The sequence below is a fragment of the Ambystoma mexicanum genome, chromosome 12 (assembly GCF_040938575.1).
Source record: "Ambystoma mexicanum isolate Mex_15411 chromosome 12, UKY_AmexF1_1, whole genome shotgun sequence".
Classification (NCBI taxonomy): Eukaryota; Metazoa; Chordata; class Amphibia; order Caudata; family Ambystomatidae; genus Ambystoma; species Ambystoma mexicanum.
The window spans coordinates 129924553-131077985 of record NC_090936.1 but is presented as its reverse complement, the minus strand read 5'-3'; the positions used below and the strand labels follow the sequence as shown (position 1 = coordinate 131077985).

At 46.2% G+C, this 1153433-nt stretch overlaps 1 protein-coding gene across 6 annotated transcripts; it reads right to left on the bottom strand.

The window, feature by feature from the left end:
- Positions 1-348935: 348935 nt before the first annotated feature.
- ARHGAP8 (Rho GTPase activating protein 8) lies at positions 348936-1012977 on the bottom strand. Of its 6 annotated transcripts, XM_069628160.1 has the most exons (14): positions 1012726-1012946; positions 1007954-1008043; positions 847726-847838; positions 765739-765873; positions 652527-652614; positions 617105-617236; positions 610705-610791; positions 586125-586223; positions 555845-555955; positions 537258-537331; positions 480223-480300; positions 478475-478603; positions 402965-403068; positions 348936-350000 (listed from the first exon to the last, which is right to left on the bottom strand). In XM_069628160.1, exons 3-14 carry the CDS (start codon positions 847760-847762, stop codon positions 349803-349805), a joined length of 1272 nt encoding a protein of 423 aa, XP_069484261.1. In that variant the 5' UTR covers positions 847763-847838; positions 1007954-1008043; positions 1012726-1012946; the 3' UTR covers positions 348936-349802. The 6 variants fall into 6 exon arrangements, with proteins under 6 accessions (XP_069484261.1, XP_069484260.1, XP_069484262.1 ...); XM_069628159.1 differs by lacking the exon at positions 1007954-1008043 and having other exon boundaries at positions 1012726-1012977; XM_069628161.1 differs by lacking the exon at positions 1007954-1008043 and having other exon boundaries at positions 1012865-1012951.
- Positions 1012978-1153433: the final 140456 nt, after the last annotated feature.

Sequence of the window (1153433 nt, the reverse complement as noted above, 5' to 3'; positions counted from 1 at the left end):
TAGGAATGGGAAGGGAAGTGTTGGAAAATGGGTCCCTTCAGGCCCTAACTGCAGTTTCGTGCTTACGCTACCATTGTCTACGGGGAGCTTCACGGTCTACTCAGCCGAATGACAAAGGACTCGCGATATTGCCGAAGACCTAGAGTTACTTTATGTCGACGGTGAATAGGTGTCTTATTTTAATCAATAATCGATAGTCGATAAACCATCAAATCGCTGCTACCAAGTGTACTGGAGAGTCCCCCGGCCGGCCCATAGAGTCGGGATTTGCTCTGCAGTACTTTAAGACGAGATAGTTGTACCTTGAGATGGTTGGGGGGCAGGTTTTCTTACTCCAACACCAATCAATAAGGACAACTCAATGGTTTGGCAAAGGGGAGTCCGTTTAATGACAAGTACAAAAAAATGGGGAAACATGGAAATCAACAGTGATGCAATAGACCGTCTCGCTTCAACTCCCAAAAACTTCATACAAACAGTAACATTTATACCCAAAACTCGTCGTCATTGATGTGTAATACTCAAAAGTTAACATGCAATTCTATTGGTTGGGAAAAGGTAACTTTAATATAGGTGCTATATCTGTATATGGTAACGGAGTGTAGGGATTGGATAAACACTATCAGGTGGGCGTCTAAGCCCTTCCTTCAAAAATGACTATGGTAGACGTCACTAAAAGTACGACGTCCCATTAGTTCTACTATCTACAGGACCCTAGATTATTTGGTCCATTGTGATTGGGTTGGCATAAATCTCCACTTTACTTAGCAGCACGCAGAATGGTCAACCAGTTGCAGGATGCCCCAAGATTCACCCGGCCTCCCTTTCATCAATTATTACTTTAGTGGCTATGTGTCAATTAGTTGGCTGTGGTCGGCCTTGAAGCTGTATCTTCTTGTCAAGAAAGGTTAAGATATCTCTGTCTGAGCGACAGTCAGGCGTAGGTGTGAAACTGTGCCTCTTCTCACTCGGCTGGTCATGTGCTAGCACACCGTGAATCAGCCTTGTTTCCCTTCTATTTGCACATTTAATTCTTATTCAGCTTGCCACCTGCCTGGGCCTCCTTATCTCGGCCTTCCTGAGATAGGCTGTTCTGTTCTTAAGTTTCGATTCCGTGAAGCCACTGTTCGCTCCTTCTCTTGGTCTGCCCTTGGCTTCCCAGGCACGAGTTGCTCTTGCTGAGTTTCGATTCAGCCATCTCTTCTCGTTTTAGCTGGAATACAAATTCTGTCCTGTTTGACCTATAGTAAACTGAGTTAATTCTGCTTTTGTGTAAAGTGGACTCGCACTTATATAATGTGCTTCATTGAGTTAGATATATATAAGTGGCGCTTGCCGCGGTCTATCTTCTACTAAGCATAGCAAGCCGCACTGTTTTCATAGCTTCTTGCGGTTTCAAGCATATGTACAGGCATTAGCTGGTTGAATATCTTCATCCTGCATACGGCATAAGTTTTGTTATATGTCAACATCGTTTCTCCTTCTAAGTTCACGATATCCTTATTCGTGGCGTTTCGTCTCTGTATGTCATCTTTGGGTCGTCTTATCTTCTATCTACAAGTCTGTCCGGGTCTTTGTGACGTCACCATTCGTCTTCAATTAAGGCCCTTTGAGTTTCTTCTGGGGCAGTGTTTAAGCAATCTTCATTTCGTTTCATTTGCTGGTAGGGTTTTCTCAATGGATACCTTACTGTCCAGGATTGTCTGGTTATCAGTGCTTCAATAGGTATTATTCTTTTGATAGGCACTGGGCGGAGCCCTACTGTAGCTCTCTGCTGGTTTATTTGTTCATCATACGTCACATATCTCGGTGTGAACGTTCCTGGTACTTCAAAATGGGCGACTGGAATGCAGGCCTCACTCAGGACCTCCTCTACACTACCAAAAAAGCAACTCCATAGAAAACAACTCAGAAATAGAGCAGATAAAACTCAAACCATGCAAAATGGCCATCCACCTCTAGCAGACTTTGTACGAAAAGTTCAAACAAAACAGCTAATACAGTCACTGAGCAAAACAGAACCAGGTAGCAAGAAAAAAAGTGTGACTTCTATTCCAAAAAGTAAAACTAAAACTAAATGTATTATGAAGAATGCAACTATCAGTAGTGCTAACACTACATCTACCAACGTTAACATAGCCTCAAGTTAGCATTCCAAAAAAATTATTTTACAAAAAATGTTCCACCTTAGAATCCTTCAGAACCTTATAAAAACAGGGGAGAAATCACGCTCAACCCTTAAAACTTACTGAAGAAAACTGATACTGGTAGCTCTCATAGACAGTGCAATGCTTCTCAAATGGACATTATTTATATTAATTTTAAACAGAATGAAACCACTAACAAAATTAATTAGTAAACTACAAATGGTACTTTGCAAACCTTCGCAATATCAACATAGATACCTTTGCAAACGTCTGTGCAGGTGAGTGGGTTCGCACAACCAGCAAAGAGCCACATTTCAATGAAGAGGCATACAAACACGAGCAAACAAACCCAATTGCCATACATAGCAGTGGCTGAGGGTATGAAAAGGTAGACAGTACCATTATGAAAGAAGAAACGCTTATTGCAAGAACATCACCAACAAATTAGGGTTTATATCCTTGTCCATAGCATTGACATTATGTGCGTTACTGAGACCTGGTATTTGGAAGCTCATGGACCTACTATTGAACAGGTCACCCCACCATCTTATACATTCTTTGGGAAAGACCGTAAAGATGGTCCCGGCAGTGGTGTCGCCGTTATCTGCAATGAAGAGCTAAAAATGTATGAAATTAAAACTGATTGTGAGGGAAGTGATATTTTACAGACTAAATTGATGCCAAATCCCAATGGTAGTATACATTTGGTAACTGTATATAGGCCACCAGGAGTTTCACATAATTTTAATGAGGACCTTATAAATGTGTTAAATGCTATGCAGATGACAAATTCCGCCATAATACTAGCAGGGGACTTGAATGCTATGGATAAAAAAGCCAAGAAATTGGAAAAATTGCTTAGTAAAAATAATGGGGCTATTCATGGAATTATTTGTTGTGCTGGAAAACTGGGATTTGTGCGCCATTCTGCCCGCAAATCCCTGTTTAACAAATCCCTGTTTAACAAATGGGGATTTGCAGGCAGAATGGCGCACATATCCCTGTATTTCGGCGCAAATAATTCCATGAATCAGCCCCAAAATCTTTGTGCACAATAATGACCGTCACATATTAAAGGGAATACCCTGGATTGGATGGCTCGCTATAATATAGCATTAACAGGGACTACAACTACACCTTGCATATGGTCAGACTATTCAATTGTCTCAAGTAAATACAGCTTCTCTCTCCCTACAAGCCCAAATATGAACCATTGCGCAAAATCGTACAGAGAAATTACAAGGCGCTTAACGCAGATAAACTATCCGAATGTATGGTTTCCCTAATGGAAAAAACTAGTGAGCTAGATCATCCAGACACACTTGTTGAGGAATATAATAGAGAAATGACAAGTCTGCTGGATAATGTTGCCCCTATGAAGCCTAAAATAACCATGAAAACTATTCATCAGCAAAAATGGTTTACACCTAAATTGACTAAATTAAAAGCCAGTAAGCGACGTGCAGAGCGTATCTGGCTCAAGGATCAAAATATAAATAATAAAGTGGCTTGGAAATCTCCTGAAAAAGCATATAAAGAAAAAATCATGGAATCCAAGCGCACCTACTATAATGACCAGATTGAAATAGCAGGAAATGGAACGAAGGAACCTTTCTGTCTCTTCAGGTCAGGGGAAAAACCAGAAGTATTTTTTTGACAACTTTATTTAAAGATTTATCAAAAGAAATACATATCATTCCAAAACAACAATTATGATAACAAGAAAACGACAAATAAAATGAAAAAAGCATGATACAAGTTGATACAAATAGTACAGAATAAATAAGAAAAACCTATCAATTATCTCTACTAATCGCAACAAACCTAATTTGAAATAACTAGCAAAAAATCAGAGGAAAACAAGAGAGAAAAAAAAACACAAACACACAACCACACAACACAAGACAAACACAATAAAAAGAACACAATAGTAAATTAACCACTCTGAAACAAAAACCATCGCCCATCAGCACTTAATTCACACATAGAGTTCATTAAAAGCCTCCCACTGTTCCTTATAAAATTCTTCTTTATGTAAAGCATAATACTTAATCCTCTCAAATCTTGACAGCAACTGCACCTGCGATAACCATTCATCAATACTTGGCTTCTTTCTCGTCTTCCAGAGGCGTAAAATTTGACGAGTCGCCACCAAAAACACCTTATTAGCCCAACACAGAGTCGCATAGCTAAAGTGACGAGTGCCCACTGGTGATTTCAAAAGAACTGATGATGGTGTCCTTGGAAAAGAGATGTTCCCGACCAAATCAACTCTATCCAAAACCTCACTCCAAAAACCTTTAACCCTCGAACAATTCCATAACATGTGAAGCAAAGTGCCTTCCTCCGTAGAACAACTCCAACACATACTATCCTCCCTTAAGCCAAATCTGTGCATTTTAACTGGAGTCCAAAACAGACGCCCCAAAATCCAAAGTATTAAATCATACTATTACACCCACTCAAGAGGACTGTACTAGAACACAGAAGGCCTTTTCAAATAAATTGTTATGTGCCCAAAATAAAACCAGGAAAGAACTACACAGTCAAAATCTAGACATAGATCCTCCCATTTCCGGGAGTGCTGAAATTAGTCATATGACTAATCATACGCCATCCAGGAACAAAGATCAGGAATCAACCTCTAAAGGATTCAAATTTCCAGAGATATCAGTCTCCAAAATTGCGGGTATTGTGAGAGCTATGGACCTGACTAGCTGTCCTGGGGATCTTATTCCTTCTAAGATAATATTGGACCATTTGGACATCTTTGCACCGTTTTTATGCAGATTTGTCAATGCCTAATATTAAGTATAGTACTGTTCCACAAGCTATTAAAGCAGTGGCAGTCACACCCTTACTAAAAAAGGCAGGATTAGATACCAAGGATGCCGCAAACCTTCGGCCTATAACAAACACCCTGTTCTTCCTCAAGTTGGTTGACAAGGTGGCTACAACCCATCTTCAACTCTACATTGAAAACACCGGTCGGTTACATGAAACACAATCAGGATTCCGCCGCTTTCATGGAACGGAAAGTGCCTTAGTGGAACCTCAGACTTGCATGCTGACATTAGTGTAGAAAAGCAGATCCTTGTTGCTGATATTATTGATCTACTAGACCATGAGATATTATTGAAGTGGCTGCATGATACGGGATGACTTGCCGGTGAGACTATAAATTGGGTCAGATCCTTTTTAGAGGGCAGAAGATCTAGGGTATATTGGGGAGACTCATCCTCCGAGGTGGAGACCATTGTGTGTGGTGTCCCCCAGGGGGCATGCTTATCCACTTTGTTCTTCAACATTTATAGTACTCTTATGTAGAGAACCGGAAACACTGGGCTTCTTCTTCACGAATTATGTCGGCGACTTCCAGTTGTCAATGGAGTTATCAGGAGACTATCAGGAAGATCAGTACAAACTAAATGAGGTTTACTGAGTCATAAAAAAAGGATGAACACAAACTGGTTGTGCCTAAATGCCGGTAAAATGGAACTCATGATATATGGGTCCAAAAGACTAGAGAGACCTTAGCTCCCACCTTGTCTAGTTTCCTGGTGGAGGACAGCCATATAGTAGTGGCTAATAAGGTAAAGACCCTGGGTGCATACTTGGAAGCAACCTTGGATGCAAGGGCTCAAGTAGATGCCATCGAAAAGAACACCCAATACTATCTGAGAGTTTTGAGACAGGTGGCTCCATTAATCTCCAAGAACCGTGCCAAATTAGTGAGGGCCGTTATCCTTCCACATTTGGATTACTGCAATGCCCTGTTTGGGGGTGCCAGCAGGGAAGATATTTTCAGATTGCAAAAAAACCAGAATGTGTCTGTTCGTATTGTTTACGGTATGAAACAGTATGAACCAACTACTCCTGCCAGAAAGGAGTTGCACTGGCTGCCTATATCAGCCAGGATCTCTTTCAAAATGCTGACTCTCTGTCATAAGTGCATCTATGGGGCAGCTCTCAGCTATTTAAAGGAAAGAGTTAACATATACCAGCCCACTAAAAACCTTCAATCAATCTCTGCCCAGCTCCTAAAAGTGGCAAGGACTAAGAGAGCATGTGGAAATGGATGCTCCTTTTCAGTGCTTGTGTCAAAGGCATGGAACAATCTACCTCTGGTGTTCAGAGAAGAAACCAATCATTTGGCTTTTAGAAAGTCCTTGAAAACAATATTGTTTACTTAATCATCAGCCAACCTCACTCTCCTCTTGTGAGTGAGCGCCTAAATGCCTTAGGGCTTTGGCGCTATATAAATATTATAACATAACATAACAATCAACTCTCCATTCCACCGAACCAATCCGTCCTGTCTACAAATGGCTGTGCACCTAAATGTGTAATGTACAAAAACATTCAAATCTTTGCGGCAGTTCCTCAATCAGTATGTGAAAGCCAAAGACAAATTAAAAATTAAAATATTACAAACCATGGACTCCTGTCCAGAGCGCGAATACACAGGACTACGAGGACATTCATTAGCCTGCATTTCCGGGACTGCTTGCAAAAGCACCTTCCACCACATCAAAATGTTAGCAACACACCATTCTACTATACGAAATCTCGTTCAGAGACTGTACTTTGCAAAAAGTCCTTCTTTAGCACTGGAGCATTTAAATCACATTCTCCTACATGGTACAGCCAAAGAACTGCTGGAAGAAATAGACTACATCCAAAGCAAATATTTTGGAAGTGAAGAGCACTTACAAAATCCAGTAACTTTAGAAGAGAGTAGCGACAACCTTGCAGATGGCAAGCTTCTATTACACACGTACAAAAAAGAAATAGCAAAGTTTAAAAGCACATCTGCTGAAGTACCAAACCAAGTATGTGGGTGTTGTCTCAGAACTTCTCATACAAAGAGCATCAAAACTGTAGATATAACGTACAAAATAGAAGACAATGAGGCAGCCCAATGGTTCCAATTAGCTCTATATCTTATTGCAGAAAACAAAAACGAAATTACTAACCCCTCAATACTTTGCACATACTGCACTGGAAAACTTGACAATAACCAAATGCCTGCACGTGCTATCACTAATAACTTGGCAATATTCCCACTTCCAAAACCACTCCAACAGCTAAAATTGTATGAGAGCATTGTAATCCAAACAGTGCCCCCATTTGAAGTGATAATATGCTTTCAACTGAAAACAGCCAAGTTGCCTCCTGAAAGGCATTTGTGGCAAAGTAGTTTATTTGCTATTAGATCTTAAAGAAAATATAGACACTCTGGGAGAGCAACGGCCAATAGATCAATCTTTGATTATCCTAGTGAATGATGTACCTACAAAAGACAAAAACAAAAAAAAATGGCAGCAACTAGTAGACTTAAACAAAGTTAGAGAAGCCCTGCAATATCTTAAAGAGAACAATGAATTCTACAAAGAAATAAACATTGAAGAAAACCTGATAGAAACCACCAAAATAATTCAGGATTCCTCATCAACTGGTCAATTTGAACTTCTAGATCCTACTACAGCCTCCAATATTTTAGACCAGTATACAATTCACCCACTGCACTCCAAAGACACCATAGACAATGTACTAGAAACATATCAAATGCAGTAAGCCAAAGGATCTCCAATCAGCATATGGGAAAAAAGTATAGAAGCACGAGCCTTTCCTCTACTCTTTCCTACTGGAAAATGTGGAAGGTACGATGAAAGATGCACACAAATAACAGCATCAGAATACCACTCTTTACAAATGCATTCTGAAGATCCCAGATTCAGCCAAATTGTTGAATACATATTCCACCTCCTCTTTGAAAGTGAACTAGCCACTTTATGTTACAGAGTTGAATACACTTTGAAAACCGGTTCCAATTTTTTAAACATGCCTGCTACGCAGCTACTTCAAAAGGTGCAAGAGAAAGATGACGTTTTACAGTCAAGTATTACAAATCACCTGCCAAACATGTGTGGTACGAAAGAATACTGGTTCTGACATCACGCAGATGTACGGTGTATGCTACGCACCCTTGGCCCACCTGCATGGTTTGCCACTTTAAGTTGTGCAGAGTGTGCATGGGAAGACTTGCATGATTTCCTATGCATAGCAAACAAAGTCAAAGCAGGGATAGACATGAAAACACCAGGAGAACTCTGCTCTCTTCACCCTGTAAATGTGTCAAGGTACTTCCATCACCGCTTTATTGCCATTGTGTGGGAGTGGCAAGGCCATTTGGGCCCCCCTCACCCGTTCAGTTTAAAGATGAATCACTTGCTCGACCAATAGTGGGGGATGCTTCCCTTTTGCCCCTGCGTGCATAACCAGCCCCGTGCTGACGACAACGCAGGTGGGGCTCTTGTAGAGACACTTGGCATCCATCTTGGGCACCCTCGACTCCATCTTTGGACTAGGCCTCACTGCGATACTACAAGAAGGCTTCTCTCCCCTCTGCAGCGCCGCGTACAGCGTTCTCAAAGGCCCCCACCTTTTCTCCCCACGTCTGAAAGCCCTGCAGCTCCATTCTCATGCCTAAGCCGGAGGAAGTTGCAACAATATAAATTAACGCCTCACCCGTCCTCTGAGATCACTGTCCTGTGCGTGAACCAGCTCGAACCATGCCTCGCAAACTCATCCGTCTCCACAAACCTGCCGTGCCCCCCTGTTACTGGAAAATGAATGCCAATATAACCCCATGGCCCCGCTAGGTATTCTCTAGATTTGCCAGACACGTAACCTCGGTGCGATGCCCACCCCAGTGTGCCCCAACTAACAACAGCCAACCTCTGTCACCATATATTGCACCTCAAAACTAACAAATGTCAGCATGCCCCCTAGTCTCTTTGATGCGCCCAGACCCACCCCATGATCAATGATCCCACCTGGACCGAGCCCCCCGAGTCTTGATAAACCCCCAAGACCCCAATGAATAATGGTTGTTATAGACTTAGAATTTATAGAGGATAATGATTTGCTCAAATGAGCCTCAGTAACTGTTATTTAGTCCATGTTTGAAACAATATGTTATGTTAGATTAGTTAGTGCCTGCCCTGCTTCATCGTGACCTGACCCTCACCCCACCCGGACACAGACAACTGGACCTCATGGCACGCGTCCTCCCGCCAACTGAACAACCAATCCAGCGTGAGAAACGTCACTCAAGATATATGTATCTAACTGTTTTATTCAATCCTGTGTCTTTGTAGTCCCCTATACAATGATGTGACGAGTTATACCTACTTAAGATGCTCCTTTTGTAATGTTTGCCAGAGCGCTCTTGGGCAGAAGAGTTCTCTGGATGCCAAATTTTACATAAACATCTGACTCCTGCAGCATGTCCTCCTGGTCTCAGTCCCCACTGGGGTGTCTCTTATTTCTTTATATTTTGGACGTATAAATCGGGGAGTGGGCCTACATTTTGATGACCCCCGCAATCTGATTGGGACAGGTGCCCTGAGGCCCCGTGCCGTGCGGCGAGATCCGGGACGCCCCCATCAAAACCATCACCTCCACGGTTGACCAGTTTGTGCGCACAAAAAGAGTGGGTCCAAGGGTTCCCACTTGCCAAATACCCAACTAAAAACTGCTCAACAGGGCGGGCCACTGCTTGGTTGGGGTGCGGACCAGATTGTGGATAGGCCGTGAACGTGGCTCTCGGACCACCCAACTGAACACGTGAGTACTGGCTGCAAGACTTTTTAAGGGAAAAAGAAGGGTCGGGGTAAAAGGGAACAAAATAACGGCTTGGGTAAAAATACAAAAAGAGCGGGGACGAAAAAGATATAGGGTCTGTGTGAATGTTACAGAGGCTTTTCTCTTATCTATCCTTTATACGGCCATTAGGTTTTTTGGTAAAGAGAAGTAAAACAAAGTAAGGGAGCCTAGCCCGAACAAGGTAGAAGGCGGCGCTGCATAGCATTGTCTCGTCCAGTGCAGGGAACAAGTGGAGATAAAGAGAAAAAGTAGGAGTCTCGTATATTGAGTAGGCTCGGAGTAGTAATTTAGATTATTCTTTTTCTGTGTGAGCAGAATTCGTGGAAAGGTAGCCTAAGGGGGCTTAGAGGTGGGGAGTGTGTGAGACAGCAAGAGTGAGGGGCGATAACATTAAATAAGCCAAAATAGGGGATAGGAGGCAGTTTATGTTACACGTACTTGTGTTTTTTGTTACATGTTTGTCTGTCAGTAAAGTACCGTTGTGGGCTGACAAAATTGTGATTGATGACCAAAATGTTCCGAATATTGGAGAATCGTTGAAGTGTTTTGGTGAACGGAGTTAACAGGTAAATTGAGAACGTATATTTATCCCAGGGAAAGGAAAAAGAGAAAACAAACCTGAGCCGCAATAATACACAAACCAATATGGTGATTAGTGCGCCATTAGCACATATTTGCCAACATCTCCCGCTATATAGTGAAAAGATACAGAAGTAGCATGACCAGTGGGTGACGGAAATAAAAGGAGATAGCATACAGCCGATATGGCCGGAGGGAGGGTCGTTTGATAAGAGGGTATTGGATCTGGTATTGACGCACCTACTAGCAAAATATAGAGGTAAGCAGTTACAGAACAGAAGGAAGGTACTAGATTTGTGGCGCATGTTCGAGGAGGTAATGCCTAGCGGTGAGGTAAGTAAAGAATCGATAGTAAAAAAGGAAGAAATCCCAGACGGGGGAGATGGGTGCACAGGGGGAGAGTGTTCGACAGCACCCAAGGAGAGCGAGTCCACAAAAATGTACCTGCGGCTGACAAGGCCTGCAGTGGGTTACAGTGAGAGCCTGTATGTTCCAGCGTGCACCACCGCAACCCCAAGAGCAGCAGCATCACCCACAGCCCGCCTCCCTATGAGACAGGAGGATTATATGGACCAACTAGCGTGCCTCCAGTGAATTTGGCACGGCTAACAGGGGATTTAGATTGACAGCTTGCTCATGCACAGATGGAGATCACGAGGTTAAGAGCGTTGTGCGACAGGGGCCAAATGTTGCCAGGGGGAGGGGAAACGCCACCACTGACCACGGGTGACCTCACTCCACCGCTGAGTGTTGCGGGATTGAGCATCGCAGGGGAAAGTGCTACAGGAGGGTCCCCACAATCTCCACCACTACCAGTGCAAATACAGAGGGGACAAGAACAAGAGTGGCAGTCGGGAGAGTTCCTGTTTCATCTAAACAGTAAACTGGTTAGGATCATATGACCCGCCACCCCAGACAGTCAACGAGAAGAGGGACAAGGAGAAAGGGAGTCAGAAGAGGAGGTAGAGGAGGTATGGAGGTATGGAGTGACTTAGACGAATATGAAGAAGGAGCGGCAGCAGCGGGAATACCGTTGCCACTCCACTTTGATCAAGAGGATGCTAGATCACCACCAAGGTGGCAAGGAAAGTTGAGACAAAGGCCCTCATTCCGAGTTTGGAGGTAAGTACCGTCCCTTACCGGCACGGCGCAAATAGCGTGTCCGTGCTGGCACCAGCCCACTAATAAAGGACTATTACGACTTTGCGGGCACGAGCTTTGCGCCATGCCAGTAAGGCACGTAGCACCATGCCGCAAAAGGCCCCCAAAAAGCCTTTAACGACATGAAGCTAGGCGCAGATTACACCTCCAACATAGTCCAATGCAACATTATCGGTGACTGTAAATAGCGGTGACTGTAATTAGTGAAAACCGCCATTTGCGGTCATCGCTAAATAGCGGAACCAGAAATAGCGTCATCGCACAGGAACGGGAAGGAGCACGGCGGCCATCTTTGAAAACACAATCCATTGCCATCCTCAGCACACAGGACCCCTGGGACACTGCTGACCGACCGAAAAGTACATCCTACTACCCAAGAAAGCCTAAAGCACTCAAGAAGGGATCTGCCCACCTCCGAAAGGAGAGATTTAGCCAGGATGAACTGCAGATGCTCGTCGACACCTTGCATGAGCATGCAGGGACAGTGTTCAGCAGCAACCTGAGGAGGGAGGCAGTGTTGCGCAAAAATGAGATCTGGGCACTAGTTGGCCAGAAGGTCAGTGAAGTGGGCAACACACCCCTCACGTTGACGGATTGCTGTAAGCGGCGGGATGATCTGCGCCTGAGGGTGCGCAACATTCTCTCGGTAAACCATACCCAGGCCTTGGAAACCGGAGGAGGACCAAGTTCTCCCGTTAAGCTCACCCATTGGAGGAAACATGTGCAAGCATTATTGGCCCGGAATCAATAGAAGGCGTAGGAGGGATGGAGTGTGGCGCAACGACATCGGCTGATGGAGGTGAGTGCCCAAAGTAAAAACATTGGTTGTGTTGCAATTTGTGAACGTTCGCTGTTCCCACGGGTATTTCCACCCGATATCTATTGTGGTTGTGTGTTTCGTGAGTTGGCACTCTGAGCAGTTCCCACAGGGGGCATGTCCCACCATTCTTGATGTGTTCCAGAGGGTGTTCATCTCTGGAGGTTTAGTTTCTTAATAAGTGTGTGTGAGACTGTCCCTAAGGTTTTTCCTTCTTTTAATTGCAAAAAGAGGGGCTGGTAGGTTATTATCATCATCTACATTTAGTAGGTGCCAGGATTTTTGAATTTCTTTTTTGAGGCGATTGACCACAGGCGAGTGGCCACAGACTGCTGTAATTACATCGGGTCTCCTTTCTTTTTTTCTGTGTTGTGTGAGCGATGGTCCCAGGCTTCGGGGCTCACGAGGGAACCAATCAAAGTATGAGGGGCTCCTCACTGACGCCATTTCAGTTAGCCAATCACCAAGGGTCCCCATGTAACCAATTTATTGTAGCAAGTGTTAGGGACATCCCAAGTGTGCCACCTGACCCGTCCTTATCCACTAATACTCCTCCATATAGGCATCTATACTAACCCTACCACTCGGGGAGCCAACCCGAAGTGGCGATAGGTTTTGTGATGATTTTTCCCAGGTGATGCGAGTAGCGCGTTATACTACGGTAAAAAGGGCCTGCGAGCCCACTAAGAAAGAGAGCGTCTCCCCAGATGCATACGGGCTGAGAACAATCCCTGCCGTTACTATAATAAACAGCAGTAATTACTTTGCTCTTGTGTGTGCCTCAGACTCCTTTTGGGACGCGGGAGGAGTTGGGGCCTCCCCAGCCCCGGAGGTCCGCGGACAGCTCTGCTGGCCCCCGGGAGATCAACCCGACAAGTTGGAGGCACTGCTGAGATATGTTTGAGGTCCACCTAACCTGCCCTAAGAGCATCACTACCAGGCCTCCTGCAGCGAGGCAACCCGGCAGTGCGGCCCCCTCTGCCGTTGCCCCCTTTTGAGGACTACAGGAATATCGCGGAACTACGAGAAGACCGGACAGCGCAATCCGGACATTGGCCCTCGGGAGCCGACTTGAGAAGTATCCCGCCCGCGGTTGGCGAGTGTCCAGACATGGTCCAGACGAGGGGCAGTGGCAAGCCGCTTTGAAGGGGTGCCCGCGGTCGAGCGGCCCCGACTCACGAGGACTTGGTGAGTATGGCACACCCAACCAGCAACGTAACATTGTGCGGGAGGGGGGAGGAGTTGTAAAGAGGGAGGAGGGCAGTTGTCACAGTGTGTGTAAATTGATTTTGACTATTTCGCGTCAATAGAGGTGTGAGGTGTAACGGGACAGGCACGAGGACCGTCCCCTACAGCGTCACAAAGTGGGTTGTGTGTGGGCCTCGGGCACCCACGTGTGATTGTTGGACGCGGATTGGTTTGAGATCCCGGACACCTGTGTAAGAGGGGGGTGTGGCTTTCCTATGAGTTGACGTTATAGATCAATGAGTAGTTGTGGTTCCCTACTAAGTGAGTGTTGAAGCTCGTTAAGTAGATGACGTTTTCCCGCAGGGGGTAGTTAGGTTGTTTACAGAGTGCGGAAGATAATTGGCTGGTTAAGCTCCTCTGGAGAGGGGGCGTATCACATGTGAGGCGACGCAGTGTGCGCAGACCGATTATATTAAGTAAATTGATTGTTGATTACCTTGCTCCAGACGAGGCGAGAAGACAGCTGTGGGGTTAATGGGGGATAAGAGTGTGAGAAATAACGCACATTTATAAGGTTTTGAAATTTGTACGTACTTACAGTGTATTGTAGAAGCTGGTGACGTCACCCATAGGGTTTTGTATAGGAAACAGCGACATGCCCCGCGTCCCATCCCACGTCCATCCAGGGTTGGCCGGGGACAGAGGGTGCGAAAGGGTAGGGGCAAAGGGGGAGAGGAGGCCGCGCACAGAGAACGCCGGCCGCGCTCAGGCCGGTAGGTATCAAGGGAGGAGCGGCGGCCGTGCATGGAAAACGCCGGCCGTGCCCAAAAGGGGAGGTGTAAAGGGGGGTGAGGCGGCCGTGCACGGAGAACGCCGGCAGCGCTTGACAAGGGATTGTGAAACTAGAGGGTGTGGTATGAGGAGAGAGTGGAGAAGGGGAGGAGGAGGAGTTAAGTGGAAGGTGTGACAAGTACGAGAGGCAGAGGAAGATGGGGCAGCCCAGAGGCACAACGCACAGAACACATCGCCGCAGGGAGCTTTGTGTACCACGGCCGAAGGGGGCCGTAGTTACAAGTAATAATTGTGCAATATAAAAGATTACTTTCCTTTTCAGCGGATAGTCGAAGTACCCATGTTACGGGGCCAGGTAAAAGGTTGACGCTGGGAAAAGTAAAATTGTAACATGGCACTGTACTATGGATCGGGGGCAGGAACAGGGTGGAGGCACATGGAAAGCACGTTAACCACTCCACTCCAGCACATCTGTATGACATTGACACCAAACAGGGAGAAAATAATAAAATACAGTATCGAGTGGACACAAGGAATGGACAACAAAGTAAGGTTACCGTGGCCGCCCAATGGCAGCTTTGATACGTACACACAACACAGTCTGTTAACATACATTCACAATACATACAAGGGGAAGAAATTAGCAAGCCACTTAGACATTTTTGACCTCTGGAAGATGTTTCATGGAACTAGACCTGGAGACACAGGTATGTATAGAGTACAGGGGGTAAAAGAGGAGAAGGGAATAAGGGAGTAAAAACAGGTAAAGGAAGACACGAAGAAAGGAGGGGCCGAAGATAAGAAACCAAAAAGCCCGCCCAGCCCTGAAGAAAGTGAGGAGGAGGCCGAGGGATCATTTGCGGTAGCAGAAGCGAAGATTAAGAAAGAAGGGACAGAAGACATGCCGATGGCAAAGGTAATAAAGAAGGAGGAAGGGGGGTTGTATCCAGTAACAGAACTTAGGGAAGCCGCCCAACAGCAACTAATGGCTGCTGCGGGATACTCCAACCCCGCGTACAGCCCACCGCCATACACACCCCCAGACGATTGTAAAAAAAGGACTGGGGAGGTAGGTATGGTAGATTCAACAACTACACCGGTAGGGAAGGGGGATGACAGGAGGCCATTGGAGAGGTTTGCAGACGTAGGGCCAGAGGAGTGGGTAGCAGCGCAAGTGCTTTTGAAGCTCTGAGGAACATTAACTAAGGAAGAGAAGGACGCAGTGAACCAGGTAAATAAGGAAGAGAAGGAAAATAAGTAGATAGAGCTCGAGGTAAGTAGAGAAAGAGAAGGGCGGCTGTCACAAGAGGAGGAAGAGATACTGGAGGAAAGGTTGGCGGAATTGAGGAACGTGCTAAGCGCCTTGATTAGGCAGTTCGAGGAAGAAACACGGAAGAGGCAGAATGAAAAGAAAATACATAAGGAAGAGATGGCGAGAATGAAGGTGCAGGCGGAAGAACGGAAAAAGGAAGGAGAGCGCATTAGGGCAATAGCAGAAAGAATGGCAGGCGCAGAACAAAGGGAGATGAGAAGGAAGGAGGAGGAGAGGGAAGAGAACGATAGGGAAATGGGAATGTGGAAAAAGAAGATTATAGCTGAAAGCGCACGGAATTATGAAGAAGGGAAGGTAATAGAAAGCATACTAAGGAGGGAAGGGGGAATAAAGGGGAAAAAGGAAGATGAGGAAAGGATATTAGCAAAAGTAAGTGCAGAAGTATTGGAAGAACTACACAGAAAACAAGCAGAAATAGGTGGCGAAGTAGTGGAGAAGAAGGAAGAGGAGAGAGGAGATAGAAGGGTGGAACATGGAACAAGGAAATACACACGCCAAGACAAGGAAAAGGCATCAACATCAACACAGGTAGCTGAGGAGAAAGGAGGTGAGTACACAGATGTAGATTTGGTAGATTTAAAGACAGTGACAGTGGGGGGGAAACGCACAGAGTGGGGATTGACATTTGCTGATGGGTTTTGCAGCGAAGAAGAGGAGGGTTCCAGCACCAGTGGAAGAGATGGAAATAGGGAGAGTTTAGACAAAATATACATAATGCACACTAATTGCGAGTCACCATGGGCATGCGAGAGACGGGGAGAATGAAGCGCAGGGGAAACAAAGATCAGGGAGACAATAGGAAAAATGCTGCACCCACTAACACCCACACCAGTACAAACACCACGCCCACTGACACCAACCCCCGTGCACACCCCATATGTTGGCAGACTTAGGGACCTCCCAGGACACAGGCAGGAAGAGAGAGCAAACACGCCAATGATAGGAGCAGAAGGACACAAAAAGGGGAGGAGGGATATAGGAAGTGAAAGGGTAAACACCTGTAACATTGACAGCATTGAAGAGTTACCAGACATGGAGGAAAATGATGAATATAATGACATAACCACACACAAGAGGATGAAGGAAGAGGAGAGGAGGTACAATTTAATGCCACTACTGGAGAGGGGAAGAACGAGACCACAATACATCCCCTGGAAGCATGTGGACAAGGAAAATATAAAATGCAGACTCCCATCCCTGAGTGCAGGAGCTGGGAAGTGGATATATGAGATGGAAAAACAAACTGCGGGGCAAACATTAGCGGTGGGAGATGTGAAGGGCCTCCTAATTTCCATACTGGGGGATGCTGCTGATGACATATGGAAGAGGGCAGGATTCCCCGGGGTGACAATACATGACACAGCACATGATGGAGCACCATTTGCCAATTGCAGACATTCGCTTTGGCAAGCAATGAAAGTACAATTTCCAGACAGTTCAAACATAGGAGCAATAACATCACGCAAGATGCGTGAGAATGAAGATCCTGTTGAATATATCCAGGAGATTCTGGCGCTTGGAAACACGGGAACCGTGGGACAAAACACTAGCAATTTTCTACCATATACTAATACAAGGGCTCCCGGAGCAAGTACAGAGACAGTTAAAGAAGTTAGTGGGGATGGAAGCTAAAGGGTGGCCAGAAATACAACTGACAATAGTACACTATTGCAGGATGTGGCAGGAGAAGATGAAACAAAATGAGGAGGATAGGAAGGCAGAGGAAGCAAAATTGGTGCAGAAGAAGTTATCAAAATATCCCATGGAGGGAGCACTGATAACAGCACCCGCACAACCACAGGCAACAGTGACACAAGACACAACAACAGGTAGCACCATCACAACAAGCACAAGTAGTGACACAGCAAATGCCCCCACCCCCGCCATAGACACAACAAATAGGAGGAGGTTTTATGCAAATGGGAAACGGATACTCAAACAACTACAGAGGGAGAGGCGGACAAATGAGAGGGAGAGGATATGGCCCGCCCACCTAGCAGCAAGGGAGAGGGTTCCGGGGTCATAATCAACAGGTAACGCAGGGGTATCAGAACTACGTGGGGGGACTCCAATGGCAAGCACAGGAACTACCGACATGTTGGATATGCGGGATGGTGGGGCACATGTCACGCACATGTAGGATGAGACCAGCACAGGCAGCCTGGGGGGAGCAGGGACAGCAAGGGCCTATGGGGGAACAACAGGTTTACCAACAACAGGGGATACAGCAACAACTACCACCACAACAAACACAAATATAACAACAACAGACACAGATGCCACAACAGCAACAACAACCACAAATACAAACACATGCACAAACGCAGCAACAGCCAAGTATACAACAGCAACCACAGGTCCAAACTGGTCAAAGGTTCACACAAATACAGGACAATGCAATAACATCTACTGACACACCTGTAGCCCAAACACAGCTTGGAAAGGTGACAATTCTGGGCCACAACCAGTACACAGGAAACCGACAGTCACTGTACCCACAATAGGACAGCTCACAGATGTCTTTGATGTGTCCCATCCTATCAGTAACACCTAACCCTGCGGAGGAACCACGCATACAGGTGATGATGGGTGACAAAAAATGTTCCTTCTTAGTTGACACAGGGGCCACTAGGTCATGCATAAGAGAGGGAAAGTTTCAACTGTCAGGCGAAGCTATGGACACTCAAGGATTCTCTGGGACTCAATGGTTGGTTCCTTTCACAGATAACATCTCCTTATCTGTAGGTGATCATGATATGTCACTACCACTGCTATACTCACAAAAAAGTCATCAGTAAACATACTAGGTAGAGACATAATGAGCAGATTGAATATGACCATCTCCTTTACTGACAAGGGAATAATTTGCTCCACACCAGGCGTTAACATGCTCATAGCATGACAAATATTACAGGCCTATTGCGGCAAAACAGTAGCAAGAGCAGAACCGGTAGATGTAGAAATGTTCCAATATGGGACAGACATGGCAATAGCATGGCTACCAGGAATTGAAGGGAAGGTTTGGAGGAGGCCAGAAGTTTACCTTTTCAGACCAGAAACACCAACCAGTGAGAGGGAAGGGACAAGGGTATCCCTGAGTATTGAGAGCATTGTGGCAACACAAAACTACATTGCAGTACATGCCCTAGACAGGAAAGGGAGAGCATGGAGGGCAGTAATAGCTCTAGCAGAGGGGTGCCAACTAACACAGGTATCTGATGAGGAGCTCTTCTCGTACGATAATGGTGAGGGGGAGATGGTGTTTGAAATGAGCGTCCACATCTGGGTGACAGTGACATACAGAGACGTATCGCAAAGGGTGGCACTGGTGCTAGAGGCACCAGCCGCTACAGTTGTGCCGTTTTAAGAGGAGGGTCTGGCAAAAGTACCTGCATCTCTATGGACCACCAGTCCACATGACGTGGGATGCATCAAAAGCATTGGAGGGGTGAAAATAAAGTTGAAAAAGGGGCCATACTGCAGAGAGTAAAGCAATACCCACTATCAAAAGAGGCAGATGAAGGAATATATGAAACAATAACAGCACTAATGGACAGAGGTATACTAGTGCCATCAGAGTCTCCATGCAACACTGCTGTGTACCCTGTGCGCAAAGCTAAGGGAGGGTCTTGGCGTTTCATGAAGGATCTAAGACCCCTCAACCACATTGTAGAGGCAGAATACCCTATAGCAGCTAACCCAGCCACTATACTATGTGGGATACCAACAGAGGCATCACGATTTACTGTGATTGACCTCAAAAACACATTTTTCTCAATACCTCTACACCCTGACTCACAAGATTTGACAAGTTTCACATACCGCAACACAAAATGGAAACACACAAGAAGGTTACTGCGAGTCACCATCCATCTTTAACAGGGTGATACAAATAGACTTGGGAAACATTGAGATGGAAAGCACAGTGCTACAATATGTAGATGACATAATCATCTGCAGCACCACAGAAGAGAAGTGGAGGAGAGACTCTGTCAAAATGCTCACAGTGTTAGCAGAAAAGGGGTACAAGGTAGACAAGGAAAAGCTACAGTACTGCCAAGAACAAGTGCTCTACATAGGCCAGCTCATTTCACAAAATGGTAAGAACATTGCACCACAAAGGGCGCAGGCCACAGCAAACACACCACAACCACAGTGAGAGAACTACAGCAGTTCTTGGGCCTATGCAATTACTGCAGGGCTTGGGTTTTTGATTACAGCTCATACACAGGACCACTACTTGAGGCACTAAAAGAAGCACAGAGAGGGGAAAAGAAGCTGAAATGGACCACAAAAATGACAGAGGCATTCCAGGAACTGAAACATGCCAAATCCACTGCACCAGTACTAGCCACCCCAAATTATGAAGCACAATGTTTCATCTCTTCACATTGCAGCACAACAGTGATGAGAGCAGTACTGACACAAAAAACTAGCATGGGTCACAAACCAGTAGCTTTCTACAGTGGGCACCTGGACCCTGTAATGTTAGGACACTTCCCGTGCGAACAGAGCTTGGCTGCCGCAGCCTTTGCGGTAGAAAAGTCATCATCAATAACAATGGGCTGCCCGACAACAGTGTACGTGGAGCATGCCCTTTTTGCAATACTGAACAAACCAAAATCAACCATGACCACTCAAAGGGCATCGGGGTACGAAGTTATCATGTCGAGGCCTGAGTTAACAATTGTAAGGTACAGCAACGTAAACCCAGCGAGACTTATAGTAGAGGTAGTAGAAGATGGCAACCATGCTCATGACTGCACACAAGCTATTGCCAAATACTCTAGCAGAAGAAAGGTCCTAGAGGGGGGAGAAATACTGTTCATTGATGGGTCCTCAACAATTGACCAGAGTGATGGGATACGCAGAACAGGAGCAGCAGTGGTAAGATTAACAGAGGATTGGACATATGTCCCAGTGAGGTGTGTTCAGTTACCACAACACTACTCTGCCCAGATATCAGAGTTAGTGGCCCTAATTTTAGCACTAAAAGAAAGCAATGACAAAAGAGTAACTATATATTCTGACAGTGCATACGTCACATCAACTGTACATTCTGGATTAATTAAGTGGCAGCAAAGAGGGTTCAGAAGGGCAGACGGCACCCCAGTGCAACATGCCCTACTACTTGCTGAACTAATTGAAGTGATAGAAGATCCCAAAGAAGTAGCATTGGAGAAGTGTCAGGCCCATACAAACGGGCATGATCTAATTTCCAAAGGTAATGAAACAGCAGACGGACATGCTAAACATGCTGCGTATTACGGGAAGATTTGGATCCCCCCACAAAAAGAAAAAGACAAGGGGAGGGTGGGGGCAAGACAGATGCTGATGAATGATGGGTACACTCATATCCCTGAGAATGAAATAATGGAGTTACATTGCAGCAGCACCCATGGCAGAGAAAGAGCTCTGGGTCAAAAGGGGATGCACAATGTCCCCGACAGATGCATTATGGCGACAAAACAATACAGGCAAAATAGTGATGCACCTGGCCCTATTGAAAACAGCCCTGGCCCAACTACATCATCCCGCACACACAGGAAAAGAGGTGACTGCAGCACGAATAAAAGAGGGATGGTTCTGTCCTGAGCTAAATTCACACGATGCAAACTTCATTAGCAATTGTCTCACTTGCCAACAATTTACAGCCGGTCACACACTGCAAGTGATCAAAGGTATTATACCCCGGCCGGAAGGACCCTTCCTGAACCTCCACATTGACTATGTTGACATGATCAACGTATGTCAAGGATACAGATACATGATTGTGGTAGTATGCCCATTTTCAAGGTGGACCGAAGCCGGACCATGCTCCCATGCAGATGCCTTTAGAGCAGCAAAGTTCCTGGTGAGGGAGGTGTTCCCAAGGTGGGGGGTGTGCGAAGTATTGCGGTCAGACAATGGCCCACACTTTTCCAATGAAATGTTCCAACACATAACTGCTCTCCTTGGTATCAAGCACAAGTTTGCATGTGCGTACCACCCACAGGCGAATGGCGTGTGTGAACGCCTCAATAGCCTCCTAAAAGAAGAGATAGCAAAAATTAAGCAATCTACCAAGAAAAGCTGGCTCTACTTTCGCCCCTTAGCTCTATTTGAGTTAAGAAACAGGCCATGGTCGGATCACCACCTCACACACCACGAGGTGGTGACTGGGTGCCAAATGCACCTCCCACTGACACCACCATCAAGGGCCATGACAGATTGCCACTCAGTTCAAACTGTTTTTGGTGATGAAATGTACGAATATGTATCTTCCTTGATTACTAGTGTCGCCTTTATCTCTCAAAAGCTCGAGAAGATGCGGGCGGGTCGAAGAACACCCAACAAGAAGAAAGAGCAATTGAAGACCAGGAACAAGCAGCGCAGTGGACAGTAAGAGAGTGGGATCACGTTCTCCTCTGGAAGTGGAATAGCCCAAGGTTTACCGGGCCCACCAGATCGAGAAAGTAGCTCCTAGAGCAGTAAAGCTCTGGGATAAACAAGTATGGATTCACCTGCATGGCATCAAGCCCTACAAAGATCAGACTCGCCATTGCGTCGACGACAGGGCCAACGCAGCAACAATAGCAATGGAAGAAAAAGGCAACACAGCCCCTGACCCCTCCCAAGCCCTAAACAACTCCAAGGACACAAATGGACAATCGCCCATAGCCCACCCCATGGTCATGAGATCCCAAAGCAAACAAAACACTACCCCGGCAAGCCCCGCCCCTAACACTACCCTACCTAAATAAAGGACATTGTCTAACAAACTGTCATATTGCACCACACTTGTAGACACGTGCATGCTCTCCTTCTCTTTTTGTCTCGCACATGCAGGTACCGCGTACAACTGTTTATGTATAAAGAAAAGTGAAATGACTAACATTGCGTCTTGCCCAGGGGTAAATGCTGCCCACGGACGACGACACCCCTGTAGCACTGTCACACCAATTTGTATATGTTATAAAAAGACCAAAATATTTAAAGAAGAGAAAAATATGTGTGTACTACAACACGTTCATTTTGGCCATAGAGCAATCATTCCCACATCTCCACGACCACTTACCAGCCCTGAGAGATAGGTCGCTAAGATATGCGTGGGAACAGCTTTTCGCTTGGGCATTAAACGATTACTTGATAGGGAGAGCTTGAATAAACAAAACTAACAAAATTAATGCTTATTTTTAGAAATTTTCAGGCGGGCATCTATATCACCAAAAATAATAAGCTGCAGGACCACAGCAAAGGTAAGAGGAAAATGCCGCTGATATTTGCTATTGTAATAAAAATCGTCTCTCTCTTCGACCCCCACAGGCTCTGACCATGACAGCAACGGGCAGGATGCAACCCCTGCACAGACCACACCCCGGAAGAGGTCCTGGGATGACACCAACCACCCTTCGACCTCGAGGCGACAACCCAGGGGCCACCGTGCACCAACAGGCAAGACTCCCCATGTAGCCATTACACCAGTGCCACCAAGGCCCATAGAGGGCGAAGCACCACCACCACCCATTGGCCACCCTGAGGAATCAGGCGAGGCACCACATTCAGAGGAGTCCAGTTTGGCTGGGCAGGTGGCAGCCACAGCACCCCTGGCTGTGTAGGACCCACTGGATGACATATGGGTGCCCGTTGAGGACGATGTATCGGAAGTGGTCCGTATGCCAAGTCCACTGGCGTCCCACCAAATATCATCCCTCGATACAGAGCAAGCCACCACCCCGGAGGAGTCGGGTCAGGAGCAGATGGAAGGGCATTTCAGTCCCATCTTGAAGAATAGGGAGGCTGAGCAGGCTGAGCAGGACAGCCAGGGACCAACAACCTCCACAGGTGCACCCGCAGGGTCGCAACGGTTTGAACAGCTTACTGCCCTTGTGCGGCAGTTTGTCGAGGACAACAGACTGGCCAGACAGGAGTGGCGTGAGAACTTCGCCTCTCTAGGCAGGCCCATCATGGACAACACTGCATCCATGGCCAAATCCTTTGCAGACAACACCAGCCGCCTCTGTGAGGATGTCTCGGCCCTCCGCCACGTCATAGGCTGCATAGCGGATGCCATGGAGGCAGGGCATCCCGCTACACAATCCCAGCAGGCGGCCACACCGTCTTCATCCAGTTCGACCCAGACGAGCCCGCTCCGCAGGTCGGCACGTACCCTGTGCCGGCAAGACATGCCGCCACCTGGACCAGGGAGTGCCAATAGATCATCAGGGCAGCCTCATGTAGGCATTGGAGACTCGATGGGACATGTGTGGGGGAGTTGTGGGGAGAGGGAGGGGGAGGGAGGTGAGGGTGTGTGGGGGAGTTGTGGGGGGAGGCGGAGGGGGTGAGTTTGTGTGGGGGAATTGTAGGGGGAGGGGGAGGGGGGTGAGGGTGTGTGGGGGAGTTGTTTGGGGAGGGGGAGGGGATTGAGGGTGGTGGAGGGGTTTTGCACTTTTGTTTACATTGTTATATTTAATACACCCGTTGTGTGAAAAGCAAGACCTGAGTGGACATTCATCATTGCGCATGTGTCAATTATTCATTTACAGTGCATAGTGTACATGTACCCCCACACCCAGTGCCCTCTGTCCAACCATCATGTCACCCTCTGCTGCCATGTGTGTCAGAAATATTGTGCAATCACTGACTGGCGCACAGCACGTCCCTCCTGTGCATCGGAGCCGCAATGATGTCCAGCCACATCTTCTTCTTCCACTTCATCATCACCAGGTGGTGGCAGTTCAATGTCAGGGGGCAGGGGCACATTCCGGCGGATACACATATTGTGCAGCATGACACATGCCATGATGATCTTGGTCACCTTCTCATGCCTGTAGAGGAGTGCCCCACCCGACCGGCTGAGGCAGCGAAATCATGCCTTCAACAGCCCAAAGGTCTGCTCGATGACCACACCGGTACGGGTATAGGAACGATTGTAGTCCTCCTCGTGCTTGTTCTGTGGGTTTCGGACAGGGGTGAGGAGCCAAGGCTTCAAGGGATAGTCACTATCACCTGCATGAGAGGCAATAAAAGGTAAATGTAGTCGATTCATGATGGACAGCTATACTAGTCACACATGCCTGCAGTTTATCGTTGCCCACATGCACATGTTCCTAGATGTATTTACGCCATCTTCAGTCCCTCAATGTGTCCTGTGCCATGGACTAATGGTGTGGGTTGCATCTTCAAGATGATACATGGTGTGCACTGACGTCTTGTTGCACATGCATCGTATCGTGTACGCATACAGCTGTGTTCGTGTCAAATTTATGATGTGTTGTGTTCTGTCAGATTTACTTAGAGGGAGCATTGGCAGTAGTCTGTGCAATATTGTGCAATCAGCGCTGTTCATTCCCATGGTGACATATAGCACTCCTGTGGGTGTGGCGGCCCTGTGACAGACTGTGGATTCCCTAGTTGGTTCCGTTTAATGCACTCCCAGGGATGCTTGTCCTGTGTGGTGATATGCTGGAGACAGCAACATAGTGCATATGCACTGCATGGTGCAGGATGGTGTTACGGAGGGTGAGGGCCGTTGATGAGTGGTGCACGTATTGTGGGATGTGGGGTGTTAGTCATGTAGTGATAGGTGTTGACCTTACTTCATTCCTATGGGATTTGGGTGTCATGTACCGTTTGTGATGCTTTGGGGCACAGTGTTCGGTGATGTGCACATCATGCAGTCACATCAACATTGGCAGCATGGTTGTGTGTGCATCTCTCCCCCCATTTCAATGCCATGTGCCAGTCATGCAATTTACCAAGCAGCCTAGCACGTCGTCCAGCATGTCGCTCCATGAAGCGTGGTAGTGTAGAGTTCCGCAGGACCATAGAGTCATGAGTTGATCCGGGATATCGGGCACAACAATGTGTGATGATCTTGCTGGCGTCGCATACCATCTGCACATTGATGGAGTATTATTGCTTGCTGTTGCGGTACACCACCTCCATGGCATGTGGGACCACCAACTCCACGTGGGTGCAGTCGAGGGCACCTACACAATTTGGCATGCCTGCCAGTGCATGGAAGCCAACTTTTGTATCAAATATCTCCTGGGGAGTCCATGGTAGGGATATGTAATCCTTTGTGTGCTTGAGGAGGGCATCCAGCACTTGGTTCAGAATCTGAGAAAATAAGGGTTGTGATATGCCATGCATGTGCCCCACTGTGTGCTGGTAGGTGCCTGTGGCAAGGAAGTGGAGCACAGACACTACCTTCAGTAGAGGGGGGATGGCAGTGCGTATTTCAATGAGGCTGACAATGTCATTGTGTATCAGGTCCACAATGGTGGTGATGGTGTCCCGGTCCAGATGGTACAGGGTGTGGGTCTGCTCAAGGGTTAGGTTGAAAGGACTGGCTCTGATGCGAGGGATTGGGGGCTGCCTGCGTGGTAACGGTGGCTGCACAGGTGGGGCATGCTGGGCCTGTCTCACCCTCCTTCTCCCCCTGCGTCTCCTCTGTGGTGCCGGCTGTTGTTGTTGTTGCTGTTGTGGCAATGCAAGCATGTCCTCCAGCTCCAGTAATGCTACTACTATTGAAATCATCTTGGTGTGGGAGGGGGTGAGGTGTGTGGGTGTGCTCCTTTTGTAGTGGGCCAGACTCCATTGCCTCCACCTGTGCTGATTGTGTGCACCTGTGGCAGTTGGGATCACTGCACATGGCATTTTACGGTTGGTCTACGATGCCGGTATTTACGGCATGCCGGTAACCACTTTTAATGCCTTCATGAAGCTGTTATTTGCATGTCCGCTTAACTTGTGATCTCCTTCAGTTTACGGCATGCCACTAATGCCGGCATTGTTGCCCGCGTGCCCGTGCACATGCCGCTATTAGAGATGCCGTAAATTACGATGCCGCTAATATCGGTCAGGCTGGTCAGAATAGCCCGTAGCAGTAATCGATGCTGGTAATCCTTTACCGGCATCGTTTGTCCCTTAGCACCAACCTCAGAATGACCCCCACAGTCTGGCTAAGCCTTGGTCCTGCTTCATCCAGAAAGAGAGTTCTCAAATTGTACCAAGACATAGGGCCTCATTACGAGTTTGGAGGTAAGTAACAGCCCTTACCGGCATGGAGCAAATGCTGTGTCCGTGTTGCTTCAAGGCTGCTATTAGAGGGCCATTACGAGTACGCGGGCATGAGCTTTGTGCCATGCCGTTAACCACCTTACCGCCCTGCCGTTAAAAGGCGAAAAATCGCCTTTACCGGCATTGCGTGAAGTGCAGATTGCTCCATCGCCATACATGCCACCGGCATTAGCGGTGACCACTATTAGCGGTCACCGCTAATAAGCGGAACCGGAAGTAGCGTCATCGCACAGGAACGGGAAAGAGCACGGCGGCCATCTTTAAAAACACAATGCATTGCCATCCTCTGTAACCAGGACCCACATCACAACCATACCTGTCCCAACATATACCTGCAGCATTTCACAATGCCCAAGGCATTACAAAAAAGTGCTGAGCGCTTGCGCAAAGAGCGCTTCTCACAAGAGGAGCTCAACATGCTGGCAGAGACGCTGGCTGAAAATGCGGATATTGTGTTCTCCAATAACATGCAGCGACCTGCAGTGCAGCGGAAAAAAGAGATATGGGCGGAGGTGGCGCAGAAAGTGAGTGCCGTTGGCACCACCCCGCGCACAGCTAAAGATGTCCAGAAGCGCTGGGACGACCTGCGCTTACCCGTCCGCAACATCATCTTGCGAACCGTAACCTGGGGATGGCAACAGGTGGTGGTGCGGCCTCCCCCATAAAGATGCAACCCTTGGAGGAGATCTGTGCAAGCACCATTGGGATGGAGGCAATCGAGGGAGTGGGGGATATGGAGCAGGAGCCCCGTCATCGGCTGATGCAGGTAGGTGTCTCAAATGAAACACTGTAAAGAACAACACGATGATGTCCCCCTGAACTGACAGTGCAATGATGGAAAGCATGGTCCACCAGACACATTTTTGCAAGGCTGCCTACAGGCAGTGCACAGCACCATCTTGTCCACAAGCATGATGCACCCCATATATGTTTCATCCCAGACGCATCCATGCATAACCCACCCAAAAGACAAGCAACCCGTATGTCACTACCCCAACGCCAATCACCTGCCATTCCATAGAAATGCAGCTACCCCAATGCATGCCTGATGCATGTAGACCCATCACTAATGGACTCCCTCTCTTGGTCCCCCACAGGCACACAATCTGAGAGTGAAGATCAGGACCCCAGGGAGGATGCTGCGACACTAGACAAGAGGTCTAGGGGCATGGCGCCAGCAAACCGTCCCTCAACATCCAGGGGAAGAGGGCAACCTGGACTACTGCGCGGACCCAACACAACGCCGGATCCGACAGCACAAATTTGCATCACTGACACCACCACAGCACCCCCACCAGCCACATCCACAAAGGAGCCAGTGGCTGAAGGCAGGGTATCCGCTGCAAGCAGTACCGTTGGGGAGACAGCTGCCACAGCAGCTATGTCTGATGATGAACTATACACTCCGACACCCGGAACACCTACTGGTACAGGCCCCCAGCAGTCACCCCAACACTCCCTACCCAGCAATCAGTATGCCAGCAGCCATGAGCTGTCCGCGGTTGAGTCCTGGCCAGGGAGCTTCAGCCCCATGGGGAGCATGCATGAGGCCCCAACCATTCCGCATGCACCAATAACGTCCGCCAGTGTCCGGGACAGGCAGGAGGGCATCAGGGCAATACAACAGCGCCAGGAGGTGCTGACAGGGCTGCTGACCCAGCACATAACCGAATGTGGCCAGGCAAGGGAGGAAATCAGGGAATGCACAGCATCCCTCAAATCTGACATTGAGTCCACGGGCAAAGACATATGTAGTGAAATGGCGGCTGTGAGGCAGGTCCTCACCCAAACGGTGTCAGCATTGGAGGCCCTGCGTCCCACACATGTGGTTCAACAACCAGAGTCCTCCTCAAAAAGCAGCTCCAGACAGACCAGCCCCCTGTGTAGGTCTGTCCGGAATGTGCGCAAATCAGACAGGGGTACACCCGATGCTGCCAGTGGAAAAGGGGTGTAGGTGCAGCCTGGCAATCCTGAAGAACAATGATGCATGCAAGTGCACACCATGTGTGGGGAAGTTGAGGTGGGAGGGGGAGGGGGAAGAGGGTGTGTGGGGAAGTTGAGGGGGGAGGGGGAGGGGGGAGAGGGTGTGTGGGGAAGTTGAGCGGGGAGTTGGAGGGGGGAGAGGGTGTGTGGGGAAGTTGAGGTGGGAGGGGGAGGGGGAGGGGGAGAGGGTGTGTGGGGTGGAGGGCTTCTGCACTAAATATGTTACATTTCTTCAATACACCTGTTGTGAAATCAGAATTCAAATGAGCGGACATTGTTTATTGTGTACGTGTGCTTTATTGGTGAACAGTCTACAGTGTCCATGTCCCTGACACAACCAGTGCCCTGAGTCCCACCTCCATGTCATGCTCCCCATCCATGTGTGCTAGAAACATTGGTTTATCAAAGTCTGACGCATGGCACGTCCCTCCTGTGAATCGCTGCCTCCCTGAAGTGCAGCCGCATCTCCACCCTCCTCATCCTCATTGTCAGGTGGTTGCAGTTCAGCGTCAGGGGGCAGAGGCACATTCCATCTGAAGCACATATTGTGTAGCATGACACATGCCATGACGATCTTGCCCACCTTCTCATGCCCGTACAGGAGTGCCCCACCAGACCTGCTGAGGCAGCGAAACTGTGCCTTCAAAAGGCCAAATGTCTGCTCAATCACCACACGGATACGTGTATGCGCACAATTGTAGTCCTCTTCATGCCTGTTCTGCGGGTTCCGGTAAGGAGCCACCTCTTCAAGGGATAGCCTGCATCACCTGCATGTGTGCAAGAATGGTTATGTATAAGTGATCACATCATATGAAACTTGTATCAATGACAGCATAGCATGCATTTATTTCCTGTTGGCACCCACATAATGATTGAGGTGTGAAAGGTACCCTCATTTGCCTCCTTGTCATTCTCTTGTAAAACAAAATGGTGTTCTAAATGTGGCTGATTTCTTGATGTACACAATGCCAGTGATAGGCAATGCACCCATTTTTTACTCAGGGTCACTTTCAATTCAACTACTCTCTCTTTATGCAAGCTGTCGGGTCCTTTCACAGACCTTGTCCGCCGGCTGGTGATATGTCAATGACGATTTGTGCTTTCAGCAACAAGTTTATGTATCCACAGATTTTTTTTTAACACAAAATAAGGGTCATTACCTAGTTTGCAATAATTCTCATATTTCCCATCTTGAAAATACCTTTACTACTAAAATGTTTGCTGCACTGGTAGCGTCTGAGTGTGTACACAGTCCAGTTTTAATCCACCTTAAAAAGGGTCTGTTAAGTCGTGCGTTGTGCTGGAGGCCTAGCACGAGGGGCTGGCTCCGGTCCAAGAAGGCCGCATGGCCTGGGCGCGGCCTTGGCAGGGGAGCGCAAAGAAACACACACACACGCTGGCTCAGCTTCGCCCGGAACTGCCTCCCACTCAGGGGGCGGGGCTTTTATTAACATGCCCTACGTCACCGCGCTGTGGGACGTAGGGCGGATATAACATTCCTCCTTTATTTCAACATGACCTAAACAACATAAACATAAGCCGCATGCTCAACTATAACACTTCTGCCACTGCTGGGGAAATTAGCATACATAGTCATTCAGCCTCGCAGGCGGCCTCGTGGTCTTTCTCAGGCTGTACCGCTTCGCTTGGGGGCTGTCCCCCCTCGGCTCGTCAGTCTGCTCACCTTCATTACATGTGTCCTCACTGCTGGGTAGTCTCGGTTATTGCCAGCTGCAATCCCCCGCAGATCCTTCCTGGGGGTCTTGCGCCGGCACGTCGCTGCTTTGTTGCTCGTTGTCGTCGTGGTGCCCTTCGCCATCCGTCCAGAGGTGCTGGGGCACGGGCTTGAACCAGGAGGCGTTCCTTGTTACTTCCCGACCTCCCCGTGTGACCGTTATCATGGTCCCACGCCGGTTGCTGATAGTCCATGGCAGTTCGTCATACCTGGTGTCCATCTTGGATTTTGTGGGGTTTCGCAACATGATGACTTGGTCGCCCACTCTGTGGTCCGAGGGCCTTGCTCTTCTCTTGGCGCTCATGTGAGCATTGGCACGTGTTCTCCTCGTTTCCACACGTGCATGGTCGATGTCGTCAGGGGTTCTGCTTGGATGATGGGGAATCGACGAGTTGATGACAGTTCCGAACATAAGGTCAGCGGGTGGTATGCCCGTGGTGCTGTGGGGGGTGACACGATAGTTCCTTAGGAAACGGAACAGGTCCATCCTCCATGGGCTGCCGTTTGCCTTAGATACTCGGAGTACCTTGTTGATAGTTCTCATGAAACGCTCGACGTCCCCGTTAGCTTGCGGCCACCTTGGCATGATATGGTGGTATTTGATGCCCAGTTCCTGTAGGTATGACCTGAATTCCTCCCCTGTGAATGGGGGTCCATTGTCACTCTTAATGGTCGTGGGCAGACCATGGGTGGCAAACATCTTTTCTATCACCGGGATGACCACCTCCGCGGCGGTGGACTCCAGTATCTCGACCTCTGGATATCGTGAGTGGTCATCGATTGCCACCAGTAGATGTAGACCCTCTCTGATTTTGCAAAAGTCAATGCTGATCGCTTCCCATCGTGCCCGGCCACGCTCGGCCGATAGGATCGGTTCTGGGTCAGGGGGTCCACTCGTTATTTGGCAGGGTAGACATGTGTTCACTAAGTCCTCCACTCGATCGTCAATGTGAGGGAACCAAACCCTGTGTCGGATCCGTGCCTTTGTCCTTGCAAGCCCTTGGTGTCCTTCATGCGCTAGGGCAACTATCCTGTCTTGCAGCCTTGGGGGTATGATGATGCGGTCACCCCTTAGCAGGAGCCCTCCCTCAGTGATCGAGAGGTCTTGTCGAACCGTGAACATGCCTGCTAGGAACGCCTTGGCCCCCTCGGTTCTATTGCGTGTATGCGACATGAAGTCTTTCCAGTTGCCTGACAAGATGGCATCCTTTACCAGATCGCAACATGGGTCATTCTGGGTTTCTGTCGTAATGTCCTCGATGTTTATCGCTCTGGGCCTCATGGTGTGGACCACTTGACAGATGTGCTCCTCCGTTTCTTCGGCGACTAACACTTCCTGCTGGGTGGCTGGTCGTGGGTGTCTCGACAGGAAGTCCGCGGGGTTGCCGCTGCCCGGTTGGTAGACAAGTTCGAAATCATATTGCTGGAGGTGTAGCAGCCACTTGGTGATTCTGGCTGGTGGGTGTGCCGATGACCCAATGAAGATTGGTAGCAGGGGCTTGTGGTCGGTGATCGCCGTGAACTTTCGCCCATATAGGTACATGTGGAAATGTCGACATCCCCATAGAACGGCAATTGCCTCCTTCTCTATGTGGGAGTACCTTTGTTCCGTTGCAGTGAGCGCCCTGGATGCATAAGCAATCGACCTTTTTGTACCCTCTTTCGTGACCTGCATCAAGATTGCTCCGAGTCCGACTGGGCTGGCATCCACAAATAGTTCTGTCGGGAGGTCCGTGTCGTAGTAGGCCATCCTGGTGTCCGTTGACAGGGAGTCTTTTATGTTCTCAAATGCCTCCTGGCATTCGGGTCCCCAGTCCCACTTGGTGCTGGCCTTTGTTAGCTCCCTCAGTGGTTCGGATAGTGTTGCTAAGTTCCGAATGAATCTGCCACAGTAGGTGGCCATACCCAGGAAACTGCGCACCTCGGTGGGAGTCATGGGGGGGCTGGCAGCTTGTATGTCCGCCACTTTCTGGGGATCAGGCGATATGCCGGTGCGGTCGAACCGGTATCCAAAAAACGTAATTTCTGGTTTTAGGAATTCACACTTTTCTCGATGGATTGTGAGTCCGGCGCTTTCCAACCTGCCCAGTAGTGCTTTCAGTCTCACGATGTGTTCCTTGATGTCCGGTGCATGTATCAGGATGTCATCGCTCACGTTCAGTACCCCTGGTATGCCTCTGATGACCTCCTGGATGGTTTGTTGAAAAACCTCCGCGGCCGACGATATGCCGAAACTCAGGCGCTTGTACCTCCTCAGGCCCAAATGGGTTGAGAACGTGGTGATGTAGCGCGATTCTCTGTGTAGCTTCAGCTGGTGGTACCCCGCCTTTAGGTCTACCTTCGAGAACACACACGATCCCGTGAGGTCAGTGATGATTTCATCGATTGTCGGCGTTATGTGTCGCTCTCTCTTTATGGCTGCATTGGGCAGGCACATGTCAATGCAGATCCGAACTTTCCCTGGCTGTTTGGGCTTCCGGGTGACCACCATCGGGGAAACCCACGGTGTTGGTCCCGTGACTTCTTCGATAATACCAGCGGCTTCGAGTGACCTTAACTCCTTCTCGACTTGTTCCCTCATGTGGAAAGGTGTCCGTCGGTGTCTTACTGCGCGTGGTTGCACTGACTGATCAATATGTAGTTTGATGGTCTTTCCTTTGAGACAGCCTATCTCCCTCTGTAGCATGGGGTGCTGCCTGAGAAAGTTCTCGACCTCGGATGTGTCGTCAACGTGGCATATGAATTTTACCACGCCCAGGTCTTCAGCCGCATCTCCGCTCAACAGGCTTTCAATTCCCGCCTTGACGACGTAGATCTTCGACCACAACTTCTGTTCACCATGCTCAAGCGTGGTGCGGAACCTCCCGATGACTGGTAGAGGTTTTCGACTGCCGTAGGCAAATAGTCGAGTGTCTGTGGATTTTAGCTCGGGTCGTGGAGCGAGGGTTCGGAAAACGGTGGTTGGCATGACGTTTACCGACGCCCCCGTGTCGATGGTCATTTGTATGTCCTGGCCTTGTATGTTGACCATGCATTTTCGTCGCCTGGCGGTTCTTTTCGACTGGGCTGGCCCTTGGTTTAGTGTCGATACTAAGTATACCTTTCGGCCCTTTCCTTCGTTCTTCGTGCCTGCTGTTTGTCGTAGGGCTGAGAGATCATCTCCTTCTTCTTCCGTCGAGGAGTTGACTACCGCTACCCTCCTCGCGCTGGCTTGTTTCTTTTTCTTCGATGACCCTTTCTCCTGGGATCCTTGTGGGGGCTGCAACGGCGTACTCACGGATCTGCACACTTTCGCGTAGTGATCCTTCCGGCCACATGCTCCACACGTGGTGCCTTGCGCCGGGCAATTTCGCCTTCCGTGCCTTTGGCCACCACACCATCCACATTCAGTTGGTCCTGGTGCTCGAGGCTGCCACCTGTTCTGGGTGTACCCGCTGCCATATTCGCTCCTCGTTGATTGTCTGTCCGAGATTTGAGCCACCAATGCTGTGGACAGTGACGGCTGGAGTTTTTGTAGGGTCACTTCCATGTTTGCGGCCCTGGAGTGGGCAAGCTCCCTTTGTCGGCCCAGTTCCAGGATGCGCTGTAGAGGGATACCCTTCTCACTGAGCACGAGACGCCTCAGCTTCTCCGAGTGAATTCCATTTATGATTTGCCTCCTAATCTCCCTTTCATTGTTCGTAAACTCACACGACATGGCCAGCTTCCTCAGCCTCGTGTGGTAGGCGTCGAGAGTCTCGTCGGTGGCCTGGATGGTCGTGCAGAAGATGAAGGTTTCATAGTCTGGATTCAATTGCGGGAGAAAATGTGCTGTCAGAGCGTCCTTCGCACTCTGGTATGCATCTTGGCCGTCGTCCACCTCCAGGGAGTTAAAGATGCGCAGCACCTCGTCGCCCACACTAAGGAGTAGATGAGCCTTCATTTTTCTGGATGACGTGACGTCCTTACATTCCATGGCCATCTCGAACTTCTGTAGCCATAGCTGCCATCTGGGCCCACTGGACGATGGGTCCGTGAATGGGTCGAATGGTTGGATCAACGTCGACGAACTTCCCTGCGTGCGAGGCGGTGGTGACGCCATGGACAGGTTTGCCGCCATTCTGGACGGTGTGGAAGGTCCAGGGGTAGATAGCCCAGTCGCCATGGTGATGCGTGCGCTCAGTCGCCGAGTGTCTACCTTTCAGGTTCGTGCGTGCCCTGTGGTGATGCAGCGTCCTACCGGCACATGTGCTCCGATGGATTGGTGCAGGAGACGACGTGCTGGTGGTGCCTGGGACGACACGTGAAAAAAAACTCTTTTTTTTTTTCTTCACCCCACGAGGATGAGGTGTGGAAAAGGGGGATGAAAAGAGAGAAAATTTTTTTTTTTTGGGGTGGGGGTCACGTGGTCGTGAGGCCCCCACCGGGTGTCCAAAAATTTATACGGAGCGACCGTGTGGTCTCCGGAGCACGTGGATGCTCGCTCACTTCCTCGTCGCCATTGTTAAGTCGTGCGTTGTGCTGGAGGCCTAGCACGAGGGGCTGGCTCCGGTCCAAGAAGGCCGCATGGCCTGGGCGCGGCCTTGGCAGGGGAGCGCAAAGAAACACACACACACGCTGGCTCAGCTTCGCCCGGAACTGCCTCCCACTCAGGGGGCGGGGCTTTTATTAACATGCCCTACGTCACCGCGCTGCGGGACGTAGGGCGGATATAACAGGGACATACTACTATAATCAAATATCTGTATTCATTACAGACTTGCAGCATGTTGATTTTTATCAATATGCAATTGCTAAAAGAGACCCTTACGTCTTGGAAAAGCTCCTCTAATCGTGTGTAAGGTGTGCCCAACAATAAACTTTTAACAGATGTACACTTTACTGTACAAAATGCAACATATTCTACTATTCTATCAAGCGAACCAATCCTCTGCACTCGCTTCGGCGAGGTTCTCTCTAATAACGTGCGTAGGGTAGTGTAGCTGTTCCAACGCCACCCTTAATAAGGCTACAGGCATCACGGGTTTACCAGTGCTGGCTTGTCGCCACAATGCCTCGCCGAGGGTGTTCTTTAAACCCCTCTATGTCCACAAGTCTTTCTTATGTTGGGGCACTTCCCTTTAATCTCTCCTCATTAAGTTCTAAACAAAATGAATGACAACAGTTTAAACACATTCATCATTATTATCATACTTTTATTTATATCAAACATATCAAATAATATACTCTCTTCTATACATACAACACGTTTTTACTTCCTTATCTACTTTTTTAATTTCTACATAAAATAAAATCTGCTCTTTTGGTGTGAGCTGCACATTCTAGTTACCATAATGGCTAATGGGAGTTATAGTACTTCAACGAGCCTGTCCAATAAGACTGCGTATTGCACCAGAGTGTCGTCCACTCAGAGGTAGTCCCTCTTTTCCAACGTGCTAGCCCTGCGTTCACAGTTGATGTTACATAGGCAGAGTCACTGTACATTGTCACTTCCTGGTCTGCATGATTCTCGAGCGTGACAATCACTGCCACTAATTCTGCAACCTGTGCCGAAAAATGAGACGGTAGTCGTGCACTTATCAGTACTTCAAACCCTCCATTGGCTGTGTGATTTACCACAGCGGCACCTGTATATCTTTGTCCATCATTTTGATCGATTCTTGAAGAACCGTCACTAACAAAAATCTCTCCAACTGCCAATGCATCTTCCTTCACCTTTGGGAGCTCATCATAGAACTCCTCATAGTTTGAACAATCATGTGCGTGCTCACCCTCTGCCAGTGGTTCCAATACAAACATGGCAGGATTCACTATTCTGCATCTGACTATTTTAATTGCTGGATTCGATATGACCACCTCATAGGCAAAAAGTCCTTTGAGACGTCAACATTTTAACAGTGACCATGGCAGCTGCCAGAACTGTTCACATGAGCATGACCCCTTACTATTGGGTCCAGAATACATCTATTATATGCAAGAGGTTTGTACCTCATATTAAAAAACCTTTTAATTCTACTGACACTCTTTATGGGACCATCCCTCCTGTAAATGGTATAATAGGTTCACTCTTGTTTAAATACTGCATTCCTGGTGTTTTGAGCATACTAAGCCTTGACCAGTAAACAAAATTGTCACATTCAGTTTAGTCCTTAAATATTGACCCAATATGTATACATATGTCTGCCTTAACCATAACAATAACAGCTCAAACATGTCCCTTCCCTATACATGGGCTTTTAACCGCAAAAGGATGTGCCTCTTATATTATTGTCAACCCTCAGTTTCCACATGAGGATTGTTAGGTGTCACCAATAATATTGATCATATCCAAATCTCTCATTAAGCCATTTTATTGTGGATACATTCTTATCTATAAACAGGATTCTCTCCACCAATAGTGACTCTTCTCATTCTATAAGTCATTATGCTTCTCATATTTGTGCTTTGCTTATGTCTACATAAGCGACTGCTATGTTAAGACGCCTGCTACATTCTCTGCGCTTGTCTCCTACACTGTTTGATTATTGAGCGACCCCATCTCCATTCTGCTGCAACTACGCATTCAGGTTTGAAGTCATCCTTCTCAAAATTGATTATTCTGCACAAATCCTTAACTTCTACACATGCAAACAAAATAACCGGTCACACCACATATCCAACATATAAGCAGAGGTCTCCCCATCTATCCTCCCTGCGTACCTTGATTATTCTATAAGCGCTCCTAATTATTCTGGAAGACCCTATCCTGAAAGTTTCCCTTTCCCCATGGTGCAAATCCACTGCTTTGTTTTAATCGACGTTCCTTTGGCTCTTCACCTGCGGCATATTTGTTATTTGCTATGTACCTGACTCAACTCCACTAGTCAACATTGCCCCCTATATGGCGTACTTGGAGAGTTTTTCTGCACTAACCTTGTCTCTTCTCCTTTCCTAATATCGTCTTTCTTTCGATTCTTTTCTTGCAAAAACCTTCAATAGTACGCAATGGTCAGCTAAATCTCCGACCATGGTTTGGCTTCCATTCCCACCAGCTTCTTAAGATGCTTTTGCACGGGCTCTGGCAGCCCTTGACATCATTATAGCTCCCATATCTGACGTATCTGTATACAGTACTCTAAGTGCTTTCCAGACTGCCGTCCTATAATTGTTAAAGAGCGCTACATCATGAGCAGTGCTCAATGCAGTAATACACAAATATCCTGCCCTTGACCAAATGTCATTAGCTCTTTCCCCAATGATAGCAATCAGGAGACCCTTAATGTCCCTTATAGATAGCATATTATCTCCTGTCATTTTTCTACTTCATGTATTAATTTTCCAGCGCCAGAATTTAAACTCAAAAGTCTGTGCCTTAAATTATCCTTATCCATTTACGGCCAAAGTACATATTATGATATGGCCTCTCCGGTGAATTCCCAAACTCGCATTTGTCACCCCTCATTTGTCTATCAGTGTCAGAGACACTGGCTCCGCACCGCCTTCCACCTGGCAATGACCTAAGCCTGCTCATATATTGTGGCACATCCCCCCTCTGACCATGGGACTGCTTTTTTGGCCGATTTAGCCACGTCACTAATTCTGACGCCTGAAATATAAGGAGGTCTAAATCCAACCGTCTTACTTTCTAAACCCATTAAAATACACCCTTCAGGGCTACATTTGTTACCTTCCTGCTCATGAATAGGTTCTCTATTCTCGTATAACATATCCTTTCCCTAGTTTATGTTATTTCTCTCTTCATCATTTCCATTTAGAGTCTACTTAAAGATAGCTCCTTGAGTTTTAACACTGCATAAAGCTCCCTTTAAGCTGTACAGCTGTGTACTCTTGAGTCGATCCTTTTTACTCTTTGCCTCATGTCCTCGATACTTTTTACCATTGAGTTTGAGCAAAATCTAACCACCCATCCATTCGTGTATGAGTGCTAACTCATCAGCCTTATCCTTTTTTCTCCTTCCCATCCCTTTATGTCCCATCCTATATTTTTGGATATACTTGGTTGTTTGCTTCTCTCCTTGTCCCTTGGGACCTTTAGAGATTACATCTCTCTCTGTATTTTTCTCTGAGTCCTCATTGCTGCTTTGCACAGGCGACTCGTATGCCGGGTTACTATACCCCATTGCTGCCTTGAGTTCTCTTAATGGTTACATCCCGGCATTCTTCTTACTATCGCCGTCTGCTTCAGGCTCGGCGGGTGGAGCCGAAGGCTCCTCACTCCCATCTGCGTATACATCAAGTATTCAATCTACAGGAGGCGGGTCCTCTCTCTCCTCTTGGTACATCTTCCAGAGCTCTAAGTGTGCTAGTCGTTTGCCTAACTTTTTTACCGTATATGCAGCATGCAAATATGTCATCATATGCTGCTTTCAATAATGATCCCCCTTGTGACCATGGCATGAACATTTTGTCTGCGGTTCCTTTAACCCATTCTGCACTGTACTGTCTAACCTCAAGTGCGTATTTACAAAAATGTATAAGCGATGTAATGTCCTCAATTTTGACACGTCACTCTTTGACCATCAATACTCACCATTTACTCTTTGCAAATTTCAAAAATACTTTTGCAAGAAAATAAAACAATATGAGCGTGCACCAATCGTCGCAGCTCCAAACCCTCTATATCACTTTTTTACTTTAATCTGCTAAAAATATCATCAATTCAAATTCATTAAATATGTGCTGCGTTCTTTAACTCTCGCTTTTCTCCTTTTCACATTTATTAATCTCGTCTATTATTTTATCATCATTACACAATCACATAAAACAAATAGACAAACAAACACACTTGGCTAGCAACATATATCTTAGCCTTGCTCCTCAAGACTTCTCTTGCCTCTAAAAATAATCCTACGGAGTTTGAACTGCCCTCTTTAAATCCGTCTTTAACCGGGTTAGTCTCCTACATCTTCCTCTATGGGATTTTAGGTGATGTTCCTTCTTTTAAATTCTTTAAAATGCAGGTATCTAGGCATACTCTTTATCGTGGACTCTCTCACGATACTTCTTAATTGCTTGGCCTCTCCTCAAGTTAATTTTACTCAATATTTAACACTTATCGTTTCTCAAGTTACGGTATTCCCACCTCCCTCCGTTACTTATTTTCCCCTTATCGTTTTCTTCACCCACAGCCCATTCTCACTTTTGCCACCTTACTCAGTTTTACTCACCATTTGTGTTTTTCAACTTCCGACTCTCAGGATCGTACGCCACCTCAGTAGCCTCTCCAACCTTCCGTTCATTCAGCTTCTACAGGGAGTTTCACATCCTTTCAGCGGAATGGCACAAGTTGTGCGATATTTCCGGGACCCCAAAGCTTACTTACCTCGATAGCTATCTAACCATTCTCTCAGCTACCACGTGAACTGGAGTTGCCAGCCATTTAAGATGAGGTAGCAATACCCTTGAGATAGATGTTGGATGCAGAAATTATTGAAACATGAATAATAGGAACGACTCAGGTAGTTGGCAAAAGGATAACTGTTTTAATATCAGTTATCTAAAATGGAGTACAACGGATATCAGCAGACGTCCCTCATCACAATCTCAACGCTTTTCATATAAAAGCTTGTTTATATAACAAAAAATCATCATAGGTGACGTTAACCTGCGTATTACTAACATCATCCTATGTGGCAAACTACAAAAACCTAGTGTTAAGTCTGATAGGGACTAATAGGATCATCTAAGTACACAATCCATACTTATCTAGGGCAGTGGAATAATGTGATAAACTTCCTAATATCAGCTGGGGCAACTAAGCCCTCCCCTCAAACAGGTCACTATGAACATCACTAAATACACTACGTTCTATTGGCTAAATAACTATAGGACCCTTGATCGTGCGGTCCCCTATCATTGGTTGACTTCTAACCTCCGTCAGTACCTTCCCACCTATGTATAGCAGCACGTGGGCTGGGCATCCAGGTGCTGGTGAGCTTGTTTTAACCATAGCTTCCCACCAATTAGCATATCCATCATCGCCTCAGAGATCTGCTGTCAATTAGGACTTTGAACTTGTCATTGGGAGTGTTCTTTGCTCTGGGTAATTCAGGGGAGTGAAGGCATGCTCTGCCCTCGTGCGTAGGTGTGACCATCATGCTCATCCAACTTCTTCTCCCTACGTGACTGAAGACCACGAAATTAAGCTTCTAGTGTATTAAAAATACTATTTTCTAATACACCTCTGACGTCTTCTTGTTTTCATCCATTCCTTCTGAACAGGAGCTTCATTCTTTCACACGATTTGTATCCAATGTCAGTTCACCCCAGCCTGATACGTCCTTGGCTTCTTGCCTCATCCAGCCTCGCCTTTCAGAGATTCGCCTGTAATTCACTTGTTTTTCTAATTGCGACATACTGGAAAAACAGCCTTACTTCTTTTACTTAGCTCTGCTATTTGTACGTAGTGGAAACATCCATTCTTTACTGACTCATATACATGTATATATTGGCGCATGCCGCAGTCGATTCTCTATAAAGCTGGCCTCAGGAATACTTTATCTGCTTGCGTTCCTTTGCATCTGTACACGTCTAAAACAGCTTGACATTTTCATCTATCTCGTTAGCATAAGCTTCTTCATCTTGATCCCGAAATGACACTTATCTCCGATACTCTCTTGATGCCTTATAGAATATCTACATTCTCTTGTCCCTGCATCTCTTCTATGTACGTCAGCTCTGTTCTGTATGACGTCACCATTCATCTTCGCCATTCATTTGTCCTGTTTCTTCTGGAATTACATTCAAATGGCCATCGTACTGTCTCGTATGTAGATATGGCTTTCTCAATGGGAACCTTGCTTCCCAGATTCTCCTAGGTATCAGTATTTTCACTGGTAGTGCACGTGCCTCACACTCTGGCTCCCAACATATAGGCACTATGGGCGAGGTGGTTGAGGTGGGGATACTTGTCTCCTTCTCTACACCTTCATCAACTCATTTGATTGAACTTCTCTTTGAGCCCATCAGTCTGTTGATGATATATAGATGTTTGTAACATATTGGTCTTCTTTAAGTCCTTCATCTCTCTCTTCAGCTTTGACATACAGCTGCTGTCCTGTTCTGGCAGAATATCCATGCAAAATCTCACTCGGGTGAAGAAGGGGAGTAATACTTTCAAGATGGCCTTCGTAGTATTGCTTCTCAAGGGGAATGCTTCAGGGTATATGGTGGTGTCGTCTAGAATAACCAGAATATATTTGTTCCCTGCTCGGTAAGGCTGCAAGGGTCCCATGATATTGATGAATATTTGGTGAAATGGTACCTCAATGACAGGGAGCTGCAGTGGAGCTCGGGGAATATCATCTGGGAAATCTTCTGATATATGGAACAAGTTGCACAGAATTGATAGACTCATACGTAAATAACAGGCCAGTAGAATCGACTCTGTATGTTCTTTTAAGTATTCTCCAACTGCATATGTCCTGCGGTGAGATTTGCATGTCAGGGCTCCAGTACAACTTACTGAAATGGCTTAGGGACTAATAGTTAATAGGATTGTAATTCACCCTATGTTCTTTTTGCGTTTATAATAACTCGGTAAAAGAGTCCTCTTCTTTCAATGAATTGTTGTGACATCAAAGTTTTGCTTTCTCCTTTGCTTACCAAAGTTTTCCAGGCCTGTTCTAGCAGCAGATCAACCCTCTGGGCTTCAGTGAATTCCAAGGATGCTGGGCCCGGCAATCCTTCTATCATTTGGCTCCTTGTTAGGTTTCTGTCATCTCCCCAAATCAAGCCTCGGCCAGCATGGTGTCCTTCAGGTCTTTGAACTCTTCTGTCTCTGAGTCCAAAATGTGTTCACATACCATCTGGTAATTGGTTGACCTTGTTTAATTACATAGTCGCTGTTCCCTAGGTTGAAGAGGACCACCTTACTCTCTTTTTAGCCAGTACTTGTGTGCCACAACAGATTTCAGGGCGATTCTTCCATATGTGCCTTCAAAGACTTCAACCCGAAGACCGATCTTGGCAATTGCCTTTCCTCTTCCTGGGACTACCAACTCCACAGCTCATTATAGATCGCAGCCTGAAGCTCTTGGGGTGGTCCTCATAGGTACTCTAGAAGTTTTCATGACTCAGACTATTGCCAGGTTTTCTCTTGGCAGTGGGTGGCATCTATATTGCATCCTAGACAATCCCACAATGATACCACCAATCACACATGGCCTTTAGAAGCTCACAAATCCGAGATTTATGTTAACAATGTTCCTCTGTTATCTTGAGGTGATTTCGGAGGTCTGTAATGATACTAGTAGGGTGTTCTAGCTGTTCCCTCAACCTCCCCAAGCTCTCTCCACCCTAGTCCAACTTGAATGCTACAGATCAGTAACACCTATTATCTAGTATGGCTTCACAACCATGGGAGGGCGTAAAGGTTGGCACCTTTTTTAACTGACTCCCTCAGGAGTATGGGTACCCTACTCCAGTTCTTCCCAAGAGATAATTCTTTAAATTTGATTGGTTTTCGGTTATCCTCAGACACTCTCCTGGCCACTATTTCCCTCTCACTCTCATTCATTCCTTTCCCTTCTCTCATGTTTCATTATTCTCTACTCGTTTTTCCTCTTCCTACTCATCTTTTGATCTTCTTCCTCCTATTCGCCTGTCATCTCGCCTCACCTCCTACTCCTTCCGGTCTTTCTCCTCCTTTTCTCTGCCTTCTCATATTTACTCTTCCTCTCCCTAGCTTCTCTCCTTCTCTTTCTCTCTCTCTCTCTCTCTCTCTCTCTCTCTCTCTCGCTCTCTCTTCCTTCCCTCCCCTTCTCTCTCCTCCCTCCTCTTTCCTACTCTGTCCTTCAAATTCTTTCACTCGCCTCATACCTGTACCTCTACCCCTTGCATTTTCTCTTACTACCCCCTCTTACTCTCATTTCTTCACTTCTCACTGTAACCTTAAACTCTCCCTTCGATGCCACTCACACTCTTGCATTCCTTTCACTTTCTACACTCTCTCACTACCCCTCTACCACCTTCTTACACCCTCCCTCACTACACAGCCATTCACTTCCACACCCACCCTCACAAACACAGCATCACTCTTTCCACCAGGTACCACCCTCTCACTTTCACCACCTCACCTGCACTCCTATTCAGCTGCGGCACCAACTCCTCAGCACCTTACGTCCTCCTTCTGGTCCCTCGATCCACCTCCACACATCCCAACATCACTGGAATACCACACGCTCTGCTGCTTTGCCAGGCTTTTTCTACCCTTGGTTTCCAGTTTTTTTTGTTCCTCCCCTGATTGGCTATGTGCTACACATGACTCTGCGGACCAATCAGTGGCTGACTTTTCTATTCACTGTCTTGCAAAGTCACAAACAGTACTCTTAGCTCCACCCCTTTTATTCTGCGGTAAATTTAGCAATCCCAGTGATGGCCCCTGCTACATATGGGGTCTAAACACTCCTGGCTTGTGTGAGTGCTGTCTTTTTCACTTGACCGGCAGCATATGTTTGTTGCTGTCAGCCAGTAAGGTGTTGGTGTTCCTTTGCAGCCTGCTGAACTCATCTGATCTGGCAGTGTATTCTGATGCACGTAGTCCTGAAATGAAACAAAAAGAGCTCAGGCTAGAATGGAGAATGCATGGCATTGGGTGATAAAAAACGGCACCGTTCAACTCATTCAAGGGACGTTCAGGGGGAGTTTCATGGACTGTGCCATCCCTCCCCACTCATTCCACCAGGGAGTAGGGCAGGTTTTGGCATTCTCCCTTTTTGCTTTCCTACCTCAGTCTGGGAGGTGTCCCTGTTCTCCCATCATAAGGCCAGCCCCCTGACCCTATTGTTGTATTTTGACATTGATTATAATATGGACCAGTAATGAAACGGGAGGCAAACAAGACGCAGAACCCAATTAATCAGTTCTAACCTTTTACTAATCAAAGCGTGAACTGGCACCAGGGCGGATGCCCCACCCACATCAAACACGTGGGTTGCGGCCCACGAACATAATAATAGAAATGGGACATTGCATCTCATCACAATAGAAATGGGGCATTATATCTCCCCCTTCCTTAACTGAAAACCTGGGGGGCCCATTAGCACATTTCTTCTATCCACCTTGAGGGTCTACGTACCACTCTTCGTGAGGGGCTGCGAGCGGGTGTGGTGCCACTTACATTGCAGTCACTGGCGCTGTCATCAGCGCCTCTGTCTTCTTCTCTGTACTCAGAGTCCAACTCAGAAGAGTCATCTTCTTGACTGAGGTTGGTGCTCTCCTGGTTTCGGTCACCTTTGAAACTTCGCAATAATGATGATTTCCATGTGGCTTGCAGCAGTTATCATGGACCCTTGTATGTGTGTCACCGTCATTGGTTGAGGCGCGAATGCAGGGACATATTTGGCATCATGCGATTGTCTTACCAGCACCTGGTCCCCTATCTGGATGTTGCAGGGTTTTTGACTTTCTTCTTAGATCAGCATATTCCTTCATCTTTGCTTTGTTCTCCTTGTCCTTTGTTCTTGCCATGTCGACATAAGTGTAGGGAAGGGTGACATTTGGATTATGTGGCAGTGTGGCTCTTACCACTCGTCCAAACATTAAGGCAGAGGGACATGTCCCTGTCGAGCTGTGTGGTGCGTTTCTGTAGTCCCTTAATAGAGTGCATATGGCTTGCATGAAGGATCCATTGGTAATTGAGCATACTTGGAGGGTGCGTTTGAGGTTCCCCATGAATCTCTCCACCGTTCCAATGGCCTGTGGCCACAGAGGCGTGATCTTATGATGTTGAAAACCGAGATGTTCTGCAAACAATGGCGAAGTCATGTCCGCTGAAAGGTGGACTGTTGTCTGATTTCACTATGGATGGAATTCCATAGTCCGCAAATCTCTTCTTTAAGGCCGGTATTACAGTTTAGGCACTAGTGAAGTGAATGAGATGCACCTCCGGGATTCTGGACATCTCGTCAATGATTTCCAACACGTACTTGCTGTTGGCCAGCGGGCCGAACATGTCAAAAGCCACTTCGTCCCATACTTGCGCTGGCATTGATGACATCTTGAGAGGCTGTGGGAAAGTGCCCGAGTGACTGCCTAGCACGCAATGCACTTGACTAGTAGCTGTTCTACTTTCTCATCCATCTGAGGGAACCACACCTTGGTTCTAAGTTGTCGTTTTGTCAATACAATTCCCCTGTATCCCGAGTGTGCTAGTGCATGCACTTGCTCTTGCAGGGCTGCACGCATGATGATTCAATTTTCTTTCTGCAAGAGCCCTTCCGCGGACATGGATAGTGTGTGTCTGATTAATTTGAAGGTGTGGAAGTGTCTCCCTTCCGTTGGGGACATGAATTGTCCATGATTGACTTTGATGTGTCACTGACCTGATCTCAAACATTCTTGCATTCTCAGGAGTAGATGGTCCTTCTTAAGGGCTTCTGCCAGTTGGGCACTCGTGATGCATGGTTTATTAGGTAATGTATGCATTGGTTCACTTTAGTGGGCTGGCGCTCATCGTGAGCTGGAAGCGGGTACCTAGGCAAGACGTCTGCTGGGTTGTTGTCCTTCCCCGGTTGGTGTATGATTTTGAAGGAGTATTCTTACAGCCTGAGTCCCCACCTTGTGATGCGCTGTGGCATCTTAGCTGTTGGTTTACCATAGATTGTGGTGAGGGCCTGGTAGTTTGTGATGATGGTAAATGGGTGTCCATATAGAAACAGGTGGTAGTGTTCACACGCCCACACAACCGCTAGGCTTTCCTTCTCTGGTTGTGAGTATGCACATTCGGTTGCTGAGAGACTGCGGCTTGCTTATGCTACAATTCGCCTCGGGGAGTTAAGCGAGGGTCCTGGTTGTGAGTGTGCTAATATTGCTCCTAATCCGATGGGGCTGGCGTCACCTGTCAGTTCTGTGTTGAGATCTGGGTCATAGTATGCCATGCAGGATGCTGACGCAATGCGTTTCTTGATTTCCTGGAGGGCTTCCTCGCATTCGTGGGACCAGTAGAATTCTTGATTTTTCCCAGTGAGTAGTCGATGGGGTGTGCTCACTGACGCGAAGTCTTGACTGTATCGCGTACAGTAACTCGCCATCCCCAGAAATGATCGTACTGCGGACATTGAGGTCGGTGTGGGAGCCTCTACCAGTGCTTGCACTTTTTCGGGGTCAGGTTGTAGGCCATTGCTTGAAAATATGTGTCCAAAGAATTTTAAAGTCGACTTACTGAGTTCGCATTTGTCGGGGTTGAGCATGAGGTGAGCATAATCAAGGGCCATACATACTCTCCTTAAAGTGTTGTCGTGTATTTCTTGCGTTGTGCCAAAGATTGAGATGTCATCACTATAATTCAAACCATTTGGGATAGGCGGAGTCGGTGCAGAGTCTCGTGAGTCTCTGTTACTCTACCTTCCTGTGTCTTTGGAGCTGCTGTTGGAAAGACTGACTTTGGTCCTTCTTCTATCTCTACTGCTTTGGAGGGTGTGGAATCACTTAAAATCCCCTATATTCCGCGGAGTCGGTGCAGAGTCTCGTGAGTCTCTGGAGGCTCACGAGGCTAAACAGGCACTAGGCGTATTGGTGATTCTTTACACGCCTGTGCGGCGGATTTCGGCATGAGTCACGATAAGCAACCGTCCAGAAATCCACATCACCCACTGACGCGGCTGCAACTACGCCGAACCGAGCGAGGGAGCTCTGAACAGTCTGATGACACCATGAGCCGTCCGGAGGCTCCTCAAGTAAGAGACCTCAAGTGCACCTCCTCCCCCACCCCCGTACCATTTTTCTTCCACAAACTTTTGTGCACAAAGAAATAACATATAATACTACAAATGAAGTGGATTGTTCTCAAAATGACGATGAATGCGCAATCACACATCACACAATAAATCATACGCAGTGCCTCCCAAACCCTACCGTTAATTATGAACGTGTAAATCTTGCAGAGCAATTAACCAAGGAGGCGGGGTGTATGGGCAATTTGAGGGAAGTCACTGCTGTCGATTCGTTTGTACTGAGGAACTCAAACCCGAAAAGGGGGGTGGTTTCTGACACTTGTGATTCGAGTGTGTGGGGGAGTTTCAATGATTCAGTTGTGATGCGCGAAGAAACAGCGGGGGCGTTCACATTGCCACCGATGCGAACGCAGGATGTTTGTGCTGCAAAGACGCATAGCCTTGATTTTTGTGCGGAGGTTGGCGTGCCTGCGACTAGGGAAAGTCGTTTAACATCTGAAAGTACTAGCTCTTGGCTAGAGACCGCAGTGGACTCTACAATGAGTCTTGTGATCCATGCTGAAAATCAAGGCATAAACAATCATATCGACACACTCTCCCCAGAATTGCCCAAAGAAGGAGTTGAGTCCACAAAGAAATTGGTAGTAAGGCAAGACTCAGTAGTAAAAATGAACCTACAGACTTCTGAATATATGGAAAAGCACATAGTTGACCTAATCGCTGAAGAGGTGACAGAAGAGGTTAATGAAGTGAATACAGATGAAAAAGCAGACACTCTTCCTCACATGAAGAGTATTACGTCATGCGAAAGCACCTTTTCACCATCTAAAAGGAGAAATTCTCTGGCAATTGTGAATAAATTATTGCTAGATTTGACGGAAATTAATGGGTCACTCATCTCAAAAATTTCTTCAAAAATGGTATCTGCTGGTGAAACACACACTGTAAAGGAACACAATAAGGACTCTGTGTTATTACAGCAACCAGTTAGGTATCCATTTATAGAATCTACACCAATGAACAACAGGCCAGAAGGATCTAGAAAACGAAGACGTGTTGCTTTAAGCACGTCTCCTCCATTCGAATGCTCGCAAAATAGACCTAAGCCACTTGCTAAAACTCCGTCACCAAAATCACCATGTAACAAACAGGACACAAGCTTCACAACAACACCACCTATCCGGCTGTCCTTAAATGAGGATTCAGAATCGTCCTCAAATGATGAAACTACTTCATTTGCAACAGAAAAAAGACGAAATGAGCCAAAATCAAAACGGAGGTACCATAGAGCCAGTCATGAGTGAGCTCCATGTTCAGAAACTAATTAAGGAAGTCCTAAATGAACTAAGACCTTTTGTCATGTCCTCATTGACAATAGCCATGGCACCAATGCTTAAGATGTACGAACAAATCAGTGATAATATAAAAGACCTATCAGCTTTGTCTGCCTTATTAAATTCCAAAATTCATGCTCCAGAGTCGCAACGAGATTCAGCATCTAAAAATATATGGACTAACATTCAGAGGATAGACCAGTCACTAAAGGATCTAACTGATCAAAAGCGTACAAATTGCGAGGACAAAAAGCTACTAGTCGAAGTGACTAAAGAAGCCTTGGGCCTGCTGAAAATAAATCAAAAACTAAGAAGAGATGAGTGTGGTTTAGTGGCTTGCCGCACCTCACAATTGCCACTAAAAATGACTATAAACAAAACCGCACTTGACAATACTTTGTCTCCACATCTTACAAGACCCTTGGTTAATCTTAATACAGTATGTGTAATTCATGATGAGAAAGAAGTATCGAATCTATGTTTAGCGGGAGAGCAAACTCCTGATTCGGCAACGTTGGGAAATCTGGTTGCTATCTTACCTCATAAAGCAGTTGCCAAGGAAATGCGAACAATCCAGCCAGATAACGACATTGGTCAAAGAGCAACAACTAAGCCACAAGGTGTTAATATGTATCAGGAAAAGAAAAATTTGACAGAGAGCTCTACTGTTCCGTGTCCTGTGGAGGTTGTTCCCACAACTTCCGCCAATGCGGCTGGTGTCGTTGGATCAGGTGAGATTCCTATTCAAGCCTCCCATCCTGTGTTGGACAACTATGATCAAGTGGAAAACGACAATAATGAACAGGAAAATGAAAATACAGGTCTCGTGGATGGAAAAAGTGGAGCTGATACTCCCTCTCTAAAAAAACATAATGGGAGTAATGACTCGACACCTACAACTTTGTTAGAACAAAATGTAGTCAGGGAAAAAATCTATGGAATCTTTGAAAAGCAAAACTCATGTAATACAAATCAAACTCAAGGAAAGAAAACTAAAAATCAAAAATGCAAAAGAAAATGAAATAACTTGGGCTCTAGAAAATTTCTAAGAAATCTAAAAGCCGTAAATGTATATGTAAACACAGAACACATGAGTGAAAATCAAATGAAAGACCCCACAAACCAAATGACAAGAGTTCTACTAAAGAACCGATTATAGGTGTAGAAAATGAGGAAATCTTGCAGAGTGAAATACTTAATTTCTCTACACATGAAGAGGAGAACTGTTATGAAGAAATGGAAGACTAAATAGAGGAAACCCGCATCGATCCAACTACAGTACCTAATGCTGTTCCACAGATGGAAAAATCAAGTGAAGCTATGGCAAATTGTGGAAGAATATGTCAATTAATCTTGCCCTTGGAAGTAAGTAAAGCTCAACCTATGACAGTTTCAGAAGCAAAATTTGAGACTATGGATGAAAAAAGAAAACGAAAAGAAATTTCGAAGGTGTTAGACAAATTAGCATTTGACAAAACTCATACAAAATATCCAAGTGACATCTTAAGTGAAACGGAAGATGAAAACATCAATGGACCTAAGAGTTCTTCTAGCCCTCCTGTTGGACAATTCTGCACAAAAGAATGTATGCTTAAATCCACATTCTCAGGAAATGAAGAAAAAAGTAGAGGCCAAAACCAAAAATTTCATCCACGAGCTGTAAAACATAAGAGTCCTGGGAAATATGTTTTGATCCTTGAAAGAATTTTAGACACAAAAGATGGCTTAACGTTAAACCGAAACAATGTTTTACGTTTATTGCATCATGTGCCGGGCCTCCGCTCTATTGAGTCAAACGATATTCAAACGGTTGAATTTGTCAACGAAGAACAGAACGACAAAGTTAGGCTACACATAGACTCAAGACTTATAAGTGATCTTCTATTGAATGCAATTCAATTCTTACTCTCTATGGGGTTTGACATACATGAAGTGACTCCAATCACAACTCCTATTGTCGCACAAGAAGACCGACCAAGAGACCGAGGAGAAGCTGATAGAACTCAGACAAAAAAGAATCAGCGACCTGAGAATTCTCAAGCTTACAGTGAGAAGTCACAGAGAGTGACCAACGCTCCTGAGCCAAGGTTGGAAATGGAAGATGGAACTAAGAACCAATCACCTTTTATTCTTGGCGAACAAATAAAAATTACGATAAATGGAAATACAAACATTTCCAATAATGAAAACAGTGCTGAGATGGACCTACAAAACCCAAATAAAAACTCAAATTGGAATTGGTTAGCTGGTGTCTTGGGCAGCAATAAAAGCTAATGCCAACAAGGACCTATTGCTTCTACCATAAAAATCTTATCCTGGAACACCAGAGGATTTGTGCACTTATTCAACGGATCTAACAGCTGGAGTGACCATCTTACCATAATCTGTTTGCAAGAAACTTGGATGGCTGCTTGTCCAATTTCAGATGAATATCAATTGGCAATAAATCCAGCTATCACAAGAACCAAAGGACGTCCATCACCTGGTCTCCTGACTATGATTAAAAAGAGTTCTGGCTGGTCTTTAGTAAAAACATCAAATCTTTCGCCCTTCATACAGTACACAGTGATATCTGCTAAAAACAATACAAACAAAAATGTCAATCAAATCCATATCCTAAATCTATACTGGCATCACAAAAATGCGGGTAGATTTAAATTCTTAAAACTTATAAACAACTTGATTGATGAAATAAATAGTATCCAACAAAATCCAAACATTATTTGTTGTGGGGATTTAAATCTGGATTGCCTGACAGAGAGCAAAAATGGTTGCGGCTCTAAAAATCCACTTCGAAAATTAGCAAAAAGATGGTGTAACGATTTGGAAGAAAGAAACATAATCATGGTCAATGGGAGCATCAAAGGCGATATTCCTCCTGAGGCAACTTGGAGATGTATGAAACCATCGTCAACCATAGACTACTTCTTCATATCACAAAATCTACATCGTCGAGCTGTATCGTTTCAAATTATACCGGACGTAAATAGTGACCACAGCCAACTTAAGCTTTCGATACAAATGACAAATATTGTAAAGCCTCAACAATGGAACAATCAAGTGATGGTAGAACCAAACAGATCGCGGCTCCGAATAAAACCTCAGGAAGTGAAAAATCTTATAATTGCATATGATAAGTATAAATGCGAAGTACCACACAAGAAAGTCGAATACACCATTCTTTTAGAACAGTTCATGATCCAAGACAAAGGTCTCCAAAAATCAACTTTTCATCCAAAACACCAATTTGATCAGCAAGTTCGTGAAAGAAAACAGCAACTTCGAAAAGAACTAAGACAGCACAAAAATCTTAAAGGCGAACAACAAAAACAAGCAAATAAAATCAGCAAACAAAGATATAAAAACTGGCAAATTTCGCACAAAGCGATCATGTACCAGCAAGACAGGAAATTAATGCTGGCCAGTTTTAAAAATAAAAATTCTTGTGATTTTTGGAACCTGATAAATAACATCGAATGTCGCCAAGAAGCAATCCAAACCAACATGGTGAGAGAGAGTGAGTGGGTCAAACATTATCAAGCTGTATATAAGAAAAAAAATATCTCGGTTGACCCCCCTCTGCCACAACTAGCAAAATGGGACTTGCAATTCGAAAGAGAAGATATCTTAACAAGCATCCAACGAAGTTCCTCATCAAGAGCCCCAGGTCCAGATGGCCTAACCAATTTTGTCATCAAACAAAATCCGGGTGAGTGGTCAAAGTTTTTGGTATCATTGTTCGCCTCAATTGCCAATGAAGGAAAAATCCCTACAAGTTGGAAAACAGCAATTATAATTCCAATATTTAAAAAAGGCGACAGAACTGATCCCAAAAACTATAGGCCATTTGCCCTATTGGATGTCTTGGGAAAAATGTTTGCTATGCAATTGCAGCAACAACTCCTAAAGTGGATCCAAGAGTCCAACCATATAGATTGCCGACAAGCTGGATTTGTCAAAGGAGTGGAATGTGGTCTAAATTTATTCATACTTAATATACTCAAAATGGATGCAATAAAAAGAAACAGAAAAATCTATCTCGCATTTGTGGACCTGTCACAAGCCTTTGACAGTATAGATAGTTACATTGGAAAAAAATGTTCGATTGGAAGTGTCCAATCAGCTTACTATTGGCAATTAAAGCATTGCACACGGACACCGAGATAAAAATAAGGATGGACAAAAGTGGAACTTTATCGGTCCCTATAAAAACTTTTCGCGGTGTAAAGCAAGGCTGTCCCCTCGCTTCGATTGTTTTCAATCTGTTTATATCAGACTTGGGTGACGCATATGAAAATGCAAACATCTACCCTCCAAAAGTAAATGGACAACCAATTATTGGATACTGTATGCAGATGATCTAGTTTTGCTAGACCTCACACCAATAGGTCTTCAACAGAAACTATGCATTCTAGATAAATACATACAACAAAATGGGCTGAATGCGAATACTCAAAAGTCAGAAATTCTGATCTTACAAGATATGCAGAAAAATAAAGATCCTATTGGGAAAAAAAGTTTTCGTGGAAACTTGGTGAAGGGAAGATTGACTTAACAAAACAAACAATGTACTTGGGCATGCTGCTGAGCTCGAGCCTAAATGATGCCCCATGGGTTGATAAAGTCAAAAGCAAATGTAAACAACTGACAGCACAAGCCTGCATCGTAAACATGAAATACGGTAAACATTCTATGTTACCTGTTTTGACCTTTTATAAAACAAAGGTCATACCGGGTTTAATTCATGGCGCCGAGAGTGCCTTCGGTTGCCCTGCTGCGGTGTGGGCTTCGTTGGAGCATTCTTTTTGGTCCAAAGTGCTGCGCCTGCCACTGGGTGTGCCCACAGACTGTATAAGATATGAACTCAGTCTGCTATCTATCAACAGAGGAATAGCTTAGAACACACTCAATGAATTCCGCAAAATAACTGCCAAGAATCTGCAACCACAATATAACATCTTAAAAGACGTGATCAACGGACCATGTGACTCTGTTCTATCGCAGTGGGCAAGACGCTGTGAAAATATTCTAGCAGATATAGGAGCAGACATGTCTCTACTTCAAGAAAATCCTAACAAAGTTAAGTCAATGCTTTGGAATCAAGATTGGATAGACACCGGTGATTCATGCAAAAAGCATAGAATCATGCAACTGATTCCAGTTGAAGAAAAAAAACTTAACGTGGTTCAGCCATACCTGCAAAAGTTTCCAGAAAAAAAAAGAAGAGCAACGTTTATGAAATACTGTTTAAATCAATTCCCTACTCGGGAAAACCAGAGCATTCGAGAAGCAGGAGGTCTAAGTTCTCTGACATGCAGACTCTGTGGAAACGACACAGAAACATTAAAACATCTCACATTATTGTGTCCCAATTTGCATCAAGACCGTGCAAATCATCTGGGAAGATATATAATGGAAAAAGCATCACTGACTAGGGAAGAATGGTGGAGATATTCTTTTCAGGACGCTGATCGTCGATTAACAATTGACCTAACGTTTTTCTTGGAATCAGTAGAAAAAAAACTTAGAAATGCAGAAGTTACTTAATAACCTAGTATTTATGACTCTATACTACTCTGGTCTTTTAAGCAATTTAAGGATCTTTGTCTTCTCATGTTCTAATTTGAATTTTTCCATGGCATTTCGGAAACGTTCTCACAATTAATTCGGAAAAGTGACAGATAGAATGCTGCACCGAAGAAGTTCTTCCATTTTTCAGATGCTTGATGATCTGATGTAAATATGTTTTGATGGAATTGTTCTCATTCATTTTTTAAAGGTTTGTAACAAACCAATAAAAAAAAATAAATAAAAAAAAAAAAAAAGTCGACTTACTGAGTTCGCATTTGTCGGGGTTGAGCGTGAGGTGAGCATAATCAAGGGCCATACATACTCTCCTTAAAGTGTTGTCGTGTATTTCTTGCGTGGTGCCAAAGATTGAGATGTCATCACTATAATTCAAACCATTTGGGATATGCTTGATGACCTGATGGATTTCATTTTGGAATATTTCAGCTGCTGATGATATGCCGAAGCTGAGCCTTTTGTACCTGAAAAGTCCCAGGTGCATAGAGAATGTGGTAATGTATCTGGAGGACGGATGTAGTTTGAGCTGGTGATAGCCTTTGTTTAAGTCTAATTTTGAAAATACTTTCAAAGTAGATGCATCATGTCAGTCATCCTGGGTGCGAGATGACGTTCCCTTTCTATTGCTACATTAGGGGCCCTCATGTCCACGCAGATATGTATGCTAGCATTGTTCTCCTTTTTGGGTACAGGCATGATGGGAGACACCCACGGGTGGGCCCTGATGCAGGTTCAATTACGTCTTGTTCTAACAGGGATTTCATTTTCTACATGTCTTTGATTATTGAGGGGGATGCCCCTGTAATGTTGAGCGATCGGTGGTATCTGCGTATTTATGTGTAGTTTGATCTGTTTGTCCTTTAATTTCCCCAGTCCTTTGAACAGCGATGGAAACATTTTCTCTATCATGTCCTTCAGGTTGGTAGTGTATGCAGACATGATCTGGTATATTATGTGGATGAGACCCATCTGAATGGCTGACCTGAAACTAAGTATGCTTCCTCCTGGTACTTCTCCTTTTATGACGTACATTTTAACTTTTAAACATTTGTTCTTGTATTGACATGTGGCTGTGAACATTCCTCGGCATTTGAGGGGTTTGTTTGTGCAGTATGGGTAGATTTGAGTGTCAGTGTCGCTTAATTCTTTCTTGCTCGATAGGGGCTAGTTTGTGTCCTCTCTGATCATGTTTACCGTGGCTCCGGTGTCTATCAGAAATTTTTGGCTCTGTCCGTTTACCTGTAGTAATAATGTCAGGCTATATTCTGTGGCAATGCTGTTCCCTATGGCATGTACGTATCCTCTCTCTTTCTATCTCCGCTGGATGAGGAGGAGTGCGAGTCTCATCAACATCATGGAGATACTTCCATGTATCTAACTTTTTGTCTCGGGACCGTCGCTTGTAGTCCTGCCTGCTCCTGTACTGACTGGCGTGCTCCCTTTTCGCTTCGCGCCATCTGTCCCTGAGTGATGATTCACGTGGGTCGCAATGGGAGCTGCGCCTCCAATTGGTGGAGGATGGCCGCAGGTTTTGATGTGGGCTTTCCCGCCTTGAGCGATGGTCATTTTGTCTCCTGGAATCTCTGCTGGTTTCCGCGGGTTGGAAGAATTTGATATTGGCAGATGATTATCTGTGCAGCCTGGCAGGTTCCTCTGGGGTGAGCCGGTGTGTTTTTTGCCCCTTCTGACCTGGTGCAGGCATCAGGAAGCTGTGGATGTGAAATTCCTTCAATTTCACTCTGTGTGAGCTCACAAGGGCGTTTGCACGTGAAATCTGAAAATTCAGCTCGGTTTCCTCCGTGGCGGTGTGTTTGGCCTGTACTGACATGGCTGCTTCACCTTCCACTGACTGAGTTGGTGTGTCTGCTCTGATAAGGGAATCTGAGCGCAAACGTGACTGAGCCACGTACCGCATGCAGCGGTATTAAAACGCGAAATGTAACAGTCGGGCGACATCGCTCATTAATGATAGTCTGTCGTATTTGCAAATGTGACACCCACCGAAAACATGTGGAGCTACGTGTCGACCTGGAATGCAGGGTTGCATGGTCTGGCACTCTGCTTCTCCGTGCGGCGGTTGGGAGCACCTGGTGTCTGTGCTTCGGTGCGATCTTCAGCAGGACACGCCGGATTCCAAAAATTCCTCATCGCCATTGTTGTATTTTGACATCAATTATAATATGGGCCAGTAATGAAACGGGAGGCAAATAAGACGCGGAGCCCAATGAATCAGCTTCCAACCTTTTACTAATCACGAAAGGGCACCAGGGCAGAGGCCCCACCCACATCAAACACGTGGGTTGCGGCCCACAAACATAATAATAGAAATGGGACATTGCATCTCATTACAGTAGAAATGGGACATTACACCTATCATAAGCAATAAAACATTCTAAACAATGAAAAGTGAACAAAATGAAAATGATGTTCCGGAAATACATCCCTCAGAGGGAGCTGAATGAAGAGACTCCACGAAACTGCCACATAACTCCTCCCCCGCGCGGTGCAAGGGGCACATGCCAACAGTGGGAGCCTACCAAATCCCACAGTTGTTGACTTACATATTAGACCGTAAAACTATGCAGTAACCAAAATAAAACAGTGTGACGTGCTTCCAAGCAAGTGACAGTAATATGCACAAGGACGTTGCGTGTGCCCTTCCATCCTCTCTTCCTTCTTCTCTCTAACTCGTTCTCCTTCATTGATGTGACAGCCAAGCCACATATAATGAAAAGGAAACAATAACACTCTAGTTTCCTGACTCGTCAATTGCATGGAGTCTAGTTTGCATTGGAAGACCCACATGCCAAGTCCACGGATTTCAAGCAGCGACCCTGCCGCCGAGAGCACTACAGATTGAAATGCGGCTCAGCAGATCTGTGATTGCAAGCTAAGTTTAAATTAATTAATGAATGTCGTTACCGCGTGCACACACAGTGAACTCAGCTCTTGTCATACCATTTGTATCTGCTGGTGCTGAAGGCAATTTTGCTGAGTAGATGCAAATAGGCTTGTGATGCGAAACAGACCCCTGGAGGCGAAATGACATCTGCCAATCTTTGATAAGAATGTCTGAGTCAGGATGAAGCACTTCAAATCTAAATGAAAAGCTTGGATCTGATTTTTGCTTCGCAATGATTTAATCTTGCAGGTGCTTTTCCGACTTTAATTCTATCATGGCACATGGCTTTATACTTTTCGGATATAGTGAGTTTTGCCTTAGTTAGTGGATGGGCCAGCGTGTAACCCTTTGTTGTGTGGAACTTGCATAGGGAGCTTATCTCACTAAATCGTATTTACAATTGTGTATCTTCTCGCTCTGATTTTAAAGCAGTTGACTAGGGTATATGGAAGCCATACCCCATTGCTGTGACGTCAGGACAAGGGCATACCACATGTTTTCTGCCTTCTTCCATGTCCTTGGAGCCACAGTATAGTGAGCGGGGTGTTGCGGAGGACACCCCGCAGTTTTATTTTTTCTTCTTACCTGCAATGCTACCACCAAAGGTTCGAACTTTTGGTGTTCAAATATTTGGTGGTAGCATTTTCAAAACTTTTTGTTCATGTGACTGTTTAGATACGAGCTTTTTGTACAATACCCAAACGCCTGCCTTCAAAAGCAATGAAAATGCCAAGAGCACGAATGCAGGCGTAGTACCTTTACGCTTGACTTTTGCTCATTCATTCGCGCTCCGGGGTCTTCCAAAATGACCCACCTAGTGATCTTTACAGTGCAACTCCCTGACGGTGTGGGAGCAGCAGCCCAGTTCATTTTATAGAGTCACAGTTTGCATACTGTCGAGCCCCAGTACCATGCTCTGAACTAGGCCGTTGACAGTGCATGAGTATCGGGTCTGTAAAACTTGCAAATTCTGTGCTGCCAAAGGCCTTTTGCTGAGCATGGCAGTAGTGCTTGACGGGTTGGCAGCTGAGGGCTTGTAAAACTAATAGGCTCAGGGCTCCCACACAATCAGGACGCTATGATGGAAGGGAAGGGGCAGAGAATCCATGGGGGAAAACTGCAAAAAGTTAGGTATTGTTTTGGTTACTCATGAAGGGAGGATAAACACGAGGAGGGAGGTTGCCAGGCCGCCTGGTATTTTCATTTGTAATGGCGGGAGGAATGTACAGGAGGTGGCAAGGGTTATTTTTAGTTTGGGCTAATAGGTGGCGCTTTAACATAACAGCTTCAAATATGGGCTTTGAATGAGGGTCTGTAATGCTTTTGCAATGGAGATGACATTTGAGGAGGGATACACAGTTGTTAGGTTAATGAATTCTTCCCATTGCCTGCCCCTACCATGCTAATCCCTATGGCTAATCTCACACATTCCTGTACATCTCTGAACCCATTGAGCTATTTGATCTCTTCCATGGAGGCAGCCATCTTGGATGACTATTTCTAAGGAAGCTCTCTGGAAACAAGCCGAAACTAGCAGCCATCTTTGAATAGAAAAGATACCATGCATCTTCCAAATAAAATGATACATTGAATCATTTGAGTATAATCTTTTTTAAAATAGCTAAAGTAATTTACAATACTTTCGACAGCAGTAATTATTTCTGTCCATTCTGCGTTTCATGCCCTTATTTTAAAAAAAAAATAGCTAGGGCTTTTGCTCGTCCTTTAAAAAAGAAGTTTTATTATGTGTCAAAGGGCCTCATTACGGGTCTGGCAGTAACTCTGCCAGTGCTACCAGTGGGTTGCCGCCAGACCCATAAAAATGTACCTGCGCCTGACTTCCCAGTGCCACGGGCTATTACAAGTCTGGCGGCCGGGAAGTCAGGCGCCAGTAAATTTGTTAATCCCCATTCCCATAGATTATACATGAACTGTTTTTAAAGAAAAATATGTGTTATTCTGATACAAAATAAAAAAAAACGAATGTTTTTTATAAGAAATAGAAAACTCTTTGATACTGGTTTGAATAACTAGAAGTTCAGGGGATGACAAAAGCTTTGACGATTGTTGCTTTTGTTTTTCTATGGGAGTGAGGACACGGAAGCACCGACACCATTGCCAACGGTGCCAGTGCTTCCGTGATGTGTTTGCTTACCGTGACCGCAGTGCCCGGCAGGGTCAGACCTGTCAGTCACATCGGCTCCAGCAGGCAAACACGTAGTTTGCCAGTCCGGAAACAAGGATGCAGATGATCTTACCAGAACCCTTATTTCCGGACCGGCAAACTTGTCATAATGCCCAATGTCTTACAGCACAAAATCAGCAATGTTGTGATAGATGTCATTTAGTGCTTGAACCCTTACTGGCTCAATGATTGTCTCTGTTAGCTGAGAAGGATCATGCGGATTCCTGCCCCGCATGGTCCCGCCATCCGACTGTTTGTGCTTGGCTTCACACATCAATTGTCTGGCTCACCCCACATCTATTTTTGTCCTTCGATGCACCTTTTCGTTGTTTTCCTTCCAAGCCGCTTTTAAACCAATTGTAAAGTGTTCAAATAAGAGACTTGCAATAATACATGAAACTCCACAGTGCTCACATCGAAGAGGATCTCAAGGCTTTTAGCCCGGACATCCTCTCAGACGTGAGCACTGTCCTCTGTGTGTTCACAGGATTTTGCTCGCCTTGAGCATTTCTAGTTCCCTGCTGCCGGCATGAGCCGCGTTGCCGACAGTGGGGAGCTAGAAGTCCAAAGTGCAAGGAAAATCCTGCGAACACACAGAGGACAGTGCTCATGTGAGCAATGTCCTCTATGTGTTCACAGGATTTTGCTCACACTTCAGATTTCTAGCTCCACGCTGCCGGCAACGGGGCGCATGCCAGCAGCGGGGAGCTAGAAATCCGAAGTGCAAGCAAAATCCCTCGTACACAGAGGACCTTGCTCACAGATTGTGTTTTTGGGATTTTGTACACAAATCACATTGTACACTGAAATGACAAATATATAAATACTTATGTGAAACAAAAATAGTATAACAGTAACTTTGTTTTCCCCGTTTGGAATGGAAGAATACAAGTATATGAATGCAACATGATGTCAGCCTAAATAAATCTTCTATGCGTTATGCAGCTTTTCAGTCAAGAAAAAGACGCAAAAACAAAACTGTGTGGCAATGCTATCTGTTAGTAAAGATTATGGGCCTGATTTAAAAAATATTTAAAGATGTGAAGGCAGGCGCTCTGTTACCAGTCTTTAGCTTCTCCTCCTAACGCACATTTTCATGACTTCATCAATCTTCAGGGAGGCTGAGTTTCTGTGTTTTTTCAGGCGGGTCTGCATTTCTGTTTCAGGTGTAACAAATTAATTAGCTCTGAGGATTCTGGTACTTGTATTTTTCAAACCAATAACACGGAAGGAGGTAAAAGGGAAGAAAAGCCTGTAATAGACCACCCTCAAAAAGGTCAACAACCTTTAGTACTATACATTAGGGTCCAACAGGCATCTTGTTTATGTTCCACATCGGTAACCTTGGGTCAACAAAGTGATTGAAGAAAAGAAATCTGCCCTTTTATCATTAAATCAACAGGCAATTTCTGGAAAAATATATACATTTTATTGATAAGCACAAAGGTCAATCATAAAAATATATACAGGGACAATACATACATTGAAGAACACAGCAGTACATCTGTACAGATTGTACTGGCATTAAGTAATTCCAAGAAGAGGAACAATATACAGGGTAATTCATAGAATTTCGCAGAAAAGTGTCGCAAGCGGCTGGCGCAGAGTGTCCGTGTGCGATTGTCTGCGCCAGGCACGTGCGCTAAAACCGATTTCCGCGCACAGCGTATTCATGGATTTAAGGCTCCCAAACCAGCCGTGGCGCAGAGAATCGCAGCGACTCTGCAGCAGCGCCAGTAACGCCCCCAAGAACGCCCTCGCGCAAGGAAAAGCCATCAAAATCGCTAAATCATCGCAAAGGGCTGCGCTAACCCTGGACCAGTTCACCGGGCTGACAAACAGCAAACGCCAAGCGGGCAACGTGTATTTCAGGGGTGAGCGGGAAGTTCCAAACGCGATTTCAGCAGGGTACGTGTATTTCAGGGGTGCGCGTGAAGTTCCACAAGCGATTTCAGCAGGGTACGTGAATTCCAGGGGTGCGCGGGAAGTTCCACACGCGATTTCAGCAGGGTACGTGAATTCCAGGGGTGCGCGGGAAGTTCCACACGCGATTTCAGCAGGGTACGTGGATTTCAGGGGTGCGCGGGAAGTTCCACACGCGATTGGCCCAGTGCGAGCAGGGTACGTGTATTTCAGGGGTGCGCGGGAAGTTCCACACGCGATTGGCCCTGTGCGAGCAGGGTACGTGTATTTCAGGGGTGCGCGGGAAGTTCCAAACGTGATTTCAGCAGGGTACGTGTATTTCAGGGGTGCGCGTGAAGTTCCACACGCAATTTCAGCAGGGTACGTGAATTCCAGGGGTGCGGGGGAAGTTCCACACGCGATTTCAGCAGGGTATGTGTATTTCAGGGGTTCTGGGGAGTACTACATGTAAATTGGCCGTGTGGGTCCTCCAAGGTGTACGCTCCACAACCTCCACGGCCCCTGCAGGCAGCCCACACCACGGGGGACTACCCTGCACCCCTGCTCATGTCCCGCAGGCAGCCCATCCACCATGGGCATGCCCCCCAGCCAACCCACATGTCACCTTGCACTACTGATCAACAATGCATGTCTCCCACCACCCCCACCCCCCAGCCACCAGGGGCAGACTCCACCAGGCCCCCACTCATTTCTCCCACCACCCCTACCCCCCACCATCCAGGGGCACCCTCCACCAGGCCCCCACTCATGTCTCCCACCACCCCCACCACCCATCCACCAGGGGCACCCTCCACCAGGCCCCCACTCATGTCTCCCACCACCCCCACCCCCCAGCCACCAGGGGCAGCCTCCACCAGGCCCCCACTCATGTCTTCCACCACCCCCACCCCCCAGCATCCAGGGGCAGCCCCCACCAGGCCCCCACTCATGTCTCCAACCACCCCCACCCCCCAGCATCCAGGGGCAGCCCCCACCAGGCCCCCACTCATGTCTCCCACCACCCCCACCCCCCAGCAACCAGGGGCACCCTCCACCAGGCCCCCACTCATGTCTCCCACCACCCCCACCCCCCAGCCACCAGGGGCACCCTCCACCAGGCCCCCACTCATGTCTCCCACCACCCCCACCCCCCAGCAGTGCAGGGGCAGCCTCCACCAGGCCCCCACTCATGTCTCCCACCACCCCCACCCCCCAGCCACCAGGGGCAGCCTCCACCAGGCCCCCACTCATGTCTCCCACCACCCCCACCCCCCACCATCCAGGGGCACCCTCCACCAGGCCCCCACTCATGTCTCCCACCACCCCCACCACCCATCCACCAGGGGCACCCTCCACCAGGCCCCCACTCATGTCTCCCACCACCCCCACCCCGCAGCCACCAGGGGCAGCCTCCACCAGGCCCCCACTCATGTCTCCCACCACCCCCACCCCCCAGCATCCAGGGGCAGCCCCCACCAGGCCCCCACTCATGTCTCCCACCACCCCCACCCCCCAGCATCCAGGTGCAGCCCCCACCAGGCCCCCACTCATGTCTCCCACCACCCCCACCCCCCAGCCACCAGGGGCAGCCCCCACCAGGCCTCCACTCATGTCTCCCACCACCCCCACCCCCCAGCCACCAGGGGCACCCTCCACCAGGCCCCCACTCATGTCTCCCACCACCCCCACCCCCCAGCAGTGCAGGGGCAGCCTCCACCAGGCCCCCACTCATGTCTCCCACCACCCCCACCCCCCAGCCACCAGGGGCAGCCTCCACCAGGCCCCCACTCATGTCTCCCACCACCCCCACCCCCCACCATCCAGGGGCACCCTCCACCAGGCCCCCACTCATGTCTCCCACCACCCCCACCACCCATCCACCAGGGGCACCCTCCACCAGGCCCCCACTCATGTCTCCCACCACCCCCACCCCCCAGCCACCAGGGGCAGCCTCCACCAGGCCCCCACTCATGTCTTCCACCACCCCCACCCCCCAGCATCCAGGGGCAGCCCCCACCAGGCCCCCACTCATGTCTCCCACCACCCCCAGCATCCAGGGGCAGCCCCCACCAGGCCCCCACTCATGTCTCCTACCACCCCCACCCCCCAGCCACCAGGGGCAGCCCCCACCAAGCCCCCACTCATGTCTCCCACCACCCCCACCCCCCAGCCACCAGGGGCACCCTCCACCAGGCCCCCACTCATGTCTCCCACCACCCCCACCCCCCAGCAGTGCAGGGGCAGCCTCCACCAGGCCCCCACTCATGTCTCCCACCACCCCCACCCCCCAGCATCCAGGGGCAGCCCCCACCAGGCCCCCACTCATGTCTCCCACCGCCCCCACCCCCCAGCCACCAGGGGCAGCCCCCACCAGGCCCCCACTCATGTCTCCCACCACCCCCACCCCCCAGCAGTGCAGGGGCAGCCTCCACCACGACACCAACTTCCCTGGCACTGAAGCTGGTGCCCCTCTGCCTCCTTGGCCGGGGGTTGGCACTGGTGCCACCTGTTGTAGTGGCCGACATGGCAACCCCAGAGGCAGGAGTGGGTGGGCAACTGGGTCCTGGGGCAGGGCTGTGGGGCGACGGAAAAGCAGTCGGGAGCCTTTGGTTCCAGCAGGGGTGGTCACAGCAACAGCACCCCTGGCTGATGTGCAGGCAGCAAATGGCAGGGCACGTGGCCAGCAGGCAGTCAGGCAGCAGCAGATGGCAGGTGGGAGCGTGCTCAGGGCTCTGGGGGGCAGTAATTTGGCCCCCTGGGCAGGAGCGTGGTCTTTCGTGTGTGAACGCGTGGCCAGCTTGATACGAGTGATTTGGCACGCGAAAATCAAACACGTCTGCGTGTAAATCGACGTGCACGCGTATGAAAATGTTGCGTGACACGTCCGAGTGTCAAAGCGTGTAATAGTTGAAAATGGACCTACACGCAGAAGTGACAAAGCGTGTGATTGGTGAAAATGGACCTACACGCAGAAGTGACAAAGCGTGTGATTGGTGAAAAAGGACCTACACGCAGAAGTGACAAAGCGTGTGATTGGTGAAAAAGGACCTACACGCAGAAGTGACAAAGCGTGTGATTGGTGGCAATGGGCCTAGCACATACACGCCGCGTAAGTGACGCTGTACGTGTGGGCCTGTATATAAGGTACGTGTAGAACACCATTTCCTTGTACGTGCTTTTCGTGGAGAGCGAGTGGGTGAATTCTGTACTTCTTGTCGTTTCACACGCGATTTACTTCACGGTGTTTCCAGTTCGTACTCCCTATTACCTCTGACAGCGTTTTCTCTTTTTTCTCTTGTACTGGTTTACCTGGGCGTGTTCCCGCAAACAGTGTCCCCTTCTACTGTTGTCCTGTCTCCTCAGACAGCGTACAAATCTTCTTTTGGCGGGGGTGTTGCCAACCAAACGCGCTCATTTTTCACGCTCTTTTACCGGGCAGACGGTGAGTCACGCATGTATCTAACTTCTGTGCTTGCCCCGTGTGTAGCCTACCCCTTCAGAGGTCATTCTAGGCTGCGTGTGACACGCATACGTTCATTATTGTGTTACTGGGTGCCACAGCGTAGTGCAGGTTTTTCTTTCTTCACAAGTGGTCTAGGAGGGGTTGCGTGCACGTCATCTCCCTTTTTTGGGCCTCCTGTGCGTTGCGTGACCCGTCATCTTTCCCCAGGGGTTACATTCAGCCTTGCTAGAGCACTAGGGTACAATTACCATCTGGTACCCAACCCCTTTGACCCCCAATTGCCCAGGACAATAGTCTACATCCACTCCCATACGCACATTAATATCAGTGCCATGGCTGGGAGGCGAGGATTCCGTAAGGGTGGCAAAGGTGGAAGAGCCCCAAGTGGTGGCCGTGGTGGATCCAGTAGGGGACGTGGTCGTAACTTGCAGGGTGAGCCTGTCCCCCCATGTGTGGAGGACCAGTCAAGGGCACCCATAATCCCCCCCTCCCGTTGAGGCTGATGTGGCTGACACCATCCATGCTCAGCCCTTGTTGGACCAGCCCATTGTGGCACCAGACCTGGCTGACTCCATGGCTGACTTCCAGGTCAGCAGGGCTACGACACGTGCGCTGGTGCACGTTGATGCCATCATGCCACGTGGATCTGGGGCAGCAAGGTCATCTGCTGCCCCAAGTAGGCAGGGCGGAGAGGCTGCAGGGGCAGCTGCGGCTCCATCCACCCCAGCTCTCACACACCCAGCCAGGACAGTGTCGGTCCTAGTCCATCCTGCTGACATTCCCCCTGACACCATTACACTAGAGCCAATGCCTGCACCAACTCCCATGCTGAGTGTGCAATCCCACACACCTGATACAGAGCCCACCAGGGCTCCTGCCCCTAGTGTCCAGAGCGGCACAGGACACTCAGGATCACCACCACCTTCCAAGCGGAAGAGGAAGAGTGCTCGTCCAGCACAGGCTGATGCCCCAGACACGGCTACACAGTCCGGCCCGTCCAGGAAGCCCAGCTTCACGGATGACGAACTGAATGCACTTGTCGAGTATGTGTCCGCACATGATAACGAGATGGTCATTGTTGCAGGATCCAAGACCACACCTGCACAACGCCAGGCACACTGGCAGACCGTTGCGGACATCGTAAGTGCCCTTGGAATCGTGAGGCGGACAGCCAATGATTGCTATAAGCGCTGGAATGACCTAAAGCGCAGGGCAAAGAAGAAGCTGGCCTCAAGTCATGCCGCAACTCTAGTGACTGGAGGTGGGTCTCCAGTATTAGACATGGAACTCACTCCACATGAGTCAGTCGCTGGGACCTACGTCACGGAGGAACAGATCCAAGGCGTGGGAGATCTGCCTGATTACGAGGCATTGTCCGGTGAGTGCACATGCATGTGTGTGTCATCCATGTGCATGGTGTGTGTGTGAGGGCATCTGTTTGTGTGCCAGGTGAGAGTGTGTGCGCCTGAGTCGTATGGGTCAGCCATGTGCTTCATGCAATACATCCTGCGCAGCTGCATTTGGCCATTGCAGTATCCCTTCTGCCAACAGTAGACATCTAGCCCAACAGCACCCCAGTTGCCCTTGTAGTGTCACCTTGCCACAACATTGTTGCTTATTTTTCTATGTTCAATCAGACAGATTGTTTGCATTCCACCACTTATACTAGGCATTCCTCAGTCCTATGGTCACATGTCTGGCATGGCTATGGTAAAGTGGAGTGACTTTGTTACCTGGATATCATATGTTCACACATGTCCCTGTGCAATTGGACCATATTGGACTGGCAGCTCCAGGTGAAAAATCAGACCTGTTTGAATTAGAAAAGCTATTGCATGCGGGAACTGGACTGAATGAATAAGTGCTGCCCTCCTCTCCATCTCCACTCAATAGCAATGGTACATGCCAGCTGTGTGATGGCATGTGTGTGTCATGTGGCAATCACAGGCCAATGTGTGATGCCACTGCCAGGCAGCATGCAGAAAATGTGTTCATCTTCCATCTTTGTGTCATGAGTGTGTGCCATTTGCCTGCCCTTCATACGCAGTGAGGGTGCATGCATGGGAGGGTCTTAGTCATGTGGGACATGTGTCAATCAAGTACTGGTTCTCTTGCTTCTCAGCCCTCATTGTGTGCCATGGTGCTAATGCGTGTTTCCATTTCTTTGTCATTATGTCATTGCAGGGGAAGACGCACCTGATACTGCTGGGGTTGTGGAGATGGTGCAGAGCCAGGAGGGGTCCGAGGGCCGACCAACCACCAGTGAGGGACGTGGTGTGCTGGTGGGTGAGAACCCACAACTGCTGCAGGTCGTGCTCTCAAGGGGTGTCTCTGGCTGCACCTCCCCCGAGCTGTACTCAGCTGTTGACTCGGATGATGAGACCTACGTGCCGTCGCAGGTGAGTGTTCCAGGGAGGGATTCTGTTCTGTCCCACCCACCTGCACCAGGGTCAGAACCCTCAATGGGGATGTCAGTGTTGGCAGCTACGCCTTTGGTGGTTACTGATGCAGGGTCACACTCCGCGACATCTGATCCTGTTCCTGGGCCAGCAGATCAGAGGGGGAATGCAGTCCTGCAGCCTCAGGCAGTGCCGGCACAGCAAGGCGCAGTCCGCCTTGCCCCAGACAGTGTGGTGCCCGCCGACGTGGTGGCCGTACGCCACCTGGCAATACCGCATGGGAGCAATCCATTTACGGTATGGCTACCCAACAGGCAGCATCATCTGAGATGATGGCTCAGGCCATGGATAGGGTGGCCACTTCCATTGTCCCCCCTGAAAGGCTGATGGAGCGACTAGAGCAGGCAACCGACTCCATCTGCCAGTCACACAGGGAGGACATGTTGGCGTCCAACAGGGACAGGCGGGCGGCACTGGCGACTCTGCAGGAGGCCATCTCCATAGAGTCCCAGGGCCACAGGGAAGCCCTGAGGCAGGAGCTACATCAACTCAGGACGACTCTTGTTGAGCTTGAGGCTTCAACACACCAAAGGACAGAACAGCAGCTGGAGCGTCTCACCCGTACGCTCTCAGCTGAGATGCAAGCAACGAGGGCGGAGGTCCGGGCATCCCGTGAGTTGTTGCATGGGGACCTCCGCACCCTCATCCTCCAGAACGAGACCTACCACACCCGCATGCTTGCAGCCATGGAGGAACAGAGTAGGGCCTTGCATGGGCTGCCTCCCATAGTGCAACCACCTCCGGATGCAGCTGCACAGGGTGATAATAGCGACAGCAGTGATACTCCCACAATAGGGTAGCCGTGTGGGCCATGAGCCCATGGAGGTGTTTTTTTTTCCCAGGATCCACACAGGTGGGTTTTGGTGTGCACCCTGACCTCGGACCTCCTGGGTGGCCTCCCCAACCCCCCCGGGCCCTTTAATGGCCATTTTTGATTTTTTTTTATTTTTATTTTTATTTTTATTTTTAATTTTATATTTTTCCCAATTTTTTTGGGACAATTTGTTGGCTTCCGTGGTTCCTGTGGGCATACGCTGCATTGTGGCTGGGCACATGCAGGCTTGTCATGTATTAGGTTCAGATGCCTGGGTTTGAGTCACACACACCCCTCCTGCTTCCCGTTTCCATGGGCTTGCAAAGGGTGTGCCCAAGTGACATTGAAGTACATGGTGACATTGGACTCCCACCACATGTGTGGGTAGTCTAGTCAATACTGTGTATACATTCCTAGTGCATATTGCTGTTGTGTTGTACACTGCATGTTGCATTGATGTGTAACTCATCATCTGTGTCTGCCTCCCAATTTGCAGGTCCCTACCTCATGTCTACACAAGGCCCTCTAGTCTGGAGATGGGGTCCTTGTTGGCAGCAGTGCACCTACAACTCTACATGGCGCCAACACTGTTCAGTTGGAAGTGGTGGGAGTGCAGGCATTTCCAGGTGGTGAGACTACTGATTTATCACATTAGTGAAGTCATGTCAATGGTAGTACCTGCTCAAGTTTGTTGTTGGTCCTGCATTACAGTGAGTATTTCAGGTGTAGCAAGTTTCAATTGGGGACACTGTACATCGCAACACTTGTCATGTTGTGGGGATTACTTTGTTTACCTGCACATAGCATGACATGGCACGGTGTGTTGTGTGGCGGTGCTGGGGATGGGTTGGGTGACATGGCACTGTCCTCTTGTTGCATTTAGCAAGTGGGTATTCATTTTAGCTGCTTAAATGTGTTTCTTCACAACACTGCATTGGTGGTGTGTGTGGGTAGGGATGCACACATTGTAACACTTCCAGGTGAACAATCTCAGGCTGATATGCTTTTCATGGTTGAATCTCCAGACATTCAGGATCAGTGTCAGGTTGAGTCATCATTGACTGTCAGATGGAATGTGACAGGCCAGTGTGCAGTCCACAGGGGTGTGATTACTATGTGAAGTAATTAGCCACTAGCTGTGTATGGGCTGCCTCCCCCCGTGCCCTTTCCCCTCCCATGCGCAGCGGCTGTGCATGTGGTTGGGGATGTGGGGCCACCACCATGTCCACGGCCAGGCCCCGGCGTGTTGCAACGTTGTGCAGGACACATGCTGCCACTATGATCCTGCACACTACTGGGGGAGCGTATAACAGCTCCCCGCCAGAACGGTCAAGGGAGCGAAAGCGTGACTTTAGCACTCCGAATGTGCGCTCCACTATGCCCCGGGTTGTAATGTGGGCTGTGTTATATCTTACCTCGGGTGGCGTGGTGGGGTTCCGAATTGGCGTCATCATGTGGGGGATGAGAGGGTAAGCACTGTCCCCTGTGGAGGTGGTGATTGGTATCATTGGTGGGGTTGTGACCTTGCTCAGTATCCAACATGCATGCATGTGCAGTGGCATACATACTCACCAAGCAGCCATGTATCGCCATGCCGCCCAGCATCTAGGTCCCGGCATAGGGTGGACATTCTGTAAATGAAGCTGTCGTGGGTGGAGCCGGGATAGTTGGCATATACTGAGGTGATGATTCCCTTGGCATTACATACTACCTGCACGTTGATGGAATGCCAGTGCTTGCGGTTCCTATAGATGGGCTCAGATGCCCTGGGGGGACGTAGAGCCACATGGGTGCAGTCGATGGCACCTAGCACTTTGGGGAATCGTGCCACACCGTAAAAATCCAGGGCGGCAGCATGCCTTTCTGCAGGTGTTCTGGGCAGGTATATGTGCCTGCGGACTGATGGGCGTGCAGTGATGATGTTCAAGACCTGGTGTAGGCAGCGTGACTGGGTGGCCTGTGACACCCCACCCACTATAGCACTTGTCCGCTGAAATGATCCAGTGGCTAAGAAGTGCAGTACATTGAGGACCTTCTCCAGGGGGCTGAGTGCTTGGGAGCACAGGGTGGGTGATGTGAGGTCATCCTCCCACTCACTCACCAGGTCCAGTATTATGTGTGGTGGAAACCTGTACCTTCCATACACCTGGTCATCAGGCATCCCGAAAAGGCTGGTTCTGGGTGTGAATATTCTGGCCCTGAGTATCCTCCTCCTCCTCCTTTGGTAGCCCACTGCCACTGCTGCTAGGAACGGTATGTTCATCCTGGCTTCTGGCTTGTTATTGTTAAAGTGCGCAAATACATGCTTTGCGCGTGTTCTAGGCGAGCGTGTGACCCGCGCACCCCTGGAATCCAGTTCCCAGTCCAATAGCGTGTGGAAATTCACACGCACAACGGGATACAGGTGCGCTGACGTACTTGCGTGTGTAAGTGCCCGCGCACCCCTGAAATACACGTACATAGGCCAATCGCGTGTACGGCCAATCGCGTGTACGCGCACTTTTGTCCAATTACACGCGATGACACTCTGACGTGCAGTATTTACACGTGTGCTCCGTCATCACGTGCTGGGTGGGGAACACCCGTGCAGGTCACGTCACATACGCGCTTACGCGCTGAGGGACTCTGGACCAATAGAATCGCATATGCGTGCTTACGCGCTTACGCGCTAAGGGCCTTTCCTCGGATTTCACGCTGACGTGCCGAATTTTCACGTGCCAAATCACTCCCTATCAAGCTGGCCACGCGAAAACACACGGAAGACCACGCTCCTGCCCAGAAGGCCGAGTTACTGCCCCCCAGAGCCCCGCGCACGCTCCCACCTACCATCTGCTGCTGCCTGACTGCCTGCTGCCCACGTGCACTGCCATTTGCTGCCTGCACAACAGCCAGGGGTGCTGTTGCTGTGACCACCCCTGCTGGAACCGAAGACTCCCGACTGGAATTCCATCGCTCCACAGCCCAGCCCCAGGACCCAGTTGCCCACCCACTCCTGCCTGTGGGGTTGTCATGTCGGGGCAAACACCATCTGTGACCACTGACAACCCCCGGCCAGAGAGGCAGAGGGGCACCAGCTTCAGTGCCACCGAAGTTGGTGTCCTGGTGGAGCAAGTCCTGGGGCAGTATGATGCCCTCTTCGGAAGTTCCTGCACCGACAAGGAAGGACGGACTCGGATCTGGACTGACATCGTGACTGCCATCAACGCAGAGGGGGTGGCAGTCCGGGGCTTACAACATGTCAGGAAGCGCTGGGAGGACTTCAGGTCCAGGACCCTGAACAAGGCCCGGCACCTCTTGAAGGCAGCGGATGCCAAGGGGCGCCGGGGCCACTTGTCGGAAGAACAGATGGGGGTCCTGGAACGCATATCCCCAGCGCTCCACGTCCAGGTCCTGGAGAAGCAGACCCGTCTGGAGTCGAGCGGTGAGTGTACATGCATCCTGATTGTGAGCAGTGCGTGTGGTGATTATTCGGCATTGTGCAGGTTGCACATCTGTTTGTATGGGGTCGAGTATGGGTGGGGGTGTACAGGGCCGTGGGGCTGACACATGCGAGGGCTGTAATGTGTGAGACATGGATGGTGCTTGTGTGTGTAGGCTTGCATGGCAAATGCAGTTGTGCGTGCACACATGTTTGTATGTATGTGTATGTAAGTAGACATGTCCGTGATGTCACGCATGTATGTTGTTTTGGGCTGCATGTATGAGCACTGTGTACATGTGCATGTGTGTGTATTTGACAAGGGTGCAACAGTGATGCAACATGGATGCATGTGACTGCGGTATGTGTAAGCCTGATTGGCAGATGTGACATGGATGCCCATCTGAACAGTGCGACACTTGGCAGAGGTGTACACATGCATGCAAGTGTGGTGGTGTGTGTATATGTGTGGTGCACTTCCTGTGTTGCATGTGATGTCTGGGTCACCTTTGGCTGCTCATGCTGTTGTATGTGTATGGATGGTGGTGGCAGTTGCGATATGGCTATGGTATGGCTCATGTGTGCGAGTTGCAATGACATGTGTGTTGGGGATTGTGATGACATGTCTGAGGTTTGCCAATGCCACTCATGTGCAACTGTCATGTTTGTATGTGTCCATTGTACAGTGCCCTGATGCCTGTGTTTTGTTTCTCCCTGTCTGCAGCGTCAACTGATGAAGAGGGCGGAGAAGGTGCTGTGGAGCACAGCAGCTGGGATCCCACAGCCAGCCGGAGACGCAAGGCCCGGCTCCCCTCCCGTGTTGTCATCTCGTCGGGGAGTGAGGAGTCCGGTGCCGCGTCCCAGGCCGCAGCTGCCGGGGGGAGGTCCAAGAGGCGGAGGTTGGAGTTGGACTCCTCGGCAGCAGAAGGGGCAGCTGGGACCCCACAGGGCCCAACAGGGGAAGATGGCACGGAGTCATCCAGGTTGGTGGGGGGTCTGGTGGAGGAGGAGGCCATGCAAGCACCAGAGACGGGGTCTGGAGGTGGGGATCCCACTGGTGCTAGTGGTGCAGTCCAGGACCAGGGACAGGAGGCAGCACAGACCGCCGCGGAGGTGCCTGTGTGCAATCCTGTCCCCGATCCTGTCCCTGCATCATCTTGCACCAGCAGGGATGCCTACGTCCAGACCCGTTTTCAGGCAGGGGATGAGCTGACGTCAACTGGCCTTCCTCTGCCTGCGGACGTGGCTATCCAGGTCCGGGTAGAGCCTGTCCTGGCTGGTGTGGCGTTGCGTCAACGGGCCATGCGAGGTGACCTGCAGTCTTTTCATGGAGAGACTGCACGTCATCTCGAATGGCTCGTTGACCACGTCAGCCTGCTGGGACAGGTCACCCAGACCGGATTCCTCCGTCTGATGGGGCTTGTTCCGACCCCCTCCTCAACTGGACCCCCTACGCGCCAGTCGTCCTCTGTGCCATCTTCCCACCCATCAGTCACCTGGGTGCCCTGTGGAGCTGCCTCTGACAGTGCGGCCAGGCTGGTGGAGGAGGCATTCCTGCCACAGTCGGGAGTCGGACGTCCAGCAGGGGTGGCCACATCAACAACTGCACCCCAGCCGGCGGAGGATGTGCAGGCAGCAGGAGGCAGTGCACGGGCAGAGGCAGAGCAGCAGCAGCAACATGGTGGGAGCCATGAAGGCCCGGGGCCTTCGACATCGGAGGGGCAGGCATCGGCCAGAGGGCAGGAGGACCCAGGTCAGAGAGTGTCTTCCGTGTGGCAGCGGTTGGGCCACGCCATAGGTGCGGAGCGGCGGCGGGCGGAAGAGGCGCGGCTCACAATGGTCAGGGCGGAGAACTCCATGCGGAGGGCCCTGAGGCGGGCCGAGTGCCTCGAGGCAATCCGCAGGGGGTTGGAGGAGGACACGGCGTCGTCCCTGCGGACCCTCGGGGCCATGGAACTGGACCGCCTCCGGGACATCGAACAGGAGTTCGATGATGCCCTGGCCCGGAACACCACGGAGTGAGCCGCTGGACTTGCCCGCCGCCTTTGTATATAGTTCTTTAGTTTTAGGTTTCCTTTGTTTTTTCTTATGATTTGGAGTCGACGGACACTGCTCCACTTTTTGTATATAGTTGCTTTTTAGTTAGGTGTTTTTTTAGGTTTCCTTTGTTCAGTTGGGCTCATGGACCCTTTCGAGTTTTTTACATAGTTCTTGATTTGATGGATAATTTTTTTACATTTGACTTTGGAGGAAATTTTTTTGGATTATGATTTGCAGTTCTTTATTTTTATGCGGACATGCAGCTTGATTTTTTTTACTTCCCATTGTAGTTTGTTTCATTTCTTTAGCATTCTTTCTTTTTTTCAATACAATTTTGTTTTCATGCTTCACTGTGTGGTATCATCTCATTGGTTTCATGCATGTCATGTTGGGTGTTTTCCCATTCAATTGCAAACATTGTGTGTGACGGACATGGGTTCATTAGCTTCATGAACATTGGGGGTGTGACATGTAATTTCCATTTCCATGTGGGTGAATGGGTTACTTGGTAGGGCTTTTTGGCTGTGGAGGCTGACCATAACGCACATGATTGGGGATTGTGAGGACCTGGTCGAGGGTGCCCCTGGTGGCTGGGGGGTGGTGGGAGACATGAGTGGGGGCCTGGTGGAGGCTGCCCCTGCACTGCTGGGGGGTGGGGGTGGTGGGAGACATGAGTGGGGGCCTGGTGGAGGGTGCCCCTGGTGGCTGGGGGGTGGGGGTGGTGGGAGACATGAGTGGGGGCCTGGTGGAGGCTGCCCCTGGTGGCTGGGGGGTGGGGGTGGTGGGAGACATGAGTGGGGGCCTGGTGGGGGCTGCCCCTGGTGGCTGGGGGGTGGGGGTGGTGGGAGACATGAGTGGGGGCCTGGTGGGGGCTGCCCCTGGATGCTGGGGGGTGGGGGTGGTGGGAGACATGAGTGGGGGCCTGGTGGAGGCTGCCCTTGCACTGCTGGGGGGTGGGGGTGGTGGGAGACATGAGTGGGGGCCTGGCGGAGGCTGCCCCTGCACTGCTGGGGGGTGGGGGTGGTGGGAGACATGAGTGGGGGCCTGGTGGAGGGTGCCCCTGGTGGCTGGGGGGTGGGGGTGGTGGGAGACATGAGTGGGGGCCTGGTGGGGGCTGCCCCTGGTGGCTGGGGGTGGGGGTGGTGGGAGACATGAGTGGGGGCCTGGTGGGGGCTGCCCCTGGTGGCTGGGGGTGGGGGTGGTGGGAGACATGAGTGGGGGCCTGGTTGAGGCTGCCCCTGGTGGCTGGGGGTGGGGGTGGTGGGAGACATGAGTGGGGGCCTGGTGGGGGCTGCCCCTGGTGGCTGGGGGTGGGGGTGGTGGGAGACATGTTGGGGGCCTGGTGGGGGCTGCCCCTGGATGCTGGGGGGTGGGGGTGGTGGGAGACATGAGTGGGGGCCTGGTGGAGGCTGCCCCTGCACTGCTGGGGGGTGGGGGTGGTGGGAGACATGAGTGGGGGCCTGGTGGGGCTGCCCCTGGTGGCTGGGGGGTGGGGGTGGTGGGAGACATGAGTGGGGGCCTGGTGGAGGCTGCCCCTGCACTGCTGGGGGGTGGGGGTGGTCGGAGACATGAGTGGGGGCCTGGTGGAGGGTGCCCCTGGTGGCTGGGGGGTGGGGGTGGTGGGAGACATGAGTGGAGGCCTGGTGGAGGCTGCCCCTGCACTGCTGGGGGGTGGGGGTGGTGGGAGACATGAGTGGGGGCCTGGTGGGGGCTGCCCCTGGTGGCTGGGGGGTGGGGGTGGTGGGAGACATGAGTGGGGGCCTGGTGGGGGCTGCCCCTGGATGCTGGGGGGTGGGGGTGGTGGGAGACATTAGTGGGGGCCTGGTGGGGGCTGCCCCTGGTGGCTGGGGGGTGGGGGTGGTGGGAGACATGAGTGGGGACCTGGTGGGGGCTGCCCCTGGTGGCTGGGGGGTGGGGGTTGTGGGAGACATGAGTGGGGGCCTGGTGGGGGCTGCCCCTGGATGCTGGGGGGTGGGGGTGGTGGGAGACATGAGTGGGGGCCTGGTGGAGGCTGCCCCTGCACTGCTGGGGGGTGGGGGTGGTGGGAGACATGAGTGGGGGCCTGGTGGAGGCTGCCCCTGCACTGCTGGGGGGTGGGGGTGGTGGGAGACATGAGTGGGGGCCTGGTGGAGGGTGCCCCTGGTGGCTGGGGGTTGGGGGTGGTGGGAGACATGAGTGGGGGCCTGGTGGGGGCTGCCCCTGGTGGCTGGGGGGTGGGGGTGGTGGGAGACATGAGTGGGGGCCTGGTGGAGGCTGCCCCTGGTGGCTGGGGGGTGGGGGTGGTGGGAGACATGAGTGGGGGCCTGGTGGGGGCTGCCCCTGGTGGCTGGGGGGTGGGGGTGGTGGGAGACATGAGTGGGGGCCTGGTGGGTGCTGCCCCTGGATGCTGGGGGTTGGGGGTGGTGGGAGACATGAGTGGGGGCCTGGTGGAGGCTGCCCCTGCACTGCTGGGGGGTGGGGGTGGTGGGAGACATGAGTGGGGGCCTGGTGGGGGCTGCCCCTGGTGGCTGGGGGGTGGGGGTGGTGGGAGACATGAGTGGGGGCCTGGTGGAGGCTGCCCCTGGTGGCTGGGGGGTGGGGGTGGTGGGAGACATGAGTGGGGGCCTGGTGGAGGGTGCCCCTGGTGGATGGGAGGTGGGGGTGGTGGGAGACATGAGTGGGGGCCTGGTGGAGGCTGCCCCTGCACTGCTGGGGGGTGGGGGTGGTGGGAGACATGAGTGGGGACCTGGTGGGGGCTGCCCCTGGTGGCTGGGGGGTGGGGGTTGTGGGAGACATGAGTGGGGGCCTGGTGGGGGCTGCCCCTGGATGCTGGGGGGTGGGGGTGGTGGGAGACATGAGTGGGGGCCTGGTGGAGGCTGCCCCTGCACTGCTGGGGGGTGGGGGTGGTGGGAGACATGAGTGGGGGCCTGGTGGGGCTGCCCCTGGTGGCTGGGGGGTGGGGGTGGTGGGAGACATGAGTGGGGGCCTGGTGGAGGCTGCCCCTGCACTGCTGGGGGGTGGGGGTGGTCGGAGACATGAGTGGGGGCCTGGTGGAGGGTGCCCCTGGTGGCTGGGGGGTGGGGGTGGTGGGAGACATGAGTGGAGGCCTGGTGGAGGCTGCCCCTGCACTGCTGGGGGGTGGGGGTGGTGGGAGACATGAGTGGGGGCCTGGTGGGGGCTGCCCCTGGTGGCTGGGGGGTGGGGGTGGTGGGAGACATGAGTGGGGGCCTGGTGGGGGCTGCCCCTGGATGCTGGGGGGTGGGGGTGGTGGGAGACATTAGTGGGGGCCTGGTGGGGGCTGCCCCTGGTGGCTGGGGGGTGGGGGTGGTGGGAGACATGAGTGGGGACCTGGTGGGGGCTGCCCCTGGTGGCTGGGGGGTGGGGGTTGTGGGAGACATGAGTGGGGGCCTGGTGGGGGCTGCCCCTGGATGCTGGGGGGTGGGGGTGGTGGGAGACATGAGTGGGGGCCTGGTGGAGGCTGCCCCTGCACTGCTGGGGGGTGGGGGTGGTGGGAGACATGAGTGGGGGCCTGGTGGAGGCTGCCCCTGCACTGCTGGGGGGTGGGGGTGGTGGGAGACATGAGTGGGGGCCTGGTGGAGGGTGCCCCTGGTGGCTGGGGGTTGGGGGTGGTGGGAGACATGAGTGGGGGCCTGGTGGGGGCTGCCCCTGGTGGCTGGGGGGTGGGGGTGGTGGGAGACATGAGTGGGGGCCTGGTGGAGGCTGCCCCTGGTGGCTGGGGGGTGGGGGTGGTGGGAGACATGAGTGGGGGCCTGGTGGGGGCTGCCCCTGGTGGCTGGGGGGTGGGGGTGGTGGGAGACATGAGTGGGGGCCTGGTGGGTGCTGCCCCTGGATGCTGGGGGTTGGGGGTGGTGGGAGACATGAGTGGGGGACTGGTGTAGGCTGCCCCTGCACTGCTGGGGGGTGGGGGTGGTGGGAGACATGAGTGGGGGCCTGGTGGGGGCTGCCCGTGGTGGCTGGGGGGTGGGGGTGGTGGGAGACATGAGTGGGGGCCTGGTGGAGGCTGCCCCTGGTGGCTGGGGGGTGGGGGTGGTGGGAGACATGAGTGGGGGCCTGGTGGAGGGTGCCCCTGGTGGATGGGTGGTGGGGGTGGTGGGAGACATGAGTGGGGGCCTGGTGGAGGCTGCCCCTGCACTGCTGGGGGGTGGGGGTGGTGGGAGACATGAGTGGGGGCCTGGTGGGGGCTGCCCCTGGTGGCTGGGGGTGGGGGTGGTGGGAGACATGAGTGGGGGCCTGGTGGAGGCTGCCCCTGGTGGCTGGGGGGTGGGGGTGGTGGGAGACATGAGTGGGGGCCTGGTGGAGGGTGCCCCTGGTGGATGGGTGGTGGGGGTGGTGGGAGACATGAGTGGGGGCCTGGTGGAGGGTGCCCCTGGATGGTGGGGGGTGGGGGTGGTGGGAGACATGAGTGGGGGCCTGGTGGAGGCTGCCCCTGGATGCTGGGGGGTGGGGGTGGTGGGAGACATGAGTGGGGGCCTGGTGGAGGGTGCCCCTGGTGGCTGGGGGTTGGGGGTGGTGGGAGACATGAGTGGGGGCCTGGTGGGGGCTGCCCCTGGTGGCTGGGGGGTGGGGGTGGTGGGAGACATGAGTGGGGGCCTGGTGGGGGCTGCCCCTGGATGCTGGGGGGTGGGGGTGGTGGGAGACATGAGTGGGGGCCTGGTGGGGGCTGCCCCTGGATGCTGGGGGGTGGGGGTGGTGGGAGACATGAGTGGGGGCCTGGTGGAGGCTGCCCCTGGTGGCTGGGGGGTGGGGGTGGTGGGAGACATGCATTGTTGATCAGTAGTGCAAGGTGACATGTGGGTTGGCTGGGGGGCATGCCCATGGTGGATGGGCTGCCTGCGGGACATGAGCAGGGGTGCAGGGTAGTCCCCCGTGGTGTGGGCTGCCTGCAGGGGCCGTGGAGGTTGTGGAGCGTACACCTTGGAGGACCCACATGGCCAATTTACGTGTAGTACTCCCCAGAACCCCTGAAATACACATACCCTGCTGTAATCGCGTGTGGAACTTCCCGCGCACCCCTGAAATACACGTACCCTGCTGAAATCGCGTGTGGAACTTCCCGCGCACCCCTGAAATACACGTACCCTGCTCGCACTGGGCCAATCGCGTGTGGAACTTCCCGCGCACCCCTGAAATACACGTACCCTGCTCGCACTGGGCCAATCGCGTGTGGAACTTCCCGCGCACCCCTGAAATACACGTACCCTGCTCGCACTGGGCCAATCGCGTGTGGAACTTCCCGCACACCCCTGAAATCCACGTACCCTGCTGAAATCGCGTGTGCAACTTCCCGCGCACCCCTGGAATTCACGTACCCTGCTGAAATCGCGTGTGGAACTTCACGCGCACCCCTGAAATACACGTACCCTGCTGAAATCGCGTTTGGAACTTCCCGCGCACCCATGGAATACACGTACCCTGCTCGCACTGGCCCATACGCGTGTGGAACTTCCCGCGCACCCCTGAAATACACGTACCCTGCTGTAATCGCGTGTGGGACTTTCTGCGCACCCATGGAATACACGTACCCTGCTCGCACTGGGACAATCGCGTGTGGAACTTCCAGCGCACCCCTGAAATACACGTACCCTGATGAACTCGCGTGTGGAACTTCCCGCGCACCCCTCAAATACACGTACCCTGCTCGCACTGGGCCAATCGCGTGTGGAACTTCCCGCGCACCCCTGGAATTCACATACCCTGCTGAAATCGCGTGTGGAACTTCCCGCGCACCCCTGAAATACACGCACCCTGCTCGCACTGGGCCAATCGCGTGTGGAACTTCCCGCGCACCCCTGGAATTCACATACCCTGCTGAAATCGCGTGTGGAACTTCCCGCGCACCCCTGAAATACACGTACCCTGCTCGCACTGGGCCAATCGCGTGTGGAACTTCCCGCGCACCCCTGAAATCCACGTACCCTGCTGAAATCGCGTGTGGAACTTCCTGCGCACCCCTGAAATACACGTACCCTGCTTGCACTGGGCCAATCGCGTGTGGAACTTCCCGCGCACCCCTGAAATCCACGTACCCTGCTGAAATCGCGCGTGGAACTTCCCGCGCACCCCTGGAATTCACGTACCCTGCTGAAATCGCGTGTGGAACTTCACGCGCACCCCTGAAATACACGTACCCTGCCTAATCGCGTGTGGAACTTCCCGCGCACCCCTGAAATCCACGTACCCTGCCTAATCGCGTGTGGAACTTCCCGCGCACCCCTGAAATCCACGTACCCTGCCTAATCGCGTGTGGAACTTCCCGCGCACCCCTGAAATCCACGTACCCTGCCTAATCGCGTGTGAGACTTCCCGCGCACCCCGGTATATACGCACACATTTTTTTTCTGTCAGCGCCTGTCTGTGTTTGTGGGTACCCCTTTGCACGTCATTTGTCCTGGAGGGCCACAGTATTGGCCATTCATCATGGCTGTATATGGGTGCTATTTGTTGGCGCACCTTTTGGCGCACATTTCTTCCAGGCGCAGAGACGCTACCGCCTGCTTTCTTGTGGCGGTCGTGTTTGTGCCTGTGCGCTGGTTTGAGCGTGCGCTTTTTTGCCCTATTCTATTCCATGAATATGTGTTGGAGGCGAGCGTGTGGGCGTTCCGCGCACTTGTACCCTGTGCTTCCCCCATGACGCCCACTTTTTGGCAAGTTGTTCCCCATTCCGAGTGTTACGCCCCGTGTTACGCCTACTTTTGTTGCGTGCGCCGCGCTATGTGCGATTTTCGCTGTGGCCTGTGCGAATTTCGCTGTAACCTGGCGCACGCCGTTAGATGGCCTGTGCGCCAACGTGCGCCGCGCACTTTCTTATCGCACATCCGATGGTCTTCTCGCGCACGGCCTTCCATGAATCGATGTGCGCTGCTTTTCGTGCGATTTTCGCACTTGCACTGCGATTTTCGCTATTCCACTGCGATTCGCACTTTTTTGGCCACTTGCGCCGCGCTAATTATTCCATGAATCGGCCTGATAATTTACTTATGTTCAAATTGACCTCCCATGTTCTTCAATTTCAACAGCAATAAAACAAGAAAGAGACATCAGTGCAACACTATAGAAAAAACAGTCAGTCTCAGGGTGTGTAGGGCAGGGCAAAGTAACTGTCCTCCAGGTTTGAGGTATTCAGCACATAAAGTGTCTTTGTGCAAGTGCAATTACACAATGTTTTTAGCAAAGTTTAACAGGATTTTCTCAAACAATATAACATTCTCTCATTCAACATATCTCATACACACCCTTCTCAACATACATTCATCCAACATGTTTCTTTCCATCAACCACACAATCAAAAAAAAAGGGGGGTATAAAAAAATGAAGGGAAATTCGTCAGGGAACTGTCGCGTCTATGTCTATAATTTTGTGCACTGTATAATGCTCAAGGCGCTGTAATAGATAAAACACACGAACCCACACGTCAATTGGGTCTCTCACAACTCAGTCCTATAATGGCGTATATATATATATAGTATACATCCACAGCAAACAACTTTGTTGAATCCACTTGTTACCTACGGGAAAAAAAAGGAAAAACAAGAAAGGACAATTAGAACTTGGTCTAAATGTCCTGCCAAATTTAGCCAGTATATAATTTACCAGTTACGAGTTTCTTAAATTAACTCGTTATGGCTGAAGATAGTGTCAGTTAAATCAACACTTCAAGCCGGCATAGGGACAGCACGGGGGTCCGAACATAAGCTAATCCCCATCACATACAGCAACATCAAATGGTGACTGTTAAGGTCAAGGCTCTGTTTCTGCTCACTAAATGGCATAGCACAGATATGTAGTGATACATTGTACTTATAAAACTCATTTTATAATGCAGATGCTTACCATCATTTGGATGGTCCGGGAAGCCCAGCAAACTAATCCCCAACAGGGGTGACTCCAAGGCCGGTAAATGCACTGGGCATAGACATCCTCACTATGGGATATTAACCCACCAGAGAGCACATTTCCTGGTACACCTCGTTCATTCTGTAAAAGGAACAGAAAAAAAACACAAAAAGACCACGTTAGGTCTCTTCAGAAGGGAAAAGAGCAACATGCTGCCCTTCTACACTAGAGGCTGCATGACATTTACCTTCCGAGGGAGGATTCTCATTCGTAGTGGGTGGGAGTTCCCAACATACGAGATCCAACGGAGAACGGGAAGCCCTGGTGCATGTGGCTGTTCCTACACTGTGCTCACTGCTGCAGGGTCTGTCGTGTGCAGACAACTAGCAGAGGGAGAGAGAGACACGAAAGAGAGGAAGCGGGAGAAAAGCGGGTTAAAGTAGACCACACTAGTACCCCTTGGCCATATGTCATGAGGCTAGCGGCTGTCATTTACCTTCGTGCAGTTAATCTCCTTCCCGTGTGGCGCCGTCTTTCCGGCAGGGACATGGACGTTGCTGGATATGCATGTTGGTAGGCTCTACAATATCCTTTATATAGGAAGTAGTTACTGCCACAGAGTAGTGATTGGAGCACCTAAAGCATGTGATCAATCACGTGATACTTTAATTTGGAGCAGTGTCAGCACGAGTTGCCCACTAGAAATCACGTGTTGCATCACGTGCTCTGTTTGTTTATAACTGCGGATGCCTCGAGCACTGGGAACTTTGGAGCGATTGGAGCATTAGAGATCATGTGTAAATCACGTGATGTTTATGTTTTTACCTACGCTCGCCCCAACCACTGATAACTTCGAAAAGACAGTCCTTCTGTCACGCGCTAAATGCGCGATATGAACACATGGAATCATAAATTGTGTCCTCTGCTGTGGTAATTTAATCCCGTGTGGATTCGATTGCCTCTACCACTCAATGGTCACACTACTGTCCCGTGGATTAAAATAAGGAAACCAACGCTCGCGATCACATTGGCATGTTGGAGTTCCCAATAATGTGTACCACGTCTTACAAGAGGTAATTCATGCCAGACAGAATAAGTGTATACAATAAGGACAGCTGGCTAGGCTAGGGCATTGCCGTGTGCGGAGCTCGGGAATGAGAATGGATGTTTACCGCAACGGGTAAGTGAATCAAAACACGGAAAAATTCCAATAATCTTATCCCTCTATCCAGATCAAGATTAAATGTTGAGCCAATCGATTTTATCATTCAACCCGGAGATAGCTTTTTTAGTCAAAAAAATTAATTGTTGTTCTTTCCAAAAAAGCAAGCGTTTATCTCTATTGGTATCAGGACTGGGTGTTAATTTGTATACGACTGTCCATTTTAAGTCTTCAGTTTTATGTCCAAACTCGATCCAATGGTTAACCAATGGGGCATTGGCAGTTCTGTTCCTAAGGCAGCTCTTGTGCTCCCCTATCCTTAGTTTCACCTTTCTGTCCATTTTACCGATGTAGAATTTTCTGCAAGGACACCAGATGGTATAGATAACCATACTGGTGTTACAATTAGTGTGTTTGGTTTGTTTCCACAGTGAAGCAAGGCCCAAATCTACTTCTGTACTTCTTTTAGTAGAGTTGCAATAGGTACAATGACCACAAGGAAAATGACCAGTTATTGGATGCATGTTCCATGTCTCTGTAATACTTCTTTGCTGTTCAGTTCTGGTGGTAATGTCATTCCTGGTAATATGATCTTTGATATTTTTGCTGCGTTTGAAAGCAACCACCGGTTTAGGGACTGGTGTTTCACTTTTACTCAAGACATGCCAGTTTTGTAGGACAATGTTCTTGATTTGATTGGACATATCACTGTAGGTGTTTACAAATACTAATTTTGTGTCTTGGTTTTTCCGTGAATTGTGTTCTCTATATTCTAATAGGGATTCACGATGGTTGTTTCTGGTCCTTTTCAAGGCTTGTGTGGTTATTCGTTTAGGATAACCCCTTCGTTCCAAATTGTTTTTCATGTTGGTTGCACTCGCTTGGAAGTCTTCTTTGGTAGAGCTATTCCTTTTTAGTCTCAAGAATTGGCTCAATGGCAGATTGTCCCGCACATGTTTTGGGTGAAAGCTCTCATAATGGAGCATTGAATTACGATCGGTTGGTTTATTGTATGGTCTGACATACAGAGTTTTGCACTGTGTGTCCGATGTTATTGTTATGTCTAGAAAGTTAAGGTCTTTCTTACTTGAGTTTGAGGTAAATTTGAGAAACCGGTTTTGGATATTGATCCAAGTGAGAAAATTTTGAAGTTCTGTAGTGGAACCTTTCCAGATGACAAATATGTCATCTATATACCTTCTCCATTCAATAATGTTCTTCAAAAACGGATTAGTAGTGTGAAAGATTTTAGAGAGCTCAAACGATTCCATATATAGATTAGCGATGCTGGGTGCTAATGTCGCCCCCATTGCTGTACCCTGAATTTGTTGGTAGAAATCCCCATCGAAATGGAAGTAGTTCTCTTGAAGACTCATCTCGGCGCACCACAGGATGAAAGAGATAGGGGTATTACCCACTGTATGATCATTCAATAATTTCTCTTCCAACATGTCGATGGATTCTCTCTGTGGGATGCTCGTGTAGAGTGCCACCACATATAGCCCCAGGAGAATTTTTGTTTAAGGGTCAAAAGGTAGGTCTTCCACAAGTTTAATCATTTGGGTGGTATCTTGTATATACGACGCCATCTTTCGAACCAAACGTTGGAGAAAGGTATCAGTGAACCTAGATAGTGGTTCAAGTACTGATTCCACACCTGACACAATGGGTCTACCTGGCGGATCCGATAAAGATTTATGAATTTTGGGCAACGTATAAAACTGGGGGATTCGAGGTTTCGTTTTGATGAGGAAGTCCGCTTCCTTTGGTGTAATCCACTCCCTTTGTTTAGCTTTTTCAACTTTTTACACAATTAATTCCTTGAGTTTATCAGTGGGGTCGCAATCGAGATGCCGATAGTTGTCCAGATCAAGTAGTTGTCTGTTGCATTCCCTTTTATATTTGTCTTTATCCTGTATTACAATTGCACCCCCCTTATCCGCCTTTCGGATAACTATTTGGTCATTTCAAACTATGGCTTCGGGAAACTCTCCACAAGGGGCGCAGAAAAAAGTCCAGTTCAGGAACACTTCTTTCAGCTCGAGCAATGGTAGCTATAATGAAGATCCAACTCCTAGGCAAGGTCAATCAAATCGTCGCCCTAGGAATCCAAAAAACAACTACTGAGGGAAGAATAACTCAAATCGTGGTGCTCCCCACAATAGAGGTAGAGCCCCCCCAACTGCACAGCCTTTTTTTAGAGAGCAATCCAGAGGATTGTGATATGGGACCAAGGATCACCCGGAGCATGCAAGCATTATGGTGAATCTCTCCAAGTATACACCAACCGAGGATGAGATCAAGGTAATTGAGAAAGGTTTGGGATTTGTACCCACCAACAAACATGACCCCTTCAACTTCAGACAATAATTTTTCACCTTTATGAGAAAAATCCATCTCTTCCAGTTCTTTGAAGGTATTGACTCTGAACTGGACAATTCGGACTCTAAGCTTCATAACAAATCTACATTTAGTGTCCCTACTCAAGCGCATACCGCAGAAGCTAAGGTATTCCAGAAATGTGTACTCCATGATCTAGAACAATTGGAGAAAAAGACCAAGAACAAAAAAACATTTATGAACATGACCACACGGGAAAAGGATGCAATGAGAGCTCTACTCATGAATGACCAAATAGTTATCCGAAAGGTGGATAACGGGGTTGCAATTGTAATACAGGATAAAGACAAATATAAAAGGGAATGCAACAGACAACTACTTGATCTGGACAACTACCGGCATCTCGATTGCGACCCCACCGATAAACTCAAGGAATTAATTGTGCAAAAAGTTGAAAAAGCTAAACAAAGGGAGTGGATTACACCAAAGGAAGCAGACTTCCTCATCAAAACGAAACCTCGAATCCCCCAGTTTTATACGTTGCCCAAAATTCATAAATCTTTATCGGACCCGCCAGGTAGACCCATTGTGTCAGGTGTGGAATCAGTACTTGAACCACTATCTAGGTTCACTGATAACTTTCTCCAACCTTTGGTTTGAAAGATGGCGTTGTATATACAAGATACCACCCAAATGATTAAACTTGTGGAAGACCTACCTTTTGACCCTGAAACAGAAATCCTCCTGGGGCTAGATGTGGTGGCACTCTACACGATCATCCCATAGAGAGAATCCATCGACATGTTGGAAGAGAAATTATTGAATGATCATACAGTGGGTAATACCCCTATCTCTTTCATCCTGTGGTGCGCCGAGATGAGTCTTCAAGCGAACTACTTCCATTTCGATGGGGATTTCTACCAACAAATTCAGGGTACAGCAATGGGGGCGACATTAGCACCCAGCATCGCTAATCTATATATGGAATCGTTTGAGCTCTCTAAAATCTTTCACACTACTAATCCGTTTTTGAAGAACATTATTGAATGGAAAAGGTATATAGATGACATATTTGTCATCTGGAAAGGTTTCACTACAGAACTTCAAAATTTTCTCACTTGGATCAATATCCAAAACCGGTTTCTCAAATTTACCTCAAACTCAAGTAAGAAAGACCTTAACTTTCTAGACATAACAATAACATCGGACACACAGTCCAAAACTCTGTATGTCACACCATACAATAAACCAACCGATCGTAATTCAATGCTCCATTATGAGAGCTTTCACCCAAAACATGTGCGGGACAATCTGCCATTGAGCCAATTCTTGAGACTAAAAAGGAGTAGCTCTACCAAAGAAGACTTCCAAGCGAGTGCAACCAACATGAAAAACAATTTGGAACGAAGGGGTTATCCTAAACCAATAACCACACCAGCCTTGAAAAGGACCAGAAACAACCATTGTGAATCCCTATTAGAATATAGAGAACACAATTCACGGAAAAACCAAGACACCAAATTAGTATTTGTAAACACCTACAGTGATATGTCCAATCAAATCAAGAAAATTGTCCTAAAAAACTGGCATGTCTTGAGTAAAAGTGAAACACCAGTCCCTAAACCGGTGGTTGCTTTCAAACGCAGCAGAAATATCAAAGATCATATTACCAGGAATGACATTACCACCAGAACTGAACAGCAAAGAAGTATTACAGAGACATGGAACATGCCTCCAATAACTGGTCGTTTTCCTTGTGGTCATTGTACCTATTGCAACTCTACTAAAAGAAGTACAGAAGTAGATTTGGGCCTTGCCTCACTGTGGAAACAAACCAAACACACTAATTGTAACACCAGTATGGTTATCTATACCATCTAGTGTCCTTGCAGAAAATTCTACATCGGTAAAACGGACAGAAAGGTGAAACTAAGGATAGGGGAGCACAAGAGCTGCCTTAGGAACAGAACTGCCAATGCCCCATTGGTTGACCAGTGGATCGAGTTTGGACATAAAACTGAAGACTTAAAATAGACAGTCGTATACAAATGAACACCCTGTCCTGATACCAATAGAGATAAACGCTTGCTTTTTCAGACTGAACAACAATTAATTTTTTTGACTAAAAGTGCTATCTCCGGGTTGAATGATAAAATCGATTTGCTCAACATTTAATCTTGATCTGGATAGAGTGATAAGATTATTGGAGTTTTTCCGTGTTTTGATTCACTTACCCGTTGCGGTAAACATCCATTCTCATTCCCGAGCTCCGCACACGGCAATGCCCTAGCCTAGCCAGCTGTCCTTATTGAATACACTTATTCTGTCTGGCATGAATTACCTCTTGTAAGACGTGATGCACATTATTGGGAACTCCAACATGCCAATGTGATCGCGAGCGTTGGTTTCCTTATTTTAATCCACGGGACAGTAGTGTGGCCATTGAGTGGTAGAGGCGATCAAATCCACACGGGATTAAATTACCACAGCAGAGGACACAACTTATGATTCCATGTGTTCATATCGCGCATTTAGCGCGTGACAGAAGGACTGTCTTTTCGAAGTTATCAGTGGTTGGGGCGAGCATAGGTAAAAACATAAACATCACGTGATTTACACATGATCTCTAATGCTCCAATCGCTCCAAAGTTCCCAGTGCTCGAGGCATCCGCAGTTATAAACAAACAGAGCACGTGATGCAACACGTGATTTCTAGTGGGCAACCTGTGCTGACACTGCTCCAAATTAAAGTATCACGTGATTGATCACATGCTCTAGGTGCTCCAATCACTACTCTGTGGCAGTAACTACTTCCTATATAAAGGATATTGTAGAGCCTACCAACATGCATATCCAGCCACGTCCATGTCCCTGCCCGGAAGATGGCGCCACACGGGAAGGAGATTAACTGCACAAAGGTAAATGACAGCCGCTAGCCTCATGACATATGGCCAAGGGGTACTAGTGAGGTCTACTTTAACCCGCTTTTCTCCCGCTTCCTCTCTTTCGTGTCTCTCTCTCCCTCTGCTAGTTGTCTGCACACGACAGACCCTGCAGCAGCGAGCACGGTGTAGGAACAGCCACATGCGCCAGGGCTTCCCGTTCTCCGTTGGATCTCGTATGTTGGGAACTCCCACCCACTACCAACGCGAATCCTCCCTCGGAAGGTAAATATCATGCAGCCTCTAGTGTAGAATGGCAGCATGTTGCTCTTTTCCCTTCTAAAGAGACCTAACATGGTCTTTTTGTGTTTTATTCTGTTCCTTTTACAGAATGAATGAGGTGTACCAGGAAATGTGCTCTCTGGTGGGTTAATATCCCATAGTGAGGATATCTATGCCCAGTGCATTTACCGCCCTTGGAGTCACCCCTGTTGGGGATTAGTTTGCTGGGCTTCCCGGACCATCCAATTGATGGTAAGCATCTGCATTATAAAATGAATTTTATAAGTACAATGTATCACTACATATCTGTGCTATGCCATTTAGTGAGCAGAAACAGAGCCTTGACCTTAACAGTCACCATTTGATGTTGCTGTATGTGATGGGGATTAGCTTATGTTCGGACCCCCGTGCTGTCCCTATGCCGGCTTGAAGTGTTGATTTAACTGACACTATCTTCAGCCATAACGAGTTAATTTAAGAAACTCGTAACTGGTAAATTATATACTGGCTAAATTTGGCAGGACATTTAGACCAAGTTCTAATTGTCCTTTCTTGTTTTTCCTTTTTTTTCCCGTAGGTAACAAGTGGATTCAACAAAGTTGTTTGCTGTGGATGTATACTATATATACATACGCCATTATAGGACTGAGTTGTGAGAGACCCAATTGACGTGTGGGTTCTTGTGTTTTATCTATTACAGCGCCTTGAGCATTATACAGTGCACAAAATTATAGACATAGGCGCGACAGTTCCCTGACGAATTCCCCTTCATTTTTTTATACCCCCCTTTTTTTTGATTGTGTGGTTGATGGAAAGAAACATGTTGGATGAATGTATGTTGAGAAGGGTGTGTATGAGATATGTTGAATGAGAGAATGTTATATTGTTTGAGAAAATCCTTTTAAACTTTGCTAAAACCATTGTGTAATTGCACTTGCACAAAGACACTTTATGTGCTGAATACCTCAAACCTGGAGGACAGTTACCTTGCCCTGCCCTACACACCCTGAGACTGACTGTTTTTTCTATGGCGTTGCACTGATGTCTCTTTCTTGTTTTATTGCTGTTGAAATTGAAGAACATGGGAGGTCAATTTGAACATAAGTAAATGATATTGTTCCTCTTCTTCGAATTACTTAATGCCAGTACAATCTGTACAGATGTTCTGCTTTGTTCTTCAATGTATGTATTGTCCCTGTATATACTTTTATGATTGACCTTTGTGCTTATCAATAAAATGTATATATTTTTCCAGAAACTACCTGTTGATTTAATGATAAAAGGGCAGATTTCTTTTCTTCAATCACTTTGTTGACCCAAGGTTACCGATGTGGAACATAAACAAGGTACTTGTATTTTTCACACTTGATTTTGCTGGCAGGTGACTGGACACAACTCCCTCCATAGCACAAATCTTCCCCTTGATGGGGGAGGGGGAAAGCCATGGTTGTGGCTCTCCAATGTAAGGCATGATGGCCCTGCTGCACTGCCTTGTGAGCCCGGGACTCCTGGAACATTGTTTAAAGATGTGAAGGCAGGCGCTCTGTTACCAGTCTTTAGCTTCTCCTCCTAACGCACGTTTTCACGACTTCATCAATCTTCAGGGAGGCTGAGTTTCTGTGTTTTCTCAGGCGGGTCTGCATTTCTGTTTCAGGTGTAACAAATTAATTAGCTCTGAGGATTCTGGTACTTGTATTTTTCACACGTAAAGCTCAGCTTGAGAAGAAGTCGGCTGCTGCACTTTCTTCATGTAATCCGACAGAAGGGGCGCATGAAATAATTATTTGTTATGTTTCCAGGGCAATGACCAAAACCAAAGCTAAATATTCTGTGTTAGAAAGAGAACTCCTGGCATGCTTCTGGGTGACAGAGTACTTCTGAAAATATAGCGGAGCCAAAGCATACAATATTCATCAAAAGCTCTTAGTAGAAGTACTCACAGTCAAAGGATTATTAAGGGCCACCCTGATGCTCGTGGTTCTATGCCATAAACCCGGCCGCACTTTTTTAGGGCAATTTTGAGCGACCTCCAGCGGGTGGGGTTAGATTATAACACTTTTGAGGTGGTTCACCCCGCTGAAAACCCCTCACAGCCTCTTCCCCACCCACCCCTGTTATTATTAACCCCCGAATCCTCATGCGCTTCTGCACTCCCTTCCCCACCATGAACTCATGGTGCACCATTGCACCCAGGCCCCTGAACTCAACCCCTCCAGACACACACACACATACTTACCTGGTCCCAAGGCCTACAACATCCTTCTTCCGGCCCTTTACGTAGTTATAGGAACCCATAGGTATACACTGGCTAATATATATGCTCCAAATAAGGGCCAAGGTGGCTTTTTGAGGGGTGTGCTAACACAACTCGAAGACTTTGCAAAGGGAGAAATCATATTGCGAGGCGATTTTAATATGACATGGATCTGTCAAATAGATAGGAACTCATGTTTATGCAACACCAGTGTGGGGTGTTGGAATGTTTATGTTTTTTTAAATGTGAAAACCAAACAAAATATATTTTTTTAAAATAATTATTCATCAGGCAACTATGAACCATTACTCTCGGAATTGGCATGACCCATGTCAATATCTTGGTTTTCCTAAATTCCACAGCCTTTCTCATTTTTGGATTGTTCTGGTTTCCCACTGACATTTGAGACGCTAGGGGAAAAGGGCATGGGTATGCTGTGGGCTGATCAATTTGGAGGCGATTTGTAATACTAATAGGGTTTGTTCATTTGCTGAGTTTTGTAATTTGTTTCCTGTATCTTTTAATACTTGTCTTTATTAAAAAAAACTATCTTCAGTTTTGTGGTTTTTTTCTTCTGAAAGTAACATATACTGATTAACCTATATCGGTGGTTTTGGTTTCTAAAGATAAAATTAGCCGAAGTTCCCTTTCTGTCTAATGTAGCTTTTCATTGAAAGAGTTAATTGTATTCCTGATAAAGCATACAAGAACCGGAGAAAGAAATGTATGCATTTAGATGTTATTGAAATCTCTATTCAGGCTCATGTTTTTGTTTTATTAGAAATGCATTACTGTAATGTGCTGCATTGTATAGATCACACCCCCAGTCCAATGAATAAGCAGTGCCTTACTGTTTCAGACTGTTTCCCAAGACATCAACTAATCTCGGCAGAACCCCTTCATCTGCTCTTTGCTGAGACATTTCTGAAACCGAGTTGCTGATACAAAGTTGGATATTTTAGGTAGTCACTTTTCTTAAACTACCTTTGAGAATATATTTGCAATGTCTTGTCATGAGTTACATGTTCAGTGGGGGATACTATGGTTTCATAAAGCCATTGTTTTGGAGACAAACTCCGTTCCATTGGTCTGGCAGTATGCACAGACTCTGAGCACAGTCCTTGGTTATAGCAGATGGTTGAGTAAAATGCGATATTCTTTTCTCACAGGAGGCGTATACCAGTTTTGATCAGATTTGTGGTGTTTTCCATGAGCATCTTGTACAGCAAACATGCTTTGACTATATGCTGGACAAATGCTGAAGAATTTATTTTGTGTGTGTATTATTCTGTTTGAATATCATGGTAATTTTAGTGAATCTATTTGTGGACTCTTGTCAATCTTTGCTAATAAAATATGAATAAACAAGACAGTTCAAATCTGGAGAAAAAGTTTAAGTAAGCCACAGAAAAATATAAAAAATCGGCATAAATATATGCAATGATAACACAAAGTGAGGTGTAATGTAGGCTTAGGATGAGCTCTAGTATTGAAATGGTGTCTCCTTGGGTTGCCCAAATTGAAACGAAGCTTACTAGCAGCACAAAAAACAGGATGACCGTGTACCCACAAGCCATTCTCATTAACAGCATATCAGTTTTCACTGTGTTTTAACTGTGCCTGGCCATAACAATCCATTAAAAACAAATTGAGTGTTTTTGTTTATGTTATGTTGCTCATCCAACCAACTCTTTCTTTTTCTGTCTCTTGATTTATTAGATATTCAATTCAACCATGTGGCCTATTTAATTTAAATAGCAATCTCAAAACATGTAAACAGACGTTTGGCGAACAACCACTAATATGGCTTGTTGTATCAAATACCCACTCACAGAATTGGCCTTCTGGGTTCAATATGCAATCGCAATACTTATAGACACATGTTGGACCAACAAACACTGATATGGCCTGTTGGATTTAATTTCCAATCACAACATTGGCAAACGACCTGTTGGGTTCAATACGCAATCTCAATACTTATAGACACACGTTCAACCAACAAACACTGATAAGGCCTGTTGGATTACATTTCCAATTACAATATTGGCCAACATTTGTGTTGTTCAATCTTTTAGCTTCTTCAGGGCCAAACAATTTACCTCATCATTTGGCAGGCTGAAGAACGATGGTCTGGAGGGTTGCTCAGAGCAATTGCCAGAGGTTTAAGATTAATTCTAAACCTTCCAGCCATAACCTTTTTTGTTTTGCTTTGTCACCCCAAGAGGGGTTGGTGTGCCCAGGCTTGTGTCTGGAGCCTGCTGGGCCTATTGACCCAGGCCAAACTTAACTGTTGACTCCTCATGAGGCTGAAACCTTTCTGGGGATGCTTGTGGTCTCGCAGAGAAGGGATGCGATCATGCAGTTTGGACGGGGTCATGCCTTATTTGCATATGGTCTTTCCTCTTTCTGTAACGCCTTAGCAGGCTGAAGAACAATGGTCTGAAGGGTTGCCCTGAGCAAATGCCAGAGATTTCTAACCCTTGCACTCATCAGCTTGCAATAATATTCACGCCATCAAAATGTTAGAAATGATAACTGGATTCTCCAACAACACATGCCCAATACCTAGACTTTCTTCCTTCACTAAATAAAAATCATTTGAACGTGTTTGAATCTTGCGTGCATCTGGGAGACTCCATTGTGTGTGAAGCTGCGTGTTTCTCTTTAAGTCAAGGTTTTAAGTAGGCAGGCACTCAAAGGAGTTCATTCATACATTATCCGTCTTAACTTAGCTTGCAAGTTGCCCTCTGCTGTTCCTTGCTACAACAAATCGGTATGCAGTGATTATATCGAATCAAAACAACTAATGAAAAACTAACGAATGAAAAAATAACTAATTCCAAAATAACTAAATTTGAAAAAAACAAAAAATGTGGTACTGAGTGGGAATAGTGGTTTTGGCGGTGGTGGAAAGTTGTTATTATTTTTTAAAAGGGAGTGTTTGGGGGAGGAACCCCTCCCAAAAAAATTAAAAATGAATTTGTTATTTTGGAATTCGTTATTTTGTATTCATTATTTTTCATTAGTTATTATTTTATTAGTTATAATTACATGTAACCCAACAAATCACATAGCACGCCATCTATGTAAGATCATTGATTCTAGTAATGAACGACCATGTGATTTGGTGTGGGAGTGCGGCATGGTGTCCCAACTGGATCCAGAAGCTCTGTTGACCACTAAGAAATGTAAATCCAAAGAAGCAAATCCCTTGACTAGTTTCTTGCTGGATTGCTGGTGTGAAATATCCAAGCGTATGAATACAGATCCTTATCTGTACTTAAATGCCTCCATTTGGCTCAACTCCGCCTTGAAATATCAGGGGAAAAGTTTTTTTTGGCCAGAATGGCTCAAGTACATCAATGATCTTATATAAGGGGGAAATTGGATCTCATACACACAACTTTGCCAATCTTAAAACATGGCGAATTGTACATTCGCTGAATACCGAAAATTGAAAACTATTGTGGCAAATTGTTTTGAAATGCCTCATTTGGAAACTCAAAATGTCGCCTGGTCGGCACTACAAACATGTTCAAGTGCTTTCCATCCAGCTGCCACGTTATATGGATTCTTGAAGGCTTGCCGAAAGGGGGACCTAAGATTACCATTTATCTGGGCAGAAGAGCTGGGAGAGGACATTGATCCAAACTGTTGGCAACGGTGCTGCGAGAATACTCGTTTGGTGAGTTTGGACTGGGGCCTTAGAGCATCACAAATTAAAATTCTTTTTAGATCTTACTGGACACCAGCTAAGTTATTTCTGAGGCAACTCTTGGAGGACGATCTCTGCTGGAAGTGCAAAGGTGCATGTGGCTCCCTCAGTCACTTGTTGTGGTTCTGCCCGAAACCAAGAACATTTTGGGAACATGTATGTGAAAGATTAGGATTGGTTTTGAACTGTACAATCCCTCTATCTGGCTCTCTTCTGATTTTAGGTGACATATCTCAGTTTGATGATTTAACCTTTGGAAGGAAAACTTGGTTACTCTGGGCATGTGTGATCGCCAAGAGGATGATACTGAGAATGTGGAAGTCAAGCAGCTCCTTTAACATTGACAAATGGTTGGAAGAACTTCTCACTGTCTCCACTTATGAGAAGGCCATTTGCAGAGACTCAGAAGACGCTGAGAAATTTTGGGACATTTGGGGAAGTTTCCTTGAAGTTTATGGTTGATCTATACCTATTATTTGGACTGCAAGGTCTAAGGTCTGTTAACTATAATGCCAACATGGTTCTCTCTTTGATTCATTGTATGATGCTTTATTTACTGTTAGCAATGTTTGATAGTATAATTATGTTTTGGTTCTTTAATCTTTGATCTATTTTCTTTTTCTTTTTCCTCTTTTTCTTCTTCCTTTATTTCTTGCCTTTTTTAAAATGGCCTTGGTATTGATGTGATCTGATATGTTATTGCGCTGGTTAACATTTACTAGATGCTTTTAGGTTACTTGTTGATGACATTGGTTCATTTGTTTTGTGTACTTAGTTTATTTGAAAATAAAAACTTTAAACCTCACATAGCAGATCACATTGTCTGCCACTCCTGAAATCTAGAAAGCAACAAAAGCCTATTGAGAAAATTATCAATAAAGCTCATAAATAGCACACATCCTCTGTAGGAGCAGCGAGAGACAGAAACGCCAGGGTTGTCCTGGAAGATTATTGCACAGTTTCACAGATCAAGACTGCAGATGTCTTGTTTAATGTTAGTGCCCAAGGTGAAACTGAGGGCAATACGTTGGGGAAGGGTCCTAATCCCGAGTGATAATGGCCTCTTTGGAGGGCTTGTTTTTGCAGATTTAAATTGTCCACCTTTTCTTGTATAATTTCACAAAAATGTTGAGGAATGAGATGCATGTCTACCTAATCGATAATGCAGTTTCCTTGGAAAATGTATTTACACTGCTTGTCTCATTGAAACCTAAGGCAAGCGCTGAAATTCTCAGATATTCAACAAAGAAAACATTTAAAATGTAGTTTGACAAGTTTGAAAGAATATTTAAAGAAAAAGAAAAATGATTATCCATAGATGAAAGACAACTGAGATGTAATGGCCCTGTAATCAGCATGCAATGGCTTACATATTCAGATGAAAGAACAAGCCATTATTCTACCCACAACAGGTGCTGTGGGAAATTGGTAAGAGTGTAGGAAAGTTACTTGAAGTAGGTCAAACAAAATGGAGGCTTTATGAGAGGATTTGTCTGTAATTAAAAGTAAAAATGTCTAAACATGAAAGACTAATATGAATAACGTTTCTGAAGAATACAATGCTTAGAAAGTGTTAATGTGTAAAATGGATAACTTCTTTGCAAAAGTATATCCCCCTCTCTGAGAATAAGACAAATGTAAGGTTAATAATGTTCCAATTAAGATACCAGAAATTCCCAATTCATTTAGTCAAATGAGAACATGGAAGTCAACTAAATTGGAGGTATATTCAGTAGAATTCTAAAGAAATAGGAAATCCTCTGAAAGCTTTAATGTGGTATATTAAAAAAATAAGATTATGGGGCCAACTGGTCTCTCAGGGAATATGAAAAGTAAATAAATACCACTAATTAGGAAGGCAGACAGGGACGCAATGCTATGAGATCAATATAAGCCAATTATTTCACAACTGTGAAAGAGAAAGGAGGAAAGTTCGGACTTCTGAAAGGTTTTATCTTATCTATTTGTACTTTATTTTTTTCATTTTTTTCATTTTCTCTCCCTCTCCTCATCTTCCCCTTTGGTTTTTTAAACTATTTAAATTATTCCTTTTTTTCCTTCTTGTTTTTTGTCTTTTCTTTCTTAACTTATTATCAGACACAAGCAAGATTAACTGAAAATGATGAATACATTTTATTTTGGAAAGTTGAATATTAAATTGTAAAGGTTTTTTATCTACTGTATATAGACTGTAAACCAAATACAATTAAAAAAAATATAAGCCAATTATTTATTGAGCAAGCACATTGAATGTCATGTAAATATAATCGTAGCGCATATCAGAAAATATTCTATCATTCCATCATTTATAGAAAGGTCATCTTTAAATTAAATGCCCTCGAAGATTCATGAAGGGGTGCTATGGCAGTAGCAATGTTAGGAAATGAATGTGTAAATCTCAATGTCTGGTATCAGCTTGGAATGGAAAAGGAATTCAACTGTATTTTTGGGATTATAGTCGAAAAATGTAGGCTTTGATGTTACAATTATCAATTTATGCGAAATGTTTTAGGATACTGCAAACGGAACACACTTCATCAATGAAGTGAAGTCAAATGAATTTATAGTGGAGCACAGGATATCACAAGTGAGTTCCTCATGACCCAGTGTATTCAACTTCGCGGGTGAACATGTGGCAATGAAAATCAAACAAAATGTGCCACTGAAAATCAAACAAAAGTACATTGGCAAAGGCCCGTAGGTTAGGGTTGTGATTGGTCTCGGGTGACTTTGGGGTCTGGGTGGTACCCCCTGCTGCATAATGTAGAGCTCAATGGAGGTAGTTGATGGAGATCACTAGGCTCCCCAACCCATCACTAGCCTTAATGAAATCCACCCATCACTAACTCTGAGGGTTGCCCTGGGACAGGGCAAGACAGGACCGCACCAGGATTGGGGGATCCAGAATAATACAGTAGTGGATCAGCTTGGAAGACTAGGGGCTTCAGCAGAAAGGGATTATCTAACAGGATAAAATAACCTTAAAATTAAGCTCTGTAGTAAATAACCAAATCAGAGGGATACTACATCCTGATTGAGAACCTCCCCCCAATAATATCACAAGGGCTTGACAAATACTTGTAGGGGCTTTAACAATGGAATACCTTGAACTGACTATTATTGAGTTTGCTGTAATCATTTTCAGACACATCGATGTTTTTTTAACTGTTTAATTTAGATGGCTGATGTTATTTATGACATTAGCTCGCCACTTAGTTCGTAATTTGTTTGGGCGCAGCATCTCACCCTTTTACACATCTCTTCTATCCCCCTGAATTTGTATACATTGGTATATTTTGTGATACATTAGTGAGTAACCTTTTAATTGATGGTGAGTGATACATTATCAAAATAAGTACAAAATATGTCCTATTGGACTGCATAGTTGTGGTTATAGGATCAAAGAAAGCCTAGTAAAGCTGAGGAGGCAGAATCCAGGTGAGCAGGAGTCATGGAGAAATGTTCTGGGAAACCATACCAATGACTTCATACGCAAATGGACAAACCCTCAGAAGACAAAGAGGAGGAGCAGGATGAACGAGAGAGGAAACATTGGGGGATGGGTAAGGCAGTCCAGAGAATAGAAGAGAAGAGAGGAGTAGTGAGAAGGGACTGAAACCACAGGTGAAGATGGCCCAGTCATTGCAAGAAGGAAACAACATAGGAAGGAATGTTGGAGTTGAAGGGAAAGAGTGAGGGAGGCCAGGACCAGGAGAGAGTGCAAAGGCAGAGAGTCACCCAAAGAGTAGGGTGCCTACTATGGCAGTGCTGGTGTAGACTGTGGCAGAGTCCACCATTTGCTCCCTTGGGCCTGCACCTTTGCCATCCTCAGGACTACCGAGATCTGCAACAATTTACTACAAGCATGGAGCTTTGACCCATTACCCAGGAGCACATTGAGCTCCTCAAGGAGAAACGTTTTTAATAAACAGAATGAAGGTGCAACCATTTAACCAAGCCAATGAGGCACTTAAGCTCCACAGATAGTGAGCGACTGTTACTTGATCATCGGATGGCAAAGCAAAAGGGGAGGGAGGGACGAACGGATGGCCCACAATCCTTAAGCAAGAAGGAATTGCTCACTCTTGATTTCTCTGAATATCTCACATGCTTAATTTGAGTTTACCTTTAACATGTGGTACATTAAAACCACTTTGAACTTTACTTTCTGTGTGTTGAGCTGTGTGTCAATCCTCCAGTCATGACATTGCCCTAGTTTCAGCAATCAAATGTGATATTGTCATAAAAGCAGCCATCTCAGAGTGCACCAATGCCAAAATGACTTCAGAAATTCAGTGCATGCATGAAACATTATGAGAAAAGGGGTAAACAGGTGTAGGTATGAATGGAAAGCCAGTATTTGTAACTAAAGACTAGTTTTTCTACCCATGGCAGAAAATTATTTATACTTCTTTTAGTTTGATAGACACCTGGTCTCCTTGTAGTTTGAGAAGTTCTTTGGATCTTGATCAAAATAAATTGAGTATTGATGAAGGTCTGATTTCCTTATTGTGTCGCAGGCAAAAGTTCTGAGTAGGTTGTTGATTTTTGGTTGAGAGCGATGAGCTCAGGCTTCTGAAAGGGTCTTTGAAAGCGTAAGCTCAGAGTTATGAAAAAGTCCTCAGATCTGAGTTGTGGGCTCCCATACGAAGCAGCTCAATACATTTGTGTACACGAATGAATAAAGATGTTAATAGTACCATCAAGAAGATTTTTGTGGTGAACACCAGTATAAGATGGCTCTTGAAAAATGTAACACTGCGATTTTCACCGTTCCAAGATGGCGGGCAAAATTTGGGTGGATAACGTCATGACATCATCATGCATTAGCATGAGGACACATGACGTTATCACACCGACGCCATTTTGCCGCACTATTCTCGTTATATAAAGACGGTCTCCAACATACATTCAGTATGGCAGACGGCTCATCTAGATGGACGAGAGGGATCTATGATTAGCTTTGACAACGTACTGGTAGCCTTATCTTAATTTCACAACAGCGCTCTCTTTAGCTCATACTTAATTAACCAACACCAGGTATTTGACATTTGACTTAAACTTACCTTATATCGAAAAATATCCATCTTGTTTGGACCAACTTCAACATGAATTTTTACAACCGTATTCAAATAGATCTAGCATTGCTTTCATACATATAAAATTATACTATTTAATACATTTTCTTTTTAGGAAAAATTTCGGAATAACACTGGACCAATAATTGGACCAAAAAATCTATTTTCTTGCACCATTTGAACACTCAGAGACAAAAGACGTAATAGGTCTGTAAGTATATCCTGTCCTGTTTCCAATAACACACCTTTCTCCTCACAAAAGAGTGTGCAAGACATAACACTTTGCAATCTCTTTTATTCCTCTAAGAGCTAAATACTAATGTACCAAATGGAGACTACAATCTAAAGTTAGTGATTGCCTCTAGCAACTAGAAGTTTCCTTTCAAATACACACTTTTTCCTCCTGATGAACCACTGCAACCACGTGGTGGGGAAACACGTGTCGACGACCTTTCTATAACTCTGAACTTACCGCTTTCAAAGTCCCTTTCAGGATTCAGAGCCCACTACTCTCAACCAAATATCAACAACCAACTCAGACCTGAGGACTTCTTCATAACTCTGAGCTTACCACTTTCAAAGACCCTTTCAGAACCCTGAGCTCACTGCTCTCAACCAAAAATCAACAACCTACTCAGAACTTTTGCCTGCGACACAATAAGTAAATCAGACCTTCATCAATACTCCATTTATTTTGATCAAGATCCAAAGAACTTCTCAAACTACAAGGAGACCAGGTGTCTATCAAACTGTCGGCTGTCTCTCACCCAAGGATTATTGCCTAAACAGGAACTACTAAAAAAGGACGACCGACTCAACAACTAACTAAGTGTTTGGAACAAAGTCGCCTAAAATGGCGATTCTAAAGACTTTCATTAACATAAGAATCACGACCATTTCAACATTTTGATATAAACTGACCAGGTTGTATAACCTTTGTTCTTTTTTCTTGTCTAGCGAAATAGTGAATCAACTACATTTTTTGTTAAAATTGTTCTCATTTTCTCTTATACCAACCCCAAGAATAACATTTCAACAGAACTTTAATAGAATAAGCTTGACTCTATCATTTTTGTACCAGAGAAGTGCAACCGTAGGGCCTTAATTTTCAGTTTTGTTCAAGCCCAGGTCAGCCTCTGTGGCAACCCTCAGTTGCAGCATCTCTGCTCACTTTAACTTGAATCCTTCACTCCTCAATCTCAGGGCGCCAGCACTGTTCTAAAAGGCTGACAGTTCTTTTTCAACAATACTTCTTTTAGTGCAGGTTCTTTCCTTAAATTCTTACATTCATTTAAGCTCTATACCTCCCTTTACCTTAGCAGTAGTGCTATACTGAACCTCTGAGAAGCTCTGTTTTATACAGTACTTGAGCATGGCACAAATAATACTGAATTCATGTCGATGATATGTTTAATACAACAGAAGTAACTCCAATAGAGTCACCAGAATACCAACCCTCAACCCTCCACGGTTCAGCCAAGAAAAGAGAATAACAAAGTTGCACATGCCTCAAAATCAAACCAATAATAAAATAGTGGGTATTAGAAACCAGATCAAAATGTTTACATTATCTCTCCTCAACACCTAGGCTATCGCATCTCCCCTCGTGCAACCTGACTCAATAGAGACTGCCCACCTCTCTCCTCCCCATTACCTGGTACAGCTGTGCCCCTCGCCTGTGCCCCTCTGTATCCTACCCCTGCTTTATATCTGTTCTGTTGTTACATCTGAAAAGGGTATCCCTACATATTATCTTCACCAAAAATATCACCGTACATATGGTTGTCTGTCTCGCCATAGGTGATATTTTTGGGGGACATAATTTGTGGGCGTGGAGGTTGCGGGGTGTGTCTCGTGCACATTTAAAAATAATGCAGGGATTGCGGGGTGTCCCCCGCAGGGTCCATGGCTCAATATTGCCGCAAAAATATGGCAATATTTTTGTATCGGGATATTTTTGCGGGGATATTAACAAATGGAACCCTGAAAAAGGCTCATTTATACATCCGTACTGTTGCATACCTCTGTAAAGTGCTCCGTTGCTTCTCAAAGCTTGGTCCGCACTCAATAAATACCATAATAATAATAATAATAATAATAATAATAATAACAATAATAACAATATCAAGTCAATATTTCAACTGTAGTGACAGCGGGCACATACTAAAAGCGTAGAGCTATACTTTATTTGGCTATCTAGGACAGCTTGAGCTGTTTTCATGGTCATCTCCTACCCCAAACCCTGCCTCCATATTGATAAAAGTTTGCACTAATGGAGAAGTCACATTGTACACAAATATGGGGCTGAGTAGGCAGTAGGAGTGCATGTAAAAACATCCTGAAATGACAAAAAGATGGCCTAACTTGGATAGCAACAAACATTCTAGAGCCTTACATTAATTAACATGTATCACCAATGGAAACACCCCTCCACCAGCAGCATACAAAGTGCCAGTGTACATATCCTGCGATAACAGATCAATGAAAATGGGCCTCATTACAAGGTTGCTGGTCCGTTAAAATCGATGCCGGTATTACCATACCGGCATCATTTACCGGACCAGAGTATTGAGAGCCGTGATGCCGGTGTGACCGGCCTCACCCTTGCCAGTATGAGCGTCGACACGTGGAAGCCGTGCCAGTTACACCGGCATGCCGCAGTTAAGTGCACATTAAGAGGTGAATGGACATGCAATTACCAGCATGGACATGCCAGTAATAATGGATACAATCATGCCGTTAACACCGGCATTGCAGTGCAGGCGTTAATAGAAATCTGGTGTGTAGAAACCTGCCACAGGTGCACACACTCTGCACAGGTGGAGGCAATGAAGTCTGACACAGCACAAAAGGAGCACTCCCACACACCACACCCCTCCCAAATCCACAATGCTACCATTAGCACTAGCAGTACTGGAGCTGGAGGACATACATGCACTGCTACTCTTTGAGGAGGTAGTCAGGCAGAGAATGCACAGAGGCGCAGGAGGCGAGATTGGGTCAGCACATGCCCATTGCACAGGCAGTCGTTCCCTGCAGGCAGCCACCAATCCCCGCCTAAGGACCAGCCCATTCAACCTAACCCCTGCTCAGATCCACACCCTGCACAGCTGGACAGGGACACCATCACCACAATGGTGGACCTCATTCATGATGACCTGGTGAGCCTGATCAACATCCGGACAGCCACTCCCCCCCCCCTTGCTGAAGGTAGCGTCGGGGCTGCACTTCCTTTCCACAGGCACTTATCAGCACACAGTGGGGCAGCTACATGGAATCTCACAACCCTGTTTCTCTCGTGTGCTCAACCAGGTGCTAGTTGCACTCCTGAAACACGCAAGCGACCACATCAAGTTACCATGGACTGCAGAGGCGGTGAATGCAACCAAAATAGCATTCTATGCACTGACAGGCATGCCAAATGCCATTGGTGCCCTCGACTGTACACATGTGGAGCTGGTTGTCCGGCATGCTGTGGAGGTAGTCTACCGCAACAGAAAGCTCTATCATTCCCTTAATGTTCAGATGGTGTGCAATGGATGCAAAATCATCACGCATTGCTGTGCAAGATTCCCTGGCACCACACATGACACCATGGTGCTGCGCAACTCCACGCTTCCCCACTATAAGGCACGACACGCTGCACAACGTACTTGGCTGCTGGGTGAGTCTAACCACAGGACCATGAGGGGTGTTGAGTGGGGGCGGGAATCACAAGCATAGGCAACGGATCTGCTGGCTGGGCCATGAGGGGTGTTGATTGGGGGGGATCACAAGCATAGGCAACGTGTCTGCTGCCTTGGCCATGAGGGGTGTTGATTGGGAGGGGGGAATCACAAGCATAGGCAACGTGTCTGCTGATCCACTGTACATGCAGAGTCCATTTCCATTGGTAACACATCAATGAAATCTGAGGCCATCATGGACATTTGGACTTGATTTATGAGAGAAGGCAATATCCAGTCATGTGTTTTCCCTTTAAATACTAGCTGTATTGAATAATGTATAACTATTCACAGATTTGTATTACTAACTACCACTACTGTTCCCTAAAACTGACCCCACCCCCCTCTCCACTACCCCCACACCCAATACCCCAACACCCCCTCCCCACTACCCCCACACCCAATACCCCAACACCCCCCCCCCCACTACCGCCACACCTACTACCCCAACATCCCCTCCCCCACTACCCCCACAACAACCTCACAACTACTCCCTCCCCACATGTACTTGTGAGTTCTCGTATTCACAACCCCTTTTTGGAAGGGGGAGTGAAACTCTGGGTGGCGAACAAATCACTGTGAGTGATGCACAGGGCTCGTTTGCGCCGAACTGGCCAGGGTTGTGTTGGATGATGGACCGGGTTGGGGGGTTGTGGTGATATTACGTTGTTCTGCTATAGCGGTTTCCAACTGGTTGATGGAGTGGGCCATGGCAGCCATGACTGCATTCCCTTCACGCACACCCCTGTCCACGCGGTACACGGCTCGGCTCACCATCCTTGCAGTGTTCTGCAGGGTATCCTGCATGGCCTGCCGTGTTTGTTCTGCTTCCGTCACGTACAGTGCGACCAGGGCCTGCATTGCCTGCTGCCACCCTTCCATGCAGGAGAGTCTCCCCTCGATGTCCCTGATGTGCTGTAGGCCAAGTACTGGCAGGGGAGGTGGGCTCTGAGGGCTTGCAGGACTGAACACAGCATTATCACTGTGGGTGTAAGGTCCTCTGGCTTCCACTGCACAGTGTGCACCTGAGCAAACTACAGGTGTGCCATGTGTGCTTGCCTGCCTGGCTGCCTGGGTGGCATTGATTTGACCTCCTCATGCTGGCTGTGGCTGGGGGAGTCTGCCTCCTCCTCCTCACTGTGCAGTGCAGATTGAGCCACCACACCTGTCAGGAGCTCACAGGCGGCAGGGGTAACATTGCAGGTGAATGGGAGGAAGTCACAACAGTTTGGACATAATAAAGGGCCAAGGCACCCTTATTTCAGGACATTACTATGTATTATGTGGAGGCAGATGGCTGGCAGTGGTCTACTGGGACTCCAGGCTCTCTGGAACAAGAAAAGGAAAAAAGAACTACATTACCCAGAAGGCTTGTGTACCCACGAGCCTCCCGGACCTTCTAGGACAACGCCCAGCCAAACGCGCATGCGCGCGATGCGCACGCAGCTCCTCGCTTGTGCTACTGACTGCCGGAGAGAGAAGGCGTTTGTCCCAGGGCTCCTGCAGGCTACCAACCGTGGGGCTGTACCCCGCCTGTGAATACTGCAGACCCCGCCTGTGACAATAGATAAGTGCACTTGCTAGCAATTCTAACGACAAAGGAGGAATGTCAGCAGGGTGCTCTGGGGAGGGAGCATTACGTGCAGGGTGGAAATGAAGTGAAACAAACACGAGCCGCGTTCAGGCCAAGAAACTGGGACTGGAGCACAGTGGTTCTCATAGCCAAGAGTAACCTCCGACGCACCAGCAGAATTAGAGTCGGGGCACTGGCACCATTAATTGCGTACCTATGCATGCTGTAGGCCGCCTGTGAGAGGTTTGCTGATCTGTAAATGCACTGTTACGTGCTTTTCACAATGTTAGCTCATGTGTACCTTTGATTTCCTTGTAGCGGCGCTCCTCTGTAACGTATGGCTAGAACACTGAGACTGCAGTCCTTGGCAAAACCACTCGCTGCACGACATGAAAACAACATGAAGTTAAGTGCCATATTTTGCTTCTTAAAGCTAGTGTGTTGTTGTGCAGTTCAACAGCCACTGCATAATATGTGAACACAAGCAGAAGGATATATGCTAGAAATGCTAGATATGTAAACTGAAGGGTATGTGTTTGTAACACTCTCAGGACTGAATCAGTGGGTAAGCTGGTTGTTTGTTTGTTTTTTTGTTTATTTGTTTGTTTGTTTGTTTTATTATTTATAATGCACATCATACCCTAGGGTAACAGGGCGCAACATTTACAAGTATATGAGAAGCTTAGTTACACAAAAATGTATACAGTTTACGTAGGGTAATAATTACAAGGGTGTATATACAGAGGGTGCTTATTTACAGACATAGTATGCAGGAAAAGAATATACAGGCAATTTCCAGAGAGCATTATATACAGAATACGATCAGGTGAACGGAGATAATTACAAGGATACTAGCATAGAAATGAAGATATCATATCATATAGTGGGTGCCTTGACGGTGGCCGATCAGTTCTAGCTGTATCCTAAGCAGGGGTTATTATTACTGGTTATTAGATTCCAGCCATATGATGGTGTTGGATCTAAACTTGTGGTAACATTGGTCTGTTCTCAGACTGGGAGGCAGAGAATTCCATAGTTTGGCCGCTTTCACCGGGAAGCTGTTGCCTCGAATTGTGGTCATTTGAAGCATGGTATGGAGAGCTGATGTCTGTTGGCTAATCTCGCTGGTCTCATGGAGGTCTGTTTGTGGAATCTCTCCGCCAAGGAACTAGGTGCGGCATTGTTGAGAGATTTGTGGGTAAGCAACAGATTTTTAGGAGGACTTTGTCGTAGGTTGGGAGCCAGCCGTTCTGTCGACAGATCTCTGAGATGTGGCCACTTCTGGAGATGCCTAAAGCCGCTCTAAGGGCATTATTTTGTAAAGTTTGGATTCTTTTGATGGTGGCTTTAGTCGATCCTAGGTAAAGGGCATTACAGTAGTCCAGGCGCGACAGAATGAGGGCTCTGGCCAGGGTGATGCAACTGCTATCAGAGAGGAATGGCTTGCCGGTGTGTATAAGTTTGCACGTATAAGTCGTGGAGGATCCTAGGGAGTTGACCTGTTTAGTGAATGAGAGGTTTGAGTCAAGGTAAAAGCCAATTGTTTTTACCTCGCATTCTACTTTATTGATGTTGCCATCGATTATAAATGAGGAGTAGTTGGATCCTAGTTTTTTTTAGGTTGGACGGGGTGCCCAAGATGATGAGTTCAGCTTTATCATCATTCAGGCATAGACCATGTGTGGACATCAATGCCTGGATGATGATATACACTCTATTCACCAAGGCCAAATCCTTTTCATAATCCCCTGAAAGCAAGAGGAGGATCTGGGTTCAAGCACCTACACGCTAGGTAAGAGCGTGTAAGGGAACACATTAGAAACTCTTAAAGGCACCACGTGCCAGGTGTCAAAGCAGAACTATAAGGGCCAGAGTGGCCAGGCAGAACGGCTTTGGAGGCATAGTGTGCATGTGTAAGTATGCAGGTGTGTGGGCAGAGCATCAGAAACCTCAGGAATCCCCAGGAGCGGCAACAAGGCAATCCTTTCCCTATAAACCCCTTACCCATCCATTACCTCTCCCTGACCCTCAATCCGGTTTCCCTAATTACCCCTTACCTATGCATTCCAGGGGACTCTAACCCTCTTTCCCTGGTCGGTTGTGGAGGCCTGTGAATGTGTACACTCCGGGCACCAAAACCTAATGGGGGAGGCAGGTGTATGTGCTATCTCCGCGCAAGACCAGGAAACCTGACATCACCCTGCTCACTCTGCACAGCAGATTGTGCCTCCTCCTGCTCGCTGGCCATGGGGGATTTTGTCTATTCCACTTGAGGTGCATCCTGTGCCCCAGATGTCGATGTTTGCCGGGGGGCTTTGCTGGCAGGAGTAGATCTTTGCCGGGGGCTCTGCTGGCAGGAGTAGTTGTTGCCGAGGGCTCTGCTGACAGGAGTAGCTGTTTGCCGGGGGGGCCTGCTGGTGGTTGATGGTGGCTGTTCGGGCTGCTGGCCAGCCTGTGTTTCCTGTTGGCGGGGGGGTGGCTGTGCCGTGGATGGTGTGGCATGCTTCTGTCTTGCCGTGGAGGTAGATGGCTCCTGGCCGGAGGCAGTGTCTTCGCTGGGGTGTTGTGGCATGTTCGCCCTCGCTGTCTGTTCCTTTGCCTTTGGGGGACAGTGAGGCAGGGCATTCATTTTGGGTGTGCACCCATCTGATATACATTGATGCTAGTACATTCCGAGTCATGCCCATTCTCATGGACATGTTGGAGGACCTGGCATGGTGCACACAAGAATTGGGGGAATGCAGTGTCGGCGCATCCTTCTGGTGCGGCCATGTTGTGCACGGTGTCTGTTGGGTGGGGTACAGGTGTCTAGTGATTTGCGTGTTGTGGCCATGCCACAGGGGCTGTGTGCCATGTGGTGTTTCATTGTGGAACTGATGTGCTCCCATTCTGTACGTTGTAGCATTGATGTTTACTCTGTGTGTATGGGCATGGTGAGTGTGACAGGTGTGCAAATGGTGGTGGTGATGTGTGCATCTTGCCATGAGGTGACACGGTGGTGACGGCTGCAGTTGTAGTGATGTGTGTGTGTGCGCATGCCGATGGTACTTGTGTTGGTAATACAGGCATCATGTGGGGTGTGTCCGTGGGGTTTGTTGTATGTGTCCGTGCCAGGTACATTGTAGTCGTGTGGGAGGTGGCTTTCGATGGGTGCAAATGCAGCAGGAATCTGGAGCCACCTGCTTGGAATTTGGACTTCGCTTTCACTACCCTCCATGTGGATGATGGTGCTGCAGGTCTCCTTCCAGGACGTCAGTTTGAGGGGGGATGGCAGCCCACCTCCTATGGCTGCGCTCTGCCGCAAGGAGGTTGCAGACCCGCAGACGCCGATTGTCCCAGCGCTTACAGCAGTCACGGACAGTCCGGGGTGTTGTCCCCACTGCTGATACCTTGCAGGCCACCTCCTCCCATATGGCTTTTTTGCGTAATTGAGCAGGCCGCCGCAGCTCTGCACAGAAGACGACGTCGGCATGTTCGACAAGTGTGTCCGCCAACATGTTCAGCTCAATCTAACTGAATCTTGGTTTCCGACGATGGACAGTGCTTTGCCTCGATGATATGATGCTCAGGTTTGTTGCTGCCCACTCAGTTATCCTGTCGGACTGCTGTAGACTGAGGATTGCAATGGATTTCATTTTTAAAGAGGGCCGCCGGTGCATTTTCGGTTCTGGTGCAATGACGTTGTTTCCGGTGCCGGTATTACCGGCATCGGGGTACCAGTAATAACGGCATCGTCGGTGCCGGTGCCTGCAGCATCGATGGTTTCCAGTATCGGAGGATTGGGGGCCGTTACCGGCATGCCGGTGTTACCGTTTCCAGCATGCGAAATGCACGTGCACGCTGACTCGGAATCTACCGTTTTTTACTGGCAATCTCGTAATGAGGCCGAACGTTCAGTTCTTTAGGGTCCTTTTTCCTCCATTCACAGTCTGCTTAAACAGGCATGAGTAGAACAACCTGTATTTCACATTTAGTTGTTTTAGTAATTGCCTGAAAGCAAGGGAGGTCTCGATTCTGGTCGCTTTTTTGTGCTACATCCTAGGAAAAAAAGAATCTATGACCATTCAATAGGACCTTTTCAGTCTCTTTTGCAGATTTTGGAATGGTGCATAACTGACGAGGCCAAGAACAATTATTATGATCCCTCTTGGCTTCTGTGGTGTTGAGTCAGCATCAGGTGGCGAAATCTAATGCGTGGGTGGTCTGGATATTTAGATGTTTGTCTAGACTCATGCTATGGAATGATGGAGGAGAGAAAGCCAGAAGCATCTGCACCTTTGGCGGATTACAGCAGGCTACAAGATTGGTCCTGCAATGTTTGTTTTCAATATGCTGAAAGAGTTTCAGTAGGGGGTTAAGGGGCCTTCACTTCTCCCAAAAATCCTCTTCAAACAGGGATCAGGTGGCAACTTCAATGGATGAGAAGGATCATTCAACACTCCTATCATCTGTGACATTGTATTACCAGGCTATTGAACTGCAGACCTCATTCCAAGTACACCCGAGTAGAAATCAGCTCTTTGAAGCACACATTATTAGCAAAACATATCACTGAGCACATATGGATTAGATACCATCGCAGAGCTATCGATTTGGCTCAGTGGTGCTGATCAGAGCCGCTTATCACATTGCCCAAAATTCTCCTCCAAATATATTTATCCAATAACAATGAGTACTCCAACCCCAAAATACCACCCGGATCATGGAGGAGCATGGCCACAGTTGAGCCCTAAAATGACAAAGGCCACTAAAAGGCCACTGCACCACAAAATGCTCTCTCACCAGCAATATGTCTCATTCCAGGTGGTCTCACCAGTTGCCGAAAAGGCCCATCCATGTACCCAATGTGCTGCCAGCTGTGTCATTCGTATGTCCTAGGTGGCAAGCGTCAGTGCCACCGTGAGTTTCACCGGCATTCAGAATTTGTGAAATAGAACCTCTTTGCACCTGTTAGTAGTGGAGCTACCAGAGTCAGAAGCACCTCTTACCAGGGGCTGCCAGCACTGCAAAAGAGTTCATGAAGGCTTGGTACCTGCATGGGTACAAAAGCAATTAGCCACATAATGTGAGGATAATTGAAACCACTGCAGTAGGACCAACGTTAGATGTAGATGTTGGGAGCATCAGCAGAAAGCTGCCATCTTGGCACAGCAACACAATGCCTCCTCTGACCTAATGTAATGGTTACATTATTACAGTTTTGTGTGAGTTTTATTTAGGAAAGTCAATACATCTTTAAGCCACGAAGCATCCCTTTCTGGTAAAATTGGTCACGGTGAGGGGTGATTATTTAGAGTAGATCAAAGAATAACCAAATAGATAGGTCAAACAAGATAGATAATATACATTAAATATATATTTGTGTTGTCTTAAACTAAGCCATTTTGTTGTCTATCTGGTTTTATGTAATCTGTTTATATTTTTCTATTGATATGTATTGCTATTTATATTCATGCATCAAGATATAAATTTGACATACGCCATTTTCAACGCATTGGTGCATTAATCAATGTAAGTGTTTTTCATAGCAGACTATGGGCCTCATTACGAGTACGGCGGTGACCGTGCCTGAAATTCCGACAGGTTACCGCCGGACTCGTATTACAACTCCGCCTCCGTGATTCCCGGAATTACTGGGGCATTACGACCCCAGTGATCCGGAATTCCAGAGGCGGAATTCGGTAAATCCCCATTCCCATTGAGTCCCAAAGGACTCAATGGGAATGGGGACCATGGAAACACCAGCACCATCTTGTGATTGTGCTGGTGTTTCCACGTCCGCCTGCAGGCGGGTGGTGTATAACCCGCCAGGTCAGACCTGGCGGGAATGACACCTCCCGCCTGCAGGACTCGAGATCACCCGGTATGGAAACAACGGTGGCGGCGGATTTACCGCCACTGTTATTTCCATACCGGGTGACTCATAATGAGGCCCATGATTTAAAGATACAATACGATATGATAGCCATACTCAGTTGTGTTTCCTATATTTGTATATATATGTAATTAATGCTTGGTTTGCATTGTGAGGTGGTACTGATTACCCAATATGAAGAAAAAAAAACTGCTCTTGTAGTATAGTATCCCTGGTTCCTGTTGGGGATTATAGTGAACTTTCCTAATGGTTTTGGTAATGTTATGGAAATAATTTGACAATGTTTGAGAAGCATCGGAGGGGGGAGGGTATGCCTGCCCGTGATCTATCATAAGCTACTGCAGCGTCCATTCTCCTGCACAGGGATTTTCTTGTCTTCAACTATTCTTCTCTGCATGCTCACTCTGAGGGACATTCAGAACTTTGGAAGGACTGGTTGCAACCTCATCCACTAAACTGATTTTTTCTCAGTATGAATGTCTTAATCTGAAGGTAAACTTCTTGTCAGTTCCCAACTCCCTGGCTCAGATCAGGCACATTATCTAGTGGTACAACTAAACATACAGCCTACGTTCCACTGAAGTTCTATGTTGGGACTTGGTCATTTTCTCAATATTTTAATTGTTTCCATGGTAATGTTGATCTCCATTGGCTTTAATTTCTGGCACTCTCAGCCGGGTCTGTCACAAAGTGGACTAGAGCATCCACTGCAGTGCTCTGTATTTGACCTCATGGTCACAGGTTAGAATCCTGTCTGGGGTTGCTTGTTGTCTCATACAGAAGATATGTAACCTAGCAGTTCAGACTGGACAGCTTCTTTTGGGCTGGGACCAAACCTGATTTCCATATGGTCTTTCCCCTTCTGTAGTAGCTTGGCAGGGTGGACAATTGTCAGGAAGGTTGCCCAGAGCAATGCAAGTGGTTGTGATTAAAAGTCCTCCAGCTATCACAGTTCACGTTTGCTCACGACTAGAATCCCGTGACGTTAACATTCTTCCTAGATCAATAATGTGAGAACCATTGAGTTGGGTCACAGTAAACACCTGTTCTCAGTGCCAAGGTGCCCCACTGGGGAATATGTGCTATAAAAAGACACCTGTTATGCTATGTTAAAACAATTTGTCTCCATTGTACACTTCTTGTGTTTCCTCAGAATTGCCATGAATTTATGAAATCCACTTTTCCTTCATTTTGTGAAAATGGTATGGTGCTAGATTGATTTTTTGGGTGATGATTCCTTGCAGATCCCAGCAACTCTGATGAGATAATATGTTTTGATATTGGTTCATAAAGATGTGACATGCCAATCTCATCCTCCCATCTATATAATCCCACCTCCACAATTCAGGGCAAATAACAGACAGTAAGGTAGTCAAAAATCCAAATGTATTTAAAAGAAGTTTCAACCAAATGGGTCTCCATCTTTACTCTGGAGATCACTATTATATATTGTATGTATCCAAAATAAATACTTAAAACAAAATTGTACCTGCCTGTATGCATCTTGCAATTATAAGTCCACAAAGGCATCCACTTTCAATCATGCAGTCATCCTCTAAATATTATGGTAATCTAAAAGACACTAGGCATTCTAACATTTCTGCTTAGTATTGACTTTTTTTTTAATAAACATCACTCATTTCTCAATAGAATCATTTCAAATAATGCAAGTACGGTTAAAACATTAGCTTTTCTCCAGAACCAAGGCAAGTATGGTACCAGAACATTTGCGAGAACGTGTCCAGGCCCACATCGATAGTATCTTTCCATGCAAACAGCACTCTAAGTTACATTTTGGAACATGCTGAGTGGTTGATTCGGCTGGGGTAGGAATGTATTGATTTGGATGTTGAATATGGTAAGAGATTTTATCCAGTAAACAAGCATCCGAGCTATCATTCTAAAAGGACACGCTGTGGTGAATTTACTTCTGACCCCAGTTGCGACTGGAATTTCGACCCTAGATTTCCAAGAGGCATAGGGTCTGTCATGACACAACTTGGGGGGAGAGAGGTACATTGCACCTGGTTAGCGAATCTTGTTGCCCTACATGGGAAAAAGGATTCTTAGCCCAAGGGCAAGAGGCACAAATGATTTGTTGGAACACCAGGGGTAATTCCCATCTCTATGAGGGTGATGGTTTGATGGACCATATAGACCAATACTTACTGGTGGCTTTACAGGAGACATGGCTCATAAGCCCGGTCCGTGTAGACGGTTGGACATTTCTTTGCAAAGGAGCAATATAGGGCGAACAGGGTTGTACCAAGAAGAAAGGTTCTTGTCAGTCATCTGCTAATGGAGAAATTAGAGACCTTATAAATATTAACATCTACGACCCTCCCTATAGGCTTGCCCATGGCATGGCCTTAGCGGAGGTAGAAACATTGCTTGATAGCCAACTGGGAGGACTCCCATGTATCATCTGTGGAGACTTTAATTCTAAGATCCCAAAGGAACTAGAATCCCTGGCATTGGAATACAAGTCGTCCCCCCATTCTGCGGTGGACAATCGTTTATAAAAATACTGTAGACGGGGACTAGAGTGGGCAAGCGTGTTATACTCTGCCGGCTTCAGGATGATTAATGGTTCAACACCATCAGACTCACCACCCCAGTACTCGCGTGTCGGGTACAAGTCCTGTAGTATCTTGGATTATGCCTTTGTGGCCAATGCAACTTGTTTGATTGAAGATTTCACCATAATGCATAGGCTGGAGAGCGACCATCTGCTTCTGGTTATCAGTTTGAATGTGCTGCACCCCCCAATACTTACCACATGGGGGGTACTGGGCATTAAAGTAGCATTAAATTGTATTTCTTGGAACGACCGCCGATTAAAGAAAACCATATCCAATATGCAGACTGCCCTAGTATCATTTATTGAGCATAGTAAAGAAATTATGACTAACAAATTGCCAAATTCAGGAATGGGTGCAATTACAGAATATGACGAGATGGTGGCATTGGTGATCGCAGAGACCTTCTCTAAGAGAAACTCTAAATCGCGGCAAACAACACAAGTCATTCATAGTCATTTGTTTGACCAACTTGTTGTTAAAAGGAGAAGGATACTGGGGGCTTCGTTGCGCGGCCTGTAAATGCCCTCCTTGGATGGAGTAGCTCTCTCTCTTCACATCAACTTAGCGAAGAGTAATTATCGCAAATGGGTGAAAAACCATCGATACCATCTAGACTGTGGCTACTGCTGATCTTTGGTTGGTCTGGCACTAAAAAAAGACACTCTGCAATTCTGGAAGGCTGTTGAGGGATACCAGTCGGTGCCGTGCCGCCCCATGATATTGGTGGTATCTCGGAACCAGTCTGGAATGATTACCTCATCAAAACCCTGGGAAATGAAGGGAAAGCCCTATCCTTGCCACATACTCAACGATCCCATTGGCTCTACAACAAGGAGCCCAGTGACATCTTGAAGCTGATTCCGGGAAGCAATTCATCAAGAGCCCCTGGTCCGGACGGCATTTATAGCTCCCTAATCAAAAAGGATGCCGCACATTGGGGGGCTGCACTTGATTGGCTCTTTTGCTGGAATGCTGAATGCCAGGTACTTCCTATATGGAAGAAGGGCAGCTGAGAGGAGCCGAGTAATTGCCGCCTGCTTGTGATATTGGACGCCCTGTCTAAGATATTTTCTCATCCGTTCACTGTCATTTCCATCCTCATAACATCCTTCTACCAGAAGCTAGCTACGCTACCCTAAAGTAGTTTCCCAACATACAGCCCAAACAACCATCCACTGTGCAAGTCCAGCAACCCAATTGGAACATCTTTGAGGAAAGTACCTAATTCTAGCGACCACTAGCTAGCCAAGAAAGAAGAAACTCCTCCCTCCAGGTTTGGAAATCTAATAAAACAGTTGATCAATGATTTGATTTTTAGTCTCAGTATCCTGTAAGACCATTACATTTCCAAGGAGAAATGCTCTCGATCTTTACAAACTAGATATATGGTAACCACATACCGCATATAATTCAAAGTGGTGTCATTTTCCAAAGACTCTGTAATCATATTTTAAAATGATCAACATTATGGGTCTTCTTTTTTTCCCTGTGGTCTTGTCCAGCTCTCATTTAGAGACGTAAAAGTATGTTACTACTTCTGCTTAGGTATTTCAAATAAGGAATTATAGAAATAAAGCAGAAACAGCACATGTTTATCATTGGAATTGTACATGTAATGTATTAAAAATGTTGTTTACACTGCTGATTGGGAAATAAGGGCGGGCATGAACAGTACAAGATTCCTGGAAAGGGGGCAGATAGAGAAAAGTGGCAATTGAGGGCAGGAAGTGACTATACCTCGGATTAAGAACTGGATTCTAAATGCATTCTTCGTGGGGGACCCACAATGCAAGAGCCACAGTGTTTGCCTTCCCCGTGTACTAGAATCATAAGTTGACTTGCAGTGAACCTAGTCTGGTAATGTTTCATTGGCCTTTGAAGTGATGATGTGTGAGGGAGGGGGTGAGCAGGAGGATAGGAAAAGTGTATTTCTTTGTTAGGGAAGACTTGATTTTGATCTGATTTAGAATTTATAATGCGCAAATTCGTAAGAAACCAAGGAGCAGCTGCATCTGGGCGCAGATGCTAAAATACTATCTGAGGGAATATGGAGGATGATGCATTCAGTTGAGACTTCCTGGTCAACTACACAATGGGTAAGCAGTCCGACTTCTTTATCGTCTTGCGAGGGTGTAAGGGAATACGGTCTTCACAATTCTTTGGTAATCATAGAAATAATCCATATGCAAATAAATACATATTTACTCATCCCTTCATGCTGGATTCTTCCAGCTTCTAAGCACTGTAATAATAGGTGTCATTGTTCAATGTATAGGTGGTCAATTTATTGATTTTGGAATTGTGATAGGCTAAATCACCTCTGATGGGTGTCAACCTGCGTCCTTCAGGATAAACGTATACTTCTGGCAAGGGGACTAATACCATGTCATTTTCCTAGCCCAATTATGGGACAAGTATAATGCTTCGTTTCTAGTTTTTCTGGCTGGACCAGATGGACTTAAGGGTTTCAGCAGGTTACTCTTCCAGCAAATGATAACCATGCAGTCCTTTCTAGGATTTCATTCTGTATTTGTAACTCTTTTTATGAACCTCAGGTGTTAGGCCCAGCCTATTCTCTGTCGAGCAGTATCCACCCTTTACTTCGCCAACAGGCCTTCTTCAACACATACCTCATCTACATTCACTTGTTAGGCATTTACTTCTTCATTCATTTACTTCTTCTTACCTTTACTTTGTCTGCATCTTCACATTGTCAGGGTGGCAATGGACATGGTATGGTTAGCTGTAAGGTTAGGGCTAGGGTCAAGGAGGGGATAGGGAGAAGGTGTACAGGGGGTATCCTCCGGTAATGACGAAATGAATGTTAAAAGAGAAAGACAGAAGAAGTAAAGGTATAAAGAGGTAAATGTGATGAGATGAATGTATGGCAACGTGAATGCTGAACAAGTAAAGACATACATCTCATCCAACTTGGGTCTTTCAGCCATACTAGCCGGTCATACTAGTGTTTTGTTGTGTTCAACCTCCCTCGATCAAAACTTTGCAACTTTTGGGATATTTGTTATGATTGTATCACGTTTATCTGTAGATCAATCAGTCTTTTTTTCCTCTTTCATAATTGGCATTTGTCTATCACCTTGCATTGTCTTTTGAATCAACTCAGGGGCCCTTGCATTCGGCTGTAATATTTTTAGTCCACAGACAGGGCCGAATTATACTGTGCTATACTTTTCCTCTTTCCAGATCCAGGGGTGTAGTTTGCTGCCTACCTTTTGGCTTGATATCAGAGCAGAGAAAGAGGAACAACATTTCATTCGGCAGGCAGATACTTGTAAATGGTCTTCTGTGGAGATTTGGATGGGGAAAGAACAGTTTCAGTGGTCTGCCTTGTTACAGTCATATGTTTTGTGTTACAAAATAAGATCCTTTAGGCAGCAGCTAAGATGTATTTAAGTTCTTTATTACATTTCTTTAAGTTACTTTAATTCAGGATAGGAACAGGACAGGAGCTGGTGCGGAGCTCACTGGATCCCACCACCCAGGCTACATGACTCTAGCTGCCTGGGCTGGATCACGCACTCATATATCAACAATCCAGACACTCACTAAACATTCTCTCCATGACATCACTCAGTCCATGCAAGCAGGAAGGCACAATACAAAACAACTCCCTTCCTCCATCTACACAACAGGGGCGCATGCACACTGAAGGGAGAAACGATACAACACAACTCCCTTCCTGAAGAATACACACCAGAGACCCATACACGCAACGCAAGCATCCAGGAAGACACCTAAAACACACCAACCTTTTTTCACCTACCAACAATCACACCTGACACACACGCACATCTGCTTGTGGAAACAAGAGATCCGGTAGCCCAAAATTGCATAACTAACAAGCCAGCATCAGACCGCACCACACTGTTCATGAAAAACTGAAATGTACGTAGCACGGTGTAACCAAAACTGCCACTCTTGGCTCTTAGGCCTGCCATGCCTGAGCACTGCCTGCCCCTCCTTGGGTCTACAGCCTACATGTGTAACAGACTACACATGAACAAGACGCTTTCCACCCAACCCTGCCAACAGCCGATCTCAGGCCTGCCACGTCTGAGCTCTACCTGCCCTTCCTTGGGCTGACGCAGACCTACTGCACAATATGTAAACTAAACTAACAAGCAAGAAAACCAGTCTAAAGCTCAGAATGGCATAGCATGCAGGATGCCAATGCAGGACCCACATGCTGTATACTAGCCCACCACGACAGCAACACGCAATACCAACGCGCACTCTCATCACACACACACTAGGTGACAACATGCCACGCACAATTGATTTCCAGCTTGGTGATCCAAACGAAACAAAACAACACTACCAACTGTTCCTAGTGTGTTGGCCAGACAAACTAGTCACCATGAAAAGGACAATACCACACTCCACACCAGTAAATAATAGTTATCACATTGACCTAAACACAAGATGTTATCCCAGCAGACGCACAAAGATTTTTATATTCCCTGATTTTGCTGAGAAGCGTTGGTCAACACCAATAAAACTAATTTCTAATTTCTGACAGGGCTCAGGCTAAATGCTCCAGCAATTAATCTCAACAAAGGAACTAACTGAACCCTGTTTACACCAAGACACCTCAACATATACAGTACCCATAACTACACACAAACAACTTACTGGATGAGGTACTTGAACACAGGATCAAACCACACAGAACTCCTGACACAAAGAAACCTCCAAGTAGTACATTAGTCCATGCAAAACGTCCACTATATAACTCAACATTAAATCTTGAAACTCCATAACTGCGTTTAACAACGACAGAATAAAACTCTCAAACTCACTGCACAGTGATTCTACCCTACTGACGTGTGAGTGGAGTCCCAACCCACCAGCCATCACAACCACATAGAAAATAGCATCACACTGTGTTGATGCCACTGTATCACTACAACAAGCACCCACAATGTGCTGCATGTTGTACACTCACAGACAGGTAGCCAAAAAAGCTGCTACACTCCTAAAGCAGTTTTCCTCCCTGTTGACTACCTCAGTTATGTGCAATATTACCAAAACCTTCACGTAGAACATAACCCCAAATATGATATTCCTGGTTATTTGAGTACTAAACATAACAATATGCACATAGTAACCAGATGTATACTGCAGCAACACATGCATACAGCTGTTGAACTAGAATTCAATAGATACATATATAATTTGTCCTAAAAGTCCTCGTCGTATTTAACGACATTAAAACCTGCAAATCTGCAAACAGTTAAAGTTAATATGCTAGATTCTATTCATCCATGCAAGCATCAGCACCAAAAGGTCAAAACATTCACTTTTAAAACGCAATCTAGTGCTACAGGTCGTGCTAGGAGTCCATGCTGCGTCGCAGCTACACATCTGCAGATCCGCAGACAGCTGAAGCTAACATGCTAAACCCTATTCATTCTCACATTACATATTAACCCATGTATTACTTAACAGTCCATGCTGCTTGGACATGACTTTTAAATGCTAAATCACCTACACGTACACGTTTAAACATTACCTGTGATGCAAGCTCACTTAGCAACTACACCAAATAGACTCCCACTGAACAGCAAAATTACCCTTTGTTCTCGCGGTGAACATTGAATGTGACGTTGCTCGCTCGCGCAGATAACGGCAGCCCAGCCTGCCACCCAGCAGGGAGCAGAGTGATACATTCTCTCAAAGATACAATAAACAGAAATCTTGCTTCGGTTTAACTTCCTGCTACAGACATATCTTGACCACTCTTAATCGTTGCGCAATAACTAAGAAAACAGTACCTTTGACTTCTTACCTCTGACCACTCGAGATCATTTGAATACTCTTAATGCATAGCCACTCACCCTATTCATAGCTGCATCTGTGTTCTTCAACTGATCTCCAGTTAAACCAACAAAATAAAAGTACAATTTCTTGTATCTGACAACATCGTGTTGAGTGACGTTGATGGGCCCTTTTTTCAAACGCCTTCACCAGCACTCCTTCAGCGTGAACACCAGACCCAGAATTCCTAGGTGCCAGGATTCCCAAACTTGTCACCATCCTCACAGCGGTTCCTGCGACATTACCATACGCCACACGACAACCAGGGACTGCGGTGCTCCTGCTCTCCATCGGTCGCAACAGACCTTCTTGGATCCATTGTCAAGTAATGAGTGCTTTGTTGCTGTTCTTGCGGCCTCTCACCCTCAGTTGGATAGACTCCTACCAGGGTACCCGGACCCTCTGTGCCGCAGTTGCTACCCTTCAGGGCCATTATTCTTCCTTCACAGCCCACTTGGATTGCCTTCCAGAAGGGACACTGCAAACCCCTGCAGCCTATCATACATGAGATGCTTGGGTGAGGTAAGTCTCCTCTATACTTAGGTATGCCTTAGCAGAAATTTCCCAGCAGTCTCACTAGCCCAAAAAACGGAGACCCTGGCTTTCCTGTAGCTTATCTTCTGTTCACACGCTCTGGTCACTCTCCTGCCAGCATCCTCCTTGGCTAGCAGTCACTCTTGCTGGACAGGCTCTTTGGGTGCACCAAGGCACTCTTCTCCATCACTTGATCTCGCCCTGGGTGCTGGGGTGCCACTCCTGGGGTCAGTAGGTCCTCCACTCTTACTACACCCCACGCCGCAGTTTAACTTCTTCTCCAGTGCCTTCACAGATTCCTGGTCCCTTGTACTGCATCACCGTTCCGATCAAAGACCAACTCATCACCACCAGTGTTGCAAAGTAAGATCCTTGAGGCAGCAGGTAAGATGTATTTAAGCTCTTCATGCAGTTTCTTCAAGTTACTTTAACTCAGGATAGAAACAGGACAGGAGCTGGAGCGGAGCCGAATGGCTCCCACCACTGAGGCTACATGACTCCAACTGTCTGGCCTGACACAGACACTCATACATCAACATTCCAGTCACTCATTGAACATTCTCTCCATGACATTGCTCAGTCCATGCAAGAAGGAAGGCTCTATACAACACACCTCCCTTCCTTCAATATACAGAACAGCAGCACATTCACAGGAGACAGAATACACCATTTTGCATTATTCTCATGGCAGTTTTTGATGAGATATCAGCTCTTCCTGTAAAGGTACAATATTGCTTCTTTGGAGACCATTATTATTGACGTCATCTCCTCCTGTATAAGAGTTCTCAGATCAACCGAGACTGTACATTCTTCGGATGGGGGTCGTCTTGTTATTGGTAGTTCAGCATTCTTTGGAGTTGGCAAATGACAATCAGAGCTGACACTTCATTCTGGTTGCTCAGAGCCAAAGTCAAGGAATTGCTCATAACCCAACAATAACCAGTCCACTGCAGTTAGCTACGCCCAACTGGCCCTCCATTTTATTTAAGCCTTTGTCAGTCATTATGTTAACTGTATCATATGTATGTGACAATGGCTGTGAACCAAACTGTAACCCGGTCCCGCAACAACCAACTATGCCACATTTTGCACCACTCTGTAACTATGTCCTGTGAACCATTCACTTTACTGTATTATATACATATGCCTAATGCCTAATCCTCTAATGTATGTGCAACATTCTGGAACCATTGTTGATCCTTAGTACTAACGCCCAGTTACCCTAGGGTTCGGCTGCGCTCTACAAATAAACAAACTAAACTAAAACTAAACTAAACTAAAGGAGTTGCGAAGAGCGTTCCTCTGACTATCGTTGGTTTTCTCTAATTTGCTACATTTATTTTCTGCCTTGAACAATTATTAGTTGGGTACATCAACCAAATCAGAGTTCCCGGTTACTCCGCCCTTGTGACGAGTGGTCCTCCAGGGTAAAATTGTCATTGAGGGTTTGTGTGGAAAGCAGATTGAAAAATGCTGAATAAGTGAAAGACGTACACCTGGGAAAAGGGGCATGAGGAAAAGGAAGGGGGAGAACCGGGGACAAAAAAGGCAGTGCTTAAAGAAGTAAAGGAAACGGAAGCAGAAGAGCACATGCAGGTCCGGAAAGCAGGATAGTGGGGAAGAGAAGTGTTGACGTCTCAGAGGAATAAGATTATGACACAGGAAAGCCAAGGCACCCAGCACTGTGGTGCAAGTCATGGCCTAGGAGTGTGACATTCCACTGGATATTTCACCAGTGACGTGTCGCGAGGCTCAAGCCTACAATGCAGGGTAAATAGCATTTGGCAAAAGAAATTTATGATAGGGAATGACGTAAATGCAATGTTTTATATGGTAAATGTTTATTTTAAAATATTGATGATTTTTAAAGTTTTAATGTAAGATGCTTAACTTTGACTGTAAATATGACCGGTTTTAGATTGTTTAGTATGTTTTAGAGTGTAATAACATGTATTGTGATTGGAAGATAATGTTTTATGGAAGTATGTCATTTTATGTTGTATATACAAAGCCAATTGGCTAAAAGTATATAATAAACTGAAACTGAAACAATGCAGGTTAACCTGAGACCTCAGTGGGGATGAAACAATGCAGGTTAACCTGAGACCTCAGTGGGGACCTCAGTTAGACACATGACGTCCTTTTCACTGAACACCTCAGTGCAGGCTCTAGAAGAATGCTGCAAATCTGACACACAGGTCAGAATTAGATTGTGATCCCTGGAGCCAGAGCAAAGCGAGAGAGTGGCGTCCCAAAGAGACAACTTTGGGACGCAAAGCAACAGAATACGAGGATGGCAAGAATTTCAGAAAGTTGACATCAAAGTGCCTATTTCAAGGGATAAGCCACCAAGCAAACGAAGTACACACATGTTGGAGTCCAGTAGATGGAGTCCAAATGCGTTCTGTGATCGGGGAAACTGCACATAAGAGAAAATGCTGCAAGCTTGTTACTGAATGCAGAGTGCCCCTCTCTTCTGAATATGCAATGTGGTGTAAGGTGGTCTTGTATGGCACAACTTCTGACATTTTGATTGTGCATAAAGGGAACTTCCTGCATACAGAGAATTGCAGGCAAAGACCCAATGCATTCTGTGAATGGGAAAGAGAGTGAATAAAAGGATACAGCAGCATATTCTTGAAAATGGAGTGAAACACCTGAAGTGTGCTGTAAGTAGGAAAGAGTCTGTGTTTATAGCAAACAAATGGTCCATGCTGGACAACGGAGTAAAGTTCCCAAAGGATTCTGTAGGTGAGAAAAATATTGTAGATAAGTTATTAGTTTGCCGGTCCAGTAACTTCGGTACTGGTAAGCTTGCTGGTACCGTAGTTACCATACCGGAAAACTATGAGTTCTCTTTTGCCCGCCAGGTCTGACTTGGCTGGCGGGCCGGCACCCACGAGCAGACCATGTCGGATGCACCGGCACCATTCAGAATGGTGCCGGTGCATGCGGCCTCCCCATTCCCATTGAGCCCTATGGGGCTCAATGGGAATGGGGAGCATTTATTTCTGGCACCCGGGAATGGGCAATTACCGGGTTCGGAGGGGCCGTAATGTCCCAGTAATTGCCTATTCCCGAGCACCAGAAAAAAAATGATACCGGCGGCAGCTGTGCTGGCTTTATCGCCATAGCTACCGCCGGTCTCATAATGAGGCCCTTTTACTCCCTAAAAATAGGCAAATACTCCCAAAAAAGAAAAACAGGGAGTAAATATACTCCCAACAAAAAATAGGAATCCGACACTTAGGAGCTTGTCATCCTTCACCCACAGCAGTAGTGCACGTAGTACCAAGGAACAAATTAGTATTATTGCTGCCTGATCCGGAGAGGTAAACATGTGTTTTTTAATGTGCAGGAATATCTAAACGCAAAGCTATATTTATTGCAAAAACATTTCTGTTTTCCAGTTAAAACATTTTTATTTGCTTATAAAATCCCACTATTGGGAATAGGACTTACTATTTTGCTCCCAAAAGCAAACATCTTTTTACTCCCAACTTTAAAAAGTATGGAGCAAAATGCAAAATTCTCCCACTTCAAAATCTTATCTGGAGCACTGCTAGTCGCAGATAGGTACATGGAAGGTCAGGACTCACGGAGGCAGTTGCGGACTGCTACAAACATCAGAGAAAACCTGGGATTTTCATCTAGGTATGAGGACTCCTGATAGCAACCTCAACCAGGGATAGAAATCCCTCAAAAAGTAAGTACGAGGAAACAAGACATCGCCAACCGCTGGAACAAGAGAAGATAGCTCAGATGATACTGGAAGCAAAAGTGACCCTGGGAACCCCAAGCAGAGAGGAGTGGATGGAGGATGAGACCTGGGGCTGTGAGAGCAAAGACAAAAAGGACAGGCAGGCAAGTAGTAGGTAAGAAAGACATCAACCTGGGAAAGAGAGTTGATTTAAAAAGACATATATTCATGAGACTCCAGAAGAGGACAAAAGCTGTAGGAGAACATTGTAAAATAAAAGTGTTGAACTCTGCTTCAGTAGTGCGAGTTCCATTATCCATTACACATAGAGGGGACACCAATTACAGTGTGCAACACCTCAGCTCCTTACACATAATTCTCACACAAAAGGCTGCACATTTATTTCGGGATAAATTCAGCACACCTAAAATAACTCAATTAATACATTTTTTCTTAAAAGTGCTTTACAAAAACATTTTTGTCTTAGCAATTCTCTACACATTGCAATGTAATTGTTAAATTCATCTATTTACAACATGCATAAGCACATTCATTAAAATATATCAAAAGTAAATGAATAACATATATTTTTTCTCCAGTCATCATAAACCTGACAGAACTGCTGACATATGTTGCATGTTCTTTAATGTCTTTTAACAAATTGCCAGGGCTACAACGTGCTGATGGAGCAAATTACCTTTCATCGTATGCCTGTCTATAGCAATGCACTGCAAGGCCAAAGAAATTACATTACCTATGAACATTAATGTATAAATGTAAAGGTGTACAGGCCAAAATGTAGTGGCAAATTATTCATTAGTGGTATATGGCTCTACAATCCCAGTGTATTTAATTATCACTACTACGCCACAATTCTATACCAACTCATTGATCTTCTACTGTAGTGCGTGCGTGCGTGCGTGCGTGCGTGCGTGCGTGCGTGCGCGCGCCATCCTTACCATTGGGAAAATGCTCAGTGAAACATACATGGTGATAATCCAATGTTTTTTTGCCTTCATCATTTTCTGGATTTGATGTATTCAATGTTACGGAACTGAGTGCAACTGGTAACTGTGAAGCCACATTTAGCTAGAAAGTGGCATGATGGTGGGAAGTCTAATCCGTCCCTAAATCACTGCTTACAAAGTTGTGGCAGTCTTTTTACACAACTCCAAACCTTGACCTTGTTGAGCTTTTCTACTATGGCCTGAGGGCTAGGGGTCTGACACTGGGAAGACTGCTCCGGAATCTTACTTTATATAAATACTGGAGTTATATTCCTTCTGTGACATTGTTGTGGGTGTTATGTACGAAGGACCCACTGGTACTTCTGTTCTTGCTATGTAAGAAGGTTTATATGTGCTATGTGAGTTATACATGCCTCTATTGGTACCCTGAATGGCCTTTGGTAAAACCTTTTTGATTGGCTGTTAGCTCGGTGTGGGACTTCACACCAGATATGCTTGATTTTCTTCTTTGGCACATTGGGGATTAGCGCATGTTCTGACTAGCACAATCTACTCACAATTGTATCTGTGTGAATAACAGGGGCTTGGTGGTTGTTTCATCTCCAGCCAATTGGATATACCTGATTACTTGAAATTGATCATGAGTTGCTCACTGAGAAGTGGAAATCGTGTGGGCGATTCTACAAAAGTACCTATGAAAAGTTCTGTGGTTAAACTGTCAAATAGTACATTACCTTTGTTACTGCCTTGCAAAAAATGGCTCCTTTCAATGTCGGTAAACATGCCATTGGGCTTGTTGCCAGTAGACTTAGAGGGGGTACACCTTCTTTCTGCACCGTCACGCTTGGCATCTGAGGAGGGTCTCATTCCTTTTGTGGCCACCGTAGGTCTGAAATTACCTTCATTTTCAGTTAAAGATGCAAATGATGATGAAGGGAAGGTAGACTGTGATCTCCCGAACTTAGCTGACTGTGGTTGTCCAATGAAAGATGAGCAGGAAGCTTTCACTCATATTGCTGGCAGTTCTATGCTTGCGCCTGCAATTATGAGTGAGTTAGGAAAACGTGTACGTTTATCCCTTGGCCCTTCATTGCCAGCATCTGGGACCCATGCATTCCGAAAACAAGTACACCTTCACCTTCCAGACAAATTTACTTACAAGGAACCCAGTGTACCTAGAAGGGAAACTTTAGATTAATTTCATCAGGGGCCTGGAACGGGTATAGTTGCGGGTCAGGGAGATACCTCTGATATGTACTCAGGAGTGACAGGTTCCTTTTTACCAATTCCTCTTTGTGATCATGATTTAAGGAAAGACGGTGTTGACTATGTCCCGCCAAAAGTAGTTGATATACCATCATCATCTCCGGAGGTTTCCCCGACTGATAATTTCACTCATGAATTGCAAAAACTTTCCGGTGATTACAAGAATCCTTAATTTACTTGAGAAAGGCCATGAACTAACTCATTGTTCATTGAGAGAAATGCAGGGCTCTCTAGCGTATATAAAGGAAAAAATCAGTAAATTAGAAGGGTATATTCTGTCTGAGGAACAATCAAAATCTTTCTACCTCCAACAAATAGATAAAATGTTGGCAGCGTATCAACCAGTTGTTGTTTCATGTTCATCCAGTCCCCTGGTAACTTCACAGGGAACGCAAACAGTTAACATGGTCTATGATACTTATCCACCTCATAGATCATACTCCCAAGCTCTACAATGCTCAAATGTTTTTGTAACAGAGCATGGTAGTAACGAGCCCATCAATATTTTGGAGGCGGCTAAACTTCATCATGACCGCTTGCTACAAGTTGAACAGCTGTTGTTTACTGAGTTTTCAAAAACCCAAGTCTCAGTGGCATCTGACTCGCTAAATGGAGTGATGGGGCCTGTTAAGGAGCCAACTCCTTCCCCGACAGTCCTTCAGCCTTAACAGAGCTAATCGATCTACAGCCTCCTGTGAAGTCCCAGGAGTCTTCACTGGAGAATGACCCAGGTGCGACCACTGTGGGTCAAGGAGGGATGCAGTTCATCTCTCTTAAGGCGAAGAAATCTTTTTTTAGAGCGCAAACATTGTTACATTCTGCCAAGGTTAAGCAGACAGAAACTTCTCAAATAAAAATGAAGGTGGAGTCAATCCCAACATCTAACAATGATATGGTGCCTGACCCGGTTATAAAGTCCCGCTCTATCACAGATGATCTGGTACTAAATCTTCTGGAACTGAACGAGTAAAGTCAGAAACATCTCTAGTTAAGGCTGTAGGAAGTGGTGATGCACAGACGCATGACTCAAAACCTGTGGGAAAATCTCTTGAAAAGACTCAATCTCAATTACATACTTTTTTCCCTAGTGTTGAAAACAAAAAGGTTGCAATCTCTACAATAGAGGATGGCTGCAGATAGCAAGTTAAAAAAAAAAACGGGCATGTTGACACCTTTGATAAACAGCGACAAGTGTCCTGTTCCACAGGACGACGTTAACTCTGTTGACCTTAAAGATGCGGGGAGCATTGATACTGGGCTGGATCCGCTCGTACCATTCAAGTTGGTGAGTAAGGATAAATCGTCCGTTGAGGGGATAGCCTCTGCGGAGCCATAACCTGACACTCCTTCCATTGGAAACTTGTTGTTTTCGGAGACTCCCAAACAGATGAATCAAATACTCGGCTGGGTAAGCGATTCAAACATAAATGGAACAGCGCAAATCAACAGGTCCTTTTTGATGAATGCTTTCTATCAGATCCCTTCACTACGAAATCTAGCTACCAAGGATATCGAATGGGTCATACTAGCAAGCCATAACAACCTTAGAGTGTTGTGTAAATTCCAGACCCACATTATCATCAAACTTATTTTGGATTTTAAGGACGGTTTCGAGTCCTTTGGGCTGCAACCATTTTTGTTTGGGGACATGGAGGACGCATGGTCCTTTTTGGATTTTGCTCTGCCTGTGCCTCAGGACAAAGCTATGGGGGAGTCCAGATACCTCATCTAACGGGCTCCAAAGTAGGGAATTAGCTCAGCAACTGGCTTTGCTGACTCAGGCATTAAGTGGTCTAACGTGGCTGGAGCCCTTTATAAAAGTGGCAGCATCATTGAAGGAGGGTACCTCTAACTCATAACCATTGAGTATTGGTCTTCTATCATGAAATTGTTGTGGCGTAAGGAATCTTGCGCCATGGCATAACATGGTGGGGATTCAAAATGCCCCGGAAATTTTATTTGTGCAAGAAACGATGTCTTTGTACGACATCGTCTTAGATGATTATGTGTCGTTTAGTGTACCTGCCCGCCGCAATCAGATAGGACGTCCTAGTGGTGGCATTGCTATTTTTATCAAAAATAGACTGAAATTTACGGCCAAGATTTTGGACAAGTCAGATACTTTTTTATTGGTGGAATTGTGTATCACAGGTCACACCATATACTCATTTTTGCTGCTATCAATCTATTGGAATCCTAATGCCAAACCTTTGGAAACTACAATAAAGGCATTAAATCGGATATTGTCCAATGCTTCACTGATCTATCCATGGCACGAAATCCTGATTGGTGGGGATCTCAATGCACGTCTGGAATTAGATGAAAAAAAATTGGTCGCTTGCTATTCCACCCCTTATGCAAGGATGTCTTGAAGCAGAGGGAAGCTTTGGTCTAAGTTCTTTGAAGCTTGGAACATTTATCCAATTTCCCTCGCTTCCCATAGCCCATTAGCTTCCTGGCAGCGGGGTAACCTTCACTCACTAATTGATTATGTTCTGGCATCGTACGTGATGTCTGGTCTTCTTGACAAGATCATAATCTCGAACGAGGGTTTGGGCGATCACCGCTTGTTGGCCACTAGGCTACATCTCACGGTTAAAACCTTTGAGACTTTGAATGTCATGAGATTGGTGGAGAGTGACAGGCAAGTGCTTACTGTATGATGGCACCCTGGCACCTGTCGCAGACTTGTGTCTCTAGTCAATAGGGATTTATTGGTTTGTACCGACAAACTAGCATCCTCTGTTTTTCTAGAGAAGGTCAGCGACATTAATCTGATCATGATTCACGGCCACTTGGTGACCTTATCTAAGGTCTCCGTGCGTCAAAACGATTCTAAATTTTTGCATATATTTTCATCAGCTATATCTGCCCTGAAAAGTATAAAATATCGCGACCTTCGAGCTGCGAAATGATCACATGCAGGCTCTGTATTATATATGCCAGCAAAAAAAGCAATATTGGACAAGTACAAGGAGAAAGTGAAGGAAATACGCCAATATCACTATAATCTTGAGAACCAACGCATGATTGAACATCTATGCAAGCAATCTAAGGGAATTGTGGGCCATATTAAGAAATCCCACATGCATCTCAGACAATCGCATGGTGGCTGCAATAGCTGGATCTACCTAGCAGGCCTTCTTTGGAAACAAATATGAACTGCCTTTTCGCCACTGCGAACAAGAGCTTGATAAACCTTTGATGCAGATTGCAGTTAAATGCCAATGGGAGATAAATGACGTAATTTGGGTAATTTCACAATTAAAGTTTTCTAAAGCTGCAGGACTCGATGGGTTGCCTCCTTGTTTTTTCAAGGATGACCCGCATTTTTGGGCAAAGCACTTGCTCCCTCGCTATCAATTGATATTTAAAACATTTAAAACAGGGCTAATACCCCCTTCTTGGTTGATGGCGATAATTTTACCCATCCATAAAAAGAGCCCTTTGGATAATCCTGAAAATGTCAGGCCTTTTTTTTAATTTTATTTTTTGAATTTCTATATTGGTTTTTAACAAGGTGTAACAAACAATCAACGGTTCATTATTGCAATGTGCTTAATTCCAAAAAAGAACAACATTCCCCTTCCCTCCCGCCCCTCCCCCCTCCCTCCGGGACCACAGTTGAATCCTCTGTCCTCTCTGGGCCGTGTGACGGGCCGAGAATATCTATATTGTCCAAGGCATTGTCTGACGCCGCGGGGTGGAGCAGTGGTACAGTTAACGCTACCCAACGGAGTAGTTCCGCGCTGGAGTCCAGCCTCTGTACCTGAATTGCTGTTTCCCATGCAGCAGTCTCAGCGGCTATCCATCTTTTGAGATCTCCCCACCAAAGGGCCTCACTCAGGCCTCACTCAGGCCTCTGGCGCTTTTCCATCCCATGACTATGCGTCTTTTTGCCGTTATGTATATCAAGTCTCAAAGTTTGTTTAAGGGCTTGTTCTTGCTGCATCGCCTGTATCTTCCCAATATGCAGGCTGCCGGTTCGTGAACTTCCACTTCGATCTCTGCGTTTACCACCCTTTCCCTCACTTGGGCCCAAAAACCCTGAATCACCGGACAGCCCCAGAACATATGGGTCATTCCCACCTTCGGCTCGTTGCATTTGGGGCATGTCTGGATTGCAGCCCCCTTGAACCTTGATATGGCTTCGGGTGTAAGGTAGGCCCTATTGGTGATGTATAGTTGGATGAGTTGTAGACAGGCATTTCTAGAGATTTTCTTGTGATAATGGGTTATCTCCTCCCATGCTTTGTCTTTGAATTCCAGGCCTAGTTCAGTCTCCCACCACCCCCTGCTTTTGAGTTAGTTCCCGGTCGTACCCAGCATCAAGGCTTCGTATATTCTGGAGGTTTCATGGCCTCCTTCAGCGGTGTCTAACATTGTCTCAATGATCTTGTTCTGTATGACCTGGTCGGCAGCCTCCGGCCATCTGTTCCTTGTAGCCTGTATCACTGCTCTGTGGAGCAAAAACTCGCCTGTGGGTAGCCCGTGGCTTCGGTAAGTTCAGTGAATGACATAAACTCCTGTTCCTGAGTAAGGTCTCCCAGTACTGCCACACCGCAGGGTTCCCACTGGGCACGCGTTTCTATTTGGCCCCATAAAAGTTTTGCCATGATTGCGGCAATGGGAACCTGCGGGAGAGCGGGTCTGTTGCCCCCACTGTTCTGCAGGCCCTTTTCCAGAGCTGGGTCCCGAGCTTAACCCGGTATGGGTAATGTCACAGGGCCCCCTTCTCGACCCATAGTAAGTCTCGGAGTAACAGTCGGAGCAGGGCTGGTTGGAGGAGTCGAGTGCCTGTGGTGGTCTCATCGGCCATCCATTGCATCACGTGCCTCAGTTGGCTTGCCAGGTAGTATAGCTCAAAGTTAGGGACTTTCAATCCATCCCTCTCGTATGGTCTTTGGAGAATTTCCAGCGCTACCCTATGCCTACCTCCCTGCCATAGGAATCCCCTACAGAGTTTGTTAATGTCTCTGAAGAATGGGGGGGGGGGGGTGTTAAAGGGGATGTTGGTGAAATAGTGCAGTAATCTGGGGAGCGCCACCATCTTAAGGAGACCCGCCCGCCCAGCCACCGAGAGAGGCAGCTTACCCCAAAATTCCATAGATTTCACAAGGGAGTCTTTGGCCCTGACTGTGTTGAGAATGTGTTCAGTGCTAGGATTTCGGTGTATGGTGATACCCAAGTATCTAAAGGAAGTCTCCTGCCATTTAAGTTCTAGCGGGGGCAGCGATCTGTGTTCGTCACTGTACAATGCAGCGAGGGGGTAGAGGCAAGACTTGTCTTTGTTAATCTGGTTCCCCGTATGTCTATGGAAGCCATCTAGGGTCTCTAAAATGTACGGTAAGAGGTGCTTGGGGTTGTGCAGGTACAGCAGCGTATCGTCTGCGTACACAGAGATGAGGTGGGTCACCCCGTCTATTTCAATGCCCCCGTCTCCGTATTCCTGTAGGAGATATGCGGCTACGAGCTCTGCAGCGATAATATATAACATTGGGGACAGTGGGCATCCCTGCCGAGTGCCTCTGTGGGGAGACCACTTATCTGAATATGTCTTGTTAGTGCGCACCCTAGCGGTGGGATTGGTATAGATCAATAGGGTCCATTTTAAAAAGGCAGGTCCAATCTCCATCTTGACCATGGTGGGATATAACCATTCCCACCTCACCGAATCGAAGGCCTTGGTGGCGTCCAATGATGCGACTGTATATTTCTGAGTCCCTCTCTCCGTGCTATATATGACGTGATGTAACCTGCGCAGGTTTTCGGTGATAGAGCGCCCCGGCACAGTTTGGTCTTGGTGGATCAGCAGGGGGATTACTCTGCACAATCTATTTGCAAGGAGGGCAGTCAGTATCTTGCTATCTACATTTAGCATGGATAGAAGCCTACATGACCCGCAGTCCGCCCCATCCTTCCCAGGCTTAAGTAAGGGAATTATTATGGCTTCTCTCATGGAGTCTGGAAGGGTACCGCGATCGTAGGCCTCGTTAAATACTTGTGCTAGCACTGGGGCAAGGGTTTCTTTGTATGACTTATAAAATTCCCCGAGTAGGCCATCTGTGCCCGGGGCTTTCCCAGATGGTAAAGATCTAACTATTCCTATTACTTCGTCAGGGGTGATTGGGTCGTCTAGGGCTTCGGCCAACTGTGCATCTAATTTGGGCAGCTCTATGATGTCCAGGATGTCATCCATCTCGGTGTCAGTGGGGGGCGGGGTCTTGGAATAGAGGCCACGATAGAACTCAGAGAAGACCGATTTAATCTCAGCTTGGGTATGCGCAGTGGTGCCATCAGGTTTGAGTATGTGGCAAATGGGCGTCCTGGGGGTTTCCCTCTTATAGAGCCAAGCTAAGAGTCTACCAGGTTTATCACCCAGAGCGTGAGTCCTTTCAGTGTACTTTGCATAACTCAATTTCCCCAGGGATTTCCAGTATGCTAGACAGGATTGTCGCAGTTTGGTTATTTTTTGTAGATGTTCTGGGGCCGAGTTAGCTCTGCTATCAAGCTCCCCTAGCTCTTTTTCTGCGCCCTCTAGTGAAGTTATGATGGCTCTTTAGGCACCCCCCACCGCAGCAATCATTTCTCCCCTCATAACTACCTTGTACGCCTCCCAAGCTGTGCTGATATGTTCTATGCTGTCGAGGTTGTTTCACCAATATCCTTCAGTACTGTCCCTTATGTGTTCGCGGAAGGCTGCGTCAAGTAGGGCCTCAGCCCTAAGCCTCCACGTAGGTACCGGGGGCCTGGGCGGGTATACCACCCAGGTGGCCAACATGGGGGAGTGGTCGGATAGCACTCTAGGCAAAAAGAGTGCGTCTCTAAACATGGCTTGTTGCCCTTGACTAACAAAGATATAGTCCAGCCTGGTGTGGACATTGTGTGGCGGGGAAAAGAAGGAGTATTCGCGTTGATCAGGGTGCTGTTCCCTCCATAGGTCACAGAGTAACAGTTGACATGCTAGTTTGGACAATAATTTGGCAGGGGGGTGGGCGGCAGTGCTTGGTGTGTCCTGACTTTGAGGGGGTCTAGGGTGCAATTGTGGTCTCCTCCCCATATCATAATGCTGTCTCCGTAAGGGCTGAGTCGAGGATATAGGGAGTGGAAGAAAACAGTGGCGTCATGGTTAGGCGCGGAGGTGCTAATCAGGCATATCTCCCTCCCTTCAATAGTACCATACACAAGTGCCATCCTGCCCTCATCGTCTGTCTTGGTGCTCCCTACCTTGAAGGGGATGGTTGGGTCGATCCAGATCAGGACCCCTCTAGCGTAAGAGGAGTAGGAGGATCCAATCAGGGTCCCCCACCATGACTTAGCCAACTTTTTCGCTCTAAGGTCTGTCTCCTGGAGCATGGCAATTCCGACCTTGCATCTACGCAGGTATGTGTGTATTCAGCGTTGTTTAACGAAGCTATTCATGCCTCTGACGTTCCACTTCACAACCTTTATTCTGTCAGCCATGGGTGTCGTGCTGTCCATCGCTCATTCCCGGGTATTAGCACCTTGGTCCATGCCGGTAAAATACCGGCACCGCCTTGGTGGAAAGGGGAATTACCGCCCTATTCCAAGGTTGGCGGGGCGGTAATTCCACTTTCCCCCATTGCCCTTCCCCATTCCCATTTTTGCCCCATGGGGCTCTATGGGAATGGGGAAGGCGCTAATTACAGTGCCGCAAATTGCGGTATCGTAATTAGCTCCCTGGTCCCTTTGCGGGTTGGTTTTTAACGCCTGCAAAAAGCAGGCGTTAAATTCACCAACCCGCAAAGGGACCTCGTAGTAAGGCGGTAAGTGTTTACCGGTACCAGTAAAATACGGGTACCGGTAAACCCTTACCGCCTACCGTGTAATGAGGCCCATAGTCTTTAAGGCTAAGAGAAAACCTCAAGAATTCAAGTATAATGTTGACTCAAATCAGATTAACATCATGAGCGAGATAACATACTTGGGTTACCATCTATCTAATAGCAACTCTGTCAATAAATGGCAGGCAATTCTAGACGTCAAATTAATGCAATTGACTGCACAGATGAGATTTATCTTCCATCGACATTTCAAGTTTTCCATCCTTCCCCTGATACACTTCTATCTAATGAAGGTCGAGCCCATTTTATGGTACAGTTTGGATGTTTGTCTGTTGAACATGGGGTCTACCTTGAATAAACTCCAAGGCAAAATTTGGAAAATGGTGTTGCATCTTCCGGGGAATCTGCCAAACTCCATTCTGATACATGAACTAGGAATATACCCATTAGCTGACATGTATGAATGGCGTATGTTTAACAACTACATGAAAATGTTGTCTCTACCATCGAACTCCCTATATGAGAACCTTAAGCTGATGTTAATTGATGACCATCCAGCCTCAATCTCTGCCTATCAAGAGAGAAAGAAACAGGTGTTAATTTATGTGAATTTGACAATACAGGAATCAATTGAGTCCCCTGCGTTGTTAAAGAAACGGTTCTTCATGAATGCGTTGGTTCACAAATCTGAGTTAATTGCAGGATACATGTCATTCAACACCTATGCCAAATTTAGACATGCTTACACTCCACGTATGCGATACCTTTTGTGTTTCCCTGATAAGAATGCTAGAAGGATCTATATGAGATTTCGCCTTGACTTAATCCACACAGGCATTCATATCAGTAAATGGTTTGGGCAACGAGAGTCTGGGATTGGAGAGGCCTGCAGGTTCTGTGTGAACTTGAATGAACCAGAATCTTTGGAGCACCTATTCATGTATTGTGTGCAATTTGAAACTCAGAGACGCAACAGTTTAGGCACCTTTATGGGAGTGAACTCAGGTTGTGAACGCCAGCTGGTTTGGTTGCGATGTATGTGGGGACATAGCAACTCAATCATTTTGCCAACAGTAAGACTTGTGAGTATAATTGAAGCAGCGTTAAATGTAATGAATGGTGGGTTGCCAATCACAAGTGAAGGAGTATCATTTTTTCTTTCTTTTTTGTGCTAATAACCCTATACTCGAAACCATGAGGGCCAGCGTGGCGATGATTAGGTATAATAAACTACACCCAATTTTGGAGTATTTTCTATTAAGAATGTTGGCAATATTCTGATACCTTACATAAAAAAAATGAAAGTTGTTCTATAATTGGTGATCGGGTTTTATGCATAAGAGATTAAATAATGAACTGTTTTTATTTTTGCAGCTATTTGGTTTTAAGATATGGAAAATTGTTTCATTTGTATATCTGTATATGTGTTGTGTTTTATTTCCTGTGAATTTTTTGTAAAGGTGTAATTAATTTTACTACTAAAAAAAAAATAGCTCAGCGTGTGCATGGGCTTTTAGGGGCTGCACACCTTCTTCTCAAAGTTTACACTGATCACCTTTCCCTTAGATCAAAATTTGTGTTTCCTGCCTTCACTGAACTGCTGCCTCTTAATTCCACATCTACCTGTGGCATCCCTGGCCTCTCCTTCTATGCTGAATGTTGGGCAAGATCATGATGGCATGCGCACTCTAATCCAGGCCATGATCGCACGCACACTCTAATCCAAGGACCGTGCTCGCAAAGATTCTCTCGTCTGTATATGCTTGCGTTCTGCACTTGTGTACCACAATTGACCCCTGTGTAGTCCAGCACTTGAGTCTATCATACTAATGGTGGCTTGGGCGAGTGGATGGCTTGAGCTAGGAGACTGGTAATGGGTTCCATGTAATAATGTCCCCGCAAAAATGTCCCCTGACAAAAAAGTCGCAGTTTTTTGCGGAGACATTATTGCATTGAACATGCGAGGGACACCCCCGCAACGCCTGTTTTTTTTTTTTAAATGGGAGGAGGGGACATCCCCGCAACCTGTCCCCATACATAATGTCACTGTATATAATGTCGTCAATGGCTGTTCCCGGCGACATTATGTATGGGGACATTATGTATGGGGACATTATTACCTGATACCAGGTAATGATGTGTGGCCCTGGGAGGATCTCCCATATAGCGCTGCTAGAATACGCATTGCACAGCATGAGGTCAGAGGGAGAGGAACCACACACCATCAATGTGATGTTGTCACTTTAAGGCTAATCCCCACGTCATGTGGTGAGGGACGGGAAGCAACGGGAAGGGGAGGGGCGGGTGGCGGCAGGGAAGTTTAGTTTCACTTGCTATGAGTTGAGAATAAAGACGTACTCCTGTCTCCTCCTCATGATGTGCAGTGTGCATGCCTAAGGCCGTGTGGGTAAGCGTCCAGAGAAGTCCTCTGGACACGACAATCAAGACCCCCATTGTTTTACCTCATGCAACTTCAGGTCTTAGATCGGAGATTCCTTCACCCATGTTCCCGTCCGTCTTTCGGGATTCCTCTCAAACACAACCTCATAAAGAGCCACCACGTGGACGAGAGACTTTTTGCAGCCAAGAAGGATGCTGCGGGGTCCTGTGACCTAGAAGGGACCTTCAAAGGAAAATGGAGCATGGGCCTAAGAGCCAGGAGTCAAGTGTGTGAGAGATGTTGCATGCAGAGCCACGGTATCCCGTGTGGTCTTAGGGTTGCACTGCAACACAATCAACTACAGGGTCAGGTGAACAAGGTGCCTTCAACTGTTGACTTTTCTTAATAGGAACTTGCACTTCACAACTGTCACAAGTTGAATACAAATGGATATGCACGTCACAGGAGTGTCGTAAAACCTTTATTGGTACCTCCTGGGAAAGAGTTGGAGAAATAGCTATTGGGCCAGGAATGGCATCAGGTAATAATGTCCCCATACATAATATCTCCATACATAATGTCCCCGGCAAAAGCCATTGGGGACATTATATATGGTGACATTATGTATGGGGGCTGGTTGCAGGGATGTCCCCTGCTCCCCTTGTAAAATGAAAAATAAATTGGGGGTTGTGAGGGTGTTCCCTGCATGTTCAATGTAATAATGTGTTCCCAAAAAACAGTGACTTTTTTGTCAGGAGACATTTTTGCGGGAACATTATTATATGGAACCCCAGGAACTAAGTCAAACCTGGAGAATCTAAGGAAATTGTGACAGGGAGGCCGGATAAAGGACAGCCAGTGAACAGACTATGCCATGAAGACCTAGTTTCCTGAGTCTAAAGACCAGTCCTATTCTAAATCACAAAAGCATGGGCTGCCCACACTCAGGAAAGCGTTCTTCAGTCGCAGGGAAGTTTTAAGTGCCCAAGTGTTGTTCTTGACTTGGCTTTGACAGGTGATTGATGATTGCTTGATTGATTTGTTTATTTATAGAGCGCCTTACACCAAGGCACTGTACAATAATACAACTAATACAGAGAACAACAACAAACGATGGGAGCAAAAATTACATCATGAATCATTCTACAACAAAACAGTGCAAAGAGCAATTAATTGAGGGGTTAGGGGAAGTTGAGTGGGAATAGGATTGGAGAGAGGGGACATGAGAAGGATAGAACGAGTGAAGATGGAAGGGAGAGAGAGTGAAATAGGAGTGGGGAGAGAGGAATTAGAAGGGGGAAAGAAGGAGGGAAGAAGAGAGGACGGGGGGCCTTCAAGGTGGAGAATGGAGTAGGAGGGATTTAAGGGAAGTGCGAAATGAGGGGAGGGTCGTGGAAGAGCGGATTGAGAGGGGGAGTGAGTTCCAGTGCAGAGGAGCAAGGAGTTGGAAGGAGCGGAACCGGGAGGAAGCACAGGGGGAAGGAGGTACAGTGAGGAGGAAATGGTCAGTGGAATGAAGGGAGCGAGAGGGGGAGTAAAAGGTGAGAAGGGAAGAGAGATAAGGAGGAGCAAGACAATGTAGGGATTTGAAAACAAGGCAGAGAAAGCAACATTTTAGCTGTAAGTGGAAAGGTAGCCAGCGAAGGTGAGAGAGCGAGGAGGAGATGGAGTCACGGGAGGTAAGGAGACAAAGGGTACGAACAGCGGAGTGGTAAATGGATTTAAGGGGGGCAAGCTGAGATGCAGGAAGTCCAAAGATTAAGGAGGAGCAGTAGAAAAGGGGGGGAAAGATGAGAGAGATGAGAGAGTGATTCAGCCATTGGGTAGTTTTCTAAGACTCAGTAGCCTTCTGGGGTAAGTCCTGCAACTGTGTCTCCCTCATGCATTAGGAGTGCTTTACCAAGAAAAGACATGTAGCTTTATCGTTTTTGCCTGACAGGTCTTCCCGGCAGGATTCCCCCCCCCACACCTATGATATGATATGACATTCATAGCGTGCCTATACACAAGTGTTTCAAGGCGTGACAAGTCAGGGGAGGTGAACAAAGGGGGGATAAGACAACGATCTTACTAGGCCAAGTAACATTGAGATCGCGCAAGTGCAGGGGAGAGGGGGAGGGGAAAAGTGTGGGCGAAGGGGAGGATGAGCAAGTGCAAGACATAGGATCAAAACATTGAAAAACAAGAAGTGCGGCCAACAGGTGGCAGTGCAGGGGTTAAGTGCAGACAACAAGTGTTAGATAAGTGCAGGTAGGGGGACGGTAGGGTTGCAGATACAGCCCCAAGTGCAGGGTTGCCAGGAGGCATGCAAGTGTGCAACTGGGAGGCCAGGGACCTGGGCCCGTTGCCTGGAGGGTAGCCAGGTATCCAGTGTGGTACCTATTTGTCAGTGACTTTGACAATCCCACCAAGTTTTTTTTTCCAAAGTTGCAAACTTCTTTAGTTGGGGCTGCTGGCTTTCTCCTTCTCAATGCCTGACTTTGTGTTAGGGCTCCACAGGTGCTGTTGCCTCTAGCTTCTCTTCTTGTCCTTATCTGGTTTAGAATGCTGCTCACGAGGCTTGGCCCTTCTGCTGATAGGCTTGTTCAGTGCGCTGCCTATCGTGATTTGCCACCTCAGGTATCTTCCCTCCTCCTTCTCTCTCTGCTAGACCACTGACACTCTAGCATGCTGTCCTAACACCCCAACAGACATGATGCTTTGTGCCTCTTTTTATAGTTAGGCCTTGACAGTACCCCTTTCAACAAGTGTTCCGGTTGGTGGGTCTGTTTTCACATTGCTTGTTGTTCATGATTTGTGCATGCCTAAGGGTTCCACCTCCTAACCAGCTGTATGCTTTCTAGATTATGCGCAGGTGAGATAATTCCTCTCTGACCCTTGCCCTTTTGATATAATGGGCCTCATTCCGAGGTGGGCGGTAAGGGGTTAACGGCGCCGGTAAGGGTGGCGGTGCCGTTAACCCCTTATCGCTGCATTACGAGGTCCTTTAGCGGGACCCGCTAAGGGCGGCTGGTTTTACCAAGCGCCCTTAGTGGGTGCCGCTAAAGGACCGCCATGCTAACAGCGAGCCCGTTATTAACGGGCCCGTTGTTAGCCTGGTCCCCATTCCCATTGAGCCCTATGGGGGCTCGAATGGGGATGGGTTCCCTGAATGGGGAAATACCGGGTCCTCCAAGGTTGGAATGGCCCGGTAATTCCCCATTCAGGGAACCCGGACCCGGTATGCGGTAAGGGGGTAGCCATGGCGCTAATAGCGCCATGACTACCTCCAACCTCAGAATGAGGCCCAAGGTCTTAAATCGTCTCCCTGCCATCTTGGGACCAGGCACTAGTGTCATTGAGGTGGAGTGATCCATAAGCCACTCTGACAGCACTTCAAGTGAGTTTTTTCTTTCACGGGCATTGTATTTTGTTCTATTCAGGTATGTATTTTTTTTTATCAGACACTGCTCAGTGTTCCACTCTGGGCTTTGCACACGGTCGGTGCACACGTCACAGCGCCCTGCTCTCCTCCTTTATCCTGAATGTTTTTGCTCGAAGTAAAGGTTTCTGGGGAAGATTGTCTCGAGGAGAGTTAGTGGGGGGTGGAGGGGTTCATCCTACGGCTCTCATTCCCCTCACACGAATACAGTGCCCACTCGTTCACTTACCATGAACGCCATCCATGTCCAGTTGGTTGACAACAGGGATCTTTCTTCTCATAGGCAACTGCAAGGCAAGTAACAGGGGCCCAGAGTTAAGACCCTGGAGCTCTGGGGTATCCCTCTTCTACCAAAGCCAGAGGTTACACCATGTGTCTGGCAGGTGCCCCTGCCCAAAGCCCCCTCAATGGGCCCATCAAATGTGAGACCATTTTTCACTCACTCGTGTATTAGTTGTAGATCAATCTTACAACATGCCATCACAGACCCACCGAGTGAAAGAGGCCTTTCATTATGTTTGATGTGCACGTCTCCAAATTCTACAATGATATGCATTACAAGTGCCCCATCAGTATACGTTACATCCAGCGGAACATGCATGTCAGTAGGTATGTCATGACTTCATCTGAATATCAGCCTTTTGTTTGCTTATCGTGCCATTCATTATCTCTACAGACTCTCCCAGCATTAATTTAATCATTGGCACGGCAGGAAATAGAGGAAGCGGCAGCAAACCGTGAAGGCTTGACAGCTTTTTAGTTCCACTCAATTTACCTTTGCTTCTGTCAGGACTCACTCCATTTTAACAAAGAGAATGTCAAACTCCTGAATTATGCATCCCCCTCGGTCTGCTAATTGCACATTGCAAAATGTTCACCTGGATTTTCTTGATGAAAGTCCGTATTGGAAGTATTATAAAATAGGCATGTTGTTTGTGGTTCTGCAGAGCAGTCTGGGTTGGCACATTGTGTTAGGGTGAGGTATTTCCACGCTCTTGTGTGGTAGTTATATAGCCAGACATTGTGTGGATCAACCTTTTCATGTCTTGTGGGTTAACCATATTAAACTAGGATTCAGATTTTCACAACAACAATGCTTCTTATTTGAGACACAAATGGCGGCTTTTTCAGGATGCAGACACTTGGGGCTGCAACCCTTTCTGCAGCATGTACATGTTTAATCAGTGGGTGATAATAACTGCTGTATTGCATGACAACTAAGTGGAAGGCAAGGGTCCAGACAACCAGCCAGAGAAAAAACAATCCTCTGAGGAACAAAGCTTGGTGGGCCTCTTTGCAAGGAAAACGCATTTATTTTGAAGGAGAACCCAACTACCACGGAGCACTCAGTGAGTTCAAAGCAAAAGTGAGGTTATAAAGCAAAACCTTGTCACTCGTGATGCACACAATGTACAGTGTTTATCCCACACCCTCATTGGCTACCACCTAAATGCATACTACCCTGTAGACTCTTGGCCTATTGGCCACACTCTACCCCTGCCTTCTAACACATGGGGCCTCATTACACGGAAGGCGGTAAGGGTTAACAGTCACCGGTAAGGGTACCGGTGACCGTTAACCCTTACCGCCTTACTACGAGGTCCCTTTGCGGCACCCGACCTTAACAGCTGGTGTAGACCAGCCGTTAAAGTTGGGACCCGCAAAGGGACCTTGGTACTAATTACGGTACCACAATTTGCGGTACCGTAATTAGTCCTTCCCCATTCCCATTATGCCCTATGGGGCAAAAATGGGAATGGGGAAGGGCCATGGAGAAAGGGGGAATTACCGCCCCGCCAACCTTGGAATGGGGTGGTAATTCCCCTTTCCTCCATGGTGGTACCGGTATGGTACCGGCGGCAACCATGGTGCTAATAGTACCATGGTTTACCACCTACCGTGTAATGAGGCCCCTGGTCTCCTGCACCGTTACCTTGGTTCCCCGCTTCATGATTGGTGGGTTGCTCGAAATGTTACCCTCCCCTCGGGCCTAGTCACATGGGGTGCACCTGGTCGTTAGCATGAGCTCAGCTGATACTATGGAGGTCAAATTGGGCCTTCAGAATAAAGGAATCCTTCTCTTGATCTCAGACATGCAGGTGTCCCCACCGTGCCTCCCTATCGTGAGACTACATTTGTTGGATCAGCTCTTCCTCCTTGTATCACAAATCATTAGGTGTTTCACTCCTTACTCCCCCCCCCTTATCAGCTGCCCCTCCCCAGAGCTTCTCCTGGGCCTCTCGAAAACCACACTAATCAGCAAAATTCTGATGGATTTAGGTGTTCTGATTGTGGGTATCTGGCAGTTCAAATGGGATGGCCACTATTCTGGGGGTCACTAGTGCCCTAAATCTAGACCATGCCTTTGGCAGCTCAAGACCTCTGCCCCGCCTCCCATGTGTTTGTCCTTCGGGACGGGTGCAACCCTAACCAAGCTTGGCCATTCACATTCCTTTCTGGTTTAGCAGGCCTGAAACACGATACAATTGTATTTTTATCTCTAAGGCCTGAAGGACTCTATGTTCGGTTTCCCTGATGGTGCTTGGTATGGGAAGATGATTCAGAACTCATTGCTATGCTGCTACTGTCACCATGGCCCACGGCAGACTAGGCCTCACTTCAAATATGTCGATGCTTCAGTATTTCTCGCAGCCGGGATCAGGGCCTTTGTTTACATTGTTATACACTATTGTACGTTAATATCATTCATGCCCTATACCGGTGCCTACCCACGTTTCCATAACTGCTGCAACCCACAATGTTTGTTATTCCCACTTTGCATGCTTGACCCCCTGCAGCCACGGATGTTCATTTCCTCAAGCAATGATATATTTTCCACAGCCTAAATCTTTTGGGTGGGCATGGGAGCTGAACGTGCATCCCAACATAAGTTTGATCACTTCTTTTGGCACAGACAAGGTTTTATAGAGGTATGTTTTATGGAACCTTTTGTCTATTTATTAAATATATTTTAACCAGTTGCAGACTCTAGAGCTCGGGAATCCTGCCATTCCTAATCCGTGAAATACCTGCAAAATTCAGATGAAAAAATGAATGGCCTTAAGGGAGTATGTTAGTCGGACTTTATTCTGTTTAAATTCAGCTGATGTTCCAGAGTGTACATCTAAAATAGTTGTTTAGCCACATCATCCAGAAATGAGAACAAGATCACAACTGTATTGGATTCCAAAGTATGTTCTACCTGAATTTAGAATTCGGTAAGTACAACAGTCTGAATGGGGATATAAACAATTGGTTGCAATGGCAACAGTTTAGGCTTTTGTGTAGACTTGGGAAAGGCAACTGCCAGGCATAGCCTCAGTGGTATTAACTGCGCATTGATGGTAGCAGGTGCAAAACCATACAAGTACCCAGGCATGTAATAGCAGTGCCTGGCAAATGCCTAATACTCATACACAAGCCAAAATGATCGTCTTTGCCAATGCTTGTTTTTAAAGGGACTTCTTCAGTGAAGGACAGGCGTGGGACGTATAGATCGAGTGACTGAAGGCAGACCTTGTTGACATTTTTATTACACCAGTAGCGGGTTTACAACTCCAATTACGTCATTAACTCTCAGCAGACTGCTTTGAAAAAACACTGGCAGGCACTTCCAGTGCAATGTTTGATGGTAAGGCTTGAGTAAAGGGAGCTCAAAGAATTCCCATGAGGAAGTGTTCTGGGCGGGGAGGGGCAGGAACTGGGTCGGAATGGCCATGGGGGTTAGCATGGCCATGGGCAGTCAATGGGTGGGCAAATAATCAAACAACACCCACAAGCTGTGTCTCCCTCGTCATATGCCATTCCTCCCTATCTGTACTCTAATGCAATCGTTTCGGCTCATCAGTGTTGCAAGTGACACCTAATAGCCCAAACTAAAAAAGTAAGGGATCCATTAAGATTTGTTTGGAAGATTGCCGGTAACAACCGCAAAGTGGAACAGAAGTATAAACATTTTGACATTTACTTTGACTGTATATTGCAGTGGTTAACGTAAATTAGTTACTTGAGAAATAGAGCGAAAGTAATTGCACATCTATAAAACTTAAATACTACATTCTGGAATAAAACATGGCTGCCCCAAATTAAACTCTAAGATGCTCAGATAATCACCAGATGATTGGCAATGCAGTAATAATGAACCAGAAAACATTGTGATTTGAATGGAAGCAAGGTTATGGCAGGAAAGAGTCTTGTAGGCTTCCGTAGCCCCCTTAACATACAATGGCCCTCATGCCGAGTATGGTGTTAGCTATGGAGCAATTGGCTCCATGGCTGCCTCCCATAGAGGTTCCGCCTCTCGTGCTGTTCAATGGGGACTTACCGGTCCATTCCGACCCTGGAGGGACCGGTAAGTCCCCATTGAACAAACCATTCCCATTTGAGTCCCCATAAGGCTCAATGGGAATGGGGAGGGTGCAAATAACGGGTTCGCGAATGGCAAGCCTGTTATTTGCACCCTGGTCCCCTAACGGGAACCTTAAGGGACGTGTGGTCAGACCACACGTCCCTTACGGTTCCCGTTAGGGGACCTCGGAATCGGGCGGTAGGGGATTACCGGCACCGGTCTCCTTAAGGGTGCCCGGTATCCCCTACCGCCTGACTCGGAATGAGGGCCAATGTATTTGGCTAGCAATTGGCTTAATTCTAACAATGGTAAGCAATCTTCCCACAAATTATTTTTCTCTAAGAACAGAAGTGGTTTGCTTTTGTTCGCACATTATTGTATATGTGCACTAGTGATGGATGTGTAAGCCACTTTGGGAGCATGAGTAGTTAGTGAGCGTAGTGACATGAAGGGGTAGCCTCTCACTGCTTAACTAATGTAATTATTTATGAATCAGTATAGAATGTGCATCTTACAGCCCTTTTCCAATTATATTGGCTAAAAACACAAACATTCCATGGGGGTCATTCCGAGCTTGGAGGTAAGGGAAAAAGGATGCCGGTAAGTGATTAACGGCATCCTTTACCGCTACGGCCTATTCCGACCAACCAGACCGCTATTTACAGCACCGTAAAGTACGATGCAGTAAATAGCGATCGTGGGTCACGCGCGCAACACACCATGATGATATTAGCGGCATGGCGTAAACCGGAGCTGATCACAAGGAATGCGCACACGTAAATAACAGCCTCCTCAAGCCCGTTAAGTACCTTACCGGCATGGAGTACATACAGGCATCTCAGAGAAGGTGTAAAGAACCCTGAACAGCAGTTCCCAGAACCACAGGTCCACACAATCAGCACAGGTGTAGCCAATGGAGTCTGCCTCAGCGGAAAAGGATGACACCCACACACCACACCCCCTCCCACATCAAGATGATAACAATAGTGGTAGCAGTACATGAAGCAGGAGGCCCTGCTTGCAAGGGCACAACTACAATAACAACACCAACAACACCAGGCCCCACCACAGAGGAGACACAGGAGGAGAAGGAGGGTGAGACAGGCCCAGCATGCAGCAGCAGTGCAGCTGCCGTCACCATCCCAGAAGCCCCCATTCCCATGCATCAGGTCAGTTCCCTCAAGCTAACCCCTGAGCAGATCCACACCGTGTACCAGCTTGACTGTGACACCATCACCACCGTAGTTGACCTGAGAAATGACGAGATATTGAGCGTCATAGAAATGCACACCGCTATCCCCCCTCAACTGAAGGTGGTGCCTGTGCCCCACCTCCATTCCACAGGCACCTACCAGCACACAGTGGGGCCCAAGCATGGCATATCACAACTGTTCATTTCATGGACACAGAACCAAGTGCTGGATCACCACCTCAAGCACACAAGGGACTACAAATCCCTACCATGGACTACCCAGGAGATATACGACACAAAACTTGCCTCCCATGGATTGACAGGCAGGCCAAATTGTATAGGTGCCCTTGACTGCACTCACGTGGAGTAGGTGGACCTGCATGGCATGTAGGTGGCGTATCGCAACCGCAAGCAATACCACTCCACCAACGTGCAGGCGGTATGCAACGCAAGCAAGATCATCACACATGGGTGGGCCCGACATCCAGGACCAACTCATGACTCAATGGCCCAGCTGGACCCCACGCTACCCTGCCACATGGGGCGACATGCAGGACAACGTGCCTGGCTGCTTGGTGAGTTGTCTGACTGTGTCATGCCAGTGCATCGGTGTCATGAGGTGGGTGCCTGCATAAGCACACTGGGATGAAATGTTGATGCCAGTGCACGATGTGCACCCCACCAAACACTGTGCCACAGAGCCAGTGTAACGGAACATGAGTACAGATACCCACATTGATGTAGTAAGGCACACACCTAACACTACATGACCAACATGTGACAAGGCCACAACCCACAACACATGCACCACTTATTGGCAGCCATCACACACCGTAAGGGCATATAGGAAGACACACTGCATATGCACTATGTGGCTGCCTCCAGCATATCACCACACCGGAGAGTCATCCCTGGGAGTGGATTGAATTGAGGCCAGCAGGGATACCACACCGCATCACCGGTTCGGCACACCCATAGGAGTGGTGGAAGTCACTGTAGTACGGATCAGTGCAGTATGATGAATGTGCCACTGACTGCAGCCAACACACCCAACTACGGAATCACACAGTACACAGCACTTCATGGATCTAACCTCCAGACTGCTGCATGCATAAACGATGCTTGTACCACGAGATGTGCGTGCCATAGTTCATAGACCATGTCGAAGACGCTCCCCCCTACATCATTCCATTGCACAGTACACATATTGGGGCCATGATTGGGGTAAATGCATCCATGGACATGTGCGTATGGCCATTAACGACCTGCTGCCATGTAAAACAAGTTCAGTTCTACACCATGGCAGTCCAAACAATGACCTTCATTGCCTACACATGCAGGTGATGGTGGCTGTCCCTTGACACCATGGTACAGGACCCCTGTCAGGAACCCACAGAACAGGCCCGAGGAGGCCTACAATACTGCCCATACCCGTGCATGTGTGGAGATGAAGCAGGCACTTGGCTTGTAGAAGGCACATATGAGTTGCCTAAGCAGGTCGGGTGGGGCACCCATCTACTGCAATGCGTCGGTGTCCAAGACCCCCATGTCATGTGTAATGCTGAACAAAATGTGCATCCCTTGGAACGTGGCCCTGTCCCCTGACATGAGACTGCTAACACCAGATGAAGATGGAGTGTAGGAGGAGGAGGAAGGGGCAGGACAGCATCATGGTGCCGGTGCACAGGAGGGACATGTCGTGTGGCAAACATTAATTGGACATCAAAACCGAAACACAAGACAGCAGAGGGTGGCATGACATGGGCACATAGGGCACTGGGTGTGGGGATACTTGTACACCATGCACTGTCAGATATCATAATACACATGCTCAATGATGAATGTCCACACAGGTGTAACTTTGCGACACAAACAATGTATTGAAAATGTAACTGCATAAGTGTAAACATACCCTCCACCACCCCACCCCCCAACTCCCCAACACACCCTCACCTCCCACCCCTCTCCTCCCAACTCTCCAACACACCCTCACCCACCGCCCCCCAACTCCCCAACAGTACTCCCATGGTGTCCGTCAAGGCCCCATGTGGCAGCTATGCTAACTACTCCATGCTCCCGGGGCACGGGGGAGGCATGTCCCGGCGGCGCTGTTACCGTAGAGAACATCACAGTGGGAGGGGGTGTCCTCTTGCTGAGCCGGCTGGGTGGGACGCGCAGCCTCAAGGGCATCTGCAATGCGTCCGAGGACTTCGCAAAGGCGGTTTGTACTGTCCGTCACCACCTGACGCCTTGCCCTTAGTTCGTCAATCCACTCCAACCTGCTCTGGCGGTTGTCTTCCATCAGCTCAGTGATGAGGGCAGTGAGCTGTGCCGCACGCCATGCATCATTTGACGGGGTGTCGTCCCTGCAGGGGATTGGGCTTACATGCCCTGACAGGGCTTCGACTGGGGGACTGGGCAAAGGTTTGGCGTCTTCCTGTGCTTCACCACGTGCACATCGGCCAGGTGTGTCAGGCTCCCCTGAGTCGCTGCACGACACCTGAGGGTAATTGCTGAGCTCTGGAGTGTGGACGGTGGGGTATGATTCCTCCTCTGACGCTCCACAGATGGACAAGGGGCTGTCCACAGTTTCAAGGGGGGCTGTGGCTGCCACCTCCCCAGCGATGCTGGACTCCTCTAACATTGGGGCGGTCAATGTACCTTGCGCCGATGCAGGGAGGGATGGGGGTGGTTCACCCTCCATGGGCCTTTGAGGAGCCGGGTTGGGTGTGTCCTTCCGGGCTGATATGTGGCGGACCCTGCCTTTGCCCCTGGAGGTGCTGGGACGGCTGGTCTCGGGCTCCCCGCTCTCATGGTCACTGCCTGTGGGGGTAGAAGAGAGGGACGACATGAGTGATTGTTTGAGACGCTAATGACATTAATGGCTACATTCACATTTCAGTCATTTGGGGTTTGTGGCCTTTTGGGTATGCAACAGCACTACTTTACAATCATGTGTATGATATGTACGTATGTGTCGGAGTCACTCATCCTGGCCTCGTACTGTGCAGTCTGACTCGCACACTGGCCACCCAGTGCACTGTGTGAGATATGCGTTATGAACTTGCACTTGTGCCTAGCTTGGGTGGCAGTTGGTTCGGCATGATTTGGATGGGGGGGTGGGCACCATGACAAGGTGCCTTGGACGGCCCTTGGGAGTGTATATATCATGTAATTGGCATTGGCAGTGTTGACTTTGGACACTCACCTCCATCAGCGGACGATGGTGCCCCACACTCCATTTCGCCGACGCCCTCTATGGATTCCGTTCCAATCAGTGCAGCACATGTCTCCTCCCATGCCATCAGTTTCATTGGGGAACTTGGGCCCCCTCCGGTCTGCCGTGCCTGACTGCGGTTGGTGGAGAGGATGCTCTGCACCCTCAACCGCAGGTCATCCCACTGCTTGCGGCAGTCCTTGGGGGTGCGGGGGTGGTGCCAACTGTGCTCACCCTCTGGGCGACTAGTGCCCAGATGTTCTTTTTCCGGAGCACCGGCTCTCGACGCATGTCCCCGCTGAACACGATGTCAGCGTGCTCCTGAAGTGTGTCTACCAAGGCCTGCAACTCATCTGGACTAAATCGCTGCTTGCGTAGCTGGTCTGCCGTCTTCTTTGGGGGTTTTGGCATTCCTGCAGGGTGTGATGGCCTTTTCCAGTGTTCTGAATGCTCCCACGGGTGCTGCCTGATGAGGATGGCAATGGATTGTGTTTTTAAATATGGCCGCCGCGCTCCTTCCCGTTCCTGTGCAATGACGATATTTCCGGTTCTGTTATTTAACGGTGGCCGTAATTTACAGTAGCTGTAATTTACAGCCAACGTTATTTACGGACATCGCTGATTCTATGGCGGTATTGTTAAGTATGGCACGCATCATGCCAGTAGGGGGTTTTACGGGCCCTTTTGCGGCATGGCGCTAGGTTCTTTACCAGCATGGCGCAAAGCTTGTGCCCACGATGTGATAATGCGCCGCAATTAGCGGCCTGTGACCAGATAAGACTCGTTCTTTGCTCCATGCCGGTAAAGCCCGGTACTTACCTCCAAGCTCAGAATGACCCCCCATATCTTTGGTTCTAAGAGAGCTCCTAAACCAACCCAAGGCTTCAGGATCTGCAGGAGCTGTAGACAAAAGAGACATAACTAGGCTGGTGTGTTACGCTCAGCATGTATGGATGCTGGCAAAGTAATCTCAGCTTCTTCATTTGCTTGACCAAGTATTGTGATCCTAGGCAAACACTATCTCGCAGGGTCTTATTTTCACCTGCTATGAAAATTGGTGCCACCTCCTCAGAAGCATACAGTCTTGGTCTATGTTTACGTTTCCTGACTAACGCTAAGGCCGTGCTTTATGGGCTTCCTCTCGCCCCTCACAGGCACACCTTTATCCCACTTAAAGCATTTCTCAAATACTTAACAAAACAATTCATGCTTACTGCCTACTTGCAAAATGATAAACCAGAAAGCCTGGGTCCAAATCTCTGGTTCCTCATTTGACCACAATCATGTGACCCTGGGCAAATCACTCCATCTATTGTCCCTTATTTTCACCAGATGCTGGCAGGTAGATCCTATCCTGGAAGCATGCCTTTTTGAGCTTGGTTGAAGTCTTCGGACACACTTGAACGCTGTGCTGAGGGGAGCACATGCACACCTTACTCGCCCTGCTTATTTGACTGCTCGAACACTTACACAACAATGTAGCATTGTGCCGTGGTGAACTATAAGAAGCCACTGTAATCAAAAGTCAGAACATGCAGAGAAGTATTTATCATAAGGCTTTAGCAGCATTTATTATTAAATTATGCATGCTAGAAATGCACAAATTTATGTTCTAGGAATGTTCCTCTGCACCAGACCTGTGCATTTTCTGATTTAATGTTTGACTGAGTTTTGCAAATACCCTCTCCCGCTTTAGTTGGGGTGGAAAGGGTGTGGGCTGGAGGGTTGAAAGGCCTGTGTGCAGTTTAATGTAAATGAGTCCCAATGGAAGTGCAAGAGTTAAATATAGGGTGCCTTTAAAAAGGCTAAGAGATGACTAGGACCTGCACTCCCCCAAACTTGCAAGACTTCGTACTTCCCTCATTGGGCCTCATTACTCGGACGGCGGTAAGGGTTAACGGTCACCGTTAATGGTACCGGTGACCGTTAACCCTTACCGCCTTACTACGAGGTCCCTTTGCGGGTTGGAGAATTTAACGCCTGCTTTTTGCAGGCGTTAAAAACCAACCCGCAAAGGGACCAGGGAGCTAATTACGGCACCGCAATTTGCGGTGCCGTAATTAGCAACTTCCCCATTCCCATAGAGCCCTATGGGGCAAAAATCGGAATGGGGAAGGGCAATGGCGGAAGGGGGAATTACCGCCCCACCAACCTTGGAATAGGGTGGTAATTCCCCTTTCCACCAAGGCGGTGCCGGTATTTTACCGGCATGGACCAAGGTGCTAATAGCACCTTGGCCCACCGCCGTCCGTGTAATGAGGCCCATTGCGTCTTCCTTTCCATTCACCCGTTCCCTTCTCCCTGCCCCGCAGACCTTTTGCTCTCCCTCATTCTCTTGCCAACTCCTTTGCCTCCACCATTTCTGTTTGTACAGTTGGACCAACAGAATTTACTGTGAAGGTGTACAAGCAGAAAAAAAAAAGAAATTAAGCTTACAAATATGCTTTCATTTACCATACCTTGTGTGCAAGACCACACATCTTGAAGTTTCATTTTCTTTTTAGATCAGCTCTTACATGGAAATGGGGGCGTGATGCATTAGCCCCCTCACACTCTCTGTCAGCCACAAGCATGACCCCCATGTCCATATATACTAGCTAGTACCATTACAGTCCTCATCGTTCAGCCCTGTTAGAAAGTATGCAGATTGCCTGAAAAGCATTGTAGATTTCAGACCATCTGCTGCCCTAATGCTACATACGAGTAGCGGCAGGAATATTTCCATACCCATAATCCTTTGCAGGCCAAATAAATGATATTGTAATAAAGGTCTCCTCTGACAGGGTAATGTTACCACTCCTACAGTAGGCAAGCCTGGGCATAATTGGTGTCCACCCAAAAATCCCTACAGGTCAAATTAATATGTTTCGCCCTCGCTTAGTGGGGGTAATGGAAACATGGCCGGACCAGAACGGCGACACTGACTATGAGTAGTATGAAGAACAAAGCAGACACGGATAGAACTTGGTATACATGTCACAAATGAGATATGTTTAAGATAGCAGAAAAAAAAAGCAACAAAATAAAATACAGAAATATATCTGGGATACAAAGAAACTGCCTGTAAATAATTTATCTGAAAGGGGATGCAGATCATCAAGAAGTCAACTAGTCTGCAAATGGCATGAACCTGCTGTGGCTTGTGCCCTATGAACAGTCTCTCATTCTATATGCGCTGTAAATAGCCCTCAGCCTATTTGCTGAAATTTTGTTCTGACTGTATAGTATCTCTCCGAAGTATGTATTTCCTGAATTCTTGTCCTCATTGTATAACACCTCATTGTATAACACCTCTCTTCATTATTTCTGTTCCTACCAAGTAATCTGTATATTTTTGTGATGTTATATCCAAATGTGTATTTCTGTATATTCCTGTGTAACCTAAGCTGAAAGTATTCTTGTATTTCATGTGTACCTCTGTATATTCCTGTGTAACCTAAGCTGAAAGTATTCTTGTATTTCATGCGCACCTCTGTATATTCCTGTGTAACCTAAGCTGAAAGTATTCTTGTATTTCATGTGCACCTCTGTATATTCCTGTGTAACCTAAGCAGAAAGTATTCTAGTATTTCATGTGCACCTCTGTATATTCCTGTGTAACCTAAGCTGAAAGTATTCTTGTATTTCATGTGCACCTCTGTATATTCCTGTTTAACCTAAGCTGAAAGTATTCTTGTATTTCATGTGTACCTCTGTATATTCCTGTGTAACCTAAGCTGAAAGTATTCTTGTATTTCATGCGCACCTCTGTATATTCCTGTGTAACCTAAGCTGAAAGTATTCTTGTATTTCATGCGCACCTCTGTATATTCCTGTGTAACCTAAGCTGAAAGTATTCTTGTATTTCATGTGCACCTCTGTATATTCCTGTGTAACCTATGCTGAAAGTATTCTTGTATTTCATGTGAACCTCTGTATATTCCTGTGTAACCTAAGCTGAACGTATTCTTGCATTTCATGTGCACCTCTGTATATTCCTGTGTAACCTAAGCTGAAAGTATTCTTGCATTTCATGTGCACCTCTGTATATTCCTGTGTAACCTAAGCTGAAAGTATTCTTGCATTTCATGTGCACCTCTGTATATTCCTGTGTAACCTAAGCTGAAAGTATTCTAGTATTTCATGTGAACCTCTGTATATTCCTGTGTAACCTAAGCTGAACGTATTCTTGCATTTCATGTGCACCTCTGTATATTCCTGTGTAACCTAAGCTGAAAGTATTCTTGCATTTCATGTGCACCTCTGTATATTCCTGTGTAACCTAAGCTGAAAGTATTCTTGTATTTCATGCGCCCTGATACCCTTGGGTCTGGTGCGCAATACAAATTAATAAACAAACAAACGCAGTAAAACATGGTAATAGTCTGTGTGTGCTGCTAGTGCTCTTCTGTGCAGCACCCAGATGGAAGCCGGTCAAGCACATATGCACTCACTTTGGAGGGAACCAATGATGATAAGAATTGGGTGTGCAATCTTGACTGCTTACTGTAATGTATCTCAAGCAAAAATGAGGAGCTTGAAATACATGGTTCTGGTGGGGATTGTCCGCCTAATGAAGCCTGAAATTTTGTGGGCCACAATTGACGTTTCGCATTGATTGGTCAGGTGCCTTGGAAAAAGTAAAAATGCTGACTGAAGCTGAGACGACAAATGTCGGCCAATAAAAGGGAATTGTTTACAATTCAATCTTCAATCAGCAAGTGCTGAACAAAATGTGCTACCGCATTATCCGGCTGAGGTCCCTCAGAAGTCTTATAATTTAATTCCCCCAAAAAACAGTGAATTCGTCATGCAACTCAGAGTAGGCTTTCTATCTCTACTCGTCTGTACCGGTGCGTGGGTTAATATACAAGACTGGGTAAATAGCTCTGGGGCAACTACTCTCTTGGGAAAAAGAGGATTCTGTGCACCATAGGTTAGATCCCTGTGAAATGAAAAGAAATATAAAATGCAAAGTGACATAGAAACTACAGAACATCGTTTTGGGAATTGGCAAATCCATATATGCAATGGACTTGCAATATTGGAGGAAATGTATAATATTGATAATTCTAGCTGAATATTGTAATGTTTTACTAATTTTGTACAGTTTGTACAACGGCTTTTTACAATATAAATATACAATATTAAATATATATTATATCAAAGGGAACATATGTCCCAGCATGCTACCTGAAACGCCATGACTCGCTCATGGTACCCAGCAGCACGTATGACCACATTGCCTTAATGTGAAGTAAGTTCATTCACAAACTCAAATCTAGCAATAGAAACAAAACAACTAAACACAATGGCCACACTCGAAACCAACTCCAATCGCTTCTGTTTCTATAAAAGGCAAGAAACCGCAACACAAGATGGCATGCACAAAACAAGAATGCTCAAACCTAGCTGCACTCTGATACAGTACGAAGACTGAAATCCTTCTGCACGACTGTCGACCGAATATTTTGCACTGGCCAAAAATGATTATGTAACTCAGACACATGGCTGAATCGATATCTCTATAGGTGGAAATAAAAGAATCTAATTAGGACACAAGAAACCTATCTATACTTTACCTTTTGTATCTCCATTATTATAATGGCAGCATCAGGCAGGCGGAAACTGCTGAGATGTATTTTACGTCATCAGCAGAATTCGGTCGGGAACAAGCCGGTGGCCAAAGAACAGACAAACTAGCAAAACTCGGGCCATCTGATAACACGTAAGCGCTAATACCACCTTATGAGGGCATTACCAGGTGGTAATGGTCCTCGGACCAAGTAAATATGCTCGAGCGAAGCCCTTTAACAAAGGCTGAGGGATGTTTCCACCTGGTAAGGGCCCGGGGAAGGGGGCGTTATTGCTATTGTAACATTCTACGCAATGAGGTTAGAATGTTCTCTCTAGGCAAGGAGATATTAAAGAGAAACATTGGAATCTTGAGAAAGAAGACATAAAGCACCCGTTATTTCCCTATGACACTGCAGTTGCTGCATTCCAATGTTCTAACTGCTAGTCCGGGTGCTGGCCAAACCGTGTTTTACAGTGCCCGGTCAAATGTGCCCGGTCAAATCCGCCGTTATAAACCTTTGTTCCAGGATAGTTGTTAGCTGATCCCCTGTGCACTGGACTCTCTACAGCTGTCTCTTCCTTGCACATTCCCCCTTCTCTCCTACGTAGCACATGACTGGTTGGCCACTTCCCATTGCACCAGATGGCCGCCATAGAGAGCAACAAACAGTCCCTTTGGTCGCCATCATGGATTGGGCGGGCCTTCCCTTTGATTATGGGCAGACTGTCACATGTGCCCATTCATCAAAGGAAGCATCATTTTCTTCACAAAACACTTTTAGTCCCCGGCACAACGAGCCAGGTGTTAATTGCGTTAATCCTGACATGTTGTGGTGGGCTTGTCTGGTACCGAACTGCTTGCCTGAGAGAAAATGTACTTTTGGTCGAATGTCATCTTTTTAAGAAAAGGCCAAAGGACATACATTCTTATCAAGGAAAACGATGGACATAAAGGCTATTGCTGAACATGTGGCTGCATTACAGTGACTAGTGCTCACATTTAGTTTCTGGAAAGCATAATGAACCAAATTATTAAGCATAGAAACAATTCTGAAGTACATGAACACATGTGGTTGTGTGAGAATCTTACACTAGAGAAGGAAGCAGCATTCACTAAAAAGGGAAACAGCTAATCTAGGCACAAAACCTATAAAAGAGAAGAGAAAAGAGGAAAATAAGAGTGGAAAAATGTTAATGTTGTGTAGAGGTACATTGGTCCAGAGGCAAAAACAAAATAGGCATGGAAAGTTAAAATCCAGTAAGGGGCTGTAAATGTATGTGGGATAGCAACATTTAGAACGTGGCGTGTGTGTAGTGAAAGGTGTAGTAACTATGGAATGAGGCAGTATTTTGCTCAAGTTTGTAGAATGAGCAAAAGGTCAAGTGTATCAAAGAGAACTATGAGGAATTTGTTGAGATGAAAGTGATAAATATTGGGGAAAAGACAGTCCATGCCCCACAGTGCAGACTATTGATTGATGCAATAGACACCCAGCTTGTGGACGATTCAGTGGGCCTCATTACATGGACGGCGGTAAGGGTTAACGGTCACCGTTAATGGTACCGGTGACCGTTAACCCTTACCGCCTTACTACGAGGTCCCTTTGCGGTTTGGAGAATTGAACGCCTGCTTTTTGCAGGCGTTAAAAACCAACCCGCAAAGGGACCAGGGAGCTAATTACGGTACCGCAATTTGCGGTGCCGTAATTAGCACCTTCTCCATTCCCATTATGCCCTATTGGGCAAAAATGGGAATGGGGAAGGGCAATGGGGGAAGGGGGAATTACCGCCCCACCAACCTTGGAATAGGGCGGTAATTCCCCTTTCCACCAAGGCAGTGCCGGTATTTTACCGGCATGGACCAAGGTGCTAATAGCACCTTGGTCCACCGCCGTCCGTGTAATGAGGCCCAATGTTTCCTATACGGTCATGACAATTCCCATAAGAGGTATACCACACGGATTTGCTTGCCCAGTTGGAACCATCAGATATCGGACTAGTGACTATTGGCAGGCAATCATGAAAGGGGTTATTGAAGTAGATGTAGAAGTCAAGGGGGATCCGCTGCTAGAGGGAAGCTCTACACGGGTGATACAGAGGTTTCATTAAGAGGATCGAGGTAGCAAGGGACACCCAAAATTAAGTTACATCTGAATGCAGAGGAACAGGTGCAGGTGGAAACTGAGCAGAGGTTGGCCGACATAGATCAATATCCAGATGCATAAGTAAAAATAAATGTAAAGTAAAATGGGATATGTACGCACAATCAAACTAAAGCTATGGGCTGTTCCTGTGGTGCGCAAGGAAAGCAATAACCCCTTACTAGCACAGTAGGAGGTGCAGACTAAGCACACTCACCTCATCATGAAGACATCATAGAGCCAGCTGAGACAGCATTAGGGGTATTTACCATGGAAGTCACCCGGATGCAAATAATAAAAATAGGATTTCTCGGGGACGTGGCTTGGCAGCCATGAGCTAAGGAGCTGAGTTCGGAAGCTCCTGCATGATCCGACAAATGATCCGGAAAAACGGGTGGAAAAACCTACCGAAAATAGCAGGGAAGAAACAGAAAGGCATATGAATAGTGGGAGCACAGCTGACAACGAAGTCCGACAAAAATCCGGCCTAGAAACGGCCAGAATGCGGACTAAGGTGCCCGCAGCACTGATAGACAAAATGGCAGACGTGACCAGCCAGCTTGGCAGAGGAACCCTGTGAGACCAGGAAGATCAGGAGAGGCACAGGGAAGGCGTTGGATGTGAGATACGCATCACCGGAGGAGAAGAGAGGAACGGAAGATCCCTCCGGTCGGGGCGCGAGTTGCCCAGTGATATTTGGGGCCGGCTGCGGGCGGAGAAAAGCAGACGGGAGAAAGGTGCCCTGCGCCGGGCGAGGGCTTCGTGTGCTTCCATGGTGGCAGCGGACACCAGGTGCTAAAGGAGGAGAGAGCCAGGAGGAGCCCGCGCCCGGTTTGGTACCGACCCGAGACGGGTACTCTGCCCGGAGGAGAGGACCCACCTGCAGAGGGCAACGGATCCATAGGAGCGCCCCTGAGGAAGCAGAATCAGAGCCAGGAAGTGCAGACCTGAAGATACACAGCCCCAGCGCCTGTCGCGAGGAGCAGAGGATGGCGACACACAGTCCCGCGGGGACACAGAGCAACATCCCGAAGTGAGTGCCAAGGATAACCATCGGCCGCACCAAGACGGGGGGCCACGCAATGCATTGAGCACAGGGAGAACTGGTACGGCATACAAGGGAGGTATGCCTTTGTTGTGGGCACCAGCATAGACATTCACGAGCGAGTCCCACAAGCATTGCAGCGGGCCCCAAGGGCAAGGCTGACAGTGACACTCTGCGTGACACCGCAAAACCATTGCAACACAGTAGACCCTACCACAGCTCAGAGGGAGCACACGGCGAAGCAGCGGACAAACGAAAGATGCCGGACAAGCATAAACCCAAGAGCACGAAGATTAATCGCCGGGAGTTCTGCCTGCGGGTGGAACTTCATAGCTGGCTGGACGGTGCTGGGCAGCCTAAAGCATGGAATAACGGACACGGCGGGGAGAGAAGCTGAAGCGGACCCAGAGAAACAGCGCAGTCCAATGGACTCCCCCCCAGCAGGGCAGATACACGTGGACCCAGAAGAAGATAAACGCACCACCAGAGGCCATCTCGGGTGAAAGGACTGGACCAGAGCAGAGCGGTACAGACCTGCAGCCCAGGTGGGGTACGAAAAGTGAAGGCCACAGCCCAGGGCCTGCGTATCAAAGGCCTTAGGAGGTGACAACACCACAAACCCATCGAGAAGACCAGCAGAGCAGGGGGAAGACGGTGAGTGCGAACTGGGGTGCAGCCTGTTGAGGGGGACAATAGACAGACCCCGATCATCACAAAAAGGGGGGCCTTAACGGTAGCAGACAAGCCTAAGGCAACAAGGGGGCCAAGGCCTAGAAGTTGAGGGGCGTGCACCAAGCTGGCAAGGCCCAACATCAACACATACCGCCCTGCTGGCGCATGGCTGCCCCCACTTCACTACGGGAGGGCAGGGAAAATCCAAATGCACTGCTAATAAACTGAACGTGGAAGGCCACAGCCCATTGATCGGAAGCAAGAGGTCGCCCGCTACCAAAAGAGACCTAGACCAACAGGTGTGGGCACACAATGGACAATTGGAAGCAGAGAAAATAGTGCTCAGCACACGGATATATAAGCCCCTTCATATACACACAGACAAGGGAGCACGAGCATCCCAAATATAGATTACATAGGAGAAAGCCCGGCTAACATCACGGTACACGCTACAAGAGCAGGGTGGATTGGTGAGATGCACAGTTGACCAGAGAAGAGTGGATGGCCTCGCAATCAAGACACCTGGGTGGGCCTAGCCCCTGGGGGTGCTGGTGCTGGCACTGGGGCGGGTGGCACTGTCGGACCCAGAACTATGAACCACAGCACGTAGCAGACATCTGACCCGCGCAACCGTGGGTACAGGAGGAACAGAAAGGGAAAACTATGTTTCACGCTGCAAGGGGATAATGCCAAATAAGATAAAAAGAGGAAGAGGTAAACAAACCAGCATATACTCTTTCACCTGCAAATCCGAAAAGAAACAACCTGCCCAGTCAAATGCAGAGATGGCTACAATGAGTGCAGCACAACAAGTGTGAACTGCAAGTGAAGGACCTATATTGGAAGCAATTTCCACCCTGAAGGCTTCCTTGGAAAATAAAATGGACACAACGAGGGGTGCCCTGAGGGCGTCCTTAGAAAATAAGTTAGACAGAGTCATGGTGGATGTAGGCCTCCTCCGGCAAGATGAACAAAACCTGACGGACCAAGTGACGACAGCAGAACAGCAGGTGTGCCAAAACACCACCGCTGTCACCGTCACACAGACACAAATGTCAGAAGTGATGCAGAGAGTAAAGGTCCAGGAATGTAGAGCGGAGGATGCGGAAGGGAGGGCACGAAGGAACAACATCCGTATAGTTGGACTGCCGGAAGATGAAGAAGGCAGAGATTCCACAGGGTATGTTGAAAATCTGCTTCTCCAGGAGATCGGGGTGGAAGTACTGTCCCAGGGTTTTGTGGTAGAGAGAGCACACAGAGCCCTGACTAGAAGGCCTCAACCAGGTGCACCCCCCAAGATCAATGATCGCCAAATCATGAATTTCAAAGAGAGAGAAAAGATATTGGGCCTCATTACAACTCAGGCGTTAACCCTTAACGCCACCGTTAACCCTTAACGCCTGATTCTGATTTTAACGCCTGCTTTTAGCAGGCGTTAAAATCCATGGCGCTAACCTGCCATGGTGCTAATTACACCGCCGTAATTTACGGCGGCGTAATTAGCGCCTTCCCCACTCCCATTATGCCCTATGGGGCAAAAATGGGAATGGGGAAGGGAAAATGGGAAATGGGGATTTACCGCCCCACTCACCTTGGAATGGGGCGGTAAATCCGCCATCCACCATGGTGTAAACGGAGTTTACACCATGGTGGTAAAGTTGGTGCACTTAGCACCAAGGTTGTAATGAGGCCCATTGACATTTTCAAGAGAGGAGGTAGTCATCACCAGGAACTCCTCCAAAATCACCATATACCTGGACTACACTGTCATGGTCCAGAAGCAAAGAGCGTGTTTCGGCCCAACTACAGAATGCCTTAGGGCAGCAGGGGTACACTACATGCTGCTATATCCGGCTAAACTCAAGGTGGTACACCAGGGCAGGTCGAGCTTCGAGACGACAGAGGAGGCCCATACATGGATGGACCAGCAAGGTATCCCACAGCAATGACCTAGAAACGGCAATGATGATGGGAATCTACCTCGGTGATAAAGAGCGGGGACCAAAACTTGAGCTGAGACATTTAGCATAAATAAATAATGTAAGCCAGAAGGAATTCATATCGGAACAACGGACTCTGCAGAGATCTGCTGTAAAGGCCGACAAGTCACACAACCCCAGAGTGTAATAACGGTTTAGATGTCAGTTTTGAGTCATCACGCTGCGGCGGGCCGGTCCCACTACAGTCGGCAGAGCAAGAGAAGCAGGGAAGCCCGAGAAGGGGGAGTGTGGCTGAGCGTTGGTTTGGTAGTTTTAGTTAGTAAATTGTTTGGTTGGTTGGTAGACGGCACTAACAGCGGAGGAACCAGCATATGCAGTAACAGATGGAGTGGATCGAAAGGTGGCGGAAATAATGAAGAGCAAGGGGGCCAGTCTCATAGAAACAACCCTAGGTGGAGGCCCATGAAGATGGAGACACAGGGATACACTGGAGGGAGGAGGGGGAAGATTATTAGTCTACAAGAAGACAGATTATTTCAAGTTGGGGCCGGAGGATGGAGACACGGGCAGTAAGCATAAAGAAGCCTATGGGACGGCAGAGCCGAAAGAGACACAGCAAACATGGGTCCAGACGAGATAACTATTGCAACTTGGAATGTTAGAGGACTCAATGTCTATGGTAAAAGGCTTAAGGTTTATGCTTGGCTGAACAGGATGAAGGTTAAGATGGCAATGTTGCAAGAGACTCACTTAACACGGGAGAAACAATCCAAAGGGGACAAAAAGTGGGGAGGGTAAGTGTACAGTTCTGCATATTCGAACTATGCTAGGGGGGTGTTGATATGGGTTGCCCCAGGGGTACCATTCCAGCTAATAAAACAAGAAAGCGACTCAGAGGGAAGACTAGTGCTGGTGCACGGAATGTTGGACAGTAAGGAGATGTGCTTGATAAATGCATATGACACGAACCACGATGCAACAGAATCTTTTAGGAAACTTGCGCCCACACTGGCTCAGTATAGAGAAGCAATGTTCATCTGGGCAGGAGACTTCAATTGCACTCTGGACCCGCTCCTCGACAGGTGGGATGACAAACACAGGAAGCCAGCACCCCCAGCCAAGGAGTTACAAAGGGTCCTAACATGACTGCAGCTGGCAGACATCTGGTGACAGGTACACGGCAATGAGAGAAGGCATACACACCATAGTGCACCCCATGGAATATTTACATGCATAGACTATTTATTCACGGGCACTGAATCTTTGAAAGATTTCACAGGGATAAATATGAAAGCATGCACACTTTCGACCACGCACCTGTACCCCAATTACACCATTGCACTGTTGTGCATCATTTTGACGTACTGCAATGGCCTGTTCAAGCCTCCTGTGTACATGATAACTTCCACCAGCCAACCTGCCAGACACATGCAGTGGGGTACATCCTCTGCCCTTCATGCAGGGTGTATCACTTGGACTGTGCAGATGGCAGATGCTCCGCGGGGACATGAGTGCCCATTCATGCCCCATGTGCATTCCATGCATGCCCCTATGTGTCCTTGCCTCGATGATCATTGTAGTACGTTTCTTGTATGAGTAACATTTCATGGGATTTCTTCAGCCATCCCATGCCCACTCTGGCCCTGTCCTGCATCACACACATGTTTAGGGTGTCATAGTCTGTGTGGGGCACAGTCCTCCCCCAGTTTCAGGCCCACTGACTCTGTCCAACTGGTGTAGTTGCTTTTGCACATGTGGGTGCACTACTGAGGGTTCATCATGTGTCCTGTTTACTGTCCCATCATCATCTGCTGTGTTGTCAGTTGACTCAGATGATGTCATTGATGCTAGTCAACACTGTCTACCAATACACAGGTCTCTGGCCAGCCTTTTGCTACCATGCAAGGCATCCCTGCATTTTCACTGAGGGGGGGGGGTTTGCACCCATTGCATGCACATTGCACGTGATGCCTGAACTAGCCCTTCCACTGGCTTCACGATTTTTGACACACATCATGAAGTACTTGTTCATGTAGATAGTGAGTAAGGTACACATGTTCTGCACTGCATCAACCCGCTTCTGAGCATGCATGGCAGGTACTCTTTTGTGTGTGACATGTCTGCTTCATGTGTTGGCTGTCTGTGTGATGTTTATGTGTATGTGTGTCATGTGCTTCTAACATGTGTACTAATGTTTTTTTTCTCTCCACTTTTCAGATGGTGACGCAATGGAGCCAGAGGATGGTGTTGTCATGCCAGGCACAGGGTTGTTATCACAACCACAACCCGGCACAAGTGGGGGTTGTGGGGTGGTAGAACACGAGAACCCACGTGTGATTCAGACCATCTTGTCTTTGGCTGGCAATGAGTCCAGCCCAGATGACCACTCTGACAGCCATGTCGAGTTGGATGTGCATCAGGTCCATATGTCAGGGGTGAGTGATTCTGATGTGGACACTCCTCTGTCCACGACACCTGCACTGAGGGGCCAGACAGTGGTGGGACCTCCTCCTGTGGTGGATCGGGATGCAGGGTCACCCTCCACACCAGTCGCTGATGTGTCTGGGGCATCACGTAGACAGAGGCATGTAGTTGGGCAGCCACGGGTGGTGCCAACCTAACGAGGATGGCCGGTCCTTGGGTCCCGCAGGTGTCAAGCCCAGCAACGCGGTGGCCGTGCGCCACCGAGGTATACTGAGTGGGAGCAAGACATGACTGCCAATTCAGAACGTCAGGGGGCAGCACTTGATAACATAGCTGTGAGCACGGAACGTGTGGCCCAATCCGTATTCCCCCCTGCTAGGCAGGTGCTTCTCCAGTGGCAGGCGGCGCAGTCCACGGCCTGCTCGCTCAGGCTGGGCATGGCGGCCTCAGACAGGGCACGCCAGGCTTAAATGTTGTCTCTGCGTCAAGCAATTGCTGCTCATGCAGAGGCACACATGAAGGCCACGGAGGGTGAGTATGCTTCCCTCCGATCCACTCTGGGTGTCCTCTTGATGTCCCAGAGGGAGCGGTCAGAGGAGAGGTTTGAGCAGCTTGAGCGTACCATCTCGGCTGAGCTACGTGCTTGCCAGGAGACGCATCAGTTGTCCAGCCAGGCCACGCAGGAAGAACTCTGTGTTACACGTGTTACCTTGCAAGAGGAAGCACTTGTATCACGGGAGGTTCTGCATGCAGACCTGCGTGTCATTGCCGCACAGAACCAGGATCACCCGTCCGGCAGACTTGCTGCTGACGAGGGGCAAGCTGCGCCTAGGCGTGGTCAGGCTCCTGTGCCACGTCGTCCTTTACAGGATGAGGCAGACTCGGACGACGGATTATCTTCCACACAGGTCGTGGTGTGCAGTTGTTGAGCCCATGGAGCTTTTTTTTTTCTCAACATCTTCGCATGTGGGTGTTGAGGTGCACCCTGTACCTCCCCCCCTCCTGGCTGCCCCCCCTCCCTGGTCGTATGTGGCCATTTTTGATTTTTGCTTTTAGTTAAGTTAGTTAATATTGACTATTTGATAGTTATTTTAATTAGGTTATGTAGGTTGTTCATTGTTAGTTTAATTAGTTAATATAGTTAAATATTGTTTGTCTATTGTGCATTCATGTGACAGTGTGGTGCTTTGTGGCTTTTGGAGGCATCCACTGTTTGTTCCAGCTGGGCCCTTCAAGCTTGCCTCGTGTATGTGTTTGCAGCTTGGGGTCCTGACTCACATAGGCCACTCCTGCTTTCCTTATCCATGGGCTCGCTAGGATGGTTCGGTGTTACAAAATATTACACAAGGGCTTTGGACTTTCCTCGTAACTGTGGCCTGTCTGCTGCTGTACTACTTGTATTAACAACCCTAGTGGGGATTTTTTGCGTTTTATCCACCCCATGTCTGTGATCAATTTGGGTGAGTACGTGATTGATGTCTCCATGAATTGATGTGGATTGTGATGTATGTTCTTTTCTTGCCTGTATATGTGCTTGATGCACTTCATGCTGTAGACAGTAGCCTGCACCCTTGGCCTGTCAAAGTGACACTGATGGTGGGAGGAGTTTGGATGTAGGTCTGTGACCTGGACCAGTGACAACTAGCATGAAGACACACACACACAGGGAACTTTCATGTCTTATTAATTTATCTCATGCCCTTTCTGCAGGAAGATGAGCCTCCAGACTACCTTTACCAGCAGACACAGGGACGACTAATTCAGAGAACTGGCCACATTCAGTGGTGCATACGTGTGGATGTGTGCGCAAGCAGAGGCACAGGGCTTGTGCGAAGACGTCCAACAGAAGCAGACGTGTTTCCAGGATCTCCAGCCAAGGTGAGCAGCACAAGGGCCAACACCGCAGCCAACCTTCCACCAGGCCCCTTTCACATGCATGCTAAGTAGCACAAGTGGTGGGGAGCTTTGCCAGGCATTGTTGGAGAAGCACACATTACAGCTGGCGTGCGTCGAGGGCCAAATGCCAAGTGGCTTTGCAAGTTGTCAGGTGCCCATGCAGGGGCCATCAAACATATCCTGGAGTACCCCCTGCTCCATTGAAGCATAGTTATTAGGGTAGTAGCATTCCTAGCCAGATACTGATACAACGCACAGGGACACCCAGCGAGGCACAGACTCGTGGGCAGTGCATGTCATTTGCATGTGCTAATTGCCAGGTACCCTACCTGTTGAAATATGTGGCTGCCAGAACACAACTTGTACTGAAGTTGCACCTTGCTATACACGTATAGCAGCTCACCCAGGGACCATTGTATCATGTGTGATTCTTGACCCATTGGTCTTCCATTTCCCGGGCGGCCACATGCGCCTGCCTTACTGCATTGACAGTGTATGAACCATCGGTGGGCCAAGCTAATGTATGGGTACAAAGCAGCAGACAGGGGTGTTTGTTTGTGGAGAAGTCACTTACTTTGGAGCATGGATGGGGTTGTGTGTGTGTGTTGTAAACACACATTCAGATTAGTAACTCACGCTCTCTTTGCAGCATTGAAGTGCTCCTGTTACCGGACCTGAGAGTGCGCAGGCAGGAGGCCAGAACTCACCCCAGAGATAAGTCTCTCTTTGGCTAGCATTTGACTAATTTGGTACAATGTGCATGATGAACATGTTTTCGATAATTGAGTATGTGTTTTTGTGAATAGTTGTATTTTGCCTACTTTCCCTTGGAAATCCACATACACTCTCCTGCCCTTCTTTCCGGTTATCCTGAATACCACTGCCTGTCCATGCAACATATCCCTGACCCTCCTTCCCCGCCGGGGTCTCAGAGGCCTGTGTAAGTTTGACCTTGTAGGCGCCCAGACCACAGAGGGGGTGGTTGGTTCGTGCCACTGCTGCGCCTGGACACTAGAGCTGTGACACTACCCATCACTTATTGCATCATCATTGTATGTTATGTACTGTAAATGGTACCCATCCTGTAGGACCATTGTTCTACTGTGCTACCTTGGTTGTTCTATCATTCTGCTTGTACATGTGCTTTGACATTTCCTGCTACTTCAAGTCATCTACTGGAGACTCATCCAGGGTTTTTTGGTGCCTACAGCATTTTCCCTGGTTTGTGGGTTTGCCTACTTTGAGTTCTCTGCGATTTGGTATTTTTACCAGTCAAGGTGGCCTCTGAGGGGGCTGGACCCTATTTACACGCAAGCTGGAACATGGAGACCAAGGGGTAGGCTGATCCTGTAGCCAGGTAGACTTGAAGGAAGAAGGCTACATACCCCAGAGACAGTTGTTCAGAAGGTAATGGTGATGTGTAAATGAGGGAGAGCCTTTTGTTGTTGGACAGTTGGCTTGGGCTGCAGTGTTTTGGGCACTCTGACATTGTAATTGTGGGGTATTATGTACATGTTGTGTTGTGCTGGTCAATGCCTGTCCTGTGTTGTCTTTACTTTTCAGGTGTAATGGGATTGGTGTGGTTTGACATGCTGGGGTGTTCACATGGGCAATGTTCACATGTGATGTGTACAGGACACTGAGGGTCACTTGATTTCACATGCATATATTGAGTGCATGTCCCTAATGATACACACAGTTGCACAATGATCCACCACATGTACAACCACCCTTCCATGGCCACAGGTGCACACAGATTGCATTCTCAGGCGGCTGTGTCCCTGCAGCACATGATCTGTTACCATTTGGGTACCCTGTACATGCGACATTTGGTTATAGATTTGATTAGTCATTTTCATGTGATGCTCAAGGTGTATCTGCACCACTATGGCTGCTGAAAGTGCTGTGTGCTGAGCAGTGTGTTGCAGGAGACACACACAGCACACGTGTTCGGGAGTAGGGATTTTGCCTTGCCCAATGTGCATGTGAACAGGCATTCAGTGTTGTGTTCATGGTAGGACTGGTGGATAGCATTTGTGCATGGCTTGGTATGTGTGGGAGGCTGTTGGTCAGTCATTTCATCTGATTCCATGTCAGGCGTCATTGTCTCAGGACACTTTCCATGTATCACATGTCACTTTGTATCTTATTGGTCATGTGTTGGGCTTTTGCTGTTGCATGCCATGTCATGGTGTGGCAGACAAGGGTGGTGTGGGTTGGGAGGGTTTGGGTGACATACCAGGGATTGTCATGGCCTGTTTCGGGGTGGGGTGGGGGTGTGTGATACACACCTTGCATGTGTTCCTTTTTTGGTCACACAGGATTGGTTATGTTTAAGTAGCTAGGGATGCACACAATGTAGCACTTCCGTGGCAACATTCTCAGGGTGGTAAGGTTGTGACAGTTCAGTGTCTCTTTGTCATCATCAATTTTCACCTAGTATGTGCCAGGCCTGTATGCACTCCGCAGGGGTGGGAGTTTAGGTGAAGAATGTGGTCACAAGCTGGGTCCGGGCTGCCTCGCCACGTGCCTTGTCCCCTCCCATTCGCAGCGCCTTTGCCTGTGGTTGGGGACGTGGGGGCACCACCATGTCCACCGGTACCTCCCGCCGTGTTGCAACATTGTGCAGGACACATGCTGCCACAATGATCCTGCACACTACTGGGGGTGCATATAGTAGCTGCCCACCAGAGCGGTCAAGGGAGCGGAAGCGTGACTCGAGCATTCCAAATGTGCGCTCTACTATGCCCCTGGTTGCAATATGGGCATCATTGTATCTTACCTGGGGTGGGGTGGTGGGGTTCCGGATTGGCGTCATCATGTGGTTGCTCAGAGGGTAGGCACTGTCCCCTGGGGAGGTGATAAAAGTTGTGATTATTAGGGTTTTGGTATTTGTCTGTGTGTGACATGCATGCATGTGCACAGGCATTTGTATTCACCTAGGAGCCATGTGTCACCATGCTGCCCAGCTTCCAGGGCGTGGCTCAGGGTGGACATTCTGTATATGAAACTGTCATGGCTGGAGCGAGGGTGGTTTGCATAGACGGAGGTGATGATTCCTTTAGCATCGCATACAACCTGCACGTTGATGGAATGCCAGTGCTTGCAGGTTTTGATAGATGTGCTCAGTGGCCCTAGGTGGACGTAGGGCCACATGGGTGCAATCTACGGCACCGAGCACTTTGGGGAAGTGTGCCACCCTGTAAAAGTCCTGGACCCCGGCCTGCCTTTCTGCGGGTGTTCTGGGCATGTAAATGTGCCTACGGACTGAGGGGCGCGCAGTGATGATTGCCAACACCTGGTGTAGGCAGCGTGACTACATGGCCTGTGAGACCCCCCCTCTATGGCAGTTGTCTGCTGAAATGACCCAGTGGCCAAAAAATGCAGGACATTGAGCACCTTCTCCAAGGGCCTCAATGCTTGGGACACAGGGTGGGTGATGTAAGGTCATCTTCCCACTCCCTGACGAGGTCTAGGATGATACGAGGTGGAAACCTATACCTGCCATAGACGTGGTCGTCAGGCATCCCAAAAAGGCTGCTCTGGGGAAAAAAATACAGGCCCTGGCTATTCTCCTCCTGCGGTGTCCCACGATCAGTGCTGCGACAAATGGGGCATTCATCGTAGCTGTATATACGTGTTTGTTGTTTGCGCGCACTTTTATACTGTGCGCGGGGACGCTTCCGCCTGCCTTCGTGTGGTGGACGTGTTGATGCCTATGCGTGCCTTTTGCCGTGCGTAGGTTTCCCGTATTCGAATCCATGTATATGGGTTGTTCGCGTGCGTGTGGGCGTTCCGTGTATTTCCCTGCAGTACTTCCCCTGTTCCGCCTTCTTTTTCATGCGCTGTTCCCCATTCTGCGTGTTACGCCCGTGTCCCGCCCCCTTTTTGGTGTGTGCGAGGACGTTGTGCGCTTTCCCTGTGCCCGTCGCGCACAGCGTTCGGGATGTTGCAATGACGTGTGCGCCCATGTGCGCCACGCACGGGTTTGGCGCACATCCCGAGGAAAACACGCGCAGGGACTTCCATGAATCGCACGTTTTTTCACGCTTGCGCCAGCTTGCGCCATTTTTTCGGCGCACATTTATTCCATAAATCAGCCCCAGAATGTATGCAAATTTTTGCTCATGAATTTCAATGCAGAATATCCTGAAAACCTGTCATTGTTCCAGCCCTCTAAGTCTCCGATGACATTAGCAAAGTGACTTGGTGGTGTTAAACGTTTTTTCATCTTGCTTTGGAGGTCATGTGATTGCCCCCTCATTTAAAATACATAGGACCAAGGCAACCCCTGCTGCAATATATGAAGCACAAATAAAGGGTGCTAATTCTGCCAAATCACTTGGCATTCAAGAACATTTAGCGATGATAAAATGTTGGGGGGTTTTACCATTGTGTATGTCGACAACATCACTATTGTTGGAGCTTGGAATGATGGGGGTAGACCTCGCTATTGATTGGAGGGTCCAGTCATCCTGGTTCAACATCTGCTCTTTTCCTCGTATATTCAAGTATAGAAACGTGATAGAAGATGTGCTGGTAGTTCAGGATTCTGGATCTCTTTCTTGATGCTCCTCCATGAGATCCATTTTAATTGATCTTATTATGGTGCATCTTTGGAAAACCCCCACCCTAATTTATGAATGCTCCAAAGGGTTGAGATTGGCTTTTGATGAATGTTATCTACAGCACTTAATACTTTGGAGTTAGCCACAGCTAGTGCAGTGCTTTGGAAATGGTTAGCCACTGATATGGGAAAGTGTGATAGAGCTAAAGATGAGAACTTAGTCATGGCTCTATTAGTGTTGATGTGCTAACAGGTAGGCCTATCTGTGGGGGCTTGTTTGTGTAGCTTAAGATGGTAGTAGTTTTTAGAGGGGAGTCAGTTAGTTAGGGACAAGGGAAGTAGGCCTTACAGAACAAACCAACCTGCATCCATGCACTGCTATCACTGGCTTCTTGCAGACAGCTCCCATTTCACTATCTCACATTGCCACTGTCTACCCCTCTCTCTGTCCCACTCTTTCTCTCTCGGATACATACTTTGTAGTCCACGTGCAACAAAACAATCTGCAAAATGGCAGAAGAGAGACGCAGCCCGCCTGGAAACTCCACTAATTACCATATGCTACATGTTAAGGGTTATGGCAGGAATTAACATTTGGTTCAGAGAAAGTGCTGCTTCAAAGTTTGAGGGCCGCATACACCCATTTCACCCTCTTAGAATGCTTGTTGTAAGGCTGAGCGATCCTCAAACCATACTCTAATATGCTCAGTCACCTAATGGGACATTTGGCTTTCAGTGGACGCGTATTGTATTTGGGAGGCATTCTTTAGAATACTCCTAATAATATAAATGTATGTTTTATGTCTCTTCTTTAATATCTGTCCCGGGGATGAGAGGCGTAACAGCTAGACCTTTCAAAATCGAGGTAGTGAATACAAAAAATACCAAAGAGGTGATCATGGTAGGGGTTATCAGGATGGCTACCAGGAATCGAAAGACAGCACACACAAATAAAGTGCAAAACAATGTTTAAGAGTTGGTGTGCAGGTTGAGGCCAAAACAACTAAAAAGTCTCTCAAGGTTCATAAGCTTCCCTACACCTGGGATCACTTCTCAATTCAGTCTCTCTGTTTCTGTTGTTGGGGTTTCAGCAATGGTGGTTTCTTCCTTGGCCTTCCCAGTGCGGTTTTAAAAGGGTTCCTGAACCCTATTTGGGCCAATCCAAGCAGTTGTTTCTGGACTCTTGAAGGGAGTTTTGCAGTTTCTTGTGTAGAGGGGCTGACTCAGGTGGAGTTGACGGCTTCCTGGGGATCTTGGCCCCTCTTCCGGTGTTTCAAAGTTTTCCCTTGCTCTGACCACCACTGGGCCTCACCATTGCTCTATCATAAGCTCCCACCTTACAACTTCACCACTGGCTCATTCCTTCTCCCACCTCCTTTTTTCCCCCCCATCTGCGTCTCTCCCACTGAGTTCTGTGCTTGATGCACAAGATATAATCCACAAGCACTCAACGCTTTGATACCTACTTATCCGGTAAGGGTCCCTCATATTCAAAGGTAATCCCTTTACCCGCTACATGATGTAGCTGAAGCACACCCACGACGCTGTTATCCTACTGATCAGAGCTACACAACGTTTAATTTTGAAATTGATGCCACTCCTAAGATGGCCGCTCGATTCCCCTGACCGCACTGTGATGCGAATCGAGCCCTGCAGCAGCTGCCCTTTGATTGGCTGTCCAACGGTGCACATAATCCAATTACGGCGACCGGAAGGCGGAAGCCGGCCGACCCTCCGAAGCGCTGCATCCTAAGGGCCTGTCTGCGTCTGTCCGCGGCCATACGAGCCATCGGCCAGCCATGCTACCCTACCACCATTGCATCGGCCACGTGAGTACTCTACTGCTACACTCGCACAGTATCTTCTCTTTGCACATGCCACTATTGCTTCCGACTAACAAAGGCAGCCAGCATCCAGAAACTCAGGAGGCCTATCCGATCGTTCGCATAGACCATTGGTCAACAGGGTCTACCGCTCCGCCTGCACTCTAAATGAGCGGACGCTGACTAAACAATATCTCTGCCTGGCTATATACAAACTGCGCCTGCGGTACCATTATCAGCGTCTGTGGCCCAAGCCCTGCCACTGTGCCCACTCTGAACTAGCCTGTTCTCCCCAATTGAACCAGCCTGCTGTATCTACACTGTACATTGTGCCTAAACTGTACTAGCCTATGTTCCCCAACCGAGCTAGCCCATTCTGCCCAAAAAAAATACCAGCCAACTGTACCTGATTGTACTAGCCTACTCTGCCAGAACAAACTCCAGTGAACCACAGACCCAAACAGTTTGTTCATGGCAAACCTCTACATAACCATTCTTACCCTGACGGCAACTCTTTGCCAACTCCATCCCAACAACACAACCCTCCTCCGTATGATTCCACCACCTCAATCACCCCTACCTCAACGTCTCACATACACCAGAACTATGGGGTATGTTGATACTAAACAAAACGACCGGCCAAATTGCCCCATCAGCCCAATAGAAGGGATTCGCCGATTTGCTGCTCCTCCCCCTCCATGCCCACTGAAGGACAGAAACCTGAGACTCGGCTCCTGGTTCGCACCCCCCAGGTCTCCCTTCAAAAAATACCCCCTTCACTATCATCCTAACCAAGTTCAAGCCAGCCCATCGCAAATCTTGGACAACACCCAAAAAAAAAAACACCGGCATAATTGAGCACCCTTTGATCAAAGGTGCTCTCATCAATAGGTGCCATATGGGCCCTAGTCATCAATGCTTGATCACTGGTCGCCCATGCGCTTGACATTGCAGACCTCATCTCTGCTAACAGCCTGCATTTCCTGGCTATTACTGAGACCTGGCTGCATCAGGCAGCAGGCCCAGCTCTATCCCTCGCCATCCCAGAGGGCTACTCAATACTAAGGAACGACAGGGACTCAGGTAAAGGAGGAGGAGTAGCTTTTATAGGCAAAAGATCCCTTGGCCTTAAAATGACCCCTCTGTCCAGCTTCCGGTCTGCCGAACTTCTGTCAGTTAAGTTCCAACTTTCCGCTGCACAAAGCATCCTTATGCACCTCGTTTACAGACCACCAGGCCTCGTCACCTCATTTGAGGAAGAGATATCAGACCTCCTGATCACTAGTACCAAAACAGGATCTCAAGTCATCCCACTAGGGGACCTCAACTTGGGCCTTGGTGATCCTAATGACGCCAATGCGCTATACCTGGAAAACACTATCTCCCAACTAGGGTTCAAGCACAGGCTTACAGCCCCTACACATAACAAAGGCAGAACATTGGACTAGTTGGCGGATCACAACTGCTCCACCTCCATCCTTAAAAATGAACCAATCGCATGGTCAGACCACAACGCCATCTCCTTCACCATCCAAGGGAAGACGCAACTGAACACGCCTCCAGCTACCATCCCGCAAACCCTCACCAGGAATAACCACAACATCACCCTGCAGAGCCTTCGCCCTTTAATCCACAACATCCTTGCTCCAGCAAACTACTCCAACCTTGATGTGGATGAACTCACTGACCTCTATAATAAAACACTTGAACCAGCAGTAGATATCATCGCTCCTATCAAACTCACTAAAGCTAAACCAGTAGCCCACTTGAACAAATGGTTCACCCCGAGCTTAAAATCCTTCGGTACACCAAACGAGCGGCAGAAGCCACCTGGAGAAAAACACCCAACCAGGCCAACAAAATACTTTTCACGGTAGCGGTCACCACCTACAAAACCTCTATCCTCAGGGCCAAAAAAGAGACCAATGACAACATAATTGAGAATGCCAAATCTGGAACAAAAGAGCTCTTCATCATCCTCAGGGAACTTGAGTCCCCCTCCTCACCCTCAGAAACCTGCGTGAAAGATGCCGACTGGTGTGAGAGAATCCAAAAAGCCTTGGCAGACAAAATTGCCATGTTACAATCCAGAATTGAACAGAAAAAGATCAGCCTAGCCAAAAAAGCAAACTCTCTGCCACCACCCACCTCTAAAACTCCAACATGCCCCCCCTTCTCTTTCACCCCGGTGTCAACGAAAGAAGTGGAAAGCATCATCAAAGGCCTCAAGCCCTCCGGATGCCAAGAGGACTCCTGCCCAGCTCCTATCATCCAGGAAGACGCCAATGATCTGGCCCCCTTCAAAACAGCCCTAATAAACGCCTCCTTCAAAACAAGCTCAGTCCCTAGCAGCCTCAAGGAGGCTTGGGTCATGCCCCTTAACCTAACCTAGACCCCAACACCCCAACCAATTACAGGCCAATTACCACCGTCCCTTACATTCTAAAGATTCTAGACTGAGTAGCCTACCTGCAAACCCTGAAGCACCTGGAAGAGAACAACCTTATGGGCCTCAGACAGCCTGGCTTCAGACCAAGGCACGGAACAGAGACAGCCCTTCTGGACTTAAAAATCCAGATGGACGAGGCAAAGGATAAGGGCAATCTAGCCATTCTCCTGCTGCTTGACCTCTCGGCAGCCTTTGACGTCCTTGACCATCAGATCCTCACCGAACATTTGACGACCTCAGCTGCTTTCTCCAGCCAGGCGACAGCCTGGGTCCAATCCTTCCTATCCGACCGAAGCACCGGGTTTTCTCACCAGGGCTTCAGCCCACCCCATCCTCATCCTCTGTGGCATCCCACAAGGTTTGTGCGTCTCGCCGATTTTATACCTATAATGGCCCTCATTACGACCCCGGCGGCAAGTAATGTACATTACCGGCATGGCGCAACTAACATGTCCGTGCTGGCCTGAAGCCGTAAAAAGCGGCACATTATGACCCATCGGGCACGAGCATTGCGCCATGCCGGTAATGTAAACTGCGCCATGCCGGTAACGCCCCCAAAATGGCACCTACCGGCATCGTATGCCGCGCACGGTGCACCACCACCACCCCTCCCACCGATATTAGCGGTGACCGCAATCAGCGGTGACCGCAATTAGCGGTGACCGTAAATAAGCGAACCGGAAGTTGCGTCATCGTGGCGGAACGGGAAAGAGCATGGCGGCCATCTTCAAAAACACAATCCATTGGCATCCTCCGCAACCAGTGGACATCTGACCCTGAGAACCGACAGAAAACATCAGCTACATCTACCCTTCGAGAAAATGGCTAAAGTTGTCAAGAAAAGTTGTGATCGCCAGCGGCAGGACCGTTTCAGCAGGGAGGAGCTGAACATGTTGGCAGAGACACACCAGGAAAACGCTGCTGTAGTCTTTTCCACCCAAATGACCAGACCAGCAATTGCACAGAAGAAGGCCATATGGGCCCTAGTTGCACAGCGGGTCAGTGCAGTGGGAACAGCACCCCGCAACATGAGACAGTGCCGTAAGCGGTGGGATGATCTCCGGCTCCGCGTTAGGAGCATCCTGTCCGCCAACAGGAACATGGGCATGGCAACCGGCGGAGGATCAGAGTCCCCAATAAAATTGCAGCCCTGGGAGGAAATCTGTGCAGTATAATCGGCATCGAGTGCATCAAGGGGGTAGGAGAAATGGAGAGAGGAGCCCCGACATCAGGCGATGCAGGTAGGTGCCTCAAATCAAGCCATGCAAAAGTCACTGAAGTCCATATTCATGTGAAGCAAAATGTTGCCTAATAGTGTTAATGCTACACATCAGCAGAAGACTGCCTACAGCCATTTCTGACCTCCACCCTGTACACATGCAGTATGCACACCCTAACTGTAGGCACCCACATACCTCCATGCTACTTCCACACAAAAGGGAGACAACCTGTATGTCCCAGCCTCCAATGTGCAGCATCTAGTAATCAAAATGATGGCAGTCATCACAATGCCCGCTCAATGTCCGCAGACCCATCAATAACACTTTCCCTCCTTTGCTCCACCACAGGCTCCCATTCCGACCTTGACGAGGAAGAGACTACTGCCACCACACCTGCCAAGAAGGCCAGGACCGCAGTGCATGCACACCAACCCTCCACCTCTGATGTACAGACCAAACCCACATAGCAGACAAAATCTGTGGGAAAAACACAGGACAGGGCACTGACAGGCACCACAGCAAGCAGCACGGTACCAGCAGCAGACATACACCAACTGGTGGCCACAGAAGGGACTGTGTCTGCAGGAAGCAGCACAATCGGGGAAATTGCTGCCATTGCAGCTTCCTCTGACAGTGATGCGGGGATTGATGAGGAGATCGTTGTAGGCCCCCCCCACTGCCCACCCTCATTCTCCCTACCTGTCCCAAAGCAGCCAGCATGAAGATGCCACACAGGGGCAATCAGATGTTGAGTCTTGGCCAGGCTCTTGTCACGCTCACCTGATTCCCACGGAGGCGCAGGTCTGGCTTCGAGTGCTGATGCTTCTTCAATGGTGAAGCGCAGGACTCTGAAGATGGACAGGAAGGGCCCCTCTACTCTGGCTTTTCTGGCTCGCAGGAATATTCCCCTGTGCGTGAAAAGGGAGTATTACCTACTGACGGAATAATGCTCAAGCCTCCCACTCCCTTCCAACCCTCCACGATACCCTTCCACGATTCCCCGTGAAGTCTCACCTTAGGGTCTGGAAGGATGAGTTCTCCATCCTGCTTCTGATGCAGGGGCGCGTTGAAACCCAGTTACTTCACTGGATTGAGGTTTGATGGGAGTTCAAAATAAGCTTGACTATTCAGGTGAGGCGCTGTAAGAGTTCTGTTGCAAGTTCAAAAGTTCAAGCTTAATAATAATGTTCATTGTCTTATTGCAGCAAGCGCTAATGCATATGTCTTTTTCCCCTTATGGGCCGGGGTTCGGAATGCCGGAGATATGGCGCCGACCCGAAGTGAAACGTGCAGTTCCAGTAAATGACAGGTAAGTTCTGGATGAGCGTTCAGGTAATGTCTTTGCATTCGCTCATTCAATGTCTTTGTCTTTTTTCCCCATAGGGGCCGGGGTCCGGAATGCCAGGAAGCGGCAGGACCCGAAATGAAATGGGAATGACCCAACAGGTAAGTCTGAGAAGGAAACTGAGCTTTTCCTATTCCCTTCCTTCTCTCACCTTGTTTTCTTGTCTTTTTCTCTCTAGGCTCTGGGAAGTGGGTGCGGATCCGGATGATCGCTGCAGAAGATGGAGGCGCCCAGGAAAGGTGAGTGAAATGCAGCGCTGCAGCGATCGAAGCGAAATGCTTTTAAAATGATGTCTTTCCTTTCAGGATCGTCGGTGTGATGTCTCCGTGATGCAGCTTTAGCAGGTAAGGTCTTCTTTCTCACCAATTCTCTCTTATCTCCCTTTGCAGGTGACCCAGGATGCTGACAGGCGTGGCTGAAGTCCAGATGCAGGAGCTGACACGGTGAGCGTCCAGCTGCGAGGAGCAGAACAACGCGAAGCGTGAGTTGCTGATCGGGCGTGGTTTAAATAGCTTTGGAAGAAGTTCCAGGAATGTATCCTTCCACCGATCAGGTATGTATCCTTCCCCGACCACACCCAGGTGGAAAGTAGTCCCACAGGTAAAGTAGTTCCATTCAGGCCTCAAGAGGGCCTGGATGTAGCAGCATGGTCTGCCTCAGGTAAATGCACATCAAAACACTTGAACACATGTCTAGCTTTATGAGCCTTGCGCCTAAGGCGCCAGGACAGGGGTCCAACATGAGCCTGGCGCCTAAGGCGCCAGGACTGTGTCCAAAGGGCCCCAGCTTGGGCCCGCTGGCACTTCCCTGGGGGGAATGATGCCTGCCTCTGGGGTTGCTGGGTTGGACCTGGCTCCTTGGAGGTAGGCATCATGACAGCTCTCCATGCTCAGTGCAAGATGTGCGGGAGGCGAGCAGCCCAATGGAAACACCACTGCCAATATCCATGGCCCAGAAAAATCAACAGTCGTTGGAGGAGATTATCACACGGCAGCACCAACTCTCCTCACTTCTGACTGAGCATGTGGCAGAATGTGGGGGTGCAAGGGCAGGAATGCAGCAATGTGCAGAGACCGTGAAGGCTGCAATACAGTCCTCCACAAAGGACATCTGTACTGAACTTGCCGCGGTGCGGCACGTGCTCTCTGGACTAGTTCAGTCAATTAGGGACATGCGTCCCAATGAGCAGCCAGGTACCTCCTCCGCTGCAAGTTCAACCCCAAGCAGCCCCGTCCGCCAATCGGGCAGGAACCTGCGGAGCACAGGCAGGGGTGCCCCGGGGGCTGGGAGAGGGGGCTGCCAATAGTGGCCGCCCAGTGGAAAAATGCAACATTGGCCACTTCATCACAGACATCCTCACACCTTTGCAGGGAGTTCAGGGGGGGAGGGGGGAGGGGAGAGGGTGTGTTGCGGAGTTCAGGGGGGAGGGGGGAGGGGGACTGGGTGTGTTGGGGAGTTCAGGGGGAGGGAGGAGGGGGGAGGGGGGAGTGGTTGTGTTGGGGAGTTCAGGTGGGAGGGGGGAGTGGGTCTGTTGAACCAATTCACATTTCCAATACACTTTTTCCTTCTGCACAAATCAAATGTGTGGACATTGCTCATTGCGTATGTATGCTTTATTGGTGTACAGTCCACAGTGTGCATGTCCCAGACACACACAGTGCCCCAAGTGCCGTCTCCATGTAACACACACCATCCGTTTGTGCTAGAAGCATTGGTTAATGATATTTTGACACATTTCACGCCCTTCCTGTGCATCGCTGCCTCCCTGAGGTGCTGCCCCATCCCCACCCTCCTCATCCTCATCGTCAGGTGGTTGCAGTTCAGCGTCAGGTGGCAGGGCCACATTTCGTCTGATGCACATATTGTGTAGCATGACACATGCCATGACGATCTTTGCAACCTTCTCATGGTGGTACAGGAGTGCCCCACCAGACCTGCTGAGGCAGCGAAAACGTGCCTTCAGTAGGCCGAATGCCTGCTCAATCACCACACGGGTACGTGTTTGTGCACGGTTAAAGTCCTCCTCGTGCTGGTTCTGTGGGTTCCGGACTGGTGTAAGGAGCCACCTCTTCAGGGGATAGCCTGCATCACCTGTATGTGGGCAACAATGTATGTGTCAGTCATGACATGAAATACCAAACATGATGTGCCACCATGGCATGCATTTGACTTTTACTTCGTACCAATTTTACATGCACAAATGGATTCACACTATTTGACCGGTATATGTGTATTGCTCTCATGGACTGTTTCGCATGCCAACAACCAATGTATGCAGGGGGGTCAAGTGCCTTGTGAGTGCCCAACCACTGTGTTCGTTCATGGCGTTTGTTTTGGTGACCTGGCACGTGTCCTGTGATATCAACGCTCACATTATGGCAACATTGCTGTCAGCCTCATGATGACCGCAATGAGCACTACTGATGTTGATAGGGACATTTTTGGTGCCTTGGTGTCTGTGTAATGGTGTATTGATGTTTCTGTCCGTCATGTGCCTCCTTTGTGCGCAGTTATGGGGGACAGGCCTTTCAGTTGAAGGTGTTTGGTGCCGTGCATGTAGGTGCATTACGTTGAAGTCAATGTGGTCAGAATCGGTACAATGCACTTGCAGACGGTTGTGTCATGGTTGGGACACACCTTCATTCACATGGTAGGGCTGCTTACATCGGGCATTATGTGTACAGGTGTTAGCTGACGTTTGTGCTGCTTTAGGGTATGAGCTGGCTCCATTGCCTCTGCTACTCGCAGTCAGGTAATGTATGCATCACCCCCCCCTTTCAGCCAGGTAAAGTATGCATCGTCCCCCCCCCCTTTCAGCCAGGTAAAGTATGCATCACCCCCTCCCCCTTTCAGCCAGGTAAAGTATGCATCATTCATCCCCCTTTCAGCCAGGTGAAGTATGCATTGGTACGTCGATCACCTACCCACTTCACATTTCCATGTCCATGACATGAGACTCACCGAGTAGCCAGGATCTTGACCCTGCATGTCGCTCCATGTAGCGTGGTATTGTGGAGTTACGCAGGACCATTGAATCATGGGTTGATCCTGGGAATCGGGCACAACAATGTGTGATGATCCTGTTGGAGTCACAGACCATTTGCACGTTGATTGAGTGAAATAGTTTACGGTTGCGGTACGGTACCTCCATGGCATGTGGGACCACCAATTCCACATGGGTGCAGTTGATGGCACCAATGCAACCAGGTATGCCGGCTAGTGCATGGAATCCCACTTTGGTGTTTGCAATCTCCTGGGCAGACCGTGGTAATGAGATGTGGTCGCCTGTGTGCATGAGGAGGGCATCAAGCACTTGGATCAGTGTACGTGAGAATAATGGTTGTGAATTGCCATGCAAGTGCCCCACTGTGTGCTGGAAGGTGCCTGTGGCCAGGAAGTGGAGCACGGACACTACCTTCAGTAGAGGTGGGATGGCGGTGGGTGTTTCTATCATGCTGACGATGTCGTTGTGTATCATGTCCACGATGGTGGTGATGGTGTCCCGGTCCAAACGGTACAGGGTGTGGATCTGCTCAGCGGTGAGGTTGAATGGACTGGATCTGATGCGTGGGATTGGGGGCTGCCTGCGTGGTGGCACTGGCTGTGCTGGTGGGGCTTGCTGGCCCTGCCTTGCCCTCCTTCTCCTCCTGCGTCTCCTCTGTGCTGCCTGTTGTTGTTGTTGTAGTTGTAGTTGTAGCACTTGCATTGCAATCAGGTCCTCCAGCCCCAACATTGCTAGTCCTATTGGAATCATTGTGGAGTGTGACTGGGTGTGGGAAGGGGTGGGGTGTGCTCTTTTTGTACTTGGTGAGTCTGTATTGCCTCCACCCGTGCTGATTCTGTGCACCTGTGGCAGCTGGATACACTGCACATGGCCATTTACGGTTGGTTCGCGATGGCGGAATTAGCACCATGGCGGTAAGGTACTTAACGGCCTTTGTGATGGCATTAAGTGCATGTCCGCTTGGTTCGTGATTCGCGTACCTTTGCGCGATGCAGGTATTTACGGCGTGGTAGGTCGGCTGCGCGCGACCTTGGTGCAGTTAGCGGCACCGTTTACTACGATGCCGCTAATAGCACTTTCATGGGTCATAATCGGACCTAGCGGAAAACGATGCCGGTAATCATTTACCGGCATCGTTTTTCGCTTACCACCGGGGTCGTAATGAGGGCCAATATCTTCACAAAGCTATTGTTCGACCACCTTGATAACCTGGGTGTCATATACACAAATTATGCTGACGATACCCAGGTTCTCATCACCCTATCAGGCTGCTGTGAAGAGGACTCCATACGGATCAACAACCTATACCTGGAGATCCAAGCCTGGATGGCAGAACACGGCTTATGCCTCAACGACGAGAAAACTGATCTCCTTCTCGTCAGCTTCCAATCACGGCTAAACAAACTAGACCCCGTTACGATTCTATCAACACAGAAGGTAACCTAATCACTGTGGCCAAAGAAATTAAAACTCTAGGGGTTTATCTTCATTCCACACTCTCGCTCAAAAAACAGGTGAACGCCACAGCCTCCTCCACAGCTTATATCAAAATCAACACAATGGACCAGTAGGATTAGGGAATGGAATAGATTATTACATTTAGCTTTTTAACAAATACTAATAAATGTCACTCATTAGATTCAAATACATTTTATTATCCTCAACATATAAAAATGAACAATTTACTAAAAAACACATATCACAGAATATTCATCACACTAATCAACTCACTCTCAATCATACCTACCATTCATTCGATCTACAATTATAAAATCGTGTAAATCACAACTACATTCATTAACCCCTTGGTCAACAGTTCGTATATTTTTGTATGTAAAAGTCCTCCACTACAATGGCAGATGGTTCTTTCTGTGCTTTAGACAGATACACAGAATATATAGTCTACATATGATTCAGTTGACTCATCGGACATTCTAAATTCGTCCTCTTGTTGACGCAACCTTCTTTAGGACTGTAAATGCGGATTTCTAACACTCCCCTTCAACCAAGTAGGGTCAGTATCAACACCTATAAAAAAAAATAACGAATTAGTGATCCATGAAATGTATCCATTCCCTAACTTATTTCACAAACTTTAGAATTAATGTAAAAATCTAACTCAAAATCAGGTAGTTAGTTGTCTCTAATCCCTGCCAAACATGGTAGTTTATGAAGCAAGGACAAGGAGTAATTGGAATTAATCCTAATCACTCTCTCTGATAGGAGATTCACAAAAAATCACTCCCTCCTAGGGATGCAAAAAAAAAACAAACAGCATTATTATATTATTTCCATCAAATACTATCACTAGAGTGCTTACTCACCAAAGGCAGCTTCTCTGCTATCCTTGTCGTGTTAATATAAGGATGTCATATCTTTCATCGAGAGTAGAGGGTTTCTTCTCAGCCTGACAATTGTTATTTCACGTCTGGGTGTCTAGTTAGGGCCCATCGCTTGCAAAGTCCTACAACAAGGCATAAACAAATAATATCTATGAATGACCCTATAGCCTCAAGTGTGCTATTCACTACCATTCGATTATATTAGTACTGATACTTACATTTTCATATAAATTGCCACAGGGTAAGTCTCTTAATTTTTGTTCAGGCAATACCATCAGCCTCTAGTGCACCTCTTTTGCCTCGAGCACCCTGATTCTGCGGGATATCCTGTTATAAAGCACCAGAAAAATGTCCTAATTCCTTAGTGCATGAATATTTAGCATTTTTAAGTTATGTTATTTCACTCTTGTTCACTACCCCCTCCTTTTAGTTCCTTTTCTTTAGAAACCCATTAATTTAATCTCGGATTAATCCAACGACCGCATTTTCTTTAGTTTCAATTATATTTTGACTTTTTATATTTTTTCGGCACCATAACGCCAAACGGGCCATGGTATCAATTCAATCATACTATTACAAACAAGTGTAAATGCCAATACTTGCAGCGTCCCTCAGCCTGAGGAACAACTCCTCAAAGAGTTTGTTTTTGTCAGAGCGTGCAGCTCGCAATGCTCGCACCTTTATTGGCTAAGCGATGCTTACTTACCTCTCGTATTCTTTAGTCCGTATCCACTGGCATACGGTCTTCAATGATGCTGACGCTGTCACGTCCGAGTGACAGATGGCGCGCCCCTCATTGTTTTCTTTATACTGAATGGGCAGCGATATCGAAGATGGACAAACGGCCGCCATTTTAGGTGTGTTTTTCTCATTCATTTCGTCCACTGGACGACACTCGAGAGCTCCCTATATGTAAATATATCCCCCTCGATATATTGCAAATTATACAAAACTAAAATATTCATGTTTAATCCAAATATTTTGTCACATATGAACATTTTATCAATCATTGAACATAATACATAAGCTCAGTTTTGAATGCTGAAAACCAAAAAAAAACATCAACAGACAAATAAACATTACAAGTGCCATAGATTCATAACATAAATTGTATAATTTGAGAACTCTTTGTGAATGAGTTCAGACTGTACAAAGAGTGGAACATTGGACCACTGTTTGCCAGCACAAAATAAACAAAAATCTTGCTGCGGGTCTACGTCAATAGGACCTGAACTAAAGGCAATATGGAATGCATTGCAAGTCCTTATGCGGTATCACAGTAATATATACATGTGCTATGCACCCAATAATAATGTAGGGCAACTTGATGAATTGACGTTTCGGCTGGTGTCTATAATTCTATGTCCGAAGCCTTCTTCAGGACCCAAAAACAAATGCTTTGCGGGGACCCTGCATATAAACATAAAACCTCTAATGAGTGTGTATATGTATATATACATACTTAAATGAAGCCAACACTAAATGCTGTAAAAAACTGGTTACAATTCAAGGAAACGGGAAGGAAGAAAGACCATCATCATAACCCTACAGGGGTTCCCAATTTACTTAGCATTTTTGGAGGGCACTCAGTGCTGTGCTTCTAATTGATGATAGGTATTCCAGTTCCCATCATCCTCAAATGGATGGTCAAACCAAACATACCAATGCTACCCTGGGACAGTATCTCTATTGCCTGTGTCTTCAGTATCAGTCTTCATGGTTGTCTGTGTTATCCTCTGCAGAATTTGCCTACAAAAATTAATTGCATACTCCATTGGTGCCTCTCCGTTTTTTGCATTATACAGGCAGCATCCTAGGTCTGTTCCTTTGGATCTGTCACTGTCTCTGAACAATCTGGCGGCTTCAGTTTGTGCTTGGGATCTGGTTAAAGTACACGTGAATGTGCTTACACACCTGAAAAAGCACAGATGGGTACTAAGCAATTTGCAGATCTCCATAGATCTCCTGCCCCTGTTTATCGGGTTGATATGCGTGTTTGGCTATCTGCAAAGAATCTGAAGATCCCTTGCAAGAAGACTCTGCTTCTGCATTATGTTGCCCCGTATATTATATCTGATCTTGTCAACCCGGTGGCTGTAAGGCTGAAGCTTCTGGCCAGTTGGCGGGTGCACCCGGTATTCCATGTGTCACTCATTAAACCCTGCCATTCTTCCACGCGGTTGCCTATCCGTCCTCTTTTGGTCACTGTCTGTGGTTTGTATGAATACAAGGTCAATGCAATTCTGGCAGTGCGTTGGCATGCTGGCGTGCCACACTACCTGGTCGACTGGAAGGGTTACGGTCCCGAGGATAGGACTTGGGAGCCGGTTACTAACATTCATGCTCCCTTGCTTCTTTGCCGTTTTCATGCTTCACAGGGTGTGCTGGGGCCTTTGGTGATGTTACTTTCATGCCCACTCGTTCTTGTTCTGCAAACAATAGTATTAGAGGCTCTGCTAGTTCACGAGCAGTACGATTGCCGTCTGCCTTTAAAACGGCTGCCAACCCGTTTTATTCTCAGTGGAGATTGTTCAGCAAGTTGCCAGGGCAATGGCGTGGTGTTCTGGGATGCTGTTCAGTTATTCTGAACACCCTGCCTCTCTGTGGTCATGTGACACAGAACACGGCGCTTCGACCCACGATGGCGTAACATTCAACTATTTAAACATTCCAGTTACTGCAATCGGGTGCTTCTGATTAGTGTTTATTCCGAAGCTCTGTTCTTTTCAAGACCCGGTTTCTACGGTCTTTTGGATTACTCCCTACGACACGGCTTTGTTTCCTGGACAAAATTTGGCTCTGCCCAGGGTCTCTATTTGCTGCTGCCTCCAACGACTCTAGCTCATGTAACGGAGTTCTATTACTTTTTGGATTGTACGCGTTCTACCGCACATCAAATTTCAAGCCGCGTTGTAGCATTTATATTATCTATCTGCACTGGGTGCACACTGTGCAGATAGTGGAGTACAGTGATGTCATTCAGAATTATATGGGACATTAGTGTTCCAATAGCTACAGTTGGGATTGCAGGATGGGAGAACCAAACTGACAGGATGTTACCTATTTAGCTCCTGCCTTTCCTATTTAACTTGCCCTGTAACTAGAAATAAACGTTCTCATTTTTATATATTTAAGTCTCCGATGTTATACCTGCTTCCTGATGATTTCCTCCATCTTCCAATACTACACGCGTCTTCCTACTCGAGGCTTCCAGGTACTTTTTACCTTGTTCTGGGTCATGTTTATCCACACATTCCACCGAGGGGCTCTCTTGAACCTTTTCCAATGCTATGTTAGCCTCACTCGCTATTCTGGGGCTACTGTGACTTTTACTACACAAATATCCGCCTCTTCACCCAATTAAGAGGCATCTTGTGCTGTGCATTATTTGCTGCATCGTTTCATTGATTTATCATCAATCAGTTCAACTCGAGGATCCACTAACAACCACTTACATATACATATCTTCCCTCCTGTTCCACGCATTCTATCACTTCACTGCATATCCTCACCTTGGATCCAAGGATATTAATCAGTGCACCGGAACATTGGGACGCTCTGCTGTGAATACATGCACCAACCCGGATCTAGCGCAACCCTTGTGCCATTCGGGTTACAGTCCCTTACTAACCTACCCTTCCCAATTACCATATTTTGTTCAGTTCCCAACCACATCTTGACAATAGACTTAGACTTCCAGCAGACCTTTTCTACAGTAAGAAATCTCCACAAAGGGGCTATTTAAGTGCAAGAAAAGGGGGAGGGGACATGGTCTGACAGAGTACTCCCATTTACTCCTACTTTACTCAGCTTCCTAGGTAGTGAAGAAGGAGGTCTTGGAAGGATATCTCATGGGCAACGTGCTCGCCTTGGAAGAAAGACAACACGGAGCACCACAGGTTCGATCCCCGAGTCGGCGCTTAGAAACCTCTTGGTATTAAGCGCGTTAGCACCAAGGAAGGCCTGGATCCATTTCATACATGTATCATGGTGGTCATGTATCCCAATGATCTGCTGGAGCAGATCATGGCCAGTGCTATTTGGAGCGCTATATAGATTGAGGAAGAGCGCACCAGTGTTAAAGAGCCAGTGGGAAACAGCCCATTTACATTGTGGAAACTATTCTGTTGGGAAGATCATCTGATTGACTTTGGACATCAGTCCATAAGTACATTGTACAAGCAATTTATAGGAGAAAGGTGCTATATTGGCCCTGAAGAAGACTTGTGTTCCTAAAGTTCGAAACACGTGTTGGCAGGATTTAACCAATCACTTTTAGAAATTAAAAAAGGATCTGACAAACAGAACAGTTTATGGAGATTTCTTATTTGCAAGAATCAGAAAGGATTACAAGTGTTAATCGACAGTGATTGTATACTTGGAGGGAATTGAATACTTGTCCATGTGCAGTGGATAAACCAAGACATTTTCATCTTCAATTTATATATGCATATCTATGCACAAATGAACATTGGAAAATCTGCAGTAAGGTTGAAGACTGTGGGGAAACAGAAAAAGGACTTGGACAATTGTGAGTCATGTTCAAAGAGTTTTATTAAAAATAAAAGGAATCAAACACCTATCCTGCCCTATTTCTATGAGGGAAATTCCCAACTTAATAAAGCATTAAGTAAGGGTGGATGCTAAAGTCCAAATTAAAACTCTTTAGTGCAAATCCTATCCAGCTAACTAGCCCTACCATTATAGAAAACTATATAAAACGCTATAGAAAACAGAATGTGCATCTCCGAAAGTTTGGCCTCAATAATTGTCCTCTTTGCCTCCGGGTTCCTGTATGGCTTTAGGTTTAACGTTTTTCTGGCTGCGGTCCGGATATAATGATAGGAATGTTGCCAGGTTGTTACCAAAAGACAGCTGGAAATTGATCTAACAGGTCATGGAGGTCTTCCTGTTGGGAGAGTGGTAGATGGGTAGATATTAGCTGTTGGTCGAGCTCATTGCCGGTAAGCAGGGTAGCCAACATCACTGTAGTCTCCTCCACAGGATTGACCTTCCACTCTTTCAGCAGATTGATATAGTAAACCTGGGTTTTCTGTTGTCTACCTGGTTGGGCTACTAGATAGTTCAATGGACCCTTTTTTCAAGGACCTTGTAAGGCCTGTACCATTTAGTTATCGTCTTGTTCTCCAAGGTGGAAAGGAGAACTAGGACAGGCTCCCCAAAAGAAAAAGAACTGGCTACCGCTTACCTATCATGTAGGGTTGTTTGATCTTCCTGTGCCCTACTGACAAGGTGTTTGACAATTTTCTCTACTGTCTCCACATGGGATTGACATTTTTTTGCAGTTTGGGAAATGGGTTGATGGCTTCTACCCAGGTCTCTTTGAACATATCTAATACAAATGGGGAGTAGTCTAGAGATGCCTGTGGAGTTTTTCTGATGACAAATAGGGTCCATGGAATTAGAACATTCCCGTTTCTTCCATCTTTGTCTACCAACATGTGGAGAATCCTTTTCAGGGTTTCATTATACCTCTCTACCAGGCCATCCGTTTGAGGTGATAAACGGAGGTCTGAAGGGTTTTGATTTTTGACATCACTTTTACATCCCCCCAGATCTTTGACATAAAATTAGTACCCTGGTCTGTGAGGATTTCCTATGGGAACACTACTCTAAATGAAAAGGGAAGGAGGTGTTTTAGGATCTGTTGACTGAAATTGTTCCGTAGCGGCGAAGGCCTCAGAGTCTCAGGTGGCATAGTCACTGATCATGTCTTCCCTACTTTTGATGGTTCTAGGGGGCCCACTATGCCAATGGCTATTCTCGAGATGGGGATATCAATAATGGGAAGTGGTTGTAATGGAGCTGGGGGAACTGGAGTCACTGCAGTTTTCTGGCAGATGTTGCATGTCATTACATAGTTCTTTACAACAGTGAACACTCCAGGCCAGTAGAATCGGGATACCACTTGGCTTTGGGTCTTGCCTATCCCCTGATGGGCGGCCATGTGATGGGAGTGGGTAAGTTCCAGAACCACCCTTTGGTGACTGCGAGGAATCACTGGTTGTGTCCAGTGAAGTTCATCCTTTTCCACTTCGTCTTGGTATAGTTACCGCTAGGTACCACAGTGGTGTGGAATTGTCGAGATATTGGAAATCACCACTCTACCTGAGAGGTTGACATTGGCAGGTGCACTGGCCACATGAGTATGAAGGGAGGAGAAGGAGAGCTATGAGAGAGCATGTTAGAGGTGGGGGCCAGAGGAGTAAAGAACCTTGTATGCCAGTCGGACCCAGATCAGGACAGAGCCGCACCAGGGGAGACTGCGCAAGCCGAGCACCTGAATTCAGCATAGAGACGCAAACTAACCAACTCTACTAACAATTTCCCTTTCTGCATACACCTCTCAAACTCCAAACCAAACACAACCAAAATCTACAGCACAACAAACCGCACAAACTTCACTACATTGCAACAACAAAACAAAAACACGCATAGTCTCACACAACATTACACGAGGACTACCGGCCGCAAACACCCCAGGCCCAGCCAACGGACCCACCGGGCTGAGGCCGCCAACAGCACATCAGACTTTTCCTGCCTCCTCCCACTAACTCAACCTCCCCTCCTCTTTCAGAGCCGCCAGAGCGCCAGTGGACCACTACGGTGGTGATAGTGCGTGGTACAAATGTCCTTAAACATTAACATTAACATATTGTAGTCCCTTTTTCAAGAATAAGGGACCGGCTTGGCTGCAACCCAATTCTTCTGCGGTTACACTGAAAAAAGCGATTGTTAAGTAACGGTCATGGTTTGGCGTGAAGGCAAGATCCAGTAACAGGGTTGTTTCCTCTGCTTCACTCACCTCTGGTTCCTCTCTAGCGAGGTCTGCTTCCGCAAAACCCATTGACCCCCCTCTCAGTTTTGATTAAAGGTTCCCTTTCTTGGGCAACTGGGTAAGGGCTTTCTCCCAGAGCTATAGCCTCACCTTCTTAAACCAAACAATTGGAGGTGCCATGGTTATGCAGGATCACCTTCATCTCCCACCTCCAGTCGGAATGTACTACCCCAGCAGCAACATCTAACTAGTATTGCTAAGCTAGTCCAGATTTACATGCCAGTCTTAGTGGAGGGCAAAGTCATACGCCTGTTGGTATTAAACTTATCTTCTTCAGGGGGTATGGATATGGTTTCCAGGCTTTATAGATGAAAGCCAACGGATTGGGGAGTCACCAGAGTAGAGGCCGTGGTTCTCTCACTGATCTTAGTCAAGAGGAGGGGTCCCCAGTTTACATCCATTGGCCTACGTCCCACTTCTAACACCATATATGGTAAACCAGAAGCAGGATTGTGAGTCATGTTTCAAGGGTTTTATTAAAAAGAAAAGTAATCAAATGTCTAACTTACCCTATTTCTATGAGGGAATTTCCCAAACTAACAAAATAAAAACTAAGGGGGATGCTAAAGTCCAAATTAAAACTCTTTCGTCAAAGTCCTACCAGCTAACTGGCCGTACCACTTTAGAAAACACCTAACTATGGGAAGGAGAAGGAGAGGCTTTGTACACTAGCCTTAGAAAGTCTTCTGCCTGGCCCCGTTTATATTTGACTTGTTTTCAATCTTGCACTATTCCTTTTGGCTAGCAGGATAATCTTTCCAGCCTCGATGCCAAATTAAGTTTTGTAGTCTCTCCTTTTAATAAAGAAAACTGTAGCTTGAGGCAAACAATTCCATTTTTCCAGGATTGCTTGAGAACATACACAAAATAAATGTGTCTGTGCTTTCCTCCTTTGAGGCGCTTGAACTCCCCAAAGTCCTGCAATCCTCTGACAGCTTCTTTTCTTTCACACACATTATTTTGGATACGGTGGTTGTTCAAAGTTTTACAATTTTTCTGGCTTTCTTAGCCTTAATTCAATTATTCACATCGCCTTCTTTCCCCCATTCATGTGTTAGTTGCATACTCTAGTTTTCAGGCTCCCGTAACCTGAATAGCTTTTTCCAGATGTTATTCACAATGTTAGTACTTTTCTCAGCCCCCCTTTCATATGTTTTTTTACTCTCGGATTCTCAGGCTTCCGTAACGTGAATAGCTTTTCCAGCGATTTCTCACAAAGTTTGTATCACTCTCCCCCTTTTACAGGGTATTTGCACACTTGGCTTTCTCAGGCTCTTATAACTGGAACGTGTTCCCGAGCTATTATTCGCAATCTTTGTACCTTGTAGTGGTATGTTTTTCATTGGGTTTCTCAGGGTCTGAAACCCTCATCGGCTTTCCCTGTGGCTACATATCTCTGTAGCTATGGTCCGATGTGCGCAGAAGTTGTGGACTGCACAGATGTAAGACATCCAAGCGCCCTCATATGGTCTGGTTTTGGTCTTCTGCCCACGATAGGTCCTACTTGGTGGTGCCACCAGACTAGATGGGTATCTTTCTGTCTCTGCTCTCGTTCTGACCTACGCTTCTAGGTCGGATAGAACCCCAACCAGTAGGCGTTTGCTTAGTGTTCGGTTAGTGTCTTGCTCATCCTACTAGTTTCTGCTGGCTCCGCAGCCCAGCTTTGATCCGTCCCTTCAATAAATATGTCAATACTGCAGAGACTCTCCTCTGTGTAGCAGTCCCAATGCCTCCGTCAGAGTCTCCCTTTGCTTTACAATCCGCTCTCTTCTTATAAACGTCACAGAAACAATTTGAATGGTGCCCTTCTTTGTTTACCATGGTATTCAGGTTGTGTTCAGAATTGCCTGCAGCCAAGAGAGGTAAAGAAGGATCTTTGTAAAATACTGTGTTTGCAAGAGATATATAAAAGTATTTTCCATATTGATATATGCAGACAAGGTGATTTGGACAGGGAGTTCCATTCTGGAATTAGAGTCCTTGTCCCCAACAGGGGAATTACTCCCAGTGAGGTCCTTCTTGCGCAGACCACAAGGGAGGATCTTACATAGTGGGATCACCTCCTTAGCCTCAAGCAGGGTGACTCCCCTCTGGGGAGATGGGACGAATAGTCCAGTTTTGTCACAAGTCTTATTATGATCTGCATATATCCAAGAAGGAATACAAGGTAGTTGATCGAGTTTACCACTATAATTTTCAAAGGAACCAATCTAAAGGGTGTACATTTCTCCCATCTTGGCGAGGGACTTTTGAGATCCTAGATAAGATCTCTCCTTTTGCCTACCAATCAAGATCCCTGGAGTCAGAGGAATTCATAGAAGAACATTGGGTCCATGTGAACCAGCTAAAGAGGCTGGCAAAAGTGTTCTTAATCAAAGAGAGGAATTAGTTATTCACCCTGAGAAGATGACCTCTGAAAAAAAGGAAACTGCATTAAAAAGGTTAATAAGAATGTTCAGATGAAAGAATGAATCTTTGTGTAATATTCAATAAATACACTGTTTTCTTTTAGTCATATTTATTAGCATTTGATTTAGAACAGAACAGCATGTAAAAAGGAATATGTAAAATTAGATCCAGCCTTTCTACTCCTCTCTTAGTTAAATAACTTTTAAAAGAATTCAGCCACAAGGACCAAGAAGGAGGAAAAGAGGAGGTGAGGATTGCAACATCCTCACCCCAGAAACGACTTAATGTCCTAAAGGAAAACCTAGCACTGAGTGCAGCCAAGGCCCACTGGATAAAACAGGTGGAGATTAATATTATTTCTGTTCCAAGCAAAAGTTTCCCTCAGTGTTGAAATCAAAATGTTTCTATAAAAACAACCCATGCACCTATGTCCTTCCCCTCGAGATGTTGGTCCTGGTGGTATGAGAGGTGGTGTTGGTATGTAGGGGAGTATAAAAGAGAAAATTACAGCTCGCTGAATCTAACATGAATAGGGTCTGGAATAATGGCTCGTTTCATTCTCATGTTGTACTTTTCTTCAACAACTTGACACTCACAACAAAAAAGGATTAAAGCCTTTTATGAAAAAATCTAACTGTCATAAGCCATCTAAAATGTTGCTTTGTTGCACTCGAACAATGTACTGAAAGTGAAAGGACTGGCACAAATGTATATGTTATTTGGAAACTATCAAAAAAGAGCTTAATGTATTAATCTCTAATGTTATAAACCAAAATGTTGGTATGTGCTTCAAATTAAGCACCTTTGTATTTGAGCCAAAAAATGGAAAATGTATAAATTGCAATGTGCTGCTTATTCAGAATATGTTGAACACAAAGGAAAGAAATCACTGTAAATTATTTATGGAAATGGCTTATACACCAGCAATACAACAGAAGTAAACACTTGTTTAATGTTTAGTAAATCATATGTTCTGTGTTGGCTTGGCCAATGCTGTTTTCTTGATGATTGTCCGGTGGACCTGTCAACAAGTTAATCTCTGTGAACCCTGTACATCTTGTTGATGAGAGGATGGCTTAAATGCCCTCAGAGTTAGTTTGGTCATCTGGAGAGGAACAGGCTTGTTTATCTTACATCATAACACTCATTAGGTTTCACAAAACAAAGATCCATCTGTGCAAAGCCTCTGCGTAATGGTATGCCTTCACCCACAATAAAGAGAATATTTGTAATAAATACATTCAAGGGTATTTCAGCAAAGATTCAGATGTGGTGTTCTGAGCTGATAGGAATCAGGATTGGTCACAGGATTGATCACATGGTAGGAATCCCAAAATCCATACTTTCAAGCTTGCAAGGAACATTATTGCACTTAATGTTTGAAATGTAAAGTAGGTCTCCCAATAACATTCTCCAGATGGAGAAATGAAAGCCTTTACAAACAAAGGAGGCATGTCAGTTAACCCTATTAATCATTAACTGAAATGCATGCCTGGACACAAAGTTTCACAATAAAAGGAAATGAAGCTAATTTAATGTTGACACCAGAAATATTTTTAAACAACGATTTTCAACATAACTCCACAATGATATGACTTAGATTCAAAAGAAAGAATGTGCTGCGACTGGGATTCTCGTCTATCAAATGAATCTAAACACATTTGTATGATTATTAAAATGTAATATGATTGTAAAAAAATAATTTAAAAAAATAACACATTATTGCACTAATTCCTATCATGCATCATTGCATTCGTGATGACTGCAGGAACCCAGGACTCTGAATTTCATTGATGTGTCATGTTGCTATGATAAGACATAGAATAAAATATGACATTGAATACAGACGTGTTCAGAGTTTACAGCCCTCACCTCTTTCAAATGTTCAGAAATATGATCAAGCTTTGAAAACTAAGGGGTGTATTATTTGGGAGTGTCTTCCTAGAAGCAAGCAAATGGAAAGAATGTACCAATCAAAAAGTGTGAGATAACGATGACAGTGTTGGATTACTATCAATCATAAAAGTAGAAATGCACAGAGAATAAGGAGAGATCTAGAACTGTAGGATGCAGAGAAGGCAATCACTTATTCCAAATGGACGAGAGCAGAGCCTTATCTATGAGGAAACTTGTACTGTGGCAGACCTGCTTTCCTAGTGGAAGAAAGAGACCAGAAGAGGGTATCTGACTGTGATGCATTTGAAAACTCATGAGGGTTCCACCTGGCTCTACGCCTTGAAGAATTATTCAAATGTGAGTATGAACATTCCCCAATGCAATTAGACATATGCCCCGTAAAATCATTTTCCTGTTAAGTCCCAGGAGTGGGTGGACTGGTAGGTAACTTTCACTAGGGGGAGCTTATTCCAAATAGAATGCTTAAGCCATTCAGGTACTGTCAGCCACAGAAACTGAATCCTCAGGTACAAATGGTTGCTTACAGAAGCACAATGATCTGTGCATAGGGCTTCAGTCTATGTGTCCTGCAGACAATGAACAAAGACAGCCGTAGCCCACAGCAGATAAGTGGTGGGGGCTGAGAAGAGGGGGTGAAAGGGCAGTGCAGAGGTGGGTGAAGGGGGTGCCCAAAAGGGACTGGTAGAGGGCTCGGAACAAAAGACCGAACGTGCGGGTGCAGTCTTCTCAGCCTGGAATCTGCAAGGATGGTCTTTTGTTCCTATCATTCAGAAATAGATCTGCTTGAGTATGTAAAGTGGGAACTACACTTTGCTTTCTCACTGTATTCAAAACAAAGAAAGATTTGGAAATCCAAAGCCACCTAAATCAAACCCTGCAGATGTTCGCAGGTATAGTCTGACACCGGATTTGTGGATGGTTGCACATTTCCACATCTCCAGGATTGATTATTTATGACCTGTGAAAACCATAGAAATGTAAAACGACAGATTAGGGCTAAAATGCTAGCTCTGTCACTCCCAGTTCCATAGGAAATGGTGCATGCACTTCCATTTCCATCGAAAATGATACCAAAGCAAATTACATTAACTCCTCACTAATAACATCACACAGTAAGGGGAGGACCCTGAACCAGTGGGACCCAACGGTGAAGGAAAGTGGAAGAGGTATATATTCCTTTACCAAAAAATCATAAAACAACATTCCTAGGTTGAATGTATGAACCACTACACTATGCATTCTAAATTCATAAAACAGTGTTCCTAAACACATGTCTGTAGACCCTAATGCAACCTACAATAGATTGTATTTTATTTCCAGACATATGCTAGAAACCCACAGTACCATATACAAATGGGATTGTATTGCTATAGGGGAATACTTACTAAGGGCCTCATCACGAGTTCGGTGGTAATGCGGCGATTTTCCCGTCGAGCGTAAAGTCTGCCCTGGAAAGGGTGAGGAAGCCCAAATTTAGCGACTAGGAGCTGGCCGTACTGGTGGAGGAGGCAGAGATCCACCATGAAGAGCTGCAGCAGTGCAAGACCAGTGGCCAGCGCCGAGCACAGATTTGGCGCAACAGTAGCCAAAGGGTAACTGCAGTGGGATGCGTGCCCCGGGATGGTGAGGATTGTCGCAAGCACCTCAACGACTTGCATGTGAGAGTCTGCGGCATCCTGTCACAGCACAGGAGTGCAAGCAGGGGCACTGGAGGAGGGCCACCACCACCCCCACCTGAACTCACACCCTGGGAGGAGAAGATGAGTGCCCTGATTGACATTGGCACCATCAAGGGAATTGGTGGAGCGGAGGAAGGCGCTGGCATTGATCCGACTGCAGGTGAGTCCCACCCCAAATGCATGCAACTGAAAGTACCACACATGCAGACCCTGAGTGAAGGAATGTGAAGAAATACGTGTGAGGCACTGCAGACACCCATAAGTGACCCCTTGATCCATTGAACCGTAGTGCTGCCTAGACTGCACGTGCAGTGCATCAATAGAAGGGGCAGGGGACAGACATCCATAGCCATGGGACAGCTACGTAGAGTGTGAGTGTGCAAGAATACACCCCCAGGACCCTGAGCGCAGTGCACCCCAACCCTGCATGTGATCTTGTCACACAAACATTCCCATGCAGTGTACCTCCACACTCACACATCACACCAATCACCACATGGTGACTGAACAAAATGCAAGTTGAATGCATAATTGATACTGTCCACATTCCCACTTGATGGCATGAACTGCTTGATACTTAAGTAGGTTGCCTTGAACTCAATCCACACCCTATGTGCCCCACAGGCACACGGCAAACCTCACGGGATGAAGATGATGGGGAGGAGGCCACACCATCACGGCGGCCGAGGCAGCGTGCCTCGACCAGCACCACCACCCCACAAATGGGCCGCACGGAAGGGAACCGACGCAGGCCACATCCCACATCACCACAACGCAGCCCAACCAGACCACTGCAGCACCCACATGTCCGCAGGGAGTCCGCGGCCAGCTCGCCCCAAGCCACCAGGCATACCCCCGATGCAGAGGGAGACACCTGTGGATCGGAGCCCGACGTGGGAGTGACACCTCCACGTGCGCATCAGGCAGGACGTCTGCATTCACCCGGAAGCAGTGACGCTGAAGGGATGGGCACACCACAGGGGACCCCAGGGCCAGGCACACAGGTAGCACAAACCCCACCTGTGGATGTGCGTCGTGTCCGCACACCACAGCCAGACGAAGACACGCCATCATATGGCAGCCCTGAAGACCGGCACTCAGAGCCCGGCAGCCCAATCCCAGCCGGCAACATGTCCCCATGCAGCCCCCCCCCAATAGCGCACAAGTGGCAGGCCAGTAACTGCCACATTTGTCACGGGGGCAGCAGTGATGGGACGACTGGACGTGATCGAGGCCAAACAGGCCAAAGTTGAATCCATGGCCAAACTGCACAGCCGGCACATCAAGGCCATCAGTGCATCCATACGCCATGGATGCAAGTACATTGCGCGTGACAATGCGCGCACACGCAGAGTGGTGGAGCAATGCACCTCAGCCCTGACAGGGTTTGGTCAAAGGGTGAGGGAGTTGTGCGAGGCAGTATCAGCACTTGCTGAGCAGACAAGGGAGGGGAACAACCTTCTCTGTCAGCCTATGAAAACAACCGGGTCAGTCCCATCGACCTCCACTACACCCATCCCTTGAGCCTTCTCCTAGGCGCCGTTCAATGCGCCACCTGAGGTCACACACACCAGAGGGGCCTGGACATGGAAAGCGCCCACGACCATCGTAGTTGGACATGACATCGCTGTGGGTGCCCTGAAAACAAACATGCACCTACCTGCACTGTTGTGGGGAGTTCACTGGGGGGAGAGGGATTGTGTGCTGGGTGTTCACTGGGGGGAAGGGGGATTGTGTGCTGGGTGTTCACTGGGGGAGGGGGGATTGTGTGCTGGGTGTTCACTGAGGGGAGGGGGGATTGTGTGCTGGGTGTTCACTAGGGGGAGGGGGGATTGTGTGCTGGTTGTTCACTGGGGGTGAGGGGGGAATTGTGTGCTGGGTGTTCACTGGGGGAAGGGGGATTGTTAAAATGAGAATAAATCAGGTTTCAAATTCCACAAAGCATGGACAGTAGTGATTGTGATTAAGTGCTCTTTAATGTTGAAGTGACATGTGCAAAATGTAGCCGTCACCCGTATTAAAAAAAACATCAATCGGGCCCTGTCTGGCCAACCTCCCCTCCCTCAGCCCAACCCTTTGTGCACGTGCAACACCCTCAGGCACGTCATCACCTTCACTCCCATCCTCAGGTGGCTGCACATGAGCATCAGGGGGCAGTGGCACATTCCTGCGACAGCAGATGTTGTGCAGCATGGCACATATCAGTACAAATTTTCCATCTTTTTCAGGTGCACACATCAATGCCCCTCCCGTAGGGTCTAGGCACCGGAAGCGTGCCTTCAGCAGTCCAAATGCCCTCTCCACGCAGATCTGTGTACACCCATGGGCAATGTTGTATGCCCGCTCTGCTGCAGTGTGTGGAGGATGTACAGGGGTCATGAGCCATGTGTACTGGGGATATCCAGAATCACCTGCAGGGGAGAGAAAGCAGGTTTGGGGAGAAGGTACGTTCAGTGGGTGTACAGGGCTCAGTCATCAGTGTCATTTTGGCATACTTGTCATTTGGTCACTAACATTGTGGAGTGTGCTGTGCTACGAGCAGCATTGATTCAATGAAGTACTCACAACTTGGTACGCATCTGTTTCAGAATGTAATAGTACTCATTCCCTTGTCACTGGGGAAGGGGACCCTTCCATCTGCTTGTGCATGCGAAAAGTGGCTACCTCATGTGTCATTGCCATTCCCTTTGGCTGCTGTTGCATTTACTGGTTGTCACTATTGTGTACTGTTCTCCAGGCATTTCATTGGCCAATCAGGGGACAGTGTTTATGGGATGTACATTGGCATTGATCAGACTACTTATGTGTGGTGCTTTTGTGGATGTGCCGACTTTTGTGTTACATTTGCATGACTGTCGGGTGCGCAGGGTTGGACGTCTGTACTCTGTCAGTGTGGGAAGCCATAGTGCTACTCACACAGGAGGCTTTGTGGTGGTAGGCCTTCCATATGTCACTGTGCTGCCACATGTCTTTTACATCCTGAATGGGTGTCTTCTGCTGTGTTGGACATGTCCAAGGTTTCTCGTGCAAGGTGCTTGAATGGAAATGCTGCACTGATGGTGCTGCCTATTAACATTCAGGGATTTCATTGTGTGTGACCAGCCCCATCAGCTGTGGATTAACATGCATTACGGTATATATTTGTACTCACCCAGCAGCCATGTGTTTCGCCCTCGGTGCCTTTCCATGTACGCTGGCAGGGTACTGTTGCACAGGACCATGGAGCCGTGGGTGGATCCTGGGTAGCGGCACAGCAGTGGCTGAAGGTGAGGTCAGGGCCACATGTCATCTGCACATTCGGGGAATGGTAATTTTTCCTGTTTCTGTAGGCTGCCTCATGTGCCGGGGTGGTACGATTGCTACATGTGTGCAGTCCAGGGATGCTATTACTTCCGGGACTTGGGCAATGGCATGGAATTGACCCTTCAGCTGGTTCACCTGTGCCTGTGTAGCTGGCAATGCGATGTGCTCATTCACATGATTCAACAGTGCATCCAGCACCTGTCCCAGCATGGAACTGAATGTGGACTGGGCCATGTCATGCATCATGGCAATGGTGTGTTGGTAGCTGCCAGTCCTGAGGAATTGTAGCACGGACACAAGCTTCACAAGCGGGGGTACTGCTGTGCTGATGGCTATACGGCTGCCGATGTCAGCCTGGATTGTGTCCAGCAACTGGGTGATGGTAGCCCTGTCCAGCCGATATTCGGTCACCAACTGGACATCAGTCAGGGCCCAGGGTGTTGGCCTGACCCTGGGGATGGCTGGCCGCCTTGCTGGTGCTGCTCTCCTCCTCCTTCTCCTCATCCCCACCACCCCCTGCGCTCCCAGGGCCCTGGCCTGGTTGGCTGGCCTCTGTAGCTCCAGGCGCAGCAGGTAAAAGTCCACATCAAGGCTCCCGCCTCCAAATGGCAGCATGGTGTTTGGAAGTGTGTGTTGTGCATGGGTGGGTCCTTTGTAGGCCTCTGAGTTGCATTGGTTTCACATGGGCCCTTATTGCTGTCTCCTCTCTGCTCATGCTGGCAGCATGGTGTTGGGAGGGTGTGTTGTGCATGGGTGGGTCCTTTGTAGGACTCTGATTTGCATTGGTTTCACCTGGGCCCTTATTGCTGTATCTTTCCTGCTCCTGCTGGTGGAATGGTGTTGGGGAGGGCATGTTGTGCATGGATGGGTCCTTTGTAGGACTCTGATTTGCATTGGTTTCACCTGGGCCCTTATTGCTGTCTCCTCCCTGCTCCTGCTGGTGGAATGGTGTTGGGGAGGGTGTGATGTGCATGGGTGGGTCCTTTGTAGTCCTCTGATTTGCAGGTGTAATGGTGTTGGGAGGGTGTGTTGTGCATGGGTGGGTCCTTTGTAGGCCTCTGATTTGCATTGGTTTCACCTGGGCCCTTATTGCTGTCTCCTTCCTGCTCCTGCTGGTGGAATGGTGTTGGGGAGGGTGTGTTGTGCATGGGTGGGTCCTTTGTAGGCCTCTGATTTGCATTGGTTTCACCTGGGCCCTTATTGCTGTAGCTTGTGTTCTTTTATCTCCAGCATTTTGCTGGGGGTATTTTCGGCGGATTGTCCACTGCTTTTGTGGCGCTAATTGCACCTACGCCAGACTTGTGATTGCTATGTTTTAGCGCAAATGGATACTGGCACTTTTACAGCCGACGCTTGTACAGCCGGCTATACTTGCGCCGGCTGTAATGAGGCCGGCGGTATTTGGACTTGTGATCCGACGGACCCTTAAAATCGGCGCTGATAGTGTTACTGCCGATTTTAAGGGTTACCGCCCAACTCGTGATGAGGCCCTAAATGTGATTCATATATCATGATGTTGATTTTTCCATGTAACCTTTCTCTGATACCAATACTTATACTGAGAATATAAAATATTTTAAAATTTGAATTTATTGAAAAATTATTTGAATTGTGGTTAACTGAAGAGTTTTAATATAATGGCCGATAAGCTGCAATGTTTTCATGGAATTAAGTGAGCTGCTTAGAGGTGGCATTGTATTAATTACGATTAGGAGTGAATGCCTGTGTGCATGTTTTTTAGAGAGAATATACAAGAGAGACCAATTCTTGTTTCTGTAAACCAGTTACAAATGTATCAACATTTTAATGTGGTGACTTCCCATGCATAAAGTTAGGGCCCAGCGTTAAAATTATTTTATTTGATTAATACACATGTCTAATTCATAATACAGCCTTTTTCTGCTCCCATAATTTTGGGGTGGGATTGTATATCGGAGGTGGGGGGGGCTGGGGGTTGTTGAATTAGGGGATACACCTTAGCAATATTTATATTTAAATCCACAAAAGATGCAACAGATGGTCCACAGTTGTTTGGACTGAACATGGGTTGCTGTTTTCCCCTGACTTCTTCCCATTACATGCTCCATGTCACCTTCCTTGCCGATATGCGTTTGTCTTGGAGGGTGCTGTGTGTGTCCTGTGATTTGATGGTTGGCAGTGGTTCTGGTTTCCACAGTGGATGTGTCACCTTCCAACTGTTGTGCGCTTCATTTGTCACGGTTGTGGGTGGTACATGTTCAAGTGTGCCTGGCTGCATTGTTTCAGACCTGTGTGGTTTTGGGTGTGCCACAGTTCTGTTGTGGGTTGCTGCAGCCATGCAGTAGTGGTGGTGTTTTCACTGGCCTTGTAAGGTGGTTTTGTTTCTGTGTGCCTTAGTTCCTTCCATAAGTGTACCCAGTAAGAGGTGTAGTAATCTGCCACTCTGGCTATGTAGCCTGGTGTCTGGAGTGCTTGTGTAGCATGCATTGAACCTTAGTGTAGAATGCTGCATGAGTGGTGGGTGAGTGTTCCATTGGATGGCAGTTGGAGAGTGAGGTGGCAAGGGTGTAGATCGACCTGTGGCTGTGCCTATTTGACTTACCTATTTTAATTCATGTGACCTCTGGGAACTGTACAGCAAACAAACCTTACGATATACCCATGGATCATATTTCTGTTTGGTGTGCTAGGTCACTTTGTACCCTGTAAAAGGTTTCCAATACCAAGAGCACCAGAATTAGGTTGCTCTGGACCAGTGGGGTTCTCCATGGACAGTCCGTCAGCCTGCCATGAATTGGTGGTAAAGGGGGCAGATTTCCAAGACATGAGGCCTATCGAAAGCCAAATAATGAAAAAGGCCAAATCCATTTCAGAGGACTTGACTACATTGTTGCTTGGTGTGGACATTTCAGTGTGCCACTCTCAAGCATTGTCAGAATGCTTCATCCTTCTGTCCCTGGGCCAAATTCTGTTGTGGGTTGCCCGATCACAGTTGGAAGTCCTACTTCCCTTTCTTTGACCCAGAAACTCAGGAACATCAACATGCATAAGGGGAACACGTGTCTCAGGGACACCTAATGATGTGCATGCCAAAAACAGTCCCCTTGGCCCTCATGTATCCAGAGAAGCACATGCAGAGAGGGCAGAGCAGCTGCACGAGCTAGACACAGGCCCCTTGGCCACATGTTCCAGGGTGGCCAGCCCAGCAGTAGCAAAGGGTGGACACTCCAGTTGGCCCTCATGTGTCCCGGGAGGCTGTTAGAGGAAGGCCGGACCATCACATGCACAGGGTTGACACTCCCTTGGTCCCCATGATAACTAGATCTGAATCATACCCAGCACCTGGAACCTTCTCGCTCTTGTACATGCTGCAGGGAACAGCTGCTTAGTGAGAGTTGACTCATTTTGCTTACTTGTGGTGATGACAATGAGGGGCGTTGGGCGTCCCTGGATCCTCCTTTAGACGGAAATCATGGCATTTGCATGTCCTTTTCATATCATGCACCAAAAAGTAAACGTTAGGTTGTAAGGATTCAGGCAGGATTCTCAGGAGTACATTACAAGCTGCTTTATTTTTCCATGGAGACGGGTTACAAGTTGCATGTTGCAGGAAACAAAGAGGAGATCACCCTCTTCTTAAGAAACCCTCTGCTGTCCCATCCTGCCCAGCTACCGCCCAATCTCCATCACTCTTTTCTTGGGCAAACTCCTAGAATAGCTGGCCATCTCCCAGCTTAATCTCCACACTGAATCTGTTGGTTGTCTCCATGAGGTAACTTTCAATAGGGGGAGCTTATTCCAAGTAGAAGGCTTAAGCCGTTGAGGCACTGTCGGCAACAGAAACTGAATCCCCGGGCACAAATGGTTGCTTACAGAAGCAAATTGTTCTGTGTGTAGGGCTTCAGTCTATGCGTCCTGCAGACCATGAAAAAAGGCAGCCGTAGCCCACAGCATGTAAGTGGTGGGGGCTGAGAGGAGGTGGGTTGAGGGGCAGTGCAGAGATGGGTGCAGGGGGGTGCCCAACAGGGACTGGTCGGGGGCTCAGAACATAAGACCGACCTTGCAGGTGCAGCCTTCTCAGCAAGGATGGTCTTTTGTTCCTATCATTCGGACTTAGATCTGCTTGAGTATGTAAAGTGGGAACTACACTTTGCTTTCTCACTGTATTCGAAACAAAGACAGATTTATTTTACGTGTGAAAAGATAGTATTTATGCACCAGTAAAGCCCAGCTCTATAGAAATCCAAAGCCACCTAAAGCAAACCCTGCAGATTTTCACAGGTATAATCGGATACCGGATTTGTGGATTGTTGCACATTTCTACATCTCCAGGATTGATTATTTGTGACTTGTGAAAACCATAGAAATTTTAAAAGACAGATTAGGGCTTAAATGCTAGCTCTGTCACTATCAGTTCCATGGAAAATGGTGCATGCACTTCCATTTCCATAGAAAATGATACCAAAGCAAATTACATGAACTCCTCACTAATAAAATCACACAGTAAGGGGAGGACCCTGAACCAGTGGGACCCAACTTTGAAGTAAAGTAAAGTGGGAGAGGTATTTTATTCTCTTACCAAAAAAATCATAAAACTACATTTCTAGGTTGAATGCATGTACCACTACACTATGCATTCTAAATTCATAGCACAGTGCTCCTAAACACATGTCTGTAGACCCTAATGCAACCTACAATAGATTATATTTTATTTCCAGATGAGCTGGACACAGGCCCCTTGGCCACATGTCCCAGGGTGGCCAGCCCAGCAGTAGCAAAGGGTGGACACTCCAGTTGGCCCTCATGTGTCCCGGGAGGCTGTTAGAGGAAGGCCGGACCATCAAATGCACAGGGTTGACACTCCCTTAGTCCCCATGATAACTAGATCTGAATCATACCCAGCACCTGGAACCTTCTCGCTCTTGTACATGCTGTGGGGAACAGCTGCTTAGTGATAGTTGACTCATTTTGCTTACTTGCAGTGATGACAATGAGGGGCGTTGGGCGTCCCTGGATCCTCCTTTACACGGAAATCTTGGCATTTGCATGTCCTTTTCATATCATGCACCAAAAAGTAAACGTTAGGTTGTAAGGATTCAGGCAGGATTCTCAGGAGTAAATTACAAGCTGCTTTATTTTTCCATGGAGACGGGTTACAAGTTACATGTTGCAGGAAACAAAGAGGAGATCATCCTCTTCTTAAGAAACCCTCTGCTGACCCATCCTGCCCAACTAACTATCGCCCAATCTCCATCACTCCTTTCCTGAGCAAACTCCTGGAAAAGCTGGCCATAACCCAGCTTAATCTTCACACTGAATCTGTTGGTTGTCTCCATGACCATCAGTCTGGCTTCAAAGCTGCCAGAAGCACGGAAACTGCTCTGCTGAACATCCGTGAAGACCTGCTTTCCAACCTTGATTCCAACACCTCCTGTGTCCTCATCTTACTTGATCTCTCTTCTGCCTTTGACACGGTCAACCGTGCCATCCTGCTCAAACGTCTCCGTGATAACCTGGGTATCACCGATCAGGCCCTGACTTGGCTGACCTCTTTCCTCTCCGATCGACCCTCCCAGGTCCTACTTGGGTCCTTCCTTTCCTCTATCTCACTCTCTACCTGTGGTGTTCCCCAAGGGTTTAACCTCTCTCCCAGGCTGTTGAACCAATAGCTGGCACTTCTTGCCCACCACATTGCCGCCCTCTGCCCCAACTTTCAGTGCTATGTGGATGACACTCAACTCCTTTTCAGGCTCCCCTCTGCCACTTCTTCTTCATCTCTCACCTCTGACTGTCTGCCATCTAGGAGTGGTGTGCCGCCAATGATCTCTGCCTTAATGCCAGTAAGACTGAGATTCTCCTTGTCGACACATCTGTGCCCTCCTTTCCTGTCCCTCTCTGGCTGGCCTCGCTTGGCCCTCCTCCTGCTCCCATCTGTGAGGCTAAAAACCTCTGAGTCATCTTCGACTCCACACTCTCCTTCTCTCTGGTTCTCTCTAGGTTGGACTACTGTATCAGCCTCTTCTTAAATCTGCCTGCTTCTACTCTCCGCCCTCTGCAACTCATCCAGAACAGGACTGCAAGACTTGTCCTTGGCCTCAAGCCCAGGGATCGTATCTCTCCAGGACTGAAATCTCTGCATTGGCTCTCAGTGGCTGCAAGGATTAAGTTCAAGACCCTGTGCATTGTCCACAAGGCCTACTGGGGCCTCAATACCTTCAACTCTCTCTTTCTAAATATCTTCCTTCTCGAGCTCTTCGTTCTTCCGCCTCCAACTCCCTCAGGGTCAGTCGCTTCTCCAAGCAACGATTTGGTGGTAAATCTCTGTCTTCGGCCGGGGCCTCCCTCTGGAACAGCCTCTCTGCCCCCCTGAAACTTGAGGAGAGCCATCTCAAAACCTTCCTCTTTGCTTCTGCTTTCTCTCCTCCTCTCCCCTGCTGACCTCCTAGCTGTAACCGTCACTGCACTGCTTACCTGGACACCCTCAGATCTCGTGCCCAGGTCCCCTATCCCCAGCAATTGCACACTTGCACTGCCTCCCTGGCAACCTCCGCATTTGTGGACTGTTTCTGTATCCCTACAGTCCACTACCTGCACTTGACACCTGATATCTGCACTTACCCTTGCACTTGCCACCAGCTGAGCACACCCTTCACCTATAGCTTTATTGTCTATCTCCTACTGTTGATCTCATGTATTGCACTGACCCCCTACCCAAGCACTTTTCAACTTTCCCTGCACTTGCGCGATCTCAATGTCACCTGGCCTAGTAAGATCCTTGTCTCTGTCTTCCCTCTGTTCCCCCTCCCTTGCCTCGTCGCGCCTTGAAACACTTGTGTATAGGCGCGTTAGAAATGCCATATCATATCACCCGCCGGACACACCATCACATCCAGCTGTCAGGCACCAACTGACTCCCACTGAACATCCACTCAAGCAACGCTCTCTACATTGCACTCTGCGTCATACACCCGTGTTGTTTACTGGCATCTTTAGCCATTGACAGCATACAGAATACAGCAGACTGCCTCCGAAAATAGCCTGCATCTGCAAAAATACCACCATAGACAACTTAAAACGAAAGCATGGCCATTGTTGCTACCTATTCTAGATGGTTTCTGCACTGTCATTTAAGACATGGGTATTCGTTCTCTTTGGAAATTCTCTGCGCAAATACCTCACAGAGCATGCGCCATTATTGGGAAAGAGTATGAGTAGCGTCTACAATGTATTACTTGTCTGCCGCGCTGCATCAAATCACGGAACGAGCAGTGCAGTAAGGCAGTGGGGGAATGCTTTCTAACCCATTCTACTACAATGCTGCCACGGACTGCATCTTCCCAGCTCTTGTTTTAAGATGAAAAATAGTGTGCCTTGCTGCCAGGCGGTCCCTCTATAATTAAGGTCCTCTTTGTTGTGGAGGTGATGTGAAAATCGACGGCTGCTACAAGGGACCCGTTTGTAGAGCAGCAGTGCGCAAGCTAGAATTGCGCAATTATCATTTGTAAAGAGAAACTGTTATCAAAGCGACCGCAGGAGCCAACCCCAGGACTCCTCTCGCAGTCGTGAAATGCGAAGCGTGTATTTCTCAGAAACGCATCCCGCTCTCAAGCTGCCTGCATTATTCATGCGTCATTGTTAAACCTGGTCTCCAGCACCTGAAGACAGATTTCTTGGGTCCGACTATTTCTTTTCCTTCCGGGTGAGTGAGCTGCAGCGTGAATGATGGCGCTCTGCTTCTTCGCATCGTTTTCCTATCAGGTGCAGTCCTCGCTGGGGGGCGGGAGATGGGCGACAAATTTGCTAAATGCGGTCAGGAGCAGGCAGCCCGCGCGCCTCGGCTACCCTCAGAGTGACGTGGAATTATTGTGACCGGCTGACATGTACGTGGGCGCGCGGGAGTAATGCCCCGAGATTGATCCCACTTTCGCTTCCAGCGGCCTGTGAGCTACCCGACAGTGCTCGTACTTTGGATGGGCCGAGACATTATTTCATTGGCTCGGTCACTCTGGGCTTCTTAACAGCGCCAGTAACAATGGCGGTGCATAGTTGCTAGGCAGCAGCACTCCATTTGCAAACGCCTCGGCTACTGCATGTGCTGTGTGTCCTAGTCACCCCCCTGTTATGAAGGGCACTTTGATCGATCTTCACTCCAGGGTAATTATGACAATGTCCATACATAGACCAGCTGTGGCGCCATATCCGCAAATCCAGGTTGCTTTATTGTACATAGGTACATTTATACACCCCAGTTACTTGCAGGTATTTATAGCATACATGGCCATGTAGATATAAGCATATATCAAGTGGCGCAAGAGATACCCACCGGCCTTCCTCTCAATCCAGCTCAGGCCCCTAACTTTCATTCACGGAACACTCACTCAACATTCCCCTGAGCTCCCCATCATACATACACTGGCGTAACGGGAGGCCCCACCGGCACATGTCCTGGGAGGAGCCCCACTTGGAGAAATGTAACAGAAATAATGTCTTCATGAAGGCAGAGTGACTACAAAAAGAAACTTTCTTTTTGAAGTCTGAGGGCTCCCCCACCCCATGGCATGGAAGACCCTAGGCTGGAGGCCTCCATGTCATGGGGTGGCGAGCCCTATGACTTCAAAAAGCGATAGTTTATTTTTGAAGTCACTCTGCCTTCACAAAGAAATTATTTTGGTTATGGTTCGGTCCTTAACCGAAATAATTTCTTTATGAAGTCAGAGTGACTTCAAAAAGAAACAATAATGGCCCTCATTAGGACCCTGGCGGATTTTTTCCGCCGTCGGCGGACTTTTCCGCCATGGCGCAAAGTCCCTTTACGCCATGGCGGATGGCGGACTTACCGCCCCATTCCGAGGTCGGCGGGGCGGTAAGTCCCCATTGACCCATTTACCCTTCCCCATTCCCATTTCGGCCCCATAGGGCTCAATGGGAGTGGGGAAGGCGTTAATTACGCCACCGTAAATTACGGTGGCGTAATTAACACCAAGGTCCCATAGCGCCATGGATTTTTACGCCCGCAAAAAGCGGGCGGAAAAATGACCATGGCGCTATGGGAACTCGTAGTTGGCGGTAAGGGGTCGGCGCAGCTAACGCTGGCGCAAACCCCTTAGCGCCAGGGTCCTAATGAGGGCCAATGTCTTTTTGAAGTAATTGGGCTCCCCTCAACCCCATGACTTGTGCGAGTGTATGGTGAAAGGGTGCACACTTAAATGTACGGGTGGCTGCCTGGGTGTGCCTGTATGGTGAAAGGGTGCACACTTAAATGCATGGTTGGCTGCCTGGGTGTGCCTCTATGGTGAAAGAGATCACACTTATATGTATGGATGGCTGGGTGTGCGTGTGTGTATATGGTGACTGGTGTGTGTGCTTGCGTTCAGGGGCGCACAAAACCTACATTTCGGGGGGGCTAACCCTTCAAATGTTGGGAGAGGCGCTAACATCACGGGCGGTGGGCGAGGGGCAAACTCATTTGTTTGGGGGCAACTAATTTCTGTACTCATTTTAATGAGACTATTCTAGTGCAGCTTCAATGTTACAAGCAGTTAACCCTCTCCTTTATGGTTGAAAGCACCCACTTATGGACTGCTGTGAGAATGAGTGGTCTCCTGTTCCCTCTCTACCCTTCCAATCTCTTCCCTGACATGCAAGTACTAAACCCACATCACGATTTCAATTGACAAAAAAAATTTGGCATTTGAATGCAGGTACTCACAGTGAAACACTTTATGTTAGTAATTGATGGGCTCTTGTTAACAGCGAAACCCAGGTGCCCTTTAACATCTCTGTCTGGCTAAAGCCAGGTCAAGTCAACATAGCTCAAAATGTCAGGAACGGAGGGGGAGTGCTGAATCCCAGTCAAATCAATGGTGTTGCACCACTACTTGAGTTTAATGGCCTGATTACTTATTGGTAATCCTCATTACTCCTTTCCCTATTCTTCCTCGTCCCAGTACTTGTGTATGAGGCAGTACTTTTGTATGGGGCACTCTGCCTCATAGATAAGCACTGGGATGGGGTAGAGGTACATGGAGGTAATGCCTGATTTAGCTACCTGTATTCTTCATTACTCCTTTTTGCACTCTTCCTCATCCCAGTATTTACCTATGAGGCAAGGTACCTCATACATAAGGTCTGTGGCAAGGAAGAGGGATGTGGACATTCTGGGCCAAGCAGCTGATTTTGGAAGTTGGGGTAGGGGTGGAAGGGAGATGGGATGGGGGGGTGGCACTGTCCAACAAAGCATAATGGTTGTCCATGTCCAGGCTAAGCAGGCATAATATGTGGTATTAGTGGCTCGAGAGGAATTTTGGTGCAGCCAGTCTATTCATTACTCTGTTTGGTATGACCTTTTTTAACTGTGAATTTCTGATAAAGCAGTCTTGCTAAGTGTAATTACCTGGCTAGACTGGCATTTGGGTGCTGCCATTCCAGCGGTTTCTTACTGCGGCATTGTATATTTTTTTTGGGCATCTGTTATTAAATGATATATGTCATTTATAATGCGCCTGTACACATTTTTTTCTAGGTGCGACAAAACAAGGGAGGGAAGATAGAGAGAGGACAAGACAAACAAGCTTACTAGGCCTTGTGTCATTCAGATTGTGCAAGTGCGAGAACGAGAAGTGCAAGGGGAAAGGGAGTGGGAAGTGAAAGGGAGAGAGAGGGAAAAACAGGGTAGAAATTCTCTGAGTAAGTGCAGCCAGGGCAGCACAGCTCTGGGTATTGCAAGGAGAACAAGGGACTGTAGGGTTACAGTTACAGCCCCTAAGTGCGTGTTTGGCCCAGTGGTTGCAAGGGTGACTGATCAAGAAAGAGTCTGGACTCAGTGAGACTCTGAGGGTAGCCAAGCAACCAGTCGGTACAGCAGAGAGGTAGGTCAGCAGGAGAGGGAGAGAGAGAGAAAGCAGAGGAGAAGAGGAACGTTTTGAGCTGCTGCCGAAACTTCAGGTGGTCCGGCTTAAGTTTGAGCGGGGCAGGGAGTTCATTCCAGAGGGAGGCACCTGCAGACGAGAGAGATCTAACCCCCACACTCACCTGGAGAAGCGTCTAACCCTTTGAGAGTTGGAGGTAGCTGAGCGAAGGGCTTAAGAAGGAAGGTATTTTGGAAGAGAGCGTTGGATATAGTGCGGGCCCCGGGCCCAGAAAGCCTTGTGGACAATGCAAAGGTTCTTGAACTTGATCCTTGCAGCAATCGGGAGATTTTAGGGCTTCAGAGGTAAGATCCCTGGGCTGGAGGCCAAGGATAAGTCTTGCAGTCCTGTTCTGGATTAAGGTTACAGTTGGTTGGAGTTATCTGGGTCGGGACTACCAGTCCACCGCGCACCTTGTTTATGGAATAATTGTATGTTAACCCGCAGCCTGGCTCCGCCAGGTGACACGGTTTCCTCGGCTCCCCTACGCTGACCCGGCACTAGAATTGGCTATCCAGCCACACTGGCACCCTGACTCGGGAGGACCACCCATCAGCTCTATCCAGAGCCACATTTCTACCCTATTGGCCCTGAAAAAGACTTGGGTCGAAACGCGCGTCGGCTGTGTGCACTCATGTTGAACAACTGGCATCATCTGCCACGTTAATGTTTTCGGATTGCTCTGGTGTTTTGTTGAAAACAATAATAAAGCAACAATTTACTAGAACCAACATGACTCCTCTGACCTGATGATGAACCTAAACCATTAGCGAATCAGCTAAATCCTTGGATTATTGAATCCCCCCAGCACCCAATATCATCCACGGGTTTGCCATCCCACCTACTGTTCTGGCTTAGTTGCAGAGGGCGGAGAGTAGAGGAAGGAAGATTAAGAAAGAGGCTGTTGCAGTAGTCCAACCTAGAGATAATCAGGGCTCTGGAGAGAGTGAGCTTCGGGGGGAAGTGAGAAAGGGAAGAGTCCCTTTGAGGAGGAGCCGCTGGTAGTGGGACTCTTGGCGACGTCCTAGATGTGAGGAGAGAAAGAGAGTGGAGTCAAAGATGACACCAAGTTTTTTTGCCTCGCAGGAAGGCGAAGGAAGAGGGCACAAGGCAGGCAGCCAGAGTGAGAGGGAAAGCAGGGGTCCCAATGAGAATGATCTCCATCTTACTGGCATTAAGGCAGAGAACGTTGGAGGCGCACCAATCCTGAATCGCAGATAGACAGTCAGGAATGCGCGAGAGAGGAGTTTGAGGGGAGCCTGGAGGAAAGCAGAGTGTCATCTGCATAACACTGAAAGTTAGAGGAGGAGGTATAGATCAGGTGGGCCAAGGGGGCAAAGTAGAGGTTTAAAAACCAGGGTGAGAGGATTGAGCCCTGGGAAACGCCACAGGTATAGAGAGATGTGGCGGAGAGAAACTGACCAAGTTGGACCTGGGAGGGGTGGTCCAAGAGGAAGGAGGTCAGCCGCTCAAGGGCCTGATCCTGCCCAGGTTCTCATGGAATCAATTGATCAGCATGGCTTGTTGAGCGTGTCGAAAGCAGAGGAAAGATCAAGGTGGATGAAGACAGAAGGAATGCTGGAATCAAGGTTAGAGAGCAGATCTTCCCGGGTGTTCAGGAGAGCAGTTTCCGTGCCTCTGGCAGCTCTGAAGCCAGACTGATGGTCATGGAGACAACCAATAGATTCAGTGTGGAGAATAAGGTGGGAGATCGACAGCTTTTCCAACAGTTTGCCCAGGAAAGGGGTGATGGAGATGGGGCAATAGTATGCAGGGCAGGCAGGATCGGCAGACGTCTTCTTGAGGAGTGGGTGCACAAGAGAGTGCTTAAGGGGACAGGGGACCTTTCCAGTGGTGAAAGTGTGATTGCAGAAATCGGCCAAGACTGGAGTGAGGGTGTCAATATGGTCCTTGATTGGTCTGGAGGAGCAAGGGAACACCTGTTTGGACGACACTTTCATAGATCAGACTTGTCTAGAAACCTCGTCAGTTGTTGTCAGAGAGAAAGAAGACAAAGGAGTAACAGAGGTAGGGATGGCCAAAGGTGGGCCGAGAGAGGAAGAGGGAGAGGAAGAGGAGATGGAGGACAGGATGACCTGAGTTTTAGCGGAGAAGTGAGAGGACAGAGTCATACAGAGGGCTTGGGAGGGAACAGGAGAGGTAAACACTACAACAGGATTGACCAGTTCCTTGCATATTTTAAAGCGTTTGGTCGTGTTGAGGCCACAGCGACGCAGGCCTGAATGTGTGTTCTCTTTGATGAGTGTTATTGCTTCGACTGGCATTTTGGTGCAACCAGTCTATGTATGTCTAAATGTGGCTTGGCATGCTTTACTGTAATGGTATTATGTGTCTACACTGGTCTACATTGTCCAGCCAAGGTTTGTGCGCATTGCGCAAGCATGATAATCTAGGCCGGCCCGGAGTGTGGTGCGACCAGTGATTTGTTGCCGAGTTGGGGAGGGGGGTCCGCTCAGCATGACACACAGGGGGGCCCCCACATTTTGTGTTACGCCACTGCATACATACACCAACATTCTATCAGCATGCATTCATGGCCAGTGAGAGTGAACTGGACTAACTCACATCATAACACACTTCTACACAGGACAGGAAACCAGGGGATATTTACGGGAATCAGCTACAGGTAGCCAACAAAGCATTGATATTTTTTCAAAGCATACCGATGGTGGGATTTTAGGGAAAAGCAAAACCGTTGGTTTCCTGTAAATTGCGATGTACATAGCGCTGACAGCCCAAACTTGCGCCCCATCAACTCATACCCCATCTGCTCCCCCCCAGTCATACCAGTCACACCAAACTTGTAACCCCACTCCCTTAATGCCACCCAGCAGTTCCCTGAATAAAGAGGCAGGACCAGTAGTTTAGGTGGAAGTTAAAGTTGCAGCAGCAAGCTTTATTGAACATCGAGCCAGAAATTAGCCTACAGGTGATCCGTTTCTCCACCACACCTCAGGATTCTGCTCTGGGCTTGGTTTCCAGGGTCGGACTAAGGCATAAAATTGTCTCGGGCACCAACGAAAAAGGGTCCCACAGTTGCAAATGGGAATTCATTTGTTTTGTGACGCTGTTTGAATAGTAACCAAGGGGGAGGTTTTTGATCAAATGTAATGCAAATTGTACATTTTAAAGAATATTTATTCAGCAACACTGCTCAAAACTATTAGCTGCATCGTGAAGTAACTGGCCCACATTGGCCAAAAGTGCCCCACTTTGACTAAAAAATCTGGCCACTCACGCATTTCCCGTTTTTTGGTTCTACCATGGGCCTATTGCCCTATAAGCCAGTCCGAGCCTGTTGGTTTCCTTTGCCCTCCCCTACCCACCGGGGTCCGTGAGGACCCCATCAGGTGAACCCCTTCCATACTTAGCCATCCCGTCTCTGCCCATGGCCATTTTTATTTTTTCTTCCCACTTATATTTCATTTCCCCAATTCTGTTCATTTCCCCAGTTCCTTGCCATTACCCCAATCTTTTCATTCCCAGATTCTGTTAATTCCCCTATTCTTTCAGTTCCCCAATCCTCCCCATCCCCCCACTTCTATTCCTTCCCCCAATTCTGTCCATTCCCCATTCATTTCCCTTCCTCATTTCTTTTCACTCCCCAATTCTTACCATGCCCCACTTCTTTAGTTTTTCAATACTTTTCATCTCCAACTCTTTCCATTGCCAATTCTTTAATTCCCAAATTCTTTCTACACCCCATATCTTCAATCTATTAATTCCCCCAATTCTTTCAATACCCCCTCATTTCATTTGCCCAATTGTTTCCATTACCACCATTTTTTTCATTCCCCCCAATTCTTTCCATACCCAGCAATTATTTCCATACCCCAAGTCTTTTCAATACCCAATTCTTTGCCTTCTCCAATTTTTTCCATTCCGCCGGTTTTTCTTCCTTCGTCATTAGTTAGTCATTCAACCACTAGAATGCATTGCCCATTTTCTTTAATTTGCCTTCTCATAATCTTCCCACCTACCACCCCCACTGTTGGAGTAAGAAGGACTTCCAAGCCGCCTATACTTCCCCTTTACAAGGGCTTCCCCCTGAGTCTAGTACCCCTGGGTTCCATTCTTTCTAAGCTAGCGGCTGCACAGTCCCCTTATGGTATCTGGCAGTGCTTTCTGTAAGGATACACCATGTAACATCCGCTGGAGAAATCTGGAAGAGAAAACAGATCATTACAAAGTTACGGACAAAACTAAAAGGAGGGAGGATGGGTGTCTTCTCACTGAGGGAAGCAGGACCAAAGAGGGTGCCCATCCAGCCCCAGCACCTTATATAGGCTGCTCTTTGGCTGTGCTTCTCCTTCCATCGCCGCCCTGTGACCTGGCTTCCCCTTCCCTATTGGCTTGGCAAATCCCCCCCTCCTAATCCCCCTTATCCAGGTGCAGGGCTTGGTGGGCGTCCCCGCTAAGGGCGACGCCTGCCTATGGCCGTCATGGGACGGTGCAGTCTATGGTACATAAAGTCGAAAGCACTAGTTTGAACAGACTGGTAATCGGGGCCAGGGTGGAGCTAGCTTACCACAAATGTGTAAAAGGTGATTATGTAGAAACAACAAGCTTTCACTGATTTTCGAACAATGACAGTGTACAGTTTAGTGGTATTTGCTAAATCTGTCGCTGGGCGGGACTTATTGCACCATAACTCAGATGAGGTTTATGACTCTGAGACTTCTACAGTGGTGAGTTGATGCAGTATAAAAAGAATCCTAATAGTTAAATACCAAGGTAGGCTTCTGACCTGGTTTGACATGTCATGCACCCCATTGTCACATTTCAAACAAGGGGAAAATAACACTTCTGATGATAAAACAGCAAAAATCAGACATGTCATTTCACCAAAATGCCTGGGGTAGCGGAAGTAACATCACACGACCCTTGACCTCTGATGACATCACAGCAAGGGACATCACCGATGGCACACAACCTTTCACCCCTTGACAAAACAGGAAGTGGTATCACATAGCATTGTTGCTCAGTACACAAAGATACATATGGTTATATCACTGTAATATGATATATATTTCATACAAGAATGGATCACCATGGATCTACGTTAAAATAACAAATTCCTTTATTTAAAATCGCAAAGCCGACTTGCTTGCAGTTTGTACCTCAAGCTTTTCGAATTCAGTTGTTTTGTCCCCTGCTTCGCATTTACTGTATGCGGGTGCTACCCCTGCAATCCCCAAAGCCCATAATGTCGAACTAGGTGACCAGGGGACACACCTGCAATCCCTGCACCCCTAGTTCAGTATTTTGGGCTTCGTCATTTTCTTTCATGCCGAATGCGCAGAAAAAGCATATTCACCAGTTTATTTACATTATTTTGGTGCAATACCGATCACCATATATAGCATTAATATCAGTGTGTATAGGCCCATATTACCAAATTACTGTGAATGTAAGCAGATGTCCAACACAACAACCTGCACTATTCTACATCACTCTGGCTAAACTAGACAGAGCATCTCGAAGAGGCCTAAACCCCAAAGCGCAGACATCCAGTGCCTGCCAAAGTGTCTGGCCACAGACTGGAAAGAGCAACTGACAAAACACAAGTTCAACCAGAAGACAAATCAGAGACTGCACCATTTGATGCTTTTAGACTTGGACAATACGCGCAGGGATGTTCTTGTCAATAGTGTGCTTTGAACCATTGCACAGCAACCCACTCCCACAAGTCACCCAGAGCCAGAATACCCCCTAACCATTTTCACCACAGGCACCCCACCATCCACTGCAAATCACTAAGGGCCCTCCGTCAACAGCTTTAAAATGTCTGGCACCCACTCCCACCCTCCAACATCTTACACCTCCAATGCCTTGCTCCAACACCTTCATGTTTACACAGTGCCAACCTCCAGCAACTTAAGTCTCCAGCGTTTTCCAACACCATCAACCTTAAGAAAACTAGCAACTTAAGTCCCCAGGACCCTCCTTCCGCACCCCAACAGTGTGAGTCTCAATTACCCCCCACAAACATGTTATATCTGCATTCAATGTATTTCAACTCTCTTACAACACATTACGTCTCAAACATTCTCTCCCAACATCTGTAAGTCACTAGTACAACATCTGTCTCCAGGCTTAAGGCTGAAACATGTTTGAGGAAGCTTGTGTTCTCGTGCAGACGTGATGTGACCTAGCAGTTTGGGCCGGACTGTCCCTTTTGGGGTGGGACCAAGCCTGATTTGCATATAGTCTTTCCCCTCCTGTAGTGGCTTGGCAGGCTGAAACACGATGGTCTGGGGGGAGAGGGGAGGAAGAGGGGCGGGGGTCTCAGATCACTGCCAGTGGTTATGAATGATTTGAAACCTTCCAGCCATCACCTTTTTGTTTTGCATATTTGCTAAGAACCCACATTTCTATTTGTTAGATAGCAGGCATAGGGGGCGTGTTGGAGGCTATGTTGCAGGTAACAGTAATTTGCAGGGTTTCATTTATTTTAAAATGTAAACAGCAGTAGCCCCATGACATCACCTCTAGAAAAGGCCCTCTTTATTATTTTCTCTGGTCCTTAATATCTTGCACAATGCCAGCCTCCTCCAGCTTCTAAGCACTCGAACAGGAACTGAACCCGTGTTGCACTGCATGCTCTTGTTCCCAAAGCAACTGTGTTGTCCCTGAGCTGGTCTTCCCAATATATATATTTGTTGCTTGAGGAAGCAACAGATGGTTTACTTCAAAGGCAGAAGGCAACTTCTTGTAAATTAATGATCTCACCTTGCGTCTATCTACAGTGTGCCTGTGATGCAGGTCTGGCAGGTCTGGGCCAGGTCACAGAGTGCCCATGCAGGATTGGTGGTAGAAGCCACTGGGGCGCACCCCTCTCATCACAGGCCCAGTGGTCACTGGATGTGCAAAGCAGAAAACGAAAAACACTGATGAGATTTGCATTCATGCTGTGCTGTCACTGAGTACTGTAGGCTGCTTTTACCCATTCCCTGCTAGCTAGACCTAGCCCATACTCTTCCTGTTGCTGCAGTAAACAGTTTGAGCTGCGCAGACAGCCCTGCCTCCTGAATCCAACCATTCAGGCATTCTTCACTAATGGACTGCCAACTTGTTAGTGATGGCGGCTTCATGGTTTTCCTGCATCCCTGTTATTTCTCCAGCTAATGAGATCTAGATTCCAGGTGAAAAAAGCTGTGGCACATTTGTATTTGTATTTATTTTATTTATAAAGCGCAGCCAAGCCCTGGGCATCTGGGCGCATACCTTACATATGCATATGTTGCAGCATTGCAAGAAATACAGACAGGGAATATACAAAATTATACAATTATACATAGTTGTTATATACATCTGTTGCAGCATTACAAGACATGCCGAGAAGGAATATTACAAAATTATACATAGTTATTAAATACATAAGGCAGAGTCAAATACAGTAGTTATATGCAATGAGATCTTGCGGTGTAGTGAGGTGTAAGCATGGGTACCGGTAGGAGGTTAAGACTCCTGCTCGAGGAGCCAGGTCTTTGATTTTTTTCTGAATAGTGAGTAGGATGGTTTAGCTGGTATCTAGTGTTTCCATCGAAATTTTTTCCAAGGAAACCTTTTCCATCGAAACATATCCATCGAAAATATATGCATTGAATGCATATATGTGTAGAGTAAAGGGTTAATTTTCGTTAGGGTGGGCTTTTAAGGGTAAAAAACAGGGGGTTGGGGCGTGACCCCCAAAAAATAAAAAATACAAAAAAATGCATTAGATGCAAATATTTACAATGGATAGGTTTCGATGCAAAAAACTTTTCGTTGGAAAGACCATAATCCGGTTCAGCTCTCAGTGTTAAAGGTAGGGTGGGATGTGGTGGGATCTAGGGATGTTTAGTGCTGATCTGATGGCGTTATTTTGTATTGTTTGCATTTTTTTTTATTCCTTTGGTTGGTACCCAGATAGAGAGCGTTGCAATAATCTAGTTTAGATAAGACCAGAGCTCTGGCTACCGTTATGCAATTTGAGGGGGTTAAGAAAGGTCTGCAGGCTGTGATTAATTTTCATGTATAGGCCGTAGACGATGCATTTGGGTTGGTTTGTTTGGTGAGCGCTAGTGCTGAGTCTAGATAGATACCCAGGGTTTTCACAACCTTAGAAACTTTGATGGTATTGTCATCGATGTTAAAGGTGTTGAATTTGTCGTCAAATTAATTGAGTTTTAGTTGCGATCCTAGGAGTAGTAACTCTGTCTTATCGCCATTAAGACAGAGTCCATGTTTGGCCATCCATGCCTTTATGACAATGTAGATGTAATTTATTGCTTTGGTGTCAGTATCATAGTCACCTGTGATGGGGATGAGTATTTGGGTGTCATCTGCGTAATTAGTGTAGGTGACACCCAAACAGTTAAGGTAATCAAATAGGGGTTTAGTAAACATATTATATAGAGTCGGAGACATGCAGGAGCCTTGGGGGACTTCACAGGTGACTGCGGATGGCTCAGTTGAGGCTGTAGGTGCGAAGACCCTCATGGATCTGTTGTCTAGGAAGGATTGGATCCATTTATTGGCATTAACCGAGAAGTGAGCAGCTGAGGTAAGGTTGGTGCAAATAACTTTATGGTCTACCAGGTCAAAGGCAGCCGATAGGTCTAATGGTAGGAGTATGACAAGTTTGCCTTTGTCCTTAAGGTCTTCTATTTGTGTTTAAAGGTCGATCAGGGCAGTTTCTGTACCGTGCCTGGGTCTTAAACCAGATTGCCTGATACCAAGCAGGTTGTTTGCTTCAAGATGTGCTTGTATCTGAAGGTAAGCTGCTCTGTCGAAGATTTTTCGTAAGAATGGAACCATAGTGATAGGTCTATAGTTGGTTGGGATGCTTGGATCTAATGTAGGCTTTTTCAGTAAGGGGAGGACCCACGCATCATTAAGGTTATTCAGGACGATGCTGGTTTTGAAGGAAGCATTGATTAGGAAGGTGATGAAGGGAGCAAGTTCCTTGGCTGCTTCTTTAATGATAGTGGCAGGGCAGATGTCCCCCTGGCATTTTGAAGGTTTGAGTATGGCTATTATGTCCTCGATTTCATTACAGGTGAGAGGCGAGAAGTTAAATGGTTTGATGGTAGTTGCGGTTGGGGGTGAATGGACGGGATCTCAGGTGAGAGACTACATTTTTTAGATTCTATTTTATCTTGTAGAATAATTATTTTGCCTAGTAGTGCTTTTTTAATATTGGAGCACCAAGTAGTGTCTTTGGTGCAGGTGTCTGGGGGACACACTGGGGTTTTTCAGCTCTTTAAGAATATTGAAGAGTTCTTTCGTACTGGATTTAGCTTGAGTGATTCGGTTGTTGTAGGTGTTTTTCTTAGCCTGGAATATTGCCTCTTTGTAATTGATGGCAGTTATTAAGTATTTTTCTTTGTTGGAGGCTGTAGACAAACTCTTCCAAAGATTTTCTGAATTCCTTTTGATTTTGTGTAGCGACCTAATATGTGGGGTAAACCATGAGTTGAGAGGCGCGATGGGTTTGGCTTTGCGCAGTTTAATTGGCGTTATGGTGTTCATGGCCTTGAGTAGAGTGTGGTTATAAAGCTCGACCAAGGCGGTTGGGTCCGTGTCTAGAGTGGAGGAATTGATAATCATCTGTAATAATGGTAGGACTTTCTCTGCCTTGATGTCGTGATTATTTCTAGTGTGTGTGGGGGGTGAGAGGTTTTTGGGGTTCATATGGAGAAGGAGATGAGGTGTTGGTCTGACCAGACGCTGGGTGTGTTCTGAAGGATAGTTATATTACAATTGCGGTCAGCCAGCCAGTCTAGAGTCCTACCTTTGTTGTGAGTAGGTTCATTGATCCAGTGTTGACAGCCTAGTTCTGAGATTGTATTGGCCAGTGATAGAGCATTAAGGTCTTTAGACCTAGCATTAATGAGGGTGCTTTTTAGCTGGGTGGCGGCATTCTTCTGCTTACTCTCCTGTTGTGCAGTGGGGAGGTATTGTTTGGAATATGCTTGGATAGGTTCTGTGCTTTAGTGGTAAGTTTGGAGTCGGGTGTCTGGAACCCAGTCTGAAGTTTCTGCTTTTTAGTGAGCAAGACTGATTGGGGGTGTATTTGGAGGCACATTGTTTGATCCATTGAGCCGGTGTGATGGCGTGGGTCTTGCTGAAAGTAGGTTGCGTGGAGCGTATTGTGATATGTGTTTGCGTATTTATGTGTGCTGTTTGAAGAAGAGGATGTTGATGGTGGAATGTTATCTGCTGCTGGCAGTCTCTGGGACATAGATAGGGAAATGACGTGACTTTGGGGCGGTGTTTAGAGGTTGTGGAGAGGAGGCACCATGTTCAACTTGGCGTTGGTGGCGGTCATTGTGGGTGTGCTAATGAAGCCAAGTAGCAGCGGTAAGTATGGCCAGGATGAGGTCGGCATAGGCATGACTGTGTTCACTGGGAGTTAGCACAACAGTGATGCAGCAGAGATGAGGGGTAGTGGCTTGTTGTGACCGCCAGTAAGTGGGTAGGTTGATTGTATGACTGGGCAGTACCTGGTCAGTAGTTGTACTCTGGAGGAGGTCAAGATTTAGTTACTCAGGGATGCAATCTATAGTTGGGGAGATGCAATCGTATGCAGTTGGTCATAAGCTCGTAGTCCAAGGAATGCAAACTAATATTTGAGCAGGTCAGGCACATAAAGCGATCAGAATAGCATTGGACAGGGCAGGCACATAGTGTAATCAAAGTAACATTGGGTCGTGGCAGGCACATATGCAATCAAAATAGCATTGGGCATGGCAGGCACATAATGTAATCAGAGTAACATTGGGTCGTGGCAGGCACATATGCAATCAAAATAGCATTGGGCAGGGCAGGCACATAATGTAATCAGAGTAACATTGGGGCATGGGAGGCGCATATGCAATCAAAATAGCATTGGGCAGGGAAGGCACATAATGTAATCAGAGTAACATTGGGGCATGGGAGGCGCATATGCAATCAAAATAGCATTGGACAGGGCAGGCACATAATGTAATCAGAGTAACATTGGGGCATGGGAGGCGCATATGCAATCAAAATAGCATTGGACAGGGCAGGCACATAATGTAATCAGAGTAACATTGGGGCATGGGAGGCACATATGCAATCAAAATAGCATTGGGCAGGGAAGGCACATAATGTAATCAGAGTAACATTGGGGCATGGGAGGCGCATATGCAATCAAAATAGCATTGGACAGGGCAGGCACATAATGTAATCAGAGTAACATTGGGGCATGGGAGGCACATATGCAATCAAAATAGCATTGGGCAGGGAAGGCACATAATGTAATCAGAGTAACATTGGGGCATGGGAGGCGCATATGCAATCAAAATAGCATTGGACAGGGCAGGCACATAATGTAATCAGAGTAACATTGGGGCATGGGAGGCACATATGCAATCAAAATAGCATTGGGCAGGGAAGGCACATAATGTAATCAGAGTAACATTGGGGCATGGGAGGCGCATATGCAATCAAAATAGCATTGGGCATGGCAGGCACATAGCGTAACCAGATGCAGGTGGCGTAATCACAAGTGCCGTTGTGTCCAGAGCGATTGTAGATAGTTGCGAGAGTCATACATGGTCATTCATGAAGGTGCCGCTTGTCGCGCAAAGTTGGGGTGGCTGCGGGGAGGCACCCTGTGATCTCAGGTAGGGGTCAGTAGAGGAAAGACGTATCAGGACAAATAGGAAGATATCCTTGCTTAACTCTATGGGCCTGTGGATGATAGAGTGAATGTATAGACGGTGCGTCTATGTGGCAGTCGCGATTTTGGTTGCAATGGTATTTGGTAAGGCGGTTGCACAGAGGGTCAAGCTGTTAGCTAGACACGTGAATACGGACGCCGTAATGTTGGCGAATCGAAGTGATTAAACAAAGGGGATATGAGAGGACTTGCTTACCCTATGGATCTGCTGGAACATGCGTAAGACATAGCAGGTGGCTGAGCCAGCGTGGCGTGCCTTATGTTATGTTATGTTATTTTGCATTTGTATAGCACCTTATGTATCATTGGTATGATCTCAAAGCGCTGGTAGGTTAAACGCCCTCGGGAACCGCAGTTCAAGCCAGTTGAGAGAGAAAGAGAGTCGTAAAGTGTGTGGGCGCACCAGGTATGTGTGCAGCTGGTGTGGTTGTTGCATGATAGCTGCTTCTTAGCGGTAGGTGTGGTGCTGAGGAGATCAGTTGAATTTGTTCAGTCTGGAGGGTGGACATCCAGACTGAGTTCTGGCTGCGTTAGGCCTGAGGAGACGCCTAAGCTAGCCGGTATGTGCTAGCTAGCTGTGTTTTATTAGGATGATGGGTAGTTTGATGAGTCATGTTAGTATGAGAACAGCTTTACTGAATGTGTCATAGTACTGCTGTGTTCTAGTTGAATGGTGGTGTATAGGAGAGAGTAAGCGTAGTAGTGTGAGATTGTGGGAATCAGTAAAGTGTATGCGACCAGGCACACTCAATGATGTTGGGAATACTTTCTAGATTCAACTTTTAACACAGTGATGCTATTAGGGCACATTCAATGATGTTGGGAAGACCATCTTAATTCAACTCTAATACAGTGACGCTATTAGGGCATACTTCTAAGTTCAACTTTAACACAGTGATGCTATTGGGGCACACTCAATGATGTTGGGAATACCGTCTAGATTCAACATTAGCACAGTGATGCTATTAGGGCACGCTTTCTAAGTTCTACTTTAACACAGTGACGCTATTGGTGCATACTCAATGATGTTGGGAATATGGCGCAGTGATGCAATTAGAGTACGCTTTCCAAGTTCAGCTTTAACACAGTGACGCTATTAGGGCACATTTTCTAGAATTAACTTTAACATAGAGACGCTATTAGGCACACTTTCCAAGTTCAACTTTAACACAGCGACGCTATTCGGGCACACTTTCTAAGTTCAACGCTATCACATAGAAGCTATTACGACACACTAGGTGATGCTGGGAATACCCTCTAAATTCAACATTAACACATTGACCCTACTAGGGCACACTTTCTAGATTCAACTTTAACACAGTGACGCTATTAGGCCACACTTTCTAAGTTGAACTTTAACACAGTGACGCTATTAGGGCACATGCTATTTATCACAATTCTGTCTAAATGTGGTGCATGCTGATTTTCACAATTCGGTCTGAGTGTGGCACAAGCTAACATTCACAACTCTGTTTAAGTGTGGTCATTGCTATCATTCACAATTCAAACTAAGAGTGGGACATGCTATCATTCACAACTCCAACCAAGAGTGGGACATGCTATCATTCACAATTCCAACCAAGAGTGGGACATGCTACTTGTTTACTTCATTCCGGTTCCATTCATTTCATTCTTCCGTTCCATCCACTTCTTCCGTTCCATCCACTTCTTACGTTCCATTCCTTTTATTCTGTTCCATCCACTTCTTCCGTTCCATCCATTTCTCCCGTTCCATCCACTTCTCCCGTTCCATCCACTTCATCCGTTCCATGCACTTCATCCGTCTCATCCACTTCATCCGTCCCATCTACTTCATCCGTCCCACCCACTTCATCCGTTCCATCCACGTCATCCGCTCCATGCACTTCACCCGCTCCATCCACTCCATCCACTACATCCACTCCATCCCCTTCATCCGCTCCATCCACTTCATCCGCTCCATCTACTTCATCCGCTCCATCCACTTCACCCGTTCCATGCACTTCATCCGCTCCATCCACTTCCGTTCTATATACTTCAACTGCTCCATCCGCTTCATCCGCTCCGTTCATTCCATCCACTCCATATGGAGGAAGGCCGGCTCTCACCATCCGGTGTCGAAAGTTGGGTAAAATAGGTCGAGGAGGCCTATCACGGCGCTGGGCACAGATGCAAACGCTGCCTAGCAACGTATACACAAAGGTGCCGGCGGCCATTTTCAAATGGCAAATCACAGCCAAATCAGGTATTGGATCAATAATGCGTCGGCGAACGACGAGCGATGCAGGTGTTTTCTTCTTGTTGGAAACAAGGGTGCATCATCATGCACAGGCCTGGAGGTTTAGTATTCTTCCCTAGGTGTGCGTCGGATACGGGTGGCGGGTCATGCTTCTCCAGAAGCTGATGCGAGGACAGAGGGATGGGCTCCTGCCCTTCCCAATGGATGTTCAAGAAACCACCTCAGGTATAACACAGATATCGGCTCTTGGCACTGCCTCTTTGTCCAGTGGCTCAGGGGTTGCAAGGACAGGTCTGCGGGTAGCAGAGAGGGAGTCAGGGGTAGCAGCTGCTACCCGTGGCGACCCCCAAATGACGTCCCTACAAAAATGGAATTGACTTTCCTTTGCTTTGCCTACAATTCTTGTTTTTTATTCAGCATTTGAGGTTTTCCATTTAACAATGTTAAAATGATGGCTACGAGACAGCAACCTGTTTGTGGCTTAATGACTTTTGGCACTTTTTGCTAAGCCTCGACACCCCCTTCACTACACAGCCCTACTCGCATAGCGGATTTAGATGCTGGACGGCGCCTGCATGCCGGTTATTGGAAAATTCGTATGTGTTACGAATGTGGACTGTACAGTAGTGGCGTCCCCTTTAAGAGCCACCGTCATGACGGTGCCCTAATAAAGGGAGTAATGCTAGCATGTTCGGCATGTAGGGCAGCGGACTCGGATGAGTACAGGCGGAGGACCATGGTGCTATTAGCACCATGGTCCATGTCGGTGTCCGCCATGGCGGAATGGGGAATTACCACCCCATTCCGAGGTTGGTGGGGCGGTAATTCCCCATGCTGCCATGGCCCTTCCCCATTCCCATTTTTGCCCCATAGGGCTCAATGGGAATGGGGGAGGCGCTAATAATGGTACCGCTGGAAAAACCAGCCGTTAAGGTCGGGTCCCGCAAAGGGACCTCGTAATCAGGCGTTAAGGGTTTAACGGCGCCGACACCTTTTACGGCGCCGTTAAACCCTTAACGCCAGGGTCGTAATGAGGCCCACTGTGTGACCGTGTCTGTTATTGTGTGTCCCTGGGCCCGTGGAGAACCCCCCCCATCGCAAACAACAATGGCGACAAAGGGGTCTTCCTGCACGTGCCACTGCCTGCCTTGCTGATCTCCACGTGGTGGAGCGTTCACATTGTGCTCCCTGGCTCAGCTGACAGGCGCGGTGCATCGCGTGCGTGTTAGAACAACTGCTGCCCATCTCCCTCTCGCTCGCTGTGTCAGAGCTGCGCTGCAGTCAACGGCCTACATCCTCCTCTTCAGCGCACTCCCATGTGAATGCCACACTGCTAGCAGGCGGTTCTTCTCTTGTGCTGGAAAGGAGCTGCGTGTATGTCCACGACAACACTGCCTTCCGATAGGTGCGTGCCATCCCACTAAGGGATGCAGCTCCAATAGGAGTGGTTGTGCGCCTTGGGAAGGGTTTTGCCCCCTCATTTTCAAAGAAGAAAAAAAAGGAATAAAAGACACAAATATTGTCATCCCTGCATCTGTCACATCACAGGCCCTTCTTCAGAGGAAAAGGGATTGCCCTGTCTCTGGGTGTGTGTCCCCGAGCTGTGCTTCCCAGTGTGGACATAATAGGTTTCCAGGGGCAGCTTACTGAAGCTGTGACACTCTTGTATCTCCCAAAACCATCATCATGGCCAATGAAGATGATGGCACGCCGCCCATAGCCAGAATTCTACTCCAGCAAGGGGCTTTAGCGCCGCTCATAGAATTCATGAATTTCAGGAGCTCTGTCGAGTCTTGGGCCTCATTGGACTTTATGGATAGAATGTTTAGATATGTATTTTGACTCTGTGGGTGACATGGACGATCATGCAAATAATCCACATTACTGTATTCTGCAGGTCCTACGGCCAGTGGGCAATTCCTGTGGGGCAGTTGTTGCGGCACTCAGCGCGTTCTTCATACCTATGATAAATATGGACTATAAACGCTTTGTCATGCGCTCTGAGAAGCAGGTTGAGTCACTTGACGCCTTCTACAGATGCCTGAGGCATCTGGCCATGATGTGTGACTTGGCCAATGAGGACGAGGAGGTCAGACAGCAACTCATTTAAGGCTGCCACTCCACAAAGATGAGAAAGCAGATCCTGAGGGAACCAAAAATGACGCTAGCCAGGATTTTAGACCTTGTTGGTCCCATGAATTGTCAGATGTCACAGTGTCTGCTATGGAACCCATCATGCGGACCATTAAACTGGAAGATGTCTGCGCAGTTGGAAAACAAAACGCCAACAAGTCTCCATGAAAATGTCACTGGCAGAAGAAGGATGGCCAGGCGGAGGGCCAATTGTACTGTCGGCAGTGCGGTTATGACCTGCCTCACGTGGGTGACTGCCCTGCCACTGGTTACATGTGCGGCAGGTATGGGATCCTCAACCACTTTGTGAGGATCTGCCATGCCCCGTCACTGGCTTCCCATCAAGGAACCAAGAGAGGCAGAGGGCTGACGCCCGACCGGCGGAGGCGGTCTGTCGCTCAGGTGTCGCTGACAAAGGGAGAAGACTGTGTCTAGGAGGAGGTTGATGAAGAGGATGTGTTTTTTGTGTCAAGCATGCTAGGGATGGGACAGAAGAACAAACATCACGCCAAATGTATTGTGCAAGTTGACGGAAAAGACATGCGTGTTCTCACTGACACTGGTGCACGCCCCTGCCTCTGGATGGCAAATTCGTCACAAACGTGCACCATGAGCAGAGGTCTATAAAAGCAAAATACGATTCTTTGTAACTAAAGTAAGCGAGGTTCCATTTCTGGGGTGTGCCCACAGTAGAGGCCCTGAAAATAGTACACTTCACGTTTGGGGTGCACATGGAGGATGTGCAGTCCCTCATTGCACGTTTCCAGGATGTGTTTGATGGCATTGGGAAGATGAAGGATGACCCAGGTCACCTCCATATCGACAAGACCATCCAGCCTGTGGCACTAAAGCATTGGCGAGTCCCATTCTACGTCTCAGGACAGGTCGAGCAGGAACTTGTGAAGCAGGATATTATTGAGCCCGTGGATGAGCCCACCTCGTGGGTCTCACCCATCATAATAGCCATCGTAATAGCCTGCAAAATGAAGGAACCAGTAGCCGTGCGCATCTGCGTGGACATGCTCCTTCCCAACAAGGCCAAAATAAGGAAACGTCATCTAATGGCCACAATCATAGACATTGTTACTGACTTGCAAAGGGCAGTAATTTTTTTTAATTGGACCTACGAGCTCGGTACCGCCAACTAGTGTTGCACCCCGAGTCAAGGTACATCACAACGTTCCCAACACACAAAGGCCTGTAGCGCTACAACCTGCTCAACTTCAGCATTTCCTCAGCTGCCGAAGTGTTTTAGAACACCATACACGGTGAGCTGGCTGGAGTTCAAGGTGCACTGAACATCAGTGATGATATCCTCTTTTTTGCACAAACTGAAGCTGAGCGCCTGACCAGGCTTCGACAGTTAGGACTTACTCCTAATAGAGACAAATGCAGTTTTTTGCCACGAAGAATCAAGTTCTTCGGCTTCATCTTCCAAGAGGGTGGGGTGTCAGCCGACCGTGCAAAGGTTTAAGACAGCTAGAATGTGCATCCACCTGAGAACGTATCAGAGGTCTGCAGCTTCCTAGGGATGATCACATACTGCGGCAGATTCATTAAGGGCCTGGCGACACTATCAGAACTGCTCTGCAACCTTATGAAAATGGACACACTGTGGCAGGGGATGCGGCCAGAGCATGCCGCGTTTGACGCTATGAAGGAAGCATTGACTACGAACACCCAATGACTTTTTTCGACCCTGGGCTGCCGTCGGAACTTGTCATGGATGTAAGCCCATTTGGTTGAGGAGCTGTGTTCACACAACGCAACAGTGCAGGTGAAGTGAGACCGATCGACTACGCCAGCAGGGCCCTTTCAGAGACTGAGCAGCACTACTCCCGAATTGAGCGCAAGGTGCTAGCAGTGCTTTGGAGTTGCCATCATTTTCATTTGTATATTCTTATGGGCCACAAGCCCTTGGTCCCACTACTGGCAGGGACTTCAGCTAAACCGTCAGCCTGCATTGAGAGGTGGATGCTGGCACTACAAGAATACAGCATCAGCGTGGGATACCGACCAGGAGCAGAAAATGTGGCTGACTATCTTTCCCAACACCCTGCCGCTGGGGACAACTTGGTCAGCTCGGAAGAGCGCCTGGTGGAGGTCATTATCATAATGGTGTCTGCTAACAATGCCCATCATTGACATACGACTGGTATCCTAAGAAGACGAGTATTTTTAATTGATGGGAGAATTGATTACCAGAGGTTACTGGAAATGGACCCTGTCGAAACTGATCAGGCGCACAGAGAGTGCAAGGAGAGCACTTGATCAGTTGTGGCGTGATACATGTTACCCCCAGGCCTGGGCGTGTAATAAATGTAATAAATAAATAAAATAAAATAAATAATGGAGAACTCATGTTTATGGATGACGGGCTGGTGCTTAGAGGTTCCAGGACAGTAAGCGCATCTCCAAAGTCATTGAATTGGCGCACCAAGGGCACCAGGGATCTGCAAAGATGAAAGCATGCCTTCGGATGAAGGTCTGGTTTCCCCTGGTTAGAGGACAAAGTGGGCGAATACATCCAAGGATGCATTTGGTGCCAGGCCGCAGGCCCAGCACTCAAGGAACTTGCTATTCAATCGATGCCATGAGGGTACACGCCCTGGCAAGTGTACCCGTAGACTTTGGATCTACCAGCCACGATGATAATTTCCTCGTCATGGTGGACCAGTGGTCCAGGTACCCCGAAGTGGAATTTTGTGGCCTCCACATCACTTGCAGACGTCCTTCCTGTCAATAAGAAGATCTTTGCCACCCGGAGGTGATCTATTCGTACAATGGGGCTCTATTACATAGTGAGGGATTCACAGAAGTAAGCAGAAATTTGCAATACGCCAAAGGAAGATAACACCGGCATGGCCCCAAGCAAATGGGGACAGTGAAAGGGTCATGAGAACCCCGAACAAAGTCTTCCGTATTGCTCAAGGACAGGGATTGTGCCCCAGAAGGGTTTTATCTCAATTCCTTATGGAATATCGCACCCCTTCGCACTGCTTAATGGGAGTACCACCAGCCAAAGCCCTTTTTCAGAGGTGTCCCAGTGGCCTGATTCCAGAGAGTGGCAATCGAAGCCCGGGTGTGATTGACGATGGAAGACTTGAGCAAGAAAGGATTAAAGCAAATAAAAGGGAGAATGCATGGAGAAAACTACATGAATATGACCTAACAATCAGGGATGCCATATTGGTGAAGGCGAGCAACACCACGGGAAAGCTGGCTTTTACCTATGAGCCTCGTCTTCTGCAGAGGGTGGACATGAATGTGTCGATGGTGACTGCATCTTATGGGCGCACCACTGTGACACAAAAATCGTCCTTTTTCAAGAAGTTTTCAGCAGGGGAGGAGAGTCACATTGAAGAGTCACAGACAGACGCCCCACTAAGTGATGAGAGGAGCGACAGAGAAGACAACCTTAGCGAGGGCCCAGCAGCTGCCAAGGAGGAGCTGGTATCGAGACGTGCAGATGTCACAGGCAGTATCGGTGGGACACCATCACCACGCAGGTTCCCAGTAAGGGTGTCGAGAGGATGTCCTGCATACCCAGTGCTTTAAGTGGGGTAAGAAATTGAGGGGGGCCCTCATTTGGGGGCGTGGCTTCCATTGTGGGCGTGGCCTAAAACGTGCACAAATCATTGTAAGGTACCTTTCAAGACTTATAAACATACCAATGTTACGTATTTCTATGTTTATAAAAAGGTGGCTTGAAAAGTGCACAAACCATAGTAATTTACGCACACTTGTGTGCTTACCTTACTATGGTTTGTGCACTTTTCAAGCCACCTTTTATAAGCATAGAGATTTATAACATATTTCTATGTTTATAAAAGACGGCTTGAAACGTAAACAATTCAAGGCATCTTTTATAAAGTGTTGAGGACGGACAAAACCCGAGGTGGCTTTGTCCATCGACAAAGCTTTATAAAAGATGCCTTGAATTGTGCACGTTTCAAGCGGTCTTTTATAAACATAGAAATATTTCTATAAACGATGGCATGAAACGTATACAATTCAAGGCATCTTTTATAAAGCTTTGCCGATGGAGAAAGGCGCCTCGGGCTCTGTGATCTCTGCTCAGAGCAGATAGATCACTGAGCCCGAGGTGCCTTTCACCCTCTGCAAACCCGCGGGCTTCGTGACCTAATCTGCATTTTAGATCATGGAGCCCGCAGGTTCGCTGAGGGTCAGTGACCTGGCGAGGGCAAACAAAGGAACTGTAACTTCCCTGATGACCCCTCAAATGAGGGGTCATCAGGGAAGTTACAGTGACTGACAGAAGTGCCAGCCAGCCTCAGCGACGCTGTGCCTGGCTGGCACTTCTGTCAGCTCGCCTGAAATTAAACTGGCGGGCGCATCTCCCGTCGCGGCTGCGGCCGCTGCGGGATAATGCATCCCGCCAATGTTGTGTGGGATGGGGGGCCCCGGCAGGCCCCGGCCCACTTTAAGCACTGTGCATACCTTAAGGACTATATAATGGATGAGTAATGTTGTGAAGGTGAGGCCTGGATGACACCTGCCATTGTAGTTCTGTTTATGCATGTTAACTTCATGTTATTTTATCTGTTATGTTGATAACAAAAAGGAGAAGTGTAGTGGAGTCCCCTTTAAGAGCCAACGTCATGACAGTTCCCTAATAATGGGAGTCATGCCGGCACGTGCGGCCAGAACCGTGGTGGACTCGCTGTACACGCTGCATGTCCATGTATGTTATTGTATGTGCCTGGGCCTATGGAACCCCCCATCGAATCACACACAACATGTACCAACTACCATACACAACACATGGCCTTTTCAAGCATTGATTGATCCCAGAATGCCTTCATCCATGCTGAGGTACATTAGCTTCAAATAGCTGAACAGCATGTTCATTTCAAAATTAAAACATATTGACTTCAGGCCTAGATCCAAGTTCTTGTTCACGAATAGATTTTTTAGAGAGAAATCTACTGCAGAAAGATGTACCCTGCCAGGGACTGTAATTGGTTTCTCTCCCTCTTTGCTGCGTATTTTCATACAAATGTAAAACCTGTAAAGTTACACAATCATTCTTTACATAGTGTATATTGCACTTCAGTAATCCTGACACATTTGACTGCTGCATAAATGCAATTAAACCATAGTTCATTAGTCACTCGGACGCAAAGCCCAGAGCTGTATGCCCCGAAAGAGGAATTGAGATAATTTTACTGAACCATTAGAATCAAATTCAGTACTCGCGCACAAAATCACGCAGAGCTTCGTGTATTACGCACATAATGCGTATCTGCTTTATGCACCCTCTGCTGGGCAGACAATGTATTTGTACGCTGCTGGGTTAGGTCGGTCTCAGAGCTGGCAATACACACAACAGCCTATGTAGATGGTTTAGATGTTCTGTGCATCACTCAATGTTACCCATCACATTTATGTTAAGATGAACAAGGGGATGGAGGAGTTGGAGTAGGGGACACATGGAGGTAAAGAGCTGAGTGTGAAAGAGCAATCCGGATTTGGACACCAAATAAGAAAGACGGCTTAACTGTGATTTAAGGAGTGAGACGTGGACTCACTGTTGGCTGGCAAATGAATAAACTGCTTGGTTTTGTGTCTCATTTGGCAACAGTGGAGCAAGCCCAAACCCAATCTGGGTGGTATCGGCATTCAGCTAATTTCTGGGGTGAAATTAGATAAGACATAGGTCTGTAGAGGAAATATTCAATTATGTTAGATGCAGGACCCCATTGCCCCCTGGTTTGCTCCCATGTCTCTCCCACACACTCATTTCTGATCCATGTGGCTCTCACTGCCCCAGTTCAGCAGCAATTGTCTGTCACTCCAAAAAGCACCCAAGTGAAAAAATAATACAACTAAGCAGGACTCGGCTTATTAAAAAAGGGCAATCCTTCCTAGAGTAGACTCACAAATGCAACTGGTAAGCATGCTATACACCCCTGCTGCCCGCTTAACAGGACATGGTAACATCCTAGACATGGCTGGATTATGCAGATTAACTCACAGAAGAGCCTAGCTCAAAAGGAATCTAGCCGCACACAATATAACTACCCTCTAAGCTTATTGCAGGCCTCAAGATCTTCCAGGCAGCCGAGTCGAGAGGATTTCACCCACAGGAGCCACAGTTCAAAGCTCACCCTTACTTAAGGGTGCCAGGTGTACCCCAGCGTTCTGTGTTACAGAAACTAGCTGTTTGTGGGCGTTAAGGGTTTATGGAGTAATTAGAAGGGCACTTGCTCTCCTGTTCCCTTCTGCATTGTTTAAATATTCGTCATCTATGATATCCTATCCACAGCACAACTGTTCTCCAGAAACGTTTCCACCATCAGAGGGTAAATCTCGGCTCCCACTCCAACCCTACGCCCCCCCGCAAAGCCTCTATGCAGCCCGCGCCAGACATGAAGTCGGGGCCAGTATACATAGAGGCGGCATGCCCTGTGACCTCTGTTCCTTTCTGTTCACTTCAGGAACATGCCATCTGATTTTTCAAATTACATCATCACCATGCCTTGAGGTTGAAACTGTGCATGGACTGCGGCCAGCAGATGTCGGTTTTGGATCTGCACTGGATTTGTTTATATTACTTAGGCGAAAAGCACAATACCCAGGATTCTGGGCCATGTCAGTCCATGCACCCGAAGGCCCTCTGGGAATGGTCGGTGAAACCTTTTTCCTTCGTCGACAAGACAAAGGGTGATGCCATGCAGTCTCGTTCGTTGTCATGTAGCACAGAATATCAGTCTGAAGAAAGGTCCCCTCCATAAAAGGAAAAGAAGATGAAGCACCACAAGAGGCCACCGACCCAGAGGTTCTCCAGAGCCAGATAAGGTAGCTTTTCCAATCCAATCCTCCACCCCGGAGGAATGGGAATAATTTCACTGAAAAGATGCTTCACATCTTTGCCAAAGGGGAGATGGCCTCAGTGCCTTCAACTTTAGCAGCAGTGGGAACCACTGCTTCTTCCACGACCAGCATGGTATCCGCTGTGGACCACTCCCGCATGCCTACGGGCTGGCACCTGGCCAAGAAGAGGCAAGAGCTTCCACTCCGCTTTCAGGCATCGAGATCTTGGTGCTGTAACGCTTACCTCTGGGGCCCTGCAGAAGTGCCTGGTCCGGTCTGTCGGCGGGTTCTGGTCCGGTCTGTGTATACCTCCGGATGCTGTCCAAAACACTCCCTCTGCTCTGCCCACTGCAGGTTAAATCACCCAGTGGCCAGGGAGGCAGGAGGCGCCCGGATAATGGTGGAGTCCTGGACGCTCTTGTGTTGCACCTTAAGGTGTGTAAAGCCAAATGTCACTCCCAGTCTATTTATAGGTGCATTTACCCAGTTCCTTCACTGGATTTATGGCGGTAAGTATGTTCAGTTTCTTCACTGAAGTTGTGGCGGTTTTTGCCCAGTTTCCTCACTGTGGTGGTGGGTGCCCACTGCTGCGGCATGCCTATCCGCCTTGGAATAGTTCTTACTTGGTGCTGTAGGCACCCCCCACCCATGAGGCTGTGAGTAGGATGTCCGTGTGTCTACTGGTTTGCAGTCTTTTACCTCTCTCCTCTTGTTTCTTCCCCAGGTTCAGGTATTTTATGTAGGGGATTTTCAGCCGCGTGTGAGTGCCGCGGGAACCGCTGCTGAGGGATACTTCCCAGGTAAGTAGCGCGAAGATGGTGGGCGGGTGTTGATATTGTAACTCGCCTTTGTTCTGTCCTTTTGTAGCAGGAGCGGTGGAATGCTGGGCGCGGACGTGCCGGAAGAACTGTGGCGATGCTGATTTGGAATCGGATGAGGCCCGTGAGCTCCATGCGTCCTCAGACAGATAACAGGACTGGATCTTGACTCACGTCGTTCCGGGACTAGAATGACTGGATCCGTAGTGAAGAGCAGAACAGAAGATGCCTTGATCACGTCGTTCAGATCATGCCGTGCAGAGCTGGATTCACGATGCAGGATAAACAGATCCTCGGGTGGCAAGCGTCACGCTGGCAGACAGAGAAAACGCTAAGCGCTGGGTGTGGCCCAGGGTGGGGTTTATATAGCCCTGGGCCCACCCAACACCACTAGACCACCTTTGAAGCTTATATCATGGCCCTCTGGAGGCCATGTTGGATATTGCTGAATGGGCCAAACTCGGGGCCATTTTGGATGGGGCATTTTGCAACTAAGGCACTGGCAGCAATTTGTGCCTGCGCCAGGCAGCCAGCCTCTTAACCCAAATGCTTCCTGCATTACCAGTCTGAGCCCTGGGCTTGTCGGGGATCATGACAGCACTCCTCCCTAAAGCCCCCCACAAAGAGAGCTATTCCCGGGCCTGGGCGTTCCGGGTGTTCTCGATGGTATCGGGCCACCAGGCGAGGTGCATGCATGTGCTCCACTGGTTCCCAGGTCCAATCATGAACTCTGTAACCTTTCCAGTCCACTAAGTAATAGAGTTTCTTTCGGACAATTTTGGAATCCAAAATACTCCTGACTTCGTACTCAGCTTCTCCCTGTGTAACTATAGGTGGAGGTCGTCTAAGGGTATCTCGACGACCTACAGGTTTTAGCAGGGAGACATGGAATACAGGATGTATAAGAAGTACCGATGGTAATTCCAGTTCCATGGCCACAGGGTTGATAACATTCTTTATTGGGTATGGGCCAATGTATTTTGGGTGGAATTTTCTGGGTCCTTTCAACTGGATGTATCTTGTTGACAACCATACTTTGTCCCCTATCAGGTACTGAGGCTCGGGAATCCTTTTCCTGTCTGTGAAACGCTTCTGGTTGGTCTTGGCTTCCTGGAGGGCCTGCATGGCCTTCTTTAGGGTTTCTTTAATCTTGGTGTGCAGGCTGTGCACTGCTGGCATATCCAGAGATGTTGGAGGATCTAAGGTTGAAGTCCATGGATCCCGTCCATACAAAAAGAAAAAGGGTGAAATTCTGGTGGAGCTGTGAACTGTATTATTGTACGCATACTCAGCCGCCCATAGCAGTTCCTTCCAGTTTTGGTCTGTTTGGGCGAGCATGCACCATAGATATTGCTCGAGTGATTGATTTGTCCTCTCGGTCTGTCCATCCGCCTGGGGATGGTGGCTAGTAGACAGACGAACCTCGATCTGGGCTTTGACACAGCAAGCCCTCCAGAATTTAGATGCAAACTGGCTTCGTCGGTCCGACACCACTGCTGAAGGAAAACCGTGTAGCCGGACAATGTTATTCAAGAAGATTTGAGCTAACGTTCCTGCATTAGGTATGCCTTTCAAAGCGATGAAGTGCACCATCTTGGTGAGGCGGTCCACTTCTACCAGTATGGTATTGTAGCCTCCGCAGGAGGGTAGATCCGTAATAAAGTCTAAGGAAATGGTGTGCAATGGCGCCGGTGGAATTAACAAAGGACGAAGAAATCCTTGTGGTTTGGTTCTTGATGCCTTGTTCCTAGCACAGATGTCACAAGACTTTACGTGTTGTACAATGTCTTTCCGCCAAGCAGGCCACCAGAAATGTTGTTGAATCTTTGCCATAGTTTTTGCTATACCAGGATGACCCGCTGTAAGAGCGTCGTGGTAAGTGTTCATGACCAGCTCTCGCATTACCTGATGTGGTAGGTAAAGGCGTTTTTGGTAATATGGTAGATTGTTGATTGCCGAACGTTGTGGTCCTTGTGAAGCCCACGTCTGCACTTGCGCTGGGGTTGTAGCTTCTGTGATCTCTTTGTGAAGGTTCTCCAATGTAGTCTGGTGATTACTAGTTATCCCTTTTAGCTTTTCTTCGGGTCTGATGGGTAGTGGCAGAGGAGATGCATATGCGTCTTCCTTTTCGGTATTCCAACCGATTCGCGACAGTGCGTCCGCCTTTCCATTCTTTACCTCGGGGCGGTAACTAACTGTGAAGTCGTACTCTGAGAAAAACTGAGCCCAATTCAGATGTCGCAGAGTTTGTGCTCTAGTTGTTCGTAGGAATTGCAAATTACGATGGTCGGTTAGAACTGCGACTGGATGTCGTGCTCCTAAGAGATGGTGCCGCCATTCCTTGAAAGCTGCTTTTATGGCAAGAAGTTCTTTGTCGGTCACTGCGTAATTTTGTTCTGCTGGGTTGAATTTTCTAGACCAAAAGGCTACTGGGTGCAGCTGGTTAGTGTTAGGGTCTCTTTGGGACAAGACTGCTCCCATAGCAATGTTAGAAGCGTCTGTTTCAACTAGAAATGGAAGGTCTGGATTGGGGTGCTTGAGTATTGGTGCAGTGGTAAACCGTATCTTCAGTTGTTGGAAGGCCTTCTCGGCTTCGGCGGTCCACTGAAAAACGCTGTTCTTTCGGAGCAACGATGTTATTGGATGGACCACCTCTGAAAAGTCAGCAATGAACCGCCTATAGAAGTTTGCAAAACCTAGGAAACTCTGGACTGTAGAAGGTGATGGTCATTGTAGTATTGCGTCTACCTTGTGCCTATCCATCTGGATGCCCTGTGGACTGAGTATGTATCCGAGGAACTCGACCGTAGTCCCATGAAAAGCACATTTTTCAAGTTTTGCAAACAAATGATACTGACGCAGCTTTGCTAGGACTGCTCTCACATGGTGCATATGTTCCTGAATGTTTTCCGAGTAGATCAAGATATCGTCAATGTAAACCATTGCACAGACATCCAACAGTTCTCTCAATACATTTGTCATAAAGTATTGGAATGCGGCTGGCGCATTGCATAGTCCAAAGGGCATGACAGTGTACTCAAATAAACCAAATTTGGTGCGGAAGGCCGTCTTCCACACGTCCCCGGCCTTCATGCGGACCAGATGATAGGCCCCTCTGAGGTACAATTTTGTGTAGATTTTTGCCCCTTTTAATTGGTCCAGGAGTACGGGAATCGGGGGCAAAGGGTACCGTTTTTTTACAGTGAGTTTGTTGAGTGCTCTATAGTCTATGCATGTTCTGAGGTCCCCCTCCTTCTTGGGAACGAAGAAGAGAGCAGAGGAGACTGGAGATTTGGAGGGCCGAATAAACCCATTAGCGAGATATTGGTCTAAGTATTCACGCAGGTGTTTTTCTTTCTCCGTAAGAGCGTAGATTCGACTACACGGTAGTTGTGCTCCTGGGATCATATCGATTTGGCAATCATAGGGCCTGTGAGGCGGTAAAACGTTGGCCTGTTCTTTGCAAAACACATCCTGAAAGTCACCATACTCTGGAGGCAGCCGCTTCATGATCCCAAGAACAGTCCCTAATACCTGTATTGCTGACCCAGGTTTCCCTTGGCATTCTACTGAGGCTGGATAACAGGTCTGAGTACATTCTGCAGGAAACGTCACCATATGAGCACGCCAATCTATGACGGGGTTATGGCGTTCCAACCAGGGCATACCCAGGATAAGTTGGAACTGAGGAGCGTTAATAAGATCGAAGACTATTCGCTCCCGATGACCGTCATGGCATAGCAACACAACAGTTCCAGTACTTTGGGTCACAGGCCCAGAAGTCAACTGAGTTCCATCTACGGACAATATGTATCAATCCTGTCCATTGTCTGGGTGGAAACACCTATCCGTTGGGCCATTGTGATGTCCATGTAATTACCTACTGCTCCGCAGTCGATGTATGCTTCCAGGGCATGCATCCGTTGTGGCTGTTCGGGGCTTAGTAGGATAACTGGCGTTGTAAGAAGCGAGACTGCAGACGTATCTCCCTGTCCCGACAAGCCAGTCTCTACTCTTGTCGAGCCATGTGGTTTCCCGGCGGTTCTTGTGGCTCAGTCGTGGTTTCTAGGACCCCCAAAGGCTTCTGAGGTATTTTTTATTAGGGCAGTCTTTTAAAAAATGTCCGAGCCTGCCGCAATACAAACATAATTGTTGTTTCCTGCGTCTTTCTCTCTCCTCCTTGGTCAACAGACCTCGTTTTCTTCCCAATTGCATTGGTTCAGATGCATTATCAGTGGTTCGTGGTGTATCCCGGGGGCGGACGTACAAAGGTAGAGTTTCAAAATGGGTCCGGTCAGACTTTCTTTCCTGCAGACAGTGGTCAAGCTGGACTATTAAGTCTATGTAGTCTGCACAACGATCGGGTGGGTTCACGACTTGAGCAAGGACATCTTTTAGCTCACTCCGTAATCCCTGATAGAACAAGGTAGTTCTTTTATCCTCCGGCCAGTTAGTTTCAGCCACCAAATCGGTTAAACGTGGTAATGTATGCAAGCAGGTCCTGAGACCCCCGTCGAAGGGCTAGTAATTCTGCATCCAAAACCTGTCCCCGGGTACAACGTAAAAAGAGCTTATACATTTCTTGCTGGAACTGGACAAAGTTATGTAACACAGGATCGTCCTGGTCGACCAAAGGGACTGACCAGCTAGCAGCATGCCCCCCTAGATAGGACAGGATAAAGGCCACTTTGGTTTGGTCTGTCGGGAATGCCCCTGGTCGGCATAAAAAGTGAAGCCGACACTGGGTCATGAACACCCCATACTCCAGAGGGTACCCCATGAATCGTTCTGGCGGTGCTAGGGGGACGGTGACAGGAGTGGTTACCTGTATCTGGGGTCATGCTGCTGCTCCATCTGCTGTGCTGGGTAGCAGAGTTTGTCCAACTCGAGTGCTGGTGAGGCGCCTTGCTAATTCCTCGGTTCTCTCCCGGTTCGCTATCAATTCCTTCCATACAGCACTGGTCTCTGAGCGTCCTGCATGCCCCTCAGCTCGTAATTCGCCCAGTAGAAGGGCTAGCTGGCCGACTTCAGATGCCATGGCACTCGGGCAAAGCAGTAACGTGGGCTTAGCGTTCTGTAACACTTACCTCTGGGGCCTTGCAGGAGTGCCTGGTCCGGTCTGTCGGCGGGTTCTGGTCCGGTCTGTGTATACCTCCGGATGCTGTGCAAAACACTCCCTCCGCTTTGCCCACTGCAGGTTAAATCACCCAGTGGCCAGGGAGGCAGGAGTGGCCCGGATAATGGAGTCCTGGACGCTCTTGTGTTGCACCTCCAAGATGTGTAAAGCCAAATGTCACTCCCAGTCTATTTATAGGTGCATTTACCCAGTTCCTTCACTGGATTTATGGCGGTAAGTATGTTCAGTTTCTTCTCTGAAGTTGTGGCGGTTTTTGCCCAGTTTCCTCACTGTGCTGGTGGGTGCCCAGACCTGCTGCGACACGCCTATCCGCCTTGGAATAGTTCTTAGATGGTGCTGTAGGCACCCCCCCACGAGGCTGTGAGTAGGATGTCCGTGTGTCCACTGGTTTGCAGTCTTTTACCTCTCTCCTCTTGTTTCTTCCCCAGGTTCAGGTATATTATGAAGGGGATTTGCAGCCGCGTGTGAGTGCCGTGGGAACCGCTGCTGAGGTATATTTCCCAGTAAGTAGCGCGAAGATGGTGGGCGGGTGTTGATATTGTAACTCGCCTTTGTTCTTTCCTTTTGTAGCAGGAGCGATGGAATGCTGGGCGCAGACGCGCCGGAAGAACTGTGGCGATGCTGATTTGGAATCGGATGAGGCCCGCGAGCTCCACGTGTCCTCAGACAGATAACAGGACTGGATCTTGACTCACGTTGTTCCGGGACTCTAATGACTGGATCCGTAGTGAAGAGCAGAACAGAAGATGCCTTGATCACGTCGTGTAGATCACGCTGTGCAGAGCTGGATTTACGATGCAGGATAAACAGATCCTCGGCTGGCAAGCATCACTCTGGCAGCCGGAGAAAACGCTAAGCGCTGGGTGTGGCCCAGGGTGGGGTTTATATAGCCCTTGGCCCACCCATCACCACTAGACCACCATGGAAGCTTATATCATGGCCCTCTGGAGGCCATGTTGGATATTGCTGAATGGGCCAAACTCGGGGGCCATTTTGGATGGGGCATTTTGCAACTAAGGCACTGGCAGCAACTTGTGCCTGCGCCAGGCAGCCAGCCTCTTAACCCAAATGCTTCCTGCACTACCAGTCTGAGCCCTGGGCTTGCCGGGGATCATGACAGGTGCTGGTCCCGACTTTGTCCTCAATGCCGGCCGCTGGCACCGAAGAACCTTTGGAATATGCCCCTCATTTCAAACCCTACAAGTCTAAGATGTGGCCATCTACGACGAGGGTGAGACAAGGTACACTTTAGGTTTGAAACTTTGGTGTCCCAGGAAGAGAGAGATTTCACAGAAGGTTCTAGGGCTGGCCTCGTAACTCTAAGAAGTCAGTGGTTTAAATGCCTCCCTTCAGCTGGATATTCTTCCAGCCTCTACCCCCAGGTAGCATCAGGCATCCTTTCAGAGGCTGATGGCAAAAGTGTCCGATACCCCGGGACTCTCCGCTCCCTCCAGGACAAAAATACAATTTGAATTAATGGATATCCTGGATGAAGGTCCCAGGAAGGAAATGCTACTACCCATCAATGTGGCAGTAGGGGCTCCTGTAATGGAGTTATGGGAGAAGTCTGCTTCTGCATCTGCGGTTGACAGGGAGCTGGCAAGAAAGCATCAGCCTGCCCCTTCTGACCTGGCTTTCGTATCCACTTATGCCTCGCGGAGAGCTTGGTGGTGCAGATCTCGACTGCAAATGTGAAGTTTTCTACCTTTCCGTCTCTTCCCACTGACAGGACAAGCAAGAGACTGGGCACTTGGGGAAAGGTGTTTACATCGGGCAACCTCGCCCGTTGTGCAGGCCTGTGGTCCACTGTGGAAAATGCAGCTGAACACATCTCGCTGGGAGAGACACGAGAGAAGCGTTGCTGTATGGTGGCAGTCGGCAGGGAAGCTTCTTGCCAGATTCTTCAGTCAGGACTGGACAGAGCTGACTGTGTGGGCAGGTCAATGGTGCTCCTGCGCCACCCTTAGATGAGGACGTCCGGCTTCGCGCATGATGTCCACGTTAAACCTCTGGACATGCCCTTTGATTGCCAAAATCTGTTTAGGGTGAAAGCTGATGACCCCCTTCAGAAATTTCAGGCATCAAAGGTGAAGTAATTGGGCCTATCCATGCAACAGCCTTCTGCATCTTCTGCTAGAGGCTGGGGTTTTTGCCCCTCAGGCTCCTATGCCTTGCAGGGTAGAGGTCAGGCCGCCTCAAGAAAGCTACAGGGCAGAAAGATAGATGTGCCCCCGGAGGGGGAGCGGTTGTAGACAACATCCCCTAAGCACTGCAAGGAGCGAAACCTCAGAGGTTTTCCGACACGGTTCCCCTTTTGATCAGAAAGGAATGGTTCAAGACCACGTCTGATGCTTGGGCCTTACAGGTCCTTCGACAGAGTTACTGCCTCCCTTTTGTGAATTGTCCTCCAGACTACTCTTGGAGGAGTTCTGTCAGCTTCTTTCAAAGAGCACAATAGAACTGGTATCACCATCCTTTCCCCTCACTCTCTGGCAGGCCTCCCTTCGCCTTCCTCCTACCCCTACCTGCGAGGCTAAGAACCTCGGGGTCATCTTTGACTCCACACTTTCCTTCTCTGCCCACATCTCTGATGTCTCTAAAAAGTCAAACTTCCTACTGCACCTCCTCAGAGGTACTCTGCCTTTCCTCTCCTTCCCCCAGAAGCTCACTGTCTCCCAAGCTCTGGTTCTCTCTAGGTTGGACTATTGTAACAGCCTCTTTCTAAATCTACCTGCCGCTACTCTCCGCCCTCTGCAACTAATCCAGAACAGGACTGCAAGACTTGTCCTTGGCCTCAAGCCCTGGGATCGTATCTCTTCAGCTCTGAAATCTCTCCATTGGCTCCCATTGAATGCAAGGATTAAATTCAAAACCCTCTGCGTTATTCACAAGGCTTTCTGGGGCCTGGGTCCAAAATACCTTCAGCTATCCCTCCATAAACACCTCCTCTCTCGAGCTCTTCACTCCTCTACCTCTAACTCCCTCAGGGTCAGTAATTCTTCAAAGAAACGAGCTGTGGTAGATCTCCGTCTTCAGCTGGGGCCTCCCTCTGAAACAGCCTCTAAAACTTGAGGAGAACCATCTCCAGTTCCCGGAAGCACCTCAAGACCTTCCTCTTTGCTTCTGCCTTCACTCCCCCTCTCCCCTGTTGATCTGCTTTCTATTGGAACTGTGCACCTGGCCACCCTCTGTCCCCTGTGCCCAGGTACCTGCTCACCCAGCCACCCATCTGCACTGCCTCCTGGCCACCCTTTGCACTGTGGACTGTATCTGTACCCATACAGTCCCCCCAACCACATTTTCTTCTTCTGCACTTATCAGACTTAACCAGTCTGCTGCCTTAAGCACAGCACTTGCCACTTGCTGGCTGCACTAACACTGTTTATTGCCTCCATTATCTATTTATTTCAATATATTATTATTTATTCTGTTCTCCTCTGCTCCTCACTTTCCACTCTCCCCCTTTCCGTGCACTTTTCCCCTTTCCCTTTCCCATGCACTTGCGTGTTCTCAATGTCACTGGGCCTAGTAAGATCGTTGTTGTTGTTCTATCCTGTTTCCCCTCCCTTGCCTTGTCGCGCTCTGAAACACTTGTGTACCAGCGCCATACAAATAAAATATCATATCATATCATGTATCACACTCGGAACGAGGCAAGGGCCACTTATTTTCTGGTTTCAAAGAAAGACTGGGGTTTGTGCCCTATTCTGGATCTGAGGCTGTTGAATTTCTTCCTCCGCAAGAACAAATTCAAGATGGTTACACTAGCCCAGATCCTGCAAGCCCTCGATCTGCAGGACTGGATGTTATTACTGGACCTTCAGGATGCGTTATACTTTGTCTATGAGAGACAAGCAATGTGTTACACTTAGATGGCTTATTAGAGGAAATGTTGAAGCATTGTGAAGTTTAGCACATGCTTGCATTAAAAGAAACAGTGTAGTTTAGTAGTCTTATTTCTCCTGAAGAACTTAGGCTGGAACCTGTATTGCTCTTAGAAGAACAGAAATTGACGTTCTGAATGGTGGCCAGTATGTGCATTAAAATGATCTGGGAATGGTCATTTGTGCTGCACCTCTGATGTTTGCCCGCCTTTCACCCCAGATATACTTGGTATCCTGATATCGCAGTTAGTATACGGCTGTTAGCAGTGTACATAGAACCATGAAGATATCTAGTAAGACTATAAAAGCAGCTGGTCCATGGCACTTCGAGAATCCTTACTATCCTAAATCCTATGGTAACTGCCTGGTAGATATACTAGGTCAGACAGTCTATTGCACTTCGGAGACCTGAGGGTAGCCCCCCACCCCCATAGTGCCTAGAAGAATCTACGAAGGTAGCTGGCTTTTTTCCACAGACTTAGTGCCTAGAAGAATCTACAAGGGTAGCTGGTCTTTTTCCACAGACTTTTTGATGACACAGCAACAAAGATAATCTCCATCGGGACTCTCGGTATGCATAAATGCAGCACTTTGGTGGACATCTGCCGCAGACACAGCTATCCATCCACTCACAGTAGAATGCAGCTATACCAGACTACACCTCAACATACCTGACATCAGTATGCAGCGAAGACCTATGACAAATTCGGGCATAGTGGAAACATAGCGAGTCTCTAGCATTCACGCCATCTCCTGACTCCTCTCAGCACCTATCCACATGCCTGACCTCATGGGTTGCTTCCTACTGGAGCCTGGTCAGACCTGCTAAGCCTTATTTGGTTAAATGCACATATGCATTCTAATCCGTGGCCTCCAACACTCTGGACTTCGGTCCCCGAGGGTGTTCCCACCACCAGGGCATTCAGACTATTATAATGGTAAAAGGCGCTATATAAATGTCAACTACAATACAATGCCTACTTCCATGTGCCGATTCATCAGAAACACAGGCAGTACCCGAGGTTCGTGGTGGGCCAACACAATATCAATTCCGAGTCCTGGCGTTCGGCCTTTCTTTGGCTCCCAGGGTTTCACCAAGCTGCTAGCAGTGCTGGCGGCTCACCTGTGGAGGGCATTCATGTCTTTCCTTACCTGGACAACTGGCTTGTCCGAGCTCGCTCCCCAGATCTAGTGCCGTAGCATCTACTCCGCACACACCCTCTATTGCACAGTTAAGGCTTTTCCCTGAAGCCTCAGGTTTCGCCCTCCCAGTCTTTGCGATTTATCTGAGCAGTCATGTACACTCGCCAGGACAGGGCATTCCGAATGGTGAACATCTTTTGGATTGTCAATGTCCTTCAATCTCAGGAACAAGACCCAGCCTATGCTTTTCTGCGCATTCTGGGCCTCCTGGCCTCCTGCATCCTAGCGGTACTGGAGAAGCTACAGGAGGAAGACAACACGTTATACAAAGAGTACTCCAGCCTGCAGATACCCAAGCATACAATTGGATAGAACAGTTTATACCCAGTCATCAAAGGGGCAGCCCTACCAAAGGAAGCCCCATAGGATCATCTTGACACTTATCCTGCCGCGGCCCCGGTCTGGTAGCTGGCCCAGACTCAGACCAACTCAGCTGCCCTCAGTCTCAAACATACTACAAGCCCATATCTCTAATCTCATTAAATCTCTGTCTTCAGCCACATCTCACGCCTTCAAAGGGATCCCAGTCCCTACCACACAGGGCAACACCAGTGCGTTCCCTCTCAGGCAGCTCCCAAGAGGAGGAAATATTATAGCAACATTGCATGCTCCATGGAGTGCCACCGATCTTTTCAATATTGTCCAAAGGCTCCCCAAGATTTAAGAGGATCCTGTTAGGTTCCAAGAAGAACTGCAGGTCATCAGTGATTTTTACAGACCAACATGTGCTGATCTGAACCAACTGCTGAGAGATTCTCTCCCTAGCCACACCTTTGGATTACTTAGGCACTTAGGCAGTGTTGTAATTGGCTAGAGGAAGAACCCCCCCCACCCCCACTGATGGTTTAAAGGCATTTAATGACAGATAGGCACAGTTGATCATGGAGATCTGCCCCAGAAAAACTGATTGGGTGAAGATTAATGCCTGCAAACAGGCGAAGGGTGAAAATCCAGCAGACTATCTAAAACAATTGAAGCGATGGTTTGAGCAATATTCTGGAATTACTAACACGACTGTTGTGGCTCCCGAGGTAGTAGTGTCACAGTCTGTTACGAGTTTACAGCCGGAGGTGGTTGAAGGTATAACATTGATTCTGATTGGCTGGGAAGGAAAGAATTTGATAGAGGTTTTGTTAGCTACACAGCACTTTCATTCGAACAGCGAGACACTGAAAGAAAGTACTGAAGCTAAACTTATGGCATTACAAATTCAGCTGTTGCAACCGTCCCAGGTCAGAGATGGTTCCGATCAATATCAGGGGGTCTGGGACATAGATAGGACAAGGAAGAGGTACTCATCTGCAAAATGAACAGGGAAATGGTAATGGAAGACATAACACGCATAGAACGACCGGTGCAATCACTGCAAAGCATTTGGGCACTGCAAAACCAATTGACCTCAGTATGACGGATGAGGCATACAGCCAATTGCACAGATCAATCCAACTGTGCCCCCAACCCAAATGCCATCACCAGAGAATGCTCATTTGGATTCCCAGGGGGTCCCCAATCTTTTTGCACAGCTTTTTACACTTAGTCCTGCTGCTTCTTATGTTGATTGTACTATTACTAGTCAAACGGTTTCATGTTTGGCTGACACTGGAGCATTACGCTATGCATTGAAAACCTCTGAATTTCCACATTGTGATGCATTCTGATGAAATTGTCAATGCTGTAGCAATTGGAGGTACACCCGCACCACATCATGTGTCCCCACTATTGATGGTTACTTTGGGCCCTATCTCTGACCAACGTGCCTTCTTGTTGAGCTCATGTTCCCCATGTTCTCTGTTTTAGTTAGACCTATTGTGTAAACTGAGCTGCTCTACTTATTGTTCGCCAGAATGTATATTCTCGATATCACAGCCTATAGAGAATGCAAGGATTTGTCTGTATTACAGGAAGACCCTCATTTGATCCCAACAGACCGGACCACCGCTCCATTGTAGCCAAATGATGGTCCACCCATGCAAATGATTGCTCAACGCTGATCCAATCAAAATTACTCTGAACCCAGACAAACCTATGTCTTGCGTGTCACAATACCCCATTTCTGACCAGGTTGAGGAAGGTATCCACCCAGTTATAGAATCTCTGTTCGAGCAAGGTATTATCGTGCCAATGAGCATTATTTGCTGGTACCCAGATTCTGCCCATCAAGAAGCCGGGTAAAGATGTCTATAATTTCATCCAAGACCTGTGTGCAAATAATGCTGCTGTCCTACCAGCCTGCCCCATGGTTCCCAACCCAGCTACCATCTTGTCTTGCATCTTTAGTGTCAATTATTTCTTTTACAGTCGTGGAATTGTGTTTGGTATGTGGTATGTAGAGAGCCCCCACCCTTTTTTCCCAAATTCTTAAACGAGACATTGACTCACTGGAATTCACAGGAGGATCCGTCCTGTTACAGTATGTGGACGATCTGCTGCTGGCCTCACCTTCACTGGAAGTCAGTAAGCAAGATACCATTGCACTGTTGACAGCTCTTGCTGAAAAGGGTCACAAAGCGTCCAAACACAAGTTACAACTGTGTCTGCCTTGCGTGAGACACTTAGGCCATGGGATTTCCGTGGGTAAAAGACAATTATCCCAGGATTGCATTAGGCCAATTCAGAAAGTTCCCAAGACCCAGACCAGGAAACAGAGGGTTTCTCGGAATCGTCAGTTACCGTAGACAGTGAATACCAGGGTATACCACCATAGTTAAGCCCCTCCAGACCCTAATTCATGATTTGACCCTGGAACCACTGCAATGTTCCCAGGAAACACAGGATCCCTTTGTCACCATAAAGCAGAAGCATTCTACAGCAACACCCCTGGGATTGCCGAACGATGATAAATCATTTCTGTTTTATGATGAATGAGATGGGTTTGCCCGACAGCTGGACAGCGATAAGCATCATCCGGTGTCATATCATAGTGTAATATTAGATCCTATGGCTACTGGACTAACGGTGTGTTTATGTGCCGTTGCTGCAGTGGCACTGCTGATAGAACAAACAGACTCATTGGTACATGGTCACCATGTCACTATCTCTGTGCCCCGCTCAGTGTTAGTACTGCTGCTAAGTCCTGCCTCTAAATCCTGTTGCTAAATCCTGCTGCTCAAGGCCAGACTCAACATGTGCCTAATTCCAGATTGACAAAGTATGAGAAATTGCTCATTTCTGCTGCTAATGTTGCTCTAAGTCGTCGTTCTGTTCTGAATCCAGCCTCCTTGTTACCAAACCCGCAGGACAGCACAATTGTCTTTTATTTGTTGAAACTCTTATTTTATCCTGTGTAGACTTACTGAACATCTAGTTGCATACCCCAGAGATGAAATTCTTCGTCGATGGCTCCCATCTCTGTAGCCTAAGGTTTGGGAAACTTGTTTCTCATTATTCTGAATGCACCCCCATGCCATTCTCAAAGGTTGCTTGTCATGTGCCAATTCAGCACAGGTGAACTCATGGCTCTCACTCAAGCCTGCACCCTAGTGAAAGATTAGTTGGCTACCATTTACGACGACTTCGGCCACATGCATGGAGTGTTGCATGATGTCGGTGTCACCTGGAAACAAGGCTATCTAACCTTCACAAGTGACCCATCTCAAATGGAAAGTTTATGTCTATTCTTCATCAAGGCATGAATTAGTTTTCCAAAATTGATTAGCAGAGTTTGCTAATTAAAATGTTCTTGATTAGCAAATAAACCCATTTGATTAGCAATGTTGTACTAATGTTTGTAACGCCACCAGAAGTTACTTTTACCATACAAATACAAATGAACAACACTGCAGCAGTTATGTGTACCACTGAAGTAAGACATAAGTGAGATAAGTCAGACCTTGCAAGTTCTTTAAAATTCCACTAGAGCTGCAGGTCCGATAGCTTACTTTACCCATTCAACCAAAGAGAAATGCATTAGACCCATGGCAACAGATGACAACAAATTCAAATGCATTTTCTGTAAAATGGTGCATGTCACTACAATCCAACTTTAGTTTGGCACACTGCTGCCACCCAGAGGCCAACCCTGCACAGTGAAACTTATTTGACATTTACTGCAAACAAAGTAAAGTTTAAATAAAAGTTTCAAATATCCCCTGAAAATGGTACTGGCCCTTCTTAAAATGTACTCGACTATGTGAGTGGGAGAACAATTCTTTGTGAGCCCTGGATGAGTGTATGTAAAAGGTCAACTGCATGAATGGACACAAATAGATATGATACAAAAGCTCTGAAGACAGTTTGGCCAGCTCTCTCTACTGAAGGTGCTAATATATACTGTAATCTGAATTTGAGAGAAAAGCGAACTCTGAGGGCTAACTACAGTGATGATAGTGCAGTAGATCTATAGATGTACAGACTGGATGGACCTATTGATCACTGCTATGCGTAAACATCTAGTTAGCTGTGTCTATTCATTATGGAAGGGGAACGAAAGTAAGAGACTAAGCAGATTGGAGGGTGTAGCAGGCAGAGAACTGAGCAGAATAGGTGGAATACTGTAGTTAGCAGCCACCTCACTTTCAGGGTAGCTGGTATAAAGCAACAGGATGAGAAGATAAAATGTGCAGCAGTACATGATAGGATTGTGAGTTGAACACCAGTTGCAAGCTGCATGTATCCAACAGGTTATAGAGCTAGGTTTTCCATCAAAAGCATTTGGCCATTTGATCATGTACATTTTCAAAAGTGTCCACTCGTCAATATGAGGCATCGTCCCCAACAAAATGAAATATAGTTGACACTATGATATTTAGATACACTAACTTACACTTTACTCTGAAGCATAGAGACAATGCAGACAATGCAGTGTTTTACAGTGGCAATACTGCAATTATGCATTATGTAACCAATTACATTTTTAGAAATGGAATTGAATGACTGCTTTTAAAAATTAAATAAAGTTAACACACACTTGTCTTTTGCGGACAGGATACAGTTAGCTTAACACAAGGTATTATCCCGATTACTTCTGGTTTGCAATTATTTGAAAAATAAAAAATAAATGTTTGCTTGCATACTCACACGGGCCTTTGGCACATAAGGGTGGAGGAAACTGCTGCATTCTCTCTCCATTAGCCCTTTTGAACTTGCAGTGAACAGAGAAGAGGGTGGAGGGAGCCCTGAAGGCAAGCAAGGAATGCAGGGAGATTTGTGCTTTCATTGAACAGGGTAACTGAACAGTGTAACTTAAATAGCTAGGTTTGCTACACAAGTGCCAATTAGCAATTAGCAATTAATTAGCAAACCTACAAAATTGCATAGTAATTGTTACATGATACTGCTTATTTTATGCCTTGCTTCAAGATGCTTTATTACTCCCAGCTGCTCTGGCCATAGACACTTGCCGAGGCCGTGATCCTTTGCAGTCCTTCACCGCCCTATGCAATACCTTAGCTGATAACGGAGCACATTCGGTGGCCTTAAACTGGCCCTTGGCTCCTAACGAAACTCTCATTTGTATTTCCAACAGTCACCAATTGCCTCCCTTTCCAACCTGGCCCTCGTACAAGACCAAGTCTCAGAGGTGGCCTGGGACAGCGACCATATAAATTGGAGCCCGATTCACTTTAGCATTGTCCAGACGACTGACTGGTGGCACCCAAAGCACTCCTAGCTTACCTGGCCAAAGTGGCCCACAGCGTTGCCCATTCAGGTAAAAATGCTATGAGACTCAATGCAAACCGGGATTGGGTTGCTCCGGGTTTTGCAATAAGGGCGCAGGCCTATTGTGCGAACTGTGCAATATGCATAGTCCACAATGTAGGGCAAGCAGTGAAAACAAAGTTGTCTGCACATCTGGTACCAGAAGGGCCATTCTTGGACGTGCAGATGGATTTCCTCCAAGTTCCCTATAGCACCCATCCCATTTAACTCTGGAGATGTCTGTCTGCATCTCATGTTGGTAACCCGATCCGGAGGCCCCGGACCCTGTAGTGATTTACAGTCCCAGATAGGGTTTACTGGTCCTCCAAATTTCCCCACCTCAGACCCACGTATCAAGGAGGCCAGCAGCACTTCAACTTTCCTCTCGGGCTACTGGCCTTATATTTTACATCAACTGGGGTGCACTATTTATGGGAAACAGTAAGTTTCAATATTACCTTTCCACCTATACCAGTAAAGTCATCTATAATGTATCATTTGCATTTCACCCCGATTTCACTTTCACCCATCCAGGTACATCACATATCGTGGAGCATATTTAATTTGCAGGGACAAAGCCTATCCATGGCTGCCCATTAACTGTGTAGGAAGTTGCTACATGGGTTATGTCCTACCTGCCATTCTGCATACCCGCACCTTCCTGATGCACACACGACCAAAGAGAAGCTCTCAATGGGAAGGGCTTATTACTGGGATGGGTTACTTCATACCAGCCCTTAGGGCTAAGCTAAACCGAGACTGACTATCCGATAGTCTTGATTGATTGAGGATTTCACAAATGCCCAGGGGAAAGCCCTGATCTTGCTATCACGTGAGCAGATAGCCATCCAGACTATTGTCCTCCAGGACCATATGGCACTGGACACTCTCCTAGCCTCGCAAGGCGGCGTATGTGCAATTGTAAAGAGCAAATGATGTACGTTCATACCCAATCACGCCAGTAACATTACCACCATTGTTGCCCAAATAGGACACACTGTAAGCACTCTCCATGTCAGCCTTGAGTCAACGTAGACGGTCTGGTGCTGGGTAACACATTCTGGGACACTTGGGACACTTTCAGCTTCACCTCTTAAGAGGCATCCTCCTTTTCCTCATCGTCCCCCAGACACTCAATGTCTCCAGAGCGCTGGTTCTCTCCAAGCTGGACTACTGCAATAGCCTCTTCTTCAATCTGCCTCATTCCTCCCTCGGCCCTCTTCAACTAATACAGAATAGGACTGCAAGACTTATCCTTTGCTGCAAGCCCAAGGACCGCATCTTTCCAGCCCTAAACTCTCTCCACTGGCTTCAGGTGGCTGGTAGGATCAAATTCAAGACCCTCTGCATCATCCACAAGGGTTTCTGGGGCCTGGGACCTAGCTACATCCAGCTTTCTCTTTAAATACATCCCTGCTAGAGTCCTTCAGTCCTCTAGCTCTAACTCTCTGTAGATCAGACGTTTCTCCAAGCAGAGAGTGGGAGTAGATCTCTTTTGTTTTATTGTGTTTTAGTCAAAATATGACTTTTCACGAAAAAAGGGTCACAATTTAAATCTCATACAGCAATTATAAAGCATTTGTTTGATTCATAAAAACAATACACTATCACTGAGAATATTCAAACAGAGAAGTAAAAAAAAAATGAGATCAAAGGGAGAGGGAAAAGGAAAACAAGATAACATCCACTATTAACACTTCTAATCCCTTCAAATCACTAATAGCCTCATTACAAATATAAAAAGTTTAAAAAGGACAACAATGATCATATGTTTCCTGCCACACATGGTCCCTACAAACATTTGTTGACACTTTCCAGCATTCAATTCCACCAAATTCAACTTTTTTTTAGCAATTTTGCAATTTTTATTGTCAGTAAAGTCTCGTTACCGAGGCTAACCTCTCCCAGGAGCCTCCTTCTGGAACAGCCTCCTTGCTACTTTCAAACTTGAGCCAGATCTCCTTAAGTTCCAGAAGCTTCTCAAGACGTTCCTTTTCTCCTCCTCCTTTCCTCTCCTCCTCCCTTGCGAATGCCCCCTGCTGCTGCAACTGGTGGTCTGGTCCCTTTTGAGTCTTACATGAGCCGGGCCCTCCTCAACCAGTCTCCACCAGCAGCCCCATAACCAGCACTTGCCCTTGGGCACCCTTCCCTGACTAGCCTAAGTCTGGTCCACCCTGTCCTTGAACCAGTTGACCCGTACCTATGGTTTCCCCGGGCACTTGCCTTCTTGGACTCCCTTTACCACTTGCTCAGCCCCTGGGGCACCCTCCCTCCTGCACTTCACTCTCTCCCTTCCTTCCTCCCTGACCAGCCTCCTCCCCCCTGCACTTCCTGTTAAAGAACTTGCATGATCTGAATGTCACAAGGCCTAGTGGGACCGTTATTGTTTTCTCCTCTGTCCCCCACCCCCTTGTCTTGTGGCGCCGGTAAACACCTTTTTCTGTATAGGCACCTTAAAATGCTCAATAAATAAAATAAATAAAATATATTGTTCGGGTCATATCCATAATACTGGTCCTGATCCTGAGTGTATATTGTCTTGTGGTGATTTGCAGATGTCTCGGTTACGGCTCATATCTACAGTGTCAGTGTATTTGGCCACCACCAAAGAAGTCTGTTGTTATGATTTTCCAATTGTGACATTTGTTCTACAAATGAAGTGATTGATGAGATTGGAATGATAGTCTCATAGAAGGGGATTGTGGGGGGGGGGGAGACTGAGAATGTACATTCATCAAATTCCCCAGGTACCCCGGTCACAATACTGCTTATGATAAGTACTTGCCAACTACCATCTATAACAGTGTTCTATGTTATAGTGCTCATGTCTAAACCACAGAGGCACTTTGTGACCACCGCATAATGTTTCCCGCTTCTATAACCCTCGTTTTTGACATGTTTCCCTTTTGGCATATTAAAGCATACTTTAGAAGATCGTCTCACTGGGCAAGGCGTCTTTAGAAGGTGGAAGTAGTAATAGTAAGTGAGACATCTCACCCCGAGCCATCCGAGAACCGTGCAAGTAGCATGCACAGCAGGAATTGTAAAGTATCTTAAATGTATTACGTTAATATCAAGAATTAGGACTTCCCAGGCATGAGTGTGATATCCGTCTCTGACTCGTGTGCTGAGAAACCGTGAAAAGCCTCCAGAAACATTGTTGCTTGTCGATCTCATGCCATGCCTGAACCAACTTTCCATTGAAAATGCATGTGTACTCTCCTGTTTAAAAGCCCTGTGCACCGAGGTGGGTTGCTGCAAAGGGTCTTGTTCGACCATTGGGTTGCTGTCCGTCCGGTGTATGCTGGTTTTGCTGACTGCTATTAAAAGACATTCACCAATCCACCTGAAGAGTCTGTGGTTGTTTTTTCCACAACAATACACTGGGCTACTAATACAGAAAAATAATGGCTGCACCCCTTGTGGAGCTAAAACAAAATTAAAGCTGTCAACAGCCTCCTCCACAAAACGAAGTAGGGTGATCTAATCATCCTAGTGCCCAAATGAGGTGCGTAAAGAGCATTCTGTTCAAGGGGTCATTTGGGCTACCATATAACCATACTGTAGAAAAGGGTTACAGTAGTAGGCAGACGTCAGTAGAAGTCCCTCTGATCACAAGAAGTGGCCACAGATCATAAAAACCAAAGGGGTAAAAACAAATGTTTTATGGGCCCAAAAAATGGGACAGCAGAACTCACAAAAATTGATTTGTGCCCTAACAAAATCCTACAGGAAGCGGGGACAACACAAAGAGGTGGTTTTGAAGGTAACAGCATCTGGATGGTGCAGTAAGTCTGGCACAGGGGTCTAGTTTAAAGGACCAAGTGTCCTGGTTCAGTGTGCAAGTCCCTAATATAATCAAAGAGCACTCAGGGTTGCCATTCTCTTAAAGCGTCCTCCAGTTCTCTCAAGTCTCAGGGATTTCAAAACGCCCCACACACTGCTTTCTTGCCTTTGGTAACTTGTATTTGCAGACATGCCACACCCCTCTAGTCCGTAGTGGTGTGCCCAACAAGAACCCATTCTTCTAGCACCCTTGCGCAGGAGACACTTTGACTACCCACTGAGGCAAGACCTGAGGCATGAACCTTCTCGCCCTGGGGATACTGACAATGAGTCTGGGCAGGATTTTCTCCCCATAACCTGGGTGTTTCTCAGGCTGCAGCGGTTCTAACCCCCACACCCCTCTCCTACCCCCAAGCCAATAGCCACCTTCCATTTATGAGCACCCTACAGACTCCTCAACTTCTAAAAATCTCTGATGGCTCCCAATCTTGCCAACCTCCAGCCGTAGCAGGATTTCAAGGCTGCAGCCTCTCTTCTCCAACTCTAATGGACTGTTCAAACCCCACCAGGATGTAGGCTATACCGCTCAGCGGGCTAACCAAGCTGATACTCCTCAGCAATCTCCGGTTCTTGCCTGCATCTGGGTGACAATCTCCAGCAGGCTCTGTGCACGACCCCCCTCTCTAAACTCCCTCAAGGAACTATTTGGATTAGCCACCAAGTGTTCTCTGCCCCTTTTGCACCGGCCATTGACCCCGAACGCTCAGAAATCCCATCCTAACTCCTGCACCCCTGGTTTCCTTCTGCCTTCTTTTATACTGCGGCTTGGGCATCAACTGTGCAACAATGCCCATGGTTGGCTGGATTCTCTCACCCTTAACTTGTGCGTCATGGTATTGGTTAGCCGTCAGTGGTCTCACCGACCATTACATCCGTTTCTCTTCTCATTCTCATTGATATATGTTATAATGCACTTTGACAATTAGGTCTCATGGGGCCCATGGCACAAACGTTCAGTCCTCCTTTTTGGAATCAGTAAGAATTCCAAAATGGAATTCATTTTGGAATCAATATGGCAGGCTTGTAGACCCCTTCTTCGACTTCCTGCACCCTGGGTGCCTGCATTTCTGGTTTGTAATAACATGGTGCTTGTGCTTACGAAAGGTTTTTTCTACTGTGCTTGTGGACACCCACTTTTGACTGAACTCTACTCTAGGACCTCTGGAGGCCTAGGTCGTATGGTACAGGGTTTGCTACTGAAATACAATGCAAGCATCCTGTTCCCTTCCCTTCTAGTCTGTTACTAGTTTTGGCTATTAGGTGGAGCTTCTGTCACCTATAAGCCGAAACTATTACATTAGAGTACTGCTGGGGAGAAATGGCATATGAGGAGAGACACAAAGATTGTAGGTGTTGTTTGGTTATTTACCCACCCATGGCCATGCCAATCCCTATGGCTTTTCCCACTCACGTCCTGCCCCTCCCTGCCTAAAACGCACCCACCTGGGATCTCTGTGAGCTACCTTTATCAATACTTACGATCAACCTTTGTGTTCAAAGTGCCTGCCAGTGTTTTTCAAAGCAGTCTTCTGAGAGTTAATTACTTAATTATAGAGGGAAACACAGTACTAGTGTAATTAAAATGTCTTAACCAGGTCTGTCTTCCCCCAGTCAATTTATTTTAAAGCACAATGTGTGTCTTTCTCTTAAGTCCTGTTAAAAACCAACATTGGCAAAGTCAGATGGTGTGCCTTGTGTAATAATATTATGCATTTGCCAGGCACTTCTATTATATGCCCAGGTAATGGCACCATTTTGCATCTGCTACTATTGATAGCCCATTTATACCGATATGGCAGTGCTTGGCAAATGCCTTTCCCGCGCCTACACAAAAGCCAAAAAGGTTGGCATTTCCAATGCTTGTATAACCTCCCTCTGCATCTGCAAGCCTTATCGTCCTGTCCCCCTCGCTGGGTTTCACTGAAGGGGGTCCCTTTCTGTGCCCAGAAGTCACTGTACGTGTTCTATCCTGGCGGGTGGTTGCAGGGTCTGCTGTGATGCTAGATCGAAGACTGGGTGCGCTCTACGGAATCCCCCACATACATCCCCTCCAGGGTCTGACCACATATCAAGTCCTCAACTCTCCCTCCAAGATCCCGTCAGAGGCGACTACCACACAGTGCTGAGGCTGGTAAGCATCTATAATGGCATGTGCGGTGTGGAGAGACTGCATATAATGGCTGGAGGACGCTGCATGCTGATCTTTAATTTACCACTCCAGTAGCCATACTTAAAGGTTACTACACAACACAGAAGTCATAAATCCCAGTGCAGAAGAAGAATGAAAGTTTATGACAACAATTAGAATTGCCAGTCCAGGATATAAAACCTCAGCATTCTGAGATGTCTCCACTTCCGCTGCTGCTGGGATATAGCGTTCAGTTTACTGCCGCCATTTTGTGCGCCTGCCTCTTTATGGGCCCCATCTTTGGTGCAATTTGCCTTCTTTTCATCCCTTCTTTTAAGTCGACTGGGTGGACCCATCTTGGGATAAGTTGTGTGTGCTTGGGAGTACCTTTTGTGGTCTTTGCATTACGCACTGCCATTTCCGGTTCACAATAGGAGCCATTCATCAGGCCAATTTCACTAGTTGCTTGTCTGTACCCCACTTCTCATTCCAGCGTGGGCCCCACCCTATTTTCCTCTTTGCGAGGAGTCACGGCTGCTGCTCGAACTTGAGAGCAATGCTTTTACACAAAGGAAACATGACATTTGCATTGCATGTATATATGAATGAGATCATTAGATTACACACCTAATTAGAAATAAACAAAGCTCTGGCTGGGTTAGGCTCCATTGTCATATAATAGTTTGTTTTAAAACATTGAAGCCATTGCCAGTGGCTCTTTAAGGAACAGACTTGTAAAACACGTTAAATCCCAAAAGTGAGCACTCTGGTCATGTTTCCTGCTGCCCCAAATTGTGCTTTGGCTCAAGTTAACAACTATCAATAATACAGTCAACTGATTGCAGGGCACTTTCTACAACAATGGGGTGCAATGCCTGCTGTTACAATAGTCACCAATGGACTGGGCGGCAGAGAACATTTTCCAATTTTTCAGGGCAATGATACAATTCTTACACTGACTCGTCTTTTCTTCTGTTTTAATTTTTCTTCGTGTTGCTTCCATCTTTCTTTCTCATTCCATCTTTCCATGAAATGATTTACTTCCTCCTTTCCTGTTCCTTCCTTTTTTCTCTTATGCTCTCCTTTCTTATCTTTCCTTTCTTTCATGAAACCTGTTGTATAATTAATGCAATGATGCACAGGAGACTCTGTAGTTGCAGTTGATGTTCCTTTATTAAACATGGAACTGACTCTTCAAATAAGCCTCATGACTCATGCAATACAAAAAGGGCAACGGGCCCTGAACTGTGAAGCTATAATGAAAGTCTTGTGTTTTAATTAAGGCTCTAGGGCCAGTCCAATGGAGGAGTGCACAGGACCTGATGTTGCTCCGTGCCTCCACTCCCAGCGTCTGCCACGCAGGAAGCGCGGGGCTCGCCTTTTCCTTTCCGGGATCGAGATCTCGCGAGACCAGGAGGTCTTGCGATGTCTCTACACACCTCCCCCTGATAATGCAAAACTGGTTACTGTAGGACATAGTCATTGTGACTCACCGGTCTTCTGTGTTCCCTTCTCGGCCGTTCACCTCTCTGGCTATGGTCATCTTGCTCTTGGTTCTCTTCTCGCTCTATTACGGGTGCATCCACTTCAATCTCATTTTCTTCGAATTCCCTTCTGTCTTTCTCCGGCTTTCATTCTCTCTCTCTCTCTCATTGTCCATTATCTCCTCGGTTTCGGGTCTTTCATGGGTTTTTTCTCTCTCTTGTCTCTTTTCAAACATGGCTACTCTCTCCATGTTCCATGTGCACCCGTCTTCAGTGCGGACATGGTTGGTTCCTCTGTGAATCACCTTTATTGGTCTGCTGAACCTTGAGCCCGTCATTTGATCCTTAGTCGGCAAACGTATTTTGATCTAGTCTCCTTCTTTTACCTCAGACACTTGTTTTGTCCTTCTTCTTCTGTCGTTCCACCTTTTCATGTGTGCTTTGCTGTTCTCTATTCTCCACACCACTTCCGACATGTCTACTTCTTCATCTTCTCTTACTCTGGCCAACCATGGTGGCACTAGTGTGGAGGCTGCCCTTCTCCCTTTGAACATGCAAAAAGGGGAGATTTGGGTGATCCCATTGGGGGTCAGTCTGTGAGCTGCGACAGCCCCTTTGGTTGTTTTGAGAGGAGCCATACCCAAGGCGGTCGCTAATTGGATGGCTCCCTTAATAAACCTGTTTGCCCTCTCTACGAGCCCATTGGCTTGGGGATGGTAGAGCGCTGCTTTCTTCTGGTGTATGTTATGCTTCTTCGGGAACAGTTCCATGTCTCTGGATATAAGTTGTACCCCATTGTCTGTCACTAACTCAATGGGGAGCTCTTCCCTCTGGAAGATGGCAGTGAGGACTTCTATTACGGTGGCGGTCGTGATGTTGGGGACAAACTCGGACTCGACCTACTTTGATAAGTAATCCGCTAGCACTATGCCATAGCGATGTTCAGGCGCCATTGCTTCCAATGGTCCTATGAAGTCCAGACCCACTTTTGACCACACCGCTTCAGGGGTTTCCGTGGGAATCATGGGCGCTTGTCTGATTTTTAGGCGCTTGTCACTGTTGAGACACTAATGGCATCTCTCAATCATAGTACGGATCTCCTGAGCCATGGATGGCCACCAGTAGGCTTCTCTCACTCTGCGACCTGTCATGGTATCCCCAAATGGCCTGAATGAGCTCTGCACAGGATGGTTTTCCTCATGCCTGTGGACGGAATCACCTGGTCAGTCTTCATAATTATGCCGTCAGCCACTGAGATTTCATCTGCCACTTTCCAATATGGTCTCATTCCTTCTGGTACTGCCCTTTCATCTGGCCATCCGTTCTTGACCCATTCTTTAATTTTTGCCATGGTAGGGTCTTTTCCGTCTTCTTCCATCCAATGTCTCTCACTTAGTTCTAGGTAGTCTGGGGCCTTGAGATCTGTGATGGATGCCACAATGCATTCTTCTTGCAAGAAGGTGGTGGCATTGTACTTTCCTTCTGACAATCTTGACATGCAGCCCGCCTGCAAATTCTTCCACCCCGAGATGTGTTGTACCTCGAAAGTATATTCTTGCAGTTTGGCTGCTATACGTGCTAATCTGGGTGTTGACACTTTGGTGCCGCCTGGGCTGAGAATATGGATGAGGGGCTTATGATCGGTGACCAACTTGAACTTTGTGCCCCACACATATGTCCTGAAATGTTCCACGGCCCATGCACATGCCAGCATCTCCTTCTTGATGGTGGAGTAGTTGTGTTCGGCTGACAATAGGGCTTTAGAGGCAAATGCTACAACATGTTCTGTGTCGCCCTTTTTCTGGGTGAGGACAGCTCCTAATCCGTATGCGCTGGCATCCGTAGTGATGACTGTACTCCAGTCTGGGTTGAATGGTTGCAGGCACGGCGCTTCCACAATGTGTCGTTTGATGCTTTCAACCGCTTTCTTCTGGGCTTCTTGCCACGTGTACTCTGACCCTTTTTTGAGAAGCTCGCGGAGCTGCGCTGAGGTTTCTGAGAATTTGGGGATGAATTTGGCATAGTATTCTGCCAGTCCTAGGAATGACCTCACTTCGTCTTTGTTGGTGGGTTCGGGAGCTTTAATTATAGCCTGTAGTAGGTTTTGCTTGGGATTTATGCCTTGCTCTGATATCTTGTATCCCAAATACTCAACTTCTTTTGCCTTGAATACTAATTTTTCATACCTTAGTCTTACTCCCGCTTCTTGAAGCTTGGTGAGGATTGTTTTCAAAGTGACATCATGCGTCTGCTCGTCTACTGCGTATACCAGGATGTCATCCTGGAAGTAGGACACGTTCTTGACGTTCCGTAGTAAGGCGTCCATCATGCGTTGAAACACAAAGGCTGCGGATGATATGCCAAACGGCATCTTTGTGAATTGATAAGTGCCAAACAGAGTGATGACAGCCGTCAGTGGCTTGGATTCCTTGTGTAGTTGTATTTGATGGGACGCATTCCTCATGTTCAACTTCGAGAACACACTGGCCTCCTTCATCATGAGGATTAACTTGTTGATGCTCGGCAGGGGGTAGCTGTCCGCAATTACTTCGAGGTTTAGACTGCGGTGATCGATGCATACCCTTACTTCTTGTGAATTCTGTTTTTTATGAGTACTACTGGGCTCAGCCACTCTGATTCTTCAATTTCTTCGATGGTGCCATCTTTCCTCATTCTGTCCAGTTGGTTTCTAAGCGTGTCTCTTGCAGTTGCCGGTACTGGTCTTACTCTGTGTTTGACAGGGACTGCGTTGGTCTTGAGTAATATTTTGTGGACGAAACCTTTGATGCGCCCTGGCTCTTCCGAAAATAGTTTTGGAAAGTCTCTTTTCGCTACTGGCGCTCCTCTCAAACTGACCGACAGTACCTGGTCTTCTGTGCTGGGGTCCAGCTTAATTTTCAGTTTAGCCTGGTCGTCCCACCCTAGCACTGCCAGGCCTTCTTGACTAAAGTAAACCTTTGTGGTGTTTTCTCTTCCTTTGAACTCCACTTTGCCTTTGATGTAGCCCAGCAGGTCTACTGACGCACCAGCAAAAACTGTAGGCCTCTGCTGCGTGCTGAGCACTTGGACCGTCTCTGTTCCCATCATCTCCTTGTACGTGCGCAGCGGTATTACGGTGAGTTCAGATCCCGAGTCGGCCATGACTTTTGTTTCTAATCCATTGATTTTGATGGCACAATGGGGCTTTTCTCTTCTGGCCCGTGTGCTATTCACCATTATGACGGTAGGTCTCCCTTCATCCTCAGAGGACGATTCCCTCTCCGTATTGTGTTCAGCATTGACGCTGGTGACTTTTTTGTTTCTCCATCGACACACAATTGAAATGTCTGATCTTTTGGCACACTGAGCATTCCTTGTCTCTTGCAGAGCACTCTTTATCAAAAGCCAAGTGTTTCGTGCTGGTGCACCCGTGGCATTTTAATGGTTCTTTCCTCACCCATTTCTCTTCTCTAGCATCGATGACCGGCCTCTCCTTCCTTGGGCGGAAAGCTACTGCTTGCACTTTGGCCAAGCTGTGCCCGCTTGCGTATTTTTTCCTTCTACCTGCTGTTTCTTCCACTGCTCTCGCTATTTCAATTGCTTTTTCCAGCTGTTGTTCTTACTCTAGAATTAACATGTCTTGCACCTTCCTGCTGTTGGTGTGAACCACCAGCATGTCACAGACAAGACTTTCTGCGTTATTTTCCAAAATTGCATAGCGCCGCTAATTCACGCAGTTTGGTAACATAGTCGTCCACCGGTTCTGACGCCTCCGGTTTTCGACTATAAAACCGTATCCTGTGTAAGACGGTATTCTCCTTGCTGATGAACCTTTCGATGATTCTTCTCACGGCTTCCTTAAATACATCATTGTTGTCGCCGGCTACTGGCTCTGGTGAGAGACTCTCGATCACCCTTTGTCCTTCAATGCCCAGGGCGTTTAGTAGCATCGCTCTGCGTCTTGATGCCGAGTAGCCTGCACCGCCCAAGGCCTCCACGTAGGTGGTGAATAAGGGTTGCCATTGTGGCCACGGAATGGCAGGCCTACCTGGAGTTTGCAGGAAAGGCAGTGGTGGTGTTGCTCCTTGCATGGCACTGTGTGGGTTTCAGTGGTGATCCTCGTCGCCAATTATGTTGTATAATTAATGCAATGATGCACAGGAGACTCTGTAGTTGCAGTTGATGTTCCTTTATTAAACATGGAACTTCCTCTTCAAATAAGCGTCATGACTCATGCAATACAAAAAGGGCAACGGGCCCTGAACTCTGAAGCTATAATGAAAGTCTTGTGTCTTAGTTAAGCACTAGGGCCAGTCCAATGGAGGAGTGCACAGGAGCTGATGTTGCTCCATGCCTCTACTCCCAGCGTCTGCTGCGTGGGAAGCGCGGGGCTCGCCCTTTCCTTTCCGGGGCCGAGATCTCGCAGGACCAGGAGGTCTTGCAATGTCTCTACAAAACCCTCCCATCATTCAACCTTTTCTTCTTTGCATTATTCCTTCCTTTCCTTCTTTATCGCCATTTCTTATTTACATCATGGCCTGTGTCATGTAAATAGTCATTCCTGGTCTGTGAGCCTGATGGAGATTTCATTGGTCTTTTTTTTTTTTTTTTGGAGCTCTCAATGCTCCCGAGGAGGGACTTTGGATGAAGTGCTCTGGTATTAAACAACATTACGATATGTAGTTCAAGTAGCACACTGAGGTTTCCCTAAACAGCGGTTGGTGGTATGTGCTGGTTTAATGGGGGACCTACCGTACCATTCTCCACTGAGGCTAAATTAAATTAACAGGAAAAGGGCTTTTGTTACAGTGTCAATGAACCATTGTCGCAAGTAGGCCTCCCTTAGATGTGATATGTCCGGCTTTCATCTTCTTCCGGGTTAAAGTGTGAAAGCTTTTATACCACTCATAGGAAGGGCTGATGACAGATTACTCTGGTTAGAAGGTTGAGGCACAGAGAGTAAGGCTGGTCTTTTCCAAACAACCTTGGCAAGGATTTCAGTTTGATTTAACTGCTTTTCTAATGCATCACCCACTAGACAATCACACTGATGGCAAAGGGAAGGAAGTCAAATATGGAGGAGTTTGTGACATGTATCAGTTAAAAGGAGAGGGAAAAAAGCAGCTAAGGGAGAAAATTGAAAGAAAGAAGATTCAGAAGAAAATAAAGATAAACAAACGAATGAATTAGAGAGAAACAATAAGGATATGGATAGTTAGAAGAATTGAAACAATATAATTGCTAGCTGGCATGAAACAAAAACAAAGATAGAGAATGAATGACAACAAAAGATTGATTCTGATTTGTTTTACTGCACATTCTACAAATTAACATGCCGAAATCCAGATAAACTAAGCAAATGGGGAAGAAAATAACGTTTTTAATGCCTTACAGGAGATCAGGAGGTTTGACAAAGACCTAATTTCTAGTTGGAAGGCAGCCCATCGAGGGAATAAAGAGGTAAGGAGAGAAAGGGAGACAAAACCGTAGAAAGAAGGAAAGACATGATAAACATGGAAAGGAGGAAAGGAAAAATATGCAATGAAGTAAAGAAGAGTTAAAAGAAAGGCACAAAGAGAAAAAGAACAGAAAAGGAGAATGGTCATTAGAATGAAAGAGGATAACAAAAACAAATTAAAGCAAAAGGAATGGTTCGATGAAAAAGGATGGAAGGAAAAGAAGACCATTAGAAATGAAGTGAAGGAACATTAAACATGAAAAGGAAGCCTTTAGGAAAACTGCTCAAAAGCAGACCATTTTGGTTCCCCGAATCAAGAAAGCTCCAATGACCCCCTCAGTCTTTGCTGTATGGATGGCATTTTGAAGTTTGTTATACATCTCTGTACTTTTCATGCAACGTAGGCTGCAGTTTCGCATATTTGCGTTCATGGCAGACACAGCACCGTTCCGCCTATCCTAGGTTAATCACTGGCTACCTGCGCAGTCACTCCCCTCACAGATTGGATATTGATGTAACTGTGGGAAGGAGCCTTGAGCGGATTTTTGTTTGTTTTAACGTTCATTTGTCATTTCGATTCAGGTGGAGGAATGGATTTGCAAGAACATGAGGGAAGCATTCTCAGAAACACTGAATATCAAACACAGCTGGCCACAGGGCCCATATATAATACACTCAGCCAAGTATTACATCCTCAGACATCAAGGGCTTAACACGTCTGCCATTGGAATACAACACCGTCAAACCATCATACTGCAGCAGAGTTATTTCCCACCACGGTCAACCCAAATGGACTAAAAGTCCCTGTCGCTCCTGCAAACAATTTGCAAACAAGGGCATCGACATAAAAAGTCACCTCTAAACATTTAGCTAATGTTAACACTCTACTATACATTCTCCAATGATTCAATCACTCCCTGACAAACTGCCAACACGCATGCTTCCCTGGATACAGGAACCAACAGAGCAAAACCCTGCACGCCATAGTACATGCAAGACCTCACAGACAATAAACGCTCCATCCACAGACCAAGAAAACCTCTGGCGAAAAGTCCCAAGTTCAGAAGACCTTGGAACCCTGAAAGCTCTTCACCATGCACATAGAACTCTCATCACAACAGCTAAGACGATGTCAGAAGCTTCTGACAAGAGCAGGAACCACTTTAAATGCATGGAACATTGCATTAACCCCTGACTGGAACTTGCAACATCCAAGACCACAGGCAAATGTATTAAGGTCCAAGGGCCTCATTACGAAGTGGGTGGTAAGGGATTACCGGCACCGGTAAGGGCACCGTTGCTGGTAATCCCTTACCGCCCTACTACGAGTTCCCTTTGTGGGTCCTCCCTTAATGCCTGGTTTTACCAGGCATTAAGGACGGGACCTGCAAAGGGACTTTGTGGCTAATAATGGTACCGCAATTTGCGGTACCGTTGTTAGCGCCTTCCCCATTCCCATTGAGCCCTATGGGGGCTCAAATGGGAATGGGGAAGGGCCCTGGTGAATGGGGAATTACCGCCCCCGCCAACCTTGGAATGGGGCGGTATTAGCTCCATTCACCAGGGCGGAGTCGGTAAGGATTTGGAGGCAGCCATGGCGCTAATAGCACCATGGTTACCTCCAAACTCGTAATGATGCCCCAAGATTTCTTCCCTGACAAAACAGAGAAAATTAGACAACACATTAACAGCACAATACTCTGCATAGCCCTTCACCCATCTCACCACGGGACACACCAAAATGAACTAACTTCATGACCATTACACTTTAAGAACTAACCAGCATATGCAGCCGTTAAGGATACCACATATGAAGACAATGGGCCTCATTACGACCCTGGCGGTAAGGGGTTAACGCCAGCGTTAGCTGCGCCGACCCCTTACCGCCAACTACGAGGTCCCTTAGCGCCATGGCGCTTTTAACACCTGCTTTTAGCAGGTGTTAAAATCCATGGCGCTAAGGGACCATGGAGTTAATTACGCCACCGTAATTTACGGTGGCGTAATTAACGCCTTCCCCACTCCCATTATGCCCTATGGGGCAAAAATGGGAATGGGGAAGGGTAAATGGGGATTGGGGACTTACCGCCCCGCCGACCTCGGAATGGGGCGGTAAGTCCGCCAACCACCATGGCGTAAACGTAGTTTACGCCATGGTGGTAAAGTCACGGCCCAGGCGGTAACTTACCGCCTGGGTCGTAATGAGGCCCAATATCCTCTTGGCCTCCAACATCAAAATTATCCATTGTGACGATTCAGCAGGTCTCGTCACTACTCCCCAGAGGGGAGCCCTTCTCTATGAGGCTAGGCAAGTGAGGCTGCTACCCAGTCGTCCCACTAGAGGTGAAAAGATGCAGGAGGGACTCCCCTCCTGGGTACAAGGACTTCCACCTGGGAAAAAACCTCCCTAACACCCTACCCCAAAATACCCTACCTTCGTTGTCTTCTCCCTCCTCCCCAATCGACAGGAATACTATGTGTTATGCAGAAGTCACTACTATCACAAGCGTTGGGAATACTGGGATGAGGAAGAGTGGGTGAAAAATATGGCTTAACAATATGCAGACTCCACTAAATACTGTGATGAGGAGGCCTCCGGTTGACATGACGATTGCTACAGAAACATTGCAACATGGAGTTGACATTACGCAAGGGCGAAGTCAACTATATAAAATGGAAATCAAAGTAGAACAAAGAGAGAGACCGGAGAGAGAACATGTGCGGAGCCTGGGAATCACGAGCGATTCAAACCAGTGAAGAAGACTGCTGTGTTGTTGCAAAGCAGTTTGGCATTATGAGGAACGCCAGCAGAGGACTACGGAAGTCCTTGACAGGCCTTACCAGAACGGGCCTGGAGACCAGTTGGAGATGAAGTAATGGTGGTGTGATCTCAGGGAGGTGGACCATTTGGTCTAACAACTACGCCGACACCGTGGAGGCAGCGGGCCCGCATAATCCTATAGGGACACCAGAAGAGGGGAAGAGAAGCCAAAGAAGTGGTTGCAGTGCAGCGTGCCACTACCCCAGGAAGAAACAGTGACGTGCCATCCCTGACAAGCAGGACACGGGAGACCCAGAACAGGAGTGGGGGCGGCACAGAGTAATCTAAACTAAGAGTGGATTAGGAGTAATATACTTCATCACACTGGTGACAACACAAGTCATACTAAGCAAGATTACATCAGGAGTAATCTCCCTGGTCACAGTGGTGATAAAGAAAGTCGTATTAAGCACTGGACATTCAGAAGTTTGTGGAAAGGACTGAAAAGACTTTGTGAGATTTATGGAATAAATCATCGAAAGTCTGGTTGAAGAACTTTTCCAAGTTGACCAGGCGAGGGGAGTCATTCTCCTTCTCTTAAGACATTGTTAAATCAAACCCTAAAGCAAGGTAACACGGTGGAGACTACTCAAAAGTAGCATACTCCACCAGGAGAAGGGAGTCATTCTACTGGTGCTATTTGAAGCATTTGGTTGAAAAAGTTTTATGTTGACATCTTCCCCTGCACATTGAATATCACCCAGATACTTTCTGTACTGAAAAAGCCTACACTCAACCCAGAGAATTTGAGTAACTAGAAACCCATTACACGCATGCATGATGACAACTTTCCTTCTCATTGGAAAGATTGACAATAAAGCAGTCAGCCTTCAGTTGGAGGAAAAGATTACCAAAACACAACCGCCGATAGAGCAATTAGGCTGGATTCTTGCCACAATGCAGCACTTAGACTACTACCACCCGTGTCATTGATGATGCCCTCCTCATCATGGGGAAAGTGACTCCTCTCCCTTTGTTCTGTGATCTGTCCAAAATAGCGCTGACCACAAAGCCCTTACCAAAATACTAGCCACATGGAGTAAGAGGATACTACATCCCGTAGAGAACAGTTTGTTCAGATGGCCACCAACAGTTCAATGCTGTCCTATAACCTACGGCATGCAATAAAGAACCATTCACTCCCTAGTCATCTTTAACCACTAAATAGAAGCACTGGGAGCACTCCTAACCAACCTTGACATCAAGACTCACCAATAGCCCAGTGACACCAAGCTCTACCTAAAGGTCTGTTCTGTTATTAATTCGAGCATGGATGTCAATAATTGACCTGAATCTGTACTCCACAAAGACAGAATGCATCCTCCTTGTGGCTCGCCCAAACATGCTCAAATACAGAATTGGCTGACACACAAAGCTTGATAGCTTCTCCGCTTGTCCTAAATCTAGGACTAACTCTGGGCTTCATCATCAACAGCAACCTTTTCTACAAGGCAAGCACTGCAAAGAAAAGCAAGACAGCCTGTTGTCAGCACAGATTTCATAACTAACCCCCAGGCCTGGGTCCTTTTCTACTTAGATGGGGGTTGTAGGGCGGGGGAAATCCAGACCTCCTTACCAGCATTACTAAAAGCTGTCCAGCACACTGCCACACGTCTCAACACAGCACTGAAGAAAAACGACCATGACATCTCAAACTCGCAGAGAGCTACACTGGGTGCCCCTCCTTGAGTAGCCTGAGGCAGAGCAATTAGGAAAATAGAGGAAAGCTGAAAGCTGGCACCCACCTGTGTATATACAGAAGAATGGTTTAAATCACCCTTTTGAGTCCTCACCTGAATTCATCCCGTGTGCTCCCTAAAAAGTACAAAGTGGGTTCAACAACCATACAGATACCTTCAATTCATAAATTTTGTCACTTGTGTCAACGCCTGAGAATCCTAGTTTAGTGTAGAATCCCATATACTATATATACAAACAGTAGTGAATGTAATGAAAAGACTACTGCTCTGCAGGAGAACGTGCATTAGAAGTCGCTAAAACGCCTACTGAGTCCAACACTACCACTAAACTAGCAGTCACCCCAATCATAAAGGTGAAACATGCACTGCCTGAAAGGTATTTTCCTTCACCTTGAATGGCAGAGGGCAGACTGCATCTTCAGGAGAGGTGTGAGCGGATAGCAGTAGCAACCCAAGCAACTCTAAAATAAGGTCCAAGCAAGGATCTATGAACATATTGAATTTTCATCAAATAGTAAAATGCAAACAACTAAGTAGAAAACACTAGCAAAATCCATCCCTATGAAAGAAACACAGAGAATGCAGACTTGTGAAAGGGCACACTGGGTAGATGAGCTTCAGGCAAAAAGATTGGCAACAATGTCATTGCTCAAGGGTATACCTTTAAAGAAAATAAGGAAGAAAATATGTACTTGAAGTCAATATGGTCCGAAAAAAAGTGCACTCGGGGACAGTGCCTCTCCATAACACCTTAATTCTAGTCTTTGGAGATTTACTGTCTCGAGCTGGGCTTCTAGGCACTTTTTACTGTGGTCAAGCTGGCATCAAGATATTTAAACTGATGTTATCCCACTGGTGGTCGGCGTTGAGTTGAGTTGAAGGTGCGGGCCACCAATTAGTCGACAGTCGAGTAAGCGGTGAGGAGATGGCTATGCTGGGTTAAGTTGACATTAGATACAGAGGAGGTCGATGGCCTCCAGCAGTCAAGTTGGAGCTCAAGTCATTGCTCCCATGAGGTCGAGCTGCGATCAGGTTTGGACTAGTCAGTCCGCTTTTTTATTTATTTTACTTTATTGGGTATTTATAATGTGCCTATACAGCAAATGGTATTTAAAGGCGCAACAAGACAAAAGAGGGGAGGGGAGGACAGGGATGCAGAAAAAAACGGCCTTGTGTCATTCAGACTGTGCAAGTGCAGTAACAAGAAAGTGCTGGGGGGAGTTGCCGGTTAGAGCAGAACACGCCAACGCTAAGCAGGGAAGGAAGTGCAGGTGGAGTCGGGAGCATGCAAGTGCAGGGGGGAGGACCAGAAGGTGGTAAGAGGCCCCCGGGCTAGATGAGTGCTACGGGGAGGCCAGGTGGACAAGTGATCTGGGGTGTGATTGCCTGCAACCACCCCGTCTGGTCCTGCTGAGTCCACTCACCTCTCACAAATAGCTTATGTAAGAGGTGCTCTCTCGCTATTTTGATGTCTACCAGTGTCGTCATTCTGGAAATTGATTTCCTTCCTGACTTACAGAAGTTAGTATTTTATTTTGCAAAACAGACCGTTTCCTTAGAGCGTTCCTTTGAGGAGTGCTTTTACAGCGTAACACAGCATGGTGAACCAACAGGGTTTATGTATCCTGTCAGTTAGCACACTGTATTAAGCTGCACAAGTGGTAGATCTAATCCAGACGTCCCGTTAAGAGCCCCCACTCTGTAAGTGACTTCAATCTAGCAATCCCACTAAGTCAATGCATAGTCTGGAATGCCCAATGGAAGCCCTTATAAAAATATATAAATGTCAAGTTCTTAAATCTGGATGATAAACCCTTATACAACGCCCCTCTCTTTGAATCCCCCTGACCTTACTGAGCCAAGAAGAAGGTTTGTTTTGCAAATTAAAAAGTTTATTGGAAAAATTAAACAAAATATATATATCACACTTTTATGAATAAATTAATATTTGATAGCACATTTCTGAATATGAACAGTGATCAGTATTGGGTAATATTACAATAGCGACAACTCTTTAATCAGAAAGGAGCAGGAATAGGAAGGATAAAGTAGCAAAGAATACTTTTACGGTTCAAGGAAATGCAAGATGGAAAGAATGCAGGCACAGAAATAAAACACGATATGGATTCAACAAGAGATAATATGATCACTTTTTCCCCTGTGATAATTCACTCCCCCCCCTTATGCAATAGAAAGAGATGGGAAGGAGAGCACACAGTTTTCAGGAATTCAATCAAATGCAGTTCAAATTCCAGTTCCCCCAGCACGCTTAGAGAAAACAGGGATGATTTAAACAGGCAAAAATACTTTTAATTGTGATTTGCAATGAAGTAAAAAATATGCTAAAAATGATTTTAATTCCCTATAGGAGATTCAGGGTAGGTGACAGCTACTTTGAATTAGTTCCGGTCAACACTAGCAATGATTCATGAATGATTATTAGAGTGAAAACGAATTTCAGCAGTGGAAAGCAAGAAGCAGCTATTTTTACAAGTGGTGAAATTGAGCTAGTTTGCAATTCGCGGCACTTTTTCCAAGTGCGTCAATCGCGATTATGGAAAACTAGAAGGAGTTAGAATGTGTTTTTTGGAAAGCTTAGGTTCTTAGCTTTACAATGACAGTTAAATCTCGCTTCTAGGACATACGGTTCAAAAGATACTGACGTTTTTGTGGAGGTAGATTTTCAGAAATTAAGTCAAGATTTCAGAATGACAGATGACACTTTTGCAGCTTTGAAATCACAGAATGGACACACGATTTCTATGCAGTTCTGGACAGGTTGAAATGGTTTGAATAAGATTACTTTAAACTAAGAGAAGGGTTCTGGACAGTTCTAGATACTCACTTCTAGTTTTGGAAGGGAATGGACCTCGTCACAGATCTGGTCAGGTTTGGGCTGCGGTTCTCTCGCCACGGGATGGTCTTTGGCGCTGGTTCTGCTCACAGCGGGGCCTCTGGTCTTCTATCGGCACTGCACAGCGGTCTGGTCTGTGTCTGGATACAGCTCTGCTTTCTGGGTCTGGATACATCTCTGCTTTCTGGGTCTGGATATGGTTCTGGCCCAGGTTCTAGCCAGAATCAAACAGCTCGTCCGGCTGTTGAATAGTTTGGTTAGGTTGCTGGATTCTGAGGCCTCTGAAAAGAGTTCAGCTTTTGGGTTTGGCCCTTGCTTAAGGTTCTAGAGCCTGGTTCTGGAGCCTATCTGGGGTCTAGGTTCTGGCAAAGTGCTGTGCAGAAATCGATTGAGGAGTGGAAAATGAATGTCTCTATCTGGGTCTCAGTGGTTCTTTTTATGTCTTTTGAAAGTGGGTGGGAAGGCTGACTTTCTATGCCCAACCCACTAAGGATTTGATAGGTTAAATGATTTATTTTGACCTGACTGGAGAACGGAGTAGTGAGTCAGAATGAGTCAGAGTGATGCTATGTTTATGGCTTGGCTGAAAGGACACTCCCCCTTGCATTTACTTAGAAAACCATTTTTCATAACCAAACATGCTTCCCAGATACACAAGTTGTTGAAATTGCATGTACGCTTCACAAATGAATTAAGACAGGTCTCTGTTCAACCCTGCTCTTTCTAAGAGCTTGGGTTCAGAAATGACAACTTATTTGCGATTTTCGTGGGTTTCGCAATATTGGGTTCGCCCCAAACCTTACACAGAGGTACACACCCTCTCTGCGCATATGACAGTAAGTTCTTAGGTTTCTAGCATAAACACAGCAGTGACAATATTAATAATTATGGGTTTTGGTCTCAGAACATGCCACAGCGTCCAGCTTAGTCTCAAATTGTGGGTACATTTTTCATGTTAAGAATCTCCAAATTGTACATTTTTGTCCGCTTGGTGTAATTAGTTATCAGTATTCTTATAAAACATACATTTGCTTTCAATTCAGTATACCCATTGGTTTGTCCCCGCCCCTAGAAACTTGGCTTGACTCAGAGGTCAAATGTCTTGCCTTCCCCCAGAGCAGTGTTGACAGTTCCCACCCAAAATCAGCTGAAGGAATCCTTTGTCCTGTTTTTCCTGCTAGCAGGGCATCAGTCCAGGGTGCCACTCTCCATCTGATTAACAGAACCATGTGATTTCCTGCCTTCTTGCTGAGAAGACTAGGTGTGAAGACTTCCCGGGGACAGCCAACCTTTGAAGTCTCAGCCAACTCCGGTTACAATTTAGCTTCAGAAATACAGGGCTCCTGTCAGAATTTAGATCGCTAGCGCCGGTCAGTGTCAAGCACCGGTATTGCACCCATTTTGACAGCTGCCTTACCAGTAAGCAATCCTCAAAAGATACTGTGTTCAAATATAGATGCAATTCTGTGGACCTCAGATTCAAGTAGATTCTTGCGGGAGAATGATGTTGACCCCCCCAACAAGGAGGTGGGCTCTTTTTAGTGGTTTTGGTGAGCCCTAATTTTAGCAATTTTTGACATAAAAAAACAAATTCCCCACAGCTCTGGGTTGCTTTTAGCAATCAGTATTGCTATTCCCAAATGGTTTCAGGCTACTGTGTGTGTAGCCCAATGGTGGTTTTAGGCAGTGACCTCCTGCGCTCACTAATATAGGCGAAAGTGGGTGGCAGCCTATTCTTTAGATTTTTACTGTGCATTTTTGGCTGGTTTTGAGCGAGCAGCATGCTTTCCAGTGGCCATTCTGATGGTTCCGCTGCCAGTAATGCACAATGATGTTGCAGGGCTTAGATGTGTGGGTTGAAACATCCTACACTGTATAGCGTTACACTAACAGAAAAGCATCTCATTGGGTTTCCTAATTTGCATCATTTTGAAAAAAGCATTTTCCTGTATTTACAACTTGTCCAATTGCGATATGAATTAGTACTGTACATCGTTACACCAATAGCAAAGCAATCACCGGTATTAATACTGTATAGCGTTGCACCAACAGAAAAGCATATCATTGTGCTCCTATTTTGCATCATTTTGTGAAATGGTACTCAATGTAAATAGCGTGTTACACACCAAATTGCAAAGGTTCTATTAATGACAATTTCTATTGATTGTCCTTCGTTTACTAATTGTAACATGACAACTAGTTCTAATTCACCCATCTATGGTGTAACCCAATACCCAAGCGGGCACTCCTCCACCATCGACACAATATAGCACAATGCAGTTTCTTAATTGAAATGGCCCCTTCTTAATACAGGTGCGCTAAAGCAAACTCGCGATGCGCGTAGCGATTCCACTACCCGCGAGCCGACACAGCACAGCTCCAAAGCCCCTCGAACCAGGTAAGTCGCACCTAGCGTTTCTCACACTCATCAGACCATTTTCTCTGACCCCTACTCTGGCAGGACCACAACCTGGGGCCTGTTCTATTTTTTTTTTTATTTGTTGGAATCCACACATAGATCGCCAACTTTACACGTGTCCGCCATTAGGCACAATTGCTTCCCTGAGCTCCTCTTTTCACCACTGCTCGGCCATTTCCACCCACCGCTTTCTTCCTCTTTCTGATCTGCAACCCAGCAGGTCTACCACTCGGGTTGCTGGTTCTAATACCACTTATAGAACCGCCCTCACTCGAGCACAGCCACCTACTGTCTCCTTCACTTTGGCCCAACGGGTCTCAGTTGATCCCTCGAGCTATCATCAATATTAGTAATTCACCACGGAAATCACACGCACACAAGCAATTATGGTGAAATCCCTGGCACAATAGTCACTGCCGACCATAGTGATATATTAAATCACATCACTCCGTCTCTTCTTCTTTGGCTGACTTCCAACTTTCCTTTTAGGTGTTAAGCAGCCCCGACTTTGCTATCCTATCTACATGCATAGCGCAGTGATCTAATCCACCACGTTATTAACAGCCAGTACTCACCTATGCTGGTCCAATCATGATTCCCAGGTATGCCCCATACTCACCATCCTACTATGATTCATTCATTTATATCAACCAATCAGGTAATTATGTACCCCTCTTTTAGATCCTAGCCACAGCAGGATCAACCATCAATTTCACCAGTACCAAAAACGTTTTTTCTCCATTCAGTTTGATTCACGAGACGCCAACACTAAGGTAGGTCCCGGATTTGCAGCATTTAAATATAAGTAACTTCCTTGGTCACTCCTCCCTGACACACATCATGTCATCCCTCTCCATAGGTACCTCACATTACCTGTTTTCCAACAACTCTGTCCTGATGACAGTTCGGTCCCTTCAGACAACTGGCCCTACTACAGCATCATCTGTTGGCTATTTGCATTCCGAACAAGAAACACCCATTGTTTATTGTGTCAACAACAATTGCGTACAACTATTAATGAGTAGTACATGAAATTGCACAAATAATCCTGCTACTAATCCTCACAACAATGTGTAGCTAATTGTGTCATTGCACCTTTTCCTTTTGGTTTATGTTTTTAAGGCCTCATGTTGAGTTATTGGCCTACATGTTTTTGATGTCTGTCGAATATTAATTAAAGCCTGTTTTTTGGATTCATCACCCTCATTTTGTGACCCTTTTTTCTGGTTAGTATTTGTTAAACCTAGCTTTTGCTGCACTCCTCACCCAGCTGTAATGCGTCCCTGAACTGGGGTAGCTTTTGACTCTCTCTTGTTCCTCTCTGTAAACCCACCCTCAAGAGTCAGGCCCCCCTTCAACAAAAAAGAGGGTAACCCCCCCCCCCCCTTATCTCCTGTTTTAGCAGGCAGCCCGAATGCCCTGACGATCCATGTCGGTCGTTGCCGCAGCTGAGCTCACACAGTGATCTTTATTTCGCTGAGCGCATCGCAGTTCTTGAGTCCTCCGGCATGGCATTGGTACACTTTAATAAGTCTAGCCAACGTTTGGATGGCTCAAAGTGCAGCAAGCGGTTTGAAGTTTGATAGAGTGGCAAAAGCACTACTGCTGATCCTGCGGCAGCTGATAGGTGTCTAGCGTGGTCGATTTGCCTTGAATACATCTTGAGGCAGTGAAACAGGATTCTATTAGCTTCTGTTTTGCTGGGAGACACAATCTGGAGGCTGCAGAACAAGGTGAGTACTTTTGTTTTGCACTCCCACTCCAATGAGCTTACCGGGCACCTACTGGAGATCCTTAATCTCCAGTGAATAGGAGCATGGTTTCAGTGCAGCAAGCAAAGAGGCCCTGGTCCACAGCAGTTCACCATCACTGTTCATTGAGGATGGTTAGAGCACAGAGCACACCTTTGACGTGGGTGCCTTCAATGACTTGACCAAGTTGGTGGAGGTCTTTAGATGCACTGTACTCCTAAAGTAGGTGCAATTAATTTTATTTATCTTCAAAGATTCCAGATATGAAAGAAATGAGGCAAGGATTTCCTTTCCTTCTGAAGACAAAATGTCACAGGAGGTTGGTCCAAAGCAAGACTGTTTTAAGGGGTCCAAACCAAGCTCTTGTAACAATGCTATTTATCTTCTGACCCAATGCCCAAAGGGCCTTGTCTGAAGGAAATGGGGGCAAGCAGGAAGAGTAAGAGAACCCTAACAAAAATAAAGCTAGTGTGATGATTGACGGGATCTCAACACTTTTCCCCATAGGGAACCCTTTCCTGTACAGCTCAGGAGATAACCCTGCTTTGCAACATTTCCTCTAGGGGTGGTGGTAAGGGGGACTTCCTAGGGAGTGAATCCCCTCTAAAGGAAAAAGACACCCGTACCATGAAGGAACTCCCGACCCACTATCCCATTGAGCCCCTCTGACTGTCAGTCCTCAGAAAATCCAGCCTCAAAAGACCACTGTTTGCTACTGTAACACTACTTCCTATAGTCAACCAAAACTTAAATCTACTGAGAAGCGGAAGAGTGAAGACAACATGAAGAGTATTAAAAGGTTGAAACCCAACAATACTGGGAAGAAGAACGGAGGAGTAATGCTGATCACGCCTCCATAGAAAGTAGATAACACTGTGAAGAGTATGAACAACAGAGCAATGAAGAATACCTCATGGAGCGGGAGGAAGGACTATGATCCTGCCCTGGGGAGAACTCAGTTAAACTGCATAAAAAGTGAAGGACTTGTTTTAGTGAGTTATCACCAAGCAGGTGAAACCTGGGAAGTTCGAACCTGGGAGAAAGAAGCCAAGAGCATCCAGGAGGTCCTCGACCGAGACGATATGGCAAACCAAGAAGAAAAGCAGACCAGGAGCCGACTTGTGTGCATGCAAGGCATTCCAAGGTGGTGATGTGACCTTGAGGAGGTGGATCGACTGGTCCGTAAATGAAGCTTAGACCGCCGAGCAGATGGCTCAGTGACTGACGAGAGCAGTTTTACCCAAGGAGCAAGCCCAACGACACAGCAAGAACCGGTCATGCAGACCCAACAAAGTAGAGGTAAAGAATTGTAGAATTGGCAGGAGACCCGGGAGGGGATCAGGACAGGAAAATTACAGTAAAGCAAATAAAGAATACTACGCTACTCATCGCACTCGTCCCAGTATTGGTGAACTCAGCAAAAATAGTAAAGAATATCAAGAGACTTATTGTACTTGTCCAAGTAGTTGGGAGTACCACAAATTAAGTATAGAGGGACAGGAGACTCTTTGTACCAGTCCCAATAACTGGGAGTGCTTAGAAGAAAGAGCAGTGGAAAAAGAGACCAGGGATACTGGTCCCAGTGGAACGAAAGATTATGAACACAGTGAGGAACACTTTGATGCTAAGGACTGGCTATAAGTGGAGCCATGCTGGAAAAGTGAGAGCAAGACATTTCAAGAATACCAGAGGAGTAGGGTCCAAGACCCTAACTTAGTGAAACACAGCAACTTTGAATTAAGAAAGACAAGGGATATCCAAGAGAAGGTGGAAAAGCCCCCTTGAGGAATTAAACAAGCTGATTAATAACGTCACAAGGAACTATCTGAAGATAAACTATTAATGCCGAGTAAGCCTACCCAAAGGGAGTCATTCTCCTGGATCCCTTTTTTCTTTGGTGAATCCTTTTTTGATTAGTGGCTGGGTCAGCATAGGTTAGTGTTCGGACAGACTATTGATTTGGACTGCATCACTGACGACGAGCACCATAGTTAGATTTATGTTGAGTAGGGAAAACTCCCTTTTGTTAGGGATAGATGGGCCTTTTTCTATTGTTTAAATAAAGTATTTGATAAAAATGCCACTACTTTGTCCCCCTCCTTCCTCTCACCTACCGCAATGGTTAAACCCTTCTCTCAGCCCACCTCTCCCTTCTGGCTACTCTACCACTGCCACCTTCCTATGCCTGCAGACTTCAAAGGGACTCGAGTGGTCTGCACCCTGGTAGGAGAGTGGCTTTGTTGTGTTAGTGCTGCATTACAACACCGGTTCACAGGAGACCTCCAGGGGTACATTCCTGTGCCATTGATGGAAGTTGTTGAATATTGCATCATAAAGCCAGCATCCTGGTCATTTTTCTACATGGCAGTTGTATAGTCAGACCAGACACCAATATATATAATTCCTGTCATAGCTTGGCCCTGCTTACAGAGATTAAACTAGTGTGATATTAAATTGCTATTGCTATATAAATGTGTGCTCTTAATAGTCACTCTGACGCAACTCGGCATGGCTTTTATTTAAAGATTTACGTACCACTAGACTAAGGTGTACAATTCCATTTTTTATCAGGGGTGCCGAAGATTAAAAAGGCACCTCTGTCTTCATGAACTTTGTGTTCCAGCAGCTATCAGTAATGCATGTGACCTCTGAACCTGCGCTTTGCTATTGCAGGGCTGAGGGTGTCTGTAGGCAATGATAAATGTTGCACTATAATTCAAGCATGCAACATCTTTGAAAGGGGTGTCAATTAACTGGAAGTCCATTCAGAAACAATTATCTACATCATTTTAAGTTAAGATTGGTTTTTCTTTAAGCCCAGGATATCCTACCATCACCAGATGGCCATTCTGTCACAGTGAATGATCCCAAAGGAGCGACAAAATTAAACAAAGAAGCTGTGCATTTAAAACAATTCACTAGCATTAAAAGAGTATCATGGAAAAGTGTGGCCACTTTTTATCTAGGGATATCCCACTAATTAAGGGATACCCTACATCTATATGTGCATAGATCCAGCACACATATTTAATGTTATGTTCTTGTGGATGAGTTCATATGAGCAGGACAATTAAAGTAACTATGTTTCCTGCTAGAACTCTGCACTCTGGGCATAACGCAAAGTGTTCCTTAGTGTTTTTTTACTTGTATTTTTGAGCAATAGGGAAAGCCTACTTCTGTCCCCTCAACCTAGAGAGGCGGCTCACCACCGGCATCTAGGGAGAGACATAACCTTGAGGGCACAGATAGTATGTCTGGAGGGTCATTAAGTTTGTATATGATTTGATGTTCAAGTAATAATCAAGATTCTCTACCTGTACTGTACTTGGGTAAAAAAAAAGGTTTAAAGTGCTCCAAGAATAAACCTACTACTGCTACATAAAACTACATAAACCTACTAGTACTACATAAAACTACTGTAATGTTACATGTGAAAGGCAGGTTCAGCATTACAGTAGTCATTTTGTAGAGAATACAGCAAGCCATTTAATAAAAAGTTATATTCTGCTTTCTTCATGTGTCTTTCGGTGCACTTATCATATGCAAAGGTGATGTGATTACAGCAAAAGGTGCATTCCAGTCAAAGTGAGAATATATAATGTGTTCCTTCATTCTGGCGTGTTAGTGATTCATTCAAACTATATTGTTGGGAGCTCAAGGATATGAAAGGAAATGCAATTAACTTATTTTTGCTGTGTGATGTACATTGAAAGGTCAGGTCTGCATTTATAAATGAACACATGAAACCCAAACAGCTGTAGTGAAAGACCAGAATAAGCATTTTTAAGTTTCTATTCTGTTGTGTGGCCATCCATGAAAAGTTCAGGGCCCAACTCCAACTGGAACTGGATAGAAAATAATTACAGGTTATGGTCAGGTGAGATAGCTTTTAAAGACCACCCCGAGATGCTTCTAATGCATTCAAGACAGGATTTAAAAGCATTAAACCACTATAAATAGTCTTCAGAAATGCACTAATGGCACCATAATTTTCTTTAAAGAGATGTCACATGCTTTATTTTGTAGCAACACAAACCAAATCCGTTAGTCTATGAAGAGGTCAGCAGAACGGGTAAGTGACTTTTAGATGAATGGCTTCCGCCAGCTGCCATGGATTAGTCAAGGTTAATGGTCCTTTACAATATGTAAAAGCAAGATTAGTTAATGGGAATAGGGAGAACAAAGAGAAAGAATATTTAGTCCACATTTCATCTGTGCCCTCTTGTGGAGAACAGCTGCAAGTACTCACCAAAGAAACTAATGTAGTTTACATGAACAGAAATCTCACATGTAAAAACTAAATTTAGTGGTGCATTGCAACAAAAAATAGGATTGACCCCATATTTGGACAGTTTGTAGATGGAAGTAAGTCCTATCAGAATATTGAAACATACTTACATGCTGCAATTTGTCATGATTCTTGCCCCTCGTGTCCCCAGCCCTCCAAGACATCCGGCTGGAGCCAGGCCACGATCACCTACATGGCCCTTAAGGGCCCTTCCATCTCTCCAAAGACCCACTTGGAGTCAGACTTGGCGTTGTGGCACCAGACTCACTCACTCCCGTAGGATGACATTGAGCAATGGACTTGTAGTGCATAGATGGGGACAAGATGGATGCCCCCACATATTGTGGTTCCTAGAACTGCATATGCAGTCTAGCCTTTTGGGTGTGGTTCAGCCCAGCGACACCTTGGATACCCAGAGACAGTTTAAGCCACGCCCAGGCTGAGAAACACGCTTTGCGTTTTCTGCACCTGCAGCGTGACACTCACTGTGTTTGGATCGGTCTCCAGAGGGCCTGCATCTCTCTTCTGCGCTCAGCTCCTGCAAGAACAAGAACACCGTTAGGAACAGCCTTACTTTGCTGAGCTTGAGCCCATCTTCCATCGCTCCTTCTGTTCTGCGGTCATCTTCGGGGGTGTCATTCTCATTCCGGCACGCCGCTTCCTAAATAAAGGGAAAAGAACAGAAAAAAGGCATTAGTAAGCATTCTGCAAATCTTCGTTTACTTTAAAGACTGTACGAGATACAAACGCTTACCTGAATCCCAGCCGCTCTGGGGGAACTTTATCTCTGGAACTTCTCATCCATCTACAAGAGGGAAAATACGCACCAGGTTAGCGTGGAAACATTTAGAGGCGCTGCATCCGCGCTTACTCACTGCATTTCTTCTTAAGCGGCATCCGCGCTGAAAACGTTGCAGCACCTAAAAGACACAGAAAATATGAACTCAGTTCAATACAGATACGAAAGGGTCGTATAGCGCATCGCGCTCTCACTCACCTCCAGTTTACTCACCTCAGCAGCACGCCGCCATCCCCGGACGTTGACCATCATCTAAAGAAAAGGAACGAAGGTTACAGAACTGTTTATAAGACTCATTGGGCCTCATTCCGAGTACGGCGCTAACCAATGGCGCTATTAACGCCTTGGTTGACGCCGTACCCGGACCGGCAGCGCCTTGGTGGATGGCGGAATTACCGCCCCATTCCAGGGTTGGCGGGGCGGTAATTCCCCAATCCCCATTTACCCTTCCCCATTCCCATTCTTGCCCCATAGGGCATAATGGGAGTGGGGAAGGCGTTAATTACGCCACCGTAAATTACGGTGGCGTAATTAACATCGAGGTCCCTTAGCGCCATGGTTTTTAACACCTGCTAAAAGCAGGTGTTAAAACCTCCATGGCGCAAAGGGAACTCGGAGTATGGCGGTAAGGGATTACCGCCACCGCTCTCGTTAGCGGTGGCCGCTATCCCTTACCGCCATACTCGGAATGAGGCCCATTATACTTACCGGTCAGACTCTCGCCAGTGAAGCAACTAGGCAGCAACAAGCCTGGATCAATCAACGCGCACCTGCGCAGAAAGCAGGACGGAGTGCACACCACTTAAGAAAACAAGGTGAGCTGTGGACCAAGGGGAAGGGTTGGACCCCGGGGAAGAAAGGGGTTCAAGCACGCAGAGACAATTGAGAGCTAAATTCTACCAAACCTGTGTTTCAGGGCCAGTCTCCAGTCGAGTAGACTCCAGGGAAGGGTTCGAGGTCGTAAGAGGTCAGAACAGGCTGAGTGACATCCCTGTGGATACCAGGTGGGCGTTACAAATTTTGGAATGGCTTAAAAATGGCAAAAATGTATATTTTCTAAAATAATTAAATACTTCATCTTATCAAACTACTGGCCTCCCCCGGGCAGAAACTAAACATATACGTTTTTATCAAGGTAGCATAAATGAATGAGAAATTAGAGCATACAAATTAAATGAGTTCTCTTAAAAAAAGACTGCTCCCCTTCCCCCCTACCTCCAGGCTCACCCTTTGGGCATGTGTTAAGCAAACCACAGCTCTTACCAGCCAGAGGCGGAGTTAGATAGAATATAATGGCATACACATAGAACAGAGAAATGGAGGGAGAGGTCTAGATTATGGATTGTTGGGTGAGGAAGAGACTAGAGGGAACAAACTGGAAGACTGCATGGCAAGAGATCTGACTCTTAACAGATGGCAGACCAGTCCCTGAGTCCTGTCCATTGAGAAGAAAGAAGCCAGATCAGCCCATAGAGCGATGGCACCTACCTGACTCTGGTTCTCCCAAAATCGGAAGTGACATCTTAAAAGGTAAATCAAAAGAAAACCCAGCCCATTTCCTAAGAATTTCGAACTTTTATCAGGGTAAAATCTAGCAAGGGAAAAGGACTGGGAATGTAGAGGGAATGCAATTCAAAATTAGGGGCACCAGTGCTAATATCCTAATGCACTGTTCCCCCATTTACATATCAAATATAAAGTGAAATGTGGTTTCTTTCAGGCCTATTCCACTTTGCATTGAAAAACAAAATTGAAAACTGAAAACATGTTTCTGCCACTTTAAAGTGGGATTGCCTTTGTAAAGTGAAATATCAATTGTGAATATAGGAAGTGCGTTGAAACTGGTGCTGAACTATTGTGGGTCATAGTGCCCTGCAATTTCTATCACCTGGGATGATATCAGGCACTTAATGCCACTAGCAGAGACCATAGTATAGACTGGATATTTGTGCATGACATGAATGCAAAAAGAATACATTCTGTTCTTTAAGGATTGTGTGAAGTGCACATCATCTGCATTCTTATGTCTGTCAAAGGTTAGGCAGAGTCAGGTGTAGTGTTGGAGGGAACAGAACATTTTTAACTAAATATCTGTCACTCAAGCTCAGTACATCTCCAGCCCCGAAATGTAAAACGACTGAAAGACACACATGCCGCCCCTTTAAAACTGTTTGTTTGTTTGTTTTATTTGTATGGTGCTCCCAACCCAAACGTATCTAGGCACAGTTGTACAAGTTACATACAGTGGTTACATAAGGCAAAGAGTATACAGTAGTTACATCAGGCAAGGAGTATACAGTAGTTACATCAGGCAAGGAGTATAGGTGAACAAACATTACAGTTGGCATGGCCTAGACCTAGCAGGTTGCTGGAAGAGCAGGAAGGATGTGGCAATGGAAACCAACACAGCTCAGTGCTGCAAGTTAGGGGTTCAGCAGAAGGGTTGTCAGAGCTAGTGGGTTACATGGCAGTTGGTAATGCCAGTGGGATCTGTGGCCGGAAGCAAGCTAGAAACTTAGCATGTTGTGGATGGAAGTGTTCAGGTTAAAGACAGGGCAGGTCTCAATGTCAGTGGGGCTTGTTGCTGGGAGGTAGGTAATTCTTGTGCAGCTAGCCAAGTTCTCTGTTTCTTTCGAAAGGAGAGGTAAGCTGTCTCGGATCTGATGTCAGGAAGCAGTGTGTTCCATATTTTGGCAGCTAATACGGGGAAGCTCTTTCCTCCCGATTTTTCTAGTTTGTATCTGGGGATGGTGCGTTGGTTCAGCTGGGTGGATCTGGTGGGTCTGTCGGAGTGGTTTTTGGAGAATTTACAGTTGAGGTATTTGGGGGTAGTGTTGGCTAAACATTTGTGTGTCAAAGATAACGTTTTGTAGATGATTCTGTTTTTAACCGGAAGCCAGTGGACACTTTGACGTGTGGCAGTGATGTGGTTGACATTGGATATATTCAGGGCTGCTCTTAATGCATTACTTTGTAGTGCTTGAAGTTTGTTCACGTTGCACAGACTGGTTCCGTTGTAGAGGGCGTTGCAGTAGTCAAGCTTGGATAAGATAAGTGCTCTGGCAAGGCTGATGCAACTGTTGGGTGAGAGGAATGGTCTGCAGGCAGTGATAAGTTTGGCAGTGTAGGCAACTGAGGATGCAGTGTTGTTAATTTGTTTGGTAAGGTTGGAGTCTAGATAGATTCCCAGTGTTTTAACTGATTTGGCGACTTGAATGATGTTCTTATCGATGGTGAAGGATTGGAACTGGGGGGATAATTTGTTTAGACGGTTTTGTGCGCCAATCAGAAGGAGTTCTGTTTTGTCGTCATTCAAGCATAGGCCATGAATTGTCATCCAAGCTTGAATGACTTGGTAGATTTTGTTCAGGAGTGTAGAGTCTGCGTTGAAATCGCCTGAGAGAGGGAGTATTTGGGTATCATCTGCATATTTAGTGTAGGTGATTCCCAAATAGTCTAAGTGGTCAAAAAGGGCTTTTTAAAGATATTTTACAAAGTTGGTGAGAGGCATGATCCTTGTGGTACACCACATGTAACTGGGGCTGGGTCAGCAGTGGCTATGGTGGAGAAGACTCATGGTCCTGTTGGAGAGAAAGGATTTGATTCAGGCGGTGGCCTTGGTGGAGAAATGGGCAGCAGAGGACAGAAGCTCGCAGAGGACTTTATGGCTGACCAAATTGAAGGCCGCCGAGTGATCTAAGAAGAGGAGGAGGGCTATGTTCCCATTATCTCTGAGCTCGTCTATTTGGTTTTTGAGGTCGATGAGTGCCGTTTCGGTACCATGACCTGGTCTGAAGCCTGATTGGCGGAGGCCCAGAAGATTGTTGTGATTGGCGGAGGCCCAGAAGATTGTTGTTTTTGAGGTGACTTTGAGGTGATTTTGTATATGGATATGTAGGTAGGCCACCCTGTCTAGGATTTTGATGAGGAATGGTACCATGGTAATGGGTCTATAATTGGTGGGAATATTAGGGTCAAGATTCAGTTTCTTTAAGAGGGGGAGGACCAGGTTGGTTGGTACTGTGCTGTTTTCAAAAGAGGAATTGATGCAAGTGTTGCAGATTAGCTGCAATTTCTTTAATGAAGGTGGGGGCAGGAATCTCCCTGACATCTGGAGGGTTTAAGACGTTCAATGATCTTGGTGACTTCTAGTATGGAGATAGGTGAGAACTGGAAGGGGGTGACCCGGTATGGTGCTGTGTTGGAATGATTGAAGTTCTAAGAGGTATTGATGCAAGTGTTGCAGATTAGCTGCAATTTCTTTAATGAAGGTGGGGGCAGGAATCTCCCTGACATCTGGAGGGTTTAAGACGTTCAATGATCTTGGTGACTTCTAGTATGGAGATAGGTGAGAACTGGAAGGGGGTGACCCGGTATGGTGCTGTGTTGGAATGATTGAAGTTTAGAACTTCAAGGATCAGACTATGCTTTTTTAGTTCAATTTTACTTTGAAGGAGGGTGATTTTGTCCAGAAGTGCTTTTTGGCTGTTCGTACACCACAAAGTGGCTTTGGTGCAGTGATTATTATCATCTGGAGTTACATGCGTTTCTAGTTCCCGGAGGATGGAGAAGAGTTCTTTGGTCCCTGATTTGGAATTTACCGATTCTCTCTCTGTAGGTATCACGTTTTGTTAGGTAGATGGCATTTCTGTAATTGTTAGAAGCTAAAGCAAATTTCTCTTTGTTGGCGGTGGACTTTGTTTTCTTCCAATCGCCCTCAGCTGCCATCTTGTGCATGTTTCTAGATAGAAAGGAATCCATTCATGTGCAAGGGAAGCCAAACACACACTCAAACACATACTGATAAATGAAAAAAAACAAATCCTGGTTTAATGAAAGTCACATTTACATGTCTATAGAAAGCTGCAGCCACTCATGCAGGAAACATAGGATATATGTGGGTTCAAAATAGAACATATACATTTCAGAGGAAAGTATTTGTGAATGCAAACTTACACGAGCCAATGCAAACAAGTTGCCTTTTGCATGTAAATGAATGAACGCATAGCTCTATGCTAGCCGGTCCTTGCCTATGTCAAGTGGTCTCTATATAACTAAAACATTTACAACCTTCCATATACACAGGGGAGTTGGTGCATTGATATATTTCAATGCAAGTAATGTCAATTTCTAGAACACCATACTTCTCTTTATGCCAGAGACAATGAAATGCTTTATCACCATTTTTTTTAATGTGAAACGTTCCATTGAAAAGAACAGATGTTCCTAGAGAAAGCCATTTTAAATAGAATGTTAGTATGTGTAGCGTTTATTAGAATATAGTAAATTTATATAAATATTTTGTGATTGAAAGTGGAGACCTTCGTGGATTTAGAATAGGGAGATACCTATAGGCAGGTACAAATTTAGTTGTCTAAAGTTCAATATATCCTATTGCAGTGCACTCGGGGTAAATCTGGAAACCCAGTTGCTTAAAATTGATCTAATTCTTTTAAATGCATTTCAATTTTCTAATACTCCACTGTCTGTTCTTTGCCCTGAATTGTGGGGTGGGATTATATAAACGGGGGATGGGGGGAGAGGGCAGGGAGGCGCATTAATTTGGCATGTCACTTCTATGTGAACCTAGCCAAAATTACATAAAATCGAAAAATGCATAAAACCTGCCTGAAACCTACCATCTCAGGAGGCAACGCTGCCCAAGCCATAACATCGACAGACTAAGAGATGCAACGCTGCTCATACACAGACACTGGAATAACAAGTGTATGTACAAAAGATGGGCCCCCTCTTTCCTGCACCTCAGGAACTGAAGACCTTGCTCTTCCAAGGAATGCATTTTGGCCCTCAGACTCCAAGGTACCACCTCGTTCACCCCCATCTCCTGTCTCTCCATGTCATTGTCTCTATATATTCCCCTACTTTTGTAAAGTGCTCTATTGCTTGCTATTTAGGCTCACACTATATAAATCCAGTGTTCAAACATTCTTCAGAGAAGAGAAATAATGCATAAAATATCCACCCCCGAATACTTACTAAAATCCAGATTAGTACTAAGCATGAGGAAGCGATTGAAAGTGCATAGCACAGAAACTATTCTTCTGGTGATGGTAATGGCACTTATTGGGTGTAAACGTCCCATAGTGAAGAACTGCCTTGGTACTGAGATTAATTCCTATGCTTAATTCTGCGGAACCCAAAGCTCCATATAGAAAGAAAATATCTACCTGTAAAGGAAATAATTTCCCTTCATTCAACTTTGATAGTGCGAGTTTAGGCACAGTTTCAGTTTGCAATAAGAAATCAAAGAAGTTATTTCACTGAGTTTACTAGACCTGCAGTATCTCTGAAGCTCCAGGGATACAATGTGAAAAAAGTCTGAAAAAACGAATTGAAAAATATGGGGGACTGGGTAGGGAGGTGTGGGGAATATGTAGTATAAAAACTGGGATGGGGGATTGAGGAGAAACGGCTTCCAAATTAAAAATAACAGTAATAATGGGATGAGTTTTTTCAGACAGAAATTGGCAGCAAAATACCCTGCAAAAAACCCTGGCGATGGAATGACATAGAACCACGATTCGCACACGGTGGATGCAAGGTTTACCAAGTGCACAATATGAAAACAAACAAGGAGTTGAAAACAGTATAAAAACACCCAGCCCCAGTTGGTTAGTGTGGGTTGCAGGAGTACAAGGATTATATTTGGAGAAGGAGAGAATGGTGAGCGGTGATGGAAGAAAAGGCAAACCCAGAGAGACCAGCAGCAGCCCAGTTAACCATCGTAGGAAGGTTCCAGTGGGCCCTGTCTGCCCTAGGCAAGACCACATTGTGGGGAGGAGGTATGTGAGGGGTTCATGGAAGTTATATACAGCTCAAGAAAGGAAACAGGACGAGACACCATGGAAACTCAACTTAGTGTGGGCCTAGTGTCACACCTCCCACCCTCTCTGCTGGCCCCCACATCATCTGTTCCCACTAACTAGATTGCTGAGGATTTGTTAAGAAATCAGGGTAAAACATGCAGATGGAAAAATCAACTAGGACTAACAGCACCGTGGCTTTCATAGGTAATCTTCATTACATCTAGTCCAACTGTTGTTTCCGGTCCTACAGCATGAAGGCTCTCCATATTCCACAGAGATTCCCCCTTATAAAGTCACCCCCACCCCACTTCTCTGTGAGGGAGACAGTATTGGGATGAGGAGTAGGACTAGAAGTAATGAAGATTATTGGTAAGTACTTGTGGGATTACCTCCACGTCCCTCGTCCCATTCCTTTATCATGAAGCATACCAAAGAGGAGTTAATTCGACCATCAAATCAAGCGCCCCACAAACTGCACACCAGATGACCTTTAATTATTGGACAGAACATAACAGAGATGCATCCCCTAATTCCACTTTGACAAGCTCATCTTCCCCCTGAGCAAAAGTGGACGAGGAACCCAAGTAGCTGCCCAACAAATTGCCATGATTAACGCATCCCTTGCCCTTGCCCATGATGCAGCTATCCCTCAAGTGGTGTAACCCTACACAGGGGGTGGGAGCAGTAGATTCTCCATGTTGTATGCCAGGGCAATTGTTTCCTTCAGCCAGCGGCTAATGGTTATAGAGGAAGCCTCCCTCCACCTGCTCCAAGGCCCAAAAAGGTCATGAACAGGCTGTTGGACCTATGAAAGGTCACAGTTCCCACAAGATAGAATCACCCTAATGCCAAAGTGAGGCAATGCAAGGGCATCCACTGTCAAGAGGGTCAGAGGGAGGTAGGGGATGAAGATTTCTTATGACAAGTGGAAGGGTAACACTGAAGAATGAAAGTTTCTGGAGGCACAACTTAATAAAAGGGGTGTATAAAGGAGGGCCACAGCTCATTCAGCCATCTCGATGAGGTAATGGCGATTAGAAAGGATTTCAGCTCAATAATGTCATGTCAATGGTCTCCTGTGGGTCAAATGGGGGGATGCAGTTCTGCAGTGCCATCAAGAATGAGTAAATCCCAAACTGCAGAGTGCGACCTAACAAAGTGGATGGATACCAAGAAACGTCTAAGTGGCTGTGCCACGAAGGCTTCCCAATTCGCCCACCATTATCCAGACTCCCCTGCAGGGCTCCTTAAAAGACTTGATAACTCCCCATTGGGTCCGGTGAGATGAGGGGCCAGACCCAAATTGAATCCATTCAGCAAGCACTTGGAACATTCCGGGCTTCCACATTCCAAGGGCAGAACCCAGTGACCCCCATATCAAGACACAAATGGCCTCCAGTGGCACTCATGGGAGGCTGACAATGACAAAGACTTCCCCATTTAGACCATGTCTCCTAAGCCCATCTCATCTATTTTTATTTATTAAAGGGGTGTTTATTAGGATTTCTTTTTAAACATATTTTATTAAACGGTTGGAGCATAGCAAAGCAATGTAGTATGATCATGTACAGGCAACATTCTGAGCTGGACAAACCTCTGTGGCTCCCCTGCACTTCTCTTTCCTTCTTGGCCCAGATATAGTGGGGCCATGCGGGGCTTAAGAGTTAGGGCCAGACATTTGCCATCGTATTCAAGAAGCGGTGACCAGATAGTATGAAATTGGTGTAGCTTCCCCTCCCTAGCGGCAATTACTTTCTCCGATACCAGTATTGTCCCAAATCTTTCCCCACCAGAATATCATGTCCGGGCCCTCCAGGGCTTTCCAGCATTGAGTAATGGTGATGCATGCCGCTAAGAGTAGCTGCGTTAAAAGTTTAGCACACACCCCTGTTTTGGGATAGACCCCCCTCCACTGGGCACCCCAGCAGCATCGTTTAGGGCGGATCAGGAGTTTGCTCCCAGTTATGTCCTCAATCGTCACCGCAAGACACTCCCAGAATACCTGGACCTGGGGGCAGCTCCACCACATATGGAAATATGTCCCTTGTGCACTACAGTTCAGCCAACAGGTGGAGGGAATGGATGCCTGAAAGTGGTGAATCTGGGTCGGGGGATAATACCACCGGAATATCAATTTTAGGGTGCATTCATTGTTTGTGATGCATGTGGAGGATGAATGGGCTCTGGACCAAATGTCCAACCACTCGGTGTCATCCAGCTGAAGGCCGAGATCCTCTTCCCATCGGGGCATAAAGTCTGGTCTGCATGGGGTTAAAAGGTCCGCTCTCAACCGCTTGTATAGTCTCGAAATGCCCCCCTTGCTCGAGCTCTCCCATATTGTTAGTTCCAGTGGGCTTATGGCACGCGTGGCCATGTGTTTGGTCTCAGGGTGAGTGATCCAGTGTCGCAGCTGGAGGTATGGGAACCTGTCCGACTTCAATATTTGGAATTCATTCTTGCATTCCTCAAAGGTGCGGGGTGGACCCCCAACATATAATTGGGCGAGAGTTTGGAGTCCCCCCATTTCCAGTTTACAAATGCTCCTGGGGGTCTGCCCAGTGTGAAGGAAGGGTTGTCAAAGATTGGGGAGAGCGGACCCGTGCCGCTGGGTATCTTTTTCTCTTTCAGCAGTGTGCCCCAGACCCTCATGGTAACTCTAGTTGCAGTCAGTAGCAGTGGCCATTGTTTCCGCTGCAGGTGCGGGAGAAATGGAAGAAAATGGAGACGATGCGAGCATTGTGACTGCTCGATCTCCACCCATTTCAGGGGTGGCGCTTCGGATGTCCATGCCAATAAGTGTATGAGTTAAGGTGCCTTGCTATATAGCCGTAAATTTGGGACCCCAAGGCTCCCCAAACAGACACCCCCCATCATGACTTTCTTTGGAATTCTAGCCTTTTCCCCCACCAAATAAAGCTCAGAACCTTTCAGTTGAAGGTGGTCTATTGACGTGTTGGTGATAACCACTGGGAGGGAGGCATAGCAGTGGAGCAGGTGAGGGCGCAAGTTCATCTTTACGGCTGTGATTCGGCCCATTAAGGAGAACTGTTGTTTTGCCCATCTGTCTAAGTCTTTCTCAAGCTGCTGGAAATGGGGGGGAATTGGCCACATAGAGATCCTCAGGCGAGGCCGTGAGTCGGATCTCTAAGTATTCGATGGAGCTAGAGGCCCAATGAATCACATGTATGGGTTCGAGGGTCAAGATGTCTTGCGGCGTACATCCCACCCCTAGGGCTGCTGATTTACCATAATTTATCTCAAAGCCTGCCACGTCACCAAAGCCTCTTAGTTCCCAGAGGGCCTCCTTGAGGGATGGCTAGACATCAGAAATGGTGAGAGGCACATCATCAGCATTCAAGGAAACTTTATGTAAAGAGTCCTGGGTCTGTACCCCTCTAATCTGATTGTTACTGCAAATGTGTTGGTCTAGTGGTTCCATAACCAGGGTGAACAAGAGAGGGGAGAGGGGGCAGCCCTGTGGCCTGGCACATGTTAAGGGGACTGGGGTTGAGCGCATCCGGTTAATTTGTAAGTGTGTGTTTGGGGAGGAGTAGTTAGCCGCAATATGATTTCTAAAATGGGCACCAAAGCGGAACGCTTCTAGTGTTAAGTGTAGAAAGGACCAATCTATCTTATCAAAAGCTTTAGTAGCGTCTAGCGCCAGTAGGGCCATTTTCCCCTTTTCCCGTGTGGTAAAGTCAACAAGGTTTAGAGCCCTTCTAATACTGTCCCTGGTCTTTCCCCCCATGATAAACCCGGTTTGGTCGGCATTGTTTATTGAAGGGAACAGAGGGGCTAGGCAACTTGGCAGAACCTCAGAGTAAATGTTGGCATCAATGTTTAGGAGCGATAGTGGCCTGTAAGAGGCACACTCCCTAGGATTTTTACCTGGCTTGAGAATCCAGATCGTGGCTGAGGTCTGCATTGATGGAGTCACCGCACCCGTTGTACCAAATGTGTGAAAGAGAGCTGTCAAAGGGGGAGCTAACTGGGCGCTGAAAACCTTGTCGAATCGCGGGGAGAATCCATTTGGGCCCGGGGCCCTGTGTGTCAAGGCCTTAATAACATTCTTCACTTCCTCCTGTCGGATCGGGGCCTCCAGCACCTCTATGTCCTCCTCAGTTAGGTGCCGTAGGGCTGTCGCAGCGATGTATGCCCTCTGTGTTGAGGCCGGTCTAGCCGGGTCCTTCATGGCTTCTAGAAAGTGTTCTTGTGCCAAGCGCGGTTTATCCTGTTCCCCATACTGAGTGGCTCCATGTTGGTCTTTAAGGCCTACAATAAAGTTCTGTTTTTTTTCTCGCTTGAGTCAGCTTATTGGCCAGGATGCGGTCAGCCTTATTGCCTTTTGGGTAGTAGCCCTGCTTCACTGCCTTTAGAGAACGCGCTGTCTCTTTGACGTAAAGGGCTTCAATTTATTCTGGCCAATACATAGGGCCGCCTGGACTTTAGGTGTCCAGCCTTCTTGTGTTTGTTTTCGATCTCTGAGACCTCCTGTTCCAATCTGCCTCTCACCTGTTTCTTGCGTCTATGGTAGGCCCCCGTGTGTGAGATCAGTACCCCCCTAATAACCGCTTTCATGGCACCCCACATCATTGCTGTAGAGGGCGGGCTGTAGGGTTCTCTTGAAAGTACTGTTTGATAGCTTTAGCTACCTCAATATCTTGTCTCTTTCCCTTCTCTGCTGGGAGCAGCATGGTGGTAATGGCCCGCTTTTCTGTCCTTTTAGGTGTTTAGACATGTTGGTGCCCCGGGGTAGGAGTGGTTCAGGAAGCCCAGAATACAACTCCCTTACCCGGCACCTCAGAGTATATTGTCACAGAGGTCAAGATGGGGGGGTGGGTGACACTTCCTCGGGACTCATCCCTTCTTTCGCCGTTTTGCAGCCGCCCTGGCGCACCCCTGCACATGTTACTCAGCCGTACATTAGATCCGGAGGGGTCACCTCATGGGCCCCGGGATGGACCAGCATATGTGGGGTTCTCGCTGAGGGCTGATCCATATCTACTTAGTAGCCTGAGCATCAAGGGCAGGGGTCCTCCAGTTATTTTAATTTAGCTCTACCAATAGGATAATCCTTGAATGTGGGGCGATCTGCTCTCTCCTCCTCCCCTCCACTCCTCGATGCCGTAGTGCTGGTCATGCCGTACCCCCTGATTTCAGCACCCTAGTTGTGTCCAGGGCATATATCCATTTATTTTACCCCCTACCCTGGTAAGGGGGGGGGGCACCATAGATACGCTTCACACTGGGCCCCAGCACCGTGGATATATGGGGGCACTCTGCGTGTCCCCGTAGGGTTGTGGTGGAACGCTGCAGAAGTCTGGGGCTGGAGGACTGCAGCAACACTACCCCGGAGCCAGCTCCTCCTCCACCAAGGCTCTGCAGTAGCGGGGCACCGTTGTCTCAGCCCCCCACGCTCTGTGAAAAGGGACGAAACTCTAACCAAACTCAGCCCCAATTACTCGCACTTGATCATCGACAGTATTAGCATACCTGTCTCCTCTGCCGTCAAGACCTTAGGAGTCTACATTGACGCGACACTCTCAATGACAAGACAAACCAGCGCCATTGCCTCAGCTTCTGCTCTGACTACCAAACTCATCTACGCCATAAAACCCTACCTCACCACGCCCAACTGCCTCTCCATAGCCAGAGCTACTATAGGAGCCAGACTGGACTACTGTAACGCCCTCCTGGCAGGCACCTCATCAAAAAACCTAAACAAGCTCCAAATAGTGCAAAACAATGCCCTCCGTGCTGCACTACACATGCCCAAAACTGACCATATCTCACAGGCCAGAAGACGCGTCCATTGGCTCCCAGTCAAGGAAAGGATCAACTTTAAAATCCTCACCCTCACACACAAATGCATTAACCACACAGCACCCCCTACCTATCTGAGACTATAACCAAGAACTCCTCCATCCGCCCCAGAAGAAGTCACCACGCCAACCAACTCCAAGTACCCACTGTAAAAAGAGCCAAAGCCGGCGGCATTGGCTTCCCTCACATAGCACCTAAGCTATGGAATGCCCTCCCCAACGCGCTTAGAGCAGAACCATCTCTGTATCTCTTTCGCAAATCCCTCAAAACCACGCTATTCAACTAACTCCACCTTCCCTTCACCCACCTCAGCTCGCACACATCTGATACGAAAAGTGTTCGATACGAAATGCTTCCTGTAATGAAAATTGCTTTGTAACCATCTTCCTTCCATTGTAACCAGACTATGTATGTATTCATGTAACAGCGCCACGATGCCCCCGGGCTGATGTGCGCTTTAAATAAATCTGAATAAATAAATAAATAGGAGTCAGTGACTCACCCGAAAGCCGGAATTTGAATCCGGCGAGCAGCTGCTGAGGCAAGGCGTGATATCAGAGTGCCTCACTTGTGGTGGCGCTGTGGTTCTGGACACCAAGGTGAGGCCATACGCAGACTGGGAATCGTGCCCCGGGGGACGGACGCCCCTTTGTCTTCTATACTTGTTGCTGAATGCCGGTGGGGGGGGGGTTGATGCCCTCCACGCTCCACGTTCACCATAAGGGGGCCCGATGTCAGCAACCCATTATCTCTCACACAGGCTGCCCCTCCAAGCGTCTCTGCTGGTGCAGGACGGATGGATCAGTTGGGTCTGTAGCCGGGGCTCCCATGCTAGAATTCAGGAGGGAGGAAGCAACCTGGGTGAAAATAGGGCTTTGCGAGTTCCGGACCTACGAAGCGGGAACCCCATCTTCACCCTCTGACATCTTGCGGGGACACCGCGTTCGGCTCAGCTCTTGCTCCTCTGCCGATAATGGGCCAGTCCCGGGGCCTAATCTGATGAACTTCAGCACAGACACTGCCCTGCCGCTTCCTTTCCCTCAGTCAGCATGTAGGCGGCCGTTAGCTGCTGTCGAACCGTCAATTTCGCTGATTCAGCTGGGCTTCATGTGGAGGCAATTAACAGAGCTGCCACATCGGTGGCGCTGCTGGCCATGCCCCGTTTATTCGCATTTTTCTAAATAGCTAAAACCCCCAGAACCTCCCACCATCAACCCCTTCAAGCCCCTCCCCACCTCAGAGTTGCCCCCCCCATAGACTCTGCTAATAAATATTGATCCCTGAAACCAAATCCTCTGTGGGGAGATCAGACAATGGGGGTCATTACGACCCAGGGGGTAAGTACGCCAACTTTACCACCATGGTGTAAACTACGTTTACACCATGGTGGATGGCGGATTTACCGCCCCATTCCAAGGTGAGTGGGGCGGTAAATCCCCATTTCCCATTTTACCCTTCCCCATTCCCATTTTTGCCCCATAGGGCATAATGGGAGTGGGGAAGGCGCTAATTACGCCGCCGTAAATTACGGTGGCGTAATTAGCACCATGGTCTCTTAGCGGCATGGATTTTAACGCCTGCAAAAAGCAGCCGTTAAAATCGGAATCAGGCGTTAAGGGTTAACAACGGCGTTAACCCTTAACGCCTGAGTTGTAATGAGGCCCAATGTCCAAAATCTAAGCTCTTCAGGCACATCTGATAGCAGTAGTGCTCCCTGAGATATGTCAGCACCAAACCCCAGTCCTCCCGGAATTTTGGGTAACCCCCCCTAGATGCTGTACGTTACCCACTCCATTGCTATGATGTGCCAAATCTTGAATAGCCATTTGTGAAGTGTGGGGGCCTCCCTGAATCCCGAAAAATGAGATTTCTGACCTGTATTCGGTGAATCCTGAGAAAAGGGATACATCCCTGGAGCAGTAATGGCACGTGCAGTCTCTGTGGTGTAAAGCCTCTGTTGCAGAGCATCCTTACTTATAGGGACTATCACGCACAGTGATGGCTGAACTTGATGAGATCATGTGTATAAAATGCATGACATCACATGTAAAGAACAGTGACCTGACATCCGGTGTGGAAAAATGAAAATTAGCCATTTATGGATTATAGAGTAAACCTATTGGTGGACTAAGTAAGGTGGGGATGATCCCTGCAACAAAATTTAGCAAGAATTTCCACTCAAATTGATGGCCTTATAGAAGATGCAACCTTGCCTGTATTAAATCAGCTTGTGCATTGACTTACAAGCAGAGTGAGGTGAAGCGTAATGAATGCATGCGTCACAAAAAGATGGTATTGCAACCATGCATCCACTGTAAAAGTTGAGTCCTCAGTTAACATGCCATTGAATGACAAATGCAAATGTAGCGAATAGTAGAATGATCCCATGACATTGTTACTAGTATTCTGAGGATTAGTGGTCTTCTAGATTGTTACACTAAATTATGGTGATTATTGTATTTGTGCTGTACTAGTAAATAATCCTACATAATTCTCAAAATAATCCAAATTGAATAAAGTATTAACGCTAAAGATGGGGAGTGTCTTGATAATATTTTAACCTGATGAGGTTTGATGTATAGATTGACTAGTGTTGGACAAAAACAGTAGCCCCATGTGAGTGGTGTCTGAGTTGACTGTTGCTTGTAGTACTCACAAATCATTTGAAATTGTACATTACGATAATGACACATGAATTAGAATTACAAGAAAACATTCATTTCATGATCGGTGTTCACACCGATAATGATACACCGTCAAAAGCAAATAAGTTTGGATTCGATTTGCCTCAGTTTATGCTGTATATTCCCACCTCTTTTGCCTCTCTTTGCGTTCATGAGTCCAATAAATCGTAAATCTTCTTTATTCTCCATCTAATTGCCAATGTGTAGCCAATGGCAATCTAGGATCAGAATTTCTCAGGCTCGCTAGGTGTTCCATAATACGAACTCTCCGCTGTCTGATGGTGCTGCCCAAATATATTTTACTGCAAACACATATTATGGCATATACAACAAAGCAGATATTACAATTTATGAAATTGTTGATCCTGATTGATGTACCAGAGATATCAGTCAAGGTTTGGCAATTGTCATGGGCATATTTACATAGATTACAACTGCCACATTTGAAAAAACTTCTTGTTGTTTTTAACCAGTTCTTATTGGAGCCTTCGTCAATAGTATTAAGGAAAGACGGGCTCAATTTCTGTTTGTGGGGCTTATTTGTGAAAAAGTTGCTCTAGCAGGCGACTCCTTACAATCTCTATTAAATGTCAGGAAATTAGGCAATATTGATTGCATTACTTGTCATCAATTGTCACGGGTCACTGGATTTGGACGGATATTAAGCCCATACCGTCCACAAAGTAACAAGAAAAACAGGAAACTCCAGGACTCAGCGCCAGTTTAAGACTTGATTGTTTAATTGCACAATCTGTTACAAAGCCCTCTACTTGGTTACGCGTTTCGGCTCCCACAAGCCTTTATCAAATCAGGGCTATATTGTTTAAACCGAAGCCATAAGAATATTACAAAATTGACATTAACATCATAGTTCAAAATCACATATGACATATGAAGATTAAACATTTAAAAAGTCCACATATTTAGATTGGACAGAGAAACAAGGGTTGGTGAAGGGGAGGATTAAGCGGGGTCAAAAAACACAAAATAATGTCATAATATAGACGTATGTAACCATATAAAGCCATAGCACAGTAATATGAGACATTCCATGTCAAAATAGCAATAAATAAAATAACAAAATAACAAATGAGGGTACACATAAAAAGGAAATTGAAAAAACAAAAGACAAAAGAAAAAAATGCCAATTAGTTCAGTTGTTGATAAGAATATTGCTAAGTGTGTTTGTATAATTACATAATGTAATATAACTTGAGCTTATCCAATAATAGAACTATTTAATCCGTACGACTGTTGTCCGAAATATAATAATAGGGACAAATCCCAATGGTAGAAAATCTGTAAACACAAAAATTACAATAACCCCAAATTAGTCTAACTAACTAGTGTTCACCTCGTGGGTCACCTCTCGTACGAAGTGAAACAAACTAAATTGCATAAAGGTATGAGAACACGTCACTGGCAGGATGCCATACCACATTGCGGGGTGGAAGTTAGCGTTTCGTGGCACCGTCACATTAAACAAGAAACCTGATTAAAGGTAAGGCACCTTGTCGAATTCTACAATAGGCCGTATCAATGCGATCTCACTAGCAAATACAATGCGAGTGATCAAGATAAAGCGACTTACTCTGCTGCTCAGAAATCCCTCGCGTCGGCTGCTCGAATGGTGAAAGCAGTCGGCGCCATTTTGGAAGGGCTTAAAAAGTATTTGGGTTCCCACGGCAACGCAACAATGCGTTACCATGGCGATCTCTTTCCTACGAGGTGAAGCAGCCTCGATTCGCCACAAATAACTCTCTCCAATATCACATCCCTGCCTGTTGCCACCCCCTTAAAGGGAAAGCTATGCATACGGGCGTTCCAAAGGACAAATACTCTGAAAAGCATATTAACATAAATTACAATTGTATATTAGTGGACTAGTTCATTATAGCCCGCATAACATCTAAAACAATAAGTTAGAGTATACTGTTTCATACCGTAATATAGTAAACTACAAAATAGAAATACAAATAGTAAAGTCCTCATTTCCGCTATCAACTAGTAGTTTGGAAGTGCATATTAGAGTGAATGTTTCATTATTTGTACTATTACAAGCCCATTAATTTTGAAAGAGCAGTATGCCTGACTACATGTAGATAGTCTAGTGAGAAGAGTCCTGTGAAATCACTAAGTGTGGCTAGTGTCGCTACGCCTCAAACAACCCCACAAACACAGAATAATGATAAATGCAGTGAACAAGTTACTTAGTACTATCATGCTGTTTCACATGATTCAAATCATCAACTCTTTAGTAGAGACAAAAACCCTTTAGGAATGAAGCCATCTCATTATCATTATTGAGACCTGTATTAGTAGAATTAAAAAAGCAAATGATGCGTGCTTCAGACTGTCGCAGAGCTTTTAATCTGTCTCCTTCTCGTTTGCTCAGTATCACTTGTTTCAGACTTATAAATCTAATGTCAGATTTGTTGTGCAACTGATGACAGTTTTGCCAATGATTTGCTAAGGGCAACGAAGTGTCTTGACTGCCAATCTTGGCCAGATGCTCGCAAATACGTACTCTGTTCTCTTTTGGTGCTCCCAATGTAAATCTTTTTGCATACACAAATGATAGCGTACACTACAAATTTGGTTTTGCAATTAATCCCTTGCTGTATTAGCCATTATTTGCCATGAGAATCCATAAATGTATTGGTCTGATGGTGCGCATACCTACATTGTGTACACATACCACATTTCCTGATACCACTCAAATTGCTAGACAACTAAGTTGTGTGGTTCATTTGTTCAATATCCGGCAACAAAGATGGACTGAGTATTGTTTTAAGAGTCCCAGCTCTCTTGAAAGTCATACGTGGTCTCACATCTATCAGTTTAGTAATATGTTCATCACGTTTCAAAAGATACCAGTGTTTCTCTAAAATTCGTTGGATCTGCCGATGGTCCCTGCAATATTGTGTTATGAAACTTGGTCCAATTATACCATCTGTACTTTTAACCGATTTGGGTTGAAGAGTATCTTGCTGTTGCATACATTTAGTTTTCTTGTAAGCCGATTTGATGCATTTATCTGAGTAACCCCTGTTTTTGAAACGATGTCGTAATAAAGAACATTCCTCTTCAAACTTGCTATCCAGTTGGCAATTCCGTCTGGCTCTAATATACTCGCCTAATGGTATATTCCGGATTGTAGGATGATGATGACAGCTGCTTGCATGAAGCGTGGAGTTAACCTCTGTCTGTTTCCTAAATGTCCTAGTGTGTAGCTGATTACCATCTGGTAGTATCGTCAAATCCAGGAAATTAATACTTCTGTTATTACACTCTCCCACAAACTGGATGTCATAGCAATTTTGGTTCAAAAGATCGACAAAGTCTTGAAATTCACCAGTACATCCATCGATGATGCAGAACACATCATCAATATACCGCGTCCACAATTTAACCTTGTTGAGAAAAAACGGGGCTGTGTATACTATTCTGTCTTCTAACATGCCCATAACGAGGTTGGCTAGGGCTATAGCGTATTTAGTGCCCATAGCCACTGCTTTAGTTTGTTGATATATCTCATTGTTGAACGTAAAAAGTTTTAGATCCAAGGTAAATTGTAACATTTCCTTCAGCATTTGGATTTGGTTGTAGTATGAGGCAGAATCGTTCCTAAAGGTATAGTCGATAGAGGCGGTTGCCCATTTGTGGTGAATAGAGGTATAGAGGGCCTTGACGTCCAAGGTGGCAAGGTAATAGGTATTACGCCATTCAAAATCATGTAGCTTGCATATAAGGCTAGTGGAATCTTGCAAATATGATTTAAGTACTGCCGCTCTTGGCTTGAGAATGGCGTCTAAATATTCAGAGACATTCTCGGTAATCCACCCAATCCCACTCATGATTGGGCGGCCTTCCGGTATAGTGTTGAATTCTTTATGTACTTTCAGAAGGAAATACATAGTCGGAACAACTGGTTCTTTCACTGCTAAGAAGGCTCTTTCTTCATCTGTGATGAGGCCTTTCCTGTGCCAATTCAAGATATTGGAGGTCATTACAACCTTGGTGCTAAGTACACCAGCTTTACCACCATGGTGTAAACTATGTTTACACCATGGTGGATGGCGGATTTACCGCCCCATTCCAAGGTGAGTGGGGCGGTAAATCTCCATTTCCCATTTTCCCTTCCCCATTCCCATTTTTGCCCCATAGGGCATAATGGGAGTGGGGAAGGCGCTAATTACGCCACCGTAGGGCTATATTGTTTAAACCGAAGCCATAAGAAAATTACAAAATTGCCATTAACCTCATAGTTCAAAATCACATATGACATATGAAGATTAAACATTTAAAAAGTCCACATATTTAGATTAGACAGAGAAACAAGGGTTGGTGAAGGGGAGGATTAAACGGGTTCAAAAAACACAAAATAATGTCATAATATAGACATATGTATCCATATAAAGCCATAGCACAGTAATATGAGACATTCCATGTCAACATAGCAATAAATAAAATAACAAAATAACAAATGAGGGTACACATAAAAAGAAAATTGAAAAAACAAGACAAAAGTAAAAAATGCCCATTAGTTCAGTTGTTGATAAGAATATTGCTAAGTGTGTTTGTATAATTACATAATGTAATATAACTTGAGCTTACCCAATAATAGAACTATTTAATCCGTACGACTGTTGTCCGAAATATAATAATAGGGACAAATCCCAATGGTAGAAAATCTGTAAACACAAAAATTACAATAACCCCAAATTAGTCTAACTAACTAGTGTTCACCTCGTGGGTCACCTCTCGTACGAAGTGAAACAAACTAAATTGCATAAAGGTATAAGAACACGTCACCGGCAGGATGCCATACCACATTGCGGGGTGGAAGTTAGCGTTTCGTGGCACCGTCACATTAAACAAGAAACCTGATTAAAGGTAAGGCACCTTGTCGAATTCTACAATAGGCCGTATCAATGCGATCTCACTAGCAAATACAAAACTCGCATACGCGAGTGATCAAGATAAAGCGACTTGAACCCACTTAATCCTCCCCTTCACCAACCCTTGTTTCTCTGTCTAATCTAAATATGTGGACTTTTTAAATGTTTAATCTTCATATGTCATATGTGATTTTGAACTATGATGTAAATGTCAATTTTGTAATTTTCTTATGGCTTCGGTTTAAACAATATAGCCCTGATTTGATAAAGGCTCGTGGGAGCCGAAACGCGTAACCAAGTAGAGGGCTTTGTAGCAGATTGTGCAATTAAACAATCAAGTCTTAAACTGGCGCTGAGTCCTGGAGTTTCCTGTTTTTCTTGTCAATTTCAGTTTGATTGTATGAGCCTTGGTGAAAGTAAATTTAGGTTTGTCAGACAGAAAAGGTAACAGATCTTTATCCAGTCTGAGAATATGCCAATGCTTTGCAGCCAATTTATATAGCGTGGAAGAGTCCTTGGAAAATTGGGTAATGATTGAAATCTGTTGTGGCTGGCTGGTCCTTACAGTTATCTTTGTCCAATAGAAGTTCTGGTTGTTTGATGTTGGCGAATTTATTAGATGCTTTCTTGATCATATCATATTGATAGCCTCTATTCAAAAATCGCTGAGTAAGAGTGTCACATTATTTAGCATAATCAGTATCCAAACTACAGTTCCTTCTAGCCCTGTAAAATCCCCCCCCCCCGGTATGTTGTTAAGGGTAGACGGTGGGTGACTACTCTAAACATAAAGTACAGAATTAACTTCTGTGGGTTTTTGATAAGGTTTAGTCTGTATTTGACCTTCTTAAATGAAAATGTGCAGATCCAAGAAATCAATCTGGGATGAACTAACATGACCAGTTAGATTAATGCCAAAGATAATGTTGTTAGTATGCGTCACAAAATTATCAAGACTCTTGTGATCCCTTCCAATTAATCAAAATATCAATACATCGCCTCCAAGCAATCAGATTGTGACAATATACTTCCTGATTATAGATGTGTGTCTCTTCATATTGAGACATTAATAAATTTGCCAGGCCTGGTGCAAACCTTGCGCCCATGGCCACCCTCTTGGCTTGCACATAGTACTTGTCATTGAATAAACAAACATTACTACACAAGGTAAATCTAAAAAAATTCTTAAGCATATCAACATGTTTCAGATATGACGCCGATGAGTTACGAAAAGTATAATCGATGGTTTTCACCACCAAATCATGATCAATGTTAGTATACAACGAAGTGACATCTAAGGTTGCGAACATAAAGTCCGATTTCCATTCCAAGGTTTTTAGGAACTGCAAGACACGTGTACTGTCTCTTGTTAAGGATTTCAATCAGGCGAAACACACCTTGGTCTTGGCCTAGTATGCAGCACACGACTGAAAAGCTTATCTTTTTATATTTATTCAATATTGAGATGGTACACCACTCGTATCACACCCCCTTTTCAACTACCCCGGGTCACAATGGATCATGAACCAGGCTGGTTGGTAAAATACAATATTTATTTTAAAATTTAAAAAAAATCAGACACTTTTTAATATGGGAGCAGCAATCACCAATGGGGTGATAATTATAATGAGAACGTGAGCAATGCACTGGGTTTAACCTGCTGGTGGAACATAGACACAGCACAGCAGAATAGGAGCACTTTTTGGTTTAGGAAAGATAGCACCCAAGTTAGGATTTCCCCCTGCAGTGTTCCCTCAACCCACAAATAATCAATTCTGAGTGGATAAACAGAAGCAGCCGTTAATCAGAAATAAGAGATAGGAAACAGAATACAAATCTCACCTTCCCACCCAAATAAGAGAGAAAACAGATTTTAAACTTCTTGCAATGTTATAAATTGACACTCGGAAATGGACAAATAAATAATGAATGTGTGTTAAAAACCTTGAAGCAAATGCAATCCCTCACTAGAGCAACAATGCAACGACCCAAACAATCACAAAGAATGGATTACAAAGAGCATACAATTCGAAAATGAGAGGAAAGATTAAAACATGTTGCAGCCAAATGACATGTGTGAAAGTTGCATTTTTTCTATTCCCGCCTAAAATTAACCAGAATAAAAACGATGAGTCACAGGTACAATATGGAAGTAAAAGTAAGTCTCTAGTTGGTAAATTGAAGGAGTGATGCAAGATATAAAAAGGGGCGCTTTGAGAAAAATGACACTGCAAAATAGGAAAGGAAATCAGTTGTGACAAGAACAGTTTTACTTTACGCTAGAGTATTCAGGCTAGGCCACCAAAGAGGGACACAGTAAGCTCCAGGGCTGATTCGTGAGTTCAACCCTCTCACGCTAGCGCCCAACCTTGGCAGAACTAGTCCAATCCCTCAAAATAGGACTATTGGTTTAGGATTACACAAGGCAAAATTACCAAAGAGATGGCACTAGCACTAGAAATCAAGGGTTGCAAGAATGATTCTGACAGTTTGAACAAGTTATCAGGATAAGGATAGGATGACTTGGAGTGTGTTATAAGGACAAAGACAAGATAGGCTATGGGTTCAGATGGGGTGGCAATACTTACAGTCCACTTTTAGTTTGGGATTTTGGACCGTCAAGGGTTCTGATCACTACACTGCAGCGCGCCTGACAAACAGCTGGGCAGTTCTGGTCACCGGATGGCACTGGACTGGAATGGCAATTCTGTTCACTGGATACTAAAGATCAACTCGATGGCACAGGTACCTCTGGATGCAGTTAGTGGTATCAGGAGGCTTTTCAAAAAACAGCACAGCTTTCCTCTTTGGTTATTTGGGAATTTTAGTGGGATTTCAGATTCGAGGCCTTGCTGGAGCAGGATCAGCAATGCTTGGGTTTTGCAGTGGGCTCTGGAGTAGGGTCAGCAATGTTTTGGTATTGTAGTTGGGATCAGGAATCTGGATGGATGGAACAGGATGCTGGCACAGGAAAATCAGGAAGTGTGTGTGTCTGGGTGTCTTTGTCATGATCATCAGGTCAAGGACGCAGACCTTACAGGGTCATGAAGAACAAATAAACAAGACATTAATTTGAGTAAGAAATGCTTTTATTTTGGACATGACACTTTTATTTCGGGTGCATAGTGTATTTCACATGGAACTTTCATCTTTAAAGCAGCCTTACGTGTATTCTTGGGTGGGGCTACTGCTATTGGATTGCCTGGCATGTGCTGACTCACTAGGAGTGGCAGGGTGTGGCAGGCAAGCCAAGTATAGTGGGCGTGCCCACGATCACAGCTATAAAAGCTGCTCTGATCCCTGAGGCAGACGCTTCACGTTATTCTGCATCTCCATGCAGCGTAACACTCAGCGCTGCCTGGGATTCAACTTACCTTGAAAATCTTGTCTCCTGCCTCCATACTTACCACCTGGGGGATCTTGCTCTCACCTGTGCACGTCTTCGTTTTGGCACCGCGGCTCACCTTCAAATCATCAGGAGTGCAGACATCTTCATCTGGGTACCGCGGCTCACTTCCACATCATCCGGGATGCTGAAATCTTCATCTGGACACTGCAGCACAACACGCTTCATTCGCGACCGCAGCACCTGCGAATAAAAACGAAAGGCAAGGTTAGACACTAAACAGACATTATGTTTAAGGTCACACTACCACCGAAACTCACTCTTTCCCTTAAACCATCACTCACCTGTTGCCGGACATTGCGGTTTCAGTCATCTTTCTCCCGGCTGCTTTCCACGCCTCCACAGTTGCTTTGGGCCGCATTTCCAGCTATTGGGAAGAAAACAGAAGAGAAAACGTTATTCAGGAATTAACAACAACATCGAGAGCAATAATATCAAGACAGAAAAACAGAAAGGGGAAAAGGCAAGAGACATTGAGTGAAAACAGAAAGGGGAAAATGCAAGAGACATTAATAGACACTTACCACCAACCCGGAGAGCATAGTCACAGCTGGACTGGACTATTACTTACCAGGGAACAGTGAAGGAACTAGATCCCACCAACAAGTGCCCCTGCCAGAAGTAGCAGGACGGAGAGCTCATCATCCATACTTACCAGGTGAGCCTTGTGGGCTGGTACGTGCCCACTGAAATCGCACCTTGGGTAGAAGGGTTGGAGAGGTACAACAGTCACCAATCAGCGCACTCGTGTTTTCTCATTTCCGCGCAGGAGCAGTGCCACCAATTGTCACAGTCCACAGCTTATCTGCAGGAGGAGAGACCTGAAGGGGGAGAGCTAAATCCTGGGAGGGCTGCAACCGTGCCCCAACGCCTCCGCAGAGACCAGGTGAGCGTAACAGTCTTGTCAGGGACTCTTATTTATAATGCCTAGTGACATCATCCAAGTATATGACTGGGGCAGGCTTAACTAAACACATCTCTAACAACGGGATTGGACAAGGGTGATAGGTCTCCGCATCACTCTCAGCTGGTTGGATTTCAGGAAAATTATGTCAGATTTATGAGGTGAGTTTTACAATGTCCAAAAACCTCCCACAGTTACTTTAACTAAAATCCGATTTTGCCACAAACATACATTTATACAATTGCAATCTCTTAGCAAATTATATACACGTTACATTTTTTGTGTGGCACATTGCAGTCCAATCCTCCAGTCCGTGAGATCTTGTTTCACCCTTCTACCAGTTTTTCGCGCTTTTCAATGGGATTTATATTACTCAAAATTCAAGGACTTTATACATGGGTGTGGATTATCATAAGGGATGTATGTACAAAAATTCACATTTGCAACATAGATGCTTTTCTTGGAATCTGCCATCCTTTGTAACTTCTGTTCCCCATGCGGCAATGAAGTCTACCAAGTCTTAAAAGAAAGCCAAAAAATCACTTTTACACTGTGAAAATCTTACATTTTTACAAAGTCTTGCTGCAGAGATAAAAGTTTTTAAAGTTTATTTATGAAATAGTCTTTGGAAACAAATGGCAGTCCTTGTCACGTGATCATTTTTTTCCTTCAACTGCTACCAACTGTCATTTCCTTCAAAGCATGGTGGGGTTTCTCAGCTTGATTGAAGGTTTTATTGCCCCTTCACATTTCAAATGTCCTGGCCCTGGGAGCTCCATTGTCAGTGGGTTCAACCCAGCCTAGATTCTTTCCCACCCTGTAATTATCAGTGGAGTGTTAGTCTGTGCTAAGAGTTTATGATGTGGCTCCCTTCCTAGGGGGAAGTTTCAGGGATGCCAACTGGAAAAACTGTTTTTTGGGAGCTTGCAAATTCAGCCCATGTGTTTTAAAATCTTTATTTTCTTATTTTGGGTCCTGAATTAAAACAAACATGTGGAATAAAATAACCCCTGTGTGTATTTTCACCAGCCACGCAACCCCTTTACATTGCTAAATAATGGCAGGCTTTCCTTCAACAGTTTCCTTTTTAAATGGACATTTTTTTCCTTCAGTTTTGCAAAAGCCCATTTTTACACATGTTGAAAACTGCTAGCATTTCTTTCTTTAAATTCGGTTTGGCAGCGCCATCAGATTCCCACACTATCTTTGCAGCCAAAATCAAAGCAGGAGTTTTGTCTGAAGCATAGATACATTGAAACTGACCTGGCTCAGAGAGTTAGAGTATCTTTGAACTGCTGAGCCTGGACACTTTTGGAAAGAAATAAACGCGTGTTCCCGTGCGAGTGAAAGTGGAGTTCCTTGTTGATTTATCTCAGAGTTGGTTTGACAGGGCCTGTCGTTCAAGAATTATGCCTGGTTTTGCTGAGGCACAATGAAATATCGTGGGCCTGGCAGGGCCTTTTTAATCACAGTAGTTTAAGACAGAACAGATGGAATTAGCGTCAAAGCAAAGCAGCATTTTTAAAGGTTGAAAGAGCTTCATTTTGAAGGGGAATTTCGGTTTTCAGCAAAGCAGTGCTGCCTTTTCATTCACTTTATTCCATTTATATGTTTCAGAACTCACTGGCACGCTCCGTCAGTGTGTCACCTTATTCCATCCTGCCTGAAATGTGCTTGGCAGGACGGTGTAGCCATCTTTTTGTTGCTGCAAAAATGCAGGTTTGAGGTCCTGGTGCGCACAGGAGCCAGCGCAGCCCTTTGCTGTTTTCTGCAGACAGGCAGTTTGGTGTCGTGGTGAAATACTGTTGAGTGGGTCAATATATCCCACATATCCCCCTGACTCTTCTGAGATTTCCAGTCAAAGGAGAATCGGGCAAGTGGGATTTCTTTATGGGACAAAGCAGGATCAGTCAGGTATGAGTCCTTCTTCCATCAGAGAGCGGTGTGTCACACTCTTCTTGCTGCCTCTCGGAACTTGGAACGATACCTCCAGCTTTCTCTTCAATCTTCCTTTCTGGTGTTGAGCGACCATCCCAGAATTCCTTGGGTTTTTTCTTTCCAGGTACCCCGAGGAGGTCCTCCTTGGTAGTGACGGTGCAACCAGTACAAATCTATGAAAGAGAACACAACCCGGTTACTACCATTTCCCACTAACTGCCCTCCAATCGGGTTGACAGCAGTGGGATACGCAGGCATTGATAACAATTGATAATGAGAAAAAATACTCCCTGTTACATAATTATACCAAAAACTCCATCTGTTCCCTTCTGGTTCTTCTTTTTCTTATTCTCATGTTTCAGATGCACCTCTATTTGATTCTCTCTGGGCTCCTCAATTTGTTGCAAAGCGTGCCTAGGGTGACAACGCTTTAGCTGATTAATATGGACCCATTTCTCTTCTGTCAATTTGCCTTTGGGGATGCGGATTCTGTAGGTGACAGGTGAGATTTTATCTACAATTTCAAAAGGTCCTCACCAGCTAGGCAAAAATGTACGCTCTTTGGTCTGGTTCCTTTGGAAATTGTACAAGTAGAACCTGTCTCCTACTTGGTATTCCTTTTTGGTTGCTTTTAGATCATATTGAGTCTTCATCTCCTCTGCAGATCTTTCTAGATTCCGCTGAGCGCATGCAAAAGCATGTTGAATATGTTTTCTTAGATTCTCAACATACTCATGAGTTGTGGAGGCGTTTATCAGTGTCTGCTCCTGTGTTCTATACAGCAAAGGCTGAGGTAACACCATCCTTCGCCCAGTCATCAGCTCAAATGGAGACATCTTTGTTGCAGAAGAAGGTGTAGATCTGATGGCCATCAGGACAAGCGGTAATTGGATGTCCCACAAACCTTTTTAGAATGCTCACAATGGTTTTATTGTGCCTCTCAACTCCACCACTAGAGGACCGGAGGTATGCAATGTGAAGTTTCCTTTTTACCCCAAGTATCTCCCACATCTTTGTTATCACTTCGCTGGTGAAGTGACTACTGCGGTCTGACTCAATCCTTTGGGGTAGGCCACAACGCAAGAAGATGTGGTTGATCATCAGGGCAGCTGCTGTTTCTGCCTTGCAATTTGGGGCCGGGAGAAATTCCACCCATTTTGTAAACAAGCATGTTACGGTTAACATGTACTTGTTCCCCCTAGAGGAGCGAATCACGGGCCAGATTAAATCTACTTGTAAATCTGACCAAGGCAGGGGAGCTCGGTGTGTGAGTGATGTTGGCTGAAATTGTGCACACACAAGACCCCCCTTCTAGCATTGGTCGAGGTCCTGTCCCATGTGTGGCCAGTATGCAACCTCACAAGATTTCTAAGGTAGTGTGAAACCCCGATGACTGGCATCATGGGTGTGACTTAGCATCAGGCTTCGGAATGAGGTAGGGACCACCCACTGGTCACAGCCAGATATGGATCTCCTTACCAACAAACCGTCTTGGATTCAGAACATTTTTTGACATTTCATCAACACCCTGAGGTCCTCTTTGCCAATGTTATCGGTATCTGTCAGGGGAAAGTTCTCAAGGTCCTCAATGTGTTGATAAAATATACCAATAATGGGATCCCCTTTTTGTGCCGTGATTAAATCAGCATCTGGGGTCTCCTTACTCCATTGGGCAATTGAGAGTTCATTGTGAGCATTTATCTGGGACCTAGTGATAGCAGTGACCTGGATTTCCCCCAACAGGGACTCTCAAGGAGATCCCCCTGGATGGCTCTGGTTTTGGCCAACTGATCAGCTAGGTCGTTTCCAGTTTTGTCTGGTCCCTCGATTCTGGAATGACCCTTGATCTTCTTCCAATAGATGGTCATCCCACTAGAGGTGACCAGACCATCAGTATTTTGGATAAGATTGCCATGTTTAAGCGGGTTATTGTTAGAACATAGTATGCCTCTGGTTTTCCAATTAACCAGGTGCTCCACAAACCCATTCCGGACATAATCTGAATCAGTGATTATGACCAGTTTGTCGAGTTGGTGTTGGATGGCAGTGAGGATGGCTTGATGAACCGCCATCAACTCTGCCACCTGACTACTGCGGGAACCGATTTTGTACCCAGCGGAGGGTTGCGAGGCATCATTCCCCCAGGCATTCCCAACGCCGGCCACCAGTTCCTTTTCCCCATTGTTGTCAACATGGTAGGAGCACCCATCCACATAAACTGTGGGCATTCCCTCACACTTGTCTTCTTCATAGACTTTGTGTGGGAAATTCAGGTATGCCTCCATGTTGTCCTGGGTTTTAAGACTTTCGTCCTCGAGACAAGTTTTCTCTGGCACAATCATGCAAGTCAGCCAGATCTTGCGCGAGGGGACTCTTCTTGTTTTGGCCATATCTGACCTCCACAGGAAAGCCTTGCATTGACAGAATCCAGGAAGTAATTTGGGAATTACTCACATTTCCGGCCCGGATTCTGTCACTTTGGAGGTATTGCAAAGGCTGGTGTGGCGTCTCCACTATGGTGTGTCCCCCCTGGATAAACTGGCGGTAATTTTTCAAAGCCCACACCGTTGCCAGGAGGGCCTTCTCACAATCATTGAATTTTTCCTCCACAGAGGATAAAGTCTTGCTTGCATAGGAGATGACTTTATTGACCTTGTCATGCTTTTGATATAATACTGCTGTCAAGCATGTATTCGAGAACCCTGTCTCCAAGAAGAACTCCTTGTTTTTGACAGGGTAAGCTAGACAAGGTGCTTGTGAGAGGCTTCTTTTGAGTTGCTTTACTGCCTCAGCTTGTGCTGGACCCCACTCCCAATTGACCCCCTCCCTCAACAGATGGAGTCCGGGTCCAGGTTTACTGCGGCCCCAAAGGTAAAGGCCAGCTTGTATTGGTCCTCCCCACTGACAGGCACGGTCCAGTACCCATTGGTCAGGTCAATGGAAGTGTATACCTTTGACCCCTGGATCTGGGACAGCCCATGGTCAATGTAGGGGAGAAGCCATCGGGACACGTGGACCCGTTTATTCACCTCCCTTAGGTCAGCACAGAGTCTCCACTGGCCGTTCGGGTTTAAAATCCCTAGCACCAGATTATTAAAGGTGCTGTGGACTGGACAAATTATCCCACAGGACTCAAGGTTTTGATTATTTCCATAAGGGACTCCATGGATGCGAGAGGCAAGCGGTATTGCTTCACAAACACTGGTGCCATTCCAGGGTCCATGGGAATAATTGTTGTATGGATTCCGGTGCGACCACAGTCATACGAGTCCACCGTTAAGAGATCTTGAAAATCTAAGAAAACCCGTTTCAACTTTTGCTTTTGCTCCGGAGTCTCACAGGCATCAGCTAGGTTGACTCGCTCTTCAACAATTTGCCTGAAGCCTGGAAAGACTTCCAGTTTTGCTATCTCAGTGGCCTCCTCCAGATGGGTGGAGAGGTCCCTGATAAGTGTATTGACCTGGACAGAGGGTTTCAGGTAGGCGAGGCTGTCATTGTGGACCTAGAAGATCACCTCATCCTGCCTGATGTCACAGGTCACCTCTTCCTCACCATAAGGGCAGGAAGAGTACACCAGGAAATTCCCCCCTGCCGGGTGAAGATCCTGTCTGGTGGTAAGTCATTGTTACTGTCACTGTCAAAACAGTCATTGGGGATTGGTCCCATCAATTCATTACCTAGATCCATGGAAAAATGTCAGTCATCAACTGCCATTCCAATAATGGTGCTGCGCCCAGCGTGACACTCCTAAGGTCACTGTTATCCATCAATATTGGAATGGTGTTGTGTTCTACATTGACTAATGGTGTTGGGTTTAACCCCAATCCCTGCTGTTGGAGATGGGCATTGAGGTGTACATATGCATCAGGATTTTTCAGTTTCTGTCCTCTTAATTTTTAATTCAAGTGGGAATAGTCGTGTCCATCCTGGGATGCTGACCTCCTCTCCAATTTGAATCTCAACTGCATACGGCAGCAATTGGGCTGACCGAAATGCTTTTTCTGAATCATCAAAGTCCATGGGATTACCCCCTAGTCGGGACCAGGCCTTGTAATTTATCAGGTCCAAGTTAATGGCAAAACGATTGAGAATGTCACTGCCTAAATAGAATGCAGCAGGGACATCTCGCACGACCCAACAATGATGTCCTATACTTTTGTTTCATATAGATATTTTGAGCATACACCTGCTAGGCAGGAGATGTTTGGAATTGGGAGTTTCCAGGCCCATTTCCCACTTATCGAACAATTTAAATGTGGGAATGGCTGGAGCTTTCGGAACATGGCTTCGCTAATGAAGCTCTTACCGTTGTTCACGCACACTCGGGCGAGAACCGATTCCTTCCCCTCATTTAACTGAATAGGGATGAACAACTGTTCTCTAATTTTCTGAATGTTAGCTAAACTCTGAGCTGGTTTCTTATCGCGTTCGACTATGGAATTGGGATTTTCAGATTGTGAATTGGTATAGAATTTCAAAGTATTTCCTTCCAGTGTGGAATGCCACTTGAGACTGAAGGAAGGTTGATTTTCAGGAATGGAGAGGAGTTCCCATCACCAGTGTGTTGTCCTACAGCAATTACTGTCACGTCAGTATTTGATTGTTCTGAACATGAAACATAATATGATCAGGTTTTTGTTCAACCATGTGGCATGTGCCATTGAAACTATCATGGTTGACACCCCGTTTCAATTTTATTGGCCTGTTAGTCTGAGTCCAGTTGACCTTGTTCACACAGTCTATTGGGGAGGGGGGCAACCTGTGCAGGATTTCATTCCCCAGTAGACAGGGTGTGCCCTCTTGAGTCACGATTATGACCGGGTGTTTCACTTTGTGTCGCCCAATTTTTATTTCCAAATCTGTAGCCCCCTCGACAGGAATTTCATTTCCATCGAAGTGCTAGAGTTGTCCAGGAAGAGGGGTGAGAGGGATCTGGTATCTCTCCCCCCTTCCTGAATTTAGCTGATCAAAGGTCCTTTTTGATAGAAGAGTGGTTTTGGGATCCAGTGTCCACCAGCGCCAGAAATGTACAGTGGACCGGGGCATAAAATCTACCCTCCTTCTCCTCAAGGGGCCAAAGATAATGTGCATTTTGGGCAAGCTGGGTGGTCAATTTCCTTATTTGTTACTCTGAACAGCAGTAGTTTGGGCATAATTCTGTGTGGGAGTTTGTGTCATACTGCCGAGTTCCTGGCGTCCATGGAGCCGCTGGCGACGCGGAATTTAGCTCCGTTCGCTTCGGCCACGTCCCCTGTTTCCTGGTTTCCCTTCCTCTGATTCTTATTGGTTGGGTGCTCCGCGGCCCGGGTTTTTAACCGGCCACTTTTGGGTCACGGATGCGTCGCAACGCTTCCGGTTTCATCCGTTAACAGAGTTGCTTGCTGCCTGTGGCTTGTTCCGAGTCTCTCGCTTGTCTGCTGGTCAGGTCCTCGTACCCTGTCCGGCCCCCTTCTGTTTGTCCTTCCTCCTTCCACTAGTCCTATCTGCCTTTCTCTCACTCCCTTGGTTTTGCTTTCATTCACCCGTCTCCCTTGCCCTCCTTCCAACTTGCTTACCCTCCCCCCTTCCCATCTTCACTTACCGCTTTTTTCTCCTCTTGTCTGTTCAGCTCATTCCGCTCTTCCCTCGCCTACCTTCAGTATTTATTGCTGTGACCTCCCGTGTACCAGACTCCGGCCTGTTCCCCTGGACTGACTTTGCTTGCTGGATTAGCTACTTCCACTCCTAGCCTGCGTACCAGTTCCTCGGACCGCTTACTGGACTGCCTGAGTTCTGGAGTATTCACTCCACGTGTTGCCTCCAGACACTTTCCACCAGCTCTTACCTTTCAAGTATTCCTGGTTCCACGCCTACAAGACACCCAACTATAATACAGGGTTTTTTTGTGCCTAAGGGCTTTTTCCCCTCTTGGTCGATCCCGGGGGTGGGGCCCCCTGGTCTCCCCTCTTGGGGGGGGGGGGGCACGGTGGCTTCCTTCCGGGGTCGTCCCTATCTTCATAAAAAAAAGGTGTCAGCTCGAAGAAAAGAAGGGTTCTTGGAAGGAAGAAGAAGGTGAGGAGTCGGGGGAGGGGGAGATTTCAGAAACTACACTTTCGGACGAAGATATCACCAACCCCGGTGACAGTTTGCGACGCCAAAAAGAGATGGCCACCCCACACCCCACAGCAGGTACAAGAACTCGTAGCCGCTGTACAAAGTCTAAGTCTGGAGATGCAGAACCTTAAGACAGCTAACGCCACCCTTCAACAGCGTCTGACAGACAGAGAAAGACCTTTAACCGATTTACCTCCACTTCCCCTAGTATCGGGGAAGTTCGATGGATCCCCAAAGAAGGTTAAGGAGTTTCTGGACGCATGCAATCTTCATTTTTCCTTTCGCCCTCAGACCTTTGCCTCAGACCACGCCAAGGTGGGGTTTATGATCACCCACATGACCGGGAATGCCCTGGCTTGGGCTACCCCTCTAGTAAACCAGCCAGACCCGGTTTTACAGGACTACAATGCCTTTAAGGCCTTGACTCAACAAAACATTTTGCGAACAGAGAGTACATACTTGGCCTCGGAGGACCTCCTTGACATCCGTCAGGGGAATTCTGATCTACTGACATACATCACCACTTTCAAACAGGTGGCAGCTGAGGCAGGTTGGCAGGAACAGGCTCAGTATGACATATTCCGGTGAGGTTTAAGGGAGGAATTGAAGGACGAACTAGCCCGAATAGAAAGACCGATGTCTTTCACCAAACTCCTGACAGCTACCCTCCGAATTGACTTCAGAATGGCGGAAAGACGTCAAGAAAAGAGGAAAACCAGGCTAAGTGTACCCCCTCTCGTGGAGACTCACTCACCTGCATCTGTACCCTACCAACGGACAACTAAAGAAGAACCCATGCAGATTGGAACCACCAGAGCCCCGCTCACACCAGAAGAAAGGAAACGGCGCAGGGAGGGTTCCTTGTGTATGTACTGCGGATCTTCATTACATTTATTAAGAGATTGTCCGGAAGTACCACCCAGAAGGTCGGGAAACGCTCGCCCTCAGTAAACATTGGGACGCATTACCGAGGGGCTGCTCTTAGTCCCTACGCGCCTCTTTCTGTATCCTCTACAGAAACATCTGAGGACTCCCGGTTGATGGTGCTCACAGTTTCTCTCAGAGTAGGCCTCAAGGAAGTTACCACTTTAGCCCTACTCGACTGTGGAGCAGCAGGGAACTTCATGGATACCCACTGGGCAGAACGACATGGAGTCAAGAGGATAGCCAAACGAGAATATAAAAAAGTGGAAGGAGTTGAATGCGAACCTTTGAGCTCGGGTTTGATCAATCACACCACTGAAGCACTTACTTTGTCCATCCAACAACACACCGAAAGTATCACATTCGATATCATCAGGGCTGCTCACTTCCCTCTTATCCTGGGTATCTGTTGGCTACGCAGACACAACCCCAGTATTGACTGGTCTAGAAACTTACTTAGTTTTCAGTCCTCACTATGCAAATCGGAATGCTTGCCAGAACCAAGATTGGAGACCGTCAAGACCACAAATAGCTGCGAAGTCAGAACGGTGCACTGTCTCCCACACTACCTGAAGGAGTTCAATGAAGTGGCAACTGAAAAGATACCCGTCGAGCTCCCTCCACACCGGCCTGAAGACTGTTGCATTGATCTCACCCCAGGTGCATTGGTACCCTTCGGTAGGATGTTTCCACTGTCATTAGAAGAAAAACAATACCTCCGAACGTACCTGGACAGCAACATGGAGAACAGGCTCATACGGCCTTCAAAGTCCCCTGCAGGGGCATCCCTGTTCTTCATCTCAAAAAAGGATTCAAAGGAGTTGAGGCCGTGTATAGATTATCGCGGTCTAAACAAGGTTACCATAAAAGACCGGTATCCTATGCCATTGATAACCGATATCCTACAAGCTGTACAGGGTGCTACCATCTTTACCAAACTCGACCTGAGGAATGCTTATCACTTACTCCGGGTACAGAAAGGAGACGAATGGAAGACAGCATTCCGGACTCCTTTCGGACTTTTTGAATACCAGGTAATGCCGTTCGGGTTGGTAAACGCCCCGTCGGTATTCCAACGATTTATGGACAGACTATTCTCCGATCTCCTGTGCCAAACCACATTGGTTTATTTAGATGACAGTCTGATATACTCTCGTACACCTGAAGACCATGTGGAACATGTCCTGGAAGTATTCAGAAGGCTACAGAGAAATCAGTTGTCTGTTAAGCTCGCCAAATGTGTGTTTTCAGCCTCCTCCATTCCTTATTTAGGATACATTCTGTCAGACCACGGTATCTCCATGGATCCTAAAAAGGTGTCTTCCATCATTGAATGGCCCTCACCCACCTCAGTCAAAGAGATACAGAAATTCCTGGGGTTAGCAAACTTCTACCGGAGATTCATCCCTAATTTCTCTCAAAAGATACTACCCATCACCTCGCTCTTAAAGAAGTCTGCAACTCCGTTCAAATGGACAGCAGAGGCGGAAGACAGCTTTGGAAATCTTAAGGAAGCCTTCTGTTCAGCACCCATTTTGCAACAACCAAACCAACATCTACCCTTCGTTCTAGAGACGGATGCTTCTTCAGCCGCAATAGGGGCGGTGCTTCTTCAAGAGATCCAGGGTACAGAACATCCGGTGGCTTATTTCTCGAAGACCATAAACTCCAGTCAAAGGAACTACTCGGTCATTGAGCGAGAGCTTCTAGCCATGAAAGCGGCCTGTGTAGAATGGCGCCATTTGCTTCAAGGAGGAAGGTTCCCGTTCACCATAAGGACCGATCATAAGAACTTACAGGTTCTCAAACAGTTCGAGTGCTACAATACTCGACAGGCCCGATGGGCTCACTTCTTCGCCCAATTCGAATTCCACATAACCTACATCCCTGGCAAAACGAATGTTGTAGCCGACTCTCTTTCCCGCCGGAGTGATTACCTGCCAGAGTCAGAGACGCATCTTGAACGGATGTTTCCCCACTCCAGGACTATTGGAATTATTTCTAAATTCCTTCAGCAGGTACTGGAGGATTCTGGAGGTCGTTTTGAAGTTGAAAGACACTCTAAAGATCTGGCTATGAAATCAGGAATGGCCTTTACCTTGTAGGAGGAAAACTTTATCTACCCACTCCGGCTTTTCATAAGACCGCACTTGTCTGGTGTCATGATTACAAACTAGGAGGCCACAGGGGAGTGGCTGGCACTCACGACTATCTTCAAAGACATTTCTACTGGCCTACAATGAGAAGGGATGTAGAGCAGTAGGTTCATTCATGCATCGTCTGTCTGAGGAGTAAGTCATCCCGTAAACGACCAATCTACTGGAACCAAATGCTGTACCCAAGGGTCCCTGGAGCACGATTTCTACTGATTTCATAGTAGATTTACCCCCGTCTGAAGGATGCACCTGTGTCATGGTAGTAGTGGATTCATTTACCAAATTGGCTCACTTCTTCCCATTGCCTGGCGTCCCTACTGCAGCCAAGATGGCGGAAGTGTTTCTCCAAGACATATTCCGGTTACACGGTCTACCTAACAAGATAATTTCAGACCGGGGTAGTCAGTACACCTCCCGGTTCTGGAAGGCCCTGTGTATCAGACTAGGTATCGAAAGAGCTCTCACCTCTGGATTCCATCCACAATCCAATGGGCTGTCACGCTCACCTGATTCCCACGGAGGCGCTGGTCTGGCTTCGAGTGCTGATGAAGCGCAGGACTCTGAAGATGGCCACACTGGTTCGCAGGAATATTCCCCTGTGTGTGAAAAGGGAGTATTACCTACTGACGGAACAATGCTCAAGTCTCCCACTCCCTTCCAACCCTCCACAATACCCTTCCTTGATTCCCCGTGAAGTCTCACCTTAGGGTCTGGAAGGATGAGTTCTCCATCCTGCTTCTGATGCAGGGGCGCGTTGAAACCCAGTTACTTCACTGGATTGAGGTTTGATGGGAGTTCAAATAAGCTTGACTATTCAGGTAAGGCGCTGTAAGAGTTCTCTAGCAAGTTCAAAATTTCAAGACTTATAATAATGTTCTTTGTCTTATTGCAGCAAGCGCTAACGCTTGTCTTTTTCCCCTTAGGGGCCGGGGTTCGAAATGCCGGAGATATGGCGCCGACCCGAAGTGAAACGTGCAGTTCCAGTAAATGACAGGTAAGTTCTGGATGAGCGTTCGGGTAATGTCTTTGCATTCGCTCATTTAATGTCTTTGTCTTTTTTCCCCATAGGGGCCGGGGTCCGGAATGCCAGGATGCGGCAGGACCTGAAATGAAATGGGAATGACTCAACAGGTAAGTCTTAGAAGGAAACTGAGCTTTTCCTATTCCCTTCCTTCTCTCACCTTGTGTTCTTGTCTTTTTCTCTCTAGGCTCTGGGAAGTGGCGGCGGATCTGGACGATCGCTGCTGAAGATGGAAATGCCCTGGAAAGGTGAGTGAAATGCAGCGCTGCAGCGATCGAAGCGAAATGCTTTTAAAATGATGTCTTCCCTTTCAGGATCGTCGGTGTGAAGTCTCCGTGATGCAGCTTTAGCAGGTAAGGTCTTCTTTCTCTCCAATTCTCTCTTAGCAGGTGACCCAGGATGCTGACAGGCGTGGCTGAAGTCCAGATGCAGGAGCTGACACGGTGAGCGTCCAGCTGCGAGGAGCAGAACAACGCAAAGCGTGAGTTGCTGATCGGGCGTGGTTTAAATAGCTTTGGAAGAAGTTCCAGGTATCCTTCCACCGATCAGGTATGTATCCTTCCCCGACCACACCCAGGGGAAAGTAGTTCCACAGGTAAAGTAGTTCCGTTCAGGCCTCAAGAGGGCCTGGATGTAGCAGCATGGTCTGCATCAGGTAAGTGCACCTTAAAACACTTGAACACATGTCTAGCTTTATGAGTCTGGCGCCTAAGGCGCCAGGACAGGGGTCCAACATGAGCCTGGCGCCTAAGGCGCCAGGACTGTGTCCAAAGGGCCCCAGCTTGGGCCCTCTGGCACTTCCCTGGGGGAAATGATGCCTGCCTCTGGGGTTGCTGGGTCGAACCTGGCTCCTTGGAGGTAGGCATCATGACAGTACCCCCCCCTCAAGGCCCCTCCCAAGGTTGTTCCCTCCGGGGGTCTTGGCTTGTTCGGAAATCTCCGGTGGAACCTTTGTATTTATCGAGGTGCGTGAACATGGTTACTAGGCTCCCACGATCTCTCCGAGGTCCATATCCCTTCCAGTCAACAAGATAGAAGAGTTTGGACTTTAACACCTTGGAGTCTAAAATGTCTTCAACTTCGAATTCTAATTCCCCTTCAATTTGAACTGGGTCTGGAGGCTTGGACAGTCGGGTCCCTGGTTGTACTGGCTTCAAAAGTGATGCATGAAAAACTGGATGAATACGCATGTTACACGGTAAATCCAGTTTAAAGGCCACAGGATTGATTATAGCCTTGATGGGATAAGGTCCTATGAATCTGGGATTGAAGGTTCGCAGGCCCTTGAGGGGTAAATGTTTCATTGCTAGCCATACCTGATCTCCAACTTGGTAAGGAGGAGTTTTACTTCGGTGCAAATCAGCGTTTTCTTTATACTTTTTCTTGGCTTGCTGTAAATGAGTTGCAGCTTCTTTGAAGGCTTGGGTTATTGTGGAATGCATATGATTTATTGCGGGCATTTCCAGGGTCAGAGGTGGATCTAGATCAGAGGTCCGAGGATGGTGACCATACAAAGAATAAAAAGGAGTTTGTCCGGTTCCAGAATGCACTGAATTGTTGTATGCATATTCTGCGATCCAAAGGATGTCTTTCCAATTTAACTCGGATTGGTGTAACATGCACCGAAGATATTGCTCGAGAGTCTGATTGGTTCTCTCGGTTTGTCCGTCGGTCTGGGGGTGGTGGCTGGTGGATAGCCGCACATCTATTTGTGCTAGTTGGCAACACTTCTTCCAAAAATTGGAGATAAATTGACTTCCACGATCCGAGACTAATATGGAAGGGAAACCATGTATGCAAACTATATTCTCCAGAAATTCCTTGGCCAAGGTGGAAGCTGAAGGCAAACCTTTTAAAGGGATAAAGTGGGCCATTTTGGAGAATAGATCCACAATTACAAGAATAGTGTTGTAACCAGCACAAGGAGGCAGGTCAGTTATAAAGTCCATTGACAAGGTGTGCCATGGTGCCGGTGGAATATCCAAGGGTTGAAGTAGGCCGGCTGGCCTTTTCTTTTGACCCTTGTTTTGGGCGCAAATTCCGCAAGACAATACAAAAGACTTTATGTCTTTTCTCCAAGAAGGCCACCAGAAGTGGCGTTTGATTTTTTCCTCCGTTTTAGCGATACCAGGGTGTCCTTCCATTAATGATTCATGATGATGGGCAATAACAAGTTCTTGCAATTCTTTACTAGGCAGAAACAACCGCTCCTGGAAGTAGGGTAAGTCATCCTTAACGGTGTAATGAGGACCCTTTTGACTCCATTCCAGTAAAGCTGAAGAGTCTAGAAGTTGTTTTACTTGCGTTCGGATGTCCTCAATAGTTTGCAATGAAGTTAGGCCTAAGATTCTTTGTTCAGGTATGATTGGCACAGATTCTAAACTCGAATTGGGTTCTTCCATGCCAATCCGGGATAAGGCGTCCGCTTTACCATTCTTGCAGCCAGGGCGATAGGTAATTACAAAATCAAATTCCGCAAAGAATAGAGCCCATCGGAGTTGTCGTGAAGATTGAGCCTTGGCCGTCTTTAAATACTGTACATTTCTGTGGTCCGTAATTACGGTGATGGTGTGTCTTGCCCCGAGAAGGTAGTGACGCCAAGCCTTGAAAGCAGATTTAATAGCCAGTGACTCTTTGTCGGTAATTGCGTAGTTGATTTCAGGAGGAGAACATTTCCTGGACCAAAAGGCCACAGGGTGTAGTTGGTTAGTTTCTGGGTCTCTTTGCGACAGGACAGCTCCCATGGCCGAACTGGATGCGTCGGTTTCCACAATATAAGGGAGATCTGGGTGCGGGTGCTTCAATATAGGTGCAGAGGTGAATTTGGTTTTCAGGTCCTGAAAGGCTTGTTCGGCCTCAAGAGTCCATTCAAAGCGTTTGTTTTTCTTTAGGAGAGCTGTGATGGGTTGGACTGTTCGGGAAAATTCCGGGATGAATCTTCGATAGAAATTGGCGAAGCCGAGCATGCTCTGAACTCCCTTCACCGAGCTAGGAGATGGCCATTTGAGGATGGCGTCCACCTTTCGCGAGTCCATTCGGACTCCTTGAGGTGTCAGGATGAATCCGAGAAACTCCACTTCTGTGGTATGAAAAACGCATTTTTCGAGCTTTGCAAATAGTCTGTGCTGGCGCAATTTCTCAAGAACTGCCCTGATATGTTTTCTGTGATCGGATTCTGAAGAGGAGTACACCAGGATGTCGTCGATATAAACAATGACACAGACGTCGATAAGTTCCCGAAGAACATCATTCATAAAGTACTGAAAGGCGGCAGGTGCATTGCACAAACCGAAGGGAATCACCTGATATTCGAAGAGCCCAAATTTGGTGCGGAATGCAGTCTTCCATTCGTCGCCTTCTTTTATACGCACCAGGTGATAAGCTCCTCGGAGATCTAACTTGGTGTACACACAAGCGTCTTTCACCTGGTCGATAAGCTCAGGGATCAGGGGCAGAGGATAACGATTCTTAATCGTTATTTGATTTAGGGCGCGATAGTCTATACATGTTCTAAGGTCGCCCTCTTTTTTCGGCACGAAGAACAGAGCTGAGGAGACAGGAGACTTGGACGGGCGAATAAAACCATTGGCTAGGTACTGATCTAAATACTGACGCAAATGTAGGTTCTCAGGTTCCGTAAGGGCATAAATCCTACTACAAGGTAGTTGAGCATTGGGTACCAGATCGATTTGGCAATCATAAGACCGATGGGGAGGTAACGTGTTAGCCTGTTCCTTCTGAAAAACGTCCTGGAATTCTTGGTATTCTGACGGTAGCTGTAGAGGGGTGGAAGTTGCTGAGGCTAGACCCATAACTGGACTTCTTGGGTAACAAGTTGGTTCACAATCAGGAAAACTTATCTTCTTTGCTCGCCAGTCAATTCTGGGATTATGTGTTTCTAACCAAGGAATTCCAAGAATGACTTGAAATTGTGGGGCCTTGATCACATCAAACACGATTGCTTCCAGATGTCCATCCTGACCCACCAGAGTCATTTCAACAGTGGAATGCGTTACCGGCCCTGAGGCTATTTCGGTTCCATCTACTGTAGTAATGACATCTTGGTTTACTTTCGGACGGAGAGGGAGCTTAATCCTGGAAGCCAATTCACGGTCTATGTAATTTCCAATAGCTCCACTGTCGATGTATGCTTTTATAGCATTCAACAGCTGAGGCTGTTTTGGGTCCACGAGCACCATTGGCATGACAAAATGCGAGGTCAAAGAGTTTGTTTTCAAGCTGGGCAAGCGGACCCCTACGCTTGTCGGGCTAGGTCGTTTCCCGAATCAGTTGTCAATAAATCGTTATCAGTGGCTCCAACCACCTTCTTAGGTGGTTTAACCGGACAATTTCGAAGAAAGTGACTGGAAGTCCCGCAATACAGGCAAAGTTGCATTTCCCGCCTTCTCTCTCGTTCCTTCTGTGTTAATGGTCCTTTAACACCACCGATTTGCATAGGTTCGGATACGTCGGTACTCTTGGAGTTAGTGTGGGTTTTGATCGGTACTCGGGTTTCGTACTTGAACCAATCTGCTTTTCTATTTTGAAGTCTGTGATCAAGTTGAACCACCAAATCTATGTAGTCTGCGCAGACCTGGGGTGGATCTACTATCTGAGCTAGAACATCCTTAAGCTCTCTTCGCAGGCCTCGATGAAACAATGTGATCCTTTTGTTTTCTGGCCATCCAGTTTCCACAACCAGTCTATTAAAGGTGGCAACGTAGGACAGCAGATCCTGATTACCTTGTCGTAAGGATAGCAGTTCGTTATCAAGGGCCTGTCCTTGAGAGTGTCGAGCAAACAATCTTTCCATGCTGGCCTGGAAACCCTGAAAATTCTGGAGAATGGGATCATCCTGATTTACCAATGGAATAGACCAATCAGCAGCACTGCCACTGAGGTAAGATAGTATAAAGGCTACCTTGGTCTGGTCGTTAGGGAAGGCCCCGGGTCTGCATAGAAAGTGTAAACGACATTGGTTCATAAAGACGGCATATTTCTTGGGATCCCCCGCAAAACGTTCAGGTGGGGCCAAAGGCATGTGTGGCGGGTAGATTGATTTGTACCGGGTTATCCAAACCCATTGATGTGGAAGTATCTCCGGAATTAGGTAAAGGAGTGTGCCCTGCCTGGGCCTGCAATAACCTTTTGGCCAGGTCATCTGTTCTTTCCTTGGATAGGATCAGTTCTCTTTTGAGAGCGTTAGTCTCCTGGCGGGCTGAGTGCACTTCTGCCCGTAATTCCCCCAAAAGCTGGGCTAGCTGATCTGTCTCAGAAGTCTCCATTGCGCCCGGGTGGGAAATTGTGGGTAGGCTTCGCGTTCTGTCACGCTCACCTGATTCCCACGGAGGCGCTGGTCTGGCTTCGAGTGCTGATGAAGCGCAGGACTCTGAAGATGGCCACACTGGTTCGCAGGAATATTCCCCTGTGCGTGAAAAGGGAGTATTACCTACTGACGGAACAATGCTCAAGTCTCCCACTCCCTTCCAACCCTCCACGATACCCTTCCTTGATTCCCCGTGAAGTCTCACCTTAGGGTCTGGAAGGATGAGTTCTCCATCCTGCTTCTGATGCAGGGGCGCGTTGAAACCCAGTTACTTCACTGGATTGAGGTTTGATGGGAGTTCAAATAAGCTTGACTATTCAGGTAAGGCGCTGTAAGAGTTCTGTAGCAAGTTCAAAAGTTCAAGCCTTATAATAATGTTCTTTGTTTTATTGCAGCAAGCGCTAACGCTTATGTCTTTTTCCCCTTAGGGGCCGGGGTTCGGAATGCCGGAGATATGGCGCCGACCCGAAGTGAAACGTGCAGTTCCAGTAAATGACAGGTAAGTTCTGGATGAGCGTTCGGGTAATGTCTTTGCATTCGCTCATTCAATGTCTTTGTCTTTTTTCCCCATTGGGGCCGGGGTCCGGAATGCCAGGATGCGGCAGGACCCGAAATGAAATGGGAATGACCCAACAGGTAAGTCTTCGAAGGAAACTGAGCTTTTCCTATTCCCTTCCTTCTCTCACCTTGTGTTCTTGTCTTTTTCTCTCTAGGCTCTGGGAAGTGGCGGCGGATCCGGACGATCGCTGCTGAAGATGGAAATGCCCTGGAAAGGTGAGTGAAATGCAGCACTGCAGCGATCGAAGCGAAATGCTTTTAAAATGATGTCTTCCTTTTCAGGATCGTCGGTGTGAAGTCTCCGTGATGCAGCTTTAGCAGGTAAGGTCTTCTTTCTCTCCAATTCTCTCTTAGCAGGTGACCCAGGATGCTGGCAGGCGTGGCTGAAGTCCAGATGCAGGAGCTGACACGGTGAGCGTCCAGCTGCGAGGAGCAGAACAACACGAAGCGTGAGTTGCTGATCGGGCGTGGTTTAAATCGCTTTGGAAGAAGTTCCAGGTATCCTTCCTCCGATCAGGTATGTATCCTTCACCGACCACACCCAGGGGAAAGTAGTTCCACAGGTAAAGTAGTTCCATTCAGGCCTCAAGAGGGCCTGGATGTAGCAGCATGGTCTGCATCAGGTAAGTGCACCTTAAAACACTTGAACACATGTCTAGCTTTATGAGCCTGGCGCCTAAGGCGCCAGGACAGGGGTCCAACATGAGCCTGGCGCCTAAGGCGCCAGGACTGTGTCCAAAGGGCCCCAGCTTGGGCCCGCTGGCACTTCCCTGGGGGAAATGATGCCTGCCTCTGGGGTTGCTGGGTCGAACCTGGCTCCTTGGAGGTAGGCATCATGACATGGGCAAACTGAACGCTTGAACGGAACCCTGGAACAGTACTTAAGGTGCTTTATCAACTCCCAACAAGACAACTGGTGCACACTACTCCCTCTAGCTGAATTCTCTTACAATAACTCCACACATGCCGCTCTGGGGTTCAGTCCTTTTTTGGTACTTATGGTTTTCACCCTCGCTCCATTCTTCCTGTCTCGGGCCTCTCTACTAACGTACCATCAGTAGATTCTTCCCTCTGCCGCCTTAGAGAGACACACAAGAAGGTAGAGGAAGTCCTTAAGTCAGCCCAAGCCCGGTATTGCATTCAAGCCAACAAACATTGTAGACCTGTACCAGGATGCAATGTGGGTACCCAAGTCATGCTCTCCACTAGATATTTACCTCGTTGGGTACATCCCTCCAAGTTATCTCCCAAGTATCTAGGGCCATATGAGATCGTACAGAAAATCAATCCTGTGGCTTTTCGCTTAAAGCTACCCAACAACCTAAAAAGGGTCCACCCTGTTTTCCATGCTTCCCAACTCAAGTCATTTCATGCTGACACATGGACACGAGAGGTTAGACAGGCCCCGATTCCTCAGGGTTCCACTCGAGCTGAATATGAGGTCGCCCAACTCTGTGACTCCAGGTATCATAAGGGCAGGCTGGAATATTTGGTTAAGTGGAAGGGCTACCCTTCCTCGGAAAACTCTTGGGAACCCATCACACACATTAATGCTCCTGTTCTACTTCGCAAGTACCACTTCTTTCATCCAGGGAAACCAGGGGGAGGAGCTTATACAAGGGGGCATACTGTCATACCGCCGAGTTCCTGGCGTCTATGGAGCCGCTGGCGACGCGGAACTTAGCTCCGTTCGCTTCGGCCACGCCCCCTGTTTCCTGGTTTCCCTTCCTCTGATTCTTATTGGTTGGGCGCTCCGCGGCCCGGGTTTTTAACCGGCCACTTTCGGGTCACGGATGCGTCGCAACGCTTCCGGTTTCGTCCGTTAGCAGAGTTGCTTGCTGCCTGTGGCTTGTTCCGAGTCTCTCGCTTGTGTGCTGGTCGGGTCCTCGTACCCTGTCCGGCCCCTTCTGTTTGTCCTTCCTTCTTCCGCTAGTCCTATCTGCCTTTCTCTCACTCCCTTGGTTTTGCTTTCATTCACCAGTCTCCCTTGCCCTCCTTCCAACTTGCTTACCCTCCCTCCTTCCCATCTTCCCTTACCGCTTTTTTCTCCTCTTGTCTGTTCAGCTCATTCCGCTCTTCCCTCGCCTACCTTCAGTATTACTTGCTGTGACCTCCTGTGCACCAGACTCCGGCCTGTTCCCCTGGACTGCCTTTGCTTGCTGCATTAGCTACTTCCACTCCTAGCCTGCGTACCAGTTCCTCGGACCGCTTACTGGACTGCCTGAGTTCTGGAGTATTCACTCCACGTGTTGCCTCCAGACACTTTCCACCAGCTCTTACCTTTCAAGTATTCCTGGTTCCACGCCTACAAGACACCCAACTATAATACAGGGTTTTTTTGTGCCTAAGGGCTTTTTCCCCTCTTGGTCGAACCCGGGGGTGGGGCCCCCTGGTCTCCCCTCTTGGGGGGGGGGGCACGGTGGCTTCCTTCCGGGGTCGTCCCTATCTTCATAAAAAAAAGGTGTCAGCTCGAAGAAAAGAAGGGTTCTTGGAAGGAAGAAGAAGGTGAGGAGTCGGGGAGGGGGAGATTTCAGAAACTACACTTTCGGACAAAGATATCACCAACCCCGGTGACAGTTTGGGGACCTGAAAGCAAAATCTGACATTTGGATATTTGGGGAGTTTTGGGCTTCCCTTTTTCTGATTTTGGGCTACCCTCCCCCCCTTTTTGGAGACAGTCGACAGAATTGGTTTGTGAGGGTTGGGATCTCTCTGTTACTATTGGGTTTCCTGGATGCTCATTCTGAGGTTCGAGGATGGGCGATTCTGACTTAGTCCCCACATCCAACCAGTCTTCATTTAGATCTCTTTGGACCCATTTTTCTTTGGGAGGAGTTCCCCCGTCCCTGAAGGAGAAGATCTTTTTCCCAGAATCCTCTAAGGATTCTTCCCCTTCAAATCGGAGGACACTAGCTTCCTCCACAAAAAGGGTCTTGTTGAGTTCTTTATTTCTCCTACCCACCCTCTGTTCCTTGGGTTGCAGATTTTCGGGGGCAGCAGATTTTTGTTCCGGTTCCTGGGTGTCCAGGGGCTTTTCACAAGTGAGGAAGGAAGCTTCCTCTAGGGCTTTACACCCCCTTACCCCTGTGCCTCTTCCTCTGGAACCAGTGAGTTGTCAGGGTTCTCGCCCGGTCATTGTTCTGGGGTACCAGACCCTTGTTTGTGGGGTTCTGAGCCGCCACGTTCATCTGCGTGTTCTGTTGAGCCCTCAACATGCGGCCCAGATCCTGGGTAAGGTTTTGGACCTGGCGCTCCAGTTGGGACACCCATTCCGGCTTGTACGGGGGTCTCTGGTCAACTCTAGGTGGATCACGGGAAGGGTAACTATCCCTTCTCCCATAGTACCCTGCATATGGTGAATTTTGGTAACCCTCCACCCTTGACCTCCCCTCTCCCAAATTGGGTTGTCTGGGTTTCTGAAATCGGGGAATGAAAGGAGGGTTGTCCTGCAGGTTGGGGTTTTGTGAGTATCGGGGGAAGAAACTTAACCCAGCACTTGGGGAATTACTGCCCTCCTGGGGGAAGTTAGGAGGGAAGTTTTACCGGGGCAGTACTTACCTGATTTGATCCCCCCTTGGGCTGGGGGAGTCCATACATACCCCAGGATTGGTCGGTTGCCCTTATATCGGGGGCTGATATAATCAGGGGAGTTAGGGGTCCCATTTGTGGGATTACCTCCCTGACTGCCACCTGTTTGTGATTGGCCTGAAGGCCTTCTGGGTCTTTGATTTTGTTGATTTTGTGCAGGTATATTTTTAGGCTGCCCCATCTCTAGGTCTAGAATGGAGGCAACCTTCACCTCCGCCACCTTAGCAGCAGCAGGGGTGTTGGCTGGTTTGGGGTTTTTGTTCAGATTTTTATTTTCTGCAGGTTTTTGGAACTCATAAATGCGGGTCTCCTGCTCTATGACCCAGTCCAGAGATCTTTTCTCATGGAAGTCCCTCATCAGCTGGGTCCTAATATACTTGGGGAGTGCATGAAAGAAGGTGGTTACAAACTCTCTGCTATCCGTTCGCACCCTCCTAGTGGTTTGTGCAAAAGTGCGTTTGAGCTCTTGCACAAACTCTTGTGGGGCCTGATCTTCCCCTCACTGCAGATTGTAGGCTGCTTTGCGAGCCTCCTGGGGGTTTCTGTGGGCGGAAAAGTGTTTCAAGATGGCCACCCTGTAGGTGGACCATCTTGAATGGTTCTGGTCCTCCAGTCCAGCAAAGAAACTGGAGTACTCCGGGGAGAATGTGCATTTTACATACTCTATAGAGTTCTGGTTGTCTTTCACATGAAAAGTGTCCATCATCTGCTTATAGAGTTCCAAGTGTTCCCAAACAGAATATTTTGCATTTTTATGGTAGGGGATTATGACACTCCTAAGGGCCTTAATCTGCCTAATGGGGTTTTTGGTCATAACTCGCTTGAGTTTGTTTGCCTTCTTTGGCTTAGTCACCCGAGTCCACTCACCCTCAGACTCAGGGGTACTACTACTTGAGGTCTCCTCATGCTCATCTAGGCACTCCCCGATTCTGTGAGCTTGAGAGGGGCTCGCAGAATGGAGGGGCCTAGGTTCTCTGTTCTTGTGGTGCTCGGGAGAGTAGTCTTCTGACTCCTCCCTGCTCCCACGGTTGGCAGAGTATTCCCCCCACTGCCCTAATTGGGTAGAGGTCTTCAGGATGCTAATTTTGGGCCTCTTTTCATTGGGTTTTTCATCACATTGGACCAACTGGTCCCTTGGAAAGTAATATTTCTGTGGATCTAATTCCCTGACCCTCCCTTCATTGGAGACTTCCTTGTCAGAGACATCAGCCTTAATGTTTGGGTATCTAAACAGGGACGCACGTCCATCACTTTCTGTGGGGCGCTGTCCTGTCAGTTCCATCATGCTTGGTATATTAAATTCTGATGGCCTCATGGTCTCTGGCTCATATGAACCGACAGCCATGAAGTCAGCAGTGCACAAAGTGTTAAATGCGTTTGAGTCCCTTAGTACAGAGGTATTTATGTTATGATCAGGGGTTGCCCTGTCCCCCTCTACCTGTTCAGGGTCCCTCCAGTTAAGATTAAATCTAGCACCCTATTCTTCAACCTTGCTAGTTTCTCCTTCTCAGCCCCCACTTCTTGATAATAAGCAAAGATCTTTGCCGTTTGCGCCGCTATCAAGTCTTTACTGACCTTTATGACCCGCTCTTACGCTGCCACTTGTTTGTGGAGCTCATCATTCTTTTCACAGAGAGCCTCATTGTCTCTCTGGGCTTCCTGCATGGTTTGAGAATAATGAGACAATTTATGTTGCAGGAGACTCACCTCCTCTGTTTGTGCATCTTTGGTTTGGGTGTTCTCTTCCAGAGACCTTCTACCCATCTGGCATGCTCCAGTAGATTCCCATACTCTGTCTTCAGTTCATTTAGTTTTTGGAGGGCTAACTCACTTCCCTGTAACTCCGTTTTTAACTTGCGTATTTCCTGGTCTAGGGCGTCTTTCTCCTGATTTAGGGTGTCTCTTGTTCAGCCAGTTCATCTATTTGTTTCCTAATGGTATTGGATTTCTGGCGTTTATCAAATTCTGCTTGAGAGTGGAGGTCTCATAATTAATTTATCATTTTCCTCTTTCAACCTTTCGACCTGATCTTGCAACATGGTTATTTGTCCTGAGCAGACCCTGTTATAGGTTACTTGTTGAGTCAGCTTCTGTTTACTCTCTTCCAGGGAGTCAACCTTTTCCTGACACTCTATTTTTGCTGCTTCTAGTTGGGTCTCTTGATCTTCATTATTTTGCTGTTGGCGAGCCAAATCTTCTTTTAATTTTATGATAGAATTTCCAGATTCTACCTCCAACTCTTGTGTCTTCTGTAATTTTTGTTCTGCTAAATCTAGATGAGTCTGGATTTTATTGAATAGTTCAGATTGATTCTGCGCTAGAGTGGTGTTTTCCTCGTGCCTTTCCCGCATCACTCCCATGTGGAGATACATGTAGGCCGTGATTCTGGCAATTTTGTATTGCTCCTCTATAATTTTTGTGGTCATATATAATTCACTCAGAGCTTGGTTTAATAGGCCACCGTCCTGCCACGTGTCCAGGTTCATGGCGTGCCTGTTGTGTTATTTCTTGTAGCCAGACTTTTTCATCCTTTTCTGGCCACTCACCTAGGACAAATAGCTTGTGCAGAAGGTGCTCCCTCTCCATATTGATTTCCACTACGGTCATTTTGGACATGTTCTTTCTTTATTAATTTATTTATGTAAGGGTAACTTGTAGTCTGTTGCTTTTCGGTCTATTTTGGGGTTGATTTTAGTTTTACTTTTAGACACAAGCCTGGTACTTAGAGTATTTGTTTTGGGGAGGCGCTTGTGCAGTAACCTAGTATTCCCACTACACAAAGTATCACTACCTTGCAGGTTAGTCTGCTGTGTTAGACTGTCACGGGTGGTAACCAAACTCAATCCCGGACTCGAGACCCCAAATTTGTTAAGGATTTCAATCAGGTAAACCACCTTGGTCTCGGCCTAGTATGCAGCGCACTACTGAAATGCTTATCTTTTTATATTGATTCAATATTGAGATGGTACACCACTCGGATCAAACCCCCTTTTCCACTACCCCGGGTCACAATGGACCATGATATTTTAAATTCAAAAGAAATCAGACACTTTTGAATATGGAGCAGCAATCACCAATGGGGTGATAATTGCAATAAAAATGTGAGCAATGCACTAGGTTTAACCTGCCAGTGGAACATAGACACAGCGGAATAGTAGCACTTTTTAGTTTAGGAAAGATAGCACCCAAGTTAGGATTTCCCAAGTTAGGATTTACCCCTGCAATGTTCCCTCAACCCACAAATAATCGATTCTGAGTGGATAAACAGAAGCAGCAGGTAATCAGGAATAAGAGATAGGAAACGGAGATAAAAATCTGACCTTCCCTCCCCAAATAAGAGAGAAAACAGATTTTAAATCCCTTGCAATGTTATAAATTGACACTCGGAAATTGACAAATAAATAATGAATTTGTGTTAAAAACCTTTAAGCAAATACAATTCCTCACTAGAGCAACAATGCAATGACCCTAACAATCACAAAGAAGAGATTACCAAGAGCATACAATTCGGAAATGAGAGGAAAGTTTAAAACATGTTGCAGCCAAATGACATGTGTGAAAGTTGCATTTTTTCCATTCCCGCCTACAATTAAATTGGTAAATTGAAGGAGTTATGCAAGATCTAAAAATGTGCGCTTTGAGAAAAATGATGCCGCGAAATAGGAAAGGAAATCAGTTGTGAGAAGAACAGTTTTACTTTACACTAGGGTATTCAGGCTAGGCCACCAAAGAAGGATACAATAAGCTCCAGGGTTGATTCTTAAGTTCAACCCTCTTACCCCAGCGCCCATCCTGGGCAGAACCAGTCCGATCCCTCAAAATCGGACTAATGGTTTAGGATTACACAAGGAACAATTACCAAAGAGATGGCGCTAGCACTAGAAATCAAGGGCAGGGTTGCATCAGGATAAGGATAGGATGACTTAGAGTGTGGGATAAGGACAAAGACAAGATAGGCTATGGGTTCAGATGGGGTGGCGATACTTAAGGTCCACTTTTAGTTTGGGATTTTGGACCGTCAAGGGTTCTGGTCACTACACGGCAGCACGCCTGGCAAACAGCTGGGCAGTCCTGGTCACCGGATTGCACTGGACTGGAATGGCAATTCTCGCACTGGATACTAAAGATCAGCTGGATGGCACATGTACCTCTGGATGCAGTTAGTGGTATCAGGACGCTTCCCAAAAAACACCACAGCTTTCCCCTTTGGTTATTTGGGAATTTTAGTGGGGTTTCAGATTTGAGGCCTTGGTGGAGCAGAATCAGCAATGCTTGGGTTTTGCAGAGGGCCCTGGAGTAGGGTCAGCAATGTTTTGGCCATGTAGTTGGGATCAGGAATCTGGATGGATGGAACAGGACGCCAGCGCAGGAAAATCAGGAAGAGTGTGTGTCTTGTCAGGGACTGTGGCAGGCTTAACTAAACACGCCTCTAACAACGGGATTGGACAAGGGTGATAGTCTCTGCCTCGCTCTCAGCTTTTTGGATTTCAGGAAAAGGAGGTCAGATTTATGAGGTGAGTTTTACAATGTCCAAAAACCTCCCACAATTACTTTAACTAAAATCCGATTTTGCCACAAACATACATTTATACAATTGCAATCTCTTAGCAAATTATATACACAGGTTACCTATTTTGTGCGGCACATTGCAGTCTAATCCTCCACTCTGTGCGACCTTGTTTTGCCCTTCTACCAGTTTTGAGCGCTTTCAATGGGATTTATATTACTCAAAATTCGAGAACTTTATACATGGGTGTGGGTTATCATAAGGGATGTATGTACACAAATTCACATTTGCAACATGGATACTTTTCTTGGAATCCGCCATCCTTTGTAACTTCTGTTCCCCATACGGCAATGAAGTCTACCAAGTCTTAAAAGAACGCCCAATAATTCGCTTTTACACTGCAAAAATCTTACATTTTTACAAAGTCTTGCTGCAGAGATAAAAGTCTTTAAAGTTTATTTATGAAATAGTCTTTGGAAACAAATGGCAGTCCTTGTCACGTGATCATTTTTTTTCTTCGTTCAACTGCTACCAACTGTCATTTCCTTCAAAGCAAGGTGGGGTTTCTCAGCTTGATTGAAGGTGTTATTGTCCCTTCACACTTCAAATCTCCTGGCCCTGGGAGCTCCATTGTCAGTGGGTTCAACCCAGTCTAGATTCTTTCCCACCCTGTAATTATCAGTGGGGTGTTAGTCTCTGCTGAGAGTTTATGGTGTGACTCCCTTCCTAGGGGGAAGTTTCAGGGCTGCCAACTGGAATAACTGGTTTTTGGGAGCTTGCAAATTCAGCCCATGTGTTTTAAAAACTTTATTTTCTTATTTTGGGTCCTGAATTAAAAAAAACCTGTGGAATAAAATAGCCCTCGTGTGTATTTTAACCAGCCACACAACCCCTTTACATTGCTAAATAATGGCAGGCTTTCCTTCAACAGTTTCCGTTTTAAATGGGCATTTTTCTCCTTCAGTTTTGCAAAAGTCCATTTTTACACCTGTTGAAAACTGCTAGTATTTCTTTCTTTAAATTCGGTTTGGCAACACATCAGATTCCCACACTGTCTTTGCAACCAAAGTCATTTTCTTGAAAGCAGGAGTTTTGTCTGAAGCATAGATACATTGAAACTGACCTGGTTCAGAGAGTTAGAGTCTCTTTAAACTGCTGAGCATGGATACTTTGGAAAGAAATAAACTGTGTTCCCATGCGGGTGAAAGTGGAGTTCCTTGTTGATTTCTCTCAGAGTTGGTTTGATAGGGCCTGTCATTCAGGAATTATGCCTGGTTTTGCTGAGGCACAATGAAATATCCTGGGCCTGGCAGGGCCTTTTTAATCATAGTAGTTTAAGACAGAACAGACAGAATTAGCGTCAAAGCAGCATTTTTAAAGGCTGAAAGAGTTTCATTTTGAAGGGGAATTTTGGGTTTTCAGCAAAACAGTGCTACCTTTTCACTTTATTCTATTTATACGTTTCAGAACACACTGGCACGCTCCTTCAGTGTGTCCCCTTATTACATCCTGCCTGAAGTGTGCTTGGCAGGATGGTGCAGCCATCTTTTTGTTGCTGCAAAACGCAGTTTTAAGGTCCTGGTGCACACAGGAGCCAGCGCAGCCCTTTGCTGTTTTCTGCAGACAGGCAGCATGATGATGTGGTGAAATGAATGCAAGTGATTTGACCGTGGCTTAAACTACCGCGGCCGAAACGTTCGCATGAGAAAGTTGCAAACTACCAAAAGTTTGCACCTTTCTCATGCGAACACACATACATACTCACACCCACAACACACCCACACCTTCTGCACACCCCCACCCACACCCCCAACTGGGAACCGGCGCCACAGGGTCCTTTTCTTTTCTTTTTTAACCGAAGGCTGCAGGGGTGTCCCCCGCAGCTCCCACTCACTATACCATAAAGTATAGTGAGAGGGGGCGAAGCGGGGGACACCCCTGCAGCCCCCGTTTTTTTTTAACAATGCTACCACCAAAGGTTCGAACCTTCGGTGGTAGCATTTTTAGAACTTTTGGTCATTGAGACCATTTTTTGTCAGTAAAATCGTCCTATACCTGGTGAAATACTGTTGAGTGGGACAATATATCCCACACTCTTATGTAAGATTTCATATTCAAAACAAAAGGTTTAAGGGCCTCGTCTAAATACTGCAACAGGCCTTCCGTAGCCCAACCAATGCCACTCATGATTGGCCTAACTTCCGGCAATTCATGATAGGATTTATGAATTTTTGGCAGAAAATACAACGTGGGCATGGTTGGTTCAGTTACGGTTAGAAATATTTTCTCATCATCTGTCAAATATCCTTTGTTATACCACTCTTGTATTAAGTCTTGTAGATCTGCCACTACCCTCTTAGTTGGGTTCGATTTGAGTAATATATAGCAGTCGGGAATGGCTAAATGTTTCATACTCATTTGAATATAATCTAATCTAATGTGTTAAGAACAACCACATTTCCGCCCTTGTCTGCCTCCTTAATGGTGATATTGTTATTGTTTGCAAGGTCTTCCAGAGCCTTGAATTCCACTCTACTGAGATTCGATCTGTATCTTTTCTTATTCTTATTGTATCTGTCTAAAAGGGCATGAATGTCGTTAGTGATAGCCTTATGAAAGGTTTCAATTACATTCTCTGATGATAATTGGGCTGTGAATTTCGATTTGGGTTTAAATTCTTCAATTTTCAAAAGTCTGGGATTAACCCCTAGCTCATTTCAAATGGCATTAGAGTCTGCATTGGTGTCTTGATTTAAAGATATCAAGATTTCTGTATTGGTAATGTCTGGTATTGTGTGTATGTGCTGAGGGGATCTAAGGTGGGTTTAGGCACAAATGTTGCAAAAAAACTTTTTCAACTTTAATTTCCTCAAGAATTTGAACAAATCAATTTGAAAATTAGCAAAGTCTGTGCCAGCATTTGGGGCAAAAGATAGCCCTTTATTCAGAACTGTAATCTCGGTCTCAGTTAACTCTCGATTGGAAAGATTAACTAGATCAGAATGAGTTACTTCCCCAAGTAATGCACCAGACAGGATAGTTCAAACATATAATACATTGTATACACTTTATTTAATTTTAGGTACAATAGAACAATGTTTTGTTAACTTCGCACTGAAATGGACACGAGCTACTGAGCAACATAACCTCATTCTTGATGCACCCGATCGCTATTAGGAATGGGTTTAAATAATCAATTAGTAAATAAAATATTCATCTCATAGAACAATTTACTCACGTTTTTAGGTGATTGAATCACATGTGTCAGAAATAGGGTAAGCGCAAAAGACTATTCATCTTTAACTCACATGGGACACCAATGTATTATTACATGGCTCACACTTTGGGTGATTAACACACAAACACAGGCACTCCATAGCATTGCCACCCACACTTCTACTGGCTGTATTCACATCAATACTTTGTGGCAAGTCAGTTGGTTTTGCATTTCTCTCCTTTTGAAATGGCTTCTAACTTTATCACGATAGGAAACAGTACTGTTAAACTCAAATTGTAGGCACATGTGCAGAACATATAATTGTTATACCATCTTCTCATTTTTGCAATTTTGTTTTTTTTTCTCCAAATCTTTACCATTCCGTTCCACTCCATGCCTTTGACCTTAAATGTGGTATGTCTTGTTTCATCTTAATATCTTGTTTGTTTAACCATTTGTACATTCGCCTTTGTATGTTCCAATGCACACATTGGATGCCCATTTATTGTTTTGGTTTTTAAGGAATGTTTTGGGTAATGACATTTGACAGCCTTGAGAACGACCAGATGGTCGAAACACGCGTCGGCTGTGTACCACATCAGATACATTCCGCCATCACATATGTACATCTGATACCAAACAATCTTGTTCTAAAACTAATCTTATCCTGAGCGCGAGTCACCTTCCCGAAACTTCCATTATTCATGCATACTATTTTCAAACCCTAGTGGGTGGGTTTGTTAGTTTGAGGTGCTTGCTGCCGTTCTAGAACTTTGAGTGTTCTTTAATTTAGAGTGTTAACTAGTGCACAATAATCATATCGAACCCACTTTTTCCATTCATTGTATCCCCTATGTCTCCACAACATAATCCCCCAAGCCGTCCAGAATGTTCATGATTGTCTGGGCCGTTGCCCTCTGTCCAAGTTGCCTTGATAGGAGTTTGCCCGCTCCGTTACCCATCACGTAGAACCGCTGCTTCACATTAAGTAGGCTCCTCTCCTCCCTCTTAGCCCTGAACAGGTACAGCTGACGCCTAAGCACCCTGTAGCTTTTCAGCATGGCTTTCATTGGGCAAATACCCCATTCTAGGCACAATGTCCTCGAGTTGTAATTCCAATTCCCCTTCCATTTTTCTGATTAGTTTATCCCTAGATGCCTTGAGAGCAATCAAATCCCCACTGATTACCGCCCTGAAAGCTTCCCACCAGTTCCCCAGGGAGTTGTCAGACAGAGTTGTCCCGGAAGCAAGTCTTGATTTTTTCCCGCACTGCCTCTGATAGACTGCATCTGCGAGGATCCATTCCAGGAGGTACCACTGCCCGAGCCTCCTCTGTCCTTGGGGCATGTCGACTGTTGAGCCCAGTGGAGCATGATCAGACAATACGACGACGCCCAGGGAAACTTCCCGGATTCTCCCCACCAGTTGGGCGGACACTGAGATATAGTCTACCACCTCAAGAATAGATCCACCTTGTGCCATTTTACCGGGGAGCTCAAACCCTGAACATTATATGTGAGGACATTGAATGCAACGCTCTAACCACCCCACCCCCCCAGGGCTTTGCTCCTTTTCATCGCTAGGAGCCCACCAGTGATTGCCTAACCCCCAAACATGCTCAACTTGGTGCGTGGGCACTACCTCCCTTCTTCCCGCCGCCACCTTTCACCCTCCCAGTCCGCATTGCTCGCATCCTTCCCAAGCTCCCACTCCTCTGCCTTCTCTTCTACTCTCCCCCTGTTTCCAAACTCCACCCTCTCGACAACAACCACCCAGGCTGGTACACGGGTCTTACAACCCCAGGGCAAAACCCCAACCATGTACCAGTAAACAATCTGGGCCCAAGAACTGCAGGTAGATAACACTACTCCTCCCCATAGAATCAAAGAAAGACTCCCCAAACGCTGGCTTACTGCTGGTGCCTCTTCCACCCAGCATTTCCTAAACTGTTCCATGCTGCTTTTACCTAAGTAAGGGCTTTGGGATCCCCATTGTACAACCACCCCACACCTTTCCAACTTTCCCCTGAGGAAGCAGCCAGCCAGGCCCAGACCCGACATCCCCTCCATCACCCCTCTGGCGCTGTGTCCTTGAACTTGGCCCAGCCTCTAGGCGCACAGAGCCACTTATTCTCTATCACTGTCAAACATTACTATTTTCACCTCCTCTGGGAGCTGAGATTCAAGTCCCCTGGGGCTGGTGGCCCATCGCAGTCCTCAGGCGAGACTATGATTAAACCTTATTCGCATGTCGTCACCCTGCATTGCTTCCCTTTCCCGCAACCAGGAGACCAGAAAGCAAGGACCATTTATATTGGCTCTTCTCCAGATGTAGGATTTCGACTACCGGCCCCATAAATCACCCCTTAAGCAATGTGGATTGTGCCAAGTCTTGGAAGAGTTGAGCCTCGGATCCGTTGATTTTCAGGGAGTTGGCCATGCCGGCTGCTTCTCAGACTTCCTTTTGGCCATAGGATGCAAATGCATCCCAAACATCCCTCGTGCGGCCGCCCGGGTCTTTTCTTATGTGGCCCACCCTCTGACCCCATCTGGAGTACCACATCCAGGAGTAACTCTGCAAAGAAAGTTTGAAAAGTCGCTTTGAGGTCTCTATCCATGACCTCCTCCGGTACATTCTTGAGGCGTATGTTTGAACATCATGACCTATTTGCAAGGTTCTCGCACTGAATTTCCAGATTGTGCGATATCTGTGCTAGTTGCTCTAGTGCTTCTTTGGTTCACCTGGAGTCCTCTGATAGATCCTGAAGAGCCCTCTCATTCATGTCCACTCGCTCCCCTAACTCTGTGAGCTCCCCTTTGATCTCCTATACCGCTTCCTTTAGATCTGACTTCAATGAGGAGAATTGTTCTTGAAAGGACTTTGTGAATGGTGTCTGGAGGTCCGCTAGATATTGCACCAAATCTTTATGGACCACCATTGGGCTCGACAAAGGCGAGGACCTGTCTCCTCTCAGCGTGGGTGGGCCGGTGGGGGCTTTAGGCTCTTTGGTTTGTCCAGGTGCCAGCGCTTGCTTAAAGTGCCCTCTGCCCCTTGGGGGGCCGATGTTGATGAGCTGGCACATCTTTACTTTTCCCTTTGCTTTTAGGCATGTGCTCCGCTGGGGGTGCACGCCCCCCCTCGCCGTCTCCCAAGATTTGTGTACTTAAGTGAGTGGGACCACCCATCCACAGAGAGCCTGCCGTTCATAATTTGCAGCTTGCAGTTGGCCCTTGTACGCGTCACTGCTACGCTAGTAGCACTTGCTGGTCCCAATGTCCTTCCACAGGGGTGGGGGAATTCTCTTGTTCGTGAAGTCAGGGCTCTGGTAAGGGGAGCCCATGTCTGCCCCAGTTCTGCCCTTGCCGCGTGCTCAAATCCACCAGCAAGGTTGTCCAGCACTCCGCCACACAGTGTCACGTGTTCCCTGGTTGGCACATCTTTAAAGGGGGGGACCAGACCCACCCCCCTTCCCAAGGGAGTGACTCTCTCAGCGCTCCAACGGTCTCACTCATGGTGTTGTTCCCTGGGCGCCTTGGAGGCTCTGGCAAGGGACCACCCTGTCTCCTCCCCCATCCTGTGTTGTAATACTGTGTGAGCCAGGGGATCCCTCACTGCTCCTCACATCCAACAGTTCCATGTGATGTTAACAACATTTTTTATAACAAACATCTTTACCGAAAAAAAAATAATTCAAATGTTTTTTGGTAGTGCCCCCCCAAGGTCCCTGTTTTGCAATGATTATAACCCCACCCCATCCCACTCCCCACCGTTTTTAATCCTTTACCCCACCCCTATATTATATATATATACATATATGGGATACATTACTCACCGTAATCGTATTTCTGATGCTTGTATCTGCTTAGATTCACATGCTGTGCATAGGCCGACATCTAGTGGAAGCTGCGGAGTATTACAGTTTGTTTTTCGAAAGTCGAAAATGGGCGTCGACACAGGCGTGCCAGTAATACTATCCCTAGTGTGACGTCCACTGTACCCAAGATCCCTCACGCGTGTAGGATCCTCAGATTGTATTTTTTCTGACATGAGGAAGCATGAGGAGTAGCGTGAGTACAGATAATCCAAGCAGATAGACAGAAAAGGTAAGACTACAAGCAATCATGCGCCTTCTCTCGGAGGGGAGGAAGGGTGGGTCGCATGTGAATCTAAGCAGATACAAGCATCAGAAATACGATTACGGTGAGTAATGTATCCCTTCTGAGGCTTGTGGAATCTGCTTAGATCACATGCTGTGCATAGATTAGCGAGCAGTACCAGAAGAAGGAGGTGGGATGTGAGAAGGGTCATGAGCAAACAGGTGTCTTAGAACCGCTTGTCCCACTTGTGTATCTGTCTTGGAATGAGTGTCAATGCAGTAATGCTGAGTAAAAGTGTGAATAGAGCTCCAAGTAGCCGCTTTGCAAATGGTGTCGAGGGGAACATTTGCAATGAAAGCCAGAGTGGCACCAATGCCTCTAGTAGAGTGGGCCCTTGGCGTAAAAGGCAGAGTCTTGTCAGAAAGAGAGTAACACAGCTGTATACAGTTGATAATCCACTTCGAGATAGCGCCCTTAGAGACGCGATCCCCCTCTCTGCCTGTAGCTACGGAGACAAACAGTTGATCTGTTTTCCTTAGCGGTCTGGTTTTATTTACATAGTATAGGACCGCCCTACGCACATCTAGGGTGTGTAGTTTCACCTCAGCCGAGCTTTGCGGGTTCTGGAAGAAAGCCGGAAGCTCGATGGACTGGTTTACATGGAACTTGGATATGAATTTAGGTGAGAACCTAGGGTGTGTGCGTAAAACCAGTTTGTCCTTGTGGATAGTAAAGAAAGGATCCTGCACTGACAGAGCCTGAATTTCACTGACCCTTCTTATGGAGGTAATGGCTACTAAGAAGGCCGTTTTATAAGTCAGGTGTTTGAGACTACTTTTATGCATGGGTTCGAATGGGGGTCCCATGAGCTTAGCTAGCACCACGTTGAGGTCCCATCCTGGCGGTGGGTTCGAAATAGGAGGGTGAAGTCTCTTTACTCCTTCCATGAAGGCTTTAACCACTGGTACTTTCCACCACGAGACCTTGTTATGGGATGTGGTGTAAGCCGAGAGGGCTGCCAGGTGTACTTTCAGCGAGTTAAAAACCAACCCTGCATCCAGCAGGTGGAGCATGTATGTCACAACGTTGGAAGGAGTGCAATCAACCGGGTTGATTTGTTTATTCTGGCACCAGATAACGAATCTTTTCCACTTATCAAAGTAACAGTGCCTTGTATTTGGTTTCCTGGACTCCTTTAGAATGTCCATACACCTCTGTGGTAATTTGAGATGTCCAAACTCTATGACTTCAGGAGCCATGCTGCTAGGTTCATAGAGTTGGGTTCCTGATGCACTGTTTGACCCTGTTGCTGGGACAGTAGGTTGTACCAGGCTGGGAGTCTGATGGGTTCGCACACCGCCATCCTGCGTAGGTGTGGAAACCATGGTTGTCTCGCCCACATGGGAGCAACTAGGATGAGCGTCATAGATTCCTTGTTCATCTTGTACACCACCTTCCTGATGAGAGGAGTTGGTGGAAAAGCGTACGCAAACATCCCTGACCAGTTCATCCACAGGGCATTCCCTTGGGAGTCCGGCTGGGGGAACCTGGATGCAAATCCTGGGCATTGTTTGTTTTCGCTTGTGGCGAATAGGTCTATAGTGGGGAAACCCCACTGAGAGAAGAGATCTTCTATTACGTCTCTGTGAAGGACCCATTCGTGTTCTTCCGGGAGGGAGTTTCTGCTTAGAGCATCCGCTAGGGAATTGAGCTCCCCTGGAACATGTTGCGATGACAGGAAGATGTTCCGTCTGAGTGCCCATATCCATATTTTCTGGGCAAGCTTGGACAGATTTGGCGAACGAGTCCCCCCTTGCTTGTTCAGATAGAACATGGCTGTCGTGCTGTCCGTCCTGATCTGCACCGACAAGTTCAGTAGATGGGGCTCGAACGCCCTTAGCGCTCGGAATACTGCCAGAAGCTCTAGCAGATTGATGTGGTTCTTGGCTACTGAGTGAGACCAGAGACCCTGAGCTGTGTGGTGGAGATGGTGAGCTCCCCACCCAGTCAGGCATGCATCTGTAGTCACCACGGCTTGTACTTCGGGATCGTAAAAGGGTTTCCCCTTTGCGAGATTCTCTCTTGTCCACCAGTGTAGGCTCTGTACGAGTGTTGGCGAAACGACCACTAGATCGTCCCAATGACCACTTGCCTGAGACCACTGTTTCGCCAACCATTCCTGCATGGGACGCATGCGCAGACGCGCGTGGGGGACCAGGTAAATGCATGACGCCATCATGCCCAGTAACCGCATAGCTTTGCGTACTGTTATCTGTTGACCTGACTGATAATGCGGAATTTGCAGAAGTATATTCCGAATTCTTTCTTCCGAAGGGAAGGTCAATCCTTTCTGAGTATCTAGGATAGCTCCTAGAAACTGTTTTGAGGTGCTTGGCACCAGACTTGACTTTTTCTCGTTGATGGAGAAGCCTAATTCGTGGAGGAGGTCGATAGTCCTCTGAATGTTTGACCTGCAAATTCCTGGGGTTTCCCCCGTTATGAGCCAGTCGTCCAGATAAGGGTACACCGGGATTGCTTCCCTGCGTAGGTGTGCAGCCGCCACCGCCAGTACCTTGGTGAATACCCTTGGTGCTGAAGCTATCCCGAAGGGCAGTACCTTGAATTGGTAGTGGCGACTGTCCACCTTGAAGCGCAAGTACTTTTTGTGCGCTGGGAGCATGGAAATATGAAAATAAGCATCTTTCATATCCAAGGTTGCCATGTAATCCCCCTTTTTTAGGAGGGGGATTACCTCTTGTAGCGTGGTCATACGGAATTTTTGGGGCTTGACATATTTGTTGGCAGGCCGTAAGTCCAATACTGGGCGCATTGTCAAATCTTTCTTTGGCACAAGGAAGTAAGTTGAATAGATACCCTTGTTTACCTGGTGTCCTGGGACGAGTTCTATCGCGTCCTTTTCTAGCAGAATGGCGATCTCCTCGAGAAGGATCCTTTGATGTTCTAGGGAGTGCACTCTTTGTCGTGGAGGATGATTCCGGGGACGCTGCAGTAGTTCTATACAATATCCTGCGGATACTGTTGACAGCACCCATCTGTCTGAGGTGATCCCTTCCCAAGCCTGGGTGAAGGTGGAAATGCGTCCCCCTACTGGGGTTGCGTGGCAAGGGACCCTGAACTGAGCGTCACTGTTTTGGTGGAGGCGTGCCCCCGCCCTTGTTGGGGCTGCCTCTGCCTCTTCCACGACCTCTCTTGTTACCCCTGCCGTAACTCTGGGTAGACTGCTGGTTGTTATTCCATTGTGTACCTTGTCCCTGGGCATAGTTGCCTCTTTGTGAATTTTGGCCGCGTGGGCGACGAAAATTATTGTTCCCCCTCTGGTTAGGGGGTTTGTTGGTAAGCTGGCCAAGGGATTTGAGAGTCTCATATTCATCTTTGGCATTTTTAAGTGCGTCTTCGACCGCTTTCCCAAACAATAGGTCGGGTTCCACTGGCTTGTCTATTAAAGAAGCCTGGGTTTCTGTCTTGAATCCCGACTGCCGTAACCACGCATGTCTCTTGATAACAGTACCTTCTGCTATCAATCTCCCTGCGTTGTCAGCGGCGTCGAAAGTTGCTTTTAAAATGCAACCAGACACGGCTCTCCCCTCTGCCGAGATCCGAGCCAGCTGGCCCTTTAGCGGTTCTGGAGCAGAGGCAATGAGCGCCGCGACTTCTTCCCATTGATGGCAATTGTAACTAGCCAACAGGGTGGTGGAATTCGCAATCCTTGCTTGGTAGGCGGACGTTGAGGCTACCTTTCTGCCAAACCCGTAAAGTTTTTTGCTCTCCTTGTCGGGAGGAGCTTCTGATGAAGATAAGGGCGTGCCAGCCCTCTTTCTAGTGTTGGTCACCACTAGGGAATCTGGTTTAAGATGTCCCTTTATATACAGAGGGTCAGACTGGGCTGCCCGGAAAATCTTTTCAATTCTGGGGTTGACAGCTCTGGTGAGGTTAGGATTCACCAGGGAAGGATCTATTCTTCGTTGGATGGATTTGAGGATAGGGATGGTCTGAGCGACCGGTCTTCTCTCTCCTACAAACTCCTCCGCGAAGTCCCTTTCCTCCTGTACACCGTGGGTGTCGATGTGGAAGTGTTCCGCTGCTCGAGCGAGAACCTCGTTAAGGAGGGGCTGGTTATCAACTGGAGAGTCAGTAACTGGGGCTTCGCTTTGTACTGGGGAATCTACTCTGTAAATTTCCTGCTCATCTTCTCCCTCCTCCAGGTCCTCATCCTCTGCATAGTAATCTGTCCCGGTTTGTTCTTCCATAAATGCAAACTCCTGGTCCTCTTCAGGGAAAACTTGTCCCTGATAACTGGGGAGTGGAGTAGAATATGGAGTGGAGTAAGGCTGAACCTTGAAGGGTTCAGGTCTTTCGACCCGGGGCTCTTTACTTAGCGGGATAGGATCGGAGGAGCCTGAGGGTGTGGCCCCTTGAGGGTTATATGAAAGAAAGTGTTCTGGGTTCTTATCATAAAAATCAGCCAAGGAAGACATCCTAGACATAACCCTGTCTATGTCCTCACTGGACCATTCCCTGGAACAGGGTATTACTTTAGCAGGTGATTTATTTTCAAGGGTAGACTTGTGTTTGCTTGTCTGCTTAGGCTTTACAGGGGTGGAAGGCTGTGCTTTCCGCTGTTTCCCCCCTTCTCCGTGCGTGGAAAAATGTTTTCCCTGTCCCTTGGGGGCCCCAGAGACTTTCGACGCCTGGCGTCGAGGGTCTGGAGAGGTATCTGTGTGCTTCGGGCGTGGGGCCTCACTGATGTTAACCGCGGTCTCGGTATCTTGGAGCGCGGCCTGGGGGTGGAAGTCGTCTTCGTCTCCCGACGATCGAACTTCCGTTAGTGTGTGTAGCGAGGCACTCTTGGCAAGAGTGGATGATTGCCTTGCGTCGTGAGGCGATCTCGATCGAGAGCGCCCAGAGGACACCGAGTCGGACCGTTCTTTTTGTGCCTCTTTCCGGGAAGTCGACGTCGTCGAGGTCCGGTTGGTCTTAGTGTGTTTAGTGTGTGTTAGGTGTGTAGCGCTTGCGTCGCCGGGGGTCTTCCCCATAGCCGCCCTGCCGGACGACCTTCCGAGGTCGGGGACCTGCGCTCGTCGGCTGTCTTTCGACGCCGTAATGCCCTCGCCGTCCGAAAGTACGGCGTCGCTGCCATCGCTGAAGGCGCCCTCCGCTGCCATGGCCTCCTGCCTGGCGTGGTGGGCCCAACGCTTTGTCGAACGGTCCTTAAGTGTCTTAGGTTTAAACCTACTACACGCTCTGCAGTTCGCTTCGGGGTGATCCCTCGGCAAGCAGAGATTGCACGTGGCGTGCCTGTCGACCCAAGGGTATTTGCGATTGCACTTGGGGCAGAATTGAAAAGGGGTACCCTCCATACGCACCTTAAGGCAGCGGGCTGCTAAGTGTAGGAATATATATAAATGTAACTATATATCAAGAGTGAAGAGTATGTACCACCCCCCACTCTCCCTACTTGTAAGGGCCGAGGCCAGCGGCCTACTAGGCCCGGGCCGAGGCCAGCGGCCTACCGAGGCCCAGATCCGTCGTGCAGCAGTCGACGGTCGATGACTTCTCCAGCCGTCGTCGAGGTTGAGGGTCGACGTTGGGGTGGGGAAGGGAATGAATAAGAATTAAAATTATAATAACAGCAAAAGTATGGCTAAGGCCAGGGAACTCCGCAAGATGCTTCCGACCAGTATGGCGGAAAAAAACAATCTGAGGATCCTACACGCGTGAGGGATCTTGGGTACAGTGGACGTCACACTAGGGATAGTATTACTGGCACGCCTGTGTCGACGCCCATTTTCGACTTTCGAAAAACAAACTGTAATACTCCGCAGCTTCCACTAGATGTCGGCCTATGCACAGCATGTGATCTAAGCAGATTCCACAAGCCTCAGAAATATATATATATATATATGTATATATATATAAAAATAATAAAGAATTGGGTGATTTTTGGTATTTAAGTTTCATTAAAAATGTTATTCCTTCTTTATTCGTTAACATCACTGTTAACACCACCTCCAGCTTGTGCTCGTCTCGGAGCAGGCACCCTCCAGAGCCTCTCCGGAGCTCCTCACTTGTCTCTTCCTGGCTTCTCCTGCGTTGCCTCAGGCAGTATGAATCTTGATGGCAAAGAGCTGCCGTTGCGTTCCACCCTCCCTTGTGTTGCCCCGCCAGGGGATCAAGTGCTTTGGGGACGCTACGGCCCCCACTGATCTTTCAAGGCAGCAGGTGTCATCTCCATCCAAAAACATATTGTACTTGTGTCCTTCTGCATCAGTACTCTGATCCACAGGGCCTGCTCTACTCGTGCCATACAGCAGGTTCAAAGGTCACAAGATGCCCCCTCTGCAGACGCAGTGACAACCAAGTATCTGCAGCGCATGGGACATCATTTAAGATATGCCCTCCTGTACCAAAACTATGATGATCATAGATAACCCATGCAGGTGGCATCATACACTCTTAAAAAAAAGCTATGCCTGAGTGTAGGAATGGTGCATCGTACTACTTATGATCATGGCCACAACATCCCAATTGATATCGCTTGTGTCCCTCTTGTGTCAGGTCTGCTGTTGAATGTGACGTGTATTCTGGTCAGCGGGGTGGAGACTGGCAAACGGAAGCACAGGAACCTGGAAGACAGGGCCTCCTCTTTGAGAGAGCAGGTAACACCCTCTGGCAGAGACAGCTGTACAGCAGGCAGCTGTTCTGGGTCCTGGCATCAAAGGAGCACACGCTATTAAAAGGGAGTAACCTCACACCATGGTGCTGCTTCTCTAAAGACGTTTGCTCTCAGTAAGAAGGAAAGGGGTGGGATTAGAGTAAGCAGGAGTGCTCTGGTCAATGGAAGGAGTCTTCTATCATCTTGTTGCTCTCTGTCTCTCTTTCTTGTCCCCACCACATCCTCTGGAGCAAAGCACTTTGGGTGTTAGATGAGCAGGGTAAAATCCACTCCGTTCGAGAACAGGGAATTGGACCACTAAGGCAGGCTAGCTTTAGTCCAATCACCTGGCGACTTTTGCCCTTAAAAGAAGGGGTCTCCCCCCCCCTTCATCAGATTCTCTCAGATCCTCTGAACGCAGATTTGTTCTGGAAGAACTCTCTGAACTTCCTTTGGAAAACCTGTACTTTCCAAAGCCCTCAGCCTGAAGAGAAGGAGCTATCCCAGGAACAAGGAATATCTGTCCCCTACCCATTCCCAGCGCACATCAGGAGTGACCTTTGCTGTGCACCAGGACCTACCATTCGGGACCAGAATCTCCTAAAGCTGGAAGAGCAGACACTGAATGGGACCATCCTGTCTTCGAGTCACCCTGAGTTGGTATCACAGCAGCCAGAGGGCCAGACTAGCCTTAAGCTCCCTATTCTATCTCACTGAGTCGGTCATTCTCTGTGTCCATCGCACCTTGAATGACAGCATCCGGTACTAGCTTTTGCGCTCCTCCACCAATCTGAACTATTGCTTGCACTTCAAACCTGCTTGATGCTGCATCGTGCCCTATCTAAGCCTGTCACCTGCTAGGCCTGAATCGACTTCTCAACTCCAGGACCTGATCCAAATCACTGGTGAGTCACACACCGACACTGATCATGGGTTACAAGCATGGCTCGACCCAGTTAGCCCTTGAACGTCCACCTCAGCGACCTGAACATCGGCGCACCCAAGATCACTGCTTCAACGACCGTCAACTTGAATCGCTGGAGCATCACACACCGACTCCTCTCAGTGGGCAGTCTGGCCCAACTGCGAAGCGATCCAGGGAATGCCCAGATATGCATCATTGAGAGCTTTCCTTCTACCGCTCAGAGCGACCACGTTTGCCCCTACTCAACGCCCACTTGCTGCTTGGGCCTACACAATCCAACATGCCCAAATTGAGATTGATCCGCTCGCATCAACGCTTGACACCGGGTCTGACTCCATCAACCCACCAAGGACCGTATTGAAGTACTGTTGACCCTGATGTGCCCCCTAGGTCCACTTGGGTTCTAGAGACTGGTTAGGTCACGATCACACCTGTTTTCAGCAACAATTCATTTGTGGTTAGTAACTTACCTACCACTCATGGAACAATGTTCAGAGTGCTACTTTCCTCATTCTGTCACAACTTCTCTATTCTTCCTTCAGGGTAGGTTTTTGTACAGTATATTCTATTGTAGACAGAGTGTTTGATTAAAGTATGGGTTACATTACTGATCGTAATCATATTTCTGATGCTAGTATCTGCTTATTTTCACAAACTATGCATAGGCCAACATCAAGTGGTAGCTGCAGAGTATTACAGTTGTTTTCGAAACTCCAAAAGAGACGTCGACAGGGCGTGCCAGTAATACTAGCCCTAGTGTGATGTGTACTGTACCCATGGTCATTCACGTGTCGAGGTCCCTCAGATTGTTTTGTTTCTGACACGAGGTAGCATGAAGTGTAGCACGAGCACAGGTGCGTAAAGCAGATGATTGCAGATCAAGCCATAGAAAGCATTTATGCACCTTCTACTCCACAGTGTAGGAAGAGTGGGCGCATGTGAATCTAAGCAGATACAAGCATCAGAAATATGATTACGGTGAGCAATTCATCCCTTCTGAGGCTTGTGGAATCTGCTTAGATCATTTGCTTTGCATAGATTAGCGAGCATTGTCTGGAGAAGGTGGTGGGATGTGAGAAGGTACAGCTGCAAATAAATGTTTTAGCACGCTTGTCCCACCTGTGAATCTGCTTTAGAATGTGTGCCAATGCAGTAGTGCTGAGTAAAGGTATGAATGGAGCTCCATGTAGCTGCTTTGCAAATGGCATCTAGAAGGATGTTTGCAATTAAGGCCAAGGTAGCGCCTGTACCCCTGGTAGAGTGAACCCTTGGTGTGAAATGCAGACTTTTATTTGATAGAGAGTAAAATAGAGATATGATAAAGATAGAGAGTATGCATTTCAATATTCATTTGCAAATGGCATTCTTTGAGATGTGATCACCTTCCCTGCCAGGCACTATCAGAGACAAAGAGTTGGTCTGTTTTCCGTAGTGGTCCCGTTTTGTTTCCATAGTAAAGGATTGCCCTCCTTGCATCTAGTGTATGGAGTTCCCTCTCAGATGTGTTTGAAGGATTTTGAAAGAAAGATGGTAGTTTGATGGACTGGTTGACATGGAACTTAGATATGAACTTGGGTGAAAACCTAGGGTGTGCTCATAGTACCAATGTGTATTTGTGGATAACAAAGAAAGGGTCTTGCACTGACAAAGCTTGTAGTTCACTGACTCTTCTTATGGAGTTGATGGCTACCAGAAAAGCCATATTATATCTAAGGTGTTTTAGGCTGGATTTATGCATAGGCTCAAAGGTGGGTCCCTCGCGTTTTGCAAGTACCACATTTAGGTCCCACCCATAAGGCAGGTTTGAAATGGGAGGGAAGAGTCTCTTTACTCCTTCCATAAATGCCTTAATGACGGGACTTTCCACAAGGACATCTTGCTTTGAGAAGCGATGTACGCGGATAGAGCCGCCAGGTGTACCTTAATGGAGGGAAATATTGGGCCGGAGTCTAGTAAGTGGAGCATGTAGTGGAGAATGTGTGTTGGCATACATTCTATCGGGTTTATACACTTTGACTGTCATCATATTACAAATCATTTCCATTTGTTGAAATAACACTGTCTGGAGTTTGGTTTCCATGCCTTCTTGAGGCTGCCCATACACCTTTGAGGTAGTTTTAAATGGCCAAACTGTAGGACTTCAGGAGCCAAGCTGCCAAGTTCATAGACCAAGGCTGTTCCCCCGTGCTGTGTGAGCGTGTTGTTGGGGCACAGGGGTTTGATTGGATCGCACAATGCCAGTTTGCGCAGATGTGGAAACCAAGATTGTGTCGCCAACATAGGAGCAACAAGGATTAGTGTCACTTGTTCCTGGTGAATTTTGTTCACCAACCTGCTCAGTAGCAGGGTTGGGGGGAAAGCGTAGGCAAATTTCCCTGACCAGTTCATCCATATGGCGTTCCCCTTGGACCTGTGTTGGCGAACCCTGGATGCTAAGCCTGGGCATTGGGTGTTTTGGCTTGTGGTGAACAAGTCTAAAGAGGGGTAACCCAACAGGGAGAAGATATTGTCTAGGATATCTCTGTCGAGTAGCCATTCATGCTCATCGGGTAGAGGATCTCTGCTTAATGAGTCTGCCAGAGAATCGAGTTCCCCTGGAACATGTTGTGATGTTAGGAACCCGCCCCGCTTGAGTGCCCAATTCCACATTTTTGAGCTAGCGGGGACAGACTTGGAAAGCGTGTGCCCTCCTGCTTGTTTATGTAAAACATGGCAGTGGTGCTGTCCATGAGGACTTGTACTGACTGACCCAACAGATACACTTGGAAAGCTTGCAGAGCTTTGAACACTGCTAGTAGTTCCAAAAGGTTTATGTGATTTATGGTTGTGATTTAGGTCCACAGGCCATGCGCTGTGTGGTGAAGGTAATGGGCTCCCCACCCAGTGAGTGACGCATCTGTTGTGATAATTGCTTGCACTGTCGGGTTGTGAATAGGTTTTCCCTTTAACAGGATTTCCTTTGTCCACCAGCGCAGTGCTTGAACTGGGGTTGGCGACACCACCACTAGATCATCCCACTGACCGCTTGCCTGAGACCACTGTTTCACCAACCACTATTGCATTGGACGCATGCGCAGCCATACATACGGAACCAGGTAAATGCATGATGCCATCATCCCTAGCAAGCGCATTGCTTTGCGTAGTTATTTGGCAACCGGCCAGATACTGTGGTATTTGCAGCAGTATGTTTTGTAGTCTTTCGTTTGATGGAAAGACTAGATTTTTATGACAGCCATTAAGAACTGTTGGGTCTTGCTTGGAACGAGACGATTATCTTCTCGTTGATTGAGAATCCCAATTGGAACAGGACATTGAATGTTCTCTGGGTGTTCTGCTTGCAAATTTGAGGGGATTCCCCTGTTATCAGCCAGTCGTCCAGATAAGGGTACCTTGGGATTGATTACATGCATAGATCTGCTGCCACTACCGCTAGTACCTTGGGGAATACCCTTGGGGCGGAGGCTATGCTTAAGGGTAACGCCTTGAATTGGTAGTGCTGGTTCGCTATTTTGAAATGCAAGAAATGTCTGTGCACTGGGAACATTGAAATATGAAAGTATGCATCTTTCGTATCAAGGTTGCCATGTAGTCCCCCTGCTTTAGCAGTGGGATTACCTACTGTAGTGTTGTCATGAAGATTTTTTGTGGCTTCACATAGGTGTTTGCAGGGCGCTGGTCTAGGACAGGGCGCATTGTTGTCTTTCTTTGGCACAAAGAAGTACATTGAATAAATACGCTTGTTTACCTCGTTTGCCGGGACGATTTCTATGGCATCCTTTATAAGCAGCGCCTTCACCTCTTCCAACAGGATACGTTGTTCTTCCTCCTAAGACTGCCTTTGTCTTGGTGGGTGGTTGGTTGGCGTGTTGATCAGTTCTATACAGTATCCTCCCGCCACGTTGGAAAGTACCCACTTGTCTGAAGTGATCCCCTCCCATGCGTGTATAAAGTGTGAAATACGACCTCCTACTGAAGAGGCATGGAGGGAACTTGTAACGGGTGGTCATTGCTTAGGGGGAGTTGAGCCTCCTCTTGAGGAGTAGGATGATAATAATAATAATAATAATAATTATTATTAATATTATTATTTATTATTATTGCTTAGGGGGGTTGAGCCCCCTCTTGAGGAGGATTTGCCCCTACTTTCGATACCTTCTTTAGCCTGTTTGAAAACCCTGTTGTGAGTACTGCCCCTGTGACGAAACCCAGGATGAACCTTGGCCACCTTGATTTTAAGTTGATGCCTGTTGGGAGTTTTGTCCTCTGAAACGGCGAGAGTTAGAGCTTCCTCTTTGCCCAAAGGGTTTATTGGTAAGCTGCCTTAGGGATTTGAGGGCCTCCTATTCCTCTTTCGCGCCCTTGAGAACATCCTACACCACTTTGCCAAACAAAGCGTTGGGTTCAATGGGCACGTTAAGGAAGGTAGTCTGGGTTTCTAGTTTGAAGCCTGATTGGCGTAGCAATGCGTGGCATTTAATTAGTGTGCCTTCAACCACGATGATTCTTGAGGATGCAGTTGGCTACCCGTTTCCCCTCTGCAATGGTGAGAGCTGTGTTTTGAGTGGCTCTGGGACTGTTGAGCTATTTCAACCCACTTGTGACAATAATAACTGGCTAATAATGTATTGATATAAGCAATTCTTGTTTGGTAGGCTGCCGCGGAAGCTACCTTCCTACCCAGGGTGTAGATTGTCTTGCTCTCCTTGTCAGGGGGAGCTTCAGCCGAGGTTAGAGGGGCACCCGCCCTCTTTCTTGTAGTAGTAACTACTAAAGAGTCAGGCATTAACTGCCCCTGATGTATAAGGTGCCCGAGGGGCCTGCTCTGAATATCTTCTCAATGCGCAGGTTGACTGCCCGGGTTAAATTGGGTGTAACTAGAGAGGGTTGGATGCGTCTCTGTGCCGATTGTTTCAGGGGGATAAATTGGGTTGCTGATTTTTTATCCACAAGGATGTCCTCCACAAAATCTGTCCCGACTTGGGCTTCTTGTGTATGTATTTTGAAGTGCTCTGCGGCTTTTAGGAACAGGTCATAATATTGTAACTGATTGTCTACCGGGGAGTCAGCCACCGGTGGATCGGAGTGATCTGGGGACTGGATGACGTACACGTCATAACATTGGTCCAAGTGCACCGTGTCCCCTTCGTCCTCTGGGTCTGTGTATGTACCCGGGTAGTAAGTATCTTGCCCTAGGTCCTGATGGGAGGTGGTAACCTGCATGGTGTCTAGACAGGCTATTTTGGCGTCAGGCTACTGCCCCGCTCTGTGGGGTTCCCTGAAGATTTTGGAGGACCTCAGGGTGGTCAAAGAAACTAATAAAAGAGGATATCCTCCTCATAACCTTATCAAATTGCTCTGTGGTCCACTGAGGAGCTTGGTACTACAGAGGAAGAAGCAGATGTAGGTGGAGGCTCTGGGACAGGGGTTCTCTTATGGTGCATAGTCTCTTAAGAGTGCCCTCTGTGGTAGTGTAATTCCTGCTTCTAGTAGTTTGGACCTTTTCCACCTGGGGCGTGGAAGATTCGTGGTTTTTTGACATTCGGGCCTTTAACAGGGTGCGGGGACGGTGTTTTTTGATTAACTTGCTCATCTTTGAGCTTTTTGTGCCATTTTTGGAGGCCGTTGACCGGTCTTTCGATGCCCAGACGTCGGCGCCCAAGGACTTTGTTGGTTTAGACGCGGTGTCGGAAACAGACTTTACCGTCTGTTTCGGGCGCCTGTCGTGTGGTGACAGTGACCGTGATGGCCCAGAGGACAGGGAAAGTTCGGACCTCCTCCTCAACGCCGTGTGTGGCCTTATCGGTCGGCTGTGTGATCAACCTTCGGCCGTGGGAGGTGTGCTTAATGTGATGAGATTTGGTAGTGCTTGAGCCGCCAGGTGTCGTCCCCATAGCAGAACCGCCAGCCTGCCTGGTGGGGTCGGGGACTCGCAAGTGGGAATCCGACGGATCCCGATAGCCCTCATCATCACTTATGACGCTGTTGCTGCCGTCGCTGGAGGGTCCCTTGATGTCCATGTCAGCCTCAGCATGTATGGCGTGGTGGGCTCAGCGTTAGGTCTTGCAGTACTTTAGGGTTTTAGGCCTGAACAGTTTGCAAGACTTGCACTGTTCCTCGGCGTGATCCCTGGGGAGACAAAGATTGCACACCTAGTGCACGTCTTTCCAAGGGAACTTCCTATTGTAGGAAGGGCAAAATTTAAAAGTTTTGTTTTCCATGATGTATGGTGGTGGCAGCCTGGCTTAACAGTTGGGAGGAAAGGGGAATATACATTCTCTTAACAAGACTTGAATATGAACCGCCCCCCCGCTCTTCCTACTGTGCAGGGCTTGGGCCCAGTGGGCCTTCAGAGTCCGTAGACAAAGGATCGTCAAGACGGGGTTGCTGTCGTCGACGATTGAAAACTCGTCCTTGAAGCCGTCGCCAAAGATCTTGCGGTGAACAGATATAGGAAGGACAAAGAAATACTAGAATTAAACTTTCTAAATAATGGCATCAGCCAAGAAGGAACTCTGTGATATGCGTCCGACTATGATGGCGGAATAAAACAATCTGAGGGACCTCGACATGTGAAGGACCATGGGTACAGTAGACGTCACACTAGCGATAGTATTACTGGCACACCCTGCCGACGTCCCTTTTTGATTTTCGTAAACAAAACCTGCAATACTCTACAGCTACCACTAGATGTCGGCCTATACATAGCATGTAATCTAACCAGATTCCACAAGCCTCAGAAATATGTGTAGAACCTCAATTGAACATTCTCTTTATTTTGGAGTGTGTCACTGTGTTTTGGTCACTACCGGTTCCCTTTACACTCCTCTTAAGAACATAGCCTTCTCTCGGACCACGTTACCACAAAAGGCAAAGGAGGTATATCTCTTAACTGTCCCCGTTTGACCGTTATGATTGCAGAACAGGCCATTTTACCCCTACTCATCTTCCCTGGACTCCTGCGGAGGAGAATGCAATCCATCACATCTACTACCACACTACTAACACCATTTGCTACCTTTGCCCACAAACTGCATGTAATACCCGGGGCACCTCATTTTCTTTCTAACTTGCCATCTGTTCAAGAGCATTAAAAAGGTGAAACCCACATCCGCCTTTACATCAACCAAGCACGCGACTTCAAATACAACACTTGACTGGGAAACAACAGCTAAATTGGTATGAACTTTCCATTAAAGAAACACTGACAGAACATTTGACATTATGAAGTGCAATCCAGGATATACGATGTAGTGGGATGTGAAAGTCATGTCATAGTCAGACTGATGGTGCTACATCATATTTTTTTGTACCAAATGCAAACACTTATTTGTATCTTTAACTGGGTTGTACCATCTGGTATTTTTGTGCTATTACACATTGGCTCAAACTATAACTTCTTGAGATAGCATCGCAGGTTGTGTTCCAAGATGCGTACTGCGAAAGAAGGGCTATTCCGAACAGAAGGCAACAGCAAATATACAAGAAAACAACAACACAATCTGTGTAAGTAAACATAAAACCAACTCCAACCACACAGAGAACATTTTATCTGGAAATTTAGCAAAGATTATGAAGCAGGGGTGTAAAGTTTTTTTTAAAAAAAATACTCCAATTTATTCCAAATAAAAAAAAATGTTTTCGGTGAACATTTCACTTGTACACAACTAACACCTGAGCAACGTGCGTTGTGCGATGCAGCTATATATTTAAAAAAGCATCACTTTATCCTGCATCTCACGGTCTTTGCCTTCACACAAGGGGTACAATGCTCCAAAGTGAAGCATCAAAGGTTCCAGTCCCAAATAACTCCCACACGGGCTATGCATATGCACCCCGAAACAGACTAAGCAGAGATGACAGATTTCACGCCTACTGAGATGACACACTCCACCACAGAATGCATGACTACCACTTCTTGGCAGTCTGAACTTACAATTGATTTTGTATTTTTTTGTTTAACACTTTAATTCTGTACACGTATGAAGAAATGTGTTTAAGCCAAGGAACGCTGTGTCTGTATTAGGGACATTTGCACAACACCTACACTGAAAAAGATATAGCTATGCCCATTCCGCAGATTTCTCAATCCATGTCCAGCTTTTCCAAAAGACATCTTTCAGGACTACCGAAGAGCAACTTAAAGGCGTGTTTACATTAAGAGCCACACACATTACTGCGAACATGTGATAATGTTGTTGGGTTACTGCTTTGCAAGAGAAGTTCCTCTCAAATCACTGAGCCTGTGCGCTATTTTCCTGAAAAGGGAGTGTCCCGGCACTCGAGCAGGGTTGCACTTCCAGTGGAAAGAGTAGTGAAATGCCTCAGGAGGAAGCCACTGCCCAGGGGATGTCTGTTCCTGCACACCCGGCTTGCATTTTCAAGCACTTCCGGTTCACACAAGTCATTTTGAATTCAGTGCATGAGCATTCATGTTTCCATTCCTTGCCTTAGTTTCTCAAGGCAGAGCCTCTCCTGTAAAGGACCGGGAACTGAAGATATTTTCGTAAAATTCGATAAGCAGCTCTGCAAACATGTTCACTGGTACCAGCGCACCCAAGGAGAGAGTGCCTTCTGATGGCCAGACCAAGTTCAGTCCAAACACACAGGCCAGGTTGAAGGAGGTCATTTTGTTGGTTATGCTCTCTCGGTGGACCTAGAAAAGAACATGCACAACATTTAAATTATTGAAGCTGAAAACACCAAGAAGTCATCATCTTAAACACACAACAGTTTTGTGTTTTTAGCAGTGTGTGCACATGATTTGTTAATGCAATTAAAGCAATTCTTTAGCCAATTTGTACACCCCAATGCGGTGACGAGGAGTTGTCTGCAAAACGTTAACAAATCTGTCACCCACTGCATCCAACTGTTCCACGTCCAAGGCCTAAAAAACACATTTCTGTAAATGTAAGTTGGTCTAAAATATGCAAATATCTGCCTAACACTGCACTTTTTAACTTGACCGACAGGTAGCCATTTCAGTCCCACTAGCCACACCGCAAGTTATCAGCCCAAGGCTCTTCTTTTAGTAAATGAATGGCCTATTTATACACTTGGGAGTAATCTTACAGCCTTATAGTTTCCCGGCTAACTACGACATCATATGTTCTCTTCAATGCATTACTACATCATAATAAGCAGCCTACAATGCATTATTATAGGTGATTTTAACACCACAAGTTGTATACCGTGATGACACGTTATGCGACATTAGAAGTAGTCTGCAGTGCATTGTTACAGTTGCAATATCAGAAGCAGCTTGCAATGCTTTCTTATGGGGGATTCGGACTTCAGAGATAGACTGATGCATTAATACTCTGCAATGCAATATTACAGGTGGTGGCATCAGCAGCAGCTTGCAAAGCATTATTACACATGCTTCAGGCATCAGAAGAACTTAAAACACACTACCCATCTCTCAGGCGGAGCCTGCCTGAGAGATGGGTAGTCTGTGCATTGGCCCAGGACTCTGCTGTCAAAGGGACCCCACAGTCACCTGTGCCTGCCGAGACTATAGCAAGAATATTGTTTTAAAGAGGTACTGTGTGGCTTGCATGTACGAGACTTGCTTCACCTTTCAACCTCCTGTGGCTCTCTAGAGTCCAACACCCTCTCCCAGTGGCCCATCAGATGCTGCAAGCCCCTTAATCACTGCTTATGACTTTATTGCTTCAAGTAGAGCCTATAAAGTGGAGGCGATTTAGAACTGATGGCCCGTTTAAGAGACCATTGTTTTGGACAAGAAATTCGTAACGTTTCTTTGTTAAAAATGCAAGTCAGCATTTTCATTGTGAATGCACACAGAAAGCACAAGTTAGCTGGGTAAATCTTAAGCTCTCCTCCAGGCCAATTGAACTACATCACGAAGAACAGTTTTAAACCAACTACATTATTTTCAGATGTTCACACCAAAAGGCGTTTATTTTTGATAGAATGGAATATTTTGATCACATCATATATGAACCCTGCATTTGTCAAACACAAACAGGAGGTAACCTTTTCACACATTACATGTTGTTATGTCTTGAAAGTACATTTTCAAAACTCAAAGGCCATATATTTTCCCTTTGCTGAATTGCATTCTGGTGTTTGTAGTCTCCCAGTCAAGATGGGGGGAATAATGCCACAATTCTACACATTTTGCTGGACCTATTTCTATACGAATGTATATATTTGAGTGAATACCTTATTATGGTATGTGTATTTTTGAAGTCATCTTCATAAAGCAGAGTATATTGTTGGAAGCCAGACATGGGGTTGAGGCAGGGAAATGATGAGAGGGCAAGTGCGTCATGAATATTTGCCCAGGATGTGTCAAGAGAGGTTGAAATCCTGGAGGCGGGTGCAGTTATTTCCCTCTGATTGTAGCCATGTTCAGCTTTTCAGGGCACAAGTAAAGGATACATGTGGGTGGACAGTGTAATGTTTTTCAGAGGGCGGACTCACCCACCTTGGGTGTTTTTGAGGTCAGCAAGCTTGCTAAAGCACTTGGCTACCAGTATTTCACCCAGGTTGTCGTGTTTCCAGCACAGGCGCGTACACACAAGACCACATAAAAATGTCATCAAAGCACATGTCTCATATTGGGATTTTGTTTTCCAGGCAATATTTCACTGCAGATTGATGGGTTTAAAAGGTGAGCACCTTTTATGCTTTGTCAGCGTATTTATTGGAAAATGTCCTTGCTCTGGTTATTTTTCTGGTGTTGATTACTTTTTTTTAAATGTCGGTGCTCTTTTGTCTTGTGCACTTTCTACTAAGGAGAAAGGTCAATGGAACTAAATTTGTATATTTCACTTCAAGATATGTTCACTTACCGTGTGTATATTCATGGGCGCTAGCTTTGGATTTTTGCTATGGGGGAAAAGGTTCCCACATCGAGTGAAGTGAGGGAGCTGTACTCATCCCAAGGTCACAACAACACATTTTACAGCACTTGTTGCAGCAGGAACAGGAAAAAAGCCATACAATTAACAGAAAGGTACAAGCATATAACATCTCAGCAACAGTCTCCTAACCTGAGTTGCCTTTTCAACATTCTGCTATAGGATTCCCTGCTATTCTCGCACCCGGCATACAGCTTTGGCCTGCACACCCCCTCCAATCAAGGTACGCCAATGAGGTGCCCTTCTCATTTTGTAGTGAGAAGCACTATGTAGTTTATCTGCTTGGAGTTCATTTCTTTTGACAGTCAAAATAATTCTAATCTGTAGCTTCTGAAATAAAAGCATCTTGCTAATTTGGACATTATGACCAAATATACACACAATAAAAAATAAAAAAACAATGGTGAAACTTCTGCAAAAACAGCAGTTAGTTTCAGTTGGCAAAACACAATCGGCATATTTTTGGCAATGCCTTCCAATTTCAAATAGTGTTTTAAAACCGAAGTTTCAAGAAGACCTTTTGCAAACAGTATTTCTACCAATTATATCTGGGAAGAGATGTGTTCAAGTTCCTGAATTGCATACTGCTCCCAAATCCTGGCTTCCCCACTTAACCGAAGTGAGTGCTCCTGGCCAAATCCTTCTTATATCATACTATGCCTCGGGTCCCCAACCTTTTGATGCGCAATGAGAAAAATGTGCCCATCATATGAAATGGTGAGCAACATCCAATCTTCGACAGAATATATGGGCACCCAGTTGGCAAAGAAATGACTGCAACACAAATTAGAACTGTAATAAACTTTAAGACTGCTAATAGAATATTTTAATTTGCAGTACTCAACAGTAATCTAGACCACAAGCAATTTCAGTAAAGGAAATTTACAAGGCCTTTATCTTTCATTAACATGAAGTGGTTCTTCACAGGGCATGTTGAGGAAATGGAGTTGTCAGTAGCCCATTTTTGGACAGATGGGACCAGTCAAGTTGTTCAAAAACATAGCCAAATCAAATAAACATTAGCAGGGGCTCGAGGTTCTTGAGAAAAATAGGTTCAGGAAATTCAGTGCAAATGTTTGGACAGTAAAATTGGTCAGAAATGGAGCACTGATTTTCAGGTGTACTTGGTATTCTGCCAAGGGATTTTCCGCGATCTTTAATGGCAAATGGTGCATTCCTTAAACCAGAAATATTGTTCCCCAGTCATGAATTGCTGTATTGTAGCATGTTTTTGCTTCCAGATAGTTATGAAAGTTTGCATTCCTAATTGAACAGAGTGATCACTATCCTCTAATGGCCACGGGTAGGCACCGCAAATATATCGTCAAACAGCCAGAGGGGCCGGTTGGTGATGCCTAAGCTCGAGAACAGGGAATTGGAAAGAATGACCAATTCACAAGAAATGAAGATATTCTCTGAAAACGGTTAACAGTTCAGAGACCACAAAGGAAAGTGTCAGTTTGTTTGAGTTTTTGGTTGAAACTACCCAGAATATAGCTAGTGGAAAATGGCATCTCCCAGTTTAGGAGGTCCAGGTTACAAAAATGTATGCTCCATGGTTCGATGCAGAATTTCACCATGATTTAATGAGTGATGTGTACACAGCTGGCCAGATTCGTTTTTAAAGGACATAAAAATTGCTAAAAGACAAAAAAAATAATGTATTGAGAAACAATGGGAGCTCAATGCAATTTTGGTGGCAAGAATTATGCGATCTCCTTGGACCACTAGCACCCACGATTATAGGCCAGTTTCCTTACTGGACATTGGCAGTAAAATTTTCTCCAAATGTTTGTTGCTCAGACTAGAGGAGTGGGCTCAAGGTAACAATATCTCAAAGCCCTCCCTTGCGGGTTTCATGGGAGGACTTCATACAGTGGACCACTGCTTCACACGGGGCACCATCATGGAGAAATACGGTAAGGTTACAGAGGTAAGGGGGGATTAGCTGTGGCTTTTTTCAAATTTGGAGAAAACATTTGATTTGATTGATGGAAACATCCTATGGCATAATTTACATTTTATTGGGATTTGTAATGGTTTATCAAACCTTATCCAACTGGGATATGCCGACATCTCAGCGCCTGTCCGATGTAAAAGATCAGCCAATTATATTTTTCCCCACCAACAAAGGTTAAAAGCAGGGATGTCAGTTGGCCCCAATATATTGCTTTCTGACTTTGACGAGTACTTCTCTTTGGAACGTTAACTCACCCTCTGTGATTGGTACATTTTATAGCATGCTTCTTAATGCCAATGACACAGCCATTTTGGACATAACCCCAGCAGGTCCCCAACAGGACCTACCATACTCAAATGACTATTTTGGGAACTACTGTTTGAAATTAAATATGATCAAAACAAAAATGATGTTGTTCGGAGGAAAGGGTGAACCCTTGTAGCTGGTTTTAAAAAGAATATAGAGATAAAGAGGTAATCTCATTTTTATTTGAGCCTACTTTTCTCAAAGAGCGGTGTTTTGTAGATTGTTTTAAGAGGACAACTGAAGGGACATCTTTAAGGATTAAAGGACCTTTTCAAATGGTATTTCAACTCTGGAGCATTCAGATTGGACAAGTGCCTGGAGGTATACAAGTCAAAGGTCTGTTTCATGATTTTTTTTTTTTATGGCTGCGAAATCTGGGGTGGTTCCAACTGTCAAGTCCTGGAGGAGTTAAAAAAAATAAATTCCTATGCCAAGTAGCAGGTCTCCCTCCAAGTACACCTGGTAGAGCCTGATGTGCTCGATTGAGAGTGTTCAGTTTGAAGGCTTCGGCCCAGTTAAGATTCATAACTTATTTTTCAAAACCACATTTAGGATTTTCTGTTAATTATAAAGTGAATTTTAGTGTAAGCACGATTGCAGCCTCCCATGGTATAGAAAAATACTTGTTGCCTGTGGGAGGGTTCAAGGCACTGTCTGTTTGGATACGGGGGTGGGGGGATAACCACATTTGGCACATTAAGTGAACTCAAAATAGCTCCTAAAGCAAGAGCTTGTTCGATGGGGGGAGAGGTAGATTTCCAAAACATACATACGTTGCCCTCCTTACCTTTATATGCACACTTAGGCACACAGATAAGATGACAAGGTGAAATCTGGGAAATAACAGCCCCAAAATACAGGAGGCTGATGCTAATGGTACATTTAAATGTACCCACCCCTTAATAAAGGAAGAAGGTGTGCATGAGGAAGCACAAAGTGTGCCTGTAAAATTGGAGTCGATTAAGATTTGGTTCATTTGTCGCTGTTTCAGTGTTTTGTGTCAATTTTTGGACATGTATTGATGCTATGTTTTATATAATTAATTGTAATTATCAGGTTTTCATATATAGCTTGTTTGAATACGTTAAAGTTGCTTTTTTATTTTGGGCTTGTTTTATGTGAATTTTATGAAATATGATGCATGTTTTTAAATGTGCCAACTTAATGGAGAAATATGATTAAATAAATATTGAGTAATATTGGTCATTACATGGTAGGCTTTACATTTCACTTCACTGGGGCTTTGGAGGTTACCTTGTGAGAATTCCTTCGACAAGTAATGGCAAATAGTGAATTTTAAAGCACCTCGGGCCAGTGACATTGATGAAAAAGTGGTTAGGAATAAAACATAATATTTTCCTGAAGAATTTGGAGCCTCTTTTCTCTGCCCAAAATGGATTTTACACAAAATGTAGTGGCAAACATTGGTCAACTTTTTTAGCATTTGACTACGACTTCATAGAGGGGTGTGGTGATGTTAACTAGGCATTTGGATTAATTAGTTGGGTTCATTTAAACTTTTTAACATTAACTTAAATGGATTTGAATATAGGGCAAATTAATTATGAAGAATGTGGCATGCATGGATTTCAATCGGGCGACACATCTTGGTCTTAGCCTAGGATGTAGCGCACAATTGGAATGCTTTCTCTTTATTTTCTACTAATTCAATTTGAGATGGCACACAACGCATCTCACAGCCCCTTTTACAAATTCCCCAGGTCACAATGGACCATGACCAGGCCGGTTGGTGGGAATGCAATATTTATTTATAAAATTCAAAGATATCACACACATTTTAATATTGGGCAGCAATCACCAATGGGGTGATAATTACAACGAAAACCACTGGAATACACTTGGTTAACCTTCTACAAGAACATATCCAAACCACAAATAAATAGGAGCAGTTTTTCACTTAGGATAGATAGCACCCGAGTTAATGTTTCCCCCTGCAAGGTTCTCTCAATTCTGAGTGGATAGAAAGAAGCAGCTGGTAGTCAGAGATATGACGCAGCAAACATAATCCGACCTTCCCTCACAAAATAAGAGGCATAAACCCTTTGCAATGGCCTAAAATGACACACAGATTTTAACAAATAAATAATTAATGTGCGGTTAAATCTACAAGGCAAATATGATTAGTAGGCAAGGTAAGGTATCAACAAAGGCATACAGTTCAAAAACAAGTTGAAGGTAAGAACACGATGCAGCCAAATGCACACGTGGAAAAGTTGCATTTACACTTTTATATTATTTTTAAATGTCAAACTTTCTTTTTTTAAACTGGTGAAATATACAAAATCAGAAATGCGGTTTTTGGGCAGGGTGATAGATGCACATCACAGGGACAATTTGAATGTGAAAGAGTGACTGTAGCTGAAGAACTGGATGAGATTTTCAAGGTGAAAGGTGGTTCAGTTTCGGTAAAATGAAGCAATTAAGAAGAACAAATCGGTTTGGAAAGAAAGGAAAAGTTTTCCTTAAACTAGATTATTAAGACTAGATTTCTAAAGAAAGACATGGCACGATGCCAGGTTAATTTGCAACTTAATCCTTTCACTACGCGTTCAGATCTATGTGGGAATTAATTGAAATTATTCCAAATATTGCTAAGGAGTTAAAAGATGAGGTGAATGAAAGAATTGCGCTAACACTAGAAAAACAAGGACAGGGTGCACAGGGAATCTAACAGTTTTGGACAAGTTACCAGGGTATGGATAGGATTACTTAGAGAGTAGAACAAAGACAAAGTATCAAGATGGGGTAAGCTATGGATTGTTATGGGAGGGGAAATATCACAATCTGCTCTTGGATTTGGCATTAGATACAGCCTACCGGGTTCTGGACTCCAAGACTCGGGTCACCAGATAGCGGGCTCTCCTGGCAAAAGACAGCTGAGCAAAGGTCTGGTTACAGCACAGCGATGCCTCAGTGGGATGGAGCAGGTAAGCAGGGCAAGCATGCGGCACTGGAGAATCCCAAAGTGGGCTCAGCCACCTTTCCCCTTTCTCACTGAAGTTAGTGGGATTTTGCTATGAGACTTTTAGTGGGATTTCTGGATCAAGGCCTTGCTGGGGTAGGACCAGCTATGCTTTGGCCTTGCAGTAGAGTCTAGAATCTTGCAAAGGTGGATCTGGAATGTCAGGATACGCAGGCGATGGAAATTCAGGAGAGAGTGTCTAGAGTTCTGTCAGCCACCCTTATTTATAAGACATGGAGACATCATAGAATTATTGGTGGGCAGGACTGAGCTAGGCCTACCCCCAAGACCCAGATAGGGCAACCAATGTTGGCTGCCTCCTCTAGGAGGTGACTCAGTTTATGGAGGTGGACTTTATGATGTGCAAAGCCTTCCCACAGACCTTTTTGCCAAAAGTCAGTCTTAACATAATGTACACATTTGTACAGTTGTGGCACTTTAAAAAATCACATGGGCAGATTACATATTTTACGCAGAGCGTGCCAGTCCAACTCTCCAGTTTGTAAGACTTTGTTTCGTCTGCTTAACAATATTTTCATCATTTTCAGTAAGAAATATTCAGCCTAAAATTCTATAACTTTATACATGTGTATAGATTATTATTAGGCATATCTGTATTGAATTTCAAAGTGGCATCATGTACACTTTCATTAGAATATGCAATTCTCTGCCATTACTGTTCCCAATATGGCAGTGAAGGCTACAGCGTCTTATTTAAAAACCACAACATTACATTTACAGTGTGAACTTTTTATGTTCCTGCAAAGTCCTTTTGCAAAGATAAAAGTCTTAAACGTTTCTTAATCAAAATAGTCTTTTGAAACAAATGGGGCTGGCCTTTGTCCTTCACTTGGCCCATTTTTTTTCTCAGCTACCACCAACTGTCATTTCAGCCCAGGGTGGCCATGGGGGTTTCCCAGTTTGATTGAATGTTTATTGCCACTTCCTCACTTCACAGGTTGGTGTCCTAGAATCTCTATTGTAAGAGGCCTCTGCCCAGACAAATGCCTTATGAGCCTGTGATATGCAGCCTTCTTGTCCTATTCAAAGTTTTCCAAACTAGCAATTATCACTTATGTGTCCCAGAAGTTTATGGTGGCTCGTTTTGGGGGAAGGCCTCAGTTTAGCCAGCAGAAAGACCGGTTCTGGAGCTTGAAAAATCCAGCCAATGCATTTTAATTCCTTTATTTTATTTTGTTCTGAATCAAAAACAAGCCGGTTGAATAAAAAACATCCCATATATGTTCCCCAGCAAAACCCCCTTTACATTGCTAGGCAAGGACACGTTTTTATTCAACACTGTACTTTTAAAACAGCCATTTTCTTTTGGTTTGCGAAAGCCCATTTTGACACATGGTGAAGGATTTCTCTTTTAAATTCTCTTTTTCTCTCTTCCACCTGGCTTCCCAATATTGTTTTGCAGCCCTATTCAGTTTCTTTTATCGAGCAGTTTGTTCAAGCCACATGTTCACTGAAATTGACCTATGTCTATAGAGCTAGGATTTCTTTAAAGCCTTGATTTTTGACATTTTGTAACCCAAAAGTTAAGCATTTTCTCGCACGGCTGAAAGTGAAGTTTCTTAGATTTCCCAGATTTGGCTCGTCATTCAGGGATAATGCTCTCTTCTGCTGAAGCACAATGTGAATATGGATGGGCATGGCAGGGCCTTATTGATAAAACCAATTTGATGTGGAATAGATGAAAATAGCGACAGGGCAGCATCATTTTTATTGTAAAATATTCCCTTTTCAAATGGGAACTTTTCGTAAGCAGCTGAGCAGTGCTGTCTTTTTCAATTTGCTTCTTTTGGTGCACACAAGAACACACACTAATTTTTCTCGGTGTGATCCCTGTTCGAACTCGCCCAATAGGTGTTTGGCAAGATGGTGGAGCCATCCTTTTGTCGCTGCCAAAACGCAGTTTTGATGCAATGGTGCACCAAGGAGCCAGCGCAGCCATTTTGCTTTTGACTGCAGAAGCGCAGCTTGGTTATGGATGGGAATTCTGCTGAGTGGGTCAATATAGCCCACAACACATGCCAGATGAACAGAGTATCAAACGATGACAATTTTTCAACTAGGACACTATGCATTAATAAACATAGGGAACACTAAAAGTAATATTTCTGTTCAATATAATGCATGGTGGCATCAAACACAAAACAGAAAGTTGGATATGCATGCCACTTATTTGTCCATAGTGCTCCTACTCGCTGTATAAAGGAACCAAATATGTCAATTTTCTCGAGGACACAAACATGGTTCAATTATTGTTCACATTGTCAGCTGTGCCATATTTCTGACGATGACAGGGTTTTAACAAAGACACTGCTAAAATTAGGACATTTACTGAAAAATAATTTACCTGGTGTCAACAAGCTCAAATCTTCCATCTACAAAAATAGGCCAACAGGAGCTGCAGCAGGGTAATTTGCCAACATTCCTGCACAGTCCAGGACTCTCTCTGGGCTATACGGCAGTCTCATCCCTTCAACATGTTCTTCTATGCCTCCACACCATGGTCCAGAGCAAATGGCGCGCAACAATTTAGGATGCTGCAAGCAACATTTTGCTCCCGAGCTACACGTTGGGGATCACTACCTTATCTACTAAAATTATAGGTCTCTACAAGGTATTCAGCTCACACTGTCTGCTACTTCAAAAAAAGCCTCACTCCTGATATTGCCACATATGTAAATATTAATAGTGACACTTAATATACGGACATCAGTGTATTTTACTATTAACTTACACATGGCAAAATGTTATTAATTTAACTTCCCACTATACCTTTGCGTACTAGGTCCGGCCCTGATTACAGTTGAGACGGTTATCAGAAGCAGCAGGCAAGGCATTTATAATACTTGGCAGCCTGCAATATCCAAAAGAAACCCTAGAAATTATTTTTTTTACAGGCTAGTTGTGAGATAACAACTGACCTGTAATAAGAAATCAAAACTGCTCTGTAATCAGTAATTACGCTTCAGTTGTGACGTAACAATGCCTGTTGCCTAAGCCAGCAGAGAGCAGTCCAACTGTCTCTGCAGCACTTAATTAAACCTGTGAAATGTTTTTCAAATGTCTTGCTTGCAGATTGACAAGGAACCATTCATGGTAGAATGTTTCATGTATGCACTGCTGGAGTTTAACACATGTGCTCAAGAATCTGCATGTTATTACATATTTTAAAGCACAAAATTAAAACATGTTTGATACATTTCATTCAACTGCTTGAACTATTTTTCGGCAACATGTTAGTAGCTATTTTTTATATCTTATTTTAGATCGATTACATGGACGGACAAATGCAAGATCTCTTACGTCATATTATGTAAGGGACAAGGTATTAAAGAGAATGACACTGTGTGGCCAGTATTCAAAGGACATTTCCCTTACTATACATATGAAGGATATTGCAAGTCACTTTGGTGTTCCGTGCCCTTTTAAAGGAACTCGTTAGTAACTTGCAATATCCTTATAACGTACGTTAGGTGGGTACATTATCCCATATATAATATATGACAGCCTGCAATAGCTATAAAAAAGCTGGGAAATAATTTTATTACAGGCTAGTTATGACATCACAACTAATCTGTAATAAGAAAATTACATCACAACAAATTGGTAATCAGTTATTTCGCTTCAGTTGTGACGTCACAATGCCTGCTGCTTGAGTCAGTCGAGCAGAATTTTAGCTGTCAATTAAGCACTTAAGCAAGGACATGCTTTTCAAATTCCTTGCTTGTAACATTGTTTTCTGTGACACTTTACAGCCTTTAATTGACATGGAACTGCTTATGGTAGAATGTTTAATTTGTGCACTGTTCCGAGTTTTACACATGTGCGCATGAGTCTGCTTGTTTTTACTTCTTTTAAAGCCCAAAACGAAGCTTTTTTAAGGCATTTTTTTAGAATGGGTTTTCAAAGTCACTACCCGGGGTAGGACCTTGAAATCCTAACCTAAGGTTGGCAAGGTTTTGTACAATCCCAGTTGAGCAAAGCCACTCACTTAATTGGCAATGACCAAGTAGCAAGATTGAACTAAGGAAGGGGGCACTGTTGTGTAATACAATTAACTCGTAGAGGATCAGGCAAGTTAAAGACCCACACTGGTAAGTTATAACAATAACAATCTTTCATTACATTATTACACTAAGGCACACTTTAGTTATTATAAGGCAAGTAAAATTACATTAGCAAATACAACACACAGATCACACGTCCGGTGTTACCCACTACTTTAAATCACTTTAGCATAGACATACACATGAGATGCAATCTCTAAAGTAGAGTGAAAGAGGTGTTAACATACATAGAAGTCAGGGCTTATAATAAGGCATCCAGCACCATATACTAAGCTTTGGAAATCCAGCCCTAGTTTATCCCAAGTCTCCAAGTCTTTCTCCCAAAAAGTTCACACTCAACTAATGCACTTACAGTGGCAATGTTCAGTTAGCGCAGGGCAATTGCAGCAACGCAAAAATAGGGACTTAATGGTTGTCCGTTCAGTTCTAGTGAGAAGAGGAGCAGCTATCACCCCTGAGATTCTTCAGGCGGTCCCCTAGACGTTCTGACCTGGACACCACTGCGCTAGGTTAGCACTGGATAGTGCAAAGGTAAGTAGGACTTTACTCCCAATACCAACACTATGGGGAGGGGGCAGTAAAAGAGATGTAAAGGATCTCCGGCCTCAAAGATGCTAACAAGTTAGGAATGGTCCCAGGTGACAGTAAATTGCTGGGGGAAGAAGGGCACGCCTTTTGTAGTTGCTGTGCAGGGTCGTCCAGTCATGGGTTCAAAGTTGGCTATCCCTGGTCATCTTTAGATTCCTCTGGATACCCCAGTTGTAGGGAAATACTCAGGCTCAGTTCCACAATGAGGGGACCCTCACGGAAATCTTCTTAGATGCCCTTCTTGCATTGACCAAGGACCGAGTCAGGAGGCACTAGGCAATCTGGAGGTTGAACCTCGGCCGTCCTGCTTTCACATCTGCTGGTGGAGGGCAGAACAGCAGATTTCCAGAGTCCCATCAGAGCCTTTAGGATGCCCACGATGAGTTCCAGCCGTTTGGTTAGCTGAAAGTCCTTGCAAAGATGGACATCTGGCTTCGGGCCTTGCAGAGCAAAAGCAACAGTGCATGCTCCAGCAACAGAAAACAGGTTACAAACCTCGAGCAGGACTGGTGTCTGGTTGGCCCCACCAGTCTGACAGATGAATGCACCTTGTGGAGGTCTTGCCTGTAGATTTGAAGTTCAAGGTGGCTCTTAATGGGCCATTACTGGTCAATGCAACAGCCCTCCTGCGCCCTCAGTCCTCTTATTCTTCAGGTCTCTTTAGGTCCAGTGGTCGACTTTGTTCCTGGATCCAGCTCATTTCCTTATATCCAGAAAAGAGGCTGTAGGCGATCACAGCCCTCCAATAAGGACACTATAAAAGTCATACCTGGAGGTGGCTGCTCAATTAGGGCCAGCCAAACTTCCAGAATCTGCACAGCATCAGCACAGACTCGTGGAGGAATATGGATTGGGGCAGAAAGCTGCCTCCCCAATTCCTGTCAGCACACACACACAGAAAGGAAAGCCTACGCTCGCCAAGGCACATGAAGAGAAAGAGAAACCACCCGCACCTGGAAAGGGAGAATGACAGCTAACAAAGGACAGGGCATCTTGAACAGGGCTACAAAGTGTAAGGGGAGCCATTTTGAGTATATGGTCCTCTTTAGTGCATTATGCTTGCAGAAGCAGTCTCGGGGGTTGCACTCACAAAATAGGTTCAAAAGTAACAACTGCCACCAGTCTGTTCACGGGATGCCTGAAAAGAGCAAAACTGCTACTTCTAACAAAGTTAAGGGGATACAAATTGTCCCCACAGCACTCCATGGAAGATGGCTTTTACTGCAATTAGCAACATGCACTGGTCACAAAAGAGAGGTGACCACTCCTGTACTGGGGAGCCCAGGGACTAGCCAGTGAATCGAAAAACAGCATTGCAAAAGGTACCCTGATGGATATCTGGCAACACACCACATATGGTGGTGCTTGCAGGCGTAGTAAAGCATGGAGCCACAGGCTGAGGGGACAGGTTTCCCCTCCACAGGATCCTTGTGAGAAGGGGTGCAGTGGTCCCAAAACTAAAGAGCATGCAGAAGGTGTCAGACAAAAAGGTCTCACTCAACTCTGGAGTAAGAAGAAATCCCAGAGAGTCCAGCAGTAGTGTTAGGAGGCCCAGGGCATGCAGGGTAAGATTTGCAAAAAGGAAATCTCCCCAGCAGCATTTCATTAAATTGCTAGAACTGTTTTTCTGCAGCACATTAGGAGCTGCATATTAGCTTTTCTAAATCCAAATAGAATCTACACTGACTTTGTGGATTAGCAAATGGAATATTAATTCTAGTAGATTCAACAAGAGTCTAGGTATTAAAGAGGGACTGTGTGTGGCTATGTATTGCTATAAAATACCCCTTACCCTACATCTAAGGGATATTGCAAGTCTCCTCTGAGTTCTGTGACATTCTAAAAGAACTCCTTGATGACTTGCAATATCCTTAGAATGTTCGGTAGGGTACTTTATCCCATACATAACTTGGGATTTTTATATGTGAAGCGGTTGAAGCTAATTCTGACATCAGCAGCAGTTTACAGAAACCGGAACAAAACACCTACCCTTAAACATGCAATAGAAGAGGTTGTGCCAAAGCCAAACATGTTGTCTTTTGAATTGTGAAACACACAGTTGTCGGTTTGGTAAGATGCTGCCCTCATATGGCCAAGTTCTCGAACCATGTCGAGTGTTTGCATTAAATGCCATCCATCCATGAAGACTCCATTCTTTGATCTCTGTGGCAAGCATGGCATTCTACGCTCTATGTGGCAAGCATGCTAGTCCGTGCCATCCCGTACAATTTAAGGAGACATCTGTCTGACCCATTTGAAACAGCACCAGAAATGGATGGACACATATATATTTTTAGTAGCATACATATGACACTTATACGCATATAGGTCTAATACACATTGTCCATCACATCAATACAGTAAACGAGAACAAAAAACCCATAATATACATAAAGATCATTTAATTACCATATATATAAATCTTCGACTATCTTAACAATCACATCACTCAATTTTACAATACAGTACATCAAATTAAAATAGTTACCGTGAAGTAAGTTATACCACAATGTTTGCATGCAATAACTTCCTATGACATCATTGTATCTGCAGAGGTATTGTTGCCTCCGCTTCTCTGAGCTCATACACTGTGTTAAAAGATACCTTATAGTTTCTAGCTTCGATTTGCCACACATCCGCAAAACCTTTCTTGCCTTGGAATGCGACCTCGCATAATTTCCATCGTCGGCATTATAGTAAATTTAACGGTCATTTATGTATTGCATAACTGTGTGCATAAGTTCTAAAGGTACTAAGGCATCACACTTCCTCCGAAATTAACTTGAGCAGAACCATCTCCGGTTCCGGAAGCAGCTCAAGACTCCCCTTTGCTTCTGCCTTCTCTCTTCCTCTTCCCGCACGATCTCCTGTCTGATATTGCAATGGTTACCCTCTGAACCATGGGCCGAGGCCCCTGCCCACCAGCTGCACACCTGCACTGCCTCCTGGCAACCCTGCACTTGGGGCTGTATCTGTAACCCTACAGTCCCGCTACCTGCACTATCTTTCACTTACTGCTCTGCACTTAACATTGCACTGCCACCTGTTGGCCACACTTCTTGTTTCTTGATGTTTATATCCCATGTCGTGCACTTGCTCGTCCTCCCCTCAGCACTTGCGCGATCTTAATGTCACTGGGCCTAGTAAGATCGTTGTCTTGTCTCCCCCTTGTTACCCTCCCCTGCCTAGTCATCACGCTTTGAAACACTTGTGCATGGGCGCGCTATAAATAAAATATACTTTCATATCAAATAGCTTTCTAAAAACTGTCCACTATTGGACTTGCTGGCTAAAGCTACTATATTTTGCTCTCTCCCCCAAAGCCGCAGAACAATTTTCACAACTGTTTTATACTTACAATTTGAATTGTCTCTGGATCCATAATTGTGTTACACATTTCAATGCTTCTTATGCAACCAACTCTAGATCGCAAATCTAAGAGACCAATTGCTCACTCTCCCGAAGCTGCAGAAAACTTTTTCACAACTGTTTTATAATAATAATTTAATAATAATTCAACAATTATATAGTGCTACAAACCCTCAGGCATCCGAGCACTGCTTATTCCCACGGTTTGTGGTGCTCATTTATTGACCTCGGAAGGATGCAAGGCTGAGTTTGGCCCTGCCGGGATTCAAACCTGCTTTGGCAGGCTTTGCACAGATGTCAAAGTGAGCGCTCTATTCGCTGTGCGATCTCACCGGTTTATACCTACAATTTGAATTCATTGTCTCATTAACGACATGTGTAACTTGCCCATTTATCAATTCCCAGTTCTTATGCCATTCATTTCAAACCCTCATCTATCACAACACCTAAATATTTGTATTCCTTTAAGGTTTCTCCATTATTCTGCCATACAGTTCCTAATTTTCTTCCTCTTCCCAGGCAAATTAAATACCATCGTTTTCATTTTGCTGGTATGAATGGTGAGCTCATTCTCCATGCAATAGGCTCCCAACCTGTCCAATGTGGATCGCAGACCCTTGTGGTCTAGTCAATGACTATTCAATTGCCTGCATATCCTAGATAGGACATAGACAGACCTCTACATTTAACCAAATATGACCCACTGACATCCAGAGCCCCCTGCAAGTCGGACAAATACAAGTTCAACAAGCAGGGTGCCAAGACGCATCCTTGCTTAACACCCGTGCTTGTTGAGATACAATACGTAGCTTTACCTTTGTTGTCAAGGCGCACCCAAACATGTGTTTCTGTATGTAGTGCCATTAGCATCGTAAGTAGATATCTGGTATTTCTAGGGCCACCACCAACTTCCTCCACAGCCTAACTCTACTCACAGTGTAAAATGCTGCACTTAGATGAATGCATGTATGTGTGCAGCATTTGCTGGCAATTCCCTCATATTCCGGGAATACTCAATTAGCTTACCAGCATGAGCAAATTACTGGTGTGCTCTCCCCCTTTCTAAACTCTGATTATAGGGGACTAGCATAGTAGTCTTGCACCATTCTGTTAGCTCACCCAAGGGAACCCTAGCAAATATTTTAGAGGCGGTGCTTAGCATGCCTAAAAGCCTGTAATTGGTCGGTTCTGGTCTTGGCCCCTTTTTAAATAGCGGTAATATTAGATTTTCTCCCCAGCATGTCGGCAGTTGGCCTGTACTGCTTTTAGCTTCAAATACCTTTAACAAAGCCTCCGCCCACAATAGCGGTTCCATCTTTAACAAGTATTACCAGACCCAACCGATCCCATTGCTCTAGAGATCTTTACATGCGTAATCATTTCAACCAAGTGAACAGCTGTCGCTTTACATTGCCTTATACCTTTCACCTTTACATAACTCCCGGTATATTCCCCTGGATTTCCCAAAGTTTCACCAATGTGCAGTTCTCATGCAGCACACAAAACATTATTAATAAGAACCACCCCCCTTATTATTCAAATTCACACGTTTCCAAAACTCATTTCTTTCAATGGCTGCTTTTACCGCACACATCCTTTCTCTTTCTCCTTTTGATATAATCTCAAACACCGCTTAAATGTGTCCTTACGTTCTTTAATCCCCCTCTCCCCCAGTGTGCCTATACCTTAATTTTGATTAATTTAACCACTGTATTATGTGGGTCCCTTCTAAGAATACTTTTTTCTTTTTGCACTATTTTATCGGAGTATGCCCTCCTATGCATAGCAGTAATTTTGGTCTGTGGTCCTGATTTGCCACCCTGTATATTAGGACATGCCTTGTATCTTTGCAAATCCAATGATTTTAGCAAGGTCTCAAATGCCCATATGCCCTCTTCTCCCTTCTCTGCATAGTCTACTCTCCCGCAAGAGGTTATACATTTTGTCAACTCGTTTCACATGAGACCATTTACTGGGACCAAATTACCAGATTTGTATATTATCGTATTGGTACCCTGATTCACTTCAATGTTCTTAGATTCTTACATTTCAAGGGTGGGTTTAATGAACTGCAAAATGGCACACGAAGCTAAGTGATCACTTTCCTCCTCCCTTGGACTAATCGCCATGTGGATTACGTTATCCGAATGTGGCAAATCAACGGACAATCTACAGTAGATGCACTTCTTATGTGTGTGCCCTCTGTGTAAATCACCCGTACAATAACAACGGAGCATTGTGAAGCCATATAACTGAAGCAGAGTTGCCCACTCCAAGCTCTTGCTGTCATATCTACTTTTTTCAAAAGGGCCGCATCTGCCCACGTGGCCATTATCTATCAGTTAGGAATGTGCGTGTTCATATTTCCCCCCCAAAATTACCATAATGTTTTCATCTACTTCATTAAGCATGGATTCTAACAGGGTTCAAATTCAGATTCAAGAGGAAGTAGCTGAAAGTAACTCCTGGATGTCGAGGATTTTCCTCTGGCCAGGAGTTATTCATCTGACCCAGGAGCTGTTAAAGTCCCATTAAAGTTTTCTTAGGATAGTTTAAGCGTTAAAAACTAGTTGGAAAAAAAAAATCGGCAGAAGATCAAAAGATTTGCAGGGAAAAAAGCTTTATAGATCTAAGATGCCACTTTTATTCGCACTGAATACTGAAACATTGTGGAACTTGCTCTTATTTACAATCTGTAATAAGCACACGAAAATGTATGACCAAATTCGCCCTCTTTTTGCCGCTGTGTTGCTCTGTCTTGCCCTCCATTACGGACTGTCTTTGTATTATGATCTCGTGCAATGTAGCATCATATTGCTTTCCCTTTGATTTACTCTTATGCCAGCCTCCCTCTTTCTCTCTATAGCTGCGTCTCACCTGGTCATTATTTATGCTTGCCACCACACCCATTGCTGTCACTACATCTATTGCTTTCACCAACTACTGACTGACGCGGTTTCCTTCTGCTGCTGCCTCTTTTTCTGCTAACACCTTGATCTCTCGCCAGCTGCTGCACCCTATATCTACCCTACCCTAGATCTTCACCTTTTGGGTGAAGATATAGGCTAATGTTTTAAAAGTAACTCTGGTTGTGCTTTTGGTTAAGACTGAAAAATGGTTTATGGTGCAGGAGTTGAATATACTAGATGCCAAGATGTTTGCTCCAGGATTTAAGCCAAAGTCAATTGCAGGGGTCATTCAATAATTTTTTAAAGGAGCTTAGGAGGATGAATGGTTGAGTTATTCCGGCTACAATTCCAACTTGAGACCACAGATTATACAGACATCATCCCTCTGCCTCAGGAGCAGTAACCCACTATGTAATTTCACTATCTAACACAATATGTGCAAATTAGTCAATATCTTAGTGTGTAGCTGTGAAATAATGGCAACATTGTTATTTATCATGCGACACCAAAATATGAGCGAATGTTATGCCAATTTATTATGTGGTTTCTCTGAGGGGCCCTATACAGGATACTTGTATGGCAGATGTTTTCTCGTAGCTGAGAACCTGTAGGCCAGGTGTTGCCCTAACATGATGATCCTGGTCCGACTTGACATTTCTATTGACATGCATTAGACAATGCATATTATTGAGAGTCACAGAAGGAAAAAAAGGACATATTTGGCTAAGTGTGTTTTAAAGCAGTTGGAATTATTTATCAGAATAGAACACTCCTCATAACAAAATGACAAAGGTTAGTTGACTTCACCAATAACCTCTGTTTAATGTTACAGTAAAAGGTCTCATTGAGGCAACTGTCCAGCTGTAATTACAGGCATAGTTTGTAACTAGTTTGTAATGGGCATTACTTGTACCTCAGCACATTCAAATAATTTAAAAGTCAACGTGTAAGTGTGGAGAATTGCAAGCAAAACCGACATTGGCACTTTTCTGTATTCTCCATTTAGTGCTATAGTCCACTCAAACTTTAACAAAGAAACACAATAGGGCATCCCCGGTACGTACTTGGGTGGCTTTGCGTAACATTTGTTCAGAATATAATTTGACAGTCTTTAGGTATTGCAAGAAAATATGCTATTAGGCCTTCTAATAAACTGCCTTTACTAGGAATATCAGTTCGTCATAGCTTTTCTGTAAGAAAAGGAGTTTAACTGACTCGGCTTCCTTTCAAAGGCAGGACTGAAGGAAAAGCATTTTAAATTGTAAACACATTTTAAATGTTCTAAATGAAAGGGTCACTCGTGCAGGAGTTGTTCTACAATGTATATATTTTCTTGGTGTGTGATGCTTTGAAGGAATGGTTCTGGAGGCACATTTGCTTTGTTTTATTTATAAGTAACTTTGGCCTTCGTTCATGGGGTGAGGCTGACAGGGGCGATTCATGCATGTTGCCAGGAGGCTAATTCAGCAGGAGCTAAAAACAAGCTCCTGCCTTAGACTTTCAAAGCGATTTCCAAGAACACTCTTATCTCTGCCAGGAGCTAAATAGCACTCAGAGAGCCTCAATTTCAGCCCCTGTTCCACAGTTGCCACGTTTACCTTACGCTGTTCCATATCTTGCGAGTCATATATTATCATTAGTTTCTCTGTAATTTCTCCAATACTTTCCAATATGTCTCCCAAGACACCATCTATATTGATATCTTTATAGTCCAGGCATTATCAACAGAAAAGTGATGGACACCCTTAGGCCTACCTCTACGACCTTTAAGTGCAGCTACATTAATAGACTGCCTTCCATCAAAGACCAGCTGATCCACAGCCCGGGTCCCTAGCAGCAGCAAAATTGAGAAAATAGAACAATTATCATTTGATCGGTCTTTGTACAAACATTGGCCAATCCCCTAGTATTATATGAGCCAAGCACTATGCAATGAGTAGGGCTTTTTCTATTTTTATAAAATGTTTTTGCAAGGCTTTGGGCAGCCACTGCCAATATCCACCTATTTCTAGATCTTCCTTATTTTCCCCCCTCGGGCTCATTACTTCCTTCACAATCGGACAACTCAATCCTACTCTTTCCTAATCTTTCATTCAGTAAACCAGCTATACCACTCATGTATCCTCACCTTTACCTTGGAGATGGTTACATGTACAAACTCGTATCCCCTCTGAAATAGTGCTTTACCGTGCAGCAAAATAAATTCCAGCATATCAGAGGTTTAAAAAACTGCATTAGAGCAGGGTATTCTACCATTCTCAAGATGATCCACAATGTGGATATCCTCACTTGTTATGACCCTCAAAGGGATTATGCGGTTTTACGTAATTTTTTTCGATTTGTGTAGGGCGCCTAACAAAATGACCATTTCTTCTCAGCTGATTTTAGGCGGACTACAAAAAAAAAAAAAAGAAATATCGAAAAAAATGACATTGCATCACCCCCGACCAACTCTTGCAGAACTTCTTCCAAATTGGGTGCCCCCTCCCCCCCCGGACTCCACACCCTCAGCCCCCACTGCCTCCCTCCCTACCCAAGACTCCCCTGCACCAAAACACGCAACAAACACACGAATACGAACACACAACACACAAACACTTACCCGTTCTCCCCGACGGCGCTTCCAGGTCCTGGCGTGCCCGTCAGCCCCTGTGTGCACTTGTGTGCGTCGAAGTGGCTGACAGTTCAATTTAGAAAGACTGCTTTGTGCAGGCACATAGTGGTCTTTCTAAATCGTCTTTTATTTGTTCATTTAAAAAAAAAAAAAAAAAAAAAAATAACGGTCTTTTGTCCTAATACCGATCTTGCTTGTAAAGATACTCAATACCTTTCTATTCAAGTGGAGATGATTATCTAAACCTGATGCACAATTTATTTGTAGGGCCTTATATCTTTCCTTTTCTACCTGCCCACCTTTTAGGGCCGATGTACCAACCAAGACCTTATTTGATATATTCTCTGCATTCTCTTCAGGCTAATTCTCTTCACAGTCAACCCCTTCTAGTTTTACAATTCTCATCCTTTTTTAACTCAACATTACTCTGATCTTTACCCATTTGTTGTTCATTTTCAATTATTAACACACACTCCTTCACAACCTTCTATTCCAAGTAAACCCTAATATCTTCCCTCCCATCTTTATTCAGCTCTATAATCGCCTGTGTCACTGATCTTCTCAGTCCCAGGAAAAACATTATGTCTTTCAATATTATCTCGACATCTCCTTTCATTGCTTGATTTTTCCTGTTCTATCCCGATACCGCTACAACCTCATAGGTCCTCTCATCATTCTCTACCAACGCCAATTTAGCACAATGCCATTTTGTTCTTAGTTCTCACATCCTTTTTAGAACCATACATTATGGCATGTTGTATCAGCTTCCTTTTTCGTTTTCTTCCCTATACTACTTCCTTTCAAATCATTTCTCCTGGGCGTATTTGTACTTACTTCACCCAAATCACCTTTGTCAATAGAGGAACAATTCCCACTTTAGATCTTTCACGCAAGTTTCAATAGAAGCAACCACCGTTTTATTTACCATACAAACCTGCATATTACCTTTCATCGAATTTGACTGAGATTCAAACTTACTCTAGAATTACACATGTTTCCCTTAGCTCACTACATATACTAATGTGCTTATTCAATCAATAACTTTATTTCGGCCAGAAGGCCATAAAAGTACATCATGACACAAATAAGACAACAGCAATAATAACAAATCTCACAATCCATCCATATTTTCCATTAGTGACTCCACCTAATCAGGGCAGGCCAACTATCTTCACTTGCTACAGTGATTTGGGCCAATAAGACTTACCCTGTGTCCTTTTACCCCAAGGGACTGATGCACCAGTGAGCAAAGGCCAGTGGGAGCGGTTTACCAGTTGAGCGCCCATATTTCCCACGGGATGGGCTCTAACCTCAATCACAGTGTTAGGTGGGAGGGGGTGACATTTAACAAAGCCAAGTATATTTATTCCCACACTTGGCTCCCTGAAGTCATTTTGCACATAGTCCTGAGCACTTTCTCTCTGGTAAGACAGCCAAGTACACATTAGAATCGTCTCCCGTGTGACAAAAAGGCAACCCCGAGCAATCAGGAGTCAGTAGGTACACTTATTCACCAGGGCTTCCTTGGGTTCATAGTTATTTGGGGACAGTCTAGGTATATGATATGATAAGGCATTTATGACGCGCCTGTACAGAAGTGTTTCTAGGTGCCAGAAGATAAGGGAGGAAAGACAGACGGAAGACAAGACAAACAAGCCCACTAGGCGTTAGGCGTTGTGTCATTCAGATTGTGCGAGTGCGGAGAACCAGAAGTGCAAGGGGAGGGTAGAGGGGGAAGTGCAAGGGAGACTAGAAGGGAAAGTGCGAACAGTGCAACCTGACTGAGTGAGTGTAGCCAGGGCAGCGCAGCACTAGATGAGGGCTAGGAGGCAGGGGGCAGCAGGGGTTACAGTGTCTAAGTGCACGGTAGTCCTGGAGGCAGTACAAGGAAGACTGGTCTAGGAGGAGCCTGGTACCCAGTGAGACTGATAGTACCAGACAGCTAGTCGGCGCAGCAGACAGGTAAGTTAGCAAGAAAGCGAGAGAGAGAAGGCAGAGGTGAAAAGGAGAGGCTTGAGCTGCTTCTGGAATTTCAGGTGATCGGGCTCAAGTCTGAGAGTGGCAGGGAGGCTGTTCAAAGGGGAGGCACCTGCTGAGGAGAGAGATCTACCCCCACTCTCTGTCTAGAGAAGCATCTGACCCTCACATAGTTCGAGGTAGCAGAGTGAAGGGCTCTAGAAGGAAGGGATTTTGGCACACAGTTGGATGTAGTGCAGGCCCCGGCCCCAGAAAGCTTTGTGAATGATGCAGAGGGGCTTGAATTTGATCCTTGGGGCCAGGGCTGGAGAGGTACGGTCCCTGGCCTTGAGGTCAAGGATAAGTCTCGCAGTCCTATTCTTGATTAGTTGCAGCGGGTGGAGAGTAGAGGCAGACAGATTGAGAAAGAGGATGTTGCAGTAGCGAGCCCGTAGAGAACCAGGGCTCTGGAGACAGAGTTTCTGGGGGAAGGTGAGAAATGTAGAATAACTCTGAGGAGGTGCTTTTTGGCAAGGTCAGTGATGTGAGGAGATAAAGAGAGAGTGGAGTCGAAGAACAAACAAGGTTTTTTGCCTCACATGAAGGCGAGGGAAGAGGACCCAAGGAGGGGGCAAGAGTGGGAGAGGGAAAGCGAGAGCAGAGGACCCAATGAGAAGGATCTCTGTCTGACTGGCATTAAGGCAGAGATTTTTGGAGGCATACCAATCCTGGATCACAGATAGACAATCAGGAATGAGCAAGGGAGATGAGGCGGCTGAAGGAAGCATGAAAGAGAGCCGAGTGTCATCCGCATAACATTGAAAGTTAGAAGAGAGGGTGGAGATGAAGTGGGCCAAAGGAGCCAGATAGACATTGAAGAGCCAGGGTGGGAGGATAGAGCCCTGGGGAACACCACATGTGGAGAGAGGTGGTGGAGGAACCAAGTTGGGCCTGGGAGGGTCGATTCGGGAGGAAGGTGGTAAGCCATGCCAGGGCTCGAGTTCTCACAGAGTTGACTGATCAGGGTGGCATGATTGACCATGTTGAAAGCAGAGGAAAGGTCAAGAAGGATGAGGACAGAGGGAGAGCAGGAATCAAGATTAGAGAGCAGATCTTCATGGGTGTTCAGTAGATTAGTACCCGTGCCTCATGCTGCTCTGACGGCAGACTGATGGTCAGGGAGACAGCCAAAAGATTCAGTTTGGAGGGTAAGCTCGGAGACTACCTTTTCCAGGAGTTTGCCCAGGAAAGGAGTGATAATAATTGGACAATAGTTTGCAGGACAGGTAGGATCGGCAGAAGGCTTTTTAAGGAGTAAGTGCACAAGGGAGTGCCTGAGGAGAGAGGGGAAAGATCCAATGACGAAAGAGTGATTGCAGAAATCTGCCAAGGCTGGAGCAAGGGTGGAAATGTGGTCCTCGATAGTTCTGGAAGAGCAGAGAAGTACCTGTTTGGATAAAACGTTCATAGATCGGACTTGTCTAGAAACATCGTCAGGTGTCAGAGAGCAGAGGGGAAAAGGCAGAGGAGATGGAGAGACGGACAGAGGGGGGCCTGAGAGAAGTGGAAGAGGAAAAGGAAAGTGAGAACAGGATGTCCAGAGTTTTAGTGATGAAATGAGAAAGCCAGCGCCGTGCAGAGGGCCTAGGGAAGGTGGAGACTGCAGTAGGATTTGCCAGTTCCTTGCAGATTTTAAAGAGTTTGGCCATGTTGTTAGATGCTGCAGAGACACAGCCTTGGATATGGATCCTCTTCTTGGAGAGGACAGAGTTTGTATTGCCTTTGGAGCAGGCGGCAGGCCAGTTTGTCAGATGATGCATCCTACGCCTTCCACTTCCTCTCAGCCGCCCTGCACTTGCATTTCGGGGTGGCAAGGTCGAAGTCAAGCCAAGAGTTGCATTTGGAGGTAGGCTTCAGGTGGATTCTCATGACAGGGTCAAGGATGTCCAGAGTGTTGGAGATAGAAAGATGCAGGCTAGAGAGGGCTGTGTCAGGGGGTGAGTCAGAAGCAAGAGTAGGAAGGGACCCTCCCCTGCAGAGGCACTTCCACCTTGCTGGAATTGGGAGCATGATTGGGAGCCTGATTCGATGGCGTATAGCCAACTCCACTAGATGACTTTCCCATAATGGTGAAGGATCTAGGGCCGACTTCTGTCCCCTTGGGGGGAGGTTGGGGCAGGGGAAATTGATACCAGGATGAGAGCCGCCATTGACCCCGGCTAGTTCGGCCGGTATCAGGACATTTGCAGGGCCCCTTTGGTCATCCCACAAAAGACCCCCCTTCTTCACCCTTCCCGGTGTGCACGGTCATGCGTTCCGATCAGTGTGCATTTGTCCCTGTAGACTGCCATCAATGTGGATGGACCTCCCCCAGACTGGTTGCAGCAAACTCTGGGGTCTCAGCGGTGCCAATGATGTCAATGTTGTTCTGCAGGAGCCGGGAAATAGTCAGACCAGCGGGGGATTTGATGATCATGGTGGTGTCCGTGGTGGCTGCTGGAGTACCGTTACCATGAAGATTGAGGCTTCTAATTGCCACAAATGGGTAAAGTCTCTCTGGGAGCAGGGGCATTTTACTGTGCTGTTCCTCTGGCTTTTTTCTGCTAACTGCAGTCTTGGCCAATTCCTTGGGTAAATCCTCAGTGTCTCAGTGCGCAGGGAAACAGGGAACATCTATAGCCCTGTTGCTGGAGCCTAGGTCATAGTTGTTGGGTTGGGTTTAGTAAGTAATCTGCTCGGTGTATTTAACCCCACCCCCCTCTCCCTCAGAAGTACCGGATTGCAGGGCCGTTGGAGGAGCCAAGGAACTGGTGAATTTCCCTAATGAGGGTGTGAGCCTCCCCCACAGTGTTTGAGAGGATATTAGGCCTAGGTTTTACTGCACCCGAAGATGGGGGTGGGGAGGAAGCGGTAAGATATTTCCTCTGGACGGTAGCAATTTTCTGTTTTGGGCGAGGTCGGAGGCATGGTGGGCAAGACTGCGGCAGAGTTACTAGATGTTCAGAAGCCGTTGGGAGTAAATCTTGATAAGGTTTTGCAGCCAGTGGAGAGCATTTTAAAGTCTTGATTAAATGAAGCCCTCCAAACATACATACGTATTGCTGACAGTGTTACAATGGTCTAGTAACCCCCCCCGTCCCCCCTACCTGTCTGCTCACCTACTCAGGCAATCAGGAGTTGTTCAGAAGTACTTCGGCATACGGTTTTCTCTTGTCCTCTTTCCTAGCTAGTAAACTAGTTCCACAGTGCATTACCATGGAGGCCCCAACAGCTACAGCTATAAGCCAGTCCCTGCGAACTCCCTCTGCAGGCACCGATCACCCTGTGAGCACCGATCACCCTGTGGGCAACAATCACCCACGCCCTTAACCCCCTCAAGTTTCACCCTTGCGGGGGATTCTGGGCTCTTTTGTAGGAAACTGCGGCAAGGCTGGTGGGTGGGGCTTGGCGGCAGCTGCGGGTTGCTCCTCCTGCTCATGGACCTGCGGGTAACAATCAACCGTGCCCTTGACGCTTGTGGGCGTCTTACCCATAGTGCACAACTGTTTCAACAGAGTTTCCTCTTGCTTATCCATTTTAACTTCCATAGCATCACATTTTTCTATTACTAAAGTCAGTAGCTGCTCCGGTGCCATATATTGTGTCATAAATGAACCGCTCTTGAGCACGGTTTACTGATGAATTACTAATATGTTCTTCCTCCTCATCCCCAACTTAACTCGTAGCATCGGAATATGTTCTAAGGTATCACTTATGGACAGTACCTCTCTAGATTCAAAATCAGTTCATTTGACTAACGCTGCCTCACTCGTAGACCGAGTTATGGGTTCCTTCAATAAGCCAGGCATAGAAATATTGATGGCCTAGTACCTATCCCTTGTACTGTTCCTTCCGAAATTATGGAGTCCTCTATATTAGTTAACAAATTTGACAATTCATTACTAATAACCTCAGCCTGCAGAGTATCACCAGTTGCCCTCGACTCAATATCTTGCATAGGGCTAGCCGGCCCAGTTGGGATGAGTTGGGCAGATGTTTGATTGATTCAATGTCAAAGCAGTGCTCTGGGAGAGAACAAAGCAGCTACTGTCCTTAGCACAGCTCTATGGAATCCTCAGGGCATTGTTAAGACTTTCAGTGAACGTGAAACCCAAACATGCCAAGGAATTAGTAAAATCCAAAGAATCAGCTTTCCTCCTTTTTTAATAGCTTTCTCTTGATCAGAAGTCTGAATAAAGTCTTATTTGCATTATTTTTCTTCTTTTCAATGCCAAACTTGTGTTTTTTCCATAGTCGGTTCCTCGGAAACCTCAATAACATTAGCTGGGCATGTGCGCGGATGACGAAACGGGTTAAGTGCATGAAGCGTCCAATGACTGTTGAATCACACGCACCACCACTTCTTCGTCAATGGTGTTGAAAGCTCTTTCTTTCCCTTCTCACTCCCTCCAGGTCTGCATTAGGAACCATCGCCATCTTCGCGTTCACCCCTGACGAGGACGCGCTTTGCACGCGCTGCTTCAGCATCACTGCACCCAGTGGCATCCATTGTGGCCGTGGCCTAAAACGTGCAAAAATCATTGTAAGGTATGCAAACAAATATATAAATGTATGTGAGCATTTATATATTTGTATGCGCACTACTATGGTTTGTGTACTTTTCAAGCCTTATGAACATAGCAATGTTACGTATTTCTAGGTTTATAAAAAGGTGGCTTGAAAAGTGCACAAACCATAGTAATTTAGGCACACTTGTGTGCTTACCTTACTATGGTTTGTGTAGTTTTCAAACCACCTTTTATAAGCATAGACATTTATAACATTTTATTTTTATGTTTATAAAAGACGGCTTAAACGTAAACAATTCAAGGCATCTTTTATAAAGCGTTGAGGATGGACAAAACCCAAGGTGGCTTTGTCTGTCGACAAAGCTTTATAAAAGATGCTTTGAATTGTGCACTTTTCAAGACGTCTTTTATAAGCATAGAAATATTTCTACGTTTATAAAAGATGGCTTGAAACGTATACAATTCAAGGCAGCTTTTATAAATCTTTGCCAACGGAGAAAGGCGCCTCAGGCTCGGCGATCTCTGCTCAGAGCACATAAATCACAGAGCCCGAGGCGTCTTTCACCCTCTGCGAACCCGCGGGCTCTGTGATCTAATCTGCATATTAGATCATGGAGCCCGCGGGTTTGCAGAGAGTCAGTGACCTGGGGAGGACAAGCAAGGACAGTAACTTCCTCTGATGACCCCTCAGGGGAATTTACAGTGACTGACGGAAGTGCCAGCCAGTCACAGCAATACTGTGCCTGGCAGGCACTTCTGTCAGCTCGCCTGACATTAAAATGGCGGGCGCAACTCCCGTTGCGGCTGCGGCCGTGGTGGGATAATGCGTCACGCCAATGTTGTGTGGGACCGGGTGCCCCGGCAGGGCCCCGGCTCAGTCCCACGTTTTGTAGACTGCCGGGGCCTTCTTAAAGCACAGACTGCACCTGAGATAAAGGCAGAGAGCAGCGTCACAAGCCCAGCCCTTGCCGCTTAGCCCGATGGTAGCAGTAGTCTGTTGCTGGTAAGCCCAAAGCATGGAATCCCAAGCACAATACTGGTTCTCTCACAGAAGTGGTGAAATGCGGACCAAACTAACAAAAACACCTAACCACTTAAACATGCAATATAAGAAGACGTGTCAAAGTCAACCATGTTGTCTTTTGTATTGTGAAACACACCGTTGTCGGTCTTGTAGGTTACTACCCTCATATGGCCACATTCTCCCATCATGCCAGGTGTTTCCATCAAATGCCATCCATCCACAAAGACTCCATTCTTTGCTCACTGTGGCAAGCATAGTATTCTACGCTCTATCTCTTACCCAGGCCAGTACAAATTGTACTTGAGACATAGATCTGACCCAGGTGAAACAGCACAAGAAGTGGATGGACACATCATACAGCAAAAAAGGTATGACAGAATATATGCATAATAGGCAAGCAAGCCTACATCAGCATACATGGTATGAGACTATTTCTGCACTTTTCAAGAAACATTGGGGTACCAGGCTGCACAAAAATATCATGATATTTAGAATCTTTTGTGTTCAAAAAATGTTCTCACCTCTCACGGTACAGTTGGCATTGCCTTCAAATTGGAAAATACACAATGTATTTTTCATGTCAGTCTAGCAAAAGGTGTTTCTACCGTCTCCACAGTCAATCGATACAATTGCCTCTGGCAGACAATGGACTTCATTACGAGCCTGGCTGTAACCCTGCTGGTGCTACTGGCGTGTTGCCGCTGGACTCGTAATGATTTACCGGAGCCTGAATTCCCGGTGCCACCGGCTCATTACGAGTTCGACGGTCAGGAAGTCAGGCGCTTGTAAAAATGTAAGTCCCCATTCCCTATGGGACTCTATAGGAGTGGGGACACTGAAGCACCGGTTGCCAACGATGCTGGTGCTTCTGTGACGGGTTTGGCTACCGTGGCCGCTGCGCCTGGCAGGGTCAGAACGGTCAGGCACAGCAGCCGTGGCAGGTAGATTCAGAGTTTGCTGATCCGGAAACAAGGGTGCCAGTGAGCTTACCAGCACACTTGTTTGCCAACCAGAAAACACCTAATGAGGCCCAATGAATTAGAAGTCAATCAAATCCATTGGACCCTTAACAGAATATTAATTCATAGACTTAAGGTGGTACAAACGGATAAAAGAACCTGACTCTCAGGCTTAAGCTTCTCGGCTGGGGAAGACCTTTGACCAGCACTATCCATCGAAACCCGTCCCTGTTGGGGAAAAGCAGGGGGTTGCGATCATGCCAGAGTCTATGGTGGGCTATGCATAGATACAGTTTCACCCTTAGCATGGTCCACACCATGAACATCAAAGGGAACTCTACTTTGTGAGAGCCTGCCCCTCTTCTAATGGAAGCACATGCGCCAAAAGGCATGAAGATTTAGAACCCCACACAAAATCCCAACTTCTGACACAGTGGGTGCCCTTGGCCCTTGCCACTCCGGACACTCGTCCTCACATTATAAGGCAATATCTTTCAAACAGAAGGTTGCACTGGCTCCACACATTGTTCAGCTTCACACCGATATCTGCTTCATAACACACATCTGGCTGTGTGACATCAATGCGGTCCACTAGCCCACTTGTGAAGTGCGTTGCCCTGCATGACCCATTTTGCACTTGCTGTGGTGCGGCTCACTAATGGTACTGCTTTAATGTTTCCAGTCGCCACCCCCTCAACGATTCCATGCTCCATGGATCACTTTGGCCCTGCTGCGGCATGCAGGTTTTGGTGTCCATTACGGTACATGTTGAAAGGGAGACTCGAAGGTTCTTAAGTAGAAGGTCAATTCCTAAATGGCGGCGGCCAAGGGATGTAGAGAACATGCAGAAATTATTGTGTGTAAATCTTATGCATATATATTTTTGCAAAGTATGCATTTTTTTGCTCTGACAGTGGAAGGGAAATGCAAACACCTGTGGTTAGAACTCCTCGTCTTCTGTTACCAGGGGACAGTCTCACTCAGGACTGCCGTAGTCGAGCAGCTACCTGATGTGCGACTCAAAGGGTGGATGGAGCGGGATTCCATGGGCATCTCGCGCATTCCGAGACGCAGTATTATATGCTCCATGTAGATAAAGCCAAATCATGAAAAATTAGACTGGACTGCATGTCCCAGAAGCCCAGCTCTCTGACCGCAGTAGATTTCAAACAGCTAATACTTAACAGCAAATGTTTAACAAAACCTACATAACTGTGTACAGGGCCGGCCTTAAGCGCAGCAGCGCCCTGGGCGAAAATACGCCCCCCCCGCCCACCGCACGCCCCTAGTTAACAGGGGGTGGGGCACAAGGGGGCGGGGCCAGGATGGGCAAATTTTTTTTGTTTTTTTTTTTTAACCTCCTCGCATCTGCGAGGAGGTTAAATAGGGCGCAGTAGCACTCCATTGCCATTGAAAGAGCCCGCATTCAATGGCAATGAGATGCCTGCGACTACGCCAGCTCGGAGGACCCCTTGAAAGACTCCCCGGAGCTGGCGTGGTGGGAGGGCTAATGGTGCCTTTTCTTTTGAAAAGTGCCTGCGGCGGAGGGGTGCATTTAAATGCACCCACCGCTGTGGGCACATTTTACAGTAAAAGGCCGCCTGCCACACCTTCTCCCACAACTCCAGCTTGGGGAGCCCTTGAAAGACTCCCTCGAGCTGGCGTGTCGGGGGCTAATGGCCCCCTGGAGGGCGTGGCGCCCCGGGCAGGTCGCCTGGCTCGCCCCCCAGCCCCCAAGGCCGGCTCTGACAGCGTACCAGACAGGAAGTCAGACTCACAGTTGCCGACAAACAGAGCGGTCAGGAGCGAATGCCTTCCCTGTTCGACCAGGAAATGCAGTTGGTTCCAGAGCACTGAAGAACAGAGAGCAAAGCTGCAGGAAGTTCCAGGGTGACACTGATTGCATGCTGCATAGTTAACACAGTGGAACAAGCAGGTTAGAATACCAGAGGCACTTTACCAGTCATCTAATATCAGAAAGTTAACAAGGATTAAATAAGGGCCAAATTAGGAAACCTCTGAAAACGGAGCCAATCAAATGACCTGAGATGGGTCTCTCAAAAGACAGAGCAAGAAACTGAGACCACAAAGAGGTCTAAATGAGACAAATGGGAAACCGTGGAAGGTACCTGAAAAAGCCAAAAGACTGGAGTGGTATAGGACAGCGAGTACTCCTAGAAGGGCATTTGCTAGGGAAACACGTTCTAGATTTATTCATAGAGTAGGTCTAGATATTCTTACAGTAAGTTTTTTAAACTTTTCTGCTGGCCAAGATTGGAATTATTTGTGTTGGCAGCCTAGGGTTAGTCTGGGGAAGGACTTGTTAAGAATAGGTTTGGACTTTTTTGTTGGTCACTATCTTTGAACTTAATTTGTAGAATATAGAGTCCCCCCATCCTTCCCTCAATAGGTGCAAAGACTAGTTCAGACTAGGTATTTTAGACTTTTGATGTTTATTCGAACTTACATTCCAAGTGCAGGGAGCACTGGACCAGCTCCTCCTTGTGTTGCCCCATCCTTCATATTGTTACAGATGTAATCCTTATTGTTTATAGCCCACTCCCCTTTCACCACCACACACGTCGAATCACTAAGCCTGAATAAGAACACTACAACACAGAAACACGGTCACTATTGTACCATTGCTTGACCTTCCATGCACCACTACACGTTGCGCAGGGGCTAGTCTTTCAACTATTCTTTGCTCTCTTAACTTGGCTCTCGTCACTGCCTGCTTTCTAGGCTTGCTGATTCAGTGGACTACTGATGCTGTTTAACAGAGACTTTTTCCTATCGATTCTGCATTCGGGTGCTGCTGGTGTTGGCTCGAGTCCTGTGATGGACATTTTCCTTCAAGGTGTTTCTGTGTTCCTGCAGCTGTGCTCCTAGTAACTGTCCTATTTCGGCTGTGGCAAGTCCAATCTATTGGGCATCTTCAGGTGGAGGCAGGCTCAAAGGCCTGTTCCCAAGCCCTTGCTGGAGGATGATGCCACATACACCCAAGGAGTCCAATTGCCTCTCGGTTTGTACATCCAGCCGTGGAGTCCATGATGACTCCCTAGAGTTTGATCAACACTCGGTGGCCATGATGTACAAGTTTGGACATAGGTGCATTGCAGTGGAATTTCTAACATCTCCGATCATCAAAAAAGTATTTGTCAACCCACAGGATTATCATGAAATGGGGAGGAAAACCAAACAGGCACTAATTTTGCTGATTACCATCGGCAAAATATATCAAATCAACTAGTAATGATTTTGTGGCTGAATGAAGCACAGACATTTATAAGGACCAAAAAATGCAAAAACACTGTAAAAGGGAATTATATGCATCAATTGTACTCTGGTTGGAAGATAATATTTAAATACTTTGCACATCTAATGAACCAAATGTTGTATCTAATAATGTCAATGCTGTTTAACCTACAAGGGGAATTCTCAGCACGCATAAACGGAGAAAGGATTTTAGATAAACAATTTTTCTCCTGGCAGGTGATCAAAAACTCTCAGTAGCGCGACATTTTTATACAAGCAAAACACACCGTTTCTCACTTGAAAGATTAAGTATTAGAGGTGCTTAAAAAATGACAAATTGGAGACTGCATTGAAAATCAGAGAAACAACTTTGGAATATAATTAGCAAGGAACATTTTTAAAAAGATCTGAAAGAGTACATGGATTGGTGGCGTTTTTTCTTCAGGTAATGGTATAACAAAATATGACTTAGTTTTCAATAGTCATAGTTCCTTTGGAATTAAACCAGAAGGGAAATCCGATGTACCCACTTCCCGTGGCACCAGGAAATCAGAGGGTGGAAGTGCTGGCTCCTGTTTCTTTGATGATGTGGTGTGAATAATGTAAAAAGAAAGGATCCAGTGGGGTTCATTTAGTAAAAAGAGCAAACTGCTGTTGGGTCGAAAGCATACAATTTTAAACTTCTACAAAACGGAGTGCAAATGTTGAGCCTAAAAACAAGCACAATCGCCTTTCCTTTTTTTACGTTCCGTTTTTTGGTAAACAAATGTAAAAGAGCCTGCAAATTACACCTTGCAGATGGCATTTAGAATTAAATCCTCTGGAATCCACCTGCTATTAGCAGGTGGCTGCCATGGAAATCCATTCCTTTTACGCCTGCATGATGAATCTCATATAGGCGTAAAAGCAGACTCCCACTGTTTTGTGCACCAAATGGCAGCAAAACACCCTGGGGTGTAAATGTCTAATGCCTTGCCTTTACACTGTAGCTTTGCATTACGGGGGTCCAAGAATGACCCCCTATCTCTATTAAGACATGGTCATGGAGGCCACCAGGGGCTGCAGGCAAGATGGACGCCTAAGTCTGCAGCTCCGGTCCCTGTCCTAGATAATTGAGAGCCTGACGCGGATAGGGAGCCCCAGGAACGGCGTTGGAGGGGTCCCCAGGAAGAGTGAAGACAGCGGTACGTCCCGACCAAAGGGGAGATCCCTGCACCCCAAGGGAATGGAGGGAGATGCCTCCGAAACAGTGAGAAAGAAAGGCCAAGTGAAGGCCCAACAGCGACGCAGCAACCAGTGGCTGCAGTGGGGGAGGAGAGGAGGCAGCATGCAACGAAGAGAACCCCAGTGATCTCCCAACATAGCGGGAGCCTGGCGGAGGCTAGCGAGCCCCTAGACAAGGGCCGGAGAGATCCCAGAGCAAACTCTGCATAGTGACACGGCCCTGCTGGGGGAGGGGGGGGGGAGCCCCGTGCCCGGAGGAGGAAGAGAGGGGCATCCTTGAGGCGACCGCCCAGCAAGCTGTGGAGAAGCAGGCGGAGCAAGGAACCAGCAACAAGGCAGCAGTTCACAGCCGAGGTGGCGAGTCCCCCCTGCTGGGTGAAGCCGTGGAGGCTGGGGAAAGGGAACACGGGAAGGAGAGCCCCAGCGATCCCACAGGAGGCAGGAGCTAATGGCCCGACTTCAGGTCAGCCGTTGAATAGCCAGAGAATGGCACAGCGACTAGGAGGAGTGGGGGAGGCACAGCCCCCTCCCCAAGCACCAGTGAGGCACGAGGGCCCAAAACGGGAGAAGCCGGGGAGCACCAGGGAGGCCCAGCAGGGAGGGCGCGAGAAGCACACAGGGACCACCCACAGACCCGCCAGCACCAACGCGCGGCAGAGGAACATACAGACCTGGCAATAGCCCATAAAATGTCAGTGGTGGCATCCCAGGAAAAAGTTAGACGACAAGCAAGAACCAGGTGAAGAGAGAAGGCCGCCCCCACACGTGAGACACAGGACACACTAACCATGCCTGTGGCAGAGCTGGCAACACAGTGAGGCCGCTAAGGGTCAGTGGTCGGTGAGGGCGCAAGGAGGGAGTCGGAGGACACACAGAGGAGGAAGAGGTCCCCCCAAACCCTACCATGTCGCGGTGTGAAAAAGTGAACGGCAAGTGACCCAGACAGAGGAAAGAGAAGCAAAGGGAGAACACTGTGGAGGGTACCCAGGGACACCAGACCAGCACAAAGTGAATGAGCTGGAAGGTAGCTCTCTCAAAGTTCCATTACTCTGATGAGGGGGCAATGACAGCAAAGGTGGAAGGGGGACCCCACTCATGTGCCACGGAAATAGGGTCCATAAAAAGGGACATTCAAATAATACCGGAGGAAATCTGCAGAATGCGTACAGACATCAGGACTAAAGTGGCAGACCTGTCCGCAAGGGTAGTCACCCTGGAAGAACGACTGGAGGGAGTGGAAGCTAATCAAACATCAACAGCCGTGCTGGAATCCCAAATAGAGGTCTGCCTCCGTGACATTTAACGGAAGGAGTACGATCTAGGGCTCAAAGTGGATGACAAAGACAACCGTGAGAGGCGCAACAACCGCTGCTTTTTTGGACTAGAGGAAAAAGAAGGGGCATCCACGGCCGGATTTTAAAGAAAAATACAAGAAAATAATGGGAATTGTCCGGAGGGCCAAAGAAGGCGAGCAAGTGGCTATAGAATGGCTCCACAGGGCAAGAGTGGGTGCTAGGGGACCCTGATTGGTGCTGCACTACTATCGAAACAAGGTTGAAATCTTGGCTAAAGCAAGAATAATGGGGGCCATCGACTACTAGGACTACAGGGTGACCATTTTCCAGGAGCTGTAAGCACAAACCCTCCTTAGACGCAAAAATGTGGTCCCCTAACTAGGTGGCTCCAGGAAAATGGGGTATGATACAGATAGGGATACCCCACTGCATGCATATTTGAACTAGGGGGAGAGAGACATCGCTTGGTGCATGAGGAGGAAATCAAGAAGGCCACAGAGGACTTAATAGAAAAGGTCCAAGATCAACTGGGGGACGGAGGAGGGGTGGAGCTCTCTAAAAGACGTGAACCTAGAGGCCCAAGGACGGATCATGGCAGGCGCAAAACACAAGGGGCCAGGAAATATCAAAAGCTCAACAACACCCCCGCCAGGCAAGTGATAACCTGAAGGGAGATGTCTCGCACCAATGCCATTTGGATCAAACTAGGGGGCCCAAGGAGCCCAAGTTGCAGGGCCTCACTTAATGATGTTGAAGTTATGTTTATGGAGGAAGCCGGGACGGGGGGGTGAAACACGGGAGGGGGTAATGAATACAGTTGAGGACGTTTTTGGCACTTGCCATGTTATTGTTTGACCTGTTCAATGGGTGGGGAAGACAACTGAGAAACAGACCTGGTAGAGGGGGAAGGGGAGAATGGTTTAATGGGGTGCACACCAAGAAGGTAAAAAGGGGTAAGAGAGGCAACCAAGGCCGCAAAGACACGTCACGGGGCACAGCTATAAAGTTTAGTGCAAAAAAGAATAGGACAGGGACCAAAACAATGGTGGTTCGGCCATAATGCCAGGATACAGGACAATGGGAAGCCAAACGCCCCAACAGGGAAAGGGAGGGCAGGGGTGGGAGGGGGAAGGGAGAGGGGAGGGGATGGGAAGGGGACACAGAAGGGGATTAGCAACACGAGTAGGATTGAGGTCGACAAAGGGGAGGGGAGGGGAGATGGATACATAATGCGGGAGATGGCCAGGGGAAATGTAGTAAAATTCTACGATTGCACCGGGGGAAATGTCTAACCATGGGTCGGTGCACAGAGAGAAAACGAAGAAGGCTAGATGGTTAACCCGAAAAGTAGCAACACTAAATATAAAAGGGACTAAATTCAAAGAACAAAAGGTCACCTACTTCAAATATGCTCCGCAAAGCCAACATAGCAGTGTTGTTCTTACAGGAGCCACACTAGAGGCAGGGGCAGGAACGTCCCCTCAAGGGACTAGCGCTGGGACATACTTCTTTGGCCTCACACAAGAAAACTAAAAAAAAAAAAAAAAAAAAAAAAAGAGTGTGGGGATTGTCCTGTCAAGATCCATGCAACTCAGGGAGGCACAAGTCGAGAGGGGTTTTCGTGGGAGGATGGTGGTAGTCAAAGGGCGGGTCGAAGGACGCCCATTCACCTTAGCATCCATATGCGCACCCAATACACACGAATTAGCATTCATGCGAAAGGTATTCTTGCAAGTAGAGGAATGGTGGGAGGGCATGCTAATGGTGGGAGGGTACTTCAACCTAATAGCGGATACAGTAGTGTACTGGTGGTCGGCAAGGGGGAACAAGACTAAAGCAAAAGGAAAGGTACACAAAGCATCTGCCCAACTGCTGGGAGACCACTTCTGGGTAGATGTGTGGAGGTCTAGGTTTTCCTAGGTGGGAGGGTACAGCACCTTCTCGCCCCCACACCACACATATACCAGAATAGACCTCCTACTGGTTCCAAATGAACAGGAAGCCATGGTGTCATCACCGAGTGTGGAAACAGTGACCTGGTCAGACCACGAGATGGGTTACAACAGAGTGGTGGGTGGAGGAAGGGAGGAGGGGACGCCCGCCCAGGAGGTGTAACAACGGCCTCCTTAAAGGACCCAGTATTTAGGGACTTCCTCAAGACAGAAATCACCAAATACTTAACAAATGGCACGTGGGAGACAAGCCCAAAGGCCTACTCATAGCAGAAGGGGCACGATAAAAGAGGGAACGCACACTGATGGAGGGAAAGATACGGGAACAGTTGAAAGATATGAGGGCGAGGCTTACGTGACCGGGAGAAGACAGAGGAGATCTACTGGACACAATCCGGGACAAGAGGCAAGAATTGCATTCGCTCCCGACAGGGGAAAGTGGTAAAAACGTTGAGATAGTCTAAACAGAAGCTCTTCGATTGGAGATGATAAGGTGGGGACACTGTTGGCAAACAATCGGGGAATGTAGGGGGGCCAGAAGGGTTCACCGGTTAAAGAAGTAGAATGGGGTGACGCTCGGATGCGCGGACCACAGCCCAGACCGCTTTGCTGATTTCTATGAAGCACTTTTCAACTGGCCAGGCCTTAAGGGAAGGATATTAAGGAATATTTGGGCAACCTCCCCACCCCCCACCTTACAGCAGAGGGGAAATCCATGTTGGAAGTGGACATAACACGGGAAGAGGTTAAGAGGGCAATAGGCCAGTTGAAAACTGGGAAGGCACTAAGGGAACAGCCGGTTTTTATAAGCAGTTTCAGGACTTAATAGCGGGTACTCTGTCGAAGGTCCTCAACTCCATAAGGGGGGGGGCAGAGGACATGCCCCCTACCTATTGGGAGGCACTAATAATGGTGATCCCCAAGCAAGGCAAAGAGTAGACGAACTGCGCCTCATGTAGGCCCATTTTGTTACTTAACGTTGACGCAAAGATCTTCACAAGAATCCTGCTGTCCTGCCTGGAAGTGAACCTCCCCGGCCTCATAGACCCAGACTAGACAGGGTTCATTCAAAATAGGCAAGGATCTGACAATCTGAGAAAGACCCTACATATCCTACATCATCAAAAAACGCAGAGATAAGGGGCCATGGTCCTCTCCCCTTCACGCCGAAAAGGGATTTGATAGGGTGAATTGGTTGTTCATGGAAGGGGTGCTGTAAGAGACAGGAATGGGTAAACAATGGATGGGATGGATTAAGGCCCTGTATCACACTCCAAAGGCCAAAGTAGCGATAAATGGGAATATGTCCAGGACCATAGGGGTCCACAGGGGAACAAGACAGGGGTGCCCCCTGTCCCCACTGATATATGTCCTAGTGATGGAGCCTTGGGTGATAAGCCTGCAGCAGTCAGGAGACATAGTCAGAGTTCACATAGGTGGAAAAGCGTATAAAGCAAGTCTCTTTGCGGATGATGCGCTGCTCTACCTCTGTAACCCGTAGTCATCAGCACCGGCTCTCATAAAGGGACTAAAAGAATATGAGGAATTGTCGGGATTCCGGGTCAACCTCTCAAAATCAGTGGTGTTCCTGGTGGGGAAATGGGAACAGGCAGACATAGACTAGGTCGGTAAATGGGGATACCAGATGCAGCAGAAAGGCTTCTGCTACCTGGGATAGAAATTACTAGGGAGCCAGAGAACTTATTTGGGAGGAAATGCGCTGGGGGAGTGGATGTGGGTTCCCCACTGTGGGGGTGGGGGGGTGAAGGCAGACTACTATCACATGTGGTGGAATTGGTCACTGATCCAGACATTTTAGAAAGAAGTACTAGGGTGGTTAAAAGGGCTGGACGGAATAGATAGATACAGGGAATCCAGCTAGCTACTATACAGGGTGGCTGAGGATGTGGAGGAAGGGATGGAGGAGGGCCATATGATCCGCACACCGTTGATGGCGGCAAGATGGTGTCTAGCTCAACAATGGAAGAGGGGGAACGGTGACCACAAAGAAGGAATGGGTCCAAAAGGCAAGGTCCATCTACGACATGGAATACCTGACAAACCTCTTAGATGAGACAAGGACAGACATAGCAGGGATCTGGCTGCCCTTCTTCCATAAATACCTTCGCTCACCCATGGAAGCTAAACAAAAAAATTTGAACTTATAGGAGACTCCCAGTGGTGGAAAAGTAGTGGGGGACTCTAGTTGAACTGCATTCCGGGGCAGGTGGGGAGGGTAGGGTGGGAGAAATGTAATTCTTATATATTGAATCAGTTGGTGTTATTGTTGATGGATCGAAACTGCGAAAATGTCAATAAAGATTTGATTTTCAAAAAAAGACATGCTCAGATAGACAAGTGTTTTATAATTTTAGACTAAGTGTTGACACTTTGTATCATTTTATAAAGGGATTGTCCCTGAAATAATCTCTGATTTCTTATTAGTTGTTTTCATTACATCTTGTCTTTCTCTTCCTCGTCACTATCCTTACTTTCTTGAAGTTAGTTTGCCTTCCTTCATTCCCTTCTAAAAATATATTTTAGTTGCTTTGCTGTCCTTTCCACCTTCCCGCTCAGGATGTATATGTTGGCAAAACTACCCACAATCCTCTTGCTCGTTTACTAAAAGGAGTCAAGGTGATCAGTTACCCCAGGGTGGGAGAAGCAGGTGTCAGGACTCTGAGGAAGAGAAGCATTAGGTGTGATGAAGATTACTGGTAAGTAATCAGCACATTAACCCCAAAGCCTCTAATCCTCATCGCAGTCCTGAAGCTTACCAAATAACAGATTGAACCAAATATACATATCCATTGCCTTAAAGGACCTAGCGGGACTGAGGTACCTCCAGGAAGGCCAGACTGGGGCTTATGCTTGAAGAAATTTGTTGCCGAAACTACACCCAAAGTTACATTTCCTTAGTTTTTCTCCAGCTTTCCCATTTATAGATCCTGGTCATTTGGGGCCGTTCTGGGATCAGGGAGTGAAGACTCAGAAGTCTGACCACGGCTAAGCCATAATCAGGTGTGCTGTTCTTAAGCACTTTGTGCACAAGCCTAGGGTTTTGGTAAGCATAACAAATAAAAGGAGGAAAACCCAAAAATGTGAGTTTCTTTTGCTCACTATTCAGGAAGCTGTTGTAAAATTGGCACATTTGTTTTCTGTCATACAACCCCAACCAAATAATGTTGGGGGTCCTATGAAAGTAAGGAGAATGGTTTTACCACCTGTGTTTTTTTGGGCATGGCTCCAACATGCACTGGCTCGCAATACAGTGAGCACATTCCAGACATATACCCTGGCGCATAGAACAGCTCTTATCCAGCTATCTCTCCTTTCAGTGCTATGGCCCATAGAATACAGTGAAGTTCCACAACAAATTTGGTTCAAATTGTATACATAGCTCTTCCACCTTTTCCTTCCTATGCCTTCCGGAGCAAATCATCGATCCCTCGCCCTCATCTCAACCGTCTACCAGACTTTCTTTCTCCCTACCACTACTGAGTATTCTGTTGTACTCCTCCATTGACTTTCCGACAGGTAAAAGCACTTTAACACCATAAACAATGGCAGTAGGTGCTATAGAAAAACAAGATAACGGAACATATATGCCTCAAAGTTCAGTGCACTTTAACAAGTGAAGCAGAGCAGGGCTATTATGCTAGAGAAGCTTGGAGGACTGGAGTGGCATACTTGTCAATGACTCATCACGGGATATATAGCCAATAGTAATGCATGAACGGGTTGTGCGTATCCCAGCGGGCAGTCCTGCAGATACCCATCAGGGAGATGTCCCTTGCCTCTACCCAAAATCTGTCCTGCCCTCTGGTCGACATCCCTTAGATTCCTCCTGGGAATGGAGAGCCTGCCAAAGAGTGAGGAAGGGAGATTGAACCCTTGAGCCAGCAGCTTAGAGAGGGACGATCCTGTGTGGCCCTTGTTAAGCTCCCAAAGGCGACAAATCGGCTGTTGCGGACCTGAAGGATCATGTTCTTGTCAGATAAGTGAAACATTACCAGTCTGGCATCAAGGCAAGAAAGGAAGTCCCCTTTCCCTTGCGTAGGCTCCAAGGGGATGGAAGGGAGGACAATATCCTGCAACATATGGAAAGTTGTGTCGCAGCAGACACTGGTAGCCTCTGGAGTGGTCACCATGTAGGACGTTGAGCACAGAACAGCTCAGAAGTCCCCAAATCTTCTGGCTGATGAGACTGCCTCCAGAAGGACAGTTTTCATGGTGAAATGTTTCGAGTCAGACATGGGAAGCGGTTCGAATGGTGACATAGAACTGGCACTGTGACTTCTTTCGTCATCTTGCCTTCTGGGAGGGCGAGAGGTGGAGGGGTCAGTGTTTGTAGTTGGTGGACGGGTCCGTGTGTTTATAGTTCATTCTATCCGCTTACTTTTCTGGGAGAGCCTGCAAGGCCCCATGCTGCCAGTAACAAGTGGTTCAGGATTTGGCAACAGTGTAACTCACCTTATATACAATGAGCCTGATGAGGAGAGAACCTGGGATACACAGCAACTCACAAGCACAAAAGGTTAGTGTTATGCTTTGTGCCTCTGTGACTGCAGCAGCGCCCATGTTGAATACCATCTACTATTGTGTCAGGAATACCCAACACAGGCCTCCACACATTGTGAGGGTACAGAGGTAAGTGACGGACACAGGGCTGGCATGCTTTGGTGTATACATTTAAAGTATAGTGGTTTAGAAAATACCTATCGTTCCCTATTACTAAGAGATATTTCACTACCTCGAAACAAACAAAGGGGTCGGTCAAAAAGTCAAATAAATACAAATCCACCATCATGTCCAACACAACCTATTTCCTTCCCTTACACTTATGAACTCAAAGTAAGGTGAGAGGTTCCTTAACAAAACAAAGTTCCAAAGGTGTACAAACGTAAGTACAATTTGGGTTTGCGTTGACTTCCAAGGTAGTCTGTTTCCCATCAGGCCCTGCAAATGGTTCACCAGGCTTGATGTTCGGGGGATAACTCCATCCTCCTAACCTTTCCAGGTCCGGAGTGCCAAGGGAACAATCATCTTCCCCTTTAACATTCGCTAAGAGGATGCCTCCAACCTCTTAGTTCTCACAAAGTCATCAATCCACAGCCCAGGTGTACTGTCCTGACTCTCTCCTTTCTTAGTGTGTGCGTCCCAGACCCGTATCTCAGTTCCTTCTTTGGCAGACCTGCGACTATTAAGATAAGGAACACGACTCTTTATGTGGATGTGACTCCCACATTCACCTTCTCCATATTTTGGACAATGTCTACTGCTTCTTCCACAGTGACTACTACTTCTTTTGCTTCCATAGACTTCAACAGGTCCTTATCGGTATTACACTGTGGGTTCCCCAGTTTCTTATGGGCCTCCTACCCCTCTCAGGGTGGTAATGCTGCACCTTGTTTTGTTTTAGGTGCTACCTTAGACTTCAATGGGTCTTTGGGGGTCTCACTGCGCCTTCCCAGTCCCCCCCCCCCCCATTTACCTTTACACTTGGTCCACAAGGTTCCTGGTCCTCGGCCACTCTGATAAGTTTCTCATTGCCTCTCCTAGGCTCTCGGGTCTTCCTTCAATGGCTTCCCCAGTTGCTCTCTTCCAGTGAGGAAGTCCCCTGGTTCCCTCAGTACATTGTATGCCGCTGCTGCCCCAGGGTGTACCCAGAGAGAGAGAGAGATTCCAGGCTTCCACAGTTCCCCACAGCCTGCTGTGCATCAAGGGTTACCCCGCTCTCTGGATAAGGTAGTGGTCCACAGCCCCTTCTGCTCCTGCACAGGATCCTGGTTCCCTGTTCCTCCAGGGAATACATGACAATACTTCCTGGTTCGCGTCCTCTATTTCTATTGGGAGGGAACCAAGAGGAAACCGGCAACCACTAGAATGTTTAAAGTGGTTCCTGGCGGTAATCCTTGGTCCTCTGTTCTTCTCCCTCATGTCAGTACCTACAAGGTAATCTTCAGAAAGGCAGGTCATCTTCCGTGTTACAGTACCTTTTAAGGTAACAGCAGGATGACCACTACTCATGTGTTTATTAGGGAGGGGGTTTCTAGGGTCAGGAAAAGGATGGGGATATATTGCTTTCTTTTCGGGATATCATAAGAAGTTCCTCCTCCTTTCGAAGTAACGCTGCCTTGTGCTTCGTCACAATACCCAGTCTCAGACGGTATTCCCAATGACTGTCCCACAGAAAAGTATGCAGAGTAAAGAGGGAATCCACATTTTACCTAGAGCTTCCAGCAAGTCCTTGCCAGTACAGGTCACCGTTGAAAAGAGTGGCTATTATGCCACTTGATCTCCCAGTGCGCAGCTCACCTACTCATCAGGGATCTTGCCGTTTTCCTACTCCATTGCAACTCAAGCCAAGAAGTGGCCATGGGAGTCTGCTTTGAAGAATGAGGTTTTTCGGGAGAAGACTAGACTGACAAGCCTCAGAAGAGCTGTCTTGGAGACAGCAAAAAGAACAGGTGGATCTGTCCTTTTTGCTGTCTAGCCTGGCAGGGCCAGGTGCTAGGCAGAAATGTGGGTTTTACACAGGGTAACCAAAAAGCCCTTCCTCCCTTTCATCAGCATGGGGGCTTAGCTGCTGAGGAGACAGGGAGAAGAGATTTGCTGCAGGCAGCATGTTGGCAGCGAGCATAGATGTACTGTGGCGAGTGTCGGGCAGCTGGGTGAATGGGCAGCTGCACCAGAGCTTGAAATGGATTCCTCTGAACCAAGCGGAAGGGCAGCATACCAGTGAATATTACCTAGAGGCTCTTGTGCCAGATTGCCCCAGAGAACTTAAAAGGTCTACTTCGGGTCTTCGTTGTGAACAGATTCAAGTTCACAGGGAAATAAGTAATGAGTATTAACCCTTTTAGTTCCAGGACTATAGAATTTCCCCATGTACACCAGGATATGTCTATATGCAAGAGCACTGAAGGGGATAAAAAGTGGACATGTGCTAGGATCATTTTAAAACAGTTATGAAGGTCAAACAACCAGTAAGTATGTGGCAATCAGAAAGCAGCTGATGTCCAGAATTGACCACCTAGAAGCACTGGTGCACAGTGATGAGCCTCTAGAAGAGGATACAAGCACTCCACCCAACAAATCACTTAACTGTAGCTATGGCAGCATGTGTATCTTTCACAGATTTTCATGTTTTGACTATTCCCCGCCATCTACAGGGAATCCTCGGTCTAGAGTTAAAAGAAAGCTGCAGTATGTTGTACAGCATAGCCACTTAATTTCGTGATATTTTCCTTGAAGCCAAATTATGTGGGGGGACTGAACACCTCTACCCAAAAAGTTCAGCCTCAGATTTTTAACAGCATGGCATGCCACAGAACCGCGAAAACCCTCTAGAGGTGGTGGGCGGATTGAATGTTAATCTATGTAAATTAGCAAATGCAAGCAAAACATAGTTACAGGAAGTGGTAAAACAAAAAATGTGGGGGTCCGGCTACAAACCCTGCTGAGACTCCCCCTAAAAGCTCCTCAGAGAAGTGCAGGCCGAACAAGACTCCTGGGCACCCACATATGCACAATACACAATGATTGGTGCGATGCAGGGGCGAGCAGCACTAGGTAAAAATGTAGATATATTTTTTACTCAAACCTTAATTCTTTCAACTAATGTGGAAACAAGGGGAAACAAGGGGGCGACACCTGCCGCCCAAATGTACCACCCACCACTGTGTGTGGCAAGTAAAATGACTATGAACATGCTACTAGCGGAGGCTGCTTTTGTGCCAGGGTTCAGGAGACTACTGAGTGAGTATTAGCATTCTAAGTGATGCAGTGGCAGCAGATGAATATTTTTTAGTGTAAGGGCACTAATATCTACCACAAGTTGGTGCAACGGACCGACAGAAATGAAGGGCGGTTGGGAGATGTTGCCAGATCATTTTTTAATGCACAATTTGAGAATACGGTAAAGTGGTATACAATTTGCTCTCTAGGGTAACACACAACACATATAGTAAATGCTGTTACAAAAAAGAATCAGGAGCATTTTACAACATTTTTATAAGGCCTTTGTACAAAATATCCCAGCATTATAATTTGAAGTCACTTTTATGAAGCTGAGACCACAGTTTATTGTCAGTATGATCACTGTAAATCACTTTCAATGAACCGGCATTGATGCCAGTATGGTCACTAAATTATTTTCATGACGCGAAAGCCACAATCTATGCCAATATAGTAATTGTGGCTAATTTTCATAAAATTAGCTGTCGTAATCTATGCCACTATGGTCATTGTAAATCCCTTCCATGAAGCCACAGACACAATTTATGCAAGTGTGGTCACGGTCAATTACTTTCAACATGCTGCAGCCACGATATAGGCCAATGATGGTCACTGCAAATCACTTCCATGAAGCTGGGACCACTATCTATACCAGAATTCCATACAGCACTAATAACTTTGAACAAAACAATTCCACTGTAAATATGATGAACCCGTCACAAAACACATTTAGGAATAAACACATACACTCTCACACATCAGCTTCATGGTGGCTCTTTCCAGTGTGCATCTTTCTGGGTTTACACTTGGCACTTTTAAGAGAATTCAGGCTTGCTTCCACTTTTTCATGGAATCATGGCCAAAGTCCCTTAGAAAGAGGCCAAAAACACATGAAAGCAACAAGGAAAAATGGGTTAAGATCGTGGTGCTAGTGGTGTAGTAGGTGTCCCGCTGTCCACGGCAGTGTGACTGGCCAGCAGCATCAGTGAAGCTAATAATTTATTTTTTCCCCCAGCATTGGATCTTGGATGTACAGATTACCAAACCAGGACTGCCTGCCCAACATTTTCTTCCCTTCTGGCTTGGAAATTGAGGCAGTGGTGTGCAGTAGCATTTTATTAAAGTATGTGGTTCAGTCAAAATCACTACCCTAGAAATATGTACGAAGGGGCAATCCATCAGTGTTGACTTTATTGCTGACATCGTTCTTGTAGAATGTACTCTGCTGCAACTGGAACATACCTATTAGCTTTCTTGTGACTGACTCCATAGGAAGCTGTGACTCATCAGACTAGTTCCTGGTTCGAGGTGGTTTGCCCTTGCGAGTTGTTTCTAAGGTGATCAAATAGTTGCAATGTCCTCCAGATGTTCCTCAGCCTTTCGAAATAGTACCCAAGTGGTCCCTTGACATTGAGCACGTGAGAATCTCTCCAACTGAGCAGATGTGCGGATAAAATGTAGAGAATATGACTGGCTCATTGAGTTGAAGGTCAGATGGTCCTTCCGGAAAGAACTTCGAGATTGTTCTAAGGGTAACGCTGTTTTTGCAGAAATTGAAGCAACAATTGTTAATGGTGAGTCAATTTCCCTTACTCTTTTTACCAAGGTGATAGCAATTAAAAATCATTCTTCCAGGAAACATGCTCAAGTTGCATCCAATGCAAAGGCTCAAATGGAATGCCCATCAATGTTGCCAATGCTGTGTTCATTTCCCACATAGGGTAATCCTTTTCACTTATGACACTGATTGAAACATCCTTTCATGACCGCCCGACTATCTTCTGCGAGTACATAGATGGTTAGTCCAGGCTCCTCACTAACAAAGAAATTGCAGCCAATTTGGCTTGTACAGAGCCATGAGACAGGCCCAACTTGGCCAAATGTTGCAGGTACGCAACTGGTGCAGGAGTTTCCAGAATGGGCACATGCCTTTTCCTGCACACCAAAACAAAATGGTTTTCCATTACAGTTGCAGTTCTTAACTGTGAGACCTGCTCTTGCTGCAAGCAGGACATTCCAGCGCCCCAAATGCCAGAATTCTGTGAATTTAAGCTTCACGCTTTCAGGTTCAGAGACACTGTCGTGATTCAGAACCTGTCTGTTTTCCCAATGTGCAAGGTCCCAGGATTGGGGGGGGGGCGGGAGGGGGTCTTCCCGGGAGAGGCGACTCGGATCCAAAAACAAATAAGTGGTGGGGCTATCAGACTAGTCATGTGGATCTGCCATGCATCTTCATCAACAGTCATGGACCTTGGGAAATAAGATAAGTGTAGGCGTAAGCACCCCCCACCAGGGAATTGGAAGCACTTTTGAGGATGGGGATTTCTGGTGTTGATATTTGAAACAGGTCCAATTGAGGTTGCCCCCATCTCTGGAGGACCTTGTCCTGCTGCTGCTAATTCACTTCCCACGCATGGCACAAGGTCAAGTCCCTGCTGAGTGTGTCCACGGGTACGTTTCTAAAACCTATGATTCATCCAGAGCAGTGTTATGCTGTTTTAGGGAGCAAACTATGAAAGGGGGAAATGTGCTCTTGTGGGTAGAATGGAAATTGAGGTTATGCACACACTTGCACGTGCCCTAATGCGTCAGAGCTTTGCATAAATAGATTCTATCAACAGTTGCTGATCCGTAGTGAAGAATGGTAATGCCATTGAAAGGTCTTAAAGTACACCCCTAGCTATACATTTGCGCAGAATTATACAACCCTGTGATAAAGGTGCGATGGAGACTAGAATGGTTCTGCAAGTTCGAGCCAGAAATAGAAGGTTTATGGCCCTACTCTCAGCTGGGAGGGGGTCCAATCAATAGATGTTTTACACATTGAACTTGGCTGCCAGATCGGAGTGGAGCTATGTGTAGAGCCCTTATGAAGGGAATTCAGAAGTTAGATATAGGGGCCTGGTCCCCAGTGATGCTCCTAAACAGAGTGTTACGATTATAAACAATTTGAACTTCAAGGCATCTTGGCTTTTGGAGAGAAATACAAGTTGGACTGAAAGACACTCTCGCTTTTGGAGAGAAATAAAAAAAGAACAATTAAATGGGGAAAGTAGAGGTTTGGATACTAATGAACTGGGTGCAGGGATCAATGAACACAAATTGCACTAAGATCATTGTGAATGTTAAGTGTGGTTCCAAGAATAGGCACATTAGCTGAATGGAGCAGGGAATCAATATTTGGGATTTATTGGACAACAGAGAGGATGTTCAGATTGGGGGCTGTGGATGGAAAATGAATACTTGCCAGTGTGAAGAAGATTATCTCATAAGCATACAGCTTCTGGTAATAGGGGGTGAGCGGACCCGTCTGATCACTGGAACCCAAAGTAGGGTTAAAGCATGACTGGTTTTGCTCACCCATTCCAAGCCATAGAGAAGATGGCTAATTACCGGAAACACTGAAATGTCTACCTGAACAGCACTGGTGCTACACCATCTATTAAAATGAGTCCTATCTAGATAGGCCATCTGTCTGCTGGCTGTTCGCTTTAGGCCATTTGCCGGTAGCTAGTCTTCTTATTTTTAGGGACTTGACCATATCTACTTGCTTGTTGGGACGTAAACAAATCCCAGCTGCTGTCTTCTGCTGCCTGCGATATCTTCTTCCTGCCCCCATGCCCACATACTGGGCCACTGCTTCACTTTCCTTTCTGCCCCTACAATTGTCTTTACCCATGATGGCATCAGTAGCCACTGATGTCCCTTTCCAAACCCCGTCGTGGCTGCTGGTTGTTTTGTTGGGGGAATATCCCAATCCGCTACTTGTTCATTTGTATCTCGGTATCACTGGCCACCGCCTCCCCAACCCCTTCCCTACTCGCTTGCTGTTTGTGGGGAAAACCCCCTAGACCGCCACATCTTTCTGCACCCCATCCCTTCCTGAACTGCTGCCTCCTCCTGGACATCCCTCTCCCGGACTACTGCAGGAATAACCTCAGGGCAGCATGGTCCTTTCGGTGTCATGATGTGCTAGCCTTTTGATCACTGCAGCAGATTCTTCCTTCATGCTGTCCGCACTCCCCCACAGAATGTCCTAGCAGGTAAGATGGTTCCGCGGGTGACACCGGCACCCATAGTGGCTCCTGCTCTCCGCTCATGAAGCCTGCATTTTGAATCCCATAGCTGTTCCTTCAGGGGACAAGCTTGAGAGCGCCGGGTTCGGAGGTAAGCCGGGGTGGTGACTGCTGGTCTTTTAGTTGAATGGTGTTCAAGAACCTATCTATATACCGGACACCATCAAAATGCATAGTGTGACGGTTATGCGATTGAAGCTTTTACCCATTTGCCAATTGCCTGCCAAGAAAGCCCTCCATATTATGCCAGCCCTTATCCTAACCAATTTTTCTTGTCACAATTCCTTAGCAGCCCAGTGAAGATGAAGCATTCACTTTCAATAAAGCCCTCCAATATGTGGTGCCCTCAAACCAGTTTGTCCTCGTGTTAGATTTTGATTTTTGTAACAGAAAACTGTGTTAGAAATGCAGGTTTATGTCCCTAACTGCCCCCCAGGTGTACCTGATTTTCTACCTCCTCTCCAAATCAAAACCAATCTCACCTTGAAAGCTCAAACGGAACACAGGAGCTTGGGGATAAAACAGACTGTGTTTGGGCCTTCACTGAAAAGGAAAAAGTATACCTTGAACAGTAAAGTCCATGACTAGAGTAGAAGTGTTCAAGGTAAAGAGCTAGAAGTCAAAATACAACTAGACACGCTTTCTTGTTTGTAAATGTAATTTATTTTTCAATGGGGCCATGCCAGTACACTCACTCTCCTCTGGCCAGAACTCCCTATGGTCCCAGGAACTTCACTTTCTGGCAAGACACATAAGGCTAGCAGGTGGGGAGACTACACAACAGGCGACTCGACCTGGTAGGGGAGTGAGCGGGCCTAAAGAAATGCCAATCACTACATGTTTGGTCACCTCATTTGTTGATTTTGTCACAAAGTCATCACCTTTGGCATGTAGTGATGCAGGTTCATACCGACACTTGTGGTGTTACCAAGAGAACTGCTAACAGAACTAGTCTGGTGTTGCTCGGCTCACCTCAGAGAGGCAGTGCTTTGCCAGGTATGGTGGCAGTGCCCCCAATTAAATAAGTGAAAGCAATGCAAGCACTGCAGTTTGGAAAAACACACAGTCCCTCAAACATCCACAGGTATTGGAAAACTGCAATCCAGTGCATTGTTTTCAATCAGTTTGTAATGGCACAGACAGCCGGAGATTTCACCAAGATTTGGAAGATGCTCGAGAGGGGATCAATCTCCCAAGATTCACCACTGCTCCTTGATGTTGAAGCATCTTTTTAGTATCTACATTCATCCTTTGGAAGTGCCTGTTAGCTCTTGTGGGCTCATCTGTATATATCTGCAGCTGGCACCCAGGCCATTGAAAGTTTGCACGCGGTGCACACATTTTGTGATTGAAATGTGTCTGTGGAAGTGTGTGCATGAAGGGGTTTCTGTGTGAAACATGCACATTGTGAATTAAATGTGTGCGGACCTGGGGAGAGTTTGAATAAGTGTATACATAAATGTTCTTGGCATGCAGGCACACATTGTGGACGCCACCATGAATGTCCCACTAATGTCCCCGTCTGCCTCTTGATTGGCTGCCTGGTTCATTCAGAGTCTTACAGGGCACCAGGCACCCCTAATCCAGTCTACCCCTGCACTTGGTCTCCCATGCACCCACCCCAGGCCCCTTGCCCACACTAGCCTGGCTGGTCCTGCACCCGTGTAGCCCTTCCAACCCATTACCTTGCACTTAACTTGTGGCCCCCCCCCCCCCCCCCGCACACTCTGTTTTCCCCAGGCTCTGTCCACCTGCCTCCCCCAGCACTCGCTTTTCTCACGGGCCCTTCCGCCCTGACCGGCAGACCCTCCACCCCAACTTCCCCATCACTTCTCTTACTGCGTTTGCACGATCCGAAGGTCACAACGCCTAGTAGGATAGTTTTATTTTGTACTCCCTGTTCCCCCACCGTATTGTCTTGTTGCGCCTCAAAACACTTGTGTATAGGCGCACTGCACTATAAATACATTAGTAAAATAAAGAGATTTGCATTGGCTACACAGGGGCATAATTCAACACAGTGAGCATGAAAGTGTTCTGCGGGGCATTACTGACATATTTTAGACCAGCATCCGTGTTTTATAGCAGCAATACTGCTGTATATGTGGGCACATTCAAAATGAAAAAGTACCCCTATTTTAAATAACTACTAGTACAAACCAGGCTACGCAACATTCTAAAGCATAAAAGACATTCCTTAGGGAAAACTGTCTACACTGCATGTTTTCTTTTTTAAATTTCATTGAATGGATCAACAAACAATCTTTAATCTATTTTCGATACATATTTCATCATGTGAATCAATACACATGAAAATATACGTTCAAATAGTCAGGGATTTTGGAGGAACATGAAATACAATTCCATTAATGGATTGGACTACTTTTTTGTAAAATCATTTTTTTGCAAACTTGTTTTACTTTATTAGCCCACCATTCAGGAGTTTGAGGTGGTCATGAAGCCTTCAATTGAAGCCACTATGCACATTTCGTTTTTATAAGAAAAAAAGACTGTCTTCACAGAATCCCCGAGAAACTGAACAGGGACATGGATGAATTGATGTTCCTGAAGCAGGCAGAGTGACAAAATAATGACACAATCCCTGAAACATAAGCTTACCAAAAGAAGCAAAACACCATATGTGAAATAGTGAGGTTATAAAATTGGAACACCGTAAACAACTATGTGTTGAGTTCTTTTGCATTGATCTGGTTTCATAATCGACTATTTCAAGGTTTCCTCTGACTGACCAAGGGAAGGTTACATATAATGTAGATATTGTGTTATATGTCTTTTTGAATTTTTTAATGTGTTCTATGTACTGTCTCTCATGCTGAAATGGAATTTGCATCAGATATACAGTATAGTAAAGATTATATTTTGTAGAAGAGTTATTTAATGACAGTTGTCCATCAAAAATGTGTACACAGGCTCGCATAAGGAATGTCATTTGTGATATATATGAACAAAGGCAGCTTGAAAAAGGTATTTTACTGGGTGATGCTGGAATACATTGTGGAGCAAGGCATCATGCATAACATGTGCTTCATTATGGCAGTGCTGGCATATATTGTGGGCACCATCATGAGTGTTTTATAATGCTGATACTGGCAAATATCTGGGCACAGGCAGCTTGAACACATTTTACAGGACCATTATTTCATACATTGTGGATCAAAGCATCATCAACATGTGTTTTACTGTCGCAGTATTAGCATATATCTTGTAGACCACCATGAAAATTCTACAGTGGGAAAGCTGGCCTATATTGGGGGCACATACTTCATGAACATGTTGTACAATGCTCTCCTGTACTTTGTGGGCGTCTTGGTATGCATATCCATATTTGTAATGTTACCCTAATGTACCGATGGTATGGCTTTCTGCCAAGTCTTTTTTGAGAATATGCTGCTGTAAAATACACCATTGGAATGCATTTTGTTAAATATTTTCTTGGGGGAAGGATCCTGTCGAATCCCACTACATTTGTTGGTGGTCCCTTCCTGCGCTCAGTTGCTCGAACCAATTTGCCAGAAATTGTAACATACGTCGAATTATTTAAAAAAGCAATTGGCTGCCCTGACCTGGAATCATTTACTAAACAAGTGGCCCTTCAGGACCTACCACCGCCTGCACCAACATTTGTCTCTCACACTGGCAAGGAGCATTTGCCCTCCCCTTCCCCCCGAGATGTTTTACACGTGCATCCACAACATAGTCACAAGGAGATACGATGGCTGTAAATAAAACACATTGCAACATCATGAAGTGCATTTCAAAGCCACTTTACAGAGGTTTGCAGGCAGGACATCCACCACATCACTAAAACAGAACATGTTAAGATATTATTAATTTTAAGCATACTCACCATATTAAGAAAACACATCAAGTATTTCAGTATAGCATAGTTGTGTGCGGGAATTTTGTATAGTATTTCCTTACAATAGGTTGCTCTTAAAATACTTTCCACACCTGCAATCAAAAGATCACCTTTTAACTTGCTCAATACAAAGATAACGGAATGCTCAAGAATCCCAGAGTTAATGTATAATAACTATATAGAACATATTCAAATAATGATGTCCAATGTATTAGGATTATACTCGCCAAAAGAATACAGGAGGTACAGGGAATACCCACACCTGCAAGATTTTAGAAGAAACCCAATAAAGGTAAGCATCTATCAGAAAAGCAGATTGCTTACCTTTGGTAATGTGCTGTCTGCTGGATTAGGCGTCCTTTGCACAGATTCCACAACTTAGAAATAACCTGCCTTTGGAATTTTCTTTGGCCATCAAGTGATGCCCTCCAAATACGCTTCAGGGTCATTGGTGCCCATGACTCAATGGTATTGCATGGGTCATATATATTGAGCAGGTTGCACCCCATGACCTCAGTTCGACCCAATTTTCCCTGAACTCAGCTGCTGAGGAACTGCTCAACTACAAAAGGTTGGGTGGTACCCACGTAGAGGTGTAAGGTTACAAAGGCAATGAGGAATCTTTGGCATGAAGCACTAATTCATCAGATGGATTCTTTCCTTCGACAGATTCCCCCATCATATAAAGACACCCAAAGCAGTACAGAACCTGAAGGCTGGAGCAGAGCAAGGAACCTTCACCGATATGAGGAATCGTTTGAGCACAGTTTGACCAAAGGGTTTGTCTTGTCCCAACAGGTAGTCCAGGCAGTAATGATTGATTAACGTTTTCAAAGTAGCCAATGTAGTCCGCTGACCGATGAACACAATAAGGACACCCATCTGCAAAGTAGAAGAAGCAGTCAGGCCCAGAGTAGAAAGCGCCCCAAGATCTTCTGGAACCTCCTTGTTGGCCAGATTATAGCATTCAGAAATGCAAAAGGACAATCCACCATGACATGGTCTGCCTGATAACGGGCCCGTCACGCAAAACACTAGCAAAACTGATAAACAGGCGGTCATCTTTTCGGATGCCCCTTGTCCGAGACATAGTAGCTGAGCACCTCCTTGGGATCCAGGTGCTGAAATCCCTCCACCATCTTAGATGGATGAGGAAGATGGTAGAAGACTGGAAGATGAATCATACTAGACAGGTGAACGTCCAACACAATCTTGGGGAAAAAGGACTGCCTCACTCTTAATTTCACACTTGCCTTGAAGAAAGCATTGCCACCACCAGATGGAAGGGGACCCAGGCTTGGACAGAAGATCTGTAAGGGTAAAGAGCTCCATTTTACACAGGCAGGACAGTTGGTACCAAGAAGCTTGTGACTTCCTTGGTATGTGCTCCTTGAAGGAGGTGTGTCTGTTGATGTAGAACACAAGACACTTGGTGCAGGTGGGTCAGCTGAGGTCTGAAGCCCTCTAGGTTCATAGCAGAGAGACAGAACTGTATACTAGGGTGGTTAGTGTTGTTGGCCAGCAGTAGCAATTTGGACTTGGAGGGGTTGAGATTTAGGCAAGTATTGGACATCCAGGCTGGATCCATGTGAGGAAGGCCTTGAGCCTTTGGATTTCTTTGATGGAGGATAGCTTGAGATAGAGCTGTGCATCACCTGCATACTGGTGGCTGTGGCTATTGTGTGGAGCTAGGAGGGCTCCAAGCAGTTTTATGTAAATGTTGAAATTAAAGGAGGAGATGTTGGATCCTTGTGGGACTCCACAGGTGATGGGTAGAATTGGTGACCTGGAGGAATCCACTTGCGCAAACTATTGCTAGCAAGGTAGGATTTTAACCAGCTGAGGACTGTCTCACGATCCCCATGTGGCGATGGCGAGTGTATTACGAATGGTCCAGCCAGTTTAACGGAATTGGAGAGCTGTGATGGAAGGTGGGCAGGGTGGTGGTGATGAGGCTGAGGTTATTACCTTTCCTGTGCATTCAGTCATTTGTGTGCTGTGCAAGTTTCAGAGTATCAAGAACGCAGTGAGAACTTCCTCACGGATTTGGTTGCTGGGCTGCCAGGGATGTTGAAGTCACAGAGGAAGATGTCGGCATACGTGAGAGACATAGTGGTGACCAAGTCTATGAAGTGTCTGATGGAGTTATTGGGCTTTAGTAGATTAGGTGGAATGTGACTGTGTCCATTTGAGACAGCAGGAAGTGACAGGAGAGGTTTTCAAAAGAGCAGATGGTGGCAACGCCAAGTTGGGTGCATGGCCATGATGCCTTGTAAATGATGGTGAGGCATCCATCCATCTAGTTTGGAATGGTATCCTTCTACAATGCTGAAGCCATTGTGGATGAGGGCATCTAGGATGTGGGTGGAAGTGGGCGTCATCCAGATCTCGGTAATGAGAATCATCCACGTCACTGAGGGGATGTTGGACTGGAGCAGTTTTGGTGTAGTGTTGGATGTGGGAAGCTCTATGGTAACGTGGATGGGGTTGCTCCAATGTGGGGACCATTATGTTGTGGGTGAGCAGCGTGGTTGATGATCAGTGGTGATGGGCTGTTGGGAGGTAGAGGGGGCAACACATTTTCAAGGGAACCTGATGTTTGAAAGACAAGGGTTCTGGACTTGGGTCCTTTCTGGTTCTAAAAAGCACTTAACTGTACTCACAAAGCATCCCCACAGTATAGCCAGCGCTCCTTACCTCCTTCCGCCTGGGCTCCTGTTCCACCCCACCCCACCTGACCAATGTAAGGTAGGGATGGTATCAAAGTAAGAGACACAAGGGACCACAGTTCAAGAGTGTTTATTGAACTTTATCAAGGGGTTGATAAACACCTATCTAAACCTAAATCTAAGATGGGAAGTAGCTACGACCATAATAATTCAGTCCTAGTGGAGTTTCGTAAAAAATAAAAGGGCCTATACGAAAAAAACCTATTGCCAATCCTTACCACTAAGTTACAAATAGTGTGGGGTAATAATGAAAAAGAAAGAAGTATTCACAAAATGATAAGTCAGGATATTCAGGCCGTTTGCCTCCCTTCCCCACGTTTTCAGCACGGGACAAGGCGGGTCCCTCGAGCATAGCACACTCAAGGGCTTCTTCAGCACAAGGACACAGTTCCTTTATAAGCATAAGGGCCTTCTATGTCCAAGTCTCTTAAGTCATCAAAAGTCTCTTGCTTCAGAGGGCCTGATGTATCAAACAAAACGAAAAGTTATTTTCCAAGTAGGGGGATTCACTTACACCCTGGATCCCCCTCAGCCGGGTTCAAATCCCTTTTTATACCACAAGCTTTTCTCAGGTGACTCACAGTTCACTCTGGATCCCCCTCAGTCGGGCTCAGATGCCCTTTTTTCACAATTAATTTCTCTCAGACGGGCTCCGACCAATAACAGTTCGTATATCTTTTCTCAGGTGACTCACGGTTCACCTCGGATCCCCCTCCATCTGACTCAGATTCCCCTTTCCACAATTTAGTCTTCCTCAGCTGGGCTAGGACCAATTACAGTTCGTATACCTATCGAATACTTTCGAATGTGCACAGAGTTTGGTTTGACCCATTCCAGGACCACTTCGATATCACAGTCCACAATTTGACACTCTCAGTTGGATATCTAACAGAGTCCTTCAAATGAGCACCCACATGGTGCCGGACCACTCTGTATGCAGTATCTTTGGTTTCAAAGGTTCACTCATTGGATATTCAATTCCATTTGCATCGCTCATCACATATGCCTTACGCTCGGGTCTTTGCAGATTTCTTCATATAATGTTGCTGCTTCCAACCTTGTTTCTAACACAGACCGGTCTGCTATCAGTCTACCAACTCACCGGCTGTGCTGGCTTTACTGGAGTGGCTATGTTGTTGGAGTCAAGGACAGTGCCACAGCGGCAATCACTCCTCCCCACCTCAGCTATCGATGCAGGAGAGGCCCGGGTACCTTCGACACACAATGCACCTTTCTCCAGACTTAATTCCTAGTCTTAGGTTTCTTATTCTTGAGGGCTTGTGAAAGTAGCAGTTTCCTTCCTCTGAAAAAGCCAAGGGCAATCCCTGTCTTGCAACCCTGTCTGGTCTTGCCGTCTTTCTCCTCGTATTAAACTGCCATCTTGGAACTGCTGCTTATTCATGCGTTTTGTCTTGCTCACAGTGTGGTTTCGTTTTCCCCCTTTTATCCATGTGGGGAAGTGTGATGGAAGTCAGGTGTGTGCAATTATCAGTAATTGCCTGACCCTTGTGTTGGGACACGTCAGACATACGGCTCAGGTTTTAGTCTGTTTTCTCACACAGTGAGCTGTCCGTGAAACAGTGTTCCTAGGTATCCTACCTGGTAGTATGGGGAAAAGGTCTTACAAGGAAGGGGATACCGCATCTCACCCTCCAGTGTCCCACTTTCACTCCCTGAAGGCCCCTCATCCAGATGTTCCTCCCGCACTGGTCCACCCCAAGCAACAGGATCCAAAAGCGATGGCCGTGTCCTGGCCACCTCGATGACAGATCCACAGAGACTGGAGAGTGAGACACCTTCAGGTTTCTCACAACAAACACCAGTCATTCTCCAGTTTGGTGGCTGGGATTTTAAAACCGAGCATATGCCCTTCTAAACTCTTCCACAGCACCCATGTTTCTCACTGCTCACATGTTCCTCCCGGCCAATCTCTGGATAATGTATCTATCTGGGGTTGGGACATATTATAGAAGGTTTTTAACCATGCACCCTTTTGAATCTCCATTTGTGGGGTGGTAGCCATGTGGCCAGCCTGCACGTGTTCTTGTGAAATGTCGGGCAACACTATAACAAACCTCAACCACCCTACCACCTTAAAAGGCATAACATTGAATATACTTGTCATCTCGTCATTTGCTACAACTTGTGATATATTATAGGGGGTCAGTTGCCGCATTATAGTTAAGGTGAAATCTATGAGCCATAGGAAATCCATAAATTCTATTGCTAATAACTTTTGATTTGGAGGACAGATTTGGATAACGTTTTCTAAATGAAAAGTTAAATCATTGACCATCCCATCTCCCCCCCCCCTCAAGCTGTGACATTTTGGAAAAGATTCATTAAAAATGAAAAAAGTTATTAAGAAACCAAAAAAATGCTATTTTTGGCCTACTCCCATTCATTTTCCCATAGAGAGTTTTTGGTCGGCCGATGTGCAGAAAACACTGGACGGATTTGTACCAAATAAACAACGTGGGCAGGAAGCATTGACTATTTCCGGGACTGGTTTCGGGTAATCCATTAAGTAATTTTTAAAATATTCGACGGGCAAGAGGGTGTCACCTGCTCCCAAATAAATGGCGATTTCTCTCATGGTGCTTTGCAGTGGAAAGGCTTTACAGAAATGAAAAACTGCACTTTTTTCCCAAAATTCGATTGCAAATAACCTTTGACTTGTGGGATGGATGGATTTGGGTCAACATTATCTAAACAAAAGTGATGTCATTTATATCATTAGTGATGTAATCTGTGATATCATTCTTGTGGTCACAGTCTGCGCAACAGGTGGTGCAAAGTTAAGGTGGACCTGCTTGAAATGCGAGCGCTGAATTTCATGGATTTTGTTGCGTTAAATCTAATCACCTTAACTCTCTCTAAACCAAGGTTTTTATATATTACAGGGCCTGCGATAGCTGTAGATATGGGTAAGTTGCTCAACTCCTAGAAAGAACACTTTTTGGGGCAGTTTATAACTTTGGTCCCCGAAGTATATGGCCCCCTCAGAATGATTTTGTGAAGTTTGGTGCGGTTTCGTCCGGGGGTGGGGGGGCAAAGTTATAGACTGTGTTCCAAAATGTTTAAAATCCTCAGATATATGGAAATCATGAAACGGAAATAAATTGTGCTCATGCCTACAGCGAAACCGCTGGACGGATTTTCACCAAACGTGCACGAAGAGCAGTGGCTTGGTCCCAAAAGCGTGCATTCATAAATTTGGTGTAAATCCATCCAGTAGCTTTTTAAAAAAATTGCCAAAAATTAAGTACAAAAATAAATGTGTGATATCTGGGTCTGCTCCGCAGAGTCATTTCTTGATTCAGAGTCTGCGGACGCCTCTGGGCCAATGACGGAATGATTGGCGTCCACGGGCATCGACGCACGCCTATTGGTTGTTCGAAAATGTGAGCTGCGTCAGATTTTTTTAAACAGTTGCCCTGTTGGATCTGCAGACAGCTGCTGTAGTCCACGCACAGCGCAGAGAGGAAAACGTCTGGAAAACACATTTTGGGTTAATTGGTGACTGAAAGAGGGCCTGTTGAGGGTGGGGGAGTGGAATAAAGTTGATATGTAGCTGCTTTTATGGGTGAAAAAAAAGGTGATCAGGTGCCGCTGAGTCCACAGTCAATTTTAGTGTCCGTGGACGTCATTTGAATTGCAGGGGGTTCTAGGTAAGTCTTGTTATTTGAAGGTGTATTTACATACTTGTTATATGGTTTAATTATATTGTGGTGGTTGTGGCCAGTAGCCAGATTCTTGGGGGCAGAGACCAGGCGTATAGTGATTTTAGCTACTGTGGGGGGAGTATACAGTATTTGTAATATGGTGAAATTATATCATTGAAGTGTATATGGTATTTATGATTTTAGTAAATTGGGGATAGTGCTTATGGAATATGTATTTGTTTCTTCGTGAAAATAATAAATAGGATAATACTTTGTATGGATACTTAGTTGCATATGGTAATAAAGCTAGAATCTCTGGTTCTTTTTCTGTGGAAAAAACAGTTATCATTTGTTAAGCAAGATAGTTTTTCAATTGCATATAATGTTACATATGGATTTACTTTTTTGACCCTTATAAATAGTACATTCTATGTACTATGTTAGGAACAACATTAGTTAGTACTACACTGTTATTGTATTGACATGAAATAATCATTGGGGGAAAAATCAACAGTGGATTTAAAAAAAAACTATCCATTTACATAGTTTTAAAGAATGTACATTTTACAGAATAGTTGTGTGTGGCAGCGTGGACTTTACAAGATGTTTTGCAGTAAGAATAACTGATGACATATTTGAATTTTATTACAATAAAGGGTGTTTTAATGTAGTTAGATACCCGTTGGCGTATTCTGTTTATTGTATTATACTTTAATATACTTTAATGAGTACATTTGGGGTGAAGGCATATTAAGTGGGTATTTTTTAGATTTGGTGGTAACATTGCCATACTGTAATTTTATTGGATTTTACAAGAAGTATTGCAGGACAAGAACTGTCATGGCATATTTGAAGTGTATAGCAATGAGGGGTATTTTTGAAGTAGTTAGATACCCATTGGTGTATTGTGTTTATTTTGCTATACTTTACAGACTACATTTGAGTTGAAGGAATGTTAAGTAGGTATTTTTTAGACTTGCTGGTAACCTATGGTTTGGAGTAACAGACGTGTCATTACATTCAAACCAACCATTTCTTTTTTTGACATATGCAGTATATGGCCTGAAGTGGTTGCAGCACCAGTGTGGCAGATTATGACCAATGTTGTGAAGGTTTTCTTGCCAAGAGATACTTGGTCGTGTGTGAAGTTAGTAAGCTTACAGTTGTTTTTGGTACCATCTGCATTGTGCCTTAAAAGCATTAGTATCACATATTGGCCATGTGAGTTTATTTGTATGCTGGAACGATTGTCTGAATTATAAAAAGGGCATAATATGCGATGATTTGCATTCTGCAGAAGCAGGTGAGATGGCATGGATTCACAATTTGGTATGTATACATACACAAATCGTTCATTTGGGATGTGCTCTTGTGAAACATGGTTGCAGAGAGTGCATGTATGTTTCTACGAGTATGAAATCTGAAAGATTTCATTTATAGGGATGTCTTTGGTTTCTAGTACTTGTAGTAAGTACATTATGAATTATTTGGATCTTCCTGTCTGTGTATGATGAATTTTACCATTTGTGTACAGTAGTCCAGTTCTTGCCTTATACCTGAGACACTAAGTCCTGTCAGGGTTATTTGTGGCATGTATATGAAGGACTAGCATTTGCAAACAGAACTGGTCTGAGACACTTAAGTAAATGTTGTGAACAATTGGTGGTATTTGGAAGAGAAGACAGATTGCTACATTTGCATAGAAATGTACTCCAGTTGTGTTGCTGAATTTAAATGGACCAGAGAGTTATGCCTCTGTATCCTTTGATGGGCGTGAAGTTCCTTTTTGAGAAGAGACATTTGTCTCTTTGTCTTCTGATGGATGTGAAGTTGTTTTTGCACTAAACAGTTTTGTGGTTGTACTTTTTGATGGAGCAGCAGTTTTTTGTTTCTTTAGCGGTATTGCTGGAAGATCCGCAATAGATTCTTTTTGTATTAGTTTTCTTTTTGAATGTTTTCTTTTTTTGAGGTACAGGGTACATATCTAGATGGGGGTGTACAGTGCACTTAGCCATTTGTAATATAGGATGCAAGGAATGTCAGCGTTGTATCAGAGATAACTAGGAATAGACCAGCGAGTGTACACAGATGTGAAAGTGCTATGGAACTCAAATTCTTTAAAGACTGTGCTGCCAATGTCAATCAATGCGTGATCTAAGGTTATACCTTTGCGATTTGTGAATAGTGACAGCCTATGCAAGACAGAGATAATTGTTCTCTACATATGTGTATGTATTTGAAAAGAAGGAAATGTGCTATTGTGCGGCCTATTTTTTTTACTTCTGCAAGTTTGTCAAAGTGTGTGTTGACAAACTAAATGTTGTTATGTGGCTATGTTTGGAAGCCACAACTGTACCAATTGGTCTATTGACTAAACCTTGTTCTATGTCAAGTTTATGTTTTAGATTACTTTACAGTTTAGACAGAGTTAATACTTTCTCTAATCCAGCTATGTTGGAGATACATTTTTCTAAGCTATTTAGTCGTACTGTTGCTTGTTGACACATAGTTTGTCTGTGGAGCTGGTATGCAGTGTGGGTTGCATTTAGTTTTTCAACATTGTATCGTTGAATTGACTACAGCTTGCAAGGGTTGGCATTAAGGACATGCATTTTATATTTTGTTGAGTTAATTTTTCCATGACACCAGGAGCAGATGCTTTTTGTCCATATAGCTCATGGATTAGTCTAGTATTTCAGATGGATTTTGAATCTTTAGTAAACAGACCAGTTCTAATGCTTTTTAGACTGTTAGCATAGGTGACATCTGGAAAATAGGTTGACCTTTTCTACTGTGAACTATAGGAGGTCTCCGAAAACAATTACGCATTTTCCTCCAAACAGTTCTCCGTAGTCGGTTTTTAGGATTTCTTGCCTTCTGAGATGAATTGAAGCCAACATGAAGTTGGAAACCATGCTTACTTCATCTATCAGGAGCACTTACATTTTTAGAATTCTGTGCACTTCAGCAGAAGCTTCTGCTACTGAAGTGCACAGAATTTGTAGCATTCCAATTTGTTTAGATGTTTTACTGGGAGGAGCAGTAGTCGATGTAAAGTTACATTTTGTAGAAATTTGCTGATTATTTTAATTAAGAACGTTTTACAAGAACGAGCTTCGCCACTGACATGCAGGAGCAGAGGTTTATAATTTCTACAGCTACAAGTTTTGGTTCCATGTTTAAAACCATGTTCAATTTCTTTAGTGACGTCAAGATAAATGGTGAGTTGTTAATTCTTGAGCTGTGATTTGAGCACTGACAAGTCTTCTTCAAATTGTATAGATTGATACGTGGTATTTTCTACCTATTTCTGCTTCATTTAGATTGAGTGGTTCTTGGCTTCCTGTAAGGGAAGGTTGACTGCCCTTAGGAGTGTCTTTATGTAGTAGTGCTTCAATGTCTTCCTCTTTGTTTGTATTGTTTGAAATTGACAATTTCTATACTGCTTTCATTTGCTTTGAATGCAGCTTCAAATGAGACATGGTCTCCTAATAATTATTCTTCTTTTCTTCAAGGTTTAAAAAGTTGTAGCAGGGCCATGTAATTAAGTTTTCTATGTTGATGAGATTTGAATGATAACTTTCTATCATTAATTAGGCTGGGTTTGGTAAGTTTTACGAGGCTTCCTTCACAAGCGGAGACTGAATATTTGCACGTTGTCTCCTCTGGTGTGAAATTATTTTTGTATGAGTAATTTTGGGCTATGTCATACAGGCACATGTTTTACAAAACAGTACTTCTGTTTGGGTAGTATGTGTCAATTTTTTATTTATTTATTGTGTTTCAGCCAATGCTATTTGACGTTTTACACACATACTAAAAGATAAAAAAGTACAACAACAGTTCCACTATTTACATTTAAAGGAAAAATAAAAATTCCCAACAATCAATCATCGGATTTCAATACAGAAAGATACAGTAAATCACTCTGTTTTCCATTTCATTTCAAAAGTGCTAGGTTATGCATAAATGATATTACTTCTGCAGTCAGAAGGCTTTCATGCCCTGACCGCAGATGATCCCAGAAATCCTGCATCTCCAAACACTCCTCCCTAACCACAAATCTCGAGAACTTAGATACTCTCTGCATATGAGTACCCTAGTGTTTCCACGTGCCCAAGATCACAAAGTTCACATTTGTTTTCACTATACATATCTTTATGTCTGGAGTAGAGTACTCCCCTCATCGGTAAAAGATTGAGTCTGAATCTCAGGAAGTCATTACGACTTCTAACATTCGGAAAACGTGTTAGATAGGTGGGCAAAATGCCTTGAGGTTTATAATAATCAAGGTTGGAATTCGACAACTTTTTGGACCTCATATTCTCAATCGTTTCTATACAGTATGTGACAATTAAATGTTTTTTTTTAAATGTCCTAGCTGTTGGGATCACTTGTGGCTATTGTTTCTATCTCTTGGTAGGATTTTAGTACTCTTTTTCAGGATGAAGCTTGGCCAAGATTTAGCCAGACAATGTGGTTAGATTTGCCATATAAGGCTGTACCTGTTAAAAGATGTGCAATTTTTTTTTTTACAGTATTTTGTCAGATGATATGTCATCCCACAGGTCTTTTAGCTCAGTTTTTTCAGCTTTGATGAGACAGGCTGTGACATAGCTTGCAACTGTAGTGGAATCCGCTGCAATGTACTGTATGTCTAGATTTGCATTCCACAAGAGGGCAATGATTGCAGTGTAATCATTGATGTAATTGGATGCTTCGTCCCTTTTGAAGTTGCATGTGTTTTTAGGGAATTTGCCTTTTACACTGTGTCTAACAGAAGACATCAAGCTATTTACTTGTCCTTTTGCGCTAACTGTTCTAGGGAAACCAAATATTTGGCATAGTATATATCTTTGTTTTTATATCTACGTCGGCAGCATTTGCCACACTTATGTTTTTGGAAGTGTAAGGTTTGTGTACATATGTCAAGTGTGGTTCCTGAAGGGATGTTGCAGGTAATGTATTTTTCAATAAACTGTAAATCAGTGGCATCACTGTCATGGCCAAATCTGAGAGCATCTTTTATCAATTAAAGCAGGTGGATTGGAGCAAATACTAAGTGGTTGCAAATCACCAGATGGGAATTACTGCAAACCATCAACTCGACAATAAAAGGATTCAACGCAATCAAGGAAAAGTTAAGAGCAATCCGACTGATGACTCTACAGAACAGATATGTGCTTGACATGATCACAGCGATGGATGGAGGAGTTTGTGCAAAAATTGGAGAATCATGTTGCACATTTTTTACCCTCTCATGACGAAGAAAATGGAACCTTAACAGAAGCCATAGAGATGCTAACGAAGTTACAGAACCAGATGATCGATGAAACTGACAAAGTTGATGACGACAGTTGGTTTGGAACACTTTTCTCATGGGTCCCACAATGGATGGCAGACATATTCAAGTTCCTGGGAGACCTGCTATTGATGATACTATTAGGATTTTGTGTTATCAAGATAATTATCTCACAATGCCAGAAAACTGCAAAGAAAGCCATTGGGATGAAGATCATGATAGATGTCAAACCAGGTTGGAAGCCCAGAGACCTGACTGATGAAGAAATAAGAAACTTTGTGAAGGCTTGCAAATTTGCACCAGAAGGAACAACATTTGTGTATCCCAGGAAACGAAGAAAGTACGAAGGAAAATGGATTTATTGTAGCCCAAATGGACAATGCCAGCTAATGACCTGGAACAAAGACAAACATGTAAAAACAGCAGGAGGTTTGAAAGGAGTGATAAAAATCTGGACTCCAAAGAGACACTCCTTCGCACCATCATGCACAAACCCAGAAGATGGAGAAATGAATACAGAAGAACAAAGTAAGGTGAATACAAAGGAGGAAGCAGAAGTGGTTGATGAACCGACCAGAGGGGGGAGTGTAGAGGAGGTCCCAGATATGGCCTGCACTCCAGCCACCCATTTTGAAATACCAGCAACATACTTGCTGAGATATGTGACGTATGAGGAGCAAATAAATCAACAGAGAGCCACATTGGGGCTCTGCCCCGTGCCCATCAGAAGAGAAATACTTGTTGAAGTGCCAATAACCAGACAACCATGGGCAGCACAGTACCCATTGAGACAACCGTACCAACAGCTGACACGACATGAAGACTACTTTCAGACAGTCCCAGAAGAGACCCAAAGGGCCTTAATCGAAGGCGAATGGTGACGTCACGAGGGCCCAGGCAGACGTATAGATGAACAAACAACAACCAAAAGATACCACACGAAACACCATGAATACAGGCAGCACAGACATAGAAGTTAAGACTATGTCAAAATATAAAGAAACGCAACCATAAAGCAGGATGTAAATATGCAACATGCTAACGCCTGTACATAGGCGGTATCAGGTAATATAATCGCGGCAAAAATTTCGCGGTAAAAAATATTGCGGCAAAAATGCCCCCGTTTGACCCGGTAAAAGAGTGCCCCACTATACCATTTAAGGGGAGCGGGGGTTGTGGGGTGTCCCCCACTCCCCTTAAATGGTATAATGGGTCTGGGGGTTGCGGGGGTGTCCCCCGCATTTTTTACATGGAATGCGGCGCAAAAACAGTGCCATTTTTACCACGATATTTTGTTACCACGGCAATTTTTGCCGCGATTAGATCACATGGAACCACATAGGCTTGTAACGCAAGAAGCTAAGAAAACAGTACGGCTTGCTATGCTTAGTAGAAGAATAGAGCGGCAAGCACCAACTATATACATATATATATCTACCTCAATGAAGCACATTATACAAGTGCAGTCCACTTTACATGAATGCAGAATTAAGCCCAGGATGGTAGGGGTCAAACTGCCCAGGATTCATATACCAGCACAAAGCCAGACGAAAGAGCGGAATCGAAACTTAGCAAGAAGTAGCTCATGCCTAGGAATTCGAGGTCAACCCAAGGAAGGGAGGAGAGCGGCAACTCCAAAGAATCGAAACGTAAGAACATAGCAGCCTGCCGTGAAGGTCGAGATAAAGAGGCCCAGGTAGGTGGCGAGGCCGAAGAGAGAATCAAACACACAAATAGATGGAAAATTAAGCAGCTTCACGGTGTACTGACACATCAACAGCAAAGCGCGAAGAGGTACCAACGTCTGATGTCTCCCAAAACCAGAGGATGCCATAACTTTCCCTGATAAGAAGCTACAGTTTTGAGGCCATCCTCAGCCAACTAAATGACACATAGCCCTAAAGTACTGATTGATGGAAGGGAGGCAGGGTGAATCTTGGGCCATGCTTTATCTGGGTAACCATTCAGTAAGCTGCTAATTAAAGTAGAGATTTATGCCTAGAAGTGTGACCGACCCAATCACAATGAACCAAGTAATCTAGGGTCCTATAGCTAGTAGAACCAATGAGACGTCATACTTGTAGTGACGTCTAGCACGAGTGATGTAGAGGGAGGGGCGTAGACGCCCACCCGATAAGAGTTATCCAATCCTCACACTCCGTTACCATATACAGTTGTAGTACCTATATTTAAGTTACCTTTTCCAACCAATAGACTTGCATGACAAACTTTCGAGTGTTACACGTCAATGATGATGAATATTGCCTATAAAAATTGCTGTTTGATTGACGATTGTGGAAGTTGAAGCGGGACGGGCGATCGCATCACTGATGATTTCCTAATGTTTCCCCTTTTTTTGTACTTGTCATTAAACAGACTTGCCTTTGCCAAACTATTAAGTTGTCCTTATTGATTGGTGTTGGAGTAAGAATCCTGCACCCCATCCTCCTCAAGGTGCAGCTATCTCATCTTAAAGTACTTGAGGGTGAGCTCTGATCCCATGGGCCCGACAGAGGTCGCTCCGCCCTCTCGTACACAGAAGGCTGAACACGACATAAAAATACCATAATTATGGCACATCTAAAAAGAATTAAAATACAGGGCAGCAATGGACTGACCTTTAAGGTATTGCACTTGGTGTATCCTTGAGACATGTCATCCACGTATATCTAGTTGGGCGTTGTAGGAATCTAGATTTTTTTCTATAAGCCTCTGATTCTGTGAGACGGAGAAATATACAGGTACATAGTTTGTGTTGGCACTGTGTATGTTTGAGTTGCATGTAACAGACTTGCGGAGCCAAAGTTAACTGGCAGGGTCTCAACACACCTTACTGGATGGGCCAAGTTGTGCCAACTAAACACACTAAAATGTGAAGTGTGCTTCTAAACTTTGCCAAACCACGGGTGCTGTGAGATAAACAGATATATAGGCACGTTATTTGTGTGTGCACTGTCCATTTACCCAAAAGTAGTACAAGGATTACTGTGCCCATGATAGTAGGCAGCAAAATATTCCTACCTTGCGGTCCACATGCAGCTCACATAGGCTGCACATGGAGGCCAGCAGCACGAGCTGACGGACCGAACTGAGGTCTCTGCAGGCATCCCTGCTTGGAGAGGGTCGGGCCCACAGGGAAGGCCCAGGACAAGAGTGTCTGGCCCTCACAGCTTCAATGGAAGTGCTAGAGGAAGCCTGTAGTACACAGTACCAACAGCAGATGCAACTCTTGAGCCATACCATCTCAGAGGAACAACGTGCATCCCATTAGGTGTTGCATGCGGACCTCCGAGGCTTCATGTTGCAGATGAATTCATCCGAGTCCCACCTGGCTGCTGCCATGGAGGACCAGGCCAGGGCTCTACATGTTCAACCTCCGTTACTACTACCACCTTCGAATTATACACAGGAAGGTGGCCACAGCAGCGACAGCACTCCCAATCCAAGATAGCTGTGCGGTCCATGAACCCATGAAGGGAATGGTTTTTTCAACATCCATGTGGGTGTTGACTTGCACTCTGCCCCCGCCTGCCCCCACCGGTCAAAGGAGGACATTATTTTGCTTTTATTCCCACCCCACTGTCCAGATGTTGGCATGTCATATTTTGATTCGCCCTTTCCTGGTTGTGGTCTTAGTTAATTTTAGTATTGGTTGCCCTTGAGGTGTGCCATTAACTCCTCATGGACCATACATGTGCAGTGGTGTACGTGCAGGCATGCCTAGTGAAGTCATCTAGCATGTTTGCATGGGGGTGCACAGGATGGCATGTGCACGTAATCATAGATTTGTTGTTCCATGGCAGGTGTGTGCTAGGTCAATGATACTGATATTTTCTCCCATGTTGTTCCAGTAATCCGTGATGTGGAGGTGACTGCTGTGCCAGGTGAGATCCTGCACCATTCCAAGTCCACACTCCTCATGCCCTCCACCAGACACTGTCCTTCCTTTGATGAATTAGGAACACACTTACTGGGGAAGGTCAAGTGGCATTTACAACATGCAGACAGAGTAATTGGTAAGCGTTTGCACTGTCTAGCATGTGGGGCATGCTTCATTGTTGGGCATCTTTGCTGCATGTGTCGGTTGTCTTGTACGTCCTTTGCATGCTCACATGGCGGTGTGGTAATTAGATTAGAGCTCATGTCACTGTGTAAGCAACCTATGTGGATACCTCAATGGGCGCACCCACTGTGCTGTGCAGCATCTCATTGTACATTGGAAAACCAGGCCATGGACTCCTTGGTCTGTCATTTTGTTGGTATTCACTCTCTGTGTCACTCTCTCTCCCCCTCTCTCTGGGGTGGTGCACTGTACTCCTGTACAAATCTATTTCTATAATCATTTACCCTGTGCCACCCTGTGTTGCTCCTGCACTCTGTGTTCTATGCATATTTTCTTTCTGTAAACAATTATGATCATGTATGTGCATGTAGTTTGTGCTGTTACTCTGCATTGTATTCCATTTAGGTAAAGCGCCTCACGATGGTGTGCATCGTATGCAATGCAGGTGAGTTCCACGGACAGGTGAGTGCAGGGCATTTGCTGACACTTCGGTGGTGTTTGCATGGGAGCGGGGCACTGTGTGTTCACTCTGGATTTACTTACCTTGGCCTCTGTCACTATTGCTCGAGGGTGGAATTGATCACCCGGGGGTGATTAGAATCTTGGTTATGGTCATTTTAATCAGATGGATTGCTGGGGCCAATGTTCACTGATTTTGATAACTGTGCTTCCTAACTGTGTGTCCGGCTTTCATGGTTATTTGGGAGTGTGTAGCATTTTCAACAGTTTGTGGACTGTGGCAGGTGCAGATGTTTGAGCTGCAGTATGCCTCATTCAACTTTTATGAGGTGGAATGAGTGACACATCAGATTCCTATCAGGGTTTGTGGGATTAGGGACGTTTCTCACATTTGGCGGATCAAATTTATGATTCAACTATTAGTGTGTGCTCACGCATTGTGAATCCACAAACATGTTGCTAAGTCTGCTGGTATGTGGGCTATTTTGTTTTACAGCACATGAGGTTTCATATAGTTTGTGGGTTTTCTTCCTTTTTTTCCAGGCACGTGGCATCATGGTGTATGCAGCTTCTAGTGCAACGCATCTAGGTGCATGGTGTAATGTTGCATCTATTCCAGTGCCACACCACCATTGGTATGCGGTGACAATGAAGTCTGTATTGACCATTTTCTGGTGGTTTAAAGTGTAATTTTACCATTATTTGAATGTTTAGGATTTTATATGTTTGCTTGTTGTTGTTGGCTTATGTCTTCTTTTGACGCTCCATCGGTGTGCAGGAGTACTTTGTGCCATCAAGCTGGGTTCTAGTGGAGGAGCAAGAGGTGAATGGCAGATTTATCAGGAAGACATCCATTATATATTTTCCTAGACCATCTTCACAGTACCTTTGTTATGCGCTCGCACCACATATATGTCTTGATAATAGACGTGACCGATTTAACCAACTACTGAGAGACACTTCATACACAACCCTCCGGACCTTGATGCACCCCGACACTCACCATCATTATTCATTCTCCTCATTCACTCATGTCTCCTCTGAAGTACTCAACCAAGTTGACAAGTACATGAAGGTGTCATCCCTATTGGTGTACAGCTGCTCCTACAGAACCATCATTGCACACTTCTCCTCTCGGTCTAATGCTCTTGCTGATCTATGCATACTCTCCTTTACTGGTGTTCAGTTTCAATCCTCCATCAGGCACTCACTTCTGCACAACATTGCTAATATGACATGTGCACAGCCTTCTTGACCACCAACATATTGGTGAATATCTTGATAGCCTTCCGGGAGAAAATGCTACTCAAGTTGGTCCACAAACAAATATTTGGCAATTATGGCATTCTTGTGGATGTACGTCAACACCAGTGTGCATTGTAGCAGTCCGGAGCATCAGTCACTAGGGTCACATGATGAATGGTGACATGCCTCCATTCATATTGCCCTGCTGTCATCATCCTTGATGTCTCATTTGCTTTTCACATATGATGCATTCCATCCTCATTTTGATGATCCATGAACGCGGACTTGCTGATGTCATTCCTGAAAATAGATTCCATGAAAACTTCATACTGTGTCCTTTCTTCTGAACTACTTCAGCAGCTACCTATGGCATCATGCAGGTGGTCATTCCTTTTACATGCATCTTTGACATATACATTTGCCTGCTGCTATGCATATTTTGAACATTTTCATTATGATGAATGTGTTGGCACACTGGCACCCTTATTCACCATGTCTGTCACACAGCCATACTGAACTGGTGCCCTCAAAATGACCTTGGCTTGTGCGCCATTTACAAATGTGCATGTCCCAATTAACTCCACTACAGCCTACTTCTGCCATTGACTCAGTCCTTCCTACATGTTCTCACTCCCTGCACACTCCTTCCAAGGCAGGAATGTTGCCATTATGTTCAACTACCCCCTTGCATTACTGCCACATATTTGTGTGATTGTGAAGGAGTCCGACTTGCAGGTCTTGATGCACACAGTTAATGTACACTTCCACATCATCACGCAGAGGTGCAATGTTACACGTGCTGTGTTACTCTCCAGGCTACACTACTGCTGCTGCCTATTGCACCAACGACATGCTTCTAATCCATACCCTGTGTAATTATTTTGGGACAAGACTGCAATTATTACGCTTGACGTCAAGGCCAGGGACCACATCTCTCTGCTACCGATTGTCCTCCACGGCTAGACATGGCATACCGCGTCAAGTCATAGGAAGTATTGATTGTGCACTGTGATTTGTGAGGCCTTCTTAATCCCCATCTGCTAATGTTCATTCCTCAATGCTTTCCCTCCAGAGCCATTTCATCATGTTACTCTGACCTTCTTCAGGTGAGGCAGTGATTGATGGAGTTTGTTTCCAGGGGATCTTTATCGTCAGCAGGGGACAACTTCTGGGATACCCATCCTGCCGCACACTGTTTGGGGACTCATTTCCTTACTTTCCATGAACTACCCATATGTTTCATCTTCTACTCTTCCTTCTCTCTCCTTCTTCCCTGCTAAGCAATCCCTCTGCTCCCGAACTCTCTCCATTCCTTTTGTCCTAGCTGCTTGACGACTGTCTGCTTGATGTGACTCAAGGTCTCAACCGCCCAGTCGATCCCAGCAATTTGTGGGGCAGTTACCTCCGTGACCTGGACTAGTGTCATCATCACTGCACTTGGGGAATGACCCGAGAGAGTTTCGTCTTTCTGCGCTTACCCGAGCATCCACTGACTGGTTGCACTTGAACCACCCCATGAACTTGTTATCACCCTCTGAATACCACACACCTCTAAACATCTGTGCACTTGCTCCTTCTGATTGCACAGTGCCTGTCTGTTCCATCCTGTCCTCGGTCACTGCATGATGGCACATTGATGCACTTGTGAAAATATGATGAATCACTGTCCGACAGATTCACTGTTACATCCACTGTTAATAGTATAGCATGCAGTTACTGTTCCTGTCCAGAATATTATAGAACTCTATGAGCGGGTGTTATTTTTGTACTTGTTCCATACATGGTTGAACGCTTTAAGAAACTTTGATTATGTATTGGCCATTTACCTATCTCCTTTGACATTGCATACCATGGCACAGTCTGGTGATAATTCTACAAGACATAGTTGACGGTTACTGTGAGACACAGGCGACTTAATGTCTGTTTTACCATGCTGGTAATGACATACTCCCTCTTCAATGTGTTTCTTTTGGAAACCCACAATTAAATTAGTTTTAGTTATAAGGGATGCACACAAGGTTGCACTTCCAGGGACACATTCTCAGGGTGGTTTGGTGGGCACAGATGATTGGCCCTTTGTCATCATTGAATGGCACCTGGAATGTGCCAGGGCTGTGTGCACTCGACAGGGGTTGGATTTTAGGTGAGAAATGTAGCCACAATATGGGTACGGGCAGCCTCGCCACGTGCCCTTTGACCTGCCATGCGCAAGCGGCATGCACTTTAGGGAAGTGCGCCACCCCATCAAAGTCCTGGACCATGGCCTGCCTTTCTGCAGATGTTCTGGGCATGTAGATGTGCCTGCGGACTGAGGGGTGTGCAGTCATAATTGCCAACACCGGGTGTTGGCAGAGTGACTGTGTGGGCTGTGAAGTGCCGCCAACTATGGCAGTTGTCTGCTGAAATGACAGAGTGACCAATAAATGAAGTACATTGAGCACCTTTTCCAAGGGGCTCAGTGCTTGGGAGCACAGGGTGGGTGATATAAGGTCATCTTCACACTCCGTGACCAGGTCTAATATGATATGAGGTAGAAACCTCTACCTGCCATAGACCTGGTCATCAGGCATCCCAAAACGGCTGGTCCTAGGTAGAATAATCTAGGCCCTCGCCATCCTCCTCCTGTGTTCCACGATCACTGCTGTGACAAACGGTACATTCATTGTAGCTGTATACGTGCATTGGTTGGATTGCACAGGCTTTTTATGCATTTGTTTTTGTGCACGTTGACATTTACGCCAGCTATCGCGTGGCGTATGTGTTTCAGGATTTGCACAGATTTTTCCGAACGCCAGCAAGCCCTGTTCAATTCCATGAATACGTATGGGCGTTACAAAGATTTTACTGTGTTACTTCCCTCGTTACGCCCATATTTTTGATTGCTGTTCCCCATTCCACGAGTTCCGCCCCCTTTTTAGGTGACTGCGCAGACACAGGCGAGCCTTCGCTTGGAGTCTCGCGCAAGGTGTTCCTGGTGTCGCAGTAACGTGTTGGACCAGCAGTGATTCTTCGCAAGTCCCTGGTAAGCCCTGCGCATTGTGTTCCATGAATCGACAAATGGACGTTCCCGTGCAAGTGCCCTATTTTCTGTGAAAATAATTCCATGAATCGGGCCCATAATGTTTTTTTAGATGAGTACATGTTTTAATACATTAGGTAGTTCATGAGAGGTCTCCTGATCACCCATGACATCTTGCTAGCAACATTGTAAACACAACCCCCTGTAGAGACCTTTCAAAAAAATTAATTTCAAATGTGAGGTCATCAGTGATGTCATCGAGGTCATTTGTGATGCCATCTTTGATGCCCTGGGTTGAAAACAAACGGTTAAAAAGGGTATGTTTTTCATTTTTCTGCATTGGTTTTGCCATAGGGAAAAAGTACAAGTTACACTAAAACACAGCCCAAACCATTGCACAGATTTTCCCCAAATAAGAAACGAGTTGGGCACAAACCACTCAAAGGAAATGCTTTGTTGGTTTGGTGTAAATTGTCCAGTAGTTTTTAAAAATTTGGCAGAGAGTGGGGTGTTCCGGCACTCAGAAATGTACATATCTCACAGGATGCATTGCTGCAGCCAAGGCTTTCCATTTCTGAAAAACCACCATACTAAAAATCACAATTAGCAAGAGCAAAAGATCTAGAATCTGTACCTGAAAACTTCCTTAAAAAGTGAAAGGTGGGAGGCGTCGGGTTTTGATGCTCAGGAGTATACTGACAAAGCAAGTACGTATTTTTGAAGTTTTGGGGCCTTGGGACTTTTCCTTGAGCTCTAAGATTTTGATCCTGAACAAACATCAAAAGAAAATAGTAAATATTTGAAAAAGATTAAATAATAGGATGTAGAAGCAAAGGATATAACTGGAGGAAGAAAATTATTTGAAATTGAATTTAGAAAGCAATCCCTGTTTTTTACCTTTAAAAGAAACCGCAGGGATCGATTCCGAAATTCACTTAAAATGTTTAGGGGACTAGTATTACAGGGATTTGGTGCTTTGGAGATGTAGGATTGGCAAATATTGTTTAATGTCCTCATTTTTAGGGAAAATGAAGTGTGCCACATAAATGCAAGTGATGCCGATGCATGTTTTCATTATACCTTGTTTTGATTGGAGAAGCAGTTGACAGGATTTAACAATGAAGATCTTGATCTTTACGGCAAAACCCTGGCAAGTCACAGATGATCGTAATCTTCAGATAAGACTCAAGTATTAAAGTAACTATATAAAACAGCAATTTAAGATTTATTGGATCAAGAGACGATATAAAGTGAATGAATGAGAGGTATGGGTTGAGTCACTTTGGAAATTGGAGAGAGGGAGAAAAATACTCATTTTTTCAGAGATCACGATATTCGTCTCGATTCTGGGAGCAGATCACCCAAAGATTGAGATGGGTGCAATAAGATTCTCCATCTTCATGTATAAACAATCTTCATGTATAAACCATATATAACCATATATATCCCACTAAGGTTAGCTATTGCAATTTTGCACATAGGCACTTGCACTTTATACATTTTTACATGTGGTATATTTAAAAAGTTGCTTGCTTTTTTTATGCACTAGCATTTCATTAGCAACAGGCAGTCCTTGGCTTAATTGCAGAGGCAGTCCAAAGGCACTTGCACTTTAACTAGTTTGCCTAGATTACAAATAACCTGTTGTATGAATATTCCAACAAATGATGCACGTTACATTGTGATATTGCTTTTAGAAATTCGTTTTCGAATTCTGGGAATATTAATTGTTATTTAGTCAATTAATTTGGTTTACGACAAGCATTCACCTTGAAACTCACTGGCCTTTTGTCTGCGCATCTTCGATATAGTACACATACTTGTTTTGATGTATAAATAAACACGTATACAGTTTACAAATTCCGCGTTGAAATCTATGTTGAACTATCAGCTCCATACTTTGAGCAGGTTCAACATGCGCTAAACTTATACAAATTTGCGCAGTACAACAATAAATATGCACAGCATGTGCAATAAGAGGACATTATAATGCATACTATGTATGGTTTACATGTTGAGAAAAGAGACATTGCCAGTCAATTTGATGTGTTTAATAAATGTATTTTATGCATTTTAGTATATTTTATACAACCCACTTGGGTTTAAAACACGTTCAAACATGGCGGATTCTGTATGGCGGATTCTGTGCATACACATGATTACTATCGTGCAGGTCACTCTATCCTTGCATATCAAGAGAGCAATCGAGTTTAAAAGTACTTCTTTTGTTTCTGTACCCTTAACGTGATCAAGCGGTTAGCTTTGCCGCAAAACGCGTCGTTGCTGCACATTTTCTTTTGTCCATGGCATTTAATTAAAGAATATTTTGGATGTTTGGAGGATTGCTGTTTTTTTTTGTAACTCTGGGTCCAGTGTGGAATTTCCACGTGGGTCCGTTTTCTGGAGGGCACTCCGAAAGCCTTATACTGCGGTACAAGGCAAATATATATATATATATATATATATATATAGTAAACAGCAATTTAAAGTTTATGTATGTGAACAGAACATGAAAGGACGATGTAGGAGGTATTTCTAGATTCTTGCTGATATTGGTACTATAGTTAAGGGGAAAGAAACGCAGCATTTTTTAAAACATTTCAATTACCATCATGGTGCCATAAGAGGCAACTGAAGATAGAGATTCGTATGCTAGAAATCCACATCTTTCTATATATAATCCATGCATAAAAGAACATATAGAAAATGGAAATCAAAACATTTTTATATTGAAAATGGCAAGCTAAAGTTTGTTCAGGTGAAGGGAACTACTACGGAGGTTGAAAGAAAAATAGGTACTTGGTTTGAACTAGTTACTTTCTGTGATCTTACAAAGAACTGGCTGGTTTGGGGTTGTGACGGATTTGGCACTGTTGTCAAAGGAAACACTACAAAGTAGGAATCAGACTTCTGCAAATCACTGGAGACGTACAGAGAAAAAATGTGCGATTGTTTACTACTGGACTTGTACGCATTGTCCATGCAGCGGTCAAAATAAAACCGCTCCTGCTCCTCCTAGCATTGCATGGGTTCCACATTTCATGACACTGGACAAAGTCTCATGCTTACCAAAGTGTTTTTGGATTTTAGATGTACAAGCTAAAAAACAAAGTGGCACAGTTGAAAGCAGGCAATGCACAAAGAGGAGAGAAGGCGGCCTCACACGTGCAAGGCCATCACTTGGATCCCAGATGACTGCAGGCCTTGATTTAACATTTGGCCAAACCAGTTTTATGTTATGTTAACCTGATTTTTAGCATGCACCACAGTCATTTCCATGATCTCCAGGTGCTCTTGTGGCTATGTAAGGTAAAGTGGGGTGGGGTTGGTTAGTGAGGAAGAGAGTGATAAGGTAGGTCCTGTGTGCATCTGTTGATGCATGTAGAACCAGGAGAAACTGGCGTTAGTGCCTCTGAGCTATCTCGGTGTGCTCCGTTTTGTGCATTGGGCGCTTATTGTTTCTGGATGAGCGGCATCCAGTGTTTGTGTTTTGTGTCGCAGGTTATTGGGTTTGTGATTTTGTCAGTAAACAATGTGCATTTTTCTTTTTTTTAGCAGGGTGTATCACTAGCCCGTCTGGGCGTCTATGCTTAGTGTGAAGTATCCAAATGTGGAATAGAAATGGGAAAAGGTTATTGGGTTTTGGGTGGTCTCACGGTATTGTGCCGCTGTGTTATTGTTTCTTTTTCCAAGCATTTATCTTGCAGTTTCTGGGTTAAAGCTTCAATGCCTATGTGGATGAGGTTAGGGCAGTTTGTGTGGTTAGAGTAGTCTGCTTGTGAGGAAGGTTGTTGTGTAGTTGGTCCCCGTTTATCTCAGTGAGTTGAATGACCAAGTTTTTAGCTGTTTCCTGAACGTTAAGTGGTCTTCTGTTGCTTCTGATTTCCTTTGGGATCGAATTCCATAGTTGGGCTATCTGAAATGAGAAGCCGGTTCTCCAAATGTAGTTTTCTCATAATGTCTTGTTCCTATATGTAGGTCTCTGCTCTTCTGGGTTTGTAGCGAATGATTTCTGCTTGGAGGAATACTCCTCCTTGTCCATGTAGTGATTTATGGGCTTTGAAGTTGATATGTTTCTTTACTGGTAGCCAGTGTAGACTTCTCAGGGCTGGGGTGATAGGCTCTCTTCTTTTTAGTCTCAGGAGTAGTCTTGCCACAGTATTTTGGATGTGTTGGTAGTTTTTTGGTGAGGCGTTCAGGCATTCCCAGGTGTAGACTTTTAGCGTAGACTATTCATTATAGTACTGAGGAAATGATCACAAGGGTTATCTGTGTGGGAAAGGATGGGGAGGATCCCGCTTATTAGTTGAAGGTGGTAGAAATATTTTGTTGCTATTGCATTGACTTGTGGTTCCAAAGTGAGACCACTGTCCATGAGAATCCCCATGTCGTTATCATTGTTGACATCTCTGGTTGTTTTCCCACACTTGGGGGCAAGCTGAAAGATGTCTTTGTAAGATTGTTGTGGGGTTATAATCATTTCTGTTGTGGTTGGCTTTAGTTTAAGGTTGTTGTTTGCCTTCCAGGTGCTTATATCAGTTCGGAATTTATTGAGGGATTTGTCAGGGTTGTGGTTAGTGGTTCTTTTAAAGATGATCTGGGTGTCGTCTGAAGTTCTATACTGTGTAATGGTGCTGAAGTTCATGTCTGACCCCGAGATGGCATGCTTGTTGGCAAATACTTTGATTATATACATGAAGAAAAGGAGAAACCCATCTTGCCCGATTACTATGAGGGGTTGCCCTACCTAAAAAAACCACTAATGACTGTAGGGATGTCTTGTAACAAAGTATCCACCATCCTGTGTCCAAACCTATTTCCGTCCCTTACACTAAATTAACCAAGGTAAACTGGGTGTCTTCTTGACCCCAAAGAAGACTCTTGTTCTGGATTTAATGTTCAGTTCTTGATGAAAATGTGTAATGCTTGAATCTTTTAAGACAATTTCCAAGTATCAAGGGGAAGCCTGTTCATCTTCTTTCAGTTCACACATTGGTTCACTTTCCTGCCAGAATTAACTGTAGACCTCATCACAAAAATTGACTTTCCTTGTATCCGGTGGCAAAGACCCTTCCTCTTGTTTCTTTCTCAAACTTAAACTTGCAGCATCCAGTCCGGTACACTATCCTGCCAGGCTTGACTGTTGAACTTGTAATTCAAATACGTGCATCTTCGATTGGCAATGGGTCCTCAACCCTTTGTTCAGCTTCTTGTACCTCTCTTTTTCTTCTCACATGAGTCCCAGCACCCTATGGGATATCTCGGCTTGTTCTTTAACTTCTGTTCCCTTTATATTTTCTCTGGCTCTCCCCAACTTACTATGCACCTAATCCCCTTGACGGTTTGTCTTGTATGGGTCCTTGACCCGTGCGTTTGTCTTTTGTGGGCCTCGCCCAACTTCATATGGGTCCCAGACCATGGTGTGCTGCTGGTGTGGGTTCTCTATCCCTGCTTCACTCAATGTCCAAGTGAATAGACCTGGTGTACTCTCCTGCCAGGTAAGGTTCCACGTAGGATACTTTATAAGGTTTATTCAGGCTTTTACACTTTGTCTGTTATCTCTATCTATTTCTTCATTTGGGTCCTAGACCCTGCTTTGCAGGTTCTCTATCCCAAGCGCACTTAATGCCCCACTAAACAGACCTGGTGTACTCTCCTGCCAGGTACTGTTCCACATAGGAAGTTTTACAAAGTTTGTTCCAGCTTTCACAGTTCATTTGTTATCCCTTTCTGTTTCTTCATATGGGTTCCAGACCCGGGTGTACTGTATTGCGTGTCCTCAATCCCTGCTCCACTCAATGTCCCACTAAAGAGACCTGGTGTACTCTCATGCCAGGTACTGTTGCACATAGGAAGTTTTACAAAGTTCGATCCAGCTTTTAAAGTTTGTTTATTATCCCCGTTTGCCTCTCTGGATTTTGGCGTGCATCTGTTAAACTCGTTTCATACCCTCCACTTCCCACCAGCCGGTCTGACCCTTTCCCTACCTTTGGGAAATGCTGTTGCGGACTTAGGTCTGTCCTGGCAGTAGCGCAGGACTTCTTTACTGCAGTGGTCGGCATTCTGTCCTCGGGGGCTGCACATTGATAGGCTTACTATTGGGTGCACCGCTGTGCATCTCTTCCTTGCTTTGGCTTTACCGGTCGGGTCTCTTCTCTCCCGGTCACTGGACAGACTCCCTCTCCACTGTGCATCTAAACACTCTTGTGCTTCCTTGGTGGCGTTTCGTTCCCTTCTCGTTAGCTCTCCCGACACGAAACCAGTGTCGGGTTCCTCACTTTTCCAAGGCTGGCTTGCTCAGTCTCTGCTCCTGGGCTGGCTTCTCTTCGCACAAAGTCCTTCCTCATTTTTTATCGCTGAAGCAGTCTTCAACAGACTGCACCATATCTTTGTGTCAGTGAGCGCATTTATTCTAGCTAGGTAAGCCTCACTCTTCCTCGTCCCATATTTTCTATATGAATGGAATCCTGGTGCAGAACCAGAGGGTCCTGAGTGAGGTGAAAGGAAAGAGGGTACTGAAATAAAGGTGGTGAAAACCATGTTCTCCCAAGGTGATTGCCATTGGTCCCATGGAAAACATCCCTCCCCATGAGACCCACCCTCTGAGTACCACCCGCAGGGGGACTATCGGGTAGCGGCCTCACCTCCCTGGCCCCATGGAAAGGGGCTTCCCCATGGAAGAAGTGACAATACCATGAGATTCTTCACAAATGTCCAGCCAGACCATGAGTTTAAAGGAGCTTCCTTAGGGGTAAAAAATGTTGAGGAATGGACAGAGGCTTAATCCTTGAGGTACGGCAGAGGTGATGTTTGTTTTGTGCTCAATGTACATGGTATGTAGGGTCTGTCGGTGAGGAAACATTTCAGCCATTGTAGTACAGAGTTGTAAACACCAGATTCTTCCAATCTCTTGATTAATGTTGTGTGCTTGATCGTACTATAGGCAGCTTATAGGTTTAGTATTATGAGGGCTGATTGAGTGTTGTCTGCATTCATCCTTTGGACTTCTCATATGGAGAGGAGTGCTGATTCAGTTCCTCTCATTCGTTTGAAGCCAACCTCGGATTGACCGAGTAATCTTTGCTTTTCACATGGCTGAGCAGTTCTTTGTACATGTAGCGCTCCAAGCTTTTCTCCGGGTAAGATAGGCTTGATAAAGGCCTGTAGTTGCAAGAGTCATCTGTTTTTCCTGTTTATTTTAAGAGAAGCTGGATATAGGCTGATTTGCATGATTTTGGGTACTAACCCAGTGTTCAGGGATAGATTCATTAGCAGTCCGGTGTGGAGGGCTGGCATTTTATGGGCGTGCAGCTTTTTGTAAATATCCGGTGGGCATGAGTCAGTGGGAGGTTCAGCAATGTTGGTTTCTTTTAGTAGGCTGCTGAAAGTTTCCTTGCTTATGGTTTTAATTGGTCGAGTGTTGTGCTGGTTGTTAGTGTGCTGGTTTCTGGGAAGCCGTTTGTGGTTGTGCTGGCTGCATCTGCGGCCTACTGGATGGAGTGTATTTTTGCTCGTAGGTGGTCCATGATGCTGTCGCATAGCATTTGCGAGGGTACAATGTTGCTGCATTCAGTAAGGTTTTATACTTCCTTGATAATTCTGTAAATTCCTTTCTGTGGGTTTATTGCCGATTAGATTCTTGCGGCATAATATGTTTTCCTTTCAGGACTGGCAATATTTATAGCCAAAATTGTCGGTAGTAGTTTTGTTCCAGTTGTTTGCAGTGTTTCTTCCATCTTTTTTCTAGTTTATGGTTTGTTTTCTTGAGTTCCCTCAGTTACTCCGTGAACCATCTTGCCGTGACATTTTTTCAGTGTTGGTTTGAAGGATTTTAAAGGTGTTATTTGGTCTAACTCATCTGTGAAGCTGGTGCAAAGGTTATCTTTAACAGTGTCTGGCGTCATTTTGTTTAGCTGGGAGGCATCGGATTTGCTGGTCTGTAGTAGTTGTGTTAATGTTTCTAGGTTAAGCCTTTTCCAGTTCCTTTTGTTTGTCAACAAATGTTTTATGTGGTGGGTATCGTGCGGCATGGGATTTTGATGGTCAATGTGATCATATGATGGTTGTTGCAGCTGATTGGTAGTGGTGGGGCAGCAGTCGAGAGCCAAACCTTGCAGATAATTGCGTTGAGTGCAGTGGCGGCTCCTTATTTAGGGCGTGGGGGCACCGCTCCCCCTCCTGGAGTGCAGAGAGAAAAGGAATTATTGTAATCTGTTTGTTGTGTGATTTGTTAAACGTATCGGCGTGATGGCAACGTGATCCATAAATAAATATCTCCTCTCGCTCTGCTCGCATGGCTGGATGTGCCTCATCTTGCCACAGCAGGGGCGCGTCCCATTTAACGCAGTTTTCTTTTCTAATAGTGCATGGAGCTTGTGGTAGCTCCACGCACTTTACGCTAGCAGACTAGTAGCATTTGAATGTGGAGGCTGGCGGGGCGCAAGAGCAGTGGCCCCGGCCCCACCAGTATAAATATATATTCTGTGCGCAAACAGCGCAGTGAAATACTGCATAGCAACAGTGACAGAATATACAGTTTCCATTGGCTGTTTGTCAGCCAGTGAAAATAATGATGGTCACGGGTCGGGTGGGTGATGGGCAGGCACAGTGCCGCCTTCTCACTTAGTTGTTGCCTAGCCTAGGGTGTGGTCGACTCGTCCTACTCCTCGAGCAGTCTCTGCCCGAGCAGTGCATGCCACGGCCTAGTTGGCCTTACCTTCTTGAGTTTGGATTCTATGTGTGGCCCGCCCTGGCCCACCCCGAGTTGAATACGAAAATTAACTTGATGGCGTCCGACTACAACACGTAAGTTCTGTACTACAACACGTAAGTTCTGTATCTGGGGGGGGGGATGAGCAGGCTGCCAAAGTGGCACGATTAGTGTCGGTGGGTCATGGGTGAGCATTGATGTAGGCCAGGGCGAGACTGAGACATTAACAATGTTGGGTGATATCGGTAGCCTCATTCATTGGTTTTGCTTTTTTGGCAAATATTTTTTTGTCACTGCAGTGATGACGCAATACAAACACGTTTTACTTGAATTGTGCATGTTTGGCTTCTTTCAAACAGTGCATATGTATAGAGAGAGAGTCGTGCTGTGGCCCAGCGCGTTATCACGATTCATCCATAGCATTTTGCTTTGGCACTGTAACAGTGCACTATTGGCTGGTTACGAACTACCGATCAGCTACATTTCCGAAAGCTCAGGTGCTGCCCACCTAAATTCTTCAATTCATTACTTAGGCAAAACTCATGGTCACCGTCGATAGATTTAGAAGGCACTTGCAGGCTACATAGCACAAAGCGTTTGACATTCTAGAACAATGTTAAGCACCTATTCAAACCTGCTTGGCAGGCAGGACTGTAGCTTCAAGAGCGTGCTGGTGAAAGCAGAGTCATCAGGCTTTTTTGCAGCAGCAGTAAGTGCAAACAGTGACTGAGACCGCCCAAATTAGTGTTGGGCGCAGTGGCTTGCAGTCTTTGAATTGCCACAGCATGTGTGCGACAGTGCGACCTCCCTCTGCACTGTAGGGTTATTAAAAGTTGCACTTTATTTAAGGTGATTATCAGCAGAGGGAACATAAAACAGACCTATATTAAAAACGTTCGTTTCTTTGTATTTTGATTTTTAAATTTGATTTTGCATGGTTTCATATCGCAAAAGGGCCTGTTGCTAGTAGGCAGCCGAACCTGCACTTTCCATTGTGTGAATGGTGATCTGCTCGAACCAACAGCATTTACAAAGCGACTTTAAATAAGTGGAGTTCCAGATTCCTTGCCACGGTGCAGTCAACACTAAGTGAGGGACGGATGGGCCATCTTGGATTGTAGTGCAGTACCTTTGCAAAGCTGCCCAGGCAGTTTCGGTGCTTCCCGAGTGAGTCACCTGGAGCAGAAAACATTGCGGGCTCACAATGGAGTCCTGGTGAATTCCCAATACCGAGCAGGCTATCTATATTTCGCAGGGTTTGAGCTCTCGCACATGTGGCTGCTTATTTTATTCGAAAGTGCATGAAAGGGTGGACATGTTTTCTTCTGGTGGTATGACCCCTTAGCAGAGGTCCTGCAGCTTCTGCACTGGTAGCAAACGGTTCTAATAAAAGGGAGTACACAGAGAGCATTGGAGTTGTTTTGCTAGTGCGACGCTGCAGTTTCCTATAATATAAAGCTTAAGAAGACAGCTTGCTGTGGTACTGGTCTGAGGACAACGATAGTTAGACACTACCCAATGCAATGATGTGAGGGCTCGACCGGCTTGCATGAGCACTGCATTATGGGCATGAACCGTTAGACACCACTATGGCCTGAGGGAACTTCCGGAGTACTGGTCTGTGGGCACTCACAATTAGATGCTGCCATCTATAACAATGGGAACCCTAAGGAAGCTTGAATACCACAGGCGCTTGTCCACCCATACCATCTCTGTCCTTCAGTAGCCAGTGAGTTGTGAAGTAGGGCAGCTAGGTTTAGAACTCAGTGCACCACTCGAACAATGGATTGGATAGTTCATTTGGTGATTGCAGCACTGAGGTGGTGCTGGTATGCGCACTGAAAGATGTATGGTGCCAGAGGGACGACCTTAAGAGAAGCTCATTGTCACTGTGGTATGTGGAGTTACGGCCTCTGCAGAGAAGACTTGCACATAGCTGTGAAGATTAGGAGAAAGGAAGTTTCAACAGTGGTAGCAGAATGAGCAAAACAGTTCAGGGACCGCTGCACAAAGGCACCATTTGGCACGTGTCTTCTTTTATTGCTCTCTTCTCTGTTGTGTTGGGCTCACCATTCCTCGCGAGCATGCGTCTGCGCTAGTAAGGGAGGGGCATATGCAGAGGACACTGCGTAAAGGGTGTGGTAATATGGCACTGGAGTATATGGTCTGAAATGTATATATTTAGAACCTGTTACGCAATCTCATTTGCAGTTCGCTTGGTTGGCTCTAGCACCATGGCTATAAAATTACCCACATTTCAGGCCTTTGCCATATATACGTCATCACAAGGAAGGGGTACCAGGAATGGTAAATGGGCATGCATTTTTATGTCCTCTTCCAAAATGAAAAAGATGAAATGAAAATTCAGGGTTAAGGTCGCACTTTAGGCTTGTTTTTATGGGAGTGGTTTGACATTAATGAGCCGATTGGTTTGACATTAATGAGCCGATTGCATGATCACAGACCAACAAAATTAAACCTTGTGTAATACAATGCTTTCCAGGAACTTCGCATTCTCATTGCACTTGCCTTAATTTTTAAAGCAGTATTAATTACATTTGTGATCTCATTAGTGTGCATCAGATAACTACACATGATAGCGTGCATGCTTAACATTATCATTTACAGTAAAAAGGCACCATTGCAGAATTGCATTTTAAATGATGTGATAATGAAGTGTTATTTACCAAAGCGCTTTACATAGAAAATATTAACATACAATATCACCCAACCAAAGTTGATCCTCCTCGACCTCGGATGGATGAAAATCTGAGTTGCTCTTGCCGGGATTTGAACCTGCAAGTCACGCTGATTGTTTTGCAGCATTTTTGGGATGCCTTCCGTTCCTTCTACGCCTCTACAATGTTAGGCAGGATACACAGTTTCTAAGTTGACTAAATATCTAGTGTTTCATGACTGCACTGAAAACAAAAACGTGATGGTTGGAAGGTTTTGAATTAATCTGAGCCACTGCCACTGCTCTGGGCAACCTTGCACACCACAATTTTGTCGCCGGGCTGTGCCATTGCAAAAGGGATCCAGCCATATGCAAATCAGTCAGGCACTGCCACCAATGTGAGCAGCCCTGCCCGTCAACTGCCTTCATAACTGGAAATTACCTCTTCAGAGGTAATTGAATTTCTTTATGCATACAGTATAGCACGAGCTATTCTCAATACAGGCTGCTCTAAAACACTTCACAATCACACTTGCATACGTATGAATATTGTACCACAAATAGTACTTAAAACCTAATGCTTTTTAGGTCATGTTTGTGTGGGTTTGGCAGTAAATTTCACATTTTGGAATCCCATTTTCTGAAGTTTTCCCAGGGGGAAAATCCCCTGTACCTCTCTTGATATGCGTTGGGCCCACTCGCTGCGCTCTCTTGCTTTCAAATTCGGCCCAGACAAATTTACGCCCCACCACCTTTCATAGTCACCAGCTGCCGCTGGTTGAGTGTGTGTTCAGCTCTGTGAGTGGGTCTGTTCACCATTGAATTTCCACGCGGGCGCTGAGGGAGTTTGGTGTAGTCCAGTTTTCTCTTCCAAACCAGATGTTGAAATCCCCCTGAAAAATGTTGTGAATTACGACTAGGTTGGCTATGGCATTGGTGAGTTTTTTGGCGAAGTTTGAGTTGTAGGTGGGTGGTTGACTAAGAATGATTCACAGTCTTCTATGTCTGTGGAGGGTACGAATGTGGAGTGGATGTGGCTATTGTGTGCCACAGTGATTCCTCTTCTAATTTCCTTGTTGTGTTATTTTGCATTGATCAGGTATTGCTCTCAAGATTTCTTTGTATTTTCTGGAGAGCCATGTTACTTTGAGAAAGAGGGTGTCAGTGCCACCTTCTCACAGGAGGTCGTAGATTTCTGTTTTGTGCTTTGCCATGGATCGTACTGTCAGTAGGCTGCAGTGCAGTGTGGGCATTTTGGGTTGCTCTTTTGGGTGTTTTTTCCAGTGGCTCGGCGGTGGTGGGGTGCGTTAGCCGGTCGACTCTCAGTTGGGGGGGGTGGGGAGTCGGTTTGATTCTAGATTTGTGGTTATATCACCTGTCCCTTGATTGAGAAGATCCAATAGGTTGAGCAGTGGGTCTCTGTTTTGTGTCATAGTTGGGCATTTGGTTGTCTGAGTGGCAGTTTTTCCATCTCGGTTTACGAAAGGAGTGTTGGAGGCAGGCGATTCCAGTTCTGACCCAGTTCTTATATGTGCCTTTCAGTGGCAATGCTCTGTGTTGTGGGGTTCTGTGTGTTGGGGTGGGTGGTTTGTTCTGGTAAGCATAGTATAGTTTCCTCTAGTGTCTACGACCTTAAATTAGATGTGTTCAATTCTGTAGGTGGTTCCTGTTCTTTGGGGTGGTGTGGTGTCTTGTCTTGCTTGCTCTGTTTTTCATTCTTGTGCATTTGTTCTCCTTATATCTGGGCATAGCTGTAGTTGCGGGTGTCTTGGGACTATTTTGGATCAGTGATCTGTTGGTGCTGGGGATTAGCTGTGCATCAAGCTATCTGGGTGGTAGAATTGCAGAAGAACAAGTTACTGTCTTATCTGGTAACGTTCTTTCGATGGGATGGTCCTCCGACGTATTCCATATCTATGACATGTAATCACCACAGCTGTGCTGCTTCGGAAACTTTTTTTGGCGTCTGCGTCCTGCGTCGATGACGTTGATGCGCCGTCGTCGAGGACCTCCTCTGACGTCCGACGTCATCCGATGTGATAAGTAGGACGCACGACGCCCGTAGCCTCAGTTGTAGTTTTTTCCCCCAGAACGTGTGACATTAGTCAACTGCCAGTCAGACACAAAGCCTTGCGGAACGTAAGCTGCAATCGCAAAAGAAATTCTGCAGCGGGGAAGGCAGGGCGGGAGCGATATGGAATACCTCGTCGGACCATCCCATCGAAAGAACGTTACCAGGTAAGAAAGTAACTTGTTCTTCGAGGGGATTGGGTCCTCCGACGTATTCCATATCTATGACAGACTCCCAAAGCAGTACCAGAGCAAGGAGGAGGGAAAGAATTTAGAATCAAAATTTAGAATTGCCAATCAAATAGCAGAGCAAAGGACCGCCTTGCCAAAGGCCAGATCCTGTCCTCGGATGGAATCGAGGGAATAGTGACGTATAAATGTATGCACTGAAGCCCAGGTGGCTGCATCACAGATGTTGCGAATAGGAACACCCCTCTGCAGGGCAGTAGATGCAGCCACACCCCTGGTAGAATGGGCCCGCAAGCCAGCCGGTTGGTTCTTACCCGCCAAGCGGTAACACTCCGAGATGGCTAAAATAATCCAGCGAGACAAAGTCTGTTTCGTCACAGCTTGCCCCAAATGCTTTCCAGCGTAACCAATAAAGAGTTGATCGTCCACTCTGACCCGGGACATGCGTGAAACATAAAATCTTAAAGCTCTCCTAGGATCAAGCCTATGGAGCCTCTCCTCTTCCTTACCAGGATGCGGAGGAGGATAGAATGCCGGAAGAACAACCTTCTGGGCCAAATGAAATTCCGTCACCACCTTCGGAAGAAAAGAAGGACGAACTCTAAGGACAACCCTGTCCTTGTGAAATACAGTGAAGGGTGGCTTAACTGAAAGTGCCTGTAACTCACTCACTCTGCGAGCGGAAGTAACCGCAACTAAAAACACAGTTTTCAGAGTTAACAGCCTCAAAGGGCAAGAATGTAAAGGCTCAAACGGAGCACCCATAAGAAACTTAAGAACAAGGTTTAAATCCCAACCGGGCACCAGGAAAGGTGACGGAGGGAACACATTAGTGAGCCCTTTCAGAAACTGTGAAATTAAAGGGATTTTAAAGTAAGAACACTCTTCAGACGAGCGCTTAAAGATGGACAGCGCCGCCAGGTAACCTTTAATGGTACCCACTTGCAAGCCCCTGTGGGCCAAAGAAAGTAGAAAGGACAGAACCATGGGGATGTCACATGCAAAAGGATCCACATTCTGAACTCTGCACCAGTCGCAGAACTTACGCCAACGGCAACGGTACAGAGACTTTGTTGCTGGCCTTCGGGCCGAAAGCAACACCTCCATCACGGCTTCAGGGAGGTCCCAATCCTTATACCTCAACCTTTCAGAAGCCAAGCGTGAAGGTTGAGGGATCTGACCTCTGGATGGAGAACCTGACCCCCCTCCCGTGAGAGCAGATCGTCTCGGTAGGGAAGACGACGTGGAGGGCAGATGGACAAGTCGAGAAGGTCCGGGTACCACGTCCTCCGAGCCCACGCCGGAGCAATGAGGATCATCCGGGAACCGAACTTCCCTAACCTCCGCAGCACTTGCGGGATGACGGGGACTGGAGGAAACGCATACAGCAGCGGGAATGACCACTCCACCACAAACGCCTCTCCTAAGGCTCCTTTTGGAGGAAATTCCCGCAAGCAAAACCTTTCGCACTCCGGTTGACACTGGAGGCGAAGAGATCCACTTGAGGGGTCCCCCAAAGGGCGAAGATCTCCAGGAGAATCTCCTGAGCCAACTCCCACTCGTGAGAGATCGCGCTCTGCCTGCTCAGAGCGTCCGCCGTCACGTTTTCGTCTCCGGCCAGATGAACTGCCGAGATCGAAACTTCCTGCTGGATGGCCCAGAACTCGAGCTGCATCGCCTCCCTGCACAGAGGAAGTGACCCTGCCCCCCCCCTTTTGTTGAGGTAGTGCATGGCCACTGTGTTGTCCGTCAGGATCAGGACACTCTTTCCTCGCACAGTCGGCAGAAAAGCCTTCAGGGCTAGCCTGACGGCCCTCAGCTCCAACAGATTGATATGGAGTCTGGACTCCGACGGAGACCAACGACCGCTGACTGTCAGCCCGTTGGCATGAGCTCCCCATCCCGTGAGGGATGCATCTGTCACGATCGTCACCTCCGGCCAGGGAAGCCAAAATGGAGCCCCCTTCATCAAGTTGCCTTCGACGGCCCACCACAGAAGGTCCCGGGCGACCGAGGGCGGCACCTGAACCGGGTCCGACATCCTGCCGGAGGACTGCGACCATTGCGTCTTGAGTGCCCACTGCAAAGATCTCATCCGCAGGCGAGCCTCTGGCACCAGAAGAATGCAGGATGCCATGAGGCCGAGCAACCTCAAGAACTCGAACGCTGGGAGCGTCTGGGCATGCTGAAACTTGTGCACCATCTGTTGAATGTGAAGAGCCCTCACCTGGGGAGGAAAACACTGCCCCAGGGAAGTGTCGAGCACTGCTCCGATGTACTGGAGCCGCTGTGTTGGCGACAAATGGGACTTCTTTAAATTGAGGGAGAAGCCCAGCCTGTGAAGGGAGTGGCAGGTGACGGACAGATGATCCAGGACTTGCTCGGGAGAGCTCCCCCTGATCAACAAATCGTCCAGGTAGGGGTAGACGTGAATCCCCCCTTGCCTGAGATGCGCTGCCACCCCCACCATGAGCTTGGTGAAAACCCTCGGGGCGGAGGTCAATCCGAACGGCAGGACCCGAAACTGAAAGTGCGAGTCGCCAACCGCGAACCTCAGGTACTTCTTGTGCTTGGGATGGATCGGCACATGGAAGTAAGCATCCTTGAGGTCGAGTGACACCAACCAGTCCTGAAGCTGAAGGGCCTGGAGGACTTGAGAGAGAGTAACCATCTTGAACTTGTCCTTCCTGAGGAGTTTGTTCAAACCGCGCAAGTCCATGAAGGGTCTCAATCCCCCGTCTTTCTTCGAAATCAAAAAATAAGGGGAATACCATCTCTTGTTCCTCTCCGCTACAGGCACCAGTTCTATGGCGCCTTTCTCCAGCAGGGCTTGAATTTCCTGCGCAAGGAGCGGATCCGGACTCTGCAAAGAGAGGTTCCCCGGTGGATTGTCGCGAGGCCTGTGCCGAAAGGGAAGACAGTAGCCGTGGGTTATGATCTCCAGAACCCACACATCTGAAGTAATGGCTTGCCACTCTACAAGATGCTGCGCCAGCCTTCCCCCAACCGGCGAACCATGGGACACGGCCTCATGACTGAGTGGGAGCGGCTGCGGCGTTACCTGAGGGCAAAGAGGCAACTGCCCGAGCGGCCTTGGCACCACGGGTACCCTGTCGTCCACCTCTGGTACCCCTGCGTTGGCCTCTTTGACTGCCAGCTCCTCTCGCTTTACTGAAGGACGAGTAATAGCAAAAGGAACCACCCCTCCACTGCTGTCCCCTAGGACGAAAAGGCAGAGGTTGGCGAACTGCAGCGCCCAACGACTTCACTGCAGCTTTTGAGGTCTGCAACCTCTCAAGGCTCTCGTCAGCCTTGCTGCCAAAAAGGTGTTCACCGTCAAAGGACATGTTGAGGAGCCGGGACTGCACATCAGGAGCAAACCCCGACTTCCGCAACCACGCAAACCTGCGTATCACGGTGCTCGCCGCCATGGACCTACTGACGCATTCAGCTAAGTCCAAACCCGACTGAACGGACTCACACATGGCATCCTTACCATCCTGGACCATAGCAAGGAAACCATCCCGTTCGTCCCCTTCGGGAATATGTTCAGCCGCCAACGCAACACAGTTCCACAGAGTGTGTGTGAAACGAGACAAGGAACAAATGGAGTTGGCCGCCTGAAGCGCCATACCACCAGAAGAAAACACTTTCTTCGCCCAGCCATCAAAACTTTGTCGTCCCCATCAGGAGGGATGGTAGGGTACGACGCCTGCTTTGCCGGGGCCGTGGCCGCCTGCACCACCAAACTCTCCGGAGTGGGGTGCCTGGTCAAGTAGCAGGGGTCGCTACTGGCTGGACGGTATTTTCGCGACAAGGATCTGCCCACCGCCGGGAGACTCTCCGGAGCAGTCCAAGCCGCCGCCACCCTTCTCTGTAAAGCCATATGGAACAGCAGTACCGGGTCAGTTGGGGGACCAACATCAAGGATGTCCATCAGATCATCCTGCACAAACTCCCCTGGGGGAGCAGACCATCCCAAGTACGCAGAAACCCTAGCCATAAGGCGCCGGTACGAGGAATCGGCATGAGAGCCAGGCTCAGGCCTACAAAACTCCACCTCCGGAGAGGTGTCCAGTCCACTGGCATCATGCAGTGACTGCCTCAAATAGTCAAACTGACTATGGCCCGAGACAATTTCATCCGGAACCTGACTAGAAACCAGGCCATCAGAATCCTCATCTGCCTCTGAAATATATTCCAGGTGCCGAAAAGAAGGCACCCGAGAGTGCTTGCTCTTAACCAGAGCCTTCCTAGGGGGTTCCCCCGTGCCACGGGGTACCTCCGACACCAAAGGCGTTGGTGGCGTCGAGCGAATCGGCGCCGACGTCGAGAGAACAGGCTTCGGCGTCGCGAGGATCGGCGTCGAGGAAATCGGTGTCGACGTCGAGGAAATCGGCGTCGACGTCAGATGCAGCGCCGCCAGCATCGGCGGCGTCGACACAGCCCTCGAAGCCGGAGCCCCGAGCGTGTCCCTCGACGACCTGAGCGTCGACGGCTTCGACGACTTCCTCTGAGCCGGAGCCTCGAGAAAGCCTGTCGACGCCCTCGACGCCTCAGACGTCGATGTCTTCCTCGAAGACCTCACAGGTGCACACGGTCTCGAACGCGTCGAGGACTGGGACCTGGAACGGGTACGTCGAGAACGAGTCTCCTTGTCCGAACGGGACCTCTCCCGTGACTCGTGCCGACCACTCTTGCGAGCGGTGTCTCTCGACCTCTCACGACCGACCCCACTCGGGGGAGCGGACGGCTTAGTACTCTGCGACTCAAGAATTGCCAGCATTTTCTTCCCGAAGGAAGCCCATTCCTCCGGTGTCGCACGGCTGGTGGGGTAAGCGACGTGCCGGGCAGAGTCCTCCGAAGAGGACCTGGAAGACGACCAGTGTCGGCGCTTCCGAGAATGCCTCAAAGAGGCTGAGGAGTGGCGAGACTGACTCCTAGAAGGAGACCCACGAGACTTCCGACGATGATCACCCCTCGAATCATCCGTCGAAAGCCCCGCAGACTTTGACTTCCGGGGCTTGGACACCCGACCTACCGACAACAACTTCTTACGTTCGCGTAAGGCTTTGGACATGAGCGACTGGCAGTCGATACAGTCATCCGTGTCGTGGGCCTCCCCGAGGCACCAGAGGCAGGCGTTGTGCGAGTCCGTCACCGACATCTTGGACCCACACTACCCGCACTTCTTGAAACCCGGACGCGGGGTCGAAGACGAAGTAGAAGACATCTTCACACGAAGGATTTTCACAAAACGAACAGGTTCGAAGAACCGAGAAGAACAGAACTCCAAAGAGTCGAGGCGTTAACCGAGATTCACGAAGCAACACGTTTGCGGAAAAAACGGAACTGAGGCTACGGGCGTCGTGCGTCCTACTTATCACATCGGATGACGTCGGAGGAGGTCCTCGACGACGGCGCATCGACGTCATCGACGCAGACGCCGAAAAAAGTTTCCGAAGCAGCACAGCTGTGGTGATTACATGTCATAGATATGGAATACGTCGGAGGACCCAATCCCCTCGAATGGTAAGGATTTGCTGTGGTGGGAAAGTAACGGCACGTAACCCTGCATTGACTGAGCAAAACAGTGGCAAATGACTGTGGTTATAGGATTGCGGTGGGTAGGCCCGTATTTGTTAAGGCATCATAGTGTCAAAGATTCTCAGGGGCAAAGGCCCTCCTGTGGTGGTTGTATTGTGGTCCAATACCCTATGATGGTAACATTCTTAGAAATTCACAGTGTTAAAGTTCGGAACAGCTGAACTAACAGTGATAACATTAGGTTATCAGGTAGCCTTCCTGTGGTGTTTGTCTTGTGTTCATTAACCCTTGTGATGGTGAATTCTCAGAGATTCACAGTGATAGTGTTTGGAGTGGCTGGGCTCAGCGATAAAGATTAGGTTCCTATGGGTGGAAGTCTCCCTGTGGTGGTTGTCTCATGATCAATAACCTTGTGGTTATGAAATCTCAGAGGTGGCAAAGTTTGAAGTGGCTGGGCTTACAGCTGTAAAAATAGGGGTGGACAAGATTCCAAGTTTAATAGTTAACTGGTAAATTCAAAGAGCTAGTTTTCAATGTGTTCAACGTTGCAATTCCAGGTGGTAATGCTCAGATTGCAAAATTCAAAGCGGAATGACTCAGTGTGGCAGAAATTCAAGGTGGAAAAGTTCAAGTTGTAGGGTTCAAAGTGACAGAGTTAAGAGCAGTGTACGATTCAAGGTATCCAGATACTAAACCAACAGAGATTGGAACGGTAGATTTCAAAGTGGCAGGGTTCACAGTGGCACAATTCAGAGGTTGCAGCATTGAAGAGCAGCAAAGTTCAAAGCGACAATATTTGAAAACAGCGAAATTCAAGGTGGTCAAATCTCAGTGCGAAAATTCAAGTACAAAGCCTTGCAGTGTCAAAATTCAGAGTAGCAAATCCTTGCAGTGGCAACATTCAAAGTGGCAAAAGATCACAGTGGTATAATTCACAATGTCAAAAGCTCACAGTGGCATAATTCAAGGTGTCAAAATTCAGGGAGGCAAAACCTTGTAGTTACAAAGTGACATTACCTCCCAGCTGCAGCAAAATTAAGGGTGGCAAAGTCGAACTGCCAAAATTCAGAGTTGTAAAACATTGCAGTGGCAACATTCAGATTGGCAATATTCAGATTGGAAAAACATAGTAAAACCTTGAAGTGGCAAAATTCAGGGATCAAAGAAGCAGAAATGAATAGTGGGAGAACCTCACACTGACATAGTTAAAAGTGGCAAGATTCAAAGTTATAAAATCACACAGCAGCAGAACTCAAAATGTGAAAGCCCCAAGGTGGTGGGGGCTCACAGTGGCAAAACCACTTTTCAACCAATTTTTTGAATCCAACGAACATCACAAAGTTGCTATGTCCTGGAGCAGCCTAATTTCAAAACAACACAATTTGAATGCAGTGGAGTTCAAAGAGGCAAACCCTCACAGTGGTGGGATCTCAGTGTGAAGCAGTTCAAAGCAGAAAACAGACAGTGGTCAGGTCTAGCAGAATGGTGGAATAATAGTGTTGTATCGAGGTGTCAACGACAAATAGAAAAGAATAGGCAACCCTGCTGAACGGGTTGTTGTATCCTTTGGACGAGAAACCCCCGTGAGGAGGAGGCAGAACCCTTAAAGTGTAGAGGGATCCGGTTTGGAAGGAGAGATGGCATGGACCTAACCTACACACTCCTCGAGTTCTCATGGTCAGCGCGTGATTGGGAGTTTTTTGGGTGGGGAGGAAATGTGGTCATGTGGGTGGGTTGACTGTTAATGTACACTAGAATGATGACGTGATGATTGTGTTTTGCACATATTGGTACAATGCAGTCAAAACAAATAATTTTAAAAAACAACATGTATGCACAGACTATCACACTATAAGGAGCTTGTAATAAGCGTCCCTTACCTTGGTGTTGAAGTAGATGGGGTTGGGGCACAGTGCAGAGCTAGGGTGCCTACGAACAGGCAAATGGGCAAGGCACAACCCTCAACGGCTGCCCGGGCAAGGCTTAACCTTAGGCTTTGGGTCACATGACCCAGATTCATCCTCCAATTAAGGGTGGGTGGGCGAGTATGAGAGAAGACAGCAGGTTTGAAGGGGAAGTGGGTGAAGAAAAGGCTGTGTGGCCAATTTGGCCCTGGCCCTGGCAGGGACCAGGGAAGATGGCACACAGTGGCTGGTTTATCCTGTTGGGCTTAGGCTCTCACCTTCTCTTGTTTGGTCTGCCTGGGAAAGAACCCCTGTTTTAGTCCACAAGACCACATGCACCTGGCCCAATCCTAGGGCAGCTCAGCCTAAACTACATAGGTACAATCCATGTCCTTAAGCATCACCTAGAGGAAGGAGCAAACACCCTTTAAGCGCCAGCCAGATCAGTAACTAGGGCTAATTCCCAGGGGCAGGAGGAGTAGGTAATCACTTGAAAGGCCATGGTCTTGGAGTCCTTGAGTGTAGGAAGCTTGTGAAAGGAGGCCTGGCAGAAGAAGAGGATGCTGAATGATGAGGTGTGTGAGAAACCGGAGGGTGTTCTCCCAAGTAGACCTCAGGGAAACCCTTATTCAGGTGGCCAGGGACGGGTGGTTCTCTCAGATACCAACCCTGGGGGTAGACGAGCGAGTGAGGATCACCTAGATAGGGGTACCCAGGGTTATGCTCAGGGGAATGCCCCAGGTGAGACGTGGTATGTTACCTGGGGAGGAGATGAGGAGAGTGAGATCCCTGAGACCTTTAAGGGTTGTACCACATCTGCCCCCTTCTTCCTATTGAATCCATCTTGCTCAAATCCAACAACTCAACCATATATAACCAATCCCCTAGGATCCCAACTTCCATTGCTCCCAAAAGGCATAACTCCCAGAATCCTTGTTTCACCGGTCACCATTCAATATACTCCCCCTCCTTCTTTCCATCCCTCTGTTTACTATTTTCAGAAACTTGGCCATCGAAGGCCCTGAAAACTGAAAGCTCGAGGGTTAAAAGCTGAACTGTCATCTCATGCTAGAAGAGCCAGAGAGTGCGTCCTGAGAGCTGCCACTGGAACGGTCGGCTCGTGCCGGAGAAGCCCGAAACTGTACTGTATTTCAAGTTCCCACCTTACCGCGTGTCCAAAACGTGGGGAAGGGAGACCCAGGCTACTGCATTAGGACATTATTTGAGAACACTTCTTTCTTTTCTTGAGAACTATCTCACACCCCTTTTTGTATTAGTTGTGATGTTTGGCAATAGGTTTCTTAGTATAAGCCTTTTTGATTTGATACACCGCCACTAGGACTGCCTTGCTTGTCATTTGATGGTTGACGCTTGCTACCATCTTAGATTTAGGTTTAGATTAGGTGTTTTTTTCAACCTGCATACAGCATTTATTGTTCAATAAACACCCTTGAACTGTGTTCACTTGCGTCCGTCTTACTTTTTGTCACCATGAGTTCATCACAGGTGAAAGAAAGAGAAGTTTAGTGGAGATTCTGAGTTGTTGGAGTCAGAAGAAGTGCATTTTTTGAAGTGGTATATTACCTTGGACAGAAAGGAAGGACATGTTGTCTAGGAAATGGAAAGAGGAATTGTATCTGAGAGTGAAACTGATTTAGAGTGGAAGGAGCGAGATGTAGAAAAAAAAGAAGGGCGTGATTCCCCTTGGCAAAAGGCGATATTGATTTGGAAAAAAAGGAGAAAGTTGTCACACTGAAGTGGAGAGAGGATCAAGATATTTGGCTGGTGATTAGTCTGGATTGGTGTGCAGGAGGGGACTTGGACCTGGAAGAGAGTTGTGCTAAGAATAACAAACACCATCAGAGGAGGAAAGAGTTATTGGCAGCAGAGGCGTTGCTAGGGGGCGCAGAGAGGGCTATAGCCCCAGGTCTTTTGGTTGTGGCCTCCGATAGAATCTCAGGCGCTACAACCAAAAGGCTAGATAGCCCAGAGTCCTGACAGTCCCCAAATGAGCATAGCCCCAGATCTTTTACAGACCGAGCAACACCCCTTATTGGAAGGAGGACAAACTGACATATCAGGTAAGCCAAATAGTCATGATAAAGTGGCAGGAGGACAGGACAACAGACTGTCTAAGAGCTGTGGAATAATGTGATGAGAAGTAAAAACCCTTTAGTGTCTGGCCTCATTTCTCGAGCACAGAAGCTGGCCGATGACACAGATGCAAGACAAAAGAGGTGATGTTTGGAAGATTTAGGCAATTTTTCTTTGCCTGCCAAGCTATTACAGAAAGGGGGAAGACCATATGCAAATCAGACTTGGTCTCACAAAAGGGAGTGTCCAGCCCGGACTGCTTGGTCACATCCCATCTGCACGAGACCACAACCAACCCCAGACACGTTTCGGCGTTAATAACACACGAAAATGTTAAAGATGGTTCCAGGGTTTTTACTGAACTGATGGAGAAGGGACTCAGTAAGGGTCATCTCTCTCGAGTCCCACAGGCTTTCCCCTCCAAAGTCCAGGCTTCCCTAAATCCCAAAGGTGTCGCCAGAGATCAGTAACACATACTATCTAAAAGCCAATTGGCTGGTTGTGATGATCAAAAGATAAATGCCTTATCTTGCCGTCTCCCCTTGGAATTTTCTAGATGGATCATATTCAGGGGTTCCACAAGAATAACAATGATCTTAACAACTTCAATAGGTCTCTCAATTGCCCAAGTTCCACTTGTTCCCCCACGCCTCCTCACACTCTCATATGCCTTGTCCTGATCTTCTCCCTCTCTCTCTCTCTCTCTCTCTCTCTCTCTCTCTCCTTTCTCGTCTCTCAGCCCACTACTCTTCCCCCCACTACTCTCTGCTGCCATCAATGCCCACCCCTATTTACTCCCCGTATTCTCTACCTCTGCCTCCTGCTCTCCACTACACCTTCTACCCAGTTTTCTCTACTACACTCTCCTGCTACAAATTGTTCCAGTCAAATTTCTTTCACTTCAAACTCTCCCAATTGCCCTTCCCAACCACTCTCGCACACCTGATCCTCTCCCCCACTCTACTCACTCATCTTACATGCCCCCTGATGCCCAAGTACCACCTTCTCTCACCAACAATACCTCACTGTGGACGCGCTTTCTACCATTCCCCACCACACTCTGCTGCAATGGCCTTCCTCAATCTGGTCACTAGTTGTGCCTTCTCCCCCCTTGACCCCAACCAAACAATCTACACTGCCATGTCCTCTCTGCCCTCTTTTACCCCCCTTGTTTCCCCTTGAGTGGTCCTCCACGTCAGCTGGTTTCCTTAGCCAAATACTGTCCGTGCACATAAAACTGGCATTATGCTCCACCCCCTTTTCATATGTGGTCCACCGACTCTTTGTAATGGCGGCCTGCTGCAAGCAAAGTCAAGTTTAGAGTTTGTGTTCGGGCTGAACTGAGTATCTGGTTTGCAGGTCTGTCTTGCATGTCATTTCATTGCTTTCTGCTCAACGGTGACTCTCTTCGGTAAGCTGTTTTGTTGGATTTCGTTGCAAGGACCTATGGTAACTGCATTCCTATGGTACAAGGAGAAGAACACTGGCCAGCATGTTGCACAGCAGGTATGGGGTGATTGACAGTGGTCTTCTGCAGAGTCAGCTAGGTATATGTAGAAGGCACACAGACTAGGCCTTCACAACTCTCTCACCCCGCCGCAGGCCGCCAGTTAACTTCCCGTGGAGCACTCTGATCCACTATACCTGTAGCAAAGTACACCTGGACAGATGCACTTTTGAAGTAGGTGGCCAGCTGTCACACACTTCTTCCTTTTCTTCACTTCAGCCAAACAAACAATCCTCATTTCTCCCCGTTTCCGTTGATTAGAAACTTGGGGAATACAAAATGCTTGCAAACCCAAAGGAGCAGACAGCAGTGAAAGGGTCGAGATAATGGGTGCGAACAAAGCAGATCATAAACGGATAATGGAACAGCCCCAAGAATGTCGCTGTAAAATCAAAGGACCCAAGCAGGCATGAGGTTGCCATAAAGTTAACTATTGTTATCACACTTGCAAGCCCAATGAAGTTAGAACTGAAATAAATACTGTTGGTGCAAGAATGTTATCTTTTCCAAGTGCACATTTTATTGACACTAATGTTTCACAGTTAATTTATGCTAAAAAAGACTCATCCTATTAAATTATATTGCATTGAATCTTTTGCACTGTGGGTATAATTCCTGTTGATCTGTATCAAAAGGAACCAGCAATATCTTTTCCAAGTGCACATTTTATTGACACTAATGTTTCACAGTTAATTTATGCTAAAAAAGACTCATCCTATTAAATTATATTGCATTGAATCTTTTGCACTGTGGGTATAATTCCTGTTGATCTGTATCAAAAGGAACCAGCAATATCAATCCCCTTTTATGTCCTTTTTAAAATGAAATTAATAAAAGCGGTACAGAGACATATCCACTGCATGGAGTGGATATATATCTGTATATCTCTCCCTCTTATTTATGCTATGTATATGCTATGTACTTGTATCCCCAAGTTACCTGTATAACACGTTTACCCTATCCATCCTCTCGCTTTATATACGTATGCCGCTATGTACGCCACCCATCCTGCTCTCGTGCTTGGTCCTAGGCGCTTTACTGATAGCCACCATAACACACTACTACCCTTAGTCTCTCCTATACACCATCATTCAACTAGAAACAGCTATGCTATGACTCATTCTGCCCAGCTGTTCTCATACTAACATGACCCCACAAACACTTCGTCATCCTAATAAAACACAGATAGCTAGCACACACCGGCTAGCTTAGGTGTCTCCTCAGGCCTAACGCAGCCAGAACTCAGTCTGAGTGTCCACCCTCCAGACTGAACACATCCAACTGATTTCCTCAGCACCACACCTACTGCTAAAAAGCAGCTATCATGCAACAGTCACACAAGCTGCACACATATCCGGTGCGCCCACACACCATACGATTCTCTCTCTCTCTACTGACTTGAACTGCGGTTCGTGAGGGCGCTCAACCTACCAGCGCTTTGAGGTCATACCAATGATACATAAGGTGCTATATAAATGCCAAGTAACATAACATAACTAATAGTTGGCTTCTTGCCGAAATCATACCGATTTTTTAAAAGGACGACAAGAAACTTCCCCAAAATTATCGACCCATTTCCCTATTGACAGGCTGACCAAAATGTACTACAACATTTTGCTCACTAGGTTAGAAAATTGGGTACTGGAATATCATCTTTTAAATATCTTGCAAGGGGGTTTTAGAGAAAAATGAGGCACCACTGAGCACTTATGTGCCTTGTTACAAAAATACTGTGCACAGAATAATATGTTTTTATATCTTATTTATGATTTTAGCTTACGACAAGGTGGACCGAGATAAGCTATTGTCAGTGTTTAAGAACAGGAATATCCCTTCCCCAATTCTATGTAATTTAAGGTCTTTATACTGTGCGATCTTGAGATGTGGGAAAGGGAGCCTAAATACAGATAACTTTGGTGTAACCTCTGGTGTGAGACAGGGTTGTGTCTTGTATTTGTATTTATTGAGTTTTATATAGCACTTTTAAACAAAGCGCTTCACATGGAACAATATGCAATAGATGAAATAAGCAATGTGAGACAATATTTAGAATCAAGTAGCAAAGAACAATTTGTAGAACAATTTACAAAGAACAGTCCGTAATACATAACATATGCAGTGAGGATCGATGTTCACAATCAGCCTAGTTCCCATTGTAGATCAATTTTCCTGCCGAGAGGATTCAAAAGTTAGATTTTGATGCAGCTAGATTGAATTGTCATATTATTATATGCTGGTGATGTTGTGCTGATCTCTCCAGCTCAGTTAGACAATTATTGTGTTTAAAAACCTTCTGTGAGGACCGAGTCAAGCAATTCAATGTGTCAAAAACCTAAGTAATGGTGTGTCAGTAAAGGAAACAAAAGTTTCCCTAAAACTGAAGGGTACTGAAATAGTTAAGGTGGAACATTTTGATTATTGGAGGGTCTGACTAATGGTTCCTGGGGCAATCAAATAAACAGTAGTAGCCGAGGGCTGACTCAAAGAGCGGGTACTACCTTAAGCTTCTCTAAAAATCTCAGAGGGAGAGCTACAAATAATGACTTGGTTTACAAAACGCAAGCACAAACAGCTGCGCTTTAGGGGGCAGAATTATAGGGTTTTTCCAAATTTACAGGTTAGCGAATTAGGTGTAAAAAACTTTGTGAAAAACGTTTATGACCCCCCCAGTGCTGTCCCCACAATTCCAACGTATTTCGAAATTGGGTTGATCCCTATCAAGTCTGAAATCCAGCTCAGAATGTTGCAATTGTGGCTTGGTATTAATTAATACGAGAGCTGAGCTGAGTATCCCAAAAGATGCACTAAAGGAACATTGTAACTTGAAAGGAGGGCGAGATTGGACATTGATTACCTCTGTGAAAAACATATAATGGGATCTTGATCTATTTAGTCTGTGGAATGTTGACTTCATTCCCAACTCAACTAAGAAAAAGGACTTATTTGAGAAATGGGCACTATGGCACTTTCTGACTGGTTCTGCCCTGTGCCCTATGTCTATTATTCATCTATGTTTTAAAACATCATTGGGCTGTGAAGTGTAATGCCCTTCATATGAGATTCATGTTGGGTTTGCTCCTTATGGGTGATGTCATGGCATGTTATTGCTGTTGTATATCAGTTGTAGAATCTCTGAATCGTTTCCTGTTTTATCACCCCTTGTTGAAAGAATTAAGACAGACATGTCTTACCATCTACATTGTCTATAACAATTTTAACAGTGCGAGGGAAGCAACTGTGTTTTGTAAACTTTGTCGAACCTCGATATGAATTTGGCTTTTGCAAATGACCTTATTGCTGCTTGGTCTGAACAGGACAGCCAAATGAAATTGAACTCTATCCAAAAAACTTAAATGGTTTTCACTGTTTTTGTATGTACTTTTTAGACTGAAGCTGCTATGAAAAACTATGCGGTTTTTACGATGATCTATTCAATTGTGTTTTGTTTTGCTTTTATGGATGAAACTGGATCAGAATAAAGCTTTGTTATACATAAAACTCCATAGTAACTATACTCCAAGAATGTACAAGTTGCAATAGAGGATTCCGACTGCTGGCTGTTCCAACAGATTGACATAGGTTCACCGCGGAAGATTGGTAAACTTGCAAGGACCAACCATTATAAGAAGTGTACTCACCCAATCTAATCATAAAAAGAAGGCCCTTGAAAGATAAAGGAGATACTTGAGTGATATTGTGCTATAAATGAAACACTTGAGATCAGTGAGAGCCTATAAAACCATGGTGCTTAAAGTAAAGAAAATATATTTTTACAAAGGAATCTCTTCCTCAGGAGTCAACCCAGATATAGCAATGTAAAGGACCATATCTAATTTACCAGAGAACGGTAAACTGAGAAACAAAACTATAAAGAAACCACTTCAGACCCATGGCAAGACAGATGATATCCTGGATGCAAGGCAGACTGCTACCGCCCAATGAAGCAGACACAATCTGTGGTGCCATCTATCGTGGACTATCAAATGAGCAAAGCGGATGTCGGAGGCATGATTCTAATGGATATGCCAGCAATGTTCAACATTTTTGTACATTAGATCATAAGCGATACTAGAAATTTGGGACACAGATCTTTAAAGGCTTCTGAACAAATCAGGATCAAACTACAGCTCCATAGTAAAAGCTCCACAGGGTGCCCCACAGGGTGCCCCACCTTTTCCACCGATATTCAAGATTGATCCTTGACCACTGATGCGTGTGATGGACTTCAGAATTCCGTCTTACAACTATGCTGAAAATATCCAACTAAAATAGCCACTTCTCTCGAATCTCCCTAGTGACCTTGACTGACTTCTTGGTGAATGGATAACATAGAACCATCTGAAGATGAATGCCTGAAAATCCGGGATAATGGAGCTGAGTGTTCCTACTGAAAGGTGGCAGAAGGAGATCAGGCTGCAGGCTTTTGATGCTTACCCTGTAGAAACCCAAGGGATAAAACAAATTTGCCAGTATCTTCCCATACACATTCTTCACTTGCCCGCTCCACCCCAGGTGGCAGCAGTAAAAAAGATCTGGATCCCTTGTAATTAATGAGGATATTCCTGCTACTTTCTTCCCCACATCATAGTCATGATAACGTTGCATTAGTGATGCCACACAGATTACAACAGCAGCATTCATCTGTGTGTCCCAACGTACCTGAAACCAAAAAAGCGAAGGCTTTAAAATCCTGTACCATCTCCAGTGCTACATCTGAACAGCATAGTGTATATCAATCCTTTGCTAATTGCTCTGTACTGGTTACCAGTGCGTAACCAAACAGCCTATAATAGTACACCAGGCCTTTAAGACCCAAGGTCCAGCTTTTCTTATGCATACCTTCTGTCATCATGCACTGTCTCAAGCCCTACTCTCCTTTACAGCCTTTGTTGTATAGACCCTGTGTGAAACCTAGGGGTGTTCTCCTATTCAAACCTTGAAAGTCCTCTATTCAGGTGACATGGGGAGGGTATCGCTCTTGGATCCCAACCCTGGGGGTGGACAAGCGAAGGAGGATCACCTGGGTAGAGGAACCTGGGGTTGCCTGAAGGGGACACCCAAGGAGAGATCCAGTATCCTAACGGGGCAATAGGGGAGGAAAAGGAAATCCTGCACGTCTTCATGGGCTATGTAGATTCCTATCCTGTCCTTTGTGGCCAAAAAGGGAGAAAGAAGGCCCAATTGACACAAAGGCAGAATTCCTGTACTCAGAACCCTCCATACTCTACCTGTCCGAGTCATGAACCTCCTTGAGGCTCCTGTACCTAAAATCACTACGCAGACAAGATTAAAAGATTGTCTTATGAATCAACACCACTTCCTGGAGGGGTGACGGGAACGTAATCTCCCCTACAATCTCATTCTACCTCAAAACCCATTTCCTCAGCTTTCAGTAGCCATTTTTAAACTCATTCCATCACCCCGTCTCCATTTCCATCAAATACTAGGCTGAGGAAGAGGCAACCGTGAGTAGTGCAGATTTCCCATAGGAATAGCATTAGTAATGTAAGAGAAACCAGCCGTAGAAATAACTTAATTTATCACATTGATAAGAGTCGGGCATTCCCTAATTATCAGACACACACACCTGACTCCATTTGATTGCTTTTCCAACTATAAAACGTGTGGTTCTGAACAGTTGAATGAGCAAGCTGGGAATGTTGTTGGGACCAGAGAAGCCACGGAACAGAGCGTGGCAGGATTGACGTTCAGGAGGGAAAGGCGTGTTGAGACACTGGCCTGGTGTGCCTGAGGGGCTGCAGCTTGGCTAGGGAGCATGTCTCCAGAGAGCCTGAGCGAAGTGTCTTGCTGTTGGTGGGTACAACATTGCTCGTTCCATAGGCATCTGTGCTGGCCCCAAGTGTGTCTAAGGGGCAGGTGGTGAGACCCTGACCTCTGACCCGCACAACCAAGAGGAACTGCTTGTTACCGGGCTACTGCTCGAGTGAGTCTCGTAAAGAGAGGGCAGTTGAGAGAGACTCGGGAGCATGCGACTGACTGAAGCAGAGCGGGCAGAAGAAAATTTGTGAAGCGGCACAGAGCCGAAATGAGGAAAGAAAAGGAAACTAGTAAAGAAAGCAGATTGAGAGAAAGTGAGAGAAAGTCGGAAAGCAGAGTGCGCAAGAGACGCAAAGGAAAATAACTATATTAAAGAGGGCACGAGTGACTCGAATAGAGAGAGAAGAGTGCACGCGACCAGGCAGAGTGAAAAAGGTGCCAGTGGGCACAGAAAGGTTGAGAAAGTTCAAGTGGGCACGAGAAAGCAAGAAGGAAGGTGCAAGTGGGCACGAAGAGGTAAAGAATGTACAAGTGTGCAAGAGAAAGGAATGAAAGGTGCCAGTGGGCACGAAGAGGAGAGTGCAAGTGTACAGGCAAAGCAACGAAAGGTGCTGTTGGGGACAAGAAGGAAAGTCAAGAGAACGAAATACCAAGAGCAGGTTTAAGGCTTGGATTGGTCGCACTTAGGAGGAGAAAATAACCTGGTGTTTTCGAAAGCCTCTGATGCCAACCCTTTGCAAGAACTATGTGAAAAACAAGGCAGATCCTAACAAATTGAACTTGTGTTTTCCTTTAAACTCAAGAGGGGCCTAAGTTTGGGAAAGGGAATCCCGAGAGGCCCAAGAAGAATATTTGTGTTTGAACTTGGAAGAGGCTTGAGCTTGGTAAAGGGAACCCCAAGAGGCTCAAGAAGTGTACTTGTGTTTGAACTGGAAAGAGGCCTAAACTTGGGGAAGGGAACCCTGAGAGGCCTACCAAAGTGTAAGTTTGGCTATTTTGTGTTATTGAAGGAACTGAAGCTTGGGGAAGGGATCCCAAAGGAATTAAAGACATTGATATTGTTTGGACTATGGAGAAGGTCCTATGAACAGTCCCTTTTGACTGAACTCATTGTTCTGAAGCTGTCCAAGCTACCATTGGGGAGAAGACCACCTGAAACCAATCCTGGTTTCCTATTTGTATCAAACCCCCACCTTTTACTTTTGAAAGGCTTCTTACCAGATTTTTGTCAAAGAGTGACGGCAAGCATAGGTTTAGACACAGACCGATTTTTATTATGGACTTCTAGACTTCGACGGCCCTTTAGCTTTGGGGCCAGTTAGACATTACACCAACCCAGGAACTTTTAGAAATAAAGGTTTTGAAAACGTATCCTTTGAATCTGTGTCTCTTTTGATACCATGCCTGTCTCACAACCCTTAGAGTAATGAGAGGTAGGAGAAAAAGCTTCTGCGCTGGACCAACATATTGCGGAAGGATTTGCCCACGTCTGCCCATGCCCTCGAGAACAACCTGCTTTTAAGAAAATGTCCCAAAATGTTTTTCCTCAAGGCCTAAAATTCCCTTGAGCCCAATTTGTTCACACAGTTTTTAGACTCATTAGCGCCAGGAAGCTTATTAGGCACCTGTTTGTGCTATATAAAGCATGTGTACCCTAAAATAACAACCAGTGGAATCACCAATATTGATAGCACTGAGCGGGTTGAGAGCAGGTGGGAAAACAGTATCCTCTCTATCAGGCTGCGCTGACATGGAGTCAACCCAGGACGTAAAAGTTAAAGACAAATGGCAAAAGACTATAGGAGAGTATATATACGGGGCCCAAGTGTGGATATCCAAACATATACAAAGATGTCTTCCAAAAATACAAAATGCAAGCTGATCCAACTGAGAGACTTGCATCAGAATTATATAAACTCCCTGCATACAATGACAAATAAAATTAGGGGAGACTGTCGGATGTCAGATGCCTACAGTGTGTGGAAGATGCTTCTTCCCTTTATCTTATGGTACAGTATTTCAATGCCCTTCAGATCTAATGGGTCCACTCTATGACGGTCTTGGAAAGCTCAAAACTGGTGTACCTATAAATAGTAGGGGGGATCATTTTTAAGTTTGTGCAGTTTTAGTGAGAAAAAGGTGAGTATGGTCTTGTGCCATTACAAAGTACTAAATAGATTCATATATTCCAAGGTATCACACTATGGTGTAGTGGGTGCGGGATGGAGGACACTATTAAGAAGGTCATCGACGAAGGTTATAAAATCTACAACATCTCTGTTACTCAAGGACTGATTTTAATTTCTACGGTCTCATTTAAAAGCTACGGTCAGGCATAAAATGTTGGTTCTACCAAGATTTACTCGGAAGTCAATGGTGTCTCAGAAAGTTTAATATTCATAGTAAAATGTCATTTTCACTTTTAACTGGCAGTATAGCATGTGAGAAATTGCTCTTACCAGGACTCAATTATTGAAATTGCTAGCCTTGAGACCGCCTAATTATATAGCATCATTTAATAGATGACGAATTGTTATCAACATCATCTTTGCTGAAATCCTCTTACTGATAGGTTTGAGACAATTTGAGAATCATCATCCCATAGTTTACTATTTTCTCCACATTTATATGATGCATTGCAACTGTTCTTTATATAAAAACATCTTAACAGAAGAAGGGAGTCTGGAGCACATGGCATTTCATAGAGAACGGCATCCATTACTCCATCCCACCATTTTCCATCCATGTCCAAAAGGGAGACAGACTTGGTGGCAGCGTTTGGTCCTCTTAGTTCCAGATCATGACCTGGTAGTCGACTCTACATGGCCGGTTTGCAAGCAGTTCTTGTGGATGGTAATATTTCTTAGAAAACTGTCCAGCTCACCACAGAGAGTAGTTATATGGTTTCTGGACTGAGAGACCTGGCAAATAAATAGCAGTTCAGGAATTATTTCTTGTCTTCCTGGTGAATTGCCAAACAGGTGTCTTTAGCCACTGTAGTGAGTGGCTGCCAGCATGAAATTTGTATTTTTCCTGAAAAATTACCTGTGCAAACAGATCCAGACAAGGCATGACTTGCACAGAATGCAGAAAGGGTCACAGTATTGGGAATATCTCTACAACTGAAATAAGGTGTTTTGAAGCAAGCACAAAGTAAGGCTCAGGGGGGACCTCTTGGCGTCCTGTGCAAACACAGTTTTATAGCTTCTCATTCTGTGCCACTGACGGCAAGAAGAATTCTCTTTGTGGCTACCTCTACTTCTGTACTACTATGATAGTCCCAAGAACAATGTGAAGAGAGTGGATACAAAGCGAAGTTTCCTGCAGAGAAGGCTGGAAGCTGACAGTCCTGTGGCTAATTGAGGAGTGGGCAGGCTACTTTGTGAAGCAAGTATATTTAAACAGCAGAGACTGCACGGAGCACAGTGATACAGAGAGCAGTTTGCCGCAGTTCGCCACAAAGCGAAGCAGAGTGAAGTTGGCAAGCATTTGTCCTAGTTTCAGTTGGAAAGTAGATGCTTTGAAGTTTGAACTTTGATTTAGAACGCCCTGAGCTCTCAACTGCAATTGCACCCCAGCACGTATTTGCGTCTATATGCACGCATTACTCTACTTCCCCTTAAATCAATTAATTGCTGTGAACTTGTAGAGGCTGCAAGGAAGTTTGGTCTTTACCATCTCCCAAATTTACTTGAATTGCTGAATTGCCGCTTGGGAGTTGGCAGAGCATACGTACATCGTGACTACTACTCTAAATCAATTATAGTTTGAAAGTCTTTACGTACGGCTTGAAGAGTGGGGCAAAACCACCAAAGTTGCCCAAAACAAGCAAAAAACCTCTGTCAACAGCCTTGATTAAAATGGCAATCAAATTACTGCTCCCTCTTTCTCCAGGGGCAGGAATATCATGCACTTCTAGTGCCACCGAGCGGGGTCCTGGGATTTGTGTAACGAATGCTTTGACGAACATAATTATTCCTGTAAAAGAAGGGAAGAACCCTACTTCCAAGATTACATCATTTTCTAAATGTATAACTTCATCTAATATGGAGAGAGCACTATTACCTCCGTCCTTGATAACAGCTGTAGGGCCCGCCTTAAGTCAACCCAGGAGTAGTCCATTTACGTATGAAATTCTATTAAGTGTATCAGACTATCAGGGTGGCTCCTTTACCAAGGGAAACTCTCAGGACTCATTGGCTAACACCCTGATATTGTTATACGTCAACCCACGACTGACTCACCAATTAACTCTTTTTTCTCAATTCTGGGCCAAGTGCCCCCGAGAAGACTGTCCACTCTGCTTAGAAGAGTGGACACAAAAATTGGTGCGCAAGCTACTGAAGGACATGAAAATTTACTGACAGAAATAAATCAGGTTTTGTGTGCCTTGGTATCATTATATGAAAGATTGAAAACAGAGTCCCACATTCAATCTACTTTAATGGAGTCATTGTTCAAATTCATACATGTGAGGGTGCAAAGAAATTACAAGAATATCACCCCCTCCGCCCAAGGTGAATCTCGATTAACAGGAATCACTTTGTTAAAATCAACTGGCAGCAATAAACCCCAAGCACAAAGGAGCTTTAAAGAAAGTGACTACGAGGTAGTTTTGGCGTGGGGGAAGTTGACAACCTATCTGTTAATCCTGAACTCGACATTCAAGAGAGGCAAGACGAAGTATGTATGATGGCCTCAGTGAGTCCACTAAACATAGAGCAAACTGATTGTTGGACACAACAGGACCTGGATGGTGGCCAATCTCGGCCTACTTAAGAGACGAGGAGTGATATTAATGGTCAAGGAGAAGATTATATTATTTGTCAGGACCCGGGGAGTTCACCCGAGCAAAGGCATAAAATACAGTTGTAAAAACCAGAACCACACATAAAACAAACATAGCCTCTACAAAATAAATCCTAGAATAGGGCAAGGGATAAGGCTTCGAGGAAGTCACTGCATAGGTTTCTGTAGCATTTGGTGAATCCCCCTTTGGTTGCTTCAATCTTAAGAAAGCCGGAAGTGGAGAGGCGACACAACCCCCAAAAGAGCAATATCGAAGGGAACCCTCAGAAGTAGCTGAAATCTCAAGTGTACTTCCTATAACACCAAGGGTGGTAATGAAAACTATAAAATCTCAAACTACAGCTCCGGTCACAGACATAGCGTCTATCACCCAGCATCAACAATCTGCTGAGGTGACTAGCAGACAGCTGCAAGAGGATACTTGTGTGAGCAGACCAGAAGAGTCCACTAACCGCAATCTGGATTTGAGGTTAGCTAATCCATCACACTTGGGATTGGTGGAACAAGGAAACATTCAATCTGTTTTGAGATTCGCATTAGGCTCCACAGGAAGTCAAGGTCCATCTACCATAAAGCATACAGTATCCTTCCGAGATGACACTGCTAATCTTGAGGGTAGATCTAATGTTCTATTAGATCAAACAAGAACTCAACAATCATTTCAGAGTGTCTTAAGAAATTCAAAAGGCCCCCGAAAGGACTTATGAATGGGAATCTTCCACTATGTCGGAAATGTATAGAACTAAGGCCCAACTGACTGGTAATAAAGATGAAGGTGTTGCCACTCGACAGGGCCCATTGTACAATTCTGGTTGAAAGTCTTCTGCTGAGAACCACGAAAATATATTAAACAGATCAAATATAATGCGGCTCATGAATGACATCCCTAATTTACAGGCCCTTCGTCAGCTGACATAAACCGAGTTGACTTTATTGACCTGTGTCGTACTGATCAAGCAATTCTGTATATTAATTCACAAGTGGTCATCAACATTATAATGAGAATGTTATCTATTTACCAATTAGGTTTATATGCATCGCTGTGCCCAGGTGGGGGAAAAAAGGGATAGCAACCAAAACAAAGTAATCTCCCCTCCTGAGTTAGATCCGGGTATCAGATTGTAGACATCAAACGAGAAGAGGGGTCTTGGTTACAAAGAATAGGTCAAAAAATGCTGCCCTTTTTCAGTCTGGGAAGAGCAACTACTCGTAGCCTAATATAAATGTATTCTCATTTTTAAGTTGGAACTCTAGGGGACACCGGAAGTTATTAGGGAATGGTGAAATGGGTCAACTATTTCAGAAGTATCATAGTCTGTATACAAGAAGTGCAGCTAACCGAAATACCATTGTTTTTTTTAAATAGTTAAAAAAAATGTATTGTTTGTTACAAACCTTTAAAATATTCGGTTATAACTAGTAGAAACACATGAATTACAATTTACATTTTTCATTACGAAGTCACTTTTTTCAAGTTTTCAATCAAGGTTTTTAGAGTTATTTATCCTTTATCTTTTGTTTTACTGCTAAAGATGAGGTCTGCTGATAAATGATGTGCAATTACTTCCAAGAAGAAGGACAGAGCAAATCTTAGCTTGTTATTTGTGTCATCAAAGCACACTTCCCACCAGTCTTCCGAACTCAAAGTGCTTCAGGCTGCCATCAGCGTGCCCAAATGTTTAGTTCTTTCTAACCTAATTGCTGGACAGAACAATGTCAGGTTTAAGGTTTAGTCATGTTTATTGCAAAGCCTACACTGCAGGTCCATCCCGGTGTTGTTTCTCCATCTATTTTGTACCTCCTTTGTTTTGGAATTGATTCAATCAAAATTTCATAAGGAGAGTTTGACAAAATCTATCCGGAAATTTGTCTAAATATTTAGGCTTCTCATTTGGGTATTTAGCTTCATGCGGAACATTTTGCATTATTTTGTGTTTAACTCTCTGATCTTCCGTGTCGATCCAGTCCTGTGTCCACAATTTCTTTTTGACCAAGTCAGGATTTGTCTGTGGGGTATCATTGTCAGTACTGAGATTTTTCAAAAATCTCTCGCAGATTTCGGCCCACAATTTGAGGATGTTATCTTTATTGCCGCTACTTGGATCCTGTAAGATGTTAAACTGGGGGAGTCCGTTCTTCAAAATCATCTTGCGATACATTAGGAGCATATTCCATGTAATTCTGGCATTTATTGATAGTAATCCCAGCCTATAACTGATGCATGAGGTTGGTGTTCCCTTAGTTAGCCACAGAACCTCTGTCCACAAACTATTATCCAACGTGGCCCAGACAGTGGCCGGGCACCCTAATGCACATTTTGCCCCATGGATCAATGCTGGGACTGCCTTTTGTTTATAAAGGTTCAGTACCGGGTTCAGAGAGAATTTGCCAAATTCCATTGTTTGATGGTTATGTGTCCTACATTTTCAAGCAGCACAAAAGGAGTAAGAGGCTGCTCATTGGGGGCTTGATCACCTTGAATAAATCCTGTCCGGGCATAGTAATTGTGAGTGGGATGGAGGTCCTGCAAGAAGGGTTTTCAGCATCCCACATAAAATTGAAGGATGGGTCATCCCATCTCTGGGTCAGACTATCTAGGACCTGCACTCAGGCAATGCCACCCCAGTGGCGAACCCGGCCCCGTGCCATGCACTCCAGAACACACCACAAGGATCCTCTCCTCCTCCAGCATACCGGTAGAGGGCTACAGTTACCATGCAGATATATAGATTAACGGATTACTGGCCTGCATGGCTATTCCAGCCTACCTCCCACTTTAGGAGCAACTTACTTCTTCTGTCCCTGTCCTGGACACTGACCCCTAACCTAAAAGTTGCATCTGCCCACAGCTTGCCCCGCAAGACCCGACAGGGACTATTCCAGAGGCCCAGATGAAGGCTCATCAACCAAGAGCCGAAACGCCTATGGACTCAGCTTACAGCTAGCTCCTAAGTCCACCCGAACCTTTAGGGGGCTTCTCCCCCTGGCGTAGACCATCGGTTTGGTCCTCTGTTGGGACATTTAAACCATTGGTTTGGTCCTCTGTTGGGACATTTAGTCCACCATTAAGCTGGTCCCCCTAGCAAGTTCCAGCCTTAAAGCCAGACAAAAATAACAGACTAGTATCCACCTGTACTTGATACAGGCTTCAAGCATGTTCCTCTAAACTTTTACTAAGGAATCATTTGAACATCAGTACTATTTATTTTTCTCCACACTTTTGTACCACTAAAAAGAGTTGGTTCTTTGAATATATGTGGAATGGTCAAATATGATGTAATATTTACCACAAGCACATAACTAACACACTTATTATTCAAAGTTTGTCTGTTATGTTTTGTATTACATTTATGCCTACTTTTACGTTGAATATGTTCTTAGCTCTACAAGAATAAAGTAAAATGATTAAAGATATTTGCCTAGTAACCAGGCCCTATTATAGCTGCTAATGTAATAAAGCAGTAGCATGAGCTAAAACTGTTGCCTTGTGATATGTGCAAGGATTAAGTCCACACAAAAAACTAACCAATTAAGGGATACTAACGCTTACTTTTGAAGCACTACTATGTCATCCAGTTAGCAAAATTCAGGAGACAGACAAATAATGTACTGTCAACTTGTTGACATGTGGTTGGAGTCCCCTTTTTATCCCCTCCACTTTAGCATAGCTCTACATCCCTCGACATTAAGGGCTATCCCTCTCGTTACACAGAATGTTAAATGGTTCAGTTGAAGGAGATCTTCCACATAAGTATACATGGAGCAACAAAATGTTCTCCTCAACCATTGACTTTATTTTTACACCAAACTCAGGATCACAATATATGCCATTTTTTTAGTGTGACATCACCATTTTGAGTGACCATTGCATGTTGTTTACAGAAATAGACCTTTGTGTCATAAAGGTTAGGCTTCATGGACTGTGAGACCGTACAGTTAATTCTGCTCGAAAAAATTTCGTGGAACACCAAAAATATTGGTCAAGTTTTTTAACCTTTTTTTTTTTCACAATGATTAAAGGGCAATTCTTTATTGGCAGTTAAAAAATAGACGATTGCATGCAACTTTCCTTTGTCATCCCCACAAACGGCATAAAGAGAACAGGTTGCAGTTGTGGTGTTCACCCTTAGAGGAACAGGAGAGGGGCTACAACATATCACAAGGCTTGAAACCTGGGCCTTATCCCAGTGGGGCAGGAATAGGAAATTCTCTTTGACGAAGTAACAGGCGGGAGTGGGGCATCCCCAGAAGATCGGGACTGCAACCCCCTTTGTAATGCAGACGTTGAAGGCGGTATGCATGGGAAACTCATGTTCCCGATTCCCAGCCCCCTATGCTATGATTCACGTCTTCTGTGAAAAATGAACTATTTAGATCACGGAGGATTCATGGGCTCATGGTGTCCAACTCGCCTCTCCAGTATAATTCAAGGATAGACAAATTGGACAGCATGAGCCCATACGATATGAACGAGGATTTCCATTTGGGAGCATTTCTTTAGATACCATGAATCGTCCGTGAACCCACTAGAGGATCTACACAATCAATTTTTCACAGAAAACGTGAATGATGGCATTCTGCATTTCATATAATCACAGACTATTTACACATGTAATAGGGTTACCCTCAGATCTGTTTTTAATCCAAAGTAACACATGTATAACATGGATCCTTAGCTGACTGATATTACCTATTGGTCTGATGTTTTACTAAGATTATTGTAATTAAAGCTCAGATTAAGATCATGAGGACCTCCTCTACTATGGAACATAGGCACCCTTTCAGTAGAAATTCTGTGGATCCTGACGGCTATTAGTAACAATTACCTAGCGTATTTAGATTATGCATGGAATAAACACAATGTGTCAAGATCTTCAAACATTATTTTTTTAAATTTTTTTTTAAACTTCTTTTTATTATTCAGCGTGGCAGCAAAACACAGGCGAACAGCGTCAGGCAATTACAATATGAATACAATGTACACAGTGAGGGTGCGCAGAGGTTGCTTCACATAACAACGCAATCAATAGGCACATTTACAGCATGGGTAGGGTGACAGAGATCTATGATAGGGGCGAGGACCCGAGCTGATGGGGGGGAGCAGGTGGGGGAGAGGCATCCGCTGTCCTGTTGAGATCGGACATGTAAGAACGGAACCTGAGCCAGATGTTCCTAGGCCTGGAGTGGGTGGGTTGCATATGAGACCAGGCTTCCTCAGAGTCCGAGGCCCACGTCACCACTCTTAGCCATTGGGCGTGTGTGGGAGGTGAGGGGCGAAGCCAACAGAGCAGGATGGATCGCACCGCGAGAAGCAAGCAGAGGCCAGCTAGTTTTTTGGAGTTCCAGGAGAGGCCTGGGAGGTTATGGAAGAGGCATAACACCGGGAAAGGAACAATAGGGTGGTCGAGCAAACTGCCTCCCAAAACTGTGAGAGGCGGGGGCATGACCAAATCATGTGAATGTAGTCAGCCTCATCTTGACCGCATCTAGGGCAGCTAGAAGGGTGATCCCTGAACATGCGGTGCAATCTGATCGGGGTGTAATGGAACCTGTGTAATACTTTGAACTGAATAAGTTTAAACCGGGAGTTGAAGGACACTCGATGCGTGCGCTCGCATAGGCGTGCCCAGCGCTTGTCTGACATTTCAACGCCTAGGTCTGCCTCCCACGCGCGCTTCAGTTTGACAAAGTCTGGGACAGATCTGGATTGCAACATAGTGTATAACCTGGAAATCTTGCCCCTCGTGGGCCAGGGGGAGGCGAGTTCCTCGATAGCAGGGACGTCAGATGGTAATGCGGGGAACTTTGGTAGTTACGCTTAAGGGTCTTGTGGAGGGTTGAATATTGGAGCCATACACTCCGGTCACTCCTCAAGGGTAGTGGGAGATCGGGCCATTCCACAAATATGCCTTGGTCAAACACATCACACAGCAGCTCGTAGCCAGCATCAGCCCAGCGACAAACCGTGCCCGATGGAACCCGTGGGACCCCCGGGAGGAAATTCCAAAGAGGGAGGTTGCCATGGAAGGCGTGAGCAGTACCGGTCAGCCTCCACATTCTCGACAAGGCAAGGGACGTGCAGGCAACCGGGTTCTGCGAGTCCAGTGCCAGGGGAGCGGGTTGTATCACTAAAGAGCGGATGTCGCGGTCACAGACCGCAAGTTTCTCAAGTCTGACATGCGGGGGTGGGTCCGTTGTATTAAACCAATAGGAGGTATATTGGATCTGGGATACCAGCCAGTATTTAAGAAAGTCGGGGGCTCCGAAGCCCCCGTTAGTCATGGGGTTTGACAAGGTATCGATTTTTAGGTGGACCGCACCCGAGTGCCAAAGAAAGGAATTAACCGTACAAGTCAACTCTCGGAAGAAGCCCCCCCCCCTGGCCACAAGGGTACATTAGTGAACCTGTAAAGCAGCTGGGGCAACACCACCATCTTCAACAGCCCTATTCTGCCTGCAAGGGACATCGGGAGTTTGTCCCAGACCCGGATCCTAGCTGTCAGGTGTGTAAGATACTTCTGATAGTTCTCCTTGAAGGTCAGCGCTTGCTGGCGCGTTACCTCTATCCCCAAGTAGGTGAACGTGGATTGAGCCCATGTGAAACCCAGGGTGTTAGGAGCGGGGAGGGGGGGAGTGCATTCCGTGAGTGGGAAGAGAGTGGATTTCGAGCAGTTCACCTTAAGGCCCGAGATCCGGCCAAACTGAATGATGTCCTCCAGTATTGGGGGTAAGTTGATGGAAGGAGAGCGTATAAACAACAGGGCGTCATCCGCATATAGGGACACTATGTCCGCCTGGCTCGCGATGCGGAGGCCTCTATGAGCGTGGAATTGGCGGAGCATGTCAGCGAAGGGCTCTATTGCTATAGCAAAGATCAAGGGAGAGAAGGGGCACCCCTGTCTCGTCCCCCTAGCGATCTCAAAGAGAGGGGAGCAACGGTCGTCGGTGCGAACCCTAGCCAGGGGAGCCGAGTAAAGCAATCTTACCCAGGAGAGAAAGGAGGGGCCGAATTTGCAGCTCTCGAGAACCCGCCACAGATACCGCCATGAGACTGAGTCAAATGCTTTCTGCATGTCGAGTGTGGCGGCCACTGCGTACGTCTCGGGGCTGATTCTGTTAATTATGTTAAATAGGCGCCTCAGGTTCAGGGAGGTGGAGCGGCCTGGGATGAAGCCCGCCTGATCTGGATGGATGATAGATGGCAAGAAGGGAACCAACCGGAGCGCCAGAGCCTTGGCGTATATCTTGACGTCACAATTTATGAGTGAGAGCGGGCGATATGAAGCACATTGCGAGGGGGATTTACCAGATTTAAGTAATACCGTGATTGTGGCCTCACGGAGTGAAGGGGGAAAAACACCAGCCTCCACCGACTCCTCCCAAAGAGCCAGCAAGCGAGGGAGCAGCTGTGACTTATAATGTTTGTAAAATTCGACCGGGATACCGTCCGAGCCAGGGGCTCTCCCAGAGGATAAGGAGTCAATAGCAGCTGACAGCTCCTCAAGTGTGAGTGGGGAGTCAAGGGAACCCGCCGTCTCCGGAGATAGCGTTGACAGAGGAAGGGCATCGAGAAAGGAATCGATCTCAGCCACTGACACCTCGTCTGAGTTAGAATATAGGGTTTCATAGAATGTAAAAAAATCTCTGTTGATATCTTGCGAGGAGACAGCCATAGAGCCGTCAGGCCTCTCAATTCCAAGTATGTGTGGGGACCCCGTCTCGTGACGGATCAGTCTCGCCAGAAATCAACCAGGTCGCTCACCCTCCCCGTATCTCCTCGCCATGCCAGGATTATCCAAAAACCTTTGTTCACGCTCCGCAAGGGATCGGAACGTGTCCAATTCCATCCCGATGTCCGCCAGGTTACTCGGGGTGGAGTGAAGTGAGCATGTAGCTTCCAGGGTCGAGAGTCTGGATTCGCTCACGGCAAGGTCTCTCCTGATCGATTTAAGGACCCCATTCTCCTTGGACAGCGCAATCCCTCTAATATAGGCCTTAAAGGACTCCCATAAAGTGGCCTGAGATGTTACCGAGCCCGAACTCTTCAATAGACACCTCGAGCTCGGAGCAGAATTCCGGGTCCAGAAGGGAAAGGGGTTTCAACCTCCAGCTACGGGTCCGGCCGGGATCAGGACCCCAACCGATGGTAACGGTAACTGGAGAATGGTCAGACAGGGTTCTGGGAAGGATCATTAACCGTGTAACATTCTTAACCAATTCGTTAGAGATCACCCATCTGTCGATGCGGGAATAGGAATCGTGGACTGAGGAGTAGAAAGAGTAAATGCAGGAATCCGGGTAAAAGAACCTCCACGCATCTACCATGGCCAGGTGGGGCAGGGATGATAGTGCAGCGTAAACTGCCCTGGAGAGATGACGGGGCTTGGAGCCAGATCTATCGAGGGCTACATCAAAGATTGTGTTGAAATCACCCCCCCAGAGGATGGGGACCAGGGGGAAGCCTTCAAGGAGGGAAGTGACCTGCACATAAAAATCCGGGTCGTCTATGTTAGGACCGTAAATGTTCAGCAGAACCACTTCCTTATGTTGGAGCGTGGCATGAAGCAGTGCATACCAGCCTTGGGGGTCAATTTGTGAGGAAATGAGGTTGAACTTGAGACTCCTGTGGATGAGGGTCATGACCCCACGGCTTTGAGTAGAGAAGTCAGTGAAATACCTATGGGGGTCCCAGGTTTTGTCAAAGCACATGTACTGTTCCGTGCGAGCGTGTGTCTCTTGTAAGAAAAGAATCTTGGACCCATGGCGCTCGGCCTGCAACTGGAGCTGCCTCATCTTTTTATAATTACCCAACCCCCGTACATTCCAGCTCATAAAGGTCAAGTCACTCTCGATCACAGAAGCAGTAGCGTTTGAAGCAGAGAAAATGTCAATAACCAGTGGGTCAGATTCGCAACCCTGCGGCAACAGTTCCTGAGTGCCACACCACAGTCCGCCTTCGCTGCCAGCGCCAACTTTTTAATAACATACCCCCCCAACATGTCCCACCCTCACCCACATCCCCCCCCAAACAGAGGGATGACAATCCCAACTCCCCTCAACCAAAACCAAACCAGAGGCATCAGCGCCTGGGGGCCTGCAGGACGGACTGGCCGTGTCACTCCGGGCTACGCCAGATCCAGTAGAACAAAAGGTGCCCACAGTAGGAACAACATGTAACTTGGGCAAAGTACTTGCACATGGTGGTAAGGCACGTGTTTGTAGAATGAGCAGAACAATCCGATTACGGGATAAAGGATCAATATGGCCCCGATACAGGAAGGCGGCTGGGCCTGGCCTCTCCTCGTCGGGCCCAAAGGGCAACTGTATAACCATGGTCGGAGGGGGGGGGGGATCAGCCAGGGAAGTGTTCGTCTATAAACTTGGAGGCCTCCTCAGGGATCGTGAAGAAGAGCACCTGGTTCGCGTGCTCTATGCGAAGTTTGGTGGGGTAGAGCATAGCGTACTTGATGGAGTGGTCTCTCAGCCTTCGTTTCACCGCTTGGAAGGTCTTGCGTTCCCGTTGGACGGCTGTTGAAAAGTCCGGGTAAAGGTGAATCCTTGCGCCGCCCAGTAGTAGCTCACCCTTGAGCCTTGCGGCCCTGAGGAGGGCGTCTCGATCACAATAGTTCAGCACCCGAGCTATGATGGGCCGAGGAGGAGCACCGGGCTTAGATTTAGCCGTCAGGGTGCCATGTGCCCGCTCAATAGCGAAGTGCGGGGAAAGCTCGGGTGAGTCAAGGAGCGACAGCAATGTGTGCTCGACAAAGTCTTCCATTGGCTCGTGGACTTCATTCTGGGGAACCCCGATAATGCGGAGATTGTTGCGCCTTGAGCGGGATTCCAAGTCCTCGTTCTTCTTTTCCACCTCTAGGACTCTGCTGGAGAGAGCAACAACCTCGGAGCGCAGGGCACCCAGCGCATCCTCAGCGGAGCCGACCCATGTCTCGACCTCCGACACACAGCTGTCCGTCCTCTCAATGTGGGCCTTAATGGAGGATATGGTGCCGTTCATGTCGTCTAATTTTGAGTGGAGTGTAGTGAAGCCCTCCCGGATAAAGTCCATAATATTTTGGGATTCCGGAGCTGTGTCAGATGAGGCGGCAGGGGCCTGTCCAGCAGCCTCCTCCGGCACTCTCACCGCCGCCTTTGCAAACATGTTGATGGAGCTCTGTTTCCTCGTGCCCCCCTTGGTCATCCCGGCGGCGTCGGAGGTCGGGCGGAGAGAGGGGGAATCCCCAGCAGTCCAGGGAGAAGGCGAGGGGAACTCGGGTCTAGTACCACGTAACACAGTGTGCAGAGTAGAAACCAGAGGCTGTGGGTTAGAGAGAATAAGATATTACGGCTGATAGAGCAGAATGTGGAAGCTTAGCAAGCCCAGGGAGAGCTGGAGGAAAATGCCAGGGGAGCACAGATGCAGGAGGCCCAAGGGGGGGGGGGCTGGCGATGCCCGCGGCCCAGGGTCAGTGATGTGAGGTAAGGCAGGCCCCAAGTAAACAACGAATCACGCAAGAAGTGGTGGCTCCAGGAGCGCCCCCGGCCCACCCAGGAGATAGAAGACCCCCCAGTGCAGGTATGCGGGCGGCCAACAAGGATTGGGGCGCCTCCAGGAGGGTGGTCCGGTGAAGATGCGGGGGCCACAGCCCAGGCTCAGACAGCACAGGAAGGGGCCAGTGTCAGTGGCTGTCCCAGAGTCTCAGTCAAGCAGGGGGGGCGCACAGCAGCAACCCCCCTTGATGTACCTTTATCTCCCCTGGCTCCGACGCACAAATCCACAGGGAGGAGGGGCCACCAGCAGGGCCGAGGGAGTCCTTCCGGGAGGCCCAAGCCGCCACGCAGCAGCGGCTGCAGCCGCGACACCCCAGCAGCAGCCGGAGGCAGTCCAGGAGACAGCGCGGGGCCACGGCTCCAGGGGGGCCACACGCGCAGGGTGGGCCCAGGTGGAAGCAGGTGGTGGGGGCCGGGACCACGGATCACAGCGCCGGGCCCCCCCGAAGCGGTCGGCAGTCCGCGATGTGCAGGGGGAGGGGCCAACAGTCCAGAAGAGGCGAAGAGCCGCCCAGCGGCAGAGGCACAGCCGCGGCACCCATGCAGCGACAGGAGGCAGCCCCGGGGCAAGCGAGGGGTCCGCGGCCCCGGGGGGGCACGGTCCCGCACGATGGGGCCAACAGGAACAGGCGATGGGGGCCAGGGCCCCGGGGCGTACCGCAGGCCCCCTCCGGGGCGGACCGCAGCCGCCGGAGCGGAGTGTCTTCCCCAGCCAGGCCAGGTATTGGCGCGAAGCAGCGCCGACGGTGGGGGAAGGGCGAAGGGGCGCCCGGATCTCAGGATCCACAGCTCCAATCCAGACGGGAGTGGGATCAAGTGGTGCTAGATCACCTCAGGAGATGAGTCATGCCCTCCAGGGTGAGGTGCCTGAACGGGAAAATGCCCAAAGAAGGATCCTGGGATCTGTAAGCCACGGAGAGATACGCTCAGGCAGCCATCTTGTTCGGTGCTCAACAGCGCCCCTTTTAACCTTTTTTTAAACTATTTTCAAGAGTGTACACTTGGTAATGCATCTACATATAATGGCCTAAAACCTACACATATTCACACTTTCAACAGATGTTCTTGACAGAAAACAAGATAAGAGAAACCACATTAAACACTTGAAAAGAAGTAAAAATGTGTCTAAGTCAATCACTCCGGTTGAAATCAAAAAAGTGGAAGCCCATTATAGAAACTGGTTGAGATACCGTAGAGCAGCGCTGTACCAACAAGATGCCGAGAATATGCTTTTGACACTCGGAAATAGCTCTTTGGAGGATTATTAATGATGTCATAACTCAGTCTTAAGTGCAAATTAACTCAGTATCTGATTATTCCAATGAGAGAATGCTCAGGATATAGTGGCAGCCCCTATTGTCTGGAACAATGTAGCAGCTATCACATCCTAATAAATCAGATCGTGGAGAAATGCTTTTTAAGATAAGCTCCTATAGAGCTCCTGGCCCTAGTAAACTCTCGAATATATTATTTAAAGATGCAATAAGACAGTCAGTATTGTATCATTTTTATTTGAGCAGATTTGATTGAGTAATCAATTTCCAGATTCATGGTGGATCGCACATATCGTACCGATATACAAAAAGGGCCGAATGAGCTACACGATAGAATATCGCCCGATATCAATACTGGACGCAGACAGCAAAGTTTTCACCACCATGATCCTTAGTTATTTAGAGTGATTGCACCTCAAAAGAAGCAGGTGTTCTTGTTTATTTGGTCAATCCAAGACGAATTCCTTTGAAAGAGTTGCTAGTTTTATCTACCTGGGTTTTCAATCATATCCAAACCCCACAGATCACACATTAGAGATTGGCTGAGTGCAAGAGTCAGTGAATTAGCAAATCTGACAACTAGGATATATATAAGGTTTGATCAAATGTCACTAATACTGACTCTAAAATTCTTTGAGAGTAAGGCTATCCCAAACATTTATATGGAATCGAGATACACCACTTCTGGGTGTTGGAGATCTTACCGAAGCTACAGGGCAGCTTCTGGCAGCGTGTCTTGAACATTCAGACATCGGTGCCAGTAGCTGCATTCTATATGAATGGGGAACTAATTCTCTGACCAATAGAGCCAACTGGAGAATCTTAAATCTATATACAAATCTTATAAATCCAGGTCCAGAGTCCCTGCATGTTGATTTTGCAAGAATGGTCAGAGAATGGAATTTACAGTTCCTGAACAAACTGTTTATAGCGAGACCCTGTTGAGGGAGACTGATACAACCACTGATTATCCAATTACAAATCCTCTAAGGGTTACATTACTGTTGTATCAAAGAGACAACTAATGTATCAGAAACAATGAATGTTTACAAATCAGTTGTCCAACTAGCTGCAGATTATAAAAAAAGGAATTTTTGCCCTTTGTCTATCTATCTGAGCCGCCAAGCTAGGAGATCTTTCCTAAGGTTCCAATGGAATTTATACCATACGAAGCAAATTATGACAGAAAATGGTCGCATTCCAATGGAGCCTTTCACTTGTAGATTTTGTCTCCTCCAGGAATCAGTTGAGGATTTCCAACACTTGCTCATAATTTGTCCAGCTCTGGCTGGGAAACGCACACTGTATTTTAGAAAGTTTGACTATGTTCAATTGAAATCAAGCGAAGAAGATTTGTGGAATGAGTGTCTGGTAGGATCACATCAACTGTATTATCTGTGGTACGTTTCTTAAACTCTTTAGAACTGACTAAATGACTCACCTTTAATTTGAATTCATCATGGATAGAGATGTGGTTAAATTAATGGAGGTGTTTTTTTCTTGTTGTTAAGTAAGAGTGTTGAATATAATATGAATTTTATGGTCAATCATGTTTTAGCTAGTTGTATTGTGAGGAATTGTGAAATGTTTTATCTAAAAAAGTGTTTGTACATTTCTTTTCTTTATAATCATTTGTTAAAGGCAATTTTGCCAAACAATAAACAAACAAAAACAAGTGAAGAGCCCACTTTAGTTTGCCACGTATACTGCAAAGTCTTTTTGGTCATTTGTGCAGGTTGAATCATTCTTTGAGCTAAGAAAGCAGTTCATTCATCTTTGGTGCTAATGCGTGCAAGTAGCTTATCTACAGTAACATTAGCTAGTACTGTGATGTCTGATTTTGGAGTGGGTTAGCACAATGCCCAGTGGGCTTTTGTGACTTGTCATACTCTTGATTGGGTTTTCTTTGTGTGTCAATATACTACTAGTGCGTATTTTGAATTTGTCTGGTGAAAGGTTCAGCCTGATCTTTGCATGTCTGAATGTCTTAACTTAGGCAAAGCGTGTACCTCTCATGCCATCAACAATTACAACAGACAAGATCCTTTCAGGTGTAGTAGAATTGGCAATTGCATTAGGATGGAGTTCAAGATTCCGAATGTCTCACGTAAATATATTTTATCCTGCTCACAAACTGTTGGACAGATAGCGATCTGTACGGTCAACTCTGCAACATTATCAAACACTTTTATTTTACTTTCGTCATTGGCACTTGAACACAGATTTAGTTTGTTCTTCTTGATAGGATCCCAAAATTGCATGGTGCTAGTATCAGAGATGAGTCTGTTTTGAACTCATCGTGCAATCTAATACCAAGAGGATAGAGTCGACTAACACCTTTTTAAACACCCTCACTAAAAACTGCATTAGTTGCAATGTGGACTAGCTCAGATCAATCATATGACAACTGATTTCTAGTTTATTGGAGTTCTTCAAAGACTGTTTACTGTGATATTCAGCAGGTGTACTGCTTCCTTAATGATGTTTTTTGACACACTGCTTACTTTAGTACCCTATGATGCTCGATATCTGTTCAGATATATGGTCAGGTATACCTCCTGTTAAAAAATAAATTGCATGAATGTGCCATAGGTTATTGTGTCATGCATTCTAAACGTTCAAAGCTCTGTCATGATGTTCATGGACTCAACACAAAAGAGAATATTAGTTTTCCTCATAAAACCATTACTTTTTTCTTCACAACTTGCCAAATCAAAGGCTTTCAAAAGAACCCTTTCTGAAAGCTAGAAGGCCACCGTTTTAGGTTGACTATGAAAGTTGAATGCAAAGACACACCCAATAATTGTTTCATAGGATGAAATGCCTGCATTAAGTCCCCACATGGATAGGACCTTTCTTCAGGACGCATATTATTCCACAGGCCTTCATTCTTTCAAACATATTTCATTTCTCTATGGGTGACAACAGGTTCTGAATGCGCCAGCTCTTGAAGCATTTGGTTTGTAATTCTTCTACCTAATTAAGCATTTCTGCACATCGGTGCTTCTTAAAGAAGTCTTCCAGGTCGCACGCATACAATGCAGAAAAAGTGTGCATTTGAGCGCTTCTTCGGCATGTGAAATATGTTTGCATGCTATCCGTTGTACAGCGCCCTCACTATACCAGAGACCTTGATAACAAATCATCACAGTTCCATCAGGTGTGTCCTCAAGGGATTCCAATTATCTGCAGCACAGTGTCTAAATCTTCCTTTAACAAGGTTCAGTGGGACATCTATGCCTCCATTATCTTCCAAGGGATTGTATCTACCCCAATAAGGACCCGGAATGGCCTGACGCAGTGCTGCCCTCTTGCAGCCACCCTCTTCAATCTGTTCACGGCTGATGTAGAAGATCATATGCAATCAACCATGCTAAACCCACCAAAGATCAATTCAGTTCAGGTACCTATTATGATGTACGCCATCGATATCGTCCTGATGGACGAAACACTGACGGACCTACAGTGCAGTCGAAAGATGATGGGAACTTAAATGAAGGATAACGAACTACAGATAAATACAAAAAAAAGGAAAATCATGCAACTAGTCAACTTGAACGTAAAAAGACAAAGACCCCTGAAGTTGACATTAGATGAACAAGATCTGTGTGTCGTTTGTAAATACTTAGGAATTTTGATCAATCACCTCAATACCGAAAAAGACAGGGTAAATTATCTTGAAGAAAAAACCTTATCGTTAGCTAGACAAGGTCGATACCTACACATTAAATTTAGAAAATATTCCTTCAAACCGATTATTGCCTTCTTTAGGTAAAAAGTCATGCCCATAATCACCTACGCAAGCGAAACTTTGATAAAATTCCCACCTTCAATGTGGAAAAAATATGAAGCAATGTTTTGGCAGAAGATCTTAGCATTGCCACATTCTTACCCCATGGTAAGAATAAGATTTGAATTGCTACTCAATCAGTCATATCGATCACTATCTGGAAACAACTAGACCTCTTCTGTAAAATAATGACTAGTGCAAATATCCCAGCTTTACAAATTCTTCACTCAAACCCGACTTCCATGAATAATACCATCTTGAACGCATGGAAGAAAGATATGGAAAGACAGATGGCAAGCCAAGAAATATCCATGGAAATGCTACTTTGTCGCCCACAGCACGCCAAAATCAAGGTACAGCGAAATGACTGGGCTCAAACCATTCAAACAAAATCAGCTTACCAGATGACCTTACATTGTGAATCTGATATCAGAGCCCTACATTAGTTGCCAACCTATTTAAATTTTTTTCCGGACAAACTCATTCAGGATACATATTTGAAAATACATCTGAACACTATTTCAACTAGACATAGATTGGCGAAAAAATTAAACAAATCCCGAGCTCAGAGCAGTATTGCCGATTCTGCCTCGATGAGTAAGTGCAGGAGACCTTGCAACATATATAATTGTCCTGCCCAGCCTTGACTGAACAGAGAAACATTTATAGAGATCACTTTCAGATCTCAGCACAACAAATGGACTCAGAAACCAGATGGGAGAACATACTTTTGGTAAAGGATAAAAATTGTTTTACACCATTGTCCAGTTTTTAACTAAGAGCATGTGATCTCAATCGCCCCACTTATGATAACTGTATTGGCACATGGAACATTATGTAACCTCCCATGTTTGTGAAATTGGAATGCGATTTTATAAACCAAAGGATCTCTCCATCTATTACAAGCATTAATTATTATAAATGAAAAGTTTAATATGTAAACTAAATAATTTTAATTAAAAAAAAATGATCTTCCAAGTCGCACAGAACTTAAAGTTGTCTCCTGCCAATAAGCTTTTATGGTCGATTCAGGAACCAATACTATATATAAGCCGCAAGATTGGAATGTATAGTTAGGCCATCAGCAATCTGAAGTGGAAGCTCATTCTTGTGTCTTAAGTTAGAGCACCACATAAAGGGCCACATTATAACTTTGCCGGTGCAGAATTAGCATGTCATTATTATCCTATACTGGCACATTTTCGCACCAGCAAGGTACAAGTTTGCCGGTGGGGAGGAGGAATTACCTCCAGCTAAGAGCTGGAAGTAATTCTGCCACCCTACTTGCAAAAAATAGCCAGTAATACTGGCATTGGTATTACGGACAATACCTAGGAATGGGGAACTACCGCAGTTACTGGCACTCATAATCCAGGGGTAATTCTGCCGGAATGAGTGCCGGTAACAGTATCACTACGTGCCGGTATCCTGGCGGAATTAACACCAGGATACCGGCAAAGTCGCAATGAGGCCCAAAGTCTGCCTTTTTGTTAGGAGCACATATATAAGAGTTTGAGGCAAATCAACAACCTTCTAGTTCAAACTTGTATTTACAGCCAGTAAGCTATGACCCATTCTTCTCCTACCTACACAACATTTGAAAAAGATGAACACGTCTTGTGATATTGTTTTTGTAATCATATCTAGCTTGATGGAGCCTGCGGGTTTCCACTCCTCCCCTGTAGTAATTTATTGGCTATCCTTTATATTTGAATGTTGGAACTTGCTTATGCAGGTTTAAACTCCGCATTGTAAACTCAAAGAAATACAGCGTTATTGGTTTTTGGAGACCGGGTTGCTGAATACGACATCCATGCTAAAAAGAAAAAAAGAAAAAAAAAATTCAGGGATATTCTTGATATCATATCTTCCCTCTAACACCTTTGGACCAACATTTCCAGGTAGTGCCGCTCAGCATTTACCACTGTGAAAACTTTCCTTCCAAAAGGGCAGCTAATAAACATTCTCTAAATTCTAGCAAACTTGCACATTTGGTGGGGTTTCAAAAGGTTTTTCTACACTTTGCAAGACATTGTATACATTTTTCACATAGCATTCCTTGTGACATACTATGTAATATGCATGAGCATCTTTTTGGATTGATGCACCCACTCAACTTCACTTTCCATTCATTGGAGGTAATTACGAGATTGGAGGTAGCCATGCCGCTTTTAGCGGCATGGCTACTCCTTTACCAGGTCCGGGTTCCCTGAATGGGGAAATACCGGGCCATTCCGAGCTTGGAGGGCCCAGTATTTCCCCATTCAGGGAACCCAGACCCTGTGCATCCCCATGCAAGCCCCCATAGGGCTCAATGGAAATGGGGAGCATGCTAACAACGGGCCCGTTAACGACGTGCCCGTTAGCATGCTGGACCGCTCGCGGGACCCGCTAATGACGCCAGGTTTTACCAGGCGTCCTTAGCGGGTCCCACGAGCGGACCTCGTAATGAGGCAGTAGGGAGTCAAAGGGGCCGGCAGCTCTACCAGCTTGGTTAACCCCCTATCGCCAGGGTTGTAATGACCCCCATTGTCTTTTCTCACGGAAGTGAACAAAACCGCACATCTTCTGACCTGCATTGCCAGTGCAAACAGCGGGCAACAGATGCCTCAGCTTCAGGTGTATTGGAAAACGTGCGTACTAGTATTTAGGATTCTTTTACAGGAGAACTGCTTCCTCTTCACTGAGCCGTAGCCCCATCTTCATGTGCTGCCCATTGTTTTTTGCATCAGGCTGCAGTCTATCAAGAGTACCTTTGTGTTTGAACTTCTTATAACAAGACAGATGCCACCTTGCATTAAACTGGTTTCATTACCTCAGTTGTTTTTTCTAAAGCAATATGCAAGGTACTTATAATAACTGTTGTGGCACTTGTTTAAAATACCCCAGAGAGTACTTTTAGTAGACTGACTTTTGAGCAAAAGTCTCCTGTTGCTGGAGACACCACACAAATGAAGGCCTAGATCACTCAAATGCTTGCATTAGGACCATAATGGTTGATTTATCTGCATTATACGTTCCAAAATTTCAGTTACACCCTTGTATCCGAAACAGATATTAACAATTAATAATTTGATTAAAATGAAGAAATGAACTAGTTTTGAAAGGGCATAGATGTACTATAAATATGGGCATTTTTGAGGCACCATTGACTTCAGAGTAAATTATGTTATGCCAACTTTTGAGGCTCAGAAAGATCTTTCAAATGAGTCTTCAGAAATTAAAATCGGCTGATAAATAATGGGGATATTGAAGACTATGTACTTTGTTGGCAGCCATGTTGATGACCGTATTAATTCTACATGCCACAACACCATATAGTGGGAAAATATATTTTTTGGGGTAATCCTAAACTGGCTATATAGTAATCATTTTGATGTTGCCACTATATTTTTAGTTAAATAAATTGTGGAAAAATCCAAATGATTAATCTATAGTCAGTTTATGATCGTGGCAAAATTTAAATGATTAATCTATAGCTAGTTTATGATGACCCACAAATAGCTTCACCTTTCCATCACTAAACCTACCACGGAGCACATTTTTTCCCCATATGTTTCTCATTCCTACCAGAAAAAGTAGAAGGTTGTTCAAAACAACATTGCAAGGGGGTTACTTCTAGCAAACAGTAAATACTATACAATGGAAGTCAAAATTGATGCCCCCAGGGCAAAGTGGTCCGGTTTGGAGATTGGATCAAGTAATTAGCAGCCGAAAGAGACCCGAGAAAGCTGGACAATAACATAAGGCTTGTCTCTTATTATTCTCTAGGGCACGGTTTCCTTCCGCAATCTAATCGATTTAGCCTCTGATCACATTGGAACTTGCTACAGGTGGCAATCACAGACACTGGACACTAAATGTGTGGGAGTTATTGAACGCTGTAGTATGGATGGTGATAGGAGAGCCTGCAGCTGAAATACAGAGGGAAGGGTAGGGGGCAGGCAATATCTAAAAAATAAATTTGAATTAAATTGTAAAACCAATATAGATACTGAATTGCTAGCACTCTGCCAGGTTCAGGATACAAGTGTAACGGACAGGAGCAAAGTTACATTGATAAAAACAAGGGCTACGGTGATCAAACAAATTGACACAGATGTTGCATGCAGACAAACTCACTTGTGATTCCAAGAATCTTCTCGTAGGACTCAAAGGTCAACAAAGGCTCAGGAAGTTCTCGAAGGAAGGTTTTAAGGATGACAGCGGGAACGTGAATATCTCCATAAACATCAAAGTTCACTGGCCTCCCTGAAAAAAACAAAGACCATTTTTATTTACATAAAGTCATGTTTTGTATGAAAAAGCTGAAAATGGCACAAGATGTTCTATTCCAATTGTTAATGAGCACTTCCCCTACCCTTTCCAGTGACCTGTTACAAACAAATAGTGAATTCAAAAATGTTTTCATGCAATGGACGAGATTCGCAAAAGCATGATGGTTCCAGAACATGACCAGCAAATGTTGGTCGTCCAGCAAGTCCTACCCAACTGATTCTCAAAGAGGAAGCCAGCACTGCGAGCATGCACTCCTACACTGGCATATGCATTGGCTTCCAGTGCCCACGTGGATGGAAGCATGCGGGCAGCCCCCTAGCCACATGGGATCCGGGTGCGCCCCCAGCTAGGGACTAGTCTGAAATGTGCAGCTAGTTTGTGATTAGAGAATCGTTTCATCCGCAAAGTTGCGAAAGCGCTCGGCCACGAGTTAAAGAAAACCTTTGTGAATCGGGTTGCAATAAGTTGGTCACCTGCACGTGTGACTTAAAGATCAATATTTTTCATCATCATGTTCTGCTATGCCTCCAGGCTGACTTCAATTCTCAATTGCCATCAGCACCAGGATCCACATTACAGGTCTAAGGGTATCAGCAATGGCGCGGAGCTCCCATTGCCACTGCGAGTAAGAAGGTGACGAGTAAGTGAACAGTCTGCAGGTTGTTACACTCCCCATTTTAAAATGGCATCAGACTTTTTTGGGGATTGGAGGAAATGCCGCTCAAGGTAATTGTACCGGTGGTCATTTTGCCATTTTTCTGGAGGTAATACCTCCATGCAAGAGCTGAACCCAATTCCTCTTTCTGGAATCTTAGCTCATAATTAGAGGTACTGAATAAACATGCGGTATATTATTACTTACGGTTTCTTTTTAATTTACCACCCAACTCATAACGAGGGCCTCATTTATCTCCCAAAAAGGGGGGTGTATGGCGTCATAATACTTCTTTGAAAAATATGCCTTTAGATCCATCAGACCGTGGGTCATCTGGGAGAATTTCAATTCCCTGTTCTATAGAATGACATTATGAATAATAGATCTGTGGAATAACAAATCACTAATATAACATTGCTAAGCGTTAACATTAGAGGAATCATTTGTATAATCAAGTCTTTTGCATAGATTTCCTCAGAGTTTGGCGGACTGAACAGTAAGCATTCCTCTTCAAAGGAGATGCAATTAAAGCACATAAATGCATTTCACAAACTTTGAATCGCAGAACTGCGTAACGCCCCTTTTGACAAAATGTTTTGTATTACTCATTGTAAGGAAATGAGTCCAGCGGGTAGTTTGTAAGACACTCGAATATTGTAGAAAAAAATACACGGTTAAAGCGTTAGCGAGAAAATGTCATCTTTTGGCTTCTGCGTCATAACTCAGATGTGCGATGCGCCACGTAAATGTTGCGCGTTATCTTTCATGGTGCTGCATTGCGCCTTGCATTAATATGACTATTAGACCAGACATGGCTTTATGATGAACTAATTAAAGGTAAGAGGTAACCATAGAGCAGTGGACAGAAACAATGTCAAGGCCGGGACTTGTGTGGCACGTGGAACTTCCAACCGTCAGAGGCAGCATGGCGACTCACCCAGGTTATACAGCTTCTGGATCTCGCGGATAGTTTGGACGCTGGCCGACCTCCTGAAGAGACCCTCGGTCCTCAGCCCTGCAAATGACAAAACACTCTCACTGACAATCATTTTGCACTCTAAAGTCAGTACAAAAACTTCAACATTGGCTCATGTACACATACACCAGAGCCAGATCATAGAAACTTTACATTGGTTCAATTGCAATTTTGCACATCATTAGCATTAGGGGAAAAAATTGCCCTGGAGCAAAATACGTTCTATTTCGATGTATTTTGCACGAGGGCAAAGTTTGCCCTACTGCCAATCCAGAACGTCACACCTAGTTCCTCATACTGTCACCAGAATGGATGGCTGATGGTGCAAAACAGGGCCAGATTAAAACAAATCTATCCACAGTAAGGCACCACTGCATCTATCCTCCTCTATCAAGCTCCACAAGCCTTCTCGTAATCTCCACTTTGCCTCGACTACCCTTGTGGCTCCTCACCCTACCTATGCTTCCTCCCGGTACCGCTCACACCGTCTTCTTGCTGCGGTTGCATGGAATTCTCGTACCCCGGACATCCAAGAAACAGTTCACTTGATTTATTCAAAACCAAATTAAAAACCTACTTCCTCGCCTCCAAGTTAACCTCTTAACCTGCCTCTTATCTACCTGCTAGATAATATTTTTCCCTCGCCTCCAACCTGCCTCTGTCCCTCACTTCCTCTGCCTCCACTCTAGCACTTCACCGATCTTGGTCACATCCAGAGCACCGCTGGTCGTACTGTCTAACTGCACTTAAAAATGGCCAATGTTCCTTTTCCTCAATCTATGTACGTCCACTGATGTATTGTTCCCGGTGACTTTTCCATTTACTCCCCTCCACAACCTGGTCAGAATGTCTCTCAAACTCACCCCATTGTAAGAAGCTCACTGCTTCCCATCAAATCTGCTTTATCTATTGTACGTTCTTTTGTGATCAAAAGAGCATTGGTCTTCCTGTATATGAATAAATACAATTATCCATTTTGAAAAAACCTTCAATTAACCCGTCCACTCCCTCCAATTTCTGTCCCATTTCTCCCCTCCCTTTTCTCTCTCAGATCATTGGGAATGTGGCTCTACATCATACTATCCCATTATCTGGAGTCCAATGTTCTTGTTACTGCTTTATAAACTGACTTGCCATGTGCTCAGTCAATCGAATATGCTCCTTGTGTACCGATCTGCCCCACATCTACACTTCTCTCCACACTGCCCTGTTTCCCTATTCTTCATCAGCCAGCAGAAGGTTTGCTTATTGTGGGCTCAGCACTCATGTGCTTAATGGACTGGTTAATTATCAATCATGCTCCCACTCCAATACAGTGTTGTGCCCAGGGTTTTGTCCTAGAACCTCACTTTTTTGTATGAGATCCTCACTGGAGGAGAACGGTGTGCTGAGACACTGGCCTGGTGTTTGAAAGGGGCTGCAGCGTGGCTAGGGAGCCGTATCTCCAAGGAGCTAGAGCGAGGCACCCTGCGTCCTGCTGTTGGTGCTCAAAAAAGTGTTTGTTCCCTTGGGACTTGTGCCTGTCTCAAAGGTAGCCGAGGGACAAGTGGTGAAACCCTGACCTCAACCCCATGTATCCAGAAGGGCCGCTTGTCAATGTGACGCTGCCCGGTGAGTTTCATGTCAGTGAGAGAAACTCAGGAGTGTGCGGTTGAGTGGAGTGTAGCGGGAGAAAGACACAGTTGGTAAATTGTCCACGAGCGGAAAAGCAAGAGAAAGCTTGTAAAGCGGCACAGAACAGAAAAGTAAAAGCAGCAAGAGTAAGCTTGTAAAGCGGCACGAAACAGAAAGTGAAAGCAGCAAGAGTAAGCTTGTAAAGCGGCACGAAACAGAAAGTGAAAGCAGCAAGAGTAAGCTTGTAAAGCGGCACGGAACAGAAAGTGAAAGCAGCAAGAGTAAGCTTGTAAAGCGGCACGAAACAGAAAGTGAAAGCAGCAAGAGTAAGCTTGTAAAGCGGCACGGGGCAGAAAAGTGAAAGAAGCGAGAGAAAGCAAAGTGAACAAAGCGATTGAAAGGAAATGGCAATTCTTAAACCAGGAAATTGCCCTAGCAGGGAACATCATCGAGAAACTCTGACACACATAGGCTCCTTGAGAAGCCTAACGCCTTACAGATACCTTTCATTTCCACGTCCACGTGTCAGGATGCCACCCTATTACAGGCAGCCTTTGAGGACAAAATCATAAAAGCTAGAGGAAAGAGGTTAAAATGCAGGCCAAAAATAACAATTACGACATCTACCTATGCTGATTATGAGACTGCCAACCACCCAAGGTTGTCCTTCACAAAATGAACATCTGTGAAATAGAAAACATTCTTTCCGCAATGAAGCCTACAGCATGCCCAGAGAATATCATCTCACCCAAAATCACCCTAGAGCATAGGGAGCTTTTCGCCCCATTTCTCACAAGGCTGGTCAACGCCTCCTTCCATGATGACAAGGTGCCATCATCCATAAAAACTGTCATCACGGTATCCCCCCGTGCCCAAGAAACCATCAGGTGACCCTAAGGATCCAAACAACCTTAGGCCTATCACCAATTCCAACTTTTTGCTTAGGGTGTTATACAAAACGGCCTATAGGCAATACCAAAGTTTTATTGAGGCAAACAGTATTCTTCATTGTAGACAATCAGGGTTCATACACAATTACAGCGCATAGACCGCACTTGTAGATCTACAGGCTCACATGCTTAGTATATCTGACGAGGGCAGAGCCGGCATCCTGGTCCTGTTGGACCTGTCGGCGGCCTTCGATTTGGTTGATCACGATATGTTGAAACAATCTCTTCACTTCTCGGGGCAATGTTCTGACCATGCCATTAAATGGTTCCTTGCCTTTCTGTCAGATCGCAAATCCCGCATACAGTGGAGTCTCTGTCACCAAAACGATCAGGCGTTGCGTTCCGCAGGGGGACAGCTTAATGCCAACTTTATTCAATTCATACATCTGGCCTGTCTGTAGCCTGCTACACAAATCAAGGGTATTTCTTTAGCAACTATGCAGACGATTTCCAACTAGTCATTGAGACAACTGGAGACTATCTGGCAGACTCCAACGCCTTGTCCACTGCCTACCATCTGATAGAGGAACGGATGTCCTCCAAATGGCTCTGTTTAAACAGCAACAAGACAGAATTATTGATTTTTGGTCCCAAAACTGTATGCGCCAAACTTAGCCCTGAATATACCAGCTTCCTAAATGACACAAGCAGCATTTGCGTCCTCAACAGGGTCAAAACTCTGGGCTTCTGTCTCGAGGCGTCTTTTAATCCTGACGCACATGTCGACCTAGTAACTGAGTTGCAATTACTCTCTCCACCTGCTAAAAAACATAAGGCCTTTCATCTCCAAGATTAACACTGCTACGGTCGGCTGAGCTACTGTCCTGGCAAGACTCAACTATTACAAAGCCCTGTTCATAGGAGCCTCTGTTAAGAACCTGAGGAGATGCTAACCAATACAGAACAGTGCTGTGCACATTATCAACAGTCTCCTTAGGCACATGCATTTTACCCTTATAGATGGGGGTTCCACTGGCTGCCCATTCAAGAGCGTATTAATTTCAAGGTTGCCAATATCATCCATAAATGTGTACACAGAGACGCTGCAACCTATCTGAAAACGTTGATTCCACGGTATCGCCCGGCTAGAGCACTGCGTTTGCCTAACAAAGGGCTGATTATCTGTCCCAGGTCCAAAAGGGAGAAGGGTCTCAGTAGATCCTTCCAGGTCAGAGCTGCCAAGTTTTGGAATACTCTCCCTCTTCCCATGATGCAGGACCAGAATTTTCGGACCTTTGAAAAATCCTTAAAAACCAGGTTATTTAAGTAAATTAGCCCTTCGGTCCAGTCTTCTATGAAATGGTGCCATGCGTGTGTGTGTCGCTCCCTAATGCCTGGGGGCTGTTGGCGTGCTATAAAAAAATAAATGAAAGCTTGTAGAGCGTCAAGGAGCAGAAAAGCGAAAGAAAACATGAGAAAGACAGAAAGGGCAAGATATAAATGAGGAAAGCAACAAAAGGAAAAGGTGCTAGCGGTGCAGATGGTAAGTAAAAACATTAAGAAAGTGTAAGTGTACACAAGAAAGCAAGGAAGGGGCAAGTGTGCACGAGAAAGCAAGGAAAGTGCAAGTGTGCACGAGAAGGAAGCAAAGGAAAAAAGAACAAGAAGGGGTGCAGGAAGCACCTGAAGGTGAGAAGTTATAAAAGGAAGAGCAAGGAATAAAAAAGAGGGGATACAGATCATAGTGGTCGTGCTTAGGTGGGGCAAAGAATCCCTGCGTTTTCGAAAGCCTCTGAAGCTACATCCTGAATGGATTACATGTGAAAGAACCGTATATGAGGGAAAGGTACATCATAAGAACGGTATATGGGAGAAAGCTACATCCTGACGAGCTGAAATTGTGGTCAAAACTGAAAGAGGCTTAAGCTCAGGGAGGGGAACCTTCAGAGGTTTAAGCTGAACTTGTGTTTGAATCCAAGAGGGGCCTAAAGCTTGGGGAAGGGAACCCTGAGAGGCCTAACAAAGTGAAATACCTATTTTGTGATACTGAAGGAATTGAAGCTTGGGAAGAGTGGGCCTACGCTTGGGGAAGGGAACCCTGAGCAACAGACCAAGCCAATATGACATGTCGGATTTCCATCAGGAACCTTGTGAGCGTGGCAGCGTTAAACCGACCACATGAAAGCAAGAGTCTGCAGTTGAGTCTTTGCCTTCAGAGACTCTCTTACAGAGGGCAGCTTGCGAACAAGAGGGATGGTGGACTGTCACCAAGACCCTGCTCCTATGCCACCGCTAATTCATACATATGTAATTCAAAGATGGTGGCCTCCGATTAAGTTAGCTCAGTACATGCAAGTAAGCAGGACACAGTCAGGGCCTTAAAACGGCTGAGGAGCGACAGGACACTGAATAGTCCATCAATACGTACACCCAAGGACTTGCAAACACTCTCCGCCTCAACACCCCAAGTCTCGCCCTCCTATCAGCTACCTGGTGTCTGCTCTTGCCACATCCTTCAACAAATCAACCTTTCCCTCCACCAAGTCTCAAATCCTCTCCTCCTGCTTTTCCCCAACCTTCTTCAATGACTGTGCAATCTCCTCCAACAACATTCAGTCGGCTCCTTTATAGATTTACCATCAACTTCCTGAAAACACTGCCACCTCGGATTCTAGACACTTCCCCTTGATATTTTATCACCTCCTCTCTAACCTCACCAACACACTTTAGATCTTTTGCCAGCTCTTCCATGCTCCATATCCCTACTCTACACTAATCTCCACAATGCCGTCGACCCTCCCTTGGTCACATCCTCCTTTTTTCATCTTCCTGCTCCAACTGCCATCCTCTCTCCTCCAAACACCCATCTTGAAAGACTGGGAGTCTCTTTCATATAGTGTCCAGGCCCCTTCCCAGAGGTTGCCTCTCTGGCTAGAGGTTTAATCTGGGGTCTTTGGAGTGCCCTACGCTGTGATTGGCCTTTTGCTGGTGACGCCCATGAAGTGATATCTAATGTAACAGAAGCTATATCAGGTGGGGTGGCAGTCTTGGATTTTAGGGTGGTGCCCTGTATAGCCCTGTCTTTCTGGTGCCTGGGGCTTCGACTGACTTTTCAGACGAGAGATAGCCTTTCCCTGGCCATGAAACATTTTCCTGGGGTTTGTGAGAGCCATGAGGATGTTTATTGTGGCTGTCTCCTGTAGGTTTGTGAATTTGAGAATCCGGCAGCAGACCTGTGGTACACAGACTTCTGAAAATGGTGTTCTCATTTCAGTCTCCACAAATCTCACGTGTAGATGTGGGAACAGAAGGCAGGGGGAAATGGTGGCTTGTATATTAGTCACAGGCTTATTTGGGCAATCCCTTAAAGGGACCTGGGGTCCATTTTGGGCTGGGGGATTTAACCCACGAGAACCTGGTCTGTCTTGGTATGGACCTGCACATTATTTGTCTGCAGGGGATTATGTTACAGCTCTTACGAAGATTTGCGATTTCTTGTTTAGGGGTCAGATCATTGGTGCTTTCCTGGGACCTCCCCTTGGGGTTCAGAGCCCCGCAGAACCCACCCTTCAACCCTATATAGCTTGCTGATGACAACTTCCTCACAATGCAAGCTGTGTTTCTGGTTGCCATCACATCAGAACACAGGACTGGTGATCTCTGTGCTCTGCCCTGTTCCCTTTCTTTCCTGGTGATCAGCCAGCCTAGCAGTCATCCTATGTTGCAAACCTGCATTAAGCCCACAGTCGGTATTGAACATAATTACTGGTGATGCCCAACTTCAAGGAGGACGGAAAGGGTAGGTGCCCTGGAGGTTTATGCTGCGTGCCTTTGGAATGCGCTACTAGATGAACTTTGCCAGGTATTATGATATGATATGGCATATATAATGCGCCTATACACAAGTGTTACAAGATTCACAATTTGCCAGATTATCTGACATTTCACAAATTGTGAATAGAGCTCCTATGTTCTCACTGAAATCTTTACCTAGTTCTTCCCAATTGGTATCAGTCTGCATCTCATCCATAGTGCCAGAATGCCTCTGTTGAGACATATGGGCGCTTAATAAACTGCATACCTATCAATCAATCGTTTAGACTTCACATGTTTTAGTTAATTGCCCTTCTCCCTCATCCATGTAACACTCTACAGGAGATGTTGTGTCCAAATCACTGCATGCCATAAGACCCTTCTAACTTACCAAAAAAGGACAGCCACTTCATAATAGTTTGTCAATTCAGCTGCCTTGGGTAGGGCCAGGCGGGTATCCCTGCGTTCCATTACCAGGGGGTTTAGAGATATCATTTCCCTTGCTCACAGAATGTCAGAAGTCCCTCTCCCAAGTGGTGTTCGGGTCTGCTCATCCAGAGGGAAGGCGGCATCATGAGCAGTGACCGGGAGTTCAAGGTGCAGGAGATTTGCATCATTCCCAACATACTTGTTCACCATTGTCTACCCCATATTCTTGAAGTGGCAGATCACGTGTTCCGAATGGGCATCCCTTAAGTCCACACTAACTTGTGCTATGGGATGGACAAACTCATAACTGCCTTTTGGAGTACTGATGTGCCAGTGGTTTATTTTAGTGTAAGTATTGACCGAGCTCCCATCGCTGGTACTCGTCACAAGTAAGGAGGACAATGTGGAAGAGTTATGTGGGGTAACACCATAATTACTTACTGGAAATATTAATTACTCATGGCCCTTCTCTTCCTCATCACAGTGCTCCTCGTCCTCTTCCTTCGTTATCACAGAAGATGTGGAGAGTCCTCTAGGGTGTAACACCCAGGATGTATTGCGAGGGGCGGTGGGGGCTTTAAAAAAATAAATAAGGATTTGGAATAGACTTGTGAGAAAGATAGCTCCTTCACAAGAAAGTACTGTAATGAGGACGAGTGGAACTAGGAGCAATGAAGATTACTGGTAAGCAACCCATCAGCCCAACCTTGATATCCTAATACTAACAGAAGCATGGTTCAGTCCCATCTTTCTAAGATTCAGCGGCACGCTTATACCAAGAGGCATCTCCATTATCCATCTCCAACAGGGAGACAAGATAGTCATCAGAATACAGAGAATCGCTCTACGGTGCAAAGAACTATGCACGCAAGTATTTTCCAATTTTGAATGCGTGCTAGTGAAAACTATCTGCCATTCGTCTACCAGTTTGATCAATTTGCATGTTGCTTTTCTTGCTATGCTTTTTTTTTTTTTACAACCCGAGATGGGTAGAGCGACGGAGGAGCCTGAAGCCAACAAGGATTTTGTATTAAAGATCATTAAAAATATCATCGCCAATGAAAATGCTGCAGAAAGTAGTGAGCGCTAGATACAATTTAAAGGACTGGAACATTAGTGTGCATTGGCGGTCACATTGCTGCTTCTTCCTTCACCAAAGCAAGGCTCTTGAGACCAGGGATGCAAACTGCACAGCTGAAAAAACCAGAAGACGCAACATTTATGCAAGCATGAATGTGACATTTACATTCAGGCCACTTTAAAAGAGATCTTTGGACTTGTATTGCATATCAAAGAGAAAACTATAATCTCTTCATAAATAAATGAAATTTGTTTAAAACAGCTGAAGAGAGGTAAAGCATAGAATGCAATTGCATTGCACAGTCCGGTTACAGGTAATTTGGTCGAAAATAAATGGTCGACAGGACAAATGGTCGACACAATTTGGTCGAAAGACAAATGGTCGAATTTTTGTTTTTTTTGTAGTTTCACTTTTTTTTGGGGGGGGTCCCCCCTAACCCCCTTTTTTTGCTAAAAAACCCTTTTTTTTCCTAAACGAAAACCTGAAATATATATATATATATAAATAAATTAAAAAATTCGACCATTTGTCTTTCGACCAAATTGCGTCGACCATTTGTCTGTCGACCAAATGACTGGACAGCGCACAGTCCAACTGGTTTTAAAATAAAGAGGCTCTATGAGCTTGTAATGATTAATTAGAGCAATTTATAAAGCAAAAAGGTATGCTACACCAAAAGTCATTTTCTTCATCTGATGGTACAGTCATGTGCTGTGCTGAACAATACAGGTATTGCATAAAGAAGGTGCAGCCTTTGTTATGGAATACGTGACCTGGGCAGGACCTAGAGCAATACACACTGCCATTTCCTGACAGATCCATAAAATAATTTATTAGGAATAAAGTTTGCTTGAATCAACATTGGTTTCAATAATTTCGTTTTGTAATTTTTTGGATGGTAAACTTTGCATTATTTGGATTATTACAAAAACGCCTTAAATTACTGTTGCTCTTAATTTCGTATTATTCTCGAGTGGGATAAGGTGGAGTCGATCCCCACTAACCACACTTTTTTGTGTCCCGACTCTCCCTTTCAGAGCTACACAGAGTTGTTTGTCTAGGTTTGAGGACCTCATCTTTTGGGTCCCTGCTTCAGTGCCTTTCCTGTTCGCATAGCCCATCGGTCTGAAATCGTGACTCATTTCAATACCATCAGTGATCCATTTCGTTATTTTAAAAAAATGCTGAAACTCTACTTAAATATGCTGATCCCATTTGAACAGAGACAAGACAGTCCCTTTTCCAGTAAAAACCCATAACCGGCAGCACATCCAACGTTTCTGCACCAATCTAGATGACCTTTTTGAGAAATGTGTGTCGTTATTCCCTGCCGTTCAAGTGAAATGCCAGGGGTTGTATGCTGCCCATGCATCAGATTAACCTGCACTTAGATACAGAGTTGCTGAACACCTTCCGAATGCAATTGCAGACATGTGGAGTAATTCATCAATCTTTTGCTCCTACCTAGGGGATCATTTCAAACCCAAACACATTTCAGAGACATGTATGTCTTCAAGATTTGTTTTGGCTGGTTTTACACACACCGTCAACCAATGAGGAACATTAGCCCAGTACTGTTTCTTCGCTGAAGGTATAGTGTGGGCAATGCAAGAGGTTTCGACATCTGGTAGAGAACATTTCTATTCACTGTTGCAATAAATACATAGGCCAGTCTTGGTGTTTGGTCTAACTTGTGACAGAGTCCCAGACAGTGTTTTGATAGATCTGCCATTTAAACAGTTTGTTAAGTCATCATCAAAGCAAACATGACAGATATCAATCGACAGACACAAGAATGAAAAAATATTGTGCCTCCCTTTTCAATTTCAGATAGCACGCAGAGGAACCAATCAAATTTCGACTAATTATCATAGTTGATGTTTCTCAGCAAGCATATTCTACTCAATGTAGTCCCACAAGTGCCTCGTTGATGTAAGTACAAATTTCGAATTGCCACGTGAATCACCACACAGATGACATATTGAGAGTGACCGAGAGAGCTTTCATTGCTAGTGCAAGTAGCAGCCCTTCTAGCCCCTCCCTTTGCTCCATCACTGTATAAAGTAAACGGAAATGCCTGTTTAGCAAATACTTGAACACGTTTTTGAAGTGTTTCTTTAAGTCACTCCTACTTATAGAATTAAGGGTCACCTCCCTTAAAAATATATTATAGTGCAGCGGTTGGTGAGGGGCGATAGCTCAGGGGCAAGGTGTTTGTCTTGTAAGCAAGAGAACATACCGCAACACAGGTTTGAATCCTGAGCCCGCGCTTAGAAACCAATCTCTGGTGTAAAGCAAGTTATAAACGAATAATTATAATTATTATAATATAGCTAAGGTGAGTCACTAGTTCCATAGGAAACCTGAAAATAAAACTGCTAATAACCTTTGACTTGTGGAACAGATTTAGCTGATATGTTGTAAGCAACATGTTTGTAACGGGCGCCCCCAGACTGGACATGTTGGGAAGGATTAGTTAAAAAATGTAAATGTGAAAAAGCTACTTTGCTTCATTTTCAAGTCAAGATTTCTGTGCAGTGCAGGGCAAAAACCGCTGGACGGAACTGGCCCAAATAAATGATTTGAGCATGAAGCTTTGACACAATTTCTGTGAGGGGTGTGGGGTTCAGTTGGTTTAAAATATTTGCTGAGAAGGTGGTTCCTCCTGCTCTCAAAATGATAGCTGCATTATTTCCATGGCGCTTTGCAGCATAGGCTTTAAAGAAATGAAAAAGCTGCCATTTTGTATTGCTTGCTGCAAGCGATTATAGCAATAATAAGTGTTCTAATGCAAAAACAAAAACCTTTAAAAAGAACTATTTGGAGGTGGACAAATAATGAAATCACATCAGGCTAGATAGAGGTGGGGCGGGGAAAAGAGTACATCATTACAAGTTGGAGAGGTCTGTGGAGCCAGTCGTGGCTCAAACATTTTTGCATTATCGCAGTAATCGCCCGATAATTACTGCAGTAATAAAGACGGGGTGCATCACAGTTTAAAACCAGGTGTTAGTACGATTATCGCAATCATTGTTGTAGTAATTATCGGGGAATGGAAACTGGAGAACAAAATATAAATAGGTGGAGAGGGACATCTGTTATCACATCTACTAGGCAGGAGGAAATGGGTCTTTGTGCCAGTGTCTCTGGCCATTAGGCTCCTGAAGAAACCTATTGGTGCAACATGTGCAGCGGCCACAGTCACAGGTCGTGGCCACTGGCCATGGCCGAAGGCCAGGACAAGTGAGCTTGAAAGAAACCTAGTGTATTCAAATATACAGTGGCCACGGTCAAAAGCCCAGGTCACTGGCAAGGGCCAAAGGCGTATAGGAAACATAAGTGCAACATGTACAGTGGCCACGGCCGCACTGGCCATGGTCAAGCCATGGCTAGTGGGCATCAAATAAACTATCATATAACAAAACCCTTGAAATTAATTGAAAATAATGATGTTAAGGGACAGTTAAGGGGATCAGATTTAAAGCATCAAAACCCTTGACATTCAGCAGATGAATATATATATACATATGTCCAGAAATCAAGACATCAAAGAGTGATACGTTCGAGTTAAATGACAGCCAAAATCTGAGTAGACCACTTGCTCAAAAAAAACAGTCCCACTGAAGCTTCTGGCAGCACTCTGAGGTTCCAGGCACAAATGCCCTTGACAGAATATTATTTCATCTAAGCCTCACCGCCTATGCTTGCACAATAAAATAATATTTTGTGAAAGGCATCTGCGTCTCTTTGCACTAACACAAGGCATAGTTGAGCTTAAGATGATTATACATTAACAGCATCATAGTTTACATTTTTTTAATTTGATCATGTTTTGAGCAGCTTTCAATAGGGGGTTTTCCCATAAGAAAGAAGAAATATTTTTTGGTCCAATTATCTTAAAATTAACCACTTCGATTTTTTTTCAGATTTTTTTGCAGGCGCCTAGATGTCATCTTGAATTTGTGCACTGAATTGTTTTTGGGAAAATCAGTTTGGTCAATTTTGCGGTATTAACATTTGAAATGTATAAATATATATATGACGTGCAGAATTAATGCTCATATTTCATACGAACTGCACACAGAGCATATGAGTTTTACAGTAAATACATTACACAATTAACATTTCCTAAAAACTCACATCAAAGGCAAGTCTCAGTTGACTTTGATGTCAGTTTTAAGGTGATGGAATAAATGTTCACTTCATACAAACTGTACACTTCATATGAAAATGTACCCTTTAGGAGGCATACAATGCATGAGCAGAATGGAGCTACATTTTATAATAAAACCCTACATGTACATTTGTGATATTAACACAACATGCAGACGTACAACAAATGCTCTCACATGCACATATGATGCGCTTTTCTACAACACACACTCTTATAATACACACTTAACGCACACTCTCACGACACACACTCCTACGCTACACAGTGCTATAACATATGGTCTGTGAGAAACCAGAGGGCATCTCACCCGCTAATCCCCAGGGATCCATCTCTCTCTCTCTCTCTGGTGGTCGGGGCACGGTCTTTGCCTTTGGATCGAGACCCTGGGGGTGGACCAGTGCAGGAGGATCAACTGGGTGAAGGGTCTTTGGGGAGTGGGGGTGAGATAGCCGATGGTGAGACGCAGTATTCCCTCCTTTTTTGTTCATCGACACGCTCCTATTTTTTAGGATTTTCCAAAGTCCCAATTCCTTCCCCCCTTTCTTTTTACACAAACACTGGGCCGAGGAAGAGGGTGACTGAGAACAACCAGACTAACTCACTCACATCGTACTGGACATGTCCCGTTAATCGGGTCAGGCAAAGTCAGGCACTTTAGCCGAAGTGCATACACCAGATACCAATTAGCTCTACTCACACGAATAAAAGGCAACACCTAAAGACACACACTGAGCAAGGCGGAACACGAGAATAAGCAGAACATCCGGGATGAAGGCACACCTACTGTAGCAGAGCAACAGACCAAGGGACAAGAGTAGCGGGCCGAAAACCCCAAGGCTTCCCTATTGGAGAACGGTGCCTCTGACAGGCCGCAAAAGACACGTGGAGAAGGCCATATCCAACAAGTGATGATTGCATTATGTTTGAAGGATGCTAGCAACCCTCCCGGGTGAACGGCAGAGTTGGGGAGGCGAGGTCAAGCCCGTGGTACTAACCTTGACTCGAAAATTGGCAAACGCCAAAAAAGAAAGACACACACATAGCCAGTAAATTGGCAAGCAACCTGAGAGACTGGTGTGTGTTAAAGTGAATGAAGTAGCAACATCATATCACAAGGGAAGGCTGCATGTGTGTGGATGAAACGCGATGAAAGGCAGACCCATGAATGAATTTTAAAGTGAAATACAGCTGCAAGATAAGTGATACTAAGTACTAGTGTGGTCGTAACCCATTCGAAAGTCTCAGTGAAAGGTGCATTGTTTGAAGGGCGAACAAACAGTAAGAGTAAAAGTAAATAGTGAACGTAGAATTAAAGTGGTCCTGCAGTGGTCTATAAAGAAAGCCATGCACATTTGAAAGACTTCGACATCCGAAAGTGGTCCAAGCCCGATTGAAGGAGACCAGATATATATTAAGTTTGCGAAAGGGAGCCCCCTTGCAACTTTGTGTGAACTGTATCGTAAGAGATCTGAGCCCGGCAGAGGGGGGCCTATGAGAAATATGTGATGAAAGGTCTGAGCCCAACAGAGTGAGACTTTTGTGAACGTGTTGGTTGAAAAATTATTTCAAAAGCCAGAGAAAGGAACTTTAAACGTGGAAGGTCAGGAGGACCTCGATCCACAACTGTGAACTGTGTTGGAAGCGAAGCCAAAGTGTGTAATCCTGCCTACAAGGAGTGCCTTGCCTAGAGAGCCGTAAAGTGGGGAGGAGGGCTGGTTCAGCCACATTATCATTTGAACACTGACTTATCCTTTTGCATACATTTTCTCTTTTTTAGACTTTTTGTATAAGAAATAGGGCACACAATAGGTTTTTGATAGCATAGGCCATTTTTGATTTGACAGACTCCACTAGGACTTTTTTGTTTATCGTTTGATGGTCAAGACTACTCTCATCTTTAGGTATAGGGCAGAATAGAAGTTTCTGTAACCCAACATTATCAAAGGTTTTATAAATTGTATCCATTGTGTCAGAGTCAATACTTGTGATACCATGCCTTCCCTACAACTCCAGCACCAACAACACATACTCCTATAATACATGTTCTGATGACAAGCACACCTACTACATACACACCTGCTACAAATAACCTGTGGATGTATGACACATGTTCTTAAGCCACATGTTTCAACTAAACAAACTATGATGCACACTCACCACACATGCTCCTATATGTGCTACACATGTTCCTACAACACACAATCAGACCTACGACACATGCACCTACAACACATTGTCTCACGACACACATTCTTACAACATATACTCCTACCACACAGGCCAAGCACCTACAACATGCACTGCAATGAGGAGCTCTAATTGCATATAAGTACGAAATTACAGTCTATACACCCGTCATACACATAGAAAATACATATTAAAGTCAACTTTAACCCCTTAAGTGCAAAGGACAAGTATTTGTGTCCTATTTGCATAGAGTTGCATAGAGTGCTGCATTTAAGGGGTTAATGTGAGTTTTCATACATATTGGGGCATACAATGTAAGAGCAGAAGACGACAAACACCACATACACTTATGACACATTCCTAAAACTCCTATGACACGTGCTCCTACAAGACCCACTCCTTCGATTCATGTTTCTATGACACGCACCTACTACACCTACTACACGTGCACCTGGTATACAACATGTGGACAAACAACACGCTCTCCTACAACACATCCTCCAACCATACACCCTTACGATACACACTCCCACAATACGTACAGCAGTCTTATGACACATGCAGCTACTACACATGCTCCTACACACATGATCTGCTCCTACGGCATGCACTCCTACAACACAACAGATACTCCTACCACAGAGGCGCCTACAACATGCGCTGCAAACACGTATGCTGAGCATATTAATTTTCCAGTTCATATATTACAGCTTTTAAATCTCCTGAAAATGCACATCAAAGGCAAGTCAGGGCTACATTTTGTGTCAGTTTTAAGGAGATGGAATAAATGTAAACTTTTCATATGACCTGTAACAAGAGGCTTATGAGTTTTACAATTCATACATTATGCAGTTTACATCTAAAAACGCACAATGAGGGCTAATTTTCAGGGTATGCAATAAGTAAATTTTTCATACCAACTGTAATTTACATCTTTTAAAAATGACAGCAAAGTCAAGGCTTACTTTGATGTAGGTTTTCAGGAGCTATAAAAAAGTATGAATTGGAGTAGTCACATGCTCCTATGGCACATGCTCTTAACACGCGATCTGATGACACACTCTTATAACACACACTCCTACAAAACACACAAAATCTTATGGCACAAATAATTATGCCATGCACTGTTATGCAACATGCTCTTATGCCACACAGACTTGTGTCACATGCTCTTACAATACACAATAGTATTACAACGCTCAAAATCAATAATCAAGTAACCATAAAAAAGTAGAAATTATTAGAACTTTTTTTAACAAAACAGTTCAGGTTAAACCAACAAAAACTTGACTACATACATCAGAAATAATAAGTTAACCTAACTGTATTAATGTATTAACCAAAACAAATATATATATTATACACAAGCATAATTCCTCCCAGAAATTGAAATTAAAAGAAATACACAGAATATTTTCCAAAATAAATCTACAATTACAGAATATACATAAGCATTCAAGTGTTATACTTTAAATATACAAGATCCATTAACAAGATACATGCTATTTAAATACATACCATTTACTAAACAAAAACATTTTAAAAAGAAAACACACTAAACTACAAAAGTATTAAAATAGCACATACAGTAAAAGCCTAGTAACATTTTATTCTACAAATATATACACATTTTTATTCCTTACACTGTGCATAAAAAAATACAAACATGTAATGCGTTCTAAATAAAAAGCAGTAAACATTGCAAACTAAATACTAACAGCAGCACAAATGCAATGCACATTAAAAACAAAAACATTTCAACATTTGCATTTTGTTTTTTATTTGTGATTTATAAAGCGCTTTACGCCAATGCGCTGTAAATAACACATGTACAGTACAATAACAAGAAAATTTAAACTATACAATGTTTACATCATGAATACAAGAGATGGTTTTTAAGAGAAATGCGAAATAGTGAATAATATGTGATAGAACGAAGGGAAAGAGGAAGAGTGTTCCAATGAAGAGGGGCAAGCAAAGAGAAGGAACAAAATCAAGATTGGGCACACAGAGGGCGTGAAACAGATGATAGCAATTGAGGCAGAGCGAAGAGAACGTGAAGGAAGATAGAGATAAGAGAAGAAAGGTGCAAGACCATAGAGATATTTTAAAACAATACAGAGGAAATTAAATTTGAGATGGGAATGAAAAGACAACCATCCAAGTGAAGATTAAGATAAACAGATAGAATCATGATACATGAGTAAGCATAGTAGACAAATAGATGCGTTGAAAACAGAATTAAGTGGGGCAAGCGTGAAGCAGGAAGACCAAAGAGTGTAGACGAACAATAAAACAAGCGTGAGAAGAAACTAGACCTTTACTAGCATCAAACGTACGAAAAGACCTAGATTTGTGAATATTGAAAAGATGGAAACGACAAGAGTGTACAATCATAGAAATGAGAAGAAAAAAAGGATAGATCAGTGTCAAAGGAAAGGCCAAGATTACAGCCAGTACTAGAGCTAGGAATTAACGAGAGAGGAAAGGAAATAGAAGTAGAAGGAGGAATAGTATTAGAAGGCAAACAAAGAGGACCTTCGTCGTAGTAACATTTAGCACAAGAAAATAGTCATCCACAAATTAATATCTGAGAGACAAGGGGTAAGATTATTGTGAATAAAAGGAAGAAAAAGACATAAAAAGCTGGGTATCATCAGCATAAATGTGATGATATCCCGAAAAAGAAATAATAGCAGCGAGGAAAGAGAAGTCAAGTATGAGCCACTGTGTCGAAAGCATCAGATAGGTCTAATAGAATTAGAACAGACAAGTGTTTAGAGTAGCATACTGAGAGAAGTTAATCACTGACAGAAAGGGGAGCCATTTCTGTGGAATGTAGAAGTCGGAATCCAGACGAAGCGAGGAAGAATAGAATTTTCTGTTACAAAGGGGGAATCCTGAGAATAGAAAAGATGCACAAGAAGCTTAGAAAGATAGGGAAGAGGAAAAATAGGTCAAAAATGTGAGGGAACTGAAGGGTCCAATGAAGGTTCATTTAAGATATGAAGAATAGAAGCATGTTTAACTAAGGAAGGAAAAGTCAGTCAAGAGAAAAAAATTGAAATGACAGGAAAGATAGAAAACTAAAGATAGATAGACCTGAGGTATGAGGGCGAAGCTGTAGGATGAGCATGCGCTACTAGAGAAGACGAATGCAAGTGAGAGATCGCAGAAAAGGAGGAGATGACCGAAGTAGGAGGGGATATTGAGGACGAAGAAGAAAGAACAATGGCCGCTCGAAGAGTGGCCACTTTCAAAGAAAAGCGTCAAAATTGGAATCAGTTAAAGTAGAGTTCATTGAATAGTCAGGGGAAGGAGGAGAAAGATGATGAGAACGTTTATGTACCAGGCACCTAGGGAGAGAATATTGAGAATGAAGCACAGAATAGAAGAAGCATTTAGCTGAAATAAGAGCATTATAATATAGTGCATGTAAAGAAGAAAAAGACAATCTGAATCAGAAAGAGTTTTACGCCACCGGCACTCAAGGCTATGAAGAACTCACTGCATTGATAGAAGATGAGGAGTAAGCCATGGTTAAGGTGGTTTCTGAGAAGGCGAAAAGGGAGAGGCAGGATATAGAGAGTTAATAAATCAGGAGAGTGCAGGTGAAATGATAGAAGCCACATCATCAGTCCAAAGGGCAGCAAATGAAGGATGAGAAGGAATACTATAAGTACAAGAGGAAACAAACAACTGTGTATTAAAAGGCACAAAGATTGTGTTGAAAATATGTAGGAGCGTCAGAAAGATATAGAATTGGTAATTGAAGAGAAGGGAGAAGGATAGAAGATGGTGATCCAAAGAGTAGAGAGGATAAGCTGAAACAGAGGATGTAGATAAAGAAGAAGTAAAAATAAGATCAAGACAGGAACCAGAAAAATGTGAAGGAGTAGAAGAAAGAGGGGAAGATAAGAATCAAGAATAGCAAGAAAAGGAAGAGACAAATCAACAGAAGAGAGATGAAGATTAATATCACCCAAAGGTATAAATGGAGTTAAAGAAGACCATGGAAAGTAAGGCATCCAAATCGCCACAAAAAGTGGTCATTGTCCCAGGGGGAAGATAAACAAGTGATAAAGTTAGAGGGTAAAGTTTAGAAAAAGTAGTGAATGAATATTCATATAAGGAAAAGGTAGGGACAGACAAAGAGACAGGAATAGACAACAAACGATGAGTGGTAGAGAATACCAGTCCCACCCCATCGGCATAGAGGTGAGTGGTGTGAAGAAAAGAGTTAGAAAGAGAAGCAGGGATAGCTTTGCTGGAAGAAGAAAGCCAATTCTAGTAATACACAAGAAATGAAGATTATAATTATGATTTGTTTTTTATAACATGCTTAATACTGAATATGTTTCTACGCGCGGATCCGGGATTCGAACCTGTGTTGGTCTGTGTTGTTTTGCCTCCAAAATGAGCATGTTGCCACTGAGCTATACTACCCATGCCGAAAAGAAAGAAATCACATACAGAATGGGATTTATTGCAGAGGGAACCTTATTAAAAGCAAATATTCACAGAATACATTAATTTACTTTCACTATAAAGCATTTTAGAGCAAAAACAAAATACAGCAAAACAAAAACAAAGTGAGTTAATGTTACCACGATATCGGATTTAAATTATTTATTAATAATGTTAATTAAGTTGTTACCTTAAGGTTTTTATTTCTGATGTTTGTAGACCACTTTTATGTTGGTTTAACCTTAACTCTTTTGTAAAAATAAATAAAGGAAAATGGTGAAATATATAGACAGTCATGATAAGACTATCCTTTAGAAGCACTAGAAAGCACTGTACGTTCAAGTGTGGTACTGCACTGATTACTCTAAAACACTAGATACATTGTTTTCCTTGCAAATCTAACAAGGCTGAGCAAGAACATTTGTGATTCTCTAGTGAATGATTTCATACTGATAAACATTACTGAGTACACCTAAAAAGGTACATATCCTATTTAAAGTGCAATAATTGTAAGATCTTCAAGGGAGCCTTTCTCTCTCACACATATACATATTAGATTTTAGGCATTTCACAACTTGCAAGTCTCAGAGTTTTAGATGTGCAATCACAGCCCCTGTGAGAAGTACTATGTTGGAAAGACAGAAAAGGCAAGCTGTGATTGAATTAACACACATTAAACATTAGCACTAAGAACACTAGATAAAAAGATGTTCATCATTCCTTGTAGAATTGACTCAACATAAGAGACATTCAATTTACTTTGTTAGAAGTGGAAGGAAAACAAGAAGTGGAGACATTGTGAAAGTGGTAAGACAAAGATAAGCTTTTGGAATGGATTATCTAACACGTGCATGACCACTTGGCAATAACCAACAGCTTGAACTGATTTATCTATATTGCTCGATTGGGTTTGTAGGTTCAACCACCATGATCTTGTGAAAATGGAAAACTGAATGTGACAGTGCTGAATAATTTGCTCATGTCTCAGTAATTCAATCTCTCTTTTTAAGGGCTGTGTTTTTCTGTGTAACAATAAAGCGACGTGACCCAATTTACAGAGAATACAATAATTGTAGTCTACTATGAACACCTATGACATTGTTTAGTCTGTGTGGCAATTTGTGAAATTAGGGTGTTAGAAAATAGGTAGATTAGACATTTATCCGGAACGCTAAACTTCATCTCTTGATTAACCACAATTGTCTTCTGCTTTAATTGGGTTAGGTATTGGGGACTTCAAGTCCCAGCATTCAATGTGTCTCAGGTAAACTCTTTCACAAGTCTGACTAGGAACTTGAATCTCTGTTCCTATCGTCCCATATTTTGTCTGGTCAACCTCTTTACCAATTCTGTTAAGGAAGAGGGACTTCAATCATAAGTGATCAACATTTCGTAGCATTCAATGTTACTCTGGTCAAGCTCCTTCAGTTCTCTATGGGATGTCACCTTACATTCCCAGCACTCAACCTTTATTTGGACTATCTCTATAGGAATTAGATATGGGACCATAGACTTCTGTTCCCAGAACATATCCCTTTGGCCAATATCCTAATCAATTTGTTCTGGGAACATAGATTTCAAGTTCCAGAAGGCAATGTGCCTTTGGTCAATCCCTTCATCGATATGATCTGAGAACTTGGAACTTTAGTTTCCAGCATTCAGGGGTTTTCCTCTAAATAGTATTTTCAGTGACTAAGAAATATTCCGTCAACTTTCAAAAAGGAGCAGTCCCCTCCGTGTCATTCTCACATCATCTAGAAACCTCCCCTATGCTCCCACACTCCAGGTTCCAGCTTGGAGCACCTCTCAGCTTAATGTTCTGAGTGGCTCTGGCAACTTGCTCTCCAAGTGTAAGCCTGCAATGGTCCAGCTCTCAAAAGCCCTCTCAAAGCTTGTCAGACCCAGTCATCTACTGTCCAGTTTTCTCACTTCACACCTGCAGTTGGGTTAGCATCTTTAAAGCTCTGTTTTGTTGGGTCTGTTTGACCCCTTCTTTCCATCAGTTGCTTTTATCTCCCTCATCTCCAGCTCAGGTGGGAGCGCTCATGCAAGTCAGCTTCACTTCTGCGTATGGTGTACTTATTTTATCTCTCGTATTCAGTACTATGGTCAACATCTCGCTCTCAGCTTTCCCCAGCACGTTCTGCCTTTCATCCGTGCTGCAGCTCTTGGGCAAGGTGTTTGACATCACTTGGCCCTCAGTCGTTCAACTCTCCTTTTGACATAACCTCTCACCACCTCTCTGCTCACGGCATTGCAGCTCTAGCAGGATCTTTCCACATACTGTTCTCCCAATCTTTTATTCCTCTTGTGGTGCTGCAAACCTTCATGTGATCCTGGGAAGTCCAGAAATATTTATTATTCTCTGCTTGGTCACAAATTGCAGAGGTCCCTGAACTCCTTCTTGGATTTCAAATGGTGGATTCTAACTAAAGTAAGAGGCACAGAAAACTTGTGAATTTGGAGCAAAAGCTCATATTTCTCACTAAAAGTCACTTGAAAGGGATTAATGAAAATATCGAATGGCAGAAAGTCAGGTAAACCAGATTCTATCATTCACGGGTATGCAATGCTAAAGTTCTGGAATACAGCTATGGAGTGGCCAACTAGGAATGATGATGTGGGCATTAACAAGCATAATAGTGTTAATCTACAGACAGACTATGTAAATGAAATATAGGATGCATATCGCCTCTGGGTTACCAAGGAAAGGTTTTTGAATTTGCAACTTTTGGAAAAAATGGGGTTCACTATGTAATTGCGGAGAAACCATTGGATTTTTGAAAATGGATTGTATATAGGAATGTTTGATTGATTCATTCCTTATATAGAGGTTTCTGACATTTTCATTACAGAACAATGTTGGTATTACATTTCATGTCACAGGGTAGGTTCACTTGTGGGTCTGGTACAGCAATATTTCAGCATGGCTAGTAATCTAGATGCATTGCATACTTTATTGACTATTGTCTGCATTTTAAGTGGCACAATGGTACTCCTTCCAGTGCATTGATTCTTGTTACCATTCAGTTTAAGAAGTCAACACCCTTTTGGCGCTTTTGACGTTTTGTCTTGTGGAACTACAGTGCCGACATCAGGGTTTTACACAAGCACCCCTTTTTCCCAGCTTACACACATTTTTTGTGCCTGGGTACATTTGGGCCCAGTTTCAGGACGACTTTGCCTTCTGGGATTTGGAGGTTTTTTTCTTTTTTTTCTCCATGACGCCTCACGTTACGTTGTGATGACGTCATCGGGCGGCGCCGCATTTTGCAGTGAGCGCAACCGTTTGTATTAAGACAGCTGGGCTTGCCCATTAGGTTGTAGAGACCCCTGCTTGCCAGTCAAGCTGCCTTTGTGAGCTGCCTAATCTGCATTTTTGAGGTAATTACAGTTGTGATGTACCATGATATGGGGCCCATATCTGGAGCGTGCTTGTTATTGGAGGACCATAGTGAGGGGGTTCTAAATACCATGGGCCTCATTACACGGTAGGCGGTGAGCCATGGCGCTATTAGCGCCATGGCTCATGCCGGTAAAATACCGGCACCGCCTTGGCGGAAAGGGGATTTACCGCCCCATTCCAAGGTTGGAGGGGCGGTAAATCCCCTTTCCGCCATTGCCCTTCCCCATTCCCATTTCTGCCCCATAGGGCTCTATGGAAATGGGGAAGGGGCTAATTACGGCACCGCAATTTTGCGGTGCCGTAATTAGCTCCGAGGTCCCTTAGCGGGTTGGATTTTAACGCCTGCAAGAAGCAGGCGTTAAATCCTCCAACCCGCAAAGGGACCTCGTAGTACGGCGGTAAGGGTTAACGGTCACCGTTGCCATTAACGGTGACCGTTAACCCTTACCGCCGTCCGTGTAAGGAGGCCCCATCTCTTTTTTTGTAGTTTCAGGACAATAACAGTCCTGTGAAGGAGTTACATCTTTATGTGGTTACTATCAGAACATTGCCAATCGTTTTTTGCCAGTGGCCTTTCAAGACCTCAAGTGCCTAATCCTTTTGTGTAGGGGCACATTTCCCATGATAGTTGATGCTGATCTCTTAGAGAGGAGGTTACTCTAAAAGGGATTTTTCCCATTGTTTGGTCCATGGGAGTCATACTTGAACCTGAGACATTTGAGGACAGCTCAGACCATGAAGTTGGAGTTGAAAGGCATATGAAATACTGCAACACCTTAAGAATTTTGTGGGTGTCAAAGTAAGAAGGTAAGGAGTTGATCTCAGATTGGTCATTGTTCAATGCCATCTGGGTACTTCTTTACTAAGAGGGGCTTCCATTTGCCTTACAGGTACCTCAGAGCGGTATTGTACAGATCGCGTTCGTAGATGTTACGCCACATTGGGAGTGGCTTTTGTGTCTGATCTACTAGATCCAGATATTAGAAGGTACTCTTAACAGTCTACTTGTGTATCCTAAAGGGTGTAGGATTATGGTTAGGTCAATTGAATTGACCATCCAAACACATATATTAATATAAATGTTTTATTTATACATTTTTAAAAGGGTTGTGTTGATTTATGAGATAAGGAATGACTGGAAGGAGTTTCATCCGCCACCTACAGGACACAATTTGTGGTTTCACTCGTTGCGCCTGAGGAATGTCCAGCTAGTGCCAGCTTTATGGGAAAGAAACTTATATAAGTCAGGCCAATCTTGACATAACGAAGAATAGGTGTATTTTACTCTCACTGTGTCATGTCCAGCCATTGTGTCTGGCTTTATCTGAATGTTAAAATGTATTAATATGCACCAATCAATATATGTCTATTTGTGTTTTGCTATAATTATGTAACTCAGTTCTGTATTTAGGATTTTGTGTACATTTTTTGTCTTTGAAAATTAATAGGTGGTTTCATTTGAAGTATGAATTATTAAAATTGATTTTTACTTTTTTGTGTAAAATATTTTACCTTTTGATTGGATCTCCATCTCCGTGTTATTTGTTTTGAGGTAGATGTGTAGTCTTCCCTGTTTTATAGAATAATATGTGGGTATATATGTGCAAAACATTTCTATGATTATTTTCTTTTTGTTGAACGACATATATCATATTCCCACTTAGAAGGAAAATCATTCACTCTGCAGTGGGACATACCTGATTAGAATACTGGCGAGGTCACTGAACTACAACTTTCTTTTCTTTCCCAAAGTATTCTGGGTTACCACATGTGATCTTAGAGTAGAAATTGTCAAGTATCCGTGGATTAAAGGATAGCTACCCACAAGGCCTATGTTCTCTCAGTACTCATTTTATAGACAGAATCAGAAAGTCCTCACACTAATCCTAGCAAGTATGTAATTGTAAAGCTATTTTACAGTACTCTCCTGTGTCCTACCAAGACTTTAAAACCAAATACTCGGCAAACGAAAGATGTATACATTTTGGTGAGACTGAAGCTTAACTTTATAAATACAAGCAATTTAAAGAAACACTTAAACACGTATGCAAGAATGTAATAAAGGGGTATGCAGTACAAAATTGAGCAGTCTTGTGTTTCCAAAAATGAAGTGTTTGTTTTGAATATTCATACTGCAATTCAAAATGTAGATTCTTCACAAGTGATGTGTCTGCAGCATTTATTGGCATCATGCACCCAGAGAATATTCTAACTATTCTATGTCCATAAACAGTTGAGCTATGCTTGGAAAAGATATTCAGAAGGAGCCACACTCAAAATAATGAGCCAACCCTTGTCTATACACTGACCAAGGAAATGGATCTGTCCGGGAAGTAAAGTCAATGTTCACCCTTGCACAGCGTCGTCATATTGCATCATGTGATTGCTTCTTTTCTACAGGCAGCGGACAATTAAACCTAATCAGGCACAGCAATGTTTGTAGAACTTTGCAGGATGGGGCTGGACCCAAATTGATTAATTGAGCTGGAATTGTTTTATTTGTATTGTTCTATATTGCAATAAATAATTCCACCCCATTCACACAAAATCCTTCAAAAAACAAAAATCTGGTTTAAGGTAGAAGACCAAATGTAGACTGTATGGAGCAGACATTTTGAAACTAAAAACAAAAATTGGCAAATATGATCCAATTCCATTATGGCAGAATCCAGGATTGGTATTTCAAGAGGGTTGTTTTGCCTTGATGGCTTTTCACACCATAGAGGTTAGACAACTGCTTAATTTAAACTCCAATTACAGTGAGATTTTCTCTTGAAATATTTGCACTTTCAGAGCTATTGGTAAAATAAAATATGTACGCCAATGGCTCCTGGGATAAATAGATGTGTAAAGCTCCACATACAACACAAATCAGACAACCCAGATGAATACTACACTGAATGCTCTATGACTCAACCACTGAGAATGCCGTCAGATGGGTATGGCAGTTAAAAGAGGGTTCACAATATATAAAAGGACCAAATAGGTCAGAATGTATAGATTTGCAGATATACAGGTCTAAATGAACAAGCATATAGAACATTTCATTCAGACATTATTAAACAGCATGAAATAAGCTGCATCTTAACACTGATTTCTGCTGTTATCACTGCCATTTGGTACTATGGAACATATAGTTCACAGGCCCTCATTACAACTCAGGCGTTAAGGGTTAACGCCACCGTTAACCCTTAACGCCTGATTCTGATTTTAACGCCTGCTTTAAGCAGGCGTTAAAATCCATGGCGCTAACCCGCCATGGTGCTAATTACGCCGCCGTAATTTACGGCGGCGTAATTAGCGCCTTCCCCACTCCCATTATGCCCTATGGGGCAAAAATGGGAATGGGGAAGGGAAAATGGGAAATGGGGATTTACCGCCCCACTCACCTTGGAATGGGGCGGTAAATCCGCCATCCACCATGGTGTAAACAGAGTTTACACCATGGTGGTAATGTTGGTGCACTTAGCACCAAGGTTGTAATCTCCACAGTCTTTTTTGCTCTAGGACTTTTCAGACAGTGTGGTAAATTATAGCTGCAAAGATTAGATATGATACTTGAAGTTGAGATTTTCTGGAAGGCATGCAGTCAAGCCTGAAGGAGTTTGCTGCTTTGCGTTCTTTAGTAGGTCAGTGGCCTGGGCAATGGCTGCAAGCCACTGGCAAAGCAACAAGTTCCATCCCCCATTTAGGGCAGTGGAAAATATTTATGAAATGGCTAATAAAGTCTAAGTAGTACTATTATATTAGAATGAATAAAAGATAAAGCTAAGAAAAATCTGGGGCACTCCTCTTCCATGTATTAGTACAATTGATTAATTTAAAACCTTCCACCCATCACTTTTTTTTAGTACAATTATATAGAAGGATCCAGCTTTATTTTGTATTTTAATAGACTGGATCTCCACGCGAGAGTTGGCATTATTTCATAATCTTCTCTTAGAACATAGGTATTGGGGTTGTTTACCCACTTATCTAAGAAGCTTTCCCAATTCACTATGGAGACTCCAGTTCCTTCGCCTGAGGCTGAATAGAATTGTACACAGGAAACTTAAGCGATAAGGAACAATACAGATTGCCCAGACGCTTTCTGTAGACTTGGTAAAATCTATGCCTTAGTAGAATCATTAAAACACATTTTATGCTGCTGCTCTGACCCACGGGGTAAGCGTCAGCTGTTGCTTGAAAGTGCTGTGAAAGATTTTAGAACGATAGATAATGAAGCTCTTTAGGCTAGGATTCTGTTGGGCACAGCTACTTTCATTACAAAAGGACTAATGTACATGCCTGTGTACACGGGCCAAAGTGCAGGTTTTCACTGACACAGTAGGACCACTATATATCCTAAACCAACAGTTCCCTCTAGCGGTGACAAGGAATGAGACCCAGACACACAGGACTCATGGTTTTGGCCATAACATTTTATTGGGTGCTCTGATCTTATTAGACCTCTCAGCAGCTTTCGATACTGTCGACCACACTACTCTTATCGCCGGTATGGCCAAGATTGGCATGATGGGCCCCCTTCTCATTCACTGCTTTCTGGCCTCCGTCAATGGGTGTTCTTCCTTCACCGGTCACTGCAGCAAAAATCTGGGTGTTATTTTTTCATCAACACTCTCCATGGATGCCCAGGTAGCTGCTGTCTGCATAGCCGGACACTCCCATCTTAAGATTCTTAGGAAAGTTCTTCCTATGCTTCCTTTTCACATCCGCCCTCCAGCTGTTGCGTCGCTTGTGCTGAGTCGCATTGACTATTGCAATGCTCTATACCTCGTGCAGTCCAAGGGCCTGATCCATCGACTACAACTGATGCAGAATCTCGATGCGTGGGTGGTGAGGAATGCTTCCTATGGAAATCATATCAGGCCGGTACGTCGTGCCCTTCACTGGCTTACGTTGGCAAAGCGGATTGAATTTCAATCTCTTTGCCTGGTGCATCAGCCTTTTATGTCCTTGGAGCCAGTTATCTACAGGACAAATTCGTGCCCCATCTACCTAGTCGCCCTCTTCGGTCTTTATCTGCCTGCTTACTATCTGTCCTCCTCTCTCGGTTAGTCAGGGTCGGTGACCGTGCCTTCTCTGTGGCAGCAGCCAAACGTTGGAATGCTCTGCCTCCTTCACTTCGGAAGATCTCTATTCATCTTCGGTTCCGACATCTCCTGAAGACGCTTTTGTTCTAATCTTTGCTTCTTGTCTTACCGAAGTTAAATCCTAGCGTCATGATGCTCTCAGTGACAGTGCGCTCTATAAATCCTGCTAACATAACCTTGAACCAAAAAGGGGTTGGAAAATGCCTCATTATCCCTATTTTAGGAGGTTTTTTCCTACCTCAAACAAAAACGAATGGGTCTGTCCTTTGTCAAGATGCCCAACAAAACATGTCCTGTGTCTGTAATCATGTTCTGGCCCTCACAGTCTAGAACTGATTCTAAGGTGTAAAGGGCATTGTCTTTGACTCTTCCAAGCAGACAATGTCCATAGTTTCTCAGGCACAATAATTCCCTTCCCCAGATTGCTTGTCTTCTTTAACACACAAATCAGAATTCTAAGGGCATGACCCTTCCTAGGGATTCTTTTTACCATCAACATGGATTTCAAAGGTATGGTTCTTCTTTAAGATTCTCAAAAGTTCACAAACTCAAAGGCAGGTATCCTCCTTGAGTTTCTTACCACTTATACACACACTTGATATGATGTGGCATTTATAACGCGCATATACACAAGTGTTTCAAGGCACGACGAGGCAAGGGAGGGTAAACAAAGGGAAGACAAAGACAACGATCCAACTAGGCCAAGTGACATTGAGATTGCGCAAGTGGAGGGGAAGGGAAAAGTGCGGGGGGAGTACAGGGGGCAGTCAGTTCATAGGATAAAATAAAGACAATAAATAAATAAAGTGCAGCGAGCTGGTGGTAAGGGTAAGTGCAGACGACAGGTGTCAAGTAGGGATACAGAAACAGTCCCCGAGTGCAAGGATTGCCAGGAGGGCAGTGCTGGTGTGCAATTGGTGGGGAGGGGACCCGGGCCCGAGATCAGAAGTTAGCCAGGTAACCAGTGCAGTTTCAGATTCAGCCAGGAGATCAGCAGGGGGGGAGGAGAGAAAGCAGAAGCAAAGAGGAGGGGGTTGAGGTGCTTCTGGAACCAGAGATGGTTCTCCTCAAGTTTGCAGAGAGGCAGGGAGGTTGTTCCACAGGGAGGCCACAGCAGAAGAAAGAGATCTACCACCAACTCGTTGCTTGGAGAAGCGACTGACCATGAGGCAGTTGCAGGAGGATGAGCGAAGAGCTTGAGAAGGAAGATATCCAGAAAGAGAGAGTTGAAGGCGGCCTTGTGGACAATACAGAGGGTTTTGAACTTAATCCTCGCTGCCACTGGGAGCCAATGCAGAGATTTCAGTCCTGGAGAGATACGATCTCTGGGCTTGAGGCGAAGGACAAGTCTCCAATGCAGAGATTTCAGTCCTGAGAGATACGATCTCTGGGCTTGAGGCGAAGGACAAGTCTCGCAGTCCTGTTTTGGATGAGTTGCAGAGGGCAGAGAGTAGAGGCAGGCAGATTTAGAAAGAGGCTGTTGCAGTAGTCCAGCCTAGAGAGAACCAGAGCTCTAGAGAAAGTGAGCTTCTAGGGGAAGGAGAGGAAAGGAAGAATACCTCTGAGGAGGTGCAGCAGGTAGTGTGACTTCTTAGAGATATCGGAGATGTAAGGAGAGAAGGAAAGTGTGGAGTCAAAAATGACCATGAGGTTTTTAGCCTGAGAGGTGGGAGCAGGAAGAGGGCTAAGAGAGGCCGGCCAGAGAGTGACAAGAAAGAAGGGAGCAGGTGTGCCGATGAGGAGAATCTCAATCTTACTGGCATTAAGGCAGAGATCATTGGCGGCACACCATTCCTGGATGGCGGACAGTCAGAGATGAGAGAAGGAGAATGGAGCCTGAAAATGAGTTGGGTGTCATCTGCATAGCGCTGAAAGTTGGGGCGGAGAGCGGCAATGCTGTGGGCGAAAAGTGCCAGGTATTGGTTGAACAGCCAGGGACAGAGGTTAGACCCCTGGGGAACACCACAGGTATAGATAGAGATAGAACAGAGGAAGGACCCAAGAGGGTCGATCAGAGAGGAAGGGGGTCAGCCAAGCCAGGGCCTGATCAGTAATACCCAGGTTATCACTGAGACGGTTGAGCAGGATGGCATGGTTGACCGTGTCAAAGGCAAAAGGGAGATCAAGTAAAATGAGGACACAGGGTGTTGGAATCGAGGTTGGAGAGCAGGTCTTCACGGATGTTCAGGAGAGCAGTTTCCATGCTTCTGGCAGCTCTGAAGCCAGACTGATGGTCATGGAGACAACCAACAGATTCATGGGTCTGGTATGTTTGCATGGGCCTGGTATACTCCCCTGCCAGGGCTTCATGCAGTCTTTCCAAAACACTTCTCTTAACTTGGTATGCCTTCCTGCCATAAATTTTACACAATTATTTACTGCTAGGACTTTTAATACATTTGCTTGTTCATACATTTACTTGTAAGTATATTTCCTTTTATCAGTGAAGCAACTTTAGTCCAATGTTGGGGTATTGTTCCTGTTTTTACCACATTCATCTCAACAATGATTCTCTCATTCAAACCACAGGTTTTAGCCCCATCTCCAAGTTAATTCTTATTTATTCAGTTTTCTCTTCCTTTCTTAAATTATCTGTTCAGCAAACCCTCTATGTTAAAACTTGTAGGTATGTTAACCTTCTCATTACTTTCTGTTCGCTCACTAGAGCAGCGTGCCCTTTCAGGCAACCTGGTAACCCTGTTGACTTTCACTGGGCTTACTGGGTGCTGGTAGTGTTTATGTGCTTCTCTGCTCTCTTTCCTCTCTGGTTACTGGCACGTTGTACGCCACAGTCAACTGTTGTGGATTTGCTGACTCGGCAAATGGTTCCCGCTGCCTCTCGCTCATAGGTGATGAGCAGTCTGCCTTCTTGCTTCCTCCACTGCTGTTTGGCTGCACTGCCACACCGTCACCTGCAGCGTTCACTCACCCGCTATGCTGGTTGCATTTCACGCAGGACGCTGTGTCCTCCAGCCTCTGCAGTTCTCCCGATTCCTTCTCATCCTCAGCTGCTGCGGCAGCCTTTTTTCAAGTTCCTGTGCTGATTGGAGAGTTTCTAAAGACTAGAACACTCTGTGGGTTTGTCAGTCTTCGTGATCATCATTGCTCTATCTCTCTTCCATGCCTGAGTGACTGGTATATTGTTCCTTTTGTCATGTCTGGGAGTGTTTAAAGTAGTTCGGCCACAGGGATGAGAGAGACTGCCACAATATGCCGTTAAGGCATGGGAAATGGAGAGTACTTCCCTAAAAGGGACTGGAGGGCATACGCCTCTCTCCAACGATGTCACCCCACTACCATCTGTGGGTCAAATCCCCCCAGGCAGTCTTCCCTCATCATAGCCATCTCCGGGGTCAGGATCTGGTAGCGGCTGCCGTCCCCTTGCCACCCGAGGAGAGGCTATCCCAGCGAAAGGAATGAGGAAATCCTCCGATTCATCACAAAGCGTTGAAACTGTTAAAGGATTGTGGCTTAATTGACCTCTAGAACCTATGGGGTTCGCTCGGGTCCTTACCTATGGGCCCCGGGGCATTACCTGAGACGGTAATGCCCCCGACGCTCGGGTTCTATTGCTTAATTAGGATCAATTGTTGAATTGATCTGATAATGAAATGTTAATTTGTCATGACTTTTAGATATGTGGATGTGTTATGTATATAGAGGTGTAATTAAATGGATTTTGATAATGTGTGTTTAATGTTGTAAAAGGTTATTATTTTTAACTAAATCACTATAGAAATAGACTATGTAAGCATGTTTATAATCAACTGAAAATTTGTCTTGAATCCTAATTTGTCTATCTTGAAATAAAAGTATCTGATTTAAAGAAAAATGCACAATCGGGTTAGATGGATGCCCGTTTGTTTTGCATATAACCGAGATATAGGAACAAAATGAGAACAGTTAATTTACAATAAACACTCAGAAAGATATGAACATGGCAAAGAGGAGCGAGGGGATGAGGGAAAATGATGGGACATTGAATACATCTGAGAAATACCATCCGGTAAGTGGTGTCAGTTTCCTGGGAAATTGTGGAGGAGCACCTTCAATTTTTTTGGGACAGCCACAACGGAGTACGGAGATTAATTTTGGTAGAGGCAGGTAGGCTCTGTATTTGGTATTCAGAGGCAAAGGGTGCTTCGGCTTATTTGGGTTTTTAAGCTACCTCAGATGGCTTGGGGCAGTAAGATATTTTGGGTCTTTCAGAGAAAAAGCTTTGCAAAGTAGGCATCCTAGTGTGGCTCTTTTAGCACCCAGCTGACGTGCTTGGGAGATGTGGAGCCGAATAAGAGGAAAATAGGTGAAATACCAAAGATTTGAGTGGAGGAGACCAGGGTGTTGATACCAGTGAGTATGAATCGGGTGTCTGGACTGTGGACCTCCAGTGATCTTCGGGCAAAAGGAGTACAACCTGTGAGTTGAAGGAGCTGCTCATTTCATTTTCTGACTGATGTTTGTTCACTACAGACATTTTTGGCTGGGATGTGGGTCAAGGATTTTACAGTGTCTGCAAGAGGGGATAGTGATGCCTTCAATGTAGAGTTTGTAATCGAAATACGTTTAAATGCATTCAATGTTTCATGATGAATAGGAGAATTCATTTTCCTGGTAAATTAGCTTGGGGGAGGTTCACCATCAACCATGACTGAATTTTGTATTAGTCAGTTTTATTTCGAGTGATGGGGTTCTTGGGTATAATGGGTTCTTTCACAAACTGGTGAATAGAGATCCCTTAGTCCTCTATGAACATCCACAGAGGCTGCGTATGGAAATGAAAAGGAAGGATGCTGGATAAACTCCTGAGGGACACCACATGCATACTGATAGTCAGATATTCAACATCTTTTGCTGACAAGTTGTCTTTTGACCAAAAAACAAAACCATTTGAGCGCACAGTCTTTGAAATCCATTGCAAGTAACCTGGTGAGTGGCTCGAAGAACCCATACACTGAAGCTCAAACAAAGAGGCAAATGTATTAAACTCAAAGATATGTATCACAAGAGTTTTGTCAAAACAATATTTGCAACTCTTCTAAAAGTTAGTCCAGTCCTGCAGCACTTTCCATCCATCATCTGGATCGGAGTGTTGCATGCTTCAAGAGAATCCAGCACCCTTCTCCCGATTCCACCCTTCCCTCTGAAAGTGCCAGTCTCCAAGACCATTAACCTTTGCTGTGTCTCTTCTTGTAGAGCACACATTCACCACCTAAAGGGTATCTTGGTGTTGTAGACAGATGGATGGGGCCAGCCATCCCAATGGGGTCCTTGTGACTGTTGCCAGTGTAAGGAAAGCATGGTATCAAACAGTGAAGACAGAAACAAGTGATCATAGTTCAAGGGTGTTTATTGAACTTCAATGGGTTGGTTTAATGCCTATCTAACGCTAAATCTAAGGATGGGAGCAAGCTACGAACAACAAATAACGCAGTCCTAGTGGAGTCTCTGTCAAAATAAAAGGGCATAACCTATTGCCAATCCTTACTTCTAATACAAATGGTGTGGGACAATAATGTATGCAAAAAGAAAAGTGTTTAAGAAATGATATGTCAGGATAGTTGAGCAGTTGGCTTCCCTTCCCCATGTTTTAAGCACGGGGCAAGGCAGCACGCTCGAGCTTCGCACACACTATGGCTTCTCTGCCACGATGGTACAGTTCAAAGCATAGGTATCAGGGCCTTCTGCCAAAGTATTTACCAATACCAGTCTCTTATTTCAGAGGGCGTGTCATTATAAACAAGCACTGAAGTTCCTTATCAGCAATTCCACATTCACAAGTTCTCGGGTCCACTGTTCACCATGGGTCTCCCTCCTTTTGGCTCGGACCTCCTTTTTACACAATGTTCACAACTGGCCACCCTCGTTCGGACTTGGACCATGTAATCTCACTTTCTAAGCTTTTCCTTTCGATTGTGCGATAGATTTTGCTTAAACCGTTGCAGGACCACTTCAATTCACTTCTCCTCTTACTTTTGCTTCTGCCACTTCTTGGCTGGATACCTCACAGAGACCTTCGATTGAGCACACTCGCAGTGCCGGACCACTCGGTCATTGGTATTGTATCATTCTCTGTTAAAGTTCAAACATCCATCAGCATTTAAGCTTTCCTCGCATCTTTTAGCGCATGCGTTACCAATCTTCGTTCTTGCGCTCTTTATACAATGTTGCCGATTGCAACCTTGACTTCAAACACAGACCAGTCTTGCATCGGTCTCCCCAACTCACCGGCTGGCGCCGCTTTGATCTTGGAGCCATGGACTGTACCACGGCGGCTGCTGCTCCTCTGCAACTCGCTCAGCCATGCAGGAGGGCTCAGGTTATCTGCGACACACAATGCTGGATTCTTCAGATGGGATTCCTGGCCTTACGCTTTTTAAACTGAAGGATTCTGGAAATTAACAGTCTATCGCCGGAAAGGTCACAGGTGTCTTGTTCCTTGTGCACCCTTCTTGGTTTGCTGTCTTTCTTCCCTCGTTCAGCTGCTGTCCGGAAAATACTGTTAGTTTGTGTGCTTTGCCTTGCTCAGAGTGTTCTCTTGTGCTCCGCCTTTTTTTTCCATGTGGGGAAGCTTAATGGAAGTCAGGTGTGTGTGGTTACCAGTAATTGCCTGACCTTACCGGACCTTAGTTGTGGGACAGGTCAAGTACAATGCTCGGGAGTGAGTCTGTTTTCTCCCAGAGTGGGATGTTTGTGTGTAAGTGTTTGTGAAGGGAAGGGGGTAAAGTTCCTGAAAATCCTACCGGGTAGGATGGGGTAAAGGTGTTACAGGGGAGGGGCTACCGTGTCTCGCCATCAGGTGTCCCATTCCTACTCCCCGAAAACCCCTCACCCAGGTGCTCCTCCCACACTGGTCCACCCCCAGGGTCTGGATCCAAAGTGTATTACAGTGCCCTGGCCACATGAGAGAGAGACCCCCGCGGACCAGCAGGTGAGACACCTTCTGGTTTCTCACACCAGCCTTATGACAGATGCTATGTGGGAGTGACCATGGTATTCCTCGGGATACCACCTCTCGGTCCATCCTTCTCCGACCTTGGGAGGCACCCGACCCCTTTGTTCAACCTGCTAGATCTCAAGAGTCAGGCAGAGGACTTCATCACACAATGCTTGTTGTATGGTTCTGATTAGCCTTCCATGATCAATCATATCATAGTGAAATGAGAAAACAAGAATGAGGAGACATGAGCCCCATTCGATGCGAAGTGAATCTCGGCCAGACTCTTGAGAATGGTTGTTTTGATACTGTTGGCATTTCTGAATCCTGACTGATATTGAGGTTTTGAACAAAGTCGTATAAACACGGAGCACCCCCTTACTTAGGTAAGTACAGTTCTACGTCTAATTGAGTGGTAAAGACTTTTTTGTGTAGTTAGTTTAAATGTAATTTGAGGTGCAGAGGAGAGAAGACCAACCTTGACATCTAGCTTGTATGACATGTATGAACAAAGAGAAAGTTCCCTATTTAGGGAACTTGTGTCCCCTGCACACTATCTGATGTCTGTGAAGACAGACCAGTAATTTAAACAATCGTTCAAATTATACTTATTCCGGTATTTAAGTCAATATTTAACAAAATGTAAATTTCAAGAATTGTGCAGAACAAAAGAATAAAATTCAATCAATGTAGTATCACAACAATGTTCTTTTTATTCATGAAGGTGCAGGGTAGGCCCAACACGTTTAATCACTCTTCATCAGGGGCATAGGTGATTCTAGAAAAAGTACATATGAAAATTAGTACATATGGAATATTTTTTATGGCAAGTGATGGTTACCACATTGCAACTTCAATCTTCATTATGAATTTTACAGTAAAAGATGACCTCTCTCTCTCTCTCTCTCTCTCTCTCTCTCTCTCTCTCTCTCTCGAGAAAATCTTCCTATTCGAGATCAGACCCTTCTAGATTGTACAAACAATATTTGAGTGAGCTCATAAATGCCCTCAGATTATGCTTATTGAACCAAAGTCTATCCAAGATAATTAATGTTGCATTCATTATTGAACCAGTTAAAAATTGTGTGTCAAGTTAAAGAAAAATTTAAACATAAGAAAGTGCTAGCCATAGAGAAAAATGTGAGGTCCTATGAATTACCATGTTTATAAAAGAGCAAAAAATGCAACCGCTAATTTGTATATCTTCTTACCAACCAAGTGATTATCGGAACACCAGCGTTACATGCCGGTATTAATATGGCTTCCGCCTGGTCACTGTCTAGTAATGATTTATAGTCCCGTTGGCGACACTCATCATCATAGATGCGCTCCGGATTCCTAAACGAGAAAAATTCGAAAGGAACCATTAAGGTTGGTCCATTTCAGATAATGTAAAAGGTGGGTATGAAGTAGAACCAAACTTACTGCGGTATTGTGGCCAATCTAAAAGAGTGGACGGACAATGCCCATGCTGGGAGCGCCGAGTCCTGATTTCAGAGTTGGGCAGTCAGGAGTACGAGGATCTATTCAAAAAAGGGTAAAAGAAGAGAAAAAGAATATATTCATATATGTATATATGTACGTCCTGTAACTAAACTAAAAAAGGTCCCTAAAGAAAGGGGCCATGCTAAGATCCGGTAAGTGGCAGTGGGCAAGCCAATGTGGTTGCCAAGAAACTTACTTGTAGGTCAGCAGAGTGAGGCGTAAAGGAAGAAGTCCCACGGGGTGGTGCTGCAACGCGGTATCCGACGCCATTAAGGAAGCGGATGTCTTGTTTATATAGTGCCCCTGTCGTGACGTCATCCCGTGCATGCGCGGATGACGTCATTCGCGGGTGGTGAGTGAATGAGTGATGTTAAAGAATCTGCTCACAATAATTTACTTGCAACATAATTGCAATCTAACAAGGTCCATAAAAAGCAGCCTTACTCTGTTGAAGAAAGGGAAGACAAGTATTTCGGAAATCTGTAGTTTCGACACAAGATGACATCACATTATGCACGCGCACGTGCCGTCATCTGTGGGTGTGCTTCAGGAAATACAACCATACCCGGACTACCAAATACAAGCTCTATCCACAGAACACATAAAGCGCTCATACAAATGTACAGGTGGCTGAAAAAAAAAGTCCCTATCCGTATGCTACACGAGTGCGTGCTAGCAATGTATGTAATGACACAATGGTCTAAGACTTCTAAAAAGGTACCGTCACCATCTGTTCTGAAACTGCCTCGTTAGTGGTATTCAAGCTACTGGGCACTTCCATGAATAGGAATAACTAATTGGCGTTCCGGCACCCTATCAGGACAATTAAGAAATGCAGATCTATCAGCAGTCCCTGTCCAACCTTTTTTCGGAGGAGGCAAACCAGACGAGGGCAAAAGAAAACCCAGGTAAAAGAACAAATAACATCTCCATTAATCACAAATATCTCATCTAAAACATTGTCCAAAGCACAAATGGACACACTAAATCTAGGGACTTCTTTTATCTCCACTAATTCTACAACCTTATTTGAAGAAGAGGTAAACTTATTTAAGGTAATTCAAAAAATGGAATTGAAAATCTTTGATAACTTGGACAACATAACACCTGGGAAAGAACATGACTATTTGGAGATGAGAAATAAAAGTAATTTTCATCCACAAGTCAATAACGCCCTGGTTAACCTTTTCAAGACTAACATCACTCAAGATCTGAGGAAGGTGAAATATGACACATCAAGGAAACAGAATATTCAGAGACACCAACTAAAAAGAATTAAAGATCTAGCAGAGGACAACTCACTGACTATTAAACAAGCTGACAAGGGCGGAGCCTTGGTCCTTATGGATACAACCCTGTATAATGCTTGTTGCCTTAAACTCTTGGACGACAGACAGAACTATCTCCTACTTGACAATGTCCCGACTAATGCAATTCTCGTTCTGATCAAACAAGCCGATGAAGCCAATTCATTGGACTGGATCTCAGAGAGAACTGAAGATTTCTTGATCACTAAATTCCCAGTGATACCAGTATTCTATGGGTTACCAAAAATCCACAAGAACATTAATGATCCACCTTTTAGACCAATCGTCGCAGGCACCAACAGTATTTTTCAACCACTTGCAGTCTACTTGGATAAAGCTCTGCAACCAATGGTACAAAAAATCCCGACCGACCTGAAAGACACTACTCACTTTTTTACAAACCATCAGAACACTCAACATCAACTCTCCTAATCTCCTTTTATTTTCAATGGATCTAAGCAGCTTATATAAGTCTATTCCGCACGATGATGGGATATCTGCGCTAGAATGGTTCATTTTAAGACAAGATGAGATTACTATACACAAAACTTTTGCCAGTGAACTAATTAACATCATTTTGTCGAACAACTACTGTAGGTTCAATGACCAATTTTACCTCCAGATTTCAGGGACCTCAATGGGCTCGGCAGTTGCTCCATCAAACATCAACATCTTTATGTTTCATTTTGAAAATATGTTTGTTTTGGAACACCCACATTGGAAGAATAAGGTATATTGCTGGATAAGATATATAGATGACATCTTTGGCATCTGGGATGGTACTGAACAGGAACTACTGGAATTGTGGAACTTCATCAACCAATGCCATGCAAGGATCAAATTCACCATTGAAATTGGCAAACCCCAAATAAACTTCATGGGTGTGACTGTCGAATTGACTGACACATGTTTCAATACATCGATATTTAGAAAACCCACAGATGTGAACAGTTCTTTACACTACAACAGCTTCCATCCGAGGCTCCTAAAAGAGAATTTGCCCTACAGTCAGTTACTACGATTAAAACACATTACTTCTAATGCAGATATAATCTACAAACAGAATATGAGACTATGAGATCTAGATTCTTGGACAGAGGATTCCCAGAAGAAGTAGTCACTACAGCAATATCGAGAACCGATACTCACACACAAGAATCTATTGAGAGGAAAAACATCGAAAAACGAATCAGAAATGATCTATACATTGAAATTCTCAGCCCAGAGCTTCCAGATCATAAAAATCATTCACAAAAACTGGGACTTAATAAAATCAGACCCGAATTTAAACCGGTTGTTCCCACAACCACCGATATTGGCATACAAAAGAGGGAGAAACATACAAGACACACTTATCAAAGCCGAGAAACCTAAGAAATCAACTCAAAGGACTTTGACCAAACGGATATTTGGGACATTCCCATGTTTAAACTGTCAGCACTGTTCAAACATCATTAAGGGAGACCACATCCGGCATCCCAACACAGGAAAGAAGATACAACTCAAGAACTACACCACCTGCGAAACAAGAATGTAATCTACACAATAAGATGCCCCTGTGGGAAATATTATGTTGTAAAACTGCCAGACGAGCGAAAGAGCGATGGACCGAACATAAGTCCCAGATCAGAACAGGCAATGTGAAATCGCCAGTATTCCGGCACTTTAGAGATAACCACCACAATATTTCTCAAATGTGGTTTGCAATACTGGAAGTGGTTCATCTTCTACCAAGAGGGGGTAACCTACCTAAACTACTTTCTCAAAGGGAACTACTGTGGATCCACAAATTAGATGCAATGGCAGCCTTAGGGCTCAATGAAGATTTCTATCTAGGACCATTTTTGTGAGTACTCCCTTGCATTTCACTATTTGCATAGTTTCTCTCTATCAGGGTCCTCACTCTTGGAGATACAAACTTTCTTCCCCCCCACCCCCGAAAAAAACATTGCACACCTACTATTTGAAGGTCTAGGTCTGTTCAGATGCCAATGTCTTCAACAGATTGTGAACCCATTGTAGGACATATTACGACAATCTGAACATGTGACTTTAATGCACTATAGACTATATAGGCACCCTCCTCAGGTCCATATATCTTGAACTCCTATGGAGCATTCTTAAACTGATAACCCTAGACTGTGAACCCTCTAGGGACAGGATATTATGTACCTAACATGTATAGGGCAATGCACTTTTTGATGAAATGATGTGTGCACTTTTTGTAAATACTTTTTACTCTATATGTGGTAACATCTATGTTCAAAACAGGATTCTTATAGAGTTACAGATAGGCCCTTTGAACGGCCCCACCAATCGCCCTTTTCTATCCAAACATTGATATGTACTCACCCAACAGTTATCTTAAACTAGGCATCCCACTTTCCAGGTTGGGAGTATTAACCAATCTCTAAATACTATGCGACCGCTTGTGTAACCATCTCCATCGGTTCTGAAACTGCCTCGTTAGTTGTATTCAAGCTACTGGGCACTTCCATGCATAGGAATAACTAATTAGCTGCCCGGCACCTTTTTAGAGGTTTTAGATGATTGTGTCATTAGATACATTGCTTGCACGCACTCGCCTAGCATACGGATAGGGACTCTTTTTTTAGTCACATGTACATTTGTATGAGCGCTTTATGTGTTCTGTCGACAGAGCTCATATTTGGTAGTCTGGGTATGGTTGTATTTCCTGAAGCACAACCACAGCTGACGGCACGCGCGCATGCGTAATGTGACGTCATCTTGTGTCGAAACTACAGATTTCCCAAATACTTGTCTTCCCTTTATTCAACAGAGTAAGGCTAGTTTTTATGGACCTTGTTAGATTGCAATTATGTTGCAAGTAAATTATTGTGAGCAGATTCTTTAACATCACTCATTCACTCACCACCCGCGAATGACGTAATCCGTGCATGCACGGGATGACATCACAACAGGAGCACTATATAAACAAGACATCCGCTTCCTTAATGGCGTCGGATACCGTGTTGCAGCACCACCCCGTGGGACTTCTTCCTTTATGCCTCACTCTGATGACCTACAAGTAAGTTTCTTGGCAGCCACATTGGCTTGCCCATTGCCACTTACCAGATCTTAGCATGGCCCCGTTCTTTAGGGACCCTTTTTAGTTTAGTTATAGGACTTACATATATACATATATGTATATATTCTTTTTCTCTTCTTTTACCCTTTTTTGAATAGATCCTCATACTCCTGACTGCCCAACTCTGAAATCAAGACTCGGCGCTCCCGGCACGGGCATTGTCCGTCCACTCTTTTCGATTGGCCGCAATACCACAATAAGTTCGGTTCTACTTCATACCCACCTTTTACATTGTCTGAAATGGACCAACCTTAATGGTTCCTTTCAAATTTGTCTCGTTTAGGAATCCGGAGCGCATCTATGATGAGTGTCACCAACAGGACTATAAATCATTACTAGACAGTGACCAGGCTGAAGCCATATTACTACCGGCATGTAACGCTGGTATTCCGATAATCACTTAGTTGGTAAGGAGATGTACAAATTAGCGGTTGCATTTTTTGCTCTTTTATAAACATGGTAATTCATAGGACCTCACATATGCATACTAACAAAAATAGGCTGGCATCTAATCAGGAGAAATCCAGCTCAAACTTTCATTTGTTGAGCTTTCAATATCACAAGGCTAGCACTTTCTTTGCATTTTTTAATCTTTTCTTAACTTGGCACATGATTCTTAACTGGTTCAATAATGAATGCAACTTTAATTATCTTGGATAGACTTTGGTTTCAATAAGCATAATATGAGGGCATTTATGATCCCACTCAAATATTGTTTGTACAATCTAGAAGGGACTGATCTCTAATAGGAAGATTTTCTCGAGAAAGGTCTCATCTTTCACTGTAAAATTCATAATGAAGATTGAAATTGCAATGTTGTAACCATCATTTGCCCTAAAAAATATTCCATATGCACTCAAAATGTTTCATATGTACTTTTTCTAGAATCACTTATGCCCCTGATGAAGAGTGATTCTCACTCGAAACGCGTTGGGCCTACCCTGCACCTTCATCAATAAAAAGAACCGTTGTGATACTACATTGATGAATATTCATCTTTTGTTCTGCACAATTCTTGCAATTTACATTTTGTTAAATATTGACTTAAATACTGGAATAAGTATTATTTGAACGATTGTTTACATTACTGATATTGAAGTTTGTCTAGGTTATGTGCCAGGTGAATTGAACATCCATACACTTTTTTAGTGATTTTAATTGTACAGGAAGATCAATAGATGGGCAATTGTTGGCAAGCCTTTTCTGTGTCAAGGTGTGGCTGCTTGAGAATAGGTCATTTTCATATCCTAAAATGGAAAAAGGCAAGACAAGCATCCCAAGTCAATACGTAGCAGTAGATTTACCTATGATATGCTTAAAATAGACAAGATACAAAAGGCAACGGAGACCTATAAAAAAGGCATGCTATCAAGGATAGATTTCCTAGTCAAGTTGTATACTATCAAGGAGACCCATGTTTCAAAATAGTTTTTCTTCTATACAGGAAGACTAACCTGGAAAGACACACCTCATGAGACAGCCTCAAAAGACAACATGGCAATATTTAGCATCGTTTCCTCAGGCTATACCCAAAATAAAAACACCACCCTCACGAGGTAACTAGGTTCCAATTGTAAAAGGTAGAAGGGTGCTGCATGTTGTAAAAGGGTAGCTTTCACCAGAGGTACTTCACTGCCTATTAAACATGGGGAGTTGCAGGTGCAGGTGTGCAACCGTGAGGTGTCCTGCACCATCTCAAGCTGACACTGAGTTGGATTCCCCTTATCCGGAATTGGCTAGAAGACAGCAACGTCTAGTCCCGCTGTCATCTACAAATATTATGAGACTTAACGCGTGGTGCTGCATCACCTCATTTGAAACCATCAGGTGGATTAATTTATAAGACATGCCATCCACCTACTTGCAGAAACACAGGAGTGGTGGGCAAAGGGGGCCCTTACACACACACCTTGGAGAGTGCCGTCTGAACTTTGCTGCTGAGTAGGAGAAGGACTGTGAAACATTTGCAAAACTGATTCTTCTCCCAAAAATGATGTAGTTGAACTGTGTCCCACAACACCTTTGTGGACAACCTGCATAAAATCACTCTAACTGCCTTTATCAACCATTAACCTGCAAAATACAACTCATCTGATGGTTATTTTCAAAACAGGATACAGGTTTATTTACACTGTCACAGATGGCATAACATTACACTGAGCCTGCAGACAGTCCAATGGTTTAATATTACTGTTGCAACAAGTATGGACTGTTATTGATGCAATGAGTAAAGAAAGAATGTTATTGATCTGAGGCACTGGCTAACCCAGGGGTTTGGGAAAGGGCACAAGGGCCATTCCTCTCTTTCGTCTCTCCTGGGTTACCAACCCTAACTTCGGTGTCTGTTACCCTGAGTCAGTACTATGGCTCGGTAATCCTTACTGTCTATGATCTTCCTACGCTACTCGTGGCCTCCCTAAATGTTGGCTGTCTTGCCTCCCTCAGGGGCTTCCTATCTTTCCCTACACTAACCCTGCTCAGTGTTCTAACAGAGATAGGGAATGGTGCCTTTCACTTACTCGTTTTGAGACACCTAAAGCCAAGCATGTTCACGCACAGCTTGCTCTTTCTACTTCCACCTTTTCGACTCCTCCCTGCTACGCCTTCTGCCCTTCGTTGTGTCACGCCGCCTACCTCCTGCTTTCACCCTTTCATATTAACTCTTCTCCTTTTCCTCCCTCTATTACCATCACTCTTCCTCCCACTACTCTCTGTCCACTACTACTACTCCTCCACAAACACCCTCCTTTCACCAAAAAACATTCACTAAACACTCACTCTTTACACTAACTTCTATCCACCTGCCACCCACATATGCACACTCAATCCACAATACCCTTACACTTACTAAGCCAATACCTTATCTTTCTTCAATAAACGTCACCACACTCAACCACTCCTTCCTGCTGGTCTCTTGGTCCACTACCCTGCACTGCTGACCTCAACCGCATAACACACGCTTCATGTCCCCTGCTTAAACCCCTCTGCCCCCACCAGATTGGCCCGCTTTCCCTAGCCAATCCTGATCCATCTTCCCATCCTGGGAGGTGTGTGCGCAAGGGGAAGTATTTAAAAGGGTGTTAAGTCTCACCTGAAGGTGTTACATTAAAAACAGTTATTAAATATGGGGCAAATCCCCACCCACCTTCACTGTGTGGGCTCTGTGTAACCCTGGTAAAACAAGTTCTTCAGGGGTGGCACGGGTTGTGTCTCAACATTCTTTGGTGGTCCAGGGGGTCAGCTTGTGTATGTGACTATTCGTCGGTGTTTCTGGGTCTCCACGCTCTGTTTTCCAGAACGTCGCATTGGTCTGCGGCTATCTCCGGCAGCTCGCTCTCTCCCCTCTAGAGCGGGTCAGTGTTGACTCGGCTACACTTGGGTCTCTTCGCTGCTGCGGCCGACACTGCTGCCCCGCACTGCTGCCACATCTGGTAAGCAGTTGATCTTGGCGTTTCAGTTTCTCATTCTCTTCCATCTTGACGAATCTCTGCAAATAAAAGAAAAAACTGGCGAGCACTTTGGAATATAGGTATCACGTGAGATACAGAGGTACTGCAAGACAATACTCTGACACTAGGGAAAGGGTAAGGATTGGGTTTCTGCCAGTTCTCCCCCATTAGGGTCAGGGCTAGCTTTCGCTAAGCTTTTGGCCGACCTCCCCCCTCATGACAAAGCCACAGAACTGGCCTTGTAACAACTGCTAGATGTGGAGTAGGTGTACAAAGCACAATAACTTGTTCGTTTAAATCTCTCAATAGGCTCTGCAGTTATTACTTCCAGTGTGCTGTGCATGGATTCCCAACTTCACTGATGTGTGCAGCCTTCTATTTCTGAAAGAAATGCCCCCAATGTCTCCACAATACTTATAGTCCAAAGAGTGTCTGCTGTGGCAAAGCTAGACTCGTTTCCCTTATGTATATTCTCTGCAGTATAGTATACATGCTATGATTGTTAGAAGGAAGGGTGGGAAAAGGAGGGGAGGAGCAACGAACATGAAAGATCATTCAAAACGCATTGCCCGTGAACATGTTGAGACAAAGTGTGTGCGAGATGCACGTTCTAAGGTTGAAAATGCGTGCGTGCGTGCATGTGATGCCATAGCGCCACTTCTTCATAACATTCTACCACACTGGACAGCTGGCAAAGCTGCAAAGAGTATGGGCATATGCATGGGACAGGTTAAATCCAGGCAAGGTCAGAGTTCATGTTTAGGTATATGAAAGGGTAAAGTATGTGCCCTTAATGATACAGCAATAAAATGCAACCTTAAGACAGTTGCACAACGCTACCAAGTAGAGTCTTTAATGAGGCTCTACAGAGGTTGTAATAAACCTAATTAGATCAATTTAGAAATCATAAAAATATGTTATAGTACATTAACTTTATAATTCCAACAGGTTTCGTCTTGTAATGGTATACACAGCGTGAATTCTAAAGCAAAGCATGCTTCGTGCAATTGTAACAACTGCCACATGAAAATAAGATTAATGTTGCATAATTATTTATATTTGTTTATAAAACCTCTGCTAACTTTAAGGAGGACAGATTACAACACAAAATATATGGACATTTGTTTGAATTTAGTAATTACCCTATAAAAACATGAACACTTTTCTACATAGCGCTTAAAGACGATTTCTCCTGCCACAAGCACTGCAAAGTGGGTTTTATTCATGAATTGCACACTATTTATCAGCCTCGGATTAATGAAGTCCACCTTGCCAAGACTCCAGCATGCCTCTGCAGGTAGCACACTCACACCCCTGAAGGAGGGAGTGCGACAAAGTCCGATGTTGCAGGTTAGAGGATGAAAATGAGGTGACTTTTGGGGCCGAGTCCACACTCACTACATGAGAAAGGCCGCGGGGGGCGGGGAGGGGTAAATGGTGGCTATCCAGGTGTCTGTGCTCTGCCATGACGGCTAAAACTAGTTCCAAACTCAAGTGTGGACAGGGCCCCGCTGACAGACAGATCCTAGGGCCACTGGACTGCCCAGAATCCCTGTGCTACTGGAGAAGGGAGAAGCCCATCAGGGATGACGCCCCCATGGAGTTACTGGTCATATAGGTCTGGGCAAACAGACTAATAGATGTCCCTGTTCTGAATGTTGGTGAATGTTCTATTTTTGTTCAATCAATCATTTTATTTAATGTTCAGTACATTCCAAATTTAATTCCCATCGTTCACACTTGAACGATGGGTACCCGAGGGCAAGAATTGTGTGCTAGATTGATTTCATTATTTAATCAAATGCATTTCATATGAATTCATTTTATATAATTGAGGTTGTTCTACTTGCATAGTGTGCTACTTTGCATTGTGAATTGCAATAAAAAAAAACACATTTTCAGAATGATGTGTTACATATAAACATTCTCAAGTCGGCCAGAGTCACAGCGGAGGCAGTGGGAAGAGACGGCAGACATGCACCGGCTAGCCGTAGATGGAGGACCAGGTAGGTGGCAGGTAGATTGAACAGAAGAAAACAGACTTGTGAAAAAACGGAAAGCAGGAGATTGTTGTAGCAACAGTGCTCGCATTAATTGGGCTGGATCTGGCCGGAATCCAGGGTCTGCCAAAAAATGTCAACCCGGATCTCGGACCGGGCTCCCCAACGCGGGGAAATCGGTGTGCACTCCACATTTATTTTAGAACACTGCAGTGTCTCATGTTTTAACTATGCAGTGGGGGGCCAGGATTTGAAACATGGTCGCTAGGTTCAGGGGCGAAACACTTCCCCACAAGACCACTCGAGGGTCTGAGCAGGTCCCTGTGAAATCCCCTCTTCATATTGCGCTCTACAGTAAATACTGATGTTTTTTAGGTTTAAAGGGTGTGCACACTTTATACTTTGCTGACGACATTATCCAAACTAGACTATTTTCAGGTGTTAATGATTAATCTACTGAGAGGCAAATGATTGGGGGAACTGAAAGAGGGGGTGGTTAAGTAAAATGCTGACTCATTCACTACCCGCTACAAGTTGGGTGGGATCCCACAGCCAAAAACGTCAATTTCCATCACTGTGTAGCAAGTAACCGGAGCTTCGGTATTGAGCAATTCCATTGGGAAGCAGACAACCCCACTAAACAGGGCATAAATGGGTTGGGTATTCGGGGTGAACCAGGTGCGCAGCTTTAGTACCCCTAATCCAGCCTACACTGTGAATCGCCACCCGTGGACTCTGAGTGCACACGCGCAAGAAGTAGAGTGATTCATGCGGACACTGCTCCTAGAGTCTGTATGAGGCTTGGTGGAACCCTGGTGGTTTTTGCCATGTCATCATGAAGTTGACAAAGATAGGGTGACATTGGAAGATGGGGACTGAAAACACCCGAATGGTGAGGTGGGGGAGTGGTGTCCATCATACAAAGTCTTGGATATTAAAAGAAGGGCCTGCATCTGTCTGGGAGGGAGTGGAAACTGAAGTTCCCAGGGCCAAGGAGGAAGAGATGGTGATTGGAAGTAAACACCATGGACACACAAACCCACATACATACATTGTTTTTAAACATCAAAACTAATTTTGATTACATTGTAGTGCAAGTTGTGTGTAGACCCTACTTCCTTCGCCAGCCCACCTACTTCTGCAACTGACTGCCAGTACGAGCGTACCCTGATGTTTTCTGAACTTGTGATCCTCCTTTCATCAGTAATTCACATTCCCCCCACCCCCGTAAACCCGCAGCCCCCCCAAGTTGTTAACTTGTGAACAATAGAGGAGCGGCCCCTTGACGTAGATGCCTGCAAAGAAATGTTTTGTAAGGTGTAAAAAGAACACAACATATACCGAGGCTTAGGAGGGAAATAAAATAGATATTTTTCCGACGAGCACCAAAAGCAGCACTGCTCATCATTCCGAAATATCCAAAATGTCATCTAATTTGAAGGCCAATAGGTAGACTTCCTTATTTTTAGGGTTATTGCAACTCTATTTTTACTGTGACTGTAGTGGGACACATTTGGTGTTCTTTGGACGAGGTAACGTTCTTCGTGCGCGCCATTGGAGTTAGAAGTACCCCATGCATAACTGCCAGCAAATCTAAGTTTCAACATCCGTCATAGAAACCCCAGGAATAACCGGAATAGCCCGCTGCATGAGAACACTGTGGCTACAGACAGTATACATGGGAGTGTAGCTTTCTTAAGGTATTCGTGGAATGGTGCATAAATGCCAGTACATTTTCTGTACTATACATATTAGGTCACACTTGATATTTTCCTCTCACACCCTCATGCTTCTTGCCCTGGCAATCTCTACTTTCTTTCCCTTCTTTCCACTCTCCCCTCTTCACTTCATTCCACGTCCCACTTTCTCCCCCTACCTCTTGTTATCAACTCTAATGTTCTTCCGTCTTTTACTAATCTCTCTTCTACTACACTCGACTTCTCTCGCCCTCCACACTCCGACCTCTCTCCCCTCTACACTCCGACCTCTACACTCCTACTGTGCACTCCCCTCTACACTCCTATGCTCTCACCTCCTTTTACTCTCCAACTACTCTCACCTACCACTCCCACCACTCTACGCTCCACCCCTCCACACCTTCTTCCAGTCACTCTACTTTCACTCTCTTAATCAGCTTCCTCACCACTCAGCCGCACTGGCTCCCTTAAACTCTCTCTAATCCCCTCACTCCACTTCCTACCATACATGCACTCTCACACCAAAGTACCACTTTCAGTCACCAACCATCACCACACGTTCACTATGACCATTCTCCACACTTGCATGAACCATCCTTCCCCTTCCTGGTCTCTCGGTCTCCCTTCTCCTCACCTAAACAACCTGCACTGCCCAGTTTACCCTGATTTCTTTTATGCTCCTCCTCCCCCTCGTATTGGCCATGGTGCCCGCCTGCTTACCCAGGCCAATTGCTAGTTTGTTTTGGGGGTCATGGTAAACAGGTGGGAGTGTAAAATGCCTCTGAACCGCCCCCCCCCCGTCTCCAATGTTGGTCCACCGCTGTTTTTCCAATGGCGGCCTGTGGCAAATCGTCCCCTTTAAACGTGTATGATCCTCAAGCGTAGGCCTGCCGGAGCGCTTCAATGTCAGCCCACGACAAACGGTCATTTTCCAAGTTTTTAGCCACAAAGTATGGATCTTCCTGATTCAGGTGTGCTGCGTGCATCGCTTCACGGCTCTGCTGTTCACCACCAGCTCTCTCGCCGCTGGGTTGCTTGTTCCATCCCCGGTCCCACAGACCTCTGGATGCTGAAGTCCTGAAAGAAAAGGAACGAGAACACTGGCCAGGAGAGGGCACAGAGGTATGGTGTGATAACAAGTGATACTTGACATTTGCAGTGAGAAACAGGAAGAAGGGGCAGAGACTGGGACCCTCCCAACTCCCCAACTCCCTCAACCCGACTCTGGGCAGGACTGGCTCTCGCAAAAACCATGGTAGGCTACCTGCCCCATTTTGATAAGGGTGCCCCCTCCCCTCTGACAGTTTCAGCTCCCTGACCTTGTCACATTATGAAAACTATCTTCAGTCGCTTGATTTTAGCACAATGCAGCATTCCAAAACACACACATGAATTAAGGTACTTTGTTTGTAAAAATTATTATTAATATGTTATTATTTTGTAACGATCAGTAGTAACATTCATTTTATTGAGATAATTTAACTGCGATTTATACAAGTTGAAATAGAAAAAATATCTGCATGGGGAGAATATAGGAGTCATTTTGCCAAATATGTTAATTGTATACAGGGGACCACCAATGGTTTCACTCGCGTGTTGCAGGTCCGCTGCATTCAATTTCTAACACTTCCAAAGAGGAGTGTAAAAGTAAAATCGACTTTAGTCTTCACTTTTACTCTCAGCTTTGCGAGAAATACAACACAGACTGCAAATGCGCTTGGCAGGCGCCATTTTAGAATGGGTTCCGATGGAATTCACCTGCTCATAAGCAGGTGCTGATGAGAGGCATGTTCCATTGGAAGCGGTTTGTTTTACATCAGCATGAACATCTCATGCAGGCGTAAACCCAAATGCTCTTCCGCGATGAAGGAGGAAGGCAAAGCAGAGACGCCATCTCCACTATGCTGCCCTCTAACGCCTCGGAACGGTAGCAAAATGTGCAAGAGCGCAAAAAAGCAAAGTGTAAAACCAACTTATGCTTTACGTTTATGCTCCGGCACATTGCAAAATGACCCCACGCATATGCCCCCAAAAAAACTAAACTGTTGGTTTTGCCAATGCTTTTTTTATTTGTTTTTGGTTCAATTACATAAAAGTAGAACCTTTACAAAAGAATTAAAAAAAACATAAAATTTACAGATTTTGCATTTACAATTTACATTTTTTATCAATTTAGGTAAGTGAAATTATTCAATTTCGTCTATTTACATTTTCAGATAAAAAGAATCATATCAAATAAAAACAGACATCTAATTATGAAGACTAAGCAGTTGCACAAGGTAACCAACTCAAAAACCAACGGTTTATGAGTGCCTTGCATCATGCGAGCCCAAAGGAATTCCAAGCACTCCTCAAATTCAATATTAACAAATTTCATCAAACGATTCGTTCTAATTAATTTAAAATGAGGGCATTCAAGAATCAAATGCTTCATAGTTTCCATGGGCTCATTACATGACGGAAAGCGACATTTAGTTAATTTGCTCTCACCTTCATGTTTCCAATTTGCAATTCTTTCCCTAGTATGGAATAAGTTCAACCTATATCGTATATAAGTATTCCTACTGTGATTACAAGGGAATAAGACAACATGATCATATCTTGGAGTACGTTGCTTGAGAAAGTCACCATACTCTTTATACAATTTGTAGGTCGAGATATTTTCTATAGTCACCCGCCAATCCAATTCAAAGAGCTTCTTTTTTGCATAGCCTGGACGCTGGTGGACATCATCAATAGAAATGTTTAATGAATTCAAATAATTGTTGCATTTTATGATGATATTGTAAAAAAGAAGCGGAAAAGGATGAGTCCAGCATAACCTTTAGATCTTCATATAAAGAATTCTTTGGCGGAAAATTGATTTTTTCATAATTGGATAGTTGGCGCCATTTCCAGCGTCCAGACAATGCCACTAGTCCAAGTTTGTGGCGAATTATAGCATTTGGTACAGACATGGGGAGGCGCATTACAATCTTAATAATTGATCCCTGTGTGTAGTCTAAGAATGCACTCAAGTCACAAAGACACATGTCGAGAGAGTACAAGATGACACTTTCTATTTTCAAGGTTAGAAAGTCAATCATAGGTGTTAACGAAAATGTACAATATTTGGCATATATTATTTTAAGTTGAGATGTAAGAGGTCTGGTCTTATTTCTGATAAGATCTACCCATGCCTTGATCGAGGTTTGAGATGAAAGCTTGTACCCCAAATAAGTTGCACTAATAGTAATAGGTATTTGAGTCTTCATAATATACCATTTGCAACGTTTGGTGTTTGTTGTGTTACCAAATAACATGATAGCCGTTTTTGCTGGATTAGGTGTCAAATTATGCGCCACTGCAAATTCCTCAAAAAGGAGTAACTTTGTTTGTAATCCAGCCGGAGTGGGGTCAAACATGATAATATTGTCTGCAAAAGCAACCCATTGTAGGCGAAGGGCCCCAATTTTAACAGAGAACAGGTTACTATATTTCCATTCCGCATCCAGGTCTGGAAGTTATAAATTAAAGAATGTTGCCGCAAGGTTACATCCTTGTTTCAGACTGAGAAATGTAGGGATTGGCTGAATAGTTCTACCGTCATCAGCAATTTTTACTTTGTACGAGGTGTTTGTATGAAGTTTAATGAACCAGTAGATCAGTACCATTGGAATTCCCATGTTCGTCATTTCCGTCCATAAGAGGTTTCTGACTACATTATCAAACACTGCTGACATGTCTATCATGGCTAAATAGACGGATAAGAGTTCTTTCGTCTTGTACCCGCTATCATATGAGCCATAATGGTAGCGTTTAGAGTAGTACTCATACCTTTCCTGAAGCCTATTTGATATTTCGAGCAGAGATTGTTTTTGGCTATAAATTTTTCAAGGTCGTACAAGAGAAGGATTGCGAACAATTTCGCATCTGTATCAATTAAAGAAATTGGCCGATAGTTATGAGGTAAAGTCGGATCGTCCTTTTTAAATATTGGAATAATAGTTTCTGATACCCATGATGAAGGGAGAGACCCTAAATTAATGATAGAATCGAATTTAATTTTCAGGATTGCAGCCCAGAAGTCAGGGTTAGCTTCATACAGGCATGGCGGAAGGCCGTCTGGACCAGCTGGTTTCGAGTAAGATAGTATGGAGATCGCCCATTTAAGGTCTTCAAGTGACCATTCTAAACGGGTAATCTTGCTATAGCACAGTGTTACACATGGGATGGACTCAAATTTCGTTCGAATCTGAAATTTGGCTGTTATGTAGTCTTGCCACCTTTGATCACATATACAATTCGATATATCCAGGACAACCTTTTTATCAACACTTTTAATTGTTCGCCAAATTGTTTGAGTATCCTGTGATGAAATAGATCGAATAAAATCACAGTTATCTCTATTATATTTAAGAATGCGAATGTGCTTGAGATTGCACTTGTATGCCTTCAAAATTTGTGAGCGCTTCCTCCCACATGATATTACATCCAACAGCATTGACTTAAGTTGGCATAGTGCCTTATTTTTCTCCCTTTTTAGACACTTACAGTTGAAGTCAAAGGGGTGGGGATGATTTACCTTAATATATCTCTTGCTAAAAAGGATAAGTGTGTTATTAATCAATTCAGAAAAATGATTAATCAATTGCATATCCATTTTCGTATTTGAGTAAACGAGTGATCGTATTTTAAAAAGAGACATGACTAACAAATTGCTGACACAAACCATGGCTCCACCTAATGGGGAGACAAGGACGATCAATCTCTACCAGAGCCAAGGCTGGCTCCACGGCAGCAATTTACACTCCAATTTCAAGGTGCATGAAATGCGTGCGTGATTACTAGATTAAATATTACTGGTATGGAGAAGAGATATAAGAAAAGCGAGAGTTCGGGAGACATATATGAAATCAATCATTGAAGATTTAATACCCCGGGACCAAGTACACTGCGTTTTGGAGTCTTCATTCACGACCATATCCATATCCATATCCCAGTCATTTAATAACTCTCTAAATTTAGCCCCCCTGCCAATTGATAAACTAGAGGCTTTAAATAACCCCATCTCGGTTGGATCTCGAACATCACAATTAAAGTCGCCACCAATGATTATTTCTAGAGATTGATGTTGGTTGGATATGTTCTCTAAACAATCGTCTAATTCGTCCAACATTGCGTCAATCGTAATGTCAGCAGGCTTCCAGTAAAGGGACAATATTGAAATTGCAGAACATTTAGGCAGTTTGGTCTCCAACAATACACCAAGCAGACTTGCCGATTCCCATATCCATTTAGATTGAAGGTTAACAGAGTTATTTATTGAAATTGCAAGGCCCCCACGTGGCCGCCCTTGAAGGGATCTTTTTGCAAGCATACAATACGTGGTGAACCCCGGAATTGTGAAGGAACGTAATTTCATTGTTTCTTGTAGCAATAGGATAGTTGGCTGATTCTCGGACAGACGTGATGAGAACCAGCCAGTAAAGTTAGCAAAGCCACACTATTCCATGATAAGACCTTTAATAGTGAATTTGCAGGATGCTATGAAGTGGAAGGCAGGTTTTTCGACCCCAAGATAGCAGTAAGCATAGGTACAAGCCATGGAATACTTTTTGCTGTTGCAACATGAGTCATTAACGCCTGGAGGTCCACATCAGCACTATTGTTAGCATTTTCATCAAGCAAACTTGTCATCAATGTCTCAGCAATAGCAGGATTAATGTATGCCAAGAAATCATCTGCAGTTGTTGTCAATTCAAAGGTTGATAAGCTAAATCCTTGATTTTTTAACTCCTCTCGATTGAACCAAAGGAACTTCAGAATGGACTCAGAACTCAGATAGCATGCAGCTCTGCAATTGTTAGACTGGGCTATAGAAACTCTCAGAATGTCTTCTGACTTTACCATTCTCAGTTGTGGGATTCGAGAAAATAAATCTAGAATGAAAGATCGATTTATTTGCTTCCCAGCAGTGGAGATCTTATCCCCTTCAAGGCCAACAAGAAAGAGTTTTTTATCTGATTCAGATGAATACTGTGGAGTTGTTTCTTCTATTCGTATAGAGGGAAGGTTTTCTTCCCTAATCATCTGTGATGAAAGTAATGGACGCACATTAGTTGATGGTATCTCCTTCAGAGAATCCTCATATAACACCTTTCTAAGCATTTCAAGAATGTCATAGTGAGAGTTCTCCAAAGTGTTCCGCTCTATACAAGGAGGGAGGATCATTTCCACTCTGGTCAACTCCAGTGTGAGCGAAATTGCGGATTTCGATTTAATTTCAGCATTTCCAGAGCCATCCTCAAGGATTTTCCTGGAGGTTTCGGATAACTCCAGAGGGAGCTTCACGAGATCTTCCTTGGAATTTTTTTCCGTAAGAGCCCTGCTAAGAGCAGGGCCATGTATGGAGATTCGATTTGGAGCATAAGTAGTTTTTAAGGGGGCGCTCTGAATTAAGTGATTTATCTTCAGAGTGGCGGGAGGTCCGATGATGCACTCAATAGCTGCAGAAGGGACCATATCTTTACCAATTGATATGTTTGGAGAGAGAGTCTTAGGTAGACCCGGAGCAATATCAAGATGAAAAACCTTACCCTTGCCATTTACCATGTTCAAGAGGTTCGGGTGATTAATGGTGTTCTGTTGTTAAAACGACCCGTTGTGGGCCTGAAGTCTCGGTACACACAGCACTATATGATTTTCGCTTGGGCAAGAAGGAATCATTGGTGACTTCAGTATTGTAAGTGTCATTAAGCTGTGTGTCTATAAGATCTTTCCTAGATGTGCAGTGTCTTCCTGAAATCGGAGAATAACTGAGCAAGTTTATTTTTGGATTGAGCGTGGAAATAGTTTCTAGCATTTTTTCCTCCTTAGCATTTTCTCCTGTTTCACTATTAAGGCGAGAGGCTTTAGTAGGAGTATTGATTTTAGGAGATTTGACATTAGACGATTTCACAGAATCCATTAATTCTTTTGATATAGGTACACTGTTCTTAATTCGAGATATTACTTTTGATTTCGTACTTGGGGTCGGGATAAGAGCCTCTTGACTTTCTTTGGATAATTGGCCAAGGTCAATACTTTCCTCGTCAGAAATTGATATCGCAGTTTCTTGGTGGGTGGTCTGAGATCCATCAGACAGCTGCGATATAGAGGTATTGATCATGTTATTCCGTTTTTCTTTGGCCAATGCTTCTTTTCTCCTCTTAGCGTATCGCTTCACTGCTCTTAAATGAGTCTTTTTTGCACGACGAGATAAGAAGGAGAGATTTTCGTCACTAGACAAGCCTTCATTATCTTTCTGCTGCTGTTCATTAAGAGCTTTCACCAAGGTCGAAGGACTATCCGGTGAAACAGTAGCTATGTCCAACTTAGCAAGATGAGTAGATATTATCGCATTCATACCTTCAATTGATAGTTTAAGTTCTTTAATTTCGTTGGTACAATTGCACTGTGGCAGAAGCGTTAGGCACCAGAGGAGATGAGAGCAAGGCCTCATTACAATATTGGGTACCTTTCTCACTTGTGGTGGATCAGTGTTCATACGCTGATTGTTTAATGTTCTTAGGGTGTCTGCTGCAATGATAAATCCTTCAATCTTATCCATTTGGGAACCTAAGTGATGCAAAGTCTTTTTTACATCCTTCAATTCAAAGTGGGTTAAATCATGGCCCTTATCCAGTAAGTCAAGTATTTTTATCATAACTGGGAAGGTACATGGAGATCGTGAAGACCTTTCCATGGAATCAATAGGACCCTCTGACAGTTCATTTTGAGTCGGCTTAATGAACACATCCATAGGGTCCGGGGAATATGATAGACGCGGTGGCTGTAGTTCATAGTTGGGTTCATGAAGGCTGTCCCTATTAGGGTCATTTACGAAACTTTGCTCACCCATAGTATGTTGGTTTACCCGTGGATTCGTTTCCAAGGGTCCATAGGCAAGAGGAGTTAACATACCAATAGCACAGGAGACCTGTGCATCAAGGGCAGCCATATTTTTTATGGTCGAGTCATGTTGATCATTAATGGATAAGTTGGGTGTCGGGGATTCAGAACAACTTCTGTAGGCTTCCTCTTGGGGGCGGCCTACAGGGCTATTCGGTTTCCCATGTGAAGGAGAAAGTGCAGAAAGTGAATTTTCTGTAGCATGTACCATAACCCCATGCGGTGGAAATCTAGGCACAACCGTCTGCTCACCCAAAGTACCTGGACTCATTGTTTCTGGAACATAAGGTTCAATGTAAGAGGTGCGGCCATGGCAAAACTGCGAATCGATTCTCAAAGATGTAAATGAAAGAGTACCAAGTTCGTTGGCTTTACTCCGTAAACCGCCTGCCATTGTTACACGTGCCGCAGTAATTTAAGAAAGTGTACAGAGAGTGAGAACTCGCAAATCTTAATTTGATGTATGTTGAATAAAGTTTATCTCAGTACAGTGATAATGGAAGCAACATATATTCAAGTTTAAAGTGAGCACGATGGAAAAAAGCTCAAACAGACTCACCAATCTAGAGTCAGTTGCAGGACCAAGTACTCTCCTCCAGCAAGTACCAAAAAACAGATTCCAGTTAATAACTAAACTACAGAAACACCGAAGCAGCGAACAGCAAACAGCGCTACTTTGAGCGCGAACTTCGATGCGCGCGCGCAGATGCGCGCACGAGTCTGTAAAAGTAGGCTTCTGGGAAAGGGGGCAGAGCCACCTATATAAATACAAATATGTACTATATTAGTATTTTAGAAGATTATATGTGACATATATAGAAGCATATATAATGTCCTTTGTATTCTTGATGGGAAAATACCATGAAGGTCCAGTGGAAAAGAGTGATGGAAGTCGTAGTCCTTGTGCAGCAGCGATTCCCAACAGCAAACAGCGCTACTTTGAGCGCGTACTTCGATGCGCGCGCATGCAAATGCGCGCACAAGTCTGTAAAAGTAGGCTTCTGGAAAGGGGACGGAGCCACCTATATAAATACAAATATGTACTATATTAGTATTTTAGAAGATATGTGACATATATAGAAGCATATATAATGTCCTTTGTATTCTTGATGGGAAAATACCATGAAGGTCCAGTGGAAAAGAGTGATGGAAGTCGTAGTCCTTGTGCAGCAGCGATTCCCAACAGCAAACAGCGCTACTTTGAGCGCGTACTTCGATGCGCGCGCAAGTCTGTAAAAGTAGGCTTCTGGGAAAGTGGGCGGAGCCTCCATGAAGGTCCAGTGGAAAAGAGTGATGGAAGTCGTAGTCCTTGTGCAGCAGCGATTCCCAACAGCAAACAGCGCTACTTTGAGCGCGTACTTTGATGCTTTGTACTTAATCAATGCTTGTTTAAGAAGGTTGCCCAGTTTCACTGTTCTAGCAAAAATACCACTGGTCTCTACACCATCTAACCCATTCAAAAACAGATTCCACAGACCAGAAGTAAAAAAAAAAAAAGTTAAAATAAAAAAAACTTAAATCAGCTGCGTTCTGGACATCAAACTCTTGAGCTTTCAAAACTGTGCAGTGCCAACTTGTAAAGTAGTTATGTTACAAAATAGAAACGACACCCCAGTGTTTGGCCTGCTGCTTTGATCACTGGCAGCCCGATTTAGGCTATCCACACATTCTATATGTGAAATCAATACATCACAATCGGAATGATGGGCAGAATCAGTGTAAGCCTTGAACACCTGGCGTGATTGCGGCTTTCGAGGATTACATTGGAAGAGTTCTGCTCGACTAACTAACTAACTAACGGTCTGCTGAGAAACGCTGTAGGTAGTAGTGTCGGCCAAACGGTTTCGAAGCAGCTCAAAAGGCAATGCAGACATGACTGAGGTCCCCACCCAAAGTCGCAGGGTTGAAAAGAAAGGCCCTCCAGCTCACCTTTCAACTTCAGGTAGGACACCGACTGCTTCACTACTGTTGGGATTAGTTCCCCTTGGCTTTTGTCTTTGAGGCTGTAGACAAATAGTAGAGAAAAACGTGTTGATTATAAAGCACATCCGTTTTAAAAACAAAAAATATCACACAAAAACACAACTTAAACGAGAGCGGGAAAGAGCTTTGGCAACACGGGTGCCCATGTATTTATGTATTTAGAATGTCTAAGGCCCTCGTACGTATTTATTTTGCGTTTGTCTACGGTCACATTGTGCAACTGACATTAACAGTGTACAAAACGAGCAAAAGCGAGCAGAGCGAGCAGTCATGATTCCAGGCACTAGTTTACACTAGCAACTGTACGTGAATGAGGCATCAGCCTGTTCGTGAGGAGGACGCGTGTGCTTGAAAGGAGGCAGGACACACTAAAAGTATGGGTATTTAAAGCACGTACATTGATACACTGAGTTTGATAATATACGCAAGTTTACAATTATAGACATGTGTAAAAGTTGAGAGCAGGGAAGAGGACAGATGAGAGAGGGAATAATGAGGGGTGTGGTCAGATGTACCTTCAAGGGTAAGGAAGTGCTGTTTTGAGACAGATTTGAATTCTAGAGTGCTGCTGAGGTTCGTGATGCCAGGAGGGGGGCTGATTCCAACGGTGGTGGTCAAAAATGGTAAACAAAAGAGGCGTAGACAGGGTAGGGCCTGAGTGGGCATGGCCCACCCAAAATCTGTAAATACCCACTCGGCAGCACTGTGTGGGCATTTACAGATGGTAATGTCACTGGGATGGCCTAACTACATTATCTTCAGGCCCCACTTGTCAGACAATCCTGGCTACGCCTCTGGTAAACAAGTGGAAGAGACAGTGCAGTGTCGGTGGGAGACACTGAGTTTAAGTAGGGCATTCAAGCAAAGGGTGCCAGGTGCGGAGTCTGAGGAAATAGAGATGACTAGATATGAGGCAAGCCCATCGATAGATTTGAAGGCGAAGAGGAAAAACCTGAAGTGATGATGTATCAAAAGCAAGCCAGTATGAAGACGGCAAAGAGGATGTGAATTGAGGAGCATGTTGAGGGATGGTCTCTAAAGAAAAAGATGGAGACATGCGTCAGCAGGGCCATTTCAAGAAAGGGTCTGCTGCATCATTTAGATTGAATGGGGGGTTTCACCATTCATGGACCTCCAGCTAGATGGGGATCCTGTTGAAGACCACAGGCTTTAGAAACCATACGCTAGCGTGGTAGAAAGGAGCCATGTTTGGAGGTGGCAAGGTTGCTGCATCAGCACGGGATAGTACAGTGGCACAACCTAGTTCAAAACACAGGAAACTAGGGATAGACCTGAGTCAGAAAAAGGGGGTAGAGAACTACAAAACGCTGAAACCACAAAGTGATGCCAATAGTATTATTCAATGAGTTCAAGATGTACAGGAAGGTGTGTTGAACAGACGGGCGTTCCATTTTTTTGTTGTTGCCGAAGAGGAGGTGATCCTGTCATTTGAAAATGGAAGGCAAGGAGTTCCAAAGAATTGGCACAAGGATGGTTAAAGTGCAACTTGGAGTCAATGGTTTACAGAATCTTGGAAACGAGAGGGGTGCAGGGGTTGAAGTTCCTGGCTGACAAATATTTGGTTAATTGAGATTGATGATTGAAGAGGCCTGGGCATTGCAGATGTGTGTCAGTGAGCCAAAGAACACCAAACTTACTTTGAGTGCTAATGGCCAACCAATGTAAGGCTTCTAGTTCAGGTGATTGGAAACATATTAAATATTGTTGACAATGTGGTATTTCTTCTTGGTCATCGTTTGCTTCTCTTGGATGGTTGAAGCCAATTCCTGGCAAGATTAAGGACATTTTTCAGAAAGGTGTCTTTCTTAGGCACCTTTCACTGACAGATGGGAAAAGGAAAAAAGCGTGAGGACTGGTTTAAGTACAGGGTTCGAAATTGAGATTCGATGAGCAGCTCCTCGGTGTCGGGCATCACCCTGTAGGCAGGAGCTACCAGAGATGCTCCTCAACTTTTTGTCCATTTGGTAGGAACCATTTTGTTTAAATGTGTATTGTTCTAATTCTGCTTCATTAACATTCTCAAAAACTCAAAGTTAATGACCCATTTACATGTTTGGAAGGCACCATTTGGCCCTATGAGCCAAATGGTAGCTCCTGGTAGCTGTTAGTTTCAAGCTAACCAGGCTTTACTATGCTAGAAGCAGGCGCTAAATGGCTCCCAGCTCCCCTCAATTTCAACCCTGAAGTGTTACAGTGCCGCTAGTGCTTCAGACACAGCCTGGGCCAGGAGGGCAATTAATCTGAGAAGAGTGAGGCATTTGGGGTACAGCGCAGTGGAGGTTGCCCTAGGTTTGAGACTTCCGTCTAGTGCAGACACCATATTAATGCTGAATTTGCCTACTCACCATGAAGAGAGAAGCCCGGAGGGGCCTAGGAGGCAAAACCAAAGGACAGCATGGTTCCCTTTCCACCCCGTGACTCAACAAAGACTAAAATTCAAGCATACATTTGATAAAAATTCAGAAGATGTTCAAGAAATGAATGTGAATGGTTCAAAGGATCACCTTGCCGCTAAAGGGATCCGTGCTTCTATGTTGCACATTCAAATCTGGTCTAAATCTACAGCTACTAAAAAATCAAACCCTAGATGTTGTTCTGTACCGTCCATGAAATGAGTCTGTGATCTTTATCCGTTTCTTAACGGGCATGTGCCCATTACAACTACCATCACAACCCAGAGTACTGTTATGTTAAGTTGATTTATACCTCGCACCGCTGCCATTTCAATGGTCTCCAGGCGCTCCAGTAAACGGCACACTTGGCCAAGTGGGTTTAAGCATGGCAAGGTCATCAAATCTAAACTGTCCTTTCTCTCACTCAATCTCACTCAAGGCAATTGTGCAGAGTACAGCTGATGGTCGCTGCTCGCTGCGCGTTAGGAAGCGTGCTGCATAGTCATTAGTGGAGGTCCAATCTAAAGCCAACGGAAATTGATGATTAGGCATCTTTCATGGGCACTGGGATCAAATTGTAACGACATGGAACAGTTCCGAACAGTCAACGTAAAAAATGACAAGGTCTGCGTGAGCCAGGAATCAAATATTTCTGCTCAGGGTCTCTTAGTTCACACTTATCTAATATATATGCTATTGGTACTGTGACCAGGTCTGCTTTCAGGTCATGTGAAGGGGGTGGGTGGGGGGAGGACCCATCTCCCCGACTGGTGCCAGAGTGAGGCGTACCTCTTCCCACCCCTCTCCTTACTTTTACGGATGTTGGCGGCAGGGCTAGGGAGGACCCCACCACACCCTGAGAACCACCGCAGCAGGGTGGAGCAGCAGGAAAAGGCACTGAGAAAGACATTGGCCGCTGTGACAATGCTCTGGGGGTTCCGCGCTATGCCGTGGGGTGCGGTATGCACCACAACACAACACTTGTGCAGCGCTTTGGCATTTGGCTCCAGCAAACTTTCTGCTGTAGCCGGCGACGGAGTGGGCGGTGGGGTTGGGGGATCATTCACTAAACCACCATGGAATTGCAAAATGCGGGAGGATCTGTCACTAGAAAAAAATGAACTGGAGTTTTCATTTAGGCCACTACCAGGCCATGGTAAGAAATGCAGCAGTAAGGGGGGCAGGGCTTACAAGCCCTTATGAAGCCTCTGAACTACCCCCAAGGCCTTCCCTTGTCACACCCCTGGAAGCAAGGTAAGTTAACTGGTTATGGTAAACTGGCCAATCCGAGGAGAGGGTGGGGTTAAGGAGGTGTATAAATGGTGTGGCGTGGGTTAGTTGGGTGAGAACAGGAGTTGGTGGAGGATGTCTGAGACACCAGAGGAGGGGAGAGCGACCAGAGTGCGGAAGCTATTAGAGAGTGGGCCTGTGGAGTATGTGTGTGTGGGTGGGTGGAGAGTGTGAAGAGTAGAGGTAGAGTAGGAGTAGCAGAGTGGTAGTGGTTATGGTGGTAGTAGAGTGGTAAAGGAAGTAGAAGGTAGTAGGTGTAGTAGTAGATGGTAGTGAGTCTTAGGTGGCAGCAGTTGCAGTAGAGATGAGGTAGTGGTGGCGAGAAATTGTAGTGGTAGCAGATCAGTGGTAGCAGTGACGGGGAGAACAGGAGTAGTGGTAGGATTGACGATAAGAAAGGAGAGGTGGTAGTAGCAGGGGCTGCAAGGAGGAATCAAGAGGGAGGAAAGCATTGCAGCTCAGATAGCAGTGGAGTGATAGTTGGAGATCAGAATGATAGCAAAAGCAGGAGTAAGAAGAGAAGATCAAAGGGTGGAGGTGGAAAGGCGGAGTGAGAGATCGAAGGGACAGTAGTGCGGCGGGAGGAGAATATTAAAAAAAGAAACAGTGTAGTGAAGAGTCAGCTAAAACCGGGTGTGGATGAAGAGCGAGAGCGACACCGGGTAACAGAAGGTGCCACCCATAACGGCTCCCCTAGAGCAGCAAGTGAGCTAGGTAAGGGAAAGACTAGAAGGCCATTAGCCCTCTCATTAGGGAAGCGACCAATAGAAACCAGGTAGAACATAAGACGTTTGGCGAGAACACAAACATCCCCATGATGGACACCTAGGGTTAAGGAGGCGGGGAAAAGGCTGGAGAAGTGGCAATGGAAAGGGACGACTCTGGCGCCAAGTCCCCTTAACACCCCGGCAGACCCTGAAGAAGCGTAAGACCAGAAGCCATTTGATTGGTCTGCATTATAATAAATCCCCTTGGACTAGCGAACGAGTCCGCGTGGCTATTAGTGGCGGGCCACCCCGTCACTGCACACATGTGTGACCTGCTCATAAAAAGCTTCACCAAGATGCTGGCTACACCAAGATGCACACTCAAAAGCTATTCATTTTAAAAACCATAAAGATGAACATGCATTTGCCAATTAAAAGGGACGCCCCCACATTGCAAACATATTTCACAATAGGTAAGGTTTCTGCATCATATTATCCAATCTAATGTTTAAGCCTGTTAGCTCTGTCAAATTGCAAAACACAAAAACGGTCTTCCTTAAATTAATGACAGCTTTCTCCTGTGCAGAAATAAAATGGTAAAACGAGCATAAGCATGTTCCCTCGCCAGGACACAGGGCACAGGGCACAACGCGATACATGAGCCATGGGCAAGCTATTTACCTAGTATGGAAGCGGATCACAGCCCGACAACTACTTTTCAATCATGCAATATTTGCATTGAATTTGAAATACAATGTGGCTGTGTAACTTTGAGGCATATATCTAAAAGTACAGCCACATTGCCGTCAGTCCAGTCCTCAGACACATCAGCCTGGTAAGTGGATGATACGGGTGCCAGCAGAGGATCAGGCACAGAAGATCCCTGAGGGAATGAAGGTACAGTCTGGGTCAGAGGCTGAGAGAATTATAGGAGGAGATTGGTCAGGACCAATGGCAGAGCAGAGACCTGAGAGGTTGGTTTGGTGGCTCAGGTCTGCACAGTCCCGGAGAGGATACAGAGGTGAGTGGTGGGGTAGGATAGGCTAAGCTTGGAAGACCTTGAAAGAAAGCATTCTCCAATTACTGCAGCGGACAAATATGTATGCTATCTTCCAAAGAGATGGTAATCCGGGATCGGATAGTGGGCCTCCGACTAAACAGTGCATATTGATATTGGTATTTTATTTCTATCGCCCTGGTACACAAAAGTGTTTCATATTCACATAGTGGTTGGGAGCTTCAGGAGGGTGGCATGGAGGTCTCCAACTAAGGAGGTAATGTAGTGGTAAAAGAAAAACTGCAGAGGCAGCCATGATCTTTGCTTTATCCTGTCCTCTCAATAGGTTACATTCGATACTGCACTGGGAAAGGGATCCATAGCCTGGCGGGTAGCTGTGAATGAGTACCTTTCCCCACTTATTGGACATGGCTTTGTGCGTTTGATGCAAATGGGGCACTCCAGTAACACCGATGTGATGGTTACAAAGTACACTTCCGTTTTAGACCATTTAAAGACTCTGACAAGCACGTGGCCGACCCCCTAGCATAAGTTCCCAACTTGGAATAAGAATATATATGGTACTACAGGTGCAATCCTGATGTAATGTTCATCAGTCATTCCACGGGACGAGCAGCAGGTTTATCCATCTATTGAGGGACCTTGGCTTACGCTAAGGCCTTTGGAGGCAAAGACACTTGCAGAACTATGGTCCCAGGGTTCATTCGTTGACTCAACATCTGAGAGAAACATTCATAGTGTTAAGCTGACAGGGATGAGTATTGGCCAAGGACTAGGAGCCCTCCCAGGGCTGGCGGCTCATGGGCATGTGTCTTGGGGTGAGGTGCAACACAGAAAAGGGGAGTACTCATCTGGCTTCCTTTCATCTACTGACAAATCATGGTTTCTTGGGGAACGTCCACAGAGCACCTTGAAGCACTTCAGAGCGGCCAAAACAATATCGAAGGCAATGCATCGCAGAATAATTAGAGTGCCCCTGAGTAGACAGGATACAAGCCCTCTCGGAAAGAGATGCAGAAATAGGCCAATCACAGAACTTGCACTGCCAGCACTGCTGCCCAATGAGAGGTTGGGGGGGAAAATGCTGTAAGAAAAAAAGGGGCACTAAGAAGAGACAGATGTAAAGAGCACCCAATGCCTAGGCCAAGGCCTGGTCAAGCGGAAAGAAGGACTGGCAGGCATTGCCACAATGTGTGTGAGGATTGGGCATGACTGGCATGCACCAAGCTCAATCTGTGTTTTTTTTCAAATGCATTGCTGCCCAATGCTCTGGTCCTATTCCCACATGATGGATATCCCTTCATATGGAGCAAAGATCACGTGATTCATTAGTACTAGAACCTGCCAACACCTCTACACGTTCCAGGGAACGGTTTAAATTTGGTTTTCCTTATTTACAGTTGGAATTGTGTTTCACAGTCTCGGGAGGGTAGCTCAGGGCAACGTGCTCACCCTTGGAAGCAAGACGTCATGGAGCAACACAGGTTCCATCCCTGGGTCCACGCTTAGAAACCTCTGGTTATTAAGCACGTTATAAATAACCTATCCTATCATATCACCACAACTGCTTCCTGATGCGAGTTGATTGTAATGGAACAAGCTTCATGCACCAAATCTTGTGCCTCCTCTAGATTTGCCTCTACCATATTGATGCTGGAATCACCAATTAAAACACTGCTGGAATGAACCAAGTTTAATAATTACTAATAAGATGTAATAAGTCTTCTGGAGATCTTAGTTTATCATCACTACTCCTCGGGCTGATAGAAGAATTGTCGATCCGGCCCTCCATAGACCATGTGGTCCGTGACTGTTTAGAGCAGTCCGTGCATGTTTGTTAAAATAGCATCCAGTCTAAAAGAATACTATCAAATAGCCACTGCACCAGCCCTCCTGTAGTCCATTTTTGGTTCATTATACTGTCATATCCTACAAACAATCACTGGAATAGCATGTCGCCTTTCTTGCAATGTTTGTGCCTTCAAGTCATTGATTCATTTCTGATAGTTTGTGTCTCCTATTTTACAAGTCAACACTGTGATATTCCATAATAAATTTGCCACAGTGTTTGAGCATTTTCCTCTGTATTTTCAAGGCTCCTTCTCTTCAGGCAGGACTATAATAGCCACACACTGAACAGGATCCGAGATGCCACGTCAATGGAAAAAGCCACGAAGAATTGATATTGAAAATGTAATTGACTGGGCCATCACTTTCAGTAATTAACTCATAGGAGTGAGTGATAGGACTACTCCAGGAAAAAGTGTTCCAGTGCAGATGTATTGTACTTCTCAAAGAAGAACAGGGTGTCATTTCAAACAGCAGACAATGACAGAGTCAGTACTAGGGTATGGCGCCTTCACATAAGAGTATTGTTTTATTGAATTGCGTGTAAATGCATGGCGACATGTCCCGGGACAGGGACTGGAGGACACAGTATCTTTAACTTGACAGCTTGAAGCCAGTATTGACAATTTCACAAATTACAGAGTGGTCCTGAGGGTAGAATGCAGGAGTGGTGGGTCGGGTAGTTTATTTGGATAGGAGGGTGGAAGGGTTTCGATGGCTGCTCACATCGCTAGAAGCTAGAGCTCTGTGAGTGAATTGCCCTTGTCCTTGGTCACCTGAAAATAGGGCAACATAGAATCCCACATTAGTGATCTCTGCAACTCAATGTAGACCTGTGCCTGATTTGGAGCATTTATCAACCATTCTTTCATTTAAGCAATTCTTTCATTCTTCACAATGCCAAATCACAAAGCTACATTTAATCAGTATAGGGATTTGCACTTGCGAAAACTATCAATTTGTGCAATCACACAATGTGCACAACCAATTTGTGCAATCACACAATGTGCACAACCAATTTGTGCAATCACACAATGTGCACTATCACAAAATAAATGTGTTCAAAATACATGCTTAGTTTAACTACTGCTTCTTCTCTTATGGTTCATATATCCCATAGGTCTTTGAATGCCTCTACAGTTATTATGTTCAGAATCCATGCCAAAAATCAGCCGGACGTCTATCCAATTGAAGATGCAGGAGAGGAATTAAAAGATCATGCACTCTATTGCTGAGAGCAACTCAGTGGACCGGTTGAGGTGGAAGAAAAATGGCTATGTAGCATACACAATCCTCTATAGCAGTTAAATTCAGCTAATAAGAAAAAAAGGTGGAGCCAAGGGCACTCTGACCTACCGATAGATTTCCAAAAAGTAGCTCCACCTAGCTTGAGGTTTAGCCCTGCCAGAGAAGATGTGTAGGAGGAGAGGATCATGGGAAACAGCGTTTCAGGAGTTAAGTTTTCCGAGATAAACAATGCCATGTCAAGACAAAAAAATTGAAACATTATAGGGTCCCAGAATATGCATGTTTTTAAAGGAAACAAATAATCTTTATAAAAATGCCAAAGAAAAGTTATGGGTGGGGAGTTTTTAGCGGGACACGTTTTCATTCATGGCTGTGCCCTAAAGGAAACCCGTCAGGCAGGTGGACAGTTGAGATCAGGCACACCGAGGGAATTTTTGGCAACAGAATACCAGGTTGGGTCAATTTTGTGTGTTCCGATTTGTTTGGTATGTTGGAAAGCAAACATCCACAGTGCAAATAGGGCCGCTGTATGCTGTGATATGACCCAGTGCTGAAACAGGCCCTGCACTCTGACAGAGTGATGGACTGTTAATTCCTGTGCAAGTCACCTTAGGGGTACATATCCCTGCAAGTGTGGCTTGTAGCACATGGCACCAATCAAAGGTCACAGCAGAAGCATTCCACACAGGAGCTGTGCAAGAGCCATGCTAAAGGCTTTGCACTGTGAAAAATGTTAGTGTTTCGAAGTTGCACTTTGCATGTTTTCTGAGGAAAGGAGAAACCCTCTACTTAATATGAAGTGGGCTGCCTGCCCGGCTCAACGTCTGGGCACTGACATGTGGCAATACATGTGTTAGAGGGAGACATCTCTTTCATGGCATTAAAAGGCCAGTGATTCCTGGGTGTTCCTTGCACGCCTTCCCTATGCTCCACCACTCTTAAAACCCCAGCCTCTGCAACTACACCGATGTATCCAGTAAATTAACAGTTTTTCGGGTGGTGTGCACCAGGTATTTACTGGCAGCAACCCTGTACTGGATTTGCCATGCTGGACCTAGCAGCCAACACTGAGCCAATGCTGTTGTTTATATGGCTGTTCGTAGAAATTGAGTTTGGACTAAAGTGTGCGCGCATCTTTCTTCTGAAAGCACGCAGCATGAGCCTCCTGCTAAGCGGGGGAGGGGGCAGGTAGGAGCGAAAGAAAGGTGATGTCCTCGCACAAGCAGAATGGGCCAGGCCTCGAGTCCTTAGCTGAAGCTATCCATTGGACTGTGAGGGAGTTGTGAAAATGACAAGAGCACAACTGTGTGCATTACTATCTCAGATGGGTAGCATTTTATTTATTTATTGCATTTGTTTTACGCTCAAACCCGGAGGTATCACGGCGTAGTTAGACATCTTAAGTACAATTCAGCAGCATACAAGGTACATGCAAATAGTAACAACGGCAGATTACATAATATAGACACAGTAGTTGTAATTACATGGGTTATATTTTCTAGGTTACATAGTCAGAATAGTGATGCTCATTTGATTAGTCTCGATCTGAGGAGGACCGTAGCCCCTTCTTGTTAGTTAATAATGACCTGTCTAGAATTGGTTGAAGAGCCAAGTTTTTAGTAGTTTTTTGAAACATTGGAAGGAGTCTTCCTTTTTGATGTTTAGAGGGAGGGTGTTCCAATGTTTAGGGGCCATGACTGGGAAACTGCTTCCCCCCAGCTCTGGAGCTTTTGTATTGAGGTACCACGAGGAGCGAGTTGTTGTCGGATTTAAGCGTTCTATTGGGTTCTTTTTTGATAATTGCATTGTTGAAATAGATGGGTGCTTTTTTCGCAATACATTTATGGGTAAGGCACAATGCTTTAACTATGATTCTAGCCTTGATAGGTACTAATGGGTCTCCCTTCTGATGTTAGAGATGTGGTCAGACTTTTTTAGTCCTAGGGCTGCTCGTAATGCTTTGTTTTGCATAAGTTGTAGTTTAGCTAGATTGGCGTTGGAGGTGCCTATTAGGAGTACGTTGCATTAATCCAACTTGGATAATATTAGTGCCATAGCTAGTGTGGTACAATACATAGGGGTGAGGGATTGATGACTTCGAGCAATTAATTTAGAGGTGTAAGAAGTGCATGATGATAATGCATCTACATGTTTCGTCATGGTTAAGTTGGCATCTAGATAAACCCCTAAAGTTTTTACCCATTTCAATACTGGAATGGGAGTGCCATCAATTTTAATTGATGAGTAGTCTGGGTGGAGGGTGTTTGTGCTAGTGATTGAAGCATACAAAAACTGACAGATTTCAAATGTAACATTTATTTTATGCACTTTGCCAGGAAACACATTGGTGCTATTTGCCCTGCTCCCCTATATCAGAGGTGATGGATTTACAGAGTGGTGGTAGTTATCTCACAGATTGAATTACTTATAGTGCTTATAATTGAAGTTATTCTTTTATAAACCCCAGAAAAATGAGTTTACAATATGCAGAATGGATGCAAACAATACCATCGGAGACCATGCTGAGTGACACAAAGCACATGCTTGCAGGGCTCCGGGTGTACTGTATTTAGGCCAAACCCAACTCTGCTGGGTAATGTGCAGAAATCATGAATGGCCATTTGGAATGTTAAAGAATACTGTAGTAATTGATGCATCCAGACATGCAATGGAATGACTGGGAAATGATTATATGTTGCTTGAATGTTGCCATATAGTTCTGGATTATTTCACATCTATAAATAACATTTGTTAAAAGTACCAAAGTAAAGATCCTTTCACAATAAACTCAGTGTTTCACTGGAAACAATGTCACCAACCCTTTTTCTTAAAGCTTATTTGAACATGTCGGTAACGTGTACAGGAGAATTAATTTGTGTGTAGTAGGGTCTAGCAGCAAGTGTTTATTTCATGCAGGATTTGAAATCCCCATTTCGAAATCACGTTATAAAAAATGTTGAGCCCGGACTCTCGAGGGAGGGAAGGAGTGGTTTGTGGAGAGCGATTTGGTTGGTGGCAGGGATATCTGTGGACGGGATATAAAATCTTGAGTGTTCTTTTTTAGGCGCTCATATGTTGGAAGGTATGGCACTTACCCTTTGGAACTTCACGCCCTACCCTCCCCCCTTCCCCCCCACCTTCAAAGAACTTCTGAGCTTTCGTAGGGCCTTGAAAACCAATCTGTTTTGAAATTCTTCTGGTGAAATCTTATGTTTGACTGGTTTTCGGCTCCTGTAGCGCCGACATGCCTTTGGGCCTTTTGCTTGCGCTTTACAAATGCTAAATAAAATTCAATAAATATGTATCCCTACATGTTTCTGTATAGTGTAAAGCATAACCCTGGCTTGTCAACAGGGAGTAAATCTGCATTTTGCACCGGTTTGTTGGTGTATATTGCAGGCAAATTCAGCGAGTATGTGGCTAAATAACTGAAACCCTATTTTGAGGAAGGCCATTTATGGTGCATTTTGTAATGTACAACGTTTTTAAATTCAAGGCGTCTATAGTTGCGCCCTATTAATTCAAAAATAACTGATTGCTGTATAGAGCATTGATGGTTTTAATGGGTAATGGAGATTTGTGTAGATGAAGCGCCAACAAATACAACAAAATCTAGCTTGAGAATTGAAACAGATCCTCTGCCTTACAATACGTGGGTGTTTGAAGCAGATGTGGAAAGCCTTTAAATTAAGCTGGGAGGCGTAGTTCGGGATTACATTTCAAAATGGCACACTTTGTTTTGGTATTATTCCTCACAGAAAGGCCTACTAACAACGCACACACTGCCACACCCACAGCCCCACAGACTAGCACTGACCACAAACACACAGTCTGCACATGCACATGCACTGCACATTACACACTGACCACACACACACACACACACCTCTAAACATACACTGTCCCCGCACACACACTTTCAGACACCCACTGCCCAAACAAATGCACCCACTAGTCACTAACACAAACACTGCCTACACAACCTACAATGCCCTCACACTGCCCCACCACACATGCCAATGTTACCATAATGCAAACTTCCCCAATGCATACTGCCCCGCCCATGCACGCTACCTACACATAGTCCTCACACATGCCCTCTTCACTCATACACACACAACAAAAACTACACACTTACCCACTGCCCACACTACTTCCACACAGATCCCCCAGACTCTTACTGCCCCACCACAAACACTGCCCCCACACACATTGCCCCAATGCACTCTTCACCTTACACATTGGCAAGCATCTCACATGCATTGATCATACACACCAACACTGCCCCCACAAACTAATACTGTCCCCTCCACACACACTTCCTCTAAAAACATACACTGCCCCTAACATGCATACTTCCCTGACACATACACTTCCACCCTATGCACTGCCCCACACCAAGGCACACTGTATCCTCACACCCATTGCACCTATACACTTCTGCACACTCCCCACACACACGAACTGCCACCACACACAACCCAACATTTATAATCTGCTCACACCCATGCAGATCACTGACCACGCATGCACTGCCCACACTACAGGCACTATGCCCACACAGCATCCTGCAACCAAGACATCGCTTCCCAGACACACTCCACCCAACACACACAAACACTGCTCCCACATTATGCACCAACCCATGTGCTACCCCCACACACCGCCCCTACCCACACTGTTCCCACACACAGACTTCACACACGCTGCCCTCATGGACACACCCATACTGCCCCCACACAAACACTGCACACACCAACACACTACACAAACACAATGTTCTGAATAAAGGGGTATTTCAAGGAAATTCATGCCAATGGTTCATGTACCCGGAAACGTAAAGGCAATCCCTTGTGATGATGTAAGTGCTTGCATATGTGTTGCCAAAAGGCGTGGATACCTGAGCACATGATGGTAATACCTGACAGATGCTTATACAGCCAAAAAAGTGTACACGTGTATGTGATACATTCCCCATACCTGCATTCAAGAAATGTTTTGTTTGAATGAGAGTATGAATGAGAGAGCGTGTGTGGCAGGTTACAGTAATAACAGTCACTACGTTACAAACATTCGTAGCAATAAAACCTTTGGTTTAATGGTATCAAAACAATGGTTAAAAGCATGTCTATATGTAACAGAGTTAGCAGCAGCAAACTCAAAACCATCAGTGCTTCGCTGCCAAACATCACTTCCATGTGGGGGATGGAACCCATCACTGGTCATTATCCGTGTGGTAGATGTGGGGTTTGCAATCTCACCAGAAAGACCAAAGAAATAGATATTGGGACCAACAGACCATGGCAACAGAAGACTATGTCTAACTGCAACACTGACCACGTTATTTATCTGATCACATGTCCCTGTGATCTTCCCTATGTGGGGAAAACCAATCGTAAAGTCAAAACACAGATTTTTGAACAAAGGAGCTGCCTGAGAAACAAAACTGATAAAACACCACTGGTCAAACATTTCACCATGATGAACCATGGCCACGAGGATTTTACTTAGACATTCTTTCAGGCACTAAAAGGTGGTAACGTGACAACGCTAGAAAACAGACTGTTGAAGAAAGAGCAAGAGATGATATTTAGGATGAGAAGTGACATTAACGGGCGTAATGAGTCAATTGAATGGCATAAAATAAAAAATGGAGTCAGCTATGTATTAGCCCTTGGTCCACCAATGGTTCAATTGCTTTGGTATGGTACTCTATTACCTTTACATTGATGGTTCCTCATGCATGGATTTGTGGTTAATTTTTGTGTTATTATTGATAGTTGGATCCTTAATGTTAGCACACATTCTGTTCCTTTGTGCTTTTACTGTGGGTTTATTTGATACAGCCCCTAACACCCTTCAATGCCAGCTTTTTCGATAGTTCCAGACTTTCCCAGTAGTATCCTTCTCCATTCTCTTATGACGCTCAGTAAGGTAGAGATCAAGTGACAAGCAAAGAGGGACGTCGCTTCCCCACGTTGCTAGGTTACTGGCTGACTGGCGTCCTCAGCTCCCCGGGCCCGCAACCGTGACTCGTTTAGTTCTAATTGAGTCAACTATTGAAGGTGAGAGGCTTCCACAGGTCTGCTGGTGAACTACCAACAGAGTCGAAGGTACATCCCAGGAGGGAATAAGACCAAGACCAAGTGAGAGTGTGGTTAAAGGCCTTTTTATCTAAAGTTAGAGCAAACAGAATCTACTCTGCTCACGCTGAGAGCACTCTGCAGGAAACATGTTACAATTCAGTTATATACAGAAAAAACGGCATCAACTGTGGGAAGGCCTAGGTGGCACATTAAGGATTGGGATTGGTTGCTAACAGGAGGCATGTATGGGTGCTATATGGTCGGTGATGGCTGATTGGTCCACGGGTGTGTGGTGATTTGACGTCATGATGTAGTATGTGGGTCAGCAGTTCAGCTGGGCTCATCTGTCCACATTTTGCCCTTGTGGCCACACATTCCCATCCATTCATACAGTTGATAGTTTCTTTTGGCAGCAAGGCCAGTAGGTTGCACATGTAAAAACAAGGCATGATTCCCCATTATTGAACATCACTTATATGTCTTTATCAAGGATATCGCTTTCATGTCCAAACACATTCGGATATTGGGTTGGGGGTATTTGTTCAATATAGACAAGGGGAGGTGGGGGTATATGGTTGTTGCGACTGGATTTCAAGAAATATATTTCATCTTAGACGTGCCCTTCCTTGGAGGGGTTTCACTGATTAGGTGTCCAAACAACATAACTCACTATTGGGCAGGGTGTTCAGGGATGGGCTTAGGCCCCCCTTTCATGGCTTTTGGTCTCATGCCACATAATGGTTGGGGTCTTTTGCATTTACACGTAGTGGGTTACCGCCTCGTATGCATTTTCACCTTGTTTGGGAGAAATATACATATAGCATTGTTCACTCTTCATACAAGTTGAGCAATATCATAACACTAAGACAGGGGGTAGTAAGAGAGGAGCAGCTGACACTTAATCACACAACATGAATAGCTGAGTATGACCGACGGTTCACATGACATTGTCTAACAATATGCATGCAATTACATTCTATATTATCGATAGTGAGGTAGCATTGTGCGAGCTTGCATAGGTCTACGGTCCGTTTGCTTGTTATGGGAGTACGACTAATCGTGTACATATTTCAGTGTTATATGTCAGCATACACTCTACCATCATTATAACAGACTAGCATGAGAACTTTTAATAACACACGTATATGTATTTACACTGCTTTGCCCATCAACTCGCTTAAGGTGTCAGCAGGTTTATATGAACTCTTCACACTATGAGAGAGCCTTCTTTTGCACGTACAAGTCGGAAAGGAAAACACATTCACTGATTTAAAGGTCTCTTTCGTTGTTGACTCTGCTCTGGGGTACACACAGATTAGGTTTCTATGGCTCAGGTCTGAGGGATGCAAGGCAGGTTTACGGAGACAGATAGCCCTGGCCTTCGCTCTCTCCCCCTGCGCTTCCTCTGAATGAAATGGAGGGAGTTTGGACGGCAAGTGATACAGTATGGATATTGTTGCGTTTCTGCTGTCAGCCTTCTCATGGGAACCAGGCAATTATGTGGACGGCAGAGAGGAGGTGGCAGGGGGAGTTACGCTGGCTGTTCGCTTTAACAAAGACGGTTGCAGGCTGGGGTGAAATCTGGATGGCTTCTCGCTTGTGTGTAAGATGGAGTCAGTATGTTACAAAATGGAGTCTTGATTTTACTATACAAAAGTATATATGGGGATATGGCAGCGGCCATGGATGTGGTTTTACGAAAGGGGTGATGGTTCCCCGAGGTGTTCCCGCATTAGTGCCTCAAGTCCGGGGCCCTGGACTCGAAGCAGCCACGACTGGGCCTACCTGGGAAGCACAGGAATAAGGGGGTTGGGGGTCTTGAATGTCCCCTCTTTCCACTCACTATGTATTAGCCCTTGGTCCACTAGTGGTTTAATTGCTCAGGTATTGTACTTTCATACCTGTACATTAATGGTTCCTCATTAAAAGATTTGTTGTTTTTGTGTTATTATTGGTAGCCGGATCCGTTGTTAGGCACTTCACACTGTTTGTGCTTACTTAATGTGGGTTTATTTGATACAGCCCCCTACAATTTTAATGCCAGCTTTTTCGACAGTTACAGGCTTTTCCAATAGTATCCTTCTCCATTCCAATATGGCGCTCAGTAAGGTAGAGACCTAGTCACAAGCAACGAGGGACTTTGCTTCTCCACGTTGCTAGGTTACGGGCCGGACGGCGTCTTCAGTTCCACGGGACTGTAACCGTGACTCGTTTAGTTTGAACAAAGCACAGAGTTCTTCACCCTGGCAGATGGTAGCATAGATTGCACCAGATCATCTACACCGCGTTTCAACTATAGGTAATTATTTACCGTCCACGCAGCATCTCGATTCGTCTGATCTCGACGAGTCGCTGGCTCACAGCAGGGATTCTTACATTCTAATAGCCTCTGCTTTTCTTTACAGTCATTTCTCTGCCTTACTACTCTGAAGCAGATGTTAGTGGCTTTATTCCTATGAGGCGCACGTCTAAGGACCTTTGAAGAGCCCTGTTTAAACACAGTGGGCGCAAGGTATTTTACCCACTTTCTGACATTGCTATTCCTCTACTGTCTCCACCCTTATAGCAGAATGCTGGACCCGGATCGATCCACTTCTATTATTCTTTTTTGTAGGCGCCAGCTTTACCGACGGCCACGACCTCTCAAGAACTGATACTCCAGTTTGTCTGAACCATCTTGACACCTCTACTTAAGAAGTGCACGCCAAACTGATTAAACTAGGAATTCCATGCCTGGACCTCTATTCCATTTGCCTTTTACTTTTGAGAGACGATGGCTGCTCTATATGAGATTGAAAAGCAACTTCTTTTGCTTTTCTTGCAGTTGAAAAGTAGTACTTACCTTCCAAACAACTATTTCTACAAGTTGTTCACCCCCACAAGAATCCTACCAAGGTAATTATAACCGTTGGATTGGGTTTCCAGTTCTAGTTACAGGACGTATGTAGAATCTAAGCCTTCTTAGCTTACTCTATTCTCCTTTCCTTTAATCTGACAGGTTACGTTTGTATTTACTCAAACCCCCGCCGATCTTGCTGAATTTAAAATGACTCTTCTGAAGAATGTTCTGTACTCAAAACGCTGCGAACAGAAACATGTTGAGATTTTGTTTTCAGTAATTTAACAGAGTTAAAAACTATTAGCAGTGACCAATCTATGGACTATTGTATGCATTGATATTCCAGTAGCATGTTCGAAAAGATTCTTGAATAGCAATCATTTATGGGTTTTGTTATCTATTCCTATAGATCAGTTTTTTATTACGATTGGGACATGTGTCTATTCACGTGGTTACTGATTTAATACGTTTTTAACCATTGTTTTGATACCATTAAACTTAAGGTTTTATTGCTACGAATGTTTGTAACGTAGCGACTGTTATTACTGTAACCTGCCACGCAAGCTCTATCTCACTCATACTCTCAATCTATCCCACCCCGGAACTAGATAGCGTTTACACTTCAAACATGTGTTTTGATTAGTGTTCACCTGGATTCCTCATACTGCTTTAGTATTGTTTGAATGATACTCAGCAGTGCAGGAAATGTTTGCTTATGTAGAAAAGAAATGAAAGTCAGTAACACTCTGCTTCTGCTGTCACAATGTGCTAAAATTCATAGGCACCATGAGAAGACCAAGTTAGCCATGAAACAGTGAATCCCTCTACACCTACAGTCATCATGTGAGCACACTGCAAATAAAAATCACTAACGCAGGAGACTGAAACCTCTACTGATGTGCGACAGTGTCACCACCTGATGACGTAATACACAAATGCATACAACGCTCATGAACATGGTTTGTGAGTTTAATCTGATCCAACAGTACTTAAAACGACAACAACAGGCCTGCATCCGGCCTGTGCTAGATAAAGGCCTGCTCGCCCTGCAGATGCACAGGCAGCTGGTGCCCCATTACTTACTACTGCAGGCTGACTCCGAACTGCTGCATGGGAAGAGGGGGGCGTGGAGGCGGGATCTTCGCTGAGCGCGGAGGATGCCCCTTTTGCTTACTCAGCAACTTTTCATCATGCCTAAGGAACGAGAAAAAACAATATCTAAATCAAGCAGTATGTATTTCCCTGTGATTTGACTTTACAGAACTGCAACGCTTAAACAATTGCTACAGTGGAACCCTGTGGCCGGTATCAAACTGAAATTAAAAATACTTTGTGAGCCATTCTCTCTTACAGCAAATGTAACTGGTACTGGATGTAGATCTAAAGCCCCGGCAACACGTAACCTCTAGATCTCTGTTGTCATAGCTATTGGCTTTCCAAATCCTTGCTATTGTACAATTCATCATCACCATACTGTTCTATTGCATTCCATCGGCAGGTTTTTTTTTTTGCTCTGATTTTTTAATTTGGGGGTTATCCCACAACACCTCCTACCCAGTTATTTAGTACGAATCCCCTCACCTCCTAAACGATATATCCTTTTAACGCCCCCGACCCCATATTTTTCAATACTTTTTTGGGCCAAAAATCGGCTGCAAAAAACTGTATAAAAAACCCTGGCGATGAATGAACGTTGTATGCACCATACTGTTTATTTCGAATTTGTATTAACAATGTTACTTCTAAAAATGTGGCAAAACTATATGACATACTACATTAAACATCTTATTAAACCACATGCTATGCAAAAATTAAAAACACATAAGAAAAAAGAGAGAAAAGCAGTAAAGTGCATGAAATCCATAAGCTTCACATTTCAGATCAGACATCTTCGCAGAGGCGAAACTAAAGAAAAATAAAGCAACACTGGCAGAATTTAAAATTGGACAATACAGGATTTCATTATTCAAATTCTCAAACCACTTATCGGATATTTCAATCTGGCAGGGGAATCATTCTTTATGAAGCTTGCTACCCCAAAGATTACAAGTTACATTTTTAATTATAACAAAATGAATGGGCCATTCGCAGAATTTAGGAGCTGGGCCCACAAAACAAATTTCACCTTCCAAGGCCTGTCTCGAAGATCCAGCTCATCCTCACTATCATCCCTTTTTTGGGTTGCACCTCCCCCACCTCCCCCCCCTCCTGTGCAGTGTGTCGTTTATACAAGGAGCTTTCAGACAGAAATGCCCAACTATGGTTGAGGTGCAGAATAGCAAAGTGGAGGGAGGAATATTTAAGCTACAAATGCATCTTCCCCCAACTACTTCCTCCACAGCATAGTTTACCACCAAAAACAGTTTTATTATTTAGTTTGAAAGATATATTTTTGTTTTTACCAAATAAAAAGATTCAGCAAGGTAATGGTAGGAAGTGGGTGATGCATATGTAGTGCCAGCCATTGTCCACTATTGCCTCTTAATAATCATCACAATGTCTAAATTATGTTCAATAAATAAGATTAATTTACATACGTGGATTTTTATGCATGACAATATTGTCATTGATATTTTATCTGGATACTCGTTAATCCAGTAGTCACAATCTGTTAGATGCCCAAGTAAATTTCATTAAAAAAAATCTAAGTATGATGTAAGCAAATGTGAACTCTACTTTATAACAATTCATGATTACATCGAGAACACATATTACAATTCTGTTTGTGACCTCATATGTTTTGCTTGCCGCGGTCAATAATACACCCTAAAATACTGACAAACATCTCTATACCTTCAAATTAAGTCACTCCATAAATGCAGAATAGGGTCAGAAATTCCTGTTTGGTTATGAATCTATTCTTATTGCAAATTGAATACAGAGCAAGCGCTCAATTCTATTGAATAATGCTGCAACAAGTTCAGGACAGTTGCGACTCAAAAAACAGGCATGCACTGACACATTCATTAACGTGTTGCTTGAGGTCTGCTCTTATAAATACAGGACATTAACTAAGAAGCACTTTTCCCTAGTATCCAATTATTCAATATAATCCGGCAGTTACAAATACACATTTATCATACACTACAATTTGAAAATCCTATATTTGCTCAGTTTTCCTTATGTCCCACCCTAGCAATTAAAGCAAAATGATATTATTGCAACCCTCTACTCCTATCCCCCATACCATACTATCTATTATATTTTTACAGCACAAACCTCGCTTGATGGCAACCCAGTGCTGTAGAAATTGGCAGCGAGAATTTAAGACATCATCAAGGAAACATTAGAAATAATTATAACAGTACAATATATGGCTGGGTGTGTGCACAAGATAGCTGGAATCTTGGCTACACCAAGGGGTTGTTGAAAGAGCCAGGTCTACAGTTCTATCCTAAACTGAAGCAGATTTGAAGCAGACTTGGGGCAGTTTGGATTGTTACTGGGATGGAGTTGCAGAAGACTGGAGTGTATCATGACAAGGACGGTCTCCTAGTTTTTGCCTTGCGAGCCAGACTAGGTTGAAGTCTCTGGTGATGATCTTACTGAGAGATAACTGGGTGCCCGATGTTTTAAGTTTGGCCATTCGGTAGTCCAGCATACTGGTGGCGGTTGCCTTGTAGGTTTTGGAGTGGTCTGGAAAGGTCCCCATGATGACAAGGGGTTCATGCTGCGCACGCTGTGTCGATAACTGGGGATGTCAGCAAACTGGGCTTTAATGTTGCAATTTCATATGTATGAAAGTGCAGTTAATTTTGGTTGGGATGTTACTTTTAATGTTATCGTTTTTCTAGAGTTGATACATATTAGCTTGCACACGCATAGAAATATAAAATATTAAATCCACCAAATGTAAATACGTACATGCACATTAATAAAAATACACGGGGAATTCATGAATCTCAATATAGTGGGCTTTTCACAAATGAATCAAAAACACAGTAATCAAGGCTTGTTTGCAAAGTGAACTTTGAAACTGATTCTGTGAGGTTTTAGAAGCCAGAGGATGGGAGAATAAGTAACTTCACAACCGTCACAGTGAGCTAGCTGCATAAACTGGCCATGAGTTTTATGATCTGATAAACATCGCAAGATGGCAGAGGTAATCTCCTGATGAATGGGCACGTGACACAAGGGGTTTCACTATTTCTTTTGGCTAGCAGTAAAATTTGTGGTGAGCCAGTGCTTTAAGTGGGGTAAAAAATTGAGGGGGGGCCCTCGTTTGGGGGCGTGGCTTCCACTGCGGGCGTGGCCTAAAAGTGCACAAATCATAAAGGTGCGCAAACAAATATATAAATGTATTTGAGCATTTATATATTTGTTTGCGTACTACTATGATTTGTGATTTTTCAAGCCTTCTTTTATATACATAGCAATGTTACATATTTCTATGTTTATACAAGGTGGCTTGTAAGTGCACAAACCATAGTAAGTTATGCACACTTGTGTGCTTACCTTACTATGGTTTGTGTAATTTTCAAGCTGCCTTTTATAAACAGACATTTGTAACATATGTCTATGTTTATAAAAGACGGCTTGAAACGTAGCCATCTTTTATAAAGCATTGAGGATGGACAAAACCCAAGGTGGCTTTGTCCGTCGACAAAGCTATATAAAAGATGCCTTGAATTGTGTACGATTCAAGCCGTCTGTTATAAACATATAAATACGTCTACGTTTATAAAAGATGGCTTAAACGTACACAGTTGAAGGCATCTTTTATAAAGCCTTGCCAAAGCAGAAAGGCGCCTAGGGCTCAGTGATCTCTGCTTACAGCAGAGATCACAAGAGCCCGAGGTGTCTTTCACCCTCTGCGAACCTGCGGGCTCCGTGATCTAATCTGCAGATTAGATCACAGAGCCTGCGGGTTCGCTGAGGGTCAGTGACCTGGCGAGGGAAAACTAAGGGACTCTAGCTTCCTCTGATGGCCCCTCAGATGAGGGGTCATCAGAGAAAGTTACAGTGACTGAGGGAAGTGCCAGCCAGTCACAGCAACGCTGTGCTTGGCTGGCACTTCTGTCAGCTTGCCTGACGTTAAAGTGGCGGGCGCATGTCCCGTCGCGGATGCGGCCGCGGCAGGGTAATGCGTCCTGCCATGGCGTGGTGAGGCCGGGGGGCCCCGGAAGGGCCCCGGCTCAGCCCCACTTTTTGGAGTCTGCCGGGGCCCAGCCCCGTCAGGCCCGAGCCCACTTAAAGCACTGGGGTGAGCCAATGCCCAACGCCAACTAATGAGAAGCCAGGAGTTGCAATAGCAATGTGCTATGTGCGATAAAGCGGCGGGTATTTAGATTACAATTTTCCAAAGAAACCAATGACCTGGGGAATGAGGTTGCATCACTAACTCAAATAGACATTATTTACCGAGCCTTCCTCATATTGCTTGAAATATTTACGAGAACTATGTGCAATTAAACATTAACGTTAAAAGATCTTAGGCTGGTTATTGCTAGTAATGACCCACCACAACAAATCCTAAAAGGAGGTTTGTTCTACACATGAGCTGAAGATAGTAGTTAAGGTAAGTGCTACCAATAAAACATAGGAATTGGAGAAAGCTGGGATTTCTTTAAAGAAGGTTTTGTCCAATCACATTTGGGGGGTGGATTGGAATAAAGAATCTGGGAGTGTTTTAACTGTTGCAAACATTTATAAAGGTTGTCAACTGATGTTGTTTGCTGAGACTTGGGTTGATTTGGTCTTCCGTTACCAACTAATTGTTCCATGGAGAATTGTACAATATACTTGCTTCACGTACAATTTTGTACTCACTTCTTAAGTGGTGGGCCTGTTTGGGTTAAGATAATTAGAGGCCAATCTGCACATAGGTGTGGCATGAGGTTTGGGGGTGATGCAGTCAAAGTTCCTAGGGATGGTGTTGAGGCGAGCCGTGATGTGGTGAGCCACTTTGAGAAAGGCCAGGTGTGCTGCTCAGAGCCCTGCAGGGGGCATTACCCCCCCCATTGATATGTAAGATAAATAGGACCTGTGCCATTTGGAAATCCTTGGAGGAAGGGCGTGATCTTGTGGAGTAGTGTGATCCGATACCAAGCTGTTTGAGACTTTTGATGATGGGTTTTTGGAAGGACGGATTGCTATCCAAAACCATACCATAGGTATTTTGCCGAGTGGGTGAGGTGAGGGTGGAACCCAAAATGTAGTTCATCTAGTCCCCTTTAGGTGGGTTACTGCTTGGGGTCGGGGGCCCAGGAGTACACATTCAGTCTTGGAAATCTTTAAATAGGCACTTGTCATACACATTTGAATGGTTGCAAGGCATGCGTGAATGCGAGTAATATCTTGTGGGCCCTTGTCTTTTATTTACATCTGTGAATCATCTTAATATGTGTGGACTGTGATGTTGGGGTCATCTAGGACTGAGCGCAGCAGTTCCTTTTAAAGGTTAAAAAGGGATTCCACAAGTGACGGGTGGGCGACACAAGATGGCTGATCATTAGCTTCACGTTTATCAGGAAAGTCATTGAGAAGGCAGTTGCATACCACAAAAATCGAGCACTGCTCCAGGCAGGGGCGTTGCTAGGGGGGGCTAAGGGGGCTATAGCCCCTGATCTTTTGGTTGTAGCCCCAGATAAAATCTCAGGAGCTACAGCCAAAAGACTACCTAGCCCCCAGTCCCAACAGTTCCGACATCAGCATAGCCCCGGGTCTTTTCCAGACCTAGCAACTCCCCTGGCTCCAGGAATACTAATCCACGTTCCATCCCAAATGCAGCACTGAAAAAGCCACCATCCAGGTGGCCGTCAGCCACCATCATATTATCGACAATGGGGACTTGTGTCTGCTTGTCCTGCTGGACCTCTCGACTGCATTCGACAAAGTCGATCATCACACACTGTTCACCCTCCTTGCATACAGCATGGTTTTTTCTGGCACTCTCCTGAAATGGTTCAGATCCTACCTATCTGGCAGACACCAGGACTGGAGCTTGGTGTCTGCCAGATGGGTAGGATCTGAATGCACATGCATATGGGCAGAATGGTGTCTGCCAAACTAAAGGCAATTTGATAGAGCTAACATTCTAATCAATCATTAAAAAAAATGTATAAAGCACATTTCTGCCTTACCTGCGAGCACGCATATGATTCTTCTGCTGATGGAAGCAGGGGTAAACTTTGAACTAAACCTCCGAAGTATTAAATAAACATGATAAATGAAAGCATTATCAAGAAATATGGGGAACGTTATTTTCTCTCCGGGGGATAATCTGTATTTGACGAACCTAATATTAGAGTCTGTAAATCTTACACGATTCCTAGGTTATATAGCATTTAAAACAGATTTTGCTCCAGAATTGTATTTAAATAACATATTTCCAACCTGAAGTACATTACATGTAAAATTCAGATTAAACGTGTTTTTTGTGGCCGAGGTCAGTCTGTAATGCAAAATGTTGTCTCTGCCCTTTAGGGGTGGAAGCGGTTTCCCATTTCTTGCTGAACTGTGGAAAGTATTTATCTGCAAGGAAGAGATGGTTGTTCCCATTTATTTCAAGCATCACACTTGCATTCCTACTGAGCTTTGTTCTATGCAAAATGATCTGTAACAAGGATGACATATTTGCAGTGTCAGGTTTCTTGTCTAGGCCTGTTAAATGTACTCCATGTACAGTTTAAATTCTTTGATGTATTTGTATGGTGTCCAAATCGAACTGTATGTATTATGACGCACTTTCACGGGCTAGTTCCCGAAATAAACGATGCTTGAAATCCCTGTACATACGTCAGCCACACTTCCGCCAAAGCCGCTATCCGACAATGGTAAATTGCGTAGAATCGTAGCCAAACACGCACTTTGTAGCTCGCACATAAAGTAGACGCATCAAGTCTGCCAGTACTTTGGCTTGATTATCCTGAACGTGTAAATCAAAGAGGTAAGTGCTTTGAGGCATCAGTCGGAGGCCTAATCAAAAGACCCCAGCCAGCGGCTTTCATCCCGCCGTGACAGTGAAAACCCCTGGTGTCAGCACGTCAAAGCTCTTCCAATGTTAAACATGGCGCTGGGGAAGCGTCTGCGCGCCTCTGAAGACGTCCAGCCTCTGCGATCTCGCGACACGCGGTGTATGCAAATGCTGACGTTACCAATGACAAGGCGATAAATTAGCCGCAGTCCAACCCTGCTCTTAGGAAATGAAAAGTCCCCGTGATTAGCTAGAGTGCACAGGTGAACGCAGGGGAAGTGCACCCCATGAAGAACAGCTTGCGGTGCACGTTGTGTGCAATTATTTACAAACACTACACGGAAGCGAGGCAGGGTGACATCCTGCATGTTCTGTTAACGCTTTAGTGACACCGCCCTTCAATTTAGGGCGCAAGGAACTTTTGAGATGAAGGCCATTATGCATTTCTGATCTCTAGCTCCATATCAGAATCTGTTATACTATCCAAGAATAATATTTGCCTCGTGTATGCCTACAAAATAAATCCATGAACAGGCTGGCGATGATTTAGTGGTAATACAATGTGAGGAGCTAGGTGGGTTCAGATGAAGGTTATTATATATTTCTGATCTGTTCCTCCATTCAACAGTCAATTACACTATACAAGACTAGTAAGGTCTATTACTAAATCGTTGCACCCTTGTATTGCTGGGTGTAACAAAATGTAATCCAGAACATTTTAGTAATGCTGTAAATGTACCCTTATTTAAGGCACAAGAAGATTTGTAATGCAAAAGACTCCCACGTGCAGCATGCGCCATGTGCATCTATTTAAGAAAATCACTGTACAGAAGAAACTACTCAGGAGGATTTCTAAGTGTTTAGTACCGTTAATGTGATGAACTTGTATGGTTTTCTCTGTTTTATGGATAATTTCTAATATCTGAATAAACGTCATAATGAATGTAATGCAAAATCTGAATATTTCTTCCCTCTGCTTCAGTACAATACTTTCTTACACTTATGTGATAATTGCCTCGTTGGTGGCCCGTAATAACTAATAATGGCCATTCGCCAGCCCCCATGGCCTGCCCCAAGTTAATTGTCTCAATTAGCAGGCTTTGGGGCCAGTGGTTTTACTGTTTCATTTGTAATGTTTGCATCCCAAGAACGACAACCTGCTTACCAAAAAACAAAAATAATACTCCAAAGCAAGAGGGCCGCCATGAAAAGTGCAATGCAAGCTCTAGACAGAGCCCCCTTTCTCTTTCCACGGTGGCAAGAAAACAAATGAGGAGGAGCGGATTATGGATTGATGGAGGAGCAGTGGGACCAAGAAGGTAACTGCACTCATATCTAGTTTAATTTAAGAAATACGAGGGAGTTGTGAGGGAGGGTAGTGGGGTGAAGCGCCTGTGAAAAACCCCAGAGGTAGCCTGCCATAAATAGGATTACCTGTTCTCGAGACTCTCCTTTTGAGAACATCCACTCAGGAACTGTGCCGTTGTACATGTCCTCTGTCAACAAACATTTCTTCTTTTGAGTCTGCCATGTCCGGTCCTCCCACCCTCATCCAGCCCCTGTTCTCACCTCTTCTAGCCCTGCTAGTTTTCTCTCAATTAAGGGCCTACCTCCCCTCGGTCTATCTTACCTGCTGCCCCACCACCAGGCCACGCTTCCCAGTCCTTTGCCTGCCCTGACGCTCCTTTCTTCCTTGATCTTCCCACACCCTGAGTGTCATCCCCGACACCTCATGAATCCTCAGATTATCCGTCCTCACCTCTGCCCTCACACATCCTTTAGATGGCTGGCCTTCCATCCACACATGTTCCGGGGCAGAACACTGTCCTCCGTGCAGACCGCCGCCACCTATTAGTACTCACCGAGCTGGTGATTTCAGATATGTGTTTCATGGCGCATACTTGTCACCGCAGAACGCCCCAAATTTAGTAGAGGGGCTCCCCTAGTGGGAGTGCCCAACATTACAGACACCTGAACAAAGGGTTTGCCCCCTGACAGGGGGGCCCATCAGGATTCCCTGGGCTTCTGCCAGCATACATGGTGAGTTCTGTGGGGCCCCACACTGCTGCAATCCATGCCGGGCTGCATCGGATCTACGCATACCAGCCAAAATGGACTGGAGGCCCCGGATATGGTCTGCCTGAGAGGATCCTGCCAACCAGAGACCTCAGAAAGAAGAAAGAACACAAAGAACTAGACAGCCCAGGCCAAGCCAGGCTTTTTCCCCAAGGAAAAAAAATAGTTACAGTGCACTGTACAGAGATTTTTTGTATATTTTTTAAATACTTTATTTTTAAAGAATGTATGCATTTTGAACAGGATTTTTCAAAAATATTTTCGAAATGTCTAGGTGTATATTGTAAATAGTGTCTTGTGATTCTCCCTTGTTATACAACATTTGTAGAACTCTGCTGCTCTACCAGAAGAAAGGTAGAAGTAATCAAAAGAACAACGAAACGAAATAACCTTAGGAAAAAAGGAACAGTGGTTTTAAGCAATGTCTCAGTGTATAGCAACGTGCGATTCCTCAGCTAAATTCACCCGTTAGTTCCTTAGAGGCAGTTCAAACGTAAGAGAAACCGAAAACACAGACTTCCACGCCCGTGGTGGTGATGGATCAGAATTGCTTATGAGTGACAGCAGAGAAGACAACATTCACATTCCAACTCCAAATTCTGCAATTTTGTAAAACAAAACCTTTGGAAGGTGAATTGCTATAGACTAGATTGCTGCCAGATCAGAGCTGCAATACTCCACCTGAACGGGCCAGGTAGGAAAAGAATGTAATAATGTGATCCTGGTTGCACCGACGTGGATCCACTTTCTCCTTCAGCACGCAGCGGCTGATTCGAGACCCTTTGCACATAGACTGAGGGACACCTGAATGATCTCATGGTTTGGATGAAGAGAGCTAGACCTCCCGGGGTCCAGTCCTCATGAACAAGATGGCCAACCTCATCTACTGAGGAAGTGGCGTAGAACACTGCCACCTGCCTGGTGCAGGAGATCCCATCATTCCGCAAAGTGAAATGGCCCAGCTATGGACAGTTCCAATACGCTTGAGAACCAAAAGTGCGCGGTGGCCACAGTGGCACAAACACAATCATGAAGCATCGCAAGCTCCTTCAGAAATTCTGAAGCGGTTTTGCAATCAGGGGCAGCTGGATCAGACATGGACACCCAAGACTCTACCAGGGACGCAGCAAGGCACCAACTAGTCACCAGTCAGAGCCAAAACTCCGAGGTCCATATCCATGGGCCCCGACTCCTGATACAGAGGAAGAAAGAACTTTGTTGTGCAGCAACCACACATGCGTTTGAGAAGACAGTCACCGCAGACGTCTGCTATCCTGTTGAGGCCACCTGGCAGATGCTTATGCAGCCCCTTTTTTCTATGTACAATGTCTGCGATAGCCATCATGATGTGGGGGCATACAGGGCACCAACCTTTTGGTATCAGCAGAGGGGCACGCTAAAGTACCCGAGTTGCTATGGAACATGGGATATACACATGGTTAGCCTAGTGCCTCAAGTGAAATCACACTTACCAACCTTTTCTCATCCATGAAATCATGTTTAAATATGTGGCCCCGCCTGCCACTTTCAAATGCATGCAAGAGGCTGCTAGGTACCCCCATACAACAATACAAAAATAGGGGTGCCACACAGCAGACCCGCATATTGATTATTTTGTATGCGCTTATACACAAGTGTTTCAAAGCGCAACCATGCATGGGAGGGAAAGACATAGGGAACACAAAGACAAGCGATCTTACTAGGCATGGTACATTCAGATTATGCAGGTGAACAGAAAGGGAAGTGCGTGGAGGGGGAGGGACTGTATTCCTCTGGTGGGTGGAGTTCGTCCTGCATACACAACATATTAAAATTCCTTCGGGCAGAATCACACAATCCCATTCAAAAGTGAAAGCAAAAGAAGGACTGGCATGGCAAAGCCACACACACACACACACACACACAGTGAAACCAAAACCCAAAGAAATATGGCTACATACACATCTGGAGGCAAAATCCTCCATTCCAAGGTCGAAAGAAACCATCAGGCAAAAGTGGGATCTGTGGTGGGCTTTAGGATAGCATTATCGTTTACCCCCACGAGATTCTTAGCGATTATAAACCACATGCCCTCAAAGTTATGAAGCGCTTTGAAGCATGCAAAACAATGAAAGCAATTTAACAATAGCCAAAAATAAAGCCGATCACGTTGATAGGAAAATCCTACTCTTGCCCAAAAAGGGAAAGTAGAGAAGAAGGGAAAACGATTATCAGACTCGTTACTCTTTCCAAATGGACCAAAATCTACACTAGACTCAAGCCTGGCTCCCTTTACTTTTGGGGGATTCACACTTGGCAGCTCACCCTCGGAGCAGATGTTGAGCCAGAACCCGAAGTACTCTCCCCACAAGGTGGCAGAATTCTCGGCAGTGCATAATAAAAACATATCCATTTCTTATATAGCGCTAGACACCCTTGGGTCTCAGAGCACTGAAATAACAGATGGCCTTATTATCCCACAGGGTGGTACTCAATTTATCGACCCCGGAAGGATTCAAGGCCGAGTTGGCCTTGCTGGGATTCGAACCTACCATAGCGGGTTGCGCACAGGTATCGGGAGACGAGTGTTCAACTGGCTGTGCTATCTGACCGGCTATCACGACCCTATAATATATTGTCCGTCCTCGTCACCAGGTACCTCATCAACCTTTAGGATATGAAGCAGTATAAACTGACACATGGACGTCATAGCTCCACGCTGAAGGATAGACCGTAAATATTACATGTATTAACCTATAGCATGCCAAAGACCCAGTCCATAAAAAAACACCCAAATAAATGTCATCCTCATTGCTCACTTAGATCTCATGAATTCATTAAAGAGGGGGGGCTTTGAAAGGGGCAAATAGGAAAATGCATGTCTAGCAGGACTGAATTAAAAAAACTGCGAAGCCTGAATAACGGAGGAGCAATGGGCATGGAAACCCGCGAGATGATTTATGAAATGGTGTCAGAAGGTAGAAAGGCCTACATCTCCAAGTAGTCACAAATACAACCTCCCCAGTAAAGTGTGGGGTTTACAAGGATTAAAGGGGGCCCAAAAATACCTCCCCATCACAGAGTAGGTAGTAAAAACTGCTCCATTCTTTTTTTTTTTACAGTTCACATGAGCAGTGCCCTAGTGAAGCGATGTAAAATGCCGTGAGGTCAGATACAGCTATGCACTTACAGATCTAAAGACTTTCCAGGAGATGCTAGGCCAGTGCTCAGTTATAGCACCAGAAATATAAAAGGGACAACTGTCAAAGTGCTCCAGTTGAAACGCTCAACCTGCGCCCAACCCCAGCTTCAATCAAGTGCCTGTTGGGCTATGAGAAGCAGGTCAGGCTATTGCTAAAGCAAACAGCACTATAACACAGGGAGCACCTGAAGGATCCATCAAGAAAAACCACCAAGATAGTACCTACAAGAACACCATACTCCCAAACAGGCAAGGCATTAGACTCCTAAACTGGCTGGATATGAGACAGCAAAACCAATAAGGTGATGGGCTGGGAGGTTTGGAATTAATCTTAACCTCTGGGCAACCCTACAGACCATTGTGCTTCACCCGAGGAGGCATTTCAGAAGGGGAAAGACCTTGTGCAAATCAGGCTTGGCCCCACCCGAAAAGGGGCAGTCCAGCCCGAACTGCTTGTTCACATCCCTTCTGCGCGAGACCACAAGCATCCCCAAACATGTTTCGGTCTCGTTGGGCCTCATCAGTGAGGAGTAGTTTGGGTCTCTAGGCCTAGCAGGTACGTGACCCACATCTGGGCATACCCGTCCCACTCAGGGCGACTACGCCAAAACAAAAGAGGTGATATCTGGAAGGTTTAGAATGAATCGTAACCCCTGGAAATGCACTGGGCAACCCTCCAGACCATCGTTCTTCACCTGCCAAGGCATCTCAGAAGGGGAAGCACCTTGAGATATGAAAAAGCCGCAACAAAAGAGGTTTGGTGAGACTCCACTATGCATGGCAGTATAACACATTAAATATAATGCAAGATTGAGGTCGGGGGGAATGGATGTGAGATTGTGGGAATCCCCGCCCAATCACCTAAACACTACACTATAATCAAAATCCCTCCTCAGTAACCTGCCAGTCAGTATTGACCATCTATTCACAGTCAACAGGTACTAAAGCCATACAAATGCAGATATAATCCGAATCTGCATTTGCATGTCACAGGAATCCTTCCCCAGTTTAGGGGTAGGAGCACCAGGAGTTTTAAAAAGAACATTTCCAGCCCAGGGATATTGGTAAAGATACCGCTGCATCTACGTATGGCCTACAGTCAGAAACTCACACTCAAACTGTCAGGAAAAACTCTCGTCAGCCCCATCTGTCTAAATTCATCCCAGCCCTTACTAGTCAAACATCATAAGGTCGTCCCAAGTCACATAATCAACCCAAGTGGAACTACCCCCTGCTGGGAAGAATGCGTTGCTGCATAGTGAACAGCTGTCCAATAGGAATGACAATACCAATGATGTCACTCTGCTCAACCAGGAAAAGGTAGGGAGATTAAGCCTTTACTCACCAGGAGCAGCTACTCAAAGAAAAAACAGACACAGGTCTCTGGGATCTCTCGCAAATACTGGCAACCTTTGAATTACTGAAGGGCCCAGTTGTAAATGCCTGGGTTGCAGAAGAAAAAGGTCCCAACAGACAGGCTAAGCCAGAAAATATTACTTAACAGCAGGATAACAACTTCCATATCTCTGATCACATGTCAAGCCCCTTGTTGGCTGGCTGTCTCAAGGAGCAGGAGCAGTTATTTATTAGAAACACCTGGAACCTCATGAATGAATAGGGCGCAGATGTCCCCAAGTTTACCATCAGTCCCATGGATTGAAGGTGGTCAATGGCAATGTTGATGTGGCAGCGCAACATGTTCATCCTGAGTTTGAAGTAGCAGGGAATCCAGGTATCTAACCTTCCATGCACCTTGGGAATGGAGCCAGGAACTGATTGGGTGGACAAGCTGAGAAAGAGGGAAAGTGTAACACGAGTGCTTGCCTGCAAGAAGGGGCCTGAAAATTCTTGGTGACAGCACGCAGTTAGGGTGGTGAGACCTATATGTCCTTTAGATCTGTTGAATTTAGCCAGTATCCTGGCCACAGGGCACCCATCAAGAGGGGAATCACTTCCATTCTTATCAGTGTTGGGTAACCACCACTGTATTTAGGACCTAAAAATTGATGACTGGTCTATGTGCCCAGTGATTTTTGTGGCCGTCATTTGTTAACTTGTGGACCAGCCCTTCCTGGGTCATCTTCCTGGTTCCCTCTCATGTTGTTCCTTGCCCCCACTCCCGCCCGCCTTCCAGCCTTCGCTCTACCCCTGATTGGCCTGTGCAGGCCCAGGTCAATCCAGCTACAAGGGCCTTGCCCCCCTCACGCTTCAGGTTAGCAGAGATTTGAGCCTGTGTGCCCAGTAATTTTTGTGACCTTAATTGCTACCTTGTGGCCCAGGCTACCTGCGCCATCTTCCTGGTTTCCTTTCCTTGTTGTTCCTTGCACTCCCTTCTCACCCGCTTCCTAGCCCTCTCTTGACCCCAATGAGCCCATACAGGCCCTATTCGGATATCCTTCCAGGGTAGCCCCTGTCTGCTGCAGCCCCTGTGGCGAACGACCCAGACGCAAAGGACAGCTCCCACAGAAGCAGCTCCAGATGGTGTCTGCCGGTGTCAGCCGGGTAAGCAAGAAGCCTGCAGCCATCAACCTTCTGCGACTGACATGGTAGGTGCAGTGTGGACAGGGGGGTAGCAATCACAGCACCCCACTAAACTGACCCACCCATCAAATTACTCTTTCTTATTGACGCGGGGAAAAACGTCTGGAAGGAAAAGGTTCAATAGGGATATCCTGGTCTCCAAGCCAGGCCTCCCTATAGTTGATGCCCACATCAGCGCTTCCCTCCAGACAGCCACTAACCAATATCCTCTTTGCCGCTCCCCATTCAAACCTTTAGACCCCTCATATGGTCTATGTTCGGTCTCATTTCTCCTCCTCTCCCATTTATGGCGGCACCTGGTGGGAGGACCTTGTGGCCCCTTTCAATCCTCCAAGACCCTCATCAATGTCTATCTAAATTGTACCATAATGGTCCAGGGTTCTCAGCCCAATCTCCTCCTCCTTGACAGGCATCACCTGCGTCTCATCAATTTCCTTCCTTCTTCTGCCACTCCTAATGGTGTCCGATCAAAGATTCGAATCCAAAAGGATTGAATGCCATAAGATCGAGTCAATTTGACCTAAAACAAAAGGGTTGAATTATTTAGTTTTTTAAATATATATTTTTTTGGGTTTCGGTTTTTGAAAAATAAGTGTTTTTTACCACAAAAACAGGGGTTTGTGGGGAGCCCGAAAAAAAAAAAATCGACCCTTTTGTTTTAGGTCCTTTTGATTCGACCCTTTTGTCATTCGATCCTTTGCATTCGAATCTTTGACCTATCACCACTCTTAACACCTCTCTGGCCCCTCTGCCACCTCATTCCTCCGCTGCCTTTCTCGCACCCAACTTCTCCTCTGGCCACCTCTGTCTGCTGCCTCTGCCCACTCTCTGGTCCTTCTACCACCTGCGCTGGGTGTACCCCACTCCTGCACCCCACCCCGGAAGTCTTTCAAATATGGCAACCTGCTCCACATAGCTACTCTCAACTCTCGCTGTGCTGTGAAACATTCCTCTGATATCTGCCACCTGCTTAAAGACTTTGACCTGGATGTCCTCGCTCTCACTGAGACAAGGTTCATTGCCAGCACTGTCAAATGCTTTGACACTCTCCTCCCTGTGGGCTACAAGATCCTCTCTGAGCTCCGAACCAACCAGGTTGGAGGTGGATCGGCCCTGATCTTTCCGGAATGGGTCCCTGCTCCTATTAACATATCCAGGTGGGTGCTTAATCCACTTTTTACTGTGCCGTAGAATCAAAACTGAGTTAGAGGGAGAGACAGGGCGGGTTAAGTCAGTCTGCCGGGTCCATGAAATAGTACAAAACAACCTCTTTTTTATTTTATATGGTTTTTATTCTAGATATCAGCCCATTATAATGGAATTCACAAAAGAAGACGGGTATTGGATCCCCCCTGTGTGTGCATACATGCATATTCTAAATTGAAGGCCGCAAGAATTGGATTTGTGCAGGTGTTTTCAGTGGTACATGTTCACCCGTGTCAAGTATTAGATATACTGTGAGTGGAACATATCTAATTGAGATAATGAGAAGCGGAGAGTCTGCTCAGGATATTGAAGTGAGCTTGTTGTCTCTTGTTTAGTAACTAATCAGCCGCCTGTATCTACTGATGAAAATAGGAGGATTGACTCCCGAATGAAGGAAGGGCGGTTGTGTGATTTTGGTCCTGATGAAGGTAGCGAGTGGCATGCCCCAGAAACCAGTCGACCCTGTTCTTTTGATTAAATCTATAGGCGACTATAGAAAAATATTTTTAAAGTTATTGTCGCTCACTGCAACATAGCAATGTACAGGTGTTTTGGCCATACATAGTATTAATGAACACTGGGATTGGGGAGAATACATTTTATAAACCCTCCCTAGATGCAGATCGGATGCACCCAGAGCCAATAAACATTTCATATGTGTCTTTTACTGTATGGTATGGGCTATGAGTGACGTCCAGTCTGGCATCTTGTTTGGCGGGTACTTTGTAAATAGAAGATGGGTTTGGAAACCAGTGGGAGTCCCAAAACAGTTAGGAACACCTACCGGTCCCCCATTGAACGGTACACACAGAATCGGTAGAAAAACAACTCCAACAAAGAAGAAAATGAGGGGGGAAAACAGCAGGTGGCCAAGAAGGACTGGGTGGAGGGCATGAATGGAGCCACGCGCATGCACCAGAATTCCCTTAGCTTTTTGATTATCCTCTACCTGCCACAGAAAAAGACTATGGCGTGCATGTCGCACGAGTCTGGAAGGAGGACAGGCCTCTACCATAGAAACACACATTCTGGTAATGCCCCATTAGTACCAAGTCTAAAGTATGGAAATGAAGATTTGCTGTTCAGAATGTGAAAAATGCCTGATCTGTGGCTCCATAAAACGATCTCTTACAATGTCCGAGGACATTAGATAGTTCATCTATGCACTCATTTGCAATACCCATTGCTGGTTAATGAATATCAAAACACTTGCGGGCTCCTTTTCGACTGACCGTTAATTGCATAGAAAGGAACAATTATGCATAAGCAATACTCTCCCGGCAATCTACTTGGATTACTATGATGAATGCGTATATATATTCTGCACAGAATCCCAAGACCCGCCTTCTTTCCATGCAAAGAATCCACCCCGCGTGATAACAATCCTATAAGGCACCTTTACTGTCTGTGCATGGCAGGCAGCTCTTACATGAACCCCAATGGGCCATGCCTGTTTTTTTCAGGTGTAAAAATCCCCCACAGAATTCCCTGCGGATTCCATCTTGTCCTCTCGCATTATAATCAATGCTGATGGATAGGAGTGTGCATTTTCTGCATGGGGCGGCTGTGGTAGGCGGTCCAGGACTTCACACACTGCCCTGGAGCTCTATGCAGAAAAGAAACACCACACGGATCATGATTTAGTGGCAGAGAGTTTGTCTCCCCAGTTAATTATGTGATCCCCGTTACATACATACACAGCTACAACATTTCGCTGTATGATATCTTCATTCAAATGGCTTTAGAAATATGCTTTGAACATATTAAGACGCGTTGGCACGTGAGAATGTGCAGTAGTGTGTACTTCAGGGGGCAAAACAATGACAACATCAAGTTGCAAGCTACGAAAAGTAACTCGCCACCTCCATTCTATAGGAACACACGGCACACCATTTCTTACTTGTCAAGAGTCAAATATCACTTGGCCAGGGCTACCATAGTGAATACAAACGCACCGTGGTAAACGCAGTGAAGAGAGTTGCCTCTATGGTACCCACAGCAGTTACAAAATTCCCCCATGCTGGACATGCAGAATCTTCTTCCGCATGGGCCATTTTACCTATTGGCTGTACGGTCCTTCACGGAAGACTCAGAATTGATCAATCCCATGTATTTTGGTGCGCAGGCATATAGCTCTGACAGAAAGGGGCCTCCATAAACCGGTCAGTGTTGGCATAAAATACAACAATAGTGATATTGCAATGAGCGAAGAGAGAAAGGAGGATATGTGGTCTACAATGCAAGCACCGGCTGTTCAAGCCATTTAGGGCCGGTGATGTGAATTTGATGCACATCTGTGTAGGAAGAGCTGAGAAGTCCCAACATTCCCCACTTCGGATGAAATACACTGTGTTGCGTGTTGCGTGTGCTCATCTGACCCAGCAGAGGTATTCGGCCTCAAGCATTATCCCCTCGCGACAGAGTTGGGGTACTGACCTTGTACCAGTATGCCGCCGTTGATGGCTGAAACACACTGTCCAAATAAAGTCCTTGACGCAATATCATTTGAAGGCATGCACGACTTTGCATTGAAACATGTAGCTTTGAAACACATGTAACACTGTTACAAGTATAGCATGACATACTAAGCTTGTAAGACCGGATTATTTTCCACGAAAGAGGGGGAACTGTCCCAAAAAGCAGTAATTGAAAAGGGACTCTAAACTAAGCAAAACCAATAGGTTCCATACTGCTATAAATTCAGGTAAAAGGGATCACTGAACCATTCAAATTAGGCTGCTGTAGACTCAAAAAGCAATCGAGGTAGTCTCAAGCTAAGAACAGTAAACATGTTTTATTTTTTATTTCTTAATAAAACAAAGTAGAGAAAGAAAATATTTTTTTTAAAAACAAACACATTTTTACATGAATGACCCAAAAATTAATAATGAGTAACTAGTCAAGACAGAAACAAAAACAGAAATAATCATCTTATTGTAGAACATCAGAAATTAAGTTAATCAATATTCTTCATGTATTCATTTAACTGACAGGCAGACCTGTCAGTTAAATGAATAAATGAAGAATATTGATTAACTTAATTTAGTAACATCCAGAAATCTGTGATTTGGCTGAATACAAGCCATATGCGAGTGTATTGGCTCAGTTTTAAGCCACCACTCAGTTTGCATAATCCTTTGTCTGATGTTCTACAATAAGAGGATTATTTCTGTTTTTGTTTTGACTAGTTACTCATTATTCATTTTTGGGTCATTCATGTAAAAATTAGTTTGTTTTAAAAAAAATATTTTCTTTCTCTACGTTGGTTTATTAAGAAATAAGAAATAAAAAATAAAACATGTTTACTGTTCTTAGCTTGAGACTACCTCGATTGCTTTTTGAGTCTACAGCAGCCTAATTTGAATGGTTCAGTGATCCCTTTTTGGTACACCTATTAAACAGTCTTTATAAGCTTCTTTACCTGAATTTACAGCAGTATGGAACCTATTGGTTTTGCTTTGTAAGACCGGAGTAAGCATTTCGTGGCAGCTACGCAACAATGTAGAAGGCGCATGCGTGGACACACACGCCCTATCATGCCGCTATAGTACTGGGACCAAAATGCCATGCACATCAGGTACACACACCAATAGCAAGTATTTCCGTAGATATTACTCACATAAGTCAAGAGTCATACACCTAATGTCAAAATGTCCCCAATATGCACCCAACATTCATAGGCATGACGAAGACGCAACACACACACACACACAAATTACTTTTTCAAAACACAAGGAAACAGCAATTATTTATAAAAAAAAATATAGGACATTCAGTGGAGTTGGGTTACTACATACCAAAAACAAAGTATACAAACACTGCGATTGACAACGTTAAGTTACACTCAGTCCTAACAAAAACGTAAATCCTACAAGGGAGGAGATTCCAACGTGGAAGTGCAAACACTATGCAAAAAAAGCATTTCTCCAAGTCAAATAAAGTACATCAATATAATAAATAACAAATATAATAAATGATATCTTAACCCACACTAAATATTAGGTAGGTAACATCCATATTCTAGTTAAACTGAGTGTTGTGTAGTGCGAGTTCCCATGATTACAGAGTTTTCTTAGTTTGCATAAAGAAACCGCAAGCAACAGGGATTGGCTGCCATAATCTCCCATTGAGGCTGGTACTTCCAATCAAAATGGACAATCATTAGAGAAGGAGGTGGGAAATATCACATAGGGAAATTGAGTTACAAGTTATGCAATGCTAAGTTATGTTGTTAGGGGTCTTTTTTGTTTTATCGACAGGAGTTCTTTCAAAGTGATTATTTTGCATTGTATTTTTCTATTTTGCGCCCCTGCCTTCCCTATATTATAACCCTGCTCCAATCCCCTCACCATCCCTTTTAACCATGTAAACCCCTATATTTCGAAGATTTTTTTCAAAGTAATTATTTTGTTAAAAATTACTTTGAAAAAAACACTGGTTGATGAAAGGACACAATACCGTTCTTAGTTCTTGGTATTGCAGGCCTTTTGCCATTTGCATGGCCCTTTGACACATTGGGGCTTGCAAGCAAAAAGATGGGGTTGGGGATGGGTTAAATGGGAAAACAAGATGTCTTACCAGTTTTCATTGATAAGATGATATAATGTTAACAGACTCAATATATTATCTACAGGGACATTCCCAGAGTTGAACATAAGCACTACAGAATGGCATCACTGAGCTCCAAGCTGAATAACGCTAAGCAAAGTACTTAGTAAGACATCTTGTTTTCAGACGGTTGAAAGTAGTGTCTTAGTATTAGATGAACAAAGTCCACACCAACATCTAAATGTTTGTAATTTATATTATAGAAATGTGGTTGCACTAGGAAAACTGAAGATGAAAATAACCTTTGCTCCTGATGAAGAGAACCTATTCTGGAAACCTGTCGAGCTCTATTATTTGCAACAAAATGTTTGTGCCAAACTAACAAATGTTTATGAAGATTTTGTAAAAAGTGACTGTTATTCGGATGAATACAAATTAAGTAAGAATATATATGGTTTTTGACACTGACCGATAGAATCAGTTCAATATATTGAGTAAACAATTTCTTTTTTTTATTATTAATTTTATTGAAATTTATAGAAAACATACAAACAACAAACTTATTAGCATTGTAATCGTAGAACTCATTGCATAGAATCCACATCCCATAACCACCCCCAACCTTCACAGAATCTAAAAAGCAAAACAGACCAATTTATTATCACATGTCATCCAAAATCCCACCCCACATATCATCAAACAATTTCAACTTTTTGTTCCTGCGAAGGATAACCTTCTCAATTCTGGCCACTTGCCTCAAGTCCTCCACCCATTCTGAACAGGTCGGCCTCTCATCACATTTCCATTTTCTCAAAACATCCTCACCCAAGATGATAGTGTTATAATCAAAATCCTCTTGCAGCAACAGAACCTCATTAATCTTCTCAGTGACACGCCTCCAAAATGTCCTCAGTTCATAACAGTCCCAGATCAAGTGTTCAAAGGAGCCGACATCATGCTTACACCTCCAACAGGCCTCTGAGTCAATCATCCCTCTCGCATAAAGTCTCTGGGGAGTCCAAAACACCCTATTAAGAATTTTGATTTGGCGGCATTGGTCTCCAAGATTAATGGATGTCAGAGTCATGTTTTTACAAAGAAACCTCCACCTCTCCACAGTCATATCAGAGCCAAGGAACTCAGACCACTTAGTTAACAACCCCTCTGCTGGCGTGTACTGTTGGCTCAGATTTCTATATACTTTGGACGCCATACCACCTAATGTCTTATATTCAGGTAGCCATAACTGCCAACCACCGCCATCAACAGTTCTCTGGTTCCGCAGCAAACCTCTCAATTTTCTGTATTCACCCATTGTACAGTCTCTGAGATCTTTAATTTGTGCAAGTCTTCTATAGCTGATCCATTTGCCACCTTCCATCAGATCACTCAACCATAGTACACCACTCAGGAGCCAGTTCAACCACAATAGCGGCCTCCCATTCAGCAAAATACCTGAATTCAACCAGATAGGGATGTAATCATTATCACATACCTTGCGCTTACTTTTCTTCCATAGTTCCCTCCAACAAGTTCTCAGGAATCTTGTCGGCGGAAATTAGCGATAACCAGATCCATCCACCGTGGACAGTATGGCCCTAGGCGGCAACGGAGAAGAACTACTTGATTCCGCCAGCGTCCAAACATCCTCCGAATCTTCAATAAATGGAACCAGATGCCTGGATCCAAAGGCCAAATGATAATTCTCAAAGTCAGGAACCCCCAAACCTCCACAGTCTTGGGGCAGCTGCAATTTCCACAAGCTGAGGCGTGGCTGTTTGTTCTCCCAGAGAAAAGACTGGATTAAACTCTCAATTTTCCTCCAATGGCCCTTCTTCACGTCCAGGGGACGCACACTGAGCATATAGTTGATTCGCGGTGTTGATGTCATTTTGATGGCATTCACTCTCCCCCAGAGACTCAATTTAAGTGCACTCCATCTCTTCAGGTCCAGCTCCAAAGATTGAATCACATGTGTAATATTGACATCCATTATTTTCGAGACATCATTCGTTAGCCAAATCCCAAGGTATCTCATCTTATTCGGACACCACTTAAAGGGAAAGCCCCGCATCTTCAAAACAGTGCCAGTGGTTGATGCCGGCAGCGCTTCCGACTTGGTCCAATTGATCTTGTATCCAGAAACCTTGTTGAACACATCGATCAACTCCATCAGCGCAGGAATGGAGCTCTCCACATTCTGAACCACCACCAGCATGTCATCCGCATACAACCAAACTTTCTGGGAGGCTGCACCAAAGCGTACGCCCTCAATTCTATCCTCTCCTCTTATCCTCACAGCCAGCAATTCCAGGGCGATCACAAACAGAATCGGCGACAGTGGACAGCCTTGCCTCGTGCCTCTTCCAAGTTCAAAAATGCCCAAGTCCATGCCATTAGTCCGAACACAAGCAGTCGGCCGGGAATACAGCAGTCTTATCCATCCGATCATGGTATCTCCAAAACCAAAGCCTTTCAATGTACTTAAAAGATATGTCCATTCAATACGGTGGAAAGCTTTCTCAGCATCCAAGGACAACGTCACCACATCATTATGGTGTTCTTTGCTTTCATATAGTGTCGGCAACAATCTTCTCACATTTTGAGTAAACATTTTCTTATAAACACTAAAAAGATTCTTGATACTTTTTCGGCTTAGAAGAAGCATTGGTGAAAAATGTGAAGAAAATGACAATGTACTAAATTGTTGAATGAAATTGGACAGAGTTAAATAATCATGAGTTGTAAAATGTGGCTCCATGTAAAGATGTATATAGTATATAGAGCCACATATAAGGTATCTCATGCCCTTTCTCTAAATAACAAGGAGAGCAAGGCATGAATTCGTTTTCAAAAATTGCTTAGCAGAGTTTGCCAATTCATGTTTCTTGATTAGCAAACACACCTATTTGATTAGCAATGTTGTACTAATATGTTTAATGTAACAAGAGGTTGTTTGTACCCAGACATAAAATGAGCAACAAGACAGCATGTTTGTGTATCGCTGAAGACAGACATTAACGAGATGAGTCTATAAAATGTAATGAGTAGCTGCATGAATGGACACAAATAAATAGATGTAATAAAAACTCTTAAAATTGTTTTCAGTGCCAGGCTCTGTGCAGCTGTGTGCAGTTGGTGTTTCACAGGGCAGTGTCCCATATATTGTATGCTTGACCCTTTATTTGCAGAGTATGGAGCAGTTCAGAAGTTTCATAAATAAAAAACAATATTGTTAAAGGAATGTCTTAGCCTGAGACTAGGTATGTAGTATGGTGTTTTGCGACAGGCTTCGCCAGTCATGAAAGCAACTGTTTTCATTATAATGTTCAATACCACTTTCAGCAGGGCCACCAACGTCCTTGAATCCCGAGTCACGAAGGCCCAAGCGCAGCATTCCACCCCTGGGTGGCTATAAAAGCGGTATTTATCGATATTAGTACTCAGAGCCACCATCTGTGTAGATATTTTTTTTTGTCTTTAAGGATACCAAGCTTTGCACAATTCATGCTTCTCTTAAAAGGAAATTACCCAAATGTCCGCAATTGAAAATTTCCATGAACTGAAGGTGAGCAATGAGGTCCGCAGGTGAGGTCGAGGTGTGGCACTCAACTGGAGATTTGGCTTGAGGCACCGCCTGCAGGGACAGGGTGAAGGTTGGCCAGAGGCGAAGCAGGCCAGCAAAAAAGTCCAGGCGGCTACTTACCGATTCCAGATTGGCCAACTTTTTCCTGCAGCTGCTAATATATAATGCACTGAATAGTAGAGCAAGGCGAGGTTGGAGGCCAACTACAGCGTATAGTGTGTAGATGTACAGACTGGATGGAAGTACTGATCACTACTTTGCGTGACCATCTAGTCCGCTTTGTGTATTTATTATGTAAGAGGAAAGAAAGGAACAGACCAAGCAGAGCGGATGGTTTAGCAGGCAAGATAGAATGTCAATGAGTTTGGGATCAGCTCATGGCTTGAATACTATTTGTACATGTATGCATGCAGCCAGCAGGTCACAGAACTAGGTTTGTGATCAAAAGCATTTGGCAATGTGGTTATGTACATTTTCAAAAGTGTTCACTCATCAATATGCTGCATCATCCCAACGACACATAGTTGGCACTATGAGATTTAGATACACTAGCCTAAACTTAACTGAAAACTATGGAGTGGAGACAATGCAGAGAACCCTGGAGGTCAAGAGAGGAATGCACAGTGAGCTGTGCTTTCCTTGAACAGGGTAATTTAAATAGCAGGCGGTGCTACCCAAGTGTCAATTTAAGTAGCAAACTTACATAATTGCATAGGCTTGAGCCGAATTTCCTTAAGTTCCAGTAAGCTCCTCAAGACTCTCCTTTTCTCCTCAGTCTTCACTCTTACCCTCCCCTGCTATCACCTCCTTCTGCCTAATTGACTGGATGCCTGGTTCTGGCTAAGTACGACAGGGATCCAGGCCCCTGCCCAGTCCACCCAGCCCTCCCCTGCACTCCCTGCCACTTGCCCTCTGGCCTTCCCTTAGAACTTGCCTCCTCACCCTTTTCCTTCCCACCTTAGTACTTGTTTGTGCGCAGACCGGTAGTCCACCCCCCCCCCCCCCGGCGCATGTCTTTTCTGCACTTGTATGATCCAAATGTCACAAGGCCTAGTAGGACCGTTATTGTATCTTTCTCCCTTGTTCACCCTCCATTTTTAAAAAAATCTTTTGGCTCCCTGAAACACATTCTGTTGGATAGGCGCCTTACAAATATTCAATAAGTAAATAAATAAATCAAATAGCAAATTGCTATGCGAGTGCTTATTTAATGCCTTTCATAGTGAATGTAAACAACACAGAAAATAAGCAGAAGAAACAGTCTGTGCCAGCATTGTATATATATTTTAATTGATAAAACTTTGTTGATGGGGCATTATGATTAGATTGCTCTAATAAAGATCTGTAAAATTCAGGGAAAAATAACAGACATTATGTTAGCAGCACCAAATATCAAAACCAAAGCAATGCACTAGCTGTGGTAAGCTTCACAACCATGAATTGCACCCCAGCCATGCACTACTTAAAGTGATTAGAGATAACCGAAAGGATCCAACACAGTTTTCTTTAAAAAGGGTTGAATTCAAACTCCCTTCTAGGTATCGGGGACTATTCCAAACCATAACAAAGAATTCATCCAGTGAGGCATAATCTTATAAAAAAAAGTGGGAGAATCTCACTCTGGGCAAAACAATACCATGTAGAGAGCAGGAACATTTTGATGATGAAGGTAGGTTCTCCATTTTAATACCAAGTTTGGGAATGTATCAATATAGTATTTGTATATTTAATTTAATTCATAAGGTCAATGGCCGGCGACCGGTCCTGTAGGTCTACTCCAATCCTCTCCATTTTGCTGGCAAAAGAAATTGGAAAGGGTGTTCAGATAAATACTCTGACGGAATAACAGATACTACTAATGCTGCACGATTGTCCAATTCTCTCATAATGGAAACTCTCTTTTTTGAGGTGTACAAAGCCAAATCAATTTGTTGCAGAAAAATTTCCTTTTTGGCTTACAAAGGCTTCTTTTTTATAGACGCTGAGTTGATGTCTATTGTGCACGATATGAGAGATCATGGAAATGTGTCCATTCCCTATTGAGATTTCTAGTAGTTTAACAAAGACTACTGATCTCTGGGGTAAACCTCTCCTCTGTGATTTTATATGAATCAAGGAGTCCCAACATTTCTTATATATTTTGATTAAATAAATACATAGCCATAGGATTAAAAGAAAGAGATCAAACTTGGGAAACAGCTTTTGCTTTATGTCTCACCTTATCTTGCCCAATTAGCCTCCAAAAGAGTGGGCCTCAGTTCGTGAAGCAGGAGCCCAGATTGTGAGTTACCCTAGAGAGCCTATAAAATGCACCCCGTAAATGGTCATACCAAACAAAGATTGTAGGCGAGTTTATCAATGCATCTTGGAAGGAAGAGAACATTTCATCTTGCCAGAAGTATCATGGACCCAATACGAAACCTAGCCGACCTACTCAATGACGAAACAGACCTAACACAACCGACATCTGAAGGATAATGATGAAAATCACCAACACAAGCAGACACAGACGCAAGCAAAAATGAAATAGGACACTATAAAGAAATAAATACACTGCAATTTTATCAACGCAAGATCGATGGCCAAACACTACGATCTACTCTGCGACAGTGGAATGAACATCCTTTTCATCAAAGAAACCTTCCTAGATGACAGCTATAAAGACATACTAAAGAGACTTCTACCCGACTATTTCAAATGCATACAGGTAAACGGAAAGGGAAAAAGAGGAGGAGGACTTGCAGTAGCCTACAAAGATCACCTAAAAATAAAAACAGCTCACCCACTGAATATCCCAAACTGTGAATCCCTCGTCCTTCACCTGACATGGGACCCACAAACAAACCTCACATTTATACTCATCTATTGACCACCGACCTATGATGCAACTTTCATAGACACTTTCGTAGAAGCCATCAGAAATCTGGCCATCAAAAATGACCACTTGATCATCCTCGGGGACTTCAACATATGGTTCGAAGAAGAGAACGCAAAGTCGTAGAAATCATTAACTAAGCAGCTGGAGACAATGAGACTACGGCTGATGGTGATACGAGCAACAAACACGGCAGGACACAATCTTGATGCAATCTTCGCCAATAAAAAAAATCTGATATCACTCATCCATGCCAATAATACAAATAATATGGAGCGACCACCTCATTATACCATTTGGGATACAGCTGCCTTTAAAAGCATCCAAAAAGCCCCAAGAAGAACTAGAATCCTCAAAGCCATCAATCGCAACTTTGGACGCAACTGACTTAGATGGAAAAGCAGACCTAATCCAGAAATGGATCATAGAAACAATTCATAGCATCTCCCTGGAAAACCCCCTCATCCCACCATGAAAGAAAGCAGTGGCAAGATGGTTCACATCCCACCTTAATACAATGAAAAAAAAAGAAACCGGAAACTAGATAGAACAATAATGGAGAAAAACTACAACCAAGTCAAAAGAAGAAGAATGTATCAAATACAAATCCGAGCATACAAAAACTAAATTCTTAAATTAAAAAAAGAAATACTATGATGACCGGATCACAAAAGCCACCAACACTCAGAAAGAACTATTCACATCATAAACAAGATGAGAAATCCCACAGGGCGTAATAACACACAATTGTGCCTTTGCAAAAATGATGCAATGATCTCGCAGATCATTTGAAGAAAAAAATAAAATCACTGTCATACACCAGATCATACAAAGAACAATCAGCCAGACTATGCACCGCCTCCTACCAACCCCAGGATCACAGAACAGACTGAACAGCTTTGCCCAAATGTCAAGTGAAAAACTACTCAGCTTGCGGAAAAAAGCAACAAGGTAGGCTCCCCAATGGACTCTTGTTCACCAGACATCTGCAAATCGATCCTTACTTCGGGTACACCATCGGAATGCTACCCAAACCTCTTGAATCTATCACTCCCAATGGGGAGTGTCCCCCAAGTGTTCAAATTTGCCTACATCAAGCCACTCCTCAAGGATACAAAGGGTGAAGTGGAAGACCTCTCAAACTACAAACCGGTCTCAAACATTCCTGACCCAGCCAAACTATTAGAGACCTATGCCCACGAAAAAATACTGGAAAATAACCAACTATTGGACCAGGCACAAGAAGGCTTCAAACTCAGAGGGATGGAAACTGAAGTATTCTCCATTTGGTACAACCTAAAGACCAACGCAGACTCCAACACAAACTCAGCACTGATAATACCCGACCTCTCTGCAGCATACGATACAGTCAACCATAACATCCTCATCAAGAAACTAGAAGAAATAGGGAATTGCCGACAAAGCGCTGCTCTGGATTAAATCTTTGTCTGAAATAACAGAAACCGTTTGGATAAAGCCATTCAAGTCCGCACCACAGGACACCACCTGTGAAGCACCACAAGGCTCCTTGTTATCCCCGCTACTCCAACATCTATATGACGCCACTAATCAACCTCATCAAAAGACACAGCTTCACTTGCGACAACTATGCGGATGATACCCAAATCATCTACGAAATCGTCAAACAAGAAGAGAATACAATGCTAATCGACTGCCTCAAAGAACTCTACCAATGGATGAACTGTAATAACCTAAAAATCTACCCGGGCAAGACGGAAACCATGATTACATCAAAAATCCAAGGAAACAACCAGTACATCCCATGGCCCACAAAACTGGGTATGACACCGTAAACAAGGATAACGCTTGGTGGCTCAGCATTCTTTTGCTTAGCCATAAAACTTTGGAACTCTTTTCCCAGAGAAATACGAAAAATGAAGGGCCATCTAAAATTCAGAATACCTCTAAAAACCTGGCTCTTCAGCTCTGAATAGCATGAAAACGTCTTAACAAAATGCACGCAACATGAAATGAACACACAACTGAAAAGGAGCGGAGAGGACGGAGGAGAAGAGAGTCGTTTGAATGGGAAGGGTGGTTCGAGACTTGAATGTACCCATCCCGACAGGGGGCCAAATGTGGAAACAGGGGAGGGAGAGGTGTTTGACTTTATTTGAACACTGACAGAGAGCCTAAGGCGGAAACACAGGAGGGAGACTCGTCACACTTAAACCACTGAGGGTGCGAAACAAGTAGCACATATAGGAATAGAAATAGAAGCAGAATCCTGTCAGACTACGGGCTGTTGACAGGGCAAAGGGAGGAAATCGTGGGGGGGGGGTGTGGGGGTATAACGGTAATTGTCATACTCCAGAATGATCGGCAGGGAAAGGGATAGTAATCACACTTAGTCAATACAGCAGGGGTAGATAATGTACTGCCACTAACACAACCATACTAAGAATTCACCCCTCTACATACACACCTCAAACTCTGAACTAAACACAACCACACCTCTACAGCACCACACACCGCACTTACTTCAACACACCACAACAACAAACCACACAATCTTACCCAACACCACATGGCGGCCCACAACCGAAAAATCACACCTACGCTTCGAGAACGGTGTAAACCGAGCAAAAGGTGCGAACAGCAGATCACAGCTCTCTTGCCTTTATCCCCTGCTCAATTCTACTAATCCAGCCCCCCAACCCCTGCTAGCATTACAGATCCGCCAGAGTGACAAGAAACCATGCAGGTGGCAACAGTGCACGGTATAGAACCTTTAACATCACATAAAATATGCCCACCTTAGTGAGTGGGATCTTGGAACAAAGCAGCAAGGACCAGCTCATTAAGAGAATCCAATAGATGGATGATAGTAAGGCTTGGCTGATATTCAGACTGATAATATGCAGGACACCCAATAGTAAGTGGCATAAAGGTATAACTCTTTATGTTTGTAAATGTAACCAAACAGCAATCCATATGAGGAAAGACTGGCCATAAAGCTTGGACTCTGGTAGTTCGTTTTATTTTGATAGATCATCTCCATTCACCCACCAAATTCATCCGAGTGAGACTATAACACACACAAGTAAAACAAGTTCATAAATTGGCATACAGCATTTAAACAGATATGTGGCTGTTGGCAAGGCAAATCTTGCAGTTGTAAAAGAGAGCAACATAATATGGTTTTCAGCCAGGTCCCTTCTAGTGCAGTTCCAGAGATGGTGCCTGATGGTACCTCTGCTTTCTCATCTGCTGGGCTGTGATAGTTCAGGCATGAGAATATTGAGTTAGCAGAATAAGACATTTCATCGCAGGTTGTGAGTGCTTGGATAGGAGCATATCACAAAATAAATTCTCCAAATGCAAATTTTAATCAGTTACTAAGAACAGACGTGGCTTTTGAGAGCAAAGTAAAGCACCAGCATACAGTATATAAAAGTAGAACATGCCACCTACCACTTTACTTCTTGAGGGATATTAAGTTGGTCATATTTTAGATGGTCTCGTAAGTCACTTAAATAATTTAAATAGGAAACCTTTTTCCCAAACTTGTGGCTGAAAAAACAATACATAAAAACAACAATGAAGCCAGTGCATTACATAATACAATTCATATTCAACAAGCTGGTGCCTTTGAAGGCCAATTGCAAAATAGAAACAACTGGACAAAGAATCTAATTTCTAGTAAATTAAAATATATTTGTGAGTTCAATACTGTGGGCCTCATCAGGGCCCTGGCGGTATCCCAGCGGTAATACTGCTGGGATACCACCAATGCAAATAGCGTTACCACTACTTGGTCCAGCACTATTAGCGCCGGATCACGAGTAGCAGTGCAGCAGTACGTTCCCATTCCCCATTGGGTTCGTTGGAACCAATGGGGTTTTTCGGCAGTATTAGTGCTGCACTAATAGTGTCAAAAGTAGGCAGAATGTGGAGATTTTTACCCCAGAAAAAAGCTGCAGGAAAGGCTCCAAACACTGCACCCAACTGATTGGGGCAGCCCTTAAATGCGACAGTAATACCATTTGGCGCCCAACTCCTGATGAGGCCCTACGTGTTACGGGATCATATATATATATATATATATATATATATATGAGAATTACTCCACTGGGAAAATATTTCACATATCTGAGCTCAACAAACTGCATACCAAATATTAAAAACATTATAAAGGGAAGTTACGCTTTCCTGTTACCTACATCTGCCTCCAGAATATTGGCTTCCTCTCTCTTTCCCAGGCACCATGCTGGCACATCCTCCGCCTGAGTCATGGGAAATCTGTCAGTAACTAAACAACCACTATGAAACAGGTTTCCGTGTAGGTGCACTGTGCGGCCTCGGTTTCAGGCTAATAATTCAAATCTGCTCTTTCTGGCACGGTTCCTTTTACTTACCTTCCTTTTGCTTATTCATCCCGCCAGCGTATACCGAGGTTATAGGCTTGAGCTCTCACACTGGGCACTAGCCAAGTGTAGACCGACCCCTCCTAGATTATCACACACCTTCTATTCCAATAGCTCAAACACAACACACGCTTTTGAACTCTTAGAATCTCCTCCACCCAGTTCTTAATGATCTGTAGATGCGCCAAACAAAAAATAAGCTTGTTCGGTAAATGCAGTGTTGCTGGGTAGATTTCTTTGCAAGGGGCTAGTAAGGCTGGTTCTAATCATCCAACAGATGATGAATCCAAAGGCTTTGTCCCTTTTTCCCTGGGGGAGCCACCCCCTTTGAGGCTAGGGAGCTGAGCCCACTAAGCAAAACCCTCCCTAGGCGTTTGGAAAAGCGGGACCTCACAGGGAGTGACTCCCCTCAAGGGGACAAGGACTCCCATTCCCATGGGGAACTCCCTACAACTAAAGCTTTTTCCGGGGGTGCGTGCAGATCGAGCCACGCTTACACACAGGCTACGAGCGCGTCTGCGATTTATGTTCCCTTCACCTTACCAAAGGCACTGTTACCCCTGGAGTTTGAGGCAGACTGGGAGTAGCAGTAGCCACCCCACACGAAGTAATGCGCTTAATAAAGTCTAATTAGAAGCCAGCCATGCGTTTTGCACATAAGAGACCCAGACTAAAATGTAGCCTTAAACTTCAAGTTGCACAGAGAAACACCTGAAACTTGGTTGACAGACAGTTCCAATATTGCACACGCAGTAGTGCTTACGTGGACGATTGCGCGCACAGTATAATAGAAGTCACTGGCTCCTTGTACTCATAAAGGGTGTAAAGCGCGCCCTTGAACGCGATTGTGTGAATAGAAGTAAGCGCGTTCAATCATGGGGACAGAAATGATACGGCGCAAGTAACGCGTCCATCTTGCCAAATGTCGATGGCCAAACGCTCCCAACAGCCGGCAGTTATCCCTGACAAATATTAGGGACAGCTTTGCCAAAGCCGTTTACTAAATTAGGCTATAACCGTCCCACTCTGGTTTGCCCTTTGCATTTATGTTGAGCAATGCATTAATGTCTCAGTTGCCATAGGAATGAATAGATCCATTTGTGGTCCTCTCCTCTCTGGTGAATATCACAGTGATGCAGCAGTACACACCACGGCGACACGTAGTGAATGGGCATGTTTGCAAGAAGTGGGTAACCTTTAAGAAAATCCCAGACAAACACTACCGTCTTTCTCCATTTGAAAACTAAACCGAAAGCTGCGTACGTGTTTTCGGACTTCCCTTGCCATGGAATAAGTTTCAGCTTGCTGGAGCTAAAATTGTGGCAGATGGCGGACGTGCTAGTTGCCAGTGTCTGCTTGCTGTGAGTAACCAGTGCTGGAAATGGACAAGCGCTGTCTTGTTCCGGCCCAATTCCTCCCCTGTAAACCGTAGCAAAGTGACAGTTGGTTGTCAAAGCACGATAGTCTTGCATGAACATTCTCGCTTTTAAGGAACCACGAACAGGGTCGGCCTTAGAATTTCTTGGGCCATTATGGCGACATAAGATGTGTGGGGCCCCCTCAATTCCACAAATGGTGACATGAGTGATATTTCAGAAAATGATATCACAGAATGACTAGTACGAAAAGGTATCATGGGAAGTTACATTAAAAACATGTTGACATGACTCAGAGCAAGTCAGGAGAGAAACACACTGACCTTAAGTATGTTAATTGTCACTGTGTGAACATTTACCTATGTGGCAAAATCAGGAGTGAGGCTTTATTTTGAAGTAGCAGACAGTGTGAGCTGAACACCTTGTAGGCACTTCAAATTTTGGCAGATAAGGTATAGTAAAATAGAAGGATGTGCACGGGAGCACACACTGTGATTAAGTGGAGAAGCCGGGATTTGAGACCAGTCTGCAATTCGGGTACTTTAACAAATCTCTTCCCAGATGTAATGTATAGAAATTTTATTTGCAAAAGGCATTTTAGAAAATTTGTGTTGAAAACACCATTTGACCGTGGAAGGCACTGCAAAAATATGGTGATTGTGTTTTGCCAACTGCTGTTTTTTCAGAAGTCAAATTGTTTTTATTTTTGTGTATTTATTTGGCCATGTTGTCCAAACTAGCAATATGCTTTTATATGAGCAGTTACAGACCATGATTGCTTTAATCGTCAAAAGAAATAAACTCAGGTTCCAGGGATGTCACATCAGGGTAGGGATTTGGCCAGGGGCTAAAAGGGCAGGTTGCGTATACAACAGGTTGCCTTATAATGCGATAGAGCCCATTTATTACCCGAGAGGTCTTGAGGCAGTAGAGTAAGCAATTGTGGAGATCTTTATACAAGCGTTAACAAAATCAACAGGGTTCAAGTCCTAAGGAAAAGTTGGGTGCTCGACAATATACACAAGAGCTGAGTACACAGGGCCAGAGGGGGCAGTTGCACCCATTCTCCTTGATTAAAGGGTGCAAGAGGGTCATTTTGCCCCTCTGGAGGTTCTACACAGTATTTTCATTGGGGCAACCAAAAATGAACAATAAATCCGGAGTGCCGTGCTCCTCTAAATCATTGGGTGAGGCAGGATTTCTCATTCTTCTCCTGCAGTTGCATGCAATTATGTAGAATCACAAAATAACTAATCCTATTACAACTAATACCAACATAACTAATTACAAAATAAATTCCTTTTTCGTTGTTTTCCTCCCTTAAATCCCCCACTTTTTTTGTTCCCAATACTTTTCCCACAAAACCACTAGTCCTACACCCAACCCCATTCTGATTTTTTTTTCCCAAATTCGTTCTTTTGGAATTAGTTATTTCGGATTATTTGTAATTGGATTCGTTATTTTGGATTAGTTGTAATTGGATTCGTTATTTTGGATTAGTTGTAATTGGATTCGTTATTTTGGATTCCACATAATCACTGCATACCTCTTCTGCTGGGTTCAGGGTTGGTGGCATATGTATATGCAGTTTGCAAAATGTTCAAGTACTGCTCACTCCAAAATGGAACAGGGCCTCATCAATGTACCCCCTGAACCTTCTTTGGAGGAGGTGAGCATGCCAACACTGTTTGGTGGGGTGCAGGACTTGAATGGGGAAGCAGGGCATCCTATAGCAGGGTGCTGTAATGGCAACTGAGAGTTTGGGTGACTGTTGCTGAGGTGTTATGTTTATACCTTCCTGTTAATCATATGTTCTTTTTTTTTGTATTCCTGCTGCAAAATGCGCCCCCACAATGAAAATCAAAAGCTGGCACCTATAAATAAGTGAACATATCTTAAAGGGAAATATACAAATTTGGTTAAATTGACCTTTCCCCAAGTGCATTTAAAAAACATAAGCACCTGGCGCAGCAAATCCACGGGATACACTTCATGTGGATTGGCTAGTTTCCGAGCCATACCACAGTGTAATCCCATGAACGCACCATCATGCACCGGATACACTGTTACGCACCTCTTTTTTTTCCCCAGTTGACCATGGAAAGGGAGAAGGGACCACACCTAGCCCCTCCTCCCTTTTCCAAGGTTGCCATTTTTTGTGTTTACTTTTTTTTTCTCAATGTAAGTGAATGGCCACCATGGAAAGATAGATAGGACTACACATACTGCCTTCTCCCCTTCCATGGTGGCCATTTTCTTTGTTTACTATGGCCGCCACGGAAACCGCAAAACGTCTCGCAGCGCAACGGGCCGAGGGTACTAATGGCAATAAGCTCCTCGGCGGCGGGGCATTACCTTGGGCGGTAATGGCCCGCCATCTCGGGGCTTATTGCCTCATTAATCAACACTTAAAAAAATGACATGAGAGGGGACATGTTCCAATAACTACGCTGGCAAAATGTAAAAGGTACCCACTTTTTGACCCAAACAATCTATAGTGAAATATTCCTGGGAAAACAAAATCCCCTTTAGAGTCTTGTGTTGTGATGACACTTATGTGGTCTTGTGGGGAAGCGTCTGTACTTGGAACATGACAACCTGTGTGAAATCCTTGGAGCCAAAATTGAGCCAGTTTGCCAGCCTCAAAAACACCCAAGCGGGGTACTGTCCATCCTCTGAAAAAGTGTGCCTACCCACATGTATACTCTACTTGTGCCCTGAAAAGCAACATACGGCCACAATGAGGGAAAATAACCTCTCAAGGATTGCAACGTCTTACCACATCCTGGGCATATATAAATGACTCCCTTGCCCGGTCATCTTTTCCTGTCACCCCCAATTTTGGGTACCAACAGTACTCCATTTTAAAGTACACAAACCATAGTAAGGTATTCACACAAATATATAAATCCTTATAGAAACAGGTTAGGCAAAAAGTGTACAATTGTGGCATTATTCTCCCCCATCTTGAATGGTAGACTACAAATAACAGAATGCAATTCAGCAGAAGTCAAAAAAGGCGTTTGAGTCTTGAAAATGTACTTTCAAGACTTAGTCTCATAATAAGAGGTAACGGGTGAAAATGTAACCTGGTTGTGTTTCATTGTTTGACAAATATATGCTTTGTATAGGGTGTGATGAAAATATAAAAAGTAAGTGTAGGGCGGCTGAGAGACAACGGAGGGATTCCTGTTCATCCTATGACAAATTGGCCTGCCGCCTTCTCCAAAGACAATACCGACTCTGTCCATACCAAGAAGAGAGTCCACATTCAAGCCAGTGTCTATGCAGCATCTAACAACTCGGCTGAACTCTTCCAAATCTGCAAGGAGCTGGCCAACCCTGCTTCAGTCTGTCCCCCTCCTCTTGCCTCCCAGGCTCTTTGCGATGCCCTTGCCTCTCACTTAATCTCAAAAACCCAGGACATCCTGTCCACCGTCTCCTCCTCTCCCCGTCTGTACCTGCTTACCCTCCTTCTGCCTTCCCTCCATCCTCCTTCTCATCCTTTCCTCTTTTCTCCCTAGACAAGTCCGATCTATGAAAGCCTTGTCAAAACAGGTCCATCCATGTCTGAATGCCAGCAAGACGGAGATCCCCCTCATAGGCACACCATCACCATCCTTTCGCCTCACAATCTGGCCGGCCTCCCTTGGCCCTTCTCCCATCCCCACCTGTGAGGCTAAGAACTTCGGGGTCATCTTTGAGTCCACACTTTCCTTCTCCGACCACATCGCTGATGTCTCAAAAAAGTCAAACTTCCTACTGCACCTCCTCAGAGGTACTCTTCCTTTCCTCTCCTTCTCCTAGAAGCTCACTGTCTCCCAAGCTCTGGTTCTCTCTAGTTTGGACTATTCAACAGCCTCTTTCTAAATCTACCTACCTCTACTCTCCGCCCTCTGAAGCTTATCCAGAACAGGACTGCAAGACTTGTCCTTGGCCTCAAACCCTGGGATGGTATCTCTCCAGCTCTGAAATCTCTCCATTGGCCCCCTGTGGATGTAAGAATTAAATTCAAAACCCTCTGCATTGTCCACAAGGCTTTCTGGGGCCTGGGTCCAACATACCTTCCTCTATCCCTCCGCAAATACCGCCCCCACTCGAGCTCTCCGCTCCTCTACCTCCAACTCCCTGAGGGTCAGTCATTTTTCAAAGAAACAAGCTGGGGGGTCGATCTCTGTCTTCGGCTGGGGCCTCCCTCTGGAACAGCCCCCCTGCCACACTAAAACTCGAGGAGAAACCTCTCTGGTTCCGGAAGCACCTCAAGACCTTCCTCTTTGGTTCTGCCTTCACCTCCCTTCAGCTTTTGAGGGGCTGCTCGGAGGGGGGCATTTGTCTTAAGAGCATCGCACGGGCTTGGGAGGCGACACCCTCGGCACCGTGGCCACACCTGGACAACCCGAAAAGAGCAGAAATCGCCCAAGGAAGCAGCACAGTCCCTCTTTAAAATAATGTTACTTGGTACAGTCAAGACAGGCACTGGTGCCTGCGGTGCCCCCCTGACAGTGGGGCCCCACGCCACCGCACAGGCTGCCCATGCCTCGAGCCGGCTCGGACGAGAAATGTTATTGACGATAACCGATTTATCTGTGAAATGTGATGCTTCAAGTAGTTAAGTAGAATAGCAATCAAAATGGTCGCTTTCATCTACCACCCTTTTCTGTGCCTTCAGGACCCAGCATGTAGAATTTAGAGATGAGGATGCTTAAAATATACTACAGTGGAGGGTTGCGTTCATTCATTCATTTAGACAATACAACTCTGCAACGCCTCAGACTTGTAAGACACTAAAGTAAGGGGTCTGGCTAAAGAAATTATCTCAAAGGCAGGATTTGAGGAATGGAATCTAGGTGTTGATATTGAGATGTAAATCTCCAAAGTGGTGGAAAAAGCCTTCCCACCCAAGTAATACTGACAACTTCCCCTGATGGAGCCAAGACATTGCAACAACAATTGGAGGAGACAGGTGCACATAGCTCACAATATTAAAGGCATTAAAATCAAGTGTGAGCATATTTAATTGCAGGCGCCAGGTTAAGCTGTTCAAAATGGATGCCATAGACCCAAGGACACTGCCTTCCCTCCACTGGGCTAAACGGCACAAAATACCCAGACTCGGCATAAGTAGAAAACGTAGCTTTAATGTGACAGGCCAAAGCTTACAATCACTACCTGGCTCTTTGGCCTTCCAGACTAAGCAACCCATGAACACACAAGCATCCACCCCATCTCCCCTCTCTTCAAATATTCCCTCCCCCTTCAACTTCCTAACATCTTGTCCAACTTTTTCCATCTCCTCTCATAGAGCCAAAACCCATCCTCTTCCCCTTTCTCGTATCCCCATGTTAGCCTGTCTGTCCGAACAGCACTAACCACCCTCTTTAACGCCATAACTCTTCAACTTCAACTAACTTTACTGGCCGTGTGCCCAACAACCAGAAAAACCACCCGACAGGGGTGTTCTTTCTGCCCCACAACTTTCTTCTCGTCTAAACTTCCCATCCCTTGTCCTTCAAACTTTCCACCACACCAACATGCTGATAACTAAGGCAAATTACTCAATCCACATCATAGAGAGATGTACCCAGTCTTCCCTGAACAGGTTTATTACCTCCTAACATATACCTCAATGGAGTAGTACCCTGTAGTCGAAGTGTAAAAATATAAGAAAGTAGTGGAATATCTCCTGTCCCGCCCCCTTCTACTCCCTCTCAGCTCCCTCTGCGCTCCTCATCGACCCCATACCCAACCTCCCACAATTCAAACACCATACCTTCCTTTTCTCCATTCCACCCCACACTGCTGTGTTTACAACAGTACTATCAAGACAGACGAGAACACAACAAAAGAAAATGCATTTAAATAATCGCCATTAGTTGGTCACTGTCCCCAACAGCATGCAGCTGTAAGCAGCCTCCCCCTTCCAATCACCCACCTTTCCCTCCTCTTAAGGGACACGCCTAAGGCTATCATCACACAACCCAGCTCATTACCTGTCCATGCCTGCGGAAATCCGTGATTAATTGTAGAGGACACAGATCAGTGCCGAGCAGGGATTTGTGACTGCTCGGCAATGAGTGCTACGTCCCATGCAATCTATACGAATTAACAAGAGCAACCCAGAACCTGCAAGATTGCGTACCATGGTGTGACACTGGAGTGGTAACAGCAAGGCCCAGGCCCAGTAGGGGAGAAGTTACAAAATAGATAAAAGTGTTCTTCACTGCTGTCCTGCAACGGTGCTCTGGGTCACAAAGTAAGGGAACCATGACCGATTTCCCCTAAAAGGGAAAATTGTGGTCTTTAGTTCTGGCCCACTTTGTTGACCTCTGATAGTACGTGTACCTCCCACCACTTTGCTGAACTTGTCAATTTCCTTATTCTATCTCTTCCATGTTCTTCCAACCACTTCCGCCTTCACTGCACCACAACACATCCTTCGGGGCAGCAACGCCATAGAGTATAACAAAAACCTGCCACAGCATCTTCAAGATCATAATGACTACCTTCATTTCTTTAATGAGTGCCAGTCCTTGTTCCTTCACCAATTCATTCCCTCAGCATGCATCACACTAGCCTCTTCCTTCCCTGCCCATTTCACTAGACATTACCACTGGCACTGCACACCCCATCTTCATAATTACCCCATTGGCCAAAGCTTACTCCATCTTCATCTTCTTAACTCAAATCCCTTCACCGATACGTCATTATCAATATAATTCCATCTAGTCTAGAAATCTCTTCATCTTTCTTCCCCATCATCTGCCAGAATCTGTGAAAGGAACAAAAACAGTGAGGCCTCCTCCTTGTTTGTGACAACCTCTCCCTCCCGCATCTCAACTTTCTCATACACCCCTTATAACTCACAATTCCAGTGTCTTTTTTCTCTCTTTCCCGCTCAATTCCCGGCCCCTCTTCCTGATGCCACCTGTGCTCTAAACCAATGTGTTCCCACTGCTAGCCTCCTCGTCACCAAACTCCTACAATCCTTCCCGCAACGCCCTCCAAAACTTGCCACCAGTCAGACCACGGCTCCATACCAACAAATCCAATCCAACACCCTGAACCCCACTTAAAAGAAACATCTACGTCGCATGCCCCAACATCACCACCACCAAGTTGCCTTAGTGCTCTCCAACCTACCTACCAGCGTCCCAAAAGTACCCTTACCCTGGACGACCGTTCATATCTTCATGTCCCTTCCTTTAACTCAAGCCCCCCTGCCTGACATACTCACGGAAGAAAGCAAAAACTCGTCCCCAATGCCCCTTTCCTTACATACTCCTCCAACCCCATTCCATCTCCTGCACTGCTCAACGCACCTCCGACAAAATCCTTACAGTAAACCTTTCTTGCATGCTTGGCCCCACACGCCAACTCATGTACCTCCAATGCTCCCACGCCAACCTTCTCTCAACTGTCAACTCAGACTCTTTTGGCATTTTGACTGGCACACATCTCAATATCCACAGTGGTACTCGCCCCCTCTCTGCTAAGCCCTTGCAAGACTACTTTCCCAACCTCTTTGCCAAAGATGCTTATCCCAAGGCGTCCGCTGTACCTCTGGTGCAGCAAGTACAGCCCCCGCTATCCTGAGAAATTCATTCATATGACACGATCTTCTTGCAAATAATTTGGATGCCCTAGACCCAACCGACTTCCGAATCCACTACCATATCCTTACCCAGAGGCTGCCGGAGAAACCTAGTACACATAACCGCCCCCACAACTGCGCCCACAACTCCGACCCTGTGTGCGCACACACCATGGACTGTGCTAGGAAAGATTTCATAATTGTAGGTAATTTTTCTTCCATGTGGCAACCCCCAAACTTTTTGCTGTTTTACACCCTGATCTAGACTTTGCCAGAGAAGCGCAGCCTTCCGCCACTCCCCTCTGGGCTTTCGCTCCATTCTTACGGGGAAACTGACATGCTCTTAAGACAGTCAGTACCGGGAGACTTTGTTTCCCTTAGTCCTTTCGTCATGTTGCAGCTTTTGAGCAACATGAAACAAGAGTGCACTGTAACTTACATTATCACGCTCTTGGGGCTCTAGTCATGCCAATGGCCCTAGAAACTCTCGCTGAACTTATCACGAAATGGGCAAGTGTGTCACGGACAGGACTGGTGGCAGCTATCGTTTCTTTGTGTTTTGAACCCCTTTTTGCTATGTTAACCGCGCTTCCTGCGTTTGTCCCAAATGGGTGGCCTGGCCTCCAAAATGGCCATGCCACGAGGTTTTTGTCCTGTCCGCTGACCGTCTTGCCCCTTCACCTTCCCCCAGGTCGAGCCGACCCGGGGCAGTCCTTATTTGGTCTTGCACTTTCCCGTGAAACACAACGCTTTCGCAGGCTTCTGCATGCCTTGTGTGTGCCACCAGGATGTGTGTAGGGATGTCTGTTCCCAATACACATCCTGGGTGCCAGAGAGTCTAGAGTGTCCTGAATGCCTGGGACCACCATGGTCCATGATAGGTCCACATATGTTGTGAGTGTTTGTAAGCGGATCTCCCATTGGGCCCTCTCCGTTTTGGCGCGAAGGGAACTCTGGATAAGAGGAGGCTGAAAACCCCACTACCATGTCGATCTCCTGAGTTCTCACAAACAAAGGATAACGAGCCAAGTATCCTGCAACTAAGAAGCTGAGTCGAGGAATCGCTGGTGACCCGCTGAAGGTTTGGCACCCTGCACTGCTGTCGTCCTGCGAGACCACTCGCCCATGATCGAACGAGAAGGTCTGCAAATGCGCTTCTCCCTTTAGAATAGTGGGAACAACTATTCTCGGCATCGTCACCAAATCCTGTACGTAAGCCTTCGGAAGCGTCCCTGGGCCATGCAGTGGACTGACCAGCCTACACAGGAACCTTGCTCTGTCACCGCCGTCTGACTTACTGCTAATCCCGTGTCCTCGGCACTCTCACACGATTCGTACACTTGGCGTTCCCAGGTCTGAAGTGAGACGTGTGCTTTGGGACCGGAGTACACGCGGTTGCCGAGTTGCCATGCTGTGGTAACAATCCTGTGCGTGTTCGCTGCATTTGGGACACCCTCGACCCGGACTCCTGCTGTTGTGGAATCTACACGGCGTTGAGACATCCTGCTGATCGCATCTCCGGAGAGTAGTCAATACCCTAACCGGTCGCCCTCCCGCAGGAGCCTGTGGCTTTCCATCGCTGTCGTAAACAGCAACCCTTTTCCGCACTCGTGCCCTGCTTCTGCCCACAAGTGGAGGCCGCGCTTGAGTAGCGGGGATCTGTTCATCATCGTTTTGTTCACCTCTCTGAACTGCCTGATTTCCCTGAAGAGACTCCCCTTTGCCCATTGGCACCCGCGTGTGCAGGTACTTTTGAGCACAAGGCTCCACTCTTGGTAGGGCTTGGACTTCCTTCTAGTTAGGTGGCCTCTGATGTCGAACTGGGTCTAACGATTACTTGCACTGCCTGTTTTCCTCCCCATCTAGGTGGTCTGCATATTTCGTGTTTCTAATTCCTTAGACCCCTTGGTCTTGTATATATATTGTATTGCTTGTGATGTGTTGGTTTATGGGAGTTTTACCGTGATTCTTTACTATGGTTGATGTTACAAAGGCCTTGTAATAAATCTGTCTATATTTTTAATATAACACCTGTCTGGAGTAATTTGTAAGCGTCCTTGCTTTGTGTGCTCATTGCGGGCTTTCCGTCACCCTCAGCCCTCTTGAGACCTAGTCTTGACCGCCGCCATCACTACCCTGATTGGTCTGGCTTGCCCAGAAGTTACCCTGTTCCAAAAAACTAGGCTGGCCTTCTGAACCTCTGCCCCTCCAGGACAGAGTTCAGAAATCCATCTTAACAGCCTGTCCTTCAGTTTTCCTCCCATGTATATCAGCATGCCCTCCACAAACCCTTGAGCCTCCCCCCGAACTCCACCCCTCACTTTATACCTACCCGGCACAGACAGGAATCATTGAATGAAGACCTGTTCTACTCCTATCTTCTGACACAAACTCCTCTGTTCCCATTGTACAAAATTCTCCAGCAACCTCGCTAGTGAGAAGAACCTACAACGGCTGCCCCTAAACCCTAAATATGTTTACACACCCTTGTTCTGCACCCCCAAAATGCCATATGGGCATGCCCCCCCTTAGTCAAGTTAAGCCTTTGCCGGAGAAATTGATGTTGCTTCCCTTCCGTCTTGCAAACTTTCACGGCTCATAAAACACTTCTTTCGCTGGATACCTTCTGTCTGAGTTCTGTTGCGTCTTTTACAGCGCCCAGTTACCTCAGGGTTCGGTGCGCGATATAAATAATAAAAAAATACAAAAAAACAAATACAAATACAATGCCCTCACCATTGGCTGTGCGCTGGGTGCTGTCCTGTGCACCTGCTGCCATCCTTTGCACCCCCATACTCCGACCCTTGCCAGCGACCCCACATATCAGCCTTACCACCCTTTCCTTTACTCTGGGCTGCCCCGCACACCAGCTACATTGGTGTCTACTTTACACACCGCCCAACCCCATCTTGTCACCTGACCCAGAAGCCACAGCTCCTGCCCCGCCCCCCCAGTAACCAGGAACCATCCTTCGCACCTTCTGCACCCATGCCCAACCTGTCTTCAGTTCCAATGCCCCTTCCCCTAGGCTTAAAACCCTACGGTCCCCAACTGCTGACTCACATACTTGGGTGCCGCCCAGTCCACCCATAGCCCCCCTACCCTGAAGCCCCAGCTCCAACCTCCCCCAGCCCAGTAACCAGGTGCCATCCCTAAACAATTGACCAGATGACAGCGGATGATACATGTGTCTAGGGGGTGCCTAGGAGAAGGATGGTGCGACACCTAAAGTAGAGCTCATTGTAAGAGATCTTGTAAACATTCTCTAGAAGGAAATAGGGGGTAAACACTTTCTGCTTGACAGAGCCCACTAGTCAGTGGCACACCTAAAGGGTCACATCCCATAGTTGCCAAATGCCACTTATCAGAAGATCTGCTGAAGAAAGCTAAGAAAATGCATTGGATTGAATACGAAGATGCCAAGGTAAGTATTTTGCAGGATCTCTTTACATGGAACTTGGCAAAACGCAAGGAATGCAAATCCCAGACTACATGGCTAACAGGAAAAGAAATCACACATTGATGAGGCTACCCCTTCTTCTTAATGTTTGAATCTGGGGGTGAGTGTGAGAAATATTACAAGTAGTGCAAGAGATTAAGGCGAAAGATGGCAAAGGAAATCTGCAAGAAAGATCAGGCACACCAGTTGATGCAGACACAATGAAATCACAAGGAGTAACAACGAAAAAGAGGTTTGCCACAAGGAAGTTTCGTAAGGTGAACAATCCTACACCAAACAAGTTATGCATATTTGTAAAAGAGTGTTTGTTATGCTGACGTTCCTTGGAGACTTGAGGGGGTGGAGGGTGAGGGAGTAGGTTAATGTTTTAATTGAGTATATTAAAAATATTTACTTTAGGGTTTGAGTGCCAAAACAGTATAGGTTAATCAATCCAAGTAGTCGGATTAGTAGAGCACAAGGGGAGCTGTGTTGTGATTTGGTGCCACAGATATATCTGGGCGTCATGAGAGAGAAGTTGAAGGGCTGGCAAACTCTAGGGTACCGTAATAGTGGGAGGTTTATTTGGCACAAATTGGGAAAGTTGGGAGAGGGTATATGACCTTGTTTTCCAGATGCATAAGAGTTTGTGGGAGGGAGTGGTACCTTGTGGAGAGATTTTGCTACTGTGCTAAAGTGGTAGATCCTTTATAGGGCATAAAGGTTCCTAGCATTAATGCGAAGTGTTTGAACTCACCACGTAAACGTTAATAGCTGGCAACAGAGTTCAATAAGCGGGATCTATGTGATCACTGCGACTCCCATAATTCCAACAGCCGAAAAATGCTGACTTTTTAAACACTTATTTTTTAACCCCTTTTACACCACATACATACGTGGGGAGACCCCCCACAAGTGCCCCATATTACTATAATATCACATACCCCCCCACATATATAAATATGTGGTGTAAGGGTGGGTGCTAAAAAAAAGTTGGAATTTCAGCCATTGAAATTATGAGGGCGACATTTTGGGCCATTACCACGAAGCATTATGTTCCAACATTATTTGTACAGGAGGCCCATTATAGTAAAGGAGGAGAAATCGATTTTGAAGATCTTACAAAAAAGTGAGGTCATTCCTTCCTGCTTTGAGGTCTTGCTGGTTAAAGACATAGGGGACAAATAATACTGGTGAAAGGAATGTAGGGTGATTTAGTGATTGAGGGCCTGATCAAGGTTTAGCAGCCTTTATATAAAAGGCACTGAGTTGGTGATAAGTAGTGCAGAAGGCCATGTGGTGCTTGCAGGAGATTTAATGTTAACAGAGACCCGGAGTTTGATTGAGTCCCACAAAGCAAGCGGGCAATTAGACTGAAAGATAATAGGGAAACAGCAAAGGTTACCCCACACATTAAGATTGCGTAACAGTAAGAAGTCCATTGTTGCTTATAATGTATTGGTGTTTCCGAAGGAAGGAGGAGGGGGGATTCCCATACTTTAGGGAGTACTATTGTGTGGTTCAACCGAGCGTGATAGTGGACCACCTGCGTGATAATTAAGGGAAACATTGGCAGAGTTCATATGGCTTTCACTCAGCAGACACCATTACCATTTAGTAATCTCAGTATTGTGGGATACTTGTTGGGAAAGGAAGGAAACCGTGCTTTCAACTTAGCCATCATCTTTAAGTTGTATGTGGGTACCCCTATTCGGGACAGGATTCAGCAATCTGATTTCAAGCATTGTATGAGGCAGGGTTAGTAAGGGCTGGGAGATAATACATACAGGAACCTTAAGCCGCATGAAATTCACTTGTTTCTGCTCTTTTTTCTCATATTTATAGCGGTAGTGAGTTTAAACAGACTCTAGATGGGGTGATCAGCCTGGTAGAGATTTGACCCCTTTCAAAAAGCTCCTCCACAGGTATGTGGGTAGGAAAGGCCTAATAGAAAATATTTATAAAGTATGGATAAAAACCAAAACCGGTAAATTGATAATTATTAGACAGCAGTGAGGAAATAAATATGGCGAGACAAGACTTTGATAGCATCTCAGTACAAAATGCATTGGATAATGCTGTTGCTCAGGTGGCAATGTTCTTGGCAATAACTTTTCAAAATGTTTCGTAATGCAAATTCTGTATGTGCAAGACGATGTGGTCGACCGTCGGATATAGGATATAGGGACATATAGTGGAGATGTAAGCCAGGCCAGATATACAGGACCAAAGATTTGTCGCGGATTAAACATGGAGAGGGGGGTGTCTAGGAAAATGGATCCTCTGCTGTTTTTGTTTGGATTACCAACAGCGGAGGAGGACAGATGTACAGTCTTGATAGCTGCAAGACCATGTCTGGTATCAGTTTGGAAATGGCTCTCTATCCCCATAAAGGTTAAGACTTGAGATATACATGAAATGGAGAAATGAAGGCGCATGTTAAATGAATCACAACTGAGGGAAAGAAGAAGAGTGGCTCCCTTCCATGGAAGACTACTATAGACAGCAGTCTTTGCAGAGGTTCAATGAATTTGTAGAGTAATGCGGAGAGGATGATTATTGATGTGACCGATGCAGAAAATAATGCACACAATGTGTTATGTTTCTTTTGTCCAAATGGATGGAAAGCATTAGAAACAAGGTTGTGGGGATAATGAATGCGTAGTTGATGCAAATTGTGAGTTGTGCATTACATTTGTAAATGTTTTCCTCTTATGCTAAATACACAATTATGGAGAGAACTGGTAGTATTACAAATAATGTTTGTTGCTACTGATCAAGAGTTATCAGCATCTACTGTATATAAAGGAGACTATTGGGTATCTCCTAAATGGATGGAGTGTTTAATACAGGGTATTTAAGTTCCCCTTTTATGAACTGGTTTATAGCACTATATGCTATTGCAATATGCAATAAAAATTATTTGCCAAAAGGCTTTAGCCAAGAAAGCCCCTGGATGGCATCCACTGTAGTAAATGTTCTTGCCCGTTTGCCTACGTAAGGTTTTACAGCAAGAGATCAACTCGTGGTGCCCCCTCTGTACCCTACTATCCCCTCAGATTAATCACCAATATTTTCAGATTTGATATCATAGTTAATGTCAGGAATTAAATGGTCATTTAACGGAAAGGGAACATCATTAGGTAAGCCCCCTTCAGAGAAGAAATTGATTCTAACGTTTGAGCCTGCTGCGGACTCCTAGTCGTCATCTCCTTCCCATTCAAGAGGAGACTTGGCAAGGCCGGATGGGAAGTAGGGGGATGTACGAGTCCCATTGGGGAAGTGGGGTGGTGGACTATGGGGATTGGGAGAGCCCTCCCGCTAAGCGTTGCCAAAACTTCTTGAGGAATATGGTAGACTGCCCATGGCCTTAACCAATTATCAACCATGATTAGAGTAATCAACAAATCTATCAACATATGGAAAGCGACACTTCAATAACCAAGGGGCTTGGGTCCTTGCAGCACCAAAGGGGGAGGCGGAGGGGACACAAGGGATCATCAAACCATGTTATGTCATTGCCAGTGGCGGCACAGAGCAACAATCCCTAACACAGATAATAGTGACCCTCACTCAATCACATGACCAGATTAGTGACAGAGCACAGGTGTCTCTACTGTGGCATTTAGAGCCATCATTACTGGCTGGGTAGGTCAGAGGCATAATAGGGGGCCTGAGTTGAAAGAGGGTCTGCGAGTTTGGAGATGAGGGGACAGCACAGAGTTGTGCAGACAGAGTGAAGAGGAATGAGGAGTGAGACAGGAAAAGAAAACATTGGATGAGGCAAAGAGGAAAAGATGGGAGGAAGGAAGCAAGTGAAGAGAGGAAGTTCCAGAGAGTGGAGAAACAAGGCGAGAGAAGGGGGAGCATTGCATCGAAGGAGGTAGAGACCAGGAGAGTAGAGGACAGCAAGAGGATACCGTAGGAGAGTGGAGGGGGAGGTGGTTGGGGTGGAACAAGGAGAACTACCAACATGTGCCAGGTTCAGAGGATCCACAATTGATAAGATGTCAAATAAGGAACAAGTTACTTACCTGTAACTGTTGTTCTCCAGCATGGGTCTGGCATGGATTCACATGCTCATGAATATTCCCCGTCGTCAGGCTGGGAATCCTCGGTAAAGAAAAAACCAGTATCAGTTTCGTTTCTGATCTGTCTTTCGTAGTAGTAACCAATCACTGGTCTCTGCGTCATACTGACCACAGCCAATGACTGCCCTCTACCTAAGCACCCCCTCTGGCAGCCATCTTCAGATTTGGAAGCACGTGAAGTGGCAGTATGACCAAGTGAAGAGCCGCAGAGGGGTAGGCGGGAGGGTTCGCATGTGAATCCATGCCAGACCCATGCTGGAGAACAACAGTTACAGGTAAGTAACTTGTTCCTTCTCCAGCATGGGGTCTGGCATGGATTCACATGCTCATGAATAAAGAATACATAGCAGTACACACATGCACAACCACGGGAGGTGGCAAAGGCTCAACATTAAGCAGTACAGCAAACTCAACATTAAGCATCTTACCTCCTCACCAGGCTCACCTCAGGCGAACAGGTTGCGCAGCACTGCTTGGCCGACCCTGGACTCCTCCCTGGAATCCCGATCGACGCAGTAGAATTTCGTGAAGGTGTGCGTCGACCTCCACGTAGCAGCCCTGCATATGTCCAGCAGGGGCACACCAGAAAGGAACGCCGTGGTAGCTGCGATCGCTCTGGTGGAATGGGCTCTCGGACGGCCAGGCAGCGGTCGGTTTGCCAACCGATGACAATACATGATACAGCCGGAGAGCCATCTGGAAATGGAAGCCTTTGAGAGAGCCTTCCCCTGATTGACAGGTCCAAAGTTCACAAAGAGTTGTGACGTCTTCCGAAAACACTTCGTGCGGTCCACGTAGAACTTCAGCGCTCTAGCCACATCCAGCGAGTGCAAAGTCCTCTCAGCCGGCGACGAAGGCGACGGGAAGAACACAGGCAACACCAAGGGTTCGTTGAGATGGAAGTCCGACGGTACCTTGGGCATGAAGGAGGGGTGCGTCCTGAGCACTACCCTCGTGTCGTGAAAAGTCAAGTACGGGGCCTTGCAGGAAAGGGCCTGGATCTCTCCCACCCGTCGTGCGGAGGTGATGGCCACAAGAAACGCTGTTTTCCACGACAGAAACTTCAACGGGGCTGAGTGCAGAGGCTCGAACGGAGGTCCCATGAGCTTGGTCAGCACCACGGTGAGCTCCCACGCCGGGGCCGGCGCCTTCACCAGCGGGAACGATCTGAACAGTCCCTTCATGAACTCTTTCACCAGACGATGAGACCACAAGGACGTCCGGCCCGTGGTTCTGGTGTATCGGGAGATCGCAGCAAGATGAATCTTGATGGACGCGTGTGCCAGTCCAGCTTTGGCCAGCGTCAGCAGGTACGGCAGTACCTGGGGAGCCGTAATCCGTAGAGGGTTAATCTTCTGTGCGTGGCACCAGACAGAGAACCTCTTCCATTTGTGTCCGTAGCATTTAAGAGTCGAGGACGCCCTGGCCTTTGCAAGAACCTCTCTGCAGTCGGCCGGTATGTCGTATCCTCCAAACTCTAGCGCTGCAGGAGCCAGGCCTGCAAGTTCAGCGATTTCGGGTCGTGGTGGAGGATGGCGCCTCCTTCCCTGGAGAGTAGATCCACGTCCACCGGCAGCTTGATTGGCGGGGACGCTGACAAGTCCAGAAGGTCCGGGAACCATATCTGCCTCGGCCACGCAGGTGCAACGAGGATCATCCTGCACCGTGACCTCTTGAGCTGGTTGACGAGCCGGATTAGCAGTGGCAAAGGAGGGAACGCGTAGAGGAACAGGCCCTCCCAGGGGAACGAGAAAGCATCGCCCATGCTCCTCGCCTGGGGAAACCTGCTGGCGAACCTCCGGCACTTGGAGTTCGTCGCCGTCGCGAACAGGTCGATCTGGGGTGTGCCCCACCGTCGGAAGAGGCGATCCACTAGATCCTGCCGTAGTTCCCACTCGTGGCACGAGCGCAGCTCCCTGCTGAGTGAGTCAGCGATGGTGTTTTTTATCCCTGCCAGATGAAACGGCACCAGAAACATCCTTTGGGCGACGGCCCAATGCCACAGGTCCTGCGCCTCCTTGGACAGCGCTGGGGACCTGGTTCCGCCCTGTTTCCTGATGTAAAACATGGTGGTGGTGTTGTCGGTGAAGATCCTCACCACCTTGCCCTTGAGGGACGGAAGGAAGGACCTGAGGGCCCAGAACACTGCACGGAGCTCCAGGACGTTGATATGGAGGGACTTCTCCGTCGGGAGCCAAAGGCCTCTCGCGTGCAGATTTTCGGTGTGCGCTCCCCACCCTTCCAGGGAGGCATCCGTGGTCACTGTCTCCTGGTGGTCTGGGGTCTGGAAGTCCATGCCCGCCGTCAGATGCGCGCGGTTGCCCCACCACCGGACCGCTCGGCGGAAACTCTCGTCGAGTGTGATCCTCTCCTCGAAGCCGCCCGTCGTTTGGATCCAGCGCGCGTCCAGGAACTCCTGCAACGGGCGCATCCGGAGCCTGCACATGGGAATGAGGTAGATGCAAGAAGACATCATTCCGAGGAGGGACTTGATGGACCTCACCTTGGCCGCGTCGGAAACCAACATCCGCTGTACCTTGCCCAGGATGGACCTGGTCCTTTCCTCCGACGGGGAGGCCAGAAGGGACACTGTGTCGAGCTTCGCTCCCAGAAACAGTGCGTTTTGCGCGGGTACCAGGTGGGACTTGGCGTAGTTCACGGAGAATCCCAGGTCCGTGAGAAGTTGGACGGTCCTTGCCGTGTGCTCCACGGCGAGCTCCCTCGTCTTGGCTCGGATGAGCCAGTCGTCCAGGTAGGGGTAGACGTGGATCCCCTCGCGGCGCAGCTGCGCCGCCACCGGTGCAAGGCACTTGGTGAATACCCTGGGTGCCGACCGTAGTCCGAAGGGGAGGGCTTTGAACTGGTAGTGACGCCCTTGGACCACAAACCTGAGGAATTTTCGGTGCCCCTTTAGGATGGGAATATGGAACTAGGCATCCTCCAAATCCAACGACGACAGGAAGTCTCCTTCCTCCAGCTGCCCCAGGACGTGCTGGAGGGTGACCATCCGGAACTTCTGTGCCTTGATGAACTTGTTCAGACGTCGCAGGTCTAGGATGGGGCGCCATCCTCCCGTCTTCTTATTCACGAAGAAGTATCTCTAGTAAACTCCGGAGCCCCGAAGCCTCTTTGGGACGAGTTCGATGGCGCCCTTCCTGAGCATCGCCTTTACCTCCAGGAGAAGCTGAGGGACGTGAAGCTCTTTCCTGGCCACGGGGGGGACGCGCGGGCACCTTCTTTGAAACTCGAGCGCGTGGCCCCGGGCTAAGGCGTCCAGCACCCAACGGTCGGTGGAGATGGACTCCCACACGCTGACGAAGCTCGCCAGCCGGCCTCCCACCGGGGTGCTTCGGTGGGGGCCCGACCCCACGGCCGGTTCAATCCTGTTTCGACGAGGGTTTGCCGCCTTGACCTCCTTGGCGACGACGGCGGGGTCCGCCAGACTTGCCTCGTCTTCTGTAGGCCTCCTGAGACGACGAGCGGGCCGCTTGACGGTAGGTGGAGAAACCGCCGCCGGAACCTTTGGAGGCGCCCTTGCCTCCGCTGCTCCGAAAGGACGTCCGTCGTTGCTGCAGAACCCCAAGGGCCCGGGCCGTCTCAGTGTCCGCTTTAATGGCCTGAAGGGAATCGTCCACTGTTTTCCCAAACAGGTTGTTCCCATCGAACGGCATGTCCAGGACTCTGGTCTGTACGTCTTGACGGAAGTCCGTAGCCTTGAGCCATCCACGCCGCCTAAGGCACACGCCGTTGCCCAACTGGCGAAACCCAGTGTCGGCGATGTCCGTCGCAATAGTGTCTTGTCGTCCGGTAGGAAGTCCAGCAGGGGAGCCAGTTTGTACCATAGCTCCCTGTCGTAGCGGGCCACGATAGCCAAGGCGTTGGCCGCTTTAATCGTCGTCGCTGCAGACGAGATGACCCTGCGTCCCATAGCGTCCAATTTCTTTCCCTCGCCGTCCGGTGGGGAAGTCGATGTGGAGGCCGCACCCCCCCGCTTTCTTCCTGGCCGCCGCGGGGACGACGGAGTCCGGGGTAGGCTGCGCCCGGAGGCACAGGGGGGCCGCGTCCGGGACCCGGTACTTCTTCTCGTACCGGTCTCTCGGTCTCTTCTAGCTGGCGTCGTGGAAGGGTTCTTGAGGAGGGCGAGGCCCTCATCCCAAATGTCGTCCAGTAGAGGCACCGCGAGGACCGTCTTCCTCTTGGCCTCGCGCCGTTGATAAAGGAATCCTTCCTTTTTCTTCTCCTCAGGGCAGAGTTGGAAAAGCTCGGATGCCCTGGCGATCATGGAGTGGAACGATCCAATCTCGTCGGGCGGAGAAGCCCTGGTGGGAGGTGACGACGGTAGATCCTCGTCGTATACCTCGTCGTCCGTACCCGTCGCTGCCGTGTCAGTCCCCGTATCATCCCCTCGGGTGGACGGGGAGGAGGGCTGGACGGGGCGCGACGGCTGAAAAGGAGGTGGAGGGTGAATCCTTCTTTTCTTGGGCAGGGGAGCACCAGAAGGTCCCGGATCCCCCGACGTGAGAGGTTCCTCCGTCGGCAACGGTAGTCTCGTCCTTATCTCTGAACATAAGGACTGTATAGCCAACAAAATGGCCGCCGAGTTGTCTTGCGGCGCTGGCAGAGGGGAATCCGATGGGCGATCAGGGGCCCCGTCGGCACCCTCGACGATGTCGTCGTCACCTGCGTCGGGATCCATCCCGACGGGCCGGTCTTCTTCCACGCCAAGGCCGTGGCTTAAGACCTCAATCAGCTCCTCCTCCGAGGTTGAGGCTGAATCTACGACGACGCCCTGCCCCCCCTTTTTCTTCCCCGCCGGGGATTTCACGGGGGTCCTATCGATGGGCACAAAAGAGGACTCCCTCCGAGGTGGCAGGGAGACTCTGAGCCCCGAGGTCGCCACCACTGGTGTAGCCTCTACAGGCTGAGCCAGGGCCGCCGCGACAGTATCGATAGAGGGCTTGGCCAGATGGATTAAGGCCTTCACCACCTTAGGTGCGCTCACCGCCTTATCCTTGAGGGGGGGGACACTGCCTCGCTCCCCCTCCGATGGGGCCTCCGAGGTCGACCGGGGCCTCTCCAGGAGCTTCGCCGGGTGCTCGCCCTTCCTCTTACCCGACCCAGAGCGTTGGCTCGTGGCTGAAGGTGCCGGGGAGGGTGCGCCCTGCCTGGCGCCCGTAGAGCCCGACCGTTCGGCGCTCCCGGTGCCAGCGGACTCACGGTGCTTGGCCTTGTGTTGGACCCCCGTCGCCGGGGCGTCCTCAAAGGTCTTAGAAGACCGCTCGGATTTCTTCCTCTTCTTCTCGCCTGACGGGCTCTTCCCTTCCAGCCAGTTGGCGAGACGTTGATGGCGGTCCTTCATGGTCCGCTCCGACATATGGCCTCAAAACGCACAGTCCTTCTCCACGTGCGTCTTGTCCTCATGTAAGCAGTAGAGACAAAAGGAGTGTTCGTCCTCCTTAAAGACGTTCTGCAGCTGGCATCCAGGGCAGATCCTGAACAGCTTTCCGGGCGTCGAGCTTCCCTTCTCCTGGGCCATGTCCGGGCCTGAGAAACTTCTGGAGTTCTCCAAAAGCGTAGCTCGACGAAATCTTCACCCTTGAGGGGCGCAGACGAATCCGACACGGGTCCCCGTTGATCGGATGGAGAGTCGGTGGAGCTTGAGGCTCTTTTGACCGAAAAAACGAAGTTTTTGAGAAAAAACGTGAAAAAATAGCACTAACGCTCGAGAGCAATAGCACGAGGATCCCAACACATGAACGTGCGGTAAAAATCTGAAGATGGCTGCCAGAGGCGGTGCTTAGGTAGAGGGCAGTCATTGGCTGTGGTCAGTATGACGCAGAGACCAGTGATTGGTTACTACTACGAAAGACAGATCAGAAACGAAACTGATACTGGTTTTTTCTTTACCGAGGATTCCCAGCCTGACGACGGGGAATATTCATGAGCATGTGAATCCATGCCAGACCCCATGCTGGAGAACAATAAAACCAAGCCTGCAGGCCCCGACCTGGGAAGCAACATGGGTATCTGGGCTGAGGGATTCGAGAGGCTTGTGGTCCTGGGTCCAAAGACTGACAGGGGCCCAAACTGGACACCAGAGTGCCAAACGAAAGTAAAAGTAAGACTCAACCAGACTACGAGCGGTCACACAGTAGAACTCTGGACTAGGATACTTGACTTAAACTGATATTGCATGCGTTTTCAGTTGTCCTTGGGCCTTCTGCACCAATATTGACGATCTGGTGCTCCTTATTCACACCATGATGTCGTGCATAGCGAGTACTGTTTTTGTACTGCTGTTTTGGTGAACCAGCACTTTGTTGATCCCTTGGTCTGAGGTAAGAGTAAACCACGTAGTACAAAAACCAGCTGAAAATGGATACAAGATACTAGTCTAGCAAGTGAAGCACTGCAGAGCGGGCTGGGCAAGCTGCAGGATGCACGCTTGGATCTCGGCAAGGCCGATTCAGCCTGACATCTTTAGGAGGTGGAAATGCTGCATACAGTTTAGTCATGGCACTACGAAAGGGCAAAACCGTGGCAGCAAGTGCTACATACCAAGTTCTAATTATTTGATTTATTGATTTGTAAGGCACACAGTAAAATTCTGTAAAGACCGAGTGCACGACCGGGTACACGGAAGAAAGGCAATAAAGATGGGTGCAGAGGAAGCCTCAGAACAAGTCAGCGATCACCATCACCATTATTATAACGACACAATTTGTAATTATTATATTACAATAATATGATAGAATTATAATTAATATCATTATTATCAATGCCCAAACTGAAATCAGGAGAACGAGGTAGTGCTGCACAAGTAGCCTCCCCAAATTGTCAGCAATTCAGTGAATTACCTTTGATATACAGGGCATTTAGAAGACGGCATGATCCAATAAAATCAGGTCAAATAGGAAAATTGAGTTAGCGGTGCACAATCCCTCGCATTCATCACAGACCTTTTTTTAAAAAATATATAACTGAGCGCGCTTCCTGCAGAGGCCATTTATGAGTGAAGAGCATTCTAGAATGCAAGCTAGGCCTGTGTTGCGATTGGCTGCTTTTTTAGCGATGCAGTTAGCTCAGTGTCCTGGTCAATGACTGTAGGCTAGCATTAAGGCAGCACCCACCTTATAAGAGGCTTGAAGATATTCCAGAGTACTTTAATGAAATTGGTCGGATGGACCACGTAGAGCGCCTTCAGATTTTTCTTGTACCTAAGAAAGAGAACAAAACAGTAGCTGTGAGTGAATGCATAGCGGCTTCTTCGCGGACAAATTATAGATTCGCAGGAGGAAAAATCTATTCCATAGAAAGGTGGATGAGAAGGGGGAAATTATATGGCGCACTGTCGCAGTCGCGCCAGAATCTTGGTGGATATGATCAAACGCGGACACTGCAATTACATTTCTGCCCAATGCCTGGGCTCTTTACGAACACATAATAGCTGCATAGCACTGCCTTTCTGAGTGTCCCCGTCACACATACCATCTGCTTCCATTATCCTGGTGTATTTGAAGCTGGCTATTATAGAAACATCAAGGAGGGATAACTTTTTTTTATATCTGGAGGATCAGACGATTTTTAAAAACACTTTTAGAAGCCGCTGGTAATAAAATGAAGCCAAACATTCCATTTTCTTCTCTTTAATTCGTGTGCGAGTTTTTTTTTTTAATATGAACACGTGTCGGATCTGTAATTCCTTTAACAAAAGCAGGACATTTTGCACACTTGTTCATGGCTTTTGGATAAAGGCTTTAGCTTGCAGCCTCCAGAAGCCAGTTCTGTACACTGTTGCATGCCTTCAGGAAACCCCGCAGACGACGCACAATCTATCGACGTGGTCCTATCAACTAGATAGATACAGATTATTCACAATTTGGATAACACACAGTTACAGCTCCGATATGCAGTAGGGTTATGCTGGCAATGGAAATCGCTTGGGGGATCACGTTTTTAGTGACGTCTCGCGAGTGCTAGAAAAGCAAGCATCGCACATTACCTAACTGCCAGGCTAAATGGGTACTGACAAGTGATACACAACTCATCATCAGACCGCCATTGAGCCATTTGTCTGGTTGGGAAATAAATGGTCATGCTGAAAGCTACACTGTCTGCATATACAACCCAGATTTTCTTTGCTTTTCCCCCCCACATTACCCCTGAATTATCCACGTGCACTTCCGTCCATCTTGTATTCGTCACTGGATGGCTCTTTGGGGTTTCATGTTGCAATACATCAAAAACAAAATGTATTTACATCAAGCCTCTTGCCCCCCTCCCTCCCTTATTTTACCCCTGACCTCTTGACACCTACAGCCAAGGTTCCCACCCTAGGGGTTCTCTTAAAACAGTGAACTCCAGCTTCCCCCCTTCATAATCCCTAATGCTACTTCCTCAGGACTGAACCCCACTGCATGCACTACCGCTCTGCCAACATGCTAAGGGCTACCTCTCTGCTCAGGAGAAGTGATGACTGCAGCAACCGGCCCACTGCTCCTTGGCCCCACTAAAAGGGGCAAGCTGTGCAACTTAACCACTCTATGCGCTCCACTGCTCCCGCCCCATCTCTGCCCACCACCTGCATGCTGGCAGGTTCTCCGCGCTCCATCTTCACATTTCTCCTCACAGACTTCAAACCTATGCATGAGCTTCACTTTCCCCGTCTGGTTGCGTCTATTTCCAGATGTGCACCACACTGCACTCTGTTCTCGAACGCCCTTCTTAAACCCCGCTGCTCCCCAACATCTCTGCTCTTTAACCTTCTGGTCCTCTCCCACAGAACTCGACGCCGCACCCTCCTGATACAAAAGGACATCTCCGCTATTTTAGCTTTCAAACCGGTCTTCAGGCTGCACCTCGCTAGCCCCGGGGGGCACTCCTTATCATCGTTTCCCCACTAGCCCTCCTCATCCTTCGCACTTTCGGTTCCCAATTGTACATAACTGCAAACATGAATTCGATCGTAGTAAAACAATTCATGAATGTACATGCTGTAACAATCCGCACTGTTAGTATGTCCTGTCCTCCCTTCATTACCTCCTACCCAACAGGCCAATTACTCATCTACATTCCATTACTATTGCACGGATCTACGCTAAAATAACGGACAAAACGGAGGCCTGATAACACATTTTTGTTTTCGAATTTTGAAACTTTTTTTGCACTTTCTTTCAAAGGTAACTGCGGGACGAGACCTCCTGCAGCACCCCCACATTAACGTATTCCCTAACCCAACCCCTCCCCCCCACATATTTATTTCGAAGAAATGTGCAAAAATACAGAAAAATGCGATAACAAATAGGGTTTTCGACGTCGTTGTTTTGCCCTTCGTTTTTTGGACACGATACCCTATTGCATAGCTCCTGCCAGCAGGAGTGCTGCACTTGCTGCTCCCTTGTAACAGTGCTTTTGTCAGAAGGACTACATGACCTAAGAAAAATTGATACGAGCCCAATCATCGCAGTCGAGTTTATCTTTGATACTTTGGGGTTTCAGCCTTGTCCGCAAGCTAGTTACGCTAAGTATTGCACCCTTCTAAGGGGCCACTTGTGTTTGGACTTATTGAATTTTGAACATGATTTTTGGGGGGTAGTTTTCTGCTGTGCTAGGTTTAGGGTCACAAACATAAGCAACATCTAACGGTAAAGTAGTAAATCACCCGAACGAATTTCCGTGAAACAGGCGAGATGGATTGCCTATCCCGAACTCGACAAAGGCAAAGAGAAGTGGCGCATGCGTGGCAATCAGTTTGAAAGGCCCGACTAAAATGTGCACTAATGTGCCTTCCATTGGATGCATGCAAGTTTTATTTAAAGATCATGAAATATAATCCTTTTTATACAGATCCTACTACTAGAACAATCCCTACTTTACATTACGCTGTGGCATTAGGTGGGGTTGTGGGGGAGTATTGGGAGACTCTGGGGTGCAGAACAAGCCGCCTGCTAGAAAATGTGATCCCTGGGGTGTGGTACATGGGAAACCCCAAAAGCCTAACCGCCCAACCCAACTGTAATTAGCAACATTTAAATTAGCTGTTCCCCCTACCTTGCCTCGTTGTTATCCCATGTACAGCAGTGCCCCCTCCGCTTTCCCCTGACACTTTTCCCCTCCACTTGCGCGATCTCAATGTCACCTGGCCTAGTAAGATCGTTGTCTCGGTCTCCCTCTGTTCCCCTTCCCTTGCCTCTTCGCGCCTTGTTACACTTGTGCATAGGCGTGTTACAAATGCCATATCATAACAGAACAGTATTGACCCGCAGAGCCCCCTTTTGCCTGACCTCAAGAAGGTGGACTCTGGTTTTAAACCCTCGGTTCACGTCCTGAGAAATAATTGGGTGATAGGAGGACGAGGGGCCACCAGTGGAAGAACAAACACCAGGTAGAGAACAGGCGAGCAAGAATACCCTCCTATTTACACAGAGCAGCCCTAATCTTTAGATTGCCGGGCCAGTCCCTCTTCTTACTGGGCACTTTAGGGGGAACAGAGAAGTATTAAAAGGGGAACAGGGAGCTATACAGTACCTAAAGGGCTGGTAAAGAAGGAGCTACAGCTCTTTCCATGAGATGAGTCATTCAGCTAGGAGAGAATTATATGGACAGCATGCTGGGGTCTGTACCCCAGACTCTGGTAAAGGGCAGACCTTACATAAGAGATGTGTTGCGAGTCTGCTGGGGGCTACAATCAAAATCCTTACATAAGCCTGTCGCTGCCAGGAGGAGAACAGATCTGCTAGCCAGCTGGGGGTTATTACCCAGACTCCGGAAGGAGCCAGTAATCCAGAGTATGAGAAAAACAGAGCCTGTTGTGGGCTCAAGCCCAGGAAGGTGAGGTATGCAGTGATAAAATTGCGGCAAAAATGTCGCCTGTCCAAAAACTCGCGGCAGAAATGCTGTGGTTTGACCCGGTAAAGGTGTACCCCATTATACCATTTAAGGGGAGCATGGGTTGCAGGGGTGTCCCCCGCTTCCCTTAAATGGTATAATGGGTCTGGGGGTTGCGGGGGTGTCCCCCGCATCCTTTACATGGATTGCGGCCGCAAAACCACAGCCTTTTTGCCGCGATATTTTGCATCCACGGCCATTTTTGCAGCGATTTTAACATATGGAACCGCAAGGTGACACTTGGCTGGAGGGTTAGAATAACTTCAGTATGACGAGCACCTCTGCATGGATGGTGTGGGTGGTGGCATGTCCTACTGGCAAGGTATCCCCTCCCCGCCCAACAAGGGAGAATAAGCACTTGCTGATAGGTTTTGGTACGGAAACCTCTAGGAGCCTAGGATAGTAACCTCTGATGATCAACCTCAAAACATCCAAAAAATCACTACGAATCACTAAACAACGAATTTTCTTTTCACGTTAAACACAGTTCATTGAAAATAAATGTTAGCATCTCCCCGCCTTAATTAATACCCCAACCACCATCTATTTTTTCGATGAACTGTGTTAAAATTCCTTATAAAAAAGATTCAATGTTTTGATATTTGCAGCAATGTTCTTCGATGTCTTGGTATGATATCGGCCTATGGCCATGGGGAGACCATGGCTCACCTACGAAGCAAACCCTCAAGTGACCACAGATGAGATCTGGATGCTGTTCTCTAGGGCTGGGTAAGACTAGGGACTTGGACATTAGAGCATCATTTTGAAGATTATGGAATTTTCCCATTGGAAGACTTGGCACTTTGGATCCGGACATTAGTTCCTGTTGAATGCAAACCCTATGTCACTCATTTCGGTATGCCTGCATCCTGGCACTTATCTTCCCAGGCCATTCTCTATTCTTAGTTTAATTGAATCCTGCATGCAATCACTGCAGAAGCTTTATCCAGGAGGCAGACGGGGAGGGTAAACCAAAACAGAGAGCGAGAAAGAGGAAATGGCCGAAAGGAGTCCAATGGAGACAGAGTTACTAACCCCTACACTCGTTTTAACAGTGTTCTCGGTAGGGTGATCATAGAAAACCAGAAGCACCTTCATTTTAGGTTACTCAAATCCCAACCCTGGTGTTCCTCCAACCCCCAGTTCTGCTCAAAACAAAGTGTTGAACTTCAATCCGAGCCTTGCATATTCCTTCTATCCCACACTATCTCTTATGAAATCACATCTGCTTTTTCAAGGGCATGCTGGCCAACAAATCCGAATCAAGTTTGATTGGTTTACACATTCCTTTTATCTTTGCTTTAATGGGGGTTCCCACATATGACCCTATGGACTTCCACTTTACCCTTCCACCCATTTATGCTGAACTTGGAGACATGTTTTTTTTCTTCAATTTAGAGTTAGTTCCTTTTTCAATTAGACAGTTTCGGTATACGTACAGACAGTGAGATGTTTTGCATGCAAAGCGTGCAACTGTCGCCATAATGTGCAATCTGAGTTAGGACATAAGCTGCACTTAATATATTGCATCACTGACATTGCCATTTGCAGGTCATGATTTGTTCCCCACTACTACACACCTTGGAGGAAACGGAGAGCTAGTCTAGCCACACAAGGGCCATTGCACTGCTCAAATGCACACCTTGGAGGAAACGGAGAGCTAGTCTAGCCACACAAGGGCCATTGCACTGCTCAAATGCAGCTGGATAGAAGACGGGGACACATTCATTGAAGTCCAGGGCCAAGGCTATACACCTTACTGAATGCCCAGCAGAAAGCCTTGCAACCATTCACCAAGTATACACATGGTCTGTTGTGTAGGCAAGGCAGGTTCAGGGGCACCAGAAATGGAAACCGAACCCACCAAAAATGGGATACCACACCTAATTGGGACAGGGCACCTCATCTAGATGGTCCAACACACTTACTCCAGTACGTACATTCCTAAACGTCAGGTAGGTTGACCTTTTATGGAATTCCACCCAACGCAGGGGCAGATGCTTGCAAACTAACAATGTATGACAGCTGGACTTACCCATTGAATCACTGCCTCCCTATGTCCCTGGACCAGGGTGATATGGCAAGGTGCAGAAGTGGCATGCTAGCACCGCGCATAACTCCTCAATAAAGAAACACACACATTGATGAGTGTTCTGCAGGCCCTTAGCTGTAGACCTCAACATTACCTCCCACTGCATGTGCCAGTATGGGCAACCTATATCATTAGCCTCTGATGTAGGGACAGGTTCTCACTGACCGCTGCAGGTTAAATAGACAAGGACCCCATTTACCTTCAATGCATTAACAGAGGAGTTATCGCTATTAGGTTAAATATATCTGCTGTGTTGAAATTATAGCACGATCGGCCTAAATGATGATGTCTTTTACCTAGGAAAATATGTTGATTGTGAATAATACATTTCAAATTCCTGTCCATATGTATGGCTAGGCTGGTAGAGTCAACTAATTTAGCAGAATAATTGCATGCAATTTGAAAGACTCCACAGTCTTGTATAAAAACAATGTCAAATAATAATATCTTCATAATTACGATATTACTGATCAGTGCGATTTAAGGTAACTTGGAGGCAGCGGGCAGAAAGGAACAAAGAGCAGGTTGAAGTACACTTAAAGAGAACTTACTTTCTGTCAAATTCTTTGTAGGCACTCTGTAACCAGCTCAGAGAAGGTTTGTTTCGACTGTTTAGTCCATAATGAAAATATACAACTATGTAATCGTTCTCTACGTACCGGTCCAGTGTAAACTTTAAGTATCTAGAAGGGAAAAAAAAATGTACATATTAGGCTCTACACATTGATAAAAGAAACAGTTTGCAACCAAAATAACACAATTTCCCCTAAGGTTACACGTTATGCTATATAATAAACATTTGGACTGCAAGCATTATATACCTACCTTTCCAGTGCTCTGCTGAACTTTAACCTTCGGGTGGGTCAAACACTGCTGTACATTTTTATCTGAGCAGCGCCTCAAGACTTTATCCTAAGTCTGAATTCAGGATACCACTGAACTTGTGGCTGTAATTTTGTTTCTACTAATGATTGATGCACTTGGAGGAGCCATTTAATTTTTTTATTTTTAAATCAGGGGCCCAAAAGCCTTTGAAAAAAGTATATACACTCCACAGTAGGCCCATTCATGCCCTTGCCTTACCTCATAAGTTAGCAAGTGCCTTGACGCCATTCTTGTAGTACCTTCTCTCCACAATTTTTCGGTATGACGTTCATTCATCGCCCGTTTTCTTTTCGCTGCAATTTTTGCCAAAAATGTTTTGCCGAAAAAAAGCATCAAAAAATATGGTTGTGGGAGCATTTAAGGGGTAGGGTAGGGTAATGTATAGGGAATAAATAATAGGGGAGAAGGTGATTGGGGTGGTCCCCCCTAAATAAAAAAAAATGTAAAAAAAAAAAAATCGATTTTTTTTCAGCAAAATATTTTCAGTGGAAAATAAAATGGGGTGAATGAACATAGAACCCACTTTTCAGCTTTTCTGTTTGCAAGAAGACGTCACATTTAGGGAAGGAGCCCAGCAGGATGCTCTCCATGAACATGACTAACCCTTATTCTGTAAGGAATCATTCAGTTGGCAACAATGTGAACGAGGAAACCGATTACCACCCGCCTAGTAGGAGATGTTCTTCAGAAGGGTGTTTCTAATCTGGAGCAAACATCCAACTATGTGGACAAAACACATGATGAGGATCCAGTGCAACAAGGGGAAAATCAAGAATGCCTCTGTGCTGAAATGCTACGGATGCAGCTTCGGTCAAAGACCAAACATGGTCTCCTGAAAGATGGAGGGATTCTCCAGCCTTTGGCGAGCAATCCAATGTAATCATCTCGCAAGCCATGGGCATGCTAGCTTCCTGCATGTTGAGGGAACGCCATAAGTCACAAAAGGTCTGAGAAACTAACCACTATGTCACAAAAAGTCAGTTAGTAAAAATGAATTATTTGTTGACCAGCCAAGGTACAATTTGAGGGCTCTGTGGACATCAAGTTAGTACAGAGACCTTTCAGCCTACAATCAAGGGGATCCACAATAAGCAAGGTAAGCACATTTGAGTGAAAGCTATGAATTATTTTGTTTTTTATGAAGAGTAGAATCTATTTGGGCCAAGTCAAACATGCCACAGTATCACCCAATGGCCATCAATGGAACTTCACTGGCGGTTCAAATCCACATGAGCAAAGCACTGTGTCTAAGCATTTAGCTTCAGAAAATTGTCTTAGTTTTACAGGGCTGTGCTATTTTATGCATAGCTTCTGAGACCCAAGGCTGCAGACAATTATATACTGGTTTTACCCTTGATGGGAATCGTAAGCGCAGAATAGTTTAACGGCCTTCTTCTTGGAATGGCCCTCAAGGGCCAGAGCTGGCGATAAACATCTGGAGAGATGATGTTCACTGTTACTCAGCCGCGCACCTCCTACTTTCCAGTCTCGCTAACATAGTGAAGGGGGAGCCAGCACTGCTTATCCTCTGACCCCGTTTTAAGGTGAAACAAGTCAGATCTACTTCTCACTGACACCCCCATGCTACTCATCCTGGCTATTAGCAATTCCCTCTGAAATCTGAACCTTTGGCACCCCATCATAGTGTCCCATTGTTTCTGGGCCTACGCATGCCTCACAATTCGCAGAAGTGACTCTACCCATCTTAAACCTCCATCCTTTCGAACCTGCATGGCTCACTCTTAGCTGATTCAAGATAGTTTCCTCTCTGCGTGCCATCTCTGCATTCCCTCCACATCTCTTACACCGAACATTCCTCTGTACTGCATATATGTGCCTCCCCTGCTATTATACCAAACGCTTTGCCATTCTACCTTAACTTCGCCTTTCACAGCCATTTGAACCTCAGACACACTTAAGGGAATCTCTACATCCACTACTTCCCTGGTCGTGGCTTCATACACAGCCCTGTCCACCAACTCGTTACCCAATATCCCACAATGACTGGGGATCCATGCCAAATCAATCCCGATCCCTCCCGCTGTGCATTTCCCCAGCCGCTGTCTAATACACAACACTATACCTTTTCTATCGCCGTTCCATTCCTTTATAGCTTGTAACGCACTCAGCAAGTCCACAAATACCACTACCGCTGCCAGCCATTTCTCCATAGCTGTAACCACTGCCATATTCACTGCCATCAACTCTGCCGTGCATATGTAAATATTATTTGATAGCCTCGCCATCTTAAACTATTCTTCCTCCTAAAAATAGTAGGCCATACCAACTTAGTGCCTGTACGGGTCCCGGGATACATCGGTACACACTTGTGCACCTACTTTACCACCCCAAGCATCAACTATCTAATCACCCTTCTTTTTCACCACTACCTTTGTCAATTCTAAACAGATATTCGGTTTGTGAAACATCCATATGGGAAACAGCACTAGGTCGACATTCTCCACGATCCGTAGCGCCTCCACCCCCAGATGCTTCGCTAACCCATCAGCATGCTTTAACTTTTGTACACATGCATCCAGTTAACCTCCAGGCACTTTTTTACTGGGTGCCATACACTAAAGGAGTGTTACGCTCACCTGGTCTCTGCAGAGGTGTTGGGGCATGGTCGCAGCCCTCCCAGGGATGAAACTCCTCTTGCCTGTTCCTCCCTATGCATCTGTGTGGGGAAGTGCAGTGATGAGCAGTGCGGTTCCTGTGTGCATATAAGGGGGGAGGGTCGTATGAGTATGCAGCCTGTGGTCCCTGACCCCTTCGCCAGACCTCTTCTCCCTGGATGTGGCTTCCCTGGGGTTGTACTACTCTTGAGGCTCACCTGCTAAATGATGATGTTGAGCTCTCCCTCCTGCTGCTTCTGGCAGGGGCGCTTGTTGAAGGGAACGAAATTCCTCAACTGGTCCCTTGTCGTGGAAGTCCAGACCAGCTGCGACTAGTCCACTTCTCTTGTGGGTGTTTCCCTTGTTTCCACTTGCCCGCTTGTCTTCCGACTGTTGTAATTGTATTTGTAAAGTTCGTTCTCTGTCCTTTGTATGTAATGTCTCTTTTCGCTGCTCTCTCCCCTTGCAGGTGGTGTAGCGGTGCCGGCGGTAGAAGAAGCGGAGCCGACTGTACAGAGGAGCAGGGCTGAGATGGTCCGACAGCTGGTAAGTACCCTTTTATGGTGCCTTAGGGTGCGCGTTGAGTTTTAAATGCGGCGCGACCCTGGGCTGGGTGTTTTCGGGATTTCTAACATTGTCTTGTCTTCTTTTCTCGTTTCAGGACTTTGGCTTTGTGGGACAGAGAGCGCAGGTGCTGCAGCATCGATTCGGGATCTGCCAAGAAGATGGAGCGTTGCCGTGAGATGCGATCCAGGGTCCAGGTAAGGATGCTGTTGCAGATCACGAGGTAAGTAGCTGGTCCAGGCGGCAGTGAGCGTCACATTGCACGGAGGTGCAAAGTAACGTGAAGCATTTGCTTGAGGGATCGGTGGGTTTATATAGCCTTGTTCCCAGCCATGCCCAGTAGCTCTGGCCTGCTTGCTGCCACGCCCTGCCACACCCGATGAGTCAGCACCTGAAGACCAGGCCTAGGGAGCCACGTCCGATGAGTCAGCACATGGGGATGTTCTCGGGAATAAAGGCTTCCAGCACCTGGAAAGTTCTTGTAAAATGAAAGCACTCCTGCACTGACAAAGTGTGCACTGAAGTAAAATAAAAGCACTCCTCCACTGAAATAAAGTGTTCCTGCTCACATCTCTATATGAGCCTGGTGCCAGGACTGAGTCCAGCCAGGGCCCCTGTGTTTATGAGTCCCAAAGGGACACGAGTCAAGTGACCCATTGCCCCTGTCACTAGATGGTGTGGTATTTGAAACAATATTTAACACACAATTCCACCCTTCTGAGATCCAAAGGCAACAGCCCTGCCAAAACCTGAACAGCTTCAGTAGGTGATGACCTTACTGTGCCTGTCACAATTCTCAATGCCCTTGCCTGGCTGCAGTTGAACCCCAACACGCTTCGAACCATTCCTATAAACAGCAGTCTCATGCTCTTTTAACACCCACCCCCCACTTCTCCCCCGACACTGCCCTTAGCACATTTAGGCGCCCTTACATTTCTCTACTGTCCTGTTCAACTGTGTTCCAATGCAAACCCTCATCCAGAGACACTCCTAGGTATCTAAATTCCGACACTTGTTCCAGCGCAATCTAAGGTCCTGCTCTACATCTATGAAACAGCAGACAAACTGATTTGGAGCTAGACATCATAAAACCCCATTTCATGCAACACCCTTCCATAGAAGTCAATGGGCCTCATTACGACCCTGGCGGAGAACCATGGTGCAATTTGCACCATGGTCCATGGCGCTAAGCTGCCAACTCCGCATTGGTGGTTGGCGGACTTACCGCCCCATGCCGACCTTGGCGGAGCGGTAAGTCCCCAATCCCCATTTACCCTTCCCCATTCCCATTTTTGCCCCATAGGGTATAATGGGAGTGGGGAAGGCGTTAATTACGCCACCGTAAATTACGGTGGCGTAATTAACAACAAGTCCCGTAGCGCCATGGATTTTTCCGCCTGCAAAAAGCAGGCGTAAAAATCACCATGGCGCTACGGGAACTCGTAGTCAGGCGGAAAGGTACGCCATGCACTACGCCGGCGTAAAACCCTCTCCGCCAGGGTCGTAATGAGGGCCAATGTCTTTTGCAACTTCCTTTGAATACTACCACCTCGCTTGTTTCTCACCCATAGAACCACATCATCCGCATTGAACCCGACTTTACAACCATACTCCTGGATCTTTCCTATGAGACCATCCACCGCTACATTAAAGAGGACAGGGTCCCATTCTCCATCCGATATTCCTGGCATACCGTATCCCTCACTTTCACACACAAAACTATTTTGACAAAAATTCTTCACCCAGGAAAATAGTTTCCCTTGAACACCTTTTTCCCACAATGCATAGAGCAGCCCTCCTATCCACACATCATTTGGGACACATCATAAGCCTTCTCCATGTCTACGAAGATTGCACCCACCATTGCTCTGCAGCTCAAGACCTCGTTAGTGTCTGACGTCAGAGCAATCACAGCATCCATAACTGACATATGTTTCCAAAATACATGCTGCACCACACTGAGTTTACTCTCAGAATCCAGAAAGTACATCAGTCTTTCACATATCATTTTCCCAATTACTTTACACAGGACAGACGTCCGAGCTATCGGGTCGATAAGACACAGGCATGTGCTGGTTTCTCTGGTTTGAAAATCGGAAAGATGATAGCCCTCTTCCACCCAAGCAGCATCGTCTCACACCATAATATACAGTATCAACACCACCTCCAAGCAGTTATCCGGTAACATCTGCAGGAATACATATCGCACACCACCCTCTCCCAGGCTCGAGTCCCTACTCCCATTCAAGGTGTTCCATAATACTCCCTTAGAGAAAGGCACGTCCGTACAGGACATCCACACCTCCACATACTCCCACACACCCATTGGCAATCATGAAATGAGTCATCTCTCGTCTAGATGCCGGGGAATAATTACACGTACTGTGCACACCCACAAAATATGCCCCTAAAGCATTCACTTTACTACAATCATAGCCCAAGTCATGTTCGTCTACAGTGATGAGCAGGATCTGATAACGGTCGTGCCTGACCCGACATTTGTTTAAATCTCACCCATACCTGCCCCATACTCATATCCCCCAGAAAGAGTACTGAGGTATTCTCTCCAATAATCTCTTATGTGACCAGATGACATGCAGAGCAAAATGCCTGGCCTTTTATGCACCACCACATCCTCCACATCCTTGGAGCACAAGGTCTTCCGCTGTTTCCCCTTCCTATCCCCTACAGCTGCTTAACATTCTGACATCCACCACAGGACCTCTGCTTTCCTAAACTGCTTTCTCTGAGCCAGAGCCAGTTCCTCCACTACACTCTGAAACACATGCTCTGTCGCTTGATTCAACTTTTCTACTGTGGAGGGCAATTGTGAACTCGGGCCTCCACCTTCTCCACTGTCAACCATCAATCCAGTGCACCTCGCACCAAACTTCACCCTGTCAATGTTTTTAATGTTACAACCCTGGGGGCAGAGTTTGTTGCTATTTCTATCCTGACGTTTACATCCCGCGCAATAGACCCATGGTCGCTCCCCATCCATCCTCACCTTCCACACACACTTAGGCACCAAACCCGCCTATACCTACGTCAATTTAAGGCAGGACCCCTTGCCTGTACTTACATCCGCCCTTGTGTATTCTGTTCAACAGTACAAGCCCACACTCTTCTGCCATTGCCTCAAGTCTATCCCCATTCATGTATGTCACAGGACTACTCCATAAGGTATTAGGACTATTGAAATGGCCACAGAATATAAACTTGACCCAGGGTGTGCTGTAATGTTCCTTTATCAAGGGGTGCGCACAGGTTATAGAAGTTGAGCACAACTATCATTCCACTATCCACTGGTATTTTTATACCTATACGTTCAATGTCCCCATCACACTACTGAGCATTGAATACCACTCTTAACCAGATTACCAACACCAACCCCTCTACCTACTGCGCTGTCCTTCCGATACAGCATACCCTCGAAAGTGAAAGTTCAGACTGCCTCTCAACCAAGTCTCCTGTATACATACAATATCCACATCACCCTATTTCAATAGCACACTCTTCAGGTTTAACAGTTTTGTGGTTGGAGCATTGAGGCATATATAGCATACATCAGCAAAGTTATGCGGAGTTTAAAAAAACTAGAAAAAACCTTCCATTTGAAATGTGACAGAACAATCCATTTCAGTTAAGTCACACAGCCACTAAGGAGCCATCACTGTGAAGTTCACCACCAGTTCAGAGCTAATTAGCCAAAATGCAGAATGCTTGATACAGGAAAAGACCCATAATAACTTTGTACCTCAAACTGGACTACACCAGTTTGAGGTCACTAATGGTTATGGGTTCAAATGATTTCTGAGCAGAAAGTGGAAAGAAGTTATGTCCCTCACAGATAATCACATGCAGTTTGAATTACCAGATCTAATCCAGGAAACACCTGAGAGTATTTATTAGTCTGAAAAGATCCCAGTAGCAAAAGGCTGAAACATACAGCCCCCGACTACCCCCCCTTCCACACCCTAGTAATTCCTGGTAGCCTGCTTGATGAACATTCCCTTAGGGAGTCCACAAAGTTATTATAGTGCCTCCGAAACCAAGTAGCCAAGGTCCCGTACCAGAGGTACGAACGGAGCACAATACTCTACACCTGAAATAACAAGTTCCCTTCTGGGGCAGAAGCACATGAAAAATGTCCACAACAGGTGGGAACTATGAAAGCTTAACATAATCTCGTCAATAAAGAGAAACCAGTCTCAGGTGTTACTTTAGAGATTCATTGAATTTAACACCCACTTGGCATAAGGAAAGAAGAAAATGCAATTAGGGATCTTCCTGAAAAATATAACAGATGTACATCTCCCAAGGAGGAAGGGCCTACTCCAATCCAAAATTCATTCAAGGGACACAATGCAGCAGGTTGGTAACAAACAGATCCATCTAGAATTGTCGATATCGATAATAGGCTGGAAACATGGAATAGTTCAGTTACTACCCATCAAAGGAGCAGATAAACCTGCTCAGATGATCCAGGCATAGCAGGCCCTAATGAAAGGACGGTTTGAAAGTTGAAGCAAGGATGCCAGAGAGTGAACAATTTCTCTGGATGTCCGAGTAGGAAATGTCCATTCCAGCTTGGTATTGAGAACACACCAAATCAAAAAAGATGTGCGAGGGGTTGAGGGAGAACTTTGGCACACTGGGCATACATTTCAGGTTAACGAGCAAATGGAAGATTTACTTGGTGAAAACCAATATCCCATCAGACAATGTGAATCTTACCAGCAAACTAGTAGGATGAAATTCACAATGTCTTTGATATGAGGCCTTGGCTACCATCACCATGGTATCCCCTGGAGGAGCAGAGATCAGTCCAAAGGGGAGAAGCCTGGCTTACCAGTATAGCCCCCATCCAGGCCATAAAGTGTGTGAAGTACCCGTTGGGATCCCAGAGGAGAAAGTGGAAGTATGCTACATTTTGGTTGATGGCACAGGGCTGCCAAGATGTCTGGAAGTAGTCTTTTGATGTGGCAGAGTCACTATTTCTAGATATTCATTTAGGAGAAACAAAATGAACTGGTGGCGATTCAAGATGCTACTCCACCCACCACCTCTCGTCTATTGCAAAGAAAAGGAATACAACATTCCATTCTACTTGAACTGGGTCACTATGAATGGTGTATGGTCTTTCCATTGAAGGACATTTCCATCGAATTTATTGCAACGAAAACATGTGCATCAAATGCATTTTTTTAATTTGTCTTTTTTTGGGGGGGCTCTCCCCCGAACCCACATTTAAAACCCACCACAAAATAAATTAACCCTTTACCCCACACCCCCAAAAAACATGCTTTCTGTGCATATTTTTTCGTTGCAAACCAATCGATGCAAATGCATTTGATGGAAAGGTATTCGATGCAAAGTCCAGATTCCTCTATGAAGGGATTTCTAGTTCCAGCTACTGAATGAGAGGAAGTGAAGGAGAGAGAAAAGAAAGGAGAGGAATCCCGAATCCTTTGGAAAAAACAAAGGCGGCTCAAGGGTCCTTGGTTCTTTCTCTCTAGCTGTATTAAGTTCTGTTTATTTGATCAGCAAAGGTATCAGAGAAGGAGAGGTTTATGCAGGCCTTCCGTTTTCTCCCTTTTACGACTAGCTTTACGTTTGCCCAATGTAAATCACTCATTTGCAACATGCTTACATTTATTAACTGAAATCTAACTCTCTGAATACTATAGATACATATTTTACTGAAAAGGGAAGCATGTAAATAAAGTTGTGAGGTTTGAAGCGGGCATAGGGAAGTATAACAGGGTGGCTCCACACTCAACTGCATTGTAATTATAAAAGTAATTTACGTAAGGAAAAGTCAGTCCAAAAGTTTGAGGTGAAAAACATAAGGTAAAATAGGTGTCAAAATGAAATGGAGAGTCGGGAATGACAGGGTGCGCACATGTATAGGCTTGCCTGTCGAGAACGTGCAGCCTGGTGTGGCCTGATATGCTAATTTGGCTCTCCCTGTTGTTGCATAGCCTCCACATCCGTAGTCGCTCCTTTGAAGCAAACCTGCCCTCCCAAGACCTGCTGCCCAGAAAATTACTGGTTGAAACTATGACATCAAAACTCTATTGCACCTACGAGGTACCCCTTACGAAGATCTAGAACCTCTCCAACTATTTTTATTTATTTTATTGAGTTTTTATAAGGCGCTTTATACAACAGAATTGTGTTTCAAATCGCCACCTAGGCGGACACTGTGACATGAAAGGTAGGAAGGTTGGCTGGTGGGAGAAGTTTGGGGTGCAAATCTCTGAGGTGAATGTTCAGTAATTTGGGAGCAAGCAGAGCCTTTTCTCCAGTGTGTATGAGGTGTAAGACGGGGCGAATGAGGATTGTTACATGGAGGAGGGCCTGAACATTGGGCTTATGTGATTTTATCTTTCAACCTTTTTGTTTTTAGTGAAGGAAAGGCATACATGATTGGCCTAGAACAAGCCTAGAGAAAATCAATGCTGTGGTCCATCTTTCTGAGTAATTCAGCATGAGGAAACATGGTTGGTATTTTCTGAGGAAACAAAAACAATTGATTTACTTTGATCATGGCATCCTACCATCCCACGTGAGTGATGGAAAGACTCCATGTACACAATATCATTCATGTTACTGGACAGATAGTTTTAGTGTCTGTCGGGCACACCCACTTACATATCCTTTCTCCCAAGTCAGAAGATCAGGACAGTCCTGCGATAGGCGATTGTACAACCAACCTCATTGGGACATCGAATAGAGCATACCCATTACGACTATGTGGAAGTAAAGGAAAGGCATGTTGTATAAACCAGGGGTCCTGGAAGGCTGGTATGTGTCACTACCTTTGGACCTTTAAGCCAACTAATACAAAAGACCATAAAGAAAAATTGGCACCTGGTGAAACAGCCAGGCACTCTGAACAGAATACCATGCTTCGCTTTATAAAAAAAAAAACAAGAACTTGAAAGACTCCCTGGTGCATACATTCTTAGAACCTCCCCCACGAGCAGTCAAATACATTGTGGAATCTACCTCCTATTCTGGGTCACTACCAGTGTGGCAAGTGTGTGGCCTGTCCACTTACATTATAGAAGAAAACATTTGAGTACAAGACAACCAAATGGACAATGCAAGACAAAGGGTGTGATCTACATAATTCAATGCCCGTGTAGACTACTATATGTAGGAAAGACTATCCGTCCGATCAAGATGCGCATTTCTGAGCATCGTTCATGCATACGGAACAAAATAGCTGACAAGCCCTTGGTCGAACATTTGAGCAGGAAGAACCGCAAAGACACTGACCTAAGGTGGTTTGTTTTGCAGAAAGTAACACCCAGAAAGCGGGGGAGGAGGGAGGGAGATCTCAACGAAACCCTGACCCAGCTAGAGCAACGGTGGGTGCACAAATTGGACACTGTGCAGACTGGACTCAACATTTCCGTAGAATGGAAACCTTTTTTGTAAATCAATAGGTTGGATATTGACATAGCGCCCTCCGCATCCAATATGAACGCTCTACTATACTGCTCATAGATGTGCTGATTCATTGCTGTGACAGGACAGTACACCAACTAAGTTTAGTGCTATGATCTACACCCTGTTGTTCTGAAGATAGTATTCTTTCTGAGAAGGACTATATACCACCACATTTTGCCATATGGGACCAAGGTTGATTATATAACTCAATGAATGACAGAGACTTTATGCGCAGGCCATGTGTCATGTGAGATCGTTGATTTACAGCCCAAGGTTCACTGTGCCTCCTACAATGCTATAGGACTGACACAATGCTACACCTGAACCAGCTATGGAGCATCACGAAATACGAGGGCACTGTCACCTTATAAGTTTTACTTGTACACATGTCGATGTCTAACCCACTATACATAGAGTCTCCTAGATGCACCACTCACAAAGTATCCGATATGATGTGAAATCACTATATGCAATCTATGGAATGTAATGTGGACCGATCAATTGTTTGTAATGTGCAGATTTGACTGTTTAGTATGATTTACACGTTGATGTGGCGATTACACAACAACGTATTTAACACAGCACTGGGTGAGACGCCACCCTTTGAAAGTGTATTTCACGAGAATGGTTGCCATAATAAACAATGTGCCCCCAATCAGACCACATTTAGTGGATGCACCAGAGCATCAATCTAAATTGTATGGTACAAAATCTCGAGCCTCAGATCAGGCTCGATCCCTTCTTAAGTCCCGGTACGTTCCCAGACTTTTTTCCAAGGTGGCCACCCATATAAATACGCTCAAGACCTAGCAATGGCGTTAGCAATGCTGTGCTTCCAGGTCTACGAGCGGCCGGAGTGACTCAGCAACTTACACTGAGTTCTACAACGCTGAGCCTGTCAAACGCGGCCCGCTTGTGCCACGCAGCAACGAATGAAATAAAGGTATGGAGCGCACACCTACCTTTTCGTTAGGCTGGCTATACACTAATACATTCCGGCAAGTAACTGAATGTCCTTTTCTAGGACTTCATTTTTCCAATGAGGCCGGCACAGAAGTACGCTGTGGTGCAAGATCAAAGCCCAATTTAGAGGTAAGCTGAGCTAAATCTGTCAGCAACCTCTGTTGTTAGTGCACAGTTTAGTTATATACTGGCAACATATTCGTTCATGCTTCTCCCATTAAATATTAGAGATAGAGGAGGCTAAATAAAATATGTCAACTCTGTCTTTTTGCAAATAGGATCCCTTCGGACCTCCACAGATGAGATTATGTCCCTTCAAAAGGTGCCTGTGGTTATTTACTTCCATAGGTAAGCTATGTTTCCTCTAAAAGATTGTCACATAGCTCGGCTCTTGTTTTAGTCATGGTAAATCAAGTACCACATGTGCTTTCTCCTGATTACTTTCCCTTCTCTCCCCTTTTTCAGCACTAAGAAACTTCATATCATACAGAGTCCTGAAGAAGGCCGTGTCAGATATGAGGCACATTTAGCCCTTATAGACGGCTGAAACACCACAGTGTAGACGTATGTTTAACCACAGTATATTGTCACTTTCTTTTGAAAGAGCATTGTTACTTGTTGTGGTACCACTGTATAGGTTTATGTTTTCATTGTATGACACGTAACACCACAGTGTAGACGTATTTTTAACCACAGTATATTGTCACCGTCTTTTGAAAGAGCATTGTTACTTGTTGTGGTACCACTGTATAGGTTTATGTTTTCATTGTATGACACTATCTGTTAGAGAATGACAGTGAAGGATTCAACTCTCGTTTTGATGCACTAACTACTGAATCAACTTTGGTTCATGTTTATTGTGTTTTCTCTTTCTGTAGGATTAAAAACATGGGATATTTTGTGTAATCCACGTGATGCACCTTCTTTGATAAAAACCAAAAAGGTGACATGATTGGAGTGTCATTGTAATTGTTATGGCGATAGAAAAAGGAGAGTACAATTCCCCTACCTATTCAACTGTGTTTTTTGTTTTTAGTGAAGGAAAGGCATACATGATCGGCCTAGAACAAGCCTAGAGAAAATCAATGCTGTGGTCCATCTTTCTGAATTGATGGAAATCGACAGTATGATGGGCTTCCCCTTGTAAAGCAGAAAAGGAGGATTGGCTACACAACAGGTCTTCGTCCGATATGTGACCATGTAACAATGAGTGATCAGCCGTCTGCAAGGAGTGACTTGCTTCTCTCTCTCTCTCTCTCTCTCTCTCTCTCTCTCTCTCTCTCTCTCTCTCTCTCTCTCTCTCTCTCTCTCTCAGGTCCATCTCTATGGTTCAAATATAACAAACAGGAACTATTTTACAAGACTGTTGAACGACCTCCAATTAATTTCTTTGGCAAAAGATATACTTCTGGTGTTCCCTTAGACTACCTACATTCTGTGGGATAAGGGTCCTCTTAAATCCATCCCTATGGGACAAATTATTTCAGAACTAGAATTTGTAGATCGTCTAAATATTTTTACGTTGGAGGAATTTCTGCAGTGTCCATCATGTGCTGGTATATAGAGCAATGAAACAGTGTACTACGGAAATTCAGTTTCTCAGTGTTTTATTAAGATGGGCAATATGAGGTATTGGACTGGATGATGCATATAGGTATATGGTAAATAGTCTATAAACAATAAGGATACATTTAATAAACTAGTTTTAAGGATGCGATAATGTATAATGGAATACTCCAGATGCTCCCTGTATCAAGATGATGAGATCTTTTAGCATAAAAGTCTTGAACCTATACTAAATGTATGTCCTTCAGGGGGTGCCCTACTCTAATAAACAATGTCCAATATTTAGGTCTCTCCACGGCTTCTTGATCCTTTAACACAAATCTTCTTAGGCCTCTCCACGACTTCTGATTCTCCCAGGTTTCCCTTCAGTTTCACCACAACCTCTGGCTCTATAAGGCTCATCTTCAGACGCTCCACAACCCCTTGCTCCCTCAGCATGTTCCCAGGTCTCACCCAGACTTCTGGTTCACTCACCTTCCCTTAGGCCTCCCCACAATTCTAGATCCTCTGAGACTTCTTTAAGGTCTCTCCACAATATTGTATTCTCTCAGCACTTAGCACTAATGGGCATCACCCCATTCAGTGTCCTTTTCATACAGACAATATTCTCATCCACCTGAGAAGGGTTCTTCCTTCCAATAAAAAAGATGGGAACGTTCTCCAACACGCCACAATTTACATCAGCAAATACATTTCTGCTAGATATAGTTGTAATGGCCAATTGGGGATGGGAAGTATTAACAATTCCTTTTAGATGTTCAGATCTTCAAATAGACCACCCACCAGATAATTTGGCAGATTCTGGAAATTATAACCAACTTGGATTTGGCACCCATGTGTTGTTTTTCAGCTATACTAATGTCATTAAGTAATGAAGTAATTTGAATGTAATTATTATGTATCCATAACACAGTACACAATGAATGCCAGCTAGTTGCTTTCGAAAATTCACTTTGGGGGTTTAATAGAGCACTTGTGAAATGTGTCCGGTTGAGTACACTGGAAAATGTCCACAGAAAGTTTAAGTTTTCGGGTTGTATCTAAGAAGCCAGAAATGCCAGCTGCCTTTTTATGTCATCCAGTCGTCTGCTGAGGGACTGAACCATTAGAAAAGCAAATGGGGACTGTTTTACTTTTCCTGGGCAGATGTGGGTGGGGAGATGGCGAGTTGAGGTGCTGGACACCCGTATTATACGCAGATGGCAAGCAGTGCCCTCCCTGCTTGCGCTTGGCAGTTGTGCTGTGGTGAACACAGAGGAAGATGGATTCTATGCCACTTGCTCAGTGATGTTTGGGTACACCTGCCTGACTTCCCCCTGTGCTCCTGGGCTTCCTGAAACAGATAAAGAGATCAGGGCCTGGCAAGGGGCCGGCCACAGGAGCACCTACCTATGGTGTGGGAGCTAATCCCCCCATCTTCAAGACTTACGGTCTAGTAGGGCTGTGTGTGTCTCTCGGCTGGGGTGCAGTACTCAAGTTATATAGTATTAAGGAGACACATCGAGGTAGTCCTCTTTCTTTGTCTCTCAAAATCTGGGCAATGTTATTCAGTGCATGAGCATAGTGAAGCTGAATCGGAAACAGCCATGTTAGCTGAGGGCAAATTGAACTCACTTTCACTGAAATGCACATATACCGACTGAATTTAGCAATTTAAGCAGAACAACCAGTGTGCTCAATTTATAGGAAACCAAGCCAGCAGCCCGAATCTATATAGACTTGCAGAAAAACTAGTATGAAAAGGATAAGATAACGGGACGGACTTATTTACACTTCATAGCTCTACGAGTAAGCAAACTGGCAAGGATGGGTTCAGATAGTCTTCCCATTTACAGGACGCCCTCCTGTACTAAGTAACACAGAAAAATAATTTATCATCTGGAGAACAAATTTGATAAACGGTCAGGAAAAGCAGCACAACTGTAATCTAGAACTACTTTCGGAACAACAACGACTGTGCTGGACTGACAATGCGCTCAGATGATTCTGGCAGTGAAGAGCAGGGAGCAGCAATTCAAGTAAACAAGGTTCCATTAAACACGCTTGAATACCTTGACAATGTAGAGAAAGAGAACAGGGTTGTCAGTCTTCCTCCGATTGTGGAGGAAGAGGATCCATCGGACTTTGCTGCAGGATGGCTTCTGGAGATGCTTGAATTAGGAGGTAGAACTTGATCCCATGTATGGGCATTGGACATGTGCTACGAATCATGCTCTTCTGTCACACAACAGGAAACTCAATTCAGGTCAACACTCATTGTTAAGTTAGCAGGTCCCTGAGACATGGAGAATATTGAAAGCAGAAACCACAACAGGAAGTTTGACGTCATTCGACCCTTCCCTGACCTAGCACCAGTAAAATAAAATAAAAAAGGAGAGTGAATACATTGAAGACATCATTCCTCGCCTGAGCTAAATTAAGGGCCACCCGGAAGGTCATATTGTGGGATTCTGAAGGAGTTCAAGAACTTTGAAATTATACCTAAGAAAGCCTCTGATGACTTTATGGATGAAGGATAAAGTAGGATGATTTTAGTTGTGGAGTGACTTGAACACTACTCAAGTACGAGAAGGTTACTCTCCTAGTTTGGATAGGTATATTAGTATCACTTCATTTCATTTGATTCTTTAGATATGAGCACACAGGCGGGAGGCTGGTTCTTAGTGATTTTCCCTAAAGTAGTAGCTCACAGGATTTCTACATCTATTGAGAGTTTGGGGTGCAGTACAATCATGCAGAGCAGTAGAAATGTTGGCTTCGATGGTTTTACAAGAACAAAGGAAAACAACTACTTGCATGTTGCGGACATTCATGGATTTGTTGGAAAAGTGGCCTGAGCTCTGTGAAGATGCTACAAGATCCCAAGCTAATTTGGGGTAATACTGGATAATGTGAGATTAGCATGGTCCCAAAGTGTTAGAATGGTGAGACAGACGTATGGTTCATTGCTGTACTGTTTCATGTGCTCCCTTTTATGGTTCCCCAAAATCTTTTCATTTTTCAGGCAGGCATCAGAATACATCCCCCAATAAAGATCAGGACTCTTGGAGATGCCACAAAAGAAATCTGCAATATTACTATTTTTTCTCATCTCTGCTAAATTTGTGTCTCACATGTTGCGAGCTTTGCCCTGGTTATATTATACCTCACACTTGAACATGTAAAACTAAGGTATTAAAAAGAGCTTGCCAACCTGCGATGCTCACATCCGCAGAAGAGGGTTAAGGGGTAGCTCTGCGCCACACGAAAATAATGTTGAACACTTGATCCCAAACTTTGCAAATAGCAAGGGAAGTTTTATATGTAATGTCATAAGAGTACAGGAAGAGACCACAAATTCAGATTCTATAGGACAATTTACCAGGGGAAGCCATTTAATGACTTTTGATCTAGATCAAATGACAACTGGTGAGAGAAATAAAACTCTCCTCATGTCAAACTAGAAATTATATCGTGCCTCCTATTGCTATGAATGTATATGTATATTGGCCTACGCCAAGCTGCTAACAAGCTGCTTATAAACTACATGTGAATAAACTCGCATTGCAAAGTCCTGACCTTAGAAACCATGTAAACTGTCATTTTGGGTCAAGCCGCCATTTTAGGTTTTCTTGCTCTATAAAGTCACCATGTGAGCTAAAATGGTAGCCTATGTTATTCAGAACAGAACTCGATTGTCATGACTACTGTACAGCTAATGTATAACTTGCCTGCAGGCCACTTTTTAGGGTCATGAGCTGAGACCTTGTCCTTCTGCTGACCTGTGTGCAATGGATTACCTGTATCACCGAAACTGATCTATAATTGAATGAGAACACCTGCTTAACTATATTGTATAAATTAAGTCCCACATTGTAATGTTAGGCCTAGAGCATACATTATTACCATTTCTTCTTGTTAATGTATAAACCTAAGATGAACTAGATTTGACCTGGCAAGGGACCCTAGAGCAGTAACTTATTTATGGAATGGTTAACCCGAAGAAAGGCTGGACAACAGGCTGGAGAAATGTATAAAAGCCTGACTGTTTCAATGAATATTTGCACTCACTGAGCACACCGAACCATGCCGGAGTTCGCTGTGTTGTACTGAGGGTCGATAGCTATTTGAATTTTGTTCTGTTCTTTTGTAACTGGATTCAGTATAAAATAAAGTGCTTTGTATGTTCCTTCGTAAACTGTGTTTGGTGTGTTTCCTTTTTGGTAACCAGGTTTGGTCAGGTGAGTCGTTACCCGACTCTTAATTCAACCCTGACAATTTGAATTTGGCGCATTGTATCTGCAGACACAATTATTGACCAGGTAACACCGAGTATTTGAGAACTGCCTGGGAAATTGTCTAGCTGCTTTAGGGCATTATTCCGCAGCGATAGACAATCTTTGGAATTTAGCCATCCGGCACCACAGGAGGGGTCACCGGCATGTATTATGTACTGTAAGCATGGCATTGGAAGTGTAGTATTTAATAAAATTTGGCACAGACAAACCAGACATGCCTCCGAACTTCAGTGGCCAGTCAATGGTAGTTTTGAGATCCCTCGTATTGAATATTTAGAGTCAGTCTTGTTAAAAAAGAAGGCCAGACCTGCAGCATTTGATGTTTTGCAAAATTGGAAAAGAGAAGCGTTGCAGCACTTTAAAAGTAGGGAAAAACATGTGCGCCGTCATAAAACAAATGCTGAAAAGGCGTTGTTATATGATCAGGACAAACAGTCTGAGTCGGTTAGGAATATGGACAGGGCTTTCTCACTCGGTATTCAGAAAATCTATCCTTCTAAAGATCTTCATGTTTCTGATGAGTTTATCGACAAATTGTTAAATGAACGAATGCCTGGTGCCTCTGCACCACCTCCGTATGTTCCTCTTCCTCCTGCTGTACCTCTTCCTGCTGTTATTCCTGCTCAACCTGTTGTTCCTAGTCCTCCGGTTGTTGTTCCTCCACCTGCTCCTCTGCCTCTTCCCATTGCACCAGTAATAGTACCTCCATTGAATTTGCCTGCACCCTCACTCCCAAGTAGTTCTGTACCGCTTGTAGTTGATCAGGGTGCGGGGTCGAGGATTGTTACTCGTAATACTGTTCCTACAGAAAAGAAACAGGATTTGTTTGCATGGGCTAAGCATTGTATGGACAGAGATGATCGAGCTAATGTTCTTGCCACACTTTCTAATATGGATAATTTTCCTGAGAAAAATGTTTTCATTGAAGGTTTAGGGATTCATTTATGTGTAATGTGGGGTAAATTAAATAATGCAGACCTCCCACAAGGGTTCAGGGACCTGAATACTTTAGCGTTTTCAAGAGACACTGTGGAGAAGATACATGAGCATGTTGAGAGGATAGAGTATAGAAAGGAGTTGGAAAGGTTACGGAATGAGGATGACGAAGAAGAAAGTATGTATGTACAGAAACGATTTCTTCCGTGTCGTAAATCGACATCTGAGGAGGCGCGAATTTGTACAAAAGATGCGATTAGATGGATTTCAGACATATCGATAACTCCAGTTGAGGTATATGACACATACAGTCAATATACGCTAGAAATGCAGAGGAAAGTGATACAGGTAATGGTAGAGTACCTGCAGGATGAATGTTTAAAGAGAAAGGTGAGTTGTCCCACAGAGTTATTGAGCATTTATAAGAGAGCTTTTTCACTTGACACTTCAACTGCTTTAGCGCTCGACTTAGCTCTGTTGCTTAGTAAGCGTTCGGAGTTGCCTACATCTCAGTTGCCTATGAGAGAGGTTCCTCCGACATTTGTCCCAAAGGTTGAGATTCCTGCTAATGCTGCAGCAGGTACACCTGCTGTGGACATTCCTGCACATTATGTATCGCAGTTTGTTCACGTCCCGTTTTCACGACAGGAAGTGAATACTATTAGACAAACTATTCCTGACACTAGGAAAAATCCGACAGGGTTCTATAAAGAGATAGAGTCCGTTTTGCAGTCCTCAGTGTTTACCCTAGGCGACACTGATTTGCTATTCCCTGTACTCCTGCCTGTAGATTTGTGGAAACAAGTTAGAACTATAGACGATGTACCAGGGTTGGGAGATACATGGGCTAACATAGTTAGGCTTGATGGGGAAAGGCCAGCTGGTGAGAGACCACCTCAGGTGATACTAACTTTGCCTGACAGAATCATTGCAAAACTGAAAACTATAATCCCCGAAAAGAGAATTATTTGGGACAAGCTTACGGCCTGTGTCCAAGGAAAATCTGAGGGTGCTACCGAGTTCTTTAATCGGTTCGAACAGGTATTCTCGGATTACAGTGGACAAGACTTAGGCACAGAGTCTGGGAAAAGATTATTTGTGGACAAATTTGTACGTGGATTGCTGCCTGACATCCAGTCACAAATTATGTCTTCTGTGAGCGCTTGGCAGGTGAAATCCAAATCAGAAGTACTGCACATGGCTCAGTACTACGAGAACCTTGTCAATAATGAAAAAGATAGAGTCGAGAAGAGAAAAGGTGATTTGAAGACTAAAGTATTGTTACAGCAAATTGTTAGAGGCCCAAGAGGGTTTTTTTCGCAGATTAGAGGTCAGTATGTTCCACAAGGGACTGTGCCCTTGGGTCCTGTGAATATTAACCAGTGTGCCTATTGTCGCCAGGAGGGTCATTGGCGTGCACAATGCCCCGTCCTTCGACAGAGGTCGAATAACACATTAGGAAATATGGGTAGACGATCCAGAGGTCGCCCGGGTGTAGGGGGCCCTGGTAGAGGCCAGTTTTCGCAGGATCCCCAACAACCTTTTTCACAGGATAATCAGACTTCGAGTGTGGATACTAGAAACATATTTGATCATCGTTCTGCTGCATATCTATCTGAAGAGCTTCCTTTTGATGATATTTTGTTTCGTTAGGATTGCCCGAAGCAGGGTTTGGAACCTACACCTATTCCCGTTAATCAGAAATGTCCCTACGTTGAAATGGTAGTGGGAAATAGGAAACATCAATTTTTGATAGACACTGGAGCACAGAAGTGCTCCATTGATCATTTGAGTTCCAAACATTCTACTGTCAGGGAAAACCAATGTTTCTGTAGGGTTTTCTGGCACACCAGTTGTTTGTCCGGTTTAATCACCGGTACCTATTTCTTTGGGTCCCTTTACGGACCACTGTCCATTTCTCTTGACTTCGAATTGTGGAGAGAATTTGCTGGGGTTGAATCTGTTGAAGGAATTAAATGCGGTAATTCATTGTTCTTCTGATGGAGTGTGTTTGACGATTTCACCACAGCAATGTTCTGTTTCGCAATTCTTGACTAGGACTTTGCCGCCAGAATTCAGTAATGTACCAGAGTGTTTGTGGGCAGTTGATGACAATGATGTCGGTGTTTTGCAGATTGAGCCTGTTAAAATAGTTTTGAAACATGGAATTAAGCTGCCCCGTATTCCACAGTATAAGATCTCAGTTGAAGGCGAGCGAGCTTTGAAGAGCATCGTTTCCGATTTTGTGCATCGTGGGGTGATTGAGGAGATTGCAGGAAGTTTGTGCAATAGTCCGATTTTACCCGTGTACAAAAAAGGTGATAATGCAATTCCATTTCGTTTTATAATTGATTTACGTGCCATTAATAAAGTCGTCGCTCCCCAATTTCCAATTGTGCCTGATGTGACGACAATATTAACCATGATTCCAGCTACGGCTACTCACTTCAGTGTTGTGGACCTAAAGAATGCTTTCTTCAGTATTCCTATACATGAGGATAGTAGATACTTGTTTACGTTCACCTTAGGGGGACGATCATTCACATTTACTTGTGCACCTCAAGGTTATACTGAGAGTCCTAGTATTTATAGTAGGGCTTTGAAAGAGCAGCTTGATACCCTTGGATTGCCCCCTACTTGTACGTTGCTTCAATATGTTGATGATTTGCTTTTAGCCGCTGACTCTGAGAGTTTTTGTAAAGAGGGCACTGTGTTGTTGCTCATCCATCTAGCTAAGCATGGTCACAAAGCTTTGCTTAAAAAGTTTCAATATTGTTGCCAGGAGGTCGCCTATTTAGGCTATCTCCTGTCAAAGGAGGGAAGAAGATTGACACCTGAAAGAATAAAACACATTTCTGGCATGTCTGTCCCAAATACACAAAAGTAGTTAGAGCCTTGATAGGTATGGCTTCTTACTGTAGGTTATGGATCCCAAACTTCTCACTAGTGATAAAACCGATGTTGGCCTTGACGAAGAAGGGTATTTCTTCGCCATTGCCATGGAATACGGAGCATCAACATTCATTCGAGTTGCTCAAGACTGCATTATGTTCGGCGCCAGTTTTGGGCACACCGAACTATGAGAAGGCCTTTGTGTTGTTTGTGCATGAATGTGATGGATGTGCTTTGGCTGTATTAACGCAGGAACATGGAGGGAAGAATAGGCCATGCGGTTAATACTCTTCCGCCCTTGATCCTGTAGCATGCGCTTTGCCAAGATGTTTGCGCGCTGTTGCTGCTGCTGCTGCGTCTGTAAAACAGAGTGAGGGAATGGTCCTAGGCCATGATTTAACCCTGATGGTGCCTCACTCTGTAGATATTCTATTGAACAAAACCCAAATGCAACACCTCACTTCCGCACGACTGACAAGATATGAATTAATCTTGTTTGCTCCCCACATTCAAATTAGGAGGTGCTGCGTTCTTAATACAGCTGAACTCCTACCTTTCCCGCAAAATACTGTTTGCGGTGACAAAGAGTCACATGACTGCCTGTATACTACTGAACAAGATACAAAAGGCAGAGTTGATTTGAGGGACACTCCTTTGGATAACCCACAAGGGGAGCGGTTTTGTGATGGCTCCTGCTTCAAACTACTGGATGGTACATCCACAGCTGCTTATGCAGTCACTACATTAAGTACGGTTGTGGAGACCAAGAGAATTACGCATAACTCTGCGCAGGCCGCAGAGATTATAGCATTGACTCGAGCTTGTGAGCTTTCCGAAGGGCTAACAGTAAACATATATACTGATAGCCAGTATGCCTTTGGGGTGGCTCACAACTTTGGGAGACTTTGGTCAGAGAGAGGGTTTTTAACTTTGCATGGCACCAAGATCCAACATGGCTCCCTGATAGTACAATTGCTTTCAGCGCTTGTACTCCCTAGTCAGTTAGCAATCATTAAGTGCGCAGCACATCGCAAGATTATAGATGATGTAGGGAAAGGGAATGCTTTCGCTGATCAAATAGCTAGACAAACTGCCTCTGATCTCTTCACGGAGATGTATTTTTCAAGGGAGACTGTAGATGCCTATGCAATGGATGAGGGTGTCGGGTCTGTACGGGATATCCAAGCCGATGCCACATTAGAAGAATCCAAGAGGTGGGCTGAGGGCTTGGGGAAACTCGATGATGATGGGTGTTGGGTGGACATGGTTGAAGGGAAATGGTTGCTTCCTAATGCCTATATAGTAATGATGGTTACCATGGCACACGGTCCCACACATGTGTGCGCTCAACAGATCACTAGAATGTTAGAGAAAGTCTGGGTAAATGATAAGATTTCAAAAATTGCCCAGCATTATGTCCAAAATTGCATGATTTGCCTACAACACAATGTGGGAAAGGGGACAGCAACTCCAAGAGGTAGCTTTGGGCCTCCTTCTGTCCCGTTTGAAGTGATTCACTTTGACTTTATTGAAATGGAGCGATGTAACAATCTAAAATATGTCCTTGTGGTCATTTGCGCCTTTAGTAAGTGGGTCGAGGCTTTCCCTGTTAAAGACGCTACAGCCATGACCACTGCAAAGACCATGTTAAAGGAATTCTTCCCACGGTTCGGTTTGCCGAGAGTTATCTGGTCGGATAATGGTCCGCATTTTATCGCTGCTGTAATTCTACAGATATGTACGGCATTGCAAATTGACAAATGATTCCATTCGGCCAGACATGCTCAGAGCGCCGGATTAGTGGAAAGACACAATGGTGTCATAAAAAACAAGCTCGCTAAGACGTGTGCCGGCACCAAACTAAAATGGCCGGACGCCTTACCGATCGTGTTACTTTCAATGCGGACAACCCTGGGCTCTCTCCCTTTGAGGTGGTAATGGGGAGACCTGCTAATATTTGGGGTTTGCCTAAAAGCTGCGCATTGCGCGATGTAGAAAATGTACTTCTCTCCGACTATTGTAACCAATGACTAAAAACCTGTTTTCATTTATCACCAGGTGCGAGAGGCATTGCCGGTGAGGTGCGAGGGCCCCGGTCACAGTCTACAAGCAGGGGATTGGATCCTCATTAAATCGTTCGATAGAGTGTCTTGCCTCGCACCACGTTGGAGGGGCCCCTACCAGGTGCTCCTGGTCACTGAGACTGCGGTGCAGGTAGGAGGACGACGCCACTGGATTCACAGCAGCCACACCAAACGGATCCCACACCCAGTGCCATACGATACAGAAGACGCAGAACACCTTTCCGACATTGAAACCAACGTACCCGAAATGGCAGACAGTGGAAAGAGAGTATCGGAGGCCGTTCCAGAAGTTGTAAGGCCCGACAAAACGGCCATCTTGCCTCCTTGCTCTCCCACTGCATCGTTTGTGGATCATCCATCTTCTGATCCAACTTCCGTTCACTCGCCACCTCCTGTGGGAAGTGACGACATCCTGTCTGCTGATTCTTTTGCACCAGAAACTGTGAAGTATAATCTCCGCCCAAGGAGATAGGTTTGCAATACGGCTCTTGCTGTACAATTGAAAGAATTTGAGGGCTTGCCTTTTTTTGGCCCAATTGCATAAAGGGTTCTGCTGGCTAAGGGTTGTGGGAAAAGACATTAAGAAGACGCGCGACCGGAGTCGCCAGCAAACGAACAATTGGTGTTTCTCGATTGAAGACGACAATGCCCGCATCCTCTACCGTTCGTACTGAACTTTTGGACAAAAATGTGACTAGGAGAGACAATGAGCAGATATGTATGGGGGCCCGGAAACGTTTTGTTGTCTACTGGTGATAATCACAGGACTTTTAGTAACTGTTGGTTGTGGGTTTTGGTATTTAGAGAGAATGTACCCTTTGAATGATTTCCTACCTGTTGAAAATATAACTGTTGTTCCCGTCCTTCTGTGCAACTACATACCTTGTCACCTAGAGATCTTTTGGATAGACGGAATTATCAAAATAACACTCTACTTCTAATTATGAATGCTACCCATGCAATCTTTAACAGAACCAATTGTTGGATCTGCTCTCATTTACCGCAACATGGGGATAAGGGGCTAGGTTGGTATATTCGCCCTTTACTGTTGACAACTGCTTGTTATGCTTCACTTAGAGCACTGTTCTTTGGCTGATGGAACGATAGCATCTCGGGGAACTTTGATGGCACTAATTTGAATAGTTTTGAGAAACGTGTTCCGACTCCCCTGGGATGCTCGCTTTTCGCAAATAGGAGTAAGCTCAATATTGCTTCTATTAGGCCTTCTGATAGACTGTCTCGTCCTTTCCAATCTTTGATTTCCTTTAAAATGGCTCCGATAGGCAATAAGGATGCCGTGCCTCCTTCTTATACTGTTAACCATAGCCCCGATTCAGTTTCTTTCTGCATATAGAGGAATGGCACCCGGTCAATGGGAGATTTTAAAGGTTGTGCCAACGTTGCAAATTTGACTGGGGAACACAGACCTTTGTATGTAGGCGAACCTATCTATTTTGTTTGCGGTAATGTAGCATTTCCATGGTTGCCTAGGGATTGGCAGGGAACTTGTTATCTAGGAATCCTGTTACCTGGGGTGTTTATAGCAAGTACTGTAGAGGTTTCGAAGGCTCGTCCACGGCGGGAAGAGAATGGCGACACTTCAGCACAGGTTTTAGGAGATGTAGCAAAATCATTCCTTCCATTCTTTGGGCAGATAGCGAATTCCGAGGATATCAGGAAACTAGCGAGAGTACTGGAGAGAACCATCAACCGGACCACAGATATACTCTATAATATGACTTTAGAGCAGAAAGCGATCAGATTGGTAGCGCTTCAGAACCGGATGGCATTAGATGTCATTCTGGCTGAACGTGGTGGAGTATGTAAACTAGTGGGGTCCGCTTGCTGTGTTTTCGTACCGGATTCCTCCCCAACTATTTTTAAGGCAATACAGAATCTGCACATTCTTAGTTCAGAAGTGCATGTTCCCGAGGGAAATTGGGATCTTAGTGCTTGGTTTTGGGACTTCTTGCGGTCTTGGGATTGGAAAGTGCTTTCAGTCTTGCTGATTATTTTGGGAATTCTGCTATTTCTTTGTTGTTGTATCCAATGTCTACCAAGTATATGTTCAATGCTAGGGGGATGTTGCGCTCAGGCGATAGGTACAATAGGACATAAAGTGTATGCCCCGGATAAAACCTCTAAGGAGTATGTACTGAAAGAGATCTTAGTAAAAGATCTAATGGCGATAGATATTTCTGACAGCTATTCAGGGTGTATGGACGATGACACATGGAGTTATTTGCAGGGAGATCAGAAGTAGTTTAGCACTTGGCATAGGCCAAAAGGAGGGTTTGTCAAACTAGAAATTATATCGTGCCTCCTATTGCTATGAATATATGTATATTGGCCTACGCCAAGCTGCTAACAAGCTGCTTATAAATTACATGTGAATAAACTCGCATTGCAAGGTCCTGACCTTAGAAACCATGTAAACTGTCATTTTGGGTCAAGCCGCCATTTTAGGTTTTCTTGCTCAATAAAGTCACCATGTGAGCTAAATGGTAGCCTATGTTATTCAGAACAGAACTCGATTGTCATGACCTCTGTACAGCTAATGTATAACTTGCCTGCAGGCCACTTGTTAGGGTCATGAGCTGAGACCTTGTCCTTCTGCTGACCTGTGTGCAATGGATTACCTGTATCACCGAAACTGATCTCTAATTGAATGAGAACACCTGCTTAACTATATTGTATGAATTAAGTCCTGCATTGTAATGTTAGGCCTAGAGCATACATTATTACCATTTCTTCTTGTTAATGTATAAACCTAAGATGAACTAGATTTGACCTGGCAAGGGACCCTAGAGCAGTAACTTATTTATGGAATGGTTAACCTGAAGAAAGGCTGGACAACAGGCTGGAGAAATGTATAAAAGCCTGACTGTTTCAATGAATATTTGCACTCACTGAGCACACCTAACCACGCCGGAGTTCGCTGTGTTGTACTGAGGGTCGATAGCTATCTGAATTTTGTTCTGTTCTTTTGTAACTGGATTCAGTATAAAATAAAGTGCTTTGTATGTTCCTTTGTAACCTGTATTTGGTGTGTTTCCTTTTTGGTTACCCTGCCTCATATTATTTCCTTGTTTTAACACTCACAGCAATGCCAAAACGTGCTGTTGGCAATAGGCTTACTAGTAAAGTTTGGAAAAAGAGTTCTCCTCCATAGAATGGGACGATAGCTCATGAGTTAAGGGCACACCTGCCACAGGAGGCCAGCCTGCACTTTGCATGTTCGATTTCCACAGCAGAGCAGACTTAGCCATTCTTCCTTCTGTGATTGGTAAATGGAGTACCATTAAATGTGGAATTTTGAACATCCACAGAAGCATATGGTTGTGGGGCTTGTGACCTGGGAGGTGGCGCATAGTAGAGTGATGGGAGTCTGCGCAGAAGTGTTTCCGTACGCTGGAATGCCATTTGCTCATTCACATCATTCTGCATTTATACCAGAGCGGCACGCCTCCACAGCGTTCAGCATTAGTGTGGTAATAACACCTCTTCCTACAGCACTTGGTTCTTATTTATTGGCGTTAAGCACTACAAAAGAACACAGAAGTTCAGTGAAGTAGGAATGCAGCCTACTTATGCTAGCTGTGTTCGAACAGGTCCAGAAGCTGGGCTAGCCCAATTATATGAACCAGACTCTATAAAATAGAATACAAATATGTTCTACTATGTTTTTAGCTTCTACTTGAAAGTAATCAGAAGCAATGGGTAAAACAAAATCAAGACTTTTGTTGTGTGTATAAGTTAAGGTGGCAGTTTAATGCAACAAAACCCCTAAAATTCAGCAGGTGATGGAAGCTATGCCACCTTAACTCTGGGCCCTGCCCCTGTAGTACAGAACATAGGCAAAATAATATCACAGATAATAATAATAATTTAGCATTTATATAGTGCTGAGAACCCTCCGGTATCTGAGCGCTGCTTATTATTACCAATGGTGTGTGGTGCTCATTTACTGACCTCGGAAGGATGAAAGGCTGAGTTTGGCCCTGCCAGGATTCGAACCTGCGTCAGCAGGCTCTGCACAGATGTCAAAGGGAGCGAAATACTTGCTGTGCTATCAGGCCGGCTTCCAGATAATGTCACCAATGGTATAACCTCACTGGAAACTAACCATCAGGTGAAAAATTCTCTCGATCCATTTCAAAACATACATCGTAGGTGTTCCATGTTGTGCATGCTAACAATTATGTAAAACAACATACTTAATTGAAGTAATACATTTCTTCCAGCATCAATGATAATTAAAGAATACATCTACACTTTCATTTACACCAACAACTTTAAGCAGTTCCTACAACATTTTGCCCTAGAAACATGTTTAATATATTTCTTCACGATTGACCTTTACAGGTCATTAACAAAAGCTACCGGTCCGATAGCGAGTAGAGCGCTCGCTTTGACATCTCTGCAGAGCCTGCTGAAGCAGGTTCGATTCCCGGCACTGCCAAACTCCGCCTTTCATCCTTCCGAGGTCGATAAATGAGCACCACACACCATGGGTAATAATAAGCAGCGCTCGGATAAATGCTAAATTATTATCATCATCATTTCACACGGGTTGAGCATACATTCTCCCTGGAGGAACTTGACAGTTTGTTGTAGTATAACAAAAGAAAGGGCCGTGACAACTATACAATCAAATTCATAATACTATCCTTCTCTATAATGCCGAGAAGTCACAGGTATGTCTGTTAAGGTCTTCACCAGACTAATTGAAGCCAAAAAAGTGATGGGTGGAAGGTTTTGAATTAATCTGAACCACTGGCATTGCTCTGGTCCACCTTCCACACAACTGTTTTTTAGCTTGTATGCGTCATTGCAAAAGGGGTCCAGCCACATGCAAACCAGTCAGGCACTGCCACCAATGGGAGCAACTCCAAGGCCAGGTCCCCGCTGCATGGAAATACGGGCACCCCATGACATGTTTCAGCCTTGTTGGGCCTCCTCAGAGAGGTGCAGCTTGACTCCCTAGGGCCCAGGATGCAAGGGACCAACGTCTGGACATACCCTCTCTCACATAGGGAGACAAACAGATCTCCCTTGCTACCCCTAAAAAAATAAAAAAACCTTTTCTTTGTTAAATGCAAGCTCCTGGGCTGTGGTCAGCGCCATGTCACTCTTTGCTTCTGGAGTGGTGGGCTTTTATATTCTGGCTTTTTTTTTTTTTTTTTTAAAGAACAGGGGTTCCACAAGTCTAAAACTTTCAGCAGTGACCTAAATAAGCAAGAATAGGAATAACAAATTTGTCTTTCTGGAATTCTATACAATAATTGCTAAACTCATTAAAGGTTTATTTCAGGCACACTTCAGGGGGTGAGTCACTCATTTAGTCTGTTCTTAAACACCTCAACTCAGCCTTTCATTCTTTTGAAGTCGATAAATGAGTACCAACACAGGTTGGGTGATATTGGGTGCATATTTTTTCGATATAAAGTGCTTAAACCCAAGTGCTTTATAATAACACATCATTATCATTTGGCTATGGAAGTCTGCTTTCATTCAAAGTAATTTGATGATATGGGTTTATACACACTGATCTTAACGATACATATGGTGATCCATTCTTGTATGAAATGTATATCACATTATAGTGATATCGTAACCATATTTTTCGCAGTGTACTTGGGAACAATTCTATGAGATGCAACTTCCTGTTTTGTCAAGGGGTGAAAGGTCGTATTCCATCGCTTCCCGTGATATCACTTCAGGGTGGGGTCAAACGACATGTCCTGTGATGTCGTCAGAGGTCAAGGGTCATGCGATGTCATTTCCGCTAGCCCTGGCATTTTAGTGAAATGACGTCCCTGCATAGGCTGTGTCCTTGTCTATCTCTTTTTGTTTGTTTTCTAAAGTCGTTGGGCCAGTTAATTGGTTAGGATTCAGAAGAAGGCCTTTAATTTAGGACTTTAACGAGCACCCTTAGATTTTAGTTTCGATAGGTAGGGCACTTCCCTCAGAAATAGGGAACGTTAGGAGTTTTCTTTCGTTTTAAATGTAACCACTTTGAACATGTCTTTAAGTCAGACTCGTCCTTCTGGCTCTCTTCTTTGTAGTTTTCAAAAGATCTGGGGTAACCAAAGCAACTGTGGGAGGGTTGTTAGCACAGCAACACATTGAACCATTTTCACCCTTATTTTATTTCGTGTTCAGACATTCCGATTACAAAAATGAGAACACATTTCAATCATTCACTTTACCATGGCCATTTCAACTAAACCACAGATGCCCTGTCTGACTGCACAGCAGGTGTTAAACACTTCGAAAGCATCGACTGAGCGCACAGAGCCAGAGACACACGATACCATTTGGATCCAGTAGAAATTCACCAACACCTTACAATGCACAGTACTGATAGCAGAGTGCCCACACAGGTGCAGACATGGTGGTGGGAGAGCTGGACAGTGAGAGGACTAGGAGGAGGAGGACACATAAGCACTAGCAAGTCCATTCACAGAATGGATTCTATGTTGGGTTCATGAAACTATACAACTGTGCGTACATCCACCCGCTCTCCCACAGGCAGTTCTCATTAACTATGTTCCTGTTCTGATCAGAAGGCCAATCTACAGTGGCTTTACTCTACTTCAGGCAGAAACGCAAATGAAACAAAAAAAATGTATTGTGGCCTTGTTGATCCCTTTCGAATATTGCTGTGCTCCTGATGCTCAAGATCTTCTGTCGATGAAAGTGCAGTACTGCCCCACTTGACAGAAGATGTACACAGTACTAACGTGCAAATGTGCTGTGGCACAATGTTCTGTACCATCTCTTCTCTTCTTTTTGTAGTTCTTCACAGATGTTGCTCCAGTGGGCCACATCATGTCGGCACTGGCAATATAGCAGTGCATACTATATAAGACTGCAAATGTCCCTTTGACCGCCATTTATAATAGCAGCCTTATAATGAACACTCAAGCTGCTTTTGGTATTCCCTAGAAATGCAGTGACATTCCGCCCAAGCTCTGGCATTTTCATGCCTTCTGGTAGTGTGTGCTGCTGCCAATGGGAAACATTGTATTTATTTGTTTATTGGATATTTGTAAGGTGCCTATAAAACAAGTGGTTTATGAAGGTGCCATGGTACATTCATGCCTCTCACTGTTGGTGTGCAAATAGCCTTCTGCCCATGAGCCAGCCTCATTCTGATAAGCGATGGCCTTATTCTGCCAATGTGCCCAGACCGTGTGCATTGTAGTCTGTAGGTGGACACCCTTCAGCTTTATAGCAGCTTTCGGGGTGCATGGTGCAAGGGTGTGGACTGTGGCCCCATTGCCATGCACTGCATCTTTCCATGCATAGTTATTTGGCCACCGTGAACAGTGATTTTACTCAGCGTGAAGCTCCCTCCCCTCCAGCTCTACCCAGATGATTTACCCAACAACTTCCATCATCTATGAGCACTGACTATACTGCCTGGCGCTGACTACAGTTGTCAGCCCACATGTGTATGGAGCCTAAACCAGCAGTCAGTGTTGCCGGATTGGGCTATTTCCTACATTCTAAACTGAGGAGGGTATGGCTCCCATCTGACCTGTGTGCCCCCTTATATGTGCCACCATGCTGCTGGAGGGGTTCATATTGAGTGTTTCAATTCACACAAGGCAGGATAGGTGCCTACCCGGGATGCAATGCAGTGCAAAGCACTTTTGATCACCCTACTTGTTGCTCTATAAAGTCTCCCTGGTGTCAAGGAGAAGCTTAAGAGGACCAGCAGTTTGCAACTGCTGCTGTTGACCGTCTAGAAACAGCTATGGAGCAGGGGCCTGTCCGGAAAGGGCAGACTCCGAGCCAAGAACTTCCTCTACAGTGACCAGTTAAGAGGAAATGGCCCGTACAAAGCAAAGAACACAGACAAAGGAAGCCGAGAAACAGACGTTTAGATGCACCTTGGGAAATAATTCATCTTCTTTTAGTCTGGTAAATTAACTAGCTTGGCTGGCATAAAGTAACTTAATAAGCATTTAACTGATGCCTTTGTTGAACCCAAGTGTTGAGCATGTTTCTTCTAATACAACATTGGGAGTATTGCAGTCTAAGAAACTCCTTTATTCATTCATCCCTTTTGGCACTTTTCTCCAATCCCCCCTTTTTGGTATCCTGCCCATGTTCCTCTGATGCAGTAGACAAACTACATGTATGCCCTCACCCAGTCACCTCTTCTTCCCATTTCTACGGACCCGCCCGCTTCTCCCTCTCAGCACCCTCTTTCTCCCAGCCACCCTTCCATCATAGCAGTCCCCTTTCTGCAAGTTTTAGAATGGGGGTTTAACTGCCATACCTCCCTCTGCAGTGGCAAAAATTACTCCTACCATCTCCTCTGTTCTAAACCCCCCTGCTCCCCAACTCAGCATACGCCTGATGCCAACCCCACTCCTTGCCCAGACCTGCACCAAAAGTGAGTATGTGCGTACCTGTTAATGAGCACTGAGTGTCTATACATCAAACAAGGATTACACCCTCTACTTATTGATTATGTTCATTTGTTCCGGCACATAGGATGAGTGCTGGAGTTCTGGCAGATAGGATGAGTGCTGGGGTTCAGGCACACAGGATGAGTGCTGGTGTTCAGGCACACCGGATGGGTGCTGGAGTTCAGGCACACCGGATGGTTGCTGGAGTTCAGACACACAGGATGAGTGCTGGAGTTCAGGCACACAGGATGGGTGCTGGAGTTCAGGCACACAGGATGGGTGCTGGAGTTCAGGCACGCAGGATGGGTGCTGGAGTTCAGGCACGCAGGATGGGTGCTGGAGTTCAGGCACGCAGGAGGAGTGCTGGAGTTCAGGCACGCAGGAGGAGTGCTGGAGTTCAGGCACGCAGGAGGAGTGCTGGAGTTTAGGCACGCAGGATGGTTACTGGAGTTCAGGCACGCAGGATGGGTGCTGGAGTTCAGGCACGCAGGATGAGTGCTGGAGTTCAGGCACGCAGGATGAGTGCTGGAGTTCAGGCACACAGGATGAGTGCTGGAGTTCAGGGAGATAGGATGAGTGCTGGAGTTCAGGCACACAGGATGAGTGCTGGAGTTCAGGCACACAGGATGAGTGCTGGAGTTCAGGCACACAGGATGAGTGCTGGAGTTCAGGCACACAGGATGAGTGCTGGAGTTCAGGCACACGGGATGGTTGATGGAGTTCCGGCACATAGGATGGTTGGTGGAGTTGATTGCTGGAGTTTTGGCACATTGGATGAGTGCTGGAGTTTAGGCACATGGGATGAGTGCTGGAGTTCAGGCACACGGGATGGTTGATGGCGTTCAGGCACGCAGGATGGTTGATGGAGTTCAGGTACACAGGATGGTTGATGGAGTTCAGGCACATAGGATGAGTATTGGAGTGAAAGTGTAGAACAGTGAAAGTGTTGAGCAGTGATAGAAGTGTACCAAAAAAGTTGTGGAACACTGACTCCAGCAGGAGACAGCGTAAGAAGGAAATAACAGTTCCGGAATGGCGAAAATGGTTTCAACAAGTAGTGGAGCTGTTAACATTAAAAAATAAAAAGTTGTGGAACACCGCTCCCGACCGTTCCTGCTCACTTCGACCACCACTGGGAGTCGGTGAGTGTGGAATTACATAACATGGGCAAATTGGCCATTGATAATGGCTGTATCGGCCTTCCATCAGAGATAGGTTGGTGGTAAGATGTGTTGATGAGATGGCCATCAAGCAATACGAAGGAGTGATCGGTACAAATGTCGCTCTCACAAACCTTATTCTAGCAAAGACATTTGCTTTGCGGCTTTGGAAATCCCCTGCCTCATCCTGGTTTTTGAGGACTAGGAGAACGACAGTAGCAGTAAATCAACAGTTGAAAGTCCTATTTTATTAAAGAGACGTAGATCATGCAGTCCAAGACTTGTGGACACATTTCTTACACTGGATGGCTAGCCCTAGGCATCCTCTTTGATACTACTTTTACACTGTTTTTTTTGTTGCAGTTAGTAGCACCTTCATTTATGTGTTATTCCTACAAGTGGCGATTATATTCGTTTTGTTATTTTGACTTTTCTTTTTAAAGAGCACTAGCAAACATCACGTAAAATTATTCACATTTTTCATTTGTGTAGAGTAGGTTTATCAACAGGCGATTTAAAAACGGCCACAGGGTCAAGCTAAATGCTCAGTGAAGTGAATGCCTTTGCAATTACTAGATGGTACTCGGCTTGCCACCATTATCACCACGGCATGCTGCCCTTGATCCCAATAGCTTCTTTCTTTTTCACATTGTGAAATTGTGCCATGGCCATGCCAAAAGTTTCAAAAATGATTCAATAGGAAAATGGCCACCAAAGAAAAAAGGAGAAGGAAGCTACTCCTAATTCAGTCCCCTTCTCCATGCCAGTCAGAGGAGCAGTCGGGCGGAGAGCCTGGTTCAGGATAAGGGGAGCGGCAAAGACGGTCTGGCCATGTGGCCTGGCAGAACGGGCAAGTATGATGTGTGCACGGAAGAGGAGTGGGAAAGGGGAGACTGGGCAATTGTAAAGGGGGAGCGCCCCGGGACTTGTATCCGGGATGGCAGGAAGTGAAAGAGATACCTGGGAGGTAAGATACCTGGTGTCCGGCTCATCAGGCGGGCTCAGAGAGCAGCAATGCCATGAGGTAAAGCCTGCCTCCTGAACTTCCCGATTGGCTAGGAGACCACCACACATTAACTGCCAGGTGCTAAATATATATGTGCCGTAAGGGCAAATCGGAACCAAGGCCAGAGTTGAGAAGTTTAGAGTAACTCATCCTGATTTTTCTTTAACCATGATTACTGTATCCTTGTAAAGTGTTCCAAAACCTGGTATGCTGGCTTAAAATAAACCCCCTCCGACAGAATATAGTGCAACGTGGACCTTCTCAAATCGATGGAAAAGAAATAGTGGCCAGGGCAGGGTTATGACCAACAGAAATTTACATTTCAGGGGGTGCAGGCTTATCCCATACACGCTGCTTTTTATTTGTAGTTAAATTAGTTCCAAAACATGCAGGATGGAAGATGTGAATTAGAGAACATACTGAGCAAGAACGCAGTAGGAAACAGTCCGAGGCTTATGGATTAGGACTCAAACCGTGCAGTCTAGACTTGTTTTGAAAAAAATATCAAAACCAAAAACATTTTAGTTTTAAAAACAAATATGTTTTGCCTCACCGTCAGCTCAGATTCTCAAATGTAAAAAAAAATACAACATATAAAACTTCAAATAGATTTACAACAAATCTTTCATTTAGTTGAGGATGTGAGTAATGGTTACCTTTTAGTTTTGTAAATGGGTACGTTTGATGGTGTACATTTTGTTTCCTTCTTTAAAGGCATGTTGAAATGTTTTAGGAACCTATAGCATTTTGTTCAAAATGGTGTACAAAATTTCCTAATGAAGAGAAAATATTAAGAACCCTATTTGGGCACATTTTGTTCTAGTGAAGTATAAACCCTATAGATAAACATATTTATTGAGTTCAAGGCCATGGACCTTGAGCAGGGTTAGATACATTGTTTAACATATTAAATTGCCTTGAGTCAAACACTATCAATGGCTATAAACTATGGAGATATGTGAATGGATCAAACATCTCAGCAAAGCTTTAGACTGGTCATATTGACATAATTGCTCTTGCTACATTATCATCTTCGCTTTATCAGAATATGATGAAAACCTTTAATATTGATGAAGGCCATCATCAATAGGCATGCACATGTTGCGAATGAGGTTTTGAGGGATTTGATAGCACTTACTCGAGTAGCCTGACGTGATCGATCTGATAAGATGGGGGCATCCGGCAGCAACTGAAAGTAATCACCATTCTTCCTGAATTGTCATCACCTGTGAAGGAACAACATTTGGATTAAACAATGCAAGACTGGAATCCTTAATAATTTGTAGGTTATTTCACCAATTTAAATTATTCAACACGTGCCTACCACGAGGACTCGAACATCTCACCTCTTCTGATCCTAAATTTTATTAAACATGTTTACTGATGCAGGAGAGTTAATCAATGCATGAATTTTAGTTTTATTATTCTTGGACAACAAAGTCACTCTCCAATGCCTACTGCAACTTCCCACAAATTGCGTATTTATTTTTTTAGATGAGCATCAGTTGTCAAAGGGATTTTCCGATTATAACAAAAACCCTTTCGTATGATCTTTTGCTAAACTTATCTATAAGTGTGAGTGGCTCGACCACGTAAAAAGCAGACCTGAAGATAAAGTGTAACTTTGTATTTGTAGAAAAATGTGGCAATGTGGAACCGTCCCCCTTGTACTCCATTGAGTAGAACTCCTCATAAAATGTAGTGAACTCTCTCCCTATATCCCCCGTGTTGTACGTAATAGGCCCCTTAGAAAGCTTTATAGGGGATATCATTTTCTTTCTCCTCCCTCATCAGCCCTATACCATTTTTCACAGTACTTCTGCTTGAGAAACAATCGTTTATTTTCCGTATCCTGAAACAGAATTCCCTTCAGCTGCTCTTTGTACGGTCTGAGTTTTCTCGCATTAGATGGGGATACTACTACCCGGGGTCCCACTGAGTTGAATTTTCGTAATATTCTTCCTAATCTGGTTCTCCTGTTGCATCCTTTCCTTCTTCGCCTGCAAACCCCTCCGTATATGAGAGCAACCCAGATTGTAGCCTTAAAGCCCTCCCACAAAAGTGCACCCCCAGGCCGTAGTGTCCAGGCAACTAGCAGCTGGAAGGTCGTCAGTGGCGTGACCTTGCTGAGGGGGACGGTTTGGTCCTGCAACTGCGCCAGAACCGAAGGACCAGACACCCCGCAGAGCCAGCGCAGAGAGGTGGGTAACAAAGAATAAGTGACAGCCAAAGAGCAGCCCAGGACGAACCAATGACGTGGTTGCTCCAAGAGAAAGGTAATAGGGCCACAGTAAAGCCGGTAGAGGTTTGGGGAAGATTAATAAGTGCATCAGGAGTAATTTCCCTCGCCCCAGTAGCCAGATCAAAGCTACTGATGCTGAAGAAGCACTCGGGAGTAATCTCCCTCATCCCACTAGTGATACCCGTAAAGAACTGGATAACAGTAATTTACCTAAAGAAGCATTAACGATGAGGAGAAGGGTAAATACGGCCTGGACATTATTGTTTTTAAGTTCATGGAAAGAACTAAAGAACCTTTGTAAGGCTTATGAGATGAACAGCCAAAAACCAGTTTAATTAACTTTTCCAAGCAAACCAGGAGAAGGGAGTCATTCTCCTGGTTCTGGTATCGTTGGTAAATCGAACACTATTGCAAGAGACTGTTGTTGAATCAACCAGAGACTGGACTATTTCACCAGGAGAAGGGAGTCAATCCAATAAAGAGGAACTTTATTGATCACTTTATGGTGTAGTTTTGTAGTGGCAGGGACTTGTAGTTGGTTTTGGGCAGAGGACGGTTTATATGTTTTAGTTGACTTACATCCTGATGAGCACCCGAGTTACTCAAGGGTGAGGCAGCGAACCCCCCCCCCCCATGTTCCTACCGTACTTAACACAAGTTTAGAATAAAAATTATAACACCTTGTCAGCCTCCTTACTCCATCCCACTGCACTACACAATAGTGTTTTGTGAATGTGTAAACAGAGCGCCAAGTTTCTGCTTTGCAGATGGCTTACAGTGGTACATTAGCCCAAAATAAATCCAAGAGATGCGCCCATGCTTCTTTTGGAGTGAGCCCCTGGTGTGCTTGGTAATAGTTGTCTCGCTATTGAATAGCACATGGGTATGCATTTAACAAACCTCCTAGCATTAGTTGCCTTGGTGACAGTCTCCTCTTCTCTCCCTTCTGGAACGGACATGTTTTTTGTATGTCCTTGGTTTTGTCATTGTAGTACATTAATGCCCTGCATACATCTAGAGTATGTCATTTTACTTCTCCTTTGCTCTGCGGGTTCTGGAAGAATTCTCGGAATTCAATTTATTAGTTTACATGGAATGTAGATATGAATTTAGGAGCGAATATAGGATGCGTTCTTAGAACCACTTTGTGTTTATGCATGGTGATGAATGGTTCTGAAACGGATAGAGCTTGTAGCTCACTCATCCTTCTAACAGATCTGAGCAATGAGGAAGGCTACCTGGTGTGTTATCTCCTTAAGAGAGGCTTTGTGCATGGGCTTCAAAGGGATGTCCCATGAGCCGAGTGAGAACTGTGTTTTGGTCTCATCCCAAAGGGATGTGCGATACTGTGAGCATGCGTTTAACTCCATCCATAAATACTTTAACAACTGGTACTTTCCACCATGACGTTTTTTGCTAAGGCTGCCAAGTGTACTTTAAGTGAAAAATACACAATCCCAGGGTTATAAGTACATTAGATATAGAAACACCCGTGAAGCGGAGTAATCTAGGGGACTGGTCTTGTTTCTTTTGCACCAGAGGTTTTGATGATACAGAAGATTGCAGTAGTGCTGTCTGTGTAAGGGTGGTCTTTTCCTGTAGAACATTTTAAAAGAAAAGCAGTGCCATTTTAATAGCTAGAAGTTCTAGCCAGTTTATGTGGTATGTTTGTTGTTTTGCTGTACACTTCCCTTGGGCAGTGATGTGTAGGCAATGTGCCGCCCTTCCTATCAATGATGCTTCTATCCTGTCAATGATGCTTCTTGTTATTGTTACTTGGGACTGCAGGGACATAAAAGGTCTTCCTATGCTCATAGTTCTTGGTGACCACCAGAGAAGACTTTGGTTTACTGTTTGCAAGATTACCACTAGATCGTCCCACTGGTCTATTTTTTGTGACCTTTGTTCCACCAGCCACTCTTGTATTATTCACATTCTTAGCCGTGCACAGGGTATCATGAATATACACAATGCTATCATGCCTAGAAATCTCATTACTTTTTCTCGTTTATTGAGAAGCCTAGGCAGTGTAACACTTGCACGGTCTAGTGTGTGTGTGTTTTTGCATGTTAGGCACTCTTGAGTATCCCTCCCCATTAAATACCTATTGTCTACATAGGGATATACCGGTATCCTCTTGCGGCGTAGATGTGCCACGACCACTGCAAGGACTTTGGTGAATACACAAGTTGCCAAGTAAATTCTAAAAGGGAGTAGTTTGGGTGGTGGGGGGTTTGATGTGGGTGTGAGCAAGGTGGGAGGAATGGGAGTACCCCCATTAATAACAAAACAAACTGGTTGAATTAAGGTTGACCAAAAGTGCATGTTTAAAGGGCAGAATTAAAAATAAAATCTGAAAACACATAGAACCAGCAAAATCTCACGGATGTGGCCTGTCACGGCATAATTCAGTGCAGTGTCATGGGCAGACAATTTAATTCAAGGCCTCAACTCTCTACCTTATTCCATATTTAAGGCACTAGGTCCTGATGCAATTTATTCTTAACATATGTGCTTTGTGCAGGACAATAACAAATATTTGTCAAATCATCAGTGTCTCCAACTTTATAGTCCCAATCCCTACCCAAGACCCTTTTCAGCACCATATGATATGTCCAGGGTACGAGTCCTAAACATTATTTCAAAAAGTGGGCGCACTCATGAACATACGCAATGGGATGTCACCATAAATTAGCATATCAACGAGAAATATGAACATTTCATTCTATTGGCTTTGCATAACCATACAAATTGCACGTGACTAATTGGCATTTGCCTTTCAAAAAATGCAATGAAACTAAAAACAAGGAGTATATTTTCTTCTAATAGTGTTTGAAAATGTAAAACAAATGCATGTTTTAAACCCCATGAATCAATGCAAATGTTTTTCCTGGTGAGTGCACTCCTGAAATGTGACATTTCACCTTTATGTTATTTTGCACCAACTAAATGGAGCAGTGGTAAAGTGTCCAACCTCTGAGCCTGGTGACCGCAGTTCGAATCCCCAAGTCCACTTAAAATAATAAATGTGAAAAAGACAAAAAGTGTGCGGTTTTACACACGGCCTCTAAAATACCAGGGTGGACACCTTCCACCCGCGTGTATCCTCTACTTGAGCCCTGGATAAGTGGCTAAACACTCAAACATTTAGAAGCATACAAGCAATCGGGCTTCTCGGCCTGGTGATCTCCCGGTCAATCCCATTTCACGAGAAGATCCTATATCAATGTCAAAATCTTATCCCGTTAGCGACTAATCAATCATCCACCAACCAACTGGATTCTTCAGAGATTTGTATCCTCCTGTGTGTGCTCTTCCCATGAACATGCACCTGGCGGATGTTATACATTTGGTAGCTCCCACCATTTCCTCGATATACAAATACACAGCTCTCAACTCATCCGCTTTTGGCGGGTGTCACCCGCCTTGCAAAGGGCTGACTCACCCGCCCAGCCTCCTGCACGCCCATTCACTCCAATGGGCGTCTCACCCGCCAAAAACAAAATCGGGTGATTTCACCCGCCTTTGCGAGACAAATGGTTGAGAGCTATGCAAATATGCTAGCACTTTGGACATTTGCTCGTACCCTCAGTCTGCGTGAGCTTGGCAATCACATTTTTAACATTCATATGTGTCTCTCCAAAAAATAATCCTAGGTAAATAAACTGCAAGCATGCAGCACGGGATAATTGTCATGATCTCTGCTTCCAAAAGATCAGGACTTGCCCGACTCCCTTGGAAGCAGACCCATAACCCCGGTTCCGAGTGCCAGCCAGTCCCAATTGGGACCTTTTGGACCCTGTCCTGGCGCCAGTGGCACCAGGCTCATAAAGATGCCCAGTCCCAGCGCTGGAAGCGCCGGGCTCATAATGCTTGGGTGGACTTACCTGCAGCAGACCATGCTGCTTACTTACCTGCCAGTTGAACCCCTGATCCTCTTCTGTTTGGGACTACTTTTCCTGTTGGGTGGGGCAGGAGCCACTCCCTAGGTTCAGAACACTGGAACTCTTCTGGAAAGCAGGAACTCTTTTCTTACCTAGGCGTGGCTGTGGAAGGAGACACCTAAGCACTACAGGAGGCTATTTAAACCACACCCGATGGATGAATCTTGCTTTGCGTTATTCTGCATTCTCTGCAGCAGAACGCTCATCGTGTCTTCTGCTTCTGATCCTGGGCCTAAGGGAACAAAGGCTTACCATCCTGGAATCCAGTCTTCAGCCGCACCTGTAAAGACAAAGAAAGAACAGGTTAGCACTACGGTCTTCAGTGGCAGCGCATCTCTTACCTGGTCCATCGGCTGTCACCAACGCCTCGCGCTGCATTCCGGCAACTGAAAGACAAAAGCTTACCAGCTCTTCGCACGCTCCGGAGGCCTTCGGCGCTGCATCCCGCATCTGAAAGACAAAAGAAGGTGCGTTTGAAGACATTGGGCAACTTTATTACTCACGTGCCATTACTCCTTCCCACGCCGAATCCAGTGGGTATTCCAGCACCCTTCAGCTTCTCTAAAGCTCCGAACTTGTACCTGCAAGATAAAAGGGACAGTTAGTGCGCATCGTGAAGCAGGCTACAAGCGCTTACTTACGTGCTTCCAGGCGCTTCTATTCCTCACGCGGGTTCGATCCTCAACTCTCATCAGCCCGCCATCCGCCATCGCCGGAACCCTGCAAAACAAGAGATATCATTACAAAAGACTTAAGACATTTGAAGTGCCCAGAACTTACCGTTCGTGCAGTTAACGACGGACAGCAGTCCTCTGAGGTCAAGAGGCCTGCACCCTTATCCAGTGAAGAAACTGGTTACGGCACCCTGCCCCGAGGCAGATGGAGAGCTCGGCGTTCACTTAACTAAGGTGAGGGCGTTAACCTTTGGGGTTCTACAGGAGAAGAGAAAGGGAAGAGGAGAGAGGCACCCAATAACCCCAGTTCATTAATCCCATATTTTCTATCTGCAGACATCTTACTCTTCGAGTCAGACATACAGTGCACAGAGGTCCAGCCCAAAGAGCCAACCGTGTGTTACACATCACCTTTGAAGATACGGCATTCACCCAGTCAAGACCTGCGCCTCTGCGGGAATCAGGTGAGCGTTACAGAACGCAAAGCCCACCGCAAAACTCCCACCCAGGCGCTATGGAAACCTCGGATACCGACCAGCTAGCCCAGTTACTTGGGGAACTAAGAGCAGAAGTGCATGCAGCCCGTCAGGAAACGAATGCTCTAAGAAGGGAACTGATTATTTCCAAGGAGCGAACAGACTATCTCGCTAGACAATTGCTACAGTCACAAGCCGGACAAACTCCGTTACCCGCATCAGGGGCAAATCTTCCTTCAACATCCTCTACGAACCCAGTGCAGATCAACCTACCTGGGAATGTACCTCTGGCTCCGCCCGAACGATTTTCTGGTGACCCAAAGAGGTTTGCAGTATTTATTAATCAGTGCCGGTTGCACTTCTTATGCCGACCAGCAGCCTTTCCAACTGATCAAGCTAAGGTAGCTTTCGTGCTTTCGTACCTTAGTGGCAATGCGGCAGACTGGTCGATCCCTCTAGTTAATCAAGATGATCCGGTTCTCCATGATTTTCAAGCTTTTCAGCTCAGTATGGAAAAACTGTTTGCAAGACATTCACAGGGGCAGGCCTTGGACAATGAGCTCCTTTCATTGCGACAGGGTAATGAAGACCTTTTGGCTTATATTGGGTCTTTCTACAGACTGATAGTGGAAACTCGATGGGCTGAGGACAAAAGGATTACGCTGTTTTATAGAGGTCTACGTGGAGAGCTCAAAGATGTGTTAGCCCAAGTAGTGAATCCCCCGCAAGACTGTTCGGACTATATTGACTTAGTCGTTCAAATTGACCACAGACTGCAGAACAGGAAGGCCGATCGTTCCAAGTTTGATGCTCGAGTATTTTCCAAACCACCAACTCCTACCAAAGGAGTAGACTCCGGGGAACCCGTGCAAATAGGGGGCCTGAAAGGACCACTAACACAAAAGGAGCGGGAAAGGAGAAAACAGCTGCAATTATGCCTCTATTGCGGAAATTCAGGGCACTTTCTTCGGGACTGTCCGGTGAAACCAGCCAAGAAGGCAGTAGGAGCTGCAGTTACCAGGGTCACAAACTCTGAGCAGGGAAACAACCTCGCCCGACAAGAATAGAGGTCCTCTTGCCGAGCGTTAAAACCAGTTCCGTGACCTCGCATTTCGTGATACCTATGGTCCTCATTAGCCCTGAACATCCGGATCGATTACATGCGATTGAAGCTTACGTCGACAGCGGTGCCATCGGCAATTATGTGGATCATGAAATGGTTTTGAGGATGAATCTGACTCTTTGTCCAAAGGCTGTAAAGGACGTCATTACTACGGTGGATGGTACGGAGATAGCCTCCGGACCAGTAACGCATACCACCCAAGAAGTGACGCTAGTAAGTCAAGATGGACACCATGAGAAGATCGTGTTCGATGTGATCAAGGCCCCTCAGTTCCAGATTATTCTAGGAATTCCTTGGTTAGAGAAGCACAATCCTCAGATCGATTGGCGAGCAAGAACGGTTCAGTTTCCAGAATGTGTCTCTACTTGTCACCCTCGACCTGGTGTTGCACTGGCAGCAATTTCCTCGGAGGCTCCCCATTTACCTCCTGAAGACCTAGAATTCCAAGATGTTTTCCGGAAGGATCAGGCTAACTCTCTACCTCTTCATAGGTCTTATGACTGCCAGATAGACCTGATACCTGGATCTACTCCTCCTTGTAGTAGAATTTATGCCCTCACCGAGCCTGAGAATCTTCACCTCCGACAATACCTGGATCAATACCTAGCGAATGGGTTTATTCGTCCTTCCAAGTCCCCTGCTTCCTCAGCTTTGTTCTTCGTTCCAAAAAAAGAAGGGGACCTTAGAACTTGTATAGATTATCGCGCCCTGAACCAGATTACCGTTAAGAATAGATATCCGTTACCTTTGATCCCTGAACTCCTGGACCAAGTCAGAAAAGCATGCATATATACAAAGCTGGATCTTAGAGGAGCCTACCACTTGGTACGAGTAAAAGAGGGCGATGAATGGAAGACGGCCTTCCGCACCAAGTATGGGCTATTTGAATATCAGGTCATGCCCTTCGGACTTTGCAATGCCCCGGCCGCCTTTCAATATTTTATGAACGATGTCTTCAGAGAGCTCATAGATGTGTGTGTTGTTGTTTACATTGACGACATCCTCGTTTATTCTTCATCGGAAACACGTGAAAATGGTCCTCGAGAGATTGCGTCAACACAAACTTTTCGCTAAGTTGGAAAAATGCGTTTTCAACGTGACTGAAGTTGAATTCTTGGGATTCATATTATCACCTAGCGGAGTGCGTATGGATTCAAAGAAGGTCGATGCAATTCTCAAATGGCCATCGCCATCCTCCGTAAAAGGTGTTCAAAGCATGTTAGGCTTCGCTAACTTTTACCGCAGGTTTATCCCCGAATTCTCTCGAATAGTCCAGCCCATCACCGCCTTGTTAAAGAAAAACAAACGTTTTGAATGGTCTACCGAGGCGGAACAAGCTTTCCAGAATTTGAAGACTAGATTTATCTCTGCACCGATCTTAAAACATCCTCGCCCAGAACTCCCCTACATCGTTGAAACTGATGCTTCGAGCCTTGCCATGGGGGCAGTTCTATCACAAAAGGACCCAGTAACCAATCAGTTGCATCCCGTGGCATTTTGGTCCCGCAAATTCTCGCCTCCTGAAATCAATTACACTATTACTGATAAGGAACTTCTAGCTATCAAGTCCGCCTTTAAGGCTTGGCGGCATTATCTTCTGGGGGCCCGACACACCGTTACTGTGATTACAGATCACCGAAACCTGCAATATTTGAAAACCGCAAAAGCTCAATCCTCTAGGCAACTCCGTTGGGCACTATTCTTTGCAGAGTTTGACTTCATAATTACCTATCGACCTGGTACAAAAAACGGTAAAGCTGATGCCCTTTCTCCGATGGGAGTGGAAGAACATTTGATCAATCCTAAACCTGTACCTATCATTCCAGAACAAAGAATTCTAGGTGTAATCGCCACACAATCCATAGAGGAAGTTAAGGATAAAGCCAGGCTACTGGTAACTCCAGCAGACATACAGAATTGGCATCTGCAGGGAAAGGACTTTACGGTGAAGGACAACCTATTATATTTCCAAGAACGGTTATACCTGCCCAGCACAGATTTACAGAAAAAGGTAATCTCTTGTTATCACGATTCTTTAATGGAAGGACATCCCGGTATGACCAAGACCTCGGAAAAGATCAAGCGCTACTTCTGGTGGCCGTCTTGGAAAAAAGATATCAGAGACTTTATAATGTCCTGTGGAGTATGCGCCCAAAACAAGAGTCAAAAGGAAAAACCAGCCGGCCTCTTACGCCCTATTGACATCCCGCCTCGCCCTTGGCATACGCTTTCTATGGACTTCATCACCGATCTACCTCCATGCTCCGGATACAATACGATCCTAGTAATCGTGGACCTATTCTCCAAGATGGCGCATTTCATTCCACTCAAAGGCTTACCAACAGCAGCAACTCTGGCCCGAGAATTTCTCGAAAACATCGTCCGACTGCACGGTTTTCCTTCAGTTCTAATTTCGGATCGAGGTAGTCAATTTATTTCTCATTTTTGGCGAAGTTGCTGTAGGTCGGCTCAAATTGATGCGAGACTTTCGACCAGCCACCACCCTCAAACCGACGGACAAACCGAGAGGACCAATCAAACTCTGGAACAGTATTTGCGCTGCATGCTACAACAAACTGAAAAAACTTGGAAAGATATCCTTTGGATAGCCGAATATGCCTACAATAACTCTGTCCACTCGGGAACTGGGAAGACCCCGTTTTTTCTTTTATACGGTAGTCACCCTCGAACCTCAGAGTTGGATCCACTCCAAGATCTTGGAACACCAGCAGTAGACCACCTGCATTCTACAATCACCCAAGCCTTTAAGGAAGCCGTTTCTCACCTTCAAAGGGCTAAAGAACAATACGAGAAAGGAGCAGACCAACATCGGAAGGAAGCCCCCCAATATCAAGTAGGAGATCAAGTCTGGTTATCCACCAAATATCTACCTCTAAAAGGACCACGCACATTCAACCCAAGAAACCTTGGTCCCTATTCCATCACTACCATAGTAAATCCAGTAGCGGTCAAGTTGGACTTGCCCCCTCACATGAAGATACATCCGGTCTTCCACGTCTCTCTATTAAAATCCGTGCAACCTCAAACCCGACTAACTACATCTCCAAAACCTATTCTAGTTGATGGAGAACTCGAGTTTGAAGTCAAAAGCATCCTGGATTCCAAGATCTCCAAATCTAAACTATTTTACCTGATTGACTGGAAAGGCTACGGTCCCCAAGAAAGATCCTGGGAACCTGCAGAATATGTCCACGCGCCTCGTCTTATCAAAAGATTTCATCGAACATTTCCTAACAAGCCCAAACCCCCGGAGAAGCCCGGTTTGGGAGGGGCCTTGAGGGGGGGTGCTGTCATGATCTCTGCTTCCAAAAGATCAGGACTTGCCCGACTCCCTTGGAAGCAGACCCATAACCCCGGTTCCGAGTGCCAGCCAGTCCCAATTGGGACCTTTTGGACCCTGTCCTGGCGCCAGTGGCACCAGGCTCATAAAGATGCCCAGTCCCAGCGCTGGAAGCGCCGGGCTCATAATGCTTGGGTGGACTTACCTGCAGCAGACCATGCTGCTTACTTACCTGCCAGTTGAACCCCTGATCCTCTTCTGTTTGGGACTACTTTTCCTGTTGGGTGGGGCAGGAGCCACTCCCTAGGTTCAGAACACTGGAACTCTTCTGGAAAGCAGGAACTCTTTTCTTACCTAGGCGTGGCTGTGGAAGGAGACACCTAAGCACTACAGGAGGCTATTTAAACCACACCCGATGGATGAATCTTGCTTTGCGTTATTCTGCATTCTCTGCAGCAGAACGCTCATCGTGTCTTCTGCTTCTGATCCTGGGCCTAATGGAACAAAGGCTTACCATCCTGGAATCCAGTCTTCAGCAGCACCTGTAAAGACAAAGAAAGAACAGGTTAGCACTACGGTCTTCAGTGGCAGCGCATCTCTTACCTGGTCCATCGGCTGTCACCAACGCCTCGCGCTGCATTCCGGCATCTGAAAGACAAAGGCTTACCTACTCTTCGCATGCTCCGGAGGTCTTCGCACTGCATTCCGGCATCTGAAAGACAAAAGCTTACCAGCTCATCGCACGCTCCGGAGGCCTTCGGCGCTGCATCCCGCATCTGAAAGACAAAAGAAGGTGCGTTTAAAGACATTGGGCAACTTTATTACTCACGTGCCCTTACTCCTTCCCACACCGAATCCAGTGGGTATTCCAGCACCCTTCAGCTTCTCTAAAGCTCCGAACTTGTACCTGCAAGATGAAAGGGACAGTTAGTGCGCATCGTGAAGCAGGCTACAAACGCTTACTTACGTGCTTCCAGGCGCTTCTATTCCTCACGCGGGTTCGATCCTCAACGCTCATCAGCCCGCCAACCGCCATCGCCGGAACCCTGCAAAACAAGAGATATCATTACAAAAGACTTTTAAGACATTTGAAGTGCCCAGAACTTACCGTTCGTGCAGTTAACGACGGACAGCAGTCCTCTGAGGTCAAGAGGCCTGCACCCTTATCCAGTGAAGAAACTGGTTACGGCACCCTGCCCCGAGGCAGATGGAGAGCTCGGCGTTCACTTACCTAAGGTGAGGGCGTTAACCTTTGGGGTTCTACAGGAGAAGAGAAAGGGAAGAGGAGAGAGGCACCCAATAACCCCAGTTCATTAATCCCATATTTTCTATCTGCAGACATCTTACTCTTCGAGTCAGACATACAGTGCACAGAGGTCCAGCCCAAAGAGCCAACCGTGTGTTACACATCACCTTTGAAGATACGGCATTCACCCAGTCAAGACCGGCGCCTCTGCGGGAATCAGGTGAGCGTTACAATAATGCAGCTACCAGAGGGATGCGGTTTTCCAATCTGATAGGAAGTTTAAGGGTACAATGAGGCACACCTAAAACAGTCCTTAAAAACATGTTTTTAACATTTCACAGGCCACTCACCCCAATATGGCCCAAAACTTCTGATCCGTAAATTGCTGCAGTGGCAATCGTGACGTTTAGAACCTCTACACATATTAAAACGACCTGGGCCACGTATCTGAAATAAAATCCAAGTAGACCACCAATTCTAAGAGCAATCTATTTGTTGATTTTTGCCAGTGTGCTGCCCAATTCTGGCAAAGGTGATGCTCAGGTAAGTATAAGTCATTCTATCGGAGAATCCTCCAAAAAAACAATTCATTTTTTGCCAAAGGCATCCACCCGAGTCTTTCCCAGGGCCAGATCGAAGTTAAACATTGTTAAGTAGTCCCTGGGAGCAATCTAATTTTGCCTGAAGCCCTCTTGGAGTGAAGGCCAGCATTACTGTGGCATGGGACCGTGATCAATATTTGATCACGTTTAGAAAAGGGGTAAATTTGCCACTAAGCAAGTTTCAATATCAGGCAAGACAAACTGTACTGGGGCCCCCGGCTATCCCTTTTGTAGATCCTGAAGGAGGGAGTTCTAGGAAAACCATGTCTAACATTGAAACCCCAACCCTTTCTCAGCTTGTGCCATAAAATATCCTGGTCTACCAAGTACAAAGCTTGCCATAAATCTAAAAAAGCCACAAAGAGGTGAACACCCCTAAATTAGTATATTTGTCAACCATAGCAGCCAGAGTCAAACATTGGTGAATAGGCAAAAACAATTGAAGGTCTGCCTAATTATATCAGAATTCTCAGCCTACTCCTCTAATCCGACTGCTAACCATTTCAAGAAAAATGTTCCCAGTATGTTAAGCAGTGCAATCGGCCTGTTACAAAAGGGGTCGGAAATATTCCCCTTTTTGTATAGTGGAACAATAATGCCATGACCCCATGAGATTGGCACAATCTGCACCTGGGTGAATGACTGCTTTAATGATCTAAGTACTAATACCTTTTTGCCGTTCCCGAAAGGGACACGCCTTTCATAATGTATGTTATCGAGGCCACTAGCCTTTCCGTTTTTAAGGCCTTGAACCTTTCCAATATTTCTAAGTATGTTGGAAAGTCCACCACAAAAGACCTATCAATCCATGGGCAGTTTCTGATTGCAGTCTTATACAAAAACCACAAAAGTGTCAACTCATTGTAGACCAGGGGTCTTCAGGGGCCATCCAAGATAAACATATCAAAAAATAATCCAAAAGCAGAGCACACTGTGCAAGAAAAAACCCAGCTTTATTAAACAGTTGACCGGGAGAACTAACAGCTCTTTGGGACTGAACTGTAATACATTCTCAACTCCGCCCAAAAGGGCAACAATATTTATACATGGAAATGTCATATTAGCATTCTTTGTCAATCGCTACAATTTGGGGGATGTGCTAATACACCATTGGTGGGTCGTCACAGGACCCCTATAGGTTTCCATACATTACAGCAGGCATCAAATTTAAGATTAGATAAACAGGAGCTAAACACAGCTAGTACATAGCGTTCTGCAAATCTAACTTCAAATAAGAAGCAAACAAAACATTTTGCTATTTTTTATGACGCCTGTATACTTTAAATGTTATATAGATGCGCCTTAATGCATATATATAGATTAAACCAATCGCATACAGTTAAATCCACATACGTGTGTGTGTTTGGCATCCGTTGGCCCGGGAGCCAAAAGTAGCTCCTGGTAGCTGTTGGTGCCAAGTTAGCCAGGCTCTTCTAGGCTACAAGCAGGAGCTAAATAGATCCCAGGTCCCCTCAATTTCGAACCCTGTTCCAGGTCTTCATTGGATAAAAACATTCCTGGAAACATCACCCTCAACACCCCTACATGGCCCTTAAGTGCCACACACCTCAATTACATCATTATCTGCTGACCTGCAGAAGCTCTGGTCTGCCATTGGTTGGCCTAAGGTACTGGTTGATACATTTCTCAATGCGGATTGGATCCCCTGTTGGAGACAGCACAGGCCACAGCATCCCACCAAATCCATCCAATGGGATTATGAGGGAACAGCAACAAGGTCAGGGGCATTGTTACAGCCTCTGTAATACCATATCCCAGTCCGCAAATTGGTTCCCCACTTCCGCCCGCCCCCTGCACTTGTTCACACCCCATCTCCCATCTTGCATCGTGCCAGCTCTAGATAGAAAAAAACTGTGCAGGATACCATTGGTAAAACCGAATTTAAGTATCTTTTATGATTGTACTAGATGCCAGGGCCTGTGGTACCAGCCTAATGACCTTGCAACTTATTGTGTGGGGCTGCACCTGGTATTCAGTTGCAGTTCTCTTCCGATGAGACCATTTTTCTTCTGAAACAATTAACTAGCTACTATGGGCTGCTTGGTGTCTCACTCTTGGTGAGCGGATCTAGCATTTCTGCTCAAGTGTCGGCAGAACTTCAATTGCGCGGTAAGCTGCAGCCTTTCAAAACAACTACAAAATGGGGGGGCGTGGCTAGGACGGCCATGTAAGGGGAAGCACTCCGGAGAGGCTCCCTCGATCCGTCGATGATCCTGTGAATAAGTGCGTGCGCGGAATCCTGTCAGCGCTCATTTTACGCGCACCGGACTATGAATATTGCGAGCACACTCGCCGAACGCTTGAAGCGCAACGGAAGTCCAGAAACAAAGTTGCAGCCCTCTGAAGATTGAGAGCCCTGATGCGGAACGGATACAAGATGGCGGGTAGAACAAAGGAATAGCATAGGGGTGCCGCGGCGGCGACAAACAAAAGGGTCTGGTGGGACTCTGACCCCACTTCTACATCCTGCCCTGGGCAACGCTGAACAGCAGTGGATAGGCTGCGGAGCGGTGGACGAAGGTAGGCAGCCTGGGGCTGCGAGTCGGACTTGCAGGCGGAAGAGCCCAAACGAGGCGGGCGCCCAATGTGGGAGTCTAACGGGACCCGCTAGGAACGAGCCGACAGCCGGCGGATGCTGACATAGTATTGTGGCGCACGGCTGAGGGATACTTTGCACCGGCGGGAACACAGATGAGCGCTCCGCTCGTGTATCCAATAGCGAGCGGACACACAGTATCCTTGTGGAGGGGGACGAACGGCGGCTCAGACCGCAGCCCCATACGAACTACAACACCGCCAACTGGGCCGCCTGGGAGGGAGGAGGCGGCCAGCGCACCGGAGAGGGCCGATTCCTGAACAATGAACCCAATAACGAGCCTGTATTGCCTGATGGCCTCCACTCGGTACTGGGGGTTGAGGAGTGCCTAACCCCGCGGCCCCCCTCATAATAAATGCAGAAACGTAGGGGAGGAGGAAAAAGGAAACCGCTAATAGTACAATAAAACGAGGAAGCGATCTCAGGAAAGGAGGAATTGATTTGTGGCTGTTGTTGGCCCCGGGCTGGTGAACGGAGTGGCCCCCTTTGCACTGGGACTGAGAACACACTATCCTGGGCCACATCGTGAGTTAGCTGGCCTAGCTTCCTGCGGGATTCTGTGGAGGGGAAGTGAAGAGCAAGTGTGGACAATGCCCATGACACACTGAATGAATACGGGGAGCCCGGAGACACGAGACTGCGGGATCATTGACTCTTTGAAAGGTACCCGACCCATGCCTGGCGGAGAAGAGTAACAATAGGCACAACTATGCAATAGTCCAGCAAACAGCGGCCGAACGATACGCGGACGGCTGTGGGTGGGGTCACACAGCTGGCTTCTGCCACGACACTAACGCACGATGTCCTCCAAGATTGTTAGGCCCAGGAACAAACAACCTACGATGGAGCCTATACTAAATCGCTGCCGGGAGCGGAGGGGGGGCAAAAGTAAGGAGACCCCTCCGGTAGCGGCAGACACACCGGGCATGATTCAGAAGGTGCTGGCGGCGAATGCAGACTTAAAAGTGGCCTGGGAAACAAAGCTGGGCCTGGCCATGAAGGAGCTGCAGGAGGGCCTGGACCTCAAGATCGGAGCAGTCCAGGAGGAGGTGAACCTGCTGCGACAGGATGTGCGAACGATTGCAGTGCGCACAGGGGCATTGGAGAAGGAGATGGCCCCGACAACGGAGGCATGTGCCACGCATGCTAAGGAGCTCCATGCCCTCGTGCAACGGGTAGGCAATCTGGAGGACAGGGCTGAGCAGGCTGAAGGGCGCGCCAGGCGCAACAACATCCGCATAGAGGGCCTACCGGAAGGGATGGAGGGGCCAAACCCCACAGAATACGTGGAGTCTTTGTTGTTACAGGAGATAACTGGCGGGCGTTGTCCCAGGGGTTCGCGGTGGAGCGGGCGCACAGGGCACTGACAAGGAGACCGGCCCCCGGAACCCCCCCGCGGCCGATGATCGCAAACATTTTGAATTACAGGGATCGGGAGAAGATTCTTGAATTTTTCCGCAAGGGAGGGACGATCGAGAGGGGGCCCGCAAAGATCACAGCGTATCCGGACTACACGCTGCTCGTACAGCGTAGCAGAATTAACTTTGGATCAGTGAAAAGAAGGCTAAGGGAAGCAGGCCACCGCTACATGTTGCTTTATCCATCCAAGCTGAAGGTGTTTTACAGGAACAGATCCCTTTTCTTCGAGACACCAACCGAAGCGATGGACTGGCTGGACATGCAGGGCCGGCCCCAGGAATCGGATGCCCAGAAGGAGGCTGTGGAAGATAAGTAGCATGCTGCTGTGGCACCCAGGGTGACATAGCTGAGACATTGGGACTTGAATATAGTCATGCAATATGCTTGTGGGGAGTGAATTGTGGCGCTGGCTGGCTGGATCCGCTGGGCGCACTTCTCTTAAAATAGATGATAGGGAGCTTCCGAGTAGCAACTCTTGACCCCAGTAGTCGTATATTTAGTTAGGTCACTGTTAGATCGGTGACGCCCCGCGGGGTCCTAGCACTCGGACACGAGACAGGACCAGACGCGGGTGGGCCTGAGATCCAGGATGGAGCTGGGCATTTGTTGGGGTAGGGTAGGGTGGAGGGAGGCGGGAGGTTGTGTGCTGTGGTGTGTAGTTGGGGTAGTGGGAAGGGGAGAATTGTTGATAAGGGGAAGGGGGAGAGTCCGGAAACGAATCATCAAGGGGAGCATTGAAGGGTGCGGTGGGTCGAGAACAGAACAAGTAGATGGCATCGGGTAATCTCCGGATGGTGACCTGGAATATGCGGGGCCTAAATAGTTACCTGAAATGTAACAAAGTGATGCTGTACCTAAAGAGCATGAGTGTAGACGTAGCTCTGTTGCAGGAGAACCATCTCACCAAGGAGAGGTTAGGGGTGGTCAGGCGAAAATGGAGGGGGGAGTGTGGTGGGGGCCACGTACTCAGCGTATGCTAGAGGGGTTATCACCTGGGTGGCACCGCATGTGCCATTTCAGGTGCTTGGCACGACGATAGATCCGGATGGTAGAATGGTGGTCGTGACGGGGCTCCTGGAGAACAGGGAAGTGCACATTGTTAATCTGTACGCCCCCAACCACGATACTGCGGCCTATTTTAGGTCCCTTTACGGCAAACTTGGCCCCCTGGCTGGTGGTACGGTGATATGGGGAGGGGACTTTAATTGTACCCTGAATCCCGCACTGGACAGGTCAGTAGACAAGACCGGGAAAATGGCGCCGGCAGCTAAAGCGCTGGGGACATTATTGGGAGACCTGGACCTGGTGGAGGCGTGGAGAAGGCTGCATCCTACGGGTAGGCAGTATTCGCACTATGCGGCGCCACAGGACCTGCACACCAGGTTGGATTATGTGTTTGTGGCGGGTGAGATAGCGACGGAAATAGTGGGAGTGGAATATAGGGGCCGAGTATTATCTGACCATTCGCCCCTGGTGGTAGAGTGGCTGCACCAGCCCCCCAGACCACAGATCCCAACATGGAGACTCAGGACAGAGGCACTGCAGGATGAGGGGTTCCGAGAGGACTTGAGAGATGCTATCCAAGAATACTTCGAAATAAACACGGGCAGTGTACGCTCTGTGGAAACGTTATGGGAGGCGTTTAAGGTGGTGGTTGGTGGTGTAGCCATTTCCAAGTGTAAGCGGCTCCAGGGGGGTATTGAAAAGGAGCTGCAGGAGACGGAAAGGGAGCTAGAAAGCCTGATGAAACAGGAGGACACCATTTGTGATAATAGGGCAAGGATTAAGGACCTGCAGTTACCCTGTGGTGCACTCTGGGATAGACTTTGTAGACTAAACTATAAGAAATACACAGCGAGGTTGCACGCAGGGGCGATAAACCAGGCAGATTGCTGGCCTGGCTGTATAAGAGCGAGACCCCCCGTGTAGTGATCAGTGAGATTAAGGGTGAGGGAGGTCGCATGTGCAATACCCAGGAGGGGGTGAACAGGGAGTTCCTCAAGTATTATAGACATTTGTATGAGGACACAGGGGAGGATGTGTCTCAAAACATACTAGACACATTAGAGGACATAGAACTACCCACCCTGAATGACCTAGAACGTGCAGAGCTAGACGCCCCGGTCACCTCGGAAGAGCTGGAGGTGGTGATTCAGAACCTGCCCACGTGTAAGGCGCCCGGGTCGGATGGGCTGCCCAGCGAGTTCTATAAGGCATACAAGCAGGAGCTGCTCCAGCCACTGCTTGCCATGTTTAACGAGGCTACAAGACGGGAGAACTCCCGTTGTCCCTTCACGAGGCTGTGATCATCCCGCTCCTGAAACCAGGCAAGCCAGCCGTAGAGTGTGGGTCCTACAGACCTTTGTCCATGCTCCATCAGGACAGCAAGATACTTAAGGCAGTGCTGGCTAATAGGCTGAAGAAGGTGATCAGCAAACTGATACATCCAGATCAGACGGGCTATGTCCCAGGTAGGAATATCACGGATAACCATAGGAGGCTACACCACATTATTGACCAAACAGAGGCGGACACGGGTGAGCTGGCCGTCGTGTCGCTGGATGCGGTCAAGGCCTTTGATTCAGTACGGTGGCCCTGGCTGAAAGCGACCATGAGAGGATACGGTATGGGACCTGGCTACATCAGGTGGGTCCAGTTGTTGTATAGCACCCCAAAGGCGAGGGTCAAAACAGGATCCGTAGTCTCAGATATCTGGCAACTCAGTAGGGGGACCAGGCAGGGATGCCCTTGGTCACCCATGCTATACATACTTGCACGGGAACCATTGGCAATATGCCTGCGGCAGCAATATGGAGAAGTGGGCATTAGCACGGCGAGTGGGAGACACCTGGTGTCACTGTATGCGGATGACATGCTCCTCTATCTACGTTACCCGGAGGAGAACTTGCAGTATGTGCTGGAGGTGATGGACCGTTACTCCACCCTCTCGGGCATATGTGTAAATCCTGGAAAGTCTAGTCTGTTTCCCCTGGGAAGGTACAGGGATGTCCCGCTGAAGAGACTGCCCATCTTGCCAATACCGTGGCGAGTAGAGACGTTCAGGTATTTGGTTGTGAACATCTATCACAAGATAGAGGTGGAGCATAAACATAACACAGAGAAAGCCATAGAGGGGGTCAGGAACAGCATGGTGTTTTGGTCTAGACTACCCCTGACTATGATGGGGAGGGCGGCCTTGCTCAAAATGGTGGTCCTGCCTAGACTCTTGCATTTTTTCGTGAATGTCACGTTTCTGATTCCCAGGAGCCTCTTTGCGAGACTCCATAGTGTGTGCAGAGGTTTCGTGTGGAGCAACTCCAGAAACAGGGTGGCACTGTGGAAACTCCAGAACTCGTGTGACAAGGGGGGCATAAGCCTGCCAAACTTTGAGCTCTATTACCTGGCGGGTCAACTACTGTATGTGGCCAGGTGGCTGTCAGCTGAAGACTCGGCGGAAGCCAGGCTTCTGCGGATGGACCCAGCCCCATATTTTTTGGGGGAGGTGGTGTGGCTGCGAAAGGATATACTGGCGGGCAGGGGGCGGCTACTATGGCTGGGCTGGGAGGTCTGGCACAGAACATGGAGAAGGATGGGAGATCCGGAACCGTTCTCCCAGCAGGCCCCACTGGCGGCGCTGTGCGGGAGCGACTCAATTATTTGAGTCGGTCCGCAGATACTGGGAACCGGTGGGCCTAGCTACCCTAGGAGACATATGGCAAGAAGGGGAGGCATTGGACTTTCAGCGGTTGCAAGATGAGACAGGGGTGCACAGAGGCCAATATATAACCCATGCCAGGCTTGTGAAAGAGAGAGATGGCCCGAGACGGTGCTAGCTGAGGACCCTGATGTTTCCCTGGAAACTATGTACTTTGTTTCGGAGGGCGGGCACGAAATATCGAGGATATACGAGCTCCTGAGTGTGAGGGTTGGGAAGGAGTTACTCCAATTAAGGCAGGATTGGGAGGAGGAGGTGGCTGGACCCCTGACAGATAAGCAATGGGAGAGAGCCCAGAGGTACCACAAAAAGGTGTCCCGGAACGCGAGACTCCAACAGCTCCAACTGTATGTCACGCATAGGGCTTATCTGACTCCCCGGAAGATAGCAATGTTTGGAGGCTCCGTTACTCAGACATGCCCTAGATGTGGGGAAGTGGAAGCGGGGCTGCTGCATATGTTTTGGGCTTGTCCGGAGGTGCACATATTCTGGGATGAGGTGAAAACGAAATTGGCTGGAGGGGGAGTGGAGTTGGACGTGGGATCGGCTTGGGCATGCATGCTTGGGATTTTCCCCAGGCCCCGGGACCTAAAGCATATAAGTAAGATGAAGGACCTAGCTTATGTCCTGGCTAAGCGCAGGATCGCCATGGGCTGGAAGGCGGCTCACAGACCCAGGGTGGAGTTATGGTGGGCGGACCTCCTGAGAGGGCGGGAGCGGAATCCGTAGAGTGGTTTGAAGCAGTCACTAGGGGTGGTGAGCCGGAAGTGGGGCCCTTGCTGGCCTGGCGACAAATGGTGGCCTCTATGGCAGGCCCTTATCTTGGCAACAGTGAATCTGAAGACTCAGGAGATGAGCGCACAAACACTGCACTACCAGGTAATGCCCCTACTAAGGAAACGAGCGAGCCGGCTGTGGTTTGAGGGGGGGAGGTGGTTGGGGAATTATATTGTGAACTGTGTTGTTTTGTAGATGTTTACATTGGCATTGTGTATGTTTTGTTTGGTTTTGAAATAAAAAATAAAAAAAAAAAAAAAAACTACCAAATGGCTTATTTCTAGTCTGCCCTGGGCCTACTAAAATATAGCCAAACTATTATTCATTAACATACCCAACCCTTACACTTCAAAGCTATGTTTAAACAAACTGTAAAAATATTACACTTGGTGCATGTATACCTTTCATCGCGTAAACCAGACTTACTTATCCCTAGTTACCTGCTAGTTAAAACTACATATAAATTCTGTCTCATCGTGCATGTTATTCCCTGAACAGCGCCCTATTCCCAAACATGTGGTGCACTCGGTGTAACAGATGTACTCTATGTGCATTGTGCATCGTGACGTCATCATTCACGTTACTTTTTGGTGTTACTATGTTCCTTCTTTATCTTTTGCGTGCGCCACCCTTGTGAGGTTTGGATTTGCATATTCACACCATTTCTCAAAAGGAATTGGATTGCCTAATCCTTGCGGGACGCCATTGGTATCCCAGCTACCAGTTTCCAAAATGTCTGTCTTTTTATTTTATACCCATTTAATAGCTGATCTCATGGTTTAAAAAAATGTGTATGCCTTTTTGAGTTTAGCTTTCTGGGTGGTTTGTATTGCGCATGGTTCTGGGAAGCTCATTTTTCACTCTTCCATATTCCCCATCATACAATGCCTTGTGTTAACTAGGGGCGATTGATCAGATTTCTCCCTTTTCAGTGGGTACCCTGCAACCAATAACCTGGCGAGATACCCACATTTACCCAACAGGTGCCGTCCCTCTGTAACCGCATTGCACCGTTTTATCTCTTGTTTAAAAGACAAGCACAATTTTTGGACTTCATGTCGTTGAGTTTCTAACAGATGAGTTTCGAACAGATGCCCTAGAAGGCAACTAGGCTCCACTTCCAGATTTCTTTAGATAGCCAACATTCTCAAAGGGCTGGTTCACTTTCCCATTTAAAATACATGAAAGTGGGTTATGGTCACCTTAAGGATAGTGTGAGAAACCTGAATGCACTTTCACGTCCACTCCCCGGGGATATTTTGTTTAGGAAGCCAGAGAAGGGTCATCCTTTTGGATCCAGACCCTGGGGTGGACAAGCGAGTGAGGCCTAGCCTGGGTGTTGGGGATTTGGGGAGAGGGTGCCTGAGGGCGATACCTGGTATCCCCCTTTTCCAACACCGATTTACCCTACTCTCCCCTCAGACTTCATAGGATATTGCCATTCATATCCTGTCCTACCCTCTGAATTTACATCAAGTACTGGGACGAGGAAGAAGCCTCAAAGATTAATGCAGAACACCCTTTGGAAACACCAGTATAGTACTGACACAAGGGAGAAGGCTGTAGAGGAATACATTAGGCAAACCAAATATGTCCTATTAATAGGGTCAGGCAAAATCAGGCAATGGAGTCTGAAACCCTCACACTGTAGGGAACGCATGGTATCACAAATATGACACTTCCACAATGGATATAATTTGTAAAACCTTTATTGAAAATGTTGGGGTTGGAGAATCTCCTATTTTGCCTTATAACTAAGATGGGAGCAGTCTCAAACATCAAACAATAAATAAAACAGTCCTAGTGGAGTCGGTCAAATCCAAAATGGCCTATGCTAAGAAAAACCTAATGTCTGCTCTATCTCTTGTACAAAAAAAGTGTAAAAAGGAGACATGTATGCAAAGGAAAAATCAGAGTTCAAAATATTCCTTTTGCCGGATCACTCCATTACTTAGTGTCACTGATCTCACAGCTGCCTTTTACTTCAAAGTTTATTCGTAGGTCTGCCTGTCTTCGCATCTCATCCATACGCGTGCAGCCTTCACTTGTGATATAATGTTGCTACTTAATTCGCTTTAACACACAGCGGTCTCTCAGGTCCCTTACCAACCCACCAGCTCTGTGCGCTTCTTTCTTGTTTTGCCATTTTCCAATTCACGAGTCAAGGTTAGTACCACAGGCTTGGTCTCACCTCCCTAACTAAGCTGTTCACCAGGAGGGTCGCTGGCGTGCTTGAAACACACTGCAATCTTCACATATGGGATCTGGCCTTCTCCATGTGTCTTTTGCAGCCTGTCGGAGGCAACAACCTCCAGTAGGGAACACTTGGGGTTTTCGGCCCGCTGATCTTCTCCCTTGGCCCGTTGCTCTGCTCCAGTAGGTGCGCCTTTGTCCCAGAAGTTCTGCTCGTACTCGTGTTCCACCTTGCTCAGAGTGTGTCTTTAGGTGTTGCCTTTTTTTCATGTGAGGAGAGCTAACTGGTATCAGGTGTATGCACTTAGTGTAAAGTGCCTGACTTCGCCTGAACCAATTAACGGGACATGTCCAGTACGATGTGAGAGAGTAAGCCTGGTTACTCAGTCACCCTCTTCCTCAGCCCAGTGTTTGTCTATTAAACAAGGGGGGGGGACTTCGTAAAATCCTTGAAAGTAGGCTGGGGTAGATGAACAGGGCGGAATACTGCATCTCACCATCGGCTGTCTCACCCCAACTCCCCAAAGACTCCTCACCCAGGTGATTCTTGCGCACTGGTCCACCCCCAGGAACTGGATCCAAAAGCAATGGCCGTACCCTTGCCACCTGGATGACAAGTCCCCCGAGGACTAACAGGTGAGACACAGGTTTGTTTCTCACAGCACCTACATCCTATTACAGCTGTATGAAAGGAGAAAGCCCCAATATTGGGAACTAATCAAAGTGTTTTGAGCTGTGGGAAAGGGAATCCAGAGCTCCTGTCAAGTGTAGTACGATTGTTGAACAGTGTGACAAGAGACTTAACTTTGGGAAGGAAAACACAGAGTCCTGTTGAATACTGGAGAACTTTTGTCTCAGGAGGATAGCTCAGGGGCAAGGTGCTCGCCTTGCAAGCAAGACGACACGGAGCACCACAGGTTCGATTCCCGGGTCCGCACTTAGAAACCTCTGGGTATTAAGCGTGTTATAAATAACCCATCATATCATATCATAACCATGAGAATTAAAGTACTTAAAGCATGGGGAAGGGTACCCTGAGAAACCCGCTGAACATTGTTAACTAGAAGGAATTTAGAGCTTGGGAAAAGAGCCCACAGAAACCTGTTGACCTTTATAAATCAGAGTGCTTTAAAGCTTGGGGAAGGGAATACTGAGAAACCTTGGTGACCTTTGTGAACTAATATGTTTTGAACTTGAAGAAGAGCTCCAGCAGAACTTCGTTTTTGCATTTTACTTTTGAACACTTATTTTGTTGAACAAGAATATCCGTAGACTGTGTTTAGTTAGATGTGAGGGCAAGCATAGATTTTGACACAGACAGAGTTTTGTTCTGGACTTGCCTTAGTTGCATAAGTTGAGGGAAATCTCAAATTAGAGAAGGGGCAAGGTAGACCTTACACCATCCTGACCTTAAATAAAGATGCTCTTTGTTTAAAACATTGTTTATTGATAAAGCGCTTATACACAAAACGAGTGCTTCAAGCGCTCCAAGACAGGAGGAGAACATGGGATACAATCATTCATAAGGCCTTGGAAATTTCAGAATGATATACAATAATAAGCATACTAGGCCTGACGACATTTCTGCTAATTCAAGTGCGTTGTTTGCGTCATCTCTTGATACCATGCCCGTCTTACAATATCAAAATCCAAAGCCAACACACCTGTGCAATTTATTTATTATTTATACAGCACTTATACACAGATGAAGTGCTTCAAAGTGCTTTAAAGTGGGAAGGGAACAAGGGAATACAGTCATCACTCTTGGGCCTTAAAGATTCCGAATGATCTAAACAGAAAAAAATAGAGTACTAGGCCTGACCCAATTTCTCCTAGTGCAAGTGCATTAAGTGTTACAGCTGCGACCAAGCTCGGGAGGGTGGGGGGAGGGGAGAGAAACAGTGTGTGGGGGGGGGGGGAACAGTACAGACAAACTGGTGCTAGTACATTTAGGTAATGCATACATACAGATAGGGGTGCAGGGACAGGCGTGTGTGGGGGGGGAGAACAAACAAGTCTGGTTAAGTGCCTGGGTTGCCCCGCTCATGGAGCGTAAGGTAAGTGCACTAATGCTGAACAAAGTGCAGTGGCCGGGAGGCAAGTGCAAAAGACTGGCGGGGAGCCTGGAACCTGTAGGCTCTGGAGGTGAACCAGGTGAACAGAGTTAGGGGGGAGAAGGAGGGTGAAGAGAAAAGAAGGAGGTTAGCAAGGGAGAGGGCGAGAGAAAGAGGAGAAAAGGAAGGTCTTGAGTTTCTGGACTTAAGGTACTCAGTCTCAAGACAGAAGGAGGCAGAGAGGCTGTTCCAGAGGGAGGCACCTGCAAAGGATAAAGCTCTACCTCCAAATCACTGTTTGTGAAAGCGGCTCACCTGCAAAGAGTTGGAGGAGGACGAGCAGAGGACTTTGTAGGGAGAGTATTTAGGAAGAGAGCGTTGTAGTGCGGGCCCAGGCCCCAGAAAGTCTTGTGGATTATGCAGAGGATCTTGAACTTGATCCTTGCAGCCACCGGGAACCAGTGGATGGATTTCAGCGCCAGAGAGATGTGGTCCCGGGGCTTGAGGCCAAGAATACGTTTTTGTCCTGGATGAGTTGTAGAGGACGAGGAGATAACCAGGGCTCTCGAGGTGATGAGCCTCTGGGGGAAAATGAGAAAAGGGTAGAATACCTCAGAGGAGGTGCAGTTGGTAGTTGGACTTTTGGGAGATATCTGAGATGTCAGAAGAGAAGGAGAGGGTGGAGTCAAAGATGACCAAGATTTTCAGCCTCATTGGAGGGCACGGGCGCAGGCCCAAGGGAGGCAGGCCAGTGAGAAAGTGGGAAAGCGGGCCCAGGGGTCCCAATGAGTATGATTTCTGTCTTACTGGCATTCAGGCAGAGATCGTTAGCAGCACACCAAGCCTGATTTGCACATAAACAAACAGGGATGAACGAGGAGGAGGCGGCCGAGGGTAGCCTGAAAGAGAGCTTTGCGTCATCAGCATAACACTGAAAGTTGTAGGTAAAGGTAGAGATCCTGTGGGCCAAGGGGGCCCATGTAGATATTGATAAACCAGGGGGAGAGGATAGATCCCTGCGGGACACCACAAGTAGAGAGAGTGGTAGAGGACAGAAAGGACCCGAGTTCCACCTGGGAGGGCTGGTCAGAGAAAGGAGGCGTGCCATGCCAGGGCCCGATCTTTGATGCCCAGGGTCTCGCGAAGACGGGTGATCAGGATGTTGTGGTTTACCGTATTGAAAGCAGAAGAGCGGTCGAGAAGAATGAGGACAGAGGGAGAGTTATTTGAGAGCAGGTCTTCACGGGTATTCAGAAGAGCAGTTTCCATGCCTCTGGATGCTCTGAAGCCAGACTGATGGTCATGGAGACAACCAACTGATTCAGTATGAAGGGTAAGTTGAGTGATAGCCAGCTTCTCCAGGAGTTTTCCCAGGGAAGGTATGATGGAGATCGGGCGATACTTTGCTGAAATGGACGGGTCGGCAGAGGGTTTCTTGAGCAGAGGGTGCACAAAAGAGTGCTTGAGAGGAGATGGGAAAACTTCAGTGGTGAAAGAGAGATTGCAGAGATCGGCCAAGGCTGGAGCGAGTGTATCAATATTGTCCTTTATGGTTTTGGAGGGGCAGGGGTCCACCTGTTTGGAAGAGGTTTTCATAGACTGGACTGGTCTAGTGACCTCATCTGGTGTGACAGGGGAAAGGGAGGAGAGAACAAGGTTATGGGAGGGGGCACTGAGGGGGGCCCAAGAGATGTTGGTGCGGGGGGGGGGGCAGAGGAGAGAGTGGACAGGATGTCCTCTGTTTTAGTGGTGAAATGTGCGGCAAGGGCCGAGCAAAGGGCCTGGGTAGGCATAGTAGAAGATTCAGCTGCAGTAGGGTTGGTCAGTTCCTTGCAGACTTTTAAAAGTGTTCGATGCCACGGAGATGCAGGCTTGAATGTATACTCTTTTCTTGGAGCAGATGCAGAGTTTATATTGCCTATGAAAAAGGCGGCAGGTAAGTTTGTCAGAGGTTGCACCTGAAGATAGCCATTTCTGTTCTGCTGCTCTGCACTTTCGTTAAAGGGCAGCCAGTTTGGAGTCGTACCAAGAGTTGCACTATTTGGCAGACTTCAGTCGGACCCTAATGACAGGGGAAAGAATGTCAAGACTGTTAGAGATGGAACGTTGAAAGTTGGAGAGGGCTGTATTGGCCGCAGGAGTTGGAGGAGAGTAGGTGGAGGCAAAGGCAGCCAATGACACTCTTTTCATGGGTCGAATGACCTTGAAGGCCAGAGGTGGTGTAGGGTGTGCTATTGCCAAAAGAGAAGAGAGCTTCAAGTGGGAACAAAGAGAATGATCAGTCCCTGAGAGTGAAGTAGTGAGTGGAATAGAGAGTGGGATGTCTGTGGAGATGAGAGCATCCAAGGTGTGGCCAGCAGTGTGCGTTGGACCAGAGGGTAGAATGGAAAGAGAAAGGGAGTCACACAGTTGTCGGAAAGATACTGAGCGTCAGGATAATGAAGATGGAGGTTTAGATCCCCCAGCAGGAGGAGTCGGGAAGAGTCCAGGTCTACCCATTCCAAGATAAAGAGGGTGGACTGGCCCGGTGGCCGATAGAAGATTGCCAGAGTAAGAGAGGCAACAGGTGAGAGAGAGAAATGCTGCAGACAAGGCATTCAAAGGAGGAGTAGACCTGAGTGGCAATAGTGGAAACAGGGACCCACTCACAAAAGATCAAAATACTCCTCCACCTCCTGGGAAGTTGGGCCTGGGCACGGACAGGATCTTGTAACCTTCAGGGAGGAGAGTGGCAAAACTGACAGAGCTGTCCTTAAACGAGGTCTCAGGACTTAAGTGGGGGGATGCAGGGGACAGAGGTCCCCTTGCAAGCAGCAGGGGAGCCCGAGAGATGGAGGTAGGAGGAGGAAAGGGAGCTCCAGATGCGCTGGCAGTGGGTGGCCAGGGCAGCACGGTGGAAGAGGCTGACGAGGATGTCAGGGTAGTGCGAGTAGGCAAGGGTACCTGTACAGTTGAGAGTAACAAGGGGGCAGTTGTGAGCAAGGTGGTGAGGTTGGTAGGAGGCAAGGAACCCAGGGTGGGCATAGGTGGCAAGGGAGCCTGGCCAGCTGTAGTGGCAGGTGAGCCCGCGAAGAGGAATGAGGAAAGTTGATAAGCGGAGGAAGGAACCTATCCAAAAGTAAGGTTTGGGTTAAGGCCCTAGCACTTGGATGGTGCCGTTTTGATAGCCATTTAGCATGGCCCTGAGGTGGAAGAGGAGGCAAGAAGTGCATCCCATCGGATCGCAACCATTAATGTGTGAGGAAGAGTAAGGAGAGAGCAGAGCGGCCATACATAGGACAGGTGAAAGAACGACAGAGGATGTCAGTGAGAGTCTCTCTGGCAGAAGCACCGACGTCGGTGTCAGCGATAGGAAGGCCTGGGTTGGAGGCCAGTATGTCCTTCAGTTTCTTCCTGTCACACTTAGTGAGAGGTGAAGGATAGGAGATGGAGAAGCAGTTAGAGTAGATGGGGGAGATAGAAAGCGCCATAGCGAGGGGCACAGAGTGCAGTACACTTAACCAGGTAGAGCAACTAGGTAGAGCAGCTGCAGTATGTGGAAGGAGGTAGGCAAGGAGGGAGCAAGCGCATAGGGAGACAGACCAGATGGGGAGAAAACAATGGGAAATGAAGAGGGTATGGGAACGGATACCAGAACAGAGGGAAGGGGGGGGAGGGTGGGGTAACCAGTTAGCACATTCCCATGAGAGCAGGATATGTGGACCATAAAAACGATTTTAGAACAACAGCAAGGACAATGCAGGATAAGAGCACAGCTAAATTTGACTAAAAACATAGATGCCAACTAAAATATAAGCAATCATTTACCAAGATGTCCCATTGACAAATGTCTAGAAGGCTGGAATATCACCCTTGTAGCGTCCATTTAAATGGGGTAGGGCAAAACTCTCCATACATTTGTCCAATAAACTTTCTGGCTGGTCTCTCTATACATACCCTAGAGTTTTTACATTTGGGTGTCCAATGACCTCTGTGTGCCGCCAATGACCTCTGCCTCAATGCCAGTAAGACTGAGATTCTACTCATCGGCACACCCACTCCCTCCTTCCCTGCAGCTCTCTGGCCGGCCTCCCTTGGCCCCCTTCCTGCCCCTACCTGCAAGGCTAAAAACCTTGGGGTCATCTTCGACTCCACACTCTCCTTCTCTCCTCATATATCTGACGTCTCTAAGAAGTCACACTACCAGCTGCACCTCCTCAGAGGTATTCTTCCCTTCCTCTCCTTCCCCCAGAAGCTCACTGTCTCCCGAGCCCTGGTTCTCTCTAGGCTGGACTACTGTAACAGCCTCTATCTTAATCTGCCTGCCTCCACTCTCCGCCCTCTGCAACTTATCCAGAACAGAACTGCGAGACTTGTCCTTGGCCTCAAGCCCAGGGACCGTATCTCTCCAGGACTGAAATCTCTTCACTGGCTCCCAGTGGCTGCGAGGATTAAGTTCAAAACCCTCTGCATTGTCCACAAGGCCTTCTGGGGCCTGGGACCTAAATACCTTCAACTCTCTCTTCCTAAATATTTTCCTTCACAAGCCCTTCGCTCATCCGTCTCCAACTCCCTCATGGTCAGCCGCTTCTCGAAGCAACGAGCTGGGGGTAGATCTCTCTCCGCAGCAGGGGCCTCCCTCTGGAACAGCCTTCCTGCCTCCCTGAAACTTGAGGAGAACCATCTCCGGTTCCGGAAGCACCTCAAAACCTTCCTCTTCGCTTCTGCCTTCTCTCTCCCTCTCCCCTGCTAATCCTGCTTAACTCCCCACTGAATTCAGCACTAAACCTGCATCTGGGCCACTCTCAGCAACCTCGGTCCAGGGCCCAGCCACTCTCCACTTGCACTGCCTCCCTGGCTCCCCCTGCACTGTGGGACTGTCACTGTATCCCTACAGCCCCCTTCCCAGCACTTGCTCTGCAGTTACCTCGCCACTTGCCACCAGCTGGCCCTTTTTATTTATTATTTATTATTTATTATTTTTTTTTACGCTACTTACCTTGTACTGCACTTCCCCCCCACCTCCTCCCCCTGCACTTCCTCCTTTTCCCCTTACCTCTGCACTTGCGCGATCTGAATGACACCTGGCCTAGTAGGATCGTTTGTCTGTCTTCCCCTTGTTTCCCTCCCTCCCTGCCTCGTCGCGCCTTGAAACACTTGTGTATAGGCGCGTTACAAATACCATATCATATCAACCAACAGTGGACCTTTGACTTTATCTGTGTCCAATATCACAGATGACACACAAGCCACTGAGTCTCAAGGACAGTCCAAGGGTTTTTATTACGTTTTGTGGGGCCTAGGGCTGTACCCCTCTCTCTCGTCTCCCTTGGGGTGTCCTCCCTAACACAGGCCTCCGTAACTCCCAGGTTAGTGATATTGATTGGTAACCTTTACTGTCTTATAGCTGGGTTCTGCTAATGGCGACGTCTAAGTGCCGGCTGTCTTAACTCCCTCCAGGACATTCTAACTTTCCCTACCCTAACCGTAGGTTAGTGTTCTAAAGTGGTTTTGGGATTTTGCCTTGCACAAGCTCTGCTGGACTCGAGCAAGTTCACTCACGCTCATGTATACCTCTCTATATTCACTGCACCTCTTACTACGCTTACCAATGTTGCATGTCCTCCTCCACATACTACTAGCCTCCTTTTTGTTCCAATTGGGTTTGCTGGTGGTCCAAGGGGGCAGTAACTCCAACCACCTTCCCATGTTGCCACATAGCCCCGCAGCTTCTCTCTCTCCAGTAAACCTCTGATGGCCCACCACTTCAGATTAAGTAATTTTATTCCTCTGAAACAAAGCCTTGAAAGTACAAATCAGGTTAATTTTCCTCTGTCTATCCACAGTGAAGATCCTCAAGGGAGCTACACCTTGATCCCAGCCTCTGCATAGCAATCTGCTGCATCTGGTTTGTGCCGGTGGATACTGCTACCTTCCTAGTGGAAAATGTCTTCTTTTCAAAGATAGGGTTGGAACAACTTCTCATATTTTCCCTGGGATGGACTTCATATGTGGAACCATTTTCTTTCTCTTCACACCCCGGAGGCTCATTAGCTCATGAAGTTTGCCTGTTGGACCCACCTTCAAGGAACATTCTACAGTACACCCTGGTTACCTACGTCACACCTTATAGTGTCATGTAAATAAGAGGTCACAAGGTCACATAAAACCTGCATATTGGTGCTTCTCGTCTCGACTTGGTGGCTGTTTGAAACCAGCCAAATTCACAAGGTGTTCAAATGTAGGACCTCCAGCTCCCTGTGTTGACAAGATGCCTGCAATGCTACCCTCACAATGTCGGTGTTATGCTCCACCGCTAGGCCTTTGTTCTGTCCTTGCAAACATTTTGGAAAGGCTCACAGGTTCGAGATGGGACCAGCCTTAATGTTCCTTCACTTTTCTGTTCAAGTGTGAAGAGGTTTGTGCCTCCTGAAGAGTGTCCTCCTTTTGAGTTCTGTTTGGATGACTACTAGTCTAGGAAACTCACTGGGATGTCTCTGCAAGCAAAGGAGAGGCATGGCTTGTACCATCAGAGAAGCCACTTGCCAGGTTGTCCAACAAATCCTCTAGCATAGCTTCAGGATCACAGAGCTGCCTTTCCATTTGATCAAAAGAGCCCAGCAGAAGAGTGTTATCAGAGATCACTTGGATGTCCATTTGTTCAACCCAGTGGTCAATTGTATATTCTGCTTTGACACAGAGGCTTCTGGACTTCAAACAAATAGGGTCTGGCCTGGCAGAGCACAGGGCCACTGCAAAGAAAAGGAGGCGATGGCTGGCTGGAAGGTTTCAAATTAATCTCAACACTTGGAAGAACTCCAGGCAACACTACAGCCCATCATTATTCAGCCTGCCAAGACAACTGAACTGAGAAAGACCATCAAATGTGGCTGGGCCCCACAAGATACAGAAGACGTTACTTTTTCACCAGTGCAGTGATTGCACTCATTACTAGTCAGCTGTACTTGAATTAAGACAATTGCACTACCCTTTGGCTCTTGCATACATAATTGAATGCCGGAGGATGCAGGGCAGACATCCCCTCATAAATATCCCCATTCACATGGATTATGTTTGGGTCTGTTTGTGTTTCAGCCACCAGCTGGGTAGGGGCATCATATGGTAATTCTGGTGCATTAGTCTCCTCAGGACCTTAACATGGTTTTGCCCCTTCTTAACATTGCCCCTTCTTAGTATGTTTTGATGTAGCACCCTGTACCTTGAGGTGAAGTCCTCCGGTGCAAGGGTCCTGTAACCAATGCACGCTACCACCTTTGCGAGTTATTCATGCAATGACCTTAAACTGCTATCTCTGTAAGTAACCGCTGTAACCGACTAAGCTAAAAGCGCCTAGATGCCTATGGGTTTTGTGTGCTATACAAATGTCAAAATAAATGAATAAACATTCTGTAAAATAATTTAGTTTGGAGAGCAGTCCAAAGTTCAACCAAGACTCGCATAGTTTTAGTGAAGTTGAGCCGTATGTCTGTACCCAAGAGCTCCTCAGTAACCATTGAAGGAGAGGCAGTTCCTTCGAAGCGATTTTTGAGGGGATGCTGTAGGATTTCAACTACATCAGGTATGTCTGGTAAAGGGCTTTACAGGGCTTTCATCAGACATAATTGTTCCCTTTTTGTGAGGTGGCTTAGTAGAAAAAAAGTTATCAAATGTACGTTTACCCCAGGGTCCCACCAACGATCATCGTCCACCAGTTTGTTTGATTTCCAATTCCCCTATACTGCTGCAATTCCCCTTGGTCCGTTTCCCAATAGTGCATTTGCCCCAGATAGCACTCGATTATGGGGCCTAGTTGCAAACAGGAAATCAATGTTATAGTCAGAAAAGGGGCTAATGCAGATTGTACTGTAGGGTAGTGGAGAGCCCATCATGTTAATACCAAGCATGCTATTGGCTGTTCGCTGGTCCCAAAGTTCTACCCGGATGAAATCAATGGCGCTTTCCCCCTTGTTGTGCAATTTAAGATAACCTCCCGGGATACAAATAGGCAACCGCGTACAGTGCAGAGCCAATGCATGCTTTCGTTTATCAGTGCCTCCCAGGGTTCTAGCTAAGGACTGCATAGTTTGGGGCGTGGTGCAGATATACCGTACCTCTCTTTGGGCCCTGCCTAGACTGTGCTCTGCGAGTCCCAGTGCAGGCAATATTTGTAACATGGTGTTGTACTACATGGCCGGCACCAATAGCTGGCTTATCATTTGTCGTTTTGGTTCCAGGTGCCTGAGCTGCGCCTCCCCCCGAATATGGGCTGCTTAAGCAAATCCACATCTTGCTTCAATGGTCTTAAAGTTGACACAGGCGACCTGCGTTATAATCTTGGGGCAAGAGCACATCGGTGATCGTGGGCTTATCAGAGCCAGTGAGTTCTCTTTTTACACAAGTGGTCCCCATTATACTAGAGTTCGTGATACTCGTGGGGCCATCCAAATTACAGTGAGCTATCACCCCACGTGATTGGTTGGCCCACGTAGCGCCTACCAGTTCCATTGGGAATCCCCCAAAGCTCCCCCTCTATGCGGAGCTTCAATGAGGACCAGAGGTAAGCTCTTTACATCCCTGGGTTCCGACAGAACCACAATGGATTCGCATCTACAGGGTGTGCATGCTTCCTCGGCGTCTGGGGCAACAATAAACTGGATGAAGGAGGCCTGGGGTTGAACTCCATATAGGCCTCCATGTAGGCCTCTCTCTTAGTGGTCTCACCACAATCAAAAAGGGGTCCAAAGTAAAGCACTCTATTTGATCTCCTTTTTGTTGTTGTTAAATCTTCTTTCTCTCCCCTTCCTCCAGTCAGTCGGTCTGTAAACCTATGTGTTTAGAGTTCTATAGATCAGAAAACACTCTTTAAAAGGTGTGTATCATTTATCTATTTTAATTGGACAATCTCAGACTATCAAGCTAGCCGGCACAGACACTAGGATAGAAGAATCACTGACATGTGCGACTTTGCTGTGTAGAAATAGCTAAATTAATATAATTTGCTTAATTAAATGAATACCACAAAAATATCATTTTACATTCAGCTGATCGAGTTTTTACCCTGGACAATGTTAAAAAAAAGTGAGTTGCTACAACACCCCTATCAAATGATATTCAGGAAAATATGAACCCATATGTACCATTTAAAGATGTACTATTTTCCTTAATTGACAAAATATTAAATAGTATTTCCACTCCCTGGCCTGGCAACAGGTCGTATAGTGTCAGTCCTTTGAGGCTTCAGACCTGAGCCACTTATGACCCAAGGAGGGCTGGTTGCCATGGAACTATTGTCCGAAAGTTCTTTGAAACTAGGCTGCTCAGAGCCAAATGTGGACAGTTCTCGGCCGCTTAAGTGATCATACCAACAGGCTGCCACAGATGCCAGACTTCATGGGTTAGATTCTCAAAAATAAAGTGGGTGAATCTGAGATGAACCACAAATGCGCCAAAAATAGCTGCATCCCATTCACAGAAGTGCGTATCTCACAGAGGCACCATTTTTTAAAAGGAGCTCAAAATTTGCTTGAAAGATGTGCAAAGTGGGTGGAAAGCATGCAAATACACCAAATTAAGCATTTTGACCAATCTTTGGATGTCGTCCCTTCCTCCCTTGGGGGAGCCCCTTCCTGTGTGGTCAGAGAGGGGAGGCCGCTGTCCGATGGTCCCCATGGGGTGGTACTCAGTGGGAGGGTCACATGTGTAGGAGACTCCCCTGTGGGATTAGGGACAACCATCGGGAGAGAACACGGCAGCCTTGCCCATCACCTGACCCTAGAATCCATACTCTAAACCTAAGAAAAACCCCTTCACTAATAGGTTCATGACTCATCATCTTAACATTCCCCTAGAAAGTACTGGGACGAGGAAGAACAGGAGTCACCCAAATGAAAATCCACTTCCCAGTACTGTGGCGAGGGGAGAGGTGTAGAAGAATGAAGATCACCTTTAAAACCACAAGGAACAGTCTAGTGGTTGCTGGTTTCCCATTGGTCTGTCTACAGTAGAAATAGTGGAGGGAAACCAGGAAGTGTTGTGAAGCCCTCCCATGAGGAGCAAGGAGCAGCAATCCAGTGTTGCAAGAGAGGAAGTTGTGGACTACTGCACTATCCAGAGATAGTGGGGGGACGGGAGGCTTAATACCAATAGCCTGTGGGAACGGAAGGGAGCTGGAGCCTCCCTCACTGGGGTAAACAAGAATACCAGTATGCCTCCCAGAAAGGGGGGAACCCTCGAGCTCCAGCAGAGTGCAAGGGACTAAGGGAAACAGGAGACTCCCTCACTGGGAATCCACAGAGAGTAGACTGCGACAACCCATGAGAAGCAGAAGAAGCATACCAGTGTTGACGCGTACCGGAACCCTCACGGTCCAAGTGCAAAGGTACGCCGAGAGGGACTGGAAAGGCACAGGGAGACCCCAGAAGCTGTGGTTGGGAGGAAGTACAGAGCCATCTCGAGAGAGAGAGAGAGAGAGAGAGAGAGAAAGAGAGAAAGAAAGAGAGAGAGAAAGAGAGGAAGAGAGGAAGAGAGGAAGAGAGGAAGAGAGGAAGAGAGGAAGAGAGGAAGAGAGGAAGAGAGGAAGAGAGGAAGAGAGGAAGAGAGGAAGAGAGAGAGAGCAAACATGAATGAGGATGTGAAAAAGCACCCCAAAGAGAACTGGCAGAGTAATCAGTTGAAGGTGGACCTACGCTGGGCAGTTGCACCTTTAATAGCTATAAAGAGAAATACAAAGCCCATATGCAAGATTGACACTACGAGGCAGTGGCAGCTGAGTTAACCAAGGGTAGGGGTGGACATGAAGTCAGAGAGCGAAGAGGCGGTGAGAACAAGGTTGTCGTGTACCCCACTTGGCAGGAGAGTGGACCAAGAAGGGGGTACTAAACAAGGGTCTGGAACCCCCAACACAGCATGGAAAAAGGCATCCAAGGTTGTTGTTTTTCGTCGCAGTACCCGTCTGCTCACAAAGGGTCTGGGACCCTGAAGACTGCTTTGGAATGGTGTCCAGGTCATTCTATCTTGTCACAGGGCCTGGGAGTCAGGTCTACCAGGAAGGTTGGAAAGAGTCTAGGGAAACTTTTGTTTGCCTTCTACACTTTTTGGAATTTTTGTTTGAACGGCAAGGCTGGGCTGTAGGCAGACAGCCAAGAGACATTTTCCCTTACCACATTATACTGAGCTTGTGAGGGACAGATTATGATTTGGACACAGGACATCAAACTTTATTTTGGGACATTCAACACAGTTTTCATTAGATATTTATTTGAGGCAGGGAACCCCTTAGAGATAGGGTCAGTTAGGTTTTCCTCCAACGTCCCCCATTTTTGTTTTACAATAAAAGTATTTGCCAATCAACATGCCACGATTGTGTTTATCTCTTACTCCTACACCCTCACAGCAGGCAAAGGTGGAATAACCACAGAAAGTGAGCAAAGCTGCACCAAAATCCTGATTCACAAAACCAGAAAACGGGACTTGCTTCATAAAATGTCTTCAAACACGTGCACCTTTGACAAGGTGGAGCAAGTAGCCCAGGGAACAGTTAAACTGATTTCCCAACCAAAAGAATCAAACAGTGCACACTCCAGTCACAACCAACACAATATTAATGCCCACAACAGAGAGACAGATACACATTCCCAAAATGGGCAAACAAATAGTCTTCATGGAGCTGCACCAACTGAAAAGGAGAGAAATGATATACAGGAATCGTATCACCGTATTTCAACTAGCTGATCAAGATGTTGCCCAGATGCACTGTTTCCCATCCCATACCATGCCGGAGATGGTGTGTCCGTGAGAGGGGGCCCTTACCACACCCACAATGCGAGCCAATGCCATACCACATCTGGTCAAGGTACTGCCAACTCTCCATTTCTTTGCCAAAGGCTCCTTATAGACAACCAGTTGTGTGATGGTGATATCGTAATCCTCACAGTCACAGGCCTGCACAAAGTCATCAACATGATCCTTACATCTGCTAGGGTATATATAGACATGCCTCATTATAGATGCACCAGGGCAGGTATAGTGAGGGCATTTTATACCATAGCTTGGTAATGCGCGTTTGTGTTGCCATTGATTGCACCCATGTGGCAGTCATCCCCCTGCATCCATAGAACACTTACAGGAATGAGAGGACAGTCAGAAGCAGAACACTTTCCATGTGGCTGTCTAGCAATCACTGTCAGTTTATACACAATTTTGTGAATGAAATGCATAATCCTACTCTACATTAACACAATCAAAGACATTGCGCTAAGACATTTCTGAATGACTTGGCAAAACTACCACCTGAGACATTTAAATGGTATAAACTTACTCCAATGGTAAGTGATCCACTTGACAAAGCAAACTCACCACAGAGCGGAAGTTAGAAAATGCTCATGAAAGCATTTGCACATGAAGTGTGCATCTAGCAGATGCACCAGAAACCTGTGCATTACATGAGATGTGCCATTAAATGCCCATTTAGTTGAGCTTCTTTTGTGAAACAATTTGCACACTCTTTCGCAATGAGCGTTTTTTGGGTGTTTTCTTGGTGATGTTGCCACCTGCAATGAAATGCGCTATGGCGCAGGTGCATTTTTGCGACATTTCGTCTCTCATTGAGATACACATGATTTTGAGAATCTGGCACAATATCTCTGCAAGCGTAGATGGCATCCCTTAATGGCAAGCTTATTTGATAACAGTTGCAGATAATTTAGGAACGTCCACTGCGGGCCAAGGTTTCAGAATATATTTCTGTATTTTTAGTGAATTCTTGGATAGACCCAGTGACAAGAAAACTTAATTGGCATCATCTGTTTTAGTGCCAAGGTCTGCTTTTCAGAACAAAGAGCATTGGATCCTTTGGTGAAAGTACCCTGTCAAAGTTTACGGTCCTCGCCTCCAGGCCTTGGTTTCATTTCATTTAGGAAAACATCTCCTCAACACGTTGCTGTGTCAGAGAAAATGCAATTTTGATGTTTAGCCGATGTTGCTGGTGTTATGCACAACTATAAGTAACACATGAAGCCACTTCTCTTCTCCATATTATATTTTGTTCTTTAATCAGGGGCATTATAACATTTTGCAATCATGCCCCGGTCTATACAAATTTTAACTAAAGTTTGTGTAGGTTTCATTGCAACACTTGCCTTGAAACACTTGTGTATAGGCGTGTTATAAATGCCATATCATATCATAAGGCTGATTCTCAGTCCTACAAAGAAGAAAGCAGAAATAATGCAGGCCCCAAATCGACCTTTCCATAAAATGCCATGCTTTCTTTCCCCAGATTGACTGTTTTCCATTTAATGAAGATTGCTGTATACTTTCATGTACCTGGAAAGATTTGTTTTGGGCATTGTCATTTACTGTAGATGGGCTGCTGATGTCACAGTATTTCCTTGCATGGGTTTCTTTCAAATATTTTGCGAGAATGCAGTTAATATTTATTTTTCAATGTGGAATTTTAATTTCCTACTTTTTCTTTTGTATGGAATTTCCTTCAATTGCACACGTTGTTTGGTTTGTGAGGTGTTTTCCTTTTTGCAACTAACATGCACTAGATGGTCCAAAGTTCTTAATAGTTTCTTCTCAAGGTTGTGTATTAGCTTCTCAGGTGGCTCCATGGTAAGTAGGTGCAAGTAGAAAGCTTCAGTGAAATGTTTGACTGTTACTGTCTTCATGGGGCAGATCTGGATGTATTTCTTTGCTAATGTGGAGCACTTGGTTCTTTTGTTATTTCTAATTCACATTGCACGGAGGGAGCGGGGGGTGTTGATGGTGGTGGTCCAACCAGGGGATAGGGGTCATATGAATGTTAGACGACACTGACACAGAGAAGTCATATTTATGGTTACAGACCTATTAAATAAGGGGTTGGAAAATTCCTCCTGGTTCCTACTTTTAAGAGGTATCCTGACCTTGAACAAATTTAAGGGTCTGTCCAATGTCAAGATGTCCAAAATCCTGTGTCGAAAATCCTATTCTTGCCCTCACATTCTAAAGTAACTAATGTGCAATGGGGTAATGTCTCCAGTCTAGAAAGGTACCCACATTATCAAGTTCAAAAGAAAAATAAATGCACTTCAAAACAAAAGTTCCCAATGGATAAGGTTCACAGTTCCAGGGGATGGCTCCCTTCCCCAGGTGGTTCAAGATTTCTCGAGAGTCCAAAAGACGCAAAACCTCCTTGGAGGTTTCTTGGTTAATAACAGAACACTTCGTATTCCTAAACAATTTAGATAGAAGTTCCAATTATGGAGGATACCTAGTGTACTCGCTCCTCTGCCTGCCATCTTATTTTCCACTTCAACTTCACTGAATTCACGGTCTTGGGTTTACCTGGCATATTCATTTGCCAGGACATCTTTGAGTGGTCCATTTTCTACAATTGCAACCTTAAGCATTGGGCTGGTATACTTTCCTCCAGGGCTTTCAACGTGGTACACTTTACACACGTGCAGACTTGTGGTTTTGCAAATGTACACGAAGTGAATGGCTCTCTCTCTCTCTCTCCCCTTAACCCCTCTCTGGCTTTGCTCCCCTTGGGTATGGGTCCCAGACTCGTGCCTGTTATGGTTTTGCAAAGTTCACGAGGCGCAGGGTGGTCTCCCCCCCCCCACCCCTTGGCCTCTCAGGCATTGCCTGCCAATAGGATTCTCTTTCATCTCATGTACAATTATTTAACGTTCTTTGCTATTGTTGCCGAAGCGCCCACGTGTCCCAATCTCTCTCTTCAGGACTCACCAGCTGTCTGCAGTGCTCTTCGGTTCCCTCATAGTGAAGAGGAAAAAGCTTTTCGATGCTCTGCCTCCAGTTTGTGTGTCCACCGTCCACACTCACCAGAACCCACGTCCTTCATGGCTCCTGCCTGGTGGTTGAGTTTCTATCCACGTTCCTGTGGCAGAGGCACTGTTATCCGATTCCCACGGCCACCAACCAGACTTGCCTTCTTCCGATGGTGCAGTCCAAGCACGGTACATCGGCTGGTACAGCCTTGTGATATAAACCAAGACTCCTTCTCCATAAGACCAAGACCAGAAGGTATGTAGTTTACATGTAGGTTTATTCTCTTAGTTATTAAGTAGAGAAAACACTGGAACATCCATCTAGCCCAGCAGCTTAGGTCCAACTGCCACCAGTAGAACCCTGCCCACCAAACATACATCAACATTCCACCAGAGTCCCAGTGACATCACCACACCAACACTCCACCTAGAATGTTAGTGACATCACCACCATCACAACACTCATAGCCATAATCAATCATAGCACAGATTATGACATATGTCCCTCTCTTCAACCAACACAACACTCATGGCCATAATCATGACCAGCACATAATATGACATATACCCCTCTCTTCAATAACACCAAACTATACCCAATATGGAAACCCACCATAGTGTAAATTACCAGAAAAGCTATAACTCGGAAACCATTTTTTTTTTTTATTTCCCCCTGAGCCCAAACCACTACACCCCCAATATCTAACCCAGATCTTAAATGGAAAACCGACAACTAACTCAACCACAAGCTCTCCCCAGAATCTGAGCCCACTCAGCTACAAACCCACTGAATAAACCACAACATGGAAGAACAAACACTCCGCTATCAACCAGCTGAATAACAACAATAACAGCACCTCACTGTCCCTAAAATACCAGTAGCACCTCACTGCCCCCAAAAACACCTCTTATACCTAAAACAACTGGGCAGCAGCACCTCCCTATGCCACCCCAAAATCACTCCCTAAAATGAATATATACCACTCCTGCCTTTCCTAAAACCTCCAAAACATAAGCACCTCACTACCACAAAAAGTTTCCAGGCAGCACTTCACTACCCCTTAACACCACAGTGAAACATCTCAATACCCCCTTAAAATCCAGGCAGCATCTCACAACCCTTAAAAACACCAAACAGAACCTCACTGCCCCTAAAAACACCAGACTGCACCTCACTGCCCGCTGGACAGCCCCTAACTACCTGATGGACAGCACCTCACTGCCCCCAAAATGACCAAGACAGCACCTCACTGCCCGATGGACAGCACCTCACTGCCCCCAAAGATGACCCAGATGGCACCTAACTGCCCGCTAGATGACACCTAACTGCCCACTGTAACTGCCCACTAGACAGCACCTTACTGCCCCTAAAACACCGGCAGAATGCACACATAACCAGGGAAAAGCACCTCACCTTCCCCAAATACCCCAGACCGCCCCTAACACCAGACAGCACCTCACTGCCCCTAAAAACACTAGACTGCACCTCACTGTCCCAACACCAAACAGCACCTGACTGTCCCAAAACACACCAGAACACAACCCGACAGCACCTGACTGTCCCTACAAACTACCAGACGGCACCTCACTGTCCATAGAACACCATACAGCATCCCACTGCCCCTAAAAACAACCAAACTCACTACCCCTGCAAAGACCAGACAGCACCTCACTGCCCCTAAAACAACCAGACAGCATCTGACTGTCCCAAACACACCAGAACACAACCAGACAGCACCTCCATAAACCTGAAACCATCCCTACAAACACCAGACAGCACCTCACTGCCCCTACAAACTACCAGACGGCATCTCACCGTCCCAACAACCTTACTGCCCCTAAAACACCAGCAGCATGCACACATAACCATTGAAAAGCACCTCACCGTCCCTAAATACACCAGACCGCCCCTAAAAACACCAGACAGCACCTCACGGTCCCAAACACACCAAACAGCTCCTGACTGTCCCAAAACACACCAGAACACAACCCGACAGCACCTCCATAAACCTAAAACCATCCCTACAAACACCAGACAGCACCTCACTGCCTCTACAAACTACCAGACGGCACCTCACCGTGCCAACACCAGGCAGCACCTCACTGCCCCTAAAAACCCCAGGCAGCACCTCACTGTCCCTAGAACACCATGCAGCATCCCACTGCCCCTAAAAACAACCAAACTCACTACCCCTGCAAAGACCAGACAGCACCTCACTGCCCCTAAAACAACCAGATAGCACCTGACTGTCCCAAACACACCAGAACACAACCAGACAGCACCTGACTGTCCCTAACACCAGACAGCACCTCACTCCCCCTAAAACAACCAGACAGCACCTCACTGTCCCTAAAATGACCAGACAGCACCTCACTGTCCCTAAAATGACCAGACAGCACCTCACTGTCCCTCAAACACCCAAAACACACCAGAACACAACCAGACAGCACCTGACTGTCCCCGACAACACCAGACAGCACCTCACAGTTCCTAAAAACACCAGACTGCACCTCACTGTCCTTGACAGCACCTAACTACCTTTTAAATAACCAGGCAGCCCCTCACTACCACTTTAAATACCCAGGCAGCACCTCACTACCACTTTAAATTCATTCCAGGCAGCACCTCACTACCACAAAAATGTCCAGGCAGCACCTCACTGCCCCCCAAAACACCAGCATCATCCACACATAACCAGGGGACATGCCCCTACAAACAACAACCAACAGACGTCATGGCGCCAAGGTTCTTGCACCGTAGTGCCGCCAAAGTTCTTGCACCAACCCCAAAATGTCCATGAAATGCACACATAAAAGCAAGTCCTCTGCACCATAATCCCAGCATGTGCAAGAAGTGAAAGCACCTCACTGCCCCCAAAAATGACCAGACAGCACCTCACTGCCCCTAAAGGTACTGGCATCATCCACATATAACCAGGGGTAATGCCCCTACAAACACGACAAACAAAACACTGCAGGACAACATGTAAAACCCACAGTAAGTGGTAACCAGATCAAGTCCATGGCGCTGAAAATCCTGTGCCAAACCCCAACATGTCCCTGAAATGCAAAACCCAAAATGCATGGTAAGAGGTTGTAAATGCAAAAATGGATGCAAGTGACATGGCGCTAAAGTCCCTGCGCCATACCCCCACCCACATGTCCACTTCAGCCAACCTGCAAAGAAAACATTGCATAAACAGCATTACAATGTCCCATGGAGCCCACACCCTCGAGTCCAAAGTGAAAACCCAAAAACATGTCCTAACAGCAGGCCACATACATAAACACGACATCAGTGCATAAATAATAGGACATAAACTGCTAACATCAACCCAGGACCCAAACCAAAATTGTACTAAACCCAGAGGCCACAACATAAACACAACAGCATTCATTAAAACCGGCCTCACCAAACACATACCTCTAGTTAGTGACTTGTCAGATCCTTCATCACGTTACTTATTCCCCACTGGTCCGGATCCAGCGCTCGCCTCCTTGCCAGCCTTCTTGACAAATCACCTGCTAGTGGCTTCCACCGACTTTCAGCACAGACATTGTAGATGCCCACAATTCCAGACACGAACACTGTGCTTCCCTGTATCTCCCGTAGGGAATCACTCCTTGCACCCGAGACATCCACGCCCGCCAATTGTGCCAAAAAGTCACTCATTGAGGAGCACAAAACTCTTGCCAGTACACACATCCAACAGTTTATCCGTTCCGGAACACTGCAGCTTCTGCATCCTGCTCCGGCGTAATCCTTATAAAGAACGCTGCGTTCCATACCAACGCGAGAAAGGCTCCCAACGTTGCGTTCCAAGAAGACGTTGCGTTCCAGCTGCTGGGACACAAAGCCTCCTCCAATGAATGCCAACGCCGTGTCACCACCATTAGATGCCGGCCCTCCACCAGCCGACATCATCAAAGACCACAGCGGCGCCGAAAGGTCAAGATGCACAACCCACTCCATAACTCTGGCTGGCTTCCACCTTACACTGCGCAGCGCCAACCAACACAGCTCTTTACTCCGCCGACCCCAGTCCACAGCGAGACAAACCCGCTCCTTATCTGGACCCTTCCCAGCTCACATGAGATTTGCACACCCGTGCACGGAAGGGGCGGACCTAATGGGTAATGCGGCCAGCACCTCCGCTTCTCCTGCACCCACCCGGCATGCAAGGCATAAAACAGCCGCAAGCTCTGGCCACCTGACCTGGGCCTCCCACCACAAGGCGTGCAGCAGACACAGAGATTGGATTATTCCTCCTCCAATCTTCCACGGTGCCCTCCCTGTTGGGCACCTCTGCCGCTCCCGCCAGGCACCTGGAGGTTGATCACGGCCACCTCTGCTTCTCCTGCCCCCGCCCGGCATGCAGGATTAAACAGCTGCCACCTCCAGTCTCTCCAACACGGGGCTCCTGCCACCGCTGCTCTGACGCCAGCCACCTCAGGCTAAATCCACAATAGCCACAGCAAAACTGGACAACGGTGGCTGCTCAGACAACAACTTCTGCTGCGCAGCCACCCCTTTGGCCACCTAGCATCCGGACTCGCAGGATCCCCTTCCTGGGCCCAACCCTGGACCTCCGCTGTACCGCCGGACCCACAGCTTCTTCCCCTTTGATGGGTGTCTCCCTGGAAGGCAGCGCCTCTCACCTACTGCCCCTTCCCAGCAGGACCATCCTCGTCGCCAGTGATATAAACTAAGACTCCTTCTCCATAAGACCAAGACCAGAAGGTATGCAGTTTACATGTAGGTTTATTCGCTTAGTTATTAAGTAGGGAAAGCACTGGAACAGCCATCTAGCCCAGCAGCTTAGGTCCAACTGCCACCAGTAGAACCCTGCCCACCAAACATACATCAACATTCCACCAGAGTCCCAGTGACATCACCACACCAACACTCCACCTAGAATGTTAGTGACATCACCACCATCACAACACTCATAGCCATAATCAATCACAGCACAGACTATGACACCTTCCTACATCTGCCTTGAGCCGGCTGGCTCTACAATTCCTCCACAGCTGCTCAGCAGACTCTTGATCGACCTCGAGCAGACGCAGCTTACCAGGGTAGCTCTCACTGTGTTCAGTAAGTTTACGCCTTTTAAATCTCTTGGCACCTGTCAAGGGCTTGTAACTACTAGAGCGCCTTCTGTAGTTCTCAGCATCATGGATGTGAATTTCTCCCTTCAGCCACCTTGTCTCAGGATTTTTATATATGCGGAAATGTTGGGATTTTCTTTCTACATGATACTGGAAGAGATCCTTAGTAGGTTTTGTGGGCAGTAGGAGACACAGAGGGAACATCGCTAAAATGGAAAGGGGGTGTGCACTTTGATCCGATGATGACATGTTATCCCCCTGAGGGTCACCTCTGCCCCATGCGGTCATCCCTCATATAGCCGCCCCCAGGGTCAGGATTAGGTAGTGGCTGCCGTCACCTGTCCACATGGGGGGGTTGAGGCTATCCTCAGGAAAGAGGTGATGATGTCATCAGAATCATCACAGTATATAGAGTAGAGTGTTGGAAATGTACTATACTATGTGGGCAGGGACAGAGGAGACATGGCAGTCAGCCAGAAAGAGATGGAGTTCCTGGAGAAGAGGGAAGTAGGTTTAAGGGGTAGCGTGTCCAACAATATACTTAAAACTCCCATAATGATCATTTTGTTTGAAATTGTTCATTGCCAATGTACTCAGCCCATTCCTTACTGAAGCGGGTGACATCACCCAAAGGATGAGATGAATAGATCAACAACATTAAGGCAAGTGTTAGCATTAAGCAGACATTTACAGTCCCGGCTTTCAAGGGAGATCGTAGCATCAGTGGCAAGGTTGGTGGTTGTTTAATAGATGCGAGAGAGAAGTGCAATTCCCTGCTTGGTTGCCCAGTTTGTTGGTGACATCTTCTATCCAGGAGGTAAGAAGATTTCAATCAAGGCGATTTAGTTTTCACCAAGAGTTAGTAGGCCCAAATATTGATATTGTGTTCTTCCAGGAGATTGTTAATTTTGGAAGCCCGCTTGTTGGCAAATCAACACAACTTCAAATAGTTTCTAGGGAGAATAGGATAGGGCCAACCAGGGAAGAGGGTGTCCAGTGGTTGGGTTGTTGGCTGACATTACAGGCTAGAGTGCTACAGGCATCCAGCTACTCCCAGGGTTGAAGAATGGCAGCTGTGTTGGGGGCCGGAACAGAATATGGAAAAGTCAAACACCAGGAGATTCTTTTAGTTAGCCTTGTAACATGATTGTCCAATTTGAGTAGACAATGATAGTATTCATGTACCATTTGAGTATACATTCATTTTAGTGGTACAGTAGCAGTGGACACTCCATTTCACCACCCCCTTTAATATGCCCATACCCTGCCTTACAGAGAATTGTTAGAATATTGCTTTGCAAGGCATGAAGATCATGAGTGAAAAAGAAGAGGACTTAGATCATTTCTACAGACGATACATGCATGAGTGATGAGCAGCCCTGAGTTGCACCATGTTTAATCTTACTGGCATTCAGAAGAGTAACATTGAATGCAATAAAATGCGTATTAAATCTGTATTTTAGCTACAGCTAGTATATCAACTTCACTTTTTGGGTGTTTTAAAAGTATATGCAGAGTCGGATTACAAATACTACATTATGCTTGTTATACCCCCCATATCCTTGCCCCTTCTAGCCAGTCAAGGTGCCTTCCTAGTTGCCGCTTTTTCACCACTTAGCAAGTCCCGCCCACATGATGCCTTCCTGCTTGCCGCTCCTTTCCCTACTTAAGGAGCCCTCCAGCCTCTTTTCCTTTGCAGCTGGGGAGCAGGTGCAAGTGGATCTAGGTCACCTGGCCTAAGCCTCGCCCACCTGGTGCTTTCCTGGTTGCCGCTCTTTCACCATTTAATAAGCCCCGCCCTCATGATGCCTTCCTGCTTGCCACTCTTTTCCCTACTTAAGGAGCCCTCCAGCCTCTTTTCCTTTGCAGCTGGGGAGCAGGTGTAAGTGGATCTAGGTCACCTGGCCTAAGCACCGCCCACCTTCCAACCGCCCTGCCTCTTCCTTCCTGCTCTTAACTCTTAGATCAAGGGCGTCTCTTGCCCAGGCGTCCAAAGCAAAGGGCAATTGTTTGGACCTGTTTGGGCCAGGAGGATCCAGGACCCGAACCCCTTCTAAGACAGCAGGTAAGCATGCACCAACATGTGTTTACACCCTCTGTCCCCACTGGTCATCCCCACCCTTTCTGGTCCTCGCGTTTGTTCCCTTGTGCCCCCCACCCTTCCCGCACGCAGGAGTCTGTCCTGCTACATTCTGGAATTCTGGATTCACCATCACCGTCTTGTGGCCAATGCTGGATTTTACTTTTATGGACCTTATTGATTCACAGTGCGTTACTCTCTCAACTCTCATGCTGGACTTCCTTTGCATCTTGTACTCATGGTGACCCTGAATCATGCTGTTCCCATCTTCATCATGTATCCTGACTTGCAACATTATGGGTTACTACTGACTTCTGCAGTTGTATTCACTCTCCCCTCTTGCTTCTCCACTCTTTTTGAATGCTTACTCTGTTCTCTCCTCCCCTCCTCCTGTTACTTTCGTCTACGCACTTCCTCTATCAGAATTGTCCCTGGACCTAGTATGATAGCAACCTTGTCTGTCGCTCCCCCATCTCCTTGCTGCCTCCCCCCTCCTTCCCTCCAGCACTATCTGAAATGTTGTCAGGCCTGGTACGATAGTCACTTGTTTTGTTCCTCCCTTCCCTTTCTGCACCCATCTCCCTCACCTTTTTTCTTTGGCTCTACCAGAAATGTTGCCCGGCCTAGTATGGTAGTCGCCTGTCTGTTTCCATTTCCTTCCCACTCTCCCCCCTCCATTCCTTATTTATGTTTTAGCTCTTGCACTATCTGAAATGTCCTCAGGCCGAGTACGATAGTTTACTGTTCATGGCCTGTAAGAATGTCATTGTATTTTACCTTGTTCCCTCCCTTGCCTTGAAGCACTTTGAAACTCATTGTGTATAGGCGCTATATAAATAAACTATCATATCAAAAGGTATTACTAGCTTTTTGTTTTACACTTCGACCAGTGGGGTTGAGAGAGAGAGAGAGAGAGAGAGAGTGTGTGTGTGTGTGTGTGTGTGTGTGGTGTGTGTGTGGTGTGTGTGTGGTGTGTGTGGTGTGTGTGTGGTGTGTGTGGTGTGCGTGCTCAAGACCATCCTGTGGGGTGCACATGTCAATCTTTCAAGTATAGTAACTACTGTAAGGTTGGAGACTGATGATTGGCTATTTCAAAAGAGGAGGTCATGGTATTATTACAATATTAAAACCATTGCATTCATATATATCAAATACAAAAATACAAAAGTATGCAAAGTAAAAAAAAACCTGCAAAGCAAAAAAGTCTTGCGCTTCACTGGCACTCTGAAGTGCGTGATTCCACCAACAAGTGGCACACAGTTCTTGAATATAATCCAATGTTAGACATAGATCAATTCACTGTCTTGGGCCGCAAACATGGGCTTACTAAACAGTTGTGTATTGTTTACTCTGTTGCCCACTAGCTCTACATGACATGTTTCATCTAACAGGCTTTAATCAATGCCCTCCATTCTTCAGGAGCTCGAAAATATCCCCCAATTATTGATTTTCTTCTTTTTCAATGTGATGAGTAGATCAGAATTTTTCTTTGGCCCCATTATATCCCTCTATGCAGAAGTCCCTCCTCTGTATAGAGTCTTGTTCGGCTCACGCCTAATTTGCTGCCTTTCTTTCTAGTGTGTCAGGTGCCGAATGTACTTGCGTAACAAGGGGGTCCTGTTCAAAATGCACGTGTTTATGCGTGCAGGTTAATTAGTTCACTCTCCTGTTTTGGCTATCTTCTTGGGGTGCCTGTATTTCGTTATTAACCTCAGGCAGATGTCTTTATATTCCCAGTCCACATTACGAATTACTGCGTTAACATGTTTCTGAAATCGGTTGCAGAGAGGATTTTGGCGACTAACCCGGAAAGGCCCCTGTATCTACTACAGAAGCCCAAAATCCTCTGCGCAACCGATTTCAGAAACATGTTAACGCAGTAATTCGTAATGTAGACTGGGAATATAAAGAAATCTGCCTGAGGTTAATAACGAAACACGACCCTCTTGTTACGGAAGTACATCCGGCAGCACTTTAGGACTGAAGCCGAACAAGACTCGATGCAGAGGAGGGAATTCTGCATTAAGGCCAAATAAAAATGCTGATCTACTCATCACATTGAAAAAGAAGAAAATCAATAATGGGTGATATTTCTGAGCTCCTGAAGAGTGGAGGACATTGACTGGGTTACTCCGTAAGCAGCTGTGCCCCCATTCACCAGGAAAAGACACGTATGTGGAGGCCGTGAAATGGCTGACTCAGTCGTCATGGTAACCTGCAATCACAACGAAGGACCGGGAAACCCAGCCGCAGCAAGAACAAGCCAGGAATGGCCCATTTGCACCACCAGCGCCTCCCCTCCTGCTTTAAATGGAGAGGGAGTACACCGGCAGGCGAAGCCGTGCGGATAAGGCCTGAGGATAAGGCCTTCTCCACTCTCTGCTGCTCAACGGTGCAAGGAAGGCCTCCGGTCCTACACTCCAGCCCACCTGATGCTGTATCAATACCCAAAGGTGAGCGTTACTGTATACGCCCCCATTCGTATGGCATGCCCGAACTCACTTGCCACGGCCGCCTGCCATCCAGCCAGCACCCCATATCAGGCACGCGCGGCTACGAGCCTGCACGACCCCATCAACGCACCCTATGCTCCCTGCCCATCCCTCCTATCGTAACCGCTATGTGGGCTCTACAGGACCCACGCGAGGCATAGCAGCATACCACATGACCAGCACAGAAATTGCTGCATATCGCCAACACAGCGGGATAGGGTACACAAGCTCAAAAAGCACAAAGACCGTCGCCAGACCTTTCTGGTCACTGCATACACTGACACACCCTGTGCTTTGTGCCCCAAGAGTAACACTTCTCATTTACCTGTTAACACTAACGGAAACATTGCCTCCTGCATCCAGCCCCTACTATAAAACCCCATTATACAGACACTGCTAATACTTATGTACCCTACCATGATACACACGATGTGGAAATCATAAGTGCAAATGTTACTAATCTACAGAACGTTGCTACTGCCTGTTTTGCAACTGCCCCCATGGATGCTGCCTGTATTGCTACTGCCCCAATTGCACCCAGTGTTGATGCTGCCTGTATTGCAACTGCCCCCATTACGCCCAGTGCTGATGCTGCCTGCACTGCTACTGCTCCCATTGCATCCAGTGTTCCACACCTCAGATGTGCCCTGGTCAATGCCCACGCTCTCCACATCAATGACCTCATCACCCATGACCTTGACATTGTATGCATTACCAAATCATGGCTACACAAAGCCTCTGGTCCTGCTCTATAGCTGGCACTACCCCCTATCTACTCCATCATTAGACAGGACAGACTCTCCAAGGGTGGGGGAGTAGCCCTAATAGCAAAAGAGTCACTATCTATCAGAAAGACAGATACGGTCATAGACAACAACAGTGACTGCCTCCATGCTAAAATAAACGTCTCCCCCAACTGCACCATCTCAGTACACCTTGTTTAGCGACCAACTGGACCAGTAGGTGATTTCCAAGCAGCCCTTACCCACCTCCTTTCTGACAACTTAAAACAATCTTCAAAGGCCATACTACTAGACCTCAACTTAGACCTTATCGCGGTCAACGACCCTGCAGCCAAAGCGCTCGATCCCACACTCAGGACCATAGGATTCAAAAATAGCATTATTGGTCCCACCCACAATCTGGGTTGTTCCCTTGACTGTATCGCCCATCACAACTGCCCTCTCACCATCAACGCCAATTCATTGACATCCTGGTCTGACCATCACATTATTCACTTTGGTATCCCGATTGCTAGAAAGAAACACATACCAGCACCACCAATGCCACGTACCCTCGCCAGAAGCTCAAGGCAACTTATCAAAGAAAGGCTCCTGCCTTATCTATCAGGACCTGTCTTCAGGCCATCTTTCTCTGCGGACCCTGAAATCCTGGCACTCAACTACAACTAAGCCATCAAAGCAGCAGTTGAGGATATCGCACCACTAAAACTACGAAAAGCCAAACCATCCGTCCACACCAATTCCTGGTTCACCACCGACCTTGTGGCACTGAGAACCAAGAAACGTGCTGCCCTAACACTCTGGCAATTCACATATACTGATTAAGCCAAACTCTACTTCAAAAAGACTGCCAAAGAATTTAAGCAAGCCTTCATTGGAGCAAAAGCCACCTCTTTTGAATCCAGAATCCAAGAAGCTCAATCCCACACCAAAGAGATATTCTCTATCTTTAGAGACCCAGAAACCCCGACACCCGCACCACAGAACTTTAGCAAAGGCAGGGCCTGGTGTGAAAGAATCCAAACAGCCATGATGAACAAAATAAACACTCCAAACCAAAATTGAAACATCCAGACAAACACTGAAGACCACACCCACCCTGGCCACTACACCACCACCAGCCACTAACCCCTGCACTCCTTCTCCTTCAGAAAATTGAAGAAAAAGACATGATCAACACCATGAAATCCATTAAGCCCTCCAGTTGCAAAGGAGGCACTTTCCCAGAAAGTATCATCAAAGAATGCGCCAGCCTTCTCGCACCATTCCTCACAGCTTTTGTGAACGCATCGTCCCCACCTGCCTCAAAGAGGTGTGGGTACGCCCACTTATTAAAAAACCTACTCTGGACCCGACATCTCTCAACAATTACAGGCCCATCACCACGACACCCTTTCTGCTCAAAATACTAGACAAAGCAGCGTACCTCCAGGTGCAAAACTTAATTGAAGACAATAACTCCTTGGGGTGCGTCACAAGGTCCTATACCACCACCCAACCACCACAGCTAAATTCTCACCAGATGCCACCACATAGATTTCTTCCTTCCTACAAGTCTTTTCAGACTCTGCCTCTGCCTCACCCACCTCATCCTATCTGTTGTACTACAAGGGTCATGCATCTCGCCTACCCTTAACAATATTTTTACGTGCCCCCCTCTTCCTCATTCTAGACTCCCTGAGTATTTCGAACACAAATTATACTGATGATACCTAGATCCTCCTCACCCTAACAGGAGACTATGACACCGACTCCATGACCCTGAATGACATTTACAACACTATCCAAGCCTGGATGGCAATAAATGGACTATGCTTGAAACTCTGACAAAACAGAGCTGCTCCTAGTCGGCACCAACTACACACTCGGGAATCTCGACCCCAATTTCAGCCACTTCAACATTGACAATATCAGTATCCCAGTTGCCAGCGCAGTGAAATCTCTGGGAATCTACCTTCACTCTAAACTATCAATGACTAGACACGTCAACACCATCACCTCTGCGGCAGCCTACCACATAAAACTTATGACAGCAGCCAGACCATTCCTCTCCAAAGCAAACTATCACCATTGCACGAGCCATCACTGGCTCTAGACTAGATTATTGCAATGCCCTCTTCCTAGGAACCTCCACTAAAAACATGGCCAAACTACAGGTCATTCAATAAAATGCCTTACGCGCAGCCCTAGTCATCCCAAAAAGACAGCACATCACTGCTGCAAGGAAAGAAGGCCACTGGCTTCCTATCAAAGAGAGAGTCATCTTCAAAACCCTCGCTCTGACTCAAATTTATTCACCAAGCCGCTCCTACCTACCTCTCTGAAAACGTTAAGCTCATCCCTGTGACCAGACCCACAAGAGCGCCTTATGCGAACATGCTGACAGTGCCCAAATACAAGAGAGCTCGAGCTGGTGGCACCAGATTCCCATACCTAGAGCTACACAATGGAATGCCCTACCACCTACTCTTCGTGGTGAAAGCTCACACCTAGCTTTATGAAAAGCTGTAAAAACACTACTTTTCACCCAACCACGGCTGACGCCACAGCTACTTGAACCCCCAGCTGCCTTTAATGCATTATGAACTGTTCTGTCTCACCAATGTTTTTGAAATGTAATGTACTTCAAACTTATGTAACTAAGTGTAACCACAAGTAACAGTGCTGCGATGCCTAGGGGCTGTTTTGTGCGCTATACAAATGTAAATAAATAAAGCTTTTTACATGAAACATGCCATGTAGAGCTAGTGGGCAGTAATGCCTAAATAAATACACAACTTTTAAAGTACGCCTAAGTTTGGGGCCCAAGACAGTGAATTCTTAATATGCCGGATATTGGATTATATCAAAGAATTGTGTGGCACTTGGTGGTGGAATCACGCACTTCCGAGTGCCTGCCTGTGTACGACTATTTTACTTTGCTGTTTTTTGTATTTTTTTAATTTGATATAGATGAATAAAACGATTTTATTATTGTAATAATACCAGGGCCGCCTCTTTTGAAAGAGCCAATCATCACCTGACAGTAGTTACTATAGTGTTTTCCGAGTCCGGGGTAAGGTTGGAGCTCATCGAGTACGAAACACTTGTGAGATCCTGGGACTCCATATAGGCTCCACACATCCTTCAAGTATGCATATGCAACTCCCCCAAGTATGCATATGCAACTCCCCCAAGTATGCATATGCAACTCCCCCAAGTATGCATTTCATCCACCGCTTATCAATGCCTATAAATTAAAAATAGAATAATTAATGACAAAACTACGGGCTTTGCTAAGGCTGTTTCTTCAAACCGGGATGGATCCATTTGGTCCTCCGAGTTGCTGTGGTTTTCTTAATTCTTCTGATACTTTACAGATGTTAAACACAGCACATGTAGTCTGCTCTGAAATCTGGGCACGCATTTCATGTACTCCTAACCAACATTTTAGACGCACTGGCTGCATTAGGAATCAAAGTGCTCTGACTGAAGGCCAGGATACCTCTACACAAGGGAGCTCAGCAAAGCGGTGCTCCTCTGTTGTGCAACAAATTGCAGAAACAGTCCATGTTTGTTCGAAACTGCGCACACGGATTAGGTGAATCTAGTGATAATTCCCACCTCAGGCTGTTTCATCACAGCCAGGCTTATGTGCAGGTGCGGAACAACAACAAGTACTGACACGTAATTAAGTAGTTATGTGAGCCTGTCTTCACAAACACTCATCGAAGACGTCGCTCATGAGCCATGAGCCTCAGCGCCGAAAAAACTGCTATGAATTAACTGCCAGTGGCAGACGATGGCACTAAGTTTGGTTTTGAACAAATCGGTGTGGACTGTTTCTCGGATGTCCGGGGGAATAGATTTCCATGCAAGTGAAGTGTAAAACAGGTTGTCAAATCGGCCGCGGAGCAACACCGCAAACAGTATACATGAAAATGCCTTGGACTGAAACTGACGGAAGCTTTCACTGACATTCAGTCATTCTGCTTTTCTAACCACGTTACAATGACTCGAAGATAGAGATGATACTGTTTTTTAAAAGCTCCTCTGGTTTTTTTCCTAAGGTTTTCAGCTGTCTATGATCATCTTCTATTTGGACCGACAACGCTACAGAAATATGAGGATCTTGGAGCACATAGAGAGCAAATCTCCCGAGATGTACATAGCGATTCTCTAGGATCACTAACGGGCGTCAAGACAACAACTGCAGAGCAGTGACAGCAGCACACTGTCCTTGGGTCTACTAATGAGAAGGAAGAACTAAAATAACACAAATGCTACTAAGATCTCAGGAAACGTTGACGCTCAGTCTGAAATCCTAGGTGAAGGGAGAGCAAGCCTATTGGAATTTTCCATTGAGGGGCAGGAGGATAGCTCAGGGGCAATGATTTTGTCTTGGAAGCAAGACAACGCAGAGCAACACCGGTTTGAATCGAATTCAAATAAAGATGGCAGTAGGAACAAGCCTAGAAATGTGTAAACTATGCCAGTCATAAACAATGTTGCCAGAGGAACTGTATCTTACTACAAGCAATTAGACTGTGGCCATTTACACAAACCCATTTGACAAACACGATTGGACACTTGTTACGAATTAAGTGGGGATTATTATAATTGTTTTTTAAATGGCAAAATGTCTAATGCCCTCCAGGCGTATAGGGATGAGTAGTGGCTACAGCACCTATCTAAACCTGCACTACTAGTAAACCAGCAGTGATATCAATCAAAAGGTTTGAATAAGGCCCAGCCCAACAGGTATGCCTCCATCTTTTCGGATAGCACAGGTCTACGGCAGCATACATCTTCAGCAGGGGGTGTGAGCAGACAGACAATAGTATGGTGGTACGGTACATACATAAAAAAAAAACCTAATTAAGGTTGGTCAACTGCGTTATTACCCGTCCCACATTCCCGTACTCTTTATGGCTGGATCTAAACCCCCTGTTAGCCCAGTTCTCGAGTAACAAGCACGTGCCCAGGCACTTGAGCTCCCTGGCTTTTTGTGACTAGGCTTTCTTATGTTCTTGCTTGCGGTAAGGGTACATATTTTGGGAGGTACTAGTGTGCTCCATACTAACCTGGTGCAGTGTTCTATTGCAGCCCGGGAGAGAACTGAGCGGTATCTGTGGCTTAGTGGACTAATGCATTCACTACAGGGGCCTGCGTTTGATCTCATGGTCACAGGTTCGAATCCCAGCAGGTCCACTCAGCCCTTCATATCCTTCTGAGGTCAATAAGTACCATTGAGTTAGGTAGCAAACATCTTATCTGTCAATAGCACCAAGCTACCCCTCTGGGGGCGAACGTGCGCGCTACAAAGTCTCCTGTTATGTTATGTTATTACTCCCAACCTTTCTCTTGCGCCCTATATACCATGTGCATATTTGTCTGCCATGTATATGACACATACCGGGCGGATCACCACCAGACCCATGCACACATATATGCCCCTATTCAGTCACGAGCAGTATTGTCGAAGCAACATAAAATTAAATACATTTTATACAAAATGCTCAAGGTCATCAGCCGCATCCACTGTGTAATAGCGGAGACCTACATTATTCACAGTAGGTGTGAGGGACAGAGCAAAATGCACAAACACAGACCGAGCCTCCAACACACACACACACACACACACACACACAGGCTGCACAGAACACAGAGTAGGGCCACTGTTAATATGCAATAGGGTCAGGGGGACACAATTACATGAAAAACATTCTGCAAAGTGAAAATTAGTTTGCAAAATACACAAAATGATCAGCAGGCACCCAATATGCCTTAGTGAAGACGTGCATTCGTAGTAAGTGCGCAAGGACAATGAAAAAATTAACAATATAACGCAAACACACAAAAAAATCCCCCAAAAAAAAATCAACCTCCAGCCCACACACAACCCTAAATTCAGGTATGGGCAGTAGGGTGATGAGGACAAAACAAAAAACAAACACCAGAAAATGAAAAATATTCTGTAAAATGCACTATATTATCTGCCACCCTGAGCATGCTGTAAGGCTGCTGTACATGCGTAGTATGGTTTAAGGGACAGAAAAAATGAAAAATGCACAAAAAGCATCTGCAGCCCCACACACACACACACATTCAGTTAAGCGCAGTAGGGGTTAAGGGGACACAAAAAATGAAAAACGTCCGCAAACAAGATGCTCAGCGAAACCCAACACACACTAGCACTAGCATACATGTGCAGTGCTGTCCGAGGGCCAAAATGAAATACAAAATATACAAAAAATGCACGAAAAGCATCTGCAGTCTCTAAAGCACACACACCCGTGAGATCACAAACACACACACATCATTGTTACCCCTATTCAATCATGCATAGTAGAATCAGAGGGACAAAATAAAAATCTACAAAATTATAAATATTTCAATAAATATACTGCACAAAAGCACAAACACACACATGGGCCTATTCAGTCATGCATTGAGTGTGACGGGTCAGAAAAAATTAAATGAAAAATGTGCGACATTAAAGATATTCCACAAAATGCACAGAATGCTGCCAGGCCCAACACAAAATAGGGTCGCAGTGTGCAAACACGACGTAGGGTCGCAGTGTGCAAACACAAAGTAGGGTCGCAGTGTGCAGTATGATCAGAGGGGCAAAATCCACTGAAAATAATGTTCAAAATGAAAAATATTCCACGGCACGCCCGAGGGAAACTGCTGCACCCAACACACTGCATTACCACTGTACATGCACTGTACGCATGGGTGGACACAATGGAATGCAAAATACAAGCATTGGCAATGCCAACAGCTTTGGCTTTTGTGCAGGCCTGAGACAAGCATTTGCCAGGCACTGCCGTAAATGGCCATTAATGATAGCAGTTGCATAATGGTGCGAGTACATGGCATATAATAGCACTGCCTGGAAAACGCCAATACACAAACCAAAACTGTTGGCTTTGCCAGTGCTTGTTTATGTTTACAGGACTTCAGTAAAGGGCACCCACACTGCTTATAATTGAAGTGGCTGAAGGTAGACCTACTTAAGAAATGTTGATTAGATCAATAACGCGTTTGCAGCGCTAATTAAGCCATTAACTCTCCGAAGACTGCTTCAAAATAACAGTGAGTGCAAAGGATGGAAGAGGGTGGGCATGACCATAGGGATTAGTATGGACATGGGCAGTCAATGGGTGGGTACATCACCAAACAGCACCTATATGCTATGTGGCCCTCCTCTGCCATAACCCCTCCACCCCCCTGCTGTACTCCAATGTAATCGTTTCTGCTTATAGGTGGCTCGCCAATGCCACCTAATTGCCAAAACTAAAACAACACACCGCACACAAAAAAAAACTTTATTCAGTCACGCACAGTAGCATAGTAGTCCCTCCTACCATACTGCGCATGTACGAAGGGGCACCATGTAAGGAAAAATATTACTGTCAAATGAGATGACCTGCCACACTCAACAGAAATCAACATACCTCATACACATCATAAAATACTCTTCAAAAATACATGTTCTTACCGATTTCTTTATTTTAAAAAGTTAGGTTTGCCGCCTATTAAAAATAAGTTTACACACATTGGGAATGCCAGCATTAAGGTTAAACCGATTATTAAACACTGAACATAAAATAAAATTAATCTTGTTGGAACCTTAACTCACCCTCACAAGCAAGTCAAAATATGAGATTAGCCCATAGATGCATTTTTACGATAAAGCAACACTTGTACTGGGTTTATAGCAACAGAACCGGAGCTAGGAATGTGTAACAAGTGGGGCCAGGAGCTAAAGTAGTGGGGCCCACGCTAGGGCAGACTGCAGAGGGAAAGGGGCGGGTTCTGCCGCTGGCTGAAGACAGCATATCGAGGGAGCACAAACCAAACAGAGGGATTCAAGGGGGTTCTATTTTACAGTACTTTCTGAGATCAATTCTGTAAACAGCCACACAGTTTACAATCGGTTTTGTAGGGTAAGACAATAAAAAAGGTCAATTGGATACCAAGTGAGCAACACCACACAGTAGAATTTCCCAAAACCTTTTTATAATGCCTTTGCCAACTATATGCCAGTACTCAAGTGTAAAAAAATCGTTTTCATACCGATTGTGCTTAAACACGTCCGTTTCCCACATAAAAATACTCACATTTGCTTTGCCCATAATGCCAGTAATGATACTATAACAAAACATGTTTATGCTGTCTCTGCCAATACGTTTGTTTGTTTATTTATTTGTAGCGCAAGCCAGACCCGAAGGTATCCGGGCACTTGAACAAAAATACTTTAAGCTTACAAGTTACAATTGCACATTACAGAATAATCAAAAGAATAGTTAACAAAGATGATAATTACCACGCAATATTTGTACACAGAGTTATAAACGCACATAATTTGTACACAGAGGTGTATACAGAGTATACACTGATAGTGAAAGTGCAGGTAGAGTATGCAGGAGAGATGTGCATGAGAATATGCGTTAATCCGCAGATTTTCAGATGGGCCGGGCATAAGTAGTCAGGGCGACAATTATAGATCATTTTCTTTGAGCCATTTGATACATTTAAGTCTTAAGGTCGGTCAGACCTTGGAGCTGTTGGGAGGGAATTCCACAGCTGGGCCGCTTTGTCTGGGAAACTGCTGCCTCTGGCAGTAGTTAATTTGAATGGGGGCACAGCTAGGCAGTTGGTATACGCTTCTCTGGTAGGTCTGTTGGAAGTTTTTCTTTTGAACCTTTCTATTAGGTGTTTGGGTGCTAAATCATTGAACGTTAGAGAAACTGTTTTCAGTTTTATTTTGTCGACTGTAGGGAGCCAATTAGATTGTCTTCCGATATTTGAGATATGCTCTCTTCTTGGGATTCCTAGGGCAGCTCTGAGGGCATTATTCTGAAAAGTTTGGATTTTTTGCAAAGTGCGTTTATTAGACCCCATGTATAGTGCGTTGCAGTAATCCAATTTGGATAATACCAGTGCTCTTGATAGGGTGAGCCAGCTGGTAGTGGACAAGTATGGTTTTGCTGCTCTAATCAGCTTGCAGGTGTATGCAGTGGTTGAGGCCATCGCATTCACCTGCTTTGGTAGAGAGAGGCAGGAGTCGAGGTAAAAACCTAGTGTTTTTACCTCTTTCGCTACTTTAATGGTGTTGCCGTCTATAGCAAAGGAGGAATAGTCAGATTTTTGATATTTTGTGTATTCCCCAGTATGATGAGTTCTGTTTTGTCATCATTCAGGAATAGACCATGACGGGCCATCCATGCCTGGATGATGAGGTATATCCTATTCACCAAAGCCAAATCCTGTTCATAGTCCCCCGAAAGTGGGATGAGAATCTGAGTGTCATCTGCATAGTTTGTGTAGGTGACACCCAGAAGGTCCAGATCATCAAACAGGGGCTTCGTGAAAATGTATACATGGTCGGTGAGACACAACAGCCCTGGGGTACGCCACATGTGATAGGTACAGGGTCAGCCGCTGCAGAGGTAGAGAAAACCCTCATGATTCTTCCACTTAAGAACGACTTGATCCATGCTATGGCATGTGAGGAGAAGTGGGCCGCAGATTCCAAATGGTTACAGAGCACATCGTGATTCTCCAAATCAAATGCTGCTGAGAGATCTAGTAGGAGGAGTAGGGCAGTTTTTCCTAGGTCTCTCAACTTGTCCACCTGGGTTTTGAGATCGATGAGCGCAGTTTCGGTACCGTGCTGAGGCCTGAAACCTGATTGTCTGGTACCTAAGAGTTGGTGCAGCTCCAAGTATTTTTGGATCTGTAAGTACGCCACTCTGTCTAGTATTTTTAATAGAAATGGCACTGTTGTAATTGGCCTGTAGTTTGTCGGGATGGACGGGTCCAGCGTTTGCTTTTTGAGGAGGGGGAGGACCCAAGATTGTTTGAGGTTGTTTGGTATCGTGCCTGATGCAAAGGAGGCATTAATAAGTTTAGATATAAATGGGGCTATGTCTCTAGCCGCATCTTTTACCAGTTGAGCTGGGCAGATGTCGCCCCGGCAGTTAGACGGTTTGAGTGAGAGTATTATTTTTTCAATCTCTAGGATAGTTACTTTAGTGAAGTTGAATTGTAGTTCTGGTTTGGTGGTAGTGGGTAGGTTGCTTCTTTGGTTGGTCGAGGGAGGAATATTTTGTTTTTTTTCTCAATTTTGATTTGGAGTGTAGCAATTTTGTCATTTAGCGCTTTTTGGATGTTGGAACACCACATTTTATTTTTGTCACAGTTGTCCGGAGCAGGGGTGGGGTTTTCCAGTTCCTTCAGTATAATGAATAGCTCTTTGGTTCCAGATTTTACTTGCGATATTCTGTTGTCAAAACTCTCTTTATTTGCTCTCCTTATTTCACTTTTGTAAACGTCAGAGGCGTTGATGAGAGCTGCATTATTAGTCTCAGATGGAATTAGTCTCCAAGAAGATTCACATCTACGTTTTTCTATCCTTAAAGACTTAAGGTGAGGGGTGAACCAAGTATTTAAATGTGCTCTAGGCTTACTTTTTCTCAATTTCAAAGGGGCAATAGTGTCCAGGGCTTTGGCCATGGTTGAGTTGAATTTGTTCTCTAGAGTTGTGGGCTCTAGTGATTCAGGTTAAGGCGTTTAGAGTTGGGAGGATTAGTTGAAGCAATTTATCCATGGTTATATTTTTTTCGTTTCTAGTTGGTATGGGGGGAGCTAATATATTTTCCTTAGGTTGGGTAGTTTTTTCATTTATGAGGAAAGTTATTTGCGCATGATCTGTCCAGATTTGTGTGCAGACATCGGTAATAGTTATGTTACAGTTATGGTCAGCTACCCAGTCAAGTGTTCGGCCTTTTTCGTGGGTGGGTTGTGAGATTCTTTGGGTAAATCCAAGTTATGTGAGGACATGGATATATTGGTCGCTTGCAAGTCTTTGTAATCGTTGAAACCTAGGTTCAGATCTCACAGTAGGATGGCTTGCAATGAGTTTTTTAGGTTATTTGAAAGGATCATAGAGATGTCCTCCTCAAAGGTTCCGATGGGACCTGGTGGCCTGTAGGTAAGGTGTATATTGATAGATTGAGAGGATGATGTTAAGAGTTTGGCAGTTAAGGATTCGCAAGATTTGGTAAGCGAGGGCGCTTCTATTTTTATGGTGAGATTATTTTTGGCGATGATGGCTATGCCGCCTCCTCAAGAGTTAGTTCTATCTTCTCTGAGAATGTTGTACTGAGGGGGCAAGGCAAGCATCAGAGCGGGGCCGGCTGCTTGGTGAAGCCATGTTTACGTTATGGCTATGAAGTCGTATTCACCTATTTGGATGAGATCCACAATTTCGGTGGCATGAGCTATTACTGACCTAGCATTAATAAGGGCACCCTTCACGGGAGTGTTTAGTTTAGGTGTGGCAGGGGTGACACATCTTTGTTTTTTTTTGGTTAGCCTGTTACTTAGTTAGCAGTGTTTGTTAATAGGGCTGTTATGGTAGGAGTCTTTTGGTAGGGGAGATGTTTAGTTTGGGGGCATTTAGTTGGAGGCCTCTTCTATTACTAGATTTAGTGTTGAGTCTAGCTAGTGGTTCATACATTTTGGGTAATCTCGATCGTAATTTGGCATTTCTACTTATGGTGGCGCACGGGATGTTTGTTAGTGTGGGGTTGGGCACAGGTAACTTTATGGACCGGAGGTCAGTACCTAGGGTGATAGCCGGTCAGCTCTTCTTAAAGTTCAGCGTTGTGGTCGTCATAAATTGCGGTGGGTAGTTTAGTGATACCATTGTGGACCAGACGGTGGTCAGATAGAAGAGGGTGGTGAGCATTCTATCGTGAGGGTGAGTATCTATGTCTAGTGGCAGGCCACAGTGATGTCTAGGTAATCACTAGTGGATTTTAGATTGCATAGTTTCTGGCATTATAGTCACAGTGCAGTAGGTGATTCATTATATGCCAGTATCCCCACATAATAACATACTCCTGTTCCTTTTGCCTTTATGCCACTAATAAAGGCCATAAAAGCCATGGCACAGTAAGAAAACATGCCCTTGCTGGCTATACAAATCCTCCTCCTCAAATCCCGCTCCTCAGAAGGCACATCATGTTGTTTTTACCGCTAAAGAAAGTAAAAAGTGCCATGCCGCAGTAAGAAAACATTGCTTTGTGGGCTGCACCAATGCCTGCCCCATGTAAATTAACACTTATGTTGCCTTTACGCTTAACATCAGGAAAACAATGCCATGCCACAGTAAGGAAACATGCCATTCCCTTCCCAATGTAAGAACACTCATGTTGGCTTTACCCTTAACGAGAGTACAACTTTCCATGTCACAGTAGTACCCAGCCAGTCCCAATGTAGTACCCTCCCTCCACCCCAAACCCTCCTTTACATAATTACACTTAAATTGGCTTTGCCCAAAAACTCCAGTAAAACATTTCACGCCCAAGTCAAAACGTTTATGCTCCAATGCCTATCCCCAGGCCCGTCTTGCGCGCGCGCGCGCACACACACACACACACACACACACACACACCCCGTCCCCCCCCCTTCCCCATCCCCCCCCTCCCCCTCCCCAGCCCCCCCCCCCCCCCATTAGAGCATTCTAGCAGTGGTAATGGGGTTCATTGTCTCCCCTGGAAGCAAAGTGCCTTCGTATGCATGTCATGGTCATAGGTGGATGTTGCCTTAAGCTTAATTGATCACCTTCATTCATCAATAACTGGTGTTCTTCAGCCCCCACCGTCTCCCCGTTTCATATTCCACACGCATTCACCGATTGCTACTGACTACCCCTAATTTGCAATAATGTTCAACCACAGTTTGTTTCCACTTCTACTTGTCAATATAAAGTTCAAACTCAGTTCCACTTTGTAAACCTAAAGGTTACAACTCGAAAGTCAAAAATTTGCAGTCTAAGATACACTTGATGGCGAAAGGCTCTTGTTAGGCTGTGTATTCTTTGAATTAAAAAATGAAAGTGCTGCTTAGTAGTGACTAGACACTCTCAATCATAAGACAGTGCCCATGTAAGATTGGTTACCCTTACGGGAGATCGTCTCAAAGTATCTCTTACAGATTTTTTCAAATCTTGTTTCTCGCCTATTACAGCCATAGCACGATTGAAGCATGATCCTTAATAAATAAGGGCCTTTACCTTTTTTTCTAGAAAAGCTTGACATTTACGGCGAAAGCGTTAAGTAAACAGAACTCCTAAGGAAACAAATAATGTGACTTACAAGACACTAAATCATTGATGATATCTAATTCGGGGCACAAGCGACCCATAATCCTTAAAAATCTTAATCTCACGATCAAGCAATAATAAGGCAAGAAATGGATAAACTTATGAGCTGGCACCATCATAATGAAATCTCTATGAACTAATTCTAGTATTTTTTGTAATATGCACATCGCATTAGCCGACACAATGAGTTCATTAACTGAATTATCTGCCTGTTCTCTTCAGACCACAAAATAAGACTTCTGTCATAACGTTATACTCATTTTCTGAAATGCAAAATGTGTGTTTTGTGTTCTTTTACTTGTGTTGTTGCGACAACAGTCATGTTTAATCTTTTCACATTTCTTTTTTGTTCTTTCCAGGAACTATTATTGTTGAATTTAATCTGATTTATGAGATTTCTATAAGAAAACCCTCCTGATGAACCAAATAGTTTGGGGAAACACGTGTTGAGGGCAATATCAAAACCTTGAGCCAATTAAATAATACATTGTTTGACTAATGAATCAAGCCATACGAGTGTCGTCATTAACTCTTGCTAAGCAACCTTTGCAAGTGCGCTAGAAGGTGACTATTTAATCTTTGTCTTTTCTAAATCTCATTACACTAGGCAGTCTGAGTGTCTAGTCACTACTAAGCAGCACTTTCATGTTTTCATTCAAAGAATACACAGTCTAACAAGACCGGTTCGCCATCAAGTGTATCTTAGACTGCAACTTCTTCACTTACTGCCTACCCCTACCCTGGTATGAACCTAAATGTAGCCTTCCTTCATACAGTCAGACATGCATGCATTCACTCACTCAGACACATGCCCACACACAACCTCTGACAGCACAGACAGACAGCAGCTACAGCCCTTCACTCAACTTTTACATGGGCACACAGACATACATCAGACACTCACACTCCAAACATTACATTACATACACACGCGCAGCAGGCTATGCCGCCTATAGTCCCTCACTCATTTTCCAATATGCACACAGACACACATTACATTATATACACACACAAACGTGCACGGAACGGCACGCCCTGCAACTACACAGCCTATAAGCCCCTCACTCAACCTTTCCATATGCACACAGACACATATCAGACACTCGCACTCCACACATTGCATTACACATGCACAAACATGCCTGCAACATCCCCCAACTAGACAGCCTAGAGTTTATCACTCAACATGCACGGGCACGCCTCATGCAAACTCAAATGGTTACCTATATAATCCTCTGTTCAGCCAGGAAAACCACAGGCAGCAAAGCCACAGAGGAGGGAGTAGCTGGCAGGCCTGCTCTGGGCGTGCAAGAATCCTTATCCAAGGTGCCGGCACGCCTCGGAAGGACTAACAAAATGGGCACGCCAGAACCACTCTACAAGAGCTTGCTTGACCGATTGCATTGTTGCCTAGCAACCAGCGGGCCACAAGCCTGTGCACACTTAAAGAAATAAGTGAGTCCACCGGTACTGCCATGCAGAGCAACATACCGAACCTGGTAGGTACTCACCATTTGGACATTTTGGGTGGGCATTGCCCCTGCCTAAGCCTCTGCATAGCAGACTTAAGAAACTCTAAAACATATTACAATGTAAATGGTCCAAAAACACACATTAATGAAGATACCAAAACATTAATCTACCCTTACACAAAGACTGTCTCAGAAAAACATACACCCTAACAACCATCTTTGTACTACATTTCACACCAAATAACTTTTGGAATGCTGATGATGCATTCTTATTGGACAATCTATGGGCTATACAAACGAGTACAACCAAAAGATTGTTCAGGATGGCAGATTCCAAGTCTGCTGGTAGCACAACGCACACCCACAGCCAAGTCCCTGCAGCGGCCCCAGAGAATTTAAATACCATCAACAGTCACCTGCAAACCTATTTTAAATCCCAAAAGTGCAGTGGGCATTACCCCCATATAATAGAGAATGCTAACCAACCTGTTAAAAAAGGCTTTTGAAAGCATTACATGTATCCATCACGTATCCCTTTGTGGCTCTTTATTTTACATGAAAGAACAAGGGGAGTTCTAACAGCTTTACAGACCCTGGCCTCAACCATGCTGGTAATTACCAGTATGGTTGAGGACAGGGTGGTATGGGGGAGATGAGGAAGCTCCCTGGTCTGCATAAAGCAATGCATGTATATTGTGGCGATAAGTTCTGAGGTGGCGTGCCCACCCTGTGGGTGAACGGCCTGCTGCCCAAGTTAAGGGCCCGAGCGCAGCAGCGGTGGGGGTAAATCTAGCATGGAGTAACATCCCTAGGAGAGACCAGAGCACCCTTCCCAAAGCTTTTGTGGGCTTTTACTTTCTCAATACAGGAGACAGCAGAGAACAAAAGACTGCAGTGACAGCATGGCTGGCTGGAGGGAAATGAAGACTGGAAAGGAGGTGTCAAAAAGGGTTTTAATGAAGAGTTCATGGGGACATCCCTGTCCACAAGGGGAGGCAATGGGAGCAGTTGTGAGTAGTTTAGCAAGAGATTGCTCCAGCGAAGTAGCTAAATCAGGTAGCCAATGGCAGCAGAGAGAACATTCTAGGAAGCAAGGAGAGGGCTGTACAAAAACAACAGTCAGTCTGCAGTGAGATGTGTCGGGTGAGGTTAGAAACCAAGAGACCAGAGCAGACTGCAGCAGGTGGAAGGCTTCTAGGAGACTTTTGCATGCTAGGATAGAGTGAAGGGTGAGGTGTAGGGACTGTGAGGGTGGAACCAATTTAGCATTTTGTGTGTGCGTGAACGAGTGGTTGAAGGTAGTTTTGGATGGAGAGCAGAAGGGTGTTGGAGAGTAGGATGGAGAAAGAAGAGGTAGGTGTAACAGCTGAAGGAGTAGTATGGGGAGGAAAGAGATCACAGGGGAGCATAAGGGTGGAGACCAGAGGAGGGAGAGAGTGAAAGAGGACCAGAAGACGGAGAGTAAAGAGCAGAGGGATCAGGATGTTGGCGACAGGATAAGGGTTAGAGTGATAAGGACAACCAGGAGATGGAGTTTTGAGAGAAAGTGGGGACAGGCAAGATTGAAGAAAAGGTTGAGAGACTATCATTCGGAGGTACTTTAGAAAGTCCCTTAGGGAGTTAGATAAGACTACACCCTTAGGCCTCCATATAATAGTGCTAGCCGAGACAGTAGGGGTCACCTAGCTGTAGTGAATCTGCACAGCAAAATTACTGCTTGGACTAGGGAGACTGTGCTAGAGAGGTGGGAGCCCCTCAAAAGATGAGGGAATGAGTACACAGATCCTCCCTAGCCTGCAAACCCCAAGTGCCTGTTTTTGTAAGAATATTTTTATAATAAAAATTAAAAACGTATTCTGGTTGTTTTGCGACACATTGAGAACATATTCACACTTGTTAAACACCCTCACAGTGTTTGGGCTTTTTACTCTACCCATAGGGCCTATTCTGCCCGGTACGGCACTAGTCTGTCAATAAAGTTTAATGATAACATTCAAATGGTGGCAGGCTATTGTAAACAATGGACCAACAAACGACCTTAACCACTGTCACAAAGCTTGATTTTTCTCTCCCAACATTCTCCCAAAGCTAGTAGACCAACATATTATGAATAACCTTAACGTTTTAATTATTTTTATATTCATATTGTTTGGCTGCTTTTTTGCAGAACGTCCCCCAGAGTAAAGAATTTCCTCTCATTGTAAAACCGAAATATTTTTTAACAGGTAATACAAAAAATAGGCAACAGGTAGCTTGGGTATTGTGGTACAAAATTTACCATCTCACTGTTTGGTCGACAATTTTAAAAGCACCCCCAGCCTTTGGCCTTGTGTTTTATCATTGTAGGACCAGTTCTGGATTACCAAATAGGCAAAGTAGGCACTGGCCTATTGACCCCACGACAACGGATCAAAATAATATTGATTTGATCTTGAAAAAAAACTACAATGGAGCTTTCTTAAATTGTTTCTAAAAGATAGAAAAAATTAATCAACTCAAAGAAATGAAAACTTTATTTTAAAGATTCCATAGAATAGAGAAAATACTTTATCAGTGTAATGTACGCATTACCAACTTAAAGTACATAAACCAGAAACATCAGATTCACATAACAGTTTGTCTTTTAAAAGCTCATCTTCTGGCAGCTGTCAGTTTGTAAAACAAATCTGGTGCAAACTACGTACTAGCAGCCGACGTGCACACTACTTAGTTCAATGTTATCCCAATAGAGTGTGCGGACGAGAAACTGGCAGAAACAAAGCTTTATGTTAGTGTGTTGCGAGTTCCCGCCAACTCCAGTCCCTAGTAGAATATTCAGGAGTAGGAGCTTCGAGAACACTGACAAGTATATATACCCGACGTCTGCGTTACTAAGTAAGTTAGCATTTCTGAGTTACAATGAAGTTTGATTAACTTCACCGTCTACCGTAACAGAACTAATCCATCTTGCTCAGGCACTTTTACTCATTTTTGTCTGAGACATAGGAATTCTTTCATTTTCTTGAACAAAGCGTAAATATTGTTTATCGTCCCTCTTTTGTAGATCCATAATGTTGGTGCCCAAAAAGAAGAGGTACCAGGAGATAATTTGTGAGGGGCCCCCCGAAATTTCTATTGCCTAAGGGCCTCCAAAGGGTTTAATCGGGTACTGTATAGGACCATAATACACAGTTACGTTACATATTTCTTACAAAGACAGACAGGCACACAAACATATTTATTTGTGTAGCACCTCAACCAGAAACACAGTCTTGAAGTTAAATAGAAAACAGGACAGAACGTTTTTCCGGTGCTCGGTTATCGGAAAAAACAGAATGCGTGTGGGTGGAAGACTGCTAGTGAGACGGTACAAGATGATACATCAGTCCACTAGTAGCCCATATGATACATTTATCCAATGTACTTCATCCAATTGGTTTTCACCGTCTGGCAGAGACGACAGTAAGGTGCTCAGGGAAGGGAATGATCTAAGTTGCTCGGAAGGGTGATCCATTGATATCATTAGCAGCAAACCATATCCAAACAACGGAGGAAGGGGGGTGGTGTGGCAATGTTGCATTTATGAATGGTGGAAGCATGCTGGGCATAGCGGAAGGTGGTCAGGGGAATTAGATTGTGAAAAATAGTGGGAGGAAAGATGGATAGATCCAAGCACAACATAGAAGAATTTATTGAAGTAATAGTAGTAATCCCTGAACATTTCTGATGTTTGTAATGTGGCAATGCTGGATATTGGAAAGTCAAAGCGAATAGAGGGAAAGGTTAATGACTTTTTAAAGTAGGTAGAAGCAGAGAAAGTGAGTGAAGAAGATGTATGAGGATGTTTTAGCAGTAATCCGATTTGGTGAGGCTAGGAAGAAGTACAGGATAATCCCTTAGTGAAGGAAGTAGCACTATAAGGCCAGAAGTGCATTTAGGCTGGAAGACACATTTGGCTAAGTCTTGGACGAAGTCACAGGATCAGGGGTTAGGGCTACCTCCAGAATGAAACGAACTAAAGTATGAGAGCCCAAAAAAATAGAAAGTCAAACCGAGTAGGAGAAGTACTCATTCGTTCTGTATTCCTGGATAGGTTGCACTCTGCAGCAGTTAGTTGATCCTGGCACAAGTACTGTTAATGAAACCTTTGGAAAACCAAGAAGCCTAAACTTTCCAAAAATTGTAAATTATACCATAGCAGAAAAGAAAGCCTTGAAGTAGAAGGCATGCTAGACTGCGATAACAAAACCCAAGATAGACAAGCAGTTAAAACGGTTGAAGAACCTTTCGTGAACAACTGTAGAACAAAAAATGCATCCTACAATGAAGGGACAGGAGCATCTGTGGGATTTAATTCAATATCAAAATGCACAGGTTGGACCAGAAGACCAGAAGATCACAAGGAAGAGTAGACACCTAGAAATGTACTATGGTACAGGCACTTTGTTGGTCTACAGCAGGGTTGTCCAACTCCAGGCCTTGAGGGCCAGATCCATGTTCGGTTTTCAGGATACCCCTCATTAATATTCATGAGATAAATGTGCATACAATGATTCCAAATGTATGCACATTTTTCCCCATGAATATTAATGAGGGATATCCTGAAAACCTCCCAGAATTCTGGTGCTCGAGGACCAGAGTTGTACAACCCTGGTCTACAGTGACCCGTTCTAGAGTGCCCTCAAAGCCCACACGAGTTAAGTAAGTAAATGAGACGGAGAAATATAAAAAAGTCCTAGGGGTGACATGCTGAGGGTGGGCGGGGAGGGGTACATTTGACAAGGAAATCAACATTGGTTTTAGGCATCTTTCACAGCTAAACGAAAGCCTCATTTCACAAGACTATGAACAGTGTTCATGCCTGTTTTATGGAATGATGTTCTCCTGTTAGGCAGGGGAAGACTTGTTGGAACAGTCATTTTAATGGCTTTGCCAGAACTTAAGCAGTAGCATTGAAGCTAGGGGAAAATATCACCAGACATCTTCAAAACAGACTCTAAAGCTCAAGAATATCCTGGTCTTCACAGATTCCAGGGAAGCCGACATGGCTACCACACCCCAAGGTCAGATTATACATGCCCTTCACTCCCTGGATGTGAATACCTCTGTGATAAAGCTACAACACTGGAGTCCTCCAACGAACGCAAGGCGTAATGTTATGCTGTTGCAGAATTTATAGATGGGAAGTGGGTGCAAAGCCATGCTGTATTTGTGGGACATTCGAGACCTTGGAGCATTTTATATTTTTTTGCCCATTTTATTCAGATATTAGGGAGTCTTGGCTACAGAGCGTTCTAAGAAAAAGTCGTATAAGGCATTATAGGCATGCATTCACTTTCCTATTGGCATGCTCGGAGGTGAGGGTGGCTTTTTGCCCTGGCCGGCTATCTGAGCAGGGCATGGAAAAGAAGAACGCACTCCAACATTGCCAGCTAACAAATCAACTAGCTTGTTAGTTGTAAACCTGCACTTGTACACACTTTCTTTTTCTCTGGTCCAAATCGCTTGCTGTTGGCTATTAGCCTGTACACACATGCACTTTCTTTGGGCCTCATCACAAGTTGGGTGGTGCAGTAAAAATGTGGTAGTAATACTGTTACTGCCGCATTACTGCACCGCCAAACTATGAGTTGGGTTGAAATCTGGAGGATTCGCCTCAAGCTTTGAGCTGGAGGTAAATCTGCTGACTTTCAGCCCATTTCTGGTGCAATTACCGCCACAGTATTAGCACCGTAAATGCCCAATTGAGTCCAATGGACACCATGAAAAAGGGTGACTACAACGCCACCTCCACTTGCAATCTGGCGGTAATACCGCCAGAACCAGTGGCAGTAACAGTAATTGCATTGTGCGGTATTCTGGCAGATTTACCACCGGATTACACCCAATTCGTAATGACCTCCTTTGTGTTTGCCCTAACCTTTCATGGGTATCGGAAATTCAATTCTTACCTTGAATTTTGCTGCTGTGCACAAATTTCACTTTGCACTTTTGATCTTCGTATCGATTAGTTAAATTTATATCCTTGTGGTCTTTTAAATTGTGGTGATCTATTCATAATAAACCAAAATGGGTGTAATGTTCTCTACCTGCGATACATTTTATTTCAAAACGACATTTCTAAACAACCAAGTGAGTTTTGTAAAATCTGATGCTTTTTAATGAATTAAATGATGTTCTTCTGTGTTTTTATATATAGTCATGGCGACACTGTATATTAATAGTTTTTCTGTATTCTTTCATGGCAAAATGTTGCCAAAATAAAGACCACCACCAGACGTGTTCTTCTGTACCACATTATCTTATATGTCCCTGTGCGTAACAAATCAGTTCCCCAAGGCTCTCAATTCTGGATATCCAAGGGTCCACTCTGAAAAGTCAACAAAACCACAGCATTTCCAAGTCAAATCTTTCGAATGCTCTGTTCAAGCAAGCCTTCAAAGAATACAACTGGGCTTTTAGGAATAGCTCATCCTCCCTGAAGGACAGGGTACTGTTCTTGGAAACAGTGCAGCTTCCCCACTGATCAAAGGGTCGGAGGCCCACCCTTCTGCGACATCCACAGTCTAAAATAGCTACTTGGTAACATGTTTACCATGACACAAAACAAATTAGACAAGAACTATGGATGGTGCCCACTACTAACATTTAAGGGGTGCTTACAACAGTACTATAGCTTAACCGGTGTTTGTTGCACGCAGCACATTTCCCCGGACTCAAGAATATAGCTTTCACACCCTGGCAGGGTTGGGGGGGGGGGGATAACAGCACAACAGCCCGAACTTTGGTAGGCGTGAGGGCCTCCACTGGAGCTGTGGGCCGTTAAAGCCCATGTCCGGCCCCCTTGGGGGTGTGAAAGCTAGTTGCTCCCCGGGATTTACCAGGGTGCAGATTTATTTTGAGGTCCATGGGGAGGACAGCTAAGCACAAGCCCATCACCCGAAAATGAAACAAAAACGTCATAGAAAACGTTTTCCAAACTGGCCAGTCATCGGAAAATAGATCTTGTCCCTTTTAGATTTGAATGGCGGCGGGTGCAGGCAGTGAAAGCACAATGGCACCTGGGAAAAGCAGATTGTGATTGGTGAATCTGTCTTTCCCGGGTGCGAATGAGGATTACTCAAGTTGTTGAATCCATGTGAGAAAGCTGTGCCACTTGGATGCTGTGATGAAGAACCTTGACTGTGTCAGCGGCTGGTGTTTTGGGTGGTCACAGGGATGCCCCCCCTCACCCCTCCACCTTCGCTGTAATCCTGGGTTTTTTCCAGAAGGCACATGGGAAGGTTGTATGTCTTTGATCTACAGTAAAAGATCTCCATGTCAATAGATAGACCATAAAAGGTCGACCTGCTACAATTTCAACAGGCCCATTTTTCAATAAAAATGCATTAAATGTTGACATTGAAATGCTGTCAGATTAAATGCATCATTTTGGGGGGCAGGGGTGTTAACTGCCATGCCTTTCTTGCCTCCCTCTTCCACAGCTTTTCCCATACAACCCTCGATTACCAGGCAAAACGCTGAAATACACAATGTTTTCCCTTTTATTCAGATTAGGTTGTTTGTACAATGTGGGAATTTCGCCCAAATACTCCTTTTCGTGCCCATTTACAGCCATCCCATTCCCCATTTCACATACCTCATAGCCAGATATAGATTCCAACCTTAAAATGTCCGTTTTCTCTCGTCATTCCTTTTAACATGTTCACCTGAAAATGTCTATATGTTGACCCAGTCTATTTTTTGGTATTTCTACCTTGTGACTACATACCCATGCCCCACCTCTCTCCAGGGCTGTGGCCATGGATTATCACCAAGGATACATGCACCCGTTATCTTCCCATTTAAGAAAACGTTCGCCCTGTGCGGGAGCCGTTACATGCAAGTACATCTCTGATGAAGTGAGGCTGCTTCATCAGCTAAAGCAAATGTAAATGTAACTAAATCTTGGAAGCCAAGCAGGATTGGACTGGCGGCAATCTTTCTAGTAGAGTTGCGATTGTTGCTCAGTAAGCCATTGCTTTGTGGACAAGGTCTATATAACGGAAATAGAGTTAGAAGTATGGGAAAAAGATGATGGATGTCTCACAAGAGCCAGAAGGCAAAAGGACTTCACTGCACCAATTCGCAAACTGAAATAATTATGTGGCTTAGATACAAACCCTCACAGGGAGGGCAAACTTGGGGACGGGGCCATGTCCCTTTAAAAGCTACAGAGTAATTTGATTTAATGAAGTCAATGTTTGAGAGGTGGGAGGCGCTGGCGATGAAGCAAGGAGGAGACTGAGGTGAACGCACTGTGAAGAAGTAAGGAGAAGGCTGAGGCAGAGAAAAAGAAGGGGACCAAGCTGGGGACTCCAAGGAGGATGAGGAGGAGGAGGTGTGGACATAGAGGAGGACTGGGGAGAATTTAGGGTGCATAGAATGGTGAAAGAGTAAGAAAGTAGCACAAGACGGTTGGGACAAGAAATAAGTGGAGAGACGTGCGTAGAGATAGGAAGAACACAGTAGAAAAAGTGGGCGAAAGAAGCCAGATAGGAGGAGCAGCAACGAGGAGTATGAGTGGAGAAAGAGTGAGGAGCTTGGAAGGAAACAACAGAAAGATCAGATCAGAACAATGGAGGAGGTGCGAGAGAAGAACAGAGGAGGTGGTTGTGAATCAGAATGATGAGGTTATAAGGATAACAACGGGTATTGTGGTGGAGCAGAAGGGGAAAGGAACAAGAGGAACCGAGAAGGGTTTAGGGAAGAAGGAGGTGGTTAGGGTAAGAACACAACATAGGAGGGCCGAAGTGTGGACAGGATAGTGGAGATTGGAAGAGAAACTAGAGCACGAGAAGACGGTGGAATCAAATATCAGGAGGATGACAGGGGAGGAGACACTGGAGCAAGAGAGAGGAATGGAAGGAAGCATCAGGATGAGATTGGAGGAGAGACAGGAGCCAGAGATGAGGTTACGGAGGAAAAACCAGGAGGAGGTTGAAGGAGATATTGGTGCAAGGAAGAAGGAGACACCAGGGAGAGGGGAGGGAGTCACTGGAGGGAGAAGGAAGGTATTGGATGAAGGTTGGAGGACATCTGAAGAAAAGCTGGTGAAAGATCTGGAGCAGACCTGCCTGACTCCTAAAAAGGTGAACCGAGGGAAGGCTAGAGGTAACAAGCGCATTGTGGGGCGTTCAGAAGGTAGCAGAGGGGAGATGCTGAATAGGAAAGGATACAAGGTTCTAGAAAATGTTCCCTACATTTGGGAGCATGGTGACTCAGAGGAGGAGAGTGAGAATGGGACACTGAGGAACAGTGCCAGGACTCCAAGGCAGGCAGGGATGTGGCAGGGGAAAAGGAGTAAAGCTACTGCACACCGCAGTAGGGACGCCGAAGAGTGTGGACGAGAAGCAGAGGACCAGGGGTGGTAAAAGAATGAAACAATTAAGATGCGAGAGAGCCACTTAAACAACTTTAACCCCTCAGGTCTGAGTGACCAAACTGTTCTACGCCAGGCTGAAGTTTGCAACGGTTCCATGTAATAATGTCACCGCAAAAATGTCTCTTGACAAAAATGTTGCCGTTTTTTGCAGAGAAATTATTACATTGAACATGCGGGGGGACACCCCACAATCCCCAAATGTTTTATTTTTTGTACAAGGGGAGCAGGGGACATCTCTGCAACCCGTCCCCATACATAATGTCACCATATAAAATGTCGCCAATGGCTTTTCCGGGGCTACATTATGTATGGGGGACATTATTAACAGTTATCGTTTGCAACCCAAATATACTGCGATAAATACAGAGAACCCATCCTGCTGTTGCAACTACATTTTTACTTGCATTTGCTTTGATTTGGCCCAAACCTTGTAAATGTCCCTAATAAACATGTTGAGACAGAATTTCCTTTGCCTGCCCTCTACTCGGCTGTGCGACTACGCGCTGACCCCAGGAATGGAACATTTCTGAAGGCTGTACATACAGCGCAAACCCCGCCTTGAAGCCCACTCCCTCCTCCGAGCACTAGCAGTGCCTGCAGAGAGGTTTTGATTTATTGTAGATCACCATTTATAAGGTGTTACTGTAAGGTGTTTAGGGACATTTGTGTGAAGCAGAGTATATGAAACGGTATTACATTACAGTGTATTGTATTTCTGTCAAGTGGATGGCCGGCAGAGTTATGAGCCCCTCTGACAGAGGACACAATCACTGCATGTGTGATGGAACGCTCTGCTCAGTGGGACTGCTCGGCTTAGACCGCAAAGCAAACATGCGCGTGCTTCCGTTTCCATGACTGCAGAATTATGCTGCAGAATAAATGCTTTTTACAAACAATTACACATCAGGGCAAATATTTTCTTAACTTTAATATTAAAGTAAGCCAGGGGAACTCTAGTCACTCATAAGCACTGCATTTATAAAAGGCGTGAACTATTCAGGCTAAACACGAATACTGGCAGATATTAATTTTTGAAAAACAGATTGTCACTGGACTTTAGCCACATTGATGCGGTTTAAAAATCTGCCACTGTGATCATGCCAGCACACCCTGGGCATGGGCGACTAAATTTGAAGTGGTACGCGGTATGGAGTGCCAACAAGTGCTTTGCTACTAGCTTAGGAGAATACAGATCATTTTAGAAACAGTTGAAAATGATTAGTAAGTGTAAAAGTTAGATTCCTATATTTATTCATAAAAGTTTCAATGCCTGCCCTAACCGTAAGGAATGACGGGGTCATGTACAAAAACCAAAAAGGTAGAAAAAAAACATCAGGTAGATAAAGTAAAATATATTTTTTTAAATCTCAACACTGGGATGCTTCCTTTCGGCAATAATGCTGTTACTGTAAACTCGCTACTACCTCTTTTGTTCTGTTGCAGGTAATGAGTTCTCGAATGGGGTCTGTAACGGATTTTAGAACACGGCCCACTCCAACCAGGGACTCTTTCCACTGACAATGAATACGGCGCACAATAAAAACGCTTTTTATCTTTATGTATCTTCGGATTCTACTTTGAGAAAGCAATCAACCTGTCTCACACCCACCTTAACAAATACCCAGTGTCGCAATGGACTATGAACCAGGCCGGTGTGTAACAATTAAATATTTATTAATTTTTAACATTCAAAGACACTCAATCAAGCACATCAAAATTAGGACAGCAGCCACCACTACTGTGGCTATACAATGCAACAATCCTACTACACAATTAATTCAAATTCCTAACATCATCTACATAAACCTTTAATCGAAATCAGAAGCAAAATCACTCTTCAAAATGACAGATGGCACACAGGTTATGCACTCCGCCTGCAACATTTCCCCCAAACACCTACCAACGAAATTATTTGTGGATGGAAAGTAGTGGCAAGCAGTCAGTATGAAGAGGGAAACATCGATTTTTAAATTCAACCCACCATCCCAGGATGGGAGACCAGAAACTAATTGAAAACCTTCAAAAAGGAGTAAAATGGCATACTCATATTTTACTGGTTACTTGTTTATCAGTTTACAATTGCAGTGGGAAAGCTAGGACAGAAATGTGTGTGGCTGTACTTAAGAGGCAAGGAAGATTGCAGACTACTGAACAGGGCACCAAAGCCACGTGACACAGGTAAGAAAATCGGTTGTGGGAGGAAAACAAAGCAGGAAAAAAAAAAACACACGCGACAGAATTGCAGCTTCTTATTTTACATGGGCTTTAAAATGACTAGCAGCTAAGAAAAGGGGCTTAGCTGTCAAAATCGTTTTTTGGGATGAGAAACAAAGGCACATAACAGACAGGACTCTGAGGGAAAGGGAATCTTCTTAATGGGATTTGGGTTTTTTATGGGAAAAGTGCAAATCAGAATTGAGAGAAAAGTAAAATACACATGCAAATTCGGTTGTGGTTGCACAATGACAGGTTCTACTGAGGCTATATTTTAATGATTATATTATTAAGGAAGGACACTGCGCGCAAGGGGGTTAATTTCAAATTTTAACCAGCTAGCACTACGTACCTCCTTATAGGGGAATTAATTGATTTATTTCAAAATGGTACTAAGGATTTACACAAATAGCTTATTCCTTTTATAATTATTTCAGTTAACAGATATGGACTAACAGAGATTCAAGGAAAGATGAATAGATACTAGCAATTTGGGATTTGACTGGGATTTCAATAGGATTGGAAAAGGAGATGCAGGATTCAAAAGAGAGGGGTATGCAGTATGGGACTTTCAATCGGATTCCCTGTAGGCTGCAAAATTAAAAGAGAGGGAGATGCAGTTTTTGGGACTGTGTGTGGTGATACTTACAAGGTAAGCTTGAGTTTGGGACTTCGGACAGCCAGCGAGGTCTCTGGACAGCGGGGCCAAGAAATCTGGTCACTGGGACAGCTGGGCTCTCCTGGATAGGGTCAGCTGGGCAAGGTCTGGTCACTGTGGACCGCGGGATGGGTCAGCTGCCTTTTTCATCTTTTCTCCCCGGATTATTGGGTATGGGAGGGGTGGTTCTGCCTGGATCTGGATCAGCTGCCTCTGGATCTGGTATTTAAGTTTTTGAATCTGGATAGTGGGATATATCTCTGCTTTCCTGGATCTTGGATTCTGGTTTTCAGTTGCTTGTCCCTTTTGTTTCTCTGTCTCCCGCTTATATAGGCAAAGTGACAGAGAATTTTACATGCGGGCGGAAGTACTCTGGACTTACCCCTATACCAGGATAGGCCAGGCTACGGGTGTTCCCTCCTCCCTCCGGGCTGATTGGTTATGGGGAACTGACATCATTTTATGTGTGTGCATTTATGACTTCCTTTGTCTCACCACAGTTACTTTTTACCAAAATAAGTTATAGAGCAAACTTCAAATCTATGCTAGTCACCATCATAAGAAACAGATATGCAGATTCCAAATATCACAGGGAATCGGACAGTCAGATCGCCAACTCTGTGGGAGGTAGCACTGCTTTCTGGCACAATTTTATCATTTTTAGGAGACACATATTTTAAGTTCTGCAAATGGCTACCCATATGCCAATACCATTTTGCATATTTTCACAAGTTTTATATCCATATCCTTTATACTTCACCGGGAAATGCATTTTTCCTGCCATTCCAGTTCCACAGGGACTAGCAACATGCACTGGGTCTTATTTTGACTGTTTAGAAATCCCATAAAATACTGGCATAATATAGACGTATTGCTTATTTAGGATGCTGAAACAAATGTCTTAATGTACAATAGTTCTTTTATATTCAATGGGCTGGATTAGCCACATATCTGGGCGGTCCTACCACAGCCAAATTGTCTTCCCCTGGGTCAGTTTGAACAAAGGGTTTCCATGATGCCCTTTGAAGCCAGGCAGTTGGGCTGGGGAGGGGTGTCAAAGAAAATCACACCTCTTGGTGAAAATGCTAGTTCCCCTTGGGTCCTTTGTTCCTTTTGGTAGGGATGCCTGCCAGTCTGACGAGGCTGCAAACTCCCACACTTTGGCCCTTTCATATGTCCATGGGGAGCTGGTTCACTTGTGGGGGTAATTCTTTTCCCATGGAAGGCAGTGCCTGGGCCAACCTGTTATGCTGGTTTCCAAGTTTCTTTTTCTTTCTTTCAACAGAAACCAAGTCTTTTTGGGAATAAATATAATGTACATTTTAGGTAGCCATGTTACTGCAAACCCCCCACTTATACAATACTGTTTCTATGCAAGCAACAGTCATTTGTCATCTCACTTTTAAACAACATTTTCCTGATTTTCAGAAGAGCAAATTCACACTTGTGTTTATTTCAGTTAATTTTGAGTATCCCAATGAGGTTTATGCCGCACACAGTTTCTTGTTCATTAACCTTCTGGAGTGCTTTTCCAGACAAGGTCATTTTCTGGACACAGAGAGATATACTGCCAAGTATTTCTTTGAAATTGACATGAGAAAACAAATACAACGTTTTTTCTTTCATTTACTGCAGTTTGTGCGTGATGGTTTATATAAAAAGAAAATACAAGCCGTGTTTAAATGGAAAAACGAATTATTTGCCTTTCAAGTGATTTCCCAGGACATCAGCTGTTCTGGAAATGTATGGCCTCCTTTCTTGGTACTCAGCAGAAGTAAAGCATGCCATGGTTGGTTTCCATGAACCGCACAACTTTGTGATGTTTTAAAATGAATTCAAGCAAATCACAAAGCCGTTTTGATTTCATGTATGCAGCTTTAGTATTCAGAAAACAGAACAGCAAATGTGGTGCCGTTCAGCATGCAGGTCATTTCCAGATGATTTCAAATGGAGGTAAACAATGCAGAACACTTCTTTTTGTGGCATTCTTGCGTTTAGTGCTCGCCACATATATGCGCCATGGAAAGAAAAGCACCGCAGTTTTTCCGCATGATTTCCATGCTGTTTTTGTTTGAAAGGGATTTCTGCAAGGGCTTTAAATGTACCCTCACAAGTCGCTGCATGAAGCATGCAGGACTGTGCTCACTCCTTCTTGCAATAATGAGTTTTGGAACTTACAGTAACTCTCAAAGAAATGATGCCAAAAATGAACCTCTCCCCTTTGTTATAGCAATTCTACAACTATGTACAGAAGTTGTCTTTGACCTACTGGACGACACACAATTAACTTTTGCTTCAATGCGAGACGGTTTGTAGTGGCATAAAGCCCGCAAGACATTGGTTTGTGATCCCCTATAGCAAGTAGGCCTAATGGCAAGCTAGTTGCTCCTCTCCGCCATCCCCACATGCAGCTCTAGACATAAGGCAAGCTTCCAATGCGCAAAGTTTTAGCCACAACTAAAATGTCGTATTATCTACCATCATTTAATACTATCCCCAAGATGGCATCAAGCACATAGGATTGTACTGTACTGAAATTAAGCTTTTACTTGCATGCGTCATGTACACAGCATTAGTAGAGTAGATGTTTGAACAGGACTCAAAAAAGCGAGCATCCCTAGAAAAGCAGAGTTTGAATCGCTCGTTCAGTGTCTTTTCACATGAACAGTTATGACTTCAAATGCTCTACACATAACAGTGCTAACTTATTGTACTATCACTCTACAGTGGCTTATAATTAAAGGAAACTGCTTGATTGGGGTGTGTCACTGCCATACACAATGCTATCGATGATAGGACAACAAAACGCGAGAATTCTCAAAGCATACAGTTAAAAGTAGAAAAATGTAAACATCTGGCACTTGGATTGGTTAAGGTACAATGATTGCATACATGCCAATATTGTATTCTATCGTACTGTATTCGTTATTTATATAGCTCTCTTTCTCCACACCCAGAGGCAGCAGGTGAGTGCACCCCCCCCAGGACCCTCCTGGGCCCTGGGGAGCAACATCTCGGCCTATGTGGCTGACCCCCTGCCCCCGATCGCCATCCTGCTTCCCCTTTCTTCCCGCGTCCCTTCTCCCTGCTCCCGCCTCCTGGCCCACCCCCTCCCATGATTGGTGGAGCCTGACTCCTCGTTGGGCCTAGCGGCCGCAGTGCCCCCTGCCTGCCTCCTTAACACCCAGAGGCAGCAGGTGAGTGCACCCCCCCCCCCCCCCCCAAGGACCCTCCTGGGCCCTGGGGAGCAACATCTCGGCCTGTGTGGCTGACTCCCTGCCCCCGATCGCCATCCTGCTTCCCCTGCCTTTTTCCCGCGTCCCTTCTCCCTCCTCCCACCTCCTGGCCCACCCCTCCCGTGATTGGTGGAGCCTGACTCCTCGTTGTGCCTAGCGGCCGCAGTGCCCCCTGCCTGCCTCCTTCACACCCAGAGGCAGCAGGTGAGTGCAACCCCCCCAGGACCCTCCTGGGCCCTGGGGAGCAACATCTCGGCCTGTGTGGCTGACTCCCTGCCCCCGATCGCCATCCTGCTTCCCCTGCCTTTTTCCCCATGTCCCTTCTCCCTCCTCCCGCCTCCTGGCCCACCCCCTCCCGTGATTGGTGGAGCCTGACTCCTCGTTGAGCCTAGCGGCCGCAGTGCCCCCTGCCTGCCTTCTTCACACCCAGAGGCAGCAGGTGAGTGCACCCCCCCCCCAGGACCCTCCTGGGCCCTGGGGAGCAACATCTCGGCCTATGTGGCTGGCCCCCTGCCCCCGATCGCCATCCTGCTTCCCCTTTCTTCCCGCGTCCCTTCTCCCTGCTCCCGCCTCCTGGCCCACCCCCTCCCATGATTGGTGGAGCCTGACTCCTCGTTGGGCCTAGCGGCCGCAGTGCCCCCTGCCCGCCTCCTTCACACCCAGAGGCAGCAGGTGAGTGCACCCCCCCAGGACCCTCCTGGGCCCTGGGGAGCAACATCTCGGCCTGTGTGGCTGACCCCCTGCCCCCGATCGCCATCCTGCTTCACCTGCCTATTTCCAGCATCCCTTCTCCCTCCTCCCGCCTTCTGGCCCACCCCCTCCCGTGATTGGTGGAGCCTGACTCCTCGTTGGGCCTAGCGGCCGCAGTGCCCCCTGCCTGCCTCCTTCACACCCAGAGGCAGCAGGTGAGTGCACCCCCCCAGGACCCTCCTGGGCCCTGGCGAGCAACATCTCGGCCTGTGTGGCTGACTCCCTGCCCCGATCGCCATCCTGCTTCCCCTGCCTTTTTCCCGCATCCCTTCTCCCTCCTCCCGCCTCCTGGCCCACCCCCTCCCGTGATTGGTGGAGCCTGACTCCTCGTTGGGCCTAGCGGCCGCAGTGCCCCCTGCCTGCCTCCTTCACACCCAGAGGCAGCAGGTGAGTGCACCCCCCCAGGACCCTCCTGGGCCCTGGGGAGCAACATCTCGGCCTGTGTGGCTGACCCCCTGCCCCCGATCGCCATCCTGCTTCCCCTGCCTTTTTCCTGCGTCCCTTCTCCCGCCTCCTGGCCCACCCCCTCCCGTGTTTGGTGGAGTCTGACTCCTCGTTGGGCCAAGCGGCCGCAGTGCCCCCTGCCTGCCTCCTTCACACCCAGAGGCAGCAGGCTTTTGTGGCTGACCCCATATCCAGAGGCCTTTCTGATCCCCCAGCAGCCCGCTCCCACTCCGCACCCTCTTCCTTCTCTCCCTTCCCTCCCGCCTCCCAACCCGCTCAGGCCCGTTCTCATTGGTCCTCTCACCCTTCATCACTGGTCCTCCCAGGGCAGCCCTCTGCCCATGCAGCCCCCGGCTAAGGGCCCCAAGGCCAAGGGTGGCTCCAACAGAGGCGGCTCCAGGAAGTGTCAGCAGGTGTCCGCACGGGGACGCCTAGGAAGCCAGCAGCCAACAGACACCAACAAAAACCGTGAGTGTGGCATGGGTGGGGAGTAGAGCAATCACTCTACTCCAGAAAACCCCTGCCACTCTATCTTACCTACCAATAACATAGAGTGCCATAATACTTCCATGCCCACTCTTAGATAGAATTGTGAACATTGGCCTGCGTCGCATCTAGATGGAATTGTGAATGTTAACATGTCCACACTCACACAGAATTGTGAATATTAGCATGTCCACACCTAGACAGAGTTGTGAATATTAGCATATCCACACTTGGACAGAATTGTGAGTATTAGCATGGCCACAGTTGGACAGAATTGTGAATATTGGCCTGCGTTGCATCTAGATAGGACTTTGAATATTAGCATGTCCACACCCAGACAGAATTGTGAATATTAGCATGTCCACACCCCGACAGAATTGTGAATACTAGCATGTCCACTCTTAGACAAAATTGTGAATATTGGCCTGCGTTGCATCTAGATAGGACCTTGAATGTTAGCATGTCCACACTTAGACAGAAAGGTGAATATTAGCATGTCCACACTTAGACAGAATTGTGAATGTTGGGGCAGACTAGAGTACGCAGGGCGGACCCGAGCGTGCAGGGTGGGCCGGAATGCATGAGTGCATGGAGCGGACCGGAATGTATAGAGCAAACTGGGGTGCATGGAGTAGATAGGAGTGCATGGAACGGACAGGAGCACATAGAATTGCGTGACGTGTATACTATGGTCTGAAATGCAGATAACGTTTGAAAGAGCATATAACCCATCATATCACACCATCATGCTTACTCTCTCCTTTACATCACCACTCAACTAGAACACAGGGATACTATGACACCATTCGGTATAACTGTTCTCATATCAACATCCGCCGCTCACTCCACATCATTTTAAGTAAACACTGCTGGTTACACACCCCCCAGCCAGGCGTTCTCCTCAGGCCTAACGCAGCCACATCCGATCTGGATAAATCCTGCCAGAACGAACACATACTCCTGACCTCTCAACCATCACACCTACCGCTAGAAAGCAGCTATTACATGGATACCGCACGAGCTGCACACATACCCGGTGCTCACACGCACCTTTTGACCCTCTCTACTCCCTCTACTGATATGAACTTCGGTTCCCAAGGGCGTTCAACCTACCAGCGCCTTCAGACCATACCAATGGTATATAAGGCGCTATATAAATGCAAAATAACATAACATAACATTGGTATGGCCTCAATGCGCTTTGTGGTTGGAACGCCCTCGGTGACCGCAGTCAATGTGTAGGAGGTTCTAAGAGTTTAGATTAAGATATGCTTGTGTGCATTTTCACCGGTTTACGACTACGGTGGCAGGCTAGGCTCCAGTAAGCAGCCCAGAGGTCAATCACGTGGGTGGGTGCTGTTGGTGGTTTAGGATATAGTGCTATTGCTGAAGATTCGATGTGTGACCAGCTATACCAAATTTTATTTTCGTTGGTAATCGCTGTATGCTAGTGGCAGAGGCGTTGAGGTAACAAATAAGGGTGGTCAAGCACTCTCCCGCCCTGCATGGAATGAGGCATGTTGGCATGCATGTGATTGGTTCGAACATGTGCTATTGTTTGTAAATAGATTGGTTGAAAACAAAATAAAGACACAGATAAAAATAAGGGTCATACCCTAGGGAGGCACGAAAAGGGAAGAGCAAAGGCGACTGACTCAAGTGGCTGTGATTATGCAATGCAATACCAACATCCATCAATCACAGCACCAATGTGTTGGTTTGGCAGTTGGGCTGCTTGGTTAGTCCAGACATTTGAAGAAAAAAAAAAAACAAAGGGAAAAATCTGAAAACAAAACAAAAAACACTCTAGTCAGCTAGGTAGTCCACACTTCGGCACTTCGACCAACTGAAGTACTACTTCCAGATACCCGGGTGACAGGTTCCTTTGGATCCCAAATCCATCACCTACCGAAGCCGCCAAAATGTGGAGGAGACAGATTCCTTCCCCCAAAGCAGAGCTCTCAAGTTTCTACTTGCCGTGAGTGGGTTGCTCACGCAGTTTTATTTTTTTACTTTGTAGTCTGGGGCTTGCAGTTTTTTCCTTCCCATTTAACATTCAGGAAGAATACATATTCCATAATTCCGAGAATAAAACAGGGCAGGCTAGCTTGCTCACACATGGCATTGGCACACCTGAACGCTCTGCCAATGTGCCTGCTGTAGTAGAGTGTTCAGAGGCACACGCCAATACCCCCCCCCAACCCCCTTTCGCCACAAGAAACATCAAACATGCCATTAAGAGCTTGGCAGAGTTACTGCAGATGGGTGCTAGTGATGTACCGGGCTGCATGTATGCATGCTTCTATGGGGTGCATACCCTCAGCACTGGTATTAGAGGTTTGAACAGAACTTTAAAAAGGGATCAGCCATGGGAGTGGAGTTCAAAGTTCTGATTTAAAGTTTTTTTCTACTCACTGTGAAATATAGGTCCAAATGGATGACTGAGAAAAATAATTCTACCAATAATAATGATAGTACTGTTATTACAATTATACTGTTCATAATAATAAGATAAATTGTTCAAAGTATTCTTTTACATTTTATTTATTTTTACATTCATCAAGCGCACAAAACAGTGGGGCATTGAGGCGCTGTTACAAACCAGTTACACTCAATTATGAACAGGAAAGGAGCATAGATATGAGAGAGTCAAGGGCATAGGCATGCCAGAGGGGGGTTAGGTAAATAGGCCAGGTTTTTGATGCTTTTCTGAAGGACCAGTAGGTTTGATCCGCTCTTAGGCGTGTTGGGAGAGAGTTCCATTGGTGAGCTGCCAACAACAGGAAATCTTAACCAAGGCGTGTTCAACTGGACTTTCAGTACAGCACCGTCAGTAGCCTACAATTAAAAATGCATAATAACTAAAATAATGTGGCTTGCAGTAGCCAAAATGTGAATGGTTATGTCATTAATAAAAAGTGATGAGGCAGAGTTTCTCAAAATAAAAGGCAAAGAGGATTAGTAATCCCCCCACCCCCCGCCCCGTTTTCCATCCGCCCCTTCCGAGCTTGGTCTCAATTGTATGCACTTATGTTGTCAGGCCTACTATGATAGTTTTTATGTTTAGATCATTCGGAATCCTCAAGGCGTAAGAATGATTACTGTGTTCCCTGGTTACCTTCCTGCCTTGAAGCGCTTTGAAGCACATCACCTTTGTATAAGCGCTATATAAATAAACAATAAAATAAATAGAGAGTAAGGCAGAGCGGGCCAATTTGTGCCCATGTTGGCCAACAGAGCACCATTTTTTGTAGCCAGAGAGATGGTAGGGGTGCACACTTCCAGTTCTAAATGCAGCATTGGTGCCTACTAGGGATGAAATGAAATAGCCAGGCCAGCCAGCTCCCCTTCACTACCGACAGCCTGCTTGCCTCAGGTTTCAAATGCCTACTGTGAAGGATCCCGTTTTTTATATCTGGGAAAGTTGCAGGCATTGAGTGCGCCATAAAAGTAGGCTGTGTGAAAAAAACATTTTGAAGAAGAAAAAATCTGACCCCTGAAAAGGCTAAGAGGACTTCGAGGATTTTATGGGGCCTTTTGAGGCTGCGGATCTACACTGCCTCTGGGAATTTGCATTTCAAGTGGGCGATGCAGTCTTGGGAGGGGTTAGATGAACAGTGGCAAACCTCGCATTTAGAAACAATGCTTACATCTATGGAAATAGTTCACTAAACCATTAAATAGTCACCTTCTGCTGCAGCAATCTATGTTGTCACATTGTGCCATGACACTCATCAAGCACCCAGTGAACCCCCTCCACCAGCCAACAGAGCACACAGGACGCACTGCTTCTCCCCTGGGCTGCAGGGCGCACTGGCATTCACGTGACATGCCCCCTTTATTAACTCACGATCAGCAGAGTTATGTCACTCCACCGCGTGGGCCTCCTTAAAGGTACAGACACCACGCTCAATAAAATGCAAAATGAGGTATAGACATCTAACCGTGATAACATTTCACTGCAAAACATTACTCCTGCTCCTCATTTCTTTATTCAACAGGCACCCATGTCCCCACTCGGTTCAGTGGACAGGCTGTGCCAGTTAAGGGGTCCAATATATAGTCATGGAGGTGGGCAGGCTTCCCCCTTCCCACTCTCTGGGGATACCTCCTGCACCCTTCCCGGCTCAGACCCTCCTCACCTGCGTCCCCTCAACCCTGGCGGCTTAGTGGGTGGCCAGAGCCACCACCCCCGTCGGGTACCTCGTCACAGTCTCTCCTCAGGATCACCTCCGGCCTGGCATTCACAGTCATCTCTGCTCGGCTGGTCCCCCCCCCCTTCTTAAAGAAACAGGTGTTCCGGGTGACAGTTCCAGTTCCATCCGATGCCGTCAGCATTGAGCCATTGACTGCGACAACGTCCTGGGGGTTGGGTTCATAAGTCAGGGAGAGCTTGCCCTGAGAGTGGCGGTTTCTCACCAGTACCTCATCGCCGGGGCTTAGCTGATGCTGTCAGAGGCCTCTTCTCACATCCTCACCCTCCGTCCTTGTCCTCCTTTCCCGTTTCACGTGGGAATCATCAATCACTGCTGGCTTCTGCACACCAGCATCAAGTATTAGGCCCCTCGGGCATCGCTGAAACATTGCCTCCGTGGTGCTGCTCCAGTCGATGCATGAGGAGTAGCTCTGTACTCCCTCAGGAAATGGTGCACTGCCCGCTGTAGGCATTGCCTCTGTCCATGAACAATTCTGAAGACTTTGTTGAGGGTCCTCATAAATCGCTCTGCCTCATCGCACACGGCCAGACAGGTGTAATCTTTCGTTGACGGATCCCATATTGTTCTGAAATGGTGGTCTGTTGTCTGAGCACAAGGTCTGGGGCAGCCCATGAGTGGCAAAGATCTTCGAGAGCCACAGCTATCTTGTCAAACATTGACTCGACTTTGGGGTACCGTGACCACTCGTTCATCACCACGAGGAAATGAACGTCTCTGCCAGTAGACCCAAAGTCTTCATGTACGATTTCCCAGGGCCTTGTTCCTCGGGGCATGGCTTCAAGTAGGGGCTCTCGCTGTACTGGGGTGGCTGCTTGCCACCGCACAGAGGCTGAGACAAAGTCTACCACCCACTTTTCGAGATCAAGGAACCACACCTTCTGCCGCAGCCTGGCTTTTGTCTTGGCGATGCCTTGGTGTCGTTGGTGTGGCAGCCCGATGACTTGCTGAATTTTGCTTGCCGGCACCACTATGCGGTGCCGCCGAAGCAGAAGCCCCGACTCCACGAACGTTAGTTCATCCCTCACTCTCCATAGATGTTGTAATGTTGTCCGCACCTCTTGGATTCTTCTCCCTACGGTTTCCACCACCGACCTCTATTCGCCCTTTTGAAGTGCCTACTTGAGGACCTGGAAGCACTCATCCGCCTATGCCACCCTGTCCAACTCCTGAAGCGGCATTGAGTTCAGGGTCGTAGATACAACGAGCAACTGCATATGCTAGTCAGCCTCGTCCACACTGATGTTCTCTTCTTCAACCGCACACAGCGGATGTCTTTACAGGTAGTCAGCCGCATTGTTGGTTCCAGGACGATACACCCACGACACACCATATTCGAGGAGCGCCCGAATCCACCTCTCGATGCGTGCCGGGGGGCTTCAAGGAAGGATCCAGCCATGATTGGCAATAGTGGCTTGTGGTCCGTCACCACAACCACCGGCCGGCCCAGCACACAGAGCTGAAAATGTCAACATCCCCAAAGCGCTGCCAGAGCCTCCTGCTCTGTCTGGGAATAGCATTGCTCAGTCTCCGACAGGGCTCTGCTCGCATACACAATGGGCCTGACCTCCCCTTGGGCATCCTTTTGGATGAGGACCGCGGCTAGACCGAACCGCTGGTGTCCACTACCACCTCTGATGGTAGAGAGGGGTCAAAAAAAGGCCATGGTGAGTGCCCCTTCACGTCCTCAAACGCAGCCTGTTCAGCGGGCCCCACTCACCTTTCTGGTGAGGCTGCACAGGGGTTCCGACCTTGAAGCCAAATTCCTGATGAAGCGACCACAGTAGGTCACCATCCCTAAAAAGCTGCAGACTTCAGTCACATTTTCCAGTGGTCTCACTTCCATAATGTCTTTGACTTTGCGAGGACGTGGGGACACCCCTCCTTCCTTAAACACAAACCTGAAGAATTCGATGTTAGTCTTCAAGAAATTCACACTTCTCCCTGTGCAATGTCAGTGTCAACTACTGGAGTTGCGCTAGGGTCTGCACCAGGCGTGCCATGTGTCCAACCTCTGTTCTGGCGAATACCAGGATGTTGTCACTGATGTTCAGAATGCCTTCTAGATCTGCCATGGCTCCTCGGATGATGTTCTGAAAAACCTCTGCCACCGAGGACACACCAAAGCTCAGACGCTTAAATCAGTACAACCCTCGATGTGTAGGCAAGGTTGCAATGTACCTCGAGTCAGGGTGCAGAACGAACTGGTGGTTTCCTGCCCTCAAGTCCAGTTTCGAGAAGAACTTGGCACCCTGAAACTCCGCAATGATATAGATCGTGGGTGTGAGGTGTCTCTCGCCTTGTTCGGTAACCTCAGGTCTACACATTCTGACTGAGTCAGGTTGCTTTGGCTTGCAAGCAATGACTATGGGTGACACCCAAGGCATGGGCCCATGGACCTTCTCTATGATGTCCAAAGACACCAAACTGTCCAACTCCTTGTCCACAAGGTCTCGCAGATGGAACGGGACTCAGCAGTGTTCGAGGGCTATCGGTTGAATGGACTCGTCTATGTGTAGCCTCACTGGCTCGTCAGCCATCCAGCCAATTCCTTCCAACAGCCAACCATACTTCTGGAGAACCCCTTGTACATCCTCCACATAAACCCCATAGGTGAAACTGACAATGCCCAAGGCTTCGGCTGCCACACAGCTCAGCAGGGTATTATTGCTTACATAAGTCTCAAAGAAAGTGGCCTTGATGGAGGTGCCGCCATGCTCCACCCTTGCTACAAATGCTGCAGCCAATGGGATGGGCTGCTCACCCCCAAATGTAAAGATGCGTGCCTTCAGCTTGTGCAAAGTGGACGGCACAGTCATGGTGTCATAGTGCACTCTGGCCATCACATTTACGATGCACCCGTGTCTACCAGCACTGGCACCGTCGACCCATTTAATTTACATGAACCAGGCATTTCGGTTGTCTTTGGGTGTTGGCATGCAGTACACTTACACAGGAAATGAAAAAGATGTTTTCCTCATTATCGTTCTCTTCCACTTCCTGAGCTAGCCTTTCTTCCTCCTGGTCCACCAAGGCTATATTGGGCGGCATTGTTCCTGCAAGAGTCCTGCCCTGACCGGTCCTCTCTGTACCACCACTGGTACCGGCGCCCTGCACATGCGTGTATAGTTGTCCACTGTCCCACACCTTCCACACGCCTTCCCTTGTGTGGGACATTCGCAGGATACGGGAGGTCGTACCCACATTTCAGGCACGACTCCAGTGATCTGCCCCCTCTGTCGCGTGGGACACCGGTCAGCCAACAAGCACCTCTCCCCCCATTGTTCTCAGCCAACGGCACACACCACCTCTGTTTCCTGGGCGAATAGCCACGCCCATCTTTGACACCCTTACTTCTGCCATCTCATGAGAGTGACCCAGTATGCAAGGTTATGTGGGGCCAGGTTCATGCAGCACCGGACGCCTGAGCTTCCCAGATGAACACCCCTGTATAAGCTGGTTCCTGATTATGGACTGTTCATTATCCCAAGCACATGAGACTGCCATGCACATGAGACTGCCATGCGCCAGAGGCGGCCATAAAACGTGTCCAGGGATGCATCGTCTTTTTGTTTTGCTCTTCACATGATGAAACGCTCATAGTGTTGGCAAGGGCCATGAAATGTTTACGCAAGGCATTCTTGGCCTCCACATAGGAGTCATTGACCGGTTGCAGAGACTGAAAAAAATATGAACTGCTTGCAGAGTACAGTAGTACAGTAGCGTGGCCACCTTGCTCTCCTCATCAGTGTCACCCGTTGCCCTGAAATACATGTCCAGACAGTCAGTCCATAGTTTCCACCTTGGCCCTAGGCTTGATGGGGCCCCATCAAATTCGGGCATCAGTGTTAGTGCCCAGAGCTGGTGCAGAACACAGACTCTCACTGGGGCTGCTGACCCTGGCTGCACATTTCCGCCACCTGCACCATCTCCTTGTTGGTCTTCCATGTTGGTGAGCGCACGAGCACCCCACGTAGACTCCGGGGCCGCAACACACACTGGGAGTCCAAGAATCCCACACACAAAAAATAAAATCGAGGGTGCTGATGAGCTAACACTGCAGTGTTCAAAAACAGACCAGTAACCATGTTCTTCCCCAGTCCACTGATCTCTTTGAAAGAGGATGAAAGAAAAACAATATTTTTTTCTCTCTACTAGGCCTCTCCCTTCCCCTCACCTTGTCATTTGCTGAGTGAATGTCCAGAAGCACCAGTTTTTCTTCTCCAGGTGAGCAAAATACCCCCCACCCCCACACTGTGGGGGTTCCAAACATTACGTGGGAGGTGCACGAGCACTCTATGAGGGAGCCGCAACCTTCTCCATCACGTCTACACAAAATTGCAGCCGTCCGCGTTTGGTTCGCCGACCCGCGGCATGATGCTAATGAGCCGCGCTAGAAAAATCATTGCCGCACTGGTCCCGCGGGTTCATGCAGCAGAGTGACCTCGTCGTCAATGTCGGATTGTGCCGTGACACTTATCAGGCACCCCATGAGCCCCAGCCAACAGAACACACAGGACGCACTGCTTCTTGTCCGGACTCCACAGGAGCACTGGCGCTTATGTGACAAGCCTTCTTTATTAACCTGCACACAGCAGAGTTACGGGACTCTGCCACATGTCTCCTCTTAAAGGTACAGACACCACATATGTGAAAGATTTTGGTATACAGACTCGTTCTTGAAATGGACATGCAAGTGACAGTGTGGGAAAGGTTACTTCCCTTGTGCTCCCCCCACAAAGCAACCATTAAAGATGCAATCAAGACTTTGACAGAGATATTGCAGATGATCAATGTTTCTTTTTCTTTTTAGGTGAACTGTTAGGACCTCATAGCGTGCAAAACATCTACACAAGATAGTAAAATTAACTGTTATGTCGTTATTGGTAATGGTCGATGAAGGGAGTTGCACACAATCAAAAGAAAACAGCAGCATTGGTCATCTAGAAGGGACTTTGGTTAGGTTGACCAATGGAAGAGGCTACATTGCCCAACTCAGCCGCTCCTACTGCCACTACGGACAACCTTGAATGGATTGAACTGGGTACCTAGGACAATTAAAGTATGACTTGGGCCATCTCTTCTGAACTATTGATGCCCTGACTACTCTACCCTCTACGATCCTCCCCTCTTCGCTCTAATACTTCCTTCTCCAACAGTTACCCTTCTTTCACTATTTCATTCACCTGGTACACTCAATCTAACATATACCCCCTACTCTTACTTTTAACCTCAGACTCTCGCTATACTCCCAATACACGCACTCTCACAACCTAGTACCACTTTCTCTCACCAACAAATACCTGACCTTACACATGCTCTTTACAATCCTCCTCTATGCTCCGTTGAATCGTCCTTCCTCCTCTTGGCCTCTCAGTCCTTACTCCTCCTCCTCCTCTGACCTCACCCCAAACAACCCACACTGCCATATCCTGTCTGCCCTCTTTTACCTCCCCCTTTGATTTCTCCTCAGAGTCGGCTTGTTTCCAGCACCAATTACTGCCTTAACTTTGGCAACGAGCTGGGTCACAAGTATCCAAAAATATAAAATGGTCTTTGAGCCATACCCCTTCCTTTTCATACCCGGGTCCACCAGCTCTAAGTAATGGTGGCCGGCTACGATTATATTCAATATCAAAGTTTGTGTTCACGTTGAATGGAACATCAGAATTCCTGGTCCGACTTGCGCAATACACCACTGCTCTCTCGCTCGCCACTTTTTCTCCCACCGGTGAGCTGTGGAGTAGGGTCTCTGCTGCAAGGATTGGTGGTAGAAGCAGTCTTACAGGACAAAGAGAAACACTAGCCAGCATGTTGCACAGCAGGTATGGAGCATGATGAAGGGGTACTTCCTACACTTGCTCAGGCGCATTTAGAAGATGCGGAGACTGGGGCCTTCCCAACTCCATATGGCAAGTACCCTGGTAGCGTCCTGCCCTTGATAAGCAGGGTCCCCATCCCCTCTTGACAAGGTGATATCCCTGTTCCTGGTACAGCATCACTTACTTTTTCATGTGCTCCAGATCCAGTTTTATCCTCTCTAAACCTTGTCAAAACAACACACAAGTGCCTCTAGATCATTTAAAATGTAACGCTTTGGCGGCAGAAATCAAACCGCCCCCTCAAGATGACATGTATGGGTTCCGGAACTTAACACTTCCCTCTGCGTGCTTACGCAGGCGCGCTTTACCATGGAAACACAGTACACAGCGCAAGCTTTCACAGCAAACCATTTGAATGAGGGTTATTTATCACTGCTTTCCTTTCAGAATATTGGACAAGCTGTACATTAAGACTTAATAGTCAGATTGTCACCTTATTATTTTCATCTTCTCCCACAGATTCCAGAGACCTTTCTAGCTTATTCAAAGTAAGATTTTGAAATGTAAGATATTGTATTTTTACAGCTCCATTGGCATACATAGTTATGTCCAGGGCACTATGCAGGGGTTACTTGTGAAATGGCAACAATACCATTTGGGGGGTAATTATTTTAATTTGATTGAGGAATGAAGGATGCATACTCAACTGTGCATACAACACAGTAGGCAACCTCTTCCATTGTCTATGCACCATGCCGTGCCGCCTTCTTTCCGCTCCCAAAATGGTTGATATTTTAAAGGGAATATTAAAGGGCCAAGAGGTACCCTGTAATTTCTGAGAGGTGGTGCCTTACATGATTTTCTTCATATAGTCGTACAACACTTCTTAATGTAGGCAAAAAGGACTGTACAAGAACTCTTTCAACTAGATTGGACAGGGTGCTGCGCACACTGATTAAGTTGGATGGGTTTCAGGTTGACAGCGAGCCGACAACACTAATCCATTCTAAATACTGCCTGCCATGTGTAAATGACAGGAGGCATTTACTCAATTTGCACAGGGTGGTGAAAAGGAAGACGTAAAGGTGATGTCACCTTTTTACACCTACCATTTGCACTTCATATTTCATGTGAAGAAACTTTCATGCAGGGGGTTTATTTTGCACTTAAGTGCAAACGTGGGAGGGTGATATGCATGCACTTTGTGTAAGAGTTTAAACTCTACAGGACAAACGGGAAAAGATATATAGATATTAAAGAGATTTCTTGGTGAAGTTGTGGGTGGAAAGGGACCTTTTTGCATGTTTGGTGGTCCTGTAAGTATGTGCAAATTTGCTGGCCTGGAGTACGCTCGTGGTTAAAGGGAAGGAAAGACCCAAGGATCTCCCTATTTTCGCTGCTGGATTGGCCTAAGTGGAGAAATCAAAGACCTCACCCCAGATGGTCTACCCTATGCTTTTAGCAGCTATGGCATGCTTTGCTCGAATTTGGAAGAAGTTTACCCATCACATGAAAGCAGAAGGGTAGGAAAACGATAACGATGTATCAGATGGAAATTAGCTTTGTGGCTGCATGAATATTCAAGGGCCATTGGCATGGGATGGTTCTACTTCTGGTCCAAAAATGGGGAGGACACCTGAAAGAGATGTTACATTCAAAAGTGGTCATGTGAGGCGACAAGCCTATATGAAGAATCTCAGCCTCTGCTGTGGGGGCGAATTGCCTCCTTTTCAGACAACTGAGAGATTTTGATTTCACTAGACTTTCATACAGGGGACTGAAGTATACATTAATCTGTGGTCGGAGGGGGGCGAGTGGGAAGGAACGAGGATATACAAAAGAAAAAAATGAAACTTTTACAATAGACATGAGAAATGTTCTGGTTCTTAAGTTTGATTGTTCAATAAAACGGTATCTTTCTTACAGGTTTGACTGGGGTAACTACTGTATCATTCTTGTGAATATGTCACTGTTTCTTTCTGTTTTTTAATATATGATATGATGTGTTTGCAGTTCGATTTTTTGCCATGAAATATTATACACATTGCTTTTTTTCTTTTTAAAGATGATCTGTTGATTTGCTTTTTCTGTTTTCAGTAAAAATAGCAAGTGGTTTATTCAGTCAACAGGGAAAGCACATTGTCCAAAAGAATTTGCCCAGGAAAGCGTAATCCCTTTTACTACTGGCTCACTTTTTCCCGCATTTTAGACCTAGAAATAGGTCAAATAAATTTGATCAAATGTGATTAGGTCAAATGTTTTAGGTCAAATAGATCCAAACCGATGGTATCTACCAATACAAAAAAGGAGGGAGATCTTTTTTGACAGGTGAGGAGATAAAGTGTGGTTGCCGTTCCTGATTAGAAAGGTGTCTGGATATTGATGTAAAACATTGCATCCACACGAATTGTGTGTGGCTGTATGAGTAGGTCACACGATCTGAGGGAAAAACACTGTCCAACTATGACTGGTTTAAGCCACAGTAGTTATTTGCTCAGCTTATTACTTCCCTCCAAGGGGCCTCATAGTGCACTCGTGGTACTTATACATGCATGCAAGTTTATTGAACAGCCGCAGGAGCGATGCACTTAAGGACATCTGATACTTGCCTAGTCATTCAGGTAATATGACCAGGTATGGGACTATCAGCCTCTCTCCCATCTGTTTTTAATTCAACACGGGAAATGTGGCACAATAGAATACGTGATTACTACCAACAATACGGTAATTTCGCTGCATAAAGTTAACACTTCAAATAAATTTAAAACTTGAACGAATGTCTTGGCGCCGAAACGCTTCCCTCACGGGGGACAGTGAGCGTACACAATCCAAGCTTTTGATGAAAATATCTCGCAATAAAGCCTTTTTGGTAATTTGCAAGTTGAAGCACGGAACGTGTCACGTGACAGTATCATGTGACATTTAAATAAAGAGAACACTTTTCCAAGCAATCCGTTGCCGACTAAGACGCAACACAGTCCGACTTCCGTTAGCTGCCAGTCCAACTACTACGAGCAGACGGGGAAGCCCTCTATATTGTATCACGCACGCCAAATAGAGAGGCGAATAGACTCTGAGGGAACAGCCTAGACGCTGTTCCGCTTGTGCATTTCCCAATTTTTTTGCAAATCGCAACATACAATGTCCAAATGTGGCGTGTAGAACACATTGTGCTCCAGTACCAATATGAAATAAGACTCATTTACGAAGTATGCATGAATAGCATTTAAAGCCGCAAAATGTTTTTGAACTATACCTTGTACCAACACAATCATGACACGTGAATAAAACATCCTGTGTCTATAAGTGCACTAAGGGCTCTCATGCCTAGCCTTTTAAAGCTGCATACACTAGCAGTTGGAGACACAATCTCTACCCATTCTACACCTAAAATATAATAAATACTTTGTCTCATTGTTACAGGACCAAGTAATGAAAGTGGTTATGTCAAATCTCTCGCCCTTTCCAAAAGAAACCATGGTAGAATTAATCTCTGAATTGCTGTCTCCATCAGAGATTTTTGTTATGCAAGAAATGCGTGCAGTTTAAATAACTGTCCCCATCAAGGTGATAACCCTACTAATCAAAAAAGTAGCTGCTCCGCACCCAATCCTGTGTTACATACAGGATCTCTAGAGAGGGGTAGTCAATCTGTCACATACTTTATATCCTCTGCATTAGATGAAGCCAGAGCATTGTTGTGGCGGGTCATGCAGAGTTCTGTATCTAGATACACACCAGGAATTCTCATATGCTTGGAGACGTAGATAGTCATCCCGTAAATGGGGAAAGAAGAATAGGAGTGGTCCAGGGTTTGTCGTCAGTTGGGGGAGCCCACAATGAGAAGCCGAGTCTTCTCGTCATTGGGACAGAGGTTGTGGGCTGCCATCTAATTCTGAAGGACACTATTTCTGGATGATCACTGCGACATCCTGGGCGTAGTCCCCTTGAGATGGGTAAGAGGACTTGCATGTCCGTAATGTTTGTGTAGGGGGTCCCCAGGGCGTCAAGCAGATTAAAGAGAGATTTGGTGTAGGTGTTGTAGAGTGCTGGGGAAATGCATGCGCCTTAAGCAAAGCAGCACGGGACGGGTATAGGGTCAGTGGAGTGGTCGCCTATGAAGACTTTGGATATGCGCTCGCTAAGGAAAGATTTGATCCAAAGAACCGCCTGATGGGAGAAGTGGGAATTGGTTATGAGGTGCTGTCAGAGGACATTGTGGTGAACGAGGTTGAATATGGCTGACAAATCTAGGAGGAGTAGGATAGCCAGGTTGCCCGAGTCACGGATGAGCTCAAGCTGGATTTTGAGATCCAAGAGGGCTGTTTCAGTGATGATTTTAGGTCTGAATACAGATTGTCTCGCACCTAGAAGATATTTTTTATATAGCGCTATAAACCCTCAAGCATCTGAGCGCTGCTTATTATTACCCACGGTGTGTGGTGCTCATTTATCGACCTCGGAAGGATGAAAGGCTGAGTTTGGCCCTGCCGGGATTCGAACCTGCATCAGCAGGGTCTGCACAGATGTCAAAGCGAGCGCCCTACCTGCTGTGCTATTGGACCGGCAAGATGGTGCTGTTTGCGGTGGTTCTGGATTGGCGAATATGCCATGCAGTCGAGGATTTTGATGAGGAAGGGCACAGTCACAATGGGTCACTAGTTGGTAGGGATGGTGGAATCAAGGGAGGGTTTCTTTATGAGGGGGGGGGAAACCCATGCCGTATTGAGGCATGTCGGCACGGTATAGGAGGTGAAGGAGGTACTGACAAAATTGGCAAGGGCTGGTGCCAGGTTGGTTGCGCAGAGATTGATAATATGGGCGGGGCAGGCATCATCTCTGCAGTTAGAGGGTTTGAGGTGTTGGACTGTGGTGGTCATGTCTTCTATGGAGATGGCTGAGAAGTGGAAATGAGTGGTGGATGTAGGTATGTGCATGTTGCGTGAGAGGGTGGGTGTTAGTTTGGCAGCAGGGATGGCAGTACTTTTGGCGTGTTAGAGAAACGCATGATTGAGTGGTCAGACCATGGTACAAGTTTAATGGAAGGGATGGATACAGTGGTATTCAGTGTTACAACCCAGTCCAAGGTGCGTCCTTTGGAGGGGATACGTTTGGTGACATTTAGATTGTGAAGTGCCTTAGTAAGGTCTATGGCTTTAGGGTCAGAGTAGTCATCAAAGCTGAAGCTGAGGTCTTCCATTACAAGCAATTTGGTGGCTGGCTTGATGAGGGGTGATGGGAGGCGGGGGATGTCGAGTTCAGGGCAGTGTTGTTGAATCGGCTGGTGGTAGAGGAGTATATTGATAGTAGCTTGCAGGATGATCAGAAGCTTGGTCAGGAGTAGTTCATAGCCTGATTGGGGATGACAGGAGGAAGTGTAAGGGTACCTCCCTAAAGGCTAGAGGTGTTTTACAAATGAGGGTGACGCCACCACCTGTTTTGTCTATTCTATCAAATCTGAGGATAGAGTAGTTGGGGAGCAGGGCAATAGAGGGATGGGCCTGCTGCGCTGTGCAACCAGGTTTCAGTTACTTCCACAAAGTCGAGCTGGTGTTCCTCAATGTGGTTGTGTACGTTTGTGGCGTGAGCACACAGGGAGCGGGCATTAGCCAGGGCTCCATTCAGTAAAATGCTGTTATTTGGTGTAGGTTTGGGTGGCTGTAATGTGTGGGTTTGAAGAATGTGTTGGTGGGGGGTGTGTGTGGGTGCTGAGAGGCTCATGGTTCTTACTTTCCCTAAGATGGGGAGAGTTTTGGACTTGTGGGAGGAGGGACCATGTGCTGATGGTCTAAGGCCAGGCGTTGCAGTTCTCATGGCTGCTAGACAGGGTAGAGCACGCTGATGTAGCGCAACAGTCAGTGTCTTGGCAGTTGTGGGCAAGTGCCGGGAGGTATGCCTAGTGGGGGTAGTTTTAGCTTTGGAGCCAAGGTATTTGGGGTCAGCGCTCTGTAGGACCGTCTTGTTTTGATGTAGGCTGGCTTCAGGGCAGTGGGGTTGGACTGTTTAGGTCTGATCCAAGTCAGTTGAGATAGGAATGGAAGAGCGGAGGGGGGCACAGGTCTTTGTGAGAAAAGTCTCCAGTGATCGGGATGGGGAGTTTACAAGTGTTAAGAGTGGAGTGGCTCTAGATGGGCTGTGTATGCTGGGTAGGAAGGGGGTAAGGGGTCCTGGTATTGTTAGGCTCTATAATCTACTGGTGGCAGTTGGTCACGCTGGAGGCTGAGAGACTGGCAGCAGTAATGTGATGGGTTGTCTAAGGTATTGTAGACCATCACAATGGTGGGCCATTCAATTAAAATAAATTAATCCTGCACCATTAGCAGCAGTCAGCACAGACACTGAAAAAAGTGACTGCATAGGGCAATCCTATCTGGCAAAGGTGCTTAAGAAATTTGGTTCTTCTGACATTTATTTAGCCTTCTCTCTGCTTTATAGAGTGAAGTTGTGGCTGAGGAGCCTGTGCATGGTGTCTTGTCTAACATCTTCCCCCTATAAAAGGGGATAAGGCAGGGTTGCCCACTGTCAGCTCTTATTTAACTTGTGATCAAACCCATGGTGGCATTCGTTAGGAAAAACGGGGGCATATTGTGGGATGAAGGGCAGTTATTCAAAGATTCTGCTGTCAGCTGATGACTTTCTGTATTTCAATGACTTTCTGCATTTCTGACTAATCCTGAATCATCCGAGTGGCTTTTGTTTGCAATTCTTGGGTCCTTAGGTGCCGTCTACAGGTTGTAAGGAACTTCTGGTGGCAACAGTAAAGACAGACACAAGTAATCACAGTTCAAGGGTGTTTATTAAAAGGGTGCCTAGGAAGGTTGGAAAAATGCCTAATCTAAAGCTAAATCTAAGATGGGAGCACGCTACAATCATCAAATAATAATAGTCCTAGTGCAGTCTTGTCAAATAAAAGGGCCTACACTAAGAAAAACCTATTGCCAATCCTTACGTTAAAATACAAAAGAGTGTGGGATAATGATAACAAGAAAGAAAGAAGTGTATACAAATAATAAGTCAGGATGTGGTAGCCGGGGTTCTCCCTCCAGTTTTGAGCACAGAACAAGGCGGGACTCCAAAGCACAGCACATGCTTGAGCTTTCCTAGCATGAGCCAACAGTTGTGCTCTTAGCTATCAAGGCCTTCGGTGGTTAAGTCTCTTTTCTACAAAAAGTCTCTGGCCTCCGAGGACCTGATGTATCCAAAATAATAAACAAAAGGTTCCTTTCCGCATTTACGCTGGGTGATTACTTTTCACCCCTGCCCCCCCACCCCTCCTTTTCAGGCTCAGAGCCTCAAAAATTCCTAGCAATGTCAAGACCTTCGGTGGTTAACTCTCTTGCTTCTGAGGGGCTAATGTTTAAAATAACAAACAAAATTTCCTTTCGGATTGCACTTGGAGTGATGATTCTTAACCCCTGGTTCCCCGTCTTCCAGGCTCAGACCACTCTCGAATATCAGCCTCCCTGCATCAAGTTCACTATGGCTTGTATTCACACGCTTTTATCAGTGACATTCACGTGCCATTAGGATGATTGCGTCTCACCCCTGGATCCCCCTCTTCTGGGCTTAGACCCTTTTCGAATAGCGGCCTCCCTTGGTCAGGTCCACTACGGTTCTCCTTCACACGCTTTATCCTTTGGCATTCTCAAAATCTTAATGTCTTTTTAAACAGTTCACTGTGGAAATCCCTCTGTCGGGTTCACTTCTGTCAATACACTTGTTTGGGACTTTAGGCTTCGCCCCTTTCCATCGGCATCCCTCCACCGGGTTCACTCTTGCCAACTTTGGCCAATCACACACTTCTTTCTGCTTTCTTACTACATGGGCTTCACTTCTCTTAGCTTTACAATCAACTGCTGGCCAAAGACCTTCGACTGTACAGTGGATTTTACTAGACCCCTGTATGACCACTTGGACCCCTTTCTCGCGCCTTTCCTGAGGCCTTCTGATAACGGTAGTTTCAACAATAGGGTAATCGGGCAGAGTTTCCTGAGTAAGCACCGGCTGTGATAAACCGTTGGCTTTTCTTATCTCTTGAGTTGAGGACGGTACCACGGTGGCAAGTGTCTCTCCCCGCCTTGGTTATCAGCAGAGGAGGGCCCTGTGTACCACTGACATCTGCTGCAACACACGTCATCTATTGTTTGGGTTCATACAATTCCTTCCATGGAGGTTGCGCAGGCCTGGTGTGGAAAAGGCAAGGTCGCATCTCTCCTTGAACCCTTTTGGTTGTGGCCACCTTTCTCCCCCTCTTGAACTACAATGATAGGTTAGCTCTCTCGTCGTGTGGGCTGCCTTGCTCGTATTGTGCTCTCGTGCTCCACCTTTTATCCCTGTGTGGAAGGGAAAGGGCCATCAGGTGTGTGTGATTTTGGTCAATTGCCTGACCCTTGTGTTGGGACATGTCAGGTGAACAGCTCTGGTGTTTGTCCGTCATCTCTCATGTTGTGCGAAAGTGTTAGTGGCAGGAAAGGGGCGGGGGTAAAGTGTTCGAGTATTCTACATGGTAGGATGGGGAAAAGGTGTGATAATAAGATGGATACTGCGTCTCACCCGTCAGTGTTCCACTTTCACTCCCCGAGGACCCCCCATCCAGGTGATCCTCTTGCATTGGTCCACCCCCAGGAACTGGATCTAATAGAGATGGTCGTGTCCTGGCCACCTGGATGACAGATCCCTGTGGACTAGCAAGTGAGACACATTCAGCTTTCTCACAGGATTCAAGACTAATACCTCAAAAGACAGAAGTCTTTCCAATTTCCTGAGCATGCGACCTAGCGATGGCTCCTGGATTATGGAGTTAGTTGGCCAATTACGGGTTCGCGATATCGGAGTATCAGGATTGTTTAGAACATGAAGCTTATTTTGGGAACAAATATGTAGCATAAATGGCATGAGATGATTATTGATTTTAGAAAGTGCGAAAGACTTAACCTGACCTTGTTCAGGAAGATAGAAATGATCAGAAATATAATATGCTGTCCTGCCTGCTACATTTATTTAGTATGCTTTTCCATACTATTAAGGATATTAAGAAAATTACAAAAAAAGGTTGAATACATTTTTGTGGGGAGAAGTTTTACATACAAAAATGCCTTTGTCATCTTAGAGATACATGTGAAAGAAAGTGGATACTCCTTTCTGGATATTGTGGAGTACAACGGAGCCTTTAGCTTGAGATATCTACAACTTTGGACCCGGACACACGACCCCATAGAGCCAAAGTAGGTATGAGGTAATATTATCCCCACCAAAAATGTCACCATATATATGGTTGTGGGGTAAGGCCATAGGTGATATTATTAGTGGGGATCATTTATGGCGTTATTGGGACCCGGGGTTGGGGGGTATCCCCCGCTCCATTAGAAAAAATGATGGGGGTTGCAAGGGTGTCTCCCGCAGGTTCCATGGCTTAATATCACTGCAAAAATATGGCGATCTTTTTGCGAGGATATGAACGCATGGAACCCCGAAGTAGGTATCAATAGAATGAGGGCCAGTCACACAGGGGTCACTTAAGGCCTTTCCATCCACATGAAGACCACTACACACCGACTCACCCCTCCATCCATTACACATGCGCTCAAACATTGAAAACTGGTAGTACCAGTAGTGGTTTATGCTATTTGGGGATGTGTCCCTCAGGATAAAAATCTACAAAAAAAAAATGTTTTTAAAAAAAAGTAATTGGCAGTTTTGACGAAAAGCAGCAGGTAAAGTGAAAATTAGTGATGCTCAGCCTGCTGGCGCTCGGTCTTTGAATACTTAACAGTCAGGTAGAAGTTATGAAGCAAAGCTGAAAAATGTGCTTAGCTCCCTGCACTGCGCTAGGCCGTTCAGGGTTTGCCGTTTCAAATACCCCGCTCTCCAATATTATTGAGATTAGCGCAAATGGATCCAACGCAGAACTCTCTTATATAAATACAGAGAACTAATACAGACTGACGCTGAAAGCAAAGTCTGCAAAAAAGCCTAAGATAACGTACTTTAATTGGCCAATCTAGGTTGCAGTTCAATGGTGATGTGTCCTAGTAGGGCCGGCCTGTAAGAATAAAGATCTATAACGAAGATGCATCAAAAGAGGATAAACCGCTGCCTGTACTGGGCGGTATTATCCAAATTGACCTTTTACAATTGACCTTTTGTCCTAATTGACCTAATAGTGGTCCTAATTGACCTTCTGCACAATTGACCTTTAACTTTATTTTACTTATATATATGTGTGGGGGGGGGCTGGGGTAATAAATAATATAATGGTATTGGGTAGGGGGTTTCAGGGGGTTTTGGATTGTGTGGGAGGTTGCGGGGGGTGTCACCCACATATATGTCCTTATTGACCTTAATTTCACGATCAGTTGTGAAAAGGTCAATTTGTATACATCCTACTGGGCATATATCAAGCTACTGAAAGCAAAACTGGCGCCTATGCACATGTGCTGGAATTGAAGCGCCAGCCTGAGCACTATCTATATATGTTTGGGAAAATGTCAAAGGGGCAGGTTTCTTGTCTAACAGACTGCAATGAATGGAGATGGTCATGTAATCGATTCCGTGCGACTGTCACCATGGAAATGTCGCCATGTAAGTACCATTTATTTCCTAACCCTTTAAAATGCTTTCCCCAAATATTCTAGGAGGGGTATAATTATATATTATTACCTCTGATGCTAGAATATTTGGGGAAAGTGTTGTATTTTCTGATAGACCTCAGAACCGAACTGGATATAAATTTAACTAGGAGCAGTCACACACACCCGACGCAATTGAACGTTTGCCGCCCCTAACTAGACGTTGGACTCCTAAACTTAGCCACATATGTTTTGGAGCTGTTGTAAATGTTCCATGTGATAATTCCGCCGCAAAAATATTGTGATACAAAAATATCGCCATATTTTTGTGGCGAAATTCACAATGCACCCTGCGGGGGACACCCCCGCAATTCCCACTCCCACATAATATCCCCAATAAAAATATTGCCTATGGCGAACCAAACAGCCATATTTACGGCGATATTTTTGGTGGGGATATTAATACCTGATACCGTTGTAAAGTAAGAGGTTACAAGTCTAAGACAATGCAATGCATAGAGATGATGAAAGAAACTGTGTTGGCATTTACCAGTCTGCTGAGGTACTTTCCCACAGACGTCCAACACTCGGCTGGAAGACAAATGTGGTACAACCCTGCTTTAATGAAGCCCAAAAAATAGATAATCAAATACTACAAGGCAATGCAAAGCCCGACCTGCGACTACATGGTTTTGCTGTCAGAGCACAATAGAAACGTGAAATATGTAGTCAAGCGGGAAGCCATTAATGATTTATATGTCTAAAGGATCATCAGTCCTAGATCCATCAAGTGGTTGTGTTGTTGTGTGTCTAGCAGTATTCTCAAAGGCCTTTGTCTTACCAAGTCTATACCCTCCCTGGAGTGTGTCATTTCCTCTCTATAATAATAATATATGGAAATGGAGAGAGATGAAATCAGGCACTTAAATTGTAGCTCATTCGAATACAGGTAAGGTGCTTGATGTGTCAATTTGGTTTAAAGAGCTTTATAAATCCCAAATAAAATACAAATAAAATACAAATAACTAACTATTCACGAGTACTGGGTAAAGATGATCTTGGAATATGGTTCATATCAATGCTAATGTGGTTGACAACTAATTCCCATGAAATTATGATCTATACGAACTTTTCTGGTCAATAAAAAAAATTAAAATACGTGCCTTTTGGTGAGGTCATAGGGCTAATTAGGCCGACTCCTGCATAAATACTAGACAGCACACGAAGCAAAAACGGGGGCACACAAAGCAAAAAGGAGGTACATAGTGAGGATTGTGTGGAACGCGGGTCTGTTTGTAGCACATGCGCAGCCCTTTTCATTCTGTAACCACCGACATGACCATGTGTACTGCAATACATAACAACATAACACGCCTCCCACAAAACAGCGACGAGAAGACTACAACTGCCTTAAACAGGTACCCGATTCTGACTGGTTACCCTGATGTTGCACCCGACTGATGCAGGGGAAATGCCCCGATTATTTTCTTTGTCCCAGTCAGACCTCTGCGGTTCCCATCTTGCCGATTCTTTGTCATCACACACCAATTGGAGTTTGTGGTTTGCAAGGTCAGGTGATTCAAATGGACTGAGGCTTCCCATTCTGAAAAAGCAGTTGTTCCTAGTAATCGCCCAAGTCTCTATTGGCTGCGATCACAGATCCCTTCAGTGGTTCAACGGTAGACTCGTCTTGTTGGCGAGACGCCTTTTCGTTATCAATACATGGTCTCCTCTTTGAATTGAGGGTAAGGCAACACAATGTTTGCTCTTTTTGGCAATGACTGGCACCAGCCTTGGGGCGGGCGGTTGGTAATCCTTTATGCAGCGTCCCATGATGACCTCACCTGGTGCTCGTCCCATTGCAATATGGGGAGTGGTGCAGTAGTCCCCAAGGAATTAATATAAGAATATTTTGATATACCGACCCTACCTTTAGGCGATACAGATCATTTTGTTAAAAGGTGTGCATGGACGTTTCTGCATCCCTTTGACTCAAGGCCACAAGAGGGTGACGCACTGGTTCTTTAGCGACCATCATCACATCATTCAGAATTGCTTCATTTAATGAGGCTCTTGTGCCGAATGTGTGACAGCACTCCTGAGTCATGCCCCTACTAAAGCAACAGTGCTAATGATCGCCCTAACTCTAATGTGTCATTCACCTAGCATGTTTTAAATAAGATTGTTTACATGGAATCAAAAGGACATATTGAATGGAGATTCCCAGTCTGGCTTTGACACCTCGATGCACATGGGCTTAGTGAGCTATATACATGAAGGATAATGGGGATAAGAAGCTTGCCCTTCTTGACATTAGGGAATCTCCCTTACATATTCTTGATGAAGGAGAGGTGGGTCTCATCATGCTTCTGGACTTATCAGCTGCATTGAATACTCTTGAATAAACGTTTGGTGGAGGTGGCCGGAGCGTCAAGCAAGACCATCCACTGGATGTCCTCCTTCCTGGGGGACAGGCATTCCAAAGTGAAAATAGGTTCTCTTGAAGCAGATACATTGCAGTACATGGAGTATAAAGTCCCTCTGGGTTCATGTCTCTCCTCTTCTATTCAATATTTATCTGACGCCTCCTGCATGATATGCGAACGGACTTCGGTGCAAATTATGCGGACAACTCCGATTATCTTCAGTTTGATGGTGAACCGGCGGATTGTCAGTCACACATAGAAGCTATTTTCAATATGTTGATGCATGGATGTGGGACCACTGGCTCTGTCTGGACCCAGATAAAACTGCAATTTTTTTGGTCGCCTCATTGCACATGCTCATTAAAACCATCATAAACATCACCTTGTATTTCCCTTAACTGATTATCCCCAATTGAGAAAAAGTTAGATATTTGGGGATGGTGTTGGATTCTATCATGTCCATGAAGGAGGGGTCTGATGTTGATTTAGATCATTACATTTCTATTTAGTGTTTACTAATCAATTGAGACCATGTTTGTCACAGTGTCCGGTCAAAGGATCGAAAAAAAAGGATCGAATGCCATTTTTTTCTAAACCAAAAGGACCGGAAAAAAAAAGTTTCGAATGCTTTTATATTTATTTATATATTTTTTAGTTTAGTGTGCAAAGAATAGTTTTTTTTTACAAAGGAAAACGGGGGGCTGGAGGGGGAATCCCCCATGCCCCCATAAAAAAAGAAATTAAAAAAAAAGCATTCGAAACTTTTTTTCCTGCACTTTTGGTGTCGAAAAAAAGGCATTCTCTCCTTTTGTTTTAGATACTTGCACCTATAACCGTTTGTCACAGCAACGATGCATTAGGATTGCCTGTGAGTTATTGACTCTAAGCTGAACTATTGCAATGCCTTTTATTTTGGGATGTCTCAATATATGATTGAGTGTTTAGAGTATTTGTTAAACTCTACAGCGAGAAGTCTCCTATAACTCGGGTCCTGGGGTGGCTGCACTGGCCCCCTTTGCGAGTCAGGATTATATTTAAATGCATTACTGTGACCCCGAATGCCCTTTTTGGAGAAATGTAAAAAACATCTGTCCTGGCGGACGTCTTGCTGCCATCAATTTGCTAGAATTCGTTTCACACTACAAATACTGCAACATTAATGAACTAAAGCGGCTCTGCACTGAAATGCTTTGCCAGACGATATTAGCCCGATACATTTCGTTCATGCCCATTTCATCGCAGGCACATTAGCTGGAGACAGGTTTGTTTGCCTACTTGTAACATCTCATTGCAAATATATATGGGGGTGGGTTTAGGTATTTAATTATGGTGGGGGAGATGTGAAGGGTTGCCAGGCCCCCTACCCCCATTTTATTTGCAAATACATTTGTTACAAAATTTTAAAAAATGGGAACAAATCTTCCTCGAGCAAATTGCCACGAACAAACAATGCAGAAATAACCATAGCCTTGGCAAAACTGCACATTCTACTGAATAGGTCATACAATCCAAAAATGGATGAGGTTGTAAGCTTAGCAAGGAAGCCAATGCCTCTACACCACAAGCTTTTAAATGAGGGCTACTTACAAGCACATTTGCATATACATGCAAATCATGAACACTAAGCTTGTATATGTCTTTTCAAAATGATACAGCGCAGGTTGCCCTTAACAGTATGCAGTTATAAAATCGTGGCAAAAATTTCGCCTGTACAACAAATTCATGTCCCCCCCGCTTCCCTTAAATGATATAATGGGTCTGGAGGTTGCGGGGGTGACCCTGCATCCTTTACATGGATTGCGGTAGCAAAACCACAACCTTTTTGCCGTGATATTTTGTGTCCACAGCCATTTATGCCACGATTTTAACACATGGAACCCCCTTAACTTCACTTACATAGGTAATACCGCAGCATTTGAGGGCCACTTGAGAGGCTTCTCAAAAATAATATGGAAGCCTGCACAAGGTGCCTGATCGGAGAGCGTACGAGTCAATTGCGTCTGACGCCAACATCAGGAGGGCTTTGTCGCCGGCTGGGCAGCTTCAATCACAGGCCCCACTGACTCGCCGCATAGACTGTTGATCTTGTTGTATCAAACCTTTGTCCCGTGGTGGTCCAAGTGATCACAGGAGTGTCGTTGAGATCCCTGCTGGAGCCCCCGTTCAAATGTTAGGCAGGGCCATTGCTGGCAGAAGTGGTCCTCCCCGTGAAGCTTTGAGATGAGAAAGCAGATTCTTAGTGGTTGGATGCTAGAGCTGGTGAAATCCCCCAAAAATAAGACGCTCAGCAACATAAGGTGCCATCAAGAATGGAGATGAAAACATAATACAATCATAGCCACCAAACTTCACTAATCAACCAGTATGTGACCAAAGCGGTCTATTGGTAAATATGACGAGCCTTATTGTACTGCCACAGGTGAATATGGCAATTCTCTCAGGGAAATGTAACCTTAACTGTAGAGTTACCACTCAGTCACAGGATCCAACGGGAATGGTGGGATCGTGTGCTGCAACTGCTGGTTTTGACTGAAGCGGAATTAACCCTCTGCGCGGCCTCGGAGCAGGGCCTTCTTAAGCAATTTTGGGGCCCTGGGCACGGACATCTTAGGGGACCCCTTCCACCAAACCAAAGGAATTAAGTGGTCAAGAATATCTGACCGCCCCGCCCCCACCGCGATCACAACCCAATGGTTGATATGCTAGAAGCATGTTTAGTCCCTTTAAGTCCCCTTATCCTCTTCATTCTTGTTCTAATCAGAATGATAAACAAGTACCATTTGAAGGCCAACATGATCAGTCTAGGAAAAGGTTACTTCTGTTCTTGCACAGATACAGGAGACTTTTTATCAATAGCATCCAGGAAGGTATGCAGCCTGTAGTATTAATGCAGGACTCTATGTAAAAGGTACATGTAACCCAAGAATAGACAGAACTCACATTTGCTGCCTCACAGAACGCAAACGTGCTCAAGCATGGATAGAGGAGAGCAATTAGGAGGAAGGAGAAATCTACACATACCATAGCATGCATAGTGATGCAGATTAGATGCTACCAGGAAGGTTGTCTGTATCCAGACAGATTATAAGTGGGACATGGTTTTCAAATAGTGTTGCCATTCGAGATCAAAAGAACATGTGCCGGGGGTTTGCAATATATCAAGGCTCACTATTACAGTGGAAGGAACACTATAGCCAGTGAAACCATGAGTGAGGCTGCTTTGAAGATCATACCTTGAGAAGGAAATCACTCTGAAGGGCTAACAATTTTGAAAGGTTTAGGGACTGGCAATTTCTAGAGGCTAGGCAATACAAGATTCAGTTAGATGCCCAACATTACACAAACATGGTTAAGGGGTGAATCTGGGATTTGTGCCAACTCTGCAGCTTGTGCATTTGAACACTTTCAATACCAGTTCTTACCTTGAACTAAAATAATCTCATTTTATAAAACTGACTTGGAAAGTACACCAATCACATTACCAAACATGAACATTAAAAAAAAACAAATAGTATAGAAGGGTGTAACACAGAATGATTCCAGCTTCATTCTCTCCATCATCAAGAGAAGTATATAAGTACCAGCATACCAATCAGTGTGATTTAACAGATTTAATCTGGGTTGGTCTTTTGTATTTTAAAGCTTTACATACTTCCAAAACACTAGCTTGTAAAATTGTCATTTATAAACGTGCAGAAAAACCTTTGACTTTCACAAAAATGCAAAGTGTTTTTTGTTTCAAATGAGCAGACTTTAAAATATGCTTGCCCGAGTCCCGCACCATTTGGTCTGCTCCCTTCTGTCTACCACCCCTTCCACTGAAATGGCCTACATAAGAAGAACGATCAAGTAATGGACTAAACGATGCCACCAGGTGCGAGAAGGCAAACGTCACAGAAGACAGTACAGTAATGTATGATATATTAGATGATTTGACCAGGATCACTGTATTGTCTGCTGGCAAGTCAGAATACAAGCATGAATGCTTTGGTTCCAAATTTGAATACTTATTAATATCTTGGACTAACAGTTTATGCTCATCGTTAGAGGTGATTGCCTAGGTTTTACAATGCCCCATCTGAATAAACCAATTTCTAGACCTTCACCATAAGGATGACATGTTCATTTTTATTGCAACCCCCATCTGGTGCAGATACATTGCAGATAATAGCGCCTGTTGTGCTGCATATGCAGGCAGGTTTATAAACTTCAGACATAGGAAAGGCTCAGCCAGCCTTGCAGGAATGTGCTATTCTAATCTTGCCTAAGAACACATATCCCTGCAATGTGTGCTTAACACACTGAGCTAACATTTGAACCATTTTGGTACTCAATTTATCAATATGCATTTCAAATTTGGCTATTGCACATGATCAACATAATTCCCACAGGAAGGAAAGAATGCTACAGGAGTTGTGCCGCAAGGAACACAGAAACCATACATACCACAGTGAACAGGGGAGCGACTTATGAATTTCCCAGGGGGGGGGGGGCCAAATACAGGAAGTGACATCACCGGCAGTTATAGGACCACAAATATGCATGTAGTCGCCAACTTGGTGCAACGGCGCGCGGCGGGGGGTGGAGGCGCGCGCAGCGCAGAACAGTGGAAACATTGGCTAGCATGTACTGCATATACTAAAGTCAAGTAAGAAGGAGATTTAAGCCTTCGAGTTGCATTCTAGTAGGCCATCACTGCCCCTACTCCACCCCTCTATAATCATCCAGGTTGTAGTAGCCCTCAAAAGGCAAAGCAACACAACTAGGATGGGAGAACGAAATGCCGTCCCATCCTGTGAGTGTGTCAAACGTCAGAGCAGAGACTGTGCGTGTGCCTCCTATCTTGGAGCACAATCTCACTAATTTGGTGCAAATCTCTAAAGTGGGAGCATGGGAATCCCCTGCGTGTGCGTGGGCTGCAGACCCCGGATGACATGCTCACTTCTTCAGCGAGCAACTCTGGCCAAGGCTCTTTGGGCAAGCATTCAGGATGGGTCTCACACCTATAAACAGTGTGATATATTGAGTGGGAACCTCACTCCTTCGAGCATAGTATCAACCGTTGCTGGTAATCTCACAACTGAATGTACAGTTTCACTCTTGGTCATCTCAGTGACCCCATGTATATTAATGTAGTCAGTCTCCCATCTGGGAAGACAATTATATTTCTGTTAAAACACTCTGAATTGTCACTCCAGTTTTCTCCATCTATAGATCCATACCATATTCATTCAATGTGTGTGCAGTGGTGATAACTTGTGTCTGAGAGAGCTCATTCTTTCATTCAGGAGAGATAAAGGGGTAACAACCCCCTGTATGTGGGATCAGGCTCATTTTGCCGCATGGTCCCTCCAGAAGGAGTGAGCAGGTTTTAAGACCCTGCTGATTCTGCTGTCCGACAGGCTCGAGCCCTCTATCCCTTGCCCCATCACGGCTCCCAACATCCTGAGCGGCAGCTTATGGACAGCAGGCAGCTCAGGACATGCCCGTTGCCAATTGAATGTAGACAGATCTACTATTTAGACACTGGGAGAGAGCCATGAATCCACAATGGTGGTGAAGAAGCACTCAACGTACAGAACACAATGGTATAGCGTTGCAGTCCGGCTGAGAAATAACAAATCTGAGCATGTGAGCAGTAGGCTGGATCAGTGCTGGCCCATAAAAGGTGTAGAAGCCTCTATGAGAAGTGGCAGTACTGGCCCAACGTTGAGAAGTGTAGTATTTTCACATTAACTATGCTTAAGAACTTTGGGTTATTGAATAGTGCTGCTACATTCTGAGTAACTCCACCCCTTTAAATATATGAACTCTTGTATAACCACGACAGTGTTGAGTTATTCTGATGATGACAGACTTGCTCAATAGTTCTGGTTCTGTATCATTAAATGTACTTCAGATCTTTAGAGTATCGGAAGGATAGCTCAGGGACAATGTGCTCGCCTTGGAAGCAAGACGACAGAGCAACACAGGTTCGATCCCTCGGTCCGCGCAACACAGGTTCACTCCCTCGGTCCGCGCAACACAGGTTCGCTCCCTCGGTCCGCGCTTAGAAACCTCTTGATAGTACTGGCATTATAAATAACCAATTAAAATAAAAAGAAATACATCTGTTCAGAAGTGCTGGGGCCTTGTCAATAAGAGTATAGCAGCTCAACTGAGAGGTGCTGATGTTGTCCCATTAAAAGTATACCAGCCCCACTAAGATGAACTAGCATTGTCTCAACAAAAGCACAGTATTATCGCTGAGAAGATTATAGAAGCCCTGTTACAGCAGTACTGTCCCATCAAGAGTAAAGCCAGCTAACGGAGTACCAGCATTGCCCCATTTCAAATATGGCAGCTCTACTAGAAGAACAAGTTACTTTCTTACCTGGTAACGTTCTTTCGATGGGATGGTCCGACGACGTATTCCATATCTATGACATGTAATCACCGCAGCACAGCTGCGGTGATTACATGTCATAGATATGGAATACGTCGGAGGACCCAATCCCCTCGAAAGTGCTGGCTCATACGCCTCGCTCCCCGCCCATAGCATTCACCCTCACCACGTGCACACTCAGAAACATGCAAACAGTCTCATTTGCCCGATCCCTGCCCCTGCTCCCTGCCCCCTCCCTCGCTTTGCATCTGTACCTCCATTTCTAAAAATCCTTCTGGGTTGGGTGTACCTCTACATTTGTTCACCTCTCTTGCCAAGAGGGGTGCACAGATGTACAAATACACCCAACCCAAAACGATTTTTAGAAATTGAGGGACAGTCTTGTTTTGCATCTGTGCCTCCATTTCTAAAAATCCTTCTGGGTTGCGTGTACCTCTACCTCTGTTCACCCCTCTTGCCAAGAGGGGTGCACAGATGTACAAATACACCAAACCCAAAACGATTTTTAGAAATTGAGGGACAGACTTGTTTTGCATCTGTGCCTCCATTTCTAAAAATCCTTCTGGGTTGGGTGTACCTCTACGTCTGTGCACCCCGGTGCACAGATGTAGAAGTATACCCAACCCAAAACGAGGGGACAGATGTAAAGCAAGAACCTCTTGCTTTGCATCTGTCCCACAATTTCTAAACATCGTTTTTCCCCGGCTTTAACCCGGGCCGCCAGAGAGAGACACAGTATCGATGGCTCAGCCCCGACTTCATTCTGCTGAGGGTGGGGGGGCGGGCCCCACAGCCCCCTGTACTCGGCGCCCCTGACAGTGAACATGGAAAGCATTACATGATGAATTGATCGCGGCAGAATGTACTTGCCAGACAGGCAATAGGTTTAGAGCCTCAGCACCATGCCATAAAATATCATGACGTGTGCTATTTAAGTCTTGTGAACAAAGGAGTCTTACTTGTTCAGATCAGGAAGCTTTGTGGGTCCCCCTCCAAGGTATGGGCCCTGGTCAAGTGCCCCTTTTGCCCTCCCATAAAAACGTCTCTGCCTCGGAGGCCTCCTTTCACCGTTCCCTTCTGTAGACCAAGGGAGGGTTTTGAAATAAACACACTATTCTGCCGCCCGGATGACTGGCAGAATGATGCTGAAGCCCTATTGCAGGGGATGCCATGGGCTCACTGTGCAGTCGCTCTCCCAGAACGTCCTTGACGCTCGGCCCTTTGCCTAATAACATCATGTAAACTCCCAACGCAGTGAGGGCTGCGATTCTAGCGCTGTTGTTGCTAAGCACTTCTGCTGTGAATTATTGCGCACTCTCGTAAAGTCAAGATCTATCTTCACACGTAATCCCTGTGTAAAAGACGGCGTCATGGCTCATTTCTGTATAGTAAACCTCCCTCCCCGCAAAAAAAGAATCGGAACTAAGCATTGCTGCCAAACTGCAAAAAAAGGCCGGACCTCAAAACCCTGGCCGGCATGAAACATGAGATGGAGGAAAGTGATCCGACTGCACCGTGAGGTGTTTACTGGAGTGTCTGGCACCTACCTGCCACTTGTATGATGTTATGCCGCGCCACGTCATAATAAGGGTGATGAATGCTCAGATTCGCATCTTCGCCCGTCACCGGGGCAGAATTCTGTACTCCCAGTACTGCGAAGTCTTCCTCATCTTTTTGCAATTCTGGAGGGTAAAAAAACGTATTTTTTTTTCTAACATCAAGCGAAAACAACAGCTCTTTCGTGACAAACGAGTTCGATATTCGAAAATCCACTGTGCCTGGAGTAAAAGGGTTAAATTGCTTTTACCAAAAAAACGATTGATGTCTGCAGCAGAAAGGCTGGCCGCAGCGCAACCCATGTTGCGTCCATGTACACGTGTAACACTTGCATTCCCCTTAAGGCCTTTGTTTTCATATTTTGCAATGCTAGCAGCGGTGCCGGGTTCAGGGCAGGGCTGCCGGGGCGACCACCGGGTGTGCATTAGCAGCCCCCCGCCACGCCAGCTTGGGGGAGTCTCTCAATGGCTCCACTGAGCTGGCTTGGTGGGAGAAGGAGCGGCAGGCGCCCTATTGAAGTTAAATGCGCCCCGTTCTTGTGCTGGCGCCAGGATTTCCAGCGTGGGAGGTGGGCGCCTTTAATAACAATAGGTTGCTTATGCTTTCCCCATCAGCACCCTATTGAGCTTATTAGCTCCCAACCAGAGCAGGCAGTTTTCATTAGAATAGGGTACTGATGCTTTTTAATCAGCACCCTGTTGAGGTGATGATCTCCCCGCACCTGTGCAGGAGCAGAGAGTTAAACAAAATGTGCCCCCCAGCCCCTTGCAGCCCCACAATCCAGCATGGACCAGGGGCCACATATTTCTTTCACTGTCCGGGGCTCCGCCGCCGCTAAGGCAGACACTGGCAAGCAGAGTGCACCAGAGTGCGCATTTCCTTCAGCTCTCCCTTGCTTGCTAACTAGGTATATAAAGCCCTTCAATGCATTGCCAACTGTCTACTCATTAACAGCAGCCCTTTTCAATTTCCAAGAAGAAATGATTTGCTCTCTTTTGAGGGAACTCTGGTTCTCTGCCAGAGCTCGTGAACATACAACACAAGAGGGACCTCCTTGAAGTAGAGCAGGTCATCATGGCGGAAGCTCTTTTATAGTGAGTCATATTCAAGAAGCAAGTGGAAATATGAGTGAATGAATGTTGCCTATAGGCTCTTCATTTTGTTTCATTACTGCTTGGTGCTTTTACAAATATGTGTGTTGCATTGTATTTTGTGTTCATATCCTCGTTTAGATTTATTTTGCCACGTGCAGTGATCATTTTGTGAACATTTTTTGTTATTAGAACCTTTCTTTTACTGGTCTATGGCTGCCACTGCTAATGTGGTTACAAATAAATTAATAATGCGTCAAATCCATACCAACCAACTGTTCTAGGATGAATTGCATTTTATCTGGTGTTATTTTTTATAATTTTATAATTTTGCACTGCACTGAAGGTACAGTATGGCAGCTGCTACAATAAGGTGGTGTGGGAGTGACTTAACTGCAGCGAGCAGCTTCGTGCGATCATGGGCACATTGTACATTCAGAGCTCTTGTATGGAGGGCAGGAAGGCAGGGAAGGGGCCCTTGGAGACTGATATTTCCTTCGGAGTGCAGCCTTGTAATCCCGGGCAACCACCTCAAGACTTCGCTCTTGTAATCCACAAGGAAATAAAAAACCCCAAAAAACAACAAAAAATAAGTAGTCATGGGAGATAGAGCGGCTCATTGCAATGCACCCCTATGATCTTCAGCAGGAGAATAGTGTGAGCTCTTGCGGTCTATGCGGAGGGAAAATATAAGCTATCCGCACTGGGAGATAAAAGGATTAATTACAGCACAGCTTTGTTTGATCCAGGTCAAGCAGTGTGTCATGAGATGTGTTTCACCAGGGGAGTAAAGACAAGGAACCGGCACACGGAGGTGATTAGGCTCAAGGCAGATCGGCTGTGTGATCTTTGGTGAACCGTACGCTTGGAGGTTTCTGCTGCTACCGTGAAATCTTACCACCGAGTCTTTACCACTGTGATTTTCCCTGCTGTGAGGCTTTGACACCGATTTCTGTTACTGTGAGGCTTTGACGCCTTGATTCTTTCTACTGTGGAACTTTGCCCCATTGATGCTTTGCCACTCATTTGTTTTGCTACTTTGAAACTCTGGCACTTTGACTTTTTGGCACTGTGAAATCCTGACACTCTGAATTCTGCTGCTGCAAGACCTTGACGCTTTCATTTCTATCCCTTGAGACTTGGCCCCTTTTGGATTCTGCCATTAGGATACTCAGCTACCTTGATTCTTTCCACTACAAGACTATGAAAACGATGCTCTTCTCCTGATCCTCCCCTCTACTAATCACACATGACTGCATGATTGTATGAATATAGAACCTGCAAATCTATATATAACCTGTGCTTAAATTGTATAAATGTATAACTTGTAAATGTATACCCTACCTGTACTTTCCCATGTAACTAAGTGGCCCGCAAGTAAGAGCACTGCGATGCTCAAGGGCTGCTTGTGTGCTATACAAAGGTTAAAAATAAATAAATAAATAAATAAATAAATAGTTCCCTCTGAATCTTGCTACTGTGAAGCTTGGCCACTCAGACCATCCTACTACTGTGAAAAGGTACCACAATTACACTACACCATCTTCAACTTTACACTTTGAACCTGCTTCTCCTTAAACTTTGCCACTGTGAAACCCTGTCACTTCATACTCCCATTTCGAGATTTTGCCAATTTCATTGCACTACCCACTTGAACATTAACGCGGTTAGCTCTGCCACAATGCCATCTCTGCATAGTCTGCCGGGAAGGATAGTCCACGTGCCCCCTGGACAGACCGCCCCCTCAAGAACATTCTGCCTCCCAGGATAGTTTACCCCAAGGGATAGTGTTCTCCCAAGGTTAGTTTGCCCCCCAAAGATAGTTGTCCCTCTCAACAATGTACCCCCAAGGATAGCTGGTCCTCGAAGAATTGTTTACCGCCACCAAGGACCGGTTGCCCCCACTAAGATAGTCTTCCCCATCACCCCCACTGGATAGTTTGCCCCCCGGGAGAGTTGGCCCACCTGGATAGTCCACCCCAGAATAGTCTGTCCCAAGAACAGGCTACACTTCCCCCACTAAAACACACTGCACCCCAAGAATGGGTCACACCCCACGATTAGGATAGGTCGCACCCACCTCCCCAAGAATGGGTCACACACTACCCCAAAGAATAGGTTGCACCCCTCAAGAATTGTCTCCCCAGCCAAGGATAGTTTAAGGATAGTCCAGAAATAACCAAAACGAACACGGCTCAAACAAATACGTCCACTGAGATGCCAGTCGACAAGAAATACTAACCAAGGAAAAGATGACACTGCTCATAAAACCCATGCACCTCGACATCAAGAGCTACATCATATAAAAACTTGTGAAAAACTAGACAGAAATAACAAAAAAATATATAATCACGAAAAACAGATAGTCAAAACAAGAAGCCTACACCCAACCAGCAATCATGTAATGCACTCGGTAAAACAGCGGTTCAAGAATGGGAAACATGAGAATAAACCAGATGGAAGAAGACCAACAAGCTCTAACCACCTTGCCGGGGAGCCAAGTAACACCGACAATCTTCCGAAGACACCTCTTTCCGGACGAGAGCCGCTTTGCAAAAACAACACCAAAATCAATATACTTATCACGCTGCCTACTTACCTACTACCCAAGCAACCACCAACGCCATAAACCTACAAGAAGGGATGCTGAAGACACAACAAAAAGACCCAAAGCTCACAGAAACTTAATGGAAAGAATGGTACTTAGCACCCCATTCATCACAGAAAAACTGGCAAGACTCAGAATCAACCAGATCAGACAGACAACCATGAAGAGAACATCAATCCCGAATGCAACTTTCTAGTTCTACTCAAAGAAGAAACAGCGGCAACAAACCCCAATATAGAACCTAAAAGAAAATTAGACCAAGACTAAATCAAACTACAAACACCACTTTCAAAGGATCAAGAAAACCCAGAAAACTAAAGGATCCATTGCAAGCTAGTGAACGCCAAATCAATGTCTAAACATACCACAGAAATCTACGAACTCCTGAGTGAGGGAGGAACAGACATTCTATTCCTTACCAAAACATGGCTAACAAAATTTCAAGAGCATCGCAAACAAATCCTTGCCCAACTACTTCAAACTTAAATAAGCATACAGAAACGGAAAAAAAAAGGAGGCAGCGGCCTCGGCATTGCATACAAAGATCACCTAAAAATGACAACAGCACCACTACTAAATGTCCCAAACAGTGAATCACTCCTCCACCTAGACTTGGACCAGAAAAACTAATCTCTCATTCCTACTCTTTTACAGACAACCGGCAAACTACCCTGCATTCATGGACACATCTATGGAGGCCATCATCAACACTGCTATAAAATGTGATAACCTAATCACACTAGGAAACTTCAACATTTGGTATAAAGAAGAAAACCCTCTTCTAAATTGCTAACAAATCAACTGGCAACAATGCACCTACAGCAACTGGTGAGGGGAGCTACCCACATGGCAGGACACACCCTAAATGCAATCTTCTGCAAAAGAAATCTTGTTACTACGGCACCCCCAATACAGATCCTATGGAGTGACCACCTCATAATACCATTCGTGATCCGCCCGCCAACATGAATACAAGCGAACCCCCCAAAATGCCACCCAATTCTGAAGAGAAACTGGGAATCCATAAACACTACGGACCTAAACACCAGACTGGAATTCATAAAACCACTGATCGCCATCTTGAACTCGACGCACATCTAAGAAAAAAAACAGAAAATTAAAAAAGTATTGCTAAAACGTTTGCTGACATTGCACCAGAAAAACCATTCACCCCTTCACAAATGAAACCAATTGCAAGATGGTTCACACCTCACCTTAGAGAGCTGAAAAAAGAAAACAAATTGGAAGAAGAATGGGGGAAAAACTACAGCCAGAAAATGTAATAAATACATTTAAACAGAATTGCATACGAAAAACAGATACAGATCTGGAAAGCAGAGATCATCAAAGCAAACAAACTATACTAGACTGGACATACCAGAAATTCACCCAACACCAGAAAGAGATGTTCAGTATCATTGTATTGTAGTTATATATAGCGCCTTTTCTTATTACTATGGTCTATGGTCTTAACACGCTTGTGGTGAGAACACCCTCAGGGACCGCAGTACAGAGTATGGGAACATTCTCATGAAGGCTTAGCATGCATGTGTGCATTTTGGCCAAGATAAGGAATTAGGTGGGCTGGCCGTGCTCCGGTAAGCAACCCAAGAGATAAGGCATGTAGACAGGTGCTGAGGGATGTCAGGAGAGTGCATGAGTGCAGAAGACGCTTTGTGGGCCCAGATGGACCGAATTGTGTCATAGGTCATCATTGTATTCTAGTGGCAAAGGTGTTGAGTCTTAGTCTAGTGTAAGGAGGTGAAAGTGTTATGTGCCCAGCTAGGCCCAATTTGTCATTGGTCAAAGCTGCATTCTGGTGCGTGTGTGTGTGTGTGTAACTAACCATGCCTGTGGCAGATGTCTGAGGTGGTGCGTTTATACCTACCTTGAGGCTCGGATGGAGCTTTGTTATCGGCACCACTGTTCGGTCAGGTTGTCTGTGTGAAAGTGTCCTCTAGGCCCACAGGCCGGATCACTGTAATGGGTCTTCTAGTCATGAACAAGCTGCGTGATGGACCGGTTGTCTTACTGTCTTCTAGGTGTGATATATAGGCTATCTGCTTATCTTTTATTGTAATTCACTGGCAATACTCATACATATAAACGCAGTAGACCGGCTAAAGTCCAGGGTCTTCTAGGTGTAAGGAGAGAGGTCAGTGCGCAGGATAGGGCATCCTAATACCAGGTTCAAGTAAGGGAACAATGTCTCAAGGCTTAGAATGGGTGTGAGCTTAGGCCACGGTACACAGTTAGGCTGGCTGGCTGTGCTACAGTGGGCCTTCTAACATGTCGGGAATGTGGAAGGGTTCTGAGGGGGCCCCGAGTTTGTGCGATAGGAGTGGGTTTGTTCATATGTCTATTTTGCTGTGTGTGAGACAGAGCTCTATTATCAGAAACATGGCAGCATGGCCACCTATCTTTGGAGCCCACCAATGCACCATGGGTGTAGTTAACGGTAAATGAGGCGTTCAAAACGAATCCAAGTGACCACCGCCAAGAAACTATCATAACTATTCCCTTGTCCATAGTTGCAAGCATGCCTTCCTTTGCCCATCTCCTGGCAATGCAAGTGGAGGCTACTGGGTATGATGTGTTGTGGCAGCAGGTACCCCATCTAAAAGTTGAGGATTATTCTTATGGTAATGTCAGAGGAACAATCATGAAGATATATTGGTTGCAAACAAAGACATTATTGCAACTGCCAGACAGCATCAAGCTCCAGTTGGAACGTGCATGCAACCTGGGAACTGTAATTCCACCTCTGGTGAAACTGTGGTCTATGTTCCACTTCAAAGTATTGTCACCATCTCTGTGGGTGTTTTGCAGCCTTCATTTTGCCACATTTGGGAGGAGCTTGTGGATGCCTATCTGCAGCACATTGGCAAATACATAAAATACCCTGAAGGCAAAATCGAACGGTTTAGAATTGCCAATTTTCCTAACATGGTAGATGCGTTGGACTGAACACACATCCATCTTGTACCAGCACGAAGGTGTGAGCAGATATTCTGAACTCATGAAGTACCATACTCTATAAATGTGCAGTTGGGTGTGCGCAGTGGACTTAACAATTATGCACTGTTTTTTCAAATTACCCCAGCTGAAATGACTCCTACATGCTCCCTAGCAGTACCATTGATGCAATAAGGAGCTGTAACCACAGGAACGTGGATTAGCGCTTGGGTAAGTGGAGCAGTAGAGAGTGATGTGTGGTCCTTTACTTATCATGTCGGAATCCCACTCTACAAGGGACAGCGTCTATCAACTCCAATCATGGATATTGACACCCATCCACAATGAATAATGAATGCACTTGCAGAAGCATGCCCTATTGTGATGTTGTATTGTACGTTTCGCAACCTTGGCATAAACCAAAGTGTCACACTCCCATCTGCCTGCAATGAAGATTAAGAGGGAGAAGAAAAAGCGGAAGCAGAAGTAACTGACAATAGTAACAGAGATGGGTGTGACCGAAAAGAGACTGACAATGCGGCATGTGGCAGTGAACAATGTTTTTTATTCAATTATACCTTACATCTTCAAGAACAGCGCAAGTAACCGCACCATAGGTGCGCATGAAACAGTCGAACCAGAAGCACCCATCCCATGGCTGCGGAAACAAATGTTCTTGCTAAGTTCCAACTATATTTGTAAGTGTCATACAAATTTGCATTAAGCAACTTTTTTGACATGTGTGGCTATTTGTGTTTCTTTTCTACCACACTATTGAAAAATCCTAGAGCGTGTAATTTTCAACCAACTCCCCGAGTTCTGAGACACACAACCTCCAGGATCCTCTTCAATCTGGCTTCCAACCTCTGCACTCTTCTAAGTCAGCAACTACATCTCTTCCACTCGTCATGCTAACCGTTCATCTATGGTCATTTGTTCGAATCAAAAGATTCGAATAGCCAAAGTTTCGAAACAAAAGTTTCAAAATCAAAAGCTACGACATGCTATGTTTAACATGGAAAGTGCTTTTCGTTCGAAACCAATCCATTGACAATAGTCATGGATTGGTTTCAACTGAAATGCACTTTTACATGTTAAAAGTAGCATTTTACTGCCTTTTTCTTTGTAACGTTGAAAAGTTACATGGACCTGTCCAGTGCTGAAATTGCAGGACTGAACAGCTCCATATAACGTTTCAAAGTGTTTTGTGTATATTGGCATTTAAATGCTTTTATTTTTTACTTTGAAACGTTACATGGAGCTGTCCAGTCCTGTAATTTCAGCACTGGACAGCTCCATGCAACGTTGCAAGGATTTAGTGCATATAGGGGGGTTCCCACCCCAGCCCTCCCATCCCCCACGCCACCCTCCCACCCCCCAACCTTAACCCAAGCCCCAACCCTAACCCAAGTTTCGAAAGGCAAACTTTAGAATTTTTTTCGATCAAATTGTCATTCGAAACTTTTGTATTTTGAAAAAAAAAGGATTCGAAAGTTTGCCTTTCAAAACGTTTCTATTCGAAAAAATTACCGGACCCCTTATTCTCCTCAATCCCTGTGCTGCCTTCGATACTGTAAACCATTCTGACCTTCTCTCCACACCATCTCTCCTAGGCATCATTATTCTTACGACACTGTCCATCCCATTCGTTCAACTGCCTCCGCTCAGTCCTTTATAATTATCCTATATGAAAATATATAAAATGTACATGAAGAAACCGGCAATGCCGAATCCAAGCAGGAACGCACAGGTAGGCAAATGGGGCCTGGATGATTTTTGGAGAATACATGAAGGTGCTGGCTAGAGAAATTAACAACAAATAAGGGTACAGAGCAAATGGGTAACGCCACATAGGAATTATTTTCAAGTGCAACTAAATAAGGTTTTTTCAAAAACAATATTTGTGGTCGATCAATAAAAGGCCAGAATCTGACAAGTTTTCAGTCACATTTTTACAAAATAGTGGTGCCCCCAATTCCAAAACCCCCAACAGATGTACAACATGCATTCAGACATGGAGGGAGATATACCAGGCTTAATGAGTGAACCCAGGATCGTTCTAGTCCTCAAGCCTGGAAAAACCCTAAAACTCTGCCATTCCTATAGGCCCATTAGCCTTTTGAATGCACACATCAAACTATTCACCAGAATCGATGCAGATACGTTAGAGAAGGTTCTGCCCTCGCTAACAGACGGAGATCCCTAATCGCTGCTATGGACTCTCAATGCTGAAAGGACTGATGAGGTCCAGCCAGACCGAAACACGTGTCTGGGGATGCTGTTGGTACTCTTGTTCAGAGGAGAATTGCCTAGCATTTCGGTGCTGGACTGCCCCAGGGCAGGTCAAAGACTGATATATTTGGGATATTTCTTCTCTGTGAAAGATAGTGAGCTAAAGACTCTGGGTAAGTCCCTCGTAACCAGGACTAATGTCTGGCAGAGGGACTCCCAGGACCCCCCTTGTCAATTCACTACCGTACTAAGGCAAGTCAAGTGGCCCACTGGCTGTCCCCCCTCCTAGGTGCAGTGCAGGCTGGCCGGGCCGGCATGGGAGGATGACTTGCACTGAGCAGCCCATTGGCTGCCTGGCATTTTTTATTGGCCTTTGATAGTCCCCAAGCCTGATCACTGCTAAGGTACTTTGAAACATGACTCCGCCTCTGTCATGGCTTCATCCAAAGCAGTAGGAAAGATGATGGCCTCCAGGGGCCAAATGAAAACTCATTTTTGGGGCTCCGAACCGTGACCCAGGTCTTATTTTGTGTTCTCCTAGGTGCCACTGACTACTTCAATCCTCTTTTTAAAAAAAAATGATTCAAGGCCGTGGGCTTTTCGGACACTCCAGTTTGCGACTCACCCAGAACTGCCGTTATAGTCTCCCACCGTCCTCATAGTCCTTTCCATTCTTGCTGTTTTACATCGCTCTCCTCTGCTGCAGTCCCGCCACTCTTCTTCACCCCCTGCCCAATGTCTACTCTTGCTGCCTGTCAATGCCAGACTGCGTTTGCTTCATCAACCCTTGTGTGCTGTGAGCGTCCCATTTCCTCGTTGGGCGACAAGCCTCCGGATGGTTCTTGTAGGGTATACGTTTTCAATCCTCCTTTATTACAAGTGCCCCATTAGCCCCTGTGCATTATGAGCAGCCCATTGGCCCTTGTGTACTATGTGCTGCCCCATTGGCCCTGTATACCATGAAAGGCTCAATAACACTGGTCTACTCTGATTCGTCTTTTTGCACTATGAGCAGCTCATTGGCCCTTGTGTACTGATTGGCAAACGAAAAGGTGGCTGGAAGGTTTTGAATAAATCATAACCACAGGCACAGCTCCGGGCAACCCTCCAGACCATCGTTTTTCAGCCTGCCAAGCCATTACAGAAGGGGAAAAACCATATGCAAATCAGGCTTGGTCCTACCCCAAAACGGGCAGCCAACCCGAACTGCTAGGACACATCCCATCTGCACGAGACCACAAGCATCCCGAGACACGTTTCAGCCTTGTTGGGTGTCATCAGTGAGGAGTAGCTTGGGTCTCTAGGCCCGGCAGACTCGGGACCCACGTCTAGGCAAACCCGTCCCACTCGGGGTGACTTTAGCAAAACGAAAATGTGATAGCTGGAAGGTTTTGAATAAATCATTACCACGGTTACAGCTCTGGGCAACCCTCCAGACCATCGTTCTTCACCTGCCAAGGCATTACAGAAGGGGAAAAACAATATGCAAATCAGGCTTGGTCCTACCCCAAAAGGGCCAGTCCAGCGCAAACTGCTAGGTCCTCGTGCACTATGAGCAGCCCTTGGTCCTTGTGTAGTATGGGCAACTCATTGGTCTTCGTGTACTATGAGAACCTGATTGGTCCTCGTTTATTATAAGCACGCCATTGGCCCTTGTGTGCTACCTGTTGTTCCAGCCCCCATTGTGCCCTATAGAAGGGCCTTTGGTCCACGTGTACAATGAGCACCTCAGTGGCCTATTTGCGTTATCAGCCTGCCCTTGCACACTAGGAGTGTTTTACCGACCAATTTACACTATCTGAGGCCCAGTGGCCCCCGATGGCTAATAGGGCCCATTGGTCCTCTCGTACTATGAGCACCTCGTTGGGCTATGTGTGTTACTGGCCCTTCTACACTATGACCATTCCATCTAACATTGTGTCTTTAAGTATTCATTGGCCTTCATGTGCTAGGATGGTCATGGTCTCTGATGTAAACTGTATTGACCTAAACGATATGAAACCCTATTCACTCGATCCAGCACCAACCTTCTCCCTTTCCTTCCCGCCGAAGCCTTTGCTTTACCTTCTCCTTTTCCTCTTTTTGTTGCATTCTTAGCTTATTTCACTTACCTTTCTCCGTCACCCTTCTGTATATGGTCGTCAATTTTTCACTAAAATGTCATCAAATAGTCAGTCATCAGGTTTGTCAATATCGCAGAATACGATATTTGCAGATAATTTGAATAGATGGTCAACAAGCCCTTTATTTAACAAATGAATTACTTACGGCTGTGAAGTCTTCAGGCCTACCTCTAATAATATGCAATCCGGCTCAAAACGTGCACTCGCCACTAGCCAATGGCTAGTGATTATTGCGTCTTGGCAAGTGAGAAATGTTATGCTGTGTGCATGTGAATAATGAGTGGCAATTAATTCCTTGCTAGTAGCTTGCAACTTGAAATATTTACGGCTGTAATAATACTGCAGTTTAAGGCAGCATAGAGTCATGGTGCAGTCATAGTTGATCAGAGGATCTGTGTTCTATATGAAACCTTCAGCCAGTCCTGGCTAGGTGTTGAAATGCATATTTGTAATGTAAAAGTGGAACTGCAAGTCCCAGCATGCAATTCTTTGTTGGCTAAACACCAGGACGGACTGAAGGTGTCACACATGACATGGCACCGTACGACAGGCAGTGTCTTTTCTACAAGATGTGTACGTTTCCAACACGTTTTAACACTTCTTTGCAAGTCCGTCCTCTTCCTCCTCTGCTTGAATTCAACACTCGGTCGCATTATTTTCTTTTGGCACAGGGGGCGTACAGATTTTTCTTTTCAACATGTTTCAACCTTCAAACAACCTATGTTTTTTGACAATTTATAAATGAATATATTGCCTAAAGGGGAGGGCCTCAACCAAACATGAGTCCCAAGGTGTCCCCTGTCCCCCCCAGATTTTATGGGTCTCCTACGCCCCTGACGTGGCCCCTAACTCGTGAACAGACCGGGTAGAAATCCAACAAAAAAAAATGCTATATTGATGGTACCCAATAGATTCTCGCCTTGCTTGCTTCCAAAGTCAAGCAGATCCAATTCCAAATTGTTGGAAAACATGTGGGCAGCCAGGAACGTTTACACATATTCTGGTCAGGTACCAAACCTAGGAATGTCGGGCTTCAGATACAATCCAAAATCAAGGATATTCTAGGAAAAGACATTTTGGATGATTGTCTATGCAGAATACTTTAATGGGACCTGCAAGGGAAAGAGAGTCATGTCTGGAGGAGCATCTAACTTCACTGCTACTCAGTACAGCAAAACCAATTTTAACGACATTCTGGAAAAACCCAGAACCGCCTCAATCATAATGTGGTAGTCAAAAGTATAAAATATCCTGTCCATGGAAATAGAAGCTCCCAAAAAGAATCCCAATTTGTTTTATTTATTATAAATCACAGCAACCTTAAGAGACGCTAATCTCAAAAGACACACCCAATCAGAGCACTAAATCTATGTGAATAGTCTGTTAAAGAAGAGGGGAGAAGGCTGGAGAGTGAATCGAGGGAACTTCCCACGGACATTGAAAGAATGTATGGTACCTATCAAACCTGGACAATGGCAACAGTTTTTTTAGAGGGAGATTTTGGGGGTGTTGTAACATACCAGATCTAATAGTTGTTGGTGTGTAATGTTTGGAAGTACATTTTGTATGTTTATGTTTGCTAAGGTCCAAACAAAACATTTTTTTTCCAAAAACAATACTGGTGCCTTTTTTCAAATGAAAATGTATGTGTCTTTTTGTCTGTAGGGGCTTTTACAGAAAAATCCTGCCCTCTACATTTTCAAAGCTGGACCTATTGACTTTGCCAAGGCTAGTCTTTGATGAAGGGTCTTTCTATTGAATTTGTAATAATCAAAAACGAAATAAATGAATGCCCACCAATGAAATGTTCCAACCAATAATTAATGCCTTGCAAGATGATCCCCATATATACAAGCACCTCTTCTGCTATACCCCCCCCCGCACCCTCCCCCCGATTCCCTGCTGTTGTCACACACCCACAACACACTCTAATCTCAGCTCAACACAATAGAGGATTGTCAGGTGAATGTATTTCTAGCAAACTCTTCCAAATACAACATAATGATCTGGTTACTTTGACCAAAACAAAAAATGCTCAAACCAGTGCCCTTATGTGATTTGGCTATATCCAAAACAAAGTGCTTTAAAATATTTTGGGAAAATCCTAACATACTCACTCACGTTCAAAATCTAAATGGCACAAGCACGTACCAGGTTTGACAGCGCAGCATGAGTAAATCTCCTCTTCGTAACACAACTCGGCAAGGACATCCATGAGAAAATTAATTAAATTGCCTAGGCAAAATTCAGTGGTACAATGTGCCAACGAAGAGACGTCAAGTTGACAAGTAATAAAAATGGTGCACAGTGACCACCACATGCTAAAAATTGACATTGAGACACAATTTCAAGAAAATGGAGGTACTATGAAGAGCGAGAATCTGTCAGTGGAGCCAGGACGCAATTGCCTAGGACTAGAAGGTTCTAACATGAGATCCTTATTAAAATCCTTAGAGACAAAACAAGAGGAGGATCAGATAGAATGTACTGTGTTACTGGAATCATATCGTAAGAAATATGCAAAGGAGAACAAACCAGATTTCAGAAAATTACATGTGTGGGACAATGAAATATCAAAAAAAGAAAAAAGAACGAAATAAAGCAGCTAGAAAATGCAAACATCTTCAGATAGATGAACGTTAAAAAGGGATAAAACAAGAAAAGCAACGGTTCAAAAATTGGCTAATCAGCCATAGATCGTTTATGATGCAACTTGACGCTGAACTCATGATGGATACACTTGCTAAAAGAAACACAAGTGCCTTCTGGAGATATTTGAACGACCTAACAGCACCGCAAGGCACGCTTATAAATAATATGGTATTTGAAAAAACTTGGGTTGAATATTACACCAACATTTTTACAACCATAGGTTCTAATAACAGGCAGCCACGGTCTGGGACCGAGTGGGCAATTACAATCGAGAAAGATGACATCTTAAGAAACATCATGAGACTCAGCACCTCCAGAGCACCTGGGCCAGACGGTCTTACCAACTACCTTCTGAAGCAACAGGTAGATATTTGGGCAGAATTTTGTTCCCGTTTGAATCGATCCTACGAAATTGGATGATCCCAACATCTTGGAGAAGCGCAATCGTGGTACCTATTTTTAAGAAAGGCCTACGTTCGGATCCTTAGAACTACCGCCCGATTGAGCTCCTCGATGTGTTGGGCAAGGTATTTGCCACACAATTGCAGGCACAGCTGTTGAAGTGGATTCAAGAAGCTAGAAGATATGACCCACGGCAGGCGGGTTTCGTAAAAGGTGTAGGCTGTAGCCTAAATCTAACTACCATAAATCTTCTGAAGATGGAAGCAATATGACAAAATAAAAAAATCTACATAGCTTTTGTCGATCTGTCAAGCGCGTTTGACACAGTTAATCACAAACTGCTTTGGGCAAAGTTAACGAAATGGAAATGCCCTGAAAAGCTATTATGTCCTATTAAAGAACTTCAAAAAGCGACGGAAATTTAAATTAGATTGAACAATACCGGAACTTTGTAAGTCTATACCAACTAACCATGGGGTAAAGCAGGGATGCCCTCTAGCAGCTATCTTGTTTTGTTTATTTTTATTTTACAATCGGAGAAACACTTGGAGAGGTAAGCTCATTTCCTCCTAAAATCAATGGAAATACAATAAACTGGCTACTTTATGCTGATGACATTGCTCTACTGGATCAGACACCTATTGATCTGAAACGAAAATTAGCGGCTTTACAGAGATATGTGATTGAAATCAACCTAAGAATGAATCCAGCAAAGTCTGAAATTTTGATCCTTCAAGATCTCACAAGAGCAAAAATGGCTATCAAAACCACGGAACCAATCTGGCGCCTGAACAATGAACCGTTAAAATGTGCAAAAAAGGTGAAGTACCTTGGCATGTGGATAAACAGTAACCTGAATGACGATCCTTGGGTAGAAAATGTAAAGCAAAAATGTAAACAACTGGCATGCAAAGGTGCAATAATAAATAAGAAATACAGAAAATTCTCACTGAAGCCGGTCATTGCGCAATACAATCAAAAAACAGTGCCTACACTAATCTATTGAGCAGATTGCGCTTTATGAGCACCGGCGGCACTGTGGTCACAACTAGCAAATCAGTATTGGAGACGCATATTACATTTGCGGAAATGTTTACCAATTGCCTGCTTGCGATACGAGTTAGGTTTAGTGTCGATCAATGCAACAGTCCTATGGAACATGTTGTCTACGTACAGAAAGACCATCGCTGACAACCGTACACCTCCGTTTGATATCCTAGCGAATTTAGCGAGCGGGAGTCCCGACTCAATACCTGTTAAATGGGCTGTGGCATGTGAAAACTATCTAGATACACACAGATTGTGAAACTCTGATATCCAATCCAAACCAGGTGAAAAAAAAATGATGGGAATTGGATTGCTGTACAACAGTAGATGATAGGAATCGCCACAAACTAGTGGCAGACGCAGCCAAAGAGAGAAAAGGTCGGAAAAGTCTAAATCTTAGATTTAGAAAGTGTATCGGGAACTTGACATGTCAATTTTGTGGAAATCATCAAGAGTCATTGAAGCACCCAACATTGTATTGCCCTGGTTTAAGAACTTTGAGAACAAGACATTTAAGTCATGTGATAACACAAAATTCACTATTTGATGGAGAAGATCTGTGGGCCATGCTAGCTAATGCAAACGACAAAGCTGCGTATGCTCTGGTTAACTTCTTGTGTAAGAGGAATTCACTGTTAATAGACCGAAATAAGGCTGAAAGTAACAAGTGAACAGACCGAAATGAGACTGAAAGCAACGAGCGAGTGAAGCACGAATAGCGCATTAAAGCTCAAAGGTCATGAAGAGGGACATAATGATGGCCCAGATCTGAGTAAAGTGGCATTAGGGTGTGAATATGTAATGTCAAAAAGGTGGTTTTTGGGTCGATTTGTATTCTTTTTAAAAAGTTTGTTATAAACTAAATGAAATAAAAAATAAAAAAAAAAGGTAAATGGTACAGTTGAGGGCGATATACCAACAGCCAATACTTGGCATAATGGTCCGCTAGAAGCAATCATCGACTATATATTTGTGAATGTTGCATTGATGAACATAATCAAAACCCTAGATGTAAAATCAAATGTTAAAAGCGATCATAGTCAGTTATGTCTAACTTGGTAGTGGGAGTTAAAATGACAAATGAAACATATTGGTATGTATGGAGGTAATTGCAAATAATGCGAGGCATCGGATAAAATGGTCGGAAACATCCTTGGCCGAATTTGACAAATCACTGACATAACATCATGGGTATGATTATGTATCATCAATGCAAACATATGCATATGTTCGAACAGCTGTGCAAGGTAATAACTATAAGCATTCACATGTATTTGATATTGATATCAAGAACAAAAAACCTGAACTGAGACAGCAGATGCGGTTGCTAAAACATCTACCGGTAAAGGAGAAACTGTATTAAACAAAACACCTATGATCAGGATATAAAAACTGGCAAAGAGGAAGGAAAGCAATATGCTATCAAAGGGATAGTGAACATATGCTAAAAATAACCGCCTCGAAGTCATCAGCTTAAATATGGGGTGTTTTAAATAAAGCAACATATAAAGACCAAAACTCAGTCCAAATAAACTCTATTGCAGCAAAAACATGGTGCGACTTCTTCCTACGAATTTACCAGATTCCTGTTTTAAATTTTCATCTTGACATAAAGGGTGTAAATTGGAATAATTTAATTTGATTATGAGGACGTGTATTTTCATATTTCAAAACTCAGTACCTCATGGGCCCTAGGACCTGACGGGCTTAATAATGTAATGTTAAAAGGAAATGCATGAGTATGAGCTTCAATATTACTGAAGATTTTCGAGGAAGTAATTCAAATAGGAAAACTACCTGAGTCGTGGCGGAAATCCATTCTAATTCCGCTCTTTAAGAAGGGCAATAGACTCGACCCGGAATCATATAGGCCAATAGCCTTATTGGATTGTCCGGGGAAGATATTTGTTCGCATAGTTCTTCGTGAGTTTAACACCAGGCTAGCTAAAGAGAACCTAAGAGATCCATGGCAAACAGGATTTCTGAAAGGTTTGGGGACAGGCATTAATCTACTTGCCATACATGTCATTGCCAAACAGTCCAATAAGAAGCAACCATTATATGTCACCTTTGTCGACTTTAAAACAGCTTTCAATTTGGTACTAAGAGAACTGCTGTTCGTGAAACCAATGAAGAGCAATTGCCCGTGGCATATTCTCAAATGGCTCATTGAGTTTCGTGACCAGACATAGTTGCAAATAAGACTGGATGGCGATTGTTCACTTTCTGATTCCATTCAAACGTCAAGGGGGCTGAAGCAAGGTTGCATACTTGCTTCAGCTCTCTTCAAATTCTTCATAATAGACTTGGGTAAGGAGTTTGCAAATGTTATAACGGACTCTCCAAAAATTGGTGAGGAAGATGTTAAATGGTTACTCTATGCGGATGATCTCCTTCTGATCTCAAAGACACCTATGGGACTGCGCAACATGTTACAGGTCCTGGAGAAATATGCTGTATCTAACAAGATGACTATAAACATCAAAAAGACACAGATAGTACAATTCGGCAATCTTAAACAGCGTAATAAAAACCATAGATGGACGTTGAATAACCAGGAAGTAGAAACTGTGTCTAGTAACTTCTATTTGGGCGTAAATATTAATAACCACTCGAGAGACCTACCATATGAATATGGCCTGAAGCTGAAATGTAATAGTCTTATATCTCAGGCCAGAATCATCAATGGCAAATATTGCAAATTTTCCATCTCACCATTGATAACGTATTACAAACAAAAGGCCCTGCCCATTCTGTTATATGGGGCGGAAACAAAAGCATGTAAATCAGCCAAGTATTGGAATAAAATAGAAGGTGCCTACTGGAGGGGTCTGTTGAAGCTTCCAACATCAACACCACTAGCCTTAATAAGGAATGAGTTGGGAGTAACATCAATATATGCCTCATATAAATGAAGGTATGCATGCTGTACAGGAAGTGTGTATTGGACAAGCACCAGAACGGCTCGGTCACTCAATTCAGAATCGGATGATAAATTCATCAGACAATGGAGATCAAAGGCGCAGGAGTTCATGGAAGAAGCAGACATAACAGATTAATTATTACTACAAAATCCAATTAAGGCAAAAAGGAAAGATGTGGGGGAGAAAAGATTCCAAGAGAATCCTTTTGCACTAAAATTACTTGGAAACCCAGAAGCATACCTTTTGAAATCACCTAATGTTCTGCATGGTGCGGGACTACTGCGCCCGAGACTCAATTTGTGGAAAACTAGAGAGATTACAGCTAGATGGTCTAACGATGGTCAAAAATCAAACATCTGTCGGTTTTGTAACACAACAATAGAATCTCTTGAACATATCATCACTGAATTCCTAGAGTTGGAAAATAAAAGAAGCAAGAATTTTAGGAAATTGTTCGAATACGTGGTGCACATGGATGCAAAAGATCTATGGAAATGCATATTTCATGTATACTCCAAGTCAGTGGGTTATGCAACAATGAATTTCTTGAATTAATTGAAACTGGAAAATGATCTACCTGGTGAATCAAGGAATTGAAAAACTAAAGAATTGAAATGGAAATGTACCTTTTGGATATGTTGCGAATTCCGTTTTTTTTTTTATTATACATTTTAATTGACTTTGTTCTCACATGCTAATATTGTTTTAATTTGTATTTAATGTATATCTGTAAAATGATTAGATTTGTTTTGTATTGAAAGGTTGAATTTTCAGCCAAAACAATAAAAAAACATATGTATTAAGCGGTTAGAGCTGTATATGCAGGCATGTTAGAAGTTATGTCTGGATTGTGGTTGCATATGTGTGTTCTTGCTGCAGCCATGCCCAGAGCTTTCCAGGTGACAATGTAGTCTATAGCCATATGTATGTCTCTGGGCATCTAAGTTGTGAATGTTTGTTTTTGTATGTGTTAACTGTATTTCCCTGCATAATTTTATGTTGGGTTGCTTGCACGCGTGTGCGAGTGTGTATGTGTATGTGTGTATAAATAATCCATGCATACACTGCAGGTCCAAATGGCAGATACTTTTCGATATTTTGAAAATTAAAGCTCAAGTTTGACGAATCCAACGTTCTGAATTTTTGGGGTGTGATTGAGCTTCAGGTAAGTAAGTACTAGGAGTATGCAGAAATTCTTGAAAATTGAAGCAGACTATTTATACATCTGTATTCCAGCATCGTGTTATTTGTGGTATAGGTTTGCATATTATAATTTTTATATATGTTAACCAAATTTGGCATATAAGTTTGGATGGGGCCAGATAAATTGTTTGACACATTTGGTTAACTCATAAAATTAGGTCAAATTAAAGAGGAACATATTTTCTCATTTTCGAATGTAAAGTGTCACGTATTGTGTTGTGAGGGGGTGAGCAACCAGGGACTGATCCTCGAAAGAGACTTCCGCTTCCTGATGAGCCTCCCGGAGGTTGGAAGAAGTGGACTCTTGCTCGCTAATTTCTGAGGCATGGTATTGCACCCAGGAAAGTGCCACAGGTTCATACTTTAAAAGACTCCAGGGGAAAAAGGGCAAGTGCCTCTATACATCCCCCAACTCCAAAAAATGTAACATCAGTCTCACTCCTCTAGCTTACATCACAAAGAATCATACACTGAGATGTTCCAAGACTAGGATGTAGCGCACAATTAAAATACTTTCTTTTATTGAATTCGGATTGAGCTGGCACCCAACCAGTCTCACACGCCCTTTTACAAATACCCCGGGTCACAATGGACCATGAACCAGGCCGGTGGGTGGAAATACAATATTTATTTATTTTAAATTCAAAGAAAAATCACACAATTTAAATATTGGGCAGCAATCACCAATGGGGTGATAATTACAATGTTAAATGATGAAATACACTTGGTTGACCTTCTACTATAACATATCTAAAGCACAAATGAATGGGAGAAATTTTACTGTTTGGGTAGATGGCACCTGAGTTAGGATTTCCCCCTGAAATGCTCCCTCAAACCCCTATTACTTTGAGTGGATAGAAAAGAGCAGCGAGGAGTCAAGCATGCTAGGCAGCAAACAGAATTAAAATCCGACCTTCCCCCATGAAATGAGAGGCAAAATTGGCTTTCAAAACCTTTGCAATTGCAGAAATAGCACTCGGATTTACTAAATATTTAATTTGCATGTGCATTTGAATAAATTAGGTAAATAGGAGTTATAATAGTATCAGAGATGTAAGAACACTAGCACCTACAAGGCAAGGTACCAACAAAGGGCATACAGTTCAAAAATCAACTTTGAAGTGGCAACACAGTTTCGCCAAAATCACACACATAGAAGTTCATTTTCTTACTTTCACAGGTTTAAATGTCAAAACGGTTTGAAAAACGGGTGAAATAGACAGAATTGGAATTCAGTGCTTATGCTGGAGGACAGATGCATATCACAGGGATAATATGCAAGTGAAAGAGTGACTCTAACTTAATGGCAGGATGAGATTCTCAAGGGAAAAGTAAATTCGGTTTTAAAAATAAAAGCATTTAACAGAGAAAATCGGTTTGGAAAGGAAAGGACAAGTTTCCCCTTAAACTAGATTTAGTGGCTAGAAAAGAGGAACGCCACACATGAATAGAAAAGTTACACTGCCGTTGTAACCCTTCATGCAGTGTGCCTCTTTTTAGGGAGAATTAATGTATTAATCAAAATATTACTAAGGACTTACAAATGACAGAAATGAGTGGAAGAATGGCGCTAACACTTGGAAATCAAGGACAGGATGCACAGACAATTTTGACAGTTTTAAACAAGTTATCAGGGTATTGATGGGATAATTTACAGAGCAGAACAAAAACAAAGTATCAAGATGGGGTATACTATGTATTGCTATGGGATGGGAAGATACTGACAATCAGCGCTGGAGATTGGGATTTGGGACAGCCACCCGGGTTTCTGGACTCAAAGGATCTGGTCACGGCACCACGGCGGGGCTCTCCTAGCAGAAAACAGCTGGGTCGGTCTGGTCACAGCACAGCAGCATTCAGGTAGTGTGGTAAAAAGCTGGTCTGGTCACAAGATACTCTCAAAAAGGGTAACACAGCTTTCCACCCTTTCTCCCTGAATTAGTGGGAATTTGTTATGGGGTTTAGTTCTGAAGGGTGCTTCTGCCTGGATAGGATCAGCTGTGCTCTGGCCTGGAAGTGGAATCTGGAATCTTTTCAGGATGAAATGTCTGGATACCCAGGGGCTGGAAAATTCAGGAGAGTGTGTGTCCTGTCTCTGTGAGCTTTCCCCTTTTATAAGGCGGGTGACATCACAGGATGATACAATGGGGGCAGGGTTTGGCTAGATCTACCCCCAAGAATCGGATAAGTCAGCCAATATATGCCGCCTCCTCCCTGGAAGCAGATTGGGCTTGAAGGAGATGACAGTTTTGTGCTTTTTTTTTTTTACAAAGTGCTTTGTTCTATCAAAGTTACTTTTTGCCAAAATCGGTTATGGAGCAAAACACTCATACTCACACATGTCTTCATCAGGAAACTTATACGGGCAGATTACATATCTTCTAATACACATACACATGCTGATCCAAATCCCAAGACGGAGCAATGCTATTTAGTCATTCTAGCAATCTTTTGCCATTTCCATAGAAAATAGTTCACCCATAATTCTACAATTCAGTACACAGAAACACATTAATGTGGGTCATATTTTCATCCAACTTTCATAACCTGGTCCCTTGTACTTTTCGAAGAAATGTCATTTTTCTGGCATTTGAGTCCACAACCTGTCAGAAAGGTTTACATCGTCTTATTTTAAAAGCATAAAATCTACATTCATACTGGCAAAATTTCACATTCCTATGTTTTCAGATTAAAAAATACAAGTTTTAAAAAGAAATGTCTTTAAAACCAAGTGGGCCGGCTCTACCCCCAAAGAGGGGCAGTCTTCCAATCCTCTAAGCCAAATGTCTTCCCCTGGCCCACTAACACAGAGGTGGTCCTGACAATTTCTTTGATCCGGGCAGTTGCAGCAGAGGAGAGGTGTTACCCAGACTTCACACCTAAGTGTCCCCGAAATATATTGTACCAGGCTAAAGCCCAGTCACAAAGTCTGACGAGCGTGTGAGAAGCTTCCTCTTGGTCCATTCATAGTTTGCAAGGGGCTGGCCCTTTGGGGAAGGCAAATCCTGTTCCCAGAAAGCAAATGTCCTTTGAAGCCTGGGCAGAAAAACCTGTTCTGTGGCTCCACAGTAAATGCACTCACTTATTTACTCATTTTTTCTGAATCAGAAGCAAGTCTGTTGAAATAAAACATCATATATATGTTTTAAAACAAAACCCCCCTTACATTTCTAGGCAAGGACAGGACCTTTACTCAACCATTTACTTTTAAGCAGATATTTTTCTTGTTGGTAAAAGCACCATTTTATATGTGGGTTAAATCAGCTTGGATGTCACTTTCAAATGCGGTTTTCTCTTACATCTAGATTCTAACATTATTTGCAGCATTAGTCAATTTCTCATACACAGAAAACTGTTCAAGGCAAAGGTCCACTGACACTAACATAAGCACCGAAAAAATAGGGCTTCTTGTGAAGAATTCAGCTGTGATATTTTGTTTTGTGATTTCCCAGATCTTGCCCGACACAGCCCATCATTCAGTGAGAAATGGTTTCTTGTGCTGGAGCACAACCTGAATACGGCTGGGCCTAGCTGAGTCTCACTGGAACTAACTGTGTACTGCTGAAACGGTAAAAAAAGGCATCAGAGCGCCATTATTTTAAATGCAAAATATTTCCTTTTTCAATGGGAAATTTTGAGCTAGCAGCAGAGCACCGCTGCTTTTCAATTCATCTTGTTGGTGCACATAAGGAACACACTGGCAGCCTTTCTCAGTGTGTTCCATGTTCCATCTTGCCACATATGTGCTTGACAAAGATAGCACAGCCATTATTTTGGTGACTGCAAAACGCAGTTTTTAAGGCAAGGCGATAGTCTAGACAGCGCCAAAGCAGCCATTCTGCTGGTGACTGCTGAGATGTGGTTTGGTGAAGTAGGGGAGTTCTTCTGGGTGGTAGATGTATCCCACAGAGGTTATCCGACACATCCACGGGGAAAGTGAGCACAAAGTCCAAAAATAAATTTGCCAGGTAGGCAGCTCAATTATAATGGGCCTGCCTTGGTAACAGGACGATAACGTGCATCATGGGTTCGATACCCTGGTCGGGCCAACTCAGTCCTTCACTACCCCAACCCCGGTCATGTGATAAACAGAGTACCACATTGTGGGTAATCATGATGGTAAGAAGTAATGTCATTTACCAAGCGCTCAAACTAGATTGCATGTTATAGTGGGGTTACATAAAACATCAACAAAATCAAGAACAGTTCCTAATCTCAAGCAGCTCAGTTTGGATAACTGCAGTCCTCGCGGTCGGGCGGTACTGCATGAGAAAGATGTGGCTAGTGATCAGGAGTTGGTCTGATAAGTGCAGATGAAAGATAAATTCCAAGATGGCGGCAAAGTTCTAGTGTGCAGTTATAGATGTGGCCGGCACAGGTGAAGCTAATCTCCTAATGAAGGTGCAGGCAAGACCATTAGGGAGATTATGAAAGGCATTTGACAAACAAGACCAATCCCAAGCCCCTTGACACACCATTAACGATGGCCCTAGCCAACCGCATTCCCTAATCTAGTGCACAATCCTGTTGCTCAAGGTAACACAAAGGGAAAAGGAACTACAGGAGGGGGAAGCAGTTAGTCGATATCGCTCCATACACTGGGACCACGCTAGCTGGATGCAATTAGCACTCACCTTTGCCACCCTGCAGCAGCAGACCTCACAGGGCTAACACTACGGTCCCAACAGGACAGGGGACTAGAAGATGGAAGACAGTTGGCCCAAGAAAGGGTCTGGCATCACGAACGAGGAAGCTTACAGGGGGAAATCCTGGTTGAACAAAAGTTCATTCAGAACATCTGCAGTCTGAGAAAAGCCCTGAATGAAGCAGATGATAATGTCCATTCGAGCCAAGGTCTGGGAGAGACCTAGTGAGGTTGATGCAAAGAACCCCAAGGTCTGGGAATAACCTGAAGTCCAACCTGACAAAGACCCTGAATGCGGGGTGAGGTGGGAGGTTACACCCATTCAAGCGAAGGTCTGGGAGAGACCTAGCACCAAAGTGGAATCTGTAAAATCAAAAGGTCAGGGATAGTCTGGACAGGCTGAGGGCAACCCTGCCGGGGGGAGCCTCGTACAAGGACCCACAGAAAGTCATAACTGAGGGAGGTCATCAATGAACTGGTGAAAGTAGGAAAATGAATGAGCCCATAGCGCGAGTGAAGCCCGGAGGAGCTTTCATAACAGATGGTTAATTTGTACTTTTAAAAGATAGGGCATTTGTAGATTAAGTTTATGGAACTCTGGCTTTGGCCAGTCCTTGGAATATTGCACAGGGTAGGCTGGTGGCTAAGGTTATGATGGCTGGCATTTAAAGTGCGCTTTTCAGTGTTTGTTTTGAGGTTTTTATAGTTAAGTATTTATTACTTTTATTTAGTTGCACAGTAATGTCGTGTGCATTTAGAATGTACTGAATGTTGCTATGCTTGATGTTGGTTAGTTTGTTGAATTTATGGTCTTACTTAGTTGCGCGTGTGAATCACGGTTCAAACAATGTCAGTCTTAATGGCGGCTTGATTTTAGGTTAGGTTTAGTGTTTAATAGGTAAACCTTAATTGCCACTCCCAATGTGAATTGATGTCAACGTTTCATAGATAAAAAAACCTTCAAAAAAGGTTACTATTTCCCCACAGACTCCCTCATTCTTTACAGGATAATGTTGTACATTGAGGGGGAATTATGTTGCCAAATTAACTTTGTTTTTGTGCATTTTTGGGGTTGAATATTTGCATATCGTTTTGTTTGGTTGGTTTGATTTGCTAATGAACAGAGAATGGAATTATGTTGTATTGCTTTGTTAGACTGTGGGGATTTTGGCAGATTCAAGCAGGGACAAACAAACAAAACGAATTTAGTACAGACATTCGTAATCACCACAGCCAACACTAGGATTGAGGCCCATGGCTTGTACTGCAATGGTTGGCTAACCTGGTTGAAGGATTCCTGGAACAAGATGTATTCCGCGTGCAAGCACCATACCACACGATACACCCATCTTTTTTGCCGTAGTTATTGGAACCAACTTTTATATTTAGTGCACGATCTAAGCAAGCTATCAAATAAACAGCAAGATAGTTGCGACAACGTGTGCAGTGCAAGGACCAATCACATATCCAGGCCCTGGCATAAATCCGCCACTGAAAAAGCTACACCTTATTATCTAAAATGAGCCGCCGGGAGATGAGCAATTGGGTCCAAGCACATGGGTGTCATTTTAGGGGGCATGGGGTGTTTGTCCCCCTCAACTTTCATGGCACACCATTTTGTCCCCATTCATTTTGCTGGGGCACCTTTTCTTCCGATGTCATGTCCACCCCCAACATTTTCAGCAAATGTCCAAGCGTACAAACGTCCACAGTAAACAACTAGATTGCATCACTGCATACGCAAAGAAATCACACAGATGCATATGTGTGGCACTCGCAAATCTAAGCGAAATGCGTTATCTGGGAATTGCCTGCATGTTAGACACACAAATGAATTCTGGAGGCAGCAACACTGAGCCAGGTAGGTACGACGCATGCTCCTATTGACTCAGGCCTAAAAGGCTAGTGACAAAATCAAATAAAACTCAAAAATCAACTATGCAAAGCAACTTGAAAACAAATAAGGGCCTATTGGTACACCGTATTCACAAGACACAGGCACAACTCTCACCCACCACTGACAGCATTCATAAACATCCCACCCAAGCCCATTTCCAGTGGTGGAAATGGAAAAAATATTGGTGGGGGAATCGGATCCCACAAGGGCCGGGATGGGGGCGGAGTTTGGGGGGGCAGTGCCCGAGGAGGCAGGGTTTAGAGCGGAGCAGGCAGTTCATCTCCGATCAAAGGAAATGTCCAAAATAATAATTTAAAACAGTGCTATTTCTTTCATGCTGCTTCTTTTCCAAACTAAATATCAATTTCACTTTAAACCACTTCCATGACACTGGTGATTAGTTACTTCACTATGCGGATAATAGCTTTGACCAGTGTTGCTGAGTAAATATTCTTTAATATGCACAATTTGATTCCCATTTTTATTTTTTTTAAACGCTTCGGTACTATTCAAACAGGGTGAATTCTGTTCGCCATAAGCAATGTTTTCCTCTACTTGAACCCCACCCAGCACGGCTCCTGCAACTCCCCTCGGAAAGCAGTTGGGTGGCTGCATTGTGTGTTATAGTTTCAATGTTAATGAGGTATTTATTTATTCATGCAATGTTTGTCGGATACCTATATATTATTTGTTGAATACAGGTATCCGACAAACATTGCATAAATAAATAATCCGGGTTGTGGCTGAGGGCTGTAACTTCCTCTGGTGACCCCTTTTGCACGGGGTCACCAGACGAAGTTAGTTTGCTCGCGGGCGCTTCCTTTTTTTTTCACCCCACATGTACTGACTCTGGCCGGATACCCGAGAGCCGGCCCAATCGCCAGCGTTGCCCATTTCAGAACAAAGAGTTATTTCCAAATGCACCAAATGAAAAGAGAGCAGTCACAGTTGCCCAGCACATTTGCCAGTTACCAGGGAACTTGAAGACATATGGCCCTTTGGACCACTGTTTCAGCTGAATAACAGGATATCCACACAAGAATTCACACAGACCCCTGCCCAAACTGTGCCACTCTTAATGATATACATCTCAGCAGCAGTACCTCGCATAAAGTATGTTGAACCTTAATGTGCACTGTACGCGTACAGTATTTACGTCAAGGGACTGCGATAGGCCACATGCAGGTGCAATCTCACCCAAACGCATAAACTCTTCTGCATACTCACATGCCACCCTAAAATGTCATCTTATAACAAAACAGATTTCTGAAGGGTCCACTTTGAAAGATTCACATGCCCCCTGTTGTGACTAAAGTCTCTCCTGAGCTCATGTAGAAGTCGCGTGTAATTTGACACGTGGGAGAGGTGTCGTCCTGAGAATGAAGGGGCGAGCGGCTTAAAGCTCAGCAGTCTCATTCCAGCATCACTCCTTCCTCCAGCACCTTATTTAGCACAGCGCTGCGCACTAGGCCTGCCCATCATGACCCTCCACAACCAGGGCCTGGGACCACTAGGCCTCTTAACTGGTGACAAGGATGGGATCTGGCGGCCACCGATCCTGAAGAAAAGGGGGGTCGGCCTGCCCCTGCCATGCTGCCAGTATGCCTGAGCTCACTCCTGGAGGAGCTAAAGCAGTGTGGCGAAGCGGGCCAATGGCGTGGATGAAGCCTTGGCACGCAGGGCACAACGGCTATGATGGTGGCCACAATGAGGAACAACCGGTCCCTGCCACGCGACTAGCATGGCGAATTGTGCTAGTGGCGTTGAGGCAGCCTTGGCCCAAAGAGTACAAGCGTGACCCAGAGCGCTCCCACCAGAATCCGCCTGCCAAGGGAACAGCAAGAGAAGAAGTTACTTACCAACTGGTAACGTTCTTTCGACTGGATGTTCCTCCAACGTATGCCTCATCTTTGACATGCAATGTCCTCAGCTCGGCTGCTTTGGAAATCTTTTGACAGAGAGCGCCCTGCGCCGATGGCATCAGGTCGATGTCCCTTCACAGGCCTCAGTCGAGGGTGACGTCATTGGATGTTATAAGTAACACGCACAGTGCCCCTAGCCTCAGTTCATGTTTTTTCCCACCTCTCATTGTGTAGGCCATGTGGGCCCAACCAGCGTAAACTGCCATCAGCCTTGTTGGAACGTAAGCTGCAACAGCTTTGGAAATTTTTCAGACGGGTAGGCTGGGAGGGAGATGAGAAATATGTTGCAGCAACATCCAGTCGAAAGAATATTACCAGTTGGTAAGTAACTTGTTCTTCGAATGGATTGTGTCCTCCAACGTATTCCTCATCTTTGACAGACTCCCAAAGCAGTAACCAATGTTGGAGAAGGGATAAGAATTTAGATATGCACAATTAAATGGCAGAGTAAAGGACAGCCTTCCCAAAGGCCACATCCTGAGCATGTGAAGTATCCAGGGAATAATGCTCAACAAATGTGTGTACAGAAGACCACGTCGCAGCATCACAGATGTTCTTAACAGGAACACCCCTCTGCAGAACTGTCGATGTAGCAATGCCCCTGGTGGAATGAGCCCTCAAGCGGGTCTTTGCCAGCAAGTCTATAGTACTCAGAAATAGTGAGGAGGATCCACAGAGACATGGTCTGTTTAGAAACCGCCTGGTCCAATCTGTAACCAGTGTGCCCCACAAAGAGCTGGTTGTCCACTGACTTTGGATAATCTGGAAAGATAGAAGCTCAACGCTCTCTAGGAGTCCAACCTATGTAGCCGCTCCTCTTCATTATTAGGATGTGGAGGAGGATAGAATATGTTTAGCACAACCTTCTGACTCAAGTGAAAGTCACAACTACATTAGGGAGGAAGGAGGGACGTACCCTGAATACAACTCTGTCCTCGTGGAACAAAGTAAAGGGTGGCTTAGAAGAAAGTGCCTGCAACTCGCTCACTCTTCTAGCAGATGTTATCGCAATCAAGAAAACAGTCTTAAAGGTTAACAACCTCAATGGACCGGAGTTCAAAGGTTCAAACGGAGCACCTATCAAAAACATTAAGACCAGGTTAAGGTCCCGCACCTGGAAAGGCAATGCCGGGAACACATTTGTGAGTCCTTTAAGAAACTGAGTGATCAGTGGAATCTTAAAATAAGAGCATTCTTTGGAGGAGCGCCTAAATATGGACAGCACTGCTAGGTAACCTTTAATAATCCCCACCTGAATACACCGGTGTGCCAAAGAGAACCTCCGGAATCGTACACTGAAAAGGATCAACCATCTTTCCTCTGCACCAGTCGCAAAACTTACGCCAATGGCAACCGTACAGGGACTTTGTTGCTCGCCGCCTAGCCGAAAGCAACACCTCCATTACGTCATCCGGAAGGTCCCAATCCTTATATCTCAACCTCTCAGAAACCATGACCCGACCTTCCTCTCGCAAGAGAAGATCCACTCTTTGGGAAAGACACATTGCAGGACAGATGGACATGTCTAGAAGGTCTGGGCACCATGTTCTCCTGGCCCAATCCGGAGCAATGAGGATCATGTGGGACCCGAACCTTAGAACTTGAGGAATGACGGGGATTGGAGGAAACGCGTAGAGAAGCGGGAATGACCAATCCACGACAAAAGCGTCTCCTAAAGCTCCTCTCAGAGGAAATTTTCTTGAGCAGTACCTCTCGTACTTCCGGTTGGCACCGGTCGCAAACAGGTCCACATGCGGAGTTCCCCAAAGGGCGAAGATCCCCAGAAGGACTTCCTGAGCCATCTCCCTCCTGGTAGACCGTGCTCTGCCTGCTCTGAGCGTCCACCGCCATGTTCTCCTCTCCGGCTAGATGCACTGCCTCTAGGGAGATCCCCCCCCCCCTTGAATTGCCCAGACCCAGTGCTGCATCGCCTCCCTGCGCAGTGGCAGCAACCCTACACCCACTCTTTTGTTGACGTAATGCATGGGCACCGTGTTGTCCGTCATTGTCAGGACATTCTTCCCCCATACAGACGGCAGGAAAGCCTTTAGTGCTAGCCTGATTGCTCTCAGCTCCAAAAGATTGATGTGTAGTTTGGACTCTGATGGAGACCAACGACCGCTGATGGTCAGATTGTTGGCGTGAGCCCCCCACCCTGTGAGGGAAGCGTCCATCACAACAGCTACCTCCGGCCATGGTTGCCGAAAAGGTTCTCCTTTCATGAGATTTCCTTTGCAGGCCCATCACAGAAGATCCTGTGAGACCCAGAACGGAATCCAAAGAAGAACCAACAGCTTGCCTGAGAACCAAGACCATTGCGTCCTGAGAGCTCATTTAAGGGATCTCATTCTCAGTCTGGCCGCTGGCACCAAAAAAATGCAGGATGCCATGAGGCCGAGCGACCTTAAGAATTCGAAAGCTGGAAGACTCTGGGCATTTTGAAATTTGGTGACCATCTGGAGAATGTGTTGAGCCCTCACCTTGGGTGGCGAGCACTTCCAAGGACGTGTCCAATATTGGTTGCTGCACTATGGTCAACTGCATCTGTGTAAAATTGCCCCTTTAGCCATTCTTGCTATTTTTCGAACGTAGGTGACCCTCATTGCGCATTTATTGGTTGCTGCACTAACAACACTGTAATCTGATTGTGCCCTGTGATCGCTTAGCAACCCTGCTGTGCCTCATGGTCGCTTAGAGACCACACTGTAATTTGTTGTACTTTATGTCTCTCAATAATCCTGCTGTGCCTATGGTTGCATAGAGACCACCCCAGCCACTATTGATTGCGTTCTATGGTCGCTTCTAGGCCCCAATGTAATTTTTCTGTACCTCCTGGTCGCTTAATAACCCTGTTGTGCCTCAAGGTCGCTCAGAGACCACATTGTAATTTGTTGTACCTTACGGTCGCTCAATAATCCTGCTGTGTATATGGTTGCTTAGAGACCACATTGTAATCTACTGTACCTCCTGGTCGCTCATCTGCGCTTTTGCCTCCTGTTGCTTGCCAGATACATTGACATCCCCTAGCACCCTTGGATGCATTCTAGCCCACCCAGAGCCTAACTGCTCCTGCCCTCCTGGACCACCCTACCCAACCTGACTGTGCACCCCACCACCGTAGCATACTATCATGCTCCTAGCCCCCTGCAAGCTTGCCGCTACCACCTTAGTACTGAGCCTCCTTACTATCATGACTCCTGCACCCACTGCCTCTTGCCCACCTAATGACAGAAACATGAGATTAAGGGCTAGAATGTCCCAACTACATCAACCATCATCCTACCACACTTTTAGGGGCTATACCGACCTAACTAACCCATCCAACAAACGATCTCAACACCCCAAGCCCGCTCCACCGCCCCTAGGCACCTCACCCATCAAGCAGCTACTATCGCAAGCTACAACCTCAACTAAAAAGATACAACCCTCTATCACCTTACCATCTAGCATCCTTCCACTAACTGCCGCCCTCATCAATGCCAGATCAATGGTTGCCCACGCCACTGAGATCTCAGACACCCTAACGAACAAGAACCTAGACATACTACGCATTACTGAAACTTGGCTCCATGAGGCTGCTGTCCCTGCTATTATGCTAGCAATACCAGACAGCTACCAACTGCTAAGAGCTGACAGACCCAACACCAAAGGAGGTGGTTTAGCCATTATCCACAAAGCCAACCTGCCGATGCAACTAACTACCACCACACCACTTCAGTCCTGTGAACTCCTCACTGCCAAACTCCAACTCTCATGCAACCGCACTCTCACCATCCATATGATCTACAGACCTCCTGGACCATTAGGTACCTTCGAGGACGACCTAACCAGTAACCTAACTAATAATACTAAAGATCATGCGCAAATCCTTCTATTAGGAGACTTCAACCTTGGTTTCAATGACTGCAACGACAAACATGCCACATCTGTTGCAGCACTCCTGCACGACTATGGACTAACGCAAAAAGTCACTACCCCCACCCATTCCAAAGGCAGAACTCTTGACTGGGTTTCGGACCTGAACTGCAACACCAGCATCACTAATATAACTCCTCAAATATGGACAGACCACCATCTAATTTCATTCTCTGCCTCACTTGACCTTAGCCATCCTAAACCAATAACAATGGCCCCGCCACTCCCCACTAGAAGTAAAAAAGACATCTCAGCACAACAACTCCTTCCACACCTCCTCCCTACCCTTAACAACGTAGACAACATTACAGACCCGTCCTTACTTGTGGAAACCTATAATAATACCATGACCATGGCACTAGATATGATCGCCCCTACCAAAATCCGTAAAGGCAAACAACTCTCCCACCTGAATAACTGGTTCAGACCTCAACTGAAAGACCTCAGAACTCAAAAAAGAAAACTGCAATCTATATGGCGACACTCGCCCACTGAGGAGAACAAAATCAGGCTATCCACCCTCGCCAAACAATATAAAAAGGAAATCATTAGCACAAAAAAAGAACACTTACAATGACAGAATAACCAAAGTCAAATCTGATACCAAGGAATTATTCTCCATCCTGCGGGAAATGGAATCGCCCATACCGCAAACGGATAATACTCCCAAAAATAAACTCTGGTGCACTAACATACAAAATGCCCTTGCAGGAAAAATGTGCTCTCTTCAAACCAAAATTGCAATTAAAAAAGCCGCCTTGCTAGTGCCACCAAAACCCATCCCCAAGACACAGCCTTCCCTAAACCAAGCCGCTAACACTCCTCACCACTTTAGCTTCAAACAAATAACCATTCTAGAGACAGAAAAAATTATACTCTACTTAAAGCCATCTAATTGCAAAGGAGATAACTGCCCACCTCAAATTATAAAAGATGCAGCGAGAGACCTAGCTTCCTTCATCTCAAAACTGATCAACGCCTCCTTTAAGACTAACCTAGTGCCCAATAACCTTAAACAGTCCTGGGTCCTACCCCTGCTAAATAAACAAACTCTCTACCCCTCCATCCCGACAAACAATAGACCTATCACCACCGTCCCATTCCTACTCAAAATCATTGACAGGGTAGCCTACCTGCAAATCCAGGATTACCTTGAATCCAATAACCTACTTGGCTCACGACAATCTGGCTTCCGCCCCCTTCACGGCACTGAAACAGCCCCGATTGACCTTAAGATTCAAATTGATGAGTTGAAGGATAATGGAAAATCAGCTATGCTGCTCCTCCTTGACCGATCGGCAGCCTTCGACCTGGTATATCACGCAGTTTTATGCAATCACCTCAGCTCCGCTGCCCATTTCTCAAGTGATGCCATAACCTGGGTTCAATCCTTCCTTGCTAACCGGACTATGAGAGTCTTCTCCCCCCTTGCAGCCGCTGACCCCATACAAGTCTCCTGCGGTGTCCCCCAGGGATCATGTGTGTCTCCTACTATGTATAACATCTTTACCAAGACTCAGATCCTCATCTCCCTTTCGGGCAACTTCTTGGAAGACTCAGCCTTGGTAAGGGAATAGTTTCTTACCTGTAACTCCATTTCTCCAGCATTGGTATCTTTCATGGATTCACATGCTTAGAATATTCCCCGTCGTCAGACTGGGACCCCTCGGTACACATATATAGCCTTTTCCAATAGGAAAACTTCCAACACTTTTGTGTCCTATCTACTTCCTTTTAGGACCCGCCTACACATGCTCCGTAGGCCGTCCCAGTATAAGAGGCCCGCCCCCGCGGCTCCCCTTCAGATTTCGGCCCCTCCAAAGTAGGAAGGGTTAAACTTATCAATCAAATACATTACATTCCGTGGAGGTTGGCGGGCGCATGTGAATCCATGAAAGATACCAATGCTGGAGAAATGGAGTTACAGGTAAGAAACTATTCCCTTCTCCAGCATTGGATCTTTCATGGATTCACATGCTTAGAATAGATTGTATAGCAGTAACACTTGAGACGGCGGTGAGAATGTAATGTAATATACCCTCACCATACTACACAATGCATATGTACAGTAGGAATAAGTTAACTCATATAACCTTACCCACATAAAGTATACTGTCATTAAAAAGGTAGACAACAGATTCTCCACAGCGTGGAGCTTACCTTACTGAAACAGATGGCGCAGGACAGCTCTTCCCATCTGCACCTCGTCCGCATGCTGCCTGGCAAGGCAGTAGTGGCGGGTAAACGTGTGGGGCACTGACCATGCCACAGCTTGGCATATGTCCGTCAGCGGAATTCCTGCCCATAAAGCTGTTGAGGAGGACATCGATCTTGTAGAATGGGCTCTAGGATGTCCTTGCAGTGGCCTTCCGGCCTTAGAGTGACAAAACGCAATCGTCGATGAGACCCATCGAGCCAATCCTTGTTTAGAGATTGCTTTTCCTCTCGTCGACGGACCATATGCGACGAACAGTTGTCGAGTAGACCTGAGTTCCTGTGTACGATGTAGGTAAAATTTCAGGGCCCTCTTAACGTCCAGGGTATGAAGAGCTTTTCCTGCTGCCGATGATGGTGTGGCGAAGAAAGTAGGGAGAACAATGGACGAGTGTTTGTGATACACTGTCGGAACTTTTGGGACGAACATAGGATTAGTTGCCAGGACTACTTTGTCCTTAAAGAATCTTAGGTATGGCGGGTCTACGACCAGCGCTTGCAGTTCCGAGATTCTTCTAGCTGATGTGATAGCAATCATGAATGCCAACTTCCACGAAATCAATTTTATGTCGGATGTGGCCATAGGCTCAAAAGGCGGTTTCATTAAGCCTGCCAACACTGTGTTGAGACTCCAAGTGGGGGGGAAACGTTTTACCGGGGGAAAAACTCGAAATAAACCCCTCATGAAGTGTTTCACAAGTCTGTCGCTAAATAGAGGAGACGACTGCCTCTTCCTTGTGAACCTCGAGATGGCCGCCAGGTGCACCTTTATCGAAGTGAAGGATAATCCCCTCTCCGCCAAGAGGAGCAGGTAAGGTAGAACTTGTTCCGGCGTCACCAACAACGGTTGTAGGCCTTGTTGTCCTCTACACCATTCACAGAACCTCTGCCACTTATAGGAGTAAGATTTGTTTGTAGAAGGGGCTCTAGCCGCCTGCAGAATTTTTTGACAATCCTCCGAAACGTCTAAAGCACCGAACTCCGAAAAGTCAGGAGCCAGGCTGTAAGGTTGAGACTGTCCGGGTCGTGATTCCACACCGTGCCTTTGTCCCGGGATAGTAGGTTCGGGTCGGAAACGCTATGGGATGTTCCAGCGACAGGTGAAGCAGGTCGGAGAACCACGGTTGCCTTGGCCAGTATGGTGTCACTAGAATTACCCGGCAATTGTATCTGCTTATCCACTGCATTGTCCTCCGTATGAGGGGGAACGGGGGAAAAGCATAGAGGAACATGTCCGTCCATGGGAAGGAGAATGCCTCCCCCATGGAACCCTCTTGAGGCCATCTGCTTGCGAATTGCTCGCATTTCTTGTTGTCTTTGGTAGCGAAGGCGTCCAGAGGGGGGTGACCCCATTTCTCGAACACTTTCATCAGGTGAAGTGTGTCCATTTCCCACTCGTGTATCTGGGCCATGCTTCTGCTGAGGGAGTCTGCTTGGGAGTTCCTCACTCCTGGGAGGTGATGAGCCACGATGGAAATTTCGTGCTTTAATGCCCAATGCCATGTTTTCTGGGCTTCTATGGAAAGAGTTCTTGATCGCGTCCCTCCTTGTTTCCTCAGATAAAACATGGCCGTTGTATTGTCGGTCAGTACTCGTACTCGCGAACCCTTGATGTGTGGTAGGAATGCCTTCAAGGTCCATCGTACTGCTCTGAGCTCTAACACGTTTATGTGTAGGAGTGACTCCGTTGGAGACCAGCGACCTTGCGTTTGGAGAGCACCCATGTGAGCTCCCCATCCGGTGAGGGACGCATCCGTGACTATGGTTCGCTGAAACTACGGCTCCTGTAGGGGTACACCGTTGTTCAGATTGTGGAAACTCTGCCACCACTGAAGGGTCCGAAGCAGCTTGTCGTCGTCGATGGTTATCTTGTCTGACCACGATCCTTGAGCCTGCGTCCATCGGTCCGCGAGGAATTCCTGGACTGGCCTCATAAATAGGCAACAGTTTTCCACCAGATGGATGCAGGATGCCATGGCCCCTAGGACCAAAACGTATTTTCTCACTGAGATCTTGGTGTTTCGCCGTAGTCGGCACGCTTGTTGATTGAGTCTTGAGGTTCTGTCGAGAGAAGGTTTCACTAGCCCTAACTGGGTCTCGAACTGTGCCCCCAGGAATACCAGCGTTCTCGATGGCCGCAGAGAGGATTTTTCGAAGTTTATGGCGAATCCCAGCTGTTGTAGAAGCTGCATGGTGGCTTGTAAACTTGTGTTGGTCGACGCTGGGGAGGATCCCCTTACCAGCCAGTCGTCGAGGTATGGGTATACATGGTGGCCTTGCTTCCTTAGCCAGGCCGCTACTGGAGCCAGGCATTTCGTGAACGTTCTGGGGGAGGTCTTGAGCCCAAAAGGAAGAACTGTGAATTGGTAGTGAGTCCGCCCTATTACAAATCTTAGGAATTTCCTGTGTTTCCGACACATTGGAATATGGAAATACGCGTCCTGTAAATCCAGGGACGCTAGAAAATCCCCCTCTTGAACGGCGTGGATCACTTCCTGCAGAGTGAGCATCTTGAATTTTAGGCTCTTTAAAGACTTGTTGAGATCGCGTAAGTCTGAAATGGGATGCCATTTGCCGTTCGGCTTTTTTACGACGAAATATCTTGAGTAGACTCCTTGACCTCTCTGTGATGTTGGAACTAATTCTATCACGCCCTTTGCTAACATGAGTGTTACCTCTTGTTGCAGTATCTTCAGATGGGAATGAGCGATGAACGCAGGTGGAATTTGCGGAGGGCTGTGTTTGAATTGTAGAGAGTGTCCGTTTCTTATAGTATCCAGCACCCATTGATCCGTCGTTATTCGTTCCCATTCGTCGACATATGCTGAAACTCTTCCCCCAGAACGGTGTGTTTGTGTTGTATGTCACTGCTGATCTTTATTTTGCTTGTCTCTCGACGACGACGGATATGATGGTCTTTTCCTGGAAGTCTGGAAGTTCCGGCGATAGTTTGCCGTTTGGGAGGCACGTCTGTATCCCTGGGAGGGGTAAGCCGATCTGCCAAAGGATCTGTCTCCAGACGCAGAGAATCTTGAATTACCTGAAACCCCTCTAAAGGGACGAAAAGACTTGTAGCTTCTGCCACTCTGGAGGGCACCCAATGAACGTGCCGTGTCCGAGTCCTCTTTCATTCCCTTTAGGGCTTCGTCCACCTTCTCACCGAAAAGAAGGTCTCCCTCAAAGGGCATATCTAAAACTTTGTATTGTACTTCTGGCCTGAAGTAGGTACACTTAAGCCATGACTGTCGTCGTAATACGACCCCATTATTGACTTGCTTGAAGCCTGACTCAGCGAGGTCCACCGCAATGTTTATTGCGTGATTTGAGGCTTCCTCACCCTCTCGGACAAGTAACATCGCTGCCTTCCTATGCTCTTCCGGAAGATGATCAAGCAACGGAGCTAGCCTGTGCCACATCTCCCTATCGTATCTGGCTACAATTGCCAGAGAGTTTGCGGCCTTTACTGTGGTCGCTCCCACGGATAGCACTTTTTTGCCAAAGGCATCCTGGCGTCTCGCTTCATTTTCAGGCGGAGTCGTGCACTTGTGCTGGGCCTTCGCCTTCCTCGCCGCTGCCGCCGACACCACCGAGTCTGGCGTTGGTTGGGAGGATAAACACTTGGGGGTAGACTCTGGAGCCTTAAACTTTTTTTCCAGGCGTCCTTTCACTGCCGGCTTTGAAAACGGGTGACGCATTGTCTGCAACCCCTCCTTCCACACATGGTCTAGTATTGGTATCGAGAACACAGACCTCCTTCTCTTACCCATGTGGTCGAACAAAAACAGTCCTTTTTCTGCTCTTCCTGGGACAAACCAAATTCTTTGCATGCCTTCTCCATCATAGAATGGAATGACGCAATGTCGTCCGGAGGGGACGGGTGAGCTGGGCTTCTAGGGGTTTCCAACTCCATCTCTGACTCCCAGGTTGGATCCCTGGAGGGGGATGATGAGATATCCGACATGGCTCCCCTGTCAGACTCCGAATCTGGCAGCTCACCTTCCTCTTGTGCCAGTGCTGAGATTGGCGTGCGTAGGTGCGTCGGTTGACGGGACGGGCCCGGCTCGTCGACGGGTGACTGTGGCAGGTTTGCCTGAGGTAGTCTCTGGTCCAACGACTGTAACAAAGACTGAAGCGTGGACAGAATTTCCAACGACAAAACAGATTGAGGATTGAGAAGAGGGGCAGATACCGGTATAACGGATCCCCTCGTCGACGACTTGTCAGCCACTCGTAGCCCTAGGTCTGCTGGGCCAGCTATTCTCTCGTTCTCGTCCTCCGAGGACAGCAACACCGCCTGTTCTTGTAGTGAAGTATCCGGGGGGATCGGATCAAAATCTTCAGGCCTCCTTTAGGACCCCCGTCAACGAGGCCATCGTCGACGCCGTTGTCGGTGGGACGGTGGATGCCACCTGCGTAAGTGGCAGGGTGGAGGCCGATGACTGGACCGCCGTCGACGACGGTGACTTAGCAGGTGGTTTTGGCGGTCCCGCCTTTTCCACACTTGGCTTTCTTTTACTCGACACTCGACTCGTGGTCGATCTATGATGATCGCCCGAGGAGGATTTCCTTTTCTTTTCATGCTTTTTTGATGAAGAGGATTTCTTTGACGAGGAGTCTCTAGTTGAGTGACTTCCAGACGACTCTTTTTCCATCGGTCGAGATTTCTTCGCCGGTGGTTCCGACGAGGTAGCGCGGCGTGATGTTTTCGCCGATTGTGTGGAGCCTACCTCCGAAGGGGGGTATGCCCCCGCTCCATCATTCAGCCATGCCACCAGTCGTCGATTCCGGTCTTTGAGGGTTTTTTGAGAAAACCCTTTGCATATGTCGCAGTTATCCATCGAATGATGAGGGTGGAGGCAATATATACAATCCATATGTCCGTCCCCCTCGTAAACTTTTTTCAAGCCGCACGTCGCGCATGGACGGAACAGCGCTTTTCCTGACACGGAGGACATTTTCTTTAGTCAAATTCCAGTAATGCAACCTTGTACAAAATAGTAAGACAATGCGAGGAGATCCCACTACTTTGGAGACGGTTGAAATCTGAAGGGGAGCCGCGGGGGCGGGCCTCTTATACTGGGACGGCCTACGGAGCATGCGTAGGCGGGTCCTAAAAGGACGTAGATAGGACACAAAAGTGTCGGAAGTTTTCCTATTGGAAAAGGCTATATATGTGTACCGAGGGGTCCCAGTCTGACGACGGGGAATATTCTAAGCATGTGAATCCATGAAAGATCCAATGCTGGAGAAATAAGATATACCTCCTCATTCAGGCATGGATGGCATCCCACGGCCTCTGCCTGAATGACGACAAAACAGAGATTCTGATCCTCGGCACAGAGATAGCGATTAAAAAACTCGACCACAACTATGCCTCATTCAACATTGACAACAATGTCATCAAAGTGATGCCCGCAGTCAAAACCCTTGGGGTCTATCTGGACTCAGCACTCACTTTCAAGAAACAAATTAACTCCCTAGCCTCCTCCACAGCCTATACTTGCAAACTGATCCGAGCATGTAGACCATTCCTAACGGAAGCCAGCTGCATTACCCTAGCCAATGCACTTATCTTATCCAGATTGGACTACTGTAATGCCCTATATGCTGGATCTAACAAGTATATCCTCAACAAACTCCAAACTCTCCAAAATAACACTCTCAGAGTAGCCTTAAACGTACCTAACAGAGCCCATGTCTCCACCGCCAGAAGGAACATCCACTGGCTTAAAATTAAAGACAGGATTACCCTCAAAACTCTCTCACTCACGTCCAAATGCCTCAACAATATAGCTCCTCCCTACCTAGTAAACAGAATCAACAAAAGAACCTCAAATCGCCCCACAAGAATGACTCACACCTTCGCCCTGCTAGTGCATAGACATAAAAAAAGCACAGCTGGCGGCGCCAGCTTCCCAGTCACAGCGGCCCAAACCTGGAACAAACTCCCCTTAGAACTCAGAAAGGACCAACCCTATCCAAGTTTCAGACGCAAGGTACTCTCATGGATACAATCTAATGACATCTAAGGTGATCCCCCTCCTTAACAGAACCTCTCGTCCTGAGAGACACCTTCCTGACCATGCCCCTGCTAACCTGGCCCCTAGGGACCCCAAACTCCACCACTAGTATCCAGCTACAAACTGTAGCTGACTGCCATCCAACTCCCTCTTTCTCCGACACCTGACATTCAACTGCACAAGGTCTTTCAAACTGTAAACCTCAGTGAACTGCACCACCCTCTTTCTCTTTCTGCTCTAACACCTGGCATTAACTGTATAAGCACATTCAATCTATAATGTTGTTGAACTGTTCCTACCGCTTACTCTTGTGTGTGTCACTGTAACCAAGTTCTCAAGTATTCTTGTAATGTTCGCGCCCGGCTACCTGCGGGTTTGGTTTTGCGCTATATCAAATAAACAAACAAACAAGCCCATTGTACTGGAGCTGTTGGGAAGGTGTCATGTGTACCTTCTTGAAATTGAGGGAGAAGCCCAGCTTGTGATGGGAGTGGCAGGTGATGCTGAGATGATCCAAGCCAATCGTCCAGGTAGGGGTAGACATGAATCCCCCCTCTCCGCAGATGCAGTGCCACCACGAGTTTGGTGAAGACCCTCGGGCAGACGTCAACCCGAATGGCAGGACCCAAAACTGATAGTGCTAGCTGCCATCTGCAAACCTCAGGTATTTCCTGTGCTTGAGTTGCATCGGCAGATGAAAATAAGCGTCCTCCAGGTCCAATGACACCAACCAATCCTAAAGCTGGAGGGCCTGAAGGATCTGAGAAAGCGTGGCCATCTTCAACTTGTCCTTCCTGAGGAACTTGTTCAAGCACCTTAAGTCCAAGATGGGTCTCAGTCCTCCGTCCTTTTTGGGAATCAAAAAATACATGGAATAGCAACCCTTGTTCCTGTCCGCCACAGGCACTAGTTCTATAGCGCCTTTCTCCAGCAGGGTCAATATTTCCTGCACAAGGAGCGGATCCAGAATCTTCAAAGAGTGCTTCCCCGGTGGATCGCCATGAGGCCGTCGAAAGAAAGGGTAGGCAGTAGCCGTGTGCAATTGTTTCCAGAGCCGACGCATCCGAAGTAATGGCTTGCCACTCTTCTAGATGCTGAGACAGCCTGTCCCTTACCAGTGTACCGTGACTCAAGGCCTCAGAGTAGTTTTGAAGCGGCTGCTGCAGCGCCTGATGGCAAAGAGGCTGCGGCTTGAGCGGCTTTGGCACCCCTACCTCATCGACCACAAGGAAACTTAGGTTGGCCCCTCTGACTGGCCATTCCTCTCGGTCCTTCCGAATGAGGAGTAGTAACGAAAAGATCACCCCTCCACTGTTGACTCCAAGCATGAAAAGACTGAGGTTGCCTAACAGCAGTGCCCAAAGACTTGGCAGCTGCCTTCGAGCTCTGCAACTTCTCAAGGCTCTTGTCAGCCTTGCTGCCAAACAGATGAGACCTGTCAAAGGGCATGTTGAGAAGACAAGCCTGCACATCAGGTGCAAAACCGACTTTCACAACCATGCAAACCTGCGCATCACGGTGCTCGTAGCCATGGATGTGCTACACTATCCGCAGTGTCCAACCCAGACTGAAGGGATTTACACATGGCATCCTTGTCATCCTGAACAAAAGCCAGAAAACCATTGTTTTCTTCCCCTTCGGGAACATGCTCAGCCGCTAACGAAATGCAATTCCATAAAGTGTGCGAAAACTTTGCTAAGGCACAAGTAGAGTTGGCCAATTTTAATGCCATACTCCAGAAGAAAACACCTTGCGTGCCCATTTATCCATCCATACGCTTATCGCCCCTATCAGGAGGGATTGTAGGGTATGCCGCCTGCTTCGAGGTAGTCGTAGCTGCCTGGACCACCAAACTCTTGGGTGAGTGGACAAGTAGCCGGGGTCGCCAGGCCTTTTTATGCATGAAAATCTTGTAAATACGACAGCTTTATTATTTTCCCGTGTACATTTACACACAAGTTTAGAGCCGAGGGCAGTGGAAAGGTCTGGTTATTTGACAGAAACCAGAATGCTTCTTTTGATTTTTATCTGTAATTGCAAGCCATGGAGAAATGCCTCTGAAACAGAAAGGGTTCCTCTGAAGACTTTCAAAAAAAGAAACTGCACACTGTGATAAAAGAAATAGTTTCTTTCCATTCAGCTTCTGCTGTGTTCTATGTAGATGCTCTTGGAGCAAACAGCACTGTGCATATTTATTTTCCTAGCATTTTAACGATTGCATAATTAATGAGATGGAAAAATAGTTGCAATTGAGGATTCATCTTTTGTAACACATTATGCTTGTTTTCCAGTGAAAGCAAACCAGTATTGCACAATTGTATTTTTCAGAGTTCCTGTGCTGTGTGCATAATCATGTAGCAACAGGTCATTTTTACACTTATAATTTAATGTACACATTAATTATAAAAATGGTGTGGAAAATGATGAGTATGCAGGGTCTGGTTTACATCTATTCAACCTTGCAGTCAATGGGGTACATTACTAATAATGGGGTACATGTGATTTTTATCAAACTAAAAAACGGAGAGTTCATTTTTGACAAATCCAAAACAAAAAAACGGTTGCCCCCAATATCCACTGTTTCCACATGTTTAAAACAACCTCCCCACCAGATTGAACCTCTTAACCCATATATATATTTGATTAATTCGATATTTTTTCTTTATTTTTTGATTCGTTAAAATTTCATTCTTCGTTTTCAATTTGTTAAAATCACTGCATACCCTATAAATGGTCAGTGGCAGCAGAGTATTTCCTCAAGGGTGAGTGATTGTCATTACACCAATCACAGGAAAACGCATCCAAAACCTGACTCACCAGGAAGTGCAAGCGCTGTTCAAAAACAAACAAATGAAATTTACATTTGTAATTGAAATAGAAACTCCTCAAAACCTGTGCCTGTGATAATCCAGAAAGGTATTTAACTTTGTAGCGCTTCATACATAGTTCATCCAACATCTTGGCACTGTGATTATTATACCTCAGTCGATACTGAGTTTACCGACCTCTGAAGGATGTTAGCCAATAAGATAGCTCAGCCGGTTGAGTGCTCATTGCTGCGATCTGTGCATGATCTGTAGGTTGCAGGTTAGAATACCGGGAAGGCCAACTCAGCATTTCATCCTTTCGAGGTTGATAAAGGAGCACCCACTTCGCTTTGGTGATAATTATGATAAATATGTTCATTTACAGCGCTTGCCAAAATCGCTATATAAATAACCATTTGACCATGAAAGGTATAGAATTTATCATGGAGTCCTTGCTTCTCTGCACAGTTGTATCATAACATTGGGATACCATTAGGTAGTAATAGCTCCACGAAATTAGGGTTTTCATTAAACATCAAAAGACAATTCTACGATCTAACCTCAAAACACACAATACAATTCATGTTTGCTTTACTATGTAATTGACTAGGTTGTGTTTTCAACATTTAAATATATACAGGAGAGATCAAATGGCCAGACCTCAGAGACAAAATGAAAGGTGTATTGTGTCACAACGCAGAAAGCTGCCGCATGGTAATGATTTTCACACAGTTTTTGCACACGTTGGTTGGATGTCACATACATTTTACTCTCTTGCACAGGAAAAAAAGTCATTTTTACTCTCTTGAAATCCCATTTACTCTCAAAGTTTAAAAATAGGGATTAAAATACTCCCACCTCAAATATCTATAGCAATGGGAGTTGCTACTGGATAAGCGGTATTTCTTTGTCAGAGACTTGTTCACCACCAGAGTAGCTTCCAGGGTGCTCCAATTTTCAGCCACCCTTTTCTGCAGAGCCATATGAAACGGCAACAAGGGGTCGGTAGACGGACCCTGAACCAAGATATCCATAAGGTCATCTTGCTCAAAGGGCACAGGAGGCCTGGACCAGCCCAGATACTCCACAACCCTAGACATGAGCCTGCGATATGCAGAGTCGGCATGCTCCCCTGGGTCCGGCTTGCCGAACACCAGCTCAGGGGAAGTGTCAATACCACTGCCATTGTGCAAGGTTTGACAAAGATCCTCCATCTGTCTCCCCTCAGAAATGAGGCATTCAGGCACATTAGGAGTCCCATACTGGAGACTAAAAGGAACAACATACTCATCAGATTGCTCCTCCTCCTCATAAATGTCAGTGAGGGCCTTAAAGAATTAGCAGTGGCCTTCCTTGGAGGGTCCACAAGCACAGGAACATTCACTGGCAACACTGGCCCAGATGGCATAGATGGCGTTTATGGCTCCGACGGCGGCAGCGGTGACAATGGCATCAACGGCATTGAGGACCCGACCGGGGTTGAAGGCCCGACAGGTGGACCCCGACGGGCATAGTGCTGATGGTGTCTATGCCTTCAAGGGCTTCGAGGATGTCGAAGGTTTCGCTGGTTTTGCCGGAGACGAAGACCTTGAGTTGGCACGGCTCTTGTGATCTCTCGATGCCTTGTCCACACAGGGCCGCGAAGGCTCCCAGTGTTTATCGCGCGGTTTACTCCGGCTCAAAGGCGCAAGAGTATCCGGCCGAGAACATTCCTTGCCGGCTTCATCAGAAGGCGCTCACGGAACTGTGGCATGTTTCTCAAACACTTTCATAATCGCCACTCGGAAAGCATCCCACTCCGCCGGGGTCGATGACTTGGACAGGTATATCATCCTTCTTGGTGAGGCGTTCGACGAAGAGGAAGGCGACCGATGCTGCCGTTTCCTGGACTGCCTCAGCGAGGAAACCATTCCTAGATCGAGAACGCTTGGAGTTCTTCTGACGAGGAGAGTCACCTCTCGACTCGTCGGTCGAAAGTCCAGCAGGCTGGGATTTACAGGGCTTAGATACCTTCCATACCTTTAGTTTCCCCTTACGTTCCCTGACACTTCGAGCAGTCATCCATATCGTGGCTCTCACCGAGACACCACAGACAAATGCGATGCGGAACCGTGATCGACATTTTGGAGCAGCAGTCCAGACCCTTCTTAAATCCAGCCGTCGGGGTGGTCGGGGTAGAAGACAAAGACATTGTACAATAAGCAAGAGGCGTGCCAAGTTTTCAATGAAGCAAACATGTTTGCAGAAAAAAATGGAACTGAGGCTACTGGCGCCGTGAGTGCTACTTATAACATCCGAAGACGTCACCCTCGACGGTGGCCTTCGAGGGACATCGACCAGATGCCATCGACGCATGGCGCCCTCTGCCGAAAAACTTCAGAAGCAGCCAAGCTGTGGATATTACATGTCAAAGATGAGGAATACGATGGAATAAACAATCCATTTGAAATGGGACGGACTCTGCCGCAGCCGACAACTAGTGCTGGCCTCATCATGCTGCTGCCCGGGGGAATGAAGGTGGAGTGCTGCCAAGAGGAAAGAATTGAAGCGGCCGCAGTCCCGTTGCGATAGGTGGCGTGAGGCTGCAATACATAAAAGAATACGGCCCGCTGCAGCCCGCAAGTATACCGTCTACCACTCCTGCCCGGGGGATGCGAGTAGAGCAGCCTCGGCTGCAGTGATGAAACTCCTGTCACCGAAACTGTCCACCGTGACTCCTGCCTCCAGCAAACTAGCGCAGCACTGGCGCTGCGCACTAGGAAGTGGACCTTCCCATCAAGACTCTCCACCACCGTCCCATTTACACACCCCACCGCAACACATCACGCTGGAACATACTTTCATTTATAAATCTGTAACTTCAACAGATATAATGGGCAAATAAAAGATCATATACAAACATGTAAATCACTTTGGACCATCCGTGTATCCCACACTTTACTCACACCTCTCCCAAACACATCATTCATCGAGAAAACTGTATTCCCTAATGTGACATTTCAAATGACATGCACTTCTGCAACACAATAGAATACGTGGCAGCCTGTAATAGCTGTATAAAAGCCTGGACATACACAATATTATACAAATAAAATAAATGCATTTGGTTTCATACCAACCTTTACACAATCCATATTTCTAAAAATGTCGATAGAAGAAAAACATAATTAACTGTCATATAACACATAAGATGATAAAACACAATAAATACACAAAATATAATACCACAGCCCTTAGTCTAAAAGTATCTCGAATCAATCCAGATGTTAAACTATTTGCAAAAAGGTTCTTATTACAGGCTAGTTGTGACCTCGCAACTGACCTGGAATCCGTTATTACACTTCCCTTTTGAAGTCACCATTCCTGCTGCTGAGGCAGCTGTCACTGCAGCACTTAAATAAAGCTGTGAAAAGCTTTCCAAATTCCTTGTCAAATTGTTTTCGGTGTCACTTTACAGCCATTAATTGACAAGAAACTGTTTTGTGCTAGGATGTTTAAGTTATGCATTGCTGGAGTTTAACACAGGTCAGCAGGAATCTGCATGTTATTTATTTTAAAGCACAAAATTAACTTTTTTTAAAATATCTTTATTGAACTGCTTCAACTATTTTTTTGCAACACATTATGAGCTGCATTTCTGCTTTTTTTAAAATCCAAACTGATTATATGGATCAGCAAATGAAAGATCTCTTACACAGGGTTCGAAATTGAGGGGTGCTGGGGGACATTTAGCTTCTGCTTGTAGCCTAGAAAAGTCTTTCTGAGCTTGGCACCAGGAGCCACTTTTGGCTCCCCAGGTCAACTGATGCCAAACAAACACACCATTGTGAGTTTATTTGGGATGTCGTCTACATAGGTATTAGGACACATCTATATGACAATTAGATGAGTGCATCTTATGTTGAAGTGAGTACTATGTACTACATCCTGGTTCCCCAGTGTAAGCTCCTGCTCACTGGTTAATGCCAGATACCCAGTAGTTACGCTTAGTTCCAGTTTATCTAATGTTAGTTTCAACCTCTGCTTACATTATACTGAGACTAGATGTTAAAGGGAACGACAGTGTGCAGCCATGTATTAAGGAATAAAATACACCATACGATAAATAAAAAGGATACTGAAAGTCACCTTGGAGTTTCGTGACCTTATAAAGGAACTCTGCCTTCGGCCTCGTTCCTCTATTTGGTCGCGTAACTGCTCGATGCCTTGAAATATCCTTATAAATGTATGGTAGGGGTCCTTTAATCCCATATATAATCTAACATGCACCAAACCATCCTAGACATCATCAGAAAAGAAAATGGACCTAAATAAGGAAGTAAGAGTAGATACATTTATTAACATACGTCTTTGCAGAACCATCACATCTCAGCAAGATCGCCCGAAGGATACCCGCATTCCCAGCTCAGAAATAGAATGGCAGGAGCCCACCACCCACCCTAGCATAGAAATGTCTGCAAAGAGTCTGGTCAGAGAATTCTGCCTGGGGTCAGCCTCCTCCTGCTTTCTCCAAGAAGATATCACAGAGGAGTGGTCCATGTAAGTAGTTAGCATAAAAGTGGTATCCATTTGGCCTAGAATTGATGTTGTACATTAAAGATCTTGCATTACGCAGTCCAAGCTTTTGGCAACGCGATACAGGCCTGCACACAATTAGATACATGGGATTTGTTATAGCATTGATAATTAGTCCAAAAAATTATTCTCTATCATTCTATGCATCTTTGGAGTTTATGAGCTTAAATACAAATGAGTGGTGTCCTTGGTAGACCAAGCTCCAGCGTTGAGGAAGAGCAGCATTGCAAGGCTTTTGGAAAAAAGAATGTATTGTCTGTACATTTCTACATTGACACAGACTTTGGGTAAATGGGCTCTTTTTTGTGCATTCCTGAGGACCGATCAGAAGTGAGGAGCTGGTGAGCAGTAGTAGCTGCATTGGAGCCTGGTGCCTTTGCTATTCCTGACTGTTGCGGCCACAATCTCCACAGCCGATCCTCTGGGCAGGGGCACACGAGTCTCCCAATGTGGAGCATCAAACCGGATAAGTAAATTGTTGAATTTCATGGTATTGTTCGGTTGGAGCTATCCTGTTCCCCTCTCATATATATTCATGAATGGCCCTGCTCATCCACTTACACAATTGAATATTGAACCAACAGTGGGTAGTGGCTCGTAGCCCCTTCTGTACGCCCAGTCACCCTTGTTGTGCAACGGGACACAGATCGTTAGTGAGGGGGTCTCACACACACACACACACAGTGCATGCACTATTGAGTGCTCTTTTTGTTTAAAAAGTGCAAACACGCGCTTGCACTCTAAACCTATCCCGGGCCTTGGCTGACGGTCTACTGTACATGGGAGCACTTATCGCATCCAGATCGCAAATACTACCTTCAGGCTTCTTCTAACCGTAACTTGAACCAAGAAGTTATTGCAAACTCTGAGCTGGTCACCCAATTGTACCAGGTCCCTCATAGTAGCATCTCAGATTGGAACTTCACGTGTGGGCGGGGCAGCGGGTCTTGTACTCCCTGTGGTGTATTCAAAATTGTGGTTCATCCAATATTTTCCAGAGGAGTAGAATATTGAAAAGTCACAACATTGCTGGTATTGTCTCGTCATGCTTCAGCGTGTGTTTTTTCAATAAGAAGAAAGAAGATGCCATCATGAGCGTGCGCCGAGTGAATTTCGCTCAGGTCGAGTAGCTAAACTAAGGTTACTCGACCTGCAGAACTCAGCAGGATTTCAGAGATTTTTCAAGGCATGGTTAATATACAGGTCCAACAAAGGTTCTGTACTTTACTTTTCTTAAAACTATGTTAATGACACTTTTATTAGAAAAGATAAGTGCGTACCAGGAATGCTAATAGTTGTGGGACACTCAAATAAAGCTGTCCTTTAACAGCTGCTGTGATCTGATTGGGGAGCGATATGCAGTCACATAGTTCTGTGTTACTTCATCAAGGAGATTTGGTCGAATCAAATTCATCTCATTTTTGTTTTCGTTTAATCCATTTGGCCGCAAATATATGCGGGGGGGGGGGAACCCCACCTTGCCCCCCCCATCCCCCTTACCACCTATTTGCGGCCAGATAAGTTGGATTTGGACTCAAGCAACTCTCCTGTGATGAAACCTTCCTACCCCCAGTCACACTACTCCCTCTGTGAGTAGAATACCTACACCTGAACATCTCGGACTTTCTAAAGAAACGTGAAAGCAGAGGGCTTGTTCGAAGGAGTTCCTCAGGCTGGCGCGCCTGCTGCTGTCATCCAAACCTTTCACAAACGTGCTCATCCTGATCTGGGTTTCATACAGTGCGCCACATCAGTGCTCGTCACCACACCCGTCATATCTGCAGTGCTCGGTGCATAGGCGGGCTCCAATGGCGAATCCTCCTCACGCATCTAACAGATGGCCTCATCTCTGCAGGAGATGCACTGGAATCACAATGAAATCCGCGCTATTAAATATTGATTCCAACGCGCGCGCGCGTCTACCGATCCATTTGCTCAGTTATACGCCGCCTCCTAACGGTCCTGCCGAGGTGTCCAGCTGCTTTTCCTTAATGAGTAAACTTATCAAAATAATGCAATGTTCTGCACGCAGCCTAAGCCGGTGTGCAGCTTGTGCGATGTAACATCTGCTAAACACATTCGTTCAATGCGCCAGCAGCACCTGATGCAGTTTGTATGTGGCGCGTGCAAACGCACGTGACCTAAGTATGTATGAAGCCGTTACTTGCAGTTAAGGCCAAGTGGGGATGGTTGTCACTTTCTTAAACGCCAACATGAATACGGTTGCATTTAATGGTGGCCCTTCCCAACGCGCAAAATTAGAATCATCAAAATAATAGCATGTGCATTTGGAACGGCGTCAGTCCATACAAGTTTTGCAGGTGTAGGCAATAGCAATTTATACTGCGTAGCTCCGACTTATGTTAAAGGTATTTGTACCGCGCACCGTCACCAACGGAGTTGGTCCCCAGGCGCCCTGGCGTATCTGCAAATGAGAAGGTGGGATGGGTTAGAAGGTGAAGCGGGAGTAGGATAGTGAGAAGAGTGTTGTACTGTTGGCAGCTTCAACTCGGTATACACCGGGTGCTGAGCTTTGGTGCGAGTATTGGGTCGATGCCAGTCCTTGTGTGCTGTTGGTGCGTCTTATGTTTTGTTGCAGTGTTGTGAAGTGCGTGCGGGTTGCTGTGCGGGAGATGGTTGTGTGAGATTTTTGAGTGAGACAAGTCTGCAGAAGAACAAGTTACTTCTTACCTTGTAACGTTCTTTCGACGGGATGTTCCTCCGACGTATTCCTCATCTTAGATATATCCTTCCAGCTCTGCTGGCCTCGGAAAATTTTTTCTCCAGAGGGCGCTGCGCGTCGACGTCCCTCGAGTCGATGACCTTCGACAGCCGCCGTATCGACGCTCGACGTCATCCTGCCTATAAAGGCCGCGCGCAGCGTCCGTTGCTCAGTTCCGTTTTGTAGCCCACAGTATTACTGTCTGGACTAGACTAATCACCCTGAAGGAGCGTAAGCTGCAACAACAAGGGAAGTAGAACTGCGGGGATGGATGGGAGGGTCGATGAGGAATACGTCGGAGGAACATCCCGTCGAAAGAACGTTACAAGGTAAGAAGTAACTTGTTCTTCGAAGGGATTGTGTCCTCCGACGTATTCCTCATCTTAGATAGGCTCCCATAGCAGTATTCTATATTCGGAGGAGGGAGTACTGACTTCACGCTGTCTTCTATTGATGAATAGAATGCAGTACAGCCCTTCCAAACCTAGTCTCTTGACTAGAGGAGGAATCCAGATTGTAAAAACGTGTAAAGGTATGGACAGACGACCATGTAGCGGCCGCACATATGTCTTTAATCGGCACGCCTCTTTTGAGGGCCGATGAAGCTGCAATACCTTTGGTCGAATGAGCCCTAAGGTTTTGAGGGGGCTCTTTCCCTGCCAGTTTATAACATTCCAGAATGGCTAGAATGATCCATCTGGAAATGGTCTGCTTAGTTATTGGTAACCCCAGCTTGTGACCTGCGTAACCTACAAACAGCTGGTCTGCCTGTCTTATCCTGGCTAGTCTACTAATGTAAAAACTAAACCCTCCTAGGGTCTAGTCTGTGTAACCTCTCTTCCTCTTTCCCCGGGTGAGGAGGAGGATAGAAAGATGGTAGGGTAATCTTCTGAGAGATATGGAATTCAGAGACTACCTTTGGGAGGAAATTAGGCTTCACTTGCAGGACAACTTTGTCTTTGTGAAAGATTGTATGAGGGGGTTTACAAGAAAGAGCTTGTAATTCGCTCACCCTTCTAGCAGATGTAAGTGCTATTAATAAAACAGTCTTAAGGGTAAGGAATCTTAACGAACAAGAATGGAGAGGTTCGAAAGGTGTACCCATCAGGAAAGTTAGTACTAAGTTTAAATCCCATAGGGGAACTTGGAATGGTCTTGGGGGATAAACATTGGTTAACCCCTTTAGAAACTGTATTACCAAGGGTAATTTGAAATAGGATGGTTCCTCCGCAGTACGCTTAAAGATAGATAGCGCTGCGAGATAGCCCTTAATGGTGCCAACTTGAAGGCCTGAATTTGCTAAATATAGTAGGAAGGACAAAACCATTGGTGTACCACATGAAAATGGGTCGATATTCTGTTCTCTACACCAGCTGCAAAATCTGTTCCAACGGCAGCGGTATAAAGACTTTGTTGCTGGCCTCCTTGCCGAAAGCAACACCTCCATAACATCATCAGGGAGGTCCCAATCCTTGTACCTCAGCCGTTCAGAAGCCAAGCGTGAAGGTTGAGGGTTTTGATGTCTGGATGGAGAACCTGACCTCCCTTCTGTGAGAGTAGGTTCTCTCTGAGAGGAAGTCGAATTGGAGGGCAGATGGACAAGTCTAGAAGGTCCGGGTACCACGTTCTCCTGGCCCAATCCGGGGCAATTAGGATCATGGTTCGCCGGAATCTTCTCAACCTCCTGATCATTTGAGGAATGACAGGGACCGGTGGGAACGCGTACAGAAGCGGAAACTCCCAGTCCACTATGAACGCGTCTCCCAGAGCTCCTCTCGGAGGAAATTCCCTTGAGCAGAACAGGTCGCATTTCCTGTTTAGGCTGGTGGCGAACAGATCTACCTGAGGGGTTCCCCAAAGGGCGAAGATCTCTTGAAGGACTTCCTGAGCTAGCTCCCACTCGTGGGAGACTGTGTTCTGCCTGCTCAGAGAGTCCGCTGTCAAGTTCTTCTCTCCGGCTAGGTGAACTGCTGATAGAGAGATTCCTTCTTGGATTGCCCAAAACCAGAGCTGAATCGCCTCTCTGCACAGGGGTAGTGATCCTACGCCTCCTCTTTTGTTGAGGTAATGCATGGCCACCGTGTTGTCCGTCATTATCAGGACGTTCTTCCCTTGTACAACTGGCAGGAAAGCCTTCAACGCAAGTTTGATGGCTCTCAGCTCTAACAGGTTGATGTGTAGTCTGGACTCCGATGGAGACCAACGACCGCTGATGGTCAAGTCGTTGGCGTGGGCTCCCCACCCCGTGAGTGAGGCATCCGTGACTACTGTTATCTCCGGCCAGGGTTGCCAAAACTGTTCCTTTAAGAATGTTCTCCTGACAGGCCCACCACTGAAGGTCTCGAGCCACCCTGCCGGGAACCTGAAGAAGATCTGTCATTCTCCCTGAGAATTGTGACCACTGAGTCCTCAGTGCCCACTGGAGGGATCTCATTCTCAGGCGAGCCTCTGGCACAAGGAAAATGCAGGATGCCATGAGGCCTAGCAACCTCAAAAAGTCGAAAGCTGGGAGACGTTGGGCATGTTGGAACTTGGTAACCATCTGTAGAATATCTTGAGCCCTCACCTCTGGTGGCGAGGCTTTTCCCAGGGAAGTATCCAGGATCGCTCCTATGAACTGGAGTCTCTGCGATGGTATCATTTGAGACTTCTTTAAATTGAGGGAGAAGCCCAGCTTGTGAAGGGAGTAGCACACGTGATTTAGCTGGATCTGAGCTTGCTCCGGAGAAACAGCCCTGATCAGCCAATCGTCCAGGTAGGGGTAGACGTGAATCCCTTCCCTCCTTAGACTTGCAGCCACTACCGACATTAACTTGGTGAAGACCCTCGGGGCGGAGGTCAGCCCTAAAGGCAGTACTCGAAATTGATAGTGAGAGTTGCCAATTGCGAACCTCAGGTATTTCCTGTGTTTGAGATGCATAGGCACATGGAAATAAGCGTCCTGAAGGTCCAGAGATACCAACCAGTCCTGAAACTGAAGGGCCTGGAGGATCTGAGAAAGAGTGACCATCTTGAATTTGTCTTTCCTGAGGAATTTGTTCAATTCTCGCAAGTCCAAGATGGGTCTCAGTCCTCCGTCTTTCTTTGGAATGAGAAAGTAAGGGGAGTACCAGCCCTTGTTCCTCTCCGCTACAGGTACCGGTTCTATGGCACCTTTCTCTAGCAGGTCCAAAATTTCCTGCAAGAGGAGCGGATCTGGAGCTTTCTGAGAGCTGATCCCCGGTGGATGACTCTGAGGTATACGTAGGAAAGGCAGGCAGTAACCCTGGGCGACTGTTTCCAATGCCCAAGCATCTGACGTGATAGCCTGCCATACCGTCAGATGTTGAGTCAACCTGCCTCCTACAGGTGTCCTGTGAGGGGAGTCCTCAGAGTGGTTTTGGGGCGGCTGATGCAGATGCCGATGGTAAAGAGGCACCTGCTGTTGCTGCGGCTTTAGAATATCTACCCCGTCCACCTCGGGTAGTTCTTCTTTGACCCCTTTGAGCCGGTCGTCCTCTACCTCTTCCGAATGAGGAGTAGAAGCGAAAGGACTTGCCCCTCGCAGAGGTTCCTGTGGGACGAAAAGGAGTCTGACGGATTGCAGCTCCTAGGGATTTTGCTGCTGCTTTTGAAGTTTGCAGTTTCTCTAAACTGTCATCCGCCTTTTTCCCGAACAAAGAAGAGCCATCAAATGGCATGTTCAAGAGTCTGGCTTGCATATCTGGGGCAAAACCCGACTTTCTCAACCAAGCGAACCGCCTGGTTGATGTACTTGCCGCCATTGCTCTGCTGATACTGTCAGCCGAATCAATGCCCGTCTGGAGGGATTCGCACATAGCGTCTTTACCGTCCTGTATAATATTCAGGAACGCATCCCTTTCTTCTCCCTCCGGGATGCAGTCAGCCGCTGTAGAAGCACACTCCCAAAGTGTATGGCTGAACCTAGCAAGGGTGCAAGTAGCATTAACAGACTTTAACGCCATGCTACATGCTGAAAAGACTTTCTTTGCCATAGCATCATATTTTTTATCGTCCCTGTCCTGTGGGACTGTAGGATAAGCCGTCTTGACGTCGGTAGAGGATGCTGCTTGTACCACCAGACTTTCTGGGGATGGATGTTTAGACAAGAACTCTGGGTCTGTGGAAGATACCCTGTACTTTGCAGACAGTTTTTTATTTACTGCTGGTATTACATCTGGGGTTTCCCAGTTTGTCATGATCTTTCTCTGAAGAGCTTTATGAAAGGGCACCACTGGATCCTCTTGTGGGCCTTTGTCAAGAATATCCGTGAGGTCATCTTGCTGGAAAGATTGTGAAGGTGTAGACCACCCCATGAACTCTGTAATCCTGGCCATTAAGGCTCTGTAGGGGGTTTCAGCATGCTCCCCCGGGTCTGGCTTAGCAAAATCCACCTCAGGGGAAGTGTCTAACCCACTTGCCTCATGTAAAGAGTCATGAAGATCCTTTAATCTGCGCTCTTCAGAGGAAAATTCCTCTCTAACTGGGGTTACAGGTCCCTGTAACTCAAATGTGTCTTGTTCGGACAAATCACCCTCTTCTAAAATTGAGGATATAGTTCTCAATTGTTCTGAACTCATAAAGGGAGTAAATCCCATTTCCAAGGCAGAGGGTGCTGAACTTGTCATTATTGGCCTCGAAAACGTCGATGTCGTCGACGCCGACGTCGAAGGCTTCGAGCGTGGCGTCGAAAACAGAGGTGGAGGCCTCGAGGACCTCGACAGAATTGGAATTCTACTCGACAATATCGACGCCATCGACGTCGAGGGCCTGGGGATCGTCACTGGATGTGTGGTCACCGTGACTTTTCTCGGCGTCGACGCCGGTGTCGAGGCCGGCGTCGAGTCGACAGACCCGTGTGTCGAAGGTCCCTTCGACAACGGCGTCGAAGACATCGACCTCGACGTCGACGGAACCTTCGTCGACGGCACCTTCGAGGAAGGTTTGGAGGTCATAGTCCTACTCGAGGGTTCGAGACGCGCTCGAGAGGTTTCTTTCGCCGGGTACTGCGACTCGCGGCGTTTTTGACCTTCGGGTCTTTCGACCAGAGCATCGCTCTCGGCAGTCTTCGAGGGGGTCGAGGCCGCTTTCTCGAAGACGCTCATCATATTTTTTCTGAATTCCTCCCATTCAGCCCGGGAACTATGTTTCGTGGGGCAAGGGATTCTTTTTGGCGAAACAGAGGAAGAGGAAGACGGAGAAGGGGATCTTCGACGTCTCCTCTTCGAGTGTTTCGATCTCGAGGAGTGATGAGACCCACTCCGAGACCTGGAGCGTGAATGGTGACGAGGAGACGAATGTCTCGACTTCGTCGACGAAGAAGAAGCTTTAAAAGTCTTACCTTTCTCCAGCTTCCCCCACGCTCCTTCAGGGCCTTAGCTGTCATGGACATACAGTCCTCGCACTCCGAACAATGGTGTTCGGCTCCCAAGCACCACAGACAATTTCTGTGAGGATCGGTCAACGACATCTTTTTCCCACAATCTCGACATTTTTTGAAGCCGGATCGAGGAGTTGTCGGTTCCGACGAGGAAGCCATCGAGTACGGTATCGAATAACTCGAGGTAAATAGACTAAGAACTGAGCAACGGTATTCCGAGGCACCGAGTAGCGCGGAAAAACGGAACTGAGCAACGGACGCTGCGCGCGGCCTTTATAGGCAGGATGACGTCGAGCGTCAATACGGCGGCTGTCGAAGGTCATCGACTCGAGGGACGTCGACGCGCAGCGCCCTCTGGAGAAAAATTTTTCCGAGGCCAGCAGAGCTGGAAGGATATATCTAAGATGAGGAATACGTCGGAGGACACAATCCCTTCGAAATGCAGAGTTTGTTAGTGGGTTATATGACGTTTTAACATGCTAACATTCAGAGCTCTGTCCGAGTGTGGCGCTCGCTAATCCTCCCAATCTCGTCAGGATGGGCAAAGGGGTTACGCCTGGCAGGGTTTTGGATTTGTGTGACGTGCTCCTTGTGCTATTCTAACGCGCTCTGTAAGTGTTCCAATTCTGATGGAGTAAGTGTTTTGGGTTGGGTTTTAGATTGGTGCAATGCGCTCGCCGTTCTATTCTTGCGAGCTCCGTGTTCCAATTCTGATGGATTAATTAATGTGGGTTGGGTGTCTATTCTCCTCCTTGGGTGTTGGAGCAGGTGTTGTGGTCTCCTCTTACAAACTTTCTATCTAAAATGTGTCTTGACATAACCATGGAGGTGGTAATAAAATTCACTTGCACCCGACTTACTCCGGCACCAAAAGACCAATTCATAAGCACCAACATTCTCCGTTCCATTCTGGAGATACTAGTCCAGTCCTATGTTCTTTTCATTCTGGGACTTGTCTTGGATTTCACCATTATAAATCCAGGACTACATGCCCCAGAATACAAATAAAAAAAACTGAAAATCTCCTGAATGGAATGGGTATTCCTGGCATGCATGCTAGTGAGTAAAAACAACAGAAGTGGATGACAAAGCAGGTATGGAGCGTGCTAAGACATACACGCTATTGTTACAGCCTGTAGACATAGGAGGTGGAACTTTAGGGTAAGAAGCATTGTGTGTCCATTGACTCGCCAGCAACAATCAAAAAGCAAGCATTGTCAAAGCCAACAGTTTGGGCTTTTGTGTGGGCATGGGAAAGGCCCTTGTCGGCACTGCCAAAGTGGTATTAGCTTGCTATTTATTGATGGTAACAGGTGCAAAATGGTGCTAGTACCTGGGCATCTAATAGCAGTGCCTAATACTTACACAAGCCAAAACGGTTGGCTTTGCCAATGTTTGCATGTAATAGGACTTCATTGAAGGACATACCTAGTGCTTATAAAATCGAGTGGCTAAAAGCACTCCTGGTTTAGACGTTAGTATACCTGTAGCGGGTTTACAACTCCAATGAAGCCATTAACTCTCAGATGACTGCCCTGAAAAAAACACTACAGGCACTTTTAGTGTAAAGTTTGATGGTAAGGCTTGATTAAAGCAAGCTCAAAGAGTTCCCTTGAGGAGATGTTTTGGGCAGGAGGGGTAGGAACTAAGTGGGTATGGCCATAGGGATTAGCATGGCCATGGGCAGTCAATGGCTGGGCAAATAACCAAACGCCTTCTAGCTTTGCGTCCCTCCTCATATGCCTCCCTAGCTGCACTCTAAAGCAACAGTTTAGGCTTATAGGTGGTGCTAAAGTGCTACCTAAAAGCCCAAACTAACAAGCACACGCAAAGCCAACAGTTATGGCTTCTGCATAGAAATTCCACCTAAAATGCAGGCCAAATCCATGGTATTTGTACAATACTTTCATAGTCATGTCAACAACAAAACCTCAAAATAGATCAACATTCATCATGAAACATTGAAAGCTACTTTCTGGTATGTTCATGATTCCACAGAGTAGTAGGCAACAGTGTAAGGAAATGGGCATCCATCACACGTAGGCTTGTTCAAACTATGTCCTTGCAAATCGCTTGCGTCATGATAACAATCCACTTGCGGGAAACAAATGAATACGGCCGGATAATTAAAACATTTTCCAGCAACAAACACAATCAGGGCCAGCATTTTCTAAAGAAAGACCGAGTGGTGAAATGAATGGGCAGATGCTTCATTACACGGGATAGGAAGGTTTCATCCCAGGAGATTTGGTTGAAGCCAAATCCATCACATTTTTCAGCCGGATTTGGCTACAATTATATGTGGGGGGGGTAAGGGGTGCTGGGGGGAATAAGTTATATATATATATATACACACACACATTTATATACACTCACACATTCAGCAAAATGACTTAAAATAAAAAATCAATGGATTTGGATTTGACCAAATTTTCTCAATGAAATCACATAGAACCGCTTAACCACTCATATGGCCCGGAAATCAGTATACACACAATTAACGAAAGAAGCACAAGGAAGGGCCATCAGATAGCTTGCAGGCAACACAAAATTAAGAAACAGCACATTAATTTACACAGCATAAATTCGGGAGGAGGGGAAGCATTGTTGGGAGACGAAAACAGCTGGATGTACACACAATGTAAGCCTGCATCTTATTACTAAGAAAGACTGACCTCTGCATAAACTCATTCCTTTGGTTCACAGCAAATTACAAACAAAAATCTCCTTTACATTTACTCACCCAGATATATATATATATATATATATTATATATAATAATCCATTTGAGCCAAGTCTCATATTCCACCACGCCACCTAATAGCCATAGCTGGAAGTTCATTGCCACATCAGCGAGGAATTTGCGTGCATGCGAATCAGCCCTTTATACAAGCCGTTTGTGCTCCAGGAAATTGTCTGTCTTAGAGGGCAGTGTTACAACATCTGAGGGCCATAAAAAAATCTGACGCAGCCTATCCAATGGCCAAACATTTCAAAGAAAACACTCCTGCAATGTCTACTACTAGAACGACAAGGTCTTCCCATAAGGTAAAGATGCAATTTTTTCTGAAAAATATTACTGAGACTAACAAGGTTTAATCTTGATGATGCCTAAGTACATTTGCTTGATTTCTTAATTAAGTTTCTATCATCTGCAAGGAAAAATGTAAACACAAAATTTGGTATACTCGTCTACTTAAGAAATGTGTTGGAAATAATAGAGCGTGGACGTTGATAATAATGTTACCATGTCATTCATTTAACCTCTTTTATAATTATATTTTATTCAATCATTAAATTGTCTTTTGATTTAGGTTCATAGGATGTCAGGTAATCAGCTCCTGCGGAAGGATTCACTGAAATCTGAAACGCGTAGAGTTATAATCAGATAATCCTGAAGAAAATTAAATAATAATTCCTTCATTCTATTATTTACTTCAAGAAACTTTCACAACTTTGTATTGCATAATCAGTTATCGAAGGAACCTTACCTTTTATAGTTGCAGTTAGTGAAATTAGGAGGTCATTGATTATTTTCTACACATTGTAATTGGTTATTTATAACGTGCTTAGTGCCCAGATGTTTCTAAGCGCAGACTCAGTGATCGAACCTGTGTTTCTCTGCGTTGTTTTGCTTCCATGACGAGCGTGTTGCCACAGAGCTATCCTCCCAAGACAACATTGAAATATTGCACAAAAATGCGAATACCCCTTAACTTAACACACATTTCTACTTAATGAAAATACAGTGTGCTAAATATTTGCTAAATTAAATATTAAGGTTTAAGGAAAGTTGCATGAACTCACCACTGTTGTATGTTCATGAGGAGAGCTGCTAGGGATTGGGTGAACAAGCCTGCTACCTGATTGGTCTCCAAGAGGATGGAATGAGTGGGATCCTACAAGCTTGCCACCACCACCAAGACACCGCATAACATTCACAGGGGAGTTGAAGATCCCTTCCTTAAAGTCATTCAGAAACAATTCACCAGGGAATATTAGAACAATCCTGGTGCAAAGATAGGATACACCCTTGTACGAAGATGGGGAGAATCTAATAGGAGGTCCGGAGCAGACGTTAGTACAGGTTTCACACAAGCTACTCTGGTAGGGTGACATACATACTGGCCGGCGTCAAACTGGCAAAGCATTAACAGGCAAAAAAGTGAAGCTCGCCCGTTGAAGAAAGGAAGTGCTTGTACTCACCTGGTAAGAGAAAGGAGCAACCATGAACCCTGGGTTTGGGGAGACAAGGCACAAGATGCTGAAGGGGACTTTGCATTGGCATTGGCCACCGGATGCCATGAGGGTTTGAACATGCACAGTGAAGATTCCGAAATGGTGACAACATTACAGGCAGCATATAACGATACTGGATTAACATGTGGGAGAATCCCCTCAACCAACACAGAGAGAACCAATTAGGCACATTTCAAAATCTGTTTGGTGAGAGGAGGCACAATCCAAAACCCCAGAATAAAAGCATTGCAGCCCAAGCCAATCTCACATCCCAGGAAGAACCTGGATGGTCTATAAAAAAGGTGCAATGAGAGGAAATCTGAGATAGGTGGTGAGCTTAACATTGATCCCTGGATAAAAGTGCAAACCAGTACCTGGGAGGAGGTAGCACATGTGTTGACAACCTTGCAATACCTTCTCTGGAGGAAAGCAGTTCAGAGGACCAAAGGGGATGGGCTGTATGCAGAAGAGGACCCCAAGCAAACAGGGAAACTAGAAGGAAGCCTGAAGACAAAGGCCTTCCTGCACATCAGAGGAGAGATGCCCAGAAGGAGGGTAATAAAACATGGTCTCCCTGAAAATGTCCCTGAATAAATTGGGGGTGCAGAAATGCACATCACTTCAGAATTGAATACTGAAAAAGCAGAGGCCTAGAAAATATCTGCTGAGAAACCAAAAGTCTGAGAGAGACCTGAAGTGAATGATGGGAAACCCAACGGCTGGGAGAGATCTACAAGCCAATGCTATGAGGATGAGATAAAGCCACAGAAGAGAACCCTGCAAAAACAAAGCTGGGAGAGGTCTTCAGAGACCTTTTGAAAGCAGCGAGACTGAAGAAGAGTCCAGACTATGACCAACTCCTGAAAGAGCCTTCCCAGGTAAATGTGTTTTGTTGCGTTATACTAGCATTTGAGTTTTGAGAGAGAGATTTGAAAATTCTCACTGCTCCTTACTTGGAACATTTAGGTTATAGCTTAGGGTAACCAGGAGCCTAGGAACGCATTAAGATTAAGCTTTAGAACCCCCTGTTGGACACATCCTTGGGCAATGATTTGTAGTGGAAGGAGTCAACAACGGAGGAACAAAGACTCAAGATTAGGCTACAAACTTCACTCATCTCCTAAAAGGTGTTGAACACTTGGTGTAAGCCCAACAATGAGTAGTCCCATCCCTAAAACTGTTTACTTTGGTAACATCCTCATTAGTTTTAGACAGTTCCTATAGGAATTTGCAACAACCCATTCCCAGACAAAATACCAAATAAAGAGATCTTGTTTTAATCACACCATTTGAGTGTTAGTTGGGTCACTGCTCAGCCTTACGACAGGTCTTAAGAAGCTTGTTTTCCCATTGAAGTGCCATACCATTACTATTTGTTTTCCCATTTCCATTAGCCCGAACTGCATCAAGGCAGGATAGATAAAAATATTCTAAAATGAATAGCAAAATGATCTCAATGCAGAAAAGTGTTAAATTCCTTCCGAAAAGCAAGGTAGTCTTCTATTATATGGAAGGAAGATCATTCTGCATTCAATGTGTTACTGGCGCAATGTGTCACCCCTTGCCATAAAACTGGAATTGGGGATTTCTAACAATTGCAAGCAACCTCCGGAAATGCGTTGGAGTACCGGCTTTCCTACTCTATTGAACTCCCTCCTTGGCGTGCTTCAACATTGACCACTTCCTTGAAATACTGTAAATCCTTCACTACTGGGCTGCCAAGCATTTCCTGAATTGGATAGCTAGAGCATTACTTCAAGGTGGGAGTCCAGCAGTTAAGGGGTGCCAGTTCTCCAAGGGATCCCCTGTAGTTATAGTCGTTGTAATACTCAGAGGTGGGAGTCCATTAGTTCAGGGGTTCCAGTACTCCAAGGCATTCCCTGCAGTACTCGAAGTGGGAGTTCAGGTATATAGTAGACTTTTGGGGTTCCAGCCAGCTTTTAGTGTTACACAGTATGTTTCACTTTAGGTCACCAAGACAGATGGCGCTGGACACCATTATAGGAAAGCATGCATCTTATTTGACATTCAGAACACTCACGCATTATCATTCATCCAACATTCCAGAGCTGCCAATCACCCACATTCAACAACATTCTGGCATAGGAAGCAGGGATGACCAGCAGGACATCTGCATAGGGGATGCAATACATTACCACGAATGACAAGACATCACAGGTGTCTTCTCCATTGGAGGGATATTATACCCATAACAGCGGACACATTTAAATAAGGGGTTATGGATTCTATTTTCATACTGCTTCCGTCTGCATTTACCCACACTTATTTTTTGTTCATGCATTCTGTATTAACTTTTTTTTAAACAAGTTGCAGTGTTTTCCATATGTAATTCGCATGAAGAAAATGTGTACGTTTAGAAAGAACACGCACTACCACCGCCAGACAGGAAACAAATGGTGCTGGGTTTTTCACACCAAGTCCAACTGCAGGTCTCCTCCTGTGACTGCTTATTTCCTGGGACAATTCTGGGCAGAAATGGTAGCAGATTCCACTAGGAATATAACTTAATTGTTTTACCTCCTCCCCCTCCCAAGCTGCCAGTTCGCAAAATTATTGGTCTGCAAAGCATGCTAATGTCTCTCCAGACTACGAGGAATGTTTCTTGTCCACGGATTAGGATACGCGCCTGAAAGACTGCTGCATTAATGCAGCAGCCAAGACCTTCTTTGTGATCCACGATTGGACGACCTGGCCAAATTCTCTTCGATTTCACAAACACTTTCCTTCTCCATAAGGAGGAAGATGTTGGCGATCTCTTAAACATTAACCTCTCTTGGGAGGAGTCCCCTCAGACATGGACGAGTTATTACTGGGCTTCAGAAGATAGTAAAAAGCAAGAGCTGCACATCTGGCGCTTTGAAATCTGGGGAAACCCAAAAAAGTTTACATTCTGTGCAGAAGATCCTCTATTAATGAACAAGATCACAGCAGGTGGGGATCTCTCGTTTGTGAAATGTCCAGATGGTTGGGCAGTGAAGAGATCCAAGAGTTGACGTAATGCTTAACCATTAACGAAGACACGGCAATCCGCACCGGTAAGGAGTCAGTGTTTGCCCCTCAAGAGAAGTGCTGTGGTGGCGCCCAACCGCATTTTGCAAACCATGCTCCGCCTGGGGAAGTTTCCACATCCCGTTCAAGAGAATTTCACTGTCGAACTTACATCGACAATTGTAAGGTTACATACCTTAATTAAAGAGTGAATTGTGAAGTAGCATTTATCTTGCTGCAATTCATGACACAATGGTATTTTGTTTAGACAGTTAACCCCTGAAGAATTTCCTAGCACTAATTTGAATAGCGTATAAAGGAAAGAAACAAGTCGGGTTGTTTAATGTTTTTTCAAATTTGAATGACTGTGTACGGGTATGAATGGAGTGCTTGAACTGAGTTTTATTGAGCCAATTCTGTTTGCACAACACTGGACACTTTAATGATTTTAAGAGTTGTAAGTGAAAACATTGTCTTTTCTTGGTTAATTAACTGTCTTCTTGTGCTTTCATATGCAACTAAGGAATTGCAAAGTTTTTAACCTGTTAATATATAAATATAAAATACAAATTTCTTTGACAAACGGCAATCAGATTGTTTTTTGGTGCTTGACGGTTTGGTGTAGGAAACTCCCCCCTAAACAGTGTTTTCACCTACAAGCTTGTTGTCTGCTTAGTAAAGGTTCATAAACCTGTTAGAGGGGTGGCTTGTATGCCGGTTTTCCCTCGCGCCTCCTTTATTTGTCAATTATTCCAAAATTCTGCCAAGCCAGAGAAGGCCCGCCACCGGCTGAAAATGACCAAGAATCACCGTATCTACTGTTGCCTTTTTAAGGAGTGGGTTATTACAGATTCTTTAAGGAATCCAGGACCATACCGGGGCCTCATTGAGTGATCTATGCATAATGTCCGCCAGTGGGTTGGCAATTACATCTGTATGATATGTTGCTGTCAGAGAAGGTAGCAGGTCCTCTGATTGACACGTAGGGCATATGTTCTCTAACAAAAGTGGATATGAGTGAATGCTAAAAATCAAATAAGGAATCGGGATAGGAAATGGAACAGAAGATTCAAATCATTCTTCTTTAATTTAAAATATAAAGTTGAATATCAGACACTTTAACAAAGGAAGTAAGGGTTTCAGATTGTTCTTACATAAGAACATAAGGGAAGCTTTGTTTAAAACAAAAAAAAGTCTAACAACTTGAAATAAGTTAGGAGGCGAGAACCCTAGCAGTAGTTCATTCTCACTCCTTGAAGTGGTAGCAGGATGATGTTCTTGGTTGTACGTTACTAATCGAACAAGAGTAAGCACCAACAGCAGATATTAGTTGGCGGATTATCTTAAATTAATCTATTCAAAAAGTGTTGGAGTCCAACATCTGTGTCCAGCACAACGAGGTCACTGAGGTCAAACACAGCACTTTACAAAACAGAACAACTGTATAAATGACACAAAAACGCTCTTAAAACATAACATAAATTACAACAAGACAAAATGGGCCCACGTAACACCAAACTAAAAGAACTACCACAAGTTTTAAGCCAAAGGAATGCTGCATGACAGAGCATGCACATCCCTTGTCACCTTTAGTGATAAAGACTTTTCCTCATTACCAGGTCTTCGTGCCTTTTCTAAACCAAAGAAAATTACGAACCTGAAGGATCCATGGAGGAGTACAGTTCGAGCAGGTCACAATGCAGGCAGGAAAATAAATGTTTATAGTCACTGCCCACCAAAATCTGGGAACCTTCAAGCATGAAATCTCTTTGCTGTGAAAGTCGCTGGAGCCACCAGCGACACCAGTTTACAGGTCAGGTAACGAAGAGACAGGATATGCACGCTTTATAAGCCACGGAAGCCACCTCGAACGTGATCCGGTCTCCCTATCGGGAGCCAGTGCAGCTGTACTCGGATGGGGGTAATCCGGCTGAACTTCCTGGCTCCGAAAACCGACCTGCCTGCAGCATTAGTTTATAGACCGCTTTCAGGAGACAGGGGGTGGATAATGGGAGTCCCAACAACACCGCTTTACAGTATTGATACATTAAATATTAAAAGCTTGAACTAACAGGAAAAAAAAAACTGAAAACAATTAAGGTTTTTTAGTTTCGAGGGGATGCAGACAGACATCTGCAGCATTCTACTCTACAGTTATATTAGGTAAAGAGGAAAGGGAAGAATCAAGTGAAAAACAATGAGAAAGATTTCTGAAAAGAATTTAAAAAAAGGGAGTAAATAGGCACACCAAGGATGAGAAGGCATAGAAAGCCAGGAAACACAAAACACAGAGGACATAGAACAAACGGGTTGCTGTGGATCCTAATTCAAGCAGTGGGTTATGGGATATGGTTAAATGCTGAAACAGAAGAGATAGCAATAGGAGAACAGCCTCTGATAATAGTTCAACATAAGAGGGGCAGAGCAATGAGTAATATGCACACATTTTATGTGTAACTGTGCCATACCAGGTTCACATGTGTTTGGTCGTCTTATCTGAAAGGGATTCACACTATCATTTACTGTTAATGTTAAGGGATATTTATACCGTGCACTACCAGCACCGGAGTGGTCCCCTGGCGCTCTGGCAGATCTGAAAGGGAAAGAGGGTGGAATTGTTTAGTAGGACTGAGCGGGAGAAGAACAAGAGAGCTGTGATGTGCTGTTGGCAGAATCAGTTCGGTTAACACTGTTCGCTGAGTTAAGTCTGGTTTTCGGTTGGCTGTCGTCATGTGCTGCTGTGCGAGACTGTGTGTTTTGTTTCGTTTTGTTTTGTTGTTGCGGTGCAGTGAAGTGCGTGCGGTTTGTTGTGCTTAGAGGTGTATGCAGAGGGGTGATATTTTTAGGAGGGTTGATTAATGGCATCAATATCTAGATGTGACGCATGCTAATCTCCACAATTCTATCTAGATGCGACGCATGCTAATCTTCACAATTATGTCTAGATGTGACGCATGCTAATCTCCACAATTCTATCTAGATGCGACGCATGCTAATCTTCACAATTATGTCTAGATGTGACGCATGCTAATCTCCACAATTCTATCTAGATGCAACGCATGCTAATCTTCACAATTATGTCTAGATGCGACGCATGCTAATGTCCACAAATGAGAGGAGTAATTATCTTTGCGGTTCTGTGTGGATGTGGTGCATGCGAGTCAATTCACAATACTACCCAATCTCTACATGCTCGAATGCAAACTGAGTGGCCAACATCATTGGCACAATACAATTGTGGTTAACTTACACAATGAGGCTGGTTGCAGGATGGCTACCTTGTAAAAGTGTGGTAAATGCGGATTATGGCTGATAGACATTAGGAGGCATAGTAGGAAAATTGGAGGTGCTGCAGGTGGGTAGTATAAGGGTTATCGAGAATGGCTAGCTAACATAACGGCTTTAGTGCAGGATATGATCACAAACCCATTGCAGGCCTTGTGCATCATACTAAAGCCACTAGGTACCAAGAGCGGCATGGCAAGCCAAAGGGTAGCAGTAATGGTTGTTCTCCCAGCCGGGACCAGCTGCACGATATTGCTAACTGGCACAGTTAGGACACAGTTCATCTAGGTGAGAGAGGTGGCTAAGCTACACAGTCTGCCTAGTTGTGGTGGGCTATGTCTGTATGCAAGCTTTAGGGTGACGTAGGAGTAATAAGAGAGGTGGGGCAGTTTTGGAGGGTGCAGGGATTGCTGTCCCCCCTGTCTGTAATATATCTTTGTTATCAGTAACAAAGATATAATAATACTGCATTGTAAAGTAGCAGAAGTGGGTTCTTTCCGATGCACCAAGCTGGAGACCCCTCGTAAACAACTTGTACATTTGTGTCCAGTTGTACACTTGCTATATGTAAGTGTAGTTGTATCGACAGACAAAAACAGACCCATCCGTACACAAAGCCAGCTTCCAACAAACTGCCTTCTGCAGAACCCTCTCCCTCTCCCCACATTCCACAGCATCCATGCGCTAGCTTCCTAAGACGTAATGTGCGTGTGTAGTCCAGCACATTACTACACATTGCTTTACATTCTGAAAGTTTGTGTACACGTGACACAAATGCGCAAACATATAAACGAGGGAAAGAAATCAATACATATTTTCTGCTTGTACTAGGAGCCCCAATATTTCGTAGTTTTTACATATTTTACACCATGGTGTCTATATGAAAGCATAAGTGATTGTTACTCTGGGATTAATGATACCTGCAAGAAGATAAAATAAGTAGAGTTTTCAGCCCAAGTGGAGCTGTACCTCTGTTTTTTTTTACTTATGTTACTGATAAAACAAATGATCGTACTGGACCAGTCTATCATGAACAGCCAAGAATTTCCATTGGCGACGATTCCCAGAACACAGGTTTCCCATCCGTCGTCACTCACAATTTTTTGGGGTGGGGAATCCTAGTTCTATTTTAGGGAGGCACAGAAAGAAAGGGAAAAGGTTCCCAGTCTTGTGTTCTGAATAGGGTACGTGGACCTGTGCCCCACTTGCAGTGTCCATTTAACTCTTGCATGTTTGAGAAGGGTCTTCATCTGTCCCAAACCTCTGTTTTACAATGGCATGAAGTATTTTAGTACTTATCAATTCCCTTCGAATTTACATCATCTTTAGGACTGATGGAAAGCCATCATGTCCAGTACAAGCCCTATTTTCTTTTTTAAAAAGGATAAACACTTTAATATCGACCAATCTTTTGTCATGTTTAACCCACGCATGGTCTTGCCTTTTTTCAACTGATGACCGCAGTTCCAACTACAGCTTCTCCCTAGTATGTCCAGAGTCTTATTGAGAGAAACCATACATGAAGACATGTTTGGAGTTGTGGATTATAACAGGATTACTGTTATGGTACGTTATGGGTCTTGTGAAAATGCATCATCGCCAACCATGGCACTGTGGGATGCTGACCTGACCAAGTATTTGATCACTGGGAGAAAAGCAGTCTACACACTTGCATTTGGGAGGCAGTGTGTGTTTGCAAGGGAGGAAGGGCATTTGAGAGATGTAATGCTTGGTAAGAGAAGAACAAACCTCAATAACTGTGTTGGTCAAAGAGAGGGACGACAGGCAGATTCGAGGTGCAGGAACTGGGTAACAGCTCATAAGAAGTGCAGTAAACAATGACGGTAACAACAAACACCACATGCACATGGTTCACAATGAGGGAGGTAATCCTACCACTAGGGTGGGAGGGAGAAGGAGCGCTTTGGGCTGGAAATTGAGCTTTTATATCGTGCTTCAAGGCGGCGGTCAGCCTCTAAGCGCGGGGCAGGCTTCAAACTTGTGATGCTCTGCGTTGTATGGCTTCCATGACAAATGAGTTGCCGCCGAGCTATCCTCGCGGCAACCTCATTTACAACCTCATTGACTGGAGTTAGACGGGGAGGGCAAACACTACTCAAGATTGGATCACTACAGCAAGCATGCTAGGCGGTCAACAATGGGAGGGCACAATGCCTTTTGCTGATTCTTCACAGTGCCCCCAACATTGCAACAGACTAAACAAGCACATGGTTACTTCTAGACTATTCCCTTTGGGCCGGTTCGGTCCTCTAACAGATGGGCACATTACAGGATTCCATTTCAGGGGATGGACCCAGACAGGTCCGGGTGTGCCTTGCAGGATCAACTACTAGAATTATCAGGGATCAATGCATGCAGGTCAGATCCATTGTATCTGATCTTTGAAACACCAGAGCAAATCATCTGCCTCGTGTGAAGAAAGATTCCTGTATCCACAACAGCCAGAAGGGAACTAGAAACACAAACAGTGAGCAGCACTGGATTTTTATTGGAATTGTGACAGCTCTCTGAAAAGGGTATGCTGCTGGAAAGGTTATACAATACAGCACAAAAAAATAAAAAAAAGTGTGCCACAAGGTATAACGTCCTTTCATGGCGGGATGTTTTTTCGCTGGGTTTTTTACTGTGACTTTAACAAAAAGAAACTCATTGCCTTTTTTTTTAGGTTTTAGGGGGGTTGGAATAATATATATTTGGGGTGTGGGTGTTCCGGATCATATAAAAAAAAAATGGATGGGAGTTTGAGGGGGGGGGGGGGGACCCCCCAAAAATAAAAAATAAAAATTTGGTGAGTTTTTTGGTTGAAAAATCTGCAGTTAAAAAAACCAGCGAAAAAACATCCCGCAATGAAATGACATAGAACCGTGCCACAAGTAACCTTTCAGTGAGAAAAATCAGATCAGATCAAGGTTCAGTCTGAAGGGCCATGTAGGAGGACACGCTGATGTAAAAGCAGCCTTCTGCAATGCAATTTTCAGCAGGAACCTACAAATGCGATTCTGCCGATGGGGCAAAACTGATGAAACGAGAGATGCTTCAATTCCGTGCTCACGTCCGAATGAAAGTCTAAAGGAAAAAGGGCAGATATCTGAGCGCATCCTATTTTAGTTCTCAGCCAGAAAAAAAAACATATTTCTGCAGTATGTTATTGAACGCAATAGTGCCCTCCTAACACGAGCAGTCGCAAAATATGTAAACGTTAGAAATGGCAATCCTGGAACCTGGTGTTTCACATAAAGTGCCTTATTCGGGTGCCTTGAATGAACCACAAGCAACCAGTAGATATGGGGGCGATGGTGGCACATGGACCATGGAAATGATGGACAATAAATAGCCTTTGGGTACCATACAGTGGGCTGGGCAGTGCCAATGTGCGGGGAAAAGAAAGTGAGAATGTGCTCGCCCTCAGTTTGAAAGGGCCACCACCATCTCTGGGGAAGGTGGTAGCCTAATTTTGGAGACCAGGAAATGAAACTATATGTACATATAAGCAAATGGGCGTTTTTTTGTTACCATAACCTAAACTAAAATGAAAAATCCCACCAAGTAAGAGCGGAGAGTTGCACCCAAGGAAGAAGTGGACTGAGATCACGGAATGCAATATTAAAGCCCTTTTAAGCGTTTTGAGCTTTGCCTGTGCTTAAGCTTCTGCAACACTTCTGCAGTGTTGAGTAAAGCTTGGTGAATTTTGTGATAGCAAGGACGATGACTGGCTGGCACTGTTCAATCATGTACAAACTATACGCTGGGCTTGCTGGACTCCCTCCCTTGAAATTACACATTTGTGTGTTTCGTTGCATGTTTGGACTAGTTACTTTGCATTGTCTAGGAGTGCACTTTGCTCAATGTTCATTTAGTTAATTTATTGTGTACGAACAGGTTCTATGTTGTTTTTCCTTTCGCGAAAGAGAAGAGTTTCCTTTTTCTGTTTTGTTGCCCGTTCGACATGGATCCCTCCTGCAATTAGCCAAGTTGTTCTTTTATTAAATGTGTAGAGGAGGTCCCAAATAACGCCTGCACTCCCATCGCCCATTTTGAAGTACCAGGAACGCTCACACCAAAATATGTGACGTATGATGAGCAAATAAACCAGCAGAGAGCCGCAGTAGGGATCTGCCCAGTACCCATCAGGAGAGCAACACCTATTGAAGTACGAATACCCAGACAACCATGGACAGGAAGGTATCCATTGAGAAAACCCTACCAACAAATGAGACGAAATGAAGATTGCCTAAGTACCGTCCCGGAAGAAACCAAAAAGGCCTTAATGGAAGACGAATGGTGACGTCACGAGAGCCCGGACAGACTCACAGATAGAAGAAATGACAACCAAAAAATGACAGAGGCAAACACCATGAATAAAGATATTGTGAACCCAAAGGAAGAGAACGATGTCGAAACACAAAGAGGCTTAAGCTGTAAGCAGGATGAAGATATTCAACCAGCTAACGCCTGTACATCTGCTTGGAACTGTAAGAAAGCTAAGAAAACAGTGCAGCTTGCTATGCTAAATAGAAGAATAGCGCGGCAAGCGCCATTATACATAATCTACCTCAAAACAAAGCACATTATTATGAGTGCGATTCCACTTTGCACGAAAAGCAGAATCAACTCAGGTTACTAGAGGCCAAACAAGACAAGATTCATAATCTAGCAAAATGAGAAGAGACTGCTGAATCGAAACTCAGCAGATGCAACTCGTGCCAGGAGAGCCAAGGTCATACCAATAGAAGGAACTAAAGTAGCTACATCTAATTGAAACTTAAGTACAAAATATCCTGTCTTTGAAAGGTCAAGATAAGGAAGCGTAGGCAGGTGACAAGCCAAATAAGAATTAAATGCACAAATTGAGAGAAACTAGGCAAATTCACGGTGTCTGCATCATGACCATCCGAGCGAGGAGAAGCACAAGTTCACACCTAGGTTTGGCATCCACCCAGGAAGAGATATCGGAACTTTCTCAGACAGAAGATGCACTTTCGAGGCCAACCACAGTAACATAATTGACACATTGTTGGTGAAGTGACGATTCATTGTAACCTCAATTGGAGGAAGGCCGGGTAGCTGAGGGGGCACCCTGCACCTGGCTGACCATTCTGCGTGCTGCTAAGTAAAGTGGAAATGTATGCATGGGGTGGTGCCAACCCAATCACAATGGACCAAATAATCTAGGGTCCTATAGTCAGTAGAACCAAATGGGACGTCGTACTTTTAGTGACGTCTACAGTAGTCATTTTTCAAGGAAGGACTTAGACGCCCACCTGACAGTATTTACCCAATCCCCTCACTCCTTTACCATATACAGATATAGTACCTATATTAAAGTTACCTTTTCCTAGCCAAAAGAATTGCCTGTTAACTTTTAAGTGTAACACGTCAATTATGACGAGTTTTGAGTATAAATGTCACTGTTTGTATGAAGATCATTGGAGTTGAAGCGAGACGGACTATCGCATCACTGCCGATCGCCATGAATCCCCGTTTTTTTGTACTTGTCATTAAAAGGACTCCCTTTGCCAAACCATTGAGTTGTCCTTATTGATTGGTGTTGGAGTAATACATAGGCACCCTCATCCATCTCAAGGTGCAGCTATCTTGTCTTAAAGTACTTCGGAGCAAACCTCGGCTCTATGGGCCTGCCGGGGGTCTCCCGAATACAAATGTTTACTATTTTTGTGAGCATTTGCTTACAATAAACCTGTGCCTTCATCTCTGTACATGCATTTCATATTAGTGGACTCTTCGCTACTTTTGATACTAGACAAACCTTTACACTGGTTTGCTTTCTGCCAGAAAAATACCTACTAAAGAACCACAAAGCTGATAATTGGTGTATATGTCCCAGGAGGATAGCTCAGCGGCAGCGTGCGCGTCTTGGAAGCCAGACCACATGAAGCAACAACAGGTTCGATCCCCGGGTCCGCGCTTAGAAACCTCTGGGTGTTTAAGCGTGTTACAAATACGTAACTAAGACAAAAAAAAGATAACGCAGCTAAGAAAAAAACAAAACAATTCCTGTAACAGCGCCTCGATGCCTGCGGGCTGTGTGAGCGTTTTATAAATGTAAAATAAATAAATAAATAAATATTTTTTTGCCGGCCTGGTTAGTTTGTTGTCTGCTTTGGATTATCAGATTTGACTCGGATTCCCAGCCATGTACTGTGAGAAACCCGAGGGCATCCTCACTCCTACGCCCCCCTGGATCCTCTTCTCAGGTGGCCAGCAAAAGGCCATCACTTTTGGATCCTGACCCTGGGGATGGAGAAGCGATCACCTGGGTAGAGTGTCCTTGGGGATATTAAAACAGGTGAGACATGGTATCCCCTTTCCCTATTGAAGGCCAAACTAACCCTCCCACAACTTTTATAGGCTACTGTAAAACATGTCCCCTCATTTTCCTGACATTACTTGGACGAAGAAGAGGCGACTAGGAGTAGTGAACACCAACAACTCCTTTCATCAATCTAGTACTGGGAAGAGGAAGATGCCTGCAGAATACTGTGAAGCGCTTTGAAGCACTTCACTTGTGTATAAGCGCTTTACAAATAAACAATTACAATGTCTGGCATCTCCTTTTAACTATGGTCCGGAAAATCCAATTGGGAGTTCACACCTGCAACCTGTCAAGTGGTTGCAGGTGTATAAGAGGAGACCAAGTGATAAGCACAAAGACGACCAACAGGGAGGCCTGTGTGGGAGAGACCAGCAGGGGACTCTGCTTGTGAGGGGGCAGCCGTGGTGGGACCCGGCAGGAAACCAGGACGCCGGCAGACAACCCAGGAGACTTGTGGAGCCCAGGGCAGTTGGGAGCAGAGTGAAAAGAAGGCCATCCGCGTCCATGGAAAGGAAGTGGAGCTGCCGGCGAGGGCAGAGCAGCACCTAAAGTGACCGCCTCGTCAGTCAACGAAGGAGAAGTGAAGCCATGTAGCAGCCAGAGAGGAACTCCAAGGACCAGTGAGTGCTGCGGAGTGTCACTCAATGCCGGTAGGCTCCTAGGGGTTACATATATGTGACGTATTAATCAAACGGAATGCCAAATGGGATGAAACCATAGCATTGAAATTAACACGAACCCAAGAGCTGCATAAAAAAGTAAGCGGCAAAGTTGAAGCCTGAATATTAAATACTGAACTGAATGAACACTTTGTGACAAAAGCTACGAGCTGAAGAAAGTCAAATAGGAAAGTGCTCATTTGAAAGCAACATATGAAACACGGGCCCAAGAGTGAAAGAGCATGACAAAGGTGGGAAATAAATAAGACCACCGCAAAGTGAATAAATATAGTGTGGCAAGGCCAAGAAGAACAAGTTACTTACCAACTGGTAACGTTCTTTTGACTGGATGTTCCTCCAGCGTAAAGACTGGATTGTTCACTCTGACCCTGGATATCCTAGAAATGTAAAAGCTCAGAGCTCTCAGGATCCAACCGATGGAGTCGCTCCTGTTCCTTACCAGGATAGAAATGGGAGAACCACTTTCTGGCTCAAATGAAATTCAGAAACTACCTTAGGTAGAAAGGACGGACGTACCCCAAGTACTACACTGTCCTTGTGGAACACAGTAAAGGGTGGCTTACGTGACCTCTGCAGAACTTACGCAAACGGTACAGGGATTTTGTTGCAAGCCGTCTGGCCGAAAGCAACACCTCCGAGTCTTGACCTCTGGATGGAGAACCAGATGGAGAAAGAGAGAAATAGAAAGAGAGAGAGAGAGAGAGAGAGAGAGAAAGAGAGGGAGAAAGAGAAAGAGAAAAAGAGAAAGAAAGAGAAAAAGAGAGACAGAGTAAGAGAGAAAGAGAGAAAGAGAGAGAAAGAGAGAGAAAGAGAGAAGATCCTCTTGGTAGGGAAGACACGCTCTCCTGGCCCAATCCGAAGCAATGAGGATCATGTGGGAACCGAACCTCCGTAACACTTGAGGAATGACTGGGACTGGAAGAAACGCGTACAGCAGTGGGAATGACCAATCCACTATGAACGCGTCTCCTAAGGCTCCTCTTGGAGGAAATTCCCTTGAGCAGAATCTCTCGCACTTCTGGTTGCCACTTGTGGCAAAGAGGTCCACTTGCGGGGTTCCCCAAAGGGCGAAGGTCTCCTGAAGGACTTCCTGAGCCAACTCCCACTCGTAAGAGACCGTGCTCTGCCTGCTCAGAGCATCCGCCGCCACATTTTCTTCTCCGGCCAGATAAACTCCCAAGATCGAAATTCCCTGCTGGATGGCCCAGAACCAGAGCTGTATTGCCTCTCTGCACAATGGGAGTGACCCTACCCCCCTTTTTTGTTGAGGTAATGCATGACCTCTGTGTTGTCCGTCATGATCAGAACACTCTACCCCCGCGCAGATGGCAGAAAAGCCTTCAGGGCCAGCCTGATGGCCATCAGCTCTAACAGGTTGATGTGAAGTTTTGGACTCAAGTCGTCTGCATGAGCGCCCCATCCTGTGAGGGAAGCATCCATCACTACAGTCACCTCCGGTCATGGTTGCCAAAATGGCTCCCCCTTCATCAAGTTCCCTTCGTTGGCCCACCACAGAATATCCAGGGAGACCGAGAGTGGAATATGAACAGGATCCGACATCTTGCCTGAGAACTGCGACCACTGCATCTTGGGACCCATTGCAGAGATCTCATCCTCAGCCTGGCCTCTGGCACCAGAAAAATGCAGGATACCATCAGGCCGAGCAACCTTAATAATTTGAAAGCCGGGAGACTCTGGGCATGTTGAAACTTGTCCACTATCTGCGTGTGATGAGCCCTCAACTTGGGAGGCAAGCAATTACCCAAGGACGTGTCTAACACAGCCCCGATGTACTGGAGCTGTTGGGAAGGTGTCAGATGCGACTTCTTGAAGTTCAGGGAGAAGCCCAGCCTGTGGAGGGAGCGGCAGGTATGACCCAGGTGATCCAATGCTTGCTCGGGAGAGCGCCCCCAGATCAGCTTGCCGTCCAGATAGGGGTAGACTTGAATCCCCCTTGCCGGAGGTATGCTGCCACCACCACCATTAGCTTGGTGAAGACACTCGGGCGGAGGTCAATCCGAACCGCAAGACCCGAAACTTAAAGTGCTAGTCTCCAGCCGAAAAACCTCAGGTACTTTCTGTGCTTGGGATGAATCGGCACATGAAAGTAAGCATCCTGTAGGTCCAGAGACACCAACCAATCCTGAAGTTGAAGGCACTGAAGAACTTGAGAAAGAGTAACCATGTTGAACTCGTCCTTCCTGAGAAGTTTGTTCAACCAACGCAAGTCCAGGATGAGTCTCAATCCCCCCCATCTTTCTTTGGGATCAAAAAATAAGGGGAATACCATCCCTTGTTCCTCTCTGCTACAGGCACCAGTTCTATAGCGCCTTTCTCCAGCAGGGTTATGATTTCCTGCACAAGGAGCGAATCTGGAAGCTTCAAAGACAGTTTCCCCGGTGGATTGTCGTGTGGCCACTGTAGGAAGGGAAGGCAGTAGCCGTGGTCTATGGTATCCAGAGCCCACGCATCTGAAGTAATGGCTCGCCATTCTTCGAGAAGCAAAGACAGTCTGCCCCAACCGGCAAACCATGGGACATGGCCTCAGGACTGTTTGCCTTCAGGCACTGCCGCAGCCACTTCCAAAGAGGCAGCTGCCTCAGCGGCTTTGGCACCTCTATTTCCTCGGCCACCCCGGGTACTTTTTTGCTGGCCCCTTTGAGTGGCGGCCCCTTCGTTCTACCAAAGGAGGAATAGTAACGGAAATAACCTGCCCTCCACTGCTGTGCCCTAGGACGAAAAGGCAGAGGTTGACGCACAGCTGCGCTTAAAGATTTTACCACAGCTTTCGAGGACTGCAAACTCTCAAGGCTCTCATCAGCCTGGTTGCCAAACAAATGTGCACCATCAAAGGGCATGTTCAGAAGACGGCTTTGCACATCCGGAGCAAAACCAGACTTCCGCAACCACGCAAATCTGCCAGTAACGGTGCTCGCAGCCATGGACCGGCTAACACGGTCTGCCGTATCCAAACCCGACTGAAGGGATTCGCACATAACATCCTTGCCGTCTTGAACGAGAGCCAGGAAGCCATCCCTTTCTTTCCCCTTGGGAATATGCTCAGCTGCTAAAGAGCCAGGAAGCCATCCCTTTCTTTCCCCTTGGGAATATGCTCAGCCGCTAAAGAAACAGTTCCACAGAGTGTGTGAGAACCTTGCTAACGCACAAGTGGAGTTGGCCGATTTCAATGCCATGCTCCCCGCAGAAAATACCTTCCGAGCCAAACAGTCAAAGCGTTTGTTGTCCCTATCAGGTGGGATGGTAGGGTACACCGCCTGCCTCGAGTTGGCCGTGGCCGCATGAACCACCAAACTCTCGGGTGTGGGGTGAGTGGATAAATAGCTGCAGTCAATAACGGAAGGGCGGTACTGTTTAGTCAAAGATTATTAACAGCCGGAAGAGTTTCCGGTGACTGCCAAGCAGCTGCCACCCTTTTCTGTAAGGTGAGATGAAATGGTAACACCGGGTCAGAGGACAGACTTTGATCCAAGATGCCCGTTAGATCATCCTGCACAAAGTCTTCAGGAAGACTGGACCATCCCAGATACTCTGAGACCCTAGCCATGAGCCTCCTGTATGAAGACTCAGCATGAGCCCCAAGCTCAGGCCTACTAAATTCCACTTCCGGAGAAGTGTCCAACCCACTGTCATCATGGAGGGTTTGCCTCAACTCCTCCAACTGACTGTCTCCAGAAAAAATTGGAGCCAAATCCAGTTCACCAGGGTCCTCAAAATCAGACCTTTCTTCCTCTTCATATATGTCGTCAAGAGGGAGTTGAAACACTGGCCTGGGGACAGACAAGGGCCTGGAGTACAATACTGGCCTCAAAGACTTTGCCCTAATCTTCCTAGAAGGATCCACCACATCGGGGTACTCCAATGGCAAATTTCTGGCAAAAATCCCCAAAGGTGTCGAGGGCGCTGAAGGCTTTGATGCCGAGAGCGTCGACAACCTCGGCGTCGTGAGCGCCGAAGCGTTAAGCGCCGACACTGGTGCCATCGACGCTGTGGGCTGATAAGAAGGCAAAGTGTTGACGTCCGAGTCGGACAGACATGGCGCCGACCGAATAAACGCCGGATTGGAGCCCTTAGTAGGTTGCTGCGGTCTCGCTGGGGATGAGGACCGAGGCCTAGAAGCACATCTCTTGCGACCTTCCGAAACCTTATCCGAACAGGACCATGAAGGCTCCCGATGCGAGTTGCATCACGGACCCGAGCCCGAAGGAGTACGAGTCACGGTACAAGACCAATCCTGGCCGGCTTCGTGAGAAGGCGCGACCGGGCCTGTGCCCTGCAATTGAATTATTGCTAACATTTGCTCCTTAAAGGCAGCCCATTCCTCCGGAGTCGAGGACTTCGTCGGGCATGCTACCTTCCTCGCGGCTCCATCCTCTGAGGAGGACGGGGAAGTCGACCGGTGACGGCGCTTCCACGAATGCCGCGCCGAGGAAGAAGAATGGCAGGAACCACTCCGGGGCCCAGAACCCCGGGCCTCCTCCCGACGCAGAGAGTCATCCCTCGAGTCGTCGGTGGACACCCCTTTGGATTTTGACTTGGATTTACGGGACTTACTGGGCTTAGAACCCCTACCTACTTGGAGCTTCCCCTTCCGCTCCCGCATGGCCTTGAAGCCAGACCGCGGAGTCGGAGGGGTCGAAGAAAAAGACATCTCAACGATGAAACACACGAGGTGCGCAGAGTTTCACGAAGCAACACGTTTGTGTAAAAAACAGAACTGAGGCTACGGGCGCCGTGATTCCCATTTATAACATCTGGTGACGTCACCCTCGACGGGGCCCTTGAGGGACATCGACCCAATGTCATCGACGCAGGACACCCTCTGTTGAAAAAGTTTCCGAAGTGCACAGCTGTGGGCATTACGTGTCAAAATGAAGAATACGTTGGAGGACACAATCCATTCGAATGTGTGAAACATTTAAGCAAAGCCAAGAGAGGGCAAACCTGAACATAAAGCCAAGAGGCCTATAAGGAGATACTAAGTGAAGTTCAATCTGTATACAGGAGCAAATACAGAAGAACCTATGTGGGCTGAAGAGCCTAAGGTTCCTGGTTGCGTGACCTGTGATGGATGCACCATGTGGTCTGACAACTGTGCCTAGACCAGGGCACCCTCTATTGTGAAAACCAAAGATATTGAGAAGCACGCCAAGAAGGAGCACTGTAAGTGGAGAGATAATGCAATCCAGAAGGAGTGTTAAGTTGACCTGAAGTTGTGTTGAACATTGAAAGACTGAAACAAGTTTAAATTGCAACGCAAGTCTTGGGGAACTACTTGATGAACTGAAAAGCTGTCTTGAGGACGATGCATCAAGACCCTTTTCTTTGGAACTGTTTTTCCTTGAACTTGGGGAAGGGAACCCCAAGCATTGTGTGGAACTGTATTGCCTTGAACGTGGGAAAGGTAATCCCAAGACTTTTGTGGAACTTAATTGAACTTGTGTAATAACCTTATAATAATAAGCACTTGAAAGCAAATTATCTCTCGGCAATTGTAAATGACACCTACCTTCACGATGGTAAGCCCTCTCGGGATAGAAGCAGGAGGGAATTACCTGAAAACCCCTCTCAACCCCAGCCAAAAGGCTAGGTTGGAGTGGAGTCTCCAGGGGAAACCCCGAAGGGAAAAAACCCAGCGATTTGCTGCTGGGGAGCGTGGATTCCTGCAGCGGCTGGTGGAGGATCACGCTATTTTGAATATGGTCTGGAATCTTGTCAGGAAGGATTCTGAGTGAAACAGAGTAGAGGTTCAGGTAAGTAAGGATACGGAATCCCAAATCAGTTGGATGGTAGAGGATTTGGAAAAGAAGCTTACCCTGACAGGCCTATTCTCTTCTAGGCTTCTGTATTTCAATCTGATGGGAAATGCAGACAAGGTGCCTAATGCAAAATATAACAGATGAGAATATGTCCAAAGTTCAAGACACAAATGTGAACAGAATGCTGTAAGAATTGGGATCTTACCCAACAGAGTTAGCCCTAGAGAGGAATGGTAAAGAGCAGAATAAGGGGCTTGAACTTGAAGGAACAGAAGGCTGAATAGGAGATCTAAGGCTGAGTCCTAAGTGGGTGTAAAAGGAAAACAAGATGAAGAGGGAGGAAATCCCGTGAGAGTCATGAACCCAAAAACTCGCTAGAAGGCGAAAACACTACCGGTAGGAGCAGCTGCGAATACTGGGAGGTGTCTTCCTGTTGATCCGCAGGGCAAAGAAAGTAATCGAGATTTCTACGGATCAAAAAAGGGGAAAGGAGAGAGAAAGGATTGATGATAACGAAGAGCGGAAACTCAGCGTAGCAGTAGTAGATCAATTTGGAAGTCAGAAAGGTAGCGAACTTACGGTGCGCAGCACGACTCTGAATAGAGAAGCAACGCGTAGGACCAAAGTTCCAGCTGCCGGATATTCCATTCCGGAAGTCGGGGCGGAGCTAACCGCGCGGTCCGGGGAGCGAGAACAACTAGTGCGCTGCTCACAGTCTCGGGCTCCTCCATGTTGAGAGTCCCGATTCCAAGCCGAAAAGTGGGTATTGGTACCCGGAAACGGGAAGCAGCGGGATCCAACAGGACAGCTGTAACAACTTGAGGAGAGGGAGCAGAATAGGAAGCTTGGAGCTGGAAGAAGCTCAGACTTTGTGTTGATCACCATTTCTTTTCATTATTGTATCCCTACACATTGTTTAGCTTTTGTTGTGAGGGCAAGGATAGGTTTTGGACACAAATTGACTTAAGTTGAGCTTTTGGACTCAGACGTTCTTTAGTTTTGTTCAGGCAGGGCAAGTTAGACCTTCAACCATCCTGACATTTGATTTAATAAACCATTTCACTAAGAATCTGTTGCCTGTGTCTTGGTTCATGGTGCCTTCACAGTAAACATCCTGCACTTATTTCAGTTAATGTATTTATTATTACTCAAGTGTGTATTTACTTGTAATAATCCAAACTCGTGGCCTGATATATGAATATCACACTTCTTGACTCTGCGGCTTGTCTGATAGGCAAGTACACTTTATGTACTAGAAACTGCTGTCAGGAATTATGTGGCTGATCTAAGGAGCAAAAGTTGTTTGCCCTTTTTTCGAGCAGTGGTATGCTTCAAACCACCTACAAGGACAGTCCATGCATGCATACCATCACAAACTCCATCGCTACCGCTCATCCGTTCTCACACAGTACAGACTATCATTATAATTGTATAATTATAATTGTTCTTTTAAAACACGCTTAATACCCGAGATTGGTTTCTAAGCGCGGTATCGGGATTCGAACCTGTGTTGCGCTGCATTGTTTATCTATGCTCCATGTAATTAAGTCCCATGCCTGAATCTTAGGGTGAAGAGTGGGTTGACCACAGGGTCTGGGTGCTGCCGCCAGCTAAGTGATGCTGGGCCTGGGCATGACGCAGGCACAATCCCGTAATTTAGCCACACACTGGTCATATGGCAGGGGCATGGCACTAGGACAAAATACAAAGGTATGTCCCTTTAAGTGACACTATGTGGATATGCAGCCCTCACTTGGGAATAGGCTATTCAAGGTTATACCTTGTTATGAGCTGGTGACATTTCCAGATCTGTAACAAGCTCCTAATAGGATATTTGTGAGCCTTAGTATGAGGTTTTCAAGAAGGCGGAAACATGGAACATTGCCTGATTTCAATAGAACCAGGAGATTGAGTAGGGCGCTGTGGGGACCAGGGACACCCAGAGAGGTGAAAGAAGAGTATGATATGGCATTTATAACGCGCCTACACACAAGTGTTTCAAGATTTGATTTAATAAAGAGTACCGCTTTATGCACGAGTCATCACACACAGCAATCATCACACTTGCTGAACATAGTTTGCGAGGAGAACACTTGCTGAAACTGCAAAGCATGCTGCTCCTTAGTACCGTCCCCTTACCACACAAGCACATTGTGAGAGTCCTAGAGGGCAGCCATACCATGACTTCATTCAAGAGGTTGCATGCCCAACAGAGGGACAGGAAATCTGTGGACTCGTCGATTGTAAACAATCCCATTGGAGAACACAAAACCACACACACCAAATAACAGTTAAGTGGCAAAGCCCCTACGTAGGGTGCAAAGGTGTTCAGAGGGGTGGGGGCATTTGGAGACAGTCTGCATGTGGTGCAAAATCAAATTGAAAGCAGGAGGCGGCGGAGGAGCTGGAAATGGGAGAACGAGGCTAGTTAGAGGAGCCCAGAAGGACCGGGTGTAGAGTGCAAGGGTTCGGGATGCAGGGTTATGGGGGAAAACTGAGGGAGAGTCAGCAAGTAAAAAATGAGGACCATCTGGGGTAAGGAAAAAAGCAAGCAGGAGTGGGAGAATAAATGTAATCCCATGTAGGTTGAAAGAAAAGAAACAAAAGGAAAAGAAAAAATGACGGATCCCCTGAGCAGGATGGCGGACGGACGACTCTTCATTCAAAACAATTTTACTTGCAGTCAAAAAGGTGGGTACCAATTATGTGGCTGCCAATTATTGGTCACTTGCAAGATATCAAGAGATCAATTACAATAGTTCTTAAATGGCACAGAGAGGACATCTTATGCTTAAACCTGCATATCCTAAGTCCATTCCGTGCTATTTTGATTGCTTCCATGCAAGGGTGTAAATCCAGCATGGGAATCCAGAACGACTTGCGTTTCTACAATATTTGCAATCAATCACAAAAATAATCATAAAGGCCACCTGCCATTGTCCACGAACGACCGACAGCATTACCATGAGCTACTATGGATTTCATTCGGCTGTTTCCAAGTGCAAAGCCAGGCAGAATTCCAAGTAGATTCCAGTATCTACGCCGGTCTGAACCTTCAATGCTGGCAGAGATCAATGTGCATTTGATGCATGGGGCAACTGGTGGAGGTGGGGGCAGTATTAGCACTCCGCCCCCCATTTCCATGCATCAACGGCCAGAAAATGGAATTGATCCTAATGTACTGGCACAGGACTGGAAAATGTGACTCCCTAAACCTACAACAAACTGAGCCCACTTTTGCTATTGTTTTGCGAGTCATTTGAAGAATTGAATCAAGAGCAGAAAATATGCTTAATACCTATTTCAGCCAACTGCTCGAAGTCAACTTCCGACATGATCTTGGATAGACAAACCCTCTTGCGGAAGTTGAAGGTTCTTGATGGAGCGATGAAGTCGGCTTGAGGCAAAGTCCTGCAATACAAATAGGTGTTGTTAAAGACTTTAAAATGGTAGCACAAGGATTTTGTATTTTTTATTTTCAGGGTGTCCTCAATATTGTTCTAAAATACACAAAGGTAGCAATGGACTGCAGAAGACTATTGCATCTTACCAATGTTCAGGGCAGCGTACAGAATCCTACATGATCCAATAATCTCTTTTGGATTCGGCAGATTATCAAGCAAAAGCATAGATGGATAGCCAAAGAGGCTCGATAGAAGCTTCTTATGACCAGTCTAAAATCTAACCACAGTGTATTGGAAAAGATACCCGGACCATATTTAATGGGGATCATTGCTACAGATTCAAATGAGGATACAGGAAAGGTGGAGTATTTTACGTTTCCATTTATTTGAGATACAATGATTTTTGGCCTCAGACGGGAATTCTTACTCTGAATGGGATTATATTTAGGCAAGTATAAAATATATTTCAGCTCTAAAACAGACACATTTTTGTAATTCATACATCCTTGCAATTATTGAAGTTAAAAAATATATTTTTTCAATGAGCAAGTTCCTCTTCAGAAGAAGCAGCTATAATACTTGAGCTCATTCGTGTAGCATTGCTTTGCTGGTACCACTGATCCAAACATATTTGTGGAGCTGCATCGGTAGAAACAGGGGACAGTTTCCTATTATTTGCTCAGAGTATTTTTTATCCCCGATTGTTGGCAGTTTTAATCTATTTTTAGGGAGAAAAAAGTGGCTGGTATGGCAATTATTAGTAGGCTTGCATGATGGTCTGGTGAGGTTTTGTAACCTTAGAAATACACCTACAGAGCATGCTGAATGAAAGGCCAACTCCACAACCCCCGTCGCGCATTTACACGCGCCCACACAAAAAAAGCTCTGTACGAATGCCTCCATCTCGCACAGCTGTAAAGGATAAATCTCTTCCAGTCAGCCAAGTACTTCAATATCAATGATCTGTCGGCGCTTATATTACAGAAACAAGATCTAGTAGTGATTCCCAAAATACAGATTTGGGTGGCAACTGGATTTGCGAATTGTGTCTGGCTGATCACTGCAGTTTTGGAATAAATGTTCTATTAGGCATGTGTGGCTCGCAGAATAGTTACATAGGGGGTTTATGTACAAACTGGATACCTGACCCATGAAACAAGTTTCAAATCACGTGCAAGGACGCATGGTTAGTCGATCAATGTGGACGATAAACATTTGTTTGGAACTAAAATCATGCTTGATCATCGTGTGCATGAGCCAGACAGATTAGACATGGTCATATCCGCAGACCCCAGCAATTCCGGATCATGTCTTTGTTCTAATTTTCTCTTCCAATGGCAATCAGTGCATGCCATTTTCTTCTGTTGCTACTAGCTATGATCTTCTGTAGAGTTACTGTTTCTTGTTTCATGCTACCCATCCTTTTCTCTTTCGGGTCCTTACATGTAATTATAGCAACAACAAAAAATGGATGTGCTTCCCGGAAAATTGCAAGGTTTGTGGGCTTGGCTACGCAGAAATGTCCCAGGTGTGGGGAGGTGGAAGCGGGGCTGCTGCACATGTTCTGGACTTGCCCGGAGGTGCACAGATTTTGGGATGAGATTAAAACTAAATTGGCTGGTGGGGGAGTGGAGCTGGACGTGGGATCAGCTTGGCCGTGCATGCTCGGGATTTTTCCCAGGACACGGGATTTAAAGCACATAAGCAAAATGAAGGATTTAGCCTACATCCTGGCCAAGCCCAAGATCGCAATGGGTTGGAAGGCGGCCCACAGACCCAAGGTGGAGCTATGGTGGACGGACCTCCTCAGATGGGTGGAGGCGTAATCCGTAGTTTGGTTTGAAGCGGTTACTAGGGGGGGAGAGGAGGAAGTAGGGCCCTTGTTGGCCTGGCGGCAATTGGTGACCTCTATGGCAAACCCTCACCAAGACAATAACGAATCAGATGATGAGTGCACAAGCACTGCGATACCTGATAATGCTCCCATAGATGACGTGAGTGTGCCGGCTCTAGTTTGTGGGGTGGGAGGGGGGAGGACGGAGAATTATACTGTATAATGTGATGGTTTGTTGCTGATTATGTACGTCCTAAACAGTTGTAATGTGTGTCATTTTGTTTGGTTTTATTGAAAATAAAAATACATTTAAAAAAACAAAAAACAAAAAATGGATGTGCGGTACATAAGAAATCAATCTTGCAGAAAATAAGACGAGGCTAGCAAAAACATCTTGCACTCAAGAATTCTGAGATTTGGTGAGGAAGAAGAGAAAGGCGTGGATGTACTCCTAGTTAAGACGTCTTATTCAGAGTGAGCGTCAAACTTGGAGAAAGGAAAGTGTCCCAGTAGACCTCAAGAAGATACTAACTCCCAGATGAGGTTCAAGGGTTTTTATTTTCAATTCAGCAAAAGGGCCCAGTGGCTGTCCCTCTCTAACCTAGCAAAGGGCAGTGCCACCCTAACTGAGGCTTCCCTCAACCCAGGACTAGTACTATTTATCGGTAACCCCTACTTTGTAAAAGCTATCTCTCAATAGCGGATTACCTAAAGGCAAACTCGACATCTATCTAGACTTCCTTTGGGAACAATCTAGGCGTCACCAATCAGAAACCCAGTTGGATGCCTTTCAATCACTGAGGGCTCTTGCCTGATCTTCCGCGCCCTTGTCCCCGATGTTACATTCTCTCCCTTTCTGTTTCACTACTCCCCTCCATTCTCTTCCTCCTGCATCTCCACTTTCCCCGCTCTCTCTCACACTTATCTACTACTCTCCACACCAACGATGCAACTACTCTCCCCCATTGACAGCTCAACACCTCTTCCTCCACACCACTGCTACTACTACTCCCCCTCCCTAGACCACTATCACTCCCCTGCCCACCTCCACACTACTACCATTCAACCCCACCTTCTCATCAGTCACCTTCCTTACACTGTCCCAGTCACCCTCCCATACACTCCCTACTCTCCTAATAACCCTTTCACTCGCACATCTTCCTTCTGGTCCCCGTGTCCACCTCCACCTCCTGTGACCTTACCTGAACAGCCCACAACTTCCTGTTTCCTGCGGCCACTTTAATGCCCTCCCTTCTCTTTCTATTGGTTCTAGCCGTCTGCTTTCCGATGCCATTTCTTTTTTATTTTGTTTATTGGCATTTTCTTTTCTGATACAATACAATGCACAATGTTAGAAAATTCACATGCGCAACTCTGCAATCAAGTCCAATAAACCAACAGTAGCATAGGGAAAAAGAAGAAAGAAAAAGGGGAGAACAGGAACAAAGAACTAGATACCCAACTCCCAACTGCCATACCCAGGACAATAGCTCAGCTTTTCACAATGGGGGGGCGGGGCACATATGCGATGCTCAGTAATCGACTGGGGGGTGGGGTCCAGCGCAGCATATGGGAATCCAGTACAAAGGAAAGTGACAGGTGTGAATCCTGTTACAGCTGTGGGATGGGTTCACAGTGGTCTATCATCAGAGTTAACTAACGACTTCCATGCTTCAAAATTAAACACAACATCCCCACCATGTCCATTTATAAAGCGTCCCCAAGCTGTGGTCTCCGCTTTGCACAGCGCAGCATTTCTCTCAGCCATATTTCAAAGAGTGGGCCTTTGCGTGATATCCAAGTCATAGTTCTGCATCACTTGGTCAAAATACAAGGTAAATCCATACATTTAGAGATATGTTTATGCTTGTTCGCTCTAGAATACGCTCCCAATGCGCACTTGAGCGGGTACCACTCATCTTTTAATCCCTGCTGTTCGTAGATATGTTTGATTTGGGACCAAAAGCGCTGCGTTACCTTGCATTCCCAGAGCATGGGCATTAAATGGGCATTCTCTTGACCACACTGGTGACAGTCGGAAAGTGCGTCTTATTTGTACCTAGCAATTCTGGAAGGAGTCGTATACGTGTATTGGAGCACATTAACCCAAGTCTGAATCTGGAATTGCGCGACACATTCTTAACAAAACCTAGCACCCATGCCCATTGCCTGTCAGTGATGTCTAATCACAAGTCCGCCTCCCATTGTGTCTTCAGCCTTGTGAGCTTAATGTTTGTGTTATCTAAGAGGCACCTGTATAGTCTGGATACGGGCCTCCAGCTATCGTCTAGTACATACATTAGTGCCAAAAGGGTATTTTGTTGGGGTTCAGCAGGCCAAACCGTCCAGTTACACTTAGCAAATTAAGTTATTCTCACGTGTCTTAGAAACTGCCCCCCTGGATGACCCTCCGTTTGCATGAGGTCAGCGAGTTCTCTGAAGGTTCCTTTTTCGTACATGTCTCCCCAGGGGGCAATGCCCGATCCCTCAGTGTGTTAATCAAGATGGGGGTATTGAAAGAGTAGGGGTGTTGGAGTCTCATTGTTTTCAATGTTCTTGACCAAACCGGTCTGCCCACCATTAATAGCAATGGGTAAATTACTTGTTTGCTCCCGCAGTACCACCGTGTCCTTGGGTGGCATAGAGTGAAGTGCTTGCAATTCACTCACTCTGCAAGCCTCAGTAACCGCAACCAAGAACGCAGTCTTGAAGGACAATAATCTCAAAGGAAAGAGTGCAAAGGTTCAAACGGAGCACCCATGAGAAATTTCAAAACCAATTTTAAATCCCAAACCGGCACCTGGAAAGGGGACAGCGGTAACTTATTAGTCAGTCCTTTAAGATTTCTTTGATTTCTCAATTTGTTAAAGTAGGAACATTCTTTGCCAATGAAAGTAAGAAAGTCAAAACCATAGGAATGGAGCACTGAAAAAGGATCAACATTGTGACCTCTGCACCAGTCGCAGAACTTATGCCAACGGCAAAGGTACAGGGATTTTGTTGCAGGTCGCTCGGCCAAAAGCAACACCTCCATCAAGTCATCCGGGAGATCCCAATACTTATACCTCAACCTTTCAGATACCAAGCGTGAAGGTTGAGAGTCTTGATCTCTGGATGTAGAACCTGCACACCCCACCCATCCCCCTGCCAGAGCAGATCCTCTCGGTAGGGAAGACGGTGCGGACGGCAGATGGACATTTCTAGAAGGTCCGGGTACCACGCTCTCCTGGCCCAATCTGCAGCAATGAGGATCATGTGGGAACCGAACCTCCGCAACACTTGAGGAATGACGGGGACTGTTGGAAACGCGTACAGCAGTGGGAATGACCAATCCACTACGAACGTGTCTCCTAAGGCTCCTCTCGGAGGAAATTCCCTTGAGCAGAATCTCTCACACTTCCAGTCCATACTGGTGGCAAAGAAATCCACTTGCGCAGTTCCCCAAAGGGTGAAGATCTCCTGAAGGACTTCCTGAGCCAACTCCCACTCGTAAGAGATCGTGCTCTGCCTGGTCAGAGCGTCCACCGCTGCATTTTCGTCTCCATCCAGATGAACTGCTGAGATCGAAATTCTCTGCTGGATGGTCCAGAACCAGATCTGCATTGCCTCTCTGCACAACAGGAGTGACCCTAACCCCCGTTTTCTGTTGAGGTAATGCATGGCCACTGTGTTGTCCATCATGATCAGGACACTCTTCCCCGCACAGACGTCAGAAAAGCCTTCAGGGCTAGCCTGATGGCCCTCAGCTCTAACAGGTTGATGTGGAGTTTGGACTCCGACAGAGACCAACGACCGCTGACGGTCAAGTCGTTGGCATGAGCGCCCCATCCTGTGAGAGAAGCATCTGTCACTACAGTCACCTCCGGCCATGGTTGCCAAAACGGCTCCCCCTTCATCAGGTTCCTCTCGTTGGCCCACCACAGAAGATCCTGGGAGACAGAGTGGCATTTGAATGGGATCCAACATCTTGCCTGAGAACTGCGACCACTGCATCTTGAGGACCCATTGCAGGTATTTCAGCTGCAGCCTGGCCTCTGGCACCAAAAATAAGCAGGACACCATGAGGCTGAGCTCCCTTAAGAATCCGAAAGCCAGTAGACTCTGGGCATGTTAAAACTTGTCCACCATCTGCACAATGTGATGAGCCCTCACCTTGGGAGGCGAGCACTTCCAAGGACGTGTCTAACTGTCATGATGCCTACCCCCGGGGATCCAGATCAAGTCCAGCCTGTGGAGGGAGCGCAAGGTACGACAAAGGTGATCCAATGCTTGCTCGGGTGTGCGCGCCCGGATCAGCCAGCCGTCCAGGTAGTGGTAAACGTGAATCCCCCCTCGCCGGAGGTACGCTGTCACCACCATGTGAGCCCCCCACAGGTCGAGAGGGCAGGAGTCCATCCCCCTCGTGTGCCCCTGCAGACATATCCCACAACACGAGACCACAGCCACGACGACCTCAGCTACGACGAAGATCCACCTGGATCTACACTTACAGACCCAGCAGCCCGTACCACCTATCTGCCCAAGCATATTCGAATCGAATTGCACACCTCTTCCGTGCTGGCAATCACCCCCAAGCACCCGATCGCAGACCGCGTTGCTGCCTGACCTTCCAAAATGGCTGGCGCAAAGTGGCATGAGAGCGAGGCTCTGGGTTGCTAGGCAACCTGAATCTACATCTGCAGGACCGCCCCACCGGCAGGCGGAAGCCGGCGGCGGAACAAGGCCAGGATAAAGGCCATCACCCCCTGTTTGCCCCTGTTCGCCATTGTGAGCCCACCAGAGACCCTCCGACCTCGGGAACGATCAACAATTTCACAACATCAGTCCAAACCACAGAGGACTCGAAACACAACGGTAAGGTTCACCTCGGAACCCGAACAAACCCTAAAAGGACTAAACAACTCTGCCATAGTGCTACACTAGCGTGTGCACTAGCGACATACCACAAACGCTATGCAATTCTTCACTATACTACCACTTGTTTTACCAATGTCAAACTCTCCCACTACGGGATTTAACTCTACAACCGCCTGAGAGGATGTAGCCACCCTCTCTCACGACCACCCTCCTCCTTTCTCCATCATGTACATGTTCCTCTGGTAAGGCTGCCGCCTTACAAACCACCAATGTTCTTGTAACGTAACCTTGATTCCTGTGATGTAGCTAAAATGTGCTACCATAATGTAACTAAGTAAGGTGTCGTATGATGTAGCTAAGAAAGTATGCCGGCCGTGCAATTATAAAAGTATTCTTGTAAATGTAACAAACTAACTATTATCTTAACGTAAAAGAAAAGTATGCCCGTCATCTAACTAAGAAAGTATTCATTCATGCGATGTAACCAAAACAGTATTGTTGTCATGTATCCCTGTTACCCCTCCCTGTAACTAAGATCCCTACAAGTACAGCGCCACAATGCCTGAGGGCTGCATGTGCACTATACAAATTTAAATAAATAAATAAATTAGCTTGGTGAAGACCCTCGGGCGGAGGTCAATCCGAACGGCGGGACCCGAAACTGAAAGTGCGAGTCTCCAGCCGCAAACCTCAGGTACTCTGAGCTTGGGATGAATCGGCACATGAAAGTAAGCATCCTGAAGGTCCAGAGACACCAACCAATACTGAAGTTGAAGGGCCTGGAGGACTTGAGAAAGAGTAACCATCTTGAACTTGTCCTTCCTGAGAAGTTTGTTCAACCAACCAAGTCCAGGATGGGTCTCAATCCCCTGTCTTTCTTTGGGATCAAAAAATAAGGGGAATACCAACCCTTGTTCCTCTCCACTACAGTTCTGTAGCGCCTTTCTCCAGCAGGGTTAAGATTTCCTGCGCAAGGAGTGGATCTGGAAGCTTCAAAGAGTTTCACTGGTGGATTGTCGTGAGGCCGCTTTAGGAAGGGAAGGCAGTAGCCGTGGGCTATCGTATCCAGAACCCACGCATCTGAAGTAATGGCACGCCGCTCTTCGAGATGCTGAGGATAGCCTGTCCCCAACCGGCGAACCATGCAACATGGCCTCATGACTCTTTTGTAGCGGTAGTGCCTGAAGGCAAAGAGACAGCTGCCTGAGCGGCTTTGGCACCTCTATTTCCCCGACCACCACGGGTACTTTTTCACTGGCCCCTTTGACTGGCGGCCCCTCTTTCTAGCAAAGGAGGAGTAGTAACGAAAAGAACCTCCCCTCCAATGCTGTCCCCTAGGATGAAAAGGCGGAGGTTAACGCACAGCTGCGCTTAAAGATTTTGATGCCGCTTTCGAGGTCTGCAACCTCTCAAGGCTCTCGTCAGCCTTATTGCCAAACAAATGTGCGCCAGCAAAGGGCATGTTCAGAAGACGGGCTTGCACATCCGGAGCAAAACCAGACTTCCACAAGCAGGCAAATCTGCGTATAACGCTGCTCGTAAGCCATGGACCAGCTAACACTGTCGGCCGTATCCAAATCCGACTGAAGGGATTCGCACGTGGCATCCTTGCCGTCTTGCACGATAGCAAGGAACCCATCCCTTTCTTCCCCCTCAGGAATAAGCTCAGCCGCTAAAGAAACAGAACCTTGCTAAGGCACAAGTGGAGTTGGCCGATTTCAATGCCATGCTCCCCGCATAAAATGCCTTCCTAGCCCAACCGTCAAAGCGTTTGTCGTCCCTATCAGGAGGGATGGTAGGGTACGCCACCTGCCTTGAGGTGGCTGTAGCTACCTGAACCACCAAACTCTCGGGAGTGAGGTGAGTGGATAAATAGCTGGGGTAGCTAACGGAAGGGCGGTACTTTTTTGTCAATGATTTATTAACAGCCGGAAGATATTCCAGTGACTGCCAAGCAGCTGCCACACTTTTCCGTCAGGGGAGATGAAACGGTAACACCGGGTCCAAGGACGGAGCTTGATCTAAAATGTCCATTAGATCATCCTGCATGAAGTCTTCAGGAGGAGTGGACCAGCCCAGATACTCTGAGGCCCTAGCCATGAGCCGCCTGTACGAGGAATCAGCATGAGCCCCAGACTCAGGCCTGCCAAATTCCACTTCCGGAGAAGTGTCCAACCCACTGGCATCATGAAGGGTTTGCCTCAACTCCTCCAATTGACTGTCTCCAGAAAAGACTGGAGGCACATCATGCTCAACAGGGTCGTCAAATTCAGACCTTTCTTCCTCTTCATATATGTCGTCCAGAGGGAGTTGAAACCCTGGCCTGGGGACAGAAGAGGGCCTGGAGTCCAAAATAGGCCTCACAGACTTTGTTGTAGCCTTCCTTGGAGGATCCACCAAATCAGGGTACTCCAATGGTAAATTGCGGGCAAAAATACCCTTCGACGTCAACACTGGTGCCGATGGCGCCATGGGCTGATACGACGACAAAGCATTGACGTCCGAGTTGGACAGACACGGCGCCGACCGAGTCGACGCCAGCTTCGAGCCCTTAGCAGGTTGCAACGGTCTCACTGGCGACAAGGACCGAGACCTGGAAGCACATCTCTTGTGACTATCCGAAGCCTTGTCCGAACGGGACCTCGAAGGTTCCCGGTGCGAGTCGTGTCACGGACCCCAGCCCAAAGGCGTGCGAGCCACGGTACGAGACCGTTCCTTGCCGGCTTCGTTAGAAGGCACGACCCGAACCATGCCCTGCGATTGAAATATCGCTAACATCTGCTCTTTAAAGGCAGCCCACTCCTCCAGAGTCGAGGACTTCGTCGGGCATGCCACTTTCCTCCCGGCTCCATCCTCCGAGGAGGACGGGGAAGGCGACAGGTTACGGCGCTTCCGAGAACCCCGCGACGAGGAAGAAGAATGGCGGGAACCACTCCGGGACCAAGAACCCCGGGCCTCCACCCGACGCAGAGAGTCGCCCCTCGAATCGTCAGTGGACACCCCTTTGGATTTTGACTTGGATTTACCGGACTTACTGGGCTTAGAACCCCTACCTACCTGGAGCTTCCCCTTACGCTCCCGCAAGGCCTTGGCAGTCAGCGACTGGCATTTAGAACAGGCGTCGGTGTTGTGACTCTCGCCCACGCACCACAAACAAATGCGATGCTGGTCGATGACAGTTTTGACTTGCAGTCCCAGCAGGTCTTGAAGCCAGACCGTGCAGTCGCAGGTGTTGAAGAAAAAGACATCTCAGCGATGAAACACATGAGGTGTGCCGAGTACTCGAAGCAAACACGTTTGTGGAAAAAAACTAAACTGAGGCTACGGGCGCCGTGCGTCCTATTTATAACATCCAGCGAGGTCGCCCTCAACGCAAGCCTTCAAAGGACATCAACCCAACGTCATTGGCGCAGGACGAACTCTGCCGAAAAAGTTTCCGAAGTGCACAGCTGTGGACATTACATGTCAAAGATGTGGAATACGTTGGAGGACACAATCCATTCGAAGGTAACGTTGGTGAAGCGATATATGAGCCTAGGTAGAATGATCATCTTTGTGATGGCCACCCTGCCCATAAGCGAGAGGGGCAATCAGGACCAGAACACCATTGATTTTTTTAACACCTTCCACTGCACTTTGTGTGTTTAGGGCATGTGTCCTTTCTGGGGTGTGTGCAATTCGTATGCCCAGGTATCTAAAAGGAGTCATGTTCCCATTTCAGGCCCCATTCGAGTACAGAGGTCATGTAGGTGTCTCTTAGTCCCGCTAAAGGGAAAAGAAATGTTCTGATTGTTGAAAGTAATGCTTGATAATCTGGCAAAGTCATCTAGGACCTCTAGCATTATAGGTAAGTTATGTTGCGGTCGGCATAGGTATAGCAGTACATCATCTGCGTATAGAGAGCAGGTGTGTGGTGCCCCCTATGTAAATCCCCGCCTCCAGGTACTCTTGTCTTAAGTATATCGCTATTGGTTCCAATGCTAATATGTAAAGCATTGGCGAGAGCGGCCACCCTTGTCGGGTCCACCTTTGTATGGCCCACTGTCCCGAATATTTTGACCCAGCATGTGAAAGACGCTCCAAACCCAAAGGCCGATAGTGCAGCCTCTATCAACTCCCAATACACTGACTCGAAGCCTTTGACCGCATCTAAGGATGCCACTACATGTTGTTCAGAGCCATCTTTAGTTTGGTCAAGTACGTGTTGTAATCTGCGCAAGTTTGAAGTGGTGCTGCAACCAGGTACACATCCGCTCTGTTCTGGATGTATTAATGCAGCAATGCACCGATGAAGCTGTGAGGCTAGCATTGTGCTAAGTAGCTTGACGTTGTAATTGAGAATGGCCAGGGGCTGGTACGAGTTGCATGTCTCTGCAGGTTTAAGGATTGGGTCCACCCACGTTTCACGCATTGTGTTCAGGAGTTCGCCGATGTGAAAGGCTTCTTCAAAGAATTTTAAAAGCTTTGTGGCTAGTGTGGATTGATATGTTTTATAGAATTCTGCTGGGAGGCCGTCACCTACCACTGTTTTGCCTGAAGCCAGTGAGGTGATTGCTTCCTCCAGATCTGATAAGGTGATGGGTCGGTCTAGGAGGCCTCGCTGACTGATGGTGAGGTTTGCAAGGTCAATCTTTGTAAAGGCCTCTGCAATTTCTTGGGGTGGTATTTGAGAGCTGTGACTATGTAGTTTAGCGTTCACGAATATGTCATCGATTGCTGACTGTGCCCGACAAGGTTCTACGCATTCATCTTGTAGAAGCGTGATTGGGGCTCTACGGTATTCTTTCCGGCATAGTGAGGCGAGCAGTTTCCCAGACTTGTCTCCCTATGTGTGCGTCCTCGCTGTCTTAGTGACAATAGTCAAACTTTGACAGTTTCTCCCAACAGGCTCAGCAGCGGGACCGAGCCTCCACAAGGACTCGCTCGGCGGATGGCATGTTTAGGTGTAGCTTTTCCAGTTCTTTGACTTCAGAGATCTCAAGCTCCTCTCTCAGTTGTTTACGGATACCGTCAGCTCCAGCAATGATCTCACCTCTGGTTACCACCTTTAAGGTTTCCCAGACAGTTCCCCAACTGTTCACACTGCCAATGTTTTCTTTCTAGAAAAGATCTAGTTTGACACAGAGTTGATCTCTAAAGGCAAGATCCGTCAGTGCATCCGTGGGCATGCGCCACATCAGGACAGGGGTGTTAGGCATCCCGCGGGCCCATGAGACAATAAGTTGGGAATGATCAGATATGGTACGGCCCATGTACTCAGCACCCACAAATTCGAGCAGTTGGTTGGAGCCAGCAAAGACAGTCTATCCTGGGGTGCAAGTTATGTGGGGAGGAGTAAAAGGAGTATTCTCTAGACTGCGGATGGAGTTCTCTCTAAATATCAGCCAGGGCTAAATCAGCTACTGCATTTAGCAAGTGCTGTCGTAGCTGGGGGGATACCGCTCTTGGGTGGTGTGGTTCTGTCGTATACCATGTCTCGTACGCAATTGAAATCCCCTCCCCATATGAAGAAGGCATCTCTGTGTGGGGTAATTTGTGTGCATAGTGCCTGGATGTGTGCAGGTATCCCATGATTTGGGAACTAAGAGTTAACTATGGCTAGTTCTTTATTGCCAAGATAATCTCGGAGGATGATGCATCAACCCTCTGCATCATTTGAGATTCAGTAACCTAAATGGGAGCGAATTGGCGACCCATATGAGGACTCCTCCATGGTGGTGTTCTTGCCAGGCCCTGGTGGGAGTCCTGACATGTCAGTGCTGCTGCATTGTGAGATTTGCTTGTCTCTGCATCTTCGACTGCCCAACAGAGCTGTAGTAGTGCATGCAGTGGGATTCTCCACCTCTAGTTAGTACTCATGTGAGGGCAATGCCTGTTGGCTTGTCAGCATACGGTCTTGGCTGCCAGCGACCTGCGTTATTGCCCAGATGCTTGGCTGTGCTTACTCAAGTCCAGGATTCACTGCGGAGGTGGGCGTCAGCATCTGAGGGCTTCTGTCAGGAGTCAGAGACCAGTAAATGGGTGCTGGCAATCCAGTGGTCTGGCCCAGTCCCCAATGAGCCACGCTCAGGCCTGACAACAGATGCACCAGGCTGAGCACACAACCGAGCGCAAACATGCAGAGGAGCAGGGCTTGTTGTGCTCTGGGAAGGCACAAGCTCCACACAGGGGGGGGGCTTGTGCGATGAGAATGCAATCTTCTACCTTGCTGCCAAGGACGTGTTATTACAGGGCTGTATCCCTGATCGCCCCCTCTGTATCAGCAAAGTGCACAGCCACCGGAAACGTGCCCACACCCAGCAGGTGAATTCAAAATGCGGTGCAAGGTAGAGAGATGAGCAGCGGGGGCCTGAGGCCCGGTGTTGGACGCTGGGAGGGTGTGCGCTCCTCTCAGGGGGCTTGCATGGAGGTGTAGCTGTCTTCGCTCCACTGATGGAGGTGGCCCATCATGGGTTCCTTTTCTACTGCAGCCCCAACAGTGCCGCTTACTGGATCAGCGAAGTGAGCAGCAGCAGCGCAGGCTCCTTTGAAGTCTTTTCTGTTCAGGGCAGCGTTTCCATTCCACTCTGCGTCCCAGGCCCAGCGCCACTAGTGCTCATCACTGCAAGTTCCTGGACCGAAAGCTATCCCAGGGAGGAACCAGGACCGGGTGCTTGTCCCCAGGGGGAGGGGCAGGTGGGGGGAATGGGGAGGTTTGCTCCACGTAGGGGGCGCATGTGGTGGTGCTCCTCTCCTCTGCTCCGCAATCAGGGGTGCACCAACTCCCCTGCAGCCGCCCGGCACCCGTCCAACAACGGCGCTTGTCTCGGCAGCAGCACAGCCCGCTGAGGGACCGGTGCAAGCAGGGTCCCATTTCCTCACCGTGACTGGCCAGGCCAACTCGGGGGGTGGAGCTCTCCTCTTTCGCCACGGCTGCACCACAGTCAGCCCTCAGGCACATTCACAAGACAAGAAGCTGCCACCGACACAGACTCCTGGTGGCTCACTATGAGGCTTCAGTAGCAGCCTCCTAATGCCGCTCTGCTATGCACTCTGGTGTTCCCAAGTCAGACCGCATGTGCCGGCTGCCATTTTGGCTGATGCGACCGTTCCGCATGCAGACCTGCATCGCTGCTCCCTCGTTCGTGTGTCTGCCAAAGATTGGCGTTGGAAGCTTACAGTGGGTCTGCTATAGGCGCAGGTTTACAAATGCGGGCTGGAATAATCACGGAAAGAACCATGTCATAGGATCATTTATCGGATGGCCTCCGGAGCTCAGACGAAACGCAGCCTCACTGCATGAGCTCCAAGCCACACCCCCTTTCCCATGCCATATAGTCCCGGACTTCCCTGCCCTGGCATGGTTGCATTGAGCACAATACAGATAAGGGGGTTTAAGCATCATCACTTGCTCATGCAGGTCCGCCATAGCACGACAATGGTCCCCCATTACAGCAAAGGTTCACGGTCATGTGAGCGTTTGCAGCCTTCTTAAGGAGCTGCTCTGTGGCAGGTAAGTGTTGGTTCCTCCTGCAGCGGATTGCAGTATGAATCGGGGAGCCGCTCCATGCGGTGTTGCCAGTGAGTGGCGTTGTTGAATGGAGGGATCCCGCGTACGCACAGACACTTGTGGTTGTCGAAGTCACGTCACTTGGTGGTTTTGCAGCTTTGTTCTACCGGCTGGGGAGCGCTGGTATATAGATTTCATCTGGAGGTTCTTACGAGTCGTTTCCTCTTTGGCCCACCACTTGGTCTGCTGTTATCTGTAGTTACCCATAACAAATAGAGGGAAACCGGCTAGCAGTTTGTAATGGAGGAATTGGACGATTAAGACTGGTACCATTTTCAGTCACACTGGCACAAAAGGAAAGAACTGTGCTTTGAGCACACCCCAACTGCCACCTTCCCACTGTGGGGTACGACTAGCTCCCACCCTGGTAGTCCTCCCACCCCTGGCTGACAATGGTCCCCACCCCCTCTTGGCCCTCTTGAACATCTACATGACACCCGTACTAGACTTCAATCAATCAATCTGGTATCTCCTGGAACAACTATGCGGATGACACAGAATCAATCTACACATTTGTGAAATACCAATCACCAAACGCCCCAGATATTAAGGTCAGACTTGCACAAGTAGACGCATGGATGGCAGCAAACAGACAAACTCAGCCCCAGCAAAATCCTAGAGGTTCTAACTCCACCACAATCCCATGGACTGACTAGTTGGGAACCTGCCCAAACTTATCAACCATAGTTAGAGATCTTGGACAGAAAATGAACAACACCCTGACCCTTCATCCACATGTCAAAGCCATCATCAGAAGCCATTTCTCGCAGCAGCTCAACTTAACATTCGGCCACAGCGAGAATTTCTCGAATACTGTTATGTTATGTTATTTGGCATTTATCTAGCGCTCTATAGATCATTGGCATGACCTCAAAGCGCTTGTGGGTTGAACACCCTCGGGGACCGTAGTCCAGGTCAGTCGAGAGAGTAGGGTATCATGCAATTGCCTGATGGTAGCTGCATCCTAACATTAGGTGTGGTGGTATTGAGAGATCAGTTGAATGTGTGCAGTCTGGTGGTTGGTCTCCCAAAATTGCATTTTGGCGGCATTAGGCCCGTTTAGGACGCTTAGGTGATCAGCTAGGCCGATGTTCTTGTGGGGTATAGCTGCATTCTAGCAGGATGTTGAGGTGTTCATGGAGTATTGTTCGTATGTGAGCAGCTAGGTCGAAATTGCTAGAGGGGTGTAGCTGCGCTCTATTTTGTGCTGGTGTAGAGTAGAGAGTGAGCATAGTGATAGGAGAGGTAAGTTTCTGGAGTGCATGTTTTATTCTTACGAGCCCACTGTTTCGGATTACATTCCCGTGTTTCGCGATATCTGCACTCAGATGGAACAACAATAGGAACAGACTACCGCCTAAGCGATGAGAGGAATCTCAACCTATTCATCACCAAGAGAAAACTGAGGTTGGTTGTAACCAGCATAGTATGCTAGTCTTCACCAACATAATATACTAGATAAATGCCTTAGCCAACTAGAATGCTTACATTCTACTCATGATAAACATTTTCATTGTAAAAACTAACAAATTGAATGACTGCTTAGCAACAGTGTCCTTTTGACATCCAAGACTATCCATTATCTATTTTAGATACAGTAACACGCCAGGTAGCTTATTAAGATCAGCACCACTTAGACAACAGAACATGTATATATTCCAGTTAATTGATTCCGATGTCCGGATTTAAATGTATGCATGAATTAATGAGTATCACTCTGATTTTGATATTAAGACAGTAAAAACGTGGCTGGGACCCTATGATGGATACAAGAGAAGCAGAATAATTATCGAGAGAGTACCTTAGATTTTTGTATTGTCTGTACTTACATTCCATTATCTGAATACACAGATGGTAGAGTAAGGGTCACAGTCAATGTAGTACGAGTGACATTGTATTGGATTTATGAATCTAAATTATGTTATCAGTAATTGTATATTTTTTTAATTCTTTCTAGATGTATTTTGAATATATAACTTGCCCCTGAAGAAGAGAACACTCGAAACGTGTTGGGCTATATGAATATTACATTTTTATGCAACAAAATAAGTGACTGCCATTGCTTTCTTGACCGTAACAAATTTGATTAAGAATATGTGTTGATAAAAGGAGGTTTAAAAATACTTCTTCAAATGTTGATAAAGGTTATGATAAAACATTTGGCTCAACTATAGGGCTATTGAAAGTGTGCAGGGGACAGGAGTTCCCTAACTGGGAACTTCTTTTGTTGCATGTATTTTACAACCCATATGCCAGGGTTGATTGTTATCTCCCCTGCACCTGAAGTTCAGTTAACTCGATTTCGATTAGAATAACATTTAACACTATCCTTTGAGTCATTGAGGAGTAATAAGGAGTGCAAGGTGACATTTTGGTTGGCTCAGACGGAGATGGCACAGGAGGCAGCTAGGCATGTGTAGTAGACTCAGGTAGCGGATAGTCAGTAGTCATATCTAGCACCCGCAGGACGCTAAGGTTGTCATCTATAGGAACCGTTTCCTAATTCTTGTCTTGGTGACCTGTTAGTCACTTTCAGTGGCGTCATTGCTTGACATCTCCTCAGACATTTGTCCGCAGGCTGTAATTACTTTCCAAGTCGTGGTCCATGGTGTTGTAGGGTTTCGTACTATCCAAACTAAACTGTGCAAACAGCCTCTATCTCAGACTCCCAAATTACCTAACGAGGAGACTTCAAAATGCAACAGCAAGAAGTGATTTGAACACATCACACCAGCATAACGTACTGGGTGCCCATAAAAAAGGGATTGTTTCAAATCCTTGTGCACCTCCCATAGTGCATACCAGAGAGATGGCCCTTCCCCATTCATTCAGTTTCAGCAGAACACTTCGATCCAGCAATGCTGCACTAGTACTAATCCCCAACTTAAAAAAGAAACAACAAAGAGGATCCTCTTTTTCAGTTCTGGCCACACAACTTGAATACCTAACCCAAAGCTCTATGCCTGGAGGAGAACCACCTAACTATCAGGAAACAGCTCAAGACTTGGCTTTTCAACCAACCACTTTGAAAGAAATGAAAAATAATAGCAGCTTGATCCATTTACAACACTCATAATCCGAAACTCTTGACACTACCATCTGCAGGAAATTAATCTGACTCATGGAAGTGGTCATTTGTGACACTGGTCTGCACATTTAATCTCTGTGAAATCTACCACCAAGAGGGAGGATGTGACAACACCCTGTAAGGGATCAAGAGCAAGACTCCGACACAGTGGCAGCTTTCGTGTTGGTTAAAGACTTTTATTAATAAAATAAAAAAAGAGGTTTGGGGAAATCCTACTCATGCCAAACTCTAGGAGGGGTTTCCCAGCCTCAGCAAAACTAAGGAACGTCAGTTTCAGAATGTCCATATTAAAAGTGTTATATTTCCTTTGTCCAAAATACTAAACTGACCCTCACAGACTAAACTCAATATAACGTGAAAATGGGAATGCCTTTTTACTGAACACCTGTAGCTTCTTTCCAAAGTTCTAAGTGCAGAAAAGAAAAACCAAGTTCTGCCACAACTTCCCTTCCCCAAGATTTCGCTGGCTTTTCAATGTCACTCTAATATACTCGACACTCTCAAGGGGGACCACCCGTCCTCGGTGTTTCCTTCAGTTTCACAATTGTATTGTATTCGTCATTTATATAGCACCCTTTCCATGTTTGTATGGCCTCAATGTGCTTTGTGGTTGGAATGCCCTTGGGGACCGAAGGCCATGTATGGAAGATTCTAGGAGTTATTTTCTATGATGCGTGTGTAAATTTTTGCTGGGTAAGGACTTCGGTGGGCTGGCTAGGCTCCATTACACAGCCTAGAGGTCAGGCGGGTGCTGTTGGTGGTTTAGGATCGAACGCTCGTGACGGAGACTCGATGTGTGCCAAGCTAGACCAAAAGGGTTTGTACATTATTGCAGTATACTAATCGCCGAGGTGTTGAGGGACATCAGGGGTCTCAGCGTGGATGGCTATGCGAGGTGATTTGCATAGCCGTAGCTGCATTCTATTGCGCATGGATGGGTGGCCGTGCCAGCGGCCTGTGTCTACAAATGTGGTGTAAGTTATACAAACCTTGTTGCTTTCCTAGGTCCAACAAATTGCTGGTCTCGCCAGATGAGGACTCCCTTGATTGAGAGCTTGAGCAGTGAGAGGGGAGTCCCGAGGGACGAGGGAATGATGTACGATCATCTGGGAGTGAGGGGGGGGTATTTATCGCAGTGTGCCGATGAGAATACTGCTGGCATCCGTGGAAGTTTGGGGCGAATAGGTGTGGAGGGGGAAGGGAACAGACAGGTTTTGAGGGCCTTTCTGAATACCAGGTTATTGTCAATGTTGCAGATGTGGAGGGGGCAGACTGTTCCAGATGATCGAGTCTTGGACGGCAAAGGAGGATCCGCCCAGGCTGGTGCAGTTCTAATGGGTGACAACTTGGAGAGATGCTGTGCAAAATCTGAGTGTCCTGGAGGGATGATAGTGAGTTTGTCTTGGAGGAATTCCGGCCCAGTGTTGTGGATGACAGGGTGCATGATGCACATGGCTTTAAAGGTAGTTTGTAGACCAATAGGGAGCCAGTGGAGGACTCTTAGTGTAGGGATGATGTGTTCTCTGGGAGGGAGGCCAATGAGCAGGCGGACTACAGCGTTTTGGATTCATTTCCTTAGCTGGGTAAAGGCAGTTTGCATAGTCTAAGCGGGAGAGGATGATGGAGATGATGGCAGAGAAATGGTGAGGTATGGGAAGATATGCCTGAGGATGCATAGGTGGAAGAACCAGGTTCTGGATACTGAGTTGATGTGTTGGGAGAGCGATAAATCCATGTCCAGTGTGCATCCAAGGCCCCAAAATGAAGGTCCATGTGAAAAAGGCCTACCTATCATTACCAAAGGAAAACCAATAATTTGAACACAAAAAAACAGGATTTGTAAACAACGACACAAAAATGGCTTTGCATGTGTGTTTGCAAGTTAAAGAAGTTTAAATGTGAAAAATGTACCCCTGCTAACATAAAAATGTCAGGGGACACTTTATTTCCATGAAAACGCTTCTGTAGGCCCAAGGCAAACCATTTGCTTGCTGTAGGAAAAAATAAGAACTCCCCCTCCCCCCCACCACCCCGAAAAGCACGGTTTACATCCCCCCAGCTATTTTTACAACAATAAAATGTGGCCTCTGAAAGGTGTGGAAACCAAGTGTCCTTTAGACTTGCTGTCTATGCAGGACAATTTTGCCTGGCTGATCCATGACCAGAATGTAAGCAGGGTGTGTGAAAACAGGGGCTACAATTTGGGGAGGCTGAAACTCCAACTTCAAAGTGCAAACAACCAACTTAAAAGAGACTAATAAAACAACTCTGGTCACAGGCTGGCCCAGAATGGCAAACGGCAGATGGTGTGGAGGAAGGGAAGCTCATATTTGCACATATGAATGTTCTATTTCTTTAAAAGGCCTAGAATCATTTAGGCCTTTTTCTCAGAAACCATAAGTAATACAGATTACATTTATATATCATTTTTTAGCAAATTACCAGGCGATTTTGGGGATATCGACCTACAACTCCGGGAACTGTCATGGGCATCTGAAATGGTTTCTGGCTGATCTGAAAATGTTCCAAATTTGGGAGTTGATGAATGGGTGGAGGTAAAATTAAGAATATAGGGAGTAAATTGCATGTTCATAACGGTTATGTGTTCTGTGAAAAAGGCCGGGAACTGTCACACGTCCGTGCAACGTGGTGCGGTCCTAGCTGTTGTCTTATTTAATTTCCCATGATTAGCTGAATCAGAAAATATAGATTGTATGGCAGTTATTAGTAACATTAAGAAGTTTTGCCACATGACTAGTTTTTGCCAAAAATTTGACATGAGAACAATTTGCAATTAAAAATGGGAATTGACATATGTCTGCTCCAGACTTCTAAACCAATCCATAGAGCTGGGCTGGAGTAGGGAGGAGAGAGAAGGGTATCTATCCAATCCTAGTTGCTCAAACTCTTATAGGGTACCCCCCCAAAATATTAAACTTGATGGTGTCATTGCTACTATACAAGGGGAATGCACTATGAGGAAGTGACAGAGCTGCTGAAATGTACCATTTGGGAGAGCTTCTGAAACTTACCATCCAAAAGCTGCAAGGAAAGACCAGAGGAGATTGCTGAGAGTGCATCTGTGTGGTGCGGTCTATTTCCAGGAAGGCCTAAAAGCTGACCGGGTCCTATGGTGGAGAGCGGGAGGCCATGCTTGAGAGTGGAATGACCAGACCCCTGCCCTTTGTTTCCAGAGGGTTCTGACATGCAGCTGGCTGTCCTGAACTTTAAACAGAGGTTTTCAATGTAAGTAGACTTGAGCCCTTTGTAACTAAAAGGTGGGGCGAAATCTACTGGCCTTAAATCCTTTCCCTTTATATCGGGTGCAGGGGGGTGGGTGGAACTGTGTAGATCTTTCAACTATTAAACTAAACATATTAATTAAATTCCCTTTGGCACAACACTACTGGGTGATTTTTGCTAAAATTTGAAATTAACAAATCTGACTTGCCAGTGTGTGCTGAAAAACTATAGCCTATAATTTACATGGGTAATCCTTTTTATCCTGTTAACCCCGACTTCCTTAAGGAAAAGGGGTGTCTTTGTTCTTACATCAGTCCAATATTTTTGTCCAACTTTCCCCAAACCAGGCCTTCAGTGGAGGGGTCTGAAATCCAAAATTCTTCAATCATCCTAAATTTTCGGTCAGACTTCTCCAACCCAGTCCAAAGTAGGGCGGTCTTAAAACAAACTGCTAAATCACCCTGCATTTATTTTAAACGAAAAGTGTGGGTGAAATCATAATTGCCATATGCATTCGAAATTGTACAGCACTTCATTTGTAAATTGTGTTTACTGACCAGTGCTAATTATTTCTTGAAGTGAAATTTGTAGAAAGTAAAGAATTGTGATGTGTTCTTTTGAACTCACTTGTGTGATTTATTTATGTTGCAAGAAGTTTACTGCATTGTGCCACGGATAAAGTGGTGTTTGAAATTTTGGTGCAAGTTTCGTAACATCAAATAAAAATAAATAAATATATCTATTATCTCAATACCCCGGCCTAGTTCTTGGCTTAGTGTGGCACATGGGGTGAAAGTCTTTGTGATATTATATGTTGTTCATACAGGGCTAAGCAAACTCAATATTTCAGAAATAATGGTATTTGGTGTGGTGCTTTAATTGGAGGTGGGATGGGAAGAGAAGGTCCTTCCTGTGTTAATAGTGGTCCTCAATAGATATTTACACACTCTTCTTAGGTGAACTTATGACCTTCTCCACAATAGGTCAGCCAAAAAAGCCCAAACACTACTCTACTGACCAACCAATTAGGCAAAAGGTTAAGGGATAGGAAAGGCCAACCAGCAATTTCAATTGCTGTAAAGCAAGTTAACAATCAGTACAAAAACTATGAATACTCCCCCAAATCCTTTCCCCAAGAGAGGATCATACCTGTAGGTCCAAATGTGTGAAGAGCAGAGGCAGAGCAGGGAGACAAGAAAAGAACATACCTGAAGGGCACAAGTACACAATTTCTAGGTGGGAAAGGAGAAAATAAAAAACAATCCAGGGAGTTCTATCCTCAAAAAGTCCAAAATCTTGATATCGACGGGGAAAAGCGAAGAATTAATCCACGGATTTACCAAATCCAACATCCAAACTCCATAGCCAAAATCCAAGGTCAGAAGTCAATATATTCACCAACAAAGAAAATTCAATGGGAAATTCAGAAGAACAAGATCCAAATAGAGTAATCAGTGTCCAGAACACCAGGGAATCCATGAGATGCAGGTACACCACTTGCAGATCAGCAGCTGAGAAGCTTTGGAGCTGGGAAGACACTGCTCTTCTGGGTTTCACGATTCTGGCATCATGCATGTGCATGGCACGCAGGGATCAAGTTGAGGGTACACGCTGTAAGGTACTCATGGTGGCAACAGTAAAGACAGACACAAGTGATCACACTTCAAAGGTGTTTATTGACTGTATGCAGGTTCGAAAAACGCCTATTCTAAATCTAAAATGGGAACAAGCGTCGACCATCAAATGAAAAATGAGGCAGTCCTAGTGGCGTAGTGTCAAATAAAATGGCCTATACTGAGAAAAACCTATTGCCAATCCTTTCAACTATTACAAAATGGTGTGGGATAGTTTTCAAGAAAAGAAATAAGTGTTCACAAATAATATGTCAGGAGGCAGTAGCCTGGGTCTCACTTTCCCACGTTTTAAGCACAGGATAAGGTGGGACTTTTGAGCACAGCAGAGTTCACAAGCTTTTACCAGCACGAGACAACCGTTCCGGTTCCAACTTCTCATGTAAAGCCTTGACGGCCAAGTCTCTTTTCAACGAAAGTCTCTTGCCTTTGAGGATCAGTAAAATAATATACAAATAAAGTTCCTTTTCATGTTTTCTTTGGGTGATGTATTCACCCCTAGCTCCCACTCTTCCCGTAGATGACCTTTCACAAATCGTAATCCATAAATAAAATAAACAGTATTCTTTCAATGGGTTTTGGGAGATAACTTTCACCCCGGAATCCCTCTCGTCTGGGTGCAAATCCCTAGAACATTCTTCACTGATATCAGGACAGCTGATAAATATTTTCTCTCTTTCAAGGGCCCGAATGGTTGTGAAGTATTAAAACAAAAGTTCAATCAATAGGTTCTCCTTTTTATTCAGGTGATCGTTCTCCACCCCTGGGTCCCCCTCTTCTGGGCGCTGACCCTTCTCCAATCTCAGCCTCCCTCAACCGGGTTCACTATGGCTTTTCTTGTTCACGACCCTTAATGTCTTTTTAAACAGTTCAAGTGGCCATCCCTCTGCTGGGTTCACCTTTTTTCAACACACAGTTTCCTGGGACTTTAGACTCTGCCCCCTCTTAATCAGCATTCCTCCACTGGGTTCACTCTGGCCAACTTTCACCATACAGTTCACTTTCAATGTCTGCGGGTTTCAGTTCCCTCGTTTTCTCTCGATGCAGGATTCACTTCCTTTGCTTTCGCTACAGTCCTTAGATCAAAGGCATTCAAACGGACTGGGATTTTGCTAGAATTCCTGTATGACCACTTTTGACCTTTCTTGGCGGCTCTCCTACGGCCTTCTGGCATCTGTGATTTTCGACTGATGGGATAAACCAGGGTTTCTCGAGACAGCACCCACGTGTTGCCAGTCCCATCTACAGCTGGTCTTCCCTTTAACAAATTCACAGTTCTGTGAGCTTGACCAATGTGCCACTTTGCGACTTTCATTCAACACAGCCCGGTTATTATTTGTTCTCCCTTCGACTCACCGGGCTGTGATGAACAGCTTTGCTTTTCTCCTATCTCAAGTCAAGTCCGCGAGTCCCTAACAATCAGAAGGATGCATGGGTCATCCCTCTGCTAAAAAACCGACATTAGATCCAGAGATACCTTCCAACTACATCACCACGGTCGCGTTCCTTCTAAAAATTTTAGATAGAGCAGCCTACCTACAGATACAGAATTATCTGGAAACTAATCATCTTCTCGGTACAAGACAATCTGGCTTTAGACCTAAGCACGAGACAAACAGCTCTCTTAGATCTCAAAACCCAAATTGAGGACCTAAAGGACAACGGCAAACTGGCCCTCCTACTTCTTCTGGACCTATCTGCAGCTTTCGATTTGGTCAATCACCAAATCCTCTGCCATCATCTGAAATCAGCTGCCCATTTTTCCGACAATACCACTAATTGGATTAGCTCCTTCCTTGACAATAGACACATGAGAGTATTTTCACCTACCTCATCGGTGGACCCTACCCCAGTCCCCTGCGGAGTCCCACAAGGGTCCTGTGTATCCCCTACACTCTACAATGTATTTACCAAACCTTTGTTTGATGTGCTTGACTATCTGGGCGTCACCTACACTAACTACGCTGATGACACCCAGATACTCATCCCTATCACTGGTGACTACATTGCAGATTCTAAAGCCCTGAACAACATCTACCAAGTCATCGAAGCCTGGATGGCCCAACATGAGCTCTGTCTTAACAACGACAAGACAGAGCTCCTTATCCTGGGCACACAACTAAGACTTAATAAGCTGAACCCTTTGTTCAGCTCTTTTTATATTGATGGCAAATCCATCAAAGTTTCCAAAGATACTAAAACCCTGGGAATCTACCTAGATTCTACACTCTCCCTAAATAGGCAAACCAACGCAGTTGTCACTGCCTCAGCTTACACATGCAAGCTGATCCCAGCCTGCCGCCCCATTCCTCTCCACTCAGAACTACATCATCCTTACCAGGACACTGGTTATGTCCAAACTTGATTATTGCAAAGCACTTTATCAAGGAACGAACCAACGCAACCTCAACAAACTCCAGATCACCCAAAATAATGCTATTAGAGCGGCCCTCAACATTCCCAGATCTGCACACATCTCTGAAACTAGGAAGAGCCTACACTGGCTCTCAGTTGCCCAAAGGATATCACTGAAATCTCTGGCCCTTACTTATAAATGCGTTAACAACCAGGCCCCAATCTACCTAGCTTTGCGATTCGCTCAGCACATTCCATCACGGTCACTTAGATCTGCCCAAGCACACTGCCTCACGATCCCCAGATACAAGCTTCAGACAGCCGGAGGTGCCAGCCCAGTCCTGGCTGCCAAACTCTGGAACACACTGCCACTTACCATTAGAACCTTGCCTTCTCTTAACTTATTCAAACATAAAGCTAAGCTTTGGCTAGCTACTGCATCTGACCAAATGTCCTCTCAGGCCATCTGATCGCTGCCACCTTCACTATGCCGGACACCATGAAAGAATCCAACACTGGAGAAATGGAGTCACAGGTAAGAAACTACTCCCTTTTCCAGCATTGGATCTTTTATGGATTCACATGCTGTGAATAGATTACATAGCAGTTTGACCAACCACTGGGGTGCATGACGGTCCATAACCACAAACTCAAAGCGTAACATCCAACAACATGCATGATAACAAATCCAGCAAATGATAGAGTAAAATACAAACGCCAGAAGCTGCAGGGCTTACCTTATCGAACCAGGCGTTGGAGAACCGCCCGTCCCACCTGCATATCTTCCACATGTTGCTGTCCCATACAGGTCTGGTGAAGGCATGCAGCACCGGCCAAGAAGCCGCCTGGCAAAAGTCACCGAGTGGTATTCCAGTCCAGAGCGCCGACGACGACGACACTGTGGACCTTGTAGAACGGACCTTAGGAGTGCCCTGCAAGGGCTTGCCAGCTTTCCTGTGACAAAATGATATTGTGGATGAGACCCAAAGGGAAAGTCGTTGCTTGGAAATGGATCGTCCCTTGCTGGAGGGACCAAAAGCCACAAACAGCTGTTGAGTAAGGGCCAGATAAAACTTCAGCGCCCTCTTGACGTCCAGGGAATGCAAGGCTCTTGCCTTAGAGAAGAATGAGGGCAAGACAATTGTAGCGGGTTTAAAGGCACTTTTGGGATAAAGTGCAGATTAGTAGACAGGAGAACCTTTTCTCTCAGGAATCGTAGATACAGTGGGTCAATGACCAGCGCCTGAAGCTCCAAAATCCTGCTGGCAGATGCGACTGCAACAAGAAATTTGACTTTCCATGAGAGGAACTTCAAGGACGCCATCAACATGGGCTGAAACGGCAGTTTCATGAGAGCAGAGAACCACACTGAGACTCCATACCGAAGCAAACCTTTTCTCAGGGGGAAATGTCCGAAAAAGTCCTTTCAGAAAGTGCTTAACCAATCTATCACTAAACAGAGGTACTCCTACTGCATGGCACGGTCTGGTGAATCTGGAAATGGCCGCCAAATGTACTTTGATTTAAGACAACGCCAGACCCCTCTACGCCAGATGCAACAGGTATGGGAGAACCTGGGCCGGCGAAACTTCCAATGACAGCACCCCTGGTTGCTGCTTGCACCAGGCACAGAATCACGCCCATTTTCTACTGTAAGAGATATTGGTGGACAGCACCCTTGTGACCTCCAGGATCCGACGACACTCCTGTGAGATAACTAGATGACTGAACTCTGAGGGTCAGGAGCCATACAGCCAGGCCGAGAGATGCCAGATCGTGATGCCACCCTCTCCTGTGGTCCTGCAACAGCAGAGCCTGCTCTGCACCCAGACGAAGCGGCTCTTCCACCGCGAGATGAAGGAGATCTAAGAACCACGTCTGTCTGGGCCGTAATGGGGCAACCAAGATCACTGTGCACGGGTACTTGTGCACCAACTGGATTGTCCTCGGAATCAGCGGAAAAAGAGGGAACACATACCCGAAGAGGCTCGTCCACGGGAACAAGACAGCGTCTCCTTTTGACTCCGGATGCGCCACTCTGCTGGCAAACAATGGGCACGGCTTGTTCTCTGGCGTGGCAAACAAGTTGAGAGGGGGAAACCCCCATTTCTGGAAGATGCTCGCCACCTGCTCCTCCTTCAGCTTCCACTCGTGCAACTGCTCCCAGTCTCTGCTGAGCTTGTCTGCCTGCACATTCAGGACCCCCAGCAGATGGTAAATTGTAAGTTGAATTCCCTAAGCAATGGCTCAATGCCACACATCCTGAGCCTCTCTGGACAGGAGCCGAGAATGCGTGCCTCCCGGCTTCCTCAAATAGAACATTGTGGAGGTATTGTCCGTCAACACTCGAACCACTGCGCCTTGGATGCGAGGTAGAACGGATTTCAGGGCCCAGTACACCCCTCTCAACTGCAGTACATTGATGTGCAATAATGCCTCCTCCCAAGACCACAGGCCCTGGACCTGCGACTGGTCGAGGTCCGCCCCACAACCCACCTGGAAAGCGCCCGTCACTATCTTGAATTGAAAGTCCGGCTCCAGCAGGGGTACGCCCCGTACAAGATTATCTGTGCGCACCCACCATCTCTGGGCTTCCACCAGCCCCCGGGAGAGGACCACCTTGTCCGGCCATAACCCCTGACTCTGCGACCACCTGTCTGCGAGAAATTCCTGCACCGTTCGCATGAACAGGCAACAATTCGGGATAAGCGGAATGCAGATGCCATGGAACCCAGCAGCAACATGTAGCTGCGGACCGAGACCACAGTTTCTTGGCCCCATTCGGCCGCCCTGGACTGCAACTTCACCACTCGTTCGCCCAAAGGCTTCACCAGATTGTCCTGTGTGAGAAACTGAGCACAGAGAAAAACCAAAACCTTGGATGGCGTCAGATAGGATTTTGCAAAGTTGACCCCAGCCGCTGCAACAGGCTCATGGATGACTGGAGAGACTCCACGCTCTTTCCGGCGATAGCCCCCGTACCAACCCGTCATCCAGATACGGGTACACATGATTGCCCCCCCCCCCTTGCAGAGGAAGGCGGCCACTGGAGCGCTGCAGTTTGTGAACGTCCTGGGAGCAGACTTCAGCCCAAACGGGAGGACACAGAACTGGTAATGATCGCCCCGACCAGAAAGCGCAGGAACTTGTGATGGTTGGGCCGCATCGGGATGTGGAAGTAAGCATCCTCCCAATCGAACGACGCCAGGAACTCTCCCGGCTGCACCGACCGGATCACATCCTGTAGCGTAAACATCTTGAACTTCAGGCATTGCAGATTCTTGTTCAACAGCTGAAGATCCAGAATAGGCCTCCACTTTCCGTTGGGCTTTTTGATGACAAAATACCGGGAGTACACCCCCTGGCCCCGTTCCGACACGGACTGGTTCTACCGCCCCTTTTGCCAACACGAGGTCTACATCCTGCCAGACTGGCAGGTGCGGCTGCACCACCTGCACTGGCGGAATTGGAAGATACAAAACTTCAACGAGTGGCCGAGACGTACCGTATCCAGTACCCAGCAGTCCGTAATTTATTTTTAAATGTTTTTATTGGTATTTATATCGACAAAGAACAGTTAAACATGGATGCATAGCGACATCCGGTTTGTCACGAGGTCGCCCGATGAACATTACAGAACAGTAACAAAAAAACAAAACAAAAAAAACAAACAATAACTTGACCGTCCCGCCTCCCCCACCGCGTGAGTACCTGCCGGCCCCGCTTCGGGCCTCAATCCAGGCACCATCCGGTTGTCTCTTAAAGTCACAGGGTCAGGGTTGTTGTGGATGTAACTGTTAAGTCTGCTTCAGGTCAACAGTTTGTGGCAGAGGATGCATTTAAGGGGGCTTAAAGTCCGTCAGGAAGATCATGTCCTTCAGGAGGGTCTTCCAGGACTCCAGTGTTGCACTCACGTCTTCGCCTCCTCGGTTGTTCCCCTCCTCCCAGGCTTTGGTTTCAGCGCTGGTCCATCTCTCCATTTCCCTGCTCCACGGTTCGTATCTGGGGCCTCCTGGGGATTTCCAGGCCATTGCTATCGTTCTCTTCGTTAGAATGCACGCCATGTCCATTAGTTTCACTAAATGCTTGATTTTACTCAGTCTAGGGTATGTGCCCAGGAGGCACTCCTTGGGCATCCACTCGTACCTTTCCAATCCGGCTCCCCTACAAGTCCTTTCAACAGCGGACCAGAGTTTCTTGGTTTTGGGGCAGGTCCAGAACAAGTGGATTAGGTCTGCGTACTCGCTGGTGCACCATGGGCACACTGGTGGGGTTTTCCTGCTGAATGTGGATACCCTTTGTGGGGTCATGTAGGTCCTGTATAGGACATTCAGCTGGATGAGCCTGAACCTGGCGTTGCGGGACACTTCCTTCGGGTACATCAGGGCCCTGTCCCACTCGCTCTCCGTGATGTCAGTCTCCAGGTCCGCCTCCCACCTTTCCTTCAGGAGTGCACTCCTCGGGTTGCGCCTGTCGTTCAGTTGGGCATACAGTCTCGCCGTGGGTTTCCAGCCGACGCTTAAGTTGTGCATCTCTTGCACGAGGGGGTGGGTTTCCGGTTCCTCTGGCCATGTGCTCCATGTCTTCTTAGCGACCTGTTTCACCCTTTGGTACCACAGGAATTGCCCAGCAGCAAGCCCTTCTTTCATCTGTAGTGAGTCAAATTCTCTGAAGCTTCCATCCTCATACATGTCCCCCCAGGTGTATAGGCCAAAGTTCTCCCATTTCCTCATTGCTGGTAAATCGGTGGGTGTCTTACAGACGTCGGCGAGCATGGGGATTTCAGGCATGTATGGTTGGCCCAGGCCGAGCGACGTGCGTGCCTTGTTCCAGACTTGTCTCCCCAGCCTCACCAGCATGGGCGGGTCGGGAGGCCCAACCCGTGAGCTCCATACTATTTCATTAGGGTGCATTGGGGCTATCAGTTGGCGAAGAAGGCCTGTCTCAGCTGTTGCTTCGTCGGACAACCACTTAACAACGTGTGTCAGTTGCGCTGCGAGGTAGTACTTTTGGAATTCAGGCAACTGGATTCCGCCCTCTTTGTACGGGAGAGTGAGGGTGTGCAGCAAAAGCCTATGTCTGGCCTGGCCCCACAGGAAGTCTCTGAGGAGAGATTCCAATTTTCTGAAGAAGGGGGGGGGGTATATAGTGCGTTATGTTGGTGAAATAGTACAGGAATCTCGGTAGTATTATCATCTTAGTGATGGCCGCTCTGCCCATCACAGAGAGTGGGAGTCGGGACCAGAATTTGGTGGATTTGCGTACCCCTTGCATTGCTGCTTCCGTGTTGCTTTCGTGTGTGGAAGCAGGCGTGTGCATGATGGTGAGTCCGAGGTAGCGGAACGCTGCCGTCTGCCACTGAATCCCAATGTCTGGTAGCTCTTCTGTTTCCTTCCCTTGAAGCCCGGCCAGGGGGAAGGAGCATGATTTCTGCCTGCTGAACTTATTTCGCGAAGTTGTCGAGGATGTCTAGCGCTGTGGGTGCATTCATTCGGGGGTTGCGCAGGTAGAGGAGGACATCGTCTGCATACAGCGAGACGATGTTGTCCGTCTCGCCCGTTCTGATCCCTGCGTCGAAGAGCTGCTTCCTGAAGTAGATCGCTACTGGTTCCAGGCCGAGGACGTACAGCATTGGTGACAGTGGGCATCCCTGCCTTGTTCCCCTTTGGATGTCCCAGGATCCAGACACCACACCCCCTGTCTTTACCCTCGCCACTGGGGCGTTGTAGAGCACCTTGATCCATCGTATAAAGCGCTCGCCTAGTCCGAACTCCCTCAGGGTCTCAATCAACCATTCCCAGAATATTGAGTCGAACGCCTTTGTGGCGTCCAGTGAGAGAACAGCCAGATCTTCATTGCTCCATGCGGATTGTGCTATGACGTGCTGGAGCCTTCTCAGGTTGGCTGTGGTGTTGCGCCCCAGGACAAAGCCGTTCTGGTCCTCGTGTATTATGGACCCGATCACCCTAGACAGCCTCTTAGCCAGGATGGTTGTAAGGATTTTGCTATCGTAGTTCAGCATTGCTAGGGGGCGGTACGAGTCGCACTCATCGATGGGCTTGCCAGGTTTAAGCATTGGTATTATGAGTGTCTCTCTCATGCTGCCAGGTAATATGCCGGTCTCATATGCCTCTACATATACTCCGTGTAACACCGGGGCTAAGATCTCCTCGTAGGCTTTATAAAATTCTGGTGTGAGACCGTCGGTTCCGGGAGTCTTGCATGTAGAGAGGGACCTGATTGCCTCCAAGATGTCCTCCTTCGTGATGGCTTCTCCCAGCATCTCTCGCTGCTCCGAGCTCAGTTTGGGGAGGCCCACTTCGTCCAGGGTGTCTCGGATGTCCTCTATTGGGACCAGCTCATCGTGAGCATAGAGCTTGGCACAGAAGTTTGAGAAGACATTGTTGATTGCCTGTTGTGTCCTCTGGGTCACTCCGTGTTCGTCCTTGATTTCCTTGGGGGCTTGTCTTGGTTGCTCTTTCCTGCACAGCCAGGCCAGTATCCTGCCCGGTTTGTCTGCCTCCTTGTGTGCCTTAGCGGTGCGTGTGGAGAAGTCGAATTTGGACAGCCTGTCCCAGGCGAGTCGGCATTCGTCCCTGATTTCTGCTAGCTTGGGTTCCCTCTCACTGGGTGGGGTCGGGCTGTTCTCCAGTCGCCTGATCTCCACTTCCTTGGCCTCGAGTTCCCTTTTCAGTTGCTTCCTGATTCCGCCTGCTTCTGCTATCACCTCGCCTCTGGTTACTACCTTCATTGCCTCCCAGAGCGTGCTCCATTTCTCAACTGACCCCGTGTTGATTCTTACGTATTCTTCCAGTTTTTCTCCTAGGGTGCTCTTGAAAGAAGGATCCATCAGGGTCTCCGTGGGCATACGCCACATCGGGATGGGGGGCCTGGGGCCCCTCAGGCGTAGTTGCATGAGCAGAGGAGAGTGGTCCGAGATCGACCTGCCCAGGTAATCCGCCGAGTGCACCTGTGGGATAAGTTCGCCGTTGATGAAGAAGTAATCTATCCTGGTGTGGAGGCCATGCGGGGATGAGAAGATTGAATAGGACCCATCGGCTGGATGAAGGTCTCTCCAAATGTCGACCAGGTCCAGGTTTTCCACTGCGTTGCGAAGTGCCCTTGAGACAGAGTTGTTGGTGGTTTGTGGCGTCCTAGACCTGTCCATCTCTTCATTCATGACACAGTTGAAGTCGCCTCCCCACAGGAAGGTGTCATCTCTGTGGTGCACTATTCTAGTGCATAGTTGTTTCAGGTGGGAGGGGACCCCGTGCTGAGGGAAGTATGAGTTTACAATACATATCCGTGTGTTCTCTATCGTGTCCCACACCACTACATATCTTCCGTCCTTATCTACTTCTGTTCCCATTTGGTGGAATGGTGTGTCTGGGCTTATCCATGTGTATACACCCCGTGCATATTTGGAGTAAGATGCGCCACTGCCCTGCCCCCCCCAGTAGTCTGCTAGTTTGTGTGTGGCTTCCGCCAGGAGGTGTGTCTCCTGGAGCAGTGCAATCTATACCTTCCTGCGCCTTCCTCCTTACATAGGATCCCATCCCCCTGACGTTCCATGTGATTATGTTAAGTTGTGGTGCCATTGCTTGAATACAGTTTCTGTCTTGGGCGTCCCCTTGCCTCTCCAACACTTGATCTCCTGTTGCTGGGTGCCGTTACTTGCTCTAGTTCTGCGGGTCGGCCAAATGCTTCTCTCGGTGTCAGGTACTCATTCGTTGCTTGGGTTGTTTCGGGTAGCGGGGCGGTCTCAACAGTAACACATACAAAATAACTATAACTGGTGCGCCCAGCTCCTGCCGGTGAGTTGCAGTGCTCAGGTGCTCTCGCGCTATCTGGCCCCATCAGGGTTTCCGGCGCTGGCAACGGGCCTGCACTGGTCTTTCGGGGGTCGTCGTTGCGTGCTCATGTGTGGGAGGCCCGGCCGGCCCCGTAATCATGTTGCATTCTCATGTCATGCTGGTGTCCAGCATGCTCGTTGTATTGTGCTAGGTTGAGGTTCAATGTGCGGATCGGGAGAAAAAGGCTCTGGCTCCAGGCTATCGTGCTTTGCGAGCTGCGTCGCTGTTCTCAGGGTTGGGCTCCTCAGGGACCTCGGCCAGATTGATATGTTCCATCCACATGGTGGCCGCGTCCGGGGTTTCAAGAAATATCGCTCTCCCTTTATAGATCACCTTTAGTCTGGATGGGTACAGCAGCATGTACTTCAGGTTTAGTTGCCTCAGTCTGGCCTTGATTGGCACAAAGGAGTTCCTTGCCCTCTGTACCGATTGTGTATAGTCCGGGTATATGGTGATTTTGGAGTTGTTTCTATCAATCGCACCACCCTCTCTGGAGAATCTCAGGATCACTTCCCTGTCTCGGAAGTTGAGAACCTTCGCTATGATGGGTCGGGGATACGAGCCTGGGGGAGGCTTCTTCTGGAGTGATCTATGGGCTCTCTCTATGGCAAAACCCTGTGACAGCTTCTCGGCCCCGATCTCCTGCTGGATTAGGGATTCTACATATGCAGTTGGGTCGTAAGTCTCTGTCCCCTCAGGGACGCCAAGGATCCTGATGTTATTTCGCCTGGCTCGTCCCTCCGCCTCCTCCGACCTTGCCTCTAGGATGCCCACCTTCCTCCTGAGATCTGCCACCTCGGCTTTAAGATCTTTCGTGTCCTCCATGGTGTCTTTCTGGGCGGATTCTATGTTGGTGACACGCTCTGTCAGGTTGCGAACATCTTGACGGATGAGCTGGATATCGGTTTTTACCTCCCCTATTTTAGTGTCTATAAATTCCTTTAGGGCCGCTATTGCTTCAAGTACTTGGCTGTTTGCGGGGCTCTCCCCCTGAGTGTCCTGCGGCGCCACCCCCTTTGGGATAGATTGGGCGGCTGGGTGGGCCTTGGTCGTGAGGAAGGGGTCCATTGTAGCCGATTTGGGCTTGCTCCTCAGGGTGGACATTGTGGTGTTATTTGCTCGGCTGTTACGCCTCTTCGAACTGGGTTGCTGCGTGGGCCCCACCAGTCTGTTTCGCCGGTGGCCCCACCTGCGGTGCTCCGAGATGACGTGGTAAGGAGTGTCTGCAGTGTGCTCCTCTGGGTCTGGGGGGTATGTGCTGCCTCAGGGTGCCAGGTGTTTTGAGCTCGGTGGCGCCGGGGACAGGGCCGTGTCCTGCCCGGGTGTATGGGGGCGTGATGCGGCCCCCAGGAAGGCCTCGCCCTAGGGCCTGTTCGTCGCAGGGATGGCGGGCTGGGGGCGGCGTCGCAGTATGTCCGGGAGGGCAGGGCGCTCGGGGTCACCCCCGTTGGTTGTGGAGGCTGGTGGTGGGGGGCGCGCAGTCAGCCGCGGGCCCCCAGGGCGGGGGAGGCAGCAACCCAGGTGGGCCCGGGGCTCCGGCCGGTGGCCGCAGTTCTTGACGCGCGCTCCACGCGGTCCAGGGACGCGTCTCACCGCCCCCGGAGGCCAGCGTGTGTCGCGGGCCCCAGGTCTCGGCCGCTTCTCCGATTAACTTCCTCCGGAGGCTCCGCAGGGGGGGGGGGTCCCGCCCGCTGTTGCGCGGCCTGGATGGGCCGGGTTGCAGGCCGCTGGCAGCGCTAGGGGCCCCTCCGCCGAGGCCACCCGGGTGTGGGCCGCTGGTTCGCACGGTCCCCAACGCTCAGCGCCGCGGTCCTCAGTCGGCGCCGAGGGCTCCAGGAGGTCCGCGCCGGGTCTCGCCGGATCTCGCCTCCTCCGGTCCACCGAACTCCTCCAGGCGGCAGGGGAGGCAGTAGCTGCTGTTGTCGCTCCGCCTTCGCCGCTCGGGTCCGCAGCGTCAGCGCGCCGCGGCCGCCATCCTGCGCGTCTCGCTCAGGGTCGGGGGGACGCCGGGCCAGAGCTCCTGCTCGGTCCCCGCTGTCCGATTTTCGTCGGGGTAAGCTGCCAAAGAGGGGGGGTCGTCCCGGCTTCGAGTAGGTCAGCTTGAATTTCGATGTTGCTAGTGAATAGGCTCGCCAGTCAGGATCGGATTACGGGCTCGGCCGGAGCTCGGGATTTCAGCCTCCTCACTCCATGAGCACCAGGCCACGCCCCCCCAGCAGTCCGTAATAGGAAGATTCCACTCGTCGACGTGTCGTGACACTCTGCCCCCAAGTTGACTGCCCGCATGGCAGTCATTGCTGAGACTTAGACTGTCGTGCCATAGCAGCTGAGGCGGCAGGACCCTGCTTACGTTGCATCTGATAGTCCCTGCTTTTCTGCGCTGACTGGAACGAGCACTTGAAGCCTTGAAAAGAGTAACTGGTGCGACTGTAACCTCTGTCGCGGGAAGTAGCAAATCTAATATTACCAGAGGCCCCTCGAAACGTCCGTAAGGGGCAAAAAGAATGGCCCGTTTGCAGACCCCGCAGGGACTTTGCTGTCTGAGTCTTCCTTCATTTCCTTTAGCGCCTCGTAGATTTTTTCGCCAAAGAGCTGCTCCCCTTCACTGGGCATATCCACTACTTTATGCTGGACCTCTGGACAAAAGTCAGTGCAGCACAGCCACGCCTGCCTCCGGAGAACACCACCATCATTTATTTGTTTGAAGCCTGACTCCGCCAAGTCCACTGCAATGTTGACGCTGTGGTTGGAGGCCTCCTCCCCCTCTCGAACCAGCAGCATAGCCTCTTTGCGTTGTTGATCTAAGAGTGAGGCCAACTGGTGCCACATCTCCCTGTCATAACGGGCCATAATGGCCAAGGAATTAGACGTTTTCACTGTTGTAGCGCCCACCGTGAGGACTTTCTTCCCGAAAGCATCTTGTTTTATGGCTTCACTGTCCAGGGGGGTAACACACTTGTGCTGGCTCCTCGCCTTCCGACTAGCCGGCGCCGAAACTACCTACTCGGCGTGGGCTGACACATGAGGCACTTGGCGGGGTTGATTCTGGTGCCTTAAACTTCTTCTCCAGGTGCTCCTTCATGGCCGATTCCGAAAAAGGGTGGCGCACCTTGCGCAGGCCCTCCTGCCAAACATGGTCCAAAATGGGGACCGAGAAGACCGCCTTCTGTCGCTACCCCATGTGATCGAAGAGAAAACCGTCTTTTCGTTCCGCCTCAGGATCCAGGCCAAATTCTTGGCACGCCTTCGCCATCATAGTGTGAAAAGCCCCAACGTCATCCGGTGGAGACAGCGGAGCTGGGCTACTAGGAGGTTGCACCTCCCGGTCTGTATTCCCAGGTATCATCTCTCCTGGGTGACGAGGACACAGTAGACAGCGTGTCACGAGGCCCCGCTCTCCGGATCAACTAGCTCCCCTTCCTCTGGATGACCTCTGGGAAGGCTTAACCCCACCTGCAACGGCAGCTGCATCAGAGGCGAATTCCTGGGAAGACTCAGTTGAGGGGCCTCTACAGGCACACTATGCACCACTGGAGCCACCGGGCTCAGAGCCGCTGGAAGTTTTGCATCCAATTGTCCCAACAATGACTGAAGCGTACTTACCTGCATAAATAGCAGAGAGTGTGGGTTCACCAACAGGTACAGACACGCCCCAGCCCCAACCCCACTAGAGATAGACGGACCCACCTGCAACAGACCCATGCCGATGGATCGAAACTTGGTTCATGCTCCTCCTCCAGACCAGAGGACACAGAATATGGAGCAGGATCCTGTTGAAGAATGTCCACCGAAGCCGGCCCCAGACTGCCACGGATCTCCCGTCGGCATCAAACCACCACCCATCTCCAGCTGAGCCATCGACAGCAATTGCAACCCCCAACCAGCTCCTCCGTGAGCTCCACGCCAGGCCCCTACAAATCCTGCTAAAAATAACGACTGTTGGGCTCCAACTGCCGCCAGAACCCCATGAGCGCTGCCAGAACAACATTGGGATCCCATCGGTGGGTCCAGAGTGCAGCTCTCAGAGCTGCAGAACTCAGCGAGGACTCGCTCCCGGGGCAGGCACACTTCCCCGCTGTTAGAACTCTGCAAGCAGCGGCCTGAGTCCGGCGACCAGCACAGGGCGCCTAAAGGCACCCCGCTCCAGTTCCCAGCACTGACGGTTTCATCCCAGAACACTGGAAAACCTCTGGTCTGTGGAGGCGGCACCCCCGCTACACCCAGAGAACAGGCGGGAAAGCAACACTGCCGGGACGACCGGCAGCCCGGTACACCCACAGCAGCACCTATACCCTACGCCCAAGAGGAGGAACCCGTCTCCAACGTACTAAAACCTCCTGATGGAGCTGAGTGACCCCACTGCGGCTCTGCCGACCCGCTCCTGTGAGACAGCAGCCTAAAAACAGAGACAAAGAAGGCGCCAAGCTGCCCAGGGGAAGGTGGCTGGGGGGGGCACACCTGCAGACAGGCACACGCCCGGTGCTACAGCTCCCCCACCGTCCCGCCTCCAATCCCATACACCTCACTGAAGATGCAGCGGGTCCGCCGACACCAGCGGAGATGGCGGGCATCTGCAAGCACCCGCTCACGCTCCAAGAACTGTGTCCGGGCAGCCGCTGCACTGAGTGGGCTCAACAACCCACAGGGAGGACCGTCAGGAGGCAGCTGCAGTCCGAAGGCTGCCGCCACCATGACACCCCACAGCAGTCAACCCGGTCCTGGTATAACGAACTGCGGTGCGGGGGGCCCAGAACCCCGGTAGTGATTCGCACCCACTCCTTCCGACAGAGCCCCCAACTCACTGAGAGCCAGATAGAAGCACCGACCATGCTTGCCCCTCCATAATACAGCCTGAAGAGTTGGCAACACAGCCCGCCCCGCAGTGGGGCATTGAAGACACAGACGCCAACTGATCGCGCAGACAAACAAGTGGATCCCTAAACGCCAGTTTGCTTGGACACCACCCGGCAAAACTGCAGCCGTCCCCTGGATCACGGACCCCTGGCCTGCGCCAGTTCAGCCTTGGAGCAGAGGCATGAGATGAGGAGGGGGTGGCACCCAGCATTTCCAACACACACAAGCGCCTGCATCTAGTTTCAACACGGCGACGCTCCATACCTAGAGCGCCACCATAGTGTGAGGCCAGCAGCATTGCACCATCTGCCACACTGAGGGCCCATAGGTCACCAGGAACTGTCACCTTAGCCCACCAACACCAGACACACATCAATCCCAGGAGGTCGAGTGGTCCTAGGCCAACTTGCTAAGCCATACTCCTTAGAGCATACAAAACCACCTGCCCATCTGCCTGCACTAAACAGAGGACTGGCCTCCTGAGCGGAGGTACCACATAACTGACCTCCTCAACTGAATCACCCCTCATCCACCAACCCCTTTTGCTGGCTGTCCCTGACCCTTAACTCTTGGCTAATTCAACACGCCCCCCAACCGGCATCACAGGCAGCCTGCTGACACCAGGAACTCCTCAGGCCCAGGACAATAGCACCCCCCACATGCGGAGAGCAGACAAATCACAGCGGAAGCTCAACTTCCACTCCAGCTCTGCTGCCAAGACCCCAGACACTATCGACACCACCTCCAGCGCCGAGGATGGACCCAATGAACAACGCTGCTAAGAATCCGGAACCTGACATACGTGACATCCTCCTGAACCTCAAAACTGAGATCAGCAACCTGGACTCGAAACGCCCTATCCACCAAAGTCGATCAGCTCCAACACCGGCGAGACAACCACAAGGGCAGACTAGACACAGTAGAACAAAGTGTCAGATCTGGAGGACGGATCCACACCCCTCAATGCCAAAGAAGCTATGCTAGAAACTCAAATGAAAACCGTAATGCCGAAAAACAAGGACTTGGAAGGGAGGAACCGCCGGAACAACATAAAAGTGGTGGGAGTGAGAGGACAACAACAATCCCCACAGAAAATGGAGGAGTTCATTGAGACTGTGCAGGGACCTCTTCGGCGAGGCCGCACTTTCCCAGCTCTTCGTGATAAAAAAAGAGCGCACTGTATACCTGCAGCCCGCCCTGTCCCGGGCGCCCCCCCACGCCCTATCATCGCAAGGCTGCTTAATTTCAAAGACCGGGACATGATCCTGCACCATGCAAGAGAAAAGGGGGAGCTAACCTACGACGACAAGCTACAGATATACCCTGATTTTTTGCAAGCTGTCCAATCCACACGCAAGACCTTTGAGGGAGTAAAGAGACGTCGGAGAGAAAACCACTACTCCAAGCTCTTCCCTGCCAAATTACACATACAACATGCGGGCAAAACGCAAATCTTCACCTCCCCGGAGGCCGTTAGTAATTACTTGGACGACATTGGCTGCCGTTCCACCCGTAACAGTCCTAGACTGCACAGAGGAGGCAGGGGCGGAAATAACCTGACCTAAGCATCCAGGGTCACGGAGACCGGCACCATGCAAAGTCGCACCCCACGACCTCATCTCAGTGGTAACCAGCCATAGGAGATGAAACTAACGCCTTACTCTGTCCTCATATGGACAGATCTATAACATGTCAAAGTCACCCACCGTCACAGTTCTACGTGTCAGATAAAAGGGCTGGCAAACCTTGCTGGACTCTAGCGCCCCAAGCACAGCACTGTTTCACAGTTTTCGGTTTAAAGGGTGAGGACACCAAATGGGTGAGCTGGGGGTTGCCCACAAGGGAGGCAGAGGGAGGGTAGGAGATTATTGCTTCAGAGACTGCACCTGCCGTGGACCTGGTCCCCACTGCCCCCCACACGAACCTGGCATGAAAAAACAACACGTCCGCCTTCACACTGCAATGCCTGGAGAAATCTGGTGGAAATCCGCCCCAAACCGTCACCATTGACCATTCAAACTAGTACCATGGAACATTAGGGGCGGAAACAACCCAACCAAAACACAGAAGATATAATGTGGACATCGCCTTTATATAGGAAACTCACCTTCTCCCATCTTCAGAGAGCCAATGGGCCCCCCTGGTGGATGCCACATATACTACTCCTTTTCCTCCTACGTCAGAGGAGTGGCCATCCTAATCAACAGGAACACGAAATTCAAGTCGAAATACGTATCACTAGACACAGGGGGTAGAGCACTGCTGGTACAAGGGATAGTAGAAGGCACCAAACTGATTATGATGAGCACATGCGGCCCGAACATCGACAACACTAACTCATTCAACTGTGGGATTCGACACCTTAACGAGGTCAGCAAAATCACAATCATTTGGGAGGTGACAAACACCACACTGGACCCAGCATGGGACAAATCACACGCAACCTCAATGACAGCCACCAAAGCAGGCCTCCAAGTCCATGAAATTTGGTCAGTGACCTAGTAGACATATGGAGACTAACCCACCAGGGGTCATGCAGATATTCTTTTCACTCCTGGGTGCACGGAACCAGCTTCCGCTTAGACTACCTACTCGTGTCCAGGTCGGGTGATCTGCAGTGGGGTGAATGCCAGATTCTACCCCAGACCCTCTCCGACCGCTCACCAGTTGTAGAAGTATATTTTGCATGAACACCGTAAACGAATGGCCTAAGCACATTGGCACTGCACTATACATTGCATTGAATGAACCTGAAACAGGCTGACTACACCGCCATTTTGAGTTATCCGCCATTTTGATCGCCTCTTGCTTTCTGTCCCATGTTTAGAATTGTGTTTTTGGCTCCAGCAGAGCACGATGAACTTTGTACTGTTTCCATGATGTCAACGTAGATAAGAATGTTGAAGCTGCTAAAGTGGATTGTTTGTCCTACACTGAGAAACCTTGGAGTTAAACAAAAGCCGTACTAAATCAGTAATTTAGATACCATCTGTTCCAATAGTGCCTTCCCCATTCAAACAGCAAAGTAGAATGATGCATAGTTGAAAGTGCTCTTGCAGAAATCTTTATTTTCGCTCCTTGAAACGAAGCTGAATTTAAACTCAAGAACAAATGATAGACAAATACAAGCGAGCAAAATAAGGAATGTTACTTTTGTGTCTTATATATGGAAAACATGTGAAATGTTTAAAGGAAAACAACAAACTATTCAAAGATGTTTAAGCATGACTTAGTTATGTGAATAGGCCATGAACCCTAGTTAAATGTATTATACGAAGACGGGCTGGACAATGTGTCAAGGATTGTGGAAAACTTGTATAAATACTTGTGTTTTTGAAATGTCCAGCACTCTCTCATCTCACAGTGTCTGCTTGCACACATTGCGGGGTATTGAGATCCAGACAGCTGCCTCTTAATAAATGTACATTATACTTTGACCTTGTGACCAGCGTATTTCTATTATGTGGTCTTTAATCTTTCACAGTTCCTCTTGAATGCATCCCGACAGACAACCGCATGAAACGCTCAGCATGGAGATTCAAATCAGGAGCACTTCAAGAGCCAGTGTCTGCCAAATAACTCAAAGACGAGATACATTCCTTCCTTGCCATCAACCAAGAATCGGTCCCCTTTCCACGGTACCCTATGGGAAACCCTGAAATGCTACACCAGAGGCATGTGCATGGCCAAAAAGAACAGTATACAGAAAGATTCGAAGAGACCTCCAAAAAAGCGAGACTCGTCTGAAAGACCTAGAGCTAGACTACGCGGTCCTAGAAGACCCAGGAACAATGGCCCTCATCAAAGCAGAAATAACTACCTTCAGAGATAATTCCGACTGGGAGAGCAGTTTCCTGGTGAGAAGCCACCAAGTGCGACAATATGGCGAGGGACAAAAACCGGGGGCACTCCTAGCAAGGCTGCTGGCGGCAGATAGAAAACCCTCGCAGATCGACTGCATCTGCGACCCAAAAGGGAACCCAGTCCACACAGAAAGGGAGATGGTCGCTACTAAGACTTATACAATTCCAGGGCCTCGTATAAATAACAGAACACTCCAGAATTACCTAGATATAGAGCATTACCGGGTGACCGGTGACCTGAGGAGACCACTAAATGAACCGCTCACAACCGACGAAATTCTGACAGCCAGATAAGAACTGCCCGGTTCTAAATAACCGGGCCCAGATGGCCTGACCGGAGACTTCTACAAGGCATTAGGCCCCACTCTTGCCTCAATCCTACAGTCAGTCTACGAAGAAGCACTGATGAAGGGTTGCCTGCCCCTCGCACTCTGAGAAGCCAACCTCATCCTACTCCACAAACCCGGGAAGCCCCCTGAAGAATGTGCTTCGTACAGGCCTATTTCCTTGATTAATGTGGACAAGATCCTAGCCAAAATCTTGACCAATCGGCTACTTCCTCTAATGCCTGGGCTGGGGACAGCAGATCAAGCCGGCTTTATACCACGACGAAACACAACATTCGGCATCCGCCGACTCTTCAGCGTCATCGAAGCACTAGTCCCTTTGTTGCAGGCAATTGCCGTCCTTCTCGATGCGGAGAAGGCATTCGACTCCGTCGAATGGCCTCATCTCTTCACGGTACTACAGAAAATGGGCCCTGTAGAATACTTCCTCATCTTAATCTTTCTCCGCTACAAACACCCCATAACCAGCATTACATTGGGAGCAACTAAGTCCTAACCTATCGAACTAAAGAGGGGGACAAGGCAAGGCTGCCCCCTATCGGCCCTGCTGTTCCCTCTCGCGCTGGAACCCCAGGCAGCTAACCTGAGATCCAAATTCTTAGATAAAGGCCTCACCATCGGGCCCCACAGACTGATGCTATCCCTCTATGCCGACAACATCGCCCTCTTAGTCAGCGACCCAGCGACGAACCTCAGCCCAGTGATGCGGGAAGTCCTCAAGTTCGGCGACCTCTCCGGCCTGAAGATCAACCACACTAAATCTGTTTTCCCGCTAAAACCAAGCACGGCGAAATTCGAAGATTACTTCCAATTCAAATGGGAAACATCAGAGGTCAGGTACCTGGGAATTATGAAGACCTTTTCCGTGACAATTACCGTAAAGTGCTAGCTATGCTTGACGAGAAAATAACCAGGTGGAAGCGCCTCCCTCTTACGCTGTGGGGTCGAACCTCAATCGTCAAAATGGTCATACTGCCCAAACTTCTATACCTGTCCACGAACGTTCCATTGCTGTTACCATGAGACTTCTTCCTAAGATTGCGCAGCCTAATCCTCGAGCTACTCTGGGCAGGTAAACCGGCTAGAGTTGCCTACGCACCCCTAATACAACCCGCAACAAAAGGTGGCCTCACACTCCCTGACCTTAAGCGCTACTGTTGGGCAGCCCATGCGCAATTCTTGAGCCACTGGTATACCACTTAGTTTGTTCGACCACATGTTCAAATTGAGCGTGCCCTCGTTACCCCTAACCTCCTATGTGCAACCATCATGGGAGAACTCCAGGTACCGTCGAAGATTCTGAACATAGTGATGTCCAGCACTCAGAAGATTTTGGTGCAAAGTCCTAAACATAACATCCGCAATAACAGGGGAACAAATTAAACGCTGCCCCATAGTGACAATGCTTGGATGCACTAGACATTTCCAACCTGTGTGACAAGATTGGCCAGTTTACTACTAATACTAGCATGACAATGAGTTGCAATGACGTGGGGGGAGCGGACCAGCCCCCACCAAGAACAAATGGTTACAAGATGTGGCTTTCTGCCACGACGTAGACAAACTTCACTCATTCAATGCCACTACATGCTCGACCACCAGCTATATGGGGGGCCTATGTCAACTACCTGCTGACAACAACGATATGAACAATGCCTTCCTGGGCGCCCGGAGCCTCTAGTAGAGCCACTTTGCCGTTCCAAGAGACCGCTTTAGCACTCCACAATGTAGACTGACTACGCCAGGACCTTGAAACAACCAAAAAGAGGGGGTCGGGGGGGGGGGAGAAGAAAGGGGCAGAGGGGGGGCGTGGGGGGTGAAATCGGGATCACAGAATGCAGTCTGTTTTTTGTTTCTTTTTCTGTGTGTAAATTAATTTCTGTATAAAAAGACCAAAAATAAAGTTTAAAAAAAATATTTTACAAAAATGCTATTGCGGCCCACTGACAGTCACGCCCGAAGACGGAGCCAATGACAAATGCGGACTGTACCACGACTTCCTCTTCGGTACTAAGGCCTCCACAGGCCTGGCCTTCTCCTGCTAAGCGGACCGCTTGGATGAAGCGGCGGAACGGTGTTTCAACAAGTTACGGCTGGAAGGGGTACTATGACAGTCCGTAGACGATGAGTGCTTTGAGGACTCCCCCCGCACCCTCAACTTCTCTCTGTCCACCAACGCAGACTTCTGCCCAGACTTCTCAGGCCTAGCACAACACCTTGGACTTGTCTGGTCTCGCTGACTTGGACAGCGAAGCGCCACTCTCACCTTTAGACTAATGAGATCTGGATTCGGAACCGTCACCTTTCCCCACCTCCGACGCTGGCACCTCCATGCGCCGCTTCTTGGCAGGGGTTCCGCGGACACTGCCCTTTGCTGCGTCGACTCCTTCACCGCCGGAGCCAAAGACTTACTTCCCCGGGACAAAACCTCTGAAACCGGGTAAGTGCCCACATTGAGCCAACAAATCAGCCGGCAGTTGCGGTCTTTCAACGTTTTCTAAGAAAATCCACGGCAGATCACACAGGCGTCCGCAGAATGATTGGAGTATAGACAATACAGGTAATCTGCATGGCTGTCCCCCTCGAAGACCTTCTTTAGGCTGCAGGTTGCACAAGGCCTAAACAGCGATTTCTTCTGGGCCACAGTAGACATTATGGCCGAAGTTCGAAAAGCATGTGTAGAACACAAAGAGTAAACACAAGGTGATCCCAACTGTTTGGAGACAGTTGAAATCTGAAGGGAAGCCGGGGGGCGGGGCTATTTATAACAGATGTCCTATTGGTGTAGCCTAAAGCACCCAAAAAGATGTTGACAGGACACTAAGGTGTCGAGATTTTCCATAGGAAAACGCTAGGTTAAAGTTACCGAGGTTTCCTAGCCTGACGACGGGAAATATTCACAACATGTGAATCCACATAAGATCCAATGCTGGAGAAACCGCTCTATCGGTCTGTTGTCTTTCGTGGGGGGCAAAAAGGTGATCAGGTCAGAAAGGGGCAGGGGTTACAGCGCTAGATTGGTTTACTGGGTTGGATGAGGAAACAGTGCTATATGGAATAACCACCTTTGCATTAGAGGGGTTTTGAAATGAGCCGGAGGGTTTGTGTGGCAAATGGAATAGCTAGGATTGTGAAATGAACAGAGGGATTTGTGGGAATGGTAGCGTTTTACCTGAGCAGGTTGGGAGTATGGAAAATAATAATCAGAGGGATGGGAAGAAGAATGGTTGGGAGTATTCGGGTAGAAAGCGGGAAAGCAGGATTTCTCAGAGATGTGGTTTGAGTCTAATGGGGTCCGTGCTCCTAGGGTATTTACCAAATATGGAGGGGGCATCTGGTTGGGACAGGAGAGATCTAATGGGAGAAAAGGAGGCAGATGTAATACAGCCTTCAAAGGTTTCAGGGATCTTGCCCGCCTCTCCTTCTCTGGTACAATACGTCTCCCTTGGGTTATTCCCTCGAGTACAACCCCGGGCTTCCCCATCCCAGTGAGCCTTTCTCGCTCTTTCACCCCTAGAGTTGATCTGTGCGGATCTGAGCGGGTCAGCCCTTCATTGGCCACCTGAATAAGGGTTTCTCGAGGTTTGCTATGTTAGATACCCTCAGGTATTTCACAACGCGGGTGGACGGAGTTGACCCACTTTTTCCAGAGTGTGGACTCAGTCCCCAAACTAAAAATGAGAAACATTGAATGTCCTCTTTAAATTTATGGATCAAAGCCGATGACAGGGATCGAACAGCAGTCGTAAGGTTTGTAGGCCAGACACTTCATCACTGCACTATATTACCTGATGGAAAATAAACAACTAAAAAGGTGAAATGTCCCATTTCAGTACTGCAAATTCCAGGGTAAACATTTGAATTGGTTCTTGGAGCTGTTGATTTTAGGAAAAGCAAATGCCATTCGTCATGTGCAATTTGGGTGGTTATGCAAAGCCAATTTAATGAAATGTGCATATTTCACCTTGATATGCCAATTTCCGGCAACGTCACATCCTATTGCGTTTGTTGATGAGTCGCCCCACTTTTAGGAGTTAATCTCTGGTGGCACGTCATGTGACTGGATACACGCATGCTGCGCGGACTCCTTCCTGCTTGGCCTGCCCAGAAGGCACCATGCAAGCTGCCAGGGATGAGTCTTTGTGTCGCAGTGTTGGCACGGAGGCACAGGACACGTGATCCTATGGATCGTGACAGCAGATGATCACTCAGACATGGCCTGGCGCGCACACGTCTTTCAGCAGAGGAATTACATATTTTGGAATAGAGGTATTCTCTTACTCTTAATCTGCAAAATGCTGGTCCATGATATCAAGATTTGCAAACAGATTCTAATAGATGGCCACAGCGTGATTTCACTCACAGGGTAATGATTAATATTGTAAAGATGAATTTTATGCCAAAGATAATATATTTGTTTAGATTTACACAATACTGCAGGCTTTTCTTTAGACGTCTGGCAAGAAAACTGAATTGTCAGGGAAGAAACTGAAAAAGGCAAGAGAGGTGGTGGAGTGGGCTTCGAGGATGTATCCTCTAAAGCAAAGCGGGTGTTCAAAAGTTATGTGGGGGTTCGCTTAATCCACACGCATGGATGAAAGTGGAGAACTCACCGATCAAGCCACGAAACGTACAGAGATGCACTAGGCTACAATTTCATTCACTAGTTACAATCTGGGACAGAGGCTCCCTTGGGGGCCATGGATAAAAGTGTGAATCTTATCAATAGGCAGGGGTGTCAAACATAAGGCCCACAGGTGTGAGCAGGCCCCTGAATGCCCCTTCCTATGGCCCTTAGCACAGTGCTCACTGTAGAACATTGTGCCCTGAGATAAGAGACCAAAGACAAATCTCCTCTGCTGCAGAGACCTCAGCCTCAGTAACACGAAAGGAAGGCACAGTCTCCGATACTCTGCAGATGATCGAGAATGTAAAATAACAGTGGACTAAAAGAAAAAGGCCTAAAATAACAGGAAATTAACTATGAACAGATGGCTGTTAAGCTACCCAACAATTGGAAAAGATAGAAATAAACAGTCGCCTTTCTTTTAAGCAAAATCTGAAGCCTCCCTGAAAGACTTTGGTATCTGTGAGGATTCACTAGGTATCATCACTTCTCCCTAAGGGGGAGCCCATTCCTATGAGGCTAGGGATGTGTGGCTGCTACCCAATAGTCCCCCTAGGGGTGGTTTAATGCGGGAGGACCTCATTGGGAGGGACTCCCCTTCTGGGGATAAGGAAGACCACCTTGGGTAGAACCCGTTGTACTACATCACACCCTAATATTCCTATCCATCTCCCCACTCATTTCAAAGCATTATATTGAGAGTAAACCAATGCATGTCTGTAGTGCTTGGTGTACAGCCTAGACAGAAAACACTGGGACGAAGAAGAGCACAGACAACATGAGGAATACTGACTGTGCTAGTACGGGGACAAGTTTGCTCACAGGAGGCATGAGGAATACCCAAGAAGACATTGACAACAGGTGTTGACATTACACTGGGTGGAGTAAGCCCTAAAAAATGAAACGAAAAGAAGAACTCAAGTGTCTTTGTCTTCCCTCCTCCTAGGAAAACCCTGGAATTTCAAAGTCTGCACTGGACCCGAAGAGAGGTCTCTGCAGTGGATGCTGGCGAGTGGCTGAGAGAGTCCATGATGGGACCTGTGTAAGCAAGACCAAGCCCAACTGAAAGCAGCTGAGGCAGTGGCACAACCTCCAGGGTGAGGTGGGCCGTGCGGTCCCGTAATGGTGCCGAGACTGCAAGGAGCCACAACACGCAGAGTCGCTGAAGAAGCAGTAACGAAGCAGACGGCTGCAATAAGCATGAAGAAGAACGGTCCCAGTCCCTGGAGAGACCGGCGCTGTGCAAACAAGTCCCAGATGGTAACAGGATAGCACGGCTGGACCTTTATGGATGTGGGGAGAATAGAGAGGTCTCTGCTTCAAACCAGGGCGAGCACAAGGCCTATCAGAGGTCTGCATCAAGGGTCGAGGACCAAAACAAGGTGAAGAGTACCTCAGAGGAAATCTTTCTCGTACCATTAGCAGAGTTAAGCCCACTGACTACCAGAGAAGGGTCTAGGACCCCCAACAGAAGAGGGCCAGGTATCAGAGGAAATCTTCCTCGTAGCAGCGGCAGACATAAGCCCACTGACCACCAGAGAAGGGTCTGGGACCCCGATAGAAGTAAAACAAGCATCGGAGGAAACCATCCTCACAGCAGTGGCAGAGAACTGGCAACCAGAGAAGGACTTGGGGCTTTGCCGATATAGTGAAAGAGTGCTAAGATAAAAACCCAAGTTGGCAAGAACTTTGAAACACCAGGAGAAGGGAGTCACTCTCCTGGTGAGAAAACAGAATCCTTTCAAGTACACTGAAGAGACGCGAGGGAGTCAATGCCCCCTGGCCTGTGGTGTGAACTGTATCAAAGTGCAGTCCGGTACCAGTTCTCCTGGCCCAGAAAGTTAATTGTACAAAGTGCTGGCACTACGAGCCAGGGTGGCAGAGGGGTCGGGGGGGGGTCATTTCCTCTGGCATTCGTTTACAAGGGTACATTTTGGGAACACCACCTGTATACAGGAGAAGGAAGTCATTCTCCTGGAGAATGAACTTTCTGCTGGATTACATTATTCTTTAGTTAGGTCTTTACACAAAATGGTGGACTTTTCATTTAGACGGACATTTTGACAGATACTTTAGTATTAGTTTGAGGCAGAGAAACCCCTCTTAGAAATATTGAGGTTTCTTTTACTATAAAGGTCTATAGCAATAAACATGCCCCCCTTGTGTCAGCTTTCTTCTTAGACACCCTCGCATAGCACACATAAACAAAGACTTCAATTACTCGAAGCTCAACAAGATACATAAAATGACTTTTCAAACGTCACTGAAGCCTGGGGACATACTACTACAAAGAAACCATGCCCGGAACCTGCTCATTAGCTGAAATAGATATGAATGTACAATTATTATTAAACAACAAGCTCACTTTTCTTCAGGATTCTGACTCAACAAACTTTGTGGGACAATTATGTATCCCTGCATTAAAAGATGTGCTTAACAGAGTCACCCTGCATAAAAAACCCAAATTCGAAACATACACCACCAACATTAAATCTACAGTCTGGGAAGCAGCTATTCCAAACACTTTCAATATTTAAAACTGGTGTCATTTATACTGGCATGTAACCTCTCAATTGACATCCTCCCCCCCACACCCAATATGTGCGTGGCCGCTTGATGCTGCTTCAGCGATGGTGTGTCAGAACCACACACCTCTGTGTACTACACATCCATTGCCTTTGGGATACATTTTGAATGATTCGCTGCAGTGAAATGTTCCTGCGTAAAGTTGTTAATCTGGCATCTTGTAAAATTGTATGTTTTTCCTACTGGAAAATGTGTAAATCCAAATGATTTTAATACAAATTTCACCAGGAATGTTCCAACCGATTAAAAAAAATAAAAAATACGGGGAGGTAGATCCCATCAACACTCGTGGTTGCAGGCTCACTCATTTCACTAATTTGGGGGGGGGGGATAACTTTCCGCCAAACCAGTGATTACTATCCTGTACATTTTCATAGGCTTGATACTGCAGCCGCGGACGGTGTACTTGAACCCAAACTGGTCCACTATCTGAGGTGAACACCTTTGCCCTAAACTAGTGCTGTGATTTGACATTTTAAAATTAACAAACTGGCAGAGAGGGAAACGGGTGGGTATCCAGCATTGAAAAGGACATCGGTGGATCTAGGTCTGCATCAGGTTTTTTCAGAAAGGATAACAAAACCTGTGATTATAGACTTAAAAGATCAGTGTCGGTTGAACATCTATAATTTTACATATTCTTTTTTGGGTGTGACCACAACACACAAATATGACAAGGAACAAGTTACTTACCTGTAACTTTTGTTCTCCAGCATGGGTCTGGCATGGATTCACATGCTCATGAATATTCCCCGTCGTCAGGCTGGGAATCCTCAGTAAAGAAAAAAAACAATATCAGTTTCGTTTCTGATCTGTCTTTCTTAGTAGTAACCAATCACTGATCTCTGGGTCATACTGCCCCCAGCCAATGACTGCCCCCTCCCTAAGCCCTGCCTCTGGCAGCCATCCTCAGATTTGGTAGCACGTAAAGTAGCAGTATGACCAAGTGAAGAGCTGCAGAGGGGTAGGCGGGAGGGTTTGCATGTGAATCCATGCCAGGCCCATGCTGGAGAACAACAGTTACAGGTAAGTAACTTGTTCCTTCTCCAGCATGGGGTCTAGCATGGATTCAGGGAGGTGTCCGTCGTCACCGTCTTCTGAAACGCCGGGGTCTGAATGTCTGTGCCTGCCGTGAGGTGCGGACGGGTACCCCACCATAGGATCGCCCGACCGAACTCCTCGTCGAGAGCGATCCTGTCTTCGAAGCAGCCCGTCGCCTGAAACCAGCGGGCATCGAGGAACTCCTGTAGCGGACGCAACCGAAGTCTGCAAAGGGATACAAGTTAGATGCATGAGGACATCATCCCGAGGAGGGACTTGATGGACCTCACCGTGGCCACGTCCGTGGCTAGCAGGCGTTGCACCTTGCCCAAAATGGCCTTTGTCTTCTCCTCCGACGGGGAGGCCAATTGCCCCACTGTATCGAGCTTTCCTCCCAGAAACAGTGCTACTTGCGATGGAACCAGGTGGGATTTGGGGTAGTTGATGGTGAATCCTAGTTCCGTGAGCAGCCGGACGGTCCTCGCTGTGTGTTCGACGGCGAGTTCTCTTGTCCTTGCACGTATTAGCCAGTCGTCCAGGTAGGGGTAGACGTGGATCCCCTGCAGGCGCAGCCGCGCTGCCACTGGTGCCAGGCACTTGGTGAATACCCTGGGTGCCGACTTTAATCTGAACGGCAGGGTGCCGACTTTAATCCGAACGGCAGGGCTCTGAATTGTTAGTGGTGTCCCTGAACCACGAACCTGAGAAACTTTGTGTCCTTTTAGAGTGGGGATGTGGAAGTAAGCATCCTCCAGGTCCAAGGACTATAGGAAGTCGCCCTCCTCCAGCTGTCCCAGCACATGCTGGAGGGTGACCATCCTGAATTTCTGTGCCTTGATGTACTTGTTTAACCGACGCAGGTCCAGGATGGGGCGCCAACCGCCTGTCTTCTTTTTGACGAGGAAGTATCTTGAGTACACTCCAGAGCCCCGGAGCCTCCTGGGGACAAGCTCGATGGCACCTTTCTTGAGCATCGCCCTTACCTCCAACAGCAGTTGAGGGACGCGGCCATGGGAGGAATGCGAGGACAATTCTTTTGGAATTCCAGCGAGTGCCCGTTGGCCAGGGTGTCCAGCACCCAACGGTCGGTGGAGATGGACTCCCACACGCTGACGAACTTCGTCAGCCGGCCTCCCACCGGGGTGCTTCGGTGGGGGCCCGACGCTACGGCGGGTTCAGTCCTGCTTGGAGGAGGCCTTGCCGCCTTGGCCACCTTGACGACGACGGTGGGATCCTCCTTGCTTGCTGGGACCTCTGTAGGCCTCCTGGGACGAGGAGCGGGCGGCCTGGCGGTATGTAGAAGAGCCACCACTGGATCCCTTGGAGGCACTCTGTCTGCCTCCGGAGCTCCCCCTAGGGCCCGAGCCGTCTCCGAGTCGGTCTTGATGGCCTGGAGCGACTCATCCACCGTCTTCCCAAAAAGGTTGCTGCCGTCGAACGGCATATCCAACACTCTGGTCTGAATGTCCTGGCAGAAGTCAGTCGCCTTGAGCCACCCTCGTCGTAGGCAAACCCCGTTGCCCATCTGGCGAAATCCGGTATCGGCAATGTCCGTTGCCACCGTTATGGCATGATCCGACGCCACCTTGCCTTCCTGAAGAATCTGTAGGGCCTCCGCTCTCTTGTCGTCCGGCAGGAAGTCCAGCAGGGGAGCTAACTTGAACCAAAGCTCCCTGTCGTAACGGGCCACAATTGCTAAGGCATTGGCCGCCTTAATCGTTGTCGCCGCCGCTGACGAAATGACCCGTCGTCCCATGGAGTCCAACTTCTTACCCTCGCTGTCCGGCGGGGAAGTGGAAGTTGATGCTGCCGCACCCGCTGCCTTCTTCTTGGCCGCTACCGAGTCTGGCGTAGGCTGGGCCCTGAGGCACAAGGGGGCGGCGTCGGGGACCCGGTACTTCTTCTCATACATGTCCCTCTTGGCAGGCGTCGTAGAAGGGTTCTTGAGGACAGCCAGCCCTTCGTCCCAGATGTCGTCGAGCAACGGCACTGCCAGGACTGTCTTCCTCTTGGCCTCCCGTCGTTGATAAAGAAAGCCTCCCATCTTCTGTTCCTCTGGGCAGAGTTGGAAGAGCTCAGACGCCCTGGCTATCATGGCGTGGAAGGAGCCAATTTCGTCGGGCGGTGAGGCCCGAGGGGGAGGCGATGAAGGAATGCCCGTCGTATCATCGCCACCGTCGTCGTCCGTCCCCGTCCCCGTATCCGTCGCCGTATCATCCCGAGGGTCAGGCGAGGGGGATGAGGGGTCCACAGGCCTTGTGGGCACGAAGGGCAGAGCGGGATGGACTCTCCTCCGCTTGTTCGGGGGCTTCCTGACGGTCCTGGATCAAGATCCTCCGTCGGGGTCCGTGGTAACCTCGTCCTTATCTCAGTACATAAGGATTGGATTGCCAACAAAATGGCTGCCGAGCTATCCTGAGGCTCTGGCAATGGCTGCGACGGGAGGGACGGTTGCTCCACCGGGCCATCGTCGTCGTCGCCATCCTCGCTATCTTCGATCTCCTCAGCAGGATCCTTCCCCTGGGATCGAACTTTCTCGAACCTCTCGTTGAGGCCCTTCACGGTTTCCACCAGATCCTCCTCAGAGGCTGATTCCGAGTCTGTAATGGCCCCCGTCACCCCCTCTTTCTGCCGGCGTCTTCACGGGGGTCTTAACAATGGGCTGGAAAGAGGATTCTCTCCGCAGTGGCAGGGATACTCTGGGCCCAGAGGCCGTCTCCACTGGCGTAGTCTCAGCCGGCTTCGCCAGGGCCGCAGCAACCACTTCGATAGAGGCCTTTGCCGGCTGGATCAAAGCCCCCACCACCTTAGGTGCGTCCTGGGCCTTCGCCTTGGGGGGAGGGTCAGCGCCTCGCTCCCCCTCGGGTCCCTTTGAGATTGACCAGGGCCGCTCCAGCAGCTTACCCGGGTTCTCAGACTTCCTCTTCCCCGAACCAGAGCGCTGGCTCGTGGTTGAACGTGCTGGGGAAGTCGCACCCTGCCTGGCAGCCGAAGAGCCCGACCTTTCGGCGCTCCTGGTGCCCGCGGACTCGCGGTGCTTGGCCTTCTGTTGGGCCCCCGTCACCGGGGCGCCTTCACAGGACTTAGAAGCCCGCTCAGACTTTTTCTTCGCCTGCTCACCCGCTGTGCCCTTCTCCAGCCAGGCGGTGAGGCGGGAACGACGATCTTGCTTGGTCCGTTCCCATAGGTTCTTGCAGAACGCACAGTCCTTCACCACGTGTGTCTTGTCCTCATGAAGGCAGTAGAGACATCGCGAATGCTCGTCCTCGAAAACATTTTGTAATCCGCATCCAGGGCAGCACCTGAACAGCTTGGATCCGGGCGTCGAACTTCCCTTGTCCTGGGCCATGTCCGTTGAGGTTGGCCGCAGATTTTCCGGAATCCTCCAAGAAGCGTAAACTTGATAAAAACTTCACCCTTGAGGGGCGTAGAAGAATTCCGAAACGGGTCCCCGTTATCAGAAGTAGAAACGGTGGAGCTTGAGGCTCGATTAAACCGGAAAAATTAGAAAATCTCCTGAAAAAGCGCGAAAACACAGCAAAAACTCGAGAGCTAAAGCACAAGGACTCCCAACACTTGAACGTGCGACAAAAATCTGAGGATGGCTGCCAGAGGCGGGGCTTAGGGAGAGGGCAGTCATTGGCTGGGGGCAGTATGACCCACAGATCCTGGATTGGATACTACTAAGAAAGACAGATCAGAAATGAAACTGATTTTTTTCTTTACCGAGGATTCCCAGCCTGACGACGGGGAATATTCATGAGCATGTGAATCCATGCCAGACCCCATGCTGGAAAACAGACCCCATGCTGGAGAACAACTGATAACGCGTAAAAAAAACAAGCTGGCATCTATATCCCAAACTGGTAATTAAGGGAATTGAATGCCAAGCTCAACATTAGTTAAAAGATGTGAGGATTAAAACATTACAATACTACACAAACGCACAGGGAGAGGGGAGCAATAAACAAAGAATGAGGTATTGTGACAACGTCATCTGTGGCACAATGAGATTCCAGAAAATCTGGGGGCCAGCTGAAGCTGCCTTGCATGCTATGCAATGTAACCCATAGAGGTGGCATGTGCAGAATCCCCCAGAGTCCTTCACCCCGTGCCAAACCTCCAGGGACAGGGGATCATATAAAGAGACTAGGACACTCAAAGCGGAGAGAGACCCCATGACTCCCCCATGACACAGGGGCCCAAGATCTGCAGAGGAAATCCAGGGACCCCAAATCTTAGTCAAGGTCAGTGGGAAACTACAAAGAACCACCCTTTTCTTCATTGGATGGCCCCATATAATCCTTACTGGGCGGGGGACGAGGAGGGGGGTAGAAAAACCACAGCCAGGTCAGGAGAACCACAGCTGAAGTCAAAACCTGGTAGCTGAACTCTGGATCGAAGCGACTGTGGCACAAAAGGTGCAGGTCTTTTTCTTTCCCTTGACTCCGAAGGAAAGAACATTACACTTCTCCTGTTATGCTATGGGCCAGTCGCCCCTACTCAATCCACTTCTCCCTGCTTCTATACCTACAAACCCACAAAGAACCTCTGCGGTAGCCAAAGTAATGGACGCAGAGCAGGGATCTCCCTGATCCGAGATATCTGACATTGGGCTCAAGTGTGGCCTCCCCTTTTGAGAGGAGGCAACAAAGGGTATCTCTCAACGATGCACAGGAGCCATCCACAGTCCTTATGAACCCCTTAGATGAGGGTAACTCAACTGCAGTATAGATGGTCTTCAGACATTGCCTGGGGTCCCCTGGGAGAGTGCTGGACAGATAAGAAAGGTCCATATGACATCACCAGTTTTTTCTGGTTCTATGTGAAATTGTCACCAGTTAAACGTAGTCAGGTGAAAATGTAGTCAGCAAAAAGTTGCATTAAAAGATCAAAGCCATTCAATAAGGCGATGGAAAGTGTGAACATTTTGCCAGTGATAATGTTGCCAAAAACTATTTTTAAATACACAAAAGTACAAGGGTGTAACCTTAATAATGACCCAAACCTCTAATAAAGCATCCAGAATCACCCTACCTTTACAACATTAGGATTGACTTATGCAAGAAACTGCCAGAAATACTTGCCCGTGCTCAGACTGCCGAGCACCTAATAAATGCCATTTCTTACATAACGGGCAAGGCACTGAAAGGCAAAGATCTCAGCAAGCCCAACTGTGCACAGAGGGAAAAAAAAAGTTGGGTTGCTGTCAAGCGACGCTCTGACTCTAAGTTACTACAATGAGTAAGTTCTTTTCTAAGTACTATAATATCCAAAACAATTTCCAAAAGGGTTTCTCAAGTATGCTTTAATTCCAAAGATCTGAAACAGCCGACGCGTGTTTCGACCGATGCGGTCGTTCCCAAGGCAGCTTCTTCAGAAAAGACCTCAGATGTCTTTGCGCGATATGTGTTTCATTTGCTGAATCTTGAAAATCCTTGCAATAAGTGACGGTGTCATTTATGTCCAATAGTGGAAGATTTGCTGGCTCCTTATTTGTTTCTCCTCAGCAGTATTAGTGGCAATTGCGCCAAATGTTTCACAAATGCGTGAACAAGGTCCCAATGCCAGAAAATCTGTCTCCTAAGTGGTGGTTCTTAAGTGTGCTGGCAGTAGATTTATGCTAGGTTTCCCCGAATGTTAGATCCTGGGTAGCCTCTGCCGTGTTCGCCAATGCAATTGCCATTAATACTGCTAAGGAGAAACAAATAGGAGCCAGCAGTTTTGAATATTATAGAACTTAGAAAAGAACATACTCATTGTAGTAGCTTAGGGTCAGAGCGCCGTGACAGCAACCCAACTTTTTTCTGTACTGTACTTTTTGGGAGTGTTAGGGGTACCGCCTTTTGCTGTCGCTGCTGCAAGTGACCAACCACATACATAGGATACTGCTTCTAGGTGACCCAATGAGATTCTGCTGCTAGGTATCAGACTAAGGTTCACCATTCCACTTTATAGGATACTGCTTCTAGGTGCCCCAATGAGATTCTGCTGCTAGGTATCCAACTAAGGTTCACCCTTCCACTTTATAGGATACTGCTTCTAGGTGCCCCAATGAGATTCTGCTCCTAGGTATCCAACTAACGTTCACCCTTCCACTTTATAGGATATGGTTCTAGGTGACCCAATGAGATTCTGCTCCTAGGTATCCAACTAAGGTTCACCCTTCCACATTATAGGATATGGTTCTAGGTGCCCCAATGAGATTCTGCTGCTAGGTATCCAACTAAGGTTCACCCTTCCACTTTATAGGATACTGCTTCTAGGTGACCCAATGAGATTCTGCTCCTGGGTATCCGACTAATATTCACCATTCCACCTTCTACAGGATAGGATACTGCTGCCAGGAGCCTCATTGAGATTCTGCTCCTAGGTATCCAACTAATTTTCACCCTTCCACCTTATAGGATACTGCTTCTAGGTGCACCACTGAGATTCTGCTCCTAGGTATCCAACTAACGTTCACCCTTCCACCTTATAGGATACTGCTTCCAGGTGCCCCATTTAGATTCTGCTCCTAGGTATCCAACTAACGTTAACCCTTCCACCTTATAGGATACTGCTTCCAGGTGCCTCATTTAGATTCTGCACTGAGGTATCCAACTAATGTTCCCCTTTGCAATGGGATTTGCTGCCACCTGTCCCACTGAAGTTTTTCTCCACGGGACGTTGCTTCTAGGTGTATGCAACAAGTCCCCTGCCTGGGCCTCAGTGGAACTGGGTGGCTGTCCATGGGGGCCAGCTACCAACGCCTGCTATGCGATATTCGACCTGGGGATCAGTGTGCTCAGGAACCCCTGGCCCACCCGATCATGGCTCAGTTGTTTGGAAGGTGGTCACAATGGTCCACCACATGCTTCGAACCACTTGAGGGAAGAGCCAACACTAGAAAAAAAATACCTGCAAACCTGTGGTACCATCCCTCCCAAAATGTACCCCTGAAGTGGTTGCAGGACACCAAACTTTACTAGGGACATCGGCGGATCAGGTTCTATTACATTTAGACCAGCAAGCAGAAAAACTGGCACAAGAAAGCTAAAATCGCAGAAGCAGGTGCTGTGTGCCAGGCAGTATTTCCCACAACATTGAAAAATATGTAGTGGGCCAGACATGAAGAAACTCACTTCACATCAGTGACGGTGGAGCTCTGCAAAGCACTGACACAAACTGTGGAAATGTGAATAAGCAGTCATGCTCCAGGCACTCAAGATACCAGCTGGCCTTCCTTTGGGCCCAGGCCGCGTCCCTGCAAATCTAGGGGCAAGGCAATTTGAGAGGATGGGATCCCACATACCAAAAGCAGGCCAACCAATCGGGTATGGAGTATCATTCTGGTCCTTACTTAGATGGTTAGATGCAGGCGGGGAGAACCCCTTGTATACCCAGGCAGCCTGCAGACCAGGGTGTGGGCGTTTTGGTGAGTGTTGGTGTTGGACAGGGAAGGAAGTTTAGTCTACTCTGACTGAAATCAGGATTGAGAGCCTGGCATAGCAGTGGATCACCCCTTGCTTATCCGACTGCCGGAAAGCGGGGTCACAGGCAACTTTCATGTGCAGGTGGACTGATTTTCCCTGTGGGCTGCCAAAAGGCTCGGTGCTTTCACCTCTACTATTTAACATGTAGGTTTCCCCTTTTGTGTGAACCTTGGATCTCCAGTGCACTTGTATGCAGGCGATCTACACATTGTGGCACGTTTTGAGGCAAACTAATGACTGCTAATAAAGCGCGTGCTTGTCTTCGTGCACTGGATGCACTAATGTGTTGACATTACAAAACACGGAAAACCAGAAGGTGGAGCATATGTTCCCCTCTTCTTACATTCCCAGAGAAAGCAAGGCAGTAAATAGTATGATAGAATGAGATATTTTATTTATATCGCGCCTATACAAAAGTGTTTCAAGGCGCAGCAGGCAGGGGAGGGGAATAAGGGGGGACAAGACAACGAACGTACTAGGCCCAGTGACATTGAGATCGCGCAAGTGCAGGGGAGAAGTGCCAGGGGAAGGGGAGGGGGAGCAAGTGCAAGACATAGGATCAAACAACGAAAACAAAAGTGTGGCCAGCAGGTGGCAGTGCAGGGATTAAGTGCTAAAAACAGATGTTACATAAATGCAGAGAGGTCTGGTGGGGTTGTAGGGTTGCACAAACAGCCCCACGTGCAGAGTTGCCAGGAGGCAGTGCGGGTGTGCAACTGGGAGGGCAGGGACCTGGGCATCATTGCAAGTCGTTTCAATTATTGAAATTCTGTGTCGCTGGCACTTCACAAAAAGGTCATTAATTGCCTGCGACGCCTGAAAAATGCAGCTGCCACGTTGATTATTTGCCTGCCTCTGTCAGATCTGGACACCCGCCATTAAATCTTTATTACATGCTGGATATTTAAATACTTGACTCACAATGTTCGGTGTTTGTCATACAAATAAAAAAAAAAGTGTTCCTCAGCTCATCTGTTGCGTTATAGTTTTGTGGATCAGCTGGTCTGTTCTGCCGTCGTCATTAACTAATTGAAGCTCGTCGGCTTTAATAGTGCAGGTGTTATAATTTTTCGACGCGTTGCCTGTGTACCCAAGAGCACAATCTGATCCATTACTGTTCAGAAAGTATCAAAAACTTAGCTTTTTGACCCTTTCCCTGTTTTCCTGGGACATTCTATCTTTCTGCTGGCAGTTTGGGTAATTTCTCCTTCAGCGCCTTGACACCAGTAATGGCCAAAGCAGGCTTTATAAATTCAATAACATACAATAAATAAGTTAAGGTGAAGCAGGAAGGTGCGGGCGGGAGAGGGGTAGCCAGGAGCAGTGTTATAAGTGCACCAAAACAAGGAGTGGAACTGTGACCCCACAGGGGGACATAGTAGGCAGGAAGGGAGCACCGTGCGACACATGTTTCAAGGGCTGCAGCCATTGGGAGTGACAGCCAATTGAGTTTAAACAGATTTCAGTTTAGCTGTAACTGCCATCGGGGAGTAAAGTGGAGAAGTGTGCTTTAACATCACAAAGAACAGTTCCGGAATGGTGAAAATGGTTGCAAAAAGGAGTGGCACTGTCAACAGCAAAAAATAGAAGTAGTGGAATGCTGCTCCCGAGCGTTCCTGCTCACTTCGACCACTGGCTAGAAGGAGCTAGTGGGCTGAAGAAAAGGGCCAGCACAAGGAGACAGGTTGTGGAGGAAGAGCCAAGGGAGCAGCTCAGAAATATATTGTGGGAGGGACTGTGGGGAATCATGGAGGGAGGGTGGGTGGAGAAAACATTAGAGATTCCAGTAGGAAGATCCCAGGTGAAATGCTACCAGGTTCATATCGCAGAGAAGGCAATCTTCAGGATGACATAAATGGACAACCCCCTTAGGGAAGATCTTGATGCACGTTTGTCGACAAAAGGCCCCTGGAAGAAAGAACGATGAGAAACCTACAGGAGAAGAGCACCACAGAACCAGCCCGATACGGTGGACTGAAGAGGCCCTTGAGACTCTGTTGTAGAAGCTGGCCGTGGTGTTCGGTTTCCGATGGCTGTGGTACAGACGGAGGACAAAAAGTACTGCAAGAAGCCTTTCTGGCATTGGAAGAATGTGATCAGTCATTGAAACTAGGTTGGACGACCGCCCGCCGCCTCCGTCTGCCTCCAAGATTCGACGCTCAAGATGATGGGACCAGACACAACAGCAGTGGTACAGGTCACCTTAACCTCCAGTCAGCACTTCTGTTCTGGTAAAACGCTCCGTCCAGGAAATCCAGGGGAGCGCCCAAAGGCTGCAGGGGAGGTGGGAGGATTCCACTATTCCTGCTGGCTCAAGGCGAGAAATCACCAGGGGTCAAAATTAGACTTGATGAGCAGGATCTAAAAAGCAGCTCCTGGGTATTAGGTGTCACCCGGGTGTCAGGATGTCTCTTTGGGGAACCTTTAAAAAAGGTAAGAGTAGCTCTTGGCTCGCTCTATGTGTCAAGCAGATGGAATAGCACAGAAGCTCCCTTCTCCCAGCAATTTTGAAGTGTGCAGGGTTTCAGTCATGCTAACTCAGCCACACTCACTGGCTCGTGCTCATATTTTGCATGGAAATGTGGGTAAACAGCCTGGCCGAGCCTTTCATCCCTCAATTTCCAGAATGTCTTATACCTTCTATGGTTAACACCAGCTTTTACCATCTTCGCTTGCTGTGCTATACTTTCATGCCCCGAGGAGAGGAAGAGATGGCGGACGTCTTTGTGATGCCATTTCATCTGGTCTATGCAAACACAGCCTATGCCGAGTCCTGAATCAACTTGAAAAATCCCTTGTTCAAAAGGTGAAATAAATAGTAACATCATGCGGACTTCATAGTATTCGTCATGGCCCAGGTGCCTGGTTCTGCTCAGTATACATCTGTGGAGCAGCCGCCAAGGTATGAGCATGCGGGGGTGTCCTGCTTGTTTGCAGGCTCGGTGGTACACATGTGACAAGTGGCATGTGTAGCCCCAGTCGGCAGTCTTTTTCAGGGTGGTGTATGGCATCAAGCAGAATGACCGGCGTCTTCATCCGTAACATCTACAAAGGCATTCTGTTACAACATGAGCTATCGACACAGAAGCATCTGTATTGTAAAAGCAAGATGGCGCCCATTGGATCTGCAAAAAAATAAAACCCATCATGGTTACAACCCAGAAGAACTAGCTTCTGGATCGTTTTGGTCAGAGGTAGTTTACGAAAGGGATTTGAACATGTGCCTAGCAACGTTTGGTGCATGGGTTTACCTGCTCTCACCGTAGGGCCCACTCTGCCTCCCTAGGAGCACCTATCTCACTTCTCTCTTGGTTTCCTTTGGAACCTACCTTTATTGCAAGATCCAGCCTCCAGCTAGTGATCTTACATGGATGTCGGATATTGAGCGAGTCAGCGACAGCCATCCAGGTAGGTTTGCTTAAATGGAACGCGTGTGCTTGGTGTTCCCACTCTGTACATATTTCTTCTTTATTAACACATAATCAAGCTAGTGTTCTATCGAGTACTGACAGATAACAAGGGTCTCATGTTGTGCACTCGTTTTCTTCCTTTACACTAGATTCCCCTCTGCCATTTCCCCCCTAATTAAATAGGATGTTTAACCATCCATGGAAGCAAAGGTACTGGGACTAGATTGTACCTTCCTAAGCCTTTCGGGTACATGACAATACTAAACATTGTTCACCAGGCTTTAAGTAGCTAGAGCCTCTGTTTCCTCAAAAACCGATCCCTACAGTCTTGGCCCAGCTGAGCGCTTCTTCCCTCGAAATGTGTACCCATTGCTATACCGGTCTTCACCAAAACATGTTCTGGTTGTGAATGCTTGTCCGTTTAGCCATCTGCAAAACTGCTTGCCCGTGGATATGCCTGCTATTTCAGAAAGAGCAGTGTTCAGAAAGAAGCTAAAAGCTCAGCGTTTCACAGAGGAACATTGTGACAGGTCATCCCCATGGTTTTGGCCCTCATCTTCAGCACCAAGTGGCCACTCGCATGGGGTAGAGCACGGGCCTGCAACCTTTGGCTCTCCAAATGTTTTGGACTACAGGGCCCACTATCTCTTGCCATTGTCTATGATAGCTGGGAAGATGGGAGCTGTAGACCAAAACATCTGGCTAGCCAAAGGTTGCAGACCCCCAGAGGAGAACAGAGCTCATTTAAACATTGACACACACTCATGCATCCTTTCATTCGCTCAGTCACCTGTACTCACTCCCACTCAGTACTATACATTCTTTCACACAAAAACTCACCAAGACACACCCACTAAGTGACTAGCAAACATTTCTGAAATATCTGCAATACATACAGTGCCTTTTCTGCATGTGTTCTCACACTGTGGTACCTGGTTTGGTTATGCATGGCGGTATAAAGATTTTAAGAGCCTGTTCCTAATGGGGTAGACACTGGGATCTGAGCCCAGAAGTGCTGCAGCCTCCAGTTCAAATGAACACAGTGCCGTTTAAGGAGGAAACCCCATGGACGCTCTCAAGGTGTACATTTTACCATAAAACAATCAAGAGTAATCAAAAAAGCGCAGAGAAGCAACAGATGAATGAAAAGGCATACATTTTCTCTCAGGTACACATTACAATCAAGGCCTCTGTAATTTAGATCAGTGGGGATGTAGGAAAGAGTGGAACATTGCCATTCCATGCTTTTTACCCACATTAGGATTCCCAGCGTCACGTAGTACAGTTCACACCAGGGGTTTAGAGGCCACTGGTTATCAGATCATTTTTGATACCCGTGGAATGTGTCTCCACAGATTGTGCCTGCCTTTCTTGCATCAGCGGGAACGTGGTGCAAATTGTGGAAGTGTGTAAAATAATGAAGGCCACCTTGATTGGTATGGTGGTCTTCATTGCAGAGATCAGCCTTGCACATGCACACAAGTCAAAGATCATCCCATATTCACTTCATGACCAGGGTCAAATCAAAGTAACCAGAGAAGATCCCAGCTTCCCTTGCCGTTCACTGCATGCATGTGGTGACTCTCTGATCTGGGTCCATTTCGTGTGGCGATGGATCAGGAGCCCAGGCAAGACTATGATGACTTGGTGGACGTGCTCCTGCCAATTACTGTGGTACAGTAGAATGAAGCACTAAGAGGGGTGGAGGGGGGGGGAAGCCGAGCGCGGGGGGCGGGGGGGTTCACTTGGCAACCTGCCTTAATGACAAAAGTCTTTCTTCATAAAGGTAATGACAGCAGCTCATGTGAGTGACAATTGTGGCAGACCAATTGCACCGCAATGCCACACCTCCTCCTACCTAGTCGGAATATTGAATGTAGCCCACATACCTGCAAACGTCCCGCCATCAGCCCCATCTGCCATTTTATTTCTGCGTAATAAAAGGACTTCCCAACCACACATACAATGTCAAGGGGACAGGCACACATCGAACAAAACAAAAAAAAGAAGGGGGTTTCACTGGTTTAGGGCATAAAGGATTTTTTTGTTTAAATAAAATAACTTAAAAAGTGAAATGAAATCCTAAATATGAGAGATTCTTCGTAATGACCCGCATGCCTAATCATTTACCAGACAAATGACACAACAGGAACATTCACAAATATACTGACTGCCACGCAGTTCAAAACACAGCGATCTAATTTTATGGTGCGAGCCGGTCATAACAGAGAAACACTAAAAAACAGCAACAAACAACAAATGCAACAGATGGATCGATTTTACACTACGTACACAACAAGAACACCGAGACTGAACAGCAGATATATTTACAGGAAATGCTGATTAATTGCGATAGTCAAATATCAATTGACAGAAAATTAGAAACTAAATGACTGGATTGACCGGTGCTGCGAAGTGGGCTTGAAAGCTGTGCGTTGCCACGCTGGCGATCCAGGAGTATACGCCGAACACTGGTGCACAGGTGTGACCGACAGCTCAAGAGAATGTTGGGTAAATGCTGTGGATGAATGTTCCGAGACTGACAATTAGGGCCTGGGCTAGAATGAAGAAGGATGGCTGGTTTTATATGTATATACCTTAAGAGTATCTTAACTAGTGGACCCATATGCAGGCAGAATATAACACTTCCCTCAGGGTGGGACAAACCTTATGCCCCCCCCCCCATGTAGTAACACGGAAACATTGGGAAAGTGTTGGCAATAAAAGGCTGTGGAATTTTATTGAACAATTATGGTCATAACAATCATAATTACAGTAACCATAATATGCTGTGCTTTTGGGCACCGGGTCATGAGGCTGCCCCCTCTGGCCCGTGCCACCACACCTGGGCGGGTTGCCGGCTGACCAGGTTCCCCATAAAGCTGTTACTGCAGCCCCTGTTAGCAAGGTTCTCTATTATCTCCCTGTGGAAATTCTCCATTCCTGAATCGGATAAATGTGTCCCGTCTTTGTCGAAAAGATCCGGGTTGGCGAGGGATATTATGCTGTGCCTTAAGAAACCAAGTCCCCTTGTTGCATAACATTTTTCAATGCCCCTATTCAACTTCTTCCTGGCAGTGTCCACCGCTTTGTAAGAGTTTTCTCCCAGCCAGGTTTTCCTAGGTAGCATGGATGAGTAAAAAACGTCTGTCTCTCCAGTTGTGGGCGATACCAGCTAGTTAGGTGCTTATTTCTTCTAGTAAAGTTCTGCCCATGGATACCAAATCATTCCCCCCCTAAATGTATCACTAGAAATTCTGGTGGTTCCCTGTAGGCCACTAGCTCTGCCAGTTTCTCATGCAAGTCCGGCCAGCGTAATCCCCTTTACTCCACCATGAGCTGCTGATGTTGTTAAAAGCGGTCCCTTCTTTCGTTTCCTCCACCCATCAGCCTGTCCTGAACACAAACGAGTGCCCTACCATCCAGGCCGATTTTAGGGGTGCTTCCTGTTCTGTTTGTGGGGAGAAAACAAGAAGAATTTTACATTGGTTCTGGTCTTATATATTTCTTAAAGCAATCGGACTTCCATCCCCCTATGTTTTTACCTGTTGAGAACTCAGACCCCCTTCCCATGTGGTTGTTGCTGCCCCGAAAATGGGTGCCAAATTCTTTTGGATCACACGCCGCTTTGCAAATGGACTTAATTATTATCCCTTCAAACTCAAGGCAGAGGAGTCTGTATTAAAAATCTGCCCCCTACCAGTGGGTGCTGTGCGCAATACAATTTGGTAATGCATACAGGGCAATTGTCTATGTCGTCAATGCAATAAATATTTATTTTCCTTTGCCCCCGTTTTGGACTTCTGAACATCAATGGTGATGCTGTCTGTCCTCACCTTTGTGTCCATCATCCCTAACCCATTTCTGGCTTTGGTGCTTGAAACTCTAAGTTCACTCACCCTGAATGCTCCAAAATATGCCAGTGAGAAAGCTGTTTTGAACAGCAAAGTTTCACAGGGGTGAGAGCATATGCCTTCTAAGAAGCTTGTAATGGTCGTCAGTTTTTGTAAATCCAGCGGGCGTCTCTTGTCTATTTGGAGCCCTTCCAATTTGCCCAAACCCTTCAATGCATATGAAATTAATGAACTTCGTGTGGGGTCGGAGCCTCCCTCAAGTTTTGAAAAATACGATACTGCTGAGAGGTGTCTCTTGGCCCATTCTTTCTTAAAAACCTGATTGAATGTCCACCTTAGAAATGCATTTCTATTCTTTGTTGTCAACAATTCTACATGTTTTAGGCCTGCAACAGTCAGTACCGTTTGCAGACACTTACTGTATTGTGCTGTTGTGTTGACCGCCAAAGAACCTTTGGCCATTTCTAAAAGGAACCCTGTGTCAGGGTCTGTATTTCTCGAGGGCAGCATTTTACTGCATTCACCCATGTTTGAGGTGATTGTAGTGGCATATTGTGGATCCCGGCTCAGGACGTGCGGCGTTGGCGTTGATGCAGATATTTCTATTTTTCTAAGATTTTCCAGCAGTCTTTCGGGATTTCTCATCTCTTTTCGTGCTTTGGGAACCATTCGGAGAAATTTTGTCCACTGAAAACAAGAAAGCATTTGCAATGTTATTGTCTCCGTCTGCAATGTGCTTTGCTCTGATCGCAATATTCTCCAGCAAAGTGATCTTTGTAATGGCCCCGAGAACATTTAGTACCAAATGACATTTTGTTGTTCTGTTGTTGACGATTCCCACCACAGCCATATTGTCAGACCATGCAGTAAGCTCAGAGTTTGCTAGGCGCCTGCGCCAGATGTGCAAGGCTGGCCAGATGGGTATAATCTTTAACAGTGCAATGTTTTAGGTCCAAGCTGTTGGATGCCATGGTCTTAGCCATACTCCAGCAAACCAGTCTGACTCCGAGATGGCCCCAAAGCCTTTGCTCCACGCTGCATCAGTGAAAAGCACCCTTCTGTCCTTCGAGTTCAATGGCGTGCGCCAAAGTGTTGTCCCGTTGAATTGTGTTAGAAACTCTTCCCAAATTTGTAGGTCTTTCTTCACCTCTTCCCCCAGTCTGATGTGTAGGCGGGGTTTATTGCATGTTTTTGTTATTAACTCCAAACTTCTTGCAAACACCTTTCCTTGTGATATTACCCTGGCTGCAAAATTCAAACTTCCTGTCAGTGATTGTATCTCCCTTACTGTGCTTTTTTCTTCGCCCCCCCCCCTCATTTTCTGGATTTTTTCTAATAACTCACTTTTGCGTTTGGGATCTTGCAGAACCCTGCTTTGGTATCGATTGCAATACCCAAGAAAAGAATAGATTTGTTGCTCATTTGATTGTTTTTTCAGCTGCCAGGGGTATGACCCATTGTGCCGCCATTTTAATCATTTCTGCCAGTGCCTCTTGGCAGTCACTTGTTCCTGCTGGTTCTATCAGCATGAAATCATCTAAATAATGCACTACGTGCGCCCTTGGTAATTGCTTTTGGAAGGCCCTTTGAAAAACTGTGCTTAACTGCTCATACAGTGCACATGACACTGCACAGCCCATGGGGAGGATTCGGTCTACAAAGAATTGGTTGTCAAACGAGAAACTTAGCCGTCTACTTTTGCCATGAATGCCCTCTTGCCGCAGCTTCGAATTATTCTTAGAGCTTCTTGGAATTGTGTGTAGGTCACTGTTGATTCCACTTCTGGGATTCCGTCATTAAGTGACTGGCCCTTTGGATATGATAAATGGTGCATGATCCTCATTTTGCCTGGTTCCTTTTTTGGTACTAGCCCTAGGGGTGATACTTTGTATTCCTTGAATGGCATATGATCCCATGGCCCTCCTATCCTGCCTAGTTTCAGTTCCTGATGAATGTTTTCCCTCATTATTTCTGGATTATCTCTTGCTGAGATTAGGTTTTTTTGGGATCTTTGTTGATCCTATTCCTTGAAACGGGATGATGAAACCCTCTCTGAAACCATTCAATGGCCGTCCCCGTATAAGAGGCCCGCCCCCGCGGTTCCCCTTCAGATTTCGGCCCCTCCAAAGTAGGAAGGGTTAAATTTATTAATCAAATACATTACATTCCGGGGAGGTTGGCGGGCGCATGTGAATCCATGAAAGATACCAATGCTGGAGAAATGGAGTTACAGGTAAGAAACTATTCCCTTCTCCAGCATTGGATCTTTCATGGATTCACATGCTTAGAATAGATTGTATAGCAGTAACACTTGAGACGGCGGTGAGAATGTAATGTAATATACCCTCAACATACTAAACAATGCATATGTACAGTAGGAATAAGTTACCTCATATAACCTTACCCACATAAAATAAACTGTCCTTAAAAAGGTAGACAACAGATTCTCCACAGCGTGGAGCTTACCTTACTGAAACAGATGGCGCAGGACAGCTCTTCCCATCTGCACCTCGTCCGCATGCTGCCTGGCAAGGCAGTAGTAGCGGGTAAACGTGTGGGGGACTGACCATGCCGCAGCTTGGCATATGTCCGTCAACGGAATTCCTGCCTATAAAGCTGTTGAGGAGGACATCGATCTCGTAGAATGGGCTCTAGGATGTCCTTGCAGTGGCCTTCCGGCCTTAGAGTGACAAAACGCAATCGTCGATGAGACCCATCGAGCCAATCCTTGTTTAGAGATTGCTTTTCCCCTCGTCGACGGACCATATGCGACGAACAGTTGTCTAGTAGACCTGAATTCCTGAGTACGATGTAGGTAAAATTTCAGAGCCCTCTTAACGTCCAGGGTATGAAGAGCTTTTTCTGCTGCCGATGATGGTGTGGCGAAGAAAGTAGGGAGAACAATGGACGAGTGTTTGTGATACACTGTCAGAACTTTTGGGACGAACATAGGATTAGTTGCCAGGACTACTTTGTCCTTAAAGAATCAGGTATGGCGGGTCTACGACCAGCGCTTGCAGTTCCGAGATTCTTCTAGCTGATGTGATAGCAATCAAGAATGCCAACTTCCACGAAATGAATTTTATGTCGGACGTGGCCATAGGCTCAAAAGGCGGTTTCATTAAGCCTGCCAACACTGTGTTGAGACTCCAAGTCGGGGGGAAACGTTTTTCCGGGGGAAAAGCTCGAAATAAACCACTCATGAAGTGTTTTACAAGTCTGTCGCTAAATAGAGGAGACGACTGCCTTTTCCTTGTGAACCTCGAGATGGCCGCCAGGTGCACCTTTATCGATGTGAAGGATAATCCCCTCTCCGCCAAGAGGAGCAGGTAAGGTAGAACTTGTTCCGGCGTCACCGACAACGGTTGTAGGCCCTGTTGTCCCCTACACCATTCACAGAACCTCCGCCACTTATAGGAGTAGGATTTGTTTGTAGAAGGGGCTCTAGCCGCATGCAGAATTTTTTGACAATCCTCCGAAACGTCTAAAGCACCAAACTCCGAAAAGTCAGGAGCCAGGATGTAAGGTTGAGACTGTCCGGGTCGTGATGTCACACCGTGCCTTTGTCCCGGGATAGTAGGTTCGGGACTTTCGGAAACCCTATGGGATGTTCCAGCGACAGGTGAAGCAGGTCGGAGAACCACGGTTGCCTTGGCCAGTATGGTGTCACTAGAATTACCCGGCAATTGTATCTGCATATCCACTGTATTGTCCTCCGTATGAGGGGGAACGGGGGAAAAGCATGAGGAACATGTCCGTCCATGGGAAGGAGAATGCCTCCCCCTGGAGCCCTCTTGAGGCCATCTGCTTGCGAATTGTTCGCATTTCTTGTCTTTGGTCGCGAAGGCGTCCAGAGGGGGGTGACCCCATTTCTCGAACACTTTCATCAGGTGAACTGTGTCCATTTCCCACTCGTGTATCTGGGCCATGCTTCTGCTGAGGGAGTCTGCTTGGGAGTTCCTCACTCCTGGAAGGTGATGAGCCACAATGAAAATTTCGTGCTTTAAAGCCCAATGCCATGTTTTCTGGGCTTCTATGGAAAGAGTTCTTGATCGCGTCCCTCCTTGTTTCCTCAAATAAAACATGGCCGTTGTATTGTCGGTCAGTATTCGTACTCGCGAGCCCTTGTGTGGTAGGAATGCCTTCAAGGCCCATCGTACTGCTCTGAGCTCTAACACGTTTATGTGTAGGAGTGACTCCGTTGGAGACCAGCGACCTTGCGTTTGGAGAGCACCCATGTGAGCTCCCCATCCGGTTAGGGACGCATCCGTGAGTATGGTTCGCTGAAACTCCGGCTCCTGTAGGGGTACGCCGTTGTTCAGATTGTGGAAACTCTGCCACCACTGAAGGGTCCGAAGCAGCTTGTCGTCGTCGATGGTTATCTTGTCTGACCACGATCCTTGAGGCTGCGTCCATCGGTCCGCGAGGAATTCCTGGACTGGCCTCATGAATAGATGAGTTTTCCACCAGATGGATGCAGGATGCCATGGCCCCTAGGACCGAAACGTATTTTCTCACTGAGATCTTGGTGTTTCGCCGTAGTCGGCATGCTTGTTGATTGAGTCTTGAGGTTCTGTCGAGAGAAGGTTTCACTAGCCCTAACTGGGTCTCGAACTGTGCCCTCAGGAATACCAGCGATCTCGATGGCTGCAGAGAGGATTTTTCGAAGTTTATGGCGAATCCCAGCTGTTGTAGAAGCTGCATGGTGGCTTGTAAACTTGTGTTGGTCGACGCTGGGGAGGATCCCCTTACCAGCCAGTTGTCGAGGTATGGGTATACATGGTGGCCTTGCTTCCTTAGCCAGGCCGCTACTGGAGCCAGGCATTTCGTGAACGTTCTGGGGGAGGTCTTGAGCCCAAAAGGAAGAACCGTGAATTGGTAGTGAGTCCGCCCTATTACAAATCTTAGGAATTTCCTGTGTTTCCGACACATTGGAATATGGAAATACGCGTCCTGTAAATCCAGGGACGCTAGAAAATCCCCCTCTTGAACGGCGCGGATCACTTCCTGCAGAGTGAGCATCTTGAATTTTAGGCTCTTTAAAGACTTGTTGAGATCGCGTAAGTCTAAAATGGGACGCCATTTGCCGTTCGGCTTTTTTACGACGAAATATCTTAAGTAGACTCCTTGACCTCTCTGTGATGTTGGAACTAATTCTATCACGCCCTTTGCTAACATGAGTGTTACCTCTTGTTGCAGTATCTTCAGATGGGAATGAGCGGTGAACGCAGGTGGAATTTGCGGAGGGCTGTGTTTGAATTGTAGAGAGTGTCCGTTTCTTATAGTATCCAGCACCCATTGATCCGTCGTTATTCGTTCCCATTCGTCGACATATGCTGAAACTCTTCCCCCCAGAACGGTGTGTTGTATGTCACTGCTGATCTTTATTTTGCTTATCTCTCCTCGACGACGGATATGATGGTCTTTTCCTGGAAGTCTGGAAGTTCCGGCGACGGTTTGCCGTTTGGGAGGCACGTCTGTATCCCTGGGAGGGGTAAGCTGATCTGCCAAAGGATCTGTCTCCAGATGCAGAGAATCTTGAATTACCTGAAGCCCCTCTAAAGGGACGAAAAGACTTGTAGTTTCTGCCACTCTGGAGGGCACCCAATGAACGTGCCGTGTCCGAGTCCTCTTTCATTCCCTTTAGGGCTTCGTCCACCTTCTCACCGAAAAGAAGGTCTCCCTCAAAGGGCATATCTAAAACTTTGTATTGTACTTCTGGCCTGAAGTAGGTACACCTAAGCCATGACTGTCGACGTAATACGACCCCATTATTGACTTGCTTGAAGCCTGACTCAGCGAGGTCCACCGCGATGTTTATTGCGCGATTTGAGGCTTCCTCACCTTCTCGGACAAGTAACATCGCGGCCTTCCTATGCTCGTCCGGAAGATGATCAAGCAACGGAGCTAGCCTGTGCCACATCTCCCTATCGTATCTGGCAACAATTGCCAGAGAGTTTGCGGCCTTTACTGTGGTCGCTCCCACGGATAGCACTTTTTTGCCAAAGGCATCTTGGCGTCTCGCTTCGTTCTCAGGAGGAGTCATGCACTTGTGCTGGGCCTTCGCCTTCCTCGCCGCTGCCGCCGACACCACCGAGTCTGGCATTGGTTGGGAGGATAAACACTTGGGGGTAGACTCTGGAGCCTTAAACTTTTTTTCCAGGCGTCCTTTCAGTGCCGGCTCTGAAAACGGGTGACGCATTGTCTGCAACCCCTCCTTCCATACATGGTCTAGTATTGGTATTGAGAACACAGACCTCCTTCTCTTACCCATGTGGTCGAACAAAAAACAGTCCTTTTTCTGTTCTTCCTGGGACAAACCAAATCCTTTGCATGCCTTCTCCATCATAGAATGGAATGACGCAATGTCGTCCGGAGGGGATGGGTGAGCTGGGCTTCTAGGGGTTTCCAACTCCACCTCTGACTCCCAGGTTGGATCCCTGGAGGGGGATGATGAGATATCAGACATGGCTCCCCTGTCAGACTTCGAATCTGGCAGCTCACCTTCCTCTTGTGCCAGTGCTGAGATTGGCGTGCGTAGGTGCGTCGGTTGACGGGACGGGCCCGGCTCGTCGACGGGTGACTGTGGCAGGTTTGCCTGAGGTAGTCTCTGGTCCAACGACTAACAACAACTGAAGCGTGGACAGAATTTCCAACGACAAAACAGATTGAGGATTGAGAAGAGGGGCAGATACCGGTATAACGGATCCCTTCGTTGACGACTTGTCAGCCACTCGTAGCCCTAGGTCTGCTGGGCCAGCTATTCTCTCATTCTCGTCCTCCGAGGACAGCAACACAGCCTGTTCTTGTAGTAAAGTATCCGGTCAAAAACTTCAGGCCTCCAGGCCTCCCGTAGAACCCCCGTCGACGAGGCCATCGTCGACGTCGTCGGTGGGACGGTGGATGCCACCTGCGTAAGTGGCAGGGTGGAGGCCGATGACTGGGCCGCCGTCGACGACGGTGACTTAGCAGGTGGTTTTGGCGGTGCCGCCTTTTCCACACTTGGCTTGCTTTTACTTGACTCTCCACTCGTGGTCGATCTATGATGATCACCCGAGGAGGATTTCCTTTCCTTTTCATGCTTTTTTGATGAAGATGATTTCTTTGACGAGGAGTCTCTAGTTGAGTAACTTCCAGACGACTCTTTTTCCGTCGGTCGAGATTTCTTCGCCGGTGGTTCCGACGAGGTAGCGCGGCGTGATGATGTTTTCGCCGATTGTGTGGAGCCTACCTCCGAAGGGGGGTATGCCCCCGCTCCATCATTCAGCCATGCCACCAGTCGTCGACTGCGGTCTTTGAGGGTTTTTTGAGAAAACCCTTTGCATATGTCGCAGTTATCCGCCGAATGATGAGGGTGGAGGCAATATATACAATCCATATGTCCGTCCCCCTCGTAAACTTTTTTCAAGCCGCACGTCGCGCATGGGCGGAACAGCGCTTTTCCTGACACGGAGGACATTTTCTGTACTCAAATTCCCGTAATGCAACCTTGTACAAAATAGTAAGACAACGCGAGGAGATCCCACTACTTTGGAGACGGTTGAAATCTGAAGGGGAACCGCGGGGGCGGGCCTCTTATACGGGGATGGCCTACGGAGCATGTGTAGGCGGGTCCTAAAAAGACGTAGATAGGACACAAAAGTGTCGGAAGTTTTCCTATTGGAAAAGGCTATATATGTGTACCGAGGGGTCCCAGTCTGACGACGGGGAATATTCTAAGCATGTGAATCCATGAAAGATCCAATGCTGGAGAAACCTTTTAACCAATTGTCCCAATTACGTTCCACATGTGCATTCCTTGCAATTGCTTTTTCCTCTATTTTCTTGGGCCCTCTGAAAGCATCTGTGCCCTTACGTTGTGCTTCAATAAGTGAAAACACGTCCGTGCAATCCTTTTTCCATATTGACTTATTGTTTGGTCAATTTTCCAGTCCAGTGACTTCTTGTTTCTATTTAATATTCGTTTTCTAATGTTTTTAACTTCTCATCAAGTTGTGCACTAGTAATTAAAGCTCCTTCAGTTTGTGGGGTGGCTGCTGTCAGGTCTGTCTGCCCCACCCCTTTGTCTAAACTTGTTGCCCCAGCTGCTGTTTGAGTGGGTGCAGTCCATGCTTTAAGGGGCCCCTCTGCTCCTACTCCCTTTTCTACATCCCCCGCTGGTTCAGGGGGTACCCTGTTATCAATAATCACTGTAGGTACTAAGGGAACCCTGTTTTCAATGTCCACTATGGGTTCTTTGGGTGGCTGTTGCTTATCCCTCATTTCCATCAACATTTGTTCCATTCTTTTCATATTTTCATTTTGTTGAGCTATATATTTATCAGCAAAGCTATCAAATAGACATTTTTTACGCCTTTTTACCTTGTTTATTTGTCCCCGCCTCACACCTGGGTTCCTTTGCTGGTGGCGGGGGGGGGGGGGTGGTATCTTCCTCGCCTGCTGTGTCTGCTCCTCCCTCTGGAAGTGCTTCTTCAGCTAATCATAATAGCTGTGATTTTTCCTTTTGTGGCACTCCCTTGGGTGGTGGTCCTTTCTTGGGTGGCATGATAGCAAACTTTGTTGGTTCCCCGTCCCCGTTGATTCCTGCTTGCTTTCACCTGTTTTGCGTTTTTTCCCCCTTTTGTTTTGCCCCGTGGTGAGGGTACTGTTTTTGGTAGCTTGTGGCAAGTTTTTAGCAAAGTAAAATCTCACTGCCTCGCATTGAAAGTTTTCTGATGTAAGTTTTTTATGAGCTTGGAGTTCCTCGAAATTGCTTTTCTCTACCGATTCCTTGATTGAGAAAACCATCTGCTTCCAAACCGCAGTGAAAAAACAAATCTCGCTCTTGCTTGATGGTCGCATGGCAAGCCCCGCCTGGGATTTCTGCGACAAGTGTTTTGAATATAGACTTTCGTTTCTTCAGCTTGCCTCTGTAAATGTTAGCAGTAGCTCACGCTGTAACTTACTGGTCACCTGGCAACCCCGGCCGGGGATTTCTGTAAGCGTGTCATTTTCGGTGCTTGGTGCCACTCACTTGTTCTCTGGCTCGACTGTATTTCCCAAGCGTTGCCACTCGCCGACTTGTGTGCCTTCCGCGACTTGCCAGGTTAGTAGCTCTGATGTTTTCTCAAGCAGGTTCTTATGCCAGCGTCCCTTCGGCTAAATGTTTTACTTTCTTTCAGCTCCTCCGTGCCATGCTCCTTCCAGGTGTTGGTAAGGGCTGTTTTAGCTGCGATTCAGAGCGTGCCCCTTGCCTCAGATAGGGACGGTTGCTCTTTCAGGGAACTTCTGGTGCATCTGGTGACCTGCCCCACGTGGATGGTGCTTCAAGCGGATCCCGGGGGATTTTGTAAGAAAACAGCAAGGTTTGGCAGAGAGAGTTAAAACTCCAGCCGAACGCTCTGCTTTTCCGAACATGGCATACGCAGTGCACTCTGTTGCTTGGGTCCCTGTAAAGGGTCCCAAACTGATATCTGCCTTCTTGCTCTAGTCAGCTCCTTATATTGGACCCAGGGCAAAGTCCTGGGTCTTTGTTGTGCCTTTGTGGGGGGGCTGTGATGCCAGCCCCCCCCGACCGACGGCACCAACGGCATTCGCACCCTGTGGTGCATGCTGTAGGTTTGCCTGCCTCTCCCTTCCTGGGTGCTTAGCACCTCCTTGGGAGGAAGGGCAAGGTGTTGTTTACACCTTGCCCTTCATTCTTCTGGTTTTGGACTGGCTACCCCCAGGGTGAGCATGAAAGTTATGCGTGGGGAGAGGAAGGGGGGCTTGTGGTGTGAATCCCCACATTGGCTGCCCCCACCCTCTACCTGTTCTGCTGGCCATGGGGCACGGTAAATAACTGGTAAATAAACTAAACAAACCTAGAAATTCTAAACAGGTGAGGCACAGCTGGTGGTATACAGTCTTTATATTGAAAATGATATACTGAATCACTTATTTATCTAAACATATACCTTGAAAACCCTTATCGAATTTACATATAGTGGGGTAAAGGGTTAATTTTTTGGGGGGAAACGTTTGGGATGGGCTTTTAGGGCTCGGAAACAGGTTTGGTTTTTTTTCAAGGTATATGTTTCGATATGCAAGTGATTCGGTATAGAATACCTTGGTATTAAGACATGTAACCACAGCTGGTCTGTTTCTGGTCTCAATCTACACTCTCAAGTTACGAACAACGGTGATAGCTGTAAAAAGACCCACGAAGAAATACCAAAATCCAAGTAAGGAGGGTGGTGATGGAAGGAGCAGCAACAACAGCCCCCCGCCCCCACGGTATCGAATACCTCGGTATTAAGACATGTAACCACAGCTGGTCTGTTTCTGGTCTCAATCTACACTCTCAAGTTACGAACAACGGTGATAGCTGTAAAAGGACCCACGAAGAAATACCAAAATCCAAGTAAGGAGGGTGGTGATGGAAGGAGCAGCAACAACAGCCCCCCGCCCCCACAATAGTAATCCCCATGGCAGGAGAGTGGCGGTGAACCATTTCTCCTCAGCAACGTTCCATATTTGTGTTGCCCTCCTGTGGGGGAACTGGATCACTAACACCATTTAAAATAGTGATACGAGTGTGCACCTGGCAAAAGGCGGGTCTTCCAGTTGCATCAACATTCTGTGAGGTCTCCTTGATGAAGGCACTGGCACACACAGAGCTCCAGGATGCTCGTCGATTGCAGAGCCTGGGAGATCCTTTACTGTGAAACTATAACCCATAATTACAGTCTCCCCACAAGATCTGGCCACTACGTGTGGGGGTGTGGGGCGTAGGCCAGGTCGACCTTCCGACTGTCTTGGCCCAAGTGAGAAAGAGCTCCAGCACTGTTGGTAGCAGCACAGCTCATTGCCCTAAAAGGAGTCAGTACAGCTCCAGACCCAGGCATAGCACTGCTTCGAGAGCATCTGAGTGGTGTACCAAAGAACTACCAATGAGAATAGTGCAGCTAAACCAGCAATTGAAAGGGAGTGCTGGGCAGAGAATGGCAGTGTTCATTCAACAGTTAACTTAGGTGGCGTGTGCTCCTCAACCCCCTAACAGCGCTGGAGCTCTTTCACAGTTGGGACATGGCACCCTCTCCCTGAGTTTGGCATATTCTTCCTGAACACCCCCCTGCATTGGTCCTTCGTATGTTCCCAAAACCTTGGAAAGCTGAGCCATGCCTGGGTTTCTAATGCTTATCTGGCCCCTTAAATAAAGGCCTATTGCTACATCACCCTGCGCTTTCCAGTCCCTGTTCTGGGAAGCCTGTTCCTGCACCCAATTCTGCTCCGAGGTAGACATTGCGCAAATGCCTTTTTTCTTGGGGGTTTTGCCCTATGTCCTGTCCCATCCTTCACCCAGAATAGATTGTAATTTTAGACACTCTAGCTGAGCCACAGCCCACCTCAGTCTAACAGAGATGCTTCAACCCCAAAGCGCGAGAATTTAGGGGCGAGTGAGAAGATATGCGACAATGCGCTACTTCTGCCTGATGTGACAAGCAGACCCCTTTAGCTCGGTTACCTGTAAGGAGAAGGAAGGTTGCCATGGCTGCCCTTCACCACACCTTGCCGGCTGCAGTGTCCCAAAAAAAAGGAGAAAAAAAAAGAGAAATAAAGGGTTTCCTGATCACTAGGTGCCCGATTATTTCCTTCCAAGCTCAGCGTGTAGGGCCTGCAGAAGGCTCTGCTCCTGCCTTCCATACACCCACAAAGTTACCATCTGCCCATCTCCCCACCCCCACAGGTATCTTAGCCCTTGACCCCACCCAGTATTCCTCCCTCAAGTACTGTTTGGATAATCCCCATAACTCTCTAAAAGGCCATGTAAATAAGTGAAGTTGTTGCAATAAGTTCCAGGTGTTCAGCATCAATATTCAAGCATGTGAATAATAAGAGGTTACTGAGGGCGGGCTGGGAGGCGGGGGCTTCACTCCTTCCCCGCTTGTTTCGGAATTGTATGTAGCTAATCACCAGCCTAGCTACTCTTGTGTACATACATGTTGAAGCTCTGTTCTTCTACATTTCACATTAGGAAATCAGTTTATAGTTAAATTGATACATAGTGATAGTTCTGAAAAAATACAGTGTGCGGTTGTCAGACTGTGAAGTTAAAGTACACAAGGTCTCATTTGAACAGCTTCAGGTGCTTCTGTTTATATAATACCCCGTGTATTTTGAAATGTCTGCATTTACTCCAACTATGAAGCATTCAACCCGATTTAAAACTTTCCCCATTGAACTGTGTAAATAGTCCTTTCGCCCAATCCATCACAGAAAAGGCAGCTATTATTCTGCCTTGCTGTAGCTCATTTGCATTCACCTTGCACAGGCCTGGGCTTACCCACCGGGACACCAGGACTTCCCACTAGGCCTCAGACCATAGGTCCTCTTTTCATGGGGGAAGGATACATACATTAAATGAGAACATTACGATCAATGCAGAGCTCCTTTGGAGGACAGGAAGGCCTTGTGCATCAGGCTGCGCTTGCGACCATGCCATCCGACATGCTGAGCCCCTTTCTGGAGATTGACATGGACCTGTCCAAGGTGAGGAGAGCTCCCATCAGCGACCATGGGTACTTGTAACGTCGTTTTATCCTTTCCACTGCAGGTAAACCCTACATTTTTCCTGTAAGTTTCTGTGTGAAATATCTGCTTTTTTAAAGATGCAATAGCTTGAGATCACACTTTCAAGTCCCATAAAGTAACGCCCTATCTGAAAATATTCACGCGTGTTTGCCTGACTTGTCTGTGTGCGACCACACGCAAGAAGTGTGTATTTTTTCTATTATAATGTATTTAAAGACCCACACGATCTTGCAGAGATGGATCCCTTCCCGCCGCGCCTTTTCTTTAGGTTGGCACTATTCTTTATTTTATTTTTTTATTGAATTTTAGCTGAATTTAATCAACTTTTTTCAATTCACAATACTTTTTTCATTCTACATTTTACATAAGGAGAACATTTGATTATTTACATAATTAAGAGATCACAGAATTGTCAATATAAATTCAATATAGACAGAAACAATTTAAAACAATACAATTATACAATCTTATACCCATCTTGTGTTACAAAATGATGGATTTCTAATTGTATTAATTGATACAGCAAATTTTTTCAGCTTGACAATAATTCATTATCATTTTCATTCAACTGTAGAGATTTAAGAAAATTCACTGTGGCTATTCTTAAACTCATATTAGGTGAGCTAATGATGAAAGCCCATCTAAGTTTAGGCATCTTTTTTAAAAAAAAATTATTGAATATAGTTGAAATAAATCAACTTTTCTCAATTGTTACATTTATATCAATGCATTATTATAACATGATTATAACAATAAGATAAAAAAAGTTTTACATATAAGGAATACACACAATACAATTTACAATTTCAACAGCATAATATCACCATTAAAATAAACATATTTGAAGAGTTAAAAATACAAGGAGCTTTAAAAGGGAAAGCCTTAAAAGAAACATCTTCAAGAAACGTGAAACAATTTACTGATAAGCCACAAGAGAGTTGATTGTCATTGATTCCATTTCCAGGGCTGTAAGAAAATTAATAGTCGATAGTCTAATGCTCATACATTGAGTAGCTGCCAGTGCTATCCATCGATGTTCAGGATCAATTTGTGCAAAATACGCAAGATGTTTAGCAGAGAGAATTCTCCTCAAGTTTGCGAGTTCTGGGAACTCAATAATTACATGTTACAATGTTTCAACAACTGTTTCATCTTTACAAAAACTACACCATTTAGCAATGGAGTCAATCTGTTTTCTTCTAGCTTTAACCTCTCGAGTGGGCCAGATATTAAATCGTAAACGCAATATTGCATTTCTTTTTGCAGCAGATGGAGTTAAGGTTAAATACGACGCTGTTTCTCTATAGCGTTTGGGACCAAATACTGAAGTGTCAAAATCTTTGTATTGTAAACAAATGGCCCTCATATCAATCCAATCCATTAAATGGGAGGTTTTTTTTAGCCCGCTCAGGATTAAATATGAGGGTCTCAAGCGAAATGTCAGCATTCAGCATAACAAGAATATTTCTAGACCATTGTTTCGGAAACAATTCGGAGGATTTGAGTAGATAGCTGGAAACTGTAGCTAATGTAGTGTTGTTACATGAAGACAACAGGCATTTACGAAACAATGCACATAAATGCCAATTATACATTGCAGTTAACGTAATAAAACCGAGTTCATAGCGAATAAGCGCTCCAGGGGTGCATTGTGGCAGGTGTAGAGTAGCACGCCAAAATTTGGCTTCCAATGACTTCAAAAAAGTCAGTGGAATTGTACTATATGTCTCCAGACCATATAATATTGTGGCGACTACATTCGTACTCCAGAATATAATGGCGGGCTTTATAGAAAATTTGCCATACTTGGAGACAATTAGTCTTGTTTGGTATATGGCAGTGGATAGCTTTTGTTCTATTTTATGCAGTTGCGAGAGATGGGAGTGACAACCATCAAAAATAAGACCTAAAATATAATTAGGCACTACTTGTAAAACAGTATTTTCTATTTGCCACACCAGTCTGTGTCTCCTCAAGGTACATATGTGACGATTTGGGTTTTATTGCTATTTACAACCAATTCATTATCTCGAAAATAAGAACAGAGTGAGGTGAGCAGATTCCGCAATCCGCGTGGAGTTTGAGACTAGAACAAGATCGTCAGCGTACCATAGAGCATTCATTTTCACACCATTCAATTTTGGAGCATCTGCCACCGCCTTAGTAAAAATCCATTGAACATCATTAATAAAATAGTTAAAAAGTGCAGACGCTAAAATGCACCCGTTTCAATCCTCTATTTGTTACAACAGCATTTGATAGCAACCCCTCCACATTTAGTCTTATAAAAACCTTTGTTTGAGAGTGAAGTGAAAAAATAACAATTCGCTTGAATCAATTTATCCATGAGTTTTGGTCTCGATACAGAGTCAAATGCGGAATGTAAATCTACAAATGCAAAGTAGACAGGCTGTCTCTTGATTTGAGCTTGGTGCCTGATAGCGTTTAAAGTGATCAGGTTCACAGCGGTCCCCAAACCTGCAACAAACCCAGTTTGTGCTGGATCACGCTGCCCCACTTTCACCGTCCAGTCATTGAATTCTCTTAAAACCATCCTAGAAAAAAAAAATCCTGGCGCATCCAACAACGCTATCGCCGATAGCTTTTGGGGTCCTTACGGTCACCCTTTTTGTATATTGGTACTATTAAGGAAGAGCGCAATGAATTAGGAATGATTTTTGTTTGCATGATATGATGAAAGGTATTATTTAGAATACTCGCCCACTCAGTTGGGTTTTGTTTAAACATATAATTTGAAAGGCCATCAGGCCCCCCTGCCCATGACGAGGATGATTTCTTAATAAAGTCCTCGACTATTGATACTGAGCACTTCAAACGCCAACAGCTGACCAAGCTGGTATTTTAGTTGTAGCTATTCATCTTGTCATCAGCATACAATTTAGTGAAATGGTTAACCCATTGAACTTCTGTTACTCCATTCAGCTGAGAGTTCACTTGTGAGGTAGCATTAAATTTGTTTAATAACTCCCAAACCTGAGCAGAGTTCTTATTGTAGCATGCTGTTAAAAAACGTTCGCTATCAATTTGAAATAAGGTCACTTTTCTCAAGCGTACCCAGTTGCGATAACGACAATTTGCTTTTTTGATGGGTTTGGTCCGGTCAATCATAGGTAGTTTACATAGACACCTAATCTCTTTCCTATATGCTTTTTTCTGCTCATGAAGGGCCAAGTCAAAACCATGAACATGATTTCTAGAGGTCTTATTAGGCACTGGACAAACATTTTTAAAGGTGTTTAAAATATCAACATAGGATTCGTTATTGTTCAACCTATGACTGTTCGAGATAGTACAATTCAAAGCTGAAAGCTTATCGACCGACCATCTAAAGCGATTCTTACCATTATTGATAGTAAGCACTCGTTTAGACCATTGCTTTAGAGCAAAATTGCTATGATTTCTAATGGTCCAGAATAAAGACAGTAGGTGATGATCGCTTTGTCTGCTTGACAACAACAAATTTACTGGTATTCATAAAAACACTATTACTCATAAAAATATAATCAATAGTAGATTTAGAGTTTCCTCTCTCCCAGGTATTCATCGGGGGGATATCACCAGAAATAGCACCATTAGCCATCATTAAGTTAAGGTCTTTCATAAACAGGTTCCATCTCAAACTCAAATCACCTACTACTAAAATACCAGAAATGTCTTTGTCAGTAGCAATTGTTACAAACAGAGTTGACAAAGCACCATAAAATGTGTCCTCAAGAATAGCAACAGGATTTCGATAAAGGTTGATCAGTGCATATGTTTCTAGGACAGCGGTGATCTTAACTAATTGTATGAAATTATTAGGTGATTTCCACAAAGATATTCTATGCCCCCCTACTGGATTTCACTGCCCTTAGCAAGCCAGAAGTTGGCCTGCCTTTACTAGAGGATTCTGCTGGCAGTAAAACAAGATCATGGTCTTCCCATACAGGAGAATGCAACATCCAGGTTTCTTGTAAGTCTACAATATCATAATTATTCAAATGATCATATTGGGTCCATTGAAGATGAGGACCCTCGCGTATTCCAACTGGCCAGCGAAATTTCAATGTGTTTTTCTCCTGTTCGTGGTTATGAAAGAGTATTTGACGTAGAGGATGTTAAATTTTGATTATTTCCTTTGACACAAAAATGACATGTACAGGCTGGTTCAACTGTCAGGCCAGTTGTTACCCCTATATTATCAGACTCCTGAAGATTCTGACGTGCTGGGTCTTGGGCCAATAAAAAGCCCAAATTAAATAAATCCATTCTCGCATTCCATAATGAGTTACAAACTATTCCCGATTTAATCCATAATCTAACTACAGATAGATTTCTATCACAGAGAAATTCAATTTGATCTATATCGCTAGAGGATATAGCTTCCAATCCCTCAACATCACCGAAAATATTAAATACACTTGCACGGCATAGGTCATATTTTGGAAATGCCCCATCACGACATTTCAGGATCAATGCATGGAATGTTTTAAATCTCTGTGTGTTAGAATCTCTCTTATCTTTCGTGTGAGCTTTAGAAGCTATCTTCTGTGTATCATGGTTTTTTTGAGTGTTTTGTGGGGCCTTATTTCGAGAGCAACCACCAGTCAATAAGGCTACTGTGGTTTTAGAACTACTTGTTTGTGGATCTCTAAATGAAAGATCTGTCTGTTCATTACTAAAATAAACTGTATTGGTTCGAAGAGACTGTAAATTAGTAGGGGTCGCTTCTGGTAACACTTCCGTTAATCTTTTCAAAAGATAAGAGTCAACCACCGCTTTAAAAGTAGATAAGCGGTTTTCAAAACCTTGTTGTTGAGCAACAGTTGAGGCAGAAGGATTATCAAAACCCACTACCGTCACTCTAGAGTGTATTTGTGTAGAGGTTTCTGGAGGTTTTTGGTGTTGACTCTGGGTAGTCGCCCCTAAATTATGAGACAACAATTCAATCAAATTATTTAATGGTGCATAGCCCAGCAGTGATTCCTGTACCCCTATGGGATTAACTAGGGCAGGCTCTGATCTCGCAGCTTGATTTGCACAAGTAATCAGGCCCAGTGAGGGAGTCACCACTTCATTGGATACAGTTTCTTGTGATGTCTTTGTTGTCAGTGCTGTAATGCATTCAGAATTTGTCGAACCCACAGCAGAAGTATCTGATACTTGCTGTGTTTTAAGCTTGGTCTGAGTGTTCTTACCTCCTGGTGGTAGCTTATTTAGCACAAGTTTAGTTTTTTTTACTATGTATTGATTTAGGACATTTTTTTTGTGTGGCCCGGTTGGGCACTTCACAAGTATTAGTAACAATCGAAGTTTGGGGTGCACTTCTCTCAGACGAATAAAGACTAATCCAAGAGTCATTCTTCTTTTCCATCGCAGTATCTGTACTCTCAACGGGATGAATAATTTTTGTAAACAGGGGCAAAACTGATTCAGTCATGGCAGGAGGGTTACGAAGAGATTTTAATGTCGCGAGTCTCTGCATAGCACTTAAGCCAATATGATTTGTAAGAACTTGGCCAGAAAAACATGAGACTCTAAAGTCGATATTCTTTGCATTAAATCTTTCGTTATAGTTGTATTAGCAACAAGATGTGAGTTGTTTTTCATCCAATCCCCAATTTGATCTAGCTTAGAGGCTTAAATGGTGATTTTGTGATCTAAAGACTCAAAAAATTGAAATAAGCTAGATATAGTAGCATTTATGGCCCCTAAGGTTATTTCCAAAAGAGCTCGGTTAGAAGCCGCCTCAAGTGGTTTCCTGAAGGATTGACAACGACGCGGCGTGGGTTGTAAAAAAGAAACGTCCTCAACATGTCTAGTTGAGTCCATTGAGCCTGGTCGATTGTAATCCGTCAGGACCGACACTCTCCAGCTTTCTAGTTCTCTACAGTTTGCATGGACCGAGGTGTCTAGCAAAGGGACCTCAGTAGAAATTACTTCCACAGCTTCATCATGCACCTCGCACACCACTGAGTTGTTCACACCAGAATCATTATTAATCATAGCATCATCTGTCTGTGCGATTATTTCCACTTCACTCAAAGATTCCTCTCCCACGACTTGAAAAATTTGCATACATTTTGTAGTTTTATGAGGAGACTGGTATGGCTAGAATAGTAAAATCAGAAATAGTGGCACTTAGGTCAGGAGCATTAAGATTGCTAGACGGAATTGTTAATTTCTGTGACATATCAATGGACAATTGAGGTGTGATGGTTTCTTTAGATTTAGAGATCGGGCTCATTGCAGTACTTGGAATAGACACATAGTGATTTTGTCATAAAAATTACGAATGTCCCGATTAAAAACAGGAGTCTTTTTAATCAGCGTTAGGGTAATATTTTTTTTTTAGGTTCGAGTGAGGCTTTTAGGCTTATCACAAGATTTGTGGACAGCCTCATTCGCCGGAGTGTTTAAAGAGACAGCACTACTCGACGTTGTGCAAGTGTATTTCCATACAGAACTTTGTCCTGCACACACGGCATTCCTGCTGTTAAATTGTACATGGCTTTTTCAAAATGCTAATACTAAATCCAAGCTTTAAATTTTCGTTGCTAGTCTGCTTATAGTATAAAGAAATTGTAAAAAATATAAATAGGACACTCAGTACACAAGTAAAAAGGCAAAATACAATGGTTCAGTAAAAAGTCTCAATGTTTCACGGAATTTGTAAAAGGTTTGAAAATACACGAATTACATCCGCATAGAGAAGCGTTACCTGTGGACACAGAGTTTCATCAGAATTTCACCCCAGGACCTCGAGCCCGCAGCGCTGAGGCGAAGCGGGACTCTGCGGGACTCCGCGGGTGTGCGCGCGTGGTGCGTGCGGGCTCTCAATTTTATAGCACGCCCACTTGAACGTGACACGGCCTTATGGGGATCGTAGTTCACTTTCCAATGGTTCCAATGAAGAAAGTTTCCAAGCGGTCCAGCGGCTCCAGTAAAGCATAGCGGGACTCTGCGGGAATCCACGGGTGCGCGCGCACGGTGTGCGCGGGATCTCGATTTTATAGCACGCCCACTTGAACGTGACACAGCCTTATGGGGATCATAGTTCACTTTCCAATGGTTCCAATGAAGAAAGTTTCCAAGCGGCTCCAGCAAAGCAAAGCGGAACTCTGCGGGACCCCAGTTTAGGCATCACATTTGCAATTAAAGACATATGTTTCACAATTTCTCAAACAGACAACTGCTGAACATTCTGTGATAATATGTTCCAGAGTTTCTTTTATTGCAGAGTTTTTACAAAATCTACAGAAGTTCTCTGCATCGCCGATTTTCCTACGCTGAGCTAGAACATCACACATAAGCCACAAGTTAAATCGCAGTCTTAGAATAGACAAACGTATTTGCAGGGAAGGGGCTTTAATTAAATAAGGCTCTGCAAACCCTATTTTCTTATCACCGAAACATTGGCTATTAAAGTGTTTATTTTGAAGACATATTGCCCATGTATTAATCCAATCTTGGAAAAAGATTTTCTTTTTGGCTCTTTCAGGATTTGTTATTAAGGTTTCCAGAGTAATATCCGCCGTGACCATGAGTTGATCGTCATATTTGATCCATTTTTGAATGAACACATGGCTAGTTGAAAACATAAGATGACAAAACTGCAAGAATTGTTTCATCCTTAATGTAAACAATACATTTACGAAATAAGGCACATAGTTGCCAATGATATTTTGCCTGTAAGGAAATAAAACCCAGCTCATATCTCAGCCACGGACCTGGGGCGGATTGTGTAACATTTAGGATATTTCTCCAAAATTTAGCCTCCAATTTATTAAGCAAATCAGATGTAATAATAATATTGGTTTCCAACCCATACAATAGAGAGGGCGAAATTTTTTGTCGCCAAAAGAGTAAGACTGCATTAATTGTAAATTTGCCGTAATTTTATTGAATGAGTCTCGTCTGAGATATGGCTGAGGTTAATTTATTCCGTAAATTATGAAGCTGTAATCCGAATGAAGAATTTCCATCGAAGGATAGACCTAAATATTTATAATTAGGCACGATGACTAGATTGGCATCTTTAATTCTCCATTCAAATTGTTTCTAGTAGTACATTTAGGAGTGTAAACTACTATGCGTGATTTTTTAAAATTCATAGTAAGTTCATTATCTTCAAAGTATTTGGTTAAAGTAGGTAGTAACTTTTGTAAACCTGTCGGAGTTTTTGAAATTAAAACAAGGTCATCTACATACCATAAGGCTTGAATTGCCACCGTGTTCAATTTTGGTGAATTAGAGGATATGGTAAAAAAAAAAAAACTTCTCTTACATCATGGATATACAAATTGAATAGGGCTGTGGCAAGGATACAGCCCTGCTTCAGCCCTCTTGATGTTTTTATCACTGCTGAAAGTAAGCCCAAAATTGAGAGTCTGACCTGTAGAGAAGTGGAAGAGTGTAACATGAAGATGATGTCAATAAGACTTGATGGGCATTTTGCTCTGATTAATTTTTCAGTCAATTTAACTCTAGAAACCGAATCAAAAGCAGCATTCAAATCAATAAATGCAAAGAATAATGACTTTTTTGGATTTTGTGCGTGTTCTTTCAAGGCATTGAGTGACATTAAATTGACTGCTGTGCCCATTCCTTCCACGAAGCCTGTTCGATTTCAGTCACGGTGAATATTAATTTGTGACCACTTGTTGAGATCTCTCAGCACTAAATGAGAGAAGATCTTTCCAGGCGATTCCAGTAAGGCAATCGGGCAGTAATTTGAAGGCATTCCTCGATCACCCTTCTTAAAAATTGGAACTATAAGGGATGTGCGCCATGAGTCCGGTATCTTTTGAGATCTGAGAATATGCTGGAAGATGTTATTAAGGATGGCCGCCCACTGCATTGGATGTTGTTTCAGCATGTAATTTATGAGGCTATCAGGTCAAGCAGCACGTGAAGACGATGACTTAAGAATTCCTCTATAATAGTTTGAGCATTCTAAGAGCCACGGTGAATCGGTTCCGATTTCATATTGATATTGATCAAAGGTCTTATCATGATATAGCTCTGAAAAATGTGTTACCCACTGATGTTCTGGGACACCATTTAACTGGCATTGAATTGGAGCGTTTCCTGATTTTTCATTCAATAGGTGCCAGATTTGTGAGGAACTTTTATTATTTATAGCGCAAAGGAAAATGTCACCGTCTTGTTGCAACATTTTCTCCCTGTGAGCTCTTAACCAATTTCTATACCGACATTTAATCGATTTTAGTGCATGTATTCTGTAGGCTGCAGGAAGTTGATTTGAGCAAGTTCTCTTCGATATATTCTTTTTGCTTGCTCAATTTGGAAATCAAATACATGGGTATGCTTCTTCATGGTTGAATTATTAGGAACAGGTAAATTTCTAAACGATGACAAGGCTCCCACGTATGATTGAAAGATGGACCATGTTTGCTGCATACTCAAAATATGATTTAATGATACGTTATTGAGAGTCCATCTGAAGCGTGATTTAGCGTTATTAGTAACAAGGGATTGAGTCGTCCATTGTCGATTTTGCTCATTGGTAAGGTCGCTCCAGGACCATGTTATCGTTAACATGTGATGATCGCTCTCGGTTTGTGTTGTTATTTCAAACTTTGTTGCCAGCATAAATAATTTTTCAGACATGCATATGCAGTCAATGGTACTCTTTGAGGAGCCCCTGTGCCATGTTGATTGCGATGGAACATCTCCTGGTAAAGATCCATTTGCCATTCTCATGTTTACATCTTTCATAAAGTTGTTCCACTTCCCAACTTCTTGCATTTTTTTCCCTTTGATTGATTCAATGCAATCAAGATTAAGATTTCCAACCAAAATTATTGATGTAATTTCGCGAGATTTTGCAATAAATTCAAACAGCATAGATACATCTCTGTAGAAGGTCTTGTCCAAAATAGCCGCAGGATTTCTATACAAATTGATGAGCGCTAAAACTTCAGAGCCATTTGAAATTCTGCCAAGTTGGATAAAATTATTAGGGCATATCCAAGGGTGTAATTTTGGGCCTGAACTGGTTTTAACTGCAACCAAAAGCCTGCCATGGGTCAACCTTTCTGAGCTGGTATTGCTGGCAAGAGAGCTATGTCATGGTCATCCCATGCTGGAGTTGCCGTTATCCATGTCTCCTGTAAAGCTACTATGTCAGCTTCATTCAGGTTAGAGCTCGATCCCCATTGAAGATGGCTATTTCCTCTTGTTTTCCAACTTGTGAGCGTGATGGAAATGGTTTTATTGGCCTCTTGAAGTAATGGTTATGTTTGTTTTATGATATCGCTTCCGATCTGTATTTTGTTTTGTCCCAAGTCACAATTTGAACATTGACATTCAGGTTGATTAGATTTTTTGATGTTTGTTGATCAACTAGTTTTACCAGATTCATACGTTCAGGATCTTGAGCTAAAAGGAATCCTCTTCTAAGCAACTCAATTTTTGCTCGCCACAGTGTGTTCAAAACCAAGCCTGATTTCATCCACAAGCGTACAATTGATAAATTCACGTTGCATATAAACTCGACCTGATCAATGTCTGCAGACGTAATGTCCTCTCCTCGTTCATGGATGTCATTAAATATATTTAAGACACTTGTTCTCGATAGGTCATATTTTTGATAAGGGGCTTTGCGACATTTCAGTATCAACGTATGATGATGTGCAAATTTGTTCTTTTTAATTTCTGGTTTTTGATTTTTATTATTACAATCCTCCGTTAAATCATGATGATTGGATTCTTGCATCGTAACAATTTTCTGTTGAAACGTCTCTGGTGCATATGTTCTCTGTTGCACTTGTTGATTACTAGAGGATTTGTGAAATTTTGTATTGACTGCTGTTTGTCTATCACCAGTTGTAAAGGTTACAGTCTTCATTTCGTTTTCACGCTGAAGAAGGTAGTTTTCCACTGCCATTTTAATTGAAGTAGTCTGATTATTTGTATTTTGTCTGTTTTCATTTTCTTTTGAGACTGAAAACGGAAGATTCATTAGGGTTAATTGATTAGGTCTCTCTGAAAATGTGTTCGAATTCAATCTCAATTGACAACCAGTAGTATCAGATACGCAATGACATACTTGCGCTGCTGTTAGCCCAGCTTCTTTTACTGGGACGACGATCTTTAGTTCAGTAGCACGTTGTGAAAGATAAGTTTCTACAGCTATTTGATAATGTCAATCTGTTCATTTGGGTTTTTTATCGCTTTTGGTTGAGTTGAGGGCACAGAAAGTGAGTCGGATGAGAGTAATGTTTGGATTGCTCAGATAGTACAGGCAGATTTAATCCATCTGGAATATCAATTGCATCAGTCTCTAGTGCAGTAACTAATTGATTTAACAGTTAATGATTCACCGGTTGTGGTGGGAGCGTTTCCTTTTTTTGTGAGGAACTAGATGCCATGACTTCTTTTAATGATGACTTCATTTTTTGATGTTCTTAAGAGGATTTTGTAAGATCAATCACCTGCATGCGTGAATGTTGGTTAATTGATGTATTTATTTTATTGCTCGTTTGGTAGGGCTTCGTACAAGATGTCTTGCCCGTCCTTTACTACGGGTTAGTTTACTGAAAACTTCATATGACTGTTTAGTGGTCTGCTGCGTGTCAGCAGCTGGTTGATTCTCAACATTTATCCAGGATGAGTTGGGGTCAACTGTGATGGGTGCTTCACTTTCAATCGGGTGAATGACATGATCAAATGCTGGTAAAGTTGGTAAGGGTTGGGTTATCAAACTTGCAGGTTGCATCGTCTCTGCAATTGGGATGCCAACATTATTCGTAGAATCGCTAGTTAATTTTTGCGATGAGTAGGATAGGTGGTAATGAGGATGAGATTCGATCCACATCGCTATCTGATCTATTTTATCAGACTGTTGATTAATTTTTAATTCGAGTCCTTCGAATAATTTAAGTAGGCTATTTATTGTCGAGTTTACCGCTACCAGGGTAATTTCAATTAAGCGTTGGTTAGCGGGAGATATTAGTTGTTCTTTGAATGAAGTTCGATGTCTTGGAGTTGGTAAAATATAGGATGCAGCAAGAGAAATAGAAGAGTCGATTGAGCAACGCTGACGATAATCAGAGGACACTGTCCGAGGAGAGGATAGGATACCACACCTCTGCTGCTAGCATGAATTGAAATTTCTGAACATACTTCCTCGTGTTCTTCAGTTCCAGCGGTCTCTTCGATTTGAGTCAACTGAGACCTGCAGTCTTTACCTTTTTCTTTTTCAGTGGTCTTTAAAGCTTGTAAGATGCTGGTATCAGACACACGTAATTCTTCAGGCTTCTGAATCTCCTCATGGCTCACCTGGGCTATCTTGGAGATATCAGATTGTACAACGATGGACAGAGGATCTTTTTCAGCAACTTTTAGAGAGGGACAAAATGAACGAATATCTTTGCTGGGAATTGGAGTTCTGAGCCTCGAACTATATAGATTTACTTGTAGAAGCTAGTTTTATTTTTTCAGTTGATTTAGGCAGATTAGAATTTAAAGATGTACTTGAGGGTGTACCTGGTTGCTTAACTAACAGGCATGCTAGATTTTAATGTGTAAACCTGAATGCTCATAAGCAAACTCACACCTTAGTGTAAAAAAACAGAGATCAGTTTAGCAACGAAAATTAACACCTCGAATGAATTGTGGTTTTTAGCAACACAGAACAGTACAAACAATTGGAAAACAGTTAAAAGGCAGTATAAGCCCACAGACCAAAAAAAAACCTGTGCCGCAGCTCCGCTGCTCACCGGCTAAGTTGCAAAGCGGAACTTGAGGGGACTTGCTTGAGTGCGCGCAATATTATATAGCACCGCCTCCACAGAGGTGCACAGCAAGCCTTATGGGAAATGCAGTTTTACACAAGTCCAAAGAAAAGCATTCCAAGCGTTCCGAGCACAGGATCAGCACAGGATCAGCGGCAGCGGCAAAGCGGGACTTGAGGGGACTTGCTTGGGTTGGCACTATTATTGTGCACTTGATCACTTGATGCAACTCATTAGGCACTTTTGTCTGTGGACATGTTTGTTCCTGGCAAAATCGAGCACAATTATGAGCATGACAGCAAAGGGTGGAAGTAGGGTGATGTGTTGCAAACTGTAAGTGTACCTGCAGACATATAAAAGGACCGTTGTCAGCATCCAACAAGTTTGTATTTCATCTTAAAAATGATATAATGCTTAAATGATATAACGCTCTCTAATGCATTGCCTTTGGTGGTGCAGTGCACGGCACCCTTGACACACACATGTGCACCTGAGTCAATGGAGTGGAGGTCCTTGCCCAAAGATTCTCTATACCAAGAAAGGTGAGGGAGCATTTCGAGCGAGAGATGGTGTGGTTGTTGGCAGTGGTGTCTAGATGGAGTTCATGGTCAGAAACCTCCCTGGGGTTCTTTGGCGTGCTGTGGAGAGGGGGGGGGGGCAGAGAGGGACGTCTGTGACCAACCGACCTACATGCAGTCCACAGGTTTGAAGCACGACTGTGAAGACATGGTTTCACTCTCCTGAGGTGCATAAAATGCTTACTATTGTACAGCCCAACTTATCATGTAAGTTCCAACATAACATACACCAGGATGTGCATTACATAAAAGGTGCTTGTTGCGAGCTCTATTAATATTGCACATTGTATATGTTCAGCAGTGCTTTGCAGGTAGGGAATTATCAGGTGTATTATGGAGCTTTTGATTATTATCAGGGCTGACTCTTCCTTTAAACGTTCAGATGTTTATGACATGATTGCTATCGAAGAGGGGCAGCACTAGCTGTTATGTACAGTGCTAATGAGTCATTACAAGGTGACAGCAAGCTCTGTATGAATGGAACTTCTATGTGTAAGTGTGTGAGGCCTCGGGGTGACTTACATGGCACTGAATGGGCCTTAATAGGTAGTTGGTTTTCTTTATAATCAACTTGCTAATTGTGTTGTTTCCATACCGTGGTAGTGCAATCAGGAGGCTTTTTAAAAATGAACTGTGTGAGAATCAGATCAGAGAAGCATTCAGGGTCACCTAGGTTTAGATGTGAGTGAGATGATAGTGTGAGCTAAAGGAGTGTGTAATCTCGATGCTGAGGTGTTTATTGAGGGCCAAGCACATTGTATAATGGGGAATCCATCTCAATGAGATTTTGAGGGTGACTGGTGTCTTATGAGGTGCATGCAACCCGACCTAAAAAATAAAGTGAATGCGTCTGTCTGATTTACTGACTCCTACTTCATTACTGAGCTGCTTGTGTGAGACTAATGCAGCTCACGGGTTTCATTAGAATGAGCTCTGCTGTAGCACTGCATTACTTAACAGTCTTCTCTAACCCATTATCCTCCTGGTGGCAACATTACGCATACAGAGTGAAGGTGATATGAGATCCTGGAGTTGGTTGAAAGGAAATTGAAAAAAAGACTGATAGACACAAGCTTTACATTTTCTTTTCTGGTACTGAGACTAGTAATGAGGCCCAAGTGTGTTGGTACATGTGTTAATGAATGGTTGTTAACATAGCCCTTTCGACAAAGCATTTTGCATAAAATATTTCCATGAACAATTATTATTACCCAGCCCAGGGCTGGCCCTAGGATTTGCTGGGCCCTGGACGACATAAGATGTGCGGGCCCCCTTATTTGCATGAATGGTGTGACCCGTGATATTACAGAAACTTAAACTTATATCACAGATTAGGTCTTTAATACACACAGGTATCATAGGAAGTTACATTAAAAACACATTCCCACGATTAAGGTAGGACACAAATACACAGTGACGTCCAGTATTTGATTTGTCACTGTTAACATTTACCTATGTGGCAATATCAGGAGTGGGGCTTTATTTTGAGGTAGCAGACAAAATGAGAAGGGAGCCTTATCAATGTACCCCCGGAGCCTTCACTGAGGGGGTCAACAGGCCAAAACTGTTTGTCAGGGTGCAGGAATTGAAAGGCGAAGCAGGGGATCCCATAACAGAACATTGCAACGGCAGGAATTGAAAGGCGAAGCAGGGGATCCCATAACAGAACATTGCAACGGCAACTGAGAAGGTTAGGTGACTGCTGCTGAGACGTTATCTTTAGATCTTCCTGTAAATCATATGAATTTTTTCCCCCCATTACTGCTGCAAAATGTGCTGTAAAATGAGGTGTTTTAACTAGGAGATCGGTACGGCTCCCTCACACCACTAGGTGTGGGGACTCCTGGCCCGATAGCAAAAATCAAAAGCTGGCACCTATCAATATACGCACAGTAAGTGTACATATCTTAAAGTGAAATATACATGTTTGGATCAATCCTTAGAAGAAAGTGCACCACAGAAAAGAGCAATGGCATTGACAAAGCATTAATCAACACCAGAAAAATGACATGAGAGGGTAGATTTTCCCATGAGTACGCTGGCAAAGTGTAAAAGGTGCCCATCTTTTAATCCCAACAATTTATAGTGAAATATTCCCAGTAAAACAAAATCCCAGTTATGTGGTCTTGTGGGTAAGCGTCTGCACTTGGTACATGATAACCCAGGTGAAATCCTTGTAGCCAAACACTTGAGCAAGTTTTCCCGACTCAAAAACACCCAAGAAGGGTAGCGGCCACTCTGAAAAAAAGTGTGCCCACCCACATGTATCCTCTACTTGTGCCCTGAAAAGCAACGCATGGCTACAGTGAGAGATAATAATAGCCTCTGCAGGATTACTTTTATCCATACTGATATTGCACTCGTGGTTTGTCTATCATTGAAGATGTACTTTTTGGTAACTTATTTAAAAAATGACTATTTGATCCATATATGTTTAAAAGCTGCTTTAAATGAACGCCTTTTCATTTTCTTGGGGGATGAGAAGTGTTGGGCTCATGCGCTGTGCTCGCTCGTCAAAATATGGGGCCACTTTGAAAAAATACTCCAGGGCCACTTTTGGTTCCCAGTCCAGCCCTGACCTTGCATATTAATGTACCATGTTGCGTCGGATGTGCACGTGCCTTGCGTGGAATTCTGCCATGCTGTACTATCAGTGCTTGCATTTGCCTTGCTTTGTATCTTGAGAAGTTATTTGCAATAAAAGTGAGTTTTGACGGCTTCCCTGGTGTCAATGATAATAACTTCCAGTGTGCATTTTTTGCTGTGTGTATTTAGTTTCCCCATTAGCGTGAATTATTGTCAATCCGTTTTTCACATTGTTTTTTCATTGTCCATTGTGTTACTGGTTGTGCACGCAGGACCCCAGTCCGCCAGTAAACTTCATCCCCCTCCGCCAAACATGCCCATTGGCGACGTTTGCACATTAGCTATCCCATCCGCACTGTTGATTCAAACTCAGGAACATGTAATCAGGCTACACCTCTTTTCACTCATTTCGTGGAGGCCCTCGCTACTGAGAACTGCGGCTGGTCTACGCGCTGCACCCTTTACATGAACTCCTGTTACATGTGGGATTCTGAAGTCCCATGTGTGCAACAGAGTTGCGGGGGTTTGCTGTCTGCATAGAAGGGAGTTGTTATGTGGGCTTGAATGCTGTGTCTCACCCCGCTAGCCATCCGTCACTGCCTGTGAAATGTTGGTGCCCGGGTGTGATTAAGCACTCAGGAGCATTTTGGAGATGGCTGTGCGTGAAGGTTCTCCGTGCGTCAGTTCATGCTCGGATATATATCAAAAGTAAAGGGCAAACGGTAACATTCATATTTTTGAATAAGTGGCCCACCGATAGTCTGTGCCTGCTGACACTTTGTTAAGGTACGTACAAAAGATGCATTGTGATTCCCCTAGAGTATGGTGCGGATGTAGATGAACTCTGTGGAAACCATGCTTCCGTTAGAATCGTAACATGTCATCACTGCGAACGTAAAAATGAAATTAAAAATGAAAAAATGAAAAAGAGAGAAGAGGGAGACGAGGGAGATAAATTTATGTGGAAGAGAGGGTCTCCCTCGCATATAATTGCAGAGAAATGTTCGGGCGGGGGAAGAAAAAAACAAAGCCTCAGGTCTTCCATAAAAAGAAAGCTATACATCCAAACTAACTGATCCATTGTGACCAGCTCGTAGAATGGCACGGATGACTGAGGAAAGTTGGCTTTCGTGGGTTTCTCCACAACTGCATCATTCCGTATTTAAAATATATATATATATATATATGGTTTGTTTAAACCTTAAAAAAGAGAGAATAAAAAAAATAAACACAAAGAAGGAACACACGGTGATACCCTCCACATCTTGTCATTTCATGTGTCCCGTCAACCATTCTTCCCCAGTGGGGCCTTCCCTCTCAGTTCTCATCAGCGAAATCTTTATAGTAGGACCCAAGACAGTTACGTTGGAGTGGTTCTTAGGCTACAACACTTTTGGTGTCAATTCAGTGTTGTCCAAACGTTTTTTTTGTTCAAGAAATATATCACCAGAGCAAACATTCATTTTCGATTTAGGCCACCAAACATGAGCTGCCACCAGTCCGCAGCACTAAATGTCTGCTGTTTCCAGATGACGGGGACAAGAGTTTGGGTTCTTAGTTTTCGTACACTTGGGCAGAACCAGGTTAGATGTTTTAGAGTCTCCTTGCATGCTTTGCAGAATCGGCAGGTCACGTCTGTGTTGTTTTGTTTGCGTTGACTCAGACATTCTTTAGTGTTCATTAGGTTGAGTCTAAACTGCTATTACACAGATCTTACTTTTTGGTCAGGGAATTGCAATAAATAGGGTTGTAATTTTCCTGAGTTTCTTGCCTCGCCTGGTACCTCAGACAAAAGTCTGGATCTCCGCCTTTGTTCACATGTACTATGCCAATCTGAGCTCCATAGTTTCTTTTTAGCCAATTCCGGATTTTCTAACATCATTGTTAGTTTGAGATCATGCTCATCGAGAACTGCCAAACAGTGCGTATTCCACATCTTTAATGCATGATACTCTGCCCTTATAAAGTTCTGAAGTATTTCAAATTGAAATACAGGATTCGATATTTTCGTTTTTCTAAATAGACATAGAAGGTTCCAGTTTATTCTGGCATGCATTGAGATTAGCCCCAATTCATAACAAATACATGCCGAGGAAGTTCCTCTTGGCAGATGTAGAACCTTCATCAAGAAAATATTTTCTAACGTGTTCGAAAAGTTCATGTGAACATCCAAAAGGCGTTTTCCGCACCATAAATTATTGCTGGGACTGCTTTTTGTTGGTCGAATGTTATGGTCGGTTTTAAAGAAAATTTTGCAAACTGTTTGTTGATTATGGAGGCTTGGCACGCCGATTGTCTGCATTTTGATTTTGCTACTTCAGCCCAGGGCGCATCGTTTAAGTTCGAGCTATTTCTCATACCCAAGTATTTGGTGTTACGTATGATGCTTAGCTTAGTTTTTTCAAGGAACCACGCTTTTTTTTCTGTCGGTGTTCATGGTCCGCAAATTTTCAAGGGTCAGAATCTCACATTTTTGTTTATTAATGTGCAGACCGTTCTTACACACGTATGCTTCGAGGGCATCAAGTTTGCGCTGTAGCCCGATTGGTGTCATGTCTAGAAGTATCAGGTCGTCAATCAGCGTAAAAGAGCCAACTAACGTGTGTACTGTTGACCTTAGGTGGAAATGAGGATAACTCGCTAAACACATCCCCAACGTCCGATAGAAATAGATTAAAGATTATAGCGGCTAGAGGGCAGCCCTGTTTCATGCCTTTGAAGTGTGGATGGGAGTCGATAGGGTCCCATTCCGATCAAGCCGAATCTTGATGTTTATATTGGTGTGGAGTTCTTTGATGGCTTCCAAGACACTCGCAGGGCACTTCCATTTGTGTAATTTTTTCCCAAGGACTTCCCGATCAACACTATCGAAAGCATGGGAAAAGTCCACAAGTACCAGATATACTTTTGTGTTGGTTCGTAGGGCTTCCATCTTAAATAGGTTGAGCAGTAAAAGGTTGAGGCCACAACCAACACCTTTCACAAATCCAGATTGTCTTGGGTCTACGTGATTGTGTTCCGTTGACCATTTCAGCAACTTCTGTTGTAACTGAGTCACGTAGATCTTTCCTAGTACGTCAAGAAGGGCGATGGGCCTATAGTCACTTCGCTTTGCCCCATCGCCCTTCTTGAAAATCGGAAACAACAATAGCGCTTTTCCAAGATATGGGCGAGGTACGATTGCGCACTATTCTTTCAAACAGTGTCGTGCAAAAGTCGGCCGAGGTCTCCGGGTTACGCCTAATGGTGTAGTTGGTGAGTCCATCTGGACCAGGAGCTCTGGAGGTGTTGACATATTTTATTGTGTTTAGAATGTCTGTTCAATTGAACTAAAATTCCCAGTGGTCAAGTTTCGTGGGGTTCCTTGGCGCACCCTTTCTTGTTGAACATTTCAGTATATTAAGAGACCCATGTATCTTCAGAGATTTGGTTAGCTTGCAGTGCATCTTGAGGAGCAAATTTGTTGTTAATAAGTCACCAGAAGTCTGATGAATTTTTATTCGACATTTTAAACATAATTTCTTCCGAGTCATTCTGTAAAAGGATAGCCCTATGAGTCTTACAACAGTTCCTATGATCTTGTCTTATAGCTTTCTTCTTTGCTACAAGGACCTCTTTGACGTTTTTCGGTATTTCTCTCAGTACTTGACGCATTAGTCTTTTTCGCTGCTGCATTTGGAGATCAAATTTGTGTTTGTGCACACATTTTTTTTGTTTCAGGCCTTGGTTATGTTCTGTAAAGTCAGACAAAGGTGGAGATATTCGATCTCATCTGGCGCTCGATTTAAGTTGGTAACAATTCTGTTAACATCTTCGTCTGTAAGTTCGAGATGTATTCTGTTCGAGCCAACTGCCACAGAATGAGGACAAGATGTTGTGGGTGGCAGACATGTTGTGTTAAGACTCAGTTTCACCATGTCGTGGTCGCTGTAATTCATCAGTTTTACCTCAAACCGAGTGGCTCATATGTGGACTGAGTCAGAGACAAACATGTAGTCTAGAACTGATCGTTGTTCTAATCTTCTCCCCGTTGGTCTTGCTGGAATATCCGCTGTAACGTTGCCATTCAACATGGACAGATTTCTTATGTCAATTTCTCGACACCATTTGGCAGCAGTCTCTTTGCCTATTGTAGATTTATTATTTGGAACAGGCTTCAAGTTTGCGTGATTCACACAATCTATGTTAAGATCTCCACAAATAATTAAGTTCGGAGATCTGCAGTCTTCAAGTATTGCATCAGCAATGGAGGACACTTGATCTACCAAAACCATGTATCCTGCAGCAGCATGGTTCCAGTATACATGAATACTGTTTATTATCTTGGGAGCTCCATTGGTTATCTCCGATGTGCGAATCCTTGCAGTTTGAATAAATGGTGAAACATTAATGGAGGCTTCAATTCTAAGACCGGACATTGTCCTTGCGGCGATCAACAGGCCGGCCATTGGTCTTCCTTTGGATTGTTTAATGGCAGGATTAGTTGCTATTTCAAAGTCTTGTGGAGTCGGACACCCTACAAGCCATGTTTCCTGTAGACATGCCAAGTCGAGAACCTGGCGCAAAAGTGTTTGAAATAAGTGGCTAAAGCCACGTGTGTTCCAGGATCCCAGATTCAGTGTGTGCTGATCTTCAGTCGCCTGACATTATTTAGTTGGTTGTGTGTTTATGGCTGACGCAATCCAGGCCCATTCGTCTTCTGACTTTGAACATTTGGACTGTTCAAGTGACTCAGATCCTGAACTAATCAGTCCAATAGTTATTTTTATTTGATCTCCATGTCTAGGCACTGCTTTTTCAATTTCTGCCTTGTGGAGAACTTCTTTTCGGAACTTCGGCCACCAGTTGTTTTCAGCTTTTCTTTAGTCATATGATTTTTTGGTGAACTTGGTACAGATCTTGAGTCGTCTGTTTTGAGAGACAACTGATTCACAGTGGACTTATCAGTCGTCTTGTAAATATAAAAGCCAAGAGATAATAGCAACGGTTCGCTTCTAGCAGGATATCGGATAGGATTTCTGTGTACACATGTAGAGTGACTTTATCATTCCCACTTTCTTCGCAGAATTCCACAATTTTTAAGTCCTCTGATCTGACAACCCTTGGGCTCGGAATTAGATGAAATAACTGCATCACATTTTTACGATTTAGAATCAGGTGATCAGCATTTTAATGTCTCTCTAGAATCATTTTATAGACAGTATCGTTTTTCCTCATAATGGGTCTTATTTTGGGGGGGAGGGTCTTCGGCAAATCAGGCTGATTCTTCTTGATTCTGCTAGACTCCTGATCACTAAGGTTTGCCGAAGTCAGATTTCTTGATTGTACAACCTCCTTCAAGTTGGCTTACCGATGGGCGTGCAAGAGTCTTGAGCTTAGGTTCAAGGTGTCCAAAGGCATGTCTGCAGAATTTGACACGTTAGATTTAGTTGCGTCTTGAGCCATGCAATGAATAGTCAACAACTTTTGTTTGTCTTCCATAGTTAGAAAGGGTGGTCTTTCGGGCTCCTTTTCGCCTTGAATAGGATCTAAGACTTGGATCAGGATACATCTTCGTTGATGTGTGTTAGCTGTCAAAGCGCTAGGATTGTCGACAACAATCATTTCCACAGAGCCCTTGTCAGGAGACACATTAGGTACTGATTCCGAGGGGGGAGGCTATTTCCTTGTCTCGTTTTTCTTGATGGTTGATTTTTTGGGTTTTTTTGTCATTTGACTATTTTGTGAAAATTTCGCTGACTTGGTATTTAGAGGGCCGGATGCACTTTTGAAGATGTCAAAGAGAACTGGTTGAGACGTTCCTACAGGTTCAATTTCAGGCAAGGACGCCTCTTGTTTCGTTAGAGGAAGACGCGACTTGGGGATTTCTAAGAGCCGGATTAGCAGTTGATAGACTTTTCTTCAAAGCCTCAGTGAAAGAGTTGGGTTCAGCATTCTTAGGTAATTTCTCATCTTCTCGGCTATGAGGTGTTGGTTCTGAAAACCGCATTCCTTTCTCGGCACAGCCAAATTTAGAGGAAGGTTTTTCAGGGTCTACTTCGTGTCTTTCACGTTGGTGTTTTTGATGTGTTAGGATCATATGTTTGGCATGGGGCGCTTTCAGCAGAGGCTCCAGGTGTGTAGCTCGTCTCCAAACGAGGAACTGGGTCAAGAGACTTGCGGCTTCTCTTCGCAAAGTCACAGCTGTTTTCTCTCAGAATCTCATCTGTAGGTAGGGCAAGGGGGGGGGGGCAACGTGCTTGTTAGGGAAAGCATTTGAGAGGTGCTCACAGAGTTTTTCTTAAAAAGACCCAATGTCTCTTTTGCTACTTCAGCTAACTATTTTTTGTCCATGTTGTTATTCCTCAGTTCAGTAGTAATCTTAGTCGACATTAGATCATGTTTGCGATTTAGTTCATGTTGAGCATCTTTAATTTGGATACAGTTCCTGTTAAGATCAATTTTGTGTTTAACATTGCCACTAGATTAGAGAGGTCTTTGGTATTTTCATTTAGATATTCATTTAACATGGTGAAAGGGGCAAGAGTGATTGCCATAGATGATATAATGGTTGCTTGAATTGGTCTTTTCCAGTTGTCCTTAGATGCAGAGGCGTCTTCCTTGGTCGTCTCTGGCCTCTTATCTTGCACCTGATTTTGTACTCTTCTGATTTTAGGGTAAGGATGCTCCTTTACCAAGGATTTGTCCTATGTGTAGTCAGTCGATGACAGTGAAGCTCTAGCCACCGAGGTTGCGCGCTTTAGACTCAATTCAGGATTTGTCACTGGGGCTGTCTTTCCAGGTGAGAACTTTCTGGCAATGCAGTCCAATTTGGCTTTTTTCATCTAGGAACATCTGGGACTGAGGGAACTGCAAGAGTTCTTTCTTCTGCGTTTTGTGAGAGCCAGGCGTTGAACTGTTAATTGCGGGCGCTCATCAGATAGAATTTCATCTGGGTTTTCATGGTCAAGGATTTGAGAGTTCAGTGTCTGCACCTCATTTATGGGACTCTTCGTTGGTCGAGATTTGTTGAGTCTTGTTAAGTCAAGCACCAATTTGTTCACCACATCAAGAGAATTCCTCCCATTTTCTGTGGTACTAAAACCATGGTGAGAGTTTATTAAATTTACGACTTGCGCGTTAGAGTTTGTGCCCTGGGTCGGAGAGTTCTGTTTCAGGACATCAGAGGAAGGGGCGAAAACTTCATCCTCAACCCCCGTTTTCCAACATGTGTCGTTGGAATGGGGCAGTGTGTTTTGCTCCTCCAGAGCTGCTGAGGCACTGTAATACATCGACCTGTTTAAGACAGCGCTCACCACAGCTGTAATAAGAGCGGGTGAGGAGGAGCAGGGATGGCAAGATTGAGAGACCCGGCGAGGCGAGCAGTAAAAATCCAAACCATCGTGGTGTGCAGTGTTACCAACATTGGCTGTGCCGCCTGCTTGATTTACAGTTAGTTTATACCCTTGCCATGCTAGATTATGTAAGTGGGGAATCGAGGGAGGGCGGGCACATTCAGAGCCATAGTTTGTTGCTACAGTGTGCCCAGAAGCAGATGCACATATCAATGCCTCGGGGCCCTGCTCCAATTCTGAGCTGGGAGCATGACCGCACAGAACCTCCTCCACCGCCAAGAAGGCAACACCCTGCACAGCCAGCGCAGCAGGGACCAGCTGCGTGGGCGGGAGAAAATGTCAGCGCCGGCAATGGAGGCAACAACAAGGGTAAGCTTGAGTCAAGGGGGGCGGGAGGGGGGACTGTCACGGACATGTCATGCACAGCACCCTAAAGCCCAACGGAACTTACTTGGATTTCTTCATTGTTTGAAACGTCAGGCGTGATCTCCACAGAGGATTGCAGCCGGTGTTGAGCACGCGTCTTCAGGCTTGATACTGCATTCACTTTCACTTTCGCGAGTGGACAGCTGCTCATAATCGCAGCGCTGGCTTCACAAGGAGGTATAGGGAACTGATGCTAGCGACCTTCCGCGAGCTTCCTCAAACTCTCTCCGCCCGCTCCACGGGAGGGAGTGGTTTTTGAAGAGTCAGTGATGATAGAAACAGAAAAAACACGGCAGCAGGGAACGTAGCAGTATAGCAGCACTCCACCTCCAAAGCCTCCTCAGACTCTGCCAGACTCTGCCAAAAAAGTCACACGTAGTCTGTTGTAATCCATTATAACAGTGCTGCCATGCTTACACCCCCATCAGGGGCAGTGAACCCAGGCCACAGAGCGGGCTATCTGCAAGATAAAAAAAACAAGCATTGGCAATGCCAACAGTTTGGACTTTTGTTTAGGCATGGGAAAGGCACTTGCTAGGCACAGCCATATTAGTATTAACTACCCATTGTTGGTAGCAGGTGCAAAATGGCGCGAGTAATTAGGCATCTAATAGCAGTGCCTGGCAAATACCTAATACTTAAGCCAGAACTGTTGGCTTTGCCAATGCTTGTTTTTAACGCGACCGCCAGTGAAGGAGACGCAGAGTGTGTTGTAGTCTGGCACGTGTGGAATGTGGTCCTATCTTGCAGAACAACATTCCAGGCAAGTCAGTTTGTAATTTATATGCTAAGGTACAGCCGCGCTGCTGGGGGGTCCCGAATAAAGTATTCAACAACACTTACGGTGTCCGGATCTATCATTGGCGACGAGGATAGGCTTCTGGACCCTGTTTCCCAGCCCATGCGTGCGGGCGGCTTTGTAGACGGGAAGTTGCCATTGTCGAGTGGAGCCTGAGCGCCGACCAGCGGCCGACGGCTGCTGCCCCGTGCCCCGCCGGTACATTGCCAGTGCCTGCAGTGGGGGATGGCACACAATCACGACTCAGCTGGTGCCAAAGGTGACGGCGTCCAATGAACAGGAGAAGTGCGGAGGACGGCGAGGAAGGAGGTGTGGGTGTGGTTCTATGCACCCAAGAGCCGTGATTGGAGGAGGATCAGCAGCTGTCTGGAAGCCATCCATCCTACGTGGAAGGAGGTGGGTGTAGCTGTATGCGCCCGAGAGCCGCGATCGGTGGAAGCTCAGCAAATTTCCGAAATTGATCGTGCCAGCCTTAGCACATGGCAGCTGAATGAAGAATCACCCTTGCATTTGTTGGGGCCGGCAGCGGTGGATACCTTCAGGGTCGGTGTGTGGTCGGCCACGTGCAAAGTGGGTGGTCCAGCCATATCGTGGAAGTGCATGGAGCAAGCACATGGCGAGCTACATCTGACATTGCAGTAACATTACAGGTACTGTGTTTATATTTCTAGCGCACCCCTGCGCCGCATGCCAGACGCTTCAGCAGCCTGAAGTTTATATCACAGGGTGGTGCCTCGAGGAACGTTTTAGAGGCAACCGCTCTGGTTGTGGGAATCCGTCGGAAGATCACTGGTTTTGCCATAAATCTGTGGGCAGTGTGGTGTGACTACGCAGCCCTCGAGCCTTATTTCTGCTATGCTGCATTCCAGTGCCAGGCCCCCACCTGCCTTCTTACCCTCTCCTGGCGAACAAGCATACACGTGGGATCAGTGGATCGACACTTTCTGGGTATACTTGAGGGCTGCTGGCAGTGAAAAATTCAAAGATGATGAGGAGGAGGCTGTGCTCTTAAATTGCATTGGCACAGAGGGTCTGCAGATTTTGCGGCACCTACCAGGCAAAGTAGTGTACATGCCTGGTGATGGTGAAGGTGACAGTAGTCAGCGCCTATGAAACTGCTTTAAAGAAGCTAGAACGACGATGTGAGAGGAGGATCAATGTGGTCCTGGAACGTTATCAATTCTTTGCAAGAGCGCAGGGAATCGGGGAGTCTATTGATTCTTATGTCACTGCATTGCAAACTTTAATAGCTACGTGTAAATTTACTGGTATTCTGGATGAATACATACGGGATCAGATTATGATGAGAACCAGCAATCCTAAAATTAGGGAGAGGCTCTGGATTGAGCGTGATCGACCCTTAGAAAAGGTCATGGAGATTGCCAGGGCTATAGAGGTGTCAAGGGCTAGTGTGCAGATTGTCACGGAGAAGGAAGGACAAAGGGATGCGGTACAGGCGGTATTACCTCAGTACAGAAGGAACGGCGCAGATGTAAAAAAAGAGACCTGAGAAAGGGGACAACCAAGGTTGGAGGTTGTCTAAGGCAGGGAACCTTGCAGGAAATGTTGTTGGTTCAGTCATGCGGCTGGCGCAAAAGAGTGTCCTGCTATCAGTATTGAGTGCAGAAGATGTAAATGCAAAGGACACTACGCAGGTATGTGTAAGGTCAATGGTGATGTGCAGACCAAAGGCGCAGTGAGCATGGTTGTGTCTGATGGTGGTGTGGAGTGTCAGGATACTGGGGCATTTGATAAATGCCCTGACCAAGCGGTAATTTTACATGTTGAGGGTACAGTACGAAAAGGACCGTGGAAGAGCGTGTCAGTTAACAGACAAATCTTGGAGATGTTGGTAGACTCAGACTCACCATATTCCATGATATCACCCGAAGTGTACAAAAAGAAGTTTGGAAAGGATTGTCCAGCTTAATTTCCTCCGACATAAGTCCCAGTGCTTATGGCCAAGCTCCCATTAAAGTATTAGGTTATGAACGGCCCCGGATCGAATTTAAGGGGCATTGCACGGTTGGGGATGTGGCACATAAAAGGGGCTAGTGTTTTAGGTTGGGATGAGCACGCTGCTCTAAATATTGAGATTCACCCTGGGAAAGAGGTGTCAGTGCTGAGTGTTCAGGATGGGCCCAGTGAAATTGGGGGGTGGTTGACGGCCGGGTCCCTGCGGGATCAGTATCTGGGTGTGTTTGCCAATAAACTGGGGAAGCTTTGGGGTTTTGCTCACCGCATAGTGCTCAAGAAAGGAGCGATACCGAAGTGCATAAGGTTAGGGGTGTCCCAGTCTTAGCCAGAGAGGGACTGAAATGTGAATTAGAGAAGCTTAAAGCTGAAGGAATTATTGAAGGTATAGAGTGCTCCGAGTGGTTGTTTCCTGTGGTTTTGGTGAAGAAGAGGGACAGTGGTTTGAGGATGTGTGTTGACCTCATGGAGTTCAATGCCAGTATATGGGTAGATCGACACCCTTTGCAGAATATCAATGAGTTGCTTTTGATCTATCAGCAGCTTACCATTAGATGGACTTACAAGTGGAGTCACGGCCACTAACTTCCTTTACAACTCCTTTTGGTGCTTTTCGCTTCTGCTGCATACCTTTTGTTTTGGCATCAGCATCGGCGGTATTTCAGCGTCTCATGCAGGAGTCGTTTAGTGGCGTGAAAGGTGTTAGTTATTTCCAGGATAATATTCTGGTTTGGGGCAGTAGTCGCATGGAACACGATGAGGGTGCACAAGGTCATGAAGGTGCTAACCCAGAAGGGGCCCACTGTGAAACTGTGGAAGTGCCAGGTTGGTGTGTCCAGTATATCATACTTGGGTCATACTTTGAGTGCTGGGGGTTTTAGTCCCAAGCCAGAGTTGGTCAAAGTTATGAAGGAGGCACCTGCTCCTACAAACAAAGACCAATCGAGATTGTTCCTTGGGTTAACGGAGTATTATGTTAAGTTTATTCCTAATTATGCAGAAAAAACAGCATCTATGAGAGCTTTACTCAAGAAAAACGTCAAGTTTGAGTGGTTTGGCGAATGTCAGGAGGAGTTTGATGTCATGAAAGATGGTGTGGATCGTGCCCAGTGTCTGAGGTCTTTTGATCCCAAATGTAAAACAGTCCTTGCGGTGGATGCCAGTGAGATGGGGCTTGGAGCGGTTTTGAAACAGCGGTGTGATGGTGAATACGGTCCTGTGGCGTTTGCTTCGGGGGCCCTGTGTGATGCCTAGGCAAGGTATTCGGTGATTGAAAGGGAAGCCCTAGCGGTGACATGGGCCTCCAAGCATTTTAGAACGTTTTTATGGGGCATACCATACATTGTCAGGACAGACCATAAACTATTGGTTCATATATTCTCCACTCGTGGTACCACATCTGTTTCTCTGAGAATAACCAAGTGGGTGGTGGAATTGCAGGATTACAATTTCAAAATGGAGTATTTCCCAGGGAGGACGAATGTAGTTGCTGATTTCTTATCTCGGTTACCGGTTACGGTGTCCAATAGTGAAAAGGAATTTGGTGAAGTAGGAATTCAGATTGTGAGTATTCTTCCTGTCGTCAATAAGGATGAGTGGGAGGTGGAAAGTGACAGAGATATTGAGCTGTGGTGGATTAAGGAGGGTCTGCTTAAAGGTTGGGATGCAGTCAAAGGTAGGGCGGAAGGAAAAGGCTATGCCCAAGTTTTGGATGAGTTGGCGGTTGGGCCATGGGGTGTGTCTAGGGGTGAGAGACTAATACCCCCTGTGAGCGTAAGGAATAAATTGGTTGCGTTGGCACATGAAGGTCATCTAGGTCATTCATTGACCAAGAGGAGGTTGCGGGAGGAATATTGGTGGCCAGCCATGGATCGGGATGTTGAAGTCATGGTCAAAGACTGCGGTGCTTGTGCGCCTAGTGATAAGAGCAAAGTGGTGCATCCACAGCCAATTTATCCGGTGGAGGTTCCTAGGGAAGTTGGTCGGAGGTGGCGTTGGACATTATGGGCCCTTTTGATTGTTTACAACCTGAGTGCAGGTTTCTGCTGGTTTTGGTTGATTATACCTCCCGATGGGTAGAGGTTGCGGTTTTTGGTAGACTGACAACAGGCTGTTATTGGGTTTCTCAGGAAAGTTTTTGATAGAGAGGGTGTCCTTGCCAACATAGTTATGGACAGTGGTGTTCAATTTGTGTCCAAGCAAATGAGGGTATTTTTGGAACAGTTTCACATTGAGCATCACCACACCGCTTTGTATAACTCGAGTGCCAATGGGCTAGTAGAAAGGGTAAATGGTGTAATCAAGAATGCCATTCAACTTGCACTAGCCAATGGGTTGGATTGGCAAGATGTTGTCAGAGTATTTGTCCGCATATAGGAGGACTCCGTCTGTGTCCACCGGGAGGACACCTTTTGAGCTAATGAGAGGAAGGAAGGCGGGGTCCAGGTTAAGGTCTACGGCGTTGGGCGGTGGTGGCCTGTGTTGCATGGATCTCAGTAGGGTACAGCAGAAGGTGCGAGCGTGTCAGGAATCGGTAAGGACGAGTCAAACCATTAAGAGGAGGATGCATGTCTGTGTAGGGGATGTTGTGTGTGTCAGAAATTTTAAAGGTGGTAAAGTGTGGTCAGGGGCATGTACAGTTGGAGGATGGTTCAAGGTGGAGTAAAAAACGCAATGTGGATCTTGATGGGTTCAAAGATGGTGCGTTTACCGGCAATCATCTGGATGATCTCGATTGTTCTGCGCTTGATTTTCATCCGTTGCTGCAGGGTGGTCCGGCGTCTGCACCTGTGGAGAATGTTGTGCGGTCAAGTGATGGGATTGCGACTGGCTTGTTTGAAGAGGGGAGTTGTGGTTAATGAGTTGATTAATGAGGTGGTACAAGCTGGCACTAGTCGCCCTGCAAGGAGGTGTGGTCCTCCCACCAAGCTGAGAGATTATGTGTGTTAATGTTATTGGAAAATGTTGGTTATTATCTGTTATCATTGGGGGGCGTGGCCTGAGCTCATGGAGTGAAGACGTGCCTTGGCGCAGCTCCTGTCCAGATCCTTCTCTAGATCCATGAAAAATATACTTTTATACAACTTTGCGCACATCAAGCACTAATCAGACAGAGGAAGGGTTTGTGCACACAACGGGGGAAGAAGCGGCAAAAATCAGAGACCGCCACACGAGAAACAAAGCTGCGGAAGAAAGTCCCCCGGGCACACAAGATGGCGGCCTGAGAAGCGGCCCAGACCGTTGCGGGGGAGGGGACGAATCCAAAGCGAGGGAGCCCTGGTGGCCGCTAGAGGTGACGGCTGCACTTCCCTGCATCTGCCCGCTCGCCACTGCGTTGGAGTGAAGCGAAGCAGCGAGAGCGGGAAGCATCGGAAGAGACGGAGAGAAGCCTTGAGCTCGATGCGACGACGGAGTCTGGTGGCAGGAGCTACCAGCGGGCCTGCCCTCTTGGAGAACACACGGATCACATCACTGTGGACGGGCGGATCACTGAAGCCCGGGACCCAGGCGTGCCTCCAACACCACAAGAAGTGACGACAGCGATGGAGGAAACAGCCCAAGGGATCTGGACGGTGCTGTCGGCGGCCCTGGGACCGAGTACAGAGGGGCACACGGATTGAGCCGTCTGCGAGCGGGTGGCTAGCAGCAGAGGCACAGTGCCTGGACAGCGGTATGCCTGCACGGAGACCTGAGCGGGTGGACCGCAGAACCATCCGGGCGCCCGACAGGGATAGGAAGCAGTGAGCTGCAGGCTGGGAAACCTAGCCTATTCCAGTGAGTACAGGCGGCAGCATGGGACCGCCAGGCCCCGCGCAGAGGCCCATGCCGCTGAGGCCCGCAGCACTGGGCACAACAAGGCATCAAGAGAGGGGTACCCCTGAACAGCAAGGACTAGCCCCCCACAGCAAGAAGCGCAGAACAGAGAGGGGCCGCGCCTGTGCCACACACATTTATCATGCAGGGATTTGGTGGCCTGCAGACCAGCACTAAATAAAAAGTCCAACAAAGTACTCCCAGTGGGACACCAAGCAGCATATTGCCAAAGCAGAGGGGCACCTCCACCAGACCCTGCGCATGCAATCTAAACTAACAAACCCAACAAAAGAGCGGCTGGGGACGGCATTCTACCACAGCCTGCTCTCACCAAGGACACACAATACTACAGCAGGGGACAGGTCCCGCTGGACCCAGGTCGGCACAACACGGATCTGAGGTTGGGACGGAGGAGAACGGCGGGCCAGTGCCTCAGACAACCCTCACACTGGGTAGAGGCCCGGGACACAGTACCAAACAAAAGACTACTGCTCCAGTGGTGAGGGCTCTGGGAACACCCCACTACTAACTCAGCAGGGCACCAGTAAATAATCCGGAACCCATGAACCCCACTAAGAAAGCCAACAGCTAAGTAGACAGGTGCGGAAACTCATCACAGCCTGCGCCCAACAAAGCCCAAAGCCTAAATACATTATAAAAGCGGACAGGAACTGCCTGCAGCGAGGTGTCACAAAACCGCCCTGCGATCACGATGGAGAAACGCTGCGGGGCGACACATAACTCACAGCCTCGGCTACCCCCTGCACACCACACTGGTGCACGGAGACTCGCACCTCACAGCAGCTTGCTGTGCGGACTTGGGCCCGGAATCACCTGGTCCTTCCGCATAAGACATGCCCTCATCCAATAAAAAGAGCAGCCCCACAATAATGAGTCATTCGCACCGACCAAGCCAAGAGATCGAAAGCCGACCACCAAGGGGACCCACGCGGACCAAGCTGGCCCAGAACCACGCAGCAAAGATACACAGGTACTAGAAGCAATCGCAGGCCTGCGCTCCTTCATAGATACCATAATAGCGGAAGTAAAAGCAGACATGCAGCTGATGCGCCAAGATATGCGCAACCTCACTGAACGGGTCATTACCTTGGAAACCGCTCAGAAGAAAACGGCGGACACGTTGAAAGACATGCAAGCCAGGGTACAAGACCTGGAGAGACGCAAGAAAGCACTAGAAGAAAAGGTGGAAGCTGCAGAGGGCAGATCTAGGTAGAACAATGTGCGCATTTTAGGGGTATCCGAGGGAATGGAAGGACCCAACCCCACAAACTTCATAGAAACTCTACTGCAGCAGGAGGTGGGAGCAGGCCGCCTCTCGCAGGGCTTCGCAGTGGAGCAGGCCCACAGATCCTTGCACAAAAAACAGCTGCCGGAATCGCATCCACGGCCAATGATAGCCAGGATCCTGAACTTTCAAGATAGGGAAACTATACTTCGATATTCACGAGAAGGCGGGGAGAGAAGAAGGGACAATGCCAAAATAGCCATATTACCCAGACTATACACCAGCAGTTCAAAGAGCAAGAAACCCTTTTATCCTGGTCAAGGCCCGACTCCGACAGCTAAATCTTAAATACAGGCTAATGTACCCGTCCCGGCTCAAAGTGCTATACAAGGGGAAAGCAGTATTCCTCGAGACCCCAGCCACAGCCACCATGTGGCTAGAACACAACAACATGGCAGCGGGCGAGGAGGCGGTGAAATAGCAGGAAACACAACATTCAAGTGACCGGCGCCCAAACATTAAGACGCCCTGCAGAACCACGAAATAGTTTATAGCTGGGAGCACAAGAACTTGCTGCAATGGAACACGATTAGCACAAGAGACAGGCAGCACACATGGGTGCCTACCCAGTGCCAACAGGAACACCCCCCATGAAAGGAACAGTGTCGGCATGTTGCTGACAGGACACGACCTGCACAGGAAGGCCCGGATGGGCCCAGAAGGTGCAAGGGCACCTGAGCGTTGTTTCCACGGAGCAACAGCTGGGTGCAGCTGGTTAACTTGTTTGGTTCATGACAATTGTTACTGTTTCACGACGAGAAGAGGTGGATGAAAAAAGTCCAAACACATGACACACTCCAAGAGGGGTGTGCAATGGGATGGGGGAACTGGGAACCCCACAAAGCAAACTGGGTGCAAGGAGGAGGGGGGGCGATAACAAGGACTCCAAGGGCGCCAGAAATTGGTCATGGCAACGCAACTTAAGATCATGACATGGAATGTGCGGGGGATGGGTTCCTACATGCCCCGAAACAGAATTAAATCTTACTTGCTTAGAAAAAAGGTGGACATAGCGCTACTCCAAGAGACCCATCTAACGGCCGAGGCCACGGCCAAACTGAACGAATACTGGGGAGGCCAGCAACAAAGGGCTGCCTACTCCAAATACGCAAGAGGGGTGTATGCTTGGGTTAATCCGGGGGTACCTTTCCGGCTGCTGGGATATGAAACCGACAAGGAGGGCAGATACCTGGTACTATGGGGAGCAATAGAACAGACCGAGATATGCATTGTAAACTCATACTTCCCAAACCATGGCATACCTGCACATCTGAACATGGTTCACACCAAAATACTCCGACATCAAGCGTGTCTGTACATATTGGGTGGGGATTTCAACTGTGTTAAGGACACTGTCTTAGACAGATCGGAGCCACCACGGAATAGAGCTGAGGCTGCAGCGCTGGTACTGAACTCCATGCTAGATCAATTAGACCTGATAGATGCCTGGAGAGAATGCAACCCCAGTGTCAGAGCCTACTCACACTACTCCTCACCACATGGCTTATATTCTAGGATTGATTACTTTTTCATAGGCAGAACACACCTAGCACGAGTGGACTCAATTCAGTACATGGGTAGGTCAATCTCGGACCATTCCCCACTACTTATGCACTGGGCGATGTCAGGCCCCTGGCCATCCATCCCAATATGGCGAATGCCCACAGATGCACTATCAGACCAGGCCTTCAGAGGAGAACTGGAGAAAAAACGAGGAGTATCTTGCGATAAATCAAGGTAGTGTAAAACACTGGAGCACGATATGGGAGGCCCTGAAGGTGGTAACAAAAGGGGAGGTTATTGCAAGTGCGGGAGGAATTAGGAGGCTGCTGAAAGAGGAGTTGGAGAAAAGAGGAAGATAAAAAACGGCTAGAAGATGCCACCCAGGGGACCAGGGAGGAGGAGGCGATACTGAAAGAGGCCTGAACTGGCTGTCACGAAGAATGGGAAAGACTATCCAAATTTGACTACATAACACGCACCGCCAGAGCACACAAAGAGGGAGACAAGCCCGGCCAGCTACTACCGTGGCTGTGCAAACGGGAGCACCCCAAGCACCCAACAACAGCACTCAAAGATGAACACGGGACACTCCACAACACACAGAAATCCATTAACGAGACCTTCGCGGCTTTCTACGCTAAGCTATATGCCCAAAACACTCCGGTGCCACTGGCAGACATACAAGACACATTGGAAGAAATAGAACTCCCCAAGCTGGATGAATCACAAAGGGAGGCACTAGATGAGGAAATCACTACGGAAGACATCACAGATGCAATCAGATCACTGCCCACTTGCAAGACCCCGGGCAGCGATGGGCTCCCCCCAGAATTCTACAAGCCATATGAATCAACACTAACCCCAGTACTCCACGAGGTGTTCAGGGAGGCATATGAAGTAGGAGCACTGCTGAAAGTTAGGAGGGAAACATTGATAGTACCGATACCCAAGCCAAATAAACCAACGGAGGAGTGTGACTCGTACCGCCCTCTAGCTATGCTAAACTATGACACTAAAATATTAACCACCATACTGGCCAAACGCCTGTCTAAGGTAATGGGGAGTCTGATACATGAAGACCTTTGTGCCAGGTCGAAATACGACCGCTAACCTGCGCAGGTTGCAACACATTATGGCACAACCGCAACAAGAGATGGAACACCTTGCAGTAATGTCACTTGATGCCATTAAGGCATTTAACTCCATATACTGGGAATGGCTCATAGAAGCTTTATGGGCATTTGGGTTTGGGGAGTGCTTCATGAGGTGGATCCAGCTGCTGTATAGAGACCCGGTGGCAAGGGTAAAGACAGGGCGTATGATTTCTAGGGCATAGGAAATCCAGAGGGGCATCAGACAACGATGCCCGCTATCACCCATGCTATACATCCTAGGACTAGAGCCCATGGCGATACACATCAGAAAGCATTTTTTTGACGCTGGGATAAAAATTGGGAGGGTGGGGGGATACATCATATCACTTTACGCTGACTATGTATTGTTCTATTTGCGGGACCCACAACACAACGCCCCGACAATACTAGAGTTACTAGATAATTTTGTACGCTACTCTGGAATACACTTCAGTAAGCAAAAATCTTGTATGTTCCCATTCGCAGGCCTGAGGGAAACAAAGACTGGGATACTACCGGAGGTGGGAATACAGTGGCAAGTGGACACATTCAGGTACCTGGGGGAACGGATCTGGCACACACCGGGACCTACACACGAACACAACACAGGAGCTGTAATGCAGGGTTTACGCAATTCAATGAAGTTCTGGGCCAATCTAGCGCTATCAATGAGGGGAAGGGCATTGATCACAAAGATTTTACCGAGGTTCCTGTACTACTTCCAAAACATCTGTCACTACATCAAGCCATCTTTCTTCCACACCCTAGTAGCAATGCTCAGGGATTTCCTTTGGGGTGCTACGCGCCACAAACTAGCACGAGCTATACTTACGCTGCCCTGTAAGGAAGGGGGTATACAACCCCTGGACTTCGAAAAGTATTATCTGGCGGCACAACTCAGCCATATAACAAGGTGGCTGAAGGACGACTTAACTGCAGAGACGAGACTCCTAAGGGATTTGATTGCCCAATGCACCTGAAAGAAATTCTATGGTCCCCACAAAATCCCACGAGTCAAGACCCCATGCTGGCGACACTAGGCAGGCCAATATGGAACAGGGTCAAAACACTCCTACACCTGGTGCACCCTTACTCGCCAGACATACTACTACTAGCTGAAACAGGAGCAGGAAGCAAGGACCTCCACACCATAAGAGGCTGGGGGGGGGGCATGTATGAGGATGGGCTATTCAGAAACTTTGAATCCCTACATGAGAAGGACGGGCTACCAATGGGGCAATTCTTATGGTACCTAAAGCTAAAATTAACAGCAAAAAAAAAGAGTTAGGGGGAGTGGCCAGAAGAACCAGAGGCAAACCCTCTGTTGACAGAAATGTATAACCTGAGTGACGGATGGCGGCCGGTGTTGAGATTGTAAGCTCAACTAAATGACAGGCCCAACCCCCGCACAACCGCACTGAAGGCTAAATGGGAGGAAGACCTGGGAGTAGACATCACAGAAAAGGAATGGGAACGAGCACTATTACACCCCAAGGAAGTGTCCAGGGACGCGAGGTTCAGACTGATACAAATGAATGTTCTGTACAGAACGTACATGACCCCTATGAGAGTGGCGAACTTCAATCAGCACACTAGGCCGGCATGCCCGCGGTGTGGCAACGAAGAAGCTGACCTAATGCACATGTTCTGGGGATGCACAAAGGCACAACATTACTGGGCAAAAATTAAACAAACATGCGTAGACGCTGGAGTCACCAGGTATGAATGGTCCCCGAAGGAATGTCTCCTGGGCACATACCCCAGACACAGCAAATCAAAGCACATAGCGAAAACCACAGGCATGGCATGCATACTTGCAAAGAGGGCGATCGCAATGGCATGGAAATCTAGAGGAGGCCCACAATATGCTAGTTGGAAGTCAGAAATGGAGATATGGGCCGCAGCAGAAACAGAAGCCTGGGGAGCGAAGTCTGCTGGAAATTCTGAGGATATCAGTGTCACATTTGAGGCATGGAAAGCCCTAATAAGAGACCTGTTTTTGCCGTCCGATGATAAACCACCCTGAACACACGGGAAAGAATGGTTAAATATTTGTCAATACAATGACAAGCATAGAGCACTGTCCCGTCCACATGGACACCCTTTCACCCATTGAAACTGGACTGGAAATACACCCCCACAACTACAGAGCGGACAAATCAGCCCATCATCGTAGAAGAAGACAGTTCCCGCTTATTGTTTAATGTTTGTAAGAAATTAACTACATAAAGGCACTGCAATGACGCTTAAGATTAAAATGCAAATTGTAATGTGTAACTAACAAATGCCAATAAAAAGAGTTTGAAATGAATAGTCTGTTATCGTTGTATTTTCATTTCTTCATAATTATCTTTTTATTGGTGCATCAAAGCTATGTTATATTTGTTTCCTGGTTGTTAAGGGGGAAAGACGTTCATAGTCTGGCACGCGTGGAATGGTGTCCTATCTTGCAGAACAACATTCCATTCCAAGCGAGTCAGTTTGTAATTTATATGCTAAGGTACGGCCGCGCTGCTGCGGGGTCCAGAATAAAGTATTCAACAACACTTACAGCATTGGCTGCCAACAGTTTGGACTTTTGTTTAGGCATGGGAAGGGCACTTGCTAGGCACAGCCATAGTGGTAGTAACTACCCATTGTTGGTAGCAGGTGCAAAATGGCACGAGTAATTAGGCATCTAATGGCACTGCCTTGAAAATGCCTAATACTTGAGCCAGAACTGTTGGCTTTTCCAATGCTTGTTTTTAACCAGACCTTCAATGAAGGCGACACAGAGTGCTTATGAATCGAGTGGCTGAAGGCAGTCCTGGGTGGCATTTTTATTACACCAGTAGCACGTTTACTGCTTACATGAAGTCATCAACTCTTAGAAGGCTGCTTTGAAAAAACTCTGACAGTCACTTGGCGTGCAAAGATTGATCGTAAGGGTCGAATAAAGCAAGCCCAAAAAGAGTTCCCATTAAGAGGTGTTTTGGACAGGGTGGACAATAATGCAAGGGTTGAAATACCCAAGGAACAAGTCCAGGGAGGGTACACTGTAACCCTCCATAGGGTGTTGTGTAGTGTGTCCTTCAAGTAGTGGTAGTAGGGCCTACAGGGAGCTAAAGTGGTCTCATACCAGGGTGTTCGCTGCCCACTCAGTCCTATTTGGTAAGGTCACATCATTTTACATGCTGGTATTTCGGGTCTCATTTATAAAAGGGAAAATACCACCGTATTTTCACGGCAGGAATTCAAATAATGCAAGCTATGATCCAGAATTCACAGCCCATCACTTGCAGGCTCTGTATCACTTTAACATGTGTGAATGACCGAGGAGCAATGTTAGGTGAGGAAAGTGGGCAATGTTTTCTTTTAAATTACCAAGTTTATGGCAATTTACCATTTCCTCTCCATTAGGTATGGTCCATGCAGATTATTGCTGGGTGGTAAATGTTCCACTTCAACGTTGCAGCAAATATATGCATGGGGCTGACCAGAAGGCAATGTGGCCATGGTCAGTTCACTCATTGTGCTGCAACCCTGCAACATTTTGTATCAATGGTTTTCTTAGCTTGTGCCAGTATTCCTTACTTAGGGCATGTGACCAATGAAAATAAATGCCCATGAAATGCTGGGTCCACAGTGGTGGGCTCTGCCATGAAGTCGGTCAACTGTTTCCCCCTGCACTGTGCGCAGTGAATCGGGTCACGTGAACGGTACGGGCCACACATGTTTTGGTTTAGCTGCCGGTTTAACTCTTTTTTAAATGTATGCACAGCCTTTGGAAAGACAATATCTTCCATACACATACAATGGATTTTGGTAATTTAAATATCCATATCATCATGCCAGGTGACATGGTACAGACACTCATTTAAGTCATGTCAAGCGAAAGGCTGCAAACTGAACCATGGAAGTGATAACCTATTTTATTTGTTAGTATTTTGCTTGGCAGGAGCCCAGTTGAAGATAAATGTTGACACATGGGCACCACCAGTATCACGCAAGGAGGCTAGTGAGGGGGTGGGGGGGGGTTAGGCATTGCGTGGGTAGCTCAGTCCATGCCCGGTCATCCACAGACCCACAGGTGGTGCAGTAGAAGTGGGCACAGTGGCTCCCATTTCTTCCAAATGTTTTTGTATTACTTTTAGTTTCTCTATTAGAAACAGTAACATATGAAACAAAACCTACTCAAAATTGAAGACCATAAATACATATTATACAAAGACAAACAAGCTATTTTAAACAATATATCATTTTATTTGGAAGATGCATGGTATCTTTCCTATTCAAAGATAACCACTAGTTTCACCTCATTTCCAGAGAGCTTCCTTAGAGGCAGCCTTCCAAGATGGCTGCCTTCATGGAAGAGCTCGCACAAAATCAAAGAGTTCAAAGATGGGCAGGAATGAGTGCAATTGGCCATAGGGATTACATTGGCTAGGGGTAGGGAATGGGAGGGATTACAACTGTATCCCTCCTCAAATATCATCTCCATTGGAAAAGCACTACAGACCCTGATTCAAAGCCCATATCTGAAGCTTTTATGTTAATGCCAATAGTTTCAACTTTAAAAAGGTAGCACTTTCATCGTTACCTAATGGCCCAAACTAACAAGGCTGATCAAAGTGAAAGGAACCAAGAAATAAGGATAGCATCATTGAAGAAGTACTGCTCAAAGAAGTGTTTGGAGAGGCACAAGGTTGTTAAATAAATACGAGTGAGTGAAGCTGAGTTAGCAGATGGTGGAGTGGCAAAATGAGTTAGTGCCACTTAAACGGCAGAAGGTTATTGAGAAGTAAAAGTCCAACTAGACACAATGCTAGTAAAGCATACTGCAGGCGCAAAGACCAGCCCAAGTAATTTGATATTGAATCTGGAGAACTTTCAGAACAAGCTTCATGCACATGCTGACAATAACCAACTTTAAAAAGAAAAATTGAACCAGTAAAAGTTTATATTTCAATATTGTATTTATACCACATGTTTGTCCATGCCCAGGCCTCCAGGGCCGTTATCCTTGTGGATTTTCAGGCTATCCCTCATTGATATTCATGAGAACAAATTTGCACACATTTAGAATCATTGTAAGCAAATTTATTTCATGATTTTTTTTTCATGTTTTTTTTTGTTCATTTATAACATGCTTAATACCAGCAAGTGGTTTCCAAGCCCCGGTCGGGAGTCGAACCGAAGTTGTGCCGCGTTGTCCCTGAGGGTATATTGAAAATCCGACATGTTTCCGGCTCCCGAGTCCTAGAAATGGACAACACTGCTCTACCCTCTATTTTTTCAAAAATGTATGTGTCTCTCTAGCTTCTTACTCATGTGTCTGTTGGCAACTTCTCCCCTCTTCTCGCTCACCCAGTTGGCTACTTGCGCTGTACCAATATTCTGTGTGGCAAGGATGTACTACTTCTCTACTTGCTCACTGCCACTCTTCCAGTTCTTCTCACATTCACACTCCTTTCTCCAAGACGCCCCCTCATCTCGGTGTCTCCTTTCTTTGCAAGTCCCCTTACCCTTCCACCACCACCTGTGCCAATCTTCATCGCTTACCCTACATCTGTCCTCAGCTCACATTCTTCTCTCCGGGCCTGCCTCTTTAATCCACCTACTCTCGATTCTCACTCCAATTCTCCCTTTTAAGTCTTAATCTGTCCAACTATCACCTCTCCTTTCCTTGTACTTAGTATTTTCTTTTCTTCCTTTCATTGTCCATACAACAGCTTTTGAGTCCTCCCCAAGATCCTCTCTGCCACTGCATGTGGGTGCAGGTGTACATTTGCTGATACAAGCAGCACAGGCTTCAGCCCCTTGCTGCTGCCTGGCTTTGTATTTGCTGTAAAAACACTAGCTTGCTCTTGGTGAGGATTTGCCACCTGCCGCCCCATAGTGGGCCATCCCTCTTAGCTCTGAGTGCTACCTGCCACTTACTCCCCTGGCACCTATAAACAGCCCTGGCTGCAAGAAGCCAATCTTCCTGCAGAAAATAATGCTTACTCCCAGAAACGTTTGGTTCAATAAACACCTATTAAATAGATGTTCCTTGTCATGTCAGCTGTAGAGACAGGGTCCAGAAAACACATGTATTGATCCACATCGGTTCATTTTGCAGAATGGGAGGCTTTTAATTTCTACAAAGCCCCCCACCATCTTATTTCTCTCATAACTACCCTTTCTCTCTTCTCTATGCCTCGTACGCCCACCAAGTCTTCCTTTCTGTAGCTTCTTGCCCTCCTCTTCTCCACCTTCTCGTACGCTCATGTCTTTATCACTGCTCCATCTCTCAGTTTAGCTCTCCTACCTCACACTCCCACTTTACACTTCGCATCCTCGCGCTCTCTCCCGCACACCCACTACACTCTCTTCGGTTCACTCAAGTTTACTGTAAGGAGGCAAGTCATTGTTTTCTCAGCTTTGCAGTACTGTGCTTTACTTTTTAACCTCTATAGTGAAGACAGACTAAACACATTGGCTATCATTACGAGTATGGTGGAGCTTTAAAAAAGTGCGGTTACAGAATTATCGCCACCTTTACCCCTCCATATTCTGAGTTTGGCATAGAAATGAAGGATGGACCTCCAGCAAATCCTCCAACTTTCTGCCGAAAAATCATCAGAATAACTGCAGGTGAAATTACTGCCGGTGGTAATTCCACCAAAATTCCCATGGAGTCATGACTCCCAAAAATGGTGACTAACTCCGCTTACCACCGCTTGTGAATCCGCCGGACCAAGTGGCATAACGGTAATTCCATTTGGTGGTATTTTAGTGGATTTACCACTGGAATGACGCCTTACTCGGAATGAGGGCCACTGTGTTATATTAATATGCTTGGACACTACGCCAAATCACCACTGTCACTGTATCAGATCACATAGGCTGGTCCATGGAGTGGCGTCCATCATCTACTTGGGCGTAAATGAACCTATTAAAGAAATTGAGGTATTTCTGGTTCTATGTGATGTCCGAAAACTGTGGTTTTGGCAAAGTGAATTACTTCCAGGTAATTAACTTCGACATTACTACTTCATGGGGATGTACATTTTAATAAGGGGTTTGAGGGTTAGGAGGTATAGGGGATTTCATAGTGGGGCGGAATAGGGATGATTTCCTCCCCAAAAGATTTAAAGTATTACAAAGAGGTCATTTGCTTCTGCAAAACCACATAGAACAGTGATGTCATCCCAAAAAACACCCAATCTTCCTCCCCCTCATCTACATATAGACACCCACCTTCTCCCACCTCTGCATACGCCCACCCCCTCTATAGATATGCATCTAATTTACTAACACAATTACTGAAATGAAATAGAACACTATGTTGGGCATGTAACCCCAGAACACGCGTTATATGTCAAAACCAGGCATATACGGGGTTATAATGCCTGATTTAATTCCAGTGACTGTAAAATGAAGGTTACCCATTTTATAAAATAAAAGCAAAATGAGTAGAAGCTTGAAGTTACTTAAAATATATATTTTTTTAAATTAAAGAAAGGTTGCCCATTATCTTGAATTTGTGGCGCTTTATGGTTTACTTCATGTTATGATTTTTTAAGATGTGCGTAACAAAATAACACCAATTACTTGGACAAAAGAAGCACTTTATGGTTTCCAAGGTTAGCTGTTTTATCTTAATAAAACAAGGAACATTTTAATTATGACATTATTATGGTGCAATCTAAATGTCCAATTAAAATATACACGTTTCCAGAGCCAACATAATTGCAGCCAAATATTTTATTTAGAAGGGGTTCAAGGTGTGCGCGCCGCACCCAACAAAGAGGACTTGTCCCGCGAGTCATGGGAACTGCAAGGGTGGGAAAGAAAATGTCCTTGGAAGCAATAATACTGGCTGGGCTGAATCGCTCTGACAGTTCCATTAGGTTTTAAGAGGGGATGCATTGAATTAAAAGGGTGCATTGTTTACCTGCTAGTACAAGATACAGCTACAACAGTTTGTGCTTAAGAGCTCACTCAGTCCAGGTGCCCACACATGGAAGGTGGTTAACGTGCATGAATTATGTGCATTGAATAATAACTTTGAACAGAATTCAAAAGATCACAGAAAACGAGGGCACCTTTTCAGAGGAGAATATGCAAACAAGTGTCAACGGGCTCGAATCTGCGCAACGGGTGATAATTCCCAGGTGAAATGAGGGGACCTCCTACTGGGTTACCAGCAAAACTGTCAATTACAGCACTTAGAACTGCAAACCCATGCTGGTAAGCGCTTTGAGAAAGCCTTTGTGAAGAATCCAACATGGTACAAATGAAGAACTATAGTTGCGTAATGCACTCTTTCAAAGTAATCAAAATGCCAATGTGTCGGAATAAACACTTTTTGAGCTTGGCTATGCTTTGAGTTAGAGTGTGTCAGCACGAAACGCAACCATTAGAGAGGCACTGTTGTAATCAATAGGTAAAGAGCACATTGGGCTACTAAGCAGGGTCCATCCCAGGTAAACAGTTTACAAACTGTACTGCAGAAAATGGCGGGCAAAGCTTTTTTAATTTTTATTTTAAATGTGCCGTTGCCCATTTGCCAACACATGGTGACCGAGTTTATAAAAGTTGTGGAGAAGAGAATATGAATGCACATTAAAAAGGATTGAGTGGGAGACGTGCGGGTCAGAGAGGAAGAGAAAAGAAAGTGGGGAGAAAGAGAGGAAAGTGGGGAGAAAGAGAGGAAAGTGGGGAGAAAAAGAGGGAAGGGGAGAAAAAGAGGGAAGGGGGAGAAAAAGAGGGAAGGGGGAGAAAAAGAGGGAAGGGGAGAAAAAGAGGGAGGGGGAGAAAAAGAGGGAAGGGGGAGAAAAAGAGGGAAGGGGGAGAAAAAGAGGGAAGGGGGAGAAAAAGAGGGAAGGGGGAAAAAGGGAGCCCCCATTATTACGAAACGTTTATGTTGCGCGCCCCATTTTAATGACTTAGACTGCCGTGAACTGAGCGCTATGTTGCAATTTCATATGTATCGAGTGCAGTTAATTGTGGATAAAATAGGTTACTTTAAGTGCTACTTTTTGTTAAGAACTGATATATATCAGCTTGCACATGTACAGAAAGTATTAAATCCACCAAATGTAAAAACATACATGCACATTAATATAAATACATGGGGAATTCATGACTCTCAATATTAGTGGCTCTCTGGTAAAATGCACTTTTGACTTCTAAAAAGGTTTTCAGACGGCATAAAGCAGGTGAATGAGTAACTTCAACCTTCGCAGTCAGCAGCTGCAGAAACAGCCTTGATTTTTGATGGTCTGATAAGTCCCGTAGATCATAGATATTATCTCCTGCTAGTTGAGAGCGTGACCAAAGGAGTTTCGTTATATATTTTGGTCAGTAGTAAAACGCAGGGCAAAATAGTGCCCAAAATTATTTAGGAGTTTTAATTGTGCCATAAAGTGGGAGTTTTGTAGCTTGGGAAGTTTCAATGAAACGCTGACCTGAGAAGCGAGATAGCATCACAAACAAAGAGAAATCATTCACCGAGCCTTCTCATGTCGCAGGTCATGTCCATGCGAGCCATGTGCAAATAGGGTTTAAATGGCTTAGGTCAGTTATTGCTAGTAATAAATTATGTTTTCAATACCAAATATGAACGATGTGTTTTCGTCATGACCTACTACAGACAAATCATAAGAAGGAAGTGTGTTATAAACAGATAATTATTGAGATAAAAACTGGCCAATAAAAATGTATGAATTGGGAAAGGATGGGATGTCTTTGAAGAGGGTTGCGTCCAATCATGTTTGGGGGTGTATTACAATAAGGTATTTTGGGAGTGTTTTAACTGTTGCAAAACTGTATAAAAGATGTGAACTGATGCGATTCCTTGAGACTTGGATTAGTTTGGTCCTGCAATACAATCTAACTGCTCACCCGAACATTGTACAATAAACTTGCTTTATTATTTACAACTGTGTACTCACCTCAAGTGGTGTGGCTATTTGGGTTAAGGTGATTCAAGGCCCATCCATACATTTGGTGAGCCAGGTAGGAGCCCAGGCATTCAGAGACTTTGGGATCTTCTGTTCACACCGTTCAGCTATGGCACCTCACGACAGGGACCAGTCTTCCGTGCACTGCGGACGCCATATTGGTTAAAGGTCCGTTTGCTCCTCAGAGATTCGGTGCTGTGGCCTAGCTGTGTAGGACGACTTGATGAAGCGCCACATCTGAGCACCTCAGGTTCACGTGAGTGCACATTTTGGGGTCTAACGCAAGGGGTAAAAAAGGGGTTGTTTCTTTGATTTAAGTTTTTGTTGTTGCTACGGGTAGAATTGGGTGTGGATGTGAAATTAGTTGAGGTTGCAGGGATTGGAAAAGTGGATACTTTTGATAGAGTGGTTGAACTGTTCTGTGTTGCAAGTCCCCTGAATATATGTATGATCTGGTTTGTTAATTTAGAGGTGTGAGGGGGTACCTTACTCCTCATGCCCAGTATAAGGACTGTCCTGCTACACTTTAGTTTGCTTGTCTGGCGTGGTATCTTGGGGAAAGTCCAACTGTAGATACCTTTCTGAAGGAGTCCATGACATTCTTTTGTGTTTGCCGTGCGTGCAGAGACCCTCACCTCGATTTTAGTAAAGGGAAACTTCCTGTAGTCAGAGAAATACTGTTTTGTAGTAGAGAAAATCGTACTAGTAATGGAGAGGGAGAGCAGCATTGCTGTAGTGGAAAGCATTGCGCCCCTCCTATGCTCAAGTGGTGGGGATATCTCGGATATATTGGCCGGTGGAGGGTATAATATGCGGTCTTCTGTGTATGAGTGAGAAGTAGAATTGGAGTAAATAGTGAAGTGAGGTTAATTGCGGTATAGACGAGTACGATGAATGAGTGTGAAGTAAGGCTACGAAATTGGGTAAGGATAAAAAGGGAGTTCTGGGTGAACATTATTTGTGCCGTATGTTAGGCAGCAGATTTTTTTTTGTGAAACTATTTTTTGATAACTTGGGTTGGAGTATGGATACTACATTGAAACATTTGTGGCATGTTTTGCCTGGCTGTAAAGGGAACATTTTAATATATTATAGAGAACAGTTGCCAGAGAGTAAGGGGAAAATGATACATTCTTGGCCTATTGAGGGATGCTTTACAGGGATATTGGAGCACCTGCATACCTTTTTAACTACAAAGCACAAGGGCTAAAAGTTAGAGAAGCGGTTAAGCATCTTGGAATTATGTAGGATGCATGAAAAAAAGCAGGGAGGGCCATAATGATACATGATTTGATATGGCATTTATAACGTGCCTATACACAAGGGTTTCAAGGCGCAACGAGGCAAGGGAGGGTGAACAAAGGGAGGACAGACAACAATCCTACTTGGCCAGGTGTCATTCAGATCGCGCAAGTGCATGGGATGAGATGGGATGGGGAAGGGACAGTGCAGTACATGGGAATAGATAATAACAATAAGTAAAAGTAACGGCCAACAAGTGGCAAGTGCAAGGGTAAGTGCAGACATCAGGTTTCAAGTGCTGGTAGGGATACAGAAACAGTCCCCAAGTGCGGGGGTAGCCAGTCAGGCAGTACAGGTGTGTGAGACTGTCAGGGTAGGGATCTGGGCCCGAGATCAGAGGGTGTCCAGGTAACCAGTGCAGTTACGGTTACAGCCAGGAGGTCAGCCGGGGAGAGGAGGAGAAAAAGCAGAAGCAAAGAGAAAGGTTTTTAGGTGCTTCCGGAACCAGAGATAGTTCTCCTCAAATTTAAGGGAGGCAGGGAGCCTGTTCCAGAGGGAGGTCCCAGCTGAAGAAAGATCTACCACCAACTCATTGCTTGGGGAAGCAACTGACCCTGAGGGAGTTGGAGGCGGATGAGCGAAGAGCTCAAGAAGGAAGATATTTAGGAAGAGAGAGTTGAAGGTATTGAGGCCCTGTGCGCCAGAAGGCCTTGTGGAGAATACATAGGGTTTTGAACTTATCCTCACCGCCACTGGGAGCCAGTGCAGAGATTTCAGTCCTGGGGAGATACAATCCCTGGGCTTGAGGCCAAGGACAAGTCTTGCAGTCCTGTTCTGGATGAGTTGCAAAGGGCAGAGAGTAGAGGCAGGCAGATTTAGATGGAGGCTGTTGCAGTAATCCAGCCTAGAGATAACCAGAGCTCTGGAGACAGTGAGCTTCTGGGGGAAGGAGAAGAAAGGAAGAATACCTCTGAGGAGGTGCAGCTGGTAGTGCGACTTCTTAGAGATGTGAGGAGAGCAGGAGAGTGTGGAGTCAAAGATGACCCCAAGGTTTTTAGCCTTGCAGGTGGGAGCAGGAAGAGGGCCAAGAGAGGCTGGGCAGAGAACTACAGGAAAGGAGGGAGCGGGTGTGCCGATGAGGAGAATCTCAGTCTTATAGGCATTAAGGCAGAGGTCATTGGTGGCACACCTCTCCTGGATAGCAGACAGACAGTCAGAGATGAGGGACTGAGAAGAGGTGGCCGAAGGTAGCCTGAAAATGAGCTGATTGTTGAAATTGTGAGGGGAGGGCCGAAAAGGGAGGGTGCAGGAATTTCTTCTGCACCGCCCCCATGTGTGCTATCCTTTATCACCCACTGAGGGGTACACAGAGCCCGAGTTTGTACCACCATTTTCCCCAGCGACTACTCCAGTGGTTGCAAGACTGACACAGGTAACGCCCCCTTTAGTTATGATTTCTAAGAACTACGATTGAGGAAAATGGAAGGATAGCTCCTTCAATGGTTAGGGCTACAGAGAGGTTGAACACGGAGAGTGGGAAGGGGATAACTCCCGTGACTGCTAGGCTAGCAGATAGATTAAGGCTGGAGCAGCGAGAAAGAGTAAGGCCGGTAGTCACAAGAGCAGAGGAAGGATTGAAAAGGAGAGAAAAAGAAGAGGTTAGGCCTCTTCTTGCTAGGAGAGAGAATAGGCTGTGAAGAGTGGTAGATGTGCAAGAATGGGAAAAAATGAAGGAAGTGCTAAGGCTAGCGGAGGAAGAGGTAGTGCTGCTACAGTGGCAAAGAGAAAGAGCGGGAGGACGTGAGAAGACATGTAGGGGATGTAGAAGAAGGAAGGTGGAGACAAGGGCAGGTTCTTGTTAGCTTGGACAACTCTGTTATCAGAACAGCTGAGGTGGATATTGAGAACAGAGATGCTGCCAAGGGTACAGGGGCTCACCAGGGAGGACGGGAGATGACACCCTATGGTAGTGCCGATTACTCTTCGGTGCCTTAGGAAGGGTCAGGGGATGTAGTAGCCGGAGTAGACGAAAGAGAGGAATGGGATGTCAAGCAAGGAGAGCAGGGCATAGTCACCCTACCTCCCGCTCCAGTAGAAGCAATGGAAAGCACACCATGGAGCCATAGGATGCGCCAGGGTACTCGGATGGCTGTAGTAAGTGGTAGGGGAGAGATGGGTGAAGCCCCAGGAAAAACGGGAGTAACAGTTTGTTGCACCAGAAGAGTCTGGGAAGGGCGTATTATGTCATGTGGTCACACATGGACCGGAGTAACTCGGTGAAGACACTCTCTTCGCTCATTGCAGGGGGCAGGGAAGTGGATGTATACATTGAAGAAGCACATTGCCAGTGTCCTGTTGGTCACATGGGCATGAAGAGCTTATTCACTGCCCTAATGGGGGAGTGGTCAGATGAGCTTTGGAAGAGATTGGGTATCCGGTAGTTCAGTTAGATACAAATACCCATGATGGAGCAGCTTTTAATAATCTTAGGGCACAGGTACGGGGTGGACTTGCGGATTATGTATCCCAATACGGCTGACATCAATTCAATTTTAGATGAGACGATGAAATTGGCTGATGATCCTGCTGCACACATCCTGTTAATTCAGAAGATGTGGAGGGCAGAAATGGGAGACGCATGTGGACAATAATCTTTTACCACATGCTGAAGAAGTAACCCTCCTAAACAAGTCTAGTAAGATTTAGATAAAGTAGTAGGGATGGAGGCCAAGAGTTGGCCAGAAATTCAGGCACACATCATGCATTTTTACAAGAGAAGACAGGAAAAAAAGTGTGAGAATGCAGAACAGGCACAAAAAGCAGAGGCTAAGCTTGTTCACAGGATTGTTGTGAATGGCCACCGTACTTTAACATGGGAGTTTAACAGATGCAGGCCCGACCCTGACATATGCCCCAGGCTTTGTGCAATTGCAACAGGCACGGGTTGAACAGAACCCAGCAACTGCGGCTGCACAGACATTCGGTATCCCACCGACCATGCCAGCACAAACATCGGTGCAGACATGGAATAAGATTCTTCATCTCAAGAAACAGTTGCGCAATACACTGGAGCAAGTGTTTTACAGAGGAAATCCTTTGTATGTACCACAGGAGTAGGACATCCCACAGGGGTCTCCGAGGTGTCCAGTCCTGTCCGTTACCACCAATCCGGAAGAGGAACCACAGATAGGTGTGCAGGAAGGTGAACAACATTTTCATTCATGGTTGACACAGGGGCTACCAAGTCTTGTATCAAGGAAGGCGAGTTCCACTTCAGGCAAAACGGCAGGCACAGGGTTTCTCTGGAGCTATCCTGTTCAGTCCTTATACTGAAGATCTTCGCTTCAAGGTGGGTAATATAAATTTATCAGCCCCTTTGTTGTATTGTACAGACACCCCAGCAAAACATTTGGGAAGTGACATTGCGAGCAAGTTGCAGATGTCAATTACATTCATGGAGGAAGGTATTGTATGCTCGACCCCAAGATTGTATCCAGTAATGGAAGCAGCGTGTTTTCAGACCTATGTAGCAACAGCGTGATTAGGAGGTGTGGGGGGGGGGGGTTGCATGCTGTTCTGCTTTTCAGACACGTGAAATGACGGAACAAGTTACTTACCTGTAACTTTTGTTCTCCAGCATGGGTCTGGCATGGATTCACATGCTCATGAATATTCCCCGTCGTAAGGCTGGGAATCCTCGGTAAAGAAAAAAAATAAGTTTGTTTCGTTTCTGAACTGTCTTTCTACTAATAACCAATCACTGGTCTCTGGGTCATACTGCCCCCAGCCAATGACTGCCCTCTACCTAAGCCCCTCCTCTGGCAGCCATCTTCAGGACCAAGAGAAGAGCCGCAGAGGGGTAGGCGGGAGGGTTCGCATGTGAATCCATGCCAGACCCATGCTGGAGAACAACAGTTACAGGTAAGTAACCTATTCCTTCTCCAGCATGGGGTCTGGCATGGATTCACATGCTCATGAATACAGGAATACATAGCAGTACACACATGCACAACCAAGGGAGGTGGCAAGGCTCATCTTTAACCATTTCAAAAACTCAACATTAAGCATCTCTTACCTCCTCACCAGGCTCACCTTCAGGCGAACATGTTGCGCAGCACTGCCTGGCCGTCTCTGGACTCCTCCCTGGAATCCCGGTCGACGCAGTAGAATCTCGTGAAGTTGTGCATCGACCTCCACGTAGCAGCCCTACAGATGTCCAGCAGGGGTACACCAGACAAGAACACTGTGGTAGCAGTGATCGCTCTGGTCGAATGGGCTCTCGGACAGCCGGGCAAGGGTCGGTTTGCCAACCGATGACAGTACATAATGCAGCCAGAGAGCCAGCTGGAAACGAAAGCCTTCGAGAGGGCCTTCCCTTGGTTCACAGGTCCAAAGTTCACAAACAACTGTGATGTCTTCCGAAGACTCTGCGTGCGGTCCACGTAGAACTTCAGCGCTCTAGCCACATCCAGCGAGTCCAAAGTCCTCTCAGCCAGCGAGGAAGGCGACGGGAAGAAAACAGGTAACACCAAGGGCTCGTCGAGATGGAAGTCCGACAGCACCTTCGGCCTGAAGGAGGGGTGCGTCCTCAGCACCACCCTCGCCTCGTGGAATGTCAGGTATGGAGGTTTACAGGAGAGGGCCTGGATCTCTCCCACTCATCTTGCGGAGGTGATGGCCACAAGAAACGCTGTCTTCCACGACAGGAACTTCAACAGTGGCGAATGCAGAGGCTCGAATGGCGGCCCAATGAGCATGGTCAGCACCACGTTCAGCTCCCACGACGGGGCCGGAGCCTTCACCGGCGGGAACGATCAGAGCAGTCCTTTCATGAACTCCTTCACCACACGATGAGACCATAGGGATGACCGCCCCGGAGTTCTGGTGTAGCGGGAGATAGCCACCAGATGGAGGCATGTGCCAGCCCTGCCTTGGCCAGCGATAGCAAGTACGGCAGCACTTGAGGGGCCGTAATCCACACAGGGCTAATCTTCTGTGCACGCCACCAGACAGAGAACCTCTTCCATTTGTGTCCACAGCACTTGAGAGTCGAGGACGCCCTGGCCTTTGCAAGCACCTTCTTGCAGTCCGCTGGGATATCGTATCCTCCGCACTCTAGTGCAGCAGGAGCCAAGCCTGCAGGTTCAGCGACCCCGGGTCGTGGTGGAGGATGGCGCCTCCTTCCCTGGTGAGAAAATCCATGTCTGTCTGCAGTTTGACTGGAGGGGGGAGGGGACGCTGACATGTCCAGAAGGTCCGGGAACCAAATCTGCCTCAGCCATGCAGGTGTGACGAGGATCATCTGGCACCGGGACCGTCTGAGTTGACTAATGAGTCGCAGCAGCAACGACAACGGTGGGAACGCATACAAAAACAGGCCATCCCAGGGGAATGAGAAGGCATCGCCCATGCTCCCCCGCTGGGGAAACCTGCTGGCGACATCCGGCACTTGGCGTTCGTCACGAATAGGTCAATCTGGGGATTGCCCCATCGTCGGAATACGTATGCAATTACCACAAGGGGTGGGTCTCCCTTCTTTACCATAGTCAATTTCACAGGGACAATAATTAACTGTGCCACCCCATCACCTTCATGGATAGGTAGCATTTTCTCTCCACCATTGATTACGATCGCTTTGATTTCTCCTTGATAATGTGCATCAATAATCCCTCCCAGTACCAGGATTCCTCTCAATGCTAATCCAGATCTAGGGGCAATTAATCCCATATGTTCTGATGGCATCTGTACTCCAATCCCTGTGTCAATTACACAGAATCCTCTTGGTTCAAGTCTAACCCCCTTGTCCCCCATAGCATGCAAACCCATCCCTGTAGATGCTGGTGTCGCTCGATAAGGAGCTAGAGCCCCAGGTGTCATTTCCCAGTACATCAATGTTTCAAATGCCCCATTTGGTTTAATTTGCAAAGTTGGCTTCAACATACTCAATGGAATTTCACCATTCGCAATCGGTCTGTTATTTAACACTTGCACTGTAGTCATGACCCATTGTCACTTTGAATTTGTAAAGGTGTACCTTAGTGCACTGCCACTTGATCTAACAATTTAGTGGTATACAATTGCATAGCTCTTTTGCATGGTAATACCATCAAGTATCCTGAATGTGTCCAAAATCGTACACACATACTGAAAACCTCTGCTGATTGGCATCGGACCGATGTAATCCATCTCCCAAATTTGTCCAGGTAATTTACCTTGCTTTAATATGCTTTGAATCACATGTGGAATAGATCTTGGTTTCTGATGCTTGCACATTGGACTGTGCAACATTACTATTTTCACTTTTTCTAAAGGAATGCCAATTCCTCGATCTTGTGCCCACCTGACAGTAGCCTTTTCTCCAAGATGCCCACATTTCTGGTGTGCCCACTTGGCAATCCCTTCCAGATCATCTTCCTCAGACCTCGTGTCCATAGTTGAAACCTTGGCATATTCATCTGCAACAGAGTTGACCAACATTCCAATGAATCTTTTGCACAATGTGCAACTACATGATACACGGTTACTGTACTATGCATCAACATTTCGGCAATATCCTGCCACAGTACTTTTCCTCATAATTTTTTGGCATGAATCTTCCATCCATTCTTCTGCCATGTAGGCAGCCAAACAGCTAATCCATTTGCCACAGACCACGAGTCCGTATACATAACAATGACTAGGCACTTCTTGTTTCAATGCCTGATAAACTGCATACAATTCTGCAACTTGACTAATCTTCCCTTTTTCCAATGTCAATATTTTCTTTGTCTTGGGATTATACGACACTGCTTTCCAGTGTCGCTCTCTCCCACCAGATCTGGCTGAACCATCCGTGAACCAAGCATGTTCAGTTTGTTCACTAGTCAATTCCCCATAAGGGACTCCCCATTTTACAGGAGACTCACATATTTTGGTCCCATCGGGTGGTTCAAAATCAACCAGCGGAACGCCAGCCACTTGTTCGTGTAATTTCGCAACTGCACCCTTCCCTGTTTTGGCATGATCTTGAATGTACCATTTCCATTTAATGATGCTAGCTTCTTGAGCATGTCCTATTCAATGTGTTTTGGGAGAGGTCAGTATCCATTACATGATCAGAATTTCTGGTCCGATCAAAACATCATGACCCACCATCATTTGCTCTGTATCCATAAGAGCCCAATAGCATGCCAACAACTGCTTTTCAAAAGGGAGTGTATCTGTCACCTGCTTCGGGTAATTTACGACTCCAAAATCCCAACGGAACCCGCTTACGGTCCTGCTTTTGCCACAAATTCCATTTGCCATAATTGTCATGCACAGACACATTTAATTCAATTTCACCCGCCCTCAATGGCCATAAATCAAGCACCTTTTAAATCATATCTTTTGCTAGCTGGAATGCTTTCTTTCTCTTACTCAACGCCCCACTCAAAGTCAAATTTCTTTCGTGTCACTTTGTAAAGAGGCTAGAGCCTGCACCAAGTATGGTATATGCTGTCTCCAGAACGCAAACAACCCTATGAACTGTTGAGTTTGTTTCTTATTCACAAGTGCAGTAAACCATTTCACGATGCCCATTATGCCACTTAATTCCCAGAAAAATCTCTGCTGGACCTTGAATTTACTTTCATTAATTTCCCATCCTTCTTTTCTCAAACCTTCAATGATTACCTCCAAGTGCGTTTGCACACTCTGTTCATCCTTTCCTTGAATCAAAATGTCATCAATATAATGTAAAATCTGTGCATCAAATTTGCATGGTATCTTATCCAAATGTTCTACCACCAGCCGGTGACAGTCAAACTGTGGAAGTATCCCATAGGCAAACGTTGAAAAGTATACTGCCTCCCATTTCAAGAAAATGCAAACCGCTCTTGTTCTAGCACTGCATACCAAATATCCTCAAACTTCTGCACGTTTTCAATCAAAGTAAAGGCATCTGGGACTGGCGGGTATTAAAGGAGGAGCATACTAATTCAACTCGCGATAATCTGCAGTCATCCTGTAGCTTCCGTCTGGCTTTTTAACCGGCCAGACCGGGGTGTTCCAAGCCGTGGTTACAGGATGCAATAAGCCTGCGTCTACAAAACCCTTGATAGTATCCGATAATTCCTTATGCCCCCCCGGGAATGGGAATACGATATTGCTTCATCGACAAAAGTTTGTTGACTACGGAAACCTGCACTGGGGCATCTTCAATTTTCCTACAGTGACATGGGTACACGTCAATGCACTCACCCCAAACTGATAAGCCTTACCTCTGAGCCCTAACGTCAATCCCTCCAGAATATCAAAGCCAATAATGTATTCAGGGATGGGAAAAATCAATACTTGATATCTATTCCTTTTTGAATTTCCATGCCGTGGTCTCTTCCTCCGAGCCCAGTTATGGTAAAATGTCTACCATTAAATCTTGAGGGATTACCATGGATCAAAGAGGCCTTTGCCGCAGTATCAAAGCTCGAACCTCTTATGTATTCCCCGATTGCCAAAATAGTTTCACATTCACATGAGGCAGTCTGTCTACCCTAATCCAGGAAGACGCTACTGGAGTTTGACCACAATCCTATTCATATTTCGAAAGCGTGTATTTGGACCGTCTCCAAAATCGCACTCACCACTTTACGTAAATCAGCATAAGTCGGCTGATATGGGGAATGGCGTCCCCATGGACTCTTCATCCATCGCCTCTTCATGCTGCGCAGAAGGGGGCTTGTCCCCAGCTTGCTTGTTCACATCTTGCCTTTTCACTTGTTTGTACTGCTCTTTCCCTTCTAGCCCTCGCTTCTTCTACAGCTGGTACATTACACAGGGTTCAATTCCATAAATGTCTTCTCGCGGCACTCCATCGTTTAGTAGCGCCAAGAACATAGCTTTTCTCGATACACAAGAGTCTCTACAGTCGGACCTCTTCCCAGGGGTCCATTTGTCACTTCGTCCCTCTCACTCTTTCACAGGGCCTCTCCTCAGCTTTATCCCATTGCTGCTGTCTAATAGCATCCACCACCTCATCCGTTAATTTACTGGTCAGTCCAACCGGCAAAGTCATAATTACATTCTCCGGGCCACCCCTTACACTGGGGTCTGTATCTGTACCCATACAGACCCCCCTTTTTCTTACTGCATTTATCAGGCCTACCGTGTCTGCTGCCTTAAACCCAGCACTTGCCACTTGCTGGCTGCACTACCACTGTTTGTTGCCTTTGTCATTTAGTTATTATTTATCAGTTCCTCCTTTGCTCCACACGTTCCACTTCTCCCCCCTTCCATGCACTTTTTCCCCTCCTGCCTCACGTTCTCAATGTCACTGGCCCTAGAAAGATCGCTGTTTTGTTCTCCCCTGTTCCCCTCCCTTGCATTGTCGCGCTCTGAAACACTTGAGTACGAGTGCAATATAAATAAAATATCAATTCAATTCTTGTAGGCTGGTGGGGCGGTTCAAATGATTGTATTTTGTGCTGAGACCGACAAAGCCACCACTCCCATATGTTCTGGATCAATATGGATGGCTTCTTTCATAGCATGCTCTCTAAGCCTTTGGATTGGTTCTCGCAGCGTGTACCACCACTTCTCCTCGGTAGGCCAGTCTGATGTAATAGGATATTTGCGATTATATCCTTGAGCGGCTGACTGTAACAAAGACACTTGCGACTCTCCCCCTTGACCATCCGTAGCTGGCCCTGCACACAATACCTTCTTGAATAGGAGTCTCGTGGGACAGTGGCAGAAATCTTGGGGAATCTGTCCGATCTACAAGAAGGACTGCTGCACCTCCATCAAATAATATGACCATCCATGTCAACAGAGACTCACCCGCCCTTTGTTTCTATAGATATTTCCCCAACCTCTTGTTGAGAATAATCCTCCAACGTTGTCAAACCCACTAGACCACCCACGGGATTATTTGCATGTGAGCCAGCTCGTCTACACGTAACCATTTTAGCTGTCACCTCTTTCCCGTCAGGCTCCAGTTTCCACTCTCTGAACTAGTACTATCAAATACATCTCTCTTCCATTGGTCGGGATCCCAGTCAACCCCTGCGGAGGAAATCACTGTTGCCACCTTACGGGTGTTCACTCTACCTCTTCTCTTTCGATATTTATATCAGGCCACTCTTTCAGCAGCTCTTTCGGCCACTGCTTGATATTTATCTGCCTTATCAGGATACAATTTCATCTGCAGTTGCTGCATTAACGCAATTTGTTTCTCAGCAGCCAGCCTTTTTCCAACCTCAAGACACTTGCCTGCAATTCTACATTCTGCTAATGCACTTTTCTGAGCGCATGCAACAAAACCCAACCTCTTCTAGACCAAAGTAGAGCACTCCTTTCCCTTCTCTTCGAGTACTTGTTGCAAGCAAGCAGCCATATCGGCCGGACTCCCCTCTCCTATACTTGTATCCCAGGTCTCACTTAAACCTGCAACCACATGCCAAGTCTGTGCAAGTTTGTCATATGGACTCTGTCCATCCTGGAATCACCACTTTGGGACAATCTCCGCCTACAGAATTTCCCCATTTCCTAAATAAGGAACTCATTGTTTCAACAAATATTTCACGTCCTCATCAAAATACCTCAAACACAACCAGACAATTCACAAAACACAAAAACACGTGAAAATTGCCCTTCTGTGTCCAAGCTTCAGATTTGTTTAGTATTTGGAACCAATTTAATCACAAACATCCTGCTCACAGCACCACTATGTTCTGCTTTTAAAGACGCATGTAATGAACTTAGAATGACTCACCCTATTACACAGACTAAAAGGTCTTGGACACAAGAAGGCAATAATGCACACTGAGACAATTAGTTGGGAACTATTTGGCTCTTTATAGGCCCTTTATTCACACTGGCATAAGCATAAATACAACTGTAGAATAAATGTAACTGGTTCTACATGAATACACGAACAAGGACAGGTATGATGGATATACATCACCGTTAGTGCAGTTGTAGGAGAAAACTTTTGGCCATGACAACACCACCCAGTGCCAAGGCAGGTAGGCAGGCAGGCAGAGAGATCACGCTTCAACTAACGGGGGCTGGAGCGGAGCATCCTCCGACTTCATCACCTGGGGTTCCAACTCTGTCTCCTCTCAGGATACCTCTCTTCTTTAGGGGGGACAAATCCCCCCTCCTCCTAAGTGTTAGCCTTCCCCCGGCTCAAGGACAGACAGCAAGAATGTGAGGCAAGAGCGTAAACGTCCAGACAATAGTGGAAAAACCCAGCTCGTCTCTCGCGCGTTCGTTCCCAGCACCCCCTTATCAATGAACCTGCACATCTCCGGCCCGTCCTTGAGTGAGCAATGTGAATCTGTTTCGCACTAAAATATTTATTGCAACCATTGCAGAACGCATGTCTGCCTTCTGACGGAGCTTACAGAAGCAGACTTTCATTGCAGTTTGGAAGTGAATGTCCAAAATGGTTGCGCACCAGGGCCATGTTTAGCCCATCTACGCACATGCATGCAGCATTGGTTCTTTGGGATATTACAGCGGACTCCTAGACCCAGTGATGCAGGGACAGTTCCCTTGTGAGCAAGCTCTAGCTGCAGTGGCTTTTGCAATTCAAAAGTCTTCGACCATTACTATCGGTTGCCCGACATTGTATATAGGAGCATGCATCCTTTGCAATTCTAGAAAAGTCTAAACCCACGTTATCAAAAGCATCAATACATCCTGTGCGATGTCACCTAGAAAATCCCACATCTGTAGCAGAAAGAGAGAAGCCTAAGGATATTGTTAATGATTGTGCCACGTATGTGGGGAGGGAAGAGAGGCTGAATGTGAAAGAGGATGCCCTGGAGGGGGGGTGAGGTGATTTGTGATGATGGGTCTTCAATCATCAACAAGGAAATGGGTGAGAGGCATACAGGTGCAGCTGTTGTGGGTCTTGTGGACGAGGAGTACCGGGCCAGACTCATGAGATGGTTGCCTTCTCATTACTCTGCATAAGTCGCGGAACTGATGGCATTTATAAAGGCGCTACAAATGTGTAAGTGGAAGGCATTCATCTGATTCTGCGCATGTCACCTCCACTGTCCATTCTTGGTAAATATATGACAGAAGAGGGTTTAGGAGGTCTGACGGGTCCCATGGCCAGCATGCTGCACTGCTATCCCAGATAACTGTAGCATTAACCTGTCCAACAGAGATATTTCTAGTGGTGTGCTGCCCATACTAACCACACTAATTCAATAGCTCTCTGAAATTATGTCGCAGAGAAGGCAGCGAAGGAAACAGTGCATTTTCCTTCTACAGATTCCCAGAAAATAGAAACCGTGCCTCAGTACAGTTACCAACCCCATACACTGCAGGCCCGGTGCTCCAGATAATAGAAATGCAAGGGAAAGCCGCTGGAGAAGAACAGAAGCAGATTTGTTTGAGACAGGAAGTGACAGGGAAGGTATTAATGCCTGTAGAGCCGCTTCTTTTGACTATAGAGCAGTTGTAGTTACATTATCAGTTGCATACTTTGATGACAAATCACAGAGCTCCAGGAGAACTGTTTCACACCTACCCTACAAGAACACGTAAGTAGATTTGTAGGGAATTGTTTAGTGTGTGAGGAGTTTAATCCCCGTAAATAGAGATTGGTGAAGGTCGGGGGTTGAGGGGCCTTGACAAGGCCCTCTGGTCCATTCAAGGAGTCCCACATCGATTTTGTGGACAAGATAACGAGGTGCAGCAAGTTCAGATATTAAATTGTCATGGCTTGGAGTTGGTCTCTGTGTACGAAATGTGTTAAGATTATATCCTCACAGGTTGTGTCTGCTCACCAACAGACAACAGGAGACAATGGAGAGACTACCGACGATCAGCACAAGACAAAGCTTCTCCCCAGTAACCTAATCTATATTCGTGCCTTCATGCATCTCTGGAACGAACAGCGTTTCCGTGGACCGTGTGCAGTGATCTACACAGCTCCGGCTACAGTGAAGGTGGAGGGCAACAAGAGTTGGACCTACCTTGGGGATATACTTTAAGGATACCTACAGCCCTCCGACCTGCACAGGTGCAGGCGTAGAAGTTAAGTATGCCCTAGGGATTCACAGTTCGTTTCTGTGTAAAGGGGTGTGCGAATAGAGATCTGGAATTTAAATAATGTTTAGTATAAAGGAAAAGAATGTCTAAGATTGTAAACTGTAAAAATTAATATTTGTGTGGTTTTCGTGGTCAATCATGTCTGAAGATGACAACTAGTATAAAAAAGGGGAAATTTAAAAAGGTCTAGTTTTAGGAGGTCAGAGGAGAAAATGTTAAAAAGAAAGGCCAATAATAATCTTTTTGATAACAACAATGATTAATTAGATCCTACAATGAATGCACATGGTTTCGCAGTTGATTTCATATGGTATAGCCATATGAGGGTGGGGAGGGAGAGATCTGTAGGATATTGCTACATTGGCTCTCTCATCACCATGTTTTCTGGTGCGCCAAGGGTATTTATCCCGAATGAGGTAGAGGTTGCAGATGCGCCATGCCTAGTGCACCTAGCCCTGTGCAGGTTTCGAGGGCAGTCAATTACGGCATCAATCATACCAAGTGATGACGAGTGTTCAGTTGCCGAGCGTACAGAACACAAAAATATTAGATGTGTTCTAAAAATCAATGGGAGCAAGGGGTGAAGAGTTGCATAGCTGGAGGAATGAGGGGATTACCAGAAGAGGTGGAAGAGTGCGGGACAGTATGGAGAAAGCATTTGCTGTATCTGACGTGGCTCAAGCAACCAGAAAAACCTGTTAAGATACAGACTCTTACCCATTTTTCTTTGTGTTTTAAGGGTGATGGCACAGTTCACATTGGAACAAATGGGAACTGCAGTCGCACGCTTTGCATCACAGATATAGCTGGAGATACGGCTGTGCTTTTGGATAATTTCTGGACCTGTGGATTGTATGCATACAGGCAGTTGCCTCCAGCCTGGCAAGGTCTGTGCCGTCCCTCTACCCTTCATGTGCACGTCCTCATGATCCCCCGAATAACATTTCATTTTGGCCCGTCCGAAGTTACCTCTGTGCTGACTCTGTCCCCTAGGCCCCCTTTGCGTCCTTTTCATCACCTTATATGAACAAAAAAACTGTTTGACGGCGAGAATCGGGAACAATTGCAACATAAGAGAAGATGGAACCACCTTCCAGCAGCATCATCAAAAGCTTTAACTGACATTCCTCATCGGGACTGGCCTTTTTACCACACTGAGACCGTCTTCCCCTACCTCTGGGCACCTGGTGCCCAAACAGCGTCAAATGCCTCCATGTGACCAGGTATGAGCGGTCATTCTTCGTGAACACTTCCGAGTCAGCATTTAATGCCATTAAGGAAGAGTTGCAGGCACTAAGGCTCATGACTTTGCAGAACCCAGTATACTCGACATCCTGACAGCAATGACGGGCGGAGTATGCCAGAAAATCGAAAGTGCCTGTTGCACACGTGTGCCTCCCAATGATACATAAAATGGTACTCTCACCAGAACTATTGCTGCCTTGCATAAACTAAAAGTGATCATGGAGACTGAGGCTGGGATCACCAGTGAGGAGTTCCTTGTTCTCTTGGGTACCTTCTTGGTTGAGCCTTGCTGTGAAGGTTTTTTGCATTTTTTTGTCTTTTTTCTAATCTGTTCTTACCAAATACTTTTACGATGTTGCTCTGCCCTCAGTACCTAAACCTGCCATTATGACGACTATATCCCTGTCAAAGACTAGGGTCACCATCACCTCATGCCACATGGGTAGTCAAACTGAAGGCGTCTTGTGTCCTCCACCAAATTGGCATGCTTGTGTGAGCAGCGGGTAGATTGCAGGAATGGTGGGGGGACAAATTGGGTTTGTTCGGAGGAGTATGCCCTTTTTGAGACTGGTGAGAGATACCTATAGGGCTGCTCCCGAAGAAGATGATTATGATTTGTCAGTTAAAGTATTAACTAAAGGGGGGGAATTTTGGGGTGGTCAGGAAGGATCCCCGTTATTAGGAAGGATTTATGTTGCACACCCCATTTTAATGACTAGGAGTGCTGGAACTGAGCGCTATGTTGAAATTTCATGTATATTGAGTGTGGTTAATTCTGGAGGAGATAGGTTGCTTTTAGTGCTACATTTTGTTCAGAACTGATACATATTAGCTTGAACACACACACAGAAAGAAAGTATTACATCCACCAAACGTAAAAACATACATGCACATTAATATAAATACATGGGGAATTCATGAATCACAATATAAGTGGCATTTTCACAATCAAAACAGTTGTTAGGAATCTCTTGCAAAATGCACTTTGAGTTCTAAACAGATTTTCAAACGGCAGGTGAATGAGTAACTTCAACCTTCGCAGTCAGCAGATGCAGAAATAGCTTGAGCTGTTATGGTACGTCTCGTGGATAATAGATTTAATATCCTGCTGCTTAAGAGGTGACCAAAGGAGTTTTGTCATTTATTTTGGTCAGTAGTAAAACACGGGGTAACTAGTGTCTAAAGCTATTTAGGAGTTTCAATTGTGCGATAAAGTGGGAGCTTTGTACATTGGGAAGTTTCAATGGAACAGTGACTTGGGAAATGATATAGCATCACGGACAAAGAAGTCATTCACCCAGTCTCCTCCTGTTGCAGGGAATGTCCATGCGAGCCATGTACAAATCAAGAGTTAGGGCTTAAACAGTTTAGCCCAGTTATTGCTAGTAAAGAATTATGTTTTCAATACCAACGTTTAACCATGAGTTGTCCTCATGACCTACTAAGGACGAATCAGAAGAAGGGCTGTGTTATGAATATAATCTGAAGATAATTATTCAGATAAACCTGGCCAATGAAAACATGAGAATTGGGAAAAGATGTGATTTCTTTGAAGAGGGCTGTGTCCAATCATGTTTTGTGGAGTGTATTGCAATAAAGTATTGTGGGGGTGTATTGCAATACATTATTTTGGAAGTGTTTTAACTGTTGCAAACTGTATAAAAAAGATCTGAACTGATGTGGTTCGTTGAGGGACTAGGTTGGTCCTGCAACACCATCCAACTGCTCCCCGGAACATTGTACAATAAACTGCTTTATGTACTAAAGCGTACTCACTTCTTAAGCAGTGGGCCTGTTTGCGTTAAGGTGATTGAAGGCCCAGCCATACAGAGGGAAGTGGGAAAGAGAGAGGGGGGAGTGGCTGTTCATTTTTCATTATTTCCTGGAAGAGACAAGAGGCGGTGTGCAATTATCAGTCTGGGAGGACTGGGACATGGTAGAACCCCATGCTTGAGTGCCCAGTTTGTGTGTCACCTCTATGGTGCACACCCTGCAGCCACGGATAGAGGCCCTTAACTCATGCATTCCCCCAGCCACCAGAATCCAGGTCTCTGAACAGACAAGCGAATCCCTCTGAACAGACAAGCGAATCCCTGGAGAGAGAGAATCTATTCACACATGGAACCCAGAGCCTTACATGGGATTCAAGCTCCTTGCATTCCCAGAGGACACATGAAGGACACTAGGAAATGCAAGCTGAATCCCAACATACAGATTGTCAATTCCCCTCGACCCCTCACACACGCGCGAGTCGGGGGTGCCCAAAAGCTATAATAAAATAGCTATTACACAGCATTCATCTCCAAAAAATAAAAATTTTAAAAAATAAACAGAATCACAAAAATAAAAATAAAAAATGTGAAATAATCCTTCATTCTGTGGCCAATGCGGGCCTCCAAAATGGGCCTTGTTGCTAAATCGTAGTGTTACGTGCAAAGTATTATCTCCTAAACCATGTAACCACTCGATTATTATTAATAGCTCCCACGTGGCCATCAAGGCGCTTTACCTACTGGTGACCAGGATAGGGCCACAACAAAGGCCACCTGAATTCTTACATAATACAAGGAAAACCCGTATCCACTCATCAGGTTAGATGGGCTGGCAGGCACCCCAAAAAATTATCCCTCGAATTTAAGGCTGCACAATGACCAAACAAGCATGGGTGTGCAATATAGCTTCGAACAGAATTGCATCATACAGGTTATCGATTAAATGCGTCGTCTGTGAATAGTGCCTTTATTTACATGAAACAAGGCTTAAGAACATTAGTAACATGGTACACAAATACACAGGTAGAGAATAAATGGCAGCAGAATTTTCAAATTAATCTGCATTAGATTTCTATTCCAAACATCACCTCCCACCCAGAATCCAGATTCAGGAGAGATGGCAGGCAAGAGAACTCCAGGGACTGTTAAAGCGCTCCCTGTAAGCCGCCGTGTGTTACATCACAACTGTGAATCAACAGAGCAGTGCAGAGAATATTTCAATACATTTTCTCCACAACTTTAAACACACTGGTCACTTACAAGTACCTCAGTAAACCATGTGTGACATTCAGTAAGCAGGCCGTGGCATAGCACCTCAGAGAAACACCGAATTGAACAAGGAGCACATGTGAAGGCTAGGCCTTGACACTGCCTGCATGAAACTGATTCACTTGAACTTCATGCGATTCAATCAGGTCAAACTTCAGACAATTATTTTGAAACGTTTGGGTGACGTTCGACCACATGGCTTGTGGCGCGGGTGGAAGCGGGGGGGGGGGGACACATGGTTGGAGCCATTAATTCAGTCACATGTAACTTTCAAAGAGGCAGTAGGTCATTGCGCAGAGGAGGCTTGGGAAATGTATCAAAGGGTTAATAAACTGGAGTGCATTTAGAGTAGCAGAGTAGCAAGAAGGGTGGGGAGAGGTAGGGAGTGACTGGGAACCCAGTAAGAGAGTTAGATTTACGATAGGTTTGCGCACAAAGCGCTGTGGAACAAATTCATTGATTTGAAGTGGGCGAACAACAGAAGTACCATTATCAGAGATTCAGGGAGAAGGGCGATACCCCATTCAGTGTCCGTACCTAGAAGCGAGTGGATGAGACACAGAGACACGCCCGTATGGGTGACACCTGGGAGGAGAAGAGGGAAATCCCAGAGGGCAGCCTGTGGAAAAGACACGCTCGCCTTGTTCTGGGAGGGAGCAGAAGCCATTTCAAGTGGTGGGTGATACCACTCAGTGAATGCACAACATAAGACAGAGACTAGGGGACAACATGCAATGGTGTTTTTTTTTCTCACTTCCACAACAGTGCATGCTATGTGCACGGGTGAGGTCAGAATTGCACATGTCTAATTGAAAGTATCATCCAACTGACCTTCCACACTCCCGGTCACAAGTAGCACTGGGGTACACACCAATACAAGTACATGTAGAGGTATTACACGTAAAGCTATGTTCTCTGACAACATACTGCAATACCCGGAGGAACCGGTCTAGGGGTTGGCCGGAGGGGGGGGTGCCCCTCGCAATGGGAGGCGGACTCGTCACTCACCCAAGAGCCACCAACTGGAGTGTCCAATTATGAGCTTGGGGTTGGAGCAGTGTACGTTGATGCACTGGCTGCCGGCAGAGAAAAGCCTGTGGAGGAGCCTCAGGGGGAATTATTCTGCACAGCCCCATCAATGATGACTGACCCGAGTTCCCTAGCTCTGTTGAGTAATGAGTCAAATTTGTTTAATGGGGACTGGATGGCCAAATCCAGGTTTAACAATCAAGACACTGTTAATCCATTTGTTTTTGGTACTGATAACCGGATAAATACCTCCAAATCACAATATCAAAAGGTCTAAACAGGGCTGGAAACCCTTTGGCATCACCCCTGAGATGGGCCTAAATAATTCAGCTGTTCACAAGGTAAACCAGCCCCACAAGGGTAACCATTGGCCCGAATCCCCTGATCTATGTTTTCCTCCCTCGACCTCTGGTTCACTCGACAATCGGGGGGAAATGCTCAAGGTCTGGGGAAAAAACGTCGAGTCATAGTCGCACCGGGGGGGGGGGGGGGGGTCCTCCCTTCCAATTCGACAGCAATTGCGGTGTGGGTCACGCCCCTAGGTTTCATAAGGGGTCTTTCCGCAGCAGGCTCCCTTTCCCAGTAAACGCTTCAGAAGGCAACCTTCTCCTACGGATGAAGAACTTGTGACAGTTCTGGCACCACTCAGGTGGAGGAAGAGCCCAAAAAGGACCCCCATATAGACTCTAAAATGATCACTGCCTTTTGCGCTTGTCAGGGCGCCCTTTATGAAACTAATCGAATCCCAAAATGATCAACTTCGTGACCACATGACTACAATCGCTATGCTACACTCCAAAATGATTTTTGTAGAAGGATTTATCTCGGCGCTCCAAGTCAATCTGGACAAAAATGCGGACCAGACAGTACAAATCCTGAAGGGCATTATCGAGCCGATTATTAAGGAAAAAGAAAAGAGAAGATCAGAGAGGTTAAGCTCACAACCAATGGGAGTGGGTGGATGCCTTTCGGGTGTGGTAAATCCGGTAGAAGTATCTACCTTTATGGACGCCACTACTACGAAGGGCCCCGAGGTAAGTGTCATCCGCATTCACGGCCATTGCCGTAATTTGCGGTTGTATCCGCGTTGGAGCTGGAGACACAGAGGTAGAGTGGTTTAGTCCTTTCTCTGTGTTCTTGCTACCAGTTCCAGTTACGTGACGCAGCGCTGATGAAGTATTTAAACTCCCCGCTTCCGGGTAGTCGCTGCGTTGCAACCCACTTTGGACACTTCCTGTTTTCGGGTTTCCTCGCTCCGATCCTCTGCCGGATCTGCCAGAGCGTTTCCTGTTGCTGTGCTTACTGTTCCTTCCTCGGAACGCCTCCATTTCCTTCCGCTACTCCGGGCGGTACTCCGGTGTGCCTATTTTCAATTTCTCCTTCTTCTGATTTCTGGGAATCCTTCCTGTTTCTCGCTTTCTGTTGGCTCCTCCGAGCTGGCTTGCGGTACTCCTATTTTTTCCTCTTTCTGGAACCATTGCCATTAATTCTAACTGCCACAAGGAGCCTCCGTCTTTCCTGACTCGACGATTGGACTTCTACTCAACAATCAGCCTCACTCCATTGCTCTCTTCAGCGACTGTTCTGGAATTGAAGAGTCTACACTGCTCCGCAGGGTTTTTTCCCCTTTTGGGTTTTTCCCCGATTCCGGCTTGGTTCCGGAAAGGGAGTCACGGGACAGCTGTTTATCAGCGGTCACTGTGGCTTCCCTCCGTGACAAGCACATTCATCACAAGAAGGAAAGAGACTATCTTGCACGACGACGTCTACAAGAAACCATCAACTCAGACAGCTCAGGTGAGGAGAGTGTGCTTGTGGGAGAGAAAGAGTTTGAATTGCACCACTCATCACAGATTGCAACGCCAAAAGCTTCAAGGATGTCCGCTGAGGATCAGGTTCAAGAACTGTGGAAGGCTTTTCAAGCAATGTCTCAAGAGCTACAAGGAATGAAGACAGAGAATGCTCTGCTTAAACAGATGGTATCAGCTAGAGAACCTGCCCCCTCCCTGGAATTACCACCCATGGCGCTGTCCTCTGGGAAATTCGATGGATCTCCCAAAAAGGTGAAGGAGTTTCTGGAAGCCTGCATGGTTTATTTCACTTTTAGGCCACGTACCTTCGCTACAGATCAAGCCCGGGTGGGGTTCTTAATTTCAAATATGACCGGAAACGCCCTGTCTTGGGCTACACCATTGGTGACTAGTGGAAACGCCATTTTGCAGGATTTTCCAGGGTTCCAAAATTTGCTGAACCCCTGCGAAGATTTACTGGATGTCAAACAAGGTTCTCTAGATGTATTATCTTACATCTCCTCTTTTAAAACCTTGGCAGCTGGAGCGGGGTGGCCTGAGACAGCACAATATGCCATATTCAGGAGAGGATTGAAGGAAGAAATCAAAGATGAACTGGCCAGGTCTCCTCGTTCACCCACTTTCTCAGACCTACTAGCGGCTGCTCTTCACATAGAGTATCGTTTGCAGGAAAGAAGGGCAGAGCGTCGCAAACAAAGAAGCCCTGATTGTCCTTCAGAACCCTCTGCACACTCACTCCCTTGGCGCTCTACTGCTACTTCTTCCGAAGAACCAATGCAAGTCGGCGCTACCAGAGCCCGTTATCAGCTGCTGAAAGACGTCGTAGAAGAGAAAAAGGATTATGTGCCTACTGTGGTTCAGACCAACATCTTCTCAAGGACTGTACAAAATTACCAAACAAAAGGTCGGGAAACAAATACCCTCGGCGTCAGTAGGGACAAACGACCGGGGGTCTCCCAACATTTCTCACCGTCCCTATGTCTCTCTCTCAGTTGCATCTTCCGAGTCTAAAGAGGACTCCAGACTCATGGTTATTCCTGTTCATCTCGACCTGGAGAACAGACAAGTCAAGACCCTAGCCCTACTGGATTGTGGAGCGGCGGGTAACTTTGTTGACACCCTGTGGGCAGACAAGGTGGGTCTCTGCCGGATACCACAGAAGGAAGGTCAGAAGGTTGAAGGAGTTGATGGGACACCATTGTCTTCTGGTCCTATTACCCATACTACGGAAGAGCTTTCTTTGACGATAGACCAACACAAGGAAACTTTATGTTTTGACATCATCAGAGCCGCCCATTTTCCCATTATATTGGGCATCACATGGCTCCGCAGACATAATCCATTAATAAACTGGACTGAGAATAAGCTAAGCTTCAATTCCCCCTATTGCGCTACCAACTGTTTTCGGTTAGAGTAGGAGAAATCTACAGCCAGTCAAGATTTTTCCCAACAATCACGTGGGAGTCCATGCATTGCCCAGTTTTTGCTCAGGATTTTCTGAAGTTTTTCAGGAGTGCCTTCATGCCAAATTGCTGCCTAGTCGGCCAGAGGACTGTACCATCGACTTGGAACCCAATGCTCTGGTTCCGTTTGGTAGGATGTTCTCTCTCACACAAACGGAGAAACAGGTTCTTCGGAAATACTTAGATACAAATTTGGAGAATGGCCTGATGCAACCTTCAACATCCCCTGCAGGAGCCCCTTTATTTTTCATCAAGAAGTGAGACTCCACTGATCTTAGACCCTGTATAGACTACCGGGGTTTGAATAAGGTTACCATTCGTGATAGGTATCCGATGACCCTTATCACTGACATCATTGAGGCTGTACAAGGGGCTAAAGTATTTACCAAGCTTGATCCTCGAAACGCATACCATCCGCTAAAGATTGCCCAAGGAGACAAATGGAAGACTGCATTCTGTACACCTCTGGGTCTGTTTGAATATAAGGTAATGCCGTTTGGTTTGGTGAATGCACCAGCGGTATTCCAGAGATTTATGGACCAGATGTTTTCCGACATGCTTTTGATTTCAGTCATCATTTATCTGGATGATATCTTGATTTTTTCATCAAACTTGGAGGATCACATCGAACAAGTCAAGCAAGTTCTTTATCGCCTGCAAAAGAACAATCTTCTGGTTAAGGCAGAAAAATGCAAGTTTGCTGTTCCTTCCGTGGACTATTTGGGATATGTACTGTCTGAGGAAGGGATCGTCATGGACCCATACAAGGTACACGCCATTCTCAACTGGTTAGCCCCTACTTCAGTTCGGGAGGTGCAGCGGTTCTTGGGTCTCTCGAATTATTATAGGAGATTCATTCCGAACTTTTCAGAAGTTTTGCATCCCATTACCCGACTGCTCAAAAGAGAGGCCTACCCGTTTTCCTGGTCCTCTGAGGCGGAGGAGAGCTTTTGTCATCTGAAAAGCCTTTTTTGCTCAGCCCCGATTCTACAACATCCGAATCAGACTCTACGATTTATTCTTGAGACGGACGTTTCTGCCATTGCTGTTGGGGCCGTTTTGCTTCAGAACTTCCAGGATGTAGAACACCCGGTCGCCTACCTATCTAAGACTCTCTCCTCCAGTCAACTCGATTATTCTGTTCTTGAAAAGGAGTTACTGGCGATGAAATTGGCTTGTGAAGAATGGCAACACCTCCTCATGGGTGCCCGTCATCAGTTCCTCATTCGCACAGATCACAAGAATCTGAAAGCCTTACAAGAGATGGAATGTTCAAACTCCAGACAGGCAAGATGGGCTTATCTGTTTTCACAGTATGACTTCCAGATCACATACATTCCGGGGTCGCTCAATCGACTAGCTGACGCCTTGTCTCGTAAGGACTCCCATACTGAAACAGTGTCTGTCAACACTGAGCCCATGTTCTACCGAAATCAGATTCTAGCAGTGGTGGGTTCTTTTCTTCAAGAGGTGAAGGCCGCTGTCACCCAAGAATTGCCTCAAATCTCCTCCTTTTCTGATTCCCCCTTCCAAGTAAAGGATGGATGGGCGTTTTATAAGAAGAAGTGGTATATCCCAGTAGCACCGCTACGCAGGAAGATTCTGAGATGGTGTCATGACTCACGCATGGTGGGACACAGAAGTGTAGACAGCACCTTAGAACTCATCTCAAGGTCGTTTCTCTGGCCCAACATAAGAAAGGAGGTGTTGGAATACGTGAAATGTTGTCCAATTTGTGCCAAGGCCAAGTATGCCTCGGGCAAACCTCTAGGACTCCTCACCCAGGTGGAAAAGCCGACTCGCCAATGGGGACTCATCTCCACGGACTTTATTGTGGATCTTCCGGAGTCCGAATCATGTACTTGTATCATGGTGACGGTGGATGCTTTTTCCAAATTGGCACATTTCTCGCCACTTCCGAGATTACCTACCGCAACTAGGATGGCAGAGACCTTTGCCCGAGACATTTTCAAGTTACATGGTCTCCCCGACAAGATAATTTCTGATCGGGGAAGTCAGTACATTTCAAAATTCTGGACAGCCTTGTGTAACTGATTAGGGGTAGAAAGAGCCCTTTCTTCCGGTTTCCATCCGCAATCTAATGGACAAACTGAGCGTCTCAACGCAACTCTTGAACAATATCTGAGATGTTTCATTTCCCAGCACCAAGACAATTGGGTCTCTTTACTTCCCACGGCAGAGTTCTCCTACAATAATTCCAAACACTCCGCCACCGGTCTTACTCCGTTTTTTGTACTTACGGAGTTCACCTGAGATTCCTAATACCAGATGTACCCTGTTTTTCCAACTCGCCAGCAGCTGAAGAGGTTTTGAGAAGTATCCAAGAGGCACAGACCAACGCATTGCAAGAATTGGAAGATAGCAGACGAAGAAATAAGGTTGGAGCTGACAAGCATGGAGCATGGAAGCCAGGAGATAAGGTGTGGTTGTCTACTAAGTACCTTCCCCCATGGACAAGACCTTCCAAACTGTCTCCACGCTTCTTGGGGCCTTTTTCCATTCTCTCAAAGATCAATCCTGTGACCTATCGTCTTCAACTCACCCCTTCTCTTAAACGCATTCACCCTGTTTTTCATTCCTCTCTCCTCAAAACGTACTATCCAGATCCCCACCACAGGTCTCTCTCCCGACAAATTCCTGTGCCTACATCCACTCAAGAGGAGTATGAGGTTTCTGCGGTTAGAGATTCTAGGTTTTGTCGTGGTAGATTGGAATACCTTTTGTCATGGAAGGGTTACCCGGAGTCGGAGGACTCCTTGTCACGCTCACCTGATTCCCACGGAGGCGCAGGTCTGGCTTCGAGTGCTGATGCTTCTTCAATGGTGAAGCGCAGGACTCTGAAGATGGACAGGAAGGGGCCCCTCTACTCTGGCTTTTCTGGCTCGCAGGAATATTCCCCTGTGCGTGAAAAGGGAGTATTACCTACTGACGGAATAATGCTCAAGCCTCCCACTCCCTTCCAACCCTCCACGATACCCTTCCACGATTCCCCGTGAAGTCTCACCTTAGGGTCCGGAAGGATGAGTTCTCCATCCTGCTTCTGATGCAGAGGCGCGTTGAAACCCAGTTACTTCACTGGATTGAGGTTTGATGGGAGTTCAAAATAAGCTGGACTATTCAGGTAAGGCGCTGTAAGACTTCTGTTGCAAGTTCAAAAGTTCAAGCTTAATAATAATGTTCATTGTCTTATTGCAGCAAGCGCTAATGCTTATGTCTTTTTCCCCTTAGGGGCCGGGGTTCGGAATGCCGGAGATATGGCGCCGACCCGAAGTGAAACGTGCAGTTCCAGTAAATGACAGGTAAGTTCTGGATGAGCGTTCAGGTAATGTCTTTGCATTCGCTCATTCAATGTCTGTCTTTTTTCCCCATAGGGGCCGGGGTCCGGAATGCCCGGAAGCAGCAGGACCCGAAATGAAATGGGAATGACCCAACAGGTAAGTTTTAGAAGGAAACTGAGCTTTTCCTATTCCCTTCCTTCTCTCACCTTGTTTTCTTGTCTTTTTCTCTTTAGGCTCTGGGAAGTGGGTGCGGATCCGGATGATCGCTGCTGAAGATGGAGGCGCCCAGGAAAGGTGAGTGAAATGCAGCGCTGCAGCGATCGAAGCGAAATGCTTTTAAAATGATGTCTTCCCTTTCAGGATCGCCGGTGTGATGTCTCCGTGATGCAGCTTTAGCAGGTAAGGTCTTCTTTCTCTCCAATTCTCTCTTATCTCCCTTTGCAGGTGACCCAGGATGCTGACAGGCGTGGCTGAAGTCCAGATGCAGGAGCTGACACGGTGAGCGTCCAGCTGCGAGGAGCAGAACAACGCGAAGCGTGAGTTGCTGATCGAGCGTGGTTTAAATAGCTTTGGAAGAAGTTCCAGGTATGTATCCTTCCACCGATCAGGTATGTATCCTTCCCCGACCACACCCGGGTGGAAAGTAGTCCCACAGGTAAAGTAGTTCCATTCAGGCCTCAAGAGGGCCTGGATGTAGCAGCATGGTCTGCCTTAGGTAAGTGCACATTAAAACACTTGAACACATGTCTTGCTTTATGAGCCTGGCGCCTAAGGCGCCAGGACAGGGGTCCAACATGAGCCTGGCGTCTAAGGTGCCAGGACTGTGTCCAAAGGGCCCCAGCTTGGGCCCGCTGGCACTTCCCTGGGGGGAATGATGCCTGCCTCTGGGGTTGCTGGGTCGGACCTGGCTCCTTGGAGGTAGGCATCATGACACTCCTGGGAACTGGCTTCCCAGATACATGCCCCCCGGTTACTTGCCAGATTCCACCATTTGCACCTGGGGAAGCCGGAGTGTTTCCGGTCCAGGGAGGGGCATACTGTCATCCGCCGTCACGGCCATTGCCGTAATTGGCGGTTGTATCCGCGTTGGAGCTGGAGACACAGGTAGAGTGGTTTAGTCTTTTCTCTATGTTCTTGCTACCAGTTCCAGTTACGTGACGCAGTGCTGCTGGAAGTATTTAAACTCCCCGCTTCCGGGTAGTCGCTGCGTTGCAACCCACTTTGGACACTTCCTGTTTCCGGGTTTCCTTGCTCCGATCCTCTGCCGGATCTGCCAGAGGGTTTCCTGTTCCTGCGCTTACTGTTCCTTCCTCGGAACGCCTCCATTTCCTTCCGCTACTCCGGGCTGTACTCCGGTGTGCCTATTTTCAATTTCTCGCTTTCTTCTGATTTCCGGGAATCCTTCCCGTTTCTCTCTTTCTGTTGGCTCCTCCGAGCTGGCTTGCTGTACTCCTATTTTTTCCTATTTTTTCCTCTTTCTGGAACCATTGCCATTAATTCTAACTGCCAGAAGGAGCCTCCGTCTTTCCTGACTCGACGATTGGACTTCTTCTACTCAACAATCAGCCTCACTCCATTGCTCTCTTCAGCGACTATTCTGGAATTGAAAAGTCTACACTGCTCCGCAGGGTTTTTTCCCCTTTTGGGTTTTTCCCTGATTCCGGCTTGGTTCTGGAAAGGGAGTCATGGGACAGCTGTTTATCAGCGGTCACTGTGGCTTCCCTCCGTGACAAGCACATTCATCACAAGAAGGAAAGAGACCATCTTGCACGACAACGTCTACAAGAAACCGTCAACTCAGACAGCTCAGGTGAGGAGAGTGTGCTTGTGGGGGAGAAAGTTTGAATTGCACCACTCATCACAGTAAGGCTCCCTTTCACAAACCAAAGGGATAAATCTACAAGCACCGACATCTGCACCTTGGCCGACAGTGGTATGGAGAAGTTGGACTGTTCGTCAAAAGATGTAAGCACATTAGTGACCGACGGGGCCATTACCTTGTCTTCAGCTCAAGTTAAGCCACCAGGAGGGTGTGCCCCCAAAAAAGAATGTTAAACTATTTGACTTGTTCACAAAACCACAGACCAGCCTAGTTCCATTGGATGTTGAAAAACTAGTAGTAAACAAAAATGGAGCAAGGAATTATGAAAAATCTAAAATCTTGTCAAAAAACTAAACAGGCTTTGTCAATACAAATTTGCCAAAAGGCCTTACTCGTACCACATCTACAAAAAGACTACCATTACCCAGAAACCTTGTGCTTCCAGAGAAACCATCAATCTTTGAGAGATCTTTAAAGAAACTAGGGGCAGTGTCCACAAAATCCACAAATGCGACGTTGGACGCAGTTGACGAAGACTCATGTACCGAGAAGGAGAGTGATAGTGTGGAAATCTTGCTTATGGATCTATCGGTGTACACTGAATCAAACGATTCTTGGGCAGAGGAGGCGGGGTCCGTCTCATCAGAAATTGAAAGCACTGTGGAGGATGATGACCCGCCTGAATCTGTCAAGGCCAAAGGAATTGAGCGGAAGCGCGATGAAGTCGACCAAAAGTCCAAAGACGTTGGGGGCAGTCCCGCTATAAACATCAATCTCCCATCAGTTAACCCGAAATCCTCGGGTGGTAAATCTAGTAAGAAATGTTTGTGGAAGTCTAAAGTCCACTCTCCGAGGGCAAATTCGGTATCTACTTTGGCACAAGACAAGGAGGCCTCCGAAACTATTAGACCCTCGGGTTTTAGGACCCTGGAAAGCAAGAGATTCCCATTGGCCTTTAAGCTCACCGAAAACAAAAAAACAACAGTGTTCAAAAAGATCTTCAAAATGGTCCCAGAAGATCAGTGTCCTGGGTTGACCAAACATTGGTGGAGGTACGCTCTGGGCCTAAAGTCCAAATTGAAGAAAAAGGGCCAGAAACCAAGGCCGTTAAAGGAAAAAGCAGACTATAATTGGAGAGAATCCTGGGCTATGAAGATAATTTCATCTTGAACCGTGCTAATGTCATGAGACTCCTCCACTTAGTCGACTCCCTTGCACAACTAAAATCAAAGGACATAGAACTGATTCAATTCCACAATGAGCTGCGGCATGATAGCGTTGTACTGCACCTGGGTGAGCGCTCCATTAAATGTCTACTCCTAAAAGAGGGGCTTAAACTCAACCTCCGGGGCTTTATGCTCAAAGAGTTAGACGAGGATCAATTTCACCTGTTGGAAGGCCCTAAAGTAAGGGATAAATTTCCAGCAAGAACCCATATGCTGAAACCAGGTACTGATTGTAGTCCCGAAGTGGCTGCAGTAAAAAAGGGGAAGGATGTAATACAGGTGGATGCTCGAGGTGGAAGGACGTGTTCCTTTTAAAAAGAAAAATCTGTGGACAACTCTGTGAGAGGCTCAGAGGACTGGAGCTGGCTGGCGGGCTTCTTAGCAGTAAAATCATAACGCCAGCTGCACACTCAACCAGCTCGTCTAGAGGGATAAAATGTATGCGCTGGAATACAAGGGGGTTCGCGCTCTTGTTCGGAAATCAAGCCCTGGATTTGTCCAAATACAAGCTATTGTCTTCAGGAGACATGGTGAAGGGACCTTCCCTTGCTAGATGGGTTCGAACTTCACATAAATCCAGCTCTGAAGGGATCCAAAGGTAGACCCAGTTCAGGCCTCTTACTTGGTATTAAACTGTCATGTGGCCGAACGGTGGTCTCCTCAGGAAACCAAAATCCATAGATCCAATTAACTAAAGTGAAACCATCTACAAACAAATGGGACAACTCACTGGAATGGAGGCTCCTTATCTGTAACGTCTATTGGGGCCCTTCTGAAAGACACAATGACAACTTTAAGGAAGTACTCCTAAAGATAATTGACGATGAAAGAATCCGGTGCCCCAACTTGGAGGGCCTCCTCTGCGGGGACCTCAACATGGAATGTTTGATAAAAAGGGCTGTAAAATGGAGGTTCTGCCCTTGCTCTGTACTATGAACATGATAAGGGGAATGGACCTTGAAAAAGCTCTTGGGAAGAAACATTTTCATGGTCAACGGCAGTCTGAGGGGCGACAAACCGGCCGCCAAGACTTGGAAGCGCGTGAACCAGGCCAGTACGCTGAACTATATTGTTGTCACAGAATGCTTAATGGGGAAATTAAAATCTCTGGCAGTTGTGCCTTCGATCCTGAGTGACCACAACATTCTTGAACTTGAACGTGAAGTCTGGGACAGTAACGTCTACAAGCGGATCAACACCTTCCGGATCACTACCTTGAACTGGGTGCAGGAGGAAATAGATTGCTAATTAAGAGAAAAGACATGGGACCACTACTGGACTCCTTAATGAGTTTAAATTCAGGAGACTATGAATCAAGTACTAATATCATTGAATACACAAAAGCACTCATGATACTTCCGTACAAAGGAGTCAGGAAATGGAAGCCTTATTACTTACAGGCACGTTCACGACGACCAAATAAAAGCACGAAAAATGGTCATTGCAAGGGCAAGAAGGTGCTTTAAAAAAAAATCAAAATCATCAGGTGATTTAGCGTTGTTCAAGAAAACCAGAAATAGTTACCAAAACTGGCTGACCCAGCACAAACATTCTATACTCCAACAAGACAGTGAGAAGATGTTAAATCTAGCAACAACTAAAAACATCTCTGGCATTTGGAAATTAATCAACGACACATGTACCCCTGCGGAATCAAAAACCGTAAATCCAGTGTCAAGTACGGTCTGGGAGTTACACTTCCAGAAATTATACTCCGAGAGGAGAGACTGCGCTGTACAAAAAACCCTTACATCGACTGAACCCTGGGACCTAAAGTTTGAGAAATAGGATATACTCTATTTTATCAACAACTCTAACTCTTCCAGGGCGGCAGGGCCCGACGGTCTCACCAATGACATTCTTAAGAGAGACCCGGAGAAAAGAGGACTCACCAGTCTTGGACTAAGCCAATAATTGTGCCCATTTTCAAGAAGGGAGATAGGTCGGATCCAGTGAATCATAGACCTTGGATCCAGTGAATTATAGACCTATCGCCCTCTTGGACATGGTAGGAAAGCTATTTGCTGCTATAGTCTTGAGACATCTAAATGAATGGAGTTGGTTGACCGATCACCAAGATCCTTGGCAATCGGGATTTCATAAAGGCATTGGAACGACCTTGAATGTTTAAATCATCAACACACTAAAATGCACGGTCAAGGAAAAAAAAAATACAATTCCATCTACATTGCGTCTATTGACCTTGAAAAGGCATTCGACTCGGTTGACCGCAGACTACTGTGGAACAAACTGAGAAAATGGGGTTGCCCAAATGACCTGAGAGAGCCCTTGGAGGCACTGCACAGTGGGACGACTCTCAGAATCAGACTGGATAGAAACGGAACCCTCTCGAACAACATTGTTTCACAAAACGGCCTGAAACAGGGGTGCCGTTTGGCTCCAGCAGTATTCTGCCTATTCATTTCTGACATGCACGAAGTTTTCGATGCTATAAGAAGTTTCCCACCGAAGATTGCGGGGACTTCGGTGGGCAGGTTGCTGTTTGCAGATGATCTTCTATTGCTAGATCAGACTGCGATAGGTCTTCAGCAACAGCTAAAAGCACCGGAAACACCCAGGACAATGGTCTAAGAATCAATCCCAAAAAGTCAAAAATCCTGGTGCTAGGGACCAACAAAAACACCAAGAAATTCAGGTGGTCCTTGGCTGGGGAAGCCGTCCCTGTGGTTTCGTCCATGATTTACCTTGGGATTTCATTAAACAACAGCATCAATGACGGTCCGGGCGTGGAGAGGCTAAGAAGCAAAGTTAAGAATTTGGCATTGCAAGTGCTCTTGATCAATCAACGTTACTGTTCATTTTCATGTCGACCTCTCATTGATTTCTATAAATTAAAAGTATCACCTATTTTGACTTATACTGCTGAGGCAAACTTTTTTCTGGCTCCAGAGGTCTGGCGCTTACTGGAAGGATTGTTTTGGAAAAGAGTTTTGAGGCTTCCAACTTCTCTACCCATTGAATGCGTGAGGAAAGAACTGGGGTTAACCTCCCTCTACACTGCTATGGTTTGGAAATCTCTGACCCTATACAGCAAATGCCTTGTGCCTCTGGAAAAAAGTGGCTTTTTGACCATTAACGAAGCGCTGTCCACTAAACAGGTTCCAGTCCTAAATACTTGGCAGAAAACTTGCAAGTGCGTCTTGGACAACATTGCCCAATCATTAAATCTGTTAGAGGCGAACCCGTCCAAGGTGAAGAAAAAAAAACTCTGACTAGGACTGGATCTCGACCCAGGACAAGCTTTTCAGTCCTTGGTACGGGAAGACCTTTATTGTAGAGGTACAGTGCTTCCCTATTTAGAAAGATTCCCTTCTCCTAAAGAAAGGCATTATCAATTCCCGAGATTCCGCCTGAACCTCTACCCCACAAGAGAAGTTACGGAAGAAGGACCACAAATAGGGATGATCGGACCTGGTTATGTCATTGCTGTGGTCAGGAGACTGAAACGCTATACCATTTGATAATGAGTTGTACCTCGTTAACATTTCACAGAGATAAATGGTTGGCAAAACATTTTGAGGATTCCAAACTTAAACCGCCTCTAGATAGGTGGTCCATCTTAAGATGGGGAGGAAAGGTTTCTCTGACTTTGGCACTGCTGAACTTTATGAGAGAAATCTTTTTAACTTTGGACACTTACTTTTTCTATGATCTATGAATTTAATTCTGTACATACTGGTCCAGTGCCTTCGTTCTTGAATACTTCTTGTCTGAACACAGATTTGTTTATTTTTCTTTTTTTTTCTCCCCGTTAGAGTTGGTTCACTTTTCGTCTTTTTCTTCATCGACTCTTTTCTTTTTTACATGTGTGCATTTAAAGTTCTCTTTGGAAACTAATTGATGCAATAAAATAAAGGTATTATAGGATCACAACGATGAACATCCGCAGAGGTTGACAGAGTAAGATGCACATTCAGTTTTGTCCACTATCTCAAGGGAAGAAGGGAGAGGTGCACAGATCTCATCTATTGAAGAACAGGGAATGCCAACAAAAAAAAAATGAGTAGTTGAACAGAACCACAAGCCTGAAAATCCCAGGTCTCCATTTTCATCGCCCTCAGCCACTGGTAAGTGAGGCAAACATTTTATAGTAAGATGGATGAAAATCCAGACAAAAGATCAAAGTCCAAATGGGAATGTGGGCTGGTACTGGAAAGCAGCAATACCGAGGAGGAGAATGCAACGAGAGATGCAGAGACTGTGCTATTAATGGAGGCTTTCCCTCTACCCGTGTACAGCCTTTGCACGTCGCATCATTAGATGGCATCCGGAAAAAGCCTCAAGGACCACCAGCAAACCAACATGACCCTAGCCTTTGTGATGGCCCTTAACGAAAGACAAACATTGGCAGTACTTCACACAGAATAAACCTACTGAATCAGGCCGCTTGCACACTTTGCAGGAAAGCAGTGTGCAGAGAAAACACACATGAGAAGTCGAAAGATCTGAGGAGCATCCCTGCCCGCACCATCAGACAATCAAGATACTTCCAGCAGTCTGCAAAATTACCCCTGCAGCTGCGTTAGCGCATGGGAGATAGAACAGGCTCTACCCACTGTATGCCAGTACTGAATAGCAGTGTCCACACAATGTTCCAGGCTATTGTTGTGGGAGTGTTTGAGCGTGGCAAAATATAGCACAAAGCCCATGCGGACTGTGCCTGCCAAATGCTATCTTGGCAATACACTTTTGCGGAAAACCCTGGATTCTGGAGAGTTATGGGAAAATCCCATCACTGGTGGGAGGTTCTCAGCTGATGGTTTTTCTCTTGCAGAGTAGTACCAGAGTTATACAAGGTTATAGCTACAGCGGGTGGGTACTAGAGCAGTCTGTAGGACAAAGGTTCACTTCTCCGGGAAGATGTGGACCAGTTGTCAGAGCCTTAAGTACATAGCTATCACGACAGACTGTGTGATCATTCCTTCCTCTAACAGCCAAAAATATTCTGCTAGTAATTCAAGAGGAAATCAGGTGCATGCAGCTCGTCACCCGGCTGCATTGTGCTTGCAAGAGTTTTAGACCAGAAACCATAGAGGAGACATCTGGGAGAAGCTGGAGGTACAGTGGCGAAGGCCTCTTAGATTGTATTTAGGCTTTGTTGCAGCAGGCAAATGGATCAAAAGGTCCTTCCTGTTTTATCGAATTGGCAAGACTATGCAGGTCCCTTGCTTTGCACTTGTGGTGAACAGGTTTCATCAGCAACTGCAAGTCTAAGAAATTAATGGTTGGTGTGTCCCAGAAGATCAGGTCCAATTTCAGCCATGTTTACAGTGACAAAAAAGAATCTCCTTGCCTACTGCAGGTGGAACGCTGTACCCTCCTATTGGAAAGCTACTTTGCGCATGTTAAAGATTAGTGTAGTAGTATTGTTGGGGAATGGGCTGGGCAGGGGAAGAGGATTCTAGAAAGAATCCTTGAGGAACGGTTGGTGAAAAAAAGCAGCAATGGTTACAGACTCCCTGGCCGGGGCGGGGAAGAGGGGAACGCAGCCTCAAGAAGTTTCTAGGCTGCAGGGGGCTGCTCAAGACTGCCCACCCTTCCAGCTTCCAAGGCCTAGAAACATTTGTCAGCTAGGCTGTGTGTGCAGGGCGTCCCAGGGTCCTTACTGTGGGCCTGTGCTGTGTCCCAAGAACAGTCTGAGCACCCACAGGACCATGGCAGCTGTCAGCCCACCTGGGGGCCAGGCCGGATAAGCCCCATCATCATTAAACCCCCTGGGCCACGTGCGTAGGTGGCTGGGAGGGCAGAAGAGGGTCTAGGGGAAAGAAAAAAAACAAAACAAAAAAAAAGAAAATGAATTTGTTTTGTAAGAAATTGGGCGGAGAAGGCACTTCTCCACCCATGAATCCACATGGGTTGTGCGGCCTGAACAGAGAAATATGGCCATGCTCCAGGTCAGATCACCTCATGTCTGCCAATGCTGCCCCTGCAAAGAAGTCCACCTTGGCCATTTATGCCAGGTGGCCTTGGAGGTGAAAGTGAGTGAAGTCAACTCCACCCCAGAGAGCAGAACAGTGAAGAACAGCCTGGGTGAAGAGAGCAGAGACAGGCAGGCTGCTTCGTCGGGCAACCTGGGTGAAGAAAAGTCCTGGACTGTCACATTAGAGTACAGTAAGGAGCTCAGGCACACTGTCTTCCCACCTGCATCCCTCCAATTCATAGAAGAGAAGGGCATGGTGACAGACAAAAACATTGCCAGGGCCATGATCATGGGCAGCCCTTCAGGGCACAGGGTGTCCCGCAAGGCCACAGTGATCGTGGGTGCATTGATACCATTTGGCTCTATTAGCTTGCCATTTCATATTGTAATTCATCCCATTATATCAAATAATGCACGATGAGAAATGTGCATAGGGAATCTTATTTTGGGAATTTTGTTTTGCTTGTAACTACTGAACGAAATCTCAGCTTGAGAAGCACGATCACATGGTTGTAAAATGACATGTTTATATGTTAATTATGCAAATTAGGCAAATGCAGATCCATATATCCTAGCATCCGTGCATGCAAGCCTCTTACTTTGAGATGGAAAAATTATTTTTGTAAAAGTATTAATATGTACAGAGCCAAACATTGTAGCACAAAAATCCCATGTTGTACCGATATAAAACTGAATTATTTAATTTTCCTATGTAAGAGCAATCTGATGAAACGATTAGTAACATGATCACATGCAAGAAATATGCTGTTTTAGAAAGTTACAATTGTTGAAGACTACATCATATCAAATTGGGTGGAAACTGGGTTTGGAAGTTACTCCCATCAGACTGCCCCCTTCATTAATATGCCCAATGACTACAGAGGCGTTGGTTTAGCGTGATATCACTTTTGGAACACTGTCCAATCGTATACATTAGCCAAATAGAAAAGAGAAATGATACCCACATTTAAGGCATGTGGTTTCTGCTCTACAAAAGTTCAAACCCATACATTCTAGGCGACACTCACCCCCTCGCTGACTGATGGAGAGGAAAAAGGAAAGAACGGAGAATTTAGGACAACAGAAATGAGATGGAATAGATGGATAGCTTTCGTTTTGGATACATTTTTGGATAACTAGTTAAACGGACACTATCTTGCTGACTGATGCCTACCTATTCTCGAGGGGAAGAATTAAAACCCGTCCTTAAGAGGGTGCCCAGAGCAAAAAGAAAATTCATATTGCAAGAATAATGCAAAAGGGGAAACATAATCCTGAGGGGAAAAATATACCAAAGGGTCGAATGGATTAAATCCTGTCCCACTCATTTGTAAGTACTGAGGGCTGGGGTATATAAATTGACTGTACATCCTTAGAAGTTATGAAATATTTCAGAAGCGTACGTATATATGATAGACAAGGTTCGATGGTGTGAACTTGCGACGTCTTTTCAATACATTAGACCAGATTGACCACGAAACCCAGGCAGTGGCTGGTGCATTAGATGTCCAAAAGGCGTTTGACTCTGTGTCATGGAGTTTCATCCATGCAGTGTTAGCCAAATGCGGGTTTGGCCCAAACTTTCTAGCCTTCCGCGCCTTTTATATACATCCCAGTGGCCATGGTTAGCTAGCACCAACAGACTACTGTCTTCTAGTTTAGCCATAGGAAGAGGCACCCGCCAGGGCTGCCCATTTTCGCCTCTTATATTTGCTATCGCTGATCTCATACAGCATAAACATCAACACCAAGGGAGCAGGATGGCCAGGAAGCCAGAAATCATCTCTCTTTATGCAGACGATGCATTACTATACATACTTGACCCTTGAACACACCAAAGGGCCATTCAGCGAACTAGCAGGGTTTTGAGTCAACTGTAGCAAATCAGAACTTTTTCCCCTCACAGACCCAACTACTCCTCCACATGACTTGCAAGGACTCACATGGGCCCCTTCGACTATCCATTATCTAGGAGTGGCGATTGCTAGACACAGTCCGGAGTTATAGGACTACAATTACAAAATGTATATGTTGCAAATACAGGGGAACTTACAGAGCTGGTCCCGCCTGCCCGTTACCATAGCAATCAAGATATCACTTCTCAAAATGACTGTGCTCCCCAAATTATTATACCTATTCCTCAACATACCAATATGGCCTGGCAAACCTTTTTCCAGGAATTAGAATCCGTAATATGTAAATACATGTGGCACTCTGGGGCGGTGCGATTGAAATGGAGCAGGCTAGCACAGCCGTATGGGGGGGGGGGGGGGGCAGTTGCTGCTCCAAACTTCTGTCTATACTGGATGACTGCACAGGCAGTTTCCCACCTTTTGGTACTCTGACACAACCCCCACCCCCTCATGCACGGCTGGAAAATCTCTCAGCAGGTGACAGGGACCTGTGACCCTTCCTGATCTTTCCCCATCTGCTCATAGACGACTGTGGATTTTACCCTGCCAGCATTAAGTCACTTGCTTGGAACAAGATATGGAGGGAAATAGATCCTTCCACTCCATTTCAAAGAGACTTCACTTTGAGGAATTGTAGGCCCTTCCTTCCACACTTTGACACCGGGTCATGTAAAATTGGGACACAGGCTTGGGTTTCACACTCTGGGGGCCTTACATACGAAGGGTAACTTCATTCGGCCTGATGGCATCACGACACTCACGAACCACGCATCATTAGAATGGTTACAATACCCTGGCCTTCGCAGGACATGTAAGAAACAGTGGTTAGACTTCCCTGTGGAACCAGAGAACGATGCATTGCTGGAATATATTTTGATATTGGGCGAAAGCCAAGGTCTAGTCTCATCTCTATTTCGGCTGATACAAGACCGCCTCCCCATACCGCAACAAAACACCAATTCCAAATGGGCAACAGGCTTGAAGGTGGACATTACAGATGATCTCTGGTCGGACATATGCACTCAGACACGCAAGGTTTCATACAACTCCAGATGCTAATTGATACAGCTGAAGATACTACATAGGTTCCACTATACTCCACACAGACTCGTTTTCCAACTAAGGGACCGCTGCGTGCACCCTGTGTAACTGTGATGATGCAGAATCTTTTCATATGATCTGGGACTGCCTGATACTGAACCAGTTTTGGCGTCATGTGCGTGCACTTTTGTCGGATATGGCAGACCTAATTATCCATCCTTTACCGCAACCTTGCCCGTTTCACGTGTTTGAATCCCCCATTGGGCATGTGGATAAGTTTGTTAGGCTATGCCTATTACTTGCAAAGCGCTGCATACTGGTACGAAGGATCAGCCCCATCGTCCCCAACAAGGATCATTGGCTCAGAGATGTTGTATGGGCTAATGATATGAAGGAGCAATGAGCGCGCATGGAACCACCTGACTCCCGTCCAAAAAACATATGGGGACCGCTCACAGCGTATCTGGCATCTGCATCACCAACCGTGGGCGATCCCACAGATCCATAATGTGAACTTATTGTATGCTGTATTGAATGTGTAATGGTATCTATAAATCCTTAGCACCCTGGGGCTCCCTCCCCCTCAACCCCCCGGGTCCCCTCTCCTCCTTATTGTATACCTGAGCTTTAATGAAGTATATGTTACCCGGATCCCGCCTTCTGGATTTACTGCCTGTACTGGAGATAATGCTACAATGTGCGCTGTAATGTACTGTCAAGTGTGTCAAAAAAGAAAGTTTAAAAAAAAAAAAATATATATATATATATATATATATATATTCTTTACTGCTGGGGATTTGCAGGCGCGGGCAGAGTAATAGAAAAAGAGACAAGCTTAGCTACCAACGTTAAAAAAAAGTACCTTTTTCTTCAGCTCCATGCAGGCGCAGGCTCACTAATGAAGACTCACTCAAACGTTTCTCCGTTTACTCTCCTAGAGTATCAACTACCCCTAAGCGAATGAAAGCCAGAAACGAGGTTACAAGACACATTGAGATTGGGAAAAACATCACCCATCGCGATAAAAGAAACACCTTAGGAGGGTGAGTAAGCAATCTAAACAGAGACGCATTAATTTCAGCTTGAGACTTACATCCCCCTTTTTCTAAGGTTACAGTGAAAACCTGTCTAACACAGTAAAATGGACCACATCGTCTATAAACTGCATTTTGAAGAGACAAAGATCAACTAGGTTAGTTTTAACATTATGTCTTACACAGAAGCCCTTTGTTCGAAACAAAGGGTATGACACAGAGAAGGAATGAGCGTCGGTTTATTGGTAGCATCCAAGCACAATGATATGCTGTTCAGACTACGCACGTTGTAAGTCTATTAAACAGGCCACCCATGCGAAAACTGGCTACTCCCACACACCATAACAAGTACATTTACCCTTTAGGTAAAAGGTCTTTTTATAGAACCCATATATTGATATAGCACTTATAGCTATTTATTATTGTTTTTATTTCCAGCCCATGATGTGGTGATACCGATGTGTCCGTGGATCAATGGAAAAAAGACTAAATTGGAAGAACTATTAAACGGAGAGCCCAAGCTTTATTAGTCACTTACACACACTCCTGATGAATGGTCACCATCAATAGGAACAAGAAAAGAAACATGTCGAAATTGAAGCCCACACCTAAGAGCACAATTTCTGTTGTGTGAATACCTACACCTGGACAAGTCATTGTTTCCCCAAGGAGGTTTTAATGATTATACACTCCTCTAGACATTTAAAAAAAAAAAAAAAAAACTATAGGGAAGAGTTATTCCATCTAGAATAGTCTTAGTCACTGCCCTTGAACACCACCACTTTGACACAACAGAGCGGTTGTGTTAAATTGTTTTACTATTATTATTATTATTATTTTTTTTTCATGATTAACTTATGTGCAATAGCTTTCGTGTTTTTGATAAACTGTATGTATTTAATTTTACATTTTCTTTTAACATATTTAAATAAAGTTCTATTTTGCTAACTTTCATTATACCACACCATAGGTTGCGAACTTTCTACCTCTATGCTTAATGAGTTCAACGAGGACCTGAATGACTAACAGACAACCATTGCTAGTAGTTAAAAAACCTAAATTGGTCTGCAGTGATCCTAAAAACAGTATCACACAGAGCTACTTTGGATTAAATCTTTCCTATCCGAAGAACAGAAACAGTATTGGTAAAACCATTCAAACACCCTTGGCTGAATCACACCCTGATACAGCCCTGTCCATGCTCCACGCTGCTATATCCGATACTTGTGATGTTCTTGCCCCTGTCATGAGGATCTGCTTGAAGCCCAAAGCCAAGAGCAACTCTGGTACGACTCGTACCTCGTCACTCTTAAACGCAAGTGCAGGGTGGCTGAGAGAAAATGGCATGCTTCCGGTACATCCTCTGACAAACTGGCCTGCCGCTTGCTCCAAAGGCAATACCGGCTCTCTGACCGCACCAAGAAGAGAGCCCACACCCAAGACCACATCTCTGCAGCATCTAACAACTCGGCCAAACTCTTTAAAATATGCAAGGAGCCAGCCAATCCTGCTGCAGTCTCTATATCTCCTGTCCCCTCCTGGGCCCTCTGCACAACCATGGCTTCTCATTTCATCTCTAAAACTCTAGACATCCTGTCCTCTCTCTCTGCCTCTACCCCTCCTCCTAGCTCTTCCTCTGGCCCTTTTCGGCCACCTCTCCTCCCTTCTTCTCTGCCTTTCCCCGGTTCTCTCCAGACAAAGTTTCTAGGCAAATCCGATCTATGCAAGTCTCGTCAAAACAGGTTCACCACTGTTCCTCCAAAAGCATCAAGGACCACATTTACACCCTTGCTGCTGTGGCTGACTTCTGCAACCACTCCTTTGCCACTGGAGTCTTCCCTTTCCCCCTGAAGCACTCCCTTGTGCACGCTCTTCTTAAGAAACCCTCTGCCGACCCTTCCTGCCCAGCTAACTATCGCCCAATCTCCATCACTCCTTTCCTGGGCAAACGCCTGGAAAAGCTGCCCATCTCCCAGCTTAATCTTTACACTGAATTTGTTGGTTGTCTCCATGGCCATCAGTCTGGTTTCAGAGCTGCCAGAAGCATGGTAACTGCTCTCCTGAACATCTGTGAAGACCTGCTCTTCAACCTCGATTCCAACACCCCCTGTGTCCTCATCCTACTTGATCCCTCTTCTGTCTTTGATATGGTCAACCATGCCATCCTGCTCAACCGTCTCTGTGATAACCTGGGTATCACCGATCAGGCCCTGCCCTGCCTGTCATCTTTCCTCTCCGATCGACCCTCCCAGGTCCAACTTGGGACCTTCCTCTCCTCCATCTCTACCTGTGGTGTTCCCCAGGGGTCTAACCTCCCTCCCAGGCTGTTCAACCAATGCCTGGCACTTGCCCACCACAATGCCACTCTATGTCCCAAATGTCAATGCTATGCGGATGACAACTCATTTTCTGGCTCTCTTCTGCCACCTCTTCTCTGACTGTCTGCAATCCAGGAGTGGTGTGCCGTCAATGATCTCTGCCTTAATGCCAGTAAGACCGAGATTCTCCTCATTGGCACACCTTCTCCCTCCTTTCCTGTCACTCTCTGGTCGGCCTATCTTGGCCCTCTTCCTGCTCCCATCTGTGAGGCTAAAAACCGTGGGGTCATCTTCGACTCCACACTCTCCTTCTCTCCTCACATCTCTAAGAAGTCACACTACCAGCTGCACCTCCTCAGAGGTATTCTTCCTTTCCTCTCCTTCGCCCAGAAGCTCAGAGTCTCTAGAGCTCTAGTTCTCTCTAGGCTGGTCTACTGCAACAGCCTCTTCTACTCTCCGTCCTCTGCAACTAATCCAAAACAGGACTGCGAGACATGTCCTTGGCCTCAAGCCCTGGGATGGTTTCTCTCCAGGACTGAAAGCTCTGCACTGGCTCCCAGTGGCAGCGAGGATTACGTTCAAAACCCTCTGCATTGTACACAAGGCCTTCTGGGGCCTGTGGCCTCAATACCTTCAACTCTCCCATCCTAAATATCTTCCTTCTAGAGCTCTTCACTCATCTGCCTCCAACTCCCTCAGGGTTAGTCGCTTCTCCAAAGAGTTGGTGGTATAGCTCCCTCTTCTGCTGGGGCCTCCCTCTGGAACAGCCTCCCTGCCGCTCTGAAACTTGAGGAGAACCATCTCTAGTTCTGGAAGTACCCCAAGACCTTCCTCTTTGCTTCTTTCTCTCCTCTTCGCCCCTGCTGACCTCCTGGCAGAAAGTTAAACTGCACTGGTTACCTGGCTGCCCTCTGATCTCGGGCTCAGGTCCCCTCACCACCAGTCGCACACCTGCACTGCCCCTCAAGCAACCCTTGCAATCTGGGACTGTTTTTCTGTATCCCTACAGTCCCCTACCAACACTTGACACCTGATGTCTGTACTTGCCCTTGCCACTAGATGACCACCTTTTTAATTATTGTCTTTATTAGTTTATTGTTTTCCTATGTACTGCACAGCCACTCCCCCTACGCCCCCTCACCTGCACGATCTCAATGTCACCTGGCCTAGTAAGATCCTTGTCTGTCTTCCCTCTGCTCCCCCTCCCTTGCCTCGTTGCGCCTTGAAACACTTGTGTATAGGCGCGTTAGAAATGCCATATATCATATCATATCCCAGTGCAGCTTCAAAAAAGGAATAAGTTGCATGATTGTTCAGAAGAAACAAAAAAGGTGTTATTTAAAAGGCGTCTTCTTTTTCCACCATCAAGCAGTTATCGATAATGTTCTTCTGTATTCTCTTTAACTTCTTTTTTACCGCAAAAATACCGTATTGCTTCATTTTTTTGAGCCGTGGCGTTTGCACCATTTAATCTGAGGGGCAAATACTTCAGCACAAAGCACCGCATAATGTATTAACACAATGTGGCCTTACACACTGAGAAACACGCTTCAGTTATTACTAAACAAATCACCAGTCCGAACTGTGAATTAGGGACATGTATGTACTTTGTCAACATAAACATTTGACGGCAAAAACGTAGATCCATCCACTCAAAACGTATTCGGTTCTGCACACATGCAACCCATAGACATGGGTACACATGGCAACATAGCAACACATTTATATTTTGCTGCCACATAACATTGTGACTTTCTCCGAAAGCATACACTATGTCAGCGCAATTCAAGTGTGCAAACACAATTCCTAGCTGACCCGCATGTTTGTATGTACAAGAACAGACGTCCCTGGATACACGTGCAATGTTTATTGTGATACAAAGTGTACGTTGCCAAAGAAAGTACAGGGAACTCAAGTCAAATAACTGAATGTATATTCAAACATATGCAACTTTGACGGAAGGCTCCAATACACTGGAAAGACCTTATTGTTAGTGCAAACGGAGGTAACGAAACTCCTCGTGTGAACCAATGCACGTGTAGAGGGGAGCGTGGCATTCAGTTACGTCGGCGGGGGATTATACATGTCTTTAACATGCAGTTCGTTAAACCTAGGAAATCCCCCCAACACTCTCTTTCCACCCCACCTGCACAGTGAAGTCAGCGTGCACCTTCTCCAAAGGGCCCCAGCGCAGTGCCTGTGGCCGGGCGCGTGCACGGCTTTATTTGAGCACGCCTGAACGCAGACACACACGACTTCCCAGAGAGACGCAGAAGTTTTACCTCAGCGGCCGCGCGGGGAGCGCCTCTCTGGCGCTTAGGGCTGCCTTTTGCTCGGGGCTCCGGCCGGCTAGTTTGGGGTTCCGCGAGCACGCGCCGGGGGGCAGGCAGCCACTCACGCCACTGTGCTTTGCCGAGGTACCTGTGCCTCCTCCTGTCGCATTCCAGCCTCAGCTGCACACCTCACCGTGGCTGGCTCAGGGTGGGCAGGAACAAGGAGGGTTTACTTTCAGTTGCAACGGAAAGGGCGTGTCTGTTTCTCCCGAAATCCAATCTACCTGGTCGTAGCGCACCAGTGTTGATGAGGGAGATCTTCAAAGTAAAACGGTAGAGTTTGTGGGTAAGGGGTATACGGAAAATAGTTGTATTATTTTATTGCAGTGACTACTCGAAATGAACAAAACTACAATGGGACATAGGTGCTTAAATGTGTCACTACATGGCAAAAATCCCCCCTCCCTCTTTGCACCCTCCCCTTCCTTGGAATATGTGCAGTTCAAGCAACCGAGCTCGACCCAATTTTGGAGTACACTTTACAGAGGGAATTGGAAAAATTCGAAAGGATTTGCAGGTTGAACTTGACATATAATATCAGAGCAATACAGGCCTAACCGGCTGTGCTAACTTGCAGATTTCTGATTTGTGGACTGCCAGTCAACTTTTAAGCCGTTTCATGAACTGCACTGTTAAATGTGTTTTAAAGGCTGCACAGAAGTCTTCTCTCCTGCAGCCTTGACAATGTGTGTGCAGTCTCATTTGGGACTACAGTCGGCAGCTGATATGTGGAAACCATCTCTACACGGCAAAGTGTAGTTCCTGTTGCCACTTGCCACCTTACTCCTGGATTCCACCGCCTGTGTGAGGCGAGGGGAAATGGCTGCAGCAATGGGTGGTTGACAGGCTCGGATTGGCCTTTCGGCCTGTGGCCAGGCCGAAATCGTCCCTGGGGAGTGGGGGCCGGTTTCTGGCATGCCTGGGCCGGCTTGGAAGAAGAAAAAAATTGAACAAAAATAATATTTTCTTTTTTCCAATTTGTCTTTTCTTTTTTCAAAAAGCCTTTCATCCTTCTTAGGTCTATAAATGAGTACCAACACAGGCTGGGTGATAGTGTATGCATATTTGTTCTATTAAAAAAAGAGCTTAAGCGTAAGTAATATACAATAACACATTATCATTTGGAATTGGACGTCTGTTTGGATTCACAGTAATTTAGTGCACTTCGGAAAATGCTATTTGATGCCACTTGCTGTTTTGTCAAGGGGTGAAAGGTCATGTTTCATCGCTTGGGGTGTCACTTTGGGGTGGGGTCAAATTTCATAACTTCCAGTGATGTCATCAGAGGTCAAGGGTCGTGAGGTGAGGGGTGGGCCACTCTTTTTTGGGTGACCTGCCCTATTTCTTGTCCCAGTCCGACCCTGGTGGTTGATGTAGAGGAGTAGTCTTGGCAGACTGGCGATCCCCACCCTTTAAGGGTCATCCCACAGACCATAGCCACGGCCAGGGGAGCATCCAGCATTGCAAGAGGGAGGTGGCCTAGCCAGAGACGTACACAGGGGACCTGAGCAGGCAAGGCCTACCCAAAATCTATAAATGCCCACTCAGCAGCGCTTTGTGGGCATTTGCAGCGCTAATGTCACTGTGGTGGGCTCAACTACATTAGCTTCAGGCCCCACTTGCAAGAAGATCCTGGCTACGCATCTGGGCCAAGCCACGAAAAAAGCCCTACTACTTTTCCCCCCAAATGCAGTGGGTGTAATTCCATACAGTCTCATTCACGCGCACCCCTGCCCCAATCTACTTTTTTGGTAACATTAGTGGCAGATGGCATTTTAATGCATAACAAAAAATAATAATTGCAGAATCATTAGAGATGCAGGCAACTTATCTATTAGAGCTCTGACAAGGTGCTCAGGGGCAAAATACATGCAAACCTCCTAATTTGCATATGGATAGCACCAACATAAATTACTTCACAGAAAAGGACATTGCAAGGCGCATCATCAAGTCTTTGATACTTGGAGGCACCATGGAAGTGACTTCAGAATAAGTTGCCATAAGTAAGCCAAGTGGCAAATAAATCTGTGGTGCAAAATACCTAAATTGCACTATTATTATGTATTGAGCAACTGTACAGTCATTTGGCTTTTTAAAAATATTAGCATGATATATTACTATAAGCTTTGCAGCAGGTCACTTACAGAGCTGCAGATAAAACACAGTGCGGTTAAATGATTTGCACAGGATCACACACTTTGCTTAAGGAACAGAGCACATCTTCCCAGGTTTAGTTGATGTAGATATTTATTAAGGTTTTGCTTTGCATTTCATGTGCGTAATATTTAATTTATAGCAATGCCTTGGAAGCAAACCACATTACATAATAAACTAACCTTTCATAGTAAACTAACTATACACTATATACATTGTCATAGAAATATGTTAATCAATAAGAGTATGGCTTTAGTTTTATTCTCCCCATCCTGCATGCAAACTCACAATAACATCATGCAGATTAATGTGAGCCTAACAAATCCTCCTGGGTTTTAAAGCCATTGTCATTATTTCATAAAGCATGTAGCATTATGCACCCTTCTCATTTCTGATCACTTCCTCCCATTCACCTTTCTAAAGGGACAAAAGTCCATGCTAATAGTACCCCCTCCCTCCCATCAGTGCCTAATGGCTCCCATTGAAATGCTCTTGTGTGAGCCCGTCAGCTGCCTGGAGCTCCTTGGGACCTTGTCGTGGCAGTGAGAGTTGGGACACCTCTCCCGTTTGGAAAGAGTATGTTGTCCTGCCAGTGGGGCACCTTTCCAGTTAGACACCCTTGTTGAGGTGCTGAGAGGGATAGGTGTCCCACTGACAAATGTCCCGGTCTGGCTTTCAAAAGGGCTTCTGGGGGGCAGATTGCCCCCCCCTGCTTGGTACACAACTGGCCACTCCCCATTTCCCACCCACTCCTGTGTCTGCACCTGTCTACCTCAAATCACATTTTAATGTGCTTCAAGACAAAACAAAAAGCCCAGATGGGGCAGAGTTCTTATAAGCTCCGAAATTAGACTAAGAGTTCTGGGAAAAGCCGAGCACTGCAGGTGAAATGTTGTATCATGGCTCAATCCTGGGCTTTTGGCGTCCCCTGATCTGGGGCAACCATTTTTGCCACATTACACATCTGTGGAAATCCAGTTCCTTTCCTGCACTGATTGCATATTTTAAATGTATATTTTCTTGGGGATACCAATAAATAAGCACTTGCAAAGCCACCAGTTTTGGCTTTTGCTTAGGTGTTGAAAAGGCATTTGGTAGGCACTGCCTTAATGGGGTAACACCTGCAAAATGTAGTGAGTACAGGACATATGATAGCTGTACTTGGAAAATGCCTATCCAATACCAATTCACAAGCCAAAACTGTAGACTTTGCCAATGCTTGTTTTTAACAGGACTTCAGTAGGGACATACATCAAGTGGTCGAAGGCACACTTGGCTAAAACCATTTACTCACACCGGTAGCACATTATTTACAGCTGTAAAGCCAATAACTGTTTGAAGACTGCTTTGAAATAACACTGGCAGGCAAGTTTGATGTTACAGCTTTAATAAAGCTAGCTCCTGGGGGACAGGGCAGAGGATTCAGAGCGGAGGGCCTGACGGACCAACGTACAGGTCCAGTGCATGCCCGAAAAAATAGTGGGGCCATCAGTCAAGCTGTACCTGGCGAAATGGTTGGCAGAGTGGATGGGTCCATCAGGCCTCTCAAATTATTCTTCGTGGAGCGGGCACCCAGAGTCACTGGCAGAGCGATCCTCGGGACGCAATCCAGGCCTGTCATTGCAAAATATTGGACTTCCGAGATCGGGATGCAGTACTATCAAGAAGGAAGGGCCCAATAATGGGCAAAGGGGCCAAGGTGACAATTTACCCGGACTTTAAAGGGCAGTGTAGAGGGCGAGACATTCCTTCGAAGAGGCCATGACAAGACTGAGATCAGCCAACGTTAAATATGCCATGCTCTTCCCAGCTACCCTTTGGGTGGCAGGACCGGGAGGAGTCCGGTTATTTCAAAACCCAATGGAGGCCTGGGACTGGGCTGATGGTGAGGGCCTAAATAAACAGAGCAGCACAACGACGGCAGAGGAGAGCAGGCCTGCTGAGAACTGGGACCATGTGTTATGCAACTTGCGAACATATGAGTCCCTGGCTGTGGGGCAATGCCGGAGCAGGGGCACACAGCAGCCCGCATTGCACAAGAGAGCCATATAGCCGGAGCAGAGCTAGAAAGACGCTGTGTGCAGCACACCCCCAGATCGCCGGCCGATGGGCTAGGACGATCACAGTTTGATTTCTTGGTTTGGGATGAAAGACGCTTTGCGCTCGGAAAGCATAGGGTGGGGGCAAGGGGTTAAGAGTTTCATACAGGTTTTGGGCTTCCGATTATCTCAGTCCAGGGGAGTTCAAGAGGGCAGTGGGGGGGGGGGGGTTCAACAAGGTTTTGGGACTGCAGGTCTCTGAATGTCCACAAGGCCTTCTGGGACCTGGGGCCTCAATACCTTCAACTCTCTCTTCCTAAATATCTTCCTTCTCAAGCTCTTAGCTCATCCACCTCCAACTCCCTCAGGGTCGGTTGCTTCTCCAAGCAGCGAGTTGGTTGTAGATCTATCTTCTGCTGGGGCCTCTCTCTGGAACAGCCTCTCTGAAACTTGAGAACCATCTTCGGTTCCTGAAGCACCTCAAGACCTTCCTCTTTGCTTCTGCTTTCTCTCCTCCTCTCCCCTGCTGATCTCCTGGCTGAATCTGAAACTGCACTGGTTACCTGGCTACCCTCTGATCTCGGGCCTAGGTCCCCTCCCTGCCAGTTGCAAACCTGCAATGCCCCCCGGCAGACCTTGCACTCAGGGACTGTTTTCTGTATCCCTACAGCCCTTACTAGCACTTGGCCCCTGTTTTCTGCACTTACCCTTGCACTTGCCACCAGCTGGCTGCACTTTTATTTATTGTCTTTTTTATTTCTGTTATCCTATGCACTGCACAGCCCCGTCCCCTTTTCCACCACACTTTTCCCCTTTCCCCCTCCCCTGCACTTGTGCGATCTTAATGTCACCTGGTCTAGTAGGAGCGTTGTCTGTCTTCCCTCTGTTTCCCCTCCCTTGCCTCGTCGCGCCTTGAAACACTTGTGTATAGGCGTGTTATCAATGCCATATCATATCATAATGGTGGATGAGGGTACGACAAGGACAGCGTCACTGAGCTGTATGACATGGAATGTCATTGGGTTTCTGGGCAAAATAAAATGAGGCCTAGTATCAAAATACCTAGCGCTACAGCCAGCAGATATTGTGATGCTGCAAGAAACCGACATGATTGGGAAGGTGTGTAGATTCCTGGGAGGGGGTGGTAGCCGATAGTGGAGCATGCAGGAATCGCAGGAGGCTCCAGAGGGGAGTGGCAATCCTATAAAAGAAATTGCTACCCTTGGAGGTGCGACAAGTGTAAAGGGACCACAGGGGAGTTCTGCTGAGTGGAGTATTGTGGGGGGAGAAGGTATGCCTTATCTGCATGCATGCACCTCCATCGCTGCAGGGAGAAACATTACAAGTAGTCCTGAAATGGTTAGTGGACTATGGGGGGGACATCACACTAGTGGGGGCGACTTTAATGACAGAGTGAGACCCGAAAATAGACATGGTGCCATATAGGCAGTGACAGTGCCAGTCCCACACTAAACTCAAAACATTTATGGAGGCCACAGGGCTAAGGGACATATGGCGGGACCTGCACTCAGAGGAATTGGGGTCCTCCTTCTATTCTAATTGCGCACTCAGCCCCATCACGGATAGATATATATTCTTACCCAGCATGTGCGTGGGTAAGGCAAAGTCAGCTAAGTTCCTTCCAAGAGGAATATCAGATCACTCCACGCTGCTGGTTCATGTTCAAGGGAGGAGAAGGGTGCAAAGGGGAGGGTGGCGGCTCAACGCCTGCTACCTAAAGAACACCAAGATAGCAGACGCCATTAGGGAGGAATTAGGTGCATACTTCTCGACCAACAGGGAGACGTGTAGAGGTGGCACGGGCAGCATACTGGGACAAACAGGCGCGAGTGTTCGATACAGGGACAAATGTGGCTGCTTATTGGCATGGCTAGACAGGAGGGATGATGAGGCGAAATGGGTGAAAGAAATCAAACCCGCAGGAGGGGACATGGCTAGAGAGACAAGATAGCGGAGGCATTTGTGATCTATTACCGGGGACTATATGCGAAGGCCTCATCTTGTGAGAGGGCAAAGACCAGGCAATACAAAGATGGGACAAGTCTGCCAGAGCTGAATCGGGAGCACAGATAGCGGCTGGAACTCGACCCCACTCTAGAGGAGATCCAAGCAGCTACGGCGCAACTACAAGCAGACAAGTGACCACGGCTGAGCAGATACGCGGTAGAGTTGCGGAAGCTAGTGGGCCGGGAGCCAGCACAGGGAAGGAGGGGAATGTTTCCGGAAGGTCTGGAAGAGGACACACTGCCGGCAGACATCAAGCCATGATAGTGGTGATTCACAAGAAGGGGAGACCGGCTTAACAATGTGCCACATACCAGCCAATCCCTCTGATCAACAGGGAAACGAAAATCCTTGCAAAAGCCCTATCCAATAAATTGTTGCAGCTGATGGGTGAATTGATACACCCCGATCATTGTGGGTTCGTACCAGGCAGGGCGACCAGAATGAATATTCGATGCCTGTACAGTGTGCTGGACGCAGTCTCATCTTTGAGGGGCCCAAATGCGGTCATGGTCATAGATGCTGAAAAAGCATTTGACTTAGTGGGGTGGAGTAAATTTGGGCGGATAACGGAGAAATTTGGATTTGGGCCCAGATTTGTTGGATGGGTTAAATTACTGTATAAGGACCCAGAGGCAAGGGTTAAGGTCATTGGACCTCATTATAAGCCTGGCGGTCTGTAAATAAGGGTGCCAGACACCAACTATGACTGCAAGTCATTGCTCCCAGCAGGTCTGACCTGCCAGGGGCAATGGGTGCTGCAGACATTGTATTCACGGAAGCACCACACCGTTAGCAATGGAGTCAGTGCTTCTTTGTCCCCATTTGCATGCAGTACTATGGGACTCCACGAAAATGGGGACTTGCACTTTCTGCCGCCTGATATTGCGGACCGCTGGGACTTGTAATGTGGCACCAGCATATCAGGCAGCGGAAACAGTGTTACGTGTTCGGCGGCAACCCGCTGGTAGCATCGGCAGGTTACTGCCAAAATCATAATGAGGCCCGATGTCTGGATCTCCGACAGCTTCCCACTCCAGCGTGGGACAAGGCAGGGCTGTCCACTCTCACCACTGCTTTTCCTACTGGCTCTGGAGCCCGTGGCGGTGCGAGTTCGATCAGACCCTGAGATACAGGTGTTTGAGAATCAGGCGGGGGGGGCTTATTTCATTTTATGCGACCAATGTCCTTATCTACTTGAAAGACCCCCCATAAAATAGGGTCTCGAGTCAATGGGGTCTTTTGAGACTTCAGGAGGTCAGTGGGCTAAAAATGTACTGGGAAAAATGAATTCTAATGCCAGTTAGGGAGCGGGACTTGGCAATCCCAGAGAAGTGCCCACATGTGATAGAACAGTCCTCCTTTAAGTATTTGGGTATCAGGGTAGGAGTGGAGATGCACCATTTTTCAAAAATAACCTGGACCCGGTGCTAGACAGACTGAGAAACGACATGAAACACTTGCCAATGCTCCCGCTGTCTTTGGTAGGGAGCGCTAATTTGTTCAAAATCATAATGCTGCCGAGACTCCTATACGTTCTTCAAAATGCTCCAGTAGGGGTTGCCCCTGGGATTTTCCGGGCCATTGGGGGGTTGCAGAGGAGACCCATATGGGGAGGGAAGACCCTAAGGATAGAAATGTCAACACTAACTCGATTGGTATGGGATGGGGTCCCCAAATGTACACCATTACTACTGGGCCTCTCAACTACTGGTGATCAATGAATGGTTGTTGCAGGGCGTGGAGGGAGAGGAGAACCCCATATAGGCCGGGAACTGGGCTAGATGGGATCAGTCCCTCCCCTACAGGTGATTTACGGTGCTAGGGCTGAACACAGGCTCACAGGGCGAGCGGGCTGGACGCTAGGAAAGCCGCCTTGAAGGCTATGGGCTGGGATGTGGTGGTAACTAAGGAGGCTCCTATATGGGGCAATGCAGACTTGCTGGAAGTTCGGAAACTAGGTAACCAGCGGAAATGGCAGGACAAAGGCATCACACGGTTAGCACATATTGTGGAACAAAAACAGCTTGCTTCCTTTCAACAACTGCAAGGTACTTACGGGCTGACAGAGAAGGACCAATACACATACATGTGTCTGCAGCATGCAATGTCCCGGGATGGGTTGGCATATATGGGACCTACCAGACAGGTCGCCTATGGAGGCTAACATTATGTAGGGGGAGATCAAGTAAAATGGGATCACATGTTTGTATCAGATGTTAAATAACATCACTTCCAAGCCTTTGTCGAAACTGAGGGCGCCCTGGGAAGGGAACCTAGAACCCATGGAGGATAAAGACAGGGCGGAAGCCTTGGGGGTCACCAAGGGAAGCACGCATCGCAATAGGATTATGTCTGATACAATATAAGGTGTTGCACAGAGTTTATTATAGTCGAGACCAGATGCACCGGATGTGCTGGGCAGCTGACTCCCTGTGTCTGAAGTGCAAGAGGGATGTGGTATCCTTTGATCACTCGATCTGGTGCCCCATAGTAAAGTCCTTCTGGGACAAGGGGAGAGGTAAAATCACCAGGATGGTGTGAGGGATGGGCCCCGATTGCTCTAAACTGTTCCTACTAAATGTGTAGGGAGACTCAGGCTTCAGCCCGAGTGATAAATCGCTACTTCGGACTGTAATGACGCTGGGTACAATGAGGCTGGCGAAGGAATGGGGCACACCGGAAACTCAGGGCTTCCAGCAATGGTTGGAGGACATGAACTACCGTACAGAGCTATACAAAAAGGATATATAGAGATAGAGGTTGCCTCAAAGTTTCAAAAGGTTTGGGTGACATGGTTGGAGACTGGGTAGGCTCTTGTGGGTGGGGAAGGAGGGATAGAGGGGAGGGAGGTTGGCAGAAAGGGGATGTCATGTTAGGGAAGGGAGATTGGGAAGGGGAGTTAGGGATGAGGGGCAAAGGGGTGGGACCCCTGTGGATTTCGAGAGAGAATTGTTTGACCTGTGGTTGCAATGTTTTGTTATTGTTTCTGTCAATGAAGAAAACTACTAAAAATGCTTTGTTAAACAACAAGAGACCAGGAGATGGTTGGAGAAAGACAACAGAAGGGGGTTTGAGTATAACACCAGGAAGTGGTTGGAGAAAGCTATCGAGGTGGTGAGAGGACGATCTAGCAAGTGGGTGGCAATTGAGAGCTTGAAGGAACAAGAGGGCATGGTAAGCCTGAGAGAGGTGGTAGGGAAAAGACCCCAAGCTGAAGGCGTCTAACCAACAGTGGCAGGTTGAACAAGCATGTGACATGGCAGCGAGTAGGTTCAGGACCAGAACAGTAGAGAGGAGCTACAGAGCATCAATAATGGGGCACTAGCCAAGCGAGGTGAAAAGGACCCTTAGGTGCCTCTGTAGAAACTGTGGCCGCAAACCCAGCTTAGTCTAGCGCACAATGAATGATAGAGTCAAGCTGTATTTCTGGCGAGACTCAACAATATCTAAAGGACTGGCAGGAAGGATCCAAGTTACCCATCTACTAACAAGAGGAGGCCAAAGGAGGTTTTGTTTGGCAGAACAATACAGAGACTGTAAATGTAGGAGTCCTGAAATCTTTTGAACTATAAAAAGCACTGTTTATAACAGACTGTCTTGGTATTTTGTGTTTTAGTTTGACCCTAGGAGGAGATCTTTTTGTTAATATAACAGTTTTTTTTACCTGAAAACTAGCCTGGAGTTCTGAATCCATACTGCTATTTTGCAATATTTCAATAGTCTTCTATTTCTTTTTGTTGGTGTGTGTTCCTGGTACAATAATGGATGTTGGGAATAGGGGAGAGGCCCTGATGGAACCCCTGTATACCATCTCCAATGTTGCCATCAAGGAGCAGAGCCTGTCCAGGGCTCCAGAGTTCCCCCCTCCTCTCTTCCCAGTTTCATACAACATTGTCCTAGTGCTGGGTAACTTGCATTTAAAAAGCAGAATACAGTGTGCTACCAGACCCACCTGTTAATTACTGCCTGTGGTATTACTTTTGTGTGGTGGTCATTTCCACCACAAAAAGCAGGCAGAAAGAATTTCTAAAATGAAATTCTTAATTTTGCGAAGTGGTAAAACAACCGATAACGGCAATTACTGGGTGTTCAACCACTACCGCCAAACTTGTAATCAGACCCATAGGGTTCCCAAGGTGATACATCCATATTCCAGTCACTCATGAGCTGTGGAATGAAAGCTCAAAGGTGAGTTGAAAATGAACTAAGCATGTTCACCCAAATGTGTCATCACCAAAGGAGCCTTCTTTCAATGAACGAAACTCAAGAACTGCTTCCAAGCATGCCCCTTCACGTCCATTAAGCTGTAGAGGTCACTCGTAATTTCTGGCAATTTTGCCTACAACATCACTCTCTACATAGTGTAAAACAGTTACCAAGGGGAAGCTGGTGGAGGGGGACAGAGGGAGATGCCCCACCTGCAATGTGGCCCCTAGAGGAGTGTACAAGGATTCCCCTAGGGTCCCTTCCCCCACCCAGCCCGTAATGGTTCACAAACAGCGGTCAGTCAATCATAGCTTCCAGTTTCCTGCAAACAGACAGTGCCAAGAATCCGGCATTCAGATAAAAACATACAATCAGGAAAGACAGTGCCAATTACAAACAACTTTCCCAGGTGGATCAATACATTAGAAAGTAGCCATGGCGCTTTGCCTGATCCTAAGTGTTGGGAAAATGAACTAGTTTGTAGAAGCTTCCATGGGCGTAAGGGAGGGGGGTTTACCGATGAGGGGAGGAGATGGGTAGATTGACCAAAAGCCAATCATGGCCATGGAAACATAGGAGGAAACATAGCTGCTAATCAGAGTGCTTACTGCTCCCTATGACTCTATTATCCACAGTATAAAAGACAGCCAGATTTCTCTATTATTGTGATGGAGAACAGTGTTCCTGGGAGCTGATGTCGCAGAGATTGAAAGAATAGTAGAAGAGAGGAGGAATAGAAAGGACTGAGAAGGAAAGAGAGGAAGGGTGTGCAGCTGGTAGGGGGAATGGTTGGGGCCAGGAGGGTGCCATACAGCAGTGAGGCATTAACAGGGGGGCCCAAAAGGGACTGTGAGAATACCGGTTACAAATGGCCAAACCAGCAGAATGCAACCTTTTGTTCTGCAATCCACAGTTTTTGCCTGGCCATCACTTTCTTCAGCAGATCTATCCTGTATTGGCCTGGCAGGCCATGCATCATCATCCTCCTCCTTCTCCTCCAAGTCTGGGGTTGCCAAGTCCTCCTTAGCAGGTAGTGGAACATTTCTCCCTATGCACATATTATGCAGCATCACACACACAAGAACGATCTTACCAACCTTCCCCATACTGTAAAGTAGTACCCCCCCCATCCAGTGGAGGCACCAGAACTTTCCTTTCAAGAGTCAAAATGTATGCTGTCATTGCAGACAAACACCTGTAGCATTCCAGGTTTCTGTATCAGGGTCATGAGCCATAGTAGAGGCAGGTAACTAGTGTCACCTGCAAATGGGTTGAAATTGTGTCACTTGAACATAGGTAATGGTGGTACCAGCCGTACCGGCTGAACAAAGCAGGCAGAGGCCTCACAGGACCTCCAACAGACGTGACGATGAGATTGGCACCTTCAAAGTCCTCTCCTGCCACTTCCGACTCTCCCCAATGGACACAATCACCTTCCATCTCATCTACAGACCACCCAAACCCAACACTGCCTTCATCAGCGACTTCACCAACCTGGTCCCCACTGTGTCCCTCACGCACGCCAACAACATCTTCCTAGGTGACTTCAACCTCCCAGTGAACAAGACCACTAAACCGATGAAGGAAGCTCTCCTCAGCCTTCTCGACACCCTTAGCCTCACACAGCATACAGCACACGAAAGACCGAAGCACAAGAAAGGTAATATTCCCGACCTAAGCATCACTGCACTGCCTTCCCTCCACTACAGCTCTCCTCCACCACTTGACTCGTCTGACCACCTGGCCATGCCTTTCAACATCCTGCACACCACACCAGTCAAACACTCCCAGCAGAAACCCAGCAGAGAAACCTTCAGGTCCTTCAAGAACTTCCCAGTGGAGGCCTTCAAAGAAGACCTCGCCAACCTCCACCTCACGTGGACCCAACACCCCAACCAAACTGCAACTCTGTACTGGAAGCACTTAAAGCCATCCTCGCAGCCCACATCAACCAACATGCGACTCTGGACAAACAACACACCTGCAAACAGATACCGTCGGCACCCTGGTACATGCAAGAACCCAACATCAGCAAAAGAGTCATCAGGAAACAAGAGAAAAACTGGTGCTGCTCTACGACCACATCTGACCTAGCCCTCCTTAGGGAACTCTGAGCAGCCCACTGACAACTAATGAACACAGCCAAGGCCTTTTACTATCAGAACACCATAGCAGAAGCTGACAACAAAAGCAGAGCCCTCGTCAAAGCAGTCAAGCACTGCGTCAACCCGCTACCCAACACTTTCATACCACACTCCATCGAAAAATCCACTGCCATCAACACCTTCATCAACAAAATCAGCAAGATTTTCCAACACAGAGAGACCAGCGCTGCATCCACAGACCCACCTCACAACCCTACTCATGAAATCTCCACATCCTGGACAACATTCAAGACAATCTCTAAAGAGGTCCTGGTAGAAACCCTAGCCACCCCCAAAGCCACATTGTATGCAGATGACCTCCTCCCAGCATCCATCCTGAAGACCCTCCCCACAGAAGCTCTCCTTCCCTACCTGGAGATCATCAACTGCTCCACAATCCAAGGCACTGTCCCATCGACCCCAAAGACAGGTCAAATCCTTCCTCTACTATAGAAACCCACTGTGGATCCCGACAACCTAAGTAACTATCACTCTATTTCCCATCTTCCCTTCCTAAGTAAGACCATTAAGAAAGCGGTAGCCGCTGTGATAAACCCCCTTGCCTGTAAAAGCCTAGGATATTCAGAAGCTCTGCCGCCCCTCCCCCCTTTTCCGACACAAACACTTTCTTACACAACGAAAGATAATGGATTAACACCAGGGCCGTTTACCTGACATGTCCCAACACTAGGGTCAGGCAATTGACAATAATCATACACACCTGATGGCCCTTTTCCTTCCCCACAGGGATAAAAGGTGGAGCACAAGAGCACACTTTGAGAAAGGCATACCGCACAACGAGACAGCTATCCCAGGATGGCAATTCAAGAGAAGGAGAAAGGTGGCGATAAGCGAAAGGACGACAAGGAGGTAAGTGCCCTTGCCCTTTTTCGACCCAGACCAGCGAAGCCTCCATGAAAGGAATCATAAGGCCAGGAACAACAGCTAGCTTGTGGTGTAGCAGATGTAAACCGTGCACAGAGCTTTCCAACACTGATAATCAAGTCAGGGAGAGACATTTGCTACTGTGGTACCGTCCTTGACTCCAGAGACAAGAAATACCAAGCGGTTCATCACAGCCGGTGAGTCGGAGGGAGAACCGATAGTAAATGGAACTGTGTTGAGCAAAGGTTGCAAATGGCAACATAACGTAAACGGAAAGAACAAAGACTTAGGGAACTGTTGAAACAATCCAGGGAGAGATCAGCTGCAGAGTGGTCTGGCGCCATATGGGCGCTCATTTGAAAGACTCTGGCCGGTCCCCATTTGTTAAAACTACAGTTCCCAGAAGGCCCTAGGAGAGCCGATGCAAGAGGTCAAAGTGGTCCTACAAGGGACGAGTAAAAACCCCTTGTACAATCAAAAGTCTTTGACCCACAACCAAGAGTAAAGAGGAAAGTGTGAACCCAACAGAGGTATGCCAAGAGAAAGCTTGGGGATGGGAACCCTCCTTTCTGATGAGATTGTGTTATAATGGCTATGTGAACCCAACGGAGGGATGCCAGGAGGAAGCTAAGGGAAATTAATCCTACATTGTGTTGAAACCAAGGTGAGCTATTGAGTGAGGCAAATTGTGAATCCGGCTGAGGGATTCCTGCAAAATGGGGTGAAGTACGATAACCCTGTGAACATTGTGTTGACAACAGTGAACCCAGCTGAGGGATGTCCACAGTGAAAGATTATATAAAAAGACATTGAGACTCGTGAATACAACAAGTGGAATGTTCTGAGTAAAAGCGGTAGTGAACCCGACTGAGGGAGGCTAACACTTAGAGAACAAGGATTGAAGCCCGAGTGAGGGGCGCCAAGAAGAAAGCTAAGGGAGGTGAATCCTGTACTGTGATAAAACCAAGGGAAGGCTAAGTGAAGTGAACCCCACCTTGTGATAAAACCCAAGTGAATTGCATTGTTTGGCAAATGTGAACCCGATGAAAGGATGCCTGCGAATTAGTGTGAACAGAAACACACCAGTGAACATTGTGGTAACAAATATGAATCCGACTGAGGGATGTCCACAGTGAGTGGTTGGCCATAGTGAACCCAACTGAGGGAAACCCACATTGCAAGGAGGATCGGAGCCCGGTTAAGGGGGAACCAAGGGTGAAGAGAAATCACCCAACGTGAAGATTTATTGAAGGTATTTTTGTTTGTTTATGGTCTATCATGCCTTCTAAGGCAAGAGACTTTGTAGAAAAAAGACTTAGCCCTACAAGAGCCTGGCACCATTGCAAGGAACTATTACCTCGTGCTGGCAAGGCTCGGAAGTGTGCTGTGCTCAGGAGTACTGCATTGTCCCGTGCTTAATATGCGGGGAAGGGAGACCCCAGCCATACCATCCTGACTTATTATTTGGTGAACATTATCCCACACTATTTTATAACTTAGAGGGAAGGATTGCCAATCGTTTTATTTTAGTATAGGCCCATTTTATTTGACAAGACGCCACTAGGACTGCATTATTATTTGATGGTCATAGCTTGCTTGCTCCCATCTTAGATTTAGGTTTAGATTAGGTGTTTTTCTTTCTCATCCATTCATACAGTTTAATAAACACCCTTGAACTGTGATCACTCATGTCTATCTTTACTGTCGCCACCATGAGTTCCTTATATATGGTGTTAGAATTGGGATGTGATTCAACTGATACAAATTGGAATCCATGCTGATAATCGTGGTTCCACCAGAAGGGGAAAATAAAATTGTTGTTCTCCTCTGCTGTGACTGCGTATCCACACTCAAAGAGGTGTTGTCTTCACAGCTTCGTATCCCAACTCGGCAGCAAGATCTGTTTTTTAAGACCCAACCACTACTAGATTCCCTTCCTCTCTCACATTATAATATACAACAGTGGGATCGAATAATATTGAAGGTTCGACTCATCTTTACTTGTATCAGACCAAGTGCGATGGAACCCCCCCTGCCCCTTTCAAACCTTTTTTTTTGGTACCCAACTGCCAGCTGTCGCAGGGCCACCAGGGATGAGATTTACTTATCAAAACCCACTCCTTCAGCAATATCAGAATCAGTAGATTCTGAGGATTTTGAAACCCTAACCGAGGGAGTAGAGAGTTGTTTCTTTTCTGATTCAGAACCATCCACAGTAGGGACCCTTACGCCCCAGGAAAAATGGCCAACCTAACCAATGCCATCGCTCAGTTAGCGGCCCATCAGATGCAGGTCGAAGCTAGACTCCAAGAAAATCTAACCAAGCTAATTGAATTACAAGCAAGACCCTTACTACACCAGGGGGTACTTCAGCCATATCTTGAATGTGAAGATATAGGAAACTTCTTCTCAAACCTGGATCATCTAGCTGAACAACTAGGATGGGAAGAGAACCTTAAAAGATGCTATTTGGGCCCTTTGTTGAAAAGCGAACTCCAAACCTCCTATTAACTACCTAATGTTGCACCACACGGGGCCACCTTTCTATCCATCAAAGAGGGGCTGTTAAAAATAGTGGGGCAAACCTGCAATTTTTATCGACAAAAACTGAGAACCATTCAAATAAACCTGAGAGAAACCCCCTTAGAAATGGGTGAACGTGTTAATAGCACTGTGACTCTGTGGATCAATGGTAATCTCTTGAAGAATTGATGGAAATTATTACCCTGGAACAATTCACTAATCCCTTATCCCCTTTTGTTTTTCAAAAAGCTGTTCTCAAGTTAAATAGACCTACCTGTCAGGATCCCGTCTATGTCACCTGTTCCATCATTAGTGAAACCAGCTAGAGACGGTACTAAGAGCAAAGCTACCTTATATCAGCGTTTGGCTGCTGTTTCTTTAAGTCCTTGCCATAAGCATTTCCTTAGGAATAGCGAACATCGGTTGCTGTGGCGACTATGGCGGCCATTACGCTCTCCATACGTAGCGTAATCCTGAGAGAAGGGACGTGGGTTTACATGGCAACCTATTTAAACTTCTGGGTTCTTCGACTCGGTGCTTCTGATTTTGAATGAATCGCGGTTCCACGTTGTTTTGTCCTGCTTTCTTGGAAACCTGTTTTGATCCTGTACCCTCATCTTGTAATTACCTGTTGACCCGGACTGTCCTTTGGTTATTCTTTGTCTACTGATTCCAACTCGGATTGCTTACCTATGCCCTGAACCAGCTTGCTCTCCGGACTCCTCTTGCCGGCCGATTCAAATCGGCTGCTTACCCGTGTGCCAAACTAGCTTGCTCTTCGGACTCCTCTTGCCTGTCAATTCAACTCGGACTGCCAACCCGTGTACCAAACCACATTTCCTCCGGGAACATTGTGCCTTCTTGCCTTATCCTTCGGCGCTTCGCTAGGGAACATTACTGAACTCTTTGTTGGGGAGTTCGCTACACCCACTGTACGATCCAAGAGCCCTGAACTTAAGACTGTCCACAAACTGCTCTGAGGTCGTTAGGCGTCCTCATGCCGGCTGGATAGTTTTGGACTAGAGACTGCCATTTTCCATCTAGGTGACTTTGTGCCGTCGGGTTAGGGTTAGGGTACACTGGGTGTCTGGTGAAGCTAGAAAATCCCCCAACGCAAGAAGTGGTAAGTATTGATCCTGGCTATTCCATTCTTTTGACTCCTCACTTATCCTTAGCTCATGTGGTTTCCTATGTATTATAGATCGCATCTTGGTCCAATTTTCAAGTTAACGAAGATCTATCTGGTATAAGGAAACATCTCCTGGTTAGTATACCTTCTAGTTCCACTGTTGTTGTCTTGACTTATTGCCTGGCTTTATCAAGTGATCATTTCTTTTTTCCTCCTCTGCAGTGCCTGATCTTCGTGTGGTGCTCCCATCTTTTGACTAATTGAGCCATCTGTAATTTACCTTGTGTGTTCAGAGGGTTACATTGGTAAAAAGAACTCAATAGCTACACTACAGGTACAAGTTGAGTTCTAACTTGAATTCTGACATAATCAGAAGCCATATATATGGACGCCAACGAGACCTTGGCAGCATTAATGCAGCTTGTGGCTGAGCTTCCTGCTGACATGCAAACGGCTCATGCGACTACGCAGGCTAGGATTGACGAACTTCATGCTAGAGTCCCCGTGGTTGAGCCGATTCCCAGTCAAGCAGTTGCATCCGGTTCAGGTCAGGCTCCATCTCCACCGGCGACCGCCGCTCCGGAACTCATGGCAACGCCTCATCCTTTGGCACCCCCTGAACGGTTCCATGGGGATCCTAGAGTATATCGCACCTTCTTGAACCAGTGCCATTTGCATTTTCTGTGTCGTCCAAATGCCTTTCCGGATTCCGCTACCAATGCCGCTTTTGTTCTTTCCCACTTGGCTGGTACCGCGGCAGCTGGGGCCAATCCTTTACTGGAGGCGGGAAGTCCACTCCTGTTTGACTGTGATGCCCTATTAGAGGCGATGAGTTGAGTATTTGATACTCGATACAAGACTCAGGCCACTGAATTAGAGCTCTTACCTTTGCAACAGGTTGACACCCCACTTTTGGCCTATGTTTCCAAATTCAACCAGCTTGTAGCCGAAACAGGATGGCCCGAGGATAAAAAAGCCTTGTTGTTCTATAAAGGTCTTTTGGATAGCCTCAAAGATACTCTTGCAACGGTTACGGTTAAAGCCTTTCATGAACTATTAGATCTTGTCCTACAGAATGATGCTCGATGAGCGGAGAGAAAAGAAGAAAAGAGACCTATGCTTCCTATTCTTGTTACTCCTTCTTCCGCAACTGCTAATCAACCCAAACCAACGCAAATCGGTGCAGTCAGTGGTCCATTGACACCTGGTGAAAGAGAGAGAATGCAATTGGACAATCTATGTTTCTATTGTGGCTCGGCAGAACATTTTCTCAAGCTTTGTCCCAAAAAGTCCAAGAAGTTAGGAAACGCGAAAACTCGGTAGCGGATGGAGTCCACCTACCAAGTTTTCTGCATCCGGACTCCACTATGATTTCGCCTGTCACGATCCATGCTTCCTTCAAGTCCCCAACAAGTACTCTGTGGTACGGTAAACACTTATTGGATTTAGGGGCTACGGGAAATTACATTGATCTTGCCTTTGCCCAGGAACACAACGTCTCTCTTATTCCAAAAGATCGTCCTGAAGTGGCCAATGCTGTTGATGGCAGCACCTTGATATTAGGGTTGGTTACCAAACAAACCGTACCCTTATTGATGACTTCCGACTCAGGACACAGGGAGACCGTTTGTTTTGACGTTATAACGGCACCCCAATTCAGAATGATCATAGGATTACCTTGGGCCTCATTACGACCCAGGCGTTAAGGAGTAAACAGCGCTGTAAAAGGTGGCGGTGCCGATAACCCCTTACTGCCTAATTACGAGGTCCCTTTGCGGGTCCCTACCTTAACGGCTGGTTTTAGAGAGTGCGTTCTTTCGACTTTCGAGGTAATTACGGTACCGCAATTTGCGGTACCGTAATTACCGCCTTCCCCATTCCCATTGAGGGAATGGGGAAGAGCCAATGGTGAATGGGGCGGTAATTCTGCCATCCACCATGGCGCAATCGGTAAAATACCGGCATCAACCATGGCGCTAATAGTGCCATGGTTAACGCCTGGGTCGTAATGAGGCCCCTTGGCTAAAAACGAATAATCCGGTCATTGACTGGGTCACTAGGGAACTCTATTTCAATTCAACGTATTGTAAGGACAACTGTCTTGCCTGCGCTACCGATTCTTTGAGTCCTTGTCGATCCTTATTGGGTATAGCTTCTACTGTTGGCACGCTTGCCTCGATATCTTTGCCTCAGGAGTATACTAAGTACAAGGATGTCTTTGATCCCAAGGGGGCTGATATACTTCCACCCCATAGACCAAATGATTGCCCCATAGACATCATACCCATACCAGAGACGAAAATACCTAATGGCAGGGTCTACTCCTTGACGCAGAAGGAGGATGTCATTCTTAAACAGTACATTGAGAAATCCTTAAGTACTTGGTTTATCCGTCCATCACGATCTCCCGCAGCTTCTCCTATGTTTTTTGTCCCCAAAAAAGAAGGGGATTTGCGTCCACGCATTGACTATCGTGAATTGAACGCGATCACCTTTCGTAATCAATATCCGATTCCTTTGATTTCATTTCTCCTGATCAATTGGGTTCTTCTAAGCTCTTTACCAAGTTAGATTTGAGAGGTGCTGACAACCTGGTCCGGATGTGTTCTGGTGACAAATGGAAGACAGCATTCAAGAACAAGTGTGGTCTTTTTGAATATTGTGTTATGCCGTTTGGGTTATGCAATGCTCCGGCTACTTTCCAACATTTCATAAACTATGTATTCCATGATATGTTGGATATGTATGTGGTAGTGTATCTAGACGATATTCTCATCTATTCGCCAACCTATGATTCCCATATTTTGCATGTCTCTTCTGTTTTGCAAAGAGTTAGAGAGAATCAACTCTATGCCAAGTTAGACAAATGCATATTCCATGCCACTGCAGTAGAGTTCTTGGGTTATGACATCACCGATCGCGGTATACAAATGAGTAATGCTAAAGTTCAGGCTATCCTGGATTGGCCGGTACCATCTAATTTAAAGCAGCTTCAGTCTTTTCTTGGATTCACAAATTTCTATAGACACTTAATCAAGTCTTTCTCCTCTATGTCAGCTCCCTTGACCTCCCTCACCAGCTCCAAGACCATTTTTGCCTGGAATCAAAAATCCCAGGAGGCTTTTGACCTTCTGAAGTCCGCCTTTACACAGCACCTGTGTTGTTGCATCCCAATCCTGCCTTACCTTATGTTGTCGAAGCAGACGCATCAGATGTGGCTGTTGGTGCAATATTGTCACAAGAATGTCCCGACACAGGCGCACTGCATCCAGTGGCTTTCCATTCCAAGAAACTGACATCATATGAAGCAAACTATACCATAACCGAAAAGGAATTATTGGCAGTTCGCTATGCGTTTTTAGTGTGGCGACACCATCTCCTTGGAACTTCGGTTTCAAATGAGGTTATCACGGACCATCGCAATCTTTTGGCGTTATAGTCTGTGAAATGTACTACAGCCCGACACGCTAGATGGCATGAGTTCTTTTCTATGTACCATTTCCAGATCACTTATAGACCTGGTTCTAAACATTCTAAGGCAGACGGTCTATCACGCATACATAGCGTTCCTTCACGTCCTCATGAAGGTGAAAAACTTCTGCTCCCACAAAAGGTCTTTTGTGCATGCGTAATGCAAAATTCCATTTTTACCTGGAATCAAAAATCCCAGGAGGCTTTTGACCTTCTGAAGTCCGCCTTTACACAGCACCTGTGTTGTTGCATCCCAATCCTGCCTTACCTTATGTTGTCGAAGCAGACGCATCAGATGTGGCTGTTGGTGCAATATTGTCACAAGAATGTCCCGACACAGGCGCACTGCATCCAGTGGCTTTCCATTCCAAGAAACTGACATCATATGAAGCAAACTATACCATAACCGAAAAGGAATTATTGGCAGTTCGCTATGTGTTTTTAGTGTGGCGACACCATCTCCTTGGAACTTCGGTTTCAAATGAGGTTATCACGGACCATCGCAATCTTTTGGCGTTATAGTCTGTGAAATGTACTACAGCCCGACACGCTAGATGGCATGAGTTCTTTTCTATGTACCATTTCCAGATCACTTATAGACCTGGTTCTAAACATTCTAAGGCAGACGGTCTATCACGCATACATAGCGTTCCTTCACGTCCTCATGAAGGTGAAAAACTTCTGCTCCCACAAAAGGTCTTTTGTGCATGCGTAATGCAAAATCCTCTGCGCTCTTCTTTGACACACTGGGTGCGTTCCAATCCTACTTTGGTGCATGACCTTGGTTTAATGGTCTTCAAGGAATTGCCTTACCATCTGGGGCTTATCTACTTACCTACCCTTGATGATCGTAGAACGGCGCTACAATGGTGTCATGATTCCAGGTTCGCAGCTCATCCAGGGGTACGCAAAACATTGAAACTGTTACAACGATGGTGTTGGTGGTGCTCCATGAAAGATGATGTGGCGGAATACATTAAGTCCTGCGCAGTATGTGCTTAATGTAAGAACGCACTCTCTAAACCCATTGGTCTTTTACAACCACTAGCCGTACCATATCAACCTTGGGAAATCTTGTCTATAGATTTCATAGTTGAACTGCCTGAAGTGTCTGGTCCCAATACGATTTGGGTAGTTGTTGACTCTTTCAAAAATGGCTGTGTTTGTGCCTTGTAAAGGCCTTCCAACTGCTCCTGTTCTGGCAGACCTATTTCTACGACAGGTTTATCGATTCTTTGGTCTCCCGAATATAATCATCTCTGATCAGGGATCACAGTTCACTTCCAAGTTCTGGCGGGCTCTTACTAAGTCTTTAGGCATCGAGGATCGCTTTTCTATGGCTTACCACCCACAAACGGATGGTCAGATGGAATGTCTGAATGCCACGCTCGAACAGTATCTCTGTTGCCTTATTCTCCAACATCAAGATACTTGAAGTCCCTTACAACAATTCACTTCATACGTCCACTGGTACTTTGCGTTTAGCTGCTATGTATGGGAGACATCCTCTGACTCTTCCTTTGTTACCTTCTTTTTCTTCTAACAGCCCTGCAGCTATGGCTTGTGTTCGTGATATCACTAGTGTACGAAAAGCAGTATATACACACACTTAAACACAGCCAAAATCCACCATATGAAGCATGCTGATGTTCGCAGGGTTCCTGCCCCTGATTATTCGGTAGGTCCAGGGTCTGGTTATCCTCGCGTAATTTGCGGTTACCTGGTCGCCGATCGCTCTTACCTCGTTTTGTGAGTCCTTATCCGGTCACTGCTCTCATCAATCCTGTCACGGTTCGTCTCGACCTACCTGAATCTTGGAGGATTTATCCGGTTTTTCATGTCTCCCTTCTCAAACCCTTCCATTCGACCACACGTTTACTCGGTCCTCCACATCCCATCTCTGTTCAGGGTTCGGATGAGTATGAAGTGCAACGTATACTGGACACAAAAGTCTCACGTGGTGTACCGTTATATTTGGTAGACTGGAAGGGCTACGGTCCTGAGAACAGGACCTGGGAACCTGTACAAAACATACATGCCCCTTTATTGTTGTCTAGATTCTGGTCCCTTCGGAGGAGGGCATCTTTGGGGAGGGGTACTGTCAGGATCCCATCTATGTTACCTGTTCCATCATTAGTGAAACTAGCTAGAGACAGTACTAAGACCAAAGCTACCTTATATCGGTGTTTGCCTGCTGTTTCTTTAAGTCCTCGCCATAAGCGTTTCCTTAGGAATAGCGGACATCGGTTGCTGTGGCGACTATGGTGGCCATTATGCTCTCCATACGTAGCGAAATCCTGAGAGAAGGAACATGGGTTCCATGGCAACCTATTTAAACATCTGGGTTCTTCGACTCGGTGCTTCGGATTTTTAATGAATTACGGCTCCACGTTGTTTTGTCCTGCTTTTTTGGAAACCTGTTTTGATCCTGTACCCTCATCTTGTAATTACCTGTTGACCCGGAATGTCCTTTGGTTATTCTTTGTCTACTGATTCCAACTCGAACCTGCCTGCTCTCCGGACTCCTCTTGCCTGCCGTTTCAACTCGGATTGCTTACCTGTGCCCCGAACCAGCTGGCTCTCCGGACTCCTCTTGCCGGCTGAATCAAATCAGAATGCTTACCCGTGTACCAAACCAGCTTGCTCTTCAGACTCCTCTTGCCTGTCGTTTCAACTCGGATTGCTTACCTGTGCATCGAACCAGCTTGCTCTCCGGACTCCTCTTGCCTGTCGATTCAACTCGGACTGCCTACACATGTACGAAACCAGATATCCTCCAGGAACATTGTGCCTTCTTGCCTTATCCTTCGGCGCTTGGCTTGAGAACATTACTGAACTCTTTGTTGGGGAGTTTGCTACACCCAGTGTACTATCCAAGAGCCCTGAACTTGAGACTGTCCACAAACTGCTCTGAGGTCGTTGGGCGTCCTCGTGCCGGCCGGATAGTTTTGGACTAGAGACTGCCATTTTCCGTGTAGGTGTCCTCGTGTCGTCGGGTTAGGGTTAGGGTACACTGGGTGTCTGGTGAAGCTAGAAAGTCCCCCAAACCAAGAAGTGGTAAGTATTGATCCTAGCTATTCCATTCTTTTGATTCCTCACTTATCCTTGGTTTATGTGGTTTCCTATGTATTATAGATCGCATCTTGGTCCAATTGTCAAGTTAAAGAAGATCTATCCTGTATAAGGAAACATCTCTTAGTTAGTGTTACCTTCTAGTTCCACTGGTGTTGTCTTGACTTATTACCTGGCTTTATCAAGTGATCATTTCTGCAGTGCCTGGTCTTCATGTGGTGTTCCCATCATTTGACTAATTGATCCCTCTGTAATTTACCTTGTGTGTTCAGAGGGTTGCATTGGTAAAAATAACTCAATAGCTACACTACGGGTACAAAATGAGTTCTAACTTGGATTCTGACACTACCCTAGTTATGCCCATTGAGACTGCACAAAACCACTCAGGTGCAGCTAAACAGTTCCACTCGAACCATGGTTGGGAGGACCGGAAGGATCATAAGCCGATCCAGCAACCTCAACTTCAGAAGAAGTTATTCTTGGGCGGGACTTCCCTACCTTCCTTCTCTTACAGGAAACTCCACCTCCATTTGCAGATGTTTTACCCCAGAGTTGCTGGCAAGCAGACTACTATGCCCAGAATTCTCCAGTATGGGACTGGGAAAACTCAGAACCTATGAAACCTGAGATAACCCTTAAAACCCAATTCATAGGCTACTGTAGAGAGACTGATAAAACCCCTATACCTCCACCAAAACAGACCACAGTAAATCAATGGGATATGTGAGAGTTCTTGCCTAGCGGTCGTCCCTGTTCTCTTCCAGATCTTGACAACTTGGAATCTGGACAAAGAACAGACTTATTGTCAGCCTTGTCAGTTATCTCAGCCTTGGAATTACTAAGAGATTAAAAAATCCCTCCCTCCTCACCTGATTCTTCTGTGGACGACTTTGGTTTCTTTCCCTTTCTTCTCCCTTCTGTCTTCTTCTTTGTGAAGAGGTATGGCCTTCCCCGGATGGAAGCCACAATGTCACCGTGAGTTATTACGGTATGCATTGTGCCCCCGCCCGGGAATGCCTGTATGAGAGGAAGAAGCTTGCAGCAGAAAAAACCTCTTGTCATGGTGATTATGTATGGAAGTCCATCCAAATGGTGAGTATGTCAGGAGGCCAGGAGTCTCGTATAGCAGACAGGTCTGAGAACCGTTACCCAGGAAGATGGACCGGATTGGAGTCAGCGTTCCCAGAACACCAGCAACCAAAAAGGGGGAGTGGCCACAGGACCGTAACAGGTAAGAACACCGTAGACACCAGAACAAACGGCAAAGAGTGCTGAAACAAAAACGAACGGAGGCGGCAGAGAGCCGCTGGACGGAAAAGAAATGGAATAGAAAGAAAGAGAGAGAGAACCACTGTACGGAGAAGGCACAGAGAGGAGGGAGGCAGCCTGAGAGCTGGGAAAAAAACGGAAAGTGGTCACTCCGAAACTGCCAAAGCAGCCCTGAGGGAGCAGAAGAGAAAAATGGGAAAGCAGACAAAGCAGTCGGTGTGGCTGAAAAGAGGAATAACACTAGCGCAAAGCCCAAAAGCAAATGTTAGTGATAGGGTTGCAACGCAATGACTGAAGGAAGAGGTGGGGTTAAGAACCTGAGGGAAAGTGAGGGAGAAAAAGACTAGTCCGGCCAAGAGGATGCGCACACTACGTGATGCAATATTCTAATGCCGGTGGAGCTGCCATGCATTCCACAGGTGCCAGGTTGGTCGGCGCATGACAGTATGCCCCCTTCCTAGGTGCTGGATAACAGTGAAATATGCACAGCAGCCTAGGAGCCTGTACATGCAAAAAGGGTTCCCATGAGTCTTTGAGGTGAGAATAACCCTTCCAATGCACTAGGTACCCCAACCACCCCTTCCTGTATCTGGAGTCCAAAATTTGGGAGACCTCATATTCAGCTGGTGTATTATCGGCAGGTAGTTTAGGGTTGATGGTAGAATGCTGATGAGGATCTCCTCGGTATTCCCTGAGTAAGGAAGTGTGAAATACCGGATGGATGCGTTTCAAACTTTGAGGTAGTTTAAGCTGGTAGGCTACCGGGTTGACTTGTTTGAGAACAGCAAAAGGACCCAAGAATAGAGGGGACAATTTAGTTAGTCGAACCCATCAAGGCAGGTATTTGGTAGAGAGCCAAACCAACGTGCCCTTTGACCAATTAGGAGACTGAAGACAATGAGGATTGGTCTGAGCCCTGTTACGGGCTTGGCTGTCCAGTAGACCTTCACTAGCTATCGTATGAGCTTGTGATATGTTGGACATGATACAGTCTACTGAAGGTATAGACGTGGCCTGTAAATCTCTGGGTAGGATGTTGGTTGGGTGATAGCCATAGTTGTAGTAGAACAGGCTTAGACCGGTGGCTGAATGCTTGGCATTGTTGTAAGAGAATTCTGCCGTGGGTAACAAAGTCACCCAATTGTCTTGCTGATGATTAGTGAAACACTGTAAGTACTGTTCTAGGGTAGCGTTTAATCGCTCGGTCTAGCCGTTGGTCTGTGGGTGAAATCCTGATGATAATGCTCTATCTATGCCCAGCTTATCACATAGGATCTTCCAGAAACGGGAAGTGTACTGGCTTCCTCTGTCAGAGATTATCTTGGTTGGTAGTCCATGGAGACTGAAAATGTCTCTAGAAAATACAGCTGCCATGGTAGCGGCAGAGGGAACACCTGGCAGAGGGGATGTGCCATTTTAGAAAAAGAGTCCACCATGATCATTATGCAAGTACAACCTTCTGATAGAGGTAAATCCACAATGAAGTCAGTAGTAAGAGAACTCCATGGTCGCACTGGGATCCGGTCTTGTTGGAGCAAACCAAGTGGCTTTTGTGTGCAGTGTTTACTCCTACAGCAGGTGGGACAAGTGGAGACATAGCTCTTCTCCTCAGAAGAAATTCCCGGCCACCGGAACTGTCTCTTCAGCAGATCCAAGGTGGAAGCAACACCCCGGTGGCTGGCTAGGGTGCTTTCATTACACCATCTTAATGCACTTTGCCTTGAAGTTGTATCGGGCAGGAAAAGGCGTTTGTTGACAAACCACAGACCATTACGCTTGCTAAGCGTATCTTGGGGTAAGATCCGAGGATCAGTTGCCATTCTGACCGTGGCTTCCCGTACCATTTGCAAAAAAGAACGATCCTATCGAGAGGAAGTATGTATTCGGGTCTATGACAAAGTGAGGTTCCCGGCAATGGAACGTGGGAAAGGGAATCTGCCAAAACCTTGTTACTTCCTGGTGTGAAGTCATATTGGGTGAAGAAGTGTGCCCATCTTGCCTGCCTGGAGTTGATGAATTCCATCTGCTGTAGTACCTTAGGGTTTTTATGTTCAGTTCTTATCAAAAACGGTTGGACAGCTCCTTGTAACAAATGCCGCCCCTCTTCGCAAGCGATCTTCATCGCTAGCACCTCTTTTTCAAGAACAGAGTAGTTGAGTTGGCTAGGGTTGAGAGTCCTAGAAAGATAGTGAATGCTCAGTGCCTTGATGTTCCTGAAGCAAAACAGCTCCAACCGCCACTGACGAAGCATCCGTCTCCACAATAAAGAGGCGGTTCTGGTGGGTCTGACGAAGAATGGGAGCAGAACAGAACTTCTTTTTCAAGGAGATGAAGGCCTCTTCCGCCTGTTCAGACCAAGAAAACGGGCAGGTGGATTTCTTAATGAGAGCGGTTATGGGGAGAACCAGGTCTGAGAACCGTGGAATGAATCTGCGGTAGAAATTAGCCAAGCCCACAAAGTGCTGTACATTCTTCACAGAGGTTGGTGATTGCCAGTTGAGTATAGTAGTAACCTTCTTGGGGTCCATTTCCACACCTTGTTCCGATAAGATGAATCCCAAATAGGGCACTGTGTGAACCTCGAAAACACACTTTTCTGGGGTGACCTTCAAATGATGTTTTTGGAGGCTTTCTAAGACTTGATAGAGATGCTTCTGATGGTCTTGCAGGGAAGAAACACCAAAATGTCGTTGAGGTAGACGATAGCGCTCTGACAAAGCAGGTCTGAAAATATTCGGTCCATGAACCGTTGAAATATGGCTGGAGCGTTCAAGAGACCGAATAGCATCACACAGTATTCGAAGTGTCCGAACGGGGTGCAGAAAGCGGTCTTCCATTCATCCCCCACTCGGACACACAACAAATGGTAGTGCCATTACAAGTCACGCTTAGAGAAAACAACAGCACCTTGTACTGCTTCCAATATGTTGCGGATCAACGGCATCAGGTATCGGTCCCTGGTGTTGACCCAATTCAGGCCCAAGTAATCGATACAGGGCCTTAACTCCTGCGTGTTTTTTTTAGGGACAAAAAACAGGGATGGCCTACTGGAGAGCATGAGAGTCTTATCAGGCCATTGTGGAGGTTGGCATCAAGATAAGCACCTAGAGCTTCATTTTCCTTGAGTGAGAGGGAAAACATCTTGCCAAAGGGTATAAGAGCATCTGGAAGAAGATCGATGGCACAGTCCTCTGGACGATGTGGCGGAAGAACCTGAGGATTGTGATCCACGAACACTTCCTGAAAACATCCTAAATATGTAGGCAGAAGATGGACCTGAAGAGACTTGGAAGAAGTGGAGGATGAGCCGGCCAGGGCTTTGACAGTCTCATAGGAACAGCTATTAAGGCAGGATTTATGACAAAATCCAGAGGAAAAGGCAATTTGGTTGTCAGCCCAATCTATTGTTGGGTTATGCCTCCTCAGCCATGAAATCCCCAAGATGACCGGGAAGTGTGCCGCCCAAATGAGATCAAACTGAGTGATGGTGTACAGACATCTGCAGAACATCAGTGGAGTGGGTTATTAATCCAGAACTAAGAGGGGTGCCATCCACGCCTTCGACCTTCTGGTCTTCTTCTTTTTCCATCTGTTTGATGTCCATTTTGTCAGCCCACAGAATGTCCATGAAGCTGCCAGCAGCACCGCAGTCGATACGTTTTAGGGTATCAATGGTCTTGGAACAACAATTGAATGGTGATCACCTTGAAACGGTTATCCTCAGTGGGAACCGCAGATGAAACGGTCATTGAGTCATAGGGACTTGATGTGATAACTCAGAGACACGTCCCCATCCATTCCGAGGTCGCCCGTTTGCCTGACGATGAGGGGGTACCTCTGTGCTGTCCCGCAGAAGATGAGAACTAAATCCACAGTGCATACAAAGGTTGTTATCCTTCCTCCGTTTCCGCTCATCAGGAGTCAATGGTTCTTCCTTAGGCTGTTGAGGTGAGGAAGGTGCAGGGATAGGATATTCCACTGGCTATGAAGTGGGGCGTCCCTTTCTTCTTTCTGACCTTCGTTCCGAAATGCGGAAATCGATTTGCAAAGTAGAAGACAGCAGGTCAGTGACGGTAGCAGGCCTGGGAGAGTGGGGCAGCTCATCCTTAAGGTCCTCACGAAGACCACGCCTGAAAATGGTGTATTGCACGGTTTCCGGCCAGCCAGTATCAGCAGCAATTCACTTGAATTGAGATATGTAGGTCAGAAGGTCCGAGGAACCCTGCCTGATGTCTAAGAGTTCTTCACTTGCCACCAAAGATGGTTCTTGTCTCTCAAAAGTCTGTTTAAATTGAGCTGTGAAGGCACTGTAGTCCTGAAGGACGGGATCAGCCTTGGTCACCATCGGGGTGGCCCAAGCCAGGGCATTGCCCATAAGGATAGACACTAAGAAACCTATCCTGGCTTTGTCGGAGGCATAAGTGTGGAGACGGAAAGTGAAATGAACAATGCATGCTTCCATAAACTCCTTAAACCTCCTGGGGGAACCGTCATATTTACCCAAAGCCAGCGTCATGGGAGGTAAATCAGAATGGGTCTGCTCCTGCTTAGTTAGCATCTGTCTCAGGGTAGTGTTCGCTGCTTTAAGTGTCTGGACCTCCTGAGAAAGGCCTTGTACAGCATTGATTAATTCCTGGATCTGCTCTGCTGATGCCATGTTGGAAGTATTGTCGCGCTGCAAACTGTCAGCCTTGTCAGTTATCTCAGCCTTGGAATTACTAAGGGATTAAAAAATCCCTTCCTTCTCACCTGATTCAGCTGTGGACGACTTCGGTTTCTTTCCCTTTCTTCTCCGTTCTGTCTTTTTCTTTGTGAAGAGGTATGGCTTTTCCCGGATGGAAGCCACAATGTCACCGTGAGTTATTACAGTATGCACTGGACGCCCGCCCGGGAACGCCTGTACAAGAGGAAAAAGCTTGCAGCAGAAAAAAACTCTTGTCAGCCGGATCATGTATGGAAGTCCATACAAATGGTGAGTATGTCAGGCCAAGACGGACCGGATTGGAGTCTGCGTTCCCAGAACACCAGGAACCAAAACGGGGGATTGGCCACAGGACCATGACAGGTAAGAACAACGCAAACACCAGAACAAACGGCAAAGAGTGCCGAAACAAAAATGAACGGAGACGACAGAGAGCCGCTGGAGGGAAAACAAATGGAAAGGAAAGAAAGAGAGAACCACTGTACGGAGAAGGCACAGAGAGGAGGGAGGCAGCCTGAGAGCCAGAAAGAAACAGAAAGCAGTTGCACCAAAACTGCCAAAGCAGCCCGAAGGAACAGTAGAGAAAAAGAAGAAAGCAGACAAAGCAGCCGGTGTGGCTGAAAAGAGGAATAACACTAGCGCGAAGCCCAAAAGCAAAAGTTATCGATAGGGTTGCAACACAATGAATGAAGGAAGAGGCGAGTTTAAGAACCCGAGGGAAAGTGAGGGAGAAAAATACTAGTCCAGCCAAGAGAATGCGCACACTACGTGATGGAACATTCTAATGGCGGTGGAGCCGCCATGCATTCCACAGGTGCCAGGTTGGACGGCGCATGACACATATCCACCTCGCATAGGAGAAGGGTATGTGAGAAACCTGAAGGTGTCTTTCCCGCTAGTCCCCGGGGCGCTGTCATCCAGGTGACCAGGATATGGCCATTGCTAATGGCTCCAGTTCCTGATGGTGGACCAGTGCGGGAGGATCCCCTGGATGGGGGTCCTCAGGGAGTGGAAGTGGGACACCAATGGTTGAGACGTGGTACCCCCTTCCCTATAACTCCTTATCCCCATCCCACCCCATAGGATATTCCGAAGCTCTACTCCCTTACCCCCTTTTCCGACACAAACACTTTCTTACACCACGAAAGACAATGGACTAACACCAGGGCCGTTTACCTGACATGCCCCAACACAAGGGTCAGGCAGAGTCAGGCAGTTGACAATAATCACCCACAACAAACAGCCCTTTCCCTTCCCCACAGGGATAAAAGATGGAACACAAGAGCACGCTTTGAGCAAGGCAGAATGCACAACGAGATAGCTATTCCAGGACTGCAGTTAAAGAGTAGGAGGAAGGCGGAGATAAGCAAAAGGACGACAAGGAGGGAAATGCCCTTGCCCTTTTCGACCCAGACCCGCGAAACATCAGTGAAAGGAATCATAAGGCCGGGAACAACAGCTAGTCTGTGGTGAAGCAGATGTCAACGGTGGACAGAGCCCTCCTACACTGATAACTAAGTCAGCAAGACACGTTTTCTACCGTGGTACCATCCTTGACTCCAGAGACAAGAAATACAAAGCGATTCATCACAGTGAGTGAGTCGGAGGGAGAACCGATAGAAAACGGAACTGTGTTGGGCAAAGGTTGCAAATGGCAACATAACATAAACTAAAAGGACAAAGACTTTGTGTGTTACAGAAAAGATGAAACAATCCAGGAAGAGACCAACTGTAGAGTGGTCCGGCACCATGTCAGCGCTCATTGGAAAGACTCAGGGTGGTCATTGTTTGTTAAAACTACAGATCCCCGAAGGCCATAGGAGACCCGACACAAGAGGTCAAAGTGGTCCTACAAGGAGTAAAAACCCCTTGTACAATTGAAAGTCTTTGACCCATAACCAAGAGGAAAGAAGCAAGTGTGAACCCGACGGAGGCATGCCAAGAGAAAGCTAGGGGAAGGGAACCCCGTTTTCTGATGAGATTGTGTTAGAATGGATATGTGAACCCGACGGAGGGATGCCATGAGTAGGCTAAGGGAAATTAATCCCACATTGTGTTGAAACCAAGGTCAACAGTTGAGTGAGGGAAATTGTATACCCAGCTGAGGGATGCCTGCAAAACGGGATGAAGTACGATAACCCCATGAACATTGTGTTGACAAGAGTGTACCCGGCTGAGGGATGTCCACAGTGAAAGATTGTTTAAAAAGACATTGAGACTCATGAATACAACAAGTGGAATGTTCTGAGTAAAAGCCGTAGTGAACCCAACTGAGGGAGGCTAACACTGAGAGAACAAGGATAGAAGCCCAAATGAGGTGCACCAAGAAGAAAGCTAAGGGAGGTGAATTCCGTCCTGTGATAAAACCAAGGGAAGGCTAAGAGAAGTGAACCCCACCTTCTAATGCCTGCGAATTAGGGTGAACAGTAACACATCCGTGAACATTGTTGTAACAAATATGAATCCGACAGAGAGATGTCCAGAGTGAGTGGTTGGCAATAGTGAACCCGACTGAGGGAGACCAATGTTGAAAGAAGGATCGGAGCCCGGTTGAGGGGTATCCAAAGGTGAAGAGAAATCAACCAAAGTCAAGACTTATTGAAGGTACTTTTTGTTTGTTGTTCATGGTCCACCAGGCCTTCTAAGGCAAGCGACTTTGTAGAAAAGAGTCTTGGCCCCAGAAAAGCCTGGTATTGTTGCAAGGAACTATAACCTTGTGCTGGAGAGGCCTGGAAGTGTGCTGTGCTCAGGAGTCCCGCCTTGTCCTGTGCTTAAAACATGGGGAAGGGAGACCTCAGCCAAACCATCCTGACTTATTATTTGGCAAACACTTCTTTCTTTTCTGGTGAACATTATCCTACACTATTCTGTAACTTAGAGGTAAGGATTGGCAATAGTTTTGTTTTAGTATAGACACTTTTTATTTGACAAGACGCCACTAGGACTGCCTAATTATTATTTGATGGTCGAATCTTATAGTATTATTATTATTTTTACATTTATTCACAGCGCACAAAATCTTCAGATATCCAGGTGCTAGTTACAGAAAGTGCTTGATAAGAATATGCATTGTATACATACTGGTGGAGGATCTCCCCAAGTTGCAAGGAGCTCCAGCCGGGACACATACCACTGAGATGGTAAGCGAGAGAATACGTAGTGGTAAGGCCTCTCCTCATGTTGCGCGGGGCTGCATCAGACATATATTATAGTGACATAATAAGTGAGGAGTACTTGCTGGCAAGACCTCTCCTACAGTTACAGGGAACCGGTTTATAGTCATTCCACCGACAGCCAAAGCATCTAATGCCATACCATCTAAAAAAAAGCATCTAAATAAAAAGCATCTAATGCAATTTTTTTCTTTTTTTTTTTTAACAGGGGGGTCCCCCCAACTCACATTTATTAACCTTTAAAACCCCTTTTTATTAAACTAAACCCTTTATCATCGAAAAAAATGCATTAGATGATTTTTTTTAGATGATTTCTTTTAGATGGTTTGGCTGTCGATGCTTTGGTTGTCGATGCAATGACCGGATACCCTGGGAGCCACATCAGACATACATTAAGAGACATAGTAGGTAAAAATACATGCAGGGAAAGCCTCTCCCTCTGTTGCGAGGCAACAGAGGCATAATTTTAGGTACCAGTGGGCATAGAAATCAATGCTGGTAAGGTCTCACCTCATGTTGCAGTGAGCCACATCAGACACATATTCCAAGGACATAGTTAGGTGAAGATACATGCTGGGACAGCCTCTCCTACCATTGCGAGTAGCAACATCAGGCGTACATTAAGGTACAAGTAGGCAAAGAGATCGATGCTGGTAAGGCCTCACCTCATGTTGCGGGGAGCCACCTCAGACCTCATATTCAAAGGACATAATTAGGCAACAATACATGCTGGTAAAGCTTATCCTGCACTTGCAGGGATCTACAACAGACATAGGGCCTCATTACACGGTAGGCGGTAAGGGTTTACTGGTACCGGTAAGGGCACCGGTACCGGTAAACCCTTACCGCCTTACTACGAGTTCCCTTTTCCGGACCCGACCTTAACGGCTGGTTTTACCAGCCGTTAAAGTAGGGTGCCGCAAAGGGATATCGGTGCTAATTACGGTACCGCAATTTGCGGTACCGTAATTAGCTCCTTCCCCATTTCCATTATGCCCTACGGAGGCAAAAATGGGAATGGGGAAGTGCCTTGGTGAATGGGGAATTACCGCCCCCGCTCACCTTGGAGTAGGGCGGTAATTCCGCCATCCACCAAGGCAGACACAGTAAAATACCGGCGGCAACCATGGCGCTAATAGCGCCATGGTTACCGCCTACCGTGTAATGAGGCCCATAGATTCAAGGGACATGGTGCTTATCTTAATGATGGTTGGTTGCGGGGGTTTCCAAGGTGGAGGTTACAAAGAAAGTTTACCATATGATATGCCAGAAAAGAGGCTTGATAAACAATTAAACACATTGACTGAGACCAAGATTTAGTCGGACAAGTTAGTACCAAGTAGTTTGGATGTACGCACATTGTTTGGTGCACTGGACCATGGGCAGGGTTATAGCTGGCCAACCCAGGCAGTGCTCGGGAGGCATCAGGAGTAAAGCCTGATGACAGCATTAACGTGGCAGATGCATCACAAGCAGGGTCAAGTGTTTTGAATAGTATTTTGGTCTTTATCAAGGAATCCTAAAGGCCATGCAGGCAAAGTTCGTAGATGGATATGCAGCGTGGAGGAGCGGTAGTAAGAGTAATGAGGTGGGTGCAGAAGCGGAATGCTAGCATATGGCATAGAATCTTTGTGATGATACAGTACAGTTTATGAGGGTGTCTGCGTCGAGGTACCTGTGTCAATCTGGGCATTTTCGCACTTAGTACAGATATGGATCGGTGAGGTGTGGAAGTTCGGAGGCAGAAAATCAGGGCATGGTGCACATAAGGAGTGTAGAAAGCATGTAGGGACATAATGGGTGAGCCTGTCAACCGATTTGTAGTGGAGAGATAAGGGGATAAGGCAACTCTTACTTTCGTTATGATCCTGATGCAAAGGTGAAGATTCAGAGGCATTCCGGTGTTGGACAGCCATGGGCATACATGGATAAGACAGGGCCTTAATGCGGGCCTTGAATTCCGGGCCCGGCTTGCTGAGATAGTAAGCCAATCAGGTGGCTCCATGCTGTCGGGTTCCTCTCCCTCTCCAGGCATTGCAGGCAGCCTGGAACGAAGCCCAAAGGTGGCGGCCATCTTCAAAAGCATTGCAAGGTCTGTTGTGGGTAGATGGTAGCTTGCTCCCAACTCAGATTTAGGTTTGGATTAGGTGTTTTTCTCATCCATTCATACAGTTTAATAAACACACTTGAACTGTGATCACTGGTGTCTGCCTTTTCTGTTGCCACCAGGAGTTCCTTACACCACACAACTGCAGCAACACATTGATACCAACAATCTCCTCCAAATATAGCAGCCCTAGTTCAGATCCAGATTCACCACAGAGACGGCAACCATACATGTGGTCAACGACGCCCTCAACATCCTTGACGATTGCCACCTCTGACTCCTAGTTCTACTTGACCTCTCGGCCGTTTTCAACACAGTAAACCACCCAGTGCTACCAGACACCCTATCTCGGCGCACGGGGATCAGTGACCATTGTCCTACGCTGGTTCAAGTCCTACCTCGCCAATTACCAACAGTTTGTTCAAATGGACTCTGCTTGATCGCAAATGCTACCCGTCACCTGGGGAGGTCTGCAGGGTTCCATCACACAGAAAGAGTGATAGGCATGGCCTCATATTGTAGACAGTAGATCCCGAATTTTTCATTGTTGATAAAACCTATGATGGCACTGACAAAGAAGGACATTTCTTTGCCTTTACTGTGGAACATGGATTGCCAGAACGCTTTTGATTTGCTTAAGGCTGCGTTGTGTTCAGCACCAGTTTTGGGCACACCAATTACGAAAAAAAAGGCTTTGCTTTCTATGTGCATGAATGTGATGGATGTGCTTTGGCTGTTTTGACACAGGAACATGGAGGCAAGAATAGGCTGTGCAGCTATTTTTCCTCCATGTTAGACCCTGTTGCATGCGCTTTGCTGAGATGTTTGAGAGCTGTAGCTGCTGCTGCTGCTGCATCCGTGAAACAAAGTGATGGTATGGTTTAGGTCACTCTTTAACCGTGATGGTACCCCACTCCGTAGACGTTCTATTAAACAGAACGCTGACGCAACATCTCACATCAGCTCGACTAACAAGGTACGAGCTGATTCTATTTGCCCCGCATATTCAAATTAAGAGATGTTGTTCATTGAATCCGGCTGAACTATTGCCTTCTCCACAAGAGAAGGATTCCAGTGACGAAATGTCACATGATTGCCTCTTTATTACAGAGCAGGAAACAAAGGGCAGAATTGATTTAATTGATACACCTTTAAGGAATCCACAAGGGGAGCTATTCTGTGATGGCTCCTGTTTTAAACTACCGGATGGTACATCTACCGCTGCTTATGCAATCACCACATTAAGCACTGTTGTGGAGGGTAAACAAATTCTGCATAACTCTGCGCAAGCTGCAGAGATTATTGCATTAACCAGAGGTTGTGAAATTTTTGAAGGGCTTAGTGTAAACATATATACAGATTGCCAATACGCATTTGGGTTGGTTCATCATTTTGTCTGACTATGGGCTGAGAGAGGATTCTTGACCTCACATGGAACAAAAATTCAACATGGCACTCTGATAGTCCGGTTGCTATCAGCACTTCCGCTTCCTACACAACTAGCAATAATCAAGTGCACCGCACATCAGAAAGTGACGGACGATGTAGGAAAAGGAAAAGCTTTTGCTGACAGAATAGCCAAACAGACTGCTATTGATTTGCACTGAAGAATGTACCTGCTCGATTCAGCAAGATGGGTTACTGATATTTGTATGATGGACGAAGGGGATAGCAGTGTGAAAGAAATTCAGGCTGAAGCTACTCTAGAAGAAATCAAACAGTGGCTGAGGGCCTAGCCGGCCATGCAATAAGGGTTGTTGGGTGGATAATGAGAATCAAAGATGGATGCTACCCAATGCCTATGTCACTGCTATGGTCAACATGGCTCATGGCCCAACACACATATGTGCTAAAAAGATTTTTCAACAATCAGATCCCATCTGGTATAACACTAATATTCAGAAAACTGCTGAACGTTTGGTCCAGAGTTGCATGATATGTTTGCAACATAACATTCGGAAGGAAACACTGACACCGAAGGGCTGTTTTGCCCCCCTCCATGCCTTTTGAAGTGATCCATTTTGATTTTATTGAGATGGAACGTTGCCAAAATTATAAATATGTCTTAGTTGTGATCTGTGCCTTTAGCAAATTGGTTGAGGCTTTCCCACTAAAAGACGCCACAGCAATGTAACCGGCAAAGACCATGTTTAGGGAATATTTCCCTAGGTTTGGCTTGCCAAGAGTAATTTGGTCCGATAATGGCCCATATTTTATCACTGCTGTCATCCTGCAAATATGTGTGGGATTATAGATCGATAAATGGTTCCACTCGGCCAGACATGCTCAGAGTGTCAGCCTTGTGGAACGCCATAACGATATCTTAAAGAATAAAATTGCTATAGTCTGTACACAGAGCAATCTGAAATTGCCGGACGCTTTGCCAATAGCCTTACTATTGATGCGGACGACTGCACAAGACAGGGCTCTCCCCCTATGAGATTGTCACGGGGAGACCAGCCAATGTATGGAATGCACTGAGGCCCAAACAGTTGAAAGATATTGAGTATCCGCTTTTGTCTGATTATTGTGACCAGTTGACTCAAAACTTGCGTTCGATTCATCAACAGGTACGAGCAGCCCTCGCTGTAAAATACGAGGGTCCAGGTCACCTACTCTGACCTGGTCAGTGGGTGTTGGTGAACAATTTTCAAGAGGGGCACCTGCCTTGCACCTTATTGGAAGCAACCCCATCAGATCCTTTTGGCTACGCAAACTGCAGTACGAGTGACCAGAAACAAACACTGGATCCACGCAACACATGTGAAGAGGAGTCCTTTTCCTCCGCCCTATAACGAAGAGGAGGAGAAGGGAATTGATGATCCTGACACTCATGACGAGCCTGCTTTGAGTGACACAGAGGGTGCCACGAAAATTCTTCTTGAGCCTGTGAGACCTGGGGAGATTGTTGTATCTTCTTCAAGTTCTTCTTCACCATCGGTCGATCTTGTTTCTGCTTCTTCATCTTCTTCAGGAAACAACCACGCTTTGTTCCCTGATCATTCTGTACCTGGAGTTTTAAGGTACAATCTGCGACCACGGAACAGGATTTAGATTTAGGGCCTGCTGACATTACATTAATATAAATAGAATTAGAAAGTGCAGCTAGGATTCTGTACCCACAAGAAACTCACAAGAAACCAACGTTGAGCCAGTCCCTTGTCATTCCTCTGCTGCATACAATACGAGGCAGGGACCAGCAATATTACCTCCAATCAAGATAGCCCACTTGGTCAAGTACCACCCACGGATGAACTAAAAGAGCCTAACAGTGAGGCTTCTTAACAGACGCTGAGAAACTATGCCTGTGTTTGGAGCCACTCGTACTACTAAGAATACTGATCTTTTTGCTGGTAATGAGTCCACCCATCAAGGGCAATGGTCCCCTAGGACCAAATGGATACTGACCACAATAACAGCTTGTATTGTAATTACATTGACACTCGTATTTTGGTATCTGGAGAGTGCACATCCGCTTGATATGTTATTGCCAACTGCAAGTGTCTCCACTATGTCTCTACCTTATGTGCATTCGCACACTCTTCGTCCTCGAGAACTCCAACATAGAGGTGGTTATCACAACAACACTCTCCTGATGATCATGAACGCCACACATGCCATTTGTAATAAGACCAATTGTTGGATATGTTCACATCTGTCACAGCATGAGGAAAGGGGATTGGGCTGGTCTATACATCCACTCCCTCTAACTACTGCTTTTTATGCTTCGCTTAGGGCATTATTCTTTGGCCGATGGAATGATAGTGTCACTGGGAATTTTGATGGCACTAATCTTAATGAGTTTGAAAAACGAGTTTTAGCACCTTTAGGATGTTCTCTGTTTGCAAATAGGAGCCAGCTAAATGTTGCTTCTATTAGGCCTTCTGATAGACTCTCCAGACCTTTCCAATCTATGATTACCTTTCAAATGGCTCCCGTAGGTAATTGGGATGCCATGCCTCCTTCCTATACCATCAATCATAGTCTGCACTCCGTTCCATTTTGTATATAGAGAGTGAGAGAGAGAGAGTTCCAGCCAATGGGTACATTTGAGGGATGTTTGAATACTGCTGTACTAACCAGTGAGGATATTCCTCTGTATGTAGGAGATCCCCTTTACTTTGTTTGCGGTAATGAAGCATATCCATGGCTGCCAAGAGACTGGAAGGGTACTTATTATTTATACTGTTACAAGGTTTATAAGTCGCCACCACTGCAGAAGTTTCTAGAACTCGTCCCAGGCAGGATGAGGATGGTGACACTCCCTCACAGATTCTGGGTGACGTTGCTAAATCCTTTGTACCATTTTGGGAACAGATAATAAACTCCCAAGCTAATAGAATATGTGGCGAGGGTTTTAGAGAAAACCATAAATAAAACCACTGACATACTATATAAAATGACATTAGAGCAAAAGGCTATTAGATTAGTGGCTCCCCAAAATAGGATGGCGCTAGACATCATTCTAGCTGAGCGTGGTGAGTGTGCAAAATGGTGGGATCTGCGTGTTGCGTTTTTGTACCCGATTCCTCCCCCACCATATTTAAGGCAATTAAGAAATTGCGCACCTTGAGTACTGACACATGAGCATTGGCACATGGTTCTGGGACTTGTTACGATCTTGGGGCTGGAAAATCTTTGCAGTCCTATTGGTGATCCTTGGCATTGTACTGTTTTGCTGTTGTTGCATACAGTGTCTCCCTGTCATCTCTTCCATGATAGGGGGAAGTTGTGCACAAGCAGTTGGTAAACTAGAACCTAAGACACATAGGCCGGGACAAATTACTAATGCCTTGGTAATGCAGGACATCGCCATAAAGGAATCAATGGCAATCAATATTTTTGAATATAGTGATTCAGGCTGCTCTGATGATGATATGTGGTTTTCGGATGATGATAATGTTTGAGTAATGCTCTTGGCTTAGGGCAAAAGGAGGGTTTGTAAAAGTATATTTTGCATGAATACCGCCTGATAGTAAATGATTGGCCTAAGCACATTCGCATTGCACTATAAATTGCATCGAATGAACCTGAAACAGGCTGACTATGCCGCCATTTTGAGTTATCCGCCATTTTCATCAACTCTTGCTTTCTGTCCCATGTTCAGAATTGTGTTTTTGGCTCCAGCAGAGCAAAATGAACTTTGTACTGTTTCCATGATGTCAACGTAGATAAGAATGTTGAAGGTGCTAAAGTGGATTGTTTGTCCTACACTGAGAAATCTTGGAGTTAAACAAAAGCCGTACTAATCAGTAATTTAGATACCATCTGTTCCAATAGTGCCTTCTCCGTTCAAACAGCAAAGTAGAATGATGAATAGTTGAATGTGCTCTTCTTGCAGAAATCTTTATTTTCGTTCCTTGAAACTAGGCTGACTTTAAGCTCAGGAACAAACGCTAGACAAATGTAAGCAAGTAAAATAAGGACTGTTACCTTTGTGTCCTATATTTGGAAAACATATGAAGTGTTTAAAGGAAAACAACAAACTATTCAAAGATGTTTAAACATGACTTAGTTATGTGGATAGGCCATGAACTCTAGATAAATGTATGACACGAAGAGGGGCTGGACGATGTGTCTGGGATTGTGGAAAATCTGTATAAATGTACGTGTATTTGAAATGTCCAGCGCTCACTCATATCACAGTGTCTGCACACATTGCGGGTGTTGAAAGACCAGACAGCTGCCTGTTAATAAATGTACAACGTAACTTTGGATTTGTGACTGGTGTGTTAAGCCTCGATATTTTTAATCTTTCACAATGATACTGGCTAGTTGATCTCTAGCATTATTCTCATTCTATGAAGCTAATGAGGTAAGCAGATATGAGTCTGCACTTGTAAACTCCAGATCGGTTAGTAGCATTTTTGTATCATAAGAATGGGGTTTAATTAAGAGTTATAAATAAGACAAGTCCCATACCACGGCGAAAAGGTGGAAACGCTGACGTCCTGAAAAAAATTGACATTTTAAATCCAATCTTGGTTACGCGCTTTCCTGCACGTGTGTGTTTGAGTCTGGCAAACGTAGGGATCTGCAATTTAAAAACTTAGCATCAAACAGTGAGGTGAAGCATTTTGTGAACCGTTAAGGCTTCGCCCGCTCTGCTTTGCAATTTAGACTGCTGGTTGTTATATTTATGTGCTGGATTTGCCGTAATCTGATACAATTGTGATACTTCTGTGAGGGCTTTGGTATAGTGCAGTCTGTGTATCAGGGAGAATTCCGTCTGTATGTTGAGCAGGGAAAAGGAAATACATTTAACAACTGATACCCTACAGCATTTTAACAATGCATTTATTATTGTGAGAACTGTAAAAGCAGCTGAGAAGGCAGCTGAGAAGGCAGAGGATGGGAGTATGTGTTTTTCTTGTTTTCCCTTTTCATCATTATTGTTGTGTGCTATTGACCCACGTTGTTAGAGGTGAGCCTACTCCAGCGTAGTGTCCATGGTTGTGAAGTAACCTTCGGGTACTTAGTGACGCTCTTAGTTGCTCGCTCGCTTGTGATTATTTTGTGTTGTTAACCGGAACTGCAAGTAGAGTCCCAGATTTTGTGGTATATTACCTGTGCCTGTCTTTCACGATTCGCATCGTGTTAAGGACTCAAACGATTGCAGTTTGCTAGTTCTTCAGTACTCTGTGACAGCATAATCTAGACCTTCCTTATACATATGTCACCTGTGTGTAGCTGTTGTAGTTGGTACTAGTATTTAAATTACTCAAAAAAGCAGGGGCGAAGCGCGCACTCGAATTCCTGGCCAATATATTACCTGAACAAGTGTCCAAAACCAATCACAGTGTTAAATCCCAATCACAGGGTTGATTCCCTTTTTGCACTGCTGTGCTCCTCCAAGTGTCCAAAAAATTCACAGGGTTAAATTCCAATTTGCTGCCCAATAGTACACAGGGTTGATTCCCTTCTTGCACTGTTGTACTCCTCCAAACGCTTTCGTATCTGCAATACTCATCAGGGAGGCTGAGTTGCCATTCAAATCAGGTGAAACCAATATAAATGCAGTTGCAGTCTCTAGGAATTATGGTCAATGTAGTGAACCCATTTAAATAATTCAGGTGACCAGTGAAAGACTCCCCTCCAACACACACATCATACCCTAAGCAGGGGGAGGGGGGAAAACCATGATTATGGCTCTCCAGTGTAGGGCAAACTAACCCTGGTGCTGCAGCCTCTGGAGTCCGGATCTCCACAAGTTAAATGTTCAAAAAAGCAGGGGCGAGGCGCGCACTCCAATTCCTGGCCAATATATTACCTGAACAAGTGTCCAAAAACAATCACAGGGTTAAATCCCAATCACAGGGTTGATTTCCTTTTTGCACTGTTGTGCTCCTCCAAGTAGCCAAACAATTCACAGGGTTAAATTCCAATTTGCTGCCCAATAGTTCACAGGGTTGATTCCCTTCTTGCACTGTTGTACTCCTCCAAGCGCTTTCGTATCTGCAATACTCATCAGGGAGGCTGAGTTGCCATTCAAATCAGGTGAAACCAATATAAATGCAGTTGCAGTCTCTAGGAATTATGGTCAATGTAGTGAACCCAGTGAATTGGACACTTTGGGATTTAACCCAGTTATTATTTTCCTTTCTTCAGGTAGCATATTGGCCAGGACTTGGAGTGCGTGCCTCACCCCCATTTTGTTTTTACATGTAATTTGTGGAGATCTGGACTCCAGAGGCTGCAGCACCGGGGATATTTTGCCCTACAGTGGAGAACCATAGTTATGGTTTTCCCCCCTCCCGCTGCAAAGGGTAAGATGTGTGCTCCTGGAGGGGAGTCTTTCCTTGGTCAACTGAATTGAACAAATGATTTCACTACAGCTCCCATAATCCTTAGAGACTGCATTAGCATCTTAATTGGATTCACCCAAAAATAAAGTCAACACAGCCTCCATGAAGAGTGTTGGGACACGAAAGCGCTAGGGGGAATAGAACAGCAGTACAAATGCAGCAGAAGGGATCCAACCCTGTGAACATTTTTTGCAACATTTGGGATCGAACCCAGTGAATTGGACACGTTGGGATTTAACCCAGTTATTCTTTTTCTTTTTCAGGTAGTATATTGGCCACGACTTGGAGTGCGAGCCTCACCCCCCTTTGCGTTTTACATATCATTCAAAATATACGCACATTCCTTTTCACACCCTTTGTGCTTTGTTTTTCTGTGCAGCGGGCACTTGACCACATGGTTACATTTCGAGCCATGAGTAACTTGCCTACCGCAAAAGTAGAAAAATTGAATATTCCTTTGGCTGTCCGGAGGTGCTGTAGGATGTGCACTCCTAAAATTATCACAAAATCGGACAAACTGTTAAAATCCCAAAAATTAACATTGTTCTTCATAAAAATGGCACAACCTGACCTACTCGAGAAGGAGGCAGCTGATAGAGAACTAGCTAAAGAACTCAGTGAGTCTCTGAGCTGTTTAAGCCCAAAGTTTATAGAAAGTGTGATAGTTCAACCATTGTTATTATGTGATGAAGAAAATGTTTTAAATCAACAACATTAAAGGTGCCGGTAACAGTAGATGAAATAACAGAATTCTCTGCAGGCACCACACCAGCTGTTTCTTTAAGAATAATTGGTAATAAGGAAATCAGCCAAACATTTCAGGGTGGTTGCTCTTTACACACCTCTTTACTAATTCATAACACCCTGCAGATGCCAGATCTGAGTGAAAAGAATGCATATACTCTGGATCTTGATACAGATTTATCTGATGTTGAATACATTGGCGATGAGCAGGATAGTACATCTACACCAGGAGCTATGAATATTGAACATGATGTTTTCTTTTCTGCAAGTCATAATTTAGCTGTCTCCGGCCGTAAAGCGCCAGAAACTTCCACTTTTGATGTATCAAGATGTAAAGGTATGAATACAGATGACTTAACATTTAAACCTGCTGACAATGGGCCTCATTACGAGTTTGGAGGTAAGTAACTGTCCTTACCGCCATGGAGCAAATACCATGCCCGTGTAGTAAAGAGCCCGCTAATAGAGGGCTATTACGACTTCGCAGGCACGAGCTTTGCGCCATGCCGGTAACGACATTACCGGCATGCCGCTAAAGTCCCAAAAATGGCCCTTAGCGGCATCATGTAAAGCGCAGATAGCACTACCGGCATGAATCAAGAAGCCATTAGCGGTCACCGCTATCAGCGGTCACTGCTAATAATGGTCACCACAAATAAGCGGAACCGGAAGTAGCGTCATCGCACAGGAACGGGAAAGAGCACTGCGGCCATCTGTAAAAACACAATCCATTGCCATCCTCAGCAGCCAGGACCTGGGGTATATTGCTGTGTACCCACATCAACCCACAACAGCTATATAATGCCCAAGGCAGTGAAAAAAGGCGCCTCCCGCCTGCGCAAGGAGCGCTTTAATGAAGAAGAGCTCAACATGCTGGCAGAGACCTTGGCTGAGAATGCCGATGTTGTATTTGCTCAGAGCCTCAAGCGGGAGGCAGTCATCAAGAAGAAGGAGATCTGGGCAGTAGTTGTACAAAGAGTCAGCGCGGTTGGCAACACCCCACGCACAGCTAAGGATGTCAGGAAGAGGTGGGATGACCTGTGCCTGCGCGTCAGGAATGTCCTGGACGCAAACAGGAGCCAGGCCATGGCAACTGGCGGAGGATCAAGCTCACTGATAAAGCTGTCCCACTGGGAGGAGATATGTGCCAGCACGATCGGCAGAGAGGCCATTGAAGGCGGGGTTGACATGGAGTGTGGCACAACCTCATCGGCGGAAGGAGGTGAGTGTCCTAAGAAAACACTGTTATGCAGAGTCTGATGATAGTCCACCAATTTGTCTGTCTAAAGAGGCAAGCCATGCCCCAATACACACACATTCCCAGCCTAGTTGTCGTCCGCAGCACAGACACATGCAGATGCCTGCATACCTTACACAAACCACACTAAGATGTTAATGGCATAATTAACACTGCAGGCAGGCCACAACAGATATGCATATCACATAGCATACGTCCGCCCCAACATGAGTGACCACGACGGATGCCTGCATTACCCACCCATATAGCAAGCAACTTGATCATCTAAACTCCACTGCCTATTCCCCTCTATTGTGTAGATGAGCAATTATACAAATGTATGCATGATGCTTCACAAACCATCACTCAATCCGTCCCTCTCTTCGACCCCCACAGGCTCAGATCCTGACAGTGAGGCCCGGGACTCACCCCCACAGTCGACCACACCCCAGAAGGCAACTGCCTTCCACCTCCAAAGCCCCACACAAGCCACGGCAGGCACCGAAGAGCAAACTATCTCAGGATGCCACGGCACTGGTGCCGCCAAGGACCGTCATCACTGTACCGACAACTCGAGTGACAATGGCACAGGAGATAGTTGAAGGTGCACTCTCTGCAGAGAACAGTTCTGTCGGGGAGGCAGCAGCTACCGCACCCCTGACTGATGACGACGTGCAGGGACAGGTGTGTGCCTGTGGAGGACAACTACCCTGACTTGCCTGTCACACCAAGTCCAGCACCATGCCCCCAGCTCACATCGGTTGACTCTGACCACGGTACCACCCCGGAGCAGTCTGGGGGAGGAGTACATCCAAGGGAGCATGAGTCCCATAGAGGACCCAATAGAATTTGAGAATGACACACAAGCACCCTCCATCTCCACTGGTGTACCGGCAGGGGTGCAGCAGGCAGGGCACGCTTTGCAGCGGCAGGAGGGGCTAACTGCCCTGGTGAGACAGTCTGTCACTGACAATGCGCAAGCAAGGCAGGAGTGGCGCAAGAACACCACCTCCCCGGGGAAGATCATTGCGGATAGCACTAGTAGACAGTGTGAGGAGGTGACTGCCCTGCGGCAGGTCCTCAGCTCCATTGCAGATGCAATGGAGGCTGAACGTCCGGCCCCCCCAAATGGAGCAGGCGGCCAATCCATCTTCCTCGAGCTCCACACAGACCAGCCCACTACGCAGGTCGGCGCGCAGCCTGCGCAGCCCGGACATGCCGCCACCAGGTGCAGGGAGTGTCAGGATGTAGACTGGCCAGCCTGATGAAGGCAATAGACAATTGTTTGGACACCATGTGTGGGGGAGTTGTGGGGGGAGGGGCAGAGGGGTGAGGCCAAAGGTCTGCTCAATGACCACAAGGGTACGGGTGTGGGAACGCCTGTAGTCCTCCTCGTGCCTGTTCTGTGGGTTTCAGACAGGGGTGAGGAGCCACGGCCTCAAGGGATAGCCACTATCACCTGCATGGGAAGCAAAAAAGGTATTTGTCAGTTGATTCATGATGGACAGCTGTACTAGTCACAGATGCCTGCAGATTATCGATGGTCACATGCACATGTGCCTTGTTGCATGCACGCCATTTTTATGCCCTCAATGTGTCCTGTGCCATGGACTAATGGTGTGGGTTGCATCTTCAAGATGATACTCGGTGTGCACTGCCTTGATGTTGCTCATGCATTGTGGACGCATACAGCTGTGTTTGTGTAAGATTTGTGATGTGTTGTGTTCTGTAGGATTTATCTGACTGGGAGCGTTGGCAGTAGGCTCTGCAATACTAAGCATTCAGTGCTGATTTTTCCCATGGTGACATGCTGCACTCCTGTGGTTGTGGCATCCCTGTGACAGACAGTGGATTTCCTTGGTGGTTTTGTTCAATGCTCTCCCTTCGATGCTTGTCCTGTGTGGTGATTTGCTGGAGACAGCAACATAGTGCATATTCACTGCATGTTGTTGGATGGTGTTACGTGAGGTCCGCTGATGAGTGGTGCACGTGTTGTGGGATGTGGGATGGTTTACTGTTTGGCCTGTTGTGATAGGTGTCGACCTTACTTCAGTCCTATGGGATTTGATTGTCATGTTCTGTTTGGGATGCTTTGGGGCACAGCGTTTAGTGATGTGCACATCGTGCTGTCACATCAACATTGACACCATGGAGGTGTGTGCATCTCTCCCCCCATTTCACTGCCATGTGCCTGTCATGCAACTTACCAAGCAGCCAGGCACGTCGTCCTGCATGTCACTCCATGTAGCGTGGTAGCGTGGAGTTGCGCAGGACAATTGAGTCATGAGTTCATCCGGGATATCGGGCATAACAATGTGTGATGATCTTGCTGGCGTCACATACCATCTGCACATTGATGGAGTGGTATTGCTTGCGGTTGCGGTACACCACCTCCATGGCATGCGGGACCACCAACTACACGTGGGTGCAGTCGAGGGCAACTATACAATATGGCATGCCTGCCAGTGCATGGAAGGCAACTTTTGTGTCAGAGATATCCTGGGGAGTACGTGGTAAGGATATGTAGTCCCTTGTGTGCTTGAGGAGGGAATCCAGCACTTGGTTCAGAATGCGAGAAAATAAGGGTTGTAATATGTCATGCATGTGCCCCACTGTGTGCTGGTAGGAGCCTGTGGCAAAGAAGTGGAGCACCAACACTACCTTCAGTAGAGGGGGGATGGTGGTGCGTATTTCAATGAGGCTGACAATGTCATCGTGTATCATGTCCACGATGGTGGTGATGGTGTCCCGGTCCAGACGGTACAGGGTGTGGATCTGCTCAGGGGTTAGGTTGAATGGACTGGCTCTGATGCGAGGGATTGGGGGCTGCCTGCGTGGTACCACTGGCTGCACTGGTAGGGCATTCTAGGCCTGTCTTACCCTCCTTCTCCTCCTGCGTCTCCTCTGCGGTGCCTGCTGTTGTTGTTGTTGCTGGTGTTCCAATGCAAGCATGTCCTCCATCCCCAGTATTGCTACTACTAGTGGAATCATTTTGGTGTGGGAAGGGGTGTGGTGTGTGGGTGTGCTCCTTTTGTACTGGCTCAGACTCCATTGACTCCACATGTGCTGATTGTGTGCACCTGTGGCAGTTGGGAACACTGCACATAGCATTTTATGGTTGGTTCACAATGCCGGTATTGCCGGCATGCCAGTAACCCCTATTAGCGCCTTCATGATGCCGGTATATGCATGTCCACCCGACTTGTGATGTCCTCCCATTAGCGGAATGCCGGTATTGCCGGCATGATGGGCCACGTGCCCGCACCCTTATCGCTATTAGAGGCACCGTTATTGTTGGTGCCTCTAATACCGGGGTTTTAGGCCGGAATAGCCCGAAGCGGTACGCGATGCCGGTAATCCTTTACCGGAATCGTTTTTCCATTACCTCCAACCTCGTAATGACCTCCCATGTCAGTTTACGTTTCATGACACATAGCCTCCAGATCTCACTCCCTAATTTTATCCAGTGTTCGGTTTTAACGCTGAGAGTTCCTCTGGAGAGGGGGGTCACCTACTCCTCAACAAACTCACATTCTAGGCCCATACTGGAGGATGAACATGTGTACTGTGGCTCATTGCTCACCTTAGGAAGCCTTGTTTTAGAGCATGCTACCTGGCGCTTAATTCAGTTTACTAGTACCAGGGTGACCTAGTATGTACAAAACACATCTCCTAGACACTCACAAGGAGTGAGCAAGTTTAGTAGACAGCCCAACCTCACCCACTTACCCAGTTTGATTGTGTCCAAATCATGGTTGTAAGAGCTGTGTATTTCTTAAGGACCATGAGAGTTTACCTCTAGAGATCGTCTTTGCCTGGAACACTTTTGTGCATAGTGCCTGACTTGCCTGTCTGAATGTGAGTACAAAGAGTGTTGAGGTGCCATCTTAATAGAAAGTCCTTCCGTCCTTTCTGGAGTATACCCACGGTACCCTCCATTTCGTTTGTCTGGGCGGCTGGAGCCCTCACCCCACCAAGGAAAAAAATCATGAAACACATGTTTGTCTGCCGTATTCAGGGTTTTCCGCAGAGGCATATAGAACTAAGGCTCTGTGAGTCATTTGTTGTATTGTCTCGGTTGTATTGTCCTGTCTGCATTGGAAGTGGACTGTTAGCTCGGCATTACCATGCCCCTGTACTACAACAGTTTATCATCCAACCCCTTTCCTAGCTTAGTGTCTGTGAGTGTGCATCTGTGAGAGCCTGTGAGCGAATATGAGTGCGCTAGAATAACACTGGTTTACAGACGTGGATAGTAGGGACTCAGTGGTGCTGACCTACACCCTGCAGTGATTTAATATTTGTCCTCAGAAATTGTCAGGAAATGTTAGTTCATGTACGACACATTTTTGCCCGTCAAGTCTGTAAGGCACGCAGTGAGCCTTACCCCTGATTCCCCTGTGGTCCTCATGGCCACAATGCGTGGCCAGGATATTATCAGACAGATGCCAGTATGGCATAAACAGACCAGGCGCCAGAACCTACTTGTCTGGACCCTAGAAGGCTCCTTGGATGAGACTCACATAGCTGCAGTGCGTGAGGTTCTTAAAAGGGAGAAACGGAGCTCAGCAGCTAGGCAGTGGGAGGCCTACACGTTGCGGTCCCAGAAAAATGTGTCTTTGGCCAAGAAGAAGCGGCTGAAACAACAAGTGACCCTAGAGAAAAAGCTAGAACAGCATAATCGAGAGATGAGAAATTATAGGTGGAACCTCCGCCTGTTCCCAGCGTTACCTCCAGTAATCCTTTCTGCACCAGAGGATGTTCTAGATACTCCTGTGCCTGATCCGCCACCCAGCTATTCTGCTCCATTTCCAGTCTCTGCCCCTTGGGATATGCCCCTGCAATGTCAGCCCTTGTATTGTCGAACCTGGAGGAGACTGCATTCCAGATGTTACATCCTATGGGGGCCAGAATGGGACTTCTAGAGGGCAGCATGGATTAAGCAGGGGAGGTAGAAGGAGAGGAGGACCCATTCACCACTCCCAGATGCCCCTTCTGAATCCCCATTACTCTGGCTATCAGAACCCTCAGCACACGCCTCAACCTGTCCCAGGCCAGTAACCTGCCCCAGCCCAGTACCCACCCCAGTTGGGCTATACTTGTGCATCAAGACCAGTGTGCCCCTATTGTAAAAAATGGGACCACTGGAAGTAGAACTATCCTCGGCGGATTCAGCAGAACGGCTACAGTCCTGTCTGCTCAGGGCCAATCACAGATACCTGCACCTTACTCACCTGGTCTCTTTCAGCTCCCCACTCAGCCTAGACCCCCAGATCAGAATGCTGGTTCTTGCCCAGCACCGCAGCCTGAACTGACAAAATATCTACACAAACTGCAGCCTACTCTAGGGACAAAATAGACCACAAAGCTTGGGGAAAACAGGAAAAAAGGAATGGGGAGCTACAAGCTGGCAAAAGTGTGCGCATAGACAGGACTTTTTTGTCTAAGTGTGTTGTCCCTTGCCCTCATGCACATGAGAGGTATGCCCACCCGCTTTGCTGGACTCTCTCCATTTGAGATCCTGATGGCAAGACCACTTCCCCTGCCGGCTGCAGCTCCTCCCTCTGTGAACAGGTTGCCTTTGGAATTGACTGATGATTCAGTTCTGGCATATTTCATGAGACAGATCTACCACCAGGTCAGTGAGGCACAACCTTTGCCAGGCCAGCAAAAATTACATTTAGTGCCGGAGGGAGCTCTGGGACTCTGCACCCCAGAGCATAAACTCTATTATTTTCCTCCAAAATCTGCCATCAACCCAACTCTGAAACCCTGTCAGCATGGGAACAGTCATTGGATATTTATGGACCCTAGTCGCTTGAACTGTAATTCTGTTTGACGATGGTATTTTGACTGAACATTTTGTCTTTTTTTATTTTTAATAATTTTTATTTTGAAATTTCAAGTTTTATGTTTTGAATGTTAATTTTGAATGTTACTATTGAATTACAATTGTTGCATTTCAATTGTTATATTTTTTATTTGTATTTTCATTTTAATATTTTTAATGCAAACAGTATGAATTTTGGGCAGAATTTTGTTTGTTCTAAATTATAAATAATGTTTAATTGTGGGATTTTACGTTTTTTAGTTTGGATTTTATTGTTTTTGCTTGATATTCGATATTGTTTTCATTTTACAATGTTCACATTTGCGAATTGCAATATTTGGAATATTATATGTTTGGAGTTTGAGGTGTAACATTTCCGCTATAGAATGCCCCCTAGTATCTCAGTGCGACCATCATACAGCTACAGCGTACCAAGATCACGCTGCTTTAAGTGCATTTTATTTTTTTACATTTTCTATTCCAGTGTACCAGCCTTGCCTTTCATCTTTTGTTATTGCAGTAGGCCATTGTCCCATTTTTATGTCCCCGCTTTGATTTATTTCTGGCTTGGTTTCTTGTGAGATCACCACTTTCGATTTCATCTGCTCCCTGAAGGACCTGGAAGGACAGAGAGACTCTGACCCATCTGCATGCGCTCTGCTCCAACTGGGTGTTCTTGCTTCCTGTGGGTCCTCAAAGCCAATCCAAAATGTCTGACATCAGCCCGTTTTGCTCTCACTGCTCCTCTCTCCTCTGTTAACGAACTGCCAAGAGAACTCTTTCATCCAGATCTGCCATTTGGCGGCCCGTGAACTCAATCAAACCAATTGCTGGGGCTCTGCCCATATGCCTCCCCGTAAAGGAGTACAGTTCCCACAGCAGGCCGTACCTGCCAGTGTCTCTTGCCATCCCGGGAACCCCAGTGAACACCTGGAAAAGGCGCCTCTATCCGGCTGGTACAAGGCCCCTTCCCTGCATGCTTTCAGTGGGAAAGCAAAGAAGGGGCTTAAGATGTGGGCACCACCACCAGATGCCAATCCACGGTGCTTCGGTCGCACGAGCACCCCGGGTTATGAAGAAAATGGCAAGATCTAGCGTGAACTGCCCTGAAGACCCAGCAAACTGGACGTCCTCTCCCTGTGAGTAAGAACGCCCCAACTAACTGATCAACAATACAGTCCTGCCTCCTACCTTACATTGTCTGCCAGGTATAGAAGCTACCCTTACCTGAGTGCCAGTCAAAAGACACCTGGTTGGGACCCGAGGACATCTTCTGGATCTGCAGCAGCAAGGTCTACCAGCAGCTGCTTAAATCTGGAGCGGTACCTTCTCTCTGGGCCACGTTGTGCAAGCCATCAAAGTCACCAAAGAAAGTACTCCCGGCAAGATCTGAAATGCCTGTGGCCTACAACAAGCCCATAACATAGTGAATGCCTTCACTCCTCTGATGGACAGACTGCTGTATGGCACTGCACTAATACCCCAGATGGGTGTATGGAGAGAATTTGTAACGCTCACCTGGTATCCACGGGGACGTCACTCGCCTGTTCTGACCTCTTACGACCTCAAACCCTTCCCTGGAGGCTATTCGATCGGAGACTGGGCCTGAAACACAGGATTGGTAGAGTTTAACTGCCTATTGTCTCTGTGTGCTTGAACCCCTTCTTCCCCGGGGTCCAACCCTTCCCTTTGATCCACTGCTCACCTTGTTTTCTTGGATAGTGTGCTCTCCGTCCTGCTTTCAGCACACGGGCGCGTTAATTGATGCGGGCTCGTTGCTGCCTAGTTACTTCACTGGCAAGAGTCCGACAGGTAAGTATAATGAGTCTTTTGAACAGTTCTCTAACTTCGTTCCTTTCCTTCCTTAGATGATGGCCGGTGTCCAGGGATGGCGGCGTGCTGCTGAGATGAATAACGCTGAAGGTGAATAATCTTTTAGGTGCCGCAACGTTTTCAGCGTGGATGCCGGTTATGAGAAGTTCCGGAGACAGAGTTCCCCCAGAGCGGCTGCGATTCAGGTAAGCGTTTGAAGCTCGTACAGTATTTAAAAATAAGCGAAGATTTGCAGAATGCTTACTAATGCCTTTTTTCTGTTCTTTTCCCTTTTCCTTAGGAAGCGGCATGCCGGGATGGGAATGACACTACCGAAGATGCCCGCAGAACAGAAGGAGCGATGAATGATGAGCAGAAGCGCCGCAAGGTAAGGCTGTTCCTAATGGTTTTCTTGTTCTTGCAGGAGCTGAGCGCAGAAGAAAGATGCAGGCCTACTGGAGACCAATCCGAACACGGTGAGTGTCACGCTGCAGGTGCAGAAAACGCAAAGCATGCTTCTCAGCCTGGGTGTGGTTTAAATAGTCTCTGGGTATCCCAGGTGTCTCTGGGCTGAACCACACCCAAAAGACTAGACTGCGCATGCAGTTCTGGGAACCGAAATATGTGGGGGCAGCCATCTTGTCCCCATCAATGCACTACAAGTCCATTCCCCAATGTTATCCTATGGGAGTGAGTGAGTCTGGTGCCACAAGCGCCAACTCTGACTCCAAGTGGGTCTTTGGAGGGATGGAGAGGCCCTTGAGGGCCATGTAGGTGATTGTGGCCTGGCTCCAGCCTGACATCTTGGAGGGCTAGGGACATGAGGGGCAGGAATCATGACAGAATTATGGGCTGTATATCCTCTTGTTGCAGGACATTCTGGAAGTGGTGGTGAATGACACTGCTATCTCACTGGAAACATTGCCTGCTGAGCAGAGGGAGTTGAGAAAACTGGCTCTCAAAAACAACAACTTTATATTGGCTTCCCATGGCAGAGTGTGTGCACTTATTGGATCAGAGTGGTGCGTATTTTTCCAGACTCCTCTGATGAAACCTTTCACCACACCACCTCCCTTGGGGCCATCCCCATGGATACATCCAAGGACTTTCTGGGTGGAATAAAAGGATGGTTCCGATCCTTCGGGGGGAAAACTGCTTTCATAGGTCATGTATGCTGTTGCAGTGTTGCTTGCACTAATTGTCATCTGCAAACTTCTTTGGTGCCTCATATCAAAGTGTTGCCAGACCCCTGGACTCCACTTGAGCATGCTCATTTCCCCCTCACATCCTGGAATCCGGACTCCCTAAACCAAGAACTTTACAGACTGCCTGGATTTAAGTGTGACCCTGGTCCCTAGCCCAGTTGATGTGGACCAGATGCGGGCTGTGGAAATGGCAGTCTCCACGTGTGTACCCCTGACAGCCTCTACCTGTGTTTCACCGATATGTCAATTGCTGTGTACTATGGGTTTTCTGCATCTTCCATTTTACCAATGTATTGTGACTTTTATTTTTCCCAAATGTATTTTCCATCTTGCACTGCATGTAACTTTATGTTCGCCCCTGACTACAGCTTCTGTGCTGTTTATACTTGTGGTTTATTTCTGCCAAGTGCTTGTGTTTTCCCCTGTATATTTTGTCCTGTATTTCACTATTGCATTAACGCTTCAACGTACTTGGTTAGAACATTGCCTGATCACTGCGTTTTGTACTTTTACTTATGATCCCTGTAGTTGCTTGTTTTCTGGCACACTGGACATTGCCCACCGTTGACATTGTGTCTTTAGTGTGTGTGAGACTCTGCCTTGCTATGTGGACCTGTGTTGATTTCCTGCCATTTGGTTTAGTCCACTCTGTTTCCCCTGCACATGTGGTAGATGTGGGAGGTTTGTTGAATTCCTCCAGCCCTGGTAAAGGGCATCACTCCTTCCAAAAACCAGTTCCCTCATTCCCCCATTGTTAAACCTGTTCCCAGCCCAGCTACCAGCATTTGCAGCAAGTGTAATCTACACCCTAGGACTGGCCCATTACATCTCTTCCTGAGCTAACAATCTGGCTTGCCTTTTTCATCTATTCTCCCTGCCTATGTGTACCCTGTAATATCCACCTCCATTCCTATCACTGAGCCCTGGCAGCGAACAACCAGAAACCAGTTCTGAAGCCTAGGGCTGACCCTTTACTCCCTGTGATGATTTGCGGGCTGGGAATAAGAGAGATTGATTAAAGAGGGAGGGTGGAACTTGATTAAAGAGGGAGGGCGGAACTTGTGGTTTCCAGGGAGACAATTCCTCTTGTGCTATGTCACCTGCATTTAGGTTCATTTTTCTAACCTAAGGGGGAATGCTCTGTTTGCTTTTGTTTTTGGTTGCTAGGAGACTGCCCAGCTGTCTGAAGGCGAAGCTGGCCATTATGAATGGGCTTACTGAAAATGAAGCAAAACTAGTAAAGTTATAGTTTTTGTGGTTATAAGGCGCCGTTGCGCTAGATGAGTTGTTTCTTTGTTCGCCGCTGAAGAATCGCTTTGATTGGATAAGAAGGGAAGTCTGCTGGACGGTTGCTGAAATCTAGCACGAGCCTGAGGACCGTCTGTACAGTGGCCCGGCAGTTTTCTTTGAGTGTGTGTCTGACTGTTGGCTCTCGGAAGAAGGAAGAAGGAGGCGGCACGACAAGTCTCCAATGTTAGGAGTCTCGTCAAAGAAACGAGTTGCCTTCCCCAAAGGAAAAAGAAAAGGGGAGGAGTTACACAGCGGAGCCGCGAGATGGAGGGGCCGGGTGAGGAGCGTATGCTGGCGGATTACGTGGACGAGCCCCCACCAGCTATTTGTCGGCTACATTAGCCTCGGAGGAGGAAAGCTGATCGGAAAACAAGGAAGCCGAAGGCTGAGGAACTATACAGCAGAAGCTGACAAGTAAGCTGACAAAATTAGCGGTTGCCGTATGATTGCTGTTGCACAAACTGAGAAAGAGAGAGAAGCGACCTATTCTGAACAGAGAGAGAGAGAGAGAGAGAGAGAGAGAGAGAGAGAGAGAGAGAGAGAGAGAGAAGCAACCGGTTCTGAACAGACGTTTTGTCAGGGTGGCTGTACCTTCCTGCGAGATTTTCGCCTGACAAATCTCAAAGCAACTACGTTGCCAAGTGAGGAGCTGAGATATAAGGAAAATGTAAAGAACTGGGAAATCTAAAATGAACAGCAGTTGTCTATTAGTAATCAGATAAGGGTGAACATTGTCTGTTCAGCGATTTGCACTGACCCATGAGAACTGATCCACGAGTGTTGTTATATTTTCAATATAGTGTACCAAGTTTGCTTATTAGTTGAAAAGGAAAACCCCGTTTATGACTTTGGCCAAGACTGTCTTATCTTATGAGAAAGATCACCTGGACTCTTACATCTAAAAGGCTGGGAAGGTGCTGTTCTTCTAGAAAGAGACTACAGCTACAAGTATCCTTTTTCTTGGAAAAGTTGTTGAGAACATATGTTAAAATATTAAAGTTATATTCTACCTTTTGACCGTGTGTGTGATCTCTTAATCCCACAAGGTGACATTTTGGTGGCAGGGGTGGGATTGGAGAGAACACTATGGAAGACCTGATTAAGACTCTCAGTGAAGGCCAACACCTCTTACAGCAAGCATTACAACTACAAAGCCAGCAGGCTCAAGCCGATAGGCAGGCTTTTCAACAGACTCTCCAAGTACAGCAGGCCCAACTCTTAGAAGCTACCAACTTGCGGAATCACCCACAAGTTCCAACTTCAGTCTTGCAGAAATATGCTCCGGGCGAGGATCCTGCTCATTGTTTTGTTAATTTTGAGCGAGTGGCTAGGAATGCTCAGTGGGCACCCGAGAGGTGGTACCACTACATCGCCCCCTTGATGACGGGTGAAATGCAGAGCACCTACCAAGCCTCTAATCCTACAGGAGAGACGAGCTACACAGACATGAATATGGTAGTCCTCGAGAGATTGGGGCACGACGAAGAAGCCAACAGGTTAAAGTTTCGGGAGATCAAATTACTCCCCGAGGAAACTCCACGACAACTTTACTATTGTGTGAAAGAAATGGGTGATAAGTGGCTTCAAACAGTTACGGCAACAACTCAGGAGATGGCGGAGAAAGTTATACTTGAACAATTTTTGGAGTCACTTCCCTTACCAGTACAACGCTGGGTGAGGCAACATCACCAACCCACGTTGATGGAAGCAGTTAATATCACCTCTGCCTACCAGAAGGCCGGGCAAGGTTGCCTGTTAACGTTTACAACAGTTTAGTTTCAAGGGGTACTACCCCACCCCCACTATCGTCTTCAGGAAGACCTCTGAGCAACCAGAGATGGCCGAACTCCATGCTCAGGAAATCTGAATGGGAAAACGTCAGAGCTTGACCCAGTAGTGAAGGCCCTCCCACTTCGAGACAGCCCTCAATGCCCTCACGAGGCCCACAATCTTTTGAATGTGGTGAGTGGGGCCACCTAGCAAGGTTGTGCCCTAAGAAGAGCAAACCGGAACCCATGGATGTGGGAACGTTCGAGGTGTCGAGAGAAGGCAGTAATCCTGAATGCGACCATTTGGTGAAGTCCCCTTACCTTTGCACCTGTGAAGCGGAGGTCGACGGCAAACCAACCAGGGCCATGATTGACTCCGGGAGTCTTCAAACCCCTGTAACCACAGACCTGGTAGGTGGAGTAGTTGACTTTAACAAAGACATACCCATTAGGTGTGTACAACGGGACATAAAAAACTACCCCACGAAAGAGGTTAAGATAAAAGTAGCGGGGGAAAAGATCGGGATAAGGGCTGCAGTAGTGCCCATTCTACCTGAACCGTTGTTAGTAGGATCAGATGTCCCCAAATTTTCAAATCTTTTAAAGAGGGTCGAGGAGAGCTGGTTGGAAAGTGCCCCATTTAATAATGAAGAGATAAAAAGCCCAAATATCAAGGAAAGAAAGAGCAGAGCAGACAAGAGGAGAATAAAACAAGAATGGGGAGAAAGACATATCCTACCCATAGCTGTAGACTGGAAAATTGATGAAGGAGGAGACAGCTTCCGAATGGCACAGAAGCTAGATCCTCTCCTTCAAAATGCTAGAATTGCTGCTAAGGACAAAACCACGCACGATGGAACCCATTTTGTTCAGGAGAGGGCCTTATATTATCGAGTAACAAAAGGCCCTGGAGAAACTCTGATACGTCAGTTACTGGTACCCAGTAAATTCTATAAAGCCGTCTTGGAGGTAGCCCATTTATAGCTAGGAGAAGGACATTTGGGAACAGAAAAGACAACAAAGAAAGTGTTAGCCAGATTTAATTGGCCTGGCATTTATGCTCAAGTGGCTAGGTTTTGTAAGGCGTGTGAAGAGTGTCAGAAGGAAAATAGAGCAAATATATCAAAGGCATCCTTACAACCTATGCCGTTAGTACTTGAACCATTCCATCGTATTGGAATGGACATTGTGGGGCCATTGGGTCCCTCCAGCCGAGGGCATAAGTATATTCTTGTAGTAGTGGATTATGCGGCTCGCTATCCCGAAGCATTCCCTTTGAGAACTACTAATTCACAACAAATTTGAGATGCCTTGATACCTTTCATGAGTCGGGTTGGTATTCCTAAGGAAGTGGTGACCGACCGTGGATCCAACTTCATGTCTAAAGTCATGAAGCAAGTATGCAACACCTTACAAATTAGCCATTTAAAGACGGCGGTTTATCATCCCCAGACTGATGGTCTTGTCGAGCACTATGATCAGACCATTAAACAAATGCTAAGGAAGACCACCTCTCCGAATGAACAGAACTGGGACAGGATGCTGCCTTGGATATTGCTGACCTTACATAATACTCCACAATCGTCAACAGGTTTTTCTCCCTTTGAGCTCCTCTTCGGGAGACCAGTGCGCACATTATTGGATGTATTGAAAGAAAGCTGGGAAGAGCAACCTTCGCAGGAGATTTCTCTCACGGAGTATGCCTGTCAGTTAAAGGAAAGGGTGGAGTGATTACAGTCTATCGCTGAGAATCTGCGTCAAGCTCAGGTGAGACAGGAGCAGTATTATAACCAAAAGTGCCGAATGAGAAGTTTCAAGGTCATAGACCAGGTGTCAGTAATGTTACCGTTGTCAGAAAATAAGATGTTAGCCACCTGGAGAGGCCCATATTTAGTGGAGAAAGTGTTGGGCCCGGTTACATATATAGTACGGCAACCAAAAAAATAGTTTCCTTTACAGACATATCATGGGAATCTTTTGAAGGAGTGGGTGAAACCGGCTGAGACGATGGCTATGATTGACAATAAAGAAATACAAGCTGAGCTTTTTACCGCAATCAATAGTGGCTTGGGGAAAGGAAGTCCTGAATATAAATTCAAGCATCTCCCCTTCAAAGCTTCTTGAGTTGAATAACTTAGTATGAAAATTTGAGAAAATGTTCTCCTCCATCCCAGGAATGACCAACCTCACTCTCCACAATATAACAACGCCCCCAGGGGTTAACGTGAGATTGCGCCCTTACAGAATTCCAGAATCTAGGATTCAAGCCATAAATCAAGAAGTTAAAGAGATGCTTGATCTAGGTGTAATAGAACCATCTCACAGTGACTGATGTTCTCCGGTAGTCCTAGTTCCAAAACCAGATGGAACCACGCGTTTTTGTATGGACTTCAGGTTGTTAAATGAAATCTCCAAGTTCAACGCATATTCTATTCCAAGGATAGAGGACATATTGAACAATCTTGGAAAGGCGAAATTCTTAACTACTATAGACTTAACGAAAGGCTATTGGCAGATTTCCCTACGACAAGAAGACAAGGAAAAAACGCCCTTTGCCACACCCATGGGAGTGTATCAATTTACTGTCCTCCCTTTTGGCCTTCATGGAGGCCCAGCGACCTTTCAGAGACTAATGAATCATCTAAACAAAGCTCACGAGAAATATATGGGGGCTTATTTGGATGATATTATTGTATACAGTCACTCCTGGGAAGAACATCTAAGTCACTTGGAAGCTGTTTTCAAAACATTGCAACAAGCTGGCTTGCACGTTAATCCAAAGAAAACATTTCTCGCATACTCTCATACCAAGTACCTTGGGTATTTTGTAGGTCAAGGGGAGATCAGGCCGCAAGAGGAGAAATTGGCGGCAATACGGAAATTACAATTTCCCAGAACTGCCAAACAAGTCCGAGCCTTCTTAGGCTTCATAGGCTACTATCGTAGATTTATTCCCCATTTCTAGACATTAGCCACTCGGTTGACGGAACGACTAAAGAAGTCGGCTCCATCAAAGAAAGAATGGAAAAATGACGAAACAGAAAAGGCTTTCAATTCCTTGAAGGACCCCTAACTGAAAAAGCTGTCTTACACTGTCCTGATTATGAAGCTCTCTTTTTCCTTCAGACAGATGCATCTGGTACAGGTTTAGCAGTGGTTTAGTTTCAAAATCAAGGGGGAAAAAGAGAGACCCATAATGTTTATAAGCAGAAAATTGCAGCCCCATGAACAGAGTTATGCCACGATTGAAAAGGAGTGTCTGGCAGTCAAGTGGGCTATTGAGTCACTAAAGGATTATTTACTAGGGAGGCATTTTACCCTTATGACTGATCATGCCCCCTTGGTATGGATGGCACGCAATAAAGACACCAACCCCCGGATATTGAGGTGGTTCCTTTCCCTCCAGCCCTTCTCTTTCCAAACAATTCATCAACCAGGCAAATTGATGTCTCAGGCAGATTTTTTATCACATACTTATGTCCTTCCCGAGAGTAAGGGCCTAGGAGGGGAGGTATGTGATGATTTGCGGGCTGGGAATAAGGGAGGTTGATTAAAGAAGGAGGGCGGGACTTGATTAAAGAGGGAGGGCGGAACTTGTGGTTTCCAGGGAGACAATTCCTCTTGTGCTATGTCTCCTGCATTGAGGTTCATTTTTCTAACCTAAGGGGGAATGCTCTGTTTGCTTTTGGTTGCTAGGAGACTGCCCAGCTGGCGGAAGACGAAGCTGGCCGTTACGAATGGGCTTACTGAAAATGAAGCAAAACTAGTAAAGTAATCGTTTTTGTGGTTATGAGGCGCTGTTGCGCTAGATGAGTTGTTCGTTGTTCGCCGCTGAAGAATCGCTTTGATTGGATAAGGAGGGAAGTCTGCTGGACGGTCGCTGAAATCTAGCACGAGCCTGAGGACCGTCTTTACAGCGGCCCGGCAGTTTCTTCTGAGCCTGTGTCTGACTGTCGGCTCTTGGAAGAAGGAAGAAGGAGGCGGCACGACGAGTCTCCAACGTTAGGAGTCTCGTCAAAGAAACGAGTTGCCTTCCCCAAAGGAAAAAGAAAAGGGGAGGAGTTAGATGCCGGAGCCATGAGAGGGAGGGGCCGGATGAGGAGCGTATGATGGCGGAATACGGGGACAGGCCCCCAACAGCTGTTCGTCTGCTACATTAGCCACGGAGGAGGAAAGCTGATCGGAAAACAAGGAAGCCGAAGGCTGAAGAACTATACAGCAGAAGCTGGCAAGTAAGCTGACAAAATTAGCGGTTGCCGTATGATTGCTGTTGCACAAACTGAGAAAGAGAGAGAAGCGACCCATTCTGAACAGAGAGAGAGAGAGAGAGAGAGAGAGAGAGAGAGAGAGGAGCAACCCCGTTCTGAACGGATGTTTTGTCAGGGTGGCTGTACCTTCCTGCGCGATTTTCACCTGACAAATCTCAAAGCAACTAGTTGCCAAGTGAGGAGCTGAGACATGAGGAAAATGTCAAGAACTGGGAAATCTAAAATGAACAGCAGTTGTCTACTGGTAATCAGATAAGGGCGAACATTGTCTGTTCAGCGATTTGCACTGACCCAGGAGAACTGATCCACGAGTGTTGTTATATCTTCAATATAGTGTACCAAGTTTGCTTATTAGTTGAAAAGGAAAACCCCTTTTATGACTTTGGCCAAGACTGTCCTATTTTATGAGAAAGATCACCTGGACTCTTACATCTAAAAGGCTGGGAAGGTCGCTGTTCTTCTAGAAAGAGACTACAGCTACAAGTATCCTTTTTCTTGGAAAAGTTGTTGAGAACATATGTTAAAATTTAAAAATTATATTCTACCTTGTGACCGTGTGTCTGATCTCTTAATCCCACAAGGTGACACTCCCCAGTAACAGCAATTTAATAATCTAGCCTGCTCTTTTCATCTTTTGTCCCTAACTGTGTTTGCCCTGCACCCTGTAATTTCCATCACCCGTTCCCTGGGAACCAAACCGAAACTAGTCCTCCTATTGTTGTGCGAATGGGTGGAGGCGGGCTTGTGAGGGACACTTGTCCTCCACCCTGTAATTACCCTCCCCTTTACCATGTCACCAAGCATCATGGGGGTGGGCAGTGAGTAGTAGCGACCGCCTTATCTAAGCGTTTGGAGAGGACAGGGCTCTCTTTTGGCTGCTGGTGATGTGGTGTGCTGGCCTTGGGGGTTGATGGCAGAGAAGCTAAAGAGGCCCCTTTTAGCAGGTACCCTTTTTCCCTTTCTGCCTTCTCCACTCTCCCCTCTTCTCCACTTCCCCCGACCTGCTCCTTTCTCCACCAGTAGGCCTCCTGCTGTCTCTGCCCCTACTCTTTCCTGGACTCTCTGCCCTGCTTCCTGCTCCTTCCATCTCTTGGCCTATCTGCCCCTGCTCTCTCCTGGCCTCTCTGTTGCATACATTTCAATTTCAAAGTATTCACTTTAATTTTGGGGTGTGGCTGCTGTAGTCAGTCATACCCTTGGCCCTTCACAGTACCTTCCTCTTGCCCTTTGTTGTATGATTTATGGGGATGGGTGTGGCCCATCAGCTGTTTCTACAGGGCTGGCCCACCCAGGCATTGTTCCTCCTTGTGCTGTGCCTCGTCCACCACGTGGGGCACCAGATTACCATTGCATGGCCAGCACATGCCCAAATCCAATGGTGCGCCTGTCTACCACATGGGACCGATATTTTAACAACTGAGCGCCACTTTAATCCCTTGGCAACCATATGCCCCTGGGGGTGGGAGGGGTGCTAGCTTCACCACCACACTCCCTTGTGCATTGCCCCTCTTGGCTCTGTGCCCTGTGAGCAACCACACTCACCTCTGCTCCGGGGCACACACGTATTCACTTCTGGGGGCGTCACCATTACCATGGGGATGCCACCGCCACTGCTTTGGACCTCATTGGGTGGGCCCACACCCCACTGCTTTGGACCTCACCCACACCCTCCATCATCTGTTCATGTGCGCTCCACTTTTCTGGTGCGCCCGCCAGATTTCTTTACTCGGGCTGCATGGACGCAACTGGCCGGGACTTCACTGCTTCAACGTTCTCCCCCTAATCTCGCACCATGTTCGGCGTTTCCACACTTCCTCACTTCCTCTCAGTCCGCTTCTGGAATGCACGGCCGGGAAGGCTTATCAGCTGGCCCATGACGTCTTTAATTTGCAGTATGCAAGTGCACACTGCCATTTTAGCTGTCAAAATGCAGAGGCCCTTGTTAAGAAAGCAAAGGAAGGGAGATAATTTCCAAATAAAGTGCGTGTGCCCCAGTAAATAAACCTCCACCGATGCAGGCAGGTGTCCATTTTCTGCTTATAACAGTAGCGTAATACAGCTGTGGAGCACTGCAAACAAGGCCACTTTTGGTTTTTAACAAACAGGCTTTAATTTACCATCCGACGCGCAGGGAAGGTATTACAGTATTAATCAAATGAGAAGCAGCTTTTTTGTCCATTAACATATTTTCATCTACAACAAAAGTCAAAATGCTGATCCGGTGGGCGATTTGGCATTTCTATTTATATGCTAATTGAATGATCATATTTTGCCCGCCACGTGTCAGTGTTATGTTTTACCTGCCGTCCTAATGACACGCAATCATAAAAGTCATTTCTAGCGCCGCCGCCGCTCTGCAGAACACGCAACGCCAGAGTAACCAGGCGGCCTGCTCATAATGGCCGCGCTGTCGTGCACGCATCGTTTTTAGAGATGCATTTCAAATACAGGGGGTACGGTCCTCCGGGGAACAGCGTCATATCTGAAAAGCAAAAGGGGGGGAAATCACACAGTGCTTCTTGGACAATGAGAAGAACTAACTAATGAAGTTTAAATAGCCATTCAACGCGCATGGCGCAACAAAAAAATAATAATAAGTATATAATCTTGGACTAGGTATCTAGGGGTTTGGATTAACACGATCTTATCTCGCTGTTTTCACAGGCGTCTTCATCCATCTGCTCCAGGCAGGCCCCAGGCCCCCGACCCCACCCGCCAAAGCCCCCACACGCCTCCCTCACCCACAGGGCATGATCTCGTGCAATTTGGGAAATGGTAACTGGAGAATTCTTGCAGAGTTAATCATTTGCTAATGTTATTTTCCGACCGAGAGCGCGAGGCGAGCTATTTGTTACCAGCCGCTCTGCCGCCTTGGAGCTTCAAATGAAAAATACATAACGGACGAGCGAGGGAGGGCGGGGTGAGGGTATTAAATACTTCGTAAATCACAACGTGGATGCGAGCTACCCTCTCGAGGGATTACAACGCAAAGAGGTAAAAAGTACTGTTCCAATTATAAAATACCTCCCGTCACAGCAGAGTAACCACATTATTCAATAAAAACTGAAGGCGGTATTCCGGATTGTTGTTGCAAGTGAATTATGTTCTCAAGTCTACGATAGTAGATCATAAAAAAAAAACTCTGCACCTATTAAATTTCATCATGACATTTGTTTAAAATTGCCTTTCATATTTACATTTTGATTTAATTTATTTGCAGGGCACGTTTCAAATTATTTTATGCAAAACACAGTAAAACGAGAAACATTTTTGAGCTAATAATAAGCAGACATAGTGAAGGCCTGAAAAAAACAACTTAGAGCACACAATGACAATAAAGGGCAAGAATAAAGGACACAGTAGAAACTTTATTGAAAACGAATAGGCAAACACATCAACGTTATGGTAGGATCAAACAACCATGAAAAAAAAACCTTTTTGAAATGTGAGCGGAATAGGGCATTTCAGCTAAGCTACACATGCCACAGCGCCATCCAGTGGCATAACTGGAAGTTCACCTCCAGGTCAGAGCCCCTGAGCAATAATTGCAACGCGGTTATGCAAATTAGCAGAAACATAGTCTTTGTTTTGGGGAGTAGCTTTTCTGCAGCAAAAAGCTTCCTTTTGAGCTAATTTGCAAATGTACAATGCATTGATCAGTGTCTCTGAACGACTTCCAGGGATGGCTAGCGAGTGACTGTTGAAATGTCTGCTGCTCTGCAGGGGCAAATGCATAGTGGGTCACATTGCTACTCAGCCCCATACCACCATTAAACCAACAGTGAACCCAAAGGTGAAACAGACACAGCCCGACAGGTAATTCTTCTTCGCTTCTTTGAGGTGTAATGGGCCGAGGGCAGGCTGTACTTTTCTGGGGGGTGTCAGCTAGCACAGAAGCAGTCTAAAACATCAATTGTACTGTAGAAACAAACAACTAACCAAGGTTCTATGAAAAGAAGGACACAAACTAAAAATACAAATGCACAGATCAAAAACACTACAACCCACTCCTGTAAGGACACAGAATATGCAGACTTTGTAATAAAAGGGGGTGCTCTGGGCCTGAAGGCAGAGGTACACAGAAATTATTTCAGCAGCAATGATACATTCACTGAAGATGTCTTTTAAAAAGGTAGAGTGTGGAGTCTTACTAATAACTAGGGCTGTAGTAGGTAGGCCAGTTGGATCAAACCAGTTTAAATGCTGTTAATTGTTGCTCTTGGGGTGGACAGCGCTGAGCCACGTTTCTAGACACTTTTTTGCCATTTGAGTCAATGTCCAAATGGGTAGGGTGATGGCTTTCAGCCGCTCCAGTTGGTTATGAGATTTGCCAAGACGATTGATTCTACCTAGTTGAGTTGGCATCGAGATGGATCAGGAAGATTTCTTTGAGTGGGTCGGGTCATGTCAAGATGGGAGAGTCGATAGCTTTCAATCGATCAAGGTGGCATCAAGACGTATTGAGCTTATTGAGCAGTTGGTCAAGTCATGTTGAGACAAGCAAGTTGATGGCTTCCACCGGTTTGAGTCAGCGTCAAGACAGATTGAGGCATTTACTTCCAGCTGTTTGAGCCGTGTCGAGACGGGAGAGTCGATGGCTACCATGGGGTCGAGTCAACATCAAGCCAGATTGAGCTCACTGCTTCCAGTGGGCCCAGCAGCGTCGAGACGGGTGATTAGATGGCTACCACTGGGTCGAGTCAGAGATGAGACGGTTTGATACAATTGCTATAAGAGGGTTGAGTTGCACAATTACAGGCATGTTGCTGATTTCAACTCTGTTGAGACAGATCAAAGATGGATCGAAAGCGGTGAGTGTCAAAGGCAGCTCTGTTTGAAAAGTTACTCGAGGTGGTCGAGCAGAATTTAAAGTTTATCCAAGTGGGCAAACAATTCACAGAGCTGGTCTTGACTTCAGGTTGCTGGGGAAGCCCATACAGGGCCCCAGAGGCCAGGTAAGTGATTGATCTGCAATTCTAAACCAGGTGTAGGCCTTGTCCTGCCAGCACATCACCCGATATGTTCCTCTGGATGGTGGAGGGAAAAGGCGTGCACTGTACTCTGATCTCTTTTTTTTTCACGTCTATGCAAGAGAACTTTGGAGCATATTGTACCCACAGTAATTTTTCAGGTTTAGTACTTCGTCAGTAGTGCAAAGATGGTCCAACTGCATGGTTGCCTCACCCCTTAAACAGGGAATCCTCTACAGCTGAGTGTTTTCCTTATATCCTTATGCAAGGGATACACTCCTGGATGCTTTTTCAGTGTCCTCTGTCTGGTGATGTCATATCCAGAGTGCTTTGCCTGGAGGAAGTGGGGAGGGAGCACAGAAACTTTAGGAGCCATAGGCAATTCCAAGATGGTGGAACCCCTCTGTTGCTAGAAAGCCCTCCGCTGGACTTTCTACTCTGCCCCTTCTCCTGTCTAGCTACACCAAAGTGTCTCTATTATGCACCACCCTTGTCTGATTTCCTTTCCTTTAAAGCACCGGCCCTCTTTCTGCCCCCTGGGGGAAGATCCTGCTTCCTGTAAAGCGATAAACCCTTCCAAGGTAAGATAGCCTTTTACTGGGGCTGAACCCCAATGGCCTGTTTTTAATGAAACTCAGTCCCAGACAGTGAATTCACAGGAGGCCCTTACAGGAAGGTCACTATAAAACAAGGTAACAAATGACACAAATAGATTGTATATTTCCAACAGCCACCATATCAGCTTTTGGTAGAAATGCACACGTTACTTCTGGCCTGCCCTATTGCCAAACCACAAGGCAGCTGCTGAGATGTGTCTTTTTATTAATGAAAATCAAAAAAGCTCTGTCTAGTCCACTTTCAAAGAGGGTTATCTGTCGCAGCAGCCCTTTGACATGTGGGGCTTAACCGGAAAAGCTTATTCTTCTCTTACCGATTAATGAAAATGGAAGCTACTAGCATAAAACATTCCCTATCTGTTTTAGATGTGTTGTGCCAGTGGCCAAGTAGAAATACATTTCTTAATACATTCACGTCAAACCCAGATTTATGTTTAACTATTCATTTTAGTTATGGAATGATGAGGGCATTGTGTAAATGGCATGTGTAAAAGGCATGCTTAAAACCTTTATGCATGGTTTTTAAACCTCTGCCAAGCCAATCCGCAGGCATTAGTAGTTACATCTGATTTTGGTGCCAAAAGTAATGCATTGGATTCCTATGGAATTCGCCTGTTTTATAACACTTACTAAAAGCAGGTCGATTCAATAGGAATCCATTGCAAACCTTCCTGCCATGCGTAAATGGCAATAGTAATTTACAAAATGTTCCCTTTTTTGTACTACAAATTGCAAAATGGAGTAAATGCGAGTCCAGCTGCTTTGTATTGCTTCTTTTTGTAAATTCATAGTGCAAATGACGAAAATTGCACAGAGGGGTCCTGTGTGTACATTGGTGCAAACGTAGGTGCAAACAAGGGTGAACTGGGAACCAAAAGAGGCCCTGGAAATCATTTTTAAAGTGGTCCCATTTCAGCAAGCCAAACCCTTTTCCTATGAGAACATTTGAAAATAAACGGGGTACCAGACACAAGAGGCCCAGAGTACAGAGGCCTACTGGGATATCTGACCAGAGTTCCCTATAGTTAATGTTAATGTTAAAAGATATTTGTACTGGGCACTATCACCACCGGAGTGGTCCAGTGGCGCTCTGTCGGTTCTGAAAAGGAAAAGGGGGTGAGGGGTGAAGTTAGTGGGAACGAGTGGGATAAGTGCAAGAGAGAAGTGATGTGCTGTTGGCAGCTTCAGTTCGGTTAACACTGTTCGCTAAGCTTGGAGGTGTTTTTTCGGTCAGTAGGCGTCGTGTGCTATAGTGCGAAGCTGTGTGTGGTTTGTTTTGTTGTTGCGATGTAGTGAAGTTTGTGCGGTTTGCTCTGCTTGAGGTTTATGGGTGTGTTTGCTTAGAGTTTGAGAGGTGTATGCAGAGGGGTGAGATTGTTAGTGGGTTGGTTATTGGCCTCGCTATCTTGAGGTGATATGTGCTAAATTTCCACATTCTTTCTAGGTGGGGCTCGTGAATATCTCTGCATTTCTATCTAGATCCGGCACTGGCTAATATTTGCAATCCTGTCTGTATATGACGCACACCAATATTCACTATTATATCCAGATGTGGTACTGACCTATCAAGCTGACATTCACAGTTCTATCTAAGTATGGCATAGTTAGTATTCCCAATGAGGTCTAGATGTGTGTAACGCTCAACTGGTATCCACGGGGACGTCACTCAGCCTGTTCTGACCTCTTACGAGCTCAAACCCTTCCCTGGAAGCTATTCGACTTGTGACTGGGCCTGAAACACAGGATTGGTAGAGTTTAACTCCCTATTGTCTCTGTGTGATTGAAACCCTTCTTCCCCGGGGTCCAACCCTTCCCTTTGATCCACAGCTCACCTTGTTTTCTTGGATAGTGTGCTCTCCGTCCTGCTTTCAGCGCAGGGGCGCATTGATTGTTGCAGGCTCTTTGCTGCCTAGTTACTTCACTGGCAAGAGTCCGACAGGTAAGTATAATGAGTCTTTTGAACAGTTCTCTAATTTCGTTCCTTTCCTTCCTTAGATGATGGCCGGCGTCTGGGGATGGTGGCGTGCTGCTGAGATGAGTAGCGCTGAAGGTGAGTGAGAGCGCGATGCGCGATGCACCTCTTTCGTATTTGCATTGAACTGAGTTCTTTTTCTGTGTCTTTTAGGTGGCGCGTCGTTTTCAGCATGGATGCCGGTTATGAAGAACAAATGCGGTGGGTAAGCGCGGTATGCGGCGCCTCTAGATGTTTCTACGCTAACCTGGAGTGTCTTTTCCCTCTTGCAGATGGATGAGAAGTTCCAGAAACAGAGTTCCCCCAGAGCGGCTGGAATTCAAGTAAGCGTTTGAAGCTCGTACAGTATTTAAAAATAAGCGAAGATTTGCAGAGTGCTTACTAATGGCTTTTTTCTGTTCTTTTCCCTTTTCCTTAGGAAGCGGCGTTCCGGGATGGGAATGACACTGCCGAAGATGCCTGCAGAACAGAAGGAGCGATGAATGATGGGCAGAAGCGCCGCAAGGTAAGGCTGTTCCTAACGGTGTTCTTGTTCTTGCAGGAGCTGAGCGCAGAAGAAAGATGCAGGCCTACTGGAGACCGATCCGAACACGGTGAGTGTCACGCTGCAGGTGCAGAAAACGCAGAGCATGTTTCTCAGCCTGGGTGTGGCTTAAATAGTCTCTGGATATCCCAGGTGTCTCTGGGCTGAACCACACCCAAATCACTAGACCGCACATGCAGTTCTGGGAACCGAAATATGTTGGGGCATCCATCTTGTCCCCATCAATGCACTACAAGTCCAATCCCCAATGTTATCCTATGGGAGTGAGTGAGTCTGGTGCCACAAGCGCCAAGCCTGACTCCAAGTGGGTCTTTGGAGGGATAGAGAGGCCCTTGAGGGCCATGTAGGTGATTGTGGCCTGGCTCCAGCCTAACATCTTGGAGGGCTGGGGACATGAGGGGCAGGAATCATGACAGCACTCCCTCCCAAGGCCCCTCTCAAGGTGGCTCTTCTGTCTGGTCCTGGTTTGGTTGGATGGTTTTGATGAAATCGTTTAAGCAAGCGAGGTGCATGGATGTACTCACAAGGCTCCCATGTCCTGTCTTGTGGACCATACCCCTTCCAGTCTACTAAGTAGTATAATTTGGATCTGATGTACTTTGAATCTAGGATATCCTTGACTTCGAAATCTGGCTCCCCGGCGACTACTACTGGCTGCGGTGGCATTGCTACCCGGGTCCCAGGTTGAACAGGTTTAAGGAGAGACACGTGGAACACAGGATGAATCTGCATGTTTGACGGCAAAGCTAGTCTGACCGCCACAGGATTTATCACGGAGGTGACAGTGAATGGACTCAGGTATCTTGGACGGAAAGTTCGGGCTCCTTTATTGGACACGAGTTTAGACGCCAGCCAGACTTTGTCTCCCACTTGGTAGTTGGGGGCCTTTGCTCGGTGTTGATCAGCAAACTTCTTTTGGCGATTCTTAGCTTGAAGTAGGTGTTCAGCTGCCCTTTTAAAGGTTTGAGAAATGGTTGTATGCAAGGTTTTGACTGCTGGCATTTCCAGGGTTGTAGGAACGTCCAACTCAGAAGTACGTGGGTGCCTGCCATACATAGTATAAAAGGGTGTCTGCCCAGTGCTGGTGTCTAGGGAATTATTATAAGCATATTCAGCTATCCATAATAGGTCGAACCAGCTTCCTTCAGCCTGGTGTAATATGCAACGCAGAAACTGCTTGAGCGTCTGATTTGTCCTCTCAGTTTGACCACCCGTTTGGGGATGGTGACTGGTGGATAGCCAGATGTCGATCTGGGCCATAGAGCAGCATTTTCTCCAGAAGTTAGATACGAATTGAGTACCTCGGTCTGAGACCAAAGCTGAAGGAAACCTATGGAGCCATACGATGCCTTCAAGAAATACCTTTGCCAGAGTGGAAGCATTTGGGAGCCCTTTAAGAGGAATGAAATGTGCCATCTTTGAAAATAGGTCCATGACCACAAGAATAGTGTTAAAGCCTTGACTGGGTGGTAAGTCAGTAATAAAATCGAGGGACGTGTGCCAGGGTGCTGGTGGGATTTCCAATTTGTTGTAATAGCCCAGCCGGTTTCTGCTTGGATGACTTGTTTTGAGCACACACTCCACAAGATAGGATGAATTGGATAATGTCTTTACGCCACATGGGCCACCAATAATTTCGTTTTACCTTGGCTAGGGTTTTAGCGATTCCGGGGTGGCCCTCGATCAAGGAATCATGATAACCAGACATGACTTGTTCTCGTAGTTCTTGGTTTGGTAAGAATAAACGATTCCTGAAGTAGGGCAACTGATCTTTTATCATGTAATGTTCTTCTTGTGCACTCTGAGCTTGTAATTGCTCCGGACTCATCAGGTTTTGGATTTCTTCATGTAATTCTTTCTGAGTTATGGTTGCTGTGATTCCTAGGAGCTTGTCACTCGGGATGATTGCTATTGGATCAGGGGTCTGATTCCCTTGCTCTTCCACCCCCATACGTGAAAGGGCATCGGCCTTCCCGTTTTTCACCCCTGGTCAAAATGTAATCACGTAGTCATATTCAGCAAAAAAAAGAGCCCAACGTAGTTGTCGTTAGGATTGGGCCTTTGCTGTTTTTAGGTACTGGAGGTTCCGGTGGTCAGTTATTACCGTGATTGTGTGTCTGGCGCCCAAGAGGTAGTGCCGCCATGCCTTAAAGGCTGACTTAATGGCCAGGAGTTCTTTGTCTGTGATAGCGTAATTGAGTTCAGGGGGTGTGAATTTACGCGACCAGGAGGCAACCGGGTATATCTGGCTCGTTTCGGGGTGCTTTTGTGAGAGGACGGCTCCCATAGCCATGCTTGAGGCGTCCGTTTCCACCAGTTATGGGAGATCAGGGCGAGGGTGGCGTAAGATTGGGGCAGATGTGAATCTTGCTTTGAGTTCCTGGAAAGCCTCCTCGGCTTCTGTTGTCCACTGGAACTTTTTGTTGCTTTTCCTTAGTAATGATGTGATGGGATGCGCGATTTGCGAAAACCCTGGGATGAACTGGCGTTAGAAGTTTGCAAAACCCAGCATACTTTGAACCCCCTTGAATGAATTTGGGGATGGCCAGTTCAGGATAGCATCTACCTTGTGTACATCCATTCGGATTCCATTTGGGCTGAGAATAAAGCCCAGGAATTCCACCTTGGAGACGTGGAATGAGCACTTTTCGAGCTTGGCGTAGAGCTGGTGTTGACGGTTTCTCCAATACGGATCGGACGTGTTTAACGTGGTCCTGCTTTGATGCAGAATATACTAGGATATCGTCGATGTACACTAGAGCACAGACATCAATCAATTCCCGTAGGACATCGTTCATGAAGTATTGAAATGCAGCAGGCGCGTTGCAAAGGCCAAAGGGCATTACTTGATATTCGTACAAGCCGTATTTGGTGCGAAAAGCGGTTTTCCATTCGTCCCCCTGTTTTACGCGAACAAGGTGATATGCCCCCCTGAGGTCTAGTTTTATGTAGATTTAGGCATCTTTGACTTGATCAGGCAATTCAGGGATCAGTGGCAGGGGGTAGCGATTTTTTACGGTAATCTGGTTCAGTTTGCGATGGTCGATACACGTTCTCAAGTTCCCCTCCTTTTTTGGTACGAAGAATAGATGTCATGTCTGGTGGGTTTAGTAATTGGTGATTAGATTGCGTGAGAAGTTTGTGTGTTTGTTTTCATTAGGAGCCTCAGATTTGATTAAGCAGTGGAGAGTATTTGGTTTGTGTGATAAGGTTCAAAGTTCATTTTAATATATATTATTCTTAACTACTATTCTTCAGAATGAGAGGTTCCCAAGTCAAAATGGTGGAGGTGATGCGGAATCCTGATTGGAGGACTAGAGAGCTTCAGACCTCCACCAGGATTCTAAACTGCCTTTCATTGTTCTGCTTCATGTGGGAAGGTCCTGTTTTACTAAGCTCCAGTTAATGGCCAGCTGAGAGAGAGTTCTGGTGATGAAAACTCTTAATATTCACTGCTCAAGAGTGCTGATCTTCGTGGGACAAGCTCAGCTGATAATTTGGTGGGAGCGCAGCGTTTTTGAGCTGAGAAGAAGTCATTACTATTTTGAAAATTCTTAATTCTAGGCATTTATTTAGTTAGGTATTTAGGATAAACATTGAGACTTCAGGATTAAAGACTTTCTGGCTCTTTAAAAGACTTTAAATATAATTATCAAACTGTCATTACAACAGAAAAGATATCATTATTTGTTCTAGAGAATACATTGAAAACTGAGGCTCTTTGACATCTATGTTTGAGGAGAAGACATTCAAATGCATGTTAACTGTGCATCTATTAACTAAGAAACGCCGGTTTAATACTTTTATTACTTCGCGCATGTGTAAATGAGAAACACCTCAAGTGGCGTTCATTATGAACTGCTGAAAGTTCGGCAAGCGGCTGCGCAATAGTTTTAACGATCGCCTCAAGCGGCGTTCATTATGAGTTTCTGAAAGTTCGGCAAAGCAACTGCGCTACAGTTAATACTATCGAGTGACACTATCTGTTATTGTAAAGTCTGATGCGCATGTGTCAGGGAGTTGTGTTGGCACCTTTAAAGTTAGGATTGGGCATTTCAAGAGTGCTATGAACTTAACAAGTAGAGAACAATGATTCTCTTGACATCTACATTGCTTCATGGATGTTACAAGAAGTTCTTTAACTAACCTTTTCACCTCCCAGTTATTAAAAGGAGGTTGACAGGTATGGATAATAGAAGTTACTGAAAATAAGAAAGTTGAACATAGAACTGTAATTCCTGTCTAAGCAGGCTGTTTTCGTCTACAGAATCCAGTCGTTCAGAAGCAGGCGTCTGTCTTTTGTTGTTTTCTCCAATTCCCCTTTCCCTTGGGAGAGTTGAGTCTTCAGCTGAATTTTATACCAGTTGTTGATCCAACGTTCTTGAGGGATCTGTGGGGCTCAGCAACTTCCGCAGATGGAGAAGACAGGACCGGACAATAGAGGACTGGCTGCTGGAGACTTCGAGGGACGGATGAACCCGTTGGCCAGGTATTGGTCAAGATAGGCCTTCAGGTGCTGGTTTTCTGGTTCCGTGAGTGCGTAAACTCGCCCCAAGGGATTTGTGCGCCGGGTATCAGGTCGATTTGGCAATCGTATAGTCTATGCGGTGGCAGGGTATTAGCCTGTTCTTTCTGAAAGACATCTTGAAAGTCCTGGTATTCACTGGGTAGGGTGCCGATTGCCACAGTCGCAAGCGTGGATGTTCTGGTGTCTATTGGTTGTTTCTCTTGGCGATAACATATGTGGGCGCAAATCTCGGGAAAGGCCAATTCTTTTGCTCGCCAATCGATTCAAGGATTGTGTTGTGAGCTACCAACCATGGCATTCCCAAAATCAACCGGAACTGTGGTGCCTTAATGAGGTCAAAAACGTTAGATTCTTGGTGTCCATCCTGGCACAGAAGGGTTAAAGCTGAAGTGCATTGCGATACTGGACCAGAAGCTATTTCCATGCCGTCGACAGTGGTAACAGTGTCGGTGGTGGATTTAGGGCGTAACGAAAGCCCCATCTTTGCCGCAAGATCCTGGTCGATGTAATTCCCAACGGCTCCACTGTCTATGTACGCTCTTACTGCGTGCATCCAAGATGGTTTTTGGTGATTGATCAAGACCACAAAATGGGAGGTCTGTAGTTCACTTTCTTCGCTCGACAATTGGACCCCTACACTTGCCGGGCTGGGGAGTTTTCTAATTCCTTGATGGTATCTTCCTTGTCCTTGGCCCCTACCGTCCTCCTCGGTGGCTTCACAGGGCACTCTTTAAGGAAATGACCTGACCTTCCACAGTACAGACATAACTGCTGCTGTCTCCTTTTCTCCCTTTCCGCTTTAGTCAAGGGGGATCTGACCCCCCGATTTGCATTGGTTCTCCTGAACCTTCCGTTGTTTGGGCAGTATTGTCCTTTGAACGCACATACATAGGGCGAGGGTCCGGTCTGGTTCGATCTGCTCTTTGGTCCTGCAACCTATGATCCAGTTGAACAACAAGGTCAATGAATTCTGAGCAGTCTTTCGGGGGGTTCACTACTTGTGCGAGAACATCCTTGAGCTCCCCCCGCAACCCCTGATGAAATAACGTGGTTCTCTTCTCCACTGGCCATTCTGCTTCAACTACGAGTCTATTGAATGTGGCTATGTATGTTAATAGGTCTTGATTCCCTTGGCGTAGGGACAGAAGTTCGTTGTCTAATGCCTGCCCATGAGTACGATGGGCGAACAGCTTTTCCATCTCCTGCTGAAAGCCTGTGAAGTCATGCAGCAAAGGATCGTTTTGGGCCACAAAGGGTACAGACCAGTCCGCGGCGCTACCACTCAGGTAGGATAGCACAAAAGCGACCCGTGATTGGTCATTCAGAAAGGACCCTGGCCTACAAAGTAGTGCAGGCGGCACTGGTTCATGAACGTGGCAAACCTCTTGGGATCCCCCGTAAATTGTTCGGGCGGGGCCAAGGGAACTGCCCCAGGAAGGGTTATCTGAACGGGATTGGCTGATGGCGCTGGCATCGAGGGCACGCTTCCCGGAAATGGTGCATGCCCTGCTTGTGACTGGAGAAGTTGCCAGCTTAAATCATCAGTGCGTTCTTTGGCTACTATCAGCTCTCTCCTCAGGGTGTTGGTCTCCTGCCAGGCTGCATGGACTTCGGAATGTAGCTTCCCCAACATGTGGGCTAACTGGTCGGTTTCTGACGTTTCCATGACGCCCAGGTGGATTTTGATGTGAGGCTTTGCGTTCTGTAACGCTCACCTGGTATCCACGGGGACGTCACTCAGCCTGTTCTGACCTCTTACGACCTCGAACCCTTCCCTGGAGGCTATTCGACTGGAGACTGGGCCTGAAACACAGGATTGGTAGTGTTTAACTCCCTATTGTCTCTGTGTGCTTGAACCCTTTCTTCCCCGGGTTCCAACCCTTCCCTTTGATCCACAGCTCACCTTGTTTTCTCGGATAGTGTGCTCTCCGTCCTGCTTTCAGCGCAGGGGCGCGTTGATTGACGTGGGCTCGTTGCTGCCTAGTTACTTCACTGGCAAGAGTCCGACAGGTAAGTATAATGAGTCTTTTGAACAGTTCTCTAACTTCGTTCTTTTCCTTCCTTAGATGATGGCCGGCGTCCGGGGATGGCGGCGTGCTGCTGAGATGAGTAGCACTGAAGGTGAGTGAGAGCGCGATGCGCAATGCACCCCTTTCGTATTTGCATTGAACTGAGTTCTTTTTCTGTGTCTTTTAGGTGCCGCGTCGTTTTCAGCGTGGATGCCGGTTATGAAGAACAAATGCTGTGGGTAAGCGTGGTATGCGGCACCTCTAGATGTTTCTACGCTAACATGGAGTGTCTTTTCCCTCTTGCAGATGGATGAGAAGTTCCGGAGACAGAGTTCCCCCGGAGCGGCTGGGATTCAGGTAAGAGTTTCAAGCTCGTACAGTATTTAAAAATAAGCGAAGATTTGCAGAATGCTTACTAATGCCTTTTTTCTGTTCTTTTGCCTTTCCCTTAGGAAGCGGCGTGTCGGGATAGGAATGACACCGCCGAAGATGCCCGCAGAACAGAAGGAGCGATGAATGATGGGCAGAAGCGCCGCAAGGTAAGGCTGTTCCTAACGGTTTTCTTGCTCTTGCAGGAGCTGAGCGCAGAAGAAAGATGCAGGCCTACTGGAGACCGATCCGAACACAGTGAGTGTCACGCTGCAGGTGCAGAAAACGCAATGTATGTTTCTCAGCCTGGGTGTGGCTTAAATAGTCTCTGGCTATCCCAGGTGTCTCTGGGCTGAACCGCACCCAAAAGACTAGACCGCACATGCAGTTCTGGGAACCGAAATATGTGGGGGCATCCATCTTGTCCCCATCAATGCACTACAAGTCCAATCCCCAATGTTATCCTATGGGAGAGAGTGAGTCTGGTGCCACAAGCGCCAAGTCTGACTCCAAGTGGGTCTTTGGAGGGATGGAGAGGCCCTTGAGGGCCATGTAGGTGATCGTGGCCTGGCTCCAGCCTGACATCTTGGAGGGCAGGGGACATGAGGGGCAGGAATCATGACAATGTGGCAATGGCTAATATTGGTATTCTATCCAGATGTGGCCCTGGCCGACATTCACACACGCGGCTAGATGCGACGCAGGCCAATGCACACAACTCTATTGGAGGGTGGCACTTGCAAGCAATCACAATTCTATCTAAGTGTGGCACCCGCCAACCCTCACAATCCCATCTAAATGCGACGCAGGCCAACGTTCACAACTCCAACTAAATGTGGTAAATTCACAATTCCGTCTGGGTCCTGCACAGGCCAATGTTCACGATTCCATACAAGTGTGGTACTTGCTATCTTCACAATTCTGTCTGGGCCCTTGGGGTGGGTAAGGTTGTTCGATAGTGTTGGGCATGTATGCCGATTTTCTGTCCTCATGGGGTTGTCGCTTGTGTTCTATTCCAGCTAGCGTCATCTCTCTTGTTGTTAGAGTTTTCCTTAGTCGGTTCCGGATGTTGTCTGCGCCATCATATATTCTGTCACTCTGTTCTTAGTGTTTCCTATTTGATTGTTTAGTTGTTTCAATTGGGTTCCGAGGTGTTGAAGAGCCAGGCTTTTAGAAGTTTTCTAAATTTTGGGTGGTCTCTGGCGTTTCTTATTTCTTTTGGGATGTTGTTCCAGGTTTTTGCGGCCAGGTGGGAGAAAGAGGAGCCCCCTAGTTTTTTCTTGACGTATGGTTTTGGTTCCAAGCTGATTTCATTGCTTGATCTGAGGAGTCTCTTTGGCTTGCAGATTGTTATTTTCTTTTGTAGGAATTCAGATCCCTGTCCGCTGATTGCCCTGTGTGTTATGCACATTGTTTTCAACATGCTACGATGTTTGATTGGGAGCCAATGTAGTGTTTTTAGTACTGGAGTGATGTAGTCTCTTCTGGATAGTTTGAGGAGTCTGGCTGCTGCATTTTGGATGGGTTGTAGTTTCTTCAGGAGGTATTCTGGCATCCTGAGGTAGAGGCTGTTTGCGTAGTCAATTCTTGACGTGATGAGGGCGACGATTGTCAGTGTTCTGTGGGTGAAGGAGAGGAAAGGCAGTATTCTTCTTGTTGTGTGAAGGAGGAAGTAGCATGTAGGCCAGTCCATCCATGGGTGCCAAATTAACAAGTCCTGGCTATACAATGTACAAAAAAACCCAGAAAATGACCTCCTCAGTGTTCTCAACCAACCCTTCCTTCCCATCCCAGCTTCACAAACAAGATCTGTTATTCAATAAAAGCTTAAAGTCAACGGAGGGGACTGATTTGCACTTTCATGAAAATTGAACCCCATTTGTTTTGCACTTCGCACCGCAAAGAAGTGCAAATGCATCCTGTAATTAGCTCGCGAGTGAGAAACAGTTACAATGGATGCAATCGGAATCCAATGCAATAAGGAATCCAATGCAATAAGGAATCCAATGCAATAACGCCAGCATGAAAAACTAGGGCTGTCGTTAATGCATTTTCTTTGTTCGGCGTAGTGGATAGGGCATGTGTGCCCCATCTCCACCAGACTGAAAAATAACATCACGCTGGATCTGAAAAGTGTAAAGACAGGAGTTAATGTGTGATGCCTGTCTCTAGACCTTTCTCAGTGCCAGTGAGTTAAGTTCCGGTTTGGTAGCTGTCAAGGACTCATCCATTCATGGTCTTCTTCATCCAGCAAGTGAAAGGGCGCAGGATTGCATGAAAGGTCTAATAGCAGCATACTTTCAACCATTCATGGAGGGCCATTTCATATTAAATCATTCACGGAACTGCCAATGTTAGCACGTGCATGCACTTGTGTGCCCTGCATGCATTTTTCAACTTTTGCAAAAGTAAAGGGTAAAATCAGGCAAAGTCACTTTTACTCCTTACTTTTACACTTATTGTAAAACATGTTTAGATGATGCTCGAAAATGTCGCTTTGCGAATGGAATTTCCAATGGACTCCTATGGAGTATGCCATCTTTTATCAGGTGAAAAATGCTGGTGGATCCATAGGAATCCATTGGTTTGATGCCTGCATCAAAATGCACGCTGAACCTAAACCATATGGTGTTTGAAGATGGAAGAGTAATGCAGGGTGGAAACATGATTTCTGCTTCATGCCCGTGTGGTAAAGCTAAGTGCAAACCACTTTACGACTTGGTTTTACACCTTGCTTTACAACTCCGAGGCTTAGAAAAGGACTCCCATGAGGTTACTTTTCCTATGGCTAAACCTTACTCTGCTCATGGCCCCCCCAAACGTGCAACTTTCATGCTCACTGTCCCCTTTCATGCCTCAGGTGAGATAAATATCCCTCTGGCAACTTTAGCCAGTGTTCACATAGCGCCTGTTTTTACCGAATGTCTGATTGTAGGGCAAATACTATTTACCTGAAGCAGCATTTTAGAGAATACCTCATGATTATAATTGAGTGCTCTGCAAAGGATTTTCAGACATTTTTACATCCACCCATTAGGTACATGTAAACATTTGCATAGGCTGTGCATTTGGCTCTATGGCAAGTGCATCCTGGATTGTCCAGTAATACCATTGTGTGTCCACCCAAGTCATTGTATGGTGCCCCCACATGTTCAGCTGTTGCCATCATATGCCATGGGCAGCCTCAAGTTCCCCAGTAATGCTCTACATAAAACCTTTCAGGGTGGCGGTCGCCAGCCTATAGTTAAGGGGAGCCAGACTCCAATAGGAAACCCGAAAAATAAACTGCTAATTACCTTTGACTCATGCAATGGTTTTGGTTGAAATTCTGAACAGTTGTATCTCCCATGGTGCATTGCAGGATCAAGGTTTTCAGAAATGAAAAAGCTGCCATCTTTTTTTTTGACTCGATGCGAGAGACAGCCGCGCGTATAGCTGAGGGTATCAGAAAAATTAAACAAAGAAAAAAGGCTTTTTCAGGTCAAAAAGCATGCAAATACTATCAGGCTAGAGGTGGGGGAGAAGGGGGTGACGAGATGAAACCAAGTCAAATTTGGGAGTTGCAGGGGGTCTAGGGACTGAGTTTGGACCACAAAGCTTTTCTGTAAACTTGGCTATAGCCGTGAATAGCTGACATTTCAAAGCAAACTGCGTCACAGAAACACTGTCAGAGCAATTCATAGATTTCAGTGCAGAGGCAGCGCACGCGAGCAGCGCAGAGAGCTAGCGTGCGCCAACCTTGTGCGCTAAATAGCATTCTGGCACACCGCGTATTCATGGAATATCAAAGCCATTTTGAGCGCTGGCGCAGAGAACATCCCGCAGCGCCAGTTACGCCCCCAGGAACGCCCCTTGCACAAGGATGAGGCATTGTAATCCTCAATGCAGCGCAAAAGGCTGCGTTAACCCTGCACCAGTTCACAGGGCCAGGACAGTGCATTTGGGGGGTGCGCGGGAAGTTTCACACGCGATAGGCGTTGGGCGAGCGGAGCACGTGTATTTCGGGGGTGTGCGTGAAGTATCACACGCGATAGGCCTTGTGCGAGCGGGGTACGTGTATTCCAAGGGGTGCGCGGGGAGAATCACACGCGATAGGCCTTGGGGAGCGGGGTACGTGTATTCTGAGGGGTGCGCGGGGAGAATCACAGGTGATAGGCCTTGGGGAGCAGGGTACGTGTATTCCGAGGGGTGTGTGGGGAGAATCAAATGCGATAGGCCTTGTGTGAGCGGGGTATATGTATTCAGAGGGGTGTGCGGGGAGAATCACACGCGACAGGCCTTGGGGACCGGGTACGTGTATTTCGGGGGTGCGCAGGGAGGTTTACATGCATTTTCGTGCCACGGGAGGGGGACGTGTACACCTGGTGTGCCCCAAAGCGAATTGGCAGTGTGTGTCCTCCCAGGTGTGCCCTCTCACCCTTCCCCAGGCCTTGCAGGCTATGCTGCATGCCATTTGTGTGCTGGTATGCGTCATGTATGTGTATTGGACATGCCACTCACAGGCTAATGTGTGATGCCAGTGCTATGCAGCATGCAGCACATGTGTTGCTTTTTCATCTTGGAGTCCTCTGTGTCTGCTTTTTGCCTCCCCTTCCAACTCATTGAGAGTGCATGCATGCCAGGGTTATTGTCATGTGGGACATGTGTATTTTATGTACTGGATCTCTACCTCATCAGGCCTATGTGTGTGTGCTATGGTGCTCATGCCTGTTTCCATTTGTTATCTTTCATGTTTTTGCAGGTGATGAGGCACTTGATGCTGTTGAGGAGGACGAGATGGTGCAGACCCAGGAGGAATCACAGCCACAACCGGGCACCACTGGAGGACGTGGGGTGGTGGTGGGTGAAAACCCATTTGTCCTACAGACCATGCTGTCCATGGGTGTCTCTGGGTACACCTCCGGAGACCTCTATGAATCAGGTGCTGAATCGGACATTGCAACATATGTGCCGTCGCAGGTGAGTGTTTCTGGCAGGGATGCTGTTCTGTCCAACCCACCTGCACCGTGGGTAGACCCCTCTATGGGGATTTCAATGTTGGAAAGTCTGCCTGTGGCGGTTACAGATGCAGGGTCACACTCCACAATATTTGCTCCTGTTCCTGGGCCAGCAGATCAAAGGAGGAATGCAGTCCTGCAGCCTCAGGCAGTGCCAGCACAGCAAGGTGCACATCGCCTTGCCTCAAACAGGTGTGGTGCCCGCCAACGCGGTGGCCGTGTGCCACCAGGCAATACTGTGTGGGAGAACTCCATGTACAGTATAGCAGCACAACAGGGGGCATCACGTGAAATGATGGCTCAGGCAATGGATAGGGTGGCCACTTCCATTATCCCCCCTGAAAGGCAGATGGAGCTCCAGCAGCAGGCAACAGACTCCATTTGCCACTCACACAGGGAGGACATGTTGGCATCCAACAGGGACCGACGGGCTGGACTGGAGACTTTGCGCACAGCCATATCTGTAGAGTCACAGGCCCACAGGGCAGCCCTCAGGTTAGAACACAGCTCCCTCAGAGATACTCTGGGTGAACTTGAGGTGTCCCAGAGTACAAGGGCAGAACAGCAGCTGGAGCAGCTGACACGTACACTGTCAGCTGAGCTCCAGGCAACCCATCAGGAGATCCGGGCATCACGCGAGGCCATGCAGGCAGAAATGCGTGCTCCCCGTGAGGTGCTGCATGGGGATCTCTGTACCATTATCCTCCAGAACCAAACCTTCCACACCCGCATGCTTGCTGCCATGGAGGACCATACCAGGGCTTTGTGTGGTCTGCCTCCCATATCATGGCCACCTCCTGATGTAGCATCAGAGGGTGATGACTGCGACGACAGTTCCCCCACTGTAGCGTAGCCGTGCAGGCCATGAGCCCATGGATTTTTTTTTTCTCTCAACATCCACGCATGTGGGTGTTGGGGTGCACCCTGTACCTCATCCCTCCTGTGTGCCCCCCCCCCGGTCCACACATGACCATTTTTGAGTTTCTTTTTTTTTTACAGTGTGTTGCTTTGTGTGGCCCCCGTAGGCATCCACTGTGTATTCCAGCTGGGCAAATGCAGGCTTGTCCTGTCTTTGGGTTCAATGCTTGGGTTCCTGACACACACACCTCTCCTGCTTCCCCTTTCCATGGGCTTGCAAAGGGCGTGACTAAGTGACAGTGACTTACACAGTGACATTGGGCTCCCATGAGTTGTGTGGCCAGTCTGTAGTCAAAACTGTGTGTACATCCCTAGTGGGGATTGTTGTTCGATTCTCCACTGCATGGTGGATTGATATTTGCTTGTGCACCATGTCTTTATCCTTATATCCATGTAGCTTTTTCATGTCGTAACAAGCCCATCTCCTTTGCAGATGCAGTTCATGTTGTATACAGTACACTGACACATTTGCCTGACAGCGACACTCTGCAGTTGGAAGGGGTCGATGTGCTGCCTTGGTCAGGTTGTGACACTTGCAGTACTTTAATGTTTTGCTGTTATATATTGCCACTGTTTCATCCTGTACTGATGTTTTATGTTGCTGGTAATTATTTGTTCATGTGTGCTGTTTCTTATTGATTACTGAGAGCATATTGTCTGTGGCCTGTTTACATTAGGGACAGTGCAGTTGGTGACACTTGTGTCATGTGTGGTGCATTCATTTGGTTGCTTTCACATTGCATGCCATGCCATGGTGTGTTGGGTAGCTGAGATGGGGAGGGGTTGGGTGACATGGCACTATTTTGATGTGGTATTTTGCAAGGGGGTAGTCATTCATGCTGCAAGAATGTGTGTCTTTTTGTGACACAGCATTGGGTGTCTTTAAGTAGGTAGGGATGCACACAATGTAACACTTCCAGGTGAACAATCTCAGGCTGGTATGGTTGTGACAGTTGACTGTCCCTTTTGCCATCATCATTGATTGTCAGCTGGTATGTGCCAGGGCTGTGTGCACTCTGCAGGGGTGCGTTTTTGGTGAACTAATTTGCCACCAGCCGGGCTGCCTCACCACGTGCCGTTTCACCTCCCATGCGCAGCGGGCGTGCATTTGGTTGGGGATGTGGGGGCACCACCATGTCCACCGGCACGCCCCGGCGGGTTGCAACTTGTGCAGGACACATGCTGCCACTATGATCCTGCACACTACTGGGGGCGCATATAGCAGCTGCCCACCAGAGCGGTCAAGGGAGTGAAAGCGTGACCTGAGCACTCCGAATGTGCGCTCCACTATGCCCTGGGTTGCAATATGGGCTGTGTTGTATCTTACCTCGGGTGGTGTGGTGGGGTTCCGAATTGGCGTCATCATGTCGGTGCTCAGAGGGTAGGCACTGTCCCCTGGGGAGGTGATGGTGGCTGTCATTAGTGGGGTTTTCACATTACTCAGTATCTGACATGCATGCATGTGCTGAAGCATTTATACTCACCAATCAGCCATGTGTCGCCATGCCGCCCAGCTTCCAGGTCCCGGTTTAGGGGTGACATTCTGAAAATGAAACTATCATGGCTTGACCCTGGATAGTTGGCATATGCTGAAGTGATGATTCCCTTGGCATCACATACTACCTGCACGTTGATTGAATGCCAGTGCTTGCGGTTTCGATATATGTGCTCAGTGGCCCTGGGAGGACATAGAGCCATATGGATGCAATCAATGGCACCTAGCACTTTGGGGAAGTGTGCCACCCCGAAAAAATTCCTGGATCACGGCATGCCTTTCTGCAGGTGTTCTGGGCATGTATATGTGCCTGCGGACTGAGGGGCGTGCAGTCATGATGGCCAACACCTGGTGTAGGCAGCGTGACTGCGTGGCCTGTGACACACGCCCCACTATGGCACTTGTCCGCTGAAATGAACCAGTAGCCAAGAAGTGCAGTACATTGAGCACCTTTTCCAAGGGACTCAGTGCTTGCGAGCAGATGGTGGGTGATGTGAGGTCATCCTCCCACTCACTCACCAGGTCGAGGATTATGTGTGGTGGAAACCTGTACCTCCCATACACCTGGTCATCAGGCATCCCAAAAAGGCTGGTCCTGGGTGAAAAAATGCAGGGCCTGGCTATCCTCCTCCTCCTGCGGTGTCCCACGACCACTGCTGCGAGGAACGGTATATTCATCGTAGCGTCTGAGTTTATTTGTTGTTTGCGTGCACTTTTATGCTGTGCGGGGCCGCTTACGCCTGCTTCCTGCTGGCATACGTGATTCCGGATTAGCGCATCTTTTTTGACGCACGCCTTTCCCCTGTTCGATTCCATGAATACGTGTTGTTACCTCCTGTACTTCCCCCGTAACGCCCACATTTTCACGTGTTGTTCCCCATTCCGCGTGTTACGCCCCGTGTTCCACCCACTTTTCTTGTGTGCGCTGCGCTATGTGCGCTTTCCCTGTGCGTGTCGCGCACACCGTTTAATGACGTGTGCCGCCGCGTGCGCCACCCACGATTTTAGCGCACATCATAGGATTTACACGTGCACTGAATTCCATGAATCGATGTGCGCGGCTTTGGCACGTGTGCGCTGCAATTTTCATGCTTGCGCTGCGATTTTCACACTTGCGTTCCCCTTTTAGGCGCACATTTCCTCCATGAATCGACCCGTGTGTGTTGTGGAGGGAATGGGAGAGGGCAGGGGAGGTGAGGAGGCCATCAAGGGGAGTGGGGGGAGCTTATCAGAAGAAGCTGCTACTGATGTACGCAAATGGAAGTGCTGCTGATAGATGAAGTAAGCATGGTTTCCAACCTCATGCTGTCTTTAATTCATCTCAGAATACAAATGCAAGAAGTCCTAAAAACCGACTACGAAGAACAGTTTGGAGGAAAACACATTATTGTTTTCAGAGACCTCCTACAGTTAACACCAGTAAAAGGTCAACCTGTTTTCAAAGCATTAGCACACAAAAAATGCCATAACACACTCGGCAGCATTGGAAATGTAAATTTCTAGCAACATTTTCTCTACAGAGTACTAACACAAAACAGGCCTCAGTCTGCAGATCTCACCTATGTTAACATTTTAAAAGGCATTCGAACTGGTCTGCTTGATAAAGATGCAACATCCATCTTAAATGCTAGACAAATCCATGAGCTATATGGGCAAAACACATCTGCTCCTGATGTCATGGAACAATTAATTCAACAACATTCACAATACATGTCCTTAATGGCAATCCTTGCAAGCTGTAGTTAATTCAATGATACAAAGTTGAAAAATGAAATGCAGCCCATACTGCATATCAGCTCCAAGGACAAAAGAGGAGTGCACAGCATGACACTCCCTATGTGTCAACAAGCAACAGCTTGACCAAATAGCTTAAAACATGTATATCCAACACAGCTGGGTTAGAAAAAGTATTGACTCTGTGTCTAAACTGCAAAGTAATTCTAAAACGTAACCTTGACTTAGAACAAGTTTTAGTCAATGGAGCAATTGATACAGTTGTTGGCGTCCAAAGAAATCCCCATGACAACATTCAGTTTGTCAACATCCACTTTGACAAACTTGCAGAAGTTAAAAGAATTGGCCGCACAATAGCACGTTTCCTTCTTTTTAAAGACATGTAGGTACACAGAGAACAATTCTCTCTATTTCTTGCATATGCTGTCACTATTCACAAATCGCAAGGTCTAACCCTAGATCATGCATTGATGGACCTTAGCAGCACAGTCCTTAAAGAAGGTATGAGTTATGTAGCACTTTCATATCTGCATACACTCAATGGTCTATTCCTAGTTAACTTTGATGCAAACAAAGTCAACGCTGACATTCCTTGCGTCTAGAATACAACAGGCTACATGCACTGTACGCCCCCATCTTGATATGTACCCTGTACCTCAAAAATAAAACCTTGAAAAAGAAAACTAATACAAACAGAAACTATAGCATATCTCCCAACAATACCGCTAAAGAAACAAAGAAGACCATCTACTCCATCAAATAATATAACCACAAAACTGTGCCATCCAAAAACAACTGCATATCCATCAGAAGACAACGAGACAAATGTCTCTTCTCAAAAAACAACTGCAGGCCCCCAAAGGATACAGAGGCACAACTCTCTGGTCTATTGAAATTCAGCAACACAAATGGAGTAAATTGCTATGCAAATTTAGCAATCAATCTTCTCTACCAATTGCCACAGATTGTTCACAGCATTTACTTAAACGACTCGGACCAGTTGTGTTTGTAAATGCTCGCCCTTCATAGAAATGCCACAAATAATCCTGTCAGCACTTAACAGTGTCTCAGGTATAAGGCAAGAATTGGACTACTGTAAAGGAATGGTAAAAGTAACCATACAAGTACTGGAAACCAAAAACATCATCCTGATTTCATACATATGGAAACATACATGCACTCTCTGCAACCATGTTTCACAAGAGCACATCCCTAATGAATGATTTGCGTATGTATCCATACCAAATTATGAATCCATTCCATTTCACCAGCTTCTGCAGAATGCAAATTATAACATATTATGCCCTTTTTGTAATTCGGACAATCGTTCCAACATACACATACACTCACATGGCCAATATGTGATACTAATGCTTCTAAGGTACAATGCAGATGGTACCAAAAATAACTGTAAGCTTACTAGGTTCACACATGGCCAAGCATCTCTTGGCAAGGAAATCTTCACAGCAGTCTGTATAATCTACCACACTGGTGTTACAACCACTTCAGGCCACTACACTGCATATGTAAAAAAAAAAGTGGTTGGTTTGAATGTAACAACACCTCCGTTACTCCAAAACATAGGTTACCAGAAAAACGACCAGAATCATACTTAATATTCCTTCAACCCAAATTTAATCACTAAAGTATATCACAATAAACTATTACACTACGCCAACGGGTAACTAACTACATCCATAATACTACAATAATACATTTAAAACCCAAGACATTTTGAATATTCCAACAGGTATTTAACTACTTCAAAAAAAACCATCATTGCAATGCACTTCAAATATGCTATCACAGTTCTTGTTACTGCAATATGTCTTGTAAAATCAAATATAATTTCAATACGCCAACGTTACCAACAAATCTAACAAATGCCTACTTAATATTCCTTCACCCCAAATGTACTCACTAAACTATAGCACAATAAAGAGTTAGAATATGCCTAGAATATCTAACTACATCTAAAATACTATAATAGTACTGTTAAAATCCAAGACAGTTAGAATACGCCAAAGGGTATCTAACTACATTAAAACACCTTTAATTGTAATACACTTCAAATATGCCATCACAGTTATTTTTACTGCAAAACTTAATTTAAAGTCCAATATAGTTAGAATACGCCAACAGGTATCTACCTACTTTAAACATTCCCTTAATTACAACACACTTCAAACAGACGTGCTATTACACTTACACTCACATAATTATAGTCATTTTTTAAAAATCCTCTTTGGATTTTTTCCCAATGACCCATGATTATTTCATGCGAATACAACAACAGTGTAGCACACACTAATGTTGTACCAAACATACTACAGAGAATGTGCTATTTATGAGGGTCAAAACAATTAATCTATACGTCAAATTGTATGCAATTAAAGCTTTTAAACTATCTTTCTTAAGACAGTGTACTGTTGTTTTCACAGAAAAAGAACCAGAGATTTCAGCTTCATTACTGTGTACAACTAAGTAATCATACAAAGTATTATCCTATTTGTTGTCTTTACAAAGAAACATATATATATTCCATAAGCACTATCCTCAACTGTACTACAATCATAAATACTATATACACTTCAATTATTTCATTCCACCATATTACAAATACTGTATACTCCCCTACAGGTACCTATAATTACTGTACACATATTACTATGGCAGTGGCCACTGGCCACAACCACCACAATAGAATTAAAACATATAATAAGTATGTACATACACCTTCAAATAACAAGACTCACCCAGAACCCCCTGCAATCCAAATGATGTCAGTAGACAGCAAAATTGACTGCGGAATCGGCGGCACATGCACACCTTTTTTCACCTATAAAAACAGCTCTATGTCAACATTATTCCACTCCCCCCTCTTTGGACCACCAAATAACCCCAAATGTGTTTTCCAGACTCTTTTCTCACTGTGCTGTCCGTGGTCAGCAGCGATGTCCACGGACCCTGTGGCACCTGCAAACATTTGTTTCATCTATAAAAAAGCCCCATATACACTTTATTCCACTCCCCCACCTTTTCCACGCCCTCTTCCAGCCACCAAATAACCCTAAATGGGCCTCATTCCGAGTACGGCGCTAACCAATGGCGCTATTAACGCCTTGGTTGACGCCGTACCCGGACCGGCAGCGCCTTGGTGGTTGGCGGAATTACCGCCCCATTCCAAGGTTGGCGGGGCGGTAATTCCCCAATCCCCATTTACCCTTCCCCATTCCCATTCTTGCCCCATAGGGCATAATGGGAGTGGGGAAGGCGTCAATTACGCCACCGTAAATTACGGTGGCGTAATTAACATCAAGGTCCCTTAGCGCCATGGTATTTAACGCCTGCTAAAAGCAGGTGTTAAAAGCACCATGGCGCTAAGGGAACTCGGAGTATGGCGGTAAGGGATTACCGCCACCGCTCTCGTTAGCGGTGGCCGCTATCCCTTACCGCCATACTCGGAATGAGGCCCAATGTGTTTTCCAGACTTTTTGCTCACTGCAGTGTCCAAGGTCAGTGGCGGCTGTCAGGGGATCCAACATGGCGGCAGTTCCAAAAATTATGACGCACCTCACATTTTTAATCCATCTAATCAGCGGGCTTGTATGATGTCCCAGAACGTCACGCTGCTCTCTGATTGGTCCAGGGGTACCCACAGACTCTGAATCAGGAAAAGAGTCCGCGGACCAGACCCAGATATAACTAATTTCTTTTACCTACCATTTAAAAAAAAAACTACTGGACGGATTTACACCGAATTTACCAAAGCAGGCCTTGGGGATCAAGCCGCTGCACCTGGTGCAAGTTTGGTGAGAAGCCGTCCAGCGGTTTGGGCTGTAGGCGCGAGCAACATTTGTTTTCCATTGTGTCTATGAGGATTTCAAAAATGTTGGGACCCCCCCGTATAACTTTGCCCCACCCTTGAGAAAACCACACCAAATTCCGCAGGGGCCATATACCTTTTCTGCAGATTTTGGTGAGGATTCATCCGGGGGGAATGTTAAAATGGCTCTTTCTATTAGTTGAGCAACTTAACAACTTAACCAAAACTACTATATATATAGCCTAACATAGTTTTATAAGGATTTATATATTTGAGTTACACTATGGTATGTGTACTTTTCAGGTTTTCGCTATAAAGCAGAGTATTGTTGAAAGCCAGACATAGGGATGAGGAAAGGAAATGATGAGAGCGCAAGTAAGTCATGAGTATTTGCCCAGGATGTGGCAAGCAAGGATACAATACTGGACACTGGTGCAGTTATTTTTCCCTGATTGTGGCTTCTTTTCAGGGCACAAGTAAATGACACATGTGGGTGGATAGCATAACTTATTTTGGAGGGTAGACACAATCCTTGTTTTTTTTAAGGTTGGCAAGCTTGCTCAAGTATTTGGCTACCAGGAGTTTACTCGGGTTGTCATGTTCCCAGTGCAGACGCTTACCCACAAGACCACAAACACTTATTTCATATTGGGATTTTGTTTTCCAGGGAATATTTCACTACAGATTGCTGGGTTTAAAAGTTGGGCACCTTTTATACTTTGCCAGCATATTTCCGAGGACATTTCCTCTCTCAGGTTATTTTTCTGGTGTGCATTACTTTTTTAAAAGGTCCAATGCTATTTTGTCTTGCACACTTTCTTCTAAGGGGAATATAAGATTTATTCATGGGTGCCAGCTTTTGATTTTCAGTATGGGGCAAAAGTACCTGGGCATATGTTATTCTTGCAGCTGGTCATTTTTTTCCCTTTTCCGTGCTGCTTCAATGCAGTTAGTTGGGGTTGTGCGATGTATCACAACATTCACCAAGAGTCCAACATTGTGTGCACTGCAGCCAAATGTGACACAATAAGCAACAATGTGGCTCCTACTTTCAACCAGTGGATTTATCTTTTCAACCAGTAAACATAATTTTCTGTGGTAGGGCTGCAGGCATGCAGCCAAGGGGCTACAAACTTACCTCACACAGCACACCATAGTACACGCTATGTTTACATCATCATGTGTCGTGGAATGCACTCCCCTACAGCAAATGTGCCTGCCGCCGGATACCGCTGTCACACCACCGTCTTCTTGTATATTGATAGATATCACGTGACGTTCTTCTCACTCGCGCACCCTTTCCCTCCCTTCTTCCCATCCCCAGATGCCGTACACTATGATTTTCAGATCCTTTTGCTACTGCATTACTTCCAAAACAAAATGCTGCCGGCATGGAACACTGTTCACACATCCCGTCACCGCACACTGCAGTGCAATCAAACTTTTGACTGCGCTGCGAACAGGGAAATAGGACGGCGGAGCGGTTCCAGATATGACTATTTTGAATATGCACACTGCTACGTGCAAAAGGCCCAGCCATGCACATAGTAGTGTAGACCCTTGCCACACACACCGCAACACTGTTCTCCGATACACCATGGCAGCGTTTCCCAAAAACTCTGACACACATCACGCTTAACTCCAGCCAACCACCAACCACATCAACTGTTCACCGACAGCATGGTGTACCGCAGGCCAATGAGACATGGGTCCGCGGAGTGAACAGGGGAATGGGTTCGTGGAGTGGACCCAGATATCACCATTTTTTTGGGATGTACATTTCAGTGTTTTGCAAAAAAAAAATACTGGTCCGATTGCAACCAAACACACAAAAGCACGCTTTATGGCCCAAGCCCCTGCTCCTGCCGCAAATTTGGTGAAAATCCATCCAGATGGTCGGGCTGTAGCCATGCGCAAAGATTTTCCTCATTCAATCTATGGGAAAAAATGTGAGAATCCCCTATAACTTTCCCCACCCTACACGAAACTTCGCCAAACTTGGTGAAAAAATTCAGAGCCAGCAAAATACTCTTTTTGCAAAGTTTGGTGAGGATTCCTCCATGGGGAGTGAAGTTATAAGGCGCTGAAAAAGTGGCCTTCCTATGAGTTTAGCAACTTAACCATAACTACACGGCCGCTACCGTGGGCCGTGTAATATATATATATATATATATATATATATATATATATATATATATATATATCTTCTGGGCACTGATGGACATCAGGCAGGGTGAGTAGCACTCTTCACATCCATAAAGTAAAAGGATCCGGACACCGAAGTAATAGTAACATTTCCATCTTTATTGGTGCCTTGCAACTTGACACAAAAGTTAAAAGGCCATCAATATGTGGCACTCCCAAAGTGCATAATAAAGGTGCGCGTTGGGAACGTTAACGCGTTTCGCGGATCTACTCGCCGCTTGATCACATATATATATATATGTATATGCCTTGATGTTTTGCAGCAGAGAGGCTGACAGGCTTTTCAGCTGCCTTTCGTTGCTTGATGTCAGTGATTCCCGCAATATTACTGAGAGAAGCTGCAAATGAATGAACTCGAAATGCTATTTGGAGGAGGAAAATGGATGCAATCAAACTTTGGAATGGACTGCTCCCCCATGACCTTACAGAGTTTAATAGCATTTTCGACTTCACAAAGAGACTCACAACACTTCTGTTTATGTAGTAATACTGAATGTTTTTAACCACAGCACTTAGATGGCTTGGCCGTGGGCTCTATATAAATGGCAATATCAATAGCAATCACATGAGGCTGGATGTCCGGAGTGGGAATGAAGACACCATGTGAAGTTGAGGATATACATGTACTGGAATTCTGCAGTCTTTGGGGTCCAAACTTACAGTATGCCGTAAGCGGGTTGCAAATGCACACTTTCATTCTGATCCACATGTTTTTAATTTTAGGAATTTGGTCCTGCATATCCCTGGGCAACACTCTAAGGGATCTGAAACTACATCTGCCCGTTTATATGCTTGTACTAGAGGTGAAAGTGAAAGTAACTGTTGGGCCTCTGATTCCTGCCCACAATACCCAGATGTTAACCCTGCCGATTTAGAGCCAGTAGATTGAGTGGGTAGAGGAGGGGCCCGAGTGTTGTTGGCAGCCCCAGGCAAACAGGGGTTTAGTCTCCTTTCCTGGATAATTGGAGGGGTAAGTAAATTGTTGGATGATCCAACATGGAGTTCCTTTATTCAAGGATTCAATGTAGTTGCCCTGTAGGAGACTTGGGCTTTGAACCCAGTTATGCTCCAAGGATACCAGTCCTTTTGTATTCCTGCCCCTAAGGGACCAAAGGGCAGACCATGAGGTGGATTGCTGGTCTGGATTGAGGTGTCCCTGCACTGCGAGGTGAAGGTAGTTACACAACACACTCTGTAGATGTTCAAACGCTTACTATTAAAACCAATAAAGACGATCCTTTATGCTTAATTAACATCTACAATAGGCCATCAAGCTCGAACGGTCTGGCATGTTTGGAGTGCCTTCAAACTATGATAACTAATAACATCCCCCAACTGCCATTTAAATACCTTACGCTAGTGGTAGGACACTTTAATTTACAGCTAGAACGACTTAAGGATCTGGAAGGGTTGTGGGATGAATAAGACCAGGCTTGGGATATTCCAGCATTGGTTGTGGTCTGTCCCCTAATAATACACTGTTTAGCTGTTCAATCAACCAGTATCATGTATACTTTAAACTTAAGAGCTTTCAATGGCAGATTTATCAATGACCAACCTGCAAATAAGAACTTTATGGTATCACACGTATTGACTACATCTTCATTTTTGCAACTGACTGGGCACAAGTGGGCAATTTTGAAGTTCTTAAAAGGCTAGAAAGTGACCACCTCCCTTTATCGATTTGCCTCTTGTGGGATATAGTCGGGCCTGTACTGGATATATTGCTGTGGGTTCTCAACAGATTGTGGTTGAGGGCCATGCACGCAAGTCATTGAAATTGGCATCTCCTGAGCGCAAACAGTCAATGCGTGCTTCCATTCTTGACAATAAAGAACTTATCTGCAATCCAGGGAGTGAGGATGCTGCAATTTTGGCAGAGTTTGGAAAGCTCAAGAACAATATCCTACCATATGTTTCCGTCCCTGCCCCAGCGATTAAAAGAAAAGCAATGGGCAAGGTGGGATGGTATGATGGGGCCTGGCGAGCTGCCAACAAAGGAATAGAAAGATGTCTTGCTGATCCACTGGCGGTCGATAGGACAAATCTGCGGGTGTTAAGAGCAGAATATAAAAACAGAATCGTCTCAAAAAGGAAAGAGTTTGTGACGGGGAAATGCGAGGGCCTCTTCAATGCCTATCACTCCAAGGACAATGTATTCTTCTGGAAATTGGTTTCAGACATTGAGCTGAGAGGGGAGCATTCATTGGTCTGTTGTATTGGTAGGGAAGAATGGCGGTCGCACTTTTCAAATCTGTACTACCCTCTTCTTCCCTGCACCTTTTGGCCACCACCCACTTTTTGCCTGATATACATGCGCTTTACATTACTGTCAAATAGGTTGATGCTGCAATTGGCTCAGCAAAGAGTGGTAAAGCTGCAGGGCCAGACTTAATACCGACAGACCTCTTGAAAAACGAGATGATTATTTGGGCTCCCACGCTGTGTCAGATTTTTTAATACCATAACTTCTACAGGGAGGATTCCCGATTCTTGGTGCAGAGCTGTCATTGTGCCGGTGTACAAAAAGGGTGGAAGGGACAGTCCGACCAACTATAGACCTATTTCGCTCCTAGACGGCACTGGCAAGCTGTTTGGGACAATTATATTGAGCCATCTACAACTCTGGACTGACAGCAATAATGTTATTATTGTTCATCAGGCCAGGTTTCAGATGGGCCGTGGAACAGTGGACCAATGCTTTATGCTTTTCCTTATAATCAGCTGTCTTTACCTGGAGTTCCTTCTTTCTGAAGCCAGCTCCTGGGCGTGAGTTCCTGTGACTACCTGTCTCCACAAAGATCAGCCTGCACTGACTGAGGCCCCGCCCCCTTTACCCAGGAAGCACCATAATAACAGAAGGACACGTGCATCGGCGCGTGCGCCTTGGGACGTGCACTCGGAAGTGTACTGTTCGCTGCAAGCTGTGCTGCAAGCTGTGCTGTTGGATTACAATTTTCAAGGTGGACACTAGTTAAAAACCTTTGGGTATTATAGCCACTTTAGCTATAGTGCAGTAAACATTGAAAAGTGTCTTGTGTGCCTAATATAGTGCGAGTATAGTGCTTCTCTTCCTATTTTGCAGCACTGACTGAGGCACCTCCCACTTTACCCAGGAAGCATTATAATAGTAGGAGGACACGCGCATCAGCAGACGTGCATCGGGAAGTCCACTTGGAAGTGTACTGCTCGCTGGTCGAGCAGGCGAGCAGGCGAGCAGTGCACTACCAGTGCTTTTTTCCCCTTGAATTATCTCCCTTAGCAGTACGCATTGGTCGCAAGTATCTTCTGTACCATTGTACCATTGGGAACTAGTGACCTCTCCCCTACCCCCACCCTTCCCCTCCGTTCCTTGTTGCTGAGGACTGTGTGATCACAGTTAGCACCTCGCGCAGCTTGTTAGTTCAGCTGCGATTAAGAGCTGCTTTCCTGTTGCGTTTCCCTCTGCCTCCTTATACACCAGTATTCGCCAGCCTGTCTCTAGCCTCTTGCCATGGCTTCTGCAATTCTAACAACTACACTGATTACTAAATTTTACCCGAAATGTGGCAGCACTAACTCCCCTTCTCCAAAATCGCGCGAATAGAATTTAAGGAGGGAGAAATGGCAGTTCATGAGTTAGTTGCTCCAGAATCCCTTGAATGTGTTGGTACCAAACTCTTAGAAAAAATCCTTAGCCCTGCCAGCGGCAGTAGCAATGATATTATTGAGACCGCCACTGTTCCTCCACCACAATCGCTGGGAAATGCCTCTAAATTAATAGCTGATGTCCTCCCTATCTCTGGAAGCAGTGTCTTAGCAGCCTTTAGTGAATGTTCCCTGTCAGACTTGACATTAACTAGTGCGTCAACTGTTGTACAGCCTATAATAACCCCCACTCCTCTTACACACATTGTCATGGTGCACAGTAGTATGTCTGAGGTGGCCGTGCCCCTTGCTCTCCCCACAACCCAACCCTCCTGTTTTAGCCTTAGCAGTCCCACCAATCCTGTAGGTTCCAACCTACTGACAAACAATACATCATTAGTTAACTCCAAGTCACTATCCCATGAGATTTGACATCATGGATGCTCATTTAGCGCTGAATAGTAATGGGGAAGATGTCAGCGAGCATCACACTGATGAGCTTAAAAATGACAGAGGTCTCACATTTTGTAACTTGCCCCCTAGCAATGACGTGAATATTACCATGGGGAGTAATGTTAGCTATAATGCGTCATCTATATATATTATACTTGAAAATATGCTAACCACAGTATTAAAACGCTGTGCTAGATTAGAAAAAAAAATCAATGTGCAGTCCTTATTGCTTCATAAAAGTATTAATAAGAGGGGAAAATACTTAAAGATCATGGAACTGAAACCCACATCACATCAACAATGGTGTAATAGTGAAGGAACCCCTGTAGACAAAAGAAAATGGTAAGAGTATAGCTCAATGCATAGTAGAGGAAGCTGATAATAAAGCTTGTATGTCTGGTATTCAAGTGAAATGTAGCTTAAAACAAAAGAATAAAAAGAAAATGAAAAAGTACAAGAATAAGTCTTCAAAATCAAAGGCTAACCACCGTGTTGCAAATGAAAGTGGATTGAGTATGACACTGATGTAAAAGCTGTCAACAAGATTATTATAGGAACCCCCTGACAAAGAAAATAATACTTGCCAAAAACCTGCACCGGGAAAACAAACTGTGCCTAGAATGAAAGAAGCCACAAGTGAACCACAACCGATAAATGATATACCTAAATTCTTAGTCACTCCTACACACGACGTGGAGATAGGATATGCACTCAGCAAACATTCTCACATAGCAGCAGTGCGCAAAGGGCGGACAAAGCGCAAACAGTGGGTAGGTGTTGGCCTTAAGGATGCTGTACTAGAAGATGTTAAGAACTTATTTGCTGACACAACTTCTACCCTCTACTCACTGGCCTGCTGGCCGAGAGGGTTGAAGTGATGATAAGTAGGTGAAAGTAGTTGACAATAATTGTCCCAGTGGTCACACAATATAGCTAAAACAGAGTGAAAGTTCTCCAATTACAATACATCTGTGAACACAAAAGGCAATATCTCCTCAATAGAGAAGCAGTTTTGAAAGTTATACGTAGTGTTGTTCCTTGTAGAAGTATTACTACTGATGATATTCTGATAGCAGATCAACTTGTCGAATTTAACAAAACCATTACGAATATTTGGTTTGCCTCTTACCACACCCTTGATTACATTCTGAACTTTGATGTTGAATTGTTTCGACAGGGGTTTAAATGTGGGACTGCATATATGAATACTGTAAAATATAGTGTGGCGACTATAAGGAATCATAACACGAGTAATAAGCATCAAGTGCGGTCCCAGAAAGTGGATAGGACATACTTGCCAGTTGTAGATTCCAATTTGGGCATCCCCTATAGGAGGTGTGATAACAATGAACTAATACATCTTGACGAAGGAGGGGGAGTCTGACGCTATTGGCAATGGCTTCCATCAGCCTTAAGAGCCCACTTTCTCCAACTTTGTAGGCAATAACAATCTGCTATTTTAATGGAATACTAGAGGCTCAAATCACCTGCTAGCGCCTGAAGGTCCAATCGAAAACATCCATCTTATTGTATTGGTTGCCCTATAAGAAACGTGGTGGATGGAACTGTGTGAGATTGATGATAGAAGCATTGCTCAAGTAATGGCTATTAAAGCGCCGATAGGGCGTCCTAAAGGAGGCTTATTAGTAACCGTTCAACATCCCTGGCGCATAACTCATTTGAGTGCAATTACAAACATGATTCAGTTGGTTAAAATATCATGTGATCTCTTAGAATGTAGTGAAATTGTATTATTAGACGTCTATGATCCACCCAATCTAGTTTCAAATAAAAATAATGTGATGTCAGTAAAACAAATACTATCTAAGATGGACCATACTATACCTATTTGGATAGTGGGAGATTTTAACGCGAAGATGGGAGCCATACTAGAAGGTTTTCTTACTGAACATAAGTTTGAATTATACAACACTAAAATGTCATACACTGAAATGTCATACATGTTTAATTTTAAAATGCTGGATGGGTATTGTGGAGGTGATGCCCAAAAGGCCTATACCAGGATACGTGGTAGGCCAGCCACCACCATAGACTATGTATTTGTTAACCCTCTAGCCAGGAGAATGGTGGAAGATATATCTGTATTGCCACGGCAAGAAAGTGACCATATGCCACTCTGTGTCAGACTGACTAATACCCCCAGACACGACTTGAATGATTCCAATGGAAACATATATCTAAATAATGGTGAACACCATATGCAGTGGAACAAAAGTAATTTAGATAAAGCAAAGCTAGTTGCAGACAGAGAACTTGAAGCATATGTAACGAAATGGGAAATGAGTGATATTAAAAATAGTCCTGACCCCATGAATGACTTTGTCGATATGTTAGCAAAGATTAAGGACACCACTAAAGTTAGGAGGCAGATAAATAGTCCTAGTGAACAATGTAACGTAAAGAATTATAAGAGCAAAAGATATGACAAGCGAATCCACGATACCAAACGGTGCCTTCGTAAGGACATTACCAATCTGCTTGCAAAAAACAGTATGGAAGGTGACAAAGTCAAACTGATGAAACTTGCCTATCGGAGATGGCTGAGAGCTCACAAATTAAGAACTGAACAGGAAGTGTGGATGCAGCTAGCCTATTATGCCTTGATCAATAATACCAATGGCATATGGCTTTGTTTTGAGGGAGACAGTGAAAACATATCTACTGATGAATAATGTTACTGAGCAAGACTGGGAGATCCATATCGGAAACACTCTGGGAAGTAATATCCCAATAGATAAAGACATTTTAAGCATAAAAGAAACTTGGATATGTAAATCTTCTGTGTTAGATAGCCAGATGATTATTGAGAAACTACATTCTTCTCGTTCAACCGGTCCCGATGGTACCTGCAATGGGTTAGTTAGAATGTCATTGAACCTCTGGGCTAAAGCCTTGCTCACCTTATATGTCTGTATTGGTAAAACTGGAGTAGTTCCAACGTCATGGCTTGAAAGTAATATTCTGCCAGTATACAAGAAAAGAAGTCGTACGGACCCTGGCAACTATAGAATGCTGGCAATGCTCAATAGTCCAGCAAAGATATTTGACAGATTATTGTTAGATGAACTCACTCCCTTGATCAACACGAATAATATCCTCCTACCAAACCAGCTGGGGTTTAGAGCTCTTTCCAGAACAGTGCACAACTTGACCATTTTAGTGTCTGCAGTTGAATACGCATGGCACAGGTGCAACTTACCAGTATACGGAGCGTATATAGATTTCAGTGCTGCTTTTGACATGGTCATGAGGAATCGACTATGCTCTAAACTAGTGGCCTCGAAGATTCCTCATGGCCTGTTAACCATGCTCATGCAGTTACACTGTGAGACATATGTGAGAATTTGCCTTTATATTGACAGTTGTCTTTCTGACCAGATCGCCACTTCTAGGGGGTGTTAAGCAGGGTTGCATTGTGGCGCCAACTCTTTTTAATCTCTACCTGACAGATATAGCAGAAGCATTTATGGCATGTGTGGCATGTCCGGTGAAAGTCGGATCCATGAGCATTGGATGGCTAGGTTATGCTGACGATTTGTTACTTTTGGACCATACACCTTGTGGCCTGCAACATATGTTAGACGCATTAAGCCAATTCTGCCAGGATCCATGGCTTACGTATTAACATAAGTAAAACAAAAACTATGGTCTTTGTGCGCAAGTCTATTGTCCACAAATCAAAAGTCTGGCACATAGATAATCAGTCAGTTGACACTGTATACAGCTATAAGTATTTAGGTGTAGTGGTGGGGAAATGCACTGGAAAGAAATGTTTGATCCCTGTATGAGAATTGCACATGTCTTAAGCTAATTTATTGGAAGACAAGATGGATGTTCCATTAAAACTATCTTGTGGCTATATTCATCAAAGATAGTCCCATGTATGTTGTATGGTGCCGAGGTGTGGGGAGGAAACTATCAGAATGCCATGAAAGTACTGGAAGGTAAAATAATGAAACTACTATTTAGGATGCCGAGATCATTACCAATAAAATATATACGTTTAGAATTTGGACAAACTAGTGTGGTGACTCTCCTTGAGAAAAGAATGTACATGTTTATTTATGTGAAATTGCTCATATTGAATAATTACACGTTAATGGTTGATTATTTTGGTACATTTCTTAGAATTGAAAACACCAACCACTTAGGGTTAATGGGAAATCTAGTGACCTACTATAGAAAGTGGGTAGTGAAAGTAGTAAAAAGTGGAGAAGAGCCTATGGTATCTGTAGAAAAGAGAAGAATTAGATACCTTATTGAGGACTATAGTAAAGAGTCTGATTTGGGCCAATTGGGTTCCTGTATTAACAGGTGCCCCTTTCCCGACTATTAGATGGAACAAAGTCAGGTGCCCCAATACACTGAAGCATACCCCAATAGCACCATTATAAGGCAATATCTGTTATTTAAATTTAATGCATCAAGAGTACTGGAAATCAAGGGTTTCCCAAATCGGTGTATAGAGAGAGATAATTGCTTGTGGCGCCTATGTGGCAATATGGAAATTGAATCTGTTAAATATATCATCATGCAATATAGTAGCTTGCGATCGCTAAGACATAAGGCTATTAAAACCTACAATAATATGTTTCCTGTTCGGAATGTAGACCAATTATGGAATATTTTAATGAATGGTAATGATATGACTTGTATTTTTCACATGATCAAATTCTTCGAAAAATGTTTAGAAATTATAGATGCAATGTATTCATTTCTGTATCTTTGTTTTAGGGTTGAAGTATTGCGAGTACAGTGTTTTTTATTATAGTTATTAATTTATGGATGAATGTTTTTTCTCCTTTTAATTGTTCATCTGTAAATATGAATCACTTTGCTATCTAGATGGTAGATTTGAACTTGTAATATTATTAGTGGATTTTGTCGAAAGACAGCATGATGTTGTTTTTTTTCTAATATGTGTACGTTGATGACGTGTACGATTTGCTAATCTGTTATGTACAAAGCCATTTTCGCTATATGTATATTAATAAACAAATTGCAAATTATAATCCAGAAGTTCACTGTACTATGGAAAATGCATTTGTGTGTGATATTTCTGGATTTGATGACAGCTTTCGATTCTGTGCAATGTTGAGGCAGGTACTGGCAGCGCGAAAGGCTCCCCCAGTACCTGATTCCCATATTAACACTACTTTACTCAGACACGGAGGCATGTGTCGGTCACGGTTTGGGAGGTGTACAGACAAGCGTCTTCGGGATAGGCTCGGGTGTTAGGCACGCCTGTGTCCTGGCCCCACTTTTATTTACTATCTTTGTTCAAGAGATTATAGATGCATTATTAAGTGGATGCCAGGACTGCCTTAAATTGGCCTCAAGTAAGCTCCCGGCCCTGTTCTATGCGGATGATACAGTTTTGATTGCGACCTCCCCGCAGGGTCTGAAGCAATCGCTATCTGTCTTTCTGAGGAAATGTAAGGACCTTGGTCTTACTGTGAATAGGATTAAAATCAAGACTTTGGGTTTTAGACCTCAATCCAGGAAGCATATTTCGATTAAGTTGATGATAGAGGGTGACCCAATAGAACAGGTCAACAGTTTTGACTACCATGCAGTAAGATGCCAGGAAAGCCAGGATGGGTGGCCCAGGCCAACAGGGCTGCCACTGCGTTGGAAAGGTTTAGTGGTCTTTACCTGACATGGGAATGGTGCTATATCACTTGCACTGGAATTATACCAGAAGCAGGCTTTGTCACCGGCACTTTATGGGTCAGAACTGTGGGGGCATGTGAAGGTTGAGACAATGCTTGTTAAGGAAAACAAAATTATGAGGAAGTTATTGATATGACTTGAAAGTGCACCAACAGCTTTAGTCCATTTAGAATATGGTACTACTCCTCTAGGCCTAGAAATTATGAGGCCGATTCATGGAATAATTAGCGCGGCGCAAGTGGCCAAAAACGTGCGAATCGCAGTGGAATAGCGAAAATCGCAGTGCAAGTGCGAAAATCGCACGAAAAGCAGCGCACATCGATTCATGGAAGGCCGTGCGCGAGAAAACCAGCGGATGTGCGATAAAAAAGTGCGCGGCGCACGTTGGCGCACAGGCCATCTAACTGCATGCGCCAGGTCACAGCGAAAATTGCACAGGCCACAGCGAAAATCGCACATAGCGCGGCGCACGCAACAAAAGTAGGCGGAACACGGGCGTAACACTCGGAATGGGGAACAACTTGCCAAAACGTGGGCATCACGGGGGAAGTACAGGGCACAAGTGCGCGGAACGCCCACACGCTCGCCTACAACACGTATTCATGGAATAGAATAGGGCAAAAAAGCGCACGCTCAAACCAGCGCACAGGCACAAACACGACCGCCACAAGAAAGCAGGCGGTAGCGTCTCTGCAGCTGTAAGAAATGTGCGCCAAAAGGTGCGCCAACAAATAGCACCTATATACTGCCATGATGAATGTCCTATACTGTGGCCCTCCAGGACAAATGACGTGCAAACACGGACACCCGCTGACAAAAAATACGTGTGCGTGTATACCGGGGTGCGCGGGAAGTCTCACACGCGATTTGGCCGGGTACGTGGATTTCAGGGGTGCGCGGGAAGTTCCACACGCGATTTGGCCGTGTACGTGGATTTCAGGTGTGCGCGGGAAGTTCCACACGCGATTTCAGCAGGGTATGTGTATTTCATGGGTGCGCGGGAAGTTCCACACGCGATTTCATCAGGGTACGTGTATTTCAGGGGTGCGCGGGAAGTTCCACACGCGATTGGCCCAGTGCGAGCAGGGTACGTGTATTTCAGGGTTTCGCGGGAAGTTCCACACGCGATTTCAGCAGGGCATGTGTATTTCAGTGGTGCGCGGGAAGTTCCACACGCGATTTCATCAGGGTACGTGTATTTCAGGGGTGCGCGGGAAGTTCCACACGCGATTGGCCCAGTGCGAGCAGGGTACGTGTATTTCAGGGATGCGCGGGAATTTCCACACGCGATTCCAGCAGGGTATGTGTATTTCAGGGGTGCGCGGGAAGTTCCACACACAATTTCATCAGGGTACGTGTATTTCAGGGGTGCGCGGGAAGTTCCACACGCGATTGGCCCAGTGCGAGCAGGGTACGTGTATTTCAGGGGTGCGCGGGAATTTCCACACGCGATTTCAGCAGGGTATGTGTATTTCAGGGGTGCGCGGGAAGTTCCACACGTGATTTCATCAGGGTACGTGTATTGCAGGGGTGCGCGGGAAGTTCCACACGCGATTGGCCCAGTGCGAGCAGGGTACGTGTATTTCAGGGGTACGCGGGAAGTTCCACACGCGATTTCAGCAGGGTATGTGTATTTCAGGGGTTCTGGGGAGTAGCACACGTGAATTGGCTGTGTGGGTCCTCCAAGGTGTACGCTCCACAACCTCCACAGCCCCTGCAGGCAGCCCACACCATGGGGGACTACCCTGCACCCCTGCTCATGTCCCGCAGGCAGCCCATCCACCATGGGCATGCCCCCCAGCCAACCCACATGTCACCTTGCACTACTGATCAACAATGCATGTCTCCCACCACCCCCACCCCCCAGCCACCAGGGGCACCCACCACCAGGCCCCCACTCATGTCTCCCACCACCCCCACCCCCCTGCCACCATGGGCAGCCCCCACCAGGCCCCCACCCATGTCTCCCACCACCCCCACCCCCCTGCCACCATGGGCAGCCCCCACCAGGCCCCCACTCATGTCTACCACCACCCCCACCCCCCAGCAGTGCAGGGGCACCCTCCACCAGGCCCCCACTCATGTCTCCCACCACCCCCACCCCCCTGCCACCATGGGCAGCCTCCACCAGGCCCCCACCCATGTCTCCCACCACCCCCACCCCCCAGCAGTGCAGGGGCACCCTCCACCAGGCCCCCACTCATGTCTCCCACCACCCCCACCCCCCAGCAGTGCAGGGGCAGCCTCCACCAGGCCCCCATTCATGTCTCCCACCACCCCCACCCCCCAGCAGTGCAGGGGCACCCTCCACCAGGCCCCCACTCATGTCTACCACCACCCCCACCCCCCAGCAGTGCAGGGGCAGCCTCCACCAGGCCCCCACTCATGTCTCCCACCACCCCCACCCCCCAGCCACCAGGGGCAGCCTCCACCAGGCCCCCACTCATGTCTCCCACCACCCCCACCCCCCAGCCACCAGGGGCACCCTCCACCAGGCCCCCACTCATGTCTCCCACCACCCCCACCCCCCTGCCACCATGGGCAGCCCCCACCAGGCCCCACTCATGTCTCCCACCACCCCCACCCCCCAGCAGTGCAGGGGCAGCCTCCACCAGGCCCCCACCCATGTCTCCCACCACCCCCACCCCCCAGCAGTGCAGGGGCACCCTCCACCAGGCACCCACCCATGTCTCCCACCACCCCCACCCCCCTGCCACCAGGGGCACCCTCCACCAGGCCCCCACTCATGTCTCCCACCACCCCCACCCCCCTGCCACCATGGGCAGCCCCCACCAGGCCCCCACTCATGTCTCCCACCACCTCCACCCACCTGCCACCATGGGCAGCCTCCACCAGGCCCCCACCCATGTCTCCCACCACCCCCACCCCCCTGCCACTATGGGCAGCCCCCACCAGGCCCCCACTCATGTCTCCCACCACCCCCACCCCCCAGCAGTGCAGGGGCAGCCTCCACCAGGCCCCCACCCATGTCTCCCACCACCCCCACCCCCCAGCAGTGCAGGGGCACCCTCCACCAGGCCCCCACTCATGTCTCCCACCACCCCCACCCCCCTGCCACCATGGGCAGCCTCCAACAGGCCCCCACCCATGTCTCCCACCACCCCCACCCCCCAGCAGTGCAGGGGCACCCTCCACCAGGCCCCCACTCATGTCTCCCACCACCCCCACCCCCACCCCCCTGCCACCAGGGGCACCCTCCACCAGGCCCCCACTCATGTCTCCCACCACCCCCACCCCCCTGCCACCATGGGCAGCCCCCACCAGGCCCCCACTCATGTCTCCCACCACCTCCACCCCCCTGCCACCATGGGCAGCCTCCACCAGGCCCCCACCCATGTCTCCCACCACCCCCACCCCCCAGCAGTGCAGAGGCACCCTCCACCAGGCCTCCACTCATGTCTCCCACCACCCCCACCCCCCTGCCACCATGGGCAGCCTCCACCAGGCCCCCACCCATGTCTCCCACCACCCCCACCCCCCAGCAGTGCAGGGGCACCCTCCACCAGGCCCCCACCCATGTCTCCCACCCCCCCACCCCCCTGCCACCAGGGGCACCCTCCACCAGGCCCCCACTCATGTCTCCCACCACCCCCACCCCCCGCCACCCTGGGCAGCCCCCACCAGGCCCCCACTCATGTCTCCCACCACCTCCACCCCCCTGCCACCATGGGCAGCCTCCACCAGGCCCCCACCCATGTCTCCCACCACCCCCACCCCCCTGCCACCATGGGCAGCCCCCACCAGGCCCCCACTCATGTCTCCCACCACCCCCACCCCCCAGCAGTGCAGGGGCAGCCTCCACCAGGCCCCCACCCATGTCTCCCACCACCCCTACCCCCCAGCAGTGCAGGGGCACCCTCCACCAGGCCCCCACTCATGTCTCCCACCACCCCCAACCCCCTGCCACCATGGGCAGCCTCCACCAGGCCCCCACCCATGTCTCCCACCACCCCCACCCCCCAGCAGTGCAGGGGCACCCTCCACCAGACCCCCACTCATGTCTCCCACCACCCCCACCCCCCAGCAGTGCAGGGGCAGCCTCCACCAGGCCCCCACTCATGTCTCCCACCACCCCCACCCCCCTGCCACCGTGGGCAGCCCCCACCAGGCCCCCACCCATGTCTCCCACCACCCCCACCCCCCAGCCACCAGGGGCACCCTCCACCAGGTCCTCACAATCCCCAATCATGTGCGTAATAGTCAGCCTCCACAGCCAAAAAGCCCTACCAAGTAACCCATTCACCCACATGGAAATGGAAATCACATGTTACACCCCCAATGTTCATGAAGCTAATGAACCCATGTCCGTCACACACAATGGTTGCAATTGAATGGGAAAACACCCAACATGACATGCATGAAACCAATGAGATGATACCACACAGTGAAGTATGAAAACAAAATTGTATTGAAAAAAATAAAGAATGCTAAAGAAAGGAAACAAACTACAATGGGAATGAGAAAAAATAAGCTGCATGTCCGTATTTAAAAAAAAAACTGCAAATCAGAATCCAAAAAAATGTCGTCCAAAGTCAAATGTAAAAAAATCTCTATGCAATAAAGAACTATGTAAAAAACTACCAAGGGTCCATGAGCCCAACTGAACAAAGGAAACCTACTAAAAAACCTAACTAAAAATCAACTATATACAAAAAGTGGAGCAGTGTCCGTCGACTCCAAATCATAATAAGAAACAAAGGAAACCTAAAACTAAAGAACTATATACGAAGGCGGCGGGCAAGTCCAGTGGCTCACTCCGTGGTGTCCCGGGCCAGGGCATCATCGAACTCCTGTTCGATGTCCCGGAGGCCGTCCAGTTCCATGGCCCCGAGGGTCCGCAGGGACGACGCCGTGTCCTCCTCCAACCCCCTGCGGATTGCCTCGAGGCACTCAGCCCGCCTCAGGGCCCTCCGCATGGAGTTCTCCGCCCTGACCATTGTGAGCCGCGCCTCTTCCGCCGGCCGCCGCTCCACACCTATGGCGTGGCCCAACCGCTGCCACACGGAAGACACTCTCTGTCCTGGGTCCCCCTGCCCTCCGGCCGATGCCTGCCCCTCCGATGTCGAAAGCCCCGAGCCTTCATGTCTCCCACCATGTTGCTGCTGCTGCTCTGCCTCTGCCCGTGCACTGCCTCCTGCTGCCTGCACATCCTCCGCCGGCTGGGGTGCAGTTGTTGATGTGGCCACCCCTGCTGGACCTCCGACTCCCGACTGTGGCAGGGATGCCTCCTCCACCAGCCTGGCCGCACCGTCAGAGGCAGCTCCATAGGGCACACAGGTGACTGATGGGTGGGAAGATGGCACAGAGGACGACTGTCGCGTAGGGGGTCCAGTTGAGGAGGGGGTCGGAGCAAGCCCCATCAGACGGAGGAATCCGGCCTGGGTGACCTGTCCCAGCAGGCTGACGTGGTCAATGAGCCATTCGAGATGGCGTGCAGTCTCTCCATGAAAAGACTGCAGGTCACCTCGCATGGCCCGTTGACGCAACGCCACACCAGCCAGGACAGGCTCAACCTGGCCCTGGATGGCCACGTCCGCAGGCAGAGGAAGGCCAGTTGACGTCAGCTCATCCCCTGCCTGAAAACGGGTCTGGACATAGGCATCCCTGCTGGTGCAAGATGATGCAGGGACAGGATCGGGGACAGGATTGCACACAGGCACCTCCGCGGCGGCCTGTGCTGCCTCCTGTCCCTGGTCCTGCACTGCACCACTAGCACCAGTGGGATCCCCACCTCCAGACCCCGTCTCTGGTGCTTGCACGGCCTCCTCCTCCACCAAACCCCCCACCAACCTGGATGACTCCGTGCCATCTTCCCCTGTTGGGCCCTGTGGGGTCCCAGCTGCCCCTTCTGCTGCCGAGGAGTCCAACTGCAACCTCCGCCTCTTGGACCTCCCCCCGGCAGCTGCGGCCTGGGACGCGGCACCGGACTCCTCACTCCCCGACGAGATGACAACACGGGAGGGGAGCTGGGCCTTGCGTCTCCGGCTGGCGGTCGGATCCCCGCCGCTGTGCTCCACAGCACCTTTCCGCCCTCTTCATCAGTTGACGCTGCAGACAGGGAGAAACAAAACACAGGCATCAGGGCACTGTACAATGGACACATACACACATGACAGTTGCACATGAGTGGCATTGGCAAACCTCAGACATGTCATCACAATCCCCAACACACATGTCATTGCAACTCGCACACATGAGCCATACCACAGCCATATCGCAACTGCCAGCACCATCCCTACACATACAACAGCATCAGCAGCCAAAGGGGAACCAGACATCACATGCAACACAGGAAGTGCACCACACATGTACACACACCACCACACTTGCATGCATGTGTACACCTCTGCCAAGTGTCGCACTGTTCAGACGGGCATCCATGTCACATCTGCCAATCAGGCTTCCACATACCGCTGTCACATGCATCCATGTTGCATCACTGTTGCACCCTTGTCAAATACACACACATGCACATGTACACAGTGCTCATACATGCAGCCGAAAACAACATACATGCGTGACATCACGGACATGTCTACTTACATACACATTCATCCAAACATGTGTGCACGCACAACTGCATTTGCCATGCAAGCCTACACACACAAGCACCATCCATGTCTCACACATTACAGCCCTCGCATGTGTCTGCCCCACGGCCCTGTACACCCCCACCCATACTCGACCCCATACAAACAGATGTGCAACCTGCACAATACCGAATAATCACCACACGCACTGCTCACAATCAGGATGCATGTACACTCACCGCTCGACTCCAGACGGGTCTGCTTCTCTAGGACCTGGACGTGGAGCGCTGGGGATATGCGTTCCAGGACCCCCATCTGTTCTTCCGACAAGTGGCCCCGGTGCCCCTTGGCATCCGCTGCCTTCAAGAGGCGCCGGGCCTTGTTCAGGGTCCTGGACCTGAAGTCCTTCCAGCGCTTCCTGACATGTTGTAAGTCCCGGACTGCCACCCCCTCCGTGTTGATGGCAGTCACGATGTCAGTCCAGATCCGAGTCCGTCCTTCCTTGTCGGCGCGGGAACTTCCGAAGAGGGCATCATACTGCCCCAGGACTTGCTCCACCAGGACACCAACTTCGGTGGCACTGAAGCTGGTGCCCCTCTGCCTCTCTGGCCGGGGGTTGTCAGTGGTCACAGATGGTGTTTGCCCCGACATGACAACCCCAGAGGAAGGAGTGGGTGGGCAACTGGGTCCTGGGGCTGGGCTGTGGAGCGATGGAATTCCAGTCGGGAGTCTTCGGTTCCAGCAGGGGTGGTCACAGCAACAGCACCCCTGGCTGATGTGCAGGCAGCAAATGGCAGTGCACGTGGGCAGCAGGCAGTCAGGCAGCAGCAGATGGCAGGTGGGAGCGTGCTCGGGGCTCTGGGGGGCAGTAGTTCGGCCTTCTGGGCAGGAGCGTGGTCTTCCGTGTGCTTACGCGTGGCCAGCTTGGTACGGAGTGATTTGGCACGTGAAAATCCTGCACGTCAGCGTGAAAATCGAGGAAAGGCCCTTAGCGCGTAAGCGCGTCAGCACGCATACGCGATTCTATTGGACCAAAGGCCCTCAGCGCGTAAACGCGTCAGCACGCCTACGCAATTCTATTGGACCAAAGGCCCTCAGCGCGTAAACGCGTCAGCACGCATACGCGATTCTATTGGACCAAAGGCCCTCAGCGCGTAAACGTGTCTGTGACGTGACCCGCACGGGTGTTTCCCACACAGCACGTGATGACAGAGCACACGTGGAAAGACTGCACGTCAGAGTGTCATCGCGTGTAATTGGACAGCACGTCAGAGTGTCATCGCGTGTAATTGGACAAAAGTGCGCGTACACGCGATTGGCCTATGTACGTGTATATCAGGGGTGCGCGGACACTTACACACGCAAGTACGTCAGCGCACCTGTATCCCGGGGTGCGCGGGAATTTCCACACGCTATTGGACTGGGTACTGGATTTCAGGGGTGCGCGGGTCACACGCTCGCCTACAACACGCGCAACGCATTAATTTGTGCGCTAACAAAATAACAAGCTCAGACCCAGGATGAACATACCGTTCCTAGCAGCAGTGGCCGTGGCCTACCAAAGGAGGAGGAGGAGGATAGTCAGGGCCAGAATATTCACACCCAGAACCAGCCTTTTCGGGATGCCTGATGACCAGGTGCATGGGAGGAACAGGTTTCCAACACACAATATACTGGACCTGGTGAGTGAGTGGGAGGATGACCTCACATCACCCACCCTGTGCTCCCAAGCACTCAGCCCCCTGGAGAAGGTCCTCAGTGTACTGCACTTCTTAGCCACTGGATCATTTCAGCTGACAAGTGCCATTGTGGGTGGTGTATCACAGGCCACCCAGTCACGCTGCCTACACCAGGTCTTGAACATCATCACTGCACGCCCATCAGTCCGCAGGCACATATACCTGCCCAGAACACCTGCAGAAAGGCATACTGCCGCCCTGGATTTTTACGCTGTGGCACGATTCCCCAAAGTGCTAGGTGCCATCGACTGCACCCATGTGGCTCTACGTCCCCCCAGGGCATCTGAGCACATCTATAGGAACCGCAAGCACTGGCATTCCATCAACGAGCAGGTAGTATGTAATGCCAAGGGAATCATCACCTCAGTATATGCCAACTATCCAGGGTCAACCCACGACAGCTTCATTTACCGAATGTCCACCCTAAGCCGGGACCTAGAAGCTGGGCGGCATGGCGATACATGGCTGCTTGGTGAGTATGAATGCCACTGCACATGCATGCATGTCAGATACTGAGCAAGGTCACAACCCCACCAATGATACCAATCACCACCTCCACAGGGGACAGTGCCTACCCTCTCAGCCCCCACATGATGACGCCAATTCGGAACCCCCACCACGCCACCCCAGGTAAGATATAACACAGCCCACATTACAACCCGGGGCATAGTGGAGCGCACATTCGGAGTGCTAAAGTCACGCTTTTGCTCCCTTGACCTTTCTGGCGGGCAGCTGTTGTACGCTCCCCAGTAGTGTGCAGGATCATAGTGGCAGCATGTGTCCTGCACAACGTTGCAACACGCCGGGGCCTGGCCATGGACATGGTGGTGGCCCCACATCCCCAACCACATGCACAGCCGCTGCGCATGGGAGGGGAAAGGGCACGGGGGGAGGCAGCCCGTACACAGCTAGTGGCTAATTACTTCACATAGAAATCACACCCCTGTGGAGTGCACACTGCCCTGGCACATTCCATCTGACAATCAATGATGACTCAACCTGACACTGATCCTGAATGTCTGGAGAATGAACCGTGAAAACCATATCAGCCTGAGATTGTTCACCTGGAAGTGTCACAATGTGTGCATCCCTACCCACACAGACACCACCAATGCAGTTTTGTGAAGTAACACATTCAAGCAGCTAAAATGAATACCCACTTGCAAAATGCAACAAGAGGACAGTGCCATGTCAGCCAACCCATCCCCAGCACCGCCACACGACACACCGTGCCATGTCATGCTATTTGCAGGTAAACAAAGTAATCCCCACAACATGACACTAGTGTCACAATGTAGAGTGTCCCTAATTGAAACTTGCAACACCTGAAATGCTCACAGTAATGCAGGACCAACAACAAACTTGAGCAGGTACTACCATTAACATGACATCACAAATGTTATATATTAGTAGTCTCACCACCTGGAAATGCCTGCACTCCCACCACTACCAACTGTGCAGTGTTGGCGCCATGTAGAGGTGTAGGTGCACTGCTGCCAACATGGACCCCATCTCCAGACTAGAGGGCCTTGTGTAGACATGAGGAAGGGACCTGCAAATTGGGAGGTAGACACAGATGATGAGTTACACATCAATGCAACATGCAGTGTACAACACAACAGCAATATGCACTAGGAATGTATACACAGTATTGACTAGACTACCCACACATGTAGTGGGAGTCCAATGTCACCATGTACGTCAATGTCACTTGGGCACACCCTTTGCAAGCCCATGGAAACGGGAAGCAGGAGGGGTGTGTGTGACTCAAACCCAAGCATCTGAACCAAATACATGACAAGCCTGCATGTGCCCAGCCACAATGCTGCGTATGCCCACAGGAACCACGGAAGCCAACAAATTGTCCCAAAAAAATTGGCAAAAATTATTTAGAAATTAAAAATAAAAATAAAAATAAAAATAAAAAATGTAAAAAAAAATAAAAATCAAAAATAAAAATAAAAATCAAAAATGGCCATTGATGGGCCCGGGGGGGTTTGGGAGGCCACCCAGGAGGTCCGAGGACAGGGTGCACACCAAAACCCACCTGTGTGGGTCCTGGGAAAAAAAACACCTCCGTGGGCTCATGGCCCACACGGCTACCCTATTGTGGGAGTATCACTGCTGTCGCTATTATCACCCTGTGCAGCTGCATCCGGAGGTGGTTGCACTATGGGAGGCAGCCCACGCAAGGCCCTAGTCTGCTCCTCCATGGCTGCAAGCATGCGGGTGTGGTAGGTCTGGTTCTGGAGGATGAGTGTGCGGAGGTCCCCATGCAACAACTCACGGGATGCCCGGAACTCCGCCCTCGTTGCCTGCATCTCAGCTGAGAGCGTACGGGTGAGACGCTCCAGCTGCTGTTCTGTCCTTTGGTGTGTTGAAGCCTCAAGCTCAACAAGAGTAGTCCTGAGGTGAAGGAGCTCCTGCCTCAGGGCTTCCCTGTGGGCCTGGGACTCAATGGAGATGGCCTCTTGCAGAGTCGCCAGTGCCGCCCGCCTGTCCCTGTTGGACCCCAACATGTCCTCCCTGTGTGACTGGCAGATGGAGTCGGTTGCCTGCTCTAGTCGCTCCATCAGCCTTTCAGGGGGGACAATGGAAGTGGCCACCCTATCCATGGCCTGAGCCATCATCTCGGATGATGCTGCCTGTTGTGTTGCCATACCGTAAATGGATTGCTCCCATGCGGTATTGCCAGGTGGCGTACGGCCACCACGTCGGCGGGCACCACACCTGTCTGGGGCAAGGCGAACTGCGCCTTGCTGTGCCGGCACTGCCTGAGGCTGCAGGACTGCATTCCCCCTCTGATCTGCTGGCCCAGGAACAGGATCAGATGTCGCGGAGTGTGACCCTGCATCCGTAACCACCAAAGGCGTAGCTGCCAACACTGACATCCCCATTGAGGGTTCTGACCCTGGTGCAGGTGGGTGGGACAGAACAGAATCCCTCCCTGGAACACTCACCTGCGACGGCACGTAGGTCTCATCCGAATCAACACCTGAGTACAGCTCGGGGGAGGTGCAGCCAGAGACACCCCTTGAGAGCACGACCTGCAGCACTTGTGGGTTCTCACCCACCACCACAACACGTCCCTCACTGGTGGTTGGTCGGCCCTCAGACCCCTCCTGGGTCTGCGCCATCTCCACAACCCCAGCAGTATCAGGTGCGTCTTCCCCTGCAAAGACATAAAAACAAAGAAATGGAAACAGGCATTAGCACCATGGCACACAATGAGGGCTGAGAAGCAAGAGAACCAGTACTTGATTGACACATGTCCCACATGACTAAAACCCTCCCATGCATGCACCCTCACTGCATATGAAGGGCAGGCAAATGGCACACACTGATGACACCAAGATGGAAGATGAACACATTTTCTGCATGCTGCCTGGCAGTGGCATCACACATTGGCCTGTGATTGCCAGGTGAAACACACATGCCATCACACAGATGGCATGTACCATTGCTATTGAGTGAAGATGGAGAGGAGGGCAGCACCTATTCATTCAGTCCAGTTCCCGCATGTAATAGCTTTTCTAATTCTAACAGGTCAGATTTTTCACCTGGAGCTGCCAGTCTGAAATGGTCCAATTGCACAGGGACATGTGTGAACAAATGATATCCAGGTAACAAAGTCACTCCACTTTACCATAGCCATGTCAGACATGTGACTAGTGGACTGCGACATGCCTAGTAAAGGTGGTGGAATGCAAACAATCTGACTGAATGAACAGTGAAAAATAAGCAACAATGTTGTGGCAAGGTGACACTTCAAGGGCAACTGGCGTGCAGTTGGGCTAGATGTCTACTGTTGGCAGAAGGGATACTGCTACGGCCAAATGCAGCTGCGCAGGATGTATTGCATGAAGCACATGGCTGACCCATACGACTCAGGCGCACACACTCTCACCTGGCACACAAACAGAAGCCCTCACACACACACCATGCACATGGATGACACACACATGCATGTGCACTCACCGGACAATGCCTCGTAATCAGCCAGATCTCCCACGCCTTGGATCTGTTCCTCCGTGACGTAGGTCCCAGCGACTGACTCACGTGGTGTGAGTTCCATGTCTACTACTGGAGACCCACCTCCAGTCACTAGAGTTGCGGCATGACTTGAGGCCAGCTTACTCTTTGCCCTGCGCTTTAGGTCATTCCAGCACTTATAGCAATCATTGGCTGTGCGCCTCACGATTCCAAGGGCACTTACGATGTCCGCAACGGTCTGCCAGTGTGCCTGGCGTTGTGCAGGTGTGGTCTTGGATCCTGCAACAATGACCATCTCGTTGTCATGTGCGGACACATACTCGACAAGTGCATTCAGTTCGTCATCCGTGAAGCTGGGCTTCCTGGACGGGCCGGACTGTGTAGCCATGTCTGGGGCATCAGCCTGTGCCGGACGAGCACTCTTCCTCTTCCGCTTGGAAGGTGGTGGTGATCCTGAGTGTCCTGCGCCGCTCTGGACACTAGGGGCAGGAGCCCTGGTGGACTCTGTATGAGGAGTTTGGGATTGCACACTCAGCATGGGAGTTGGTGCAGGCATTGGCTCTAGTGTGTTGGTGTCAGGGGGAATGTCAGCAGCATGGACTAGGACCGACACTGTCCTGGCTGGGTGTGTGAGGGCTGGGGTGGATGGAGCCGCAGCTGCCCCTGCAGCCTCTCCGCCCTGCCTACTTGGTGCAGCAGATGACCTTGCTGCCCCAGATGCACGTGGCATGGTGACATCAACGTGCACCAGCGCACGTGTCATAGGTCTGCTGACCTGGAAGTCAGCCATGGAGTCAGCCAGGTCTGGTGCCACAATGGGCTGGTCCAACAAGGGCTGAGCATGGATGGTGTCAGCCACATCAGCCTCAACGGGAGGGGGGGGGATTATGGGGGGGACAGGCTCACCCTGCAAGTAACGACCACGTCAACTACCGGATCCACCACGGCCACCACTTGTGGCTCTTCCACCTTTGCCGCCCTTACGGAATCCTCGCCTCCCAGCCATGGCACTGATGTAAATGTGCGTATGTGAGTGGCTGTAAACTATTGTCCTGGGCAATTGGGGGTCAAAGGGGTTGGGTACCAGATGGTAATTGTACCCTAGTGCTCTTGCAAGGCTGATTGTAACCCCTGGGGAAAGATGACGGGTCACGCTACGCACAGGAGCCCCAAAAAAGGGAGATGACGTGCACGCAACCCCTCCTAGACCAAGTGTGCAGAAAGAAAAACCTGCACTACGCTGTGGCACCCAGTAACACAAGAATGAACGTATGCGTGTCACACGCAGCCTAGAATGACCTCTGAAGGGGTAGGCTACACACGGGGCAAGCACAGATGTTAGATACGTGCGTGACTCACCGTCGGCCAGGTAAAAGAGCGTGAAAAAGGAGCGCGTTTGGTTGGCAACACCCCCGCCAAAAGAAGATTTGTACGCTGTCTGAGGAAACAGGACAACAGTAGAAGGGAACACTGTTTGAGGGAACAGGCCCAGGTAAACCAGTAAAAGAGAAAAAAGAGAAAAAGCTGTCAGAGGTAACAGGGAATACGAACTTGAAACGCTGCGAAGTAAATTGCGTGTGAAACGACAAGAAGTACAGAATTCACCCACTCGCTCTCCACGAAAAGCACGTACAAGGAAATGGTGTTCTACACATACCTTTTATACAGGCCCACACGTCCAGCGTCACTTACGCGGCGTGTACGCGCTAGGGCCATTTCCACCAATTACACGCTTTGTCACTTCTGTGTGTAGGGCCATTTCCACTAATCACACGTGATGAGACTCTGACGTGCTGTCCAATTACACGCGATGACACTCTGACGTGCAGTCTTTCCACGTGTGCTCTGTCATCACGTGCTGTGTGGGAAACACCCGTGCGGGTCACGTCACAGACGCGCTTACGCGCTGAGGGCCTTTGGTCCAATAGAATCGCGTATGCATGCTGACGCGCTTACGCGCTAAGGGCCTTTCCTCGATTTTCACGCTGACGTGCAGGATTTTCACGTGCCAAATCACTCCGTACCAAGCTGGCCACGCGTAAGCACACGGAAGACCACGCTCCTGCCCAGAAGGCCGAACTACTGCCCCCCAGAGCCCCGAGCACGCTCCCACCTGCCATCTGCTGCTGCCTGACTGCCTGCTGCCCACGTGCACTGCCATTTGCTGCCTGCACATCAGCCAGGGGTGCTGTTGCTGTGACCACCCCTGCTGGAACCGAAGACTCCCGACTGGAATTCCATCGCTCCACAGCCCAGCCCCAGGACCCAGTTGCCCACCCACTCCTGCCTCTGGGGTTGTCATGTCGGGGCAAACACCATCTGTGACCACTGACAACCCCCGGCCAGAGAGGCAGAGGGGCACCAGCTTCAGTGCCACCGAAGTTGGTGTCCTGGTGGAGCAAGTCCTGGGGCAGTATGATGCCCTCTTCGGAAGTTCCCGCGCCGACGAGGAAGGACGGACTCGGATCTGGACTGACATTGTGACTGCCATCAACGCGGAGGGGGTGGCAGTCCGGGACTTACAACATGTCAGGAAGCGCTGCAAGGACTTCAGGTCCAGGACCCTGAACAAGGCCCGGCGCCTCTTGAAGGCAGCGGATGCCAAGGGGCGCCGGGGCCACTTGTCGGAAGAACAGATGGGGGTCCTGGAACGCATATCCCCAGCGCTCCACATCCAGGTCCTAGAGAAGCAGACCCGTCTGGAGTTGAGCGGTGAGTGTACATGCATCCTGATTGTGAGCAGAGCGTGTGGTGATTATTCGGTATTGTGCAGGTTGCACATCTGTTTGTATGGGGTCGAGTATGGGTGGGGGTGTACAGGGCCGTGGGGCTGACACATGCGAGGGCTGTAATGTGTGAGACATGGATGGTGCTTGTGTGTGTAGGCTTGCATGGCAAATGCAGTTGTGCGTGCACACATGTTTGGATGAATGTGTATGTAAGTAGACATGTCCGTGATGTCACGCATGTATGTTGTTTTCGGCTGCATGTATGAGCACTGTGTACATGTGCATGTGTGTGTATTTGACAAGGGTGCAACAGTGATGCAACATGGATGCATGTGACAGCGGTATGTGGAAGCCTGATTGGCAGATGTGACATGGATGCCCGTCTGAACAGTGCGACACTTGGCAGAGGTGTACACATGCATGCAAGTGTGGTGGTGTGTGTACATGTGTGGTGCACTTCCTGTGTTGCATGTGATGTCTGGCTCCCCTTTGGCTGCTGATGCTGTTGTATGTGTAGGGATGGTGCTGGCAGTTGCGATATGGCTGTGGTATGGCTCATGTGTGCGAGTTGCAATGACATGTGTGTTGGGGATTGTGATGACATGTCTGAGGTTTGCCAATGCCACTCATGTGCAACTGTCATGTGTGTATGTGTCCATTGTACAGTGCCCTGATGCCTGTGTTTTGTTTCTCCCTGTCTGCAGCGTCAACTGATGAAGAGGGCGGAGAAGGTGCTGTGGAGCACAGCGGCGGGGATCCGACCGCCAGCCGGAGACGCAAGGCCCGGCTCCCCTCCCGTGTTGTCAACTCGTCGGGGAGTGAGGAGTCCGGTACCGCGTCCCAGGCCGCAGCTGCCGGGGGGAGGTCCAAGAGGCGGAGGTTGCAGTTGGACTCCTCGGCAGCAGAAGGGGCAGCTGGGACCCCACAGGGCCCAACAGGGGAAGATGGCACGGAGTCATCCAGGTTGGTGGGGGGTTTGGTGGAGGAGGAGGCCGTGCAAGCACCAGAGACGGGGTCTGGAGGTGGGGATCCCACTGGTGCTAGTGGTGCAGTGCAGGACCAGGGACAGGAGGCAGCACAGGCCGCCGCGGAGGTGCCTGTGTGCAATCCTGTCCCCGATCCTGTCCCTGCATCATCTTGCACCAGCAGGGATGCCTACGTCCAGACCCGTTTTCAGGCAGGGGATGAGCTGACGTCAACTGGCCTTCCTCTGCCTGCGGACGTGGCCATCCAGGTCCGGGTTGAGCCTGTCCTGGCTGGTGTGGCGTTGCGTCAACGGGCCATGCGAGGTGACCTGCAGTCTTTTCATGGAGAGACTGCACGTCATCTCGAATGGCTCGTTGACCACGTCAGCCTGCTGGGACAGGTCACCCAGGCCGGATTCCTCCGTCTGATGGGGCTTGCTCCGACCCCCTCCTCAACTGGACCCCCTACGCGCCAGTCGTCCTCTGTGCCATCTTCCCACCCATCAGTCACCTGGGTGCCCTGTGGAGCTGCCTCTGACGGTGCGGCCAGGCTGGTGGAGGAGGCATCCCTGCCACAGTCGGGAGTCGGAGGTCCAGCAGGGGTGGCCACATCAACAACTGCACCCCAGCCGGCGGAGGATGTGCAGGCAGCAGGAGGCAGTGCACGGGCAGAGGCAGAGCAGCAGCAGCAACATGGTGGGAGACATGAAGGCTCGGGCTTTCGACATCGGAGGGGCAGGCATCGGCCGGAGGGCAGGGGGACCCAGGACAGAGAGTGTCTTCCGTGTGGCAGCGGTTGGGCCACGCCATAGGCGCGGAGCGGCGGCGGGCGGAAAAGGCGCGGCTCACAATGGTCAGGGCGGAGAACTCCATGCGGAGGGCCCTGAGGCGGGCCGAGTGCCTCGAGGCAATCCGCAGGGGGTTGGAGGAGGACACGGCGTCGTCCCTGCAGACCCTCGGGGCCATGGAACTGGACCGCCTCCGGGACATCGATCAGGAGTTCGATGATGCCCTGGCCCGGGACACCACGGAGTGAGCCGCTGGACTTGCCCGCCGCCTTTGCATATAGTTCTTTAGTTTTAGGTTTCCTTTGTTTCTTATTATGATTTGGAGTCGACGGACACTGCTCCACTTTTTGTATATATTTGATTTTTAGTTAGGTTTTTTAGTAGGTTTCCTTTGTTCAGTTGGGCTCATGGACCCTTGTTCGTTTTTTACATAGTTCTTTATTGCATAGAGATTTTTTTACATTTGACTTTGGACGACATTTTTTTGGATTCTGATTTGCAGTTTTTTTTTTAATACGGACATGCAGCTTATTTTTTCTCATTCCCATTGTAGTTTGTTTCCTTTCTTTAGCATTCTTTATTTTTTTCAATACAATTTTGTTTTCATACTTCACTGTGTGGTATCATCTCATTGGTTTCGTGCATGTCATGTTGGGTGTTTTCCCATTCAATTGCAACCATTGTGTGTGACGGACATGGGTTCATTAGCTTCATGAACATTGGGGGTGTAACATGTGATTTCCATTTCCATGTGGGTGAATGGGTTACTTGGTAGGGCTTTTTGGCTGTGGAGGCTGACCATTACGCACATGATTGGGGATTGTGAGGACCTGGTGGAGGGTGCCCCTGGTGGCTGGGGGCTGCCCATGGTGGCAGGGGGGTGGGGGTGGTGGGAGACATGAGTGGGGGCCTGGTGGAGGATGCCCCTGGTGGCTGGGGGGTGGGGGTGGTGGGAGACATGAGTGGGGGCCTGGTGGAGGCTGCCCCTGGTGGCTGGGGGGTGGGGGCGGTGGGAGACATGAGTGGGGGCCTGGTGGAGGCTGCCCCTGTACTGCTGGGGGGTGGGGGTGGTGGGAGACATGAGTGGGGGCCTGGTGGAGGGTGCCCCTGCACTGCTGGGGGGTGGGGGTGGTGGGAGACATGAGTTGGACATGAGTGGGGGCCTGCTGGCAGGTGCCCCACAGTGCTGGGGGGTGGGGGTGGTGGGAGACATGCATTGTTGATCAGTAGTGCAAGGTGACATGTGGGTTGGCTGGGGGCATGCCCATGGTGGATGGGCTGCCTGCGGGACATGAGCAGGGGTGCAGGGTAGTCCCCCGTGGTGTGGGCTGCCTGCAGGGGCCGTCGAGGTTGTGGAGCGTACACCTGGGAGGACCCACACGGCCAATTCACATGTAGTACTCCCCAGAACCCCTGAAATACACATTCCCTGCTGAAATTGCGTGTGCAACTTCCCGCGCACCCCTGAAATACACGTACCCTGCTCGCACTGGGACAATCGCGTGTGGAACTTCCCGCGCACCCCTGAAATACACGTACCCTGCTCGCACTGGGACAATCGCGTGTGGAACTTCCCGCGCACCCCTGAAATACACGTACCCTGCTCGCACTGGGACAATCGCGTGTGGAACTTCCCGCACACCCCTGAAATACACGTACCCTGATGAAATCGCATGTGGAACTTCCCGCGCACCCATGGAATACACGTACCCTGCTCGCACTGGCCCATTCGCGTGTGGAACTTCCCGCGCACCCCTGAAATACACGTACCCTGATGGAATCGCGTGTGGAACTTCCCGCGCACCCCTGAAATACACGTACCCTGCTGAAATCGCATGTGGAACTTCCCGCGCACCCCTGAAATACACGTACCCTGCTGAAATCGCGTGTGGAACTTCCCGCGCACCCCTGAAATACACGTACCCTGCTTGCACGGGGCCAGTCGCGTGTGGAACTTCCCGCGCACCCCTGCAATACACGTTCCCCGCTTGGCGTTTGCTGTTTGCCAGCCCGGTGAACTGGTCTAGGGTTAGCGCAGCCCTTTGCGATGATTTAGCGATTTTGATGGCTTTTCCTTGCGCGAGGGCGTTCTTGGGGGCGTTACTGGCGCTGCTGCAGGGTCGCTGCGATTCTCTGCGCCCCGGCTGGTTTGGAAGCCTAAAATCCATGAATACGCTGTGCGCGGAAATCGGTTTTAGCGCACATGCCTGGCGCAGTCAATCGCACGCGGACACTCTGCGCCAGCCGCTTGCAACACTTTTCTGCGAAATTCTATGAATTACCCTGTATGTACAGTCCAGCATCGTTGTGCCAGGAGGATAGCTCAGCGGCAACATGCTCTCTTTGGAAACAAGACGACATGAAGCAACACAGGTTCGATCCCCGGCTCCGCACTTAGAAATCTCCGGGTATTAAGTGCGTTATAAATGCGCAACTAAGTCATATTCCTGTAATAGCGCCACAATGCCAACGAGTTGTGTGAGTGCTTTAAAAATGCAAAATAAATAAAATAAATCCTTCTGGGTAAGAGCGTGGCCCTAACTAGGTTTAGGGCATTGCAGGGAAGCACTGTTACATATCATGTGACTTGAGGGAGAAAAAAGCTGGAAATGGATTGCCCATGTGAACGATCCATTGACCAACTTGATTGTGAGCGAGATCTGGGAAAACCCACAAAGCCTCTGTGCTTCAAGTTTGAGTAAGATCAAACAACTTTCTAAGCAGGGAGCACAGGATCTTCTCTTGCTTGACGTCTCTGAGCTAAAGCTGGATTTTTGAATACCTGGAACTTGTACAGGAGGATGGTTTTAAAGCCCATTTGGACTTAATTACGCCTGCCTTTGAGAGATTGCTGTACATGTGGCTTAGGTTGGGTATTTTGCCCACGGACGCTTTTACATGGGTATGGAAGGGCTCTGATTCTGATAAGTGTCCAATGTGTGAAGCGGCTAAGGAGACAGTCTCACATTTCCTTTTTCTTTGTGTCTCGACCTTGCGGTTAATAAGCTTGTATTTGAGACCTATTTTGCTGGAGGCTGGATTATATTCGCTCATACCCACACAGCTATTTCTAATTCAAAGTTCCCTTTCTTCAGTAGTGTTTGCTGCTGCCCGATACATGCACATAGCTTGGGTGTTGAGGAGGAGGGCACTGATAAAGTGGTAATGCCCTTTGCCAATTTTATGCCAGTCTCTTGAAATTAACAGGTGTTTCAGGCTGCGAGCATAGCTCTCCTAGAATTTTAATGTTTTCTCTTTTATTCTTCTTTGATGCTCTATGTAATATTTGCACTTGCATCTTACAATATGTTTTTAAACCTTTCTTTTGATATAGTATTTGGTGTAATAACCTGAGATATGAATGAATTATTTTCTAATATATACTTGTGGAGGTTTTCATTGTATTAATACCATGTATTTTATGATGTACTTGAAACAATGACTTTTTGTCGAATAAAGGTTTTCTAAACGTTAAACGTGAGGTTGAGGATTTGGGGGTGGGTTGGGTAGATAGTTAAAGCTAGAACATGTTTGGTTTATCAGGGGAAGACTGTGGGAATCTCACAAGATTACAGCGGCAACGCTGCAAGACGTGCTCAGAAACAAAAGTTTGTCACACGAAACAATGAGAGATAGGGGTAATGGAAAAGGATTAGGAAGTGAAAAAGCAATTGTGTGGAGTAAAGGGACCTTGAAAAAAGAAGGGGAAGAAATGCTGAGTGCCTGTGAGGACACAGAAGACTTTTTAATTCTGAGCAATTGTTCCCGTTATCGTAGGAATCAGCAAATCGCTACCCTAGTGCCGAAATTTCTGTTATTGGAGATTAATTCAGTGAAATCATCGCAGGAATAAGAGTTAGAAAAAAAGGCTTAACATCTGCCGTGCCTACATCTACTGGGCGGGGGGCAATGGGTGTTTGGTAACAAATTAATAGTTTGACATGGCCAGTGACCATGGCTAGTGGGTCCAAAAAGAAAGATATTGATGCATTACGCACAGAGGCCACGGCCCAAGGCCATAGCTAGTGAGACCTCGAGAAACGATGCAACATGTTCCGCGTGGCCACTGGCTATAGCTGAAGGCCATGGCTAGTGTGCCCAAATAAAAGCTAGTGGGCCCTGAGGAAACTAACATATAACAAAACCCTTAAAATGCAGTGAAATAACATTTTTTAAGAGAGAGTTAAGGTGATCAGATTTAATGCAATAAAACCCCAGAAATCAAGTCCACCTCGGAGAAGAAAATGCATGACACGAACCAAACAGTGATAGCAAGTAATAGCCAGGAGAGGACCAGGGAGGAAAAAACTTTTTAGGGTAGTGGGGGGCCATGGAAATAGGAGGGGAACATGGGGAGTGCCTGTGAGTACAGGGAAGAGATTGGGATTTTCAAGTATTATCGGGGGAATACCGGGGAAATCCTGCAGGCATGGGTAGTTCAATTTGTTGCCATTATCAGTGAAATAGTAGTGGTAATCCTGCGGTAATGTGGAGAGAGTGAAACAAAATAATTTTACACCTGCAGTGATCCCATCTCCTAGGCAGGGGGTAATTTATCTCTGTGCCCAAGGGCATGGGCCCAAAGTAACCTATTGGTGCAACAAATACAGTGGCCATGGCTAAAGGCCATGAAAAATGGCCATGGCTGAAGTCCATGGCTAGTGGCCCTTCAAAAAACCCTATTGGTGCAACATGTACAGTGGCCACGCCGAAGACCATGGCTAGTGGGCCGTGAAGAAACTATAATATAACGAGACCCTTGAAATTCAGTAAAAATTCATTCGTTTTCACATTGTTTGTGTATTTTCACCTTTGCCAGTCAGCGGCTTATTGTATTGTTTGTGTTTATCTATTTGCTTTGCAGTGTTTATCCCCTGATGAAGACATTATAAATGATATATATGTCGAAACCGGTTGGGTTTGAAGGCCTATGAGAAACCAATAGGCTGTCAAACTGTGGTACTGCAGACTCTTCATATGGGTCCTTGGACCTATGAGATATTATTAGGCCCTAAAAGACTGTTCAATTATTGATTTTTGGACTAATGACCATTGTCTAGGTTTTTTCATTATTGTTAAAATTAAATTGTTTCTTTTGCATGTTCTTTAGATTAACTTGGTTGTTATTGTATCTTTTTGAGATTACTTTTCATGTTGTAATTGTTTTTGATTTTTAGGATTTTTTAAAATTGGTTCTTTGTATGCTGTATGTACAGTTTTTAACTTATTAGCTGCGTCTGGCTTTAAGAAATTCCTCTTTTATTTTAAAGAATTGAATTTGCTTTCTTTGGTAATGTATAAATAAATGTATTGTTAAAATTAAACCCTCGTTTGGTCCTTTTTTCTGTATCCTTATTGATTGTTCCATGGGGTGATAGCGACACCTGCTTTTTCAGTTTATCAATTTATCAGCAACATGTACAGTGTCCACGGCCAAAGGCCATGGCTAGTGGGGCGCGAAGAAACTATAATATAACAAAACCCTTGAAATTCAGGGAAAAGACATTAGTTAGGAGAGAGTTAAGGTGATCAAATTTAGTGCGAAAAATAGATAGTAACAAAACCTTTGAAATTCGGTGACAAAAACATTGGTTAAGAGAGAGTTAAGGTGATCAGATTTAACGCAACAAAACTCCTGAAATTCAGCAATCGCATTTCAAGCAATTCCACCTTAACTATGCGCCCCCTGTTGCGCAGCATATGACCACGATGATGACATCACTGATGACATCAGATATGCATCATACTGCAAGTGGACCGGTTTGATTATTTTGTGGTCACATTATCATCAAATGGTTTTTGGAGCATTCAAGTAGATTGCAGTGTGTGTTTTGAAACAACCTGCGGGTGCAATTCTTGCTTTTGCCTGTAAAGTGGGCGGAACTGCCATTGTAGAGATATTGGAAGTTTATAAAGCTTTGGCAAGGTCTGTGTCTTTGCACAGAGCTGATCTGTGTGGTCATTCAAATATTACCTGTTTAGAAATGGGTAAAAGCTGCTTTTTGAAATTGACTTTTCTCCTTTGCAAAAATGCTCCCACAGGTCGACAATATCCAGAAGTGGGCATTCTCCAATTTGGTATGCAGCGCGTCTAAAATGCTCTTTTATTTTGGATTAGTCGGAGCATAAATGATGATCTTGCACTACTCAGAAAGATACTTTGGAAACTCCCTAATTCCATCAAAGGCACCCACTGGAAATTGATTTTTTATGTTAAAACTAGCCTGCAAGACCTAGGCTTTCCTCATCTATGGAAGGAAAACCCGTTGACACCTGCACTTTCATGGCACCCTTACCTTAACAAAGCAATAACTGTGTTAATAATCAGTGTGGGGGTGGTGAGCTGTATTTGCACCTGATACTGCACCAACAGAAAACACATCTTGGCATATTAAGTTCGAAAAGGCATATCACCATCTGATCTGTGATATGAATTTTATCAGCATGGACCAATTTTGGACCTACTTGGTGGCAGGAGAGAATTTGGTAAGGAATTTGACTATTTATTATTTGTGGAATGAAATTAGCAAGAAATTATGATGATGATGCTTGGTATTCTACTTTTTAATAATAGGTGCCTTTTATGAGATTATTTTAGGATATTTTTAAAGAGTATTTTTAAGGATGCAAGTAGAGACATCTATTGGATTTTACTATGTTTGTATTTTACTATGTTATTATGTCTTATTGTTTCTATTTTTTAAACGTATAAAAGGTTTAAGTAACAAATAAACACAATAAGAAATAAATATCAAAATTAATTAAGTTTGAAAATGTTTATTTTGCTTGTTACTCAAAATAAATGGGACTAAACAGGCTATTGTTGCATCAATATTTTTTTTAATTGCTATTCGGCCGGAACTCAATATTGCTACTGCAAATTTATTTTGTAGATTGGCACAGTCAAAAGAATTTTATGAATTTTGTATCTTAATTTCTTTTAAGATTGATTTTAGATAACTGATGAACTGTAAGGATTTCCCCCTAATGAACTGCACGGTACGTCGTTTTTTTTAGATTTCATTATTGCATTGTCGACCTTCTAATTTGATTGTGTGTGCACTTTTTTGGATATGTATTATTCTCAGAAACAAGCAAATACTGAGATAAACATAACTGCGCCATCATAAAACAACCATAGCGTGGCCGCCACCGTGCAGTATTAGGGAACTATATCTGCATTAGAGGCCCAAGATCCATAGTCTTCTACTGTGCAAAGGTATTGTAATGACATCAGGGATTAGAGGCATGGGAATCAGTGGAAGTGTATGCTTTTGCATGGAGATAACTGGCCATCAATTGGAATTTTCAGCAAGAGCATGATGAACATAAAATGGGCCAGTTCAGCAATGTTGAATTATGCAAACAGATATGGATGAAAAACAAGTCTAGTTTGGGTGACCTGACTGAAATAGCCAAGGAAGTAGAGCATATGTTTAAAGGTATGAAGATGAAAGGGAGGCAGGAAGCGTCTATGTTTTCATCAGACGATAAGGCTGCCAACTGTCAAGGATGGTACAGGAGGGAGTAAAATAAGTTTGCAGACCAACCAGCTTTAAAATGGAGATGAACTAAAGGGGGTGCCGTTTGCTTCAGAGTTATTAGTGAGTGATATCAACACCAGAACAACCATCAGTTTCCTTAACAGTGTGTTCTAGGGAAAGTGTTTCTCCCCAGAATTGTTGACTGACAATACGGTACAGTTGATTTCAAACGAGGTGGAGGAATTAGGCCATGAACATTGATAGCACATGCCTGAACTTCATTGTATCACCCCGACTCTATTTGGTGTGTGGCATACTTCAACTAGACCATATAAATGGGTTGAGCATGCCAGTAAATACAGGGTATCTGCAGAGCTCTGGACCGGAAGTGTCTAACCTCAGACTCACCCTCTGACAAACGGGCCTGCCGCCTTCTCCAAAGGCAATACAAACACTCCATCCATACCAAGAAAAGGGCCCACATTCGGGCTCGGGTATCAGGTCACGACAACACGGCTGAACTCTTTAAAATCTGCAGGAAACTAGCCAACCCTTCCGCAGTCTCCTCCTCCCCTCTTCCATCCCAGGCTCTCTGCAACGCACTGGCCACACACTTCACCACTAAAACTATCGACATCCTGAGCACCCTTGCTATTCTCCGCCCAACCCCTCCTTCCCTTGCCCCCTACTGCCTGTTTCCCCTCCTTCTGCCTCTCTCTCCTCCCTCTCCACTGTCACACCGGACGAAGTCCCCAGAGTTGTCTGCTCCATGAAGGCCCCTTCCAAACAGGTTTCCCCTTGCTCCTCCAGAACCATCAAGGACAACATTGATCTTCTTGCCCCTGCACTTGCTGATCTCCTCAACCATTCTTTTGCCACAGGATCTTTCCCATCCTCCCTCAAACACGCGCATGTGCACCCCCTCCTGAAAAACCTTCAGCAGACCCTGCATGCCCAGTCAACTACCACCCTATTTCTATCACCCCCTTCCTTGGGAAACTGCTGGAGAAGCTGGCCTTTCTACAACTTACCTCACTCATTGAACTTGTTGGTGGTCTCCACGACCATCAATCTGGATTCCAAGCATACAGAGGCACGGAAACTGCTCTTCTGACCACCTGTGAAGAATTGCTTGCATCTCTAGACTCTAACTTTCCAGCTGTCCTCGTCCTACTCTCCTCTGCCTTCGATACAGTTAACCATTCCATCCCCATAAAAAGGCTCCATGATACACTTGGTATCTCAGAGCAGGCACTTGATTTGATTACCTCATTCCTAACTGACCAATCATCCCAAGTCATTTTGGGCAACTGCTCCTCACCTAATTCCTTCTCCACCTGCGGTGTCCCCAAAAGCTCAAACCTCTCCCCCTGGCTCTTCAACACTTACCTTGCTCAGCTAGCACTTCTTGTTTCCTCCTTCTTCGCCAACTTTCAGTGTTACGCAGATGACACACAACTCTTCTTCAAACTTCCTGTTGACCCTCTTGCATCTTCCATCATCCCTGACTGCCAATCTGCCATCCGGTCCTGGTGTACTTCCAACAATCTCTGCCTCAATGCTAGCAAGACTGAGATCATTCTCATTGGGACCCATGCTCCCTCTTTTTTCCCCTCCATGGGTATCCCCTGCTCCTTCTTCTGAAGCCAGAAACTTTGGTGTCATCTTCGACTCTCCTTTCTCCCTCACACTCAGAACATTGCCAAGAAGACCCATTTTCAACTCTTCCTTCTCAAATGAATTCTTCCTTTTCTCACTTTCCCCCAGAGGCTCAATGTTAACTAAGCCCTGGTTCTCTCTCGGCTTGTCTACTGCAATAGCCTTCTCCTGAATCTACCTTCATCCACTTTACAACCCCTCCAGCTAATTCTGAATAGGGCAGCAAGACTTATCCTTGGCCTTTTAGCCCAGGGACTGCATCTCTCCTGCCCAAAAACGTTTCATTGGCTCCCGGTTGCAGCACAGATCACATTCAAATCCCTATGCATCATCCACAAGGCTGTCTGGGTCCAGGGACCACGCTATATGCAACTTTCTCTTACTAAATACACTCCTTCTGCAGTCCTCTGGCACCAACTCTCTGTGTGTAAAGCGTTTTGCTAAACAGAGGGCCGGAGGCCGATCACTTTCTTCAGTTGGCTCCCTCTTGTGGAACAGCATCCCCCCTCCACTTCGTCTTGAGCAGTACTTCCTCAAATTCCAGAAGCTCTTCAAGAATGTCCTCTTCACCTCCTCCTTCCCTCGTCCCCCCTCTGCTAATCTCACAGTTGCTGTGATTAGTGGCCGGGGTGCTTATGTATCCCTTCGGGGACCTGGCCTCCCATACCAATGACCCCAGCCTCTGCCTACCTCTCACCACTTGCCCAGCACCCACCGGCCTCAATCCTCTAGGCTTGCACTTTCTACCCAATGTGGCTCCAGGCTGCATAACACTTACCAGACCACGCACTTCATCTGCTGCGCACCCACGAGCACGGACATTCCAGCACTTACCCCCACTACCCTAATTCCCCTCTTCTCGCTGCCCTTGCATGTTCTGAATACTTACAAGGCATAGTAGGTCTGTCTTTTATCTTCCCCTGTAATCATTGTTTTCAATCCCATGTTCCCTCTCTGCTGCCCTGCGGGTGCTTTGAAACAGAATTGATTTACTGTATAATCACCTAACAAAAAATGCACAATAAATAAATAAATAAGGAAGGATTGGGGTCAGGGCTCTAAATATATCACCCATGTCTGTTTCCATGTGGTAGAGTTTGTGGAGCTACAGGCCTTTCAGAAATGACAAACAATGAAAAGAGCGTGTGAGCATTTGGAGGTGAAAGAAGACGCATGGCAGCCAGAAGGGGGAAAGGAGCAGCTGGGCGCCAAATTTCACCTGCAGAGGCTCCGCGAGTCCCGAAAGGCAGTGAGAAAGAAATGTGTGAGCACGATGAGCAGAAGGCACAGATGCGGAGAGAGTGTTGCGAGAGGAGCCAGCCGGGTATTTGGAGGAGGAGGCTGAGAGGAGCAGAGTGTACTGAGGGTGAAGTGTGAAGACAGAGTTCGCAAACAGCAGAGTGAGCTGGTAGCTAAGAGGGGGAGAGCGGAGAAGCCCGTCACAGACCTCAGACGACAAAACCATTCAATTCAGACATGTCAAGTGCATCTGACGGTGAAGAGAGAGACAGAGAAACAAGGAACTGGCGTAGGTGACAGACCTGCAAAGAAAGGAGGGGGCAGCGAAACCCATTGGGTGGTGAGGAAGGCAATCAGAGAGACAAGAGATAGCCAAGGACAAGGATGGACACTGAGGTTGTGCCAGAGAGAACCGGCACCAAAATCCCAAGCTATCAGTCTGCAAGAAAGTGTAACAAGGCTAGCACAATAAATGAACATTCACATAACTGTGTACAACCAGAAACTGTACTATACGAGCGAGATGGTTGTTGAAGGCAGGGCAGTCAAGTCCATTATTCCAAGGAAAGTCAGACAAGGATTACGAGAGATACATTGAAGCATGTAGAGACATGGGCCTCATTCCAAGTCCGGCGGTAACCGTGCCGGAATAACCGGCAGGTTGCCGCCAGACCCAGAATGAATTACCGGCTCCCGACTTGCCAGAATTACCGGGGCATTACAGCCCTGGTGATCTGGCAATTGCGGAGCGGCATTCCGTTACTCCCCATTCCCATGGTGTCCCACCATGGGAATAGGGACTGTGGAAACACCAGCACCCTAATTAACGGTGCCAGTGTTTCCATTTCCGTCAGCAGGTGGGTGGCCTTATTCCCGCCAGGTCAGACATGAAGGGAGTAAGGCCACCTGCCTGCTGAACTCGTAGTCTGCCGGTCCGGAGACAACAGTGACGGCGGGTTTACCGCCACTGTTGTTTCCGGACCGGCAGGGTCATAATGAGGCCCAATGTGTCCAAAAATGCTAAACCAATGGCCCCATTTCTAGTGTGGGTGTAATACCGATGCTAATACTGCAAAACTCAATTACCATTACCACATGCAGTGACAGTAATGTACTGCCACATTTAGAGTTGTGGTTAAGTTGTCAGACTCCATTGGTGGGCGACGAAAGTACTGCGTGAATTACCTACACGTCAAAGCAGGAGGGTGTTTATTTGTGAGGTTACAACACTCATAATAATGTAGAGTGGTAAAACAGGCAGTAGTTCAAAATACTGTAGTTTTTACTGTTAACACAAACTCTTAATGATCCCTATTTGCATTAAATTAATAAAGTTGAATGCACATAAAAAAACAAAGTCTACCCCAAAAACTGGGCGTCATTTATGGAATCAATTCAAATGCCTGTTGAAAAATGAAGATAAAACCATCCATTCGAAGGACCTTCAACCTAAGACCCAGTGTACATATACTGGAAACTAAGAGTACAAAAAGACATTGCAACATAGTCCTAGAAGGACAAAAATGGACAGCCGCATGAGGCCTCGCAAGGAATAATGAGAGGAATTACAATGAAGAAGATGGGAGAACGACAGAGGTTGAGATAATCTCTTGGATTCTGGGAAAGATCTTGAAGCAAAGGTGCCCAACTGTTCATTAAATCAATTTTATTTTTATTTAAGTAACTAAGCAAGGTCAATCTTTTATTTGGTAGGCAATGGTCACAATGCACAAGCATCTTTGCACAAATCTAGATATGTTTCTGTTGGCTGGAAGCTGCTGCTGGATAATACCCCTGATCTGAACAAAACTGAGAGGGTCAATTTTATAAGTTACAGTATCCTTATTAGCAGAATATATTCATGAGCTGCAGTGAAATAAACTGCTACCTGGATTCTCCAAGAAACACAAATGCACATCAGCAGAACAAATTGCCCCCATTCGAAGGCAATGGGCTTCAAAATTCAAGCTGTTTATATTGATCTTACACAAAGAAAGTCATATGTTTGTGTCTCCTGCTGAGGTTTGGGAAGGAACCTCCTGCACAGGCAGAAGATCCTCCAGTGGTGGGTCATGGCACTGTCACACCGCGAGGAGGCAGTTTCCTTAATTCTCCGTTGCCAATATGGAGACCTTCGTAGCACTTAGGACAACACCTCCCAACAGCCCGACATGGCCTGATGCTATCACTTTGGTTCATTCGATCAAATTCCTTGTCTAAATGTGGAGCTTTGTGTACTTCTTCTGAGGAGCCACCTGGGAATTCAGAATAGGTGTGAGTAGGAACACTGTCAGGGAGGCTGTGATGCCATCTTTGCTGGAAACACAGGGCGGTCTGGGACCATGTGGCAATCATCAGCATCAATCAGGTGTGTCAGATCATACTGCCTGTGTGTGAAATTTACTGGTTATGTTTAGGCATGCGCTCTCCTTACTTGCCCTGTTGATTAGTTGCATGTGCCACATTTCAAATCTGATTAGCATGCATCATTGCAGAAATCACACATACGCTGTTTTGTTTATAAGGGAAAGGTACAAGGGGGCTCCTGGGCCTATGTACATCTTCATAGTGTTAGTCCTGGTCAAACTCCATAATGTGTCTTGGGTGCATGAAGGAAATTTGGTGTCTACTCATCAAGAAAACGCTGAGCTCCCAATTAAATTGCTGAAGATCACCCTTGGCCTAGATTCTTGAACATAAATATAGGGTAAGGGATATTGAATGTTCGGGTTCAATGCAATAAGGCAATGCCCCAGTGAGGATCCCCAGGATGTTTACTGGCCGTTCATCACCAAAACAAGGCTATCCAACAGCACAGGATTTCTTTAAATTCATCAGACAGATTCAAATTAAACAGCACGTTGATCTTCTCTCTTGTTCTAGCCCCAGGCTATACTTATAGGAAAAGATCATAGGTCTATTCATTCAGTCTGAAAGTGTGTGTATTTAGAAATATTGTTTTATGTAGGCTCCCACCCTATGGAGCCAGCATGAAAAGCCCACAGTTGACCCAGCACTGATGCCATCGCATGCATGTGGTGAAAGCATGGATAGTGGGTTTGGTCTGCCATTTTGGGTGTTAACAGTACTACACCACTGCATTTTCAAGTCATTCCTTCACTCATGCATTGACAATCACCACTATTATTCATCAGAGCATAAAGTAGGTGGGATAGAGGCGATCTATGCAGATGAACTGATCTGTACTTTGTGAATTGCCACGGTTTTACACAATGCAATTCAGACATTACTTTCTAAAAATAATTCAGCTTTTCCAACACTGATGTATCAGTACAAAAACATTATATCATAAAGTACATGTCATATAATAATACACATATAAAATACATTGCATATACCATAGAATGAAATGTATAGGGTCTCCTGAACTCTTTCAACTTTTTATAGCCATAGGATTTCATCTCATTTCCTCAAACTGGAAATGTTCAGATCATTTGTCGTTCCCTGCTTGATGGAACTATATCTGTTAGGTTTTAGAGTACAGATTGTGGGTAGTACTGCTCAATCTGTGCTAATCGTTAGAGTTCTGAAAAAATTGATTTTCACTGCCCCCAGGTACCATTACAATATATCTGGTATGCACATCGAATTGAAAAATGGTATGTTTATTCTATTATTGACATGGACAAATTGAATAGCAAATGGAATGTATTTGTAACATATATAAAACTACACAACACTTAAATGAAGCTTGAAAATCACCTATTGATGAATTTGCTTTTTATTCATTTTCGTTTTTACAGTCATTGTATTATTCTTGATACACATTACCTCCCCTTCTCTTGTCTCCCTGTCTTCTCTTGTTTTGTTGTATATACTATAGTCCTTTGATTCTTTAAGCATTTAATATCTCTTAATACTTTCTGTTTTCCCCCCTGGCTGTCAATAATAGATAATTTAATATTTCACATCAATTGGCTTTACTCAGGTTTATCTTGGTTCACAGAATACTTTGATGAACTACTGGCCTTTATTAAAAGTTACTATTTTACCTGTTTGATATACTGTAATTATAATGACACAATTTAATAAAAAATAATTTAAAAAAAAGAATGAAATGTGTATATCATATATAGAAAAAATGATATTGCATTGTGAAATTGTGAGTTCATATACTGTTATATTGGCATTATGGAAGGAGACACAGACAACAGATTGAAAGTAAAACAAACGCTTTTATTAATGCAAATGTCAGGATGGAGTAAGGCCTAACTTGCCTTATGCTAAGGTGGGATTTCCCTACCTAAAGAAACTAAGCAAAGTCTTTGTCAATATGTTGAACTGAAAAGTCTGTCTCTGTCCAAAACCTATACTTGCCCTCACAACTAAGACAAAGCAATGTGTTGGATCTCAACCATAAACTAAAGAGCGTTCCAAAAGTAAATGTTCTGAGCTATTTCCAGCTGAAGCTTATTCTTCAGCTTTTTTTTCCCAATGTTAATAAGTTCATTACAATGTTCAATTTACCTTCATTTGGGCTTTGTAGATCCACACGTTTGTGAAGGTCAGGATATCCTTCTCCAAGTTCAACACAGTTCCAGGGCAATAAGTCTCAGGGTTCCCTTCTACAAGTTCAATATCAACGCAAAAAGAAGTATCTTTAAACTTTGTCTTTCCCCTGGATTTCCAAAATTCTTTATAACTCAGAGCCCCCCTGCCCAAGTCTGATATCCATCAATAATTGTTTTCCTTGTTTCACCACAGCAAAACTCTTGTTTGCATATAAGGTTTCTCTGGTCTTGGCGCGATGTAAGATCACACAGTCCACCCATTGCAGGTCACGCAACCAGGAACTTCCAGGTCTCTTTGCAATGTTCAATACTCAGCCAAACAAGCAGTTTCTTACAGTTTCACAACTTTAGCACATTAGTGGTTTCTCATTCTTGATTCTAATTTATTCAGAGTCTTTCATGCCACTTAACTTCCTTTTGGTTTCAATTCAATGTTTATTAATTGCAGCTTATCTTACTTCATCTCATTCAATCAGTTCAGTTTTTCCATAAATGCTGCTTTCTTTGACTCATACGATTTGTTAATCAACAGATGCAACTTTTTTTCCTTCATTCAATGCTGTTGTTCAAGAAAAGCAACTTTGCGTGATTTCGTTTGGTATGCAAATAAAGGCAACGTTATGTTTTTCCTTCAGTTCAGTATTCAATAAAAGTAACATTACATGTTTTCATTCAGTTCAACATGAAATTAAGTAACATTACGTTTTTCATTCATTTCGGTATTCAAAAGAAGGCACCTTTACTTGTTGCTGCAAACTGCTACTACGTTCATGGTCCTTTAGAGCGCCCTGGCTTTTCCAGTGTCCCAGACACCTACCCGGGCTTAGCTGCTCCACTCCTGTCACAGACTTCTCCCTGAGCGGGGAATCCTGCTTGCCGGGTGCCTCACTCTGCACTCTCCGGCTCCCGTACAAAGCTTTGCCTTTGCCTCTCGGCAGCGCTTGCTGTCAGCCTTCCCTTCGGTGGGATCTCTGTTCTATACGATCATGCAAGCAGGATTCCTGGGGTTTAGTTTGGCTTCTCAGCATCTCAGCTTCTTCTGCTCCTGCACAGCTGTTCGTTCTGCTTTTTGCTGTTTATCTGGTCCTCCATTGTGGTTCCGCCTTCCACCTTTTAAACCCCTTTGGTCCGTTAATGGGCCGCAGGTGTACACCATTAACCATTACTGCCTGACCCTTATAACATGGACATGCCTGACCTTCATGCATCTTCTTCGTCCCAGTACCAAAGTGGTGAGAGGAAATGGTATTCATTGCTGCCAGTTAATTCTTCCTCGTCGCAGTATGATAATGGGGAAAGTGTGTGTTATCCATGAGTCTCAGTGGGTTCTTGCTTGTCTCAGTACTATTAGACACCCCAAGAATGGAACAAGATGGAACAAGAGGGAACTACCTTATAGTAACATATAAAGGTTGGTGAAGGATTAAGCTGGTTATCAGGATGATAAGAGGGATCCCATGTATCACCTAAGGCTACCCCACTCCTAATCCCCAAGGACCCTCCACCCAGGTGATCCTCCCTCGCTTGTCCACCCCCAGGATCAGGACCCAATAGCGATGGCCTGTCCCTGACCACCTGCATAGAGGATTCAAGGGGAGCAGGAGTGAGAGTACCCTCAGGTTTCTCACATAACTCCAAATCCAAACATTTTATATAATGAAAAATATACCTACCAGTGAGAACCTTATTTTATGTATGCTTGCTCCTAAAAACAATATAAAAATGGTACACTACATGATTAAACCATTTTTCTAAATGTTGAAATAATTTTGTGTCATTGGACACTTTGTATATTTCCTGTTCTGAAATGCACATTCCCGTAAGTAAAAACGGAAAAATGGTATTGATTGAATTTCACATGCTATAGAGTGAAACTGTTGTGGAGTCAAAAACACATGTTCATTTCCACAAGCTAGTCACTAGCCACATAATCCTGCCCCTTTTGTGACCCTGGCCCCTTCACTCTATTCCTGGAGTGTACTGGTACTTTTGTAACGAGAAGAGACAAGTCCTGGATTCCATAGAATAATACCAAATGCACAGGCCCGTGCTATGGTGCAAGGCTCTTTGTTAAGGAGGCACACATTGATCACTGTAATTTTCATTGTCTGCTTTTAAACTTAAATATGCATTATGTATGGGAGAGTTTTATTGGGATGTCTGAAATCTTGGATCTTCGAAGAGTCTATTCTTTCGTATATACAGTTTGGGTTCAGATCGGGGTGGGCACTGTTGACCAGGCGCTGAACCCGTATCTCCTGGTGGCTCATTCTTTTTTTGTAAAGGTGAAGCAATTTACCTTGCTTTCATGGACCTGAGTACGTCCTTTGATAAAGTGAATAGGGCGAAGCTTTGTGCCGTACTTGGGTCTATGATTTGAACAAATAAGGTCCTGTCTGTGCTACAGGCACTTCACAGTGGGAACCAGGCCTGTGTGCTATTTGGGGTGGAAGGGCAATGCACTGATTTATTTTATGTCAATCTGGGGGTCCACCAGGGCTGTGTTTTAGCTCCAGTCCTTTTTACTTTGTACATCACTGGACTGAACAACGCCCTGGTGGACTCCCTTACAGACCTTTCAAAAGTGTGCGCCAGGGCCTGTCCGATCTTGACCTATGCCGACGATACTGTTCTGATTATGGGACCCCCAATGCATTCCAAAAGGTGATTCATGTATACACAGCTTTTCTGAATAACCTGGATCTTAAGATCAATACTCTGGCGTGTGCCATGGTTTAAACAACAGTGAAAATGAACCTGATGATTTGTAACGGGGTAGTCATTTCTAGGGCCAAGCAATTTGACTATCTGGGTATTCAGTTTTCAGCTGCAATAACTTGCCCAGCTCATCTATGCAAACAGAAAATCAAGATGGGCCAGTCCCTAGGAGGCCTTTCCTGTTGTATGGCTATGTACCATGGTCAACCTTTGAATATGATTCTAAAAGTCTTTGAGACCTAGACAAAGGCTGGGGCTATGTTGACCTGGCTGATTTACTGATACAAGAAAATATATTTCTTAAATGATTATTTGGACTTCCTGGGTCGGGTCAGCCCCCAATTTTTCTGGCCATATTGAACTGGGAGTGGGCTTTTTAGAGAATCATTGTTGGCTTGCCCCGATTCTCTTTTGGTTGCGTTTGTGGTCAAATGCTAATGCAGGATTAACCCATTTCATCATCAAATCATTATTAGTCAGGGAAGACTGGCACAAAATACCCCGGCTTTCCTTCATAAGGGAGTATTTGGTACAATTGAATGCACTTGCACTTTTTCTCCCCCAAGTATGCTGTTTCCACTCAAACAACAAAAGTTTTATAAGAGCTCTCTCATTTTGATGGTCAGTGAGAGGCGCAAGGGTACAGAAATGGGCATCAGGGTTAACAGATTGGATGCAGCCATCAGTCGGACAGATTCTATCCGGCCATATCTTATACTGAGTCACAATAAAGCTGACCGCTGGCCAGGGTGGGGAGTAGAGCAATCACTCTACTCTGGAAGCCCTGCCACACAATAAACCTACGTACACTGTGATAGCACTGTGATTACTAGCTTGCGTCCTCTAGGATAATACTGTGATTGCTAGACTACACCCTACTCTTACAAATTAACTCAACTTGATCTGATTCACATCTAGAAAACACCACCACAGAATAACACTGTGATTGTTAGCTTGTGCCCTCTAGGATAGTACTGTGAGTATTAGCTTGTGTCCTCTAGGATAGCACTGCGATTACTAGCTTGTGCCCTCTAGGGATAACACTGTGATTACTAGCTTGTGTCCTCTAGGATAGCACTATGATGACTAGCTTGCACCGTTTAAGATAGTACTGAGATTGTTAGCTTGTGCCGCCCAGGATAATACTGTAATTATTTCTTGTGCATTCTAGGATACTATAGTGATTACTGGCTTGTTCCTTAGGATAATACTGTGATGTTTAGACTGTGCCTTACCCTTAGCGATTAGCACACATTGACCTTACGCACATCTAGAAAACTCCACTACAGAATAGCACTGTGATTATTAGCCTGTGCCTCTGGGATGGTACTCTGATCATTAGCTTGCATCTTCTAAGGTAATACTGAGATTATTAGCTTGTGCCGCCCAGGATAGTACTGATTAACAGCTTGCGCCTCTAGGACGATACAGTGATTATTGACTTGTTCCCTAGGACAATATTGAGATTGTTAGACTGTTCCCTACCCTCAGTGATTAGCAAACATTGATCTGATTCACATCTAGAAAGCAGCACTAGAGAACAGCACTGTGATTGTTAGCTGGTGTCCTCTAGGATAGTACTCTGATTATTAGCTTGCACCTTCCAGGATAGAACTGTGATGTTTAGCATGCGCCCTCTAGACTAGTACTGTGATTATCAGCTGGTGCCTCTAAAATAGTACTGTGATTATTAGTTTACGCCTCCTAGAATAGTGCTGTGATTATTAGTTAACGCCTCCTAGAATAGTGCTGTGATTATTAGTTTACACCTCCTAGAATAGTACTGTGATTATTAGTTTACGCCTCCTAGAATAGTACTGTGATTATTAGTTTACGCCTCCTAGAATAGTGCTGTGATTATTAGTTTACGCCTCCTAGAATAGTGCTGTGATTATTGGCCTGTTCCTTAGGATAATGCTGTGATTGATTATTAGACTGGGCTCTACCCTTTAGAGTTTAGCACACATTGACCTGTTTCACATTTAGAAAGCACCATTACAGAATAGCACTGTGTTTATTATCCTGTGTCCTCTAGGATAGCACTGTGATTACTAGCGTATGTCCTCTAGGATAGCACTGTGATTAATAACTTGTGTCCTCTGGGATAGCACTGTGATTATTAGCTCTCACCCTCTAGAACAACACTGTGATTATTGGCGTGCACCCTCTAGGACAACACTGTTATTACTAGCTTGTGTCCTCTAGGATAGCACTGTGATTGCTAGCTTGCGCACTCCAGGATAACACTGTAATTATTAGCTTATGTCCTCTAGGATAGCAATGTGATTATTAGGTCGTGCCATATAGAACAACACTGTGATTGTTCGACTTTGCCCCCTAGGATTACACTGTGATGACTAGGTTGCGCCCTCTAAGATAGTACTGAGATTATTAGCTTGTGCCGCCTAGGATAATACTGTGACTATTACTTGTGCATTCTAGGATACTACTATGATTACTGACTTGTTCCTTAGGATAATACTGTGAAGGTTAGACTGTGACTTGCCCTTACAGATTAGCACACATTGGGCCTAATTATGAGGTTGCCGGTTCGGTAACAACGGTACTGGTAAGCTTGCCGGTACTGTTGTTACTGGACTGGCAAACTACGAGGTCTGCTCGCAGGGGCCTTTTCGCCCACCAGGTGTGACCTGGCAGCCAGACCGGTACCTGCGAGCAGACCATGTCGGATGTACCGGCACCATTCATGAATCGCGTCGGTGCATCCGGCCTCCCCATTCCTATTGAGCCCTATTGGGCTCGAATGGGAATCGGGAGTATTCTTTTCCAGCACCCGGGAATGGGCAATTACCGGGTCCGCCAGGGCTGTAATCCCCCAGTAATTGCCCATTCTCGGGCACCGGAAAAAAATGACACCGGCGGCAGCCGTGCCAGTTTTACTGGCACGGCTGCCGCCGGAGTCATAATGAGGCCCATTGACCTGATTCACATCTAGAAAGCACCACTACAAATAGCATTGTGACTATTAGCCTGTGTCTCTGGGATGGTACTGTGATTATTAGCTTGCATCTTCTAGGTTAATACTGTGAATATTAGCTAGTGCCAACCAGGATAGTACTGTGATTAAAAGCTTGCGCCTCTAGGACACTACAGTGATTATTGACTTGTTCCCTAGGACAATACTGTGATTGCTAGACTGTGCCCTACCCTCAGTGATTAGTAATCATTGATCTGATTCACATCTAGAAAGCAGCACTACAGAACAGCACTGTGATTGTTAGCTGGTGTCCTCTAAGACAGTCATGTGACAATTAGCTTGCACCTTCCAAGATAGTACTGTGATTTTTAGCTTGCACCCTCTAGACTAATACTGTGATTATCAACTTGTGCCTCTGAAATAGCACTGTGATTATTAGCTTACGCCTCCTAGAATAGTTCCGTGATTATTGGTCTGTTCCTAAGGATAAATCTGTGACTGATTATTAGACTGTGCTCTACCCTTTAGAGTTTAGCACACATTGGCCTGATTCACATCTAGAAAGCACCATTACAGTATAGCACTGGGTTTATTAGCTTGTTCCCTCGAGAATAGTACTGTGATTACTAGCTTGCACCCCCCCGGATAGCACTGCGATTATTGCCTGTTCCTCAGGATAATACTTAATACTTCATTGATTGTCAGACTGAGCACTAACCTTAGAGATTTGCACACATTTACCAAATTCACATCTAGAAAGCATCACTATATAATAGTACTGTGATTATTACCTTGTGCCCACTAGGACCATTCTGTAGTTATTAGCTATACCCTGCTTCACACCACAAAGTGTTGTTTATTGCAGTAAGCCTCTTCCAGGGAGACCCACTTTAGGGACAGCCACTGAAATATCCCAGCGATACAACCTTACTAAACCTCCCCAACCGGACAGCCCTAACCCGAGACAGTGACTGAACTACCCAACAATATCACCTGACTAGACCAACCCAACAGACAGGGCCCAAGCTTGTACCGGACATTCCCCCACACCCAGTCCAACACCACAAGACAGCCGGACCAAAAGCAAAAATACCAACTCTGCATCAATGAACCGAAGATAAATCAGCGAAAAACGTTCAAGCTCAAAATGCTGTGCAAACGAATGGTACCAAAGGAAAGACAAAGAGCCGAAAGAACAAACCCAACTGAACACCATTGAAGACTAACAACTGCAGAACGCACTCCAACAGACAGGAATGACAACAGAACCAGCGCTGAGAGAAGAGAGAAATCACTCTACCTAACTCCATACCTCGCAAACAATCACTCACCAGAATTAGCCAACCCATTGTGCAAATCAAGAACAACCGACAACCAAACACAACCACACAGAAGAAGAATGGACAAAGCTAGAAATAACAAGAACATAATTGACGCACTAAAACCTTACATCACCAAAACAAGAGGACCTTCTACTCGACAGCCACAAAATCCAGAAGAGGAGCTTGAAGAAAACAAAATCCCAAGACTGAACCTAGAAGAACTATTCAATGACACAGGAACAACTGTGCCAACATCTCAACTAGAGACCGACATAGAAGGAAACCATAACACCAGTCAGAAGACAACACTGACTTTAAAGCACAAACCAAACTACACCTTTAAAATCCACTGCAACTTAATAAACACAAGATCCATGTCAAAACACTCAACAGAAATCTTTGACCTTCTCTGCGACAACAGCATTGACATCCTATTCATCACAGAAACATGGCTGGATGACAACTACAAAATCACACTCCAAAGCTGCCTCCCCACCAACTTCAAATGCATTCAGGTAACCAGGAAAAATGAAAAAAGAGGAGGCCTCACAATAACATTCAAAGAACACCTGAAAATAAAAACAGACGAACCTCTTAACATCATCAACTGCGAAACCAGGTTATACACCTCTCAGCAAATTCAAAAACAAACATCAAATTCATACTGGTTTACAGACCACCGACATACGAGGCAACCTTCGTCGACAACTTCATAGAAGCCATCACCAACATAGTCATCAAGCACGAACATCTAATAATCCTGGAAGACTTCAACATTTGGTTAGAAGAAAAACAAGCCAACTCTCAAAACTCACTAATTGGGCAGCTAACAACCATGAAATTACAACAGTTGGTCAAAGGGGCAACACACTCGGCAGGACACACCCTTGAGACAATCTTCGCCAAGAAAAACATATCACTATGGCACCACCAATACAAATACTCTGGAGTGACCATCTCATCATCCCATTTGTGATCACACTACCAACCCAACTCAGTATCCAGCCCCTCAAGCTCACATCACAACCACCACAAAAAGAAACTGGAAAACCATCAAACCAAGCAACCTAATGGAACAACTGGAGATGACCAAACCTTCAACAACAGTTCTGGAGCTGGCAGACCTAGACGGGAAAGCAGAGCTACTCCACAAATGGATTGCTGATACAATTGAAAACAT

What these genes read in the sequence shown, in the direction of transcription:
- ARHGAP8 (XM_069628159.1), bottom strand. Translation starts at nt 847,762, where the DNA reads ATGTCGGAAGTTGACTTCGAGCAGTTGGCTGAAATAG. An exon ending in ATCCCTCAAGAAGTAAAGTG is followed by an intron (nt 555,956 to 586,124) that starts GTAGGTGGCATG and finishes CTCGTTCCTTAG; the next exon opens with GCATGATGAAAAGTTGCTGA. An exon ending in GTCCTACCTGAAGTTGAAAG is followed by an intron (nt 480,301 to 537,257) that starts GTGAGCTGGAGG and finishes TGTCATTTGCAG; the next exon opens with GGCTGAGGACCGAGGGTCTC.